This window comes from Equus caballus, chromosome 13 (assembly GCF_041296265.1).
Source record: "Equus caballus isolate H_3958 breed thoroughbred chromosome 13, TB-T2T, whole genome shotgun sequence".
In the NCBI taxonomy this organism is placed as follows: domain Eukaryota; kingdom Metazoa; phylum Chordata; class Mammalia; order Perissodactyla; family Equidae; genus Equus; species Equus caballus.
The window spans coordinates 13,684,406-14,797,537 of record NC_091696.1 but is presented as its reverse complement, the minus strand read 5'-3'; the positions used below and the strand labels follow the sequence as shown (position 1 = coordinate 14,797,537).

Sequence of the window (1,113,132 nt, the reverse complement as noted above, 5' to 3'; positions counted from 1 at the left end):
TAGCACACCCAGAGCAGAAGTCCTACTTCAGCCAGATCAGGCCTGCAAAGAAACTGCGTTTCACAGGCCTTTGGAAGAGATGCTCCCAGTAGGCTGTAAGAGCACTGTGCAGCGGGAGTTGTTTCTTAGCTGCCCAAAGAGCTGGAAGCAAGATGCTGTGGGGCCCAACTCGCCCTTTGGAAAGAAGCCTGCACGTTGTGCCTTTCACCTCCAGGGCAAAGTAGCACACCCAGAGCAGAAGTCCTACTTCAGCCAGATCAGGCCTGCAAAGAAACTGCGTTTCACAGGCCTTTGGAAGAGATGTTCCCGGAGGGTGTAAGAGCACTGAGCAGAGCGAGTTGTTTCTTAGCTTCCCTAGGAGCTGGAAGCAAGATGCTGTGGGGCCCAACTCGCCCTTTGGAAAGAAGCCTGCACGTTGTGCCTTTCAGCTCTAGGGCAAAGTAGCACACCCAGAGCAGAAGTCCTACTTCACCCAGATCAGGCCTGCAAAGAAACTGCATTTCACAGGCCGTTGGAAGAGATGTTCCCGGTAGGCTGTAAGTGCACTGTGCAGAGCGAGTTGTTTCTTAGCATCCCAAAGAGCTGGAAGCAAGATGCTGTGGGGACCAACTCGCCCTTTGGAAAGAAGCCTGCACGTTGTGCCTTTCAGCTCTAGGGCACTGTAGTACACCCAGAGCAGAAGTCCTACTTCAGCCAGATCAGGCCTTCAAAGAAACTGTGTTTCACAGGCCTTTGGAAGAGATGTTCCCGGTAGGCTGTAAGAGCACTGTGGAGCGCGAGTTGTTTCTTAGCTTCCCAAAGAGCTGGAAGCAAGATGCTGTGGGGCCCAACTCGCCCTTTGGAAAGAAGCCTGCACGTTGTGCCTTTCAGCTGTAGGGCAATGTAGCACACCCAGAGCAGAAGTCCTACTTAAGCCAGATCAGGCCTGCAAAAAAACTGCGTTTCACAGGCCTTTGGAAGAGATGCTCCCGATAGGCTGTAAGAGCACTGTGCAGAGCGAGTTGTTTCTTAGCTTCCCAAAGAGCTGGAAGAAAGATGCTGTGGGGCCCAACTCGCCCTTTGGAAAGAAGCCTGCACGTTGTGCCTTTCAGCTCTAGGGCAATGTAGCACACCCAGAGCAGAAGTCCTACTTCAGCCAGATCAGGCCTGCAAAGAAACTGCGTTTCACAGGCCTTTGGAAGAGATGTTCCCGGTAGGCTGTAAGAGCACTGTGCAGAGCGAGTTGTTTCTTAGCTTCCCAAAGAGCTGGAAGCAAGATGCTGTGGGGCCCAACTCGCCCTTTGGAAAGAAGCCTGCACGTTGTGCCTTTCAGCTCTAGGGCAATGTAGCACACCCAGAGCAGAAGTCCTACTTCAGCCAGATCAGGCCTGCAAAGAAACTGCGTTTCACAGGCCTTTGGAAGAGAGGTTCCCGGTAGCCTGTAAGAGCACTGTGCAGAGCGAGTTGTTTCTTAGCTTCCCAAAGAGCTGGAAGCAAGATGCTGTGGGGCCCAACTCGCCCTTTGGAAAGAAGCCTGCACGTTGTGCCTTTCAGCTCTAGGGCAATGTAGCACACCCAGAGCAGAAGTCCTACTTCAGCCAGATCAGACCTGCGAAGAAAATGCGTTTCACAGGCCTTTGGAAGAGATGTTCCCGGTAGGCTGTAAGAGCACTGAGCAGAGCGAGTTGTTTCTTAGCTTCCCAAAGAGCTGGAAGCAAGATGCTGTTGGGCCCAAATCGCCCTTTGGAAAGAAGCCTGCACGTTGTGCCTTTCAGCTCTAGGGCAATGTAGCACACCCAGAGGAGAAGTCCTACTTCAGCCAGATCAGGCCTGCAAAGAAACTGCGTTTCACAGGCCTTTGGAAGAGACGCTCCCGGTAGGCTGTAAGAGCACTGTCTAGAGCGAGTTGTTTCTTAGCTTCCCAAAGAGCTGGAAGCAAGATGTTGTGGGGCCCAACTCGCCCTTTGGAAAGAAGCCTGCACGTTGTGCCTTTCAGCTCTAGGGCAATGTAGCACACCCAGAGCAGAAGTCCTACTTCAGCCAGATCAGGCCTGCAAAGAAACTGCGTTTCACAGGCCTTTGGAATAGATGCTCCCGCGAGGCTGTAAGAGCACTGTGCAGAGCCAGTTGTTTCTTAGCTTCCCAAACAGCTGGAAGCAAGATGCTGTGGGGCCCAACTCGCCCTTTGGAAAGAAGCCTGCACGTTGTGCCTTTCAGCTCTAGGGCAATGTAGCACACCCAGAGCAGAAGTCCTACTTCAGCCAGATCAGGCCTGCAAAGAAAATGCGTTTCACAGCCCTTTGGAAGAGATGTTCCCGGTAGGCTGTAAGAGCACTGAGCAGAGCGAGTTGTTTCTTAGCTTCCCTAAGAGCTGGAAGCAATACGCTGTGGGGCCCAACTCGCCCTTTGGAAAGAAGCCTGCACGTTGTGCCTTTCAGCTCTAGGGCAAAGTAGCACACCCAGAGCAGAAGTCCTACTTCAGCCAGATTAGGCCTGCAAAGAAAGTGCGTTTCACAGGCCTTTGGAAGAGATGTTCCCGGTAGGCTGTAAGAGCACTGTGCAGAGCGAGTTGTTTCTTAGCTTCCCAAAGAGCTGGAAGCAAGATGCTGTGGGGACCAACTCGCCCTTTGGAAAGAAGCCTGCACGTTGTGCCTTTCGGCTCTAGGGCAATGTAGCACACCCAGAGTAGAAGTCCTACTTCAGCCAGATCAGGCCTGCAAAGAAACTGCGTTTCACAGGCCTTTGGAAGAGATGCTCCCGGTAGGCTGTAAGAGCACTGTGCAGAGCCAGTTGTTTCTTAGCTTCCCAAACAGCTGGAAGCAAGATGCTGTGGGGCCCAACTTGCCCTTTGGAAAGAAGCCTGCACGTTGTGCCTTTCAGCTCTAGGGCTATGTAGCACACCCAGAGCAGAAGTCCTACTTCAGCCAGATCAGGCCTGCAAAGAAACTGCGTTTCACAGGCCTTTGGAAGAGATGCTCCCGGTAGGCTGTAAGAGCACTGTGCAGCGAGAGTTGTTTCTTAGCTTCCCAAAGAGCTGGAATCATGATGTTGTGGGGCCCAACTCTCCCTTTGGAAAGAAGCCTGCACGTTGTGCCTTTCAGCTCTAGGGCAAAGTAGCACACCCAGAGCAGATGTCCTACTTCAGCCAGATCAGGCCTGCAAAGAAACTGCGTTTCACAGGCCTTTGGAAGAGATGTTCCCACTAGGCTGTATGAGCACTGAGAACAGCGAGTTGTTTCTTAGCTTCACAAAGAGCTGGAAGCAAGATGCAGTGGGGCCCAACTCGCTCTTTGTAAAGAAGCCTACGATGTGCCTTTCAGCTCTAGGGCAATGTAACACACCCTGATCAGAAGTCCTACTTCAGCCAGATCAGGCCTGCAAAGAAACTGCGTTTCACAGTCCTTTGGAGGAGATGCTCCCGGGAGGCTGTAAGAGCACTGTGCAGAGCAAGTTGTATCTTAGCTTCCCAAAGAGCTGGAAGCAAGATGCTGTGGGGCCCAACTCGCCCTTTGGAAAGAAGCCTGCACGTTGTGCCTTTCAGCTCTAGGGCAATGTAGCACACCCAGAGCAGAAGTCCTACTTCAGCCAGATCAGGCCTGCAAAGAAACTGCGTTTCACAGGCCTTTGGAAGAGATGTTCCCGGAGGGTGTAACAGCACTGAGCAGAGCGAGTTGTTTCTTAGCTTCCCTAGGAGCTGGAAGCAAGATGCTGTGGGGCCCAACTCGCCCTTTGGAAAGAAGCCTGCACGTTGTGCCTTTCAGCTCTAGGGCAAAGTAGCACACCCAGAGCAGAAGTCCTACTTCAGCCAGATCAGGCCTCCAAAGAAACTGCATTTCACAGGCCGTTGGAAGAGATGTTCCCGGTAGGCTGTAAGTGCACTGTGCAGAGCGAGTTGTTTCTTAGCATCCCAAAGAGCTGGAAGCAAGATGCTGTAGGGACCAACTCGCCCTTTGGAAAGAAGCCTGCACGTTGTGCCTTTCAGCTCTAGGGCACTGTAGTACACCCAGAGCAGAAGTCCTACTTCAGCCAGATCAGGCCTGCAAAGAAACTGTGTTTCGCAGCCCTTTGGAAGAGATGTTAGTGGTAGGCTTTAAGAGCACTGTGGAGCGCGAGTTGTTTCTTAGCTTCCCAAAGAGCTGGAAGCAAGATGCTGTGGGGCCCAACTCGCCCTTTGGAAAGAAGCCTGCACGTTGTGCCTTTCAGCTCTAGGGCAATGTAGCACACCCAGAGCAGAAGTCCTACTTCAGCCAGATCAGGCCTGCAAAGAAACTGCGTTTCACAGGCCTTTGGAAGTGATGTTCCCACTAGGCTGTAAGAGCACTGAGAAGAGCGAGTTGTTTCTTAGCTTCCCAAAGAGCTGGAAGCAAGATGCAGTCCGGCCCAACTCGCTCTTTGGAAAGAAGCCTGCACGATGTGCCTTTCAGCTCTAGGGCAATGTAACACACCCTGATCAGAAGTCCTACTTCAGCCAGATCAGGCCTGCAAAGAAACTGCGTTTCACAGTCCTTTGGAAGAGATGCTCCCGGGAGGCTGTAAGAGCACTGTGCAGAGCAAGTTGTTTCTTAGCTTCCCAAAGAGCTGGAAGCAAGATGCTGTGGGGCCCAACTCGCCCTTTGGAAAGAAGCCTGCACTTTGTGCCTTTCAGCTCTAGGGCAATGTAGCACACCCAGAGCAGAAGTCCTACTTCAGCCAGATCAGGCCTGCAAAGAAACTGCGTTTCTCAGGCATTTGGAAGAGATGCTCCCGGTAGGCTGTAAGAGCACTGTGCAGCGCGAGTTGTATCTTAGCTTCCCAAAGAGCTGGAAGCAAGATGCTGTGGGGCCCAACTCGCCCTTTGGAAAGAAGCCTGCACGTTGTGCCTTTCAGCTCTAGGGCATAGTAGCACACCCAGAGCAGAAGTCCTACTTCAGCCAGATCAGGCCTGCAAAGAAACTGCGTTTCACAGGCCTTTGGAAGAGATGTTCCCGGTAGGCTGTAAGAGCACTGTGCAGAGCGAGTTGTTTCTTAGCTTCCCAAAGAGCTGGAAGCAAGATGCTGTGGGGCCCAACTCGCCCTTTGGAAAGAAGCCTGCACGTTGTGCCTTTCAGCTCTAGGGCAATGTAGCACACCCAGAGCAGAAGTCCTACTTCAGCCAGATCAGGCCTGCAAAGAAACTGCGTTTCACAGGCCTTTGGAAGAGAGGTTCCCGGTAGCCTGTAAGAGCACTGTGCAGAGCGAGTTGTTTCTTAGCTTCCCAAAGAGCTGGAAGCAAGATGCTGTGGGGCCAACTCGCCCTTTGGAAAGAAGCCTGCACGTTGTGCCTTTCAGCTCTAGGGCAATGTAGCACACCCAGAGCAGAAGTCCTACTTCAGCCAGATCAGACCTGCGAAGAAACTGCGTTTCACAGGCCTTTGGAAGAGATGTTCCCACTAGGCTGTAAGAGCACTGTGCAGAGCGAGTTGTTTCTTAGCTTCCCAAAGAGCTGGAAGCAAGACGCTGTGGGGCCCAACTCGCCCTTTGGAAAGAAGCCTGCACGTTGTGCCTTTCAGCTCTAGGGCACTGTAGCACACCCAGAGCAGAAGTCCTACATCAGCCAGATCAGGCCTGCCAAGAATGTGCGTTTCACAGGCCTTTGGAAGAGATGTTCCCGGTAGGCTGTAAGAGCACTGTGCAGAGCGAGTTGTTTCTTAGCTTCCCAAAGAGCTGGAAGCAAGATGCTGTGGGGCCCAACTCGCCCTTTGGAAAGAAGCCTGCACGTTGTGCCTTTCGGCTCTAGGGCAATGTAGCACACCCAGAGCAGAAGTCCTACTTCAGCCAGATCAGGCCTGCAAAGAAACTGCGTTTCACAGTCCTTTGGAAGAGATGCTCCCGGTAGGCTGTAAGAGCACTGTGCAGAGCGAGTTGTTTCTTAGCTTCCCAAACAGCTGGAAGCAAGATGCTGTGGGGCCCAACTTGCCCTTTGGAAAGAAGCCTGCACGTTGTGCCTTTCAGCTCTAAGGCAAAGTAGCACACCCAGAGCAGAAGTCCTACTTCAGCCAGATCAGGCCTGCAAAGAAACTGCGTTTCACAGGCCTTTGGAAGAGATGCTCCCGGTAGGCTGTAAGAGCACTCTGCAGAGCGAGTTGTTTCTTAGCTTCCCAAAGAGCTGGAAGCATGATGCTGTGGGGCCCAACTCGCCCTTTGGCAAGAAGCCTGCACGTTGTGCCTTTCAGCTCTAGGGCAAAGTAGCACACCCAGAGCAGAAGTCCTACTTCAGCCAGATCAGGCCTGCAAAGAAACTGCGTTTCACAGGCCTTTGGAAGAGATGTTCCCACTAGGCTGTATGAGCACTGAGAACAGCGAGTTGTTTCTTAGCTTCACAAAGAGCTGGAAGCAAGATGCAGTGGGGCCCAACTCGCTCTTTGGAAAGAAGCCTACGATGTGCCTTTCAGCTCTAGGGCAATGTAACACACCATGATCAGAAATCCTACTTCAGCCAGATCAGGCCTGCAAAGAAACTGCGTTTCACAGTCCTTTGGAAGAGATGCTCCCGGGAGGCTGTAAGAGCACTGTGCAGAGCAAGTTGTTTCTTAGCTTCCCAAAGAGCTGGAAGCAAGATGCTGTGGGGCCCAACTCGCCCTTTGGAAAGAAGCCTGCACTTTGTGCCTTTCAGCTCTAGGGCAATGTAGCACACCCAGAGCAGAAGTCCTACTTCAGCCAGATCAGGCCTGCAAAGAAACTGCGTTTCTCAGGCATTTGGAAGAGATGCTCCCGGTAGGCTGTAAGAGCACTGTGCAGCGCGAGTTGTATCTTAGCTTCCCAAAGAGCTGGAAGCAAGATGCTGTGGGGCCCAACTCGCCCTTTGGAAAGAAGCCTGCACGTTGTGCCTTTCAGCTCTAGGGCAATGTAGCACACCCAGAGCAGAAGTCCTACTTCAGCCAGATCAGGCCTGCAAAGAAACTGCGTTTCACAGGCCTTTGGAAGAGATGTTCCCGGAGGGTGTAACAGCACTGAGCAGAGCGAGTTGTTTCTTAGCTTCCCTAGGAGCTGGAAGCAAGATGCTGTGGGGCCCAACTCGCCCTTTGGAAAGAAGCCTGCACGTTGTGCCTTTCAGCTCTAGGGCAAAGTAGCACACCCAGAGCAGAAGTCCTACTTCAGCCAGATCAGGCCTCCAAAGAAACTGCATTTCACAGGCCGTTGGAAGAGATGTTCCCGGTAGGCTGTAAGTGCACTGTGCAGAGCGAGTTGTTTCTTAGCATCCCAAAGAGCTGGAAGAAAGATGCTGTGGGGACCAACTCGACCTTTGGAAAGAAGCCTGCACGTTGTGCCTTTCAGCTCTAGGGCACTGTAGTACACCCAGAGCAGAAGTCCTACTTCAGCCAGATCAGGCCTGCAAAGAAACTGTGTTTCACAGCCCTTTGGAAGAGATGTTAGTGGTAGGCTTTAAGAGCACTGTGGAGCGCGAGTTGTTTCTTAGCTTCCCAAAGAGCTGGAAGCAAGATGCTGTGGGGCCCAACTCGCCCTTTGGAAAGAAGCCTGCACGTTGTGCCTTTCAGCTCTAGGGCAATGTAGCACACCCAGAGCAGAAGTCCTACTTCAGCCAGATCAGGCCTGCAAAGAAACTGTGTTTCACAGGCCTTTGGAAGAGATGCTCCCGGGAGGCTGCATGAGCACTGTGCAGAGCGAGTTGTTTCTTAGCTTCCCAAAGAGCTGGAAGCAAGATGCTGTGGGGCCCAATTCGCCCTTTAGAAAGAAGCCTGCAGTTTGTGCCTTTCAGCTCTAGGGCAATGTAGCACACCCAGAGCAGAAGTCCTACTTCAGCCAGATCAGGCCTGCAAAAAAACTGCGTTTCACAGGCCTTTGGAAGAGATGCTCCCGGTAGGCTGTAAGAGCACTGTGCAGAGCGAGTTGTTTCTTAGCTTCCCAAAAGCTGGAAGCAAGATGCTGTGGGGCCCAACTCGCCCTTTGGAAAGAAGCCTGCACGTTGTGCCTTTCAGCTCTAGGGCAATGTAGCACACCCAGAGCAGAAGTCCTACTTCAGCCAGATCAGGCCTGCAAAGAAACTGCGTTTCACAGGCCTTTGGAAGAGATGTTCCCGGTAGGCTGTAAGAGCACTGTGCAGAGCGAGTTGTTTCTTAGCTTCCCAAAGAGCTGGAAGCAAGATGCTGTGGGGCCCAACTCGCCCTTTGGAAAGAAGCCTGCACGTTGTGCCTTTCAGCTCTAGGGCAATGTAGCACACCCAGAGCAGAAGTCCTACTTCAGCCAGATCAGGCCTGCAAAGAAACTGCATTTCACAGGCCTTTGGAAGAGAGGTTCCCGGTAGGCTGTAAGAGCACTGTGCAGAGTGAGTTGTTTCTTAGCTTCCCAAAGAGCTGGAAGCAAGATGCTGTGGGGCCCAACTCGCACTTTGGAAAGAAGCCTGCACGTTGTGCCTTTCAGCTCTAGGACAAAGTAGCACACCCAGAGCAGAAGTCCTACTTCAGCCAGATCAGGCCTGCAAAGAAACTGCGTTTCACAGGCCTTTGGAAGAGATGCTCCCGGGAGGCTGTAAGAGCACTGTGCAGAGCGAGTTGTTTCTTAGCTTCCCAAAGAGCTGGATGCAAGATGCTGTGGGTCCCAACTCGCCATTTAGAAGGAAGCCTGCAGTTTGTGCCTTTCAGCTCTAGGGCAATGTAGCACACCCAGAGCAGAAGTCCTACTTCAGCCAGATCAGGCCTGCAAAGACACTGCGTTTCACAGGCCTTTGGAAGAGATGCTCCCGGTAGGCTGTAAGAGCACTGTGCAGAGCGAGTTGTTTCTTACCTTCCCAAAGAGCTGGAAGCAAGATGCCCTGGGGCCCAACTCGCCCTTTGGAAAGAAGCCTGCACGTTGTGCCTTTCAGCTCTAGGGCAAAGTAGCACACCCAGAGCAGATGTCCTACTTCAGCCAGATCAGGCCTGCAAAGAAACTGCGTTTCACAGGCCTTTGGAAGAGATGTTCCCGGTAGGCTGTAAGAGCACTGAGCAGAGCGAGTTGTTTCTTAGCTTCCCAAAGAGCTGGAAGCAAGATGCCGTGGGGCCCAACTCGCCCTTTGGAAAGAAGCCTCCACGTTGTGCCTTTCAGCTCTAGGGCAATGTAGCACACCCAGAGCAGAAGTCCTACTTCAGCCAGATCAGGCCTGCAAAGAAACTGCGTTTCACAGGCCTTTGGAAGAGATGTTCCCACTAGGCTGTAAGAGCACTGAGAAGAGCGAGTTGTTTCTTAGCTTCCCAAAGAGCTGGAAGCAAGATGCAGTCCGGCCCAACTCGCTCTTTGGAAAGAAGCCTGCACGATGTGCCTTTCAGCTCTAGGGCAATGTAACACACCCTGATCAGAAGTCCTACTTCAGCCAGATCAGGCCTGCAAAGAAACTGCGTTTCACAGTCCTTTGGAAGAGATACTCCCGGGAGGCTGTAAGAGCACTGTGCAGAGCAAGTTGTTTCTTAGCTTCCCAAAGAGCTGGAAGCAAGATGCTGTGGGGCCCAACTCGCCCTTTGGAAAGAAGCCTGCACTTTGTGCCTTTCAGCTCTAGGGCAATGTAGCACACCCAGAGCAGAAGTCCTACTTCAGCCAGATCAGGCCTGCAAAGAAACTGCGTTTCTCAGGCATTTGGAAGAGATGCTCCCGGTAGGCTGTAAGAGCACTGTGCAGCGCGAGTTGTATCTTAGCTTCCCAAAGAGCTGGAAGCAAGATGCTGTGGGGCCCAACTCGCCCTTTGGAAAGAAGCCTGCACGTTGTGCCTTTCAGCTCTAGGGCATAGTAGCACACCCAGAGCAGAAGTCCTACTTCAGCCAGATCAGGCCTGCAAAGAAACTGCGTTTCACAGGCCTTTGGAAGAGATGTTCCCGGTAGGCTGTAAGAGCACTGTGCAGAGCGAGTTGTTTCTTAGCTTCCCAAAGAGCTGGAAGCAAGATGCTGTGGGGCCCAACTCGCCCTTTGGAAAGAAGCCTGCACGTTGTGCCTTTCAGCTCTAGGGCAATGTAGCACACCCAGAGCAGAAGTCCTACTTCAGCCAGATCAGGCCTGCCAAGAAACTGCGTTTCACAGGCCTTTGGAAGAGAGGTTCCCGGTAGCCTGTAAGAGCACTGTGCAGAGCGAGTTGTTTCTTAGCTTCCCAAAGAGCTGGAAGCAAGATGCTGTGGGGCCCAACTCGCCCTTTGGAAAGAAGCCTGCACGTTGTGCCTTTCAGCTCTAGGGCAATGTAGCACACCCAGAGCAGAAGTCCTACTTCAGCCAGATCAGACCTGCGAAGAAACTGCGTTTCACAGGCCTTTGGAAGAGATGTTCCCACTAGGCTGTAAGAGCACTGTGCAGAGCGAGTTGTTTCTTAGCTTCCCAAAGAGCTGGAAGCAAGACGCTGTGGGGCCCAACTCGCCCTTTGGAAAGAAGCCTGCACGTTGTGCCTTTCAGCTCTAGGGCACTGTAGCACACCCAGAGCAGAAGTCCTACATCAGCCAGATCAGGCCTGCCAAGAAAGTGCGTTTCACAGGCCTTTGGAAGAGATGTTCCCACTAGGCTGTATGAGCACTGAGAACAGCGAGTTGTTTCTTAGCTTCACAAAGAGCTGGAAGCAAGATGCAGTGGGGCCCAACTCGCTCTTTGGAAAGAAGCCTACGATGTGCCTTTCAGCTCTAGGGCAATGTAACACACCATGATCAGAAATCCTACTTCAGCCAGATCAGGCCTGCAAAGAAACTGCGTTTCACAGTCCTTTGGAAGAGATGCTCCCGGGAGGCTGTAAGAGCACTGTGCAGAGCAAGTTGTTTCTTAGCTTCCCAAAGAGCTGGAAGCAAGATGCTGTGGGGCCCAACTCGCCCTTTGGAAAGAAGCCTGCACTTTGTGCCTTTCAGCTCTAGGGCAATGTAGCACACCCAGAGCAGAAGTCCTACTTCAGCCAGATCAGGCCTGCAAAGAAACTGCGTTTCTCAGGCATTTGGAAGAGATGCTCCCGGTAGGCTGTAAGAGCACTGTGCAGCGCGAGTTGTATCTTAGCTTCCCAAAGAGCTGGAAGCAAGATGCTGTGGGGCCCAACTCGCCCTTTGGAAAGAAGCCTGCACGTTGTGCCTTTCAGCTCTAGGGCAATGTAGCACACCCAGAGCAGAAGTCCTACTTCAGCCAGATCAGGCCTGCAAAGAAACTGCATTTCACAGGCCTTTGGAAGAGATGTTCCCGGAGGGTGTAACAGCACTGAGCAGAGCGAGTTGTTTCTTAGCTTCCCTAGGAGCTGGAAGCAAGATGCTGTGGGGCCCAACTCGCCCTTTGGAAAGAAGCCTGCACGTTGTGCCTTTCAGCTCTAGGGCAAAGTAGCACACCCAGAGCAGAAGTCCTACTTCAGCCAGATCAGGCCTCCAAAGAAACTGCATTTCACAGGCCGTTGGAAGAGATGTTCCCGGTAGGCTGTAAGTGCACTGTGCAGAGCGAGTTGTTTCTTAGCATCCCAAAGAGCTGGAAGCAGGATGCTGTGGGGACCAACTCGCCCTTTGGAAAGAAGCCTGCACGTTGTGCCTTTCAGCTCTAGGGCACTGTAGTACACCCAGAGCAGAAGTCCTACTTCAGCCAGATCAGGCCTGCAAAGAAACTGTGTTTCACAGCCCTTTGGAAGAGATGTTAGTGGTAGGCTTTAAGAGCACTGTGGAGCGCGAGTTGTTTCTTAGCTTCCCAAAGAGCTGGAAGCAAGATGCTGTGGGGCCCAACTCGCCCTTTGGAAAGAAGCCTGCACGTTGTGCCTTTCAGCTCTAGGGCAATGTAGCACACCCAGAGCAGAAGTCCTACTTCAGCCAGATCAGGCCTGCAAAGAAACTGTGTTTCACAGGCCTTTGGAAGAGATGCTCCCGGGAGGCTGCATGAGCACTGTGCAGAGCGAGTTGTTTCTTAGCTTCCCAAAGAGCTGGAAGCAAGATGCTGTGGGGCCCAACTCGCCCTTTAGAAAGAAGCCTGCAGTTTGTGCCTTTCAGCTCTAGGGCAATGTAGCACACCCAGAGCAGAAGTCCTACTTCAGCCAGATCAGGCCTGCAAAAAAACTGCGTTTCACAGGCCTTTGGAAGAGATGCTCCCGGTAGGCTGTAAGAGCACTGTGCAGAGCGAGTTGTTTCTTAGCTTCCCAAAGAGCTGGAAGCAAGATGCTGTGGGGCCCAACTCGCCCTTTGGAAAGAAGCCTGCACGTTGTGCCTTTCAGCTCTAGGGCAATGTAGCACACCCAGAGCAGAAGTCCTACTTCAGCCAGATCAGGCCTGCAAAGAAACTGCGTTTCACAGGCCTTTGGAAGAGATGTTCCCGGTAGGCTGTAAGAGCACTGTGCAGAGCGAGTTGTTTCTTAGCTTCCCAAAGAGCTGGAAGCAAGATGCTGTGGGGCCCAACTCGCCCTTTGGAAAGAAGCCTGCACGTTGTGCCTTTCAGCTCTAGGGCAATGTAGCACACCCAGAGCAGAAGTCCTACTTCAGCCAGATCAGGCCTGCAAAGAAACTGCGTTTCACAGGCCTTTGGAAGAGAGGTTCCCGGTAGGCTGTAAGAGCACTGTGCAGAGTGAGTTGTTTCTTAGCTTCCCAAAGAGCTGGAAGCAAGATGCTGTGGGGCCCAACTCGCACTTTGGAAAGAAGCCTGCACGTTGTGCCTTTCAGCTCTAGGACAAAGTAGCACACCCAGAGCAGAAGTCCTACTTCAGCCAGATCAGGCCTGCAAAGAAACTGCGTTTCACAGGCCTTTGGAAGAGATGCTCCCGGGAGGCTGTAAGAGCACTGTGCAGAGCGAGTTGTTTCTTAGCTTCCCAAAGAGCTGGATGCAAGATGCTGTGGGTCCCAACTCGCCATTTAGAAGGAAGCCTGCAGTTTGTGCCTTTCAGCTCTAGGGCAATGTAGCACACCCAGAGCAGAAGTCCTACTTCAGCCAGATCAGGCCTGCAAAGACACTGCGTTTCACAGGCCTTTGGAAGAGATGCTCCCGGTAGGCTGTAAGAGCACTGTGCAGAGCGAGTTGTTTCTCAGCTTCCCAAAGAGCTGGAAGCAAGATGCTGTGGGGCCCAACTCGCCCTTTAGAAAGAAGCCTGCACGTTTTGCCTTTCAGCTCTAGGGCAATGTAGCACACCCAGAGCAGAAGTCCTACTTCAGCCAGATCAGGCCTGCAAAGAAACTGCGTTTCACAGGCCTTTGGAAGAGATGTTCCCGGTAGGCTGTAAGAGCACTGTGCAGAGCGAGTTGTTTCTTACCTTCCCAAAGAGCTGGAAGCAAGATGCCGTGGGGCCCAACTCGCCCTTTGGAAAGAAGCCTGCACGTTGTGCCTTTCAGCTCTAGGGCAAAGTAGCACACCCAGAGGAGATGTCCTACTTCAGCCAGATCAGGCCTGCAAAGAAACTGCGTTTCACAGGCCTTTGGAAGAGATGTTCCCGGTAGGCTGTAAGAGCACTGAGCAGAGCGAGTTGTTTCTTAGCTTCCCAAAGAGCTGGAAGCAAGATGCCGTGGGGCCCAACTCGCCCTTTGGAAAGAAGCCTCCACGTTGTGCCTTTCAGCTCTAGGGCAATGTAGCACACCCAGAGCAGAAGTCCTACTTCAGCCAGATCAGGCCTGCAAAGAAACTGCGTTTCACAGGCCTTTGGAAGTGATGTTCCCACTAGGCTGTAAGAGCACTGAGAAGAGCGAGTTGTTTCTTAGCTTCCCAAAGAGCTGGAAGCAAGATGCAGTCCGGCCCAACTCGCTCTTTGGAAAGAAGCCTGCACGATGTGCCTTTCAGCTCTAGGGCAATGTAACACACCCTGATCAGAAGTCCTACTTCAGCCAGATCAGGCCTGCAAAGAAACTGCGTTTCACAGTCCTTTGGAAGAGATGCTCCCGGGAGGCTGTAAGAGCACTGTGCAGAGCGAGTTGTTTCTTAGCTTCCCAAAGAGCTGGAAGCAAGATGCTGTGGGGCCCAACTCGCCCTTTGGAAAGAAGCCTGCACGTTGTGCCTTTCGGCTCTAGGGCAATGTAGCACACCCAGAGCAGAAGTCCTACTTCAGCCAGATCAGGCCTGCAAAGAAACTGCGTTTCACAGTCCTTTGGAAGAGATGCTCCCGGTAGGCTGTAAGAGCACTGTGCAGAGCGAGTTGTTTCTTAGCTTCCCAAACAGCTGGAAGCAAGATGCTGTGGGGCCCAACTTGCCCTTTGGAAAGAAGCCTGCACGTTGTGCCTTTCAGCTCTAAGGCAAAGTAGCACACCCAGAGCAGAAGTCCTACTTCAGCCAGATCAGGCCTGCAAAGAAACTGCGTTTCACAGGCCTTTGGAAGAGATGCTCCCGGTAGGCTGTAAGAGCACTCTGCAGAGCGAGTTGTTTCTTAGCTTCCCAAAGAGCTGGAAGCATGATGCTGTGGGGCCCAACTCGCCCTTTGGAAAGAAGCCTGCACGTTGTGCCTTTCAGCTCTAGGGCAAAGTAGCACACCCAGAGCAGAAGTCCTACTTCAGCCAGATCAGGCCTGCAAAGAAACTGCGTTTCACAGGCCTTTGGAAGAGATGTTCCCACTAGGCTGTATGAGCACTGAGAACAGCGAGTTGTTTCTTAGCTTCACAAAGAGCTGGAAGCAAGATGCAGTGGGGCCCAACTCGCTCTTTGGAAAGAAGCCTACGATGTGCCTTTCAGCTCTAGGGCAATGTAACACACCATGATCAGAAATCCTACTTCAGCCAGATCAGGCCTGCAAAGAAACTGCGTTTCACAGTCCTTTGGAAGAGATGCTCCCGGGAGGCTGTAAGAGCACTGTGCAGAGCAAGTTGTTTCTTAGCTTCCCAAAGAGCTGGAAGCAAGATGCTGTGGGGCCCAACTCGCCCTTTGGAAAGAAGCCTGCACTTTGTGCCTTTCAGCTCTAGGGCAATGTAGCACACCCAGAGCAGAAGTCCTACTTCAGCCAGATCAGGCCTGCAAAGAAACTGCGTTTCTCAGGCATTTGGAAGAGATGCTCCCGGTAGGCTGTAAGAGCACTGTGCAGCGCGAGTTGTATCTTAGCTTCCCAAAGACCTGGAAGCAAGATGCTGTGGGGCCCAACTCGCCCTTTGGAAAGAAGCCTGCACGTTGTGCCTTTCAGCTCTAGGGCAATGTAGCACACCCAGAGCAGAAGTCCTACTTCAGCCAGATCAGGCCTGCAAAGAAACTGCGTTTCACAGGCCTTTGGAAGAGATGTTCCCGGAGGGTGTAACAGCACTGAGCAGAGCGAGTTGTTTCTTAGCTTCCCTAGGAGCTGGAAGCAAGATGCTGTGGGGCCCAACTCGCCCTTTGGAAAGAAGCCTGCACGTTGTGCCTTTCAGCTCTAGGGCAAAGTAGCACACCCAGAGCAGAAGTCCTACTTCAGCCAGATCAGGCCTCCAAAGAAACTGCATTTCACAGGCCGTTGGAAGAGATGTTCCCGGTAGGCTGTAAGTGCACTGTGCAGAGCGAGTTGTTTCTTAGCATCCCAAAGAGCTGGAAGCAAGATGCTGTGGGGACCAACTCGCCCTTTGGAAAGAAGCCTGCACGTTGTGCCTTTCAGCTCTAGGGCACTGTAGTACACCCAGAGCAGAAGTCCTACTTCAGCCAGATCAGGCCTGCAAAGAAACTGTGTTTCACAGCCCTTTGGAAGAGATGTTAGTGGTAGGCTTTAAGAGCACTGTGGAGCGCGAGTTGTTTCTTAGCTTCCCAAAGAGCTGGAAGCAAGATGCTGTGGGGCCCAACTCGCCCTTTGGAAAGAAGCCTGCACGTTGTGCCTTTCAGCTCTAGGGCAATGTAGCACACCCAGAGCAGAAGTCCTACTTCAGCCAGATCAGGCCTGCAAAGAAACTGTGTTTCACAGGCCTTTGGAAGAGATGCTCCCGGGAGGCTGCATGAGCACTGTGCAGAGCGAGTTGTTTCTTAGCTTCCCAAAGAGCTGGAAGCAAGATGCTGTGGGGCCCAACTCGCCCTTTAGAAAGAAGCCTGCAGTTTGTGCCTTTCAGCTCTAGGGCAATGTAGCACACCCAGAGCAGAAGTCCTACTTCAGCCAGATCAGGCCTGCAAAAAAACTGCGTTTCACAGGCCTTTGGAAGAGATGCTCCCGGTAGGCTGTAAGAGCACTGTGCAGAGCGAGTTGTTTCTTAGCTTCCCAAAGAGCTGGAAGAAAGATGCTGTGGGGCCCAACTCGCCCTTTGGAAAGAAGCCTGCACGTTGTGCCTTTCAGCTCTAGGGCAATGTAGCACACCCAGAGCAGAAGTCCTACTTCAGCCAGATCAGGCCTGCAAAGAAACTGCGTTTCACAGGCCTTTGGAAGAGATGTTCCCGGTAGGCTGTAAGAGCACTGTGCAGAGCGAGTTGTTTCTTAGCTTCCCAAAGAGCTGGAAGCAAGATGCTGTGGGGCCCAACTCGCCCTTTGGAAAGAAGCCTGCACGTTGTGCCTTTCAGCTCTAGGGCAATGTAGCACACCCAGAGCAGAAGTCCTACTTCAGCCAGATCAGGCCTGCAAAGAAACTGCGTTTCACAGGCCTTTGGAAGAGAGGTTCCCGGTAGGCTGTAAGAGCACTGTGCAGAGTGAGTTGTTTCTTAGCTTCCCAAAGAGCTGGAAGCAAGATGCTGTGGGGCCCAACTCGCACTTTGTAAAGAAGCCTGCACGTTGTGCCTTTCAGCTCTAGGACAAAGTAGCACACCCAGAGCAGAAGTCCTACTTCAGCCAGATCAGGCCTGCAAAGAAACTGCGTTTCACAGGCCTTTGGAATAGATGCTCCCAGGAGGCTGTAAGAGCACTGTGCAGAGCGAGTTGTTTCTTAGCTTCCCAAAGAGCTGGATGCAAGATGCTGTGGGTCCCAACTCGCCATTTAGAAGGAAGCCTGCAGTTTGTGCCTTTCAGCTCTAGGGCAATGTAGCACACCCAGAGCAGAAGTCCTACTTCAGCCAGATCAGGCCTGCAAAGACACTGCGTTTCACAGGCCTTTGGAAGAGATGCTCCCGGTAGGCTGTAAGAGCACTGTGCAGAGCGAGTTGTTTCTCAGCTTCCCAAAGAGCTGGAAGCAAGATGCTGTGGGGCCCAACTCGCCCTTTAGAAAGAAGCCTGCACGTTTTGCCTTTCAGCTCTAGGGCAATGTAGCACACCCAGAGCAGAAGTCCTACTTCAGCCAGATCAGGCCTGCAAAGAAACTGCGTTTCACAGGCCTTTGGAAGAGATGTTCCCGGTAGGCTGTAAGAGCACTGTGCAGAGCGAGTTGTTTCTTACCTTCCCAAAGAGCTGGAAGCAAGATGCCGTGGGGCCCAACTCGCCCTTTGGAAAGAAGCCTGCACGTTGTGCCTTTCAGCTCTAGGGCAAAGTAGCACACCCAGAGCAGATGTCCTACTTCAGCCAGATCAGGCCTGCAAAGAAACTGCGTTTCACAGGCCTTTGGAAGAGATGTTCCCGGTAGGCTGTAAGAGCACTGAGCAGAGCGAGTTGTTTCTTAGCTTCCCAAAGAGCTGGAAGCAAGATGCAGTCCGGCCCAACTCGCTCTTTGGAAAGAAGCCTGCACGATGTGCCTTTCAGCTCTAGGGCAATGTAACACACCCTGATCAGAAGTCCTACTTCAGCCAGATCAGGCCTGCAAAGAAACTGCGTTTCACAGTCCTTTGGAAGAGATGCTCCCGGGAGGCTGTAAGAGCACTGTGCAGAGCAAGTTGTTTCTTAGCTTCCCAAAGAGCTGGAAGCAAGATGCTGTGGGGCCCAACTCGCCCTTTGGAAAGAAGCCTGCACGTTGAGCCTTTCAGCTCTAGGGCAATGTAGCAAACCCAGAGCAGAAGTCCTACTTCAGCCAGATCAGGCCTGCAAAGAAACTGCGTTTCACAGGCCTTTGGAAGAGAGGTTCCCGGTAGGCTGTAAGAGCACTGTGCAGAGTGAGTTGTTTCTTAGCTTCCCAAATAGCTGGAAGCAAGATGCTGTGGGGCCCAACTCGCACTTTGTAAAGAAGCCTGCACGTTGTGCCTTTCAGCTCTAGGACAAAGTAGCACACCCAGAGCAGAAGTCCTACTTCAGCCAGATCAGGCCTGCAAAGAAACTGCGTTTCACAGGCCTTTGGAATAGATGCTCCCGGGAGGCTGTAAGAGCACTGTGCAGAGCGAGTTGTTTCTTAGCTTCCCAAAGAGCTGGATGCAAGATGCTGTGGGTCCCAACTCGCCATTTAGAAGGAAGCCTGCAGTTTGTGCCTTTCAGCTCTAGGGCAATGTAGCACACCCAGAGCAGAAGTCCTACTTCAGCCAGATCAGGCCTGCAAAGACACTGCGTTTCACAGGCCTTTGGAAGAGATGCTCCCGGTAGGCTGTAAGAGCACTGTGCAGAGCGAGTTGTTTCTCAGCTTCCCAAAGAGCTGGAAGCAAGATGCTGTGGGGCCCAACTCGCCCTTTAGAAAGAAGCCTGCACGTTTTGCCTTTCAGCTCTAGGGCAATGTAGCACACCCAGAGCAGAAGTCCTACTTCAGCCAGATCAGGCCTGCAAAGAAACTGCGTTTCACAGGCCTTTGGAAGAGATGTTCCCGGTAGGCTGTAAGAGCACTGTGCAGAGCGAGTTGTTTCTTACCTTCCCAAAGAGCTGGAAGCAAGATGCCGTGGGGCCCAACTCGCCCTTTGGAAAGAAGCCTGCACGTTGTGCCTTTCAGCTCTAGGGCAAAGTAGCACACCCAGAGCAGATGTCCTACTTCAGCCAGATCAGGCCTGCAAAGAAACTGCGTTTCACAGGCCTTTGGAAGTGATGTTCCCACTAGGCTGTAAGAGCACTGAGAAGAGCGAGTTGTTTCTTAGCTTCCCAAAGAGCTGGAAGCAAGATGCAGTCCGGCCCAACTCGCTCTTTGGAAAGAAGCCTGCACGATGTGCCTTTCAGCTCTAGGGCAATGTAACACACCCTGATCAGAAGTCCTACTTCAGCCAGATCAGGCCTGCAAAGAAACTGCGTTTCACAGTCCTTTGGAAGAGATGCTCCCGGGAGGCTGTAAGAGCACTGTGCAGAGCAAGTTGTTTCTTAGCTTCCCAAAGAGCTGGAAGCAAGATGCTGTGGGGCCCAACTCGCCCTTTGGAAAGAAGCCTGCACGTTGAGCCTTTCAGCTCTAGGGCAAAGTAGCACACCCAGAGCAGAAGTCCTACTTCAGCCAGATCAGGCCTGCAAAGAAACTGCGTTTCACAGGCCTTTGGAAGAGATGCTCCCGGTAGGCTGTAAGAGCACTGTGCAGCGCAAGTTGTTTCTTAGCTTCCCAAAGAGCTGGAAGCAAGATGCTGTGGGGCCCAACTCGCCCTTTGGAAAGAACCCTGCACGTTGTGCCTTTCAGCTCTAGGGCAATGTAGCACACCCAGAGGAGAAGTCCTACTTCAGCCAGATCAGGCCTGCAAAGAAACTGCGTTTCACAGGCCTTTGGAAGAGACGCTCCCGGTAGGCTGTAAGAGCACTGTCTAGAGCGAGTTGTTTCTTAGCTTCCCAAAGAGCTGGAAGCAAGATGCTGTGGGGCCCAACTCGCCCTTTGGAAAGAACCCTGCACGTTGTGCCTTTCAGCTCTAGGGCAATGTAGCACACCCAGAGCAGAAGTCCTACTTCAGACAGATCAGGCCTGCAAAGAAACTGTGTTTCACAGGACTTTGTAAGAGATGTTCCCACTAGGCTGTATGAGCACTGTGCAGAGCGAGTTGTTTCTTAGCTTCCCAAAGAGCTGGAAGCAAGATGCTGTGGGGCCCAACTCGCCCTTTGGAAAGAATCCTGCACGTTGTGCCTTTCAGCTCTAGGGCAAAGTAGAACACGCAGAGCAGAAGTCCTACTTCAGCCAGATCAGGCCTGCAAAGAAAATGCGTTTCACAGGCCTTTGGAAGAGATGCTCCCGGTAGGCTGTAAGAGCACTGAGCAGAGCGAGTTGTTTCTTAGCTTCCCAGAGAGCTGGAAGCAAGATGCTGTGGGGCCCAACTTGCCCTTTGGAAAGAAGCCTGCACGTTGTGCCTTTCAGCTCTAGGGCAATGTAACACACCCAGAGCAGAAGTCCTACTTCAGCCAGATCAGGCCTGCCAAGAAACTGCAGTTCACAGGCCTTTGGAAGAGATGTTCCCTGTAGGCTGTAAGAGCACTGTGCAGAGCGAGTTGTTTCTTAGCTTCCCTAGGAGCTGGAAGCAAGATGCTGTGGGGCCCAACTCGCCCTTTGGAAAGAAGCCTGCACGTTGTGCCTTTCAGCTCTAGGGCACTGTAACACACCCAGAGCAGAAGTCCTACTTCTGCCAGATCAGGCCTGCAAAGAAACTGTGTTTCACAGGTCTTTGGAAGAGATGTTCCCGGTAGGCTTTAAGAGCACTGTGCAGCGCGAGTTGTTTCTTAGCTTCCCAAAGAGCTGGAAGCAAGATGCTGTTGGGCCCAACTCGCCCTTTGGAAAGAAGCCTGCACGTTGTGCCTTTCAGCTCTAGGGCAATGTAGCACACCCAGAGCAGAAGTCCTACTTCAGCCAGATCAGGCCTGCAAAGAAACTGCGTTTCACAGCCCTTTGGAAGAGATGCTCCCGGGAGGCTGTATGAGCACTGTGCAGAGCGAGTTGTTTCTTAGCTTCCCAAAGAGTTGGAAGCAAGATGCTGTGGGGCCCAACTCGCCCTTTGGAAAGAAGCCTGCACGTTGTGCCTTTCAGCTCTAGGGCAAAGTAGCACACCCAGAGCAGAAGTCCTACTTCAGCCAGATCAGGCCTGCAAAGAAACTGCATTTCACAGGCCGTTGGAAGAGATGTTCCCAGTAGGCTGTAAGATCACTGTGCAGAGTGAGTTGTTTCTTAGCTTCCCAAAGAGCTGGAAGCAAGATGCTGTGGGGACCAACTCGCCCTTTGGAAAGAAGCCTGCACGTTGTGCCTTTCAGCTCTAGGGCACTGTAGCACACCCAGAGCAGAAGTCCTACTTCTGCCAGATCAGGCCTGCAAAGAAACTGTGTTTCACAGGCCTTTGGAAGAGATGCTCCCGGGAGGCTGTATGAGCACTGTCCAGAGCGAGTTGTTTCTTAGCTTCCCAAAGAGCTGGAAGCAAGATGCAGTGGGGCCCAACTCGCCCTTTGGAAAGAAGCCTGCACGTTGTCCCTTTCAGCTCTAGGGCAATGTAGCACACCCTGAGCAGAAGTCCTACTTCAGCCAGATCAGGCCTGCAAAGAAAATGCGTTTCACAGGCCTTTGGAAGAGATGTTCCCGGTAGGCTGTAAGAACACTGAGCAGAGCGAGTTGTTTCTTAGCTTCCCAAAGAGCTGGAAGCAAGATGCTGAGGGGCCCAACTCGCCCTTTGGAAAGAAGCCTGCACGTTGTGCCTTTCAGCTCTAGGGCAATGTAGCACACCCAGAGCAGAAGTCCTACTTCAGCCAGATCAGGCCTGCAAAGAAACTGCGTTTCACAGCCCTTTGGAAGGGATGTTCCCGGTAGGCTGTAAGAGCACTGTGCAGAGCGAGTTGTTTCTTAGCTACCCAAAGAGCTGGAAGCAAGATGCTGTTGGGCCCAACTCGCCCTTTGGAAAGAAGCCTGCACGTTGTGCCTTTCAGCTCTAGGGCAATGTAGCACACCCAGAGCAGAAGTCCTACTTCAGCCAGATCATGCCTGCAAAGAAAATGCGTTTCACAGGCCTTTGGAAGAGATGTTCCCGGTAGGCTGTAAGAGCACTGTGCAGAGCGAGTTGTTTCTTAGCTTCCCAAAGAGCTTGAAGCAAAATGCCGTGGGGCCCAACTCTCGCTTTGGAAAGAAGCCTGCACGTTGTGTCTTTCAGCTCTAGGGCAATGTAGCACACCCAGAGCAGAAGTCCTACTTCAGCCAGATCAGGCCTGCAAAGAAACTGCATTTCACAGGCCTTTGGAAGAGATGTTCCTGGTAGGCTGTAAGAGCACTGTGCAGAGCGAGTTGTTTCTTAGCTTCCCAAATAGCTGGAAGCAAGATGCTGTGGGGCCCAACTCGCCCTTTGGAAAGAAGTCTGCACGTTGTGCCTTTCAGGTCTAGCGCAATGTAGCACACCCAGAGCAGAAGTCCTACTTCAGCCAGATCAGGCCTGCAAAGAAACTGCGTTTCATAGGCCTTTGGAAGAGATGTTCCCACTAGGCTGTAAGAGCATTGAGCAGAGCGAGTTTTTTCTTAGCTTCCCAAGAGCTGGAAGCAAGATGCTGTGGGGCCCAACTCGCTCTTTGGAAAGAAGCCTGCACGATGTTCCTTTCAGCTCTAGGGCAATGTAACACACCCTGATCAGAAGTCCTACTTCAGCCAGATCAGGCCTGCAAAGAAACTGCGTTTCACAGGCCTTTGGAAGAGATGCTCCCGGGAGGCTGTAAGAGCTCTGTGCAGAGCGAGTTGTTTCTTAGCTTCCCAAAGAGCTGGAAGCAAGATGCTGTGGGGCCCAACTCGCCCTTTGGAAAGAAGTCTGCACTTTGTGCCTTTCAGCTCTAGCGCAATGTAGCACACCCAGAGCAGAAGTCCTACTTCAGCCAGATCAGGCCTGCAAAGAAACTGCGTTTCACAGGCCTTTGGAAGAGATGTTCCCGGTAGGCTGTAAGAGCACTGTGCAGAGCGAGTTGTTTCTTAGCTTCCCAAAGAGCTGGAAGCAAGATGCTGTGGGGCCCAACTCGCCCTTTGAAAAGAAGCCTGCACGTTGTGCCTTTCAGCTCTAGGGCAATGTAGCACACCCAGAGCAGAAGTCCTACTTCAGCCAGATCAGGCCTGCAAAGAAACTGCGTTTCACAGGCCTTTGGAAGAGATGTTCCCGGTAGGCTGTAAGAGCACTGTGCAGAGCGAGTTGTTTCTTAGCTTCCCAAAGAGCTGGAAGCAAGATGCTGTTGGGCCCAACTCGCCCTTTGGAAAGAAGCCTGCACGTTGTGCATTTCAGCTCTAGCGCAATGTAGCACACCCAGAGCAGAAGTGCTACTTCAGCCCGATCAGGCCTGCAAAGAAACTGCGTTTCACAGGCCTTTGGAAGAGATGTTCCCGGTAGGCTGTAAGAGCACTGTGCAGAGCGAGTTGTTTCTTAGCTTCCCGAAGAGCTGGAAGCAAGATGCTGTAGGGCCCAACTTGCCCTTTGGAAAGAAGCCTGCACGTTGTGCCTTTCAGCTCTAGGGCAAAGTAGCACAGCCAGAGCAGAAGTCCTACTTCAGGCAGATCAGGCCTGCAAAGAAACTGCGTTTCACAGGCCTTTGGAAGAGATGCTCCCGGTAGGCTGTAAGAGCACTGTGCAGCGAGAGAAGTTTCTTAGCTTCCCAAAGAGCTGGAAGCAAAATGCTGTGGGGCCCAACACGCGCTTTGGAAAGAAGCCTGCACGTTGTGTCTTTCAGCTCTAGGGCAATGTAGCACACCCAGAGCAGAAGTCCTACTTCAGCAAGATCAGGCCTGCAAAGAAACTGCGTTTCACAGGCCTTTGGAAGAGAGGTTCCCGGTAGGCTGTAAGAGCACTGTGCAGAGCGAGTTGTTTCTTAGCTTCCCAAGGAGCTGGAAGCAAGATGCTGAGGGGCCCAACTCGCCCCTTTTAAAGAAGCCTGCACGTTGTGCCTTTCAGCTCTAGGGCAAAGTAGCACACCCAGAGCAGAAGTGCTACTTCAGCCAGATCAGGCCTGCAAAGAAACTGCGTTTCACAGGCCTTTGGAAGAGATGCTCCCGGTAGGCTGTAAGAGCACTGTGCAGAGCGAGTTGTTTCTTAGCTTCCCAAAGAGCTGGAAGCAAGATGCTGTGGGGCCCAACTCGCCCTTTGGAAAGAAGTCTGCACGCTGTGCCTTTCAGCTCTAGTGCAATGTAGCACACCCAGAGCAGAAGTCCTACTTCAGCCAGATCAGGCCTGCAAAGAAACTGCGTTTCACAGGCCTTTGGAAGAGATGTTCCCACTAGGCTGTAAGAGCACTGAGCAGAGCGAGTTGTTTCTTAGCTTCCCAAGAGCTGGAAGCAAGATGCTTTGGGACCCAACTCGCTCTTTGGAAAGAAGCCTGCACGATGTGCCTTTCAGCTCTACGGTAATGTAGCACACCCAGAGCAGAAGTCCTACTTCAACCAGATAAGGCCTGCAAAGAAACTGCGTTTCACAGTCCTTTGGAAGAGATCTTCCCGGTAGGCTGTAAGAGCACTGTGCAGAGCGAGTTTCTTCTTAGCTTCCCAAAGAGCTGGAAGCAAGATGCTGTGGGGCCCAACTCGCCATTTGGAAAGAAGCCTGCACGTTGTGCCTTTCAGCTCTAGGGCAAAGTAGCACACCCAGAGCAGAACTCCTACTTCAGCCAGATCAGGCCTACAAAGAAACTGCGTTTAACACCCTTTTTAAGAGATGTTCCCAGTAGGCTGTAAGAGCACTGTGAAGGGCGAGTTGTTTCTTAGCTTCCCAAAGAGCTGGAAGCAAGATGCTGTGGGGCCCAACTCGCCCTTTGGAAAGAAGTCTGCACTTTGTGCCTTTCAGCTCTAGCGCAATGTAGCACACCCAGAGCAGAAGTCCTACTTCAGCCAGATCAGGCCTGCAAAGAAACTGCGTTTCACAGGCCTTTGGAAGAGATGTTCCCGGTAGGCTGTAAGAGCACTGTGCAGAGCGAGTTGTTTCTTAGCTTCCCAAAGAGCTGGAAGCAAGATGCTGTGGGGCCCAACTCGCCCTTTGGAAAGAAGCCTGCACGTTGTGCATTTCAGCTCTAGCGCAATGTAGCACACCCAGAGCAGAAGTGCTACTTCAGCCCGATCAGGCCTGCAAAGAAACTACGTTTCACAGGCCTTTGGAAGAGATGTTCCCGGTAGGCTGCAAGAGCACTGTGCAGAGCGAGTTGTTTCTTAGCTTCCCAAAGAGCTGGAAGCAAGATGCTGTGGGGCCCAACTCGCCCTTTGGAAAGAAGCCTGCACGTTGTGCCTTTCAGCTCTAGGGCAAAGTAGCACAGCCAGAGCAGAAGTCCTACTTCAGCCAGATCAGGCCTGCAAAGAAACTGCGTTTCACAGGCCTTTGGAAGAGATGCTCCCGGTAGGCTGTAAGAGCACTGTGCAGCGAGAGTTGTTTCTTAGCTTCCCAAAGAGCTGGAAGCAAGAAGCGGTGGGGCCCAACTCACCCTATGGAAAGAAGCCTGCACGTTGTGCCTTTCAGCTCTAGGGCAATGTAGCACACCCAGAGCAGAAGTCCTACTTCAGCCAGATCAGGCATGCAAAGAAACTGCGTTTCACAGGCCTTTGGAAGAGATGCTCCCGGGAGGCTGTAAGAGCACTGTGCAGAGCGAGTTGTTTCTTAGCTTCCCAAAGAGCTGGAAGCAAAATGCTGTGGGGCCCAACTCGCCCTTTGGAAAGAAGCCTCCACGTTGTGCCTTTCAGCTCTAGGGCAAAGTAGCACACCCAGAGCAGAAGTCCTACTTCAGCCAGATCAGGCCTGCAAAGAAACTGCGTTTCACAGGCCTTTGGAAGAGATGCTCCCGGTAGGCTGTAAGAGCACTGTTCAGCGCGATTGTTTCTTAGCTTCCCAAAGAGCTGGAAGCAAGATGCTGCGGGGCCCAACTCGCCCTTGGGAAAGAAGCCTGCACGTTGTGCCTTTCAGCTCTAGGGAAATGTAGCACACCCAGAGCAGAAGTCCTACTGCAGCCAGATCAGGCCTGCAAAAGAAGCTGCGTTTCACAGGCCTTTGGAAGAGATGTTCCCGGTAGGCTGTAAGAGCACTGTGCAGAGCGAGTTGTTTCTTAGGTTCCCAAAGAGCTGGAAGCAAGATGCTGTGGGGCCCTACTCGCCCTTTCGAAAGAAGCCTGTACGTTGTGCCTTTCAGCTCTAGGGCAATGTAGCACACCCAGAGCAGAAGTCCGACTTCAGCCAGATCAGGGCTGCCAAGAAACTGCCTTTCACAGGCCTTTGGAAGAGATGTTCCCGGTAGGCTGTAAGAGCACTGTGCAGAGCGAGTTGTTTCTTAGCTTCCCAAAGAGCTGGAAGCAAGATGCTGTGTGGCCCAAGTCGCCCTTTGGAAAGAAGCCGGCACGTTGTGCCTTTCAGCTCTAGGGCAAAGTAGCACAGCCAGAGCAGAAGTCCTACTTAAGCCAGATCAGGCCTTCCAAGAAACTGCGTTGCACCGGCCTTTGGAAGAGATGTTCCCGGTAGGCTGTAAGAGCACTGTGCAGAGCGAGTTGTTTCTTAGCTTCCCAAAGAGCTGGAAGCAAGATGCCGTGGGGCCCAACTCGCCCCCTTTAAAGAAGCCTGCACGTTGTGCCTTTCAGCTCTAGGGCAATGTAGAACACCCACAGCATAAGTCCTACTTCAGCCAGATCAGGCCTGCAAAGAAACTGCGTTTCACAGTCCTTTGGAAGAGATGTTCCCGGTAGGCTGTAAGAGCACTGTGCAGAGCGATTTGTTTCTTAGCTTCCCAAAGAGCTGGAAGAAAGATGCCGTGGGGCACAACTCGCCCCTTGGAAAGAAGCCTGCACGTTGCGCCTTTCAGCTCTAGGGCAGTGTAGAACACCCAGAGCAGAAGTCCTACTTCAGCCAGATCAGGCCTGCAAAGAAACTGCGTTTCACAGGCCTTTGGAAGAGATGTTCCCGGTAGGCTGTAAGAGCACTGTGCAGAGCGAGTTGTTTCTTAGCTTCCCAAAGAGCTGGAAGCAAGATGCTGTGGGGCCCAACTCGCCCCTTGGAAAGAAGCCTGCACGTTGTGCCTTTCAGCTCTAAGGCAGTGCAGCACACCCAGATGAGTAGTCCTACTTCAGCCAGATCAGGCCTGCAAAGAAACTGCGTTTCACAGTCCTTTGGAAGAGATGCTCCCGGTAGGCTGTAAGAGCACTGTGCAGCGCGAGTTGTTTCTTAGCTGCCCAAAGAGCTGGAAGCAAGATGCTGTCGGGCCCAACTCGCCCTTTGGATAGAAGCCTGCACTTTGTGCCTTTCAGCTCTAGGGCAATGTAGCACACCCAGAGCAGAAGTCCTACTTCAGCCAGATCAGGCCTGCAAAGAAACTGCGTTTCACAGGCCTTTGGAAGAGATGTTCCCGGTAGGCTGTAAGAGCACTGTGCAGAGCGAGTTGTTTCTTAGCTCCCAAAGAGCTGGAAGCAAGATGCTGTGGGGCCCAACTCGCCCTTTGGAAACAGGTCTGCACGTTGTGCTTTTCAGCTCAGGTTCAATGTAGCACACCCAGAGCAGAAGTCCTACTTCAGCCAGATCAGGCCTGCAAAGAAACAGCGTTTCACAGGCCTTTGGAAGAAATGTTCCCGGTAGGCTGTAAGAGCACTGTGCAGAGCGAGTTGTTCCTTAGCTTCCCAAAGAGCTGGAATCAAGATGCTGTGAGGCCCAACTCGCCCTTTGGAAAGAAGCCTGCACTTTGTGCCTTTCAGCCTGAGGGCAATGTAGCACACACAGAGCAGAAGTCCTACTTCAGCCAGATCAGGCCTGCAAAGAAACTGCGTTTCACAGGCCTTTGGAAGAGATGTTCCCGGTAGGCTGTAAGAGCACTGTGCAGAGCGAGTTGTTTCTTAGCTTCCCAAAGAGCTGGAAGCAAGATGCTGTGGGGCCCAACTAGCCCCTTGGAAAGAAGACTGCACGTTGTGCCTTTCAGCTCTAGGGCTGTGCAGCACACCCAGAGCAGAAGTCCTACTTTAGCCAGATCAGGCCTGCAAAGACACTGCGTTTCACAGGCCTTTGGAAGAGATGTTCCCGGTAGGCTGTAAGAGCACTGTGCAGAGCGAGTTGTTTCTTAGCTTCCCAAAGAGCTGGAAGCAAGATGCTGTGGGGCCCAACTCGCCCTTTGGAAACAGGTCTGCACGTTGTGCCTTTCAGCTCAGGTTCAATGTAGCACACCCAGAGCAGAAGTCCTACTTCAGCCAGATCAGGCCTGCAAAGAAACTGCTTTTCACAGGCCTTTGTAAGAGATGTTCCCGGTAGGCTGTAAGAGCACTGTGCAGAGCGAGTTGTTTCTTAGCTTCCCAAAGAGCTGGAAGAAAGAAGCCGTGGGGCCCAACTCACCCTTTGGAAAGGAGCCTGCACGTTGTGGCTTTCAGCTCTAGGGCAGTGTAGAACACCCAGAGCAGAAGTCCTACTTCAGCCAGATCAGGCCTGCAAAGAAACTGCGTTTCACAGGCCTTTGGAAGAGATGTTCCCGGTAGGCTGTAAGAGCACTGTGCAGAGTGAGTTGTTTCTTAGCTTCCCAAAGAGCTGGAAGCAAGATGCTGTGGGGCCCAACTAGCCCCTTGGAAACAAGCCCGCACGTTGTGCCTTTCAGCTCTAGGGCAGTGCAGCACACCCAGAGCAGAAGTCCTACTTCAGCCAGATCAGGCCTGCAAAGAAACTGCGTTTCACAGGCCTTTGGAAGAGATGTTCCCGGTAGGCTGTAAGAGCACTGTGCAGAGCGAGTTGTTTCTTAGCTTCCCAAAGAGCTGGAAGCAAGATGCTGTGGGGCCCAACTCGCCCTTTGGAAAGAAGCCTGCACGTTGTGCCGTTCAGCTCTAGGGCAAAGTGGCACACCCAGAGCAGAAGTCCTACTTCAGCCAGATCAGGCCTGCAAAGAAACTGCGTTTCACAGGCCTTTGGAAGAGATGTTCCCGGTAGGCTGTAAGAGCACTGTGCAGAGCGAGTTGTTTCTTAGCTTCCCAAAGAGCTGGAAGCAAGATGCTGTGGGGCCCAATTCGCCCTTTGGATAGAAGCCTGCACATTGTGCCTTTCAGCTCTAGGGCAATGTAGCACACCCAGAGAAGAAGTCCTACTTCAGCCAGATAAGGCCTGCAAAGAAACTGCGTTTCACAGGCCTTTGGAAGAGATGTTCCCGGTAGGATGTAAGAGCACTGTGCATAGCGAGTTGTTTCTTAGCTTCCCAAAGAGCTGGAAGCAAGATGCTGTGGGGCCCAACACGCCCGTTGGAAAGAAGATTGCACGTTGTGCCTTACAGTTCTAGGGCAATGTAGCACACCCAGAGCAGAAGTGCTACTTCAGCCAGATCAGGCCTACAAAGAAACTGCGTTTCATAGGCCTTTGGAAGAGATGTTCCCGGTAGGCTGTAAGAGCACTGTGCAGAGCGAGTTGTTTCTTAGCTTCCCAAAGAGCTGGAAGCAAGACGCTGTGGGGCCCAACTCGCCCTTTGGAAGGAAGACTGCACGTTGTGCCTTTCAGTTCTAGGGCAATGTAGCACACCCAGAGCAGAAGTCCTACTTCAGCCAGATCAGGCCTGCAAAGAAACTGTGTTTTGCAGGCCTTTGGAAGAGATGTTCCCGGTAGGCTGTAAGAGCACTGTGCAGAGCGAGTTGTTTCTTAGCTGCCCAAAGAGCTGGAAGCAAGATGCTGTGGGGCCCAACTCGCATCTTGGAAACAAGCCTGCACGTTGTGCCTTTCAGCTCTAGGGCAGTGCAGCACACCCAGAGCAGAAGTCCTACTTCAGCCAGATCAGGCCTGCAAAGAAACTGCGTTTCACAGGCCTTTGGAAGAGATGTTCCCGGTAGGCTGTAAGAGCACTGTGCAGAGCGAGTTGTTTCTTAGCTTCCCAAAGAGCTGGAAGCAAGATGCTGTGGGGCCCAACTCGCCCTTTGGAAAGAAGCCTGCACGTTGTGCCGTTCAGCTCTAGGGCAAAGTGGCACACCCAGAGCAGAAGTCCTACTTCAGCCAGATCAGGCCTGCAAAGAAACTGCGTTTCACAGGCCTTTGGAAGAGATGTTCCCGGTAGGCTGTAAGAGCACTGTGCAGAGCGAGTTGTTTCTTAGCTTCCCAAAGAGCTGGAAGCAAGATGCTGTGGGGCCCAACTCGCCCTTTGGAAAGAAGCCTGCACATTGTGCCTTTCAGCTCTAGGGCAATGTAGCACACCCAGAGCAGAAGTCCTACTTCAGCCAGATCAGGCCTGCAAAGAAACTGCGTTTCACAAGCCTTTGGAAGAGATGTTCCCGGTAGGCTGTAAGAGCACTGTGCAGAGCGAGTTGTTTCTTAGCTTCCCAAAGAGCTGGAAGCAAGATGCCGTGGGGATCAACTCGCCCCTTGGAAAGAAGCCTGCACGTTGTGCCTTTCAGCTCTAGGGCAGTGTAGAACACCCAGAGGAGAAGTCCTACTTCAGCCAGATCAGGCCTGCAAAGAAACTGCCTTTCACAGGCCTTTGGAAGAGATGTTCCCGGTAGGCTTTAAGAGCACTGTGCAGAGCGAGTTGTTTCTTAGCTTCCCAAAGAGCTGGAAGCAAGATGCTGTGGGGCCCAACTCGCCCCTTGGAAAGAAGCCTGCACGTTGTGCCTTTCAGCTCTAGGGCAGTGCAGCACACCCAGAGCAGAAGTCCTACTTCAGCCAGATCAGGACTGCAAAGAAACTGCGCTTCACAGGCCTTTGGAAGAGATGTTCCCGGTAGGCTGTAAGAGCACTGTGCAGAGCGAGTTGTTTCTTAGCTTCCCAAAGAGCTGGAAGCAAGATGCTGTGGGGCCCAACTCGCCCTTTGGAAAGCAGCCGGCACGTTGTGCCTTTCAGCTCTAGGGCAAAGTAGCACAGCCAGAGCAGAAGTCCTACTTCAGCCAGATCAGGCCTGCAAAGAAACTGCGTTTCACAGGCCTTTGGAAGAGATGATCCCGGTAGGCTGTAAGAGCACTGTGCAGAGCGAGTTGTTTCTTAGCTTCCCAAAGACCTCGAAGCAAGATGCTGTGGGGACCTACTCGCCCTTTGGAAAGAAGCCTGCACGTTGTTCCTTTCAGCTCTAGGGCAATGTAGCACACCCAGAGCAGAAGTCCTACTTCAGACAGATCAGGCCTGCAAAAGAAGCTGCGTTTCACAGGCCATTGGAAGAGATGTTCCCGGTAGGCTGTAAGAGCACTGTGCAGAGCGAGTTGTTTCTTAGCTTCCCAAAGAGCTGGAAGCAAGATGCCGTGGGGCCCAACTCGCCCCCTTTAAAGAAGCCTGCACGTTGTGCCTTTCAGCTCTAGGGCAATGTAGAACACCCACAGAATAAGTCCTACTTCAGCCAGATCATGCCTGCAAAGAAACTGCGTTTCACAGGCCTTTGGAAGATATGTTCCCGGTAGGCTGTAAGAGCACTGTGCAGAGCGATTTGTTTCTTAGCTTCCCAAAGAGCTGGAAGAAAGATGCCGTGGGGCACAACTCGCCCCTTGGAAAGAAGCCTGCACGTTGCGCCTTTCAGCTCTAGGGCAGTGTAGAACACCCAGAGCAGAAGTCCTACTTCAGCCAGATCAGGCCTGCAAAGAAGCTGCGTTTCACAGGCCTTTGGAAGAGATGTTCCCGGTAGGCTGTAAGAGCACTGTGCAGAGCGAGTTGTTTCTTAGCTTCCCAAAGAGCTGGAAGCAAGATGCTGTGGGGCCCAACTCGCCCCTTGGAAAGAAGCCTGCACGTTGTGCCTTTCAGCTCTAAGGCAGTGCAGCACACCCAGATGAGTAGTCCTACTTCAGCCAGATCAGGCCTGCAAAGAAACTGCGTTTCACAGTCCTTTGGAAGAGATGCTCCCGGTAGGCTGTAAGAGCACTGTGCAGCGCGAGTTGTTTCTTAGCTTCCCAAAGAGCTGGAAGCAAGATGCTGTGGGGCCCAACTCGCCCTTTGGAAACAGGTCTGCACCTTGTGCCTTTCAGCTCAGGTTCAATGTAGCACACCCAGAGCAGAAGTCCTACTTCAGCCAGATCAGGCCTGCAAAGAAACAGCGTTTCACAGGCCGTTGGAAGAAATGTTCCCGGTAGGCTGTAAGAGCACTGTGCAGAGCGAGTTGTTCCTTAGCTTCCCAAAGAGCTGGAATCAAGATGCTGTGAGGCCCAACTCGCCCTTTGGAAAGAAGCCTGCACTTTGTGCCTCTCAGCTCTAGGGCAATGTAGCACACCCAGAGCAGAAGTCCTACTTCAGCCAGATCATGCCTGCAAAGAAACTGAGTTTCACAGGACTTTGGAAGAGATGTTCCTGGGAGGCTGTAAGATCACTGTGCAGAGCGAGATGTTTCTTAGCTTCCCAAAGAGCTGGAAGCAAGATGCTGCGGCGCCCAACTCGCCCTTTGTAAAGAAGCCTACACGTTGTGCATTTCAGCTCTAGGGCAATGTAGCAGACCCAGAGCAGAAGTCCTACTTCAGCCAGATCAGGCCTGCAAAGAAACTGCGTTTCACAGGCCTTTGGAAGAGATGTTCCCGGTAGGCTGTAAGAGCACTGTGCAGAGCGAGTTGTTTCTTAGCTTCCCAAAGAGCTGGAAGCAAGATGCCGTGGGGCCCAACTCGCCCCTTGTAAAGAAGCCTGCACGTTGGGCCTTTCAGCTCTAGGGCAGTGTAGAACACCCAAAGCAGAAGTCCTACTTCAGCCAGATCAGGCCTGCAAAGGAACTGCGTTTCACAGGCCTTTGGAAGAGATGTTCCCGGTAGGCTGTAAGAGCACTGTGCAGAGCGAGTTGTTTCTTAGCTTCCCAAAGAGCTGGAAGCAAGACGCCGGGGGGCCCAACTCGCCCCTTGGAAAGAAGCCTGCACGTTGTGCCTTTCAGCTCTAGGGCAGTGTAGAACACCCAGAGCAGTAGTCCTACTTCAGCCAGATCAGGCCTGCAAAGAAAATGCGTTTCACAGGACTTTGGAAGAGATGTTCCCGGTAGGCTGTAAGAGCACTGTGCAGAGCGAGTTGTATCTTAGCTTCCCAAAGTGCTGGAAGAAAGATGCTGTGGGGCCCAACTCGCCCTTTGGAAAGAAGCCTGCACTTTGGGCCTTTCAGCTCTAGGGCAATGTAGCACACCCAGAGCAGAAGTCCTACTTCAGCCAGATCAGGCCTGCAAAGAAATTGCGTTTCACAGACCTTTGGAAGAGATGTTCCCGGTAGGCTGTAAGAGCACTGTGCAGAGCGAGTTGTTTCTTAGCTTCCCAAAGAGCTGGAAGCAAGATGCTGTGGGGCCCAACTCGCCCTTTGGAAAGAAGCCTGCACGTTGGGCCTTTCAGCTCTAGGGCAATGTAGCACACCCAGAGCAGAAGTCCTACTTCAGCCAGATCAGGCCTGCAAAGAAAATGCGTTTCACAGGACTTTGGAAGAGATGTTCCCGGTAGGCTGTAAGAGCACTGTGCAGAGCGAGCTGTTTCTTAGGTTCCCAAAGAGCTGGAAGCAAGATGCTGTGGGGCCCAACTCGCCCTTTGGAAAGAAGCCTGCACGTTGGGCCTTTTAGCTCTAGGGCAATGTAGCACACCCAGAGCAGGAGTCCTACTTCAGCCAGATCAGGCCTACAAAGAAACTGGGTTTCACAGGCCTTTGGAAGAGTTGTTCCCGGTAGGCTGTAAGAGCACTGTGCAGAGCGAGTTGTTTCTTAGCTTCCCAAAGAGCTGGAAGCAAGATGCTGTGGGGCCCAACTCGCCCTTTGGAAAGAAGCCTGCACGTTTTGCCTTTCAGCTCTAGGGCAATGTAGCACACCCAGAGCAGAAGTCCTACTTCAGCCAGATCAGGCCTGCAAAGAAACTGCGTTTCACAGGCCTTTGGAAGGGATGTTCCCAGTAGGCTGTAAGAGCACTGTGCAGAGCGAGTTGTTTCTTAGCTTCTCAAAGAGCTGGAAGCAAGATGCTGTGGGGCCCAACTCGCCCTTTGGAAAGAAGCCTGCACGTTGTGCCTTTCAGCTCTAGGGCAAAGTAGCACACCCAGAGCAGAAGTCCTACTTCAGCCAGATCAGGCCTGCAAAGAAACTGCGTTACACAGGCCTTTGGAAGAGATGTTCCCACTAGGCTGTAACCACTGAGCAGAGCGAGTTGTTTCTTAGCTTCCCAAAGAGCTGGAAGCAAGATGCCGTGGGGCCCAACTCGCCCCTTGTAAAGAAGCCTGCACGTTGGGCCTTTCAGCTCTAGGGCAGTGTAGAACACCCAAAGCAGAAGTCCTACTTCAGCCAGATCAGGCCTGCAAAGGAACTGCGTTTCACAGGCCTTTGGAAGAGATGTTCCCGGTAGGCTGTAAGAGCACTGTGCAGAGCGAGTTGTTTCTTAGCTTCCCAAAGAGCTGGAAGCAAGACGCCGGGGGGCCCAACTCGCCCCTTGGAAAGAAGCCTGCACGTTGTGCCTTTCAGCTCTATGGCAGTGTAGAACACCCAGAGCAGAAGTCCTACTTCTGCCAGATCAGTCCTGCAAAGAAACTGCCTTTCACAGGCCTTTGGAAGAGATGTTCCCGGTAGGCTGTAAGAGCACTGTGCAGAGCGAGTTGTTTCTTAGCTTCCCAAAGAGCTGGAAGCAAGATGCTGTGGGGCCCAACTCGCCCCTTGGAAAGAAGCCTGCACGTTGTGCCTTTCAGCTCTAGGGCAGTGCAGCACACCCAGAGCAGAAGTCCTACTTCAGCCAGATCAGGCCTGCAAAGAAACTGCGCTTCACAGGACTTTGGAACAGATGTTCCCGGTAGGCTGTAAGAGCACTGTGCAGAGCGAGTTGTTTCTTAGCTTCCCAAAGAGCTGGAACCAAGATGCTGTAGGGCCCAACTCGCCCTTTGGAAAGAAGCCTGCACGTTGTGCCTTTCAGCTCTAGGGCAATGTAGCACACCCAGAGCAGCAGTCCTACTTCAGTCAGATCAGGCCTGCAAAGAAACTGCGTTTCACAGGCCTTTGGAAGAGATGTTCCCGGTAGGCTGTAAGAGCACTGTGCAGAGCGAGTTGTATCTTAGCTTCCCAAAGTGCTGGAAGAAAGATGCTGTGGGGCCCAACTCGCCCTTTGGAAAGAAGCCTGCACTTTGGGCCTTTCAGCTCTAGGGCAATGTAGCACACCCAGAGCAGAAGTCCTACTTCAGCCAGATCAGGCCTGCAAAGAAATTGCGTTTCACAGACCTTTGGAAGAGATGTTCCCGGTAGGCTGTAAGAGCACTGTGCAGAGCGAGTTGTTTCTTAGCTTCCCAAAGAGCTGGAAGCAAGATGCTGTGGGGCCCCACTGGCCCTTTGGAAAGAAGCCTGCACGTTGTGTCTTTCAGCGCTAGGGCAACGTAGCACAAGCAGAGGAGAAGTCCTACTTCAGTCAGATCACGCCTGCAAAGAAACTGCATTTCATAGGCCTTTGGAAGAGATGTTCCCGGTAGGCTGTAAGAGCACTGTGCAGAGCGAGTTGTTTCTTAGCTTCCCAAAGAGCTGGAAGCAAGATGCTGTGGGGCCCAACTCGCCCTTTGGAAAGAAGACTGCACATTGTGCCTTTCAGCTCTAGGGCAATGTAGCACACCCAGAGCAGAAGTCCTACTTCAGCCAGATCAGGCCTGCAAAGAAACTGCGTTTCGAAGGCTTTTGGAAGAGATTTTCCCGGTAGGCTGTAAGAGCACTGTGCAGAGCGAGTTGTTTCTTAGCTTCCCAAAGAGCTGGAAGCAAGATGCTGTGGGGCCCAACTCGCCCTTTGGAAAGAAGCCTGCACGTTGGGCCTTTCAGCTCTAGGGCAATGTAGCACACCCAGAGCAGAAGTCCTACTTCAGCCAGATCAGGCCTGCAAAGAAAATGCGTTTCACAGGACTTTGGAAGAGATGTTCCCGGTAGCCTGTAAGAGCACTGTGCAGAGCGAGCTGTTTCTTAGGTTCCCAAAGAGCTGGAAGCAAGATGCTGTGGGGCCCAACTCGCCCTTTGGAAAGAAGCCTGCACGTTGGGCCTTTTAGCTCTAGGGCAATGTAGCACACCCAGAGCAGGAGTCCTACTTCAGCCAGATCAGGCCTACAAAGAAACTGGGTTTCACAGGCCTTTGGAAGAGATGTTCCCGGTAGGCTGTAAGAGCACTGTGCAGAGCGAGTTGTTTCTTAGCTTCCCAAAGAGCTGGAAGCAAGATGCTGTGGGGCCCAACTCGCCCTTTGGAAAGAAGCCTGCACGTTTTGCCTTTCAGCTCTAGGGCAATGTAGCACACCCAGAGCAGAAGTCCTACTTCAGCCAGATCAGGCCTGCACAGAAACTGCGTTTCACAGGCCTTTGGAAGGGATGTTCCCAGTAGGCTGTAAGAGCACTGTGCAGAGCGAGTTGTTTCTTAGCTTCTCAAAGAGCTGGAAGCAAGATGCTGTGGGGCCCAACTCGCCCTTTGGAAAGAAGCCTGCACGTTGTGCCTTTCAGCTCTAGGGCAAAGTAGCACACCCAGAGCAGAAGTCCTACTTCAGCCAGATCAGGCCTGCAAAGAAACTGCGTTACACAGGCCTTTGGAAGAGATGTTCCCACTAGGCTGTAACCACTGAGCAGAGCGAGTTGTTTCTTAGCTTCCCAAAGAGCTGGAAGCAAGATGCTGTGGGGCCCAACTCGCCCTTTGGAAAGAAGCCTGCACGTTGTGCCTTTCAGCTGTAGGGCAATGTAGCACACCCAGAGCAGGAGTCCTACTTCAGCCAGATCAGGCCTGCAAAGAAACTGCGTTTCACAGACCGTTGGAAAAGATGTTCCCGGTAGGGTGTAAGAGCACTGTGCAGATCGAGTTGTTTCTTAGCTTCCCAAAGAGCTGGAAGCAAGATGCTGTGGGGCCCAACTCGCCCTATGGAAAGAAGCCTGCACGTTGGGCCTTTCAGCTCTAGGGCAACGTAGCACACCCAGAGCAGAAGTGCTACTTCAGCCAGATCAGGCCTGCAAAGAAATTGCTTTACACAGGCCTTTGGAAGAGATGTTCCCAGTAGGCTGTAAGAGCACTGTGCAGAGCGAGTTGTTTCTTAGGTTCCCAAAGAGCTGGAAGCAAGATGCTGTGGGGCCCAACTCGCCCTTTGGAAAGATGCCTGCACGTTGTGCCTTTCAGCTCTAGGGCAATGTAGCACACCCAGAGCAGAAGTCCTACTTCAGCCAGATCAGGCCTGCAAAGAAACTGCGTTTCAAGGCCTTTGGAAGAGATGTTCCCGGTAGGGTGTAAGAGCACTGTGCAGAGCGAGTTGTTTCTTAGCTTCCCAAAGAGCTGGAAGCAAGATGCTGTGGGGCCCAACTCGCCCTTTGGAAAGAAGCCTGCACATTGTGCCTTTCAGCTCTAGGGCAATGTAGCACACCCAGAGCAGGAGTCCTACTTCAGCCAGATCAGGCCTGCAAAGAAACTGCGTTTCAGAGGCCGTTGGAAGAGATGTTCCCGGTAGGCTGTAAGAGCACTGTGCAGAGCGAGTTGTTTCTTAGCTTCCCAAAGAGCTGGAAGCAAGATGCTGTGGGGCCCAACTCGCCCTTTGGAAAGAAGCCTGCACGTTGGGCCTTTCAGCTCTAGGGCAACGTAGCACACCCAGAGCAGAAGTGCTACTTCAGCCAGATCAGGCCTGCAAAGAAATTGCGTTACACAGGCCTTTGGAAGAGATGTTCCCGGTAGGCTGTAAGAGCACTGTGCAGAGCGAGTTGTTTCTTAGCTTCCCAAAGAGCTGGAACCAAGATGCTGTAGGGCCCAACTCGCCCTTTGGAAAGAAGCCTGCACGTTGTGCCTTTCAGCTCTAGGGCAATGTAGCACACCCAGAGCAGCAGTCCTACTTCAGCCAGATCAGGCCTGCAAAGAAACTGCGTTTCACAGGCCTTTGGAAGAGATGTTCCCGGTAGGCTGTAAGAGCACTGTGCAGAGCGAGTTGTTTCTTAGCTTCCCAAAGAGCTGGAAGCAAGATGCTGTGGGGCCCAACTCGCCCTTTGGAAAGAAGCCTGCACGTTTTGCCTTTCAGCTCTAGGGCAATGTAGCACACCCAGAGCAGAAGTCCTACTTCAGCCAGATCAGGCCTGCAAAGAAACTGCGTTACACAGGCCTTTGGAAGAGATGTTCCCACTAGGATGTAACCACTGAGCAGAGCGAGTTGTTTCTTCGCTTCCCAAAGAGCTGGAAGCAAGATGCTGTGGGGCCCAACTCGCCCTTTGGAAAGAAGCCTGCACGTTGTGCCTTTCAGCTCTAGGACAATGTAGCACACCCAGAGCAGAAGTCCTACTTCAGCCAGATCAGGCCTGCAAAGAAACTGCGTTTCACAGGCCTTTGGAAGAGATGTTCCCGGTAGGCTGTAAGGGTACTGTGCAGAGCGAGTTGTTTCTTAGGTTCCCAAAGAGCTGGAAGCAAGATGCTGTGGGGCCCAAGTCGCCCTTTGGAAAGAAGCCTGCACGTTGTGCCTTTCAGCTCTAGGGCAATGTAGCACACCCAGAGCAGAAGTCCTACTTCAGCCAGATCAGGCCTGCAAAGAAACTGCGTTTCACAGGCCTTTGGAAGAGATGTTCCCGGTAGGGTGTAAGAGCACTGTGCAGAGCGAGTTGTTTCTTAGCTTCCCAAAGAGCTGGAAGCAAGATGCTGTGGGGCCCAACTCGCCCTTTGGAAAGAAGCCTGCACTTTGGGACTTTCAGCTCTAGGGCAATGTAGCACACCCAGAGCAGAAGTCCTACTTCAGCCAGATCAGGCCTGCAAAGAAACTGCGTTTCACAGGCCTTTGGAAGAGATGTTCCCAGTAGGCTGTAAGAGCACTGTGCAGAGCGAGTTGTTTCTTAGCTTCCCAAAGAGCTGGAAGCAAGATGCTGTGGGGCCCAACTCGCCCTTTGGAAAGATGCCTGCACGTTGTGCCTTTCAGCTCTAGGGCAATGTAGCACACCCAGAGCAGAAGTCCTACTTCAGCCAGATCAGGCCTGCAAAGAAACTGCGTTTCACAGGCCTTTGGAAGAGATGTTCTCGGTAGGGTGTAAGAGCACTGTGCAGAGCGAGTTGTTTCTTAGCTTCCCAAAGAGCTGGAAGCAAGATGCTGTGGGGCCCAACTCGCCCTTTGGAAAGAAGCCTGCACGTTGGGCCTTTCAGCTCTAGGGCAATGTAGCACACCCAGAGCAGGAGTCCTACTTCAGCCAGATCAGGCCTGCAAAGAAACTGCGTTTCACAGGCCGTTGGAAGAGATGTTCCCGGTAGGGTGTAACAGCACTGTGCAGAGCGAGTTGTTTCTTAGCTTCCCAAAGAGCTGGAAGCAAGATGCTGTGGGGCCCAACTCGCCCTTTGGAAAGAAGCCTGCACGTTGGGCCTTTCAGCTCTAGGGCAACGTAGCACACCCAGAGCAGAAGTGCTACTTCAGCCAGATCAGGCCTGCAAAGAAATTGCGTTACACAGGCCTTTGGAAGAGATGTTCCCGGTAGGCTGTAAGAGCACTGTGCAGAGCGAGTTGTTTCTTAGCTTCCCAAAGAGCTGGAACCAAGATGCTGTAGGGCCCAACTCGCCCTTTGGAAAGATGCCTGCACGTTGTGCCTTTCAGCTCTAGGGCAAAGTGGCACACCCAGAGCAGATGTCCTACTTCAGCCAGATCAGGCCTGCAAAGAAACTGCGTTTCACAGGCCTTTGGAAGAGATGTTCCCGGTAGGCTGTAAGAGCACTGTGCAGAGCGAGTTGTTTCTTAGCTTCCCAAAGAGCTGGAAGAAAGACTGTGGGGCCCAACACGCCCTTTGGAAAGAAGCCTGCACTTTGGGCCTTTCAGCTCTAGGGCAATGTAGCACACCCAGAGCAGAAGTCCTACTTCAGCCAGATCAGGCCTGCAAATAAACTGCGTTTCACAGACCTTTGGAAGAGATGTTCCCGGTAGGCTGTAAGAGCACTGTGCAGAGCGAGTTGTTTCTTAGCTTCCCAAAGAGCTGGAAGCAAGATGCTGTGGGGCCCCACTGGCCCTTTGGAAAGAAGCCTGCACGTTGTGTCTTTCAGCTCTAGGGCAACGTAGCACAAGCAGAGGAGAAGTGCTACTTCAGTCAGATCACGCCTGCAAAGAAACTGCATTTCACAGGCCTTTGGAAGAGATGTTCCCGGTAGGCTGTAAGAGCACTGTGCAGAGCGAGTTGTTTCTTAGCTTCCCAAAGAGCTGGAAGCAAGATGCTGTGGGGCCCAACTCGCCATTTAGAAAGAAGCCTGCACTTTGGGCCTTTCAGCTCTAGGGCAATGTAGCACACCCAGAGCAGAAGTCCTACTTCACCCAGATCAGGCCTGCAAAGAATGTGCGTTTTGAAGGCTTTTGGAAGAGATTTTCCTGGTAGGCTGTAAAGGCACTGTGCAGAGCGAGTTGTTTCTTAGCTTCCCAAAGAGCTGGAAGCAAGATGCTGTGGGGCCCAACTCGCCCTTTGGAAAGAAGCCTGCACGTTGGGCCTTTCAGCTCTAGGGCAATGTAGCACACCCAGAGCAGCAGTCCTACTTCAGCCAGATCAGGCCTGCAAAGAAACTGCGTTTCACAGGCCTTTGGAAGAGATGTTCCCGGTAGGCTGTAAGAGCACTGTGCAGAGCGAGTTGTTTCTTAGGTTCCCAAAGAGCTGGAAGCAAGATGCTGTGGGGCCCAACTCGCCCTTTGGAAAGAAGCCTGCACGTTGTGCCTTTCAGCTCTAGGGCAATGCAGCACACCCAGAGCTGGAGTCCTACTTCAGCCGGATCAGGCCTACAAAGAAATTGCGTTTCACAGGCCTTTGGAAGAGATGTTCCCGGTAGGCTGTAAGAGCACTGTGCAGAGCGAGTTGTTTCTTAGCTTCCCAAAGAGCTGGAAGCAAGATGCTGTGGGGCCCAACTCGCCCTTTGGAAAGAAGCCTGCATGTTGTGCCTTTCAGCTCTAGGGCAATGTAGCACACCCAGAGCAGAAGTCCTACTTCAGCCAGATCAGGCCTGCAAAGAAACTGCGTTTCACAGGCCTTTGGAAGAGATGCTCCCGGTAGGCTGTAAGAGCTCTGGGCAGAGCGAGTTGTTTCTTAGCTTCCCAAAGAGCTGGAAGCAAGATGCTGTGGGGCCCAACTCGCCCTTTGGAAAGAAGCCTGCACGTTGTGCCTTTCAGCTCTATGGCAATGTAGCACACCCAGAGCAGAAGTCCTACTTCAGCCAGATCAGGCCTGCAAAGAAACTGCGTTTCACAAGCTTTTGAAAGAGATGTTCCCGGTAGGCTGTAAGAGCACTGTGCAGAGCGAGTTGTTTCTTAGCTTCCCAAAGAGCTGGAAGCAAGATGCTGTGGGGCCCAACTCGCCCTTTGGAAAGAAGCCTGCACGTTGTGCCTTTCGGCTCTGGGGCAAAGTAGCACACCCAGAGCAGAAGTCCTACTTCAGCCAGATCAGGCCTGCAAAGAAACTGCGTTTCACAAGCCTTTGGAAGAGATGCTCCCGGTAGGCTGTACGAGCACTGTGCAGAGCAAGTTGTTTCTTAGCTTCCCAAAGAGCTGGAAGCAAGATGCCGTGGGGCCCAACTCGCCCTTTGGAAAGAAGCCTGCACTTTGTGCCTTTCAGCTCTAGGGCAATGCAACACACGCAGAGCAGAAGTCCTACTTCAGCCAGAAAAGGCCTGCAAAGAAAATGCGTTTCACAGGCCTTTGGAAGACATGTTCCCGGTAGGCTGTAAGAGCACTGTGCAGCGCGAGTTGTTTCTTAGCTTCCCAAAGAGCTGGAAGCAAGATGCTGTGGGGCCCAACTCGCCCTTTGGAAAGAAGCCTGCACGTTGTGCCTTTCAGCTCTAGGGCAATGTAGCACACCCAGAGCAGAAGTCCTACTTCAGCCAGATCAGGCCTGCAAAGAAACTGCGTTTCACAGGCCTTTGGAAGAGATGTTCCCGGTAGGCTGTAAGAGCTCTGTGCAGAGCGAGTTGTTTCTTAGCTTCCCAAAGAGCTGGAAGCAAGATGCTGTGAGGCCCAGCTCGCCCTTTGGAAAGAAGCCTGCACGTTGTGCCTTTCAGGTCTAGGGCAAAGTAGCACACCCAGAGCAGAAGTCCTACCTCAGCCAGATCAGGCCTGCAAAGAATCTACGTTTCACAGGCCTTTGGAAGAGATGTTCCCGGTAGGCTGTAAGAGCACTGTGCAGCGTGAGTTGTTTCTTAGCTTCCCAAAGAGCTGGAAGCAAGATGCTGTGGGGCCCAACTCGCCCTTTGGAAAGAAGCCTGCACGTTGTGCCTTTCAGCTCTAGGGCAATGTAGCACACCCAGAGCAGAAGTCCTACTTCAGCCAGATCAGGCCTGCAAAGAAACTGTGTTTCACAGGACTTTGGAAGAGATGCTCCTAGGAGGCTGTATGAGCACTGTGCAGATCGAGTTGTTTCTTAGCTTCCCAAAGAGCTGGAAGCAAGATGCTGTCGGGCCCAACTCGCCCTTTGGAAAGAAGCCTGCACGTTGTGCCTTTCAGCTCTAGGGCCATGTAACACACCCAGAGCAGAAGTCCTACTTCAGCCAGATCAGGACTGCAAAGAAACTGCATTTCACAGGCCGTTGGAAGAGATGTTCCCAGTAGGCTGTAAGAGCACTGTGCAGCGTGAGTTGTTTCTTAGCTTCCCAAAGAGCTGGAAGCAAGATGCTGTGGGGCCCAACTCGCCCTTTGAAAAGAAGCCTGCACGTTGTGCCTTTCAAATCTAGGGCAAAGTAGCACACCCAGAGCAGAAGTGCTACTTCAGCCAGATCAGGCCTGCAAAGAACTGCGTTTCACAGGCCTTTGGAAGAGATGTTCCCAGTAGGCTGTAAGAGTACTGTGCAGAGCGAGTTGTTTCTTAGCTTCCAAAGAGCTGGAAGCAAGATGTGTGGGGCCCAACTCGCCCTTTCGAAAGAAGCCTGCACGTTGTGCCTTTCAGCTCTACGGCAATGTAGCACACCCAGAGCAGAAGTCCTACTTCAGCCAGATAAGGCATGCAAAGAAACTGCTTTTCACAGTCCTTTGGAAGAGATCTTCCCGGTAGGCTGTAAGAGCACTGTGCAGAGCGAGTTGCTTCTTATCTTCCCAAAGAGCTGGAAGCAAGATGCTGTGGGGCCCAACTCGCCATTTGGAAAGAAGCCTGCACGTTGTGCCTTTCAGCTCTAGGGCAAAGTAGCACACCCAGAGCAGAACTCCTACTTCAGCCAGATCAGGCCTGCAAAGAAACTGCGTTTAACACCCTTTGGAAGAGATGTTCCCGGTAGGCTGTAAGAGCACTGAGCAGGGCGAGTTGTTTCTTAGCTTCCCAAAGAGCTGGAAGCAAGATGCTGTGGGCCCAACTCGCCCTTTTGAATGAAGCCTGTACGTTGTGCCTTTCAGCTCTAGGGCAAAGTAGCACACCCAGAGCAGAAGTCCTACTTCAGCAAGATCAGGCCAGCAAAGAAACTGCGTTTCACAGGCCTTTGGAAGAGATGTTCCCGGTAGGCTGTAAGAGCACTGTGCAGAGCGAGTTGTTTCTTAGCTTCCCAAAGAGCTGGAAGCAAGATGCTGTGGGGCCCAACTCGCCCTTTGGAAAGAAGCCTGCACGTTGTGCCTTTCAGCTCTAGGGCAAAGTAGCACACCCTGAGCAGAAGTCCTACTTCAGCCATATCAGGCATGCAAAGAAACTGCGTTTCACAGGCCTTTGGAAGAGATGTTCCCGGTAGGCTGTAAGAGCACTGTGCAGAGCGAGTTGTTTCTTAGCTTCCCAAAGAGCTGGAAGCAAGATGCCGTGGGGCCCAACTCGCCCCCTTTAAAGAAGCCTGCACGTTGTGCCTTTCAGCTCTAGGGCAGTGTAGAACACGCACAGCAGAAGTCCTACTTCAGCCAGATCAGGCCTGCAAAGAAACTGCGTTTCACAGGCCTTTGGAAGAGATGTTCCCGGTAGGCTGTAAGAGCACTGTGCAGAGCGAGTTGTTTCTTACCTTCCCAAAGAGCTGGAAGAAAGATGCCGTGGGGCACAACTCGCCCCTTGGAAAGAAGCCTGCACGTTGTGTCTTTCAGCTCTAGGGCAATGTAGCACACCCAGAGCAGAAGTCCTACTTCAGCCAGATCAGGCCTGCAAAGAAACTGTGTTTCACAGGCCTTTGGAAGAGATGTTCCCACTAGGCTGTAAGAGCACTGAGCAGAGCGAGATGTTTCTTAGCTTCCCAAAGAGCTGGAAGCAAGATGCTGTGGGGCCCAACTCGCCCTTTGGAAAGAAGCCTGCACGTTGTGCCTTTCAGCTCTAGGGCAAAGTAGCACACCCAGAGCAGAAGTCCTACTTCACCCAGATCAGGCCTGCAAAGAAACTGCGTTTCACAGGCCTTTGGAAGAGATGTTCCCGGTAGGCTGTAAGAGCACTGAGCAGAGCGAGTTGTTTCTTAGCTTCCCAAAGAGCTGGAAGCAAGATGCTGTGGTGCCCAACACGCCCTTTGGAAAGAAGCCTGCACGTTGTGCCTTTCGGCTCTGGGGCAATGTAGCACACCCAGAGAAGAAGACCTACTTCAGCCAGATCAGGCCTGCAAAGAAACTGCGTTTCACAGGCCTTTGGAAGAGATGCTCCCGGTAGGCTGTAAGAGCACTGTGCAGAGCGAGTTGTTTCTTAGCTTCCCAAAGAGCTGGAAGCAAGATGCTGTGGGGCCCAACTCGCCCTTTGGAAAGAAGCCTGCACGTTGAGCCTTTCAGCTCTAGGGCAAAGTAGCACACCCAGAGCAGAAGTCCTACTTCAGCCAGATCAGGCCTGCAAAGAAACTGCGTTTCACAGGCCTTTGGAAGAGATGCTCCCGGTACGCTGTAAGAGCACTGTGCAGCGCAAGTTGTTTCTTAGCTTCCCAAAGAGCTGGAAGCAAGATGCTGTGGGGCCCAACTCGCCCTTTGGTAAGAACCCTGCACGTTGTGCCTTTCAGCTCTAGGGCAAAGTAGCACACCCAGAGCAGAAGACCTACTTCAGCCAGATCAGGCCTGCAAAGAAACTGTGTTTCACAGGACTTTGGAAGAGATGCTCCCGGGAGGCTGTATGAGCACTGTGCAGAGCGAGTTGTTTCTTAGCTTCCCAAAGAGCTGGAAGCAAGATGCTGTCGGGCCCAACTCGCCCTTTGGAAAGAAGACTGCACGTTGTGACTTTCAGCTCTAGGGCAATGTAGCACACCCAGAGCAGAAGTACTACTTCAGCCAGATCAGGCCTGCAAAAAAACTGCGTTTCACAGGCCTTTGGAAGAGATGCTCCCGGTAGGCTGTAAGAGCACTGTGCAGAGCGAGTTGTTTCTTAGCTTCCCAAAGAGCTGGAAGCAAGACGCTATGGGGCCCAATTCGCCCTTTGGAAAGAACCCTGCACGTTGTGCCTTTCAGCTCTAGGGCAAAGTAGCACACCCAGAGCAGAAGTCCTACTTCAGCCAGATCAGGCCTGCAAAGAAACTGCGTTTCACAGGACTTTGGAAGAGATGCTCCCGGGAGGCTGTATGAGCACTGTGCAGAGCGAGTTGTTTCTTAGCGTCCCAAAGAGCTGGAAGCAAGATGCTGTGGGGCCCAACTCGCCCTTTGGAAAGAAGCCTGCACCTTGTGCCTTTCAGCTCTAGGGCAAAGTAGCACACCCAGAGCACAAGTCCTACTTCAGCCAGATCAGGCCTGCAAAGAAACTGCGTTTCACAGGCCTTTGGAAGAGATGTTCCCGGTAGGGTGTAAGAGCACTGTGCAGAGCGAGTTGTTTCTTAGCTTCCCAAAGAGCTGGAAGCAAGATGCAGTCCGGCCCAACTCGCTCTTTGGAAAGAAGCCTGCACGATGTGCCTTTCAGCTCTAGGGCAATGTAACACACCCTGATCAGAAGTCCTACTTCAGCCAGATCAGGCCTGCAAAGAAACTGCGTTTCACAGTCCTTTGGAAGAGATGCTCCCGGGAGGCTGTACGAGCACTGTGCAGAGCAAGTTGTTTCTTAGCTTCCCAAAGAGCTGGAAGCAAGATGCCGTGGGGCCCAACTCGCCCTTTGGAAAGAAGCCTGCACTTTGTGCCTTTCAGCTCTAGGGCAATGCAGCACACGCAGAGCAGAAGTCCTACTTCAGCCAGAAAAGGCCTGCAAAGAAACTGTGTTTCACAGGACTTTGGAAGAGATGCTCCCGGGAGGCTGTATGAGCACTGTGCAGAGCGAGTTGTTTCTTAGCTTCCCAAAGAGCTGGAAGCAAGATGCTGTGGGGCCCAACTCGCCCTTTGGAAAGAAGCCTGCACGTTGTGCCTTTCAGCTCTAGGGCAAAGTAGCACACCCAGAGCAGAAGTCCTACTTCAGCCAGATCAGGCCTGCAAAGAAACTGCGTCTCACAGGCCTTTGGAAGAGATGTTCCCGGTAGGGTGTAAGAGCACTGTGCAGAGCGAGTTGTTTCTTAGCTTCCCAAAGAGCTGGAAGCAAGATGCAGTCCGGCCCAACTCGCTCTTTGGAAAGAAGCCTGCACGATGTGCCTTTCAGCTCTAGGGCAATGTAACACACCCTGATCAGAAGTCCTACTTCAGCCAGATCAGGCCTGCAAAGAAACTGCGTTTCACAGTCCTTTGGAAGAGATGCTCCCGGGAGGCTGTACGAGCACTGTGCAGAGCAAGTTGTTTCTTAGCTTCCCAAAGAGCTGGAAGCAAGATGCCGTGGGGCCCAACTCGCCCTTTGGAAAGAAGCCTGCACTTTGTGCCTTTCAGCTCTAGGGCAATGCAGCACACGCAGAGCAGAAGTCCTACTTCAGCCAGAAAAGGCCTGCAAAGAAAATGCGTTTCACAGGCCTTTGGAAGACATGTTCCCGGTAGGCTGTAAGAGCACTGTGCAGCGCGAGTTGTTTCTTAGCTTCCCAAAGAGCTGGAAGCAAGATGCTGTGGGGCCCAACTCGCCCTTTGGAAAGAAGCCTGCACGTTGTGCCTTTCAGCTCTAGGGCAAAGTAGCACACCCAGAGCAGAAGTCCTACTTCAGCCAGATCAGGCCTGCAAAGAAACTGCGTTTCACAGGCCTTTGGAAGAGATGTTCCCGGTAGGCTGTAAGAGCTCTGTGCAGAGCGAGTTGTTTCTTAGCTTCCCAAAGAGCTGGAAGCAAGATGCTGTGAGGCCCAGCTCGCCCTTTGGAAAGAAGCCTGCACGTTGTGCCTTTCAGGTCTAGGGCAAAGTAGCACACCCAGAGCAGAAGTCCTACCTCAGCCAGATCAGGCCTGCAAAGAAACTGCGTTTCACAGGCCTTTGGAAGAGATGTTCCCGGTAGGCTGTAAGAGCACTGTGCAGCGTGAGTTGTTTCTTAGCTTCCCAAAGAGCTGGAAGCAAGATGCTGTGGGGCCCAACTCGCCCTTTGGAAAGAAGCCTGCACGTTGTGCCTTTCAGCTCTAGGGCAATGTAGCACACCCAGAGCAGAAGTCCTACTTCAGCCAGATCAGGCCTGCAAAGAAACTGTGTTTCACAGGACTTTGGAAGAGATGCTCCCAGGAGGCTGTATGAGCACTGTGCAGATCGAGTTGTTTCTTAGCTTCCCAAAGAGCTGGAAGCAAGATGCTGTCGGGCCCAACTCGCCCTTTGGAAAGAAGCCTGCACGTTGTGCCTTTCAGCTCTAGGGCCATTTAACACACCCAGAGCAGAAGTCCTACTTCAGCCAGATCAGGACTGCAAAGAAACTGCGTTTCACAGGCCTTTGGAAGAGATGTTCCCGGTAGGCTGTAAGAGCACTGTGCAGAGCGAGTTGTTTCTTAGCTTCCCTAGGAGCTGGAAGCAAGATGTTGTGGGGCCCAACTCGCCCTTTGGAAAGAAGCCTGCACGTTGTGCCTTTCAGCTCTAGGGCAAAGTAGCACACCCAGAGCAGAAGTCCTACTTCAGCCAGATCAGGCCTGCAAAGAAACTGCATTTCACAGGCCGTTGGAAGAGATGTTCCCAGTAGGCTGTAAGAGCACTGTGCAGCGTGAGTTGTTTCTTAGCTTCCCAAAGAGCTGGAAGCAAGATGCTGTGGGGCCCAACTCGCCCTTTGAAAAGAAGCCTGCACGTTGTGCCTTTCAGATCTAGGGCAAAGTAGCACACCCAGAGCAGAAGTGCTACTTCAGCCAGATCAGGCCTGCAAAGAACTGCTTTTCACAGGCCTTTGGAAGAGATCTTCCCGGTAGGCTGTAAGAGCACTGTGCAGAGCGAGTTGCTTCTTATCTTCCCAAAGAGCTGGAAGCAAGATGCTGTGGGGCCCAACTCGCCATTTGGAAAGAAGCCTGCACGTTGTGCCTTTCAGCTCTAGGGCAAAGTAGCACACCCAGAGCAGAACTCCTACTTCAGCCAGATCAGGCCTGCAAAGAAACTGCGTTTAACACCCTTTGGAAGAGATGTTCCCGGTAGGCTGTAAGAGCACTGTGCAGGGCGAGTTGTTTCTTAGCTTCCCAAAGAGCTGGAAGCAAGATGCTGTGGGGCCCAACTCGCCCTTTGGAATGAAGCCTGTACGTTGTGCCTTTCAGCTCTAGGGCAAAGTAGCACACCCAGAGCAGAAGTCCTACTTCAGCAAGATCAGGCCAGCAAAGAAACTGCGTTTCACAGGCCTTTGGAAGAGATGTTCCCGGTAGGCTGTAAGAGCACTGTGCAGAGCGAGTTGTTTCTTAGCTTCCCAAAGAGCTGGAAGCAAGATGCTGTGGGGCCCAACTCGCCCTTTGGAAAGAAGCCTGCACGTTGTGCCTTTCAGCTCTAGGGCAAAGTAGCACACCCTGAGCAGAAGTCCTACTTCAGCCATATCAGGCATGCAAAGAAACTGCGTTTCACAGGCCTTTGGAAGAGTTGTTCCCGGTAGGCTGTAAGAGCACTGTGCAGAGCGAGTTGTTTCTTAGCTTCCCAAAGAGCTGGAAGCAAGATGCCGTGGGGCCCAACTCGCCCCCTTTAAAGAAGCCTGCACGTTGTGCCTTTCAGCTCTAGGGCAGTGTAGAACACCCACAGCAGAAGTCCTACTTCAGCCAGATCAGGCCTGCAAAGAAACTGCGTTTCACAGGCCTTTGGAAGAGATGTTCCCGGTAGGCTGTAAGAGCACTGTGCAGAGCGAGTTGTTTCTTACCTTCCCAAAGAGCTGGAAGAAAGATGCCGTGGGGCACAACTCGCCCCTTGGAAAGAAGCCTGCACGTTGTGTCTTTCAGCTCTAGGGCAATGTAGCACACCCAGAGCAGAAGTCCTACTTCAGCCAGATCAGGCCTGCAAAGAAACTGCGTTTCACAGGCCTTTGGAAGAGATGTTCCCACTAGGCTGTAAGAGCACTGAGCAGAGCGAGATGTTTCTTAGCTTCCCAAAGAGCTGGAAGCAAGATGCTGTGGGGCCCAACTCGCCCTTTGGAAAAGAGCGTGCACGTTGTGCCTTTCAGCTCTAGGGCAAAGTAGCACACCCAGAGCAGAAGTCCTACTCCAGCCAGATCAGACCTGCAAAGAAACAGCGTTTCACAGGCCTTTGGAAGAGATGTTCCCGGTAGGCTGTAAGAGCACTGTGCAGAGCGAGTTGTTTCTTATCTTCCCAAAGAGCTGGAAGCAAGATGCTGTGGGGCCCAACTCGCCCTTTGGAAAGAAGCCTGCACGTTGTGCCTTTCAGCTCTAGGGCAATGTAGCACACCCAGAGCAGAAGTCCTACTTCAGCCAGATCAGGCCTGCAAAGAAACTGCGTTTCAAAGGCCTTTGGAAGAGATGCTCCCGGTAGGCTGTAAGAGCACTGTGCAGAGCGAGTTGTTTCTTAGCTTCCCAAAGAGCTGGAAGCAAGATGCTGTGGGGCCCAACTCTCCCTTTGGAAAGAAGCCTGCACGTTGTGCCTTTCAGCTCTAGGGCAAAGTAGCACACCCAGAGCTGAAGTCCTACTTCAGCCAGATCAGGCCTGCAAAGAAAATGCGTTTCACAGGCCTTTGGAAGAGATGTTCCCGGTAGGCTGTAAGAGAACTGAGGAGAGCGAGTTGTTTCTTAGCTTCCCAAAGACCTGGAAGCAAGATGCTGTGGGGCCCAACTCGCCCTTTGGAAAGAAGACTGCACGTTGTGCCTTTCAGCTCTAGGGCAAAGTAGCATACCCAGAGCAGAAGTCCTACTTCAGCCAGATCAGGCCTGCAAAGAAACTGCGTTTCACAGGCCTTTGGAAGAGATGTTCCCGGTAGGCTGTAAGAGCACTGAGCAGAGCGAGTTGTTTCTTAGCTTCCCAAAGAGCTGGAAGCAAGATGCTGTGGGGACCAACTCGCCCTTTGGAAAGAAGCCTGCACGTTGTGCCTTTCAGCTCGAGGGCACAGTAGCACACCCAGAGCAGAAGTCCTACTTCAGCCAGATCAGGCCTGCAAAGAAACTGCGTTACACAGGCCTTTGGAAGAGATGTTCCCGGTAGGCTGTAAGAGCACTGTGCAGAGCGAGTTGTTTCTTAGCTTCCCAAAGAGCTGGAAGCAAGATGCTGTGGGGCCCAACTCGCCCTTTGGAAAGAAGCCTGCACGTTGTGCCTTTCAGCTCTAGGGCAATGTAGCACACCCAGAGCAGAAGTCCTACTTCAGCCAGATCAGGCCTGCAAAGAAACTGTGTTTCACAGGCCTTTGCAAGAGATGTTCCCGGTCTTGTAAGAGCACTGTGCAGAGCGAGTTGTTTCTTAGCTTCCCAAAGAGCTGGAAGCAAGATGCTGTGGTGCCCAACTCGCCCTTTGGAAAGAAGCCTGCACGTTGTGCCTTTCAGCTCTAGGGCAAAGTAGCACACCCAGAGCAGAAGTCCTACTTCAGCCAGATCAGGCCTGCCAAGAAACTGCGTTTCACAGGACATTGGAAGAGATGCTCCCGGTAGGCTGTAAGAAACACTGTGCAGAGCGAGTTCTTTCTTAGCTTCCCAAAGAGCTGGAAGCAAGATGCTGTGGGGCCCAACTCGCCCTTTGGAAAAGAGCGTGCACGTTGTGCCTTTCAGCTCTAGGGCAAAGTAGCACACCCAGAGCAGAAGTCCTACTCCAGCCAGATCAGACCTGCAAAGAAACTGCGTTTCACAGGCCTTTGGAAGAGATGTTCCCGGTATGCTGTAAGAGCACTGAGCAGGACGAGTTGGTTCTTAGCTTCCCAAAGAGCTGGAAGCAAGATGCTGTGGGGCCCAACTCGCCCTTTGTAAAGAAGCCTGCACGTTGTGCCTTTCAGCTCTAGGGCAAACTAGCACACCCAGAGCAGAAGTCCTACTTCAGCCAGATCAGGCCTGCAAAGAAACTGCGTTTCACAGGCCTTTGGAAGAGATGTTCCCGGTAGGCTGTAAGAGCACTGTGCAAAGCGAGTTGTTTCTTAGCTTCCCAAAGAGCTGGAAGCAAGATGCTGTCGGGCCCAACTCGCCCTTTGGAAAGAAGCCTGCACGTTGTTCCTTTCAGCTCTAGGGCAATGTAGTACACCCAGAGCAGAAGTCCTACTTCAGCCAGATCAGGCCTTCAAAGACACTGCGTTTCACAGGACGTTGGAAGAGATGCTCCCGGTAGGCTGTAAGAGCACTGTGCAGAGCGAGTTGTTTCTTAGCTTCCCAAAGAGCTGGAAGCAAGATGCTGTGGGGCCCAACTTGCCCTTTGGAAAGATGCCTGCACGTTGTGCCTTTTAGCTCTAGGGTAATGTAGCACACCCAGAGCAGAAGTCCTACTTCAGCCAGATCAGGCCTGCAAAGAAACTGCGTTTCACAGTCCTTTGGAAGAGATGCTCCCGGGAGGCTGTAAGAGAACTGTGCAGAGCGAGTTGTTTCTTAGCTTCCCAAAGAGCTGGAAGCAAGATGCTGTGGGGCCCAACTCGCCCTTTGGAAAGAAGCCTGCACGTTGGGCCTTTCAGCTCTAGGGCAATGTAGCACACCCAGAGCAGAAGTCCTACTTCAGCCAGATCAGGCCTGCAAAGAAACTGCGTTTCACAGGCCTTTGGAAGAGATGTTCCCGGTAGGCTGTAAGAGCACTGTGCAGAGCGAGTTGTTTCTTAGCTTCCCAAAGAGCTGGAAGCAAGATGCTGTGGGTCCCAAATCGCCCTTTGTAAAGAAGCCTGCACATTGTGCCTTGCAGCTCTAGGGCAAAGTAGCACACCCAGAGCAGAAGTCCTACTTCAGCCAGATCAGGCCTGCAAAGAAACTGCGTTTCACAGGCCTTTGGAAGAGATGTTCCCAATAGGTTGTAAGAGCACTGTGCAGAGCGAGTTGTTTCTTAGCTTCCCAAAGAGCTGTAAGCAAGATGTGTGGGGCCCAACTCGCCCTTTCGAAAGAAGCCTGCACGTTGTGCCTTTCAGCTCTAGGGCAAAGTAGCACACCCAGAGCAGAAGTCCTACTTCAGCCAGATAAGGCATGCAAAGAAACTGCTTTTCACAGTCCTTTGGAAGAGATCTTCCCGGTAGGCTGTAAGAGCACTGTGCAGAGCGAGTTGCTTCTTATCTTCCCAAAGAGCTGGAAGCAAGATGCTGTGGGGCACAACTCGCCATTTGGAAAGAACCCTGCACGTTGTGCCTTTCAGCTCTAGGGCAAAGTAGCACACCCAGAGCAGAACTCCTACTTCAGCCAGATCAGGCCTGCAAAGAAACTGCGTTTAACCTCATTTGGAAGAGATGTTCCCGGTAGGCTGTAAGAGCACTGTGCAGGGCGAGTTGTTTCTTAGCTTCCCAAAGAGCTGGAAGCAAGATGCTGTGGGGCCCAACTCGCCCTTTGGAATGAAGCCTGTACGTTGTGCCTTTCAGCTCTAGGGCAAAGTAGCACACCCAGAGCAGAAGTCCTACTTCAGCAAGATCAGGCCAGCAAAGAAACTGCGTTTCACAGGCCTTTGGAAGAGATGTTCCCGGTAGGCTGTAAGAGCACTGTGCAGAGCGAGTTGTTTCTTAGCTTCCCAAAGAGCTGGAAGCAAGATGCTGTGGGGCCCAACTCGCCCTTTGGAAAGAAGCCTGCACGTTGTGCCTTTCAGCTCTAGGGCAAAGTAGCACACCCTGAGCAGAAGTCCTACTTCAGCCATATCAGGCATGCAAAGAAACTGCGTTTCACAGGCCTTTGGAAGAGATGTTCCCGGTAGGCTGTAAGAGCACTGTGCAGAGCGAGTTGTTTCTTAGCTTCCCAAAGAGCTGGAAGCAAGATGCCGTGGGGCCCAACTCGCCCCCTTTAAAGAAGCCTGCACGTTGTGCCTTTCAGCTCTAGGGCAGTGTAGAACACCCACAGCAGAAGTCCTACTTCAGCCAGATCAGGCCTGCAAAGAAACTGCGTTTCACAGGCCTTTGGAAGAGATGTTCCCGGTAGGCTGTAAGAGCACTGTGCAGAGCGAGTTGTTTCTTACCTTCCCAAAGAGCTGGAAGAAAGATGCCGTGGGGCACAACTCGCCCCTTGGAAAGAAGCCTGCACGTTGTGTCTTTCAGCTCTAGGGCAATGTAGCACACCCAGAGCAGAAGTCCTACTTCAGCCAGATCAGGCCTGCAAAGAAACTGCGTTTCACAGGCCTTTGGAAGAGATGTTCCCACTAGGCTGTAAGAGCACTGAGCAGAGCGAGATGTTTCTTAGCTTCCCAAAGAGCTGGAAGCAAGATGCTGTGGGGCCCAACTCGCCCTTTGGAAAGAAGCCTGCACGTTGTGCCTTTCAGCTCTAGGGCAAAGTAGCACACCCAGAGCAGAAGTCCTACTTCACCCAGATCAGGCCTGCAAAGAAACTGCGTTTCACAGGCCTTTGGAAGAGATGTTCCCGGTAGGCTGTAAGAGCACTGTGCAGAGCGAGTTGTTTCTTATCTTCCCAAAGAGCTGGAAGCAAGATGCTGTGGGGCCCAACTCGCCCTTTGGAAAGAAGCCTGCACGTTGTGCCTTTCAGCTCTAGGGCAATGTAGCACACCCAGAGCAGAAGTCCTACTTCAGCCAGATCAGGCCTGCAAAGAAACTGCGTTTCAAAGGCCTTTGGAAGAGATGCTCCCGGTAGGCTGTAAGAGCACTGTGCAGAGCGAGTTGTTTCTTAGCTTCCCAAAGAGCTGGAAGCAAGATGCTGTGGGGCCCAACTCTCCCTTTGGAAAGAAGCCTGCACGTTGTGCCTTTCAGCTCTAGGGCAAAGTAGCACACCCAGAGCAGAAGTCCTACTTCAGCCAGATCAGGCCTGCAAAGAAAATGCGTTTCACAGGCCTTTGGAAGAGATGTTCCCGGTAGGCTGTAAGAGAACTGAGGAGAGCGAGTTGTTTCTTAGCTTCCCAAAGACCTGGAAGCAAGATGCTGTGGGGCCCAACTCGCCCTTTGGAAAGAAGACTGCACGTTGTGCCTTTCAGCTCTAGGGCAAAGTAGCATACCCAGAGCAGAAGTCCTACTTCAGCCAGATCAGGCCTGCAAAGAAACTGCGTTTCACAGGCCTTTGGAAGAGATGTTCCCGGTAGGCTGTAAGAGCACTGAGCAGAGCGAGTTGTTTCTTAGCTTCCCAAAGAGCTGGAAGCAAGATGCTGTGGGGACCAACTAGCCCTTTGGAAAGAAGCCTGCACGTTGTGCCTTTCAGCTCGAGGGCACAGTAGCACACCCAGAGCAGAAGTCCTACTTCAGCCAGATCAGGCCTGCAAAGAAACTGCGTTACACAGGCCTTTGGAAGAGATGTTCCCGGTAGGCTGTAAGAGCACTGTGCAGAGCGAGTTGTTTCTTAGCTTCCCAAAGAGCTGGAAGCAAGATGCTGTGGGGCCCAACTCGCCCTTTGGAAAGAAGCCTGCACGTTGTGCCTTTCAGCTCTAGGGCAATGTAGCACACCCAGAGCAGAAGTCCTACTTCAGCCAGATCAGGCCTGCAAAGAAACTGTGTTTCACAGGCCTTTGCAAGAGATGTTCCCGGTCTTGTAAGAGCACTGTGCAGAGCGAGTTGTTTCTTAGCTTCCCAAAGAGCTGGAAGCAAGATGCTGTGGTGCCCAACTCGCCCTTTGGAAAGAAGCCTGCACGTTGTGCCTTTCAGCTCTAGGGCAATGTAGCACACCCAGAGCAGAAGTCCTACTTCAGCCAGATCAGGCCTGCAAAGAAACTGCGTTTCACAGGCCTTTGGAAGAGATGTTCCCACTAGGCTGTAAGAGCACTGAGCAGAGCGAGATGTTTCTTAGCTTCCCAAAGAGCTGGAAGCAAGATGCTGTGGGGCCCAACTCGCCCTTTGGAAAGAAGCCTGCACGTTGTGCCTTTCAGCTCTAGGGCAAAGTAGCACACCCAGAGCAGAAGTCCTACTTCAGCCAGATCAGGCCTGCAAAGAAACTGCGTTTCACAGTCCTTTGGAAGAGATGTTCCCGGTAGGCTGTAAGAGAACTGAGGAGAGCGAGTTGTTTCTTAGCTTCCCAAAGTCCTGGAAGCAAGATGCTGTGGGGCCCAACTCGCCCTTTGGAAAGAAGCCTGTACGTTGTGCCTTTCAGCTCTAGGGCAAAGTAGCACACCCAGAGCAGAAGTCCTACTACAGCAAGATCAGGCCAGCAAAGAAACTGCGTTTCACAGGCCTTTGGAAGAGATGTTCCCGGTAGGCTGTAAGAGCACTGTGCAGAGCGAGTTGTTTCTTAGCTTCCCAAAGAGCTGGAAGCAAGATGCTGTGGGGCCCAACTCGCCCTTTGGAAAGAAGCCTGCACGTTGTGCCTTTCAGCTCTAGGGCAAAGTAGCACACCCTGAGCAGAAGTCCTACTTCAGCCAGATCAGGCATGCAAAGAAACTGCATTTCACAGGCCTTTGGAAGAGATGTTCCCGGTAGGCTGTAAGAGCACTGTGCAGAGCGAGTTGTTTCTTACCTTCCCAAAGAGCTGGAAGAAAGATGCCGTGGGGCACAACTCGCCCCTTGGAAAGAAGCCTGCACGTTGTGCCTTTCAGCTCTAGGGCAATGTAGCACACCCAGAGCAGAAGTCCTACTTCAGCCAGATCAGGCCTGCAAAGAAACTGCGTTTCACAGGCCTTTGGAAAGAGATGTTCCCACTAGGCTGTAAGAGCACTGAGCAGAGCGAGATGTTTCTTAGCTTCCCAAAGAGCTGGAAGCAAGATGCTGTGGGGCCCAACTCGCCCTTTGGAAAGAAGCCTGCACGTTGTGCCTTTCAGCTCTAGGGCAAAGTAGCACACCCAGAGCAGAAGTCCTACTTCAGCCAGATCAGGCCTGCAAAGAAACTGCGTTTCACAGGCCTTTGGAAGAGATGTCCCCGGTAGGCTGTAAGAGCACTGTGCAGAGCGAGTTGTTTCTTATCTTCCCAAAGAGCTGGAAGCAAGATGCTGTGGGGCCCAACTCGCCCTTTGGAAAGAAGCCTGCACGTTGTGCCTTTCAGCTCTAGGGCAATGTAGCACACCCAGAGCAGAAGTGCTACTTCAGCCAGATCAGGCCTGCAAAGAAACTGCGTTTCACAGTCCTTTGGAAGAGATGCTCCCGGTAGACTGTAAGAGCACTGTGCAGAGCGAGTTGTTTCTTAGCTTCAAAAAGAGCTGGAAGCAAGATGCTGTGGGGCCCAACTCGCCCTTTGGAAAGAAGCCTGCACGTTGTGCCTTTCAGCTCTAGGGCAAAGTAGCACACCCAGAGCAGAAGTCCTACTTCAGCCAGATCAGGCCTGCAAAGAAACTGCGTTTCACAGTCCTTTGGAAGAGATGTTCCCGGTAGGCTGTAAGAGAACTGAGGAGAGCGAGTTGTTTCTTAGCTTCCCAAAGACCTGGAAGCAAGATGCTGTGGGGCCCAACTCGCCCTTTGGAAAGAAGCCTGCACGTTGTGCCTTTCAGCTCTAGGGCAAAGTAGCACACCCAGAGCAGAAGTCCTACTTCAGCCAGATCAGGCCTGCAAAGAAACTGCGTTTCACAGTCCTTTGGAAGAGATGCTCCCGGTAGCTGTAAGAGCACTGTGCAGCGCGAGTTGTTTCTTAGCTGCCCAAAGAGCTGGAAGCAAGATGCTGTGGGGCCCAACTCGCCCTTTGGAAAGAAGCCTGCACGTTGTGCCTTTCAGCTCTAGGGCAATGTAGCACACCCAGAGCAGAAGTCCTACTTCAGCCAGATCAGGCCTGCAAAGAAACTGCATTTCACAGGCCGTTGGAAGAGATGTTCCCAGTAGGCTGTAAGAGCACTGTGCAGAGCGAGTTGCTTCTTATCTTCCCAAAGAGCTGGAAGCAAGATGCTGTGGGGCACAACTCGCCATTTGGAAAGAACCCTGCACGTTGTGCCTTTCAGCTCTAGGGCAAAGTAGCACACCCAGAGCAGAACTCCTACTTCAGCCAGATCAGGCCTGCAAAGAAACTGCGTTTAACACCATTTGGAAGAGATGTTCCCGGTAGGCTGTAAGAGCACTGTGCAGGGCGAGTTGTTTCTTAGCTTCCCAAAGAGCTGGAAGCAAGATGCTGTGGGGCCCAACTCGCCCTTTGGAAAGAAGCCTGTACGTTGTGCCTTTCAGCTCTAGGGCAAAGTAGCACACCCAGAGCAGAAGTCCTACTACAGCAAGATCAGGCCAGCAAAGAAACTGCGTTGTACAGGCCTTTGGAAGAGATGTTCCCGGTAGGCTGTAAGAGCACTGTGCAGAGCGAGTTGTTTCTTAGCTTCCCAAAGAGCTGGAAGCAAGATGCTGTGGGGCCCAACTCGCCCTTTGGAAAGAAGCCTGCACGTTGTGCCTTTCAGCTCTAGGGCAAAGTAGCACACCCTGAGCAGAAGTCCTACTTCAGCCAGATCAGGCATGCAAAGAAACTGCGTTTCACAGGCCTTTGGAAGAGATGTTCCCGGTAGGCTGTAAGAGCACTGTGCTGAGAGAGTTGTTTCTTAGCTTCCCAAAGAGCTGGAAGCAAGATGCCGTGGGGCCCAACTCGCCCCCTTTAAAGAAGCCTGCACGTTGTGCCTTTCAGCTCTAGGGCAGTGTAGAACACCCACAGCAGAAGTCCTACTTCAGCCAGATCAGGCCTGCAAAGAAACTGCGTTTCACAGGCCTTTGGAAGAGATGTTCCCGGTAGGCTGTAAGAGCACTGTGCAGAGCGAGTTGTTTCTTACCTTCCCAAAGAGCTGGAAGAAAGATGCCGTGGGGCACACTCGCCCCTTGGAAAGAAGCCTGCACGTTGTGCCTTTCAGCTCTAGGGCAATGTAGCACACCCAGAGCAGAAGTCCTACTTCAGCCAGATCAGGCCTGCAAAGAAACTGCGTTTCACAGGCCTTTGGAAGAGATGTTCCCACTAGGCTGTAAGAGCACTGAGCAGAGCGAGATGTTTCTTAGCTTCCCAAACAGCTGGAAGCAAGATGCTGTGGGGCCCAACTCGCCCTTTGGAAAGAAGCCTGCACGTTGTGCCTTTCAGCTCTAGGGCAAAGTAGCACACCCAGAGCAGAAGTCCTACTTCAGCCAGATCAGGCCTGCAAAGAAACTGCGTTTCACAGTCCTTTGGAAGAGATGTTCCCGGTAGGCTGTAAGAGAACTGAGGAGAGCGAGTTGTTTCTTAGCTTCCCAAAGTCCTGGAAGCAAGATGCTGTGGGGCCCAACTCGCCCTTTGGAAAGAAGACTGCACGTTGTGCCTTTCAGCTCTAGGGCAAAGTAGCACACCCAGAGCAGAAGTCCTACTTCAGCCAGATCAGGCCTGCAAAGAAACTGCGTTTCACAGTCCTTTGGAAGAGATGCTCCCGGTAGGCTGTAAGAACACTGTGCAGCGCGAGTTGTTTCTTAGCTGCCCAAAGAGCTGGAAGCAAGATGCTGTGGGGCCCAACTCGCCCTTTGGAAAGAAGCCTGCACGTTGTGCCTTTCAGCTCTAGGGCAAAGTAGCACACCCAGAGCAGAAGTCCTACTTCAGCCAGATCAGGCCTGCAAAGAAACTGCATTTCACAGGCCGTTGGAAGAGATGTTCCCAGTAGGCTGTAAGAGCACTGTGCAGCGTGAGTTGTTTCTTAGCTTCCAAAAGAGCTGGAAGCAAGATGCTGTGGGGCCCAACTCGCCCTTTGAAAAGAAGCCTGCACGTTGTGCCTTTCAGCTCTAGGGCAAAGTAGCACACCCAGAGCAGAAGTCCTACTTCAGCCAGATCAGGCCTGCAAAGAAACTGCGTTTCACAGGCCTTTGGAAGAGATGTTCCCAATAGGTTGTAAGAGCACTGTGCAGAGCGAGTTGTTTCTTAGCTTCCCAAAGAGCTGGAAGCAAGATGTGTGGGGCCCAACTCGCCCTTTCGAAAGAAGCCTGCACGTTGTGCCTTTCAGCTCTAGGGCAATGTAGCACACCCAGAGCAGAAGTCCTACTTCAGCCAGATAAGGCATGCAAAGAAACTGCTTTTCACAGTCCTTTGGAAGAGATCTTCCCGGTAGGCTGTAAGAGCACTGTGCAGAGCGAGTTGCTTCTTATCTTCCCAAAGAGCTGGAAGCAAGATGCTGTGGGGCACAACTCGCCATTTGGAAAGAACCCTGCACGTTGTGCCTTTCAGCTCTAGGGCAAAGTAGCACACCCAGAGCAGAACTCCTACTTCAGCCAGATCAGGCCTGCAAAGAAACTGCGTTTAACACCATTTGAAAGAGATGTTCCCGGTAGGCTGTAAGAGCACTGTGCAGGGCGAGTTGTTTCTTAGCTTCCCAAAGAGCTGGAAGCAAGATGCTGTGGGGCCCAACTCGCCCTTTGGAAAGAAGCCTGTACGTTGTGCCTTTCAGCTCTAGGGCAAAGTAGCACACCCAGAGCAGAAGTCCTACTACAGCAAGATCAGGCCAGCAAAGAAACTGCGTTTCACAGGCCTTTGGAAGAGATGTTCCCGGTAGGCTGTAAGAGCACTGTGCAGAGCGAGTTGTTTCTTAGCTTCCCAAAGAGCTGGAAGCAAGATGCTGTGGGGCCCAACTCGCCCTTTGGAAAGAAGCCTGCACGTTGTGCCTTTCAGCTCTAGGGCAAAGTAGCACACCCTGAGCAGAAGTCCTACTTCAGCCAGATCAGGCATGCAAAGAAACTGCATTTCACAGGCCTTTGGAAGAGATGTTCCCGGTAGGCTGTAAGAGCACTGTGCAGAGCGAGTTGTTTCTTACCTTCCCAAAGAGCTGGAAGAAAGATGCCGTGGGGCACAACTCGCCCCTTGGAAAGAAGCCTGCACGTTGTGCCTTTCAGCTCTAGGGCAATGTAGCACACCCAGAGCAGAAGTCCTACTTCAGCCAGATCAGGCCTGCAAAGAAACTGCGTTTCACAGGCCTTTGGAAGAGATGTTCCCACTAGGCTGTAAGAGCACTGAGCAGAGCGAGATGTTTCTTAGCTTCCCAAATAGCTGGAAGCAAGATGCTGTGGGGCCCAACTCGCCCTTTGGAAAGAAGCCTGCACGTTGTGCCTTTCAGCTCTAGGGCAAAGTAGCACACCCAGAGCAGAAGTCCTACTTCAGCCAGATCAGGCCTGCAAAGAAACTGCGTTTCACAGGCCTTTGGAAGAGATGTTCCCGGTAGGCTGTAAGAGCACTGTGCAGAGCGAGTTGTTTCTTATCTTCCCAAAGAGCTGGAAGCAAGATGCTGTGGGGCCCAACTCGCCCTTTGGAAAGAAGCCTGCACGTTGTGCCTTTCAGCTCTAGGGCAATGTAGCACACCCAGAGCAGAAGTCCTACTTCAGCCAGATCAGGCCTGCAAAGAAACTGCGTTTCAAAGGCCTTTGGAAGAGATGCTCCCGGTAGGCTGTAAGAGCACTGTGCAGAGCGAGTTGTTTCTTAGCTTCAAAAAGAGCTGGAAGCAAGATGCTGTGGGGCCCAACTCGCCCTTTGGAAAGAAGCCTGCACGTTGTGCCTTTCAGCTCTAGGGCAAAGTAGCACACCCAGAGCAGAAGTCCTACTTCAGCCAGATCAGGCCTGCAAAGAAACTGCGTTTCACAGTCCTTTGGAAGAGATGTTCCCGGTAGGCTGTAAGAGAACTGAGGAGAGCGAGTTGTTTCTTAGCTTCCCAAAGACCTGGAAGCAAGATGCTGTGGGGCCCAACTCGCCCTTTGGAAAGAAGCCTGCACGTTGTGCCTTTCAGCTCTAGGGCAAAGTAGCACACCCAGAGCAGAAGTCCTACTTCAGCCAGATCAGGCCTGCAAAGAAACTGCGTTTCACAGTCCTTTGGAAGAGATGCTCCCGGTAGCTGTAAGAGCACTGTGCAGCGCGAGTTGTTTCTTAGCTGCCCAAAGAGCTGGAAGCAAGATGCTGTGGGGCCCAACTCGCCCTTTGGAAAGAAGCCTGCACGTTGTGCCTTTCAGCTCTAGGGCAAAGTAGCACACCCAGAGCAGAAGTCCTACTTCAGCCAGATCAGGCCTGCAAAGAAACTGCATTTCACAGGCCGTTGGAAGAGATGTTCCCAGTAGGCTGTAAGAGCACTGTGCAGAGCGAGTTGCTTCTTATCTTCCCAAAGAGCTGGAAGCAAGATGCTGTGGGGCACAACTCGCCATTTGGAAAGAACCCTGCACGTTGTGCCTTTCAGCTCTAGGGCAAAGTAGCACACCCAGAGCAGAACTCCTACTTCAGCCAGATCAGGCCTGCAAAGAAACTGCGTTTAACACCATTTGAAAGAGATGTTCCCGGTAGGCTGTAAGAGCACTGTGCAGGGCGAGTTGTTTCTTAGCTTCCCAAAGAGCTTGAAGCAAGATGCTGTGGGGCCCAACTCGCCCTTTGGAAAGAAGCCTGTACGTTGTGCCTTTCAGCTCTAGGGCAAAGTAGCACACCCAGAGCAGAAGTCCTACTACAGCAAGATCAGGCCAGCAAAGAAACTGCGTTTCACAGGCCTTTGGAAGAGATGTTCCCGGTAGGCTGTAAGAGCACTGTGCAGAGCGAGTTGTTTCTTAGCTTCCCAAAGAGCTGGAAGCAAGATGCTGTGGGGCCCAACTCGCCCTTTGGAAAGAAGCCTGCACGTTGTGCCTTTCAGCTCTAGGGCAAAGTAGCACACCCTGAGCAGAAGTCCTACTTCAGCCAGATCAGGCATGCAAAGAAACTGCATTTCACAGGCCTTTGGAAGAGATGTTCCCGGTAGGCTGTAAGAGCACTGTGCAGAGCGAGTTGTTTCTTACCTTCCCAAAGAGCTGGAAGAAAGATGCCGTGGGGCACAACTGGCCCCTTGGAAAGAAGCCTGCACGTTGTGCCTTTCAGCTCTAGGGCAATGTAGCACACCCAGAGCAGAAGTCCTACTTCAGCCAGATCAGGCCTGCAAAGAAACTGCGTTTCACAGGCCTTTGGAAGAGATGTTCCCACTAGGCTGTAAGAGCACTGAGCAGAGCGAGATGTTTCTTAGCTTCCCAAAGAGCTGGAAGCAAGATGCTGTGGGGCCCAACTCGCCCTTTGGAAAGAAGCCTGCACGTTGTGCCTTTCAGCTCTAGGGCAAAGTAGCACACCCAGAACAGAAGTCCCACTTCAGCCAGATCAGGCCTGCAAAGAAACTGCGTTTCACAGGCCTTTGGAAGAGATGTTCCCGGTAGGCTGTAAGAGCACTGTGCAGAGCGAGTTGTTTCTTATCTTCCCAAAGAGCTGGAAGCAAGATGCTGTGGGGCCCAACTCGCCCTTTGGAAAGAAGCCTGCACGTTGTGCCTTTCACCTCTAGGGCAAAGTAGCACACCCAGAGCAGAAGTCCTACTTCAGCCAGATCAGGCCTGCAAAGAAACTGCGTTTCAAAGGCCTTTGGAAGAGATGCTCCCGGTAGGCTGTAAGAGCACTGTGCAGAGCGAGTTGTTTCTTAGCTTCAAAAAGAGCTGGAAGCAAGATGCTGTGGGGCCCAACTCGCCCTTTGGAAAGAAGCCTGCACGTTGTGCCTTTCAGCTCTAGGGCAAAGTAGCACACCCAGAGCAGAAGTCCTACTTCAGCCAGATCAGGCCTGCAAAGAAACTGCGTTTCACAGTCCTTTGGAAGAGATGTTCCCGGTAGGCTGTAAGAGAACTGAGGAGAGCGAGTTGTTTCTTAGCTTCCCAAAGACCTGGAAGCAAGATGCTGTGGGGCCCAACTCGCCCTTTGGAAAGAAGCCTGCACGTTGTGCCTTTCAGCTCTAGGGCAAAGTAGCACACCCAGAGCAGAAGTCCTACTTCAGCCAGATCAGGCCTGCAAAGAAACTGCGTTTCACAGTCCTTTGGAAGAGATGCTCCCGGTAGGCTGTAAGAGCACTGTGCAGCGCGAGTTGTTTCTTAGCTGCCCAAAGAGCTGGAAGCAAGATGCTGTGGGGCCCAACTCGCCCTTTGGAAAGAAGCCTGCACGTTGTGCCTTTCAGCTCTAGGGCAAAGTAGCACACCCAGAGCAGAAGTCCTACTTCAGCCAGATCAGGCCTGCAAAGAAACTGCGTTTCACAGGCCTTTGGAAGAGATGTTCCCGGTAAGCTTTAAGAGCACTGAGCAGAGCGAGTTGTTTCTTAGCTTCCCAAAGAGCTGGAAGCAAGATGCTGTGGGGCCCAACTCGCCCTTTGGAAAGAAGCCTGCACGTTGTGCCTTTCAGCTCGAGGGCACAGTAGCACACCCAGAGCAGAAGTCCTACTTCAGCCAGATCAGGCCTGCAAAGAAACTGCGTTACACAGGCCTTTGGAAGAGATGTTCCCGGTAGGCTGTAAGAGCACTGTGCAGAGCGAGTTGTTTCTTAGCTTCCCAAAGAGCTGGAAGCAAGATGCTGTGGGGCCCAACTCGCCCTTTGGAAAGAAGCCTGCACGTTGTGCCTTTCAGCTCTAGGGCAATGTAGCACACCCAGAGCAGAAGTCCTACTTCAGCCAGATCAGGCCTGCAAATAAACTGTGATTCACAGGCCTTTGCAAGAGATGTTCCCGGTCTTGTAAGAGCAGTGTGCAGAGCGAGTTGTTTCTTAGCTTCCCAAAGAGCTGAAAGCAAGATGCTGTGGTGCCCAACTCGCCCTTTGGAAAGAAGCCTGCACGTTGTGCCTTTCAGCTCTAGGGCAATGTAGCACACCCAGAGCAGAAGTCCTACTTCAGCCAGATCAGGCCTGCCAAGAAACTGCGTTTCACAGGACATTGGAAGAGATGCTCCCGGTAGGCTGTAAGAAACACTGTGCAGAGCGAGTTGTTTCTTAGCTTCCCAAAGAGCTGGAAGCAAGATGCTGTGGGGCCCAACTCGCCCTTTGGAAAGAAGCCTGCACGTTGGGCCTTTCAGCTCTAGGGCAATGTAGCACACCCAGAGCAGAAGTCCTACTTCAGCCAGATCAGGCCTGCAAAGAAACTGCGTTTCACAGGCCTTTGGAAGAGATGTTCCCGGTAGGCTGTAAGAGCACTGTGCAGAGCGAGTTGTTTCTTAGCTTCCCAAAGAGCTATAAGCAAGATGCTGTGGGTCCCAAATCGCCCTTTGTAAAGAAGCCTGCACGTTGTGCCTTTCAGCTCTAGGGCAAAGTAGCACACCCAGAGCAGAAGTCCTACTTCAGCCAGATCAGGCATACAAAGAAACTGCGTTTCACAGGCCTTTGGAAGAGATGTTCCCACTAGGCTGTATGAGCACTGAGAAGAGCGAGTTGTTTCTTAGCTTCCCAAAGAGCTGGAAGCAAGATGCTGTGGGGCTCAACTCGCTCTTTGGAAAGAAGCCTGCACGATGTGCCTTTCAGCTCTAGGGCAATGTAACACACCCTGATCAGAAGTCCTCCTTCAGCCAGATCAGGCCTGCAAAGAAACTGCGTTTCACAGTCCTTTGGAAGAGATGCTCCCGGGAGGCTGTAAGAGCACTGTGCAGAGCAAGTTGTTTCTTAGCTTCCCAAAGAGCTGGAAGCAAGATGCTGTGGGGCCCAACTCGCCCTTTGGAAAGAAGCCTGCACTTTGTGCCTTTCAGCTCTAGGGCAATGTAGCACACCCAGAGCAGAAGTCCTACTTCAGCCAGTTCAGGCCTGCAAAGAAACTGCGTTTCTCAGGCCTTTGGAAGAGATGCTCCCGGTAGGCTGTAAGAGCACTGTGCAGAGCGATTTGTTTCTTAGCTTCCCAAAGAGATGGAAGCAAGATGCTGTGGGGCCCAACTCGCCCTTTGGAAAGAAGCCTGCACGTTGTGCCTTTCAGCTCTAGGGCAAAGTAGCACACCCAGAGCAGAAGTCCTACTTCAGCCAGATCAGGCCTGCAAAGAAACTGCGTTTCACAGTCCTTTGGAAGAGATGCTCCCGGTAGGCTGTAAGAGCACTGTGCAGCGCGAGTTGTTTCTTAGCTGCCCAAAGAGCTGGAAGCAAGATGCTGTGGGGCCCAACTCGCCCTTTGGAAAGAAGCCTGTACGTTGTGCCTTTCAGCTCTAGGGCAAAGTAGCACACCCAGAGCAGAAGTCCTACTTCAGCCAGATCAGGCCTGCAAAGAAACTGCATTTCACAGGCCGTTGGAAGAGATGTTCCCAGTAGGCTGTAAGAGCACTGTGCAGCGTGAGTTGTTTCTTAGCTTCCCAAAGAGCTGGAAGCAAGATGCTGTGTGGCCCAATTCGCCCTTTGAAAAGAAGCCTGCACGTTGTGCCTTTCAGCTCTAGGGCAAAGTAGCACACCCAGAGCAGAAGTCCTACTTCAGCCAGATCAGGCCTGCAAAGAAACTGCGTTTCACAGGCCTTTGGAAGAGATGTTCCCAATAGGCTGTAAGAGCACTGTGCAGAGCGAGTTGTTTCTTAGCTTCCCAAAGAGCTGGAAGCAAGATGTGTGGGGCCCAACTCACCCTTTCGAAAGAAGCCTGCACGTTGTGCCTTTCAGCTCTACGGCAATGTAGCACACCCAGAGCAGAAGTCCTACTTCAGCCAGATAAGGCATGCAAAGAAACTGCTTTTCACAGTCCTTTGGAAGAGATCTTCCCGGTAGGCTGTAAGAGCACTGTGCAGAGCGAGTTGCTTCTTATCTTCCCAAAGAGCTGGAAGCAAGATACTGTGGGGCCCAACTCGCCATTTGGAAAGAAGCCTGCACGTTGTGCCTTTCAGCTCTAGGGCAAAGTAGCACACCCAGAGCAGAACTCCTACTTCAGCCAGATCAGGTCTGCAAAGTAACTGCGTTTAACACCCTTTGGAAGAGATGTTCCCGGTAGGCTGTAAGAGCACTGTGCAGGGCGAGTTGTTTCTTAGCTTCCCAAAGAGCTGGAAGCAAGATGCTGTGGGGCCCAACTCGCCCTTTGGAAAGAAGCCTGCACGTTGTGCCTTTCAGCTCTAGGGCAAAGTAGCACACCCTGAGCAGAAGTCCTACTTCAGCCAGATCAGGCATGCAAAGAAACTGCATTTCACAGGCCTTTGGAAGAGATGTTCCCGGTAGGCTGTAAGAGCACTGTGCAGAGCGAGTTGTTTCTTACCTTCCCAAAGAGCTGGAAGAAAGATGCCGTGGGGCACAACTGGCCCCTTGGAAAGAAGCCTGCACGTTGTGCCTTTCAGCTCTAGGGCAATGTAGCACACCCAGAGCAGAAGTCCTACTTCAGCCAGATCAGGCCTGCAAAGAAACTGCGTTTCACAGGCCTTTGGAAGAGATGTTCCCACTAGGCTGTAAGAGCACTGAGCAGAGCGAGATGTTTCTTAGCTTCCCAAAGAGCTGGAAGCAAGATGCTGTGGGGCCCAACTCGCCCTTTGGAAAGAAGCCTGCACGTTGTGCCTTTCAGCTCTAGGGCAAAGTAGCACACCCAGAACAGAAGTCCCACTTCAGCCAGATCAGGCCTGCAAAGAAACTGCGTTTCACAGGCCTTTGGAAGAGATGTTCCCGGTAGGCTGTAAGAGCACTGTGCAGAGCGAGTTGTTTCTTATCTTCCCAAAGAGCTGGAAGCAAGATGCTGTGGGGCCCAACTCGCCCTTTGGAAAGAAGCCTGCACGTTGTGCCTTTCACCTCTAGGGCAGAGTAGCACACCCAGAGCAGAAGTCCTACTTCAGCCAGATCAGGCCTGCAAAGAAACTGCGTTTCAAAGGCCTTTGGAAGAGATGCTCCCGGTAGGCTGTAAGAGCACTGTGCAGAGCGAGTTGTTTCTTAGCTTCAAAAAGAGCTGGAAGCAAGATGCTGTGGGGCCCAACTCGCCCTTTGGAAAGAAGCCTGCACGTTGTGCCTTTCAGCTCTAGGGCAAAGTAGCACACCCAGAGCAGAAGTCCTACTTCAGCCAGATCAGGCCTGCAAAGAAACTGCGTTTCACAGTCCTTTGGAAGAGATGTTCCCGGTAGGCTGTAAGAGAACTGAGGAGAGCGAGTTGTTTCTTAGCTTCCCAAAGACCTGGAAGCAAGATGCTGTGGGGCCCAACTCGCCCTTTGGAAAGAAGCCTGCACGTTGTGCCTTTCAGCTCTAGGGCAAAGTAGCACACCCAGAGCAGAAGTCCTACTTCAGCCAGATCAGGCCTGCAAAGAAACTGCGTTTCACAGTCCTTTGGAAGAGATGCTCCCGGTAGGCTGTAAGAGCACTGTGCAGCGCGAGTTGTTTCTTAGCTGCCCAAAGAGCTGGAAGCAAGATGCTGTGGGGCCCAACTCGCCCTTTGGAAAGAAGCCTGCACGTTGTGCCTTTCAGCTCTAGGGCAAAGTAGCACACCCAGAGCAGAAGTCCTACTTCAGCCAGATCAGGCCTGCAAAGAAACTGCGTTTCACAGGCCTTTGGAAGAGATGTTCCCGGTAAGCTTTAAGAGCACTGAGCAGAGCGAGTTGTTTCTTAGCTTCCCAAAGAGCTGGAAGCAAGATGCTGTGGGGCCCAACTCGCCCTTTGGAAAGAAGCCTGCACGTTGTGCCTTTCAGCTCGAGGGCACAGTAGCACACCCAGAGCAGAAGTCCTACTTCAGCCAGATCAGGCCTGCAAAGAAACTGCGTTACACAGGCCTTTGGAAGAGATGTTCCCGGTAGGCTGTAAGAGCACTGTGCAGAGCGAGTTGTTTCTTAGCTTCCCAAAGAGCTGGAAGCAAGATGCTGTGGGGCCCAACTCGCCCTTTGGAAAGAAGCCTGCACGTTGTGCCTTTCAGCTCTAGGGCAATGTAGCACACCCAGAGCAGAAGTCCTACTTCAGCCAGATCAGGCCTGCAAATAAACTGTGATTCACAGGCCTTTGCAAGAGATGTTCCCGGTCTTGTAAGAGCAGTGTGCAGAGCGAGTTGTTTCTTAGCTTCCCAAAGAGCTGAAAGCAAGATGCTGTGGTGCCCAACTCGCCCTTTGGAAAGAAGCCTGCACGTTGTGCCTTTCAGCTCTAGGGCAATGTAGCACACCCAGAGCAGAAGTCCTACTTCAGCCAGATCAGGCCTGCCAAGAAACTGCGTTTCACAGGACATTGGAAGAGATGCTCCCGGTAGGCTGTAAGAAACACTGTGCAGAGCGAGTTGTTTCTTAGCTTCCCAAAGAGCTGGAAGCAAGATGCTGTGGGGCCCAACTCGCCCTTTGGAAAGAAGCCTGCACGTTGGGCCTTTCAGCTCTAGGGCAATGTAGCACACCCAGAGCAGAAGTCCTACTTCAGCCAGATCAGGCCTGCAAAGAAACTGCGTTTCACAGGCCTTTGGAAGAGATGTTCCCGGTAGGCTGTAAGAGCACTGTGCAGAGCGAGTTGTTTCTTAGCTTCCCAAAGAGCTATAAGCAAGATGCTGTGGGTCCCAAATCGCCCTTTGTAAAGAAGCCTGCACGTTGTGCCTTTCAGCTCTAGGGCAAAGTAGCACACCCAGAGCAGAAGTCCTACTTCAGCCAGATCAGGCATACAAAGAAACTGCGTTTCACAGGCCTTTGGAAGAGATGTTCCCACTAGGCTGTATGAGCACTGAGAAGAGCGAGTTGTTTCTTAGCTTCCCAAAGAGCTGGAAGCAAGATGCTGTGGGGCTCAACTCGCTCTTTGGAAAGAAGCCTGCACGATGTGCCTTTCAGCTCTAGGGCAATGTAACACACCCTGATCAGAAGTCCTCCTTCAGCCAGATCAGGCCTGCAAAGAAACTGCGTTTCACAGTCCTTTGGAAGAGATGCTCCCGGGAGGCTGTAAGAGCACTGTGCAGAGCAAGTTGTTTCTTAGCTTCCCAAAGAGCTGGAAGCAAGATGCTGTGGGGCCCAACTCGCCCTTTGGAAAGAAGCCTGCACTTTGTGCCTTTCAGCTCTAGGGCAATGTAGCACACCCAGAGCAGAAGTCCTACTTCAGCCAGTTCAGGCCTGCAAAGAAACTGCGTTTCTCAGGCCTTTGGAAGAGATGCTCCCGGTAGGCTGTAAGAGCACTGTGCAGAGCGATTTGTTTCTTAGCTTCCCAAAGAGATGGAAGCAAGATGCTGTGGGGCCCAACTCGCCCTTTGGAAAGAAGCCTGCACGTTGTGCCTTTCAGCTCTAGGGCAAAGTAGCACACCCAGAGCAGAAGTCCTACTTCAGCCAGATCAGGCCTGCAAAGAAACTGCGTTTCACAGTCCTTTGGAAGAGATGCTCCCGGTAGGCTGTAAGAGCACTGTGCAGCGCGAGTTGTTTCTTAGCTGCCCAAAGAGCTGGAAGCAAGATGCTGTGGGGCCCAACTCGCCCTTTGGAAAGAAGCCTGCACGTTGTGCCTTTCAGCTCTAGGGCAAAGTAGCACACCCAGAGCAGAAGTCCTACTTCAGCCAGATCAGGCCTGCAAAGAAACTGCATTTCACAGGCCGTTGGAAGAGATGTTCCCAGTAGGCTGTAAGAGCACTGTGCAGCGTGAGTTGTTTCTTAGCTTCCCAAAGAGCTGGAAGCAAGATGCTGTGGGGCCCAATTCGCCCTTTGAAAAGAAGCCTGCACGTTGTGCCTTTCAGCTCTAGGGCAAAGTAGCACACCCAGAGCAGAAGTCCTACTTCAGCCAGATCAGGCCTGCAAAGAAACTGCGTTTCACAGGCCTTTGGAAGAGATGTTCCCAATAGGCTGTAAGAGCACTGTGCAGAGCGAGTTGTTTCTTAGCTTCCCAAAGAGCTGGAAGCAAGATGTGTGGGGCCCAACTCGCCCTTTCGAAAGAAGCCTGCACGTTGTGCCTTTCAGCTCTACGGCAATGTAGCACACCCAGAGCAGAAGTCCTACTTCAGCCAGATAAGGCATGCAAAGAAACTGCTTTTCACAGTCCTTTGGAAGAGATCTTCCCGGTAGGCTGTAAGAGCACTGTGCAGAGCGAGTTGCTTCTTATCTTCCCAAAGAGCTGGAAGCAAGATACTGTGGGGCCCAACTCGCCATTTGGAAAGAAGCCTGCACGTTGTGCCTTTCAGCTCTAGGGCAAAGTAGCACACCCAGAGCAGAACTCCTACTTCAGCCAGATCAGGTCTGCAAAGTAACTGCGTTTAACACCCTTTGGAAGAGATGTTCCCGGTAGGCTGTAAGAGCACTGTGCAGGGCGAGTTGTTTCTTAGCTTCCCAAAGAGCTGGAAGCAAGATGCTGTGGGGCCCAACTCGCCCTTTGGAAAGAAGCCTGTACGTTGTGCCTTTCAGCTCTAGGGCAAAGTAGCACACCCAGAGCAGAAGTCCTACTTCAGCAAGATCAGGCCAGCAAAGAAACTGCGTTTCACAGGCCTTTGGAAGAGATGTTCCCGGTAGGCTGTAAGAGCACTGTGCAGAGCGAGTTGTTTCTTAGCTTCCCAAAGAGCTGGAAGCAAGATGCTGTGGGGCCCAACTCGCCCTTTGGAAAGAAGCCTGCACGTTGTGCCTTTCAGCTCTAGGGCAAAGTAGCACACCCAGAGCAGAAGTCCTACTTCAGCCAGATCAGGCCTGCAAAGAAACTGCGTTTCACAGTCCTTTGGAAGAGAGGTTCCCGGTAGGCTGTAAGAGAACTGAGGAGAGCGAGTTGTTTCTTAGCTTCCCAAAGACCTGGAATCAAGATGCTGTCGGGCCCAACTCGCCCTTTGGAAAGAAGCCTGCACGTTGTGCCTTTCAGCTCTAGGGCAAAGTAGCACACCCAGAGCAGAAGTCCTACTTCAGCCAGATCAGGCCTGCAAAGAAACTGCGTTTCACAGGCCTTTGGAAGAGATGTTCCCGGTAGGCTGTAAGAGCACTGAGCAGAGCGAGTTGTTTCTTAGCTTCCCAAAGAGCTGGAAGCAAGATGCTGTGGGGCCCAACTCGCCCTTTGGAAAGAAGCCTGCACGTTGTGCCTTTCAGTTCTAGGGCACAGTAGCACACCCAGAGCAGAAGTCCTACTTCAGCCAGATCAGGCCTGCAAAGAAACTGCGTTACACAGGCCTTTGGAAGAGATGTTCCCGGTAGGCTGTAAGAGCACTGTGCAGAGCGAGTTGTTTCTTAGCTTCCCAAAGAGCTGGAAGCAAGATGCTGTGGGGCCCAACTCGCCCTTTGGAAAGAAGCCTGCAGGTTGTGCCTTTCGGCTCTAGGGCAAAGTAGCACACCCAGAGTAGAAGTCCTACTTCAGCCAGATCAGGCCTGCAAAGAAACTGCGTTTCACAGTCCTTTGGAGGAGATGCTCCCGGGAGGCTGTAAGAGCACTGTGCAGAGCAAGTTGTTTCTTAGCTTCCCAAAGAGCTGGAAGCAAGATGCTGTGGGGCCCAACTCGCCCTTTGGAAAGAAGCCTGTAATTTGTGCCTTTCAGCTCTAGGGCAATGTAGCACACCCAGAGCAGAAGTCCTACTTCAGCCAGAAAAGGCCTGCAAAGAAAATGCGTTTCACAGGCCTTTGGAAGACATGTTCCCGGTAGGCTGTAAGAGCACTGTGCAGCGCGAGTTGTTTCTTAGCTTCCCAAAGAGCTGGAAGCAAGATGCTGTGGGGCCCAACTCGCCCTTTGGAAAGAAGCCTGCACGTTGTGCCTTTCAGCTCTAGGGCAATGTAGCACACCCAGAGCAGAAGTCCTACTTCAGCCAGATCAGGCCTGCAAAGAAAATGCGTTTCACAGGCCGTTGGAAGAGATGCTCCCGGTAGGCTGTAAGAGCACTGAGCAGAGCGAGTTGTTTCTTAGCTTCCCACAGAGCTGGAAGCAAGATGCTGTGGGGCCCAACTTGCCCTTTGGAAAGAAGCCTGCACATTGTGCCTTTCAGCTCTAGGGCAATGTAACACACCCAGAGCAGAAGTCCTACTTCAGCCAGATCAGGCCTGCGAAGAAACTGCGTTTCACAGGCCTTTGGAAGAGATGTTCCCTGTAGGCTGTAAGAGCACTGTGCAGAGCGAGTTGTTTCTTATCTTCCCTAGGAGCTGGAAGCAAGATGCTGTGGGGCCCAACTCGCCCTTTGGAAAGAAGCCTGGACGTTGTGCCTTTCAGCTCTAGGGCACTGTAACACACCCAGAGCAGAAGTCCTACTTCTGCCAGATCAGGCCTGCAAAGAAACTGTGCTTCACAGGCCTTTGGAAGAGATGTTCCCGGTAGGCTTTAAGAGCACTGTGCAGCGCGAGTTGTTTCTTAGCTTCCCAAAGAGCTGGAAGCAAGATGCTGTTGGGCCCAACTCGCCCTTTGGAAAGAAGCCTGCACGTTGTGCCTTTCAGCTCTAGGGCAATGTAGCACACCCAGAGCAGAAGTCCTACTTCAGCCAGATCAGGCCTGCAAAGAAACTGTGTTTCACAGGCCTTTGGAAGAGATGCTCCCGGGAGGCTGTATGAGCACTGTGCAGAGCGAGTTGTTTCTTAGCTTCCCAAAGAGTTGGAAGCAAGATGCTGTGGGGCCCAACTCGCCCTTTGGAAAGAAGCCTGCACGTTGTGCCTTTCAGCTCTAGGGCAAAGTAGCACACCCAGAGCAGAAGTCCTACTTCAGCCAGATCAGGCCTGCAAAGAAACTGCATTTCACAGGCCGTTGGAAGAGATGTTCCCAGTAGGCTGTAAGAACACTGTGCAGAGTGAGTTGTTTCTTAGCTTCCCAAAGAGCTGGAAGCAAGATGCTGTGGGGACCAACTCGCCCTTTGGAAAGAAGCCTGCACGTTGTGCCTTTCAGCTCTAGGGCACTGTAGCACACCCAGAGCAGAAGTCCTACTTCTGCCAGATCAGGCCTGCAAAGAAACTGTGTTTCACAGGCCTTTGGAAGAGATGTTCCCGGTAGGCTTTAAGAGCACTGTGCAGCGCGAGTTGTTTCTTAGCTTCCCAAACAGCTGGAAGCAAGATGCTGTGGGGCCCAACTCGCCCTTTGGAAAGAAGCCTGCACGTTGTGCCTTTCAGCTCTAGGGCAATGTAGCACACCCAGAGCAGAAGTCCTACTTCAGCCAGATCAGGCCTGCAAAGAAACTGTGTTTCACAGGCCTTTGGAAGAGATGCTCCCGGGAGGCTGTATGAGCACTGTCCAGAGCGAGTTGTTTCTTAGCTTCCCAAAGAGCTGGAAGCAAGATGCTGTGGGGCCCAACTCGCCCTTTGGAAAGAAGCCTGCACTTGTGCCTTTCAGCTCTAGGGCAATGTAGCACACCCTGAGCAGAAGTCCTACTTCAGCCAGATCAGGCCTGCAAAGAAAATGCGTTTCACAGGCCTTTGGAAGAGATGTTCCCGGTAGGCTGTAAGAACACTGAGCAGAGCGAGTTGTTTCTTAGCTTCCCAAAGAGCTGGAAGCAAGATGCTGTGGGGCCCAACTCGCCCTTTGGAAAGAAGCCTGCACGTTGTGCCTTTCAGCTCTAGGGCAATGTAGCACACCCAGAGCAGAAGTCCTACTTCAGCCAGATCAGGCCTGCAAAGAAACTGCGTTTCACAGCCCTTTGGAAGGGATGTTCCCGGTAGGCTGTAAGAGCACTGTGCAGAGCGAGTTGTTTCTTAGCTTCCCAAAGAGCTGGAAGCAAGATGCTGTGGGGCCCAACTCGCCCTTTGGAAAGAAGCCTGCACGTTGAGCCTTTCAGCTCTAGGGCAAAGTAGCACACCTAGAGCAGAAGTCCTACTTCAGCCAGATCAGGCCTGCAAAGAAACTGTGTTTCACAGTCCTTTGGAAGAGATGCTCCCGGGAGGCTGTAAGAGCACTGTGCAGAGCAAGTTGTTTCTTAGCTTCCCAAAGAGCTGTAAGCAATATGCTGTGGGGCCCAACTCGCCCTTTGGAAAGAACCCTGCACGTTGTGCCTTTCAGCTCTAGGGCAATGTAGCACACCCAGAGCAGAAGTCCTACTTCAGCCAGATCAGGCCTGCAAAGAAACTGTGTTTCACAGGACTTTGGAAGAGATGCTCCCGGGAGGCTGTATCAGCACTGTGCAGAGCGAGTTCTTTCTTAGCTTCCCAAAGACCTGGAAGCAAGATGTTGTCGGGCCCAACTCGCCCTTTGGAAAGAAGCCTGCACGTTGTGTCTTTCAGCTCTAGGGCAAAGTAGCACACCCAGAGCAGAAGTACTACTTAAGCCAGATCAGGCCTGCAAAAAAACTGCGTTTCACAGGCCTTTGGAAGAGATGCTCCCGGTAGGCTGTAAGAGCACTGTGCAGAGCGAGTTGTTTCTTAGCTTCCCAAAGAGCTGGAAGCAAGATGCGGTGGGGCCCAACTCGCCCTTTGGAAAGAACCCTGCACGTTGTGCCTTTCAGCTCTAGGGCAATGTAGCACACCCAGAGCAGAAGTCCTACTTCAGCCAGATCAGGCCTGCAAAGAAACTGTGTTTCACAGGACTTTGGAAGTGATGCTCCCGGGAGGCTGTATGAGCACTGTGCAGAGCGAGTTGTTTCTTAGCGTCCCAAAGAGCTGGAAGCAAGATGCTGTGGGGCCCAACTAGCCCTTTGGAAAGAAGCCTGCACGTTGTGCCTTTCAGCTCTAGGGCAAAGTAGCACACCCAGAGCAGAAGTCCTACTTCAGCCAGATCAGGCCTGCAAAGAAACTGCGTTTCACAGGCCTTTGGAAGAGATGTTCCCACTAGGCTGTAAGAGCACTGAGAAGAGCGAGTTGTTTCTTAGCTTCCCAAAGAGCTGGAAGCAAGTTGCAGTCCGGCCCAACTCGCTCTTTGGAAAGAAGCCTGCACGATGTGCCTTTCAGCTCTAGGGCAATGTAACACACCCTGATCAGAAGTCCTACTTCAGCCAGATCAGGCCTGCAAAGAAACTGTGTTTCACAGTCCTTTGGAAGAGATGCTCCCGGGAGGCTGTAAGAGCACTGTGCAGAGCAAGTTGTTTCTTAGCTTCCCAAAGAGCTGGAAGCAAGATGCTGTGGGGCCCAACTCGCCCTTTGGAAAGAAGCCTGCACGTTGCGCCTTTCAGCTCTAGGCCAATGTAGCACACCCAGAGCAGAAGTCCTACTTCACCCAGATCAGGCCTGCAAAGAAACTGTGTTTCACAGGCCTTTGGAAGAGATGCTCCCGGGTGGCTGTATGAGCACTGTGCAGAGCGAGTTGTTTCTTAGCTTCCCAAAGAGCTGGAAGCAAGAAGCTGTGGGGCCAAACTCGCCCTTTGGAAAGAAGCCTCCACTTTGTGCCTTTCAGCTCTAGGGCAATGTAGCACACCCAGAGCAGAAGTCCTACTTCAGCCAGATCAGGCCTGCAAAGAAACTGCGTTTCACAGGCCTTTGGGAGAGATGTTCCCGGTAGGCTGTAAGAGCACTGTGCAGAGCGAGTTGTTTCTTAGCTTCCCAAAGAGCTGGAAGCAAGATGCTGTGGGGCCCAACTCGCCCTTTGGAAAGAAGCCTGCACGTTGAGCCTTTCAGCTCTAGGGCAAAGTAGCACACCTAGAGCAGAAGTCCTACTTCAGCCAGATCAGGCCTGCAAAGAAACTGCGTTTCACAGGACTTTGGAAGAGATGCTCCCGGTAGGCTGTAAGAGCACTGTGCAGCGCAAGTTGTTTCTTAGCTTCCCAAAGAGCTGTAAGCAAGATGCTGTGGGGCCCAACTCGCCCTTTGGAAAGAACCCTGCACGTTGTGCCTTTCAGCTCTAGGGCAATGTAGCACACCCAGAGCAGAAGTCCTACTTCAGCCAGATCAGACCTGCAAAGAAACTGTGTTTCACAGGACTTTGGAAGAGATGCTCCCGGGAGGCTGTATGAGCACTGTGCAGAGCGAGTTCTTTCTTAGCTTCCCAAAGACCTGGAAGCAAGATGTTGTCGGGCCCAACTCGCCCTTTGGAAAGAAGCCTGCACGTTGTGTCTTTCAGCTCTAGGGCAAAGTAGCACACCCAGAGCAGAAGTACTACTTAAGCCAGATCAGGCCTGCAAAAAAACTGCGTTTCACAGGCCTTTGGAAGAGATGCTCCCGGTAGGCTGTAAGAGCACTGTGCAGAGCGAGTTGTTTCTTAGCTTCCCAAAGAGCTGGAAGCAAGATTCTGTGGGGCCCAACTCGCCCTTTGGAAAGAACCCTGCACGTTGTGCCTTTCAGCTCTAGGGCAATGTAGCACACCCAGAGCAGAAGTCCTACTTCAGCCAGATCAGGCCTGCAAAGAAACTGTGTTTCACAGGACTTTGGAAGTGATGCTCCCGGGAGGCTGTATGAGCACTGTGCAGAGCGAGTTGTTTCTTAGCGTCCCAAAGAGCTGGAAGCAAGATGCTGTGGGGCCCAACTAGCCCTTTGGAAAGAAGCCTGCACGTTGTGCCTTTCAGCTCTAGGGCAAAGTAGCACACCCAGAGCAGAAGTCCTACTTCAGCCAGATCAGGCCTGCAAAGAAACTGCGTTTCACAGGCCTTTGGAAGAGATGTTCCCACTAGGCTGTAAGAGCACTGAGAAGAGCGAGTTGTTTCTTAGCTTCCCAAAGAGCTGGAAGCAAGTTGCAGTCCGGCCCAACTCGCTCTTTGGAAAGAAGCCTGCACGATGTGCCTTTCAGCTCTAGGGCAATGTAACACACCCTGATCAGAAGTCCTACTTCAGCCAGATCAGGCCTGCAAAGAAACTGTGTTTCACAGTCCTTTGGAAGAGATGCTCCCGGGAGGCTGTAAGAGCACTGTGCAGAGCAAGTTGTTTCTTAGCTTCCCAAAGAGCTGGAAGCAAGATGCTGTGGTGCCCAACTCGCCCTTTGGAAAGAAGCCTGCACTTTGTGCCTTTCAGCTCTAGGGCAATGTAGCACACGCAGAGCAGAAGTCCTACTTCAGCCAGAAAAGGCCTGCAAAGAAAATGCGTTTCACAGGCCTTTGGAAGACATGTTCCCGGTAGGCTGTAAGGGCACTGTGCAGCGCGAGTTGTTTCTTAGCTTCCCAAAGAGCTGGAAGCAAGATGCTGTGGGGCCCAACTCGCCCTTTGGAAAGAACACTGCACGTTGTGCCTTTCAGGTCTAGCGCAATGTAGCACACCCAGAGCAGAAGTCCTACTTCAGCCAGATCAGGCCTGCAAAGAAACTGCGTTTCACAGGCCTTTGGAAGAGATGTTCCCACTAGGCTGTAAGAGCATTGAGCAGAGCGAGTTTTTTCTTAGCTTCCCAAGAGCTGGAAGCAAGATGCTGTGGGGCCCAACTCGCCCTTTGGAAAGAAGTCTGCACTTTGTGCCTTTCAGCTCTAGCGCAATGTAGCACACCCAGAGCAGAAGTCCTACTTCAGCCAGATCAGGCGTGCAAAGAAACTGCGTTTCACAGGCCTTTGGAAGAGATGTTCCCGGTAGGCTGTAAGAACACTGAGCAGAGCGAGTTGTTTCTTAGCTTCCCAAAGAGCTGGAAGCAAGATGCTGTGGGGCCCAACTCGCCCTTTGGAAAGAAGCCTGCACGTTGTGCCTTTCAGCTCTAGGGCAATGTAGCACACCCAGAGCAGAAGTCCTACTTCAGCCAGATCAGGCCTGCAAAGAAACTGCGTTTCACAGCCCTTTGGAAGGGATGTTCCCGGTAGGCTGTAAGAGCACTGTGCAGAGCGAGTTGTTTCTTAGCTACCCAAAGAGCTGGAAGCAAGATGCTGTGGGGCCCAACTCGCCCTTTGGAAAGAAGCCTGCACGTTGTGCCTTTCAGGTCTAGGGCAAAGTAGCACACCCAGAGCAGAAGTCCTACTTCAGCCAGATCAGGCCTGCAAAGAAACTGCATTTCACAGGCCTTTGGAAGAGATGCTCCCGGTAGGCTGTAAGAGCACTGTGCAGCGCGAGTTGTTTCTTAGCTTCCCAAAGAGCTGGAAGCAAGATGCTGTGGGGCCCAACTCGCCCTTTGGAAAGAAGCCTGCACGTTGTGTCTTTCAGCTCTAGGGCAATGTAGCACACCCAGAGAAGAAGTACTACTTAAGCCAGATCAGGCCTGCAAAGAAACTGCGTTTCACAGGCCTTTGGAAGAGATGTTCCCGGTAGGCTGTAAGAGCACTGTGCAGAGCGAGTTGTTTCTTAGCTTCCCAACAGCTGGAAGCAAGATGCTGTGGGGCCCAACTCGCCCTTTGGAAAGAAGCCTGCACGTTGTGCCTTTCAGCTCTAGGGCAATGTAGCACACCCAGAGCAGAAGTCCTACTTCACCCAGATCAGGCCTGCAAAGAAACTGTGTTTCACAGGCCTTTGGAAGAGATGCTCCCGGGTGGCTGTATGAGCACTGTGCAGAGCGAGTTGTTTCTTAGCTTCCCAAAGAGCTGGAAGCAAGAAGCTGTGGGGCCAAACTCGCCCTTTGGAAAGAAGCCTCCACTTTGTGCCTTTCAGCTCTAGGGCAATGTAGCACACCCAGAGCAGAAGTCCTACTTCAGCCAGATCAGGCCTGCAAAGAAACTGCGTTTCACAGGCCTTTGGGAGAGATGTTCCCGGTAGGCTGTAAGAGCACTGTGCAGAGCGAGTTGTTTCTTAGCTTCCCAAAGAGCTGGAAGCAAGATGCTGTGGGGCCCAACTCGCCCTTTGGAAAGAAGCCTGCACGTTGAGCCTTTCAGCTCTAGGGCAAAGTAGCACACCTAGAGCAGAAGTCCTACTTCAGCCAGATCAGGCCTGCAAAGAAACTGCGTTTCACAGGACTTTGGAAGAGATGCTCCCGGTAGGCTGTAAGAGCACTGTGCAGAGCAAGTTGTTTCTTAGCTTCCCAAAGAGCTGTAAGCAAGATGCTGTGGGGCCCAACTCGCCCTTTGGAAAGAACCCTGCACGTTGTGCCTTTCAGCTCTAGGGCAATGTAGCACACCCAGAGCAGAAGTCCTACTTCAGCCAGATCAGGCCTGCAAAGAAACTGTGTTTCACAGGACTTTGGAAGAGATGCTCCCGGGAGGCTGTATGAGCACTGTGCAGAGCGAGTTCTTTCTTAGCTTCCCAAAGACCTGGAAGCAAGATGTTGTCGGGCCCAACTCGCCCTTTGGAAAGAAGCCTGCACGTTGTGTCTTTCAGCTCTAGGGCAAAGTAGCACACCCAGAGCAGTAGTACTACTTAAGCCAGATCAGGCCTGCAAAAAAACTGCGTTTCACAGGCCTTTGGAAGAGATGCTCCCGGTAGGCTGTAAGAGCACTGTGCAGAGCGAGTTGTTTCTTAGCTTCCCAAAGAGCTGGAAGCAAGATGCGGTGGGGCCCAACTCGCCCTTTGGAAAGAACCCTGCACGTTGTGCCTTTCAGCTCTAGGGCAATGTAGCACACCCAGAGCAGAAGTCCTACTTCAGCCAGATCAGGCCTGCAAAGAAACTGTGTTTCACAGGACTTTGGAAGTGATGCTCCCGGGAGGCTGTATGAGCACTGTGCAGAGCGAGTTGTTTCTTAGCGTCCCAAAGAGCTGGAAGCAAGATGCTGTGGGGCCCAACTAGCCCTTTGGAAAGAAGCCTGCACGTTGTGCCTTTCAGCTCTAGGGCAAAGTAGCACACCCAGAGCAGAAGTCCTACTTCAGCCAGATCAGGCCTGCAAAGAAACTGCGTTTCACAGGCCTTTGGAAGAGATGTTCCCACTAGGCTGTAAGAGCACTGAGAAGAGCGAGTTGTTTCTTAGCTTCCCAAAGAGCTGGAAGCAAGTTGCAGTCCGGCCCAACTCGCTCTTTGGAAAGAAGCCTGCACGATGTGCCTTTCAGCTCTAGGGCAATGTAACACACCCTGATCAGAAGTCCTACTTCAGCCAGATCAGGCCTGCAAAGAAACTGTGTTTCACAGTCCTTTGGAAGAGATGCTCCCGGGAGGCTGTAAGAGCACTGTGCAGAGCAAGTTGTTTCTTAGCTTCCCAAAGAGCTGGAAGCAAGATGCTGTGGGGCCCAACTCGCCCTTTGGAAAGAAGCCTGCACGTTGTGCCTTTCAGCTCTAGGGCAATGTAGCACACCCAGAGCAGAAGTCCTACTTCACCCAGATCAGGCCTGCAAAGAAACTGTGTTTCACAGGCCTTTGGAAGAGATGCTCCCGGGTGGCTGTATGAGCACTGTGCAGAGCGAGTTGTTTCTTAGCTTCCCAAAGAGCTGGAAGCAAGAAGCTGTGGGGCCAAACTCGCCCTTTGGAAAGAAGCCTCCACTTTGTGCCTTTCAGCTCTAGGGCAATGTAGCACACCCAGAGCAGAAGTCCTACTTCAGCCAGATCAGGCCTGCAAAGAAACTGCGTTTCACAGGCCTTTGGGAGAGATGTTCCCGGTAGGCTGTAAGAGCACTGTGCAGAGCGAGTTGTTTCTTAGCTTCCCAAAGAGCTGGAAGCAAGATGCTGTGGGGCCCAACTCGCCCTTTGGAAAGAAGCCTGCACGTTGAGCCTTTCAGCTCTAGGGCAAAGTAGCACACCTAGAGCAGAAGTCCTACTTCAGCCAGATCAGGCCTGCAAAGAAACTGCGTTTCACAGGACTTTGGAAGAGATGCTCCCGGTAGGCTGTAAGAGCACTGTGCAGAGCAAGTTGTTTCTTAGCTTCCCAAAGAGCTGTAAGCAAGATGCTGTGGGGCCCAACTCGCCCTTTGGAAAGAACCCTGCACGTTGTGCCTTTCAGCTCTAGGGCAATGTAGCACACCCAGAGCAGAAGTCCTACTTCAGCCAGATCAGGCCTGCAAAGAAACTGTGTTTCACAGGACTTTGGAAGAGATGCTCCCGGGAGGCTGTATGAGCACTGTGCAGAGCGAGTTCTTTCTTAGCTTCCCAAAGACCTGGAAGCAAGATGTTGTCGGGCCCAACTCGCCCTTTGGAAAGAAGCCTGCACGTTGTGTCTTTCAGCTCTAGGGCAAAGTAGCACACCCAGAGCAGAAGTACTACTTAAGCCAGATCAGGCCTGCAAAAAAACTGCGTTTCACAGGCCTTTGGAAGAGATGCTCCCGGTAGGCTGTAAGAGCACTGTGCAGAGCGAGTTGTTTCTTAGCTTCCCAAAGAGCTGGAAGCAAGATGCTGTGGGGCCCAACTCGCCCTTTGGAAAGAACCCTGCACGTTGTGCCTTTCAGCTCTAGGGCAATGTAGCACACCCAGAGCAGAAGTCCTACTTCAGCCAGATCAGGCCTGCAAAGAAACTGTGTTTCACAGGACTTTGGAAGTGATGCTCCCGGGAGGCTGTATGAGCACTGTGCAGAGCGAGTTGTTTCTTAGCGTCCCAAAGAGCTGGAAGCAAGATGCTGTGGGGCCCAACTAGCCCTTTGGAAAGAAGCCTGCACGTTGTGCCTTTCAGCTCTAGGGCAAAGTAGCACACCCAGAGCAGAAGTCCTACTTCAGCCAGATCAGGCCTGCAAAGAAACTGCGTTTCACAGTCCTTTGGAAGAGATGCTCCCGGTAGGCTGTAAGAGCACTGTGCAGCGCGAGTTGTTTCTTAGCTGCCCAAAGAGCTGGAAGCAAGATGCTGTGGGGCCCAACTCGCCCTTTGGAAAGAAGCCTGCACGTTGTGCCTTTCAGCTCTAGGGCAAAGTAGCACACCCAGAGCAGAAGTCCTACTTCAGCCAGATCAGGCCTGCAAAGAAACTGCGTTTCACAGGCCTTTGGAAGAGATGTTCCCGGTAAGCTTTAAGAGCACTGAGCAGAGCGAGTTGTTTCTTAGCTTCCCAAAGAGCTGGAAGCAAGATGCTGTGGGGCCAACTCGCCCTTTGGAAAGAAGCCTGCACGTTGTGCCTTTCAGCTCGATTGCACAGTAGCACACCCAGAGCAGAAGTCCTACTTCAGCCAGATCAGGCCTGCAAAGAAACTGCGTTACACAGGCCTTTGGAAGAGATGTTCCCGGTAGGCTGTAAGAGCACTGTGCAGAGCGAGTTGTTTCTTAGCTTCCCAAAGAGCTGGAAGCAAGATGCTGTGGGGCCCAACTCGCCCTTTGGAAAGAAGCCTGCACGTTGTGCCTTTCAGCTCTAGGGCAATGTAGCACACCCAGAGCAGAAGTCCTACTTCAGCCAGATCAGGCCTGCAAATAAACTGTGATTCACAGGCCTTTGCAAGAGATGTTCCCGGTCTTGTAAGAGCAGTGTGCAGAGCGAGTTGTTTCTTAGCTTCCCAAAGAGCTGAAAGCAAGATGCTGTGGTGCCCAACTCGCCCTTTGGAAAGAAGCCTGCACGTTGTGCCTTTCAGCTCTAGGGCAATGTAGCACACCCAGAGCAGAAGTCCTACTTCAGCCAGATCAGGCCTGCCAAGAAACTGCGTTTCACAGGACATTGGAAGAGATGCTCCCGGTAGGCTGTAAGAAACACTGTGCAGAGCGAGTTGTTTCTTAGCTTCCCAAAGAGCTGGAAGCAAGATGCTGTGGGGCCCAACTCGCCCTTTGGAAAGAAGCCTGCACGTTGGGCCTTTCAGCTCTAGGGCAATGTAGCACACCCAGAGCAGAAGTCCTACTTCAGCCAGATCAGGCCTGCAAAGAAACTGCGTTTCACAGGCCTTTGGAAGAGATGTTCCCGGTAGGCTGTAAGAGCACTGTGCAGAGCGAGTTGTTTCTTAGCTTCCCAAAGAGCTATAAGCAAGATGCTGTGGGTCCCAAATCGCCCTTTGTAAAGAAGCCTGCACGTTGTGCCTTTCAGCTCTAGGGCAAAGTAGCACACCCAGAGCAGAAGTCCTACTTCAGCCAGATCAGGCATACAAAGAAACTGCGTTTCACAGGCCTTTGGAAGAGATGTTCCCACTAGGCTGTATGAGCACTGAGAAGAGCGAGTTGTTTCTTAGCTTCCCAAAGAGCTGGAAGCAAGATGCTGTGGGGCTCAACTCGCTCTTTGGAAAGAAGCCTGCACGATGTGCCTTTCAGCTCTAGGGCAATGTAACACACCCTGATCAGAAGTCCTACTTCAGCCAGATCAGGCCTGCAAAGAAACTGCGTTTCACAGTCCTATGGAAGAGATGCTCCCGGGAGGCTGTAAGAGCACTGTGCAGAGCAAGTTGTTTCTTAGCTTCCCAAAGAGCTGGAAGCAAGATGCTGTGGGGCCCAACTCGCCCTTTGGAAAGAAGCCTGCACTTTGTGCCTTTCAGCTCTAGGGCAATGTAGCACACCCAGAGCAGAAGTCCTACTTCAGCCAGTTCAGGCCTGCAAAGAAACTGCGTTTCTCAGGCCTTTGGAAGAGATGCTCCCGGTAGGCTGTAAGAGCACTGTGCAGAGCGATTTGTTTCTTAGCTTCCCAAAGAGATGGAAGCAAGATGCTGTGGGGCCCAACTCGCCCTTTGGAAAGAAGCCTGCACGTTGTGCCTTTCAGCTCTAGGGCAAAGTAGCACACCCAGAGCAGAAGTCCTACTTCAGCCAGATCAGGCCTGCAAAGAAACTGCGTTTCACAGTCCTTTGGAAGAGATGCTCCCGGTAGGCTGTAAGAGCACTGTGCAGCGCGAGTTGTTTCTTAGCTGCCCAAAGAGCTGGAAGCAAGATGCTGTGGGGCCCAACTCGCCCTTTGGAAAGAAGCCTGCACGTTGTGCCTTTCAGCTCTAGGGCAAAGTAGCACACCCAGAGCAGAAGTCCTACTTCAGCCAGATCAGGCCTGCAAAGAAACTGCATTTCACAGGCCGTTGGAAGAGATGTTCCCAGTAGGCTGTAAGAGCACTGTGCAGCGTGAGTTGTTTCTTAGCTTCCCAAAGAGCTGGAAGCAAGATGCTGTGGGGCCCAATTCGCCCTTTGAAAAGAAGCCTGCACGTTGTGCCTTTCAGCTCTAGGGCAAAGTAGCACACCCAGAGCAGAAGTCCTACTTCAGCCAGATCAGGCCTGCAAAGAAACTGCGTTTCACAGGCCTTTGGAAGAGATGTTCCCAATAGGCTGTAAGAGCACTGTGCAGAGCGAGTTGTTTCTTAGCTTCCCAAAGAGCTGGAAGCAAGATGTGTGGGGCCCAACTCGCCCTTTCGAAAGAAGCCTGCACGTTGTGCCTTTCAGCTCTACGGCAATGTAGCACACCCAGAGCAGAAGTCCTACTTCAGCCAGATAAGGCATGCAAAGAAACTGCTTTTCACAGTCCTTTGGAAGAGATCTTCCCGGTAGGCTGTAAGAGCACTGTGCAGAGCGAGTTGCTTCTTATCTTCCCAAAGAGCTGGAAGCAAGATGCTGTGGGGCCCAACTCGCCATTTGGAAAGAAGCCTGCACGTTGTGCCTTTCAGCTCTAGGGCAAAGTAGCACACCCAGAGCAGAACTCCTACTTCAGCCAGATCAGGTCTGCAAAGAAACTGCGTTTAACACCCTTTGGAAGAGATGTTCCCGGTAGGCTGTAAGAGCACTGTGCAGGGCGAATTGTTTCTTAGCTTCCCAAAGAGCTGGAAGCAAGATGCTGTGGGGCCCAACTCGCCCTTTGGAAAGAAGCCTGTACGTTGTGCCTTTCAGCTCTAGGGCAAAGTAGCACACCCAGAGCAGAAGTCCTACTTCAGCAAGATCAGGCCAGCAAAGAAACTGCGTTTCACAGGCCTTTGGAAGAGATGTTCCCGGTAGGCTGTAAGAGCACTGTGCAGAGCGAGTTGTTTCTTAGCTTCCCAAAGAGCTGGAAGCAAGATGCTGTGGGGCCCAACTCGCCCTTTGGAAAGAAGCCTGCACGTTGTGCCTTTCAGCTCTAGGGCAAAGTAGCACACCCAGAGCAGAAGTCCTACTTCAGCCAGATCAGGCCTGCAAAGAAACTGCGTTTCACAGTCCTTTGGAAGAGAGGTTCCCGGTAGGCTGTAAGAGAACTCAGGAGAGCGAGTTGTTTCTTAGCTTCCCAAAGACCTGGAATCAAGATGCTGTCGGGCCCAACTCGCCCTTTGGAAAGAAGCCTGCACGTTGTGCCTTTCAGCTCTAGGGCAAAGTAGCACACCCAGAGCAGAAGTCCTACTTCAGCCAGATCAGGCCTGCAAAGAAACTGCGTTTCACAGGCCTTTGGAAGAGATGTTCCCGGTAGGCTGTAAGAGCACTGAGCAGAGCGAGTTGTTTCTTAGCTTCCCAAAGAGCTGGAAGCAAGATGCTGTGGGGCCCAACTCGCACTTTGGAAAGAAGCCTGCACGTTGTGCCTTTCAGTTCTAGGGCACAGTAGCACACCCAGAGCAGAAGTCCTACTTCAGCCAGATCAGGCCTGCAAAGAAACTGCGTTACACAGGCCTTTGGAAGAGATGTTCCCGGTAGGCTGTAAGAGCACTGTGCAGAGCGAGTTGTTTCTTAGCTTCCCAAAGAGCTGGAAGCAAGATGCTGTGGGGCCCAACTCGCCCTTTGGAAAGAAGCCTTCACGTTGTGCCTTTCAGCTCTAGGGCAAAGTAGCACACCCAGAGCAGAAGTCCTACTTCAGCCAGATCAGGCCTGCAAAGAAACTGCATTTCACAGGCCGTTGGAAGAGATGTTCCCAGTAGGCTGTAAGAGCACTGTGCAGCGTGAGTTGTTTCTTAGCTTCCCAAAGAGCTGGAAGCAAGATGCTGTGGGGCCCAACTCGCCCTTTGGAAAGAAGCCTGTACGTTGTGCCTTTCACCTCTAGGGCAAAGTAGCACACCCAGAGCAGAAGTCCTACTTCAGCAAGATCAGGCCTGCAAAGAAACTGCGGTTCACAGGCCTTTGGAAGAGATGTTCCCGGTAGGCTGTAAGAGCACTGTGCAGAGCGAGTTGTTTCTTAGCTTCCCAAACAGCTGGAAGCAAGACGCTGTGGGGCCCAACTCGCCCTTTGGAAAGAAGCCTGCACGTTGTGCCTTTCAGCTCTAGGGCAAAGTAGCACACCCTGAGGAGAAGTCCTACTTCAGCCAGATCAGGCATGCAAAGAAACTGCGTTTCACAGGCCTTTGGAAGAGATGTTCCCGGTAGGCTGTAAGAGCACTGTGCAGAGCGAGTTGTTTCTTAGCTTCCCAAAGAGCTGGAAGCAAGATGCCGTGGGGCCCAACTCGCCCCCTTTAAAGAAGCCTGCACGTTGTGCCTTTCAGCTCTAGGGCAGTGTAGAACACCCACAGCAGAAGTCCTACTTCAGCCAGATCAGGCCTGCAAAGAAACTGCGTTTCACAGGCCTTTGGAAGAGATGTTCCCGGTAGGCTGTAAGAGCACTGTGCAGAGCGAGTTGTTTCTTACCTTCCCAAAGAGCTGGAAGAAAGATGCCGTGGGGCACAACTCGCCCCTTGGAAAGAAGCCTGCACGTTGTGCCTTTCAGCTCTAGGGCGAAGTAGCACACCAAGAGCAGAAGTCCTACTTCACCCAGATCAGGCCTGCAAACAAAATGCGTTTCACAGGCCTTTGGAAGAGATGTTCCCGGTAGGCTGTAAGAGCACTGTGCAGAGCGAGTTGTTTCTTATCTTCCCAAAGAGCTGGAAGCAAGATGCTGTGGGGCCCAACTCGCCCTTTGGAAAGAAGCCTGCACGTTGTGCCTTTCAGCTCTAGGGCAATGTAGCACACCCAGAGCAGAAGTCCTACTTCAGCCAGATCAGGCCTGCCAAGAAACTGCGTTTCACAGGACATTGGAAGAGATGCTCCCGGTAGGCTGTAAGAAACACTGTGCAGAGCGAGTTGTTTCTTAGCTTCCCAAAGAGCTGGAAGCAAGATGCTGTGGGGCCCAACTCGCCCTTTGGAAAGAAGCCTGCACGTTGTTCATTTCAGCCCTAGGGCAATGTAGCACACCCAGAGCAGAAGTACTACTTCAGCCAGATCAGGCCTGCAAAAAAACTGCGTTTCACAGGCCTTTGGATGAGATGTTCCCGGGAGGCTGTAAGAGCACTGTGCAGAGCGAGTTGTTTCTTAGCTTCCCAGAGAGCTGGAAGCAAGATGCTGTGGTGCCCAACTCGCCCTTTGGAAAGAAGCCTGCACGTTGTGCCTTTCAGCTCTAGGGCAATGTAGCACACCCAGAGCAGAAGTCCTACTTCAGCCAGATCAGGCCTGCAAAGAAACTGTGTTTCACAGGACTTTGGAAGAGATGCTCCCGGGAGGCTGTATGAGCACTGTGCAAAGCGAGTTGTTTCTTAGCTTCCCAAAGAGCTGGAAGCAAGATGCTGTCGGGCCCAACTCGCCCTTTGGAAAGAAGCCTGCACGTTGTGCCTTTCAGCTCTAGGGCAATGTAGCACACCCAGAGCAGAAGTACTACTTCAGCGAGATCAGGCCTGCAAAAAAACTGCGTTTCACAGGCCTTTGGAAGAGATGCTCCCGGTAGGCTGTAAGAGCACTGTGCAGAGCGAGTTGTTTCTTAGCTTCCCAAAGAGCTGTAAGCAAGATGCTGTGGGGCCCAACTCGCCCTTTGGAAAGAAGCCTGCACGTTGTGCCTTTCAGCTCTAGGGCAAAGTAGCATACCCAGAGCAGAAGTCCTACTTCAGCCAGATCAGGCCTGCAAAGAAATTGCATTTCACAGGCCGTTGGAAGAGATGTTCCCAGTAGGCTGTAAGAGCACTGTGCAGAGTGAGTTGTTTCTTAGCTTCCCAAAGAGCTGGAAGCAAGATGCTGTGGGGCCCAACTCGCCCTTTGGAAAGAAGCCTGCACGTTGTGCCTTTCAGCTCTAGGGAAATGTAGCACACCCAGAGCAGAAGTCCTGCTTCAGCCAGATCAGGCCTGCAAAGAAACTGCGTTTCACAGGCCTTTGGAAGAGATGTTCCCGGTAGGCTGTAAGAGCACTGTGCAGAGCGAGTTGTTTCTTAGCTTCCCAAAGAGCTGGAAGCAAGATGCTGTGGGGCCCAACTCGCCCTTTGGAAAGAAGCCTGCAGGTTGTGCCTTTCGGCTCTAGGGCAAAGTAGCACACCCAGAGTAGAAGTCCTACTTCAGCCAGATCAGGCCTGCAAAGAAACTGCGTTTCACAGTCCTTTGGAGGAGATGCTCCCGGGAGGCTGTAAGAGCACTGTGCAGAGCAAGTTGTTTCTTAGCTTCCCAAAGAGCTGGAAGCAAGATGCTGTGGGGCCCAACTCGCCCTTTGGAAAGAAGCCTGTAATTTGTGCCTTTCAGCTCTAGGGCAATGTAGCACACCCAGAGCAGAAGTCCTACTTCAGCCAGAAAAGGCCTGCAAAGAAAATGCGTTTCACAGGCCTTTGGAAGACATGTTCCCGGTAGGCTGTAAGAGCACTGTGCAGCGCGAGTTGTTTCTTAGCTTCCCAAAGAGCTGGAAGCAAGATGCTGTGGGGCCCAACTCGCCCTTTGGAAAGAAGCCTGCACGTTGTGCCTTTCAGCTCTAGGGCAATGTAGCACACCCAGAGCAGAAGTCCTACTTCAGCCAGATCAGGCCTGCAAAGAAAATGCGTTTCACAGGCCGTTGGAAGAGATGCTCCCGGTAGGCTGTAAGAGCACTGAGCAGAGCGAGTTGTTTCTTAGCTTCCCACAGAGCTGGAAGCAAGATGCTGTGGGGCCCAACTTGCCCTTTGGAAAGAAGCCTGCACATTGTGCCTTTCAGCTCTAGGGCAATGTAACACACCCAGAGCAGAAGTCCTACTTCAGCCAGATCAGGCCTGCGAAGAAACTGCGTTTCACAGGCCTTTGGAAGAGATGTTCCCTGTAGGCTGTAAGAGCACTGTGCAGAGCGAGTTGTTTCTTAGCTTCCCTAGGAGCTGGAAGCAAGATGCTGTGGGGCCCAACTCGCCCTTTGGAAAGAAGCCTGGACGTTGTGCCTTTCAGCTCTAGGGCACTGTAACACACCCAGAGCAGAAGTCCTACTTCTGCCAGATCAGGCCTGCAAAGAAACTGTGCTTCACAGGCCTTTGGAAGAGATGTTCCCGGTAGGCTTTAAGAGCACTGTGCAGCGCGAGTTGTTTCTTAGCTTCCCAAAGAGCTGGAAGCAAGATGCTGTTGGGCCCAACTCGCCCTTTGGAAAGAAGCCTGCACGTTGTGCCTTTCAGCTCTAGGGCAATGTAGCACACCCAGAGCAGAAGTCCTACTTCAGCCAGATCAGGCCTGCAAAGAAACTGTGTTTCACAGGCCTTTGGAAGAGATGCTCCCGGGAGGCTGTATGAGCACTGTGCAGAGCGAGTTGTTTCTTAGCTTCCCAAAGAGTTGGAAGCAAGATGCTGTGGGGCCCAACTCGCCCTTTGGAAAGAAGCCTGCACGTTGTGCCTTTCAGCTCTAGGGCAAAGTAGCACACCCAGAGCAGAAGTCCTACTTCAGCCAGATCAGGCCTGCAAAGAAACTGCATTTCACAGGCCGTTGGAAGAGATGTTCCCAGTAGGCTGTAAGAACACTGTGCAGAGTGAGTTGTTTCTTAGCTTCCCAAAGAGCTGGAAGCAAGATGCTGTGGGGACCAACTCGCCCTTTGGAAAGAAGCCTGCACGTTGTGCCTTTCAGCTCTAGGGCACTGTAGCACACCCAGAGCAGAAGTCCTACTTCTGCCAGATCAGGCCTGCAAAGAAACTGTGTTTCACAGGCCTTTGGAAGAGATGTTCCCGGTAGGCTTTAAGAGCACTGTGCAGCGCGAGTTGTTTCTTAGCTTCCCAAACAGCTGGAAGCAAGATGCTGTGGGGCCCAACTCGCCCTTTGGAAAGAAGCCTGCACGTTGTGCCTTTCAGCTCTAGGGCAATGTAGCACACCCAGAGCAGAAGTCCTACTTCAGCCAGATCAGGCCTGCAAAGAAACTGTGTTTCACAGGCCTTTGGAAGAGATGCTCCCGGGAGGCTGTATGAGCACTGTCCAGAGCGAGTTGTTTCTTAGCTTCCCAAAGAGCTGGAAGCAAGATGCTGTGGGGCCCAACTCGCCCTTTGGAAAGAAGCCTGCACTTGTGCCTTTCAGCTCTAGGGCAATGTAGCACACCCTGAGCAGAAGTCCTACTTCAGCCAGATCAGGCCTGCAAAGAAAATGCGTTTCACAGGCCTTTGGAAGAGATGTTCCCGGTAGGCTGTAAGAACACTGAGCAGAGCGAGTTGTTTCTTAGCTTCCCAAAGAGCTGGAAGCAAGATGCTGTGGGGCCCAACTCGCCCTTTGGAAAGAAGCCTGCACGTTGTGCCTTTCAGCTCTAGGGCAATGTAGCACACCCAGAGCAGAAGTCCTACTTCAGCCAGATCAGGCCTGCAAAGAAACTGCGTTTCACAGCCCTTTGGAAGGGATGTTCCCGGTAGGCTGTAAGAGCACTGTGCAGAGCGAGTTGTTTCTTAGCTACCCAAAGAGCTGGAAGCAAGATGCTGTGGGGCCCAACTCGCCCTTTGGAAAGAAGCCTGCACGTTGTGCCTTTCAGGTCTAGGGCAAAGTAGCACACCCAGAGCAGAAGTCCTACTTCAGCCAGATCAGGCCTGCAAAGAAACTGCATTTCACAGGCCTTTGGAAGAGATGCTCCCGGTAGGCTGTAAGAGCACTGTGCAGCGCGAGTTGTTTCTTAGCTTCCCAAAGAGCTGGAAGCAAGATGCTGTGGGGCCCAACTCGCCCTTTGGAAAGAAGCCTGCACGTTGTGTCTTTCAGCTCTAGGGCAATGTAGCACACCCAGAGCAGAAGTCCTACTTCAGCCAGATCAGGCCTGCAAAGAAACTGCGTTTCACAGGCCTTTGGAAGAGATGTTCCCGGTAGGCTGTAAGAGCACTGTGCAGAGCGAGTTGTTTCTTAGCTTCCCAACAGCTGGAAGCAAGATGCTGTGGGGCCCAACTCGCCCTTTGGAAAGAAGCCTGCACGTTGTGCCTTTCAGCTCTAGGGCAATGTAGCACACCCAGAGCAGAAGTCCTACTTCACCCAGATCAGGCCTGCAAAGAAACTGTGTTTCACAGGACTTTGGAAGAGATGCTCCCGGGTGGCTGTATGAGCACTGTGCAGAGCGAGTTGTTTCTTAGCTTCCCAAAGAGCTGGAAGCAAGAAGCTGTGGGGCCAAACTCGCCCTTTGGAAAGAAGCCTCCACTTTGTGCCTTTCAGCTCTAGGGCAATGTAGCACACCCAGAGCAGAAGTCCTACTTCAGCCAGATCAGGCCTGCAAAGAAACTGCGTTTCACAGGCCTTTGGGAGAGATGTTCCCGGTAGGCTGTAAGAGCACTGTGCAGAGCGAGTTGTTTCTTAGCTTCCCAAAGAGCTGGAAGCAAGATGCTGTGGGGCCCAACTCGCCCTTTGGAAAGAAGCCTGCACGTTGAGCCTTTCAGCTCTAGGGCAAAGTAGCACACCTAGAGCAGAAGTCCTACTTCAGCCAGATCAGGCCTGCAAAGAAACTGTGTTTCACAGGACTTTGGAAGAGATGCTCCCGGGAGGCTGTAAGAGCACTGTGCAGAGCAAGTTGTTTCTTAGCTTCCCAAAGAGCTGTAAGCAATATGCTGTGGGGCCCAACTCGCCCTTTGGAAAGAACCCTGCACGTTGTGCCTTTCAGCTCTAGGGCAATGTAGCACACCCAGAGCAGAAGTCCTACTTCAGCCAGATCAGGCCTGCAAAGAAACTGTGTTTCACAGGACTTTGGAAGAGATGCTCCCGGGAGGCTGTATCAGCACTGTGCAGAGCGAGTTCTTTTTTAGCTTCCCAAAGACCTGGAAGCAAGATGTTGTCGGGCCCAACTCGCCCTTTGGAAAGAAGCCTGCACGTTGTGTCTTTCAGCTCTAGGGCAAAGTAGCACACCCAGAGCAGAAGTACTACTTAAGCCAGATCAGGCCTGCAAAAAAACTGCGTTTCACAGGCCTTTGGAAGAGATGCTCCCGGTAGGCTGTAAGAGCACTGTGCAGAGCGAGTTGTTTCTTAGCTTCCCAAAGAGCTGGAAGCAAGATGCGGTGGGGCCCAACTCGCCCTTTGGAAAGAACCCTGCACGTTGTGCCTTTCAGCTCTAGGGCAATGTAGCACACCCAGAGCAGAAGTCCTACTTCAGCCAGATCAGGCCTGCAAAGAAACTGTGTTTCACAGGACTTTGGAAGTGATGCTCCCGGGAGGCTGTATGAGCACTGTGCAGAGCGAGTTGTTTCTTAGCGTCCCAAGGAGCTGGAAGCAAGATGCTGTGGGGCCCAACTAGCCCTTTGGAAAGAAGCCTGCACGTTGTGCCTTTCAGCTCTAGGGCAAAGTAGCACACCCAGAGCAGAAGTCCTACTTCAGCCAGATCAGGCCTGCAAAGAAACTGCGTTTCACAGGCCTTTGGAAGAGATGTTCCCACTAGGCTGTAAGAGCACTGAGAAGAGCGAGTTGTTTCTTAGCTTCCCAAAGAGCTGGAAGCAAGTTGCAGTCCGGCCCAACTCGCTCTTTGGAAAGAAGCCTGCACGATGTGCCTTTCAGCTCTAGGGCAATGTAACACACCCTGATCAGAAGTCCTACTTCAGCCAGATCAGGCCTGCAAAGAAACTGTGTTTCACAGTCCTTTGGAAGAGATGCTCCCGGGAGGCTGTAAGAGCACTGTGCAGAGCAAGTTGTTTCTTAGCTTCCCAAAGAGCTGGAAGCAAGATGCTGTGGGGCCCAACTCGCCCTTTGGAAAGAAGCCTGCACGTTGTGCCTTTCAGCTCTAGGGCAATGTAGCACACCCAGAGCAGAAGTCCTACTTCACCCAGATCAGGCCTGCAAAGAAACTGTGTTTCACAGGCCTTTGGAAGAGATGCTCCCGGGTGGCTGTATGAGCACTGTGCAGAGCGAGTTGTTTCTTAGCTTCCCAAAGAGCTGGAAGCAAGAAGCTGTGGGGCCAAACTCGCCCTTTGGAAAGAAGCCTCCACTTTGTGCCTTTCAGCTCTAGGGCAATGTAGCACACCCAGAGCAGAAGTCCTACTTCAGCCAGATCAGGCCTGCAAAGAAACTGCGTTTCACAGGCCTTTGGGAGAGATGTTCCCGGTAGGCTGTAAGAGCACTGTGCAGAGCGAGTTGTTTCTTAGCTTCCCAAAGAGCTGGAAGCAAGATGCTGTGGGGCCCAACTCGCCCTTTGGAAAGAAGCCTGCACGTTGAGCCTTTCAGCTCTAGGGCAAAGTAGCACACCTAGAGCAGAAGTCCTACTTCAGCCAGATCAGGCCTGCAAAGAAACTGCGTTTCACAGGACTTTGGAAGAGATGCTCCCGGTAGGCTGTAAGAGCACTGTGCAGAGCAAGTTGTTTCTTAGCTTCCCAAAGAGCTGTAAGCAAGATGCTGTGGGGCCCAACTCGCCCTTTGGAAAGAACCCTGCACGTTGTGCCTTTCAGCTCTAGGGCAATGTAGCACACCCAGAGCAGAAGTCCTACTTCAGCCAGATCAGGCCTGCAAAGAAACTGTGTTTCACAGGACTTTGGAAGAGATGCTCCCGGGAGGCTGTATGAGCACTGTGCAGAGCGAGTTCTTTCTTAGCTTCCCAAAGACCTGGAAGCAAGATGTTGTCGGGCCCAACTCGCCCTTTGGAAAGAAGCCTGCACGTTGTGTCTTTCAGCTCTAGGGCAAAGTAGCACACCCAGAGAAGAAGTACTACTTAAGCCAGATCAGGCCTGCAAAAAAACTGCGTTTCACAGGCCTTTGGAAGAGATGCTCCCGGTAGGCTGTAAGAGCACTGTGCAGAGCGAGTTGTTTCTTAGCTTCCCAAAGAGCTGGAAGCAAGATTCTGTGGGGCCCAACTCGCCCTTTGGAAAGAACCCTGCACGTTGTGCCTTTCAGCTCTAGGGCAATGTAGCACACCCAGAGCAGAAGTCCTACTTCAGCCAGATCAGGCCTGCAAAGAAACTGTGTTTCACAGGACTTTGGAAGTGATGCTCCCGGGAGGCTGTATGAGCACTGTGCAGAGCGAGTTGTTTCTTAGCGTCCCAAAGAGCTGGAAGCAAGATGCTGTGGGGCCCAACTAGCCCTTTGGAAAGAAGCCTGCACGTTGTGCCTTTCAGCTCTAGGGCAAAGTAGCACACCCAGAGCAGAAGTCCTACTTCAGCCAGATCAGGCCTGCAAAGAAACTGCGTTTCACAGGCCTTTGGAAGAGATGTTCCCACTAGGCTGTAAGAGCACTGAGAAGAGCGAGTTGTTTCTTAGCTTCCCAAAGAGCTAGAAGCAAGTTGCAGTCCGGCCCAACTCGCTCTTTGGAAAGAAGCCTGCACGATGTGCCTTTCAGCTCTATGGCAATGTAACACACCCTGATCAGAAGTCCTACTTCAGCCAGATCAGGCCTGCAAAGAAACTGTGTTTCACAGTCCTTTGGAAGAGATGCTCCCGGGAGGCTGTAAGAGCACTGTGCAGAGCAAGTTGTTTCTTAGCTTCCCAAAGAGCTGGAAGCAAGATGCTGTGGTGCCCAACTCGCCCTTTGGAAAGAAGCCTGCACTTTGTGCCTTTCAGCTCTAGGGCAATGTAGCACACGCAGAGCAGAAGTCCTACTTCAGCCAGAAAAGGCCTGCAAAGAAAATGCATTTCACAGGCCTTTGGAAGACATGTTCCCGGTAGGCTGTAAGGGCACTGTGCAGCGCGAGTTGTTTCTTAGCTTCCCAAAGAGCTGGAAGCAAGATGCTGTGGGGCCCAACTCGCCCTTTGGAAAGAACACTGCACGTTGTGCCTTTCAGGTCTAGCGCAATGTAGCACACCCAGAGCAGAAGTCCTACTTCAGCCAGATCAGGCCTGCAAAGAAACTGCGTTTCACAGGCCTTTGGAAGAGATGTTCCCACTAGGCTGTAAGAGCATTGAGCAGAGCGAGTTTTTTCTTAGCTTCCCAAGAGCTGGAAGCAAGATGCTGTGGGGCCCAACTCGCCCTTTGGAAAGAAGTCTGCACTTTGTGCCTTTCAGCTCTAGCGCAATGTAGCACACCCAGAGCAGAAGTCCTACTTCAGCCAGATCAGAAGTGCAAAGAAACTGCGTTTCACAGGCCTTTGGAAGAGATGTTCCCGGTAGGCTGTAAGAACACTGAGCAGAGCGAGTTGTTTCTTAGCTTCCCAAAGAGCTGGAAGCAAGATGCTGTGGGGCCCAACTCGCCCTTTGGAAAGAAGCCTGCACTTTGTGCCTTTCAGCTCTAGGGCAATGTAGCACACCCAGAGCAGAAGTCCTACTTCAGCCAGATCAGGCCTGCAAAGAAACTGCGTTTCACAGCCCTTTGGAAGGGATGTTCCCGGTAGGCTGTAAGAGCACTGTGCAGAGCGAGTTGTTTCTTAGCTACCCAAAGAGCTGGAAGCAAGATGCTGTGGGGCCCAACTCGCCCTTTGGAAAGAAGCCTGCACGTTGTGCCTTTCAGGTCTAGGGCAAAGTAGCACACCCAGAGCAGAAGTCCTACTTCAGCCAGATCAGGCCTGCAAAGAAACTGCATTTCACAGGCCTTTGGAAGAGATGCTCCCGGTAGGCTGTAAGAGCGCTGTGCAGCGCGAGTTGTTTCTTAGCTTCCCAAAGAGCTGGAAGCAAGATGCTTTGGGGCCCAACTCGCCCTTTGGAAAGAAGCCTGCACGTTGTGTCTTTCAGCTCTAGGGCAATGTAGCACACCCAGAGCAGAAGTCCTACTTCAGCCAGATCAGGCCTGCAAAGAAACTGCGTTTCACAGGCCTTTGGAAGAGATGTTCCCGGTAGGCTGTAAGAGCACTGTGCAGAGCGAGTTGTTTCTTAGCTTCCCAACAGCTGGAAGCAAGATGCTGTGGGGCCCAACTCGCCCTTTGGAAAGAAGCCTGCACGTTGTGCCTTTCAGCTCTAGGGCAATGTAGCACACCCAGAGCAGAAGTCCTACTTCACCCAGATCAGGCCTGCAAAGAAACTGTGTTTCACAGGCCTTTGGAAGAGATGCTCCCGGGTGGCTGTATGAGCACTGTGCAGAGCGAGTTGTTTCTTAGCTTCCCAAAGAGCTGGAAGCAAGAAGCTGTGGGGCCAAACTCGCCCTTTGGAAAGAAGCCTCCACTTTGTGCCTTTCAGCTCTAGGGCAATGTAGCACACCCAGAGCAGAAGTCCTACTTCAGCCAGATCAGGCCTGCAAAGAAACTGCGTTTCACAGGCCTTTGGGAGAGATGTTCCCGGTAGGCTGTAAGAGCACTGTGCAGAGCGAGTTGTTTCTTAGCTTCCCAAAGAGCTGGAAGCAAGATGCTGTGGGGCCCAACTCGCCCTTTGGAAAGAAGCCTGCACGTTGAGCCTTTCAGCTCTAGGGCAAAGTAGCACACCTAGAGCAGAAGTCCTACTTCAGCCAGATCAGGCCTGCAAAGAAACTGCGTTTCACAGGACTTTGGAAGAGATGCTCCCGGTAGGCTGTAAGAGCACTGTGCAGAGCAAGTTGTTTCTTAGCTTCCCAAAGAGCTGTAAGCAAGATGCTGTGGGGCCCAACTCGCCCTTTGGAAAGAACCCTGCACGTTGTGCCTTTCAGCTCTAGGGCAATGTAGCACACCCAGAGCAGAAGTCCTACTTCAGCCAGATCAGGCCTGCAAAGAAACTGTGTTTCACAGGACTTTGGAAGAGATGCTCCCGGGAGGCTGTATGAGCACTGTGCAGAGCGAGTTCTTTCTTAGCTTCCCAAAGACCTGGAAGCAAGATGTTGTCGGGCCCAACTCGCCCTTTGGAAAGAAGCCTGCACGTTGTGTCTTTCAGCTCTAGGGCAAAGTAGCACACCCAGAGCAGAAGTACTACTTAAGCCAGATCAGGCCTGCAAAAAAACTGCGTTTCACAGGCCTTTGGAAGAGATGCTCCCGGTAGGCTGTAAGAGCACTGTGCAGAGCGAGTTGTTTCTTAGCTTCCCAAAGAGCTGGAAGCAAGATGCGGTGGGGCCCAACTCGCCCTTTGGAAAGAACCCTGCACGTTGTGCCTTTCAGCTCTAGGGCAATGTAGCACACCCAGAGCAGAAGTCCTACTTCAGCCAGATCAGGCCTGCAAAGAAACTGTGTTTCACAGGACTTTGGAAGTGATGCTCCCGGGAGGCTGTATGAGCACTGTGCAGAGCGAGTTGTTTCTTAGCGTCCCAAAGAGCTGGAAGCAAGATGCTGTGGGGCCCAACTAGCCCTTTGGAAAGAAGCCTGCACGTTGTGCCTTTCAGCTCTAGGGCAAAGTAGCACACCCAGAGCAGAAGTCCTACTTCAGCCAGATCAGGCCTGCAAAGAAACTGCGTTTCACAGGCCTTTGGAAGAGATGTTCCCACTAGGCTGTAAGAGCACTGAGAAGAGCGAGTTGTTTCTTAGCTTCCCAAAGAGCTGGAAGCAAGTTGCAGTCCGGCCCAACTCGCTCTTTGGAAAGAAGCCTGCACGATGTGCCTTTCAGCTCTAGGGCAATGTAACACACCCTGATCAGAAGTCCTACTTCAGCCAGATCAGGCCTGCAAAGAAACTGTGTTTCACATTCCTTTGGAAGAGATGCTCCCGGGAGGCTGTAAGAGCACTGTGCAGAGCAAGTTGTTTCTTAGCTTCCCAAAGAGCTGGAAGCAAGATGCTGTGGGGCCCAACTCGCCCTTTGGAAAGAAGCCTGCACGTTGTGCCTTTCAGCTCTAGGGCAATGTAGCACACCCAGAGCAGAAGTCCTACTTCACCCAGATCAGGCCTGCAAAGAAACTGTGTTTCACAGGCCTTTGGAAGAGATGCTCCCGGGTGGCTGTATGAGCACTGTGCAGAGCGAGTTGTTTCTTAGCTTCCCAAAGAGCTGGAAGCAAGAAGCTGTGGGGCCAAACTCGCCCTTTGGAAAGAAGCCTCCACTTTGTGCCTTTCAGCTCTAGGGCAATGTAGCACACCCAGAGCAGAAGTCCTACTTCAGCCAGATCAGGCCTGCAAAGAAACTGCGTTTCACAGGCCTTTGGGAGAGATGTTCCCGGTAGGCTGTAAGAGCACTGTGCAGAGCGAGTTGTTTCTTAGCTTCCCAAAGAGCTGGAAGCAAGATGCTGTGGGGCCCAACTCGCCCTTTGGAAAGAAGCCTGCACGTTGAGCCTTTCAGCTCTAGGGCAAAGTAGCACACCTAGAGCAGAAGTCCTACTTCAGCCAGATCAGGCCTGCAAAGAAACTGCGTTTCACAGGACTTTGGAAGAGATGCTCCCGGTAGGCTGTAAGAGCACTGTGCAGAGCAAGTTGTTTCTTAGCTTCCCAAAGAGCTGTAAGCAAGATGCTGTGGGGCCCAACTCGCCCTTTGGAAAGAACCCTGCACGTTGTGCCTTTCAGCTCTAGGGCAATGTAGCACACCCAGAGCAGAAGTCCTACTTCAGCCAGATCAGGCCTGCAAAGAAACTGTGTTTCACAGGACTTTGGAAGAGATGCTCCCGGGAGGCTGTATGAGCACTGTGCAGAGCGAGTTCTTTCTTAGCTTCCCAAAGACCTGGAAGCAAGATGTTGTCGGGCCCAACTCGCCCTTTGGAAAGAAGCCTGCACGTTGTGTCTTTCAGCTCTAGGGCAAAGTAGCACACCCAGAGCAGAAGTACTACTTAAGCCAGATCAGGCCTGCAAAAAAACTGCGTTTCACAGGCCTTTGGAAGAGATGCTCCCGGTAGGCTGTAAGAGCACTGTGCAGAGCGAGTTGTTTCTTAGCTTCCCAAAGAGCTGGAAGCAAGATGCTGTGGGGCCCAACTCGCCCTTTGGAAAGAACCCTGCACGTTGTGCCTTTCAGCTCTAGGGCAATGTAGCACACCCAGAGCAGAAGTCCTACTTCAGCCAGATCAGGCCTGCAAAGAAACTGTGTTTCACAGGACTTTGGAAGTGATGCTCCCGGGAGGCTGTATGAGCACTGTGCAGAGCGAGTTGTTTCTTAGCGTCCCAAAGAGCTGGAAGCAAGATGCTGTGGGGCCCAACTAGCCCTTTGGAAAGAAGCCTGCACGTTGTGCCTTTCAGCTCTAGGGCAAAGTAGCACACCCAGAGCAGAAGTCCTACTTCAGCCAGATCAGGCCTGCAAAGAAACTGCGTTTCACAGGCCTTTGGAAGAGATGTTCCCACTAGGCTGTAAGAGCACTGAGAAGAGCGAGTTGTTTCTTAGCTTCCCAAAGAGCTGGAAGCAAGTTGCAGTCCGGCCCAACTCGCTCTTTGGAAAGAAGCCTGCACGATGTGCCTTTCAGCTCTAGGGCAATGTAACACACCCTGATCAGAAGTCCTACTTCAGCCAGATCAGGCCTGCAAAGAAACTGTGTTTCACAGTCCTTTGGAAGAGATGCTCCCGGGAGGCTGTAAGAGCACTGTGCAGAGCAAGTTGTTTCTTAGCTTCCCAAAGAGCTGGAAGCAAGATGCTGTGGGGCCCAACTCGCCCTTTGGAAAGAAGCCTGCACTTTGTGCCTTTCAGCTCTAGGGCAATGTAGCACACGCAGAGCAGAAGTCCTACTTCAGCCAGAAAAGGCCTGCAAAGAAAATGCGTTTCACAGGCCTTTGGAAGACATGTTCCCGGTAGGCTGTAAGGGCACTGTGCAGCGCGAGTTGTTTCTTAGCTTCCCAAAGAGCTGGAAGCAAGATGCTGTGGGGCCCAACTCGCCCTTTGGAAAGAACACTGCACGTTGTGCCTTTCAGGTCTAGCGCAATGTAGCACACCCAGAGCAGAAGTCCTACTTCAGCCAGATCAGGCCTGCAAAGAAACTGCGTTTCACAGGCCTTTGGAAGAGATGTTCCCACTAGGCTGTAAGAGCATTTAGCAGAGCGAGTTTTTTCTTAGCCTCCCAAGAGCTGGAAGCAAGATGCTGTGGGGCCCAACTCGCCTTTTGGAAAGAAGTCTGCACTTTGTGCCTTTCAGCTCTAGCGCAATGTAGCACACCCAGAGCAGAAGTCCTACTTCAGCCAGATCAGGCGTGCACAGAAACTGCGTTTCACAGGCCTTTGGAAGAGATGTTCCCGGTAGGCTGTAAGAGCACTGTGCAGAGCGAGTTGTTTCTTAGCTTCCCAAAGAGCTGGAAGCAAGATGCTGTGGGGCCCAACTCGCCCTTTGGAAAGAAGCCTGCACGTTGTGCCTTTCAGCTCTAGGGCAATGTAGCACACCCAGAGCAGAAGTCCTACTTCAGCCAGATCAGGCCTGCAAAGAAACTGCGTTTCACAGGCCTTTGGAAGAGATGTTCCCGGTAGGCTGTAAGAGCACTGTGCAGAGCGAGTTGTTTCTTAGCTTCCCAAAGAGCTGGAAGCAAGATGCTGTGGGGCCCAACTCGCCCTTTGGAAAGAAGCCTGCACGTTGTGCCTTTCAGCTCTAGGGCAAAGTAGCACACCCTGAGCAGAAGTCCTACTTCAGCCAGATCAGGCATGCAAAGAAACTGCGTTTCACAGGCCTTTGGAAGAGATGTTCCCGGTAGGCTGTAAGAGCACTGTGCAGAGCGAGTTGTTTCTTAGCTTCCCAAAGAGCTGGAAGCAAGATGCCGTGGGGCCCAACTCGCCCCCTTTAAAGAAGCCTGCACGTTGTGCCTTTCAGCTCTAGGGCAGTGTAGAACACCCACAGCAGAAGTCCTACTTCAGCCAGATCAGGCCTGCAAAGAAACTGCGTTTCACAGGCCTTTGGAAGAGATGTTCCCGGTAGGCTGTAAGAGCACTGTGCAGAGCGAGTTGTTTCTTACCTTCCCAAAGAGCTGGAAGAAAGATGCCGTGGGGCACAACTCGCCCCTTGGAAAGAAGCCTGCACGTTGTGCCTTTCAGCTCTAGGGCGAAGTAGCACACCCAGAGCAGAAGTCCTACTTCAGCCAGATCAGGCCTGCAAAGAAACTGCGTTTCACAGTCCTTTGGAAGAGATGTTCCCGGTAGGCTGTAAGAGAACTGAGGAGAGCGAGTTGTTTCTTAGCTTCCCAAAGACCTGGAAGCAAGATGCTGTCGGGCCCAACTTGCCCTTTGGAAAGAAGCCTGCAAGATGTGCCTTTCAGCTCTAGGGCAAAGTAGCACACCCAGAGCAGAAGTCCTACTTCAGCCAGATCAGGCCTGCAAAGAAACTGCGTTTCACAGGCCTTTGGAAGAGATGTTCCCGGTAGGCTGTAAGAGCACTGAGCAGAGCGAGTTGTTTCTTAGCTTCCCAAAGAGCTGGAAGCAAGATGCTGTGGGGCCCAACTCGCCCTTTGGAAAGAAGCCTGCACGTTGTGCCTTTCAGTTCTAGGGCACAGTAGCACACCCAGAGCAGAAGTCCTACTTCAGCCAGATCAGGCCTGCAAAGAAACTGCGTTACACAGGCCTTTGGAAGAGATGTTCCCGGTAGGCTGTAAGAGCACTGTGCAGAGCGAGTTGTTTCTTAGCTTCCCAAAGAGCTGGAAGCAAGATGCTGTGGGGCCCAACTCGCCCTTTGGAAAGAAGCCTGCACGTTGTGCCTTTCAGCTCTAGGGCAATGTAGCACACCCAGAGCAGAAGTCCTACTTCAGCCAGATCAGGCCTGCAAAGAAACTGTGTTTCACAGGCCTTTGCAAGAGATGTTCCCGGTCTTGTAAGAGCACTGTGCAGAGCGAGTTGTTTCTTAGCTTCCCAAAGAGCTGGAAGCAAGATGTTGTGGTGCCCAACTCGCCCTTTGGAAAGAAGCCTGCACGTTGTGCCTTTCAGCTCTAGGGCAACGTAGCACACCCAGAGCAGAAGTCCTACTTCAGCCAGATCAGGCCTGCCAAGAAACTGCGTTTCACAGGACATTGGAAGAGATGCTCCCGGTAGGCTGTAAGAAACACTGTGCAGAGCGAGTTGTTTCTTAGCTTCCCAAAGAGCTGGAAGCAAGATGCTGTGGGGCCCAACTCGCCCTTTGGAATAGAGCGTGCACGTTGTGCCTTTCAGCTCTAGGGCAAAGTAGCACACCCAGAGCAGAAGTCCTCTTTCAGCCAGATCAGACCTGCAAAGAAACTGCGTTTCACAGGCCTTTGGAAGAGATGTTCCCGGTATGCTGTAAGAGCACTGAGCAGAGCGAGTTGGTTCTTAGCTTCCCAAAGAGCTGGAAGCAAGATGCTGTGGGGCCCAACTGGCCCTTTGGAAAGTAGCCTGCACGTTGTGCCTTTCAGCTCTAGGGCAAAGTAGCACACCCAGAGCAGAAGTCCTACTTCAGCCAGATCAGGCCTGCAAAGAAACTGCGTTTCACAGGCCTTTGGAACAGATGTTCCCCGTAGGCTGTAAGAGCACTGTGCAGAGCGAGTTGTTTCTTAGCTTCCCAAAGAGCTGGAACCAAGATGCTGTGGGGCCCAACTCGCCCTTTGGAAAGAAGCCTGCACGTTGTGCCTTTCAGCTCTAGGGCAATGTAGCACACCCAGAGCAGAAGTCCTACTTCAGCCAGATCAGACCTTCAAAGAAACTGTGTTTCACAGGACTTTGGAAGAGATGCTCCTGGGAGGCTGTATGAGCACTGTGCAGAGCGAGTTGTTACTTAGCTTCCCAAAGAGCTGGAAGCAAGATGCTGTCGGGCCCAATTCGCCCTTTGGAAATAAGCCTGCACGTTGTTCATTTCAGCTCTAGGGCAATGTAGCACACCCAGAGCAGAAGTACTACTTCAGCCAGATCAGGCCTGCAAAAAAACTGCGTTTCACAGGCCTTTGGAAGAGATGTTCCCGGTAGGCTGTAAGAGCACTGTGCAGAGCGAGTTGTTTCTTAGCTTCCCAGAGAGCTAGAAGCAAGATGCTGTGGGGCCCAACTCGCCCTTTGGAAAGAAGCCTGCACGTTGTGCCTTTCAGCTCTAGGGCAATGTAGCACACCCAGAGCAGAAGTCCTACTTCAGCCAGATCAGGCCTGCAAAGAAACTGTGTTTCACAGGACTTTGGAAGAGATGCTCCCGGGAGGCTCTATGAGCACTGTGCAGAGCGAGTTGTTTCTTAGCTTCCCAAAGAGCTGGAAGCAAGATGCTGTCGGGCCCAACTCGCCCTTTGGAAAGAAGCCTGCACGTTGTGCCTTTCAGCTCTAGGGCAATGTAGCACACCCAGAGCAGAAGTACTACTTCAGCGAGATCAGGCCTGCAAAAAAACTGCGTTTCACAGGCCTTTGGAAGAGATGCTCCCGGTAGGCTGTAAGAGCACTGTGCAGAGCGAGTTGTTTCTTAGCTTCCCAAAGAGCTGTAAGCAAGATGCTGTGGGGCCCAACTCGCCCTTTGGAAAGAAGCCTGCACGTTGTGCCTTTCAGCTCTAGGGCAAAGTAGCATACCCAGAGCAGAAGTCCTACTTCAGCCAGATCAGGCCTGCAAAGAAATTGCATTTCACAGGCCGTTGGAAGAGATGTTCCCAGTAGGCTGTAAGAGCACTGTGCAGAGTGAGTTGTTTCTTAGCTTCCCAAAGAGCTGGAAGCAAGATGCTGTGGGGCCCAACTCGCCCTTTGGAAAGAAGCCTGCACGTTGTGCCTTTCAGCTCTAGGGCAATGTAGCACACCCAGAGCAGAAGTCCTGCTTCAGCCAGATCAGGCCTGCAAAGAAACTGCGTTTCACAGGCCTTTGGAAGAGATGTTCCCGGTAGGCTGTAAGAGCACTGTGCAGAGCGAGTTGTTTCTTAGCTTCCCAAAGAGCTGGAAGCAAGATGCTGTGGGGCCCAACTCGCCCTTTGGAGAGAAGCCTGCACGTTGTGCCTTTCAGCTCTAGGGCAATGTAGCACACCCAGAGCATAAGTCCTACTTCAGCCAGATCAGGCCTGCAAAGAAACTGCGTTTCACAGGCCTTTGGAAGAGATGTTCCCACTAGGCTGTAAGAGCACTGAGCAGAGCGAGTTGTTTCTTAGCTTCCCAAACAGCTGGAAGCAAGATGCTGTGGGGCCCAACTCGCCCTTTGGAAAGAAGCGTGCACGTTGTGCCTTTCAGCTCTAGGGCAAAGTAGCACACCAAGAGCAGAAGTCCTACTTCAGCCAGATCAGGCCTGCAAAGAAACTGCGTTTCACAGGCCTTTGGAAGAGATGTTGCCGGTAGGCTGTAAGAGCACTGTGCAGAGCGAGTTGTTTCTTAGCTTCCCAAAGAGCTGGTAGCACGATGCTGTGGGGCCCAACTCGCCCTTTGGAAATAAGCCTGCACGTTGTGACTTTCAGCTCTAGGGCAAAGTAGCACACCCAGAGCAGAAGTCCTACTTCAGCCAGATCAGGCCTGCAAAGAAACTGCGTTTCACAGGCCTTTGGAAGAGATGTTCCCGGTAGGCTGTAAGAGCACTGAGCAGAGCGAGTTGTTTCTTAGCTTCCCAAAGTGCTGGAAGCAAGATGCTGTGGGGCCCAACTCGCCCTTTGGAAAGAAGCCTGCACGTTGTGCCTTTCAGCTCTAGGTCAATGTAGCACACCCAGAGGAGAAGTCCTACTTCAGCCAGATCAGGCCTGCAAAGAAACTGCGTTTCACAGGCCTTTGGAAGAGACGCTCCCGGTAGGCTGTAAGAGCACTGTCTAGAGCGAGTTGTTTCTTAGCTTCCCAAAGAGCTGGAAGCAAGATGCTGTGGGGCCCAACTCGCCCTTTGGAAAGAAGCCTGCACGTTGTGCCTTTCAGCTCTAGCGCAATGTAGCACACCCAGAGCAGAAGTCCTACTTCAGCCAGATCAGGCCTGCAAAGAAACTGCGTTTCACAGGCCTTTGGAAGAGATGCTCCCGGTAGGCTTTAAGAGCACTGTGCAGAGCGAGTTGTTTCTTAGCTTCCCAAAGAGCTGGAAGCAAGATGCTGTGGGGCCCAACTCGCCCTTTGGAAAGAAGCCTGCACGTTGTGCCTTTCAGCTCTAGGGCAATGTAGCACACCCAGAGCAGAAGTCCTACTTCAGCCAGATCAGGTCTGCAAAGAAACTGCGTTTCACAGGCCTTTGGAAGAGAGGTTCCCGGTAGCCTGTAAGAGCACTGTGCAGAGCGAGTTGTTTCTTAGCTTCCCAAAGAGCTGGAAGCAAGATGCTGTGGGGCGCAACTCGCCCTTTGGAAAGAAGCCTGCACGTTGTGCCTTTCGGCTCTAGGGCAATGTAGCACACCCAGAGTAGAAGTCCTACTTCAGCCAGATCAGGCCTGCAAAGAAACTGCGTGTCACAGTCCTTTGGAGGAGATGCTCCCGGGAGGCTGTAAGAGCACTGTGCAGAGCAAGTTGTTTCTTAGCTTCCCAAAGAGCTGGAAGCAAGATGCTGTGGGGCCCAACTCGCCCTTTGGAAAGAAGCCTGCACTTTGTGCCTTTCAGCTCTAGGGCAATGTAGCACACCCAGAGCAGAAGTCCTACTTCAGCCAGATCAGGCCTGCAAGGAAAATGCGTTTCTCAGGCCTTTGGAAGAGATGCTCCCGGTAGGCTGTAAGAGCACTGAGCAGCGCGAGTTGTTTCTTAGCTTCCCAAAGACCTGGAAGCAAGATGCTGTGGGGCCGAACTCGCCCTTTGGAAAGAAGCCTGCACGTTGTGCCTTTCAGCTGTAGGGCAATGTAGCACACCCAGAGCAGAAGTCCTACTTCAGCCAGATCAGGCCTGCAAAGAAACTGTGTTTCACAGGCCTTTGGAAGAGATGCTCCAGGGAGGCTGTATGAGCACTGTGCAGAGCGAGTTGTTTCTTAGCTTCCCAAAGAGCTGGAAGCAAGATGCTGTGGGGCCCAACTCACCCTTTAGAAAGAAGCCTGCAGTTTGTGCCTTTCAGCTCTAGGGCAATGTAGCACACCCAGAGCAGAAGTCCTACTTCAGCCAGATCAGGCCTGCAAAAAAACTGCGTTTCACAGGCCTTTGGAAGAGATGCTCCCGGTAGGCTGTAAGAGCACTGTGCAGAGCGAGTTGTTTCTTAGCTTCCCAAAGAGCTGGAAGCAAGATGCTGTGGGGCCCAACTCGCCCTTTGGAAAGAAGCCTGCACGTTGTGCCTTTCAGCTCTAGGGCAATGTAGCACACCCAGAGCAGAAGTCCTACTTCAGCCAGATAAGGCCTGCAAAGAAACTGCGTTTCACAGGCCTTTGGAAGAGATGTTCCCGGTAGGCTGTAAGAGCACTGTGCAGAGCGAGTTGTTTCTTAGCTTCCCAAAGAGCTGGAAGCAAGATGCTGTGGGGCCCAACTCGCCCTTTGGAAAGAAGCCTGCACGTTGTGCCTTTCAGCTCTAGGGCAATGTAGCACACCCAGAGCAGAAGTCCTACTTCAGCCAGATCAGGCCTGCAAAGAAACTGCGTTTCACAGGCCTTTGGAAGAGAGGTTCCCGGTAGCCTGTAAGAGCACTGTGCAGAGCGAGTTGTTTCTTAGCTTCCCAAAGAGCTGGAAGCAAGATGCTGTGGGGCCCAACTCGCCCTTTGGAAAGAAGACTGAACGTTGTGCCTTTCAGCTCTAGGGCAATGTAGCACACCCAGAGCAGAAGTCCTACTTCAGCCAGATCAGACCTCGAAGAAACTGCGTTTCACAGGCCTTTGGAAGAGATGTTCCCGGTAGGCTGTAAGAGCACTGAGCAGAGCGAGTTGTTTCTTAGCTTCCCAAAGAGCTGGAAGCAAGATGCTGTGGGGCCCAACTCGCCCTTTGGAAAGAAGCCTGCACGTTGTGCCTTTCAGCTCTAGGGCAATGTAGCACACCCAGAGGAGAAGTCCTACTTCAGCCAGATCAGGCCTGCAAAGAAACTGCGTTTCACAGGCCTTTGGAAGAGACGCTCCCGGTTGGCTGTAAGAGCACTGTCTAGAGCGAGTTGTTTCTTAGCTTCCCAAAGAGCTGGAAGCAAGATGCTGTGGGGCCCAACTCGCCCTTTGGAAAGAAGCCTGCACGTTGTGCCTTTCAGCTCTAGGGCAATGTAGCACACCCAGAGCAGAAGTCCTACTTCAGCCAGATCAGGCCTGCAAAGAAACTGCGTTTCACAGGCCTTTGGAATAGATGCTCCCGCGAGGCTGTAAGAGCACTGTGCAGAGCGAGTTGTTTCTTAGCTTCCCAAAGAGCTGAAAGCAAGATGCTGTGGGGCCCAACTCGCCCTTTGGAAAGAAGCCTGCACGTTGTGCCTTTCAGCTCTAGAGCAAAGTAGCACACCCAGAGCAGAAGTCCTACTTCAGCCAGATCAGGCCTGCAAAGAAACTGCGTTTCACAGGCCTTTGGAAGAGATGTGCCCACTAGGCTGTATGAGCACTGAGAAGAGCGAGTTGTTTCTTAGCTTCCCAAAGAGCTGGAAGCAAGATGCTGTGGGGCCCAACTCGCCCTTTGGAAAGAAGCCTGCACGTTGTGCCTTTCAGCTCTAGGGCAATGTAGCACACCCAGAGCAGAAGTCCTACTTCAGCCAGATAAGGCCTGCAAAGAAACTGCGTTTCACAGGCCTTTGGAAGAGATGTTCCCGGTAGGCTGTAAGAGCACTGTGCAGAGCGAGTTGTTTCTTAGCTTCCCAAAGAGCTGGAAGCAAGATGCTGTGGGGCCCAACTCGCCCTTTGGAAAGAAGCCTGCACGTTGTGCCTTTCAGCTCTAGGGCAATGTAGCACACCCAGAGCAGAAGTCCTACTTCAGCCAGATCAGGCCTGCAAAGAAACTGCGTTTCACAGGCCTTTGGAAGAGAGGTTCCCGGTAGCCTGTAAGAGCACTGTGCAGAGCGAGTTGTTTCTTAGCTTCCCAAAGAGCTGGAAGCAAGATGCTGTGGGGCCCAACCCGCCCTTTGGAAAGAAGACTGAACGTTGTGCCTTTCAGCTCTAGGGCAATGTAGCACACCCAGAGCAGAAGTCCTACTTCAGCCAGATCAGACCTCGAAGAAACTGCGTTTCACAGGCCTTTGGAAGAGATGTTCCCGGTAGGCTGTAAGAGCACTGAGCAGAGCGAGTTGTTTCTTAGCTTCCCAAAGAGCTGGAAGCAAGATGCTGTGGGGCCCAACTCGCCCTTTGGAAAGAAGCCTGCACGTTGTGCCTTTCAGCTCTAGGGCAATGTAGCACACCCAGAGGAGAAGTCCTACTTCGGCCAGATCAGGCCTGCAAAGAAACTGCGTTTCACAGGCCTTTGGAAGAGACGCTCCCGGTTGGCTGTAAGAGCACTGTCTAGAGCGAGTTGTTTCTTAGCTTCCCAAAGAGCTGGAAGCAAGATGCTGTGGGGCCCAACTCGCCCTTTGGAAAGAAGCCTGCACGTTGTGCCTTTCAGCTCTAGGGCAATGTAGCACACCCAGAGCAGAAGTCCTACTTCAGCCAGATCAGGCCTGCAAAGAAACTGCGTTTCACAGGCCTTTGGAATAGATGCTCCCGCGAGGCTGTAAGAGCACTGTGCAGAGCGAGTTGTTTCTTAGCTTCCCAAAGAGCTGGAAGCAAGATGCTGTGGGGCCCAACTCGCCCTTTGGAAAGAAGCCTGCACGTTGTGCCTTTCAGCTCTAGAGCAAAGTAGCACACCCAGAGCAGAAGTCCTACTTCAGCCAGATCAGGCCTGCAAAGAAACTGCGTTTCACAGGCCTTTGGAAGAGATGTGCCCACTAGGCTGTATGAGCACTGAGAAGAGCGAGTTGTTTCTTAGCTTCCCAAAGAGCTGGAAGCAAGATGCTGTGGGGCCCAACTCGCCCTTTGGAAAGAAGCCTGCACGTTGTGCCTTTCAGCTCTAGGGCAATGTAGCACACCCAGAGCAGAAGTCCTACTTCAGCCAGATCAGGCCTGCAAAGAAACTGCGTTTCACAGGCCTTTGGAAGAGATGTTCCCACTAGGCTGTAAGAGCACTGAGCAGAGCGAGTTGTTTCTTAGCTTCCCAAAGAGCTGGAAGCAAGACGCTGTGGGGCCCAACTCGCCCTTTGGAAAGAAGCCTGCACGTTGTGCCTTTCAGCTCTAGGGCACTGTAGCACACCCAGAGCAGAAGTCCTACTTCAGCCAGATTAGGCCTGCAAAGAAAGTGCATTTCACAGGCCTTTGGAAGAGATGTTCCCGGTAGGCTGTAAGAGCACTGTGCAGAGCGAGTTGTTTCTTAGCTTCCCAAAGAGCTGGAAGCAAGATGCTGTGGGGCCCAACTCGCCCTTTGGAAAGAAGCCTGCACGTTGTGCCTTTCGGCTCTAGGGCAATGTAGCACACCCAGAGTAGAAGTCCTACTTCAGCCAGATCAGGCCTGCAAAGAAACTGCGTTTCACAGGCCTTTGGAAGACATGCTCCCGGTAGGCTGTAAGAGCACTGTGCAGAGCCAGTTGTTTCTTAGCTTCCCAAACAGCTGGAAGCAAGATGCTGTGGGGCCCAACTTGCCCTTTGGAAAGAAGCCTGCACGTTGTGCCTTTCAGCTCTAGGGCTATGTAGCACACCCAGAGCAGAAGTCCTACTTCAGCCAGATCAGGCCTGCAAAGAAACTGCGTTTCACAGGCTTTGGAAGAGATGCTCCCGGTAGGCTGTAAGAGCACTGTGCAGCGAGAGTTGTTTCTTAGCTTCCCAAAGAGCTGGAAGCATGATGTTGTGGGGCCCAACTCTCCCTTTGGAAAGAAGCCTGCACGTTGTGCCTTTCAGCTCTATGGCAAAGTAGCACACCCAGAGCAGAAGTCCTACTTCAGCCAGATCAGGCCTGCAAAGAAACTGCGTTTCACAGGCCTTTGGAAGAGATGTTCCCACTAGGCTGTATGAGCACTGAGAACAGCGAGTTGTTTCTTAGCGTCACAAAGAGCTGGAAGCAAGATGCAGTGGGGCCCAACTCGCTCTTTGGAAAGAAGGCTACGATGTGCCTTTCAGCTCTAGGGCAAAGTAGCACACCCAGAGCAGAAGTCCTACTTCAGCCAGATCAGGCCTGCAAAGAAACTGCGTTTCACAGTCCTTTGGAGGAGATGCTCCCGGGAGGCTGTAAGAGCACTGTGCAGAGCAAGTTGTTTCTTAGCTTCCCAAAGAGCTGGAAGCAAGATGCTGTGTGGCCCAACTCGCCCTTTGGAAAGAAGCCTGCACTTTGTGCCTTTCAGCTCTAGGGCAATGTAGCACACCCAGAGCAGAAGTCCTACTTCAGCCAGATCAGGCCTGCAAGGAAAATGCGTTTCTCAGGCCTTTGGAAGAGATGCTCCCGGTAGGCTGTAAGAGCACTGAGCAGCGCGAGTTGTTTCTTAGCTTCCCAAAGACCTGGAAGCAAGATGCTGTGGGTCCCAACTCGCCCTTTGGAAAGAAGCCTGCACGTTGTGCCTTTCAGCTCTAGGGCAAAGTAGCACACCCAGAGCAGAAGTCCTACTTCAGCCAGATCAGGCCTGCAAAGAAACTGCGTTTCACAGGCCTTTGGAAGAGATGCTCCCAGTAGGCCGTAAGAGCACTGTGCAGCGCGAGTTGTTTCTTAGCTGCCCAAAGAGCTGGAAGCAAGATGCTGTCGGGCCCAACTCGCCCTTTGGAAAGAAGCCTGCACGTTGTGCCTTTCACCTCCAGGGCAAAGTAGCACACCCAGAGCAGAAGTCCTACTTCAGCCAGATCAGGCCTGCAAAGAAACTGCGTTTCACAGGCCTTTGGAAGAGATGTTCCCGGAGGGTGTAAGAGCACTGAGCAGAGCGAGTTGTTTCTTAGCTTCCCTAGGAGCTGGAAGCAAGATGCTGTGGGGCCCAACTCGCCCTTTGGAAAGAAGCCTGCACGTTGTGCCTTTCAGCTCTAGGGCAAAGTAGCACACCCAGAGCAGAAGTCCTACTTCAGCCAGATCAGGCCTGCAAAGAAACTGCATTTCACAGGCCGTTGGAAGAGATGTTCCCGGTAGGCTGTAAGTGCACTGTGCAGAGCGAGTTGTTTCTTAGCATCCCAAAGAGCTGGAAGCAAGATGCTGTGGGGACCAACTCGCCCTTTGGAAAGAAGCCTGCACGTTGTGCCTTTCAGCTCTAGGGCACTGTAGTACACCCAGAGCAGAAGTCCTACTTCAGCCAGATCAGGCCTACAAAGAAACTGTGTTTCACAGGCCTTTGGAAGAGATGTTCCCGGTAGGCTTTAAGAGCACTGTGGAGCGCGAGTTGTTTATTAGCTTCCCAAAGAGCTGGAAGCAAGATTCTGTGGGGCCCAACTCGCCCTTTGGAAAGAAGCCTGCACGTTGTGCCTTTCAGCTCTAGAGCAAAGTAGCACACCCAGAGCAGAAGTCCTACTTCAGCCAGATCAGGCCTGCAAAGAAACTGCGTTTCACAGGCCTTTGGAAGAGATGTGCCCACTAGGCTGTATGAGCACTGAGAAGAGCGAGTTGTTTCTTAGCTTCCCAAAGAGCTGGAAGCAAGATGCTGTGGGGCCCAACTCGCCCTTTGGAAAGAAGCCTGCACGTTGTGCCTTTCAGCTCTAGGGAAATGTAGCACACCCAGAGCAGAAGTCCTACTTCAGCCAGATCAGGCCTGCAAAGAAACTGCGTTTCACAGGCCTTTGGAAGAGATGTTCCCACTAGGCTGTAAGAGCACTGAGCAGAGCGAGTTGTTTCTTAGCTTCCCAAAGAGCTGGAAGCAAGATGCTGTGGGGCCCAACTCGGCCTTTGGAAAGAAGCCTGCACGTTGTGCCTTTCAGCTCTAGGGCACTGTAGCACACCCAGAGCAGAAGTCCTACTTCAGCCAGATTAGGCCTGCAAAGAAAGTGCGTTTCACAGGCCTTTGGAAGAGATATTCCCGGTAGGCTGTAAGAGCACTGTGCAGAGCGAGTTGTTTCTTAGCTTCCCAAAGAGCTGGAAGCAAGATGCTGTGGGGACCAACTCGCCCTTTGGAAAGAAGCCTGCACGTTGTGCCTTTCGGCTCTAGGGCAATGTAGCACACCCAGAGTAGAAGTCCTACTTCAGCCAGATCAGGCCTGCAAAGAAACTGCGTTTCACAGGCCTTTGGAAGACATGCTCCAGGTAGGCTGTAAGAGCACTGTGCAGAGCCAGTTGTTTCTTAGCTTCCCAAACAGCTGGAAGCAAGATGCTGTGGGGCCCAACTTGCCCTTTGGAAAGAAGCCTGCACGTTGTGCCTTTCAGCTCTAGGGCTATGTAGCACACCCAGAGCAGAAGTCCTACTTCAGCCAGATCAGGCCTGCAAAGAAACTGCGTTTCACAGGCCTTTGGAAGAGATGCTCCCGGTAGGCTGTAAGAGCACTGTGCAGCGAGAGTTGTTTCTTAGCTTCCCAAAGAGCTGGAAGCATGATGTTGTGGGGCCCAACTCTCCCTTTGGAAAGAAGCCTGCACGTTGTGCCTTTCAGCTCTAGGGCAAAGTAGCACACCCAGAGCAGAAGTCCTACTTCAGCCAGATCAGGCCTGCAAAGAAACTGCGTTTCACAGGCCTTTGGAAGAGATGTTCCCACTAGGCTGTATGAGCACTGAGAACAGCGAGTTGTTTCTTAGCTTCACAAAGAGCTGGAAGCAAGATGCAGTGGGGCCCAACTCGCTCTTTGGAAAGAAGCCTACGATGTGCCTTTCAGCTCTAGGGCAATGTAACACACCCTGATCAGAAGTCCTACTTCAGCCAGATCAGGCCTGCAAAGAAACTGCGTTTCACAGTCCTTTGGAGGAGATGCTCCCGGGAGGCTGTAAGAGCACTGTGCAGAGCAAGTTGTTTCTTAGCTTCCCAAAGAGCTGGAAGCAAGATGCTGTGGGGCCCAACTCGCCCTTTGGAAAGAAGCCTGCACTTTGTGCCTTTCAGCTCTAGGGCAATGTAGCACACCCAGAGCAGAAGTCCTACTTCAGCCTGATCAGGCCTGCAAAGAAACTGAGTTTCACAGTCCTTTGGAAGAGATGTTCCCGGTAGGCTGTAAGAGCACTGTGCAGAGCGAGTTGTTTCTTAGCTTCCCAAAGAGCTGGTAGCAAGATGCTGTGGGGCCCAACTCGCCCTTTGGAAAGAAGCCTGCACGTTGTGCCTTTCAGCTCTAGGGCAAAGTAGCACACCCAGAGCAGAAGTCCTACTTCAGCCAGATCAGGCCTGCAAAGAAAATGCGTTTCACAGGCCTTTAGAAGAGATGTTCCCACTAGGCTGTAAGAGCACTGAGCAGAGCGAGCTGTTTCTTAGCTTCCCAAAGAGCTGGAAGCATACGCTGTGGGGCCCAACTCGCCCTTTGGAAAGAAGCCTGCACGTTGGGCCTTTCAGCTCTAGGGCAATGTAGCACACCCAGAGCAGAAGTCCTACTTCAGCCAGATCAGGCCTGCAAAGAAACTGCGTTTCACAGGCCTTTGGAAGAGATGTTCCCGGTAGGCTGTAAGAGCACTGTGCAGAGCGAGTTGTTTCTTAGCTTCCCAAAGAGCTGGAAGCAAGATGCTGTGGGGCCTAACTCGCCCTTTGGAAAGAAGCCTGCACGTTGTGCCTTTCAGCTCTAGGGCAATGTAGCACACCCAGAGCAGAAGTCTTACTTCAGCCAGATCAGGCCTGCAAAGAAACTGCGTTTCACAGGCCTGTGGTAGAGATGCTCCCGGTAGGCTGTAAGAGCACTGTGCAGAGCGAGTTGTTTCTTAGCTTCCCAAAGAGCTGGAAGCAAGATGCTGTGGGGCCCAACTCGCCCTTTGGAAAGAAGCCTGCACGTTGTGCCTTTCAGCTCTAGGGCAAAGTAGCACACCCAGAGCAGAAGTCCTACTTCAGCCAGATCAGGCCTGCAAAGAAACTGCGTTTCACAGGCCTTTGGAAGAGATGTTCCCGGTATGCTGTAAGAGCACTGAGCAGAGCGAATTGTTTCTTAGCTTCCCAAAGAGCTGGAAGCAAGATGCTGTGGGGCCCAACTCGCCCTTTGGAAAGAAGCCTGCACGTTGTGCCTTTCAGCTCTAGGGCAAAGTAGCACACCCAGAGCAGAAGTCCTACTTCAGCCAGATCAGGCCTGCAAAGAAACTGCGTTTCACAGGCCTTTGGAAGAGATGCTCCCGGTAGGCTGTAAGAGCACTGTGCAGCGCGAGTTGTTTCTTAGCTTCCCAAAGAGCTGGAAGCAAGATGCTGTGGGGCCCAACTCGCCCTTTGGAAAGAAGCCTGCACGTTGTGCCTTTCAGCTCTAGGGCAATGTAGCACACCCAGAGCAGAAGTCCTACTTCAGCCAGATCAGGCCTGCAAAGAAAATGCGTTTCACAGGCCTTTGGAAGAGAAGCTCTCGGTAAGCTGCAAGAGCACTGAGCAGAGCGAGGTGTTTCTTAGCTTCCCAAAGAGCTGGAAGCAAGATGCTGTGGGGCCCAACTCGCCCTTTGGAAAGAAGCCTGCACGTTGTGCCTTTCAGCTCTAGGGCAAAGTAGCACACCCAGAGCAGAAGTCCTACTTCAGCCAGATCAGGCCTGCAAAGAAACTGCGTTTCACAGGCCTTTGGAAGAGATGTTCCCGGTATGCTGTAAGAGCACTGAGCAGAGCGAGTTGTTTCTTAGCTTCCCAAAGAGCTGGAAGCAAGATGCTGTGGGGCCCAACTCGCCCTTTGGAAAGAAGCCTGCACGTTGTGCCTTTCAGCTCAAGGGCAAAGTAGCACACCCAGAGCAGAAGTCCTACTTCAGCCAGATCAGGCCTGCAAAGAAACTGCGTTTCACAGGCCTTTGGAAGAGAAGTTCCCGGTAGGCTGTAAGAGCACTGTGCAGAGCGAGTTGTTTCTTAGCTTCCCAAAGAGCTGGAAGCAAGATGCTGTTGGGCCCCACTCGCCCTTTGGAAAGAAGCCTGCACGTTGTGCATTTCAGCTCTAGCGCAATGTAGCACACACAGAGCAGAAGTCCTACTTCAGCCAGATCAGGCCTGCAAAAAAACTGCGTTTCACAGGCCTTTGGAAGAGATGTAGCCGGTAGGCTGTAAGAGCACTGTGCAGAGCGAGTTGTTTCTTAGATTCCCAAAGAGCTGGAAGCAAGATGCTGTTGGGCCCAACTCGCCCTTTGGAAAGAAGCCTGCACGTTGTGCCTTTTAGCTCTAGGGCAATGTAGCACACCCAGAGCAGAAGTCCTACTTCAGCCAGATCAGGCCTGCAAAGAAACTGCGTTTCACAGGCCTTTGGAAGACATGTTCCCACTAGGCTGTAAGAGCACTGAGCAGAGCGAGTTGTTTCTTAGCTGCCCAAAGAGCTGGAAGCAAGATGCTGTGGGGCCCAACTCGCCCTTTGGAAAGAAGCCTGCACGTTGTGCCTTTCAGCTCTAGGGCAAAGTAGCACACCCAGAGCAGAAGTCCTACTTCAGCCAGATCAGGCCTGCAAAGAAACTGCATTTCACAGGCCGTTGGAAGAGATGTTCCCGGTAGGCTGTAAGTGCACTGTGCAGAGCGAGTTGTTTCTTAGCATCCCAAAGAGCTGGAAGCAAGATGCTGTGGGGACCAACTCGCCCTTTGGAAAGAAGCCTGCACGTTGTGCCTTTCAGCTCTAGGGCACTGTAGTACACCCAGAGCAGAAGTCCTACTTCAGCCAGATCAGGCCTACAAAGAAACTGTGTTTCACAGGCCTTTGGAAGAGATGTTCCCGGTAGGCTTTAAGAGCACTGTGGAGCGCGAGTTGTTTATTAGCTTCCCAAAGAGCTGGAAGCAAGATTCTGTGGGGCCCAACTCGCCCTTTGGAAAGAAGCCTGCACGTTGTGCCTTTCAGCTCTAGAGCAAAGTAGCACACCCAGAGCAGAAGTCCTACTTCAGCCAGATCAGGCCTGCAAAGAAACTGCGTTTCACAGGCCTTTGGAAGAGATGTGCCCACTAGGCTGTATGAGCACTGAGAAGAGCGAGTTGTTTCTTAGCTTCCCAAAGAGCTGGAAGCAAGATGCTGTGGGGCCCAACTCGCCCTTTGGAAAGAAGCCTGCACGTTGTGCCTTTCAGCTCTAGGGAAATGTAGCACACCCAGAGCAGAAGTCCTACTTCAGCCAGATCAGGCCTGCAAAGAAAGTGCGTTTCACAGGCCTTTGGAAGAGATATTCCCGGTAGGCTGTAAGAGCACTGTGCAGAGCGAGTTGTTTCTTAGCTTCCCAAAGAGCTGGAAGCAAGATGCTGTGGGGACCAACTCGCCCTTTGGAAAGAAGCCTGCACGTTGTGCCTTTCGGCTCTAGGGCAATGTAGCACACCCAGAGTAGAAGTCCTACTTCAGCCAGATCAGGCCTGCAAAGAAACTGCGTTTCACAGGCCTTTGGAAGACATGCTCCAGGTAGGCTGTAAGAGCACTGTGCAGAGCCAGTTGTTTCTTAGCTTCCCAAACAGCTGGAAGCAAGATGCTGTGGGGCCCAACTTGCCCTTTGGAAAGAAGCCTGCACGTTGTGCCTTTCAGCTCTAGGGCTATGTAGCACACCCAGAGCAGAAGTCCTACTTCAGCCAGATCAGGCCTGCAAAGAAACTGCGTTTCACAGGCCTTTGGAAGAGATGCTCCCGGTAGGCTGTAAGAGCACTGTGCAGCGAGAGTTGTTTCTTAGCTTCCCAAAGAGCTGGAAGCATGATGTTGTGGGGCCCAACTCTCCCTTTGGAAAGAAGCCTGCACGTTGTGCCTTTCAGCTCTAGGGCAAAGTAGCACACCCAGAGCAGAAGTCCTACTTCAGCCAGATCAGGCCTGCAAAGAAACTGCGTTTCACAGGCCTTTGGAAGAGATGTTCCCACTAGGCTGTATGAGCACTGAGAACAGCGAGTTGTTTCTTAGCTTCACAAAGAGCTGGAAGCAAGATGCAGTGGGGCCCAACTCGCTCTTTGGAAAGAAGCCTACGATGTGCCTTTCAGCTCTAGGGCAATGTAACACACCCTGATCAGAAGTCCTACTTCAGCCAGATCAGGCCTGCAAAGAAACTGCGTTTCACAGTCCTTTGGAGGAGATGCTCCCGGGAGGCTGTAAGAGCACTGTGCAGAGCAAGTTGTTTCTTAGCTTCCCAAAGAGCTGGAAGCAAGATGCTGTGGGGCCCAACTCGCCCTTTGGAAAGAAGCCTGCACTTTGTGCCTTTCAGCTCTAGGGCAATGTAGCACACCCAGAGCAGAAGTCCTACTTCAGCCAGATCAGGCCTGCAAGGAAAATGCGTTTCTCAGGCCTTTGGAAGAGATGCTCCCGGTAGGCTGTAAGAGCACTGAGCAGCGCGAGTTGTTTCTTAGCTTCCCAAAGACCTGGAAGCAAGATGCTGTGGGGCCCAACTCGCCCTTTGGAAAGAAGCCTGCACGTTGTGCCTTTCAGCTCTAGGGCAAAGTAGCACACCCAGAGCAGAAGTCCTACTTCAGCCAGATCAGGCTTGCAAAGAAACTGCGTTTCACAGGCCTTTGGAAGAGATGCTCCCAGTAGGCTGTAAGAGCACTGTGCAGCGCGAGTTGTTTCTTAGCTGCCCAAAGAGCTGGAAGCAAGATGCTGTCGGGCCCAACTCGCCCTTTGGAAAGAAGCCTGCACGTTGTGCCTTTCACCTCCAGGGCAAAGTAGCACACCCAGAGCAGAAGTCCTACTTCAGCCAGATCAGGCCTGCAAAGAAACTGCGTTTCACAGGCCTTTGGAAGAGATGTTCCCGGAGGGTGTAAGAGCACTGAGCAGAGCGAGTTGTTTCTTAGCTTCCCTAGGAGCTGGAAGCAAGATGCTGTGGGGCCCAACTCGCCCTTTGGAAAGAAGCCTGCACGTTGTGCCTTTCAGCTCTAGGGCAAAGTAGCACACCCAGAGCAGAAGTCCTACTTCAGCCAGATCAGGCCTGCAAAGAAACTGCATTTCACAGGCCGTTGGAAGAGATGTTCCCGGTAGGCTGTAAGTGCACTGTGCAGAGCGAGTTGTTTCTTAGCATCCCAAAGAGCTGGAAGCAAGATGCTGTGGGGCCCAACTCGCCCTTTGGAAAGAAGCCTGCACGTTGTGCCTTTCAGCTCTAGGGCAATGTAGCACACCCAGAGCAGAAGTCCTACTTAAGCCAGATCAGGCCTGCAAAGAAACTGTGTTTCACAGGCCTTTGGAAGAGATGCTCCCGGGAGGCTGTATGAGCACTGTGCAGAGCGAGTTGTTTCTTAGCTTCCCAAAGAGCTGGAAGCAAGATGCTGTGGGGCCCAACTCACCCTTTAGAAAGAAGCCTGCAGTTTGTGCCTTTCAGCTCTAGGGCAATGTAGCACACCCAGAGCAGAAGTCCTACTTCAGCCAGATCAGGCCTGCAAAAAAACTGCGTTTCACAGGCCTTTGGAAGAGATGCTCCCGGTAGGCTGTAAGAGCACTGTGCAGAGCGAGTTGTTTCTTAGCTTCCCAAAGAGCTGGAAGAAAGATGCTGTGGGGCCCAACTCGCCCTTTGGAAAGAAGCCTGCACGTTGTGCCTTTCAGCTCTAGGGCAATGTAGCACACCCAGAGCAGAAGTCCTACTTCAGCCAGATCAGGCCTGCAAAGAAACTGCGTTTCACAGGCCTTTGGAAGAGATTTTCCCGGTAGGCTGTAAGAGCACTGTGCAGAGCGAGTTGTTTCTTAGCTTCCCAAAGAGCTGGAAGCAAGATGCTGTGGGGCCCAACTCGCCCTTTGGAAAGAAGCCTGCACGTTGTGCCTTTCAGCTCTAGGGCAATGTAGCACACCCTGAGCAGAAGTCCTACTTCAGCCAGATCTGGCCTGCAAAGAAACTGCGTTTCACAGGCCTTTGGAAGAGAGGTTCCCGGTAGCCTGTAAGAGCACTGTGCAGAGCGAGTTGTTTCTTAGCTTCCCAAAGAGCTGGAAGCAAGATGCTGTGGGGCCCAACTCGCCCTTTGGAAAGAAGCCTGCACGTTGTGCCTTTCAGCTCTAGGGCACTTTAGCACACCCAGAGCAGAAGTCCTACATCAGCCAGATCAGGCCTGCAAAGAAACTGCGTTTCACAGGCCTTTGGAAGAGATGCTCCCGGTAGGCTGTAAGAGCACTGTGCAGAGCGAGTTGTTTCTTAGCTTCCCAAAGAGCTGGAAGCAAGATGCGGTGGGGCCCAACTCGCCCTTTGGAAAGAACCCTGCACGTTGTGCCTTTCAGCTCTAGGGCAATGTAGCACACCCAGAGCAGAAGTCCTACTTCAGCCAGATCAGGCCTGCAAAGAAACTGTGTTTCACAGGACTTTGGAAGTGATGCTCCCGGGAGGCTGTATGAGCACTGTGCAGAGCGAGTTGTTTCTTAGCGTCCCAAAGAGCTGGAAGCAAGATGCTGTGGGGCCCAACTAGCCCTTTGGAAAGAAGCCTGCACGTTGTGCCTTTCAGCTCTAGGGCAAAGTAGCACACCCAGAGCAGAAGTCCTACTTCAGCCAGATCAGGCCTGCAAAGAAACTGCGTTTCACAGGCCTTTGGAAGAGATGTTCCCACTAGGCTGTAAGAGCACTGAGAAGAGCGAGTTGTTTCTTAGCTTCCCAAAGAGCTGGAAGCAAGTTGCAGTCCGGCCCAACTCGCTCTTTGGAAAGAAGCCTGCACGTTGTGCCTTTCAGCTCTAGGGCAATGTAGCACACCCAGAGCAGAAGTCCTACTTCAGCCAGATCAGGCCTGCAAAGAGACTGTGTTTCACAGGCCTTTGGAAGAGATGCTCCCGGGAGGCTGTATGAGCACTGTGCAGAGCGAGTTGTTTCTTAGCTTCCCAAAGAGCTGGAAGCAAGATGCTGTGGGGCCCAACTCGCCCTTTGGAAAGAAGCCTGTACTTGTGCCTTTCAGCTCTAGGGCAATGTAGCACACCCTGAGCAGAAGTCCTACTTCAGCCAGATCAGGCCTGCAAAGAAAATGCGTTTCACAGGCCTTTGGAAGAGATGTTCCCGGTAGGCTGTAAGAACACTGAGCAGAGCGAGTTGTTTCTTAGCTTCCCAAAGAGCTGGAAGCAAGATGCTGTGGGGCCCAACTCGCCCTTTGGAAAGAAGCCTGCACGTTGTGCCTTTCAGCTCTAGGGCAATGTAGCACACCCAGAGCAGAAGTCCTACTTCAGCCAGATCAGGCCTGCAAAGAAACTGCGTTTCACATCCCTTTGGAAGAGATGTTCTCGGTAGGCTGTAAGAGCACTGTGCAGAGCGAGTTGTTTCTTAGCTACCCAAAGAGCTGGAAGCAAGATGCTGTGGGGCCCAACTCGCACTTTGGAAAGAAGCCTGCACGTTGTGCCTTTCAGGTCTAGGGCAAAGTAGCACACCCAGAGCAGAAGTCCTACTTCAGCCAGATCAGGCCTGCAAAGAAACTGCGTTTCATAGGCCTTTGGAAGAGATGTTCCCGGTAGGCTGTAAGAGCACTGTGCAGAGCGAGTTGTTTCTTAGCTTCCCAAAGAGCTGGAAGCAAGATGCTGTGGGGCCCAACTCACCCTTTGGAAAGAAGCCTGCACGTTGTGCCTTTCAGCTCTAGGGCAATGTAGCACACCCAGAGCAGAAGTCCTACTTCAGCCTGATCAGGCCTGCAAAGAAACTGAGTTTCACAGTCCTTTGGAAGAGATGTTCCCGGTAGGCTGTAAGGGCACTGTGCAGAGCGAGTTGTTTCTTAGCTTCCCAAAGAGCTGGAAGCAAGATGCTGTGGGGCCCAACTCGCCCTTTGGAAAGAAGCCTGCACGTTGTGCCTTTCAGCTCTAGGGCAAAGTAGCACACCCAGAGCAGAAGTCCTACTTCAGCCAGATCAGGCCTGCAAAGAAAATGCGTTTCACAGGCCTTTGGAAGAGATGTTCCCACTAGGCTGTAAGAGCACTGAGCAGAGCGAGCTGTTTCTTAGCTTCCCAAAGAGCTGGAAGCATACGCTGTGGGGCCCAACTCGCCCTTTGGAAAGAAGCCTGCACGTTGGGCCTTTCAGCTCTAGGGCAATGTAGCACACCCAGAGCAGAAGTCCTACTTCAGCCAGATCAGGCCTGCAAAGAAACTGCGTTTCACAGGCCTTTGGAAGAGATGTTCCCGGTAGGCTGTAAGAGCACTGTGCAGAGCGAGTTGTTTCTTAGCTTCCCAAAGAGCTGGAAGCAAGATGCTGTGGGGCCTAACTCGCCCTTTGGAAAGAAGCCTGCACGTTGTGCCTTTCAGCTCTAGGGCAATGTAGCACACCCAGAGCAGAAGTCTTACTTCAGCCAGATCAGGCCTGCAAAGAAACTGCGTTTCACAGGCCTGTGGTAGAGATGCTCCCGGTAGGCTGTAAGAGCACTGTGCAGAGCGAGTTGTTTCTTAGCTTCCCAAAGAGCTGGAAGCAAGATGCTGTGGGGCCCAACTCGCCCTTTGGAAAGAAGCCTGCACGTTGTGCCTTTCAGCTCTAGGGCAAAGTAGCACACCCAGAGCAGAAGTCCTACTTCAGCCAGATCAGGCCTGCAAAGAAACTGCGTTTCACAGGCCTTTGGAAGAGATGTTCCCGGTATGCTGTAAGAGCACTGAGCAGAGCGAATTGTTTCTTAGCATCCCAAAGAGCTGGAAGCAAGATGCTGTGGGGCCCAACTCGCCCTTTGGAAAGAAGCCTGCACGTTGTGCCTTTCAGCTCTAGGGCAAAGTAGCACACCCAGAGCAGAAGTCCTACTTCATCCAGATCAGGCCTGCAAAGAAACTGCGTTTCACAGGCCTTTGGAAGAGATGCTCCCGGTAGGCTGTAAGAGCACTGTGCAGCGCGAGTTGTTTCTTAGCTTCCCAAAGAGCTGGAAGCAAGATGCTGTGGGGCCCAACTCGCCCTTTGGAAAGAAGCCTGCACGTTGTGCCTTTCAGCTCTAGGGCAATGTAGCACACCCAGAGCAGAAGTCCTACTTCAGCCAGATCAGGCCTGCAAAGAAAATGCGTTTCACAGGCCTTTGGAAGAGAAGCTCTCGGTAGGCTGCAAGAGCACTGAGCAGAGCGAGTTGTTTCTTAGCTTCCCAAAGAGCTGGAAGCAAGATGCTGTGGGGCCCAACTCGCTCTTTGGAAAGAAGCCTGCACGTTGTGCCTTTCAGCTCTAGGGCAAAGTAGCACACCCAGAGCAGAAGTCCTACTTCAGCCAGATCAGGCCTGCAAAGAAACTGCGTTTCACAGGCCTTTGGAAGAGATGTTCCCGGTATGCTGTAAGAGCACTGAGCAGAGCGAGTTGTTTCTTAGCTTCCCAAAGAGCTGGAAGCAAGATGCTGTGGGGCCCAACTCGCCCTTTGGAAAGAAGCCTGCACGTTGTGCCTTTCAGCTCAAGGGCAAAGTAGCACACCCAGAGCAGAAGTCCTACTTCAGCCAGATCAGGCCTGCAAAGAAACTGCGTTTCACAGGCCTTTGGAAGAGAAGTTCCCGGTAGGCTGTAAGAGCACTGTGCAGAGCGAGTTGTTTCTTAGCTTCCCAAAGAGCTGGAAGCAAGATGCTGTTGGGCCCCACTCGCCCTTTGGAAAGAAGCCTGCACGTTGTGCATTTCAGCTCTAGCGCAATGTAGCACACACAGAGCAGAAGTCCTACTTCAGCCAGATCAGGCCTGCAAAAAAACTGCGTTTCACAGGCCTTTGGAAGAGATGTAGCCGGTAGGCTGTAAGAGCACTGTGCAGAGCGAGTTGTTTCTTAGATTCCCAAAGAGCTGGAAGCAAGATGCTGTGGGGCCCAACTCGCCCTTTGGAAAGAAGCCTGCACGTTGTGCCTTTCAGCTCTAGGGCAATGTAGCACACCCAGAGCAGAAGTCCTACTTCAGCCAGATCAGGCCTGCAAAGAAACTGCGTTTCACAGGCCTTTGGAAGAGATGTTCCCACTAGGCTGTAAGAGCACTGAGCAGAGCGAGTTGTTTCTTAGCTTCCCAAAGAGCTGGAAGCAAGACGCTGTGGGGCCCAACTCGCCCTTTGGAAAGAAGCCTGCACGTTTTGCCTTTCAGCTCTAGGGCAATGTAGCACACCCAGAAAAGAAGTCCTACTTCACCCAGATCAGGACTGCAAAGAAACTCCGTTTCACAGGCCTTTGGAAGAGATGTTCCCGGTAGGCTGTAAGAGCACTGTGCAGAGCGAGTTGTTTCTTAGCTTCCCAAAGAGCTGGAAGCAAGATGCTGTGGGGCCCAACTCGCCCTTTGGAAAGAAGCCTGCACGTTGTGCCTTTCAGCTCTAGGGCAAAGTAGCACACCCAGAGCAGAAGTCCTACTTCAGCCATATCAGGCCTGCAAAGAAACTGCGTTTCACAGGCCTTTGGAAGACATGCTCCCGGTAGGCTGTAAGAGCACTGTGCAGCGCGAGTTGTTTCTTAGCTTCCCAAAGAGCTGGAAGCAAGATGCTGTGGGGCCCAACTCGCCCTTTTGGAAAGAAGCCTTCACGTTGTGCCTTTCAGCTCTAGGGCAAAGTAGCACACCCAGAGCAGAAGTCCTACTTCAGCCAGATCATGCCTGCAAAGAAACTGTGTTTCACAGGACTTTGGAAGAGATGCTCCCGGGTGGCTGTATGAGCACTGTGCAGAGCGAGTTGTTTCTTAGCTTCCCAAAGAGCTGGAAGCAAGCTGCTGTGGGGCCCAACTCGCCCTTTGCAAAGAAGCCTGCACTTTCTGTCTTTCAGCTCTAGGGCAATGTAGCACACCCAGAGCAGAAGTCCTACTTCAGCCAGATCAGGCCTGCAAAGAAACTGTGTTTCACAGGCCTTTGGAAGAGATGTTCCCGGTAAGCTGTAAGAGCACTGTGCAGAGCGAGTTGTTTCTTAGCTTCCCAAAGAGCTGGAAGCAAGATGCTGTGGGGCCCAAACCGCCCTTTGGAAAGAAGCCTGCACGTTGTGCCTTTCAGCTCTAGGGCAAAGTAGCACACCCATAGCAGAAGTCCTACTTCAGCCAGATCAGGCCTACAAAGAAACTGCGTTTCACAGGCCTTTGGAAGAGATGCTCCCGGTAGGCTGTAAGAGCACTGTGCGGCGCGAGTTGTTTGTTAGCTTCCCAAACAGCTGGAAGCAAGATGCTGTGGGGCCCAACTCGCCCTTTGGAAAGAAGCCTGCACGTTGTGCCTTTCAGCTCTAGGGCAATGTAGCACACCCAGAGCAGAAGTCCTACTTCAGCCAGATCAGGCCTGCAAAGAAAATGCGTTTCACAGGCCTTTGGAAGAGATGTTCCCGGTAGGCTGCAAGAGCACTGAGCAGAGCGAGTTGTTTCTTAGCTTCCCAAAGAGCTGGAAGCAAGATGCTGCGGGGCCCAACTCGCCCTTTGGAAATAAGCCTGCACGTTGTGCCTTTCAGCTCTAGGGCAATGTAGCACACCCAGAGCAGAAGTACTACTTCAGCCAGATCAGGCCTGCAAAGAAACTTCATTTCACAGGCCTTTGGAAGAGATGTTCCCGGTAGGCTGTAAGAGCACTGTGCAGAGCGAGTTGTTTCTTAGCTTCCCAAAGAGCTTGAAGCAAAATGCTGTGGGGCCCAACTCGCGCTTTGGAAAGAAGCCTGCACGTTGTGTCTTTCAGCTCTAGGGCAATGTAGCACACCCAGAGCAGAAGTCCTACTTCAGCCAGATCAGGCCTGCAAAGAAACTGCATTTCACAGGCCTTTGGAAGAGATGTTCCCGGTAGGCTGTAAGAGCACTGTGCAGAGCGAGTTGTTTCTTAGCTTCCCAAAGAGCTGGAAGCAAGATGCTGTGGGGCCCAACTCGCCCTTTGGAAAGAAGTCTGCACGTTGTGCCTTTCAGGTCTAGTGCAATGTAGCACGCCCAGAGCAGAAGTCCTACTTCAGCCAGATCAGGCCTGCAAAGAAACTGCGTTTCACAGGCCTTTGGAAGAGATGTTCCCACTAGGCTGTAAGAGCATTGAGCAGAGCGAGTTTTTTCTTAGCTTCCCAAGAGCTGGAAGCAAGATGCGGTGGGGCCCAACTCGCCCTTTGGAAAGAAGTCTGCACTTTGTGCCTTTCAGCTCTAGCGCAATGTAGCACACCCAGAGCAGAAGTCCTACTTCAGCCAGATCAGGCCTGCAAAGAAACTGCGTTTCACAGGCCTTTGGAAGAGATGTTCCCGGTAGGCTGTAAGAGCACTGTGCAGAGCGAGTTGTTTCTTAGCTTCCCAAAGAGCTGGAAGCAAGATGCTGTTGGGCCCAACTCGCCCTTTGGAAAGAAGCCTGCACGTTGTGCATTTCAGCTCTAGCGCAATGTAGCACACCCAGAGCAGAAGTGCTACTTCAGCCCGATCAGGCCTGCAAAGAAACTACGTTTCACAGGCCTTTGGAAGAGATGTTCCCGGTAGGCTGTAAGAGCACTGTGCAGCGCGAGTTGTTTCTTAGCTTCCCAAAGAGCTGGAAGCAAGATGCTGTAGGGCCCAACTCGCCCTTTGGAAAGAAGCCTGCACGTTGTGCCTTTCAGCTCTAGGGCAGTGTAGAACACCCAGAGCAGAAGTCCTACTTCAGCCAGATCAGGCCTGCAAAGAAACTGCGTTTCACAGGCCTTTGGAAGAGATGCTCCCGGTAGGCTGTAAGAGCACTGTGCAGCGAGAGTTGTTTCTTAGCTTCCCAAAGAGCTGGAAGCAAGAATCTGTGGGGCCCAACTCGCCCTACGGAAAGAAGCCGGCACGTTGTGCCTTTCAGCTCTAGGGCAATGTAGCACACCCAGAGCAGAAGTCCTACTTCAGCCAGATCAGGCATGCAAAGAAACTGCGTTTCACAGGCCTTTGGAAGAGATGCTCCCGGGAGGCTGTAGGAGCACTGTGCAGAGCGAGTTGTTTCTTAGCTTCCCAAAGAGCTGGAAGCAAGATGCTGTGGGGCCCAACTCGCCCTTTGTAAAGAAGCCTCCACGTTGTGCCTTTCAGCTCTAGGGCAAAGTAGCACACCCAGAGCAGAAGTCCTACTTCAGCCAGATCAGGCCTGCAAAGAAACTGCGTTTCACAGGCCTTTGGAAGAGATGCTCCCGGTAGGCTGTAAGAGCACTGTTCAGCGCGATTGTTTCTTAGCTTCCCAAAGAGCTGGAAGCAAGATGCTGCGGGGCCCAACTCGCCCTTGGGAAAGAAGCCTGCACGTTGTGCCTTTCAGCTCTAGGGCAATGTAGCACACCCAGAGCAGAAGTCCTACTGCAGCCAGATCAGGCCTGCAAAGAAACTGCGTTTCACAGGCCTTTGGAAGAGATTTTCCCGGTAGGCTGTAAGAGCACTGTGCAGAGCGAGTTGTTTCTTAGCTTCCCAAAGAGCTGGAAGCAAGATGCTGTGGGGCCCAACTCGCCCTTTGGAAAGAAGCCTGCACGTTGTGCCTTTCAGCTCTAGGGCAATGTAGCACACCCTGAGCAGAAGTCCTACTTCAGCCAGATCTGGCCTGCAAAGAAACTGCGTTTCACAGGCCTTTGGAAGAGAGGTTCCCGGTAGCCTGTAAGAGCACTGTGCAGAGCGAGTTGTTTCTTAGCTTCCCAAAGAGCTGGAAGCAAGATGCTGTGGGGCCCAACTCGCCCTTTGGAAAGAAGCCTGCACGTTGTGCCTTTCAGCTCTAGGGCACTTTAGCACACCCAGAGCAGAAGTCCTACATCAGCCAGATCAGGCCTGCAAAGAAACTGCGTTTCACAGGCCTTTGGAAGAGATGCTCCCGGTAGGCTGTAAGAGCACTGTGCAGAGCGAGTTGTTTCTTAGCTTCCCAAAGAGCTGGAAGCAAGATGCGGTGGGGCCCAACTCGCCCTTTGGAAAGAACCCTGCACGTTGTGCCTTTCAGCTCTAGGGCAATGTAGCACACCCAGAGCAGAAGTCCTACTTCAGCCAGATCAGGCCTGCAAAGAAACTGTGTTTCACAGGACTTTGGAAGTGATGCTCCCGGGAGGCTGTATGAGCACTGTGCAGAGCGAGTTGTTTCTTAGCGTCCCAAAGAGCTGGAAGCAAGATGCTGTGGGGCCCAACTAGCCCTTTGGAAAGAAGCCTGCACGTTGTGCCTTTCAGCTCTAGGGCAAAGTAGCACACCCAGAGCAGAAGTCCTACTTCAGCCAGATCAGGCCTGCAAAGAAACTGCGTTTCACAGGCCTTTGGAAGAGATGTTCCCACTAGGCTGTAAGAGCACTGAGAAGAGCGAGTTGTTTCTTAGCTTCCCAAAGAGCTGGAAGCAAGTTGCAGTCCGGCCCAACTCGCTCTTTGGAAAGAAGCCTGCACGTTGTGCCTTTCAGCTCTAGGGCAATGTAGCACACCCAGAGCAGAAGTCCTACTTCAGCCAGATCAGGCCTGCAAAGAGACTGTGTTTCACAGGCCTTTGGAAGAGATGCTCCCGGGAGGCTGTATGAGCACTGTGCAGAGCGAGTTGTTTCTTAGCTTCCCAAAGAGCTGGAAGCAAGATGCTTTGGGGCCCAACTCGCCCTTTGGAAAGAAGCCTGTACTTGTGCCTTTCAGCTCTAGGGCAATGTAGCACACCCTGAGCAGAAGTCCTACTTCAGCCAGAAAAGGCCTGCAAAGAAAATGCGTTTCACAGGCCTTTGGAAGAGATGTTCCCGGTAGGCTGTAAGAACACTGAGCAGAGCGAGTTGTTTCTTAGCTTCCCAAAGAGCTGGAAGCAAGATGCTGTGGGGCCCAACTCGCCCTTTGGAAAGAAGCCTGCACGTTGTGCCTTTCAGCTCTAGGGCAATGTAGCACACCCAGAGCAGAAGTCCTACTTCAGCCAGATCAGGCCTGCAAAGAAACTGCGTTTCACAGCCCTTTGGAAGAGATGTTCTCGGTAGGCTGTAAGAGCACTGTGCAGAGCGAGTTGTTTCTTAGCTACCCAAAGAGCTGGAAGCAAGATGCTGTGGGGCCCAACTCGCACTTTGGAAAGAAGCCTGCACGTTGTGCCTTTCAGGTCTAGGGCAAAGTAGCACACCCAGAGCAGAAGTCCTACTTCAGCCAGATCAGGCCTGCAAAGAAACTGCGTTTCATAGGCCTTTGGAAGAGATGTTCCCGGTAGGCTGTAAGAGCACTGTGCAGAGCGAGTTGTTTCTTAGCTTCCCAAAGAGCTGGAAGCAAGATGCTGTGGGGCCCAACTCACCCTTTGGAAAGAAGCCTGCACGTTGTGCCTTTCAGCTCTAGGGCAATGTAGCACACCCAGAGCAGAAGTCCTACTTCAGCCTGATCAGGCCTGCAAAGAAACTGAGTTTCACAGTCCTTTGGAAGAGATGTTCCCGGTAGGCTGTAAGGGCACTGTGCAGAGCGAGTTGTTTCTTAGCTTCCCAAAGAGCTGGAAGCAAGATGCTGTGGGGCCCAACTCGCCCTTTGGAAAGAAGCCTGCACGTTGTGCCTTTCAGCTCTAGGGCAAAGTAGCACACCCAGAGCAGAAGTCCTACTTCAGCCAGATCAGGCCTGCAAAGAAAATGCGTTTCACAGGCCTTTGGAAGAGATGTTCCCACTAGGCTGTAAGAGCACTGAGCAGAGCGAGCTGTTTCTTAGCTTCCCAAAGAGCTGGAAGCATACGCTGTGGGGCCCAACTCGCCCTTTGGAAAGAAGCCTGCACGTTGGGCCTTTCAGCTCTAGGGCAATGTAGCACACCCAGAGCAGAAGTCCTACTTCAGCCAGATCAGGCCTGCAAAGAAACTGCGTTTCACAGGCCTTTGGAAGAGTTGTTCCCGGTAGGCTGTAAGAGCACTGTGCAGAGCGAGTTGTTTCTTAGCTTCCCAAAGAGCTGGAAGCAAGATGCTGTGGGGCCTAACTCGCCCTTTGGAAAGAAGCCTGCACGTTGTGCCTTTCAGCTCTAGGGCAATGTAGCACACCCAGAGCAGAAGTCTTACTTCAGCCAGATCAGGCCTGCAAAGAAACTGCGTTTCACAGGGCTGTGGTAGAGATGCTCCCGGTAGGCTGTAAGAGCACTGTGCAGAGCGAGTTGTTTCTTAGCTTCCCAAAGAGCTGGAAGCAAGATGCTGTGGGGCCCAACTCGCCCTTTGGAAAGAAGCCTGCACGTTGTGCCTTTCAGCTCTAGGGCAAAGTAGCACACCCAGAGCAGAAGTCCTACTTCAGCCAGATCAGGCCTGCAAAGAAACTGCGTTTCACAGGCCTTTGGAAGAGATGTTCCCGGTATGCTGTAAGAGCACTGAGCAGAGCGAATTGTTTCTTAGCATCCCAAAGAGCTGGAAGCAAGATGCTGTGGGGCCCAACTCGCCCTTTGGAAAGAAGCCTGCACGTTGTGCCTTTCAGCTCTAGGGCAAAGTAGCACACCCAGAGCAGAAGTCCTACTTCATCCAGATCAGGCCTGCAAAGAAACTGCGTTTCACAGGCCTTTGGAAGAGATGCTCCCGGTAGGCTGTAAGAGCACTGTGCAGCGCGAGTTGTTTCTTAGCTTCCCAAAGAGCTGGAAGCAAGATGCTGTGGGGCCCAACTCGCCCTTTGGAAAGAAGCCTGCACGTTGTGCCTTTCAGCTCTAGGGCAATGTAGCACACCCAGAGCAGAAGTCCTACTTCAGCCAGATCAGGCCTGCAAAGAAAATGCGTTTCACAGGCCTTTGGAAGAGAAGCTCTCGGTAGGCTGCAAGAGCACTGAGCAGAGCGAGTTGTTTCTTAGCTTCCCAAAGAGCTGGAAGCAAGATGCTGTGGGGCCCAACTCGCTCTTTGGAAAGAAGCCTGCACGTTGTGCCTTTCAGCTCTAGGGCAAAGTAGCACACCCAGAGCAGAAGTCCTACTTCAGCCAGATCAGGCCTGCAAAGAAACTGCGTTTCACAGGCCTTTGGAAGAGATGTTCCCGGTATGCTGTAAGAGCACTGAGCAGAGCGAGTTGTTTCTTAGCTTCCCAAAGAGCTGGAAGCAAGATGCTGTGGGGCCCAACTCGCCCTTTGGAAAGAAGCCTGCACGTTGTGCCTTTCAGCTCAAGGGCAAAGTAGCACACCCAGAGCAGAAGTCCTACTTCAGCCAGATCAGGCCTGCAAAGAAACTGCGTTTCACAGGCCTTTGGAAGAGAAGTTCCCGGTAGGCTGTAAGAGCACTGTGCAGAGCGAGTTGTTTCTTAGCTTCCCAAAGAGCTGGAAGCAAGATGCTGTTGGGCCCCACTCGCCCTTTGGAAAGAAGCCTGCACGTTGTGCATTTCAGCTCTAGCGCAATGTAGCACACACAGAGCAGAAGTCCTACTTCAGCCAGATCAGGCCTGCAAAAAAACTGCGTTTCACAGGCCTTTGGAAGAGATGTAGCCGGTAGGCTGTAAGAGCACTGTGCAGAGCGAGTTGTTTCTTAGATTCCCAAAGAGCTGGAAGCAAGATGCTGTGGGGCCCAACTCGCCCTTTGGAAAGAAGCCTGCACGTTGTGCCTTTCAGCTCTAGGGCAATGTAGCACACCCAGAGCAGAAGTCCTACTTCAGCCAGATCAGGCCTGCAAAGAAACTGCGTTTCACAGGCCTTTGGAAGAGATGTTCCCACTAGGCTGTAAGAGCACTGAGCAGAGCGAGTTGTTTCTTAGCTTCCCAAAGAGCTGGAAGCAAGACGCTGTGGGGCCCAACTCGCCCTTTGGAAAGAAGCCTGCACGTTTTGCCTTTCAGCTCTAGGGCAATGTAGCACACCCAGAAAAGAAGTCCTACTTCACCCAGATCAGGACTGCAAAGAAACTCCGTTTCACAGGACTTTGGAAGAGATGCTCCCGGGTGGCTGTATGAGCACTGAGCAGAGCGAGTTGTTTCTTAGCTTCCCAAAGAGCTGGAAGCAAGATGCTGCGGGGCCCAACTCGCCCTTTGGAAATAAGCCTGCACGTTGTGCCTTTCAGCTCTAGGGCAATGTAGCACACCCAGAGCAGAAGTCCTACTTCAGCCAGATCAGGCCTGCAAAGAAACTTCATTTCACAGGCCTTTGGAAGAGATGTTCCCGGTAGGCTGTAAGAGCACTGTGCAGAGCGAGTTGTTTCTTAGCTTCCCAAAGAGCTTGAAGCAAAATGCTGTGGGGCCCAACTCGCGCTTTGGAAAGAAGCCTGCACGTTGTGTCTTTCAGCTCTAGGGCAATGTAGCACACCCAGAGCAGAAGTCCTACTTCAGCCAGATCAGGCCTGCAAAGAAACTGCATTTCACAGGCCTTTGGAAGAGATGTTCCCGGTAGGCTGTAAGAGCACTGTGCAGAGCGAGTTGTTTCTTAGCTTCCCAAAGAGCTGGAAGCAAGATGCTGTGGGGCCCAACTCGCCCTTTGGAAAGAAGTCTGCACGTTGTGCCTTTCAGGTCTAGTGCAATGTAGCACGCCCAGAGCAGAAGTCCTACTTCAGCCAGATCAGGCCTGCAAAGAAACTGCGTTTCACAGGCCTTTGGAAGAGATGTTCCCACTAGGCTGTAAGAGCATTGAGCAGAGCGAGTTTTTTCTTAGCTTCCCAAGAGCTGGAAGCAAGATGCGGTGGGGCCCAACTCGCCCTTTGGAAAGAAGTCTGCACTTTGTGCCTTTCCGCTCTAGCGCAATGTAGCACACCCAGAGCAGAAGTCCTACTTCAGCCAGATCAGGCCTGCAAAGAAACTGCGTTTCACAGGCCTTTGGAAGAGATGTTCCCGGTAGGCTGTAAGAGCACTGTGCAGAGCGAGTTGTTTCTTAGCTTACCAAAGAGCTGGAAGCAAGATGCTGTGGGGCCCAACTCGCCCTTTGGAAAGAAGCCTGCACGTTGTGCCTTTCAGCTCTAGGGCAATGTAGCACACCCAGAGCAGAAGTCCTACTTCAGCCAGATCAGGCCTGCAAAGAAACTGCGTTTCACAGGCCTTTGGAAGAGATGTTCCCGGTAGGCTGTAAGAGCACTGTGCAGAGCGAGTTGTTTCTTAGCTTCCCAAAGAGCTGGAAGCAAGATGCTGTTGGGCCCAACTCGCCCTTTGGAAAGAAGCCTGCACGTTGTGCATTTCAGCTCTAGCGCAATGTAGCACACCCAGAGCAGAAGTGCTACTTCAGCCCGATCAGGCCTGCAAAGAAACTACGTTTCACAGGCCTTTGGAAGAGATGTTCCCGGTAGGCTGTAAGAGCACTGTGCAGCGCGAGTTGTTTCTTAGCTTCCCAAAGAGCTGGAAGCAAGATGCTGTAGGGCCCAACTCGCCCTTTGGAAAGAAGCCTGCACGTTGTGCCTTTCAGCTCTAGGGCAGTGTAGAACACCCAGAGCAGAAGTCCTACTTCAGCCAGATCAGGCCTGCAAAGAAACTGCGTTTCACAGGCCTTTGGAAGAGATGCTCCCGGTAGGCTGTAAGAGCACTGTGCAGCGAGAGTTGTTTCTTAGCTTCCCAAAGAGCTGGAAGCAAGGATCTGTGGGGCCCAACTCGCCCTACGGAAAGAAGCCTGCACGTTGTGCCTTTCAGCTCTAGGGCAATGTAGCACACCCAGAGCAGAAGTCCTACTTCAGCCAGATCAGGCATGCAAAGAAACTGCGTTTCACAGGCCTTTGGAAGAGATGCTCCCGGGAGGCTGTAAGAGCACTGTGCAGAGCGAGTTGTTTCTTAGCTTCCCAAAGAGCTGGAAGCAAGATGCTGTGGGGCCCAACTCGCCCTTTGTAAAGAAGCCTCCACGTTGTGCCTTTCAGCTCTAGGGCAAAGTAGCACACCCAGAGCAGAAGTCCTACTTCAGCCAGATCAGGCCTGCAAAGAAACTGCGTTTCACAGGCCTTTGGAAGAGATGCTCCCGGTAGGCTGTAAGAGCACTGTTCAGCGCGATTGTTTCTTAGCTTCCCAAAGAGCTGGAAGCAAGATGCTGCGGGGCCCAACTCGCCCTTGGGAAAGAAGCCTGCACGTTGTGCCTTTCAGCTCTAGGGCAATGTAGCACACCCAGAGCAGAAGTCCTACTGCAGCCAGATCAGGCCTGCAAAGAAACTGCGTTTCACAGGCCTTTGGAAGAGATGTTCCCGGTAGGCTGTAAGAGCACTGTGCAGAGCGAGTTGTTTCTTAGCTTCCCAAAGAGCTGGAAGCAAAATGCTGTGGGGCCCAACACGCGCTTTGGAAAGAAGCCTGCACGTTGTGTCTTTCAGCTCTAGGGCAATGTAGCACACCCAGAGCAGAAGTCCTACTTCAGCCAGATCAGGTCTGCAAAGAAACTGCGTTTCACAGGCCTTTGGAAGAGAGGTTCCCGGTAGGCTGTAAGAGCACTGTGCAGAGCGAGTTGTTTCTTAGCTTCCCAAGGAGCTGGAAGCAAGATGCTGAGGGGCCCAACTCGCCCCTTTTAAAGAAGCCTGCACGTTGTGCCTTTCAGCTCTAGGGCAAAGTAGCACACCCAGAGCAGAAGTCCTACTTCAGCCAGATCAGGCCTGCAAAGAAACTGCGTTTCACAGGCCTTTGGAAGAGATGCTCCCGGTAGGCTGTAAGAGCACTGTGCAGAGCGAGTTGTTTCTTAGCTTCCCAAAGAGCTGGAAGCAAGATGCTGTGGGGCCAAACTCGCCCTTTGGAAAGAAGTCTGCACGCTGTGCCTTTCAGCTCTAGCGCAATGTAGCACACCCAGAGCAGAAGTCCTACTTCAGCCAGATCAGGCCTGCAAAGAAACTGCGTTTCACAGGCCTTTGGAAGAGATGTTCCCACTAGGCTGTAAGAGCACTGAGCAGAGCGAGTTGTTTCTTAGCTTCCCAAGAGCTGGAAGCAAGATGCTTTGGGACCCAACTCGCTCTTTGGAAAGAAGCCTGCAAGATGTGCCTTTCAGCTCTAGGGCAATGTAACACACCCTGATCAGAAGTCCTACTTCAGCCAGCTCAGGCCTGCAAAGAAACTGCGTTTCACAGGATTTAGGAAGAGATGTTCCCGGTAGGCTGTAAGAGCACTGTGCAGAGCGAGTTGTTTCTTAGCTTCCCAAAGAGCTGGAAGCAAGATGCTGTGGGGCCCAACTCGCCCTTTGGAAAGAAGCCTGCACGTTGTGCCTTTCAGCTCTAGGGCAAAGTAGCACACCCAGAGCAGAAGTCCTACTTCAGCCAGATCAGGCCTGCAAAGAAACTGCATTTCACAGGCCGTTGGAAGAGATGTTCCCAGTAGGCTGTAAGAGCACTGTGCAGCGTGAGTTGTTTCTTAGCTTCCCAAAGAGCTGGAAGCAAGATGTGTGGGGCCCAACTCGCCCTTTCGAAAGAAGCCTGCACGTTGTGCCTTTCAGCTCTACGGTAATGTAGCACACCCAGAGCAGAAGTCCCACTTCAACCAGATAAGGCCTGCAAAGAAACTGCGTTTCACAGTCCTTTGGAAGAGATCTTCCCGGTAGGCTGTAAGAGCACTGAGCAGAGCGAGTTGCTTCTTAGCTTCCCAAAGAGCTGGAAGCAAGATGCTGTGGGGCCCAACTCGCCATTTGGAAAGAAGCCTGCACGTTGTGCCTTTCAGCTCTAGGGCAAAGTAGCACACCCAGAGCAGAAGTCCTACTTCAGCCAGATCAGGCCTACAAAGAAACTGCGTTTAACACCCTTTTTAAGACATGTGTCCGGTAGGCTGTAAGAGCACTGTGAAGGGCGAGTTGTTTCTTAGCTTCCCAAAGAGCTGGAAGCAATATGCTGTGGGGCCCAACTCGCCCTTTGGAAAGAAGCCTGCACGTTGTGCCTTTCAGCTCTAGGGCAATGTAGCACACCCAGAGCAGAAGTGCTACTTCAGCCCGATCAGGACTGCAAAGAAACTACGTTTCACAGGCCTTTGGAAGAGATGTTCCCGGTAGGCTGTAAGAGCACTGTGCTGAGCGAGTTGTTTCTTAGCTTCCCAAAGAGCTGGTAGCAAGATGCTGTAGGGCCCAACTCGCCCTTTGGAAAGAAGCCTGCACGTTGTGCCTTTCAGCTCTAGGGCAAAGTAGCACAGCCAGAGCAGAAGTCCTACTTCAGCCAGATCAGGCCTGCAAAGAAACTGCGTTTCACAGGCCTTTGGAAGAGATGCTCCCGGTAGGCTGTAAGAGCACTGTGCAGCGAGAGTTGTTTCTTAGCTTCCCAAAGAGCTGGAAGCAAGAAGCTGTGGGGCCCAACTCGCCCTATGGAAAGAAGCCTGCACGTTGTGCCTTTCAGCTCTAGGGCAATGTAGCACACCCAGAGCAGAAGTCCTACTTCAGCCAGATCAGGCATGCAAAGAAACTGCGTTTCACAGGCCTTTGGAAGAGATGCTCCCGGGAGGCTGTAAGAGCACTGTGCAGAGCGAGTTGTTTCTTAGCTTCCCAAAGAGCTGGAAGCAAGATGCTGTGGGGCCCAACTCGCCCTTTGGAAAGAAGCCTCCGCGTTGTGCCTTTCAGCTCTAGGGCAAAGTAGCACACCCAGAGCAGAAGTCCTACTTCAGCCAGATCAGGCCTGCAAAGAAACTGCGTTTCACAGGCCTTTGGAAGAGATGTTCCCGGTAGGGTGTAAGAGCACTGAGCAGAGCGAGTTGTTTCTTAGCTTCCCAAGAGCTGGAAGCAAGATGCTTTGGGACCCAACTCGCTCTTTGGAAAGAAGCCTGCAAGATGTGCCTTTCAGCTCTAGGGCAATGTAACACACCCTGATCAGAAGTCCTACTTCAGCCAGCTCAGGCCTGCAAAGAAACTGCGTTTCACAGGATTTAGGAAGAGATGTTCCCGGTAGGCTGTAAGAGCACTGTGCAGAGCGAGTTGTTTCTTAGCTTCCCAAAGAGCTGGAAGCAAGATGCTGTGGGGCCCAACTCGCCCTTTGGAAAGAAGCCTGCACGTTGTGCCTTTCAGCTCTAGGGCAAAGTAGCACACCCAGAGCAGAAGTCCTACTTCAGCCAGATCAGGCCTGCAAAGAAACTGCGTTTCACAGTCCTTTGGAAGAGATGTTCCCGGTAGGCTGTAAGAGCACTGTGCAGAGCGAGTTGCTTCTTAGCTTCCCAAAGAGCTGGAAGCAAGATGCTGTGGGGCCCAACTCGCCCTTTGGAAAGAAGCCTGCACGTTGTGCCTTTCAGCTCTAGGGCAAAGTAGCACACCCAGAGCAGAACTCCTACTTCAGCCAGATCAGGCCTACAAAGAAACTGCGTTTAACACCCTTTTTAAGAGATGTTCCCGGTAGGCTGTAAGAGCACTGTGAAGGGCGAGTTGTTTCTTAGCTTCCCAAAGAGCTGGAAGCAAGATGCTGTGGGGCCCAACTCGCCCTTTGGAAAGAAGCCTGTACGTTGTGCCTTTCAGCTCTAGGGCAAAGTAGCACACCCAGAGCAGAAGTCCTACTTCAGCCAGATCAGGCCTGCAAAAGAAGCTGCGTTTCACAGGCCTTTGGAAGAGATGTTCCCGGTAGGCTGTAAGAGCACTGTGCAGAGCGAGTTGTTTCTTAGCTTCCCAAAGAGCTGGAAGCAAGATGCTGTGGGGCCCTACTCGCCCTTTCGAAAGAAGCCTGCACGTTGTGCCTTTCAGCTCTAGGGCAATGTAGCACACCCAGAGCAGAAGTCCGACTTCAGCCAGATCAGGGCTGCCAAGAAACTGCCTTTCACAGGCCTTTGGAAGAGATGTTCCCGGTAGGCTGTAAGAGCACTGTGCAGAGCGAGTTGTTTCTTAGCTTCCCAAAGAGCTGGAAGCAAGATGCTGTGTGGCCCAAGTCGCCCTTTGGAAAGAAGCCGGCATGTTGTGCCTTTCAGCTCTAGGGCAAAGTAGCACAGCCAGAGCAGAAGTCCTACTTAAGCCAGATCAGGCCTTCCAAGAAACTGCGTTTCACCGGCCTTTGGAAGAGATGTTCCCGGTAGGCTGTAAGAGCACTGTGCAGAGCGAGTTGTTTCTTAGCTTCCCAAAGAGCTGGAAGCAAGATGCCGTGGGGTCCAACTCGCCCCCTTTAAAGAAGCCTGCACGTTGTGCCTTTCAGCTCTAGGGCAATGTAGAACACCCACAGCATAAGTCCTACTTCAGCCAGATCAGGCCTGCAAAGAAACTGCGTTTCACAGGCCTTTGGAAGAGATGTTCCCGGTAGGCTGTAAGAGCACTGTGCAGAGCGAGTTGTTTCTTAGCTTCCCAAAGAGCTGGAAGCAAGATGCTGTGGGGCCCAACTCGCCCCTTGGAAAGAAGCCTGCACGTTGTGCCTTTCAGCTCTAAGGCAGTGCAGCACACCCAGATGAGTAGTCCTACTTCAGCCAGATCAGGCCTGCAAAGAAACTGCGTTTCACAGTCCTTTGGAAGAGATGCTCCCGTTAGGCTGTAAGAGCACTGTGCAGCGCGAGTTGTTTCTTAGCTGCCCAAAGAGCTGGAAGCAAGATGCTGTCGGGCCCAACTCATCCTTTGGAATGAAGCCTGCACTTTGTGCCTTTCAGCTCTAGGGCAATGTAGCACACCCAGAGCAGAAGTCCTACTTCAGCCAGATCAGGCCTGCAAAGAAACTGCGTTTCACAGGCCTTTGGAAGAGATGTTCCCGGTAGGCTGTAAGAGCACTGTGCAGAGCGAGTTGTTTCTTAGCTTCCCAAAGAGCTGGAAGCAAGATGCTGTGGGGCCCAACTCGCCCATTGGAAACAGGTCTGCACGTTGTGCCTTTCAGCTCAGGTTCAATGTAGCACACCCAGAGCAGAAGTCCTACTTCAGCCAGATCAGGCCTCCAATGAAACAGCGTTTCACAGGCCTTTGGAAGAAATGTTCCCGGTAGGCTGTAAGAGCACTGTGCAGAGCGAGTTGTTCCTTAGCTTCCCAAAGAGCTGGAATCAAGATGCTGTGAGGCCCAACTCGCCCTTTGGAAAGAAGCCTGCACTTTGTGCCTTTCAGCTCTAGGGCAATGTAGCACACCCAGAGCAGAAGTCCTACTTCAGCCAGATCAGGCCTGCAAAGAAACTGAGTTTCACAGGACTTTGGAAGAGATGTTCCTGGTAGGCTGTAAGATCACTGTGCAGAGCGAGATGTTTCTTAGCTTCCCAAAGAGCTGGAAGCAAGATGCTGCGGGGCCCAACTCGCCCTTTGTAAAGAAGCCTACACGTTGTGCCTTTCAGCTCTAGGGCAATGTAGCACACCCAGAGCAGAAGTCCTACTTCAGCCAGATCAGGCCTGCAAAGAAACTGCGTTTCACAAGCCTTTGGAAGAGATGTTCCCGGTAGGCTGTAAGAGCACTGTGCAGAGCGAGTTGTTTCTTAGCTTCCCAAAAGCTGGAAGCAAGACGCCGTGGGGCCCAACTCGCCCCTTGGAAAGAAGCCTGCACGTTGTGCCTTTCAGCTCTAGGGCAGTGTAGAACACCCAGAGCAGAAGTCTTACTTCTGCCAGATCAGGCCTGCAAAGAAACTGCCTTTCACAGGCCTTTGGAAGAGATGTTCCCGGTAGGCTGTAAGAGCACTGTGCAGAGCGAGTTGTTTCTTAGCTTCCCAAAGAGCTGGAAGCAAGATGCTGTGGGGCCCAACTCGCCCTTTGGAAACAGGTCTGCACGTTGTGCCTTTCAGCTCAGGTTCAATGTAGCACACCCAGAGCAGAAGTCCTACTTCAGCCAGATCAGGCCTGCAAAGAAACAGCGTTTCACAGGCCTTTGGAAGAAATGTTCCCGGTAGGCTGTAAGAGCACTGTGCAGAGCGAGTTGTTTCTTAGCTTCCCAAAGAGCTGGAAGCAAGATGTTGTGGGGCCCTACTCGCCCTTTCGAAAGAAGCCTGTACGTTGTGCCTTTCAGCTCTAGGGCAATGTAGCACACCCAGAGCAGAAGTCCGACTTCAGCCAGATCAGGGCTGCCAAGAAACTGCCTTTCACAGACCTTTGGAAGAGATGTTCCTGGTAGGCTGTAAGAGCACTGTGCAGAGCGAGTTGTTTCTTAGCTTCCCAAAGAGCTGGAAGCAAGATGCTGTGTGGCCCAAGTCGCCCTTTGGAAAGAAGCCGGCACGTTGTGCCTTTCAGCTCTAGGGCAAAGTAGCACAGCCAGAGCAGAAGTCCTACTTAAGCCAGATAAGGCCTTCCAAGAAACTGCGTTTCACCGGCCTTTGGAAGAGATGTTCCCGGTAGGCTGTAAGAGCACTGTGCAGCGCGAGTTGTTTCTTAGCTTCCCAAAGAGCTGGAAGCAAGATGCCGTGGGGCCCAACTCGCCCCCTTTAAAGAAGCCTGCACGTTGTGCCTTTCAGCTCTAGGGCAATGTAGAACACCCAGAGCAGAAGTCCTACTTCAGCCAGATCAGGCCTGCAAAGAAACTGCGTTTCACAGGCCTTTGGAAGAGATGTTCCCGGTAGGCTGTAAGAGCACTGTGCAGAGCGATTTGTTTCTTAGCTTCCCAAAGAGCTGGAAGAAAGATGCCGTGGGGCACAACTCGCCCCTTGGAAAGAAGCCTGCACGTTGCGCCTTTCAGCTCTAGGGCAGTGTAGAACACCCAGAGCAGAAGTCCTACTTCAGCCAGATCAGGCCTGCAAAGAAACTGCGTTTCACAGGCCTTTGGAAGAGATGTTCCCGGTAGGCTGTAAGAGCACTGTGCAGAGCGAGTTGTTTCTTAGCTTCCCAAAGAGCTGGAAGCAAGATGCTGTGGGGCCCAACTCGCCCCTTGGAAAGAAGCCTGCACGTTGTGCCTTTCAGCTCTAAGGCAGTGCAGCACACCCAGATGAGTAGTCCTACTTCAGCCAGATCAGGCCTGCAAAGAAACTGCGTTTCACAGTCCTTTGGAAGAGATGCTCCCGTTAGGCTGTAAGAGCACTGTGCAGCGCGAGTTGTTTCTTAGCTGCCCAAAGAGCTGGAAGCAAGATGCTGTCGGGCCCAACTCGCCCTTTGGAAAGAAGCCTGCACTTTGTGCCTTTCAGCTCTAGGGCAATGTAGCACACCCAGAGCAGAAGTCCTACTTCAGCCAGATCAGGCCTGCAAAGAAACTGCGTTTCACAGGCCTTTGGAAGAGATGTTCCCGGTAGGCTGTAAGAGCACTGTGCAGAGCGAGTTGTTTCTTAGCTTCCCAAAGAGCTGGAAGCAAGATGCTGTGGGGCCCAACTCGCCCATTGGAAACAGGTCTGCACGTTGTGCCTTTCAGCTCAGGTTCAATGTAGCACACCCAGAGCAGAAGTCCTACTTCAGCCAGATCAGGCCTCCAAAGAAACAGCGTTTCACAGGCCTTTGGAAGAAATGTTCCCGGTAGGCTGTAAGAGCACTGTGCAGAGCGAGTTGTTCCTTAGCTTCCCAAAGAGCTGGAATCAAGATGCTGTGAGGACCAACTCGCCCTTTGGAAAGAAGCCTGCACTTTGTGCCTTTCAGCTATAGGGCAATGTAGGACACCCAGAGCAGAAGTCCTACTTCAGCCAGATCAGGCCTGCAAAGAAACTGAGTTTCACAGGAGTTTGGAAGAGATGTTCCTGGTAGGCTGTAAGATCACTGTGCAGAGCGAGATGTTTCTTAGCTTCCCAAAGAGCTGGAAGCAAGACGCCGTGGGGCCCAACTCGCCCCTTGGAAAGAAGCCTGCACGTTGTGCCTTTCAGCTCTAGGGCAGTGTAGAACACCCAGAGCAGAAGTCCTACTTCTGCCAGATCAGGCCTGCAAAGAAACTGCCTTTCACAGGCCTTTGGAAGAGATGTTCCCGGTAGGCTGTAAGAGCACTGTGCAGAGCGAGTTGTTTCTTAGCTTCCCAAAGAGCTGGAAGCAAGATGCTGTGGGGCCCAACTCGCCCCTTGGAAAGAAGCCTGCATGTTGTGCCTTTCAGCTCTAGGGCAGTGCAGCACACCCAGAGCAGAAGTCCTACTTCAGCCAGATTAGGCCTGCAAAGAAACTGCGCTTCACAGGACTTTGGAAGAGATGTTCCCGGTAGGCTGTAAGAGCACTGTGCAGAGCGAGTTGTTTCTTAGCTTCCCAAAGAGCTGGAAGCAAGATGCTGTGGGGCCCAACTCGCCCTTTGGAAAGAAGCCTGCAAGTTGTGCCTTTCAGCCTGAGGGCAATGTAGCACACACAGAGCAGAAGTCCTACTTCAGCCAGATCAGGCCTGCAAAGAAACTGCGTTTCACAGGCCTTTGGAAGAGATGTTCCCGGTAGGCTGTAAGAGCACTGTGCAGAGCGAGTTGTTTCTTAGCTTCCCAAAGAGCTGGAAGCAAGATGCTGTGGGGCCCAACTAGCCCCTTGGAAAGAAGACTGCACGTTGTGCCTTTCAGCTCTAGGGCAGTGCAGCACACCCAGAGCAGAAGTCCTACTTTAGCCAGATCAGGCCTGCAAAGACACTGCGTTTCACAGGCCTTTGGAAGAGATGTTCCCGGTAGGCTGTAAGAGCACTGTGCAGAGCGAGTTGTTTCTTAGCTTCCCAAAGACCTGGAAGCAAGATGCTGTGGGGCCCTACTCGCCCTTTCAAAAGAAGCCTGTTCGTTGTGCCTTTCAGCTCTAGGGCAATGTAGCACACCCAGAGCAGAAGTCCTACTTCAGCCAGATCAGGCCTGCAAAAGAAACTGCGTTTCTCAGGCCTTTGGAAGAGATGTTCCCGGTAGGCTGTAAGAGCACTGTGCAGAGCGAGTTGTTTCTTAGCTTCCCAAAGAGCTGGAAGCAAGATGCTGTGGGGCCCTACTCGCCCTTTCGAAAGAAGCCTGTACGTTGTGCCTTTCAGCTCTAGGGCAATGTAGCACACCCAGAGCAGAAGTCCGACTTCAGCCAGATCAGGGCTGCCAAGAAACTGCGTTTCACAGGCCTTTGGAAGAGATGTTCCCGGTAGGCTGTAAGAGCACTGTGCAGAGCGAGTTGTTTCTTAGCTTCCCAAAGACCTCGAAGCAAGATGCTGTGGGGCCCAACTCGCCCTTTGGAAAGAAGCCGGCACGTTGTGCCTTTCAGCTCTAGGGCAAAGTAGCACAGCCAGAGCAGAAGAGCTACTTCAGCCAGATCAGGCCTGCCAAGAAACTGCGTTTCACAGGCCTTTGGAAGAGATGTTCCCGGTAGGCTGTAAGAGCACTGTGCAGAGCGAGTTGTTTCTTAGCTTCCCAAAGAGCTGGAAGCAAGATGCTGTGGGGCCCAACTCGCCCCTTGGAAAGAAGCCTGCACGTTGTGCCTTTCAGCTCTAGGGCAGTGCAGCACACCAGAGAGGAGTCCTACTTCAGCCAGATCAGGCCTGCAAAGAAACTGCGCTTCACAGGCCTTTGGAAGATATGTTCCCGGTAGGCTGTAAGAGCACTGTGCAGAGCGAGTTGTTTCTTAGCTTCCCAAAGAGCTGGAAGCAAGATGCTGTGGGGCCCAACTTACCCTTTGGAAAGAAGCCTGCACGTTGTGCCTTTCAGCTATAGGGCAATGTAGCACACCCGTAGCAGAAGTCCTACTTCAGCCAGATCAGGCCTGCAAAGAAACTGCGTTTCACAGGCCTTTGGAAGAGATGTTCCCGGTAGGCTGTAAGAGCACTGTGCAGAGCGAGTTGTTTCTTAGCTTCCCAAAGAGCTGGAAGCAAGACGCCATGGGGCCCAACACGCCCCTTGGAAAGAAGCGTGCACGTTGTGCCTTTCATCTCTAGGGCAGTGTAGAACACCCAGAGCAGAAGTGCTACTTCAGCCAGATCAGGCCTGCAAAGAAACTGCATTTCACAGGCCGTTGGAAGAGATGTTCCCAGTAGGCTGTAAGAGCACTGTGCAGCGTGAGTTGTTTCTTAGCTTCCCAAAGAGCTGGAAGCAAGGTGTGTGGGGCCCAACTCGCCCTTTCGAAAGAAGCCTGCACGTTGTGCCTTTCAGCTCTACGGTAATGTAGCACACCCAGAGCAGAAGTCCTACTTCAACCAGATAAGGCCTGCAAAGGAACTGCGTTTCACAGTCCTTTGGAAGAGGTGTTCCCGGTAGGCTGTAAGAGCACTGTGCAGAGCGAGTTGCTTCTTAGCTTCCCAAAGAGCTGGAAGCAAGATGCTGTGGGGCCCAACTCGCCATTTGGAAAGAAGCCTGCACTTTGTGCCTTTCAGCTCTAGGGCAAAGTAGCACACCCAGAGCAGAACTCCTACTTCAGCCAGATCAGGCCTACAAAGAAACTGCGTTTAACACCCTTTTTAAGAGATGTTCCCGGTAGGCTGTAAGAGCACTGTGAAGGGCGAGTTGTTTCTTAGCTTCCCAAAGAGCTGGAAGCAAGATGCTGTGGGGCCCAACTCGCCCTTTGGAAAGAAGCCTGCACGTTGTGCCTTTCAACTGTAGGGCAATGTAGCACACACAGAGCAGAAGTCCTACTTCAGCCAGATCAGGCCTGCAAAGAAACTGCGTTTCACAGGCCTTTGGAAGAGATGTTCCCGGTAGGCTGTAAGAGCACTGTGCAGAGCGAGTTGTTTCTTAGCTTCCCAAAGAGCTGGAAGCAAGATGCTGTTGGGCCCAACTCGCCCTTTGGAAAGAAGCCTGCACGTTGTGCATTTCAGCTCTAGCGCAATGTAGCACACCCAGAGCAGAAGTGCTACTTCATCCCGATCAGGACTGCAAAGAAACTACGTTTCACAGGCCTTTGGAAGAGATGTTCCCGGTAGGCTGTAAGAGCACTGTGCAGAGCGAGTTGTTTCTTAGCTTCCCAAAGAGCTGGAAGCAAGATGCTGTAGGGCCCAACTCGCCCTTTGGAAAGAAGCCTGCACGTTGTGCCTTTCAGCTCTAGGGCAAAGCAGCACAGCCAGAGCAGAAGTCCTACTTCAGCCAGATCAGGCCTGCAAAGAAACTGCGTTTCACAGGCCTTTGGAAGAGATGCTCCCGGTAGGCTGTAAGAGCACTGTGCAGCGAGAGTTGTTTCTTAGCTTCCCAAAGAGCTGGAAGCAAGAAGCTGTGGGGCCCAACTCGCCCTATGGAAAGAAGCCTGCACGTTGTGCCTTTCAGCTCTAGGGCAATGTAGCACACCCAGAGCAGAAGTCCTACTTCAGCCAGATCAGGCATGCAAAGAAACTGCGTTTCACAGGCCTTTGGACGAGATGCTCCCGGGAGGCTGTAAGAGCACTGTGCAGAGCGAGTTGTTTCTTAGCTTCCCAAAGAGCTGGAAGCAAGATGCTGTGGGGCCCAACTCGCCCTTTGGAAAGAAGCCTCCACGTTGTGCCTTTCAGCTCTAGGGCAAAGTAGCACACCCAGAGCAGAAGTCCTACTTCAGCCAGATCAGGCCTGCAAAGAAACTGCGTTTCACAGGCCTTTGGAAGAGATGCTCCCGGTAGGCTGTAAGAGCACTGTTCAGCGCGATTGTTTCTTAGCTTCCCAAAGAGCTGGAAGCAAGATGCTGTGGGGCCCAACTCGCCCTTGGGAAAGAAGCCTGCACGTTGTGCCTTTCAGCTCTATGGCAATGCAGCACACCCAGAGCAGAAGTCCTACTGCAGCCAGATCAGGCCTGCAAAGAAACTGCGTTTCACAGGCCTTTGGAAGAGATGTTCCCGGTAGGCTCTAAGAGCACTGTGCAGAGCGAGTTGTTTCTTAGCTTCCCAAAGAGCTGGAAGCAAAATGCTGTGGGGCCCAACACGCGCTTTGGAAAGAAGCCTGCACGTTGTGTCTTTCAGCTCTAGGGCAATGTAGCACACCCAGAGCAGAAGTCCTACTTCAGCCAGATCAGGTCTGCAAAGAAACTGCGTTTCACAGGCCTTTGGAAGAGAGGTTCCCGGTAGGCTGTAAGAGCACTGTGCAGAGCGAGTTGTTTCTTAGCTTCCCAAGGAGCTGGAAGCAATATGCTGAGGGGCCCAACTCGCCCCTTTTAAGGAAGCCTGCACGTTGTGCCTTTCAGCTCTAGGGCAAAGTAGCACACCTAGAGCAGAAGTCCTACTTCAGCCAGATCAGGCCTGCAAAGAAACTGCGTTTCACAGGCCTTTGGAAGAGATGCTCCCGGTAGGCTGTAAGAGCACTGTGCAGAGCGAGTTGTTTCTTAGCTTCCCAAAGAGCTGGAAGCAAGATGCTGTGGGGCCCAACTCGCCCTTTGGAAAGAAGTCTGCACGCTGTGCCTTTCAGCTCTAGCCCAATGTAGCACACCCAGAGCAGAAGTCCTACTTCAGCCAGATCAGGCCTGCAAAGAAACTGCGTTTCACAGGCCTTTGGAAGAGATGTTCCCACTAGGCTGTAAGAGCACTGAGCAGAGCGAGTTGTTTCTTAGCTTCCCAAGAGCTGGAAGCAAGATGCTTTGGGAACCAACTCGCTCTTTGGAAAGAAGCCTGCAAGATGTGCCTTTCACCTCTAGGGCAATGTAACACACCCTGATCAGAAGTCCTACTTCAGCCAGCTCAGGCCTGCAAAGAAACTGCGTTTCACAGGATTTAGGAAGAGATGTTCCCGGTAGGCTGTAAGAGCACTGTGCAGAGCGAGTTGTTTCTTAGCTTCCCAAAGAGCTGGAAGCAAGATGTGTGGGGCCCAACTCGCCCTTTCGAAAGAAGCCTGCACGTTGTGCCTTTCAGCTCTACGGTAATGTAGCACACCCAGAGCAGAAGTCCTACTTCAACCAGATAAGGCCTGCAAAGAAACTGCGTTTCACAGTCCTTTGGAAGAGATCTTCCCGGTAGGCTGTAAGAGCACTGTGCAGAGCGAGTTGCTTCTTAGCTTCCCAAAGAGCTGGAAGCAAGATGCTGTGGGGGCCAACTCGCCATTTGGAAAGAAGCCTGCACGTTGTGCCTTTCAGCTCTAGGGCAAAGTAGCACACCCAGAGCAGAACTCCTACTTCAGCCAGATCAGGCCTACAAAGAAACTGCGTTTAACACCCTTTTTAAGAGATGTTCCCGGTAGGTTGTAAGAGCACTGTGAAGGGCGAGTTGTTTCTTAGCTTCCCAAAGAGCTGGAAGCAAGATGCTGTGGGGCCCAACTCGCCCTTTGGAAAGAAGCCTGTACGTTGTGCCTTTCAGCTCTAGGGCAAAGTAGCACACCCAGAGCAGAAGTCCTACTTCAGCGAGATCAGGCCAGCAAAGAAATTGCGTTTCACAGGCCTTTGGAAGAGATGTTCCCGGTAGGCTGTAAGAGCACTGTGCAGAGCGAGTTGTTTCTTAGCTTCCCAAAGAGCTGGAAGCAAGATGCTGTGGGGCCCAACTCGCCCTTTGGAAAGAAGCCTGCACGTTGTGCCTTTCAGCTCTAGGGCAAAGTAGCACACCCTGAGCAGAAGTCCTACTTCAGCCAGATCAGGCATGCAAAGAAACTGCGTTTCACAGGCCTTTGGAAGAGATGTTCCCGGTAGGCTGTAAGAGCACTGTGCAGAGCGAGTTGTTTCTTAGCTTCCCAAAGACCTCGAAGCAAGATGCTGTGGGGCCCTACTCGCCCTTTGGAAAGAAGCCTGCACGTTGTGCCTTTCAGCTCTAGGGCAATGTAGCACACCCAGAGCAGAAGTCCTACTTCAGCCAGATCAGGCCTGCAAAAGAAGCTGCGTTTCACAGGCCTTTGGAAGAGATGTTCCCGGTAGGCTGTAAGAGCACTGTGCAGAGCGAGTTGTTTCTTAGCTTCCCAAAGAGCTGGAAGCAAGATGCTGTGGGGCCCTACTCGCCCTTTCGAAAGAAGCCTTACGTTGTGCCTGTCAGCTCTAGGGCAATGTAGCAGACCCAGAGCAGAAGTCCGACTTCAGCCAGATCAGGGCTGCCAAGAAACTGCCTTTCACAGGCCTTTGGAAGAGATGTTCCCGGTAGGCTGTAAGAGCACTGTGCAGAGCGAGTTGTTTCTTAGCTTCCCAAAGAGCTGGAAGCAAGATGCTGTGTGGCCCAAGTCGCCCTTTGGAAAGAAGCCAGCACGTTGTGCCATTCAGCTCTAGGGCAAAGTAGCACAGCCAGAGCAGAAGTCCTACTTAAGCCAGATCAGGCCTTCCAAGAAACTGCGTTTCACCGGCCTTTGGAAGAGATGTTCCCGGTAGGCTGTAAGAGCACTGTGCAGAGCGAGTTGTTTCTTAGCTTCCCAAAGAGCTGGAAGCAAGATGCCGTGGGGCCCAACTCGCCCCCTTTAAAGAAGCCTGCACGTTGTGCCTTTCAGCTCTAGGGCAATGTAGAACACCCACAGCATAAGTCCTACTTCAGCCAGATCAGGCCTGCAAATAAACTGCGTTTCACAGGCCTTTGGAAGAGATGTTCCCGGTAGGCTGTAAGAGCACTGTGCAGAGCGATTTGTTTCTTAGCTTCCCAAAGAGCTGGAAGAAAGATGCCGTGGGGCACAACTCGCCCCTTGGAAAGAAGCCTGCACGTTGCGCCTTTCAGCTCTAGGGCAGTGTAGAACACCCAGAGCAGAAGTCCTACTTCAGCCAGATCAGGCCTGCAAAGAAACTGCGTTTCACAGGCCTTTGGAAGAGATGTTCCCGGTAGGCTGTAAGAGCACTGTGCAGAGCGAGTTGTTTCTTAGCTTCCCAAAGAGCTGGAAGCAAGATGCTGTGGGGCCCAACTCGCCCCTTGGAAAGAAGCCTGCACGTTGTGCCTTTCAGCTCTAAGGCAGTGCAGCACACCCAGATGAGTAGTCCTACTTCAGCCAGATCAGGCCTGCAAAGAAACTGCGTTTCACAGTCCTTTGGAAGAGATGCTCCCGTTAGGCTGTAAGAGCACTGTGCAGCGCGAGTTGTTTCTTAGCTGCCCAAAGAGCTGGAAGCAAGATGCTGTCGGGCCCAACTCGCCCTTTGGAAAGAAGCCTGCACTTTGTGCCTTTCAGCTCTAGGGCAATGTAGCACACCCAGAGCAGAAGTCCTACTTCAGCCAGATCAGGCCTGCAAAGAAACTGCGTTTCACAGGCCTTTGGAAGAGATGTTCCCGGTAGGCTGTAAGAGCACTGTGCAGAGCGAGTTGTTTCTTAGCTTCCCAAAGAGCTGGAAGCAAGATGCTGTGGGGCCCAACTCGCCCTTTGGAAACAGGTCTGCACGTTGTGCCTTTCAGCTCAGGTTCAATGTAGCACACCCAGAGCAGAAGTCCTACTTCAGCCAGATCAGGCCTGCAAAGAAACAGCGTTTCACAGGCCTTTGGAAGAAATGTTCCCGGTAGGCTGTAAGAGCACTGTGCAGAGCGAGTTGTTCCTTAGCTTCCCAAAGAGCTGGAATCAAGATGCTGTGAGGCCCAACTCGCCCTTTGGAAAGAAGCCTGCACTTTGTGCCTTTCAGCTCTAGGGCAATGTAGCACACCCAGAGCAGAAGTCCTACTTCAGCCAGATCAGGCCTGCAAAGAAACTGAGTTTCACAGGACTTTGGAAGAGATGTTCCCGGTAGGCTGTAAGAGCACTGTGCAGAGCGAGATGTTTCTTAGCTTCCCAAAGAGCTGGAAGCAAGATGCTGTGGGGCCCAACTCGCCCTTTGGAAAGAAGCCTACACGTTGTGCCTTTCAGCTCTAGGGCAATGTAGCACACCCAGAGCAGAAGTCCTACTTCAGCCAGATCAGGCCTGCAAAGAAACTGCGTTTCACAGGCCTTTGGAAGAGATGTTCCCGGTAGGCTGTAAGAGCACTGTGCAGAGCGAGTTGTTTCTTAGCTTCCCAAAGAGCTGGAAGCAAGATGCTGTGGGGCCCAACTAGCCCCTTGGAAAGAAGACTGCACGTTGTGCCTTTCAGCTCTAGGGCAGTGCAGCACACCCAGAGCAGAAGTCCTACTTTAGCCAGATCAGGCCTGCAAAGACACTGCGTTTCACAGGCCTTTGGAAGAGATGTTCCCGGTAGGCTGTAAGAGCACTGTGCAGAGCGAGTTGTTTCTTAGCTTCCCAAAGACCTGGAAGCAAGATGCTGTGGGGCCCTACTCGCCCTTTCGAAAGAAGCCTGTTCGTTGTGCCTTTCAGCTCTAGGGCAATGTAGCACACCCAGAGCAGAAGTCCTACTTCAGCCAGATCAGGCCTGCAAAAGAAACTGCGTTTCTCAGGCCTTTGGAAGAGATGTTCCCGGTAGGCTGTAAGAGCACTGTGCAGAGCGAGTTGTTTCTTAGCTTCCCAAAGAGCTGGAAGCAAGATGCTGTGGGGCCCTACTCGCCCTTTCGAAAGAAGCCTGTACGTTGTGCCTTTCAGCTCTAGGGCAATGTAGCACACCCAGAGCAGAAGTCCGACTTCAGCCAGATCAGGGCTGCCAAGAAACTGCGTTTCACAGGCCTTTGGAAGAGATGTTCCCGGTAGGCTGTAAGAGCATTGTGCAGAGCGAGTTGTTTCTTAGCTTCCCAAAGAGCTGGAAGCAAGATGCTGTGGGGCCCAACTCGCCCTTTGGAAAGAAGCCGGCACGTTGTGCCTTTCAGCTCTAGGGCAAAGTAGCACAGCCAGAGCAGAAGAGCTACTTCAGCCAGATCAGGCCTGCCAAGAAACTGCGTTTCACAGGCCTTTGGAAGAGATGTTCCCGGTAGGCTGTAAGAGCACTGTGCAGAGCGAGTTGTTTCTTATCTTCCCAAAGAGCTGGAAGCAAGATGCTGTGGGGCCCAACTCGCCCCTTGGAAAGAAGCCTGCACGTTGTGCCTTTCAGCTCTAGGGCAGTGCAGCACACCAGAGAGGAGTCCTACTTCAGCCAGATCAGGCCTGCAAAGAAACTGCGCTTCACAGGCCTTTGGAAGATATGTTCCCGGTAGGCTGTAAGAGCACTGTGCAGAGCGAGTTGTTTCTTAGCTTCCCAAAGAGCTGGAAGCAAGATGCTGTGGGGCCCAACTTACCCTTTGGAAAGAAGCCTGCACGTTGTGCCTTTCAGCTATAGGGCAATGTAGCACACCCGGAGCAGAAGTCCTACTTCAGCCAGATCAGGCCTGCCAAGAAACTGCGTTTCACAGGCCTTTGGAAGAGATGTTCCCGGTAGGCTGTAAGAGCACTGTGCAGAGCGAGTTGTTTCTTAGCTTCCCAAAGAGCTGGAAGCAAGACGCCATGGGGCCCAACACGCCCCTTGGAAAGAAGCCTGCACGTTCTGCCTTTCATCTCTAGGGCAGTGTAGAACACCCAGAGCAGAAGTGCTACTTCAGCCAGATCAGGCCTGCAAAGAAACTGCATTTCACAGGCCTTTGGAAGAGATGTTCCCGGTAGGCTGTAAGAGCACTGTGCAGAGCGAGTTGTTTCTTAGCTTCCCAAAGAGCTGGAAGCAAGATGCTGTGGGGCCCAACTCGCCCTTTGGAAAGAAGCCTGCATGTTGTGCCTTTCAGCTCTAGGGCAATGTAGCACACCCAGAGCAGAAGTCCTACTTCAGCCAGATCAGGCCTGCAAAGAAACTGCGTTTCACAGGCCTTTGGAAGAGATGTTCCCGGTAGGCTGTAAGAGCACTGTGCAGAGCGAGTTGTTTCTTAGCTTCCCAAAGAGCTGGAAGCAAGATGCTGTGGGGCCCAACTCGCCCCTTGGAAAGAAGACTGCACGTAGTGCCTTTCAGCTCTAGGGCAGTGCAGCACACCCAGAGCAGAAGTCCTACTTTAGCCAGATCAGGCCTGCAAACAAACTGCGTTTCACAGGCCTTTGGAAGAGATGTTCCCGGTAGGCTCTAAGAGCACTGTGCAGAGCGAGTTGTTTCTTAGCTTCCCAAAGAGCTGGAAGCAAGATGCTGTGGGGCCCAACTCGCCCTTTGGAAAGAAGCCTGCACGTTGTGCCTTTCAGCTCTAGGGCAAAGTAGCACACCCAAAGCAGAAGTCCTACTTCAGCCAGATCAGGCCTACAAAGAAACTGCGTTTCACAGGCCTTTGGAAGAGATGCTCCCGGTAGGCTGTAAGAGCACCGTGCAGAGCGAGTTGTTTCTTAGCTTCCCAAAGAGCTGGAAGCAAGAAGCCGTGGGGCCCAACTTACCCTTTGGAAAGAAGCCTGCACGTTGTGGCTTTCAGCTCTAGGGCAGTGTAGAACACCCAGAGCAGAAGTCCTACTTCAGCCAGATCAGGCCTGCAAAGAAACTGCGTTTCACAGGCCTTTGGAAGAGATGTTCCCGGTAGGCTGTAAGAGCACTGTGCAGAGCGAGATGTTTCTTAGCTTCCCAAAGAGCTGGAAGCAAGATGCTGTGGGGCCCAACTCGCCCTTTGGAAAGAAGCCTACACGTTGTGCCTTTCAGCTCTAGGGCAATGTAGCACACCCAGAGCAGAAGTCCTACTTCAGCCAGATCAGGCCTGCAAAGAAACTGCGTTTCACAGGCCTTTGGAAGAGATGTTCCCGGTAGGCTGTAAGAGCACTGTGCAGAGCGAGTTGTTTCTTAGCTTCCCAAAGAGCTGGAAGCAAGATGCTGTGGGGCCCAACTAGCCCCTTGGAAAGAAGACTGCACGTTGTGCCTTTCAGCTCTAGGGCAGTGCAGCACACCCAGAGCAGAAGTCCTACTTTAGCCAGATCAGGCCTGCAAAGACACTGCGTTTCACAGGCCTTTGGAAGAGATGTTCCCGGTAGGCTGTAAGAGCACTGTGCAGAGCGAGTTGTTTCTTAGCTTCCCAAAGACCTGGAAGCAAGATGCTGTGGGGCCCTACTCGCCCTTTCGAAAGAAGCCTGTTCGTTGTGCCTTTCAGCTCTAGGGCAATGTAGCACACCCAGAGCAGAAGTCCTACTTCAGCCAGATCAGGCCTGCAAAAGAAACTGCGTTTCTCAGGCCTTTGGAAGAGATGTTCCCGGTAGGCTGTAAGAGCACTGTGCAGAGCGAGTTGTTTCTTAGCTTCCCAAAGAGCTGGAAGCAAGATGCTGTGGGGCCCTACTCGCCCTTTCGAAAGAAGCCTGTACGTTGTGCCTTTCAGCTCTAGGGCAATGTAGCACACCCAGAGCAGAAGTCCGACTTCAGCCAGATCAGGGCTGCCAAGAAACTGCGTTTCACAGGCCTTTGGAAGAGATGTTCCCGGTAGGCTGTAAGAGCACTGTGCAGAGCGAGTTGTTTCTTAGCTTCCCAAAGAGCTGGAAGCAAGATGCTGTGGGGCCCAACTCGCCCTTTGGAAAGAAGCCGGCACGTTGTGCCTTTCAGCTCTAGGGCAAAGTAGCACAGCCAGAGCAGAAGAGCTACTTCAGCCAGATCAGGCCTGCCAAGAAACTGCGTTTCACAGGCCTTTGGAAGAGATGTTCCCGGTAGGCTGTAAGAGCACTGTGCAGAGCGAGTTGTTTCTTATCTTCCCAAAGAGCTGGAAGCAAGATGCTGTGGGGCCCAACTCGCCCCTTGGAAAGAAGCCTGCACGTTGTGCCTTTCAGCTCTAGGGCAGTGCAGCACACCAGAGAGGAGTCCTACTTCAGCCAGATCAGGCCTGCAAAGAAACTGCGCTTCACAGGCCTTTGGAAGATATGTTCCCGGTAGGCTGTAAGAGCACTGTGCAGAGCGAGTTGTTTCTTAGCTTCCCAAAGAGCTGGAAGCAAGATGCTGTGGGGCCCAACTTACCCTTTGGAAAGAAGCCTGCACGTTGTGCCTTTCAGCTATAGGGCAATGTAGCACACCCGGAGCAGAAGTCCTACTTCAGCCAGATCAGGCCTGCCAAGAAACTGCGTTTCACAGGCCTTTGGAAGAGATGTTCCCGGTAGGCTGTAAGAGCACTGTGCAGAGCGAGTTGTTTCTTAGCTTCCCAAAGAGCTGGAAGCAAGACGCCATGGGGCCCAACACGCCCCTTGGAAAGAAGCCTGCACGTTCTGCCTTTCATCTCTAGGGCAGTGTAGAACACCCAGAGCAGAAGTGCTACTTCAGCCAGATCAGGCCTGCAAAGAAACTGCATTTCACAGGCCTTTGGAAGAGATGTTCCCGGTAGGCTGTAAGAGCACTGTGCAGAGCGAGTTGTTTCTTAGCTTCCCAAAGAGCTGGAAGCAAGATGCTGTGGGGCCCAACTCGCCCTTTGGAAAGAAGCCTGCATGTTGTGCCTTTCAGCTCTAGGGCAATGTAGCACACCCAGAGCAGAAGTCCTACTTCAGCCAGATCAGGCCTGCAAAGAAACTGCGTTTCACAGGCCTTTGGAAGAGATGTTCCCGGTAGGCTGTAAGAGCACTGTGCAGAGCGAGTTGTTTCTTAGCTTCCCAAAGAGCTGGAAGCAAGATGCTGTGGGGCCCAACTCGCCCCTTGGAAAGAAGACTGCACGTAGTGCCTTTCAGCTCTAGGGCAGTGCAGCACACCCAGAGCAGAAGTCCTACTTTAGCCAGATCAGGCCTGCAAACAAACTGCGTTTCACAGGCCTTTGGAAGAGATGTTCCCGGTAGGCTCTAAGAGCACTGTGCAGAGCGAGTTGTTTCTTAGCTTCCCAAAGAGCTGGAAGCAAGATGCTGTGGGGCCCAACTCGCCCTTTGGAAAGAAGCCTGCACGTTGTGCCTTTCAGCTCTAGGGCAAAGTAGCACACCCAAAGCAGAAGTCCTACTTCAGCCAGATCAGGCCTACAAAGAAACTGCGTTTCACAGGCCTTTGGAAGAGATGCTCCCGGTAGGCTGTAAGAGCACCGTGCAGAGCGAGTTGTTTCTTAGCTTCCCAAAGAGCTGGAAGCAAGAAGCCGTGGGGCCCAACTTACCCTTTGGAAAGAAGCCTGCACGTTGTGGCTTTCAGCTCTAGGGCAGTGTAGAACACCCAGAGCAGAAGTCCTACTTCAGCCAGATCAGGCCTGCAAAGAAACTGCGTTTCACAGGCCTTTGGAAGAGATGTTCCCGGTAGGCTGTAAGAGCACTGTGCAGAGCGAGTTGTTTCTTAGCTTCCCAAAGAGCTGGAAGCAAGATGCTGTGGGGCCCAACTCGCCCTTTGGAAAGCAGCCGGCACGTTGTGCCTTTCAGCTCTAGGGCAAAGTAGCACAGCCAGAGCAGAAGTCCTACTTCAGCCAGATCAGGCCTGCCAAGAAACTGCGTTTCACAGGCCTTTGGAAGAGATGTTCCCGGTAGGCTGTAAGAGCACTGTGCAGAGCGAGTTGTTTCTTAGCTTCCCAAAGAGCTGGAAGCAAGATGCCGTGGGGCCCAACTCGCCCCTTTTAAAGAAGCCTGCACGTTGTGCCTTTCAGCTCTAGGGCAGTGTAGAACACCCACAGCAGAAGTCCTACTTCAGCCAGATCAGGCCTGCAAAGAAACTGCGTTTCACAGGCCTTTGGAAGAGATGTTCCCGGTAGGCTGTAAGAGCACTGTGCAGAGCGAGTTGTTTCTTAGCTTCCCAAAGAGCTGGAAGAAAGATGCCGTGGGGCACAACTCGCCCCTTGGAAAGAAGCCTGAACGTTGTGCCTTTCATCTCTAGGGCAGTGTAGAACACCCAGAGCAGAAGTGCTACTTCAGCCAGATCAGGCCTGCAAAGAAACTGCGTTTCACAGGCCTTTGGAAGAGATGTTCCCGGTAGGCTGTAAGAGCACTGGGCAGAGCGAGTTGTTTCTTAGCTTCCCAAAGAGCTGGAAGCAAGATGCTGTGGGGCCCTACTCGCCATTTCGAAAGAAGCCTGCACGTTGTGCCTTTCAGCTCTAGGGCAATGTAGCACACCCAGAGCAGAAGTCCCTCTTCAGCCAGATCAGGCCTGCAAAGAAACTGCGTTTCACAGGCCTTTGGAAGAGATGTTCCCGGTAGGCTGTAAGAGCACTGTGCAGAGCGAGTTGTTTCTTAGCTTCCCAAAGGGCTGGAATCAAGATGCTGTGGGGCGCAACTCGCCCTTTGGAAAGAAGACTGCACGTTGTGCCTTTCAGCTCTAGGGCAATGTAGCACACCCAGAGCAGAAGTCCTACTTCAGCCAGATCAGGCCTGCAAAGAAACTGCGTTTCACAGGCCTTTGGAAGAGATGCTCCCGGTAGGCTGTAAGAGCACTGAGCAGAGCGAGCTGTTTCTTAGCTTCCCAAAGAGCTGGAAGCAAGATGCTGTGGGGCCCAACTCGCCCTTTGGAAAGAAGACTGCACGTTGTGCCTTTCAGCTCTAGGGCAATGTAGCACACCCAGAGCAGAAGTCCTACTTCAGCCAGATCAGGCCTGCAAAGAAACTGTGTTTTACAGGCCTTTGGAAGAGATGTTCCCGGTGGGCTGTAAGAGCACTGTGCAGAGCGAGTTGTTTCTTAGCTTCCCAAAGAGCTGGAAGCAAGATGCTGTGGGGCACAAACCGCCCTTTGGAAAGAAGCCTGCACGTTGTGCCTTTCAGCTCTAGGGCAAAGTAGCACACCCATAGCAGAAGTCCTACTTCAGCCAGATCAGGCCTGCAAAGAAACTGCGTTTCACAGGCCTTTGGAAGAGATGCTCCCGGTAGGCTGTAAGAGCACTGTGCAGCGCGAGTTGTTTCTTAGCTTCCCAAAGACCTGGAAGCAAGATGCTGTGGGGCCCAACTCGCCCTTTGGAAAGAAGCCTGCACGTTGTGCCTTTCAGCTCTAGGGCAATGTAGCACACCCAGAGCAGAAGTCCTACTTCAGCCAGATCAGGCCTGCAAAGAAAATGCGTTTCACATTCCTTTGGAAGAGATGTTCCCGGTAGGCTGTAAGAGCACTGAGCAGAGCGAGTTGTTTCTTAGCTTCCCAAAGAGCTGGAAGCAAGATGCTGCGTTGCCCAACTCGCCCTTTGGAAAGAAGCCTGCACGTTGTGCCTTTCAGCTCTAGGGCAATGTAGCACATCCGGAGCAGAAGTCCTACTTCAGCCAGATCAGGCCTGCAAAGAAACTGCGTTTCACAGGCCTTTGGAAGAGATGTTCCCGGTAGGCTGTAAGAGCACTGAGCAGAGCGAGTTGTTTCTTAGCTTCCCAAAGAGCTGGAAGCAAGATGATGAAGGGCCCAACTCGCCCTTTGGAAAGAAGCCTGCACGTTGTGCCTTTCAGCTCTAGGGCAAAGTAGCACACCCAGAGCAGAAGTCCTACTTCAGCCAGATCAGGCCTGCAAAGAAACTGCGCTTCACAGGCCTTTGAAAGAGATGCTCCCGGTAGGCTGTAAGAGCACTGTGCAGCGCGAGTTGTTTCTTAGCTTCCCAAAGAGCTGGAAGCAAGATGCTGTGGGGCCCAACTCGCCCTTTGGAAAGAAGCCTGCACGTTGTGCCTTTCAGCTCTAGGGCAATGTAGCACACCCAGAGCAGAAGTCCTACTTCAGCCAGATCAGGCCTGCAAAGAAACTGTGTTTCACAGGACTTTGGAAGAGATGCTCCCGGGAGGCTGTATGAGCACTGTGCAGAGCGAGTTGTTTCTTAGCTTCCCAAAGAGCTGGAAGCAAGATGCTGTGGGGCCCAACTCGCCCTTTTGAAAGAAGCCTGCACGTTGTGCCTTTCAGCTCTAGGGCAAAGTAGCACACCCAGAGCAGAAGTCCTACTTCAGCCAGATCAGGCCTGCAAAGAAACTGCGTTTCACAGGCCTTTGGAAGAGATGTTCCCGGTAGGCTGTAAGAGCACTGTGCAGAGCGAGTTGTTTCTTAGCTTCCCAAAGAGCTGGAAGCAAGATGCTGTGGGGCCCAACTCGCCCTTTGGAAAGAAGCCTGCACGTTGTGCCTTTCAGCTCTAGGGCAATGTAGCACACCCAGAGCAGAAGTCCTACTTCAGCCAGATCAGGCCTGCAAAGAACCTGCGTTTCACAGGCCTTTGGAAGAGATGTTCCCGGTAGGCTGTAAGAGCACTGTGCAGAGCGAGTTGTTTCTTAGCTTCCCAAAGAGCTGGAAGCAAGATGCTGCGGGGCCCAACTCGCCCTTTGTAAAGAAGCCTACACGTTGTGCCTTTCAGCTCTAGGGCAATGTAGCACACCCAGAGCAGAACTCCTACTTCAGCCAGATCAGGCCTGCAAAGAAACTGCGTTTCACAGGCCTTAGGAAAAGATGTTCCCGGTAGGCTGTAAGAGCACTGTGCAGAGCGAGTTGTTTCTCAGCTTCCCAAAGAGCTGGAAGCAAGGTGCTGTGGGGCCCAACACGCCCTTTGGAAAGAAGCCTGCACGTTGTGCCTTTCAGCTCTAGGGCAATGTAGCACACCCAGAGCAGAAGTCCTACTTCAGCCAGATCAGGCCTGCAAAGAAACTGCGTTTCACAGGCCTTTGGAAGAGGTGTTCCCGGTAGGCTGTAAGAGCACTGTGCAGAGCGAGTTGTTTCTTAGCTTCCCAAAGAGCTGGAAGCAAGATGCTGTGGGGCCCAACTCGCCCCTTGGAAAGAAGACTGCACGTAGTGCCTTTCAGCTCTAGGGCAGTGCAGCACACCCAGAGCAGAAGTCCTACTTTAGCCAGATAAGGCCTGCAAAGAAACTGCGTTTCACAGGCCTTTGGAAGAGATGTTCCCGGTAGGCTGTAAGAGCACTGTGCAGAGCGAGTTGTTTCTTAGCTTCCCAAAGAGCTGGAAGCAAGATGCTTTGGTGCCCAACTCGCCCCTTGGAAGGAAGACTGCACGTAGTGCCTTTCAGCTCTAGGGCAGTGCAGCACACCCAGAGCAGAAGTCCTACTTTAGCCAGATCAGGCCTGCAAAGAAACTGCGTTTCACAGGCCTTTGGAAGAGATGTTCCCGGTAGGCTGTAAGAGCACTGTGCAGAGCGAGTTGTTTCTTAGCTTCCCAAAGAGCTGGAAGCAAGATGCTGTGGGGCCCAACTCGCCCTTTGGAAACAGGTCTTCACGTTGTGCCTTTCAGCTCAGGTTCAATGTAGCACACCCAGAGCAGAAGTCCTACTTCAGCCAGATCAGGCCTGCAAAGAAACTGCGTTTCACAGGCCTTTGGAAGAGATGTTCCCGGTAGGATGTAAGAGCACTGTGCAGAGCGAGTTGTTTCTTAGCTTCCCAAAGAGCTGGAAGCAAGACGCCGTGGGGCCCAACCCGCCCCTTGGAAAGAAGCCTGCACGTTGTGCCTTTCACCTCTAGGGCAGTGTAGAACACCCAGAGCAGAAGTCCTACTTCAGCCAGATCAGACCTGCAAAGAAACTGCGTTTCACAGGCCTTTGGAAGAGATGTTCCCGGTAGGCTGTAAGAGCACTGTGCAGAGCGAGTTGTTTCTTAGCTTCCCAAAGAGCTGGAAGCAAGATGCTGTGGGGCCCAACTCGCCCCTTGGAAAGAAGCCTGCACGTTGTGCCTTTCAGCTCTAGGTCAGTGCAGCACACCCAGAGCAGAAGTCCTACTTCAGCCAGATCAGGCCTGCAAAGAAACTGCGCTTCACAGGCCTTTGGAAGAGATGTTCCCGGTAGGCTGTAAAAGCACTGTGCAGAGCGAGTTGTTTCTTAGCTTCCCAAAGAGCTGGAAGCAAGATGCTGTGTGGCCCAACTCGCCCTTTGGAAAGAAGCCTGCACGTTGTGCCTTTCAGCTCTAGGGCAATGTAGCACACCCAGAGCAGAAGTCCTACTTCAGCCAGATCAGGCCTGCAAAGAAACTGCGTTTCACAGGCCTTTGGAAGAGATGTTCCCGGTAGGCTGTAAGAGCACTGTGCAGAGCGAGTTGTTTCTTAGCTTCCCAAAGAGCTGGAAGCAAGATGCTTTGGTGCCCAACTCGCCCTTGGGAAAGAAGCCTGCACGTTGTGCCTTTCAGCTCTAGGGCAAAGTAGCACACCCAGAGCAGAAGTCCTACTTCAGCCAGATCAGGCCTGCAAAGAAACTGCGTTTCACAGGCCTTTGGAAGAGATGTTCCCGGTAGGCTGTAAGAGCACTGTGCAGCGCGAGTTGTTTCTTAGCTTCCTAAAGAGCTGGAAGCAAGATGCTGTGGGGCCCAACTCGCCCTTTGGAAAGAAGCCTGCACGTTGTGCCTTTCAGCTCTAGGGCAAAGTAGCACACCCAGAGCAGAAGTCCTACTTCAGCCAGATCAGGCCTGCAAAGAAACTGTGTTTCACAGGACTTTGGAAGAGATGCTCCCGGGAGGCTGTATGAGCACTGTGCAGAGCGAGTTGTTTCTTAGCTTCCCAAAGAGCAGGAAGCAAGATGCTGTGGGGCCCAACTCGCCCTTCGGAAAGAAGCCTGCACGTTGTGCATTTCAGCTCTAGGGCAATGTAGCACACCCAGAGCAGAAGTCCTACTTCAGCCAGATCAGGCCTGCAAAGAAACTGCGTTTCACAGGCCTTTGGAAGAGATGTTCCCGGTAGGCTGTAAGAGCGCTGTGCAGAGCCAGTTGTTTCTTAGCTTCCCAAAGAGCTGGAAGCAAGATGCTGTGGTGCCCTACTCGCCCTTTGGAAAGAAGCCTGCACGTTGTGCCTTTCAGCTCTAGGGCAATGTAGCACACCCAGAGCAGAAGTCCTACTTCAGCCAGATCAGGGCTGCAAAAAAACTGCGTTTCACAGGCCTTTGGAAGAGATGTTCCCAGTAGGCTGTAAGAGCACTGTGCAGAGCGAGTTGTTTCTTAGCTTCCCAAAGAGCTGGAATCAAGATGCTGTGGGGCGCAACTCGCCCTTTGGAAAGAAGACTGCACGTTGTGCCTTTCAGCTCTAGGGAAATGTAGCACACCCAGAGCAGAAGTCCTACTTCAGCCAGATCAGGCCTGCAAAGAAACTGCGTTTCACAGGCCTTTGGAAGAGATGTTCCCGGTAGGCTGTAAGAGCACTGTGCAGAGCGAGTTGTTTCTTAGCTTCCCAAAGAGCTGGAAGCAAGATGCTGTGGGGCCCAACTCGCCCTTTGGAAATAAGCCGGCACGTTGTGCCTTTCAGCTCTAGGGCAAAGAAGCACAGCCAGAGCAGAAGTCCTACTTCAGCCAGATCAGGCCTGCCAAGAAACTGCGTTTCACAGGCCTTTGGAAGAGATGTTCCCGGTAGGCTGTAAGAGCACTGTGCAGAGCGAGTTGTTTCTTAGCTTCCCAAAGAGCTGGAAGCAAGATGCTGTGGGGCCCAACTCGCCCTTTGGAAAGAAGCCTGCACGTTGTGCCTTTCAGCTCTAGGGCAATGTAGCACACCCAGAGCAGAAGTCCTACTTCAGCCAGATCAGGCCTGCAAAGAAACTGCGTTTCACAGGCCTTTGGAAGAGATGTTCCCGGTAGGCTGTAAGAGCACTGTGCAGAGCGAGTTGTTTCTTAGCTTCCCAACGAGCTGGAAGCAAGATGCTGTGGGGCCCAACTCGCCCTTCGGAAAGAAGCCTGCACGTTGTGCCTTTCAGCTCTAGGGCAATGTAGCACACCCAGAGCAGAAGTCCTACTTCAGCCAGATCAGGCCTGCAAAGAAACTGCGTTTCACAGGCCTTTGGAAGAGATGTTCCCGGTAGGCTGTAAGAGCACTGTGCAGAGCGAGTTGTTTCTTAGGTTCCCAAAGAGCTGGAAGCAAGATGCTGTGGGGCCCAACTCGCCCTTTGGAAAGAAGCCTGCACGTTGTGCCTTTCAGCTCTAGGGCAAAGTAGCACACCCAGAGCAGAAGTCCTTCTTCAGCCAGATCAGGCCTGCAAAGAAACTGCGTTACACAGGCCTTTGGAAGAGATGTTCCCACTAGGCTGTAAGAGCACTGAGCAGAGCGAGTTGTTTCTTAGCTTCCCAAAGAGCTGGAAGCAAGATGCTGTGGGGCCCAACTCGCCCTTTGGAAAGAAGCCTGCACGTTGGGCCTTTCAGCTCTAGGGCAATGTAGCACACCCAGAGCAGAAGTCCTACTTCACCCAGATCAGCCCTGCAAAGAAACTGCGTTTCACAGGCCTTTGGAAGAGATGTTCCCGGTAGGCTGTAAGAGAACTGTGCAGAGCGAGTTGTTTCTTAGCTTCCCAAAGAGCTGGAAGAAAGATGCTGTGGGGCCCAACTCGCCCTTTGGAAAGAAGCCTGCACGTTGTGCCTTTCAGCTCTAGGGCAATGTAGCACACCCAGAGCATGAGTCCTACTTCAGCCAGATTAGACCTGCAAAGAAACTGCGTTTCACAGGCCTTTGGAAGAGATGTTCCCGGTAGGCTGTAAGAGCACTGTGCAGAGCGAGTTGTTTCTTAGCTTCCCAAAGAGCTGGAAGCAAGATGCTGTGGGGCCCAACTCGCCCTTTGGAAAGAAGCCTGCACGTTGTGCCTTTCAGCCTTAGGGCAATGTAGCACACCCAGAGCAGAAGTCCTACTTCAGCCAGATCAGGCCTGCAAAGAAACTGCGTTTCACATGCCTTTGGAAGAGATGTTCCCGGTAGGCTGTAAGAGCACTGTGCAGAGCGAGTTGTTTCTTAGCTTCCCAAAGAGCTGGAAGCAAGATGCTGTGAGGCCCAACTCGCCCTTTGGAAAGAAGCCTGCACTTTGTGCCTTTCAGCTCTAGGGCAATGTAGCACACCCAGAGCAGAAGTCCTACTTCAGCCAGATCAGGCCTCCAAAGAAACTGCGCTTCACAGGCCTTTGGAAGAGATGTTCCCGGTAGGCTGTAAGAGCACTGTGCAGAGCGAGTTGTTTCTTAGCTTCCCAAAGTGCTGGAAGCAAGATGCTGTGTGGCCCAACTCGCCCTTTGGAAAGAAGCCGGCACGTTGTGCCTTTCAGCTCTAGGGCAAAGTAGCACAGCCAGAGAAGAAGTCCTACTTCAGCCAGATCAGGCCTGCAAAGAAACTGCGTTTCACAGGCCTTTGGAAGAGATGTTCCCGGTAGGCTGTAAGAGCACTGTGCAGAGCGAGCTGTTTCTTAGCTTCCCTAAGAGCTGGAAGCAAGATGCTGTGGTGCCCAACTCGCCCTTTGGAAAGAAGCCTGCACGTTGTGCCTTTCAGCTCTAGGGCAAAGTAGCACACCCAGAGCAGAAGTCCTACTTCAGCCAGATCAGGCCTGCAAAGAAACTGCATTTCACAGGCCGTTGGAAGAGATGTTCCCAGTAGGCTGTAAGAGCACTGTGCAGAGTGAGTTCTTTCTTAGCTTCCCAAAGAGCTGGAAGCAAGATGCTGTGGGGACCAACTCGCTCTTTGGAAAGAAGCCTGCACGTTGTGCCTTTCAGCTCTAGGGCACTGTAGTACACCCAGAGCAGAAGTCCTACTTCAGCCAGATCAGGCCTGCAAAGAAACTGCCTTTCACAGGCCTTTGGAAGAGATGTTCCCGGTAGGCTGTAAGAGCACTGTGCAGAGCGAGTTGTTTCTTAGCTTCCCAAAGAGCTGGAAGCAAGATGCCGTGGGGCCCAACTCGCCCTTTGGAAAGAAGCCTGCACGTTGTGCCTTTCAGCTCTAGGGCAATGTAGCACACCCAGAGCAGAAGTCCTACTTCAGCCAGATCAGGCCTGCAAAGAAACTGCCTTTCACAGGCCTTTGGAAGAGATGTTCCCGGTAGGCTGTAAGAGCACTGTGCATAGCGAGTTGTTTCTTAGCTTCCCAAAGAGCTGGAAGCAAGATGCTGTTGGGCCCAACTCGCCCTTTGGAAAGAAGCCTGCACGTTGTGCATTTCAGCTCTAGCGCAATGTAGCACACACAGAGCAGAAGTCCTACTTCAGCCAGATCAGGCCTGCAAAGAAACTGCGTTTCACAGTCCTTTGGGAGAGATGCTCCCGGGAGGGTGTAAGAACAATGTGCAGAGCGAGTTGTTTCTTAGCTTCCCAAAGAGCTGGAAGCAAGATGCTGTGGGGCCCAACTCGCCCTTTGGAAAGAAGCCTGCACGTTGTGCCTTTCAGCACTAGGGCAAAGTAGCACACCCAGAGCAGAAGTCCTACTTCAGCCAGATCAGGCCTGCAAAGAAACTCTGTTTCACAGGCCTTTGGAAGAGATGCTCCCGGTAGGCTGTAAGAGCACTGTGCAGCGCGAGTTGTTTCTTAGCTTCCCAAAGAGCTGGAAGCAAGAAGCTGTGGGGCCCAACTCGCCCTTTGGAAAGAAGCCTGCACGTTGTGCCTTTCAGCTCTAGGGCAATGTAGCACACCCATAGCAGAAGTCCTACTTCAGCCAGATCAGGCCTGCAAAGAAACTGCGTTTCACAGGCCTTTGGAAGAGATGCTCCCGGGAGGCTATAAGAGCACTGTGCAGAGCGAGTTGTTTCTTAGCTTCCCAAAGAGCTGGAAGCAAGATGCTGTGGGGCCCAACTCGCCCTTTGGAAAGAAGCCTGCACGTTGTGCCTTTCAGCTCTAGGGCAAAGTAGCACACCCAGAGCAGAAGTCCTACTTCAGCCAGATCAGGCCTGCAAAGAAACTGCGTTTCACAGGCCTTTGGAAGAGATGCTCCCGGTAGGCTGTAAGAGCACTGTGCAGCGCGAGTTGTTTCTTAGCTTCCCAAAGAGCTGGAAGCAAGAAGCTGTGGGGCCCAACTCGCCCTTTGGAAAGAAGCTTGCACGTTGGGCCTTTCAGCTCTAGGGCAATGTAGCACACCCAGACCTGAAGTCCTACTTCAGCCAGATCAGGCCTGCAAAGAAACTGCGTTTCACAGGCCTTTGGAAGAGATGTTCCCGGTAGGCTGTAAGAGCACTGTGCAGAGCGAGCTGTTTCTTAGCTTCCCTAAGAGCTGGAAGCAAGATGCTGTGGGGCCCAACTCGCCCTTTGGAAAGAAGACTGCACGTTGTGCCTTTCAGCTCTAGGGCAAAGTAGCACACCCAGAGCAGAAGTCCTACTTCAGCCAGATCAGGCCTGCAAAGAAACTGCGTTTCACAGGCCGTTGGAAGAGATGTTCCCAGTAGGCTGAAAGAGCACTGTGCACAGTGAGTTGTTTCTTAGCTTCCCAAAGAGCTGGAAGCAAGATGCTGTGGGGACCAACTCGCTCTTTGGAAAGAAGCCTGCACATTGTGCCTTTCAGCTCTAGGGCACTGTAGCACACCCAGAGCAGAAGTCCTACTTCAGCCAGATCAGGCCTGCAAAGAAACTGCGTTTCACAGGCCTTTGGAAGAGATGCTCCCGGTAGGCTGTAAGAGCACTGTGCAGAGCGAGTTGTTTCTTAGCTTCCCAAAGAGCTGGAAGCAAAATGCTGTGGGGCCCAACTCGCCCTTTGGAAAGAAGCCTGCACTTTGTGACTTTCAGCTCTAGGGCAATGTAGCACACCCAGAGCAGAAGTCCTACTTCAGCCAGATCAGGCCTGCAAAGAAACTGCGTTTCACAGGCCTTTGGAAGAGATGCTCCCGGTAGGCTGTAAGAGCACTGTGCAGAGCGAGTTGTTTCTTCGCTTCCCAAAGAGCTGGAAGCAAGATGCTGTGGGGCCCAACTCGCCCTTTGGAAAGAAGCTTGCACGTTGGGCCTTTCAGCTCTAGGGCAATGTAGCACACCCAGAGCAGAAGTCCTACTTCAGCCAGATCAGGCCTGCAAAGAAACTGCGTTTCACAGGCCTTTGGAAGAGATGTTCCCGGTAGGCTGTAAGAGCACTGTGCAGAGCGAGCTGTTTCTTAACTTCCCTAAGAGCTGGAAGCAAGATGCTGTGGGGCCCAACTCGCCCTTTGGAAAGAAGACTGCACGTTGTGCCTTTCAGCTCTAGGGCAAAGTAGCACACCCAGAGCAGAAGTCCTACTTCAGCCAGATCAGGCCTGCAAAGAAACTGCGTTTCACAGGCCGTTGGAAGAGATGTTCACAGTAGGCTGAAAGAGCACTGTGCACAGTGAGTTGTTTCTTAGCTTCCCAAAGAGCTGGAAGCAAGATGCTGTGGGGACCAACTCGCTCTTTGGAAAGAAGCCTGCACATTGTGCCTTTCAGCTCTAGGGCACTGTAGCACACCCAGAGCAGAAGTCCTACTTCAGCCAGATCAGGCCTGCAAAGAAACTCCATTTCACAGGCCTTTGGAAGAGATGTTCCCGGTAGGCTGTAAGAGCACTGTTCAGAGCGAGTTGTTTCTTAGCTTCCCAAAGAGCTGGAAGCAAGATGCCGTGGGGCCCAACTCGCCCTTTGGAAAGAAGCCTGCACGTTGTGCCTTTCAGCTCTAGGGCAATGTAGCACACCCAGAGCAGAAGTCCTACTTCAGCCAGATCAGGCCTGCAAAGAAACTGCCTTTCACAGGCCATTGGAAGAGATGTTCCCGGTAGGCTGTAAGAGCACTGTGCAGAGCGAGTTGTTTCTTAGCTTCCCAAAGACCTGGAAGCAAGATGCTGTTGGGCCCAACTCACCCTTTGGAAAGAAGCCTGCACGTTGTGCCTTTCAGCTCTAGGGCAATGTAGCACACCCAGAGCAGAAGTCCTACTTCAGCCAGATCAGGCCTGCTAAGAAACTGCGTTTCACAGGCCTTTGGAAGAGATGCTCCCGGGAGGCTGTAAGAGCACTGTGCAGAGCGAGTTGTTTCTTAGCTTCCCAAAGAGCTGGAAGCAAGATGCTGTGTGGCCCAACTCGCCCTTTGGAAAGAAGCCGGCACGTTGTGCCTTTCAGCTCTAGGGCAAAGTAGCACAGCCAGAGAAGAAGTCCTACTTCAGCCAGATCAGGCCTGCAAAGAAACTGCGTTTCACAGGCCTTTGGAAGAGATGTTCCCGGTAGGCTTTAAGAGCACTGTGCAGAGCGAGTTGTTTCTTAGCTTCCCAAGTTCTGGAAGCAAGATGTGTGGGGCCCAACTCGCCCTTTTGAAAGAAGCCTGCACGTTGTGCCTTTCAGCTCTATGGCAATGTAGCACACCCAGAGCAGAAGTCCTACTTCATCCAGATGAGGCCTGCAAAGAAACTGCGTTTCACAGGCCTTTGGAAGAGATGTTCCCGGTAGACTGTAAGAGCTCTGCGCAGAGCGAGTTGCTTCTTAGCTTCCCAAAGAGCTGGAAGCAGGATGCTGTGGGGCCCAACTCGCCCTTTGGAAAGAAGCCTGCACGTTGTGCCTTTCAGCTCTAGGGCAAAGTAGCACACCCAGAGCAGAAGTCCTACTTCAGCCAGATCAGGCCTGCAAAAGAAAGTGAGTTTCACAGGTCTTTAGAAGAGATGTTCCCGGTAGGCTGTAAGAGCACTGTGCAGAGCGAGTTGTTTCTTAGCTTCCCAAAGAGCTGGAAGCAAGATGCTGTGGGGACCAACTCGCCGCTTGGAAAGAAGCCTGCACGTTGTGCCTTTCAGCTCTAGGGCAGTGCAGCACACCCAGAGGAATAGTCCTACTTCAGCCAGATCAGGCCTGCAAAGAAACTGCGCTTCACAGGCCTTTGGAAGAGATGTTCCCGGTAGGCTGTAAGAGCACTGTGCAGAGCGAGTTGTTTCTTAGCTTCCCAAAGAGCTGGAAGCAAGATGCTGTGGGGCCCAACTCCCCCTTTGGAAAGAAGATTGCACGTTGTGCCTTACAGTTCTAGGGCAATGTAGCACACCCAGAGCAGAAGTGCTACTTCAGCCAGATCAGGCCTGCAAAGAACCTGCGTTTCACAGGCCTTTGGAAGATATGTTCCCGGTAGGCTGTAAGAGCACTGTGCAGAGGGAGTTGTTTCTAAGCTTCCCAAAGAGCTGGAAGCAAGATGCTGTGGGGCCCAACTCGCCCTTTGGAAAGAAGCCTGCACGTTGTGCCTTTCAGCTCTAGGGCAATGTAGCACAGCCAGAGCAGAAGTCCTACTTCAGACAGATCAGGCCTGCAAAGAAACTGCGTTTCACAGGCCTTTGGAAGAGATGTTCCCGGTAGGCTGTAAGAGCACTGTGCAGAGCGAGTTGTTTCTTAGCTTCCAAAGAGCTGGAAGCAAGATGCTGTGGGGCCCAACTCGCCCTTTGGAAAGAAGCCTGCACGTTGTGCCTTTCAGCTCTAGGGCAAAGTAGCACACCCAGAGCAGAAGTCCTTCTTCAGCCAGATCAGGCCTGCAAAGAAACTGCGTTACACAGGCCTTTGGAAGAGATGTTCCCACTAGGCTGTAAGAGCACTGAGCAGAGCGAGTTGTTTCTTAGCTTCCCAAAGAGCTGGAAGCAAGATGCTGTGGGGCCCAACTCGCCCTTTGGAAAGAAGCCTGCACGTTGGGCCTTTCAGCTCTAGGGCAATGTAGCACACCCAGAGCAGAAGTCCTACTTCACCCAGATCAGCCCTGCAAAGAAACTGCGTTTCACAGGCCTTTGGAAGAGATGTTCCCGGTAGGCTGTAAGAGAACTGTGCAGAGCGAGTTGTTTCTTAGCTTCCCAAAGAGCTGGAAGAAAGATGCTGTGGGGCCCAACTCGCCCTTTGGAAAGAAGCCTGCACGTTGTGCCTTTCAGCTCTAGGGCAATGTAGCACACCCAGAGCATGAGTCCTACTTCAGCCAGATTAGACCTGCAAAGAAACTGCGTTTCACAGGCCTTTGGAAGAGATGTTCCCGGTAGGCTGTAAGAGCACTGTGCAGAGCGAGTTGTTTCTTAGCTTCCCAAAGAGCTGGAAGCAAGATGCTGTGGGGCCCAACTCGCCCTTTGGAAAGAAGCCTGCACGTTGTGCCTTTCAGCCTTAGGGCAATGTAGCACACCCAGAGCAGAAGTCCTACTTCAGCCAGATCAGGCCTGCAAAGAAACTGCGTTTCACATGCCTTTGGAAGAGATGTTCCCGGTAGGCTGTAAGAGCACTGTGCAGAGCGAGTTGTTTCTTAGCTTCCCAAAGACCTGGAAGCAAGATGCTGTTGGGCCCAACTCACCCTTTGGAAAGAAGCCTGCACGTTGTGCCTTTCAGCTCTAGGGCAATGTAGCACACCCAGAGCAGAAGTCCTACTTCAGCCAGATCAGGCCTGCAAAGAAACTGCGTTTCACAGGCCTTTGGAAGAGATGCTCCCGGGAGGCTGTAAGAGCACTGTGCAGAGCGAGTTGTTTCTTAGCTTCCCAAAGAGCTGGAAGCAAGATGCTGTGTGGCCCAACTCGCCCTTTGGAAAGAAGCCGGCACGTTGTGCCTTTCAGCTCTAGGGCAAAGTAGCACAGCCAGAGAAGAAGTCCTACTTCAGCCAGATCAGGCCTGCAAAGAAACTGCGTTTCACAGGCCTTTGGAAGAGATGTTCCCGGTAGGCTTTAAGAGCACTGTGCAGAGCGAGTTGTTTCTTAGCTTCCCAAGTTCTGGAAGCAAGATGTGTGGGGCCCAACTCGCCCTTTTGAAAGAAGCCTGCACGTTGTGCCTTTCAGCTCTATGGCAATGTAGCACACCCAGAGCAGAAGTCCTACTTCATCCAGATAAGGCCTGCAAAGAAACTGCGTTTCACAGGCCTTTGGAAGAGATGTTCCCGGTAGACTGTAAGAGCTCTGCGCAGAGCGAGTTGCTTCTTAGCTTCCCAAAGAGCTGGAAGCAGGATGCTGTGGGGCCCAACTCGCCCTTTGGAAAGAAGCCTGCACGTTGTGCCTTTCAGCTCTAGGGCAAAGTAGCACACCCAGAGCAGAAGTCCTACTTCAGCCAGATCAGGCCTGCAAAAGAAAGTGAGTTTCACAGGTCTTTAGAAGAGATGTTCCCGGTAGGCTGTAAGAGCACTGTGCAGAGCGAGTTGTTTCTTAGCTTCCCAAAGAGCTGGAAGCAAGATGCTGTGGGGCCCAACTCGCCGCTTGGAAAGAAGCCTGCACGTTGTGCCTTTCAGCTCTAGGGCAGTGCAGCACACCCAGAGGAATAGTCCTACTTCAGCCAGATCAGGCCTGCAAAGAAACTGCGCTTCACAGGCCTTTGGAAGAGATGTTCCCGGTAGGCTGTATGAGCACTGTGCAGAGCGAGTTGTTTCTTAGCTTCCCAAAGAGCTGGAAGCAAGATGCTGTGGGGCCCAACTCGCCCTTTGGAAAGAAGCCTGCACGTTGTGCCTTTCAGCTCTAGGGCAATGTAGCACACCCAGAGCAGAAGTCCTACTTCAGCCAGATCAGGCCTGCAAGGAAACTGCGTTTCACAGGCCTTTGGAAGAGATGTTCCCACTAGGCTGTAAGAGCACTGAGCAGAGCGAGTTGTTTCTTAGCTTCCCAAAGAGCTGGAAGCAAGACGCTGTGGGGCCCAACTCGCCCTTTGGAAAGAAGCCTGCATGTTGTGCCTTACAGCTCTAGGGCACTGTAGCACACCCAGAGCAGAAGTCCTACTTCAGCCAGATTAGGCCTGCAAAGAAAGTGCGTTTCACAGGCCTTTGGAAGAGATGTTCCCGGTAGGCTGTAAGAGCACTGTGCAGAGCGAGTTGTTTCTTAGCTTCCCAAAGAGCTGGAAGCAAGATGCTGTGGGGCCCAACTCGCCCTTTGGAAAGAAGCCTGCACGTTGTGCCTTTCGGCTCTAGGGCAATGTAGCACACCCAGAGTAGAAGTCCTTCTTCAGCCAGATCAGGCCTGCAAAGAAACTGCGTTTCACAGGCCTTTGGAAGAGATGCTCCCGGTAGGCTGTAAGAGCACTCTCCAGAGCCAGTTGTTTCTTAGCTTCCCAAACAGCTGGATGCAAGATGCTGTGGGGCCCAACTTGCCCTTTGGAAAGAAGCCTGCACGTTGTGCCTTTCAGCTCTAGGGCTATGTAGCACACCCAGAGCAGAAGTCCTACTTCAGCCAGATCAGGCCTGCAAAGAAACTGCGTTTCACAGGCCTTTGGAAGAGATGCTCCCGGTAGGCTGTAAGAGCACTGTGCAGCGAGAGTTGTTTCTTAGCTTCCCAAAGAGCTGGAAGCATGATGTTGTGGGGCCCAACTCTCCCTTTGGAAAGAAGCCTGCACGTTCTGCCTTTCAGCTCTAGGGCAAAGTAGCACACCCAGAGCAGAAGTCCTACTTCAGCCAGATCAGGCCTGCAAAGAAACTGCGTTTCACAGGCCTTTGGAAGAGATGTTCCCACTAGGCTGTATGAGCACTGAGAACAGCGAGTTGTTTCTTAGCTTCACAAAGAGCTGGAAGCAAGATGCAGTGGGGCCCAACTCGCTCTTTGGAAAGAAGCCTACGATGTGCCTTTCAGCTCTAGGGCAATGTAACACACCCTGATCAGAAGTCCTACTTCAGCCAGATCAGGCCTGCAAAGAAACTGCGTTTCACAGTCCTTTGGAGGAGATGCTCCCGGGAGGCTGTAAGAGCACTGTGCAGAGCAAGTTGTTTCTTAGCTTCCCAAAGAGCTGGAAGCAAGATGCTGTGGGGCCCAACTCGCCCTTTGGAAAGAAGCCTGCACTTTGTGCCTTTCAGCTCTACTGCAATGTAGCACACCCAGAGCAGAAGTCCTACTTCAGCCAGATCAGGCCTGCAAGGAAAATGCGTTTCTCAGGCCTTTGGAAGAGATGCTCCCGGTAGGCTGTAAGAGCACTGAGCAGCGCGAGTTGTTTCTTAGCTTCCCAAAGACCTGGAAGCAAGATGCTGTGGGGCCCAACTCGCCCTTTGGAAAGAAGCCTGCACGTTGTGCCTTTCAGCTCTAGGGCAAAGTAGCACACCCAGAGCAGAAGTCCTACTTCAGCCAGATCAGGCCTGCAAAGAAACTGCGTTTCACAGGCCTTTGGAAGAGATGCTCCCAGTAGGCTGTAAGAGCACTGTGCAGCGGGAGTTGTTTCTTAGCTGCCCAAAGAGCTGGAAGCAAGATGCTGTGGGGCCCAACTCGCCCTTTGGAAAGAAGCCTGCACGTTGTGCCTTTCAGCTCTAGGGCAATGTAGCACACCCAGAGCAGAAGTCCTACTTCAGCCAGATCAGGCCTGCAAAGAAACTGCGTTTCACAGGCCTTTGGAAGAGATGTTCCCGGAGGGTGTAAGAGCACTGAGCAGAGCGAGTTGTTTCTTAGCTTCCCAAAGAGCTGGAAGCAAGATGCTGTGGGGCCCACCTCGCCCTTGGAAAGAAGCCTGCACGTTGTGCCTTTCAGCTCTAGGGCAAAGTAGCACACCCAGAGCAGAAGTCCTACTTCAGCCAGATCAGGCCTGCAAAGAAACTGCGTTTCACAGGCCTTTGGAAGAGATGTTCCCGGTAGCCTGTAAGAGCACTGTGCAGAGCGAGTTGTTTCTTAGCTTCCCAAAGAGCTGGAAGCAAGATGCTGTGGGTCCCAACTCGCCCCTTGGAAAGAAGCCTGCACGTTGTGCCTTTCATCTCTAGGGCAGTGCAGCACACCCAGAGCAGAAGTCCTACTTCAGCCAGATCAGGCCTGCAAAGAAACTGCGTTTCACAGGCCTTTGGAAGAGATGCTCCCGGTAGGCTGTAAGAGCACTGTGCAGAGCGAGTTGTTTCTTAGCTTCCCAAAGAGCTGGAAGCAAGATGCTGTCGGGCCCAACTCGCCCTTTGGAAAGAAGCCTGCACAATGTTCCTTTCAGCTCTAGGGCAATGTAGCACACCCAGAGCAGAAGTACTACTTCAGCCAGATCAGGCCTGCAAAAAAACTGCGTTTCACAGGCCTTTGGAAGAGATGTTCCCGGTAGGCTGTAAGAGCACTGTGCAGAGCGAGTTGTTTCTTAGCTTCCCAGAGAGCTGGAAGCAAGATGCTGTGGTGCCCAACTCGCCCTTTGGAAAGAAGCCTGCACGTTGTGCCTTTCAGCTCTAGGGCAATGTAGCACACCCAGAGCAGAAGTACTACTTCAGCCAGATCAGGCCTGCAAAAAAACTGCGTTTCACAGGCCTTTGGAAGAGATGCTCCCGGTAGGCTATAAGAGCACTGTGCAGAGCGAGTTGTTTCTTAGCTTCCCAAAGAGCTGTAAGCAAGATGCTGTGGGGCCCAACTCGCCCTTTGGAAAGAAGCCTGCACGTTGTGCCTTTCAGCTCTAGGGCAAAGTAGCACACCCAGAGCAGAAGTCCTACTTCAGCGACATCAGGCCTGCAAAGAAACTGCGTTTCACAGGCCTTTGGAAGAGATGTTCCCGGTAGGCTGTAAGAGCACTGTGCAGAGCGAGTTGTTTCTTAGCTTCCCAAATAGCTGGAAGCAAGATGCTGTGTGGCCCAACTCTCCCTTTGGAAAGAAGCCTGCACGTTGTGCCTTTCAGCTCTAGGGCAATGTAGCACACCCAGAGCAGAAGTCCTACTTCACCCAGATCAGGCCTGCAAAGAAACTGCGTTTCACAGGCCTTTGGAAGAGATGTTCCCGGTAGGCTGTAAGAGCACTGTGCAGAGCGAGTTGTTTCTTAGCTTCCCAAAGAGCTGGAAGCAAGATGCTGTGGGGCCCAACTCGCCCTTTGGAAAGAAGCCTGCACGTTGTGCCTTTCAGCTCTAGGGCAATGTAGCACACCCAGAGCAGAAGTCCTACTTCAGCCAGATCAGGCCTGCAAAGAAACTGCGTTTCAAAGGCCTTTGGAAGAGATGCTCCCGGTAGGCTGTAAGAGCACTGTGCAGAGCGAGTTGTTTCTTAGCTTCCCAAATAGCTGGAAGCAAGATGCTGTGGGGCCCAACTCGCCTTTTGGAAAGAAGCCTGCACGTTGTGCCTTTCAGCTCTAGGGCACTGTAGTACACCCAGAGCAGAAGTCCTACTTCAGCCAGATCAGGCCTGCAAAGAAACTGCGTTTCACAGGCCTTTGGAAGAGATGCTCCCGGTAGGCTGTAAGAGCACTGTGCAGAGCGAGTTGTTTCTTAGCTTCCCAAAGAGCTGGAAGCAAGATGCTGTGGGGCCCAACTCGCCCTTTGGAAAGAAGCCTGCACGTTGTGCCTTTCAGCTCTAGGGCAATGTAGCACACCCAGAGCAGAAGTCCTACTTCAGCCAGATCAGGCCTGCAAAGAAACTGCGTTTCACAGGCCTTTGGAAGAGATGTTCACGGTAGGCTGTAAGAGCACTGTGCAGAGCGAGTTGTTTCTTAGCTTCCCAAAGAGCTGGAAGCAAGATGCTGTGGGGCCCAACTCGCCCTTTGGAAAGAAGCCTGCACGTTGTGCCTTTCAGCTCTAGGGCAATGTAGCACACCCAGAGCAGAAGTCCTACTTCAGCCAGATCAGGCCTGCAAAGAAACTGCGTTTCACAGGCCTTTGGAAGAGATGTTCCCACTAGGCTGTAAGAGCACTGAGCAGAGCGAGTTGTTTCTTAGCTTCCCAAACAACTGGAAGCAAGATGCTGTGGGGCCCAACTCGCCCTTTGGAAAGAAGCGTGCACGTTGTGCCTTTCAGCTCTAGGGCAAAGTAGCACACCAAGAGCAGAAGTCCTACTTCAGCCAGATCAGGCCTGCAAAGAAACTGCGTTTCACAGGCCTTTGGAAGAGATGTTGCCGGTAAGCTGTAAGAGCACTGTGCAGAGCGAGTTGTTTCTTAGCTTCCCAAAGAGCTGGTAGCAAGATGCTGTGGGGCCCAACTCGCCCTTTGGAAATAAGCCTGCACGTTGTGACTTTCAGCTCTAGGGCAAAGTAGCACACCCAGAGCAGAAGTCCTACTTCAGCCAGATCAGGCCTGCAAAGAAACTGCGTTTCACAGGCCTTTGGAAGAGATGTTCCCAGTAGGCTGTAAGAGCACTGAGCAGAGCGAGTTGTTTCTTAGCTTCCCAAAGAGCTGGAAGCAAGATGCTGTGGGGCCCAACTCGCCCTTTGGAAAGAAGCCTGCACGTTGTGCCTTTCAGCTCTAGGGCAATGTAGCACACCCAGAGGAGAAGTCCTACTTCAGCCAGATCAGGCCTGCAAAGAAACTGCGTTTCACAGGCCTTTGGAAGAGACGCTCCCGGTAGGCTGTAAGAGCACTGTCTAGAGCGAGTTGTTTCTTAGCTTCCCAAAGAGCTGGAAGCAAGATGCTGTGGGGCCCAACTCGCCCTTTGGAAAGAAGCCTGCACGTTGTGCCTTTCAGCTCTAGGGCAATGTAGCACACCCAGAGCAGAAGTCCTACTTCAGCCAGATCAGGCCTGCAAAGAAACTGCGTTTCACAGGCCTTTGGAAGAGAAGCTCCCGGGAGGCTGTAAGAGCACTGTGCAGAGCGAGTTGTTTCTTAGCTTCCCAAAGAGCTGGAAGCAAGATGCTGTGGGGCCCAACTCGCCCTTTGGAAAGAAGCCTGCTCGTTGTGCCTTTCATCTCTAGGGCAATGTAGCACACCCAGAGCAGAAGTCCTACTTCAGCCAGATCAGGCCTGCAAAGAAACTGCGTTTCACAGGCCTTTGGAAGAGATGTTCCCACTAGGCTGTAAGAGCACTGAGCAGAGCGAGTTGTTTCTTAGCTTCCCAAAGAGCTGGAAGCAAGATGCTGTGGGGCCCAACTCGCCCTTTGGAAAGAAGCCTGCACGTTGTGCCTTTCAGCTCTAGGGCAATGTAGCACACCCAGAGCAGAAGTCCTACTTAAGCCAGATCAGGCCTGCAAAGAAACTGCGTTTCTCAGGCCTTTGGAAGAGATGTTCCCGGTAGGCTGTAAGAGCACTGTGCAGAGCGAGTTGTTTCTTAGCTTCCCAAAGAGCTGGAAGCAAGATGCTGTGGGGCCCAACTCGCCCTTTGGAAAGAAGCGTGCACGTTGTGCCTTTCAGCTCTAGGGCAATGTAGCACACCCAGAGCAGAAGTCCTACTTCAGCCAGATCAGGCCTGCAAAGAAACTGCGTTTCACAGGCCTTTGGAAGAGATGTTCCCACTAGGCTGTAAGAGCACTGAGCAGAGCGAGTTGTTTCTTAGCTTCCCAAAGAGCTGGAAGCAAGATGCTGTGGGGCCCAACTCGCCCTTTGGAAAGAAGCGTGCACGTTGTGCCTTTCAGCTCTAGGGCGAAGTAGCACACCCAGAGCAGAAGTCCTACTTCAGCCAGATCAGGCCTGCAAAGAAACTGCGTTTCACAGGCATTTGGAAGAGATGTGCCCACTAGGCTGTATGAGCACTGAGAAGAGCGAGTTGTTTCTTAGCTTCCCAAAGAGCTGGAAGCAAGATGCTGTGGGGCCCAACTCGCCCTTTGGAAAGAAGCCTGCACGTTGTGCCTTTCAGCTCTAGGGCAATGTAGCACACCCAGAGCAGAAGTCCTACTTCAGCCAGATCAGGCCTGCAAGGAAACTGCGTTTCACAGGCCTTTGGAAGAGATGTTCCCACTAGGCTGTAAGAGCACTGAGCAGAGCGAGTTGTTTCTTAGCTTCCCAAAGAGCTGGAAGCAAGACGCTGTGGGGCCCAACTCGCCCTTTGGAAAGAAGCCTGCATGTTGTGCCTTACAGCTCTAGGGCACTGTAGCACACCCAGAGCAGAAGTCCTACTTCAGCCAGATTAGGCCTGCAAAGAAAGTGCGTTTCACAGGCCTTTGGAAGAGATGTTCCCGGTAGGCTGTAAGAGCACTGTGCAGAGCGAGTTGTTTCTTAGCTTCCCAAAGAGCTGGAAGCAAGATGCTGTGGGGCCCAACTCGCCCTTTGGAAAGAAGCCTGCACGTTGTGCCTTTCGGCTCTAGGGCAATGTAGCACACCCAGAGTAGAAGTCCTTCTTCAGCCAGATCAGGCCTGCAAAGAAACTGCGTTTCACAGGCCTTTGGAAGAGATGCTCCCGGTAGGCTGTAAGAGCACTCTCCAGAGCCAGTTGTTTCTTAGCTTCCCAAACAGCTGGATGCAAGATGCTGTGGGGCCCAACTTGCCCTTTGGAAAGAAGCCTGCACGTTGTGCCTTTCAGCTCTAGGGCTATGTAGCACACCCAGAGCAGAAGTCCTACTTCAGCCAGATCAGGCCTGCAAAGAAACTGCGTTTCACAGGCCTTTGGAAGAGATGCTCCCGGTAGGCTGTAAGAGCACTGTGCAGCGAGAGTTGTTTCTTAGCTTCCCAAAGAGCTGGAAGCATGATGTTGTGGGGCCCAACTCTCCCTTTGGAAAGAAGCCTGCACGTTCTGCCTTTCAGCTCTAGGGCAAAGTAGCACACCCAGAGCAGAAGTCCTACTTCAGCCAGATCAGGCCTGCAAAGAAACTGCGTTTCACAGGCCTTTGGAAGAGATGTTCCCACTAGGCTGTATGAGCACTGAGAACAGCGAGTTGTTTCTTAGCTTCACAAAGAGCTGGAAGCAAGATGCAGTGGGGCCCAACTCGCTCTTTGGAAAGAAGCCTACGATGTGCCTTTCAGCTCTAGGGCAATGTAACACACCCTGATCAGAAGTCCTACTTCAGCCAGATCAGGCCTGCAAAGAAACTGCGTTTCACAGTCCTTTGGAGGAGATGCTCCCGGGAGGCTGTAAGAGCACTGTGCAGAGCAAGTTGTTTCTTAGCTTCCCAAAGAGCTGGAAGCAAGATGCTGTGGGGCCCAACTCGCCCTTTGGAAAGAAGCCTGCACTTTGTGCCTTTCAGCTCTAGGGCAATGTAGCACACCCAGAGCAGAAGTCCTACTTCAGCCAGATCAGGCCTGCAAGGAAAATGCGTTTCTCAGGCCTTTGGAAGAGATGCTCCCGGTAGGCTGTAAGAGCACTGAGCAGCGCGAGTTGTTTCTTAGCTTCCCAAAGACCTGGAAGCAAGATGCTGTGGGGCCCAACTCGCCCTTTGGAAAGAAGCCTGCACGTTGTGCCTTTCAGCTCTAGGGCAAAGTAGCACACCCAGAGCAGAAGTCCTACTTCAGCCAGATCAGGCCTGCAAAGAAACTGCGTTTCACAGGCCTTTGGAAGAGATGCTCCCAGTAGGCTGTAAGAGCACTGTGCAGCGGGAGTTGTTTCTTAGCTGCCCAAAGAGCTGGAAGCAAGATGCTGTCGGGCCCAACTCGCCCTTTGGAAAGAAGCCTGCACGTTGTGCCTTTCACCTCCAGGGCAAAGTAGCACACCCAGAGCAGAAGTCCTACTTCAGCCAGATCAGGCCTGCAAAGAAACTGCGTTTCACAGGCCTTTGGAAGAGATGTTCCCGGAGGGTGTAAGAGCACTGAGCAGAGCGAGTTGTTTCTTAGCTTCCCTAGGAGCTGGAAGCAAGATGCTGTGGGGCCCACCTCGCCCTTGGAAAGAAGCCTGCACGTTGTGCCTTTCAGCTCTAGGGCAAAGTAGCACACCCAGAGCAGAAGTCCTACTTCAGCCAGATCAGGCCTGCAAAGAAACTGCGTTTCACAGGCCTTTGGAAGAGAGGTTCCCGGTAGCCTGTAAGAGCACTGTGCAGAGCGAGTTGTTTCTTAGCTTCCCAAAGAGCTGGAAGCAAAATGCTGTGGGGCCCAACTCGCCCTTTGGAAAGAAGCCTGCACGTTGTGCCTTTCAGCTCTAGGGCAATGTAGCACACCCAGAGCAGAAGTCCTACTTCAGCCAGATCAGACCTGCGAAGAAACTGCGTTTCACAGGCCTTTGGAAGAGATGTTCCCACTGGGCTGTAAGAGCACTGAGCAGAGCGAGTTGTTTCTTAGCTTCCCAAAGAGCTGGAAGCAAGATGCTGTGGGGCCCAACTCGCCCTTTGGAAAGAAGCCTGCACGTTGTGCCTTTCAGCTCTAGGGCACTGTAGCACACCCAGAGCAGAAGTCCTACTTCAGCCAGATTAGGCCTGCAAAGAAAGTGCGTTTCACAGGCCTTTGGAAGAGATGTTCCCGGTAGGCTGTAAGAGCACTGTGCAGAGCGAGTTGTTTCTTAGCTTCCCAAAGAGCTGGAAGCAAGATGCTGTGGGGCCCAACTCGCCCTTTGGAAAGAAGCCTGCACGTTGTGCCTTTCGGCTCTAGGGCAATGTAGCACACCCAGAATAGAAGTCCTACTTCAGCCAGATCAGGCCTGCAAAGAAACTGCGTTTCACAGGCCTTTGGAAGAGATGCTCCCGGTAGGCTGTAAGAGCACTGTGCAGAGCCAGTTGTTTCTTAGCTTCCCAAACAGCTGGAAGCAAGATGCTGTGGGGCCCAACTTGCCCTTTGGAAAGAAGCCTGCACGTTGTGCCTTTCAGCTCTAGGGCTATGTAGCACACCCAGAGCAGAAGTCCTACTTCAGCCAGATCAGGCCTGCAAAGAAACTGCGTTTCACAGGCCTTTGGAAGAGATGCTCCCGGTAGGCTGTAAGAGCACTGTGCAGCGAGAGTTGTTTCTTAGCTTCCCAAAGAGCTGGAAGCATGATGTTGTGGGGCCCAACTCTCCCTTTGGAAAGAAGCCTGCACGTTGTGCCTTTCAGCTCTAGGGCAAAGTAGCACACCCAGAGCAGAAGTCCTACTTCAGCCAGATCAGGCCTGCAAGGAAACTGCGTTTCACAGGCCTTTGGAAGAGATGTTCCCACTAGGCTGTATGAGCACTGAGAAGAGCGAGTTGTTTCTTAGCTTCACAAAGAGCTGGAAGCAAGATGCAGTGGGGCCCAACTCGCTCTTTGGAAAGAAGCCTACGATGTGCCTTTCAGCTCTAGGGCAATGTAACACACCCTGATCAGAAGTCCTACTTCAGCCAGATCAGGCCTGCAAAGAAACTGCGTTTCACAGTCCTTTGGAGGAGATGCTCCCGGGAGGCTGTAAGAGCACTGTGCAGAGCAAGTTGTTTCTTAGCTTCCCAAAGAGCTAGAAGCAAGATGCTGTGGGGCCCAACTCGCCCTTTGGAAAGAAGCCTGCACTTTGTGCCTTTCAGCTCTAGGGCAATGTAGCACACCCAGAACAGAAGTCCTACTTCAGCCAGATCAGGCCTGCAAGGAAAATGCGTTTCTCAGGCCTTTGGAAGAGATGCTCCCGGTAGGCTGTAAGAGCACTGAGCAGCGCGAGTTGTTTCTTAGCTTCCCAAAGACCTGGAAGCAAGATGCTGTGGGGCCCAACTCGCCCTTTGGAAAGAAGCCTGCACGTTGTGCCTTTCAGCTGTAGGGCAATGTAGCACACCCAGAGCAGAAGTCCTACTTAAGCCAGATCAGGCCTGCAAAGAAACTGTGTTTCACAGGCCTTTGGAAGAGATGCTCCAGGGAGGCTGTATGAGCACTGTGCAGAGCGAGTTGTTTCTTAGCTTCCCAAAGAGCTGGAAGCAAGATGCTGTGGGGCCCAACTCACCCTTTAGAAAGAAGCCTGCAGTTTGTGCCTTTCAGCTCTAGGGCAATGTAGCACACCCAGAGCAGAAGTCCTACTTCAGCCAGATCAGGCCTGCAAAAAAACTGCGTTTCACAGGCCTTTGGAAGAGATGCTCCCGGTAGGCTGTAAGAGCACTGTGCAGAGCGAGTTGTTTCTTAGCTTCCCAAAGAGCTGGAAGAAAGATGCTGAGGGGCCCAACTCGCCCTTTGGAAAGAAGCCTGCACGTTGTGCCTTTCAGCTCTAGGGCAATGTAGCACACCCAGAGCAGAAGTCCTACTTCAGCCAGATCAGGCCTGCAAAGAAACTGCGTTTCACAGGCCTTTGGAAGAGATGTTCCCAGTAGGCTGTAAGAGCACTGTGCAGAGCGAGTTGTTTCTTAGCTTCCCAAAGAGCTGTAAGCAAGATGCTGTGGGGCCCAACTCGCCCTTTGGAAAGAAGCCTGCACGTTGTGCCTTTCAGCTCTAGGGCAATGTAGCACACCCAGAGCAGAAGTCCTACTTCAGCCAGATCAGGCCTGCAAAGAAACTGCGTTTCACAGGCCTTTGGAAGAGAGGTTCCCGGTAGCCTGTAAGAGCACTGTGCAGAGCGAGTTGTTTCTTAGCTTCCCAAAGAGCTGGAAGCAAGATGCTGTGGGGCCCAACTCGCCCTTTGGAAAGAAGCCTGAACGTTGTGCCTTTCAGCTCTAGGGCAATGTAGCACACCCAGAGCAGAAGTCCTACTTCAGCCAGATCAGACCTCGAAGAAACTGCGTTTCACAGGCCTTTGGAAGAGATGTTCCCGGTAGGCTGTAAGAGCACTGAGCAGAGCGAGTTGTTTCTTAGCTTCCCAAAGAGCTGGAAGAAAGATGCTGTGGGGCCCAACTCGCCCTTTGGAAAGAAGCCTGCACGTTGTGCCTTTCAGCTCTAGGGCAATGTAGCACACCCAGAGGAAAAGTCCTACTTCAGCCAGATCAGGCCTGCAAAGAAACTGCGTTTCACAGGCCTTTGGAAGAGACGCTCCCGGTAGGCTGTAAGAGCACTGTCTAGAGCGAGTTGTTTCTTAGCTTCCCTAGGAGCTGGAAGCAAGATGCTGTGGGGCCCAACTCGCCCTTTGGAAAGAAGCCTGCACGTTGTGCCTTTCAGCTCTAGGGCAAAGTAGCACACCCAGAGCAGAAGTCCTACTTCAGCCAGATCAGGCCTGCAAAGAAACTGCATTTCACAGGCCGGTGGAAGAGATGTTCCCGGTAGGCTGTAAGTGCACTGTGCAGAGCGAGTTGTTTCTTAGCATCCCAAAGAGCTGGAAGCAAGATGCTGTGGGGACCAACTCGCCCTTTGGAAAGAAGCCTGCACGTTGTGAATTTCAGCTCTAGGGCACTGTAGTACACCCAGAGCAGAAGTCCTACTTCAGCCAGATCAGGCCTTCAAAGAAACTGTGTTTCACAGGCCTTTGGAAGAGATGTTCCCGGTAGGCTTTAAGAGCACTGGGGAGCGCGAGTTGTTTCTTAGCTTCCCAAAGACCTGGAAGCAAGATGCTGTGGGGCCCAACTCGCCCTTTGGAAAGAAGCCTGCACGTTGTGCTTTCAGCTCTAGAGCAAAGTAGCACACCCAGAGCAGAAGTCCTACTTCAGCCAGATCAGGCCTGCAAAGAAACTGCGTTTCACAGGCCTTTGGACGAGATGTGCCCACTAGGCTGTATGAGCACTGAGAAGAGCGAGTTGTTTCTTAGCTTCCCAAAGAGCTGGAAGCAAGATGCTGTGGGGCCCAACTCGCCCTATGGAAAGAAGCCTGCACGTTGTGCCTTTCAGCTCTAGGGCAATGTAGCACACCCAGAGCAGAAGTCTTACTTCAGCCAGATCAGGCCTGCAAAGAAACTGCGTTTCACAGGCCTTTGGAAGAGATGTTCCCACTAGGCTGTAAGAGCACTGAGCAGAGCGAGTTGTTTCTTAGCTTCCCAAAGAGCTGGAAGCAAGATGCTGTGGGGCCCAACTCGCCCTTTGGAAAGAAGCCTGCACGTTGTGCCTTTCAGCTCTAGGGCACTGTAGCACACCCAGAGCAGAAGTCCTACTTCAGCCAGATTAGGCCTGCAAAGAAAGTGCGTTTCACAGGCCTTTGGAAGAGATGTTCCCGGTAGGCTGTAAGAGCACTGTGCAGAGCGAGTTGTTTCTTAGCTTCCCAAAGAGCTGGAAGCAAGATGCTGTGGGGCCCAACTCGCCCTTTGGAAAGAAGCCTGCACGTTGTGCCTTTCGGCTCTAGGGCAATGTAGCACACCCAGAGTAGAAGTCCTACTTCAGCCAGATCAGGCCTGCAAAGAAACTGCGTTTCACAGGCCTTTGGAAGAGATGCTCCCGGTAGGCTGTAAGAGCACTGTGCAGAGCCAGTTGTTTCTTAGCTTCCCAAACAGCTGGAAGCAAGATGCTGTGGGGCCCAACTTGCCCTTTGGAAAGAAGCCTGCACGTTGTGCCTTTCAGCTCTAGGGCTATGTAGCACACCCAGAGCAGAAGTCCTACTTCAGCCAGATCAGGCCTGCAAAGAAACTGCGTTTCACAGGCCTTTGGAAGAGATGCTCCCGGTAGGCTGTAAGAGCACTGTGCAGCGAGAGTTGTTTCTTAGCTTCCCAAAGAGCTGGAAGCATGATGTTGTGGGGCCCACCTCTCCCTTTGGAAAGAAGCCTGCACGTTGTGCCTTTCAGCTCTAGGGCAAAGTAGCACACCCAGAGCAGAAGTCCTACTTCAGCCAGATCAGGCCTGCAAAGAAACTGCGTTTCACAGGCCTTTGGAAGAGATGTTCCCACTAGGCTGTATGAGCACTGAGAACAGCGAGTTGTTTCTTAGCTTCACAAAGAGCTGGAAGCAAGATGCAGTGGGGCCCAACTCGCTCTTTGGAAAGAAGCCTACGATGTGCCTTTCAGCTCTAGGGCAATGTAACACACCCTGATCAGAAGTCCTACTTCAGCCAGATCAGGCCTGCAAAGAAACTGCGTTTCTCAGGCCTTTGGAAGAGATGCTCCCGGTAGGCTGTAAGAGCACTGAGCAGCGCGAGTTGTTTCTTAGCTTCCCAAAGACCTGGAAGCAAGATGCTGTGGGGCCCAACTCGCCCTGTGGAAAGAAGCCTGCACGTTGTGCCTTTCAGCTCTAGGGCAAAGTAGCACACCCAGAGCAGAAGTCCTACTTCAGCCAGATCAGGCCTGCAAAGAAACTGCGTTTCACAGGCCTTTGGAAGAGAAGCTCCCAGTAGGCTGTAAGAGCACTGTGCAGAGCGAGTTGTTTCTTAGCTGCCCAAAGAGCTGGAAGCAAGATGCTGTCGGGCCCAACTCGCCCTTTGGAAAGAAGCCTGCACGTTGTGCCTTTCACCTCCAGGGCAAAGTAGCACACCCAGAGCAGAAGTCCTACTTCAGCCAGATCAGGCCTGCAAAGAAACTGCGTTTCACAGGCCTTTGGAAGAGATGTTCCCGGAGGGTGTAAGAGCACTGAGCAGAGCGAGTTGTTTCTTAGCTTCCCTAGGAGCTGGAAGCAAGATGCTGTGGGGCCCAACTCGCCCTTTGGAAAGAAGCCTGCACGTTGTGCCTTTCAGCTCTAGGGCAAAGTAGCACACCCAGAGCAGAAGTCCTACTTCAGCCAGATCAGGCCTGCAAAGAAACTGCGTTTCACAGGCCTTTGGAAGAGATGCTCCCAGTAGGCTGTAAGAGCACTGTGCAGCGCGAGTTGTTTCTTAGCTGCCCAAAGAGCTGGAAGCAAGATGCTGTCGGGCCCAACTCGCCCTTTGGAAAGAAGCCTGCACGTTGTGCCTTTCACCTCCAGGGCAAAGTAGCACACCCAGAGCAGAAGTCCTACTTCAGCCAGATCAGGCCTGCAAAGAAACTGCGTTTCACAGGCCTTTGGAAGAGATGTTACCGGAGGGTGTAAGAGCACTGAGCAGAGCGAGTTGTTTCTTAGCTTCCCTAGGAGCTGGAAGCAAGATGCTGTGGGGCCCAACTCGCCCTTTGGAAAGAAGCCTGCACGTTGTGCCTTTCAGCTCTAGGGCAAAGTAGCACACCCAGAGCAGAAGTCCTACTTCAGCCAGATCAGGCCTGCAAAGAAACTGCATTTCACAGGCCGTTGGAAGAGATGTTCCCGGTAGGCTGTAAGTGCACTGTGCAGAGCGAGTTGTTTCTTAGCATCCCAAAGAGCTGGAAGCAAGATGCTGTGGGGACCAACTCGCCCTTTGGAAAGAAGCCTGCACGTTGTGCCTTTCAGCTCTAGGGCACTGTAGTACACCCAGAGCAGAAGTCCTACTTCAGCCAGATCAGGCCTTCAAAGAAACTGTGTTTCACAGGCCTTTGGAAGAGATGTTCCCGGTAGGCTTTAAGAGCACTGTGGAGCGCGAGTTGTTTCTTAGCTTCCCAAAGAGCTGGAAGCAAGATGCTGAGGGGCCCAACTCGCCCTTTGGAAAGAAGCCTGCACGTTGTGCCTTTCAGCTCTAGAGCAAAGTAGCACACCCAGAGCAGAAGTCCTACTTCAGCCAGATCAGGCCTGCAAAGAAACTGCGTTTCACAGGCCTTTGGAAGAGATGTGCCCACTAGGCTGTATGAGCACTGAGAAGAGCGAGTTGTTTCTTAGCTTCCCAAAGAGCTGGAAGCAAGATGCTGTGGGGCCCAACTCGCCCTTTGGAAAGAAGCCTGCACGTTGTGCCTTTCAGCTCTAGGGCAATGTAGCACACCCAGAGCAGAAGTCCTACTTCAGCCAGATCAGGCCTGCAAAGAAACTGCGTTTCACAGGCCTTTGGAAGAGATGCTCCCGGTAGGCTGTAAGAGCACTGTGCAGCGCGAGTTGTTTCTTAGCTTCCCAAAGAGCTGGAAGAAAGATGCTGTGGGGCCCAACTCGCCCTTTGGAAAGAAGCCTGCACGTTGTGCCTTTCAGCTCTAGGGCAAAGTAGCACACCCAGAGCAGAAGTCCTACTTCAGCCAGATCAGGCCTGCAAAGAAACTGCGTTTCACAGGCCTTTGGAAGAGATGTTCCCGGTAGGCTGTAAGAGCACTGTGCAGAGCGAGTTGTTTCTTAGCTTCCCAAAGAGCTGGAAGCAAGATGCTGTGGGGCCCAACTCTCCCTTTGGAAAGAAGCGTGCACGTTGTGCCTTTCAGCTCTAGGGCAAAGTAGCACACCCATAGCAGAAGTCCTACGTCAGCCAGATCAGGCCTGCAAAGAAACTGCGTTTCACAGGCCTTTGGAAGAGAGGTTCCCGGTAGCCTGTAAGAGCACTGTGCAGAGCGAGTTGTTTCTTAGCTTCCCAAAGAGCTGGAAGCAAGATGCTGTGGGGCCCAACTCGCCCTTTGGAAAGAAGCCTGCACGTTGTGCCTTTCAGCTCTAGGGCAATGTATCACACCCAGAGCAGAAGTCCTACTTCAGCCAGATCAGACCTGCGATGAAACTGCGTTTCACAGGCCTTTGGAAGAGATGTTCCCACTAGGCTGTAAGAGCACTGTGCAGAGCGAGTTGTTTCTTAGCTTCCCAAAGAGCTGGAAGCAAGACGCTGTGGGGCCCAACTCGCCCTTTGGAAAGAAGCCTGCACGTTGTGCCTTTCAGCTCTAGGGCACTGTAGCACACCCAGAGCAGAAGTCCTACATCAGCCAGATCAGGCCTGCCAAGAAAGTGCGTTTCACAGGCCTTTGGAAGAGATGTTCCCGGTAGGCTGTAAGAGCACTGTGCAGAGCGAGTTGTTTCTTAGCTTCCCAAAGAGCTGGAAGCAAGACGCTGTGGGGCCCAACTCGCCCTTTGGAAAGAAGCCTGCACGTTGTGCCTTTCAGCTCTAGGGCAAAGTAGCACACCCAGAGCAGAAGTCCTACTTCAGCCAGATCAGGCCTGCAAAGAAACTGCGTTTCACAGGCCTTTGGAAGAGATGTTCCCGGTAGGCTGTAAGAGCACTGTGCAGAGCGAGTTGTTTCTTAGCTTCCCAAAGAGCTGGAAGCAAGATGCTGTGGGGCCCAACTCGCCCCTTGGAAAGAAGCCTGCACGTTGTGCCTTTCAGCTCTAGGGCAGTGCAGCACACCCAGAGCAGAAGTCCTACTTCAGCCAGATCAGGCCTGCAAAGAAACTGCGCTTCACAGGCCTTTGGAAGAGATGTTCCCGGTAGGCTGTAAGAGCACTGTGCAGAGCGAGTTGTTTCTTAGCTTCCCAAAGAGCTGGAAGCAAGATGCTGTGGGGCCCAACTCGCCCTTTGGAAAGAAGCCTGCACGTTGTGCCTTTCAGCTCTAGGGCAAAGTAGCACACCCTGAGCAGAAATCCTACTTCAGGCAGATCAGGCTTGCAAAGAAACTGCGTTTCACAGGCCTTTGGAAGAGATGTTCCCGGTAGGCTGTAAGAGCACTGTGCAGAGCGAGTGTTTTCTTAGCTTCCCAAAGAGCTGGAAGCAAGATGCTGTGGGGCCCAACTCGCCCTTTGGAAAGAAGCCTGCACGTTGTGCCTTTCAGCTCTAGGGCAATGTAGCACACCCAGAGCAGAAGTCCTACTTCAGCCAGATCAGGCCTGCAAAAGAAACTGCGTTTCACAGGCCTTTGGAAGAGATGTTCCCGGTAGGCTGTAAGAGCACTGTGCAGAGCGAGTTGTTTCTTAGCTTCCCAAAGACCTGGAAGCAAGATGCTGTGGGGTCCTACTCGCCCTTTCGAAAGAAGCCTGTACGTTGTGCCTTTCAGCTCTAGGGCAATGTAGAACACCCAGAGCAGAAGTCCTACTTCAGCCAGATCAGGCCTGCAAAGAAACTGCGTTTCACAGGCCTTTGGAAGAGATGCTCCCAGTAGGCTGTAAGAGCACTGTGCAGCGCGAGTTGTTTCTTAGCTGCCCAAAGAGCTGGAAGCAAGATGCTGTCGGGCCCATCTCGCCCTTTGGAAAGAAGCCTGCACGTTGTGCCTTTCACCTCCAGGGCAAAGTAGCACACCCAGAGCAGAAGTCCTACTTCAGCCAGATCAGGCCTGCAAAGAAACTGCGTTTCACAGGCCTTTGGAAGAGATGTTCCCGGAGGGTGTAAGAGCACTGAGCAGAGCGAGTTGTTTCTTAGCTTCCCTAGGAGCTGGAAGCAAGATGCTGTGGGGCCCAACTCGCCCTTTGGAAAGAAGCCTGCACGTTGTGCCTTTCAGCTCTAGGGCAAAGTAGCACACCCAGAGCAGAAGTCCTACTTCAGCCAGATCAGGCCTGCAAAGAAACTGCATTTCACAGGCCGTTGGAAGAGATGTTCCCGGTAGGCTGTAAGTGCACTGTGCAGAGCGAGTTGTTTCTTAGCATCCCAAAGAGCTGGAAGCAAGATGCTGTGGGGACCAACTCGCCCTTTGGAAAGAAGCCTGCACGTTGTGCCTTTCAGCTCTAGGGCACTGTAGTACACCCAGAGCAGAAGTCCTACTTCAGCCAGATCAGGCCTTCAAAGAAACTGTGTTTCACAGGCCTTTGGAAGAGATGTTCCCGGTAGGCTTTAAGAGCACTGTGGAGCGCGAGTTGTTTCTTAGCTTCCCAAAGAGCTGGAAGCAAGATGCTGAGGGGCCCAACTCGCCCTTTGGAAAGAAGCCTGCACGTTGTGCCTTTCAGCTCTAGGGCAATGAAGCATACCCAGAGCAGAAGTCCTACTTCAGCCAGATCAGGCCTGCAAAGAAACTGCGTTTCACAGGCCTTTGGAAGAGATGCTCCCGGTAGGCTGTAAGAGCACTGTGCAGAGCGAGTTGTTTCTTAGCTTCCCAAAGAGCTGGAAGAAAGATGCTGTGGGGCCCAACTCGCCCTTTGGAAAGAAGCCTGCACGTTGTGCCTTTCAGCTCTAGGTCAATGTAGCACACCCATAGCAGAAGTCCTACTTCAGCCAGATCAGGCCTGCAAAGAAACTGCGTTTCACAGGCCTTTGGAAGAGATGTTCCCGGTAGGCTGTAAGAGCACTGTGCAGAGCGAGTTGTTTCTTAGCTTCCCAAAGAGCTGGAAGCAAGATGCTGTGGGGCCCAACTGGCCCTTTGGAAAGAAGCCTGCACGTTGTGCCTTTCAGCTCTAGGGCAAAGTAGCACACCCAGAGCAGAAGTCCTACTTCAGCCAGATCAGGCCTGCAAAGAAACTGCGTTTCACAGGCCTTTGGAAGAGATGTTCCGGTAGGCTGTAAGAGCACTGTGCAGAGCGAGTTGTTTCTTAGCTTCCCAAAGAGCTGGAACCAAGATGCTGTGGGGCCCAACTCGCCCTTTGGAAAGAAGCCTGCACGTTGTGCCTTTCAGCTCTAGGGCAATGTAGCACACCCAGAGCAGAAGTCCTACTTCAGCCAGATCAGACCTGCAAAGAAACTGTGTTTCACAGGACTTTGGAAGAGATGCTCCCGGGAAGCTGTATGAGCACTGTGCAGAGCGAGTTGTTTCTTAGCTTCCCAAAGAGCTGGAAGCAAGATGCTGTCAGGCCCAACTCGCCCTTTGGAAAGAAGCCTGCACGTTGTTCCTTTCAGCTCTAGGGCAATGTAGCACACCCAGAGCAGAAGTACTACTTCAGCCAGATCAGGCCTGCAAAAAAACTGCGTTTCACAGGCCTTTGGAAGAGATGTTCCCGGTAGGCTGTGAGAGCACTGTGCAGAGCGAGTTGTTTCTTAGCTTCCCAGAGAGCTGGAAGCAAGATGCTGTGGTGCCCAACTCGCCCTTTGGAAAGAAGCCTGCACGTTGTGCCTTTCAGCTCTAGGGCAATGTAGCACACCCAGAGCAGAAGTCCTACTTCAGCCAGATCAGGCCTGCAAAGAAACTGTGTTTCACAGGACTTTGGAAGAGATGCTCCCGGGAGGCTGTATGAGCACTGTGCAGAGCGAGTTGTTTCTTAGCTTCCCAAAGAGCTGGAAGCAAGATGCTGTGGGGCCCAACTCGCCCTTTGGAAAGAAGCCTGCACGTTGTGCATTTCAGCTCTAGGGCAATGTAGCACACCCAGAGCAGAAGTACTACTTCAGCCAGATCAGGCCTGCAAAGAAACTGCGTTTCACAGGCCTTTGGAAGAGATGCTCCCGGTAGGCTATAAGAGCACTGTGCAGAGCGAGTTGTTTCTTAGCTTCCCAAAGAGCTGTAAGCAAGATGCTGTGGGGCCCAACTCGCCCTTTGGAAAGAAGCCTGCACGTTGTGCCTTTCAGCTCTAGGGCAAAGTAGCACACCCAGAGCAGAAGTCCTACTTCAGCCACATCAGGCCTTCAAAGAAACTGCGTTTCACAGGCCTTTGGAAGAGATGTTCCCGGTAGGCTGTAAGAGCACTGTGCAGAGCGAGTTGTTTCTTAGCTTCCCAAATAGCTGGAAGCATGATGCTGTGTGGCCCAACTCTCCCTTTGGAAAGAAGCCTGCACGTTGTGCCTTTCAGCTCTAGGGCAAAGTAGCACACCCAGAGCAGAAGTCCTACTTCACCCAGATCAGGCCTGCAAAGAAACTGCGTTTCAAGGCCTTTGGAAGAGATGTTCCCGGTAGGCTGTAAGAGCACTGTGCAGAGCGAGTTGTTTCTTATCTTCCCAAAGAGCTGGAAGCAAGATGCTGTGGGGCCCAACTCGCCCTTTGGAAAGAAGCCTGCACGTTGTGCCTTTCAGATCTAGGGCAATGTAGCACACCCAGAGCAGAAGTCCTACTTCAGCCAGATCAGGCCTGCAAAGAAACTGCGTTTCAAAGGCCTTTGGAAGAGATGCTCCCGGTAGGCTGTAAGAGCACTGTGCAGAGCGAGTTGTTTCTTAGCTTCCCAAATAGCTGGAAGCAAGATGCTGTGGGGCCCAACTCGCCTTTTGGAAAGAAGCCTGCACGTTGTGCCTTTCAGCTCTAGGGCACTGTAGTACACCCAGAGCAGAAGTCCTACTTCAGCCAGATCAGGCCTGCAAAGAAACTGCGTTTCACAGGCCTTTGGAAGAGATGCTCCCGGTAGGCTGTAAGAGCACTGTGCAGAGCGAGTTGTTTCTTAGCTTCCCAAAGAGCTGGAAGCAAGATGCTGTGGGGCCCAACTCGCCCTTTGGAAAGAAGCCTGCACGTTGTGCCTTTCAGCTGTAGGGCAATGTAGCACACCCAGAGCAGAAGTCCTACTTCAGCCAGATCAGGCCTGCAAAGAAACTGCGTTTCACAGGCCTTTGGAAGAGATGTTCCCGGTAGGCTGTAAGAGCACTGTGCAGAGCGAGTTGTTTCTTAGCTTCCCAAAGAGCTGGAAGCAAGATGCTGTGGGGCCCAACTCGCCCTTTGGAAAGAAGCCTGCACGTTGTGCCTTTCAGCTCTAGGGCAATGTAGCACACCCAGAGCAGAAGTCCTACTTCAGCCAGATCAGGCCTGCAAAGAAACTGCGTTTCACAGGCCTTTGGAAGAGATGTTCCCACTAGGCTGTAAGAGCACTGAGCAGAGCGAGTTGTTTCTTAGCTTCCCAAACAGCTGGAAGCAAGATGCTGTGGGGCCCAACTCGCCCTTTGGAAAGAAGCGTGCACGTTGTGCCTTTCAGCTCTAGGGCAAAGTAGCACACCAAGAGCAGAAGTCCTACTTCAGCCAGATCAGGCCTGCAAAGAAACTGCGTTTCACAGGCCTTTGGAAGAGATGTTGCCGGTAAGCTGTAAGAGCACTGTGCAGAGCGAGTTGTTTCTTAGCTTCCCAAAGAGCTGGTAGCAAGATGCTGTGGGGCCCAACTCGCCCTTTGGAAATAAGCCTGCACGTTGTGACTTTCATCTCTAGGGCAAAGTAGCACACCCAGAGCAGAAGTCCTACTTCAGCCAGATCAGGCCTGCAAAGAAACTGCGTTTCACAGGCCTTTGGAAGAGATGTTCCCGGTAGGCTGTAAGAGCACTGAGCAGAGCGAGTTGTTTCTTAGCTTCCCAAAGAGCTGGAAGCAAGATGCTGTGGGGCCCAACTCGCCCTTTGGAAAGAAGCCTGCACGTTGTGCCTTTCAGCTCTAGGGCAATGTAGCACACCCAGAGGAGAAGTCCTACTTCAGCCAGATCAGGCCTGCAAAGAAACTGCGTTTCACAGGCCTTTGGAAGAGACGCTCCCGGTAGGCTGTAAGAGCACTGTCTAGAGCGAGTTGTTTCTTAGCTTCCCAAATAGCTGGAAGCAAGATGCTGTGTGGCCCAACTCTCCCTTTGGAAAGAAGCCTGCACGTTGTGCCTTTCAGCTCTAGGGCAAAGTAGCACACCCAGAGCAGAAGTCCTACTTCACCCAGATCAGGCCTGAAAAGAAACTGCGTTTCACAGGCCTTTGGAAGAGATGTTCCCGGTAGGCTGTAAGAGCACTGTGCAGAGCGAGTTGTTTCTTAGCTTCCCAAAGAGCTGGAAGCAAGATGCTGTGGGGCCCAACTCGCCCTTTGGAAAGAAGCCTGCACGTTGTGCCTTTCAGATCTAGGGCAATGTAGCACACCCAGAGCAGAAGTCCTACTTCAGCCAGATCAGGCCTGCAAAGAAACTGCGTTTCACAGGCCTTTGGAAGAGATGTTCCCACTAGGCTGTAAGAGCACTGAGCAGAGCGAGTTGTTTCTTAGCTTCCCAAACAGCTGGAAGCAAGATGCTGTGGGGCCCAACTCGCCCTTTGGAAAGAAGCCTGCACGTTGTGCCTTTCAGCTCTAGGGCAATGTAGCACACCCAGAGCAGAAGTCCTACTTCAGCCAGATCAGGCCTGCAAAGAAACTGTGTTTCACAGGACTTTGGAAGAGATGCTCCCGGGAGGCTGTATGAGCACTGTGCAGAGCGAGTTGTTTCTTAGCTTCCCAAAGAGCTGGAAGCAAGATGCTGTGGGGCCCAACTCGCCCTTTGGAAAGAAGCCTGCACGTTGTGCCTTTCAGCTCTAGGGCAATGTAGCACACCCAGAGCAGAAGTACTACTTCAGCCAGATCAGGCCTGCAAAAAAACTGCGTTTCACAGGCCTTTGGAAGAGATGCTCCCGGTAGGCTATAAGAGCACTGTGCAGATCGAGTTGTTTCTTAGCTTCCCAAAGAGCTGTAAGCAAGATGCTGTGGGGCCCAACTCGCCCTTTGGAAAGAAGCCTGCACGTTGTGCCTTTCAGCTCTAGGGCAATGTAGCACACCCAGAGCAGAAGTCCTACTTCAGCCAGATCAGGCCTGCAAAGAAACTGCGTTTCACAGGCCTTTGGAAGAGATGTTCCCGGTAGGCTGTAAGAGCACTGTGCAGAGCGAGTTGTTTCTTAGCTTCCCAAATAGCTGGAAGCAAGATGCTGTGTGGCCCAACTCTCCCTTTGGAAAGAAGCCTGCACGTTGTGCCTTTCAGCTCTAGGCCAAAGTAGCACACCCAGAGCAGAAGTCCTACTTCACCCAGATCAGGCCTGCAAAGAAACTGCGTTTCACAGGCCTTTGGAAGAGATGTTCCCGGTAGGCTGTAAGAGCACTGTGCAGAGCGAGTTGTTTCTTATCTTCCCAAAGAGCTGGAAGCAAGATGCTGTGGGGCCCAACTCGCCCTTTGGAAAGAAGCCTGCACGTTGTGCCTTTCAGCTCTAGGGCAATGTAGCACACCCAGAGCAGAAGTCCTACTTCAGCCAGATCAGGCCTGCAAAGAAACTGCGTTTCAAAGGCCTTTGGAAGAGATGCTCCCGGTAGGCTGTAAGAGCACTGTGCAGAGCGAGTTGTTTCTTAGCTTCCCAAATAGCTGGAAGCAAGATGCTGTGGGGCCCAACTCGCCTTTTGGAAAGAAGCCTGCACGTTGTGCCTTTCAGCTCTAGGGCACTGTAGTACACCCAGAGCAGAAGTCCTACTTCAGCCAGATCAGGCCTGCAAAGAAACTGCGTTTCACAGGCCTTTGGAAGAGATGCTCCCGGTAGGCTGTAAGAGCACTGTGCAGAGCGAGTTGTTTCTTAGCTTCCCAAAGAGCTGGAAGCAAGATGCTGTGGGGCCCAACTCGCCCTTTGGAAAGAAGCCTGCACGTTGTGCCTTTCAGCTGTAGGGCAATGAAGCACACCCAGAGCAGAAGTCCTACTTCAGCCAGATCAGGCCTGCAAAGAAACTGCGTTTCACAGGCCTTTGGAAGAGATGTTCCCGGTAGGCTGTAAGAGCACTGTGCAGAGCGAGTTGTTTCTTAGCTTCCCAAAGAGCTGGAAGCAAGATGCTGTGGGGCCCAACTCGCCCTTTGGAAAGAAGCCTGCACGTTGTGCCTTTCAGCTCTAGGGCAATGTAGCACACCCACAGCAGAAGTCCTACTTCAGCCAGATCAGGCCTGCAAAAAAACTGCGTTTCACAGGCCTTTGGAAGAGATGTTCCCGGTAGGCTGTAAGAGCACTGTGCAGAGCGAGTTGTTTCTTAGCTTCCCAGAGAGCTGGAAGCAAGATGCTGTGGTGCCCAACTCGCCCTTTGGAAAGAAGCCTGCACGTTGTGCCTTTCAGCTCTAGGGCAATGTAGCACACCCAGAGCAGAAGTCCTACTTCAGCCAGATCAGGCCTGCAAAGAAACTGTGTTTCACAGGACTTTGGAAGAGATGCTCCCGGGAGGCTGTATGAGCACTGTGCAGAGCGAGTTGTTTCTTAGCTTCCCAAAGAGCTGGAAGCAAGATGCTGTCGGGCCCAACTCGCCCTTTGGAAAGAAGCCTGCACGTTGTTCCTTTCAGCTCTAGGGCAATGTAGCACACCCAGAGCAGAAGTCCTACTTCAGCCAGATCAGGCCTGCAAAGAAACTGCGTTTCACAGGCCTTTGGAAGAGATGTGCCCACTAGGCTGTATGAGCACTGAGAAGAGCGAGTTGTTTCTTAGCTTCACAAAGAGCTGGAAGCAAGATGCTGTGGGGCCCAACTCGCCCTTTGGAAAGAAGCCTGCACGTTGTGCCTTTCAGCTCTAGGGCAATGTAGCACACCCAGAGCAGAAGTCCTACTTCAGCCAGATCAGGCCTGCAAAGAAACTGCGTTTCACAGGCCTTTGGAAGAGATATTCCCACTAGGCTGTAAGAGCACTGAGCAGAGCGAGTTGTTTCTTAGCTTCCCAAAGAGCTGGAAGCAAGACGCTGTGGGGCCCAACTCGCCCTTTGGAAAGAAGCCTGCACGTTGTGCCTTACAGCTCTAGGGCACTGTAGCACACCCAGAGCAGAAGTCCTACTTCAGCCAGATCAGGCCTGCAAGGAAAATGCGTTTCTCAGGCCTTTGGAAGAGATGTTCCCGGTAGGCTGTAAGAGCACTGAGCAGCGCGAGTTGTTTCTTAGCTTCCCAAAGACCTGGAAGCAAGATGCTGTGGGGCCCAACTCGCCCTTTGGAAAGAAGCCTGCACGTTTTGCCTTTCGGCTCTAGGGCAATGTAGCACACCCAGAGTAGAAGTCCTACTTCAGCCAGATCAGGCCTGCAAAGAAACTGCGTTTCACAGGCCTTTGGAAGAGATGCTCCCGGTAGGCTGTAAGAGCACTGTGCAGAGCCAGTTGTTTCTTAGCTTCCCAAACAGCTGGAAGCAAGATGCTGTGGGGCCCAACTTGCCCTTTGGAAAGAAGCCTGCACGTTGTGCCTTTCAGCTCTAGGGCTATGTAGCACACCCAGAGCAGAAGTCCTACTTCAGCCAGATCAGGCCTGCAAAGAAACTGCGTTTCACAGGCCTTTGGAAGAGATGTTCCCACTAGGCTGTATGAGCACTGAGAACAGCGAGTTGTTTCTTAGCTTCACAAAGAGCTGGAAGCAAGATGCAGTGGGGCCCAACTCGCTCTTTGGAAAGAAGCCTACGATGTGCCTTTCAGCTCTAGGGCAATGTAACACACCCTGATCAGAAGTCCTACTTCAGCCAGATCAGGCCTGCAAGGAAAATGCGTTTCTCAGGCCTTTGGAAGAGATGCTCCCGGTAGGCTGTAAGAGCACTGAGCAGCGCGAGTTGTTTCTTAGCTTCCCAAAGACCTGGAAGCAAGATGCTGTGGGGCCCAATCGCCCTTTGGAAAGAAGCCTGCACGTTGTGCCTTTCAGCTCTAGGGCAAAGTAGCACACCCAGAGCAGAAGTCCTACTTCAGCCAGATCAGGCCTGCAAAGAAACTGCGTTTCACAGGCCTTTGGAAGAGATGCTCCCAGTAGGCTGTAAGAGCACTGTGCAGCGCGAGTTGTTTCTTAGCTGCCCAAAGAGCTGGAAGCAAGATGCTGTCGGGCCCAACTCGCCCTTTGGAAAGAAGCCTGCACGTTGTGCCTTTCACCTCCAGGGCAAAGTAGCACACCCAGAGCAGAAGTCCTACTTCAGCCAGATCAGGCCTGCAAAGAAACTGCGTTTCACAGGCCTTTGGAAGAGATGTTCCCGGAGGGTGTAAGAGCACTGAGCAGAGCGAGTTGTTTCTTAGCTTCCCTAGGAGCTGGAAGCAAGATGCTGTGGGGCCCAACTCGCCCTTTGGAAAGAAGCCTGCACGTTGTGCCTTTCAGCTCTAGGGCAAAGTAGCACACCCAGAGCAGAAGTCCTACTTCAGCCAGATCAGGCCTGCAAAGAAACTGCGTTTCACAGGCCTTTGGAAGAGATGCTCCCAGTAGGCTGTAAGAGCACTGTGCAGCGCGAGTTGTTTCTTAGCTGCCCAAAGAGCTGGAAGCAAGATGCTGTCGGGCCCAACTCGCCCTTTGGAAAGAAGCCTGCACGTTGTGCCTTTCACCTCCAGGGCAAAGTAGCACACCCAGAGCAGAAGTCCTACTTCAGCCAGATCAGGCCTGCAAAGAAACTGCGTTTCACAGGCCTTTGGAAGAGATGTTCCCGGAGGGTGTAAGAGCACTGAGCAGAGCGAGTTGTTTCTTAGCTTCCCTAGGAGCTGGAAGCAAGATGCTGTGGGGCCCAACTCGCCCTTTGGAAAGAAGCCTGCACGTTGTGCCTTTCAGCTCTAGGGCAAAGTAGCACACCCAGAGCAGAAGTCCTACTTCAGCCAGATCAGGCCTGCAAAGAAACTGCATTTCACAGGCCGTTGGAAGAGATGTTCCCGGTAGGCTGTAAGTGCACTGTGCAGAGCGAGTTGTTTCTTAGCATCCCAAAGAGCTGGAAGCAAGATGCTGTGGGGACCAACTCGCCCTTTGGAAAGAAGCCTGCACGTTGTGCCTTTCAGCTCTAGGGCACTGTAGTACACCCAGAGCAGAAGTCCTACTTCAGCCAGATCAGGCCTTCAAAGAAACTGTGTTTCACAGGCCTTTGGAAGAGATGTTCCCGGTAGGCTTTAAGAGCACTGTGGAGCGCGAGTTGTTTCTTAGCTTCCCAAAGAGCTGGAAGCAAGATGCTGTGGGGCCCAACTCGCCCTTTGGAAAGAAGCCTGCACGTTGTGCCTTTCAGCTCTAGAGCAAAGTAGCACACCCAGAGCAGAAGTCCTACTTCAGCCAGATCAGGCCTGCAAAGAAACTGCGTTTCACAGGCCTTTGGAAGAGATGTGCCCACTAGGCTGTATGAGCACTGAGAAGAGCGAGTTGTTTCTTAGCTTCCCAAAGAGCTGGAAGCAAGATGCTGTGGGGCCCAACTCGCCCTATGGAAAGAAGCCTGCACGTTGTGCCTTTCAGCTCTAGGGCAATGTAGCACACCCAGAGCAGAAGTCTTACTTCAGCCAGATCAGGCCTGCAAAGAAACTGCGTTTCACAGGCCTTTGGAAGAGATGTTCCCACTAGGCTGTAAGAGCACTGAGCAGAGCGAGTTGTTTCTTAGCTTCCCAAAGAGCTGGAAGCAAGACGCTGTGGGGCCCAACTCGCCCTTTGGAAAGAAGCCTGCACGTTGTGCCTTTCAGCTCTAGGGCACTGTAGCACACCCAGAGCAGAAGTCCTACTTCAGCCAGATTAGGCCTGCAAAGAAAGTGCGTTTCACAGGCCTTTGGAAGAGATGTTCCCGGTAGGCTGTAAGAGCACTGTGCAGAGCGAGTTGTTTCTTAGCTTCCCAAAGAGCTGGAAGCAAGATGCTGTGGGGCCCAACTCGCCCTTTGGAAAGAAGCCTGCACGTTGTGCCTTTCGGCTCTAGGGCAATGTAGCACACCCAGAGTAGAAGTCCTACTTCAGCCAGATCAGGCCTGCAAAGAAACTGCGTTTCACAGGCCTTTGGAAGAGATGCTCCCGGTAGGCTGTAAGAGCACTGTGCAGAGCCAGTTGTTTCTTAGCTTCCCAAACAGCTGGAAGCAAGATGCTGTGGGGCCCAACTTGCCCTTTGGAAAGAAGCCTGCACGTTGTGCCTTTCAGCTCTAGGGCTATGTAGCACACCCAGAGCAGAAGTCCTACTTCAGCCAGATCAGGCCTGCAAAGAAACTGCGTTTCACAGGCCTTTGGAAGAGATGCTCCCGGTAGGCTGTAAGAGCACTGTGCAGCGAGAGTTGTTTCTTAGCTTCCCAAAGAGCTGGAAGCATGATGTTGTGGGGCCCACCTCTCCCTTTGGAAAGAAGCCTGCACGTTGTGTCTTTCAGCTCTAGGGCAAAGTAGCACACCCAGAGCAGAAGTCCTACTTCAGCCAGATCAGGCCTGCAAAGAAACTGCGTTTCACAGGCCTTTGGAAGAGATGTTCCCACTAGGCTGTATGAGCACTGAGAACAGCGAGTTGTTTCTTAGCTTCACAAAGAGCTGGAAGCAAGATGCAGTGGGGCCCAACTCGCTCTTTGTAAAGAAGCCTACGATGTGCCTTTCAGCTCTAGGGCAATGTAACACACCCTGATCAGAAGTCCTACTTCAGCCAGATCAGGCCTGCAAAGAAACTGCGTTTCACAGTCCTTTGGAGGAGATGCTCCCGGGAGGCTGTAAGAGCACTGTGCAGAGCAAGTTGTTTCTTAGCTTCCCAAAGAGCTGGAAGCAAGATGCTGTGGGGCCCAACTCGCCCTTTGGAAAGAAGCCTGCACTTTGTGCCTTTCAGCTCTAGGGCAATGTAGCACACCCAGAGCAGAAGTCCTACTTCAGCCACATCAGGCCTGCAAGGAAAATGCGTTTCTCAGGCCTTTGGAAGAGATGCTCCCGGTAGGCTGTAAGAGCACTGAGCAGCGCGAGTTGTTTCTTAGCTTCCCAAAGACCTGGAAGCAAGATGCTGTGGGGCCCAACTCGCCCTTTGGAAAGAAGCCTGCACGTTGTGCCTTTCAGCTCTAGGGCAAAGTAGCACACCCAGAGCAGAAGTCCTACTTCAGCCAGATCAGGCCTGCAAAGAAACTGCGTTTCACAGGCCTTTGGAAGAGATGCTCCCAGTAGGCTGTAAGAGCACTGTGCAGCGCGAGTTGTTTCTTAGCTGCCCAAAGAGCTGGAAGCAAGATGCTGTCGGGCCCAACTCGCCCTTTGGAAAGAAGCCTGCACGTTGTGCCTTTCACCTCCAGGGCAAAGTAGCACACCCAGAGCAGAAGTCCTACTTCAGCCAGATCAGGCCTGCAAAGAAACTGCGTTTCACAGGCCTTTGGAAGAGATGTTCCCGGAGGGTGTAAGAGCACTGAGCAGAGCGAGTTGTTTCTTAGCTTCCCTAGGAGCTGGAAGCAAGATCCTGTGGGGCCCAACTCGCCCTTTGGAAAGAAGCCTGCACGTTGTGCCTTTCAGCTCTAGGGCAAAGTAGCACACCCAGAGCAGAAGTCCTACTTCAGCCAGATCAGGCCTGCAAAGAAACTGCATTTCACAGGCCGTTGGAAGAGATGTTCCCGGTAGGCTGTAAGTGCACTGTGCAGAGCGAGTTGTTTCTTAGCATCCCAAAGAGCTGGAAGCAAGATGCTGTGGGGACCAACTCGCCCTTTGGAAAGAAGCCTGCACGTTGTGCCTTTCAGCTCTAGGGCACTGTAGTACACCCAGAGCAGAAGTCCTACTTCAGCCAGATCAGGCCTTCAAAGAAACTGTGTTTCACAGGCCTTTGGAAGAGATGTTCCCGGTAGGCTTTAAGAGCACTGTGGAGCGCGAGTTGTTTCTTAGCTTCCCAAAGAGCTGGAAGCAAGATGCTGTGGGCCCAACTCGCCCTTTGGAAAGAAGCCTGCACGTTGTGCCTTTCAGCTCTAGAGCAAAGTAGCACACCCAGAGCAGAAGTCCTACTTCAGCCAGATCAGGCCTGCAAAGAAACTGCGTTTCACAGGCCTTTGGAAGAGATGTGCCCACTAGGCTGTATGAGCACTGAGAAGAGCGAGTTGTTTCTTAGCTTCCCAAAGAGCTGGAAGCAAGATGCTGTGGGGCCCAACTCGCCCTTTGGAAAGAAGCCTGCACGTTGTGCCTTTCAGCTCTAGGGCAATGTAGCACACCCAGAGCAGAAGTCCTACTTCAGCCAGATCAGGCCTGCAAAGAAACTGCGTTTCACAGGCCTTTGGAAGAGATGCTCCCGGTAGGCTGTAAGAGCACTGTGCAGTGCGAGTTGTTTCTTAGCTTCCCAAAGAGCTGGAAGAAAGATGCTGTGGGGCCCAACTCGCCCTTTGGAAAGAAGCCTGCACGTTGTGCCTTTCAGCTCTAGGGCAATGTAGCACACCCATAGCAGAAGTCCTACTTCAGCCAGATCAGGCCTGCAAAGAAACTGCGTTTCACAGGCCTTTGGAAGAGATGTTCCCGGTAGGCTGTAAGAGCACTGAGCAGAGCGAGTTGTTTCTTAGCTTCCCAAAGAGCTGGAAGCAAGATGCTGTGGGGCCCAACTCGCCCTTTGGAAAGAAGCCTGCACGTTGTGCCTTTCAGCTCTAGGGCAATGTAGCACACCCAGAGCAGAAGTCCTACTTCAGCCAGATCAGGCCTGCAAAGAAACTGCGTTTCACAGGCCTTTGGAAGAGAGGTTCCCGGTAGCCTGTAAGAGCACTGTGCAGAGCGAGTTGTTTCTTAGCTTCCCAAAGAGCTGGAAGCAAGATGCTGTGGGGCCCAACTCGCCCTTTGGAAAGAAGCCTGCACGTTGTGCCTTTCAGCTCTAGGGCAATGTAGCACACCCAGAGCAGAAGTCCTACTTCAGCCAGATCAGGCCTGCAAAGAAACTGCGTTTCACAGCCCTTTGGAAGGGATGTTCCCGGTAGGCTGTAAGAGCACTGTGCAGAGCGAGCTGTTTCTTAGCTACCCAAAGAGCTGGAAGCAAGATGCTGTGGGGCCCAACTCGGCCTGTGGAAAGAAGCCTGCACGTTGTGCCTTTCAGGTCTAGGGCAATGTAGCACACCCAGAGCAGAAGTCCTACTTCAGCCAGATCAGGCCTGCAAAGAAACTGCATTTCACAGGCCTTTGGAAGAGATGCTCCCGGTAGGCTGTAAGAGCACTGTGCAGAGCGAGTTGTTTCTTAGCTTCCCAAAGAGCTGGAAGAAAGATGCTGTGGGGCCCAACTCGCCCTTTTGGAAAGAAGCCTGCACGTTGTGCCTTTCAGCTCTAGGGCAAAGTAGCACACCCAGAGCAGAAGTCCTACTTCAGCCAGATCAGGCCTGCAAAGAAACTGTGTTTCACAGGACTTTGGAAGAGATGCTCCCGGGTGGCTGTATGAGCACTGTGCAGAGCGAGTTGTTTCTTAGCTTCCCAAAGAGCTGGAAGCAAGCTGCTGTGGGGCCCAACTCGCCCTTTGCAAAGAAGCCTGCACTTTCTGTCTTTCAGCTCTAGGGCAATGTAGCACACCCAGAGCAGAAGTCCTACTTCAGCCAGATCAGGCCTGCAAAGAAACTGTGTTTCACAGGCCTTTGGAAGAGATGTTCCCGGTAGGCTGTAAGAGCACTGTGCAGAGCGAGTTGTTTCTTAGCTTCCCAAAGAGCTGGAAGCAAGATGCTGTGGGGCCCAAACCGCCCTTTGGAAAGAAGCCTGCACGTTGTGCCTTTCAGCTCTAGGGCAAAGTAGCACACCCATAGCAGAAGTCCTACTTCAGCCAGATCAGGCCTACAAAGAAACTGCGTTTCACAGCCCTTTGGAAGAGATGCTCCCGGTAGGCTGTAAGAGCACTGTGCGGCGCGAGTTGTTTCTTAGCTTCCCAAAGAGCTGGAAGCAAGATCCTGTGGGGCCCAACTCGCCCTTTGGAAAGAAGCCTGCACGTTGTGCCTTTCAGCTCTAGGGCAATGTAGCACACCCAGAGCAGAAGTCCTACTTCAGCCAGATCAGGCCTGCAAAGAAAATGCGTTTCACAGGCCTTTGGAAGAGATGTTCCCGGTAGGCTGTAAGAGCACTGAGCAGAGCGAGTTGTTTCTTAGCTTCCCAAAGAGCTGGAAGCAAGATGCTGCGGGGCCCAACTCGCCCTTTGTAAATAAGACTGCACGTTGTGCCTTTCAGCTCTAGGGCAATGTAGCACACCCAGAGCAGAAGTCCTACTTCAGCCAGATCAGGCCTGCAAAGAAACTTCGTTTCACAGGCCTTTGGAAGAGATGTTCCCGGTAGGCTGTAAGAGCACTGTGCAGAGCGAGTTGTTTCTTAGCTTCCCAAAGAGCTTGAAGCAAAATGCTGTGGGGCCCAACTCGCGCTTTGGAAAGAAGCCTGCACGTTGTGTCTTTCAGCTCTAGGGCAAAGTAGCACTCCCAGAGCAGAATTCCTACTTCAGCCAGATCAGGCCTGCAAAGAAACTGCATTTCACAGGCCTTTGGAAGAGATGTTCCCGGTAGGCTGTAAGAGCACTGTGCAGAGCGAGTTGTTTCTTAGCTTCCCCAAGATCTGGAAGCAAGATGCTGTGGGGCCCAACTCGCCCTTTGGAAAGAAGTCTGCACGTTGTGCCTTTCAGGTCTAGCACAATGTAGCACACCCAGAGCAGAAGTCCTACTTCAGCCAGATCAGGCCTGCAAAGAAACTGCGTTTCATAGGCCTTTGGAAGAGATGTTCCCACTAGGCTGTAAGAGCATTGAGCAGAGCGAGTTTTTTCTTAGCTTCCCAAGAGCTGGAAGCAAGATGCTGTGGGGCCCAACTCGCTCTTTGGAAAGAAGCCTGCACGATGTTCCTTTCAGCTCTAGGGCAATGTAACACACCCTGATCAGAAGTCCTACTTCAGCCAGATCAGGCCTGCAAAGAAACTGCGTTTCACAGGCCTTTGGAAGAGATGCTCCCTGGAGGCTGTAAGAGCTCTGTGCAGAGCGAGTTGTTTCTTAGCTTCCCAAAGAGCTGGAAGCAAGATGCTGTGGGGCCCAACTCGCCCTTTGGAAAGAAGTCTGCACTTTGTGCCTTTCAGCTCTAGCGCAATGTAGCACACCCAGAGCAGAAGTCCTACTTCAGCCAGATCAGGCCTGCAAAGAAACTGCGTTTCACAGGCCTTTGGAAGAGATGTTCCCGGTAGGCTGTAAGAGCGCTGTGCAGAGCGAGTTGTTTCTTAGCTTCCCAAAGAGCTGGAAGCAAGATGCTGTGGGGCCCAACTCGCCCTTTGGAAAGAAGCCTGCACGTTGTGCCTTTCAGCTCTAGGGCAATGTAGCACACCCAGAGCAGAAGTCCTACTTCAGCCAGATCAGGCCTGCAAAGAAACTGCGTTTCACAGGCCTTTGGAAGAGATGTTCCCGGTAGGCTGTAAGAGCACTGTGCAGAGCGAGTTGTTTCTTAGCTTCCCAAAGAGCTGGAAGCAAGATGCTGTTGGGCCCAACTCGCCCTTTGGAAAGAAGCCTGCACGTTGTGCATTTCAGCTCTAGCGCAATGTAGCACACCCAGAGCAGAAGTGCTACTTCAGCCCGATCAGGCCTGCAAAGAAACTACGTTTCACAGGCCTTTGGAAGAGATGTTCCCGGTAGGCTGTAAGAGCACTGTGCAGAGCGAGTTGTTTCTTAGCTTCCCAAAGAGCTGGAAGCAAGATGCTGTAGGGCCCAACTCGCCCTTTGGAAAGAAGCCTGCACGTTGTGCCTTTCAGCTCTAGGGCAAAGTAGCACACCCAGAGCAGAAGTCCTACTTCAGCCAGATCAGGCCTGCAAAGAAACTGCGTTTCACAGGCCTTTGGAAGAGATGCTCCCGGTAGGCTGTAAGAGCACTGTGCAGCGAGAGTTGTTTCTTAGCTTCCCAAAGAGCTGGAAGCAAGAAGCGGTGGGGCCCAACTCGCCCTATGGAAAGAAGCCTGCACGTTGTGCCTTTCAGCTCTAGGGCAATGTAGCACACCCAGAGCAGAAGTCCTACTTCAGCCAGATCAGGCATGCAAAGAAACTGCGTTTCACAGGCCTTTGGAAGAGATGCTCCCGGGAGGCTGTAAGAGCACTGTGCAGAGCGAGTTGTTTCTTAGCTTCCCAAAGAGCTGGAAGCAAGATGCTGTGGGGCCCAACTCGCCCTTTGGAAAGAAGCCTCCACGTTGTGCCTTTCAGCTCTAGGGCAAAGTAGCACACCCAGAGCAGAAGTCCTACTTCAGCCAGATCAGGCCTGCAAAGAAACTGCGTTTCACAGGCCTTTGGAAGAGATGCTCCCGGTAGGCTGTAAGAGCACTGTTCAGCGCGATTGTTTCTTAGCTTCCCAAAGAGCTGGAAGCAAGATGCTGCGGGGCCCAACTCGCCCTTGGGAAAGAAGCCTGCACGTTGTGCCTTTCAGCTCTAGGGAAATGTAGCACACCCAGAGCAGAAGTCCTACTTCAGCCAGATCAGGTCTGCAAAGAAACTGCGTTTCACAGGCCTTTGGAAGAGAGGTTCCCGGTAGGCTGTAAGAGCACTGTGCAGAGCGAGTTGTTTCTTAGCTTCCCAAAGAGCTGGAAGCAAGACGCCGGGGGGCCCAACTCGCCCTTTGGAAAGAAGCCTGCACGTTGTGCCTTTTACCTGTAGGGCAATGTAGCACACCAAGAGCTGAAGTCCTACTTCGCCAGATCAGGCCTGCAAAGACACTGCATTTCACAGGCCTTTGGAAGAGATGTTCCCGGTAGGCTGTAAGAGCACTGTGCAGAGCGAGTTGTTTCTTAGCTTCCCAAAGAGCTGGAAGCAAGATGCTGTGGGGCCCAACTCGCCCTTTGGAAAGAAGCCTGCACGTTGTGCCTTTCCGCTCTAGGGCAAAGTAGCACACCCAGAGCAGAAGTCCTACTTCAGCCAGATCAGGCCTGCAAAGAAACTGCATTTCACAGGCCTATGGAAGAGATGTTCCCGGTAGGCTGTAAGAGCTCTGTGCAGAGCGAGTTGTTTCTTAGCTTCCCAAAGAGCTGGAAGCAAGATGCTGTGTGGCCCAACTCGGCCTTTGGAAAGAAGCGTGGACGTTGTGCCTTTCAGCTCTAGGGCAAAGTAGCACACCCAGAGCAGAAGTCCTACTTCAGCCAGATAGGCCTGCAAAGAAACTGCGTTTCACAGGCCTTTGGAAGAGATGTTCCCGGTAGGCTGTAAGAGCACTGTGCAGAGCGAGTTGTGTCTTAGCTTCCCAAAGAGCTGGAAGCAAGATGCTGTGCGGCCTAACTCGGCCTGTGGAAAGAAGCCTGCACGTTGTGCCTTTCAGCTCTAGGGCAAAGTAGCACACCCAGAGCAGAAGTCCTACTTCAGCCAGATCAGGCCTGCAAAGAAACTGCGTTTCACAGGCCTTTGGAAGAGATGTTCCCGGTAGGCTTTAAGAGCACTGTGCAGAGCGAGTTGTTTCTTAGCTTCCCAAAGAGCTGGAAGCAAGATGCTGTGGGGCCCAACTCGCCCTTTGGAAAGAAGCCTGCACGTTGTGCCTTTCAGCTGTAGGGCAAAGTAGCACACCCAGAGCAGAAGTCCTACTTCAGCCATCAGGCCTGCAAAGAAACTGCGTTTCACAGGCCTTTGGAAGAGATGTTCCCGGTAGGCTGTAAGAGCACTGTGCAGAGCGAGTTGTTTCTTAGCTTGCCAAAGAGCTGGAAGCAAGATGCTGTGGGGCCCAACTCGCCCTTTGGAAAGAAGCCTGCACGTTGTGCCTTTTAGCTCCAGGGCAATGTAGCACACCCAGAGCAGAAGTCCTACTTCAGCCAGATCAGGCCTGCAAAGACACTCCGTTTCACAGGCCTTTGGAAGAGATGCTCCCGGTAGGCTGTAAGAGCACTGTGCAGAGCGAGTTGTTTCTTAGCTTCCCAAAGAGCTGGAAGCAAGATGCTGTGGGGCCCAACTCGCCCTTTGGAAAGAAGCCTGCACGTTGTGCCTTTCAGCTCTAGGGCAATGTAGCACAACCAGAGCAGAAGTCCTACTTCAGCCAGATCAGGCCTGCAAAGAAACTGCGTTTCACAGGCCTTTGGAAGAGATGTTCCCGGTAGGCTGTAAGAGCACTGTGCAGAGCGAGTTGTTTCTTAGCTTCCCAAAGAGATGGAAGCAAGATGCTGTGGGTCCCAACTCGCCCTTTGGAAAGAAGCCTGCACGTTGTGCCTTTCAGCTCCAGGGCAAAGTAGCACACCCAGAGCAGAAGTCCTACTTCAGCCAGATCAGGCCTGCAAAGAAACTGCGTTTCCCAGGCCTTTGGAAGAGATGTTCCCGGTAGGCTGTAAGAGCACTGTGCAGAGCGAGTTGTATCTGAGCTTCCCAAAGAGCTGGAAGCAAGATGCTGTGGGGCCCAACTCGCCCTTTGGAAAGAAGCCTGCACGTTGTACCTTTCAGCTCTAGGGCAAAGTAGCACACCCAGAGCAGAAGTCCTACTTCAGCCAGATCAGGCCTGCAAGGAAACTGCGTTTCACAGGCCTTTGGAAGAGATGCTCCCGGTAGGCTGTAAGAGCTCTGTGCAGAGCGAGCTGTTTCTTAGCTTGCCAAAGAGCTGGAAGCAAGATGCTGTGGGGCCCAACTCACCCTTTGGAAAGAAGCCTGCACGTTGTGCCTTTCAGCTCTAGGGCAATGTAGCACACCCAGAGCAGAAGTCCTACTTCAGCCAGATCAGGCCTGCAAAGAAACTGCGTTTCACAGGCCTTTGGAAGAGATGCTCCCGGTAGGCTGTAAGAGCACTGTGCAGAGCGAGTTGTTTCATAGCTTCCCAAAGAGCTGGAAGCAAGATGCTGTGGGGCCCAACTCGCCCTTTGGAAAGAAGCCTGCACGTTGTGCCTTTCAGCTCTAGGGCAATGTAGCACACCCAGAGCAGAAGTCCTACTTCAGCCAGATCAGGCCTGCAAAGAAACTGCGTTTCACAGGCCTTTGGAAGAGATGTTCCCGGTAGGCTGTAAGAGCTCTGTGCAGAGCGAGTTGTTTCTTAGCTTCCCAAAGAGCTGGAAGCAAGATGCTGTGGGGCGCAACTCGCCCTTTGGAAAGAAGCGTGGACGTTGTGCCTTTCAGCTCTAGGGCAAAGTAGCACACCCAGAGCAGAAGTCCTACTTCAGCCAGATCAGGCCTGCAAAGAAACTGCGTTTCACAGCCCTTTGGAAGAGATGTTCCCGGTAGGCTGTAAGAGCACTGTGCAGAGCGAGTTGTTTCTTAGCTTCCCAAAGAGCTGGAAGCAAGATGCTGTGGGGCCCAACTCGCCCTTTGGAAAGAAGCCTGCACGTTGTGCCTTTTAGCTGTAGGGCAATGTAGCACACCAAGAGCTGTAGTCCTACTTCAGCCCGATCAGGCCTGCAAAGACACTGCGTTTCACAGGCCTTTGGAAGAGATGCTCCCGGTAGGCTGTAAGAGCACTGTGCAGAGCGAGTTGTTTCTTAGCTTCCCAAAGAGCTGGAAGCAAGATGCTGTGGGTCCCAACTCGCCCTTTGGAAAGAAGCCTGCACGTTGTGCCTTTCAGCTCTAGGGCAATGTAGCACACCCAGAGCAGAAGTCCTACTTCAGCCAGATCAGGCCTGCAAAGAAACTGCGTTTCACAGGCCTTTGGAAGAGGTGTTCCCGGTAGGCTGTAAGAGCACTGTGCAGAGCGAGTTGTTTCTGAGCTTCCCAAAGAGCTGGAAGCAAGATGCTGTGGGGCCCAACTCGCCCTTTGGAAAGAAGCCTGCACGTTGTGCCTTTCAGCTCTAGGGCAAAGTAGCACACCCAGAGCAGAAGTCCTACTTCAGCCAGATCAGGCCTGCAAAGAAACTGCGTTTCACAGGCCTTTGGAAGAGATGTTCCCGGTAGGCTGTAAGAGCACTGTGCAGAGCGAGTTGTTTCTTAGCTTCCCAAAGAGCTGGAAGCAAGATGCTGTGGGGCCCAACTCGCCCTTTGGAAAGAAGCCTGCACGTTGTGCCTTTCAGCTCTAGGGCAAAGTAGCACACCCAGAGCAGAAGTCCTACTTCAGCCAGATCAGGCCTGCAAAGAAACTGCGTTTCACAGGCCTTTGGAAGAGATGTTCCCGGTAGGCTGTAAGAGCACTGTGCAGAGCGAGCTGTTTCTTAGCTTGCCAAAGAGCTGGAAGCAAGATGCTGTGGGGCCCAACTCACCCTTTGGAAAGAAGCCTGCACGTTGTGCCTTTCAGCTCTAGGGCAATGTAGCACACCCAGAGCAGAAGTCCTACTTCAGCCAGATCAGGCCTGCAAAGAAACTGCGTTTCACAGGCCTTTGGAAGAGATGCTCCCGGTAGGCTGTAAGAGCACTGTGCAGAGCGAGTTGTTTCATAGCTTCCCAAAGAGCTGGAAGCAAGATGCTGTGGGGCCCAACTCGCCCTTTGGAAAGAAGCCTGCACGTTGTGCCCTTCAGCTCTAGGGCAATGTAGCACACCCAGAGCAGAAGTCCTACTTCAGCCAGATCAGGCCTGCAAAGAAACTGCGTTTCACAGGCCTTTGGAAGAGATGTTCCCGGTAGGCTGTAAGAGCTCTGTGCAGAGCGAGTTGTTTCTTAGCTTCCCAAAGAGCTGGAAGCAAGATGCTGTGGGGCGCAACTCGCCCTTTGGAAAGAAGCGTGGACGTTGTGCCTTTCAGCTCTAGGGCAAAGTAGCACACCCAGAGCAGAAGTCCTACTTCAGCCAGATCAGGCCTGCAAAGAAACTGCGTTTCACAGCCCTTTGGAAGAGATGTTCCCGGTAGGCTGTAAGAGCACTGTGCAGAGCGAGTTGTTTCTTAGCTTCCCAAAGAGCTGGAAGCAAGATGCTGTGGGGCCCAACTCGCCCTTTGGAAAGAAGCCTGCACGTTGTGCCTTTTAGCTGTAGGGCAATGTAGCACACCAAGAGCTGTAGTCCTACTTCAGCCAGATCAGGCCTGCAAAGACACTGCGTTTCACAGGCCTTTGGAAGAGATGCTCCCGGTAGGCTGTAAGAGCACTGTGCAGAGCGAGTTGTTTCTTAGCTTCCCAAAGAGCTGGAAGCAAGATGCTGTGGGTCCCAACTCGCCCTTTGGAAAGAAGCCTGCACGTTGTGCCTTTCAGCTCTAGGGCAATGTAGCACACCCAGAGCAGAAGTCCTACTTCAGCCAGATCAGGCCTGCAAAGAAACTGCCTTTCACAGGCCTTTGGAAGATGTGTTCCCGGTAGGCTGTAAGAGCACTGTGCAGAGCGAGTTGTTTCTGAGCTTCCCAAAGAGCTGGAAGCAAGATGCTGTGGGGCCCAACTCGCCCTTTGGAAAGAAGCCTGCACGTTGTGCCTTTCAGCTCTAGGGCAAAGTAGCACACCCAGAGCAGAAGTCCTACTTCAGCCAGATCAGGCCTGCAAAGAAACTGCATTTCACAGGCCTTTGGAAGAGATGTTCCCGGTAGGCTGTAAGAGCACTGTGCAGAGCGAGCTGTTTCTTAGCTTGCCAAAGAGCTGGAAGCAAGATGCTGTGGGGCCCAACTCACCCTTTGGAAAGAAGCCTGCACGTTGTGCCTTTCAGCTCTAGGGCAATGTAGCACACCCAGAGCAGAAGTCCTACTTCAGCCAGATCAGGCCTGCAAAGAAACTGCGTTTCACAGGCCTTTGGAAGAGATGCTCCCGGTAGGCTGTAAGAGCACTGTGCAGAGCGAGTTGTTTCATAGCTTCCCAAAGAGCTGGAAGCAAGATGCTGTGGGGCCCAACTCGCCCTTTGGAAAGAAGCCTGCACGTTGTGCCTTTCAGCTGTAGGGCAATGTAGCACACCCAGAGCAGAAGTCCTACTTCAGCCAGATCAGGCCTGCAAAGAAACTGCGTTTCACAGGCCTTTGGAAGAGATGTTCCCGGTAGGCTGTAAGAGCTCTGTGCAGAGCGAGTTGTTTCTTAGCTTCCCAAAGAGCTGGAAGCAAGATGCTGTGGGGCGCAACTCGCCCTTTGGAAAGAAGCGTGGACGTTGTGCCTTTCAGCTCTAGGGCAAAGTAGCACACCCAGAGCAGAAGTCCTACTTCAGCCAGATCAGGCCTGCAAAGAAACTGCGTTTCACAGCCCTTTGGAAGAGATGTTCCCGGTAGGCTGTAAGAGCACTGTGCAGAGCGAGTTGTTTCTTAGCTTCCCAAAGAGCTGGAAGCAAGATGCTGTGGGGCCCAACTCGCCCTTTGGAAAGAAGCCTGCACGTTGTGCCTTTTAGCTGTAGGGCAATGTAGCACACCAAGAGCTGTAGTCCTACTTCAGCCAGATCAGGCCTGCTAAGACACTGCGTTTCACAGGCCCTTGGAAGAGATGTTCCCGGTAGGCTGTAAGAGCACTGTGCAGAGCGAGTTGTTTCTTAGCTTCCCAAAGAGCTGGAAGCAAGATACTGTGGGTCCCAACTCGCCCTTTGGAAAGAAGCCTGCACGTTGTGCCTTTCAGCTCTAGGGCAATGTAGCACACCCAGAGCAGAAGTCCTACTTCAGCCAGATCAGGCCTGCAAAGAAACTGCGTTTCACAGGCCTTTGGAAGAGGTGTTCCCGGTAGGCTGTAAGAGCACTGTGCAGAGCGAGTTGTTTCTGAGCTTCCCAAAGAGCTGGAAGCAAGATGCTGTGGGGCCCAACTCGCCCTTTGGAAAGAAGCCTGCACGTTGTGCCTTTCAGCTCTAGGGCAATGTAGCACACCCAGAGCAGAAGTCCTACTTCAGCCAGATCAGGCCTGCAAAGAAACTGCGTTTCACAGGCCTTTGGAAGAGATGTTCCCGGTAGGCTGTAAGAGCACTGTGCAGAGCGAGTTGTTTCTTAGCTTCCCAAAGAGCTGGAAGCAAGATGCTGTGGGGCCCAACTCGCCCTTTGGAAAGAAGCCTGCACGTTGTGCCTTTCAGCTGTAGGGCAATGTAGCACACCAAGAGCTGAAGTCCTACTTCGCCAGATCAGGCCTGCAAAGACACTGCGTTTCACAGGTCTTTGGAAGACATGCTCCCTGTAGGCTGTAAGAGCACTGTGCAGAGCGAGTTGTTTCTTAGCTTCCCAAAGAGCTGGAAGCAAGATGCTGTGGGGCCCAACTCGCCCTTTGGAAAGAAGCCTGCACGTTGTGCCTTTCCGCTCTAGGGCAAAGTAGCACACCCAGAGCAGAAGTCCTACTTCAGCCAGATCAGGCCTGCAAAGAAACTGCGTTTCACAGGCCTTTGGAAGAGATGTTCCCGGTAGGCTGTAAGAGCTCTGTGCAGAGCGAGTTGTTTCTTAGCTTCCCAAAGAGCTGGAAGCAAGATGCTGTGTGCCCCAACTCGGCCTTTGGAAAGAAGCGTGGACGTTGTGCCTTTCAGCTGTAGGGCAAAGTAGCACACCCAGAGCAGAAGTCCTACTTCAGCGACATCAGGCCTGCAAAGAAACTGAGTTTCACAGGCCTTTGGAAGAGATGTTCCCGGTAGGCTGTAAGAGCACTGTGCAGAGCGAGTTGTGTCTTAGCTTCCCAAAGAGCTGGAAGCAAGATGCTGTGGGGCCCAACTCGGCCTGTGGAAAGAAGCCTGCACGTTGTGCCTTTCAGCTCTAGGGCAAAGTAGCACACCCAGAGCAGAAGTCCTACGTCAGCCAGATCTGGCATGCAAAGAAACTGCGTTTCACAGGCCTTTGGAAGAGATGTTCCCGGTAGGCTTTAAGAGCACTGTGCAGAGCGAGTTGTTTCTTAGCTTCCCAAAGAGCTGGAAGCAAGATGCTGTGTGGCCCAACTCGGCCTTTGGAAAGAAGCGTGGACGTTGTGCCTTTCAGCTCTAGGGCAAAGTAGCACACCCAGAGCAGAAGTCCTACTTCAGCCAGATCAGGCCTGCAAAGAAACTGCGTTTCACAGGCCTTTGTAAGAGATGTTCCCGGTAGGCTGTAAGAGCACTGTGCAGAGCGAGTTGTTTCTTAGCTTCCCAAAGAGCTGGAAGCAAGATGCTGTGGGGCCCAACTCGCCCTTTGGAAAGAAGCCTGCACGTTGTGCCTTTCAGCTCTAGGGCAATGTAGCACACCCAGAGCAGAAGTCCTACTTCAGCCAGATCTGGCCTGCAAAGAAACTGCGTTTCACAGGCCTTTGGAAGAGATGTTCCCGGTAGGCTGTAAGAGCACTGTGCAGAGCGAGTTGTTTGTGAGCTTCCCAAAGAGCTGGAAGGAAGATGCTGTGGGGCCCAACTCGCCCTTTGGAAAGAAGCCTGCACGTTCTGCCTTTCAGCTCTAGGGCAAAGTAGCACACACAGAGCAGAAGTCCTACTTCAGCCAGATCAGGCCTGCAAAGAAACTGCGTTTCACAGGCCTTTGGAAGAGATGTTCCCGGTAGGCTCTAAGAGCTCTGTGCAGAGCGAGTTGTTTCTTAGCTTCCCAAAGAGCTGGAATCAAGATGCTGTGTGGCCCATCTCGGCCTTTGGAAAGAAGCGTGGACGTTGTGCCTTTCAGCTCTAGGGCAAAGTAGCACACCCAGAGCAGAAGTCCTACTTCAGCCACATCAGGCCTGCAAAGAAACTGCGTTTCACAGGCCTTTGGAAGAGATGTTCCCGGTAGGCTGTAAGAGCACTGTGCAGAGCGAGTTGTGTCTTAGCTTCCCAAAGAGCTGGAAGCAAGATGCTGTGGGGCCTAACTCGGCCTGTGGAAAGAAGCCTGCACGTTGTGCCTTTCAGCTCTAGGGCAAAGTAGCACACCCAGAGCAGAAGTCCTACTTCAGCCAGATCAGGCCTGCAAAGAAACTGCGTTTCACAGGCCTTTGGATGAGATGTTCCCGGTAGGCTTTAAGAGCACTGTGCAGAGCGAGTTGTTTCTTAGCTTCCCAAAGAGCTGGAAGCAAGATGCTGTGGGGCCCAACTCGCCCTTTAGAAAGAAGCCTGCACGTTGTGCCTTTCAGCTGTAGGGCAAAGTAGCACACCCAGAGCAGAAGTCCTACTTCAGCCATCAGGCCTGCAAAGAAACTGCGTTTCACAGGCCTTTGGAAGAGATGTTCCCGGTAGGATGTAAGAGCTCTGTGCAGAGCGAGTTGTTTCTTAGCTTCCCAAAGAGCTGGAAGCAAGATGCTGTATGGCGCAACTCGCCCTTTGGAAAGAAGCGTGGACGTTGTGCCTTTTAGCTCTAGGGCAAAGTAGCACACCCAGAGCAGGAGTCCTACTTCAGCCAGATCAGGCCTGCAAAGAAACTGCCTTTCACAGGCCTTTGGAAGAGATGTTCCCGGTAGGCTGTAAGAGCACTGTGCAGAGCGAGTTGTTTCTTAGCTTCCCAAAGAGCTGGAAGCAAGATGCTGTGGGGCCCAACTCGCCCTTTGGAAAGAAGCCTGCACGTTGTGCCTTTTAGCTGTAGGGCAATGTAGCACACCAAGAGCTGAAGTCCTACTTCAGCCAGATCAGGCCTGCAAAGACACTGCGTTTCACAGGCCTTTGGAAGAGATGCTCCCGGTAGTCTGTAAGAGCACTGTGCAGAGCGAGTTGTTTCTTAGCTTCCCAAAGAGCTGGAAGCAAGATGCTGTGGGTCCCAACTCGCCCTTTGGAAAGAAGCCTGCACGTTGTGCCTTTCAGCTCTAGGGCAATGTAGCACACCCAGAGCAGAAGTCCTACTTCAGCCAGATCAGGCCTGCAAAGAAACTGCGTTTCACAGGCCTTTGGAAGATGTGTTCCCGGTAGGCTGTAAGAGCACTGTGCAGAGCGAGTTGTTTCTGAGCTTCCCAAAGAGCTGGAAGCAAGATGCTGTGGGGCCCAACTCGCCCTTTGGAAAGAAGCCTGCACGTTGGGCCTTTCAGCTCTAGGGCAATGTAGCACACCCAGAGCAGAAGTCCTACTTCAGCCAGATCAGGCCTGCAAAGAAACTGCGTTTCACAGGCCTTTGGAAGAGATGTTCCCGGTAGGCTGTAAGAGCACTGTGCAGAGCGAGTTGTTTCTTAGCTTCCCCAAGAGCTGGAAGCAAGATGCTGTGGGGCCCAACTCGCCCTTTGGAAAGAAGCCTGCACGTTGTGCCTTTCAGCTCAAGGGCAATGTAGCACACCCAGAGCAGAAGTCCTACTTCAGCCAGATCAGGCCTGCAAAGAAACTGCGTTTCACAGGCCTTTGGAAGAGATGTTCCCGGTAGTCTGTAAGAGCACTGTGCAGAGCGAGTTGTTTCTTAGCTTCCCAAAGAGCTGGAAGCAAGATGCTGTGGGGCCCAACTCGCCCTTTGGAAAGAAGCCTGCACGTTGTGCCTTTTAGCTGTAGGGCAATGTAGCACACCAAGAGCTGAAGTCCTACTTCGCCAGATCAGGCCTGCAAAGACACTGCGTTTCACAGGCCTTTGGAAGAGATGCTCCCGGTAGGCTGTAAGAGCACTGTGCAGAGCGAGTTGTTTCTTAGCTTCCCAAAGATCTGGAAGCAAGATGCTGTGGGGCCCAACTCGCCCTTTGGAAAGAAGCCTGCACGTTGTGCCTTTCCGCTCTAGGGCAAAGTAGCACACCCAGAGCAGAAGTCCTACTTCAGCCAGATCAGGCCTGCAAAGAAACTGCGTTTCACAGGCCTTAGGAAGAGATGTTCCCGGTAGGCTGTAAGAGCTCTGTGCAGAGCGAGTTGTTTCTTAGCTTCCCAAAGAGCTGGAAGCAAGATGCTGTGGGGCCCAACTCGGCCTGTGGAAAGAAGCCTGCACGTTGTGCCTTTCAGCTCTAGGGCAAAGAAGCACACCCAGAGCAGAAGTCCTACTTCAGCCAGATCTGGCATGCAAAGAAACTGCGTTTCACAGGCCTTTGGAAGAGATGTTCCCGGTAGGCTTTAAGAGCACTGTGCAGAGCGAGTTGTTTCTTAGCTTCCCAAAGAGCTGGAAGCAAGATGCTGTGGGGCCCAACTCGCCCTTTGGAAAGAAGCCTGCACGTTGTGCCTTTCAGCTCAAGGGCAATGTAGCACACCCAGAGCAGAAGTCCTACTTCAGCCAGATCAGGCCTGCAAAGAAACTGCGTTTCACAGGCCTTTGGAAGAGATGTTCCCGGTAGGCTGTAAGAGCACTGTGCAGAGCGAGTTGTTTCTTAGCTTCCCAAAGAGCTGGAAGCAAGATGCTGTGGGGCCCAACTCGCCCTTTGGAAAGAAGCCTGCACGTTGTGCCTTTTAGCTGTAGGGCAATGTAGCACACCAAGAGCTGAAGTCCTACTTCGCCAGATCAGGCCTGCAAAGACACTGCGTTTCACAGGCCTTTGGAAGAGATGCTCCCGGTAGGCTGTAAGAGCACTGTGCAGAGCGAGTTGTTTCTTAGCTTCCCAAAGAGCTGGAAGCAAGATGCTGTGGGGCCCAACTCGCCCTTTGGAAAGAAGCCTGCACGTTGTGCCTTTCAGCTCTAGGGCAATGGAGCACACCCAGAGCAGAAGTCCTACCTCAGCCAGATCAGGCCTGCAAAGAAACTGCGTTTCACAGGCCTTTGGAAGAGATGTTCCCGGTAGGCTGTAAGAGCACTGTGCAGAGCGAGTTGTTTCTTAGGTTCCCAAAGAGCTGGAAGCCAGATGCTGTGGGGCCCAACTCGCCCTTTGGAAAGAAGCCTGAACGTTGTGCCTTTCAGCTGTAGGGCAATGTAGCACACCCAGAGCAGAAGTCCTACTTCAGCCAGATCAGGCCTGCAAAGAAACTGCGTTTCACAGGCCTTTGGAAGAGATGTTCCCGGTAGGCTGTAAGAGCACTGTGCAGAGCGAGTAGTTTCTTAGCTTCCCCAAGAGCTGGAAGCAAGATGCTGTGGGGCCCAACTCCCCCTTTGGAACGAAGCCTGCACGTTGTGCCTTTCAGCTCAAGGGCAATGTAGCACACCCAGAGCAGAAGTCCTACTTCAGCCAGATCAGGCCTGCAAAGAAACTGTGTTTCACAGGCCTTTGGAAGAGATGTTCCCGGTAGGCTGTAAGAGCACTGTGCAGAGCGAGTTGTTTCTTAGCTTCCCAAAGAGCTGGAAGCAAGATGCTGTGGGGCCCAACTCGCCCTTTGGAAAGAAGCCTGCACGTTGTGCCTTTTAGCTGTAGGGCAATGTAGCACACCAAGAGCAGAAGTCCTACTTCGCCAGATCAGGCCTGCAAAGACACTGCGTTTCACAGGCATTTGGAAGAGATGCTCCCGGTAGGCTGTAAGAGCACTGTGCAGAGCGAGTTGTTTCTTAGCTTCCCAAAGAGCTGGAAGCAAGATGCTGTGGGGCCCAACTCGCCCTTTGGAAAGAAGCCTGCACGTTGTGCCTTTCCGCTCTAGGGCAAAGTAGCACACCCAGAGCAGAAGTCCTACTTCAGCCAGATCAGGCCTGCAAAGAAACTGCGTTTCACAGGCCTTAGGAAGAGATGTTCCCGGTAGGCTGTAAGAGCTCTGTGCAGAGCCAGTTGTTTCTTAGCTTCCCAAAGAGCTGGAAGCAAGATGCTGTGTGGCCCAACTCGGCCTTTGGAAAGAAGCGTGGACGTTGTGCCTTTCAGCTCTAGGGCAAAGTAGCACACCCAGAGCAGAAGTCCTACTTCAGCGGCATCAGGCCTGCAAAGAAACTGAGTTTCACAGGCCTTTGGAAGAGATGTTCCCGGTAGGCTGTAAGAGCACTGTGCAGAGCGAGTTGTTTCTTAGCTTCCCAAAGAGCTGGAAGCAAGATGCTGTGGGGCCCAACTCGGCCTGTGGAAAGAAGCCTGCACGTTGTGCCTTTCAGCTCTAGGGCAAAGAAGCACACCCAGAGCAGAAGTCCTACTTCAGCCAGATCTGGCATGCAAAGAAACTGCGTTTCACAGGCCTTTGGAAGAGATGTTCCCGGTAGGCTTTAAGATCACTGTGCAGAGCGAGTTGTTTCTTAGCTTCCCAAAGAGCTGGAAGCAAGATGCTGTGGGGCCCAACTCGCCCTTTGGAAAGAAGCCTGCACGTTGTGCCTTTCAGCTCTAGGGCAAAGCAGCACACCCAGAGCAGAAGTCCTACTTCAGCCAGATCAGGCCTGCAAAGAAACTGCGTTTCACAGGCCTTTGTAAGAGATGTTCCCGGTAGGCTGTAAGAGCACTGTGCAGAGCGAGTTGTTTCTTAGCTTCCCAAAGAGCTGGAAGCAAGATGCTGTGGGGCCCAACTCGCCCTTTGGAAAGAAGCCTGCACGTTGTGCCTTTCAGCTCTAGGGCAATGTAGCACACCCAGAGCAGAAGTCCTACTTCAGCCAGATCAGGCCTGCAAAGAAACTGCGTTTCCCAGGCCTTTGGAAGAGATGTTCCCGGTAGGCTGTAAGAGCACTGTGCAGAGCGAGTTGTTTCTTAGCTTCCCAAAGAGCTGGAAGCAAGATGCTGTGGGGCCCAACTCGCCCTTTGGAAAGAAGCCTGCACGTTGTGCCTTTCAGCTCTAGGGCAAAGTAGCACACCCAGAGGAGAAGTCCTACTTCAGCCAGATCAGGCCTGCAAAGAAACTGCGTTTCCCAGGCCTTTGGAAGAGATGTTCCCGGTAGGCTGTAAGAGCACTGTGCAGAGCGAGTTGTTTCTTAGCTTCCCAAAGAGCTGGAAGCAAGATGCTGTGGGGCCCAACTCGCCCTTTGGAAAGAAGCCTGCACGTTGTGCCTTTTAGCTGTAGGGCAATGTAGCACACCAAGAGCTGAAGTCCTACTTCGCCAGATCAGCCCTGCAAAGACACTGCGTTTCACAGGCCTTTGGAAGAGATGCTCCAGGTAGGCTTCAAGAGCACTGTGCAGAGCGAGTTGTTTCTTAGCTTCCCAAAGAGCTGGAAGCAAGATGCTGTGGGGCCCAACTCGGCCTTTGGAAAGAAGCGTGGACGTTGTGCCTTTCAGCTCTAGGGCAAAGTAGCACACCCAGAGCAGAAGTCCTACTTCAGCCAGATGAGGCCTGCAAAGAAACTGCGTTTCACAGGCCTTTGGAAGACATGTTCCCGGTAGGCTTTAAGAGCACTGTGCAGAGCGAGTTGTTTCTTAGCTTCCCAAAGAGCTGGAAGCAAGATGCTGTGGGGCCCAACTCGCCCTTTGGAAAGAAGCCTGCACGCTGTGCCTTTCAGCTGTAGGGCAATGTAGCACACCCAGAGCAGAAGTCCTACTTCAGCCATCAGGCCTGCAAAGAAACTGCGTTTCACAGGCCTTTGGAAGAGATGCTCCCGGTAGGCTGTAAGAGCACTGTGCAGAGCGAGTTGTTTCTTAGCTTCCCAAAGAGCTGGAAGCAAGATGCTGTGGGGCGCAACTCGCCCTTTGGAAAGAAGCGTGGACGTTGTGCCTTTCAGCTCTAGGGCAAAGTAGCACACCCAGAGCAGAAGTCCTACTTCAGCCAGATCAGGCCTGCAAAGAAACTGCCTTTCACAGGCCTTTGGAAGAGATGTTCCCGGTAGGCTGTAAGAGCACTGTGCAGAGCGAGTTGTTTCTTAGCTTCCCCAAGAGCTGGAAGCAAGATGATGTGGGGCCCAACTCGCCCTTTGGAAAGAAGCCTGCACGTTGTGCCTTTTAGCTGTAGGGCAATGTAGCACACCAAGAGCTGAAGTCCTACTTCAGCCAGATCAGGCCTGCAAAGACACTGCGTTTCACAGGCCTTTGGAAGAGATGCTCCCGGTAGTCTGTAAGAGCACTGTGCAGAGCGAGTTGTTTCTTAGCTTCCCAAAGAGCTGGAAGCAAGATGCTGTGGGTCCCAACTCGCCCTTTGGAAAGAAGCCTGCACGTTGTGCCTTTCAGCTCTAGGGCAATGTAGCACACCCAGAGCAGAAGTCCTACTTCAGCCAGATCAGGCCTGCAAAGAAACTGCGTTTCACAGGCCTTTGGAAGAGGTGTTCCCGGTAGGCTGTAAGAGCACTGTGCAGAGCGAGTTGTTTCTGAGCTTCCAAAAGAGCTGGAAGCAAGATGCTGTGGGGCCCAACTCGCCCTTTGGAAAGAAGCCTGCACGTTGTGCCTTTCAGCTGTAGGGCAATGTAGCACACCCAGAGCAGAAGTCCTACTTCAGCCAGATCAGGCCTGCAAAGAAACTGCGTTTCACAGGCCTTTGGAAGAGATGTTCCTGGTAGGCTGTAAGAGCACTGTGCAGAGCGAGTTGTTTCTTAGCTTCCCCAAGAGCTGGAAGCAAGATGCTGTGGGGCCCAACTCGCCCTTTGGAAAGAAGCCTGCACGTTGTGCCTTTCAGCTCAAGGGCAATGTAGCACACCCAGAGCAGAAGTCCTACTTCAGCCAGATCAGGCCTGCAAAGAAACTGCGTTTCACAGGCCTTTGGAAGAGATGTTCCCGGTAGGCTGTAAGAGCACTGTGCAGAGCGAGTTGTTTCTTAGCTTCCCAAAGAGCTGGAAGCAAGATGCTGTGGGGCCCAACTCGCCCTTTGGAAAGAAGCCTGCACGTTGTGCCTTTCAGCTGTAGGGCAATGTAGCACACCCAGAGCAGAAGTCCTACTTCAGCCAGATCAGGCCTGCAAAGAAACTGCGTTTCACAGGCCTTTGGAAGAGATGTTCCCGGTAGGCTGTAAGAGCTCTGTGCAGAGCGAGTTGTTTCTTAGCTTCCCAAAGAGCTGGAAGCAAGATGCTGTGGGGCGCAACTCGCCCTTTGGAAAGAAGCGTGGAGGTTGTGCCTTTCAGCTCTAGGGCAAAGTAGCACACCCAGAGCAGAAGTCCTACTTCAGCCAGATCAGGCCTGCAAAGAAACTGCGTTTCACAGCCCTTTGGAAGAGATGTTCCCGGTAGGCTGTAAGAGCACTGTGCAGAGCGAGTTGTTTCTTAGCTTCCCAAAGAGCTGGAAGCAAGATGCTGTGGGGCCCAACTCGCCCTTTGGAAAGAAGCCTGCACGTTGTGCCTTTTAGCTGTAGGGCAATGTAGCACACCAAGAGCTGTAGTCCTACTTCAGCCAGATCAGGCCTGCTAAGACACTGCGTTTCACAGGCCCTTGGAAGAGATGTTCCCGGTAGGCTGTAAGAGCACTGTGCAGAGCGAGTTGTTTCTTAGCTTCCCAAAGAGCTGGAAGCAAGATACTGTGGGTCCCAACTCGCCCTTTGGAAAGAAGCCTGCACGTTGTGCCTTTCAGCTCTAGGGCAATGTAGCACACCCAGAGCAGAAGTCCTACTTCAGCCAGATCAGGCCTGCAAAGAAACTGCGTTTCACAGGCCTTTGGAAGAGGTGTTCCCGGTAGGCTGTAAGAGCACTGTGCAGAGCGAGTTGTTTCTGAGCTTCCCAAAGAGCTGGAAGCAAGATGCTGTGGGGCCCAACTCGCCCTTTGGAAAGAAGCCTGCACGTTGTGCCTTTCAGCTCTAGGGCAATGTAGCACACCCAGAGCAGAAGTCCTACTTCAGCCAGATCAGGCCTGCAAAGAAACTGCGTTTCACAGGCCTTTGGAAGAGATGTTCCCGGTAGGCTGTAAGAGCACTGTGCAGAGCGAGTTGTTTCTTAGCTTCCCAAAGAGCTGGAAGCAAGATGCTGTGCGGCCCAACTCGCCTTTTGGAAAGAAGCCTGCACGTTGTGCCTTTCAGCTGTAGGGCAATGTAGCACACCAAGAGCTGAAGTCCTACTTCGCCAGATCAGGCCTGCAAAGACACTGCGTTTCACAGGTCTTTGGAAGACATGCTCCCTGTAGGCTGTAAGAGCACTGTGCAGAGCGAGTTGTTTCTTAGCTTCCCAAAGAGCTGGAAGCAAGATGCTGTGGGGCCCAACTCGCCCTTTGGAAAGAAGCCTGCACGTTGTGCCTTTCCGCTCTAGGGCAAAGTAGCACACCCAGAGCAGAAGTCCTACTTCAGCCAGATCAGGCCTGCAAAGAAACTGCGTTTCACAGGCCTTTGGAAGAGATGTTCCCGGTAGGCTGTAAGAGCTCTGTGCAGAGCGAGTTGTTTCTTAGCTTCCCAAAGAGCTGGAAGCAAGATGCTGTGTGCCCCAACTCGGCCTTTGGAAAGAAGCGTGGACGTTGTGCCTTTCAGCTGTAGGGCAAAGTAGCACACCCAGAGCAGAAGTCCTACTTCAGCGACATCAGGCCTGCAAAGAAACTGAGTTTCACAGGCCTTTGGAAGAGATGTTCCCGGTAGGCTGTAAGAGCACTGTGCAGAGCGAGTTGTGTCTTAGCTTCCCAAAGAGCTGGAAGCAAGATGCTGTGGGGCCCAACTCGGCCTGTGGAAAGAAGCCTGCACGTTGTGCCTTTCAGCTCTAGGGCAAAGTAGCACACCCAGAGCAGAAGTCCTACTTCAGCCAGATCTGGCATGCAAAGAAACTGCGTTTCACAGGCCTTTGGAAGAGATGTTCCCGGTAGGCTTTAAGAGCACTGTGCAGAGCGAGTTGTTTCTTAGCTTCCCAAAGAGCTGGAAGCAAGATGCTGTGTGGCCCAACTCGGCCTTTGGAAAGAAGCGTGGACGTTGTGCCTTTCAGCTCTAGGGCAAAGTAGCACACCCAGAGCAGAAGTCCTACTTCAGCCAGATCAGGCCTGCAAAGAAACTGCGTTTCACAGGCCTTTGTAAGAGATGTTCCCGGTAGGCTGTAAGAGCACTGTGCAGAGCGAGTTGTTTCTTAGCTTCCCAAAGAGCTGGAAGCAAGATGCTGTGGGGCCCAACTCGCCCTTTGGAAAGAAGCCTGCACGTTGTGCCTTTCAGCTCTAGGGCAATGTAGCACACCCAGAGCAGAAGTCCTACTTCAGCCAGATCTGGCCTGCAAAGAAACTGCGTTTCACAGGCCTTTGGAAGAGATGTTCCCGGTAGGCTGTAAGAGCACTGTGCAGAGCGAGTTGTTTGTGAGCTTCCCAAAGAGCTGGAAGGAAGATGCTGTGGGGCCCAACTCGCCCTTTGGAAAGAAGCCTGCACGTTCTGCCTTTCAGCTCTAGGGCAAAGTAGCACACACAGAGCAGAAGTCCTACTTCAGCCAGATCAGGCCTGCAAAGAAACTGCGTTTCACAGGCCTTTGGAAGAGATGTTCCCGGTAGGCTCTAAGAGCTCTGTGCAGAGCGAGTTGTTTCTTAGCTTCCCAAAGAGCTGGAATCAAGATGCTGTGTGGCCCATCTCGGCCTTTGGAAAGAAGCGTGGACGTTGTGCCTTTCAGCTCTAGGGCAAAGTAGCACACCCAGAGCAGAAGTCCTACTTCAGCCACATCAGGCCTGCAAAGAAACTGCGTTTCACAGGCCTTTGGAAGAGATGTTCCCGGTAGGCTGTAAGAGCACTGTGCAGAGCGAGTTGTGTCTTAGCTTCCCAAAGAGCTGGAAGCAAGATGCTGTGGGGCCTAACTCGGCCTGTGGAAAGAAGCCTGCACGTTGTGCCTTTCAGCTCTAGGGCAAAGTAGCACACCCAGAGCAGAAGTCCTACTTCAGCCAGATCAGGCCTGCAAAGAAACTGCGTTTCACAGGCCTTTGGATGAGATGTTCCCGGTAGGCTTTAAGAGCACTGTGCAGAGCGAGTTGTTTCTTAGCTTCCCAAAGAGCTGGAAGCAAGATGCTGTGGGGCCCAACTCGCCCTTTAGAAAGAAGCCTGCACGTTGTGCCTTTCAGCTGTAGGGCAAAGTAGCACACCCAGAGCAGAAGTCCTACTTCAGCCATCAGGCCTGCAAAGAAACTGCGTTTCACAGGCCTTTGGAAGAGATGTTCCCGGTAGGATGTAAGAGCTCTGTGCAGAGCGAGTTGTTTCTTAGCTTCCCAAAGAGCTGGAAGCAAGATGCTGTGGGGCGCAACTCGCCCTTTGGAAAGAAGCGTGGACGTTGTGCCTTTTAGCTCTAGGGCAAAGTAGCACACCCAGAGCAGAAGTCCTACTTCAGCCAGATCAGGCCTGCAAAGAAACTGCCTTTCACAGGCCTTTGGAAGAGATGTTCCCGGTAGGCTGTAAGAGCACTGTGCAGAGCGAGTTGTTTCTTAGCTTCCCAAAGAGCTGGAAGCAAGATGCTGTGGGGCCCAACTCGCCCTTTGGAAAGAAGCCTGCACGTTGTGCCTTTTAGCTGTAGGGCAATGTAGCACACCAAGAGCTGAAGTCCTACTTCAGCCAGATCAGGCCTGCAAAGACACTGCGTTTCACAGGCCTTTTGAAGAGATGCTCCCGGTAGGCTGTAAGAGCACTGTGCAGAGCGAGTTGTTTCTTAGCTTCCCAAAGAGCTGGAAGCAAGATGCTGTGGGTCCCAACTCGCCCTTTGGAAAGAAGCCTGCACGTTGTGCCTTTCAGCTCTAGGGCAATGTAGCACACCCAGAGCAGAAGTCCTACTTCAGCCAGATCAGGCCTGCAAAGAAACTGCGTTTCACAGGCCTTTGGAAGATGTGTTCCCGGTAGGCTGTAAGAGCACTGTGCAGAGCGAGTTGTTTCTGAGCTTCCCAAAGAGCTGGAAGCAAGATGCTGTGGGGCCCAACTCGCCCTTTGGAAAGAAGCCTGCACGTTGGGCCTTTCAGCTCTAGGGCAATGTAGCACACCCAGAGCAGAAGTCCTACTTCAGCCAGATCAGGCCTGCAAAGAAACTGCGTTTCACAGGCCTTTGGAAGAGATGTTCCCGGTAGGCTGTAAGAGCACTTTGCAGAGCGAGTTGTTTCTTAGCTTCCCCAAGAGCTGGAAGCAAGATGCTGTGGGGCCCAACTCGCCCTTTGGAAAGAAGCCTGCACGTTGTGCCTTTCAGCTCAAGGGCAATGTAGCACACCCAGAGCAGAAGTCCTACTTCAGCCAGATCAGGCCTGCAAAGAAACTGCGTTTCACAGGCCTTTGGAAGAGATGTTCCCGGTAGTCTGTAAGAGCACTGTGCAGAGCGAGTTGTTTCTTAGCTTCCCAAAGAGCTGGAAGCAAGATGCTGTGGGGCCCAACTCGCCCTTTGGAAAGAAGCCTGCACGTTGTGCCTTTTAGCTGTAGGGCAATGTAGCACACCAAGAGCTGAAGTCCTACTTCGCCAGATCAGGCCTGCAAAGACACTGCGTTTCACAGGCCTTTGGAAGAGATGCTCCCGGTAGGCTGTAAGAGCACTGTGCAGAGCGAGTTGTTTCTTAGCTTCCCAAAGAGCTGGAAGCAAGATGCTGTGGGGCCCAACTCGCCCTTTGGAAAGAAGCCTGCACGTTGTGCCTTTCAGCTCTAGGGCAATGGAGCACACCCAGAGCAGAAGTCCTACCTCAGCCAGATCAGGCCTGCAAAGAAACTGCGTTTCACAGGCCTTTGGAAGAGATGTTCCCGGTAGGCTGTAAGAGCACTGTGCAGAGCGAGTTGTTTCTTAGGTTCCCAAAGAGCTGGAAGCCAGATGCTGTGGGGCCCAACTCGCCCTTTGGAAAGAAGCCTGAACGTTGTGCCTTTCAGCTGTAGGGCAATGTAGCACACCCAGAGCAGGAGTCCTACTTCAGCCAGATCAGGCCTGCAAAGAAACTGCGTTTCACAGGCCTTTGGAAGAGATGTTCCCGGTAGGCTGTAAGAGCACTGTGCAGAGCGAGTAGTTTCTTAGCTTCCCCAAGAGCTGGAAGCAAGATGCTGTGGGGCCCAACTCGACCTTTGGAAAGAAGCCTGCACGTTGTGCCTTTCAGCTCAAGGGCAATGTAGCACACCCAGAGCAGAAGTCCTACTTCAGCCAGATCAGGCCTGCAAAGAAACTGTGTTTCACAGGCCTTTGGAAGAGATGTTCCCGGTAGGCTGTAAGAGCACTGTGCAGAGGGAGTTGTTTCTTAGCTTCCCAAAGAGCTGGAAGCAAGATGCTGTGGGGCCCAACTCGCCCTTTGGAAAGAAGCCTGCACGTTGTGCCTTTTAGCTGTAGGGCAATGTAGCACACCAAGAGCTGAAGTCCTACTTCGCCAGATCAGGCCTGCAAAGACACTGCGTTTCACAGGCCTTTGGAAGAGATGCTCCCGGTAGGCTGTAAGAGCACTGTGCAGAGCGAGTTGTTTCTTAGCTTCCCAAAGATCTGGAAGCAAGATGCTGTGGGGCCCAACTCGCCCTTTGGAAAGAAGCCTGCACGTTGTGCCTTTCCGCTCTAGGGCAAAGTAGCACACCCAGAGCAGAAGTCCTACTTCAGCCAGATCAGGCCTGCAAAGAAACTGCGTTTCACAGGCCTTAGGAAGAGATGTTCCCGGTAGGCTGTAAGAGCTCTGTGCAGAGCGAGTTGTTTCTTAGCTTCCCAAAGAGCTGGAAGCAAGATGCTGTGTGGCCCAACTCGGCCTTTGGAAAGAAGCGTGGACGTTGTGCCTTTCAGCTCTAGGGCAAAGTAGCACACCCAGAGCAGAAGTCCTACTTCAGCGACATCAGGCCTGCAAAGAAACTGAGTTTCACAGGCCTTTGGAAGAGATGTTCCCGGTAGGCTGTAAGAGCACTGCGCAGAGCGAGTTGTGTCTTAGCTTCCCAAAGAGCTGGAAGCAAGATGCTGTGGGGCCCAACTCGGCCTGTGGAAAGAAGCCTGCACGTTGTGCCTTTCAGCTCTAGGGCAAAGAAGCACACCCAGAGCAGAAGTCCTACTTCAGCCAGATCTGGCATGCAAAGAAACTGCGTTTCACAGGCCTTTGGAAGAGATGTTCCCGGTAGGCTTTAAGAGCACTGTGCAGAGCGAGTTGTTTCTTAGCTTCCCAAAGAGCTGGAAGCAAGATGCTGTGGGGCCCAACTCGCCCTTTGGAAAGAAGCCTGCACGTTGTGCCTTTCAGCTCAAGGGCAATGTAGCACACCCAGAGCAGAAGTCCTACTTCAGCCAGATCAGGCCTGCAAAGAAACTGCGTTTCACAGGCCTTTGGAAGAGATGTTCCCGGTAGGCTGTAAGAGCACTGTGCAGAGCGAGTTGTTTCTTAGCTTCCCAAAGAGCTGGAAGCAAGATGCTGTGGGGCCCAACTCGCCCTTTGGAAAGAAGCCTGCACGTTGTGCCTTTTAGCTGTAGGGCAATGTAGCACACCAAGAGCTGAAGTCCTACTTCGCCAGATCAGGCCTGCAAAGACACTGCGTTTCACAGGCCTTTGGAAGAGATGCTCCCGGTAGGCTGTAAGAGCACTGTGCAGAGCGAGTTGTTTCTTAGCTTCCCAAAGAGCTGGAAGCAAGATGCTGTGGGGCCCAACTCGCCCTTTGGAAAGAAGCCTGCACGTTGTGCCTTTCAGCTCTAGGGCAATGGAGCACACCCAGAGCAGAAGTCCTACCTCAGCCAGATCAGGCCTGCAAAGAAACTGCGTTTCACAGGCCTTTGGAAGAGATGTTCCCGGTAGGCTGTAAGAGCACTGTGCAGAGCGAGTTGTTTCTTAGGTTCCCAAAGAGCTGGAAGCCAGATGCTGTGGGGCCCAACTCGCCCTTTGGAAAGAAGCCTGAACGTTGTGCCTTTCAGCTGTAGGGCAATGTAGCACACCCAGAGCAGAAGTCCTACTTCAGCCAGATCAGGCCTGCAAAGAAACTGCGTTTCACAGGCCTTTGGAAGAGATGTTCCCGGTAGGCTGTAAGAGCACTGTGCAGAGCGAGTAGTTTCTTAGCTTCCCCAAGAGCTGGAAGCAAGATGCTGTGGGGCCCAACTCCCCCTTTGGAACGAAGCCTGCACGTTGTGCCTTTCAGCTCAAGGGCAATGTAGCACACCCAGAGCAGAAGTCCTACTTCAGCCAGATCAGGCCTGCAAAGAAACTGTGTTTCACAGGCCTTTGGAAGAGATGTTCCCGGTAGGCTGTAAGAGCACTGTGCAGAGCGAGTTGTTTCTTAGCTTCCCAAAGAGCTGGAAGCAAGATGCTGTGGGGCCCAACTCGCCCTTTGGAAAGAAGCCTGCACGTTGTGCCTTTTAGCTGTAGGGCAATGTAGCACACCAAGAGCAGAAGTCCTACTTCGCCAGATCAGGCCTGCAAAGACACTGCGTTTCACAGGCCTTTGGAAGAGATGCTCCCGGTAGGCTGTAAGAGCACTGTGCAGAGCGAGTTGTTTCTTAGCTTCCCAAAGAGCTGGAAGCAAGATGCTGTGGGGCCCAACTCGCCCTTTGGAAAGAAGCCTGCACGTTGTGCCTTTCCGCTCTAGGGCAAAGTAGCACACCCAGAGCAGAAGTCCTACTTCAGCCAGATCAGGCCTGCAAAGAAACTGCGTTTCACAGGCCTTAGGAAGAGATGTTCCCGGTAGGCTGTAAGAGCTCTGTGCAGAGCCAGTTGTTTCTTAGCTTCCCAAAGAGCTGGAAGCAAGATGCTGTGTGGCCCAACTCGGCCTTTGGAAAGAAGCGTGGACGTTGTGCCTTTCAGCTCTAGGGCAAAGTAGCACACCCAGAGCAGAAGTCCTACTTCAGCGGCATCAGGCCTGCAAAGAAACTGAGTTTCACAGGCCTTTGGAAGAGATGTTCCCGGTAGGCTGTAAGAGCACTGTGCAGAGCGAGTTGTTTCTTAGCTTCCCAAAGAGCTGGAAGCAAGATGCTGTGGGGCCCAACTCGGCCTGTGGAAAGAAGCCTGCACGTTGTGCCTTTCAGCTCTAGGGCAAAGAAGCACACCCAGAGCAGAAGTCCTACTTCAGCCAGATCTGGCATGCAAAGAAACTGCGTTTCACAGGCCTTTGGAAGAGATGTTCCCGGTAGGCTTTAAGAGCACTGTGCAGAGCGAGTTGTTTCTTAGCTTCCCAAAGAGCTGGAAGCAAGATGCTGTGGGGCCCAACTCGCCCTTTGGAAAGAAGCCTGCACGTTGTGCCTTTCAGCTCTAGGGCAAAGCAGCACACCCAGAGCAGAAGTCCTACTTCAGCCAGATCAGGCCTGCAAAGAAACTGCGTTTCACAGGCCTTTGTAAGAGATGTTCCCGGTAGGCTGTAAGAGCACTGTGCAGAGCGAGTTGTTTCTTAGCTTCCCAAAGAGCTGGAAGCAAGATGCTGTGGGGCCCAACTCGCCCTTTGGAAAGAAGCCTGCACGTTGTGCCTTTCAGCTCTAGGGCAATGTAGCACACCCAGAGCAGAAGTCCTACTTCAGCCAGATCAGGCCTGCAAAGAAACTGCGTTTCCCAGGCCTTTGGAAGAGATGTTCCCAGTAGGCTGTAAGAGCACTGTGCAGAGCGAGTTGTTTCTTAGCTTCCCAAAGAGCTGGAAGCAAGATGCTGTGGGGCCCAACTCGCCCTTTGGAAAGAAGCCTGCACGTTGTGCCTTTCAGCTCTAGGGCAAAGTAGCACACCCAGAGGAGAAGTCCTACTTCAGCCAGATCAGGCCTGCAAAGAAACTGCGTTTCCCAGGCCTTTGGAAGAGATGTTCCCGGTAGGCTGTAAGAGCACTGTGCAGAGCGAGTTGTTTCTTAGCTTCCCAAAGAGCTGGAAGCAAGATGCTGTGGGGCCCAACTCGCCCTTTGGAAAGAAGCCTGCACGTTGTGCCTTTTAGCTGTAGGGCAATGTAGCACACCAAGAGCTGAAGTCCTACTTCGCCAGATCAGCCCTGCAAAGACACTGCGTTTCACAGGCCTTTGGAAGAGATGCTCCAGGTAGGCTTCAAGAGCACTGTGCAGAGCGAGTTGTTTCTTAGCTTCCCAAAGAGCTGGAAGCAAGATGCTGTGGGGCCCAACTCGGCCTTTGGAAAGAAGCGTGGACGTTGTGCCTTTCAGCTCTAGGGCAAAGTAGCACACCCAGAGCAGAAGTCCTACTTCAGCCAGATGAGGCCTGCAAAGAAACTGCGTTTCACAGGCCTTTGGAAGACATGTTCCCGGTAGGCTTTAAGAGCACTGTGCAGAGCGAGTTGTTTCTTAGCTTCCCAAAGAGCTGGAAGCAAGATGCTGTGGGGCCCAACTCGCCCTTTGGAAAGAAGCCTGCACGCTGTGCCTTTCAGCTGTAGGGCAATGTAGCACACCCAGAGCAGAAGTCCTACTTCAGCCATCAGGCCTGCAAAGAAACTGCGTTTCACAGGCCTTTGGAAGAGATGCTCCCGGTAGGCTGTAAGAGCACTGTGCAGAGCGAGTTGTTTCTTAGCTTCCCAAAGAGCTGGAGGCAAGATGCTGTGGGGCGCAACTCGCCCTTTGGAAAGAAGCGTGGACGTTGTGCCTTTCAGCTCTAGGGCAAAGTAGCACACCCAGAGCAGAAGTCCTACTTCAGCCAGATCAGGCCTGCAAAGAAACTGCCTTTCACAGGCCTTTGGAAGAGATGTTCCCGGTAGGCTGTAAGAGCACTGTGCAGAGCGAGTTGTTTCTTAGCTTCCCAAAGAGCTGGAAGCAAGATGATGTGGGGCCCAACTCGCCCTTTGGAAAGAAGCCTGCACGTTGTGCCTTTTAGCTGTAGGGCAATGTAGCACACCAAGAGCTGAAGTCCTACTTCAGCCAGATCAGGCCTGCAAAGACACTGCGTTTCACAGGCCTTTGGAAGAGATGCTCCCGGTAGTCTGTAAGAGCACTGTGCAGAGCGAGTTGTTTCTTAGCTTCCCAAAGAGCTGGAAGCAAGATGCTGTGGGTCCCAACTCGCCCTTTGGAAAGAAGCCTGCACGTTGTGCCTTTCAGCTCTAGGGCAATGTAGCACACCCAGAGCAGAAGTCCTACTTCAGCCAGATCAGGCATGCAAAGAAACTGCGTTTCACAGGCCTTTGGAAGAGGTGTTCCCGGTAGGCTGTAAGAGCACTGTGCAGAGCGAGTTGTTTCTGAGCTTCCAAAAGAGCTGGAAGCAAGATGCTGTGGGGCCCAACTCGCCCTTTGGAAAGAAGCCTGCACGTTGTGCCTTTCAGCTGTAGGGCAATGTAGCACACCCAGAGCAGAAGTCCTACTTCAGCCAGATCAGGCCTGCAAAGAAACTGCGTTTCACAGGCCTTTGGAAGAGATGTTCCTGGTAGGCTGTAAGAGCACTGTGCAGAGCGAGTTGTTTCTTAGCTTCCCCAAGAGCTGGAAGCAAGATGCTGTGGGGCCCAACTCGCCCTTTGGAAAGAAGCCTGCACGTTGTGCCTTTCAGCTCAAGGGCAATGTAGCACACCCAGAGCAGAAGTCCTACTTCAGCCAGATCAGGCCTGCAAAGAAACTGCGTTTCACAGGCCTTTGGAAGAGATGTTCCCGGTAGGCTGTAAGAGCACTGTGCAGAGCGAGTTGTTTCTTAGCTTCCCAAAGAGCTGGAAGCAAGATGCTGTGGGGCCCAACTCGCCCTTTGGAAAGAAGCCTGCACGTTGTGCCTTTCAGCTCTAGGGCAATATAGCACACCCAGAGCAGAAGTCCTACTTCAGCCAGATCAGGCCTGCAAAGAAACTGCGTTTCCCAGGCCTTTGGAAGAGATGTTCCCGGTAGGCTGTAAGAGCACTGTGCAGAGCGAGTTGTTTCTTAGCTTCCCAAAGAGATGGAAGCAAGATGCTGTGGGGCCCAACTCGCCCTTTGGAAAGAAGCCTGCACGTTGTGCCTTTTAGCTGTAGGGCAATGTAGCACACCAAGAGCTGAAGTCCCACTTCGCCAGATCAGCCCTGCAAAGACACTGCGTTTCACAGGCCTTTGGAAGAGATGCTCCCGGTAGGCTGCAAGAGCACTGTGCAGAGCGAGTTGTTTCTTAGCTTCCCAAAGAGCTGGAAGCAAGATGCTGTGGGGCCCAACTCGCCCTTTGGAAAGAAGCCTGCACGTTGTGCTTTTCAGCTCTAGGGCAAAGTAGAACACCCAGAGCAGAAGTCCTACTTCAGCCAGATCAGGCCTGCAAAGAAATTGCGTTTCACAGGCCTTTGGAAGAGATGTTCCCGGTAGGCTGTAAGAGCACTGTGCAGAGCGAGTTGTGTCTTAGCTTCCCAAAGAGCTGGAAGCAAGATGCTGTGGGGCCTAACTCGGTCTGTGGAAAGAAGCCTGCACGTTGTGCCTTTCAACTCTAGGGCAAAGTAGCACACATAGAGCAGAAGTCCTACTTCAGCCAGATCAGGCCTGCAAAGAAACTGCGTTTCACAGGCCTTTGGAAGAGATGTTCCCGGTAGGCTGTAAGAGCACTGTGCAGAGCGAGTTGTTTCTTAGCTTCCCAAAGAGCTGGAAGCAAGATGCTGTGGGGCCCAACTCGCCCTTTGGAAAGAAGCCGGCACGTTGTGCCTTTCAGCTGTAGGGCAATGTAGCACACCCAGAGCAGAAGTCCTACTTCAGCCATCAGGCCTGCAAAGAAACTGCGTTTCCCAGGCCTTTGGAAGAGATGTTCCCGGTAGGCTGTAAGAGACTGTGCAGAGCGAGTTGTTTCTTAGCTTCCCAAAGAGCTGGAAGCAAGATGCTGTGGGGCCCAACTCGCCCTTTGGAAAGAAGCCTGCACGTTGTGCCTTTCAGCTCTAGGGCAATGGAGCACACCCAGAGCAGAAGTCCTACTTCAGCCAGATCAGGCCTGCAAAGAAACTGCGTTTCACAGGCCTTTGGAAGAGGTGTTCCCGGTAGGCTGTAAGAGCACTGTGCAGAGCGAGTTGTTTCTGAGCTTCCCAAAGAGCTGGAAGCAAGATGCTGTGGGGCCCAACTCGCCCTTTGGAAAGAAGCCTGCACGTTGTGCCTTTCAGCTCTAGGGCAATGTAGCACACCCAGAGCAGAAGTCCTACTTCAGCCAGATCAGGCCTGCAAAGAAACTGCGTTTCACAGGCCTTTGGAAGAGATGTTCCTGGTAGGCTGTAAGAGCACTGTGCAGAGCGAGTTGTTTCTTAGCTTCCCCAAGAGCTGGAAGCAAGATGCTGTGGGGCCCAACTCGCCCTTTGGAAAGAAGCCTGCACGTTGTGCCTTTCAGCTCAAGGGCAATGTAGCACACCCAGAGCAGAAGTCCTACTTCAGCCAGATCAGGCCAGCAAAGAAACTGCGTTTCACAGGCCTTTGGAAGAGATGTTCCCGGTAGGCTGTAAGAGCACTGTGCAGAGCGAGTTGTTTCTTAGCTTCCCAAAGAGCTGGAAGCAAGATGCTGTGGGGCCCAACTCGCCCTTTGGAAAGAAGCCTGCACGTTGTGCCTTTTAGCTGTAGGGCAATGTAGCACACCAAGAGCTGAAGTCCTACTTCGCCAGATCAGGCCTGCAAAGACACTGCGTTTCACAGGCCTTTGGAAGACATGCTCCCGGTAGGCTGTAAGAGCACTGTGCAGAGCGAGTTGTTTCTTAGCTTCCCAAAGAGCTGGAAGCAAGATGCTGTGGGGCCCAACTCGCCCTTTGGAAAGAAGCCTGCACGTTGTGCCTTTCCGCTCTAGGGCAAAGTAGCACACCCAGAGCAGAAGTCCTACTTCAGCCAGATCAGGCCTGCAAAGAAACTGCGTTTCACAGGCCTTTGGAAGAGATGTTCCCGGTAGGCTGTAAGAGCTCTGTGCAGAGCGAGTTGTTTCTTAGCTTCCCAAAGAGCTGGAAGCAAGATGCTGTGTGCCCCAACTCGGCCTTTGGAAAGAAGCGTGGACGTTGTGCCTTTCAGCTCTAGGGCAAAGTAGCACACCCAGAGCAGAAGTCCTACTTCAGCGACATCAGGCCTGCAAAGAAACTGAGTTTCACAGGCCTTTGGAAGAGATGTTCCCGTTAGGCTGTAAGAGCACTGTGCAGAGCGAGTTGTGTCTTAGCTTCCCAAAGAGCTGGAAGCAAGATGCTGTGGGGCCCAACTCGGCCTGTGGAAAGAAGCCTGCACGTTGTGCCTTTCAGCTCTAGGGCAAAGTAGCACACCCAGAGCAGAAGTCCTACTTCAGCCAGATCTGGCATGCAAAGAAACTGCGTTTCACAGGCCTTTGGAAGAGATGTTCCCGGTAGGCTTTAAGAGCACTGTGCAGAGCGAGTTGTTTCTTAGCTTCCCAATGAGCTGGAAGCAAGATGCTGTGTGGCCCAACTCGGCCTTTGGAAAGAAGCGTGGACGTTGTGCCTTTCAGCTCTAGGGCAAAGTAGCACACCCAGAGCAGAAGTCCTACTTCAGCCAGATCAGGCCAGCAAAGAAACTGCGTTTCACAGGCCTTTGGAAGAGATGTTCCCGGTAGGCTGTAAGAGCACTGTGCAGAGCGAGTTGTTTCTTAGCTTCCCAAAGAGCTGGAAGCAAGATGCTGTGGGGCCCAACTCGCCCTTTGGAAAGAAGCCTGCACGTTGTGCCTTTTAGCTGTAGGGCAATGTAGCACACCAAGAGCTGAAGTCCTACTTCAGCCAGATCTGGCATGCAAAGAAACTGCGTTTCACAGGCCTTTGGAAGACATGCTCCCGGTAGGCTGTAAGAGCACTGTGCAGAGCGAGTTGTTTCTTAGCTTCCCAAAGAGCTGGAAGCAAGATGCTGTGGGGCCCAACTCGCCCTTTGGAAAGAAGCGTGGACGTTGTGCCTTTCCGCTCTAGGGCAAAGTAGCACACCCAGAGCAGAAGTCCTACTTCAGCCAGATCAGGCCTGCAAAGAAACTGCGTTTCACAGGCCTTTGTAAGAGATGTTCCCGGTAGGCTGTAAGAGCACTGTGCAGAGCGAGTTGTTTCTTAGCTTCCCAAAGAGCTGGAAGCAAGATGCTGTGGGGCCCAACTCGCCCTTTGGAAAGAAGCCTGCACGTTGTGCCTTTCAGCTCTAGGGCAATGTAGCACACCCAGAGCAGAAGTCCTACTTCAGCCAGATCAGGCCTGCAAAGAAACTGCGTTTCACAGGCCTTTGGAAGAGATGTTCCCGGTAGGCTGTAAGAGCACTGTGCAGAGCGAGTTGTTTGTGAGCTTCCCAAAGAGCTGGAAGCAAGATGCTGTGGGGCCCAACTCGCCCTTTGGAAAGAAGCCTGCACGTTCTGCCTTTCAGCTCTAGGGCAAAGTAGCACACACAGAGCAGAAGTCCTACTTCAGCCAGATCAGGCCTGCAAAGAAACTGCGTTTCACAGGCCTTTGGAAGAGATGTTCCCGGTAGGCTGTAAGAGCTCTGTGCAGAGCGAGTTGTTTCTTAGCTTCCCAAAGAGCTGGAAGCAAGATGCTGTGTGGCCCATCTCGGCCTTTGGAAAGAAGCGTGGACGTTGTGCCTTTCAGCTCTAGGGCAAAGTAGCACACCCAGAGCAGAAGTCCTACTTCAGCCACATCAGGCCTGCAAAGAAACTGCGTTTCACAGGCCTTTGGAAGAGATGTTCCCGGTAGGCTGTAAGAGCACTGTGCAGAGCGAGTTGTGTCTTAGCTTCCCAAAGAGCAGGAAGCAAGATGCTGTGGGGCCTAACTCGGCCTGTGGAAAGAAGCCTGCACGTTGTGCCTTTCCGCTCTAGGGCAATGTAGCACACCCAGAGCAGAAGTCCTACTTCAGCCAGATCAGGCCTGCAAAGAAACTGCGTTTCACAGGCCTTTGGAAGAGATGTTCCCGGTAGGCTGTAAGAGCTCTGTGCAGAGCGAGTTGTTTCTTAGCTTCCCAAAGAGCTGGAAGCAAGATGCTGTGTGGCCCAACTCGGCCTTTGGAAAGAAGCGTGGACGTTGTGCCTTTCAGCTCTAGGGCAAAGTAGCACACCCAGAGCAGAAGTCCTACTTCAGCCAGATAGGCCTGCAAAGAAACTGCGTTTCACAGGCCTTTGGAAGAGATGTTCCTGGTAGGCTGTAAGAGCACTGTGCAGAGCGAGTTGTGTCTTAGCTTCCCAAAGAGCTGGAAGCAAGATGCTGTGGGGCCCAACTCGCCCTTTGGAAAGAAGCCTGCACGTTGTGCCTTTCAGCTCTAGGGCAAAGTAGCACACCCAGAGCAGAAGTCCTACTTCAGCCATCAGGCCTGCAAAGAAACTGCGTTTCACAGGCCTTTGGAAGAGATGCTCCCGGTAGGCTGTAAGAGCACTGTGCAGAGCGAGTTGTTTCTTAGCTTGCCAAAGAGCTGGAAGCAAGATGCTGTGGGGCCCTACTCGCCCTTTGGAAAGAAGCCTGCACGTTGTGCCTTTTAGCTCCAGGGCAATGTAGAACACCCAGAGCAGAAGTGCTACTTCAGCCAGATCAGGCCTGCAAAGACACTCCGTTTCACAGGCCTTTGGAAGAGATGCTCCCGGTAGGCTGTAAGAGCACTGTGCAGAGCGAGTTGTTTCTTAGCTTCCCAAAGAGCTGGAAGCAAGATGCTGTGGGGCCCAACTCGCCCTTTGGAAAGAAGCCTGCACGTTGTGTCTTTCAGCTCTAGGGCAAAGTAGCACACCCAGAGCAGAAGTCCTACTTCAGCCAGATCAGGCCTGCAAAGAAACTGCGTTTCACAGGCCTTTGTAAGAGATGTTCCCGGTAGGCTGTAAGAGCACTGTGCAGAGCGAGTTGTTTCTTAGCTTCCCAAAGAGCTGGAAGCAAGATGCTGTGGGGCCCAACTCGCCCTTTGGAAAGAAGCCTGCACGTTGTGCCTTTCAGCTCTAGGGCAATGTAGCACACCCAGAGCAGAAGTCCTACTTCAGCCAGATCAGGCCTGCAAAGAAACTGCGTTTCCCAGGCCTTTGGAAGAGATGTTCCCGGTAGGCTGTAAGAGCACTGTGCAGAGCGAGTTGTTTCTTAGCTTCCCAAGGAGCTGGAAGCAAGATGCTGTGGGGCCCAACTCGCCCTTTGGAAAGAAGCCTGCACGTTGTGCCTTTCAGCTCTAGGGCAAAGTAGCACACCCAGAGGAGAAGTCCTACTTCAGCCAGATCAGGCCTGCAAAGAAACTGCGTTTCCCAGGCCTTTGGAAGAGATGTTCCCGGTAGGCTGTAAGAGCACTGTGCAGAGCGAGTTGTTTCTTAGCTTCGCAAAGAGCTGGAAGCAAGATGCTGTGGGGCCCAACTCGCCCTTTGGAAAGAAGCCTGCAAGTTGTGCCTTTTAGCTGTAGGGCAATGTAGCACACCAAGAGCTGAAGTCCTACTTCGCCAGATCAGCCCTGCAAAGACACTGCGTTTCACAGGCCTTTGGAAGAGATGCTCCAGGTAGGCTTCAAGAGCACTGTGCAGAGCGAGTTGTTTCTTAGCTTCCCAAAGAGCTGGAAGCAAGATGCTGTGGGGCCCAACTCGCCCTTTGGAAAGAAGCCTGCACGTTGTGCCTTTCCGCTCTAGGGCAATGTAGCACACCCAGAGCAGAAGTCCCACTTCAGCCAGATCAGGCCAGCAAAGAAACTGCGTTTCACAGGCCTTTGGAAGAGATGTTCCCGGTAGGCTGTAAGAGCTCTGTGCAGAGCGAGTTGTTTCTTAGGTTCCCAAAGAGCTGGAAGCCAGATGCTGTGGGGCCCAACTCGCCCTTTGGAAAGAAGCCTGAACGTTGTGCCTTTCAGCTGTAGGGCAATGTAGCACACCCAGAGCAGAAGTCCTACTTCAGCCAGATCAGGCCTGCAAAGAAACTGCGTTTCACAGGCCTTTGGAAGAGATGTTCCCGGTAGGCTGTAAGAGCACTGTGCAGAGCGAGTAGTTTCTTAGCTTCCCCAAGAGCTGGAAGCAAGATGCTGTGGGGCCCAACTCGCCCTTTGGAAAGAAGCCTGCACGTTGTGCCTTTCAGCTCAAGGGCAATGTAGCACACCCAGAGCAGAAGTCCTACTTCAGCCAGATCAGGCCTGCAAAGAAACTGCGTTTCACAGGCCTTTGGAAGAGATGTTCCCGGTAGGCTGTAAGAGCTCTGTGCAGAGCGAGTTGTGTCTTAGCTTCCCAAAGAGCTGGAAGCAATATGCTGTGGGGCCCAACTCGCCCTTTGGAAATAAGCCTGCACGTTGTACCTTTCAGCTCTAGGGCAAAGTAGCACACCCAGAGCAGAAGTCCTACTTCAGCCAGATCAGGCCTGCAAAGAAACTGCGTTTCCCAGGCCTTTGGAAGACATGTTCCCGGTATGCTGTAAGAGCACTGTGCAGAGCGAGTTGTTTCTTAGCTTCCCAAAGAGCTGGAAGCAAGATGCTGTGGGGCCCAACTCGCCCTTTGGAAAGAAGCCTGCACGTTGTGCCTTTCAGCTCTAGGGCAAAGTAGCACACCCAGAGCAGAAGTCCTACTTCAGCCAGATCAGGCCTGCAAAGACACTGCGTTTCACAGGCCTTTGGAAGAGATGTTCCCGGTAAGCTGTAAGAGCACTGTGCAGAGCGAGTTGTTTCTTAGCTTCCCAAAGAGCTGGAAGCAAGATGCTGTGGGGCCCAACTCGCCCTTTGGAAAGAAGCCAGCACGTTGTGCCTTTCCGCTCTAGGGCAATGTAGCACACCCAGAGCAGAAGTCCTACTTCAGCCAGATCAGGCCTGCAAAGAAACTGCGTTTCACAGGCCTTTGGAAGAGATGTTCCCGGTAGGCTGTAAGAGCTCTGTGCAGAGCGAGTTGTTTCTTAGCTTCCCAAAGAGCTGGAAGCAAGATGCTGTGTGGCCCAACTCGCCCTTTGGAAAGAAGCCTGCACGTTGTCCCTTTCAGCTATAGGGCAAAGTAGCACACCCAGAGCAGAAGTCCTACTTCAGCCATCAGGCCTGCAAAGAAACTGCGTTTCACAGGCCTTTGGAAGAGATGTTCCCGGTAGGCTGTAAGAGCACTGTGCAGAGCGAGTTGTTTCTTAGCTTGCCAAAGAGCTGGAAGCAAGATGCTGTGGGGCCCAACTCGCCCTTTGGAAAGGAGCCTGCACGTTGTGCCTTTTAGCTCCAGGGCAATGTAGCACACCCAGAGCAGAAGTGCTACTTCAGCCAGATCAGGCCTGCAAAGACACTCCGTTTCAGAGGCCTTTGGAAGAGATGCTCCCGGTAGGCTGTAAGAGCACTGTGCAAGCGAGTTGTTTCTTAGCTTGCCAAAGAGCTGGAAGCAAGATGCTGTGGGGCCCAACTCGCCCTTTGGAAAGAAGCCTGCACGTTGTGCCTTTCAGCTCTAGGGCAAAGTAGCACACCCAGAGCAGAAGTCCTACTTCAGCCAGAGCAGGCCTGCAAAGAAACTGCGTTTCACAGGCCTTTGGAAGAGATGTTCCCGGTAGGCTGTAAGAGCACTGTGCAGAGCGAGTTGTTTCTTAGCTTCCCAAAGAGCTGGAAGCAAGATGCTGTGGGGCCCAACTCGCCCTTTGGAAAGAAGCCTGCACGTTGTGCCTTTTAGCTGTAGTGCAATGTAGCACACCAAGAGCTGAAGTCCTACTTCGCCAGATCAGCCCTGCAAAGACACTGCGTTTCACAGGCCTTTGGAAGAGATGCTCCCGGTAGGCTATAAGAGCACTGTGCAGAGCGAGTTGTTTCTTAGCTTCCCAAAGAGCTGGAAGCAAGATGCTGTGGGGCCCAACTCGCCCTTTGGAAAGAAGCCTGCACGTTGTGCCTTTTAGCTCCAGGGCAAAGTAGCACACCCAGAGCAGAAGTCCTACTTCAGCCAGATCAGGCCTGCAAAGAAACTGCGTTTCACAGGCCTTTGTAAGAGATGTTCCCGGTAGGCTGTAAGAGCACTGTGCAGAGCGAGTTGTTTCTTAGCTTCCCAAAGAGCTGGAAGCAAGATGCTGTGGGGCCCAACTCGCCCTTTGGAAAGAAGCCTGCACGTTGTGCCTTTCAGCTCTAGGGCAAAGTAGCACACCCAGAGCAGAAGTCCTACTTCAGCCAGATCAGGCCTGCAAAGAAACTGCGTTTCACAGGCCTTTGTAAGAGATGTTCCCGGTAGGCTGTAAGAGCACTGTGCAGAGCGAGTTGTTTCTTAGCTTCCCAAAGAGCTGGAAGCAAGATGCTGTGGGGCCCAACTCGCCCTTTGGAAAGAAGCCTGCACGTTGTGCCTTTCAGCTCTAGGGCAATGTAGCACACCCAGAGCAGAAGTCCTACTTCAGCCAGATCAGGCCTGCAAAGAAACTGCGTTACACAGGCCTTTGGAAGAGATGTTCCCGGTAGGCTGTAAGAGCACTGTGCAGAGCGAGTTGTTTCTTAGCTTCCCAAAGAGCTGGAAGCAAGATGCTGTGGGGCCCAACTCGCCCTTTGGAAAGAAGCCTGCACGTTGTGCCTTTCAGATCTAGGGCAAAGTAGCACACCCAGAGCAGAAGTCCTACTTCAGCCAGATCAGGCCTGCAAAGAAACTGCGTTTCACAGGCCTTTGGAAGAGATGTTCCCGGTAGGCTGTAAGAGCACTGTGCAGAGCGAGTTGTTTCTTAGCTTCCCAAAGAGCTGGAAGGAAGATGCTGTGGGGCCCAACTCGCCCTTTGGAAAGAAGCCTGCACGTTGTGCCTTTCCGCTCTAGGGCAATGTAGCACACCCAGAGCAGAAGTCCTACTTCAGCCAGATCAGTCCTGCAAAGAAACTGCGTTTCACAGGCCTTTGGAAGAGATGTTCCCGGTAGGCTGTAAGAGCTCTGTGCAGAGCGCGTTGTTTCTTAGCTTCCCAAAGAGCTGGAAGCAAGATGCTGTGTGGCCCAACTCGGCCTTTGGAAAGAAGCGTGGACGTTGTGCCTTTCAGCTCTAGGGCAAAGTAGCACACCCAGAGCAGAAGTCCTACTTCAGCCAGATCAGGCCTGCAAAGAAACTGCGTTTCACAGGCCTTTATAAGAGATGTTCCCACTAGGCTGTAAGAGCACTTAGCAGAGCGAGTTGTTTCTTAGCTTCCCAAAGAGCTGGAAGCAAGATGCTGTGGGGCCCAACACGCCCTTTGGAAAGAAGCCTGCACGTTGTGCCTTTCAGCTCTAGGGCAAAGTAGCACACCCAGAGCAGAAGTCCTACTTCAGCCAGATCAGGCCTGCAAAGAAACTGCGCATCACAGGCCTTTGGAAGAGATGTTCCCGGTAGGCTGTAAGAGCACTGTGCAGAGCGAGTTGTTTGTGAGCTTCCCAAAGAGCTGGAAGCAAGATGCTGTGGGGCCCAACTCGCCCTTTGGAAAGAAGCCTGCACGTTCTGCCTTTCAGCTCTAGGGCAAAGTAGCACACCCAGAGCAGAAGTCCTACTTCAGCCAGATCAGGCCTGCAAAGAAACTGCGTTTCACAGGCCTTTGGTAGAGATGTTCCCGGTAGGCTGTAAGAGCTCTGTGCAGAGCGAGTTGTTACTTAGCTTCCCAAAGAGCTGGAAGCAAGATGCTGTGTGGCCCAACTCGGCCTTTGGAAAGAAGCGTGGACGTTGTGCCTTTCAGCACTAGGGCAAAGTAGCACACCCAGAGCAGAAGTCCTACTTCAGCCAGATAGGCCTGCAAAGAAACTGCGTTTCACAGGCCTTTGGAAGAGATGTTCCCGGTAGGCTGTAAGAGCACTGTGCAGAGCGAGTTGTGTCTTAGCTTCCCAAAGAGCTGGAAGCAAGATGCTGTGGGGCCTAACTCGGCCTGTGGAAAGAAGCCTGCACGTTGTGCCTTTCAGCTCTAGGGCAAAGTAGCACACCCAGAGCAGAAGTCCTACTTCAGCCAGATCAGGCCTGCAAAGAAACTGCGTTTCACAGGCCTTTGGAAGAGATGTTCCCGGTAGGCTTTAAGAGCACTGTGCAGAGCGAGTTGTTTCTTAGCTTCCCAAAGAGCTGGAAGCAAGATGCTGTGGGGCCCAAGTCGCCCTTTGGAAAGAAGCCTGCACGTTGTGCCTTTAAGCTGTAGGGCAAAGTAGCACACCCAGAGCAGAAGTCCTACTTCAGCCATCAGGCCTGCAAAGAAACTGCGTTTCACAGGCCTTTGGAAGAGATGTTCCCGGTAGGCTGTAAGAGCTCTGTGCAGAGCGAATTGTTTCTTAGCTTCCCAAAGAGCTGGAAGCAAGATGCTGTGGGGCCCAACTCGCCCTTTGGAAAGAAGCCTGCACGTTGTGCCTTTCAGCTCTAGGGCAATGGAGCACACCCAGAGCAGAAGTCCTACTTCAGCCAGATCAGGCCTGCAAAGAAACTGCGTTTCACAGGCCTTTGGAAGAGATGTTCCCGGTAGGCTGTAAGAGCACTGTGCAGAGCGAGTTGTTTCTTAGCTTCCCAAAGAGTTGGAAGCAAGATGCTGTGGGGCCCAACTCGGCCTTTGGAAAGAAGCCTGCACGTTGTGCCTTTCAGCTCTAGGGCAAAGTAGCACACCCAGAGCAGAAGTCCTACTTCAGCGAGATCAGGCCTGCAAAGAAACTGCGTTTCACAGGCCTTTGGAAGAGATGTTCCCGGTAGGCTGTAAGAGCACTGTGCAGAGCGAGTTGTTTGTGAGCTTCCCAAAGAGCTGGAAGCAAGATGCTGTGGGGCCCAACTCGCCCTTTGGAAAGAAGCCTGCACGTTCTGCCTTTCAGCTCTAGGGCAAAGTAGCACACCCAGAGCAGAAGTCCTACTTCAGCCAGATCAGGCCTGCAAAGAAACTGCGTTTCACAGGCCTTTGGAAGAGATGTTCCCGGTAGTCTGTAAGATCTCTGTGCAGAGCGAGTTGTTTCTTAGCTTCCCAAAGTGCTGGAAGCAAGATGCTGTGTGGCACAACTCGGCCTTTGGAAAGAAGCGTGGACGTTGTGCCTTTCAGCTCTAGGGCAAAGTAGCTCACCCAGAGCAGAAGTCCTACTTCAGCCAGATAGGCCTGCAAAGAAACTGCGTTTCACAGGCCTTTGGAAGAGATGTTCCCGGTAGGCTGTAAGAGCACTGTGCAGAGCGAGTTGTGTCTTAGCTTCCCAAAGAGCTGGAAGCAAGATGCTGTGGGGCCTAACTCGGCCTGTGGAAAGAAGCCTGCACGTTGTGCCTTTCAGCTCTAGGGCAAAGTAGCACACCCAGAGCAGAAGTCCTACTTCAGCCAAATCAGGCCTGCAAAGAAACTGCGTTTCACAGGCCTTTGGAAGAGATGTTCCCGGTAGGCTTTAAGAGCACTGTGCAGAGCGAGTTGTTTCTTAGCTTCCCAAAGAGCTGGAAGCAAGATGCTGTGGGGCCCAACTCGCCCTTTGGAAAGAAGCCTGCACGTTGTGCCTTTAAGCTGTAGGGCAAAGTAGCACACCCAGAGCAGAAGTCCTACTTCAGCCATCAGGCCTGCAAAGAAACTGCGTTTCACAGGCCTTTGGAAGAGATGTTCCCGGTAGGCTGTAAGAGCTCTGTGCAGAGCGAGTTGTTTCTTAGCTTCCCAAAGAGCTGGAAGCAAGATGCTGTGGGGCCCAACTCGCCCTTTGGAAAGAAGCCTGCACGTTGTGCCTTTCAGCTCTAGGGCAATGGAGCACACCCAGAGCAGAAGTCCTACTTCAGCCAGATCAGGCCTGCAAAGAAACTGCGTTTCACAGGCCTTTGGAAGAGATGTTCCCCGTAGGCTGTAAGAGCACTGTGCAGAGCGAGTTGTTTCTTAGCTTCCCAAAGAGCTGGAAGCAAGATGCTGTGGGGCCCAACTCGCCCTTTGGAAAGAAGCCTGCACGTTGTGCCTTTCAGCTCTAGGGCAAAGTAGCACACCCAGAGCCGAAGTCCTACTTCAGCCAGATCAGGCCTGCAAAGAAACTGCGTTTCACAGGCCTTTGGAAGAGATGTTCCCGGTAGGCTGTAAGAGCACTGTGCAAAGCGAGTTGATTCTTAGGTTCCCAAAGGGCTGGAAGCAAGATGCTGTGGGGACCAACTTGCCCTTTGGAAAGAAGCCTGCACGTTGTGCCTTTCAGCTGTAGGGCAATGTAGCACTCCCAGAGCAGAAGTCCTACTTCAGCCAGATCAGGCCTGCAAAGAAACTGCGTTTCACAGGCCTTTGGAAGAGATGTTCCCGGTAGGCTGTAAGAGCACTGTGCAGAGCGAGTTGTTTCTTAGCTTCCCAAAGAGCTGGAAGCAAGATGCTGTGGGGCCCAACTCGCCCTTTGGAAAGAAGCCTGCACGTTGTGCCTTTCAGCTCTAGGGAAAAGTAGCACACCCAGAGCAGAAGTCCAACTTCAGCCAGATCAGGCCTGCAAAGAAACTGCGTTTCACAGGCCTTTGGAAGAGATGTTCCCGGTAGGCTGTAAGAGCACTGTGCAGAGCGAGTTTTTTCTTAGCTTCCCAAAGAGCTGGAAGCAAGATGCTGTGGGGCCCAACTCGCCCTTTGGAAAGAAGCCTGCACGTTGTGCCTTTCAGCTCTAGGGCAAAGTAGCACACCCAGAGCAGGAGTCCAACTTCAGCCAGATCAGGCCTGCAAAGACACTGCGTTTCACAGGCCTTTGGAAGAGATGCTCCCGGTAGGCTGTAAGAGCACTGTGCAGAGCGAGTTGTTTCTTAGCTTCCCAAAGAGCTGGAAGCAATATGCTGTGGGGCCCAATTCGCCCTTTGGAAAGAAGCCTGCACGTTGTGCCTTTCAGTTGTAGGGCAATGTAGCACACCCAGAGCAGAAGTCCTACTTCAGCCAGATCAGGCCTGCAAAGAAACTGCGTTTCACAGGCCTTTGGAAGAGATGTTCCCGGTAGGCTGTAAGAGCACTGTGCAGAGCGAGTTGTTTCTAAGCTTCCCAAAGAGCAGGAAGCAAGATGCTGTGGGGCCCAACTCGGCCTTTGGAAAGAAGCCTGCACGTTGTGCCTTTCAGCTCTAGGGCAAAGTAGCACACCCAGAGCAGAAGTCCTACTTCAGCCATATCAGGCCTGCAAAGAAACTGCGTTTCAAAGGCCTTTGGAAGAGATGTTGCCGGTAGGCTGTAAGAGCACTGTGCAGAGCGAGTTGTTTCTTAGCTTCCCAAAGAGCTGGAAGCAAGATGCTGTGGGGCCCAACTCGCCCTTTGGAAAGAAGCCTGCACGTTCTGCCTTTCAGCTCTAGGGCAAAGTAGCACACCCAGAGCAGAAGTCCTACTTCAGCCAGATCAGGCCTGCAAAGAAACTGCGTTTCACAGGCCTTTGGAAGAGATGTTCCCGGTAGGCTGTAAGAGCGCTGTGCAGAGCGAGTTGTTTCATAGCTTCCCAAAGAGCTGGAAGCAAGATGCTGTGGGGCCCAACTCGCCCTTTGGAAAGAAGCCTGCACGTTGTGCCTTTCAGCTCTAGGGCAATGTAGCACACCCAGAGCAGAAGTCCTACTTCAGCCAGATCAGGCCTGCAAAGAAACTGCGTTTCACAGGCCTTTGGAAGAGATGTTCCCGGTAGGCTGTAAGAGCTCTGTGCAGAGCGAGTTGTTTCTTAGCTTCCCAAAGAGCTGGAAGCAAGATGCTGTGGGGCCCAACTCGGCCTTTGGAAAGAAGCGTGGACGTTGTGCCTTTCAGCTCTAGGGCAAAGTAGCACACCCAGAGCAGAAGTCCTACTTCAGCCAGATCAGGCCTGCAAAGAAACTGCGTTTCACAGGCCTTTGTAAGAGATGTTCCCGGTAGGCTGTAAGAGCACTGTGCAGAGCGAGTTGTTTCTTAGCTTCCCAAAGAGCTGGAAGCAAGATGCTGTGGGGCCCAACTCGCCCTTTGGAAAGAAGCCTGCACGTTGTGCCTTTCAGCTCTAGGGCAATGTAGCACACCCAGAGCAGAAGTCCTACTTCAGCCAGATCAGGCCTGCAAAGAAACTGCGTTTCACAGGCCTTTGGAAGAGATGTTCCCGGTAGGCTGTAAGAGCACTCTGCAGAGCGAGTTGTTTGTGAGCTTCCCAAAGAGCTGGAAGCAAGATGCTGTGGGGCCCAACTCGCCCTTTGGAAAGAAGCCTGCACGTTCTGCCTTTCAGCTCTAGGGCAAAGTAGCACACCCAGAGCAGAAGTCCTACTTCAGCCCGATCAGGCCTGCAAAGAAACTGCGTTTCACAGGCCTTTGGAAGAGATGTTCCAGGTAGGCTGTAAGAGCTCTGTGCAGAGCGAGTTGTTTCTTAGCTTCCAAAAGAGCTGGAAGAAAGATGCTGTGTGGCCCAACTCGGCCTTTGGAAAGAAGCGTGGACGTTGTGCCTTTCAGCTCTAGGGCAAAGTAGCACACCCAGAGCAGAACTCCTACTTCAGCCAGATCAGGCCTGCAAAGAAACTGCATTTCACAGGCCTTTGGAAGAGATGTTCCCGGTAGGCTGTAAGAGCACTGTGCAGAGCGAGTTGTTTCTTAGCTTCCCAAAGAGCTGGAAGCAAGATGCTTTGGGGCCTAACTTGCCCTTTGGAAAGAAGCCTGCTCGTTGCACCTTTCAGCTCTAGGGCAATGTAGCACACCCAGAGTTGAAGTCCTACTTCAGCCAGATCAGGCCTGCAAAGAAACTGCGTTTCACAGGCCTTTGGAAGAGATGTTCCCGGTAGGCTGTAAGAGCACTGTGCAGAGCGAGTTGTTTCTTAGCTTCCCAAAGAGCTGGAAGCAAGATGCTGTGGGGCCCAACTCGCCCTTTGGAAAGAAGTCTGCACGTTGTGCCTTTCAGCTCTAGGGCCAGGTAGCACACCCAGAGCAGAAGTCCTACTTCAGCCAGATCAGGCCTGCTAAGAAACTGCGTTTCACAGGCCTTTGGAAGAGATGCTCCCGGTAGGCTGTAAGAGCACTGTGCAGAGCGAGTTGTTTCTTAGCTTCCCAAAGAGCTGGAAGCAAGATGCTTTGGGGCCTAACTTGCCCTTTGGAAAGAAGCCTGCTCGTTGCGCCTTTCAGCTCTAGGGCAATGTAGCACACCCAGAGTTGAAGTCCCACTTCAGCCAGATCCGGCCTGCAAAGAAACGGCATTTCACAGGCCTTTGGAAGAGATGTTACCGGTAGGCTGTAAGAGCACTGTGCAGAGTGAGTTGTTTCTGAGCTTCCCAAAGAGCTGGAAGCAAGATGCTGTGGGGCCCAACTCGCCCTTTGGAAAGAAGCCTGCACGTTGTGCCTTTCAGCTCTAGGGCAAAGTAGCACAGCCAGAGCAGAAGTCCTACTTCCGCCAGATCAGGCCTGCAAAGACACTGCGTTTCACAGGCCTTTGGAAGAGATGTTCTGGTAGGCTGTAAGAGCACTGTGCAGAGCGAGTTGTTTCTTAGCTTCCCAAAGAGCTGGAAGCAAGATGCTGTGGGGCCCAAATCGCCCTTTGGAAAGAAGAATGCACGTTGTGCCTTTCAGCTCTAGGGCAAAGTTGCACACCAAGAGCAGAAGTCCTACTCAGCCAGATAAGGCCTGCAAAGAAACTGTGTTTCACAGGCCTTTGGAAGAGATGTTCCCGGTAGGCTGTAAGAGCACTGTGCAGAGCGAGTTGTTTCTTAGCTTAAGAAAGAGCTGGAAGAAAGAAGCTGTGGGGCCCAACTCGCCATTTAGAAAGAAGCCTGCACTTTGTACCTTTCAGCTCTAGGGCAATGTAGCACACCCAGAGCAGAAGTCCTACTTCAGCCAGATCAGGCCTGCAAAGAAACTGCGTTTCACAGGCCTTTGGAAGAGATGTTCCCGGTAGGCTGCAAGAGCACTGTGCAGAGCGAGTTGTTCTTAGCTTCCCAAAGAGCTGGAAGCAAGATGCTGTGGGGCCCAACTCACCCTTTGGAATGAAGCCTGCACGTTGGGCCTTTCAGCTCTAGGGCAATGTAGCACACCCAGAGCAGAAGTCCTACTTCAGCCAGATCAGGCCTGCAAAGAAACTGCGTTTCACAGGCCTTTGGAAGAGATGTTCCCGGTAGGCTGTAAGAGCACTGTGCAGAGCGAGTTGTTCTTAGCTTCCCAAAGAGCTGGAAGCAAGATGCTGTGGGGCCCAGCTCGCCCTTTGGAAAGAAGCCTGCAGGTTGTGCCTTTTAGCTCTAAGGCAAAGTAGCACACCCAGACCACAAGTGCTGCTTCAGCCAGATCAGGCCTGCAAAGAAACTGCGTTTCACAGGCCTTTATAAGAGATGTTCCCACTAGGCTGTAAGAGCACTTAGCAGAGCGAGTTGTTTCTTAGCTTCCCAAACAGCTGGAAGCAAGATGCTGTGGGGCCCAAGTCGCCCTTTGGAAAGAAGCCTGCACGTTGTGCCTTTCAGCTCTAGGGCAAAGTAGCACACCCAGAGCAGAAGTCCTACTTCAGCCAGATCAGGCCTGCAAAGAAACTGCGCATCACAGGCCTTTGGAAGAGATGTTCCCGGTAGGCTGTAAGAGCACTGTGCAGAGCGAGTTGTTTCTTAGCTTCCCAAAGAGCTGGAAGCAAGATGCTGTGGGGCCCAACTCGCCCTTTGGAAAGAAGCCTGCACGTTGGGCCTTTCAGCTCTAGGGCAATGTAGCACACCCAGAGCAGAAGTCCTACTTCAGCCAGATCAGGCCTGCAAAGAAACTGCGTTTCACAGGCCTTTGGAAGAGATGTTCCCGGTAGGCTGTAAGAGCACTGTGCAGAGCGATTTGTTTCTTAGCTTCCCAAAGAGCTGGAAGCAAGATGCTGTGGGGCCCAACTCGCCCTTTGGAAAGAAGCCTGCACGTTGTGCCTTTCAGCTCTAGGGCAAAGTAGCACACCCAGAGCAGAAGTCCTACTTCAGCGAGATCAGGCCTGCAAAGAAAATGCGTTTCACAGGCCTTTGGAAGAGATGTTCCCCGTAGGCTGTAAGATCACTGTGCAGAGCGAGTGGTTTCTTAGCTTCCCAAAGAGCTGGAAGCAAGAAGCTGTGGGGCCCAACTCGCCCTTTAGAAAGAAGCCTGCTCTTTGTGCCTTTCAGCTCTAGGGCAATGTAGCACACCCAGAGCAGAAGTCCTACTTCAGCCAGATCAGGCCTGCAAAGGAACTGCATTTCACAGGCCTTTATAAGAGATGTTCCCACTAGGCTGTAAGAGCACTTAGCAGAGCGAGCTGTTTCTTAGCTTCCCAAAGAGCTGGAAGCAAGATGCTGTGGGGCCCACTCGCCCTTTGGACAGAAGTCTGCACGTTGTGCCTTTCAGCTCTAGGGCAATGTAGCACACCCAGAGCAGAAGTCGTACTTCAGCCAGATCATTCCTGCAAAGAAACTGCGTTTCACAGGCCTTTGGAAGAGATGTTCCCAGTAGGCTGTAAGAGCACTGTGCAGAGCGAGTTGTTTCTTAGCTTCCCAAAGAGCTGGAAGCAAGATGCTGTGGGGCCCAACTCGCCCTTTGGAAAGAAGTCCGCACGTTGTGCCTTTCAGCTCTAGGGCGATGTAGCACACCCAGAGCAGAAGTCCTACTTCAGCCAGATCAGGCCTGCTAAGAAACTTCGTTTCACAGGCCTTTGGAAGAGATGTTCCCGGTAGGCTGTAAGAGCACTGTGAAGAGCGAGTTGCTTCTTAGCTTCCCAAAGAGCTCGAAGCAAGAGGCTTTGGGGCCTAACTTGCCCTTTGGAAAGAAGCCTGCTCGTTGCACCTTTCAGCTCTAGGGCAATGTAGCACACCCAGAGTTGAAGTCCTACTTCAGCCAGATCAGGCCTGCAAAGAAACTGCGTTTCACAGGCCTTTGGAAGAGATGTTCCCGCTAGGCTGTAAGAGCACTGTGCAGAGCGAGTTGTTTCTTAGCTTCCCAAAGAGCTGGAAGCAAGATGCTGTGGGGCCCAACTCGCCCTTTGGAAAGAAGTCTGCACGTTGTGCCTTTCAGCTCTAGGGCCAGGTAGCACACCCAGAGCAGAAGTCCTACTTCAGCCAGATCAGGCCTGCTAAGAAACTGCGTTTCACAGGCCTTTGGAAGAGATGCTCCCGGTAGGCTGTAAGAGCACTGTGCAGATTGAGTTGTTTCTTAGCTTCCCAAAGAGCTGGAAGCAAGATGCTTTGGGGCCTAACTTGCCCTTTGGAAAGAAGCCTGCTCGTTGCGCCTTTCAGCACTAGGGCAATGTAGCACACCCAGAGTTGAAGTCCCACTTCAGCCAGATCCGGCCTGCAAAGAAACGGCGTTTCACAGGCCTTTGGAAGAGATGTTACCGGTAGGCTGTAAGAGCACTGTGCAGAGTGAGTTGTTTCTGAGCTTCCCAAAGAGCTGGAAGCAAGATGCTGTGGGGCCCAACTCGCCCTTTGGAAAGAAGCCTGCACGTTGTGCCTTTCAGCTCTAGGGCAAAGTAGCACAGCCAGAGCAGAAGTCCTACTTCAGCCAGATCAGGCCTGCAAAGACACTGCGTTTCACAGGCCTTTGGAAGAGATGTTCTGGTAGGCTGTAAGAGCACTGTGCAGACCGAGTTGTTTCTTAGCTTCCCAAAGAGCTGGAAGCAAGATGCTGTGGGGCCCAACTCGCCCTTTGGAAAGAAGATTGCACGTTGTGCCTTTCAGTTCTAGGGCAATGAACCACACCAAGAGCAGAAGTCCTACTTCAGCCAGATCAGGCCTGCAAAGAAACTGCATTTCACAGGTCTTTGGAAGAGATGTTCCCGGTAGGCTGTAAGAGCACTGTGCAGAGCGAGTTGTTTCTTAGCTTCCCAAAGAGCTGGAAGCAAGAAGCTGTGGGGCCCAACTCGCCCTTTAGAAAGAAGCCTACACTTTGTGCCTTTCAGCTCTAGGGCAATGTAGCACACCCAGAGCAGAAGTCCTACTTCAGCCAGATCAGGCCTGCAAAGAAACTGCATTTCACAGGCCTTTATAAGAGATGTTCCCACTAGGCTGTAAGAGCACTTAGCAGAGCGAGTTGTTTCTTAGCTTCCCAAAGAGCTGGAAGCAAGATGCTGTGGGGCCCACTCGCCCTTTGGACAGAAGCCTGCACGTTGTGCCTTTCAGCTCTAGGGCAATGTAGCACACCCAGAGCAGAAGTCCTACTTCAGCCAGATCAGGCCTGCAAAGAAACTGTGTTTCACAGGCCTTTGGAAGAGATGTTCCCGGTAGGCTGTAAGAGCACTGTGCAGAGCGAGTTGTTTCTTAGCTTCCCAAAGAGCTGGAAGCAAGATGCTGTGGGGCCCAACTCACCCTTTGGAATGAAGCCTGCACGTTGGGCCTTTCAGCTCTAGGGCAATGTAGCACACCCAGAGCAGAAGTCCTACTTCAGCCAGATCAGGCCTGCAAAGAAACTGCGTTTCACAGGCCTTTGGAAGAGATGTTCCCGGTAGGCTGTAATAGCACTGTGCAGAGCGAGTTGTTTCTTAGCTTCCCAAAGAGCTGGAAGCAACATGCTGTGGGGCCCAGCTCGCCCTTTGGAAAGAAGCCTGCAGGTTGTGCCTTTTAGCTCTAGGGCAAAGAAGCACACCCAGACCACAAGTGCTACTTCAGCCAGATCAGGCCTGCAAAGAAACTGCGTTTCACAGGCCTTTATAAGAGATGTTCCCACTAGGCTGTAAGAGCACTTAGCAGAGCGAGTTGTTTCTTAGCTTCCCAAAGAGCTGAAAGCAAGATGCTGTGGTGCCCAACTCGCCCTTTGGAAAGAAGCCTGCACGTTGTGCCTTTCAGCTCTAGGGCAAAGTAGCACACCCAGAGCAGAAGTCCTACTTCAGCCAGATCAGGCCTGCAAAAGAAACTGCGTTTCACAGGCCTTTGGAAGAGATGATCCCGGTAGGCTGTAAGAGCACTGTGCAGAGCGAGTTGTTTCTTAGCTACCCAAAGAGCTGGAAGCAAGATCCTGTGTGGACCAACTCGCCCTTTCGAAAGAAGCCTGTACGTTGTGCCTTTCAACTCTAGGGCAATGTAGCACACCCAGAGCAGAAGTCCTACTTCAGCCAGATCAGGCCTGCAAAGAAACTGCGTTTCACAGGCCTTTGGAAGAGATGTTCCCGGTAGGCTGTAAGAGCACTGTGCAGAGCGAGTTGTTTCTTAGCTTCCCAAAGAGCTGGAAGCAAGATGCTGTGGGGCCCAACTCGCCCTTTGGAAAGAAGCCTGCACGTTGTGCCTTTCAGCTCTAGGGCAATGTAGCACACCCAGAGCAGAAGTCCTACTTCAGCCAGATCAGTCCTGCAAAGAAACTGCGTTTCACAGGCCTTTGGAAGACATGTTCTCGTTAGGCTGTAAGAGCACTGTGCAGAGCGAGTTGTTTCTTAGCTTCCCAAAGAGCTGGAAGCAAGACGCTGTGGGGCCCAACTCGCCCTTTGGAAAGAAGCCTGCACGTTGTGCCTTTCAGCTCTAGGGCAATGTAGCACACCCAGAGCAGAAGTCCCACTTCAGCCAGATCAGGCCTGCAAAGAAACTGCGTTTCACAGGCCTTTGGAAGAGATGTTCCCGGTAGGCTGTAAGAGCACTGTGCAGAGCGAGTTGTTTCTTAGCTTCCCAAAGAGCTGGAAGCAAGATGCCGTGGGGATCAACTCGCCCCTTGGAAAGAAGCCTGCACGTTGTGCCTTTCAGCTCTAGGGCAGTGTAGAACACCCAGAGCAGAAGTCCTACTTCAGCCAGATCAGGCCTGCAAAGAAACTGCGTTTCACAGGCCTTTGGAAGAGATGTTCCCGGTAGGCTGTAAGAGCACTGTGCAGAGCGAGTTGTTTCTTAGCTTCCCAAAGAGCTGGAAGCAAGATGCTGTGGGGCCCAACTCGCCCTTTGGAAAGAAGCCTGCACGTTGGGTCTTTCAGCTCTAGGGCAATGTAGCACACCCAGAGCAGAAGTCCTACTTCAGCCAGATCAGGCCTGCAAAGAAACTGCGTTTCACAGGCCTTTGGAAGAGGTGTTCCTGGTAGGCTGTAAGAGCACTGTGCAGAGCGAGTTGTTTCTTAGCTTCCCAAAGAGCTGGAAGCAAGATGCTGTGGGGCCCAACTTGCCCTTTGAAAAGAAGCCTGCTCGTTGTGCCTTTCAGCTCTAGGGCAATGTAGCACACCCTGAGCAGAAGTCCTACTTCAGCCAGATCAGGCATGCAGCGAAACTGCGTTTCACAGGCCTTTGGAAGAGATGTTCCCGGTAGGCTGTAAGAGCACTGTGCAGAGCGAGTTGTTTCTTAGCTTCCCAAAGAGCTGGAAGCAAGATGCTGTGGGGCCCAACTCGCCCTTTGGAAAGAAGCATGCACGTTGTGCCTTTTAGCTCTAGGGCAAAGTAGCACACCCAGAGCAGAAGTCCTACTTCAGCCAGATCAGGCCTGCAAAGAATCTGCGTTTCACAGGCCTTTATAAGAGATATTCCCACTAGGCTGTAAGAGCACTTAGCAGAGCGAGTTGTTTCTTAGCTTCCCAAAGAGCTGGAAGCAAGATGCTGTGGGGCCCAACTCGCCCGTTTGGAAAGAAGCCTGCACGTTCTGCCTTTCAGCTCTAGGGCAATGTAGCACACCCAGAGCAGAAGTCCTACTTCAGCCAGATCAGGCCTGCAAAGAAACTGCGTTTCACAGGCCTTTGGAAGAGATGTTCCCGGGAGGCTGTAAGAGCACTGTGCAGAGCGAGTTGTTTCTTAGCTTCCCAAAGAGCTGGAAGCAAGATGCTGTGGGGCCCAACTCGCCCTTTGGAAAGAAGCCTGCACGTTGTGCCTTTCAGCTCTAGGGCAATGTAGCACACCCAGAGCAGAAGTCCTACTTCAGCCAGAGCAGGCCTGCAAAGAAACTGCGTTTCACAGGCCTTTGGAAGAGATGTTCCCGGTAGGCTGTAAGAGCACTGTGCAGAGCGAGTTGTTTCTTAGCTTCCCAAAGAGCTGGAAGCAAGATACTGTGGGGCCCAACTCGCCCTTTGGAAAGAAGCCTGCACGTTGTGCCTTTCAGCTCTAGGGCAATGTAGCACACCCAGAGAAGAAGTCCTACTTCAGCCAGATCAGGCCTGCAAAGAAACTGCATTTCACAGGTCTTTGGAAGAGATGTTCCCGGTAGGCTGTAAGAGCACTGTGCAGAGCGAGTTGTTTCTTAGCTTCCCAAAGAGCTGGAAGCAAGAAGCTGTGGGGCCCAACTCGCCCTTTAGAAAGAAGCCTACACTTTGTGCCTTTCAGCTCTAGGGCAATGTAGCACACCCAGAGCAGAAGTCCTACTTCAGCCAGATCAGGCCTGCAAAGAAACTGCATTTCACAGGCCTTTATAAGAGATGTTCCCACTAGGCTGTAAGAGCACTTAGCAGAGCGAGTTGTTTCTTAGCTTCCCAAAGAGCTGGAAGCAAGATGCTGTGGGGCCCACTCGCCCTTTGGACAGAAGCCTGCACGTTGTGCCTTTCAGCTCTAGGGCAATGTAGCACACCCAGAGCAGAAGTCCTACTTCAGCCAGATCAGGCCTGCAAAGAAACTGTGTTTCACAGGCCTTTGGAAGAGATGTTCCCGGTAGGCTGTAAGAGCACTGTGCAGAGCGAGTTGTTTCTTAGCTTCCCAAAGAGCTGGAAGCAAGATGCTGTGGGGCCCAACTCACCCTTTGGAATGAAGCCTGCACGTTGGGCCTTTCAGCTCTAGGGCAATGTAGCACACCCAGAGCAGAAGTCCTACTTCAGCCAGATCAGGCCTGCAAAGAAACTGCGTTTCACAGGCCTTTGGAAGAGATGTTCCCGGTAGGCTGTAATAGCACTGTGCAGAGCGAGTTGTTTCTTAGCTTCCCAAAGAGCTGGAAGCAACATGCTGTGGGGCCCAGCTCGCCCTTTGGAAAGAAGCCTGCAGGTTGTGCCTTTTAGCTCTAGGGCAAAGAAGCACACCCAGACCACAAGTGCTACTTCAGCCAGATCAGGCCTGCAAAGAAACTGCGTTTCACAGGCCTTTATAAGAGATGTTCCCACTAGGCTGTAAGAGCACTTAGCAGAGCGAGTTGTTTCTTAGCTTCCCAAAGAGCTGAAAGCAAGATGCTGTGGGGCCCAACTCGCCCTTTGGAAAGAAGCCTGCACGTTGTGCCTTTCAGCTCTAGGGCAAAGTAGCACACCCAGAGCAGAAGTCCTACTTCAGCCAGATCAGGCCTGCAAAAGAAACTGCGTTTCACAGGCCTTTGGAAGAGATGATCCCGGTAGGCTGTAAGAGCACTGTGCAGAGCGAGTTGTTTCTTAGCTACCCAAAGAGCTGGAAGCAAGATCCTGTGTGGAACAACTCGCCCTTTCGAAAGAAGCCTGTACGTTGTGCCTTTCAACTCTAGGGCAATGTAGCACACCCAGAGCAGAAGTCCTACTTCAGCCAGATCAGGCCTGCAAAGAAACTGCGTTTCACAGGCCTTTGGAAGAGATGTTCCCGGTAGGCTGTAAGAGCACTGTGCAGAGCGAGTTGTTTCTTAGCTTCCCAAAGAGCTGGAAGCAAGATGCTGTGGGGCCCAACTCGCCCTTTGGAAAGAAGCCTGCACGTTGTGCCTTTCAGCTCTAGGGCAATGTAGCACACCCAGAGCAGAAGTCCTACTTCAGCCAGATCAGGCCTGCAAAGAAACTGCGTTTCACAGGCCTTTGGAAGACATGTTCTCGTTAGGCTGTAAGAGCACTGTGCAGAGCGAGTTGTTTCTTAGCTTCCCAAAGAGCTGGAAGCAAGACGCTGTGGGGCCCAACTCGCCCTTTGGAAAGAAGCCTGCACGTTGTGCCTTTCAGCTCTAGGGCAATGTAGCACACCCAGAGCAGAAGTCCCACTTCAGCCAGATCAGGCCTGCAAAGAAACTGCGTTTCACAGGCCTTTGGAAGAGATGTTCCCGGTAGGCTGTAAGAGCACTGTGCAGAGCGAGTTGTTTCTTAGCTTCCCAAAGAGCTGGAAGCAAGATGCCGTGGGGATCAACTCGCCCCTTGGAAAGAAGCCTGCACGTTGTGCCTTTCAGCTCTAGGGCAGTGTAGAACACCCAGAGCAGAAGTCCTACTTCAGCCAGATCAGGCCTGCAAAGAAACTGCGTTTCACAGGCCTTTGGAAGAGATGTTCCCGGTAGGCTGTAAGAGCACTGTGCAGAGCGAGTTGTTTCTTAGCTTCCCAAAGAGCTGGAAGCAAGATGCTGTGGGGCCCAACTCGCCCTTTGGAAAGAAGCCTGCACGTTGGGTCTTTCAGCTCTAGGGCAATGTAGCACACCCAGAGCAGAAGTCCTACTTCAGCCAGATCAGGCCTGCAAAGAAACTGCGTTTCACAGGCCTTTGGAAGAGGTGTTCCTGGTAGGCTGTAAGAGCACTGTGCAGAGCGAGTTGTTTCTTAGCTTCCCAAAGAGCTGGAAGCAAGATGCTGTGGGGCCCAACTTGCCCTTTGAAAAGAAGCCTGCTCGTTGTGCCTTTCAGCTCTAGGGCAATGTAGCACACCCTGAGCAGAAGTCCTACTTCAGCCAGATCAGGCATGCAGCGAAACTGCGTTTCACAGGCCTTTGGAAGAGATGTTCCCGGTAGGCTGTAAGAGCACTGTGCAGAGCGAGTTGTTTCTTAGCTTCCCAAAGAGCTGGAAGCAAGATGCTGTGGGGCCCAACTCGCCCTTTGGAAAGAAGCATGCACGTTGTGCCTTTTAGCTCTAGGGCAAAGTAGCACACCCAGAGCAGAAGTCCTACTTCAGCCAGATCAGGCCTGCAAAGAATCTGCGTTTCACAGGCCTTTATAAGAGATATTCCCACTAGGCTGTAAGAGCACTTAGCAGAGCGAGTTGTTACTTAGCTTCCCAAAGAGCTGGAAGCAAGATGCTGTGGGGCCCAACTCGCCCGTTTGGAAAGAAGCCTGCACGTTCTGCCTTTCAGCTCTAGGGCAATGTAGCACACCCAGAGCAGAAGTCCTACTTCAGCCAGATCAGGCCTGCAAAGAAACTGCGTTTCACAGGCCTTTGGAAGAGATGTTCCCGGGAGGCTGTAAGAGCACTGTGCAGAGCGAGTTGTTTCTTAGCTTCCCAAAGAGCTGGAAGCAAGATGCTGTGGGGCCCAACTCGCCCTTTGGAAAGAAGCCTGCACGTTGTGCCTTTCAGCTCTAGGGCAATGTAGCACACCCAGAGCAGAAGTCCTACTTCAGCCAGAGCAGGCCTGCAAAGAAACTGCGTTTCACAGGCCTTTGGAAGAGATGTTCCCGGTAGGCTGTAAGAGCACTGTGCAGAGCGAGTTGTTTCTTAGCTTCCCAAAGAGCTGGAAGCAAGATACTGTGGGGCCCAACTCGCCCTTTGGAAAGAAGCCTGCACGTTGTGCCTTTCAGCTCTAGGGCAATGTAGCACACCCAGAGAAGAAGTCCTACTTCAGCCAGATCAGGCCTGCAAAGAAACTGCGTTTCACAGGCCTTTGGAAGAGATGTTCCCGGTAGGCTGTAAGAGCACTGTGCAGAGCGAGTTGTTTCTTAGCTTCCCAAAGAGCTGGAAGCAAGATGCTGTGGGGCCCAACTCGCCCTTTGGAAAGAAGCCTGCACGTTGTGCCTTTCAGCTCTAGGGCAAAGTTGCACACCCAGAGCAGAAGTCCTACTTCAGCCAGATCAGGCCTGCAAAGAAACTGCGTTTCACAGGCGTTTGGAAGAGATGTTCCGGTAGGCTGTAAGAGCACTGTGCAGAGCGAGTTGTTTCTTAGCTTCCCAAAGAGCTGGAAGCAAGATGCTGTGGGGCCGAACTCGCCCTTTCGAAAGAAGCCTGCACGTTGGGCCTTTCAGCTCTAGGGCAATGTAGCACACCCAGAGCAGAAGTCCTACTTCAGCCAGATCAGGCCTGCAAAGAAACTGCGCTTCACAGGCCTTTGGAAGAGATGTTCCCGGTAGGCTGTAAGAGCACTGTGCAGAGCGATTTGTTTCTTAGCTTCCCAAAGAGCTGGAAGCAAGATGCTGTGGGGCCCAACTCGCCCTTTGGAAAGAAGCCTGCACGTTGTGCCTTTCAGCTCTAGGGCAATGTAGCACACCCAGAGCAGAGGTCCTACTTCAGCCAGATCAGGCCTGCAAAGATACTGCGTTTCACAGGCCTTTGGAAGAGATGTTTCCGGTAGGCTGTAAGAGCAATGTGCAGAGCGAGTCGTTTCTTAGCTTCCCAAAGAGCTGGAAGCAAGATGCTGTGGGGCCCAACTCGCCCTTTGGAAAGAAGCCTGCACGTTGTGCCTTTCAGCTCTAGGGCAATGTAGCACACCCAGAGCAGAAGTCCCACTTCAGCCAGATCAGGCCTGCAAAGAAACTGCGTTTCACAGGCCTTTGGAAGAGATGTTCCCGGTAGGCTGTAAGAGCACTGTGCAGAGCGAGTTGTTTCTTAGCTTCCCAAAGAGCTGGAAGCAAGATGCTGTGGGGCCCAACTCGCCCTTTGGAAAGTAGCCTGCACGTTGTGCCTTTCAGCTCTAGGGCAAAGTAGCACACCCAGAGCAGAAGTCCTACTTCAGCGAGATCAGGCCTGCAAAGAAACTGCGTTTCACAGGCCTTTGGAAGAGATGTTCCCGGTAGGCTGTAAGAGCACTGTGCAGAGCGAGTTGTTTCTTAGCTTCCCAAAGAGCTGGAAGCAAGGAGCTGTGGGGCCCAACTCGCCCTTTAGAAAGAAGCCTGCTCTTTGTGCCTTTCAGCTCTAGGGCAATGTAGCACACCCAGAGCAGAAGTCCTACTTCAGCCAGATCAGGCCTGCAAAGGAACTGCGTTTCACAGGCCTTTATAAGAGATGTTCCCACTAGGCTGTAAGAGCACTTAGCAGAGCGAGCTGTTTCTTAGCTTCCCAAAGAGCTGGAAGCAAGATGCTCTGGGGCCCACTCGCCCTTTGGATAGAAGCCTGCACGTTGTGCCTTTCAGCTCTAGGGCAATGTAGCACACACAGAGCAGAAGTCGTACTTCAGCCAGATCATTCCTGCAAAGAAACTGCGTTTCACAGGCCTTTGGAAGAGATGTTCCCAGTAGGCTGTAAGAGCACTGTGCAGAGCGAGTTGTTTCTTAGCTTCCCAAAGAGCTGGAAGCAAGATGCTGTGTGGCCCAACTCGCCATTTGGAAAGAAGCCTGCACGTTGTTCCTTTCAGCTGTAGGGCAATGTAGCACACCCAGAGCAGAAGTCCTACTTCAGCAAGATCAGGCCTGCAAAGAAACTGCGTTTCACAGGCTTTTGGAAGAGATGTTCCCGGTAGGCTGTAAGAGCACTGTGCAGAGCGAGTTGTTTCTTAGCTTCCCAAAGAGCTGGAAGCAAGATGCTGTGGGGCCCAACTCGCCCTTTGGAAAGAAGCCTGCACGTTGTGCCTTTCAGCTCTATGGCAAAGTTGCACACCAAGAGCAGAAGTCCTACTCAGCCAGATAAGGCCTGCAAAGAAACTGTGTTTCACAGGCCTTTGGAAGAGATGTTCCCGGTAGGCTGTAAGAGCACTGTGCAGAGCGAGTTGTTTCTTAGCTTCCCAAAGAGCTGGAAGCAAGAAGCTGTGGGGCCCAACTCGCCATTTACAAAGAAGCCTGCACTTTGTACCTTTGAGCTCTAGGGCAATGTAGCACACCCAGAGCAGAAGTCCTACTTCAGCCAGATCAGGCCTGCAAAGAAACTGCGTTTCACAGGCCTTTGGAAGAGATGTTCCCGGTAGGCTGTAAGAGCACTGTGCAGAGCGAGTTGTTTCTTAGCTTCCCAAAGAGCTGGAAGCAAGATGCCGTGGGGATCAACTCGCCCCTTGGAAAGAAGCCTGCACGTTGTGCCTTTCAGCTCTAGGGCAGTTAAAACACCCACAGCAGAAGTCCTACTTCAGCCAGATCAAGCCTGCAAAGAAACTGCGCTTCACAGGCCTTTGGAAGAGATGTTCCCGGTAGGCTGTAAGAGCACTGTGCAGAGCGAGTTGTTTCTTAGCTTCCCAAAGAGCTGGAAGCAAGATGCTGTGGGGCCCAACTCGCCCTTTGGAAAGAAGCCTGCACGTTGTGCCTTTCAGCTCTAGGGCAATGTAGCACACCCAGAGCAGAAGTCCTACTTCAGCCAGATCAGGCCTGCAAAGAAACTGCGTTTCACAGGCCTTTGGAAGAGATGTTCCCGGTAGGCAGTAAGAGCACTGTGCAGAGCGAGTTGTTTCTTAGCTTCCCAAAGAGCTGGAAGCAAGATGCTGTGGGGCCCAACTCGCCCTTTGGAAAGAAGACTGCACGTTGTGCCTTTCAGCTCTAGGGCAAAGTAGCACACCCAGAGCAGAAGTCCTACTTCAGCCAGATCAGGCCTGCAAAGAAACTGCGTTTCACAGGCCTTTGAAAGACATGTTCCCGGTAGGCTGTAAGAGCACTGTGCAGAGCGAGTTGTTTCTTAGCTTCCCAAGGAGCTGGAAGCAAGATACTGTGGGGCCCAACTCGCCCTTTGGAAAGAAGCCTGCACGTTCTGCCTTTCAGCTCTAGGGCAATGTAGCACACCCAGAGCAGAAGTCCTACTTCAGCCAGATCAGGCCTGCAAAGAAACTGCGTTTCACAGGCCTTTGGAAGAGATGTTCCCGTTAGGCTGTAAGAGCACTGTGCAGAGCGAGTTGTTTCTTAGCTTCCCAAAGAGCTGGAAGCAAGATGCTGTGGGGCCCAACTCGCCCTTTGGAAAGAAGATTGCACGTTGTGCCTTTCAGTTCTAGGGCAATGTAGCACACCCAGAGCAGAAGTCCTACTTCAGCCAGATCAGGCCTGCAAAGAAACTGCGTTTCACAGGCCTTTGGAAGAGATGTTCCGGTAGGCTGTAAGAGCACTGTGCAGAGCGAGTTGTTTCTTAGCTTCCCAAAGAGCTGGAAGCAAGATGCTGTGGGGCCGAACTCGCCCTTTGGAAAGAAGCCTGCACGTTGGGCCTTTCAGCTCTAGGGCAATGTAGCACACCCAGAGCAGAAGTCCTACTTCAGCCAGATTAGGCCTGCAAAGAAACTGCGCTTCACAGGCCTTTGGAAGAGATGTTCCCGGTAGGCTGTAAGAGCACTGTGCAGAGCGAGTTGTTTCTTAGCTTCCCAAAGAGCTGGAAGCAAGATGCTGTGGGGCCCAACTCGCCCTTTGGAAAGAAGCCTGCACGTTGTGCCTTTCAGCTCTAGGGCAATGTAGCACACCCAGAGCAGAAGTCCTACTTCAGCCAGATCAGGCCTGCAAAGAAACTGCGTTTCACAGGCCTTTGGAAGAGATGTTCCCGGTAGGCTGTAAGAGCACTGTGCAGAGCGAGTTGTTTCTTAGCTTCCCAAAGAGCTGGAAGCAAGATGCTGTGGGGCCCAACTCACACTTTGGAAACAAGCCTGCACGTTGTGCCTTTCAGCTCTAGGGCAAAGTAGCACACCCAGAGCAGAAGTCCTACTTCAGCCAGATCAGGCCTGCAAAGAAACTGCGTTTCACAGGCCTTTGGAAGACATGTTCCCGGTAGGCTGTAAGAGCACTGTGCACAGCGAGTTGTTTCTTAGCTTCCCAAAGAGCTGGAAGCAAGATACTGTGGGGCCCAACTCGCCCTTTGGAAAGAAGCCTGCACGTTGGGTCTTTCAGCTCTAGGGCAATGTAGCACACCCAGAGCAGAAGTCCTACTTCAGCCAGATAAGACCTGCAAAGAAACTGCGTTTCACAGGCCTTTGGAAGAGATGTTCCCGGTAGGCTGTTTAGAGCACTGTGCAGAGCGAGTTGTTTCTTAGCTTCCCAAAGAGCTGGAAGCAAGGTGCTGTGGGGCTCAACTCGCCCTTTGGAAAGAAGCCTACACGTTGTGCCTTTCAGCTGTAGGGCAATGTAGCACACCCAGAGCAGAAGTCCTACTTCAGTCAGATCAGGCTTGCAAAGAAACTGCGTTTCACAGGCCTTTGGAAGAGATGTACCCGGTAGGCTGTAAGAGCACTGTGCAGAGCGAGTTGTTTCTGAGCTTAGCAAAGAGCTGGAAGCAATATGCTGTGGGGCCCAACTCGCCCTTTGGAAAGAAGCCTGCACGTTGTGCCTTTCAGCTCTAGGCCAATGTAGCACACCCAGAGCAGAAGTCCGACTTCAGCCAGATCAGGCCTGCAAAGAAACTGCATTTCACAGGCCTTTGGAAGAGATGTTCCCGGTAGGCTGTAAGAGCACTGTGCAGAGCGAGTTGTTTCTTAGCTTCCCAAAGAGCTGGAAGCAAGATGCTGTGGGGCCCAAATCGCCCTTTGGAAAGAAGCCTGCACGTTGTGCCTTTCAGCTGTAGGGCAATGTAGCACACCCAGAGCAGAAGTCCTACTTCAGCCAGATCAGGCCTGCAAAGAAGCTGCGTTTCACAGGCCTTTGGAAGAGATGTTCCCGTTAGGCTGTAAGAGCACTGTGCAGAGCGAGTTGTTTCTTAGCTTCCCAAAGAGCTGGAAGCAAGGTGCTGTGGGGCCCAACTCGCCCTTTGGAAAGAAGATTGCACGTTGTGCCTTTCAGTTCTAGGGCAACGTAGCACACCCAGAGCAGAAGTCCTACTTCAGCCAGATCAGGCCTGCAAAGAAACTGCGTTTCACAGGCGTTTGGAAGAGATGTTCCGGTAGGCTGTAAGAGCACTGTGCAGAGCGAGTTGTTTCTTAGCTTCCCAAAGAGCTGGAAGCAAGATGCTGTGGGGCCGAACTCGCCCTTTCGAAAGAAGCCTGCACGTTGGGCCTTTCAGCTCTAGGGCAATGTAGCACACCCAGAGCAGAAGTCCTACTTCAGCCAGATCAGGCCTGCAAAGAAACTGCGCTTCACAGGCCTTTGGAAGAGATGTTCCCGGTAGGCTGTAAGAGCACTGTGCAGAGCGATTTGTTTCTTAGCTTCCCAAAGAGCTGGAAGCAAGATGCTGTGGGGCCCAACTCGCCCTTTGGAAAGAAGCCTGCACGTTGTGCCTTTCAGCTCTAGGGCAATGTAGCACACCCAGAGCAGAAGTCCCACTTCAGCCAGATCAGGCCTGCAAAGAAACTGCGTTTCACAGGCCTTTGGAAGAGATGTTCCCGGTAGGCTGTAAGAGCACTGTGCAGAGCGAGTTGTTTCTTAGCTTCCCAAAGAGCTGGAAGCAAGACGCTGTGGGGCCCAACTCGCCCTTTGGAAAGAAGCCTGCACGTTGTGCCTTTCAGCTCTAGGGCAAAGTAGCACACCCAGAGCAGAAGTCCTACTTCAGCGAGATCAGGCCTGCAAAGAAACTGCGTTTCACAGGCCTTTGGAAGAGATGTTCCCGGTAGGCTGTAAGAGCACTGTGCAGAGCGAGTTGTTTCTTGGCTTCCCAAAGAGCTGGAAGCAAGAAGCTGTGGGGCCCAACTCGCCCTTTAGAAAGAAGCCTGCTCTTTGTGCCTTTCAGCTCTAGGGCAATGTAGCACACCCAGAGCAGAAGTCCTACTTCAGCCAGATCAGGCCTGCAAAGGAACTGCATTTCACAGGCCTTTATAAGAGATGTTCCCACTAGGCTGTAAGAGCACTTAGCAGAGCGAGCTGTTTCTTAGCTTCCCAAAGAGCTGGAAGCAAGATGCTCTGGGGCCCACTCGCCCTTTCGACAGAAGCCTGCACGTTGTGCCTTTCAGCTCTAGGGCAATGTAGCACACACAGAGCAGAAGTCGTACTTCAGCCAGATCATTCCTGCAAAGAAACTGCGTTTCACAGGCCTTTGGAAGAGATGTTCCCAGTAGGCTGTAAGAGCACTGTGCAGAGCGAGTTGTTTCTTAGCTTCCCAAAGAGCTGGAAGCAAGATGCTGTGTGGCCCAACTCGCCATTTGGAAAGAAGCCTGCACGTTGTTCCTTTCAGCTGTAGGGCAATGTAGCACACCCAGAGCAGAAGTCCTACTTCAGCAAGATCAGGCCTGCAAAGAAACTGCGTTTCACAGGCTTTTGGAAGAGATGTTCCCGGTAGGCTGTAAGAGCACTGTGCAGAGCGAGTTGTTTCTTAGCTTCCCAAAGAGCTGGAAGCAAGATGCTGTGGGGCCCAACTCGCCCTTTGGAAAGAAGCCTGCACGTTGTGCCTTTCAGCTCTAGGTCAAAGTTGCACACCAAGAGCAGAAGTCCTACTCAGCCAGATAAGGCCTGCAAAGAAACTGTGTTTCACAGGCCTTTGGAAGAGATGTTCCCGGTAGGCTGTAAGAGCACTGTGCAGAGCGAGTTGTTTCTTAGCTTCCCAAAGAGCTGGAAGCAAGAAGCTGTGGGGCCCAACTCGCCATTTACAAAGAAGCCTGCACTTTGTACCTTTGAGCTCTAGGGCAATGTAGCACACCCAGAGCAGAAGTCCTACTTCAGCCAGATCAGGCCTGCAAAGAAACTGCGTTTCACAGGCCTTTGGAAGAGATGTTCCCGGTAGGCTGTAAGAGCACTGTGCACAGCGAGTTGTTTCTTAGCTTCCCAAAGAGCTGGAAGCAAGATGCTGTGGGGCCCAACTCGCCCTTTGGAAAGAAGCCTGCACGTTGTGCCTTTCAGCTCTAGGGCAATGTAGCACACCCAGAGCAGAAGTCCCACTTCAGCCAGATGAGGCCTGCAAAGAAACTGCGTTTCACAGGCCTTTGGAAGACATGTTCCCGGTAGGCTGTAAGAGCACTGTGCAGAGCGAGTGGTTTCTTAGCTTCCCAAAGAGCTGGAAGCAAGATGCCGTGGGGATCAACTCGCCCCTTGGAAAGAAGCCTGGACGTTGTGCCTTTCAGCTCTAGGGCAGTTTGAACACCCAGAGCAGAAGTCCTACTTCAGCAAGATCAAGCCTGCAAAGAAACTGCGTTTCACAGGCCTTTGGAAGAGATGTTCCCGGTAGGCTGTAAGAGCACTGTGCAGAGCGAGTTGTTTCTTAGCTTCCCAAAGAGCTGGAAGCAAGATGCTGTGGGGCCCAACTCGCCCTTTGGAAAGAAGCCTGCACGTTGGGTCTTTCAGCTCTAGGGCAATGTAGCACACCCAGAGCAGAAGTCCTACTTCAGCCAGATCAGGCCTGCAAAGAAACTGCGTTTCACAGGCCTTTGGAAGAGATGTTCCTGGTAGGCTGTAAGAGCACTGTGCAGAGCGAGTTGTTTCTTAGCTTCCCAAAGAGCTGGAAGCAAGATGCTGTGGGGCCCAACTTGCCCTTTGAAAAGAAGCCTGCTCGTTGTGCCTTTCAGCTCTAGGGCAATGTAGCACACCCAGAGCAGAAGTCCTACTTCAGCCAGATCAGGCATGCAGCGAAACTGCGTTTCACAGGCCTTTGGAAGAGATGTTCCCGGTAGGCTGTAAGAGCACTGTGCAGAGCGAGTTGTTTCTTAGCTTCCCAAAGAGCTGGAAGCAAGATGCTGTGGGGGCCCAACTCGCCGTTTGGAAAGAAGTCTGCACGTTGTGCCTTTCAGCTCTAGGGCAAAGTTGCACACCCAGAGCAGAAGTCCTACTCAGCCAGATAAGGCCTGCAAAGAAACTGCGTTTCACAGGCCTTTAGAAGAGATGTTCCCGGTAGGCTGTAAGAGCACTGTGCAGAGCGAGTTGTTTCTTAGCTTCCCAAAGAGCTGGAAGCAAGATGCTGTGGGGCCCAACTCGCCGTTTGGAAAGAAGCCTGCACGTTCTGCCTTTCAGCTCTAGGGCAAAGTAGCACACCCTGAGCAGAAGTCCTACTTCAGCCAGATCAGGCCTGCAAACAAACTGCGTTTCACAGGTCTTTGGAAGAGATGTTCCCGGTAGGCTGTGAGAGCACTGTGCAGAGCGAGTTGTTTCTGAGCTTCCCAAAGAGCTGGAAGCAAGATGCTTTGGGGCCCAACTCGCCCTTTGGAAAGAAGTCTGCACGTTGTGCCTTTCAGCTCTAGGGCAATGTAGCACACCCAGAGCAGAAGTTCTACTTCAGCCAGATCAGGCCTGCTAAGAAACTGCGTTTCACAGGCCTTTGGAAGAGATGTTCCCGGTAGGCTGTCAGAGCACTGTGCAGAGCGAGTTGTTTGTTAGCTTCCCAAAGAGCTGGAAGCAAGATGCTGTGGGGCCCAGCTCGCCCTTTGGAAAGAAGCCTGCAGGTTGTGCCTTTTAGCTCTAGGGCAAAGTAGCACACCCAGAGCAGAAGTCCTACTTCAGCCAGATCAGGCCTGCAAAGAAACTGCGTTTCACAGGCCTTTATAAGAGATGTTCCCACTAGGCTGTAAGAGCACTTAGCAGAGCGAGTTGTTTCTTAGCTTCCCAAAGAGCTGGAAGCAAGATGCTGTGGGGCCCAACTCGCCCTTTGGAAAGAAGCCTGCACGTTGTGCCTTTCAGCTCTAGGGCAAAATAGCACACCCAGAGCAGAAGTCCTACTTCAGCCAGATCAGGCCTGCAAAGAAACTGCGCTTCACAGGCCTTTGGAAGAGATGTTCCCAGTAGGCTGTAAGAGCACTGTGCAGAGCGAGTTGTTTCTTAGCTTCCCAAAGAGCTGGAAGCAAGATGCTGTGGGGCCCAACTCACCCTTTGGAAAGAAGCCTGCACGTTGTGCCTTTCAGCTATAGGGCAATGTAGCACACCCAGAGCAGAAGTCCTACTTCAGCCAGATCAGGCCTGCAAAAGTAACTGCGTTTCACAGGCCTTTGGAAGAGATGATCCCGGTAGGCTGTAAGAGCACTGTGCAGAGCGAGTTGTTTCTTAGCTTCCCAAAGAGCTGGAAGCAAGATCCTGTGTGGACCAACTCGCCCTTTCGAAAGAAGCCTGTACGTTGTGCCTTTCAACTCCAGGGCAGTGTAGCACACCCAGAGCAGAATTCCTACTTCAGCCAGATCAAGCCTGCAAAGAAACTGCGTTTCACAGGCCTTTGGAAGAGATGTTCCCGGTAGGCTGTAAGAGCACTGTGCAGAGCGAGTTGTTTCTTAGCTTCCCAAAGAGCTGGAAGCAAGATGCTGTGGGGCCCAACTCGCCCTTTGGAAAGAAGCCTGCACGTTCTGCCTTTCAGCTCTAGGGCAATGTAGCACACCCAGAGCAGAAGTCCTACTTCAGCCAGATCAGGCCTGCAAAGAAAATGCGTTTCACAGGCCTTTGGAAGAGATGTTCCCGTTAGGCTGTAAGAGCACTGTGCAGAGCGAGTTGTTTCTTAGCTTCCCAAAGAGCTGGAAGCAAGATGCTGTGGGGCGCAACTCGCCCTTTGGAAAGAAGATTGCACGTTGTGCCTTTCAGTTCTAGGGCAACGTAGCACACCCAGAGCAGAAGTCCTACTTCAGCCAGATCAGGCCTGCAAAGAAACTGCGTTTCACAGGCCTTTGGAAGAGATGTTCCGGTAGGCTGTAAGAGCACTGTGCAGAGCGAGTTGTTTCTTAGCTTCCCAAAGAGCTGGAAGCAAGATGCTGTGGGGCCGAACTCGCCCTTTGGAAAGAAGCCTGCACGTTGGGCCTTTCAGCTCTAGGGCAATGTAGCACACCCAGAGCAGAAGTCCTACTTCAGCCAGATTAGGCCTGCAAAGAAACTGCGCTTCACAGGCCTTTGGAAGAGATGTTCCCGGTAGGCTGTAAGAGCACTGTGCAGAGCGAGTTGTTTCTTAGCTTCCCAAAGAGCTGGAAGCAAGATGCTGTGGGGCCCAACTCGCCCTTTGGAAAGAAGCCTGCACGTTGTGCCTTTCAGCTCTAGGGCAATGTAGCACACCCAGAGCAGAAGTCCTACTTCAGCCAGATGAGGCCTGCAAAGAAACTGCGTTTCACAGGCCTTTGGAAGAGATGTTCCCGGTAGGCTGTAAGAGCACTGTGCAGAGCGAGTTGTTTCTTAGCTTCCCAAAGAGCTGGAAGCAAGATGCTGTGGGGCCCAACTCACACTTTGGAAACAAGCCTGCACGTTGTGCCTTTCAGCTCTAGGGCAAAGTAGCACACCCAGAGCAGAAGTCCTACTTCAGCCAGATCAGGCCTGCAAAGAAACTGCGTTTCACAGGCCTTTGGAAGACATGTTCCCGGTAGGCTGCAAGAGCACTGTGCAGAGCGAGTTGTTTCTTAGCTTCCCAAAGAGCTGGAAGCAAGATACTGTGGGGCCCAACTCGCCCTTTGGAAAGAAGCCTGCACGTTGGGTCTTTCAGCTCTAGGGCAATGTAGCACACCCAGAGCAGAAGTCCTACTTCAGCCAGATAAGACCTGCAAAGAAACTGCGTTTCACAGGCCTTTGGAAGAGATGTTCCCGGTAGGCTGTTTAGAGCACTGTGCAGAGCGAGTTGTTTCTTAGCTTCCCAAAGAGCTGGAAGCAAGGTGCTGTGGGGCTCAACTCGCCCTTTGGAAAGAAGCCTACACGTTGTGCCTTTCAGCTGTAGGGCAATGTAGCACACCCAGAGCAGAAGTCCTACTTCAGTCAGATCAGGCTTGCAAAGAAACTGCGTTTCACAGGCCTTTGGAAGAGATGTACCCGGTAGGCTGTAAGAGCACTGTGCAGAGCGAGTTGTTTCTGAGCTTAGCAAAGAGCTGGAGGCAATATGCTGTGGGGCCCAACTCGCCCTTTGGAAAGAAGCCTGCACGTTGTGCCTTTCAGCTCTAGGCCAATGTAGCACACCCAGAGCAGAAGTCCGACTTCAGCCAGATCAGGCCTGCAAAGAAACTGCATTTCACAGGCCTTTGGAAGAGATGTTCCCGGTAGGCTGTAAGAGCACTGTGCAGAGCGAGTTGTTTCTTAGCTTCCCAAATAGCTGGAAGCAAGATGCTGTGGGGCCCAAATCGCCCTTTGGAAAGAAGCCTGCACGTTGTGCCTTTCAGCTGTAGGGCAATGTAGCACACCGAGAGCAGAAGTCCTACTTCAGCCAGATCAGGCCTGCAAAGAAGCTGCGTTTCACAGGCCTTTGGAAGAGATGTTCCCGTTAGGCTGTAAGAGCACTGTGCAGAGCGAGTTGTTTCTTAGCTTCCCAAAGAGCTGGAAGCAAGGTGCTGTGGGGCCCAACTCGCCCTTTGGAAAGAAGATTGCACGTTGTGCCTTTCAGTTCTAGGGCAACGTAGCACACCCAGAGCAGAAGTCCTACTTCAGCCAGATCAGGCCTGCAAAGAAACTGCGTTTCACAGGCGTTTGGAAGAGATGTTCCGGTAGGCTGTAAGAGCACTGTGCAGAGCGAGTTGTTTCTTAGCTTGCCAAAGAGCTGGAAGCAAGATGCTGTGGGGCCGAACTCGCCCTTTCGAAAGAAGCCTGCACGTTGGGCCTTTCAGCTCTAGGGCAATGTAGCACACCCAGAGCAGAAGTCCTACTTCAGCCAGATCAGGCCTGCAAAGAAACTGCGCTTCACAGGCCTTTGGAAGAGATGTTCCCGGTAGGCTGTAAGAGCACTGTGCAGAGCGATTTGTTTCTTAGCTTCCCAAAGAGCTGGAAGCAAGATGCTGTGGGGCCCAACTCGCCCTTTGGAAAGAAGCCTGCACGTTGTGCCTTTCAGCTCTAGGGCAATGTAGCACACCCAGAGCAGAAGTCCTACTTCAGCCAGATCAGGCCTGCAAAGATACTGCGTTTCACAGGCCTTTGGAAGAGATGTTCCCGGTAGGCTGTAAGAGCACTGTGCAGAGCGAGTTGTGTCTTAGCTTCCCAAAGAGCTGGAAGCAAGATGCTGTGGGGCCCAACTCGCCCTTTGGAAAGAAGACTGCACGTTGTGCCTTTCAGCTCTAGGGCAATGTAGCACACCCAGAGCAGAAGTCCCACTTCAGCCAGATCAGGCCTGCAAAGAAACTGCGTTTCACAGGCCTTTGGAAGAGATGTTCCCGGTAGGCTGTAAGAGCACTGTGCAGAGCGAGTTGTTTCTTAGCTTCCCAAAGAGCTGGAAGCAAGACGCTGTGGGGCCCAACTCGCCCTTTGGAAAGAAGCCTGCACGTTGTGCCTTTCAGCTCTAGGGCAAAGTAGCACACCCAGAGCAGAAGTCCTACTTCAGCGAGATCAGGCCTGCAAAGAAACTGCGTTTCACAGGCCTTTGGAAGAGATGTTCCCGGTAGGCTGTAAGAGCACTGTGCAGAGCGAGTTGTTTCTTAGCTTCCCAAAGAGCTGGAAGCAAGATGCTGTGGGGCCCAACTCGCCCTTTAGAAAGAAGCCTGCTCTTTGTGCCTTTCAGCTCTAGGGCAATGTAGCACACCCAGAGCAGAAGTCCTACTTCAGCCAGATCAGGCCTGCAAAGGAACTGCATTTCACAGGCCTTTATAAGAGATGTTCCCACTAGGCTGTAAGAGCACTTAGCAGAGCGAGCTGTTTCTTAGCTTCCCAAAGAGCTGGAAGCAAGATGCTCTGGGGCCCACTCGCCCTTTCGACAGAAGCCTGCACGTTGTGCCTTTCAGCTCTAGGGCAATGTAGCACACACAGAGCAGAAGTCGTACTTCAGCCAGATCATTCCTGCAAAGAAACTGCGTTTCACAGGCCTTTGGAAGAGATGTTCCCAGTAGGCTGTAAGAGCACTGTGCAGAGCGAGTTGTTTCTTAGCTTCCCAAAGAGCTGGAAGCAAGATGCTGTGTGGCCCAACTCGCCATTTGGAAAGAAGCCTGCACGTTGTTCCTTTCAGCTGTAGGGCAATGTAGCACACCCAGAGCAGAAGTCCTACTTCAGCAAGATCAGGCCTGCAAAGAAACTGCGTTTCACAGGCTTTTGGAAGAGATGTTCCCGGTAGGCTGTTTAGAGCACTGTGCAGAGCGAGTTGTTTCTTAGCTTCCCAAAGAGCTGGAAGCAAGATGCTGTGGGGCCCAACTCGCCCTTTGGAAAGAAGCCTGCACGTTGTGCCTTTCAGCTATAGGGCAAAGTTGCACACCAAGAGCAGAAGTCCTACTCAGCCAGATAAGGCCTGCAAAGAAACTGTGTTTCACAGGCCTTTGGAAGAGATGTTCCCGGTAGGCTGTAAGAGCACTGTGCAGAGCGAGTTGTTTCTTAGCTTCCCAAAGAGCTGGAAGCAAGAAGCTGTGGGGCCCAACTCGCCATTTACAAAGAAGCCTGCCCTTTGTACCTTTGAGCTCTAGGGCAATGTAGCACACCCAGAGCAGAAGTCCTACTTCAGCCAGATCAGGCCTGCAAAGAAACTGCGTTTCACAGGCCTTTGGAAGAGATGTTCCCGGTAGGCTGTAAGAGCACTGTGCAGAGCGAGTTGTTTCTTAGCTTCCCAAAGAGCTGGAAGCAAGATGCTGTGGGGCCCAACTCGCCCTTTGGAAAGAAGCCTGCACGTTGTGCCTTTCAGCTCTAGGGCAATGTAGCACACCCAGAGCAGAAGTCCCACTTCAGCCAGATGAGGCCTGCAAAGAAACTGCGTTTCACAGGCCTTTGGAAGACATGTTCCCGGTAGGCTGTAAGAGCACTGTGCAGAGCGAGTTGTTTCTTAGCTTCCCAAAGAGCTGGAAGCAAGATGCCGTGGGGATCAACTCGCCCCTTGGAAAGAAGCCTGGACGTTGTGCCTTTCAGCTCTAGGGCAGTTTATAACACCCAGAGCAGAAGTCCTATTTCAGCCAGATCAGGCCTGCAAAGAAACTGCGTTTCACAGGCCTTTGGAAGAGATGTTCCGGTAGGCTGTAAGAGCACTGTGCAGAGCGTGTTGTTTCTTAGCTTCCCAAAGAGCTGGAAGCAAGATGCTGTGGGGCCCAACTTGCCCTTTGAAAAGAAGCCTGCTCGTTGTGCCTTTCAGCTCTAGGGCAATGTAGCACACCCAGAGCAGAAGTCCTACTTCAGCCAGATCAGGCATGCAGCGAAACTGCGTTTCACAGGCCTTTGGAAGAGATGTTCCCGGTAGGCTGTAAGAGCACTGTGCAGAGCGAGTTGTTTCTTAGCTTCCCAAAGAGCTGGAAGCAAGATGCTGTGGGGCCCAACTCGCCCTTTGGAAAGAAGCATGCACGTTGTGCCTTTTAGCTCTAGGGCAAAGTAGCACACCCAGAGCAGAAGTCCTACTTCAGCCAGATCAGGCCTGCAAAGAATCTGCGTTTCACAGGCCTTTATAAGAGATATTCCCACTAGGCTGTAAGAGCACTTAGCAGAGCGAGTTGTTTCTTAGCTTCCCAAAGAGCTGGAAGCAAGATGCTGTGGGGCCCAACTCGCCCGTTGGAGAGAAGCCTGCACGTTCTGCCTTTCAACTCTAGGGCAATGTAGCACACCCAGAGCAGAAGTCCTACTTCAGCCAGATCAGGCCTGCAAAGAAACTGCGTTTCACAGGCCTTTGGAAGAGATGTTCCCGGTAGGCTGTAAGAGCACTGTGCAGAGCGAGTTGTTTCTTAGCTTCCCAAAGAGCTGGAAGCAAGATGCTGTGGGGCCCAACTCGCCCTTTGGAAAGAAGCCTGCACGTTGTGCCTTTCAGCTCTAGGGCAATGTAGCACACCCAGAGCAGAAGTCCTACTTCAGCCAGAGCAGGCCTGCAAAGAAACTGCATTTCACAGGCCTTTGGAAGAGATGTTCCCGGTAGGCTGTAAGAGCACTGTGCAGAGCGAGTTGTTTGTTAGCTTCCCAAAGAGCTGGAAGCAAGATACTGTGGGGCCCAACTCGCCCTTTGGAAAGAAGCCTGCACGTTGTGCCTTTCAGCTCTAGGGCAATGTAGCACACCCAGAGAAGAAGTCCTACTTCAGCCAGATCAGGCCTGCAAAGAAACTGCGTATCACAGGCCTTTGGAAGAGATGTTCCCGGTAGGCTGTAAGAGCACTGTGCAGAGCGAGTTGTTTCTTAGCTTCCCAAAGAGCTGGAAGCAAGATGCTGTGGGGCCCAACTCGCCCTTTGGAAAGAAGCCTGCACGTTGTGCCTTTCAGCTCTAGGGCAATGTAGCACACCCAGAGCAGAAGTCCCACTTCAGCCAGATGAGGCCTGCAAAGAAACTGCGTTTCACAGGCCTTTGGAAGACATGTTCCCGGTAGGCTGTAAGAGCACTGTGCAGAGCGAGTTGTTTCTTAGCTTCCCAAAGAGCTGGAAGCAAGATGCCGTGGGGATCAACTCGCCCCTTGGAAAGAAGCCTGCACGTTGTGCCTTTCAGCTGTAGGGCAGTGTAGAACACCCAGAGCAGAAGTCCTACTTCAGCCAGATCAGGCCTGCAAAGAAACTGCGTTTCACAGGCCTTTGGAAGAGATGTTCCGGTAGGCTGTAAGAGCACTGTGCAGAGCGTGTTGTTTCTTAGCTTCCCAAAGAGCTGGAAGCAAGATGCTGTGGGGCCCAACTTGCCCTTTGAAAAGAAGCCTGCTCGTTGTGCCTTTCAGCTCTAGGGCAATGTAGCACACCCAGAGCAGAAGTCCTACTTCAGCCAGATCAGGCATGCAGCGAAACTGCGTTTCACAGGCCTTTGGAAGAGATGTTCCCGGTAGGCTGTAAGAGCACTGTGCAGAGCGAGTTGTTTCTTAGCTTCCCAAAGAGCTGGAAGCAAGATGCTGTGGGGCCCAACTCGCCCTTTGGAAAGAAGCATGCACGTTGTGCCTTTTAGCTCTAGGGCAAAGTAGCACACCCAGAGCAGAAGTCCTACTTCAGCCAGATCAGGCCTGCAAAGAATCTGCGTTTCACAGGCCTTTATAAGAGATATTCCCACTAGGCTGTAAGAGCACTTAGCAGAGCGAGTTGTTTCTTAGCTTCCCAAAGAGCTGGAAGCAAGATGCTGTGGGGCCCAACTCGCCCGTTGGAAAGAAGCCTGCACGTTCTGCCTTTCAACTCTAGGGCAATGTAGCACACCCAGAGCAGAAGTCCTACTTCAGCCAGATCAGGCCTGCAAAGAAACTGCGTTTCACAGGCCTTTGGAAGAGATGTTCCCGGTAGGCTGTAAGACCACTGTGCAGAGCGAGTTGTTTCTTAGCTTCCCAAAGAGCTGGAAGCAAGATGCTGTGGGCCCCAACTCGCCCTTTGGAAAGAAGCCTGCACGTTGTGCCTTTCAGCTCTAGGGCAATGTAGCACACCCAGAGCAGAAGTCCTACTTCAGCCAGAGCAGGCCTGCAAAGAAACTGCATTTCACAGGCCTTTGGAAGAGATGTTCCCGGTAGGCTGTAAGAGCACTGTGCAGAGCGAGTTGTTTGTTAGCTTCCCAAAGAGCTGGAAGCAAGATACTGTGGGGCCCAACTCGCCCTTTGGAAAGAAGCCTGCACGTTGTGCCTTTCAGCTCTAGGGCAATGTAGCACACCCAGAGAAGAAGTCCTACTTCAGCCAGATCAGGCCTGCAAAGAAACTGCGTTTCACAGGCCTTTGGAAGAGATGTTCCCGGTAGGCTGTAAGAGCACTGTGCAGAGCGAGTTGTTTCTTAGCTTCCCAAAGAGCTGGAAGCAAGATGCTGTGGGGCCCAACTCGCCGTTTGGAAAGAATTCTGCACGTTGTGCCTTTCAGCTCTAGGGCAAAGTTGCACACCCAGAGCAGAAGTCCTACTCAGCCAGATAAGGCCTGCAAAGAAACTGCGTTTCACAGGCCTTTAGTTGAGATGTTCCCGGTAGTCTGTAAGAGCACTGTGCAGAGCGAGTTGTTTCTTAGCTTCCCAAAGAGCTGGAAGCAAGATGCTGTGGGGCCCAACTCGCCGTTTGGAAAGAAGCCTGCACGTTGTGCCTTTCAGCTCTAGGGCAAAGTAGCACACCCTGAGCAGAAGTCCTACTTCAGCCAGATCAGGCCTGCAAACAAACTGCGTTTCACAGGTCTTTGGAAGAGATGTTCCCGGTAGGCTGTTTAGAGCACTGTGCAGAGCGAGTTGTTTCTTAGCTTCCCAAAGAGCTGGAAGCAAGGTGCTGTGGGGCTCAACTCGCCCTTTGGAAAGAAGCCTACACGTTGTGCCTTTCAGCTGTAGGGCAATGTAGCACACCCAGAGCAGAAGTCCTACTTCAGTCAGATCAGGCTTGCAAAGAAACTGCGTTTCACAGGCCTTTGGAAGAGATGTACCCGGTAGGCTGTAAGAGCACTGTGCAGAGCGAGTTGTTTCTGAGCTGAGCAAAGAGCTGGAAGCAATATGCTGTGGGGCCCAACTCGCCCTTTGGAAAGAAGCCTGCACGTTGTGCCTTTCAGCTCTAGGCCAATGTAGCACACCCAGAGCAGAAGTCCGACTTCAGCCAGATCAGGCCTGCAAAGAAACTGCATTTCACAGGCCTTTGGAAGAGATGTTCCCGGTAGGCTGTAAGAGCACTGTGCAGAGCGAGTTGTTTCTTAGCTTCCCAAAGAGCTGGAAGCAAGATGCTGTGGGGCCCAAATCGCCCTTTGGAAAGAAGCCTGCACGTTGTGCCTTTCAGCTGTAGGGCAATGTAACACACCCAGAGCAGAAGTCCTACTTCAGCCAGATCAGGCCTGCAAAGAAGCTGCGTTTCACAGGCCTTTGGAAGAGATGTTCCCGTTAGGCTGTAAGAGCACTGTGCAGAGCGAGTTGTTTCTTAGCTTCCCAAAGAGCTGGAAGCAAGGTGCTGTGGGGCCCAACTCGCCCTTTGGAAAGAAGATTGCACGTTGTGCCTTTCAGTTCTAGGGCAACGTAGCACACCCAGAGCAGAAGTCCTACTTCAGCCAGATCAGGCCTGCAAAGAAACTGCGTTTCACAGGCGTTTGGAAGAGATGTTCCGGTAGGCTGTAAGAGCACTGTGCAGAGCGAGTTGTTTCTTAGCTTCCCAAAGAGCTGGAAGCAAGATGCTGTGGGGCCGAACTCGCCCTTTCGAAAGAAGCCTGCACGTTGGGCCTTTCAGCTCTAGGGCAATGTAGCACACCCAGAGCAGAAGTCCTACTTCAGCCAGATCAGGCCTGCAAAGAAACTGCGCTTCACAGGCCTTTGGAAGAGATGTTCCCGGTAGGCTGTAAGAGCAATGTGCAGAGCGAGTCGTTTCTTAGCTTCCCAAAGAGCTGGAAGCAAGATGCTGTGGGGCCCAACTCGCCCTTTGGAAAGAAGCCTGCACGTTGTGCCTTTCAGCTCTAGGGCAATGTAGCACACCCAGAGCAGAAGTCCCACTTCAGCCAGATCAGGCCTGCAAAGAAACTGCGTTTCACAGGCCTTTGGAAGAGATGTTCCCGGTAGGCTGTAAGAGCACTGTGCAGAGCAAGTTGTTTCTTAGCTTCCCAAAGAGCTGGAAGCAAGATGCTGTGGGGCCCAACTCGCCCTTTGGAAAGAAGCCTGCACGTTGTGCCTTTCAGCTCTAGGGCAATGTAGCACACCCAGAGCAGAAGTCCTACTTCAGCCAGAGCAGGCCTGCAAAGAAACTGCATTTCACAGGCCTTTGGAAGAGATGTTCCCGGTAGGCTGTAAGAGCACTGTGCAGAGCGAGTTGTTTGTTAGCTTCCCAAAGAGCTGGAAGCAAGATACTGTGGGGCCCAACTCGCCCTTTGGAAAGAAGCCTGCACGTTGTGCCTTTCAGCTCTAGGGCAATGTAGCACACCCAGAGAAGAAGTCCTACTTCAGCCAGATCAGGCCTGCAAAGAAACTGCGTTTCACAGGCCTTTGGAAGAGATGTTCCCGGTAGGCTGTAAGAGCACTGTGCAGAGCGAGTTGTTTCTTAGCTTCCCAAAGAGCTGGAAGCAAGATGCTGTGGGGCCCAACTCGCCCTTTGGAAAGAAGCCTGCACGTTGTGCCTTTCAGCTCTAGGGCAATGTAGCACACCCAGAGCAGAAGTCCTACTTCAGCCAGATCAGGCCTGCAAAGAAACTGCGTTTCACAGGCCTTTGGAAGAGATGTTCCCGGTAGGCTGTAAGAGCACTGTGCAGAGCGAGTTGTCTCTTAGCTTCCCAAAGAGCTGGAAGCAAGATGCCTTGGGATCAACTCGCCCCTTGGAAAGAAGCCTGCACGTTGTGCCTTTCAGCTGTAGGGCAGTGTAGAACACCCAGAGCAGAAGTCCTACTTCAGCCAGATCAGGCCTGCAAAGAAACTGCGTTTCACAGGCCTTTGGAAGAGATGTTCCCGGTAGGCTGTAAGAGCACTGTGCAGAGCGAGTTGTTTCTTAGCTTCCCAAAGAGCTGGAAGCAAGATGCTGTGGGGCCCAACTTGCCCTTTGAAAAGAAGCCTGCTCGTTGTGCCTTTCAGCTCTAGGGCAATGTAGCACACCCAGAGCAGAAGTCCTACTTCAGCCAGATCAGGCATGCAGCGAAACTGCGTTTCACAGGCCTTTGGAAGAGATGTTCCCGGTAGGCTGTAAGAGCACTGTGCAGACGAGTTGTTTCTTAGCTTCCCAAAGAGCTGGAAGCAAGATGCTGTGGGGCCCAACTCGCCCTTTGGAAAGAAGCCTGCACGTTGTGCCTTTTAGCTCTAGGGCAAAGTAGCACACCCAGAGCAGAAGTCCTACTTCAGCCAGATCAGGCCTGCAAAGAATCTGCGTTTCACAGGCCTTTATAAGAGATATTCCCACTAGGCTGTAAGAGCACTTAGCAGAGCGAGTTGTTTCTTAGCTTCCCAAAGAGCTGGAAGCAAGATGCTGTGGGGCCCAACTCGCCCGTTGGAAAGAAGCCTGCACGTTCTGCCTTTCAACTCTAGGGCAATGTAGCACACCCAGAGCAGAAGTCCTACTTCAGCCAGATCAGGCCTGCAAAGAAACTGCGTTTCACAGGCCTTTGGAAGAGATGTTCCCGGTAGGCTGTAAGACCACTGTGCAGAGCGAGTTGTTTCTTACCTTCCCAAAGAGCTGGAAGCAAGATGCTGTGGGGCCCAACTCGCCCTTTGGAAAGAAGCCTGCACGTTGTGCCTTTCAGCTCTAGGGCAATGTAGCACACCCAGAGCAGAAGTCCTACTTCAGCCAGAGCAGGCCTGCAAAGAAACTGCATTTCACAGGCCTTTGGAAGAGATGTTCCCGGTAGGCTGTAAGAGCACTGTGCAGAGCGAGTTGTTTGTTAGCTTCCCAAAGAGCTGGAAGCAAGATACTGTGGGGCCCAACTCGCCCTTTGGAAAGAAGCCTGCACGTTGTGCCTTTCAGCTCTAGGGCAATGTAGCACACCCAGAGAAGAAGTCCTACTTCAGCCAGATCAGGCCTGCAAAGAAACTGCGTTTCACAGGCCTTTGGAAGAGATGTTCCCGGTAGGCTGTAAGAGCACTGTGCAGAGCGAGTTGTTTCTTAGCTTCCCAAAGAGCTGGAAGCAAGATGCTGTGGGGCCCAACTCGCCGTTTGGAAAGAATTCTGCACGTTGTGCCTTTCAGCTCTAGGGCAAAGTTGCACACCCAGAGCAGAAGTCCTACTCAGCCAGATAAGGCCTGCAAAGAAACTGCGTTTCACAGGCCTTTAGTTGAGATGTTCCCGGTAGTCTGTAAGAGCACTGTGCAGAGCGAGTTGTTTCTTAGCTTCCCAAAGAGCTGGAAGCAAGATGCTGTGGGGCCCAACTCGCCGTTTGGAAAGAAGCCTGCACGTTGTGCCTTTCAGCTCTAGGGCAAAGTAGCACACCCTGAGCAGAAGTCCTACTTCAGCCAGATCAGGCCTGCAAACAAACTGCGTTTCACAGGTCTTTGGAAGAGATGTTCCCGGTAGGCTGTTTAGAGCACTGTGCAGAGCGAGTTGTTTCTTAGCTTCCCAAAGAGCTGGAAGCAAGGTGCTGTGGGGCTCAACTCGCCCTTTGGAAAGAAGCCTACACGTTGTGCCTTTCAGCTGTAGGGCAATGTAGCACACCCAGAGCAGAAGTCCTACTTCAGTCAGATCAGGCTTGCAAAGAAACTGCGTTTCACAGGCCTTTGGAAGAGATGTACCCGGTAGGCTGTAAGAGCACTGTGCAGAGCGAGTTGTTTCTGAGCTTAGCAAAGAGCTGGAAGCAATATGCTGTGGGGCCCAACTCGCCCTTTGGAAAGAAGCCTGCACGTTGTGCCTTTCAGCTCTAGGCCAATGTAGCACACCCAGAGCAGAAGTCCGACTTCAGCCAGATCAGGCCTGCAAAGAAACTGCATTTCACAGGCCTTTGGAAGAGATGTTCCCGGTAGGCTGTAAGAGCACTGTGCAGAGCGAGTTGTTTCTTAGCTTCCCAAAGAGCTGGAAGCAAGATGCTGTGGGGCCCAAATCGCCCTTTGGAAAGAAGCCTGCACGTTGTGCCTTTCAGCTGTAGGGCAATGTAACACACCCAGAGCAGAAGTCCTACTTCAGCCAGATCAGGCCTGCAAAGAAGCTGCGTTTCACAGGCCTTTGGAAGAGATGTTCCCGTTAGGCTGTAAGAGCACTGTGCAGAGCGAGTTGTTTCTTAGCTTCCCAAAGAGCTGGAAGCAAGGTGCTGTGGGGCCCAACTCGCCCTTTGGAAAGAAGATTGCACGTTGTGCCTTTCAGTTCTAGGGCAACGTAGCACACCCAGAGCAGAAGTCCTACTTCAGCCAGATCAGGCCTGCAAAGAAACTGCGTTTCACAGGCGTTTGGAAGAGATGTTCCGGTAGGCTGTAAGAGCACTGTGCAGAGCGAGTTGTTTCTTAGCTTCCCAAAGAGCTGGAAGCAAGATGCTGTGGGGCCGAACTCGCCCTTTCGAAAGAAGCCTGCACGTTGGGCCTTTCAGCTCTAGGGCAATGTAGCACACCCAGAGCAGAAGTCCTACTTCAGCCAGATCAGGCCTGCAAAGAAACTGCGCTTCACAGGCCTTTGGAAGAGATGTTCCCGGTAGGCTGTAAGAGCAATGTGCAGAGCGAGTCGTTTCTTAGCTTCCCAAAGAGCTGGAAGCAAGATGCTGTGGGGCCCAACTCGCCCTTTGGAAAGAAGCCTGCACGTTGTGCCTTTCAGCTCTAGGGCAATGTAGCACACCCAGAGCAGAAGTCCTACTTCAGCCAGATCAGGCCTGCAAAGAAACTGCGTTTCACAGGCCTTTGGAAGAGATGTTCCCGGTAGGCTGTAAGAGCACTGTGCAGAGCGAGTTGTCTCTTAGCTTCCCAAAGAGCTGGAAGCAAGATGCTGTGGGGCCCAACTCGCCCTTTGGAAAGAAGCCTGCACGTTGTGCCTTTCAGCTCTAGGGCAATGTAGCACACCCAGAGCAGAAGTCCCACTTCAGCCAGATGAGGCCTGCAAAGAAACTGCGTTTCACAGGCCTTTGGAAGAGATGTTCCCGGTAGGCTGTAAGAGCACTGTGCAGAGCGAGTTGTCTCTTAGCTTCCCAAAGAGCTGGAAGCAAGATGCCTTGGGATCAACTCGCCCCTTGGAAAGAAGCCTGCACGTTGTGCCTTTCAGCTGTAGGGCAGTGTAGAACACCCAGAGCAGAAGTCCTACTTCAGCCAGATCAGGCCTGCAAAGAAACTGCGTTTCACAGGCCTTTGGAAGAGATGTTCCCGGTAGGCTGTAAGAGCACTGTGCAGAGCGAGTTGTTTCTTAGCTTCCCAAAGAGCTGGAAGCAAGATGCTGTGGGGCCCAACTTGCCCTTTGAAAAGAAGCCTGCTCGTTGTGCCTTTCAGCTCTAGGGCAATGTAGCACACCCAGAGCAGAAGTCCTACTTCAGCCAGATCAGGCATGCAGCGAAACTGCGTTTCACAGGCCTTTGGAAGAGATGTTCCCGGTAGGCTGTAAGAGCACTGTGCAGAGCGAGTTGTTTCTTAGCTTCCCAAAGAGCTGGAAGCAAGATGCTGTGGGGCCCAACTCGCCCTTTGGAAAGAAGCATGCACGTTGTGCCTTTTAGCTCTAGGGCAAAGTAGCACACCCAGAGCAGAAGTCCTACTTCAGCCAGATCAGGCCTGCAAAGAATCTGCGTTTCACAGGCCTTTATAAGAGATATTCCCACTAGGCTGTAAGAGCACTTAGCAGAGCGAGTTGTTTCTTAGCTTCCCAAAGAGCTGGAAGCAAGATGCTGTGGGGCCCAACTCGCCCGTTGGAAAGAAGCCTGCACGTTCTGCCTTTCAACTCTAGGGCAATGTAGCACACCCAGAGCAGAAGTCCTACTTCAGCCAGATCAGGCCTGCAAAGAAACTGCGTTTCACAGGCCTTTGGAAGAGATGTTCCCGGTAGGCTGTAAGACCACTGTGCAGAGCGAGTTGTTTCTTAGCTTCCCAAAGAGCTGGAAGCAAGATGCTGTGGGGCCCAACTCGCCCTTTGGAAAGAAGCCTGCACGTTGTGCCTTTCAGCTCTAGGGCAATGTAGCACACCCAGAGCAGAAGTCCTACTTCAGCCAGAGCAGGCCTGCAAAGAAACTGCATTTCACAGGCCTTTGGAAGAGATGTTCCCGGTAGGCTGTAAGAGCACTGTGCAGAGCGAGTTGTTTGTTAGCTTCCCAAAGAGCTGGAAGCAAGATACTGTGGGGCCCAACTCGCCCTTTGGAAAGAAGCCTGCACGTTGTGCCTTTCAGCTCTAGGGCAATGTAGCACACCCAGAGAAGAAGTCCTACTTCAGCCAGATCAGGCCTGCAAAGAAACTGCGTTTCACAGGCCTTTGGAAGAGATGTTCCCGGTAGGCTGTAAGAGCACTGTGCAGAGCGAGTTGTTTCTTAGCTTCCCAAAGAGCTGGAAGCAAGATGCTGTGGGGCCCAACTCGCCGTTTGGAAAGAATTCTGCACGTTGGGCCTTTCAGCTCTAGGGCAAAGTTGCACACCCAGAGCAGAAGTCCTACTCAGCCAGATAAGGCCTGCAAAGAAACTGCGTTTCACAGGCCTTTAGTTGAGATGTTCCCGGTAGTCTGTAAGAGCACTGTGCAGAGCGAGTTGTTTCTTAGCTTCCCAAAGAGCTGGAAGCAAGATGCTGTGGGGCCCAACTCGCCGTTTGGAAAGAAGCCTGCACGTTGTGCCTTTCAGCTCTAGGGCAAAGTAGCACACCCTGAGCAGAAGTCCTACTTCAGCCAGATCAGGCCTGCAAACAAACTGCGTTTCACAGGTCTTTGGAAGAGATGTTCCCGGTAGGCTGTTTAGAGCACTGTGCAGAGCGAGTTGTTTCTTAGCTTCCCAAAGAGCTGGAAGCAAGGTGCTGTGGGGCTCAACTCGCCCTTTGGAAAGAAGCCTACACGTTGTGCCTTTCAGCTGTAGGGCAATGTAGCACACCCAGAGCAGAAGTCCTACTTCAGTCAGATCAGGCTTGCAAAGAAACTGCGTTTCACAGGCCTTTGGAAGAGATGTACCCGGTAGGCTGTAAGAGCACTGTGCAGAGCGAGTTGTTTCTGAGCTTAGCAAAGAGCTGGAAGCAATATGCTGTGGGGCCCAACTCGCCCTTTGGAAAGAAGCCTGCACGTTGTGCCTTTCAGCTCTAGGCCAATGTAGCACACCCAGAGCAGAAGTCCGACTTCAGCCAGATCAGGCCTGCAAAGAAACTGCATTTCACAGGCCTTTGGAAGAGATGTTCCCGGTAGGCTGTAAGAGCACTGTGCAGAGCGAGTTGTTTCTTAGCTTCCCAAAGAGCTGGAAGCAAGATGCTGTGGGGCCCAAATCGCCCTTTGGAAAGAAGCCTGCACGTTGTGCCTTTCAGCTGTAGGGCAATGTAACACACCCAGAGCAGAAGTCCTACTTCAGCCAGATCAGGCCTGCAAAGAAGCTGCGTTTCACAGGCCTTTGGAAGAGATGTTCCCGTTAGGCTGTAAGAGCACTGTGCAGAGCGAGTTGTTTCTTAGCTTCCCAAAGAGCTGGAAGCAAGGTGCTGTGGGGCCCAACTCGCCCTTTGGAAAGAAGATTGCACGTTGTGCCTTTCAGTTCTAGGGCAACGTAGCACACCCAGAGCAGAAGTCCTACTTCAGCCAGATCAGGCCTGCAAAGAAACTGCGTTTCACAGGCGTTTGGAAGAGATGTTCCGGTAGGCTGTAAGAGCACTGTGCAGAGCGAGTTGTTTCTTAGCTTCCCAAAGAGCTGGAAGCAAGATGCTGTGGGGCCGAAATCGCCCTTTCGAAAGAAGCCTGCACGTTGGGCCTTTCAGCTCTAGGGCAATGTAGCACACCCAGAGCAGAAGTCCTACTTCAGCCAGATCAGGCCTGCAAAGAAACTGCGCTTCACAGGCCTTTGGAAGAGATGTTCCCGGTAGGCTGTAAGAGCAATGTGCAGAGCGAGTCGTTTCTTAGCTTCCCAAAGAGCTGGAAGCAAGATGCTGTGGGGCCCAACTCGCCCTTTGGAAAGAAGCCTGCACGTTGTGCCTTTCAGCTCTAGGGCAATGTAGCACACCCAGAGCAGAAGTCCCACTTCAGCCAGATCAGGCCTGCAAAGAAACTGCGTTTCACAGGCCTTTGGAAGAGATGTTCCCGGTAGGCTGTAAGAGCACTGTGCAGAGCGAGTTGTTTCTTAGCTTCCCAAAGAGCTGGAAGCAAGACGCTGTGGGGCCCAACTCGCCCTTTGGAAAGAAGCCTGCACGTTGTGCCTTTCAGCTCTAGGGCAAAGTAGCACACCCAGAGCAGAAGTCCTACTTCAGCGAGATCAGGCCTGCAAAGAAACTGCGTTTCACAGGCCTTTGGAAGAGATGTTCCCGGTAGGCTGTAAGAGCACTGTGCAGAGCGAATTGTTTCTTAGCTTCCCAAAGAGCTGGAAGCAAGAAGCTGTGGGGCCCAACTCGCCCTTTAGAAAGAAGCCTGCTCTTTGTGCCTTTCAGCTCTAGGGCAATGTAGCACACCCAGAGCAGAAGTCCTACTTCAGCCAGATCAGGCCTGCAAAGGAACTGCATTTCACAGGCCTTTATAAGAGATGTTCCCACTAGGCTGTAAGAGCACTTAGCAGAGCCAGCTGTTTCTTAGCTTCCCAAAGAGCTGGAAGCAAGATGCTCTGGGGCCCACTCGCCCTTTGGACAGAAGCCTGCACGTTGTGCCTTTCAGCTCTAGGGCAATGTAGCACACACAGAGCAGAAGTCGTACTTCAGCCAGATCATTCCTGCAAAGAAACTGCGTTTCACAGGCCTTTGGAAGAGATGTTCCCAGTAGGCTGTAAGAGCACTGTGCAGAGCGAGTTGTTTCTTAGCTTCCCAAAGAGCTGGAAGCAAGATGCTGTGTGGCCCAACTCGCCATTTGGAAAGAAGCCTGCACGTTGTTCCTTTCAGCTGTAGGGCAATGTAGCACACCCAGAGCAGAAGTCCTACTTCAGCAAGATCAGGCCTGCAAAGAAACTGCGTTTCACAGGCTTTTGGAAGAGATGTTCCCGGTAGGCTGTAAGAGCACTGTGCAGAGCGAGTTGTTTCTTAGCTTCCCAAAGAGCTGGAAGCAAGATGCTGTGGGGCCCAACTCGCCCTTTGGAAAGAAGCCTGCACGTTGTGCCTTTCAGCTCTAGGGCAAAGTTGCACACCAAGAGCAGAAGTCCTACTCAGCCAGATAAGGCCTGCAAAGAAACTGTGTTTCACAGGCCTTTGGAAGAGATGTTCCCGGTAGGCTGTAAGAGCACTGTGCAGAGCGAGTTGTTTCTTAGCTTCCCAAAGAGCTGGAAGCAAGAAGCTGTGGGGCCCAACTCGCCATTTACAAAGAAGCCTGCACTTTGTACCTTTGAGCTCTAGGGCAATGTAGCACACCCAGAGCAGAAGTCCTACTTCAGCCAGATCAGGCCTGCAAAGAAACTGCGTTTCACAGGCCTTTGGAAGAGATGTTCCCGGTAGGCTGTAAGAGCACTGTGCAGAGCGAGTGGTTTCTTAGCTTCCCAAAGAGCTGGAAGCAAGATGCCGTGGGGATCAACTCGCCCCTTGGAAAGAAGCCTGGACGTTGTGCCTTTCAGCTCTAGGGCAGTTTAGAACACCCAGAGCAGAAGTCCTACTTCAGCCAGATCAATCCTGCAAAGAAACTGCGTTTCACAGGCCTTTGGAAGAGATGTTCCCGGTAGGCTGTAAGAGCACTGTGCAGAGCGAGTTGTTTCTTAGCTTCCCAAAGAGCTGGAAGCAAGATGCTGTGGGGCCCAACTCGCCCTTTGGAAAGAAGCCTGCACGTTTGATCTTTCAGCTCTAGGGCAATGTAGCACACCCAGAGCAGAAGTCCTACTTCAGCCAGATCAGGCCTGCAAAGAAACTGCGTTTCACAGGCCTTTGGAAGAGATGTTCCTGGTAGGCTGTAAGAGCACTGTGCAGAGCGTATTGTTTCTTAGCTTCCCAAAGAGCTGGAAGCAAGATGCTGTGGGGCCCAACTTGCCCTTTGAAAAGAAGCCTGCTCGTTGTGCCTTTCAGCTCTAGGGCAATGTAGCACACCCAGAGCAGAAGTCCTACTTCAGCCAGATCAGACCTGCAAAGAAACTGCGTTTCACAGGGCTTTGGAAGAGATGTTCCCGGTAGGCTGTTTAGAGCACTGTGCAGAGCGAGTTGTTTCTTAGCTTCCCAAAGAGCTGGAAGCAAGATGCTGTGGGGCTCAACTCGCCCTTTGGAAAGAAGCCTGCACGTTGTGCCTTTCAGCTGTAGGGCAATGTAGCACACCCAGAGCAGAAGTCCTACTTCAGTCAGATCAGGCTTGCAAAGAAACTGCGTTTCACAGGCCTTTGGAAGAGATGTACCCCGTAGGCTGTAAGAGCACTGTGCAGAGCGAGTTGTTTCTTAGCTTCCCAAAGAGCTGGAAGCAAGATGCTGTGGGGCCCAACTCGCCCTTTGGAAAGAAGCCTGCACGTTGTGCCTTTCAGCTCTAGGGCAATGTAGCACACCCAGAGCAGAAGTCCCACTTCAGCCAGATCAGGCCTGCAAAGAAACTGCGTTTCACAGGCCTTTGGAAGAGATGTTCCCGGTAGGCTGTAAGAGCACTGTGCAGAGCGAGTTGTTTCTTAGCTTCCCAAAGAGCTGGAAGCAAGACGCTGTGGGGCCCAAGTCGCCCTTTGGAAAGAAGCCTGCACGTTGTGCCTTTCAGCTCTAGGGCAAAGTAGCACACCCAGAGCAGAAGTCCTACTTCAGCGAGATCAGGCCTGCAAAGAAACTGCGTTTCACAGGCCTTTGGAAGAGATGTTCCCGGTAGGCTGTAAGAGCACTGTGCAGAGCGAGTTGTTTCTTAGCTTCCCAAAGAGCTGGAAGCAAGAAGCTGTGGGGCCCAACTCGCCCTTTAGAAAGAAGCCTGCTCTTTGTGCCTTTCAGCTCTAGGGCAATGTAGCACACCCAGAGCAGAAGTCCTACTTCAGCCAGATCAGGCCTGCAAAGGAACTGCATTTCACAGGCCTTTATAAGAGATGTTCCCACTAGGCTGTAAGAGCACTTAGCAGAGCGAGCTGTTTCTTAGCTTCCCAAAGAGCTGGAAGCAAGATGCTCTGGGGCCCACTCGCCCTTTGGACAGAAGCCTGCACGTTGTGCCTTTCAGCTCTAGGGCAATGTAGCACACACAGAGCAGAAGTCGTACTTCAGCCAGATCATTCCTGCAAAGAAACTGCGTTTCACAGGCCTTTGGAAGAGATGTTCCCAGTAGGCTGTAAGAGCACTGTGCAGAGCGAGTTGTTTCTTAGCTTCCCAAAGAGCTGGAAGCAAGATGCTGTGTGGCCCAACTCGCCATTTGGAAAGAAGCCTGCACGTTGTTCCTTTCAGCTGTAGGGCAATGTAGCACACCCAGAGCAGAAGTCCTACTTCAGCAAGATCAGGCCTGCAAAGAAACTGCGTTTCACAGGCTTTTGGAAGAGATGTTCCCGGTAGGCTGTAAGAGCACTGTGCAGAGCGAGTTGTTTCTTAGCTTCCCAAAGAGCTGGAAGCAAGATGCTGTGGGGCCCAACTCGCCCTTTGGAAAGAAGCCTGCACGTTGTGCCTTTCAGCTCTAGGGCAAAGTTGCACACCCAGAGCAGAAGTCCTACTCAGCCAGATAAGGCCTGCAAAGAAACTGTGTTTCACAGGCCTTTGGAAGAGATGTTCCCGGTAGGCTGTAAGAGCACTGTGCAGAGCGAGTTGTTTCTTAGCTTCCCAAAGAGCTGGAAGCAAGAAGCTGTGGGGCCCAACTCGCCATTTACAAAGAAGCCTGCACTTTGTACCTTTGAGCTCTAGGGCAATGTAGCACACCCAGAGCAGAAGTCCTACTTCAGCCAGATCAGGCCTGCAAAGAAACTGCGTTTCACAGGCCTTTGGAAGAGATGTTCCCGGTAGGCTGTAAGAGCACTGTGCAGAGCGAGTTGTTTCTTAGCTTCCCAAAGAGCTGGAAGCAAGATGCCGTGGGGATCAACTCGCCCCTTGGAAAGAAGCCTGCACGTTGTGCCTTTCAGCTCTAGGGCAGTGTAGAACACCCAGAGCAGAAGTCCTACTTCAGCCAGATCAAGCCTGCAAAGAAACTGCGTTTCACAGGCCTTTGGAAGAGATGTTCCCGGTAGGCTGTAAGAGCACTGTGCAGAGCGAGTTGTTTCTTAGCTTCCCAAAGAGCTGGAAGCAAGATGCTGTGGGGCCCAACTCGCCCTTTGGAAAGAAGCCTGCACGTTGGGTCTTTCAGCTCTAGGGCAATGTAGCACACCCAGAGCAGAAGTCCTACTTCAGCCAGATCAGGCCTGCAAAGAATCTGCGTTTCACAGGCCTTTGGAAGAGATGTTCCTGGTAGGCTGTAAGAGCACTGTGCAGAGCGTGTTGTTTCTTAGCTTCCCAAAGAGCTGGAAGCAAGATGCTGTGGGGCCCAACTTGCCCTTTGAAAAGAAGCCTGCTCGTTGTGCCTTTCAGCTCTAGGGCAATGTAGCACACCCAGAGCAGAAGTCCTACTTCAGCCAGATCAGACCTGCAAAGAAACTGCGTTTCACAGGGCTTTGGAAGAGATGTTCCCGGTAGGCTGTTTAGAGCACTGTGCAGAGCGAGTTGTTTCTTAGCTTCCCAAAGAGCTGGAAGCAAGATGCTGTGGGGCTCAACTCGCCCTTTGGAAAGAAGCCTGCACGTTGTGCCTTTCAGCTGTAGGGCAATGTAGCACACCCAGAGCAGAAGTCCTACTTCAGTCAGATCAGGCTTGCAAAGAAACTGCGTTTCACAGGCCTTTGGAAGAGATGTACCCCGTAGGCTGTAAGAGCACTGTGCAGAGCGAGTTGTTTCTTAGCTTAGCAAAGAGCTGGAAGCAAGATGCTGTGGGGCCCAACTCGCCCTTTGGAAAGAAGCCTGCACGTTGTGCCTTTCAGCTCTAGGCCAATGTAGCACACCCAGAGCAGAAGTCCGACTTCAGCCAACTCAGGCCTGCAAAGAAACTGCATTTCACAGGCCTTTGGAAGAGATGTTCCCGGGAGGCTGTAAGAGCACTGTGCAGAGCGAGTTGTTTCTTAGCTTCCCAAAGAGCTGGAAGCAAGATGTTGTGGGGCCCAAATCGCCCTTTGGAAAGAAGCCTGCACGTTGTGCCTTTCAGCTGTAGGGCAATGTAGCACACCCAGAGCAGAAGTCCTACTTCAGCCAGATCAGGCCTGCAAAGAAATTGCGTTTCACAGGCCTTTGGAAGAGATGTTCCCGGTAGGCTGTAAGGGCACTGAGAAGAGCGAGTTGTTTCTTACCTTCCCAAAAGCTGGAAGCAAGATGCTGTGAGGCCCAACTCGCCCTTTGGAAAGAAGCCTGCACGTTGTGCCTTTCAGCTCTAGGGCACAATAGCACACCCAGAGCAGAAGTCCTACTTCAGCCAGATCAGGCCTGCAAAGAAACTGCGCTTCACAGGCCTTTGGAAGAGATGTTCCCGGTAGGCTTTAAGAGCACTGTGCAGAGCGAGTTGTTTCTTAGCTTCCCAAAGAGCTGGAAGCAAGATGCTGTGGGGCCCAACTCACCCTTTGGAAAGAAGCCTGCACGTTGTGCCTTTCAGCTATAGGGCAATGTAGCACACCCAGAGCAGAAGTCCTACTTCAGCCAGATCAGGCCTGCAAAAGTAACTGCGTTTCACAGGCCTTTGGAAGAGATGATCCCGGTAGGCTGTAAGAGCACTGTGCAGAGCGAGTTGTTTCTTAGCTTCCCAAAGAGCTGGAAGCAAGATCCTGTGTGGACCAACTCGCCCTTTCGAAAGAAGACTGTACGTTGTGCCTTTCAACTCCAGGGCAGTGTAGCACACCCAGAGCAGAAGTCCTACTTCAGCCAGATCAGGTCTGCAAAGAAACTGCGTTTCACAGGCCTTTGGAAGAGATGTTCCCGGTAGGCTGTAAGAGCACTGTGCAGAGCGAGTTGTTTCTTAGCTTCCCAAAGAGCTGGAAGCAAGATGCTGTGGGGCCCAACTCGCCCTTTGGAAAGAAGCCTGCACGTTGTGCCTTTCAGCTCTAGGGCAATGTAGAACACCCAGAGCAGAAGTCCTACTTCAGCCAGATCAGGCCTGCAAAGAAACTGCGTTTCACAGGCCTTTGGAAGAGATGTTCACGTTAGGCTGTAAGAGCACTGTGCAGAGCGAGTTGTTTCTTAGCTTCCCAAAGAGCTGGAAGCAAGATGCTGTGGGGCGCAACTCGCCCTTTGGAAAGAAGATTGCACGTTGTGCCTTTCAGTTCTAGGGCAACGTAGCACACCCAGAGCAGAAGTCCTACTTCAGCCAGATCAGGCCTGCAAAGAAACTGCGTTTCACAGGCCTTTGGAAGAGATGTTCCGGTAGGCTGTAAGAGCACTGTGCAGAGCGAGTTGTTTCTTAGCTTCCCAAAGAGCTGGAAGCAAGATGCTGTGGGGCCGAACTCGCCCTTTGGAAAGAAGCCTGCACGTTGGGCCTTTCAGCTCTAGGGCAATGTAGCACACCCAGAGCAGAAGTCCTACTTCAGCCAGATTAGGCCTGCAAAGAAACTGCGCTTCACAGGCCTTTGGAAGAGATGTTCCCGGTAGGCTGTAAGAGCACTGTGCAGAGCGAGTTGTTTCTTAGCTTCCCAAAGAGCTGGAAGCAAGATGCTGTGGGGCCCAACTCGCCCTTTGGAAAGAAGCCTGCACGTTGTGCCTTTCAGCTCTAGGGCAATGTAGCACACCCAGAGCAGAAGTCCTACTTCAGCCAGATCAGGCCTGCAAAGAAACTGCGTTTCACAGGCCTTTGGAAGAGATGTTCCCGGTAGGCTGTAAGAGCACTGTGCAGAGCGAGTTGTTTCTTAGCTTCCCAAAGAGCTGGAAGCAAGATGCTGTGGGGCCCAACTCGCACTTTGGAAACAAGCCTGCACGTTGTGCCTTTCAGCTCTAGGGCAAAGTAGCACACCCAGAGCAGAAGTCCTACTTCAGCCAGATCAGGCCTGCAAAGAAACTGCGTTTCACAGGCCTTTGGAAGACATGTTCCCGGTAGGCTGTAAGAGCACTGTGCAGAGCGAGTTGTTTCTTAGCTTCCCAAAGAGCTGGAAGCAAGATACTGTGGGGCCCAACTCGCCCTTTGGAAAGAAGCCTGCACGTTGGGTCTTTCAGCTCTAGGGCAATGTAGCACACCCAGAGCAGAAGTCCTACTTCAGCCAGATAAGACCTGCAAAGAAACTGCGTTTCACAGGCCTTTGGAAGAGATTTTCCCGGTAGGCTGTTTAGAGCACTGTGCAGAGCGAGTTGTTTCTTAGCTTCCCAAAGAGCTGGAAGCAAGGTGCTGTGGGGCTCAACTCGCCCTTTGGAAAGAAGCCTACACGTTGTGCCTTTCAGCTGTAGGGCAATGTAGCACACCCAGAGCAGAAGTCCTACTTCAGCCAGATCAGGCTTGCAAAGAAACTGCGTTTCACAGGCCTTTGGAAGAGATGTACCCGGTAGGCTGTAAGAGCACTGTGCAGAGCGAGTTGTTTCTGAGCTTAGCAAAGAGCTGGAAGCAATATGCTGTGGGGCCCAACTCGCCCTTTGGAAAGAAGCCTGCACGTTGTGCCTTTCAGCTCTAGGCCAATGTAGCACACCCAGAGCAGAAGTCCGACTTCAGCCAGATCAGGCCTGCAAGGAAACTGCATTTCACAGGCCTTTGGAAGAGATGTTCCCGGTAGGCTGTAAGAGCACTGTGCAGAGCGAGTTGTTTCTTAGCTTCCCAAAGAGCTGGAAGCAAGATGCTGTGGGGCCCAAATCGCCCTTTGGAAAGAAGCCTGCACGTTGTGCCTTTCAGCTGTAGGGCAATGTAGCACACCCAGAGCAGAAGTCCTACTTCAGCCAGATCAGGCCTGCAAAGAAATTGCGTTTCACAGGCCTTTGGAAGAGATGTTCCCGGTAGGCTGTAAGGGCACTGAGAAGAGCGAGTTGTTTCTTACCTTCCCAAAAGCTGGAAGCAAGCTGCTGTGGGGCCCAACTCGCCCTTTGGAAAGAAGCCTGCACGTTGTGCCTTTCAGCTCTAGGGCAATGTAGCACACCCAGAGCAGAAGTCCTACTTCAGCCAGATCAGGCCTGCAAAGAAACTGCGTTTCACAGGCCTTTGGAAGCGATGTTCCCGGTAGGCTGTAAGAGCACTGTGCAGAGCGAGTTGTTTCTTAGCTTCCCAAAGAGCTGGAAGCAAGATGCTGTGGGGCCCAACTCGCCCTTTGGAAAGAAGCCTGCACGTTGTGCCTTTCAGCTTTAGTGCAAAGAAGCACAACCAGAGCAGAAGTCCTACTTCAGCAAGATCAGGCCTGCAAAGATACTGCGTTTCACAGGCCTTTGGAAGAGATGTTCCCGGTAGGCTGTAAGAGCAATGTGCAGAGCGAGTCGTTTCTTAGCTTCCCAAAGAGCTGGAAGCAAGATGCTGTGGGGCCCAACTCGCCCTTTGGAAAGAAGCCTGCACGTTGTGCCTTTCAGCTCTAGGGCAATGTAGCACACCCAGAACAGAAGTCCCACTTCAGCCAGATCAGGCCTGCAAAGAAACTGCGTTTCACATGCCTTTGGAAGAGATGTTCCCGGGAGGCTGTAAGAGCACTGTGCAGAGCGAGTTGTTTCTTAGCTTCCCAACGAGCTGGAAGCAAGATGCTGTGGGGCCCAACTCGCCCTTTGGAAAGAAGCCTGCACGTTGTGCATTTTAGCTCTAGGGCAAAGTAGCACACCCAGAGCAGAAGTCCTACTTCAGCCAGATCAGGCCTGCAAAGAAACTGCGTTTCACAGGCCTTTATAAGAGATGTTCCCACAAGGCTGTAAGAGCACTTAGCAGAGCGAGTTGTTTCTTAGCTTCCCAAAGAGCTGGAAGCAAGATGCTGTGGGGCCCAACTCGCCCTTTGGAAAGAAGCCTGCACGTTGTGCCTTTCAGCTCTAGGGCAAAATAGCACACCCAGAGCAGAAGTCCTACTTCAGCCAGATCAGGCCTGCAAAGAAACTGCGCTTCACAGGCCTTTGGAAGAGATGTTCCCAGTAGGCTGTAAGAGCACTGTGCAGAGCGAGTTGTTTCTTAGCTTCCCAAAGAGCTGGAAGCGAGATGCTGTGGGGCCCAACTCACCCTTTGGAAAGAAGCCTGCACGTTGTGCCTTTCAGCTATAGGGCAATGTAGCACACCCAGAGCAGAAGTCCTACTTCAGCCAGATCAGGCCTGCAAAAGTAACTGCGTTTCACAGGCCTTTGGAAGAGATGATCCCGGTAGGCTGTAAGAGCACTGTGCAGAGCGAGTTGTTTCTTAGCTTCCCAAAGAGCTGGAAGCAAGATCCTGTGTGGACCAACTCGCCCTTTCGAAAGAAGCCTGTACGTTGTGCCTTTCAACTCCAGGGCAGTGTAGCACACCCAGAGCAGAAGTCCTACCTCAGCCAGATCAAGCCTGCAAAGAAACTGCGTTTCACAGGCCTTTGGAAGAGATGTTCCCGGTAGGCTGTAAGAGCACTGTGCAGAGCGAGTTGTTTCTTAGCTTCCCAAAGAGCTGGAAGCAAGATGCTGTGGGGCCCAACTCGCCCTTTGGAAAGAAGCCTGCACGTTGTGCCTTTCAGCTCTAGGGCAATGTAGCACACCCAGAGCAGAAGTCCTACATCAGCCAGATCAGGCCTGCAAAGAAACTGCGTTACACAGGCCTTTGGAAGACATGTTCCAGTAGGCTGTAAGAGCACTGTGCAGAGCGAGTTGTTTCTTAGCTTCCCAAAGAGCTGGAAGCAAGATGCTGTGGGGCCGAACTCGCCCTTTGGAAAGAAGCCTGCACGTTGGGCCTTTCAGCTCTAGGGCAATGTAGCACACCCAGAGCAGAAGTCCTACTTCAGCCAGATTAGGCCTGCAAAGAAACTGCGCTTCACAGGCCTTTGGAAGAGATGTTCCCGGTAGGCTGTAAGAGCACTGTGCAGAGCGAGTTGTTTCTTAGCTTCCCAAAGAGCTGGAAGCAAGATGCTGTGGGGCCCATCTCGCCCTTTGGAAAGAAGCCTGCACGTTGTGCCTTTCAGCTCTAGGGCAATGTAGCACACCCAGAGCAGAAGTCCTACTTCAGCCAGATCAGGCCTGCAAAGAAACTGCGTTTCACAGGCCTTTGGAAGAGATGTTCCCGGTAGGCAGTAAGAGCACTGTGCAGAGCGAGTTGTTTCTTAGCTTCCCAAAGAGCTGGAAGCAAGATGCTGTGGGGCCCAACTCGCACTTTGGAAACAAGCCTGCACGTTGTGCCTTTCAGCTCTAGGGCAAAGTAGCACACCCAGAGCAGAAGTCCTACTTCAGCCAGATCAGGCCTGCAAAGAAACTGCGTTTCACAGGCCTTTGGAAGACATGTTCCCGGTAGGCTGTAAGAGCACTGTGCAGAGCGAGTTGTTTCTTAGCTTCCCAAAGAGCTGGAAGCAAGATACTGTGGGGCCCAACTCGCCCTTTGGAAAGAAGCCTGCACGTTCTGCCTTTCAGCTCTAGGGCAATGTAGCACACCCAGAGCAGAAGACCTACTTCAGCCAGATCAGACCTGCAAAGAAACTGCGTTTCACAGGCCTTTGGAAGAGATGTTCCCGGTAGGCTGTTTAGAGCACTGTGCAGAGCGAGTTGTTTCTTAGCTTCCCAAAGAGCTGGAAGCAAGATGCTGTGGGGCTCAACTCGCCCTTTGGAAAGAAGCCTACACGTTGTGCCTTTCAGCTGTAGGGCAATGTAGCACACCCAGAGCAGAAGTCCTACTTCAGTCAGATCAGGCTTGCAAAGAAACTGCGTGTCACAGGCCTTTGGAAGAGATGTACCCGGTAGGCTGTAAGAGCAATGTGCAGAGCGAGTTGTTTCTTAGCTTAGCAAAGAGCTGGAAGCAAGATGCTGTGGCGCCCAACTCGCCCTTTGGAAAGAAGACTGCACGTTGTGCCTTTCAGCTCTAGGCCAATGTAGCACACCCAGAGCAGAAGTCCGACTTCTGCCAGATCAGGCCTGCAAAGAAACTGCATTTCACAGGCCTTTGGAAGAGATGTTCCCGGGAGGCTGTAAGAGCTTGTGCAGAGCGAGTTGTTTCTTAGCTTCCCAAAGAGCTGGAAGCAAGATGCTGTGGGGCCCAAATCGCCCTTTGGAAAGAAGCCTGCACGTTGTGCCTTTCAGCTGTAGGGCAATGTAGCACACCCAGAGCAGAAGTCCTACTTCAGCCAGATCAGGCATGCAAAGAAACTGCGTTTCACAGGCCTTTGGAAGAGATGTTCCCGGTAGGCTGTAAGGGCACTGAGAAGAGCGAGTTGTTTCTTACCTTCCCAAAAGCTGGAAGCAAGATGCTGTGGGGCCCAACTCGCCCTTTGGAAAGAAGCCTGCACGTTGTGCCTTTCAGCTCTAGGGCAAAATAGCACACCCAGAGCAGAAGTCCTACTTCAGCCAGATCAGGCCTTCAAAGAAACTGCGCTTCACAGGCCTTTGGAAGAGATGTTCCCGGTAGGCTGTAAGAGCACTGTGCAGAGTGAGTTGTTTCTTAGCTTCCCAAAGAGCTGGAAGCAAGATGCTGTGGGGCCCAACTCACCCTTTGGAAAGAAGCCTGCACGTTGTGCCTTTCTGCTATAGGGCAATGTAGCACACCCAGAGCAGAAGTCCTACTTCAGCCAGATCAGGCCTGCAAAAGTAACTGCGTTTCACAGGCCTTTGGAAGAGATGATCCCGGTAGGCTGTAAGAGCACTGTGCAGAGCGAGTTGTTTCTTAGCTTCCCAAAGAGCTGGAAGCAAGATCCTGTGTGGACCAACTCGCCCTTTCGAAAGAAGCCTGTACGTTGTGCCTTTCAACTCCAGGGCAGTGTAGCACACCCAGAGCAGAAGTCCTACTTCAGCCAGATCAGGCCTGCAAAGAAACAGCGTTTCACAGGCCTTTGGAAGAGATGTTCCCGGTAGGCTGTAAGAGCACTGTGCAGAGCGAGTTGTTTCTTAGCTTCCCAAAGAGCTGGAAGCAAGATGCTGTGGGGCCCAACTCGCCCTTTGGAAAGAAGCCTGCACGTTGTGCCTTTCAGCTCTAGGGCAATGTAGCACACCCAGAGCAGAAGTCCTACTTCAGCCAGAGCAGGCCTGCAAAGAAACTGCGTTTCACAGGCCTTTGGAAGAGATGTTCCCGGTAGGCTGTAAGAGCACTGTGCAGAGCGAGTTGTTTCTTAGCTTCCCAAAGAGCTGGAAGCAAGATGCTGTGGGGCCCAACTCGCCCTTTGGAAAGAAGATTGCACGTTGTGCCTTTCAGTTCTAGGGCAATGTAGCACACCCAGAGCAGAAGTCCTACTTCAGCCAGATCAGGCCTGCAAAGAAACTGCGTTTCACAGGCCTTTGGAAGAGATGTTCCGGTAGGCTGTAAGAGCACTGTGCAGAGCGAGTTGTTTCTTAGCTTCCCAAAGAGCTGGAAGCAAGATGCTGTGGGGCCGAACTCGCCCTTTGGAAAGAAGCCTGCACGTTGGGCCTTTCAGCTTTAGGGCAATGTAGCACACCCAGAGCAGAAGTCCTACTTCAGCCAGATTAGGCCTGCAAAGAAACTGCGCTTCACAGGCCTTTGGAAGAGATGTTCCCGGTAGGCTGTAAGAGCACTGTGCAGAGCGAGTTGTTTCTTAGCTTCCCAAAGAGCTGGAAGCAAGATGCTGTGGGGCCCAACTCGCCCTTTGGAAAGAAGCCTGCACGTTGTGCCTTTCAGCTCTAGGGCAATGTAGCACACCCAGAGCAGAAGTCCTACTTCAGCCAGATCAGGCCTGCAAAGAAACTGCGTTTCACAGGCCTTTGGAAGAGATGTTCCCGGTAGGCTGTAAGAGCACTGTGCAGAGCGAGTTGTTTCTTAGCTTCCCAAAGAGCTGGAAGCAAGATGCTGTGGGGCCCAACTCGCACTTTGGAAACAAGCCTGCACGTTGTGCCTTTCAGCTGTAGGGCAAAGTAGCACACCCAGAGCAGAAGTCCTACTTCAGCCAGATCAGGCCTGCAAAGAAACTGCGTTTCACAGGCCTTTGGAAGACATGTTCCCGGTAGGCTGTAAGAGCACTGTGCAGAGCGAGTTGTTTCTTAGCTTCCCAAAGAGCTGGAAGCAAGATACTGTGGGGCCCAACTCGCCCTTTGGAAAGAAGCCTGCACGTTGGGTCTTTCAGCTCTAGGGCAATGTAGCACACCCAGAGCAGAAGTCCTACTTCAGCCAGATAAGACCTGCAAAGAAACTGCGTTTCACAGGCCTTTGGAAGAGATGTTCCCGGTAGGCTGTTTAGAGCACTGTGCAGAGCGAGTTGTTTCTTAGCTTCCCAAAGAGCTGGAAGCAAGGTGCTGTGGGGCTCAACTCGCCCTTTGGAAAGAAGCCTACACGTTGTGCCTTTCAGCTGTAGGGCAATGTAGCACACCCAGAGCAGAAGTCCTACTTCAGTCAGATCAGGCTTGCAAAGAAACTGCGTTTCACAGGCCTTTGGAAGAGATGTACCCGGTAGGCTGTAAGAGCACTGTGCAGAGCGAGTTGTTTCTGAGCTTAGCAAAGAGCTGGAAGCAATATGCTGTGGGGCCCAACTCGCCCTTTGGAAAGAAGCCTGCACGTTGAGCCTTTCAGCTCTAGGCCAATGTAGCACACCCAGAGCAGAAGTCCGACTTCAGCCAGATCAGGCCTGCAAAGAAACTGCATTTCACAGGCCTTTGGAAGAGATGTTCCCGGTAGGCTGTAAGAGCACTGTGCAGAGCGAGTTGTTTCTTAGCTTCCCAAAGAGCTGGAAGCAAGATGCTGTGGGGCCCAAATCGCCCTTTGGAAAGAAGCCTGCACGTTGTGCCTTTCAGCTGTAGGGCAATGTAGCACACCCAGAGCAGAAGTCCTACTTCAGCCAGATCAGGCCTGCAAAGAAATTGCGTTTAACAGGCCTTTGGAAGAGATGTTCCCGGTAGGCTGTAAGAGCACTGTGCAGAGCGAGTTGTTTCTTAGCTTCCCAAAGAGCTGGAAGCAAGATACTGTGGGGCCCAACTCGCCCTTTGGAAAGAAGCCTGCACGTTGGGTCTTTCAGCTCTAGGGCAATGTAGCACACCCAGAGCAGAAGTCCTACTTCAGCCAGATAAGACCTGCAAAGAAACTGCGTTTCACAGGCCTTTGGAAGAGATGTTCCCGGTAGGCTGTTTAGAGCACTGTGCAGAGCGAGTTGTTTCTTAGCTTCCCAAAGAGCTGGAAGCAAGGTGCTGTGGGGCTCAACTCGCCCTTTGGAAAGAAGCCTACACGTTGTGCCTTTCAGCTGTAGGGCAATGTAGCACACCCAGAGCAGAAGTCCTACTTCAGTCAGATCAGGCTTGCAAAGTAACTGCGTTTCACAGGCCTTTGGAAGAGATGTACCCGGTAGGCTGTAAGAGCACTGTGCAGAGCGAGTTGTTTCTGAGCTTAGCAAAGAGCTGGAAGCAATATGCTGTGGGGCCCAACTCGCCCTTTGGAAAGAAGCCTGCACGTTGAGCCTTTCAGCTCTAGGCCAATGTAGCACACCCAGAGCAGAAGTCCGACTTCAGCCAGATCAGGCCTGCAAAGAAACTGCATTTCACAGGCCTTTGGAAGAGATGTTCCCGGTAGGCTGTAAGAGCACTGTGCAGAGCGAGTTGTTTCTTAGCTTCCCAAAGAGCTGGAAGCAAGATGCTGTGGGGCCCAAATCGCCCTTTGGAAAGAAGCCTGCACGTTGTGCCTTTCAGCTGTAGGGCAATGTAGCACACCCAGAGCAGAAGTCCTACTTCAGCCAGATCAGGCCTGCAAAGAAATTGCGTTTAACAGGCCTTTGGAAGAGATGTTCCCGGTAGGCTGTAAGGGCACTGAGAAGAGCGAGTTGTTTCTTACCTTCCCAAAAGCTGGAAGCAAGATGCTGTGGGGCCCAACTCGCCCTTTGGAAAGAAGCCTGCACGTTGTGCCTTTCAGCTCTAGGGCAATGTAGCACACCCAGAGCAGAAGTCCTACTTCAGCCAGATCAGGCCTGCAAAGAAACTGCGTTTCACAGGCCTTTGGAAGCGATGTTCCCGGTAGGCTGTAAGAGCACTGTGCAGAGCGAGTTGTTTCTTAGCTTCCCAAAGAGCTGGAAGCAAGATGCTGTGGGGCCCAACTCGCCCTTTGGAAAGAAGCCTGCACGTTGTGCCTTTCAGCTTTAGTGCAAAGAAGCACAACCAGAGCAGAAGTCCTACTTCAGCCAGATCAGGACTGCAAAGATACTGCGTTTCACAGGCCTTTGGAAGAGATGTTCCCGGTAGGCTGTAAGAGCAATGTGCAGAGCGAGTCGTTTCTTAGCTTCCAAAAGAGCTGGAAGCAAGATGCTGTGGGGCCCAACTCGCCCTTTGGAAAGAAGCCTGCATGTTGTGCCTTTCAGCTCTAGGGCAATGTAGCACACCCAGAACAGAAGTCCCACTTCAGCCAGATCAGGCCTGCAAAGAAACTGCGTTTCACAGGCCTTTGGAAGAGATGTTCCCGGGAGGCTGTAAGAGCACTGTGCAGAGCGAGTTGTTTCTTAGCTTCCCAAAGAGCTGGAAGCAAGATGCTGTGGGGCCCAACTCGCCCTTTGGAAAGAAGCCTGCACGTTGTGCCTTTCAGCTGTAGGGCAATGTAGCACACCCAGAGCAGAAGTCCGACTTCAGCCAGATCAGGCCTGCAAAGAAATTGCGTTTCACAGGCCTTTGGAAGAGATGTTCCCGGTAGGCTGTAAGGGCACTGAGAAGAGCGAGTTGTTTCTTACCTTCCGAAAAGCTGGAAGCAAGATGCTGTGGGGCCCAACTCGCCCTTTGGAAAGAAGCCTGCACGTTGTGCCTTTCAGCTCTATGGCAAAATAGCACACCCAGAGCAGAAGTCCTACTTCAGCCAGATCAGGCCTGCAAAGAAACTGCGCTTCACAGGCCTTTGGAAGAGATGTTCCCGGTAGGCTGTAAGAGCACTGTGCAGAGCGAGTTGTTTCTTAGCTTCCCAAAGAGCTGGAAGCAAGATGCTGTGGGGCCCAACTCACCCTTTGGAAAGAAGCCTGCACGTTGTGCCTTTCAGCTATAGGGCAATGTAGCACACCCAGAGCAGAAGTCCTACTTCAGCCAGATCAGGCCTGCAAAAGTAACTGCGTTTCACAGGCCTTTGGAAGAGATGATCCCGGTAGGCTGTAAGAGCACTGTGCAGAGCGAGTTGTTTCTTAGCTTCCCAAAGAGCTGGAAGCAAGATCCTGTGTGGACCAACTCGCCCTTTCGAAAGAAGCCTGTACGTTGTGCCTTTCAACTCCAGGGCAGTGTAGCACACCCAGAGCAGAAGTCCTACTTCAGCCAGATCAGGCCTGCAAAGAAACTGCGTTTCACAGGCCTTTGGAAGAGATGTTCCCGGTAGGCTGTAAGAGCACTGTGCAGAGCGAGTTGTTTCTTAGCTTCCCAAAGAGCTGGAAGCAAGATGCTGTGGGGCCCAACTCGCCCTTTGGAAAGAAGCCTGCACGTTGTGCCTTTCAGCTCTAGGGCAATGTAGCACACCCAGAGCAGAAGTCCTACTTCAGCCAGATCAGGCCTGCAAAGAAACTGCGTTTCACAGGCCTTTGGAAGAGATGTTCCCGTTAGGCTGTAAGAGCACTGTGCAGAGCGAGTTGTTTCTTAGCTTCCCAAAGAGCTGGAAGCAAGATGCTGTGGGGCCCAACTCGCCCTTTGGAAAGAAGCCTGCACGTTGTGCCTTTCAGCTCTAGGGCAATGTAGCACACCCAGAGCAGAAGTCCTACTTCAGCCAGATCAGGCCTGCAAAGAAACTGCGTTTCACAGGCCTTTGGAAGACATGTTCCCGGTAGGCTGTAAGAGCACTGTGCAGAGCGAGTTGTTTCTTAGCTTCCCAAAGAGCTGGAAGCAAGATACTGTGGGGCCCAATTCGCCCTTTGGAAAGAAGCCTGCACGTTGGGTCTTTCAGCTCTAGGGCAATGTAGCACAACCAGAGCAGAAGTCCTACTTCAGCCAGATAAGACCTGCAAAGAAACTGCGTTTCACAGGCCTTTGGAAGAGATGTTCCCGGTAGGCTGTTTAGAGCACTGTGCAGAGCGAGTTGTTTCTTAGCTTCCCAAAGAGCTGGAAGCAAGGTGCTGTGGGGCTCAACTCGCCCTTTGGAAAGAAGCCTACACGTTGTGCCTTTCAGCTGTAGGGCAATGTAGCACACCCAGAGCAGAAGTACTACTTCAGTCAGATCAGGCTTGCAAAGAAACTGCGTTTCACAGGCCTTTGGAAGAGATGTACCCGGTAGGCTGTAAGAGCACTGTGCAGAGCGAGTTGTTTCTGAGCTTAGCAAAGAGCTGGAAGCCATATGCTGTGGGGCCCAACTCGCCCTTTGGAAAGAAGCCTGCACGTTGTGCCTTTCAGCTCTAGGCCAATGTAGCACACCCAGAGCAGAAGTCCGACTTCAGCCAGATCAGGCCTGCAAAGAAACTGCATTTCACAGGCCTTTGGAAGAGATGTTCCCGGTAGGCTGTAAGAGCACTGTGCAGAGCGAGTTGTTTCTTAGCTTCCCAAAGAGCTGGAAGCAAGATGCTGTGGGGCCCAAATCGCCCTTTGGAAAGAAGCCGGCACGTTGTGCCTTTCAGCTGTAGGGCAATGTAGCACACCCAGAGCAGAAGTCCTACTTCAGCCAGATCAGGCCTGCAAAGAAATTGCGTTTCACAGGCCTTTGGAAGAGATGTTCCCGGTAGGCTGTAAGGGCACTGAGAAGAGCGAGTTGTTTCTTACCTTCCCAAAAGCTGGAAGCAAGATGCTGTGGGGCCCAACTCGCCCTTTGGAAAGAAGCCTGCACGTTGTGCCTTTCAGCTCTAGGGCAATGTAGCACACCCAGAGCAGAAGTCCTACTTCAGCCAGATCAGGCCTGCAAAGAAACTGCGTTTCACAGGCCTTTGGAAGCGATGTTCCCGGTAGGCTGTAAGAGCACTGTGCAGAGCGAGTTGTTTCTTAGCTTCCCAAAGAGCTGGAAGCAAGATGCTGTGGGGCCCAACTCGCCCTTTGGAAAGAAGCCGGCACGTTGTGCCTTTCAGCTTTAGTGCAAAGAAGCACAACCAGAGCAGAAGTCCTACTTCAGCCAGAGCAGGCCTGCAAAGATACTGCGTTTCACAGGCCTTTGGAAGAGATGTTCCCGGTAGGCTGTAAGGGCACTGAGAAGAGCGAGTTGTTTCTTACCTTCCCAAAAGCTGGAAGCAAGATGCTGTGGGGCCCAACTCGCCCTTTGGAAAGAAGCCTGCACGTTGTGCCTTTCAGCTCTAGGGCAAAATAGCACACCCAGAGCAGAAGTCCTACTTCAGCCAGATCAGGCCTGCAAAGAAACTGCGCTTCACAGGCCTTTGGAAGAGATGTTCCCGGTAGGCTGTAAGAGCACTGTGCAGAGCGAGTTGTTTCTTAGCTTCCCAAAGAGCTGGAAGCAAGATGCTGTGGGGCCCAACTCACCCTTTGGAAAGAATCCTGCACGTTGTGCCTTTCAGCTATAGGGCCATGTAGCACACCCAGAGCAGAAGTCCTACTTCAGCCAGATCAGGCCTGCAAAAGTAACTGCGTTTCACAGGCCTTTGGAAGAGATGATCCCGGTAGGCTGTAAGAGCACTGTGCAGAGCGAGTTGTTTCTTAGCTTCCCAAAGAGCTGGAAGCAAGATCCTGTGTGGACCAACTCGCCCTTTCGAAAGAAGCCTGTACGTTGTGCCTTTCAACTCCAGGGCAGTGTAGCACACCCAGAGCAGAAGTCCTACTTCAGCCAGATCAGGCCTGCAAAGAAACTGCGTTTCACAGGCCTTTGGAAGAGATGTTCCCGGTAGGCTGTAAGAGCACTGTGCAGAGCGAGTTGTTTCTTAGCTTCCCAAAGAGCTGGAAGCAAGATGCTGTGGGGCCCAACTCGCCCTTTGGAAAGAAGCCTGCACGTTGTGCCTTTCAGCTCTAGGGCAATGTAGCACACCCAGAGCAGAAGTCCTACTTCAGCCAGATCAGGCCTGCAAAGAAACTGCGTTTCACAGGCCTTTGGAAGAGATGTTCCCGGTAGGCAGTAAGAGCACTGTGCAGAGCGAGTTGTTTCTTAGCTTCCCAAAGAGCTGGAAGCAAGATGCTGTGGGGCCCAACTCGCACTTTGGAAACAAGCCTGCACGTTGTGCCTTTCAGCTGTAGGGCAAAGTAGCACACCCAGAGCAGAAGTCCTACTTCAGCCAGATCAGGCCTGCAAAGAAACTGCGTTTCACAGGCCTTTGGAAGACATGTTCCCGGTAGGCTGTAAGAGCACTGTGCAGAGCGAGTTGTTTCTTAGCTTCCCAAAGAGCTGGAAGCAAGATACTGTGGGGCCCAACTCGCCCTTTGGAAAGAAGCCTGCACGTTGGGTCTTTCAGCTCTAGGGCAATGTAGCACACCCAGAGCAGAAGTCCTACTTCAGCCAGATCAGACCTGCAAAGAAACTGCGTTTCACAGGCCTTTGGAAGAGATGTTCCCGGTAGGCTGTTTAGAGCACTGTGCAGAGCGAGTTGTTTCTTAGCTTCCCAAAGAGCTGGAAGCAAGATGCTGTGGGGCTCAACTCGCCCTTTGGAAAGAAGCCTACACGTTGTTCCTTTCAGCTGTAGGGCAATGTAGCACACCCAGAGCAGAAGTCCTACTTCAGTCAGATCAGGCTTGCAAAGAAACTGCGTTTCACAGGCCTTTGGAAGAGATGTACCCGGTAGGCTGTAAGAGCACTGTGCAGAGCGAGTTGTTTCTTAGCTTAGCAAAGAGCTGGAAGCAAGATGCTGTGGGGCCCAACTCGCCCTTTGGAAAGAAGACTGCACGTTGTGCCTTTCAGCTCTAGGCCAATGTAGCACACCCAGAGCAGAAGTCCGACTTCAGCCAGATCAGGCCTGCAAAGAAACTGCATTTCACAGGCCTTTGGAAGAGATGTTCCCGGTAGGCTGTAAGAGCACTGTGCAGAGCGAGTTGTTTCTTAGCTTCCCAAAGAGCTGGAAGCAAGATGCTGTGGGGCCCAAATCGCCCTTTGGAAAGAAGCCGGCACGTTGTGCCTTTCAGCTGTAGGGCAATGTAGCACACCCAGAGCAGAAGTCCTACTTCAGCCAGATCAGGCCTGCAAAGAAACTGCGTTTCACAGGCCTTTGGAAGACATGTTCCCGGTAGGCTGTAAGAGCACTGTGCAGAGCGAGTTGTTTCTTAGCTTCCCAAAGAGCTGGAAGCAAGATACTGTGGGGCCCAACTCGCCCTTTGGAAAGAAGCCTGCACGTTGGGTCTTTCAGCTCTAGGGCAATGTAGCACACCCAGAGCAGAAGTCCTACTTCAGCCAGATAAGACCTGCAAAGAAACTGCGTTTCACAGGCCTTTGGAAGAGATGTTCCCGGTAGGCTGTTTAGAGCACTGTGCAGAGCGAGTTGTTTCTTAGCTTCCCAAAGAGCTGGAAGCAAGATGCTGTGGGGCTCAACTCGCCCTTTGGAAAGAAGCCTACACGTTGTTCCTTTCAGCTGTAGGGCAATGTAGCACACCCAGAGCAGAAGTCCTACTTCAGTCAGATCAGGCTTGCAAAGAAACTGCGTTTCACAGGCCTTTGGAAGAGATGTACCCGGTAGGCTGTAAGAGCACTGTGCAGAGCGAGTTGTTTCTTAGCTTAGCAAAGAGCTGGAAGCAAGATGCTGTGGGGCCCAACTCGCCCTTTGGAAAGAAGACTGCACGTTGTGCCTTTCAGCTCTAGGCCAATGTAGCACACCCAGAGCAGAAGTCCGACTTCAGCCAGATCAGGCCTGCAAAGAAACTGCATTTCACAGGCCTTTGGAAGAGATGTTCCCGGTAGGCTGTAAGAGCACTGTGCAGAGCGAGTTGTTTCTTAGCTTCCCAAAGAGCTGGAAGCAAGATGCTGTGGGGCCCAAATCGCCCTTTGGAAAGAAGCCGGCACGTTGTGCCTTTCAGCTGTAGGGCAATGTAGCACACCCAGAGCAGAAGTCCTACTTCAGCCAGATCAGGCCTGCAAAGAAATTGCGTTTCACAGGCCTTTGGAAGAGATGTTCCCGGTAGGCTGTAAGGGCACTGAGAAGAGCGAGTTGTTTCTTACCTTCCCAAAAGCTGGAAGCAAGATGCTGTGGGGCCCAACTCGCCCTTTGGAAAGAAGCCTGCACGTTGTGCCTTTCAGCTCTAGGGCAATGTAGCACACCCAGAGCAGAAGTCCTACTTCAGCCAGATCAGGCCTGCAAAGAAACTGCGTTTCACAGGCCTTTGGAAGCGATGTTCCCGGTAGGCTGTAAGAGCACTGTGCAGAGCGAGTTGTTTCTTAGCTTCCCAAAGAGCTGGAAGCAAGATGCTGTGGGGCCCAACTCGCCCTTTGGAAAGAAGCCGGCACGTTGTGCCTTTCAGCTTTAGTGCAAAGAAGCACAACCAGAGCAGAAGTCCTACTTCAGCCAGATCAGGCCTGCAAAGATACTGCGTTTCACAGGCCTTTGGAAGAGATGTTCCCGGTAGGCTGTAAGAGCAATGTGCAGAGCGAGTCGTTTCTTAGCTTCCCAAAGAGCTGGAAGCAAGATGCTGTGGGGCCCAACTCGCCCTTTGGAAAGAAGCCTGCACGTTGGGCCTTTCAGCTCTAGGGCAATGTAGCACACCCAGAACAGAAGTCCCACTTCAGCCAGATCAGGCCTGCAAAGAAACTGCGTTTCACAGGCCTTTGGAAGAGATGTTCCCGGGAGGCTGTAAGAGCACTGTGCAGAGCGAGTTGTTTCTTAGCTTCCCAAAGAGCTGGAAGCAAGATGCTGTGGGGCCCAACTCGCCCTTTGGAAAGAAGCCTGCACGTTGTGCCTTTCAGCTGTAGGGCAATGTAGCACACCCAGAGCAGAAGTCCTACTTCAGCCAGATCAGGCCTGCAAAGAAATTGCGTTTCACAGGCCTTTGGAAGAGATGTTCCCGGTAGGCTGTAAGGGCACTGAGAAGAGCGAGTTGTTTCTTACCTTCCCAAAAGCTGGAAGCAAGATGCTGTGGGGCCCAACTCGCCCTTTGGAAAGAAGCCTGCACGTTGTGCCTTTCAGCTCTAGGGCAAAATAGCACACCCAGAGCAGAAGTCCTTCTTCGGCCAGATCAGGCCTGCAAAGAAACTGCGCTTCACAGGCCTTTGGAAGAGATGTTCCCGGTAGGCTGTAAGAGCACTGTGCAGAGCGAGTTGTTTCTTAGCTTCCCAAAGAGCTGGAAGCAAGATGCTGTGGGGCCCAACTCACCCTTTGGAAAGAAGCCTGCACGTTGTGCCTTTCAGCTATAGGGCAATGTAGCACACCCAGAGCAGAAGTCCTACTTCAGCCAGATCAGGCCTGCAAAAGTAACTGCGTTTCACAGGCCTTTGGAAGAGATGATCCCGGTAGGCTGTAAGAGCACTGTGCAGAGCGAGTTGTTTCTTAGCTTCCCAAAGAGCTGGAAGCAAGATCCTGTGTGGACCAACTCGCCCTTTCGAAAGAAGCCTGTATGTTGTGCCTTTCAACTCCAGGGCAGTGTAGCACACCCAGAGCAGAAGTCCTACTTCAGCCAGATCAGGCCTGCAAAGAAACTGCGTTTCACAGGCCTTTGGAAGAGATGTTCCCGGTAGGCTGTAAGAGCACTGTGCAGAGCGAGTTGTTTCTTAGCTTCCCAAAGAGCTGGAAGCAAGATGCTGTGGGGCCCAACTCGCCCTTTGGAAAGAAGCCTGCACGTTGTGCCTTTCAGCTCTAGGGCAATGTAGCACACCCAGAGCAGAAGTCCTACTTCAGCCAGATCAGGCCTGCAAAGAAACTGCGTTTCACAGGCCTTTGGAAGAGATGTTCCCGTTAGGCTGTAAGAGCACTGTGCAGAGCGAGTTGTTTCTTAGCTTCCCAAAGAGCTGGAAGCAAGATGCTGTGGGGCCCAAATCGCCCTTTGGAAAGAAGATTGCACGTTGTGCCTTTCAGTTCTAGGGCAACGTAGCACACCCAGAGCAGAAGTCCTACTTCAGCCAGATCAGGCCTGCAAAGAAACTGCGTTTCACAGGCCTTTGGAAGAGATGTTCCGGTAGGCTGTAAGAGCACTGTGCAGAGCGAGTTGTTTCTTAGCTTCCCAAAGAGCTGGAAGCAAGATGCTGTGGGGCCGAACTCGCCCTTTGGAAAGAAGCCTGCACGTTGGGCCTTTCAGCTCTAGGGCAATGTAGCACACCCAGAGCAGAAGTCCTACTTCAGCCAGATTAGGCCTGCAAAGAAACTGCGCTTCACAGGCCTTTGGAAGAGATGTTCCCGGTAGGCTGTAAGAGGACTGTGCAGAGCGAGTTGTTTCTTAGCTTCCCAAAGAGCTGGAAGCAAGATGCTGTGGGGCCCAACTCGCCCTTTGGAAAGAAGCCTGCACCTTGTGCCTTTCAGCTCTAGGGCAATGTAGCACACCCAGAGCAGAAGTCCTACTTCAGCCAGATCAGGCCTGCAAAGAAACTGCGTTTCACAGGCCTTTGGAAGAGATGTTCCCGGTAGGCTGTAAGAGCACTGTGCAGAGCGAGTTGTTTCTTAGCTTCCCAAAGAGCTGGAAGCAAGATGCTGTGGGGCCCAACTCGCACTTTGGAAACAAGCCTGCACGTTGTGCCTTTCAGCTGTAGGGCAAAGTAGCACACCCAGAGCAGAAGTCCTACTTCAGCCAGATCAGGCCTGCAAAGAAACTGCGTTTCACAGGCCTTTGGAAGACATGTTCCCGGTAGGCTGTAAGAGCACTGTGCAGAGCGAGTTGTTTCTTAGCTTCCCAAAGAGCTGGAAGCAAGATACTGTGGGGCCCAACTCGCCCTTTGGAAAGAAGCCTGCACGTTGGGTCTTTCAGCTCTAGGGCAATGTAGCACACCCAGAGCAGAAGTCCTACTTCAGCCAGATCAGACCTGCAAAGAAACTGCGTTTCACAGGCCTTTGGAAGAGATGTTCCCGGTAGGCTGTTTAGAGCACTGTGCAGAGCGAGTTGTTTCTTAGCTTCCCAAAGAGCTGGAAGCAAGATGCTGTGGGGCTCAACTCGCCCTTTGGAAAGAAGCCTACACGTTGTTCCTTTCAGCTGTAGGGCAATGTAGCACACCCAGAGCAGAAGTCCTACTTCAGTCAGATCAGGCTTGCAAAGAAACTGCGTTTCACAGGCCTTTGGAAGAGATGTACCCGGTAGGCTGTAAGAGCACTGTGCAGAGCGAGTTGTTTCTTAGCTTAGCAAAGAGCTGGAAGCAAGATGCTGTGGGGCCCAACTCGCCCTTTGGAAAGAAGACTGCACGTTGTGCCTTTCAGCTCTAGGCCAATGTAGCACACCCAGAGCAGAAGTCCGACTTCAGCCAGATCAGGCCTGCAAAGAAACTGCATTTCACAGGCCTTTGGAAGAGATGTTCCCGGTAGGCTGTAAGAGCACTGTGCAGAGCGAGTTGTTTCTTAGCTTCCCAAAGAGCTGGAAGCAAGATGCTGTGGGGCCCAAATCGCCCTTTGGAAAGAAGCCGGCACGTTGTGCCTTTCAGCTGTAGGGCAATGTAGCACACCCAGAGCAGAAGTCCTACTTCAGCCAGATCAGGCCTGCAAAGAAATTGCGTTTCACAGGCCTTTGGAAGAGATGTTCCCGGTAGGCTGTAAGGGCACTGAGAAGAGCGAGTTGTTTCTTACCTTCCCAAAAGCTGGAAGCAAGATGCTGTGGGGCCCAACTCGCCCTTTGGAAAGAAGCCTGCACGTTGTGCCTTTCAGCTCTAGGGCAATGTAGCACACCCAGAGCAGAAGTCCTACTTCAGCCAGATCAGGCCTGCAAAGAAACTGCGTTTCACAGGCCTTTGGAAGCGATGTTCCCGGTAGGCTGTAAGAGCACTGTGCAGAGCGAGTTGTTTCTTAGCTTCCCAAAGAGCTGGAAGCAAGATGCTGTGGGGCCCAACTCGCCCTTTGGAAAGAAGCCGGCACGTTGTGCCTTTCAGCTTTAGTGCAAAGAAGCACAACCAGAGCAGAAGTCCTACTTCAGCCAGATCAGGCCTGCAAAGATACTGCGTTTCACAGGCCTTTGGAAGAGATGTTCCCGGTAGGCTGTAAGAGCAATGTGCAGAGCGAGTCGTTTCTTAGCTTCCCAAAGAGCTGGAAGCAAGATGCTGTGGGGCCCAACTCGCCCTTTGGAAAGAAGCCTGCACGTTGGGCCTTTCAGCTCTAGGGCAATGTAGCACACCCAGAACAGAAGTCCCACTTCAGCCAGATCAGGCCTGCAAAGAAACTGCGTTTCACAGGCCTTTGGAAGAGATGTTCCCGGGAGGCTGTAAGAGCACTGTGCAGAGCGAGTTGTTTCTTAGCTTCCCAAAGAGCTGGAAGCAAGATGCTGTGGGGCCCAACTCGCCCTTTGGAAAGAAGCCTGCACGTTGTGCCTTTCAGCTGTAGGGCAATGTAGCACACCCAGAGCAGAAGTCCTACTTCAGCCAGATCAGGCCTGCAAAGAAATTGCGTTTCACAGGCCTTTGGAAGAGATGTTCCCGGTAGGCTGTAAGGGCACTGAGAAGAGCGAGTTGTTTCTTACCTTCCCAAAAGCTGGAAGCAAGATGCTGTGGGGCCCAACTCGCCCTTTGGAAAGAAGCCTGCACGTTGTGCCTTTCAGCTCTAGGGCAAAATAGCACACCCAGAGCAGAAGTCCTACTTCAGCCAGATCAGGCCTGCAAAGAAACTGCGCTTCACAGGCCTTTGGAAGAGATGTTCCCGGTAGGCTGTAAGAGCACTGTGCAGAGCGATTTGTTTCTTAGCTTCCCAAAGAGCTGGAAGCAAGATGCTGTGGGGCCCAACTCACCCTTTGGAAAGAATCCTGCACGTTGTGCCTTTCAGCTATAGGGCAATGTAGCACACCCAGAGCAGAAGTCCTACTTCAGCCAGATCAGGCCTGCAAAAGTAACTGCGTTTCACAGGCCTTTGGAAGAGATGATCCCGGTAGGCTGTAAGAGCACTGTGCAGAGCGAGTTGTTTCTTAGCTTCCCAAAGAGCTGGAAGCAAGATCCTGTGTGGACCAACTCGCCCTTTCGAAAGAAGCCTGTACGTTGTGCCTTTCAACTCCAGGGCAGTGTAGCACACCCAGAGCAGAAGTCCTACTTCAGCCAGATCAGGCCTGCAAAGAAACTGCGTTTCACAGGCCTTTGGAAGAGATGTTCCCGGTAGGCTGTAAGAGCACTGTGCAGAGCGAGTTGTTTCTTAGCTTCCCAAAGAGCTGGAAGCAAGATGCTGTGGGGCCCAACTCGCCCTTTGGAAAGAAGCCTGCACGTTGTGCCTTTCAGCTCTAGGGCAATGTAGCACACCCAGAGCAGAAGTCCTACTTCAGCCAGATCAGGCCTGCAAAGAAACTGCGTTTCACAGGCCTTTGGAAGAGATGTTCCCGGTAGGCAGTAAGAGCACTGTGCAGAGCGAGTTGTTTCTTAGCTTCCCAAAGAGCTGGAAGCAAGATGCTGTGGGGCCCAACTCGCACTTTGGAAACAAGCCTGCACGTTGTGCCTTTCAGCTCTAGGGCAAAGTAGCACACCCAGAGCAGAAGTCCTACTTCAGCCAGATCAGGCCTGCAAAGAAACTGCGTTTCACAGGCCTTTGGAAGACATGTTCCCGGTAGGCTGTAAGAGCACTGTGCAGAGCGAGTTGTTTCTTAGCTTCCCAAAGAGCTGGAAGCAAGATACTGTGGGGCCCAACTCGCCCTTTGGAAAGAAGCCTGCACGTTCTGCCTTTCAGCTCTAGGGCAATGTAGCACACCCAGAGCAGAAGTCCTACTTCAGCCAGATCAGACCTGCAAAGAAACTGCGTTTCACAGGCCTTTGGAAGAGATGTTCCCGGTAGGCTGTTTAGAGCACTGTGCAGAGCGAGTTGTTTCTTAGCTTCCCAAAGAGCTGGAAGCAAGATGCTGTGGGGCTCAACTCGCCCTTTGGAAAGAAGCCTACACGTTGTTCCTTTCAGCTGTAGGGCAATGTAGCACACCCAGAGCAGAAGTCCTACTTCAGTCAGATCAGGCTTGCAAAGAAACTGCGTTTCACAGGCCTTTGGAAGAGATGTACCCGGTAGGCTGTAAGAGCACTGTGCAGAGCGAGTTGTTTCTTAGCTTAGCAAAGAGCTGGAAGCAAGATGCTGTGGGGCCCAACTCGCCCTTTGGAAAGAAGACTGCACGTTGTGCCTTTCAGCTCTAGGCCAATGTAGCACACCCAGAGCAGAAGTCCGACTTCAGCCAGATCAGGCCTGCAAAGAAACTGCATTTCACAGGCCTTTGGAAGAGATGTTCCCGGGAGGCTGTAAGAGCACTGTGCAGAGCGAGTTGTTTCTTAGCTTCCCAAAGAGCTGGAAGCAAGATGCTGTGGGGCCCAAATCGCCCTTTGGAAAGAAGCCTGCACGTTGTGCCTTTCAGCTGTAGGGCAATGTAGCACACCCAGAGCAGAAGTCCTACTTCAGCCAGATCAGGCCTGCAAAGAAATTGCGTTTCACAAGCCTTTGGAAGAGATGTTCCCGGTAGGCTGTAAGGGCACTGAGAAGAGCGAGTTGTTTCTTACCTTCCCAAAAGCTGGAAGCAAGATGCTGTGGGGCCCAACTCGCCCTTTGGAAAGAAGCCTGCACGTTGTGCCTTTCAGCTCTAGGGCAAAATAGCACACCCAGAGCAGAAGTCCTTCTTCGGCCAGATCAGGCCTGCAAAGAAACTGCGCTTCACAGGCCTTTGGAAGAGATGTTCCCGGTAGGCTGTAAGAGCACTGTGCAGAGCGAGTTGTTTCTTAGCTTCCCAAAGAGCTGGAAGCAAGATGCTGTGGGGCCCAACTCACCCTTTGGAAAGAAGCCTGCACGTTGTGCCTTTCAGCTATAGGGCAATGTAGCACACCCAGAGCAGAAGTCCTACTTCAGCCAGATCAGGCCTGCAAAAGTAACTGCGTTTCACAGGCCTTTGGAAGAGATGATCCCGGTAGGCTGTAAGAGCACTGTGCAGAGCGAGTTGTTTCTTAGCTTCCCAAAGAGCTGGAAGCAAGATCCTGTGTGGACCAACTCGCCCTTTCGAAAGAAGCCTGTATGTTGTGCCTTTCAACTCCAGGGCAGTGTAGCACACCCAGAGCAGAAGTCCTACTTCAGCCAGATCAGGCCTGCAAAGAAACTGCGTTTCACAGGCCTTTGGAAGAGATGTTCCCGGTAGGCTGTAAGAGCACTGTGCAGAGCGAGTTGTTTCTTAGCTTCCCAAAGAGCTGGAAGCAAGATGCTGTGGGGCCCAACTCGCCCTTTGGAAAGAAGCCTGCACGTTGTGCCTTTCAGCTCTAGGGCAATGTAGCACACCCAGAGCAGAAGTCCTACTTCAGCCAGATCAGGCCTGCAAAGAAACTGCGTTTCACAGGCCTTTGGAAGAGATGTTCCCGTTAGGCTGTAAGAGCACTGTGCAGAGCGAGTTGTTTCTTAGCTTCCCAAAGAGCTGGAAGCAAGATGCTGTGGGGCCCAAATCGCCCTTTGGAAAGAAGATTGCACGTTGTGCCTTTCAGTTCTAGGGCAACGTAGCACACCCAGAGCAGAAGTCCTACTTCAGCCAGATCAGGCCTGCAAAGAAACTGCGTTTCACAGGCCTTTGGAAGAGATGTTCCGGTAGGCTGTAAGAGCACTGTGCAGAGCGAGTTGTTTCTTAGCTTCCCAAAGAGCTGGAAGCAAGATGCTGTGGGGCCGAACTCGCCCTTTGGAAAGAAGCCTGCACGTTGGGCCTTTCAGCTCTAGGGCAATGTAGCACACCCAGAGCAGAAGTCCTACTTCAGCCAGATTAGGCCTGCAAAGAAACTGCGCTTCACAGGCCTTTGGAAGAGATGTTCCCGGTAGGCTGTAAGAGGACTGTGCAGAGCGAGTTGTTTCTTAGCTTCCCAAAGAGCTGGAAGCAAGATGCTGTGGGGCCCAACTCGCCCTTTGGAAAGAAGCCTGCACCTTGTGCCTTTCAGCTCTAGGGCAATGTAGCACACCCAGAGCAGAAGTCCTACTTCAGCCAGATCAGGCCTGCAAAGAAACTGCGTTTCACAGGCCTTTGGAAGAGATGTTCCCGGTAGGCTGTAAGAGCACTGTGCAGAGCGAGTTGTTTCTTAGCTTCCCAAAGAGCTGGAAGCAAGATGCTGTGGGGCCCAACTCGCACTTTGGAAACAAGCCTGCACGTTGTGCCTTTCAGCTGTAGGGCAAAGTAGCACACCCAGAGCAGAAGTCCTACTTCAGCCAGATCAGGCCTGCAAAGAAACTGCGTTTCACAGGCCTTTGGAAGACATGTTCCCGGTAGGCTGTAAGAGCACTGTGCAGAGCGAGTTGTTTCTTAGCTTCCCAAAGAGCTGGAAGCAAGATACTGTGGGGCCCAACTCGCCCTTTGGAAAGAAGCCTGCACGTTGGGTCTTTCAGCTCTAGGGCAATGTAGCACACCCAGAGCAGAAGTCCTACTTCAGCCAGATAAGACCTGCAAAGAAACTGCGTTTCACAGGCCTTTGGAAGAGATGTTCCCGGTAGGCTGTTTAGAGCACTGTGCAGAGCGAGTTGTTTATTAGCTTCCCAAAGAGCTGGAAGCAAGGTGCTGTGGGGCTCAACTCGCCCTTTGGAAAGAAGCCTACACGTTGTGCCTTTCAGCTGTAGGGCAATGTAGCACACCCAGAGCAGAAGTCCTACTTCAGTCAGATCAGGCTTGCAAAGAAACTGCGTTTCACAGGCCTTTGGAAGAGATGTACCCGGTAGGCTGTAAGAGCACTGTGCAGAGCGAGTTGTTTCTGAGCTTAGCAAAGAGCTGGAAGCAAGATGCTGTGGGGCCCAACTCGCCCTTTGGAAAGAAGCCTGCACGTTGTGCCTTTCAGCTCTAGGCCAATGTAGCACACCCAGAGCAGAAGTCCGACTTCAGCCAGATCAGGCCTGCAAAGAAACTGCATTTCACAGGCCTTTGGAAGAGATGTTCCCGGTAGGCTGTAAGAACACTGTGCAGAGCGAGTTGTTTCTTAGCTTCCCAAAGAGCTGGAAGCAAGATGCTGTGGGGCCCAAATCGCCCTTTGGAAAGAAGCCTGCACGTTGTGCCTTTCAGCTGTAGGGCAATGTAGCACACCCAGAGCAGAAGTCCTACTTCAGCCAGATCAGGCCTGCAAAGAAATTGCCTTTCACAGGCCTTTGGAAGAGATGTTCCCGGTAGGCTGTAAGGGCACTGAGAAGAGCGAGTTGTTTCTTACCTTCCCAAAAGCTGGAAGCAAGATGCTGTGGGGCCCAACTCGCCCTTTGGAAAGAAGCCTGCACGTTGTGCCTTTCAGCTCTAGGGCAATGTAGCACACCCAGAGCAGAAGTCCTACTTCAGCCAGATCAGGCCTGCAAAGAAACTGCGTTTCACAGGCCTTTGGAAGCGATGTTCCCGGTAGGCTGTTAGAGCAATGTGCAGAGCGAGTTGTTTCTTAGCTTCCCAAAGAGCTGGAAGCAAGATGCTGTGGGGCCCAACTCGCCCTTTGGAAAGAAGCCTGCACGTTGTGCCTTTCAGCTTTAGTGCAAAGAAGCACAACCAGAGCAGAAGTCCTACTTCAGCCAGATCAGGCCTGCAAAGATACTGCGTTTCACAGGCCTTTGGAAGAGATGTTCCCGGGAGGCTGTAAGAGCACTGTGCAGAGCGAGTTGTTTCTTAGCTTCCCAAAGAGCTGGAAGCAAGATGCTGTGGGGCCCAACTCGCCCTTTGGAAAGAAGCCTGCACGTTGGGTCTTTCAGCTCTAGGGCAATGTAGCACACCCAGAGCAGAAGTCCTACTTCAGCCAGATCAGGCCTGCAAAGAAACTGCGTTTCACAGGCCTTTGGAAGACATGTTCCCGGTAGGCTGTAAGAGCACTGTGCAGAGCGAGTTGTTTCTTAGCTTCCCAAAGAGCTGGAAGCAAGATGCTGTGGGGCCCAACTTGCCCTTTGAAAAGAAGCCTGCTCGTTGTGCCTTTCAGCTCTAGGGCAATGTAGCACACCCAGAGCAGAAGTCCTACTTCAGCCAGATCAGGCCTGCAAAGAAACTGCGTTTCACAGGCCTTTGGAAGACATGTTCCCGGTAGGCTGTAAGAGCACTGTGCAGAGCGAGTTGTTTCTTAGCTTCCCAAAGAGCTGGAAGCAAGATACTGTGGGGCCCAACTCGCCCTTTGGAAAGAAGCCTGCACGTTGGGTCTTTCAGCTCTAGGGCAATGTAGCACACCCAGAGCAGAAGTCCTACTTCAGCCAGATAAGACCTGCAAAGAAACTGCGTTTCACAGGCCTTTGGAAGAGATGTTCCCGGTAGGCTGTTTAGAGCACTGTGCAGAGCGAGTTGTTTCTTAGCTTCCCAAAGAGCTGGAAGCAAGGTGCTGTGGGGCTCAACTCGCCCTTTGGAAAGAAGCCTACACGTTGTGCCTTTCAGCTGTAGGGCAATGTAGCACACCCAGAGCAGAAGTCCTACTTCAGTCAGATCAGGCTTGCAAAGAAACTGCGTTTCACAGGCCTTTGGAAGAGATGTACCCGGTAGGCTGTAAGAGCACTGTGCAGAGCGAGTTGTTTCTGAGCTTAGCAAAGAGCTGGAAGCAAGATGCTGTGGGGCCCAACTCGCCCTTTGGAAAGAAGCCTGCACGTTGTGCCTTTCAGCTCTAGGCCAATGTAGCACACCCAGAGCAGAAGTCCGACTTCAGCCAGATCAGGCCTGCAAAGAAACTGCATTTCACAGGCCTTTGGAAGAGATGTTCCCGGTAGGCTGTAAGAACACTGTGCAGAGCGAGTTGTTTCTTAGCTTCCCAAAGAGCTGGAAGCAAGATGCTGTGGGGCCCAAATCGCCCTTTGGAAAGAAGCCTGCACGTTGTGCCTTTCAGCTGTAGGGCAATGTAGCACACCCAGAGCAGAAGTCCTACTTCAGCCAGATCAGGCCTGCAAAGAAATTGCCTTTCACAGGCCTTTGGAAGAGATGTTCCCGGTAGGCTGTAAGGGCACTGAGAAGAGCGAGTTGTTTCTTACCTTCCCAAAAGCTGGAAGCAAGATGCTGTGGGGCCCAACTCGCCCTTTGGAAAGAAGCCTGCACGTTGTGCCTTTCAGCTCTAGGGCAATGTAGCACACCCAGAGCAGAAGTCCTACTTCAGCCAGATCAGGCCTGCAAAGAAACTGCGTTTCACAGGCCTTTGGAAGCGATGTTCCCGGTAGGCTGTAAGAGCAATGTGCAGAGCGAGTTGTTTCTTAGCTTCCCAAAGAGCTGGAAGCAAGATGCTGTGGGGCCCAACTCGCCCTTTGGAAAGAAGCCTGCACGTTGTGCCTTTCAGCTTTAGTGCAAAGAAGCACAACCAGAGCAGAAGTCCTACTTCAGCCAGATCAGGCCTGCAAAGATACTGCGTTTCACAGGCCTTTGGAAGAGATGTTCCCGGGAGGCTGTAAGAGCACTGTGCAGAGCGAGTTGTTTCTTAGCTTCCCAAAGAGCTGGAAGCAAGATGCTGTGGGGCCCAACTCGCCCTTTGGAAAGAAGCCTGCACGTTGGGTCTTTCAGCTCTAGGGCAATGTAGCACACCCAGAGCAGAAGTCCTACTTCAGCCAGATCAGGCCTGCAAAGAAACTGCGTTTCACAGGCCTTTGGAAGACATGTTCCCGGTAGGCTGTAAGAGCACTGTGCAGAGCGAGTTGTTTCTTAGCTTCCCAAAGAGCTGGAAGCAAGATGCTGTGGGGCCCAACTTGCCCTTTGAAAAGAAGCCTGCTCGTTGTGCCTTTCAGCTCTAGGGCAATGTAGCACACCCAGAGCAGAAGTCCTACTTCAGCCAGATCAGGCATGTAGCGAAACTGCGTTTCACAGGCCTTTGGAAGAGATGTTCCCGGTAGGCTGTAAGAGCACTGTGCAGAGCGAGTTGTTTCTTAGCTTCCCAAAGAGCTGGAAGCAAGATGCTGTGGGGCCCAGCTCGCCCTTTGGAAAGAAGCCTGCACGTTGTGCTTTTTAGCTCTAGGGCAAATTAGCACACCCAGAGCAGAAGTCCTACTTCAGCCAGATCAGGCCTGCAAAGAATCTGCGTTTCACAGGCCTTTATAAGAGATATTCCCACTAGGCTGTAAGAGCACTTAGCAGAGCGAGTTGTTTCTTAGCTTCCCAAAGAGCTGGAAGCAAGATGCTGTGGGGCCCAACTCGCCCGTTGGAAAGAAGCCTGCATGTTCTGCCTTTCAGCTCTAGGGCAATGTAGCACACCCAGAGCAGAAGTCCTACTTCAGCCAGATCAGGCCTGCAGAGAAACTGCGTTTCACAGGCCTTTGGAAGAGATGTTCCTGGTAGGCTGTAAGAGCACTGTGCAGAGCGAGTTGCTTCTTAGCTTCCGAAAGAGCTGGAAGCAAGATGCTGTGGGGCCCAACTCGCCCTTTGGAAAGAAGCCTGCACGTTGTGCCTTTCAGCTCTAGGGCAATGTAGCACACCCAGAGCAGAAGTCCTACTTCAGCCAGAGCAGGCCTGCAAAGAAACTGCGTTTCACAGGCATTTGGAAGAGATGTTCCCGGTGGGCTGTTTAGAGCACTGTGCAGAGCGAGTTGTTTCTTAGCTTCCCAAAGAGCTGGAAGCAAGATGCTGTGGGGCTCAACTCGCCCTTTGGAAAGAAGCCTACACGTTGTGCCTTTCAGCTGTAGGGCAATGTAGCACACCCAGAGCAGAAGTCCTACTTCAGTCAGATTAGGCCTGCAAAGAAACTGCGTTTCACAGGCCTTTGGAAGAGATGTTCCCGGTAGGCTGTAAGAGCACTGTGCAGAGCGAGCTGTTTCTTAGCTTAGCAAAGAGCTGGAAGCAAGATGCTGTGGGGCCCAACTCGCCCTTTGGAAAGAAGCCTGCACGTTGTGCCTTTCAGCTCTAGGCCAATGTAGCACACCCAGAGCAGAAGTCCGACTTCAGCCAGATCAGGCCTCCCAAGAAACTGCATTTCACAGGCCTTTGGAAGAGATGTTCCCGGTAGGCTGTAAGAGCACTGTGCAGAGCGAGTTGTTTCTTAGCTTCCCAAAGAGCTGGAAGCAAGATGCTGTGGGGCCCAAATCGCCCTTTGGAAAGAAGCCTGCACGTTGTGCCTTTCAGCTGTAGGGCAATGTAGCACACCCAGAGCAGAAGTCCTACTTCAGCCAGATCAGGCCTGCAAAGAAATTGCGTTTCACAGGCCTTTGGAAGAGATGTTCCCGGTAGGCTGTAAGGGCACGGAGAAGAGCGAGTTGTTTCTTACCTTCCCAAAGAGCTGGAAGCAAGATGCTGTGGGGCCCAAATCGCCCTTTGGAAAGAAGCCTGCACGTTGTGCCTTTCAGCTCTAGGCCAATGTAGCACACCCAGAGCAGAAGTCCGACTTCAGCCAGATCAGGCCTGCAAAGAAACTGCGTTTCACAGGCCTTTGGAAGAAATGTTTCCGGTAGGCTGTAAGAGCACTGTGCAGAGCGAGTTGTTTCTGAGCTTCCCAAAGAGCTGGAAGCAAGATGCTGTGGGGCCCAACTCGCCCTTTGGAAAGAAGCCTGCACGTTGTGCCTTTCAGCTGTAGGGCAATGTAGCACACCCAGAGCAGAAGTCCGACTTCAGCCAGATCAGGCCTGCAAAGAAACTGCGTTTCACAGGCCTTTGGAAGAGATGTTCCCGGGAGGCTGTAAGAGCACTGTGCAGAGCGAGTTGTTTCTTAGCTTACCAAAGAGCTGGAAGCAAGATGCTGTGGGGCCCAACTCGCCCTTTGGAAAGAAGCCTGCACGTTGTGCCTTTCAGCTCTAGGGCAAAGTAGCACACCCAGAGCAGAAGTCCTACTTCAGCCAGATCAGGCCTGCAAAGAAACTGCGTTTCACAGGCCTTTGGAAGAGATGTTCCCGGTAGGCTGTAAGAGCACTGTGCAGAGCGAGTTGTTTCTTAGCTTCCCAAAGAGCTGGAAGCAAGATGCTGTGGGGCCCAACTCTCCCTTTGGAAAGAAGCCTGCACGTTGCGCCTTTCAGCTCTAGGGCAATGTAGCACACCCAGAGCAGAAGTCCTACTTCAGCCAGATCAGGCCTGCAAAGAAACTGCGTTTCACAGGCCTTTGGAAGAGATGTTCCCGGTAGGCTGTAAGAGCACTGTGCAGAGCGAGTTGTTTCTTAGCTTCCCAAAGAGCTGGAAGCAAGATGCTGTGGGGCCCAACTCGCCCTTTGGAAAGAAGCCTGCACGTTGTGCCTTTCAGCTCTAGGGCAAAGTAGCACACCCAGAGCAGAAGTCCTACTTCAGCCAGATCAGGCCTGCAAAGAAACTGCGTTTCACAGGCCTTTGGAAGAGATGTTGCCGGTAGGCTGTAAGAGCACTGTGCAGAGCGAGTTGTTTCTTAGCTTCCCAAAGAGCTGGAAGCAAGATGCTGAGGGGCCCACTCGCCCTTTGGAAAGAAGCCTGCACGTTGTGCCTTTCAGCTCTAGGGCAATGTAGCACACCCAGAGCAGAAGTCCTACTTCAGCCAGATCAGGCCTGCAAAGAAACTGCGTTTCACAGGCCTTTGGAAGAGATGTTCCCGGTAGGCTGTAAGAGCACTGTGCAGAGCGAGTTGTTTCTTAGCTTCCCAAAGAGCTGGAAGCAAGATGCTGTGGGGCCCAACTCGCACTTTGGAAACAAGCCTGCACGTTGTGCCTTTCAGCTGTAGGGCAAAGTAGCACACCCAGAGCAGAAGTCCTACTTCAGCCAGATCAGGCCTGCAAAGAAACTGCGTTTCACAGGCCTTTGGAAGACATGTTCCCGGTAGGCTGTAAGAGCACTGTGCAGAGCGAGTTGTTTCTTAGCTTCCCAAAGAGCTGGAAGCAAGATACTGTGGGGCCCAACTCGCCCTTTGGAAAGAAGCCTGCACGTTGGGTCTTTCAGCTGTAGGGCAATGTAGCACACCCAGAGCAGAAGTCCGTCTTCAGTCAGATCAGGCTTGCAAAGAAACTGCGTTTCACAGATCTTTGGAAGAGATGTACCCGGTAGGCTGTAAGAGCACTGTGCAGAGCGAGTTGTTTCTGAGCTTAGGAAAGAGCTGGAAGCAAGATGCTGTGGGGCCCAACTCGCCCTTTGGAAAGAAGCCTGCACGTTGTGCCTTTCAGCTCTAGGCCAATGTAGCACACCCAGAGCAGAAGTCCGACTTCAGCCAGATCAGGCCTGCAAAGAAACTGCATTTCACAGGCCTTTGGAAGAGATGTTCCCGGTAGGCTGTAAGAACACTGTGCAGAGCGAGTTGTTTCTTAGCTTCCCAAAGAGCTGGAAGCAAGATGCTGTGGGGCCCAAATCGCCCTTTGGAAAGAAGCCAGCACGTTGTGCCTTTCAGCTGTAGGGCAATGTAGCACACCCAGAGCAGAAGTCCTACTTCAGCCAGATCAGGCCTGCAAAGAAATTGCGTTTCACAGGCCTTTGGAAGAGATGTTCCCGGTAGGCTGTAAGGGCACTGAGATGAGCGAGTTGTTTCTTACCTTCCCAAAAGCTGGAAGCAAGATGCTGTGGGGCCCAACTCGCCCTTTGGAAAGAAGCCTGCACGTTGTGCCTTTCAGCTCTAGGGCAATGTAGCACACCCAGAGCAGAAGTCCTACTTCAGCCAGATCAGGCCTGCAAAGAAACTGCGTTTCACAGGCCTTTGGAAGCGATGTTCCCGGTAGGCTGTAAGAGCACTGTGCAGAGCGAGTTGTTTCTTAGCTTCCCAAAGAGCTGGAAGCAAGATGCTGTGGGGCCCAACTCGCCCTTTGGAAAGAAGCCTGCACGTTGTGCCTTTCAGCTTTAGTGCAAAGAAGCACAACCAGAGCAGAAGTCCTACTTCAGCCAGATCAGGCCTGCAAAGATACTGCGTTACACAGGCCTTTGGAAGAGATGTTCCCGGTAGGCTGTAAGAGCAATGTGCAGAGCGAGTTGTTTCTTAGCTTCCCAAAGAGCTGGAAGCAAGATGCTGTGGGGCCCAACTCGCCCTTTGGAAAGAAGCCTGCACGTTGTGCCTTTCAGCTCTAGGGCAATGTAGCACACCCAGAACAGAAGTCCCACTTCAGCCAGATCAGGCCTGCAAAGAAACTGCGTTTCACAGGCCTTTGGAAGAGATGTTCCCGGGAGGCTGTAAGAGCACTGTGCAGAGCGAGTTGTTTCTTAGCTTCCCAAAGAGCTGGAAGCAAGATGCTGTGGGGCCCAACTCGCCCTTTGGAAAGAAGCCTGCACGTTGGGTCTTTCAGCTCTAGGGCAATGTAGCACACCCAGAGCAGAAGTCCTACTTCAGCCAGATCAGGCCTGCAAAGAAACTGCGTTTCACAGGCCTTTGGAAGACATGTTCCCGGTAGGCTGTAAGAGCACTGTGCAGAGCGAGTTGTTTCTTAGCTTCCCAAAGAGCTGGAAGCAAGATGCTGTGGGGCCCAACTTGCCCTTTGAAAAGAAGCCTGCTCGTTGTGCCTTTCAGCTCTAGGGCAATGTAGCACACCCAGAGCAGAAGTCCTACTTCAGCCAGATCAGGCATGTAGCGAAACTGCGTTTCACAGGCCTTTGGAAGAGATGTTCCCGGTAGGCTGTAAGAGCACTGTGCAGAGCGAGTTGTTTCTTAGCTTGCCAAAGAGCTGGAAGCAAGATGCTGTGGGGCCCAGCTCGCCCTTTGGAAAGAAGCCTGCACGTTGTGCTTTTTAGCTCTAGGGCAAAGTAGCACACCCAGAGCAGAAGTCCTACTTCAGCCAGATCAGGCCTGCAAAGAATCTGCGTTTCACAGGCCTTTATAAGAGATATTCCCACTAGGCTGTAAGAGCACTTAGCAGAGCGAGTTGTTTCTTAGCTTCCCAAAGAGCTGGAAGCAAGATGCTGTGGGGCCCAACTCGCCCGTTGGAAAGAAGCCTGCATGTTCTGCCTTTCAGCTCTAGGGCAATGTAGCACACCCAGAGCAGAAGTCCTACTTCAGCCAGATCAGGCCTGCAGAGAAACTGTGTTTCACAGGCCTTTGGAAGAGATGTTCCTGGTAGGCTGTAAGAGCACTGTGCAGAGCGAGTTGTTTCTTAGCTTCCGAAAGAGCTGGAAGCAAGATGCTGTGGGGCCCAACTCGCCCTTTGGAAAGAAGCCTGCACGTTGTGCCTTTCAGCTCTAGGGCAATGTAGCACACCCAGAGCAGAAGTCCTACTTCAGCCAGAGCAGGCCTGCAAAGAAACTGCGTTTCACAGGCATTTGGAAGAGATGTTCCCGGTGGGCTGTTTAGAGCACTGTGCAGAGCGAGTTGTTTCTTAGCTTCCCAAAGAGCTGGAAGCAAGATGCTGTGGGGCTCAACTCGCCCTTTGGAAAGAAGCCTACACGTTGTGCCTTTCAGCTGTAGGGCAATGTAGCACACCCAGAGCAGAAGTCCTACTTCAGTCAGATCAGGCCTGCAAAGACTGCGTTTCACAGGCCTTTGGAAGAGATGTTCCTGGTAGGCTGTAAGAGCACTGTGCAGAGCGAGCTGTTTCTTAGCTTAGCAAAGAGCTGGAAGCAAGATGCTGTGGGGCCCAACTCGCCCTTTGGAAAGAAGCCTGCACGTTGTGCCTTTCAGCTCTAGGCCAATGTAGCACACCCAGAGCAGAAGTCCGACTTCAGCCAGATCAGGCCTCCCAAGAAACTGCATTTCACAGGCCTTTGGAAGAGATGTTCCCGGTAGGCTGTAAGAGCACTGTGCAGAGCGAGTTGTTTCTTAGCTTCCCAAAGAGCTGGAAGCAAGATGCTGTGGGGCCCAACTCGCCCTTTGGAAAGAAGCCTGCACGTTGTGCCTTTCAGCTGTAGGGCAATGTAGCACAGCCAGAGCAGAAGTCCTACTTCAGCCAGATCAGGCCTGCAAAGAAATTGCGTTTCACAGGCCTTTGGAAGAGATGTTCCCGGTAGGCTGTAAGGGCACTGAGAAGAGCGAGTTGTTTCTTACCTTCCCAAAGAGCTGGAAGCAAGATGCTGTGGGGCCCAAATCGCCCTTTGGAAAGAAGCCTGCACGTTGTGCCTTTCAGCTCTAGGCCAATGTAGCACACCCAGAGCAGAAGTCCGACTTCAGCGAGATCAGGCCTGCAAAGAAACTGCGTTTCACAGGCCTTTGGAAGAAATGTTTCCGGTAGGCTGTAAGAGCACTGTGCAGAGCGAGTTGTTTCTGAGCTTCCCAAAGAGCTGGAAGCAAGATGCTGTGGGGCCCAACTCGCCCTTTGGAAAGAAGCCTGCACGTTGTGCCTTTCAGCTGTAGGGCAATGTAGCACACCCAGAGCAGAAGTCCGACTTCAGCCAGGTCAGGCCTGCAAAGAAACTGCGTTTCACAGGCCTTTGGAAGAGATGTTCCCGGGAGGCTGTAAGAGCACTGTGCAGAGCGAGTTGTTTCTTAGCTTACCAAAGAGCTGTAAGCAAGATTCTGTGGGGCCCAACTCGCCCTTTGGAAAGAAGCCTGCACGTTGCGCCTTTCAGCTCTAGGGCAATGTAGCACACCCAGAGCAGAAGTCCTACTTCAGCCAGATCAGGCCTGCAAAGAAACTGCGTTTCACAGGCCTTTGGAAGAGATGTTCCCGGTAGGCTGTAAGAGCACTGTGCAGAGCGAGTTGTTTCTTAGCTTCCCAAAGAGCTGGAAGCAAGATGCTGTGGGGCCCAACTCGCCCTTTGGAAAGAAGCCTGCACGTTGTGCCTTTCAGCTCTAGGGCAAAGTAGCACACCCAGAGCAGAAGTCCTACTTCAGGCAGATCAGGCCTGCAAAGAAGCTGCGTTTCACAGGCCTTTGGAAGAGATGTTGCCGGTAGGCTGTAAGAGCACTGTGCAGAGCGAGTTGTTTCTTAGGTTCCCAAAGAGCTGGAAGCAAGATGCTGTGGGGCCCACTCGCCCTTTGGAAAGAAGCCTGCACGTTGTGCCTTTCAGCTCTAGGGCAATGTAGCACACCCAGAGCAGAAGTCCTACTTCAGCCAGATCAGGCCTGCAAAGAAACTGCGTTTCACAGGCCTTTGGAAGAGATGTTCCCGGTAGGCTGTTTAGAGCACTGTGCAGAGCGAGTTGTTTCTTAGCTTCCCAAAGAGCTGGAAGCAAGATGCTGTGGGGCCCAACTCGCCCTTTGGAAAGAAGCCTGAACGTTGTGCCTTTCAGCTCTAGGGCAATGTAGCACAGCCAGAGCAGAAGTCCTACTTCAGCCAGATGAGGCCTGCAAAGAAACTGCGTTTCACAGGCCTTTGGAAGAGATGTTCCCGGTAGGCTGTATAAGCACTGTGCAGAGCGACTTGTTTCTGAGCTTCCCAAAGAGCTGGAAGCAAGATGCTGTGGGGCCCAACTCGCCCTTTGGAAAGAAGCCTGCACGTTGTGCCTTTCAGCTGTAGGGCAAAGTAGCACACCCAGAGAAGAAGTCCTACTTCAGCCAGATCAGGCCTGCTAAGAAACTGCGTTTCACAGGCCTTTGGAAGAGATGTTCCCGGTAGGCTGTAAGAGCACTGTGCACAGCGAGTTGTTTCTTAGCTTCCCAAAGAGCTGGAAGCAAGATGCTGTGGGGCCCAACTCGCCCTTTGGAAAGAAGCCTGCACGTTGTGCCTTTCAGCTCTAGGGCAATGTAGCACACCCAGAGCAGAAGTCCTACTTCAGCCAGATCAGGCCTGCAAAGAAACTGCGTTACACAGGCCTTTGGAAGAGATGTTCCCGGTAGGCTGTTTAGAGCACTGTGCAGAGCGAGTTGTTTCTTAGCTTCCCAAAGAGCTGGAAGCAAGATACTGTGGGGACCAAATCGCCCTTTGGAAAGAAGCCTGCACGTTGTGCCTTTCAGCACTAGGGCAATGTAGCACACCCAGAGCAGAAGTCCTACTTCAGCCAGATCAGGCCTGCAAAGAAACTGCGTTTCACAGGCCTTTGGAAGAGATGTTCCGGGTAGGCTGTAAGAGCAATGTGCAGAGCGAGTTGTTTCTTAGCTTCCCAAAGAGCTGGAAGCAAGATGCTGTGGGGCCCAACTCGCCCTTTGGAAAGAAGCCTGCACGTTGTGCCTTTCAGCTTTAGTGCAAAGAAGCACACCCAGAGCAGAAGCCCTACTTCAGCGAGATCAGGCCTGCAAAGAAACTGCGTTTCACAGGCCTTTGGAAGAGATGTTCCCGGTAGGCTGTAAGAGCACTGTGCAGAGCGAGTTGTTTCTGAGCTTCCAAAGAGCTGGAAGCAAGATGCTGTGGGGCCCAACTCGCCCTTTGGAAAGAAGCCTGCACGTTGTTCCTTTGAGCTGTAGGGCAATGTAGCACACCCAGAGCAGAAGTCCGACTTCAGCCAGATCAGGCCTGCAAAGAAACTGCGTTTCACAGGCCTTTGGAAGAGATGTTCCCGGTAGGCTGTAAGAGCACTGTGCAGAGCGAGTTGTTTCTTAGCTTCCCAAAGAGCTGGAAGCAAGATGCTGTGGGGCCCAACTCGCCCTTTGGAAAGAAGCCTGCACGTTGTGCCTTTCAGCTCTAGGGCAAAGTAGCACACCCAGAGCAGAAGTCCTACTTCAGCCAGATCAGGCCTGCAAAGAAACTGCGTTTCACAGGCCTTTGGAAGAGATGTTCCGGTAGGCTGTAAGAGCACTGTGCAGAGCGAGTTGTTTCTTAGCTTCCCAAAGAGCTGGAAGCAAGATGCTATGGGGCCCAACTCGCCCTTTGGAAAGAAGCCTGCACGTTCTGCCTTTCAGCTCTAGGGCAATGTAGCACACCCAGAGCAGAAGTCCTACTTCAGCCAGATCAGGCCTGCAGAGAAACTGCGTTTCACAGGCCTTTGGAAGAGATGTTCCCGGTAGGCTGTAAGAGCACTGTGCAGAGCGAGTTGTTTCTGAGCTTCCCAAAGAGCTGGAAGCAAGATGCTGTGGGGCCCAACTCGCCCTTTGGAAAGAAGCCTGCACGTTGTGCCTTTCAGCAGTAGGGCAAAGTAGCACACCCAGAGCAGAAGTCCTACTTCAGCCAGATCAGGCCTGCAAAGAAACTGCGTTTTACAGGCCTTTGGAAGAGATGTTCCCGGTAGGCTGTAAGAGCACTGTGCAGATCGAGTTGTTTCTTAGCTTCCCAAAGAGCTGGAAGCAAGATGCTGTGGGGCCCAACTCGCCGTTTGGAAAGAAGCCTGCACGTTGTGCCTTTCAGCTCTAGGGCAAAGTTGCAAACCCAGAGCAGAAGTCCTACTCAGCCAGATCAGGCCTGCAAAGAAACTGCGTTTCACAGGCCTTTGGAAGAGATGTTCCCGGTAGGCTGTAAGAGCACTGTGCAGAGCGAGTTGTTTCTTAGCTTCCCAAAGAGCTGGAAGCAAGATGCTGTGGGGCCCAGCTCGCCCTTTGGAAAGAAGCCTGCACGTTGTGCCTTTTAGCTCTAGGGCAATGTAGCACACCCAGACCAGAAGTCCTACTTCAGCCAGATCAGGCCTGCAAAGAAACTGCGTTTCACAGGCCCTTATAAGAGATGTTCCCACTAGGCTGTAAGAGCACTTAGCAGAGCGAGCTGTTTCTTAGCTTCCCAAAGTGCTGGAAGGAAGATGCTGTGGGGCCCACTCGCCCTTTGGAAAGAAGCCTGCACGTTGTGCCTTTCAGCTCTAGGGCAATGTAGCACACCAGAGCAGAAGTCCTACTTCAGCCAGATCAGGCCTGCAAAGAAACTGGGTTTCACAGGCTTTTGGAAGACATGTTCCCGGTAGGCTGTAAGAGCACTGTGCAGAGCGAGTTGTTTCTTAGCTTCCCAAAGAGCTGGAAGCAAGATGCTGTGGGGCCCAACTCGCCTTGTGGAAAGAAGCCTGCACATTGTGCCTTTCAGCTCTAGGGCAATGTAGCACACCCAGAGCAGAAGTCCTACTTCAGCCAGATCAGGCCTGCACAGAAACTGCGTTTCACAGGCCTTTGGAAGAGATGTTCCCGGTAGGCTGTAAGAGCACTGTGCAGAGCGAGTTGTTTCTTAGCTTCCCAAAGAGCTGGAAGCAAGATGCTGTGGGGCCCAACTCGCACTTTGGAAACAAGCCTGCACGTTGTGCCTTTCAACTCTAGGGCAAAGTAGCACACCCAGAGCAGAAGTCCTACTTCAGCCAGATCAGGCCTGCAAAGAAACTGCGTTTCACAGGCCTTTGGAAGAGATGTTCCCGTTAGGCTGTAAGAGCACTGTGCAGAGCGAGTTGTTTCTTAGCTTCCCAAAGAGCTGGAAGCAAGATGCTGTGGGGCCCAACTCACCCTTTGGAAAGAAGCCTACACGTTAGGCCTTTCAGCTCTAGGGCAATGTAGCACACCCAGAGCAGAAGTCCTACTTCAGCCAGATCAGGCCTGCAAAGAAACTGCGTTTCACAGGCCTTTGGAAGAGATGTTCCCGGTAGGCTGTAAGAGCACTGTGCAGACCGAGTTGTTTCTTAGCTTCCCAAAGAGCTGGAAGCAAGATGCTGTGGGGCCCAACTCACCCTTTGGAAAGAAGCCTGCACGCTGTGCCTTTCAGCTCTAGGGCAATGTAGCACACCCAGAGCAGAAGTCCTACTTCAGCCAGATCAGGCCTGCAAAGAAACTGCGTTTCACAGGCGTTTGGAAGAGATGTTCCCAGTAGGGTGTAAGAGCACTGTGCAGAGCGAGTTGTTTCTTAGCTTCCCAAAGAGCTGGAAGCAAGATGGTCTGGGGCCCATCTCGCCCTTTGGAAAGAAGCCTGCACGTTGTGCCTTTCAGCTCTAGGGCAATGTAGCACAACCAGAGCAGAAGTCCTACTTCAGCTAGATCAGGTCTGCAAAGAAACTGCGTTTCACAGGCGTTTGGAAGAGATGTTCCCGGTAGGCTGTAAGAGCACTGTGCAGAGCGAGTTGTTTCTGAGCTTCCCAAAGAGCTGGAAGCAAGATGCTGTGGGGCCCAACTCGCCCTTTGGAAAGAAGACTGCACGTTGTGCCTTTCAGCTCAAGGGCAAAGTAGCACACCCAGAGCAGAACTCCTACTTCAGCCAGATCAGGCCTGCAAAGAAACTGCATTTCACAGGCCTTTGGAAGAGATGTTCCCGGTAGGCTGTAAGAGCACTGTGCAGAGCGAGTTGTTTCTTAGCTTCACAAAGAGCTGGAGGCAAGATGCTGTGGGGCCCAACTCGCCGTTTGGAAAGAAGCCTGCACGTTGTGCCTTTCAGCTCTAGGGCAAAGTAGCACACCCTGAGCAGAAGTCCTACTTCAGCCAGATCAGGCCTGCAAACAAACTGCGTTTCACAGGTCTTTGGAAGAGATGTTCCCGGTAGGCTGTGAGAGCACTGTGCAGAGCGAGTTGTTTCTGAGCTTCCCAAAGAGCTGGAAGCAAGATGCTGTGGGGCCCAACTCGCCCTTTGGAAAGAAGTCTGCACGTTGTGCCTTTCAGCTCTAGGGCAATGTAGCACACCCAGAGCAGAAGTCCTACTTCAGCCAGATCAGGCCTGCTAAGAAACTGCGTTTCACAGGCCTTTGGAAGAGATGTTCCCGGTAGGCTGTAAGAGCACTGTGCAGAGCGAGTTGTTTCTTAGCTTCCCAAAGAGCTGGAAGCAAGATGCTTTGGGGCCTAACTTGCCCTTTGGAAAGAAGCCTGCTCGTTGCACCTTTCAGCTCTAGGGCAATGTAGCACACCCAGAGTTGAAGTCCTACTTCAGCCAGATCAGGCCTGCAAAGAAACTGCGTTTCACAGGCCTTTGGAAGAGATGTTCCCGGTAGGCTGTAAGAGCACTGTGCAGAGCGAGTTGTTTCTTAGCTTCCCAAAGAGCTGGAAGCATGATGCTGTGGGGCCCAACTCGCCCTTTGGAAAGAAGTCTGCACGTTGTGCCTTTCAGCTCTAGGGCCAGGTAGCACACCCAGAGCAGAAGTCCTACTTCAGCCAGATCAGGCCTGCTAAGAAACTGCGTTTCACAGGCCTTTGGAAGAGATGTTCCCGGTAGGCTGTAAGAGCACTGTGCAGAGCGAGTTGTTTCTTAGCTTCCCAAAGAGCTGGAAGCAAGATGCTTTGGGGCCTAACTTGCCCTTTGGAAAGAAGCCTGCTCGTTGCGCGTTTCAGCTCTAGGGCAATGTAGCACACCCAGAGTTGAAGTCCCACTTCAGCCAGATCTGGCCTGCAAAGAAACGGCGTTTCACAGGCCTTTGGAAGAGATGTTACCGGTAGGCTGTAAGAGCACTGTGCAGAGTGAGTTGTTTCTGAGCTTCCCAAAGAGATGGAAGCAAGATGCTGTGGGGCCCAACTCGCCCTTTGGAAAGAAGCCTGCACGTTGTGCCTTTCAGCTCTAGGGCAAAGTAGCACAGCCAGAGCAGAAGTCCTACTTCAGCCAGATCAGGCCTGCAAAGACACTGCGTTTCACAGGCCTTTGGAAGAGATGTTCTGGTAGGCTGTAAGAGCACTGTGCAGAGCGAGTTGTTTCTTAGCTTCCCAAAGAGCTGGAAGCAAGATGCTGTGGGGCCCAACTCGCCCTTTGGAAAGAAGATTGCACGTTGTGCCTTTCAGTTCTAGGGCAATGTACCACACCAAGAGCAGAAGTCCTACTTCAGCCAGATCAGGCCTGCAAAGAAACTGCATTTCACAGGTCTTTGGAAGAGATGTTCCCGGTAGGCTGTAAGAGCACTGTGCAGAGCGAGTTGTTTCTTAGCTTCCCAAAGAGCTGGAAGCAAGAAGCTGTGGGGCCCAACTCGCCCTTTAGAAAGAAGCCTGCACTTTGTGCCTTTCAGCTCTAGGGCAATGTAGCACACCCAGAGCAGAAGTCCTACTTCAGCCAGATCAGGCCTGCAAAGAAACTGCATTTCACAGGCCTTTATAAGAGATGTTCCCACTAGGCTGTAAGAGCACTTAGCAGAGCGAGTTGTTTCTTAGCTTCCCAAAGAGCTGGAAGCAAGATGCTGTGGGGCCCACTCGCCCTTTGGACAGAAGCCTGCACGTTGTGCCTTTCAGCTCTAGGGCAATGTAGCACACCCAGAGCAGAAGTCCTACTTCAGCCAGATCAGGCCTGCAAAGAAACTGCGTTTCACAGGCCTTTGGAAGAGATGTTCCCAGTAGGCTGTAAGAGCACTGTGCAGAGCGAGTTGTTTCTTAGCTTCCCAAAGAGCTCTAAGCAAGATGCTGTGGGGCCCAACTCGCCATTTGGAAAGAAGCCTGCACGTTGTTCCTTTCAGCTCTAGGGCAATGTAGCACACCCAGAGCAGAAGTCCTACTTCAGCCAGATCAGGCCTGCAAAGAAACTGCGTTTCACAGGCCTTTGGAAGAGATGTTCCCGGTAGGCTGTAAGAGCACTGTGCAGGGCGAGTTGTTTCTTAGCTTAAGAAAGAGCTGGAAGCAAGAAGCTGTGGGGCCCAACTCGCCATTTAGAAAGAAGCCTGCACTTTGTACCTTTCAGCTCTAGGGCAATGTAGCACACCCAGAGCAGAAGTCCTACTTCAGCCAGATCAGGCCTGCAAAGAAACTGCGTTTCACAGGCCTTTGGAAGAGATGTTCCCGGTAGGCTGTAAGAGCACTGTGCAGAGCGAGTTGTTCTTAGCTTCCCAAAGAGCTGGAAGCAAGATGCTGTGGGGCCCAACTCACCCTTTGGAATGAAGCCTGCAAGTTGGGCCTTTCAGCTCTAGGGCAATGTAGCACACCCAGAGCAGAAGTCCTACTTCAGCCAGATCAGGCCTGCAAAGAAACTGCGTTTCACAGGCCTTTGGAAGAGATGTTCCCGGTAGGCTGTAATAGCACTGTTCAGAGCGAGTTGTTTCTTAGCTTCCCAAAGAGCTGGAAGCAAGATGCTGTGGGGCCCAGCTCGCCCTTTGGAAAGAAGCCTGCAGGTTGTGCCTTTTAGCTCTAGGGCAAAGTAGCACACCCAGACCACAGGTGCTACTTCAGCCAGATCAGGCCTGCAAAGAAACTGCGTTTCACAGGCCTTTATAAGAGATGTTCCCACTAGGCTGTAAGAGCACTTAGCAGAGCGAGTTGTTTCTTAGCTTCCCAAAGAGCTGGAAGCAAGATGCTGTGGGGCCCAACTCGCCCTTTGGAAAGAAGCCTGCACGTTGTGCCTTTCAGCTCTAGGGCAAAGTAGCACACCCAGAGCAGAAGTCCTACTTCAGCCAGATCAGGCCTGCAAAGAAACTGCGCATCACAGGCCTTTGGAAGAGATGTTCCCGGTAGGCTGTAAGAGCACTGTGCAGAGCGAGTTGTTTCTTAGCTTCCCAAAGAGCTGGAAGCAAGATGCTGTGGGGCCCAACTCACCCTTTGGAAAGAAGCCTGCACGTTGTGCCTTTCAGCTGTAGGGCAATGTAGCACACCCAGAGCAGAAGTCCTACTTCAGCCAGATCAGGCCTGCAAAAGAAACTGCGTTTCACAGGCCTTTGGAAGAGATGTTCCCGGTAGGCTGTAAGAGCACTGTGCAGAGCGAGTTGTTTCTTAGCTTCCCAAACAGCTGGAAGCAAGATCCTGTGTGCACCAACTCGCCCTTTCGAAAGAAGCCTGTACCTTGTGCCTTTCAACTCTAGGGCAGTGTAGCACACCCAGAGCAGAAGTCCTACTTCAGCCAGATCAGGCCTGCAAAGAAACTGCGTTTCACAGGCCTTTGGAAGAGATGTTCCCGGTAGGCTGTAAGAGCACTGTGCATAGCGAGTTGTTTCTTAGCTTCCCAAAGAGCTGGAAGCAAGATGCTGTGGGGCCCAACTCGCCCTTTGGAAAGAAGCCTGCACGTTGTGCCTTTCAGCTCTAGGGCAATGTAGCACACCCAGAGCAGAAGTCCTACTTCAGCCAGATCAGGCCTGCAAAGAAACTGCGTTTCACAGGCCTTTGGAAGAGATGTTCCCGTTAGGCTGTAAGAGCACTGTGCAGAGCGAGTTGTTTCTTAGCTTCCCAAAGAGCTGGAAGCAAGGTGCTGTGGGGCCCAACTCGCCCTTTGGAAAGAAGATTGCACGTTGTGCCTTTCAGTTCTAGGGCAACGTTGCACACCCAGAGCAGAAGTCCTACTTCAGCCAGATCAGGCCTGCAAAGAAACTGCGTTTCACAGGCCTTTGGAAGAGATGTTCCGGTAGGCTGTAAGAGCACTGTGCAGAGCGAGTTGTTTCTTAGCTTCCCAAAGAGCTGGAAGCAAGATGCTGTGGGGCCGAACTCGCCCTTTGGAAAGAAGCCTGCACGTTGGGCCTTTCAGCTCTAGGGCAATGTAGCACACCCAGAGCAGAAGTCCTACTTCAGCCAGATCAGGCCTGCAAAGAAACTGCGCTTCACAGGCCTTTGGAAGAGATGTTCCCGGTAGGCTGTAAGAGCACTGTGCAGAGCGATTTGTTTCTTAGCTTCCCAAAGAGCTGGAAGCAAGATGCTGTGGGGCCCAACTCGCCCTTTGGAAAGAAGCCTGCACGTTGTGCCTTTCAGCTCTAGGGCAATGTAGCACACCCAGAGCAGAAGTCCTACTTCAGCCAGATCAGGCCTGCAAAGATACTGCGTTTCACAGGCCTTTGGAAGAGATGTTCCCGGTAGGCTGTAAGAGCAATGTGCAGAGCCAGTCGTTTCTTAGCTTCCCAAAGAGCTGGAAGCAAGATGCTGTGGGGCCCAACTCGCCCTTTGGAAAGAAGCCTGCACGTTGTGCCTTTCAGCTCTAGGGCAATGTAGCACACCCAGAGCAGAAGTCCCACTTCAGCCAGATCAGGCCTGCAAAGAAACTGCATTTCACAGGCCTTTGGAAGAGATGTTCCCGGTAGGCTGTAAGAGCACTGTGCAGATTGAGTTGTTTCTTAGCTTCCCAAAGAGCTGGAAGCAAGATGCTTTGGGGCCTAACTTGCCCTTTGGAAAGAAGCCTGCTCGTTGCGCCTTTCAGCTCTAGGGCAATGTAGCACACCCAGAGTTGAAGTCCCACTTCAGCCAGATCCGGCCTGCAAAGAAACGGCGTTTCACAGGCCTTTGGAAGAGATGTTACCGGTAGGCTGTAAGAGCACTGTGCAGAGTGAGTTGTTTCTGAGCTTCCCAAAGAGCTGGAAGCAAGATGCTGTGGGGCCCAACTCGCCCTTTGGAAAGAAGCCTGCACGTTGTGCCTTTCAGCTCTGGGGCAAAGTAGCACAGCCAGAGCAGAAGTCCTACTTCAGCCAGATCAGGCCTGCAAAGACACTGCGTTTCACAGGCCTTTGGAAGAGATGTTCTGGTAGGCTGTAAGAGCACTGTGCAGAGCGAGTTGTTTCTTAGCTTCCCAAAGAGCTGGAAGCAAGATGCTGTGGGGCCCAACTCGCCCTTTGGAAAGAAGATTGCACGTTGTGCCTTTCAGTTCTAGGGCAATGTACCACACCAAGAGCAGAAGTCCTACTTCAGCCAGATCAGGCCTGCAAAGAAACTGCATTTCACAGGTCTTTGGAAGAGTTGTTCCCGGTAGGCTGTAAGAGCACTGTGCAGAGCGAGTTGTTTCTTAGCTTCCCAAAGAGCTGGAAGCAAGAAGCTGTGGGGCCCAACTCGCCCTTTAGAAAGAAGCCTGCACTTTGTGCCTTTCAGCTCTAGGGCAATGTAGCACACCCAGAGCAGAAGTCCTACTTCAGCCAGATCAGGCCTGCAAAGAAACTGCATTTCACAGGCCTTTATAGGAGATGTTCCCACTAGGCTGTAAGAGCACTTAGCAGAGCGAGTTGTTTCTTAGCTTCCCAAAGAGCTGGAAGCAAGATGCTGTGGGGCCCACTCGCCCTTTGGACAGAAGCCTGCACGTTGTGCCTTTCAGCTCTAGGGCAATGTAGCACACCCAGAGCAGAAGTCCTACTTCAGCCAGATCAGGCCTGCAAAGAAACTGCGTTTCACAGGCCTTTGGAAGAGATGTTCCCAGTAGGCTGTAAGAGCACTGTGCAGAGCGAGTTGTTTCTTAGCTTCCCAAAGAGCTGGAAGCAAGATGCTGTGGGGCCCAACTCGCCATTTGGAAAGAAGCCTGCACGTTGTTCCTTTCAGCTCTAGGGCAATGTAGCACACCCAGAGCAGAAGTCCTACTTCAGCCAGATCAGGCCTGCAAAGAAACTGCGTTTCACAGGCCTTTGGAAGAGATGTTCCCGGTAGGCTGTAAGAGCACTGTGCAGAGCGAGTTGTTTCTTAGCTTCCCAAAGAGCTGGAAGCATGATGCTGTGGGGCCCAACTCGCCCTTTGGAAAGAAGCCTGCACGTTGTGCCTTTCAGCTCTAGGGCAAAGTTGCACACCAAGAGCAGAAGTCCTACTCAGCCAGATAAGGCCTGCAAAGAAACTGCATTTCACAGGCCTTTGGAAGAGATGTTCCCGGTAGGCTGTAAGAGCACTGTGCAGAGCGAGTTGTTTCTTAGCTTCACAAAGAGCTGGAGGCAAGATGCTGTGGGGCCCAACTCGCCGTTTGGAAAGAAGCCTGCACGTTGTGCCTTTCAGCTCTAGGGCAAAGTAGCACACCCTGAGCAGAAGTCCTACTTCAGCCAGATCAGGCCTGCAAACAAACTGCGTTTCACAGGCCTTTGGAAGAGATGTTCCCGGTAGGCTGTGAGAGCACTGTGCAGAGCGAGTTGTTTCTGAGCTTCCCAAAGAGCTGGAAGCAAGATGCTGTGGGGCCCAACTCGCCCTTTGGAAAGAAGTCTGCACGTTGTGCCTTTCAGCTCTAGGGCAATGTAGCACACCCAGAGCAGAAGTCCTACTTCAGCCAGATCAGGCCTGCTAAGAAACTGCGTTTCACAGGCCTTTGGAAGAGATGTTCCCGGTAGGCTGTAAGAGCACTGTGCAGAGCGAGTTGTTTCTTAGCTTCCCAAAGAGCTGGAAGCAAGATGCTTTGGGGCCTAACTTGCCCTTTGGAAAGAAGCCTGCTCGTTGCGCCTTTCAGCTCTAGGGCAATGTAGCACACCCAGAGTTGAAGTCCCACTTCAGCCAGATCCGGCCTGCAAAGAAACGGCGTTTCACAGGCCTTTGGAAGACATGTTACCGGTAGGCTGTAAGAGCACTGTGCAGAGTGAGTTGTTTCTGAGCTTCCCAAAGAGCTGGAAGCAAGATGCTGTGGGGCCCAACTCGCCCTTTGGAAAGAAGCCTGCACGTTGTGCCTTTCAGCTCTAGGGCAAAGTAGCACAGCCAGAGCAGAAGTCCTACTTCAGCCAGATCAGGCCTGCAAAGACACTGCGTTTCACAGGCCTTTGGAAGAGATGTTCTGGTAGGCTGTAAGAGCACTGTGCAGAGCGAGTTGTTTCTTAGCTTCCCAAAGAGCTGGAAGCAAGATGCTGTGGGGCCCAACTCGCCCTTTGGAAAGAAGATTGCACGTTGTGCCTTTCAGTTCTAGGGCAATGTACCACACCAAGAGCAGAAGTCCTACTTCAGCCAGATCAGGCCTGCAAAGAAACTGCATTTCACAGGTCTTTGGAAGAGATGTTCCCGGTAGGCTGTAAGAGCACTGTGCAGAGCGAGTTGTTTCTTAGCTTCCCAAAGAGCTGGAAGCAAGAAGCTGTGGGGCCCAACTCGCCCTTTAGAAAGAAGCCTGCACTTTGTGCCTTTCAGCTCTAGGGCAATGTAGCACACCCAGAGCAGAAGTCCTACTTCAGCCAGATCAGGCCTGCAAAGAAACTGCATTTCACAGGCCTTTATAAGAGATGTTCCCACTAGGCTGTAAGAGCACTTAGCAGAGCGAGTTGTTTCTTAGCTTCCCAAAGAGCTGGAAGCAAGATGCTGTGGGGCCCACTCGCCCTTTGGACAGAAGCCTGCACGTTGTGCCTTTCAGCTCTAGGGCAATGTAGCACACCCAGAGCAGAAGTCCTACTTCAGCCAGATCAGGCCTGCAAAGAAACTGCGTTTCACAGGCCTTTGGAAGAGATGTTCCCAGTAGGCTGTAAGAGCACTGTGCAGAGCGAGTTGTTTCTTAGCTTCCCAAAGAGCTCTAAGCAAGATGCTGTGGGGCCCAACTCGCCATTTGGAAAGAAGCCTGCACGTTGTTCCTTTCAGCTCTAGGGCAATGTAGCACACCCAGAGCAGAAGTCCTACTTCAGCCAGATCAGGCCTGCAAAGAAACTGCGTTTCACAGGCCTTTGGAAGAGATGTTCCCGGTAGGCTGTAAGAGCACTGTGCAGGGCGAGTTGTTTCTTAGCTTAAGAAAGAGCTGGAAGCAAGAAGCTGTGGGGCCCAACTCGCCATTTAGAAAGAAGCCTGCACTTTGTACCTTTCAGCTCTAGGGCAATGTAGCACACCCAGAGCAGAAGTCCTACTTCAGCCAGATCAGGCCTGCAAAGAAACTGCGTTTCACAGGCCTTTGGAAGAGATGTTCCCGGTAGGCTGTAAGAGCACTGTGCAGAGCGAGTTGTTCTTAGCTTCCCAAAGAGCTGGAAGCAAGATGCTGTGGGGCCCAACTCACCCTTTGGAATGAAGCCTGCAAGTTGGGCCTTTCAGCTCTAGGGCAATGTAGCACACCCAGAGCAGAAGTCCTACTTCAGCCAGATCAGGCCTGCAAAGAAAGTGCGTTTCACAGGCCTTTGGAAGAGATGTTCCCGGTAGGCTGTAATAGCACTGTTCAGAGCGAGTTGTTTCTTAGCTTCCCAAAGAGCTGGAAGCAAGATGCTGTGGGGCCCAGCTCGCCCTTTGGAAAGAAGCCTGCAGGTTGTGCCTTTTAGCTCTAGGGCAAAGTAGCACACCCAGACCACAAGTGCTACTTCAGCCAGATCAGGCCTGCAAAGAAACTGCGTTTCACAGGCCTTTATAAGAGATGTTCCCAATAGGCTGTAAGAGCACTTAGCAGAGCGAGTTGTTTCTTAGCTTCCCAAAGAGCTGGAAGCAAGATGCTGTGGGGCCCAACTCGCCCTTTGGAAAGAAGCCTGCACGTTGTGCCTTTCAGCTCTAGGGCAATGTAGCACACCCAGAGCAGAAGTCCTACTTCAGCCAGATCAGGCCTGCAAAGAAACTGCGTTTCACAGGCCTTTGGAAGAGATGTTCCCGTTAGGCTGTAAGAGCACTGTGCAGAGCGAGTTGTTTCTTAGCTTCCCAAAGAGCTGGAAGCAAGGTGCTGTGGGGCCCAACTCGCCCTTTGGAAAGAAGATTGCACGTTGTGCCTTTCAGTTCTAGGGCAACGTAGCACACCCAGAGCAGAAGTCCTACTTCAGCCAGATCAGGCCTGCAAAGAAACTGAGTTTCACAGGCGTTTGGAAGAGATGTTCCGGTAGGCTGTAAGAGCACTGTGCAGAGCGAGTTGTTTCTTAGCTTCCCAAAGAGCTGGAAGCAAGATGCTGTCGGGCCGAACTCGCCCTTTGGAAAGAAGCCTGCACGTTGGGCCTTTCAGCTCTAGGGCAATGTAGCACACCCAGAGCAGAAGTCCTACTTCAGCCAGATCAGGCCTGCAAAGAAACTGCGCTTCACAGGCCTTTGGAAGAGATGTTCCCGGTAGGCTGTAAGAGCACTGTGCAGAGCGATTTGTTTCTTAGCTTCCCAAAGAGCTGGAAGCAAGATGCTGTGGGGCCCAACTCGCCCTTTGGAAAGAAGCCTGCACGTTGTGCCTTTCAGCTCTAGGGCAATGTAGCACACCCAGAGCAGAAGTCCTACTTCAGCCAGATCAGGCCTGCAAAGATACTGCGTTTCACAGGCCTTTGGAAGAGATGTTCCCGGTAGGCTGTAAGAGCAATGTGCAGAGCCAGTCGTTTCTTAGCTTCCCAAAGAGCTGGAAGCAAGATGCTGTGGGGCCCAACTCGCCCTTTGGAAAGAAGCCTGCACGTTGTGCCTTTCAGCTCTAGGGCAATGTAGCACACCCAGAGCAGAAGTCCCACTTCAGCCAGATCAGGCCTGCAAAGAAACTGCGTTTCACAGGCCTTTGGAAGAGATGTTCCCGGTAGGCTGTAAGAGCACTGTGCAGATTGAGTTGTTTCTTAGCTTCCCAAAGAGCTGGAAGCAAGATGCTTTGGGGCCTAACTTGCCCTTTGGAAAGAAGCCTGCTCGTTGCGCCTTTCAGCTCTAGGGCAATGTAGCACACCCAGAGTTGAAGTCCCACTTCAGCCAGATCCGGCCTGCAAAGAAACGGCGTTTCACAGGCCTTTGGAAGAGATGTTCCCGGTAGGCTGTAAGAGCACTGTGCAGAGTGAGTTGTTTCTGAGCTTCCCAAAGAGCTGGAAGCAAGATGCTGTGGGGCCCAACTCGCCCTTTGGAAAGAAGCCTGCACGTTGTGCCTTTCAGCTCTGGGGCAAAGTAGCACAGCCAGAGCAGAAGTCCTACTTCAGCCAGATCAGGCCTGCAAAGAAACTGCGTTTCACAGGCCTTTGGAAGAGATGTTCCCGGTAGGCTGTAAGAGCACTGTGCAGAGCGAGTTGTTTCTTAGCTTCCCAAAGAGCTGGAAGCAAGATGCTGTGGGGCCCAACTCGCCCTTTGGAAAGAAGCCTGCACGTTGTGCCTTTCAGCTCTAGGGCAAAGTTGCACACCAAGAGCAGAAGTCCTACTCAGCCTGATAAGGCCTGCAAAGAAACTGTGTTTCACAGGCCTTTGGAAGAGATGTTCCCGGTAGGCTGTAAGAGCACTGTGCAGAGCGAGTTGTTTCTTAGCTTAAGAAAGAGCTGGAAGCAAGAAGCTGTGGGGCCCAACTCGCCATTTAGAAAGAAGCCTGCACTTTGTACCTTTCAGCTCTAGGGCAATGTAGCACACCCAGAGCAGAAGTCCTACTTCAGCCAGATCAGGCCTGCAAAGAAACTGCGTTTCACAGGCCTTTGGAAGAGATGTTCCCAGTAGGCTGTAAGAGCACTGTGCAGAGCGAGTTGTTCTTAGCTTCCCAAAGAGCTGGAAGCAAGATGCTGTGGGGCCCAACTCACCCTTTGGAATGAAGCCTGCACGTTGGGCCTTTCAGCTCTAGGGCAATGTAGCACACCCAGAGCAGAAGTCCTACTTCAGCCAGATCAGGCCTGCAAAGAAACTGCGTTTCACAGGCCTTTGGAAGTGATGTTCCCGGTAGGCTGTAAGAGCACTGTGCAGAGCGAGTTGTTTCTTAGCTTCCCAAAGAGCTGGAAGCAAGATGCTGTGGGGCCCAGCTCGCCCTTTGGAAAGAAGCCTGCAGGTTGTGCCTTTTAGCTCTAGGGCAAAGTAGCACACCCAGACCACAAGTGCTACTTCAGCCAGATCAGGCCTGCAAAGAAACTGCGTTTCACAGGCCTTTATAAGAGATGTTCCCACTAGGCTGTAAGAGCACTTAGCAGAGCGAGTTGTTTCTTAGCTTCCCAAAGAGCTGGAAGCAAGATGCTGTGGGGCCTAACTCGCCCTTTGGAAAGAAGCCTGCACGTTGTGCCTTTCAGCTCTAGGGCAAAGTAGCACACCCAGAGCAGAAGTCCTACTTCAGCCAGATCAGGCCTGCAAAGAAACTGCGCATCACAGGCCTTTGGAAGAGATGTTCCCGGTAGGCTGTAAGAGCACTGTGCAGAGCGAGTTGTTTCTTAGCTTCCCAAAGAGCTGGAAGCAAGATGCTGTGGGGCCCAACTCACCCTTTGGAAAGAAGCCTGCACGTTGTGCCTTTCAGCTGTAGGGCAAAGTTGCAAACCCAGAGCAGAAGTCCTACTCAGCCAGATCAGGCCTGCAAAGAAACTGCATTTCACAGGCCTTTGGAAGAGATGTTCCCGGTAGGCTGTAAGAGCACTGTGCAGAGCGAGTTGTTTCTTAGCTTCCCAAAGAGCTGGAAGCAAGATGCTGTGGGGCCCAGCTCGCCCTTTGGAAAGAAGCCTGCACGTTGTGCCTTTTAGCTCTAGGGCAAAGTAGCACACCCAGACCAGAAGTCCTACTTCAGCCAGATCAGGCCTGCAAAGAAACTGCGTTTCACAGGCCTTTATAAGAGATGTTCCCACTAGGCTGTAAGAGCACTTAGCAGAGCGAGCTGTTTCTTAGCTTCCCAAAGTGCTGGAAGCAAGATGCTGTGGGGCCCACTCGCCCTTTGGAAAGAAGCCTGCACGTTGTGCCTTTCAGCTCTAGGGCAATGTAGCACACCCAGAGCAGAAGTCCTACTTCAGCCAGATCAGGCCTGCAAAGAAACTGGGTTTCACAGGCCTTTGGAAGACATGTTCCCGGTAGGCTGTAAGAGCACTGTGCATAGCGAGTTGTTTCTTAGCTTCCCAAAGAGCTGGAAGCAAGATGCTGTGGGGCCCAACTCGCCCTGTGGAAAGAAGCCTGCACATTGTGCCTTTCAGCTCTAGGGCAATGTAGCACACCCAGAGCAGAAGTCCTACTTCAGCCAGATCAGGCCTGCACAGAAACTGCGTTTCACAGGCCTTTGGAAGAGATGTTCCCGGTAGGCTGTAAGAGCACTGTGCAGAGCGAGTTGTTTCTTAGCTTCCCAAAGAGCTGGAAGCAAGATGCTGTGGGGCCCAACTCGCACTTTGGAAACAAGCCTGCACGTTGTGCCTTTCAGCTCTAGGGCAAAGTAGCACACCCAGAGCAGAAGTCCTACTTCAGCCAGATCAGGCCTGCAAAGAAACTGCGTTTCACAGGCCTTTGGAAGAGATGTTCCCGTTAGGCTGTAAGAGCACTGTGCAGAGCGAGTTGTTTCTTAGCTTCCCAAAGAGCTGGAAGCAAGATGCTTTGGGGCCTAACTTGCCCTTTGGAAAGAAGCCTGCTCGTTGCGCCTTTCAGCTCTAGGGCAATGTAGCACACCCAGAGTTGAAGTCCCACTTCAGCCAGTTCCGGCCTGCAAAGAAACGGCGTTTCACAGGCCTTTGGAAGAGATGTTACCTGTAGGCTGTAAGAGCACTGTGCAGAGTGAATTGTTTCTGAGCTTCCCAAAGAGCTGGAAGCAAGATGCTGTGGGGCCCAACTCGCCCTTTGGAAAGAAGCCTGCACGTTGTGCCTTTCAGCTCTAGGGCAAAGTAGCACAGCCAGAGCAGAAGTCCTACTTCAGCCAGATCAGGCCTGCAAAGACACTGCGTTTCACAGGCCTTTGGAAGAGATGTTCTGGTAGGCTGTAAGAGCACTGTGCAGAGCGAGTTGTTTCTTAGCTTCCCAAAGAGCTGGAAGCAAGATGCTGTGGGGCCCACTCGCCCTTTGGAAAGAAGCCTGCACGTTGTGCCTTTCAGCTCTAGGGCAATGTAGCACACCCAGAGCAGAAGTCCTACTTCAGCCAGATCAGGCCTGCAAAGAAACTGGGTTTCACAGGCCTTTGGAAGACATGTTCCCGGTAGGCTGTAAGAGCACTGTGCAGAGCGAGTTGTTTCTTAGCTTCCCAAAGAGCTGGAAGCAAGATGCTGTGGGGCCCAACTCGCCCTGTGGAAAGAAGCCTGCACATTGTGCCTTTCAGCTCTAGGGCAATGTAGCACACCCAGAGCAGAAGTCCTACTTCAGCCAGATCAGGCCTGCACAGAAACTGCGTTTCACAGGCCTTTGGAAGAGATGTTCCCGGTAGGCTGTAAGAGCACTGTGCAGAGCGAGTTGTTTATTAGCTTCCCAAAGAGCTGGAAGCAAGATGCTGTGGGGCCCAACTCGCACTTTGGAAACAAGCCTGCACGTTGTGCCTTTCAGCTCTAGGGCAAAGTAGCACACCCAGAGCAGAAGTCCTACTTCAGCCAGATCAGGCCTGCAAAGAAACTGCGTTTCACAGGCCTTTGGAAGAGATGTTCCCGTTAGGCTGTAAGAGCACTGTGCAGAGCGAGTTGTTTCTTAGCTTCCCAAAGAGCTGGAAGCAAGATGCTGTGGGGCCCAACTCGCCCTTTGGATAGAAGCCTGCACGTTAGGCCTTTCAGCTCTAGGGCAATGTAGCACACCCAGAGCAGAAGTCCTACTTCAGCCAGATCAGGCTTGCAAAGAAACTGCGTTTCACAGTCCTTTGGAAGAGATGTTCCCGGTAGGCTGTAAGAGCACTGTGCAGAGCGAGTTGTTTCTTAGCTTCCCAAAGAGCTGGAAGCAAGATGCTGTGGGGCCCAACTCGCCCTTTGGAAAGAAGCCTGCACGCTGTGCCTTTCAGCTCTAGGGCAATGTAGCACACCCAGAGCAGAAGTCCTACTTCAGCCAGATCAGGCCTGCAAAGAAACTGCGTTTCACAGGCGTTTGGAAGAGATGTTCCCAGTAGGCTGTAAGAGCACTGTGCAGAGCGAGTTGTTTCTTAGCTTCCCAAAGAGCTGGAAGCAAGATGCTCTGGGGCCCATCTCGCCCTTTGGAAAGAAGCCTGCACGTTGTGCCTTTCAGCTCTAGGGCAAAGTAGCACACTCTGAGCAGAAGTCCTACTTCAGCCAGATCAGGCCTGCTAAGAAACTGCGTTTCACAGGCCTTTGGAAGAGATGTTCCAGGTAGGCTGTAAGAGCACTGTGCAGAGCGAGTTGTTTCTTAGCTTCCCAAAGAGCTGGAAGCAAGATGCTTTGGGGCCTAACTTGCCCTTTGGAAAGAAGCCTGCTCGTTGCACCTTTCAGCTCTAGGGCAATGTAGCACACCCAGAGCAGAAGTCCTACTTCAGCCAGATCAGGCCTGCAAAGAAACTGCGTTTCACAGGCCTTTGGAAGAGATGTTCCCGGTAGGCTGTAAGAGCACTGTGCAGAGCGAGTTGTTTCTTAGCTTCCCAAAGAGCTGGAAGCAAGATGCTGTGGGGCCCAACTCGCCCTTTGGAAAGAAGTCTGCACGTTGTGACTTTCAGCTCTAGGGCCAGGTAGCACACCCAGAGCAGAAGTCCTACTTCAGCCAGATCAGGCCTGGTAAGAAACTGCGTTTCACAGGCCTTTGGAAGAGATGCTCCCGGTAGGCTGTAAGAGCACTGTGCAGAGCGAGTTGTTTCTTAGCTTCCCAAAGAGCTGGAAGCAAGATGCTTTGGGGCCTAACTTGCCATTTGGAAAGAAGCCTGCTCGTTGCGCCTTTCAGCTCTACGGCAATGTAGCACACCCAGAGTTGAAGTCCCACTTCAGCAAGTTCCGGCCTGCAAAGAAACGGCGTTTCACAGGCCTTTGGAAGAGATGTTACCGGTAGGCTGTAAGAGCACTGTGCAGAGTGAATTGTTTCTGAGCTTCCCAAAGAGCTGGAAGCAAGATGCTGTGGGGCCCAACTCGCCCTTTGGAAAGAAGCCTGCACGTTGTGCCTTTCAGCTCTAGGGCAAAGTAGCACACCAAGAGCAGAAGTCCTACTTCAGCCAGATCAGGCCTGCAAAGAAACTGCATTTCACAGGTCTTTGGAAGAGATGTTCCCGGTAGGCTGTAAGAGCACTGTGCAGAGCGAGTTGTTTCTTAGCTTCACAAAGAGCTGGAAGCAAGAAGCTGTGGGTCCCAACTCGCCCTTTAGAAAGAAGCCTGCACTTTGTGCCTTTCAGCTCTAGGGCAATGTAGCACACCCAGAGCAGAAGTCCTACTTCAGCCAGATCAGGCCTGCAAAGAAACTGCATTTCACAGGCCTTTATAAGAGATGTTCCCACTAGGCTGTAAGAGCACTGTGCAGATCGAGCTGTTTCTTAGCTTCCCAAAGAGCTGGAAGCAAGATGCTGTGGGGCCCACTCGCCCTTTGGACAGAAGCCTGCACGTTGTGCCTTTCAGCTCTAGGGCAATGTAGCACACCCAGAGCAGAAGTCCTACTTCAGCCAGATCAGGCCTGCAAAGAAACTGCGTTTCACAGGCCTTTGGAAGAGATGTTCCCAGTAGGCTGTAAGAGCACTGTGCAGAGCGAGTTGTTTCTTAGCTTCCCAAAGAGCTGGAAGCAAGATGCTGTGGGGCCCAACTCGCCCTTTGGAAAGAAGCCTGCACGTTGTTCCTTTCAGCTCTAGGGCAATGTAGCACACCCAGAGCAGAAGTCCTACTTCAGTCAGATCAGGCCTGCAAAGAAACTGCGTTTCACAGGCCTTTGGAAGAGATGTTCCCGGTAGGCTGTAAGAGCACTGTGCAGAGCGAGTTGTTTCTTAGCTTCCCAAAGAGCTGGAAGCAAGATGCTGTGGGGCCCAACTAGCCCTTTGGAAAGAAGCCTGCACGCTGTGCCTTTCAGCTCTAGGGCAATGTAGCACACCCAGAGCAGAAGTCCTACTTCAGCCAGATCAGGCCTGCAAAGAAACTGCGTTTCACAGGCGTTTGGAAGAGATGTTCCCAGTAGGGTGTAAGAGCACTGTGCAGAGCGAGTTGTTTCTTAGCTTCCCAAAGAGCTGGAAGCAAGATGGTCTGGGGCCCATCTCGCCCTTTGGAAAGAAGCCTGCACGTTGTGCCTTTCAGCTCTAGGGCAATGTAGCACAACCAGAGCAGAAGTCCTACTTCAGCTAGATCAGGTCTGCAAAGAAACTGCGTTTCACAGGCGTTTGGAAGAGATGTTCCCGGTAGGCTGTAAGAGCACTGTGCAGAGCGAGTTGTTTCTGAGCTTCCCAAAGAGCTGGAAGCAAGATGCTGTGGGGCCCAACTCGCCCTTTGGAAAGAAGACTGCACGTTGTGCCTTTCAGCTCAAGGGCAAAGTAGCACACCCAGAGCAGAACTCCTACTTCAGCCAGATCAGGCCTGCAAAGAAACTGCATTTCACAGGCCTTTGGAAGAGATGTTCCCGGTAGGCTGTAAGAGCACTGTGCAGAGCGAGTTGTTTCTTAGCTTCACAAAGAGCTGGAGGCAAGATGCTGTGGGGCCCAACTCGCCGTTTGGAAAGAAGCCTGCACGTTGTGCCTTTCAGCTCTAGGGCAAAGTAGCACACCCTGAGCAGAAGTCCTACTTCAGCCAGATCAGGCCTGCAAACAAACTGCGTTTCACAGGTCTTTGGAAGAGATGTTCCCGGTAGGCTGTGAGAGCACTGTGCAGAGCGAGTTGTTTCTGAGCTTCCCAAAGAGCTGGAAGCAAGATGCTGTGGGGCCCAACTCGCCCTTTGGAAAGAAGTCTGCACGTTGTGCCTTTCAGCTCTAGGGCAATGTAGCACACCCAGAGCAGAAGTCCTACTTCAGCCAGATCAGGCCTGCTAAGAAACTGCGTTTCACAGGCCTTTGGAAGAGATGTTCCCGGTAGGCTGTAAGAGCACTGTGCAGAGCGAGTTGTTTCTTAGCTTCCCAAAGAGCTGGAAGCAAGATGCTTTGGGGCCTAACTTGCCCTTTGGAAAGAAGCCTGCTCGTTGCACCTTTCAGCTCTAGGGCAATGTAGCACACCCAGAGTTGAAGTCCTACTTCAGCCAGATCAGGCCTGCAAAGAAACTGCGTTTCACAGGCCTTTGGAAGAGATGTTCCCGGTAGGCTGTAAGAGCACTGTGCAGAGCGAGTTGTTTCTTAGCTTCCCAAAGAGCTGGAAGCATGATGCTGTGGGGCCCAACTCGCCCTTTGGAAAGAAGTCTGCACGTTGTGCCTTTCAGCTCTAGGGCCAGGTAGCACACCCAGAGCAGAAGTCCTACTTCAGCCAGATCAGGCCTGCTAAGAAACTGCGTTTCACAGGCCTTTGGAAGAGATGTTCCCGGTAGGCTGTAAGAGCACTGTGCAGAGCGAGTTGTTTCTTAGCTTCCCAAAGAGCTGGAAGCAAGATGCTTTGGGGCCTAACTTGCCCTTTGGAAAGAAGCGTGGACGTTGTTCCTTTCAGCTCTAGGGCAATGTAGCACACCCAGAGCAGAAGTCCTACTTCAGCCAGATCAGGCCTGCAAAGAAACTGCGTTTCACAGGCCTTTGGAAGAGATGTTCCCGGTAGGCTGTAAGAGCACTGTGCAGGGCGAGTTGTTTCTTAGCTTAAGAAAGAGCTGGAAGCAAGAAGCTGTGGGGCCCAACTCGCCATTTAGAAAGAAGCCTGCACTTTGTACCTTTCAGCTCTAGGGCAATGTAGCACACCCAGAGCAGAAGTCCTACTTCAGCCAGATCAGGCCTGCAAAGAAACTGCGTTTCACAGGCCTTTGGAAGAGATGTTCCCGGTAGGCTGTAAGAGCACTGTGCAGAGCGAGTTGTTCTTAGCTTCCCAAAGAGCTGGAAGCAAGATGCTGTGGGGCCCAACTCACCCTTTGGAATGAAGCCTGCAAGTTGGGCCTTTCAGCTCTAGGGCAATGTAGCACACCCAGAGCAGAAGTCCTACTTCAGCCAGATCAGGCCTGCAAAGAAACTGCGTTTCACAGGCCTTTGGAAGAGATGTTCCCGGTAGGCTGTAAGAGCACTGTGCAGAGCGAGTTGTTTCTTAGCTTCCCAAAGAGCTGGAAGCAAGATGCTGTGGGGCCCAGCTCGCCCTTTGGAAAGAAGCCTGCAGGTTGTGCCTTTTAGCTCTAGGGCAAAGTAGCACACCCAGACCACAGGTGCTACTTCAGCCAGATCAGGCCTGCAAAGAAACTGCGTTTCACAGGCCTTTATAAGAGATGTTCCCACTAGGCTGTAAGAGCACTTAGCAGAGCGAGTTGTTTCTTAGCTTCCCAAAGAGCTGGAAGCAAGATGCTGTGGGGCCCAACTCGCCCTTTGGAAAGAAGCCTGCACGTTGTGCCTTTCAGCTCTAGGGCAAAGTAGCACACCCAGAGCAGAAGTCCTACTTCAGCCAGATCAGGCCTGCAAAGAAACTGCGCATCACAGGCCTTTGGAAGAGATGTTCCCGGTAGGCTGTAAGAGCACTGTGCAGAGCGAGTTGTTTCTTAGCTTCCCAAAGAGCTGGAAGCAAGATGCTGTGGGGCCCAACTCACCCTTTGGAAAGAAGCCTGCACGTTGTGCCTTTCAGCTGTAGGGCAATGTAGCACACCCAGAGCAGAAGTCCTACTTCAGCCAGATCAGGCCTGCAAAAGAAACTGCGTTTCACAGGCCTTTGGAAGAGATGTTCCCGGTAGGCTGTAAGAGCACTGTGCAGAGCGAGTTGTTTCTTAGCTTCCCAAACAGCTGGAAGCAAGATCCTGTGTGCACCAACTCGCCCTTTCGAAAGAAGCCTGTACCTTGTGCCTTTCAACTCTAGGGCAGTGTAGCACACCCAGAGCAGAAGTCCTACTTCAGCCAGATCAGGCCTGCAAAGAAACTGCGTTTCACAGGCCTTTGGAAGAGATGTTCCCGGTAGGCTGTAAGAGCACTGTGCAGAGCGAGTTGTTTCTTAGCTTCCCAAAGAGCTGGAAGCAAGATGCTGTGGGGCCCAACTCGCCCTTTGGAAAGAAGCCTGCACGTTGTGCCTTTCAGCTCTAGGGCAATGTAGCACACCCAGAGCAGAAGTCCTACTTCAGCCAGATCAGGCCTGCAAAGAAACTGCGTTTCACAGGCCTTTGGAAGAGATGTTCCCGTTAGGCTGTAAGAGCACTGTGCAGAGCGAGTTGTTTCTTAGCTTCCCAAAGAGCTGGAAGCAAGGTGCTGTGGGGCCCAACTCGCCCTTTGGAAAGAAGATTGCACGTTGTGCCTTTCAGTTCTAGGGCAACGTTGCACACCCAGAGCAGAAGTCCTACTTCAGCCAGATCAGGCCTGCAAAGAAACTGCGTTTCACAGGCCTTTGGAAGAGATGTTCCGGTAGGCTGTAAGAGCACTGTGCAGAGCGAGTTGTTTCTTAGCTTCCCAAAGAGCTGGAAGCAAGATGCTGTGGGGCCGAACTCGCCCTTTGGAAAGAAGCCTGCACGTTGGGCCTTTCAGCTCTAGGGCAATGTAGCACACCCAGAGCAGAAGTCCTACTTCAGCCAGATCAGGCCTGCAAAGAAACTGCGCTTCACAGGCCTTTGGAAGAGATGTTCCCGGTAGGCTGTAAGAGCACTGTGCAGAGCGATTTGTTTCTTAGCTTCCCAAAGAGCTGGAAGCAAGATGCTGTGGGGCCCAACTCGCCCTTTGGAAAGAAGCCTGCACGTTGTGCCTTTCAGCTCTAGGGCAATGTAGCACACCCAGAGCAGAAGTCCTACTTCAGCCAGATCAGGCCTGCAAAGATACTGCGTTTCACAGGCCTTTGGAAGAGATGTTCCCGGTAGGCTGTAAGAGCAATGTGCAGAGCCAGTCGTTTCTTAGCTTCCCAAAGAGCTGGAAGCAAGATGCTGTGGGGCCCAACTCGCCCTTTGGAAAGAAGCCTGCACGTTGTGCCTTTCAGCTCTAGGGCAATGTAGCACACCCAGAGCAGAAGTCCCACTTCAGCCAGATCAGGCCTGCAAAGAAACTGCGTTTCACAGGCCTTTGGAAGAGATGTTCCCGGTAGGCTGTAAGAGCACTGTGCAGATTGAGTTGTTTCTTAGCTTCCCAAAGAGCTGGAAGCAAGATGCTTTGGGGCCTAACTTGCCCTTTGGAAAGAAGCCTGCTCGTTGCGCCTTTCAGCTCTAGGGCAATGTAGCACACCCAGAGTTGAAGTCCCACTTCAGCCAGATCCGGCCTGCAAAGAAACGGCGTTTCACAGGCCTTTGGAAGAGATGTTACCGGTAGGCTGTAAGAGCACTGTGCAGAGTGAGTTGTTTCTGAGCTTCCCAAAGAGCTGGAAGCAAGATGCTGTGGGGCCCAACTCGCCCTTTGGAAAGAAGCCTGCACGTTGTGCCTTTCAGCTCTGGGGCAAAGTAGCACAGCCAGAGCAGAAGTCCTACTTCAGCCAGATCAGGCCTGCAAAGACACTGCGTTTCACAGGCCTTTGGAAGAGATGTTCTGGTAGGCTGTAAGAGCACTGTGCAGAGCGAGTTGTTTCTTAGCTTCCCAAAGAGCTGGAAGCAAGATGCTGTGGGGCCCAACTCGCCCTTTGGAAAGAAGATTGCACGTTGTGCCTTTCAGTTCTAGGGCAATGTACCACACCAAGAGCAGAAGTCCTACTTCAGCCAGATCAGGCCTGCAAAGAAACTGCATTTCACAGGTCTTTGGAAGAGTTGTTCCCGGTAGGCTGTAAGAGCACTGTGCAGAGCGAGTTGTTTCTTAGCTTCCCAAAGAGCTGGAAGCAAGAAGCTGTGGGGCCCAACTCGCCCTTTAGAAAGAAGCCTGCACTTTGTGCCTTTCAGCTCTAGGGCAATGTAGCACACCCAGAGCAGAAGTCCTACTTCAGCCAGATGAGGCCTGCAAAGAAACTGCATTTCACAGGCCTTTATAGGAGATGTTCCCACTAGGCTGTAAGAGCACTTAGCAGAGCGAGTTGTTTCTTAGCTTCCCAAAGAGCTGGAAGCAAGATGCTGTGGGGCCCACTCGCCCTTTGGACAGAAGCCTGCACGTTGTGCCTTTCAGCTCTAGGGCAATGTAGCACACCCAGAGCAGAAGTCCTACTTCAGCCAGATCAGGCCTGCAAAGAAACTGCGTTTCACAGGCCTTTGGAAGAGATGTTCCCAGTAGGCTGTAAGAGCACTGTGCAGAGCGAGTTGTTTCTTAGCTTCCCAAAGAGCTGGAAGCAAGATGCTGTGGGGCCCAACTCGCCATTTGGAAAGAAGCCTGCACGTTGTTCCTTTCAGCTCTAGGGCAATGTAGCACACCCAGAGCAGAAGTCCTACTTCAGCCAGATCAGGCCTGCAAAGAAACTGCGTTTCACAGGCCTTTGGAAGAGATGTTCCCGGTAGGCTGTAAGAGCACTGTGCAGAGCGAGTTGTTTCTTAGCTTCCCAAAGAGCTGGAAGCATGATGCTGTGGGGCCCAACTCGCCCTTTGGAAAGAAGCCTGCACGTTGTGCCTTTCAGCTCTAGGGCAAAGTTGCACACCAAGAGCAGAAGTCCTACTCAGCCAGATAAGGCCTGCAAAGAAACTGCATTTCACAGGCCTTTGGAAGAGATGTTCCCGGTAGGCTGTAAGAGCACTGTGCAGAGCGAGTTGTTTCTTAGCTTCACAAAGAGCTGGAGGCAAGATGCTGTGGGGCCCAACTCGCCGTTTGGAAAGAAGCCTGCACGTTGTGCCTTTCAGCTCTAGGGCAAAGTAGCACACCCTGAGCAGAAGTCCTACTTCAGCCAGATCAGGCCTGCAAACAAACTGCGTTTCACAGGCCTTTGGAAGAGATGTTCCCGGTAGGCTGTGAGAGCACTGTGCAGAGCGAGTTGTTTCTGAGCTTCCCAAAGAGCTGGAAGCAAGATGCTGTGGGGCCCAACTCGCCCTTTGGAAAGAAGTCTGCACGTTGTGCCTTTCAGCTCTAGGGCAATGTAGCACACCCAGAGCAGAAGTCCTACTTCAGCCAGATCAGGCCTGCTAAGAAACTGCGTTTCACAGGCCTTTGGAAGAGATGTTCCCGGTAGGCTGTAAGAGCACTGTGCAGAGCGAGTTGTTTCTTAGCTTCCCAAAGAGCTGGAAGCAAGATGCTTTGGGGCCTAACTTGCCCTTTGGAAAGAAGCCTGCTCGTTGCGCCTTTCAGCTCTAGGGCAATGTAGCACACCCAGAGTTGAAGTCCCACTTCAGCCAGATCCGGCCTGCAAAGAAACGGCGTTTCACAGGCCTTTGGAAGAGATGTTACCGGTAGGCTGTAAGAGCACTGTGCAGAGTGAGTTGTTTCTGAGCTTCCCAAAGAGCTGGAAGCAAGATGCTGTGGGGCCCAACTCGCCCTTTGGAAAGAAGCCTGCACGTTGTGCCTTTCAGCTCTAGGGCAAAGTAGCACAGCCAGAGCAGAAGTCCTACTTCAGCCAGATCAGGCCTGCAAAGACACTGCGTTTCACAGGCCTTTGGAAGAGATGTTCTGGTAGGCTGTAAGAGCACTGTGCAGAGCGAGTTGTTTCTTAGCTTCCCAAAGAGCTGGAAGCAAGATGCTGTGGGGCCCAACTCGCCCTTTGGAAAGAAGATTGCACGTTGTGCCTTTCAGTTCTAGGGCAATGTACCACACCAAGAGCAGAAGTCCTACTTCAGCCAGATCAGGCCTGCAAAGAAACTGCATTTCACAGGTCTTTGGAAGAGATGTTCCCGGTAGGCTGTAAGAGCACTGTGCAGAGCGAGTTGTTTCTTAGCTTCCCAAAGAGCTGGAAGCAAGAAGCTGTGGGGCCCAACTCGCCCTTTAGAAAGAAGCCTGCACTTTGTGCCTTTCAGCTCTAGGGCAATGTAGCACACCCAGAGCAGAAGTCCTACTTCAGCCAGATCAGGCCTGCAAAGAAACTGCATTTCACAGGCCTTTATAAGAGATGTTCCCACTAGGCTGTAAGAGCACTTAGCAGAGCGAGTTGTTTCTTAGCTTCCCAAAGAGCTGGAAGCAAGATGCTGTGGGGCCCACTCGCCCTTTGGACAGAAGCCTGCACGTTGTGCCTTTCAGCTCTAGGGCAATGTAGCACACCCAGAGCAGAAGTCCTACTTCAGCCAGATCAGGCCTGCAAAGAAACTGCGTTTCACAGGCCTTTGGAAGAGATGTTCCCAGTAGGCTGTAAGAGCACTGTGCAGAGCGAGTTGTTTCTTAGCTTCCCAAAGAGCTCTAAGCAAGATGCTGTGGGGCCCAACTCGCCATTTGGAAAGAAGCCTGCACGTTGTTCCTTTCAGCTCTAGGGCAATGTAGCACACCCAGAGCAGAAGTCCTACTTCAGCCAGATCAGGCCTGCAAAGAAACTGCGTTTCACAGGCCTTTGGAAGAGATGTTCCCGGTAGGCTGTAAGAGCACTGTGCAGGGCGAGTTGTTTCTTAGCTTAAGAAAGAGCTGGAAGCAAGAAGCTGTGGGGCCCAACTCGCCATTTAGAAAGAAGCCTGCACTTTGTACCTTTCAGCTCTAGGGCAATGTAGCACACCCAGAGCAGAAGTCCTACTTCAGCCAGATCAGGCCTGCAAAGAAACTGCGTTTCACAGGCCTTTGGAAGAGATGTTCCCGGTAGGCTGTAAGAGCACTGTGCAGAGCGAGTTGTTCTTAGCTTCCCAAAGAGCTGGAAGCAAGATGCTGTGGGGCCCAACTCACCCTTTGGAATGAAGCCTGCAAGTTGGGCCTTTCAGCTCTAGGGCAATGTAGCACACCCAGAGCAGAAGTCCTACTTCAGCCAGATCAGGCCTGCAAAGAAAGTGCGTTTCACAGGCCTTTGGAAGAGATGTTCCCGGTAGGCTGTAATAGCACTGTTCAGAGCGAGTTGTTTCTTAGCTTCCCAAAGAGCTGGAAGCAAGATGCTGTGGGGCCCAGCTCGCCCTTTGGAAAGAAGCCTGCAGGTTGTGCCTTTTAGCTCTAGGGCAAAGTAGCACACCCAGACCACAAGTGCTACTTCAGCCAGATCAGGCCTGCAAAGAAACTGCGTTTCACAGGCCTTTATAAGAGATGTTCCCACTAGGCTGTAAGAGCACTTAGCAGAGCGAGTTGTTTCTTAGCTTCCCAAAGAGCTGGAAGCAAGATGCTGTGGGGCCCAACTCGCCCTTTGGAAAGAAGCCTGCACGTTGTGCCTTTCAGCTCTAGGGCAAAGTAGCACACCCAGAGCAGAAGTCCTACTTCAGCCAGATCAGGCCTGCAAAGAAACTGCGCATCACAGGCCTTTGGAAGAGATGTTCCCGGTAGGCTGTAAGAGCACTGTGCAGAGCGAGTTGTTTCTTAGCTTCCCAAAGAGCTGGAAGCAAGATGCTGTGGGGCCCAACTCACCCTTTGGAAAGAAGCCTGCACGTTGTGCCTTTCAGCTGTAGGGCAATGTAGCACACCCAGAGCAGAAGTCCTACTTCAGCCAGATCAGGCCTGCAAAAGAAACTGCGTTTCACAGGCCTTTGGAAGAGATGTTCCCGGTAGGCTGTAAGAGCACTGTGCAGAGCGAGTTGTTTCTTAGCTTCCCAAACAGCTGGAAGCAAGATCCTGTGTGGACCAACTCGCCCTTTCGAAAGAAGCCTGTACCTTGTGCCTTTCAACTCTAGGGCAGTGTAGCACACCCAGAGCAGAAGTCCTACTTCAGCCAGATCAGGCCTGCAAAGAAACTGCGTTTCACAGGCCTTTGGAAGAGATGTTCCCGGTAGGCTGTAAGAGCACTGTGCAGAGCGAGTTGTTTCTTAGCTTCCCAAAGAGCTGGAAGCAAGATGCTGTGGGGCCCAACTCGCCCTTTGGAAAGAAGCCTGCACGTTGTGCCTTTCAGCTCTAGGGCAATGTAGCACACCCAGAGCAGAAGTCCTACTTCAGCCAGATCAGGCCTGCAAAGAAACTGCGTTTCACAGGCCTTTGGAAGAGATGTTCCCGTTAGGCTGTAAGAGCACTGTGCAGAGCGAGTTGTTTCTTAGCTTCCCAAAGAGCTGGAAGCAAGGTGCTGTGGGGCCCAACTCGCCCTTTGGAAAGAAGATTGCACGTTGTGCCTTTCAGTTCTAGGGCAACGTAGCACACCCAGAGCAGAAGTCCTACTTCAGCCAGATCAGGCCTGCAAAGAAACTGAGTTTCACAGGCGTTTGGAAGAGATGTTCCGGTAGGCTGTAAGAGCACTGTGCAGAGCGAGTTGTTTCTTAGCTTCCCAAAGAGCTGGAAGCAAGATGCTGTCGGGCCGAACTCGCCCTTTGGAAAGAAGCCTGCACGTTGGGCCTTTCAGCTCTAGGGCAATGTAGCACACCCAGAGCAGAAGTCCTACTTCAGCCAGATCAGGCCTGCAAAGAAACTGCGCTTCACAGGCCTTTGGAAGAGATGTTCCCGGTAGGCTGTAAGAGCACTGTGCAGAGCGATTTGTTTCTTAGCTTCCCAAAGAGCTGGAAGCAAGATGCTGTGGGGCCCAACTCGCCCTTTGGAAAGAAGCCTGCACGTTGTGCCTTTCAGCTCTAGGGCAATGTAGCACACCCAGAGCAGAAGTCCTACTTCAGCCAGATCAGGCCTGCAAAGATACTGCGTTTCACAGGCCTTTGGAAGAGATGTTCCCGGTAGGCTGTAAGAGCAATGTGCAGAGCCAGTCGTTTCTTAGCTTCCCAAAGAGCTGGAAGCAAGATGCTGTGGGGCCCAACTCGCCCTTTGGAAAGAAGCCTGCACGTTGTGCCTTTCAGCTCTAGGGCAATGTAGCACACCCAGAGCAGAAGTCCCACTTCAGCCAGATCAGGCCTGCAAAGAAACTGCGTTTCACAGGCCTTTGGAAGAGATGTTCCCGGTAGGCTGTAAGAGCACTGTGCAGATTGAGTTGTTTCTTAGCTTCCCAAAGAGCTGGAAGCAAGATGCATTGGGGCCTAACTTGCCCTTTGGAAAGAAGCCTGCTCGTTGCGCCTTTCAGCTCTAGGGCAATGTAGCACACCCAGAGTTGAAGTCCCACTTCAGCCAGATCCGGCCTGCAAAGAAACGGCGTTTCACAGGCCTTTGGAAGAGATGTTCCCGGTAGGCTGTAAGAGCACTGTGCAGAGTGAGTTGTTTCTGAGCTTCCCAAAGAGCTGGAAGCAAGATGCTGTGGGGCCCAACTCGCCCTTTGGAAAGAAGCCTGCACGTTGTGCCTTTCAGCTCTGGGGCAAAGTAGCACAGCCAGAGCAGAAGTCCTACTTCAGCCAGATCAGGCCTGCAAAGAAACTGCGTTTCACAGGCCTTTGGAAGAGATGTTCCCGGTAGGCTGTAAGAGCACTGTGCAGAGCGAGTTGTTTCTTAGCTTCCCAAAGAGCTGGAAGCAAGATGCTGTGGGGCCCAACTCGCCCTTTGGAAAGAAGCCTGCACGTTGTGCCTTTCAGCTCTAGGGCAAAGTTGCACACCCAGAGCAGAAGTCCTACTCAGCCTGATAAGGCCTGCAAAGAAACTGTGTTTCACAGGCCTTTGGAAGAGATGTTCCCGGTAGGCTGTAAGAGCACTGTGCAGAGCGAGTTGTTTCTTAGCTTAAGAAAGAGCTGGAAGCAAGAAGCTGTGGGGCCCAACTCGCCATTTAGAAAGAAGCCTGCACTTTGTACCTTTCAGCTCTAGGGCAATGTAGCACACCCAGAGCAGAAGTCCTACTTCAGCCAGATCAGGCCTGCAAAGAAACTGCGTTTCACAGGCCTTTGGAAGAGATGTTCCCAGTAGGCTGTAAGAGCACTGTGCAGAGCGAGTTGTTCTTAGCTTCCCAAAGAGCTGGAAGCAAGATGCTGTGGGGCCCAACTCACCCTTTGGAATGAAGCCTGCACGTTGGGCCTTTCAGCTCTAGGGCAATGTAGCACACCCAGAGCAGAAGTCCTACTTCAGCCAGATCAGGCCTGCAAAGAAACTGCGTTTCACAGGCCTTTGGAAGAGATGTTCCCGGTAGGCTGTAAGAGCACTGTGCAGAGCGAGTTGTTTCTTAGCTTCCCAAAGAGCTGGAAGCAAGATGCTGTGGGGCCCAGCTCGCCCTTTGGAAAGAAGCCTGCAGGTTGTGCCTTTTAGCTCTAGGGCAAAGTAGCACACCCAGACCACAAGTGCTACTTCAGCCAGATCAGGCCTGCAAAGAAACTGCGTTTCACAGGCCTTTATAAGAGATGTTCCCACTAGGCTGTAAGAGCACTTAGCAGAGCAAGTTGTTTCTTAGCTTCCCAAAGAGCTGGAAGCAAGATGCTGTGGGGCCTAACTCGCCCTTTGGAAAGAAGCCTGCACGTTGTGCCTTTCAGCTCTAGGGCAAAGTAGCACACCCAGAGCAGAAGTCCTACTTCAGCCAGATCAGGCCTGCAAAGAAACTGCGCATCACAGGCCTTTGGAAGAGATGTTCCCGGTAGGCTGTAAGAGCACTGTGCAGAGCGAGTTGTTTCTTAGCTTCCCAAAGAGCTGGAAGCAAGATGCTGTGGGGCCCAACTCACCCTTTGGAAAGAAGCCTGCACGTTGTGCCTTTCAGCTGTAGGGCAAAGTTGCAAACCCAGAGCAGAAGTCCTACTCAGCCAGATCAGGCCTGCAAAGAAACTGCATTTCACAGGCCTTTGGAAGAGATGTTCCCGGTAGGCTGTAAGAGCACTGTGCAGAGCGAGTTGTTTCTTAGCTTCCCAAAGAGCTGGAAGCAAGATGCTGTGGGGCCCAGCTCGCCCTTTGGAAAGAAGCCTGCACGTTGTGCCTTTTAGCTCTAGGGCAAAGTAGCACACCCAGACCAGAAGTCCTACTTCAGCCAGATCAGGCCTGCAAAGAAACTGCGTTTCACAGGCCTTTATAAGAGATGTTCCCACTAGGCTGTAAGAGCACTTAGCAGAGCGAGCTGTTTCTTAGCTTCCCAAAGTGCTGGAAGCAAGATGCTGTGGGGCCCACTCGCCCTTTGGAAAGAAGCCTGCACGTTGTGCCTTTCAGCTCTAGGGCAATGTAGCACACCCAGAGCAGAAGTCCTACTTCAGCCAGATCAGGCCTGCAAAGAAACTGGGTTTCACAGGCCTTTGGAAGACATGTTCCCGGTAGGCTGTAAGAGCACTGTGCATAGCGAGTTGTTTCTTAGCTTCCCAAAGAGCTGGAAGCAAGATGCTGTGGGGCCCAACTCGCCCTGTGGAAAGAAGCCTGCACATTGTGCCTTTCAGCTCTAGGGCAATGTAGCACACCCAGAGCAGAAGTCCTACTTCAGCCAGATCAGGCCTGCAAAGAAACTGCGCATCACAGGCCTTTGGAAGAGATGTTCCCGGTAGGCTGTAAGAGCACTGTGCAGAGCGAGTTGTTTCTTAGCTTCCCAAAGAGCTGGAAGCAAGATGCTGTGGGGCCCAACTCACCCTTTGGAAAGAAGCCTGCACGTTGTGCCTTTCAGCTGTAGGGCAATGTAGCACACCCAGAGCAGAAGTCCTACTTCAGCCAGATCAGGCCTGCAAAAGAAACTGCGTTTCACAGGCCTTTGGAAGAGATGTTCCCGGTAGGCTGTAAGAGCACTGTGCAGAGCGAGTTGTTTCTTAGCTTCCCAAACAGCTGGAAGCAAGATCCTGTGTGGACCAACTCGCCCTTTCGAAAGAAGCCTGTACCTTGTGCCTTTCAACTCTAGGGCAGTGTAGCACACCCAGAGCAGAAGTCCTACTTCAGCCAGATCAGGCCTGCAAAGAAACTGCGTTTCACAGGCCTTTGGAAGAGATGTTCCCGGTAGGCTGTAAGAGCACTGTGCAGAGCGAGTTGTTTCTTAGCTTCCCAAAGAGCTGGAAGCAAGATGCTGTGGGGCCCAACTCGCCCTTTGGAAAGAAGCCTGCACGTTGTGCCTTTCAGCTCTAGGGCAATGTAGCACACCCAGAGCAGAAGTCCTACTTCAGCCAGATCAGGCCTGCAAAGAAACTGCGTTTCACAGGCCTTTGGAAGAGATGTTCCCGTTAGGCTGTAAGAGCACTGTGCAGAGCGAGTTGTTTCTTAGCTTCCCAAAGAGCTGGAAGCAAGGTGCTGTGGGGCCCAACTCGCCCTTTGGAAAGAAGATTGCACGTTGTGCCTTTCAGTTCTAGGGCAACGTAGCACACCCAGAGCAGAAGTCCTACTTCAGCCAGATCAGGCCTGCAAAGAAACTGAGTTTCACAGGCGTTTGGAAGAGATGTTCCGGTAGGCTGTAAGAGCACTGTGCAGAGCGAGTTGTTTCTTAGCTTCCCAAAGAGCTGGAAGCAAGATGCTGTCGGGCCGAACTCGCCCTTTGGAAAGAAGCCTGCACGTTGGGCCTTTCAGCTCTAGGGCAATGTAGCACACCCAGAGCAGAAGTCCTACTTCAGCCAGATCAGGCCTGCAAAGAAACTGCGCTTCACAGGCCTTTGGAAGAGATGTTCCCGGTAGGCTGTAAGAGCACTGTGCAGAGCGATTTGTTTCTTAGCTTCCCAAAGAGCTGGAAGCAAGATGCTGTGGGGCCCAACTCGCCCTTTGGAAAGAAGCCTGCACGTTGTGCCTTTCAGCTCTAGGGCAATGTAGCACACCCAGAGCAGAAGTCCTACTTCAGCCAGATCAGGCCTGCAAAGATACTGCGTTTCACAGGCCTTTGGAAGAGATGTTCCCGGTAGGCTGTAAGAGCAATGTGCAGAGCCAGTCGTTTCTTAGCTTCCCAAAGAGCTGGAAGCAAGATGCTGTGGGGCCCAACTCGCCCTTTGGAAAGAAGCCTGCACGTTGTGCCTTTCAGCTCTAGGGCAATGTAGCACACCCAGAGCAGAAGTCCCACTTCAGCCAGATCAGGCCTGCAAAGAAACTGCGTTTCACAGGCCTTTGGAAGAGATGTTCCCGGTAGGCTGTAAGAGCACTGTGCAGATTGAGTTGTTTCTTAGCTTCCCAAAGAGCTGGAAGCAAGATGCATTGGGGCCTAACTTGCCCTTTGGAAAGAAGCCTGCTCGTTGCGCCTTTCAGCTCTAGGGCAATGTAGCACACCCAGAGTTGAAGTCCCACTTCAGCCAGATCCGGCCTGCAAAGAAACGGCGTTTCACAGGCCTTTGGAAGAGATGTTCCCGGTAGGCTGTAAGAGCACTGTGCAGAGTGAGTTGTTTCTGAGCTTCCCAAAGAGCTGGAAGCAAGATGCTGTGGGGCCCAACTCGCCCTTTGGAAAGAAGCCTGCACGTTGTGCCTTTCAGCTCTGGGGCAAAGTAGCACAGCCAGAGCAGAAGTCCTACTTCAGCCAGATCAGGCCTGCAAAGAAACTGCGTTTCACAGGCCTTTGGAAGAGATGTTCCCGGTAGGCTGTAAGAGCACTGTGCAGAGCGAGTTGTTTCTTAGCTTCCCAAAGAGCTGGAAGCAAGATGCTGTGGGGCCCAACTCGCCCTTTGGAAAGAAGCCTGCACGTTGTGCCTTTCAGCTCTAGGGCAAAGTTGCACACCAAGAGCAGAAGTCCTACTCAGCCTGATAAGGCCTGCAAAGAAACTGTGTTTCACAGGCCTTTGGAAGAGATGTTCCCGGTAGGCTGTAAGAGCACTGTGCAGAGCGAGTTGTTTCTTAGCTTAAGAAAGAGCTGGAAGCAAGAAGCTGTGGGGCCCAACTCGCCATTTAGAAAGAAGCCTGCACTTTGTACCTTTCAGCTCTAGGGCAATGTAGCACACCCAGAGCAGAAGTCCTACTTCAGCCAGATCAGGCCTGCAAAGAAACTGCGTTTCACAGGCCTTTGGAAGAGATGTTCCCAGTAGGCTGTAAGAGCACTGTGCAGAGCGAGTTGTTCTTAGCTTCCCAAAGAGCTGGAAGCAAGATGCTGTGGGGCCCAACTCACCCTTTGGAATGAAGCCTGCACGTTGGGCCTTTCAGCTCTAGGGCAATGTAGCACACCCAGAGCAGAAGTCCTACTTCAGCCAGATCAGGCCTGCAAAGAAACTGCGTTTCACAGGCCTTTGGAAGTGATGTTCCCGGTAGGCTGTAAGAGCACTGTGCAGAGCGAGTTGTTTCTTAGCTTCCCAAAGAGCTGGAAGCAAGATGCTGTGGGGCCCAGCTCGCCCTTTGGAAAGAAGCCTGCAGGTTGTGCCTTTTAGCTCTAGGGCAAAGTAGCACACCCAGACCACAAGTGCTACTTCAGCCAGATCAGGCCTGCAAAGAAACTGCGTTTCACAGGCCTTTATAAGAGATGTTCCCACTAGGCTGTAAGAGCACTTAGCAGAGCAAGTTGTTTCTTAGCTTCCCAAAGAGCTGGAAGCAAGATGCTGTGGGGCCTAACTCGCCCTTTGGAAAGAAGCCTGCACGTTGTGCCTTTCAGCTCTAGGGCAAAGTAGCACACCCAGAGCAGAAGTCCTACTTCAGCCAGATCAGGCCTGCAAAGAAACTGCGCATCACAGGCCTTTGGAAGAGATGTTCCCGGTAGGCTGTAAGAGCACTGTGCAGAGCGAGTTGTTTCTTAGCTTCCCAAAGAGCTGGAAGCAAGATGCTGTGGGGCCCAACTCACCCTTTGGAAAGAAGCCTGCACGTTGTGCCTTTCAGCTGTAGGGCAAAGTTGCAAACCCAGAGCAGAAGTCCTACTCAGCCAGATCAGGCCTGCAAAGAAACTGCATTTCACAGGCCTTTGGAAGAGATGTTCCCGGTAGGCTGTAAGAGCACTGTGCAGAGCGAGTTGTTTCTTAGCTTCCCAAAGAGCTGGAAGCAAGATGCTGTGGGGCCCAGCTCGCCCTTTGGAAAGAAGCCTGCACGTTGTGCCTTTTAGCTCTAGGGCAAAGTAGCACACCCAGACCAGAAGTCCTACTTCAGCCAGATCAGGCCTGCAAAGAAACTGCGTTTCACAGGCCTTTATAAGAGATGTTCCCACTAGGCTGTAAGAGCACTTAGCAGAGCGAGCTGTTTCTTAGCTTCCCAAAGTGCTGGAAGCAAGATGCTGTGGGGCCCACTCGCCCTTTGGAAAGAAGCCTGCACGTTGTGCCTTTCAGCTCTAGGGCAATGTAGCACACCCAGAGCAGAAGTCCTACTTCAGCCAGATCAGGCCTGCAAAGAAACTGGGTTTCACAGGCCTTTGGAAGACATGTTCCCGGTAGGCTGTAAGAGCACTGTGCATAGCGAGTTGTTTCTTAGCTTCCCAAAGAGCTGGAAGCAAGATGCTGTGGGGCCCAACTCGCCCTGTGGAAAGAAGCCTGCACATTGTGCCTTTCAGCTCTAGGGCAATGTAGCACACCCAGAGCAGAAGTCCTACTTCAGCCAGATCAGGCCTGCACAGAAACTGCGTTTCACAGGCCTTTGGAAGAGATGTTCCCGGTAGGCTGTAAGAGCACTGTGCAGAGCGAGTTGTTTCTTAGCTTCCCAAAGAGCTGGAAGCAAGATGCTGTGGGGCCCAACTCGCACTTTGGAAACAAGCCTGCACGTTGTGCCTTTCAGCTCTAGGGCAAAGTAGCACACCCAGAGCAGAAGTCCTACTTCAGCCAGATCAGGCCTGCAAAGAAACTGCGTTTCACAGGCCTTTGGAAGAGATGTTCCCGTTAGGCTGTAAGAGCACTGTGCAGAGCGAGTTGTTTCTTAGCTTCCCAAAGAGCTGGAAGCAAGATGCTTTGGGGCCTAACTTGCCCTTTGGAAAGAAGCCTGCTCGTTGCGCCTTTCAGCTCTAGGGCAATGTAGCACACCCAGAGTTGAAGTCCCACTTCAGCCAGTTCCGGCCTGCAAAGAAACGGCGTTTCACAGGCCTTTGGAAGAGATGTTACCGGTAGGCTGTAAGAGCACTGTGCAGAGTGAATTGTTTCTGAGCTTCCCAAAGAGCTGGAAGCAAGATGCTGTGGGGCCCAACTCGCCCTTTGGAAAGAAGCCTGCACGTTGTGCCTTTCAGCTCTAGGGCAAAGTAGCACAGCCAGAGCAGAAGTCCTACTTCAGCCAGATCAGGCCTGCAAAGACACTGCGTTTCACAGGCCTTTGGAAGAGATGTTCTGGTAGGCTGTAAGAGCACTGTGCAGAGCGAGTTGTTTCTTAGCTTCCCAAAGAGCTGGAAGCAAGATGCTGTGGGGCCCACTCGCCCTTTGGAAAGAAGCCTGCACGTTGTGCCTTTCAGCTCTAGGGCAATGTAGCACACCCAGAGCAGAAGTCCTACTTCAGCCAGATCAGGCCTGCAAAGAAACTGGGTTTCACAGGCCTTTGGAAGACATGTTCCCGGTAGGCTGTAAGAGCACTGTGCAGAGCGAGTTGTTTCTTAGCTTCCCAAAGAGCTGGAAGCAAGATGCTGTGGGGCCCAACTCGCCCTGTGGAAAGAAGCCTGCACATTGTGCCTTTCAGCTCTAGGGCAATGTAGCACACCCAGAGCAGAAGTCCTACTTCAGCCAGATCAGGCCTGCACAGAAACTGCGTTTCACAGGCCTTTGGAAGAGATGTTCCCGGTAGGCTGTAAGAGCACTGTGCAGAGCGAGTTGTTTATTAGCTTCCCAAAGAGCTGGAAGCAAGATGCTGTGGGGCCCAACTCGCACTTTGGAAACAAGCCTGCACGTTGTGCCTTTCAGCTCTAGGGCAAAGTAGCACACCCAGAGCAGAAGTCCTACTTCAGCCAGATCAGGCCTGCAAAGAAACTGCGTTTCACAGGCCTTTGGAAGAGATGTTCCCGTTAGGCTGTAAGAGCACTGTGCAGAGCGAGTTGTTTCTTAGCTTCCCAAAGAGCTGGAAGCAAGATGCTGTGGGGCCCAACTCGCCCTTTGGATAGAAGCCTGCACGTTAGGCCTTTCAGCTCTAGGGCAATGTAGCACACCCAGAGCAGAAGTCCTACTTCAGCCAGATCAGGCTTGCAAAGAAACTGCGTTTCACAGTCCTTTGGAAGAGATGTTCCCGGTAGGCTGTAAGAGCACTGTGCAGAGCGAGTTGTTTCTTAGCTTCCCAAAGAGCTGGAAGCAAGATGCTGTGGGGCCCAACTCGCCCTTTGGAAAGAAGCCTGCACGCTGTGCCTTTCAGCTCTAGGGCAATGTAGCACACCCAGAGCAGAAGTCCTACTTCAGCCAGATCAGGCCTGCAAAGAAACTGCGTTTCACAGGCGTTTGGAAGAGATGTTCCCAGTAGGCTGTAAGAGCACTGTGCAGAGCGAGTTGTTTCTTAGCTTCCCAAAGAGCTGGAAGCAAGATGCTCTGGGGCCCATCTCGCCCTTTGGAAAGAAGCCTGCACGTTGTGCCTTTCAGCTCTAGGGCAAAGTAGCACACTCTGAGCAGAAGTCCTACTTCAGCCAGATCAGGCCTGCTAAGAAACTGCGTTTCACAGGCCTTTGGAAGAGATGTTCCAGGTAGGCTGTAAGAGCACTGTGCAGAGCGAGTTGTTTCTTAGCTTCCCAAAGAGCTGGAAGCAAGATGCTTTGGGGCCTAACTTGCCCTTTGGAAAGAAGCCTGCTCGTTGCACCTTTCAGCTCTAGGGCAATGTAGCACACCCAGAGCAGAAGTCCTACTTCAGCCAGATCAGGCCTGCAAAGAAACTGCGTTTCACAGGCCTTTGGAAGAGATGTTCCCGGTAGGCTGTAAGAGCACTGTGCAGAGCGAGTTGTTTCTTAGCTTCCCAAAGAGCTGGAAGCAAGATGCTGTGGGGCCCAACTCGCCCTTTGGAAAGAAGTCTGCACGTTGTGACTTTCAGCTCTAGGGCCAGGTAGCACACCCAGAGCAGAAGTCCTACTTCAGCCAGATCAGGCCTGGTAAGAAACTGCGTTTCACAGGCCTTTGGAAGAGATGCTCCCGGTAGGCTGTAAGAGCACTGTGCAGAGCGAGTTGTTTCTTAGCTTCCCAAAGAGCTGGAAGCAAGATGCTTTGGGGCCTAACTTGCCCTTTGGAAAGAAGCCTGCTCGTTGCGCCTTTCAGCTCTACGGCAATGTAGCACACCCAGAGTTGAAGTCCCACTTCAGCAAGTTCCGGCCTGCAAAGAAACGGCGTTTCACAGGCCTTTGGAAGAGATGTTACCGGTAGGCTGTAAGAGCACTGTGCAGAGTGAATTGTTTCTGAGCTTCCCAAAGAGCTGGAAGCAAGATGCTGTGGGGCCCAACTCGCCCTTTGGAAAGAAGCCTGCACGTTGTGCCTTTCAGCTCTAGGGCAAAGTAGCACACCCAGAGCAGAAGTCCTACTTCAGCCAGATCAGGCCTGCAAAGAAACTGCGTTTCACAGGCCTTTGGAAGAGATGTTCCCGTTAGGCTGTAAGAGCACTGTGCAGAGCGAGTTGTTTCTTAGCTTCCCAAAGAGCTGGAAGCAAGATGCTGTGGGGCCCAACTCGCCCTTTGGATAGAAGCCTGCACGTTAGGCCTTTCAGCTCTAGGGCAATGTAGCACACCCAGAGCAGAAGTCCTACTTCAGCCAGATCAGGCTTGCAAAGAAACTGCGTTTCACAGTCCTTTGGAAGAGATGTTCCCGGTAGGCTGTAAGAGCACTGTGCAGAGCGAGTTGTTTCTTAGCTTCCCAAAGAGCTGGAAGCAAGATGCTGTGGGGCCCAACTCGCCCTTTGGAAAGAAGCCTGCACGCTGTGCCTTTCAGCTCTAGGGCAATGTAGCACACCCAGAGCAGAAGTCCTACTTCAGCCAGATCAGGCCTGCAAAGAAACTGCGTTTCACAGGCGTTTGGAAGAGATGTTCCCAGTAGGCTGTAAGAGCACTGTGCAGAGCGAGTTGTTTCTTAGCTTCCCAAAGAGCTGGAAGCAAGATGCTCTGGGGCCCATCTCGCCCTTTGGAAAGAAGCCTGCACGTTGTGCCTTTCAGCTCTAGGGCAAAGTAGCACACTCTGAGCAGAAGTCCTACTTCAGCCAGATCAGGCCTGCTAAGAAACTGCGTTTCACAGGCCTTTGGAAGAGATGTTCCAGGTAGGCTGTAAGAGCACTGTGCAGAGCGAGTTGTTTCTTAGCTTCCCAAAGAGCTGGAAGCAAGATGCTTTGGGGCCTAACTTGCCCTTTGGAAAGAAGCCTGCTCGTTGCACCTTTCAGCTCTAGGGCAATGTAGCACACCCAGAGCAGAAGTCCTACTTCAGCCAGATCAGGCCTGCAAAGAAACTGCGTTTCACAGGCCTTTGGAAGAGATGTTCCCGGTAGGCTGTAAGAGCACTGTGCAGAGCGAGTTGTTTCTTAGCTTCCCAAAGAGCTGGAAGCAAGATGCTGTGGGGCCCAACTCGCCCTTTGGAAAGAAGTCTGCACGTTGTGACTTTCAGCTCTAGGGCCAGGTAGCACACCCAGAGCAGAAGTCCTACTTCAGCCAGATCAGGCCTGGTAAGAAACTGCGTTTCACAGGCCTTTGGAAGAGATGCTCCCGGTAGGCTGTAAGAGCACTGTGCAGAGCGAGTTGTTTCTTAGCTTCCCAAAGAGCTGGAAGCAAGATGCTTTGGGGCCTAACTTGCCCTTTGGAAAGAAGCCTGCTCGTTGCGCCTTTCAGCTCTACGGCAATGTAGCACACCCAGAGTTGAAGTCCCACTTCAGCAAGTTCCGGCCTGCAAAGAAACGGCGTTTCACAGGCCTTTGGAAGAGATGTTACCGGTAGGCTGTAAGAGCACTGTGCAGAGTGAATTGTTTCTGAGCTTCCCAAAGAGCTGGAAGCAAGATGCTGTGGGGCCCAACTCGCCCTTTGGAAAGAAGCCTGCACGTTGTGCCTTTCAGCTCTAGGGCAAAGTAGCACACCAAGAGCAGAAGTCCTACTTCAGCCAGATCAGGCCTGCAAAGAAACTGCATTTCACAGGTCTTTGGAAGAGATGTTCCCGGTAGGCTGTAAGAGCACTGTGCAGAGCGAGTTGTTTCTTAGCTTCACAAAGAGCTGGAAGCAAGAAGCTGTGGGTCCCAACTCGCCCTTTAGAAAGAAGCCTGCACTTTGTGCCTTTCAGCTCTAGGGCAATGTAGCACACCCAGAGCAGAAGTCCTACTTCAGCCAGATCAGGCCTGCAAAGAAACTGCATTTCACAGGCCTTTATAAGAGATGTTCCCACTAGGCTGTAAGAGCACTGTGCAGATCGAGCTGTTTCTTAGCTTCCCAAAGAGCTGGAAGCAAGATGCTGTGGGGCCCACTCGCCCTTTGGACAGAAGCCTGCACGTTGTGCCTTTCAGCTCTAGGGCAATGTAGCACACCCAGAGCAGAAGTCCTACTTCAGCCAGATCAGGCCTGCAAAGAAACTGCGTTTCACAGGCCTTTGGAAGAGATGTTCCCTGTAGGCTGTAAGAGCACTGTGCAGAGCGAGTTGTTTCTTAGCTTCCCAAAGAGGTGGAAGCAAGATGCTGTGGGGCCCAACTCGCCCTTTGGAAAGAAGCCTGCACGTTGTTCCTTTCAGCTCTAGGGCAATGTAGCACACCCAGAGCAGAAGTCCTACTTCAGCCAGATCAGGCCTGCAAAGAAACTGCGTTTCACAGGCCTTTGGAAGAGATCTTCCCGGTAGGCTGTAAGAGCACTGTGCAGAGCGAGTTGTTTCCTGGCTTCCCAAAGAGCTGGAAGCAAGATGCTGTGGGGCCCAACTCGCCCTTTGGAAAGAAGCCTGCACGTTGTGCCTTTCAGCTCTAGGGCAAAGTTGCACACCCAGAGCAGAAGTCCTACTCAGCCAGATAAGGCCTGCAAAGAAACTGTGTTTCACAGGCCTTTGGAAGAGATGTTCCCGGTAGGCTGTAAGAGCACTGTGCAGAGCGAGTTGTTTCTTAGCTTAAGAAAGAGCTGGAAGCAAGAAGCTGTGGGGCCCAACTCGCCATTTAGAAAGAAGCCTGCACTTTGTACCTTTCAGCTCTAGGGCAATGTAGCACACCCAGAGCAGAAGTCCCACTTCAGCCAGATCAGGCCTGCAAAGAAACTGCGTTTCACAGGCCTTTGGAAGAGATGTTCCCGGTAGGCTGTAAGAGCACTGTGCAGAGCGAGTTGTTCTTAGCTTCCCAAAGAGCTGGAAGCAAGATGCTGTGGGGCCCAACTCACCCTTTGGAATGAAGCCTGCACGTTGGGCCTTTCAGCTCTAGGGCAATGTAGCACACCCAGAGCAGAAGTCCTACTTCAGCCAGATCAGGCCTGCAAAGAAACTGCGTTTCACAGGCCATTGGAAGAGATGTTCCCGGTAGGGTGTAATAGCATTGTGCAGAGCGAGTTGTTTCTTAGCTTCCCAAAGAGCTGGACGCAAGATGCTGTGGGGCCCAGCTCGCCCTTTGGAAAGAAGCCTGCAGGTTGTGCCTTTTAGCTCTAGGGCAAAGTAGCACACCCAGACCACAAGTGCTACTTCAGCCAGATCAGGCCTGCAAAGAAACTGCGTTTCACAGGCCTTTATAAGAGATGTTCCCACTAGGCTGTAAGAGCACTTAGCAGAGCGAGTTGTTTCTTAGCTTCCCAAAGAGCTGGAAGCAAGATGCTGTGGGGCCCAACTCGCCCTTTGGAAAGAAGCCTGCACGTTGTGCCTTTCAGCTCTAGGGCAAAGTAGCACAGCCAGAGCAGAAGTCCTACTTCAGCCAGATCAGGCCTGCAAAGACACTGCGTTTCACAGGCCTTTGGAAGAGATGTTCTGGTAGGCTGTAAGAGCACTGTGCAGAGCGAGTTGTTTCTTAGCTTCCCAAAGAGCTGGAAGCAAGATGCTGTGGGGCCCACTCGCCCTTTGGAAAGAAGCCTGCACGTTGTGCCTTTCAGCTCTAGGGCAATGTAGCACACCCAGAGCAGAAGTCCTACTTCAGCCAGATCAGGCCTGCAAAGAAACTGGGTTTCACAGGCCTTTGGAAGACATGTTCCCGGTAGGCTGTAAGAGCACTGTGCAGAGCGAGTTGTTTCTTAGCTTCCCAAAGAGCTGGAAGCAAGATGCTGTGGGGCCCAACTCGCCCTGTGGAAAGAAGCCTGCACATTGTGCCTTTCAGCTCTAGGGCAATGTAGCACACCCAGAGCAGAAGTCCTACTTCAGCCAGATCAGGCCTGCACAGAAACTGCGTTTCACAGGCCTTTGGAAGAGATGTTCCCGGTAGGCTGTAAGAGCACTGTGCAGAGCGAGTTGTTTATTAGCTTCCCAAAGAGCTGGAAGCAAGATGCTGTGGGGCCCAACTCGCACTTTGGAAACAAGCCTGCACGTTGTGCCTTTCAGCTCTAGGGCAAAGTAGCACACCCAGAGCAGAAGTCCTACTTCAGCCAGATCAGGCCTGCAAAGAAACTGCGTTTCACAGGCCTTTGGAAGAGATGTTCCCGTTAGGCTGTAAGAGCACTGTGCAGAGCGAGTTGTTTCTTAGCTTCCCAAAGAGCTGGAAGCAAGATGCTGTGGGGCCCAACTCGCCCTTTGGATAGAAGCCTGCACGTTAGGCCTTTCAGCTCTAGGGCAATGTAGCACACCCAGAGCAGAAGTCCTACTTCAGCCAGATCAGGCTTGCAAAGAAACTGCGTTTCACAGTCCTTTGGAAGAGATGTTCCCGGTAGGCTGTAAGAGCACTGTGCAGAGCGAGTTGTTTCTTAGCTTCCCAAAGAGCTGGAAGCAAGATGCTGTGGGGCCCAACTCGCCCTTTGGAAAGAAGCCTGCACGCTGTGCCTTTCAGCTCTAGGGCAATGTAGCACACCCAGAGCAGAAGTCCTACTTCAGCCAGATCAGGCCTGCAAAGAAACTGCGTTTCACAGGCGTTTGGAAGAGATGTTCCCAGTAGGCTGTAAGAGCACTGTGCAGAGCGAGTTGTTTCTTAGCTTCCCAAAGAGCTGGAAGCAAGATGCTCTGGGGCCCATCTCGCCCTTTGGAAAGAAGCCTGCACGTTGTGCCTTTCAGCTCTAGGGCAAAGTAGCACACTCTGAGCAGAAGTCCTACTTCAGCCAGATCAGGCCTGCTAAGAAACTGCGTTTCACAGGCCTTTGGAAGAGATGTTCCAGGTAGGCTGTAAGAGCACTGTGCAGAGCGAGTTGTTTCTTAGCTTCCCAAAGAGCTGGAAGCAAGATGCTTTGGGGCCTAACTTGCCCTTTGGAAAGAAGCCTGCTCGTTGCACCTTTCAGCTCTAGGGCAATGTAGCACACCCAGAGCAGAAGTCCTACTTCAGCCAGATCAGGCCTGCAAAGAAACTGCGTTTCACAGGCCTTTGGAAGAGATGTTCCCGGTAGGCTGTAAGAGCACTGTGCAGAGCGAGTTGTTTCTTAGCTTCCCAAAGAGCTGGAAGCAAGATGCTGTGGGGCCCAACTCGCCCTTTGGAAAGAAGTCTGCACGTTGTGACTTTCAGCTCTAGGGCCAGGTAGCACACCCAGAGCAGAAGTCCTACTTCAGCCAGATCAGGCCTGGTAAGAAACTGCGTTTCACAGGCCTTTGGAAGAGATGCTCCCGGTAGGCTGTAAGAGCACTGTGCAGAGCGAGTTGTTTCTTAGCTTCCCAAAGAGCTGGAAGCAAGATGCTTTGGGGCCTAACTTGCCCTTTGGAAAGAAGCCTGCTCGTTGCGCCTTTCAGCTCTACGGCAATGTAGCACACCCAGAGTTGAAGTCCCACTTCAGCAAGTTCCGGCCTGCAAAGAAACGGCGTTTCACAGGCCTTTGGAAGAGATGTTACCGGTAGGCTGTAAGAGCACTGTGCAGAGTGAATTGTTTCTGAGCTTCCCAAAGAGCTGGAAGCAAGATGCTGTGGGGCCCAACTCGCCCTTTGGAAAGAAGCCTGCACGTTGTGCCTTTCAGCTCTAGGGCAAAGTAGCACACCCAGAGCAGAAGTCCTACTTCAGCCAGATCAGGCCTGCAAAGAAACTGCGTTTCACAGGCCTTTGGAAGAGATGTTCCCGTTAGGCTGTAAGAGCACTGTGCAGAGCGAGTTGTTTCTTAGCTTCCCAAAGAGCTGGAAGCAAGATGCTGTGGGGCCCAACTCGCCCTTTGGATAGAAGCCTGCACGTTAGGCCTTTCAGCTCTAGGGCAATGTAGCACACCCAGAGCAGAAGTCCTACTTCAGCCAGATCAGGCTTGCAAAGAAACTGCGTTTCACAGTCCTTTGGAAGAGATGTTCCCGGTAGGCTGTAAGAGCACTGTGCAGAGCGAGTTGTTTCTTAGCTTCCCAAAGAGCTGGAAGCAAGATGCTGTGGGGCCCAACTCGCCCTTTGGAAAGAAGCCTGCACGCTGTGCCTTTCAGCTCTAGGGCAATGTAGCACACCCAGAGCAGAAGTCCTACTTCAGCCAGATCAGGCCTGCAAAGAAACTGCGTTTCACAGGCGTTTGGAAGAGATGTTCCCAGTAGGCTGTAAGAGCACTGTGCAGAGCGAGTTGTTTCTTAGCTTCCCAAAGAGCTGGAAGCAAGATGCTCTGGGGCCCATCTCGCCCTTTGGAAAGAAGCCTGCACGTTGTGCCTTTCAGCTCTAGGGCAAAGTAGCACACTCTGAGCAGAAGTCCTACTTCAGCCAGATCAGGCCTGCTAAGAAACTGCGTTTCACAGGCCTTTGGAAGAGATGTTCCAGGTAGGCTGTAAGAGCACTGTGCAGAGCGAGTTGTTTCTTAGCTTCCCAAAGAGCTGGAAGCAAGATGCTTTGGGGCCTAACTTGCCCTTTGGAAAGAAGCCTGCTCGTTGCACCTTTCAGCTCTAGGGCAATGTAGCACACCCAGAGCAGAAGTCCTACTTCAGCCAGATCAGGCCTGCAAAGAAACTGCGTTTCACAGGCCTTTGGAAGAGATGTTCCCGGTAGGCTGTAAGAGCACTGTGCAGAGCGAGTTGTTTCTTAGCTTCCCAAAGAGCTGGAAGCAAGATGCTGTGGGGCCCAACTCGCCCTTTGGAAAGAAGTCTGCACGTTGTGACTTTCAGCTCTAGGGCCAGGTAGCACACCCAGAGCAGAAGTCCTACTTCAGCCAGATCAGGCCTGGTAAGAAACTGCGTTTCACAGGCCTTTGGAAGAGATGCTCCCGGTAGGCTGTAAGAGCACTGTGCAGAGCGAGTTGTTTCTTAGCTTCCCAAAGAGCTGGAAGCAAGATGCTTTGGGGCCTAACTTGCCCTTTGGAAAGAAGCCTGCTCGTTGCGCCTTTCAGCTCTACGGCAATGTAGCACACCCAGAGTTGAAGTCCCACTTCAGCAAGTTCCGGCCTGCAAAGAAACGGCGTTTCACAGGCCTTTGGAAGAGATGTTACCGGTAGGCTGTAAGAGCACTGTGCAGAGTGAATTGTTTCTGAGCTTCCCAAAGAGCTGGAAGCAAGATGCTGTGGGGCCCAACTCGCCCTTTGGAAAGAAGCCTGCACGTTGTGCCTTTCAGCTCTAGGGCAAAGTAGCACACCAAGAGCAGAAGTCCTACTTCAGCCAGATCAGGCCTGCAAAGAAACTGCATTTCACAGGTCTTTGGAAGAGATGTTCCCGGTAGGCTGTAAGAGCACTGTGCAGAGCGAGTTGTTTCTTAGCTTCACAAAGAGCTGGAAGCAAGAAGCTGTGGGTCCCAACTCGCCCTTTAGAAAGAAGCCTGCACTTTGTGCCTTTCAGCTCTAGGGCAATGTAGCACACCCAGAGCAGAAGTCCTACTTCAGCCAGATCAGGCCTGCAAAGAAACTGCATTTCACAGGCCTTTATAAGAGATGTTCCCACTAGGCTGTAAGAGCACTGTGCAGATCGAGCTGTTTCTTAGCTTCCCAAAGAGCTGGAAGCAAGATGCTGTGGGGCCCACTCGCCCTTTGGACAGAAGCCTGCACGTTGTGCCTTTCAGCTCTAGGGCAATGTAGCACACCCAGAGCAGAAGTCCTACTTCAGCCAGATCAGGCCTGCAAAGAAACTGCGTTTCACAGGCCTTTGGAAGAGATGTTCCCTGTAGGCTGTAAGAGCACTGTGCAGAGCGAGTTGTTTCTTAGCTTCCCAAAGAGGTGGAAGCAAGATGCTGTGGGGCCCAACTCGCCCTTTGGAAAGAAGCCTGCACGTTGTTCCTTTCAGCTCTAGGGCAATGTAGCACACCCAGAGCAGAAGTCCTACTTCAGCCAGATCAGGCCTGCAAAGAAACTGCGTTTCACAGGCCTTTGGAAGAGATCTTCCCGGTAGGCTGTAAGAGCACTGTGCAGAGCGAGTTGTTTCCTGGCTTCCCAAAGAGCTGGAAGCAAGATGCTGTGGGGCCCAACTCGCCCTTTGGAAAGAAGCCTGCACGTTGTGCCTTTCAGCTCTAGGGCAAAGTTGCACACCCAGAGCAGAAGTCCTACTCAGCCAGATAAGGCCTGCAAAGAAACTGTGTTTCACAGGCCTTTGGAAGAGATGTTCCCGGTAGGCTGTAAGAGCACTGTGCAGAGCGAGTTGTTTCTTAGCTTAAGAAAGAGCTGGAAGCAAGAAGCTGTGGGGCCCAACTCGCCATTTAGAAAGAAGCCTGCACTTTGTACCTTTCAGCTCTAGGGCAATGTAGCACACCCAGAGCAGAAGTCCCACTTCAGCCAGATCAGGCCTGCAAAGAAACTGCGTTTCACAGGCCTTTGGAAGAGATGTTCCCGGTAGGCTGTAAGAGCACTGTGCAGAGCGAGTTGTTCTTAGCTTCCCAAAGAGCTGGAAGCAAGATGCTGTGGGGCCCAACTCACCCTTTGGAATGAAGCCTGCACGTTGGGCCTTTCAGCTCTAGGGCAATGTAGCACACCCAGAGCAGAAGTCCTACTTCAGCCAGATCAGGCCTGCAAAGAAACTGCGTTTCACAGGCCATTGGAAGAGATGTTCCCGGTAGGGTGTAATAGCATTGTGCAGAGCGAGTTGTTTCTTAGCTTCCCAAAGAGCTGGACGCAAGATGCTGTGGGGCCCAGCTCGCCCTTTGGAAAGAAGCCTGCAGGTTGTGCCTTTTAGCTCTAGGGCAAAGTAGCACACCCAGACCACAAGTGCTACTTCAGCCAGATCAGGCCTGCAAAGAAACTGCGTTTCACAGGCCTTTATAAGAGATGTTCCCACTAGGCTGTAAGAGCACTTAGCAGAGCGAGTTGTTTCTTAGCTTCCCAAAGAGCTGGAAGCAAGATGCTGTGGGGCCCAACTCGCCCTTTGGAAAGAAGCCTGCACGTTGTGCCTTTCAGCTCTAGGGCAAAGTATCACACCCAGAGCAGAAGTCCTACTTCAGCCAGATCAGGCCTGCAAATAAACTGCGTTTCACAGGCCTTTGGAAGAGATGTTCCCGTTAGGCTGTAAGAGCACTGTGCAGAGCGAGTTGTTTCTTAGCTTCCCAAAGAGCTGGAAGCAAGATGCTGTGGGGCCCAACTCGCCCTTTGGAAAGAAGCCTGCACGTTAGGCCTTTCAGCTCTAGGGCAATGTAGCACACCCAGAGCAGAAGTCCTACTTCAGTCAGATCAGGCCTGCAAAGAAACTGCGTTTCACAGGCCTTTGGAAGAGATGTTCCCGGTAGGCTGTAAGAGCACTGTGCAGAGCGAGTTGTTTCTTAGCTTCCCAAAGAGCTGGAAGCAAGATGCTGTGGGGCCCAACTCGCCCTTTGGAAAGAAGCCTGCACGCTGTGCCTTTCAGCTCTAGGGCAATGTAGCACACCCAGAGCAGAAGTCCTACTTCAGCCAGATCAGGCCTGCAAAGAATCTGCGTTTCACAGGCGTTTGGAAGAGATGTTCCCAGTAGGCTGCAAGAGCACTGTGCAGAGCGAGTTGTTTCTTAGCTTCCCAAAGAGCTGGACGCAAGATGCTCTGGGGCCCATCTCGCCCTTTGGAAAGAAGCCTGCACGTTGTGCCTTTCAGCTCTAGGGCAATGTAGCACACCCAGAGCAGAAGTCCTACTTCAGCTAGATCAGATCTGCAAAGAAACTGCGTTTCACAGGCGTTTGGAAGAGATGTTCCCGGTAGGCTGTAAGAGCACTGTGCAGAGCGAGTTGTTTCTTAGCTTCCCAAAGAGCTGGAAGCAAGATGCTGTGGGGCCCAACTCGCCCTTTGGAAAGAAGTCTGCACGTTGTGCCTTTCAGCTCTAGGGCAATGTAGCACACCCAGAGCAGAAGTCCTACTTCAGCCAGATCAGGCCTGCTAAGAAACTGCGTTTCACAGGCCTTTGGAAGAGATGTTCCCGGTAGGCTGTAAGAGCACTGTGCAGAGCGAGTTGTTTCTTAGCTTCCCAAAGAGCTGGAAGCAAGATGCTTTGGGGCCTAACTTGCCCTTTGGAAAGAAGCCTGCTCGTTGCACCTTTCAGCTCTAGGGCAATGTAGCACACCCAGAGTTGAAGTCCTACTTCAGCCAGATCAGGCCTGCAAAGAAACTGCGTTTCACAGGCCTTTGGAAGAGATGTTCCCGGTAGGCTGTAAGAGCACTGTGCAGAGCGAGTTGTTTCTTAGCTTCCCAAAGAGCTGGAAGCAAGATGCTGTGGGGCCCAACTCGCCCTTTGGAAAGAAGTCTGCACGTTGTGCCTTTCAGCTCTAGGGCCAGGTAGCACACCCAGAGCAGAAGTCCGACTTCAGCCAGATCAGGCCTGCTAAGAAACTGCGTTTCACAGGCCTTTGGAAGAGATGCTCCCGGTAGGCTGTAAGAGCACTGTGCAGAGCGAGTTGTTTCTTAGCTTCCCAAAGAGCTGGAAGCAAGATGCTTTGGGGCCTAACTTGCCCTTTGGAAAGAAGCCTGCTCGTTGCGCCTTTGAGCTCTAGGGCAATGTAGCACACCCAGAGTTGAAGTCCCACTTCAGCCAGTTCCGGCCTGCAAAGAAACGGCGTTTCACAGGCCTTTGGAAGAGATGTTACCGGTAGGCTGTAAGAGCACTGTGCAGAGTGAGTTGTTTCTGAGCTTCCCAAAGAGCTGGAAGCAAGATGCTGTGGGGCCCAACTCGCCCTTTGGAAAGAAGCCTGCACGTTGTGCCTTTCAGCTCTAGGGCAAAGTAGCACAGCCAGAGCAGAAGTCCTACTTCAGCCAGATCAGGCCTGCAAAGACACTGCGTTTCACAGGCCTTTGGAAGAGATGTTCCCAGTAGGCTGTAAGAGCACTGTGCAGAGCGAGTTGTTTCTTAGGTTCCCAAAGAGCTGGAAGCAAGATGCTGTGGGGCCCAACTCGCCCTTTGGAAAGAAGATTGCACGTTGTGCCTTTCAGTTCTAGGGCAATGTACCACACCAAGAGCAGAAGTCCTACTTCAGCCAGATCAGGCCTGCAAAGAAACTGCATTTCACAGGTCTTTGGAAGAGATGTTCCCGGTGGCTGTAAGAGCACTGTGCAGAGCGAGTTGTTTCTTAGCTTCCCAAAGAGCTGGAAGCAAGAAGCTGTGGGGCCCAACTCGCCCTTTAGAAAGAAGCCTGCACTTTGTGCCTTTCAGCTCTAGGGCAATGTAGCACACCCAGAGCAGAAGTCCTACTTCAGCCAGATCAGGCCTGCAAAGAAACTGCATTTCACAGGCCTTTATAAGAGATGTTCCCACTAGGCTGTAAGAGCACTTAGCATAGCGAGTTGTTTCTTAGCTTCCCAAAGAGCTGGAAGCAAGATGCTGTGGGGCCCACTCGCCCTTTGGACAGAAGCCTGCACGTTGTGCCTTTCAGCTCTAGGGCAATGTAGCACACCCAGAGCAGAAGTCCTACTTCAGCCAGATCAGGCCTGCATAGAAACTGCGTTTCACAGGCATTTGTAAGAGATGTTCGCCGTAGGCTGTAAGAGCACTGCACAGAGCGAGTTGTTTCTTAGCTTCCCAAAGAGCTGGAAGCAAGATGCTCTGGGGCCCAACTCGCCCTTTGTTAAGAAGCCTGCACATTGTGCCTTTCAGCTCTAGGGCAATGTGGCACACCCAGGACAGAAGTTCTACTTCAGCCAGATCAGGCCTGCCAAGAAACTGCGTTTCACAGGCCTTTGTAAGAGATGTTCCCGGTAGGCTGTAAGAGCACTGTGCAGAGCGAGTTGTTTCTTAGCTTCCCAAAGAGCTGGAATCAAGATGCTCTGGGGCCCAACTCGCCCTTTGTTAAGAAGCCTGCACGTTGTGCCTTTCAGCTCTAGGGCAATGTGGCACACCCAGAGCAGAACTTCTACTTCAGCCAGATCAGGCCTGCAAAGAAACAGCGTTTCACAGGCCTTTGTAAGAGATGTTCCCGGTAGGCTGTAAGAGCACTGTGCAGAGCGAGTTCTTTCTTAGCTTCCCAAAGAGCTGGAAGCAAGATGCTCTGGGGCCCAACTCGCCCTTTGTTAAGAAGCCTGCACGTTGTGCCTTTCAGCTCTAGGGCAATGTGGCACACCCAGGGCAGAAGTTCTACTTCAGGCAGATCAGGCCTGCAAAGAAACTGCGTTTCACAGTCCTTTGTAAGAGAAGTTCCCGGTAGGCTGTAAGAGCACTGTGCAGAGCGAGTTGTTTCTTAGCTTCCCAAAGAGCTGGAAGCAAGATGCTCTGGGGCCCAACTCGCCCTTTGTTAAGAAGCCTGCACGTTGTGCCTTTCAGCTCTAGGGCAATGTGGCACACCCTGGGCAGAAGTTCTACTTCAGCCAGATAAGGCCTGCATAGAAACTGCGTTTCACAGGCCTTTGTAAGAGATGTTCCCTGTAGGCTGTAAGAGCACTGTGCAGAGCGAGTTGTTTCTTAGCTTCCCAAAGAGCTGGAAGCAAGATGCTCTGGGGCCCAACTCGCCCTTTGTTAAGAACCCTGCACGTTGTGCCTTTCAGCTCTAGGGCAATCTTGCACACCCAGGGCAGAAGTTCTACTTTAGCCAGATAATGTCTGCAAAGAAACTGCGTTTCACAGGCCTTTGTAAGAGATGTTCCCGGTAGGCTGTAAGAGCACTGTGCAGAGCGAGTTGTTTCTTAGCTTCCCAAAGAGCTGGAAGCAAGATGCTCTGGCTCCCAACTCGCCCTTTGTTAAGAAGCCTGCACGTTGTGCCTTTCAGCTCTAGGGCAATGTGGCACACCCAGGGCAGAAGTTCTACTTCAGCCAGATCAGGCCTGCCAAGAAACTGCGGTTCACAGGCCTTTGTAAGAGATGTTCCCGGTAGGCTGTAAGAGCACTGTGCTGAGCGAGTTGTTTCTTAGCTTCCCAAAGACCTGGAAGCAAGATGCTCTGGGGCCCAACTCGCCCGTCGTTAAGAAGCCTGCACGTTGTGCCTTTCAGCTGTAGGGCAATGTGGCACACCAGGGCAGAAGTTCTACTTCAGCCAGATGAGGCCTGCATAGAAACTGCGTTTCACAGGCCTTTGTAAGAGATGTTCCCTGTAGGCTGTAAGAGCACTGCGCAGAGCGAGTTGTTTCATAGCTTCCCAAAGAGCTGGAAGCAAGATGCTCTGGGGCCCAACTCGCCCGTCCTTAAGAAGCCTGCACGTTGTGCCTTTCAGCTCTAGGGCAATGTGGCACACCCAGGGCAGAAGTTCTACTTCAGCCAGATAATGTCTGCAAAGAAACTGCGTTTCACAGGCCTTTGTAAGAGATGTTCCTGGTAGGCTGTAAGAGCACTGTGCAGAGCGAGTTGTTTCTTAGCTTCCCAAAGAGCTGGAAGCAAGATGGTCTGGGGCCCAACTCGCCCTTTGTTAAGAAGCCTGCACGTTGTGCCTTTCAGCTCTGAGCAATGTAGAACACCCAGAGCAGAAGTTCTACTTCAGTCAGATCAGGCCTGCAAAGAAACTGCGTTTCACAGGCCTTTGTAAGTGATGTTACCGGTAAGCTGTAAGAGCACTGTGCAGAGCGACTTTCTTCTTAATTTCCCAAAGAGCTGGAAGCAGGATGCTCTGTGGCCCAACTCTCCCTTTGTTAAGAAGCCTGCACGTTGTGCTTTTCAGCTCTACGGCAATGTGGCACACCCAGGGCAGAAGTTCTACTTCAGCCCGATAATGTCTGCAAAGAAACTGCGTTTCACAGGCCTTTGTAAGATATGTTCCCGGTAGGCTGTAAGAGCACTGTGCAGAGCGAGTTGCTTCTTTGCTTCCCAAAGAGCTGGAAGCAAGATGCTCTGGGGCCCAACTCGCCCTTTGGAAAGGAGACAGCACGTTGTAGCTTTCAGCTCTAGGTCAATGTGGCACACCCAGAGCAGAACTTCTACTTCAGCCATATCAGGTCTGCCAAGAAACTGCGCTTCACAGGCCTTTGTAAGAGATGTTCCCGGTAGGCTGTAAGAGCACTGTGCAGAGCGAGTTGTTTCTTAGCTTCCCAAAGAGCTGGAAGCAAGATGCTCCGGCGCCCAACTCGCCCTTTGTTAGGAAGCCTGCACGTTGTGCCTTTCAGCTCTAGGGCAATGTGGCACACCCAGGGCAGAAGTTCTACTTCAGGCAGATCAGGCCTGCAAAGAAACTGCGTTTCACAGGCCTTTGTAAGAGATGTTCCCTGTGGGCTGTAAGAGCACTGTGTAGAGCGAGTTGCTTCTTAGCTTCCCAAAGAGCTGGAAGCAAGATGCTCTGGGGCCCAACTCGCCCTTTGTTAAGAAGCCTGCACGTTGTGCCTTTCAGCTCTAGGTCAATGTGGCACACCCAGGGAAGAAGTTCTACTTCAGCCAGATCAGGCCTGCATAGAAACTGCGTTTCACAGGCCTTTGTAAGAGATGTTCCCTGTAGGCTGCAAGAGCACTGCGCAGAGCGAGTTGTTTCTTAGCTTCCCAGAGAGCTGGAAGCAAGATGCTCTGGGGCCCAACTCGCCCTTTGTTAAGAAGCCTGCACGTTGTGCCTTTCAGCTCTGAGCAATGTAGAACACCCAGAGCAGAAGTTCTACTTCAGTCAGATCAGGCCTGCAAAGAAACTGCGTTTCACAGGCCTTTGTATGTGATGTTACCGGTAAGCTGTAAGAGCACTGTGCAGAGCGAGTTTCTTCTTAATTTCCCAAAGAGCTGGAAGCAGGATGCTCTGTGGCCCAACTCGCCCTTTGTTAAGAAGCCTGCACGTTGTGCCTTTCAGCTGTAGGGCAATGTGGCACACCCAGGGCAGAAGATCTATTTCAGCCAGATCAGGCCTGCATAGAAACTGTGTTTCACAGGCCTTTGTAAGAGATGTTCCCGGTAGGCTGTAAGAGCACTGTGCAGAGCTAGTTGTTTCTTAGCTTCCCAAAGAGCTGGAAGCAAGATGCTCTGGGTCCCAACCCGCCCTTTGTTAAGAAGCCTGCACGTTGTGCCTTTCAGCTCTAGGGCAATGTGGCACACCCAGGGCAGAAGTTCTACTTCAGCCCGATAATGTCTGCAAAGAAACTGCGTTTCACAGGCCTTTGTAAGATATGTTCCCGGTAGGCTGTAAGAGCACTGTGCAGAGCGAGTTGCTTCTTAGCTTCCCAAAGAGCTGGAAGCAAGATGCTCTGGGGCCCAACTCTCCCATTGGAAAGGAGACAGCACGTTGTAGCTTTCAGCTCTAGGTCAATGTGGCACACCCAGAGCAGAACTTCTACTTCAGCCAGATCAGGCCTGCAAAGAAACAGTGTTTCACAGGCCTTTGTAAGAGATGTTCCCGGTAGGCTGTAAGAGCACTGTGCAGAGCGAGTTCTTTCTTAGCTTCCCAAAGAGCTGGAAGCAAGATGCTCTGGGGCCCAACTCGCCCTTTGTTAAGAAGCCTGCACGTTGTGCCTTTCAGCTCTAGTGCAATGTGGCACACCCAGGGCAGAAGTTCTACTTCAGGCAGATCAGGCCTGCAAAGAAACTGCGTTTCACAGTCCTTTGTAAGAGAAGTTCCCGGTAGGCTGTAAGAGCACTGTGCAGAGCGAGTTGTTTCTTAGCTTCCCAAAGAGCTGGAAGCAAGATGCTCTGGGGCCCAACTCGCCCTTTGTTAAGAAGCCTGCACGTTGTGCCTTTCAGCTCTAGGGCAATGTGGCACACCCTGGGCAGAAGTTCTACTTCAGCCAGATAAGGCCTGCATAGAAACTGCGTTTCACAGGCCTTTGTAAGAGATGTTCCCTGTAGGCTGTAAGAGCACTGTGCAGAGCGAGTTGTTTCTTAGCTTCCCAAAGAGCTGGAAGCAAGATGCTCTGGGGCCCAACTCGCCCTTTGTTAAGAACCCTGCACGTTGTGCCTTTCAGCTCTAGGGCAATCTTGCACACCCAGGGCAGAAGTTCTACTTCAGCCAGATAATGTCTGCAAAGAAACTGCGTTTCACAGGCCTTTGTAAGAGATGTTCCCGGTAGGCTGTAAGAGCACTGTGCAGAGCGAGTTGTTTCTTAGCTTCCCAAAGAGCTGGAAGCAAGATGCTCTGGCTCCCAACTCGCCCTTTGTTAAGAAGCCTGCACGTTGTGCCTTTCAGCTCTAGGGCAATGTGGCACACCCAGGGCAGAAGTTCTACTTCAGCCAGATCAGGCCTGCCAAGAAACTGCGGTTCACAGGCCTTTGTAAGAGATGTTCCCGGTAGGCTGTAAGAGCACTGTGCTGAGCGAGTTGTTTCTTAGCTTCCCAAAGACCTGGAAGCAAGATGCTCTGGGGCCCAACTCGCCCGTCGTTAAGAAGCCTGCACGTTGTGCCTTTCAGCTGTAGGGCAATGTGGCACACCAGGGCAGAAGTTCTACTTCAGCCAGATGAGGCCTGCATAGAAACTGCGTTTCACAGGCCTTTGTAAGAGATGTTCCCTGTAGGCTGTAAGAGCACTGCGCAGAGCGAGTTGTTTCATAGCTTCCCAAAGAGCTGGAAGCAAGATGCTCTGGGGCCCAACTCGCCCGTCCTTAAGAAGCCTGCACGTTGTGCCTTTCAGCTCTAGGGCAATGTGGCACACCCAGGGCAGAAGTTCTACTTCAGCCAGATAATGTCTGCAAAGAAACTGCGTTTCACAGGCCTTTGTAAGAGATGTTCCTGGTAGGCTGTAAGAGCACTGTGCAGAGCGAGTTGTTTCTTAGCTTCCCAAAGAGCTGGAAGCAAGATGGTCTGGGGCCCAACTCGCCCTTTGTTAAGAAGCCTTCACGTTGTGCCTTTCAGCTCTAGGGCAATGTGGCACACCCAGGGCAGAAGTTCTACTTCAGCCAGATCAGGCCTGCCAAGAAACTGCGTTTCACAGGCCTTTGTAAGAGATGTTCCCGGTAGGCTGTAAGAGCTCTGTGCAGAGCGAGTTGTTTCTTAGCTTCCCAAAGAGCTGGAAGCAAGATGCTCTGGGGCCCAACTCGCCCTTTGTTAAGAAGCCTGCACGTTGTGCTTTTCAGCTCTACGGCAATGTGGCACACCCAGGGCAGAAGTTCTACTTCAGCCCGATAATGTCTGCAAAGAAACTGCGTTTCACAGGCCTTTGTAAGATATGTTCCCGGTAGGCTGTAAGAGCACTGTGCAGAGCGAGTTGCTTCTTTGCTTCCCAAAGAGCTGGAAGCAAGATGCTCTGGGGCCCAACTCGCCCTTTGGAAAGGAGACAGCACGTTGTAGCTTTCAGCTCTAGGTCAATGTGGCACACCCAGAGCAGAACTTCTACTTCAGCCATATCAGGTCTGCCAAGAAACTGCGCTTCACAGGCCTTTGTAAGAGATGTTCCCGGTAGGCTGTAAGAGCACTGTGCAGAGCGAGTTGTTTCTTAGCTTCCCAAAGAGCTGGAAGCAAGATGCTCCGGCGCCCAACTCGCCCTTTGTTAGGAAGCCTGCACGTTGTGCCTTTCAGCTCTAGGGCAATGTGGCACACCCAGGGCAGAAGTTCTACTTCAGGCAGATCAGGCCTGCAAAGAAACTGCGTTTCACAGGCCTTTGTAAGAGATGTTCCCTGTGGGCTGTAAGAGCACTGTGTAGAGCGAGTTGCTTCTTAGCTTCCCAAAGAGCTGGAAGCAAGATGCTCTGGGGCCCAACTCGCCCTTTGTTAAGAAGCCTGCACGTTGTGCCTTTCAGCTCTAGGTCAATGTGGCACACCCAGGGAAGAAGTTCTACTTCAGCCAGATCAGGCCTGCATAGAAACTGCGTTTCACAGGCCTTTGTAAGAGATGTTCCCTGTAGGCTGCAAGAGCACTGCGCAGAGCGAGTTGTTTCTTAGCTTCCCAGAGAGCTGGAAGCAAGATGCTCTGGGGCCCAACTCGCCCTTTGTTAAGAAGCCTGCACGTTGTGCCTTTCAGCTCTGAGCAATGTAGAACACCCAGAGCAGAAGTTCTACTTCAGTCAGATCAGGCCTGCAAAGAAACTGCGTTTCACAGGCCTTTGTATGTGATGTTACCGGTAAGCTGTAAGAGCACTGTGCAGAGCGAGTTTCTTCTTAATTTCCCAAAGAGCTGGAAGCAGGATGCTCTGTGGCCCAACTCGCCCTTTGTTAAGAAGCCTGCACGTTGTGCCTTTCAGCTGTAGGGCAATGTGGCACACCCAGGGCAGAAGATCTATTTCAGCCAGATCAGGCCTGCATAGAAACTGTGTTTCACAGGCCTTTGTAAGAGATGTTCCCGGTAGGCTGTAAGAGCACTGTGCAGAGCTAGTTGTTTCTTAGCTTCCCAAAGAGCTGGAAGCAAGATGCTCTGGGTCCCAACCCGCCCTTTGTTAAGAAGCCTGCACGTTGTGCCTTTCAGCTCTAGGGCAATGTGGCACACCCAGGGCAGAAGTTCTACTTCAGCCCGATAATGTCTGCAAAGAAACTGCGTTTCACAGGCCTTTGTAAGATATGTTCCCGGTAGGCTGTAAGAGCACTGTGCAGAGCGAGTTGCTTCTTAGCTTCCCAAAGAGCTGGAAGCAAGATGCTCTGGGGCCCAACTCTCCCATTGGAAAGGAGACAGCACGTTGTAGCTTTCAGCTCTAGGTCAATGTGGCACACCCAGAGCAGAAGTTCTACTTCAGGCAGATCAGGCCTGCAAAGAAACTGCGCTTCACAGGCCTTTGTTAGAGATGTTCCCGGTAGGCTGTAAGAGCACTGTGCAGAGCGAGTTGTTTCTTAGCTTCCCAAAGAGCTGGAAGCAAGATGCTCTGGCGCCCAACTCGCCCTTTGTTAAGAAGCCTGCACGTTGTGCTTTTCAGCTCTACGGCAATGTGGCACACCCAGGGCAGAAGTTCTACTTCAGCCCGATAATGTCTGCAAAGAAACTGCGTTTCACAGGCCTTTGTAAGAGATGTTCCCGGTAGGCTGTAAGAGCACTGTGCAGAGCGAGTTGCTTCTTTGCTTCCCAAAGAGCTGGAAGCAAGATGCTCTGGGGCCCAACTCTCCCATTGGAAAGGAGACAGCACGTTGTAGCTTTCAGCTCTGAGCAATGTAGAACACCCAGAGCAGAAGTTCTACTTCAGTCAGATCAGGCCTGCAAAGAAACTGCGTTTCACAGGCCTTTGAAAGTGATGTTACCGGTAAGCTGTAAGAGCACTGTGCAGAGCGAGTTTCTTCTTAATTTCCCAAAGAGCTGGAAGCAGGATGCTCTGTGGCCCAACTCGCCCTTTGTTAAGAAGCCTGCACGTTGTGCCTTTCAGCTCTAGGACAATGTGCCACACCCAGAGCAGAAGTTCTACTTCAGCCAGATCAGGCCTGCCAAGAAACTGCGTTTCACAGGCCTTTGTAAGAGATGTTCCCGGGAGGCTGTAAGAGCACTGTGCAGAGCGAGTTGTTTCTTAGCTTCCCAAAGAGCTGGAAGCAAGATGCTCTGGGGCCCAACTCGCCCGTCCTTAAGAAGCCTGCACGTTGTGCCTTTCAGCTCTAGGGCAATGTTGCACACCCAGGGCAGAAGTTCTACTTCAGCCAGATAATGTCTGCAAAGAAACTGCGTTTCACAGGCCTTTGTAAGAGATGTTCCTGGTAGGCTGTAAGAGCACTGTGCAGAGCGAGTTGTTTCTTAGCTTCCCAAAGAGCTGGAAGCAAGATGGTCTGGGGCCCAACTCGCCCTTTGTTAAGAAGCCTGCACGTTGTGCCTTTCAGCTCTAGGGCAATGTGGCACACCCAGGGCAGAAGTTCTACTTGAGCCAGATCAGGCCTGCCAAGATACTACGTTTCACAGGCCTTTGTAAGAGATGTTCCCGGTAGGCTGTAAGAGCTCTGTGCAGAGCGAGTTGTTTCTTAGCTTCCCAAAGAGCTGGAAGCAAGATGCTCTGGGGCCCAACTCGCCCTTTGTTAAGAAGCCTGCACGTTGTGCCTTTCAGCTCTAGGGCAATGTGGCACACCCAGGGCAGAAGTTCTACTTCAGCCCGATAATGTCTGCAAAGAAACTGCGTTTCACAGGCCTTTGTAAGATATGTTCCCGGTAGGCTGTAAGAGCACTGTGCAGAGCGAGTTGCTTCTTTGCTTCCCAAAGAGCTGGAAGCAAGATGCTCTGGGGCCCAACTCGCCCTTTGGAAAGGAGACAGCACGTTGTAGCTTTCAGCTCTAGGTCAATGTGGCACACCCAGAGCAGAACTTCTACTTCAGCCATATCAGGTCTGCCAAGAAACTGCGCTTCACAGGCCTTTGTAAGAGATGTTCCCGGTAGGCTGTAAGAGCACTGTGCAGAGCGAGTTGTTTCTTAGCTTCCCAAAGAGCTGGAAGCAAGATGCTCCGGCGCCCAACTCGCCCTTTGTTAGGAAGCCTGCACGTTGTGCCTTTCAGCTCTAGGGCAATGTGGCACACCCAGGGCAGAAGTTCTACTTCAGGCAGATCAGGCCTGCAAAGAAACTGCGTTTCACAGGCCTTTGTAAGAGGTGTTCCCTGTGGGCTGTAAGAGCACTGTGTAGAGCGAGTTGCTTCTTAGCTTCCCAAAGAGCTGGAAGCAAGATGCTCTGGGGCCCAAGTCGCCCTTTGTTAAGAAGCCTGCACGTTGTGCCTTTCAGCTCTAGGGCAATGTGGCACACCCAGGGAAGAAGTTCTACTTCAGCCAGATCAGGCCTGCATAGAAACTGCGTTTCACAGGCCTTTGTAAGAGATGTTCCCTGTAGGCTGCAAGAGCACTGCGCAGAGCGAGTTGTTTCTTAGCTTCCCAGAGAGCTGGAAGCAAGATGCTCTGGGGCCCAACTCGCCCTTTGTTAAGAAGCCTGCACGTTGTGCCTTTCAGCTCTGAGCAATGTAGAACACCCAGAGCAGAAGTTCTACTTCAGTCAGATCAGGCCTGCAAAGAAACTGCGTTTCACAGGCCTTTGTATGTGATGTTACCGGTAAGCTGTAAGAGCACTGTGCAGAGCGAGTTTCTTCTTAATTTCCCAAAGAGCTGGAAGCAGGATGCTCTGTGGCCCAACTCGCCCTTTGTTAAGAAGCCTGCACGTTGTGCCTTTCAGCTGTAGGGCAATGTGGCACACCCAGGGCAGAAGATATATTTCAGCCAGATCAGGCCTGCATAGAAACTGTGTTTCACAGGCCTTTGTAAGAGATGTTCCCGGTAGGCTGTAAGAGCACTGTGCAGAGCGAGTTGTTTCTTAGCTTCCCAAAGAGCTGGAAGCAAGATGCTCTGGGTCCCAACCCGCCCTTTGTTAAGAAGCCTGCACGTTGTGCCTTTCAGCTCTAGGGCAATGTGGCACACCCAGGGCAGAAGTTCTACTTCAGCCCGATAATGTCTGCAAAGAAACTGCGTTTCACAGGCCTTTGTAAGAGATGTTCCCTGTAGGCTGCAAGAGCACTGTGCAGAGCGAGTTTTTTCTTAGCTTCCCAAAGAGCTGGAAGCAAGATGCTGTGGGGCCCGACTCGCCCTTTGTTAAGAAGCCTGCACGTTGTGCCTTTCAGCTCTAGGGCAATGTGGCACACCCAGGGCAGAAGTTCTACTTCAGCCATATCAGGCCTGCAAAGAAACTGCGTTTCACAGGCCTTTGTAAGAGATGTTCCCTGTAGGCTGTAAGAGCACTGTGTAGAGCGAGTTGCTTCTTAGCTTCCCAAAGAGCTGGAAGCAAGATGCTCTGGGGCCCAAGTCGCCCTTTGTTAAGAAGCCTGCACGTTGTGCCTTTCAGCTCCAGGGCAATGTGGCACACCCAGGGAAGAAGTTCTACCTCAGCCAGATCAGGCCTGCATAGAAACTGCGTTTCACAGGCCTTTGTAAGAGATGTTCCCTGTAGGCTGCAAGAGCACTGCGCAGAGCGAGTTGTTTCTTAGCTTCCCAGAGAGCTGGAAGCAAGATGCTCTGGGGCCCAACTCGCCCTTTTTTAAGAAGCCTGCACGTTGTGCCTTTCAGCTCTGAGCAATGTAGAACACCCAGAGCAGAAGTTCTACTTCAGTCAGATCAGGCCTGCAAAGAAACTGCGTTTCACAGGCCTTTGTAAGTGATGTTACCGGTAAGCTGTAAGAGCACTGTGCAGAGCGAGTTTCTTCTTAATTTCCCAAAGAGCTGGAAGCAGGATGCTCTGTGGCCCAACTCGCCCTTTGTTAAGAAGCCTGCACGTTGTGCCTTTCAGCTCTAGGACAATGTGCCACACCCAGAGCAGAAGTTCTACTTCAGCCAGATCAGGCCTGCCAAGAAACTGCGTTTCACAGGCCTTTGTAAGAGATGTTCCCGGGAGGCTGTAAGAGCACTGTGCAGAGCGAGTTGTTTCTTAGCTTCCCAAAGAGCTGGAAGCAAGATGCTCTGGGGCCCAACTCGCCCGTCCTTAAGAAGCCTGCACGTTGTGCCTTTCAGCTCTAGGGCAATGTTGCACACCCAGGGCAGAAGTTCTACTTCAGCCAGATAATGTCTGCAAAGAAACTGCGTTTCACAGGCCTTTGTAAGAGATGTTCCTGGTAGGCTGTAAGAGCACTGTGCAGAGCGAGTTGTTTCTTAGCTTCCCAAAGAGCTGGAAGCAAGATGGTCTGGGGCCCAACTCGCCCTTTGTTAAGAAGCCTGCACGTTGTGCCTTTCAGCTCTAGGGCAATGTGGCACACCCAGGGCAGAAGTTCTACTTGAGCCAGATCAGGCCTGCCAAGAAACTACGTTTCACAGGCCTTTGTAAGAGATGTTCCCGGTAGGCTGTAAGAGCTCTGTGCAGAGCGAGTTGTTTCTTAGCTTCCCAAAGAGCTGGAAGCAAGATGCTCTGGGGCCCAACTCGCCCTTTGTTAAGAAGCCTGCACGTTGTGCCTTTCAGCTCTAGGGCAATGTGGCACACCCAGGGCAGAAGTTCTACTTCAGCCCGATAATGTCTGCAAAGAAACTGCGTTTCACAGGCCTTTGTAAGATATGTTCCCGGTAGGCTGTAAGAGCACTGTGCAGAGCGAGTTGCTTCTTTGCTTCCCAAAGAGCTGGAAGCAAGATGCTCTGGGGCCCAACTCGCCCTTTGGAAAGGAGACAGCACGTTGTAGCTTTCAGCTCTAGGTCAATGTGGCACACCCAGAGCAGAACTTCTACTTCAGCCATATCAGGTCTGCCAAGAAACTGCGCTTCACAGGCCTTTGTAAGAGATGTTCCCGGTAGGCTGTAAGAGCACTGTGCAGAGCGAGTTGTTTCTTAGCTTCCCAAAGAGCTGGAAGCAAGATGCTCCGGCGCCCAACTCGCCCTTTGTTAGGAAGCCTGCACGTTGTGCCTTTCAGCTCTAGGGCAATGTGGCACACCCAGGGCAGAAGTTCTACTTCAGGCAGATCAGGCCTGCAAAGAAACTGCGTTTCACAGGCCTTTGTAAGAGGTGTTCCCTGTGGGCTGTAAGAGCACTGTGTAGAGCGAGTTGCTTCTTAGCTTCCCAAAGAGCTGGAAGCAAGATGCTCTGGGGCCCAAGTCGCCCTTTGTTAAGAAGCCTGCACGTTGTGCCTTTCAGCTCTAGGGCAATGTGGCACACCCAGGGCAGAAGATATATTTCAGCCAGATCAGGCCTGCATAGAAACTGTGTTTCACAGGCCTTTGTAAGAGATGTTCCCGGTAGGCTGTAAGAGCACTGTGCAGAGCGAGTTGTTTCTTAGCTTCCCAAAGAGCTGGAAGCAAGATGCTCTGGGTCCCAACCCGCCCTTTGTTAAGAAGCCTGAACGTTGTGCCTTTCAGCTCTAGGGCAATGTGGCACACCCAGGGCAGAAGTTCTACTTCAGCCCGATAATGTCTGCAAAGAAACTGCGTTTCACAGGCCTTTGTAAGAGATGTTCCCTGTAGGCTGCAAGAGCACTGTGCAGAGCGAGTTTTTTCTTAGCTTCCCAAAGAGCTGGAAGCAAGATGCTGTGGGGCCCGACTCGCCCTTTGTTAAGAAGCCTGCACGTTGTGCCTTTCAGCTCTAGGGCAATGTGGCACACCCAGGGCAGAAGTTCTACTTCAGCCATATCAGGCCTGCAAAGAAACTGCGTTTCACAGGCCTTTGTAAGAGATGTTCCTGGTAGGCTGTAAGAGCACTGTGCAGAGCGAGTTGTTTCTTAGCTTCCCAAAGAGCTGGAAGCAAGATGCTCTGGGGCCCAACTCGCCCTTTGGAAAGGAGACAGCGCATTGTAGCTTTCAGCTCTAGGGCAATGTGGCACACCTAAAGCAGAAGTTCTACTTCAGCCAGATCAGGCCTTCAAAGAAACAGCGTTTCACAGGCCTTTGTAAGAGATGTTCCCTGTAGGCTGTAAGAGCACTGTGCAGAGCGAGTTGTTTCTTAGCTTCCCAAAGAGCTGGAAGCAAGATGCTCTGGGGCCCAACTCGCCCTTTGTTAAGAACCCTGCACGTTGTGCCTTTCAGCTCTAGGGCAATCTTGCACACCCAGGGCAGAAGTTCTACTTCAGCCAGATAATGTCTGCAAAGAAACTGCGTTTCACAGGCCTTTGTAAGAGATGTTCCCGGTAGGCTGTAAGAGCACTGTGCAGAGCCAGTTGTTTCTTAGCTTCCCAAAGACCTGGAAGCAAGATGCTCTGGCTCCCAACTCGCCCTTTGTTAAGAAGCCTGCACGTTGTGCCTTTCAGCTCTAGGGCAATGTGGCACACCCAGGGCAGAAGTTCTACTTCAGCCAGATCAGGCCTGCCAAGAAACTGCGGTTCACAGTCCTTTGTAAGAGATGTTCCCGGTAGGCTGTAAGAGCACTGTGCTGAGCGAGTTGTTTCTTAGCTTCCCAAAGACCTGGAAGCAAGATGCTCTGGGGCCCAACTCGCCCGTCGTTAAGAAGCCTGCACGTTGTGCCTTTCAGCTCTAGGGCAATGTGGCACACCAGGGCAGAAGTTCTACCTCAGCCAGATCAGGCCTGCATAGAAACTGCGTTTCACAGGCCTTTGTAAGAGATGTTCCCTGTAGGCTGTAAGAGCACTGAGCAGAGCGAGTTGTTTCATAGCTTCCCAAAGAGCTGGAAGCAAGATGCTCTGGGGCCCAACTCGCCCGTCCTTAAGAAGCCTGCACGTTGTGCCTTTCAGCTCTAGGGCAATGTTGCACACCCAGGGCAGAAGTTCTACTTCAGCCAGATAATGTCTGCAAAGAAACTGCGTTTCACAGGCCTTTGTAAGAGATGTTCCTGGTAGGCTGTAAGAGCACTGTGCAGAGCGAGTTGTTTCTTAGCTTCCCAAAGAGCTGGAAGCAAGATGGTCTGGGTCCCAACTCGCCCTTTGTTAAGAAGCCTGCACGTTGTGCCTTTCAGCTCTAGGGCAATGTGGCACACCCAGGGCAGAAGTTCTACTTCAGCCAGATCAGGCCTGCATAGAAACTGTGTTTCACAGGCCTTTGTAAGAGATGTTCCCGGTAGGCTGTAAGAGCACTGTGCAGAGCGAGTTGTTTCTTAGCTTCCCAAAGAGCTGGAAGCAAGATGCTCTGGGTCCCAACCCGCCCTTTGTTAAGAAGCCTGCACGTTGTGCCTTTCAGCTCTAGGGCAATGTGGCACACCCAGGGCAGAAGTTCTACTTCAGCCCGATAATGTCTGCAAAGAAACTGCGTTTCACAGGCCTTTGTAAGATATGTTCCCGGTAGGCTGTAAGAGCACTGTGCAGAGCGAGTTGCTTCTTAGCTTCCCAAAGAGCTGGAAGCAAGATGCTCTGGGGCCCAACTCTCCCATTGGAAAGGAGACAGCACGTTGTAGCTTTCAGCTCTGAGCAATGTAGAACACCCAGAGCAGAAGTTCTACTTCAGTCAGATCAGGCCTGCAAAGAAACTGCGTTTCACAGGCCTTGGTAAGTGATGTTCCCTGTAGGCTGTAAGAGCACTGTGCAGAGCGAGTTTTTTCTTAGCTTCCCAAAGAGCTGGAAGCAAGATGCTGTGGGGCCCGATTCGCCCTTTGTTAAGAAGCATGCACGTTGTGCCTTTCATCTCTAGGGCAATGTGGCACACCCAGGGCAGAAGTTCTACTTCAGCCATATCAGGCCTGCAAAGAAACTGCGTTTCACAGGCCTTTGTAAGAGATGTTCCTGGTAGGCTGTAAGAGCACTGTGCAGAGCGAGTTGTTTCTTAGCTTCCCAAACAGCTGGAAGCAAGATGCTCTGGGGCCCAACTCGCCCTTTGGAAAGGAGACAGCGCATTGTAGCTTTCAGCTCTAGGGCAATGTGGCACACCTAAAGCAGAAGTTCTACTTCAGCCAGATCAGGCCTTCAAAGAAACTGCGTTTCACAGGCCTTTGTAAGAGATGTTCCCGGTAGGCTGTAAGAGCACTGTGCAGAGCGAGTTCTTTCTTAGCTTCGAAAAGAGCTGGAAGCAAGATGCACTGGGGCCCAACTCGCCCTTTGTTAAGAAGCCTGCACGTTGTGCCTTTCAGCTCTAGGGCAAAGTGGCACACCCAGGGAAGAAGTTCTACTTCAGCCAGATCAGGCCTGCAAAGAAACTGCGTTTCAAGGCCTTTGTAAGAGATGTTCCCGGTAGGCTGTAAGAGCACTGTGTAGAGCGAGTTGCTTCTTAGCTTCCCAAAGAGCTGGAAGCAAGATGCTCTGGGGCCCAACTCGCCCTTTGTCAAGAAGCCTGCACGTTGTGCCTTTCAGCTGTAGGGCAATGTGGCACACCCAGGGCAGAAGTTCTGCTTCAGCCAGATCAGGCCTGCATAGAAACTGCGTTTCACAGGCCTTTGTAAGAAATGTTCCCGGTAGGCTGTAAGAGCACTGTGCAGAGCGAGTTGTTTCTTAGCTTCCCAAAGAGCTGGAAGCAAGATGCTCTGGGGCCTAACTCGCCCTTTGTTAAGAAGCCTGCACGTTGTGCCTTTCAGCTATAGGGCAATGTGGCACACCCAGGGCAGAAGATCTACTTGAGCCAGATCAGGCCTGCAACGAAACTGCGTTTCACAGGCCTTTGTAAGAGATGTTCCCGGTAGGCTGTAAGAGCACTGTGCAGAGCGAGTTGTTTCTTAGCTTCCCAAAGAGCTGGAAGCAAGATGCTCTGGGGCCCAACTCGCCCTTTGTTAAGAAGCCTGCACGTTGTGCCTTTCAGCTGTAGGGCAATGTGGCACACCCAGGGCAGAAGATCTACTTCAGCCAGATCAGGCCTGCATAGAAACTGTGTTTCACAGGCCTTTGTAAGAGATGTTCCCGGTAGGCTGTAAGAGCACTGTGCAGAGCGAGTTGTTTCTTAGCTTCCCAAAGAGCTGGAAGCAAGATGCTCTGGGGCCCAACTCGCCCTTTGTTAAGAAGCCTGCACGTTGTGCCTTTCAGCTCTAGGGCAATGTTGCACACCCAGGGCAGAAGTTCTACTTCAGCCCGATAATGTCTGCAAAGAAACTGCGTTTCACAGGCCTTTGTAAGATATGTTCCCGCTAGGCTGTAAGAGCACTGTGCAGAGGGAGTTGCTTCTTAGCTTCCCAAAGAGCTGGAAGCAAGATGCTCTGGGGCCCAACTCGCCCTTTGGAAAGGAGAGAGCACGTTGTAGCTTTCAGCTCTAGGGCAATGTGGCACACCCAGAGCAGAACTTCTACTTCAGCCAGATCAGGCCTGCAAAGAAACAGCGGTTCACAGGCCTTTGTAAGAGATGTTCCCGGTAGGCTGTAAGAGCACTGTGCTGAGCGAGTTGTTTCTTAGCTTCCCAAAGACCTGGAAGCAAGATGCTCTGTGGCCCAACTCGCCCGTCGTTAAGAAGCCTGCACGTTGTGCCTTTCAGCTGTAGGGCAATGTGGCACACCAGGGCAGAAGTTCTACTTCAGCCAGATCAGGCCTGCATAGAAACTGCGTTTCACAGGCCTTTGTAAGAGATGTTCCCTGTAGGCTGTAAGAGCACTGCGCAGAGCGAGTTGTTTCATAGCTTCCCAAAGAGCTGGAAGCAAGATGCTCTGGGGCCCAACTCGCCCGTCCTTAAGAAGCCTGCACGTTGTGCCATTCAGCTCTAGGGCAATGTTGCACACCCAGGGCAGAAGTTCTACTTCAGCCAGATAATGTCTGCAAAGAAACTGCGTTTCACAGGCCTTTGTAAGAGATGTTCCTGGTAGGCTGTAAGAGCACTGTGCAGAGCGAGTTGTTTCTTAGCTTCCCAAAGAGCTGGAAGCAAGATGGTCTGGGGCCCAACTCGCCCTTTGTTAAGAAGCCTGCACGTTGTGCCTTTCAGCTCTAGGGCAATGTGGCACACCCAGGGCAGAAGTTCTACTTCAGCCAGATCAGGCCTGCCAAGAAACTGCGTTTCACAGGCCTTTGTAAGAGATGTTCCCGGTAGGCTGTAAGAGCTCTGTGCAGAGCGAGTTGTTTCTTAGCTTCCCAAAGAGCTGGAAGCAAGATGCTCTGGGGCCCAACTCGCCCTTTGTTAAGAAGCCTGCACGTTGTGCCTTTCAGCTCTAGGGCAATGTGGCACACCCAGGGCAGAAGTTCTACTTCAGCCCGATAATGTCTGCAAAGAAACTGCGTTTCACAGGCCTTTGTAAGATATGTTCCCGGTAGGCTGTAAGAGCACTGTGCAGAGCGAGTTGCTTCTTTGCTTCCCAAAGAGCTGGAAGCAAGATGCTCTGGGGCCCAACTCGCCCTTTGGAAAGGAGACAGCACGTTGTAGCTTTCAGCTCTAGGTCAATGTGGCACACCCAGAGCAGAACTTCTACTTCAGCCATATCAGGTCTGCCAAGAAACTGCGCTTCACAGGCCTTTGTAAGAGATGTTCCCGGTAGGCTGTAAGAGCACTGTGCAGAGCGAGTTGTTTCTTAGCTTCCCAAAGAGCTGGAAGCAAGATGCTCTGGCGCCCAACTCGCCCTTTGTTAGGAAGCCTGCACGTTGTGCCTTTCAGCTCTAGGGCAATGTGGCACACCCAGGGCAGAAGTTCTACTTCAGGCAGATCAGGCCTTCAAAGAAACTGCGTTTCACAGGCCTTTGTAAGAGATGTTCCCTGTGGGCTGTAAGAGCACTGTGTAGAGCGAGTTGCTTCTTAGCTTCCCAAAGAGCTGGAAGCAAGATGCTCTGGGGCCCAAGTCGCCCTTTGTTAAGAAGCCTGCACGTTGTGCCTTTCAGCTCTAGGGCAATGTGGCACACCCAGGGAAGAAGTTCTACTTCAGCCAGATCAGGCCTGCATAGAAACTGCGTTTCACAGGCCTTTGTAAGAGATGTTCCCTGTAGGCTGCAAGAGCACTGCGCAGAGCGAGTTGTTTCTTAGCTTCCCAGAGAGCTGGAAGCAAGATGCTCTGGGGCCCAACTCGCCCTTTGTTAAGAAGCCTGCACGTTGTGCCTTTCAGCTCTGAGCAATGTAGAACACCCAGAGCAGAAGTTCTACTTCAGTCAGATCAGGCCTGCAAAGAAACTGCGTTTCACAGGCCTTTGTATGTGATGTTACCGGTAAGCTGTAAGAGCACTGTGCAGAGCGAGTTTCTTCTTAATTTCCCAAAGAGCTGGAAGCAGGATGCTCTGTGGCCCAACTCGCCCTTTGTTAAGAAGCCTGCACGTTGTGCCTTTCAGCTGTAGGGCAATGTGGCACACCCAGGGCAGAAGATCTATTTCAGCCAGATCAGGCCTGCATAGAAACTGTGTTTCACAGGCCTTTGTAAGAGATGTTCCCGGTAGGCTGTAAGAGCACTGTGCAGATCGAGTTGTTTCTTAGCTTCCCAAAGAGCTGGAAGCAAGATGCTCTGGGGCCCAACTCGCCCATTGGAAAGGAGACAGCACGTTGTAGCTTTCAGCTCTAGGTCAATGTGGCACACCCAGAGCAGAACTTCTACTTCAGCCATATCAGGTCTGCCAAGAAACTGCGCTTCACAGGCCTTTGTAAGAGATGTTCCCGGTAGGCTGTAAGAGCACTGTGCAGAGCGAGTTGTTTCTTAGCTTCCCAAAGAGCTGGAAGCAAGATGCTCTGGCGCCCAACTCGCCCTTTGTTAAGAAGCCTGCACGTTGTGCCTTTCAGCTCTAGGGCAATGTGGCACACCCAGGGCAGAAGTTCTACTTCAGCCAGATCAGGCCTGCAAAGAAACTGCGTTTCACAGGCCTTTGTAAGAGATGTTCCCTGTAGGCTGTAAGAGCACTGTGTAGAGCGAGTTGCTTCATAGCTTCCCAAAGAGCTGGAAGCAAGATGCTCTGGGGCCCAAGTCTCCCTTTGTTAAGAAGCCTGCACGTTGTGCCTTTCAGCTCTAGGGCAATGTGGCACACCCAGGGAAGAAGTTCTACCTCAGCCAGATCAGGCCTGCATAGAAACTGCGTTTCACAGGCCTTTGTAAGAGATGTTCCCTGTAGGCTGTAAGAGCACTGCGCAGAGCGAGTTGTTTCATAGCTTCCCAAAGAGCTGGAAGCAAGATGCTCTGGGGCCCAACTCGCCCGTCCTTAAGAAGCCTGCACGTTGTGCCTTTCAGCTCTAGGGCAATGTTGCACACCCAGGGCAGAAGTTCTACTTCAGCCAGATAATGTCTGCAAAGAAACTGCGTTTCACAGGCCTTTGTAAGAGATGTTCCTGGTAGGCTGTAAGAGCACTGTGCAGAGCGAGTTGTTTCTTAGCTTCCCAAAGAGCTGGAAGCAAGATGGTCTGGGGACGAACTCGCCCTTTGTTAAGAAGCCTGCACGTTGTGCCTTTCAGCTCTAGGGCAATGTGGCACACCCAGGGCAGAAGTTCTACTTCAGCCAGATCAGGCCTGCCAAGAAACTGCGTTTCACAGGCCTTTGTAAGAGATGTTCCCGGTAGGCTTTAAGAGCTCTGTGCAGAGCGAGTTGTTTCTTAGCTTCCCAAAGAGCTGGAAGCAAGATGCTCTGGGGCCCAACTCGCCCTTTGGAAAGGAGACAGCACGTTGTAGCTTTCAGCTCTAGGTCAATGTGGCACACCCAGAGCAGAACTTCTACTTCAGCCATATCAGGTCTGCCAAGAAACTGCGCTTCACAGGCCTTTGTAAGAGATGTTCCCGGTAGGCTGTAAGAGCACTGTGCAGAGCGAGTTGTTTCTTAGCTTCCCAAAGAGCTGGAAGCAAGATGCTCCGGCGCCCAACTCGCCCTTTGTTAGGAAGCCTGCACGTTGTGCCTTTCAGCTCTAGGGCAATGTGGCACACCCAGGGCAGAAGTTCTACTTCAGGCAGGTCAGGCCTGCAAAGAAACTGCGTTTCACAGGCCTTTGTAAGAGATGTTCCCTGTGGGCTGTAAGAGCACTGTGTAGAGCGAGTTGCTTCTTAGCTTCCCAAAGAGCTGGAAGCAAGATGCTCTGGGGCCCAAGTCGCCCTTTGTTAAGAAGCCTGCACGTTGTGCCTTTCAGCTCTAGGGCAATGTGGCACACCCAGGGAAGAAGTTCTACTTCAGCCAGATCAGGCCTGCATAGAAACTGCGTTTCACAGGCCTTTGTAAGAGATGTTCCCTGTAGGCTGCAAGAGCACTGCGCAGAGCGAGTTGTTTCTTAGCTTCCCAGAGAGCTGGAAGCAAGATGCTCTGGGGCCCAACTCGCCCTTTGTTAAGAAGCCTGCACGTTGTCCCTTTCAGCTCTGAGCAATGTAGAACACCCAGAGCAGAAGTTCTACTTCAGTCAGATCAGGCCTGCAAAGAAACTGCGTTTCACAGGCCTTTGTATGTGATGTTACCGGTAAGCTGTAAGAGCACTGTGCAGAGCGAGTTTCTTCTTAATTTCCCAAAGAGCTGGAAGCAGGATGCTCTGTGGCCCAACTCGCCCTTTGTTAAGAAGCCTGCACGTTGTGCCTTTCAGCTGTAGGGCAATGTGGCACACCCAGGGCAGAAGATCTATTTCAGCCAGATCAGGCCTGCATAGAAACTGTGTTTCACAGGCCTTTGTAAGAGATGTTCCCGGTAGGCTGTAAGAACACTGTGCAGAGCGAGTTGTTTCTTAGCTTCCCAAAGAGCTGGAAGCAAGATGCTCTGGGTCCCAACCCGCCCTTTGTTAAGAAGCCTGCACGTTGTGCCTTTCAGCTCTAGGGCAATGTGGCACACCCAGGGCAGAAGTTCTACTTCAGCCCGATAATGTCTGCAAAGAAACTGCGTTTCACAGGCCTTTGTAAGATATGTTCCCGGTAGGCAGTAAGAGCACTGTGCAGAGCGAGTTGCTTCTTAGCTTCCCAAAGAGCTGGAAGCAAGATGCTCTGGGGCCCAACTCGCCCATTGGAAAGGAGACAGCACGTTGTAGCTTTCAGCTCTAGGTCAATGTGGCACACCCAGAGCAGAACTTCTACTTCAGCCATATCAGGTCTGCCAAGAAACTGCGCTTCACAGGCCTTTGTAAGACATGTTCCCGGTAGGCTGTAAGAGCACTGTGCAGAGCGAGTTGTTTCTTAGCTTCCCAAAGAGCTGGAAGCAAGATGCTCTGGCGCCCAACTCGCCCTTTGTTAAGAAGCCTGCACGTTGTGCCTTTCAGCTCTAGGGCAATGTGGCACACCCAGGGCAGAAGTTCTACTTCAGGCAGATCAGGCCTGCAAAGAAACTGCGTTTCACAGGCCTTTGTAAGAGATGTTCCCTGTAGGCTGTAAGAGCACTGTGTAGAGCGAGTTGCTTCTTAGCTTCCCAAAGAGCTGGAAGCAAGATGCTCTGGGGCCCAAGTCGCCCTTTGTTAAGAAGCCTGCACGTTGTGCCTTTCAGCTCTAGGGCAATGTGGCACACCCAGGGAAGAAGTTCTACCTCAGCCAGATCAGGCCTGCATAGAAACTGCGTTTCACAGGCCTTTGTAAGAGATGCTCCCAGTAGGCTGTAAGAGCACTGTGCAGAGCGAGTTGTTTCTTAGCTTCCCAAAGAGCTGGAAGCAAGATGCTGTGGGGCCCAACTCGCCCTTTGGAAAGAAGCCTGCACGTTGTGCCTTTCCGCTCTAGGGCAATGTAGCACACCCAGAGCAGAAGTCCTACTTCAGCCAGATCAGGCCTGCAAAGAAACTGCGTTTCACAGGCCTTTGGAAGAGATGTTCCCGGTAGGCTGTAAGAGCACTGTGCAGAGCGAGTTGTTTCTTAGCTTCCCAAAGAGCTGGAAGCAAGATGCTGTGGGGCCCAACTCGCCCTTTGGAAAGAAGCCTGCACGTTGTGCCTTTTAGCTCCAGGGCAATGTAGCACACCCAGAGCAGAAGTGCTACTTCAGCCAGATCAGGCCTGCAAAGACACTCCGTTTCACAGGCCTTTGGAAGAGATGCTCCCGGTAGGCTGTAAGAGCACTGTGCAGAGCGAGTTGTTTCTTAGCTTCCCAAAGAGCTGGAAGCAAGATGCTGTGGGGCCCAACTCGCCCTTTGGAGAGAAGCCTGCACGTTGTGCCTTTCCGCTCTAGGGCAATGTGGCACACCCAGAGCAGAAGTCCTACTTCAGCCAGATCAGGCCTGCAAAGAAACTGCGTTTCACAGGCCTTTGGAAGAGATGTTCCCGTTAGGCTGTAAGAGCACTGTGCAGAGCGAGTTGTTTCTTAGCTTCCCAAAGAGCTGGAAGCAAGGTGCTGTGGGGCCCAACTCGCCCTTTGGAAAGAAGATTGCACGTTGTGCCTTTCAGTTCTAGGGCAACGTAGCACACCCAGAGCAGAAGTCCTACTTCAGCCAGATCAGGCCTGCAAAGAAACTGCGTTTCACAGGCGTTTGGAAGAGATGTTCCGGTAGGCTGTAAGAGCACTGTGCAGAGCGAGTTGTTTCTTAGCTTCCCAAAGAGCTGGAAGCAAGATGCTGTGGGGCCGAACTCGCCCTTTCGAAAGAAGCCTGCACGTTGGGCCTTTCAGCTCTAGGGCAATGTAGCACACCCAGAGCAGAAGTCCTACTTCAGCCAGATCAGGCCTGCAAAGAAACTGCGCTTCACAGGCCTTTGGAAGAGATGTTCCCGGTAGGCTGTAAGAGCACTGTGCAGAGCGATTTGTTTCTTAGCTTCCCAAAGAGCTGGAAGCAAGATGCTGTGGGGCCCAACTCGCCCTTTGGAAAGAAGCCTGCACGTTGTGCCTTTCAGCTCTAGGGCAATGTAGCACACCCAGAGCAGAAGTCCCACTTCAGCCAGATCATTCCTGCAAAGAAACTGCGTTTCACAGGCCTTTGGAAGAGATGTTCCCAGTAGGCTGTAAGAGCACTGTGCAGAGCGAGTTGTTTCTTAGCTTCCCAAAGAGCTGGAAGCAAGATGCTGTGTGGCCCAACTCGCCATTTGGAAAGAAGCCTGCACGTTGTTCCTTTCAGCTGTAGGGCAATGTAGCACACCCAGAGCAGAAGTCCTACTTCAGCAAGATCAGGCCTGCAAAGAAACTGCGTTTCACAGGCTTTTGGAAGAGATGTTCCCGGTAGGCTGTAAGAGAACTGTGCAGAGCGAGTTGTTTCTTAGCTTCCCAAAGAGCTGGAAGCAAGATGCTGTGGGGCTCAACTCGCCCTTTGGAAAGAAGCCTGCACGTTGTGCCTTTCAGCTATAGGGCAAAGTTGCACACCAAGAGCAGAAGTCCTACTCAGCCAGATAAGGCCTGCAAAGAAACTGTGTTTCACAGGCCTTTGGAAGAGATGTTCCCGGTAGGCTGTAAGAGCACTGTGCAGAGCGAGTTGTTTCTTAGCTTCCCAAAGAGCTGGAAGCAAGAAGCTGTGGGGCCCAACTCGCCATTTACAAAGAAGCCTGCACTTTGTACCTTTGAGCTCTAGGGCAATGTAGCACACCCAGAGCAGAAGTCCTACTTCAGCCAGATCAGGCATGCAAAGAAACTGCGTTTCACAGGCCTTTGGAAGAGATGTTCCCGGTAGGCTGTAAGAGCACTGTGCAGAGCGAGTTGTTTCTTAGCTTCCCAAAGAGCTGGAAGCAAGATGCTGTGGGGCCCAACTCGCCCTTTGGAAAGAAGCCTGCACGTTGTGCCTTTCAGCTCTAGGGCAATGTAGCACACCCAGAGCAGAAGTCCCACTTCAGCCAGATGAGGCCTGCAAAGAAACTGCGTTTCACAGGCCTTTGGAAGAGATGTTCCCGGTAGGCTGTAAGAGCACTGTGCAGAGCGAGTGGTTTCTTAGCTTCCCAAAGAGCTGGAAGCAAGATGCCGTGGGGATCAACTCGCCCCTTGGAAAGAAGCCTGCACGTTGTGCCTTTCAGCTCTAGGGCAGTGTAGAACACCCAGAGCAGAAGTCCTACTTCAGCCAGATCAAGCCTGCAAAGAAACTGCGTTTCACAGGCCTTTGGAAGAGATGTTCCCGGTAGGCTGTAAGAGCACTGTGCAGAGCGAGTTGTTTCTTAGCTTCCCAAAGAGCTGGAAGCAAGATGCTGTGGGGCCCAACTCGCCCTTTGGAAAGAAGCCTGCACGTTGGGTCTTTCAGCTCTAGGGCAATGTAGCACACCCAGAGCAGAAGTCCTACTTCAGCCAGATCAGGCCTGCAAAGAAACTGCGTTTCACAGGCCTTTGGAAGAGATGTTCCTGGTAGGCTGTAAGAGCACTGTGCAGAGCGTGTTGTTTCTTAGCTTCCCAAAGAGCTGGAAGCAAGATGCTGTGGGGCCCAACTTGCCCTTTGAAAAGAAGCCTGCTCGTTGTGCCTTTCAGCTCTAGGGCAATGTAGCACACCCAGAGCAGAAGTCCTACTTCAGCCAGATCAGGCATGCAGCGAAACTGCGTTTCACAGGCCTTTGGAAGAGATGTTCCCGGTAGGCTGTAAGAGCACTGTGCAGAGCGAGTTGTTTCTTAGCTTCCCAAAGAGCTGGAAGCAAGATGCTGTGGGGCCCAACTCGCCCTTTGGAAAGAAGCATGCACGTTGTGCCTTTTAGCTCTAGGGCAAAGTAGCACACCCAGAGCAGAAGTCCTACTTCAGCCAGATCAGGCCTGCAAAGAATCTGCGTTTCACAGGCCTTTATAAGAGATATTCCCACTAGGCTGTAAGAGCACTTAGCAGAGCGAGTTGTTCCTTAGCTTCCCAAAGAGCTGGAAGCAAGATGCTGTGGGGCCCAACTCGCCCGTTGGAAAGAAGCCTGCACGTTCTGCCTTTCAACTCTAGGGCAATGTAGCACACCCAGAGCAGAAGTCCTACTTCAGCCAGATCAGGCCTGCAAAGAAACTGCGTTTCACAGGCCTTTGGAAGAGATGTTCCCGGTAGGCTGTAAGAGCACTGTGCAGAGCGAGTTGTTTCTTAGCTTCCCAAAGAGCTGGAAGCAAGATGCTGTGGGGCCCAACTCGCCCTTTGGAAAGAAGCCTGCACGTTGTGCCTTTCAGCTCTAGGGCAATGTAGCACACCCAGAGCAGAAGTCCTACTTCAGCCAGAGCAGGCCTGCAAAGAAACTGCGTTTCACAGGCCTTTGGAAGAGATGTTCCCGGTAGGCTGTAAGAGCACTGTGCAGAGCGAGTTGTTTGTTAGCTTCCCAAAGAGCTGGAAGCAACATACTGTGGGGCCCAACTCGCCCTTTGGAAAGAAGCCTGCACGTTGTGCCTTTCAGCTCTAGGGCAATGTAGCACACCCAGAGAAGAAGTCCTACTTCAGCCAGATCAGGCCTGCAAAGAAACTGCGTTTCACAGGCCTTTGGAAGAGATGTTCCCGGTAGGCTGTAAGAGCACTGTGCAGAGCGAGTTGTTTCTTAGCTTCCCAAAGAGCTGGAAGCAAGATGCTGTGGGGCCCAACTCGCCGTTTGGAAAGAAGTCTGCACGTTGTGCCTTTCAGCTCTAGGGCAAAGTTGCACACCCAGAGCAGAAGTCCTACTCAGCCAGATAAGGCCTGCAAAGAAACTGCGTTTCACAGGCCTTTAGAAGAGATGTTCCCGGTAGGCTGTAAGAGCACTGTGCAGAGCGAGTTGTTTCTTAGCTTCCCAAAGAGCTGGAAGCAAGATGCTGTGGGGCCCAACTCGCCGTATGGAAAGAAGCCTGCACGTTGTGCCTTTCAGCTCTAGGGCAAAGTAGCCGACCCTGAGCAGAAGTCCTACTTCAGCCAGATCAGGCCTGCAAACAAACTGCGTTTCACAGGTCTTTGGAAGAGATGTTCCCGGTAGGCTGTGAGAGCACTGTGCAGAGCGAGTTGTTTCTGAGCTTCCCAAAGAGCTGGAAGCAAGATGCTTTGGGGCCCAACTCGCCCTTTGGAAAGAAGTCTGCACGTTGTGCCTTTCAGCTCTAGGGCAATGTAGCACACCCAGAGCAGAAGTCCTACTTCAGCCAGATCAGGCCTGCTAAGAAACTGCGTTTCACAGGCCTTTGGAAGAGATGTTCCCGGTAGGCTGTAAGAGCACTGTGCAGAGCGAGTTGTTTCTTAGCTTCCCAAAGAGCTGGAAGCAAGATGCTGTGGGGCCCAACTCGCCCTTTGGAAAGAAGCCTGCACGTTGTGCCTTTCAGCTCTAGGGCAAAGTTGCACACCCAGAGCAGAAGTCCTACTCAGCCAGATAAGGCCTGCAAAGAAACTGTGTTTCACAGGCCTTTGGAAGAGATGTTCCCGGTAGGCTGTAAGAGCACTGTGCAGAGCGAGTTGTTTCTTAGCTTCCCAAAGAGCTGGAAGCAAGAAGCTTTGGGGCCCAACTCGCCATTTAGATAGAAGCCTGCACTTTGTACCTTTCAGCTCTAGGGCAATGTAGCACACCCAGAGCAGAAGTCCTACTTCAGCCAGATCAGGCCTGCAAAGAAACTGCGTTTCACAGGCCTTTGGAAGAGATGTTCCCGGTAGGCTGTAAGAGCACTGTGCAGAGCGAGTTGTTTCTTAGCTTCCCAAAGAGCTGGGAGCAAGATGCTGTGGGGCCCAACTCACCCTTTGGAATGAAGCCTGCACGTTGGGTCTTTCAGCTCTAGGGCAATGTAGCACACCCAGAGCAGAAGTCCTACTTCAGCCAGATAAGGTCTGCAAAGAAACTGCGTTTCACAGGCCTTTGGAAGAGATGTTCCCGGTAGGCTGTCAGAGCACTGTGCAGAGCGAGTTGTTTGTTAGCTTCCCAAAGAGCTGGAAGCAAGATGCTGTGGGGCCCAGCTCGCCCTTTGGAAAGAAGCCTGCAGGTTGTGCCTTTCAGCTCTAGGGCAAAATAGCACACCCAGAGCAGAAGTCCTACTTCAGCCAGATCAGGCCTGCAAAGAAACTGCGCTTCACAGGCCTTTGGAAGAGATGTTCCCAGTAGGCTGTAAGAGCACTGTGCAGAGCGAGTTGTTTCTTAGCTTCCCAAAGAGCTGGAAGCAAGATGCTGTGGGGCCCAACTCACCCTTTGGAAAGAAGCCTGCACGTTGTGCCTTTCAGCTATAGGGCAATGTAGCACACCCAGAGCAGAAGTCCTACTTCAGCCAGATCAGGCCTGCAAAAGTAACTGCGTTTCACAGGCCTTTGGAAGAGATGATCCCGGTAGGCTGTAAGAGCACTGTGCAGAGCGAGTTGTTTCTTAGCTTCCCAAAGAGCTTGAAGCAAGATCCTGTGTGGACCAACTCGCCCTTTCGAAAGAAGCCTGTACGTTGTGCCTTTCAACTCCAGGGCAGTGTAGCACACCCAGAGCATAAGTCCTACTTCAGCCAGATGAAGCCTGCAAAGAAACTGCGTTTCACAGGCCTTTGGAAGAGATGTTCCCGGTAGGCTGTAAGAGCACTGTGCAGAGCGAGTTGTTTCTTAGCTTCCCAAAGAGCTGGAAGCAAGATGCTGTGGGGCCCAACTCGCCCTTTGGAAAGAAGCCTGCACGTTGTGCCTTTCAGCTCTAGGGCAATGTAGCACACCCAGAGCAGAAGTCCTACTTCAGCCAGATCAGGCCTGCAAAGAAACTGCGTTTCACAGGCCTTTGGAAGAGATGTTCCGGTAGGCTGTAAGAGCACTGTGCAGAGCGAGTTGTTTCTTAGCTTCCCAAAGACCTGGAAGCAAGATGCTGTGGGGCCCAACTCGCCCTTTGGAAAGAAGCCTGCACGTTGGGCCTTTCAGCTCTAGGGCAATGTAGCACACCCAGAGCAGAAGTCCTACTTCAGCCAGATTAGGCCTGCAAAGAAACTGCGCTTCACAGGCCTTTGGAAGAGATGTTCCCGGTAGGCTGTAAGAGCACTGTGCAGAGCGAGTTGTTTCTTAGCTTCCCAAAGAGCTGGAAGCAAGATACTGTGGGGCCCAACTCGCCCTTTGGAAAGAAGCCTGCACGTTCTGCCTTTCAGCTCTAGGGCAATGTAGCACACCCAGAGCAGAAGTCCTACTTCAGCCAGATCAGACCTGCAAAGAAACTGCGTTTCACAGGCCTTTGGAAGAGATGTTCCCGGTAGGCTGTTTAGAGCACTGTGCAGAGCGAGTTGTTTCTTAGCTTCCCAAAGAGCTGGAAGCAAGATGCTGTGGGGCTCAACTCGCCCTTTGGAAAGAAGCCTGCACGTTGTGCCTTTCAGCTGTAGGGCAATGTAGCACACCCAGAGCAGAAGTCCTACTTCAGTCAGATCAGGCTTGCAAAGAAACTGCGTTTCACAGGCCTTTGGAAGAGATGTACCCGGTAGGCTGTAAGAGCACTGTGCAGAGCGAGTTGTTTCTTAGCTTAGCAAAGAGCTGGAAGCAAGATGCTGTGGGGCCCAACTCGCCCTTTGGAAAGAAGCCTGCACGTTGTGCCTTTCAGCTCTAGGCCAATGTAGCACACCCAGAGCAGAAGTCCGACTTCAGCCAGATCAGGCCTGCAAAGAAACTGCATTTCACAGGCCTTTGGAAGAGATGTTCCCGGTAGGCTGTAAGAGCACTGTGCAGAGCGAGTTGTTTCTTAGCTTCCCAAAGAGCTGGAAGCAAGATGCTGTGGGGCCCAAATCGCCCTTTGGAAAGAAGCCTGCACGTTGTGCCTTTCAGCTGTAGGGCAATGTAGCACACCCAGAGCAGAAGTCCTACTTCAGCCAGATCAGGCCTGCAAAGAAATTGCGTTTCACAGGCCTTTGGAAGAGATGTTCCCGGTAGGCTGTAAGGGCACTGAGAAGAGCGAGTTGTTTCTTACCTTCCCAAAAGCTGGAAGCAAGATGCTGTGGGGCCCAACTCGCCCTTTGGAAAGAAGCCTGCACGTTGTGCCTTTTAGCTGTAGGGCAATGTAGCACACACAGAGCTGTAGTCCTACTTCAGCCAGATCAGGCCTGCAAAGACACTGCGTTTCACAGGCCTTTGGAAGAGATGATCCCGGTAGGCTGTAAGAGCACTGTGCAGAGCGAGTTGTTTCTTAGCTTCCCAAAGAGCTGGAAGCAAGATCCTGTGTGGACCAACTCGCCCTTTCGAAAGAAGCCTGTACGTTGTGCCTTTCAACTCCAGGGCAGTGTAGCACACCCAGAGCAGAAGTCCTACTTCAGCCAGATCAGGCCTGCAAAGAAACTGCGTTTCACAGGCCTTTATAAGAGATATTCCCACTAGGCTGTAAGAGCACTGTGCTGAGCGAGTTGTTCCTTAGCTTCCCAAAGAGCTGGAAGCAAGATGCTGGGGGCCCAACTCGCCCGTTGGAAAGAAGCCTGCACGTTCTGCCTTTCAACTCTAGGGCAATGTAGCACACCCAGAGCAGAAGTCCTACTTCAGCCAGATCAGGCCTGCAAAGAAACTGCGTTTCACAGGCCTTTGGAAGAGATGTTCCCGGTAGGCTGTAAGAGCACTGTGCAGAGCGAGTTGTTTCTTAGCTTCCCAAAGAGCTGGAAGCAAGATGCTGTGGGGCCCAACTCGCCCTTTGGAAAGAAGCCTGCACGTTGTGCCTTTCAGCTCTAGGGCAATGTAGCACACCCAGAGCAGAAGTCCTACTTCAGCCAGAGCAGGCCTGCAAAGAAACTGTGTTTCACAGGCCTTTGGAAGAGATGTTCCCGGTAGGCTGTAAGAGCACTGTGCAGAGCGAGTTGTTTGTTAGCTTCCCAAAGAGCTGGAAGCAAGATACTGTGGGGCCCAACTCGCCCTTTGGAAAGAAGCCTGCACGTTGTGCCTTTCAGCTCTAGGGCAATGTAGCACACCCAGAGAAGAAGTCCTACTTCAGCCAGATCAGGCCTGCAAAGAAACTGCGTTTCACAGGCCTTTGGAAGAGATGTTCCCGGTAGGCTGTAAGAGCACTGTGCAGAGCGAGTTGTTTCTTAGCTTCCCAAAGAGCTGGAAGCAAGATGCTGTGGGGCCCAACTCGCCGTTTGGAAAGAAGCCTGCACGTTGTGCCTTTCAGCTCTAGGGCAAAGTAGCACACCCTGAGCAGAAGTCCTACTTCAGCCAGATCAGGCCTGCAAACAAACTGCGTTTCACAGGTCTTTGGAAGAGATGTTCCCGGTAGGCTGTGAGAGCACTGTGCAGAGCGAGTTGTTTCTGAGCTTCCCAAAGAGCTGGAAGCAAGATGCTTTGGGGCCCAACTCGCCCTTTGGAAAGAAGTCTGCACGTTGTGCCTTTCAGCTCTAGGGCAATGTAGCACACCCAGAGCAGAAGTCCTACTTCAGCCAGATCAGGCCTGCTAAGAAACTGCGTTTCACAGGCCTTTGGAAGAGATGTTCCCGGTAGGCTGTAAGAGCACTGTGCAGAGCGAGTTGTTTCTTAGCTTCCCAAAGAGCTGGAAGCAAGATGCTGTGGGGCCCAACTCGCCCTTTGGAAAGAAGCCTGCACGTTGTGCCTTTCAGCTCTAGGGCAAAGTTGCACACCCAGAGCAGAAGTCCTACTCAGCCAGATAAGGCCTGCAAAGAAACTGTGTTTCACAGGCCTTTGGAAGAGATGTTCCCGGTAGGCTGTAAGAGCACTGTGCAGAGCGAGTTGTTTCTTAGCTTCCCAAAGAGCTGGAAGCAAGAAGCTTTGGGGCCCAACTCGCCATTTAGATAGAAGCCTGCACTTTGTACCTTTCAGCTCTAGGGCAATGTAGCACACCCAGAGCAGAAGTCCTACTTCAGCCAGATCAGGCCTGCAAAGAAACTGCGTTTCACAGGCCTTTGGAAGAGATGTTCCCGGTAGGCTGTAAGAGCACTGTGCAGAGCGAGTTGTTTCTTAGCTTCCCAAAGAGCTGGAAGCAAGATGCTGTGGGGCTCAACTCGCCCTTTGGAAAGAAGCCTGCACGTTGTGCCTTTCAGCTGTAGGGCAATGTAGCACACCCAGAGCAGAAGTCCTACTTCAGTCAGATCAGGCTTGCAAAGAAACTGCGTTTCACAGGCCTTTGGAAGAGATGTACCCGGTAGGCTGTAAGAGCACTGTGCAGAGCGAGTTGTTTCTTAGCTTAGCAAAGAGCTGGAAGCAAGATGCTGTGGGGCCCAACTCGCCCTTTGGAAAGAAGCCTGCACGTTGTGCCTTTCAGCTCTAGGCCAATGTAGCACACCCAGAGCAGAAGTCCGACTTCAGCCAGATCAGGCCTGCAAAGAAACTGCATTTCACAGGCCTTTGGAAGAGATGTTCCCGGTAGGCTGTAAGAGCACTGTGCAGAGCGAGTTGTTTCTTAGCTTCCCAAAGAGCTGGAAGCAAGATGCTGTGGGGCCCAAATCGCCCTTTGGAAAGAAGCCTGCACGTTGTGCCTTTCAGCTGTAGGGCAATGTAGCACACCCAGAGCAGAAGTCCTACTTCAGCCAGATCAGGCCTGCAAAGAAATTGCGTTTCACAGGCCTTTGGAAGAGATGTTCCCGGTAGGCTGTAAGGGCACTGAGAAGAGCGAGTTGTTTCTTACCTTCCCAAAAGCTGGAAGCAAGATGCTGTGGGGAACAACTCGCCCTTTGGAAAGAAGCCTGCACGTTGTGCCTTTCAGCTCTAGGGCAAAATAGCACACCCAGAGCAGAAGTCCTACTTCAGCCAGATCAGGCCTGCAAAGAAACTGCGCTTCACAGGCCTTTGGAAGAGATGTTCCCGGTAGGCTGTAAGAGCACTGTGCAGAGCGAGTTGTTTCTTAGCTTCCCAAAGAGCTGGAAGCAAGATGCTGTGGGGCCCAACTCACCCTTTGGAAAGAAGCCTGCACGTTGTGCCTTTCTGCTATAGGGCAATGTAGCACACCCAGAGCAGAAGTCCTACTTCAGCCAGATCAGGCCTGCAAAAGTAACTGCGTTTCACAGGCCTTTGGAAGAGATGATCCCGGTAGGCTGTAAGAGCACTGTGCAGAGCGAGTTGTTTCTTAGCTTCCCAAAGAGCTGGAAGCAAGATCCTGTGTGGACCAACTAGCCCTTTCGAAAGAAGCCTGTACGTTGTGCCTTTCAACTCCAGGGCAGTGTAGCACACCCAGAGCAGAAGTCCTACTTCAGCCAGATCAGGCCTGCAAAGAAACTGCGTTTCACAGGCCTTTATAAGAGATATTCCCACTAGGCTGTAAGAGCACTTAGCAGAGCGAGTTGTTCCTTAGCTTCCCAAAGAGCTGGAAGCAAGATGCTGTGGGGCCCAACTCGCCTGTTGGAAAGAAGCCTGCACGTTCTGCCTTTCAACTCTAGGGCAATGTAGCACACCCAGAGCAGAAGTCCTACTTCAGCCAGATCAGGCCTGCAAAGAAACTGCGTTTCACAGGCCTTTGGAAGAGATGTTCCCGGTAGGCTGTAAGAGCACTGTGCAGAGCGAGTTGTTTCTTAGCTTCCCAAAGAGCTGGAAGCAAGATGCTGTGGGGCCCAACTCGCCCTTTGGAAAGAAGCCTGCACGTTGTGCCTTTCAGCTCTAGGGCAATGTAGCACACCCAGAGCAGAAGTCCTACTTCAGCCAGAGCAGGCCTGCAAAGAAACTGCGTTTCACAGGCCTTTGGAAGAGATGTTCCCGGTAGGCTGTAAGAGCACTGTGCAGAGCGAGTTGTTTGTTAGCTTCCCAAAGAGCTGGAAGCAACATACTGTGGGGCCCAACTCGCCCTTTGGAAAGAAGCCTGCACGTTGTGCCTTTCAGCTCTAGGGCAATGTAGCACACCCAGAGAAGAAGTCCTACTTCAGCCAGATCAGGCCTGCAAAGAAACTGCGTTTCACAGGCCTTTGGAAGAGATGTTCCCGGTAGGCTGTAAGAGCACTGTGCAGAGCGAGTTGTTTCTTTGCTTCCCAAAGAGCTGGAAGCAAGATGCTGTGGGGCCCAACTCGCCGTTTGGAAAGAAGTCTGCACGTTGTGCCTTTCAGCTCTAGGGCAAAGTTGCACACCCAGAGCAGAAGTCCTACTCAGCCAGATAAGGCCTGCAAAGAAACTGCGTTTCACAGGCCTTTAGAAGAGATGTTCCCGGTAGGCTGTAAGAGCACTGTGCAGAGCGAGTTGTTTCTTAGCTTCCCAAAGAGCTGGAAGCAAGATGCTGTGGGGCCCAACTCGCCGTTTGGAAAGAAGCCTGCACGTTGTGCCTTTCAGCTCTAGGGCAAAGTAGCACACCCTGAGCAGAAGTCCTACTTCAGCCAGATCAGGCCTGCAAACAAACTGCGGTTCACAGGTCTTTGGAAGAGATGTTCCCGGTAGGCTGTGAGAGCACTGTGCAGAGCGAGTTGTTTCTGAGCTTCCCAAAGAGCTGGAAGCAAGATGCTTTGGGGCCCAACTCGCCCTTTGGAAAGAAGTCTGCACGTTGTGCCTTTCAGCTCTAGGGCAATGTAGCACACCCAGAGCAGAAGTCCTACTTCAGCCAGATCAGGCCTGCTAAGAAACTGCGTTTCACAGGCCTTTGGAAGAGATGTTCCCGGTAGGCTGTAAGAGCACTGTGCAGAGCGAGTTGTTTCTTAGCTTCCCAAAGAGCTGGAAGCAAGATGCTGTGGGGCCCAACTCGCCCTTTGGAAAGAAGCCTGCACGTTGTGCCTTTCAGCTCTAGGGCAAAGTTGCACACCAAGAGCAGAAGTCCTACTCAGCCAGATAAGGCCTGCAAAGAAACTGTGTTTCACAGGCCTTTGGAAGAGATGTTCCCGGTAGGCTGTAAGAGCACTGTGCAGAGCGAGTTGTTTCTTAGCTTCCCAAAGAGCTGGAAGCAAGAAGCTTTGGGGCCCAACTCGCCATTTAGATAGAAGCCTGCACTTTGTACCTTTCAGCTCTAGGGCAATGTAGCACACCCAGAGCAGAAGTCCTACTTCAGCCACATCAGGCCTGCAAAGAAACTGCGTTTCACAGGCCTTTGGAAGAGATGTTCCCGGTAGGCTGTAAGAGCACTGTGCAGAGCGAGTTGTTTCTTAGCTTCCCAAAGAGCTGGGAGCAAGATGCTGTGGGGCCCAACTCACCCTTTGGAATGAAGCCTGCACGTTGGGTCTTTCAGCTCTAGGGCAATGTAGCACACCCAGAGCAGAAGTCCTACTTCAGCCAGATAAGGTCTGCAAAGAAACTGCGTTTCACAGGCCTTTGGAAGAGATGTTCCCGGTAGGCTGTCAGAGCACTGTGCAGAGCGAGTTGTTTGTTAGCTTCCCAAAGAGCTGGAAGCAAGATGCTGTGGGGCCCAGCTCGCCCTTTGGAAAGAAGCCTGCAGGTTGTGCCTTTTAGCTCTAGGGCAAAGTAGCACACCCAGACCACAAGTGCTACTTCAGCCAGATCAGGCCTGCAAAGAAACTGCGTTTCACAGGCCTTTATAAGAGATGTTCCCACTAGGCTGTAAGAGCACTTAGCAGAGCGAGTTGTTTCTTAGCTTCCCAAAGAGCTGGAAGCAAGATGCTGTGGGGCCCAACTCGCCCTTTGGAAAGAAGCCTGCACGTTGTGCCTTTCAGCTCTAGGGCAAAATAGCACACCCAGAGCAGAAGTCCTACTTCAGCCAGATCAGGCCTGCAAAGAAACTGCGCTTCACAGGCCTTTGGAAGAGATGTTCCCAGTAGGCTGTAAGAGCACTGTGCAGAGCGAGTTGTTTCTTAGCTTCCCAAAGAGCTGGAAGCAAGATGCTGTGGGGCCCAACTCACCCTTTGGAAAGAAGCCTGCACGTTGTGCCTTTCAGCTATAGGGCAATGTAGCACACCCAGAGCAGAAGTCCTACTTCAGCCAGATCAGGCCTGCAAAAGTAACTGCGTTTCACAGGCCTTTGGAAGAGATGATCCCGGTAGGCTGTAAGAGCACTGTGCAGAGCGAGTTGTTTCTTAGCTTCCCAAAGAGCTGGAAGCAAGATCCTGTGTGGACCAACTCGCCCTTTCGAAAGAAGCCTGTACGTTGTGCCTTTCAACTCCAGGGCAGTGTAGCACACCCAGAGCAGAAGTCCTACTTCAGCCAGATCAAGCCTGCAAAGAAACTGCGTTTCACAGGCCTTTGGAAGAGATGTTCCCGGTAGGCTGTAAGAGCACTGTGCAGAGCGAGTTGTTTCTTAGCTTCCCAAAGAGCTGGAAGCAAGATGCTGTGGGGCCCAACTCGCCCTTTGGAAAGAAGCCTGCACGTTGTGCCTTTCAGCTCTAGGGCAATGTAGCACACCCAGAGCAGAAGTCCTACTTCAGCCAGATCAGGCCTGCAAAGAAACTGCGTTTCACAGGCCTTTGGAAGAGATGTTCCGGTAGGCTGTAAGAGCACTGTGCAGAGCGAGTTGTTTCTTAGCTTCCCAAAGACCTGGAAGCAAGATGCTGTGGGGCCGAACTCGCCCTTTGGAAAGAAGCCTGCACGTTGGGCCTTTCAGCTCTAGGGCAATGTAGCACACCCAGAGCAGAAGTCCTACTTCAGCCAGATTAGGCCTGCAAAGAAACTGCGCTTCACAGGCCTTTGGAAGAGATGTTCCCGGTAGGCTGTAAGAGCACTGTGCAGAGCGAGTTGTTTCTTAGCTTCCCAAAGAGCTGGAAGCAAGATGCTGTGGGGCCCAACTCGCCCTTTGGAAAGAAGCCTGCACGTTGTGCCTTTCAGCTCTAGGGCAATGTAGCACACCCAGAGCAGAAGTCCTACTTCAGCCAGATCAGGCCTGCAAAGAAACTGCGTTTCACAGGCCTTTGGAAGAGATGTTCCCGGTAGGCAGTAAGAGCACTGTGCAGAGCGAGTTGTTTCTTAGCTTCACAAAGAGCTGGAAGCAAGATGCTGTGGGGCCCAACTCGCACTTTGGAAACAAGCCTGCACGTTGTGCCTTTCAGCTCTAGGGCAAAGTAGCACACCCAGAGCAGAAGTCCTACTTCAGCCAGATCAGGCCTGCAAAGAAACTGCGTTTCACAGGCCTTTGGAAGACATGTTCCCGGTAGGCTGTAAGAGCACTGTGCAGAGCGAGTTGTTTCTTAGCTTCCCAAAGAGCTGGAAGCAAGATACTGTGGGGCCCAACTCGCCCTTTGGAAAGAAGCCTGCACGTTCTGCCTTTCAGCTCTAGGGCAATGTAGCACACCCAGAGCAGAAGTCCTACTTCAGCCAGATCAGACCTGCAAAGAAACTGCGTTTCACAGGCCTTTGGAAGAGATGTTCCCGGTAGGCTGTTTAGAGCACTGTGCAGAGTGAGTTGTTTCTTAGCTTCCCAAAGAGCTGGAAGCAAGATGCTGTGGGGCTCAACTCGCCCTTTGGAAAGAAGCCTGCACGTTGTGCCTTTCAGCTGTAGGGCAATGTAGCACACCCAGAGCAGAAGTCCTACTTCAGTCAGATCAGGCTTGCAAAGAAACTGCGTTTCACAGGCCTTTGGAAGAGATGTACCCGGTAGGCTGTAAGAGCACTGTGCAGAGCGAGTTGTTTCTTAGCTTAGCAAAGAGCTGGAAGCAAGATGCTGTGGGGCCCAACTCGCCCTTTGGAAAGAAGCCTGCACGTTGTGCCTTTCAGCTCTAGGCCAATGTAGCACACCCAGAGCAGAAGTCCGACTTCAGCCAGATCAGGCCTGCAAAGAAACTGCATTTCACAGGCCTTTGGAAGAGATGTTCCCGGGAGGCTGTAAGAGCACTGTGCAGAGCGAGTTGTTTCTTAGCTTCCCAAAGAGCTGGAAGCAAGATGCTGTGGGGCCCAAATCGCCCTTTGGAAAGAAGCCTGCACGTTGTGCCTTTCAGCTGTAGGGCAATGTAGCACACCCAGAGCAGAAGTCCTACTTCAGCCAGATCAGGCCTGCAAAGAAATTGCGTTTCACAGGCCTTTGGAAGAGATGTTCCCGGTAGGCTGTAAGGGCACTGAGAAGAGCGAGTTGTTTCTTACCTTCCCAAAAGCTGGAAGCAAGATGCTGTGGGGCCCAACTCGCCCTTTGGAAAGAAGCCTGCACGTTGTGCCTTTCAGCTCTAGGGCAAAGTAGCACACCCAGAGCAGAAGTCCTACTTCAGCCAGATCAGGCCTGCAAAGAAACTGCGCTTCACAGGCCTTTGGAAGAGATGTTCCCGGTAGGCTTTAAGAGCACTGTGCAGAGCGAGTTGTTTCTTAGCTTCCCAAAGAGCTGGAAGCAAGATGCTGTGGGGCCCAACTCACCCTTTGGAAAGAAGCCTGCACGTTGTGCCTTTCAGCTATAGGGCAATGTAGCACACCCAGAGCAGAAGTCCTACTTCAGCCAGATCAGGCCTGCAAAAGTAACTGCGTTTCACAGGCCTTTGGAAGAGATGATCCCGGTAGGCTGTAAGAGCACTGTGCAGAGCGAGTTGTTTCTTAGCTTCCCAAAGAGCTGGAAGCAAGATCCTGTGTGGACCAACTCGCCCTTTCGAAAGAAGACTGTACGTTGTGCCTTTCAACTCCAGGGCAGTGTAGCACACCCAGAGCAGAAGTCCTACTTCAGCCAGATCAGGCCTGCAAAGAAACTGCGTTTCACAGGCCTTTGGAAGAGATGTTCCCGGTAGGCTGTAAGAGCACTGTGCAGAGCGAGTTGTTTCTTAGCTTCCCAAAGAGCTGGAAGCAAGATACTGTGGGGCCCAACTCGCCCTTTGGAAAGAAGCCTGCACGTTGGGTCTTTCAGCTCTAGGGCAATGTAGCACACCCAGAGCAGAAGTCCTACTTCAGCCAGATAAGACCTGCAAAGAAACTGCGTTTCACAGGCCTTTGGAAGAGATGTTCCCGGTAGGCTGTTTAGAGCACTGTGCAGAGCGAGTTGTTTCTTAGCTTCCCAAAGAGCTGGAAGCAAGGTGCTGTGGGGCTCAACTCGCCCTTTGGAAAGAAGCCTACACGTTGTGCCTTTCAGCTGTAGGGCAATGTAGCACACCCAGAGCAGAAGTCCTACTTCACTCAGATCAGGCTTGCAAAGAAACTGCGTTTCACAGGCCTTTGGAAGAGATGTACCCGGTAGGCTGTAAGAGCACTGTGCAGAGCGAGTTGTTTCTGAGCTTAGCAAAGAGCTGGAAGCAATATGCTGTGGGGCCCAACTCGCCCTTTGGAAAGAAGCCTGCACGTTGTGCCTTTCAGCTCTAGGCCAATGTAGCACACCCAGAGCAGAAGTCCGACTTCAGCCAGATCAGGCCTGCAAAGAAACTGCATTTCACAGGCCTTTGGAAGAGATGTTCCCGGTAGGCTGTAAGAGCAATGTGCAGAGCGAGTCGTTTCTTAGCTTCCCAAAGAGCTGGAAGCAAGATGCTGTGGGGCCCAACTCGCCCTTTGGAAAGAAGCCTGCACGTTGTGCCTTTCAGCTCTAGGGCAAAATAGCACACCCAGAGCAGAAGTCCGACTTCAGCCAGATCAGGCCTGCAAAGAAACTGCGTTTCACAGGCCTTTGGAAGAGATGTTCCCGGGAGGCTGTAAGAGCACTGTGCAGAGCGAGTTGTTTCTTAGCTTCCCAAAGAGCTGGAAGCAAGATGCTGTGGAGCCCAACTCGCCCTTTGGAAAGAAGCCTGCACGTTGGGTCTTTCAGCTCTAGGGCAATGTAGCACACCCAGAGCAGAAGTCCTACTTCAGCCAGATCAGGCCTGCAAAGAAACTGCGTTTCACAGGCCTTTGGAAGACATGTTCCCGGTAGGCTGTAAGAGCACTGTGCAGAGCGAGTTGTTTCTTAGCTTCCCAAAGAGCTGGAAGCAAGATGCTGTGGGGCCCAACTTGCCCTTTGAAAAGAAGCCTGCTCGTTGTTCCTTTCAGCTCTAGGGCAATGTAGCACACCCAGAGCAGAAGTCCTACTTCAGCCAGATCAGGCCTGCAAAAAAACTGCGTTTCACAGGCCTTTGGAAGAGATGTTCCCGGTAGGCTGTAAGAGCACTGTGCAGAGCGAGTTGTTTCTTAGCTTCCCAAAGAGCTGGAAGCAAGATGCTGTGGGGCCCAGCTCGCCCTTTGGAAAGAAGCCTGCACGTTGTGCTTTTTAGCTCTAGGGCAAAGTAGCACACCCAGAGCAGAAGTCCTACTTCAGCCAGATCAGGCCTGCAAAGAAACTGCGTTTCACAGGCCTTTATAAGAGATGTTCCCACTAGGCTGTAAGAGCACTTAGCAGAGCGAGTTGTTTCTTAGCTTCCCAAAGAGCTGGAAGCAAGATGCTGTGGGGCCCAACTCGCCCTTTGGAAAGAAGCCTGCACGTTGTGCCTTTCAGCTCTAGGGCAAAATAGCACACCCAGAGCAGAAGTCCTACTTCAGCCAGATCAGGCCTGCAAAGAAACTGCGCTTCACAGGCCTTTGGAAGAGATGTTCCCAGTAGGCTGTAAGAGCACTGTGCAGAGCGAGTTGTTTCTTAGCTTCCCAAAGAGCTGGAAGCAAGATGCTGTGGGGCCCAACTCACCCTTTGGAAAGAAGCCTGCACGTTGTGCCTTTCAGCTATAGGGCAATGTAGCACACCCAGAGCAGAAGTCCTACTTCAGCCAGATCAGGCCTGCAAAAGTAACTGCGTTTCACAGGCCTTTGGAAGAGATGATCCCGGTAGGCTGTAAGAGCACTGTGCAGAGCGAGTTGTTTCTTAGCTTCCCAAAGAGCTGGAAGCAAGATCCTGTGTGGACCAACTCGCCCTTTCGAAAGAAGCCTGTACGTTGTGCCTTTCAACTCCAGGGCAGTGTAGCACACCCAGAGCAGAAGTCCTACTTCAGCCAGATCAAGCCTGCAAAGAAACTGCGTTTCACAGGCCTTTGGAAGAGATGTTCCCGGTAGGCTGTAAGAGCACTGTGCAGAGCGAGTTGTTTCTTAGCTTCCCAAAGAGCTGGAAGCAAGATGCTGTGGGGCCCAACTCGCCCTTTGGAAAGAAGCCTGCACGTTGTGCCTTTCAGCTCTAGGGCAATGTAGCACACCCAGAGCAGAAGTCCTACTTCAGCCAGATCAGGCCTGCAAAGAAACTGCGTTTCACAGGCCTTTGGAAGAGATGTTCCGGTAGGCTGTAAGAGCACTGTGCAGAGCGAGTTGTTTCTTAGCTTCCCAAAGAGCTGGAAGCAAGATTCTGTGGGGCCGAACTCGCCCTTTGGAAAGAAGCCTGCACGTTGGGCCTTTCAGCTCTAGGGCAATGTAGCACACCCAGAGCAGAAGTCCTACTTCAGCCAGATTAGGCCTGCAAAGAAACTGCGCTTCACAGGCCTTTGGAAGAGATGTTCCCGGTAGGCTGTAAGAGCACTGTGCAGAGCGAGTTGTTTCTTAGCTTCCCAAAGAGCTGGAAGCAAGATGCTGTGGGGCCCAACTCGCCCTTTGGAAAGAAGCCTGCACGTTGTGCCTTTCAGCTCTAGGGCAATGTAGCACACCCAGAGCAGAAGTCCTACTTCAGCCAGATCAGGCCTGCAAAGAAACTGCGTTTCACAGGCCTTTGGAAGAGATGTTCCCGGTAGGCAGTAAGAGCACTGTGCAGAGCGAGTTGTTTCTTAGCTTCCCAAAGAGCTGGAAGCAAGATGCTGTGGGGCCCAACTCGCACTTTGGAAACAAGCCTGCACGTTGTGCCTTTCAGCTCTAGGGCAAAGTAGCACACCCAGAGCAGAAGTCCTACTTCAGCCAGATCAGGCCTGCAAAGAAACTGCGTTTCACAGGCCTTTGGAAGACATGTTCCCGGTAGGCTGTAAGAGCACTGTGCAGAGCGAGTTGTTTCTTAGCTTCCCAAAGAGCTGGAAGCAAGATACTGTGGGGCCCAACTCGCCCTTTGGAAAGAAGCCTGCACGTTCTGCCTTTCAGCTCTAGGGCAATGTAGCACACCCAGAGCAGAAGTCCTACTTCAGCCAGATCAGACCTGCAAAGAAACTGCGTTTCACAGGCCTTTGGAAGAGATGTTCCCGGTAGGCTGTTTAGAGCACTGTGCAGAGCGAGTTGTTTCTTAGCTTCCCAAAGAGCTGGAAGCAAGATGCTGTGGGGCTCAACTCGCCCTTTGGAAAGAAGCCTACACGTTGTGCCTTTCAGCTGTAGGGCAATGTAGCACACCCAGAGCAGAAGTCCTACTTCAGTCAGATCAGGCTTGCAAAGAAACTGCGTTTCACAGGCCTTTGGAAGAGATGTACCCGGTAGGCTGTAAGAGCAATGTGCAGAGCGAGTTGTTTCTTAGCTTAGCAAAGAGCTGGAAGCAAGATGCTGTGGGGCCCAACTCGCCCTTTGGAAAGAAGACTGCACGTTGTGCCTTTCAGCTCTAGGCCAATGTAGCACACCCAGAGCAGAAGTCCTACTTCAGCCAGATCAGGCCTGCAAAGAAACTGCATTTCACAGGCCTTTGGAAGAGATGTTCCCGGGAGGCTGTAAGAGCTTGTGCAGAGCGAGTTGTTTCTTAGCTTCCCAAAGAGCTGGAAGCAAGATGCTGTGGGGCCCAAATCGCCCTTTGGAAAGAAGCCTGCACGTTGTGCCTTTCAGCTGTAGGGCAATGTAGCACACCCAGAGCAGAAGTCCTACTTCAGCCAGATCAGGCCTGCAAAGAAATTGCGTTTCACAGGCCTTTGGAAGAGATGTTCCCGGTAGGCTGTAAGGGCACTGAGAAGAGCGAGTTGTTTCTTACCTTCCCAAAAGCTGGAAGCAAGATGCTGTGGGGCCCAACTCGCCCTTTGGAAAGAAGCCTGCACGTTGTGCCTTTCAGCTCTAGGGCAAAATAGCACACCCAGAGCAGAAGTCCTACTTCAGCCAGATCAGGCCTGCAAAGAAACTGCGCTTCACAGGCCTTTGGAAGAGATGTTCCCGGTAGGCTGTAAGAGCACTGTGCAGAGCGAGTTGTTTCTTAGCTTCCCAAAGAGCTGGAAGCAAGATGCTGTGGGGCCCAACTCACCCTTTGGAAAGAAGCCTGCACGTTGTGCCTTTCTGCTATAGGGCAATGTAGCACACCCAGAGCAGAAGTCCTACTTCAGCCAGATCAGGCCTGCAAAAGTAACTGCGTTTCACAGGCCTTTGGAAGAGATGATCCCGGTAGGCTGTAAGAGCACTGTGCAGAGCGAGTTGTTTCTTAGCTTCCCAAAGAGCTGGAAGCAAGATCCTGTGTGGACCAACTCGCCCTTTCGAAAGAAGCCTGTACGTTGTGCCTTTCAACTCCAGGGCAGTGTAGCACACCCAGAGCAGAAGTCCTACTTCAGCCAGATCAGGCCTGCAAAGAAACTGCGTTTCACAGGCCTTTGGAAGAGATGTTCCCGGTAGGCTGTAAGAGCACTGTGCAGAGCGAGTTTTTTCTTAGCTTCCCAAAGAGCTGGAAGCAAGATGCTGTGGGGCCCAACTCGCCCTTTGGAAAGAAGCCTGCACGTTGTGCCTTTCAGCTCTAGGGCAATGTAGCACACCCAGAGCAGAAGTCCTACTTCAGCCAGATCAGGCCTGCAAAGAAACTGCGTTTCACAGGCCTTTGGAAGAGATGTTCCCGTTAGGCTGTAAGAGCACTGTGCAGAGCGAGTTGTTTCTTAGCTTCCCAAAGAGCTGGAAGCAAGATGCTGTGGGGCCCAACTCGCCCTTTGGAAAGAAGATTGCACGTTGTGCCTTTCAGTTCTAGGGCAATGTAGCACACCCAGAGCAGAAGTCCTACTTCAGCCAGATCAGGCCTGCAAAGAAACTGCGTTTCACAGGCCTTTGGAAGAGATGTTCCGGTAGGCTGTAAGAGCACTGTGCAGAGCGAGTTGTTTCTTAGCTTCCCAAAGAGCTGGAAGCAAGATGCTGTTGGGCCGAACTCGCCCTTTGGAAAGAAGCCTGCACGTTGGGCCTTTCAGCTCTAGGGCAATGTAGCACACCCAGAGCAGAAGTCCTACTTCAGCCAGATTAGGCCTGCAAAGAAACTGCGCTTCACAGGCCTTTGGAAGAGATGTTCCCGGTAGGCTGTAAGAGCACTGTGCAGAGCGAGTTGTTTCTTAGCTTCCCAAAGAGCTGGAAGCAAGATGCTGTGGGGCCCAACTCGCCCTTTGGAAAGAAGCCTGCACGTTGTGCCTTTCAGCTCTAGGGCAATGTAGCACACCCAGAGCAGAAGTCCTACTTCAGCCAGATCAGGCCTGCAAAGAAACTGCGTTTCACAGGCCTTTGGAAGAGATGTTCCCGGTAGGCTGTAAGAGCACTGTGCAGAGCGAGTTGTTTCTTAGCTTCCCAAAGAGCTGGAAGCAAGATGCTGTGGGGCCCAACTCGCACTTTGGAAACAAGCCTGCACGTTGTGCCTTTCAGCTCTAGGGCAAAGTAGCACACCCAGAGCAGAAGTCCTACTTCAGCCAGATCAGGCCTGCAAAGAAACTGCGTTTCACAGGCCTTTGGAAGACATGTTCCCGGTAGGCTGTAAGAGCACTGTGCAGAGCGAGTTGTTTCTTAGCTTCCCAAAGAGCTGGAAGCAAGATACTGTGGGGCCCAACTCGCCCTTTGGAAAGAAGCCTGCACGTTGGGTCTTTCAGCTCTAGGGCCTTGTAGCACACCCAGAGCAGAAGTCCTACTTCAGCCAGATAAGACCTGCAAAGAAACTGCGTTTCACAGGCCTTTGGAAGAGATGTTCTCGGTAGGCTGTTTAGAGCACTGTGCAGAGCGAGTTGTTTCTTAGCTTCCCAAAGAGCTGGAAGCAAGGTGCTGTGGGGCTCAACACGCCCTTTGGAAAGAAGCCTACACGTTGTGCCTTTCAGCTGTAGGGCAATGTAGCACACCCAGAGCAGAAGTCCTACTTCAGTCAGATCAGGCTTGCAAAGAAACTGCGTTTCACAGGCCTTTGGAAGAGATGTACCCGGTAGGCTGTAAGAGCACTGTGCAGAGCGAGTTGTTTCTGAGCTTAGCAAAGAGCTGGAAGCAATATGCTGTGGGTCCCAACTCGCCCTTTGGAAAGAAGCCTGCACGTTGTGCCTTTCAGCTCTAGGCCAATGTAGCACACCCAGAGCAGAAGTCCGACTTCAGCCAGATCAGGCCTGCAAAGAAACTGCATTTCACAGGCCTTTGGAAGAGATGTTCCCGGTAGGCTGTAAGAGCACTGTGCAGAGCGAGTTGTTTCTTAGCTTCCCAAAGAGCTGGAAGCAAGATGCTGTGGGGCCCAAATCGCCCTTTGGAAAGAAGCCTGCACGTTGTGCCTTTCAGCTGTAGGGCAATGTAGCACACCCAGAGCAGAAGTCCTACTTCAGCCAGATCAGGCCTGCAAAGAAATTGCGTTTCACAGGCCTTTGGAAGAGATGTTCCCGGTAGGCTGTAAGGGCACTGAGAAGAGCGAGTTGTTTCTTACCTTCCCAAAAGCTGGAAGCAAGATGCTGTGGGGCCCAACTTGCCCTTTGGAAAGAAGCCTGCACGTTGTGCCTTTCAGCTCTAGGGCAATGTAGCACACCCAGAGCAGAAGTCCTACTTCAGCCAGATCAGGCCTGCAAAGAAACTGCGTTTCACAGGCCTTTGAAAGCGATGTTCCCGGTAGGCTGTAAGAGCACTGTGCAGAGCGAGTTGTTTCTTAGCTTCCCAAAGAGCTGGAAGCAAGATGCTGTGGGGCCCAACTCGCCCTTTGGAAAGAAGCCTGGACGTTGTGCCTTTCAGCTTTAGTGCAAAGAAGCACAACCAGAGCAGAAGTCCTACTTCAGCCAGATCAGGCCTGCAAAGAAACTGCGTTTCACAGGCCTTTGGAAGACATGTTCCCGGTAGGCTGTAAGAGCACTGTGCAGAGCGAGTTGTTTCTTAGCTTCCCAAAGAGCTGGAAGCAAGATACTGTGGGGCCCAACTCGCCCTTTGGAAAGAAGCCTGCACGTTGGGTCTTTCAGCTCTAGGGCAATGTAGCACACCCAGAGCAGAAGTCCTACTTCAGCCAGATAAGACCTGCAAAGAAACTGCGTTTCACAGGCCTTTGGAAGAGATGTTCCCGGTAGGCTGTTTAGAGCACTGTGCAGAGCGAGTTGTTTCTTAGCTTCCCAAAGAGCTGGAAGCAAGGTGCTGTGGGGCTCAACTCGCCCTTTGGAAAGAAGCCTACACGTTGTGCCTTTCAGCTGTAGGGCAATGTAGCACACCCAGAGCAGAAGTCCTACTTCAGTCAGATCAGGCTTGCAAAGAAACTGCGTTTCACAGGCCTTTGGAAGAGATGTACCCGGTAGGCTGTAAGAGCACTGTGCAGAGCGAGTTGTTTCTGAGCTTAGCAAAGAGCTGGAAGCAAGATGCTGTGGGGCCCAACTCGCCCTTTGGAAAGAAGCCTGCACGTTGTGCCTTTCAGCTCTAGGCCAATGTAGCACACCCAGAGCAGAAGTCCGACTTCAGCCAGATCAGGCCTGCAAAGAAACTGCATTTCACAGGCCTTTGGAAGAGATGTTCCCGGTAGGCTGTAAGAACACTGTGCAGAGCGAGTTGTTTCTTAGCTTCCCAAAGAGCTGGAAGCAAGATGCTGTGGGGCCCAAATCGCCCTTTGGAAAGAAGCCTGCACGTTGTGCCTTTCAGCTCTAGGGCAATGTAGCACACCCAGAGCAGAAGTCCTACTTCAGCCAGATAAGACCTGCAAAGAAACTGCGTTTCACAGGCCTTTGGAAGAGATGTTCCCGGTAGGCTGTTTAGAGCACTGTGCAGAGCGAGTTGTTTCTTAGCTTCCCAAAGAGCTGGAAGCAAGGTGCTGTGGGGCTCAACTCGCCCTTTGGAAAGAAGCCTACACGTTGTGCCTTTCAGCTGTAGGGCAATGTAGCACACCCAGAGCAGAAGTCCTACTTCAGTCAGATCAGGCTTGCAAAGAAACTGCGTTTCACAGGCCTTTGGAAGAGATGTACCCGGTAGGCTGTAAGAGCACTGTGCAGAGCGAGTTGTTTCTGAGCTTAGCAAAGAGCTGGAAGCAAGATGCTGTGGGGCCCAACTCGCCCTTTGGAAAGAAGCCTGCACGTTGTGCCTTTCAGCTCTAGGCCAATGTAGCACACCCAGAGCCGAAGTCCGACTTCAGCCAGATCAGGCCTGCAAAGAAACTGCATTTCTCAGGCCTTTGGAAGAGATGTTCCCGGTAGGCTGTAAGAACACTGTGCAGAGCGAGTTGTTTCTTAGCTTCCCAAAGAGCTGGAAGCAAGATGCTGTGGGGCCCAAATCGCCCTTTGGAAAGAAGCCTGCACGTTGTGCCTTTCAGCTGTAGGGCAATGTAGCACACCCAGAGCAGAAGTCCTACTTCAGCCAGATCAGGCCTGCAAAGAAATTGCATTTCACAGGCCTTTGGAAGAGATGTTCCCGGTAGGCTGTAAGGGCACTGAGAAGAGCGAGTTGTTTCTTACCTTCCCAAAAGCTGGAAGCAAGATGCTGTGGGGCCCAACTCGCCCTTTGGAAAGAAGCCTGCACGTTGTGCCTTTCAGCTCTAGGGCAATGTAGCACACCCAGAGCAGAAGTCCTACTTCAGCCAGATCAGGCCTGCAAAGAAACTGCGTTTCACAGGCCTTTGGAAGCGATGTTCCCGGTAGGCTGTAAGAGCACTGTGCAGAGCGAGTTGTTTCTTAGCTTCCCAAAGAGCTGGAAGCAAGATGCTGTGGGGCCCAGCTCGCCCTTTGGAAAGAATCCTGCACGTTGTGCCTTTCAGCTTTAGTGCAAAGAAGCACAACCAGAGCAGAAGTCCTACTTCAGCCAGATCAGGCCTGCAAAGATACTGCGTTTCACAGGCCTTTGGAAGAGATGTTCCCGGTAGGCTGTAAGAGCAATGTGCAGAGCGAGTCGTTTCTTAGCTTCCCAAAGAGCTGGAAGCAAGATGCTGTGGGGCCCAACTCGCCCTTTGGAAAGAAGCCTGCACGTTGTGCCTTTCAGCTCTAGGGCAATGTAGCACACCCAGAACAGAAGTCCCACTTCAGCCAGATCAGGCCTGCAAAGAAACTGCGTTTCACAGGCCTTTGGAAGAGATGTTCCCGGTAGGCTGTAAGAGCACTGTGCAGAGCGAGTTGTTTCTTAGCTTCCCAAAGAGCTGGAAGCAAGATGCTGTGGGGCCCAACTCGCCCTTTGGAAGGAAGCCTGCACGTTGGGTCTTTCAGCTCTAGGGCAATGTAGCACACCCAGAGCAGAAGTCCTACTTCAGCCAGATCAGGCCTGCAAGGAAACTGCGTTTCACAGGCCTTTGGAAGACATGTTCCCGGTAGGCTGTAAGAGCACTGTGCAGAGCGAGTTGTTTCTTAGCTTCCCAAAGAGCTGGAAGCAAGATGCTGTGGGGCCCAACTTGCCCTTTGAAAAGAAGCCTGCTCGTTGTGCCTTTCAGCTCTAGGGCAATGTAGCACACCCAGAGCAGAAGTCCTACTTCAGCCAGATCAGGCATGTAGCGAAACTGCGTTTCACAGGCCTTTGGAAGAGATGTTCCCGGTAGGCTGTAAGAGCACTGTGCAGAGCGAGTTGTTTCTTAGCTTCCCAAAGAGCTGGAAGCAAGATGCTGTGGGGCCCAGCTCGCCCTTTGGAAAGAAGCCTGCACGTTGTGCTTTTTAGCTCTAGGGCAAAGTAGCACACCCAGAGCAGAAGTTCTACTTCAGCCAGATCAGGCCTGCAAAGAATCTGCGTTTCACAGGCCTTTATAAGAGATATTCCCACTAGGCTGTAAGAGCACTTAGCAGAGCGAGTTGTTTCTTAGCTTCCCAAAGAGCTGGAAGCAAGATGCTGTGGGGCCCAACTCGCCCGTTGGAAAGAAGCCTGCATGTTGTGCCTTTCAGCTCTAGGGCAATGTAGCACACCCAGAGCAGAAGTCCTACTTCAGCCAGATCAGGCCTGCAGAGAAACTGCGGTTCACAGGCCTTTGGAAGAGATGTTCCTGGTAGGCTGTAAGAGCACTGTGCAGAGCGAGTTGTTTCTTAGCTTCCGAAAGAGCTGGAAGCAAGATGCTGTGGGGCCCAACTCGCCCTTTGGAAAGAAGCCTGCACGTTGTGCCTTTCAGCTCTAGGGCAATGTAGCACACCCAGAGCAGAAGTCCTACTTCAGCCAGAGCAGGCCTGCAAAGAAACTGCGTTTCACAGGCATTTGGAAGAGATGTTCCCGGTGGGCTGTTTAGAGCACTGTGCAGAGCGAGTTGTTTCTTAGCTTCCCAAAGAGCTGGAAGCAAGATGCTGTGGGGCTCAACTCGCCCTTTGGAAAGAAGCCTACACGTTGTGCCTTTCAGCTGTAGGGCAATGTAGCACACCCAGAGCAGAAGTCCTACTTCAGTCAGATCAGGCCTGCAAAGAAACTGCGTTTCACAGGCCTTTGGAAGAGATGTTCCCGGTAGGCTGTAAGAGCACTGTGCAGAGCGAGCTGTTTCTTAGCTTAGCAAAGAGCTGGAAGCAAGATGCTGTGGGGCCCAACTCGCCCTTTGGAAAGAAGCCTGCACGTTGTGCCTTTCAGCTCTAGGCCAATGTAGCACACCCAGAGCAGAAGTCCTACTTCAGCCAGATCAGGCCTCCCAAGAAACTGCATTTCACAGGCCTTTGGAAGAGATGTTCCCGGTAGGCTGTAAGAGCACTGTGCAGAGCGAGTTGTTTCTTAGCTTCCCAAAGAGCTGGAAGCAAGATGCTGTGGGGCCCAAATCGCCCTTTGGAAAGAAGCCTGCACGTTGTGCCTTTCAGCTGTAGGGCAATGTAGCACACCCAGAGCAGAAGTCCGACTTCAGCCAGATCAGGCCTGCAAAGAAACTGCGTTTCACAGGCCTTTGGAAGAGATGTTCCCGGGAGGCTGTAAGAGCACTGTGCAGAGCGAGTTCTTTCTTAGCTTACCAAAGAGCTGGAAGCAAGATGCTGTGGGGCCCAACTCGCCCTTTGGAAAGAAGCCTGCACGTTGTGCCTTTCAGCTCTAGGCCAATGTAGCACACCCAGAGCAGAAGTCCGACTTCAGCCAGATCAGGCCTGCAAAGAAACTGCATTTCACAGGCCTTTGGAAGAGATGTTCCCGGTAGGCTGTAAGAACACTGTGCAGAGCGAGTTGTTTCTTAGCTTCCCAAAGAGCTGGAAGCAAGATGCTGTGGGGCCCAAATCGCCCTTTGGAAAGAAGCCTGCACGTTGTGCCTTTCAGCTGTAGGGCAATGTAGCACACCCAGAGCAGAAGTCCTACTTCAGCCAGATCAGGCCTGCAAAGAAATTGCATTTCACAGGCCTTTGGAAGAGATGTTCCCGGTAGGCTGTAAGGGCACTGAGAAGAGCGAGTTGTTTCTTACCTTCCCAAAAGCTGGAAGCAAGATGCTGTGGGGCCCAACTCGCCCTTTGGAAAGAAGCCTGCACGTTGTGCCTTTCAGCTCTAGGGCAATGTAGCACACCCAGAGCAGAAGTCCTACTTCAGCCAGATCAGGCCTGCAAAGAAACTGCGTTTCACAGGCCTTTGGAAGCGATGTTCCCGGTAGGCTGTAAGAGCACTGTGCAGAGCGAGTTGTTTCTTAGCTTCCCAAAGAGCTGGAAGCAAGATGCTGTGGGGCCCAGCTCGCCCTTTGGAAAGAAGCCTGCACGTTGTGCCTTTCAGCTTTAGTGCAAAGAAGCACAACCAGAGCAGAAGTCCTACTTCAGCCAGATCAGGCCTGCAAAGATACTGCGTTTCACAGGCCTTTGGAAGAGATGTTCCCGGTAGGCTGTAAGAGCACTGTGCAGAGCGAGTCGTTTCTTAGCTTCCCAAAGAGCTGGAAGCAAGATGCTGTGGGGCCCAACTCGCCCTTTGGAAAGAAGCCTGCACGTTGTGCCTTTCAGCTCTAGGGCAATGTAGCACACCCAGAACAGAAGTCCCACTTCAGCCAGATCAGGCCTGCAAAGAAACTGCGTTTCACAGGCCTTTGGAAGAGATGTTCCCGGGAGGCTGTAAGAGCACTGTGCAGAGCGAGTTGTTTCTTAGCTTCCCAAAGAGCTGGAAGCAAGATGCTGTGGGGCCCAACTCGCCCTTTGGAAGGAAGCCTGCACGTTGGGCCTTTCAGCTCTAGGGCAATGTAGCACACCCAGAGCAGAAGTCCTACTTCAGCCAGATCAGGCCTGCAAGGAAACTGCGTTTCACAGGCCTTTGGAAGACATGTTCCCGGTAGGCTGTAAGAGCACTGTGCAGAGCGAGTTGTTTCTTAGCTTCCCAAAGAGCTGGAAGCAAGATGCTGTGGGGCCCAACTTGCCCTTTGAAAAGAAGCCTGCTCGTTGTGCCTTTCAGCTCTAGGGCAATGTAGCACACCCAGAGCAGAAGTCCTACTTCAGCCAGATCAGGCATGTAGCGAAACTGCGTTTCACAGGCCTTTGGAAGAGATGTTCCCGGTAGGCTGTAAGAGCACTGTGCAGAGCGAGTTGTTTCTTAGCTTCCCAAAGAGCTGGAAGCAAGATGCTGTGGGGCCCAACTCGCACTTTGGAAACAAGCCTGCACGTTGTGCCTTTCAGCTGTAGGGCAAAGTAGCACACCCAGAGCAGAAGTCCTACTTCAGCCAGATCAGGCCTGCAAAGAAACTGCGTTTCACAGGCCTTTGGAAGACATGTTCCCGGTAGGCTGTAAGAGCACTGTGCAGAGCGAGTTGTTTCTTAGCTTCCCAAAGAGCTGGAAGCAAGATACTGTGGGGCCCAACTCGCCCTTTGGAAAGAAGCCTGCACGTTGGGTCTTTCAGCTCTAGGGCAATGTAGCACACCCAGAGCAGAAGTCCTACTTCAGCCAGATAAGACCTGCAAAGAAACTGCGTTTCACAGGCCTTTGGAAGAGATGTTCCCGGTAGGCTGTTTAGAGCACTGTGCAGAGCGAGTTGTTTCTTAGCTTCCCAAAGAGCTGGAAGCAAGGTGCTGTGGGGCTCAACTCGCCCTTTGGAAAGAAGCCTACACGTTGTGCCTTTCAGCTGTAGGGCAATGTAGCACACCCAGAGCAGAAGTCCTACTTCAGTCAGATCAGGCTTGCAAAGAAACTGCGTTTCACAGGCCTTTGGAAGAGATGTACCCGGTAGGCTGTAAGAGCACTGTGCAGAGCGAGTTGTTTCTGAGCTTAGCAAAGAGCTGGAAGCAAGATGCTGTGGGGCCCAACTCGCCCTTTGGAAAGAAGCCTGCACGTTGTGCCTTTCAGCTCTAGGCCAATGTAGCACACCCAGAGCAGAAGTCCGACTTCAGCCAGATCAGGCCTGCAAAGAAACTGCATTTCACAGGCCTTTGGAAGAGATGTTCCCGGTAGGCTGTAAGAACACTGTGCAGAGCGAGTTGTTTCTTAGCTTCCCAAAGAGCTGGAAGCAAGATGCTGTGGGGCCCAAATCGCCCTTTGGAAAGAAGCCTGCACGTTGTGCCTTTCAGCTGTAGGGCAATGTAGCACACCCAGAGCAGAAGTCCTACTTCAGCCAGATCAGGCCTGCAAAGAAATTGCATTTCACAGGCCTTTGGAAGAGATGTTCCCGGTAGGCTGTAAGGGCACTGAGAAGAGCGAGTTGTTTCTTACCTTCCCAAAAGCTGGAAGCAAGATGCTGTGGGGCCCAACTCGCCCTTTGGAAAGAAGCCTGCACGTTGTGCCTTTCAGCTCTAGGGCAATGTAGCACACCCAGAGCAGAAGTCCTACTTCAGCCAGATCAGGCCTGCAAAGAAACTGCGTTTCACAGGCCTTTGGAAGCGATGTTCCCGGTAGGCTGTAAGAGCACTGTGCAGAGCGAGTTGTTTCTTAGCTTCCCAAAGAGCTGGAAGCAAGATGCTGTGGGGCCCAGCTCGCCCTTTGGAAAGAATCCTGCACGTTGTGCCTTTCAGCTTTAGTGCAAAGAAGCACAACCAGAGCAGAAGTCCTACTTCAGCCAGATCAGGCCTGCAAAGATACTGCGTTTCACAGGCCTTTGGAAGAGATGTTCCCGGTAGGCTGTAAGAGCAATGTGCAGAGCGAGTCGTTTCTTAGCTTCCCAAAGAGCTGGAAGCAAGATGCTGTGGGGCCCAACTCGCCCTTTGGAAAGAAGCCTGCACGTTGTGCCTTTCAGCTCTAGGGCAATGTAGCACACCCAGAACAGAAGTCCCACTTCAGCCAGATCAGGCCTGCAAAGAAACTGCGTTTCACAGGCCTTTGGAAGAGATGTTCCCGGTAGGCTGTAAGAGCACTGTGCAGAGCGAGTTGTTTCTTAGCTTCCCAAAGAGCTGGAAGCAAGATGCTGTGGGGCCCAACTCGCCCTTTGGAAGGAAGCCTGCACGTTGGGTCTTTCAGCTCTAGGGCAATGTAGCACACCCAGAGCAGAAGTCCTACTTCAGCCAGATCAGGCCTGCAAGGAAACTGCGTTTCACAGGCCTTTGGAAGACATGTTCCCGGTAGGCTGTAAGAGCACTGTGCAGAGCGAGTTGTTTCTTAGCTTCCCAAAGAGCTGGAAGCAAGATGCTGTGGGGCCCAACTTGCCCTTTGAAAAGAAGCCTGCTCGTTGTGCCTTTCAGCTCTAGGGCAATGTAGCACACCCAGAGCAGAAGTCCTACTTCAGCCAGATCAGGCATGTAGCGAAACTGCGTTTCACAGGCCTTTGGAAGAGATGTTCCCGGTAGGCTGTAAGAGCACTGTGCAGAGCGAGTTGTTTCTTAGCTTCCCAAAGAGCTGGAAGCAAGATGCTGTGGGGCCCAGCTCGCCCTTTGGAAAGAAGCCTGCACGTTGTGCTTTTTAGCTCTAGGGCAAAGTAGCACACCCAGAGCAGAAGTTCTACTTCAGCCAGATCAGGCCTGCAAAGAATCTGCGTTTCACAGGCCTTTATAAGAGATATTCCCACTAGGCTGTAAGAGCACTTAGCAGAGCGAGTTGTTTCTTAGCTTCCCAAAGAGCTGGAAGCAAGATGCTGTGGGGCCCAACTCGCCCGTTGGAAAGAAGCCTGCATGTTGTGCCTTTCAGCTCTAGGGCAATGTAGCACACCCAGAGCAGAAGTCCTACTTCAGCCAGATCAGGCCTGCAGAGAAACTGCGGTTCACAGGCCTTTGGAAGAGATGTTCCTGGTAGGCTGTAAGAGCACTGTGCAGAGCGAGTTGTTTCTTAGCTTCCGAAAGAGCTGGAAGCAAGATGCTGTGGGGCCCAACTCGCCCTTTGGAAAGAAGCCTGCACGTTGTGCCTTTCAGCTCTAGGGCAATGTAGCACACCCAGAGCAGAAGTCCTACTTCAGCCAGAGCAGGCCTGCAAAGAAACTGCGTTTCACAGGCATTTGGAAGAGATGTTCCCGGTGGGCTGTTTAGAGCACTGTGCAGAGCGAGTTGTTTCTTAGCTTCCCAAAGAGCTGGAAGCAAGATGCTGTGGGGCTCAACTCGCCCTTTGGAAAGAAGCCTACACGTTGTGCCTTTCAGCTGTAGGGCAATGTAGCACACCCAGAGCAGAAGTCCTACTTCAGTCAGATCAGGCCTGCAAAGAAACTGCGTTTCACAGGCCTTTGGAAGAGATGTTCCCGGTAGGCTGTAAGAGCACTGTGCAGAGCGAGCTGTTTCTTAGCTTAGCAAAGAGCTGGAAGCAAGATGCTGTGGGGCCCAACTCGCCCTTTGGAAAGAAGCCTGCACGTTGTGCCTTTCAGCTCTAGGCCAATGTAGCACACCCAGAGCAGAAGTCCTACTTCAGCCAGATCAGGCCTCCCAAGAAACTGCATTTCACAGGCCTTTGGAAGAGATGTTCCCGGTAGGCTGTAAGAGCACTGTGCAGAGCGAGTTGTTTCTTAGCTTCCCAAAGAGCTGGAAGCAAGATGCTGTGGGGCCCAAATCGCCCTTTGGAAAGAAGCCTGCACGTTGTGCCTTTCAGCTGTAGGGCAATGTAGCACACCCAGAGCAGAAGTCCGACTTCAGCCAGATCAGGCCTGCAAAGAAACTGCGTTTCACAGGCCTTTGGAAGAGATGTTCCCGGGAGGCTGTAAGAGCACTGTGCAGAGCGAGTTGTTTCTTAGCTTACCAAAGAGCTGGAAGCAAGATGCTGTGGGGCCCAACTCGCCCTTTGGAAAGAAGCCTGCACGTTGTGCCTTTCAGCTCTAGGCCAATGTAGCACACCCAGAGCAGAAGTCCGACTTCAGCCAGATCAGGCCTGCAAAGAAACTGCATTTCACAGGCCTTTGGAAGAGATGTTCCCGGTAGGCTGTAAGAACACTGTGCAGAGCGAGTTGTTTCTTAGCTTCCCAAAGAGCTGGAAGCAAGATGCTGTGGGGCCCAAATCGCCCTTTGGAAAGAAGCCTGCACGTTGTGCCTTTCAGCTCTAGGGCAATGTAGCACACCCAGAGCAGAAGTCCTACTTCAGCCAGATCAGGCCTGCAAAGAAATTGCATTTCACAGGCCTTTGGAAGAGATGTTCCCGGTAGGCTGTAAGGGCACTGAGAAGAGCGAGTTGTTTCTTACCTTCCCAAAAGCTGGAAGCAAGATGCTGTGGGGCCCAACTCGCCCTTTGGAAAGAAGCCTGCACGTTGTGCCTTTCAGCTCTAGGGCAATGTAGCACACCCAGAGCAGAAGTCCTACTTCAGCCAGATCAGGCCTGCAAAGAAACTGCGTTTCACAGGCCTTTGGAAGCGATGTTCCCGGTAGGCTGTAAGAGCACTGTGCAGAGCGAGTTGTTTCTTAGCTTCCCAAAGAGCTGGAAGCAAGATGCTGTGGGGCCCAGCTCGCCCTTTGGAAAGAAGCCTGCACGTTGTGCCTTTCAGCTTTAGTGCAAAGAAGCACAACCAGAGCAGAAGTCCTACTTCAGCCAGATCAGGCCTGCAAAGATACTGCGTTTCACAGGCCTTTGGAAGAGATGTTCCCGGTAGGCTGTAAGAGCAATGTGCAGAGCGAGTCGTTTCTTAGCTTCCCAAAGAGCTGGAAGCAAGATGCTGTGGGGCCCAACTCGCCCTTTGGAAAGAAGCCTGCACGTTGTGCCTTTCAGCTCTAGGGCAATGTAGCACACCCAGAACAGAAGTCCCACTTCAGCCAGATCAGGCCTGCAAAGAAACTGCGTTTCACAGGCCTTTGGAAGAGATGTTCCCGGGAGGCTGTAAGAGCACTGTGCAGAGCGAGTTGTTTCTTAGCTTCCCAAAGAGCTGGAAGCAAGATGCTGTGGGGCCCAACTCGCCCTTTGGAAGGAAGCCTGCACGTTGGGCCTTTCAGCTCTAGGGCAATGTAGCACACCCAGAGCAGAAGTCCTACTTCAGCCAGATCAGGCCTGCAAGGAAACTGCGTTTCACAGGCCTTTGGAAGACATGTTCCCGGTAGGCTGTAAGAGCACTGTGCAGAGCGAGTTGTTTCTTAGCTTCCCAAAGAGCTGGAAGCAAGATGCTGTGGGGCCCAACTTGCCCTTTGAAAAGAAGCCTGCTCGTTGTGCCTTTCAGCTCTAGGGCAATGTAGCACACCCAGAGCAGAAGTCCTACTTCAGCCAGATCAGGCATGTAGCGAAACTGCGTTTCACAGGCCTTTGGAAGAGATGTTCCCAGTAGGCTGTAAGAGCACTGTGCAGAGCGAGTTGTTTCTTAGCTTCCCAAAGAGCTGGAAGCAAGATGCTGTGGGGCCCAGCTCGCCCTTTGGAAAGAAGCCTGCACGTTGTGCTTTTTAGCTCTAGGGCAAAGTAGCACACCCAGAGCAGAAGTTCTACTTCAGCCAGATCAGGCCTGCAAAGAATCTGCGTTTCACAGGCCTTTATAAGAGATATTCCCACTAGGCTGTAAGAGCACTTAGCAGAGCGAGTTGTTTCTTAGCTTCCCAAAGAGCTGGAAGCAAGATGCTGTGGGGCCCAACTCGCCCGTTGGAAAGAAGCCTGCATGTTCTGCCTTTCAGCTCTAGGGCAATGTAGCACACCCAGAGCAGAAGTCCTACTTCAGCCAGATCAGGCCTGCAGAGAAACTGCGGTTCACAGGCCTTTGGAAGAGATGTTCCTGGTAGGCTGTAAGAGCACTGTGCAGAGCGAGTTGTTTCTTAGCTTCCGAAAGAGCTGGAAGCAAGATGCTGTCGGGCCCAACTCGCCCTTTGGAAAGAAGCCTGCACGTTGTGCCTTTCAGCTCTAGGGCAATGTAGCACACCCAGAGCAGAAGTCCTACTTCAGCCAGAGCAGGCCTGCAAAGAAACTGCGTTTCACAGGCATTTGGAAGAGATGTTCCCGGTGGGCTGTTTAGAGCACTGTGCAGAGCGAGTTGTTTCTTAGCTTCCCAAAGAGCTGGAAGCAAGATGCTGTGGGGCTCAACTCGCCCTTTGGAAAGAAGCCTACACGTTGTGCCTTTCAGCTGTAGGGCAATGTAGCACACCCAGAGCAGAAGTCCTACTTCAGTCAGATCAGGCCTGCAAAGAAACTGCGTTTCACAGGCCTTTGGAAGAGATGTTCCCGGTAGGCTGTAAGAGCACTGTGCAGAGCGAGCTGTTTCTTAGCTTAGCAAAGAGCTGGAAGCAAGATGCTGTGCGGCCCAACTCGCCCTTTGGAAAGAAGCCTGCACGTTGTGCCTTTCAGCTCTAGGCCAATGTAGCACACCCAGAGCAGAAGTCCTACTTCAGCCAGATCAGGCCTCCCAAGAAACTGCATTTCACAGGCCTTTGGAAGAGATGTTCCCGGTAGGCTGTAAGAGCACTGTGCAGAGCGAGTTGTTTCTTAGCTTCCCAAAGAGCTGGAAGCAAGATGCTGTGGGGCCCAAATCGCCCTTTGGAAAGAAGCCTGCACGTTGTGCCTTTCAGCTGTAGGGCAATGTAGCACACCCAGAGCAGAAGTCCTACTTCAGCCAGATCAGGCCTGCAAAGAAATTGCGTTTCACAGGCCTTTGGAAGAGATGTTCCCGGTAGGCTGTAAGGGCACTGAGAAGAGCGAGTTGTTTCTTACCTTCCCAAAGAGCTGGAAGCAAGATGCTGTGGGGCCCAAATCGCCCTTTGGAAAGAAGCCTGCACGTTGTGCCTTTCAGCTCTAGGCCAATGTAGCACACCCAGAGCAGAAGTCCGACTTCAGCCAGATCAGGCCTGCAAAGAAACTGCGTTTCACAGGCCTTTGGAAGAAATGTTTCCGGTAGGCTGTAAGAGCACTGTGCAGAGCGAGTTGTTTCTGAGCTTCCCAAAGAGCTGGAAGCAAGATGCTGTGGGGCCCAACTCGCCCTTTGGAAAGAAGCCTGCACGTTGTGCCTTTCAGCTGTAGGGCAATGTAGCACACCCAGAGCAGAAGTCCGACTTCAGCCAGATCAGGCCTGCAAAGAAACTGCGTTTCACAGGCCTTTGGAAGAGATGTTCCCGGGAGGCTGTAAGAGCACTGTGCAGAGCGAGTTGTTTCTTAGCTTACCAAAGAGCTGGAAGCAAGATGCTGTGGGGCCCAACTCGCCCTTTGGAAAGAAGCCTGCACGTTGTGCCTTTCAGCTCTAGGGCAAAGTAGCACACCCAGAGCAGAAGTCCTACTTCAGCCAGATCAGGCCTGCAAAGAAACTGCGTTTCACAGGCCTTTGGAAGAGATGTTCCCGGTAGGCTGTAAGAGCACTGTGCAGAGCGAGTTGTTTCTTAGCTTCCCAAAGAGCTGGAAGCAAGATGCTGTGGGGCCCAACTCTCCCTTTGGAAAGAAGCCTGCACGTTGCGCCTTTCAGCTCTAGGGCAATGTAGCACACCCAGAGCAGAAGTCCTACTTCAGCCAGATCAGGCCTGCAAAGAAACTGCGTTTCACAGGCCTTTGGAAGAGATGTTCCCGGGAGGCTGTAAGAGCACTGTGCAGAGCGAGTTGTTTCTTAGCTTCCCAAAGAGCTGGAAGCAAGATGCTGTGGGGCCCAACTCGCCCTTTGGAAAGAAGCCTGCACGTTGTGCCTTTCAGCTCTAGGGCAAAGTAGCACACCCAGAGCAGAAGTCCTACTTCAGCCAGATCAGGCCTGCAAAGAAACTGCGTTTCACAGGCCTTTGGAAGAGATGTTGCCGGTAGGCTGTAAGAGCACTGTGCAGAGCGAGTTGTTTCTTAGCTTCCCAAAGAGCTGGAAGCAAGATGCTGTGGGGCCCAACTCGCACTTTGGAAACAAGCCTGCACGTTGTGCCTTTCAGCTGTAGGGCAAAGTAGCACACCCAGAGCAGAAGTCCTACTTCAGCCAGATCAGGCCTGCAAAGAAACTGCGTTTCACAGGCCTTTGGAAGACATGTTCCCGGTAGGCTGTAAGAGCACTGTGCAGAGCGAGTTGTTTCTTAGCTTCCCAAAGAGCTGGAAGCAAGATACTGTGGGGCCCAACTCGCCCTTTGGAAAGAAGCCTGCACGTTGTGCCTTTCAGCTTTAGTGCAAAGAAGCACAACCAGAGCAGAAGTCCGACTTCAGCCAGATCAGGCCTGCAAAGATACTGCGTTTCACAGGCCTTTGGAAGAGATGTTCCCGGTAGGCTGTAAGAGCAATGTGCAGAGCGAGTTGTTTCTTAGCTTCCCAAAGAGCTGGAAGCAAGATGCTGTGGGGCCCAACTCGCCCTTTGGAAAGAAGCCTGCACGTTGTGCCTTTCAGCTCTAGGGCAATGTAGCACACCCAGAACAGAAGTCCCACTTCAGCCAGATCAGGCCTGCAAAGAAACTGCGTTTCACAGGCCTTTGGAAGAGATGTTCCCGGGAGGCTGTAAGAGCACTGTGCAGAGCGAGTTGTTTCTTAGCTTCCCAAAGAGCTGGAAGCAAGATGCTGTGGGGCCCAACTCGCCCTTTGGAAAGAAGCCTGCACGTTGTGCCTTTCAGCTCTAGGGCAATGTAGCACACCCAGAACAGAAGTCCCACTTCAGCCAGATCAGGCCTGCAAAGAAACTGCGTTTCACAGGCCTTTGGAAGAGATGTTCCCGGGAGGCTGTAAGAGCACTGTGCAGAGCGAGTTGTTTCTTAGCTTCCCAAAGAGCTGGAAGCAAGATGCTGTGGGGCCCAACTCGCCCTTTGGAAGGAAGCCTGCACGTTGGGTCTTTCAGCTCTAGGGCAATGTAGCACACCCGGAGCAGAAGTCCTACTTCAGCCAGATCAGGCCTGCAAGGAAACTGCGTTTCACAGGCCTTTGGAAGACATGTTCCCGGTAGGCTGTAAGAGCACTGTGCAGAGCGAGTTGTTTCTTAGCTTCCCAAAGAGCTGGAAGCAAGATGCTGTGGGGCCCAACTTGCCCTTTGAAAAGAAGCCTGCTCGTTGTGCCTTTCAGCTCTAGGGCAATGTAGCACACCCAGAGCAGAAGTCCTACTTCAGCCAGATCAGGCATGTAGCGAAACTGCGTTTCACAGGCCTTTGGAAGAGATGTTCCCGGTAGGCTGTAAGAGCACTGTGCAGAGCGAGTTGTTTCTTAGCTTCCCAAAGAGCTGGAAGCAAGATGCTGTGGGGCCCAGCTCGCCCTTTGGAAAGAAGCCTGCACGTTGTGCTTTTTAGCTCTAGGGCAAAGTAGCACACCCAGAGCAGAAGTTCTACTTCAGCCAGATCAGGCCTGCAAAGAATCTGCGTTTCACAGGCCTTTATAAGAGATATTCCCACTAGGCTGTAAGAGCACTTAGCAGAGCGAGTTGTTTCTTAGCTTCCCAAAGAGCTGGAAGCAAGATGCTGTGGGGCCCAACTCGCCCGTTGGAAAGAAGCCTGCATGTTCTGCCTTTCAGCTCTAGGGCAATGTAGCACACCCAGAGCAGAAGTCCTACTTCAGCCAGATCAGGCCTGCAGAGAAACTGCGGTTCACAGGCCTTTGGAAGAGATGTTCCTGGTAGGCTGTAAGAGCACTGTGCAGAGCGAGTTGTTTCTTAGCTTCCGAAAGAGCTGGAAGCAAGATGCTGTGGGGCCCAACTCGCCCTTTGGAAAGAAGCCTGCACGTTGTGCCTTTCAGCTCTAGGGCAATGTAGCACACCCAGAGCAGAAGTCCTACTTCAGCCAGAGCAGGCCTGCAAAGAAACTGCGTTTCACAGGCATTTGGAAGAGATGTTCCCGGTGGGCTGTTTAGAGCACTGTGCAGAGCGAGTTGTTTCTTAGCTTCCCAAAGAGCTGGAAGCAAGATGCTGTGGGGCTCAACTCGCCCTTTGGAAAGAAGCCTACACGTTGTGCCTTTCAGCTGTAGGGCAATGTAGCACACCCAGAGCAGAAGTCCTACTTCAGTCAGATCAGGCCTGCAAAGAAACTGCGTTTCACAGGCCTTTGCAAGAGATGTTCCCGGTAGGCTGTAAGAGCACTGTGCAGAGCGAGCTGTTTCTTAGCTTAGCAAAGAGCTGGAAGCAAGATGCTGTGGGGCCCAACTCGCCCTTTGGAAAGAAGCCTGCACGTTGTGCCTTTCAGCTCTAGGCCAATGTAGCACACCCAGAGCAGAAGTCCGACTTCAGCCAGATCAGGCCTCCCAAGAAACTGCATTTCACAGGCCTTTGGAAGAGATGTTCCCGGTAGGCTGTAAGAGCACTGTGCAGAGCGAGTTGTTTCTTAGCTTCCCAAAGAGCTGGAAGCAAGATGCTGTGGGGCCCAAATCGCCCTTTGGAAAGAAGCCTGCACGTTGTGCCTTTCAGCTGTAGGGCAATGTAGCACACCCAGAGCAGAAGTCCTACTTCAGCCAGATCAGGCCTGCAAAGAAATTGCGTTTCACAGGCCTTTGGAAGAGATGTTCCCGGTAGGCTGTAAGGGCACTGAGAAGAGCGAGTTGTTTCTTACCTTCCCAAAGAGCTGGAAGCAAGATGCTGTGGGGCCCAAATCGCCCTTTGGAAAGAAGCCTGCACGTTGTGCCTTTCAGCTCTAGGCCAATGTAGCACACCCAGAGCAGAAGTCCGACTTCAGCCAGATCAGGCCTGCAAAGAAACTGCGTTTCACAGGCCTTTGGAAGAAATGTTTCCGGTAGGCTGTAAGAGCACTGTGCAGAGCGAGTTGTTTCTGAGCTTCCCAAAGAGCTGGAAGCAAGATGCTGTGGGGCCCAACTCGCCCTTTGGAAAGAAGCCTGCACGTTGTGCCTTTCAGCTGTAGGGCAATGTAGCACACCCAGAGCAGAAGTCCGACTTCAGCCAGATCAGGCCTGCAAAGAAACTGCGTTTCACAGGCCTTTGGAAGAGATGTTCCCGGGAGGCTGTAAGAGCACTGTGCAGAGCGAGTTGTTTCTTAGCTTACCAAAGAGCTGGAAGCAAGATGCTGTGGGGCCCAACTCGCCCTTTGGAAAGAAGCCTGCACGTTGTGACTTTCAGCTCTAGGGCAAAGTAGCACACCCAGAGCAGAAGTCCTACTTCAGCCAGATCAGGCCTGCAAAGAAACTGCGTTTCACAGGCCTTGGGAAGAGATGTTCCCGGTAGGCTGTAAGAGCAATGTGCAGAGCGAGTTGTTTCTTAGCTTCCCAAAGAGCTGGAAGCAAGATGCTGTGGGGCCCAACTCTCCCTTTGGAAAGAAGCCTGCACGTTGCGCCTTTCAGCTCTAGGGCAATGTAGCACACCCAGAGCAGAAGTCCTACTTCAGCCAGATCAGGCCTGCAAAGAAACTGCGTTTCACAGGCCTTTGGAAGAGATGTTCCCGGTAGGCTGTAAGAGCACTGTGCAGAGCGAGTTGTTTCTTAGCTTCCCAAAGAGCTGGAAGCAAGATGCTGTGGGGCCCAACTCGCCCTTTGGAAAGAAGCCTGCACGTTGTGCCTTTCAGCTCTAGGGCAAAGTAGCACACCCAGAGCAGAAGTCCTACTTCAGCCAGATCAGGCCTGCAAAGAAACTGCGTTTCACAGGCCTTTGGAAGAGATGTTGCCGGTAGGCTGTAAGAGCACTGTGCAGAGCGAGTTGTTTCTTAGCTTCCCAAAGAGCTGGAAGCAAGATGCTGTGGGGCCCAACTCGCACTTTGGAAACAAGCCTGCACGTTGTGCCTTTCAGCTGTAGGGCAAAGTAGCACACCCAGAGCAGAAGTCCTACTTCAGCCAGATCAGGCCTGCAAAGAAACTGCGTTTCACAGGCCTTTGGAAGACATGTTCCCGGTAGGCTGTAAGAGCACTGTGCATAGCGAGTTGTTTCTTAGCTTCCCAAAGAGCTGGAAGCAAGATACTGTGGGGCCCAACTCGCCCTTTGGAAAGAAGCCTGCACGTTGTGCCTTTCAGCTTTAGTGCAAAGAAGCACAACCAGAGCAGAAGTCCTACTTCAGCCAGATCAGGCCTGCAAAGATACTGCGTTTCACAGGCCTTTGGAAGAGATGTTCCCGGTAGGCTGTAAGAGCAATGTGCAGAGCGAGTTGTTTCTTAGCTTCCCAAAGAGCTGGAAGCAAGATGCTGTGGGGCCCAACTCGCCCTTTGGAAAGAAGCCTGCACGTTGTGCCTTTCAGCTCTAGGGCAATGTAGCACACCCAGAACAGAAGTCCCACTTCAGCCAGATCAGGCCTGCAAAGAAACTGCGTTTCACAGGCCTTTGGAAGAGATGTTCCCGGGAGGCTGTAAGAGCACTGTGCAGAGCGAGTTGTTTCTTAGCTTCCCAAAGAGCTGGAAGCAAGATGCTGTGGGGCCCAACTCGCCCTTTGGAAAGAAGCCTGCACGTTGGGTCTTTCAGCTCTAGGGCAATGTAGCACACCCAGAGCAGAAGTCCTACTTCAGCCAGATCAGGCCTGCAAAGAAACTGCGTTTCACAGGCCTTTGGAAGACATGTTCCCGGTAGGCTGTAAGAGCACTGTGCAGAGCGAGTTGTTTCTTAGCTTCCCAAAGAGCTGGAAGCAAGATGCTGTGGGGCCCAACTTGCCCTTTGAAAAGAAGCCTGCTCGTTGTGCCTTTCAGCTCTAGGGCAATGTAGCACACCCAGAGCAGAAGTCCTACTTCAGCCAGATCAGGCATGTAGCGAAACTGCGTTTCACAGGCCTTTGGAAGAGATGTTCCCGGTAGGCTGTAAGAGCACTGTGCAGAGCGAGTTGTTTCTTAGCTTCCCAAAGAGCTGGAAGCAAGATGCTGTGGGGCCCAGCTCGCCCTTTGGAAAGAAGCCTGCACGTTGTCCTTTTTAGCTCTAGCGCAAAGTAGCACACCCAGAGCAGAAGTCCTACTTCAGCCAGATCAGGCCTGCAAAGAATCTGCGTTTCACAGGCCTTTATAAGAGATATTCCCACTAGGCTGTAAGAGCACTTAGCAGAGCGAGTTGTTTCTTAGCTTCCCAAAGAGCTGGAAGCAAGATGCTGTGGGGCCCAACTCGCCCGTTGGAAAGAAGCCTGCATGTTCTGCCTTTCAGCTCTAGGGCAATGTAGCACACCCAGAGCAGAAGTCCTACTTCAGCCAGATCAGGCCTGCAGAGAAACTGTGTTTCACAGGCCTTTGGAAGAGATGTTCCTGGTAGGCTGTAAGAGCACTGTGCAGAGCGAGTTGTTTCTTAGCTTCCGAAAGAGCTGGAAGCAAGATGCTGTGGGGCCCAACTCGCCCTTTGGAAAGAAGCCTGCACGTTGTGCCTTTCAGCTCTAGGGCAATGTAGCACACCCAGAGCAGAAGTCCTACTTCAGCCAGAGCAGGCCTGCAAAGAAACTGCGTTTCACAGGCATTTGGAAGAGATGTTCCCGGTGGGCTGTTTAGAGCACTGTGCAGAGCGAGTTGTTTCTTAGCTTCCCAAAGAGCTGGAAGCAAGATGCTGTGGGGCTCAACTCGCCCTTTGGAAAGAAGCCTACACGTTGTGCCTTTCAGCTGTAGGGCAATGTAGCACACCCAGAGCAGAAGTCCTACTTCAGTCACATCAGGCCTGCAAAGAAACTGCGTTTCACAGGCCTTTGGAAGAGATGTTCCCGGTAGGCTGTAAGAGCACTGTGCAGAGCGAGCTGTTTCTTAGCTTCCCAAAGAGCTGGAAGCAAGATGCTGTGGGGCCCAACTCGCCCTTTGGAAAGAAGCCTGCACGTTGTGCCTTTCAGCTCTAGGCCAATGTAGCACACCCAGAGCAGAAGTCCGACTTCAGCCAGATCAGGCCTCCCAAGAAACTGCATTTCACAGGCCTTTGGAAGAGATGTTCCCGGTAGGCTGTAAGAGCACTGTGCAGAGCGAGTTGTTTCTTAGCTTCCCAAAGAGCTGGAAGCAAGATGCTGTGGGGCCCAAATCGCCCTTTGGAAAGAAGCCTGCACGTTGTGCCTTTCAGCTGTAGGGCAATGTAGCACACCCAGAGCAGAAGTCCTACTTCAGCCAGATCAGGCCTGCAAAGAAATTGCGTTTCACAGGCCTTTGGAAGAGATGTTCCCGGTAGGCTGTAAGGGCACTGAGAAGAGCGAGCTGTTTCTTACCTTCCCAAAGAGCTGGAAGCAAGATGCTGTGGGGCCCAAATCGCCCTTTGGAAAGAAGCCTGCACGTTGTGCCTTTCAGCTCTAGGCCAATGTAGCACACCCAGAGCAGAAGTCCGACTTCAGCCAGATCAGGCCTGCAAAGAAACTGCGTTTCACAGGCCTTTGGAAGAAATGTTTCCGGTAGGCTGTAAGAGCACTGTGCAGAGCGAGTTGTTTCTGAGCTTCCCAAAGAGCTGGAAGCAAGATGCTGTGGGGCCCAACTCGCCCTTTGGAAAGAAGCCTGCACGTTGTGCCTTTCAGCTGTAGGGCAATGTAGCACACCCAGAGCAGAAGTCCGACTTCAGCCAGATCAGGCCTGCAAAGAAACTGCGTTTCACAGGCCTTTGGAAGAGATGTTCCCGGGAGGCTGTAAGAGCACTGTGCAGAGCGAGTTGTTTCTTAGCTTACCAAAGAGCTGGAAGCAAGATGCTGTGGGGCCCAACTCGCCCTTTGGAAAGAAGCCTGCACGTTGTGCCTTTCAGCTCTAGGGCAAAGTAGCACACCCAGAGCAGAAGTCCTACTTGAGCCAGATCAGGCCTGCAAAGAAACTGCGTTTCACAGGCCTTTGGAAGAGATGTTCCCGGTAGGCTGTAAGAGCACTGTGCAGAGCGAGTTTTTTCTTAGCTTCCCAAAGAGCTGGAAGCAAGATGCTGTGGGGCCCAACTCTCCCTTTGGAAAGAAGCCTGCACGTTGCGCCTTTCAGCTCTAGGGCAATGTAGCACACCCAGAGCAGAAGTCCTACTTCAGCCAGATCAGGCCTGCAAAGAAACTGCGTTTCACAGGCCTTTGGAAGAGATGTTCCCGGTAGGCTGTAAGAGCACTGTGCAGAGCGAGTTGTTTCTTAGCTTCCCAAAGAGCTGGAAGCAAGATGCTGTGGGGCCCAACTCGCCCTTTGGAAAGAAGCCTGCACGTTGTGCCTTTCAGCTCTAGGGCAAAGTAGCACAGCCAGAGCAGAAGTCCTACTTCAGCCAGATCAGGCCTGCAAAGAAACTGCGTTTCACAGGCCTTTGGAAGAGATGTTCCCGGTAGGCTGTAAGAGCACTGTGCAGAGCGAGTTGTTTCTTAGCTTCCCAAAGAGCTGGAAGCAAGATGCTGTGGGGCAAAACTCGCCCTTTGGAAAGAAGCCTGAACGTTGTGCCTTTCAGCTCTAGGGCAATGTAGCACAGCCAGAGCAGATGTCCTACTTCAGCCAGATGAGGCCTGCAAAGAAACTGCGTTTCACAGGCCTTTGGAAGAGATGTTCCCGGTAGGCTGTATAAGCACTGTGCAGAGCGACTTGTTTCTGAGCTTCCCAAAGAGCTGGAAGCAAGATGCTGTGGGGCCCAACTCGCCCTTTGGAAAGAAGCCTGCACGTTGTGCCTTTCAGCTGTAGGGCAAAGTAGCACACCCAGAGAAGAAGTCCTACTTCAGCCAGATCAGGCCTGCTAAGAAACTGCGTTTCACAGGCCTTTGGAAGAGATGTTCCCGGTAGGCTGTAATAGCACTGTTCAGAGCGAGTTGTTTCTTAGCTTCCCAAAGAGCTGGAAGCAAGATGCTGTGGGGCCCAGCTCGCCCTTTGGAAAGAAGCCTGCAGGTTGTGCCTTTTAGCTCTAGGGCAAAGTAGCACACCCAGACCACAAGTGCTACTTCAGCCAGATCAGGCCTGCAAAGAAACTGCGTTTCACAGGCCTTTGGAAGAGATGTTCCCGGTAGGCTGTAAGAGCACTGTGCAGAGCGAGTTGTTTCTTAGCTTCCCAAAGAGCTGGAAGCAAGATGCTGTGGGGCCCAACTCGCCCTTTGGAAAGAAGCCTGCACGTTGTGCCTTTCAGCTTTAGTGCAAAGAAGCACAACCAGAGCAGAAGTCCTACTTCAGCCAGATCAGGCCTGCAAAGAAACTGCGTTTCACAGGCCTTTGGAAGAGATGTTCCCGGTAGGCTGTAAGAGCACTGTGCAGAGCGAGTTGTTTCTGAGCTTCCCAAAGAGCTGGAAGCAAGATGCTGTGGGGCCCAACTCGCCCTTTGGAAAGAAGCCTGCACGTTGTTCCTTTGAGCTGTAGGGCAATGTAGCACACCCAGAGCAGAAGTCCGACTTCAGCCAGATCAGGCCTGCAAAGAAACTGCGTTTCACAGGCCTTTGGAAGAGATGTTCCCGGTAGGCTGTAAGAGCACTGTGCAGAGCGAGTTGTTTCTTAGCTTCCCAAAGAGCTGGAAGCAAGATGCTGTGGGGCCCAACTCGCCCTTTGGAAAGAAGCCTGCACGTTGTGCCTTTCAGCTCTAGGGCAAAGTAGCACACCCAGAGCAGAAGTCCTACTTCAGCCAGATCAGGCCTGCAAAGAAACTGCGTTTCACAGGCCTTTGGAAGAGATGTTCCGGTAGGCTGTAAGAGCACTGTGCAGAGCGAGTTGTTTCTTAGCTTCCCAAAGAGCTGGAAGCAAGATGCTGTGGGGCCCAACTCGCCCTTTGGAAAGAAGCCTGCACGTAGGGCCTTTCAGCTCTAGGGCAATGTAGCACACCCAGAGCAGAAGTCCTACTTCAGCCAGATCAGGCCTGCAAAGAAACTGCTCTTCACAGGCCTTTGGAAGAGATGTTCCCGGTAGGCTGTAAGAGCACTGTGCAGAGCGAGTTGTTTCTTAGCTTCCCAAAGAGCTGGAAGCAAGATGCTGTGGGGCCCAACTCGCCCTTTGGAAAGAAGCCTGCACGTTGTGCCTTTCAGCTCTAGGGCAATGTAGCACACCCAGAGCAGAAGTCCTACTTCAGCCAGATCAGGCCTGCAAAGATACTGCGTTTCACAGGCCTTGGGAAGAGATGTTCCCGGTAGGCTGTAAGAGCAATGTGCAGAGCGAGTCGTTTCTTAGCTTCCCAAAGAGCTGGAAGCAAGATGATGTGGGGCCCAACTCGCCCTTTGGAAAGAAGCCTGCACGTTGTGCCTTTCAGCTCTAGGGCAATGTAGCACACCCAGAGCAGAAGTCCCACTTCAGCCAGATCAGGCCTGCAAAGAAACTGCGTTTCACAGGCCTTTGCAAGAGATGCTCCCGGTAGGCTGTAAGAGCACTGTGCAGAGCGAGTTGTTTCTTAGCTTCCCAAAGAGCTGGAAGCAAGATGCTGTGGGGCCCAACTCGCCCTTTGGAAAGAAGCCTGCACGTTGTGCCTTTCAGCTCTAGGGCAAAGTAGCACACCCAGAGCAGAAGTCCTACTTCAGCCAGATCAGGCCTGCAAAGAAACTGCGTTTCACAGGCCTTTGGAATAGATGTTCACGGGAGGCTGTAAGAGCACTGTGCAGAGCGAGTTGTTTCTTAGCTTCCCAAAGAGCTGGAAGCAAGATGCTGTGGGGCCCAACTCGCCCATTGGAAAGAAGCCTTGACGTTGTGCCTTTCAGCTCTAGGGCAGTTTAGAACACCCAGAGCAGAAGTCCTACTTCAGCCAGATCAGGCCTGCAAAGAAACTGCGTTTCACAGGCCTTTGGAAGAGATGTTCCCGGTAGGCTGTAAGAGCACTGTGCAGAGCGAGTTGTTTCTTAGCTTCCCAAAGAGCTGGAAGCAAGATGCTGTGGGGCCCAACTCGCCCTTTGGAAAGAAGCCTGCACGTGGGGTCTTTCAGCTCTAGGGCAATGTAGCACACCCAGAGCAGAAGTCCTACTTCAGCCAGATCAGGCCTGCAAAGAAACTGCGTTTCACAGGCCTTTGGAAGAGATGTTCCCGGTAGGCTGTAAGAGCACTGTGCAGAGCGAGTTGTTTCTTAGCTTCCCAAAGAGCTGGAAGCAAGATGCTGTGGGGCCAACTTGCCCTTTGAAAAGAAGCCTGCTCGTTGTGCCTTTCAGCTCTAGGGCAATGTAGCACACCCAGAGCAGAAGTCCTACTTCAGCCAGATCAGGCATGCAGCGAAACTGCGTTTCACAGGCCTTTGGAAGAGATGTTCCCGGTAGGCTGTAAGAGCACTGTGCAGAGCGAGTTGTTTCTTAGCTTCCCAAAGAGCTGGAAGCAAGATGCTGTGGGGCCCAACTCGCCCTTTGGAAAGAAGCCTGCATGTTGTGGCTTTTAGCTCTAGGGCAAAGTAGCACACCCAGAGCAGAAGTCCTACTTCAGCCAGATCAGGCCTGCAAAGAATCTGCGTTTCACAGGCCTTTATAAGAGATATTCCCACTAGGCTGTAAGAGCACTTAGCAGAGCGAGTTGTTTCTTAGCTTCCCAAAGAGCTGGAAGCAAGATGCTGTGGGGCTCAACTCGCCCTTTGGAAAGAAGCCTGCACGTTCTGCCTTTCAGCTCTAGGGCAATGTAGCACACCCAGAGCAGAAGTCCTACTTCAGCCAGATCAGGCCTGCAGAGAAACTGCGTTTCACAGGCCTTTGGAAGAGATGTTCCCGGTAGGCTGTAAGAGCACTGTGCAGAGCGAGTTGTTTCTGAGCTTCCCAAAGAGCTGGAAGCAAGATGCTGTGGGGCCTAACTTGCCCTTTGGAAAGAAGCCTGCTCGTTGCACCTTTCAGCTCTAGGGCAATGTAGCACACCCAGAGTTGAAGTCCTACTTCAGCCAGATCAGGCCTGCAAAGAAACTGCGTTTCACAGGCCTTTGGAAGAGATGTTCCCAGTAGGCTGTAAGAGCACTGTGCAGAGCGAGTTGTTTCTTAGCTTCCCAAAGAGCTGGAAGCATGATGCTGTGGGGCCCACTCGCCCTTTGGAAAGAAGTCTGCACGTTGTGCCTTTCAGCTCTAGGGCCAGGTAGCACACCCAGAGCAGAAGTCCTACTTCAGCCAGATCAGGCCTGCTAAGAAACTGCGTTTCACAGGCCTTTGGAAGAGATGTTCCCGGTAGGCTGTAAGAGCACTGTGCAGAGCGAGTTGTTTCTTAGCTTCCCAAAGAGCTGGAAGCAAGAAGCTGTGGGGCCCAACTCGCCCTTTAGAAAGAAGCCTGCACTTTGTGCCTTTCAGCTCTAGGGCAATGTAGCACACCCAGAGCAGAAGTCCTACTTCAGCCAGATCAGGCCTGCAAAGAAACTGCATTTCACAGGCCTTTATAAGAGATGTTCCCACTAGGCTGTAAGAGCACTTAGCAGAGCGAGTTGTTTCTTAGCTTCCCAAAGAGCTGGAAGCAAGATGCTGTGGGGCCCACTCGCCCTTTGGACAAAAGCCTGCACGTTGTGCCTTTCAGCTCTAGGGCAATGTAGCACACCCAGAGCAGAAGTCCTACTTCAGCCAGATCAGGCCTGCAAAGAAACTGCGTTTCACAGGCCTTTGGAAGAGATGTTCCCAGTAGGCTGTAAGAGCACTGTGCAGAGCGAGTTGTTTCTTAGCTTCCCAAAGAGCTCTAAGCAAGATGCTGTGGGGCCCAACTCGCCATTTGGAAAGAAGCCTGCACGTTGTTCCTTTCAGCTCTAGGGCAATGTAGCACACCCAGAGCAGAAGTCCTACTTCAGCCAGATCAGGCCTGCAAAGAAACTGCGTTTCACAGGCCTTTGGAAGAGATGTTCCCGGTAGGCTGTAAGAGCACTGTGCAGGGCGAGTTGTTTCTTAGCTTAAGAAAGAGCTGGAAGCAAGAAGCTGTGGGGCCCAACTCGCCATTTAGAAAGAAGCCTGCACTTTGTACCTTTCAGCTCTAGGGCAATGTAGCACACCCAGAGCAGAAGTCCTACTTCAGCCAGATCAGGCCTGCAAAGATACTGCGTTTCACAGGCCTTTGGAAGAGATATTCCCGGTAGGCTGTAAGAGCAATGTGCAGAGCCAGTCGTTTCTTAGCTTCCCAAAGAGCTGGAAGCAAGATGCTGTGGGGCCCAACTCGCCCTTTGGAAAGAAGCCTGCACGTTGTGCCTTTCAGCTCTAGGGCAATGTAGCACAACCAGAGCAGAAGTCCCACTTCAGCCAGATCAGGCCTGCAAAGAAACTGCGTTTCACAGGCCTTTGGAAGAGATGTTCCCGGTAGGCTGTAAGAGCACTGTGCAGATTGAGTTGTTTCTTAGCTTCCCAAAGAGCTGGAAGCAAGATGCTGTGGGGCCCAGCTCGCCCTTTGGAAAGAAGCCTGCACGTTGTGCTTTTTAGCTCTAGGGCAAAGTAGCACACCCAGAGCAGAAGTCCTACTTCAGCCAGATCAGGCCTGCAAAGAATCTGCGTTTCACAGGCCTTTATAAGAGATATTCCCACTAGGCTGTAAGAGCACTTAGCAGAGCGAGTTGTTTCTTAGCTTCCCAAAGACCTGGAAGCAAGATGCTGTGGGGCCCAACTCGCCCGTTGGAAAGAAGCCTGCATGTTCTGCCTTTCAGCTCTAGGGCAATGTAGCACACCCAGAGCAAGAGTCCTACTTCAGCCAGATCAGGCCTGCAGAGAAACTGTGTTTCACAGGCCTTTGGAAGAGATGTTCCTGGTAGGCTGTAAGAGCACTGTGCAGAGCGAGTTGTTTCTTAGCTTCCGAAAGAGCTGGAAGCAAGATGCTGTGGGGCCCAAATCGCCCTTTGGAAAGAAGCCTGCACGTTGTGCCTTTCAGCTCTAGGGCAATGTAGCACACCCAGAGCAGAAGTCCTACTTCAGCCAGATCAGGCCTGCAAAGAAACTGCGTTTCACAGGCATTTGGAAGAGATGTTCCCGGTGGGTTGTTTAGAGCACTGTGCAGAGCGAGTTGTTTCTTAGCTTCCCAAAGAGCTGGAAGCAAGATGCTGTGGGGCTCAACTCGCCCTTTGGAAAGAAGCCTACACGTTGTGCCTTTCAGCTGTAGGGCAATGTAGCACACCCAGAGCAGAAGTCCTACTTCAGTCACATCAGGCCTGCAAAGAAACTGCGTTTCACAGGCCTTTGGAAGAGATGTTCCCGGTAGGCTGTAAGAGCACTGTGCAGAGCGAGCTGTTTCTTAGCTTAGCAAAGAGCTGGAAGCAAGATGCTGTGGGGCCCAACTCGCCCTTTGGAAAGAAGCCTGCACGTTGTGCCTTTCAGCTCTAGGCCAATGTAGCACACCCAGAACAGAAGTCCGACTTCAGCCAGATCAGGCCTCCCAAGAAACTGCATTTCACAGGCCTTTGGAAGAGATGTTCCCGGTAGGCTGTAAGAGCACTGTGCAGAGCGAGTTGTTTCTTAGCTTCCCAAAGAGCTGGAAGCAAGATGCTGTGGGGCCCAAATCGCCCTTTGGAAAGAAGCCTGCACGTTGTGCCTTTCAGCTGTAGGGCAATGTAGCACACCCAGAGCAGAAGTCCTACTTCAGCCAGATCAGGCCTGCAAAGAAATTGCGTTTCACAGGCCTTTGGAAGAGATGTTCCCGGTAGGCTGTAAGGGCACTGAGAAGAGCGAGTTGTTTCTTACCTTCCCAAAGAGCTGGAAGCAAGATGCTGTGGGGCCCAAATCGCCCTTTGGAAAGAAGCCTGCACGTTGTGCCTTTCAGCTCTAGGCCAATGTAGCACACCCAGAGCAGAAGTCCGACTTCAGCCAGATCAGGCCTGCAAAGAAACTGCGTTTCACAGGCCTTTGGAAGAAATGTTTCCGGTAGGCTGTAAGAGCACTGTGCAGAGCGAGTTGTTTCTGAGCTTCCCAAAGAGCTGGAAGCAAGATGCTGTGGGGCCCAACTCGCCCTTTGGAAAGAAGCCTGCACGTTGTGCCTTTCAGCTGTAGGGCAATGTAGCACACCCAGAGCAGAAGTCCGACTTCAGCCAGATCAGGCCTGCAAAGAAACTGCGTTTCACAGGCCTTTGGAAGAGATGTTCCCGGGAGGCTGTAAGAGCACTGTGCAGAGCGAGTTGTTTCTTAGCTTACCAAAGAGCTGGAAGCAAGATGCTGTGGGGCCCAACTCGCCCTTTGGAAAGAAGCCTGCACGTTGTGCCTTTCAGCTCTAGGACAAAGTAGCACACCCAGAGCAGAAGTCCTACTTCAGCCAGATCAGGCCTGCAAAGAAACTGCGTTTCACAGGCCTTTGGAAGAGATGTTCCCGGTAGGCTGTAAGAGCACTGTGCAGAGCGAGTTGTTTCTTAGCTTCCCAAAGAGCTGGAAGCAAGATGCTGTGGGGCCCAACTCTCCCTTTGGAAAGAAGCCTGCACGTTGCGCCTTTCAGCTCTAGGGCAATGTAGCACACCCAGAGCAGAAGTCCTACTTCAGCCAGATCAGGCCTGCAAAGAAACTGCGTTTCACAGGCCTTTGGAAGAGATGTTCCCGGTAGGCTGTAAGAGCACTGTGCAGAGCGAGTTGTTTCTTAGCTTCCCAAAGAGCTGGAAGCAAGATGCTGTGGGGCCCAACTCGCCCTTTGGAAAGAAGCCTGCACGTTGTGCCTTTCAGCTCTAGGGCAAAGTAGCACACCCAGAGCAGAAGTCCTACTTCAGCCAGATCAGGCCTGCAAAGAAACTGCGTTTCACAGGCCTTTGGAAGAGATGTTCCGGTAGGCTGTAAGAGCACTGTGCAGAGCGAGTTGTTTCTTAGCTTCCCAAAGAGCTGGAAGCAAGATGCTGTGGGGCCCACTCGCCCTTTGGAAAGAAGCCTGCACGTTGTGCCTTTCAGCTCTAGGGCAATGTAGCACACCCAGAGCAGAAGTCCTACTTCAGCCAGATCAGGCCTGCAAAGAAACTGCGTTTCACAGGCCTTTGGAAGAGATGTTCCCGGTAGGCTGTTTAGAGCACTGTGCAGAGCGAGTTGTTTCTTAGCTTCCCAAAGAGCTGGAAGCAAGATGCTGTGGGGCCCAACTCGCCCTTTGGAAAGAAGCCTGAACGTTGTGCCTTTCAGCTCTAGGGCAATGTAGCACAGCCAGAGCAGATGTCCTACTTCAGCCAGATGAGGCCTGCAAAGAAACTGCATTTCACAGGCCTTTGGAAGAGATGTTCCCGGTAGGCTGTATAAGCACTGTGCAGAGCGACTTGTTTCTGAGCTTCCCAAAGAGCTGGAAGCAAGATGCTGTGGGGCCCAACTCGCCCTTTGGAAAGAAGCCTGCACGTTGTGCCTTTCAGCTGTAGGGCAAAGTAGCACACCCAGAGAAGAGTCCTACTTCAGCCAGATCAGGCCTGCTAAGAAACTGCGTTTCACAGGCCTTTGGAAGAGATGTTCCCGGTAGGCTGTAATAGCACTGTTCAGAGCGAGTTGTTTCTTAGCTTCCCAAAGAGCTGGAAGCAAGATGCTGTGGGGCCCAGCTCGCCCTTTGGAAAGAAGCCTGCAGGTTGTGCGTTTTAGCTCTAGGGCAAAGTAGCACACCCAGACCACAAGTGCTACTTCAGCCAGATCAGGCCTGCAAAGAAACTGCGTTTCACAGGCCTTTGGAAGAGATGTTCCCGGTAGGCTGTAAGAGCACTGTGCAGAGCGAGTTGTTTCTTAGCTTCCCAAAGAGCTGGAAGCAAGATGCTGTGGGGCCCAACTCGCCCTTTGGAAAGAAGCCTGCACGTTGTGCCTTTCAGCTTTAGTGCAAAGAAGCAAAACCAGAGCAGAAGTCCTACTTCAGCCAGATCAGGCCTGCAAAGAAACTGCGTTTCACAGGCCTTTGGAAGAGATGTTCCCGGTAGGCTGTAAGAGCACTGTGCAGAGCGAGTTGTTTCTGAGCTTCCCAAAGAGCTGGAAGCAAGATGCTGTGGGGCCCAACTCGCCCTTTGGAAAGAAGCCTGCACGTTGTTCCTTTGAGCTGTAGGGCAATGTAGCACACCCAGAGCAGAAGTCCGACTTCAGCCAGATCAGGCCTGCAAAGAAACTGCGTTTCACAGGCCTTTGGAAGAGATGTTCCCGGTAGGCTGTAAGAGCACTGTGCAGAGCGAGTTGTTTCTTAGCTTCCCAAAGAGCTGGAAGCAAGATGCTGTGGGGCCCAACTCGCCCTTTGGAAAGAAGCCTGCACGTTGTGCCTTTCAGCTCTAGGGCAAAGTAGCACACCCAGAGCAGAAGTCCTACTTCAGCCAGATCAGGCCTGCAAAGAAACTGCGTTTCACAGGCCTTTGGAAGAGATGTTCCGGTAGGCTGTAAGAGCACTGTGCAGAGCGAGTTGTTTCTTAGCTTCCCAAAGAGCTGGAAGCAAGATGCTGTGGGGCCGAACTCGCCCTTTGGAAAGAAGCCTGCACGTAGGGCCTTTCAGCTCTAGGGCAATGTAGCACACCCAGAGCAGAAGTCCTACTTCAGCCAGATCAGGCCTGCAAAGAAACTGCTCTTCACAGGCCTTTGGAAGAGATGTTCCCGGTAGGCTGTAAGAGCACTGTGCAGAGCGAGTTGTTTCTTAGCTTCCCAGAGAGCTGGAAGCAAGATGCTGTGGGGCCCAAGTCGCCCTTTGGAAAGAAGCCTGCACGTTGTGCCTTTCAGCTCTAGGGCAATGTAGCACACCCAGAGCAGAAGTCCTACTTCAGCCAGATCAGGCCTGCAAAGATACTGCGTTTCACAGGCCTTTGGAAGAGATGTTCCCGGTAGGCTGTAAGAGCAATGTGCAGAGCGAGTCGTTTCTTAGCTTCCCAAAGAGCTGGAAGCAAGATGATGTGGGGCCCAACTCGCCCTTTGGAAAGAAGCCTGCACGTTGTGCCTTTCAGCTCTAGGGCAATGTAGCACACCCAGAGCAGAAGTCCCACTTCAGCCAGATCAGGCCTGCAAAGAAACTGCGTTTCACAGGCCTTTGCAAGAGATGCTCCCGGTAGGCTGTAAGAGCACTGTGCAGAGCGAGTTGTTTCTTAGCTTCCCAAAGAGCTGGAAGCAAGATGCTGTGGGGCCCAACTCGCCCTTTGGAAAGAAGCCTGCACGTTGTGCCTTTCAGCTCTAGGGCAAAGTAGCACACCCAGAGCAGAAGTCCTACTTCAGCCAGATCAGGCCTGCAAAGAAACTGCGTTTCACAGGCCTTTGGAATAGATGTTCACGGGAGGCTGTAAGAGCACTGTGCAGAGCGAGTTGTTTCTTAGCTTCCCAAAGAGCTGGAAGCAAGATGCTGTGGGGCCCAACTCGCCCATTGGAAAGAAGCCTTGACGTTGTGCCTTTCAGCTCTAGGGCAGTTTAGAACACCCAGAGCAGAAGTCCTACTTCAGCCAGATCAGGCCTGCAAAGAAACTGCGTTTCACAGGCCTTTGGAAGAGATGTTCCCGGTAGGCTGTAAGAGCACTGTGCAGAGCGAGTTGTTTCTTAGCTTCCCAAAGAGCTGGAAGCAAGATGCTGTGGGGCCCAACTCGCCCTTTGGAAAGAAGCCTGCACGTGGGGTCTTTCAGCTCTAGGGCAATGTAGCACACCCAGAGCAGAAGTCCTACTTCAGCCAGATCAGGCCTGCAAAGAAACTGCGTTTCACAGGCCTTTGGAAGAGATGTTCCCGGTAGGCTGTAAGAGCACTGTGCAGAGCGAGTTGTTTCTTAGCTTCCCAAAGAGCTGGAAGCAAGATGCTGTGGGGCCAACTTGCCCTTTGAAAAGAAGCCTGCTCGTTGTGCCTTTCAGCGCTAGGGCAATGTAGCACACCCAGAGCAGAAGTCCTACTTCAGCCAGATCAGGCATGCAGCGAAACTGCGTTTCACAGGCCTTTGGAAGAGATGTTCCCGGTAGGCTGTAAGAGCACTGTGCAGAGCGAGTTGTTTCTTAGCTTCCCAAAGAGCTGGAAGCAAGATGCTGTGGGGCCCAACTCGCCCTTGGAAAGAAGCCTGCACGTTGTGGCTTTTAGCTCTAGGGCAAAGTAGCACACCCAGAGCAGAAGTCCTACTTCAGCCAGATCAGGCCTGCAAAGAATCTGCGTTTCACAGGCCTTTATAAGAGATATTCCCACTAGGCTGTAAGAGCACTTAGCAGAGCGAGTTGTTTCTTAGCTTCCCAAAGAGCTGGAAGCAAGATGCTGTGGGGCTCAACTCGCCCTTTGGAAAGAAGCCTGCACGTTCTGCCTTTCAGCTCTAGGGCAATGTAGCACACCCAGAGCAGAAGTCCTACTTCAGCCAGATCAGGCCTGCAGAGAAACTGCGTTTCACAGGCCTTTGGAAGAGATGTTCCCGGTAGGCTGTAAGAGCACTGTGCAGAGCGAGTTGTTTCTGAGCTTCCCAAAGAGCTGGAAGCAAGATGCTGTGGGGCCTAACTTGCCCTTTGGAAAGAAGCCTGCTCGTTGCACCTTTCAGCTCTAGGGCAATGTAGCACACCCAGAGTTGAAGTCCTACTTCAGCCAGATCAGGCCTGCAAAGAAACTGCGTTTCACAGGCCTTTGGAAGAGATGTTCCCGGTAGGCTGTAAGAGCACTGTGCAGAGCGAGTTGTTTCTTAGCTTCCCAAAGAGCTGGAAGCATGATGCTGTGGGGCCCACTCGCCCTTTGGAAAGAAGTCTGCACGTTGTGCCTTTCAGCTCTAGGGCCAGGTAGCACACCCAGAGCAGAAGTCCTACTTCAGCCAGATCAGGCCTGCTAAGAAACTGCGTTTCACAGGCCTTTGGAAGAGATGTTCCCGGTAGGCTGTAAGAGCACTGTGCAGAGCGAGTTGTTTCTTAGCTTCCCAAAGAGCTGGAAGCAAGATGCTTTGGGGCCTAACTTGCCCTTTGGAAAGAAGCCTGCTCGTTGCGCCTTTCAGCTCTAGGGCAATGTAGCACTCCCAGAGTTGAAGTCCCACTTCAGCCAGATCCGGCCTGCAAAGAAACGGCGTTTCACAGGCCTTTGGAAGAGATGTTACCGGTAGGCTGTAAGAGCACTGTGCAGAGTGAGTTGTTTCTGAGCTTCCCAAAGAGCTGGAAGCAAGATGCTGTGGGGCCCAACTCGCCCTTTGGAAAGAAGCCTGCACGTTGTGCCTTTCAGCTCTAGGGCAAAGTAGCACAGCCAGAGCAGAAGTCCTACTTCAGCCAGATCAGGCCTGCAAAGACACTGCGTTTCACAGGCCTTTGGAAGAGATGTTCTGGTAGGCTGTAAGAGCACTGTGCAGAGCGAGTTGTTTCTTAGCTTCCCAAAGAGCTGGAAGCAAGATGCTGTGGGGCCCAACTCGCCCTTTGGAAAGAAGATTGCACGTTGTGCCTTTCAGTTCTAGGGCAATGTACCACACCAAGAGCAGAAGTCCTACTTCAGCCAGATCAGGCCTGCAAAGAAACTGCATTTCACAGGTCTTTGGAAGAGATGTTCCCGGTAGGCTGTAAGAGCACTGTGCAGAGCGAGTTGTTTCTTAGCTTCCCAAAGAGCTGGAAGCAAGAAGCTTTGGGGCCCAACTCGCCCTTTAGAAAGAAGCCTGCACTTTGTGCCTTTCAGCTCTAGGGCAATGTAGCACACCCAGAGCAGAAGTCCTACTTCAGCCAGATCAGGCCTGCAAAGAAACTGCATTTCACAGGCCTTTATAAGAGATGCTCCCACTAGGCTGTAAGAGCACTTAGCAGAGCGAGTTGTTTCTTAGCTTCCCAAAGAGCTGGAAGCAAGATGCTGTGGGGCCCACTCGCCCTTTGGACAGAAGCCTGCACGTTGTGCCTTTCAGCTCTAGGGCAATGTAGCACACCCAGAGCAGAAGTCCTACTTCAGCCAGATCAGGCCTGCAAAGAAACTGCGTTTCACAGGCCTTTGGAAGAGATGTTCCCAGTAGGCTGTAAGAGCACTGTGCAGAGCGAGTTGTTTCTTAGCTTCCCAAAGAGCTCTAAGCAAGATGCTGTGGGGCCCAACTCGCCATTTGGAAAGAAGCCTGCACGTTGTTCCTTTCAGCTCTAGGGCAATGTAGCACACCCAGAGCAGAAGTCCTACTTCAGCCAGATCAGGCCTGCAAAGAAACTGCGTTTCACAGGCCTTTGGAAGAGATGTTCCCGGTAGGCTGTAAGAGCACTGTGCAGGGCGAGTTGTTTCTTAGCTTCCCAAAGAGCTGGAAGCAAGAAGCTGTGGGGCCCAACTCGCCATTTAGAAAGAAGCCTGCACTTTGTACCTTTCAGCTCTAGGGCAATGTAGCACACCCAGAGCAGAAGTCCTACTTCAGCCAGATCAGGCCTGCAAAGAAACTGCGTTTCACAGGCCTTTGGAAGAGATGTTCCCGGTAGGCTGTAAGAGCACTGTGCAGAGCGAGTTGTTCTTAGCTTCCCAAAGAGCTGGAAGCAAGATGCTGTGGGGCCCAACTCACCCTTTGGAATGAAGCCTGCAAGTTGGGCCTTTCAGCTCTAGGGCAATGTAGCACACCCAGAGCAGAAGTCCTACTTCAGCCAGATCAGGCCTGCAAAGAAACTGCGTTTCACAGGCCTTTGGAAGAGATGTTCCCGGTAGGCTGTAATAGCACTGTTCAGAGCGAGTTGTTTCTTAGCTTCCCAAAGAGCTGGAAGCAAGATGCTGTGGGGCCCAGCTCGCCCTTTGGAAAGAAGCCTGCAGGTTGTGCCTTTTAGCTCTAGGGCAAAGTAGCACACCCAGACCACAAGTGCTACTTCAGCCAGATCAGGCCTGCAAAGAAACTGCGTTTCACAGGCCTTTATAAGAGATGTTCCCACTAGGCTGTAAGAGCACTTAGCAGAGCGAGTTGTTTCTTAGCTTCCCAAAGAGCTGGAAGCAAGATGCTGTGGGGCCCAACTCGCCCTTTGGAAAGAAGCCTGCACGTTGTGCCTTTCAGCTCTAGGGCAAAGTAGCACACCCAGAGCAGAAGTCCTACTTCAGCCAGATCAGGCCTGCAAACAAACTGCGCATCACAGGCCTTTGGAAGAGATGTTCCCGGTAGGCTGTAAGAGCACTGTGCAGAGCGAGTTGTTTCTTAGCTTCCCAAAGAGCTGGAAGCAAGATGCTGTGGGGCCCAACTCACCCTTTGGAAAGAAGCCTGCACGTTGTGCCTTTCAGCTGTAGGGCAATGTAGCACACCCAGAGCAGAAGTCCTACTTCAGCCAGATCAGGCCTGCAAAAGAAACTGCGTTTCACAGGCCTTTGGAAGAGATGTTCCCGGTAGGCTGTAAGAGCACTGTGCAGAGCGAGTTGTTTCTTAGCTTCCCAAACAGCTGGAAGCAAGATCCTGTGTGGACCAACTCGCCCTTTCGAAAGAAGCCTGTACCTTGTGCCTTTCAACTCTAGGGCAGTGTAGCACACCCAGAGCAGAAGTCCTACTTCAGCCAGATCAGGCCTGCAAAGAAACTGCGTTTCACAGGCCTTTGGAAGAGATGTTCCCGGTAGGCTGTAAGAGCACTGTGCAGAGCGAGTTGTTTCTTAGCTTCCCAAAGAGCTGGAAGCAAGATGCTGTGGGGCCCAACTCGCCCTTTGGAAAGAAGCCTGCACGTTGTGCCTTTCAGCTCTAGGGCAATGTAGCACACCCAGAGCAGAAGTCCTACTTCAGCCAGATCAGGCCTGCAAAGAAACTGCGTTTCACAGGCCTTTGGAAGAGATGTTCCCGTTAGGCTGTAAGAGCACTGTGCAGAGCGAGTTGTTTCTTAGCTTCCCAAAGAGCTGGAAGCAAGGTGCTGTGGGGCCCAACTCGCCCTTTAGAAAGAAGATTGCACGTTGTGCCTTTTAGTTCTAGGGCAACGTTGCACACCCAGAGCAGAAGTCCTACTTCAGCCAGATCAGGCCTGCAAAGAAACTGCGTTTCACAGGCCTTTGGAAGAGATGTTCCCGGTAGGCTGTAAGAGCACTGTGCAGAGCGAGTTGTTTCTTAGCTTCCCAAAGAGCTGGAAGCAAGATGCTGTGGGGCCCAACTCGCCCTTTGGAAAGAAGCCTGCACGTTGTGCCTTTCAGCTCTAGGGCAATGTAGCACACCCAGAGCAGAAGTCCTACTTCAGCCAGATCAGGCCTGCAAAGAAACTGCGTTTCACAGGCCTTTGGAAGAGATGTTCCCGGTAGGCTGTAAGAGCACTGTGCAGAGCGAGTTGTTTCTTAGCTTCCCAAAGAGCTGGAAGCAAGATGCTGTGGGGCCGAACTCGCCCTTTGGAAAGAAGCCTGCACGTTGGGCCTTTCAGCTCTAGGGCAATGTAGCACACCCAGAGCAGAAGTCCTACTTCAGCCAGATCAGGCCTGCAAAGAAACTGCGTTTCACAGGCCTTTGGAAGAGATGTTCCCGGTAGGCTGTAAGAGCACTGTGCAGAGCGATTTGTTTCTTAGCTTCCCAAAGAGCTGGAAGCAAGATGCTGTGGGGCCCAACTCGCCCTTTGGAAAGAAGCCTGCACGTTGTGCCTTTCAGCTCTAGGGCAATGTAGCACACCCAGAGCAGAAGTCCTACTTCAGCCAGATCAGGCCTGCAAAGATACTGCGTTTCACAGGCCTTTGGAAGAGATGTTCCCGGTAGGCTGTAAGAGCAATGTGCAGAGCCAGTCGTTTCTTAGCTTCCCAAAGAGCTGGAAGCAAGATGCTGTGGGGCCCAACTCGCCCTTTGGAAAGAAGCCTGCACGTTGTGCCTTTCAGCTCTAGGGCAATGTAGCACAACCAGAGCAGAAGTCCCACTTCAGCCAGATCAGGCCTGCAAAGAAACTGCGTTTCACAGGCCTTTGGAAGAGATGTTCCCGGTAGGCTGTAAGAGCACTGTGCAGATTGAGTTGTTTCTTAGCTTCCCAAAGAGCTGGAAGCAAGATGCTTTGGGGCCTAACTTGCCCTTTGGAAAGAAGCCTGCTCGTTGCGCCTTTCAGCTCTAGGGCAATGTAGCACACCCAGAGTTGAAGTCCCACTTCAGCCAGATCCGGCCTGCAAAGAAACGGCGTTTCACAGGCCTTTGGAAGAGATGTTACCGGTAGGCTGTAAGAGCACTGTGCAGAGTGAGTTGTTTCTGAGCTTCCCAAAGAGCTGGAAGCAAGATGCTGTGGGGCCCAACTCGCCCTTTGGAAAGAAGCCTGCACGTTGTGCCTTTCAGCTCTGGGGCAAAGTAGCACAGCCAGAGCAGAAGTCCTACTTCAGCCAGATCAGGCCTGCAAAGACACTGCGTTTCACAGGCCTTTGGAAGAGATGTTCTGGTAGGCTGTAAGAGCACTGTGCAGAGCGAGTTGTTTCTTAGCTTCCCAAAGAGCTGGAAGCAAGATGCTGTGGGGCCCAACTCGCCCTTTGGAAAGAAGATTGCACGTTGTGCCTTTCAGTTCTAGGGCAATGTACCACACCAAGAGCAGAAGTCCTACTTCAGCCAGATCAGGCCTGCAAAGAAACTGCATTTCACAGGTCTTTGGAAGAGTTGTTCCCGGTAGGCTGTAAGAGCACTGTGCAGAGCGAGTTGTTTCTTAGCTTCCCAAAGAGCTGGAAGCAAGAAGCTGTGGGGCCCAACTCGCCCTTTAGAAAGAAGCCTGCACTTTGTGCCTTTCAGCTCTAGGGCAATGTAGCACACCCAGAGCAGAAGTCCTACTTCAGCCAGATCAGGCCTGCAAAGAAACTGCATTTCACAGGCCTTTATAGGAGATGTTCCCACTAGGCTGTAAGAGCACTTAGCAGAGCGAGTTGTTTCTTAGCTTCCCAAAGAGCTGGAAGCAAGATGCTGTGGGGCCCACTCGCCCTTTGGACAGAAGCCTGCACGTTGTGCCTTTCAGCTCTAGGGCAATGTAGCACACCCAGAGCAGAAGTCCTACTTCAGCCAGATCAGGCCTGCAAAGAAACTGCGTTTCACAGGCCTTTGGAAGAGATGTTCCCAGTAGGCTGTAAGAGCACTGTGCAGAGCGTGTTGTTTCATAGCTTCCCAAAGAGCTGGAAGCAAGATGCTGTGGGGCCCAACTCGCCATTTGGAAAGAAGCCTGCACGTTGTTCCTTTCAGCTCTAGGGCAATGTAGCACACCCAGAGCAGAAGTCCTACTTCAGCCAGATCAGGCCTGCAAAGAAACTGCGTTTCACAGGCCTTTGGAAGAGATGTTCCCGGTAGGCTGTAAGAGCACTGTGCAGAGCGAGTTGTTTCTTAGCTTCCCAAAGAGCTGGAAGCAAGATGCTGTGGGGCCCAACTCGCCCTTTGGAAAGAAGCCTGCACGTTGTGCCTTTCAGCTCTAGGGCAAAGTTGCACACCAAGAGCAGAAGTCCTACTCAGCCAGATAAGGCCTGCAAAGAAACTGTGTTTCACAGGCCTTTGGAAGAGATGTTCCCGGTAGGCTGTAAGAGCACTGTGCAGAGCGAGTTGTTTCTTAGCTTAAGAAAGAGCTGGAAGCAAGAAGCTGTAGGGCCCAACTCGCCATTTAGAAAGAAGCCTGCACTTTGTACCTTTCAGCTCTAGGGCAATGTAGCACACCCAGAGCAGAAGTCCGACTTCAGCCAGATCAGGCCTGCAAAGAAACTGCATTTCACAGGCCTTTGGAAGAGATGTTCCCGGTAGGCTGTGAGAGCACTGTGCAGAGCGAGTTGTTTCTTAGCTTCACAAAGAGCTGGAGGCAAGATGCTGTGGGGCCCAAATCGCCGTTTGGAAAGAAGCCTGCACGTTGTGCCTTTCAGCTCTAGGGCAAAGTAGCACACCCTGAGCAGAAGTCCTACTTCAGCCAGATCAGGCCTGCAAACAAACTGCGTTTCACAGGTCTTTGGAAGAGATGTTCCCGGTAGGCTGTGAGAGCACTGTGCAGAGCGAGTTGTTTCTGAGCTTCCCAAAGAGCTGGAAGCAAGATGCTGTGGGGCCCAACTCGCCCTTTGGAAAGAAGTCTGCACGTTGTGCCTTTCAGCTCTAGGGCAATGTAGCACACCCAGAGCAGAAGTCCTACTTCAGCCAGATCAGGCCTGCTAAGAAACTGCGTTTCACAGGCCTTTGGAAGAGATGTTCCCGGTAGGCTGTAAGAGCACTGTGCAGAGCGAGTTGTTTCTTAGCTTCCCAAAGAGCTGGAAGCAAGATGCTTTGGGGCCTAACTTGCCCTTTGGAAAGAAGCCTGCTCGTTGCGCCTTTCAGCTCTAGGGCAATGTAGCACACCCAGAGTTGAAGTCCCACTTCAGCCAGATCCGGCCTGCAAAGAAACGGCGTTTCACAGGCCTTTGGAAGAGATGTTACCGGTAGGCTGTAAGAGCACTGTGCAGAGTGAGTTGTTTCTGAGCTTCCCAAAGAGCTGGAAGCAAGATGCTGTGGGGCCCAACTCGCCCTTTGGAAAGAAGCCTGCACGTTGTGCCTTTCAGCTCTAGGGCAAAGTAGCACAGCCAGAGCAGAAGTCCTACTTCAGCCAGATCAGGCCTGCAAAGACACTGCGTTTCACAGGCCTTTGGAAGAGATGTTCTGGTAGGCTGTAAGAGCACTGTGCAGAGCGAGTTGTTTCTTAGCTTCCCAAAGAGCTGGAAGCAAGATGCTGTTGGGCCCAACTCGCCCTTTGGAAAGAAGATTGCACGTTGTGCCTTTCAGTTCTAGGGCAATGTACCACACCAAGAGCAGAAGTCCTACTTCAGCCAGATCAGGCCTGCAAAGAAACTGCATTTCACAGGCCTTTATAAGAGATGTTCCCACTAGGCTGTAAGAGCACTTAGCAGAGCGAGTTGTTTCTTAGCTTCCCAAAGAGCTGGAAGCAAGATGCTGTGGGGCCCACTCGCCCTTTGGACAGAAGCCTGCACGTTGTGCCTTTCAGCTGTAGGGCAATGTAGCACACCCAGAGCAGAAGTCCTACTTCAGCCAGATCAGGCCTGCAAAGAAACTGCGTTTCACAGGCCTTTGGAAGAGATGTTCCCAGTAGGCTGTAAGAGCACTGTGCAGAGCGAGTTGTTTCTTAGCTTCCCAAAGAGCTCTAAGCAAGATGCTGTGGGGCCCAACTCGCCATTTGGAAAGAAGCCTGCAGGTTGTGCCTTTTAGCTCTAGGGCAATGTAGCACACCCAGAGCAGAAGTCCTACTTCAGCCAGATCAGGCCTGCAAAGAAACTGCGTTTCACAGGCCTTTGGAAGAGATGTTCCCGGTAGGCTGTAAGAGCACTGTGCAGGGCGAGTTGTTTCTTAGCTTCCCAAAGAGCTGGAAGCAAGAAGCTGTGGGGCCCAACTCGACATTTAGAAAGAAGCCTGCACTTTGTACCTTTCAGCTCTAGGGCAATGTAGCACACCCAGAGCAGAAGTCCTACTTCAGCCAGATCAGGCCTGCAAAGAAACTGCGTTTCACAGGCCTTTGGAAGAGATGTTCCCGGTAGGCTGTAAGAGCACTGTGCAGAGCGAGTTGTTCTTAGCTTCCCAAAGAGCTGGAAGCAAGATGCTGTGGGGCCCAACTCACCCTTTGGAATGAAGCCTGCAAGTTGGGCCTTTCAGCTCTAGGGCAATGTAGCACACCCAGAGCAGAAGTCCTACTTCAGCCAGATCAGGCCTGCAAAGAAACTGCGTTTCACAGGCCTTTGGAAGAGATGTTCCCGGTAGGCTGTAATAGCACTGTTCAGAGCGAGTTGTTTCTTAGCTTCCCAAAGAGCTGGAAGCAAGATGCTGTGGGGCCCAGCTCGCCCTTTGGAAAGAAGCCTGCAGGTTGTGCCTTTTAGCTCTAGGGCAAAGTAGCACACCCAGACCACAAGTGCTACTTCAGCCAGATCAGGCCTGCAAAGAAACTGCGTTTCACAGGCCTTTATAAGAGATGTTCCCACTAGGCTGTAAGAGCACTTAGCAGAGCGAGTTGTTTCTTAGCTTCCCAAAGAGCTGGAAGCAAGATGCTGTGGGGCCCAACTCGCCCTTTGGAAAGAAGCCTGCACGTTGTGCCTTTCAGCTCTAGGGCAAAGTAGCACACCCAGAGCAGAAGTCCTACTTCAGCCAGATCAGGCCTGCAAAGAAACTGCGCATCACAGGCCTTTGGAAGAGATGTTCCCGGTAGGCTGTAAGAGCACTGTGCAGAGCGAGTTGTTTCTTAGCTTCCCAAAGAGCTGGAAGCAAGATGCTGTGGGGCCCAACTCACCCTTTGGAAAGAAGCCTGCACGTTGTGCCTTTCAGCTGTAGGGCAATGTAGCACACCCAGAGCAGAAGTCCTACTTCAGCCAGATCAGGCCTGCAAAGAAACTGCGCTTCACAGGCCTTTGGAAGAGATGTTCCCGGTAGGCTGTAAGAGCACTGTGCAGAGCGATTTGTTTCTTAGCTTCCCAAAGAGCTGGAAGCAAGATGCTGTGGGGCCCAACTCGCCCTTTGGAAAGAAGCCTGCACGTTGTGCCTTTCAGCTCTAGGGCAATGTAGCACACCCAGAGCAGAAGTCCTACTTCAGCCAGATCAGGCCTGCAAAGATACTGCGTTTCACAGGCCTTTGGAAGAGATGTTCCCGGTAGGCTGTAAGAGCACTGTGCAGAGCGAGTTGTTTCTTAGCTTAAGAAAGAGCTGGAAGCAAGAAGCTGTGGGGCCCAACTCGCCATTTAGAAAGAAGCCTGCACTTTGTACCTTTCAGCTCTAGGGCAATGTAGCACACCCAGAGCAGAAGTCCTACTTCAGCCAGATCAGGCCTGCAAAGAAACTGCGTTTCACAGGCCTTTGGAAGAGATGTTCCCGGTAGGCTGTAAGAGCACTGTGCAGAGCGAGTTGTTTCTTAGCTTCCCAAAGAGCTGGAAGCAAGATGCTGTGGGGCCCAGCTCGCCCTTTGGAAAGAAGCCTGCAGGTTGTGCCTTTTAGCTCTAGGGCAAAGTAGCACACCCAGACCACAAGTGCTACTTCAGCCAGATCAGGCCTGCAAAGAAACTGCGTTTCACAGGCCTTTATAAGAGATGTTCCCACTAGGCTGTAAGAGCACTTAGCAGAGCGAGTTGTTTCTTAGCTTCCCAAAGAGCTGGAAGCAAGAGGCTGTGGGGCCCAACTCACCCTTTGGAAAGAAGCCTGCACGTTGTGCCTTTCAGCTGTAGGGCAAAGTTGCAAACCCAGAGCAGAAGTCCTACTCAGCCAGATCAGGCCTGCAAAGAAACTGCATTTCACAGGCCTTTGGAAGAGATGTTCCCGGTAGGCTGTAAGAGCACTGTGCAGAGCGAGTTGTTTCTTAGCTTCCCAAAGAGCTGGAAGCAAGATGCTGTGGGGCCCAGCTCGCCCTTTGGAAAGAAGCCTGCACGTTGTGCCTTTTAGCTCTAGGGCAAAGTAGCACACCCAGACCAGAAGTCCTACTTCAGCCAGATCAGGCCTGCAAAGAAACTGCGTTTCACAGGCCTTTATAAGAGATGTTCCCACTAGGCTGTAAGAGCACTTAGCAGAGCGAGCTGTTTCTTAGCTTCCCAAAGTGCTGGAAGCAAGATGCTGTGGGGCCCACTCGCCCTTTGGAAAGAAGCCTGCACGTTGTGCCTTTCAGCTCTAGGGCAATGTAGCACACCCAGAGCAGAAGTCCTACTTCAGCCAGATCAGGCCTGCAAAGAAACTGGGTTTCACAGGCCTTTGGAAGACATGTTCCCGGTAGGCTGTAAGAGCACTGTGCAGAGCGAGTTGTTTCTTAGCTTCCCAAAGAGCTGGAAGCAAGATGCTGTGGGGCCCAACTCGCCCTGTGGAAAGAAGCCTGCACGTTGTGCCTTTCAGCTCTAGGGCAATGTAGCACACCCAGAGCAGAAGTCCTACTTCAGCCAGATCTGGCCTGCACAGAAACTGCGTTTCACAGGCCTTTGGAAGAGATGTTCCCGGTAGGCTGTAAGAGCACTGTGCAGAGCGAGTTGTTTCTTAGCTTCCCAAAGAGCTGGAAGCAAGATGCTGTGGGGCCCAAATCGCACTTTGGAAACAAGCCTGCACGTTGTGCCTTTCAGCTCTAGGGCAAAGTAGCACACCCAGAGCAGAAGTCCTACTTCAGCCAGATCAGGCCTGCAAAGAAACTGCGTTTCACAGGCCTTTGGAAGAGATGTTCCCGTTAGGCTGTAAGAGCACTGTGCAGAGCGAGTTGTTTCTTAGCTTCCCAAAGAGCTGGAAGCAAGATGCTGTGGGGCCCAACTCGCCCTTTGGAAAGAAGCCTGCACGTTAGGCCTTTCAGCTCTAGGGCAATGTAGCACACCCAGAGCAGAAGTCCTACTTCAGCCAGATCAGGCCTGCAAAGAAACTGCGTTTCACAGGCCTTTGGAAGAGATGTTCCCGGTAGGCTGTAAGAGCACTGTGCAGAGCGAGTTGTTTCTTAGCTTCCCAAAGAGCTGGAAGCAAGATGCTGTGGGGCCCAACTCGCCCTTTGGAAAGAAGCCTGCACGCTGTGCCTTTCAGATCTAGGGCAATGTAGCACACCCAGAGCAGAAGTCCTACTTCAGCCAGATCAGGCCTGCAAAGAAACTGCGTTTCACAGGCGTTTGGAAGAGATGTTCCCAGTAGGCTGTAAGAGCACTGTGCAGAGCGAGTTGTTTCTTAGCTTCCCAAAGAGCTGGAAGCAAGATGCTCTGGGGCCCATCTCGCCCTTTGGAAAGAAGCCTGCACGTTGTGCCTTTCAGCTCTAGGGCAATGTAGCACACCCAGAGCAGAAGTCCTACTTCAGCTAGATCAGGTCTGCAAAGAAACTGGGTTTCACAGGCGTTTGGAAGAGATGTTCCCGGTAGGCTGTAAGAGCACTGTGCAGAGCGAGTTGTTTCTTAGCTTCCAAAAGAGCTGGAAGCAAGATGCTGTGGGGCCCAACTCGCCCTTTGGAAAGAAGACTGCACGTTGTGCCTTTCAGCTCAAGGGCAAAGTAGCACACCCAGAGCAGAACTCCTACTTCAGCCAGATCAGGCCTGCAAAGAAACTGCATTTCACAGGCCTTTGGAAGAGATGTTCCCGGTAGGCTGTAAGAGCACTGTGGAGAGCGAGTTGTTTCTTAGCTTCCCAAAGAGCTGGAGGCAAGATGCTGTGGGGCCCAACTCGCCGTTTGGAAAGAAGCCTGCACGTTGTGCCTTTCAGCTCTAGGGCAAAGTAGCACACCCTGAGCAGAAGTCCTACTTCAGCCAGATCAGGCCTGCAAACAAACTGCGTTTCACAGGTCTTTGGAAGAGATGTTCCCGGTAGGCTGTGAGAGCACTGTGCAGAGCGAGTTGTTTCTGAGCTTCCCAAAGAGCTGGAAGCAAGATGCTGTGGGGCCCAACTCGCCCTTTGGAAAGAAGTCTGCACGTTGTGCCTTTCAGCTCTAAGGCAATGTAGCACACCCAGAGCAGAAGTCCTACTTCAGCCAGATCAGGCCTGCTAAGAAACTGCGTTTCACAGGCCTTTGGAAGAGATGTTCCCGGTAGGCTGTAAGAGCACTGTGCAGAGCGAGTTGTTTCTTAGCTTCCCAAAGAGCTGGAAGCAAGATGCTTTGGGGCCTAACTTGCCCTTTGGAAAGAAGCCTGCTCGTTGCACCTTTCAGGTCTAGGGCAATGTAGCACACCCAGAGCAGAAGTCCTACTTCAGCCAGATCAGGCCTGCAAAGAAACTGCGTTTCACAGGCCTTTGGAAGAGATGTTCCCGGTAGGCTGTAAGAGCACTGTGCAGAGCGAGTTGTTTCTTAGCTTCCCAAAGAGCTGGAAGCAAGATGCTGTGGGGCCCAACTCGCCCTTTGGAAAGAAGTCTGCACGTTGTGCCTTTCAGCTCTAGGGCCAGGTAGCACACCCAGAGCAGAAGTCCTACTTCAGCCAGATCAGGCCTGCTAAGAAACTGCGTTTCACAGGCCTTTGGAAGAGATGCTCCCGGTAGGCTGTAAGAGCACTGTGCAGAGCGAGTTGTTTCTTAGCTTCCCAAAGAGCTGGAAGCAAGATGCTTTGGGGCCTAACTTGCCCTTTGGAAAGAAGCCTGCTCGTTGCGCCTTTCAGCTCTAGGGCAATGTAGCACACCCAGAGTTGAAGTCCCACTTCAGCCAGTTCCGGCCTGCAAAGAAACGGCACTTCACAGGCCTTTGGAAGAGATGTTACCGGTAGGCTGTAAGAGCACTGTGCAGAGTGAATTGTTTCTGAGCTTCCCAAAGAGCTGGAAGCAAGATGCTGTGGGGCCCAACTCGCCCTTTGGAAAGAAGCCTGCACGTTGTGCCTTTCAGCTCTAGGGCAAAGTAGCACAGCCAGAGCAGAAGTCCTACTTCAGCCAGATCAGGCCTGCAAAGACACTGCGTTTCACAGGCCTTTGGAAGAGATGTTCTGGTAGGCTGTAAGAGCACTGTGCAGAGCGAGTTGTTTCTTAGCTTCCCAAAGAGCTGGAATCAAGATGCTGTGGGGCCCACTCGCCCTTTGGAAAGAAGCCTGCACGTTGTCCCTTTCAGCTCTAGGGCAATGTAGCACACCCAGAGCAGAAGTCCTACTTCAGCCAGATCAGGCCTGCACAGAAACTGCGTTTCACAGGCCTTTGGAAGAGATGTTCCCGTTAGGCTGTAAGAGCACTGTGCAGAGCGAGTTGTTTCTTAGCTTCCCAAAGAGCTGGAAGCAAGATGCTGTGGGGCCCAACTCGCCCTTTGGATAGAAGCCTGCACGTTAGGCCTTTCAGCTCTAGGGCAATGTAGCACACCCAGAGCAGAAGTCCTACTTCAGCCAGATCAGGCCTGCAAAGAAACTGCGTTTCACAGTCCTTTGGAAGAGATGTTCCCGGTAGGCTGTAAGAGCACTGTGCAGAGCGAGTTGTTTCTTAGCTTCCCAAAGAGCTGGAAGCAAGATGCTGTGGGGCCCAACTCACCCTTTGGAAAGAAGCCTGCACGCTGTGCCTTTCAGCTCTAGGGCAATGTAGCACACCCAGAGCAGAAGTCCTACTTCAGCCAGATCAGGCCTGCAAAGAAACTGCGTTTCACAGGCGTTTGGAAGAGATGTTCCCAGTAGGCTGTAAGAGCACTGTGCAGAGCGAGTTGTTTCTTAGCTTCCCAAAGAGCTGGAAGCAAGATGCTCTGGGGCCCATCTCGCGCTTTGGAAAGAAGCCTGCACGTTGTGCCTTTCAGCTCTAGGGCAATGTAGCACACCCAGAGCAGAAGACCTACTTCAGCTAGATCAGGTCTGCAAAGAAACTGGGTTTCACAGGCGTTTGGAAGAGATGTTCCCGGTAGGCTGTAAGAGCACTGTGCAGAGCGAGTTGTTTCTTAGCTTCCAAAAGAGCTGGAAGCAAGATGCTGTGGGGCCCAACTCGCCCTTTGGAAAGAAGACTGCACGTTGTGCCTTTCAGCTCAAGGGCAAAGTAGCACACCCAGAGCAGAACTCCTACTTCAGCCAGATCAGGCCTGCAAAGAAACTGCATTTCACAGGCCTTTGGAAGAGATGTTCCCGGTAGGCTGTAAGAGCACTGTGCAGAGCGAGTTGTTTCTTAGCTTCCCAAAGAGCTGGAGGCAAGATGCTGTGGGGCCCAACTCGCCGTTTGGAAAGAAGCCTGCACGTTGTGCCTTTCAGCTCTAGGGCAAAGTAGCACACCCTGAGCAGAAGTCCTACTTCAGCCAGATCAGGCCTGCAAACAAACTGCGTTTCACAGGTCTTTGGAAGAGATGTTCCCGGTAGGCTGTGAGAGCACTGTGCAGAGCGAGTTGTTTCTGAGCTTCCCAAAGAGCTGGAAGCAAGATGCTGTGGGGCCCAACTCGCCCTTTGGAAAGAAGTCTGCACGTTGTGCCTTTCAGCTCTAGGGCAATGTAGCACACCCAGAGCAGAAGTCCTACTTCAGCCAGATCAGGCCTGCTAAGAAACTGCGTTTCACAGGCCTTTGGAAGAGATGTTCCCGGTAGGCTGTAAGAGCACTGTGCAGAGCGAGTTGTTTCTTAGCTTCCCAAAGAGCTGGAAGCAAGATGCTTTGGGGCCTAACTTGCCCTTTGGAAAGAAGCCTGCTCGTTGCACCTTTCAGCTCTAGGGCAATGTAGCACACCCAGAGCAGAAGTCCTACTTCAGCCAGATCAGGCCTGCAAAGAAACTGCGTTTCACAGGCCTTTGGAAGAGATGTTCCCGGTAGGCTGTAAGAGCACTGTGCAGAGCGAGTTGTTTCTTAGCTTCCCAAAGAGCTGGAAGCAAGATGCTGTGGGGCCCAGCTCGCCCTTTGGAAAGAAGCCTGCAGGTTGTGCCTTTTAGCTCTAGGGCAAAGTAGCACACCCAGACCACAAGTGCTACTTCAGCCAGATCAGGCCTGCAAAGAAACTGCGTTTCACAGGCCTTTATAAGAGATGTTCCCACTAGGCTGTAAGAGCACTTAGCAGAGCGAGTTGTTTCTTAGCTTCCCAAAGAGCTGGAAGCAAGATGCTGTGGGGCCCAACTCGCCCTTTGGAAAGAAGCCTGCACGTTGTGCCTTTCAGCTCTAGGGCAAAGTAGCACACCCAGAGCAGAAGTCCTACTTCAGCCAGATCAGGCCTGCAAAGAAACTGCGTTTCACAGGCCTTTGGAAGAGATGTTCCCGTTAGGCTGTAAGAGCACTGTGCAGAGCGAGTTGTTTCTTAGCTTCCCAAAGAGCTGGAAGCAAGATGCTGTGGGGCCCAACTCGCCCTTTGGAAAGAAGCCTGCACGTTAGGCCTTTCAGCTCTAGGGCAATGTAGCACACCCAGAGCAGAAGTCCTACTTCAGCCAGATCAGGCCTGCAAAGAAACTGCGTTTCACAGGCCTTTGGAAGAGATGTTCCCGGTAGGCTGTAAGAGCACTGTGCAGAGCGAGTTGTTTCTTAGCTTCCCAAAGAGCTGGAAGCAAGATGCTGTGGGGCCCAACTCGCCCTTTGGAAAGAAGCCTGCACGCTGTGCCTTTCAGCTCTAGGGCAATGTAGCACACCCAGAGCAGAAGTCCTACTTCAGCCAGATCAGGCCTGCAAAGAAACTGCGTTTCACAGGCGTTTGGAAGAGATGTTCCCAGTAGGCTGCAAGAGCACTGTGCAGAGCGAGTTGTTTCTTAGCTTCCCAAAGAGCTGGACGCAAGATGCTCTGGGGCCCATCTCGCCCTTTGGAAAGAAGCCTGCACGTTGTGCCTTTCAGCTCTAGGGCAATGTAGCACACCCAGAGCAGAAGTCCTACTTCAGCTAGATCAGATCTGCAAAGAAACTGCGTTTCACAGGCCTTTGGAAGAGATGTTCCCGGTAGGCTGTAAGAGCACTGTGCAGAGCGAGTTGTTTCTTAGCTTCCCAAAGAGCTGGAAGCAAGATGCTGTGGGGCCCAACTCGCCCTTTGGAAAGAAGTCTGCACGTTGTGCCTTTCAGCTCTAGGGCAATGTAGCACACCCAGAGCAGAAGTCCTACTTCAGCCAGATCAGGCCTGCTAAGAAACTGCGTTTCACAGGCCTTTGGAAGAGATGTTCCCGGTAGGCTGTAAGAGCACTGTGCAGAGCGAGTTGTTTCTTAGCTTCCCAAAGAGCTGGAAGCAAGATGCTTTGGGGCCTAACTTGCCCTTTGGAAAGAAGCCTGCTCGTTGCACCTTTCAGCTCTAGGGCAATGTAGCACACCCAGAGTTGAAGTCCTACTTCAGCCAGATCAGGCCTGCCAAGAAACTGCGTTTCACAGGCCTTTGGAAGAGATGTTCCCGGTAGGCTGTAAGAGCACTGTGCAGAGCGAGTTGTTTCTTAGCTTCCCAAAGAGCTGGAAGCAAGATGCTGTGGGGCCCAACTCGCCCTTTGGAAAGAAGTCTGCACGTTGTGCCTTTCAGCTCTAGGGCCAGGTAGCACACCCAGAGCAGAAGTCCTACTTCAGCCAGATCAGGCCTGCTAAGAAACTGCGTTTCACAGGCCTTTGGAAGAGATGCTCCCGGTAGGCTGTAAGAGCACTGTGCAGAGCGAGTTGTTTCTTAGCTTCCCAAAGAGCTGGAAGCAAGATGCTTTGGGGCCTAACTTGCCCTTTGGAAAGAAGCCTGCTCGTTGCGCCTTTCAGCTCTAGGGCAATGTAGCACACCCAGAGTTGAAGTCCCACTTCAGCCAGTTCCGGCCTGCAAAGAAACGGCACTTCACAGGCCTTTGGAAGAGATGTTACCGGTAGGCTGTAAGAGCACTGTGCAGAGTGAATTGTTTCTGAGCTTCCCAAAGAGCTGGAAGCAAGATGCTGTGGGGCCCAACTCGCCCTTTGGAAAGAAGCCTGCACGTTGTGCCTTTCAGCTCTAGGGCAAAGTAGCACAGCCAGAGCAGAAGTCCTACTTCAGCCAGATCAGGCCTGCAAAGACACTGCGTTTCACAGGCCTTTGGAAGAGATGTTCTGGTAGGCTGTAAGAGCACTGTGCAGAGCGAGTTGTTTCTTAGCTTCCCAAAGAGCTGGAATCAAGATGCTGTGGGGCCCACTCGCCCTTTGGAAAGAAGCCTGCACGTTGTGCCTTTCAGCTCTAGGGCAATGTAGCACACCCAGAGCAGAAGTCCTACTTCAGCCAGATCAGGCCTGCAAAGAAACTGGGTTTCACAGGCCTTTGGAAGACATGTTCCCGGTAGGCTGTAAGAGCACTGTGCAGAGCGAGTTGTTTCTTAGCTTCCCAAAGAGCTGGAAGCAAGATGCTGTGGGGCCCAACTCGCCCTGTGGAAAGAAGCCTGCACATTGTGCCTTTCAGCTCTAGGGCAATGTAGCACACCCAGAGCAGAAGTCCTACTTCAGCCAGATCAGGCCTGCACAGAAACTGCGTTTCACAGGCCTTTGGAAGAGATGTTCCCGTTAGGCTGTAAGAGCACTGTGCAGAGCGAGTTGTTTCTTAGCTTCCCAAAGAGCTGGAAGCAAGATGCTGTGGGGCCCAACTCGCCCTTTGGATAGAAGCCTGCACGTTAGGCCTTTCAGCTCTAGGGCAATGTAGCACACCCAGAGCAGAAGTCCTACTTCAGCCAGATCAGGCCTGCAAAGAAACTGCGTTTCACAGTCCTTTGGAAGAGATGTTCCCGGTAGGCTGTAAGAGCACTGTGCAGAGCGAGTTGTTTCTTAGCTTCCCAAAGAGCTGGAAGCAAGATGCTGTGGGGCCCAACTCACCCTTTGGAAAGAAGCCTGCACGCTGTGCCTTTCAGCTCTAGGGCAATGTAGCACACCCAGAGCAGAAGTCCTACTTCAGCCAGATCAGGCCTGCAAAGAAACTGCGTTTCACAGGCGTTTGGAAGAGATGTTCCCAGTAGGCTGTAAGAGCACTGTGCAGAGCGAGTTGTTTCTTAGCTTCCCAAAGAGCTGGAAGCAAGATGCTCTGGGGCCCATCTCGCGCTTTGGAAAGAAGCCTGCACGTTGTGCCTTTCAGCTCTAGGGCAATGTAGCACACCCAGAGCAGAAGACCTACTTCAGCTAGATCAGGTCTGCAAAGAAACTGGGTTTCACAGGCGTTTGGAAGAGATGTTCCCGGTAGGCTGTAAGAGCACTGTGCAGAGCGAGTTGTTTCTTAGCTTCCAAAAGAGCTGGAAGCAAGATGCTGTGGGGCCCAACTCGCCCTTTGGAAAGAAGACTGCACGTTGTGCCTTTCAGCTCAAGGGCAAAGTAGCACACCCAGAGCAGAACTCCTACTTCAGCCAGATCAGGCCTGCAAAGAAACTGCATTTCACAGGCCTTTGGAAGAGATGTTCCCGGTAGGCTGTAAGAGCACTGTGCAGAGCGAGTTGTTTCTTAGCTTCCCAAAGAGCTGGAGGCAAGATGCTGTGGGGCCCAACTCGCCGTTTGGAAAGAAGCCTGCACGTTGTGCCTTTCAGCTCTAGGGCAAAGTAGCACACCCTGAGCAGAAGTCCTACTTCAGCCAGATCAGGCCTGCAAACAAACTGCGTTTCACAGGTCTTTGGAAGAGATGTTCCCGGTAGGCTGTGAGAGCACTGTGCAGAGCGAGTTGTTTCTGAGCTTCCCAAAGAGCTGGAAGCAAGATGCTGTGGGGCCCAACTCGCCCTTTGGAAAGAAGTCTGCACGTTGTGCCTTTCAGCTCTAGGGCAATGTAGCACACCCAGAGCAGAAGTCCTACTTCAGCCAGATCAGGCCTGCTAAGAAACTGCGTTTCACAGGCCTTTGGAAGAGATGTTCCCGGTAGGCTGTAAGAGCACTGTGCAGAGCGAGTTGTTTCTTAGCTTCCCAAAGAGCTGGAAGCAAGATGCTTTGGGGCCTAACTTGCCCTTTGGAAAGAAGCCTGCTCGTTGCACCTTTCAGCTCTAGGGCAATGTAGCACACCCAGAGCAGAAGTCCTACTTCAGCCAGATCAGGCCTGCAAAGAAACTGCGTTTCACAGGCCTTTGGAAGAGATGTTCCCGGTAGGCTGTAAGAGCACTGTGCAGAGCGAGTTGTTTCTTAGCTTCCCAAAGAGCTGGAAGCAAGATGCTGTGGGGCCCAGCTCGCCCTTTGGAAAGAAGCCTGCAGGTTGTGCCTTTTAGCTCTAGGGCAAAGTAGCACACCCAGACCACAAGTGCTACTTCAGCCAGATCAGGCCTGCAAAGAAACTGCGTTTCACAGGCCTTTATAAGAGATGTTCCCACTAGGCTGTAAGAGCACTTAGCAGAGCGAGTTGTTTCTTAGCTTCCCAAAGAGCTGGAAGCAAGATGCTGTGGGGCCCAACTCGCCCTTTGGAAAGAAGCCTGCACGTTGTGCCTTTCAGCTCTAGGGCAAAGTAGCACACCCAGAGCAGAAGTCCTACTTCAGCCAGATCAGGCCTGCAAAGAAACTGCGTTTCACAGGCCTTTGGAAGAGATGTTCCCGTTAGGCTGTAAGAGCACTGTGCAGAGCGAGTTGTTTCTTAGCTTCCCAAAGAGCTGGAAGCAAGATGCTGTGGGGCCCAACTCGCCCTTTGGAAAGAAGCCTGCACGTTAGGCCTTTCAGCTCTAGGGCAATGTAGCACACCCAGAGCAGAAGTCCTACTTCAGCCAGATCAGGCCTGCAAAGAAACTGCGTTTCACAGGCCTTTGGAAGAGATGTTCCCGGTAGGCTGTAAGAGCACTGTGCAGAGCGAGTTGTTTCTTAGCTTCCCAAAGAGCTGGAAGCAAGATGCTGTGGGGCCCAACTCGCCCTTTGGAAAGAAGCCTGCACGCTGTGCCTTTCAGCTCTAGGGCAATGTAGCACACCCAGAGCAGAAGTCCTACTTCAGCCAGATCAGGCCTGCAAAGAAACTGCGTTTCACAGGCGTTTGGAAGAGATGTTCCCAGTAGGCTGCAAGAGCACTGTGCAGAGCGAGTTGTTTCTTAGCTTCCCAAAGAGCTGGACGCAAGATGCTCTGGGGCCCATCTCGCCCTTTGGAAAGAAGCCTGCACGTTGTGCCTTTCAGCTCTAGGGCAATGTAGCACACCCAGAGCAGAAGTCCTACTTCAGCTAGATCAGATCTGCAAAGAAACTGCGTTTCACAGGCGTTTGGAAGAGATGTTCCCGGTAGGCTGTAAGAGCACTGTGCAGAGCGAGTTGTTTCTTAGCTTCCCAAAGAGCTGGAAGCAAGATGCTGTGGGGCCCAACTCGCCCTTTGGAAAGAAGTCTGCACGTTGTGCCTTTCAGCTCTAGGGCAATGTAGCACACCCAGAGCAGAAGTCCTACTTCAGCCAGATCAGGCCTGCTAAGAAACTGCGTTTCACAGGCCTTTGGAAGAGATGTTCCCGGTAGGCTGTAAGAGCACTGTGCAGAGCGAGTTGTTTCTTAGCTTCCCAAAGAGCTGGAAGCAAGATGCTTTGGGGCCTAACTTGCCCTTTGGAAAGAAGCCTGCTCGTTGCACCTTTCAGCTCTAGGGCAATGTAGCACACCCAGAGTTGAAGTCCTACTTCAGCCAGATCAGGCCTGCCAAGAAACTGCGTTTCACAGGCCTTTGGAAGAGATGTTCCCGGTAGGCTGTAAGAGCACTGTGCAGAGCGAGTTGTTTCTTAGCTTCCCAAAGAGCTGGAAGCAAGATGCTGTGGGGCCCAACTCGCCCTTTGGAAAGAAGTCTGCACGTTGTGCCTTTCAGCTCTAGGGCCAGGTAGCACACCCAGAGCAGAAGTCCTACTTCAGCCAGATCAGGCCTGCTAAGAAACTGCGTTTCACAGGCCTTTGGAAGAGATGCTCCCGGTAGGCTGTAAGAGCACTGTGCAGAGCGAGTTGTTTCTTAGCTTCCCAAAGAGCTGGAAGCAAGATGCTTTGGGGCCTAACTTGCCCTTTGGAAAGAAGCCTGCTCGTTGCGCCTTTCAGCTCTAGGGCAATGTAGCACACCCAGAGTTGAAGTCCCACTTCAGCCAGTTCCGGCCTGCAAAGAAACGGCACTTCACAGGCCTTTGGAAGAGATGTTACCGGTAGGCTGTAAGAGCACTGTGCAGAGTGAATTGTTTCTGAGCTTCCCAAAGAGCTGGAAGCAAGATGCTGTGGGGCCCAACTCGCCCTTTGGAAAGAAGCCTGCACGTTGTGCCTTTCAGCTCTAGGGCAAAGTAGCACAGCCAGAGCAGAAGTCCTACTTCAGCCAGATCAGGCCTGCAAAGACACTGCGTTTCACAGGCCTTTGGAAGAGATGTTCTGGTAGGCTGTAAGAGCACTGTGCAGAGCGAGTTGTTTCTTAGCTTCCCAAAGAGCTGGAATCAAGATGCTGTGGGGCCCACTCGCCCTTTGGAAAGAAGCCTGCACGTTGTGCCTTTCAGCTCTAGGGCAATGTAGCACACCCAGAGCAGAAGTCCTACTTCAGCCAGATCAGGCCTGCAAAGAAACTGGGTTTCACAGGCCTTTGGAAGACATGTTCCCGGTAGGCTGTAAGAGCACTGTGCAGAGCGAGTTGTTTCTTAGCTTCCCAAAGAGCTGGAAGCAAGATGCTGTGGGGCCCAACTCGCCCTGTGGAAAGAAGCCTGCACATTGTGCCTTTCAGCTCTAGGGCAATGTAGCACACCCAGAGCAGAAGTCCTACTTCAGCCAGATCAGGCCTGCACAGAAACTGCGTTTCACAGGCCTTTGGAAGAGATGTTCCCGTTAGGCTGTAAGAGCACTGTGCAGAGCGAGTTGTTTCTTAGCTTCCCAAAGAGCTGGAAGCAAGATGCTGTGGGGCCCAACTCGCCCTTTGGATAGAAGCCTGCACGTTAGGCCTTTCAGCTCTAGGGCAATGTAGCACACCCAGAGCAGAAGTCCTACTTCAGCCAGATCAGGCCTGCAAAGAAACTGCGTTTCACAGTCCTTTGGAAGAGATGTTCCCGGTAGGCTGTAAGAGCACTGTGCAGAGCGAGTTGTTTCTTAGCTTCCCAAAGAGCTGGAAGCAAGATGCTGTGGGGCCCAACTCACCCTTTGGAAAGAAGCCTGCACGCTGTGCCTTTCAGCTCTAGGGCAATGTAGCACACCCAGAGCAGAAGTCCTACTTCAGCCAGATCAGGCCTGCAAAGAAACTGCGTTTCACAGGCGTTTGGAAGAGATGTTCCCAGTAGGCTGTAAGAGCACTGTGCAGAGCGAGTTGTTTCTTAGCTTCCCAAAGAGCTGGAAGCAAGATGCTCTGGGGCCCATCTCGCGCTTTGGAAAGAAGCCTGCACGTTGTGCCTTTCAGCTCTAGGGCAATGTAGCACACCCAGAGCAGAAGACCTACTTCAGCTAGATCAGGTCTGCAAAGAAACTGGGTTTCACAGGCGTTTGGAAGAGATGTTCCCGGTAGGCTGTAAGAGCACTGTGCAGAGCGAGTTGTTTCTTAGCTTCCAAAAGAGCTGGAAGCAAGATGCTGTGGGGCCCAACTCGCCCTTTGGAAAGAAGACTGCACGTTGTGCCTTTCAGCTCAAGGGCAAAGTAGCACACCCAGAGCAGAACTCCTACTTCAGCCAGATCAGGCCTGCAAAGAAACTGCATTTCACAGGCCTTTGGAAGAGATGTTCCCGGTAGGCTGTAAGAGCACTGTGCAGAGCGAGTTGTTTCTTAGCTTCCCAAAGAGCTGGAGGCAAGATGCTGTGGGGCCCAACTCGCCGTTTGGAAAGAAGCCTGCACGTTGTGCCTTTCAGCTCTAGGGCAAAGTAGCACACCCTGAGCAGAAGTCCTACTTCAGCCAGATCAGGCCTGCAAACAAACTGCGTTTCACAGGTCTTTGGAAGAGATGTTCCCGGTAGGCTGTGAGAGCACTGTGCAGAGCGAGTTGTTTCTGAGCTTCCCAAAGAGCTGGAAGCAAGATGCTGTGGGGCCCAACTCGCCCTTTGGAAAGAAGTCTGCACGTTGTGCCTTTCAGCTCTAGGGCAATGTAGCACACCCAGAGCAGAAGTCCTACTTCAGCCAGATCAGGCCTGCTAAGAAACTGCGTTTCACAGGCCTTTGGAAGAGATGTTCCCGGTAGGCTGTAAGAGCACTGTGCAGAGCGAGTTGTTTCTTAGCTTCCCAAAGAGCTGGAAGCAAGATGCTTTGGGGCCTAACTTGCCCTTTGGAAAGAAGCCTGCTCGTTGCACCTTTCAGCTCTAGGGCAATGTAGCACACCCAGAGCAGAAGTCCTACTTCAGCCAGATCAGGCCTGCAAAGAAACTGCGTTTCACAGGCCTTTGGAAGAGATGTTCCCGGTAGGCTGTAAGAGCACTGTGCAGAGCGAGTTGTTTCTTAGCTTCCCAAAGAGCTGGAAGCAAGATGCTGTGGGGCCCAGCTCGCCCTTTGGAAAGAAGCCTGCAGGTTGTGCCTTTTAGCTCTAGGGCAAAGTAGCACACCCAGACCACAAGTGCTACTTCAGCCAGATCAGGCCTGCAAAGAAACTGCGTTTCACAGGCCTTTATAAGAGATGTTCCCACTAGGCTGTAAGAGCACTTAGCAGAGCGAGTTGTTTCTTAGCTTCCCAAAGAGCTGGAAGCAAGATGCTGTGGGGCCCAACTCGCCCTTTGGAAAGAAGCCTGCACGTTGTGCCTTTCAGCTCTAGGGCAAAGTAGCACACCCAGAGCAGAAGTCCTACTTCAGCCAGATCAGGCCTGCAAAGAAACTGCGTTTCACAGGCCTTTGGAAGAGATGTTCCCGTTAGGCTGTAAGAGCACTGTGCAGAGCGAGTTGTTTCTTAGCTTCCCAAAGAGCTGGAAGCAAGATGCTGTGGGGCCCAACTCGCCCTTTGGAAAGAAGCCTGCACGTTAGGCCTTTCAGCTCTAGGGCAATGTAGCACACCCAGAGCAGAAGTCCTACTTCAGCCAGATCAGGCCTGCAAAGAAACTGCGTTTCACAGGCCTTTGGAAGAGATGTTCCCGGTAGGCTGTAAGAGCACTGTGCAGAGCGAGTTGTTTCTTAGCTTCCCAAAGAGCTGGAAGCAAGATGCTGTGGGGCCCAACTCGCCCTTTGGAAAGAAGCCTGCACGCTGTGCCTTTCAGCTCTAGGGCAATGTAGCACACCCAGAGCAGAAGTCCTACTTCAGCCAGATCAGGCCTGCAAAGAAACTGCGTTTCACAGGCGTTTGGAAGAGATGTTCCCAGTAGGCTGCAAGAGCACTGTGCAGAGCGAGTTGTTTCTTAGCTTCCCAAAGAGCTGGACGCAAGATGCTCTGGGGCCCATCTCGCCCTTTGGAAAGAAGCCTGCACGTTGTGCCTTTCAGCTCTAGGGCAATGTAGCACACCCAGAGCAGAAGTCCTACTTCAGCTAGATCAGATCTGCAAAGAAACTGCGTTTCACAGGCGTTTGGAAGAGATGTTCCCGGTAGGCTGTAAGAGCACTGTGCAGAGCGAGTTGTTTCTTAGCTTCCCAAAGAGCTGGAAGCAAGATGCTGTGGGGCCCAACTCGCCCTTTGGAAAGAAGTCTGCACGTTGTGCCTTTCAGCTCTAGGGCAATGTAGCACACCCAGAGCAGAAGTCCTACTTCAGCCAGATCAGGCCTGCTAAGAAACTGCGTTTCACAGGCCTTTGGAAGAGATGTTCCCGGTAGGCTGTAAGAGCACTGTGCAGAGCGAGTTGTTTCTTAGCTTCCCAAAGAGCTGGAAGCAAGATGCTTTGGGGCCTAACTTGCCCTTTGGAAAGAAGCCTGCTCGTTGCACCTTTCAGCTCTAGGGCAATGTAGCACACCCAGAGTTGAAGTCCTACTTCAGCCAGATCAGGCCTGCCAAGAAACTGCGTTTCACAGGCCTTTGGAAGAGATGTTCCCGGTAGGCTGTAAGAGCACTGTGCAGAGCGAGTTGTTTCTTAGCTTCCCAAAGAGCTGGAAGCAAGATGCTGTGGGGCCCAACTCGCCCTTTGGAAAGAAGTCTGCACGTTGTGCCTTTCAGCTCTAGGGCCAGGTAGCACACCCAGAGCAGAAGTCCTACTTCAGCCAGATCAGGCCTGCTAAGAAACTGCGTTTCACAGGCCTTTGGAAGAGATGCTCCCGGTAGGCTGTAAGAGCACTGTGCAGAGCGAGTTGTTTCTTAGCTTCCCAAAGAGCTGGAAGCAAGATGCTTTGGGGCCTAACTTGCCCTTTGGAAAGAAGCCTGCTCGTTGCGCCTTTGAGCTCTAGGGCAATGTAGCACACCCAGAGTTGAAGTCCCACTTCAGCCAGTTCCGGCCTGCAAAGAAACGGCGTTTCACAGGCATTTGGAAGAGATGTTACCGGTAGGCTGTAAGAGCACTGTGCAGAGTGAGTTGTTTCTGAGCTTCCCAAAGAGCTGGAAGCAAGATGCTGTGGGGCCCAACTCGCCCTTTGGAAAGAAGCCTGCACGTTGTGCCTTTCAGCTCTAGGGCAAAGTAGCACAGCCAGAGCAGAAGTCCTACTTCAGCCAGATCAGGCCTGCAAAGACACTGCGTTTCACAGGCCTTTGGAAGAGATGTTCTGGTAGGCTGTAAGAGCACTGTGCAGAGCGAGTTGTTTATTAGCTTCCCAAAGAGCTGGAAGCAAGATGCTGTGGGGCCCAACTCGCCCTTTGGAAAGAAGATTGCACGTTGTGCCTTTCAGTTCTAGGGCAATGTACCACACCAAGAGCAGAAGTCCTACTTCAGCCAGATCAGGCCTGCAAAGAAACTGCATTTCACAGGTCTTTGGAAGAGATGTTCCCGGTGGCTGTAAGAGCACTGTGCAGAGCGAGTTGTTTCTTAGCTTCCCAAAGAGCTGGAAGCAAGAAGCTGTGGGGCCCAACTCGCCCTTTAGAAAGAAGCCTGCACTTTGTGCCTTTCAGCTCTAGGGCAATGTAGCACACCCAGAGCAGAAGTCCTACTTCAGCCAGATCAGGCCTGCAAAGAAACTGCATTTCACAGGCCTTTATAAGAGATGTTCCCACTGGGCTGTAAGAGCACTTAGCATAGCGAGTTGTTTCTTAGCTTCGCAAAGAGCTGGAAGCAAGATGCTGTGGGGCCCACTCGCCCTTTGGACAGAAGCCTGCACGTTGTGCCTTTCAGCTCTAGGGCAATGTAGCACACCCAGAGCAGAAGTCCTACTTCAGCCAGATCAGGCCTGCAAAGAAACTGGGTTTCACAGGCCTTTGGAAGACATGTTCCCGGTAGGCTGTAAGAGCACTGTGCAGAGCGAGTTGTTTCTTAGCTTCCCAAAGAGCTGGAAGCAAGATGCTGTGGGGCCCAACTCGCCCTGTGGAAAGAAGCCTGCACATTGTGCCTTTCAGCTCTAGGGCAATGTAGCACACCCAGAGCAGAAGTCCTACTTCAGCCAGATCAGGCCTGCACAGAAACTGCGTTTCACAGGCCTTTGGAAGAGATGTTCCCGTTAGGCTGTAAGAGCACTGTGCAGAGCGAGTTGTTTCTTAGCTTCCCAAAGAGCTGGAAGCAAGATGCTGTGGGGCCCAACTCGCCCTTTGGATAGAAGCCTGCACGTTAGGCCTTTCAGCTCTAGGGCAATGTAGCACACCCAGAGCAGAAGTCCTACTTCAGCCAGATCAGGCCTGCAAAGAAACTGCGTTTCACAGTCCTTTGGAAGAGATGTTCCCGGTAGGCTGTAAGAGCACTGTGCAGAGCGAGTTGTTTCTTAGCTTCCCAAAGAGCTGGAAGCAAGATGCTGTGGGGCCCAACTCACCCTTTGGAAAGAAGCCTGCACGCTGTGCCTTTCAGCTCTAGGGCAATGTAGCACACCCAGAGCAGAAGTCCTACTTCAGCCAGATCAGGCCTGCAAAGAAACTGCGTTTCACAGGCGTTTGGAAGAGATGTTCCCAGTAGGCTGTAAGAGCACTGTGCAGAGCGAGTTGTTTCTTAGCTTCCCAAAGAGCTGGAAGCAAGATGCTCTGGGGCCCATCTCGCGCTTTGGAAAGAAGCCTGCACGTTGTGCCTTTCAGCTCTAGGGCAATGTAGCACACCCAGAGCAGAAGACCTACTTCAGCTAGATCAGGTCTGCAAAGAAACTGGGTTTCACAGGCGTTTGGAAGAGATGTTCCCGGTAGGCTGTAAGAGCACTGTGCAGAGCGAGTTGTTTCTTAGCTTCCAAAAGAGCTGGAAGCAAGATGCTGTGGGGCCCAACTCGCCCTTTGGAAAGAAGACTGCACGTTGTGCCTTTCAGCTCAAGGGCAAAGTAGCACACCCAGAGCAGAACTCCTACTTCAGCCAGATCAGGCCTGCAAAGAAACTGCATTTCACAGGCCTTTGGAAGAGATGTTCCCGGTAGGCTGTAAGAGCACTGTGCAGAGCGAGTTGTTTCTTAGCTTCCCAAAGAGCTGGAGGCAAGATGCTGTGGGGCCCAACTCGCCGTTTGGAAAGAAGCCTGCACGTTGTGCCTTTCAGCTCTAGGGCAAAGTAGCACACCCTGAGCAGAAGTCCTACTTCAGCCAGATCAGGCCTGCAAACAAACTGCGTTTCACAGGTCTTTGGAAGAGATGTTCCCGGTAGGCTGTGAGAGCACTGTGCAGAGCGAGTTGTTTCTGAGCTTCCCAAAGAGCTGGAAGCAAGATGCTGTGGGGCCCAACTCGCCCTTTGGAAAGAAGTCTGCACGTTGTGCCTTTCAGCTCTAGGGCAATGTAGCACACCCAGAGCAGAAGTCCTACTTCAGCCAGATCAGGCCTGCTAAGAAACTGCGTTTCACAGGCCTTTGGAAGAGATGTTCCCGGTAGGCTGTAAGAGCACTGTGCAGAGCGAGTTGTTTCTTAGCTTCCCAAAGAGCTGGAAGCAAGATGCTTTGGGGCCTAACTTGCCCTTTGGAAAGAAGCCTGCTCGTTGCACCTTTCAGCTCTAGGGCAATGTAGCACACCCAGAGCAGAAGTCCTACTTCAGCCAGATCAGGCCTGCAAAGAAACTGCGTTTCACAGGCCTTTGGAAGAGATGTTCCCGGTAGGCTGTAAGAGCACTGTGCAGAGCGAGTTGTTTCTTAGCTTCCCAAAGAGCTGGAAGCAAGATGCTGTGGGGCCCAACTCGCCCTTTGGAAAGAAGCCTGCAGGTTGTGCCTTTTAGCTCTAGGGCAAAGTAGCACACCCAGACCACAAGTGCTACTTCAGCCAGATCAGGCCTGCAAAGAAACTGCGTTTCACAGGCCTTTATAAGAGATGTTCCCACTAGGCTGTAAGAGCACTTAGCAGAGCGAGTTGTTTCTTAGCTTCCCAAAGAGCTGGAAGCAAGATGCTGTGGGGCCCAACTCGCCCTTTGGAAAGAAGCCTGCACGTTGTGCCTTTCAGCTCTAGGGCAAAGTAGCACACCCAGAGCAGAAGTCCTACTTCAGCCAGATCAGGCCTGCAAAGAAACTGCGTTTCACAGGCCTTTGGAAGAGATGTTCCCGTTAGGCTGTAAGAGCACTGTGCAGAGCGAGTTGTTTCTTAGCTTCCCAAAGAGCTGGAAGCAAGATGCTGTGGGGCCCAACTCGCCCTTTGGAAAGAAGCCTGCACGTTAGGCCTTTCAGCTCTAGGGCAATGTAGCACACCCAGAGCAGAAGTCCTACTTCAGCCAGATCAGGCCTGCAAAGAAACTGCGTTTCACAGGCCTTTGGAAGAGATGTTCCCGGTAGGCTGTAAGAGCACTGTGCAGAGCGAGTTGTTTCTTAGCTTCCCAAAGAGCTGGAAGCAAGATGCTGTGGGGCCCAACTCGCCCTTTGGAAAGAAGCCTGCACGCTGTGCCTTTCAGCTCTAGGGCAATGTAGCACACCCAGAGCAGAAGTCCTACTTCAGCCAGATCAGGCCTGCAAAGAAACTGCGTTTCACAGGCGTTTGGAAGAGATGTTCCCAGTAGGCTGCAAGAGCACTGTGCAGAGCGAGTTGTTTCTTAGCTTCCCAAAGAGCTGGACGCAAGATGCTCTGGGGCCCATCTCGCCCTTTGGAAAGAAGCCTGCACGTTGTGCCTTTCAGCTCTAGGGCAATGTAGCACACCCAGAGCAGAAGTCCTACTTCAGCTAGATCAGATCTGCAAAGAAACTGCGTTTCACAGGCGTTTGGAAGAGATGTTCCCGGTAGGCTGTAAGAGCACTGTGCAGAGCGAGTTGTTTCTTAGCTTCCCAAAGAGCTGGAAGCAAGATGCTGTGGGGCCCAACTCGCCCTTTGGAAAGAAGTCTGCACGTTGTGCCTTTCAGCTCTAGGGCAATGTAGCACACCCAGAGCAGAAGTCCTACTTCAGCCAGATCAGGCCTGCTAAGAAACTGCGTTTCACAGGCCTTTGGAAGAGATGTTCCCGGTAGGCTGTAAGAGCACTGTGCAGAGCGAGTTGTTTCTTAGCTTCCCAAAGAGCTGGAAGCAAGATGCTTTGGGGCCTAACTTGCCCTTTGGAAAGAAGCCTGCTCGTTGCACCTTTCAGCTCTAGGGCAATGTAGCACACCCAGAGTTGAAGTCCTACTTCAGCCAGATCAGGCCTGCCAAGGAACTGCGTTTCACAGGCCTTTGGAAGAGATGTTCCCGGTAGGCTGTAAGAGCACTGTGCAGAGCGAGTTGTTTCTTAGCTTCCCAAAGAGCTGGAAGCAAGATGCTGTGGGGCCCAACTCGCCCTTTGGAAAGAAGTCTGCACGTTGTGCCTTTCAGCTCTAGGGCCAGGTAGCACACCCAGAGCAGAAGTCCTACTTCAGCCAGATCAGGCCTGCTAAGAAACTGCGTTTCACAGGCCTTTGGAAGAGATGCTCCCGGTAGGCTGTAAGAGCACTGTGCAGAGCGAGTTGTTTCTTAGCTTCCCAAAGAGCTGGAAGCAAGATGCTTTGGGGCCTAACTTGCCCTTTGGAAAGAAGCCTGCTCGTTGCGCCTTTGAGCTCTAGGGCAATGTAGCACACCCAGAGTTGAAGTCCCACTTCAGCCAGTTCCGGCCTGCAAAGAAACGGCGTTTCACAGGCATTTGGAAGAGATGTTACCGGTAGGCTGTAAGAGCACTGTGCAGAGTGAGTTGTTTCTGAGCTTCCCAAAGAGCTGGAAGCAAGATGCTGTGGGGCCCAACTCGCCCTTTGGAAAGAAGCCTGCACGTTGTGCCTTTCAGCTCTAGGGCAAAGTAGCACAGCCAGAGCAGAAGTCCTACTTCAGCCAGATCAGGCCTGCAAAGACACTGCGTTTCACAGGCCTTTGGAAGAGATGTTCTGGTAGGCTGTAAGAGCACTGTGCAGAGCGAGTTGTTTATTAGCTTCCCAAAGAGCTGGAAGCAAGATGCTGTGGGGCCCACTCGCCCTTTGGACAGAAGCCTGCACGTTGTGCCTTTCAGCTCTAGGGCAATGTAGCACACCCAGAGCAGAAGTCCTACTTCAGCCAGATCAGGCCTGCAAAGAAACTGCGTTTCACAGGCCTTTGGAAGAGATGTTCCCAGTAGGCTGTAAGAGCACTGTGCAGAGCGAGTTGTTTCTTAGCTTCCCAAAGAGCTGGAAGCAAGATGCTGTGGGGCCCAACTCGCCATTTGGAAAGAAGCCTGCACGTTGTTCCTTTCAGCTCTAGGGCAATGTAGCACACCCAGAGCAGAAGTCCTACTTCAGCCAGATCAGGCCTGCAAAGAAACTGCGTTTCACAGGCCTTTGGAAGAGATGTTCCCGGTAGGCTGTAAGAGCACTGTGCAGAGCGAGTTGTTTCTTAGCTTCCCAAAGAGCTGGAAGCAAGATGCTGTGGGGCCCAACTCGCCCTTTGGAAAGAAGCCTGCACGTTGTGCCTTTCAGCTCTAGGGCAAAGTTGCACACCAAGAGCAGAAGTCCTACTCAGCCAGATAAGGCCTGCAAAGAAACTGTGTTTCACAGGCCTTTGGAAGTGATGTTCCCGGTAGGCTGTAAGAGCACTGTGCAGAGCGAGTTGTTTCTTAGCTTAAGAAAGAGCTGGAAGCAAGAAGCTGTGGGGCCCAACTCGCCATTTAGAAAGAAGCCTGCACTTTGTACCTTTCAGCTCTAGGGCAATGTAGCACACCCAGAGCAGAAGTCCTACTTCAGCCAGATCAGGCCTGCAAAGAAACTGCGTTTCACAGGCCTTTGGAAGAGATGTTCCCGGTAGACTGTAAGAGCACTGTGCAGAGTGAGTTGTTCTTAGCTTCCCAAAGAGCTGGAAGCAAGATGCTGTGGGGCCCAACTCACCTTTTGGAATGAAGCCTGCACGTTGGGCCTTTCAGCTCTAGGGCAATGTAGCACACCCAGAGCAGAAGTCCTACTTCAGCCAGATCAGGCCTGCAAAGAAACTGCGTTTCACAGGCCTTTGGAAGAGATGTTCCCGGTAGCCTGTAATAGCACTGTGCAGAGCGAGTTGTTTCTTAGCTTCCCAAAGAGCTGGAAGCAAGATGCTGTGGGGCCCAGCTCGCCCTTTGGAAAGAAGCCTGCAGGTTGTGCCTTTTAGCTCTAGGGCAAAGTAGCACACCCAGACCACAAGTGCTACTTCAGCCAGATCAGGCCTGCAAAGAAACTGCGTTTCACAGGCCTTTATAAGAGATGTTCCCACTAGGCTGTAAGAGCACTTAGCAGAGCGAGTTGTTTCTTAGCTTCCCAAAGAGCTGGAAGCAAGATGCTGTGGGGCCCAACTCGCCCTTTGGAAAGAAGCCTGCACGTTGTGCCTTTCAGCTCTAGGGCAAAGTAGCACACCCAGAGCAGAAGTCCTACTTCAGCCAGATCAGGCCTGCAAAGAAACTGCGTTTCACAGGCCTTTGGAAGAGATGTTCCCGTTAGGCTGTAAGAGCACTGTGCAGAGCGAGTTGTTTCTTAGCTTCCCAAAGAGCTGGAAGCAAGGTGCTGTGGGGCCCAACTCGCCCTTTGGAAAGAAGCCTGCACGTTGTGCATTTCAGTTCTAGGGCAACGTAGCACACCCAGAGCAGAAGTCCTACTTCAGCCAGATCAGGCCTGCAAAGAAACTGCGTTTCACAGGCGTTTGGAAGAGATGTTCCGGTAGGCTGTAAGAGCAATGTGCAGAGCCAGTCGTTTCTTAGCTTCCCAAAGAGCTGGAAGCAAGATGCTGTGGGGCCCAACTCGCCCTTTGGAAAGAAGTCTGCACGTTGTGCCTTTCAGCTCTAGGGCCAGGTAGCACACCCAGAGCAGAAGTCCTACTTCAGCCAGATCAGGCCTGCTAAGAAACTGCGTTTCACAGGCCTTTGGAAGAGATGCTCCCGGTAGGCTGTAAGAGCACTGTGCAGATTGAGTTGTTTCTTAGCTTCCCAAAGAGCTGGAAGCAAGATGCTTTGGGGCCTAACTTGCCCTTTGGAAAGAAGCCTGCTCGTTGCGCCTTTCAGCTCTAGGGCAATGTAGCACACCCAGAGTTGAAGTCCCACTTCAGCCAGATCCGGCCTGCAAAGAAACGGCGTTTCACAGGCCTTTGGAAGAGATGTTACCGGTAGGCTGTAAGAGCACTGTGCAGAGTGAGTTGTTTCTGAGCTTCCCAAAGAGCTGGAAGCAAGATGCTGTGGGGCCCAACTCGCCCTTTGGAAAGAAGCCTGCACGTTGTGCCTTTCAGTTCTAGGGCAACGTAGCACACCCAGAGCAGAAGTCCTACTTCAGCCAGATCAGGCCTGCAAAGAAACTGCGTTTCACAGGCGTTTGGAAGAGATGTTCCGGTAGGCTGTAAGAGCACTGTGCAGAGCGAGTTGTTTCTTAGCTTCCCAAAGAGCTGGAAGCAAGATGCTGTGGGGCCGAACTCGCCCTTTGGAAAGAAGCCTGCACGTTGGGCCTTTCAGCTCTAGGGCAATGTAGCACACCCAGAGCAGAAGTCCTACTTCAGCCAGATCAGGCCTGCAAAGAAACTGCGCTTCACAGGCCTTTGGAAGAGATGTTCCCGGTAGGCTGTAAGAGCACTGTGCAGAGCGATTTGTTTCTTAGCTTCCCAAAGAGCTGGAAGCAAGATGCTGTGGGGCCCAACTCGCCCTTTGGAAAGAAGCCTGCACGTTGTGCCTTTCAGCTCTAGGGCAATGTAGCACACCCAGAGCAGAAGTCCTACTTCAGCCAGATCAGGCCTGCAAAGATACTGCGTTTCACAGGCCTTTGGAAGAGATGTTCCCGGTAGGCTGTAAGAGCAATGTGCAGAGCCAGTCGTTTCTTAGCTTCCCAAAGAGCTGGAAGCAAGATGCTGTGGGGCCCAACTCGCCCTTTGGAAAGAAGTCTGCACGTTGTGCCTTTCAGCTCTAGGGCCAGGTAGCACACCCAGAGCAGAAGTCCTACTTCAGCCAGATCAGGCCTGCTAAGAAACTGCGTTTCACAGGCCTTTGGAAGAGATGCTCCCGGTAGGCTGTAAGAGCACTGTGCAGATTGAGTTTTTTCTTAGCTTCCCAAAGAGCTGGAAGCAAGATGCTTTGGGGCCTAACTTGCCCTTTGGAAAGAAGCCTGCTCGTTGCGCCTTTCAGCTCTAGGGCAATGTAGCACACCCAGAGTTGAAGTCCCACTTCAGCCAGATCCGGCCTGCAAAGAAACGGCGTTTCACAGGCCTTTGGAAGAGATGTTCTGGTAGGCTGTAAGAGCACTGTGCAGAGCGAGTTGTTTCTTAGCTTCCCAAAGAGCTGGAAGCAAGATGCTGTGGGGCCCAACTCGCCCTTTGGAAAGAAGATTGCACGTTGTGCCTTTCAGTTCTAGGGCAATGTACCACACCAAGAGCAGAAGTCCTACTTCAGCCAGATCAGGCCTGCAAAGAAACTGCATTTCACAGGTCTTTGGAAGAGATGTTCCCGGTAGGCTGTAAGAGCACTGTGCAGAGCGAGTTGTTTCTTAGCTTCCCAAAGAGCTGGAAGCAAGAAGCTGTGGGGCCCAACTCGCCCTTTAGAAAGAAGCCTGCACTTTGTGCCTTCCAGCTCTAGGGCAATGTAGCACACCCAGAGCAGAAGTCCTACTTCAGCCAGATCAGGCCTGCAAAGAAACTGCATTTCACAGGCCTTTATAAGAGATGTTCCCACTAGGCTGTAAGAGCACTTAGCAGAGCGAGTTTTTTCTTAGCTTCCCAAAGAGCTGGAAGCAGGATGCTGTGGGGCCCACTCGCCCTTTGGACAGAAGCCTGCACGTTGTGCCTTTCAGCTCTAGGGCAATGTAGCACACCCAGAGCAGAAGCCCTACTTCAGCGAGATCAGGCCTGCAAAGAAACTGCGTTTCACAGTCCTTTGGAAGAGATGTTCCCGGTAGGCTGTAAGAGCACTGTGCAGAGCGAGTGGTTTATTAGCTTCCCAAAGAGCTGGAAGCAAGAAGCTGTGGGGCCCAACTCGCCCTTTAGAAAGAAGCCTGCTCTTTGTGCCTTTCAGCTCTAGGGCAATGTAGCACACCCAGAGCAGAAGTCCTACTTCAGCCAGATCAGGCCTGCAAAGGAACTGCATTTCACAGGCCTTTATAAGAGATGTTCCCACTAGGCTGTAAGAGCACTTAGCAGAGCGAGCTGTTTCTTAGCTTCCCAAAGAGCTGGAAGCAAGATGCTCTGGGGCCCACTCGCCCTTTGGACAGAAGCCTGCACGTTGTGCCTTTCAGCTCTAGGGCAATGTAGCACACACAGAGCAGAAGTCGTACTTCAGCCAGATCATTCCTGCAAAGAAACTGCGTTTCACAGGCCTTTGGAAGAGATGTTCCCAGTAGGGTGTAAGAGCACTGTGCAGAGCGAGTTGTTTCTTAGCTTCCCAAAGAGCTGGAAGCAAGATGCTGTGTGGCCCAACTCGCCATTTGGAAAGAAGCCTGCACGTTGTTCCTTTCAGCTCTAGGGCAATGTAGCACACCCAGAGCAGAAGTCCTACTTCAGGCAGATCAGGCCTGCAAAGAAACTGCGTTTCACAGGCTTTTGGAAGAGATGTTCCCGGTAGGCTGTAAGAGCACTGTGCAGAGCGAGTTGTTTCTTAGCTTCCCAAAGAGCTGGAAGCAAGATGCTGTGGGGCCCAACTCGCCCTTTGGAAAGAAGCCTGCACGTTGTGCCTTTCAGCTCTAGGGCAATGTAGCACACCCAGAGCAGAAGTCCTACTTCAGCCAGATCAGGCCTGCAAAGAAACTGCGTTTCACAGGCCTTTGGAAGAGATGTTCCCGGTAGGCTGTAAGAGCACTGTGCAGAGCGAGTTGTTTCTTAGCTTCCCAAAGAGCTGGAAGCAAGATGCTGTGGGGACCAACTCGCACTTTGGAAACAAGCCTGCACGTTGTGCCTTTCAGCTCTAGGGCAAAGTAGCACACCCAGAGCAGAAGTCCTACTTCAGCCAGATCAGGCCTGCAAAGAAACTGCGTTTCACAGGCCTTTGGAAGAGATGTTCCCGTCAGGCTGTAAGAGCACTGTGCAGAGCGAGTTGTTTCTTAGCTTCCCAAAGAGCTGGAAGCAAGGTGCTGTGGGGCCCAACTCGCCCTTTGGAAAGAAGCCTGCACGTTGTGCCTTTCAGTTCTAGGGCAACGTAGCACACCCAGAGCAGAAGTCCTACTTCAGCCAGATCAGGCCTGCAAAGAAACTGCGTTTCACAGGCGTTTGGAAGAGATGTTCCGGTAGGCTGTAAGAGCACTGTGCAGAGCGAGTTGTTTCTTAGCTTCCCAAAGAGCTGGAAGCAAGATGCTGTGGGGCCGAACTCGCCCTTTGGAAAGAAGCCTGCACGTTGGGCCTTTCAGCTCTAGGGCAAAGTTGCACACCAAGAGCAGAAGTCCTACTCAGCCAGATAAGGCCTGCAAAGAAACTGTGTTTCACAGGCCTTTGGAAGAGATGTTCCCGGTAGGCTGTAAGAGCACTGTGCAGAGCGAGTTGTTTCTTAGCTTGCCAAAGAGCTGGAAGCAAGATGCTATGGGGCCCAACTCGCCATTTAGAAAGAAGCCTGCACTTTGTACCTTTCAGCTCTAGGGCAATGTAGCACACCCAGAGCAGAAGTCCTACTTCAGCCAGATCAGGCCTGCAAAGAAACTGCGTTTCACAGGCCTTTGGAAGAGATGTTCCCGGTAGGCTGTAAGAGCACTGTGCAGAGCGAGTTGTTCTTAGCTTCCCAAAGAGCTGGAAGCAAGATGCTGTGGGGCCCAACTCACCCTTTGGAATGAAGCCTGCACGTTGGGCCTTTCAGCTCTAGGGCAATGTAGCACACCCAGAGCAGAAGTCCTACTTCAGCCAGATCAGGCCTGCAAAGAAACTGCGTTTCACAGGCCTTTGGAAGAGATGTTCCCGGTAGGCTGTAATAGCACTGTGCAGAGCGAGTTGTTTCTTAGCTTCCCAAAGAGCTGGAAGCAAGATGCTGTGGGGCCCAGCTCGCCCTTTGGAAAGAAGCCTGCAGGTTGTGCCTTTTAGCTCTAGGGCAAAGTAGCACACCCAGACCACAAGTGCTACTTCACCCAGATCAGGCCTGCAAAGAAACTGCGTTTCACAGGCCTTTATAAGAGATGTTCCCACTAGGCTGTAAGAGCACTTAGCAGAGCGAGTTGTTTCTTAGCTTCCCAAAGAGCTGGAAGCAAGATGCTGTGGGGCCCAACTCGCCCTTTGGAAAGAAGCCTGCACGTTGTGCCTTTCAGCTCTAGGGCAAAGTGGCACACCCAGAGCAGAAGTCCTACTTCAGCCAGATCAGGCCTGCAAAGAAACTGCGCATCACAGGCCTTTGGAAGAGATGTTCCCGGTAGGCTGTAAGAGCACTGTGCAGAGCGAGTTGTTTCTTAGCTTCCCAAAGAGCTGGAAGCAAGATGCTGTGGGGCCCAACTCACCCTTTGGAAAGAAGCCTGCACGTTGTGCCTTTCAGCTGTAGGGCAATGTAGCACACCCAGAGCAGAAGTCCTACTTCAGCCAGATCAGGCCTGCAAAAGAAACTGCGTTTCACAGGCCTTTGGAAGAGATGATCCCGGTAGGCTGTAAGAGCACTGTGCAGAGCGAGTTGTTTCTTAGCTTCCCAAAGAGCTGGAAGCAAGATCCTGTGTGGACCAACTCGCCCTTTCGAAAGAAGCCTGTACGTTGTGCCTTTCAACTCCAGGGCAGTGTAGCACACCCAGAGCAGAAGTCCTACTTCAGCCAGATCAGGCCTGCAAAGAAACTGCGTTTCACAGGCCTTTGGAAGAGATGTTCCCGGTAGGCTGTAATAGCACTGTGCAGAGCGAGTTGTTTCTTAGCTTCCCAAAGAGCTGGAAGCAAGATGCTGTGGGGCCCAGCTCGCCCTTTGGAAAGAAGCCTGCAGGTTGTGCCTTTTAGCTCTAGGGCAAAGTAGCACACCCAGACCACAAGTGCTACTTCAGCCAGATCAGGCCTGCAAAGAAACTGCGTTTCACAGGCCTTTATAAGAGATGTTCCCACTAGGCTGTAAGAGCACTTAGCAGAGCGAGTTGTTTCTTAGCTTCCCAAAGAGCTGGAAGCAAGATGCTGTGGGGCCCAACTCGCCCTTTGGAAAGAAGCCTGCACGTTGTGCCTTTCAGCTCTAGGGCAAAGTGGCACACCCAGAGCAGAAGTCCTACTTCAGCCAGATCAGGCCTGCAAAGAAACTGCGCATCACAGGCCTTTGGAAGAGATGTTCCCGGTAGGCTGTAAGAGCACTGTGCAGAGCGAGTTGTTTCTTAGCTTCCCAAAGAGCTGGAAGCAAGATGCTGTGGGGCCCAACTCACCCTTTGGAAAGAAGCCTGCACGTTGTGCCTTTCAGCTGTAGGGCAATGTAGCACACCCAGAGCAGAAGTCCTACTTCAGCCAGATCAGGCCTGCAAAAGAAACTGCGTTTCACAGGCCTTTGGAAGAGATGATCCCGGTAGGCTGTAAGAGCACTGTGCAGAGCGAGTTGTTTCTTAGCTTCCCAAAGAGCTGGAAGCAAGATCCTGTGTGGACCAACTCGCCCTTTCGAAAGAAGCCTGTACGTTGTGCCTTTCAACTCCAGGGCAGTGTAGCACACCCAGAGCAGAAGTCCTACTTCAGCCAGATCAGGCCTGCAAAGAAACTGCGTTTCACAGGCCTTTGGAAGAGATGTTCCCGGTAGGCTGTAACAGCACTGTGCAGAGCAAGTTGTTTCTTAGCTTCCCAAAGAGCTGGAAGCAAGATGCTGTGGGGCCCAACTCGCCCTTTGGAAAGAAGCCTGCACGTTGTGCCTTTCAGCTCTAGGGCAATGTAGCACACCCAGAGCAGAAGTCCCACTTCAGCCAGATCAGGCCTGCAAAGAAACTGCGTTTCACAGGCCTTTGGAAGAGATGTTCCCGGTAGGCTGTAAGAGCACTGTGCAGAGCGAGTTGTTTCTTAGCTTCCCAAAGAGCTGGAAGCAAGATCCTGTGTGGACCAACTCGCCCTTTCGAAAGAAGCCTGTACGTTGTGCCTTTCAACTCCAGGGCAGTGTAGCACACCCAGAGCAGAAGTCCTACTTCAGCCAGATCAGGCCTGCAAAGAAACTGCGTTTCACAGGCCTTTGGAAGAGATGTTCCCGGTAGGCTGTAAGAGCACTGTGCAGAGCGAGTTGTTTCTTAGCTTCCCAAAGAGCTGGAAGCAAGATGCTGTGGGGCCCAACTCGCCCTTTGGAAAGAAGCCTGCACGTTGTGCCTTTCAGCTCTAGGGCAAAGTAGCACACCCAGAGCAGAAGCCCTACTTCAGCGAGATCAGGCCTGCAAAGAAACTGCGTTTCACAGTCCTTTGGAAGAGATGTTCCCGGTAGGCTGTAAGAGCACTGTGCAGAGCGAGTGGTTTATTAGCTTCCCAAAGAGCTGGAAGCAACAAGCTGTGGGGCCCAACTCGCCCTTTAGAAAGAAGCCTGCTCTTTGTGCCTTTCAGCTCTAGGGCAATGTAGCACACCCAGAGCAGAAGTCCTACTTCAGCCAGATCAGGCCTGCAAAGGAACTGCATTTCACAGGCCTTTATAAGAGATGTTCCCACTAGGCTGTAAGAGCACTTAGCAGAGCGAGCTGTTTCTTAGCTTCCCAAAGAGCTGGAAGCAAGATGCTCTGGGGCCCACTCGCCCTTTGGACAGAAGCCTGCACGTTGTGCCTTTCAGCTCTAGGGCAATGTAGCACACACAGAGCAGAAGTCGTACTTCAGCCAGATCATTCCTGCAAAGAAACTGCGTTTCACAGGCCTTTGGAAGAGATGTTCCCAGTAGGGTGTAAGAGCACTGTGCAGAGCGAGTTGTTTCTTAGCTTCCCAAAGAGCTGGAAGCAAGATGCTGTGTGGCCCAACTCGCCATTTGGAAAGAAGCCTGCACGTTGTTCCTTTCAGCTCTAGGGCAATGTAGCACACCCAGAGCAGAAGTCCTACTTCAGCCAGATCAGGCCTGCAAAGAAACTGCGTTTCACAGGCTTTTGGAAGAGATGTTCCCGGTAGGCTGTAAGAGCACTGTGCAGAGCGAGTTGTTTCTTAGCTTCCCAAAGAGCTGGAAGCAAGATGCTGTGGGGCCCAACTCGCCCTTTGGAAAGAAGCCTGCACGTTGTGCCTTTCAGCTCTAGGGCAATGTAGCACACCCAGAGCAGAAGTCCTACTTCAGCCAGATCAGGCCTGCAAAGAAACTGCGTTTCACAGGCCTTTGGAAGAGATGTTCCCGGTAGGCTGTAAGAGCACTGTGCAGAGCGAGTTGTTTCTTAGCTTCCCAAAGAGCTGGAAGCAAGATGCTGTGGGGCCCAACTCGCACTTTGGAAACAAGCCTGCACGTTGTGCCTTTCAGCTCTAGGGCAAAGTAGCACACCCAGAGCAGAAGTCCTACTTCAGCCAGATCAGGCCTGCAAAGAAACTGCGTTTCACAGGCCTTTGGAAGACATGTTCCCGGTAGGCTGTAAGAGCACTGTGCAGAGCGAGTTGTTTCTTAGCTTCCCAAAGAGCTGGAAGCAAGATACTGTGGGGCCCAACTCGCCCTTTGGAAAGAAGCCTGCACGTTCTGCCTTTCAGCTCTAGGGCAATGTAGCACACCCAGAGCAGAAGTCCTACTTCAGCCAGATCAGACCTGCAAAGAAACTGCGTTTCACAGGCCTTTGGAAGAGATGTTCCCGGTAGGCTGTTTAGAGCACTGTGCAGAGCGAGTTGTTTCTTTGCTTCCCAAAGAGCTGGAAGCAAGATGCTGTGGGGCTCAACTCGCCCTTTGGAAAGAAGCCTACACGTTGTGCCTTTCAGCTGTAGGGCAATGTAGCACACCCAGAGCAGAAGTCCTACTTCAGTCAGATCAGGCTTGCAAAGAAACTGCGTTTCACAGGCCTTTGGAAGAGATGTACCCGGTAGGCTCTAAGAGCACTGTGCAGAGCGAGTTGTTTCTTAGCTTAGCAAAGAGCTGGAAGCAAGATGCTGTGGGGCCCAACTCGCCCTTTGGAAAGAAGCCTGCACGTTGTGCCTTTCAGCTCTAGGCCAATGTAGCACACCCAGAGCAGAAGTCCGACTTCAGCCAGATCAGGCCTGCAAAGAAACTGCATTTCACAGGCCTTTGGAAGAGATGTTCCCGGTAGGCTGTAAGAGCACTGTGCAGAGCGAGTTGTTTCTTAGCTTCCCAAAGAGCTGGAAGCAAGATGCTGTGGGGCCCAAATCGCCCTTTGGAAAGAAGCCTGCACGTTGTGCCTTTCAGCTGTAGGGCAATGTAGCACACCCAGAGCAGAAGTCCTACTTCAGCCAGATCAGGCCTGCAAAGAAATTGCGTTTCACAGGCCTTTGGAAGAGATGGTCCCGGTAGGCTGTAAGGGCACTGAGAAGAGCGAGTTGTTTCTTACCTTCCCAAAAGCTGGAAGCAAGATGCTGTGGGGCCCAACTCGCCCTTTGGAAAGAAGCCTGCACGTTGTGCCTTTCAGCTCTAGGGCAAAATAGCACACCCAGAGCAGAAGTCCTACTTCAGCCAGATCAGGCCTGAAAGAAACTGCGCTTCACAGGCCTTTGGAAGAGATGTTCCCGGTAGGCTGTAAGAGCACTGTGCAGAGCGAGTTGTTTCTTAGCTTCCCAAAGAGCTGGAAGCAAGATGCTGTGGGGCCCAACTCACCCTTTGGAAAGAAGCCTCCACGTTGTGCCTTTCAGCTATAGGGCAATGTAGCACACCCAGAGCAGAAGTCCTACTTCAGCCAGATCAGGCCTGCAAAAGTAACTGCGTTTCACAGGCCTTTGGAAGAGATGATCCCGGTAGGCTGTAAGAGCACTGTGCAGAGCGAGTTGTTTCTTAGCTTGCCAAAGAGCTGGAAGCAAGATGCTGTGGGGCCCAACTCGCACTTTGGAAACAAGCCTGCACGTTGTGCCTTTCAGCTCTAGGGCAAAGTAGCACACCCAGAGCAGAAGTCCTACTTCAGCCAGATCAGGCCTGCAAAGAAACTGCGTTTCACAGGCCTTTGGAAGAGATGTTCCCGGTAGGCTGTAAGAGCACTGTGCAGAGCGAGTTGTTTCTTAGCTTCCCAAAGAGCTGGAAGCAAGATGCTGTGGGGCCCAACTCGCCCTTTGGAAAGAAGCCTGCACGTTGTGCCTTTCAGCTCTAGGGCAAAGTAGCACACCCAGAGCAGAAGTCCTACTTCAGCCAGATCAGACCTGCAAAGAAACTGCGTTTCACAGGCCTTTGGAAGAGATGTTCCCCATAGGCTGTTTAGAGCACTGTGCAGAGCGAGTTGTTTCTTAGCTTCCCAAAGAGCTGGAAGCAAGATGCTGTGGGGACCAAATCGCCCTTTGGAAAGAAGCCTGCACGTTGTGCCTTTCAGCTGTAGGGCAATGTAGCACACCCAGAGCAGAAGTCCTACTTCAGCCAGATCAGGCCTGCAAAGAAATTGCGTTTCACAGGCCTTTGGAAGAGATGTTCCCGGTAGGCTGTAAGGGCACTGAGAAGAGCGAGTTGTTTCTTACCTTCCCAAAAGCTGGAAGCAAGATGCTGTGGGGCCCAACTCGCCCTTTGGAAAGAAGCCTGCACGTTGTGCCTTTCAGCTCTAGGGCAATGTAGCACACCCAGAGCAGAAGTCCTACTTCAGCCAGATCAGGCCTGCAAAGAAACTGCGTTTCACAGGCCTTTGGAAGCGATGTTCCCGGTAGGCTGTAAGAGCACTGTGCAGAGCGAGTTGTTTCTTAGCTTCCCAAAGAGCTGGAAGCAAGATGCTGTGGGGCCCAACTCGTCCTTTGGAAAGAAGCCTGCACGTTGTGCCTTTCAGATTTAGTGCAAAGAAGCACAACCAAAGCAGAAGTCCTACTTCAGCCAGATCAGGCCTGCAAAGATACTGCGTTTCACAGGCCTTTGGAAGAGATGTTCCCGGTAGGCTGTAAGAGCAATGTGCAGAGCGAGTCGTTTCTTAGCTTCCCAAAGAGCTGGAAGCAAGATGCTGTGGGGCCCAACTCGCCCTTTGGAAAGAAGCCTGCACGTTGTGCCTTTCAGCTCTAGGGCAATGTAGCACACCCAGAACAGAAGTCCAACTTCAGCCAGATCAGGTCTGCAAAGAAACTGCGTTTCACAGGCCTTTGGAAGAGATGTTCCCGGGAGGCTGTAAGAGCACTGTGCAGAGCGAGTTGTTTCTTAGCTTCCCAAAGAGCTGGAAGCAAGATGCTGTGGGGCCCAACTCGCCCTTTGGAAAGAAGCCTGCACGTTGGGTCTTTCAGCTCTAGGGCAATGTAGCACACCCAGAGCAGAAGTCCTACTTCAGCCAGATCAGGCCTGCAAAGAAACTGCGTTTCACAGGCCTTTGGAAGAGATGTTCCCGATAGGCTGTAAGAGCACTGTGCAGAGCGAGTTGTTTCTTAGCTTCCCAAAGAGCTGGAAGCAAGATGCTGTGGGGCCCAGCTCGCCCTTTGGAAAGAAGCCTGCACGTTGTGCTTTTTAGCTCTAGGGCAAAGTAGCACACCCAGAGCAGAAGTCCTACTTCAGCCAGATCAGGCCTGCAAAGAATCTGCGTTTCACAGGCCTTTATAAGAGATATTCCCAGTAGGCTGTAAGAGCACTTAGCAGAGCGAGTTGTTTCTTAGCTTCCCAAAGAGCTGGAAGCATGATGCTGTGGGGCCCAACTCGCCCGTTGGAAAGAAGCCTGCACGTTCTGCCTTTCAGCTCTAGGGCAATGTAGCACACCCAGAGCAGAAGTCCTACTTCAGCCAGATCAGGCCTGCAGAGAAACTGCGTTTCACAGGCCTTTGGAAGAGATGTTCCTGGTAGGCTGTAAGAGCACTGTGCAGAGCGAGTTGTTTCTTAGCTTCCCACAGAGCTGGAAGCAAGATGCTGTGGGGCCCAACTTGCCCTTTGGAAAGAAGCCTGCACGTTGCGCCTTTCAGCTCTAGGGCAATGTAGCACACCCAGAGCAGAAGTCCTACTTCAGCCAGATCAGGCCTGCAAAGAAACTGCATTTCACAGGCCTTTGGAAGAGATGTTCCCGGTAGGCTGTAAGAGCACTGTGCAGAGCGAGTTGTTTCTTAGCTTCCCAAAGAGCTGGAAGCAAGATGCTGTGGGGCCCAACTCGCCCTTTGGAAAGAAGCCTGCACGTTGTGCCTTTCAGCTCTAGGGCAAAGTAGCACACCCAGAGCAGAAGTCCTACTTCAGCCAGATCAGGCCTGCAAAGAAACTGCGTTTCACAGGCCTTTGGAAGCGATGTTCCCGGTAGGCTGTAAGAGCACTGTGCAGAGCGAGTTGTTTCTTAGCTTCCCAAAGAGCTGGAAGCAAGATGCTGTGGGGCCCACTCGCCCTTTGGAAAGAAGCCTGCACGTTGTGCCTTTCAGCTCTAGGGCAATGTAGCACACCCAGAGCAGAAGTCCTACTTCAGCCAGATCAGGCCTGCAAAGACTCTGCGTTTCACAGGCCTTTATAAGAGATATTCCCACTAGGCTGTAAGAGCACTTAGCAGAGCGCGTTGTTTCTTAGCTTCCCAAAGAGCTGGAAGCAAGATGCTGTGGGGCCCAACTCGCCCGTTGGAAAGAAGCCTGCACGTTCTGCCTTTCAGCTCTAGGGCAATGTAGCACACCCAGAGCAGAAGGAATACTTCAGCCAGATCAGGCCTGCAGAGAAACTGCGTTTCACAGGCCTTTGGAAGAGATGTTCCCGGTAGGCTGTAAGAGCACTGTGCAGAGCGAGTTGTTTCTGAGCTTCCCAAAGAGCTGGAAGCAAGATGCTGTGGGTCCCAACTCGCCCTTTGGAAAGAAGCCTGCACGTTGGACCTTTCAGCTTAGAGCAATGTAGCACACCCAGAGCAGAAGTCCTACTTCAGCCAGATCAGGCCTGCAAAGTAGCTGCGTTTCACAGGCCTTTGTAAGAGATGTTCCCGTAGGCTGTAAGAGCACTGTGCAGAGCGAGTTGTTTGTTATCTTCCCAAAGAGCTGGAAGCAAGATGCTGTGGGGCCCAACTCGCCCTGGGAAAGAAGCCTGCACGTTGTGCCTTTCAGCTCTAGGGCAATGTAGCACACCCAAAGCAGAAGTCCTACTTCAGCCAGAGCAGGCCTGCAAAGAAACTGCGTTTCACAGGCCTTTGGAAGAGATGTTCCCGGTAGGCTGTAAGAGCACTGTGCAGAGCGAGTTGTTTCTTAGCTTCCCAAAGAGCTGGAAGCAAGATCCTGTGTGGACCAACTCGCCCTTTCGAAAGAAGCCTGTACGTTGTGCCTTTCAACTCCAGGGCAGTGTAGCACACCCAGAGCAGAAGTCCTACTTCAGCCAGATCAGGCCTGCAAAGAAACTGCGTTTCACAGGCCTTTGGAAGAGATGTTCCCGGTAGGCTGTAAGAGCACTGTGCAGAGCGAGTTGTTTCTTAGCTTCCCAAAGATCTGGAAGCAAGATGCTGTGGGGCCCAACTCGCCCGTTGGAAAGAAGCCTGCACGTTGTGCCTTTCAGCTCTAGGGCAAAGTAGCACACCCAGAGCAGAAGTCCTACTTCAGCCAGATCAGGCCTGCAAAGAAACTGCGTTTCACAGGCCTTTGGAAGAGATGTTCCCGTTAGGCGGTAAGAGCACTGTGCAGAGCGAGTTGTTTCTTAGCTTCCCAAAGAGCTGGAAGCAAGATGCTGTGGGGCCCAACTCGCCCTTTGGAAAGAAGATTGCACGTTGTGCCTTTCAGTTCTAGGGCAACGTAGCACACCCAGAGCAGAAGTCCTACTTCAGCCAGATCAGGCCTGCAAAGAAACTGCGTTTCACAGGCCTTTGGAAGAGATGTTCCGGTAGGCTGTAAGAGCACTGTGCAGAGCGAGTTGTTTCTTAGCTTCCCAAAGAGCTGGAAGCAAGATGCTGTGGGGCCGAACTCGCCCTTTGGAAAGAAGCCTGCACGTTGGGCCTTTCAGCTCTAGGGCAATGTAGCACACCCAGAGCAGAAGTCCTACTTCAGCCAGATTAGGCCTGCAAAGAAACTGCGCTTCACAGGCCTTTGGAAGAGATGTTCCCGGTAGGCTGTAAGAGCACTGTGCAGAGCGAGTTGTTTCTTAGCTTCCCAAAGAGCTGGAAGCAAGATGCTGTGGGGCCCAACTCGCCCTTTGGAAAGAAGCCTGCACGTTGTGCCTTTCAGCTCTAGGGCAAAGTAGCACACCCTGAGCAGAAGTCCTACTTCAGCCAGATCAGGCCTGCAAAGAAACTGTGTTTCACAGGCCTTTGGAAGAGATGTTCCCGGTAGGCTGTAAGAGCACTGTGCAGAGCGAGTTGTTTCTTAGCTTCCCAAAGAGCTGGAAGCAAGAAGCTTTGGGGCCCAACTCGCCATTTAGAAAGAAGCCTGCACTTTGTACCTTTCAGCTCTAGGGCAATGTAGCACACCCAGAGCAGAAGTCCTACTTCAGCCAGATCAGGCCTGCAAAGAAACTGCGTTTCACAGGCCTTTGGAAGAGATGTTCCCGGTAGGCTGTAAGAGCACTGTGCAGAGCGAGTTGTTTCTTAGCTTCCCAAAGAGCTGGAAGCAAGATGCTGTGGGGCCCAACTCACCCTTTGGAATGAAGCCTGCACGTTGGGTCTTTCAGCTCTAGGGCAATGTAGCACACCCAGAGCAGAAGTCCTACTTCAGCCAGATCAGGCCTGCAAAGAAACTGCGTTTCACAGGCCTTTGGAAGAGATGTTCCCGGTAGGCTGTAAGAGCACTGGGCAGAGCGAGTTGTTTGTTAGCTTCCCAAAGAGCTGGAAGCAAGATGCTGTGGGGCCCAGCTCGCCCTTTGGAAAGAAGCCTGCAGGTTGTGCCTTTTAGCTCTAGGGCAAAGTAGCACACCCAGACCACAAGTGCTACTTCAGCCAGATCAGGCCTGCAAAGAAACTGCGTTTCACAGGCCTTTATAAGAGATGTTCCCACTAGGCTGTAAGAGCACTTAGCAGAGCGAGTTGTTTCTTAGCTTCCCAAAGAGCTGGAAACAAGATGCTGTGGGGCCCAACTCGCCCTTTGGAAAGAAGCCTGCACGTTGTGCCTTTCAGCTCTAGGGCAAAATAGCACACCCAGAGCAGAAGTCCTACTTCAGCCAGATCAGGCCTGCAAAGAAACTGCGCTTCACAGGCCTTTGGAAGAGATGTTCCCGGTAGGCTGTAAGAGCACTGTGCAGAGCGAGTTGTTTCTTAGCTTCCCAAAGAGCTGGAAGCAAGATGCTGTGGGGCCCAACTCACCCTTTGGAAAGAAGCCTGCACGTTGTGCCTTTCAGCTCAAGGGCAATGTAGCACACCCAGAGCAGAAGTCCTACTTCAGCCAGATCAGGCCTGCAAAAGTAACTGCGTTTCACAGGCCTTTGGAAGAGATGATCCCGGTAGGCTGTAAGAGCACTGTGCAGAGCGAGTTGTTTCTTAGCTTCCCAAAGAGCTGGAAGCAAGATCCTGTGTGGACCAACTCGCCCTTTCGAAAGAAGCCTGTACGTTGTGCCTTTCAACTCCAGGGCAGTGTAGCACACCCAGAGCAGAAGTCCTACTTCAGCCAGATCAGGCCTGCAAAGAAACTGCGTTTCACAGGCCTTTGGAAGAGATGTTCCCGGTAGGCTGTAAGAGCACTGTGCAGAGCGAGTTGTTTCTTAGCTTCCCAAAGAGCTGGAAGCAAGATGCTGTGGGGCCCAACTCGCCCGTTGGAAAGAAGCCTGCACGTTGTGCCTTTCAGCTCTAGGGCAATGTAGCACACCCAGAGCAGAAGTCCTACTTCAGCCAGATCAGGCCTGCAAAGAAACTGCGTTTCACAGGCCTTTGGAAGAGATGTTCCCGTTAGGCGGTAAGAGCACTGTGCAGAGCGAGTTGTTTCTTAGCTTCCCAAAGAGCTGGAAGCAAGATGCTGTGGGGCCCAACTCGCCCTTTGGAAAGAAGATTGCACGTTGTGCCTTTCAGTTCTAGGGCAACGTAGCACACCCAGAGCAGAAGTCCTACTTCAGCCAGATCAGGCCTGCAAAGAAACTGCGTTTCACAGGCCTTTGGAAGAGATGTTCCGGTAGGCTGTAAGAGCACTGTGCAGAGCGAGTTGTTTCTTAGCTTCCCAAAGAGCTGGAAGCAAGATGCTGTGGGGCCGAACTCGCCCTTTGGAAAGAAGCCTGCACGTTGGGCCTTTCAGCTCTAGGGCAATGTAGCACACCCAGAGCAGAAGTCCTACTTCAGCCAGATCAGGCCTGCAAAGAAACTGCGTTTCACAGGCCTTTGGAAGAGATGTTCCCGGTAGGCAGTAAGAGCACTGTGCAGAGCGAGTTGCTTCTTAGCTTCCCAAAGAGCTGGAAGCAAGATGCTGTGGGGCCCAACTCGCACTTTGGAAACAAGCCTGCACGTTGTGCCGTTCAGCTCTAGGGCAAAGTAGCACACCCAGAGCAGAAGTCCTATTCAGCCAGATCAGGCCTGCAAAGAAACTGCGTTTCACAGGCCTTTGGAAGAGATGTTCCCGGTAGGCTGTAAGGGCACTGAGAAGAGCGAGTTGTTTCTTACCTTCCCAAAAGCTGGAAGCAAGATGCTGTGGGGCCCAACTCGCCCTTTGGAAAGAAGCCTGCACGTTGTGCCTTTCAGCTCTAGGGCAAAATAGCACACCCAGAGCAGAAGTCCTACTTCAGCCAGATCAGGCCTGCAAAGAAACTGCGCTTCACAGGCCTTTGGAAGAGATGTTCCCGGTAGGCTGTAAGAGCACTGTGCAGAGCGAGTTGTTTCTTAGCTTCCCAAAGAGCTGGAAGCAAGATGCTGTGGGGCCCAACTCACCCTTTGGAAAGAAGCCTGCACGTTGTGCCTTTCAGCTATAGGGCAATGTAGCACACCCAGAGCAGAAGTCCTACTTCAGCCAGATCAGGCCTGCAAAAGTAACTGCGTTTCACAGGCCTTTGGAAGAGATGATCCCGGTAGGCTGTAAGAGCACTGTGCAGAGCGAGTTGTTTCTTAGCTTCCCAAAGAGCTGGAAGCAAGATGCTGTGGGGCCGAACTCGCCCTTTGGAAAGAAGCCTGCACGTTGGGCCTTTCAGCTCTAGGGCAATGTAGCACACCCAGAGCAGAAGTCCTACTTCAGCCAGATTAGGCCTGCAAAGAAACTGCGCTTCACAGGCCTTTGGAAGAGATGTTCCCGGTAGGCTGTAAGAGCACTGTGCAGAGCGAGTTGTTTCTTAGCTTCCCAAAGAGCTGGAAGCAAGATGCTGTGGGGCCCAACTCGCCCTTTGGAAAGAAGCCTGCACGTTGTGCCTTTCAGCTCTAGGGCAATGTAGCACACCCAGAGCAGAAGTCCTACTTCAGCCAGATCAGGCCTGCAAAGAAACTGCGTTTCACAGGCCTTTGGAAGAGATGTTCCCGGTAGGCTGTAAGAGCACTGTGCAGAGCGAGTTGTTTCTTAGCTTCCCAAAGAGCTGGAAGCAAGATGCTGTGGGGCCCAACTCGCACTTTGGAAACAAGCCTGCACGTTGTGCCTTTCAGCTCTAGGGCAAAGTAGCACACCCAGAGCAGAAGTCCTACTTCAGCCAGATCAGGCCTGCAAAGAAACTGCGTTTCACAGGCCTTTGGAAGACATGTTCCCGGTAGGCTGTAAGAGCACTGTGCAGAGCGAGTTGTTTCTTAGCTTCCCAAAGAGCTGGAAGCAAGATACTGTGGGGCCCAACTCGCCCTTTGGAAAGAAGCCTGCACGTTCTGCCTTTCAGCTCTAGGGCAATGTAGCACACCCAGAGCAGAAGTCCTACTTCAGACAGATCAGACCTGCAAAGAAACTGCGTTTCACAGGCCTTTGGAAGAGATGTTCCCGGTAGGCTGTTTAGAGCACTGTGCAGAGCGAGTTGTTTCTTAGCTTCCCAAAGAGCTGGAAGCAAGATGCTGTGGGGCTCAACTCGCCCTTTGGAAAGAAGCCTACACGTTGTGCCTTTCAGCTGTAGGGCAATGTAGCACACCCAGAGCAGAAGTCCTACTTCAGTCAGATCAGGCTTGCAAAGAAACTGCGTTTCACAGGCCTTTGGAAGAGATGTACCCGGTAGGCTGTAAGAGCACTGTGCAGAGCGAGTTGTTTCTTAGCTTAGCAAAGAGCTGGAAGCAAGATGCTGTGGGGCCCAACTCGCCCTTTGGAAAGAAGCCTGCACGTTGTGCCTTTCAGCTCTAGGCCAATGTAGCACACCCAGAGCAGAAGTCCGACTTCAGCCAGATCAGGCCTGCAAAGAAACTGCATTTCACAGGCCTTTGGAAGAGATGTTCCCGGTAGGCTGTAAGAGCACTGTGCAGAGCGAGTTGTTTCTTAGCTTCCCAAAGAGCTGGAAGCAAGATGCTGTGGGGCCCAACTCGCACTTTGGAAACAAGCCTGCACGTTGTGCCTTTCAGCTCTAGGGCAAAGTAGCACACCCAGAGCAGAAGTCCTACTTCAGCCAGATCAGGCCTGCAAAGAAACTGCGTTTCACAGGCCTTTGGAAGACATGTTCCCGGTAGGCTGTAAGAGCACTGTGCAGAGCGAGTTGTTTCTTAGCTTCCCAAAGAGCTGGAAGCAAGATACTGTGGGGCCCAACTCGCCCTTTGGAAAGAAGCCTGCACGTTCTGCCTTTCAGCTCTAGGGCAATGTAGCACACCCAGAGCAGAAGTCCGACTTCAGCCAGATCAGGCCTGCAAAGAAACTGCATTTCACAGGCCTTTGGAAGAGATGTTCCCGGTAGGCTGTAAGAGCACTGTGCAGAGCGAGTTGTTTCTTAGCTTCCCAAAGAGATGGAAGCAAGATGCTGTGGGGCCCAACTCGCCCTTTGGAAAGAAGCCTGCACGTTGTGCTTTTTAGCTCTAGGGCAAAGTAGCACACCCAGAGCAGAAGTCCTACTTCAGCCAGATCAGGCCTGCAAAGAATCTGTGTTTCACAGGCCTTTGTAAGAGATATTCCCACTAGGCTGTAAGAGCACTTAGCAGAGCGAGTTGTTTCTTAGCTTCCCAAAGAGCTGGAAGCAAGATGCTGTGGGGCCCAACTCGCCCGTTGGAAAGAAGCCTGCACGTTCTGCCTTTCAGTTCTAGGGCAATGTAGCACACCCAGAGCAGAAGTCCTACTTCAGCCAGATCAGGCCTGCAGAGAAACTGCGTTTCACAGGCCTTTGGAAGAGATGTTCCTGGTAGGCTGTAAGAGCACTGTGCAGAGCGAGTTGTTTCTTAGCTTCCCAAAGAGCTGGAAGCAAGATGCTGTGGGGCCCAACTCGCCCTTTGGAAAGAAGCCTGCACGTTGTGCCTTTCAGCTCTAGGGCAATGTAGCACACCCAGAGCAGAAGTCCTACTTCAGCCAGAGCAGGCCTGCAAAGAAACTGCGTTTCACAGGCATTTGGAAGAGATGTTCCCGGTAGGCTGTTTAGAGCACTGTGCAGAGCGAGTTGTTTCTTAGCTTCCCAAAGAGCTGGAAGCAAGATGCTGTGGGGCTCAACTCGCCCTTTGGAAAGAAGCCTACACGTTGTGCCTTTCAGCTGTAGGGCAATGTAGCACACCCAGAGCAGAAGTCCTACTTCAGTCAGATCAGGCTTGCAAAGAAACTGCGTTTCACAGGCCTTTGGAAGAGATGTACCCGGTAGGCTGTAAGAGCACTGTGCAGAGCGAGTTGTTTCTTAGCTTAGCAAAGAGCTGGAAGCAAGATGCTGTGGGGCCCAACTCGCCCTTTGGAAAGAAGCCTGCACGTTGTGCCTTTCAGCTCTAGGCCAATGTAGCACACCCAGAGCAGAAGTCCGACTTCAGCCAGATCAGGCCTGCAAAGAAACTGCATTTCACAGGCCTTTGGAAGAGATGTTCCCGGTAGGCTGTAAGAGCACTGTGCAGAGCGAGTTGTTTCTTAGCTTCCCAAAGAGCTGGAAGCAAGATGCTGTGGGGCCCAAATCGCCCTTTGGAAAGAAGCCTGCACGTTGTGCCTTTCAGCTGTAGGGCAATGTAGCACACCCAGAGCAGAAGTCCTACTTCAGCCAGATCAGGCCTGCAAAGAAATTGCGTTTCACAGGCCTTTGGAAGAGATGTTCCCGGTAGGCTGTAAGGGCACTGAGAAGAGCGAGTTGTTTCTTACCTTCCCAAAAGCTGGAAGCAAGATGCTGTGGGGCGAGCTCGCCCTTTGGAAAGAAGCCTGCACGTTGTGCCTTTCAGCTCTAGGGCAAAATAGCACACCCAGAGCAGAAGTCCTACTTCAGCCAGATCAGGCCTGCAAAGAAACTGCGCTTCACAGGCCTTTGGAAGAGATGTTCCCGGTAGGCTGTAAGAGCACTGTGCAGAGCGAGTTGTTTCTTAGCTTCCCAAAGAGCTGGAAGCAAGATGCTGTGGGGCCCAACTCACCCTTTGGAAAGAAGCCTGCACGTTGTGCCTTTCAGCTATAGGGCAATGTAGCACACCCAGAGCAGAAGTCCTACTTCAGCCAGATCAGGCCTGCAAAAGTAACTGCGTTTCACAGGCCTTTGGAAGAGATGATCCCGGTAGGCTGTAAGAGCACTGTGCAGAGCGAGTTGTTTCTTAGCTTCCCAAAGAGCTGGAAGCAAGATCCTGTGTGGACCAACTCGCCCTTTCGAAAGAAGCCTGTACGTTGTGCCTTTCAACTCCAGGGCAGTGTAGCACACCCAGAGCAGAAGTCCTACTTCAGCCAGATCAGGCCTGCAAAGAAACTGCGTTTCACAGGCCTTTGGAAGAGATGTTCCGGTAGGCTGTAAGAGCACTGTGCAGAGCGAGTTGTTTCTTAGCTTCCCAAAGAGCTGGAAGCAAGATGCTGTGGGGCCGAAATCGCCCTTTGGAAAGAAGCCTGCACGTTGGGCCTTTCAGCTCTAGGGCAATGTAGCACACCCAGAGCAGAAGTCCTACTTCAGCCAGATAGGGCCTGCAAAGAAACTGCGCTTCACAGGCCTTTGGAAGAGATGTTCCCGGTAGGCTGTAAGAGCACTGTGCAGAGCGAGTTGTTTCTTAGCTTCCCAAAGAGCTGGAAGCAAGATGCTGTGGGGCCCAACTCGCCCTTTGGAAAGAAGCCTGCACGTTGTGCCTTTCAGCTCTAGGCCAATGTAGCACACCCAGAGCAGAAGTCCGACTTCAGCCAGATCAGGCCTGCAAAGAAACTGCATTTCACAGGCCTTTGGAAGAGATGTTCCCGGTAGGCTGTAAGAGCACTGTGCAGAGCGAGTTGTTTCTTAGCTTCCCAAAGAGCTGGAAGCAAGATGCTGTGGGGCCCAAATCGCCCTTTGGAAAGAAGCCTGCACGTTGGGTCTTTCAGCTCTAGGGCAATGTAGCACACCCAGAGCAGAAGTCCTACTTCAGCCAGATCAGGCCTGCAAAGAAACTGCGTTTCACAGGCCTTTGGAAGAGATGTTCCCGGTAGGCTGTAAGAGCACTGTGCAGAGCGAGTTGTTTCTTAGCTTCCCAAAGAGCTGGAAGCAAGATGCTGTGGGGCCCAACTTGCCCTTTGAAAAGAAGCCTGCTCGTTGTGCCTTTCAGCTCTAGGGCAATGTAGCACACCCAGAGCAGAAGTCCTACTTCAGCCAGATCAGGCATGCAGCGAAACTGCGTTTCACAGGCCTTTGGAAGAGATGTTCCCGGTAGGCTGTAAGAGCACTGTGCAGAGCGAGTTGTTTCTTAGCATCCCAAAGAGCTGGAAGCAAGATGCTGTGGGGCCCAACTCGCCCTTTGGAAAGAAGACTGCACGTTGTGCTTTTTAGCTCTAGGGCAAAGTACCACACCCAGAGCAGAAGTCCTACTTCAGCCAGATCAGGCCTGCAAAGAATCTGCGTTTCACAGGCCTTTATAAGAGATATTCCCACTAGGCTGTAAGAGCACTTAGCAGAGCGAGTTGTTTCTTAGCTTCCCAAAGAGCTGGAAGCAAGATGCTGTGGGGCCCAACTCGCCCGTTGGAAAGGAGCCTGCACGTTCTGCCTTTCAGCTCTAGGGCAATGTAGCACACCCAGAGCAGAAGTCCTACTTCAGCCAGATCAGGCCTGCAGAGAAACTGCATTTCACAGGCCTTTGGAAGAGATGTTCCTGGTAGGCTGTAAGAGCACTGTGCAGAGCGAGTTGTTTCTTGGCTTCCCAAAGAGCTGGAAGCAAGATGCTGTGGGGCCCAACTCGCCCTTTGGAAAGAAGCCTGCACGTTGTGCCTTTCAGCTCTAGGGCAATGTAGCACACCCAGAGCAGAAGTCCTACTTCAGCCAGAGCAGGCCTGCAAAAAAACTGCGTTTCACAGGCATTTGGAAGAGATGTTCCCGGTAGGCTGTTTAGAGCACTGTGCAGAGCGAGTTGTTTCTTAGCTTCCCAAAGAGCTGGAAGCAAGATGCTGTGGGGCTCAACTCGCCCTTTGGAAAGAAGCCTACACGTTGTGCCTTTCAGCTGTAGGGCAATGTAGCACACCCAGAGCAGAAGTCCTACTTCAGTCAGATCAGGCTTGCAAAGAAACTGCGTTTCACAGGCCTTTGGAAGAGATGTACCCGGTAGGCTGTAAGAGCACTGTGCAGAGCGAGTTGTTTCTTAGCTTAGCAAAGAGCTGGAAGCAAGATGCTGTGGGGCCCAACTCGCCCTTTGGAAAGAAGCCTGCACGTTGTGCCTTTCAGCTCTAGGCCAATGTAGCACACCCAGAGCAGAAGTCCGACTTCAGCCAGATCAGGCCTGCAAAGAAACTGCATTTCACAGGCCTTTGGAAGAGATGTTCCCGGTAGGCTGTAAGAGCACTGTGCAGAGCGAGTTGTTTCTTAGCTTCCCAAAGAGCTGGAAGCAAGATGCTGTGGGGCCCAAATCGCCCTTTGGAAAGAAGCCTGCACGTTGTGCCTTTCAGCTGTAGGGCAATGTAGCACACCCAGAGCAGAAGTCCTACTTCAGCCAGATCAGGCCTGCAAAGAAATTGCGTTTCACAGGCCTTTGGAAGAGATGTTCCCGGTAGGCTGTAAGGGCACTGAGAAGAGCGAGTTGTTTCTTACCTTCCCAAAAGCTGGAAGCACGTTGCTGTGGGGCCCAACTCACCCTTTGGAAAGAAGCCTGCACGTTGTGCCTTTCAGCTCTAGGGCAAAATAGCACACCCAGAGCAGAAGTCCTACTTCAGCCAGATCAGGCCTGCAAAGAAACTGCGTTTCACAGGCCTTTGGAAGAGATGTTCCCGGTAGGCTTTAAGAGCACTGTGCAGAGCGAGTTGTTTCTTAGCTTCCCAAAGAGCTGGAAGCAAGATGCTGTGGGGCCCAACTCGCCCTTTGGAAAGAAGCCTGCACGTTGTGCCTTTCAGCTCTAGGGCAATGTAGCACACCCAGAGCAGAAGTCCTACTTCAGCCAGATCAGGCCTGCAAAGAAACTGCGTTTCACAGGCCTTTGGAAGAGATGTTCCCGTTAGGCTGTAAGAGCACTGTGCAGAGCGAGTTGTTTCTTAGCTTCCCAAAGAGCTGGAAGCAAGATGCTGTGGGGCCCAACTCGCCCTTTGGAAAGAAGATTGCACGTTGTGCCTTTCAGTTCTAGGGCAACGTAGCACACCCAGAGCAGAAGTCCTACTTCAGCCAGATCAGGCCTGCAGAGAAACTGCGTTTCACAGGCCTTTGGAAGAGATGTTCCTGGTAGGCTGTAAGAGCACTGTGCAGAGCGAGTTGTTTCTTAGCTTCCCAAAGAGCTGGAAGCAAGATGCTGTGGGGGCCAACTCGCCCTTTGGAAAGAAGCCTGCACGTTGTGCCTTTCAGCTCTAGGGCAATGTAGCACACCCAGAGCAGAAGTCCTACTTCAGCCAGAGCAGGCCTGCAAAGAAACTGCGTTTCACAGGCATTTGGAAGAGATGTTCCCGGTAGGCTGTTTAGAGCACTGTGCAGAGCGAGTTGTTTCTTAGCTTCCCAAAGAGCTGGAAGCAAGATGCTGTGGGGCTCAACTCGCCCTTTGGAAAGAAGCCTACACGTTGTGCCTTTCAGCTGTAGGGCAATGTAGCACACCCAGAGCAGAAGTCCTACTTCAGTCAGATCAGGCTTGCAAAGAAACTGCGTTTCACAGGCCTTTGGAAGAGATGTACCCGGTAGGCTGTAAGAGCACTGTGCAGAGCGAGTTGTTTCTTAGCTTAGCAAAGAGCTGGAAGCAAGATGCTGTGGGGCCCAACTCGCCCTTTGGAAAGAAGCCTGCACGTTGTGCCTTTCAGCTCTAGGCCAATGTAGCACACCCAGAGCAGAAGTCCGACTTCAGCCAGATCAGGCCTGCAAAGAAACTGCATTTCACAGGCCTTTGGAAGAGATGTTCCCGGTAGGCTGTAAGAGCACTGTGCAGAGCGAGTTGTTTCTTAGCTTCCCAAAGAGCTGGAAGCAAGATGCTGTGGGGCCCAAATCGCCCTTTGGAAAGAAGCCTGCACGTTGTGCCTTTCAGCTGTAGGGCAATGTAGCACACCCAGAGCAGAAGTCCTACTTCAGCCAGATCAGGCCTGCAAAGAAATTGCGTTTCACAGGCCTTTGGAAGAGATGTTCCCGGTAGGCTGTAAGGGCACTGAGAAGAGCGAGTTGTTTCTTACCTTCCCAAAAGCTGGAAGCAAGATGCTGTGGGGCGAGCTCGCCCTTTGGAAAGAAGCCTGCACGTTGTGCCTTTCAGCTCTAGGGCAAAATAGCACACCCAGAGCAGAAGTCCTACTTCAGCCAGATCAGGCCTGCAAAGAAACTGCGCTTCACAGGCCTTTGGAAGAGATTTTCCCGGTAGGCTGTAAGAGCACTGTGCAGAGCGAGTTGTTTCTTAGCTTCCCAAAGAGCTGGAAGCAAGATGCTGTGGGGCCCAACTCACCCTTTGGAAAGAAGCCTGCACGTTGTGCCTTTCAGCTATAGGGCAATGTAGCACACCCAGAGCAGAAGTCCTACTTCAGCCAGATCAGGCCTGCAAAAGTAACTGCGTTTCACAGGCCTTTGGAAGAGATGATCCCGGTAGGCTGTAAGAGCACTGTGCAGAGCGAGTTGTTTCTTAGCTTCCCAAAGAGCTGGAAGCAAGATCCTGTGTGGACCAACTCGCCCTTTCGAAAGAAGCCTGTACGTTGTGCCTTTCAACTCCAGGGCAGTGTAGCACACCCAGAGCAGAAGTCCTACTTCAGCCAGATCAGGCCTGCAAAGAAACTGCGTTTCACAGGCCTTTGGAAGAGATGTTCCCGGTAGGCTTTAAGAGCACTGTGCAGAGCGAGTTGTTTCTTAGCTTCCCAAAGAGCTGGAAGCAAGATGCTGTGGGGCCCAACTCGCCCTTTGGAAAGAAGCCTGCACGTTGTGCCTTTCAGCTCTAGGGCAATGTAGCACACCCAGAGCAGAAGTCCTACTTCAGCCAGATCAGGCCTGCAAAGAAACTGCGTTTCACAGGCCTTTGGAAGAGATGTTCCCGTTAGGCTGTAAGAGCACTGTGCAGAGCGAGTTGTTTCTTAGCTTCCCAAAGAGCTGGAAGCAAGATGCTGTGGGGCCCAACTCGCCCTTTGGAAAGAAGATTGCACGTTGTGCCTTTCAGTTCTAGGGCAACGTAGCACACCCAGAGCAGAAGTCCTACTTCAGCCAGATCAGGCCTGCAAAGAAACTGCGTTTCACAGGCCTTTGGAAGAGATGTTCCGGTAGGCTGTAAGAGCACTGTGCAGAGCGAGTTGTTTCTTAGCTTCCCAAAGAGCTGGAAGCAAGATGCTGTGGGGCCGAAATCGCCCTTTGGAAAGAAGCCTGCACGTTGGGCCTTTCAGCTCTAGGGCAATGTAGCACACTCAGAGCAGAAGTCCTACTTCAGCCAGATAGGGCCTGCAAAGAAACTGCGCTTCACAGGCCTTTGGAAGAGATGTTCCCGGTAGGCTGTAAGAGCACTGTGCAGAGCGAGTTGTTTCTTAGCTTCCCAAAGAGCTGGAAGCAAGATGCTGTGGGGCCCAACTCGCCCTTTGGAAAGAAGCCTGCACGTTGTGCCTTTCAGCTCTAGGGCAATGTAGCACACCCAGAGCAGAAGTCCTACTTCAGCCAGATCAGGCCTGCAAAGAAACTGCGTTTCACAGGCCTTTGGAAGAGATGTTCCCGGTAGGCTGTAAGAGCACTGTGCAGAGGGAGTTGTTTCTTAGCTTCCCAAAGAGCTGGAAGCAAGATGCTGTGGGGCCCAACTCGCACTTTGGAAAGAAGCCTGCACGTTGTGCCTTTCAGCTCTAGGGCAAAGTAGCACACCCAGAGCAGAAGTCCTACTTCAGCCAGATCAGGCCTGCAAAGAAACTGCGTTTCACAGGCCTTTGGAAGACATGTTCCCGGTAGGCTGTAAGAGCACTGTGCAGAGCGAGTTGTTTCTTAGCTTCCCAAAGAGCTGGAAGCAAGATACTGTGGGGCCCAACTCGCCCTTTGGAAAGAAGCCTGCACGTTCTGCTTTCAGCTCTAGGGCAATGTAGCACACCCAGAGCAGAAGTCCTACTTCAGCCAGATCAGACCTGCAAAGAAACTGCGTTTCACAGGCCTTTGGAAGAGATGTTCCCGGTAGGCTGTAAGAGCACTGTGCAGAGCGAGTTGTTTCTTAGCTTCCCAAAGAGCTGGAAGCAAGATGCTGTGGGGCTCAACTCGCCCTTTGGAAAGAAGCCTACACGTTGTGCCTTTCAGCTGTAGGGCAATGTAGCACACCCAGAGCAGAAGTCCTACTTCAGTCAGATCAGGCTTGCAAAGAAACTGCGTTTCACAGGCCTTTGGAAGAGATGTACCCGGTAGGCTGTAAGAGCACTGTGCAGAGCGAGTTGTTTCTTAGCTTAGCAAAGAGCTGGAAGCAAGATGCTGTGGGGCCCAACTCGCCCTTTGGAAAGAAGCCTGAACGTTGTGCCTTTCAGCTCTAGGCCAATGTAGCACACCCAGAGCAGAAGTCCGACTTCAGCCAGATCAGGCCTGCAAAGAAACTGCATTTCACAGGCCTTTGGAAGAGATGTTCCCGGTAGGCTGTAAGAGCACTGTGCAGAGCGAGTTGTTTCTTAGCTTCCCAAAGAGCTGGAAGCAAGATGCTGTGGGGCCCAAATCGCCCTTTGGAAAGAAGCCTGCACGTTGGGTCTTTCAGCTCTAGGGCAATGTAGCACACCCAGAGCAGAAGTCCTACTTCAGCCAGATCAGGCCTGCAAAGAAACTGCGTTTCACAGGCCTTTGGAAGAGATGTTCCCGGTAGGCTGTAAGAGCACTAGCAGAGCGAGTTGTTTCTTAGCTTCCCAAAGAGCTGGAAGCAAGATGCTGTGGGGCCCAACTTGCCCTTTGAAAAGAAGCCTGCTCGTTGTGCCTTTCAGCTCTAGGGCAATGTAGCACACCCAGAGCAGAAGTCCTACTTCAGCCAGATCAGGCATGCAGCGAAACTGCGTTTCACAGGCCTTTGGAAGAGATGTTCCCGGTAGGCTGTAAGAGCACTGTGCAGAGCGAGTTGTTTCTTAGCTTCCCAAAGAGCTGGAAGCAAGATGCTGTGGGGCCCAACTCGCCCTTTGGAAAGAAGACTGCACGTTGTGCTTTTTAGCTCTAGGGCAAAGTAGCACACCCAGAGCAGAAGTCCTACTTCAGCCAGATCAGGCCTGCAAAGAATCTGCGTTTCACAGGCCTTTATAAGAGATATTCCCACTAGGCTGTAAGAGCACTTAGCAGAGCGAGTTGTTTCTTAGCTTCCCAAAGAGCTGGAAGCAAGATGCTGTGGGGCCCAACTCGCCCGTTGGAAAGGAGCCTGCACGTTCTGCCTTTCAGCTCTAGGGCAATGTAGCACACCCAGAGCAGAAGTCCTACTTCAGCCAGATCAGGCCTGCAGAGAAACTGCGTTTCACAGGCCTTTGGAAGAGATGTTCCCGGTAGGCTGTAAGAGCACTGTGCAGAGCGAGTTGTTTCTTAGCTTCCCAAAGAGCTGGAAGCAAGATGCTGTGGGGCCCAACTCGCACTTTGGAAAGAAGATTGCACGTTGTGCCTTTCAGTTCTAGGGCAACGTAGCACACCCAGAGCAGAAGTCCTACTTCAGCCAGATCAGGCCTGCAAAGAAACTGCGTTTCACAGGCCTTTGGAAGAGATGTTCCGGTAGGCTGTAAGAGCACTGTGCAGAGCGAGTTGTTTCTTAGCTTCCCAAAGAGCTGGAAGCAAGATGCTGTGGGGCCGAAATCGCCCTTTGGAAAGAAGCCTGCACGTTGGGCCTTTCAGCTCTAGGGCAATGTAGCACACCCAGAGCAGAAGTCATACTTCAGCCAGATTAGGCCTGCAAAGAAACTGCGCTTCACAGGCCTTTGGAAGAGATGTTCCCGGTAGGCTGTAAGAGCACTGTGCAGAGCGAGTTGTTTCTTAGCTTCCCAAAGAGCTGGAAGCAAGATGCTGTGGGGCCCAACTCGCCCTTTGGAAAGAAGCCTGCACGTTGTGCCTTTCAGCTCTAGGGCAATGTAGCACACCCAGAGCAGAAGTCCTACTTCAGCCAGATCAGGCCTGCAAAGAAACTGCGTTTCACAGGCCTTTGGAAGAGATGTTCCCGGTAGGCTGTAAGAGCACTGTGCAGAGGGAGTTGTTTCTTAGCTTCCCAAAGAGCTGGAAGCAAGATGCTGTGGGGCCCAACTCGCACTTTGGAAAGAAGCCTGCACGTTGTGCCTTTCAGCTCTAGGGCAAAGTAGCACACCCAGAGCAGAAGTCCTACTTCAGCCAGATCAGGCCTGCAAAGAAACTGCGTTTCACAGGCCTTTGGAAGACATGTTCCCGGTAGGCTGTAAGAGCACTGTGCAGAGCGAGTTGTTTCTTAGCTTCCCAAAGAGCTGGAAGCAAGATACTGTGGGGCCCAACTCGCCCTTTGGAAAGAAGCCTGCACGTTCTGCTTTCAGCTCTAGGGCAATGTAGCACACCCAGAGCAGAAGTCCTACTTCAGCCAGATCAGACCTGCAAAGAAACTGCGTTTCACAGGCCTTTGGAAGAGATGTTCCCGGTAGGCTGTTTAGAGCACTGTGCAGAGCGAGTTGTTTCTTAGCTTCCCAAAGAGCTGGAAGCAAGATGCTGTGGGGCTCAACTCGCCCTTTGGAAAGAAGCCTACACGTTGTGCCTTTCAGCTGTAGGGCAATGTAGCACACCCAGAGCAGAAGTCCTACTTCAGTCAGATCAGGCTTGCAAAGAAACTGCGTTTCACAGGCCTTTGGAAGAGATGTACCCGGTAGGCTGTAAGAGCACTGTGCAGAGCGAGTTGTTTCTTAGCTTAGCAAAGAGCTGGAAGCAAGATGCTGTGGGGCCCAACTCGCCCTTTGGAAAGAAGCCTGCACGTTGTGCCTTTCAGCTCTAGGCCAATGTAGCACACCCAGAGCAGAAGTCCGACTTCAGCCAGATCAGGCCTGCAAAGAAACTGCATTTCACAGGCCTTTGGAAGAGATGTTCCCGGTAGGCTGTAAGAGCACTGTGCAGAGCGAGTTGTTTCTTAGCTTCCCAAAGAGCTGGAAGCAAGATGCTGTGGGGCCCAAATCGCCCTTTGGAAAGAAGCCTGCACGTTGGGTCTTTCAGCTCTAGGGCAATGTAGCACACCCAGAGCAGAAGTCCTACTTCAGCCAGATCAGGCCTGCAAAGAAACTGCGTTTCACAGGCCTTTGGAAGAGATGTTCCCGGTAGGCTGTAAGAGCACTGTGCAGAGCGAGTTGTTTCTTAGCTTCCCAAAGAGCTGGAAGCAAGATGCTGTGGGGCCCAACTTGCCCTTTGAAAAGAAGCCTGCTCGTTGTGCCTTTCAGCTCTAGGGCAATGTAGCACACCCAGAGCAGAAGTCCTACTTCAGCCAGATCAGGCATGCAGCGAAACTGCGTTTCACAGGCCTTTGGAAGAGATGTTCCCGGTAGGCTGTAAGAGCACTGTGCAGAGCGAGTTGTTTCTTAGCTTCCCAAAGAGCTGGAAGCAAGATGCTGTGGGGCCCAACTCGCCCTTTGGAAAGAAGACTGCACGTTGTGCTTTTTAGCTCTAGGGCAAAGTAGCACACCCAGAGCAGAAGTCCTACTTCAGCCAGATCAGGCCTGCAAAGAATCTGCGTTTCACAGGCCTTTATAAGAGATATTCCCACTAGGCTGTAAGAGCACTTAGCAGAGCGAGTTGTTTCTTAGCTTCCCAAAGAGCTGGAAGCAAGATGCTGTGGGGCCCAACTCGCCCGTTGGAAAGGAGCCTGCACGTTCTGCCTTTCAGCTCTAGGGCAATGTAGCACACCCAGAGCAGAAGTCCTACTTCAGCCAGATCAGGCCTGCAGAGAAACTGCGTTTCACAGGCCTTTGGGAGAGATGTTCCTGGTAGGCTGTAAGAGCACTGTGCAGAGCGAGTTGTTTCTTAGCTTCCCAAAGAGCTGGAAGCAAGATGCTGTGGGGCCCAACTCGCCCTTTGGAAAGAAGCCTGCACGTTGTGCCTTTCAGCTCTAGGGCAATGTAGCACACCCAGAGCAGAAGTCCTACTTCAGCCAGAGCAGGCCTGCAAAGAAACTGCGTTTCACAGGCATTTGGAAGAGATGTTCCCGGTAGGCTGTTTAGAGCACTGTGCAGAGCGAGTTGTTTCTTAGCTTCCCAAAGAGCTGGAAGCAAGATGCTGTGGGGCTCAACTCGCCCTTTGGAAAGAAGCCTACACGTTGTGCCTTTCAGCTGTAGGGCAATGTAGCACACCCAGAGCAGAAGTCCTACTTCAGTCAGATCAGGCTTGCAAAGAAACTGCGTTTCACAGGCCTTTGGAAGTGATGTACCCGGTAGGCTGTAAGAGCACTGTGCAGAGCGAGTTGTTTCTTAGCTTAGCAAAGAGCTGGAAGCAAGATGCTGTGGGGCCCAACTCGCCCTTTGGAAAGAAGCCTGCACGTTGTGCCTTTCAGCTCTAGGCCAATGTAGCACACCCAGAGCAGAAGTCCGACTTCAGCCAGATCAGGCCTGCAAAGAAACTGCATTTCACAGGCCTTTGGAAGAGATGTTCCCGGTAGGCTGTAAGAGCACTGTGCAGAGCGAGTTGTTTCTTAGCTTCCCAAAGAGCTGGAAGCAAGATGCTGTGGGGCCCAAATCGCCCTTTGGAAAGAAGCCTGCACGTTGTGCCTTTCAGCTGTAGGGCAATGTAGCACACCCAGAGCAGAAGTCCTACTTCAGCCAGATCAGGCCTGCAAAGAAATTGCGTTTCACAGGCCTTTGGAAGAGATGTTCCCGGTAGGCTGTAAGGGCACTGAGAAGAGCGAGTTGTTTCTTACCTTCCCAAAAGCTGGAAGCAAGATGCTGTGGGGCCCAACTCACCCTTTGGAAAGAAGCCTGCACGTTGTGCCTTTCAGCTCTAGGGCAAAATAGCACACCCAGAGCAGAAGTCCTACTTCAGCCAGATCAGGCCTGCAAAGAAACTGCGTTTCACAGGCCTTTGGAAGAGATGTTCCCGGTAGGCTTTAAGAGCACTGTGCAGAGCGAGTTGTTTCTTAGCTTCCCAAAGAGCTGGAAGCAAGATGCTGTGGGGCCCAACTCGCCCTTTGGAAAGAAGCCTGCACGTTGTGCCTTTCAGCTCTAGGGCAATGTAGCACACCCAGAGCAGAAGTCCTACTTCAGCCAGATCAGGCCTGCAAAGAAACTGCGTTTCACAGGCCTTTGGAAGAGATGTTCCCGTTAGGCTGTAAGAGCACTGTGCAGAGCGAGTTGTTTCTTAGCTTCCCAAAGAGCTGGAAGCAAGATGCTGTGGGGCCCAACTCGCCCTTTGGAAATTAGATTGCACGTTGTGCCTTTCAGTTCTAGGGCAACGTAGCACACCCAGAGCAGAAGTCCTACTTCAGCCAGGTCAGGCCTGCAAAGAAACTGCGTTTCACAGGCCTTTGGAAGAGATGTTCCCGGTAGGTTGTAAGGGCACTGAGAAGAGCGAGTTGTTTCTTACCTTCCCAAAAGCTGGAAGCAAGATGCTGTGGGGCCCAACTCGCCCTTTGGAAAGAAGCCTGCACGTTGTGCCTTTCAGCTCTAGGGCAATGTAGCACACCCAGAGCAGAAGTCCTACTTCAGCCAGATCAGGCCTGCAAAGAAACTGCGTTTCACAGGCCTTTGGAAGCGATGTTCCCGGTAGGCTGTAAGAGCACTGTGCAGAGCGAGTTGTTTCTTAGCTTCCCAAAGAGCTGGAAGCAAGATGCTGTGGGGCCCAACTCGCCCTTTGGAAAGAAGCCTGCACGTTGTGCCTTTCAGCTTTAGTGCAAAGAAGCACAACCAGAGCAGAAGTCCTACTTCAGCCAGATCAGGCCTGCAAAGATACTGCGTTTCACAGGCCTTTGGAAGAGATGTTCCCGGTAGGCTGTAAGAGCAATGTGCAGAGCGAGCCGTTTCTTAGCTTCCCAAAGAGCTGGAAGCAAGATGCTGTGGGGCCCAACTCGCCCTTTGGAAAGAAGCCTGCACGTTGTGCCTTTCAGCTCTAGGGCAATGTAGCACACCCAGAACAGACGTCCCACTTCAGCCAGATCAGGCCTGCAAAGAAACTGCGTTTCACAGGCCTTTGGAAGAGATGTTCCCGGGAGGCTGTAAGAGCACTGTGCAGAGCGAGTTGTTTCTTAGCTTCCCAAAGAGCTGGAAGCAAGATGCTGTGGGCCCAACTCGCCCTTTGGAAAGAAGCCTGCACGTTGGGTCTTTCAGCTCTAGGGCAATGTAGCACACCCAGAGCAGAAGTCCTACTTCAGCCATATCAGGCCTGCAAAGAAACTGCGTTTCACAGGCCTTTAGAAGAGATGTTCCCGGTAGGCTGTAAGAGCACTGTGCAGAGCGAGTTGTTTCTTAGCTTCCCAAAGAGCTGGAAGCAAGATGCTGTGGGGCCCAACTTGCCCTTTGAAAAGAAGCCTGCTCGTTGTGCCTTTCAGCCCTAGGGCAATGTAGCACACCCAGAGCAGAAGTCCTACTTCAGCCAGATCAGGCATGCAGCGAAACTGCGTTTCACAGGCCTTTGGAAGAGATGTTCCCGGTAGGCTGTAAGAGCACTGTGCAGAGCGAGCTGTTTCTTAGCTTAGCAAAGAGCTGGAAGCAAGATGCTGTGGGGCCCAACTCGCCCTTTGGAAAGAAGCCTGCACGTTGTGCCTTTCAGCTCTAGGCCAATGTAGCACACCCAGAGCAGAAGTCCGACTTCAGCCAGATCAGGCCTCCCAAGAAACTGCATTTCACAGGCCTTTGGAAGAGATGTTCCCGTTAGGCTGTAAGAGCACTGTGCAGAGCGAGTTGTTTCTTAGCTTCCCAAAGAGCTGGAAGCAAGATGCTGTGGGGCCCAAATCGCCCTTTGGAAAGAAGCCTGCACGTTGTGCCTTTCAGCTGTAGGGCAATGTAGCACACCCAGAGCAGAAGTCCTACTTCAGCCAGATCAGGCCTGCAAAGAAATTGCGTTTCACAGGCCTTTGGAAGCGATGTTCCCGGTAGGCTGTAAGGGCACTGAGAAGAGCGAGTTGTTTCTTACCTTCCCAAAGAGCTGGAAGCAAGATGCTGTGGGGCCCAACTCGCCCTTTGGAAAGAAGCCTGCACGTTGTGCCTTTCAGCTCTAGGCCAATGTAGCACACCCAGAGCAGAAGTCCGACTTCAGCCAGCTCAGGCCTGCAAAGAAACTGCGTTTCACAGGCCTTTGGAAGAGATGTTCCCGGTAGGCTGTAAGAGCACTGTGCAGAGCGAGTTGTTTCTTAGCTTCCCAAAGAGCTGGAAGCAAGATGCTGTGGGGCCCAACTCGCCCTTTGGAAAGAAGCCTGCACGTTGCGCCTTTCAGCTCTAGGGCAATGTAGCACACCCAGAGCAGAAGTCCTACTTCAGCCAGATCAGGCCTGCAAAGAAACTGCGTTTCACAGGCCTTTGGAAGAGATGTTCCCGGTAGGCTGTAAGAGCACTGTGCAGAGCGAGTTGTTTCTTAGCTTCCCAAAGAGCTGGAAGCAAGATGCTGTGGGGCCCAACTCGCCCTTTGGAAAGAAGCCTGCACGTTGTGCCTTTCAGCTCTAGGGCAAAGTAGCACACCCAGAGCAGAAGTCCTACTTCAGCCAGATCAGGCCTGCAAAGAAACTGCGTTTCACAGGCCTTTGGAAGAGATGTTGCCGGTAGGCTGTAAGAGCACTGTGCAGAGCGAGTTGTTTCTTAGCTTCCCAAAGAGCTGGAAGCAAGATGCTGTGGGGCCCAACTGGCCCTTTGGAAAGAAGACTGAACGTTGTGCCTTTCAGCTCTAGGGCAATGTAGCACACCCAGAGCAGAAGTCCTACTTCAGCCAGATCAGGCCTGCAAAGAAACTGCGTTTCACAGGCGTTTGGAAGAGATGTTCCTGGTACGCTGTTTAGAGCACTGTGCAGAGCGAGTTGTTTCTTAGGTTCCCAAAGAGCTGGAAGCAAGATGCTGTGGGGCCCAACTCGCCCTTTGGAAAGAAGCCTGCACGTTGTGCCTTTCAGCTCTAGGGCAATGTAGCACAGCCAGAGCAGAAGTCCTACTTCAGCCTGATCAGGCCTGCAAAGAAACTGCGTTTCACAGGCCTTAGGAAGAGATGTTCCCGGTAGGCTGTATAAGCACTGTGCAGAGCGAGTTGTTTCTTAGCTTCCCAAAGGGCTGGAAGCAAGATGCTGTGGGGCCCAACTCGCCCTTTGGAAAGAAGCCTGCACGTTGTGCCTTTCAGCTGTAGGGCAAAGTAGCACACCCAGAGCAGAAGTCCTACTTCAGCCAGATCAGGCCTGCTAAGAAACTGCGTTTCACAGGCCTTTGGAAGAGATGTTCCCGGTAGGCTGTAAGAGCACTGTGCACAGCGAGTTGTTTCTTAGCTTCCCAAAGAGCTGGAAGCAAGATGCTGTTGGGCCCAACTCGCCCTTTGGAAAGAAGCCTGCACGTTGTGCCTTTCAGCTCTAGGGCAATGTAGCACACCCAGAGCAGAAGTCCTACTTCAGCCAGATCAGGCCTGCAAAGAAACTGCGTTTCACAGGCCTTTGGAAGAGATGTTCCCGGTAGGCTGTTTAGAGCACTGTGCAGAGCGAGTTGTTTCTTAGCTTCCCAAAGAGCTGGAAGCAAGATACTGTGGGGACCAACTCGCCCTTTGGAAAGAAGCCTGCACGTAGTGCCTTTCAGCTCTAGGGCAATGTAGCACACCCAGAGCAGAAGTCCTACTTCAGCCAGATCAGGCCTGCAAAGAAACTGCGTTTCACAGGCCTTTGGAAGAGATGTTCCCGGTAGGCTGTAAGAGCACTGTGCAGAGCGAGTTGTTTCTTAGCTTCCCAAAGAGCTGGAAGCAAGATGCTGTGGGGCCCAACTCGCCCTTTGGAAAGAAGCCTGCACGTTGTGCCTTTCAGCTTTAGTGCAAAGAAGCACAACCAGAGCAGAAGTCCTACTTCAGCCAGATCAGGCCTGCAAAGAAACTGCGTTTCACAGGCCTTTGGAAGAGATGTTCCCGGTAGGATGTAAGAGCACTGTGCAGAGCGAGTTGTTTCTGAGCTTCCCAAAGAGCTGGAAGCAAGATGCTGTGGGGCCCAACTCGCCCTTTGGAAAGAAGCCTGCACGTTGTGCCTTTGAGCTGTAGGGCAATGTAGCACACCCAGAGCAGAAGTCCGACTTCAGCCAGATCAGGCCTGCAAAGAAACTGCGTTTCACAGGCCTTTGGAAGAGATGTTCCCGGGAGGCTGTAAGAGCACTGTGCAGAGCGAGTTGTTTCTTAGCTTCCCAAAGAGCTGGAAGCAAGATGCTGTGGGGCCCAACTCGCCCTTTGGAAAGAAGCCTGCACGTTGTGCCTTTCAGCTCTAGGGCAAAGTAGCACACCCAGAGCAGAAGTCCTACTTCAGCCAGATCAGGCCTGCAAAGAAACTGCGTTTCACAGGCCTTTGGAAGAGATGTTCCGGTAGGCTGTAAGAGCACTGTGCAGAGCGAGTTGTTTCTTAGCTTCGCAAAGAGCTGGAAGCAAGATGCTGTGGGGCCGAACTCGCCCTTTGGAAAGAAGCCTGCACGTTGGGCCTTTCAGCTCTAGGGCAATGCAGCACACCCAGAGCAGAAGTCCTACTTCAGCCAGATCAGGCCTGCAAAGAAACTGCGCTTCACAGGCCTTTGGAAGAGATGTTCCCACTAGGCTGTAAGAGCACTGTGCAGAGCGAGTTGTTTCTTAGCTTCCCAAAGAGCTGGAAGCAAGATGCTGTGGGGCCCAACTCGCCCTTTGGAAAGAAGCCTGCACGTTGTGCCTTTCAGCTCTAGGGCAAAGTAGCACACCCAGAGCAGAAGTCCTACTTCAGCCAGATCAGGCCTGCAAAGAAACTGCGTTTCACAGGCCTTTGGAAGAGATGTTGCCGGTAGGCTGTAAGAGCACTGTGCAGAGCGAGTTGTTTCTTAGCTTCCCAAAGAGCTGGAAGCAAGATGCTGTGGGGCCCACTCGCCCTTTGGAAAGAAGCCTGCAGGTTGTGCCTTTCAGCTCTAGGGCAATGTAGCACACCCAGAGCAGAAGTCCTACTTCAGCCAGATCAGGCCTGCAAAGAAACTGCGTTTCACAGGCCTTTGGAAGAGATGTTCCTGGTACGCTGTTTAGAGCACTGTGCAGAGCGAGTTGTTTCTTAGCTTCCCAAAGAGCTGGAAGCAAGATGCTGTGGGGCCCAACTCGCCCTTTGGAAAGAAGCCTGCACGTTGTGCCTTTCAGCTCTAGGGCAATGTAGCACAGCCAGAGCAGAAGTCCTACTTCAGCCTGATCAGGCCTGCAAAGAAACTGCGTTTCACAGGCCTTAGGAAGAGATGTTCCCGGTAGGCTGTATAAGCACTGTGCAGAGCGAGTTGTTTCTTAGCTTCCCAAAGAGCTGGAAGCAAGATGCTGTGGGGCCCAACTCGCCCTTTGGAAAGAAGCCTGCACGTTGTGCCTTTCAGCTGTAGGGCAAAGTAGCACACCCAGAGCAGAAGTCCTACTTCAGCCAGATCAGGCCTGCTAAGAAACTGCGTTTCACAGGCCTTTGGAAGAGATGTTCCCGGTAGGCTGTAAGAGCACTGTGCACAGCGAGTTGTTTCTTAGCTTCCCAAAGAGCTGGAAGCAAGATGCTGTTGGGCCCAACTCGCCCTTTGGAAAGAAGCCTGCACGTTGTGCCTTTCAGCTCTAGGGCAATGTAGCACACCTAGAGCAGAAGTCCTACTTCAGCCAGATCAGGCCTGCAAAGAAACTGCGTTTCACAGGCCTTTGGAAGAGATGTTCCCGGTAGGCTGTTTAGAGCACTGTGCAGAGCGAGTTGTTTCTTAGCTTCCCAAAGAGCTGGAAGCAAGATACTGTGGGGACCAACTCGCCCTTTGGAAAGAAGCCTGCACGTTGTGCCTTTCAGCTCTAGGGCAATGTAGCACACCCAGAGCAGAAGTCCTACTTCAGCCAGATCAGGCCTGCAAAGAAACTGCGTTTCACAGGCCTTTGGAAGAGATGTTCCCGGTAGGCTGTAAGAGCACTGTGCAGAGCGAGTTGTTTCTTAGCTTCCCAAAGAGCTGGAAGCAAGATGCTGTGGGGCCCAACTCGCCCTTTGGAAAGAAGCCTGCACGTTGTGCCTTTCCGCTTTAGTGCAAAGAAGCACAACCAGAGCAGAAGTCCTACTTCAGCCAGATCAGGCCTGCAAAGAAACTGCGTTTCACAGGCCTTTGGAAGAGATGTTCCCGGTAGGCTGTAAGAGCACTGTGCAGAGCGAGTTGTTTCTGAGCTTCCCAAAGAGCTGGAAGCAAGATGCTGTGGGGCCCAACTCGCCCTTTGGAAATAAGCCTGCACGTTGTTCCTTTGAGCTGTAGGGCAATGTAGCACACCCAGAGCAGAAGTCCGACTTCAGCCAGATCAGGCCTGCAAAGAAACTGCGTTTCACAGGCCTTTGGAAGAGATGTTCCCGGGAGGCTGTAAGAGCACTGTGCAGAGCGAGTTGTTTCTTAGCTTCCCAAAGAGCTGGAAGCAAGATGCTGTGGGGCCCAACTCGCCCTTTGGAAAGAAGCCTGCACGTTGTGCCTTTCAGCTCTAGGGCAAAGTAGCACACCCAGAGCAGAAGTCCTACTTCAGCCAGATCAGGCCTGCAAAGAAACTGCGTTTCACAGGCCTTTGGAAGAGATGTTCCGGTAGGCTGTAAGAGCACTGTGCAGAGCGAGTTGTTTCTTAGCTTCGCAAAGAGCTGGAAGCAAGATGCTGTGGGGCCGAACTCGCCCTTTGGAAAGAAGCCTGCACGTTGGGCCTTTCAGCTCTAGGGCAATGCAGCACACCCAGAGCAGAAGTCCTACTTCAGCCAGATAAGGCCTGCAAAGAAACTGCGCTTCACAGGCCTTTGGAAGAGATGTTCCCGGTAGGCTGTAAGAGCACTGTGCAGAGCGAGTTGTTTCTTAGCTTCCCAAAGAGCTGGAAGCAAGATGCTGTGGGGCCCAACTCGCCCTTTGGAAAGAAGCCTGCACGTTGTGCCTTTCAGCTCTAGGGCAATGTAGCACACCCAGAGCAGAAGTCCTACTTCAGCCAGATCAGGCCTGCAAAGATACTGCGTTTCACAGGCCTTTGGAAGAGATGTTCCCGGTAGGCTGTAAGAGCAATGTGCAGAGCGAGTCGTTTCTTAGCTTCCCAAAGAGCTGGAAGCAAGATGATGTGGGGCCCAACTCGCCCTTTGGAAAGAATCCTGCACGTTGTGCCTTTCAGCTCTAGGGCAATGTAGCACACCCAGAACAGAAGTCCCACTTCAGCTAGATCAGGCCTGCAAAGAAACTGCGTTTCACAGGCCTTTGGAAGAGATGCTCCCGGTAGGCTGTAAGAGCACTGTGCAGAGCGAGTTGTTTCTTAGCTTCCCTAAGAGCTGGAAGCAAGATGCTGTGGGGCCCAACTCGCCCTTTGGAAAGAAGCCTGCACGTTGTGCCTTTCAGCTCTAGGGCAAAGTAGCACACCCAGAGCAGAAGTCCTACTTCAGCCAGATCAGGCCTGCAAAGAAACTGCGTTTCACAGGCCTTTGGAAGAGATGTTCCCGGGAGGCTGTAAGAGCACTGTGCAGAGCGAGTTGTTTCTTAGCTTCCCAAAGAGCTGGAAGCAAGATGCCGTGGGGATCAACTCGCCCCTTGGAAAGAAGCCTGGACGTTGTGACTTTCAGCTCTAGGGCAGTTTAGAACACCCAGATCAGAAGTCCTACTTCAGCCAGATCAGGCCTGCAAAGAAACTGCGTTTCACAGGCCTTTGGAAGAGATGTTCCCGGGAGGCTGTAAGAGCACTGTGCAGAGCGAGTTGTTTCTTAGCTTCCCAAAGAGCTGGAAGCAAGATGCTGTGGGGCCCAACTCGCCCTTTGGAAAGAAGCCTGCACGTTGGGTCTTTCAGCTCTAGGGCAATGTAGCACACCCAGAGCAGAAGTCCTACTTCAGCCAGATCAGGCCTGCAAAGAAACTGCGTTTCACAGGCCTTTGGAAGAGATGTTCCCGGTAGGCTGTAAGAGCACTGTGCAGAGCGAGTTGTTTCTTAGCTTCCCAAAGAGCTGGAAGCAAGATGCTGTGGGGCCCAACTTGCCCTTTGAAAAGAAGCCTGCTCGTTGTGCCTTTCAGCTCTAGGGCAATGTAGCACACCCAGAGCAGAAGTCCTACTTCAGCCAGATCAGGCATGCAGCGAAACTGCGTTTCACAGGCCTTTGGAAGAGATGTTCCCGGTAGGCTGTAAGAGCACTGTGCAGAGCGAGTTGTTTCTTAGCTTCCCAAAGAGCTGGAAGCAAGATGCTGTGGGGCCCAACTCGCCCTTTGGAAAGAAGCCTGCACGTTGCGCCTTTTAGCTCTAGGGCAAAGTAGCACACCCAGAGCAGAAGTCCTACTTCAGCCAGATCAGGCCTGCAAAGTAGCTGCGTTTCACAGGCCTTTGGAAGAGATGTTCCCGTAGGCTGTAAGAGCACTGTGCAGAGCGAGTTGTTTGTTAGCTTCCCAAAGAGCTGGAAGCAAGATGCTGTGGGGCCCAACTCGCCCTTTGGAAAGAAGCCTGCACGTTGTGCCTTTCAGCTCTAGGGCAATGTAGCACACCCAGAGCAGAAGTCCTACTTCAGCCAGAGCAGGCCTGCAAAGAAACTGCGTTTCACAGGCCTTTGGAAGAGATGTTCCCGGTAGGCTGTAAGAGCACTGTGCAGAGCGAGTTGTTTGTTAGCTTCCCAAAGAGCTGGAAGCAAGATACTGTGGGGCCCAACTCGCCCTTTGGAAAGAAGCCTGCACGTTGTGCCTTTCAGCTCTAGGGCAATGTAGCACACCCAGAGCAGAAGTCCTACTTCAGCCAGATCAGGCCTGCAAAGAAACTGCGTTTCACAGGCCTTTGGAAGAGATGTTCCCGGTAGGCTGTAAGAGCACTGTGCAGAGCGAGTTGTTTCTTAGCTTCCCAAAGAGCTGGAAGCAAGATGCTGTGGGGCCCAACTCGCCTTTTGGAAAGAAGCCTGCACGTTGTGCCTTTCAGCTCTAGGGCAAAGTTGCACACCCAGAGCAGAAGTCCTACTCAGCCAGATAAGGCCTGCAAAGAAACTGCGTTTCACAGGCCTTTAGAAGAGATGTTCCCGGTAGGCTGTAAGAGCACTGTGCAGAGCGAGTTGTTTCTTAGCTTCCAAAAGAGCTGGAAGCAAGATGCTGTGGGGCCCAACTCGCCGTTTGGAAAGAAGCCTGCACGTTGTGCCTTTCAGCTCTAGGGCAAAGTAGCACACCCTGAGCAGAAGTCCTACTTCAGCCAGATCAGGCCTGCAAACAAACTGCGTTTCACAGGTCTTTGGAAGAGATGTTCCCGGTAGGCTGTGAGAGCACTGTGCAGAGCGAGTTGTTTCTGAGCTTCCCAAAGAGCTGGAAGCAAGATGCTTTGGGGCCCAACTCGCCCTTTGGAAAGAAGTCTGCACGTTGTGCCTTTTAGCTCTAGGGCAATGTAGCACACCCAGAGCAGAAGTCCAACTTCAGCCAGATCAGGCCTGCAAAGAAACTGCGTTTCACAGGCCTTTGGAAGAGATGTTCCCGTGAGGCGGTAAGAGCACTGTGCAGAGCGAGTTGTTTCTTAGCTTCCCAAAGAGCTGGAAGCAAGATGCTGTGGGGCCCAACTCGCCCCTTGGAAAGAAGATTGCACGTTGTGCCTTTCAGTTCTAGGGCAACGTAGCACACCCAGAGCAGAAGTCCTACTTCAGCCAGATCAGGCCTGCAAAGAAACTGCGTTTCACAGGCCTTTGGAAGAGATGTTCCGGTAGGCTGTAAGAGCACTGTGCAGAGCGAGTTGTTTCTTAGCTTCCCAAAGAGCTGGAAGCAAGATGCTGTGGGGCCCAACTCGCCCTTTGGAAAGAAGCCTGCACGTTGGGCCTTTCAGCTCTAGGGCAATGTAGCAAACCCAGAGCAGAAGTACTACTTCAGCCAGATTAGGCCTGCAAAGAAACTGCGCTTCACAGGCCTTTGGAAGAGATGTTCCCGGTAGGCTGTAAGAGCACTGTGCAGAGCGAGTTGTTTCTTAGCTTCCCAAAGAGCTGGAAGCAACATGCCGTGTGGCCCAACTCGCCCTTTGGAAAGAAGCCTGCACGTTGTGCCTTTCAGCTCTAGGGCAATGTAGCACACCCAGAGCAGAAGTCCTACTTCAGCCAGATCAGGCCTGCAAAGAAACTGCGTTTCACAGGCCTTTGGAAGAGATGTTCCCGGTAGGCAGTAAGAGCACTGTGCAGAGCGAGTTGTTTCTTAGCTTCCCAAAGAGCTGGAAGCAAGATGCTGTGGGGCCCAACTCGCACTTTGGAAACAAGCCTGCACGTTGTGCCTTTCAGCTCTAGGGCAATGTAGCACACCCTGAGCAGAAGTCCTATTCAGCCAGATCAGGCCTGCAAAGAAACTGCGTTTCACAGGCCTTTATAAGAGATATTCTCACTAGGCTGTAAGAGCACTTAGCAGAGCGAGTTGTTTCTTAGCTTCCCAAAGAGCTGGAAGCAAGATGCTGTGGGGCCCAACTCGCCCGTTGGAAAGAAGCCTGCACGTTCTGCCTTTCAGCTCTAGGGCAATGCAGCACACCCAGAGCAGAAGTCCTACTTCAGCCAGATCAGGCCTGCAGAGAAACTGCGTTTCACAGGCCTTTGGAAGAGATGTTCCTGGTAGGCTGTAAGAGCACTGTGCAGAGCGAGTTGTTTCTTAGCTTCCCAAAGAGCTGGAAGCAAGATGCTGTGGGGCCCAACTCGCCCTTGGGAAAGAAGCCTGCACGTTGGGCCTTTCAGCTCTAGGGCAATGTAGCACACCCAGAGCAGAAGTCCTACTTCAGCCAGAGCAGGCCTGCAAAGAAACTGCGTTTCACAGGCCTTTGGAAGAGATGTTCCCGGTAGGCTGTTTAGAGCACTGTGCAGAGCGAGTTGTTTCTTAGCTTCCCAAAGAGCTGGAAGCAAGATGCTGTGGGGCTCAACTCGCCCTTTGGAAAGAAGCCTACACGTTGTGCCTTTCAGCTGTGTGGCAATGTAGCACACCCAGAGCAGAAGTCCTACTTCAGTCAGATCAGGCCTGCAAAGAAACTGCGTTTCACAGGCCTTTGGAAGAGATGTTCCCGGTAGGCTGTAAGAGCACTGTGCACAGCGAGCTGTTTCTTAGCTTAGCAAAGAGCTGGAAGCAAGATGCTGTGGGGCCCAAATCGCCCTTTGGAAAGAAGCCTGCACGTTGTGCCTTTCAGCTCTAGGCCAATGTAGCACACCCAGAGCAGAAGTCCGACTTCAGCCAGGTCAGGCCTCCAAAGAAACTGCATTTCACAGGCCTTTGGAAGAGATGTTCCCGGTAGGCTGTAAGAGCACTGTGCAGAGCGAGTTGTTTCTTAGCTTCCCAAAGAGCTGGAAGCAAGATGCTGTGGGGCCCAAATCGCCCTTTGGAAAGAAGCCTGCACCTTGTGCCTTTCAGCTGTAGGGCAATGTAGCACACCCAGAGCAGAAGTCCTACTTCAGCCAGATCAGGCCTGCAAAGAAATTGCGTTTCACAGGCCTTTGGAAGATATGTTCCCGGTAGGCTGTAAGGGCACTGAGAAGAGCGAGTTGTTTCTTACCTTCCCAAAGAGCTGGAAGCAAGATGCTGTGGGGCCCAACTCGCCCTTTGGAAAGAAGCCTGCACGTTGTGCCTTTCAGCTCTAGGCCAATGTAGCACACCCAGAGCAGAAGTCCGACTTCAGCCAGATCAGGCCTGCAAAGAAACTGCGTTTCACAGGCCTTTGGAAGAAATGTTTCCGGTAGGCTGTAAGAGCACTGTGCAGAGCGAGTTGTTTCTGAGCTTCCCAAAGAGCTGGAAGCAAGATGCTGTGGGGCCCAACTCGCCCTTTGGAAAGAAGCCTGCACGTTGTGCCTTTCAGCTGTAGGGCAATGTAGCACACCCAGAGCAGAATCCGACTTCAGCCAGATCAGGCCTGCAAAGAAACTGCGTTTCACAGGCCTTTGGAAGAGATGTTCCCGGGAGGCTGTAAGAGCACTGTGCAGAGCGAGTTGTTTCTTAGCTTCCCAAAGAGCTGGAAGCAAGATGCTGTGGGGCCCAACTCGCCCTTTGGAAAGAAGCCTGCACGTTGTGCCTTTCAGCTCTAGGGCAAAGTAGCACACCCAGAGCAGAAGTCCTACTTCAGCCAGATCAGGCCTGCAAAGAAACTGCGTTTCACAGGCCTTTGGAAGAGATGTTCCCGGTAGGCTGTAAGAGCACTGGGCAGAGCGAGTTGTTTCTTAGCTTCCCAAAGAGCTGGAAGCAAGATGCTGTGGGGCCCAACTCGCCCTTTGGAAAGAAGCCTGCACGTTGCGCCTTTCAGCTCTAGGGCAATGTAGCACACCCAGAGCAGAAGTCCTACTTCAGCCAGATCAGGCCTGCAAAGAAACTGCGTTTCACAGGCCTTTGGAAGAGATGTTCCCGGTAGGCTGTAAGAGCACTGTGCAGAGCGAGTTGTTTCTTAGCTTCCCAAAGAGCTGGAAGCAAGATGCTGTGGGGCCCAACTCGCCCTTTGGAAAGAAGCCTGCACGTTGTGCCTTTCAGCTTTAGTGCAAAGAAGCACAACCAGAGCAGAAGTCCTACTTCAGCCAGATCAGGCCTGCAAAGAAACTGCGTTTCACAGGCCTTTGGAAGAGATGTTCCCGGTAGGCTGTAAGAGCACTGTGCAGAGCGAGTTGTTTCTTAGCTTCCCAAAGAGCTGGAAGCAAGATGCTGTGGGGCCCAACTCGCCCTTTGGAAAGAAGCCTGCACGTTGTTCCTTTGAGCTGTAGGGCAATGTAGCACACCCAGAGCAGAAGTCCGACTTCAGCCAGATCAGGCCTGCAAAGACACTGCGTTTCACAGGCCTTTGGAAGAGATGTTCCCGGGAGGCTGTAAGAGCACTGTGCAGAGCGAGTTGTTTCTTAGCTTCCCAAAGAGCTGGAAGCAAGATGCTGTGGGGCCCAAATCGCCCTTTGGAAAGAAGCCTGCACGTTGTGCCTTTCAGCTGTAGGGCAATGTAGCGCACCCAGAGCAGAAGTCCTACTTCAGCCAGATCAGGCATGCAAAGAAACTGCGTTTCACAGGCCTTTGGAAGAGATGCTCCCGGTAGGCTGTAAGAGCACTGTGCAGAGCGAGTTGTTTCTTAGCTTCCCAAAGAGCTGGAAGCAAGATGCTGTGGGGCCCAACTCGCCCTTTGGACAGAAGCCTGCACGTTGTGACTTTCAGCTCTAGGGCAAAGTAGCACACCCAGAGCAGAAGTCCTACTTCAGCCAGATCAGGCCTGCTAAGAAACTGCGTTTCACAGGCCTTTGGAAGAGATGTTCCCGGGAGGCTGTAAGAGCACTGTGCAGAGCGAGTTGTTTCTTAGCTTCCCAAAGAGCTGGAAGCAAGATGCCGTGGGGATCAACTCGCCCCCTGGAAAGAAGCCTGGACGTTGTGCCTTTCAGCTCTAGGGCAGTTTAGAACACCCAGTGCAGAAGTCCTACTTCAGCCAGATCAGGCCTGCAAAGAAACTGTGTTTCACAGGCCTTTGGAAGAGATGTTCCCGGTAGGCTGTAAGAGCACTGTGCAGAGCGAGTTGTTTCTTAGCTTCCCAAAGAGCTGGAAGCAAGATGCTGTGGGGCCCAACTCGCCCTTTGGAAAGAAGCCTGCACGTTGGGTCTTTCAGCTCTAGGGCAATGTAGCACACCCAGAGCAGAAGTCCTACTTCAGCCAGATCAGGCCTGCAAAGAAACTGCGTTTCACAGGCCTTTGGAAGAGATGTTCCCGGTAGGCTGTAAGAGCACTGTGCAGAGCGAGTTGTTTCTTAGCTTCCCAAAGAGCTGGAAGCAAGATGCTGTGGGGCCCAACTTGCCCTTTGAAAAGAAGCCTGCTCGTTGTGCCTTTCAGCTCTAGGGCAATGTAGCACACCCAGAGCAGAAGTCCTACTTCAGCCAGATGAGGCATGCAGCGAAACTGCGTTTCACAGGCCTTTGGAAGAGATGTTCCCGGTAGGCTGTAAGAGCACTGTGCAGAGCGAGTTGTTTCTTAGCTTCCCAAAGAGCTGGAAGCAAGATGCTGTGGGGCCCAACTCGCCCTTTGGAAAGAAGCCTGCACGTTGTGCCTTTCAGCTGTAGGGCAATGTAGCACACCCAGAGCAGAAGTCCTACTTCAGCCAGATCAGGCCTGCAAAGAAATTGCGTTTCACAGGCCTTTGGAAGAGATGTTCCCGGTAGGCTGTAAGGGCACTGAGAAGTGCGAGTTGTTTCTTACCTTCCCAAAGAGCTGGAAGCAAGATGCTGTGGGGCCCAACTCGCCCTTTGGAAAGAAGCCTGCACCTTGTGCCTTTCAGCTCTAGGGCAATGTAGCACACCCAGAGCAGAAGTCCGACTTCAGCCAGATCAGGCCTGCAAAGAAACTGCGTTTCACAGGCCTTTGGAAGAGATGTTCCCGGTAGGCTGTAAGAGCACTGTGCAGAGCGAGTTGTTTCTTAGCTTCCCAAAGAGCTGGAAGCAAGATGCTGTGGGGCCCAACTCGCCCTTTGGAAAGATGCCTGCACGTTGTGCCTTTCAGCTTTAGTGCAAAGAAGCACAACCAGAGCAGAAGTCCTACTTCAGCCAGATCAGGCCTGCAAAGAAACTGCGTTTCACAGGCCTTTGGAAGAGATGTTCCCGGTAGGCTGTAAGAGCACTGTGCAGAGCGAGTTGTTTCTTAGCTTCCCAAAGAGCTGGAAGCAAGATGCTGTGGGGACCAAATCGCCCTTTGGAAAGAAGCCTGCACGTTGTGCCTTTCAGCTGTAGGGCAATGTAGCACACCCAGAGCAGAAGTCCGACATCAGTCAGATCAGGCCTGCAAAGAAAATGCGTTTCACAGGCCTTTGGAAGAGATGTTCCCGGGAGGCTGTAAGAGCACTGTGCAGAGCGAGTTGTTTCTTAGCTTCCCAAAGAGCTGGAAGCAAGATGCTGTGGGGCCGAACTCGCCCTTTGGAAAGAAGCCTGCACGTTGGGCCTTTCAGCTCTAGGGCAATGTAGCACACCCAGAGCAGAAGTCCTACTTCAGCCAGATTAGGCCTGCAAAGAAACTGCGCTTCACAGGCCTTTGGAAGAGATGTTCCCGGTAGGCTGTAAGAGCACTGTGCAGAGCGAGTTGTTTCTTAGCTTCCCAAAGAGCTGGAAGCAAGATGCTGTGGGGCCCAACTCGCCCTTTGGAAAGAAGCCTGCACGTTGTGCCTTTCAGCTCTAGGGCAATGTAGGACACCCAGAGCAGAAGTCCTACTTCAGCCAGATCAGGCCTGCAAAGAAACTGCGTTTCACAGGCCTTTGGAAGAGATGTTCCCGGGAGGCTGTAAGAGCACTGTGCAGAGCGAGTTGTTTCTTAGCTTCCCAAAGAGCTGGAAGCAAGATGCTGTGGGCCCAACACGCACTTTGGAAACAAGCCTGCACGTTGTGCCTTTCAGCTCTAGGGCAAAGTAGCACAACCAGAGCAGAAGTCCTACTTCAGCCAGATCAGGCCTGCAAAGAAACTGCATTTCACAGGCCTTTGGAAGACATGTTCCCGGTAGGCTGTAAGAGCACTGTGCAGAGCGAGTTGTTTCTTAGCTTCCCAAAGAGCTGGAAGCAAGATACTGTGGGGCCCAACTCGCCCTTTGGAAAGAAGCCTGCACGTTCTGCCTTTCAGCTCTAGGGCAATGTAGCACACCCATAGCAGAAGTCCTACTTCAGCCAGAGCAGGCCTGCAAAGAAACTGCGTTTCACAGGCCTTTGGAAGAGATGTTCCCGGTAGGCTGTTTAGAGCACTGTGCAGAGCGAGTTGTTTCTTAGCTTCCCAAAGAGCTGGAAGCAAGATGCTGTGGGGCTCAACTCGCCCTTTGGAAAGAAGCCTACACGTTGTGCCTTTCAGCTGTAGGGCAATGTAGCACACCCAGAGCAGAAGTCCTACTTCAGTCAGATCAGGCTTGCAAAGAAACTGCGTTTCACAGGCCTTTGGAAGAGATGTACACGGTAGGCTGTAAGAGCACTGTGCAGAGCGAGTTGTTTCTTAGCTTAGCAAAGAGCTGGAAGCAAGATGCTGTGGGGCCCAACTCGCCCTTTGGAAAGAAGCCTGCACGTTGTGCCTTTCAGCTCTAGGCCAAGGTAGCACACCCAGAGCAGAAGTCCGACTTCAGCCAGATCAGGCCTGCAAAGAAACTGCATTTCACAGGCCTTTGGAAGAGATGTTCCCGGTAGGCTGTAAGAGCACTGTGCAGAGCGAGTTGTTTCTTAGCTTCCCAAAGAGCTGGAAGCAAGATGCTGTGGGGCCCAAATCGCCCTTTGGAAAGAAGCCTGCACGTTGTGCCTTTCAGCTGTAGGGCAATGTAGCACACCCAGAGCAGAAGTCCTACTTCAGCCAGATCAGGCCTGCAAAGAAATTGCGTTTCACAGGCCTTTGAAGAGATGTTCCCGGTAGGCTGTAAGGGCACTGAGAAGAGCGAGTTGTTTCTTACCTTCCCAAAAGCTGGAAGCAAGATGCTGTGGGGCCCAACTCGCCCTTTGGAAAGAAGCCTGCACGTTGGCCTTACAGCTCTAGGGCAATGTAGCACACCCAGAGCAGAAGTCCTACTTCAGCCAGATCAGGCCTGCAAAGAAACTGCGTTTCACAGGCCTTTGGAAGCGATGTTCCCGGTAGGCTGTAAGAGCACTGTGCAGAGCGAGTTGTTTCTTAGCTTCCCAAAGAGCTGGAAGCAAGATGCTGTGGGGCCCAACTCGCCCTTTGGAAAGAAGCCTGCACGTTGTGCCTTTCAGCTTTAGTGCAAAGAAGCACAACCAGAGCAGAAGTCCTACTTCAGCCAGATCAGGCCTGCAAAGATACTGCGTTTCACAGGCCTTTGGAAGAGATGTTCCCGGTAGGCTGTAAGAGCAATGTGCAGAGCGAGTCGTTTCTTAGCTTCCCAAAGAGCTGGAAGCAAGATGCTGTGGGGCCCAACTCGCCCTTTGGAAAGAAGCCTGCACGTTGTGCCTTTCAGCTCTAGGGCAATGTAGCACACCCAGAACAGAAGTCCTACTTCAGCCAGATCAGGCCTGCAAAGAAACTGCGTTTCACAGGCCTTTGGAAGAGATGTTCCCGGTAGGCTGTAAGAGCACTGTGCAGAGCGAGTTGTTTCTTAGCTTCCCAAAGAGCTGGAAGCAAGATGCTGTGGGGCCCAACTCGCCCTTTGGAAAGAAGCCTGCACGTTTGATCTTTCAGCTCTAGGGCAATGTAGCACACCCAGAGCAGAAGTCCTACTTCAGCCAGATCAGGCCTGCAAAGAAACTGCGTTTCACAGGCCTTTGGAAGAGATGTTCCCGGTAGGCAGTAAGAGCACTGTGCAGAGCGAGTTGTTTCTTAGCTTCCCAAAGAGCTGGAAGCAAGATGCTGTGGGGCCCAACTTGCCCTTTGAAAAGAAGCCTGCTCGTTGTGCCTTTCAGCTCTAGGGCAATGTAGCACACCCAGAGCAGAAGTCCTACTTCAGCCAGATCAGGCATGCAGCGAAACTGCGTTTCACAGGCCTTTGGAAGAGATGTTCCCGGTAGGCTGTAAGAGCACTGTGCAGAGCGAGTTGTTTCTTAGCTTCCCAAAGAGCTGGAAGCAAGATGCTGTGGGGCCCAACTCGCCCTTTGGAAAGAAGCCTGCACGTTGTGCTTTTTAGCTCTAGGGCAAAGTAGCACACCCAGAGCAGAAGTCCTACTTCAGCCAGATCAGGCCTGCAAAGAATCTGCGTTTCACAGGCCTTTATAAGAGATATTCCCACTAGGCTGTAAGAGCACTTAGCAGAGCGAGTTGTTTCTTAGCTTCCCAAAGAGCTGGAAGCAAGATGCTGTGGGGCCCAACTCGCCCGTTGGAAAGAAGCCTGCACGTTCTGCCTTTCAGCTCTAGGGCAAAGTAGCACACCCAGAGCAGAAGTCCTACTTCAGCCAGATCAGGCCTGCAGAGAAACTGCGTTTCACAGGCCTTTGGAAGAGATGTTCCTGGTAGGCTGTAAGAGCACTGTGCAGAGCGAGTTGTTTCTTAGCTTCCCAAAGAGCTGGAAGCAAGATGCTGTGGGGCCCAACTCGCCCTTTGGAAAGAAGCCTGCACGTTGTGCCTTTCAGCTCTAGGGCAATGTAGCACACCCAGAGCAGAAGTCCTACTTCAGCCAGAGCAGGCCTGCAAAGAAACTGCGTTTCACAGGCATTTGGAAGAGATGTTCCCGGTAGGCTGTTTAGAGCACTGTGCAGAGCGAGTTGTTTCTTAGCTTCCCAAAGAGCTGGAAGCAAGATGCTGTGGGGCTCAACTCGCCCTTTGGAAAGAAGCCTACACGTTGTGCCTTTCAGCTGTAGGGCAATGTAGCACACCCAGAGCAGAAGTCCTACTTCAGTCAGATCAGGCCTGCAAAGAAACTGCGTTTCACAGGCCTTTGGAAGAGATGTTCCCGGTAGGCTGTAAGAGCACTGTGCAGAGCGAGCTGTTTCTTAGCTTAGCAAAGAGCTGGAAGCAAGATGCTGTGGGGCCCAACTCGCCCTTTGGAAAGAAGCCTGGACGTTGTGCCTTTCAGCTCTAGGCCAATGTAGCACACCCAGAGCAGAAGTCCGACTTCAGCCAGACCAGGCCTCCAAAGAAACTGCATTTCACAGGCCTTTGGAAGAGATGTTCCCGGTAGGCTGTAAGAGCACTGTGCAGAGCGAGTTGTTTCTTAGCTTCCCAAAGAGCTGGAAGCAAGATGCTGTGGGGCCCAACTCGCCCTTTGGAAAGAAGCCTGCACGTTGTGCCTTTCAGCTCTAGGGCAATGTAGCACTCCCAGAGCAGAAGTCCTACTTCAGCCAGATCAGGCCTGCAAAGAAACTGCGTTTCACAGGCCTTTGGAAGAGATGTTCCCGGTAGGCTGTAAGAGCACTGTGCAGAGCGAGTTGTTTCTTAGCTTCCCAAAGAGCTGGAAGCAAGATGCTGTGGGGCCCAACTCGCACTTTGGAAACAAGCCTGCACGTTGTGCCTTTCAGCTCTAGGGCAAAGTAGCACACCCAGAGCAGAAGTCCTACTTCAGCCAGATCAGGCCTGCAAAGAAACTGCGTTTCACAGGCCTTTGGAAGACATGTTCCCGGTAGGCTGTAAGAGCACTGTGCAGAGCGAGTTGTTTCTTAGCTTCCCAAAGAGCTGGAAGCAAGATACTTTGGGGCCCAACTCGCCCTTTGGAAAGAAGCCTGCACGTTCTGCCTTTCAGCTCTAGGGCAATGTAGCACACCCAGAGCAGAAGTCCTACTTCAGACAGATCAGACCTGCAAAGAAACTGCGTTTCACAGGCCTTTGGAAGAGATGTTCCCGGTAGGCTGTTTAGAGCACTGTGCAGAGCGAGTTGTTTCTTAGCTTCCCAAAGGGCTGGAAGCAAGATGCTGTGGGGCTCAACTCGCCCTTTGGAAAGAAGCCTACATGTTGTGCCTTTCAGCTGTAGGGCAATGTAGCACACCCAGAGCAGAAGTCCTACTTCAGTCAGATCAGGCTTGCAAAGAAACTGCGTTTCACAGGCCTTTGGAAGAGATGTACCCGGTAGGCTGTAAGAGCACTGTGCAGAGCGAGTTGTTTCTTAGCTTTTCAAAGAGCTGGAAGCAAGATGCTGTGGGGCCCAACTCGCCCTTTGAAAAGAAGCCTGCACGTTGTGCCTTTCAGCTCTAGGCCAATGTAGCACACCCAGAGCAGAAGTCCGACTTCAGCCAGATCAGGCATGCAAAGAAACTGCATTTCACAGGCCTTTGGAAGAGATGTTCCCGGTAGGCTGTAAGAGCACTGTGCAGAGCGAGTTGTTTCTTAGCTTCCCAAAGAGCTGGAAGCAAGATGCTGTGGGGCCCAAATCGCCCTTTGGAATGAAGCCTGCACGTTGTGCCTTTCAGCTGTAGGGCAATGTAGCACACCCAGAGCAGAAGTCCTACTTCAGCCAGATCAGGCATGCAGCGAAACTGCGTTTAACAGGCCTTTAGAAGAGATGTTCCCTGTAGGCTGTAAGAGCACTGTGCAGAGCGAGTTGTTTCTTAGCTTCCCAAAGAGCTGGAAGCAAGATGCTGTGGGGCCCAACTCGCCCTTTGGAAAGAAGCCTGCACGTTGTGCTTTTTAGCTCTAGGGCAAAGTAGCACACCCAGAGCAGAAGTCCTACTTCAGCCAGATCAGGCCTGCAAAGAATCTGCGTTTCACAGGCCTTTATAAGAGATATTCCCACTAGGATGTAAGAGCACTTAGCAGAGCGAGTTGTTTCTTAGCTTCCCAAAGAGCTGGAAGCAAGATGCTGTGGGGCCCAACTCGCCCGTTGGAAAGAAGCCTGCACGTTCTGCCTTTCAGCTCTAGGGCAATGTAGCACACCCAGAGCAGAAGTCCTACTTCAGCCAGATCAGGCCTGCAGAGAAACTGCGTTTCACAGGCCTTTGGAAGAGATGTTCCTGGTAGGCTGTAAGAGCACTGTGCAGAGCGAGTTGTTTCTTAGCTTCCCAAAGAGCTGGAAGCAAGATGCTGTGGGGCCCAACTCGCCCTTTGGAAAGAAGCCTGCACGTTGTGCCTTTCAGCTCTAGGGCAATGTAGCACACCCAGAGCAGAAGTCCTACTTCAGCCAGAGCAGGCCTGCAAAGAAACTGCGTTTCACAGGCATTTGGAAGAGATGTTCCCGGTAGGCTGTTTAGAGCACTGTGCAGAGCGAGTTGTTTCTTAGCTTCCCAAAGAGCTGGAAGCAAGATGCTCTGGGGCTCAACTCGCCCTTTGGAAAGAAGCCTACACGTTGTGCCTTTCAGCTGTGGGGCAATGTAGCACACCCAGAGCAGAAGTCCTACTTCAGTCAGATCAGGCCTGCAAAGAAACTGCGTTTCACAGGCCTTTGGAAGAGATGTTCCCGGGAGGCTGTAAGAGCACTGTGCAGAGCGAGTTGTTTCTTAGCTTCCCAAAGAGCTGGAAGCAAGATGCTGTGGGGCCCAACTCGCCCTTTGGAAAGAAGCCTGCACGTTGTGCCTTTCAGCTCTAGGGCAAAGTAGCACACCCAGAGCAGAAGTCCTACTTCAGCCAGATCAGGCCTGCAAAGAAACTGCGTTTCACAGGCCTTTGGAAGTGATGTTCCCGGTAGGCTGTAAGAGCACTGTGCAGAGCGAGTTGTTTCTTAGCTTCCCAAAGAGCTGGAAGCAAGATGCTGTGGGGCCCAACTCGCCCTTTGGAAAGAAGCCTGCACGTTGCGCCTTTCAGCTCTAGGGCAATGTAGCACACCCAGAGCAGAAGTCCTACTTCAGCCAGATCAGGCCTGCAAAGAAACTGCGTTTCACAGGCCTTTGGAAGAGATGTTCCCGGTAGGCTGTAAGAGCACTGTGCAGAGCGAGTTGTTTCTTAGCTTCCCAAAGAGCTGGAAGCAAGATGCTGTGGGGCCCAACTCGCCCTTTGGAAAGAAGCCTGCACGTTGTGCCTTTCAGCTTTAGTGCAAAGAAGCACAACCAGAGCAGAAGTCGTACTTCAGCCAGATCAGGCCTGCAAAGAAACTGCGTTTCACAGGCCTTTGGAAGAGATGTTCCCGGTAGGCTGTAAGAGCACTGTGCAGAGCGAGTTGTTTCTGAGCTTCCCAATGAGCTGGAAGCAAGATGCTGTGGGGCCCAACTCGCCCTTTGGAAAGAAGCCTGCACGTTGTTCCTTTGAGCTGTAGGGCAATGTAGCACACCCAGAGCAGAAGTCCGACTTCAGCCAGATCAGGCCTGCAAAGAAACTGCGTTTCACAGGCCTTTGGAAGAGATGTTCCCGGGAGGCTGTAAGAGCACTGTGCAGAGCGAGTTGTTTCTTAGCTTCCCAAAGAGCTGGAAGCAAGCTGCTGTGGGGCCCAACTCGCCCTTTGGAAAGAAGCCTGCACGTTGTGCCTTTCAGCTCTAGGGCAAAGTAGCACACCCAGAGCAGAAGTCCTACTTCAGCCAGATCAGGCCTGCAAAGAAACTGCGTTTCACAGGCCTTTGGAAGAGATGTTCCCGTAGGCTGTAAGAGCACTGTGCAGAGCGAGTTGTTTCTTAGCTTCCCAAAGAACTGGAAGCAAGATGCTGTGGGGCCGAACTCGCCCTTTGGAAAGAAGCCTGCACGTTGGGCCTTTCAGCTCTAGGGCAATGTAGCACACCCAGAGCAGAAGTCCTACTTCAGCCAGATCAGGCCTGCAAAGAAACTGCGCTTCACAGGCCTTTGGAAGAGATGTTCCCGGTAGGCTGTAAGAGCACTGTGCAGAGCGAGTTGTTTCTTAGCTTCCCAAAGAGCTGGAAGCAAGATGCTGTGGGGCCCAACTCGCCCTTTGGAAAGAAGCCTGCACGTTGTGCCTTTCAGCTCTAGGGCAATGTAGCACACCCAGAGCAGAAGTCCTACTTCAGCCAGATCAGGCCTGCAAAGATACTGCGTTTCACAGGCCTTTGGAAGAGATGTTCCCGGTAGGCTGTAAGAGCAATGTGCAGAGCGAGTCGTTTCTTAGCTTCCCAAAGAGCTGGAAGCAAGATGATGTGGGGCCCAACTCGCCCTTTGGAAAGAAGCCTGCACGTTGTGCCTTTCAGCTCTAGGGCAATGTAGCACACCCAGAACAGAAGTCCCACTTCAGCCAGATCAGGCCTGCAAAGAAACTGCGTTTCACAGGCCTTTGGAAGAGATGCTCCCGGTAGGCTGTAAGAGCACTGTGCAGAGCGAGTTGTTTCTTAGCTTCCCAAAGAGCTGGAAGCAAGATGCTGTGGGGCCCAACTCGCCCTTTGGAAAGAAGCCTGCACGTTGTGCCTTTCAGCTCTAGGGCAGTTTAGAACACCCAGAGCAGAAGTCCTACTTCAGCCAGATCAGGCCTGCAAAGAAACTGCGTTTCACAGGCCTTTGGAAGAGATGTTCCCGGGAGGCTGTAAGAGCACTGTGCAGAGCGAGTTGTTTCTTAGCTTCCCAAAGAGCTGGAAGCAAGATGCCGTGGGGATCAACTCGCCCCCTGGAAAGAAGCCTGGACGTTGTGCCTTTCAGCTCTAGGGCACTTTAGAACACCCAGTGGAGAAGTCCTACTTCAGCCAGATCAGGCCTGCAAAGAAACTGCGTTTCACAGGCCTTTGGAAGAGATGTTCCCGGTAGGCTGTAAGAGCACTGTGCAGAGCGAGTTGTTTCTTAGCTTCCCAAAGAGCTGGAAGCAAGATGCTGTGGGGCCCAACTCGCCCTTTGGAAAGAAGCCTGCACGTTGGGTCTTTCAGCTCTAGGGCAATGTAGCACACCCAGAGCAGAAGTCCTACTTCAGCCAGATCAGGCCTGCAAAGAAACTGCGTTTCACAGGCCTTTGGAAGAGATGTTCCCGGTAGGCTGTAAGAGCACTGTGCAGAGCGAGTTGTTTCTTAGCTTCCCAAAGAGCTGGAAGCAAGATGCTGTGGGGCCCAACTTGCCCTTTGAAAAGAAGCCTGCTCGTTTTGCCTTTCAGCTCTAGGGCAATGTAGCACACCCAGAGCAGAAGTCCTACTTCAGCCAGATCAGGCATGCAGCGAAACTGCGTTTCACAGGCCTTTGGAAGAGATGTTCCCGGTAGGCTGTAAGAGCACTGTGCAGAGCGAGTTGTTTCTTAGCTTCCCAAAGAGCTGGAAGCAAGATGCTGTGGGGCCCAACTCGCCCTTTGGAAAGAAGCCTGCACGTTGTGCCTTTCAGCTCTAGGGCAATGTAGCACACCCAGAGCAGAAGTCCTACTTCAGCCAGAGCAGGCCTGCAAAGAAACTGCGTTTCACAGGCATTTGGAAGAGATGTTCCCGGTAGGCTGTAAGAGCACTGTGCAGAGCGAGTTGTTTCTTAGCTTCCCAAAGAGCTGGAAGCAAGATGCTGTGGGGGCCAAATCGCCCTTTGGAAAGAAGCCTGCACCTTGTGCCTTTCAGCTGTAGGGCAATGTAGCACACCCAGAGCAGAAGTCCTACTTCAGCCAGATCAGGCCTGCAAAGAAATTGCGTTTCACAGGCCTTTGGAAGATATGTTCCCGGTAGGCTGTAAGGGCACTGAGAAGAGCGAGTTGTTTCTTACCTTCCCAAAGAGCTGGAAGCAAGATGCTGTGGGGCCCAACTCGCCCTTTGGAAAGAAGCCGGCACGTTGTGCCTTTCAGCTCTAGGCCAATGTAGCACACCCAGAGCAGAAGTCCGACTTCAGCCAGATCAGGCCTGCAAAGAAACTGCGTTTCACAGGCCTTTGGAAGACATGTTTCCGGTAGGCTGTAAGAGCACTGTGCAGAGCGAGTTGTTTCTGAGCTTCCCAAAGAGCTGGAAGCAAGATGCTGTGGGGCCCAACTCGCCCTTTGGAAAGAAGCCTGCACGTTGTGCCTTTCAGCTGTAGGGCAATGTAGCACACCCAGAGCAGAATCCGACTTCAGCCAGATCAGGCCTGCAAAGAAACTGCGTTTCACAGGCCTTTGGAAGAGATGTTCCCGGGAGGCTGTAAGAGCACTGTGCAGAGCGAGTTGTTTCTTAGCTTCCCAAAGAGCTGGAAGCAAGATGCTGTGGGGCCCAACTCGCCCTTTGGAAAGAAGCCTGCACGTTGTGCCTTTCAGCTCTAGGGCAAAGTAGCACACCCAGAGCAGAAGTCCTACTTCAGCCAGATCAGGCCTGCAAAGAAACTGCGTTTCACAGGCCTTTGGAAGAGATGTTCCCGGTAGGCTGTAAGAGCACTGGGCAGAGCGAGTTGTTTCTTAGCTTCCCAAAGAGCTGGAAGCAAGATGCTGTGGGGCCCAACTCGCCCTTTGGAAAGAAGCCTGCACGTTGCGCCTTTCAGCTCTAGGGCAATGTAGCACACCCAGAGCAGAAGTCCTACTTCAGCCAGATCAGGCCTGCAAAGAAACTGCGTTTCACAGGCCTTTGGAAGAGATGTTCCCGGTAGGCTGTAAGAGCACTGTGCAGAGCGAGTTGTTTCTTAGCTTCCCAAAGAGCTGGAAGCAAGATGCTGTGGGGCCCAACTCGCCCTTTGGAAAGAAGCCTGCACGTTGTGCCTTTCAGCTTTAGTGCAAAGAAGCACAACCAGAGCAGAAGTCCTACTTCAGCCAGATCAGGCCTGCAAAGAAACTGCGTTTCACAGGCCTTTGGAAGAGATGTTCCCGGTAGGCTGTAAGAGCACTGTGCAGAGCGAGTTGTTTCTGAGCTTCCCAAAGAGCTGGAAGCAAGATGCTGTGGGGCCCAACTCGCCCTTTGGAAAGAAGCCTGCACGTTGTTCCTTTGAGCTGTAGGGCAATGTAGCACACCCAGAGCAGAAGTCCGACTTCAGCCAGATCAGGCCTGCAAAGACACTGCGTTTCACAGGCCTTTGGAAGAGATGTTCCCGGGAGGCTGTAAGAGCACTGTGCAGAGCGAGTTGTTTCTTAGCTTCCCAAAGAGCTGGAAGCAAGATGCTGTGGGGCCCAAATCGCCCTTTGGAAAGAAGCCTGCACGTTGTGCCTTTCAGCTGTAGGGCAATGTAGCGCACCCAGAGCAGAAGTCCTACTTCAGCCAGATCAGGCATGCAAAGAAACTGCGTTTCACAGGCCTTTGGAAGAGATGCTCCCGGTAGGCTGTAAGAGCACTGTGCAGAGCGAGTTGTTTCTTAGCTTCCCAAAGAGCTGGAAGCAAGATGCTGTGGGGCCCAACTCGCCCTTTGGACAGAAGCCTGCACGTTGTGCCTTTCAGCTCTAGGGCAAAGTAGCACCCCAGAGCAGAAGTCCTACTTCAGCCAGATCAGGCCTGCTAAGAAACTGCGTTTCACAGGCCTTTGGAAGAGATGTTCCCGGGAGGCTGTAAGAGCACTGTGCAGAGCGAGTTGTTTCTTAGCTTCCCAAAGAGCTGGAAGCAAGATGCTGTGGGGCCCAACTCGCCCTTTGGAAAGAAGCCTGCACGTTGGGTCTTTCAGCTCTAGGGCAATGTAGCACACCCAGAGCAGAAGTCCTACTTCAGCCAGATCAGGCCTGCAAAGAAACTGCGTTTCACAGGCCTTTGGAAGAGATGTTCCCGGTAGGCTGTAAGAGCACTGTGCAGAGCGAGTTGTTTCTTAGCTTCCCAAAGAGCTGGAAGCAAGATGCTGTGGGGCCCAACTCGCCCTTTGGAAAGATGCCTGCACGTTGTGCCTTTCAGCTTTAGTGCAAAGAAGCACAACCAGAGCAGAAGTCCTACTTCAGCCAGATCAGGCCTGCAAAGAAACTGCGTTTCACAGGCCTTTGGAAGAGATGTTCCCGGTAGGCTGTAAGAGCACTGTGCAGAGCGAGTTGTTTCTGAGCTTCCCAAAGAGCTGGAAGCAAGATGCTGTGGGGCCCAACTCGCCCTTTGGAAAGAAGCCTGCACGTTGTGCCTTTCAGCTGTAGGGCAATGTAGCACACCCAGAGCAGAAGTCCGACATCAGCCAGATCAGGCCTGCAAAGAAAATGCGTTTCACAGGCCTTTGGAAGAGATGTTCCCGGGAGGCTGTAAGAGCACTGTGCAGAGCGAGTTGTTTCTTAGCTTCCCAAAGAGCTGGAAGCAAGATGCTGTGGGGCCCAACTCGCCCTTTGGAAAGAAGCCTGCACGTTGTGCCTTTCAGCTCTAGGGCAAAGTAGCACACCCAGAGCAGAAGTCCTACTTCAGCCAGATCAGGCCTGCAAAGAAACTGCGTTTCACAGGCCTTTGGAAGAGATGTTCCCGGTAGGCTGTAAGAGCACTGTGCAGAGCGAGTTGTTTCTTAGCTTCCCAAAGAGCTGGAAGCAAGATGCTGTGGGGCCCAACTCGCCATTTGGAAAGAAGCCTGGACGTTGTGCCTTTCAGCTATAGGGCAATGTAGCACACCCAGAGCAGAAGTCCTACTTCAGCCAGATCAGGCCTGCAAAAGTAATTGCGTTTCACAGGCCTTTGGAAGAGATGATCCCGGTAGGCTGTAAGAGCACTGTGCAGAGCGAGTTGTTTCTTAGCTTCCCAAAGAGCTGGAAGCAAGATCCTGTGTGGACCAACTCGCCCTTTCGAAAGAAGCCTGTACGTTGTGCCTTTCAACTCCAGGGCAGTGTAGCACACCCAGAGCAGAAGTCCTACTTCAGCCAGATCAGGCCTGCAAAGAAACTGCGTTTCACAGGCCTTTGGAAGAGATGTTCCCGGTAGGCTGTAAGAGCACTGTGCAGAGCGAGTTGTTTCTTAGCTTCCCAAAGAGCTGGAAGCAAGATGCTGTGGGGACCAAATCGCCCTTTGGAAAGAAGCCTGCACGTTGTGCCTTTCAGCTCTAGGGCAATGTAGCACACCCAGAGCAGAAGTCCTACTTCAGCCAGATCAGGCCTGCAAAGAAACTGCGTTTCACAGGCCTTTGGAAGAGATGTTCCCGTTAGGCTGTAAGAGCACTGTGCAGAGCGAGTTGTTTCTTAGATTCCCAAAGAGCTGGAAGCAAGATGCTGTGGGGCCCAACTCGCCCTTTGGAAAGAAGATTGCACGTTGTGCCTTTCAGTTCTAGGGCAACGTAGCACACCCAGAGCAGAAGTCCTACTTCAGCCAGATCAGGCCTGCAAAGAAACTGCGTTTCACAGGCCTTTGGAAGAGATGTTCCGGTAGGCTGTAAGAGATTGTGCAGAGCGAGTTGTTTCTTAGCTTCCCAAAGAGCTGGAAGCAAGATGCTGTGGGGCCGAACTCGACCTTTGGAAAGAAGCCTGCACGTTGGGCCTTTCAGCTCTAGGGCAATGTAGCACACCCAGAGCAGAAGTCCTACTTCAGCCAGATTAGGCCTGCAAAGAAACTGCGCTTCACAGGCCTTTGGAAGAGATGTTCCCGGTAGGCTGTAAGAGCACTCTGCAGAGCGAGTTGTTTCTTAGCTTCCCAAAGAGCTGGAAGCAAGATGCTGTGGGGCCCAACTCGCCCTTTGGAAAGAAGCCTGCACGTTGTGCCTTTCAGCTCTAGGGCAATGTAGCACACCCAGAGCAGAAGTCCTACTTCAGCCAGATCAGGCCTGCAAAGAAACTGCGTTTCACAGGCCTTTGGAAGACATGTTCCCGGGAGGCTGTAAGAGCACTGTGCAGAGCGAGTTGTTTCTTAGCTTCCCAAAGAGCTGGAAGCAAGATGCTGTGGGCCCAACACGCACTTTGGAAACAAGCCTGCACGTTGTGCCTTTCAGCTCTAGGGCAAAGTAGCACAACCAGAGCAGAAGTCCTACTTCAGCCAGATCAGGCCTGCAAAGAAACTGCGTTTCACAGGCCTTTGGAAGACATGTTCCCGGTAGGCTGTAAGAGCACTGTGCAGAGCGAGTTGTTTCTTAGCTTCCCAAAGAGCTGGAAGCAAGATACTGTGGGGCCCAACTCGCCCTTTGGAAAGAAGCCTGCACGTTCTGCCTTTCAGCTCTAGGGCAATGTAGCACACCCATAGCAGAAGTCCTACTTCAGCCAGAGCAGGCCTGCAAAGAAACTGCGTTTCACAGGCCTTTGGAAGAGATGTTCCCGGTAGGCTGTTTAGAGCACTGTGCAGAGCGAGTTGTTTCTTAGCTTCCCAAAGAGCTGGAAGCAAGATGCTGTGGGGCTCAACTCGCCCTTTGGAAAGAAGCCTACACGTTGTGCCTTTCAGCTGTAGGGCAATGTAGCACACCCAGAGCAGAAGTCCTACTTCAGTCAGATCAGGCTTGCAAAGAAACTGCGTTTCACAGGCCTTTGGAAGAGATGTACACGGTAGGCTGTAAGAGCACTGTGCAGAGCGAGTTGTTTCTTAGCTTAGCAAAGAGCTGGAAGCAAGATGCTGTGGGGCCCAACTCGCCCTTTGGAAAGAAGCCTGCACGTTGTGCCTTTCAGCTCTCGGCCAATGTAGCACACCCAGAGCAGAAGTCCGACTTCAGCCAGATCAGGCCTGCAAAGAAACTGCATTTCACAGGCCTTTGGAAGAGATGTTCCCGGTAGGCTGTAAGAGCACTGTGCAGAGCGAGTTGTTTCTTAGCTTCCCAAAGAGCTGGAAGCAAGATGCTGTGGGGCCCAAATCGCCCTTTGGAAAGAAGCCTGCACGTTGTGCCTTTCAGCTGTAGGGCAATGTAGCACACCCAGAGCAGAAGTCCTACTTCAGCCAGATCAGGCCTGCAAAGAAATTGCGTTTCACAGGCCTTTGAAGAGATGTTCCCGGTAGGCTGTAAGGGCACTGAGAAGAGCGAGTTGTTTCTTACCTTCCCAAAAGCTGGAAGCAAGATGCTGTGGGGCCCAACTCGCCCTTTGGAAAGAAGCCTGCACGTTGGCCTTTCAGCTCTAGGGCAATGTAGCACACCCAGAGCAGAAGTCCTACTTCAGCCAGATCAGGCCTGCAAAGAAACTGCGTTTCACAGGCCTTTGGAAGCGATGTTCCCGGTAGGCTGTAAGAGCACTGTGCAGAGCGAGTTGTTTCTTAGCTTCCCAAAGAGCTGGAAGCAAGATGCTGTGGGGCCCAACTCGCCCTTTGGAAAGAAGCCTGCACGTTGTGCCTTTCAGCTTTAGTGCAAAGAAGCACAACCAGAGCAGAAGTCCTACTTCAGCCAGATCAGGCCTGCAAAGATACTGCGTTTCACAGGCCTTTGGAAGAGATGTTCCCGGTAGGCTGTAAGAGCAATGTGCAGAGCGAGTCGTTTCTTAGCTTCCCAAAGAGCTGGAAGCAAGATGCTGTGGGGCCCAACTCGCCCTTTGGAAAGAAGCCTGCACGTTGTGCCTTTCAGCTCTAGGGCAATGTAGCACACCCAGAACAGAAGTCCCACTTCAGCCAGATCAGGCCTGCAAAGAAACTGCGTTTCACAGGCCTTTGGAAGAGATGTTCCCGGGAGGCTGTAAGAGCACTGTGCAGAGCGAGTTGTTTCTTAGCTTCCCAAAGAGCTGGAAGCAAGATGCTGTGGGGCCCAACTCGCCCTTTGGAAAGAAGCCTGCACGTTTGATCTTTCAGCTCTAGGGCAATGTAGCACACCCAGAGCAGAAGTCCTACTTCAGCCAGATCAGGCCTGCAAAGAAACTGCGTTTCACAGGCCTTTGGAAGAGATGTTCCCGGTAGGCTGTAAGAGCACTGTGCAGAGCGAGTTGTTTCTTAGCTTCCCAAAGAGCTGGAAGCAAGATGCTGTGGGGCCCAACTCGCCCTTTGGAAAGAAGCCTGCACGTTGTGCCTTTCAGCTCTAGGGCAAAGTAGCACACCCAGAGCAGAAGTCCTACTTCAGCCAGATCAGGCCTGCAAAAAACTGCGTTTCACAGGCCTTTGGAAGAGATGTTCCCGGTAGGCTGTAAGAGCACTGTGCAGAGCGAGTTGTTTCTTAGCTTCCCAAAGAGCTGGAAGCAAGATGCTGTGGGGCCCAACTCGCCCTTTGGAAAGAAGCCTGCACGTTGTGCCTTTCAGCTCTAGGGCAATGTAGCACACCCAGAGCAGAAGTCCTACTTCAGCCAGATCAGGCCTGCAAAGAAACTGCGTTTCACAGGCCTTTGGAAGAGATGTTCCCGGTAGGCTGTAAGAGCACTGTGCAGAGCGAGTTGTTTCTTAGCTTCCCAAAGAGCTGGAAGCAAGATGCTGTGGGGCCCAACTCGCCCTTTGGAAAGAAGCCTGCACGTTGTGCCTTTCAGCTTTAGTGCAAAGAAGCACAACCAGAGCAGAAGTCCTACTTCAGCCAGATCAGGCCTGCAAAGAAACTGCGTTTCACAGGCCTTTGGAAGAGATGTTCCCGGTAGGCTGTAAGAGCACTGTGCAGAGCGAGTTGTTTCTGAGCTTCCCAAAGAGCTGGAAGCAAGATGCTGTGGGGCCCAACTCGCCCTTTGGAAAGAAGCCTGCACGTTGTTCCTTTGAGCTGTAGGGCAATGTAGCACACCCAGAGCAGAAGTCCGACTTCAGCCAGATCAGGCCTGCAAAGAAACTGCGTTTCACAGGCCTTTGGAAGAGATGTTCCCGGGAGGCTGTAAGAGCACTGTGCAGAGCGAGTTGTTTCTTAGCTTCCCAAAGAGCCTGAAGCAAGCTGCTGTGGGGCCCAACTCGCCCTTTGGAAAGAAGCCTGCACGTTGTGCCTTTCAGCTCTAGGGCAAAGTAGCACACCCAGAGCAGAAGTCCTACTTCAGCCAGATCAGGCCTGCAAAGAAACTGCGTTTCACAGGCCTTTGGAAGAGATGTTCCCGTAGGCTGTAAGAGCACTGTGCAGAGCGAGTTGTTTCTTAGCTTCCCAAAGAACTGGAAGCAAGATGCTGTGGGGCCGAACTCGCCCTTTGGAAAGAAGCCTGCACGTTGGGCCTTTCAGTTCTAGGGCAATGTAGCACACCCAGAGCAGAAGTCCTACTTCAGCCAGATCAGGCCTGCAAAGAAACTGCGCTTCACAGGCCTTTGGAAGAGATGTTCCCGGTAGGCTGTAAGAGCACTGTGCAGAGCGAGTTGTTTCTTAGCTTCCCAAAGAGCTGGAAGCAAGATGCTGTGGGGCCCAACTCGCCCTTTGGAAAGAAGCCTGCACGTTGTGCCTTTCAGCTCTAGGGCAATGTAGCACACCCAGAGCAGAAGTCCTACTTCAGCCAGATCAGGCCTGCAAAGATACTGCGTTTCACAGGCCTTTGGAAGAGATGTTCCCGGTAGGCTGTAAGAGCAATGTGCAGAGCGAGTCGTTTCTTAGCTTCCCAAAGAGCTGGAAGCAAGATGATGTGGGGCCCAACTCGCCCTTTGGAAAGAAGCCTGCACGTTGTGCCTTTCAGCTCTAGGGCAATGTAGCACACCCAGAACAGAAGTCCCACTTCAGCCAGATCAGGCCTGCAAAGAAACTGCGTTTCACAGGCCTTTGGAAGAGATGCTCCCGGTAGGCTGTAAGAGCACTGTGCAGAGCGAGTTGTTTCTTAGCTTCCCAAAGAGCTGGAAGCAAGATGCTGTGGGGCCCAACTCGCCCTTTGGAAAGAAGCCTGCACGTTGTGCCTTTCAGCTCTAGGGCAGTTTAGAACACCCAGAGCAGAAGTCCTACTTCAGCCAGATCAGGCCTGCAAAGAAACTGCGTTTCACAGGCCTTTGGAAGAGATGTTCCCGGGAGGCTGTAAGAGCACTGTGCAGAGCGAGTTGTTTCTTAGCTTCCCAAAGAGCTGGAAGCAAGATGCCGTGGTGATCAACTCGCCCCCTGGAAAGAAGCCTGGACGTTGTGCCTTTCAGCTCTAGGGCACTTTAGAACACCCAGTGGAGAAGTCCTACTTCAGCCAGATCAGGCCTGCAAAGAAACTGCGTTTCACAGGCCTTTGGAAGAGATGTTCCCGGTAGGCTGTAAGAGCACTGTGCAGAGCGAGTTGTTTCTTAGCTTCCCAAAGAGCTGGAAGCAAGATGCTGTGGGGCCCAACTCGCCCTTTGGAAAGAAGCCTGCACGTTGGGTCTTTCAGCTCTAGGGCAATGTAGCACACCCAGAGCAGAAGTCCTACTTCAGCCAGATCAGGCCTGCAAAGAAACTGCGTTTCACAGGCCTTTGGAAGAGATGTTCCCGGTAGGCTGTAAGAGCACTGTGCAGAGCGAGTTGTTTCTTAGCTTCCCAAAGAGCTGGAAGCAAGATGCTGTGGGGCCCAACTTGCCCTTTGAAAAGAAGCCTGCTCGTTTTGCCTTTCAGCTCTAGGGCAATGTAGCACACCCAGAGCAGAAGTCCTACTTCAGCCAGATCAGGCATGCAGCGAAACTGCGTTTCACAGGCCTTTGGAAGAGATGTTCCCGGTAGGCTGTAAGAGCACTGTGCAGAGCGAGTTGTTTCTTAGCTTCCCAAAGAGCTGGAAGCAAGATGCTGTGGGGCCCAACTCGCCCTTTGGAAAGAAGCCTGCACGTTGTGCCTTTTAGCTCTAGGGCAAAGTAGCACACCCAGAGCAGAAGTCCTACTTCAGCCAGATCAGGCCTGCAAGGAATCTGCGTTTCACAGGCCTTTATAAGAGATATTCCCACTAGGCTGTAAGAGCACTTAGCAGAGCGAGTTGTTTCTTAGCTTCCCAAAGAACTGGAAGCAAGATGCTGTGGGGCCCAACTCGCCCGTTGGAAAGAAGCCTGCACGTTCTGCCTTTCAGCTCTAGGGCAATGTAGCACACCCAGAGCAGAAGTCCTTCTTCACCCAGATCAGGCCTGCAGAGAAACTGCGTTTCACAGGCCTTTGGAAGAGATGTTCCCGGTAGGCAGTAAGAGCACTGTGCAGAGCGAGTTGTTTCTGAGCTTCCCAAAGAGCTGGAAGCAAGATGCTGTGGGTCCCAACTCGCCCTTTGGAAAGAAGCCTGCACGTTGGGCCTTTCAGCTCTAGAGCAATGTAGCACACCCAGAGCAGAAGTCCTACTTCAGCCAGATCAGGCCTGCAAAGTAGCTGCGTTTCACACGCCTTTGGAAGAGATGTTCCCGTAGGCTGTAAGAGCACTGTGCAGAGCGATTTGTTTGTTAGCTTCCCAAAGAGCTGGAAGCAAGATGCTGTGGGGCCCAACTCGCCCTTTGGAAAGAAGCCTGCACGTTGTGCCTTTCAGCTGTAGGGCAATGTAGCACACCCAGAGCAGAAGTCCTACTTCAGCCAGATCAGGCCTGCAAAGAAACTGCGTTTCACAGGCCTTTGGAAGAGATGTTCCGGTAGGCTGTAAGAGCACTGTGCAGAGCGAGTTGTTTCTTAGCTTCCCAAAGAGCTGGAAGCAAGATGCTGTGGGGCCGAACTCGCCCTTTGGAACGAAGCCTGCACGTTGGGCCTTTCAGCTCTAGGGCAATGTAGCACACCCAGAGCAGAAGTCCGACTTCAGCCAGATCAGGCCTGCAAAGAAACTGCGTTTCACAGGCCTTTGGAAGAGATGTTCCCGGTAGGCTGTAAGAGCACTGTGCAGAGCGAGTTGTTTCTTAGCTTCCCAAAGAGCTGGAAGCAAGATGCTGTGGGGCCCAACTCGCCCTTTGGAAAGAAGCCTGCACGTTGTGCCTTTCAGCTTTAGTGCAAAGAAGCACAACCAGAGCAGAAGTCCTACTTCAGCCAGATCAGGCCTGCAAAGAAACTGCGTTTCACAGGCCTTTGTAAGAGATGTTCCCGGTAGGCTGTAAGAGCACTGTGCAGAGCGAGTTGTTTCTGAGCTTCCCAAAGTGCTGGAAGCAAGATGCTGTGGGGCCCAACTCGCCCTTTGGAAAGAAGCCTGCACGTTGTGCCTTTCAGCTGTAGGGCAATGTAGCACACCCAGAGCAGAAGTCCGACATCAGCCAGATCAGGCCTGCATAGAAAATGCGTTTCACGGGCCTTTGGAAGAGATGTTCCCGGGAGGCTGTAAGAGCACTGTGCAGAGCGAGTTGTTTCTTAGCTTCCCAAAGAGCTGGAAGCAAGATGCTGTGGGGCCCAACTCGCCCTTTGGAAAGAAGCCTGCACGTTGTGCCTTTCAGCTCTAGGGCAAAGTAGCACACCCAGAGAAGAAGTCCTACTTCAGCCAGATCAGGCCTGCAAAGAAACTGCGTTTCACAGGCCTTTGGAAGAGATGTTCCGGTAGGCTGTAAGAGCACTGTGCAGAGCGAGTTGTTTCTTAGCTTCCCAAAGAGCTGGAAGCCAGATGCTGTGGGGACGAACTCGCCCTTTGGAAAGAAGCCTGCACGTTGTGCCTTTCAGCTCTAGGGCAAAGTAGCACACCCAGAGCAGAAGTCCTACTTCAGCCAGATCAGGCCTGCAAAGAAACTGCGTTTCACAGGCCTTTGGAAGAGATGTTCCCGGTAGGCTGTAAGAGCACTGTGCAGAGCGAGTTGTTTCTTAGCTTCCCAAAGAGCTGGAAGCAAGATGCCGTGGGGATCAACTCGCCCCCTGGAAAGAAGCCTGGACGTTGTGCCTTTCAGCTCTAGGGCACTTTAGAACACCCAGTGCAGAAGTCCTACTTCAGCCAGATCAGGCCTGCAAAGATACTGCGTTTCACAGGCCTTTGGAAGAGATGTTCCCGGTAGGCTGTAAGAGCAATGTGCAGAGTGAGTTGTTTCTTAGCTTCCCAAAGAGCTGGAAGCAAGATACTGTGGGGCCCAACTCGCCCTCTGGAAAGAAGCCTGCACGTTGTGCCTTTCAGCTCTAGGCCAATGTAGCACACCCAGAGCAGAAGTCCGACTTCAGCCAGATCAGGCCTGCAAAGAAACTGCATTTCACAGGCCTTTGGAAGAGATGTTCCCGGTAGGCTGTAAGAGCACTGTGCAGAGCGAGTTGTTTCTTAGCTTTCCAAAGAGCTGGAAGCAAGATTCTGTGGGGCCCAAATCGCCCTTTGGAAAGAAGCCTGCACGTTGTGCCTTTCAGCTGTAGGGCAATGTAGCACACCCAGAGCAGAAGTCCTACTTCAGCCAGATCAGGCCTGCAAAGAAATTGCGTTTCACAGGCCTTTGGAAGAGATGTTCCCGGTAGGCTGTAAGGGCACTGAGAAGAGCGAGTTGTGTCTTACCTTCCCAAAGAGCTGGAAGCAAGATGCTGTGGGGCCCAACTCGCCCTTTGGAAAGAAGACTGCACGTTGTGCCCTTCAGCTTTAGTGCAAAGAAGCACAACCAGAGCAGAAGTCCTACTTCAGCCAGATCAGGCCTGCAAAGAAACTGCGTTTCACAGGCCTTTGGAAGAGATGTTCCCGGTAGGCTGTAAGAGCACTGTGCAGAGCGAGTTGTTTCTGAGCTTAGCAAAGAGCTGGAAGCAAGATGCTGCGGGGCCCAACTCGCCCTTTGGAAAGAAGCCTGCACGTTGTGCCTTTCAGCTGTAGGGCAATGTAGCACACCCAGAGCAGAAGTCCGACTTCAGCCAGATCAGGCCTGCAAAGAAACTGCATTTCACAGGCCTTTGGAAGAGATGTTCCCGGTAGGCTGTAAGAGCACTGTGCAGAGCGAGTTGTTTCTTAGCTTCCCAAAGAGCTGGAAGCAAGATGCTGTGGGGCCCAACTCGCCCTTTGGAAAGAAGCCTGCACGTTGTGCCTTTCAGCTCTAGGGCAATGTAGCACACCCAGAGCAGAAGTCCGACTTCAGCCAGATCAGGCCTGCAAAGAAACTGCGTTTCACAGGCCTTTAGAAGAGATGTTCCCGGTAGGCTGTAAGAGCACTGTGCAGAGCGAGTTGTTTCTTAGCTTCCCAAAGAGCTGGAAGCAAGATACTGTGGGGAGCAACTCGCCCTTTGGAAAGAAGCCTGCACGTTGTGCCTTTCAGCTGTAGGGCAATGTAGCACACCCAGAGCAGAAGTCCTACTTCAGCCAGATCAGGCCTGCAAAGAAACTGCGTTTCACAGGCCTTTGGAAGAGATGTTCACGGTAGGCTGTAAGAGCACTGTGCAGAGCGAGTTGTTTCTTAGCTTCCCAAAGAGCTGGAAGCAAGATGCTGTGGGGTCCAACTCGCCCTTTGGAAAGAAGCCTGTACTTTGCGTCTTTCAGCTCTAGGGCAATGTAGCACACCCAGAGCAGAAGTCCTACTTCAGCCAGATCAGGCCTGCAAAGAAACTGCGTTTCACAGGCCTTTGGAAGAGATGTTCCCAGTAGGCTGTAAGTGCACTGTGCAGAGCGAGTTGTAACTTAGCTTCCCAAAGAGCTGGAAGCAATATGCTGTGGGTCCCAACTCGCCCTTTGGAAAGAAGCCTGCACGTTGGGCCTTTCAGCAGTAGGGCAAAGTAGCACACCCAGAGCAGAAGTCCTACTTCAGCCAGATCAGGCCTGCAAAGAAACTGCGTTTCACAGGCCTTTGGAAGAGATGTTCCCGGTAGGCTGTAAGGGCACTGAGAAGAGCGAGTTGTTTCTTACCTTCCCAAAGAGCTGGAAGCAAGATGCTGTGGGGCCCAACTCGCCCTTTGGTAAGAAGCCTGCACGTTGTGCCTTTCAGCTGTAGGGCAATGTAGCACACCCAGAGCAGAAGTCCTACTTCAGCCAGATCAGGCCTGCAAAGAAACTGCGTTTCACAGGCCTTTGGAAGAGATGTTCCCAGTAGGCTGTTTAGAGCACTGTGCCGAGCGAGTTGTTTCATAGCTTCCCAAAGAGCTGGAAGCAAGATGCTGTGGGGCCCAACTCGCCCTTTGGAAAGAAGCCTGCACGTTGTGCCTTTCAGCTCTAGGGCAATGTAGCACACCCAGAGCAGAAGTCCTACTTCAGCCAGATCAGGCCTGCAAAGAAACTGCGTTTCACAGGCCTTTGGAAGAGATGTTCCCGGTAGGCTGTAAGAGCACTGTGCAGAGCGAGTTGTTTCTTAGCTTCCCAAAGAGCTGGAAGCAAGATGCTGTGGGGCCCAACTCGCCCTTTGGACAGAAGCCTGCACGTTGTGCCTTTCAGCTTTAGGGCAAAGTAGCACACCCAGAGCAGAAGTCCTACTTCAGCCAGATCAGGCCTGCAAAGAAACTGCGTTTCACAGGCCTTTGGAAGAGATGTTCCCGGGAGGCTGTAAGAGCACTGTGCAGAGCGAGTTGTTTCTTAGCTTCCCAAAGAGCTGGAAGCAAGATGCTGTGGGGCCCAAATCGCCCTTTGGAAAGAAGCCTGCACGTTGTGCCCTTCAGCTGTAGGGCAATGTAGCACACCCAGAGCAGAAGTCCTACTTCAGCCAGATCAGGCCTGCAAAGAAATTGCGTTTCACAGGCCTTTGGAAGAGATGTTCCCGGTAGGCTGTAAGGGCACTGAGAAGAGCGAGTTGTGTCTTACCTTCCCAAAGAGCTGGAAGCAAGATGCTGTGGGGCCCAACTCGCCCTTTGGAAAGAAGCCTGCACGTTGTGCCCTTCAGCTTTAGTGCAAAGAAGCACAACCAGAGCAGAAGTCCTACTTCAGCCAGATCAGGCCTGCAAAGAAACTGCGTTTCACAGGCCTTTGGAAGAGATGTTCCCGGTAGGCTGTAAGAGCACTGTGCAGAGCGAGTTGTTTCTGAGCTTAGCAAAGAGCTGGAAGCAAGATGCTGGGGGGCCCAACTCGCCCTCTGGAAAGAAGCCTGCACGTTGTGCCTTTCAGCTCTAGGGCAATGTAGCACACCCAGAGCAGAAGTCCGACTTCAGCCAGATCAGGCCTGCAAAGAAACTGCATTTCACAGGCCTTTGGAAGAGATGTTCCCGGTAGGCTGTAAGAGCACTGTGCAGAGCGAGTTGTTTCTTAGCTTCCCAAAGAGCTGGAAGCAAGATACTGTGGGGCCCAACTCGCCCTCTGGAAAGAAGCCTGCACGTTGTGCCTTTCAGCTCTAGGGCAATGTAGCACACCCAGAGCAGAAGTCCGACTTCAGCCAGATCAGGCCTGCAAAGAAACTGCGTTTCACAGGCCTTTGGAAGAGATGTTCCCGGGAGGCTGTAAGAGCACTGTGCAGAGCGAGTTGTTTCTTAGCTTACCAAAGAGCTGGAAGCAAGATGCTGTGGGGCCCAACTCGCCCTTTGGAAAGAAGCCTGCACGTTGTGCCTTTCAGCTCTAGGGCAAAGTAGCACACCCAGAGCAGAAGTCCTACTTCAGCCAGATCAGGCCTGCAAAGAAACTGCGTTTCACAGGCTTTTGGAAGAGATGTTCCCGGTAGGCTGTAAGAGCACTGTGCAGAGCGAGTTGTTTCTTAGCTTCCCAAAGAGCTGTAAGCAAGATTCTGTGGGGCCCAAATCGCCCTTTGGAAAGAAGCCTGCACGTTGTGCCTTTCAGCTGTAGGGCAATGTAGCACACCCAGAGCAGAAGTCCTACTTCAGCCAGATCAGGCCTGCAAAGAAATTGCGTTTCACAGGCCTTTGGAAGAGATGTTCCCGGTAGGCTGTAAGGGCACTGAGAAGAGCGAGTTGTGTCTTACCTTCCCAAAGAGCTGGAAGCAAGATGCTGTGGGCCCCAACTCGCCCTTTGGAAAGAAGCCTGCACGTTGTGCCCTTCAGCTTTAGTGCAAAGAAGCACAACCAGAGCAGAAGTCCTACTTCAGCCAGATCAGGCCTGCAAAGAAACTGCGTTTCACAGGCGTTTGGAAGAGATGTTCCCGGTAGGCTGTAAGAGCACTGTGCAGAGCGAGTTGTTTCTGAGCTTAGCAAAGAGCTGGAAGCAAGATGCTGTGGGGCCCAACTCGCCCTTTGGAAAGAAGCCTGCACGTTGTGCCTTTCAGCTGTAGGGCAATGTAGCACACCCAGAGCAGAAGTCCGACTTCAGCCAGATCAGGCCTGCAAAGAAACTGCATTTCACAGGCCTTTGGAAGAGATGTTCCTGGTAGGCTGTAAGAGCACTGTGCAGAGCGAGTTGTTTCTTAGCTTCCCAAAGAGCTGGAAGCAAGATGCTGTGGGGCCCAACTCGCCCTTTGGAAAGAAGCCTGCACGTTGTGCCTTTCAGCTCTAGGGCAATGTAGCACACCCAGAGCAGAAGTCCGACTTCAGCCAGATCAGGCCTGCAAAGAAACTGCGTTTCACAGGCCTTTGGAAGAGATGTTCCCGGTAGGCTGTAAGAGCACTGTGCAGAGCGAGTTGTTTGTGAGCTTCCCAAAGAGCTGGATGCAAGATGCTGTGGGGCCCAACTCGCCCTTTGGAAAGAAGCCTGCACGTTGTGCCTTTCAGCTTTAGTGCAAAGAAGCACAAGCAGTGCAGAAGTCCTACTTCAGCCAGATCAGGCCTGCAAAGAAACTGCGTTTCACAGGCCTTTGGAAGAGATGTTCCCGGTAGGCTGTAAGAGCACTGTGCAGAGCGAGTTGTTTCTGAGCTTCCCAAAGAGCTGGAAGCAAGATGCTGTGGGGCCCAACTCGCCCTTTGGAAAGAAGCCTGCACGTTGTGCCTTTCAGGTGTAGGGCAATGTAGCACACACAGAGCAGAAGTCCGACTTCAGCCAGATCAGGCCTGCAAAGAAACTGCGTTTCACAGGCCTTTGGAAGAGATGTTCCCGGGAGGCTGTAAGAGCACTGTGCAGAGCGAGTTGTTTCTTAGCTTCCCAAAGAGCTGGAAGCAAGATGCTGTGGGGCCCAACTCGCCCTTTGGAAAGAAGCCTGCACGTTGTGCCTTTCAGCTGTAGGGCAAAGTAGCACACCCAGAGCAGAAGTCCTACTTCAGCCAGATCAGGCCTGCAAAGAAACTGCGTTTCACAGGCCTTTGGAAGAGATGTTCCGGTAGGCTGTAAGAGCACTGTGCAGAGCGAGTTGTTTCTTGGCTTCCCAAAGAGCTGGAAGCAAGATTCTGTGGGGCCCAAATCGCCCTTTGGAAAGAAGCCTGCACGTTGTGCCTTTCAGCTGTAGGGCAATGTAGCACACCCAGAGCAGAAGTCCTACTTCAGCCAGATCAGGCCTGCAAAGAAATTGCGTTTCACAGGCCTTTGGCAGAGATGTTCCCGGGAGGCTGTAAGAGCACTGTGCAGAGCGAGTTGTTTCTTAGCTTCCCAAAGAGCTGGAAGCAAGATGCTGTGGGGCCCAACTCGCCCTTTGGAAAGAAGCCTGCACGTTGTGCCTTTCAGCTCTAGGGCAAAGTAGCACACCCAGAGCAGAAGTCCTACTTCAGCCAGATCAGGCCTGCAAAGAAACTGCGTTTCACAGGCCTTTGGAAGAGATGTTCCCGGGAGGCTGTAAGAGCACTGTGCAGAGCGAGTTGTTTCTAAGCTTCCCAAAGAGCTGGAAGCAAGATGCTGTGGAGCCGAACTCGCCCTTTGGAAAGAAGCCTGCACGTTGGGCCTTTCAGCTCTAGGGCAAAGTAGCACACCCAGAGCAGAAGTCCTACTTCAGCCAGATCAGGCCTGCAAAGAAACTGCGCTTCACAGGCCTTTGGAAGAGATGTTCCCGGTAAGGTGTAAGAGCACTGTGCAGAGCGAGTTGTTTCTTAGCTTCCCAAAGAGCTGGAAGCAAGATGCTGTGGGGCCCAACTCGCCCTTTGGAAAGAAGCCTGCACGTTGTGCCTTTCAGCTCTAGGGCAAAGTAGCACACCCAGAGCAGAAGTCCTACTTCAGCCAGATCAGGCCTGCAAAGATACTGCGTTTCACAGGCCTTTGGAAGAGATGTTCCCGGTAGGCTGTAAGAGCAATGTGCAGAGCGAGTCGTTTCTTAGCTTCCCAAAGAGCTGGAAGCAAGATGCTGTGGGGCCCAACTCGCCCTTTGGAAAGAAGCCTGCACGTTGTGCCTTTCAGCTCTAGGGCAATGTAGCACACCCAGAACAGAAGTCCCACTTCAGCCAGATCAGGCCTGCAAAGAAACTGCGTTTCACAGGCCTTTGGAAGAGATGTTCCCGGTAGGCTGTAAGAGCACTGTGCAGAGCGAGTTGTTTCTTAGCTTCCCAAAGAGCTGGAAGCAAGATGCTGTGGGGCCCAACTCGCCCTTTGGAAAGAAGCCTGCACGTTGTGCCTTTCAGCTCTAGGGCAAAGTAGCACACCCAGAGCAGAAGTCCTACTTCAGCCAGATCAGGCCTGCAAAGAAACTGCGTTTCACAGGCCTTTGGAAGAGATGTTCCCGGTAGGCTGTAAGAGCACTGTGCAGAGCGAGTTGTTTCTTAGCTTCCGATAGAGCTGGAAGCAAGATGCCGTGGGGATCAACTCGCCCCTTGGAAAGAAGCCTGGACGTTGTGCCTTTCAGCTCTAGGGCAGTTTAGAACACCCACAGCAGAAGTCCTTCTTCAGCCAGATCAGGCATGCAGCGAAACTGCGTTTCACAGGCCTTTGGAAGAGATGTTCCCGGTAGGCTGTAAGAGCACTGTGCAAAGCGAGTTGTTTCTTAGCTTCCCAAAGAGCTGGAAGCAAGATGCTGTGGGGCCCAACTCGCCCTTTGGAAAGAAGCCTGCACGTTGTGCCTTTTAGCTCTAGGGCAAAGTAGCACACCCAGAGCAGAGGTCCTACTTCAGCCAGATCAGGCCTGCAAAGAATCTGCGTTTCACAGGCCTTTATAAGAGATATTCCCACTAGGCTGTAAGAGAACTTAGCAGAGCGAGTTGTTTCTTAGCTTCCCAAAGAGCTGGAAGCAAGATGCTGTGGGGCCCAACTCGCCCGTTGGAAAGAAGCCTGCACGTTCTGCCTTTCAGCTCTAGGGCAATGTAGCACACCCAGAGCAGAAGTCCTACTTCAGCCAGATCAGCCCTGCAGAGAAACTGCGTTTCACAGGCCTTTGGAAGAGATGTTCCCGGTAGGCTGTAAGAGCACTGTGCAGACCGAGTTGTTTCTTAGCTTCCCAAAGAGCTGGAAGCAAGATGCTGTGGGGCCCAACTCGCCCTTTGGAAAGAAGCCTGCACGTTGTGCCTTTCAGCTCTAGGGCAATGTAGCACACCCAGAGCAGAAGTCCTACTTCAGCCAGAGCAGGCCTGCAAAGAAACTGCGTTTCACAGGCCTTTGGAAGAGATGTTCCCGGTAGGCTGTAAGAGCACTGTGCAGAGCGAGTTGTTTCTTAGCTTCCCAAAGAGCTGGAAGCAAGATACTGTGGGGCCCAACTCGCCCTCTGGAAAAAAGCCTGCACGTTGTGCCTTTCAGCTCTAGGGCAATGTAGCACACCCAGAGCAGAAGTCCTACTTCAGCCAGATCAGGCCTGCAAAGAAACTCCGTTTCACAGGCCTTTGGAAGAGATGTTCCCGGTAGGCTGTAAGAGCACTGTGCAGAGCGAGTTGTTTCTGAGCTTCCCAAAGAGCTGGAAGCAAGATGCTGTGGGGCCCAACTCGCCGTTTGGAAAGAAGCCTGCACGTTGTGCCTTTCAGCTCTAGGGCAAAGTTGCACACCCAGAGCAGAAGTCCTACTCAGCCAGATAAGGCCTGCAAAGAAACTGCGTTTCACAGGCCTTTAGAAGAGATGTTCCCGATAGGCTGTAAGAGCACTGTGCAGAGCGAGTTGTTTCTTAGCTTCCCAAAGAGCTGGAAGCAAGATGCTGTGGGGCCCAACTCGCCCTTTGGAAAGAAGCCTGCACGTTGTGCCTTTCAGCTCTAGGGCAATGTAGCACACCCAGAGCAGAAGTCCTACTTCAGCCAGATCAGGCCTGCAAAGAAACTGCGCTTCACAGGCCTTTGGAAGAGATGTTCCCGGTAGGCTGTAAGAGCACTGTGCAGAGCGAGTTGTTTCTTAGCTTCCCAAAGAGCTGGAAGCAAGATGCTGTGGGGCCCAACTCGCCCTTTGGAAAGAAGCCTGTACGTTGCGTCTTTCAGCTCTAGGGCAATGTAGCACACCCAGAGCAGAAGTCCTACTTCAGCCAGATCAGGCCTGCAAAGAAACTGCGTTTCACAGGCCTTTGGAAGAGATGTTCCCAGTAGGCTGTAATAGCACTGTGCAGAGCGAGTTGTATCTTAGCTTCCCAAAGAGCTGGAAGCAAGATGCTGTGGGTCCCAACTCGCCCTTTGGAAAGAAGCCTGCACGTTGCGCCTTTCAGCTCTAGGGCAAAGTAGCACACCCAGAGCAGAAGTCCCACTTCAGCCAGATCAGGCCTGCAAAGAATCTGCGTTTCACAGGCCTTTGGAAGAGATGTTCCCGGTAGGCTGTAAGAGCACTGTGCAGAGCGAGTTGTTTCTTAGCTTCCCAAAGAGCTGGAAGCAAGATGCTGTGGGGCCCAACTCGCCCTTTGGAAAGAAGCCTGCACGTTGTGCCTTTCAGCAGTAGGGCAAAGTAGCACACCCAGAGCAGAAGTCCTACTTCAGCCAGATCAGGCCTGCAAAGAAACTGCGTTTCACAGGCCTTTGGAAGAGATGTTCCCGGTAGGCTGTAAGAGCACTGTGCAGAGCGAGTTGCTTCTTAGCTTCCCAAAGAGCTGGAAGCAAGATGCTGTGGGGCTCAACTCGCCCTTTGGAAAGAAGCCTGCACGTTGTGCCTTTCAGCTCTAGGGCAATGTAGCACACCCAGAGCAGAAGTCCTACTTCAGGAAGATCAGGCCTGCAAAGAAACTGCGTTTCACAGGCCTTTGGAAGAGATGTTCCCGGTAGGCTGTAAGAGCACTGTGCAGAGCGAGTTGTTACTTAGCTTCCCAAAGAGCTGGAAGCAAGATGCTGTGGGGCCCAACTCGCCCTTTGGAAAGAAGCCTGCACGTTGTGCCTTTCAGCTGTAGGGCAATGTAGCACACCCAGAGCAGAAGTCCGACTTCAGCCAGATCAGGCCTGCAAAGAAACTGCATTTCACAGGCCTTTGGAAGAGATGTTCCCGGTAGGCTGTAAGAGCACTGTGCAGAGCGAGTTGTTTCTTAGCTTCCCAAAGAGCTGGAAGCAAGATGCTGTGGGGCCCAACTCGCCCTTTGGAAAGAAGCCTGCACGTTGTGCCTTTCAGCTCTAGGGCAATGTAGCACACCCAGAGCAGAAGTCCTACTTCAGCCAGATCAGGCCTGCAAAGAAAGTGCGTTTCACAGGCCTTTGGAAGAGATGTTCCCGGTAGGCTGTAAGGGCACTGAGAAGAGCGAGTTGTTTCTTACCTTCCCAAAGAGCTGGAAGCAAGATGCTGTGGGGCCCAACTCGCCTTTTGGAAAGAAGCCTGCACGTTGTGCCTTTCAGCTCTAGGGCAATGTAGCACACCCAGAGCAGAAGTCCGACTTCAGCCAGATCAGGCCTGCAAAGAAACTGCGTTTCACAGGCCTTTGGAAGAGATGTTCCCGGTAGGCTATAAGAGCACTGTGCAGAGCGAGTTGTTTCTTAGCTTCCCAAAGAGCTGGAAGCAAGATGCTGTGGGTCCCAACTCACCCTTTGGAAAGAAGCCTGCACGTTGTGCCTTTCAGCTTTAGTGCAAAGAAGCACAACCAGAGCAGAAGTCCTACTTCAGCCAGATCAGGCCTGCAAAGAAACTGCGTTTCACAGGCCTTTGGAAGAGATGTTCCCGGTAGGCTGTAAGAGCACTGTGCAGAGCGAGTTGTTTCTGAGCTTCCCAAAGAGCTGGAAGCAAGATGCTGTGGGGCCCAACTCGCCCTTTGGAAAGAAGCCTGAACGTTGTGCCTTTCAGCTGTAGGGCAATGTAGCACACACAGAGCAGAAGTCCGACTTCAGCCAGATCAGGCCTGCAAAGAAACTGCGTTTCACAGGCCTTTGGAAGAGATGTTCCCGGGAGGCTGTAAGAGCACTGTGCAGAGCGAGTTGTTTCTTAGCTTCCCAAAGAGCTGGAAGCAAGATGCTGTGGGGCCCAACTCGCCCTTTGGAAAGAAGCCTGCACGTTGTGCCTTTCAGCTCTAGGGCAAAGTAGCACACCCAGAGCAGAAGTCCTACTTCAGCCAGATCAGGCCTGCAAAGAAACTGCGTTTCACAGGCCTTTGGAAGAGATGTTCCCGGGAGGCTGTAAGAGCACTGTGCAGAGCGAGTTGTTTCTTAGCTTCCCAAAGAGCTGGAAGCAAGATGCTGTGGGGCCGAACTCGCCCTTTGGAAAGAAGCCTGCACGTTGGGCCTTTCAGCTCTAGGGCAATGTAGCACACCCAGAGCAGAAGTCCTACTTCAGCCAGATCAGGCCTGCAAAGAAACTGCGCTTCACAGGCCTTTGGAAGAGATGTTCCCGGTAGGCTGTAAGAGCACTGTGCAGAGCGAGTTGTTTCTTAGCTTCCCAAAGAGCTGGAAGCAAGATGCTGTGGGGCCCAACTCGCCCTTTGGAAAGAAGCCTGCACGTTGTGCCTTTCAGCTCTAGGGCAAAGTAGCACACCCAGAGCAGAAGTCCTACTTCAGCCAGATCAGGCCTGCAAAGATACTGCGTTTCACAGGCCTTTGGAAGAGATGTTCCCGGTAGGCTGTAAGAGCAATGTGCAGAGCGAGTCGTTTCTTAGCTTCCCAAAGAGCTGGAAGCAAGATGATGTGGGGCCCAACTCGCCCTTTGGAAAGAAGCCTGCACGTTGTGCCTTTCAGCTCTAGGGCAATGTAGCACACCCAGAACAGAAGTCCCACTTCAGCCAGATCAGGCCTGCAAAGAAACTGCGTTTCACAAGCCTTTGGAAGAGATGTTCCCGGTAGGCTGTAAGAGCACTGTGCAGAGCGAGTTGTTTCTTAGCTTCCCAAAGAGCTGGAAGCAAGATGCTGTGGGGCCCAACTCGCCCTTTGGAAAGAAGCCTGAACGTTGTGCCTTTCAGCTCTAGGGCAAAGTAGCACACCCAGAGCAGAAGTCCTACTTCAGCCAGATCAGGCCTGCAAAGAAACTGCGTTTCACAGGCCTTTGGAAGAGATGTTCCCGGTAGGCTGTAAGAGCACTGTGCAGAGCGAGTTGTTTCTTAGCTTCCCAAAGAGCTGGAAGCAAGATGCCGTGGGGATCAACTCGCCCCTTGGAAAGAAGCCTGAACGTTGTGCCTTTCAGCTCTAGGGCAAAGTAGCACACCCAGAGCAGAAGTCCTACTTCAGCCAGATCAGGCCTGCAAAGAATCTGCTCTTCACAGGCCTTTATAAGAGATATTCCCACTAGGCTGTAAGAGCACTTAGCAGAGTGAGTTGTTTCTTAGCTTCCCAAAGAGCTGGAAGCAAGATGCTGTGGGGCCCAACTCGCCCGTTGGAAAGAAGCCTGCACGTTCTGCATTTCAGCTCTAGGGCAATGTAGCACACCCAGAGCAGAAGTCCTACTTCAGCCAGATCAGGCCTGCAGAGAAACTGCGTTTCACAGGCCTTTGGAAGAGATGTTCCCGGTAGGCTGTAAGAGCACTGTGCAGAGCGAGTTGTTTCTTAGCTTCCCAAAGAGCTGGAAGCAAGATGCTGTGGGGCCCAACTCGCCCTTTGGAAAGAAGCCTGCACGTTGTGCCTTTCTGCTCTAGGGCAAAGTTGCACACCAAGAGCAGAAGTCCTACTCAGCCAGATAATGCCTGCAAAAAACTGCGTTTCACAGGCCTTTAGAAGAGATGTTCCCGGTAGGCTGTAAGAGCACTGTGCAGAGCGAGTTGTTTCTTAGCTTCCCAAAGAGCTGGAAGCAAGATACTGTGGGGAGCAACTCGCCCTTTGGAAAGAAGCCTGCACGTTGTGCCTTTCAGCTCTAGGGCAATGTAGCACACCCAGAGCAGAAGTCCTACTTCAGCCAGATCAGGCCTGCAAAGAAACTGCGTTTCACAGGCCTTTGGAAGAGATGTTCACGGTAGGCTGTAAGAGCACTGTGCAGAGCGAGTTGCTTCTTAGCTTCCCAAAGAGCTGGAAGCAAGATGCTGTGGGGCTCAACTCGCCCTTTGGAAAGAAGCCTGCACGTTGTGCCTTTCAGCTCTAGGGCAATGTAGCACACCCAGAGCAGAAGTCCTACTTCAGGAAGATCAGGCCTGCAAAGAAACTGCGTTTCACAGGCCTTTGGAAGAGATGTTCCCGGTAGGCTGTAAGAGCACTGTGCAGAGCGAGTTGTTACTTAGCTTCCCAAAGAGCTGGAAGCAAGATGCTGTGGGGCCCAACTCTCCCTTTGGAAAGAAGCCTGCACGTTGTGCCTTTCAGCTGTAGGGCAATGTAGCACACCCAGAGCAGAAGTCCGACTTCAGCCAGATCAGGCCTGCAAAGAAACTGCGTTTCACAGGCCTTTGGAAGAGATGTTCCCGGTAGGCTGTAAGAGCACTGTGCAGAGCTAGTTGTTTCTTAGCTTCCCAAAGAGCTGGAAGCAAGATGCTGTGTGTCCCAACTCGCCCTTTGGAAAGAAGCCTGCACGTTGTGCCTTTCAGCTTTAGCGCAAAGAAGCACAACCAGAGCAGAAGTCCTACTTCAGCCAGATCAGGCCTGCAAAGAAACTGCGTTTCACAGGCCTTTGGAAGAGATGTTCCCGGTAGGCTGTAAGAGCACTGTGCAGAGCGAGTTGTTTCTGAGCTTCCCAAAGAGCTGGAAGCAAGATGCTGTGGGGCCCAACTCGCCCTTTGGAAAGAAGCCTGCACGTTGTGCCTTTCAGCTGTAGGGCAATGTAGCACACCCAGACCAGAAGTCCGACTTCAGCCATATCAGGCCTGCAAAGAAACTGCGTTTCACAGGCCTTTGGAAGAGATGTTCCCGGGAGTCTGTAAGAGCACTGTGCAGAGCGAGTTGTTTCTTAGCTTCCCAAAGAGCTGGAAGCAAGATGCTGTGGGGCCCAATCGCCCTTTGGAAAGAAGCCTGCACGTTGTGCCTTTCAGCTCTAGGGCAAAGTAGCACACCCAGAGCAGAAGTCCTACTTCAGCCAGATCAGGCCTGCAAAGAAACTGCGTTTCACAGGCCTTTGGAAGAGATGTTCCCGGGAGGCTGTAAGAGCACTGTGCAGAGCGAGTTGTTTCTTAGCTTCCCAAAGAGCTGGAAGCAAGATGCTGTGGGGCCGAACTCGCCCTTTGGAAAGAAGCCTGCACGTTGGGCCTTTCAGCTCTAGGGCAATGTAGCACACCCAGAGCAGAAGTCCTACTTCAGCCAGATCAGGCCTGCAAAGAAACTGCGCTTCACAGGCCTTTGGAAGAGATGTTCCCGGTAGGCTGTAAGAGCACTGTGCAGAGCGAGTTGTTTCTTAGCTTCCCAAAGAGCTGGAAGCAAGATGCTGTGGGGCCCAACTCGCCCTTTGGAAAGAAGCCTGCACGTTGTGCCTTTCAGCTCTAGGGCAAAGTAGCACACCCAGAGCAGAAGTCCTACTTCAGCCAGATCAGGCCTGCAAAGATACTGCGTTTCACAGGCCTTTGGAAGAGATGTTCCCGGTAGGCTGTAAGAGCAATGTGCAGAGCGAGTCGTTTCTTAGCTTCCCAAAGAGCTGGAAGCAAGATGCTGTGGGGCCCAACTCGCCTTTTGGAAAGAAGCCTGCACGTTGTGCCTTTCAGCTCTAGGGCAATGTAGCACACCCAGAGCAGAAGTCCGACTTCAGCCAGATCAGGCCTGCAAAGAAACTGCGTTTCACAGGCCTTTGGAAGAGATGTTCCCGGTAGGCTATAAGAGCACTGTGCAGAGCGAGTTGTTTCTTAGCTTCCCAAAGAGCTGGAAGCAAGATGCTGTGGGTCCCAACTCACCCTTTGGAAAGAAGCCTGCACGTTGTGCCTTTCAGCTTTAGTGCAAAGAAGCAAAACCAGAGCAGAAGTCCTACTTCAGCCAGATCAGGCCTGCAAAGAAACTGCGTTTCACAGGCCTTTGGAAGAGATGTTCCCGGTAGGCTGTAAGAGCACTGTGCAGAGCGAGTTGTTTCTGAGCTTCCCAAAGAGCTGGAAGCAAGATGCTGTGGGGCCCAACTCGCCCTTTGGAAAGAAGCCTGCACGTTGTGCCTTTCAGCTGTAGGGCAATGTAGCACACACAGAGCAGAAGTCCGACTTCAGCCAGATCAGGCCTGCAAAGAAACTGCGTTTCACAGGCCTTTGGAAGAGATGTTCCCGGGAGGCTGTAAGAGCACTGTGCAGAGCGAGTTGTTTCTTAGCTTCCCAAAGAGCTGGAAGCAAGATGCTGTGGGGCCCAACTCGCCCTTTGGAAAGAAGCCTGCACGTTGTGCCTTTCAGCTCTAGGGCAAAGTAGCACACCCAGAGCAGAAGTCCTACTTCAGCCAGATCAGGCCTGCAAAGAAACTGCGTTTCACAGGCCTTTGGAAGAGATGTTCCCGGGAGGCTGTAAGAGCACTGTGCAGAGCGAGTTGTTTCTTAGCTTCCCAAAGAGCTGGAAGCAAGATGCTGTGGGGCCGAACTCGCCCTTTGGAAAGAAGCCTGCACGTTGGGCCTTTCAGCTCTAGGGCAATGTAGCACACCCAGAGCAGAAGTCCTACTTCAGCCAGATCAGGCCTGCAAAGAAACTGCGCTTCACAGGCCTTTGGAAGAGATGTTCCCGGTAGGCTGTAAGAGCACTGTGCAGAGCGAGTTGTTTCTTAGCTTCCCAAAGAGCTGGAAGCAAGATGCTGTGGGGCCCAACTCGCCCTTTGGAAAGAAGCCTGCACGTTGTGCCTTTCAGCTCTAGGGCAAAGTAGCACACCCAGAGCAGAAGTCCTACTTCAGCCAGATCAGGCCTGCAAAGATACTGCGTTTCACAGGCCTTTGGAAGAGATGTTCCCGGTAGGCTGTAAGAGCAATGTGCAGAGCGAGTCGTTTCTTAGCTTCCCAAAGAGCTGGAAGCAAGATGATGTGGGGCCCAACTCGCCCTTTGGAAAGAAGCCTGCACGTTGTGCCTTTCAGCTCTAGGGCAATGTAGCACACCCAGAACAGAAGTCCCACTTCAGCCAGATCAGGCCTGCAAAGAAACTGCGTTTCACAAGCCTTTGGAAGAGATGTTCCCGGTAGGCTGTAAGAGCACTGTGCAGAGCGAGTTGTTTCTTAGCTTCCCAAAGAGCTGGAAGCAAGATGCTGTGGGGCCCAACTCGCCCTTTGGAAAGAAGCCTGAACGTTGTGCCTTTCAGCTCTAGGGCAAAGTAGCACACCCAGAGCAGAAGTCCTACTTCAGCCAGATCAGGCCTGCAAAGAAACTGCGTTTCACAGGCCTTTGGAAGAGATGTTCCCGGTAGGCTGTAAGAGCACTGTGCAGAGCGAGTTGTTTCTTAGCTTCCCAAAGAGCTGGAAGCAAGAAGCCGTGGGGATCAACTCGCCCCTTGGAAAGAAGCCTGAACGTTGTGCCTTTCAGCTCTAGGGCAAAGTAGCACACCCAGAGCAGAAGTCCTACTTCAGCCAGATCAGGCCTGCAAAGAATCTGCTCTTCACAGGCCTTTATAAGAGATATTCCCACTAGGCTGTAAGAGCACTTAGCAGAGTGAGTTGTTTCTTAGCTTCCCAAAGAGCTGGAAGCAAGATGCTGTGGGGCCCAACTCGCCCGTTGGAAAGAAGCCTGCACGTTCTGCATTTCAGCTCTAGGGCAATGTAGCACACCCAGAGCAGAAGTCCTACTTCAGCCAGATCAGGCCTGCAGAGAAACTGCGTTTCACAGGCCTTTGGAAGAGATGTTCCCGGTAGGCTGTAAGAGCACTGTGCAGAGCGAGTTGTTTCTTAGCTTCCCAAAGAGCTGGAAGCAAGATGCTGTGGGGCCCAACTCGCCCTTTGGAAAGAAGCCTGCACGTTGTGCCTTTCTGCTCTAGGGCAAAGTTGCACACCAAGAGCAGAAGTCCTACTCAGCCAGATAATGCCTGCAAAAAACTGCGTTTCACAGGCCTTTAGAAGAGATGTTCCCGGTAGGCTGTAAGAGCACTGTGCAGAGCGAGTTGTTTCTTAGCTTCCCAAAGAGCTGGAAGCAAGATACTGTGGGGAGCAACTCGCCCTTTGGAAAGAAGCCTGCACGTTGTGCCTTTCAGCTCTAGGGCAATGTAGCACACCCAGAGCAGAAGTCCTACTTCAGCCAGATCAGGCCTGCAAAGAAACTGCGTTTCACAGGCCTTTGGAAGAGATGTTCACGGTAGGCTGTAAGAGCACTGTGCAGAGCGAGTTGCTTCTTAGCTTCCCAAAGAGCTGGAAGCAAGATGCTGTGGGGCTCAACTCGCCCTTTGGAAAGAAGCCTGCACGTTGTGCCTTTCAGCTCTAGGGCAATGTAGCACACCCAGAGCAGAAGTCCTACTTCAGGAAGATCAGGCCTGCAAAGAAACTGCGTTTCACAGGCCTTTGGAAGAGATGTTCCCGGTAGGCTGTAAGAGCACTGTGCAGAGCGAGTTGTTACTTAGCTTCCCAAAGAGCTGGAAGCAAGATGCTGTGGGGCCCAACTCTCCCTTTGGAAAGAAGCCTGCACGTTGTGCCTTTCAGCTGTAGGGCAATGTAGCACACCCAGAGCAGAAGTCCGACTTCAGCCAGATCAGGCCTGCAAAGAAACTGCATTTCACAGGCCTTTGGAAGAGATGTTCCCGGTAGGCTGTAAGAGCACTGTGCAGAGCGAGTTGTTTCTTAGCTTCCCAAAGAGCTGGAAGCAAGATGCTGTGGGGCCCAACTCGCCCTTTGGAAAGAAGCCTGCACTTTGTGCCTTTCAGCTCTAGGGCAATGTAGCACACCCAGAGCAGAAGTCCTACTTCAGCCAGATCAGGCCTGCAAAGAAACTGCGTTTCACAGGCCTTTGGAAGAGATGTTCCCGGTAGGCTGTAAGGGCACTGAGAAGAGCGAGTTGTTTCTTACCTTCCCAAAGAGCTGGAAGCAAGATGCTGTGGGGCCCAACTCGCCTTTTGGAAAGAAGCCTGCACGTTGTGCCTTTCAGCTCTAGGGCAATGTAGCACACCCAGAGCAGAAGTCCGACTTCAGCCAGATCAGGCCTGCAAAGAAACTGCGTTTCACAGGCCTTTGGAAGAGATGTTCCCGGTAGGCTGTAAGAGCACTGTGCAGAGCGAGTTGTTTCTTAGCTTCCCAAAGAGCTGGAAGCAAGATGCTGTGTGTCCCAACTCGCCCTTTGGAAAGAAGCCTGCACGTTGTGCCTTTCAGCTTTAGCGCAAAGAAGCACAACCAGAGCAGAAGTCCTACTTCAGCCAGATCAGGCCTGCAAAGAAACTGCGTTTCACAGGCCTTTGGAAGAGATGTTCCCGGTAGGCTGTAAGAGCACTGTGCAGAGCGAGTTGTTTCTGAGCTTCCCAAAGAGCTGGAAGCAAGATGCTGTGGGGCCCAACTCGCCCTTTGGAAAGAAGCCTGCACGTTGTGCCTTTCAGCTGTAGGGCAATGTAGCACACACAGACCAGAAGTCCGACTTCAGCCATATCAGGCCTGCAAAGAAACTGCGTTTCACAGGCCTTTGGAAGAGATGTTCCCGGGAGGCTGTAAGAGCACTGTGCAGAGCGAGTTGTTTCTTAGCTTCCCAAAGAGCTGGAAGCAAGATGCTGTGGGGCCCAATCGCCCTTTGGAAAGAAGCCTGCACGTTGTGCCTTTCAGCTCTAGGGCAAAGTAGCACACCCAGAGCAGAAGTCCTACTTCAGCCAGATCAGGCCTGCAAAGAAACTGCGTTTCACAGGCCTTTGGAAGAGATGTTCCCGGGAGGCTGTAAGAGCACTGTGCAGAGCGAGTTGTTTCTTAGCTTCCCAAAGAGCTGGAAGCAAGATGCTGTGGGGCCGAACTCGCCCTTTGGAAAGAAGCCTGCACGTTGGGCCTTTCAGCTCTAGGGCAATGTAGCACACCCAGAGCAGAAGTCCTACTTCAGCTAGATCAGGCCTGCAAAGAAACTGCGCTTCACAGGCCTTTGGAAGAGATGTTCCCGGTAGGCTGTAAGAGCACTGTGCAGAGCGAGTTGTTTCTTAGCTTCCCAAAGAGCTGGAAGCAAGATGCTGTGGGGCCCAACTCGCCCTTTGGAAAGAAGCCTGCACGTTGTGCCTTTCAGCTCTAGGGCAAAGTAGCACACCCAGAGCAGAAGTCCTACTTCAGCCAGATCAGGCCTGCAAAGATACTGCGTTTCACAGGCCTTTGGAAGAGATGTTCCCGGTAGGCTGTAAGAGCAATGTGCAGAGCGAGTCGTTTCTTAGCTTCCCAAAGAGCTGGAAGCAAGATGATGTGGGGCCCAACTCGCCCTTTGGAAAGAAGCCTGCACGTTGTGCCTTTCAGCTCTAGGGCAATGTAGCACACCCAGAACAGAAGTCCCACTTCAGCCAGATCAGGCCTGCAAAGAAACTGCGTTTCACAGGCCTTTGGAAGAGATGTTCCCGGTAGGCTGTAAGAGCACTGTGCAGAGCGAGTTGTTTCTTAGCTTCCCAAAGAGCTGGAAGCAAGATGCTGTGGGGCCCAACTCGCCCTTTGGAAAGAAGCCTGGACGTTGTGCCTTTCAGCTCTAGGGCAATGTAGCACACCCAGAGCAGAAGTCCTACTTCAGCCAGATCAGGCCTGCAAAGAAACTGCGTTTCACAGGCCTTTGGAAGAGATGTTCCCGGTAGGCTGTAAGAGCACTGTGCAGAGCGAGTTATTTCTTAGCTTCCCAAAGAGCTGGAAGCAAGATGCCGTGGGGATCATCTCGCCCCTTGGAAAGAATACTGCACGTTGTGCCTTTCAGCTCTAGGGCAGTGTAGAACACCCAGAGCAGAAGTCCTACTTCAGCCAGATCAGGCCTGCAAAGAAACTGCGTTTCACAGGCCTTTGGAAGAGATGTTCCCGGTAGGCTGTAAGAGCACTGTGCAGAGCGAGTTGTTTCTTAGCTTCCCAAAGAGCTGGAAGCAAGATGCTGTGGGGCCCAACTCGCCCTTTGGAAAGAAGCCTGCACGTTGTGCCTTTCAGCTCTAGGGCAAAGTAGCACACCCAGAGCAGAAGTCCTACTTCAGCCAGATCAGGCCTGCAAAGAATCTGCTCTTCACAGGCCTTTATAAGAGATATTCCCACTAGGCTGTAAGAGCACTTAGCAGAGTGAGTTGTTTCTTAGCTTCCCAAAGAGCTGGAAGCAAGATGCTGTGGGGCCCAACTCGCCCGTTGGAAAGAAGCCTGCACGTTCGGCATTTCAGCTCTAGGGCAATGTAGCACACCCAGAGCAGAAGTCCTACTTCAGCCAGATCAGGCCTGCAGAGAAACTGCGTTTCACAGGCCTTTGGAAGAGATGTTCCCGGTAGGCTGTAAGAGCACTGTGCAGAGCGAGTTGTTTCTGAGCTTCCCAAAGAGCTGGAAGCAAGATGCTGTGGGGCCCAACTCGCCCTTTGGAAAGAAGCCTGCACGTTGTGCCTTTCTGCTCTAGGGCAAAGTTGCACACCCAGAGCAGAAGTCCTACTCAGCCAGATAAGGCCTGCAAAAAACTGCGTTTCACAGGCCTTTAGAAGAGATGTTCCCGGTAGGCTGTAAGAGCACTGTGCAGAGCGAGTTGTTTCTTAGCTTCCCAAAGAGCTGGAAGCAAGATACTGTGGGGAGCAACTCGCCCTTTGGAAAGAAGCCTGCACATTGTGCCTTTCAGCTCTAGGGCAATGTAGCACACCCAGAGCAGAAGTCCTACTACAGCCAGATCAGGCCTGCAAAGAAACTGCGTTTCACAGGCCTTTGGAAGAGATGTTCCCGGTAGGCTGTAAGAGCACTGTGCAGAGCGAGTTGTTACTTAGCTTCCCAAAGAGCTGGAAGCAAGATTCTGTGGGGCCCAACTCGCCCTTTGGAAAGAAGCCTGCACGTTGCGCCTTTCAGCTCTAGGGCAATGTAGCACACCCAGAGCAGAAGTCCTACTTCAGCCAGATCAGGCCTGCAAAGAAACTGCGTTTCACAGGCCTTTGGAAGAGATGTTCCCGGTAGGCTGTAAGAGCACTGTGCAGAGCGAGTTGTTTCTTAGCTTCCCAAAGAGCTGGAAGCAAGATGCTGTGGGGCCCAACTCGCCCTTTGGAAAGAAGCCTGCACGTTGTGCCTTTCAGCAGTAGGGCAAAGTAGCACACCCAGAGCAGAAGTCCTACTTCAGCCAGATCAGGCCTGCAAAGAAACTGCGTTTCACAGGCCTTTGGAAGAGATGTTCACGGTAGGCTGTAAGAGCACTGTGCAGAGCGAGTTGCTTCTTAGCTTCCCAAAGAGCTGGAAGCAAGATGCTGTGGGGCCAACTCGCCCTTTGGAAAGAAGCCTGCACGTTGTGCCTTTCAGCTCTAGGGCAATGTAGCACACCCAGAGCAGAAGTCCTACTTCAGGAAGATCAGGCCTGCAAAGAAACTGCGTTTCACAGGCCTTTGGAAGAGATGTTCCCGGTAGGCTGTAAGAGCACTGTGCAGAGCGAGTTGTTACTTAGCTTCCCAAAGAGCTGGAAGCAAGATGCTGTGGGGCCCAACTCGCCCTTTGGAAAGAAGCCTGCACGTTGTCCCTTTCAGCTCTAGGGCAATGTAGCACACCCAGAGCAGAAGTCCTACTTCAGCCAGATCAGGCCTGCAAAGAAACTGCGTTTCACAGGCCTTTGGAAGAGATGTTCCCGGTAGGCTGTAAGAGCACTGTGCAGAGCGAGTTGTTTCTGAGCTTCCCAAAGAGCTGGAAGCAAGCTGCTGTGGGGCCCAACTCGCCCTTTGGAAAGAAGCCTGCACGTTTTGCCTTTCAGCTGTAGGGCAATGTAGCACACCCAGAGCAGAAGTCCTACTTCAGCCAGATCAGGCCTGCAAAGAAACTGCGTTTCACAGGCCTTAGGAAGAGATGTTCCCGGTAGGCTGTAAGAGCACTGTGCAGAGCGAGTTGTTTCTTAGCTTCCCAAAGAGCTGGAAGCAAGATGCTGTGGGGCCCAACTCGCCCTTTGGAAAGAAGCCTGCACGTTGTGCCTTTCAGCAGTAGGGCAAAGTAGCACACCCAGAGCAGAAGTCCTACTTCAGCCAGATCAGGCCTGCAAAGAAACTGCGTTTCACAGGCCTTTGGAAGAGATGTTCACGGTAGGCTGTAAGAGCACTGTGCAGAGCGAGTTGCTTCTTAGCTTCCCAAAGAGCTGGAAGCAAGATACTGTGGGGAGCAACTCGCCCTTTGGAAAGAAGCCTGCACGTTGTGCCTTTCAGCTCTAGGGCAAAGTAGCACACCCAGAGCAGAAGTCCTACTTCAGGAAGATCAGGCCTGCAAAGAAACTGCGTTTCACAGGCCTTTGGAAGAGATGTTCCCGGTAGGCTGTAAGAGCACTGTGCAGAGCGAGTTGTTTCTTAGCTTCCCAAAGAGCTGGAAGCAAGATGCTGTGGGGCCCAACTCGCCCTTTGGAAAGAAGCCTGCACGTTGCGCCATTCAGCTCTAGGGCAATGTAGCACACCCAGAGCAGAAGTCCTACTTCAGCCAGATCAGGCCTGCAAAGAAACTGTGTTTCACAGGCCTTTGGAAGAGATGTTCCCGGTAGGCTGTAAGAGCACTGTGCAGAGCGAGTTGTTTCTTAGCTTCCCAAAGAGCTGGAAGCAAGATGCTGTGGGGCCCAACTCGCCCTTTGGAAAGAAGCCTGCACGTTGTGCCTTTCAGCTGTAGGGCAATGTAGCACACCCAGAGCAGAAGTCCTACTTCAGCCAGATCAGGCCTGCAAAGAAACTGCGTTTCACAGGCCTTTGGAAGAGATGTTCCCGGTAGGCTGTAAGAGCACTGTGCAGAGCGAGTTGTTTCTTAGCTTCCCAAAGAGCTGGAAGCAAGATGCTGTGGGGCCCAACTCGCCCTTTGGAAAGAAGCCTGCACGTTGTGCCTTTCAGCTTTAGGGCAAAGTAGCACACCCAGAGCAGAAGTCCTACTTCAGCCAGATCAGGCCTGCAAAGAAACTGCGTTTCACAGGCCTTTGGAAGAGATGTTCCCGGTAGGCTGTAAGAGCACTGTGCAGAGCGAGTTGTTTCTTAGCTTCCCAAAGAGCTGTAAGCAAGATTCTGTGGGGCCCAAATCGCCCTTTGGAAAGAAGCCTGCACGTTGTGCCTTTCAGCTGTAGGGCAATGTAGCACACCCAGAGCAGAAGTCCTACTTCAGCCAGATCAGGCCTGCAAAGAAATTGCGTTTCACAGGCCTTTGGAAGAGATGTTCCCGGTAGGCTGTAAGGGCACTGAGAAGAGCGAGTTGTGTCTTACCTTCCCAAAGAGCTGGAAGCAAGATGCTGTGGGCCCCAACTCGCCCTTTGGAAAGAAGCCTGCACGTTGTGCCCTTCAGCTTTAGTGCAAAGAAGCACAACCAGAGCAGAAGTCCTACTTCAGCCAGATCAGGCCTGCAAAGAAACTGCATTTCACAGGCCTTTGGAAGAGATGTTCCCGGTAGGCTGTAAGAGCACTGTGCAGAGCGAGTTGTTTCTTAGCTTCCCAAAGAGCTGGAAGCAAGATGCTGTGGGGCCCAACTCGCCCTTTGGAAAGAAGCCTGCACGTTGTGCCTTTCAGCTCTAGGGCAATGTAGCACACCCAGAGCAGAAGTCCGACTTCAGCCAGATCAGGCCTGCAAAGAAACTGCGTTTCACAGGCCTTTGGAAGAGATGTTCCGGTAGGCTGTAAGAGCACTGTGCAGAGCGAGTTGTTTCTTGGCTTCCCAAAGAGCTGGAAGCAAGATTCTGTGGGGCCCAAATCGCCCTTTGGAAAGAAGCCTGCACGTTGTGCCTTTCAGCTGTAGGGCAATGTAGCACACCCAGAGCAGAAGTCCTACTTCAGCCAGATCAGGCCTGCAAAGAAATTGCGTTTCACAGGCCTTTGGAAGAGATGTTCCCGGGAGGCTGTAAGAGCACTGTGCAGAGCGAGTTGTTTCTTAGCTTCCCAAAGAGCTGGAAGCAAGATGCTGAGGGGCCCAACTCGCCCTTTGGAAAGAAGCCTGCACGTTGTGCCTTTCAGCTCTAGGGCAAAGTAGCACACCCAGAGCAGAAGTCCTACTTCAGCCAGATCAGGCCTGCAAAGAAACTGCGTTTCACAGGCCTTTGGAAGAGATGTTCCCGGGAGGCTGTAAGAGCACTGTGCAGAGCGAGTTGTTTCTAAGCTTCCCAAAGAGCTGGAAGCAAGATGCTGTGGAGCCGAACTCGCCCTTTGGAAAGAAGCCTGCACGTTGGGCCTTTCAGCTCTAGGGCAAAGTAGCACACCCAGAGCAGAAGTCCTACTTCAGCCAGATCAGGCCTGCAAACAAACTGCGCTTCACAGGCCTTTGGAAGAGATGTTCCCGGTAAGCTGTAAGAGCACTGTGCAGAGCGAGTTGTTTCTTAGCTTCCCAAAGAGCTGGAAGCAAGATGCTGTGGGGCCCAACTCGCCCTTTGGAAAGAAGCCTGCACGTTGTGCCTTTCAGCTCTAGGGCAAAGTAGCACACCCAGAGCAGAAGTCCTACTTCAGCCAGATCAGGCCTGCAAAGATACTGCGTTTCACAGGCCTTTGGAAGAGATGTTCCCGGTAGGCTGTAAGAGCAATGTGCAGAGCGAGTCGTTTCTTAGCTTCCCAAAGAGCTGGAAGCAAGATGCTGTGGGGCCCAACTCGCCCTTTGGAAAGAAGCCTGCACGTTGTGCCTTTCAGCTCTAGGGCAATGTAGCACACCCAGAACAGAAGTCCCACTTCAGCCAGATCAGGCCTGCAAAGAAACTGCGTTTCACAGGCCTTTGGAAGAGATGTTCCCGGTAGGCTGTAAGAGCACTGTGCAGAGCGAGTTGTTTCTTAGCTTCCCAAAGAGCTGGAAGCAAGATGCTGTGGGGCCCAACTCGCCCTTTGGAAAGAAGGCTGCACGTTGTGCCTTTCAGCTCTAGGGCAAAGTAGCACACCCAGAGCAGAAGTCCTACTTCAGCCAGATCAGGCCTGCAAAGAAACTGCGTTTCACAGGCCTTTGGAAGAGATGTTCCCGGTAGGCTGTAAGAGCACTGTGCAGAGCGAGTTGTTTCTTAGCTTCCGATAGAGCTGGAAGCAAGATGCCGTGGGGATCAACTCGCCCCTTGGAAAGAAGCCTGGACGTTGTGCCTTTCAGCTCTAGGGCAGTTTAGAACACCCACAGCAGAAGTCCTTCTTCAGCCAGATCAGGCATGCAGCGAAACTGCGTTTCACAGGCCTTTGGAAGAGATGTTCCCGGTAGGCTGTAAGAGCACTGTGCAGAGCGAGTTGTTTCTTAGCTTCCCAAAGAGCTGGAAGCAAGATGCTGTGGGGCCCAACTCGCCCTTTGGAAAGAAGCCTGCACGTTGTGCCTTTTAGCTCTAGGGCAAAGTAGCACACCCAGAGCAGAGGTCCTACTTCAGCCAGATCAGGCCTGCAAAGAATCTGCGTTTCACAGGCCTTTATAAGAGATATTCCCACTAGGCTGTAAGAGAACTTAGCAGAGCGAGTTGTTTCTTAGCTTCCCAAAGAGCTGGAAGCAAGATGCTGTGGGGCCCAACTCGCCCGTTGGAAAGAAGCCTGCACGTTCTGCCTTTCAGCTCTAGGGCAATGTAGCACACCCAGAGCAGAAGTCCTACTTCAGCCAGATCAGCCCTGCAGAGAAACTGCGTTTCACAGGCCTTTGGAAGAGATGTTCCCGGTAGGCTGTAAGAGCACTGTGCAGAGCGAGTTGTTTCTTAGCTTCCCAAAGAGCTGGAAGCAAGATGCTGTGGGGCCCAACTCGCCCTTTGGAAAGAAGCCTGCACGTTGTGCCTTTCAGCTCTAGGGCAATGTAGCACACCCAGAGCAGAAGTCCTACTTCAGCCAGAGCAGGCCTGCAAAGAAACTGCGTTTCACAGGCCTTTGGAAGAGATGTTCCCGGTAGGCTGTAAGAGCACTGTGCAGAGCGAGTTGTTTCTTAGCTTCCCAAAGAGCTGGAAGCAAGATACTGTGGGGCCCAACTCGCCCTCTGGAAAAAAGCCTGCACGTTGTGCCTTTCAGCTCTAGGGCAATGTAGCACACCCAGAGCAGAAGTCCTACTTCAGCCAGATCAGGCCTGCAAAGAAACTCCGTTTCACAGGCCTTTGGAAGAGATGTTCCCGGTAGGCTGTAAGAGCACTGTGCAGAGCGAGTTGTTTCTTAGCTTCCCAAAGAGCTGGAAGCAAGATGCTGTGGGGCCCAACTCGCCTTTTGGAAAGAAGCCTGCACGTTGTGCCTTTCAGCTCTAGGGCAAAGTTGCACACCCAGAGCAGAAGTCCTACTCAGCCAGATAAGGCCTGCAAAGAAACTGCGTTTCACAGGCCTTTAGAAGAGATGTTCCCGATAGGTTGTAAGAGCACTGTGCAGAGCGAGTTGTTTCTTAGCTTCCCAAAGAGCTGGAAGCAAGATGCTGTGGGGCCCAACTCGCCCTTTGGAAAGAAGCCTGCACGTTGTGCCTTTCAGCTCTAGGGCAATGTAGCACACCCAGAGCAGAAGTCCTACTTCAGCCAGATCAGGCCTGCAAAGAAACTGCGTTTCACAGGCCTTTGGAAGAGATGTTCCCGGTAGGCTGTAAGAGCACTGTGCAGAGCGAGTTGTTTCTTAGCTTCCCAAAGAGCTGGAAGCAAGATGCTGTGGGGCCCAACTCGCCCTTTGGAAAGAAGCCTGTACGTTGCGTCTTTCAGCTCTAGGGCAATGTAGCACACCCAGAGCAGAAGTCCTACTTCAGCCAGATCAGGCCTGCAAAGAAACTGCGTTTCACAGGCCTTTGGAAGAGATGTTCCCAGTAGGCTGTAATAGCACTGTGCAGAGCGAGTTGTATCTTAGCTTCCCAAAGAGCTGGAAGCAAGATGCTGTGGGTCCCAACTCGCCCTTTGGAAAGAAGCCTGCACGTTGCGCCTTTCAGCTCTAGGGCAAAGTAGCACACCCAGAGCAGAAGTCCCACTTCAGCCAGATCAGGCCTGCAAAGAATCTGCGTTTCACAGGCCTTTGGAAGAGATGTTCCCGGTAGGCTGTAAGAGCACTGTGCAGAGCGAGTTGTTTCTTAGCTTCCCAAAGAGCTGGAAGCAAGATGCTGTGGGGCCCAACTCGCCCTTTGGAAAGAAGCCTGCACGTTGTGCCTTTCAGCAGTAGGGCAAAGTAGCACACCCAGAGCAGAAGTCCTACTTCAGCCAGATCAGGCCTGCAAAGAAACTGCGTTTCACAGGCCTTTGGAAGAGATGTTCCCGGTAGGCTGTAAGAGCACTGTGCAGAGCGAGTTGCTTCTTAGCTTCCCAAAGAGCTGGAAGCAAGATGCTGTGGGGCTCAACTCGCCCTTTGGAAAGAAGCCTGCACGTTGGGCCTTTCAGCTCTAGGGCAATGTAGCACACCCAGAGCAGAAGTCCTACTTCAGGAAGATCAGGCCTGCAAAGAAACTGCGTTTCACAGGCCTTTGGAAGAGATGTTCCTGGTAGGCTGTAAGAGCACTGTGCAGAGCGAGTTGTTACTTAGCTTCCCAAAGAGCTGGAAGCAAGATGCTGTGGGGCCCAACTCGCCCTTTGGAAAGAAGCCTGCACGTTGTGCCTTTCAGCTGTAGGGCAATGTAGCACACCCAGAGCAGAAGTCCGACTTCAGCCAGATCAGGCCTGCAAAGAAACTGCATTTCACAGGCCTTTGGAAGAGATGTTCCCGGTAGGCTGTAAGAGCTCTGTGCAGAGCGAGTTGTTTCTTAGCTTCCCAAAGAGCTGGAAGCAAGATGCTGTGGGGCCCAACTCGCCCTTTGGAAAGAAGCCTGCACGTTGTGCCTTTCAGCTCTAGGGCAATGTAGCACACCCAGAGCAGAAGTCCTACTTCAGCCAGATCAGGCCTGCAAAGAAACTGCGTTTCACAGGCCTTTGGAAGAGATGTTCCCGGTAGGCTGTAAGGGCACTGAGAAGAGCGAGTTGTTTCTTACCTTCCCAAAGAGCTGGAAGCAAGATGCTGTGGGGCCCAACTCACCTTTTGGAAAGAAGCCTGCACGTTGTGCCTTTCAGCTCTAGGGCAATGTAGCACACCCAGAGCAGAAGTCCGACTTCAGCCAGATCAGGCCTGCAAAGAAACTGCGTTTCACAGGCCTTTGGAAGAGATGTTCCCGGTAGGCTATAAGAGCACTGTGCAGAGTGAGTTGTTTCTTAGCTTCCCAAAGAGCTGGAAGCAAGATGCTGTGGGTCCCAACTCACCCTTTGGAAAGAAGCCTGCACGTTGTGCCTTTCAGCTTTAGTGCAAAGAAGCACAACCAGAGCAGAAGTCCTACTTCAGCCAGATCAGGCCTGCAAAGAAACTGCGTTTCACAGGCCTTTGGAAGAGATGTTCCCGGTAGGCTGTAAGAGCACTGTGCAGAGCGAGTTGTTTCTGAGCTTCCCAAAGAGCTGGAAGCAAGATGCTGTGGGGCCCAACTCGCCCTTTGGAAAGAAGCCTGCACGTTGTGCCTTTCAGCTGTAGGGCAATGTAGCACACACAGAGCAGAAGTCCGACTTCAGCCAGATCAGGCCTGCAAAGAAACTGCGTTTCACAGGCCTTTGGAAGAGATGTTCCCGGGAGGCTGTAAGAGCACTGTGCAGAGCGAGTTGTTTCTTAGCTTCCCAAAGAGCTGGAAGCAAGATGCTGTGGGGCCCAACTCGCCCTTTGGAAAGAAGCCTGCACGTTGTGCCTTTCAGCTCTAGGGCAAAGTAGCACACCCAGAGCAGAAGTCCTACTTCAGCCAGATCAGGCCTGCAAAGAAACTGCGCTTCACAGGCCTTTGGAAGAGATGTTCCCGGTAGGCTGTAAGAGCACTGTGCAGAGCGAGTTGTTTCTTAGCTTCCCAAAGAGCTGGAAGCAAGAAGCCGTGGGGATCAACTCGCCCCTTGGAAAGAAGCCTGAACGTTGTGCCTTTCAGCTCTAGGGCAAAGTAGCACACCCAGAGCAGAAGTCCTACTTCAGCCAGATCAGGCCTGCAAAGAATCTGCTCTTCACAGGCCTTTATAAGAGATATTCCCACTAGGCTGTAAGAGCACTTAGCAGAGTGAGTTGTTTCTTAGCTTCCCAAAGAGCTGGAAGCAAGATGCTGTGCGGCCCAACTCGCCCGTTGGAAAGAAGCCTGCACGTTCTGCATTTCAGCTCTAGGGCAATGTAGCACACCCAGAGCAGAAGTCCTACTTCAGCCAGATCAGGCCTGCAGAGAAACTGCGTTTCACAGGCCTTTGGAAGAGATGTTCCCGGTAGGCTGTAAGAGCACTGTGCAGAGCGAGTTGTTTCTTAGCTTCCCAAAGAGCTGGAAGCAAGATGCTGTGGGGCCCAACTCGCCCTTTGGAAAGAAGCCTGCACGTTGTGCCTTTCTGCTCTAGGGCAAAGTTGCACACCCAGAGCAGAAGTCCTACTCAGCCAGATAAGGCCTGCAAAAAACTGCGTTTCACAGGCCTTTAGAAGAGATGTTCCCGGTAGGCTGTAAGAGCACTGTGCAGAGCGAGTTGTTTCTTAGCTTCCCAAAGAGCTGGAAGCAAGATACTGTGGGGAGCAACTCGCCCTTTGGAAAGAAGCCTGCACGTTGTGCCTTTCAGCTCTAGGGCAATGTAGCACACCCAGAGCAGAAGTCCTACTTCAGCCAGATCAGGCCTGCAAAGAAACTGCGTTTCACAGGCCTTTGGAAGAGATGTTCACGGTAGGCTGTAAGAGCACTGTGCAGAGCGAGTTGCTTCTTAGCTTCCCAAAGAGCTGGAAGCAAGATGCTGTGGGGCTCAACTCGCCCTTTGGAAAGAAGCCTGCACGTTGTGCCTTTCAGCTCTAGGGCAATGTAGCACACCCAGAGCAGAAGTCCTACTTCAGGAAGATCAGGCCTGCAAAGAAACTGCGTTTCACAGGCCTTTGGAAGAGATGTTCCCGGTAGGCTGTAAGAGCACTGTGCAGAGCGAGTTGTTACTTAGCTTCCCAAAGAGCTGGAAGCAAGATGCTGTGGGGCCCAACTCTCCCTTTGGAAAGAAGCCTGCACGTTGTGCCTTTCAGCTGTAGGGCAATGTAGCACACCCAGAGCAGAAGTCCGACTTCAGCCAGATCAGGCCTGCAAAGAAACTGCATTTCACAGGCCTTTGGAAGAGATGTTCCCGGTAGGCTGTAAGAGCACTGTGCAGAGCGAGTTGTTTCTTAGCTTCCCAAAGAGCTGGAAGCAAGATGCTGTGGGGCCCAACTCGCCCTTTGGAAAGAAGCCTGCACGTTGTGCCTTTCAGCTCTAGGGCAATGTAGCACACCCAGAGCAGAAGTCCTACTTCAGCCAGATCAGGCCTGCAAAGAAACTGCGTTTCACAGGCCTTTGGAAGAGATGTTCCCGGTAGGCTGTAAGGGCACTGAGAAGAGCGAGTTGTTTCTTACCTTCCCAAAGAGCTGGAAGCAAGATGCTGTGGGGCCCAACTCGCCTTTTGGAAAGAAGCCTGCACGTTGTGCCTTTCAGCTCTAGGGCAATGTAGCACACCCAGAGCAGAAGTCCGACTTCAGCCAGATCAGGCCTGCAAAGAAACTGCGTTTCACAGGCCTTTGGAAGAGACGTTCCCGGTAGGCTGTAAGAGCACTGTGCAGAGCGAGTTGTTTCTTAGCTTCCCAAAGAGCTGGAAGCAAGATGCTGTGTGTCCCAACTCGCCCTTTGGAAAGAAGCCTGCACGTTGTGCCTTTCAGCTTTAGCGCAAAGAAGCACAACCAGAGCAGAAGTCCTACTTCAGCCAGATCAGGCCTGCAAAGAAACTGCGTTTCACAGGCCTTTGGAAGAGATGTTCCCGGTAGGCTGTAAGAGCACTGTGCAGAGCGAGTTGTTTCTGAGCTTCCCAAAGAGCTGGAAGCAAGATGCTGTGGGGCCCAACTCGCCCTTTGGAAAGAAGCCTGCACGTTGTGCCTTTCAGCTGTAGGGCAATGTAGCACACCCAGACCAGAAGTCCGACTTCAGCCATATCAGGCCTGCAAAGAAACTGCGTTTCACAGGCCTTTGGAAGAGATGTTCCCGGGAGGCTGTAAGAGCACTGTGCAGAGCGAGTTGTTTCTTAGCTTCCCAAAGAGCTGGAAGCAAGATGCTGTGGGGCCCAATCGCCCTTTGGAAAGAAGCCTGCACGTTGTGCCTTTCAGCTCTAGGGCAAAGTAGCACACCCAGAGCAGAAGTCCTACTTCAGCCAGATCAGGCCTGCAAAGAAACTGCGTTTCACAGGCCTTTGGAAGAGATGTTCCCGGGAGGCTGTAAGAGCACTGTGCAGAGCGAGTTGTTTCTTAGCTTCCCAAAGAGCTGGAAGCAAGATGCTGTGGGGCCGAACTCGCCCTTTGGAAAGAAGCCTGCACGTTGGGCCTTTCAGCTCTAGGGCAATGTAGCACACCCAGAGCAGAAGTCCTACTTCAGCCAGATCAGGCCTGCAAAGAAACTGCGCTTCACAGGCCTTTGGAAGAGATGTTCCCGGTAGGCTGTAAGAGCACTGTGCAGAGCGAGTTGTTTCTTAGCTTCCCAAAGAGCTGAAAGCAAGATGCTGTGGGGCCCAACTCGCCCTTTGGAAAGAAGCCTGCACGTTGTGCCTTTCAGCTCTAGGGCAAAGTAGCACACCCAGAGCAGAAGTCCTACTTCAGCCAGATCAGGCCTGCAAAGATACTGCGTTTCACAGGCCTTTGGAAGAGATGTTCCCGGTAGGCTGTAAGAGCAATGTGCAGAGCGAGTCGTTTCTTAGCTTCCCAAAGAGCTGGAAGCAAGATGATGTGGGGCCCAACTCGCCCTTTGGAAAGAAGCCTGCACGTTGTGCCTTTCAGCTCTAGGGCAATGTAGCACACCCAGAACAGAAGTCCCACTTCAGCCAGATCAGGCCTGCAAAGAAACTGCGTTTCACAAGCCTTTGGAAGAGATGTTCCCGGTAGGCTGTAAGAGCACTGTGCAGAGCGAGTTGTTTCTTAGCTTCCCAAAGAGCTGGAAGCAAGATGCTGTGGGGCCCAACTCGCCCTTTGGAAAGAAGCCTGAACGTTGTGCCTTTCAGCTCTAGGGCAAAGTAGCACACCCAGAGCAGAAGTCCTACTTCAGCCAGATCAGGCCTGCAAAGAAACTGCGTTTCACAGGCCTTTGGAAGAGATGTTCCCGGTAGGCTGTAAGAGCACTGTGCAGAGCGAGTTGTTTCTTAGCTTCCCAAAGAGCTGGAAGCAAGAAGCCGTGGGGATCAACTCGCCCCTTGGAAAGAAGCCTGGACGTTGTGCCTTTCAGCTCTAGGGCAGTTTAGAACACCCAGAGCAGAAGTCCTACTTCAGCCAGATCAGGCATGCAGCGAAACTGCCTTTCACAGGCCTTTGGAAGAGATGTTCCCGGTAGGCTGTAAGAGCACTGTGCAGAGCGAGTTGTTTCTTAGCTTCCCAAAGAGCTGGAAGCAAGATGCTGTGGGGCCCAACTCGCCCTTTGGAAAGAAGCCTGCACGTTGTGCCTTTTAGCTCTAGGGCAAAGTAGCACACCCAGAGCAGAAGTCCTACTTCAGCCAGATCAGGCCTGCAAAGAATCTGCTCTTCACAGGCCTTTATAAGAGATATTCCCACTAGGCTGTAAGAGCACTTAGCAGAGTGAGTTGTTTCTTAGCTTCCCAAAGAGCTGGAAGCAAGATGCTGTGGGGCCCAACTCGCCCGTTGGAAAGAAGCCTGCACGTTCGGCATTTCAGCTCTAGGGCAATGTAGCACACCCAGAGCAGAAGTCCTACTTCAGCCAGATCAGGCCTGCAGAGAAACTGCGTTTCACAGGCCTTTGGAAGAGATGTTCCCGGTAGGCTGTAAGAGCACTGTGCAGAGCGAGTTGTTTCTGAGCTTCCCAAAGAGCTGGAAGCAAGATGCTGTGGGGCCCAACTCGCCCTTTGGAAAGAAGCCTGCACGTTGTGCCTTTCTGCTCTAGGGCAAAGTTGCACACCCAGAGCAGAAGTCCTACTCAGCCAGATAAGGCCTGCAAAAAACTGCGTTTCACAGGCCTTTAGAAGAGATGTTCCCGGTAGGCTGTAAGAGCACTGTGCAGAGCGAGTTGTTTCTTAGCTTCCCAAAGAGCTGGAAGCAAGATACTGTGGGGAGCAACTCGCCCTTTGGAAAGAAGCCTGCACGTTGTGCCTTTCAGCTCTAGGGCAATGTAGCACACCCAGAGCAGAAGTCCTACTACAGCCAGATCAGGCCTGCAAAGAAACTGCGTTTCACAGGCCTTTGGAAGAGATGTTCCCGGTAGGCTGTAAGAGCACTGTGCAGAGCGAGTTGTTACTTAGCTTCCCAAAGAGCTGGAAGCAAGATGCTGTGGGGCCCAACTCGCCCTTTGGAAAGAAGCCTGCACGTTGCGCCTTTCAGCTCTAGGGCAATGTAGCACACCCAGAGCAGAAGTCCTACTTCAGCCAGATCAGGCCTGCAAAGAAACTGCGTTTCACAGGCCTTTGGAAGAGATGTTCCCGGTAGGCTGTAAGAGCACTGTGCAGAGCGAGTTGTTTCTTAGCTTCCCAAAGAGCTGGAAGCAAGATGCTGTGGGGCCCAACTCGCCCTTTGGAAAGAAGCCTGCACGTTGTGCCTTTCAGCAGTAGGGCAAAGTAGCACACCCAGAGCAGAAGTCCTACTTCAGCCAGATCAGGCCTGCAAAGAAACTGCGTTTCACAGGCCTTTGGAAGAGATGTTCACGGTAGGCTGTAAGAGCACTGTGCAGAGCGAGTTGCTTCTTAGCTTCCCAAAGAGCTGGAAGCAAGATGCTGTGGGGCCAACTCGCCCTTTGGAAAGAAGCCTGCACGTTGTGCCTTTCAGCTCTAGGGCAATGTAGCACACCCAGAGCAGAAGTCCTACTTCAGGAAGATCAGGCCTGCAAAGAAACTGCGTTTCACAGGCCTTTGGAGGAGATGTTCCCGGTAGGCTGTAAGAGCACTGTGCAGAGCGAGTTGTTACTTAGCTTCCCAAAGAGCTGGAAGCAAGATGCTGTGGGGCCCAACTCGCCCTTTGGAAAGAAGCCTGCACGTTGCGCCTTTCAGCTCTAGGGCAATGTAGCACACCCAGAGCAGAAGTCCTACTTCAGCCAGATCAGGCCTGCAAAGAAACTGCGTTTCACAGGCCTTTGGAAGAGATGTTCCCGGTAGGCTGTAAGAGCACTGTGCAGAGCGAGTTGTTTCTTAGCTTCCCAAAGAGCTGGAAGCAAGATGCTGTGGGGCCCAACTCGCCCTTTGGAAAGAAGCCTGCACGTTGTGCCTTTCAGCAGTAGGGCAAAGTAGCACACCCAGAGCAGAAGTCCTACTTCAGCCAGATCAGGCCTGCAAAGAAACTGCGTTTCACAGGCCTTTGGAAGAGATGTTCACGGTAGGCTGTAAGAGCACTGTGCAGAGCGAGTTGCTTCTTAGCTTCCCAAAGAGCTGGAAGCAAGATGCTGTGGGGCCAACTCGCCCTTTGGAAAGAAGCCTGCACGTTGTGCCTTTCAGCTCTAGGGCAATGTAGCACACCCAGAGCAGAAGTCCTACTTCAGGAAGATCAGGCCTGCAAAGAAACTGCGTTTCACAGGCCTTTGGAAGAGATGTTCCCGGTAGGCTGTAAGAGCACTGTGCAGAGCGAGTTGTTACTTAGCTTCCCAAAGAGCTGGAAGCAAGATGCTGTGGGGCCCAACTCGCCCTTTGGAAAGAAGCCTGCACGTTGTCCCTTTCAGCTCTAGGGCAATGTAGCACACCCAGAGCAGAAGTCCTACTTCAGCCAGATCAGGCCTGCAAAGAAACTGCGTTTCACAGGCCTTTGGAAGAGATGTTCCCGGTAGGCTGTAAGAGCACTGTGCAGAGCGAGTTGTTTCTGAGCTTCCCAAAGAGCTGGAAGCAAGCTGCTGTGGGGCCCAACTCGCCCTTTGGAAAGAAGCCTGCACGTTTTGCCTTTCAGCTGTAGGGCAATGTAGCACACCCAGAGCAGAAGTCCTACTTCAGCCAGATCAGGCCTGCAAAGAAACTGCGTTTCACAGGCCTTAGGAAGAGATGTTCCCGGTAGGCTGTAAGAGCACTGTGCAGAGCGAGTTGTTTCTTAGCTTCCCAAAGAGCTGGAAGCAAGATGCTGTGGGGCCCAACTCGCCCTTTGGAAAGAAGCCTGCACGTTGTGCCTTTCAGCAGTAGGGCAAAGTAGCACACCCAGAGCAGAAGTCCTACTTCAGCCAGATCAGGCCTGCAAAGAAACTGCGTTTCACAGGCCTTTGGAAGAGATGTTCACGGTAGGCTGTAAGAGCACTGTGCAGAGCGAGTTGCTTCTTAGCTTCCCAAAGAGCTGGAAGCAAGATACTGTGGGGAGCAACTCGCCCTTTGGAAAGAAGCCTGCACGTTGTGCCTTTCAGCTCTAGGGCAAAGTAGCACACCCAGAGCAGAAGTCCTACTTCAGGAAGATCAGGCCTGCAAAGAAACTGTGTTTCACAGGCCTTTGGAAGAGATGTTCCCGGTAGGCTGTAAGAGCACTGTGCAGAGCGAGTTGTTTCTTAGCTTCCCAAAGAGCTGGAAGCAAGATGCTGTGGGGCCCAACTCGCCCTTTGGAAAGAAGCCTGCACGTTGTGCCTTTCAGCTCTAGGGCAAAGTAGCACACCCAGAGCAGAAGTCCTACTTCAGCCAGATCAGGCCTGCAAAGAAACTGCGTTTCACAGGCCTTTGGAAGAGATGTTCCCGGTAGGCTGTAAGAGCACTGTGCAGAGCGAGTTGTTTCTTAGCTTCCCAAAGACCTGGAAGCAAGATGCTGTGGGGCCCAACTCGCCCTTTGGAAAGAAGCCTGCACGTTGCGCCTTTCAGCTCTAGGGCAATGTAGCACACCCAGAGCAGAAGTCCTACTTCAGCCAGATCAGTCCTGCAAAGAAACTGCGTTTCACAGGCCTTTGGAAGAGATGTTCCCGGTAGGCTGTAAGAGCACTGTGCAGAGCGAGTTGTTTCTTAGCTTCCCAAAGAGCTGGAAGCAAGATGCTGTGGGGCCCAACTCGCCCTTTGGAAAGAAGCCTGCACGTTGTCCCTTTCAGCTCTAGGGCAAAGTAGCACACCCAGAGCAGAAGTCCTACTTCAGCCAGATCAGGCCTGCAAAGAAACTGCGTTTCACAGGCCTTTGGAAGAGATGTTCCCGGTAGGCTGTAAGAGCACTGTGCAGAGCGAGTTGTTTCTTAGCTTCCCAAAGAGCTGGAAGCAAGATGCTGTGGGGCTCAACTCGCCCTTTGGAAAGAAGCCTGCACGTTGTGCCTTTCAGCTGTAGGGCAATGTAGCACACCCAGAGCAGAAGTCCTACTTCAGCCAGATCAGGCCTGCAAAGAAACTGCGTTTCACAGGCCTTTGGAAGAGATGTTCCCGGTAGGCTGTAAGAGCACTGTGCAGAGTGAGTTGTTTCTTGGGTTCCCAAAGAGCTGGAAGCAAGATGCTGTGGGGCCCAACTCGCCCTTTGGAAAGAAGTCTGCACGTTGTGCCTTTCAGCTCTAGGGCAAAGTAGCACACCCAGAGCAGAAGTCCTACTTCAGCCAGATCAGGCCTGCAAAGAAACTGCGTTTCACAGGCCTCTGGAAGAGATGTTCCCGGTAGGCTGTAAGAGCACTGTGCAGAGCGAGTTGTTTCTTAGCTTCCCAAAGAGCTGGAAGCAAATTGCTGTGGGGCTCAACTCGCCCTTTGGAAAGAAGCCTGCACGTTGTGCCTTTCAGCTCTAGGGCAATGTAGCACACCCAGAGCAGAAGTCCTACTTCAGCCAGATCAGGCCTGCAAAGAAACTGCGTTTCACAGGCCTTTGGAAGAGATGTTCCCGGTAGGCTGTAAGAGCACTGTGCAGAGCGAGTTGTTACTTAGCTTCCCAAAGAGCTGGAAGCAAGATGCTGTGGGGCCCAACTCGCCCTTTGGAAAGAAGCCTGCACGTTGTCCCTTTCAGCTCTAGGGCAATGTAGCACACCCAGAGCAGAAGTCCTACTTCAGCCAGATCAGGCCTGCAAAGAAACTGCGTTTCACAGGCCTTTGGAAGAGATGTTCCCGGTAGGCTGTAAGAGCACTGTGCAGAGCGAGTTGTTTCTGAGCTTCCCAAAGAGCTGGAAGCAAGCTGCTGTGGGGCCCAACTCGCCCTTTGGAAAGAAGCCTGCACGTTGTGCCTTTCAGCTGTAGGGCAATGTAGCACACCCAGAGCAGAAGTCCTACTTCAGCCAGATCAGGCCTGCAAAGAAACTGCGTTTCACAGGCCTTTGGAAGAGATGTTCCCGGTAGGCTGTAAGAGCACTGTGCAGAGCGAGTTGTTTCTTAGCTTCCCAAAGAGCTGGAAGCAAGATGCTGTGGGGCCCAACTCGCCCTTTGGAAAGAAGCCTGCACGTTGTGCCTTTCAGCCGTAGGGCAAAGTAGCACACCCAGAGCAGAAGTCGTACTTCAGCCAGATCAGGCCTGCAAAGAAACTGCGTTTCACAGGCCTTTGGAAGAGATGTTCGCGTAGGCTGTAAGGGCACTGAGAAGAGCGAGTTGTTTCTTACCTTCCCAAAGAGCTGGAAGCAAGATGCTGTGGGGCCCAACTCGCCCTTTGGTAAGAAGCCTGCACGTTGTGCCTTTCAGCTGTAGGGCAATGTAGCACACCCAGAGCAGAAGTCCTACTTCAGCCAGATCAGTCCTGCAAAGAAACTGCGTTTCACAGGCCTTTGGAAGAGATGTTCCTTGTAGGCTGTTTAGAGCACTGTGCAGAGCGAGTTGTTTCATAGCTTCCCAAAGAGCTGGAAGCAAGGTGCTGTGGGGCCCAACTCGCCCTTTGGAAAGAAGCCTGCACGTTGTGCCTTTCAGCTCTAGGGCAAAGTAGCACACCCAGAGCAGAAGTCCTACTTCAGCCAGATCAGGCCTGCAAAGAAACTGCGTTTCACAGGCCTTTGGAAGAGATGTTCCCGGTAGGCTGTAAGAGCACTGTGCAGAGCGAGTTGTTTCTGAGCTTCCCAAAGAGCTGGAAGCAAGCTGCTGTGGGGCCCAACTCGCCCTTTGGAAAGAAGCCTGCACGTTGTGCCTTTCAGCTGTAGGGCAAAGTAGCACACCCAGAGCAGAAGTCCTACTTCAGCCAGATCAGGCCTGCAAAGAAACTGCGTTTCACAGGCCTTTGGAAGAGATGTTCCCGGTAGGCTATAAGAGCACTGTGCAAAGTGAGTTGTTTCTGAGCTTCCCAAAGAGCTGGAAGCAAGATGCTGTGGGTCCCAACTCGCCCTTTGGAAAGAAGCCTGCACGTTTTGCCTTTCAGCTCTAGGGCAAAGTAGCACACCCAGAGCAGAAGTCCTACTTCAGCCAGATCAGGCCTGCAAAGAAACTGCGTTTCACAGGCCTTTGGAAGAGATGTTCCCGGTAGGCTATAAGAGCACTGTGCAGAGCGAGTTGTTTCTTAGCTTCCCAAAGAGCTGGAAGCAAGATGCTGTGGGGACCAACTCGCCCTTTGGAAAGAAGCCTGCACGTTGTGTCTTTCAGCTCTAGGGCAATGTAGCACACCCAGAGCAGAAGTCCTACTTCAGCCAGATCAGGCCTGCAAAGAAACTGCGTTTCACAGGCCTTTGGAAGAGATGTTCCCGGTAGGCTGTAAGAGCACTGTGCAGAGCGAGTTGTTTCTTAGCTTCCCAAAGAGCTGGAAGCAAGATGCTGTGGGGCCCAACTCGCCCTTTGGAAAGAAGACTGCACGTTGTGCCTTTCAGCTCTAGGGCAATGTAGCACACCCAGAGCAGAAGTCCTACTTCAGCCAGATCAGGCCTGCAAAGAAACTGCGTTTCACAGGCCTTTGGAAGAGATGTTCCCGGTAGGCTGTTTAGAGCACTGTGCAGAGCGAGTTGTTTCTTAGCTTCCCAAAGAGCTGGAAGCAAGATGCTGTGGGGCCCAACTCGCCCTTTGGAAAGAAGCCTGCACGTTGTGCCTTTCAGCTGTAGGGCAATGTAGCACACCCAGAGCAGAAGTCCTACTTCAGCCAGATCAGGCCTGCAAAGAAATTGCGTTTCACAGGCCTTTGGAAGAGATGTTCCCGGTAGGCTGTAAGGGCACTGAGAAGAGCGAGTTTTTTCTTACCTTCCCAAAGAGCTGGAAGCAAGATGCTGTGGGGCCCAAGTCGCCCTTTGGAAAGAAACCTGCACGTTCTGCCTTTCAGCTCTAGGGCAATGTAGCACACCCAGAGCAGAAGTCCTACTTCAGCCAGATCAGGCCTGCAAAGAAACTGCGTTTCTCAGGCCTTTGGAAGAGATGTTCCCGGTAGGCTGTAAGAGCACTGTGCAGAGCGAGTTGTTTCTTAGCTTCCCAAAGAGCTGGAAGCAAGATGCTGTGGGGCCCAACTCGCCCTTTGGAAAGAAGCCTGCACGTCGTGCCTTTCAGCTTTAGTGCAAAGAAGCACAAACAGAGCAGAAGTCCTACTTCAGCCAGATCAGGCCTGCAAAGAAACTGCGTTTCACAGGCCTTTGGAAGAGATGTTCCCGGTAGGCAGTAAGAGCACTGTGCAGAGCGAGTTGTTTCTGAGCTTCCCAAAGAGCTGGAAGCAAGATGCTGTGGGGCCCAACTCGCCCTTTGGAAAGAAGCCTGCACGTTGTGCCTTTCAGCTGTAGGGCAATGTAGCACACCCAGAGCAGAAGTCCTACTTCAGCCAGATCAGGCCTGCAAAGAAACTGCGTTTCACAGGCCTTTGGAAGAGATGTTCCCGGTAGGCTGTAAGAGCACTGTGCAGAGCGATTTGTTTCTGAGCTTCCCAAAGAGCTGGAAGCAAGCTGCTGTGGGGCCCAACTCGCCCTTTGGAAAGAAGCCTGCACGTTGTGCCTTTCAGCTCTAGGGCAATGTAGCACACCCAGAGCAGAAGTCCTACTTCAGCCAGATCAGGCCTGCAAAGAAACTGCGTTTCACAGGACTTTGGAAGAGATGTTCCCGGTAGGCTGTAAGAGCACTGTGCAGAGCGAGTTGTTTCTTAGCTTCCCAAAGAGCTGGAAGCAAGATGCTGTGGGGCCCAACTCGCCCTTTGGAAAGAAACCTGCACGTTGTGCCTTTCAGCAGTAGGGCAAAGTAGCACACCCAGAGCAGAAGTCCTACTTCAGCCAGATCAGGCCTGCAAAGAAACTGCGTTTCACAGGCCTTTGGAAGAGATGTTCCCGGTAGGCTGTAAGGGCACTGAGAAGAGCGAGTTGTTTCTTACCTTCCCAAAGTGCTGGAAGCAAGATGCTGTGGGGCCCAACTCGCCCTTTGGTAAGAAGCCTGCACGTTGTGCCTTTCAGCTCTAGGGCAATGTAGCACACCCAGAGCAGAAGTCCTACTTCAGCCAGATCAGGCCTGCAAAGAATCTGCGTTTCACAGGCCTTTATAAGAGATATTCCCACTAGGTTGTAAGAGCACTTAGCAGAGCGAGTTGTTTCTTAGCTTCCCAAAGAGCTGGAAGCAAGATGCTGTGGGGCCCAACTCGCCCGTTGGAAAGAAGCCTGCACGTTGTGCCTTTCAGCTCTAGGGCAATGTAGCACACCCAGAGCAGAAGTCCTTCTTCAGCCAGATCAGGCCTGCAAAGAAACTGCGTTTCACAGGCCTTTGGAAGAGATGTTCCCGGTAGGCTGTAAGAGCACTGTGCAGAGCGAGTTGTTTCTGAGCTTCCCAAAGAGCTGGAAGCAAGATGCTGTGGTGCCCAACTCGCCATTTGGAAAGAAGCCTGCACGTTGTGCCTTTCAGCTCTAGGGCAAAGTTGCACACCCAGAGCAGAACTCCTACTCAGCCAGATCAGGCCTGCAAAGAAACTTCGTTTCACAGGCCTTTGGAAAAGATGTTCCCGGTAGGCTGTAAGAGCACTGTGCAGAGCGAGTTGTTTCTTAGCTTCCCAAAGAGCTGGAAGCAAGATGCTGTGGGGCCCAGCTCGCCCTTTGGACAGAATCCTGCACGTTGTGCCTTTTAGCTCTAGGGCAAAGTAGCACACCCAGACCAGAAGTCCTACTTCAGCCAGATCAGGCCTGCAAAGAAACTGCGTTTCACAGGCCTTTATAAGAGATGTTCCCACTAGGCTGTAAGAGCACTTAGCAGAGCGAGTTGTTTCTTAGCTTCCCAAAGTGCTGGAAGCAAGATGCTGTGGGGCCCACTCGGCTTTGGAAAGAAGCCTGCACGTTGTGCCTTTCAGCTCTAGGGCAATGTAGCACACCCAGAGCAGAAGTCCTACTTCAGCCAGATCAGGCCTGCAAAGAAACTGCGTTTCACAGGCCTTTGGAAGAGATGTTCCCGGTAGGCTGTAAGAGCACTGTGCAGAGCGAGTTGTTTCTTAGCTTCCCAAAGAGCTGGAAGCAAGATGCTGTGGGGCCCAACTCGCCCTGTGGAAAGAAGCCTGCACATTGTGCCTTTCAGCTCTAGGGCAATGTAGCACACCCAGAGCAGAAGTCCTACTTCAGCCAGATCAGGCCTGCAAAGAATCTGCGTTTCACAGTCCTTTATAAGAGATATTCCCACTAGGCTGTAAGAGCACTTAGCAGAGCGAGTTGTTTCTTAGCTTCCCAAAGAGCTGGAAGCAAGATGCTGTGGGGCCCCACTCGCACGTTGGAAAGAAGCCTGCACGTTGTGCCTTTCAGCTCTAGGGCAATGTAGCACACCCAGAGCAGAAGTCCTTCTTCAGCCAGATCAGGCCTGCAAAGAAACGGCGTTTCACAGGCCTTTGGAAGAGATGTTCCCGGTAGGCTGTAAGAGCACTGTGCAGAGCGAGTTGTTTCTTAGCTTCCCAAAGACCTGGAAGCAAGATGCTGTGAGGCCCAACTCGCCCTTTGGAAAGAAGCCTGCACGTTGTGCCTTTCAGCTTTAGGGCAAAGTAGCACACCCAGAGCAGAAGTCCTACTTCAGCCAGATCAGGCCTGCAAAGAAACTGCGTTTCACAGGCCTTTGGAAGAGATGTTCCCGGTAGGCTGTAAGAGCACTGTGCAGAGCGAGTTGTTTCTTAGCTTCCCAAAGAGCTGGAAGCAAGATGCTGTGGGGCCCAACTCGCCCTTTGGAAAGAAGCCTGCACGTTGTGCCTTTCAGCTCTAGGGCAATGTAGCACACCCAGAGCAGAAGTCCTACTTCAGCCAGATCAGGCCTGCAAAGAAACTGCGTTTCACAGGCCTTTGGAAGAGATGTTCCCGGTAGGCTGTAAGAGCACTGTGCAGAGCGAGTTGTTTCTTAGCTTCCCAAAGAGCTGGAAGCAAGATGCTGTGGGGCTCAACTCGCCCTTTGGAAAGAAGCCTACACGTTGTGCCTTTCAGCTGTAGGGCAAGGTAGCACACCCAGAGCAGAAGTCCTACTTCAGCCAGATCAGGCCTGCAGAGAAACTGCGTTTCACAGGCCTTTGGAAGAGATGTTCCCGGTAGGCTGTAAGAGCACTGTGCAGAGCGAGTTGTTTCTGAGCTTCCCAAAGAGCTGGAAGCAAGATGCTGTGGGGCCCAACTCGCCCTTTGGAAAGAAGCCTGCACGTTGTGCCTTTCTGCTCTAGGGCAAAGTTGCACACCCAGAGCAGAAGTCCTACTCAGCCAGATAAGGCCTGCAAAAAACTGCGTTTCACAGGCCTTTAGAAGAGATGTTCCCGGTAGGCTGTAAGAGCACTGTGCAGAGCGAGTTGTTTCTTAGCTTCCCAAAGAGCTGGAAGCAAGATACTGTGGGGAGCAACTCGCCCTTTGGAAAGAAGCCTGCACGTTGTGCCTTTCAGCTCTAGGGCAATGTAGCACACCCAGAGCAGAAGTCCTACTACAGCCAGATCAGGCCTGCAAAGAAACTGCGTTTCACAGGCCTTTGGAAGAGATGTTCCCGGTAGGCTGTAAGAGCACTGTGCAGAGCGAGTTGTTACTTAGCTTCCCAAAGAGCTGGAAGCAAGATGCTGTGGGGCCCAACTCGCCCTTTGGAAAGAAGCCTGCACGTTGCGCCTTTCAGCTCTAGGGCAATGTAGCACACCCAGAGCAGAAGTCCTACTTCAGCCAGATCAGGCCTGCAAAGAAACTGCGTTTCACAGGCCTTTGGAAGAGATGTTCCCGGTAGGCTGTAAGAGCACTGTGCAGAGCGAGTTGTTACTTAGCTTCCCAAAGAGCTGGAAGCAAGATGCTGTGGGGCCCAACTCGCCCTTTGGAAAGAAGCCTGCACGTTGTGCCTTTCAGCAGTAGGGCAAAGTAGCACACCCAGAGCAGAAGTCCTACTTCAGCCAGATCAGGCCTGCAAAGAAACTGCGTTTCACAGGCCTTTGGAAGAGATGTTCACGGTAGGCTGTAAGAGCACTGTGCAGAGCGAGTTGCTTCTTAGCTTCCCAAAGAGCTGGAAGCAAGATGCTGTGGGGCTCAACTCGCCCTTTGGAAAGAAGCCTGCACGTTGTGCCTTTCAGCTCTAGGGCAATGTAGCACACCCAGAGCAGAAGTCCTACTTCAGGAAGATCAGGCCTGCAAAGAAATTGCGTTTCACAGGCCTTTGGAAGAGATGTTCCCGGTAGGCTGTAAGAGCACTGTGCAGAGCGAGTTGTTACTTAGCTTCCCAAAGAGCTGGAAGCAAGATGCTGTGGGGCCCAACTCGCCCTTTGGAAAGAAGCCTGCACGTTGTCCCTTTCAGCTCTAGGGCAATGTAGCACACCCAGAGCAGAAGTCCTACTTCAGCCAGATCAGGCCTGCAAAGAAACTGCGTTTCACAGGCCTTTGGAAGAGATGTTCCCGGTAGGCTGTAAGAGCACTGTGCAGAGCGAGTTGTTTCTGAGCTTCCCAAAGAGCTGGAAGCAAGCTGCTGTGGGGCCCAACTCGCCCTTTGGAAAGAAGCCTGCACGTTTTGCCTTTCAGCTGTAGGGCAATGTAGCACACCCAGAGCAGAAGTCCTACTTCAGCCAGATCAGGCCTGCAAAGAAACTGCGTTTCACAGGCCTTAGGAAGAGATGTTCCCGGTAGGCTGTAAGAGCACTGTGCAGAGCGAGTTGTTTCTTAGCTTCCCAAAGAGCTGGAAGCAAGATGCTGTGGGGCCCAACTCGCCCTTTGGAAAGAAGCCTGCACGTTGTGCCTTTCAGCAGTAGGGCAAAGTAGCACACCCAGAGCAGAAGTCCTACTTCAGCCAGATCAGGCCTGCAAAGAAACTGCGTTTCACAGGCCTTTGGAAGAGATGTTCACGGTAGGCTGTAAGAGCACTGTGCAGAGCGAGTTGCTTCTTAGCTTCCCAAAGAGCTGGAAGCAAGATACTGTGGGGAGCAACTCGCCCTTTGGAAAGAAGCCTGCACGTTGTGCCTTTCAGCTCTAGGGCAAAGTAGCACACCCAGAGCAGAAGTCCTACTTCAGGAAGATCAGGCCTGCAAAGAAACTGCGTTTCACAGGCCTTTGGAAGAGATGTTCCCGGTAGGCTGTAAGAGCACTGTGCAGAGCGAGTTGTTTCTTAGCTTCCCAAAGAGCTGGAAGCAAGATGCTGTGGGGCCCAACTCGCCCTTTGGAAAGAAGCCTGCACGTTGCGCCATTCAGCTCTAGGGCAATGTAGCACACCCAGAGCAGAAGTCCTACTTCAGCCAGATCAGGCCTGCAAAGAAACTGTGTTTCACAGGCCTTTGGAAGAGATGTTCCCGGTAGGCTGTAAGAGCACTGTGCAGAGCGAGTTGTTTCTTAGCTTCCCAAAGAGCTGGAAGCAAGATGCTGTGGGGCCCAACTCGCCCTTTGGAAAGAAGCCTGCACGTTGTGCCTTTCAGCTCTAGGGCAAAGTAGCACACCCAGAGCAGAAGTCCTACTTCAGCCAGATCAGGCCTGCAAAGAAACTGCGTTTCACAGGCCTTTGGAAGAGATGTTCCCGGTAGGCTGTAAGAGCACTGTGCAGAGCGAGTTGTTTCTTAGCTCTCAAAGACCTGGAAGCAAGATGCTGTGGGGCCCAACTCGCCCTTTGGAAAGAAGCCTGCACGTTGCGCCTTTCAGCTCTAGGGCAATGTAGCACACCCAGAGCAGAAGTCCTACTTCAGCCAGATCAGTCCTGCAAAGAAACTGCGTTTCACAGGCCTTTGGAAGAGATGTTCCCGGTAGGCTGTAAGAGCACTGTGCAGAGCGAGTTGTTTCTTAGCTTCCCAAAGAGCTGGAAGCAAGATGCTGTGGGGCCCAACTCGCCCTTTGGAAAGAAGCCTGCACGTTGTGCCTTTCAGCTCTAGGGCAAAGTAGCACACCCAGAGCAGAAGTCCTACTTCAGCCAGATCAGGCCTGCAAAGAAACTGCGTTTCACAGGCCTTTGGAAGAGATGTTCCCGGTAGGCTGTAAGAGCACTGTGCAGAGCGAGTTGTTTCTTAGCTTCCCAAAGAGCTGGAAGCAAGATGCTGTGGGGCTCAACTCGCCCTTTGGAAAGAAGCCTGCACGTTGTGCCTTTCAGCTGTAGGGCAATGTAGCACACCCAGAGCAGAAGTCCTACTTCAGCCAGATCAGGCCTGCAAAGAAACTGCGTTTCACAGGCCTTTGGAAGAGATGTTCCCGGTAGGCTGTAAGAGCACTGTGCAGAGCGAGTTGTTACTTAGCTTCCCAAAGAGCTGGAAGCAAGATGCTGTGGGGCCCAACTCGCCCTTTGGAAAGAAGCCTGCACGTTGTCCCTTTCAGCTCTAGGGCAATGTAGCACACCCAGAGCAGAAGTCCTACTTCAGCCAGATCAGGCCTGCAAAGAAACTGCGTTTCACAGGCCTTTGGAAGAGATGTTCCCGGTAGGCTGTAAGGGCACTGAGAAGAGCGAGTTGTTTCTTACCTTCCCAAAGAGCTGGAAGCAAGATGCTGTGGGGCCCAACTCACCCTTTGGTAAGAAGCCTGCACGTTGTGCCTTTCAGCTGTAGGGCAATGTAACACACCCAGAGCAGAAGTCCTATTTCAGACAGATCAGGCCTGCAAAGAAACTGCGTTTCACAGTCCTTTGGAAGAGATGTTCCTTGTAGGCTGTTTAGAGCACTGTGCAGAGCGAGTTGTTTCATAGCTTCCCAAAGAGCTGGAAGCAAGATGCTGTGGGGCCCAACTCCCCCTTTGGAAAGAAGCCTGCACGTTGTGCCTTTCAGCTCTAGGGCAATGTAGCACACCCAGAGCAGAAGTCCTACTTCAGCCAGATCAGGCCTGCAAAGAAACTGCGTTTCACAGGCCTTTGGAAGAGATGTTCCCGGTAGGCTGTAAGAGCACTGTGCAGAGCGAGTTGTTTCTTAGCTTCCCAAAGAGCTGGAAGCAAGATGCTGTGGGGCTCAACTCGCCCTTTGGAAAGAAGATTCCACGTTGTGCCTTTCAGCTGTAGGGCAATGTAGCACACCCAGAGCAGAAGTCCTACTTCAGCCAGATTAGACCTGCAAAGAAACTGCGTTTCACAGGCCTTTGGAAGAGATGTTCCCGGTAGGTTGTAAGAGCACTGCGCAGAGCGAGTTGTTTCTTAGCTTCCCAAAGAGCTGGAAGCAAGATGCTGTGGGGCCCAACTCGCCCTTTGGAAAGAAGCCTGCACGTTGTGACTTTCAGCTCTAGGGCAATGTAGCACACCCAGAGCAGAAGTCCTACTTCAGCCAGATCAGGCCTGCAAAGAAACTGCGTTTCACAGGCCTTTGGAAGAGATGCTCCCGGTAGGCTGTAAGAGCACTGTGCAGAGCGAGTTGTTTCTTAGCTTCCAAAAGAGCTGGAAGCAAGATGCTGTGGGGCCCAAATCGCCCTTTGGAAAGAAGCCTGCACGTTGTGCCTTTCAGCTGTAGGGCAATGTAGCACACCCAGAGCAGAAGTCCTACTTCAGCCAGATCAGGCCTGCAAAGAAACTGTGTTTCACAGGCCTTTGGAAGAGATGTTCCCGGTAGGCTGTAAGAGCACTGTGCAGAGCGAGTTGTTTCTTAGCTTCCCAAAGAGCTGGAAGAAAGATGCTGTGGGGCCCAACTCGCCCTTTGGAAAGAAGCCTGCACGTTGTGCCTTTCAGCTCTAGGGCAAAGTAGCACACCCAGAGCAGAAGTCCTACTTCAGCCAGATCAGGCCTGCAAAGAAACTGCGTTTCACAGGCCTTTGGAAGAGATGTTCCCGGTAGGCTGTAAGAGCACTGTGCAGAGCGAGTTGTTTCTTAGCTTCCCAAAGAGCTGGAAGCAAGATGCTGTGGGGCCCAACTCGCCCTTTGGAAAGAAGCCTGCACGTTGTGCCTTTCAGCTGTAGGGCAAAGTAGCACACCCAGAGCAGAACTCCTACTTCAGCCAGATCAGGCCTGCAAAGAAACTGCATTTCACAGGCCTTTGGAAGAGATGTTCCCGGTAGGCTGTAAGAGCACTGTGCAGAGCGAGTTGTTACTTAGCTTCCCAAAGAGATGAAAGCAAGATGCCGTGGGGCCCAACTCGCCATTTGGAAAGAAGCCTGCACGTTGTGCCTTTCAGCTCTAGGACAGTGTAGAACACCCAGAGCAGAAGTCCTACTTCAGCCAGATCAGGCCTGCAAAGAAACTGCGTTTCACAGGCCTTTGGAAGAGATATTCCCGGTAGGCTGTAAGAGCACTGTGCAGAGTGAGTTGTTTCTTGGGTTCCCAAAGAGCTGGAAGCAAGATGCTGTGGGGCCCAACTCGCCCTTTGGAAAGAAGTCTGCACGTTGTGCCTTTCAGCTCTAGGGCAAAGTAGCACACCCAGAGCAGAAGTCCTACTTCAGCCAGATCAGGCCTGCAAAGAAACTGCGTTTCACAGGCCTCTGGAAGAGATGTTCCCGGTAGGCTGTAAGAGCACTGTGCAGAGCGAGTTGTTTCTTAGCTTCCCAAAGAGCTGGAAGCAAATTGCTGTGGGGCTCAACTCGCCCTTTGGAAAGAAGCCTGCACGTTGTGCCTTTCAGCTCTAGGGCAATGTAGCACACCCAGAGCAGAAGTCCTACTTCAGCCAGATCAGGCCTGCAAAGAAACTGCGTTTCACAGGCCTTTGGAAGAGATGTTCCCGGTAGGCTGTAAGAGCACTGTGCAGAGCGAGTTGTTACTTAGCTTCCCAAAGAGCTGGAAGCAAGATGCTGTGGGGCCCAACTCGCCCTTTGGAAAGAAGCCTGCACGTTGTCCCTTTCAGCTCTAGGGCAATGTAGCACACCCAGAGCAGAAGTCCTACTTCAGCCAGATCAGGCCTGCAAAGAAACTGCGTTTCACAGGCCTTTGGAAGAGATGTTCCCGGTAGGCTGTAAGAGCACTGTGCAGAGCGAGTTGTTTCTGAGCTTCCCAAAGAGCTGGAAGCAAGCTGCTGTGGGGCCCAACTCGCCCTTTGGAAAGAAGCCTGCACGTTGTGCCTTTCAGCTGTAGGGCAATGTAGCACACCCAGAGCAGAAGTCCTACTTCAGCCATATCAGGCCTGCAAAGAAACTGCGTTTCACAGGCCTTTGGAAGAGATGTTCCCGGTAGGCTGTAAGAGCACTGTGCAGAGCGAGTTGTTTCTTAGCTTCCCAAAGAGCTGGAAGCAAGATGCTGTGGGGCCCAACTCGCCCTTTGGAAAGAAGCCTGCACGTTGTGCCTTTCAGCCGTAGGGCAAAGTAGCACACCCAGAGCAGAAGTCCTACTTCAGCCAGATCAGGCCTGCAAAGAAACTGCGTTTCACAGGCCTTTGGAAGAGATGTTCGCGTAGGCTGTAAGGGCACTGAGAAGAGCGAGTTGTTTCTTACCTTCCCAAAGAGCTGGAAGCAAGATGCTGTGGGGCCCAACTCGCCCTTTGGTAAGAAGCCTGCACGTTGTGCCTTTCAGCTGTAGGGCAATGTAGCACACCCAGAGCAGAAGTCCTACTTCAGCCAGATCAGTCCTGCAAAGAAACTGCGTTTCACAGGCCTTTGGAAGAGATGTTCCTTGTAGGCTGTTTAGAGCACTGTGCAGAGCGAGTTGTTTCATAGCTTCCCAAAGAGCTGGAAGCAAGATGCTGTGGGGCCCAACTCGCCCTTTGGAAAGAAGCCTGCACGTTGTGCCTTTCAGCTCTAGGGCAATGTAGCACACCCAAAGCAGAAGTCCTACTTCAGCCAGATCAGGCCTGCAAAGAAACTGCGTTTCACAAGCCTTTGGAAGAGATGTTCCCGGTAGGCTGTAAGAGCACTGTGCAGAGCGAGTTGTTTCTTAGCTTCCCAAAGAGCTGGAAGCAAGATGCTGTGGGGCTCAACTCGCCCTTTGGAAACAAGCTTCCACGTTGTGCCTTTCAGCTGTAGGGCAATGTAGCACACCCAGAGCAGAAGTCCTACTTCAGCCAGATTAGACCTGCAAAGAAACTGCGTTTCACAGGCCTTTGGAAGAGATGTTCCCGGTAGGCTGTAAGAGCACTGCGCAGAGCGAGTTGTTTCTTAGCTTCCCAAAGAGCTGGAAGCAAGATGCTGTGGGGCCCAACTCGCCCTTTGGAAAGAAGCCTGCACGTTGTGCCTTTCAGCTCTAGGGCAATGTAGCACACCCAGAGCAGAAGTCCTACTTCAGCCAGATCAGGCCTGCAAAGAAACTGCGTTTCACAGGCCTTTGGAAGAGATGTTCCCGGTAGGCTGTAAGAGCACTGTGCAGAGCGAGTTGTTTCTTAGCTTCCCAAAGAGCTGGAAGCAAGATGCTGTGGGGCCCAACTCGCCCTTTGGAAAGAAGCCTGCACGTTGCGCCTTTCAGCTCTAGGGCAATGTAGCACACCCAGAGCAGAAGTCCTACTTCAGCCAGATCAGGCCTGCAAAGAAACTGCGTTTCACAGGCCTTTGGAAGAGATGTTCCCGGTAGGCTGTAAGAGCACTGTGCAGAGCGAGTTGTTTCTTAGCTTCCCAAAGAGCTGGAAGCAAGATGCTGTGGGGCCCAACTCACCCTTGGGAAAGAAGCCTGCACGTTGTGCCTTTCAGCTCTAGGGCAAAGTAGCACACCCAGAGCAGAAGTCCTACTTCAGCCAGATCAGGCCTGCAAAGAAACTGCGTTTCACAGGCCTTTGGAAGAGATGTTCCCGGTAGGCTGTAAGAGCACTGTGCAGAGCGAGTTGTTTCTTAGCTTCCCAAAGAGCTGGAAGCAAGATGCTGTGGGGCTCAACTCGCCCTTTGGAAAGAAGCCTGCACGTTGTGCCTTTCAGCTGTAGGGCAATGTAGCACACCCAGAGCAGAAGTCCTACTTCAGCCAGATCAGGCCTGCAAAGAAACTGCGTTTCACAGGCCTTTGGAAGAGATGTTCCCGGTAGGCTGTAAGAGCACTGTGCAGAGCGAGTTGTTACTTAGCTTCCCAAAGAGCTGGAAGCAAGATGCTGTGGGGCCCAACTCGCCCTTTGGAAAGAAGCCTGCACGTTGTCCCTTTCAGCTCTAGGGCAATGTAGCACACCCAGAGCAGAAGTCCTACTTCAGCCAGATCAGGCCTGCAAAGAAACTGCGTTTCACAGGCCTTTGGAAGAGATGTTCCCGGTAGGCTGTAAGAGCTCTGTGCAGAGCGAGTTGTTTCTTAGCTTCCCAAAGAGCTGGAAGCAAGATGCTGTGGGGCCCAACTCGCCCTTTGGAAAGAAGCCTGCACGTTGTGCCTTTCAGCTGTAGGGCAATGTAGCACACCCAGAGCAGAAGACCTACTTCAGCCAGATCAGGCCTGCAAAGAAACTGCGTTTCACAGGCCTTTGGAAGAGATGTTCCCGGTAGGCTGTAAGAGCACTGTGCAGAGCGAGTTGTTTCTTAGCTTCCCAAAGAGCTGGAAGCAAGATGCTGTGGGGCCCAACTCGCCCTTTGGAAAGAAGCCTGCACGTTGTGCCTTTCAGCAGTAGGGCAAAGTAGCACACCCAGAGCAGAAGTCCTACTTCAGCCAGATCAGGCCTGCAAAGAAACTGCGTTTCACAGTCCTTTGGAAGAGATGTTCCCGGTAGGCTGTAAGGGCACTGAGAAGAGCGAGTTGTTTCTTACCTTCCCAAAGAGCTGGAAGCAAGATGCTGTGGGGCCCAACTCGCCCTTTGGTAAGAAGCCTGCACGTTGTGCCTTTCAGCTGTAGGGCAATGTAGCACACCCAGAGCAGAAGTCCTACTTCAGCCAGATCAGTCCTGCAAAGAAACTGCGTTTCACAGGCCTTTGGAAGAGATGTTCCTTGTAGGCTGTTTAGAGCACTGTGCAGAGCGAGTTGTTTCATAGCTTCCCAAAGAGCTGGAAGCAAGATGCTGTGGGGCCCAACTCGCCCTTTGGAAAGAAGCCTGCACGTTGTGCCTTTCAGCTCTAGGGCAATGTAGCACACCCAGAGCAAAAGTCCTACTTCAGCCAGATCAGGCCTGCAAAGAAACTGCGTTTCACAGGCCTTTGGAAGAGATGTTCCCGGTAGGCTGTAAGAGCACTGTGCAGAGCGAGTTGTTTCTTAGCTTCCCAAAGAGCTGGAAGCAAGATGCTGTGGGGCCCAACTCGCCCTTTGGAAAGAAGCCTGCACGTTGCGCCTTTCAGCTCTAGGGCAATGTAGCACACCCAGAGCAGAAGTCCTACTTCAGCCAGATCAGGCCTGCAAAGAAACTGCGTTTCACAGGCCTTTGGAAGAGATGTTCCCGGTAGGCTGTAAGAGCACTGTGCAGAGCGAGTTGTTTCTTAGCTTCCCAAAGAGCTGGAAGCAAGATGCTGTGGGGCCCAACTCACCCTTTGGAAAGAAGCCTGCACGTTGTGCCTTTCAGCTCTAGGGCAAAGTAGCACACCCAGAGCAGAAGTCCTACTTCAGCCAGATCAGGCCTGCAAAGAAACTGCGTTTCACAGGCCTTTGGAAGTGATGTTCCCGGTAGGCTGTAAGAGCACTGTGCAGAGCGAGTTGTTTCTTAGCTTCCCAAAGAGCTGGAAGCAAGATGCTGTGGGGCTCAACTCGCCCTTTGGAAAGAAGCCTGCACGTTGTGCCTTTCAGCTGTAGGGCAATGTAGCACACCCAGAGCAGAAGTCCTACTTCAGCCAGATCAGGCCTGCAAAGAAACTGCGTTTCACAGGCCTTTGGAAGAGATGTTCCCGGTAGGCTGTAAGAGCACTGTGCAGAGCGAGTTGTTACTTAGCTTCCCAAAGAGATGGAAGCAAGATGCTGTGGGGCCCAACTCGCCCTTTGGAAAGAAGCCTGCACGTTGTGCCTTTCAGCTGTAGGGCAATGTAGCACACCCAGAGCAGAAGTCCTACTTCAGCCAGATCAGGCCTGCAAAGAAACTGCGTTTCACAGGCCTTTGGAAGAGATGTTCCCGGTAGGAAGTAAGAGCACTGTGCAGAGCGAGTTGTTTCTGAGCTTCCCAAAGAGCTGGAAGCAAGCTGCTGTGGGGCCCAACTCGCCCTTTGGAAAGAAGCCTGCACGTTGTGCCTTTCAGCTCTAGGGCAATGTAGCACACCCAGAGCAGAAGTCCTACTTCAGCCAGATCAGGCCTGCAAAGAAACTGCGTTTCACAGGCCTTTGGAAGAGATGTTCCCGGTAGGCTGTAAGAGCTCTGTGCAGAGCGAGTTGTTTCTTAGCTTCCCAAAGAGCTGGAAGCAAGATGCTGTGGGGCCCAACTCGCCCTTTGGAAAGAAGCCTGCACGTTGTGCCTTTCAGCAGTAGGGCAAAGTAGCACACCCAGAGCAGAAGTCCTACTTCAGCCAGATCAGGCCTGCAAAGAAACTGCGTTTCACAGGCCTTTGGAAGAGATGTTCCCGGTAGGCTGTAAGGGCACTGAGAAGAGCGAGTTGTTTCTTACCTTCCCAAAGAGCTGGAAGCAAGATGCTGTGGGGCCCAACTCGCCCTTTGGTAAGAAGCCTGCACGTTGTGCCTTGCAGCTGTAGGGCAATGTAGCACACCCAGAGCAGAAGTCCTACTTCAGCCAGATCAGGCCTGCAAAGAAACTGCGTTTCACAGGCCTTTGGAAGAGATGTTCCCGGTAGGCTGTAAGAGCACTGTGCAGAGCGAGTTGTTTCTTAGCTTCCCAAAGAGCTGGAAGCAAGATGCTGTGGGGCCCAACTCACCCTTTGGAAAGAAGCCTGCACGTTGTGCCTTTCAGCTCTAGGGCAAAGTAGCACACCCAGAGCAGAAGTCCTACTTCAGCCAGATCAGGCCTGCAAAGAAACTGCGTTTCACAGGCCTTTGGAAGAGATGTTCCCGGTAGGCTGTAAGAGCACTGTGCAGAGCGAGTGGTTTCTTAGCTTCCCAAAGAGCTGGAAGCAAGATGCTGTGGGGCTCAACTCGCCCTTTTGAAAGAAGCCTGCACGTTGTGCCTTTCAGCTGTAGGGCAATGTAGCACACCCAGAGCAGAAGTCCTACTTCAGCCAGATCAGGCCTGCAAAGAAACTGCGTTTCACAGGCCTTTGGAAGAGATGTTCCCGGTAGGCTGTAAGAGCACTGTGCAGAGCGAGTTGTTACTTAGCTTCCCAAAGAGCTGGAAGCAAGATGCTGTGGGGCCCAACTCGCCCTTTGGAAAGAAGCCTGCACGTTGTCCCTTTCAGCTCTAGGGCAATGTAGCACACCCAGAGCAGAAGTCCTACTTCAGCCAGATCAGGCCTGCAAAGAAACTGCGTTTCACAGGCCTTTGGAAGAGATGTTCCCGGTAGGCTGTAAGAGCACTGTGCAGAGCGAGTTGTTTCTTAGCTTCCCAAAGAGCTGGAAGCAAGATGCTGTGGGGCTCAACTCGCCCTTTGGAAACAAGCTTCCACGTTGTGCCTTTCAGCTGTAGGGCAAAGTAGCACACCCAGAGCAGAAGTCCTACTTCAGCCAGATTAGACCTGCAAAGAAACTGCGTTTCACAGGCCTTTGGAAGAGATGTTCCCGGTAGGCTGTAAGAGCACTGCGCAGAGCGAGTTGTTTCTTAGCTTCCCAAAGAGCTGGAAGCAAGCTGCTGTGGGGCCCAACTCGCCCTTTGGAAAGAAGCCTGCACGTTGTGCCTTTCAGCTGGAGGGCAATGTAGCACACCCAGAGCAGAAGTCCTACTTCAGCCAGATCAGGCCTGCAAAGAAACTGCGTTTCACAGGCCTTTGGAAGAGATGTTCCCGGTAGGCTGTAAGAGCTCTGTGCAGAGCGAGTTGTTTCTTAGCTTCCCAAAGAGCTGGAAGCAAGATGCTGTGGGGCCCAACTCGCCCTTTGGAAAGAAGCCTGCACGTTGTGCCTTTCAGCAGTAGGGCAAAGTAGCACACCCAGAGCAGAAGTCCTACTTCAGCCAGATCAGGCCTGCAAAGAAACTGCGTTTCACAGGCCTTTGGAAGAGATGTTCCCGGTAGGCTGTAAGGGCACTGAGAAGAGCGAGTTGTTTCTTACCTTCCCAAAGAGCTGGAAGCAAGATGCTGTGGGGCCCAACTCGCCCTTTGGTAAGAAGCCTGCACGTTGTGCCTTTCAGCTGTAGGGCAATGTAGCACACCCAGAGCAGAAGTCCTACTTCAGCCAGATCAGGCCTGCAAAGAAACTGCGTTTCACAGGCCTTTGGAAGAGATGTTCCTTGTAGGCTGTTTAGAGCACTGTGCAGAGTGAGTTGTTTCATAGCTTCCCAAAGAGCTGGAGGCAAGATGCTTTGGGGCCTAACTTGCCCTTTGGAAAGAAGCCTGCTCGTTGCGCCTTTCAGCTCTAGGGCAATGTAGCACACCCAGAGTTGAAGTCCTACTTCAGCCAGATCAGGCCTGCAAAGAAACGGCGTTTCACAGGCCTTTGGAAGAGATGTTCCCGGTAGGCTGTAAGAGCACTGTGCAGAGCGAGTTGTTTCTTAGCTTCCCAAAGAGCTGGAAGCAAGATGCCGTGGGTATCAACTCGCCCTTTGGAAAGAAGCCTGCACGTTGTGCCTTTCAGCTCTAGGGAAATGTAGCACACCCAGAGCAGAAGTCCTACTTCAGCCAGATCAGGCCTGTAAAGAAACTGCGTTTCACAGGCCTTTGGAAGAGATGTTCCCGGTAGGCTGTAAGAGCACTGTGCAGAGCGAATTGTTTCTGAGCTTCCCAAAGAGCTGGAAGCAAGATGCTGTGGGGCCCAACTCGCCCTTTGGAAAGAAGCCTGCACGTTGTGCCTTTCAGCTCTAGGGCAAAGTAGCACACCCAGAGCAGAAGTCCTACTTCAGCCAGATCAGGCCTGCAAAGAAACTGCGTTTCACAGGCCTTTGGAAGAGATGTTCCCGGTAGGCTGTAAGAGCACTGTGCAGACCGAGTTGTTTCTTAGCTTCCCAAAGAGCTGGAAGCAAGATGCTGTGGGGCCCAACTCGCCCTTTGGAAAGAAGCCTGCACGTAGTGCCTTTTAGCTCTAAGGCAAAGTAGCACACCCAGAGCAGAAGTCCTACTTCAGCCAGATCAGGCCTGCAAAGAATCTGCGTTTCACAGGCCTTTATAAGAGATATTCCCACTAGGTTGTAAGAGCACTTAGCAGAGCGAGTTGTTTCTTAGCTTCCCAAAGAGCTGGAAGCAAGATGCTGTGGGGCCCAACTCGCCCGTTGGAAAGAAGCCTGCACGTTGTGCCTTTCAGCTCTAGGGCAATGTAGCACACCCAGAGCAGAAGTCCTTCTTCAGCCAGATCAGGCCTGCAAAGAAACTGCGTTTCACAGGCCTTTGGAAGAGATGTTCCCGGTAGGCTGTAAGAGCACTGTGCAGAGCGAGTTGTTTCTGAGCTTCCCAAAGAGCTGGAAGCAAGATGCTGTGGTGCCCAACTCGCCGTTTGGAAAGAAGCCTGCACGTTGTGCCTTTCAGCTCTAGGGCAAAGTTGCACACCCAGAGCAGAACTCCTACTCAGCCAGATCAGGCCTGCAAAGAAACTGCGTTTCACAGGCCTTTGGAAAAGATGTTCCCGGTAGGCTGTAAGAGCACTGTGCAGAGCGAGTTGTTTCTTAGCTTCCCAAAGAGCTGGAAGCAAGATGCTGTGGGGCCCAGCTCGCCCTTTGGAAACAATCCTGCACGTTGTGCCTTTTAGCTCTATGGCAAAGTAGCACACCCAGACCAGAAGTCCTACTTCAGCCAGATCAGGCCTGCAAAGAAACTGCGTTTCACAGGCCTTTATAAGAGATGTTCCCACTAGGCTGTAAGAGCACTTAGCAGAGCGAGTTGTTTCTTAGCTTCCCAAAGTGCTGGAAGCAAGATGCTGTGAGGCCCACTCGCCCTTTGGAAAGAAGCCTGCACGTTGTGCCTTTCAGCTCTAGGGCAATGTAGCACACCCAGAGCAGAAGTCCTACTTCAGCCAGATCAGGCCTGCAAAGAAACTGCGTTTCACAGGCCTTTGGAAGAGATGTTCCCGGTAGGCTGTAAGAGCACTGTGCAGAGCGAGTTGTTTCTTAGCTTCCCAAAGAGCTGGAAGCAAGATGCTGTGGGGCCCAACTCGCCCTTTGGAAAGAAGCCTGCACGTTGCGCCTTTCAGCTCTAGGGCAATGTAGCACACCCAGAGCAGAAGTCCTACTTCAGCCAGATCAGGCCTGCAAAGAAACTGCGTTTCACAGGCCTTTGGAAGAGATGTTCCCGGTAGGCTGTTTAGAGCACTGTGCAGAGCGAGTTGTTTCTTAGCTTCCCAAAGAGCTGGAAGCAAGATGCTGTGGGGCCCAACTCGCCCTTTGGAAAGAAGCCTGCACGTTGTGCCTTTCAGCTCTAGGGCAATGTAGCACACCCAGAGCAGAAGTCCTACTTCAGCCAGATCAGGCCTGCAAAGAAACTGCGTTTCACAGGACTTTGGATAAGATGTTCCCGGTAGGCTGTAAGAGCACTGTGCAGAGCGAGTTGTTTCTTAGCTTCCCAAAGAGCTGGAAGCAAGATGCTGTGGGGCCCAACTCGCCCTTTGGAAAGAAGCCTGCACGTTGTGCCTTTCAGCTGTAGGGCAATGTAGCACACCCAGAGCAGAAGTCCTACTTCAGCCAGATCAGGCCTGCAAAGAAATTGCGTTTCACAGGCCTTTGGAAGAGATGTTCCCGGTAGGCTGTAAGGGCACTGAGAAGAGCGAGTTTTTTCTTAACTTCCCAAAGAGCTGGAAGCAAGATGCTGTGGGGCCCAAGTCGCCCTTTGGAAAGAAACCTGCACGTTCTGCCTTTCAGCTCTAGGGCAATGTAGCACACCCAGAGCAGAAGTCCTACTTCAGCCAGATCAGGCCTGCAAAGAAACTGCGTTTCTCAGGCCTTTGGAAGAGATGTTCCCGGTAGGCTGTAAGAGCACAGTGCAGAGCGAGTTGTTTCTTAGCTTCCCAAAGAGCTGGAAGCAAGATGCTGTGGGGCCCAACTCGCCCTTTGGAAAGAAGCCTGCACGTCGTGCCTTTCAGCTTTAGTGCAAAGAAGCACAAACAGAGCAGAAGTCCTACTTCAGCCAGATCAGGCCTGCAAAGAAACTGCGTTTCACAGGCCTTTGGAAGAGATGTTCCCGGTAGGCTGTAAGAGCACTGTGCAGAGCGAGTTGTTTCTGAGCTTCCCAAAGAGCTGGAAGCAAGATGCTGTGGGGCCCAACTCGCCCTTTGGAAAGAAGCCTGCACGTTGTGCCTTTCAGCTGTAGGGCAATGTAGCACACCCAGAGCAGAAGTCCTACTTCAGCCAGATCAGGCCTGCAAAGAAACTGCGTTTCACAGGCCTTTGGAAGAGATGTTCCCGGTAGGCTGTAAGAGCACTGTGCAGAGCGAGTTGTTTCTTAGCTTCCCAAAGAGCTGGAAGCAAGATGCTGTGGGGCCCAACTCGCCCTTTGGAAAGAAGCCTGCACGTTGTGCCTTTCAGCTCTAGGGCAAAGTAGCACACCCAGAGCAGAAGTCCTACTTCAGCCAGATCAGGACTGCAAAGAAACTGCGTTTCACAGGCCTTTGGAAGAGATGTTCCCGGTAGGCTGTAAGAGCACTGTGCAGAGCGAGTTGTTTCTTGGGTTCCCAAAGTGCTGGAAGCAAGATGCTGTGGGGCCCAACTCGCCCTTAGGAAAGAAGCCTGCACGTTGTGCCTTTCAGCTCTAGGGCAAAGTAGCACACCCAGAGCAGAAGTCCTACTTCAGCCAGATCAGGCCTGCAAAGAAACTGCGTTTCACAGGCCGTTGGAAAAGATGTTCCCGGTAGGCTGTAAGAGCACTGTGCAGAGCGACTTGTTTCTTAGCTTCCCAAAGAGCTGGAAGCAAGATGCTGTGGGGCTCAACTCGCCCTTTGGAAAGAAGCCTGCACGTTGTGCCTTTCAGCTGTAGGGCAATGTAGCACACCCAGAGCAGAAGTCCTACTTCAGCCAGATCAGGCCTGCAAAGAAACTGCGTTTCACAGGCCTTTGGAAGAGATGTTCCCGGTAGGCTGTAAGAGCACTGTGCAGAGCGAGTTGTTACTTAGCTTCCCAAAGAGCTGGAAGCAAGATGCTGTGGGGCCCAACTCGCCCTTTGGAAAGAAGCCTGCACGTTGTCCCTTTCAGCTCTAGGGCAATGTAGCACACCCAGAGCAGAAGTCCTACTTCAGCCAGATCAGGCCTGCAAAGAAACTGCGTTTCACAGGCCTTTGGAAGAGATGTTCCCGGTAGGCTGTAAGAGCACTGTGCAGAGCGAGTTGTTTCTGAGCTTCCCAAAGAGCTGGAAGCAAGCTGCTGTGGGGCCCAACTCGCCCTTTGGAAAGAAGCCTGCACGTTGTGCCTTTCAGCTGTAGGGCAATGTAGCACACCCAGAGCAGAAGTCCTACTTCAGCCAGATCAGGCCTGCAAAGAAACTGCGTTTCACAGGCCTTTGGAAGAGATGTTCCCGGTAGGCTGTAAGAGCACTGTGCAGAGCGAGTTGTTTCTTAGCTTCCCAAAGAGCTGGAAGCAAGATGCTGTGGGGCCCAACTCGCCCTTTGGAAAGAAGCCTGCACGTTGTGCCTTTCAGCAGTAGGGCAAAGTAGCACACCCAGAGCAGAAGTCCTACTTCAGCCAGATCAGGCCTGCAAAGAAACTGCGTTTCACAGGCCTTTGGAAGAGATGTTCCCGGTAGGCTGTAAGGGCACTGAGAAGAGCGAGTTGTTTCTTACCTTCCCAAAGTGCTGGAAGCAAGATGCTGTGGGGCCCAACTCGCCCTTTGGTAAGAAGCCTGCACGTTGTGCCTTTCAGCTCTAGGGCAATGTAGCACACCCAGAGCAGAAGTCCTACTTCAGCCAGATCAGGCCTGCAAAGAATCTGCGTTTCACAGGCCTTTATAAGAGATATTCCCACTAGGTTGTAAGAGCACTTAGCAGAGCGAGTTGTTTCTTAGCTTCCCAAAGAGCTGGAAGCAAGATGCTGTGGGGCCCAACTCGCCCGTTGGAAAGAAGCCTGCACGTTGTGCCTTTCAGCTCTAGGGCAATGTAGCACACCCAGAGCAGAAGTCCTTCTTCAGCCAGATCAGGCCTGCAAAGAAACTGCGTTTCACAGGCCTTTGGAAGAGATGTTCCCGGTAGGCTGTAAGAGCACTGTGCAGAGCGAGTTGTTTCTGAGCTTCCCAAAGAGCTGGAAGCAAGATGCTGTGGTGCCCAACTCGCCATTTGGAAAGAAGCCTGCACGTTGTGCCTTTCAGCTCTAGGGCAAAGTTGCACACCCAGAGCAGAACTCCTACTCAGCCAGATCAGGCCTGCAAAGAAACTGCGTTTCACAGGCCTTTGGAAAAGATGTTCCCGGTAGGCTGTAAGAGCACTGTGCAGAGCGAGTTGTTTCTTAGCTTCCCAAAGAGCTGGAAGCAAGATGCTGTGGGGCCCAGCTCACCCTTTGGAAAGAATCCTGCACGTTGTGCCTTTTAGCTCTAGGGCAAAGTAGCACACCCAGACCAGAAGTCCTACTTCAGCCAGATCAGGCCTGCAAAGAAACTGCGTTTCACAGGCCTTTATAAGAGATGTTCCCACTAGGCTGTAAGAGCACTTAGCAGAGCGAGTTGTTTCTTAGCTTCCCAAAGTGCTGGAAGCAAGATGCTGTGGGGCCCACTCGGCTTTGGAAAGAAGCCTGCACGTTGTGCCTTTCAGCTCTAGGGCAATGTAGCACACCCAGAGCAGAAGTCCTACTTCAGCCAGATCAGGCCTGCAAAGAAACTGCGTTTCACAGGCCTTTGGAAGAGATGTTCCCGGTAGGCTGTAAGAGCACTGTGCAGAGCGAGTTGTTTCTTAGCTTCCCAAAGAGCTGGAAGCAAGATGCTGTGGGGCCCAACTCGCCCTGTGGAAAGAAGCCTGCACATTGTGCCTTTCAGCTCTAGGGCAATGTAGCACACCCAGAGCAGAAGTCCTACTTCAGCCAGATCAGGCCTGCAAAGAATCTGCGTTTCACAGTCCTTTATAAGAGATATTCCCACTAGGCTGTAAGAGCACTTAGCAGAGCGAGTTGTTTCTTAGCTTCCCAAAGAGCTGGAAGCAAGATGCTGTGGGGCCCAACTCGCCCGTTGGAAAGAAGCCTGCACATTGTGCCTTTCAGCTCTAGGGCAATGTAGCACACCCAGAGCAGAAGTCCTTCTTCAGCCAGATCAGGCCTGCAAAGAAACGGCGTTTCACAGGCCTTTGGAAGAGATGTTCCCGGTAGGCTGTAAGAGCACTGTGCAGAGCGAGTTGTTTCTTAGCTTCCCAAAGACCTGGAAGCAAGATGCTGTGAGGCCCAACTCGCCCTTTGGAAAGAAGCCTGCACGTTGTGCCTTTCAGCTTTAGGGCAAAGTAGCACACCCAGAGCAGAAGTCCTACTTCAGCCAGATCAGGCCTGCAAAGAAACTGCGTTTCACAGGCCTTTGGAAGAGATGTTCCCGGTAGGCTGTAAGAGCACTGTGCAGAGCGAGTTGTTTCTTAGCTTCCCAAAGAGCTGGAAGCAAGATGCTGTGGGGCCCAACTCGCCCTTTGGAAAGAAGCCTGCACGTTGTGCCTTTCAGCTCTAGGGCAATGTAGCACACCCAGAGCAGAAGTCCTACTTCAGCCAGATCAGGCCTGCAAAGAAACTGCGTTTCACAGGCCTTTGGAAGAGATGTTCCCGGTAGGCTGTTTAGAGCACTGTGCAGAGCGAGTTGTTTCTTAGCTTCCCAAAGAGCTGGAAGCAAGATGCTGTGGGGCTCAACTCGCCCTTTGGAAAGAAGCCTACACGTTGTGCCTTTCAGCTGTAGGGCAAGGTAGCACACCCAGAGCAGAAGTCCTACTTCAGCCAGATCAGGCCTGCAAAGAAACTGCGTTTCACAGGCCTTTGGAAGAGATGTTCCCGGTAGGCTGTAAGAGCACTGTGCAAAGTGAGTTGTTTCTGAGCTTCCCAAAGAGCTGGAAGCAAGATGCTGTGGGGCCCAACTCGCCCTTTGGAAAGAAGCCTGCACGTTTTGCCTTTCAGCTCTAGGGCAAAGTAGCACACCCAGAGCAGAAGTCCTACTTCAGCCAGATCAGGCCTGCAAAGAAACTGCGTTTCACAGGCCTTTGGAAGAGATGTTCCCGGTAGGCTATAAGAGCACTGTGCAGAGCGAGTTGTTTCTTAGCTTCCCAAAGAGCTGGAAGCAAGATGCTGTGGGGACCAACTCGCCCTTTGGAAAGAAGCCTGCACGTTGTGTCTTTCAGCTCTAGGGCAATGTAGCACACCCAGAGCAGAAGTCCTACTTCAGCCAGATCAGGCCTGCAAAGAAACTGCGTTTCACAGGCCTTTGGAAGAGATGTTCCCGGTAGGCTGTAAGAGCACTGTGCAGAGCGAGTTGTTTCTTAGCTTCCCAAAGAGCTGGAAGCAAGATGCTGTGGGGCCCAACTCGCCCTTTGGAAAGAAGCCTGCACGTTGTGCCTTTCAGCTCTAGGGCAATGTAGCACACCCAGAGCAGAAGTCCTACTTCAGCCAGATCAGGCCTGCAAAGAAACTGCGTTTCACAGGCCTTTGGAAGAGATGTTCCCGGTAGGCTGTTTAGAGCACTGTGCAGAGCGAGTTGTTTCTTAGCTTCCCAAAGAGCTGGAAGCAAGATGCTGTGGGGCCCAACTCGCCCTTTGGAAAGAAGCCTGCACGTTGTGCCTTTCAGCTCTAGGGCAATGTAGCACACCCAGAGCAGAAGTCCTACTTCAGCCAGATCAGGCCTGCAAAGAAACTGCGTTTCACAGGACTTTGGATAAGATGTTCCCGGTAGGCTGTAAGAGCACTGTGCAGAGCGAGTTGTTTCTTAGCTTCCCAAAGAGCTGGAAGCAAGATGCTGTGGGGCCCAACTCGCCCTTTGGAAAGAAGCCTGCACGTTGTGCCTTTCAGCTGTAGGGCAATGTAGCACACCCAGAGCAGAAGTCCTACTTCAGCCAGATCAGGCCTGCAAAGAAATTGCGTTTCACAGGCCTTTGGAAGAGATGTTCCCGGTAGGCTGTAAGGGCACTGAGAAGAGCGAGTTTTTTCTTACCTTCCCAAAGAGCTGGAAGCAAGATGCTGTGGGGCCCAAGTCGCCCTTTGGAAAGAAACCTGCACGTTCTGCCTTTCAGCTCTAGGGCAATGTAGCACACCCAGAGCAGAAGTCCTACTTCAGCCAGATCAGGCCTGCAAAGAAACTGCGTTTCTCAGGCCTTTGGAAGAGATGTTCCCGGTAGGCTGTAAGAGCACTGTGCAGAGCGAGTTGTTTCTTAGCTTCCCAAAGAGCTGGAAGCAAGATGCTGTGGGGCCCAACTCGCCCTTTGGAAAGAAGCCTGCACGTCGTGCCTTTCAGCTTTAGTGCAAAGAAGCACAAACAGAGCAGAAGTCCTACTTCAGCCAGATCAGGCCTGCAAAGAAACTGCGTTTCACAGGCCTTTGGAAGAGATGTTCCCGGTAGGCAGTAAGAGCACTGTGCAGAGCGAGTTGTTTCTGAGCTTCCCAAAGAGCTGGAAGCAAGATGCTGTGGGGCCCAACTCGCCCTTTGGAAAGAAGCCTGCACGTTGTGCCTTTCAGCTGTAGGGCAATGTAGCACACCCAGAGCAGAAGTCCTACTTCAGCCAGATCAGGCCTGCAAAGAAACTGCGTTTCACAGGCCTTTGGAAGAGATGTTCCCGGTAGGCTGTAAGAGCACTGTGCAGAGCGAGTTGTTTCTGAGCTTCCCAAAGAGCTGGAAGCAAGCTGCTGTGGGGCCCAACTCGCCCTTTGGAAAGAAGCCTGCACGTTGTGCCTTTCAGCTCTAGGGCAATGTAGCACACCCAGAGCAGAAGTCCTACTTCAGCCAGATCAGGCCTGCAAAGAAACTGCGTTTCACAGGCCTTTGGAAGAGATGTTCCCGGTAGGCTGTAAGAGCACTGTGCAGAGCGAGTTGTTTCTTAGCTTCCCAAAGAGCTGGAAGCAAGATGCTGTGGGGCCCAACTCGCCCTTTGGAAAGAAGCCTGCACGTTGTGCCTTTCAGCAGTAGGGCAAAGTAGCACACCCAGAGCAGAAGTCCTACTTCAGCCAGATCAGGCCTGCAAAGAAACTGCATTTCACAGGCCTTTGGAAGAGATGTTCCCGGTAGGCTGTAAGGGCACTGAGAAGAGCGAGTTGTTTCTTACCTTCCCAAAGTGCTGGAAGCAAGATGCTGTGGGGCCCAACTCGCCCTTTGGTAAGAAGCCTGCACGAGTGCCTTTCAGCTCTAGGGCAATGTAGCACACCCAGAGCAGAAGTCCTACTTCAGCCAGATCAGGCCTGCAAAGAATCTGCGTTTCACAGGCCTTTATAAGAGATATTCCCACTAGGTTGTAAGAGCACTTAGCAGAGCGAGTTGTTTCTTAGCTTCCCAAAGAGCTGGAAGCAAGATGCTGTGGGGCCCAACTCGCCCTTTGGAAAGAAGCCTGCACGTTGTGCCTTTCAGCTCTAGGGCAATGTAGCACACCCAGAGCAGAAGTCCTTCTTCAGCCAGATCAGGCCTGCAAAGAAACTGCGTTTCACAGGCCTTTGGAAGAGATGTTCCCGGTAGGCTGTAAGAGCACTGTGCAGAGCGAGTTGTTTCTGAGCTTCCCAAAGAGCTGGAAGCAAGATGCTGTGGTGCCCAACTCGCCATTTGGAAAGAAGCCTGCACGTTGTGCCTTTCAGCTCTAGGGCAAAGTTGCACACCCAGAGCAGAACTCCTACTCAGCCAGATCAGGCCTGCAAAGAGACTGCGTTTCACAGGCCTTTGAAAAGATGTTCCAGGTAGGCTGTAAGAGCACTGTGCAGAGCGAGTTGTTTCTTAGCTTCCCAAAGAGCTGGAAGCAAGATGCTGTGGGGCCCAGCTCGCCCTTTGGAAAGAATCCTGCACGTTGTGCCTTTTAGCTCTAGGGCAAAGTAGCACACCCAGACCAGAAGTCCTACTTCAGCCAGATCAGGCCTGCAAAGAAACTGCGTTTCACAGGCCTTTATAAGAGATGTTCCCACTAGGCTGTAAGAGCACTTAGCAGAGCGAGTTGTTTCTTAGCTTCCCAAAGTGCTGGAAGCAAGATGCTGTGGGGCCCACTCGGCTTTGGAAAGAAGCCTGCACGTTGTGCCTTTCAGCTCTAGGGCAAAGTAGCACACCCAGAGCAGAAGTCCTACTTCAGCCAGATCAGGCCTGCAAAGAAACTGCGTTTCACAGGCCTTTGGAAGAGATGTTCCCGGTAGGCTGTAAGAGCACTGTGCAGAGCGAGTTGTTTCTTAGCTTCCCAAAGAGCTGGAAGCAAGATGCTGTGGGGCCCAACTCGCCCTGTGGAAAGAAGCCTGCACATTGTGCCTTTCAGCTCTAGGGCAATGTAGCACACCCAGAGCAGAAGTCCTACTTCAGCCAGATCAGGCCTGCAAAGAATCTGCGTTTCACAGTCCTTTATAAGAGATATTCCCACTAGGCTGTAAGAGCACTTAGCAGAGCGAGTTGTTTCTTAGCTTCCCAAAGAGCTGGAAGCAAGATGCTGTGGGGCCCAACTCGCACGTTGGAAAGAAGCCTGCACGTTGTGCCTTTCAGCTCTAGGGCAATGTAGCACACCCAGAGCAGAAGTCCTTCTTCAGCCAGATCAGGCCTGCAAAGAAACGGCGTTTCACAGGCCTTTGGAAGAGATGTTCCCGGTAGGCTGTAAGAGCACTGTGCAGAGCGAGTTGTTTCTTAGCTTCCCAAAGACCTGGAAGCAAGATGCTGTGAGGCCCAACTCGCCCTTTGGAAAGAAGCCTGCACGTTGTGCCTTTCAGCTTTAGGGCAAAGTAGCACACCCAGAGCAGAAGTCCTACTTCAGCCAGATCAGGCCTGCAAAGAAACTGCGTTTCACAGGCCTTTGGAAGAGATGTTCCCGGTAGGCTGTAAGAGCACTGTGCAGAGCGAGTTGTTTCTTAGCTTCCCAAAGAGCTGGAAGCAAGATGCTGTGGGGCCCAACTCGCCCTTTGGAAAGAAGCCTGCACGTTGTGCCTTTCAGCTCTAGGGCAATGTAGCACACCCAGAGCAGAAGTCCTACTTCAGCCAGATCAGGCCTGCAAAGAAACTGCGTTTCACAGGCCTTTGGAAGAGATGTTCCCGGTAGGCTGTTTAGAGCACTGTGCAGAGCGAGTTGTTTCTTAGCTTCCCAAAGAGCTGGAAGCAAGATGCTGTGGGGCTCAACTCGCCCTTTGGAAAGAAGCCTACACGTTGTGCCTTTCAGCTGTAGGGCAAGGTAGCACACCCAGAGCAGAAGTCCTACTTCAGCCAGATCAGGCCTGCAAAGAAACTGCGTTTCACAGGCCTTTGGAAGAGATGTTCCCGGTAGGCTGTAAGAGCACTGTGCAAAGTGAGTTGTTTCTGAGCTTCCCAAAGAGCTGGAAGCAAGATGCTGTGGGGCCCAACTCGCCCTTTGGAAAGAAGCCTGCACGTTTTGCCTTTCAGCTCTAGGGCAAAGTAGCACACCCAGAGCAGAAGTCCTACTTCAGCCAGATCAGGCCTGCAAAGAAACTGCGTTTCACAGGCCTTTGGAAGAGATGTTCCCGGTAGGCTATAAGAGCACTGTGCAGAGCGAGTTGTTTCTTAGCTTCCCAAAGAGCTGGAAGCAAGATGCTGTGGGGACCAACTCGCCCTTTGGAAAGAAGCCTGCACGTTGTGTCTTTCAGCTCTAGGGCAATGTAGCACACCCAGAGCAGAAGTCCTACTTCAGCCAGATCAGGCCTGCAAAGAAACGGCGTTTCACAGGCCTTTGGAAGAGATGTTCCCGGTAGGCTGTAAGAGCACTGTGCAGAGCGAGTTGTTTCTTAGCTTCCCAAAGAGCTGGAAGCAAGATGCTGTGGGGCCCAACTCGCCCTTTGGAAAGAAGCCTGCACGTTGTGCCTTTCAGCTCTAGGGCAATGTAGCACACCCAGAGCAGAAGTCCTACTTCAGCCAGATCAGGCCTGCAAAGAAACTGCGTTTCACAGGCCTTTGGAAGAGATGTTCCCGGTAGGCTGTTTAGAGCACTGTGCAGAGCGAGTTGTTTCTTAGCTTCCCAAAGAGCTGGAAGCAAGATGCTGTGGGGCCCAACTCGCCCTTTGGAAAGAAGCCTGCACGTTGTGCCTTTCAGCTCTAAGGCAATGTAGCACACCCAGAGCAGAAGTCCTACTTCAGCCAGATCAGGCCTGCAAAGAAACTGCGTTTCACAGGACTTTGGATAAGATGTTCCCGGTAGGCTGTAAGAGCACTGTGCAGAGCGAGTTGTTTCTTAGCTTCCCAAAGAGCTGGAAGCAAGATGCTGTGGGGCCCAACTCGCCCTTTGGAAAGAAGCCTGCACGTTGTGCCTTTCAGCTGTAGGGCAATGTAGCACACCCAGAGCAGAAGTCCTACTTCAGCCAGATCAGGCCTGCAAAGAAATTGCGTTTCACAGGCCTTTGGAAGAGATGTTCCCGGTAGGCTGTAAGGGCACTGAGAAGAGCGAGTTTTTTCTTACCTTCCCAAAGAGCTGGAAGCAAGATGCTGTGGGGCCCAAGTCGCCCTTTGGAAAGAAACCTGCACGTTCTGCCTTTCAGCTCTAGGGCAATGTAGCACACCCAGAGCAGAAGTCCTACTTCAGCCAGATCAGGCCTGCAAAGAAACTGCGTTTCTCAGGCCTTTGGAAGAGATGTTCCCGGTAGGCTGTAAGAGCACTGTGCAGAGCGAGTTGTTTCTTAGCTTCCCAAAGAGCTGGAAGCAAGATGCTGTGGGGCCCAACTCGCCCTTTGGAAAGAAGCCTGCACGTTGTGCCTTTCAGCTGTAGGGCAATGTAGCACACCCAGAGCAGAAGTCCGACTTCAGCCAGATCAGGCCTGCAAAGAAACTGCGTTTCACAGGCCTTTGGAAGAGATGTTCCCGGTAGGCTGTAAGAGCACTGTGCAGAGCGAGTTGTTTCTTAGCTTCCCAAAGAGCTGGAAGCAAGATCCTGTGGGGACCAACTCGCCCTTTGGAAAGAAGCCTGCACGTTGTGCCTTTCAGCTCTAGGGCAAAGTAGCACACCCAGAGCAGAAGTCCTACTTCAGCCAGATCAGGACTGCAAAGAAACTGCATTTCACAGGCCTTTGGAAGAGATGTTCCCGGTAGGCTGTAAGAGCACTGTGCAGAGCGAGTTGTTTCTTGGGTTCCCAAAGTGCTGGAAGCAAGATGCTGTGGGGCCCAACTCGCCCTTTGGACAGAAGCCTGCACGTTGTGCCTTTCAGCTCTAGGGCAAAGTAGCACACCCAGAGCAGAAGTCCTACTTCAGCCAGATCAGGCCTGCAAAGAAACTGCGTTTCACAGGCCTTTGGAAAAGATGTTCCCGGTAGGCTGTAAGAGCACTGTGCAGAGCGAGTTGTTTCTTAGCTTCCCAAAGAGCTGGAAGCAAGATGCTCTGGGGCTCAACTCGCCCTTTGGAAAGAAGCCTGCACGTTGTGCCTTTCAGCTGTAGGGCAATGTAGCACACCCAGAGCAGAAGTCCTACTTCAGCCAGATCAGGCCTGCAAAGAAACTGCGTTTCACAGGGCTTTGGAAGAGATGTTCCCGGTAGGCTGTAAGAGCACTGTGCAGAGCGAGTTGTTACTTAGCTTCCCAAAGAGCTGGAAGCAAGATGCTGTGGGGCCCAACTCGCCCTTTGGAAAGAAGCCTGCACGTTGTCCCTTTCAGCTCTAGGGCAATGTAGCACACCCAGAGCAGAAGTCCTACCTCAGCCAGATCAGGCCTGCAAAGAAACTGCGTTTCACAGGCCTTTATAAGAGATGTTCCCACTAGGCTGTAAGAGCACTTAGCAGAGCGAGTTGTTTCTTAGCTTCCCAAAGTGCTGGAAGCAAGATGCTGTGGGGCCCACTCGGCTTTGGAAAGAAGCCTGCACGTTGTGCCTTTCAGCTCTAGGGCAAAGTAGCACACCCAGAGCAGAAGTCCTACTTCAGCCAGATCAGGCCTGCAAAGAAACTGCGTTTCACAGGCCTTTGGAAGAGATGTTCCCGGTAGGCTGTAAGAGCACTGTGCAGAGCGAGTTGTTTCTTAGCTTCCCAAAGAGCTGGAAGCAAGATGCTGTGGGGCCCAACTCGCCCTGTGGAAAGAAGCCTGCACATTGTGCCTTTCAGCTCTAGGGCAATGTAGCACACCCAGAGCAGAAGTCCTACTTCAGCCAGATCAGGCCTGCAAAGAATCTGCGTTTCACAGTCCTTTATAAGAGATATTCCCACTAGGCTGTAAGAGCACTTAGCAGAGCGAGTTGTTTCTTAGCTTCCCAAAGAGCTGGAAGCAAGATGCTGTGGGGCCCAACTCGCACGTTGGAAAGAAGCCTGCACGTTGTGCCTTTCAGCTCTAGGGCAATGTAGCACACCCAGAGCAGAAGTCCTTCTTCAGCCAGATCAGGCCTGCAAAGAAACGGCGTTTCACAGGCCTTTGGAAGAGATGTTCCCGGTAGGCTGTAAGAGCACTGTGCAGAGCGAGTTGTTTCTTAGCTTCCCAAAGACCTGGAAGCAAGATGCTGTGAGGCCCAACTCGCCCTTTGGAAAGAAGCCTGCACGTTGTGCCTTTCAGCTTTAGGGCAAAGTAGCACACCCAGAGCAGAAGTCCTACTTCAGCCAGATCAGGCCTGCAAAGAAACTGCGTTTCACAGGCCTTTGGAAGAGATGTTCCCGGTAGGCTGTAAGAGCACTGTGCAGAGCGAGTTGTTTCTTAGCTTCCCAAAGAGCTGGAAGCAAGATGCTGTGGGGCCCAACTCGCCCTTTGGAAAGAAGCCTGCACGTTGTGCCTTTCAGCTCTAGGGCAATGTAGCACACCCAGAGCAGAAGTCCTACTTCAGCCAGATCAGGCCTGCAAAGAAACTGCGTTTCACAGGCCTTTGGAAGAGATGTTCCCGGTAGGCTGTTTAGAGCACTGTGCAGAGCGAGTTGTTTCTTAGCTTCCCAAAGAGCTGGAAGCAAGATGCTGTGGGGCTCAACTCGCCCTTTGGAAAGAAGCCTACACGTTGTGCCTTTCAGCTGTAGGGCAAGGTAGCACACCCAGAGCAGAAGTCCTACTTCAGCCAGATCAGGCCTGCAAAGAAACTGCGTTTCACAGGCCTTTGGAAGAGATGTTCCCGGTAGGCTGTAAGAGCACTGTGCAAAGTGAGTTGTTTCTGAGCTTCCCAAAGAGCTGGAAGCAAGATGCTGTGGGGCCCAACTCGCCCTTTGGAAAGAAGCCTGCACGTTTTGCCTTTCAGCTCTAGGGCAAAGTAGCACACCCAGAGCAGAAGTCCTACTTCAGCCAGATCAGGCCTGCAAAGAAACTGCGTTTCACAGGCCTTTGGAAGAGATGTTCCCGGTAGGCTATAAGAGCACTGTGCAGAGCGAGTTGTTTCTTAGCTTCCCAAAGAGCTGGAAGCAAGATGCTGTGGGGACCAACTCGCCCTTTGGAAAGAAGCCTGCACGTTGTGTCTTTCAGCTCTAGGGCAATGTAGCACACCCAGAGCAGAAGTCCTACTTCAGCCAGATCAGGCCTGCAAAGAAACTGCGTTTCACAGGCCTTTGGAAGAGATGTTCCCGGTAGGCTGTAAGAGCACTGTGCAGAGCGAGTTGTTTCTTAGCTTCCCAAAGAGCTGGAAGCAAGATGCTGTGGGGCCCAACTCGCCCTTTGGAAAGAAGCCTGCACGTTGTGCCTTTCAGCTCTAGGGCAATGTAGCACACCCAGAGCAGAAGTCCTACTTCAGCCAGATCAGGCCTGCAAAGAAACTGCGTTTCACAGGCCTTTGGAAGAGATGTTCCCGGTAGGCTGTTTAGAGCACTGTGCAGAGCGAGTTGTTTCTTAGCTTCCCAAAGAGCTGGAAGCAAGATGCTGTGGGGCCCAACTCGCCCTTTGGAAAGAAGCCTGCACGTTGTGCCTTTCAGCTCTAAGGCAATGTAGCACACCCAGAGCAGAAGTCCTACTTCAGCCAGATCAGGCCTGCAAAGAAACTGCGTTTCACAGGACTTTGGATAAGATGTTCCCGGTAGGCTGTAAGAGCACTGTGCAGAGCGAGTTGTTTCTTAGCTTCCCAAAGAGCTGGAAGCAAGATGCTGTGGGGCCCAACTCGCCCTTTGGAAAGAAGCCTGCACGTTGTGCCTTTCAGCTGTAGGGCAATGTAGCACACCCAGAGCAGAAGTCCTACTTCAGCCAGATCAGGCCTGCAAAGAAATTGCGTTTCACAGGCCTTTGGAAGAGATGTTCCCGGTAGGCTGTAAGGGCACTGAGAAGAGCGAGTTTTTTCTTACCTTCCCAAAGAGCTGGAAGCAAGATGCTGTGGGGCCCAAGTCGCCCTTTGGAAAGAAACCTGCACGTTCTGCCTTTCAGCTCTAGGGCAATGTAGCACACCCAGAGCAGAAGTCCTACTTCAGCCAGATCAGGCCTGCAAAGAAACTGCGTTTCTCAGGCCTTTGGAAGAGATGTTCCCGGTAGGCTGTAAGAGCACTGTGCAGAGCGAGTTGTTTCTTAGCTTCCCAAAGAGCTGGAAGCAAGATGCTGTGGGGCCCAACTCGCCCTTTGGAAAGAAGCCTGCACGTTGTGCCTTTCAGCTGTAGGGCAATGTAGCACACCCAGAGCAGAAGTCCGACTTCAGCCAGATCAGGCCTGCAAAGAAACTGCGTTTCACAGGCCTTTGGAAGAGATGTTCCCGGTAGGCTGTAAGAGCACTGTGCAGAGCGAGTTGTTTCTTAGCTTCCCAAAGAGCTGGAAGCAAGATCCTGTGGGGCCCAACTCGCCCTTTGGAAAGAAGCCTGCACGTTGTGCCTTTCAGCTCTAGGGCAAAGTAGCACACCCAGAGCAGAAGTCCTACTTCAGCCAGATCAGGACTGCAAAGAAACTGCATTTCACAGGCCTTTGGAAGAGATGTTCCCGGTAGGCTGTAAGAGCACTGTGCAGAGCGAGTTGTTTCTTGGGTTCCCAAAGTGCTGGAAGCAAGATGCTGTGGGGCCCAACTCGCCCTTTGGACAGAAGCCTGCACGTTGTGCCTTTCAGCTCTAGGGCAAAGTAGCACACCCAGAGCAGAAGTCCTACTTCAGCCAGATCAGGCCTGCAAAGAAACTGCGTTTCACAGGCATTTGGAAAAGATGTTCCCGGTAGGCTGTAAGAGCACTGTGCAGAGCGAGTTGTTTCTTAGCTTCCCAAAGAGCTGGAAGCAAGATGCTGTGGGGCTCAACTCGCCCTTTGGAAAGAAGCCTGCACGTTGTGCCTTTCAGCTGTAGGGCAATGTAGCACACCCAGAGCAGAAGTCCTACTTCAGCCAGATCAGGCCTGCAAAGAAACTGCGTTTCACAGGGCTTTGGAAGAGATGTTCCCGGTAGGCTGTAAGAGCACTGTGCAGAGCGAGTTGTTACTTAGCTTCCCAAAGAGCTGGAAGCAAGATGCTGTGGGGCCCAACTCGCCCTTTGGAAAGAAGCCTGCACGTTGTCCCTTTCAGCTCTAGGGCAATGTAGCACACCCAGAGCAGAAGTCCTACCTCAGCCAGATCAGGCCTGCAAAGAAACTGCGTTTCACAGGCCTTTGGAAGAGATGTTCCCGGTAGGCTGTAAGAGCACTGTGCAGAGCGAGTTGTTTCTGAGCTTCCCAAAGAGCTGGAAGCAAGCTGCTGTGGGTCCAACTCGCCCTTTGGAAAGAAGCCTGCACGTTGTGCCTTTCAGCTCTAGGGCAATGTAGCACACCCAGAGCAGAAGTCCTACTTCAGCCAGATCAGGCCTGCAAAGAAACTGCGTTTCACAGGCCTTTGGAAGAGATGTTCCCGGTAGGCTGTAAGAGCACTGTGCAGAGCGAGTTGTTTCTTAGCTTCCCAAAGAGCTGGAAGCAAGATGCTGTGGGGCCCAACTCGCCCTTTGGAAAGAAGCCTGCACGTTGTGCCTTTCAGCAGTACGGCAAAGTAGCACACCCAGAGCAGAAGTCCTACTTCAGCCAGATCAGGCCTGCAAAGAAATTGCGTTTCACAGGCCTTTGGAAGAGATGTTCCCGGTAGGCTGTAAGGGCACTGAGAAGAGCGAGTTGTTTCTTACCTTCCCAAAGTGCTGGAAGCAAGATGCTGTGGGGCCCAACTCGCCCTTTGGTAAGAAGCCTGCACGTTGTGCCTTTCAGCTCTAGGGCAATGTAGCACACCCAGAGCAGAAGTCCTACTTCAGCCAGATCAGGCCTGCAAAGAAACTGCGTTTCACAGGCCTTTGGAAGAGATGTTCCTGGTAGGCTGTTTAGAGCACTGTGCAGAGCGAGTTGTTTCTTAGCTTCCCAAAGAGCTGGAAGCAAGATGCTGTGGGGCCCAACTCGCCCTTTGGAAAGAAGCCTGCACGTTGTGCCTTTCAGCTCTAGGGCAATGTAGCACACCCAGAGCAGAAGTCCTACTCCAGCCAGATCAGGCCTTCAAAGAAACTGCGTTTCACAGGCCTTTGGAAGAGATGTTCCCGGTAGGCTGTAAGAGCACTGTGCAGAGCGAGCTGTTTCTGAGCTTCCCAAAGAGCTGGAAGCAAGATGCTGTGGGGCCCAACTCGCCCTTTGGAAAGAAGCCTGCACGTTGTGCCTTTCAGCTCAAGGGCAAAGTAGCACACCCAGAGCAGAACTCCTACTTCAGCCAGATCAGGCCTGCAAAGAAACTGCATTTCACAGGCCTTTGGAAGAGATGTTCCCGGTAGGCTGTAAGAGCACTGTGCAGAGCGAGTTGTTACTTAGCTTCCCAAAGAGATGAAAGCAAGATGCCGTGGGGCCCAACTAGCCATTTGGAAAGAAGCCTGCACGTTGTGCCTTTCAGCTCTAGGGCAGTGTAGAACACCCAGAGCAGAAGTCCTACTTCAGCCAGATCAGGCCTGCAAAGAAACTGCGTTTCACAGGCCTTTGGAAGAGATGTTCCCGGTAGGCTGTAAGAGCACTGTGCAGAGCGAGTTGTTTCTTAGCTTCCCAAAGAGCTGGAGGCAAGATGCTTTGGGGCCTAACTTGCCCTTTGGAAAGAAGCCTGCTCGTTGCGCCTTTCATCTCTAGGGCAATGTAGCACACCCAGAGTTGAAGTCCTACTTCAGCCAGATCAGGCCTGCAAAGAAACTGCGTTTCACAGGCCTTTGGAAGAGATGTTCCCGGTAGGCTGTAAGAGCACTGTGCAGAGCGAGTTGTTTCTTAGCTTCCCAAAGAGCTGGAAGCAAGATGCCGTGGGGATCAACTCGCCCCTTGGAAAGAAGCCTGCACGTTGTGCCTTTCAGCTCTAGGGCAATGTAGCACACCCAGAGCAGAAGTCCTACTTCAGCCAGATCAGGCCTGTAAAGAAACTGCGTTTCACAGGCCTTTGGAAGAGATGTTCCCGGTAGGCTGTAAGAGCACTGTGCAGAGCGAGTTGTTTCTGAGCTTCCCAAAGAGCTGGAAGCAAGATGCTGTGGGGCCCAACTCGCCCTTTGGAAAGAAGCCTGCACGTTGTGCCTTTCAGCTCTAGGGCAAAGTAGCACAGCCAGAGCAGAAGTCCTACTTCAGCCAGATCAGGCCTGCAAGGAAACTGCGTTTCACAGGCCTTTGGAAGAGATGTTCCCGGTAGGCTGTAAGAGCACTGTGCAGAGCGAGTTGTTTCTTAGCTTCCCAAAGAGCTGGAAGCAAGATGCTGTGGGGCCCAACTCGCCCTTTGGAAAGAAGCCTGCACGTAGTGCCTTTTAGCTCTAAGGCAAAGTAGCACACCCAGAGCAGAAGTCCTACTTCAGCCAGATCAGGCCTGCAAAGAAACTGCATTTCTCAGGCCTTTGGAAGAGATGTTCCCAGTAGGCTGTAAGAGCACTGTGCAGAGCGAGTTGTTTCTTAGCTTCCCAAAGAGCTGGAAGCAAGATGCTGTGGGGCCCAACTCGCCCTTTGGAAAGAAGCCTGCACGTAGTGCCTTTTAGCTCTAAGGCAAAGTAGCACACCCAGAGCAGAACTCCTACTTCAGCCAGATCAGGCCTGCAAAGAAACTGCGTTTCACAGGCCTTTGGAAGAGATGTTCCCAGTAGGCTGTAAGAGCACTGTGCAGAGCGAGTTGTTTCTTAGCTTCCCAAAGAGCTGGAAGCAAGATGCTGTGGGGCCCAACTCGCCCTTTGGAAAGTAGCCCGCACGTTGTCCCTTTCAGCTCTAGGGCAATGTAGCACACCCAGAGCAGAAGTCCTACTTCAGCCAGATCAGGCCTGCAAAGAAACTGCGTTTCACAGGCCTTTGGAAGAGATGTTCCCGGTAGGCTGTAAGAGCACTGTGCAGAGCGAGTTGTTTCTGAGCTTCCCAAAGAGCTGGAAGCAAGCTGCTGTGGGGCCCAACTCGCCCTTTGGAAAGAAGCCTGCACGTTGTGCCTTTCAGCTCTAGGGCAATGTAGCACACCCAGAGCAGAAGTCCTACTTCAGCCAGATCAGGCCTGCAAAGAAACTGCGTTTCACAGGACTTTGGAAGAGATGTTCCCAGTAGGCTGTAAGAGCACTGTGCAGAGCGAGTTGTTTCTTAGCTTCCCAAAGAGCTGGAAGCAAGATGCTGTGGGGCCCAACTCGCCCTTTGGAAAGAAGCCTGCACGTTGTGCCTTTCAGCTGTAGGGCAATGTAGCACACCCAGAGCAGAAGTCCTACTTCAGCCAGATCAGGCCTGCAAAGAAATTGCGTTTCACAGGCCTTTGGAAGAGATGTTCCCGGTAGGCTGTAAGGGCACTGAGAAGAGCGAGTTTTTTCTTACCTTCCCAAAGAGCTGGAAGCAAGATGCTGTGGGGCCCAAGTCGCCCTTTGGAAAGAAACCTGCACGTTCTGCCTTTCAGCTCTAGGGCAATGTAGCACACCCAGAGCAGAAGTCCTACTTCAGCCAGATCAGGCCTGCAAAGAAACTGCGTTTCTCAGGCCTTTGGAAGAGATGTTCCCAGTAGGCTGTAAGAGCACTGTGCAGAGCGAGTTGTTTCTTAGCTTCCCAAAGAGCTGGAAGCAAGATGCTGTGGGGCCCAACTCGCCCTTTGGAAAGAAGCCTGCACGTCGTGCCTTTCAGCTTTAGTGCAAAGAAGCACAAACAGAGCAGAAGACCTACTTCAGCCAGATCAGGCCTGCAAAGAAACTGCGTTTCACAGGCCTTTGGAAGAGATGTTCCCGGTAGGCTGTAAGAGCACTGTGCAGAGCGAGTTCTTTCTTAGCTTCCCAAAGAGCTGGAAGCAAGATGCTGTGGGGCCCAACTCGCCCTTTGGAAAGAAGCCTGCACGTTGTGCCTTTCAGCTGTAGGGCAATGTAGCACACCCAGAGCAGAAGTCCTACTTCAGCCAGATCAGGCCTGCAAAGAAACTGCGTTTCACAGGCCTTTGCAAGAGATGTTCCCGGTAGGCTGTAAGAGCACTGTGCAGAGCGAGTTGTTTCTTAGCTTCCCAAAGAGCTGGAAGCAAGATGCTGTGGGGCCCAACTCGCCCTTTGGAAAGAAGCCTGCACGTTGTGCCTTTCAGCTCTAGGGCAAAGTAGCACACCCAGAGCAGAAGTCCTACTTCAGCCAGATCAGGACTGCAAAGAAACTGCGTTTCACAGGCCTTTGGAAGAGATGTTCCTGGTAGGCTGTTTAGATCACTGTGCAGAGCGAGTTGTTTCTTAGCTTCCCAAAGAGCTGGAAGCAAGATGCTGTGGGGCCCAACTCGCCCTTTGGAAAGAAGCCTGCAGGTTGTGCCCTTCAGCTCTAGGGCAATGTAGCACACCCAGAGCAGAAGTCCTACTTCAGCCAGAACAGGCCTGCAAAGAAACTGCGTTTCACAGGCCTTTGGAAGAGATGTTCCCGGTAGGCTGTAAGGGCACTGAGAAGAGCGAGTTGTTTCTTACCTTCCCAAAGAGCTGGAAGCAAGATGCTGTGGGGCCCAACTCGCCCTTTGGAAAGAAGCCTGCACGTTGTGCATTTCAGCTCTAGGGCAATGTAGCACACCCAGAGCAGAAGTCCTACTTCAGCCAGATCAGGCCTGCAAGGAAACTGCGTTTCACAGGCCTTTGGAAGAGATGTTCCCGGTAGGCTGTTTAGAGCACTGTGCAGAGCGAGTTGTTTCTTAGCTTCCCAAAGAGCTGGAAGCAAGATGCTGTGGGGCCCAACTCGCCCTTTTCAAAGAAGCCTGCACGTTGTGCCTTTCAGCTCTAGGGCAATGTAGCACAGCCAGAGCAGAAGTCCTACTTCAGCCAGATCAGGCCTGCAAAGAAACTGCGTTTCACAGGCCTTTGGAAGAGATGTTCCCGGTAGGCTGTAAGAGCACTGTGCAGAGCGAGTTGTTTCTGTGCTTCCCAAAGAGCTGGAAGCAAGATGCTGTGGGGCCCAACTCGCCCTTTGGAAAGAAGCCTGCACGTTGTGCCTTTCAGCTCTAGGGCAAAGTAGCACACCCAGAGCAGAAGTCCTACTTCAGCCAGATCAGGCCTGCAAAGAAACTGCGTTTCACAGGCCTTTGGAAGAGATGTTCCCGGTAGGCTGTTTAGAGCACTGTGCAGAGCGAGTTGTTTCTTAGCTTCCCAAAGAGCTGGAAGCAAGATGCTGTGGGGCTCAACTCGCCCTTTGGAAAGAAGCCTACACGTTGTGCCTTTCAGCTGTTGGGCAATGTAGCACACCCTGAGCAGAAGTCCTACTTCTGCCAGATCAGGCCTGCAAAGAAACTGCGTTTCACAGGCCTTTGGAAGAGATGTTCCCGGTAGGCTGTAAGAGCACTGTGCAGAGCGCGTTGTTTCTGAGCTTCCCAAAGAGCTGGAAGCAAGATGCTGTGGGGCCCAACTCGCCCTTTGGAAAGAAGCCTGCACGTTGTGCCTTTCAGATCTAGGGCAAAGTAGCACACCCAGAGCAGAAGTCCTACTTCTGCCAGATCAGGCCTGCAAAGAAACTGCGTTTCACAGGCCTTTGGAAGAGATTTTCCCGGTAGGCTATAAGACCACTGTGCAGAGCGAGTTGTTTCTTAGCTTCCCAAAGAGCTGGAAGCAAGATGCTGTGGGGCCCAACTCGCCCTTTGGAAAGAAGCCTGCACGTTGTGTCTTTCAGCTCTAGGGCAATGTAGCACACCCAGAGCAGAAGTCCTACTTCAGCCAGATCAGGCCTGCAAAGAAACTGCGTTTCACAGGCCTTTGGAAGAGATGTTCCCGGTAGGCTGTAAGGGCACTGAGAAGAGCGAGTTGTTTCTTACCTTCCCAAAGTGCTGGAAGCAAGATGCTGTGGGGCCCAACTCGCCCTTTGGTAAGAAGCCTGCACGTTGTGCCTTTCAGCTCTAGGGCAATGTAGCACACCCAGAGCAGAAGTCCTACTTCAGCCAGATCAGGCCTGCAAAGAAACTGCGTTTCACAGGCCTTTGGAAGAGATGTTCCTGGTAGGCTGTTTAGAGCACTGTGCAGAGCGAGTTGTTTCTTAGCTTCCCAAAGAGCTGGAAGCAAGATGCTGTGGGGCCCAACTCGCCCTTTGGAAAGAAGCCTGCACGTTGTGCCTTTCAGCTCTAGGGCAATGTAGCACACCCAGAGCAGAAGTCCTACTCCAGCCAGATCAGGCCTGCAAAGAAACTGCGTTTCACAGGCCTTTGGAAGAGATGTTCCCGGTAGGCTGTAAGAGCACTGTGCAGAGCGAGTTGTTTCTTAGCTTCCCAAAGAGCTGGAAGCAAGATGCTGTGGGGCCCAACTCGCCCTTTGGAAAGAAGCCTGCACGTTGTGCCTTTCAGCTCAAGGGCAAAGTAGCACACCCAGAGCAGAACTCCTACTTCAGCCAGATCAGGCCTGCAAAGAAACTGCATTTCACAGGCCTTTGGAAGAGATGTTCCCGGTAGGCTGTAAGAGCACTGTGCAGAGCGAGTTGTTACTTAGCTTCCCAAAGAGATGAAAGCAAGATGCCGTGGGGCCCAACTAGCCATTTGGAAAGAAGCCTGCACGTTGTGCCTTTCAGCTCTAGGGCAGTGTAGAACACCCAGAGCAGAAGTCCTACTTCAGCCAGATCAGGCCTGCAAAGAAACTGCGTTTCACAGGCCTTTGGAAGAGATGTTCCCGGTAGGCTGTAAGAGCACTGTGCAGAGCGAGTTGTTTCTTGGGTTCCCAAAGAGCTGGAAGCAAGATGCTGTGGGGCCCAACTCGCCCTTTGGAAAGAAGTCTGCACGTTGTGCCTTTCAGCTCTAGGGCAATGTAGCACACCCAGAGCAGAAGTCCTACTTCAGCCAGATCAGGCCTGCTAAGAAACTGCGTTTCACAGGCCTTTGGAAGAGCTGTTCCCGGTAGGCTGTAAGAGCACTGTGCAGAGCGAGTTGTTTCTTAGCTTCCCAAAGAGCTGGAGGCAAGATGCTTTGGGGCCTAACTTGCCCTTTGGAAAGAAGCCTGCTCGTTGCGCCTTTCATCTCTAGGGCAATGTAGCACACCCAGAGTTGAAGTCCTACTTCAGCCAGATCAGGCCTGCAAAGAAACGGCGTTTCACAGGCCTTTGGAAGAGATGTTCCCGGTAGGCTGTAAGAGCACTGTGCAGAGCGAGTTGTTTCTTAGCTTCCCAAAGAGCTGGAAGCAAGATGCCGTGGGGATCAACTCGCCCTTTGGAAAGAAGCCTGCACGTTGTGCCTTTCAGCTCTAGGGAAATGTAGCACACCCAGAGCAGAAGTCCTACTTCAGCCAGATCTGGCCTGTAAAGAAACTGTGTTTCACAGGCCTTTGGAAGAGATGTTCCCGGTAGGCTGTAAGAGCACTGTGCAGAGCGAGTTGTTTCTGAGCTTCCCAAAGAGCTGGAAGCAAGATGCTGTGGGGCCCAACTCGCCCTTTAGAAAGAAGCCTGCACGTTGTGCCTTTCAGCTCTAGGGCAAAGTAGCACAGCCAGAGCAGAAGTCCTACTTCAGCCAGATCAGGCCTGCAAGGAAACTGCGTTTCACAGGCCTTTGGAAGAGATGTTCCCGGTAGGCTGTAAGAGCACTGTGCAGAGCGAGTTGTTTCTTAGCTTCCCAAAGAGCTGGAAGCAAGATGCTGTGGGGCCCAACTCGCCCTTTGGAAAGAAGCCTGCACGTAGTGCCTTTTAGCTCTAAGGCAAAGTAGCACACCCAGAGCAGAAGTCCTACTTCAGCCAGATCAGGCCTGCAAAGAAACTGCGTTTCACAGGCCTTTGGAAGAGATGTTCCCAGTAGGCTGTAAGAGCACTGTGCAGAGCGAGTTGTTTCTTAGCTTCCCAAAGAGCTGGAAGCAAGATGCTGTGGGGCCCAACTCGCCCTTTGGAAAGTAGCCCGCACGTTGTCCCTTTCAGCTCTAGGGCAATGTAGCACACCCAGAGCAGAAGTCCTACTTCAGCCAGATCAGGCCTGCAAAGAAACTGCGTTTCACAGGCCTTTGGAAGAGATGTTCCCGGTAGGCTGTAAGAGCACTGTGCAGAGCGAGTTGTTTCTGAGCTTCCCAAAGAGCTGGAAGCAAGCTGCTGTGGGGCCCAACTCGCCCTTTGGAAAGAAGCCTGCACGTTGTGCCTTTCAGCTCTAGGGCAATGTAGCACACCCAGAGCAGAAGTCCTACTTCAGCCAGATCAGGCCTGCAAAGAAACTGCGTTTCACAGGACTTTGGAAGAGATGTTCCCAGTAGGCTGTAAGAGCACTGTGCAGAGCGAGTTGTTTCTTAGCTTCCCAAAGAGCTGGAAGCAAGATGCTGTGGGGCCCAACTCGCCCTTTGGAAAGAAGCCTGCACGTTGTGCCTTTCAGCTGTAGGGCAATGTAGCACACCCAGAGCAGAAGTCCTACTTCAGCCAGATCAGGCCTGCAAAGAAATTGCGTTTCACAGGCCTTTGGAAGAGATGTTCCCGGTAGGCTGTAAGGGCACTGAGAAGAGCGAGTTTTTTCTTACCTTCCCAAAGAGCTGGAAGCAAGATGCTGTGGGGCCCAAGTCGCCCTTTGGAAAGAAACCTGCACGTTCTGCCTTTCAGCTCTAGGGCAATGTAGCACACCCAGAGCAGAAGTCCTACTTCAGCCAGATCAGGCCTGCAAAGAAACTGCGTTTCTCAGGCCTTTGGAAGAGATGTTCCCAGTAGGCTGTAAGAGCACTGTGCAGAGCGAGTTGTTTCTTAGCTTCCCAAAGAGCTGGAAGCAAGATGCTGTGGGGCCCAACTCGCCCTTTGGAAAGAAGCCTGTACGTCGTGCCTTTCAGCTTTAGTGCAAAGAAGCACAAACAGAGCAGAAGACCTACTTCAGCCAGATCAGGCCTGCAAAGAAACTGCGTTTCACAGGCCTTTGGAAGAGATGTTCCCGGTAGGCTGTAAGAGCACTGTGCAGAGCGAGTTCTTTCTTAGCTTCCCAAAGAGCTGGAAGCAAGATGCTGTGGGGCCCAACTCGCCCTTTGGAAAGAAGCCTGCACGTTGTGCCTTTCAGCTGTAGGGCAATGTAGCACACCCAGAGCAGAAGTCCTACTTCAGCCAGATCAGGCCTGCAAAGAAACTGCGTTTCACAGGCCTTTGCAAGAGATGTTCCCGGTAGGCTGTAAGAGCACTGTGCAGAGCGAGTTGTTTCTTAGCTTCCCAAAGAGCTGGAAGCAAGATGCTGTGGGGCCCAACTCGCCCTTTGGAAAGAAGCCTGCACGTTGTGCCTTTCAGCTCTAGGGCAAAGTAGCACACCCAGAGCAGAAGTCCTACTTCAGCCAGATCAGGACTGCAAAGAAACTGCGTTTCACAGGCCTTTGGAAGAGATGTTCCCGGTAGGCTGTAAGAGCACTGTGCAGAGCGCGTTGTTTCTGAGCTTCCCAAAGAGCTGGAAGAAAGATGCTGTGGGGCCCAACTCGCCCTTTGGAAAGAAGCCTGCACGTTGTGCATTTCAGCTCTAGGGCAATGTAGCACACCCAGAGCAGAAGTCCTACTTCAGCCAGATCAGGCCTGCAAGGAAACTGCGTTTCACAGGCCTTTGGAAGAGATGTTCCCGGTAGGCTGTTTAGAGCACTGTGCAGAGCGAGTTGTTTCTTAGCTTCCCAAAGAGCTGGAAGCAAGATGCTGTGGGGCCCAACTCGCCCTTTGGAAAGAAGCCTGCACGTTGTGCCTTTCAGCTCTAGGGCAATGTAGCACAGCCAGAGCAGAAGTCCTACTTCAGCCAGATCAGGCCTGCAAAGAAACTGCGTTTCACAGGCCTTTGGAAGAGATGTTCCCGGTAGGCTGTAAGAGCACTGTGCAGAGCGAGTTGTTTCTGAGCTTCCCAAAGAGCTGGAAGCAAGATGCTGTGGGGCCCAACTCGCCCTTTGGAAAGAAGCCTGCACGTTGTGCCTTTCAGCTCTAGGGCAAAGTAGCACACCCAGAGCAGAAGTCCTACTTCAGCCAGATCAGGCCTGCAAAGAAACTGCGTTTCACAGGCCTTTGGAAGAGATGTTCCCGGTAGGCTGTTTAGAGCACTGTGCAGAGCGAGTTGTTTCTTAGCTTCCCAAAGAGCTGGAAGCAAGATGCTGTGGGGCTCAACTCGCCCTTTGGAAAGAAGCCTACACGTTGTGCCTTTCAGCTGTTGGGCAATGTAGCACACCCTGAGCAGAAGTCCTACTTCTGCCAGATCAGGCCTGCAAAGAAACTGCGTTTCACAGGCCTTTGGAAGAGATGTTCCCGGTAGGCTGTAAGAGCACTGTGCAGAGCGCGTTGTTTCTGAGCTTCCCAAAGAGCTGGAAGCAAGATGCTGTGGGGCCCAACTCGCCCTTTGGAAAGAAGCCTGCAGGTTGTGCCCTTCAGCTCTAGGGCAATGTAGCACACCCAGAGCAGAAGTCCTACTTCAGCCAGAACAGGCCTGCAAAGAAACTGCGTTTCACAGGCCTTTGGAAGAGATGTTCCCGGTAGGCTGTAAGGGCACTGAGAAGAGCGAGTTGTTTCTTACCTTCCCAAAGAGCTGGAAGCAAGATGCTGTGGGGCCCAACTCGCCCTTTGGAAAGAAGCCTGCACGTTGTGCATTTCAGCTCTAGGGCAATGTAGCACACCCAGAGCAGAAGTCCTACTTCAGCCAGATCAGGCCTGCAAGGAAACTGCGTTTCACAGGCCTTTGGAAGAGATGTTCCCGGTAGGCTGTTTAGAGCACTGTGCAGAGCGAGTTGTTTCTTAGCTTCCCAAAGAGCTGGAAGCAAGATGCTGTGGGGCCCAACTCGCCCTTTTCAAAGAAGCCTGCACGTTGTGCCTTTCAGCTCTAGGGCAATGTAGCACAGCCAGAGCAGAAGTCCTACTTCAGCCAGATCAGGCCTGCAAAGAAACTGCGTTTCACAGGCCTTTGGAAGAGATGTTCCCGGTAGGCTGTAAGAGCACTGTGCAGAGCGAGTTGTTTCTGAGCTTCCCAAAGAGCTGGAAGCAAGATGCTGTGGGGCCCAACTCGCCCTTTGGAAAGAAGCCTGCACGTTGTGCCTTTCAGCTCTAGGGCAAAGTAGCACACCCAGAGCAGAAGTCCTACTTCAGCCAGATCAGGCCTGCAAAGAAACTGCGTTTCACAGGCCTTTGGAAGAGATGTTCCCGGTAGGCTGTTTAGAGCACTGTGCAGAGCGAGTTGTTTCTTAGCTTCCCAAAGAGCTGGAAGCAAGATGCTGTGGGGCTCAACTCGCCCTTTGGAAAGAAGCCTACACGTTGTGCCTTTCAGCTGTTGGGCAATGTAGCACACCCTGAGCAGAAGTCCTACTTCAGCCAGATCAGGCCTGCAAAGAAACTGCGTTTCACAGGCCTTTGGAAGAGATGTTCCCGGTAGGCTGTAAGAGCACTGTGCAGAGCGCGTTGTTTCTGAGCTTCCCAAAGAGCTGGAAGCAAGATGCTGTGGGGCCCAACTCGCCCTTTGGAAAGAAGCCTGCACGTTGTGCCTTTCAGATCTAGGGCAAAGTAGCACACCCAGAGCAGAAGTCCTACTTCTGCCAGATCAGGCCTGCAAAGAAACTGCGTTTCACAGGCCTTTGGAAGAGATTTTCCCGGTAGGCTATAAGACCACTGTGCAGAGCGAGTTGTTTCTTAGCTTCCCAAAGAGCTGGAAGCAAGATGCTGTGGGGCCCAACTCGCCCTTTGGAAAGAAGCCTGCACGTTGTGTCTTTAAGCTCTAGGGCAATGTAGCACACCCAGAGCAGAAGTCCTACTTCAGCCAGATCAGGCCTGCAAAGAAACTGCGTTTCACAGGCCTTTGGAAGAGATGTTCCCGGTAGGCTGTAAGAGCACTGTGCAGAGCGAGTTGTTTCTTAGCTTCCCAAAGAGCTGGAAGCAAGATGCTGTGGGGCCCAACTCGCCCTTTGGAAAGAAGCCTGCACGTTGTCCCTTTCAGCTCTAGGGCAATGTAGAACACCCAGAGCAGAAGTCCTACTTCAGCCAGATGCGGCCTGCAAAGAAACTGCATTTCTCAGGCCTTTGGAAGAGATGTTCCCGGTAGGCTGTAAGAGCACTGTGCAGGCGAGTTGTTTCTGAGCTTCCCAAAGAGCTGGAAGCAAGATGCTGTGGGGCCCAACTCGCCCTTTGGAAAGAAGCCTGCACGTTGTGCCTTTCAGCTCTAGGGCAATGTAGCACACCCAGAGCAGAAGTCCTACTTCAGCCAGATCAGGCCTGCAAAGAAACTGCGTTTCACAGGCCTTTGGAAAAGATGTTCCCGGTAGGCTGTAAGAGCACTGTGCAGAGCGAGTTGTTTCTTAGCTTCCCAAAGAGCTGGAAGCAAGATGCTGTGGGGCCCAACTCGCCCTTTGGAAAGAAGCCTGCACGTTGTGCCTTTCAGCTTTAGGGCAAAGTAGCACACCCAGAGCAGAAGTCCTACTTCAGCCAGATCAGGCCTGCAAAGAAACTGCGTTTCACAGGCCTTTGGAAGAGATGTTCCCGGTAGGCTGTAAGAGCACTGTGCAGAGCGAGTAGTTTCTTAGCTTCCCAAAGAGCTGGAAGCAAGATGCTGTGGGGCCCAACTCGCCCTTTGGAAAGAAGCCTGCACGTTGTGCCTTTCAGCTGTAGGGCAATGTAGCACACCCAGAGCAGAAGTCCCACTTCAGCCAGATCAGGCCTGCAAAGAAACTGCGTTTCACAGGCCTTTGGAAGAGATGTTCCCGGTAGGCTGTAAGAGCACTGTGCAGAGCGCGTTGTTTCTGAGCTTCCCAAAGAGCTGGAAGCAAGATGCTGTGGGGCCCAACTCGCCCTTTGGAAAGAAGCCTGCAGGTTGTGCCCTTCAGCTCTAGGGCAATGTAGCACACCCAGAGCAGAAGTCCTACTTCAGCCAGAACAGGCCTGCAAAGAAACTGCGTTTCACAGGCCTTTGGAAGAGATGTTCCCGGTAGGCTGTAAGGGCACTGAGAAGAGCGAGTTGTTTCTTACCTTCCCAAAGAGCTGGAAGCAAGATGCTGTGGGGCCCAACTCGCCCTTTGGAAAGAAGCCTGCACGTTGTGCATTTCAGCTCTAGGGCAATGTAGCACACCCAGAGCAGAAGTCCTACTTCAGCCAGATCAGGCCTGCAAGGAAACTGCGTTTCACAGGCCTTTGGAAGAGATGTTCCCGGTAGGCTGTTTAGAGCACTGTGCAGAGCGAGTTGTTTCTTAGCTTCCCAAAGAGCTGGAAGCAAGATGCTGTGGGGCCCAACTCGCCCTTTTCAAAGAAGCCTGCACGTTGTGCCTTTCAGCTCTAGGGCAATGTAGCACAGCCAGAGCAGAAGTCCTACTTCAGCCAGATCAGGCCTGCAAAGAAACTGCGTTTCACAGGCCTTTGGAAGAGATGTTCCCGGTAGGCTGTAAGAGCACTGTGCAGAGCGAGTTGTTTCTGAGCTTCCCAAAGAGCTGGAAGCAAGATGCTGTGGGGCCCAACTCGCCCTTTGGAAAGAAGCCTGCACGTTGTGCCTTTCAGCTCTAGGGCAAAGTAGCACACCCAGAGCAGAAGTCCTACTTCAGCCAGATCAGGCCTGCAAAGAAACTGCGTTTCACAGGCCTTTGGAAGAGATGTTCCCGGTAGGCTGTTTAGAGCACTGTGCAGAGCGAGTTGTTTCTTAGCTTCCCAAAGAGCTGGAAGCAAGATGCTGTGGGGCTCAACTCGCCCTTTGGAAAGAAGCCTACACGTTGTGCCTTTCAGCTGTTGGGCAATGTAGCACACCCTGAGCAGAAGTCCTACTTCTGCCAGATCAGGCCTGCAAAGAAACTGCGTTTCACAGGCCTTTGGAAGAGATGTTCCCGGTAGGCTGTAAGAGCACTGTGCAGAGCGCGTTGTTTCTGAGCTTCCCAAAGAGATGGAAGCAAGATGCTGTGGGGCCCAACTCGCCCTTTGGAAAGAAGCCTGCACGTTGTGCCTTTCAGATCTAGGGCAAAGTAGCACACCCAGAGCAGAAGTCCTACTTCTGCCAGATCAGGCCTGCAAAGAAACTGCGTTTCACAGGCCTTTGGAAGAGGTTTTCCCGGTAGGCTATAAGACCACTGTGCAGAGCGAGTTGTTTCTTAGCTTCCCAAAGAGCTGGAAGCAAGATGCTGTGGGGCCCAACTCGCCCTTTGGAAAGAAGCCTGCACGTTGTGTCTTTCAGCTCTAGGGCAATGTAGCACACCCAGAGCAGAAGTCCTACTTCAGCCAGATCAGGCCTGCAAAGAAACTGCGTTTCACAGGCCTTTGGAAGAGATGTTCCCGGTAGGCTGTAAGAGCACTGTGCAGAGCGAGTTGTTTCTTAGCTTCCCAAAGAGCTGGAAGCAAGATGCTGTGGGGCCCAACTCGCCCTTTGGAAAGAAGCCTGCACGTTGTCCCTTTCAGCTCTAGGGCAATGTAGAACACCCAGAGCAGAAGTCCTACTTCAGCCAGATGCGGCCTGCAAAGAAACTGCATTTCTCAGGCCTTTGGAAGAGATGTTCCCGGTAGGCTGTAAGAGCACTGTGCAGGCGAGTTGTTTCTGAGCTTCCCAAAGAGCTGGAAGCAAGATGCTGTGGGGCCCAACTCGCCCTTTGGAAAGAAGCCTGCACGTTGTGCCTTTCAGCTCTAGGGCAATGTAGCACACCCAGAGCAGAAGTCCTACTTCAGCCAGATCAGGCCTGCAAAGAAACTGCGTTTCACAGGCCTTTGGAAAATATGTTCCCGGTAGGCTGTAAGAGCACTGTGCAGAGCGAGTTGTTTCTTAGCTTCCCAAAGAGCTGGAAGCAAGATGCTGTGGGGCCCAACTCGCCCTTTGGAAAGAAGCCTGCACGTTGTGCCTTTCAGCTTTAGGGCAAAGTAGCACACCCAGAGCAGAAGTCCTACTTCAGCCAGATCAGGCCTGCAAAGAAACTGCGTTTCACAGGCCTTTGGAAGAGATGTTCCCGGTAGGCTGTAAGAGCACTGTGCAGAGCGAGTAGTTTCTTAGCTTCCCAAAGAGCTGGAAGCAAGATGCTGTGGGGCCCAACTCGCCCTTTGGAAAGAAGCCTGCACGTTGTGCCTTTCAGCTCTAGGGCAATGTAGCACACCCAGAGCAGAAGTCCCACTTCAGCCAGATCAGGCCTGCAAAGAAACTGCGTTTCACAGGCCTTTGGAAGAGATGTTCCCGGTAGGCTGTAAGAGCACTGTGCAGAGCGAGTTGTTTCTGAGCTTCCCAAAGAGCTGGAAGCAAGATGCTGTGGGGCCCAACTCGCCCTTTGGAAAGAAGCCTGCACGTTGTGCCTTTCAGCTCTAGGGCAATGTAGCACACCCAGAGCAGAAGTCCGACTTCAGCCAGATCAGGCCTGCAAAGAAACTGCATTTCACAGGCCTTTGGAAGAGATGTTCCCGGTAGGCTGTAAGAGCTCTGTGCAGAACGAGTTGTTTCTTAGCTTCCCAAAGAGCTGGAAGCAAGATTCTGTGGGGCCCAACTCGCCCTTTGGAAAGAAGCCTGCACGTTGTGCCTTTCAGCTTTAGTGCAAAGAAGCACAACCAGAGCAGAAGTCCTACTTCAGCCAGATCAGGCCTGCAAAGAAACTGCGTTTCACAGGCCTTTGGAAGAGATGTTCCCGGTAGGCTGTAAGAGCACTGTGCAGAGCGAGTTGTTTCTGAGCTTCCCAAAGAGCTGGAAGCAAGATGCTGTGGGGCCCAACTCGCCCTTTGGAAAGAAGCCTGCACGTTGTGCCTTTCAGCTGTAGGGCAATGTAGCACACCCAGAGCAGAAGTCCGACTTCAGCCAGATCAGCCCTGCAAAGAAACTGCGTTTCACAGGCCTTTGGAAGAGATGTTCCCGGTAGGCTGTAAGAGCACTGTGCAGAGCGAGTTGTTTCTTAGCTTCCCAAAGAGCTGGAAGCAAGATGCTTTGGGGCCCAACTCACCCTTTGGAAAGAAGCCTGCACGTTGTGCCTTTCAGCTCTAGGGCAAAGTAGCACACCCAGAGCAGAAGTCCTACTTCAGCCAGATCAGGCCTGCAAAGAAACTGCGTTTCACAGGCCTTTGGAAGAGATGTTCCCGGTAGGCTGTAAGAGCACTGTGCAGAGCGAGTTGTTTCTTAGCTTCCCAAAGAGCTGGAAGCAAGATGCTGTGGGGCCCAACTCGTCCTTTGGAAAGAAGCCTGCACGTTGTGCCTTTCAGCTCTAGGGCAATGTAGCACACCCAGAGCAGAAGTCCTACTTCAGCCAGATCACGCCTGCAAAGAAACTGCGTTTCACAGGCCTTTGGAAGAGATGTTCCCGGTAGGCTGTAAGAGCACTGTGCAGAGCGAGTTGTTTCTTAGCTTCCCAAAGAGCTGGAAGCAAGATGCTGTGGGGCCCAACTCGCCCTTTGGAAAGAAGCCTGCACGTTGTGCCTTTCAGCTCTAGGGCAAAGTAGCACACCCAGAGCAGAAGTCCTACTTCAGCCAGATCAGGCCTGCAAAGAAACTGCGTTTCACAGGCCTTTGGAAGAGATGTTCCCGGTAGGCTGTGAGAGCACTGTGCAGAGCGAGTTGTTTCTGAGCTTCCCAAAGAGCTGGAAGCAAGATGCTGTGGGGCCCAACTCGCCCTTTGGAAAGAAGCCTGCACGTTGTGCCTTTCAGCTCTAGGGCAAAGTAGCACACCCAGAGCAGAAGTCCTACTTCAGCCAGATCAGGCCTGCAAAGAAACTGCGTTTCACAGGCCTTTGGAAGAGAGGTTCCCGGTAGGCTATAAGAGCACTGTGCAGAGCGAGTTGTTTCTTAGCTTCCCAAAGAGCTGGAAGCAAGATGCTGTGGGGCCCAACTCGCCCTTTGGAAAGAAGCCTGCACGTTCTGCCTTTCAGCTCTAGGGCAATGTAGCACACCCAGAGCAGAAGTCCTACTTCAGCCAGATCAGGCCTGCAAAGAAACTGCGTTTCACAGGCCTTTGGAAGAGATGTTCCCGGTAGGCTGTAAGAGCACTGTGCAGAGCGAGTTGTTTCTTAGCTTCCCAAAGAGCTGGAAGCAAGATGCTGTGGGGCCCAACTCGCCCTTTGGAAAGAAGCCTGCACGTTGTGCCTTTCAGCTCTAGGGCAATGTAGCACACCCAGAGCAGAAGTCCTACTTCAGCCAGATCAGGCCTGCAAAGAAACTGCGTTTCACAGGCCTTTGGAAGAGATGTTCCCGGTAGGCTGTTTAGAGCACTGTGCAGAGCGAGTTGTTTCTTAGCTTCCCAAAGAGCTGGAAGCAAGATGCTGTGGGGCTCAACTCGCCCTTTGGAAAGAAGCCTACACGTTGTGCCTTTCAGCTGTAGGGCAATGTAGCACACCCATAGCAGAAGTCCTACTTCAGCCAGATCAGGCCTGCAAAGAAACTGCGTTTCACAGGCCTTTGGAAGAGATGTTCCCGGTAGGCTGTAAGAGCACTGTGCAGAGCGAGTTGTTTCTGAGCTTCCCAAAGAGCTGGAAGCAAGATGCTGTAGGGCCCAACTCGCCCTTTGGAAAGAAGCCTGCCCGTTGTGCCTTTCAGCTCTAGGGCAAAGTAGCACACCCAGAGCAGAAGTCCTACTTCAGCCAGATCAGGCCTGCAAAGAAACTGCATTTCTCAGGCCTTTGGAAGAGATGTTCCCGGTAGGCTGTAAGAGCACTGTGCAGGCGAGTTGTTTCTGAGCTTCCCAAAGAGCTGGAAGCAAGATGCTGTGGGGCCCAACTCGCCCTTTGGAAAGAAGCCTGCACGTTGTGCCTTTCAGCTCTAGGGCAATGTAGCACACCCAGAGCAGAAGTCCTACTTCAGCCAGATCAGGCCTGCAAAGAAACTGCGTTACACAGGCCTTTGGAAGAGATGTTCCCGGTAGGCTGTAAGAGCACTGTGCAGAGCGAGTTGTTTCTTAGCTTCCCAAAGAGCTGGAAGCAAGCTGCTGTGGTGCCCAACTCGCCCTTTGGAAAGAAGCCTGCACGTTGTGCCTTTCAGCTCTAGGGCAATGTAGCACACCCAGAGCAGAAGTCCTACTTCAGCCAGATCAGGCCTGCAAAGAAACTGCGTTTCACAGGACTTTGGAAAAGATGTTCCCGGTAGGCTGTAAGAGCACTGTGCAGAGCGAGTTGTTTCTTAGCTTCCCAAAGAGCTGGAAGCAAGATGCTGTGGGGCCCAACTCGCCCTTTGGAAAGAAGCCTGCACGTTGTGCCTTTCAGCTTTAGGGCAAAGTAGCACACCCAGAGAAGAAGTCCTACTTCAGCCAGATCAGGCCTGCAAAGAAACTGCGTTTCACAGGCCTTTGGAAGAGATGTTCCCGGTAGGCTGTAAGAGCACTGTGCAGAGCGAGTTGTTTCTTAGCTTCCCAAAGAGCTGGAAGCAAGCTGCTGTGGGGCCCAACTCGCCCTTTGGAAAGAAGCCTGCACGTTGTGCCTTTCAGCTGTAGGGCAATGTAGCACACCCAGAGCAGAAGTCCTACTTCAGCCAGATCAGGCCTGCAAAGAAACTGCGTTTCACAGGCCTTTGGAAGAGATGTTCCCGGTAGGCTGTAAGAGCACTGTGCAGAGCGAGTTGTTTCTTAGCTTCCCAAAGAGCTGGAAGCAAGATGCTGTGGGGCCCAACTCGCACTTTGGAAACAAGCCTGCACATTGTGCCTTTCAGCTCTAGGGCAAAGTAGCACACCCAGAGCAGAAGTCCTACTTCAGCCAGATCAGGCCTGCAAAGAAACTGCGTTTCACAGGCCTTTGGAAGACATGTTCCCGGTAGGCTGTAAGAGCACTGTGCAGAGCGAGTTCTTTCTTAGCTTCCCAAAGAGCTGGAAGCAAGATGCTGTGGGGCCCAACTCGCCCTTTGGAAAGAAGCCTGCACGTTGTGCCTTTCAGCTGTAGGGCAATGTAGCACACCCAGAGCAGAAGTCCTACTTCAGCCAGATCAGGCCTGCAAAGAAACTGCGTTTCACAGGCCTTTGCAAGAGATGTTCCCGGTAGGCTGTAAGAGCACTGTGCAGAGCGAGTTGTTTCTTAGCTTCCCAAAGAGCTGGAAGCAAGATGCTGTGGGGCCCAACTCGCCCTTTGGAAAGAAGCCTGCACGTTGTGCCTTTCAGCTCTAGGGCAAAGTAGCACACCCAGAGCAGAAGTCCTACTTCAGCCAGATCAGGACTGCAAAGAAACTGCGTTTCACAGGCCTTTGGAAGAGATGTTCCCGGTAGGCTGTAAGAGCACTGTGCAGAGCGCGTTGTTTCTGAGCTTCCCAAAGAGCTGGAAGCAAGATGCTGTGGGGCCCAACTCGCCCTTTGGAAAGAAGCCTGCACGTTGTGCATTTCAGCTCTAGGGCAATGTAGCACACCCAGAGCAGAAGTCCTACTTCAGCCAGATCAGGCCTGCAAGGAAACTGCGTTTCACAGGCCTTTGGAAGAGATGTTCCCGGTAGGCTGTTTAGAGCACTGTGCAGAGCGAGTTGTTTCTTAGCTTCCCAAAGAGCTGGAAGCAAGATGCTGTGGGGCCCAACTCGCCCTTTGGAAAGAAGCCTGCACGTTGTGCCTTTCAGCTCTAGGGCAATGTAGCACAGCCAGAGCAGAAGTCCTACTTCAGCCAGATCAGGCCTGCAAAGAAACTGCGTTTCACAGGCCTTTGGAAGAGATGTTCCCGGTAGGCTGTAAGAGCACTGTGCAGAGCGAGTTGTTTCTGAGCTTCCCAAAGAGCTGGAAGCAAGATGCTGTGGGGCCCAACTCGCCCTTTGGAAAGAAGCCTGCACGTTGTGCCTTTCAGCTCTAGGGCAAAGTAGCACACCCAGAGCAGAAGTCCTACTTCAGCCAGATCAGGCCTGCAAAGAAACTGCGTTTCACAGGCCTTTGGAAGAGATGTTCCCGGTAGGCTGTTTAGAGCACTGTGCAGAGCGAGTTGTTTCTTAGCTTCCCAAAGAGCTGGAAGCAAGATGCTGTGGGGCTCAACTCGCCCTTTGGAAAGAAGCCTACACGTTGTGCCTTTCAGCTGTTGGGCAATGTAGCACACCCTGAGCAGAAGTCCTACTTCTGCCAGATCAGGCCTGCAAAGAAACTGCGTTTCACAGGCCTTTGGAAGAGATGTTCCCGGTAGGCTGTAAGAGCACTGTGCAGAGCGCGTTGTTTCTGAGCTTCCCAAAGAGCTGGAAGCAAGATGCTGTGGGGCCCAACTCGCCCTTTGGAAAGAAGCCTGCAGGTTGTGCCCTTCAGCTCTAGGGCAATGTAGCACACCCAGAGCAGAAGTCCTACTTCAGCCAGAACAGGCCTGCAAAGAAACTGCGTTTCACAGGCCTTTGGAAGAGATGTTCCCGGTAGGCTGTAAGGGCACTGAGAAGAGCGAGTTGTTTCTTACCTTCCCAAAGAGCTGGAAGCAAGATGCTGTGGGGCCCAACTCGCCCTTTGGAAAGAAGCCTGCACGTTGTGCATTTCAGCTCTAGGGCAATGTAGCACACCCAGAGCAGAAGTCCTACTTCAGCCAGATCAGGCCTGCAAGGAAACTGCGTTTCACAGGCCTTTGGAAGAGATGTTCCCGGTAGGCTGTTTAGAGCACTGTGCAGAGCGAGTTGTTTCTTAGCTTCCCAAAGAGCTGGAAGCAAGATGCTGTGGGGCCCAACTCGCCCTTTTCAAAGAAGCCTGCACGTTGTGCCTTTCAGCTCTAGGGCAATGTAGCACAGCCAGAGCAGAAGTCCTACTTCAGCCAGATCAGGCCTGCAAAGAAACTGCGTTTCACAGGCCTTTGGAAGAGATGTTCCCGGTAGGCTGTAAGAGCACTGTGCAGAGCGAGTTGTTTCTGAGCTTCCCAAAGAGCTGGAAGCAAGATGCTGTGGGGCCCAACTCGCCCTTTGGAAAGAAGCCTGCACGTTGTGCCTTTCAGCTCTAGGGCAAAGTAGCACACCCAGAGCAGAAGTCCTACTTCAGCCAGATCAGGCCTGCAAAGAAACTGCGTTTCACAGGCCTTTGGAAGAGATGTTCCCGGTAGGCTGTTTAGAGCACTGTGCAGAGCGAGTTGTTTCTTAGCTTCCCAAAGAGCTGGAAGCAAGATGCTGTGGGGCTCAACTCGCCCTTTGGAAAGAAGCCTACACGTTGTGCCTTTCAGCTGTTGGGCAATGTAGCACACCCTGAGCAGAAGTCCTACTTCAGCCAGATCAGGCCTGCAAAGAAACTGCGTTTCACAGGCCTTTGGAAGAGATGTTCCCGGTAGGCTGTAAGAGCACTGTGCAGAGCGCGTTGTTTCTGAGCTTCCCAAAGAGCTGGAAGCAAGATGCTGTGGGGCCCAACTCGCCCTTTGGAAAGAAGCCTGCACGTTGTGCCTTTCAGATCTAGGGCAAAGTAGCACACCCAGAGCAGAAGTCCTACTTCTGCCAGATCAGGCCTGCAAAGAAACTGCGTTTCACAGGCCTTTGGAAGAGATTTTCCCGGTAGGCTATAAGACCACTGTGCAGAGCGAGTTGTTTCTTAGCTTCCCAAAGAGCTGGAAGCAAGATGCTGTGGGGCCCAACTCGCCCTTTGGAAAGAAGCCTGCACGTTGTGTCTTTAAGCTCTAGGGCAATGTAGCACACCCAGAGCAGAAGTCCTACTTCAGCCAGATCAGGCCTGCAAAGAAACTGCGTTTCACAGGCCTTTGGAAGAGATGTTCCCGGTAGGCTGTAAGAGCACTGTGCAGAGCGAGTTGTTTCTTAGCTTCCCAAAGAGCTGGAAGCAAGATGCTGTGGGGCCCAACTCGCCCTTTGGAAAGAAGCCTGCACGTTGTCCCTTTCAGCTCTAGGGCAATGTAGAACACCCAGAGCAGAAGTCCTACTTCAGCCAGATGCGGCCTGCAAAGAAACTGCATTTCTCAGGCCTTTGGAAGAGATGTTCCCGGTAGGCTGTAAGAGCACTGTGCAGGCGAGTTGTTTCTGAGCTTCCCAAAGAGCTGGAAGCAAGATGCTGTGGGGCCCAACTCGCCCTTTGGAAAGAAGCCTGCACGTTGTGCCTTTCAGCTCTAGGGCAATGTAGCACACCCAGAGCAGAAGTCCTACTTCAGCCAGATCAGGCCTGCAAAGAAACTGCGTTTCACAGGCCTTTGGAAAAGATGTTCCCGGTAGGCTGTAAGAGCACTGTGCAGAGCGAGTTGTTTCTTAGCTTCCCAAAGAGCTGGAAGCAAGATGCTGTGGGGCCCAACTCGCCCTTTGGAAAGAAGCCTGCACGTTGTGCCTTTCAGCTTTAGGGCAAAGTAGCACACCCAGAGCAGAAGTCCTACTTCAGCCAGATCAGGCCTGCAAAGAAACTGCGTTTCACAGGCCTTTGGAAGAGATGTTCCCGGTAGGCTGTAAGAGCACTGTGCAGAGCGAGTAGTTTCTTAGCTTCCCAAAGAGCTGGAAGCAAGATGCTGTGGGGCCCAACTCGCCCTTTGGAAAGAAGCCTGCACGTTGTGCCTTTCAGCTGTAGGGCAATGTAGCACACCCAGAGCAGAAGTCCCACTTCAGCCAGATCAGGCCTGCAAAGAAACTGCGTTTCACAGGCCTTTGGAAGAGATGTTCCCGGTAGGCTGTAAGAGCACTGTGCAGAGCGCGTTGTTTCTGAGCTTCCCAAAGAGCTGGAAGCAAGATGCTGTGGGGCCCAACTCGCCCTTTGGAAAGAAGCCTGCAGGTTGTGCCCTTCAGCTCTAGGGCAATGTAGCACACCCAGAGCAGAAGTCCTACTTCAGCCAGAACAGGCCTGCAAAGAAACTGCGTTTCACAGGCCTTTGGAAGAGATGTTCCCGGTAGGCTGTAAGGGCACTGAGAAGAGCGAGTTGTTTCTTACCTTCCCAAAGAGCTGGAAGCAAGATGCTGTGGGGCCCAACTCGCCCTTTGGAAAGAAGCCTGCACGTTGTGCATTTCAGCTCTAGGGCAATGTAGCACACCCAGAGCAGAAGTCCTACTTCAGCCAGATCAGGCCTGCAAGGAAACTGCGTTTCACAGGCCTTTGGAAGAGATGTTCCCGGTAGGCTGTTTAGAGCACTGTGCAGAGCGAGTTGTTTCTTAGCTTCCCAAAGAGCTGGAAGCAAGATGCTGTGGGGCCCAACTCGCCCTTTTCAAAGAAGCCTGCACGTTGTGCCTTTCAGCTCTAGGGCAATGTAGCACAGCCAGAGCAGAAGTCCTACTTCAGCCAGATCAGGCCTGCAAAGAAACTGCGTTTCACAGGCCTTTGGAAGAGATGTTCCCGGTAGGCTGTAAGAGCACTGTGCAGAGCGAGTTGTTTCTGAGCTTCCCAAAGAGCTGGAAGCAAGATGCTGTGGGGCCCAACTCGCCCTTTGGAAAGAAGCCTGCACGTTGTGCCTTTCAGCTCTAGGGCAAAGTAGCACACCCAGAGCAGAAGTCCTACTTCAGCCAGATCAGGCCTGCAAAGAAACTGCGTTTCACAGGCCTTTGGAAGAGATGTTCCCGGTAGGCTGTTTAGAGCACTGTGCAGAGCGAGTTGTTTCTTAGCTTCCCAAAGAGCTGGAAGCAAGATGCTGTGGGGCTCAACTCGCCCTTTGGAAAGAAGCCTACACGTTGTGCCTTTCAGCTGTTGGGCAATGTAGCACACCCTGAGCAGAAGTCCTACTTCTGCCAGATCAGGCCTGCAAAGAAACTGCGTTTCACAGGCCTTTGGAAGAGATGTTCCCGGTAGGCTGTAAGAGCACTGTGCAGAGCGCGTTGTTTCTGAGCTTCCCAAAGAGATGGAAGCAAGATGCTGTGGGGCCCAACTCGCCCTTTGGAAAGAAGCCTGCACGTTGTGCCTTTCAGATCTAGGGCAAAGTAGCACACCCAGAGCAGAAGTCCTACTTCTGCCAGATCAGGCCTGCAAAGAAACTGCGTTTCACAGGCCTTTGGAAGAGGTTTTCCCGGTAGGCTATAAGACCACTGTGCAGAGCGAGTTGTTTCTTAGCTTCCCAAAGAGCTGGAAGCAAGATGCTGTGGGGCCCAACTCGCCCTTTGGAAAGAAGCCTGCACGTTGTGTCTTTCAGCTCTAGGGCAATGTAGCACACCCAGAGCAGAAGTCCTACTTCAGCCAGATCAGGCCTGCAAAGAAACTGCGTTTCACAGGCCTTTGGAAGAGATGTTCCCGGTAGGCTGTAAGAGCACTGTGCAGAGCGAGTTGTTTCTTAGCTTCCCAAAGAGCTGGAAGCAAGATGCTGTGGGGCCCAACTCGCCCTTTGGAAAGAAGCCTGCACGTTGTCCCTTTCAGCTCTAGGGCAATGTAGAACACCCAGAGCAGAAGTCCTACTTCAGCCAGATGCGGCCTGCAAAGAAACTGCATTTCTCAGGCCTTTGGAAGAGATGTTCCCGGTAGGCTGTAAGAGCACTGTGCAGGCGAGTTGTTTCTGAGCTTCCCAAAGAGCTGGAAGCAAGATGCTGTGGGGCCCAACTCGCCCTTTGGAAAGAAGCCTGCACGTTGTGCCTTTCAGCTCTAGGGCAATGTAGCACACCCAGAGCAGAAGTCCTACTTCAGCCAGATCAGGCCTGCAAAGAAACTGCGTTTCACAGGCCTTTGGAAAATATGTTCCCGGTAGGCTGTAAGAGCACTGTGCAGAGCGAGTTGTTTCTTAGCTTCCCAAAGAGCTGGAAGCAAGATGCTGTGGGGCCCAACTCGCCCTTTGGAAAGAAGCCTGCACGTTGTGCCTTTCAGCTTTAGGGCAAAGTAGCACACCCAGAGCAGAAGTCCTACTTCAGCCAGATCAGGCCTGCAAAGAAACTGCGTTTCACAGGCCTTTGGAAGAGATGTTCCCGGTAGGCTGTAAGAGCACTGTGCAGAGCGAGTAGTTTCTTAGCTTCCCAAAGAGCTGGAAGCAAGATGCTGTGGGGCCCAACTCGCCCTTTGGAAAGAAGCCTGCACGTTGTGCCTTTCAGCTGTAGGGCAATGTAGCACACCCAGAGCAGAAGTCCCACTTCAGCCAGATCAGGCCTGCAAAGAAACTGCGTTTCACAGGCCTTTGGAAGAGATGTTCCCGGTAGGCTGTAAGAGCACTGTGCAGAGCGAGTTGTTTCTGAGCTTCCCAAAGAGCTGGAAGCAAGATGCTGTGGGGCCCAACTCGCCCTTTGGAAAGAAGCCTGCACGTTGTGCCTTTCAGCTCTAGGGCAATGTAGCACACCCAGAGCAGAAGTCCGACTTCAGCCAGATCAGGCCTGCAAAGAAACTGCATTTCACAGGCCTTTGGAAGAGATGTTCCCGGTAGGCTGTAAGAGCTCTGTGCAGAACGAGTTGTTTCTTAGCTTCCCAAAGAGCTGGAAGCAAGATTCTGTGGGGCCCAACTCGCCCTTTGGAAAGAAGCCTGCACGTTGTGCCTTTCAGCTTTAGTGCAAAGAAGCACAACCAGAGCAGAAGTCCTACTTCAGCCAGATCAGGCCTGCAAAGAAACTGCGTTTCACAGGCCTTTGGAAGAGATGTTCCCGGTAGGCTGTAAGAGCACTGTGCAGAGCGAGTTGTTTCTGAGCTTCCCAAAGAGCTGGAAGCAAGATGCTGTGGGGCCCAACTCGCCCTTTGGAAAGAAGCCTGCACGTTGTGCCTTTCAGCTGTAGGGCAATGTAGCACACCCAGAGCAGAAGTCCGACTTCAGCCAGATCAGCCCTGCAAAGAAACTGCGTTTCACAGGCCTTTGGAAGAGATGTTCCCGGTAGGCTGTAAGAGCACTGTGCAGAGCGAGTTGTTTCTTAGCTTCCCAAAGAGCTGGAAGCAAGATGCTTTGGGGCCCAACTCACCCTTTGGAAAGAAGCCTGCACGTTGTGCCTTTCAGCTCTAGGGCAAAGTAGCACACCCAGAGCAGAAGTCCTACTTCAGCCAGATCAGGCCTGCAAAGAAACTGCGTTTCACAGGCCTTTGGAAGAGATGTTCCCGGTAGGCTGTAAGAGCACTGTGCAGAGCGAGTTGTTTCTTAGCTTCCCAAAGAGCTGGAAGCAAGATGCTGTGGGGCCCAACTCGTCCTTTGGAAAGAAGCCTGCACGTTGTGCCTTTCAGCTCTAGGGCAATGTAGCACACCCAGAGCAGAAGTCCTACTTCAGCCAGATCACGCCTGCAAAGAAACTGCGTTTCACAGGCCTTTGGAAGAGATGTTCCCGGTAGGCTGTAAGAGCACTGTGCAGAGCGAGTTGTTTCTTAGCTTCCCAAAGAGCTGGAAGCAAGATGCTGTGGGGCCCAACTCGCCCTTTGGAAAGAAGCCTGCACGTTGTGCCTTTCAGCTCTAGGGCAAAGTAGCACACCCAGAGCAGAAGTCCTACTTCAGCCAGATCAGGCCTGCAAAGAAACTGCGTTTCACAGGCCTTTGGAAGAGATGTTCCCGGTAGGCTGTGAGAGCACTGTGCAGAGCGAGTTGTTTCTGAGCTTCCCAAAGAGCTGGAAGCAAGATGCTGTGGGGCCCAACTCGCCCTTTGGAAAGAAGCCTGCACGTTGTGCCTTTCAGCTCTAGGGCAAAGTAGCACACCCAGAGCAGAAGTCCTACTTCAGCCAGATCAGGCCTGCAAAGAAACTGCGTTTCACAGGCCTTTGGAAGAGAGGTTCCCGGTAGGCTATAAGAGCACTGTGCAGAGCGAGTTGTTTCTTAGCTTCCCAAAGAGCTGGAAGCAAGATGCTGTGGGGCCCAACTCGCCCTTTGGAAAGAAGCCTGCACGTTCTGCCTTTCAGCTCTAGGGCAATGTAGCACACCCAGAGCAGAAGTCCTACTTCAGCCAGATCAGGCCTGCAAAGAAACTGCGTTTCACAGGCCTTTGGAAGAGATGTTCCCGGTAGGCTGTAAGAGCACTGTGCAGAGCGAGTTGTTTCTTAGCTTCCCAAAGAGCTGGAAGCAAGATGCTGTGGGGCCCAACTCGCCCTTTGGAAAGAAGCCTGCACGTTGTGCCTTTCAGCTCTAGGGCAATGTAGAACACCCAGAGCAGAAGTCCTACTTCAGCCAGATCAGGCCTGCAAAGAAACTGCGTTTCACAGGCCTTTGGAAGAGATGTTCCCGGTAGGCTGTTTAGAGCACTGTGCAGAGCGAGTTGTTTCTTAGCTTCCCAAAGAGCTGGAAGCAAGATGCTGTGGGGCTCAACTCGCCCTTTGGAAAGAAGCCTACACGTTGTGCCTTTCAGCTGTAGGGCAATGTAGCACACCCATAGCAGAAGTCCTACTTCAGCCAGATCAGGCCTGCAAAGAAACTGCGTTTCACAGGCCTTTGGAAGAGATGTTCCCGGTAGGCTGTAAGAGCACTGTGCAGAGCGAGTTGTTTCTGAGCTTCCCAAAGAGCTGGAAGCAAGATGCTGTAGGGCCCAACTCGCCCTTTGGAAAGAAGCCTGCCCGTTGTGCCTTTCAGCTCTAGGGCAAAGTAGCACACCCAGAGCAGAAGTCCTACTTCAGCCAGATCAGGCCTGCAAAGAAACTGCATTTCTCAGGCCTTTGGAAGAGATGTTCCCGGTAGGCTGTAAGAGCACTGTGCAGGCGAGTTGTTTCTGAGCTTCCCAAAGAGCTGGAAGCAAGATGCTGTGGGGCCCAACTCGCCCTTTGGAAAGAAGCCTGCACGTTGTGCCTTTCAGCTCTAGGGCAATGTAGCACACCCAGAGCAGAAGTCCTACTTCAGCCAGATCAGGCCTGCAAAGAAACTGCGTTACACAGGCCTTTGGAAGAGATGTTCCCGGTAGGCTGTAAGAGCACTGTGCAGAGCGAGTTGTTTCTTAGCTTCCCAAAGAGCTGGAAGCAAGCTGCTGTGGTGCCCAACTCGCCCTTTGGAAAGAAGCCTGCACGTTGTGCCTTTCAGCTCTAGGGCAATGTAGCACACCCAGAGCAGAAGTCCTACTTCAGCCAGATCAGGCCTGCAAAGAAACTGCGTTTCACAGGACTTTGGAAAAGATGTTCCCGGTAGGCTGTAAGAGCACTGTGCAGAGCGAGTTGTTTCTTAGCTTCCCAAAGAGCTGGAAGCAAGATGCTGTGGGGCCCAACTCGCCCTTTGGAAAGAAGCCTGCACGTTGTGCCTTTCAGCTTTAGGGCAAAGTAGCACACCCAGAGAAGAAGTCCTACTTCAGCCAGATCAGGCCTGCAAAGAAACTGCGTTTCACAGGCCTTTGGAAGAGATGTTCCCGGTAGGCTGTAAGAGCACTGTGCAGAGCGAGTTGTTTCTTAGCTTCCCAAAGAGCTGGAAGCAAGCTGCTGTGGGGCCCAACTCGCCCTTTGGAAAGAAGCCTGCACGTTGTGCCTTTCAGCTGTAGGGCAATGTAGCACACCCAGAGCAGAAGTCCTACTTCAGCCAGATCAGGCCTGCAAAGAAACTGCGTTTCACAGGCCTTTGGAAGAGATGTTCCCGGTAGGCTGTAAGAGCACTGTGCAGAGCGAGTTGTTTCTTAGCTTCCCAAAGAGCTGGAAGCAAGATGCTGTGGGGCCCAACTCGCACTTTGGAAACAAGCCTGCACATTGTGCCTTTCAGCTCTAGGGCAAAGTAGCACACCCAGAGCAGAAGTCCTACTTCAGCCAGATCAGGCCTGCAAAGAAACTGCGTTTCACAGGCCTTTGGAAGACATGTTCCCGGTAGGCTGTAAGAGCACTGTGCAGAGCGAGTTGTTTCTTAGCTTCCCAAAGAGCTGGAAGCAAGATACTGTGGGGCCCAACTCGCCCTTTGGAAAGAAGCCTGCACGTTGTGCCTTTCAGCTTTAGGGCAAAGTAGCACACCCAGAGCAGAAGTCCTACTTCAGCCAGATCAGGCCTGCAAAGAAATTGCGTTTCACAGGCCTTTGGAAGAGATGTTCCCGGTAGGCTGTAAGGGCACTGAGAAGAGCGAGTTGTTTCTTACCTTCCCAAAGAGCTGGAAGCAAGATGCTGTGGGGCCCAACTCGCCCTTTGGAAAGAAGCCTGCACGTTGTGCCTTTCAGCTCTAGGGCAATGTAGCACACCCAGAGCGGAAGTCCGACTTCAGCCAGATCAGGCCTGCAAAGAAACTGCGTTTCACAGGCCTTTGGAAGAGATGTTCCCGGTAGGCTGTAAGAGCACTGTGCAGAGCGAGTTGTTTCTTAGCTTCCCAAAGAGCTGGAAGCAAGATGCTGTGGGGCTCAACTCGCCCTTTGGAAAGAAGCCTGCACGTTGTGCCTTTCAGCTGTAGGGCAATGTAGCACACCCAGAGCAGAAGTCCGACTTCAGCCAGATCAGGCCTGCAAAAAACTGCGTTTCACAGGCCTTTGGAAGAGATGTTCCCGGTAGGCTGTAAGAGCACTGTGCAGAGCGAGTTGTTTCTGAGCTTCCCAAAGAGCTGGAAGCAAGATGCTGTGGGGCCCAACTCGCCCTTTGGAAAGAAGCCTGCACGTTGTGCCTTTCAGCTGTAGGGCAATGTAGCACACCCAGAGCAGAAGTCCGACTTCAGCCAGATCAGCCCTGCAAAGAAATTGCGTTTCACAGGACTTTGGAAGTGATGTTCCGGTAGGCTGTAAGAGCACTGTGCAGAGCGAGTTGTTTCTTAGCTTCCCAAAGAGCTGGAAGCAAGATGCTGTGGGGCCCAACTCGCCCTTTGGAAAGAAGCCTGCACGTTGTGCCTTTCAGCTCTAGGGCAATGTAGCACACCCAGAGCAGAAGTCCTACTTCAGCCAGATCAGGCCTTCAAAGAAACTGCGTTTCACAGGCCTTTGGAAGAGATGTTCCCGGTAGGCTGTTTAGAGCACTGTGCAGAGCGAGTTGTTTCTTAGCTTCCCAAAGAGCTGGAAGAAAGATGCTGTGGGGCCCAACTCGCCCTTTGGAAAGAAGCCTGCACGTTGTGCCTTTCAGCTTTAGGGCAAAGTAGCACACCCAGAGAAGAAGTCCTACTTCAGCCAGATCAGGCCTGCAAAGAAACTGCGTTTCACAGGCCTTTGGAAGAGATGTTCCCGGTAGGCTGTAAGAGCACTGTGCAGAGCGAGTTGTTTCTTAGCTTCCCAAAGAGCTGGAAGCAAGCTGCTGTGGGGCCCAACTCGCCCTTTGGAAAGAAGCCTGCACGTTGTGCCTTTCAGCTCTAGGGCAATGTAGCACACCCAGAGCAGAAGTCCGACTTCAGCCAGATCAGGCCTGCAAAGAAACTGCGTTTCACAGGCCTTTGGAAGAGATGTTCCCGGTAGGCTGTAAGAGCACTGTGCAGAGCGAGTTGTTTCTTAGCTTCCCAAAGAGCTGGAAGCAAGATGCTGTGGGGCCCAACTCGCACTTTGGAAACAAGCCTGCACATTGTGCCTTTCAGCTCTAGGGCAAAGTAGCACACCCAGAGCAGAAGTCCTACTTCAGCCAGATCAGGCCTGCAAAGAAACTGCGTTTCACAGGCCTTTGGAAGACATGTTCCCGGTAGGCTGTAAGAGCACTGTGCAGAGCGAGTTGTTTCTTAGCTTCCCAAAGAGCTGGAAGCAAGATACTGTGGGGCCCAACTCGCCCTTTGGAAAGAAGCCTGCACGTTGTGCCTTTCAGCTTTAGGGCAAAGTAGCACACCCAGAGCAGAAGTCCTACTTCAGCCAGATCAGGCCTGCAAAGAAATTGCGTTTCACAGGCCTTTGGAAGAGATGTTCCCGGTAGGCTGTAAGGGCACTGAGAAGAGCGAGTTGTTTCTTACCTTCCCAAAGAGCTGGAAGCAAGATGCTGTGGGGCCCAACTCGCCCTTTGGAAAGAAGCCTGCACGTTGTGCCTTTCAGCTCTAGGGCAATGTAGCACACCCAGAGCGGAAGTCCGACTTCAGCCAGATCAGGCCTGCAAAGAAACTGCGTTTCACAGGCCTTTGGAAGAGATGTTCCCGGTAGGCTGTAAGAGCACTGTGCAGAGCGAGTTGTTTCTTAGCTTCCCAAAGAGCTGGAAGCAAGATGCTGTGGGGCCCAACTCGCCCTTTGGAAAGAAGCCTGCACGTTGTGCCTTTCAGCTGTAGGGCAATGTAGCACACCCAGAGCAGAAGTCCGACTTCAGCCAGATCAGGCCTGCAAAAAACTGCGTTTCACAGGCCTTTGGAAGAGATGTTCCCGGTAGGCTGTAAGAGCACTGTGCAGAGCGAGTTGTTTCTGAGCTTCCCAAAGAGCTGGAAGCAAGATGCTGTGGGGCCCAACTCGCCCTTTGGAAAGAAGCCTGCACGTTGTGCCTTTCAGCTGTAGGGCAATGTAGCACACCCAGAGCAGAAGTCCGACTTCAGCCAGATCAGCCCTGCAAAGAAATTGCGTTTCACAGGACTTTGGAAGTGATGTTCCGGTAGGGTGTAAGAGCACTGTGCAGAGCGAGTTGTTTCTTAGCTTCCCAAAGAGCTGGAAGCAAGATGCTGTGGGGCCCAACTCGCCCTTTGGAAAGAAGCCTGCACGTTGTGCCTTTCAGCTCTAGGGCAATGTAGCACACCCAGAGCAGAAGTCCTACTTCAGCCAGATCAGGCCTGCAAAGAAACTGCGTTTCACAGGCCTTTGGAAGAGATGTTCCCGGTAGGCTGTAAGAGCACTGTGCAGAGCGAGTTGTTTCTTAGCTTCCCAAAGAGCTGGAAGCAAGATGCTGGGGGGCCCAACTCGCCCTTTGGAAAGAAGCCTGCACGTTGTGCCTTTCAGCTCTAGGGCAATGTAGCACACCCAGAGCAGAAGTCCTACTTCAGCCAGATCAGGCCTGCAAAGAAACTGCGTTTCACAGGCCTTTGGAAGAGATGTTCCCGGTAGGCTGTTAGAGCACTGTGCAGAGCGAGTTGTTTCTTAGCTTCCCAAAGAGCTGGAAGCAAGATGCTGTGGGGCTCAACTCGCCCTTTGTAAAGAAGCCTGCACGTTGTGCCTTTCAGCTCTAGGGCAAAGTAGCACACCCAGAGCAGAAGTCCTACTTCAGCCAGATCAGGCCTGCAAAGAAACTGCGTTTCACAGGCCTTTGGAAGAGATGTTCCTGGTAGGCTGTAAGAGCACTGTGCAGAGCGAGTTCTTTCTTAGCTTAGCAAAGAGCTGGAAGCAAGATGCTGTGGGGCCCAACTCGCCCTTTGGAAAGAAGCCTGCACGTTGTGGCTTTCAGCTCTAGGGCAATGTAGCACACCCAGAGCAGAAGTCCGACTTCAGCCAGATCAGGCCTGCAAAGAAACTGCATTTCACAGGCCTTTGGAAGAGATGTTCCCGGTAGGCTGTAAGAGCACTGTGCAGAACGAGTTGTTTCTTAGCTTCCCAAAGAGCTGGAAGCAAGATTCTGTGGGGCCCAACTCGCCCTTTGGAAAGAAGCCTGCACGTTGTGCCTTTCAGCTTTAGTGCAAAGAAGCACAACCAGAGCAGAAGTCCTACTTCAGCCAGATCAGGCCTGCAAAGAAACTGCGTTTCACAGGCCTTTGGAAGAGATGTTCCCGGTAGGCTGTAAGAGCACTGTGCAGAGCGAGTTGTTTCTGAGCTTCCCAAAGAGCTGGAAGCAAGATGCTGTGGGGCCCAACTCGCCCTTTGGAAAGAAGCCTGCACGTTGTGCCTTTCAGCTGTAGGGCAATGTAGCACACCCAGAGCAGAAGTCCGACTTCAGCCAGATCAGCCCTGCAAAGAAACTGCGTTTCACAGGCCTTTGGAAGAGATGTTCCCGGTAGGCTGTAAGAGCACTGTGCAGAGCGACTTGTTTCTTAGCTTCCCAAAGAGCTGGAAGCAAGATGCTGTGGGGCCCAACTCGCCCTTTGGAAAGAACCCTGCACGTTGTGCCTTTCAGCTCTAGGGCAAAGTAGCACACCCAGAGCAGAAGTCCTACTTCAGCCAGATCAGGCCTGCAAAGAAACTGCGTTTCACAGGCCTTTGGAAGAGATGTTCCCGGTAGGCTGTAAGAGCACTGTGCAGAGCGAGTTGTTACTTAGCTTCCCAAAGAGCTGGAAGCAAGATGCTGTGGGGCCCAACTCGCCCTTTGGAAAGAAGCCTGCACGTTGCGCCTTTCAGCTCTAGGGCAATGTAGCACACCCAGAGCAGAAGTCCTACTTCAGCCAGATCAGGCCTGCAAAGAAACTGCGTTTCACAGGCCTTTGGAAGAGATGTTCCCGGTAGGCTGTAAGAGCACTGTGCAGAGCGAGTTGTTTCTTAGCTTCCCAAAGAGCTGGAAGCAAGATGCTGTGGGGCCCAACTCGCCCTTTGGAAAGAAGCCTGCACGTTGTGCCTTTCAGCAGTAGGGCAAAGTAGCACACCCAGAGCAGAAGTCCTACTTCAGCCAGATCAGGCCTGCAAAGAAACTGCGTTTCACAGGCCTTTGGAAGAGATGTTCACGGTAGGCTGTAAGAGCACTGTGCAGAGCGAGTTGCTTCTTAGCTTCCCAAAGAGCTGGAAGCAAGATGCTGTGGGGCTCAACTCGCCCTTTGGAAAGAAGCCTGCACGTTGTGCCTTTCAGCTCTAGGGCAATGTAGCACACCCAGAGCAGAAGTCCTACTTCAGCCAGATCAGGCCTGCAAAGAAACTGCGTTTCACAGGCCTTTGGAAGAGATGTTCCCGGTAGGCTGTAAGAGCACTGTGCAGAGCGAGTTGTTACTTAGCTTCCCAAAGAGCTGGAAGCAAGATGCTGTGGGGCCCAACTCGCCCTTTGGAAAGAAGCCTGCACGTTGTCCCTTTCAGCTCTAGGGCAATGTAGCACACCCAGAGCAGAAGTCCTACTACAGCCAGATCAGGCCTGCAAAGAAACTGCGTTTCACAGGCCTTTCGAAGAGATGTTCCCGGTAGGCTGTAAGAGCACTGTGCAGAGCGAGTTGTTTCTGAGCTTCCCAAAGAGCTGGAAGCAAGCTGCTGTGGGGCCCAACTCGCCCTTTGGAAAGAAGCCTGCACGTTTTGCCTTTCAGCTGTAGGGCAATGTAGCACACCCAGAGCAGAAGTCCTACTTCAGCCAGATCAGGCCTGCAAAGAAACTGCGTTTCACAGGCCTTAGGAAGAGATGTTCCCGGTAGGCTGTAAGAGCACTGTGCAGAGCGAGTTGTTTCTTAGCTTCCCAAAGAGCTGGAAGCAAGATGCTGTGGGGCCCAACTCGCCCTTTGGAAAGAAGCCTGCACGTTGTGCCTTTCAGCAGTAGGGCAAAGTAGCACACCCAGAGCAGAAGTCCTACTTCAGCCAGATCAGGCCTGCAAAGAAACTGCGTTTCACAGGCCTTTGGAAGAGATGTTCACGGTAGGCTGTAAGAGCACAGTGCAGAGCGAGTTGCTTCTTAGCTTCCCAAAGAGCTGGAAGCATGATACTGTGGGGAGCAACTCGCCCTTTGGAAAGAAGCCTGCACGTTGTGCCTTTCAGCTCTAGGGCAAAGTAGCACACCCAGAGCAGAAGTCCTACTTCAGGAAGATCAGGCCTGCAAAGAAACTGCGTTTCACAGGCCTTTGGAAGAGATGTTCCCGGTAGGCTGTAAGAGCACTGTGCAGAGCGAGTTGTTTCTTAGCTTCCCAAAGAGCTGGAAGCAAGATGCTGTGGGGCCCTACTCGCCCTTTGGAAAGAAGCCTGCACGTTGCGCCATTCAGCTCTAGGGCAATGTAGCACACCCAGAGCAGAAGTCCTACTTCAGCCAGATCAGGCCTGCAAAGAAACTGTGTTTCACAGGCCTTTGGAAGAGATGTTCCCGGTAGGCTGTAAGAGCACTGTGCAGAGCGAGTTGTTTCTTAGCTTCCCAAAGAGCTGGAAGCAAGATGCTGTGGGGCCCAACTCGCCCTTTGGAAAGAAGCCTGCACGTTGTGCCTTTCAGCTCTAGGGCAAAGTAGCACACCCAGAGCAGAAGTCCTACTTCAGCCAGATCAGGCCTGCAAAGAAACTGCGTTTCACAGGCCTTTGGAAGAGATGTTCCCGGTAGGCTGTAAGAGCACTGTGCAGAGCGAGTTGTTTCTTAGCTTCCCAAAGAGCTGGAAGCAAGATGCTGTGGGGCCCAACTCGCCCTTTGGAAAGAAGCCTGCACGTTGCGCCCTTCAGCTCTAGGGCAATGTAGCACACCCAGAGCAGAAGTCCTACTTCAGCCAGATCAGTCCTGCAAAGAAACTGCGTTTCACAGGCCTTTGGAAGAGATGTTCCCGGTAGGCTGTAAGAGCACTGTGCAGAGCGAGTTGTTTCTTAGCTTCCCAAAGAGCTGGAAGCAAGATGCTGTGGGGCCCAACTCGCCCTTTGGAAAGAAGCCTGCACGTTGTGCCTTTCAGCTCTAGGGCAATGTAGCACACCCAGAGCAGAAGTCCTACTTCAGCCAGATCAGGCCTGCAAAGAAACTGCGTTTCACAGGCCTTTGGAAGAGATGTTCCCGGTAGGCTGTAAGAGCACTGTGCAGAGCGAGTTGTTACTTAGCTTCCCAAAGAGCTGGAAGCAAGATGCTGTGGGGCCCAACTCGCCCTTTGGAAAGAAGCCTGCACGTTGTCCCTTTCAGCTCTAGGGCAATGTAGCACACCCAGAGCAGAAGTCCTACTTCAGCCAGATCAGGCCTGCAAAGAAACTGCGTTTCACAGGCCTTTGGAAGAGATGTTCCCGGGAGGCTGTAAGAGCACTGTGCAGAGCGAGTTGTTTCTGAGCTTCCCAAAGAGCTGGAAGCAAGATGCTGTGGGGCCCAACTCGCCCTTTGGAAAGAAGCCTGCACGTTGTGCCTTTCAGCTCTAGGGCAATGTAGCACACCCAGAGCAGAAGTCCTACTTCAGCCAGATCAGGCCTGCAAAGAAAATGCGTTTCACAGGCCTTTGGAAGAGATGTTCCCGGTAGGCTGTAAGAGCACTGTGCAGAGCGAGTTGTTTCTTAGCTTCCCAAAGAGCTGGAAGCAAGATGCTGTGGGGCCCAACTCGCCCTTTGGAAAGAAGCCTGCACGTTGTGCCTTTCAGCTCTAGGGCAAAGTAGCACACCCAGAGCAGAAGTCCTACTTCAGCCAGATCAGGCCTGCAAAGAAACTGCGTTTCACAGGCCTTTGGAAGAGATGTTCCCGGTAGGCTGTAAGGGCACTGAGAAGAGCGAGTTGTTTCTTACCTTCCCAAAGAGCTGGAAGCAAGATGCTGTGGGGCCCAACTCGCCCTTTGGTAAGAAGCCTGCACGTTGTGCCTTTCAGCTGTAGGGCAATGTAACACACCCAGAGCAGAAGTCCTATTTCAGCCAGATCAGGCCTGCAAAGAAACTGCGTTTCACAGGCCTTTGGAAGAGATGTTCCTTGTAGGCTGTTTAGAGCACTGTGCAGAGCGAGTTGTTTCATAGCTTCCCAAAGAGCTGGAAGCAAGATGCTGTGGGGCCCAACTCGCCCTTTGGAAAGAAGCCTGCACGTTGTGCCTTTCAGCTCTAGGGCAATGTAGCACACCCAGAGCAGAAGTCCTACTTCAGCCAGATCAGGCCTGCAAAGAAACTGCGTTTCACAGGCCTTTGGAAGAGATGTTCCCGGTAGGCTGTAAGAGCACTGTGCAGAGCGAGTTGTTTCTTAGCTTCCCAAAGAGCTGGAAGCAAGATGCTGTGGGGCTCAACTCGCCCTTTGGAAAGAAGCTTCCACGTTGTGCCTTTCAGCTGTAGGGCAATGTAGCACACCCAGAGCAGAAGTCCTACTTCAGCCAGATTAGACCTGCAAAGAAACTGCGTTTCACAGGCCTTTGGAAGAGATGTTCCCGGTAGGCTGTAAGAGCACTGCGCAGAGCGAGTTGTTTCTTAGCTTCATAAAGAGCTGGAAGCAAGATGCTGTGGGGCCCAACTCGCCCTTTGGAAAGAAGCCTGCACGTTGTGACTTTCAGCTCTAGGGCAATGTAGCACACCCAGAGCAGAAGTCCTACTTCAGCCAGATCAGGCCTGCAAAGAAACTGCGTTTCACAGGCCTTTGGAAGAGATGTTCCCGGTAGGCTGTAAGAGCACTGTGCAGAGCGAGTTGTTTCTGAGCTTCCCAAAGAGCTGGAAGCAAGATGCTGTGGGGCCCAACTCGCCCTTTGGAAAGAAGCCTGCACGTTGTGCCTTTCAGCTGTAGGGCAATGTAGCACACCCAGAGCAGAAGTCCGACTTCAGCCAGATCAGCCCTGCAAAGAAACTGCGTTTCACAGGCCTTTGGAAGAGATGTTCCCGGTAGGCTGTAAGAGCACTGTGCAGAGCGAGTTGTTTCTTAGCTTCCCAAAGAGCTGGAAGCAAGATGCTGTGGGGCCCAACTCGCCCTTTGGAAAGAACCCTGCACGTTGTGCCTTTCAGCTCTAGGGCAAAGTAGCACACCCAGAGCAGAAGTCCTACTTCAGCCAGATCAGGCCTGCAAAGAAACTGCGTTTCACAGGCCTTTGGAAGAGATGTTCCCGGTAGGCTGTAAGAGCACTGTGCAGAGCGAGTTGTTACTTAGCTACCCAAAGAGCTGGAAGCAAGATGCTGTGGGGCCCAACTCGCCCTTTGGAAAGAAGCCTGCACGTTGCGCCTTTCAGCTCTAGGGCAATGTAGCACACCCAGAGCAGAAGTCCTACTTCAGCCAGATCAGGCCTGCAAAGAAACTGCGTTTCACAGGCCTTTGGAAGAGATGTTCCCGGTAGGCTGTAAGAGCACTGTGCAGAGCGAGTTGTTTCTTAGCTTCCCAAAGAGCTGGAAGCAAGATGCTGTGGGGCCCAACTCGCCCTTTGGAAAGAAGCCTGCACGTTGTGCCTTTCAGCAGTAGGGCAAAGTAGCACACCCAGAGCAGAAGTCCTACTTCAGCCAGATCAGGCCTGCAAAGAAACTGCGTTTCACAGGCCTTTGGAAGAGATGTTCACGGTAGGCTGTAAGAGCACTGTGCAGAGCGAGTTGCTTCTTAGCTTCCCAAAGAGCTGGAAGCAAGATGCTGTGGGGCTCAACTCGCCCTTTGGAAAGAAGCCTGCACGTTGTGCCTTTCAGCTCTAGGGCAATGTAGCACACCCAGAGCAGAAGTCCTACTTCAGCCAGATCAGGCCTGCAAAGAAACTGCGTTTCACAGGCCTTTGGAAGAGATGTTCCCGGTAGGCTGTAAGAGCACTGTGCAGAGCGAGTTGTTACTTAGCTTCCCAAAGAGCTGGAAGCAAGATGCTGTGGGGCCCAACTCGCCCTTTGGAAAGAAGCCTGCACGTTGTCCCTTTCAGCTCTAGGGCAATGTAGCACACCCAGAGCAGAAGTCCTACTACAGCCAGATCAGGCCTGCAAAGAAACTGCGTTTCACAGGCCTTTCGAAGAGATGTTCCCGGTAGGCTGTAAGAGCACTGTGCAGAGCGAGTTGTTTCTGAGCTTCCCAAAGAGCTGGAAGCAAGCTGCTGTGGGGCCCAACTCGCCCTTTGGAAAGAAGCCTGCACGTTTTGCCTTTCAGCTGTAGGGCAATGTAGCACACCCAGAGCAGAAGTCCTACTTCAGCCAGATCAGGCCTGCAAAGAAACTGCGTTTCACAGGCCTTAGGAAGAGATGTTCCCGGTAGGCTGTAAGAGCACTGTGCAGAGCGAGTTGTTTCTTAGCTTCCCAAAGAGCTGGAAGCAAGATGCTGTGGGGCCCAACTCGCCCTTTGGAAAGAAGCCTGCACGTTGTGCCTTTCAGCAGTAGGGCAAAGTAGCACACCCAGAGCAGAAGTCCTACTTCAGCCAGATCAGGCCTGCAAAGAAACTGCGTTTCACAGGCCTTTGGAAGAGATGTTCACGGTAGGCTGTAAGAGCACAGTGCAGAGCGAGTTGCTTCTTAGCTTCCCAAAGAGCTGGAAGCATGATACTGTGGGGAGCAACTCGCCCTTTGGAAAGAAGCCTGCACGTTGTGCCTTTCAGCTCTAGGGCAAAGTAGCACACCCAGAGCAGAAGTCCTACTTCAGGAAGATCAGGCCTGCAAAGAAACTGCGTTTCACAGGCCTTTGGAAGAGATGTTCCCGGTAGGCTGTAAGAGCACTGTGCAGAGCGAGTTGTTTCTTAGCTTCCCAAAGAGCTGGAAGCAAGATGCTGTGGGGCCCTACTCGCCCTTTGGAAAGAAGCCTGCACGTTGCGCCATTCAGCTCTAGGGCAATGTAGCACACCCAGAGCAGAAGTCCTACTTCAGCCAGATCAGGCCTGCAAAGAAACTGTGTTTCACAGGCCTTTGGAAGAGATGTTCCCGGTAGGCTGTAAGAGCACTGTGCAGAGCGAGTTGTTTCTTAGCTTCCCAAAGAGCTGGAAGCAAGATGCTGTGGGGCCCAACTCGCCCTTTGGAAAGAAGCCTGCACGTTGTGCCTTTCAGCTCTAGGGCAAAGTAGCACACCCAGAGCAGAAGTCCTACTTCAGCCAGATCAGGCCTGCAAAGAAACTGCGTTTCACAGGCCTTTGGAAGAGATGTTCCCGGTAGGCTGTAAGAGCACTGTGCAGAGCGAGTTGTTTCTTAGCTTCCCAAAGACCTGGAAGCAAGATGCTGTGGGGCCCAACTCGCCCTTTGGAAAGAAGCCTGCACGTTGCGCCCTTCAGCTCTAGGGCAATGTAGCACACCCAGAGCAGAAGTCCTACTTCAGCCAGATCAGTCCTGCAAAGAAACTGCGTTTCACAGGCCTTTGGAAGAGATGTTCCCGGTAGGCTGTAAGAGCACTGTGCAGAGCGAGTTGTTTCTTAGCTTCCCAAAGAGCTGGAAGCAAGATGCTGTGGGGCCCAACTCGCCCTTTGGAAAGAAGCCTGCACGTTGTGCCTTTCAGCTCTAGGGCAATGTAGCACACCCAGAGCAGAAGTCCTACTTCAGCCAGATCAGGCCTGCAAAGAAACTGCGTTTCACAGGCCTTTGGAAGAGATGTTCCCGGTAGGCTGTAAGAGCACTGTGCAGAGCGAGTTGTTACTTAGCTTCCCAAAGAGCTGGAAGCAAGATGCTGTGGGGCCCAACTCGCCCTTTGGAAAGAAGCCTGCACGTTGTCCCTTTCAGCTCTAGGGCAATGTAGCACACCCAGAGCAGAAGTCCTACTTCAGCCAGATCAGGCCTGCAAAGAAACTGCGTTTCACAGGCCTTTGGAAGAGATGTTCCCGGGAGGCTGTAAGAGCACTGTGCAGAGCGAGTTGTTTCTGAGCTTCCCAAAGAGCTGGAAGCAAGATGCTGTGGGGCCCAACTCGCCCTTTGGAAAGAAGCCTGCACGTTGTGCCTTTCAGCTCTAGGGCAATGTAGCACACCCAGAGCAGAAGTCCTACTTCAGCCAGATCAGGCCTGCAAAGAAAATGCGTTTCACAGGCCTTTGGAAGAGATGTTCCCGGTAGGCTGTAAGAGCACTGTGCAGAGCGAGTTGTTTCTTAGCTTCCCAAAGAGCTGGAAGCAAGATGCTGTGGGGCCCAACTCGCCCTTTGGAAAGAAGCCTGCACGTTGTGCCTTTCAGCTCTAGGGCAAAGTAGCACACCCAGAGCAGAAGTCCTACTTCAGCCAGATCAGGCCTGCAAAGAAACTGCGTTTCACAGGCCTTTGGAAGAGATGTTCCCGGTAGGCTGTAAGGGCACTGAGAAGAGCGAGTTGTTTCTTACCTTCCCAAAGAGCTGGAAGCAAGATGCTGTGGGGCCCAACTCGCCCTTTGGTAAGAAGCCTGCACGTTGTGCCTTTCAGCTGTAGGGCAATGTAACACACCCAGAGCAGAAGTCCTATTTCAGCCAGATCAGGCCTGCAAAGAAACTGCGTTTCACAGGCCTTTGGAAGAGATGTTCCTTGTAGGCTGTTTAGAGCACTGTGCAGAGCGAGTTGTTTCATAGCTTCCCAAAGAGCTGGAAGCAAGATGCTGTGGGGCCCAACTCGCCCTTTGGAAAGAAGCCTGCACGTTGTGCCTTTCAGCTCTAGGGCAATGTAGCACACCCAGAGCAGAAGTCCTACTTCAGCCAGATCAGGCCTGCAAAGAAACTGCGTTTCACAGGCCTTTGGAAGAGATGTTCCCGGTAGGCTGTAAGAGCACTGTGCAGAGCGAGTTGTTTCTTAGCTTCCCAAAGAGCTGGAAGCAAGATGCTGTGGGGCTCAACTCGCCCTTTGGAAAGAAGCTTCCACGTTGTGCCTTTCAGCTGTAGGGCAATGTAGCACACCCAGAGCAGAAGTCCTACTTCAGCCAGATTAGACCTGCAAAGAAACTGCGTTTCACAGGCCTTTGGAAGAGATGTTCCCGGTAGGCTGTAAGAGCACTGCGCAGAGCGAGTTGTTTCTTAGCTTCATAAAGAGCTGGAAGCAAGATGCTGTGGGGCCCAACTCGCCCTTTGGAAAGAAGCCTGCACGTTGTGACTTTCAGCTCTAGGGCAATGTAGCACACCCAGAGCAGAAGTCCTACTTCAGCCAGATCAGGCCTGCAAAGAAACTGCGTTTCACAGGCCTTTGGAAGAGATGCTCCCGGTAGGCTGTAAGAGCACTGTGCAGAGCGTGTTGTTTCTTAGCTTCCAAAAGAGCTGGAAGCAAGATGCTGTGGGGCCAAAATCGCCCTTTGGAAAGAAGCCTGCACGTTGTGCCTTTCAGCTGTAGGGCAATGTAGCACACCCAGAGCAGAAGTCCTACTTCAGCCAGATCAGGCCTGCAAAGAAACTGTGTTTCACAGGCCTTTGGAAGAGATGTTCCCGGTAGGCTGTAAGAGCACTGTGCAGAGCGAGTTGTTTCTTAGCTTCCCAAAGAGCTGGAAGCAAGATGCTGTGGGGCCCAACTCGCCCTTTGGAAAGAAGCCTGCACGTTGTGCCTTTCAGCTCTAGGGCAAAGTAGCACACCCAGAGCAGAAGTCCTACTTCAGCCAGATCAGGCCTGCAAAGAAACTGCGTTTCACAGGCCTTTGGAAGAGATGTTCCCGGTAGGCTGTAAGAGCACTGTGCAGAGCGAGTTGTTTCTTAGCTTCCCAAAGAGCTGGAAGCAAGATGCTGTGGGGCCCAACTCGCCCTTTGGAAAAAGCCTGCACGTTGCGCCTTTCAGCTCTAGGGCAATGTAGCACACCCAGAGCAGAAGTCCTACTTCAGCCAGATCAGGCCTGCAAAGAAACTGCGTTTCACAGGCCTTTGGAAGAGATGTTCCCGGTAGGCTGTAAGGGCACTGAGAAGAGCGAGTTGTTTCTTACCTTCCCAAAGAGCTGGAAGCAAGATGCTGTGGGGCCCAACTCACCCTTTGGTAAGAAGCCTGCACGTTGTGCCTTTCAGCTGTAGGGCAATGTAACACACCCAGAGCAGAAGTCCTATTTCAGCCAGATCAGGCCTGCAAAGAAACTGCGTTTCACAGGCCTTTGGAAGAGATGTTCCTTGTAGGCTGTTTAGAGCACTGTGCAGAGCGAGTTGTTTCATAGCTTCCCAAAGAGCTGGAAGCAAGATGCTGTGGGGCCCAACTCGCCCTTTGGAAAGAAGCCTGCACGTTGTGCCTTTCAGCTCTAGGGCAATGTAGCACACCCAGAGCAGAAGTCCTACTTCAGCCAGATCAGGCCTGCAAAGAAACTGCGTTTCACAGGCCTTTGGAAGAGATGTTCCCGGTAGGCTGTAAGAGCACTGTGCAGAGCGAGTTGTTTCTTAGCTTCCCAAAGAGCTGGAAGCAAGATGCTGTGGGGCTCAACTCGCCCTTTGGAAAGAAGATTCCACGTTGTGCCTTTCAGCTGTAGGGCAATGTAGCACACCCAGAGCAGAAGTCCTACTTCAGCCAGATTAGACCTGCAAAGAAACTGCGTTTCACAGGCCTTTGGAAGAGATGTTCCCGGTAGGTTGTAAGAGCACTGCGCAGAGCGAGTTGTTTCTTCGCTTCCCAAAGAGCTGGAAGCAAGATGCTGTGGGGCCCAACTCGCCCTTTGGAAAGAAGCCTGCACGTTGTGACTTTCAGCTCTAGGGCAATGTAGCACACCCAGAGCAGAAGTCCTACTTCAGCCAGATCAGGCCTGCAAAGAAACTGCGTTTCACAGGCCTTTGGAAGAGATGCTCCCGGTAGGCTGTAAGAGCACTGTGCAGAGCGAGTTGTTTCTTAGCTTCCAAAAGAGCTGGAAGCAAGATGCTGTGGGGCCCAAATCGCCCTTTGGAAAGAAGCCTGCACGTTGTGCCTTTCAGCTGTAGGGCAATGTAGCACACCCAGAGCAGAAGTCCTACTTCAGCCAGATCAGGCCTGCAAAGAAACTGTGTTTCACAGGCCTTTGGAAGAGATGTTCCCGGTAGGCTGTAAGAGCACTGTGCAGAGCGAGTTGTTTCTTAGCTTCCCAAAGAGCTGGAAGCAAGATGCTGTGGGGCCCAACTCGCCCTTTGGAAAGAAGCCTGCACGTTGTGCCTTTCAGCTCTAGGGCAAAGTAGCACACCCAGAGCAGAAGTCCTACTTCAGCCAGATCAGGCCTGCAAAGAAACTGCGTTTCACAGGCCTTTGGAAGAGATGTTCCCGGTAGGCTGTAAGAGCACTGTGCAGAGCGAGTTGTTTCTTAGCTTCCCAAAGAGCTGGAAGCAAGATGCTGTGGGGCCCAACTCGCCCTTTGGAAAGAAGCCTGCACGTTGTGCCTTTCAGCTCAAGGGCAAAGTAGCACACCCAGAGCAGAACTCCTACTTCAGCCAGATCAGGCCTGCAAAGAAACTGCATTTCACAGGCCTTTGGAAGAGATGTTAACGGGAGGCTGTAAGAGCACTGTGCAGAGCCAGTTGTTACTTAGCTTCCCAAAGAGATGAAAGCAAGATGCCGTGGGGCCCAACTCGCCATTTGGAAAGAAGCCTGCACGTTGTGCCTTTCAGCTCTAGGACAGTGTAGCACAGCCAGAGCAGAAGTCCTACTTCAGCCAGATCAGGCCTGCAAGGAAACTGCGTTTCACAGGCCTTTGGAAGAGATGTTCCCGGTAGGCTGTAAGAGCACTGTGCAGAGTGAGTTGTTTCTTGGGTTCCCAAAGAGCTGGAAGCAAGATGCTGTGGGGCCCAACTCGCCCTTTGGAAAGAAGTCTGCACGTTGTGCCTTTCAGCTCTAGGGCAAAGTAGCACACCCAGAGCAGAAGTCCTACTTCAGCCAGATCAGGCCTGCAAAGAAACTGCGTTTCACAGGCCTCTGGAAGAGATGTTCCCGGTAGGCTGTAAGAGCACTGTGCAGAGCGAGTTGTTTCTTAGCTTCCCAAAGAGCTGGAAGCAAATTGCTGTGGGGCTCAACTCGCCCTTTGGAAAGAAGCCTGCACGTTGTGCCTTTCAGCTCTAGGGCAATGTAGCACACCCAGAGCAGAAGTCCTACTTCAGCCAGATCAGGCCTGCAAAGAAACTGCGTTTCACAGGCCTTTGGAAGAGATGTTCCCGGTAGGCTGTAAGAGCACTGTGCAGAGCGAGTTGTTACTTAGCTTCCCAAAGAGCTGGAAGCAAGATGCTGTGGGGCCCAACTCGCCCTTTGGAAAGAAGCCTGCACGTTGTCCCTTTCAGCTCTAGGGCAATGTAGCACACCCAGAGCAGAAGTCCTACTTCAGCCAGATCAGGCCTGCAAAGAAACTGCGTTTCACAGGCCTTTGGAAGAGATGTTCCCGGTAGGCTGTAAGAGCACTGTGCAGAGCGAGTTGTTTCTGAGCTTCCCAAAGAGCTGGAAGCAAGCTGCTGTGGGGCCCAACTCGCCCTTTGGAAAGAAGCCTGCACGTTGTGCCTTTCAGCTGTAGGGCAATGTAGCACACCCAGAGCAGAAGTCCTACTTCAGCCAGATCAGGCCTGCAAAGAAACTGCGTTTCACAGGCCTTTGGAAGAGATGTTCCCGGTAGGCTGTAAGAGCACTGTGCAGAGCGAGTTGTTTCTTAGCTTCCCAAAGAGCTGGAAGCAAGATGCTGTGGGGCCCAACTCGCCCTTTGGAAAGAAGCCTGCACGTTGTGCCTTTCAGCCGTAGGGCAAAGTAGCACACCCAGAGCAGAAGTCCTACTTCAGCCAGATCAGGCCTGCAAAGAAACTGCGTTTCACAGGCCTTTGGAAGAGATGTTCCCGTAGGCTGTAAGGGCACTGAGAAGAGCGAGTTGTTTCTTACCTTCCCAAAGAGCTGGAAGCAAGATGCTGTGGGGCCCAACTCGCCCTTTGGTAAGAAGCCTGCACGTTGTGCCTTTCAGCTGTAGGGCAATGTAGCACACCCAGAGCAGAAGTCCTACTTCAGCCAGATCAGTCCTGCAAAGAAACTGCGTTTCACAGGCCTTTGGAAGAGATGTTCCTTGTAGGCTGTTTAGAGCACTGTGCAGAGCGAGTTGTTTCATAGCTTCCCAAAGAGCTGGAAGCAAGATGCTGTGGGGCCCAACTCGCCCTTTGGAAAGAAGCCTGCACGTTGTGCCTTTCAGCTCTAGGGCAATGTAGCACACCCAGAGCAGAAGTCCTACTTCAGCCAGATCAGGCCTGCAAAGAAACTGCGTTTCACAGGCCTTTAGAAGAGATGTTCCCGGTAGGCTGCAAGAGCACTGTGCAGAGCGAGTTGTTTCTTAGCTTCCCAAAGAGCTGGAAGCAAGATGCTGTGGGGCTCAACTCGCCCTTTGGAAAGAAGCCTGCACGTTGTGCCTTTCAGCTGCAGGGCAATGTAGCACACCCCGAGCAGAAGTCCTACTTCAGCCAGATCAGGCCTGCAAAGAAACTGCGTTTCACAGGCCTTTGGAAGAGATGTTCCCGGTAGGCTGTAAGAGCACTGTGCAGAGCGAGTTGTTACTTAGCTTCCCAAAGAGCTGGAAGCAAGATGCTGTGGGGCCCAACTCGCCCTTTGGAAAGAAGCCTGCACGTTGTCCCTTTCAGCTCTAGGGCAATGTAGCACACCCAGAGCAGAAGTCCTACTTCAGCCAGATCAGGCCTGCAAAGAAACTGCGTTTCACAGGCCTTTGGAAGAGATGATCCCGGTAGGCTGTAAGAGCACTGTGCAGAGCGAGTTGTTTCTGAGCTTCCCAAAGAGCTGGAAGCAAGATGCTGTGGGGCCCAACTCGCCCTTTGGAAAGAAGCCTGCACGTTGTGCCTTTCAGCTGTAGGGCAATGTAGCACACCCAGAGCAGAAGACCTACTTCAGCCAGATCAGGCCTGCAAAGAAACTGCGTTTCACAGGCCTTTGGAAGAGATGTTCCCGGTAGGCTGTAAGAGCACTGTGCAGAGCGAGTTGTTTCTTAGCTTCCCAAAGAGCTGGAAGCAAGATGCTGTGGGGCCCAACTCGCCCTTTGGAAAGAAGCCTGCACGTTGTGCCTTTCAGCAGTAGGGCAAAGTAGCACACCCAGAGCAGAAGTCCTACTTCAGCCAGATCAGGCCTGCAAAGGAGCTGCGTTTCACAGGCCTTTGGAAGAGATGTTCCCGGTAGGCTGTAAGGGCACTGAGAAGAGCGAGTTGTTTCTTACCTTCCCAAAGAGCTGGAAGCAAGCTGCTGTGGGGCCCAACTCGCCCTTTGGAAAGAAGCCTGCACGTTGTGCCTTTCAGCTCTAGGGCAAAGTAGCACACCCAGAGCAGAACTCCTACTTCAGCCAGATCAGGCCTGCAAAGAAACTGCATTTCACAGGCCTTTGGAAGAGATGTTCCCGGTAGGCTGTAAGAGCACTGTGCAGAGCGAGTCGTTACTTAGCTTCCCAAAGAGATGAAAGCAAGATGCCGTGGGGCCCAACTAGCCATTTGGAAAGAAGCCTGCACGTTGTGCCTTTCAGCTCTAGGGCAGTGTAGAACACCCAGAGCAGAAGACCTACTTCAGCCAGATCAGGCCTGCAAAGAAACTGCGTTTCACAGGCCTTTGGAAGAGATGTTCCCGGTAGGCTGTAAGAGCACTGTGCAGAGCGAGTTGTTTCTTGGGTTCCCAAAGAGCTGGAAGCAAGATGCTGTGGGGCCCAACTCGCCCTTTGGAAAGAAGTCTGCACGTTGTGCCTTTCAGCTCTAGGGCAATGTAGCACACCCAGAGCAGAAGTCCTACTTCAGCCAGATCAGGCCTGCTAAGTAACTGCGTTTCACAGGCCTTTGGAAGAGATGTTCCCGGTAGGCTGTAAGAGCACTGTGCAGAGCGAGTTGTTTCTTAGCTTCCCAAAGAGCTGGAGGCAAGATGCTTTGGGGCCTAACTTGCCCTTTGGAAAGAAGCCTGCCCGTTGCGCCTTTCAGCTCTAGGGCAATGTAGCACAGCCAGAGTTGAAGTCCTACTTCAGCCAGATCAGGCCTGCAAAGAAACGGCGTTTCACAGGCCTTTGGAAGAGATGTTCCCGGTAGGCTGTAAGAGCACTGTGCAGAGCGAGTTGTTTCTTAGCTTCCCAAAGAGCTGGAAGCAAGATGCCTTGGGGATCAACTCGCCCTTTGGAAAGAAGCCTGCACGTTGTGCCTTTCAGCTCTAGGGAAATGTAGCACACCCAGAGCAGAAGTCCTACTTCAGCCAGATCAGGCCTGTAAAGAAACTGCGTTTCACAGGCCTTTGGAAGAGATGTTCCCGGTAGGCTGTAAGAGCACTGTGCAGAGCGAATTGTTTCTGAGCTTCCCAAAGAGCTGGAAGCAAGATGCTGTGGGGCCCAACTCGCCCTTTGGAAAGAAGCCTGCACGTTGTGCCTTTCAGCTCTAGGGCAAAGTAGCACAGCCAGAGCAGAAGTCCTACTTCAGCCAGATCAGGCCTGCAAAGAAACTGCGTTTCACAGGCCTTTGGAAGAGATGTTCCCGGTAGGCTGTAAGAGCACTGTGCAGAGCGAGTTGTTTCTGAGCTTCCCAAAGAGCTGGAAGCAAGATGCTGTGGTGCCCAACTCGCCGTTTGGAAAGAAGCCTGCACGTTGTGCCTTTCAGCTCTAGGGCAAAGTTGCACACCCAGAGCAGAACTCCTACTCAGCCAGATCAGGCCTGCAAAGAAACTGCGTTTCACAGGCCTTTGGAAAAGATGTTCCCGGTAGGCTGTAAGAGCACTGTGCAGAGCGAGTTGTTTCTTAGCTTCCCAAAGAGCTGGAAGCAAGATGCTGTGGGGCCCAGCTCGCCCTTTGGAAAGAATCCTGCACGTTGTGCCTTTTAGCTCTATGGCAAAGTAGCACACCCAGACCAGAAGTCCTACTTCAGCCAGATCAGGCCTGCAAAGAAACTGCGTTTCACAGGCCTTTATAAGAGATGTTCCCACTAGGCTGTAAGAGCACTTAGCAGAGCGAGTTGTTTCTTAGCTTCCCAAAGTGCTGGAAGCAAGATGCTGTGAGGCCCACTCTCCCTTTGGAAAGAAGCCTGCACGTTGTGCATTTCAGCTCTAGGGCAAAGTAGCACACCCAGAGCAGAAGTCCTACTTCAGCCAGATCAGGCCTGCAAAGAAACTGCGTTTCACAGGCCGTTGGAAAAGATGTTCCCGGTAGGCTGTAAGAGCACTGTGCAGAGCGAGTTGTTTCTTAGCTTCCCAAAGAGCTGGAAGCAAGATGCTGTGGGGCTCAACTCGCCCTTTGGAAAGAAGCCTGCACGTTGTGCCTTTCAGCTGTAGGGCAATGTAGCACACCCAGAGCAGAAGTCCTACTTCAGCCAGATCAGGCCTGCAAAGAAACTGCGTTTCACAGGACTTTGGAAGAGATGTTCCCGGTAGGCTGTAAGAGCACTGTGCAGAGCGAGTTGTTACTTAGCTTCCCAAAGAGCTGGAAGCAAGATGCTGTGGGGCCCAACTCGCCCTTTGGAAAGAAGCCTGCACGTTGTGCCTTTCAGCTCTAGGGCAATGTAGCACACCCAGAGCAGAAGTCCTACTTCAGCCAGATCAGGCCTGCAAAGAAACTGCGTTTCACAGGACTTTGGATAAGATGTTCCCGGTAGGCTGTAAGAGCACTGTGCAGAGCGAGTTGTTTCTTAGCTTCCCAAAGAGCTGGAAGCAAGATGCTGTGGGGCCCAACTCGCCCTTTGGAAAGAAGCCTGCACGTTGTGCCTTTCAGCTGTAGGGCAATGTAGCACACCCAGAGCAGAAGTCCTACTTCAGCCAGATCAGGCCTGCAAAGAAATTGCGTTTCACAGGCCTTTGGAAGAGATGTTCCCGGTAGGCTGTAAGGGCACTGAGAAGAGCGAGTTTTTTCTTAACTTCCCAAAGAGCTGGAAGCAAGATGCTGTGGGGCCCAAGTCGCCCTTTGGAAAGAAACCTGCACGTTCTGCCTTTCAGCTCTAGGGCAATGTAGCACACCCAGAGCAGAAGTCCTACTTCAGCCAGATCAGGCCTGCAAAGAAACTGCGTTTCTCAGGCCTTTGGAAGAGATGTTCCCGGTAGGCTGTAAGAGCACTGTGCAGAGCGAGTTGTTTCTTAGCTTCCCAAAGAGCTGGAAGCAAGATGCTGTGGGGCCCAACTCGCCCTTTGGAAAGAAGCCTGCACGTCGTGCCTTTCAGCTTTAGTGCAAAGAAGCACAAACAGAACAGAAGTCCTACTTCAGCCAGATCAGGCCTGCAAAGAAACTGCGTTTCACAGGCCTTTGGAAGAGATGTTCCCGGTAGGCTGTAAGAGCACTGTGCAGAGCGAGTTGTTTCTGAGCTTCCCAAAGAGCTGGAAGCAAGATGCTGTGGGGCCCAACTCGCCCTTTGGAAAGAAGCCTGCACGTTGTGCCTTTCAGCTGTAGGGCAATGTAGCACACCCAGAGCAGAAGTCCGACTTCAGCCAGATCAGCCCTGCAAAGAAACTGCGTTTCACAGGCCTTTGGAAGAGATGTTCCCGGTAGGCTGTAAGAGCACTGTGCAGAGCGAGTTGTTTCTTAGCTTCCCAAAGAGCTGGAAGCAAGATGCTGTGGGGCCCAACTCGCCCTTTGGAAAGAAGCCTGCACGTTGTGCCTTTCAGCTCTAGGGCAAAGTAGCACACCCAGAGCAGAAGTCCTACTTCAGCCAGATCAGGACTGCAAAGAAACTGCGTTTCACAGGCCTTTGGAAGAGATGTTCCCGGTAGGCTGTAAGAGCACTGTGCAGAGCGAGTTGTTTCTTGGGTTCCCAAAGTGCTGGAAGCAAGATGCTGTGGGGCCCAACTCGCCCTTTGGAAAGAAGCCTGCACGTTGTGCCTTTCAGCTCTAGGGCAAAGTAGCACACCCAGAGCAGAAGTCCTACTTCAGCCAGATCAGGCCTGCAAAGAAACTGCGTTTCACAGGCCGTTGGAAAAGATGTTCCCGGTAGGCTGTAAGAGCACTGTGCAGAGCGAGTTGTTTCTTAGCTTCCCAAAGAGCTGGAAGCAAGATGCTGTGGGGCTCAACTCGCCCTTTGGAAAGAAGCCTGCACGTTGTGCCTTTCAGCTGTAGGGCAATGTAGCACACCCAGAGCAGAAGTCCTTCTTCAGCCAGATCAGGCCTGCAAAGAAACTGCGTTTCACAGGCCTTTGGAAGAGATGTTCCCGGTAGGCTGTAAGAGCACTGTGCAGAGCGAGTTGTTACTTAGCTTCCCAAAGAGCTGGAAGCAAGATGCTGTGGGGCCCAACTCGCCCTTTGGAAAGAAGCCTGCACGTTGTCCCTTTCAGCTCTAGGGCAATGTAGCACACCCAGAGCAGAAGTCCTACTTCAGCCAGATCAGGCCTGCAAAGAAACTGCGTTTCACAGGCCTTTGGAAGAGATGTTCCCGGTAGGCTGTAAGAGCACTGTGCAGAGCGAGTTGTTTCTGAGCTTCCCAAAGAGCTGGAAGCAAGCTGCTGTGGGGCCCAACTCGCCCTTTGGAAAGAAGCCTGCACGTTGTGCCTTTCAGCTGTAGGGCAATGTAGCACACCCAGAGCAGAAGTCCTACTTCAGCCAGATCAGGCCTGCAAAGAAACTGCGTTTCACAGGCCTTTGGAAGAGATGTTCCCGGTAGGCTGTAAGAGCACTGTGCAGAGCGAGTTGTTTCTTAGCTTCCCAAAGAGCTGAAGCAAGATGCTGTGGGGCCCAACTCGCCCTTTGGAAAGAAGCCTGCACGTTGTGCCTTTCAGCAGTAGGGCAAAGTAGCACACCCAGAGCAGAAGTCCTACTTCAGCCAGATCAGGCCTGCAAAGAAACTGCGTTTCACAGGCCTTTGGAAGAGATGTTCCCGGTAGGCTGTAAGGGCACTGAGAAGAGCGAGTTGTTTCTTACCTTCCCAAAGAGCTGGAAGCAAGATGCTGTGGGGCCCAAGTCGCCCTTTGGAAAGAAACCTGCACGTTCTGCCTTTCAGCTCTAGGGCAATGTAGCACACCCAGAGCAGAAGTCCTACTTCAGCCAGATCAGGCCTGCAAAGAAACTGCGTTTCTCAGGCCTTTGGAAGAGATGTTCCCGGTAGGCTGTAAGAGCACTGTGCAGAGCGAGTTGTTTCTTAGCTTCCCATAGAGCTGGAAGCAAGATGCTGTGGGGTACAACTCGCCCTTTGGAAAGAAGCCTGCACGTCGTGCCTTTCAGCTTTAGTGCAAAGAAGCACAAACAGAGCAGAAGTCCTACTTCAGCCAGATCAGGCCTGCAAAGAAACTGCGTTTCACAGGCCTTTGGAAGAGATGTTCCCGGTAGGCTGTAAGAGCACTGTGCAGAGCGAGTTGTTTCTGAGCTTCCCAAAGAGCTGGAAGCAAGATGCTGTGGGGCCCAACTCGCCCTTTGGAAAGAAGCCTGCACGTTGTGCCTTTCAGCTGTAGGGCAATGTAGCACACCCAGAGCAGAAGTCCTACTTCAGCCAGATCAGGCCTGCAAAGAAACTGCGTTTCACAGGCCTTTGGAAGAGATGTTCCCGGTAGGCTGTAAGAGCACTGTGCAGAGCGAGTTGTTTCTGAGCTTCCCAAAGAGCTGGAAGCAAGATGCTGTGGGGCCCAACTCGCCCTTTGGAAAGAAGCCTGCACGTTGTGCCTTTCAGCTGTAGGGCAATGTAGCACACCCAGAGCAGAAGTCCTACTTCAGCCAGATCAGGCCTGCAAAGAAACTGCGTTTCACAGGCCTTTGGAAGAGATGTTCCTGGTAGGCTGTTTAGAGCACTGTGCAGAGCGAGTTGTTTCTTAGCTTCCCAAAGAGCTGGAAGCAAGATGCTGTGGGGCCCAACTCGCCCTTTGGAAAGAAGCCTGCACGTTGTGCCTTTCAGCTCTAGGGCAATGTAGCAAACCCAGAGCAGAAGTCCTACTCCAGCCAGATCAGGCCTGCAAAGAAACTGCGTTTCACAGGCCTTTGGAAGAGATGTTCCCGGTAGGCTGTAAGAGCACTGTGCAGAGCGAGTTGTTTCTTAGCTTCCCAAAGAGCTGGAAGCAAGATGCTGTGGGGCCCAACTCGCCCTTTGGAAAGAAGCCTGCACGTTGTGCCTTTCAGCTCAAGGGCAAAGTAGCACACCCAGAGCAGAACTCCTACTTCAGCCAGATCAGGCCTGCAAAGAAACTGCATTTCACAGGCCTTTGGAAGAGATGTTCCCGGTAGGCTGTAAGAGCACAGTGCAGAGCGAGTTGTTACTTAGCTTCCCAAAGAGATGAAAGCAAGATGCCGTGGGGCCCAAGTAGCCATTTGGAAAGAAGCCTGCACGTTGTGCCTTTCAGCTCTAGGGCAGTGTAGAACACCCAGAGCAGAAGTCCTACTTCAGCCAGATCAGGCCTGCAAAGAAACTGCGTTTCACAGGCCTTTGGAAGAGATGTTCCCGGTAGGCTGTAAGAGCACTGTGCAGAGCGAGTTGTTTCTTGGGTTCCCAAAGAGCTGGAAGCAAGATGCTGTGGGGCCCAACTCGCCCTTTGGAAAGAAGTCTGCACGTTGTGCCTTTCAGCTCTAGGGCAATGTAGCACACCCAGAGCAGAAGTCCTACTTCAGCCAGATCAGGCCTGCTAAGAAACTGCGTTTCACAGGCCTTTGGAAGAGATGTTCCCGGTAGGCTGTAAGAGCACTGTGCAGAGCGAGTTGTTTCTTAGCTTCCCAAAGAGCTGGAGGCAAGATGCTTTGGGGCCTAACTTGCCCTTTGGAAAGAAGCCTGCTCGTTGCGCCTTTCATCTCTAGGGCAATGTAGCACACCCAGAGTTGAAGTCCTACTTCAGCCAGATCAGGCCTGCAAAGAAACGGCGTTTCACAGGCCTTTGGAAGAGATGTTCCCGGTAGGCTGTAAGAGCACTGTGCAGAGCGAGTTGTTTCTTAGCTTCCCAAAGAGCTGGAAGCAAGATGCCGTGGGGATCAACTCGCCCTTTGGAAAGAAGCCTGCACGTTGTGCCTTTCAGCTCTAGGGAAATGTAGCACACCCAGAGCAGAAGTCCTACTTCAGCCAGATCAGGCCTGTAAAGAAACTGTGTTTCACAGGCCTTTGGAAGAGATGTTCCCGGTAGGCTGTAAGAGCACTGTGCAGAGCGAGTTGTTTCTGAGCTTCCCAAAGAGCTGGAAGCAAGATGCTGTGGGGCCCAACTCGCCCTTTAGAAAGAAGCCTGCACGTTGTGCCTTTCAGTCTAGGGCAAAGTAGCACAGCCAGAGCAGAAGTCCTACTTCAGCCAGATCAGGCCTGCAAGGAAACTGCGTTTCACAGGCCTTTGGAAGAGATGTTCCCGGTAGGCTGTAAGAGCACTGTGCAGAGCGAGTTGTTTCTTAGCTTCCCAAAGAGCTGGAAGCAAGATGCTGTGGGGCCCAACTCGCCCTTTGGAAAGAAGCCTGCACGTAGTGCCTTTTAGCTCTAGGGCAATGTAGCACACCCAGAGCAGAAGTCCTACTTCAGCCAGATTAGACCTGCAAAGAAACTGCGTTTCACAGGCCTTTGGAAGAGATGTTCCCGGTAGGCTGTAAGAGCACTGCGCAGAGTGAGTTGTTTCTTAGCTTCCCAAAGAGCAGGAAGAAAGATGATGTGGGGCCCAACTCGCCCTTTGGAAAGAACCCTGCACGTTGTGACTTTCAGCTCTAGGGCAATGTAGCACACCCAGAGCAGAAGTCCGACTTCAGCCAGATCAGGCCTGCAAAGAAACTGCGTTTCACAGGCCTTTGGAAGAGATGTTCCCGGTAGGCTGTAAGAGCACTGTGCAGAGCGATTTGTTTCTTAGCTTCCCAAAGAGCTGGAAGCAAGATGCTGTGGGGCCCAAATCGCCCTTTGGAAAGAAGCCTGCACGTTGTGCCTTTCAGCTGTAGGGCAATGTAGCACACCCAGAGCAGAAGTCCTACTTCAGCCAGATCAGGCCTGCAAAGAAACTGCGTTTCACAGGCCTTTGGAAGAGATGTTCCTGGTAGGCTGTTTAGAGCACTGTGCAGAGCGAGTTGTTTCTTAGCTTCCCAAAGAGCTGGAAGCAAGATGCTGTGGGGCCCAACTCGCCCTTTGGAAAGAAGCCTGCACGTTGTGCCTTTCAGCTCTAGGGCAATGTAGCACACCCAGAGCAGAAGTCCTACTCCAGCCAGATCAGGCCTGCAAAGAAACTGCGTTTCACAGGCCTTTGGAAGAGATGTTCCCGGTAGGCTGTAAGAGCACTGTGCAGAGCGAGTTGTTTCTTAGCTTCCCAAAGAGCTGGAAGCAAGATGCTGTGGGGCCCAATTCGCCCTTTGGAAAGAAGCCTGCACGTTGTGCTTTTCAGCTGTAGGGCAATGTAGCACACCCAGAGCAGAAGTCCTACTCCAGCCAGATCAGGCCTGCAAAGAAACTGCGTTTCACAGGCCTTTGGAAGAGATGTTCCCGGTAGGCTGTAAGAGCACTGTGCAGAGCGAGTTGTTTCTTAGCTTCCCAAAGAGCTGGAAGCAAGATGCTGTGGGGCCCAACTCGCCCTTTGGAAAGAAGCCTGCACGTTGTGCCTTTCAGCTCAAGGGCAAAGTAGCACACCCAGAGCAGAACTCCTACTTCAGCCAGATCAGGCCTGCAAAGAAACTGCATTTCACAGGCCTTTGGAAGAGATGTTCCCGGTAGGCTGTAAGAGCACTGTGCAGAGCGAGTTGTTACTTAGCTTCCCAAAGAGATGAAAGCAAGATGCCGTGGGGCCCAACTAGCCATTTGGAAAGAAGCCTGCACGTTGTGCCTTTCAGCTCTAGGGCAGTGTAGAACACCCAGAGCAGAAGTCCTACTTCAGCCAGATCAGGCCTGCAAAGAAACTGCGTTTCACAGGCCTTTGGAAGAGATATTCCCAGTAGGCTGTAAGAGCACTGTGCAGAGCGAGTTGTTTCTTGGGTTCCCAAAGAGCTGGAAGCAAGATGCTGTGGGGCCCAACTCGCCCTTTGGAAAGAAGTCTGCACGTTGTGCCTTTCAGCTCTAGGGCAATGTAGCACACCCAGAGCAGAAGTCCTACTTCAGCCAGATCAGGCCTGCTAAGAAACTGCGTTTCACAGGCCTTTGGAAGAGATGTTCCCGGTAGGCTGTAAGAGCACTGTGCAGAGCGAGTTGTTTCTTAGCTTCCCAAAGAGCTGGAGGCAAGATGCTTTGGGGCCTAACTTGCCCTTTGGAAAGAAGCCTGCTCGTTGCGCCTTTCATCTCTAGGGCAATGTAGCACACCCAGAGTTGAAGTCCTACTTCAGCCAGATCAGGCCTGCAAAGAAACGGCGTTTCACAGGCCTTTGGAAGAGATGTTCCCGGTAGGCTGTAAGAGCACTGTGCAGAGCGAGTTGTTTCTTAGCTTCCCAAAGAGCTGGAAGCAAGATGCTGTGGGGCCCAACTCGCCCTTTGGAAAGAAGCCTGCACGTAGTGCCTTTTAGCTCTAGGGCAATGTAGCACACCCAGAGCAGAAGTCCTACTTCAGCCAGATTAGACCTGCAAAGAAACTGCGTTTCACAGGCCTTTGGAAGAGATGTTCCCGGTAGGCTGAAGGAGCACTGCGCAGAGTGAGTTGTTTCTTAGCTTCCCAAAGAGCAGGAAGAAAGATGATGTGGGGCCCAACTCGCCCTTTGGAAAGAACCCTGCACGTTGTGACTTTCAGCTCTAGGGCAATGTAGCACACCCAGAGCAGAAGTCCGACTTCAGCCAGGTCAGGCCTGCAAAGAAACTGCGTTTCACAGGCCTTTGGAAGAGATGTTCCCGGTAGGCTGTAAGAGCACTGTGCAGAGCGAGTTGTTTCTTAGCTTCCCAAAGAGCTGGAAGCAAGATGCTGTGGGGCCCAAATCGCCCTTTGGAAAGAAGCCTGCACGTTGTGCCTTTCAGCTGTAGGGCAATGTAGCACACCCAGAGCAGAAGTCCTACTTCAGCCAGATCAGGCCTGCAAAGAAACTGCGTTTCACAGGCCTTTGGAAGAGATGTTCCTGGTAGGCTGTTTAGAGCACTGTGCAGAGCGAGTTGTTTCTTAGCTTCCCAAAGAGCTGGAAGCAAGATGCTGTGGGGCCCAACTCGCCCTTTGGAAAGAAGCCTGCACGTTGTGCCTTTCAGCTCTAGGGCAATGTAGCACACCCAGAGCAGAAGTCCTACTCCAGCCAGATCAGGCCTGCAAAGAAACTGCGTTTCACAGGCCTTTGGAAGAGATGTTCCCGGTAGGCTGTAAGAGCACTGTGCAGAGCGAGTTGTTTCTTAGCATCCCAAAGAGCTGGAAGCAAGATGCTGTGGGGCCCAACTCGCCCTTTGGAAAGAAGCCTGCACGTTGTGCCTTTCAGCTCAAGGGCAAAGTAGCACACCCAGAGCAGAACTCCTACTTCAGCCAGATCAGGCCTGCAAAGAAACTGCATTTCACAGGCCTTTGGAAGAGATGTTCCCGGTAGGCTGTAAGAGCACTGTGCAGAGCGAGTTGTTACTTAGCTTCCCAAAGAGATGAAAGCAAGATGCCGTGGGGCCCAACTAGCCATTTGGAAAGAAGCCTGCACGTTGTGCCTTTCAGCTCTAGGGCAGTGTAGAACACCCAGAGCAGAAGACCTACTTCAGCCAGATCAGGCCTGCAAAGAAACTGCGTTTCACAGGCCTTTGGAAGAGATGTTCCCGGTAGGCTGTAAGAGCACTGTGCAGAGCGAGTTGTTTCTTGGGTTCCCAAAGAGCTGGAAGCAAGATGCTGTGGGGCCCAACTCGCCCTTTGGAAAGAAGTCTGCACGTTGTGCCTTTCAGCTCTAGGGCAATGTAGCACACCCAGAGCAGAAGTCCTACTTCAGCCAGATCAGGCCTGCTAAGAAACTGCGTTTCACAGGCCTTTGGAAGAGATGTTCCCGGTAGGCTGTAAGAGCACTGTGCAGAGCGAGTTGTTTCTTAGCTTCCCAAAGAGCTGGAGGCAAGATGCTTTGGGGCCTAACTTGCCCTTTGGAAAGAAGCCTGCTCGTTTCGCCTTTCATCTCTAGGGCAATGTAGCACACCCAGAGTTGAAGTCCTACTTCAGCCAGATCAGGCCTGCAAAGAAACGGCGTTTCACAGGCCTTTGGAAGAGATGTTCCCGGTAGGCTGTAAGAGCACTGTGCAGAGCGAGTTGTTTCTTAGCTTCCCAAAGAGCTGGAAGCAAGATGCCGTGGGGATCAACTCGCCCTTTGGAAAGAAGCCTGCACGTTGTGCCTTTCAGCTCTAGGGAAATGTAGCACACCCAGAGCAGAAGTCCTACTTCAGCCAGATCAGGCCTGTAAAGAAACTGTGTTTCACAGGCCTTTGGAAGAGATGTTCCCGGTAGGCTGTAAGAGCACTGTGCAGAGCGAGTTGTTTCTGAGCTTCCCAAAGAGCTGGAAGCAAGATGCTGTGGGGCCCAACTCGCCCTTTAGAAAGAAGCCTGCACGTTGTGCCTTTCAGCTCTAGGGCAAAGTAGCACACCCAGAGCAGAACTCCTACTTCAGCCAGATCAGGCCTGCAAGGAAACTGCGTTTCACAGGCCTTTGGAAGAGATGTTCCCGGTAGGCTGTAAGAGCACTGTGCAGAGCGAGTTGTTTCTTAGCTTCCCAAAGAGCTGGAAGCAAGATGCTGTGGGGCCCAACTCGCCCTTTGGAAAGAAGCCTGCACGTAGTGCCTTTTAGCTCTAAGGCAAAGTAGCACACCCAGAGCAGAAGTCCTACTTCAGCCAGATCAGGCCTGCAAAGAAACTGCGTTTCACAGGCCTTTGGAAGAGATGTTCCCAGTAGGCTGTAAGAGCACTGTGCAGAGCGAGTTGTTTCTTAGCTTCCCAAAGAGCTGGAAGCAAGATGCTGTGGGGCCCAACTCGCCCTTTGGAAAGTAGCCCGCACGTTGTCCCTTTCAGCTCTAGGGCAATGTAGCACACCCAGAGCAGAAGTCCTACTTCAGCCAGATCAGGCCTGCAAAGAAACTGCGTTTCACAGGCCTTTGGAAGAGATGTTCCCGGTAGGCTGTAAGAGCACTGTGCAGAGCGAGTTGTTTCTGAGCTTCCCAAAGAGCTGGAAGCAAGCTGCTGTGGGGCCCAACTCGCCCTTTGGAAAGAAGCCTGCACGTTGTGCCTTTCAGCTCTAGGGCAATGTAGCACACCCAGAGCAGAAGTCCGACTTCAGCCAGATCAGCCCTGCAAAGAAACTGCGTTTCACAGGACTTTGGAAGAGATGTTCCCGGTAGGCTGTAAGAGCACTGTGCAGAGCGAGTTGTTTCTTAGCTTCCCAAAAAGCTGGAAGCAAGATGCTGTGGGGCCCAACTCGCCCTTTGGAAAGAAGCCTGCACGTTGTGCCTTTCAGCTGTAGGGCAATGTAGCACACCCAGAGCAGAAGTCCTACTTCAGCCAGATCAGGCCTGCAAAGAAATTGCGTTTCACAGGCCTTTGGAAGACATGTTCCCGGTAGGCTGTAAGGGCACTGAGAAGAGCGAGTTTTTTCTTACCTTCCCAAAGAGCTGGAAGCAAGATGCTGTGGGGCCCAACTCGCCCTTTGGAAAGAAGCCTGCACGTTGTGCCTTTCAGCTGTAGGGCAATGTAGCACACCCAGAGCAGAAGTCCGACTTCAGCCAGATCAGCCCTGCAAAGAAACTGCGTTTCACAGGCCTTTGGAAGAGATGTTCCCGGTAGGCTGTAAGAGCACTGTGCAGAGCGAGTTGTTTCTTAGCTTCCCAAAGAGCTGGAAGCAAGATGCTTTGGGGCCCAACTCGCCCTTTGGAAAGAAGCCTGCACGTTGTGCCTTTCAGCTCTAGGGCAAAGTAGCACACCCAGAGCAGAAGTCCTACTTCAGCCAGATCAGGCCTGCAAAGAAACTGCGTTTCACAGGCCTTTGGAAGAGATGTTCCCGGTAGGCTGTAAGAGCACTGTGCAGAGCGAGTTGTTTCTTAGCTTCCCAAAGAGCTGGAAGCAAGATGCTGTGGGGCCCAACTCGCCCTTTGGAAAGAAGCCTGCACGTTGCGCCTTTCAGCTCTAGGGCAATGTAGCACACCCAGAGCAGAAGTCCTACTTCAGCCAGATCAGGCCTGCAAAGAAACTGCGTTTCACAGGCCTTTGGAAGAGATGTTCCCGGTAGGCTGTAAAAGCACTGTGCAGAGCGAGTTGTTTCTTAGCTTCCCAAAGAGCTGGAAGCAAGATGCTGTGGGGCCCAACTCGCCCTTTGGAAAGAAGCCTGCACGTTGTGCCTTTCAGCTCTAGGGCAAAGTAGCACACCCAGAGCAGAAGTCCTACTTCAGCCAGATCAGGCCTGCAAAGAAACTGCGTTTCACAGGCCTTTGGAAGAGATGTTCCCGGTAGGCTGTGAGAGCACTGTGCAGAGCGAGTTGTTTCTGAGCTTCCCAAAGAGCTGGAAGCAAGATGCTGTGGGGCCCAACTCGCCCTTTGGAAAGAAGCCTGCACGTTGTGCCTTTCAGCTTTAGGGCAAAGTAGCACACCCAGAGCAGAAGTCCTACTTCAGCCAGATCAGGCCTGCAAAGAAACTGCGTTTCACAGGCCTTTTGAAGAGAGGTTCCCGGTAGGCTATAAGAGCACTGTGCAGAGCGAGTTGATTCTTAGCTTCCCAAAGAGCTGGAAGCAAGATGCTGTGGGGCCCAACTCGCCCTTTGGAAAGAAGCCTGCACGTTCTGCCTTTCAGCTCTAGGGCAATGTAGCACACCCAGAGCAGAAGTCCTACTTCAGGAAGATCAGGCCTGCAAAGAAACTGCGTTTCACAGGCCTTTGGAAGAGATGTTCCCGGTAGGCTGTAAGAGCACTGTGCAGAGCGAGTTGTTTCTTAGCTTCCCAAAGAGCTGGAAGCAAGATGCTGTGGGGCCCAACTCGCCCTTTGGAAAGAAGCCTGCACGTTGTGCCTTTCAGCTCTAGGGCAATGTAGCACACCCAGAGCAGAAGTCCTACTTCAGCCAGATCAGGCCTGCAAAGAAACTGCGTTTCACAGGCCTTTGGAAGAGATGTTCCCGGTAGGCTGTTTAGAGCACTGAGCAGAGCGAGTTGTTTCTTAGCTTCCCAAAGAGCTGGAAGCAAGATGCTGTGGGGCTCAACTCGCCCTTTGGAAAGAAGCCTACACGTTGTGCCTTTCAGCTGTAGGTCAATGTAGCACACCCATAGCAGAAGTCCTACTTCAGCCAGATCAGGCCTGCAAAGAAACTGCGTTTCACAGGCCTTTGGAAGAGATGTTCCCGGTAGGCTGTAAGAGCACTGTGCAGAGCGAGTTGTTTCTGAGCTTCCCAAAGAGCTGGAAGCAAGATGCTGTGGGGCCCAACTCGCCCTTTGGAAAGAAGCCTGCACGTTGTGCCTATCAGCTCTAGGGCAAAGTAGCACACCCAGAGCAGAAGTCCTACTTCAGCCAGATCAGGCCTGCAAAGAAACTGCATTTCTCAGGCCTTTGGAAGAGATGTTCCCGGTAGGCTGTAAGAGCACTGTGCAGGCGAGTTGTTTCTGAGCTTCCCAAAGAGCTGGAAGCAAGATGCTGTGGGGCCCAACTCGCCCTTTGGAAAGAAGCCTGCACGTTGTGCCTTTCAGCTCTAGGGCAATGTAGCACACCCAGAGCAGAAGTCCTACTTCAGCCAGATCAGGCCTGCAAAGAAACTGCGTTTCACAGGCCTTTGGAAGAGATGTTCCCGGTAGGCTGTAAGAGCACTGTGCAGAGCGAGTTGTTTCTTAGCTTCCCAAAGAGCTGGAAGCAAGCTGCTGTGGGGCCCAACTCGCCCTTTGGAAAGAAGCCTGCACGTTGTGCCTTTCAGCTCTAGGGCAATGTAGCACACCCAGAGCAGAAGTCCTACTTCAGCCAGATCAGGCCTGCAAAGAAACTGCGTTTCACAGGACTTTGGAAAAGATGTTACCGGTAGGCTGTAAGAGCACTGTGCAGAGCGAGTTGTTTCTTAGCTTCCCAAAGAGCTGGAAGCAAGATGCTGTGGGGCCCAACTCGCCCTTTGGAAAGAAGCCTGCACGTTGTGCCTTTCAGCTTTAGGGCAAAGTAGCACACCCAGAGAAGAAGTCCTACTTCAGCCAGATCAGGCCTGCAAAGAAACTGCGTTTCACAGGCCTTTGGAAGAGATGTTCCCGGTAGGCTGTAAGAGCACTGTGCAGAGCGAGTTGTTTCTTAGCTTCCCAAAGAGCTGGAAGCAAGATGCTGTGGGGCCCAACTCGCCCTTTGGAAAGAAGCCTGCACGTTGTGCCTTTCAGCTGTAGGGCAATGTAGCACACCCAGAGCAGAAGTCCGACTTCAGCCAGATCAGGCCTGTAAAAAACTGCGTTTCACAGGCCTTTGGAAGAGATGTTCCCGGTAGGCTGTAAGAGCACTGTGCAGAGCGAGTTGTTTCTGAGCTTCCCAAAGAGCTGGAAGCAAGATGCTGTGGGGCCCAACTCGCCCTTTGGAAAGAAGCCTGCACGTTGTGCCTTTCAGCTGTAGGGCAATGTAGCACACCCAGAGCAGAAGTCCGACTTCAGCCAGATCAGCCATGCAAAGAAATTGCGTTTCACAGGACTTTGGAAGAGATGTTCCGGTAGGCTGTAAGAGCACTGTGCAGAGCGAGTTGTTTCTTAGCTTCCCAAAGAGCTGGAAGCAAGATGCTGTGGGGCCCAACTCGCCCTTTGGAAAGAAGCCTGCACGTTGTGCCTTTCAGCTCTAGGGCAATGTAGCACACCCAGAGCAGAAGTCCTACTTCAGCCAGATCAGGCCTGCAAAGAAACTGCGTTTCACAGGCCTTTGGAAGAGATGTTCCCGGTAGGCTGTTTAGAGCACTGTGCAGAGCGAGTTGTTTCTTAGCTTCCCAAAGAGCTGGAAGAAAGATGCTGTGGGGCCCAACTCGCCCTTTGGAAAGAAGCCTGCACGTTGTGCCTTTCAGCTCTAGGGCAAAGTAGCACACCCAGAGCAGAAGTCCTACTTCAGCCAGATCAGGCCTGCAAAGAAACTGCGTTTCACAGGCCTTTGGAAGAGATGTTCCCGGTAGGCTGTAAGAGCACTGTGCAGAGCGAGTTGTTTCTTAGCTTCCCAAAGAGCTGGAAGCAAGATGCTGTGGGGCTCAACTCGCCCTTTGTAAAGAAGCCTGCACGTTGTGCCTTTCAGCTCTAGGGCAAAGTAGCACACCCAGAGCAGAAGTCCTACTTCAGCCAGATCAGGCCTGCAAAGAAACTGCGTTTCACAGGCCTTTGGAAGAGATGTTCCCGGTAGGCTGTAAGAGCACTGTGCAGAGCGAGTTCTTTCTTAGCTTAGCAAAGAGCTGGAAGCAAGATGCTGTGGGGCCCAACTCGCCCTTTGGAAAGAAGCCTGCACGTTGTGCCTTTCAGCTCTAGGGCAATGTAGCACACCCAGAGCAGAAGTCCGACTTCAGCCAGATCAGGCCTGCAAAGAAACTGCATTTCACAGGCCTTTGGAAGAGATGTTCCCGGTAGGCTGTAAGAGCACTGTGCAGAACGAGTTGTTTCTTAGCTTCCCAAAGAGCTGGAAGCAAGATTCTGTGGGGCCCAACTCGCCCTTTGGAAAGAAGCCTGCACGTTGTGCCTTTCAGCTTTAGTGCAAAGAAGCACAACCAGAGCAGAAGTCCTACTTCAGCCAAATCAGGCCTGCAAAGAAACTGCGTTTCACAGGCCTTTGGAAGAGATGTTCCCGGTAGGCTGTAAGAGCACTGTGCAGAGCGAGTTGTTTCTGAGCTTCCCAAAGAGCTGGAAGCAAGATGCTGTGGGGCCCAACTCGCCCTTTGGAAAGAAGCCTGCACGTTGTGCCTTTCAGCTGTAGGGCAATGTAGCACACCCAGAGCAGAAGTCCGACTTCAGCCAGATCAGCCCTGCAAAGAAACTGCGTTTCACAGGCCTTTGGAAGAGATGTTCCCGGTAGGCTGTAAGAGCACTGTGCAGAGCGAGTTGTTTCTTAGCTTCCCAAAGAGCTGGAAGCAAGATGCTGTGGGGCCCAACTCGCCCTTTGGAAAGAAGCCTGCACGTTGTGCCTTTCAGCTCTAGGGCAAAGTAGCACACCCAGAGCAGAAGTCCTACTTCAGCCAGATCAGGCCTGCAAAGAAACTGCGTTTCACAGGCCTTTGGAAGAGATGTTCCCCGTAGGCTGTAAGAGCACTGTGCAGAGCGAGTTGTTTCTTAGCTTCCCAAAGAGCTGGAAGCAAGATGCTGTGGGGCCCAACTCGCCCTTTGGAAAGAAGCCTGCACGTTGTGCCTTTCAGCTGTAGGGCAATGTAGCACACCCAGAGCAGAAGTCCTACTTCAGCCAGATCAGGCCTGCAAAGAAACTGCGTTTCACAGGCCTTTGGAAGAGATGTTCCCGGTAGGCTGTTTAGAGCACTGTGCAGAGCGAGTTGTTTCTTAGCTTCCCAAAGAGCTGGAAGCAAGATGCTGTGGGGCTCAACTCGCCCTTTGGAAAGAAGCCTACACGTTGTGCCTTTCAGCTGTAGGGCAATGTAGCACACCCATAGCAGAAGTCCTACTTCAGCCAGATCAGGCCTGCAAAGAAACTGCGTTTCACAGGCCTTTGGAAGACATGTTCCCGGTAGGCTGTAAGAGCACTGTGCAGAGCGAGTTGTTTCTTAGCTTCCCAAAGAGCTGGAAGCAAGCTGCTGTGGGGCCCAACTCGCCCTTTGGAAAGAAGCCTGCACGTTGTGCCTTTCAGCTGTAGGGCAATGTAGCACACCAGAGCAGAAGTCCTACTTCAGACAGATCAGATCTGCAAAGAAACTGCGTTTCACAGGCCTTTGGAAGAGATGTTCCCGGTAGGCTGTAAGAGCACTGTGCAGAGCGAGTTGTTTCTTAGCTTCCCAAAGAGCTGGAAGCAAGATGCTGTGGGGTCCAACTCGCCCTTTGGAAAGAAGCCTGCACGTTGTGCCTTTCAGCTCTAGGGCAAAGTAGCACACCCAGAGCAGAAGTCCTACTTCAGCCAGATCAGGCCTGCAAAGAAACTGCGTTTCACAGGCCTTTGGAAGAGATGTTCCCGGTAGGCTGTAAGAGCACTGTGCAGAGCGAGTTGTTTCTTAGCTTCCCAAAGAGCTGGAAGCAAGATGCTGTGGGGCCCAACTCGCCCTTTGGAAAGAAGCCTGCACGTTGCGCCTTTCAGCTCTAGGGCAATGTAGCACACCCAGAGCAGAAGTCCTACTTCAGCCAGATCAGGCCTGCAAAGAAACTGCGTTTCACAGGCCTTTGGAAGAGATGTTCCCGGTAGGCTGTTTAGAGCACTGTGCAGAGCGAGTTGTTTCTTAGCTTCCCAAAGAGCTGGAAGCAAGATGCTGTGGGGCTCAACTCGCCCTTTGGAAAGAAGCCTACACGTTGTGCCTTTCAGCTGTAGGTCAATGTAGCACACCCATAGCAGAAGTCCTACTTCAGCCAGATCAGGCCTGCAAAGAAACTGCGTTTCACAGGCCTTTGGAAGAGATGTTCCCGGTAGGCTGTAAGAGCACTGTGCAGAGCGAGTTGTTTCTTAGCTTCCCAAAGAGCTGGAAGCAAGATGCTGTGGGGCCCAACTCGCCCTTTGGAAAGAAGCCTGCACGTTGCGCCTTTCAGCTCTAGGGCAATGTAGCACACCCAGAGCAGAAGTCCTACTTCAGCCAGATCAGGCCTGCAAAGAAACTGCGTTTCACAGGCCTTTGGAAGAGATGTTCCCGGTAGGCTGTAAGAGAACTGTGCAGAGCGAGTTGTTTCTTAGCTTCCCAAAGAGCTGGAAGCAAGATGCTGTGGGGCCCATCTCGCCCTTTGGAAAGAAGCCTGCACGTTGTGCCTTTCAGCTCTAGGGCAATGTAGCACACCCAGAGCAGAAGTCCTACTTCAGCCAGATCAGGCCTGCAAAGAAACTGCGTTTCACAGGCCTTTGGAAGAGATGTTCCCGGTAGGCTGTGAGAGCACTGTGCAGAGCGAGTTGTTTCTGAGCTTCCCAAAGAGCTGGAAGCAAGATGCTGTGGGGCCCAACTCGCCCTTTGGAAAGAAGCCTGCACGTTGTGCCTTTCAGCTCTAGGGCAAAGTAGAACACCCAGAGCAGAAGTCCTACTTCAGCCAGATCAGGCCTGCAAAGAAACTGCGTTTCACAGGCCTTTTGAAGAGAGGTTCCCGGTAGGCTATAAGAGCACTGTGCAGAGCGAGTTGTTTCTTAGCTTCACAAAGAGCTGGAAGCAAGATGCTGTGGGGCCCAACTCGCCCTTTGGAAAGAAGCCTGCACGTTGTGATTTTCAGCTCTAGGGCAATGTAGCACACCCAGAGCAGAAGTCCTACTTCAGCCAGATCAGGCCTGCAAAGAAACTGCGTTTCACAGGCCTTTGGAAGAGATGTTCCCGGTAGGCTGTAAGAGCACTGTGCAGAGCGAGTTGTTTCTTAGCTTCCCAAAGAGCTGGAAGCAAGATTCTGTGGGGTCCAACTCGCCCTTTGGAAAGAAGCCTGCACGTTGTGCCTTTCAGCTCTAGGGCAATGTAGCACACCCAGAGCAGAAGTCCTACTTCAGCCAGATCAGGCCTGCAAAGAAACTGCGTTTCACAGGCCTTTGGAAGAGATGTTCCCGGTAGGCTGTTTAGAGCACTGTGCAGAGCGAGTTGTTTCTTAGCTTCCCAAAGAGCTGGAAGCAAGATGCTGTGGGGCCCAACTCGCCCTTTGGAAAGAAGCCTGCACGTTGTGCCTTTCAGCTCTAGGGCAAAGTAGCACACCCAGAGCAGAAGTCCTACTTCAGCCAGATCAGGCCTGCAAAGAAACTGCGTTTCACAGGCCTTTGGAAGAGATGTTCCCGGTAGGCTGTAAGAGCACTGTGCAGAGCGAGTTGTTTCTTAGCTTCCCAAAGAGCTGGAAGCAAGATGCTGTGGGGCCCAACTAGCCCTTTGGAAAGAAGCCTGCACATTGTCCCTTTCAGCTCTAGGGCAATGTAGCACACCCAGAGCAGAAGTCCTACTTCAGCCAGATCAGGCCTGCAAAGAAATTGCGTTTCACAGGCCTTTGGAAGAGATGTTCCCGGTAGGCTGTAAGGGCACTGAGAAGAGCGAGTTGTTTCTTACCTTCCCAAAGAGCTGGAAGCAAGCTGCTGTGGGGCCCAACTCGCCCTTTGGAAAGAAGCCTGCACGTTGTGCCTTTCAGCTCTAGGGCAATGTAGCACACCCAGAGCGGAAGTCCGACTTCAGCCAGATCAGGCCTGCAAAGAAACTGCGTTTCACAGGCCTTTGGAAGAGATGTTCCCGGTAGGCTGTAAGAGCACTGTGCAGAGCGAGTTGTTTCTTAGCTTCCCAAAGAGCTGGAAGCAAGATGCTGTGGGGCCCAACTCGCCCCTTGGAAAGAAGCCTGGACATTGTGCCTTTCAGCTCTAGGGCAATGTAGCACACCCAGAGCAGAAGTCCGACTTCAGCCAGATCAGGCCTGCAAAAAACTGCGTTTTACAGGCCTTTGGAAGAGATGTTCCCGGTAGGCTGTAAGAGCACTGTGCAGAGCGAGTTGTTTCTTAGCTTCCCAAAGAGCTGGAAGCAAGATGCTGTGGGGCCCAACTCGCCCTTTGGAAAGAAGCCTGCACGTTGTGCCTTTCAGCTGTAGGGCAATGTAGCACACCCAGAGCAGAAGTCCGACTTCAGCCAGATCAGCCCTTCAAAGAAACTGCGTTTCACAGGCCTTTGGAAGAGATGTTCCGGTAGGCTGTAAGAGCACTGTGCAGAGCGAATTGTTTCTTAGCTTCCCAAAGAGCTGGAAGCAAGATTCTGTGGGGCCCAACTCGCCCTTTGGAAAGAAGCCTGCACGTTGTGCCTTTCAGCTCTAGGGCAATGTAGCACACCCAGAGCAGAAGTCCTACTTCAGCCAGATCAGGCCTGCAAAGAAACTGCGTTTCACAGGCCTTTGGAAGAGATGTTCCCGGTAGGCTGTTTAGAGCACTGTGCAGAGCGAGTTGTTTCTTAGCTTCCCAAAGAGCTGGAAGCAAGATGCTGTGGGGCCCAACTCGCCCTTTGGAAAGAAGCCTGCACGTTGTGCCTTTCAGCTCTAGGGCAAAGTAGCACACCCAGAGCAGAAGTCCTACTTCAGCCAGATCAGGCCTGCAAAGAAACTGCGTTTCACAGGCCTTTGGAAGAGATGTTCCCGGTAGGCTGTAAGAGCACTGTGCAGAGCGAGTTGTTTCTTAGCTTCCCAAAGAGCTGGAAGCAAGATGCTGTGGGGCCCAACTCGCCCTTTGGAAAGAAGCCTGCACGTTGTGCCTTTCAGCTTTAGGGCAAAGTAGCACACCCAGAGCAGAAGTCCTACTTCAGCCAGATCAGGCCTGCAAAGAAATTGCGTTTCACAGGCCTTTGGAAGAGATGTTCCCGGTAGGCTGTAAGGGCACTGAGAAGAGCGAGTTGTTTCTTACCTTCCCAAAGAGCTGGAAGCAAGATGCTGTGGGGCCCAACTCGCCCTTTGGAAAGAAGCCTGCACGTTGTGCCTTTCAGCTGTAGGGCAATGTAGCACACCCAGAGCAGAAGTCCGACTTCAGCCAGATCAGCCCTGCAAAGAAACTGCGTTTCACAGGCCTTTGGAAGAGATGTTCCGGTAGGCTGTAAGAGCACTGTGCAGAGCGAGTTGTTTCTTAGCTTCCCAAAGAGCTGGAAGCAAGATGCTGTGGGGCCCAACTCGCCCTTTGGAAAGAAGCCTGCACGTTGTGCCTTTCAGCTCTAGGGCAATGTAGCACACCCAGAGCAGAAGTCCTACTTCAGCCAGATCAGGCCTGCAAAGAAACTGCGTTTCACAGGCCTTTGGAAGAGATGTTCCCGGTAGGCTGTTTAGAGCACTGTGCAGAGCGAGTTGTGTCTTAGCTTCCCAAAGAGCTGGAAGAAAGATGCTGTGGGGCCCAACTCGCCCTTTGGAAAGAAGCCTGCACGTTGTGCCTTTCAGCTCTAGGGCAAAGTAGCACACCCAGAGCAGAAGTCCTACTTCAGCCAGATCAGGCCTGCAAAGAAACTGCGTTTCACAGGCCTTTGGAAGAGATGTTCCCGGTAGGCTGTAAGAGCACTGTGCAGAGCGAGTTGTTTCTTAGCTTCCCAAAGAGCTGGAAGCAAGATGCTGTGGGGCCCAACTCGCCCTTTGGAAAGAAGCCTGCACGTTGTGCCTTTCAGCTCTAGGGCAATGTAGCACACCCAGAGCAGAAGTCCTACTTCAGCCAGATCAGGCCTGCAAAGAAACTGCGTTTCACAGGCCTTTGGAAGAGATGTTCCCGGTAGGCTGTTTAGAGCACTGTGCAGAGCGAGTTGTTTCTTAGCTTCCCAAAGAGCTGGAAGCAAGATGCTGTGGGGCTCAACTCGCCCTTTGTAAAGAAGCCTGCACGTTGTGCCTTTCAGCTCTAGGGCAAAGTAGCACACCCAGAGCAGAAGTCCTACTTCAGCCAGATCAGGACTGCAAAGAAACTGCGTTTCACAGGCCTTTGGAAGAGATGTTCCTGGTAGGCTGTAAGAGCACTGTGCAGAGCGAGTTCTTTCTTAGCTTAGCAAAGAGCTGGAAGCAAGATGCTGTGGGGCCCAACTCGCCCTTTGGAAAGAAGCCTGCACGTTGTGCCTTTCAGCTCTAGGGCAATGTAGCACACCCAGAGCAGAAGTCCGACTTCAGCCAGATCAGGCCTGCAAAGAAACTGCATTTCACAGGCCTTTGGAAGAGATGTTCCCGGTAGGCTGTAAGAGCACTGTGCAGAACGAGTTGTTTCTTAGCTTCCCAAAGAGCTGGAAGCAAGATGCTGTGGGGCCCAACTCGCCCTTTGGAAAGAAGCCTGCACGTTGTGCCTTTCAGCTGTAGGGCAATGTAGCACACCCAGAGCAGAAGTCCGACTTCAGCCAGATCAGCCCTGCAAAGAAACTGCGTTTCACAGGCCTTTGGAAGAGATGTTCCCGGTAGGCTGTAAGAGCACTGTGCAGAGCGAGTTGTTTCTTAGCTTCCCAAAGAGCTGGAAGCAAGATGCTGTGGGGCCCAACTCGCCCTTTGGAAAGAAGCCTGCACGTTGTGCCTTTCAGCTCTAGGGCAAAGTAGCACACCCAGAGCAGAAGTCCTACTTCAGCCAGATCAGGCCTGCAAAGAAACTGCGTTTCACAGGCCTTTGGAAGAGATGTTCCCGGTAGGCTGTTTAGAGCACTGTGCAGAGCGAGTTGTTTCTTAGCTTCCCAAAGAGCTGGAAGCAAGATGCTGTGGGGCTCAACTCGCCCTTTGGAAAGAAGCCTACACGTTGTGCCTTTCAGCTGTAGGGCAATGTAGCACACCCATAGCAGAAGTCCTACTTCAGCCAGATCAGGCCTGCAAAGAAACTGCGTTTCACAGGCCTTTGGAAGAGATGTTCCCGGTAGGCTGTAAGAGCACTGTGCAGAGCGAGTTGTTTCTTAGCTTCCCAAAGAGCTGGAAGCAAGATGCTGTGGGGCCCAACTCGCCCTTTGGAAAGAAGCCTGCACGTTGCGCCTTTCAGCTCTAGGGCAATGTAGCACACCCAGAGCAGAAGTCCTACTTCAGCCAGATCAGGCCTGCAAAGAAACTGCGTTTCACAGGCCTTTGGAAGAGATGTTCCCGGTAGGCTGTAAGAGAACTGTGCAGAGCGAGTTGTTTCTTAGCTTCCCAAAGAGCTGGAAGCAAGATGCTGTGGGGCCCATCTCGCCCTTTGGAAAGAAGCCTGCACGTTGTGCCTTTCAGCTCTAGGGCAAAGTAGCACACCCAGAGCAGAAGTCCTACTTCAGCCAGATCAGGCCTGCAAAGAAACTGCGTTTCACAGGCCTTTGGAAGAGATGTTCCCGGTAGGCTGTGAGAGCACTGTGCAGAGCGAGTTGTTTCTGAGCTTCCCAAAGAGCTGGAAGCAAGATGCTGTGGGGCCCAACTCGCCCTTTGGAAAGAAGCCTGCACGTTGTGCCTTTCAGCTCTAGGGCAAAGTAGAACACCCAGAGCAGAAGTCCTACTTCAGCCAGATCAGGCCTGCAAAGAAACTGCGTTTCACAGGCCTTTTGAAGAGAGGTTCCCGGTAGGCTATAAGAGCACTGTGCAGAGCGAGTTGTTTCTTAGCTTCACAAAGAGCTGGAAGCAAGATGCTGTGGGGCCCAACTCGCCCTTTGGAAAGAAGCCTGCACGTTGTGATTTTCAGCTCTAGGGCAATGTAGCACACCCAGAGCAGAAGTCCTACTTCAGCCAGATCAGGCCTGCAAAGAAATTGCGTTTCACAGGCCTTTGGAAGAGATGTTCCCGGTAGGCTGTAAGGGCACTGAGAAGAGCGAGTTGTTTCTTACCTTCCCAAAGAGCTGGAAGCAAGCTGCTGTGGGGCCCAACTCGCCCTTTGGAAAGAAGCCTGCACGTTGTGCCTTTCAGCTCTAGGGCAAAGTAGCACACCCAGAGCAGAAGTCCTACTTCAGCCAGATCAGGCCTGCAAAGAAACTGCATTTCTCAGGCCTTTGGAAGAGATGTTCCCGGTAGGCTGTAAGAGCACTGTGCAGGCGAGTTGTTTCTGAGCTTCCCAAACAGCTGGAAGCAAGATGCTGTGGGGCCCAACTCGCCCTTTGGAAAGAAGCCTGCACGTTGTGCCTTTCAGCTCTAGGGCAATGTAGCACACCCAGAGCAGAAGTCCTACTTCAGCCAGATCAGGCCTGCAAAGAAACTGCGTTTCACAGGCCTTTGGAAAAGATGTTCCCGGTAGGCTGTAAGAGCACTGTGCAGAGCGAGTTGTTTCTTAGCTTCCCAAAGAGCTGGAAGCAAGATGCTGTGGGGCCCAACTAGCCCTTTGGAAAGAAGCCTGCACGTTGTGCCTTTCAGCTTTAGGGCAAAGTAGCACACCCAGAGAAGAAGTCCTACTTCAGCCAGATCAGGCCTGCAAAGAAACTGCGTTTCACAGGCCTTTGGAAGACATGTTCCCGGTAGGCTGTAAGAGCACTGTGCAGAGCGAGTTGTTTCTTAGCTTCCCAAAGAGCTGGAAGCAAGCTGCTGTGGGGCCCAACTCGCCCTTTGGAAAGAAGCCTGCACGTTGTGCCTTTCAGCTGTAGGGCAATGTAGCACACCCAGAGCAGAAGTCCTACTTCAGCCAGATCAGATCTGCAAAGAAACTGCGTTTCACAGGCCTTTGGAAGAGATGTTCCCGGTAGGCTGTAAGAGCACTGTGCAGAGCGAGTTGTTTCTTAGCTTCCCAAAGAGCTGGAAGCAAGATGCTGTGGGGTCCAACTCGCCCTTTGGAAAGAAGCCTGCACGTTGTGCCTTTCAGCTCTAGGGCAAAGTAGCACACCCAGAGCAGAAGTCCTACTTCAGCCAGATCAGGCCTGCAAAGAAACTGCGTTTCACAGGCCTTTGGAAGAGATGTTCCCGGTAGGCTGTAAGAGCACTGTGCAGAGCGAGTTGTTTCTTAGCTTCCCAAAGAGCTGGAAGCAAGATGCTGTGGGGCCCAACTCGCCCTTTGGAAAGAAGCCTGCACGTTGCGCCTTTCAGCTCTAGGGCAATGTAGCACACCCAGAGCAGAAGTCCTACTTCAGCCAGATCAGGCCTGCAAAGAAACTGCGTTTCACAGGCCTTTGGAAGAGATGTTCCCGGTAGGCTGTTTAGAGCACTGTGCAGAGCGAGTTGTTTCTTAGCTTCCCAAAGAGCTGGAAGCAAGATGCTGTGGGGCTCAACTCGCCCTTTGGAAAGAAGCCTACACGTTGTGCCTTTCAGCTGTAGGGCAATGTAGCACACCCATAGCAGAAGTCCTACTTCAGCCAGATCAGGCCTGCAAAGAAACTGCGTTTCACAGGCCTTTGGAAGAGATGTTCCCGGTAGGCTGTAAGAGCACTGTGCAGAGCGAGTTGTTTCTTAGCTTCCCAAAGAGCTGGAAGCAAGATGCTGTGGGGCCCAACTCGCCCTTTGGAAAGAAGCCTGCACGTTGCGCCTTTCAGCTCTAGGGCAATGTAGCACACCCAGAGCAGAAGTCCTACTTCAGCCAGATCAGGCCTGCAAAGAAACTGCGTTTCACAGGCCTTTGGAAGAGATGTTCCCGGTAGGCTGTAAGAGCACTGTGCAGAGCGAGTTGTTTCTTAGCTTCCCAAAGAGCTGGAAGCAAGATGCTGTGGGGCCCATCTCGCCCTTTGGAAAGAAGCCTGCACGTTGTGCCTTTCAGCTCAAGGGCAAAGTAGCACACCCAGAGCAGAAGTCCTACTTCAGCCAGATCAGGCCTGCAAAGAAACTGCGTTTCACAGGCCTTTGGAAGAGATGTTCCCGGTAGGCTGTGAGAGCACTGTGCAGAGCGAGTTGTTTCTGAGCTTCCCAAAGAGCTGGAAGCAAGATGCTGTGGGGCCCAACTCGCCCTTTGGAAAGAAGCCTGCACGTTGTGCCTTTCAGCTCTAGGGCAAAGTAGCACACCCAGAGCAGAAGTCCTACTTCAGCCAGATCAGGCCTGCAAAGAAACTGCGTTTCACAGGCCTTGTGAAGAGAGGTTCCCGGTAGGCTATAAGAGCACTGTGCAGAGCGAGTTGTTTCTTAGCTTCACAAAGAGCTGGAAGCAAGATGCTGTGGGGCCCAACTCGCCCTTTGGAAAGAAGCCTGCACGTTGTGATTTTCAGCTCTAGGGCAATGTAGCACACCCAGAGCAGAAGTCCTACTTCAGCCAGATCAGGCCTGCAAAGAAACTGCGTTTCACAGGCCTTTGGAAGAGATGTTCCCGGTAGGCTGTAAGAGCACTGTGCAGAGCGAGTTGTTTCTTAGCTTCCCAAAGAGCTGGAAGAAAGATGCTGTGGGGCCCAACTCGCCCTTTGGAAAGAAGCCTGCACGTTGTGCCTTTCAGCTCTAGGGCAATGTAGCACACCCAGAGCAGAAGTCCTACTTCAGCCAGATCAGGCCTGCAAAGAAACTGCGTTTCACAGGCCTTTGGAAGAGATGTTCCCGGTAGGCTGTTTAGAGCACTGTGCAGAGCGAGTTGTTTCTTAGCTTCCCAAAGAGCTGGAAGCAAGATGCTGTGGGGCCCAACTCGCCCTTTGGAAAGAAGCCTGCACGTTGTGCCTTTCAGCTCTAGGGCAAAGTAGCACACCCAGAGCAGAAGTCCTACTTCAGCCAGATCAGGCCTGCAAAGAAACTGCGTTTCACAGGCCTTTGGAAGAGATGTTCCCGGTAGGCTGTAAGAGCACTGTGCAGAGCAAGTTGTTTCTTAGCTTCCCAAAGAGCTGGAAGCAAGATGCTGTGGGGCCCAACTCGCCCTTTGGAAAGAAGCCTGCACATTGTCCCTTTCAGCTCTAGGGCAATGTAGCACACCCAGAGCAGAAGTCCTACTTCAGCCAGATCAGGCCTGCAAAGAAATTGCGTTTCACAGGCCTTTGGAAGAGATGTTCCCGGTAGGCTGTAAGGGCACTGAGAAGAGCGAGTTGTTTCTTACCTTCCCAAAGAGCTGGAAGCAAGCTGCTGTGGGGCCCAACTCGCCCTTTGGAAAGAAGCCTGCACGTTTTGCCTTTCAGCTCTAGGGCAATGTAGCACACCCAGAGCGGAAGTCCGACTTCAGCCAGATCAGGCCTGCAAAGAAACTGCGTTTCACAGGCCTTTGGAAGAGATGTTCCCGGTAGGCTGTAAGAGCACTGTGCAGAGCGAGTTCTTTCTTAGCTTCCCAAAGAGCTGGAAGCAAGATGCTGTGGGGCCCAACTCGCCCCTTGGAAAGAAGCCTGGACATTGTGCCTTTCAGCTCTAGGGCAATGTAGCACACCCAGAGCAGAAGTCCGACTTCAGCCAGATCAGGCCTGCAAAAAACTGCGTTTTACAGGCCTTTGGAAGAGATGTTCCCGGTAGGCTGTAAGAGCACTGTGCAGAGCGAGTTGTTTCTTAGCTTCCCAAAGAGCTGGAAGCAAGATGCTGTGGGGCCCAACTCGCCCTTTGGAAAGAAGCCTGCACGTTGTGCCTTTCAGCTGTAGGGCAATGTAGCACACCCAGAGCAGAAGTCCGACTTCAGCCAGATCAGCCCTTCAAAGAAACTGCGTTTCACAGGCCTTTGGAAGAGATGTTCCGGTAGGCTGTAAGAGCACTGTGCAGAGCGAATTGTTTCTTAGCTTCCCAAAGAGCTGGAAGCAAGATTCTGTGGGGCCCAACTCGCCCTTTGGAAAGAAGCCTGCACGTTGTGCCTTTCAGCTCTAGGGCAATGTAGCACACCCAGAGCAGAAGTCCTACTTCAGCCAGATCAGGCCTGCAAAGAAACTGCGTTTCACAGGCCTTTGGAAGAGATGTTCCCGGTAGGCTGTTTAGAGCACTGTGCAGAGCGAGTTGTTTCTTAGCTTCCCAAAGAGCTGGAAGAAAGATGCTGTGGGGGCCAACTCGCCCTTTGGAAAGAAGCCTGCACGTTGTGCCTTTCAGCTCTAGGGCAAAGTAGCACACCCAGAGCAGAAGTCCTACTTCAGCCAGATCAGGCCTGCAAAGAAACTGCGTTTCACAGGCCTTTGGAAGAGATGTTCCCGGTAGGCTGTAAGAGCACTGTGCAGAGCGAGTTGTTTCTTAGCTTCCCAAAGAGCTGGAAGCAAGATGCTGTGGGGCCCAACTCGCCCTTTGGAAAGAAGCCTGCACGTTGTGCCTTTCAGCTTTAGGGCAAAGTAGCACACCCAGAGCAGAAGTCCTACTTCAGCCAGATCAGGCCTGCAAAGAAATTGCGTTTCACAGGCCTTTGGAAGAGATGTTCCCGGTAGGCTGTAAGGGCACTGAGAAGAGCGAGTTGTTTCTTACCTTCCCAAAGAGCTGGAAGCAAGATGCTGTGGGGCCCAACTCGCCCTTTGGAAAGAAGCCTGCACGTTGTGCCTTTCAGCTGTAGGGCAATGTAGCACACCCAGAGCAGAAGTCCGACTTCAGCCAGATCAGCCCTGCAAAGAAACTGCGTTTCACAGGCCTTTGGAAGAGATGTTCCGGTAGGCTGTAAGAGCACTGTGCAGAGCGAGTTGTTTCTTAGCTTCCCAAAGAGCTGGAAGCAAGATGCTGTGGGGCCCAACTCGCCCTTTGGAAAGAAGCCTGCACGTTGTGCCTTTCAGCTCTAGGGCAATGTAGCACACCCAGAGCAGAAGTCCTACTTCAGCCAGATCAGGCCTGCAAAGAAACTGCGTTTCACAGGCCTTTGGAAGAGATGTTCCCGGTAGGCTGTTTAGAGCACTGTGCAGAGCGAGTTGTGTCTTAGCTTCCCAAAGAGCTGGAAGAAAGATGCTGTGGGGCCCAACTCGCCCTTTGGAAAGAAGCCTGCACGTTGTGCCTTTCAGCTCTAGGGCAAAGTAGCACACCCAGAGCAGAAGTCCTACTTCAGCCAGATCAGGCCTGCAAAGAAACTGCGTTTCACAGGCCTTTGGAAGAGATGTTCCCGGTAGGCTGTAAGAGCACTGTGCAGAGCGAGTTGTTTCTTAGCTTCCCAAAGAGCTGGAAGCAAGATGCTGTGGGGCCCAACTCGCCCTTTGGAAAGAAGCCTGCACGTTGCGCCTTTCAGCTCTAGGGCAATGTAGCACACCCAGAGCAGAAGTCCTACTTCAGCCAGATCAGGCCTGCAAAGAAACTGCGTTTCACAGGCCTTTGGAAGAGATGTTCCCGGTAGGCTGTTTAGAGCACTGTGCAGAGCGAGTTGTTTCTTAGCTTCCCAAAGAGCTGGAAGCAAGATGCTGTGGGGCTCAACTCGCCCTTTGTAAAGAAGCCTGCACATTGTGCCTTTCAGCTCTAGGGCAAAGTAGCACACCCAGAGCAGAAGTCCTACTTCAGCCAGATCAGGCCTGCAAAGAAACTGCGTTTCACAGGCCTTTGGAAGAGATGTACCCGGTAGGCTGTAAGAGAACTGTGCAGAGCGAGTTGTTTCTGAGCTTCCCAAAGAGCTGGAAGCAAGATGCTGTGGGGCCCAACTCGCCCTTTGGAAAGAAGCCTGCACGTTGTGCCTTTCAGCTGTAGGGCAATGTAGCACACCCAGAGCAGAAGTCCGACTTCAGCCAGATCAGCCCTGCAAAGAAACTGCGTTTCACAGGCCTTTGGAAGAGATGTTCCCGGTAGGCTGTAAGAGCACTGTGCAGAGCGAGTTGTTTCTAAGCTTCCCAAAGAGCTGGAAGCAAGATGCTGTGGGGCCCAACTCGCCCTTTGGAAAGAAGCCTGCACGTTGTGCCTTTCAGCTCTAGGGCAAAGTAGCACACCCAGAGCAGAAGTCCTACTTCAGCCAGATCAGGCCTGCAAAGAAACTGCGTTTCACAGGCCTTTGGAAGAGATGTTCCTGGTAGGCTGTAAGAGCACTGTGCAGAGCGAGTTCTTTCTTAGCTTCGCAAAGAGCTGGAAGCAAGATGCTGTGGGGCCCAACTCGCCCTTTGGAAAGAAGCCTGCACGTTGTGCCTTTCAGCTCTAGGGCAATGTAGCACACCCAGAGCAGAAGTCCGACTTCAGCCAGATCAGGCCTGCAAAGAAACTGCATTTCACAGGCCTTTGGAAGAGATGTTCCCGGTAGGCTGTAAGAGCACTGTGCAGAACGAGTTGTTTCTTAGCTTCCCAAAGAGCTGGAAGCAAGATGCTGTGGGGCCCAACTCGCCCTTTGGAAAGAAGCCTGCACGTTGTGCCTTTCAGCTGTAGGGCAATGTAGCACACCCAGAGCAGAAGTCCGACTTCAGCCAGATCAGCCCTGCAAAGAAACTGCGTTTCACAGGCCTTTGGAAGAGATGTTCCCGGTAGGCTGTAAGAGCACTGTGCAGAGCGAGTTGTTTCTTAGCTTCCCAAAGAGCTGGAAGCAAGATGCTGTGGGGCCCAACTCGCCCTTTGGAAAGAAGCCTGCACGTTGTGCCTTTCAGCTCTAGGGCAAAGTAGCACACCCAGAGCAGAAGTCCTACTTCAGCCAGATCAGGCCTGCAAAGAAACTGCGTTTCACAGGCCTTTGGAAGAGATGTTCCCGGTAGGCTGTTTAGAGCACTGTGCAGAGCGAGTTGTTTCTTAGCTTCCCAAAGAGCTGGAAGCAAGATGCTGTGGGGCTCAACTCGCCCTTTGGAAAGAAGCCTACACGTTGTGCCTTTCAGCTGTAGGGCAATGTAGCACACCCATAGCAGAAGTCCTACTTCAGCCAGATCAGGCCTGCAAAGAAACTGCGTTTCACAGGCCTTTGGAAGAGATGTTCCCGGTAGGCTGTAAGAGCACTGTGCAGAGCGAGTTGTTTCTTAGCTTCCCAAAGAGCTGGAAGCAAGATGCTGTGGGGCCCAACTCGCCCTTTGGAAAGAAGCCTGCACGTTGCGCCTTTCAGCTCTAGGGCAATGTAGCACACCCAGAGCAGAAGTCCTACTTCAGCCAGATCAGGCCTGCAAAGAAACTGCGTTTCACAGGCCTTTGGAAGAGATGTTCCCGGTAGGCTGTAAGAGAACTGTGCAGAGCGAGTTGTTTCTTAGCTTCCCAAAGAGCTGGAAGCAAGATGCTGTGGGGCCCATCTCGCCCTTTGGAAAGAAGCCTGCACGTTGTGCCTTTCAGCTCTAGGGCAAAGTAGCACACCCAGAGCAGAAGTCCTACTTCAGCCAGATCAGGCCTGCAAAGAAACTGCGTTTCACAGGCCTTTGGAAGAGATGTTCCCGGTAGGCTGTGAGAGCACTGTGCAGAGCGAGTTGTTTCTGAGCTTCCCAAAGAGCTGGAAGAAAGATGCTGTGGGGCCCAACTCGCCCTTTGGAAAGAAGCCTGCACGTTGTGCCTTTCAGCTCTAGGGCAAAGTAGAACACCCAGAGCAGAAGTCCTACTTCAGCCAGATCAGGCCTGCAAAGAAACTGCGTTTCACAGGCCTTTTGAAGAGAGGTTCCCGGTAGGCTATAAGAGCACTGTGCAGAGCGAGTTGTTTCTTAGCTTCACAAAGAGCTGGAAGCAAGATGCTGTGGGGCCCAACTCGCCCTTTGGAAAGAAGCCTGCACGTTGTGATTTTCAGCTCTAGGGCAATGTAGCACACCCAGAGCAGAAGTCCTACTTCAGCCAGATCAGGCCTGCAAAGAAATTGCGTTTCACAGGCCTTTGGAAGAGATGTTCCCGGTAGGCTGTAAGGGCACTGAGAAGAGCGAGTTGTTTCTTACCTTCCCAAAGAGCTGGAAGCAAGCTGCTGTGGGGCCCAACTCGCCCTTTGGAAAGAAGCCTGCACGTTGTGCCTTTCAGCTCTAGGGCAAAGTAGCACACCCAGAGCAGAAGTCCTACTTCAGCCAGATCAGGCCTGCAAAGAAACTGCATTTCTCAGGCCTTTGGAAGAGATGTTCCCGGTAGGCTGTAAGAGCACTGTGCAGGCGAGTTGTTTCTGAGCTTCCCAAACAGCTGGAAGCAAGATGCTGTGGGGCCCAACTCGCCCTTTGGAAAGAAGCCTGCACGTTGTGCCTTTCAGCTCTAGGGCAATGTAGCACACCCAGAGCAGAAGTCCTACTTCAGCCAGATCAGGCCTGCAAAGAAACTGCGTTTCACAGGCCTTTGGAAAAGATGTTCCCGGTAGGCTGTAAGAGCACTGTGCAGAGCGAGTTGTTTCTTAGCTTCCCAAAGAGCTGGAAGCAAGATGCTGTGGGGCCCAACTAGCCCTTTGGAAAGAAGCCTGCACGTTGTGCCTTTCAGCTTTAGGGCAAAGTAGCACACCCAGAGAAGAAGTCCTACTTCAGCCAGATCAGGCCTGCAAAGAAACTGCGTTTCACAGGCCTTTGGAAGACATGTTCCCGGTAGGCTGTAAGAGCACTGTGCAGAGCGAGTTGTTTCTTAGCTTCCCAAAGAGCTGGAAGCAAGCTGCTGTGGGGCCCAACTCGCCCTTTGGAAAGAAGCCTGCACGTTGTGCCTTTCAGCTGTAGGGCAATGTAGCACACCCAGAGCAGAAGTCCTACTTCAGCCAGATCAGATCTGCAAAGAAACTGCGTTTCACAGGCCTTTGGAAGAGATGTTCCCGGTAGGCTGTAAGAGCACTGTGCAGAGCGAGTTGTTTCTTAGCTTCCCAAAGAGCTGGAAGCAAGATGCTGTGGGGTCCAACTCGCCCTTTGGAAAGAAGCCTGCACGTTGTGCCTTTCAGCTCTAGGGCAAAGTAGCACACCCAGAGCAGAAGTCCTACTTCAGCCAGATCAGGCCTGCAAAGAAACTGCGTTTCACAGGCCTTTGGAAGAGATGTTCCCGGTAGGCTGTAAGAGCACTGTGCAGAGCGAGTTGTTTCTTAGCTTCCCAAAGAGCTGGAAGCAAGATGCTGTGGGGCCCAACTCGCCCTTTGGAAAGAAGCCTGCACGTTGCGCCTTTCAGCTCTAGGGCAATGTAGCACACCCAGAGCAGAAGTCCTACTTCAGCCAGATCAGGCCTGCAAAGAAACTGCGTTTCACAGGCCTTTGGAAGAGATGTTCCCGGTAGGCTGTTTAGAGCACTGTGCAGAGCGAGTTGTTTCTTAGCTTCCCAAAGAGCTGGAAGCAAGATGCTGTGGGGCTCAACTCGCCCTTTGGAAAGAAGCCTACACGTTGTGCCTTTCAGCTGTAGGGCAATGTAGCACACCCATAGCAGAAGTCCTACTTCAGCCAGATCAGGCCTGCAAAGAAACTGCGTTTCACAGGCCTTTGGAAGAGATGTTCCCGGTAGGCTGTAAGAGCACTGTGCAGAGCGAGTTGTTTCTTAGCTTCCCAAAGAGCTGGAAGCAAGATGCTGTGGGGCCCAACTCGCCCTTTGGAAAGAAGCCTGCACGTTGCGCCTTTCAGCTCTAGGGCAATGTAGCACACCCAGAGCAGAAGTCCTACTTCAGCCAGATCAGGCCTGCAAAGAAACTGCGTTTCACAGGCCTTTGGAAGAGATGTTCCCGGTAGGCTGTAAGAGCACTGTGCAGAGCGAGTTGTTTCTTAGCTTCCCAAAGAGCTGGAAGCAAGATGCTGTGGGGCCCATCTCGCCCTTTGGAAAGAAGCCTGCACGTTGTGCCTTTCAGCTCAAGGGCAAAGTAGCACACCCAGAGCAGAAGTCCTACTTCAGCCAGATCAGGCCTGCAAAGAAACTGCGTTTCACAGGCCTTTGGAAGAGATGTTCCCGGTAGGCTGTGAGAGCACTGTGCAGAGCGAGTTGTTTCTGAGCTTCCCAAAGAGCTGGAAGCAAGATGCTGTGGGGCCCAACTCGCCCTTTGGAAAGAAGCCTGCACGTTGTGCCTTTCAGCTCTAGGGCAAAGTAGCACACCCAGAGCAGAAGTCCTACTTCAGCCAGATCAGGCCTGCAAAGAAACTGCGTTTCACAGGCCTTGTGAAGAGAGGTTCCCGGTAGGCTATAAGAGCACTGTGCAGAGCGAGTTGTTTCTTAGCTTCACAAAGAGCTGGAAGCAAGATGCTGTGGGGCCCAACTCGCCCTTTGGAAAGAAGCCTGCACGTTGTGATTTTCAGCTCTAGGGCAATGTAGCACACCCAGAGCAGAAGTCCTACTTCAGCCAGATCAGGCCTGCAAAGAAACTGCGTTTCACAGGCCTTTGGAAGAGATGTTCCCGGTAGGCTGTTTAGAGCACTGTGCAGAGCGAGTTGTTTCTTAGCTTCCCAAAGAGCTGGAAGCAAGATGCTGTGGGGCCCAACTCGCCCTTTGGAAAGAAGCCTGCACGTTGTGCCTTTCAGCTCTAGGGCAAAGTAGCACACCCAGAGCAGAAGTCCTACTTCAGCCAGATCAGGCCTGCAAAGAAACTGCGTTTCACAGGCCTTTGGAAGAGATGTTCCCGGTAGGCTGTAAGAGCACTGTGCAGAGCAAGTTGTTTCTTAGCTTCCCAAAGAGCTGGAAGCAAGATGCTGTGGGGCCCAACTCGCCCTTTGGAAAGAAGCCTGCACATTGTCCCTTTCAGCTCTAGGGCAATGTAGCACACCCAGAGCAGAAGTCCTACTTCAGCCAGATCAGGCCTGCAAAGAAATTGCGTTTCACAGGCCTTTGGAAGAGATGTTCCCGGTAGGCTGTAAGGGCACTGAGAAGAGCGAGTTGTTTCTTACCTTCCCAAAGAGCTGGAAGCAAGCTGCTGTGGGGCCCAACTCGCCCTTTGGAAAGAAGCCTGCACGTTTTGCCTTTCAGCTCTAGGGCAATGTAGCACACCCAGAGCGGAAGTCCGACTTCAGCCAGATCAGGCCTGCAAAGAAACTGCGTTTCACAGGCCTTTGGAAGAGATGTTCCCGGTAGGCTGTAAGAGCACTGTGCAGAGCGAGTTCTTTCTTAGCTTCCCAAAGAGCTGGAAGCAAGATGCTGTGGGGCCCAACTCGCCCCTTGGAAAGAAGCCTGGACGTTGTGCCTTTCAGCTCTAGGGCAATGTAGCACACCCAGAGCAGAAGTCCGACTTCAGCCAGATCAGGCCTGCAAAAAACTGCGTTTTACAGGCCTTTGGAAGAGATGTTCCCGGTAGGCTGTAAGAGCACTGTGCAGAGCGAGTTGTTTCTTAGCTTCCCAAAGAGCTGGAAGCAAGATGCTGTGGGGCCCAACTCGCCCTTTGGAAAGAAGCCTGCACGTTGTGCCTTTCAGCTGTAGGGCAATGTAGCACACCCAGAGCAGAAGTCCGACTTCAGCCAGATCAGCCCTTCAAAGAAACTGCGTTTCACAGGCCTTTGGAAGAGATGTTCCGGTAGGCTGTAAGAGCACTGTGCAGAGCGAATTGTTTCTTAGCTTCCCAAAGAGCTGGAAGCAAGATTCTGTGGGGCCCAACTCGCCCTTTGGAAAGAAGCCTGCACGTTGTGCCTTTCAGCTCTAGGGCAATGTAGCACACCCAGAGCAGAAGTCCTACTTCAGCCAGATCAGGCCTGCAAAGAAACTGCGTTTCACAGGCCTTTGGAAGAGATGTTCCCGGTAGGCTGTTTAGAGCACTGTGCAGAGCGAGTTGTTTCTTAGCTTCCCAAAGAGCTGGAAGAAAGATGCTGTGGGGGCCAACTCGCCCTTTGGAAAGAAGCCTGCACGTTGTGCCTTTCAGCTCTAGGGCAAAGTAGCACACCCAGAGCAGAAGTCCTACTTCAGCCAGATCAGGCCTGCAAAGAAACTGCGTTTCACAGGCCTTTGGAAGAGATGTTCCCGGTAGGCTGTAAGAGCACTGTGCAGAGCGAGTTGTTTCTTAGCTTCCCAAAGAGCTGGAAGCAAGATGCTGTGGGGCCCAACTCGCCCTTTGGAAAGAAGCCTGCACGTTGTGCCTTTCAGCTTTAGGGCAAAGTAGCACACCCAGAGCAGAAGTCCTACTTCAGCCAGATCAGGCCTGCAAAGAAATTGCGTTTCACAGGCCTTTGGAAGAGATGTTCCCGGTAGGCTGTAAGGGCACTGAGAAGAGCGAGTTGTTTCTTACCTTCCCAAAGAGCTGGAAGCAAGATGCTGTGGGGCCCAACTCGCCCTTTGGAAAGAAGCCTGCACGTTGTGCCTTTCAGCTGTAGGGCAATGTAGCACACCCAGAGCAGAAGTCCGACTTCAGCCAGATCAGCCCTGCAAAGAAACTGCGTTTCACAGGCCTTTGGAAGAGATGTTCCGGTAGGCTGTAAGAGCACTGTGCAGAGCGAGTTGTTTCTTAGCTTCCCAAAGAGCTGGAAGCAAGATGCTGTGGGGCCCAACTCGCCCTTTGGAAAGAAGCCTGCACGTTGTGCCTTTCAGCTCTAGGGCAATGTAGCACACCCAGAGCAGAAGTCCTACTTCAGCCAGATCAGGCCTGCAAAGAAACTGCGTTTCACAGGCCTTTGGAAGAGATGTTCCCGGTAGGCTGTTTAGAGCACTGTGCAGAGCGAGTTGTGTCTTAGCTTCCCAAAGAGCTGGAAGAAAGATGCTGTGGGGCCCAACTCGCCCTTTGGAAAGAAGCCTGCACGTTGTGCCTTTCAGCTCTAGGGCAAAGTAGCACACCCAGAGCAGAAGTCCTACTTCAGCCAGATCAGGCCTGCAAAGAAACTGCGTTTCACAGGCCTTTGGAAGAGATGTTCCCGGTAGGCTGTAAGAGCACTGTGCAGAGCGAGTTGTTTCTTAGCTTCCCAAAGAGCTGGAAGCAAGATGCTGTGGGGCCCAACTCGCCCTTTGGAAAGAAGCCTGCACGTTGCGCCTTTCAGCTCTAGGGCAATGTAGCACACCCAGAGCAGAAGTCCTACTTCAGCCAGATCAGGCCTGCAAAGAAACTGCGTTTCACAGGCCTTTGGAAGAGATGTTCCCGGTAGGCTGTTTAGAGCACTGTGCAGAGCGAGTTGTTTCTTAGCTTCCCAAAGAGCTGGAAGCAAGATGCTGTGGGGCTCAACTCGCCCTTTGTAAAGAAGCCTGCACATTGTGCCTTTCAGCTCTAGGGCAAAGTAGCACACCCAGAGCAGAAGTCCTACTTCAGCCAGATCAGGCCTGCAAAGAAACTGCGTTTCACAGGCCTTTGGAAGAGATGTACCCGGTAGGCTGTAAGAGAACTGTGCAGAGCGAGTTGTTTCTGAGCTTCCCAAAGAGCTGGAAGCAAGATGCTGTGGGGCCCAACTCGCCCTTTGGAAAGAAGCCTGCACGTTGTGCCTTTCAGCTGTAGGGCAATGTAGCACACCCAGAGCAGAAGTCCGACTTCAGCCAGATCAGCCCTGCAAAGAAACTGCGTTTCACAGGCCTTTGGAAGAGATGTTCCCGGTAGGCTGTAAGAGCACTGTGCAGAGCGAGTTGTTTCTAAGCTTCCCAAAGAGCTGGAAGCAAGATGCTGTGGGGCCCAACTCGCCCTTTGGAAAGAAGCCTGCACGTTGTGCCTTTCAGCTCTAGGGCAAAGTAGCACACCCAGAGCAGAAGTCCTACTTCAGCCAGATCAGGCCTGCAAAGAAACTGCGTTTCACAGGCCTTTGGAAGAGATGTTCCCCGTAGGCTGTAAGAGCACTGTGCAGAGCGAGTTGTTTCTTAGCTTCCCAAAGAGCTGGAAGCAAGATGCTGTGGGGCCCAACTCGCCCTTTGGAAAGAAGCCTGCACGTTGTGCCTTTCAGCTCTAGGGCAATGTAGCACACCCAGAGCAGAAGTCCTACTTCAGCCAGATCAGGCCTGCAAAGAAACTGCGTTTCACAGGCCTTTGGAAGAGATGTTCCCGGTAGGCTGTTTAGAGCACTGTGCAGAGCGAGTTGTTTCTTAGCTTCCCAAAGAGCTGGAAGCAAGATGCTGTGGGGCTCAACTCGCCCTTTGGAAAGAAGCCTACACGTTGTGCCTTTCAGCTGTAGGGCAATGTAGCACACCCAGAGCAGAAGTCCTACTTCAGCCAGATCAGGCCTGCAAAGAAACTGCGTTTCACAGGCCTTTGGAAGAGATGTTCCCGGTAGGCTGTAAGAGCACTGTGCAGAGCGAGTTGTTTCTGAGCTTCCCAAAGAGCTGGAAGCAAGATTCTGTGGGGCCCAACTCGCCCTTTGGAAAGAAACCTGCACGTTGTGCCTTTCAGCTCTAGGGCAAAGTAGCACACCCAGAGCAGAAGTCCTACTTCAGCCAGATCAGGCCTGCAAAGAAACTGCATTTCTCAGGCCTTTGGAAGAGATGTTCCCGGTAGGCTTTAAGAGCACTGTGCAGGCGAGTTGTTTCTGAGCTTCCCAAAGAGCTGGAAGCAAGATGCTGTGGGGCCCAACTCGCCCTTTGGAAAGAAGCCTGCACGTTGTGCCTTTCAGCTCTAGGGCAATGTAGCACACCCAGAGCAGAAGTCCTACTTCAGCCAGATCAGGCCTGCAAAGAAACTGCGTTTCACAGGCCTTTGGAAAAGATGTTCCCGGTAGGCTGTAAGAGCACTGTGCAGAGCGAGTTGTTTCTTAGCTTCCCAAAGAGCTGGAAGCAAGATGCTGTGGGGCCCAACTCGCCCTTTGGAAAGAAGCCTGCACGTTGTGCCTTTCAGCTTTAGGGCAAAGTAGCACACCCAGAGAAGAAGTCCTACTTCAGCCAGATCAGGCCTGCAAAGAAACTGCGTTTCACAGGCCTTTGGAAGAGATGTTCCCGGTAGGCTGTTTAGAGCACTGTGCAGAGCGAGTTGTTTCTGAGCTTCCCAAAGAGCTGGAAGCAAGATGCTGTGGGGCCCAACTCGCCCTTTGTAAAGAAGCCTGCACGTTGTGCCTTTCAGCTCTAGGGCAAAGTAGCACACCCAGAGCAGAAGTCCTACTTCAGCCAGATCAGGCCTGCAAAGAAACTGCGTTTCACAGGCCTTTGGAAGAGATGTTCCCGGTAGGCTGTAAGAGCACTGTGCAGAGCGAGTTGTTTCTTAGCTTCCCAAAGAGCTGGAAGCAAGATGCTGTGGGGCCCAACTCGCCCTTTGGAAAGAAGCCTGCACGTTGTGCCTTTCAGCTCTAGGGCAATGTAGCACACCCAGAGCAGAAGTCCTACTTCAGCCAGATCAGGCCTGCAAAGAAACTGCGTTTCACAGGCCTTTGGAAGAGATGTTCCCGGTAGGCTGTTTAGAGCACTGTGCAGAGCGAGTTGTTTCTTAGCTTCCCAAAGAGCTGGAAGCAAGATGCTGTGGGGCTCAACTCGCCCTTTGTAAAGAAGCCTGCACGTTGTGCCTTTCAGCTCTAGGGCAAAGTAGCACACCCAGAGCAGAAGTCCTACTTCAGCCAGATCAGGCCTGCAAAGAAACTGCGTTTCACAGGCCTTTGGAAGAGATGTTCCCGGTAGGCTGTAAGAGCACTGTGCAGAGCGAGTTCTTTCTTAGCTTAGCAAAGAGCTGGAAGCAAGATGCTGTGGGGTCCAACTCGCCCTTTGGAAAGAAGCCTGCACGTTGTGCCTTTCAGCTCTAGGGCAAAGTAGCACACCCAGAGCAGAAGTCCTACTTCAGCCAGATCAGGCCTGCAAAGAAACTGCGTTTCACAGGCCTTTGGAAGAGATGTTCCCGGTAGGCTGTAAGAGCACTGTGCAGAGCGAGTTGTTTCTGAGCTTCCCAAAGAGCTGGAAGCAAGATGCTGTGGGGCCCAACTCGCCCTTTGGAAAGAAGCCTGCACGTTGTGCCTTTCAGCTCTAGGGCAAAGTAGCACACCCAGAGCAGAAGTCCTACTTCAGCCAGATCAGGCCTGCAAAGAAACTGCGTTTCACAGGCCTTTGGAAGAGATGTTCCCGGTAGGCTATAAGACCACTGTGCAGACCGAGTTGTTTCTTAGCTTCCCAAAGAGCTGGAAGCAAGATGCTGTGCGGCCCAACTAGCCCTTTGGAAAGAAGCCTGCACGTTGTGTCTTTCAGCTCTAGGGCAATGCAGCACACCCAGAGCAGAAGTCCTACTTCAGCCAGATCAGGCCTGCAAAGAAACTGCGTTTCACAGGCCTTTGGAAGAGATGTTCCCGGTAGGCTGTAAGAGCACTGAGAAGAGCGAGTTGTTTCTTATCTTCCCAAAGAGCTGGAAGCAAGATGCTGTGGGGCCCATATCGCACTTTGGAAAGAAGCCTGCATGTTGTGCCTTTCAGCTCTAGGGCAATGTAGCACACCCAGAGCAGAAGTCCTACTTCAGCCAGATCAGGCCTGCTAAGAAACTGCGTTTCACAGGCCTTTGGAAGAGATGTTCCTGGTAGGCTGTTTAGATCACTGTGCAGAGCGAGTTGTTTCTTACCTTCCCAAAGAGCTGGAAGCAAGATGCTGTGGGGCCCAACTCGCCCTTTGGAAAGAAGCCTGCACGTTGTGCCTTTCAGCTCTAGGGCAATGTAGCACACCCAGAGCAGAAGTCCTACTTCAGCCAGATCAGGCCTGCAAAGAAACTGCGTTTCACAGGCCTTTGGAAGAGATGTTCCCGGTAGGATGTAAGAGCACTGTGCAGAGCGAGTTGTTTCTTATCTTCCCAAAGAGGTGGAAGCAAGATGCTCTGGGGCCCAACTCGCCCTTTGGAAAGAAGCCTGCACATTGTCCCTTTCAGCTCTAGGGCAATGTAGCACACCCAGAGCAGAAGTCCTACTTCAGCCAGATCAGGCCTGCAAAGAAACTGCGTTTCACAGGCCTTTGGAAGAGATGTTCCCGGTAGGCTGTAAGAGCACTGTGCAGAGCGAGTTGTTTCTGAGCTTCCCAAAGAGCTGGAAGCAAGCTGCTGTGGGGCCCAACTCGCCCTTTGGAAAGAAGCCTGCACGTTGTGCCTTTCAGCTCTAGGGCAATGTAGCACACCCAGAGCAGAAGTCCTACTTCAGCCAGATCAGGCCTGCAAAGAAACTGCGTTTCACAGGACTTTGGAAAAGATGTTCCCGGTAGGCTGTAAGAGCACTGTGCAGAGCGAGTTGCTTCTTAGCTTCCCAAAGAGCTGGAAGCAAGATGCTGTTGGGACCAACTCGCCCTTTGGAAAGAAGCCTGCACGTTGTGCCTTTCAGCTTTAGGGCAAAGTAGCACACCCAGAGCAGAAGTCCTACTTCAGCCAGATCAGGCCTGCAAAGAAACTGCGTTTCACAGGCCTTTGGAAGAAATGTTCCCGGTAGCTGTAAGAGCACTGTGCAGAGCGAGTTGTTTCTTAGCTTCCCAAAGAGCTGGAAGCAAGCTGCTGTGGGGCCCAACTCGCCCTTTGGAAAGAAGCCTGCACGTTGTGCCTTTCAGCTCTAGGGCAATGTAGCACACTCAGAGCGGAAGTCCGACTTCAGCCAGATCAGGCCTGCAAAGAAACTGCGTTTCACAGGCCTTTGGAAGAGATGTTCCCGGTAGGCTGTAAGAGCACTGTGCAGAGCGAGTTGTTTCTTAGCTTCCCAAAGAGCTGGAAGCAAGATGCTGTGGGGCCCAAATCGCCCTTTGGAAAGAAGCCTGCACGTTGTGCCTTTCAGCTGTAGGGCAATGTAGCACACCCAGAGCAGAAGTCCGACTTCAGCCAGATCAGGCCTGCAAAAAACTGCGTTTCACAGGCCTTTGGAAGAGATGTTCCCGGTAGGCTGTAAGAGCACTGTGCAGAGCGAGTTGTTTCTGAGCTTCCCAAAGAGCTGGAAGCAAGATGCTGTGGGGCCCAACTCGCCCTTTGGAAAGAAGCCTGCACGTTGTGCCTTTCAGCTGTAGGGCAATGTAGCACACCCAGAGCAGAAGTCCGACTTCAGCCAGATCAGCCCTGCAAAGAAACTGCGTTTCACAGGCCTTTGGAAGAGATGTTCCCGGTAGGCTGTAAGAGCACTGTGCAGAGCGAGTTGTTTCTTAGCTTCCCAAAGAGCTGGAAGCAAGATGCTGTGGGGCCCAACTCGCCCTTTGGAAAGAAGCCTGCACGTTGTGCCTTTCAGCTCTAGGGCAATGTAGCACACCCAGAGCAGAAGTCCTACTTCAGCCAGATCAGGCCTGCAAAGAAACTGCGTTTCACAGGCCTTTGGAAGAGATGTTCCCGGTAGGCTGTTTAGAGCACTGTGCAGAGCGAGTTGTTTCTTAGCTTCCCAAAGAGCTGGAAGCAAGATGCTGTGGGGCTCAACTCGCCCTTTGGAAAGAAGCCTACACGTTGTGCCTTTCAGCTGTAGGGCAATGTAGCACACCCATAGCAGAAGTCCTACTTCAGCCAGATCAGGCCTGCAAAGAAACAGCGTTTCACAGGCCTTTGGAAGAGATGTTCCCGGTAGGCTATAAGACCACTGTGCAGACCGAGTTGTTTCTTAGCTTCCCAAAGAGCTGGAAGCAAGATCCTGTGGGGCCCAACTCGCCCTTTGGAAAGAAGCCTGCACGTTGTGTCTTTCAGCTCTAGGGCAATGTAGCACACCCAGAGCAGAAGTCCTACTTCAGCCAGATCAGGCCTGCAAAGAAACTGCGTTTCACAGGCCTTTGGAAGAGATGTTCCCGGTAGGCTGTAAGAGCACTGAGAAGAGCGAGTTGTTTCTTATCTTCCCAAAGAGCTGGAAGCAAGATGCTGTGGGGCCCATATCGCCCATTGGAAAGAAGCCTGCATGTTGTGCCTTTCAGCTCTAGGGCAATGTAGCACACCCAGAGCAGAAGTCCTACTTCAGCCAGATCAGGCCTGCAAAGAAACTGCGTTTCACAGGCCTTTGGAAGAGATGTTCCTGGTAGGCTGTTTAGAGCACTGTGCAGAGCGAGTTGTTTCTTAGCTTCCCAAAGAGCTGGAAGCAAGATGCTGTGGGGCCCAACTCGCCCTTTGGAAAGAAGCCTGCACGTTGTGCCTTTCAGCTCTAGGGCAATGTAGCACACCCAGAGCAGAAGTCCTACTTCAGCCAGATCAGGCCTGCAAAGAAACTGCGTTTCACAGGCCTTTGGAAGAGATGTTCCTGGTAGGATGTAAGAGCACTGTGCAGAGCGAGTTGTTTCTTATCTTCCCAAAGAGCTGGAAGCAAGATGCTGTGGGGCCCAACTCGCCCTTTGGAAAGAAGCCTGCACATTGTCCCTTTCAGCTCTAGGGCAATGTAGCACACCCAGAGCAGAAGTCCTACTTCAGCCAGATCAGGCCTGCAAAGAAACTGCGTTTCACAGGCCTTTGGAAGAGATGTTCCCGGTAGGCTGTAAAAGCACTGTGCAGAGCGAGTTGTTTCTGAGCTTCCCAAAGAGCTGGAACCAAGCTGCTGTGGGGCCCAACTCGACCTTTGGAAAGAAGCCTGCACGTTGTGCCTTTCAGCTCTAGGGCAATGTAGCACACCCAGAGCAAAAGTCCTACTTCAGCCAGATCAGGCCTGCAAAGAAACTGCGTTTCACAGGACTTTGGAAAAGATGTTCCCGGTAGGCTGAAAGAGCACTGTGCAGAGCGAGTTGTTTCTTAGCTTCCCAAAGAGCTGGAAGCAAGATGCTGTGGGGCCCAACTCGCCCTTTGGAAAGAAGCCTGCACGTTGTGCCTTTCAGCTCTAGGGCAATGTAGCACACCCAGAGCAGAAGTCCTACTTCAGCCAGATCAGGCCTGCAAAGAAACTGCGTTTCACAGGCCTTTGGAAGAGATGTTCCCGGTAGGCTGTAAGAGCACTGAGAAGAGCGAGTTGTTTCTTATCTTCCCAAAGAGCTGGAAGCAAGATGCTGTGGGGCCCATATCGCCCTTTGGAAAGAAGCCTGCATGTTGTGCCTTTCAGCTCTAGGGCAATGTAGCACACCCAGAGCAGAACTCCTACTTCAGCCAGATCAGGCCTGCAAAGAAACTGCGTTTCACAGGCCCTTGGAAGAGATGTTCCCGGAAGGCTGTAAGAGCACTGTGCAGAGCGAGTTGTTTCTTAGCTTCCCAAAGAGCTGGAAGCAAGATGCTGTGGGGCCCAACTCGCCCTTTGGAAAGAAGCCTGCACGTTGCGCCTTTCAGCTCTAGGGCAATGTAGCACAACCAGAGCAGAAGTCCTACTTCAGCCAGATCAGGCCTGCAAAGAAACTGCGTTTCACAGGCCTTTGGAAGAGATGTTCCCGGTAGGCTGTAAGAGAACTGTGCAGAGCGAGTTGTTTCATAGCTTCCCAAAGAGCTGGAAGCAAGATGCTGTGGGGCCCAACTCGCCCTTTGGAAAGAAGCCTGCACGTTGTGCCTTTCAGCTCTAGGGCAAAGTAGCACACCCAGAGCAGAAGTCCTACTTCAGCCAGATCAGGCCTGCAAAGAAACTGCGTTTCACAGGCCTTTTGAAGAGAGGTTCCCGGTAGGCTATAAGAGCACTGTGCAGAGCGAGTTGTTTCTTAGCTTCCCAAAGAGCTGGAAGCAAGATGCTGTGGGGCCCAACTCGCCCTTTGGAAAGAAGCCTGCACGTTGTGCCTTTCAGCTCTAGGGCAATGTAGCACACCCAGAGCAGAAGTCCTACTTCAGCCAGATCAGGCCTGCAAAGAAACTGCGTTTCACAGGCCTTTGGAAGAGATGTTCCCGGTAGGCTGTAAGAGCACTGTGCAGAGCGAGTTGTTTCTGAGCGTCCGAAAGAGCTGGAAGCAAGATGCTGTGGGGCCCAACTCGCCTTTTGGAAAGAAGCCTGCACGTTTTGCCTTTCAGCTCTAGATCAAAGTAGCACACCCAGAGCAGAAGTCCTACTTCAGCCAGATCAGGCCTGCAAAGAAACTGCGTTTCACAGGCCTTTGGAAGAGATGTTCCCGGTAGGCTATAAGACCACTGTGCAGACCGAGTTGTTTCTTAGCTTCCCAAAGAGCTGGAAGCAAGATGCTGTGGGGCCCAACTCGCCCTTTGGAAAGAAGCCTGCACGTTGTGATTTTCAGCTCTAGGGCAAAGTAGCACACCCAGAGCAGAAGTCCTACTTCAGCCAGATCAGGCCTGCAAAGAAACTGCGTTTCACAGGCCTTTGGAAGAGATGTTCCCGGTAGGCTGTAAGAGCACTGAGAAGAGCGAGTTGTTTCTTATCTTCCCAAAGAGCTGGAAGCAAGATGCTGTGGGGCCCATATCGCCCTTTGGAAAGAAGCCTGCATGTTGTGCCTTTCAGCTCTAGGGCAATGTAGCACACCCAGAGCAGAAGTCCTACTTCAGCCAGATCAGGCCTGCAAAGAAACTGCGTTTCACAGGCCTTTGGAAGAGATGTTCCTGGTAGGCTGTTTAGAGCACTGTGCAGAGCGAGTTGTTTCTTAGCTTCCCAAAGAGCTGGAAGCAAGATGCTGTGGGGCCCAACTCGCCCTTTGGAAAGAAGCCTGCACGTTGTGCCTTTCAGCTCTAGGGCAATGTAGCACACCCAGAGCAGAAGTCCTACTTCAGCCAGATCAGGCCTGCAAAGAAACTGCGTTTCACAGGCCTTTGGAAGTGATGTTCCCGGTAGGATGTAAGAGCACTGTGCAGAGCGAGTTGTTTCTTATCTTCCCAAAGAGGTGGAAGCAAGATGCTGTGGGGCCCAACTCGCCCTTTGGAAAGAAGCCTGCACATTGTCCCTTTCAGCTCTAGGGCAATGTAGCACACCCAGAGCAGAAGTCCTACTTCAGCCAGATCAGGCCTGCAAAGAAACTGCGTTTCACAGGCCTTTGGAAGAGATGTTCCCGGTAGGCTGTAAGAGCACTGTGCAGAGCGAGTTGTTTCTGAGCTTCCCAAAGAGCTGGAAGCAAGATGCTGTGGGGCCCAACTCGCCCTTTGGAAAGAAGCCTGCACGTTGTGCCTTTCAGCTCTAGGGCAATGTAGCACACCCAGAGCAGAAGTCCTACTTCAGCCAGATCAGGCCTGCAAAGAAACTGCGTTTCACAGGCCTTTGGAAGAGATGTTCCCGGTAGGATGTAAGAGCACTGTGCAGAGCGAGTTGTTTCTTATCTTCCCAAAGAGGTGGAAGCAAGCTGCTGTGGGGCCCAACTCGCCCTTTGGAAAGAAGCCTGCACGTTGTGCCTTTCAGCTCTAGGGCAATGTAGCACACCCAGAGCAGAAGTCCTACTTCAGCCAGATCAGGCCTGCAAAGAAACTGCGTTTCACAGGCCTTTGGAAGAGATGTTCCCGGTAGGCTGTAAGAGCACTGTGCAGAGCGAGTTGTTTCTTAGCTTCCCAAAGAGCTGGAAGCAAGCTGCTGTGGGGCCCAACTCGCCCTTTGGAAAGAAGCCTGCACGTTGTGCCTTTCAGCTCTAGGGCAATGTAGCACACCCAGAGCAGAAGTCCTACTTCAGCCAGATCAGGCCTGCAAAGAAACTGCGTTTCACAGGCCTTTGGAAGAGATGTTCCCGGTAGGCTGTAAGAGCACTGTGCAGAGCGAGTTGTTTCTTAGCTTCCCAAAGAGCTGGAAGCAAGATGCTGTGGGGCCCAACTCGCACTTTGGAAACAAGCCTGCACGTTGTGCCTTTCAGCTCTAGGGCAAAGTAGCACACCCAGAGCAGAAGTCCTACTTCAGCCAGATCAGGCCTGCAAAGAAACTGCGTTTCACAGGCCTTTGGAAGACATGTTCCCGGTAGGCTGTAAGAGCACTGTGCAGAGCGAGTTGTTTCTTAGCTTCCCATAGAGCTGGAAGCAAGATGCTGTGCGGCCCAACTCGCCCTTTGGAAAGAAGCCTGCACGTTGTGCCTTTCAGCTTTAGGGCAAAGTAGCACACCCAGAGCAGAAGTCCTACTTCAGCCAGATCAGGCCTGCAAAGAAATTGCGTTTCACAGGCCTTTGGAAGAGATGTTCCCGGTAGGCTGTAAGGGCACTGAGAAGAGCGAGTTGTTTCTTACCTTCCCAAAGAGCTGGAAGCAAGATGCTGTGGGGCCCAACTCGCCCTTTGGAAAGAAGCCTGCACGTTGTGCCTTTCAGCTCTAGGGCAATGTAGCACACCCAGAGCGGAAGTCCGACTTCAGCCAGATCAGGCCTGCAAAGAAACTGCGTTTCACAGGCCTTTGGAAGAGATGTTCCCGGTAGGCTGTAAGAGCACTATGCAGAGCGAGTTGTTTCTTAGCTTCCCAAAGAGCTGGAAGCAAGATGCTGTGGGGCGCAAATCGCCCTTTGGAAAGAAGCCTGCACGTTGTGCCTTTCAGCTGTAGGGCAATGTAGCACACCCAGAGCAGAAGTCCGACTTCAGCCAGATCAGGCCTGCAAAAAACTGCGTTTCACAGGCCTTTGGAAGAGATGTTCCCGGTAGGCTGTAAGAGCACTGTGCAGAGCGAGTTGTTTCTTAGCTTCCCAAAGAGCTGGAAGCAAGATGCTGTGGTGCTCAACTCGCCCTTTGGAAAGAAGCCTACACGTTGTGCCTTTCAGCTGTAGGGCAATGTAGCACACCCATAGCAGAAGTCCTACTTCAGCCAGATCAGGCCTGCAAAGAAACTGCGTTTCACAGGCCTTTGGAAGAGATGTTCCCGGTAGGCTATAAGACCACTGTGCAGACCGAGTTGTTTCTTAGCTTCCCAAAGAGCTGGAAGCAAGATGCTGTGGGGCCCAACTCGCCCTTTTGAAAGAAGCCTGCACGTTGTGTCTTTCAGCTCTAGGGCAATGTAGCACACCCAGAGCAGAAGTCCTACTTCAGCCAGATCAGGCCTGCAAAGAAACTGCGTTTCACAAGCCTTTGGAAGAGATGTTCCCGGTAGGCTGTAAGAGCACTGAGAAGAGTGAGTTGTTTCTTATCTTCCCAAAGAGCTGGAAGCAAGATGCTGTGGGGCCCATATCGCCCTTTGGAAAGAAGCCTGCATGTTGTGCCTTTCAGCTCTAGGGCAATGTAGCACACCCAGAGCAGAAGTCCTACTTCAGCCAGATCAGGCCTGCAAAGAAACTGCGTTTCACAGGCCTTTGGAAGAGATGTTCCCGGTAGGCTGTTTAGAGCACTGTGCAGAGCGAGTTGTTTCTTAGCTTCCCAAAGAGCTGGAAGCAAGATGCTGTGGGGCCCAACTCGCCCTTTGGAAAGAAGCCTGCACGTTGTGCCTTTCAGCTCTAGGGCAATGTAGCACACCCAGAGCAGAAGTCCTACTTCAGCCAGATCAGGCCTGCAAAGAAACTGCGTTTCACAGGCCTTTGGAAGAGATGTTCCTGGTAGGATGTAAGAGCACTGTGCAGAGCGAGTTGTTTCTTATCTTCCCAAAGAGCTGGAAGCAAGCTGCTGTGGGGCCCAACTCGCCCTTTGGAAAGAAGCCTGCACGTTGTGCCTTTCAGCTCTAGGGCAATGTAGCACACCCAGAGCAGAAGTCCTACTTCAGCCAGATCAGGCCTGCAAAGAAACTGCGTTTCACAGGCCTTTGGAAGAGATGTTCCCGGTAGGCTGTAAGAGCACTGAGAAGAGCGAGTTGTTTCTTATCTTCCCAAAGAGCTGGAAGCAAGATGCTGTGGGGCCCATATCGCCCTTTGGAAAGAAGCCTGCATGTTGTGCCTTTCAGCTCTAGGGCAATGTAGCACACCCAGAGCAGAAGTCCTACTTCAGCCAGATCAGGCCTGCAAAGAAACTGCGTTTCACAGGCCTTTGGAAGAGATGTTCCCGGTAGGCTGTTTAGAGCACTGTGCAGAGCGAGTTGTTTCTGAGCTTCCCAAAGAGCTGGAAGCAAGCTGCTGTGGGGCCCAACTCGCCCTTTGGAAAGAAGCCTGCACGTTGTGCCTTTCAGCTCTAGGGCAATGTAGCACACCCAGAGCAGAAGTCCTACTTCAGCCAGATCAGGCCTGCAAAGAAACTGCGTTTCACAGGACTTTGGAAAAGATGTTCCCGGTAGGCTGTAAGAGCACTGTGCAGAGCGAGTTGTTTCTTAGCTTCCCAAAGAGCTGGAAGCAAGATGCTGTGGGGCCCAACTCGCCCTTTGGAAAGAAGCCTGCACGTTGTGCCTTTCAGCTTTAGGGCAAAGTAGCACACCAAGAGCAGAAGTCCTACTTCAGCCAGATCAGGCCTGCAAAGAAACTGCGTTTCACAGGCCTTTGGAAGAGATGTTCCCGGTAGGCTGTAAGAGCACTGTGCAGAGCGAGTTGTTTCTTAGCTTCCCAAAGAGCTGGAAGCAAGCTGCTGTGGGGCCCAACTCGCCCTTTGGAAAGAAGCCTGCACGTTGTGCCTTTCAGCTCTAGGGCAATGTAGCACACCCAGAGCAGAAGTCCTACTTCAGCCAGATCAGGCCTGCAAAGAAACTGCGTTTCACAGGCCTTTGGAAGAGATGTTCCCGGTAGGCTGTAAGAGCACTGTGCAGAGCGAGTTGTTTCTTAGCTTCCCAAAGAGCTGGAAGCAAGATGCTGTGGGGCCCAACTCGCACTTTGGAAACAAGCCTGCACGTTGTGCCTTTCAGCTCTAGGGCAAAGTAGCACACCCAGAGCAGAAGTCCTACTTCAGCCAGATCAGGCCTGCAAAGAAACTGCGTTTCACAGGCCTTTGGAAGAGATGTTCCAGGTAGGCTGTAAGAGCACTGTGCAGAGCGAGTTGTTTCTTAGCTTCCCAAAGAGCTGGAAGCAAGATACTGTGCGGCCCAACTCGCCCTTTGGAAAGAAGCCTGCACGTTGTGCCTTTCAGCTTTAGGGCAAAGTAGCACACCCAGAGCAGAAGTCCTACTTCAGCCAGATCAGGCCTGCAAAGAAATTGCGTTTCACAGGCCTTTGGAAGAGATGTTCCCGGTAGGCTGTAAGGGCACTGAGAAGAGCGAGTTGTTTCTTACCTTCCCAAAGAGCTGGAAGCAAGATGCTGTGGGGCCCAACTCGCCCTTTGGAAAGAAGCCTGCACGTTGTGCCTTTCAGCTCTAGGGCAATGTAGCACACCCAGAGCGGAAGTCCGACTTCAGCCAGATCAGGCCTGCAAAGAAACTGCGTTTCACAGGCCTTTGGAAGAGATGTTCCCGGTAGGCTGTAAGAGCACTATGCAGAGCGAGTTGTTTCTTAGCTTCCCAAAGAGCTGGAAGCAAGATGCTGTGGGGCGCAAATCGCCCTTTGGAAAGAAGCCTGCATGTTGTGCCTTTCAGCTCTAGGGCAATGTAGCACACCAAGAGCAGAAGTCCTACTTCAGCCAGATCAGGCCTGCAAAGAAACTGCGTTTCACAGGCCTTTGGAAGAGATGTTCCTGGTAGGCTGTTTAGAGCACTGTGCAGAGCGAGTTGTTTCTTAGCTTCCCAAAGAGCTGGAAGCAAGATGCTGTGGGGCCCAACTCGCCCTTTGGAAAGAAGCCTGCACGTTGTGCCTTTCAGCTCTAGGGCAATGTAGCACACCCAGAGCAGAAGTCCTACTTCAGCCAGATCAGGCCTGCAAAGAAACTGCGTTTCACAGGCCTTTGGAAGAGATGTTCCCGGTAGGATGTAAGAGCACTGTGCAGAGCGAGTTGTTTCTTATCTTCCCAAAGAGGTGGAAGCAAGATGCTGTGGGGCCCAACTCGCCCTTTGGAAAGAAGCCTGCACATTGTCCCTTTCAGCTCTAGGGCAATGTAGCACACCCAGAGCAGAAGTCCTACTTCAGCCAGATCAGGCCTGCAAAGAAACTGCGTTTCACAGGCCTTTGGAAGAGATGTTCCCGGTAGGCTGTAAGAGCACTGTGCAGAGCGAGTTGCTTCTGAGCTTCCCAAAGAGCTGGAAGCAAGCTGCTGTGGGGCCCAACTCGCCCTTTGGAAAGAAGCCTGCACGTTGTGCCTTTCAGCTCTAGGGCAATGTAGCACACCCAGAGCAGAAGTCCTACTTCAGCCAGATCAGGCCTGCAAAGAAACTGCGTTTCACAGGCCTTTGGAAGAGATGTTCCCGGTAGGCTGTAAGAGCACTGTGCAGAGCGAGTTGTTTCTTAGCTTCCCAAAGAGCTGGAAGCAAGATGCTGTGGGGCCCAACTCGCACTTTGGAAACAAGCCTGCACGTTGTGCCTTTCAGCTCTAGGGCAAAGTAGCACACCCAGAGCAGAAGTCCTACTTCAGCCAGATCAGGCCTGCAAAGAAACTGCGTTTCACAGGCCTTTGGAAGACATGTTCCCGGTAGGCTGTAAGAGCACTGTGCAGAGCGAGTTGTTTCTTAGCTTCCCAAAGAGCTGGAAGCAAGATACTGTGCGGCCCAACTCGCCCTTTGGAAAGAAACCTGCACGTTGTGCCTTTCAGCTTTAGGGCAAAGTAGCACACCCAGAGCAGAAGTCCTACTTCAGCCAGATCAGGCCTGCAAAGAAATTGCGTTTCACAGGCCTTTGGAAGAGATGTTCCCGGTAGGCTGTAAGGGCACTGAGAAGAGCGAGTTGTTTCTTACCTTCCCAAAGAGCTGGAAGCAAGATGCTGTGGGGCCCAACTCGCCCTTTGGAAAGAAGCCCGCACGTTGTGCCTTTCAGCTCTAGGGCAATGTAGCACACCCAGAGCGGAAGTCCGACTTCAGCCAGATCAGGCCTGCAAAGAAACTGCGTTTCACAGGCCTTTGGAAGAGATGTTCCCGGTAGGCTGTAAGAGCACTATGCAGAGCGAGTTGTTTCTTAGCTTCCCAAAGAGCTGGAAGCAAGATGCTGTGGGGCGCAAATCGCCCTTTGGAAAGAAGCCTGCACGTTGTGCCTTTCAGCTCTAGGGCAATGTAGCACACCCAGAGCAGAAGTCCGACTTCAGCCAGATCAGGCCTGCAAAAAACTGCGTTTCACAGGCCTTTGGAAGAGATGTTCCCGGTAGGCTGTAAGAGCACTGTGCAGAGCGAGTTGTTTCTTAGCTTCCCAAAGAGCTGGAAGCAAGATGCTGTGGGGCACAACTCGCCCTTTGGAAAGAAGCCTACACGTTGTGCCTTTCAGCTGTAGGGCAATGTAGCACACCCATAGCAGAAGTCCTACTTCAGCCAGATCAGGCCTGCAAAGAAACTGCGTTTCACAGGCCTTTGGAAGAGATGTTCCCGGTAGGCAATTAGACCACTGTGCAGACCGAGTTGTTTCTTAGCTTCCCAAAGAGCTGGAAGCAAGATGCTGTGGGGCCCAACTCGCCCTTTTGAAAGAAGCCTGCACGTTGAGTCTTTCAGCTCTAGGGCAATGTAGCACACCCAGAGCAGAAGTCCTACTTCAGCCAGATCAGGCCTGCAAAGAAACTGCGTTTCACAGGCCTTTGGAAGAGATGTTCCCGGTAGGCTGTAAGAGCACTGAGAAGAGCGAGTTGTTTCTTATCTTCCCAAAGAGCTGGAAGCAAGATGCTGTGGGGCCCATATCGCCCTTTGGAAAGAAGCCTGCATGTTGTGCCTTTCAGCTCTAGGGCAATGTAGCACACCCAGAGCAGAAGTCCTACTTCAGCCAGATCAGGCCTGCAAAGAAACTGCGTTTCACAGGCCTTTGGAAGAGATGTTCCCGGTAGGCTGTTTAGAGCACTGTGCAGAGCGAGTTGTTTCTTAGCTTCCCAAAGAGCTGGAAGCAAGATGCTGTGGGGCCCAACTCGCCCTTTGGAAAGAAGCCTGCACGTTGTGCCTTTCAGCTCTAGGGCAATGTAGCACACCCAGAGCAGAAGTCCTACTTCAGCCAGATCAGGCCTGCAAAGAAACTGCGTTTCACAGGCCTTTGGAAGAGATGTTCCTGGTAGGATGTAAGAGCACTGTGCAGAGCGAGTTGTTTCTTATCTTCCCAAAGAGCTGGAAGCAAGCTGCTGTGGGGCCCAACTCGCCCTTTGGAAAGAAGCCTGCACGTTGTGCCTTTCAGCTCTAGGGCAATGTAGCACACCCAGAGCAAATGTCCTACTTCAGCCAGATCAGGCCTGCAAAGAAACTGCGTTTCACAGGACTTTGGAAAAGATGTTCCCGGTAGGCTGTAAGAGCACTGTGCAGAGCGAGTTGTTTCTTAGCTTCCCAAAGAGCTTTAAGCAAGATGCTGTGGGGCCCAACTCGCGCTTTGGAAAGAAGCCTGCACATTGTCCCTTTCAGCTCTAGGGCAATGTAGCACACCCTGAGCAGAAGTCCTACTTCAGCCAGATCAGGCCTGCAAAGAAACTGCGTTTCACAGGCCTTTGGAAGAGATGTTCCCGGTAGGCTGTAAGAGCACTGTGCAGAGCGAGTTGTTTCTTAGCTTCCCAAAGAGCTGGAAGCAAGATGCTGTGGGGCCCAACTCGCACTTTGGAAACAAGCCTGCAGGTTGTGCCTTTCAGCTCTAGGGCAAAGTAGCACACCCAGAGCAGAAGTCCTACTTCAGCCAGATCAGGCCTGCAAAGAAACTGCGTTTCACAGGCCTTTGGAAGAGATGTTCCCGGTAGGCTGTAAGGGCACTGAGAAGAGCGAGTTGTTTCTTACCTTCCCAAAGAGCTGGAAGCAAGATGCTGTGGGGCCCAACTCGCCCTTTGGAAAGAAGCCTGCACGTTGTGCCTTTCAGCTCTAGGGCAATGTAGCACACCCAGAGCGGAAGTCCGACTTCAGCCAGATCAGGCCTGCAAAGAAACTGCGTTTCACAGGCCTTTGGAAGAGATGTTCCCGGTAGGCTGTAAGAGCACTATGCAGAGCGAGTTGTTTCTTAGCTTCCCAAAGAGCTGGAAGCAAGATGCTGTGGGGCGCAAATCGCCCTTTGGAAAGAAGCCTGCATGTTGTGCCTTTCAGCTCTAGGGCAATGTAGCACACCAAGAGCAGAAGTCCTACTTCAGCCAGATCAGGCCTGCAAAGAAACTGCGTTTCACAGGCCTTTGGAAGAGATGTTCCTGGTAGGCTGTTTAGAGCACTGTGCAGAGCGAGTTGTTTCTTAGCTTCCCAAAGAGCTGGAAGCAAGATGCTGTGGGGCCCAACTCGCCCTTTGGAAAGAAGCCTGCACGTTGTGCCTTTCAGCTCTAGGGCAATGTAGCACACCCAGAGCAGAAGTCCTACTTCAGCCAGATCAGGCCTGCAAAGAAACTGCGTTTCACAGGCCTTTGGAAGAGATGTTCCCGGTAGGATGTAAGAGCACTGTGCAGAGCGAGTTGTTTCTTATCTTCCCAAAGAGGTGGAAGCAAGATGCTGTGGGGCCCAACTCGCCCTTTGGAAAGAAGCCTACACGTTGTCCCTTTCAGCTCTAGGGCAATGTAGCACACCCAGAGCAGAAGTCCTACTTCAGCCAGATCAGGCCTGCAAAGAAACTGCGTTTCACAGGCCTTTGGAAGAGATGTTCCCGGTAGGCTGTAAGAGCACTGTGCAGAGCGAGTTGTTTCTGAGCTTCCCAAAGAGCTGGAAGCAAGATGCTGTGGGGCCCAACTCGCCCTTTGGAAAGAAGCCTGCACGTTGTGCCTTTCAGCTCTAGGGCAATGTAGCACACCCAGAGCAGAAGTCCTACTTCAGCCAGATCAGGCCTGCAAAGAAACTGCGTTTCACAGGACTTTGGAAAAGATGTTCCCGGTAGGCTGTAAGAGCACTGTGCAGAGCGAGTTGTTTCTTAGCTTCCCAAAGAGCTGGAAGCAAGATGCTGTGGGGCCCAACTCGCCCTTTGGAAAGAAGCCTGCACGTTGTGCCTTTCAGCTTTAGGGCAAAGTAGCACACCAAGAGCAGAAGTCCTACTTCAGCCAGATCAGGCCTGCAAAGAAACTGCGTTTCACAGGCCTTTGGAAGAGATGTTCCCGGTAGGCTGTAAGAGCACTGTGCAGAGCGAGTTGTTTCTTAGCTTCCCAAAGAGCTGGAAGCAAGCTGCTGTGGGGCCCAACTCGCCCTTTGGAAAGAAGCCTGCACGTTGTGCCTTTCAGCTCTAGGGCAATGTAGCACACCCAGAGCAGAAGTCCTACTTCAGCCAGATCAGGCCTGCAAAGAAACTGCGTTTCACAGGCCTTTGGAAGAGATGTTCCCGGTAGGCTGTAAGAGCACTGTGCAGAGCGAGTTGTTTCTTAGCTTCCCAAAGAGCTGGAAGCAAGATGCTGTGGGGCCCAACTCGCACTTTGGAAACAAGCCTGCACGTTGTGCCTTTCAGCTCTAGGGCAAAGTAGCACACCCAGAGCAGAAGTCCTACTTCAGCCAGATCAGGCCTGCAAAGAAACTGCATTTCACAGGCCTTTGGAAGACATGTTCCCGGTAGGCTGTAAGAGCACTGTGCAGAGCGAGTTGTTTCTTAGCTTCCCAAAGAGCTGGAAGCAAGATACTGTGCGGCCCAACTCGCCCTTTGGAAAGAAACCTGCACGTTGTGCCTTTCAGCTTTAGGGCAAAGTAGCACACCCAGAGCAGAAGTCCTACTTCAGCCAGATCAGGCCTGCAAAGAAATTGCGTTTCACAGGCCTTTGGAAGAGATGTTCCCGGTAGGCTGTAAGGGCACTGAGAAGAGCGAGTTGTTTCTTACCTTCCCAAAGAGCTGGAAGCAAGATGCTGTGGGGCCCAACTCGCCCTTTGGAAAGAAGCCCGCACGTTGTGCCTTTCAGCTCTAGGGCAATGCAGCACACCCAGAGCGGAAGTCCGACTTCAGCCAGATCAGGCCTGCAAAGAAACTGCGTTTCACAGGCCTTTGGAAGAGATGTTCCCGGTAGGCTGTAAGAGCACTATGCAGAGCGAGTTGTTTCTTAGCTTCCCAAAGAGCTGGAAGCAAGATGCTGTGGGGCGCAAATCGCCCTTTGGAAAGAAGCCTGCACGTTGTGCCTTTCAGCTCTAGGGCAATGTAGCACACCCAGAGCAGAAGTCCGACTTCAGCCAGATCAGGCCTGCAAAAAACTGCGTTTCACAGGCCTTTGGAAGAGATGTTCCCGGTAGGCTGTAAGAGCACTGTGCAGAGCGAGTTGTTTCTTAGCTTCCCAAAGAGCTGGAAGCAAGATGCTGTGGGGCACAACTCGCCCTTTGGAAAGAAGCCTACACGTTGTGCCTTTCAGCTGTAGGGCAATGTAGCACACCCATAGCAGAAGTCCTACTTCAGCCAGATCAGGCCTGCAAAGAAACTGCGTTTCACAGGCCTTTGGAAGAGATGTTCCCGGTAGGCTATTAGACCACTGTGCAGACCGAGTTGTTTCTTAGCTTCCCAAAGAGCTGGAAGCAAGATGCTGTGGGGCCCAACTCGCCCTTTTGAAAGAAGCCTGCACGTTGTGTCTTTCAGCTCTAGGGCAATGTAGCACACCCAGAGCAGAAGTCCTACTTCAGCCAGATCAGGCCTGCAAAGAAACTGCGTTTCACAGGCCTTTGGAAGAGATGTTCCCGGTAGGCTGTAAGAGCACTGAGAAGAGCGAGTTGTTTCTTATCTTCCCAAAGAGCTGGAAGCAAGATGCTGTGGGGCCCATATCGCCCTTTGGAAAGAAGCCTGCATGTTGTGCCTTTCAGCTCTAGGGCAATGTAGCACACCCAGAGCAGAAGTCCTACTTCAGCCAGATCAGGCCTGCAAAGAAACTGCGTTTCACAGGCCTTTGGAAGAGATGTTCCCGGTAGGCTGTTTAGAGCACTGTGCAGAGCGAGTTGTTTCTTAGCTTCCCAAAGAGCTGGAAGCAAGATGCTGTGGGGCCCAACTCGCCCTTTGGAAAGAAGCCTGCACGTTGCGCCTTTCAGCTCTAGGGCAATGTAGCACACCCAGAGCAGAAGTCCTACTTCAGCCAGATCAGGCCTGCAAAGAAACTGCGTTTCACAGGCCTTTGGAAGAGATGTTCCTGGTAGGATGTAAGAGCACTGTGCAGAGCGAGTTGTTTCTTATCTTCCCAAAGAGCTGGAAGCAAGCTGCTGTGGGGCCCAACTCGCCCTTTGGAAAGAAGCCTGCACGTTGTGCCTTTCAGCTCTAGGGCAATGTAGCACACCCAGAGCAAATGTCCTACTTCAGCCAGATCAGGCCTGCAAAGAAACTGCGTTTCACAGGACTTTGGAAAAGATGTTCCCGGTAGGCTGTAAGAGCACTGTGCAGAGCGAGTTGTTTCTTAGCTTCCCAAAGAGCTTTAAGCAAGATGCTGTGGGGCCCAACTCGCGCTTTGGAAAGAAGCCTGCACATTGTCCCTTTCAGCTCTAGGGCAATGTAGCACACCCTGAGCAGAAGTCCTACTTCAGCCAGATCAGGCCTGCAAAGAAACTGCGTTTCACAGGCCTTTGGAAGAGATGTTCCCGGTAGGCTGTAAGAGCACTGTGCAGAGCGAGTTGTTTCTTAGCTTCCCAAAGAGCTGGAACCAAGCTGCTGAGGGGCCCAACTCGACCTTTGGAAAGAAGCCTGCACGTTGTGCCTTTCAGCTCTAGGGCAATGTAGCACACCCAGAGCAAATGTCCTACTTCAGCCAGATCAGGCATGCAAAGAAACTGCGTTTCACAGGACTTTGGAAAAGATGTTCCCGGTAGGCTGTAAGAGCACTGTGCAGAGCGAGTTGTTTCTTAGCTTCCCAAAGAGCTGGAAGCAAGATGCTGTGGGGCCCAACTCGCCCTTTGGAAAGAAGCCTGCACGTTGTGCCTTTCAGCTCTAGGGCAATGTAGCACACCCACAGCAGAAGTCCTACTTCAGCCAGATCAGGCCTGCAAAGAAACTGCGTTTCACAGGCCTTTGGAAGAGATGTTCCCGGTAGGCTGTAAGAGCACTGAGAAGAGCGAGTTGTTTCTTATCTTCCCAAAGAGCTGGAAGCAAGATGCTGTGGGGCCCATATCGCCCTTTGGAAAGAAGCCTGCATGTTGTGCCTTTCAGCTCTAGGGCAATGTAGCACACCCAGAGCAGAAGTCCTACTTCAGCCAGATCAGGCCTGCAAAGAAACTGCGTTTCACAGGCCCTTGGAAGAGATGTTCCCGGAAGGCTGTAAGAGCACTGTGCAGAGCGAGTTGTTTCTTAGCTTCCCAAAGAGCTGGAAGCAAGATGCTGTGGGGCCCAACTCGCCCTTTGGAAAGAAGCCTGCACGTTGCGCCTTTCAGCTCTAGGGCAATGTAGCACAACCAGAGCAGAAGTCCTACTTCAGCCAGATCAGGCCTGCAAAGAAACTGCGTTTCACAGGCCTTTGGAAGAGATGTTCCCGGTAGGCTGTAAGAGAACTGTGCAGAGCGTGTTGTTTCTTAGCTTCCCAAAGAGCTGGAAGCAAGATGCTGTGGGGCCCAACTCGCCCTTTGGAAAGAAGCCTGCACGTTGTGCCTTTCAGCTCTAGGGCAAAGTAGCACACCCAGAGCAGAAGTCCTACTTCAGCCAGATCAGGCCTGCAAAGAAACTGCGTTTCACAGGCCTTTGGAAGAGATGTTCCCGGTAGGCTGTAAGAGCACTGTGCAGAGCGAGTTGTTTCTTAGCTTCCCAAAGAGCTGGAAGCAAGATACTGTGCGGCCCAACTCGCCCTTTGGAAAGAAGCCTGCACGTTGTGCCTTTCAGCTTTAGGGCAAAGTAGCACACCCAGAGCAGAAGTGCTACTTCAGCCAGATCAGGCCTGCAAAGAAATTGCGTTTCACAGGCCTTTGGAAGAGATGTTCCCGGTAGGCTGTAAGGGCACTGAGAAGAGCGAGTTGTTTCTTACCTTCCCAAAGAGCTGGAAGCAAGATGCTGTGGGGCCCAACTCGCCCTTTGGAAAGAAGCCTGCACGTTGTGCCTTTCAGCTCTAGGGCAATGTAGCACACCCAGAGCGGAAGTCCGACTTCAGCCAGATCAGGCCTGCAAAGAAACTGCGTTTCACAGGCCTTTGGAAGAGATGTTCCCGGTAGGCTGTAAGAGCACTGTGCAGAGCGAGTTGTTTCTTAGCTTCCCAAAGAGCTGGAAGCAAGATGCTGTGGGGCTCAACTCGCCCTTTGGAAAGAAGCCTACACGTTGTGCCTTTCAGCTGTAGGGCAATGTAGCACACCCATAGCAGAAGTCCTACTTCAGCCAGATCAGGCCTGCAAAGAAACTGCGTTTCACAGGCCTTTGGAAGAGATGTTCCCGGTAGGCTATAAGACCACTGTGCAGACCGAGTTGTTTCTTAGCTTCCCAAAGAGCTGGAAGCAAGATGCTGTGGGGCCCATATCGCCCATTGGAAAGAAGCCTGCATGTTGTGCCTTTCAGCTCTAGGGCAATGTAGCACACCCAGAGCAGAAGTCCTACTTCAGCCAGCTCAGGCCTGCAAAGAAACTGCGTTTCACAGGCCTTTGGAAGAGATGTTCCTGGTAGGATGTAAGAGCACTGTGCAGAGCGAGTTGTTTCTTATCTTCCCAAAGAGCTGGAAGCAAGCTGCTGTGGGGCCCAACTCGCCCTTTGGAAAGAAGCCTGCACGTTGTGCCTTTCAGCTCTAGGGCAATGTAGCACACCCAGAGCAGAAGTCCTACTTCAGCCAGATCAGGCCTGCAAAGAAACTGCGTTTCACAGGACTTTGGAAAAGATGTTCCCGGTAGGCTGTAAGAGCACTGTGCAGAGCGAGTTGTTTCTTAGCTTCCCAAAGAGCTGGAAGCAAGATGCTGTGGGGCCCAACTCGCCCTTTGGAAAGAAGCCTGCACGTTGTGCCTTTCAGCTTTAGGGCAAAGTAGCACACCCAGAGCAGAAGTCCTACTTCAGCCAGATCAGGCCTGCAAAGAAACTGCGTTTCACAGGCCTTTGGAAGAGATGTTCCCGGTAGGCTGTAAGAGCACTGTGCAGAGCGAGTTGTTTCTTAGCTTCCCAAAGAGCTGGAAGCAAGATGCTGTGGGGCCCAACTCGCCCTTTGTAAAGAAGCCTGCACGTTGTGCCTTTCAGCTCTAGGGCAATGTAGCACACCCAGAGCGGAAGTCCGACTTCAGCCAGATCAGGCCTGCAAAGAAACTGCGTTTCACAGGCCTTTGGAAGAGATGTTCCCGGTAGGCTGTAAGAGCACTGTGCAGAGCGAGTTGTTTCTTAGCTTCCCAAAGAGCTGAAAGCAAGATGCTGTGGGGCCCAAATCGCCCTTTGGAAAGAAGCCTGCACATTGTCCCTTTCAGCTCTAGGGCAATGTAGCACACCCAGAGCAGAAGTCCGACTTCAGCCAGATCAGGCCTGCAAAAAACTGCGTTTCACAGGCCTTTGGAAGAGATGTTCCCGGTAGGCTGTAAGAGCACTGTGCAGAGCGAGTTGTTTCTGAGCTTCCCAAAGAGCTGGAAGCAAGATGCTGTGGGGCCCATATCGCCCTTTGGAAAGAAGCCTGCACGTTGTGCCTTTCAGCTGTAGGGCAATGTAGCACACCCAGAGCAGAAGTCCGACTTCGGCCAGATCAGCCCTGCAAAGAAACTGCGTTTCACAGGCCTTTGGAAGAGATGTTCCCGGTAGGCTGTAAGAGCACTGTGCAGAGCGAGTTGTTTCTTAGCTTCCCAAAGAGCTGGAAGCAAGATGCTGTGGGGCCCAACTCGCCCTTTGGAAAGAAGCATGCACGTTGTGCCTTTCAGCTCTAGGGCAATGTAGCACACCAAGAGCAGAAGTCCTACTTCAGCCAGATCAGGCCTGCAAAGAAACTGCGTTTCACAGGCCTTTGGAAGAGATGTTCCCGGTAGGCTGTTTAGAGCACTGTGCAGAACGAGTTGTTTCTTAGCTTCCCAAAGAGCTGGAAGCAAGATGCTGTGGGGCCCAACTCGCCCTTTGGAAAGAAGCCTGCACGTTGTGTCTTTCAGCTCTAGGGCAATGTAGCACACCTAGAGCAGAAGTCCTACTTCAGCCAGATCAGGCCTGCAAAGAAACTGCGTTTCACAGGCCTTTGGAAGAGATGTTCCCGGTAGGCTGTAAGAGCACTGAGAAGAGCGAGTTGTTTCTTATCTTCCCAAAGAGCTGGAAGCAAGATGCTGTGGGGCCCATATCGCCCATTGGAAAGAAGCCTGCATGTTGTGCCTTTCAGCTCTAGGGCAATGTAGCACACCCAGAGCAGAAGTCCTACTTCAGCCAGATCAGGCCTGCAAAGAAACTGCGTTTCACAGGCCTTTGGAAGAGATGTTCCCGGTAGGCTGTTTAGAGCACTGTGCAGAGCGAGTTGTTTCTTAGCTTCCCAAAGAGCTGGAAGCAAGATGCTGTGGCGCCCAACTCGCCCTTTGGAAAGAAGCCTGCACGTTGTGCCTTTCAGCTCTAGGGCAATGTAGCACACCCAGAGCAGAAGTCCTACTTCAGCCAGATCAGGCCTGCAAAGAAACTGCGTTTCACAGGCCTTTGGAAGAGATGTTCCTGGTAGGATGTAAGAGCACTGTGCAGAGCGAGTTGTTTCTTATCTTCCCAAAGAGCTGGAAGCAAGATGCTGTGGGGCCCAACTCGCCCTTTGGAAAGAAGCCTGCACATTGTCCCTTTCAGCTCTAGGGCAATGTAGCACACCCAGAGCAGAAGTCCTACTTCAGCCAGATCAGGCCTGCAAAGAAACTGCGTTTCTCAGGCCTTTGGAAAAGATGTTCCCGGTAGGCTGTAAGAGCACTGTGCAGAGCGAGTTGTTTCTTAGCTTCCCAAAGAGCTGGAAGCAAGATGCTGTGGGGCCCAACTCGCCCTTTGGAAAGAAGCCTGCACGTTGTGCCTTTCAGCTTTAGGGCAAAGTAGCACACCCAGAGCAGAAGTCCTACTTCAGCCAGATCAGGCCTGCAAAGAAACTGCGTTTCACAGGCCTTTGGAAGAGATGTTCCCGGTAGGCTGTAAGAGCACTGTGCAGAGCGAGTTGTTTCTTAGCTTCCCAAAGAGCTGGAAGCAAGATGCTGTGGGGCCCAACTCGCCCTTTGGAAAGAAGCCTGCACGTTGTGCCTTTCAGCTCTAGGGCAATGTAGCACACCCAGAGCGGAAGTCCGACTTCAGCCAGATCAGGCCTGCAAAGAAACTGCGTTTCACAGGCCTTTGGAAGAGATGTTCCCGGTAGGCTGTAAGAGCACTGTGCAGAGCGAGTTGTTTCTTAGCTTCCCAAAGAGCTGAAAGCAAGATGCTGTGGGGCCCAAATCGCCCTTTGGAAAGAAGCCTGCACATTGTCCCTTTCAGCTCTAGGGCAATGTAGCACACCCAGAGCAGAAGTCCGACTTCAGCCAGATCAGGCCTGCAAAAAACTGCGTTTCACAGGCCTTTGGAAGAGATGTTCCCGGTAGGCTGTAAGAGCACTGTGCAGAGCGAGTTGTTTCTGAGCTTCCCAAAGAGCTGGAAGCAAGATGCTGTGGGGCCCATATCGCCCTTTGGAAAGAAGCCTGCACGTTGTGCCTTTCAGCTGTAGGGCAATGTAGCACACCCAGAGCAGAAGTCCGACTTCGGCCAGATCAGCCCTGCAAAGAAACTGCGTTTCACAGGCCTTTGGAAGAGATGTTCCCGGTAGGCTGTAAGAGCACTGTGCAGAGCGAGTTGTTTCTTAGCTTCCCAAAGAGCTGGAAGCAAGATGCTGTGGGGCCCAACTCGCCCTTTGGAAAGAAGCATGCACGTTGTGCCTTTCAGCTCTAGGGCAATGTAGCACACCAAGAGCAGAAGTCCTACTTCAGCCAGATCAGGCCTGCAAAGAAACTGCGTTTCACAGGCCTTTGGAAGAGATGTTCCCGGTAGGCTGTTTAGAGCACTGTGCAGAACGAGTTGTTTCTTAGCTTCCCAAAGAGCTGGAAGCAAGATGCTGTGGGGCCCAACTCGCCCTTTGGAAAGAAGCCTGCACGTTGTGTCTTTCAGCTCTAGGGCAATGTAGCACACCTAGAGCAGAAGTCCTACTTCAGCCAGATCAGGCCTGCAAAGAAACTGCGTTTCACAGGCCTTTGGAAGAGATGTTCCCGGTAGGCTGTAAGAGCACTGAGAAGAGCGAGTTGTTTCTTATCTTCCCAAAGAGCTGGAAGCAAGATGCTGTGGGGCCCATATCGCCCATTGGAAAGAAGCCTGCATGTTGTGCCTTTCAGCTCTAGGGCAATGTAGCACACCCAGAGCAGAAGTCCTACTTCAGCCAGATCAGGCCTGCAAAGAAACTGCGTTTCACAGGCCTTTGGAAGAGATGTTCCCGGTAGGCTGTTTAGAGCACTGTGCAGAGCGAGTTGTTTCTTAGCTTCCCAAAGAGCTGGAAGCAAGATGCTGTGGCGCCCAACTCGCCCTTTGGAAAGAAGCCTGCACGTTGTGCCTTTCAGCTCTAGGGCAATGTAGCACACCCAGAGCAGAAGTCCTACTTCAGCCAGATCAGGCCTGCAAAGAAACTGCGTTTCACAGGCCTTTGGAAGAGATGTTCCTGGTAGGATGTAAGAGCACTGTGCAGAGCGAGTTGTTTCTTATCTTCCCAAAGAGCTGGAAGCAAGATGCTGTGGGGCCCAACTCGCCCTTTGGAAAGAAGCCTGCACATTGTCCCTTTCAGCTCTAGGGCAATGTAGCACACCCAGAGCAGAAGTCCTACTTCAGCCAGATCAGGCCTGCAAAGAAACTGCGTTTCTCAGGCCTTTGGAAGAGATGTTCCCGGTAGGCTGTAAGAGCACTGTGCAGAGCAAGTTGTTTCTAAGCTTCCCAAAGAGCTGGAACCAAGCTGCTGTGGGGCCCAACTCGACCTTTGGAAAGAAGCCTGCACGTTGTGCCTTTCAGCTCTAGGGCAATGTAGCACACCCAGAGCAGAAGTCCTACTTCAGCCAGATCAGGCCTGCAAAGAAACTGCGTTTCACAGGCCTTTGGAAGAGATGTTCCAGGTAGGCTGTAAGAGCACTGTGCAGAGCGAGTTGTTTCTGAGCTTCCCAAAGAGCTGGAAGCAAGATGCTGTGGGGCCCAACTCGCCCTTTGGAAAGAAGCCTGCACGTTGTGCCTTTCAGCTCTAGGGCAATGTAGCACACCCAGAGCAGAAGTCCGACTTCAGTCAGATCAGGCCTGCAAAGAAACTGCGTTTCACAGGCCTTTGGAAGAGATGTTCCCGGGAGGCTGTAAGAGCACTGTGCAGAGCGAGTTGTTTCTTAGCTTCCCAAAGAGCTGGAAGCAAGATGCTGTGGGGCCCAACTCGCCCTTTGGAAAGAAGCCTGCACGTTGTGCCTTTCAGCTCTAGGGCAAAGTAGCACACCCAGAGCAGAAGTCCTACTTCAGCCAGATCAGGTCTGCAAAGAAACTGCGTTTCACAGGCCTTTGGAAGAGATGTTCCCGGTAGGCTGTAAGAGCACTGTGCAGAGCGAGTTGTTTCTTAGCTTCCCAAAGAGCTGGAAGCAAGATGCTGTGGGGCCCAACTCGCCCTTTGGAAAGAAGCCTGCACGTTGCGCCTTTCAGCTCTAGGGCAATGTAGCACACCCAGAGCAGAAGTCCGACTTCAGCCAGATCAGGGCTGCAAAGAAACTGCGTTTCACAGGCCTTTGGAAGAGTGTTCCCGGTAGGCTGTAAGAGCACTGTGGAGAGCGAGTTGTTTCTTAGCTTCCCACAGAGCTGGAAGCAAGATGCTGTGGGGCCCAAATCGCCCTTTGGAAAGAAGCCTGCACGTTGTGCCTTTCAGCTGTAGGGCAATGTAGCACACCCAGAGCAGAAGTCCTACTTCAGCCAGATCAGGCCTGCAAAGAAATTGCGTTTCACAGGCCTTTGGAAGAGATGTTCCCGGTAGGCTGTAAGGGCACTGAGAAGAGCGAGTTGTTTCTTACCTTCCCAAAGAGCTGGAAGCAAGATGCTGTGGGGCCCAACTCGCCCTTTGGAAAGAAGCCTGCACGTTGTGCCTTTCAGCTCTAGGGCAATGTAGCACACCCAGAGCAGAAGTCCTACTTCAGCCAGATCAGGCCTGCAAAGAAACTGCGTTTCACAGGCCTTTGGAAGAGATGTTCCCGGTAGGCTGTAAGAGCACTGTGCAGAGCGAGTTGTTTCTTAGCTTCCCAAAGAGCTGGAAGCAAGATGCTGTGGGGCCCAACTCGCCCTTTGGAAAGAAGCCTGCACGTTGTGCCTTTCAGCTCTAGGGCAATGTAGCACACCCAGAGCAGAAGTCCTACTTCAGCCAGATCAGGCCTGCAAAGAAACTGCATTTCACAGGCCTTTGGAAGAGATGTTCCCGGTAGGCTGTAAGAGCACTGTGCAGAGCGAGTTGTTTCTTAGCTTCAAAAGAGCTGGAAGCAAGATGCTGTGGGGCCCAACTCGCCCTTTGGAAAGAAGCCTGCACGTTGTGCCTTTCAGCTTTAGGGCAAAGTAGCACACCCAGAGCAGAAGTCCTACTTCAGCCAGATCAGGCCTGCAAAGAAACTGCGTTTCACAGGCCTTTGGAAGAGATGTTCCCGGTAGGCTGTAAGAGCACTGTGCAGAGCGAGTTGTTTCTTAGCTTCCCAAAGAGCTGGAAGCAAGATGCTGTGGGGCCCAACTCGCCCTTTGGAAAGAAGCCGGCACGTTGTGCCTTTCAGCTCTAGGGCAAAGTAGCACACCCAGAGCAGAAGTCCTACTTCAGCCAGATCAGGCCTGCAAAGAAACTGCGTTTCACAGGCCTTTGGAAGAGATGTTCCCGGTAGGCTGTAAGAGCACTGTGCAGAGCGAGTTGTTTCTTGGCTTCCCAAAGAGCTGGAAGCAAGATGCTGTGGGGCCCAACTCGCCCTGTGGAAAGAAGCCTGCACATTGTGCCTTTCAGCTCTAGGGCAATGTAGCACACCCAGAGCAGAAGTCCTACTTCAGCCAGATCATGCCTGCAAAGAAACTGCCTTTCACAGGCCTTTGGAAGAGATGTTCCCGGTAGGCTGTAAGAGCACTGTGCAGAGCGAGTTGTTTCTTAGCTTCCCAAAGAGCTGGAAGCAAGATGCTGTGGGGCCCAACTCGCCCTTTGGAAAGAAGCCTGCACGTTGTGCCTTTCAGCTCTAGGGCAAAGTAGCACACCCAGAGCAGAAGTCCTTCTTCAGCCAGATCAGGCCTGCAAAGAAACTGCGTTTCACAGGCCTTTGGAAGAGATGTTCCCGGTAGGCTGTAAGAGCACTGTGCAGAGCGAGTTGTTTCTTAGCTTCCCAAAGAGCTGGAAGCAAGATGCTGTGGGGCCCAACTCGCCCTTTGGAAAGAAGCCTGCACGTTGGGCCTTTCAGCTCTAGGGCAATGTAGCACACCCACAGCAGAAGTCCTACTTCAGCCAGATCAGGCCTGCAAAGAAACTGCGTTTCACAGGCCTTTGGAAGAGATGTTCCCGGTAGGCTGTAAGAGGACTGTGCAGAGCGAGTTGTTTCTTAGCTTCCCAAAGAGCTGGAAGCAAGATGATGTGGGGCCCAACTCGCCCTTTGGAAAGAAGCCTGCACGTTGTGCCTTTCAGCTCTAGGGCAGTGTAGAACACCCAGAGCAGAAGTCCTACTTCAGCCAGATCAGGCCTGCAAAGAAACTGCGTTTCACAGGCCTTTGGAAGAGATGTTCCCGGTAGGCTGTAAGAGCACTGTGCAGAGCGAGTTGTTTCTTAGCTTCCCAAAGAGCTGGAAGCAAGATGCTGTGGGGCCCAACTCGCCGTTTGGAAAGAAGCCTGCACGTTGTGCCTTTCAGCTCTAGGGCAAAGTAGCACACCCTGAGCAGAAGTCCTACTTCAGCCAGATCAGGCCTGCAAACAAACTGCCTTTCACAGGTCTTTGGAAGAGATGTTCCCAGTAGGCTGTGAGAGCACTGTGCAGAGCGAGTTGTTTCTGAGCTTCCCAAAGAGCTGGAAGCAAGATGCTGTGGGGCCCAACTCGCCCTTTGGAAAGAAGTCTGCACGTTGTGCCTTTCAGCTCTAGGTCAAAGTAGCACACCCAGAGCAGAAGTCCTACTTCAGCCAGATCAGGCCTGCTAAGAAACTGCGTTTCACAGGCCTTTGGAAGAGATGTTCCCGGTAGGCTGTAAGAGCACTGTGCAGAGCGAGTTGTTTCTTAGCTTCCCAAAGAGCTGGAAGCAAGATGCTTTGGGGCCTAACTTGCCCTTTGGAAAGAAGACTGCTCGTTGCACCTTTCAGCTCTAGGGCAATGTAGCACACCCAGAGTTGAAGTCCTACTTCAGCCAGATCAGGCCTGCAAAGAAACTGCGTTTCACAGGCCTTTGGAAGAGATGTTCCCGGTAGGCTGTAAGAGCACTGTGCAGAGCGAGTTGTTTCTTAGCTTCCCAAAGAGCTGGAAGCAAGATGCTGTGGGGCCCAACTCGCCCTTTGGAAAGAAGTCTGCACGTGGTGCCTTTCAGCTCTAGGGCAATGTAGAACACCCAGAGCAGAAGTCCTACTTCAGCCAGATCAGGCCTGCTAAGAAACTGCGTTTCACAGGCCTTTGGAAGAGATGTTCCCGGTAGGCTGTAAGAGCACTGTGCAGAGCGAGTTGTTTCTTAGCTTCCCAAAGACCTGGAAGCAAGATGCTTTGGGGCCCAACTCGCCCTTTGGAAAGAAGCCTGCACGTTAGGCCTTTCAGCTCTAGGGCAATGTAGCACACCCACAGCAGAAGTCCTACTTCAGCCAGATCAGGCCTGCAAAGAAACGGCGTTTCACAGGCCTTTGGAAGAGATGTTACCGGTAGGCTGTAAGAGCACTGTGCAGAGCGAGTTGTTTCTGAGCTTCCCAAAGAGCTGGAAGCAAGATGCTGTGGGGCCCAACTCGCCCTTTGGAAAGAAGCCTGCACGTTGTGCCTTTCAGCTCTAGGGCAAAGTAGCACAGCCAGAGCAGAAGTCCTACTTCAGCCAGATCAGGCCTGCAAAGACACTGCGTTTCACAGGCCTTTGGAAGAGATGTTCTGGTAGGCTGTAAGAGCACTGTGCAGAGCGAGTTGTTTCTTAGAATCCCAAAGAGCTGGAAGCAAGATGCCGTGGGGATCAACTCGCCCCTTGGAAAGAAGACTGCACGTTGTGCCTTTCAGCTCTAGGGCAGTGTAGCACACCCAGAGCAGAAGTCCTACTTCAGCCAGATCAGGCCTGCAAAGAAACTGCGTTTCACAGGCCTTTGGAAGAGATGTTCCCGGTAGGCTGTAAGAGCACTGTGCAGAGCGAGTTGTTTCTTAGCTTCCCAAAGAGCTGGAAGCAAGATGCTGTGGGGCCCAACTCGCCGTTTGGAAAGAAGCCTGCACGTTGTGCCTTTCAGCTCTAGGGCAAAGTAGCACACCCTGAGCAGAAGTCCTACTTCAGCCAGATCAGGCCTGCAAACAAACTGCCTTTCACAGGTCTTTGGAAGAGATGTTCCCGGTAGGCTGTGAGAGCACTGTGCAGAGCGAGTTGTTTCTGAGCTTCCCAAAGAGCTGGAAGCAAGATGCTGTGGGGCCCAACTCGCACTTTGGAAACAAGCCTGCACGTTGTGCCTTTCAGCTCTAGGGCAAAGTAGCACAGCCAGAGCAGAAGTCCTACTTCAGCCAGATCAGGCCTGCAAAGAAACTGCGTTTCACAGGCCTTTGGAAGAGATGTTCTGGTAGGCTGTAAGAGCACTGTGCAGAGCGAGTTGTTTCTGAGAATCCCAAAGAGCTGGAAGCAAGATGCCGTGGGGATCAACTCGCCCCTTGGAAAGAAGACTGCACGTTGTGCCTTTCAGCTCTAGGGCAGTGTAGCACACCCAGAGCAGAAGTCCTACTTCAGCCAGATCAGGCCTGCAAAGAAACTGCGTTTCACAGGCCTTTGGAAGAGATGTTCCCGGTAGGCTGTAAGAGCACTGTGCAGAGCGAGTTGTTTCTTAGCTTCCAAAAGAGCTGGAAGCAAGATGCTGTGGGGCCCAACTCACCCTTTGGAATGAAGCCTGCACGTTGTGCCTTTCAGCTCTAGGGCAATGTAGCACACCCAGAGCAGAAGTCCTACTTCAGCCAGATCAGGCCTGCAAAGAAACTGCGTTTCACAGGCCTTTGGAAGAGATGTTCCCGGTAGCCTGTAATAGCACTGTGCAGAGCGAGTTGTTTCTTAGCTTCCCAAAGAGCTGGAAGCAAGATGCTGTGGGGCCCAGCTCGCCCTTTGGAAAGAAGCCTGCAGGTTGTGCCTTTTAGCTCTAGGGCAAAGTAGCACACCCAGACCACAAGTGCTACTTCAGCCAGATCAGGCCTGCAAGGAAACTGCGTTTCACAGGCCTTTATAAGAGATGTTCCCACTAGGCTGTAAGAGCACTTAGCAGAGCGAGTTGTTTCTTAGCTTCCCAAAGAGCTGGAAGCAAGATGCTGTGGGGCCCAACTCGCCCTTTGGAAAGAAGCCTGCACGTTGTGCCTTTCAGCTCTAGGGCAAAGTAGCACACCCAGAGCAGAAGTCCTACTTCAGCCAGATCAGGCCTGCAAAGAAACTGCGCTTCACAGGCCTTTGGAAGAGATGTTCCCGGTAGGCTGTAAGAGCACTGTGCAGAGCGAGTTGTTTCTTAGCTTCCCAAAGAGCTGGAAGCAAGATGCTGTGGGGCCCAACTCGCCCTTTGGAAAGAAGCCTGCACGTTGTCCCTTTCAGCTTTAGGGCAATGTAGCACACCCAGAGCAGAAGTCCTACTTCAGCCAGATCAGGCCTGCAAAAGAAACTGCGTTTCACAGGCCTTTGGAAGAGATGATCCCGGTAGGCTGTAAGAGCACTGTGCAGAGCGAGTTGTTTCTTAGCTTCCCAAAGAGCTGGAAGCAAGATGCTGTGGGGCCCAACTCGCCCTTTGGAAAGAAGCCTGCACGTTGTGCCTTTCAGCTCTAGGGCAAAGTAGCACACCCAGAGCAGAAGTCCTACTTCAGCCAGATCAGGCCTGCAAAGAAACTGCGTTTCACAGGCCTTTGGAAGAGATGTTCCTGGTAGGCTGTAAGAGCACTGTGCAGAGCGAGTTGTTTCTTAGCTTCCCAAAGAGCTGGAAGCAAGATGCTGTGGGGCCCAACTCGCCGTTTGGAAAGAAGCCTGCACGTTGTGCCTTTCAGCTCTAGGGCAATGTAGCACACCCAGAGCAGAAGTCCTACTTCAGCCAGATCAGGCCTGCAAAGAAACTGCGTTTCACAGGCCTTTGGAAGAGATGTTCCCGGTAGGCTGTAAGAGCACTGAGCAGAGCGAGTTGTTTCTTAGCTTCCCAAAGAGCTGGAAGCAAGATGCCGTGGGGATCAACTCGCCCCTTGGAAATAAGCCTGGACGTTGTGCCTTTCAGCTATAGGGCAGTTTAGAACACCCAGAGCAGAAGTCCTACTTCAGCCAGATCAAGCCTGCAAAGAAACTGCGTTTCACAGGCCTTTGGAAGATATGTTCCCGGTAGGCTGTAAGAGCACTGTGCAGAGCGAGTTGTTTCTTAGCTTCCCAAAGAGCTGGAAGCAAGATGCTGTGGGGCCCAACTCGCCCTTTGGAAAGAAGCCTGCACGTTGTGCCTTTCAGCTCTAGGCCAATGTAGCACACCCAGAGCAGAAGTCCGAATTCAGCCAGATCAGGCCTGCAAAGAAACTGCTTTTCACAGGCCTTTGGAAGAGATGTTCCCGGTAGGCTGTAAGAGCACTGTGCAGAGCGAGTTGTTTCTTAGCTTCCCAAAGAGCTGGAAGCAAGATGCTGTGGGGCCCAAATCGCCCTTTGGAAAGAAGCCTGCACGTTGTGCCTTTCAGCTCTAGGGCAATGTAGCACACCCAGAGCAGAAGTCCTACTTCAGCCAGATCAGGCCTGCAAAGAAACTGCGTTTCACAGGCCTTTGGAAGAGATGTTCCTGGTAGGATGTAAGAGCACTGTGCAGAGCGAGTTGTTTCTTATCTTCCCAAAGAGCTGGAAGCAAGATGCTGTGGGGCCCAACTCGCCCTTTGGAAAGAAGCCTGCACATTGTCCCTTTCAGCTCTAGGGCAATGTAGCACACCCAGAGCAGAAGTCCTACTTCAGCCAGATCAGGCCTGCAAAGAAACTGCGTTTCACAGGCCTTTGGAAGAGATGTTCCCGGTAGGCTGTAAGAGCACTGTGCAGAGCGAGTTGTTTCTTAGCTTCCCAAAGAGCTGGAAGCAAGCTGCTGTGGGGCCCAACACGCCCTTTGGGAAGAAGCCTGCACGTTGTGCCTTTCAGCTCTAGGGCAATGTAGCACACCCATAGCAGAAGTCCTACTTCAGCCAGATCAGGCCTGCAAAGAAACTGCGTTTCACAGGCCTTTGGAAGAGATGTTCCCGGTAGGCTGTAAGAGCACTGTGCAGAGCGAGTTGTTTCTTAGCTTCCCAAAGAGCTGGAAGCAAGATGCTGTGGGGCCCAACTCGCACTTTGGAAACAAGTCTGCACATTGTGCCTTTCAGCTCTAGGTCAAAGTAGCACACCCAGAGCAGAAGTCCTATTTCAGCCAGATCAGGCCTGCAAAGAAACTGCGTTTCACAGGCCTTTGGAAGAGATGTTCCCGGTAGGCTGTAAGAGCACTGTGCAGAGCGAGTTGTTTCTTAGCTTAGCAAAGAGCTGGAAGCAAGATGCTGTGGGGCCCAACTCGCCCTTTGGAAAGAAGCCTGCACGTTGTGCCTTTCTGCTCTAGGCCAATGTAGCACACCCAGAGCACAAGTCCGAATTCAGCCAGATCAGGCCTGCAAAGAAACTGCTTTTTACAGGCCTTTGGAAGAGATGTTCCCGGTAGCCTGTAAGAGCACTGTGCAGAGCGAGTTGTTTCTTAGCTTCCCAAAGAGCTGGAAGCAAGATGCTGTGGGGCCCAAATCGCCCTTTGGAAAGAAGCCTGCACGTTGTGCCTTTCAGCTGTAGGGCAATGTAGCACACCCAGAGCAGAAGTCCTACTTCAGCCAGATCAGGCCTGCAAAGAAATTGCGTTTCACAGGCCTTTGGAAGAGATGTTCCCGGTAGGCTGTAAGGGCACTGAGAAGAGCGAGTTGTTTCTTACCTTCCCAAAGAGCTGGAAGCAAGATGCTGTGGGGCCCAACTCGCCCTTTGGAAAGAAGCCTGCACGTTGTGCCTTTCAGCTCTAGGGCAATGTAGCACACCCAGAGCGGAAGTCCGACTTCAGCCAGATCAGGCCTGCAAAGAAACTGCGTTTCACAGGCCTTTGGAAGAGATGTTCCCGGTAGGCTGTAAGAGCACTGTGCAGAGCGAGTTGTTTCTTAGCTTCCCAAAGAGCTGGAAGCAAGATGCTGTGGGGCCCAAATCGCCCTTTGGAAAGAAGCCTGCACGTTGTGCCTTTCAGCTGTAGGGCAATGTAGCACACCCAGAGCAGAAGTCCGACTTCAGCCAGATCAGGCCTGCAAAGAAACTGCGTTTCACAGGCCTTTGGAAGAGATGTTCCCGGTAGGCTGTAAGAGCACTGTGCAGAGCGAGTTGTTTCTTAGCTTCCCAAAGAGCTGGAAGCAAGATGCTGTGGGGCCCAACTCGCCCTTTGGAAAGAAGCCTGCACGTTGTGCATTCAGCTTTAGTGCAAAGAAGCACAACCAGAGCAGAAGTCCTACTTCAGCCAGATCAGGCCTGCAAAGAAACTGCGTTTCACAGGCCTTTGGAAGAGATGTTCCAGGTAGGCTGTAAGAGCACTTGCAGAGCGAGTTGTTTCTGAGCTTCCCAAAGAGCTGGAAGCAAGATGCTGTGGGGCCCAACTCACCCTTTGGAAAGAAGCCTGCACGTTGTGCCTTTCAGCTCTAGGGCAATGTAGCACTCCCAGAGCAGAAGTCCGACTTCAGCCAGATCAGGCCTGCAAAGAAACTGCGTTTCACAGGCCTTTGGAAGAGATGTTCCCGGGAGGCTGTAAGAGCACTGTGCAGAGCGAGTTGTTTCTTAGCTTCCCACGAGCTGGAAGCAAGATGCTGTGGGGCCCAACTCGCCCTTTGGAAAGAAGCCTGCACGTTGTGCCTTTCAGCTCTAGGGCAAAGTAGCACACCCAGAGCAGAAGTCCTACTTCAGCCAGATCAGGTCTGCAATAAACTGCGTTTCACAGGCCTTTGGAAGAGATGTTCCCGGTAGGCTGTAAGAGCACTGTGCAGAGCGAGTTGTTTCTTAGCTTCCCAAAGAGCTGGAAGCAAGATGCTGTGGGGCCCAAATCGCCCTTTGGAAAGAAGCCTGCACGTTGCGCCTTTCAGCTCTACGGCAATGTAGCACACCCAGAGCAGAAGTCCGACTTCAGCCAGATCAGGCCTGCAAAGAAACTGCGTTTCACAGGCCTTTGGAAGAGATGTTCCCGGTAGGCTCTAAGAGCACTGTGCAGAGCGAGTTGTTTCTTAGCTTCCCAAAGAGCTGGAAGCAAGATGCTGTGGGGCCCAAATCGCCCTTTGGAAAGAAGCCTGCACGTTGTGCCTTTCAGCTGTAGGGCAATGTAGCACACCCAGAGCAGAAGTCCTACTTCAGCCAGATCAGGCCTGCAAAGAAATTGCGTTTCACAGGCCTTTGGAAGAGATGTTCCCGGTAGGCTGTAAGGGCACTGAGAAGAGCGAGTTGTTTCTTACTTCCCAAAGAGCTGGAAGCAAGATGCTGTGGGGCCCAACTCGCCCTTTGGAAAGAAGCCTGCACGTTGTGCCTTTCAGCTCTAGGGCAATGTAGAACACCCAGAGCAGAAGTCCTACTTCAGCCAGATCAGGCCTGCAAAGAAACTGCGTTTCACAGGCCTTTGGAAGAGATGTTCCCGGTAGGCTGTAAGAGCACTGTGCAGAGCGAGTTGTTTCTTAGCTTCCCAAAGAGCTGGAAGCAAGATGCTGTGGGGCCCAACTCGCCCTTTGGAAAGAAGCCTGCACGTTGTGCCTTTCAGCTCTAGGGCAATGTAGCACACCCAGAGCAGAAGTCCTACTTCAGCCAGATCAGGCCTGCAAAGAAACTGCATTTCACAGGCCTTTGGAAGAGATGTTCCCGGTAGGCTGTAAGAGCACTGTGCAGAGCGAGTTGTTTCTTAGCTTCAAAAGAGCTGGAAGCAAGATGCTGTGGGGCCCAACTCGCCCTTTGGAAAGAAGCCTGCACGTTGTGCCTTTCAGCTTTAGGGCAAAGTAGCACACCCAGAGCAGAAGTCCTACTTCAGCCAGATCAGGCCTGCAAAGAAACTGCGTTTCACAGGCCTTTGGAAGAGATGTTCCCGGTAGGCTGTAAGAGCACTGTGCAGAGCGAGTTGTTTCTTAGCTTCCCAAAGAGCTGGAAGCAAGATGCTGTGGGGCCCAACTCGCCCTTTGGAAAGAATCCGGCACGTTGTGCCTTTCAGCTCTAGGGCAAAGTAGCACACCCAGAGCAGAAGTCCTACTTCAGCCAGATCAGGCCTGCAAAGAAACTGCGTTTCACAGGCCTTTGGAAGAGATGTTCCCGGTAGGCTGTAAGAGCACTGTGCAGAGCGAGTTGTTTCTTGGCTTCCCAAAGAGCTGGAAGCAAGATGCTGTGGGGCCCAACTCGCCCTGTGGAAAGAAGCCTGCACATTGTGCCTTTCAGCTCTAGGGCAATGTAGCACACCCAGAGCAGAAGTCCTACTTCAGCCAGATCAGGCCTGCAAAGAAACTGCGTTTCACAGGCCTTTGGAAGAGATGTTCCCGGTAGGCTGTAAGAGCACTGTGCAGAGCGAGTTGTTTCTTAGCTTCCCAAAGAGCTGGAAGCAAGATGCTGTGGGGCCCAACTCGCCCTTTGGAAAGAAGCCTGCACGTTGTGCCTTTCAGCTCTAGGGCAAAGTAGCACAGCCAGAGCAGAAGTCCTACTTCAGCCAGATCAGGCCTGCAAAGACACTGCGTTTCACAGGCCTTTGGAAGAGATGTTCTGGTAGGCTGTAAGAGCACTGTGCAGAGCGAGTTGTTTCTTAGCTTCCCAAAGAGCTGGAAGCAAGATGCCGTGGGGATCAACTCGCCCCTTGGAAAGAAGACTGCACGTTGTGCCTTTCAGCTCTAGGGCAGTGTAGCACACCCAGAGCAGAAGTCCTACTTCAGCCAGATCAGGCCTGCAAAGAAACTGCGTTTCACAGGCCTTTGGAAGAGATGTTCCCGGTAGGCTGTAAGAGCACTGTGCAGAGCGAGTTGTTTCTTAGCTTCCCAAAGAGCTGGAAGCAAGATGCTGTGGAGCCCAACTCGCCCTTTGGAAAGAAGATTGCACGTTGTGCCTTTCAGTTCTAGGGCAATGTACCACACCAAGAGCAGAAGTCCTACTTCAGCCAGATCAGGCCTGCAAAGAAACTGCATTTCACAGGTCTTTGGAAGAGATGTTCCCGGTAGGCTTTAAGAGCACTGTGCAGAGCGAGTTGTTTCTTAGCTTCCCAAAGAGCTGGAAGCAAGAAGCTGTGGGGCCCAACTCGCCCTTTAGAAGGAAGCCTGCACTTTGTGCCTTTCAGCTCTAGGGCAATGTAGCACACCCAGAGCAGAAGTCCTAGTTCAGCCAGATCAGGCCTGCAAAGAAACTGCATTTCACAGGCCTTTATAAGAGATGTTCCCACTAGGCTGTAAGAGCACTTAGCAGAGCGAGTTGTTTCTTAGATTCCCAAAGAGCTGGAAGCAAGATGCTGTGGGGCCCACTCGCCCTTTGGACAGAAGCCTGCACGTTGTGCCTTTCAGCTCTAGGGCAATGTAGCACACCCAGAGCAGAAGTCCTACTTCAGCCAGATCAGGCCTGCAAAGAAACTGCGTTTCACAGGCCTTTGGAAGAGATGCTCCCAGTAGGCTGTAAGAGCACTGTGCAGAGCGAGTTGTTTCTTAGCTTCCCAAAGAGCTGGAAGCAAGATGCTGTGGGGCCCAACTCGCCATTTGGAAAGAAGCCTGCACGTTGTTCCTTTCAGCTCTAGGGCAATGTAGCACACCCATAGCAGAAGTCCTACTTCAGCCAGATCAGGCCTGCAAAGAAACTGCGTTTCACAGCCCTTTGGAAGAGATGTTCCCGGTAGGCTGTAAGAGCACTGTGCAGAGCGAGTTGTTTCTTCGCTTCCCAAAGAGCTGGAAGCAAGATGCTGTGGGGCCCAACTCGCCCTTTGGAAAGAAGCCTGCACGTTGTGCCTTTCAGCTCTAGGGCAAAGTTGCACACCAAGAGCAGAAGTCCTACTCAGCCAGATAAGGCCTGCAAAGAAACTGTGTTTCACAGGCCTTTGGAAGAGATGTTCCCGGTAGGCTGTAAGAGCACTGTGAAGAGCGAGTTGTTTCTTAGCTTCCCAAAGAGCTGGAAGCAAGAAGCTGTGGGGCCCAACTCGCCATTTACAAAGAAGCCTGCACTTTGTACCTTTCAGCTCTAGGGCAATGTAGCACACCCAGAGCAGAAGTCCTACTTCAGCCAGATCAGGCCTGCAAAGAAACTGCGTTTCACAGGCCTTTGGAAGAGATGTTCCCGGTAGGCTGTAAGAGCACTGTGCAGAGCGAGCTGTTTCTTAGCTTCCAAAAGAGCTGGAAGCAAGATGCTGTGGGGCCCAACTCACCCTTTGGAATGAAGCCTGCACGTTGTGCCTTTCAGCTCTAGGGCAATGTAGCACACCCAGAGCAGAAGTCCTACTTCAGCCAGATCAGGCCTGCAAAGAAACTGCGTTTCACAGGCCTTTGGAAGAGATGTTCCCGGTAGCCTGTAATAGCACTGTGCAGAGCGAGTTGTTTCTTAGCTTCCCAAAGAGCTGGAAGCAAGATGCTGTGGGGCCCAGCTCGCCCTTTGGAAAGAAGCCTGCAGGTTGTGCCTTTTAGCTCTAGGGCAAAGTAGCACACCCAGACCACAAGTGCTACTTCAGCCAGATCAGGCCTGCAAAGAAACTGCGTTTCACAGGCCTTTATAAGAGATGTTCCCACTAGGCTGTAAGAGCACTTAGCAGAGCGAGTTGTTTCTTAGCTTCCCAAAGAGCTGGAAGCAAGATGCTGTGGGGCCCAACTCGCCCTTTGGAAAGAAGCCTGCACGTTGTGCCTTTCAGCTCTAGGGCAAAGTAGCACACCCAGAGCAGAAGTCCTACTTCAGCCAGATCAGGCCTGCAAAGAAACTGCGCTTCACAGGCCTTTGGAAGAGATGTTCCCGGTAGGCTGTAAGAGCACTGTGCAGAGCGAGTTGTTTCTTAGCTTCCCAAAGAGCTGGAAGCAAGATGCTGTGGGGCCCAACTCACCCTTTGGAAAGAAGCCTGCACGTTGTCCCTTTCAGCTTTAGGGCAATGTAGCACACCCAGAGCAGAAGTCCTACTTCAGCCAGATCAGGCCTGCAAAAGAAACTGCGTTTCACAGGCCTTTGGAAGAGATGATCCCGGTAGGCTGTAAGAGCACTGTGCAGAGCGAGTTGTTTCTTAGCTTCCCAAAGAGCTGGAAGCAAGATGCTGTGGGGCCCAACTCGCCCTTTGGAAAGAAGCCTGCACGTTGTGCCTTTCAGCTCTAGGGCAAAGTAGCACACCCAGAGCAGAAGTCCTACTTCAGCCAGATCAGGCCTGCAAAGAAACTGCGTTTCACAGGCCTTTGGAAGAGATGTTCCCGGTAGGCTGTAAGAGCACTGTGCAGAGCGAGTTGTTTATTAGCTTCCCAAAGAGCTGGAAGCAAGATGCTGTGGGGCCCAACTCGCCCTTTGGAAAGAAGCCTGCACGTTGTGCCTTTCAGCTCTAGGGCAATGTAGCACACCCAGAGCAGAAGTCCTACTTCAGCCAGATCAGGCCTGCAAAGAAACTGCGTTTCACAGGCCTTTGGAAGAGATGTTCCCGGTAGGCTGTAAGAGCACTGTGCAGAGCGAGTTGTTTCTTAGCTTCCCAAAGAGCTGGAAGCAAGATGCTGTGGGGCCCAACTCGCCCTTTGGAAAGAAGTCTGCACGTTGTGCCTTTCAGAACTAGGGCAATGTAGCACACCCAGAGCAGAAGTCCTACTTCAGCCAGATCAGGCCTGCAAAGAAACTGCGTTTCACAGGCCATTGGAAGAGATGTTCCGGTAGGCTGTAAGAGCACTGTGCAGAGCGAGTTGTTTCTTAGCTTCCCAAAGAGCTGGAAGCAAGATGCTGTGGGGCCGAACTCACCCTTTGGAAAGAAGCCTGCACGTTGTGCCTTTCAGCTCTAGGGCAATGTAGCACACCCAGAGCAGAAGTCCTACTTCAGCCAGATCAGGCCTGCAAAGAAACTGCGCTTCACAGCCCTTTGGAAGAGATGTTCCCGGTAGGCTGTAAGAGCACTGTGCAGAGCGAGTTGTTTCTTAGCTTCCCAAAGAGCTGGAAGCAAGATGCTGTGGGGCCCAACTCGCCCTTTGGAAAGAAGCCTGCACGTTGTGCCTTTCAGCTGTAGGGCAATGTAGCACACCCAGAGCAGAAGTCCTACTTCAGCCAGATCAGGCCTGCAAAGAAGCTGCGTTTCACAGGCCTTTGGAAGAGATGTTCCCGGTAGGCTGTAAGAGCACTGTGCAGAGCGAGTCGTTTCTTAGCTTCCCAAAGAGCTGGAAGCAAGATGATGTGGGACCCAACTCGCCCTTTGGAAAGAAGCCTGCACGTTGTGCCTTTCAGCTCTAGGGCAATGTACCACACCCAGAGCAGAAGTCCCACTTCAGCCAGATCAGGACTGCAAAGAAACTGCGTTTCACAGGCCTTTGGAAGAGATGTTCCCGGTAGGCTGTAAGAGCACTGTGCAGAGCGAGTTGTTTGTGAGCTTCCCAAAGAGCTGGAAGCAAGATGCCGTGGGGATCAACTCGCCCCTTGGAAATAAGCCTGGACTTTGTGCCTTTCAGCTATAGGGCAGTTTAGAACACCCAGAGCAGAAGTCCTACTTCAGCCAGATCAAGCCTGCAAAGAAACTGCGTTTCACAGGCCTTTGGAAGAGATGTGCCCGGTAGGCTGTAAGAGCACTGTGCAGAGCGAGTTGTTTCTTAGCTTCCCAAAGAGCTGGAAGCAAGATGCTGTGGGGCCCAACTCGCCCTTTGGAAAGAAGCCTACACGTTGGGTCTTTCAGCTCTAGGGCAATGTAGCACACCCAGAGCAGAAGTCCTACTTCAGCCAGATCAGGCCTGCAAAGAAACTGCATTTCACAGGCCTTTGGAAGAGATGTTCCCGGTAGGCTGTAAGAGCACTGTGCAGAGCGAGTTGTTTCTTAGCTTCCCAAAGAGCTGGAAGCAAGATGCTGTGGGGCCCAACTTGCCCTTTGAAATGAAGCCTGCTCGTTGTGCCTTTCAGCTCTAGGGCAAAGTAGCACACCCAGAGCAGAAGTCCTACTTCAGCCAGATCAGGCCTGCAAAGAAACTGCGTTTCACAGGCCTTTGGAAGAGATGTTCCCGGTAGGCTGTAAGAGCACTGTGCAGAGCGAGTTGTTTCTTAGCTTCCCAAAGAGCTGGAAGCAAGATGCTGTGGGGCCCAACTCGCCCTTTGGAAAGAAGCCTGCACGTTGTGCCTTTCAGCTCTAGGGCAATGTAGCACACCCAGAGCAGAAGTCCCACTTCAGCCAGAGCAGGCCTGCAAAGAAACTGCGTTTCACAGGCCTTTGGAAGAGATGTTCCCGGTAGGCTGTAAGAGCACTGTGCAGAGCGAGTTGTTTCTTAGCTTCCCAAAGAGCTGGAAGCAAGATGCTGTGGGGCCCAACTCGCCCTTTGGAAAGAAGCCTGCACGTTGTGCCTTTCAGCTCTAGGGCAAAGTAGCATACCCTGAGCAGAAGTCCTACTTCAGCCAGATCAGGCCTGCAAACAAACTGCGTTTCACAGGTCTTTGGAAGAGATGTTCCCGGTACGCTGTGAGAGCACTGTGCAGAGCGAGTTGTTTCTGAGATTCCCAAAGAGCTGGAAGCAAGAAGCTGTGGGGCCCAACTCGCCATTTAGAAAGAAGCCTGCACTTTGTACCTTTCAGCTCTAGGGCAATGTAGCACACCCAGAGCAGAAGTCCTACTTCAGCCAGATCAGGCCTGCAAAGAAACTGCGTTTCACAGGCCTTTGGAAGAGATGTTCCCGGTAGGCTGTAAGAGCACTGTGCAGAGCGAGTTGTTTCTTAGCTTCCCAAAGAGCTGGAAGCAAGATGCTGTGGGGCCCAATTCACCCTTTGGAATGAAGCCTGCACGTTGGGCCTTTCAGCTCTAGGGCAATGTAGCACACCCAGAGCAGAAGTCCTACTTCAGCTAGATCAGGCCTGCAAAGAAACTGCGTTTCACAGGCCTTGGAAGAGTTGTTCCCGGTAGGCTGTAATAGCACTGTGCAGAGCGAGTTGTTTCTTAGCTTCCCAAAGAGCTGGAAGCATGATGCTGTGGGGCCCAGCTCGCCCTTTGGAAAGAAGCCTGCAGGTTGTGCCTTTTAGCTCTAGGGCAAAGTAGCACACCCAGACCACAAGTGCTTCTTCAGCCAGATCAGGCCTGCAAAGAAACTGCGTTTCACAGGCCTTTATAAGAGATGTTCCCACTAGGCTGTAAGAGCACTTAGCAGAGCGAGTTGTTTCTTAGCTTCCCAAAGAGCTGGAAGCAAGATGCTGTGGGGCCCAACTCGCCCTTTGGAAAGAAGCCTGCACGTTGTGCCTTTCAGCTCTAGGGCAAAGTAGCACACCCAGAGCAGAAGTCCTACTTCAGCCAGATCAGGCCTGCAAAGAAACTGCGCTTCACAGGCCTTTGGAAGAGATGTTCCCGGTAGGCTGTAAGAGCACTGTTCAGAGCGAGTTGTTTCTTAGCTTCCCAAAGAGCTGGAAGCAAGATGCTGTGGGGCCCAACTCACCCTTTAGAAAGAAGCCTGCACGTTGTGCCTTTCAGCTGTAGGGCAATGTAGCACACCCAGAGCAGAAGTCCTACTTCAGCCAGATCAGACCTGCAAAAGAAACTGCGTTTCACAGGCCTTTGGAAGAGATGATCCCGGTAGGCTGTAAGAGCACTGTGCAGAGCGAGTTGTTTCTTAGCTACCCAAAGAGCTAAAAGCAAGATCCTGTGTGGACCAACTCGCCCTTTCGAAAGAAGCCTGTACGTTGTGCCTTTCAACTCTAGGGCAGTGTAGCACACCCAGAGCAGAAGTCCTGCTTCAGCCAGATCAGGCCTGCAAAGAAACTGCGTTTCACAGGCCTTTGGAAGAGATGTTCCCGGTAGGCTGTAAGAGCACTGTGCAGAGCGAGTTGTTTCTTAGCTTCCCAAAGAGCTGGAAGCAAGATGCTGTGGGGCCCAACTCGCCCTTTGGAAAGAAGCCTGCACGTTGTGCCTTTCAGCTCTAGGGCAATGTAGCACACCCAGAGCAGAAGTCCTACTTCAGCCAGATCAGGCCTGCAAAGAAACTGCGTTTCACAGGCCTTTGGAAGAGATGTTCCCGTTAGGCTGTAAGAGCACTGTGCAGAGCGAGTTGTTTCTTAGCTTCCCAAAGAGCTGGAAGCAAGATGCTGTGGGGCCCAACTCGCCCTTTGGAAAGAAGATTGCACGTTGTGCCTTTCAGTTCTAGGGCAACGTAGCACACCCAGAGCAGAAGTCCTACTTCAGCCAGATCAGGCCTGCAAAGAAACTGCGTTTCACAGGCCTTTGGAAGAGATGTTCCCGGTAGGCTGTAAGAGCACTGTGCAGAGCGAGTTGTTTCTTAGCTTCCCAAAGAGCTGGAAGCAAGATGCTGTGGGGCCGAACTCGCCCTTTGGAAAGAAGCCTGCACGTTGGGCCTTTCAGCTCTAGGGCAATGTAGCACACCCAGAGCAGAAGTCCTACTTCAGCCAGATCAGGCCTGCAAAGAAACTGCACTTCACAGGCCTTTGGAAGAGATGTTCCCGGTAGGCTGTAAGAGCACTGTGCAGAGCGAGTTGTTTCTTAGCTTCCCAAAGAGCTGGAAGCAAGATGCTGTGGGGCCCAACTCGCCCTTTGGAAAGAAGCCTGCACGTTGTGCCTTTCAGCTCTAGGGCAATGTAGCACACCCAGAGCAGAAGTCCTACTTCAGCCAGATCAGGCCTGCAAAGATACTGCGTTTCACAGGCCTTTGGAAGAGATGTTCCCGGTAGGCTGTAAGAGCAATGTGCAGAGCGAGTCGTTTCTTAGCTTCCCAAAGAGCTGGAAGCAAGATGATGTGGGGCCCAACTCGCCCTTTGGAAAGAAGCCTGCACGTTGTGCCTTTCAGCTCTAGGGCAAAGTTGCACACCCAGAGCAGAAGTCCTAGTCAGCCAGATAAGGCCTGCAAAGAAACTGCGTTTCACAGGCCTTTAGAAGAGATGTTCCCGGTAGGCTGTAAGAGCACTGTGCAGAGCGAGTTGTTTCTTAGCTTCCCAAAGAGCTGGAAGCAAGATACTGTGGGGACCAACTCGCCCTTTGGAAAGAAGCCTGCACGTTGTGCCTTTCAGCTCTAGGGCAATGTAGCACACCCAGAGCAGAAGTCCTACTTCAGCCAGCTCAGGCCTGCAAAGAAACTGCGTTTCACAGGCCTTTGGAAGAGATGTTCCCGGTAGGCTGTAAGAGCACTGTGCAGAGCGAGTTGTTTCTGAGCTTCCCAAAGAGCTGGAAGCAAGATGCTGTGGGGCCCAACTCGCCCTTTGGAAAGAAGCCTGTACGTTGTGTCTTTCAGCTCTAGGGCAATGTAGCACACCCAGAGCAGAAGTCCTACTTCAGCCAGGTCAGGCCTGCAAAGAAACTGCGTTTCACAGGCCTTTGGAAGAGATGTTCCCAGTAGGCTGTAAGAGCACTGTGCAGAGCGAGTTGTATCTTAGCTTCCCAAAGAGCTGGAAGCAAGATGCTGTGGGTCCCAACTCGCCCTTTGGAAAGAAGCCTGCACGTTGGGCCTTTCAGCTCTAGGGCAATGTAGCACACCCAGAGCAGAAGTCCTACTTCAGCCAGATCAGGCCTGCAAAGAAGCTGCGTTTCACAGGCCTTTGGAAGAGATGTTCCCGTAGGCTGTAAGAGCACTGTGCAGAGCGAGTTGTTTCTTAGCTTCCCAAAGAGCTGGAAGCAAGATGCTGTGGGGCCCAACTCGCCCTTTGGAAAGAAGATTGCACGTTGTGCCTTTCAGTTCTAGGGCAATGTACCACACCAAGAGCAGAAGTCCTACTCAGCCAGATAAGGCCTGCAAAGAAACTGTGTTTCACAGGCCTTTGGAAGAGATGTTCCCGGTAGGCTGTAAGAGCACTGTGAAGAGCGAGTTGTTTCTTAGCTTCCCAAAGAGCTGGAAGCAAGAAGCTGTGGGGCCCAACTCGCCATTTACAAAGAAGCCTGCACTTTGTACCTTGCAGCTCTAGGGCAATGTAGCACACCCAGAGCAGAAGTCCTACTTCAGCCAGATCAGGCCTGCAAAGAAACTGCGCTTCACAGGCCTTTGGAAGAGATGTTCCCGGTAGGCTGTAAGAGCACTGTGCAGAGCGAGTTGTTTCTTAGCTTCCAAAAGAGCTGGAAGCAAGATGCTGTGGGGCCCAACTCACCCTTTGGAATGAAGCCTGCACGTTGTGCCTTTCAGCTCTAGGGCAATGTAGCACACCCAGAGCAGAAGTCCTACTTCAGCCAGATCAGGCCTGCAAAGAAACTGCGTTTCACAGGCCTTTGGAAGAGATGTTCCCGGTAGCCTGTAATAGCACTGTGCAGAGCGAGTTGTTTCTTAGCTTCCCAAAGAGCTGGAAGCAAGATGCTTTGGGGCCCAGCTCGCCCTTTGGAAAGAAGCCTGCAGGTTGTGCCTTTTAGCTCTAGGGCAAAGTAGCACACCCAGACCACAAGTGCTACTTCAGCCAGATCAGGCCTGCAAAGAAACTGCGTTTCACAGGCCTTTATAAGAGATGTTCCCACTAGGCTGTAAGAGCACTTAGCAGAGCGAGTTGTTTCTTAGCTTCCCAAAGAGCTGGAAGCAAGATGCTGTGGGGCCCAACTCGCCCTTTGGAAAGAAGCCTGCACGTTGTGCCTTTCAGCTCTAGGGCAAAGTAGCACACCCAGAGCAGAAGTCCTACTTCAGCCAGATCAGGCCTGCAAAGAAACTGCGCTTCACAGGCCTTTGGAAGAGATGTTCCCGGTAGGCTGTAAGAGCACTGTGCAGAGCGAGTTGTTTCTTAGCTTCCCAAAGAGCTGGAAGCAAGATGCTGTGGGGCCCAACTCACCCTTTGGAAAGAAGCCTGCACGTTGTCCCTTTCAGCTTTAGGGCAATGTAGCACACCCAGAGCAGAAGTCCTACTTCAGCCAGATCAGGCCTGCAAAAGAAACTGCGTTTCACAGGCCTTTGGAAGAGATGATCCCGGTAGGCTGTAAGAGCACTGTGCAGAGCGAGTTGTTTCTTAGCTTCCCAAAGAGCTGGAAGCAAGATGCTGTGGGGCCCAACTCGCCCTTTGGAAAGAAGCCTGCACGTTGTGCCTTTCAGCTCTAGGGCAAAGTAGCACACCCAGAGCAGAAGTCCTACTTCAGCCAGATCAGGCCTGCAAAGAAACTGCGCTTCACAGGACTTTGGAAGAGATGCTCCCGGTAGGCTGTAAGAGCACTGTGCAGAGCGAGTTGTTTCTTAGCTTCCCAAAGAGCTGGAAGCAAGATGCTGTGGGGCCCAACTCGCCCTTTGGAAAGAAGCCTGCACGTTGTGCCTTTCAGCTCTAGGGCAATGTAGCACACCCAGAGCAGAAGTCCTACTTCAGCCAGATCAGGCCTGCAAAGAAACTGCGTTTCACAGGCCTTTGGAAGAGATGTTCCCGGTAGGCTGTAAGAGCACTGAGCAGAGCGAGTTGTTTCTTAGCTTCCCAAAGAGCTGGAAGCAAGATGCTGTGGGGCCCAACTCGCCCTTTGGAAAGAAGTCTGCACGTTGTGCCTTTCAGAACTAGGGCAATGTAGCACACCCAGAGCAGAAGTCCTACTTCAGCCAGATCAGGCCTGCAAAGAAACTGCGTTTCACAGGCCATTGGAAGAGATGTTCCGGTAGGCTGTAAGAGCACTGTGCAGAGCGAGTTGTTTCTTAGCTTCCCAAAGAGCTGGAAGCAAGATGCTGTGGGGCCGAACTCACCCTTTGGAAAGAAGCCTGCACGTTGGGCCTTTCAGCTCTAGGGCAATGTAGCACACCCAGAGCAGAAGTCCTACTTCAGCCAGATCAGGCCTGCAAAGAAACTGCGCTTCACAGCCCTTTGGAAGAGATGTTCCCGGTAGGCTGTAAGAGCACTGTGCAGAGCGAGTTGTTTCTTAGCTTCCCAAAGAGCTGGAAGCAAGATGCTGTGGGGCCCAACTCGCCCTTTGGAAAGAAGCCTGCACGTTGTGCCTTTCATCTGTAGGGCAATGTAGCACACCCAGAGCAGAAGTCCTACTTTAGCCAGATCAGGCCTGCAAAGAAACTGCGTTTCACAGGCCTTTGGAAGAGATGTTCCCGGTAGGCTGTAAGAGCACTGTGCAGAGCGAGTCGTTTCTTAGCTTCCCAAAGAGCTGGAAGCAAGATGATGTGGGGCCCAACTCTCCCTTTGGAAAGAATCCTGCACGTTGTGCCTTTCAGCTCTAGGGCAATGTAGCACACCCAGAGCAGAAGTCCGACTTCAGCCAGATCAGGACTGCAAAGAAACTGCGTTTCACAGGCCTTTGGAAGAGATGTTCCCGGTAGGCTGTAAGAGCACTGTGCAGAGCGAGTTGTTTGTGAGCTTCCCAAAGAGCTGGAAGCAAGATGCTGTGGGGCCCAACTCGCCCTTTGGAAAGAAGCCTGCACGTTGTGCCTTTCAGCTCTAGGGCAAAGTAGCACACCCAGAGCAGAAGTCCTACTTCAGCCAGATCAGGCCTGCAAAGAAACTGCGTTTCACAGGCCTTTGGAAGAGATGTTCCCGGTAGGCTGTAAGAGCACTGTGCAGAGCGAGTGGTTTCTTAGCTTCCCAAAGAGCTGGAAGCAAGATGCCGTGGGGATCAACTCGCCCCTTGGAAATAAGCCTGGACGTTGTGCCTTTCAGCTATAGGGCAGTTTAGAACACCCAGAGCAGAAGTCCTACTTCAGCCAGATCAAGCCTGCAAAGAAACTGCGTTTCACAGGCCTTTGGAAGAGATGTTCCCGGTAGGCTGTAAGAGCACTGTGCAGAGCGAGTTGTTTCTTAGCTTCCCAAAGAGCTGGAAGCAAGATGCTGTGGGGCCCAACTCGCCCTTTGGAAAGAAGATTGCACGTTGTGCCTTTCAGCTCTAGGCCAATGTAGCACACCCAGAGCAGAAGTCCGAATTCAGCCAGATCAGGCCTGCAAAGAAACTGCTTTTCACAGGCCTTTGGAAGAGATGTTCCCGGTAGGCTGTAAGAGCACTGTGCAGAGCGAGTTGTTTCTTATCTTCCCAAAGAGCTGGAAGCAAGATGCTGTGGGGCCCAACTCGCCCTTTGGAAAGAAGCCTGCACGTTGTGCCTTTCAGCTCTAGGGCAATGTAGCACACCCAGAGCAGAAGTCCCACTTCAGCCAGATCAGGCCTGCAAAGAAACTGCATTTCACAGGCCTTTGGAAGAGATGTTCCCGGTAGGCTGTAACAGCACTGTGCAGAGCGAGTTGTTTCTTAGCTTCAAAAGAGCTGGAAGCAAGATGCTGTGGGGCCAAACTCGCCCTTTGGAAAGAAGCATGCACGTTGTGCCTTTCAGCTTTAGGGCAAAGTAGCACACCCAGAGCAGAAGTCCTACTTCAGCCAGATCAGGCCTGCAAAGAAACTGCGTTTCACAGGCCTTTGGAAGAGATGTTCCCGGTAGGCTGTAAGAGCACTGTGCAGAGCGAGTTGTTTCTTAGCTTCCCAAAGAGCTGGAAGCAAGATGCTGTGGGGCCCAACTCGCCCTTTGGAAAGAAGCCGGCACGTTGTGCCTTTCAGCTCTAGGGCAAAGTAGCACACCCAGAGCAGAAGTCCTACTTCAGCCAGATCAGGCCTGCAAAGAAACTGCGTTTCACAGGCCTTTGGAAGAGATGTTCCCGGTAGGCTGTAAGAGCACTGTGCAGAGCGAGTTGTTTCTTGGCTTCCCAAAGAGCTGGAAGCAAGATGCTGTGGGGCCCAACTCGCCCTTTGGAAAGAAGACTGCACGTTGTGCCTTTCAGCTCTAGGGCAGTGTAGAACACCCAGAGCAGAAGTCCTACTTCAGCCAGATCAGGCCTGCAAAGAAACTGCGTTTCACAGGCCTTTGGAAGAGATGTTCCCGGGAGGCTGTAAGAGCACTGTGCAGAGCGAGTTGTTTCTTAGCTTCCCAAAGAGCTGGAAGCAAGATGCTGTGGGGCCCAACTCGCCGTTTGGAAAGAAGCCTGCACGTTGTGCCTTTCAGCTCTAGGGCAAAGTAGCACACCCTGAGCAGAAGTCCTACTTCAGCCAGATCAGGCCTGCAAACAAACTGCCTTTCACAGGTCTTTGGAAGAGATGTTCCCGGTAGGCTGTGAGAGCACTGTGCAGAGCGAGTTGTTTCTGAGCTTCCCAAAGAGCTGGAAGCAAGATGCTGTGGGGCCCAACTCGCCCTTTGGAAAGAAGTCTGCACGTTGTGCCTTTCAGCTCTAGGGCAAAGTAGCACACCCAGAGCAGAAGTCCTACTTCAGCCAGATCAGGCCTGCTAAGAAACTGCGTTTCACAGGCCTTTGGAAGAGATGTTCCCGGTAGGCTGTAAGAGCACTGTGCAGAGCGAGTTGTTTCTTAGCTTCCCAAAGAGCTGGAAGCAAGATGCTGTGGGGCCTAACTTGCCCTTTGGAAAGAAGCCTGCTCGTTGCACCTTTCAGCTCTAGGGCAATGTAGCACACCCAGAGTTGAAGTCCTACTTCAGCCAGATCAGGCCTGCAAAGAAACTGCGTTTCACAGGCCTTTGGAAGAGATGTTCCCGGTAGGCTGTAAGAGCACTGTGCACGGCGAGTTGTTTCTTAGCTTCCCAAAGAGCTGGAAGCAAGATGCTGTGGGGCCCAACTCGCCCTTTGGAAAGAAGTCTGCACGTGGTGCCTTTCAGCTCTAGGGCAATGTAGCACACCCAGAGCAGAAGTCCTACTTCAGCCAGATCAGGCCTGCTAAGAAACTGCGTTTCACAGGCCTTTGGAAGAGATGTTCCCGGTAGGCTGTAAGAGCACTGTGCAGAGCGAGTTGTTTCTTAGCTTCCCAAAGACCTGGAAGCAAGATGCTTTGGGGCCTAACTTGCCCTTTGGAAAGAAGCCTGCTCATTGCGCCTTTCAGCTTTAGGGCAATGTAGCACACCCAGAGTTGAAGTCCTACTTCAGCCAGATCAGGCCTGCAAAGAAATGGCGTTTCACAGGCCTTTGGAAGAGATGTTACCGGTAGGCTGTAAGAGCACTGTGCAGAGCGAGTTGTTTCTGAACTTCCCAAAGAGCTGGAAGCAAGATGCTGTGGGGCCCAACTCGCCCTTTGGAAAGAAGCCTGCACGTTGTGCCTTTCAGCTCTAGGGCAAAGTACCACAGCCAGAGCAGAAGTCCTACTTCAGCCAGATCAGGCCTGCAAAGACACTGCGTTTCACAGGCCTTTGGAAGAGATGTTCTGGTAGGCTGTAAGAGCACTGTGCAGAGCGAGTTGTTTCTTAGAATCCCAAAGAGCTGGAAGCAAGATGCCGTGGAGATCAACTCGCCCCTTGGAAAGAAGACTGCACGTTGTGCCTTTCAGCTCTAGGGCAGTGTAGCACACCCAGAGCAGAAGTCCTACTTCAGCCAGATCAGGCCTGCAAAGAAACTGCGTTTCACAGGCCTTTGGAAGAGATGTTCCCGGTAGGCTGTAAGAGCACTGTGCAGAGCGAGTTGTTTCTTAGCTTCCCAAAGAGCTGGAAGCAAGATGCTGTGGGGCCCAACTCGCCCTTTGGAAAGAAGATTGCACGTTGTGCCTTTCAGTTCTAGGGCAATGTAGCACACCAAGAGCAGAAGTCCTACTTCAGCCAGATCAGGCCTGCAAAGAAACTGCATTTCACAGGCCTTTGGAAGAGATGTTCCCGGTAGGCTGTAAGAGCACTGTGCAGAGCGAGTTGTTTCTTAGCTTCCCAAAGAGCTGGAAGCAAGAAGCTGTGGGGCCCAACTCGCCCTTTGGAAAGAAGCCTGCACTTTGTGCCTTTCAGCTCTAGGGCAATGTAGCACACCCAGAGCAGAAGTCCTACTTCAGCCAGATCAGGCCTGCAAAGAAACTGCATTTCACAGGCCTTTATAAGAGATGTTCCCACTAGGCTGTAAGAGCACTTAGCAGAGCGAGTTGTTTCTTAGATTCCCAAAGAGCTGGAAGCAAGATGCTGTGGGGCCCACTCGCCCTTTGGACAGAAGCCTGCACGTTGTGCCTTTCAGCTCTAGGGCAATGTAGCACACCCAGAGCAGAAGTCCTACTTCAGCCAGATCAGGCCTGCAAAGAAACTGCGTTTCACAGGCCTTTGGAAGACATGTTCCCAGTAGGCTGTAAGAGCACTGTGCAGAGCGAGTTGTTTCTTAGCTTCCCAAAGAGCTGGAAGCAAGATGCTGTTGGGCCCAACTCGCCATTTGGAAAGAAGCCTGCACGTTGTTCCTTTCAGCTCTAGGGCAATGTAGCACACCCATAGCAGAAGTCCTACTTCAGCCAGATCAGGCCTGCAAAGAAACTGCGTTTCACAGCCCTTTGGAAGAGATGTTCCCGGTAGGCTGTAAGAGCACTGTGCAGAGCGAGTTGTTTCTTCGCTTCCCAAAGAGCTGGAAGCAAGATGCTGTGGGGCCCAACTCGCCCTTTGGAAAGAAGCCTGCACGTTGTGCCTTTCAGCTCTAGGGCAAAGTTGCACACCAAGAGCAGAAGTCCTACTCAGCCAGATAAGGCCTGCAAAGAAACTGTGTTTCACAGGCCTTTGGAAGACATGTTCCCGGTAGGCTGTAAGAGCACTGTGAAGAGCGAGTTGTTTCTTAGCTTCCCAAAGAGCTGGAAGCAAGAAGCTGTGGGGCCCAACTCGCCATTTACAAAGAAGCCTGCACTTTGTACCTTTCAGCTCTAGGGCAATGTAGCACACCCAGAGCAGAAGTCCTACTTCAGCCAGATCAGGCCTGCAAAGAAACTGCGTTTCACAGGCCTTTGGAAGAGATGTTCCCGGTAGGCTGTAAGAGCACTGTGCAGAGCGAGTTGTTTCTTAGCTTCCAAAAGAGCTGGAAGCAAGATGCTGTGGGGCCCAACTCACCCTTTGGAATGAAGCCTGCACGTTGTGCTTTTCAGCTCTAGGGCAAAGTAGCACACCCAGACCACAAGTGCTACTTCAGCCAGATCAGGCCTGCAAAGAAACTGCGTTTCACAGGCCTTTATAAGAGATGTTCCCACTAGGCTGTAAGAGCACTCAGCAGAGCGAGTTGTTTCTTAGCTTCCCAAAGAGCTGGAAGCAAGATGCTGTGGGGCCCAACTCGCCCTTTGGAAAGAAGCCTGCACGTTGTGCCTTTCAGCTCTAGGGCAAAGTAGCACACCCAGAGCAGAAGTCCTACTTCAGCCAGATCAGGCCTGCAAAGAAACTGCGCTTCACAGGCCTTTGGAAGAGATGTTCCCGGTAGGCTGTAAGAGCACTGTGCAGAGCGAGTTGTTTCTTAGCTTCCCAAAGAGCTGGAAGCAAGATGCTGTGGGCTCCAACTCGGCCTTTGGAAAGAAGCCTGCACGTTGTCCCTTTCAGCTCTAGGGCAATGTAGCACACCCAGAGCAGAAGTCCTACTTCAGCCAGATCAGGCCTGCAAAAGAAACTGCGTTTCACAGGCCTTTGGAAGAGATGATCCCGGTAGGCTGTAAGAGCACTGTGCAGAGCGAGTTGTTTCTTAGCTTCCCAAAGAGCTGGAAGCAAGATGCTGTGGGGCCCAACTCGCCCTTTGGAAAGAAGCCTGCACGTTGTGCCTTTCAGCTCTAGGGCAAAGTAGCACACCCAGAGCAGAAGTCCTACTTCAGCCAGATCAGGCCTGCAAAGAAACTGCGTTTCACAGGCCATTGGAAGAGATGTTCCGGTAGGCTGTAAGAGCACTGTGCAGAGCGAGTTGTTTCTTAGCTTCCCAAAGAGCTGGAAGCAAGATGCTGTGGGGCCGAACTCACCCTTTGGAAAGAAGCCTGCACGTTGGGCCTTTCAGCTCTAGGGCAATGTAGCACACCCAGAGCAGAAGTCCTACTTCAGCCAGATCAGGCCTGCAAAGAAACTGCGCTTCACAGCCCTTTGGAAGAGATGTTCCCGGTAGGCTGTAAGAGCACTGTGCAGAGCGAGTTGTTTCTTAGCTTCCCAAAGAGCTGGAAGCAAGATGCTGTGGGGCCCAACTCGCCCTTTGGAAAGAAGCCTGCACGTTGTGCCTTTCAGCTGTAGGGCAATGTAGCACACCCAGAGCAGAAGTCCTACTTCAGCCAGATCAGGCCTGCAAAGAAACTGCGTTTCACAGGCCTTTGGAAGAGATGTTCCCGGTAGGCTGTAAGAGCAATGTGCAGAGCGAGTCGTTTCTTAGCTTCCCAAAGAGCTGGAAGCAAGATGATGTGGGGCCCAACTCGCCCTTTGGAAAGAAGCCTGCACGTTGTGCCTTTCAGCTCTAGGGCAATGTAGCACACCCAGAGCAGAAGTCCCACTTCAGCCAGATCAGGACTGCAAAGAAACTGCGTTTCACAGGCCTTTGGAAGAGATGTTCCCGGTAGGCTGTAAGAGCACTGTGCAGAGCGAGTTGTTTGTGAGCTTCCCAAAGAGCTGGAAGCAAGATGCTGTGGGGCCCAACTCGCCCTTTGGAAAGAAGCCTGCACGTTGTGCCTTTCAGCTCTAGGGCAAAGTAGCACACCCAGAGCAGAAGTCCTACTTCAGCCAGATCAGGCCTGCAAAGAAACTGCGTTTCACAGGCCTTTGGAAGAGATGTTCCCGGTAGGCTGTAAGAGCACTGTGCAGAGCGAGTGGTTTCTTAGCTTCCCAAAGAGCTGGAAGCAAGATGCCGTGGGGATCAACTCGCCCCTTGGAAATAAGCCTGGACGTTGTGCCTTTCAGCTATAGGGCAGTTTAGAACACCCAGAGCAGAAGTCCTACTTCAGCCAGATCAAGCCTGCAAAGAAACTGCGTTTCACAGGCCTTTGGAAGAGATGTTCCCGGTAGGCTGTAAGAGCACTGTGCAGAGCGAGTTGTTTCTTAGCTTCCCAAAGAGCTGGAAGCAAGATGCTGTGGGGCCCAACTTGCCCTTTGAAATGAAGCCTGCTCGTTGTGCCTTTCAGCTCTAGGGCAAAGTAGCACACCCAGAGCAGAAGTCCTACTTCAGCCAGATCAGGCCTGCAAAGAAACTGCGTTTCACAGGCCTTTGGAAGACATGTTCCCGGTAGGCTGTAAGAGCACTGTGCAGAGCGAGTTGTTTCTTAGCTTCCCAAAGAGCTGGAAGCAAGATGCTGTGGGGCCCAAGTCGCCCTTTGGAAAGAAGCCTGCACGTTGTGCCTTTCAGCTCTAGGGCAATGTAGCACACCCAGAGCAGAAGTCCTACTTCAGCCAGAGCAGGCCTGCAAAGAAACTGCGTTTCACAGGCCTTTGGAAGAGATGTTCCCGGTAGGCTGTAAGAGCACTGTGCAGAGCGAGTTGTTTCTTAGCTTCCCAAAGAGCTGGAAGCAAGATGCTGTGGGGCCGAACTCGCCCTTTGGAAAGAAGCCTGCACGTTGTGCCTTTCAGCTCTAGGGCAAAGTAGCATACCCTGAGCAGAAGTCCTACTTCAGCCAGATCAGGCCTGCAAACAAACTGCGTTTCACAGGTCTTTGGAAGAGATGTTCCCGGTACGCTGTGAGAGCACTGTGCAGAGCGAGTTGTTTCTGAGATTCCCAAAGAGCTGGAAGCAAGATGCTGTGGGGCCCAACTCGCCCTTTGGAAAGAAGTCTGCACGTTGTGCCTTTCAGCTCTAGGGCAATGTAGCACACCCAGAGCATAAGTCCTACTTCAGCCAGATCAGGCCTGCTAAGAAACTGCGTTTCAAAGGCCTTTGGAAGAGATGTTCCCTTTAGGCTGTAAGAGCACTGTGCAGAGCGAGTTGTTTCTTAGCTTCCCAAAGAGCTGGAAGCAAGATGCTGTGGGGCCCAACTCGCCCTTTGGAAAGAAGCCTGCACGTTGTGCCTTTCAGCTCTAGGGAAAAGTTGCACACCAAGAGCAGAAGTCCTACTCAGCCAGATAAGGCCTGCAAAGAAACTGTGTTTCACAGGTCTTTGGAAGAGATGTTCCCGGTAGGCTGTAAGAGCACTGTGCAGAGCGAGTTGTTTCTTAGCTTCCCAAAGAGCTGGAAGCAAGAAGCTGTGGGGCCCAACTCGCCATTTAGAAAGAAGCCTGCACTTTGTACCTTTCAGCTCTAGGACAATGTAGCACACCCAGAGCAGAAGTCCTACTTCAGCCAGATCAGGCCTGCAAAGAAACTGCGTTTCACAGGCCTTTGGAAGAGATGTTCCCGGTAGGCTGTAAGAGCACTGTGCAGAGCGAGTTGTTTCTTAGCTTCCCAAAGAGCTGGAATCAAGATGCTGTGGGGCCCAATTCACCCTTTGGAATGAAGCCTGCACGTTGGGCCTTTCAGCTCTAGGGCAATGTAGCACACCCAGAGCAGAAGTCCTACTTCAGCTAGATCAGGCCTGCAAAGAAACTGCGTTTCACAGGCCTTGGAAGAGTTGTTCCCGGTAGGCTGTAATAGCACTGTGCAGAGCGAGTTGTTTCTTAGCTTCCCAAAGAGCTGGAAGCATGATGCTGTGGGGCCCAGCTCGCCCTTTGGAAAGAAGCCTGCAGGTTGTGCCTTTTAGCTCTAGGGCAAAGTAGCACACCCAGACCACAAGTGCATCTTCAGCCAGATCAGGCCTGCAAAGAAACTGCATTTCACAGGCCTTTGGAAGAGATGTTCCCGGTAGGCTGTAAGAGCACTGTGCAGAGCGAGTTGTTTCTTAGCTTCCCAAAGAGCTGGAAGCAAGATGCTGTGGGGCCCAACTCGCCCTTTGGAAAGAAGCCTGCACGTTGTGCCTTTCAGCTCTAGGGCAATGTAGCACACCCAGAGCAGAAGTCCTACTTCAGCCAGATCAGGCCTGCAAAGAAACTGCGTTTCACAGGCCTTTGGAAGAGATGTTCCCGTTAGGCTGTAAGAGCATTGTGCAGAGCGAGTTGTTTCTTAGCTTCCCAAAGAGCTGGAAGCAAGATGCTGTGGGGCCCAACTTGCCCTTAGGAAAGAAGATTGCACGTTGTGCCTTTCAGTTCTAGGGCAACGTAGCACACCCAGAGCAGAAGTCCTACTTCAGCCAGATCAGGCCTGCAAAGAAACTGCGTTTCACAGGCCTTTGGAAGAGATGTTCCCGGTAGGCTGTAAGAGCACTGTGCAGAGCGAGTTGTTTCTTAGCTTCCCAAAGAGCTGGAAGCAAGATGCTGTGGGGCCGAACTCGCCCTTTGGAAAGAAGCCTGCACGTTGGGCCTTTCAGCTCTAGGGCAATGTAGCACACCCAGAGCAGAAGTCCTACTTCAGCCAGATCAGGCCTGCAAAGAAACTGCGCTTCACAGGCCTTTGGAAGAGATGTTCCCGGTAGGCTGTAAGAGCACTGTGCAGAGCGAGTTGTTTCTTAGCTTCCCAAAGAGCTGGAAGCAAGATGCTGTGGGGCCCAACTCGCCCTTTGGAAAGAAGCCTGCAGGTTGGGTCTTTCAGCTCTAGGGCAATGTAGCACACCCAGAGCAGAAGTCCTACTTCAGCCAGATCAGGCCTGCCAAGAAACTGCGTTTCACAGGCCTTTGGAAGAGATGTTCCCGGTAGGCTGTAAGAGCACTGTGCAGAGCGAGTTGTTTCTTAGCTTCCCAAAGAGCTGGAAGAAAGATGCTGTGGGGCCCAACTCGCCCTTTGGAAAGAAGCCTGCACGTTGTGCCTTTCAGCTTTAGTGCAAAGAATCACAACCAGAGCAGAAGTCCTACTTCAGCCAGATCAGGCCTGCAAAGAAACTGCGTTTCACAGGCCTTTGGAAGAGATGTTCCCGGGAGGCTGTAAGAGCACTGTGCAGAGCGAGTTGTTTCTGAGATTCCCAAAGAGCTGGAAGCAAGATGCTGTGGGGCCCAACTCGCCCTTTGGAAAGAAGTCTGCACGTTGTGCCTTTCAGCTCTAGGGCAATGTAGCACACCCAGAGCAGAAGTCCTACTTCAGCCAGATCAGGCCTGCTAAGAAACTGCGTTTCAAAGGCCTTTGGAAGAGATGTTCCCGGTAGGCTGTAAGAGCACTGTGCAGAGCGAGTTGTTTCTTAGCTTCCCAAAGAGCTGGAAGCAAGATGCTGTGGGGCCCAACTCGCCCTTTGGAAAGAAGCCTGCACGTTGTGCCTTTCAGCTCTAGGGAAAAGTTGCACACCAAGAGCAGAAGTCCTACTCAGCCAGATAAGGCCTGCAAAGAAACTGTGTTTCACAGGCCTTTGGAAGAGATGTTCCCGGTAGGCTGTAAGAGCACTGTGCAGAGCGAGTTGTTTCTTAGCTTCCCAAAGAGCTGGAAGCAAGAAGCTGTGGGGCCCAACTCGCCATTTAGAAAGAAGCCTGCACTTTGTACCTTTCAGCTCTAGGGCAATGTAGCACACCCAGAGCAGAAGTCCTACTTCAGCCAGATCAGGCCTGCAAAGAAACTGCGTTTCACAGGCCTTTGGAAGAGATGTTCCCGGTAGGCTGTAAGAGCACTGTGCAGAGCGAGTTGTTTCTTAGCTTCCCAAAGAGCTGGAAGCAAGATGCTGTGGGGCCCAATTCACCCTTTGGAATGAAGCCTGCACGTTGGGCCTTTCAGCTCTAGGGCAATGTAGCACACCCAGAGCAGAAGTCCTACTTCAGCTAGATCAGGCCTGCAAAGAAACTGCGTTTCACAGGCCTTGGAAAGTTGTGCCCGGTAGGCTGTAATAGCACTGTGCAGAGCGAGTTGTTTCTTAGCTTCCCAAAGAGCTGGAAGCATGATGCTGTGGGGCCCAGCTCGCCCTTTGGAAAGAAGCCTGCAGGTTGTGCCTTTTAGCTCTAGGGCAAAGTAGCACACCCAGACCACAAGTGCTTCTTCAGCCAGATCAGGCCTGCAAAGAAACTGCGTTTCACAGGCCTTTATAAGAGATGTTCCCACTAGGCTGTAAGAGCACTTAGCAGAGCGAGTTGTTTCTTAGCTTCCCAAAGAGCTGGAAGCAAGATGCTGTGGGGCCCAACTCGCCCTTTGGAAAGAAGCCTGCACGTTGTGCCTTTCAGCTCTAGGGCAAAGTAGCACACCCAGAGCAGAAGTCCAACTTCAGCCAGATCAGGCCTGCAAAGAAACTGCGCTTCACAGGCCTTTGGAAGAGATGTTCCCGGTAGGCTGTAAGAGCACTGTTCAGAGCGAGTTGTTTCTTAGCTTCCCAAAGAGCTGGAAGCAAGATGCTGTGGGGCCCAACTCACCCTTTAGAAAGAAGCCTGCACGTTGTGCCTTTCAGCTGTAGGGCAATGTAGCACACCCAGAGCAGAAGTCCTACTTCAGCCAGATCAGGCCTGCAAAAGAAACTGCGTTTCACAGGCCTTTGGAAGATATGATCCCGGTAGGCTGTAAGAGCACTGTGCAGAGCGAGTTGTTTCTTAGCTTCCCAAAGAGCTAAAAGCAAGATCCTGTGTGGACCAACTCGCCCTTTCGAAAGAAGCCTGTACGTTGTGCCTTTCAACTCTAGGGCAGTGTAGCACACCCAGAGCAGAAGTCCTGCTTCAGCCAGATCAGGCCTGCAAAGAAACTGCGTTTCACAGGCCTTTGGAAGAGATGTTCCCGGTAGGCTGTAAGAGCACTGTGCAGAGCGAGTTGTTTCTTAGCTTCCCAAAGAGCTGGAAGCAAGATGCTGTGGGGCCCAACTCGCCCTTTGGAAAGAAGCCTGCACGTTGTGCCTTTCAGCTCTAGGGCAATGTAGCACACCCAGAGCAGAAGTCCTACTTCAGCCAGATCAGGCCTGCAAAGAAACTGCGTTTCACAGGCCTTTGGAAGAGATGTTCCCGGTAGGCTGTAAGAGCACTGTGCAGAGCGAGTTGTTTCTTAGCTTCCCAAAGAGCTGGAAGCAAGATGCTGTGGGGCCTAACTCGCCCTTTGGAAAGAAGATTGCACGTTGTGCCTTTCAGTTCTAGGGCAACGTAGCACACCCAGAGCAGAAGTCCTACTTCAGCCAGATCAGGCCTGCAAAGAAACTGCGTTTCACAGGCCTTTGGAAGAGATGTTCCGGTAGGCTGTAAGAGCACTGTGCAGAGCGAGTTGTTTCTTAGCTTCCCAAAGAGCTGGCAGCAAGATGCTGTGGGGCCGAACTCGCCCTTTGGAAAGAAGCCTGCACGTTGGGCCTTTCAGCTCTAGGGCAATGTAGCACACCCAGAGCAGAAGTCCTACTTCAGCCAGATCAGGCCTGCAAAGAAACTGCGCTTCACAGGCCTTTGGAAGAGATGTTCCCGGTAGGCTGTAAGAGCACTGTGCAGAGCGAGTTGTTTCTTAGCTTCCCAAAGAGCTGGAAGCAAGATGCTGTGGGGCCCAACTCGCCCTTTGGAAAGAAGCCTGCACGTTGTGCCTTTCAGCTCTAGGGCAATGTAGCACACCCAGAGCAGAAGTCCTACTTCAGCCAGATCAGGCCTGCAAGGATACTGCGTTTCACAGGCCTTTGGAAGAGATGTTCCCGGTAGGCTGTAAGAGCACTGTGCAGAGCGAGTCGTTTCTTAGCTTCCCAAAGAGCTGGAAGCAAGATGATGTGGGGCCCAACTCGCCCTTTGGAAAGAAGCCTGCACGTTGTGCCTTTCAGCTCTAGGGCAAAGTTGCACACCCAGAGCAGAAGTCCTACTCAGCCAGATGAGGCCTGCAAAGAAACTGCGTTTCACAGGCCTTTAGAAGAGATGTTCCCGGTAGGCTGTAAGAGCACTGTGCAGAGCGAGTTGTTTCTTAGCTTCCCAAAGAGCTGGAAGCAAGATACTGTGGGGACCAACTCGCCCTTTGGAAAGAAGCCTGCACGTTGTGCCTTTCAGCTCTAGGGCAATGTAGCACACCCAGAGCAGAAGTCCTACTTCAGCCAGATCAGGCCTGCAAGGAAACTGCGTTTCACAGGCCTTTGGAAGAGATGTTCCCGGTAGGCTGTAAGAGCACTGTGCAGAACGAGTTGTTTCTTAGCTTCCCAAAGAGCTGGAAGCAAGATGCTGTGGGGCCCAACTCGCCCTTTGGAAAGAAGCCTGTACGTTGTGTCTTTCAGCTCTAGGGCAATGTAGCACACCCAGAGCAGAAGTCCTACTTCAGCCAGATCAGGCCTGCAAAGAAACTGCGTTTCACAGGCCTTTGGAAGAGATGTTCCCAGTAGGCTGTAAGAGCACTGTGCAGAGCGAGTTGTTTCTTAGCTTCCCAAAGAGCTGGAAGCAAGATGCTGTGGGTCCCAACTCGCCCTTTGGAAAGAAGACTGCACGTTGGGCCTTTCAGCTCTAGGGCAATGTAGCACACCCAGAGCAGAAGTCCTACTTCAGCCAGATCAGGCCTGCAAAGAAGCTGCGTTTCACAGGCCTTTGGAAGAGATGTTCCCGGTAGGCTGTAAGAGCACTGTGCAGAGCGAGTTGTTTCTTAGCTTCCCAAAGAGCTGGAAGCAAGATGCTGTGGGGCCCAACTCGCCCTTTGGAAAGAAGCCTGCACGTTGCGCCTTTCAGCTCTAGGGCAATGTAGCACACCCAGAGCAGAAGTCCTACTTCAGCCACATCAGTTCTGCAAAGAAACTGCGTTTCACAGGCCTTTGGAAGAGATGTTCCCGGTAGGCTGTAAGAGCACTGTGCAGAGCGAGTTGTTTCTTAGCTTCCCAAGGAGCTGGAAGCAAGATGCTGTGGGGCCCAACTCGCACTTTGGAAACAAGCCTGCACGTTGTGCCTTTCAGCTCTAGGGCAAAGTAGCACACCCAGAGCAGAAGTCCTACTTCAGCCAGATCAGGCCTGCAAAGAAACTGCGTTTCACAGGCCTTTGGAAGACATGTTCCCGGTAGGCTGTAAGAGCACTGTGCAGAGCGAGTTGTTTCTTAGCTTCCCAAAGAGCTGGAAGCAAGATGCTGTGGGGCCCAACTCGCCCTTTGGAAAGAAGCCTGCACGTTCTGCCTTTCAGCTCTAGGGCAATGTAGCACACCCAGAGCAGAAGTCCTACTTCAGCCAGATCAGACCTGCAAAGAAACTGCGTTTCACAGGCCTTTGGAAGAGATGTTCCCGGTAGGCTGTTTAGAGCACTGTGCAGAGCGAGTTGTTTCTTAGCTTCCCAAAGAGCTGGAAGCAAGATGCTGTGGGGCCCAACTCGCCCTTTGGAAAGAAGCCTGCACGTTGTGCCTTTCAGCTCTAGGGCAATGTAGCACACCCAGAGCAGAAGTCCTACTTCAGCCAGATCAGGCCTGCAAAGAAACTGCGTTTCACAGGCCTTTGGAAGAGATGTTCCCGTTAGGCTCTAAGAGCACTGTGCAGAGCGAGTTGTTTCTTAGCTTCCCAAAGAGCTGGAAGCAAGATGCTGTGGGGCCCAACTTGCCCTTAGGAAAGAAGATTGCACGTTGTGCCTTTCAGTTCTGGGGCAACATAGCACACCCAGAGCAGAAGTCCTACTTCAGCCAGATCAGGCCTGCAAAGAAACTGCGTTTCACAGGCCTTTGGAAGAGATGTTCACGGTAGGCTGTAAGAGCACTGTGCAGAGCGAGTTGTTTCTTAGCTTCCCAAAGAGCTGGAAGCAAGATGCTGTGGGGCCGAACTCGCCCTTTGGAAAGAAGCCTGCACGTTGGGCCTTTCAGCTCTAGGGCAATGTAGCACACCCAGAGCAGAAGTCCTACTTCAGCCAGATCAGGCCTGCAAAGAAACTGCGCTTCACAGGCCTTTGGAAGAGATGTTCCCGGTAGGCTGTAAGAGCACTGTGCAGAGCGAGTTGTTTCTTAGCTTCCCAAAGAGCTGGAAGCAAGATGCTGTGGGGCCCAACTCGCCCTTTGGAAAGAAGCCTGCAGGTTGGGTCTTTCAGCTCTAGGGCAATGTAGCACACCCAGAGCAGAAGTCCTACTTCAGCCAGATCAGGCCTGCAAAGAAACTGCGTTTCACAGGCCTTTGGAAGAGATGTTCCCGGTAGGCTGTAAGAGCACTGTGCAGAGCGAGTTGTTTCTTAGCTTCCCAAAGGGCTGGAAGCAAGATGCTGTGGGGCCCAACTTGCCCTTTGAAAAGAAGCCTGCTCGTTGTGCCTTTCAGCTCTAGGGCAATGTAGCACACCCAGAGCAGAAGTCCCACTTCAGCCAGATCAGGCATGCAGCGAAACTGCGTTTCACAGGCCTTTGGAAGAGATGTTCCCGGTAGGCTGTAAGAGCACTGTGCAGAGCGAGTTGTTTCTTAGCTTCCCAAAGAGCTGGAAGCAAGATGCTGTGGGGCCCAACTCGCCCTTTGGAAAGAAGCCTGCACGTTGTGCCTTTCAGCTTTAGGGCAAAGTAGCACACCCAGAGCAGAAGTCCTACTTCAGCCAGATCAGGCCTGCAAAGAATCTGCGTTTCACAGGCCCTTATAAGAGATATTCCCACTAGGCTGTAAGAGCACTTAGCAGAGCGAGTTGTTTCTTAGCTTCCCAAAGAGCTGGAAGCAAGATGCTGTGGGGCCCAACTCGCCCTTTGGAAAGAAGCCTGCACGTTGTGCCTTTCAGCTCTAGGGCAATGTAGCACACCCAGAGCAGAAGTCCTACTTCAGCCAGAGCAGGCCTGCAAAGAAACTGCGTTTCACAGGCCTTTGGAAGAGATTTTCCTGGTAGGCTGTAAGAGCACTGTGCAGAGCGAGTTGTTTCTTAGCTTCCCAAAGAGCTGGAAGCAAGATACTGTGGGGCCCAACTCGCCCTTTGGAAAGAAGCCTGCACGTTGTGCCTTTCAGCTGTAGGGCAATGTAGCACACCCAGAGCAGAAGTCCTACTTCAGCCAGATCAGGCCTGCAAAGAAACTGCGTTTCACAGGTCTTTGGAAGAGATGTTCCCTGTAGGCTGTAAGAGCACTGTGCAGAGCGAGTTGTTTCTTAGCTTCCCAAAGAGCTGGAAGCAAGATGCTGTGGGGCCCAACTCGCCCTTTGGAAAGAAGCCTGCACGTTGTGCCTTTCAGCTCTAGGGCAAAGTTGCACACCCAGAGCAGAAGTCCTACTCAGCCAGATAAGGCCTGCAAAGAAACTGCGTTTCACAGGCCTTTGGAAGAGATGTTCCCGGTAGGCTGTAAGAGCACTGTGCAGAGCGAGTTGTTTCTTAGCTTCCCAAAGAGCTGGAAGCAAGATACTGTGGGGACCAACTCGCCCTTTGGAAAGAAGCCTGTACGTTGCGTCTTTCAGCTCTAGGGCAATGTAGCACACCCAGAGCAGAAGTCCTACTTCAGCCAGATCAGGCCTGCAAAGAAACTGCGTTTCACAGGCCTTTGGAAGAGATGTTCCCGGTAGGCTGTAAGAGCACTGTGCAGAGCGAGTTGTTTCTTAGCTTCCCAAAGAGCTGGAAGCAAGATACTGTGGGTCCCAACTCGCCCTTTGGAAAGAAGCCTGCACGTTGTGCCTTTCAGCTCTAGGGCAATGTAGCACACCCAGAGCAGAAGTCCGACTTCAGCCAGATCAGGCCTGCAAAGAAACTGCGTTTCACAGGCCTTTGGAAGAGATGTTCCCGGTAGGCTGTAAGAGCACTGTGCAGAGCGAGTTGTTTCTTAGCTTCCCAAAGAGCTGGAAGCAAGATGCTGTGGGGCCCAAATCGCCCTTTGGAAAGAAGCCTGCACGTTGTGCCTTTCAGCTGTAGGGCAATGTAGCACACCCAGAGCAGAAGTCCTACTTCAGCCAGATCAGGCCTGCAAAGAAATTGCGTTTCACACGCCTTTGGAAGAGATGTTCCCGGTAGGCTGTAAGGGCACTGAGAAGAGCGAGTTGTTTCTTACCTTCCCAAAGAGCTGGAAGCAAGATGCTGTGGGGCCCAACTCGCCCTTTGGAAAGAAGCCTGCACGTTGTGCCTTTCAGCTCTATGGCAATGTAGCACACCCAGAGCAGAAGTCCGACTTCAGCCAGATCAGGCCTGCAAAGAAACTGCGTTTCACAGGCCTTTGGAAGAGATGTTCCCGGTAGGATGTAAGAGCACTGTGCAGAGCGAGTTGTTTCTTAGCTTCCCAAAGAGCTGGAAGCAAGATGCTGTGGGGCCCAACTCGCCCTTTGGAAAGAAGCCTGCACGTTGTGCATTTCAGCTTTAGTGCAAAGAAGCACAACCAGAGCGGAAGTCCTACTTCAGCCAGATCAGGCCTGCAAGGAAACTGCGTTTCACAGGCCTTTGGAAGAGATGTTCCCGGTAGGCTGTAAGAGCACTGTGCAGAGCGAGTTGTATCTGAGCTTCCCAAAGAGCTGGAAGCAAGATGCTGTGGGGCCCAACTCACCCTTTGGAAAGAAGCCTGCACGTTGTGCCTTTCAGCTGTAGGGCAATGTAGCACACCCAGAGCAGAAGTCCGACTTCAGCCAGATCAGGCCTGCAAAGAAACTGCGTTTCACAGGCCTTTGGAAGAGATGTTCCCGGGAGGCTGTAAGAGCACTGTGCAGAGCGAGTTGTTTCTTAGCTTCTCAAAGAGCTGGAAGCAAGATGCTGTGGGGCCCAACTCGCCCTTTGGAAAGAAGCCTGCACGTTGTGCCTTTCAGCTCTAGGGCAAAGTAGCACACCCAGAGCAGAAGTCCTACTTCAGCCAGATCAGGCCTGCAAAGAAACTGCGTTTCACAGGCCTTTGGAAGAGATGTTCCCGGTAGGCTGTAAGAGCACTGTGCAGAGCGAGTTGTTTCTTAGCTTCCCAAAGAGCTGGAAGCAAGATGCTGTGGGGCCCAACTCGCCCTTTGGAAAGAAGCCTGCACGTTCCGCCTTTCAGCTCTAGGGCAATGTGGCACACCCAGAGCAGAAGTCCTACTTCAGCCAGATCAGGCCTGCAAAGAAACTGCGTTTCACAGGCCTTTGGAAGAGATGTTCCCGGGAGGCTGTAAGAGCACTGTGCAGAGCGAGTTGTTTCTTAGCTTCCCAAAGAGCTGGAAGCAAGATGCTGTGGGGCCCAACTCGCCCTTTGGAAAGAAGCCTGCACGTTGTGCCTTTCAGCTCTAGGGCAAAGTAGCACACCCAGAGCAGAAGTCCTACTTCAGCCAGATCAGGACTGCAAAGAAACTGCGTTTCACAGGCCTTTGGAAGAGATGTTGCCGGTAGGCTGTAAGATCACTGTGCAGAGCGAGTTGTTTCTTAGCTTCCCAAAGAGCTGGAAGCAAGATGCTGTGGGGCCCACTCGCCCTTTGGAAAGAAGCCTGCACGTTGTGCCTTTCAGCTCTAGGGCAATGTAGCACACCCAGAGCAGAAGTCCTACTTCAGCCAGATCAGGCCTGCAAAGAAACTGCGTTTCACAGGCCTTTGGAAGAGATGTTCCCGGTAGGCTGTTTAGAGCACTGTGCAGAGCGAGTTGTTTCTTAGCTTCCCAAAGAGCTGGAAGCAAGATGCTGTGGGGCCCAACTCGCCCTTTGGAAAGAAGCCTGCACGTTGTGCCTTTCAGCTCTAGGGCAATGTAGCACACCCAGAGCAGAAGTCCTACTTCAGCCAGATCAGGCCTGCAAAGAAACTGCGTTTCTCAGGCCTTTGGAAGAGATGTTGCCGGTAGGCTGTAAGAGCACTGTGCAGAGCGAGCTGTTTCTGAGCTTCCCAAAGAGCTGGAAGCAAGATGCTGTGGGGCCCAACTCGCCCTTTGGAAAGAAGCCTGCACGTTGTGCCTTTCAGCTCTAGGGCAAAGTAGCACACCCAGAGCAGAAGTCCTACTTCAGCCAGATCAGGCCTGCAAAGAAACTGCGTTTCACAGGCCTTTGGAAGAGATGTTCCCGGTAGGCTGTAAGAACACTGTGCAGAGCGAGTTGTTTCTTAGCTTCCCAAAGAGCTGGAAGCAAGATGCTGTGGGGACCAAATCGCCCTTTGGAAAGAAGCCTGCACGTTGTGACTTTCAGCTCTAGGGCAATGTAGCACACCCAGAGCAGAAGTCCTACTTCAGCCAGATCAGGCCTGCAAAGAAACTGCGTTTCACAGGCCTTTGGAAGAGATGTTCCCGGTAGGCTGTAAGAGCACTGTGCAGAGCGAGTTGTTTCTTAGCTTAGCAAAGAGCTGGAAGCAAGATGCTGTGGGGCCCAACTCGCCCTTTGGAAAGAAGCCTGCACGTTGTGCCTTTCAGCTCTAGGGCAATGTAGCACACCCAGAGCAGAAGTCCGACTTCAGCCAGATCAGGCCTGCAAAGAAACTGCGTTTCACAGGCCTTTGGAAGAGATGTTCCCGGTAGGCTGTAAGAGCACTGTGCAGAGCGAGTTGTTTCTTAGCTTCCCAAAGAGCTGGAAGCAAGATGCTGTGGGGCCCAAATCGCCCTTTGGAAAGAAGCCTGCACGTTGTGCCTTTCAGCTGTAGGGCAATGTAGCACACCCAGAGTAGAAGTCCTACTTCAGCCAGATCAGGCCTGCAAAGAAATTGCGTTTCACAGGCCTTTGGAAGAGATGTTCCCAGTAGGCTGTAAGGGCACTGAGAAGAGCGAGTTGTTTCTTACCTTCCCAAAGAGCTGGAAGAAAGATGCTGTGGGGCCCAACTCGCCCTTTGGAAAGAAGCCTGCACGTTGTGCCTTTCAGCTCTAGGGCAATGTAGCACACCCAGAGCAGAAGTCCGACTTCAGCCAGATCAGGCCTGCAAAGAAACTGCGTTTCACAGGCCTTTGGAAGAGATGTTCCCGGTAGGCTGTAAGAGCACTGTGCAGAGCGAGTTGTTTCTTAGCTTCCCAAAGAGCTGGAAGCAAGATGCTGTGGGGCCCAACTCGCCCTTTGGAAAGAAGCCTGCACGTTGTGCCTTTCAGCTTTAGTGCAAAGAACCACAAACAGAGCAGAAGTCCTACTTCAGCCAGATCAGGCCTGCAAAGAAACTGCGTTTCACAGGCCTTTGGAAGAGATGTTCCCGGTAGGCTGTAAGAGCACTGAGCAGAGCGAGTTGTTTCTGAGCTTCCCAAAGAGCTGGAAGCAAGATGCTGTGGGGCCCAACTCGCCCTTTGGAAAGAAGCCTGCACGTTGTGCCTTTCAGTTCTAGGGCAATGTAGCACACCCAGAGCAGAAGTCCGACTTCAGCCAGATCAGGCCTGCAAAGAAACTGCGTTTCACAGGTCTTTGGAAGAGATGTTCCCGGGAGGCTGTAAGAGCACTGTGCAGAGCGAGTTGTTTCTTAGCTTCTCAAAGAGCTGGAAGCAAGATGCTGTGGGGCCCAACTCGCCCTTTGGAAAGAAGCCTGCACATTGTGCCTTTCAGCTCTAGGGCAAAGTAGCACACCCAGAGCAGAAGTCCTACTTCAGCCAGATCAGGCCTGCAAAGAAACTGCGTTTCACAGGCCTTTGGAAGAGATGTTCCCGGTAGGCTGTAAGAGCACTGTGCAGAGCGAGTTGTTTCTTAGCTTCCCAAAGAGCTGGAAGCAAGATGCTGTGGGGCCCAACTCGCCCTTTGGAAAGAAGCCTGCACGTTGCGCCTTTCAGCTCTAGGGCAATGTAGCACACCCAGAGCAGAAGTCCTACTTCAGCCAGATCAGGCCTGCAAAGAAACTGCGTTTCACAGGCCTTTGGAAGAGATGTTCCCGGTAGGCTGTAAGAGCACTGTGCAGAGCGAGTTGTTTCTTAGCTTCCCAAAGAGCTGGTAGCAAGATGCTGTGGGGCCCAACTCGCCCTTTGGAAAAAAGCCTGCACGTTGTGCCTTTCAGCTCTAGGGCAAAGTAGCACACCCAGAGCAGAAGTCCTACTTCAGCCAGATCAGGCCTGCAAAGAAACTGCGTTTCACAGGCCTTTGGAAGAGATGTTGCCGGTAGGCTGTAAGAGCACTGTGCAGAGCGAGTTGTTTCTTAGCTTCCCAAAGAGCTGGAAGCAAGATGCTGTGGGGCCCACTCGCCCTTTGGAAAGAAGCCTGCACGTTGTGCCTTTCAGCTCTAGGGCAATGTAGCACACCCAGAGAAGAAGTCCTACTTCAGCCAGATCAGGCCTGCAAAGAAACTGCGTTTCACAGGCCTTTGGAGGAGATGTTCCCGGTACGATGTTTAGAGCACTGTGCAGAGCGGGTTGTTTCTTAGCTTCCCAAAGAGCTGGAAGCAAGATGCTGTGGGGCCCAACTCGCCCTTTGGAAAGAAGCCTACACGTTGTGCCTTTCAGCTCTAGGGCAATGTAGCACACCCAGAGCAGAAGTCCTACTTCAGCCAGATCAGGCCTGCAAAGAAACTGCGTTTCACAGGCCTTTGGAAGAGATGTTGCCGGTAGGCTGTAAGAGCACTGTGCAGAGCGAGTTGTTTCTTAGCTTCCCAAAGAGCTGGAAGCAAGATGCTGTGGGGCTCAACTCGCCCTTTGGATAGAAGCCTACACGTTTTGCCTTTCAGCTGTAGGGCAACGTAGCACACCCAGAGCAGAAGTCCTACTTCAGCCAGATCAGGCCTGCAAAGAAACTGCGTTTCACAGGCCTTTGGAAGAGATGTTCCCGGTAGGCTGTAAGAGCACTGTGCAGAGCGAGTTGTTTCTTAGCTTAGCAAAGAGCTGGAAGCAAGATGCTGTGGGGCCCAACTCGCCCTTTGGAAAGAAGCCTGCACGTTGTGCCTTTCAGCTCTAGGGCAATGTAGCACACCCAGAGCAGAAGTCCGACTTCAGCCAGATCAGGCCTGCAAAGAAACTGCCTTTCACAGGCCTTTGGAAGAGATGTTCCCGGTAGGCTGTAAGAGCACTGTGCAGAGCGAGTTGTTTCTTAGCTTCCCAAAGAGCTGGAAGCAAGATGCTGTGGGGCCCAACTCGCCCTTTGGAAAGAAGCCTGCACGTTGTGCCTTTCAGCAGTAGGGCAAAGTAGCACACCCAGAGCAGAAGTCCTACTTCAGCCAGATCAGGCCTGCAAAGAAACTGCGTTTCACAGGCCTTTGGAAGAGATGTTCCCGGTAGGCTGTAAGGGCACTGAGAAGAGCGAGTTGTTTCTTACCTTCCTAAAGAGCTGGAAGCAAGATGCTGTGGGGCCCAACTCGCCCTTTGGTAAGAAGCCTGCACGTTGTGCCTTTCAGCTGTAGGGCAATGTAGCACACCCAGAGCAGAAGTCCTACTTCAGCCAGAGCAGGCCTGCAAAGAAACTGCGTTTCACAGGCCTTTGGAAGAGATGTTCCCAGTAGGCTGTTTAGAGCACTGTGCAGAGCGAGTTGTTTCATAGCTTCCAAAAGAGCTGGAAGCAAGATGCTGTGCGGCCCAACTCGCCCTTTGGAAAGAAGCCTGCACGTTGTGCCTTTCAGCTCTAGGGCAATGTAGCACACCCAGAGCAGAAGTCCTACTTCAGCCAGATCAGCCCTGCAAAGAAACTGCGTTTCACAGGCCTTTGGAAGAGATGTTCCCGGTAGGCTGTAAGAGCACTGTGCAGAGCGAGTTGTTTCTTAGCTTCCCAAAGAGATGGAAGCAAGATGCTGTGGGGCCCAACTCACCCTTTGGAAAGAAGCCTGCACGTTGCGCCTTTCAGCTCTAGGGCAATGTAGCACACCCAGAGCAGAAGTCCTACTTCAGCCAGATCAGGCCTGCAAAGAAACTGCGTTTCACAGGCCTTTGGAAGAGATGTTCCCGGTAGGCTGTAAGAGCACTGTGCAGAGCGAGTTGTTTCTTAGCTTCCCAAAGAGCTGGAAGCAAGATGCTGTGGGGCCCAACTCGCCCTTTGGAAAGAAGCCTGCACGTTGCGCCTTTCAGCTCTAGGGCAATGTAGCACACCCAGAGCAGAAGTCCTACTTCAGCCAGATCAGGCCTGCAAAGAAACTGCGTTTCACAGGCCTTTGGAAGAGATGTTCCCGGTAGGCTGTAAGAGCACTGTGCAGAGCGAGTTGTTTCTTAGCTTCCCAAAGAGCTGGAAGCAAGATGCTGTGGGGCCCAACTCGCCCTTTGGAAAGAAGCCTGCACGTTGTGCCTTTCAGCTCTAGGGCAAAGTAGCACACCCAGAGCAGAAGTCCTACTTCAGCCAGATCAGGCCTGCAAAGAAACTGCGTTTCACAGGCCTTTGGAAGAGATGTTCCCGGTAGGCTGTAAGAGCACTGTGCAGAGCGAGTTGTTTCTTAGCTTCCCAAAGAGCTGGAAGCAAGATGCTGTGGGGCCCACTCGCCCTTTGGAAAGAAGCCTGCACGTTGTGCCTTCAGCTCTAGGGCAATGTAGCACACCCAGAGCAGAAGTCCTACTTCAGCCAGATCAGGCCTGCAAAGAAACTGCGTTTCACAGGCCTTTGGAAGAGATGTTGCCGGTAGGCTGTAAGAGCACTGTGCAGAGCGACTTGTTTCTGAGCTTCCCAAAGAGCTGGAAGCAAGATGCTGTGGGGCCCAACTCGCCCTTTGGAAAGAAGCCTGCACGTTGTGCCTTTCAGCTGTAGGGCAATGTAGCACACCCAGAGCAGAAGTCCTACTTCAGCCAGATCAGGCCTGCAAAGAAATTGCGTTTCACAGGCCTTTGGAAGAGATGTTCCCGGTAGGCTGTAAGGGCACTGAGAAGAGCGAGTTGTTTCTTACCTTCCCAAAGAGCTGGAAGCAAGATGCTGTGGGGCCCAACTCGCCCTTTGGAAAGAAGCCTGCACGTTGTGACTTTCAGCTCTAGGGCAATGTAGCACACCCAGAGCAGAAGTCCTACTTCAGCCAGATCAGGCCTGCAAAGAAACTGCGTTTCACAGGCCTTTGGAAGAGATGTTCCCGGTAGGCTGTAAGAGCACTGTGCAGAGCGAGTTGTTTCTTAGCTTCCCAAAGAGCTGGAAGCAAGATGCTGTGGGGCCCAACTCGCCCTTTGGATGAAGCCTGCACGTTGTGCCTTTCAGCTTTAGGGCAAAGTAGCACATCCAGAGCAGAAGTCCTACTTCAGCCAGATCAGGCCTGCAAAGAAACTGCGTTTCACAGGCCTTTGGAAGAGATGTTCCCGGTAGGCTGTAAGAGCACTGTGCAGAGCGAGTTGTTTCTTAGCTTCCCAAAGAGCTGGAAGCAAGATGCTGTGGGGCCCAACTCGCCCTTTGGAAAGAAGCCTGCACGTTGTGCCTTTCAGCTGTAGGGCAATGTAGCACACCCAGAGCAGAAGTCCTACTTCAGCCAGATCAGGCCTGCAAAGAAACTGCTTTTCACAGGCCTTTGGAAGAGATGTTCCCGGTAGGCTGTAAGAGCACTGTGCAGAGCGAGTTGTTTCTTAGCTTCCCAAAGAGCTGGCAGCAAGATGCTGTGGGGCCCAACTCGCCCTTTGGAAAGAAGCCTGCACGTTGTGCCTTTCAGCTCTAGGGCAAAGTAGCACACCCAGAGCAGAAGTCCTACTTCAGCCAGATCAGGCCTGCAAAGAAACTGCGCTTCACAGGCCTTTGGAAGAGATGTTCCCGGTAGGCTGTAAGAGCACTGTGCAGAGCGAGTTGTTTCTTAGCTTCCTAAAGAGCTGGAAGCAAGATGCTGTGGGGCCCAACTCACCCTTTGGAAAGAAGCCTGCACGTTGTGCCTTTCAGCTCTAGGGCAATGTAGCACACCCAGAGCAGAAGTCCTACTTCAGCCAGATCAGGCCTGCAAAGATACTGCGTTTCACAGGCCTTTGGAAGAGATGTTCCCGGTAGGCTGTAAGAGCAATGTGCAGAGCGAGTCGTTTCTTAGCTTCCCAAAGAGCTGGAAGAAAGATGATGTGGGGCCCAACTCGCCCTTTGGAAAGAAGCCTGCACGTTGTGCCTTTCAGCTCTAGGGCAATGTAGCACACCCAGAACAGAAGTCCCACTTCAGCCAGATCAGGCCTGCAAAGAAACTGCGTTTCACAGGCCTTTGGAAGAGATGTTCCCGGTAGGCTGTAAGAGCACTGTGCAGAGCGAGTTGTTTCTTAGCTTCCCAAAGAGCTGGAAGCAAGATGCTGTGGGGCCCAACTCGCCCTTTGGAAAGAAGCCTGCACGTTGTGTCTTTCAGCTCTAGATCAAAGTAGCACACCCAGAGCAGAAGTCCTACTTCAGCCAGATCAGGCCTGCAAAGAAACTGCGTTTCACAGGCCTTTGGAAGAGATGTTCCCGGTAGGCTGTAAGAGCACTGTGCAGAGCGAGTTGTTTCTTAGCTTCCCAAAGAGCTGGAAGCAAGATGCCGTGGGGATTAACTCGCCCCTTCGAAAGAAGCCTGGACGTTGTGCCTTTCAGCTCTAGGGCAGTTTAGAACACCCAGAGCAGAAGTCCTACTTCAGCCAGATCAGGCCTGCAAAGAAACTGCGTTTCACAGGCCTTTGGAAGAGATGTTCCCGGTAGGCTGTAAGAGCACTGTGCAGAGCGAGTTGTTTCTTAGCTTCCCAAAGAGCTGGAAGCAAGATGCTGTGGGGCCCAACTCGCCCTTTGGAAAGAAGCCTGCAGGTTGTGCCTTTCAGCTCTAGGGCAATGTAGCACACCCAGAGCAGAAGTCCTACTTCAGCCAGATCAGGCCTGCAAAGAAACTGCGTTTCACAGGCCTTTGGAAGAGATGTTCCCGTTAGGCTGTAAGAGCACTGTGCAGAGCGAGTTGTTTCTTAGCTTCCCAAAGAGCTGGAAGCAAGATGCTGTGGGGCCCAACTTGCCCTTTGAAAAGAAGCCTGCTCGTTGTGCCTTTCAGCTCTAGGGCAATGTAGCACACCCAGAGCAGAAGTCCTACTTCAGCCAGATCAGGCATGCAGCGAAACTGCGTTTCACAGGCCTTTGGAAGAGATGTTCCCGGTAGGCTGTAAGAGCACTGTGCAGAGCGAGTTGTTTCTTAGCTTCCCAAAGAGCTGGAAGCAAGATGCTGTGGGGCCCAACTCGCCCTTTGGAAAGAAGCCTGCACGTTGTGCCTTTCAGCTCTAGGGCAAAGTAGCACACCCAGAGCAGAAGTCCTACTTCAGCCAGATCAGGCCTGCAAAGAAACTGCGTTTCACAGGCCTTTGGAAGAGATGTTCCCGGTAGGCTGTAAGAGCACTGTGCAGAGCGAGTTGTTTCTTAGCTTCCCAAAGAGCTGGAAGCAAGATGCCGTGAGGATCAACTCGCCCCTTGGAAAGAAGCCTGCACGTTGTGCCTTTCAGCTCTAGGGCAGTTTAGAACACCCAGAGCAGAAGTCCTACTTCAGCCAGATCAGGCCTGCAAAGAAACTGCGTTTCACAGGCCTTTGGAAGAGATGTTCCCGGTAGGCTGTAAGAGCACTGCGCAGAGCGAGTTGTTTCTTAGCATCCCAAAGAGCTGGAAGCAAGATGCTGTGGGGCCCAACTCGCCCTTTGGAAAGAAGCCTGCACGTTGTGCCTTTCAGCTCTAGGGCAATGTAGCACACCCAGAGCAGAAGTCCTACTTCAGCCAGAGCAGGCCTGCAAAGAAACTGCGTTTCACAGGCCTTTGGAAGAGATGTTCCCAGTAGGCTGTAAGAGCACTGTGCAGAGCGAGTTGTATCTTAGCTTCCCAAAGAGCTGGAAGCAAGATGCTGTGGGTCCCAACTCGCCCTTTGGAAAGAAGCCTGGACGTTGGGCCTTTCAGCTCTAGAGCAATGTAGCACACCCAGAGCAGAAGTCCTACTTCAGCCAGATCAGGCCTGCAAAGAAGCTGCGTTTCACAGGCCTTTGGAAGAGATGTTCCCGTAGGCTGTAAGAGCACTGTGCAGAGCGAGTTGTTTCTTAGCTTCCCAAAGAGCTGGAAGCAAGATGCTGTGGGGCCCAACTCGCCCTTTGGAAAGAAGCCTGCACGTTGTGCCTTTCAGCTCTAGGGCAATGTAGCACACCCAGAGCAGAAGTCCTACTTCAGCCAGATCAGGCCTGCAAAGAAACTGCGTTTCACAGGCCTTTGGAAGAGATGTTCCCGGTAGGCTGTAAGAGCACTGTGCAGAGCGAGTTGTTTCTTAGCTTCCCAAAGAGCTGGAAGCAAGATGCTGTGGGGCCCAACTCGCCGTTTGGAAAGAAGCCTGCACGTTGTGCCTTTCAGGTCTAGGGCAAAGTAGCACACCCAGAGAAGAAGTCCTACTTCAGCCAGATCAGGCCTGCAAAGAAACTGCGTTTCACAGGCCTTTCGAAGACATGTTCCCGGTAGGCTGTAAGAGCACTGTGCAGAGCGAGTTGTTTCTGAGCTTCCCAAAGAGCTGGAAGCAAGATGCTGTGGGGCCCAACTCGCCCTTTGGAAAGAAGCCTGCACGTTGTGCCTTTCAGCTGTAGGGCAATGTAGCACACCCAGAGCAGAAGTCCGACTTCAGCCAGATCAGGCCTGCAAAGAAACTGCGTTTCACAGGCCTTTGGAAGAGATGTTGCCGGTAGGCTGTAAGAGCACTGTGCAGAGCGAGTTGTTTCTTAGCTTCCCAAAGAGCTGGAAGCAAGATGCTGTGGGGCCCACTCGCCCTTTGGAAAGAAGCCTGCACGTTGTGCCTTTCAGTTCTAGGGCAATGTAGCACACCCAGAGCAGAAGTCCTACTTCAGCCAGATCAGGCCTTCAAAGAAACTGCGTTTCACAGGCCTTTGGAAGAGATGTTCCCGGTAGGCTGTTTAGAGCACTGTGCAGAGCGAGTTGTTTCTTAGCTTCCCAAAGAGCTGGAAGCAAGATGCTGTGGGGCCCAACTCGCCCTTTGGAAAGAAGCCTGCACGTTGTGCCTTTCAGCTCTAGGGCAATGTAGCACACCCAGAGCAGAAGTCCTACTTCAGCCAGATCAGGCCTGCAAAGAAACTGCGTTTCACAGGCCTTTGGAAGAGATGTTCCCGGTAGGCTGTAAGAGCACTGTGCAGAGCGACTTGTTTCTGAGCTTCCCAAAGAGCTGGAAGCAAGATGCTGTGGGGCCCAACTCGCCCTTTGGAAAGAAGCCTGCACGTTGTGCCTTTCAGCTGTAGGGCAAAGTAGCACACCCAGAGCAGAAGTCCTACTTCAGCCAGATCAGCCCTGCAAAGAAACTGCGTTTCACAGGCCTTTGGAAGAGATGTTCCCGGTAGGCTGTAAGAGCACTGTGCAGAGCGAGTTGTTTCTTAGCTTCCCAAAGAGCTGTAAGCAAGATGCTGTGGGGCCCAACTCGCCCTTCGTAAAGAAGCCTGCACGTTGGGCCTTTCAGCTCTAGGGCAATGTAGCACACCCAGAGCAGAAGACCTACTTCAGCCAGATCAGGCCTGCAAAGAAACTGCGTTTCACAGGCCTTTGGTAGAGATGTTCCCGGTAAGCTGTAAGAGGACTGTACAGAGCGAGTTGTTTCTTAGCTTCCCAAAGAGCTGGAAGCAAGATGCTGTGGGGCCGAACTCGCCCTTTGGAAATAAGCCTGCACGTTGTGCCTTTCAGCTCTAGGGCAAGGTAGCACACCCAGAGCAGAAGTCCGACTTCAGCCAGATCAGGCCTGCAAAGAAACTGCGTTTCACAGGCCTTTGGAAGAGATGTTCCCGGTAGGCTGTAAGAGGACTGTGCAGATCGAGTTGTTTCTTAGCTTCCCAAAGAGCTGGAAGCAAGATGCTGTGGGGCCCAACTCGCCCTTTGGAAAGAAGCCTGCACGTTGTGACTTTCAGCTCTAGGGGAATGTAGCACACCCAGAGAAGAAGTCCTACTTCAGCCAGATCAGGCCTGCAAAGAAACTGCGTTTCACAGGCCTTTGGTAGAGATGTTCCCGGTAGGCTGTAAGAGCACTGTGCAGAGCGAGTTGTTTCTTAGCTTGCCAAAGAGCTAGAAGCAAGATGCTGTGGGGCCCAAGTCGCCCTTTGGAAAGAAGCCTGCATGTAGTGCCTTTCAGCTCTAGGGCAATGTAGCACACCCAGAGGAGAAGTCCTACTTCAGCCAGATCAGGCCTGCCAAGAAACTGCGTTTCACAGGCGTTTGGAAGAGATGTTCCCACTAGGCTGTAAGAGCACTGTGCAGAGCGAGTTGTTTCTTAGCTTCCCAAAGAGCTGGAAGCAAGATGCTGTGGGGCCCAACTCGCCCTTTGGAAAGAAGCCTGCACGTTGTGCCTTTCAGCTCTAGGGCAATGTAGCACACCCAGAGCAGAAGTCCTACTTCAGCCAGATCAGGCCTGCAAAGAAACTGCGTTTCACAGGCCTTTGGAAGAGATGTTCCCGTTAGGCTGTAACAGCACTGTGCAGAGCGAGTTGTATCTTAGCTTCCCAAAGAGATGGAAGCAAGATGCTGTGGGGCACAACTCGCCCTTTGGAATGAAGCCTGCACGTTGTGCCTTTCAGCTCTAGGGCAACGTCACACACCCAGAGCAGCAGTCCTACTTCAGCCAGATCAGGCCTGCAAAGAAACTGCGTTTCACAGGCCTTTGGAAGAGATGTTCCCACTAGGCTGTAAGATCACTGAGCAGAGCGAGTTGTTTCTTAGCTTCCCAAAGAGATGGAAGCAAGATGCTGTGGGGCCCAACTCGCCCTTTGGAAAGAAGCCTGCACGTTGGGCCTTTCAGCTCTAGGGCAATGTAGCACACCCAGAGCAGAAGTCCTACTTCAGCCAGATCAGGCCTGCAAAGAAACTGCGTTTCACAGGCCTTTGGAAGAGATGTTCCCGGTAGGCTGTAAGAGCACTGTGCAGAGCGAGTTGTTTCTTAGCTTCCCAAAGAGCTGGAAGCAAGATGCTGTGGCGCCCAACTCGCCCTTTGGAAAGAAGACTGCACGTTGTGCCTTTCAGCTGTAGGGCAATGTAGCACACCCAGAGCAGAAGTCCTACTTCAGCGAGATCAGGCCTGGAAAGAAACTGTGTTTCACAGGCCTTTGGAAGAGATGTTCCCGGTAGGCTGTAAGAGAACTGTGCAGAGCGAGTTGTTTCTTAGCTTCCGAAAGAGCTGGAAGCAAGATGCTCTGGGGCCCAACTCGCCCTTTGTAAAGAAGCCTGCACGTTGTGCCTTTCAGCTCTAGGGCAATGTAGCACAACCAGAGCAGAAGTCCTACTTCAGAAAGATCAGGCCTGCAAAGAAACTGCGTTACACAGGCCTTTGGAAGAGATGTTCCCACTAGGCTGTAAGAGCACTGAGCATAGCGAGTTGTTTCTTAGCTTCCCAAAGAGCTGGAAGCAAGATGCTGTGGGGCCCAACTCGCCCTTTGGAAAGAAGCCAGCACGTTGTGCCTTTCAGCTCTAGGGCAATGTAGCACACCCAGAGCAGCAGTCCTACTTCAGCCAGATCAGGCCTGCAAAGAAACTGCGTTTCGCAGGCCTTTGGAAGAGATGTTCCCGGTAGGCTGTAAGAGCAATGTGCAGAGCGAGTTGTTTCTTAGCTTCCCAAAGAGCTGGAAGCAAGATGCTGTGGGGCCCAACTCGCCCTCTGGAAAGAAGCCTGCACGTTGTTCCTTTCGGCTCTAGGGCAATGTCACAAACCCAGAGCAGCAGTCCTACTACACCCAGATCACGCCTGCAAAGAAACTGCGTTACACAGGACTTTGGAAGAGATGTTCCCACTAGGGTGTAAGAGCACTGAGCAGAGCGAGTTGTTTCTCAGCTTCCCAAAGAGCTGGAAGCAAGATGCTGTGGGGCCCAACTCGCCCTTTGGAAAGAAGCCTGCATGTTGTGCCTTTCAGCTCTAGGGCAATGTAGCACACCCAGAGCACAAGTCCTACTTCAGCCAGATCAGGCCTGCAAAGAAACTGCGTTTCACAGGCCTTTGGAAGAGATGTTCCCGGTAGGCTGTAAGAGCACTGTGCAGAGCGAGTTGTTTCTTAGCTTCCCAAAGAGCTGGAAGCAAGATGCTGTGGGGCCCAACTCGCCCTTTGGAATGAAGCCTGCACGTTGTGCCTTTCAGCTCTAGGGCAATGTCACACACCCAGAGCAGCAGTCCTACTTCAGCCAGATCAGGCCTGCAAAGAATCTGCGTTTCACAGGCCTTTGGAAGAGATGTTCCCACTAGGCTGTAAGATCACTGAGCAGAGCGCGTTGTTTCTTAGCTTCCCAAAGAGCTGGAAGCAAGATGCTGTGGGGCCCAACTCGCCCTTTGGAAAGAAGCCTGCACGTTGTGCCTTTCAGCTCTAGGGCATTGTAGCACACCCAGAGCAGAAGTCCTACTTCAGCCAGATCAGGCCTGCAAAGAAACTGCGTTACACAGGCCTTTGGAAGAGATGTTCCCGGTAGGCTGTAAGAGCACTGTGCAGAGCGAGTTGTTTCTTAGCTTCCCAAAGAGCTGGAAGCAAGATGCTGTGGGGCCCAACTCGCCCTTTGGAAAGAAGCCTGCACGTTGGGCCTTTCAGCTCTACGGCAATGTAGCACACCCAGAGCAGAAGACCTACTTCAGCCAGATCAGGCCTGCAAAGAAACTGCGTTTCACAGGCCTTTGGTAGAGATGTTCCCGGTAGGCTGTAAGAGCACTGTGCAGAGCGAGTTGTTTCTTAGCTTCCCAAAGAGCTGGAAGCAAGATGCTGTGGGGCCGAACTCGCCCTTTGGAAAGAAGCCTGCACATTGTGCCTTTCAGCTCTAGGGCAAGGTAGCACACCCAGAGCAGAAGTCCGACTTCAGCCAGATCAGGCCTGCAAAGAAACTGCGTTTCACAGGCCTTTGGAAGAGATGTTCCCGGTAGGCTGTAAGAGGACTGTGCAGAGCGAGTTGTTTCTTAGCTTCCCAAAGAGCTGTAAGCAAGATGCTGTGGGGCCCAACTCGCCCTTTGGAAAGAAGCCTGCACGTTGTGACTTTCAGCTCTAGGGCAATGTAGCACACCCAGAGAAGAAGTCCTACTTCAGCCAGATCAGGCCTGCAAAGAAACTGCGTTACACAGGCCTTTGGTAGAGATGTTCCCGGTAGGCTGTAAGAGCACTGTGCAGATCGAGTTGTTTCTTAGCTTGCCAAAGAGCTGGAAGCAAGATGCTGTGGGGCCCAAGTCGCCCTTTGGAAAGAAGCCTGCATGTAGTGCCTTTCAGCTCTAGGGCAATGTAGCACACCCAGAGGAGAAGTCCTACTTCAGCCAGATCAGGCCTGCCAAGAAACTGCGTTTCACAGGCCTTTGGAAGAGATGTTCCCACTAGGCTGTAAGAGCACTGTGCAGAGCGAGTTGTTTCTTAGCTTCCCAAAGAGCTGGAAGCAAGATGCTGTGGGGCCCAACTCGCCCTTTGGAAAGAAGCCTGCACGTTGTGCCTTTCAGCTCTAGGGCAAGGTGGCACACCCAGAGCAGAATTCCTACTTCAGCCAGATCAGGCCTGCAAAGAAACTGCGTTTCACAGGCCTTTGGAAGAGATGTTCCCGGTAGGCTGTAAGAGCACTGTGCAGAGCGAGTTGTATCTTAGCTTCCCAAAGAGATGGAAGCAAGATGCTGTGGGGCCCAACTCGCCCTTTGGAATGAAGCCTGCACGTTGTGCCTTTCAGCTCTAGGGCAATGTCACACACCCAGAGCAGCAGTCCTACTTCAGCCAGATCAGGCCTGCAAAGAATCTGCGTTTCACAGGCCTTTGGAAGAGATGTTCCCACTAGGCTGTAAGATCACTGAGCAGAGCGCGTTGTTTCTTAGCTTCCCAAAGAGCTGGGAGCAAGATGCTGTGGGGCCCAACTCGCCCTTTGGAAAGAAGCCTGCACGTTGTGCCTTTCAGCTCTAGGGCAATGTAGCACACCCAGAGCAGAAGTCCTACTTCAGCCAGATCAGGCCTGCAAAGAAACTGCGTTACACAGACCTTTGGAAGAGATGTTCCCGGTAGGCTGTAAGAGCACTGTGCAGAGCGAGTTGTTTCTTAGCTTCCCAAAGAGCTGGAAGCAAGATGCTGTGGGGCCCAACTCGCCCTTTGTAAAGAAGCCTGCACGTTGGGCCTTTCAGCTCTACGGCAATGTAGCACACCCAGAGCAGAAGACCTACTTCAGCCAGATCAGGCCTGCAAAGAAACTGCGTTTCACAGGCCCTTTGGTAGAGATTTTCCCGGTAAGCTGTAAGAGCACTGTGCAGAGCGAGTTGTTTCTTAGCTTCCCAAAGAGCTGGAAGCAAGATGCTGTGGGGCCGAACTCGCCCTTTGGAAAGAAGACTGCACGTTGTGCCTTTCAGCTCTAGGGCAAGGTAGCACACCCAGAGCAGAAGTCCGACTTCAGCCAGATCAGGCCTGCAAAGAAACTGCGTTTCACAGGCCTTTGGAAGAGATGTTCCCGGTAGGCTGTAAGAGGACTGTGCAGATCGAGTTGTTTCTTAGCTTCCCAAAGAGCTGGAAGCAAGATGCTGTGGGGCCCAACTCGCCCTTTGGAAAGAAGCCTGCACGTTGTGACTTTCAGCTCTAGGGCAATGTAGCACACCAAGAGAAGAAGTCCTACTTCAGCCAGATCAGGCCTGCAAAGAAACTGCGTTACACAGGCCTTTGGTAGAGATGTTCCCGGTAGGCTGTAAGAGCACTGTGCAGAGCGAGTTGTTTCTTAGCTTGCCAAAGAGCTGGAAGCAAGATGCTGTGGGGCCCAAGTCGCCCTTTGGAAAGAAGCCTGCATGTAGTGCCTTTCAGCTCTAGGGCAATGTAGCACACCCAGAGGAGAAGTCCTACTTCAGCCAGATCAGGCCTGCCAAGAAACTGCGTTTCACAGGCCTTTGGAAGAGATGTTCCCACTAGGCTCTAAGAGCACTGTGCAGAGCGAGTTGTTTCTTAGCTTCCCAAAGAGCTGGAAGCAAGATGCTGTGGGGCCCAACTCGCCCTTTGGAAAGAAGCCTGCACGTTGTGCCTTTCAGCTCTAGGGCAAGGTAGCACACCCAGAGCAGAATTCCTACTTCAGCCAGATCAGGCCTGCAAAGAAACTGCGTTTCACAGGCCTTTGGAAGAGATGTTCCCGGTAGGCTGTAAGAGAACTGTGCAGAGCGAGTTGTATCTTAGCTTCCCAAAGAGATGGAAGCAAGATGCTGTGGGGCACAACTCGCCCTTTGGAATGAAGCCTGCACGTTGTGCCTTTCAGCTCTAGGGCAATGTCACACACCCAGAGCAGCAGTCCTACTTCAGCCAGATCAGGCCTGCAAAGAAACTGCGTTTCACAGGCCTTTGGAAGAGATGTTCCCACTAGGCTGTAAGATCACTGAGCAGAGCGAGTTGTTTCTTAGCTTCCCAAAGAGCTGGAAGCAAGATGCTGTGGGGCCCAACTCGCCCTTTGGAAAGAAGCCTGCACGTTGGGCCTTTCAGCTCTAGGGCAATGTAGCACACCCAGAGCAGAAGTCCTACTTCAGCCAGATCAGGCCTGCAAAGAAACTGCGTTTCACAGGCCTTTGGAAGAGATGTTCCCACTAGGCTGTCAGATCACTGAGCAGAGCCAGTTGTTTCTTAGCTTCCCAAAGAGCTGGAAGCAAGATGCTGTGGGGCCCAACTCGCCCTTTGGAAAAAAGCCTGCACGTTGTGCCTTTCAGCTCTAGGGCAATGTAGCACACCCAGAGCAGAAGTCCTACTTCAGCCAGATCAGGCCTGCAAAGAAACTGCGTTTCACAGGCCTTTGGAATAGATGTTCCCGGTAGGCTGTAAGAGCACTGAGCAGAGCGAGTTGTTTCTTAGCTTCCCAAAGAGCTGGCAGCAAGATGCTGTGGGGCCCAACTCGCCCTTTGGAAAGAAGCCTGCACGTTGTGCCTTTCAGCTCTAGGGCAAAGTAGCACACCCAGAGCAGAAGTCCTACTTCAGCCAGATCAGGCCTGCAAAGAAACTGTGTTTCACAGGCCTTTGGAAGAGATGTTCCCGGTAGGCTGTAAGAGCGCTGAGCAGAGCGAGTTGTTTCTTAGCTTCCCAAAGAGCTGGAAGCAAGATGCTGTGGGGCAGAACTCGCCCTTTGGAAAGAAGCCTGCACGTTGTGCCTTTCAGCTCTATGGCAATGTAGCACACCCAGAGCAGAAGTCCTACTTCAGTTAGATCAGGCCTGCAAAGAGACTGCGTTTCACAGGCCTTTGGAATAGATGTTCCCACTAGGCTGTAAGAGCACTGTGCACAGCGAGTTGTTTCTTAGCTTCCCAAAGAGCTGGAAGCAGGATGCTGTGGGGCCAACTAGCCCTTTGGAAAGAAGCCTGCACGTTGTGCCTTTCAGCTCTAGGGCAATCTAGCACAGCCATAGCAGAAGTCCTACTTCAGCCAGATCAGGCCTGCAAAGAAACTGCGTTTCACAGGAGTTTGGAGGAGATGTACCCGTTAGGCTGTAAGAGCACTGTGCAGAGCGAGTTGTTTCTTAGCTTCCCAAAGAGCTGGCAGCAAGATGCTGTGGGGCCCAACTCGCCCTTTGGAAAGAAGCCTGCACGTTGTGCCTTTCAGCTCTAGGGCAAAGTAGCACACCCAGAGCAGAAGTCCTACTTCAGCCAGATCAGGCCTGCAAAGAAACTGTGTTTCACAGGCCTTTGGAAGAGATGTTCCCGGTAGGCTGTAAGAGAACTGAGCAGAGCGAGTTGTTTCTTATCTTCCCAAAGAGCTGGAAGCAAGATGCTGTGGGCAGAACTCGCCCTTTGGAAAGAAGCCTGCACGTTGTGCCTTTCAGCTCTAGGGCATTGTACCACACCCAGAGCAGAAGTCCTACTTCAGTCAGATCAGGCCTGCAAAGAGACTTCGTTTCACAGGCCTTTGGAACAGATGTTCCCACTAGGCTGTAAGAGCACTGAGCAGAGCGAGTTGTTTCTTAGCTTCCCAAAGAGCTTGAAGCAGGATGCTGTGGGGCCCACTAGCCCTTTGGAAATAAGCCTGCACGTTGTGCCTTTCAGCTCTAGGGCAATCTAGCACAGCCATAGCAGTAGTCCTACTTCAGCCAGATCAGGCCTGCAAGGAAACTGCGTTTCACAGCCCTTTGGAAGAGATGTTCCCGGTAGGCTGTCAGATCACTGAGCAGAGCGAGTTGTTTCTTAGCTTCCCAAAGAGCTGGAAGCAAGATGCTGTGGGGCCCAACTCGCCCTTTGGAAAGAAGCCCGCACGTTGTGCCTTTCAGCTCTAGGGCAATGTAGCACACCCAGAGCAGAAGTCCTACTTCAGCCAGATCAGGCCTGCCAAGAAACTGCGTTTCACAGGCCTTTGGCAGAGATGTTCCCACTAGGTTGTAAGAGCACTGAGCAGAGCGATTTGTTTCTTAGCTTCCCAAAGAGCTGGAAACAAGATGCTGTGCGGCCCAACTCGCCCTTTGGAAAGAAGCCTGCACGTTGTGCCTTTCAGCTCTAGGGCAATGTAGCACACCCAGAGCAGAAATCCTACTTCAGCCAGATCAGGCCTGCCAAGAAACTGCGTTTCACAGGCCTTTGGAAGAGATGTTCCCGGTAGGCTGTAAGAGCACTGTGCAGAGCGAGTTGTTTCTTAGCTTCCCAAAGAGCCGGAAGCAAGATGCTGAGTGGCCCAACTCGCCCTTTGGAAAGAAGCCTGCACTTTGTGCCTTTCATCTCAAGGGCAATGTAGCACACCCAGAGCAGAAGTCCTACTTCAGCCAGAACAGGCCTGCAAAGAAACTGCGTTACACAGGCCTTTGGAAGAGATGTTCCCACTAGGCTGTAAGAGCACTGAGCAGAGCGTGTTGTTTCTTAGCTTCCCAAAGAGCTGACAGCAAGATGCTGTGGGGCCCACTCGCCCTTTGGAAAGAATCCTGCACGTTGTGCCTTTCAGCTCTAGGGCAATGCAGCACACCCAGAGCAGAAGTCCTACTTCAGCCAGATCAGGCCTGCAAAGAAACTGCGTTTCACAGGCCTTTGGATGAGATGTTCCCGTTAGGCTGTAAGAGCACTGTGCACAGCGAGTTGTATCTTAGCTTCCCAAAGAGATGGAAGCAAGATGCTGTGGGGCCCAACTCGCCCTTTGAAATGAAGCCTGCACGTTGTGCCTTTCAGCTCTAGGGCAATGTCACACACCCAGAGCAGCAGTCCTACTTCAGCCAGATCAGGCCTGCAAAGAAACTGCGTTTCACAGGCCTTTGGGAGAGATGTTCCCACTAGGCTGTAAGAGCACTGAGCAGAGCGAGTTGTTTCTTAGCTTCCCAAAGAGCTGGCAGCAAAATGCTGTGGGGCCGAACTCGCCCTTTGGAAAGAAGCCTGCACGTTGTGCCTTTCAGCTTTAGGGCAATGTAGCACACCCAGAGGAGAAGTCCTACTTCAGCCAGATCAGGCCTGCAAAGAAACTGCGTTTCACAGGCCTTTGGAAGAGATGTTCCCGGTAGGCTGTAAGAGCACTGTGCAGAGCGAGTTGTTTCTTAGCTTCCCAAAGAGATGGAAGCAAGATGCTGTGGGGCCCAACTCGCCCTTTGGAAAGAAGCCTGCACGTTGTGCCTTTCAGCTCTAGGGCAATGTCACACACCCAGAGCAGCAGTCCTACTTCACCCAGATCAGTCCTGCCAAGAAACTGCGTTTCACAGGCCTTTGGAAGAGATGTTCCCACTAGGCTGTCACATCACTGAGCACAGCGAGTTGTTTCTTAGCTTCCCAAAGAGCTGGAAGCAAGATTCTGTGGGGCCCAACTCGCCCTTTGGAAAGAAGCCTGCACGTTGTGCCTTTCAGCTCTAGGGCAATGTAGCACACCCAGAGCAGAAGTCCTACTTCAGCCAGATCAGGCCTGCAAAGAAACTGCGTTTCACAGGCCTTTGGAAGAGATGTTCCCGGTAGGCTGTAAGAGCACTGTGCAGAGCGAGTTGTTTCTTAGCTTCCCAAAGAGCTGGAAGCAAGATGCTGTGGGGCCCAACTCAGCCATTGGAAAGAACCTGCACGTTGAGCCTTTCAGCTCTAGGGCAATGTAGCACACCCATAGCAGAAGTCCTACTTCACCCAGATCAGGCCTGCAAAGAAACTGCGTTTCACAGGCCTTTGGAAGAGATGTTCCTGGTAGGCTGTAAGAGCACTGTGCAGAGCGAGTTGTATCTTAGCTTCCCAAAGAGCTGGAAGCAAGATGCTGTGGGGCCCAACTCGCCCTTTGGAAAGAAGCCTGCACGTTGTGCCTTTCAGCTCTAGGGCAATGTAGCACACCCAGAGCAGAAGTCCTACTTCAGCCAGATCAGGCCTGCAAAGAAACTGCGTTTCACAGGCCTTTGGAAGAGATGTTCCCGGTAGGCTGTAAGAGCACTGAGCAGAGCGAGTTGTTTCTTAGCTTCCCAAAGAGCTGGAAGCAAGATGCTGTGGGGCCCAACTCGACCTTTGGAAAGAAGCCTGCACGTGGTGCCTTTCTGCTCTAGGGCAATGTGGCACACCCAGAGCAGAAGTCCTACTACAGCCAGATCATGCCTGCAAAGAAACTGCGTTTCACAGGCCTTTGGAAGTGATGTTCCCGGTAGCCTGTAAGAGCACTGTGCAGAGCGAGTTGTTTCTTAGCTTCCCAATGAGCTGGAAGCAAGAAGCTGTGGGGCCCACTCGCCCTTTGGAAAGAAGCCTGCACGTTGTGCCTTTCAGCTCTAGGGCAAAGTAGCACACCCAGAGCAGAAGTCCTACTTCAGCCAGATCAGGCCTGCAAAGAAACTGCGTTTCACAGGCCTTTGGAAGAGATGTTCCCGGTAGGCTGTAAGAGCACTGTGCAGAGCGAGTTGTTTCTTGGCTTCCCAAAGAGCTGTAAGCAAGATTCTGTGGGGCCCAACTGGCCCTCTGGAAAGAAGCCTGCACGTTTTTCCTTTCGGCTCTAGGGCAATGTCACAAACCCAGAGCAGCAGTCCTACTACAGCCGGATCAGGCCTGCAAAGAAACTGCGTTACACAGGACTTTGAAAGTGATGTTCCCACTAGGGTGTAAGAGCACTGAGAAGAGCGAGTTGTTTCTTAGCTTCCCAAAGAGCTGGAAGCAAGATGCTGTGGGGCCCATCTCGCCCTTTGGAAAGAAACCTGCACGGTGTGCCTTTCAGCTCTAGGGCAATGTAGCACACCCAGAGCAGAAGTCCTACTTCAGCCAGATCACGCCTGCAAAGAAACTGCGTTTCACAGGCCTTTGGAAGAGATGTTCCCGGTAGGATGTAAGAGCACTGTGCAGAGCGAGTTGTTTCTTAGCTTCCCAAAGAGCTGGAAGCAAGATGCTGTGGGGCCCAACTCGGCCTTTGGAAAGAAGCCTGCACGTTGTGCCTTTCAGGTCTAGTGCAATGTAGCACACCCAGAGCAGAAGTCCTACTCCAGCCAGATCAGGCCTGCAAAGAAACTGCGTTTCACAGGCCTTTGGAAGAGATGTTCCCGGTAGGCTGTAAGAGCACTGTGCAGAGCAAGTTGTATCTTAGCTTCCCAAAGAGCTGGAAGCAAGATGCTGTGGGGCCCAACTCGCCCTTTGGAAAGAAGCCTGCACGTTGTGCCTTTCAGCTCTAGGGAAATGTAGCACACCCAGAGCAGCAGTCCTACTTCAGCCAGATCAGGCCTGCAAAGAAACTGCGTTTCACAGGCCTTAGGAAGAGATGTTCCCACTAGGCTGTAAGATCACTGAGCAGAGCGAGTTGTTTCTTAGCTTGCCAAAGAGCTGGAAGCAAGATGCTGTGGGGCCCAACACGCCCTTTGGAAAGAAGCCCGCACGTTGTGCCTTTCAGCTCTAGGGCAATGCAGCACACCCAGAGCAGAAGTCCCACTTCAGCCAGATCAGGCCTGCAAAGAAACTGCGTTTCACCGTCCTTTGGAAGAGATGTTCCCGGTAGGCTGTAAGAGCAATGTGCAGAGCGAGTTGTTTCTTAGCTTCGCAAAGAGCTGAAAGCAAGATGCTGTGGGGCCCAACTCGCCCTGTGGAAAGAAGCCTGCACGGTGTGCCTTTCAGCTCTAGGGCAATGTAGCACACCCAGAGCAGAAGTCCTACTTCAGCCAGATCACGCCTGCAAAGAAACTGCGTTTCACAGGCCTTTGGAAGAGATGTTCCCGGTAGGCTGTAAGAGCACTGTGCAGAGCGAGTTGTTTCTTAGCTTCCCAAAGAGCTGGAAGCAAGATGCTGTGGGGCCCAACTCGCCCTTTGGAAAGAAGCCTGCACGTTGTGCCTTTCAGGTCTAGTGCAATGTAGCACACCCAGAGCAGAAGTCCTACTCCAGCCAGATCAGGCCTGCAAAGAAACTGCGTTTCACAGGCCTTTGGAAGAGATGTTCCCGGTAGGCTGTAACAGCACTGTGCAGAGCAAGTTGTATCTTAGCTTCCCAAAGAGCTGGAAGCAAGATGCTGTGGGGCCCAACTCGCCCTTTGGAAAGAAGCCTGCACGTTGTGCCTTTCAGCTCTAGGGCAATGTAGCACACCCACAGCAGAAGTCCTACTTCAGCCAGATCACGCCTGCAAAGAAACTGCGTTTCACAGGCCTTTGGAAGAGATGTTCCCGGTAGGCTGTAAGAGCACTGTGCAGAGCGAGTTGTTTCTTAGCTTCCCAAAGAGCTGGAAGCAAGATGCTGTGGGGCCCAACTCGCCCTTTGGAAAGAAGCCTGCACGTGGTGCCTTTCTGCTCTAGGGCAATGTGGCACACCCAGAGCAGAAGTCCTACTACAGCCAGATCAAGCCTGCAAAGAAACTGCGTTTCACAGGCCTTTGGAAGAGATGTTCCTGGTAGGCTGTAAGAGCACTGTGCAGAGCTTGTTGTTTGTTAGCTTCCCAAGGAGCTGGAAAAAAGATGCTGTGGGGCCCATCTCACCCTTTGGAAAGAAGCCTGCACGTTGTGCCGTTCAGCTCTAGGGCAATGTAGCACACCCAGAGCAGAAGTTCTACTTCAGCCAGATCAGGCCTGCAAAGAAACTGCGTTTCACAGGCCTTTGTAAGAGATGTTCCCATTAGGCTGTAAGAGCACTGTGCAGAGCGAGTTGTTTCTTAGCTTCCAAAAGAGCTGGAAGCAAGATGCTTTGGGTTCCAACTCGCCCTTGGGAAAGACGCCTGCACGTTGTGCCTTTCAGCTCTAGGGCAATGTAGCACACCCAGAGCAGAAGTCCTACTTCAGCCAGATCAGGCCTGCAAAGAAACTGCGTTTCACAGGTCTTTGGAAGAGATGTTCCCGGTAGGCTGTAAGAGCACTGTGCAGAGCGAGTTGTTTCTTAGCTTCCCAAAGAGCTGGAAGCAAGATGCTGTGGGGCCCAACTCGCCCTTTGGAAAGAAGCCTGCACGTTGTGCCTTTCAGCTCTAGGGCAAAGTAGCACACCCAGAGCAGAAGTCCTACTTCAGCCAGATCAGGTCTGCAATAAACTGCGTTTCACAGGCCTTTGGAAGAGATGTTCCCGGTAGGCTGTAAGAGCACTGTGCAGAGCGAGTTGTTTCTTAGAATCCCAAAGAGCTGGAAGCAAGATGCTGTGGGGCCCAAATCGCCCTTTGGAAAGAAGCCTGCACGTTGCGCCTTTCAGCTCTACGGCAATGTAGCACACCCAGAGCAGAAGTCCGACTTCAGCCAGATCAGGCCTGCAAAGAAACTGCGTTTCACAGGCCTTTGGAAGAGATGTTCCCGGTAGGCTCTAAGAGCACTGTGCAGAGCGAGTTGTTTCTTAGCTTCCCAAAGAGCTGGAAGCAAGATGCTGTGGGGCCCAAATCGCCCTTTGGAAAGAAGCCTGCACGTTGTGCCTTTCAGCTGTAGGGCAATGTAGCACACCCAGAGCAGAAGTCCTACTTCAGCCAGATCAGGCCTGCAAAGAAATTGCGTTTCACAGGCCTTTGGAAGAGATGTTCCCGGTAGGCTGTAAGGGCACTGAGAAGAGCGAGTTGTTTCTTACTTCCCAAAGAGCTGGAAGCAAGATGCTGTGGGGCCCAACTCGCCCTTTGGAAAGAAGCCTGCACGTTGTGCCTTTCAGCTCTAGGGCAATGTAGAACACCCAGAGCAGAAGTCCTACTTCAGCCAGATCAGGCCTGCAAAGAAACTGCGTTTCACAGGCCTTTGGAAGAGATGTTCCCGGTAGGCTGTAAGAGCACTGTGCAGAGCGAGTTGTTTCTTAGCTTCCCAAAGAGCTGGAAGCAAGATGCTGTGGGGCCCAACTCGCCCTTTGGAAAGAAGCCTGCACGTTGTGCCTTTCAGCTCTAGGGCAATGTAGCACACCCAGAGCAGAAGTCCTACTTCAGCCAGATCAGGCCTGCAAAGAAACTGCATTTCACAGGCCTTTGGAAGAGATGTTCCCGGTAGGCTGTAAGAGCACTGTGCAGAGCGAGTTGTTTCTTAGCTTCAAAAGAGCTGGAAGCAAGATGCTGTGGGGCCCAACTCGCCCTTTGGAAAGAAGCCTGCACGTTGTGCCTTTCAGCTTTAGGGCAAAGTAGCACACCCAGAGCAGAAGTCCTACTTCAGCCAGATCAGGCCTGCAAAGAAACTGCGTTTCACAGGCCTTTGGAAGAGATGTTCCCGGTAGGCTGTAAGAGCACTGTGCAGAGCGAGTTGTTTCTTAGCTTCCCAAAGAGCTGGAAGCAAGATGCTGTGGGGCCCAACTCGCCCTTTGGAAAGAATCCGGCACGTTGTGCCTTTCAGCTCTAGGGCAAAGTAGCACACCCAGAGCAGAAGTCCTACTTCAGCCAGATCAGGCCTGCAAAGAAACTGCGTTTCACAGGCCTTTGGAAGAGATGTTCCCGGTAGGCTGTAAGAGCACTGTGCAGAGCGAGTTGTTTCTTGGCTTCCCAAAGAGCTGGAAGCAAGATGCTGTGGGGCCCAACTCGCCCTGTGGAAAGAAGCCTGCACATTGTGCCTTTCAGCTCTAGGGCAATGTAGCACACCCAGAGCAGAAGTCCTACTTCAGCCAGATCAGGCCTGCAAAGAAACTGCGTTTCACAGGCCTTTGGAAGAGATGTTCCCGGTAGGCTGTAAGAGCACTGTGCAGAGCGAGTTGTTTCTTAGCTTCCCAAAGAGCTGGAAGCAAGATGCTGTGGGGCCCAACTCGCCCTTTGGAAAGAAGCCTGCACGTTGTGCCTTTCAGCTCTAGGGCAAAGTAGCACAGCCAGAGCAGAAGTCCTACTTCAGCCAGATCAGGCCTGCAAAGACACTGCGTTTCACAGGCCTTTGGAAGAGATGTTCTGGTAGGCTGTAAGAGCACTGTGCAGAGCGAGTTGTTTCTTAGCTTCCCAAAGAGCTGGAAGCAAGATGCCGTGGGGATCAACTCGCCCCTTGGAAAGAAGACTGCACGTTGTGCCTTTCAGCTCTAGGGCAGTGTAGCACACCCAGAGCAGAAGTCCTACTTCAGCCAGATCAGGCCTGCAAAGAAACTGCGTTTCACAGGCCTTTGGAAGAGATGTTCCCGGTAGGCTGTAAGAGCACTGTGCAGAGCGAGTTGTTTCTTAGCTTCCCAAAGAGCTGGAAGCAAGATGCTGTGGAGCCCAACTCGCCCTTTGGAAAGAAGATTGCACGTTGTGCCTTTCAGTTCTAGGGCAATGTACCACACCAAGAGCAGAAGTCCTACTTCAGCCAGATCAGGCCTGCAAAGAAACTGCATTTCACAGGTCTTTGGAAGAGATGTTCCCGGTAGGCTTTAAGAGCACTGTGCAGAGCGAGTTGTTTCTTAGCTTCCCAAAGAGCTGGAAGCAAGAAGCTGTGGGGCCCAACTCGCCCTTTAGAAGGAAGCCTGCACTTTGTGCCTTTCAGCTCTAGGGCAATGTAGCACACCCAGAGCAGAAGTCCTAGTTCAGCCAGATCAGGCCTGCAAAGAAACTGCATTTCACAGGCCTTTATAAGAGATGTTCCCACTAGGCTGTAAGAGCACTTAGCAGAGCGAGTTGTTTCTTAGATTCCCAAAGAGCTGGAAGCAAGATGCTGTGGGGCCCACTCGCCCTTTGGACAGAAGCCTGCACGTTGTGCCTTTCAGCTCTAGGGCAATGTAGCACACCCAGAGCAGAAGTCCTACTTCAGCCAGATCAGGCCTGCAAAGAAACTGCGTTTCACAGGCCTTTGGAAGAGATGCTCCCAGTAGGCTGTAAGAGCACTGTGCAGAGCGAGTTGTTTCTTAGCTTCCCAAAGAGCTGGAAGCAAGATGCTGTGGGGCCCAACTCGCCATTTGGAAAGAAGCCTGCACGTTGTTCCTTTCAGCTCTAGGGCAATGTAGCACACCCATAGCAGAAGTCCTACTTCAGCCAGATCAGGCCTGCAAAGAAACTGCGTTTCACAGCCCTTTGGAAGAGATGTTCCCGGTAGGCTGTAAGAGCACTGTGCAGAGCGAGTTGTTTCTTCGCTTCCCAAAGAGCTGGAAGCAAGATGCTGTGGGGCCCAACTCGCCCTTTGGAAAGAAGCCTGCACGTTGTGCCTTTCAGCTCTAGGGCAAAGTTGCACACCCAGAGCAGAAGTCCTACTCAGCCAGATAAGGCCTGCAAAGAAACTGTGTTTCACAGGCCTTTGGAAGAGATGTTCCCGGTAGGCTGTAAGAGCACTGTGAAGAGCGAGTTGTTTCTTAGCTTCCCAAAGAGCTGGAAGCAAGAAGCTGTGGGGCCCAACTCGCCATTTACAAAGAAGCCTGCACTTTGTACCTTTCAGCTCTAGGGCAATGTAGCACACCCAGAGCAGAAGTCCTACTTCAGCCAGATCAGGCCTGCAAAGAAACTGCGTTTCACAGGCCTTTGGAAGAGATGTTCCCGGTAGGCTGTAAGAGCACTGTGCAGAGCGAGTTGTTTCTTAGCTTCCAAAAGAGCTGGAAGCAAGATGCTGTGGGGCCCAACTCACCCTTTGGAATGAAGCCTGCACGTTGTGCCTTTCAGCTCTAGGGCAATGTAGCACACCCAGAGCAGAAGTCCTACTTCAGCCAGATCAGGCCTGCAAAGAAACTGCGTTTCACAGGCCTTTGGAAGAGATGTTCCCGGTAGCCTGTAATAGCACTGTGCAGAGCGAGTTGTTTCTTAGCTTCCCAAAGAGCTGGAAGCAAGATGCTGTGGGGCCCAGCTCGCCCTTTGGAAAGAAGCCTGCAGGTTGTGCCTTTTAGCTCTAGGGCAAAGTAGCACACCCAGACCACAAGTGCTACTTCAGCCAGATCAGGCCTGCAAAGAAACTGCGTTTCACAGGCCTTTATAAGAGATGTTCCCACTAGGCTGTAAGAGCACTTAGCAGAGCGAGTTGTTTCTTAGCTTCCCAAAGAGCTGGAAGCAAGATGCTGTGGGGCCCAACTCGCCCTTTGGAAAGAAGCCTGCACGTTGTGCCTTTCAGCTCTAGGGCAAAGTAGCACACCCAGAGCAGAAGTCCTACTTCAGCCAGATCAGGCCTGCAAAGAAACTGCGCTTCACAGGCCTTTGGAAGAGATGTTCCCGGTAGGCTGTAAGAGCACTGTGCAGAGCGAGTTGTTTCTTAGCTTCCCAAAGAGCTGGAAGCAAGATGCTGTGGGGCCCAACTCACCCTTTGGAAAGAAGCCTGCACGTTGTCCCTTTCAGCTTTAGGGCAATGTAGCACACCCAGAGCAGAAGTCCTACTTCAGCCAGATCAGGCCTGCAAAAGAAACTGCGTTTCACAGGCCTTTGGAAGAGATGATCCCGGTAGGCTGTAAGAGCACTGTGCAGAGCGAGTTGTTTCTTAGCTTCCCAAAGAGCTGGAAGCAAGATGCTGTGGGGCCCAACTCGCCCTTTGGAAAGAAGCCTGCACGTTGTGCCTTTCAGCTCTAGGGCAAAGTAGCACACCCAGAGCAGAAGTCCTACTTCAGCCAGATCAGGCCTGCAAAGAAACTGCGTTTCACAGGCCTTTGGAAGAGATGTTCCCGGTAGGCTGTAAGAGCACTGTGCAGAGCGAGTTGTTTATTAGCTTCCCAAAGAGCTGGAAGCAAGATGCTGTGGGGCCCAACTCGCCCTTTGGAAAGAAGCCTGCACGTTGTGCCTTTCAGCTCTAGGGCAATGTAGCACACCCAGAGCAGAAGTCCTACTTCAGCCAGATCAGGCCTGCAAAGAAACTGCGTTTCACAGGCCTTTGGAAGAGATGTTCCCGGTAGGCTGTAAGAGCACTGTGCAGAGCGAGTTGTTTCTTAGCTTCCCAAAGAGCTGGAAGCAAGATGCTGTGGGGCCCAACTCGCCCTTTGGAAAGAAGTCTGCACGTTGTGCCTTTCAGAACTAGGGCAATGTAGCACACCCAGAGCAGAAGTCCTACTTCAGCCAGATCAGGCCTGCAAAGAAACTGCGTTTCACAGGCCATTGGAAGAGATGTTCCGGTAGGCTGTAAGAGCACTGTGCAGAGCGAGTTGTTTCTTAGCTTCCCAAAGAGCTGGAAGCAAGATGCTGTGGGGCCGAACTCACCCTTTGGAAAGAAGCCTGCACGTTGTGCCTTTCAGCTCTAGGGCAATGTAGCACACCCAGAGCAGAAGTCCTACTTCAGCCAGATCAGGCCTGCAAAGAAACTGCGCTTCACAGCCCTTTGGAAGAGATGTTCCCGGTAGGCTGTAAGAGCACTGTGCAGAGCGAGTTGTTTCTTAGCTTCCCAAAGAGCTGGAAGCAAGATGCTGTGGGGCCCAACTCGCCCTTTGGAAAGAAGCCTGCACGTTGTGCCTTTCAGCTGTAGGGCAATGTAGCACACCCAGAGCAGAAGTCCTACTTCAGCCAGATCAGGCCTGCAAAGAAGCTGCGTTTCACAGGCCTTTGGAAGAGATGTTCCCGGTAGGCTGTAAGAGCACTGTGCAGAGCGAGTCGTTTCTTAGCTTCCCAAAGAGCTGGAAGCAAGATGATGTGGGACCCAACTCGCCCTTTGGAAAGAAGCCTGCACGTTGTGCCTTTCAGCTCTAGGGCAATGTACCACACCCAGAGCAGAAGTCCCACTTCAGCCAGATCAGGACTGCAAAGAAACTGCGTTTCACAGGCCTTTGGAAGAGATGTTCCCGGTAGGCTGTAAGAGCACTGTGCAGAGCGAGTTGTTTGTGAGCTTCCCAAAGAGCTGGAAGCAAGATGCCGTGGGGATCAACTCGCCCCTTGGAAATAAGCCTGGACTTTGTGCCTTTCAGCTATAGGGCAGTTTAGAACACCCAGAGCAGAAGTCCTACTTCAGCCAGATCAAGCCTGCAAAGAAACTGCGTTTCACAGGCCTTTGGAAGAGATGTGCCCGGTAGGCTGTAAGAGCACTGTGCAGAGCGAGTTGTTTCTTAGCTTCCCAAAGAGCTGGAAGCAAGATGCTGTGGGGCCCAACTCGCCCTTTGGAAAGAAGCCTACACGTTGGGTCTTTCAGCTCTAGGGCAATGTAGCACACCCAGAGCAGAAGTCCTACTTCAGCCAGATCAGGCCTGCAAAGAAACTGCATTTCACAGGCCTTTGGAAGAGATGTTCCCGGTAGGCTGTAAGAGCACTGTGCAGAGCGAGTTGTTTCTTAGCTTCCCAAAGAGCTGGAAGCAAGATGCTGTGGGGCCCAACTTGCCCTTTGAAATGAAGCCTGCTCGTTGTGCCTGTCAGCTCTAGGGCAAAGTAGCACACCCAGAGCAGAAGTCCTACTTCAGCCAGATCAGGCCTGCAAAGAAACTGCGTTTCACAGGCCTTTGGAAGAGATGTTCCCGGTAGGCTGTAAGAGCACTGTGCAGAGCGAGTTGTTTCTTAGCTTCCCAAAGAGCTGGAAGCAAGATGCTGTGGGGCCCAACTCGCCCTTTGGAAAGAAGCCTGCACGTTGTGCCTTTCAGCTCTAGGGCAATGTAGCACACCCAGAGCAGAAGTCCCACTTCAGCCAGAGCAGGCCTGCAAAGAAACTGCGTTTCACAGGCCTTTGGAAGAGATGTTCCCGGTAGGCTGTAAGAGCACTGTGCAGAGCGAGTTGTTTCTTAGCTTCCCAAAGAGCTGGAAGCAAGATGCTGTGGGGCCCAACTCGCCCTTTGGAAAGAAGCCTGCACGTTGTGCCTTTCAGCTCTAGGGCAAAGTAGCATACCCTGAGCAGAAGTCCTACTTCAGCCAGATCAGGCCTGCAAACAAACTGCGTTTCACAGGTCTTTGGAAGAGATGTTCCCGGTACGCTGTGAGAGCACTGTGCAGAGCGAGTTGTTTCTGAGATTCCCAAAGAGCTGGAAGCAAGAAGCTGTGGGGCCCAACTCGCCATTTAGAAAGAAGCCTGCACTTTGTACCTTTCAGCTCTAGGGCAATGTAGCACACCCAGAGCAGAAGTCCTACTTCAGCCAGATCAGGCCTGCAAAGAAACTGCGTTTCACAGGCCTTTGGAAGAGATGTTCCCGGTAGGCTGTAAGAGCACTGTGCAGAGCGAGTTGTTTCTTAGCTTCCCAAAGAGCTGGAAGCAAGATGCTGTGGGGCCCAATTCACCCTTTGGAATGAAGCCTGCACGTTGGGCCTTTCAGCTCTAGGGCAATGTAGCACACCCAGAGCAGAAGTCCTACTTCAGCTAGATCAGGCCTGCAAAGAAACTGCGTTTCACAGGCCTTGGAAGAGTTGTTCCCGGTAGGCTGTAATAGCACTGTGCAGAGCGAGTTGTTTCTTAGCTTCCCAAAGAGCTGGAAGCATGATGCTGTGGGGCCCAGCTCGCCCTTTGGAAAGAAGCCTGCACGTTGTGCCTTTCAGCTCTAGGGCAAAGTAGCACACCCAGAGCAGAAGTCCTACTTCAGCCAGATCAGGCCTGCAAAGAAACTGCGCTTCACAGGCCTTTGGAAGAGATGTTCCCGGTAGGCTGTAAGAGCACTGTTCAGAGCGAGTTGTTTCTTAGCTTCCCAAAGAGCTGGAAGCAAGATGCTGTGGGGCCCAACTCACCCTTTAGAAAGAAGCCTGCACGTTGTGCCTTTCAGCTGTAGGGCAATGTAGCACACCCAGAGCAGAAGTCCTACTTCAGCCAGATCAGACCTGCAAAAGAAACTGCGTTTCACAGGCCTTTGGAAGAGATGATCCCGGTAGGCTGTAAGAGCACTGTGCAGAGCGAGTTGTTTCTTAGCTACCCAAAGAGCTAAAAGCAAGATCCTGTGTGGACCAACTCGCCCTTTCGAAAGAAGCCTGTACGTTGTGCCTTTCAACTCTAGGGCAGTGTAGCACACCCAGAGCAGAAGTCCTGCTTCAGCCAGATCAGGCCTGCAAAGAAACTGCGTTTCACAGGCCTTTGGAAGAGATGTTCCCGGTAGGCTGTAAGAGCACTGTGCAGAGCGAGTTGTTTCTTAGCTTCCCAAAGAGCTGGAAGCAAGATGCTGTGGGGCCCAACTCGCCCTTTGGAAAGAAGCCTGCACGTTGTGCCTTTCAGCTCTAGGGCAATGTAGCACACCCAGAGCAGAAGTCCTACTTCAGCCAGATCAGGCCTGCAAAGAAACTGCGTTTCACAGGCCTTTGGAAGAGATGTTCCCGTTAGGCTGTAAGAGCACTGTGCAGAGCGAGTTGTTTCTTAGCTTCCCAAAGAGCTGGAAGCAAGATGCTGTGGGGCCCAACTCGCCCTTTGGAAAGAAGATTGCACGTTGTGCCTTTCAGTTCTAGGGCAACGTAGCACACCCAGAGCAGAAGTCCTACTTCAGCCAGATCAGGCCTGCAAAGAAACTGCGTTTCACAGGCCTTTGGAAGAGATGTTCCCGGTAGGCTGTAAGAGCACTGTGCAGAGCGAGTTGTTTCTTAGCTTCCCAAAGAGCTGGAAGCAAGATGCTGTGGGGCCGAACTCGCCCTTTGGAAAGAAGCCTGCACGTTGGGCCTTTCAGCTCTAGGGCAATGTAGCACACCCAGAGCAGAAGTCCTACTTCAGCCAGATCAGGCCTGCAAAGAAACTGCACTTCACAGGCCTTTGGAAGAGATGTTCCCGGTAGGCTGTAAGAGCACTGTGCAGAGCGAGTTGTTTCTTAGCTTCCCAAAGAGCTGGAAGCAAGATGCTGTGGGGCCCAACTCGCCCTTTGGAAAGAAGCCTGCACGTTGTGCCTTTCAGCTCTAGGGCAATGTAGCACACCCAGAGCAGAAGTCCTACTTCAGCCAGATCAGGCCTGCAAAGATACTGCGTTTCACAGGCCTTTGGAAGAGATGTTCCCGGTAGGCTGTAAGAGCAATGTGCAGAGCGAGTCGTTTCTTAGCTTCCCAAAGAGCTGGAAGCAAGATGATGTGGGGCCCAACTCGCCCTTTGGAAAGAAGCCTGCACGTTGTGCCTTTCAGCTCTAGGGCAAAGTTGCACACCCAGAGCAGAAGTCCTAGTCAGCCAGATAAGGCCTGCAAAGAAACTGCGTTTCACAGGCCTTTAGAAGAGATGTTCCCGGTAGGCTGTAAGAGCACTGTGCAGAGCGAGTTGTTTCTTAGCTTCCCAAAGAGCTGGAAGCAAGATACTGTGGGGACCAACTCGCCCTTTGGAAAGAAGCCTGCACGTTGTGCCTTTCAGCTCTAGGGCAATGTAGCACACCCAGAGCAGAAGTCCTACTTCAGCCAGATCAGGCCTGCAAAGAAACTGCGTTTCACAGGCCTTTGGAAGAGATGTTCCCGGTAGGCTGTAAGAGCACTGTGCAGAGCGAGTTGTTTCTTAGCTTCCCAAAGAGCTGGAAGCAAGATGCTGTGGGGCCCAACTCGCCCTTTGGAAAGAAGCCTGTACGTTGTGTCTTTCAGCTCTAGGGCAATGTAGCACACCCAGAGCAGAAGTCCTACTTCAGCCAGATCAGGCCTGCAAAGAAACTGCGTTTCACAGGCCTTTGGAAGAGATGTTCCCAGTAGGCTGTAAGAGCACTGTGCAGAGCGAGTTGTTTCTTAGCTTCCCAAAGAGCTGGAAGCAAGATTCTGTGGGTCCCAACTCGCCCTTTGGAAAGAAGCCTGCACGTTGGGCCTTTCAGCTCTAGGGCAATGTAGCACACCCAGAGCAGAAGTCCTACTTCAGCCAGATCAGGCCTGCAAAGAAGCTGCGTTTCACAGGCCTTTGGAAGAGATGTTCCCGGTAGGCTGTAAGAGCACTGTGCAGAGCGAGTTGTTTCTTAGCTTCCCAAAGAGCTGGAAGCAAGATGCTGTGGGGCCCAACTCGCCCTTTGGAAAGAAGATTGCACGTTGTGCCTTTCAGTTCTAGGGCAATGTACCACACCAAGAGCAGAAGTCCTACTCAGCCAGATAAGGCCTGCAAAGAAACTGTGTTTCACAGGCCTTTGGAAGAGATGTTCCCGGTAGGCTGTAAGAGCACTGTGAAGAGCGAGTTGTTTCTTAGCTTCCCAAAGAGCTGGAAGCAAGAAGCTGTGGGGCCCAACTCGCCATTTACAAAGAAGCCTGCACTTTGTACCTTGCAGCTCTAGGGCAATGTAGCACACCCAGAGCAGAAGTCCTACTTCAGCCAGATCAGGCCTGCAAAGAAACTGCGCTTCACAGGCCTTTGGAAGAGATGTTCCCGGTAGGCTGTAAGAGCACTGTGCAGAGCGAGTTGTTTCTTAGCTTCCAAAAGAGCTGGAAGCAAGATGCTGTGGGGCCCAACTCGCCCTTTGGAATGAAGCCTGCACGTTGTGCCTTTCAGCTCTAGGGCAATGTAGCACACCCAGAGCAGAAGTCCTACTTCAGCCAGATCAGGCCTGCAAAGAAACTGCGTTTCACAGGCCTTTGGAAGAGATGTTCCCGGTAGCCTGTAATAGCACTGTGCAGAGCGAGTTGTTTCTTAGCTTCCCAAAGAGCTGGAAGCAAGATGCTTTGGGGCCCAGCTCGCCCTTTGGAAAGAAGCCTGCAGGTTGTGCCTTTTAGCTCTAGGGCAAAGTAGCACACCCAGACCACAAGTGCTACTTCAGCCAGATCAGGCCTGCAAAGAAACTGCGTTTCACAGGCCTTTATAAGAGATGTTCCCACTAGGCTGTAAGAGCACTTAGCAGAGCGAGTTGTTTCTTAGCTTCCCAAAGAGCTGGAAGCAAGATGCTGTGGGGCCCAACTCGCCCTTTGGAAAGAAGCCTGCACGTTGTGCCTTTCAGCTCTAGGGCAAAGTAGCACACCCAGAGCAGAAGTCCTACTTCAGCCAGATCAGGCCTGCAAAGAAACTGCGCTTCACAGGCCTTTGGAAGAGATGTTCCCGGTAGGCTGTAAGAGCACTGTGCAGAGCGAGTTGTTTCTTAGCTTCCCAAAGAGCTGGAAGCAAGATGCTGTGGGGCCCAACTCACCCTTTGGAAAGAAGCCTGCACGTTGTCCCTTTCAGCTTTAGGGCAATGTAGCACACCCAGAGCAGAAGTCCTACTTCAGCCAGATCAGGCCTGCAAAAGAAACTGCGTTTCACAGGCCTTTGGAAGAGATGATCCCGGTAGGCTGTAAGAGCACTGTGCAGAGCGAGTTGTTTCTTAGCTTCCCAAAGAGCTGGAAGCAAGATGCTGTGGGGCCCAACTCGCCCTTTGGAAAGAAGCCTGCACGTTGTGCCTTTCAGCTCTAGGGCAAAGTAGCACACCCAGAGCAGAAGTCCTACTTCAGCCAGATCAGGCCTGCAAAGAAACTGCGCTTCACAGGACTTTGGAAGAGATGCTCCCGGTAGGCTGTAAGAGCACTGTGCAGAGCGAGTTGTTTCTTAGCTTCCCAAAGAGCTGGAAGCAAGATGCTGTGGGGCCCAACTCGCCCTTTGGAAAGAAGCCTGCACGTTGTGCCTTTCAGCTCTAGGGCAATGTAGCACACCCAGAGCAGAAGTCCTACTTCAGCCAGATCAGGCCTGCAAAGAAACTGCGTTTCACAGGCCTTTGGAAGAGATGTTCCCGGTAGGCTGTAAGAGCACTGAGCAGAGCGAGTTGTTTCTTAGCTTCCCAAAGAGCTGGAAGCAAGATGCTGTGGGGCCCAACTCGCCCTTTGGAAAGAAGTCTGCACGTTGTGCCTTTCAGAACTAGGGCAATGTAGCACACCCAGAGCAGAAGTCCTACTTCAGCCAGATCAGGCCTGCAAAGAAACTGCGTTTCACAGGCCATTGGAAGAGATGTTCCGGTAGGCTGTAAGAGCACTGTGCAGAGCGAGTTGTTTCTTAGCTTCCCAAAGAGCTGGAAGCAAGATGCTGTGGGGCCGAACTCACCCTTTGGAAAGAAGCCTGCACGTTGGGCCTTTCAGCTCTAGGGCAATGTAGCACACCCAGAGCAGAAATCCTACTTCAGCCAGATCAGGCCTGCAAAGAAACTGCGCTTCACAGCCCTTTGGAAGAGATGTTCCCGGTAGGCTGTAAGAGCACTGTGCAGAGCGAGTTGTTTCTTAGCTTCCCAAAGAGCTGGAAGCAAGATGCTGTGGGGCCCAACTCGCCCTTTGGAAAGAAGCCTGCACGTTGTGCCTTTCATCTGTAGGGCAATGTAGCACACCCAGAGCAGAAGTCCTACTTTAGCCAGATCAGGCCTGCAAAGAAACTGCGTTTCACAGGCCTTTGGAAGAGATGTTCCCGGTAGGCTGTAAGAGCACTGTGCAGAGCGAGTCGTTTCTTAGCTTCCCAAAGAGCTGGAAGCAAGATGATGTGGGGCCCAACTCTCCCTTTGGAAAGAATCCTGCACGTTGTGCCTTTCAGCTCTAGGGCAATGTAGCACACCCAGAGCAGAAGTCCGACTTCAGCCAGATCAGGACTGCAAAGAAACTGCGTTTCACAGGCCTTTGGAAGAGATGTTCCCGGTAGGCTGTAAGAGCACTGTGCAGAGCGAGTTGTTTGTGAGCTTCCCAAAGAGCTGGAAGCAAGATGCTGTGGGGCCCAACTCGCCCTTTGGAAAGAAGCCTGCACGTTGTGCCTTTCAGCTCTAGGGCAAAGTAGCACACCCAGAGCAGAAGTCCTACTTCAGCCAGATCAGGCCTGCAAAGAAACTGCGTTTCACAGGCCTTTGGAAGAGATGTTCCCGGTAGGCTGTAAGAGCACTGTGCAGAGCGAGTGGTTTCTTAGCTTCCCAAAGAGCTGGAAGCAAGATGCCGTGGGGATCAACTCGCCCCTTGGAAATAAGCCTGGACGTTGTGCCTTTCAGCTATAGGGCAGTTTAGAACACCCAGAGCAGAAGTCCTACTTCAGCCAGATCAAGCCTGCAAAGAAACTGCGTTTCACAGGCCTTTGGAAGAGATGTTCCCGGTAGGCTGTAAGAGCACTGTGCAGAGCGAGTTGTTTCTTAGCTTCCCAAAGAGCTGGAAGCAAGATGCTGTGGGGCCCAACTCGCCCTTTGGAAAGAAGATTGCACGTTGTGCCTTTCAGCTCTAGGCCAATGTAGCACACCCAGAGCAGAAGTCCGAATTCAGCCAGATCAGGCCTGCAAAGAAACTGCTTTTCACAGGCCTTTGGAAGAGATGTTCCCGGTAGGCTGTAAGAGCACTGTGCAGAGCGAGTTGTTTCTTATCTTCCCAAAGAGCTGGAAGCAAGATGCTGTGGGGCCCAACTCGCCCTTTGGAAAGAAGCCTGCACGTTGTGCCTTTCAGCTCTAGGGCAATGTAGCACACCCAGAGCAGAAGTCCCACTTCAGCCAGATCAGGCCTGCAAAGAAACTGCATTTCACAGGCCTTTGGAAGAGATGTTCCCGGTAGGCTGTAACAGCACTGTGCAGAGCGAGTTGTTTCTTAGCTTCAAAAGAGCTGGAAGCAAGATGCTGTGGGGCCAAACTCGCCCTTTGGAAAGAAGCATGCACGTTGTGCCTTTCAGCTTTAGGGCAAAGTAGCACACCCAGAGCAGAAGTCCTACTTCAGCCAGATCAGGCCTGCAAAGAAACTGCGTTTCACAGGCCTTTGGAAGAGATGTTCCCGGTAGGCTGTAAGAGCACTGTGCAGAGCGAGTTGTTTCTTAGCTTCCCAAAGAGCTGGAAGCAAGATGCTGTGGGGCCCAACTCGCCCTTTGGAAAGAAGCCGGCACGTTGTGCCTTTCAGCTCTAGGGCAAAGTAGCACACCCAGAGCAGAAGTCCTACTTCAGCCAGATCAGGCCTGCAAAGAAACTGCGTTTCACAGGCCTTTGGAAGAGATGTTCCCGGTAGGCTGTAAGAGCACTGTGCAGAGCGAGTTGTTTCTTGGCTTCCCAAAGAGCTGGAAGCAAGATGCTGTGGGGCCCAACTCGCCCTGTGGAAAGAAGCCTGCACATTGTGCCTTTCAGCTCTAGGGCAATGTAGCACACCCAGAGCAGAAGTCCTACTACAGCCAGATCAGGCCTGCAAAGAAACTGCGTTTCACAGGCCTTTGGAAGAGATGTTCCCGGTAGGCTGTAAGAGCACTGTGCAGAGCGAGTTGTTTCTTAGCTTCCCAAAGAGCTGGAAGCAAGATGCTGTGGGGCCCAACTCGCACTTTGGAAACAAGCCTGCACGTTGTGCCTTTCAGCTCTAGGGCAAAGTAGCACACCCAGAGCATAAGTCCTTCTTCAGCCAGATCAGGCCTGCAAAGAAACTGCGTTTCACAGGCCTTTGGAAGAGATGTTCCCGGTAGGCTGTAAGAGCACTGTGCAGAGCGAGTTGTTTCTTAGCTTCCCAAAGAGCTGGAAGCAAGATGCTGTGGGGCCCAACTCGCCCTTTGGAAAGAAGCCTGCACGTTAGGCCTTTCAGCTCTAGGGCAATGTAGCACACCCACAGCAGAAGTCCTACTTCAGCCAGATCAGGCCTGCAAAGAAACTGCGTTTCACAGGCCTTTGGAAGAGATGTTCCCGGTAGGCTGTAAGAGCACTGTGCAGAGCGAGTTGTTTCTTAGCTTCCCAAAGAGCTGGAAGCAAGATGCTGTGGGGCCCAACTCGCCCTTTGGAAAGAAGACTGCACGTTGTGCCTTTCAGCTCTAGGGCAGTGTAGAACACCCAGAGCAGAAGTCCTACTTCAGCCAGATCAGGCCTGCAAAGAAACTGCGTTTCACAGGCCTTTGGAAGAGATGTTCCCGGGAGGCTGTAAGAGCACTGTGCAGAGCGAGTTGTTTCTTAGCTTCCCAAAGAGCTGGAAGCAAGATGCTGTGGGGCCCAACTCGCCGTTTGGAAAGAAGCCTGCACGTTGTGCCTTTCAGCTCTAGGGCAAAGTAGCACACCCTGAGCAGAAGTCCTACTTCAGCCAGATCAGGCCTGCAAACAAACTGCCTTTCACAGGTCTTTGGAAGAGATGTTCCCGGTAGGCTGTGAGAGCACTGTGCAGAGCGAGTTGTTTCTGAGCTTCCCAAAGAGCTGGAAGCAAGATGCTGTGGGGCCCAACTCGCCCTTTGGAAAGAAGTCTGCACGTTGTGCCTTTCAGCTCTAGGGCAAAGTAGCACACCCAGAGCAGAAGTCCTACTTCAGCCAGATCAGGCCTGCTAAGAAACTGCGTTTCACAGGCCTTTGGAAGAGATGTTCCCGGTAGGCTGTAAGAGCACTGTGCAGAGCGAGTTGTTTCTTAGCTTCCCAAAGAGCTGGAAGCAAGATGCTGTGGGGCCTAACTTGCCCTTTGGAAAGAAGCCTGCTCGTTGCACCTTTCAGCTCTAGGGCAATGTAGCACACCCAGAGTTGAAGTCCTACTTCAGCCAGATCAGGCCTGCAAAGAAACTGCGTTTCACAGGCCTTTGGAAGAGATGTTCCCGGTAGGCTGTAAGAGCACTGTGCACGGCGAGTTGTTTCTTAGCTTCCCAAAGAGCTGGAAGCAAGATGCTGTGGGGCCCAACTCGCCCTTTGGAAAGAAGTCTGCACGTGGTGCCTTTCAGCTCTAGGGCAATGTAGCACACCCAGAGCAGAAGTCCTACTTCAGCCAGATCAGGCCTGCTAAGAAACTGCGTTTCACAGGCCTTTGGAAGAGATGTTCCCGGTAGGCTGTAAGAGCACTGTGCAGAGCGAGTTGTTTCTTAGCTTCCCAAAGACCTGGAAGCAAGATGCTTTGGGGCCTAACTTGCCCTTTGGAAAGAAGCCTGCTCATTGCGCCTTTCAGCTTTAGGGCAATGTAGCACACCCAGAGTTGAAGTCCTACTTCAGCCAGATCAGGCCTGCAAAGAAATGGCGTTTCACAGGCCTTTGGAAGAGATGTTCCCGGTAGGCTGTAAGAGCACTGTGCAGAGCGAGTTGTTTCTGAACTTCCCAAAGAGCTGGAAGCAAGATGCTGTGGGGCCCAACTCGCCCTTTGGAAAGAAGCCTGCACGTTGTGCCTTTCAGCTCTAGGGCAAAGTACCACAGCCAGAGCAGAAGTCCTACTTCAGCCAGATCAGGCCTGCAAAGACACTGCGTTTCACAGGCCTTTGGAAGAGATGTTCTGGTAGGCTGTAAGAGCACTGTGCAGAGCGAGTTGTTTCTTAGAATCCCAAAGAGCTGGAAGCAAGATGCCGTGGAGATCAACTCGCCCCTTGGAAAGAAGACTGCACGTTGTGCCTTTCAGCTCTAGGGCAGTGTAGCACACCCAGAGCAGAAGTCCTACTTCAGCCAGATCAGGCCTGCAAAGAAACTGCGTTTCACAGGCCTTTGGAAGAGATGTTCCCGGTAGGCTGTAAGAGCACTGTGCAGAGCGAGTTGTTTCTTAGCTTCCCAAAGAGCTGGAAGCAAGATGCTGTGGGGCCCAACTCGCCCTTTGGAAAGAAGATTGCACGTTGTGCCTTTCAGTTCTAGGGCAATGTAGCACACCAAGAGCAGAAGTCCTACTTCAGCCAGATCAGGCCTGCAAAGAAACTGCATTTCACAGGCCTTTGGAAGAGATGTTCCCGGTAGGCTGTAAGAGCACTGTGCAGAGCGAGTTGTTTCTTAGCTTCCCAAAGAGCTGGAAGCAAGAAGCTGTGGGGCCCAACTCGCCCTTTGGAAAGAAGCCTGCACTTTGTGCCTTTCAGCTCTAGGGCAATGTAGCACACCCAGAGCAGAAGTCCTACTTCAGCCAGATCAGGCCTGCAAAGAAACTGCATTTCACAGGCCTTTATAAGAGATGTTCCCACTAGGCTGTAAGAGCACTTAGCAGAGCGAGTTGTTTCTTAGATTCCCAAAGAGCTGGAAGCAAGATGCTGTGGGGCCCACTCGCCCTTTGGACAGAAGCCTGCACGTTGTGCCTTTCAGCTCTAGGGCAATGTAGCACACCCAGAGCAGAAGTCCTACTTCAGCCAGATCAGGCCTGCAAAGAAACTGCGTTTCACAGGCCTTTGGAAGACATGTTCCCAGTAGGCTGTAAGAGCACTGTGCAGAGCGAGTTGTTTCTTAGCTTCCCAAAGAGCTGGAAGCAAGATGCTGTTGGGCCCAACTCGCCATTTGGAAAGAAGCCTGCACGTTGTTCCTTTCAGCTCTAGGGCAATGTAGCACACCCATAGCAGAAGTCCTACTTCAGCCAGATCAGGCCTGCAAAGAAACTGCGTTTCACAGCCCTTTGGAAGAGATGTTCCCGGTAGGCTGTAAGAGCACTGTGCAGAGCGAGTTGTTTCTTCGCTTCCCAAAGAGCTGGAAGCAAGATGCTGTGGGGCCCAACTCGCCCTTTGGAAAGAAGCCTGCACGTTGTGCCTTTCAGCTCTAGGGCAAAGTTGCACACCAAGAGCAGAAGTCCTACTCAGCCAGATAAGGCCTGCAAAGAAACTGTGTTTCACAGGCCTTTGGAAGAGATGTTCCCGGTAGGCTGTAAGAGCACTGTGAAGAGCGAGTTGTTTCTTAGCTTCCCAAAGAGCTGGAAGCAAGAAGCTGTGGGGCCCAACTCGCCATTTACAAAGAAGCCTGCACTTTGTACCTTTCAGCTCTAGGGCAATGTAGCACACCCAGAGCAGAAGTCCTACTTCAGCCAGATCAGGCCTGCAAAGAAACTGCGTTTCACAGGCCTTTGGAAGAGATGTTCCCGGTAGGCTGTAAGAGCACTGTGCAGAGCGAGTTGTTTCTTAGCTTCCAAAAGAGCTGGAAGCAAGATGCTGTGGGGCCCAACTCACCCTTTGGAATGAAGCCTGCACGTTGTGCTTTTCAGCTCTAGGGCAAAGTAGCACACCCAGACCACAAGTGCTACTTCAGCCAGATCAGGCCTGCAAAGAAACTGCGTTTCACAGGCCTTTATAAGAGATGTTCCCACTAGGCTGTAAGAGCACTCAGCAGAGCGAGTTGTTTCTTAGCTTCCCAAAGAGCTGGAAGCAAGATGCTGTGGGGCCCAACTCGCCCTTTGGAAAGAAGCCTGCACGTTGTGCCTTTCAGCTCTAGGGCAAAGTAGCACACCCAGAGCAGAAGTCCTACTTCAGCCAGATCAGGCCTGCAAAGAAACTGCGCTTCACAGGCCTTTGGAAGAGATGTTCCCGGTAGGCTGTAAGAGCACTGTGCAGAGCGAGTTGTTTCTTAGCTTCCCAAAGAGCTGGAAGCAAGATGCTGTGGGCTCCAACTCGGCCTTTGGAAAGAAGCCTGCACGTTGTCCCTTTCAGCTCTAGGGCAATGTAGCACACCCAGAGCAGAAGTCCTACTTCAGCCAGATCAGGCCTGCAAAAGAAACTGCGTTTCACAGGCCTTTGGAAGAGATGATCCCGGGAGGCTGTAAGAGCACTGTGCAGAGCGAGTTGTTTCTTAGCTTCCCAAAGAGCTGGAAGCAAGATGCTGTGGGGCCCAACTCGCCCTTTGGAAAGAAGCCTGCACGTTGTGCCTTTCAGCTCTAGGGCAAAGTAGCACACCCAGAGCAGAAGTCCTACTTCAGCCAGATCAGGCCTGCAAAGAAACTGCGTTTCACAGGCCATTGGAAGAGATGTTCCGGTAGGCTGTAAGAGCACTGTGCAGAGCGAGTTGTTTCTTAGCTTCCCAAAGAGCTGGAAGCAAGATGCTGTGGGGCCGAACTCACCCTTTGGAAAGAAGCCTGCACGTTGGGCCTTTCAGCTCTAGGGCAATGTAGCACACCCAGAGCAGAAGTCCTACTTCAGCCAGATCAGGCCTGCAAAGAAACTGCGCTTCACAGCCCTTTGGAAGAGATGTTCCCGGTAGGCTGTAAGAGCACTGTGCAGAGCGAGTTGTTTCTTAGCTTCCCAAAGAGCTGGAAGCAAGATGCTGTGGGGCCCAACTCGCCCTTTGGAAAGAAGCCTGCACGTTGTGCCTTTCAGCTGTAGGGCAATGTAGCACACCCAGAGCAGAAGTCCTACTTCAGCCAGATCAGGCCTGCAAAGAAACTGCGTTTCACAGGCCTTTGGAAGAGATGTTCCCGGTAGGCTGTAAGAGCAATGTGCAGAGCGAGTCGTTTCTTAGCTTCCCAAAGAGCTGGAAGCAAGATGATGTGGGGCCCAACTCGCCCTTTGGAAAGAAGCCTGCACGTTGTGCCTTTCAGCTCTAGGGCAATGTAGCACACCCAGAGCAGAAGTCCCACTTCAGCCAGATCAGGACTGCAAAGAAACTGCGTTTCACAGGCCTTTGGAAGAGATGTTCCCGGTAGGCTGTAAGAGCACTGTGCAGAGCGAGTTGTTTGTGAGCTTCCCAAAGAGCTGGAAGCAAGATGCTGTGGGGCCCAACTCGCCCTTTGGAAAGAAGCCTGCACGTTGTGCCTTTCAGCTCTAGGGCAAAGTAGCACACCCAGAGCAGAAGTCCTACTTCAGCCAGATCAGGCCTGCAAAGAAACTGCGTTTCACAGGCCTTTGGAAGAGATGTTCCCGGTAGGCTGTAAGAGCACTGTGCAGAGCGAGTGGTTTCTTAGCTTCCCAAAGAGCTGGAAGCAAGATGCCGTGGGGATCAACTCGCCCCTTGGAAATAAGCCTGGACGTTGTGCCTTTCAGCTATAGGGCAGTTTAGAACACCCAGAGCAGAAGTCCTACTTCAGCCAGATCAAGCCTGCAAAGAAACTGCGTTTCACAGGCCTTTGGAAGAGATGTTCCCGGTAGGCTGTAAGAGCACTGTGCAGAGCGAGTTGTTTCTTAGCTTCCCAAAGAGCTGGAAGCAAGATGCTGTGGGGCCCAACTTGCCCTTTGAAATGAAGCCTGCTCGTTGTGCCTTTCAGCTCTAGGGCAAAGTAGCACACCCAGAGCAGAAGTCCTACTTCAGCCAGATCAGGCCTGCAAAGAAACTGCGTTTCACAGGCCTTTGGAAGACATGTTCCCGGTAGGCTGTAAGAGCACTGTGCAGAGCGAGTTGTTTCTTAGCTTCCCAAAGAGCTGGAAGCAAGATGCTGTGGGGCCCAAGTCGCCCTTTGGAAAGAAGCCTGCACGTTGTGCCTTTCAGCTCTAGGGCAATGTAGCACACCCAGAGCAGAAGTCCTACTTCAGCCAGAGCAGGCCTGCAAAGAAACTGCGTTTCACAGGCCTTTGGAAGAGATGTTCCCGGTAGGCTGTAAGAGCACTGTGCAGAGCGAGTTGTTTCTTAGCTTCCCAAAGAGCTGGAAGCAAGATGCTGTGGGGCCGAACTCGCCCTTTGGAAAGAAGCCTGCACGTTGTGCCTTTCAGCTCTAGGGCAAAGTAGCATACCCTGAGCAGAAGTCCTACTTCAGCCAGATCAGGCCTGCAAACAAACTGCGTTTCACAGGTCTTTGGAAGAGATGTTCCCGGTACGCTGTGAGAGCACTGTGCAGAGCGAGTTGTTTCTGAGATTCCCAAAGAGCTGGAAGCAAGATGCTGTGGGGCCCAACTCGCCCTTTGGAAAGAAGTCTGCACGTTGTGCCTTTCAGCTCTAGGGCAATGTAGCACACCCAGAGCATAAGTCCTACTTCAGCCAGATCAGGCCTGCTAAGAAACTGCGTTTCAAAGGCCTTTGGAAGAGATGTTCCCTTTAGGCTGTAAGAGCACTGTGCAGAGCGAGTTGTTTCTTAGCTTCCCAAAGAGCTGGAAGCAAGATGCTGTGGGGCCCAACTCGCCCTTTGGAAAGAAGCCTGCACGTTGTGCCTTTCAGCTCTAGGGAAAAGTTGCACACCAAGAGCAGAAGTCCTACTCAGCCAGATAAGGCCTGCAAAGAAACTGTGTTTCACAGGTCTTTGGAAGAGATGTTCCCGGTAGGCTGTAAGAGCACTGTGCAGAGCGAGTTGTTTCTTAGCTTCCCAAAGAGCTGGAAGCAAGAAGCTGTGGGGCCCAACTCGCCATTTAGAAAGAAGCCTGCACTTTGTACCTTTCAGCTCTAGGACAATGTAGCACACCCAGAGCAGAAGTCCTACTTCAGCCAGATCAGGCCTGCAAAGAAACTGCGTTTCACAGGCCTTTGGAAGAGATGTTCCCGGTAGGCTGTAAGAGCACTGTGCAGAGCGAGTTGTTTCTTAGCTTCCCAAAGAGCTGGAATCAAGATGCTGTGGGGCCCAATTCACCCTTTGGAATGAAGCCTGCACGTTGGGCCTTTCAGCTCTAGGGCAATGTAGCACACCCAGAGCAGAAGTCCTACTTCAGCTAGATCAGGCCTGCAAAGAAACTGCGTTTCACAGGCCTTGGAAGAGTTGTTCCCGGTAGGCTGTAATAGCACTGTGCAGAGCGAGTTGTTTCTTAGCTTCCCAAAGAGCTGGAAGCATGATGCTGTGGGGCCCAGCTCGCCCTTTGGAAAGAAGCCTGCAGGTTGTGCCTTTTAGCTCTAGGGCAAAGTAGCACACCCAGACCACAAGTGCATCTTCAGCCAGATCAGGCCTGCAAAGAAACTGCATTTCACAGGCCTTTGGAAGAGATGTTCCCGGTAGGCTGTAAGAGCACTGTGCAGAGCGAGTTGTTTCTTAGCTTCCCAAAGAGCTGGAAGCAAGATGCTGTGGGGCCCAACTCGCCCTTTGGAAAGAAGCCTGCACGTTGTGCCTTTCAGCTCTAGGGCAATGTAGCACACCCAGAGCAGAAGTCCTACTTCAGCCAGATCAGGCCTGCAAAGAAACTGCGTTTCACAGGCCTTTGGAAGAGATGTTCCCGTTAGGCTGTAAGAGCACTGTGCAGAGCGAGTTGTTTCTTAGCTTCCCAAAGAGCTGGAAGCAAGATGCTGTGGGGCCCAACTTGCCCTTAGGAAAGAAGATTGCACGTTGTGCCTTTCAGTTCTAGGGCAACGTAGCACACCCAGAGCAGAAGTCCTACTTCAGCCAGATCAGGCCTGCAAAGAAACTGCGTTTCACAGGCCTTTGGAAGAGATGTTCCCGGTAGGCTGTAAGAGCACTGTGCAGAGCGAGTTGTTTCTTAGCTTCCCAAAGAGCTGGAAGCAAGATGCTGTGGGGCCGAACTCGCCCTTTGGAAAGAAGCCTGCACGTTGGGCCTTTCAGCTCTAGGGCAATGTAGCACACCCAGAGCAGAAGTCCTACTTCAGCCAGATCAGGCCTGCAAAGAAACTGCGCTTCACAGGCCTTTGGAAGAGATGTTCCCGGTAGGCTGTAAGAGCACTGTGCAGAGCGAGTTGTTTCTTAGCTTCCCAAAGAGCTGGAAGCAAGATGCTGTGGGGCCCAACTCGCCCTTTGGAAAGAAGCCTGCAGGTTGGGTCTTTCAGCTCTAGGGCAATGTAGCACACCCAGAGCAGAAGTCCTACTTCAGCCAGATCAGGCCTGCCAAGAAACTGCGTTTCACAGGCCTTTGGAAGAGATGTTCCCGGTAGGCTGTAAGAGCACTGTGCAGAGCGAGTTGTTTCTTAGCTTCCCAAAGAGCTGGAAGAAAGATGCTGTGGGGCCCAACTCGCCCTTTGGAAAGAAGCCTGCACGTTGTGCCTTTCAGCTTTAGTGCAAAGAATCACAACCAGAGCAGAAGTCCTACTTCAGCCAGATCAGGCCTGCAAAGAAACTGCGTTTCACAGGCCTTTGGAAGAGATGTTCCCGGGAGGCTGTAAGAGCACTGTGCAGAGCGAGTTGTTTCTGAGATTCCCAAAGAGCTGGAAGCAAGATGCTGTGGGGCCCAACTCGCCCTTTGGAAAGAAGTCTGCACGTTGTGCCTTTCAGCTCTAGGGCAATGTAGCACACCCAGAGCAGAAGTCCTACTTCAGCCAGATCAGGCCTGCTAAGAAACTGCGTTTCAAAGGCCTTTGGAAGAGATGTTCCCGGTAGGCTGTAAGAGCACTGTGCAGAGCGAGTTGTTTCTTAGCTTCCCAAAGAGCTGGAAGCAAGATGCTGTGGGGCCCAACTCGCCCTTTGGAAAGAAGCCTGCACGTTGTGCCTTTCAGCTCTAGGGAAAAGTTGCACACCAAGAGCAGAAGTCCTACTCAGCCAGATAAGGCCTGCAAAGAAACTGTGTTTCACAGGCCTTTGGAAGAGATGTTCCCGGTAGGCTGTAAGAGCACTGTGCAGAGCGAGTTGTTTCTTAGCTTCCCAAAGAGCTGGAAGCAAGAAGCTGTGGGGCCCAACTCGCCATTTAGAAAGAAGCCTGCACTTTGTACCTTTCAGCTCTAGGGCAATGTAGCACACCCAGAGCAGAAGTCCTACTTCAGCCAGATCAGGCCTGCAAAGAAACTGCGTTTCACAGGCCTTTGGAAGAGATGTTCCCGGTAGGCTGTAAGAGCACTGTGCAGAGCGAGTTGTTTCTTAGCTTCCCAAAGAGCTGGAAGCAAGATGCTGTGGGGCCCAATTCACCCTTTGGAATGAAGCCTGCACGTTGGGCCTTTCAGCTCTAGGGCAATGTAGCACACCCAGAGCAGAAGTCCTACTTCAGCTAGATCAGGCCTGCAAAGAAACTGCGTTTCACAGGCCTTGGAAAGTTGTGCCCGGTAGGCTGTAATAGCACTGTGCAGAGCGAGTTGTTTCTTAGCTTCCCAAAGAGCTGGAAGCATGATGCTGTGGGGCCCAGCTCGCCCTTTGGAAAGAAGCCTGCAGGTTGTGCCTTTTAGCTCTAGGGCAAAGTAGCACACCCAGACCACAAGTGCTTCTTCAGCCAGATCAGGCCTGCAAAGAAACTGCGTTTCACAGGCCTTTATAAGAGATGTTCCCACTAGGCTGTAAGAGCACTTAGCAGAGCGAGTTGTTTCTTAGCTTCCCAAAGAGCTGGAAGCAAGATGCTGTGGGGCCCAACTCGCCCTTTGGAAAGAAGCCTGCACGTTGTGCCTTTCAGCTCTAGGGCAAAGTAGCACACCCAGAGCAGAAGTCCAACTTCAGCCAGATCAGGCCTGCAAAGAAACTGCGCTTCACAGGCCTTTGGAAGAGATGTTCCCGGTAGGCTGTAAGAGCACTGTTCAGAGCGAGTTGTTTCTTAGCTTCCCAAAGAGCTGGAAGCAAGATGCTGTGGGGCCCAACTCACCCTTTAGAAAGAAGCCTGCACGTTGTGCCTTTCAGCTGTAGGGCAATGTAGCACACCCAGAGCAGAAGTCCTACTTCAGCCAGATCAGGCCTGCAAAAGAAACTGCGTTTCACAGGCCTTTGGAAGATATGATCCCGGTAGGCTGTAAGAGCACTGTGCAGAGCGAGTTGTTTCTTAGCTTCCCAAAGAGCTAAAAGCAAGATCCTGTGTGGACCAACTCGCCCTTTCGAAAGAAGCCTGTACGTTGTGCCTTTCAACTCTAGGGCAGTGTAGCACACCCAGAGCAGAAGTCCTGCTTCAGCCAGATCAGGCCTGCAAAGAAACTGCGTTTCACAGGCCTTTGGAAGAGATGTTCCCGGTAGGCTGTAAGAGCACTGTGCAGAGCGAGTTGTTTCTTAGCTTCCCAAAGAGCTGGAAGCAAGATGCTGTGGGGCCCAACTCGCCCTTTGGAAAGAAGCCTGCACGTTGTGCCTTTCAGCTCTAGGGCAATGTAGCACACCCAGAGCAGAAGTCCTACTTCAGCCAGATCAGGCCTGCAAAGAAACTGCGTTTCACAGGCCTTTGGAAGAGATGTTCCCGGTAGGCTGTAAGAGCACTGTGCAGAGCGAGTTGTTTCTTAGCTTCCCAAAGAGCTGGAAGCAAGATGCTGTGGGGCCTAACTCGCCCTTTGGAAAGAAGATTGCACGTTGTGCCTTTCAGTTCTAGGGCAACGTAGCACACCCAGAGCAGAAGTCCTACTTCAGCCAGATCAGGCCTGCAAAGAAACTGCGTTTCACAGGCCTTTGGAAGAGATGTTCCGGTAGGCTGTAAGAGCACTGTGCAGAGCGAGTTGTTTCTTAGCTTCCCAAAGAGCTGGCAGCAAGATGCTGTGGGGCCGAACTCGCCCTTTGGAAAGAAGCCTGCACGTTGGGCCTTTCAGCTCTAGGGCAATGTAGCACACCCAGAGCAGAAGTCCTACTTCAGCCAGATCAGGCCTGCAAAGAAACTGCGCTTCACAGGCCTTTGGAAGAGATGTTCCCGGTAGGCTGTAAGAGCACTGTGCAGAGCGAGTTGTTTCTTAGCTTCCCAAAGAGCTGGAAGCAAGATGCTGTGGGGCCCAACTCGCCCTTTGGAAAGAAGCCTGCACGTTGTGCCTTTCAGCTCTAGGGCAATGTAGCACACCCAGAGCAGAAGTCCTACTTCAGCCAGATCAGGCCTGCAAGGATACTGCGTTTCACAGGCCTTTGGAAGAGATGTTCCCGGTAGGCTGTAAGAGCACTGTGCAGAGCGAGTCGTTTCTTAGCTTCCCAAAGAGCTGGAAGCAAGATGATGTGGGGCCCAACTCGCCCTTTGGAAAGAAGCCTGCACGTTGTGCCTTTCAGCTCTAGGGCAAAGTTGCACACCCAGAGCAGAAGTCCTACTCAGCCAGATGAGGCCTGCAAAGAAACTGCGTTTCACAGGCCTTTAGAAGAGATGTTCCCGGTAGGCTGTAAGAGCACTGTGCAGAGCGAGTTGTTTCTTAGCTTCCCAAAGAGCTGGAAGCAAGATACTGTGGGGACCAACTCGCCCTTTGGAAAGAAGCCTGCACGTTGTGCCTTTCAGCTCTAGGGCAATGTAGCACACCCAGAGCAGAAGTCCTACTTCAGCCAGATCAGGCCTGCAAGGAAACTGCGTTTCACAGGCCTTTGGAAGAGATGTTCCCGGTAGGCTGTAAGAGCACTGTGCAGAACGAGTTGTTTCTTAGCTTCCCAAAGAGCTGGAAGCAAGATGCTGTGGGGCCCAACTCGCCCTTTGGAAAGAAGCCTGTACGTTGCGTCTTTCAGCTCTAGGGCAATGTAGCACACCCAGAGCAGAAGTCCTACTTCAGCCAGATCAGGCCTGCAAAGAAACTGCGTTTCACAGGCCTTTGGAAGAGATGTTCCCAGTAGGCTGTAAGAGCACTGTGCAGAGCGAGTTGTATCTTAGCTTCCCAAAGAGCTGGAAGCAAGATGCTGTGGGTCCCAACTCGCCCTTTGGAAAGAAGACTGCACGTTGGGCCTTTCAGCTCTAGAGCAATGTAGCACACCCAGAGCAGAAGTCCTACTTCAGCCAGATCAGGCCTGCAAAGAAGCTGCGTTTCACAGGCCTTTGGAAGAGATGTTCCCGGTAGGCTGTAAGAGCACTGTGCAGAGCGAGTTGTTTCTTAGCTTCCCAAAGAGCTGGAAGCAAGATGCTGTGGGGCCCAACTCGCCCTTTGGAAAGAAGCCTGCACGTTGCGCCTTTCAGCTCTAGGGCAATGTAGCACACCCAGAGCAGAAGTCCTACTTCAGCCACATCAGTTCTGCAAAGAAACTGCGTTTCACAGGCCTTTGGAAGAGATGTTCCCGGTAGGCTGTAAGAGCACTGTGCAGAGCGAGTTGTTTCTTAGCTTCCCAAGGAGCTGGAAGCAAGATGCTGTGGGGCCCAACTCGCACTTTGGAAACAAGCCTGCACGTTGTGCCTTTCAGCTCTAGGGCAAAGTAGCACACCCAGAGCAGAAGTCCTACTTCAGCCAGATCAGGCCTGCAAAGAAACTGCGTTTCACAGGCCTTTGGAAGACATGTTCCCGGTAGGCTGTAAGAGCACTGTGCAGAGCGAGTTGTTTCTTAGCTTCCCAAAGAGCTGGAAGCAAGATGCTGTGGGGCCCAACTCGCCCTTTGGAAAGAAGCCTGCACGTTCTGCCTTTCAGCTCTAGGGCAATGTAGCACACCCAGAGCAGAAGTCCTACTTCAGCCAGATCAGACCTGCAAAGAAACTGCGTTTCACAGGCCTTTGGAAGAGATGTTCCCGGTAGGCTGTTTAGAGCACTGTGCAGAGCGAGTTGTTTCTTAGCTTCCCAAAGAGCTGGAAGCAAGATGCTGTGGGGCCCAACTCGCCCTTTGGAAAGAAGCCTGCACGTTGTGCCTTTCAGCTCTAGGGCAATGTAGCACACCCAGAGCAGAAGTCCTACTTCAGCCAGATCAGGCCTGCAAAGAAACTGCGTTTCACAGGCCTTTGGAAGAGATGTTCCCGTTAGGCTCTAAGAGCACTGTGCAGAGCGAGTTGTTTCTTAGCTTCCCAAAGAGCTGGAAGCAAGATGCTGTGGGGCCCAACTTGCCCTTAGGAAAGAAGATTGCACGTTGTGCCTTTCAGTTCTGGGGCAACATAGCACACCCAGAGCAGAAGTCCTACTTCAGCCAGATCAGGCCTGCAAAGAAACTGCGTTTCACAGGCCTTTGGAAGAGATGTTCACGGTAGGCTGTAAGAGCACTGTGCAGAGCGAGTTGTTTCTTAGCTTCCCAAAGAGCTGGAAGCAAGATGCTGTGGGGCCGAACTCGCCCTTTGGAAAGAAGCCTGCACGTTGGGCCTTTCAGCTCTAGGGCAATGTAGCACACCCAGAGCAGAAGTCCTACTTCAGCCAGATCAGGCCTGCAAAGAAACTGCGCTTCACAGGCCTTTGGAAGAGATGTTCCCGGTAGGCTGTAAGAGCACTGTGCAGAGCGAGTTGTTTCTTAGCTTCCCAAAGAGCTGGAAGCAAGATGCTGTGGGGCCCAACTCGCCCTTTGGAAAGAAGCCTGCAGGTTGGGTCTTTCAGCTCTAGGGCAATGTAGCACACCCAGAGCAGAAGTCCTACTTCAGCCAGATCAGGCCTGCAAAGAAACTGCGTTTCACAGGCCTTTGGAAGAGATGTTCCCGGTAGGCTGTAAGAGCACTGTGCAGAGCGAGTTGTTTCTTAGCTTCCCAAAGGGCTGGAAGCAAGATGCTGTGGGGCCCAACTTGCCCTTTGAAAAGAAGCCTGCTCGTTGTGCCTTTCAGCTCTAGGGCAATGTAGCACACCCAGAGCAGAAGTCCCACTTCAGCCAGATCAGGCATGCAGCGAAACTGCGTTTCACAGGCCTTTGGAAGAGATGTTCCCGGTAGGCTGTAAGAGCACTGTGCAGAGCGAGTTGTTTCTTAGCTTCCCAAAGAGCTGGAAGCAAGATGCTGTGGGGCCCAACTCGCCCTTTGGAAAGAAGCCTGCACGTTGTGCCTTTCAGCTTTAGGGCAAAGTAGCACACCCAGAGCAGAAGTCCTACTTCAGCCAGATCAGGCCTGCAAAGAATCTGCGTTTCACAGGCCCTTATAAGAGATATTCCCACTAGGCTGTAAGAGCACTTAGCAGAGCGAGTTGTTTCTTAGCTTCCCAAAGAGCTGGAAGCAAGATGCTGTGGGGCCCAACTCGCCCTTTGGAAAGAAGCCTGCACGTTGTGCCTTTCAGCTCTAGGGCAATGTAGCACACCCAGAGCAGAAGTCCTACTTCAGCCAGAGCAGGCCTGCAAAGAAACTGCGTTTCACAGGCCTTTGGAAGAGATTTTCCTGGTAGGCTGTAAGAGCACTGTGCAGAGCGAGTTGTTTCTTAGCTTCCCAAAGAGCTGGAAGCAAGATACTGTGGGGCCCAACTCGCCCTTTGGAAAGAAGCCTGCACGTTGTGCCTTTCAGCTGTAGGGCAATGTAGCACACCCAGAGCAGAAGTCCTACTTCAGCCAGATCAGGCCTGCAAAGAAACTGCGTTTCACAGGTCTTTGGAAGAGATGTTCCCTGTAGGCTGTAAGAGCACTGTGCAGAGCGAGTTGTTTCTTAGCTTCCCAAAGAGCTGGAAGCAAGATGCTGTGGGGCCCAACTCGCCCTTTGGAAAGAAGCCTGCACGTTGTGCCTTTCAGCTCTAGGGCAAAGTTGCACACCCAGAGCAGAAGTCCTACTCAGCCAGATAAGGCCTGCAAAGAAACTGCGTTTCACAGGCCTTTGGAAGAGATGTTCCCGGTAGGCTGTAAGAGCACTGTGCAGAGCGAGTTGTTTCTTAGCTTCCCAAAGAGCTGGAAGCAAGATACTGTGGGGACCAACTCGCCCTTTGGAAAGAAGCCTGTACGTTGCGTCTTTCAGCTCTAGGGCAATGTAGCACACCCAGAGCAGAAGTCCTACTTCAGCCAGATCAGGCCTGCAAAGAAACTGCGTTTCACAGGCCTTTGGAAGAGATGTTCCCGGTAGGCTGTAAGAGCACTGTGCAGAGCGAGTTGTTTCTTAGCTTCCCAAAGAGCTGGAAGCAAGATACTGTGGGTCCCAACTCGCCCTTTGGAAAGAAGCCTGCACGTTGTGCCTTTCAGCTCTAGGGCAATGTAGCACACCCAGAGCAGAAGTCCGACTTCAGCCAGATCAGGCCTGCAAAGAAACTGCGTTTCACAGGCCTTTGGAAGAGATGTTCCCGGTAGGCTGTAAGAGCACTGTGCAGAGCGAGTTGTTTCTTAGCTTCCCAAAGAGCTGGAAGCAAGATGCTGTGGGGCCCAAATCGCCCTTTGGAAAGAAGCCTGCACGTTGTGCCTTTCAGCTGTAGGGCAATGTAGCACACCCAGAGCAGAAGTCCTACTTCAGCCAGATCAGGCCTGCAAAGAAATTGCGTTTCACACGCCTTTGGAAGAGATGTTCCCGGTAGGCTGTAAGGGCACTGAGAAGAGCGAGTTGTTTCTTACCTTCCCAAAGAGCTGGAAGCAAGATGCTGTGGGGCCCAACTCGCCCTTTGGAAAGAAGCCTGCACGTTGTGCCTTTCAGCTCTATGGCAATGTAGCACACCCAGAGCAGAAGTCCGACTTCAGCCAGATCAGGCCTGCAAAGAAACTGCGTTTCACAGGCCTTTGGAAGAGATGTTCCCGGTAGGATGTAAGAGCACTGTGCAGAGCGAGTTGTTTCTTAGCTTCCCAAAGAGCTGGAAGCAAGATGCTGTGGGGCCCAACTCGCCCTTTGGAAAGAAGCCTGCACGTTGTGCATTTCAGCTTTAGTGCAAAGAAGCACAACCAGAGCGGAAGTCCTACTTCAGCCAGATCAGGCCTGCAAGGAAACTGCGTTTCACAGGCCTTTGGAAGAGATGTTCCCGGTAGGCTGTAAGAGCACTGTGCAGAGCGAGTTGTATCTGAGCTTCCCAAAGAGCTGGAAGCAAGATGCTGTGGGGCCCAACTCACCCTTTGGAAAGAAGCCTGCACGTTGTGCCTTTCAGCTGTAGGGCAATGTAGCACACCCAGAGCAGAAGTCCGACTTCAGCCAGATCAGGCCTGCAAAGAAACTGCGTTTCACAGGCCTTTGGAAGAGATGTTCCCGGGAGGCTGTAAGAGCACTGTGCAGAGCGAGTTGTTTCTTAGCTTCTCAAAGAGCTGGAAGCAAGATGCTGTGGGGCCCAACTCGCCCTTTGGAAAGAAGCCTGCACGTTGTGCCTTTCAGCTCTAGGGCAAAGTAGCACACCCAGAGCAGAAGTCCTACTTCAGCCAGATCAGGCCTGCAAAGAAACTGCGTTTCACAGGCCTTTGGAAGAGATGTTCCCGGTAGGCTGTAAGAGCACTGTGCAGAGCGAGTTGTTTCTTAGCTTCCCAAAGAGCTGGAAGCAAGATGCTGTGGGGCCCAACTCGCCCTTTGGAAAGAAGCCTGCACGTTCCGCCTTTCAGCTCTAGGGCAATGTGGCACACCCAGAGCAGAAGTCCTACTTCAGCCAGATCAGGCCTGCAAAGAAACTGCGTTTCACAGGCCTTTGGAAGAGATGTTCCCGGGAGGCTGTAAGAGCACTGTGCAGAGCGAGTTGTTTCTTAGCTTCCCAAAGAGCTGGAAGCAAGATGCTGTGGGGCCCAACTCGCCCTTTGGAAAGAAGCCTGCACGTTGTGCCTTTCAGCTCTAGGGCAAAGTAGCACACCCAGAGCAGAAGTCCTACTTCAGCCAGATCAGGACTGCAAAGAAACTGCGTTTCACAGGCCTTTGGAAGAGATGTTGCCGGTAGGCTGTAAGATCACTGTGCAGAGCGAGTTGTTTCTTAGCTTCCCAAAGAGCTGGAAGCAAGATGCTGTGGGGCCCACTCGCCCTTTGGAAAGAAGCCTGCACGTTGTGCCTTTCAGCTCTAGGGCAATGTAGCACACCCAGAGCAGAAGTCCTACTTCAGCCAGATCAGGCCTGCAAAGAAACTGCGTTTCACAGGCCTTTGGAAGAGATGTTCCCGGTAGGCTGTTTAGAGCACTGTGCAGAGCGAGTTGTTTCTTAGCTTCCCAAAGAGCTGGAAGCAAGATGCTGTGGGGCCCAACTCGCCCTTTGGAAAGAAGCCTGCACGTTGTGCCTTTCAGCTCTAGGGCAATGTAGCACACCCAGAGCAGAAGTCCTACTTCAGCCAGATCAGGCCTGCAAAGAAACTGCGTTTCTCAGGCCTTTGGAAGAGATGTTGCCGGTAGGCTGTAAGAGCACTGTGCAGAGCGAGCTGTTTCTGAGCTTCCCAAAGAGCTGGAAGCAAGATGCTGTGGGGCCCAACTCGCCCTTTGGAAAGAAGCCTGCACGTTGTGCCTTTCAGCTGTAGGGCAAAGTAGCACACCCAGAGCAGAAGTCCTACTTCAGCCAGATCAGGCCTGCAAAGAAACTGCGTTTCACAGGCCTTTGGAAGAGATGTTCCCGGTAGGCTGTAAGAACACTGTGCAGAGCGAGTTGTTTCTTAGCTTCCCAAAGAGCTGGAAGCAAGATGCTGTGGGGCCCAAATCGCCCTTTGGAAAGAAGCCTGCACGTTGTGACTTTCAGCTCTAGGGCAATGTAGCACACCCAGAGCAGAAGTCCTACTTCAGCCAGATCAGGCCTGCAAAGAAACTGCGTTTCACAGGCCTTTGGAAGAGATGTTCCCGGTAGGCTGTAAGAGCACTGTGCAGAGCGAGTTGTTTCTTAGCTTAGCAAAGAGCTGGAAGCAAGATGCTGTGGGGCCCAACTCGCCCTTTGGAAAGAAGCCTGCACGTTGTGCCTTTCAGCTCTAGGGCAATGTAGCACACCCAGAGCAGAAGTCCGACTTCAGCCAGATCAGGCCTGCAAAGAAACTGCGTTTCACAGGCCTTTGGAAGAGATGTTCCCGGTAGGCTGTAAGAGCACTGTGCAGAGCGAGTTGTTTCTTAGCTTCCCAAAGAGCTGGAAGCAAGATGCTGTGGGGCCCAAATCGCCCTTTGGAAAGAAGCCTGCACGTTGTGCCTTTCAGCTGTAGGGCAATGTAGCACACCCAGAGTAGAAGTCCTACTTCAGCCAGATCAGGCCTGCAAAGAAATTGCGTTTCACAGGCCTTTGGAAGAGATGTTCCCAGTAGGCTGTAAGGGCACTGAGAAGAGCGAGTTGTTTCTTACCTTCCCAAAGAGCTGGAAGAAAGATGCTGTGGGGCCCAACTCGCCCTTTGGAAAGAAGCCTGCACGTTGTGCCTTTCAGCTCTAGGGCAATGTAGCACACCCAGAGCAGAAGTCCGACTTCAGCCAGATCAGGCCTGCAAAGAAACTGCGTTTCACAGGCCTTTGGAAGAGATGTTCCCGGTAGGCTGTAAGAGCACTGTGCAGAGCGAGTTGTTTCTTAGCTTCCCAAAGAGCTGGAAGCAAGATGCTGTGGGGCCCAACTCGCCCTTTGGAAAGAAGCCTGCACGTTGTGCCTTTCAGCTTTAGTGCAAAGAACCACAAACAGAGCAGAAGTCCTACTTCAGCCAGATCAGGCCTGCAAAGAAACTGCGTTTCACAGGCCTTTGGAAGAGATGTTCCCGGTAGGCTGTAAGAGCACTGAGCAGAGCGAGTTGTTTCTGAGCTTCCCAAAGAGCTGGAAGCAAGATGCTGTGGGGCCCAACTCGCCCTTTGGAAAGAAGCCTGCACGTTGTGCCTTTCAGTTCTAGGGCAATGTAGCACACCCAGAGCAGAAGTCCGACTTCAGCCAGATCAGGCCTGCAAAGAAACTGCGTTTCACAGGTCTTTGGAAGAGATGTTCCCGGGAGGCTGTAAGAGCACTGTGCAGAGCGAGTTGTTTCTTAGCTTCTCAAAGAGCTGGAAGCAAGATGCTGTGGGGCCCAACTCGCCCTTTGGAAAGAAGCCTGCACATTGTGCCTTTCAGCTCTAGGGCAAAGTAGCACACCCAGAGCAGAAGTCCTACTTCAGCCAGATCAGGCCTGCAAAGAAACTGCGTTTCACAGGCCTTTGGAAGAGATGTTCCCGGTAGGCTGTAAGAGCACTGTGCAGAGCGAGTTGTTTCTTAGCTTCCCAAAGAGCTGGAAGCAAGATGCTGTGGGGCCGAACTCGCCCTTTGGAAAGAAGCCTGCACGTTGGGCCTTTCAGCTCTAGGGCAATGTAGCACACCCAGAGCAGAAGTCCTACTTCAGCCAGATCAGGCCTGCAAAGAAACTGCGCTTCACAGGCCTTTGGAAGAGATGTTCCCGGTAGGCTGTAAGAGCACTGTGCAGAGCGAGTTGTTTCTTAGCTTCCCAAAGAGCTGGAAGCAAGATGCTGTGGGGCCCAACTCGCCCTTTGGAAAGAAGCCTGCAGGTTGGGTCTTTCAGCTCTAGGGCAATGTAGCACACCCAGAGCAGAAGTCCTACTTCAGCCAGATCAGGCCTGCAAAGAAACTGCGTTTCACAGGCCTTTGGAAGAGATGTTCCCGGTAGGCTGTAAGAGCACTGTGCAGAGCGAGTTGTTTCTTAGCTTCCCAAAGGGCTGGAAGCAAGATGCTGTGGGGCCCAACTTGCCCTTTGAAAAGAAGCCTGCTCGTTGTGCCTTTCAGCTCTAGGGCAATGTAGCACACCCAGAGCAGAAGTCCCACTTCAGCCAGATCAGGCATGCAGCGAAACTGCGTTTCACAGGCCTTTGGAAGAGATGTTCCCGGTAGGCTGTAAGAGCACTGTGCAGAGCGAGTTGTTTCTTAGCTTCCCAAAGAGCTGGAAGCAAGATGCTGTGGGGCCCAACTCGCCCTTTGGAAAGAAGCCTGCACGTTGTGCCTTTCAGCTTTAGGGCAAAGTAGCACACCCAGAGCAGAAGTCCTACTTCAGCCAGATCAGGCCTGCAAAGAATCTGCGTTTCACAGGCCCTTATAAGAGATATTCCCACTAGGCTGTAAGAGCACTTAGCAGAGCGAGTTGTTTCTTAGCTTCCCAAAGAGCTGGAAGCAAGATGCTGTGGGGCCCAACTCGCCCTTTGGAAAGAAGCCTGCACGTTGTGCCTTTCAGCTCTAGGGCAATGTAGCACACCCAGAGCAGAAGTCCTACTTCAGCCAGAGCAGGCCTGCAAAGAAACTGCGTTTCACAGGCCTTTGGAAGAGATTTTCCTGGTAGGCTGTAAGAGCACTGTGCAGAGCGAGTTGTTTCTTAGCTTCCCAAAGAGCTGGAAGCAAGATACTGTGGGGCCCAACTCGCCCTTTGGAAAGAAGCCTGCACGTTGTGCCTTTCAGCTGTAGGGCAATGTAGCACACCCAGAGCAGAAGTCCTACTTCAGCCAGATCAGGCCTGCAAAGAAACTGCGTTTCACAGGTCTTTGGAAGAGATGTTCCCTGTAGGCTGTAAGAGCACTGTGCAGAGCGAGTTGTTTCTTAGCTTCCCAAAGAGCTGGAAGCAAGATGCTGTGGGGCCCAACTCGCCTTTTGGAAAGAAGCCTGCACGTTGTGCCTTTCAGCTCTAGGGCAAAGTTGCACACCCAGAGCAGAAGTCCTACTCAGCCAGATAAGGCCTGCAAAGAAACTGCGTTTCACAGGCCTTTGGAAGAGATGTTCCCGGTAGGCTGTAAGAGCACTGTGCAGAGCGAGTTGTTTCTTAGCTTCCCAAAGAGCTGGAAGCAAGATACTGTGGGGACCAACTCGCCCTTTGGAAAGAAGCCTGTACGTTGTGTCTTTCAGCTCTAGGGCAATGTAGCACACCCAGAGCAGAAGTCCTACTTCAGCCAGATCAGGCCTGCAAAGAAACTGCGTTTCACAGGCCTTTGGAAGAGATGTTCCCGGTAGGCTGTAAGAGCACTGTGCAGAGCGAGTTGTTTCTTAGCTTCCCAAAGAGCTGGAAGCAAGATTCTGTGGGTCCCAACTCGCCCTTTGGAAAGAAGCCTGCACGTTGTGCCTTTCAGCTCTAGGGCAATGTAGCACACCCAGAGCAGAAGTCCGACTTCAGCCAGATCAGGCCTGCAAAGAAACTGCGTTTCACAGGCCTTTGGAAGAGATGTTCCCGGTAGGCTGTAAGAGCACTGTGCAGAGCGAGTTGTTTCTTAGCTTCCCAAAGAGCTGGAAGCAAGATGCTGTGGGGCCCAAATCGCCCTTTGGAAAGAAGCCTGCACGTTGTGCCTTTCAGCTGTAGGGCAATGTAGCACACCCAGAGCAGAAGTCCTACTTCAGCCAGATCAGGCCTGCAAAGAAATTGCGTTTCACACGCCTTTGGAAGAGATGTTCCCGGTAGGCTGTAAGGGCACTGAGAAGAGCGAGTTGTTTCTTACCTTCCCAAAGAGCTGGAAGCAAGATGCTGTGGGGCCCAACTCGCCCTTTGGAAAGAAGCCTGCACGTTGTGCCTTTCAGCTCTAGGGCAATGTAGCACACCCAGAGCAGAAGTCCGACTTCAGCCAGATCAGGCCTGCAAAGAAACTGCGTTTCACAGGCCTTTGGAAGAGATGTTCCCGGTAGGCTGTAAGAGCACTGTGCAGAGCGAGTTGTTTCTTAGCTTCCCAAAGAGCTGGAAGCAAGATGCTGTGGGGCCCAACTCGCCCTTTGGAAAGAAGCCTGCACGTTGTGCCTTTCAGCTTTAGTGCAAAGAACCACAAACAGAGCAGAAGTCCTACTTCAGCCAGATCAGGCCTGCAAAGAAACTGCGTTTCACAGGCCTTTGGAAGAGATGTTCCCGGTAGGCTGTAAGAGCACTGAGCAGAGCGAGTTGTTTCTGAGCTTCCCAAAGAGCTGGAAGCAAGATGCTGTGGGGCCCAACTCGCCCTTTGGAAAGAAGCCTGCACGTTGTGCCTTTCAGTTCTAGGGCAATGTAGCACACCCAGAGCAGAAGTCCGACTTCAGCCAGATCAGGCCTGCAAAGAAACTGCGTTTCACAGGTCTTTGGAAGAGATGTTCCCGGGAGGCTGTAAGAGCACTGTGCAGAGCGAGTTGTTTCTTAGCTTCTCAAAGAGCTGGAAGCAAGATGCTGTGGGGCCCAACTCGCCCTTTGGAAAGAAGCCTGCACATTGTGCCTTTCAGCTCTAGGGCAAAGTAGCACACCCAGAGCAGAAGTCCTACTTCAGCCAGATCAGGCCTGCAAAGAAACTGCGTTTCACAGGCCTTTGGAAGAGATGTTCCCGGTAGGCTGTAAGAGCACTGTGCAGAGCGAGTTGTTTCTTAGCTTCCCAAAGAGCTGGAAGCAAGATGCTGTGGGGCCGAACTCGCCCTTTGGAAAGAAGCCTGCACGTTGGGCCTTTCAGCTCTAGGGCAATGTAGCACACCCAGAGCAGAAGTCCTACTTCAGCCAGATCAGGCCTGCAAAGAAACTGCGCTTCACAGGCCTTTGGAAGAGATGTTCCCGGTAGGCTGTAAGAGCACTGTGCAGAGCGAGTTGTTTCTTAGCTTCCCAAAGAGCTGGAAGCAAGATGCTGTGGGGCCCAACTCGCCCTTTGGAAAGAAGCCTGCAGGTTGGGTCTTTCAGCTCTAGGGCAATGTAGCACACCCAGAGCAGAAGTCCTACTTCAGCCAGATCAGGCCTGCAAAGAAACTGCGTTTCACAGGCCTTTGGAAGAGATGTTCCCGGTAGGCTGTAAGAGCACTGTGCAGAGCGAGTTGTTTCTTAGCTTCCCAAAGGGCTGGAAGCAAGATGCTGTGGGGCCCAACTTGCCCTTTGAAAAGAAGCCTGCTCGTTGTGCCTTTCAGCTCTAGGGCAATGTAGCACACCCAGAGCAGAAGTCCCACTTCAGCCAGATCAGGCATGCAGCGAAACTGCGTTTCACAGGCCTTTGGAAGAGATGTTCCCGGTAGGCTGTAAGAGCACTGTGCAGAGCGAGTTGTTTCTTAGCTTCCCAAAGAGCTGGAAGCAAGATGCTGTGGGGCCCAACTCGCCCTTTGGAAAGAAGCCTGCACGTTGTGCCTTTCAGCTTTAGGGCAAAGTAGCACACCCAGAGCAGAAGTCCTACTTCAGCCAGATCAGGCCTGCAAAGAATCTGCGTTTCACAGGCCCTTATAAGAGATATTCCCACTAGGCTGTAAGAGCACTTAGCAGAGCGAGTTGTTTCTTAGCTTCCCAAAGAGCTGGAAGCAAGATGCTGTGGGGCCCAACTCGCCCTTTGGAAAGAAGCCTGCACGTTGTGCCTTTCAGCTCTAGGGCAATGTAGCACACCCAGAGCAGAAGTCCTACTTCAGCCAGAGCAGGCCTGCAAAGAAACTGCGTTTCACAGGCCTTTGGAAGAGATTTTCCTGGTAGGCTGTAAGAGCACTGTGCAGAGCGAGTTGTTTCTTAGCTTCCCAAAGAGCTGGAAGCAAGATACTGTGGGGCCCAACTCGCCCTTTGGAAAGAAGCCTGCACGTTGTGCCTTTCAGCTGTAGGGCAATGTAGCACACCCAGAGCAGAAGTCCTACTTCAGCCAGATCAGGCCTGCAAAGAAACTGCGTTTCACAGGTCTTTGGAAGAGATGTTCCCTGTAGGCTGTAAGAGCACTGTGCAGAGCGAGTTGTTTCTTAGCTTCCCAAAGAGCTGGAAGCAAGATGCTGTGGGGCCCAACTCGCCCTTTGGAAAGAAGCCTGCACGTTGTGCCTTTCAGCTCTAGGGCAAAGTTGCACACCCAGAGCAGAAGTCCTACTCAGCCAGATAAGGCCTGCAAAGAAACTGCGTTTCACAGGCCTTTGGAAGAGATGTTCCCGGTAGGCTGTAAGAGCACTGTGCAGAGCGAGTTGTTTCTTAGCTTCCCAAAGAGCTGGAAGCAAGATACTGTGGGGACCAACTCGCCCTTTGGAAAGAAGCCTGTACGTTGCGTCTTTCAGCTCTAGGGCAATGTAGCACACCCAGAGCAGAAGTCCTACTTCAGCCAGATCAGGCCTGCAAAGAAACTGCGTTTCACAGGCCTTTGGAAGAGATGTTCCCGGTAGGCTGTAAGAGCACTGTGCAGAGCGAGTTGTTTCTTAGCTTCCCAAAGAGCTGGAAGCAAGATACTGTGGGTCCCAACTCGCCCTTTGGAAAGAAGCCTGCACGTTGTGCCTTTCAGCTCTAGGGCAATGTAGCACACCCAGAGCAGAAGTCCGACTTCAGCCAGATCAGGCCTGCAAAGAAACTGCGTTTCACAGGCCTTTGGAAGAGATGTTCCCGGTAGGCTGTAAGAGCACTGTGCAGAGCGAGTTGTTTCTTAGCTTCCCAAAGAGCTGGAAGCAAGATGCTGTGGGGCCCAAATCGCCCTTTGGAAAGAAGCCTGCACGTTGTGCCTTTCAGCTGTAGGGCAATGTAGCACACCCAGAGCAGAAGTCCTACTTCAGCCAGATCAGGCCTGCAAAGAAATTGCGTTTCACACGCCTTTGGAAGAGATGTTCCCGGTAGGCTGTAAGGGCACTGAGAAGAGCGAGTTGTTTCTTACCTTCCCAAAGAGCTGGAAGCAAGATGCTGTGGGGCCCAACTCGCCCTTTGGAAAGAAGCCTGCACGTTGTGCCTTTCAGCTCTATGGCAATGTAGCACACCCAGAGCAGAAGTCCGACTTCAGCCAGATCAGGCCTGCAAAGAAACTGCGTTTCACAGGCCTTTGGAAGAGATGTTCCCGGTAGGATGTAAGAGCACTGTGCAGAGCGAGTTGTTTCTTAGCTTCCCAAAGAGCTGGAAGCAAGATGCTGTGGGGCCCAACTCGCCCTTTGGAAAGAAGCCTGCACGTTGTGCATTTCAGCTTTAGTGCAAAGAAGCACAACCAGAGCGGAAGTCCTACTTCAGCCAGATCAGGCCTGCAAGGAAACTGCGTTTCACAGGCCTTTGGAAGAGATGTTCCCGGTAGGCTGTAAGAGCACTGTGCAGAGCGAGTTGTATCTGAGCTTCCCAAAGAGCTGGAAGCAAGATGCTGTGGGGCCCAACTCACCCTTTGGAAAGAAGCCTGCACGTTGTGCCTTTCAGCTGTAGGGCAATGTAGCACACCCAGAGCAGAAGTCCGACTTCAGCCAGATCAGGCCTGCAAAGAAACTGCGTTTCACAGGCCTTTGGAAGAGATGTTCCCGGGAGGCTGTAAGAGCACTGTGCAGAGCGAGTTGTTTCTTAGCTTCTCAAAGAGCTGGAAGCAAGATGCTGTGGGGCCCAACTCGCCCTTTGGAAAGAAGCCTGCACGTTGTGCCTTTCAGCTCTAGGGCAAAGTAGCACACCCAGAGCAGAAGTCCTACTTCAGCCAGATCAGGCCTGCAAAGAAACTGCGTTTCACAGGCCTTTGGAAGAGATGTTCCCGGTAGGCTGTAAGAGCACTGTGCAGAGCGAGTTGTTTCTTAGCTTCCCAAAGAGCTGGAAGCAAGATGCTGTGGGGCCCAACTCGCCCTTTGGAAAGAAGCCTGCACGTTCCGCCTTTCAGCTCTAGGGCAATGTGGCACACCCAGAGCAGAAGTCCTACTTCAGCCAGATCAGGCCTGCAAAGAAACTGCGTTTCACAGGCCTTTGGAAGAGATGTTCCCGGGAGGCTGTAAGAGCACTGTGCAGAGCGAGTTGTTTCTTAGCTTCCCAAAGAGCTGGAAGCAAGATGCTGTGGGGCCCAACTCGCCCTTTGGAAAGAAGCCTGCACGTTGTGCCTTTCAGCTCTAGGGCAAAGTAGCACACCCAGAGCAGAAGTCCTACTTCAGCCAGATCAGGACTGCAAAGAAACTGCGTTTCACAGGCCTTTGGAAGAGATGTTGCCGGTAGGCTGTAAGATCACTGTGCAGAGCGAGTTGTTTCTTAGCTTCCCAAAGAGCTGGAAGCAAGATGCTGTGGGGCCCACTCGCCCTTTGGAAAGAAGCCTGCACGTTGTGCCTTTCAGCTCTAGGGCAATGTAGCACACCCAGAGCAGAAGTCCTACTTCAGCCAGATCAGGCCTGCAAAGAAACTGCGTTTCACAGGCCTTTGGAAGAGATGTTCCCGGTAGGCTGTTTAGAGCACTGTGCAGAGCGAGTTGTTTCTTAGCTTCCCAAAGAGCTGGAAGCAAGATGCTGTGGGGCCCAACTCGCCCTTTGGAAAGAAGCCTGCACGTTGTGCCTTTCAGCTCTAGGGCAATGTAGCACACCCAGAGCAGAAGTCCTACTTCAGCCAGATCAGGCCTGCAAAGAAACTGCGTTTCTCAGGCCTTTGGAAGAGATGTTGCCGGTAGGCTGTAAGAGCACTGTGCAGAGCGAGCTGTTTCTGAGCTTCCCAAAGAGCTGGAAGCAAGATGCTGTGGGGCCCAACTCGCCCTTTGGAAAGAAGCCTGCACGTTGTGCCTTTCAGCTGTAGGGCAAAGTAGCACACCCAGAGCAGAAGTCCTACTTCAGCCAGATCAGGCCTGCAAAGAAACTGCGTTTCACAGGCCTTTGGAAGAGATGTTCCCGGTAGGCTGTAAGAACACTGTGCAGAGCGAGTTGTTTCTTAGCTTCCCAAAGAGCTGGAAGCAAGATGCTGTGGGGCCCAAATCGCCCTTTGGAAAGAAGCCTGCACGTTGTGACTTTCAGCTCTAGGGCAATGTAGCACACCCAGAGCAGAAGTCCTACTTCAGCCAGATCAGGCCTGCAAAGAAACTGCGTTTCACAGGCCTTTGGAAGAGATGTTCCCGGTAGGCTGTAAGAGCACTGTGCAGAGCGAGTTGTTTCTTAGCTTAGCAAAGAGCTGGAAGCAAGATGCTGTGGGGCCCAACTCGCCCTTTGGAAAGAAGCCTGCACGTTGTGCCTTTCAGCTCTAGGGCAATGTAGCACACCCAGAGCAGAAGTCCGACTTCAGCCAGATCAGGCCTGCAAAGAAACTGCGTTTCACAGGCCTTTGGAAGAGATGTTCCCGGTAGGCTGTAAGAGCACTGTGCAGAGCGAGTTGTTTCTTAGCTTCCCAAAGAGCTGGAAGCAAGATGCTGTGGGGCCCAAATCGCCCTTTGGAAAGAAGCCTGCACGTTGTGCCTTTCAGCTGTAGGGCAATGTAGCACACCCAGAGTAGAAGTCCTACTTCAGCCAGATCAGGCCTGCAAAGAAATTGCGTTTCACAGGCCTTTGGAAGAGATGTTCCCAGTAGGCTGTAAGGGCACTGAGAAGAGCGAGTTGTTTCTTACCTTCCCAAAGAGCTGGAAGAAAGATGCTGTGGGGCCCAACTCGCCCTTTGGAAAGAAGCCTGCACGTTGTGCCTTTCAGCTCTAGGGCAATGTAGCACACCCAGAGCAGAAGTCCGACTTCAGCCAGATCAGGCCTGCAAAGAAACTGCGTTTCACAGGCCTTTGGAAGAGATGTTCCCGGTAGGCTGTAAGAGCACTGTGCAGAGCGAGTTGTTTCTTAGCTTCCCAAAGAGCTGGAAGCAAGATGCTGTGGGGCCCAACTCGCCCTTTGGAAAGAAGCCTGCACGTTGTGCCTTTCAGCTTTAGTGCAAAGAACCACAAACAGAGCAGAAGTCCTACTTCAGCCAGATCAGGCCTGCAAAGAAACTGCGTTTCACAGGCCTTTGGAAGAGATGTTCCCGGTAGGCTGTAAGAGCACTGAGCAGAGCGAGTTGTTTCTGAGCTTCCCAAAGAGCTGGAAGCAAGATGCTGTGGGGCCCAACTCGCCCTTTGGAAAGAAGCCTGCACGTTGTGCCTTTCAGTTCTAGGGCAATGTAGCACACCCAGAGCAGAAGTCCGACTTCAGCCAGATCAGGCCTGCAAAGAAACTGCGTTTCACAGGTCTTTGGAAGAGATGTTCCCGGGAGGCTGTAAGAGCACTGTGCAGAGCGAGTTGTTTCTTAGCTTCTCAAAGAGCTGGAAGCAAGATGCTGTGGGGCCCAACTCGCCCTTTGGAAAGAAGCCTGCACATTGTGCCTTTCAGCTCTAGGGCAAAGTAGCACACCCAGAGCAGAAGTCCTACTTCAGCCAGATCAGGCCTGCAAAGAAACTGCGTTTCACAGGCCTTTGGAAGAGATGTTCCCGGTAGGCTGTAAGAGCACTGTGCAGAGCGAGTTGTTTCTTAGCTTCCCAAAGAGCTGGAAGCAAGATGCTGTGGGGCCCAACTCGCCCTTTGGAAAGAAGCCTGCACGTTGCGCCTTTCAGCTCTAGGGCAATGTAGCACACCCAGAGCAGAAGTCCTACTTCAGCCAGATCAGGCCTGCAAAGAAACTGCGTTTCACAGGCCTTTGGAAGAGATGTTCCCGGTAGGCTGTAAGAGCACTGTGCAGAGCGAGTTGTTTCTTAGCTTCCCAAAGAGCTGGTAGCAAGATGCTGTGGGGCCCAACTCGCCCTTTGGAAAAAAGCCTGCACGTTGTGCCTTTCAGCTCTAGGGCAAAGTAGCACACCCAGAGCAGAAGTCCTACTTCAGCCAGATCAGGCCTGCAAAGAAACTGCGTTTCACAGGCCTTTGGAAGAGATGTTGCCGGTAGGCTGTAAGAGCACTGTGCAGAGCGAGTTGTTTCTTAGCTTCCCAAAGAGCTGGAAGCAAGATGCTGTGGGGCCCACTCGCCCTTTGGAAAGAAGCCTGCACGTTGTGCCTTTCAGCTCTAGGGCAATGTAGCACACCCAGAGAAGAAGTCCTACTTCAGCCAGATCAGGCCTGCAAAGAAACTGCGTTTCACAGGCCTTTGGAGGAGATGTTCCCGGTACGATGTTTAGAGCACTGTGCAGAGCGGGTTGTTTCTTAGCTTCCCAAAGAGCTGGAAGCAAGATGCTGTGGGGCCCAACTCGCCCTTTGGAAAGAAGCCTACACGTTGTGCCTTTCAGCTCTAGGGCAATGTAGCACACCCAGAGCAGAAGTCCTACTTCAGCCAGATCAGGCCTGCAAAGAAACTGCGTTTCACAGGCCTTTGGAAGAGATGTTGCCGGTAGGCTGTAAGAGCACTGTGCAGAGCGAGTTGTTTCTTAGCTTCCCAAAGAGCTGGAAGCAAGATGCTGTGGGGCTCAACTCGCCCTTTGGATAGAAGCCTACACGTTTTGCCTTTCAGCTGTAGGGCAACGTAGCACACCCAGAGCAGAAGTCCTACTTCAGCCAGATCAGGCCTGCAAAGAAACTGCGTTTCACAGGCCTTTGGAAGAGATGTTCCCGGTAGGCTGTAAGAGCACTGTGCAGAGCGAGTTGTTTCTTAGCTTAGCAAAGAGCTGGAAGCAAGATGCTGTGGGGCCCAACTCGCCCTTTGGAAAGAAGCCTGCACGTTGTGCCTTTCAGCTCTAGGGCAATGTAGCACACCCAGAGCAGAAGTCCGACTTCAGCCAGATCAGGCCTGCAAAGAAACTGCCTTTCACAGGCCTTTGGAAGAGATGTTCCCGGTAGGCTGTAAGAGCACTGTGCAGAGCGAGTTGTTTCTTAGCTTCCCAAAGAGCTGGAAGCAAGATGCTGTGGGGCCCAAATCGCCCTTTGGAAAGAAGCCTGCACGTTGTGCCTTTCAGCTGTAGGGCAATGTAGCACACCCAGAGCAGAAGTCCTACTTCAGCCAGATCAGGCCTGCAAAGAAACTGCGTTTCACAGGCCTTTGGAAGAGATGTTCCCGGTAGGCTGTAAGAGCACTGTGCAGAGCGAGTTGTTTCTTAGCTTCCCAAAGAGCTGGAAGCAAGATGCTGTGGGGCCCAACTCGCCCATTGGAAAGAAGCCTGCACGTTGTGCCTTTCAGCTCTAGGGCAAAGTAGCACACCCAGAGCAGAAGTCCTACTTCAGCCAGATCAGGCCTGCAAAGAAACTGCGTTTCACAGGCCTTTGGAAGCGATGTTGCCGGTAGGCTGTAAGAGCACTGTGCAGAGCGAGTTATTTCTTAGCTTAGCAAAGAGCTGGAAGCAAGATGCTGTGGGGCCCAACTCGCCCTTTGGAAAGAAGCCTGCACGTTGTGCCTTTCAGCTCTAGGGCAATGTAGCACACCCAGAGCAGAAGTCCGACTTCAGCCAGATCAGGCCTGCAAAGAAACTGCGTTTCACAGGCCTTTGGAAGAGATGTTCCCGGTAGGCTGTAAGAGCACTGTGCAGAGCGAGTTGTTTCTTAGCTTCCCAAAGAGCTGGAAGCAAGATGCTGTGGGGCCCAACTCGCCCTTTGGAAAGAAGCCTGCACGTTGTGCCTTTCAGCAGTAGGGCAAAGTAGCACACCCAGAGCAGAAGTCCTACTTCAGCCAGATCAGGCCTGCAAAGAAACTGCGTTTCACAGGCCTTTGGAAGAGATGTTCCCGGTAGGCTGTAAGGGCACTGAGAAGAGCGAGTTGTTTCTTACCTTCCCAAAGAGCTGGAAGCAAGATGCTGTGGGGCCCAACTCGCCCTTTGGTAAGAAGCCTGCACGTTGTGCCTTTCAGCTGTAGGGCAATGTAGCACACCCAGAGCAGAAGTCCTACTTCAGCCAGAGCAGGCCTGCAAAGAAACTGCGTTTCACAGGCCTTTGGAAGAGATGTTCCCAGTAGGCTGTTTAGAGCACTGTGCAGAGCGAGTTGTTTCATAGCTTCCAAAAGAGCTGGAAGCAAGATGCTGTGCGGCCCAACTCGCCCTTTGGAAAGAAGCCTGCACGTTGTGCCTTTCAGCTCTAGGGCAATGTAGCACACCCAGAGCAGAAGTCCTACTTCAGCCAGATCAGGCCTGCAAAGAAACTGCGTTTCACAGGCCTTTGGAAGAGATGTTCCCGGTAGGCTGTAAGAGCACTGTGCAGAGCGAGTTGTTTCTTAGCTTCCCAAAGAGATGGAAGCAAGATGCTGTGGGGCCCAACTCGCCCTTTGGAAAGAAGCCTGCACGTTGCGCCTTTCAGCTCTAGGGCAATGTAGCACACCCAGAGCAGAAGTCCTACTTCAGCCAGATCAGGCCTGCAAAGAAACTGCGTTTCACAGGCCTTTGGAAGAGATGTTCCCGGTAGGCTGTAAGAGCACTGTGCAGAGCGAGTTGTTTCTTAGCTTCCCAAAGAGCTGGAAGCAAGATGCTGTGGGGCCCAACTCGCCCTTTGGAAAGAAGCCTGCACGTTGCGCCTTTCAGCTCTAGGGCAATGTAGCACACCCAGAGCAGAAGTCCTACTTCAGCCAGATCAGGCCTGCAAAGAAACTGCGTTTCACAGGCCTTTGGAAGAGATGTTCCCGGTAGGCTGTAAGAGCACTGTGCAGAGCGAGTTGTTTCTTAGCTTCCCAAAGAGCTGGAAGCAAGATGCTGTGGGGCCCAACTCGCCCTTTGGAAAGAAGCCTGCACGTTGTGCCTTTCAGCTCTAGGGCAAAGTAGCACACCCAGAGCAGAAGTCCTACTTCAGCCAGATCAGGCCTGCAAAGAAACTGCGTTTCACAGGCCTTTGGAAGAGATGTTCCCGGTAGGCTGTAAGAGCACTGTGCAGAGCGAGTTGTTTCTTAGCTTCCCAAAGAGCTGGAAGCAAGATGCTGTGGGGCCCACTCGCCCTTTGGAAAGAAGCCTGCACGTTGTGCCTTCAGCTCTAGGGCAATGTAGCACACCCAGAGCAGAAGTCCTACTTCAGCCAGATCAGGCCTGCAAAGAAACTGCGTTTCACAGGCCTTTGGAAGAGATGTTGCCGGTAGGCTGTAAGAGCACTGTGCAGAGCGACTTGTTTCTGAGCTTCCCAAAGAGCTGGAAGCAAGATGCTGTGGGGCCCAACTCGCCCTTTGGAAAGAAGCCTGCACGTTGTGCCTTTCAGCTGTAGGGCAATGTAGCACACCCAGAGCAGAAGTCCTACTTCAGCCAGATCAGGCCTGCAAAGAAATTGCGTTTCACAGGCCTTTGGAAGAGATGTTCCCGGTAGGCTGTAAGGGCACTGAGAAGAGCGAGTTGTTTCTTACCTTCCCAAAGAGCTGGAAGCAAGATGCTGTGGGGCCCAACTCGCCCTTTGGAAAGAAGCCTGCACGTTGTGACTTTCAGCTCTAGGGCAATGTAGCACACCCAGAGCAGAAGTCCTACTTCAGCCAGATCAGGCCTGCAAAGAAACTGCGTTTCACAGGCCTTTGGAAGAGATGTTCCCGGTAGGCTGTAAGAGCACTGTGCAGAGCGAGTTGTTTCTTAGCTTCCCAAAGAGCTGGAAGCAAGATGCTGTGGGGCCCAACTCGCCCTTTGGATGAAGCCTGCACGTTGTGCCTTTCAGCTTTAGGGCAAAGTAGCACATCCAGAGCAGAAGTCCTACTTCAGCCAGATCAGGCCTGCAAAGAAACTGCGTTTCACAGGCCTTTGGAAGAGATGTTCCCGGTAGGCTGTAAGAGCACTGTGCAGAGCGAGTTGTTTCTTAGCTTCCCAAAGAGCTGGAAGCAAGATGCTGTGGGGCCCAACTCGCCCTTTGGAAAGAAGCCTGCACGTTGTGCCTTTCAGCTGTAGGGCAATGTAGCACACCCAGAGCAGAAGTCCTACTTCAGCCAGATCAGGCCTGCAAAGAAACTGCTTTTCACAGGCCTTTGGAAGAGATGTTCCCGGTAGGCTGTAAGAGCACTGTGCAGAGCGAGTTGTTTCTTAGCTTCCCAAAGAGCTGGCAGCAAGATGCTGTGGGGCCCAACTCGCCCTTTGGAAAGAAGCCTGCACGTTGTGCCTTTCAGCTCTAGGGCAAAGTAGCACACCCAGAGCAGAAGTCCTACTTCAGCCAGATCAGGCCTGCAAAGAAACTGCGTTTCACAGGCCTTTGGAAGAGATGTTCCCGGTAGGCTGTAAGAGCACTGTGCAGAGCGAGTTGTTTCTTAGCTTCCCAAAGAGCTGGAAGCAAGATGCTGTGGGGCTTAACTCGCCCTTTGGAAAGAAGCCTGCACGTTGTGCCTTTCAGCTCTAGGGCAATGTAGCACACCCAGAGCAGAAGTCCTACTTCAGGAAGATCAGGCCTGCAAAGAAACTGCGTTTCACAGGCCTTTGGAAGAGATGTTCCCGGTAGGCTGTAAGAGCACTGTGCAGAGCGAGTTGTTACTTAGCTTCCCAAAGAGCTGGAAGCAAGATGCTGTGGGGCCCAACTCGCCCTTTGGAAAGAAGCCTGCACGTTGTCCCTTTCAGCTCTAGGGCAATGTAGCACAGCCAGAGCAGAAGTCCTACTTCAGCCAGATCAGGCCTGCAAAGAAACTGCGTTTCACAGGCCTTAGGAAGAGATGTTCCCGGTAGGCTGTAAGAGCACTGTGCAGAGCGAGTCGTTTCTGAGCTTCCCAAAGAGCTTGAAGCAAGCTGCTGTGGGGCCCAACTCGCCCTTTGGAAAGAAGCCTGCACGTTGTGCCTTTCCGCTGTAGGGCAATGTAGCACACCCAGAGGAGAAGTCCTACTTCAGCCAGATCAGGCCTGCAAAGAAACTGCGTTTCACAGGCCTTTGGAAGAGATGTTCCCGGTAGGCTGTAAGAGCACTGTGCAGAGCGAGTTGTTTCTTAGCTTCCCAAAGAGCTGGAAGCAAGATGCTGTGGGGCCCAACTCGCCATTTGGAAAGAAGCCTGCATGTTGTTCCTTTCGGCTCTAGGGCAATGTAGCACACCCAGAGCAGAAGTCCTACTTCAGCCAGATCAGGCCTGCAAAGAAACTGCGTTTCACAGGCCTTTGGAAGAGATGTTCCCGGTAGGCTGTAAGAGCACTGTGCAGAGCGAGTTGTTTCTTAGCTTCCCAAAGAGCTGGAAGCAAGATGCTGTGGGGCCCAACTCGCCCTTTGGAAAGAAGCCTGCACGTTGTGCCTTTCAGCTCTAGGGCAAAGTTGCACACCAAGAGCAGAAGTCCTACTCAGCCAGATAAGGCCTGCAAAGAAACTGTGTTTCACAGGCCTTTGGAAGAGATGTTCCCAGTAGGCTGTAAGAGCACTGTGCAGAGCGAGTTGTTTCTTAGCTTCCCAAAGAGCTGGAAGCAAGAAGCTGTGGGGCCCAACTCACCATTTAGAAAGAAGCCTGCACTTTGTACCTTTCAGCTCTAGGGCAATGTAGCACACCCAGAGCACAAGTCCTACTTCAGCCACATCAGGCCTGCAAAGAAACTGCGTTTCACAGGCCTTTGGAAGAGATGTTCCCGGGAGGCTGTAAGAGCACTGTGCAGAGCGAGTTGTTTCTTAGCTTCCCAAAGAGCTGGAAGCAAGATGCTGTGGGGCCCAACTCGCCCTTTGTAAAGAAGATTTCACGTTGTGCCTTTCAGTTCTAGGGCAACGTAGCACACCCAGAGCAGAAGTCCTACTTCAGCCAGATCAGGCCTGCAAAGAAACTGCGTTTCACAGGCCTTTGGAAGAGATGTTCCGGTAGGCTGTAAGAGCACTGTGCAGAGCGAGTTGTTTCTTAGCTTCCCAAAGAGCTGGAAGCAAGATGCTGTGGGGCCGAACTCGCCCTTTGGAAAGAAGCCTGCACGTTGGGCCTTTCAGCTCTAGGGCAATGTAGCACACCCAGAGCAGAAGTCCTACTTCAGCCAGATCAGGCCTGCAAAGAAACTGCGCTTCACAGGCCTTTGGAAGAGATGTTCCCGGTAGGCTGTAAGAGCACTGTGCAGAGCGAGTTGTTTCTTAGCTTCCTAAAGAGCTGGAAGCAAGATGCTGTGGGGCCCAACTCACCCTTTGGAAAGAAGCCTGCACGTTGTGCCTTTCAGCTCTAGGGCAATGTAGCACACCCAGAGCAGAAGTCCTACTTCAGCCAGATCAGGCCTGCAAAGATACTGCGTTTCACAGGCCTTTGGAAGAGATGTTCCCGGTAGGCTGTAAGAGCAATGTGCAGAGCGAGTCGTTTCTTAGCTTCCCAAAGAGCTGGAAGAAAGATGATGTGGGGCCCAACTCGCCCTTTGGAAAGAAGCCTGCACGTTGTGCCTTTCAGCTCTAGGGCAATGTAGCACACCCAGAACAGAAGTCCCACTTCAGCCAGATCAGGCCTGCAAAGAAACTGCGTTTCACAGGCCTTTGGAAGAGATGTTCCCGGTAGGCTGTAAGAGCACTGTGCAGAGCGAGTTGTTTCTTAGCTTCCCAAAGAGCTGGAAGCAAGATGCTGTGGGGCCCAACTCGCCCTTTGGAAAGAAGCCTGCACGTTGTGTCTTTCAGCTCTAGATCAAAGTAGCACACCCAGAGCAGAAGTCCTACTTCAGCCAGATCAGGCCTGCAAAGAAACTGCGTTTCACAGGCCTTTGGAAGAGATGTTCCCGGTAGGCTGTAAGAGCACTGTGCAGAGCGAGTTGTTTCTTAGCTTCCCAAAGAGCTGGAAGCAAGATGCCGTGGGGATTAACTCGCCCCTTCGAAAGAAGCCTGCACGTTGTGCCTTTCAGCTCTAGGGCAGTTTAGAACACCCAGAGCAGAAGTCCTACTTCAGCCAGATCAGGCCTGCAAAGAAACTGCGTTTCACAGGCCTTTGGAAGAGATGTTCCCGGTAGGCTGTAAGAGCACTGTGCAGAGCGAGTTGTTTCTTAGCTTCCCAAAGAGCTGGAAGCAAGATGCTGTGGGGCCCAACTCGCCCTTTGGAAAGAAGCCTGCAGGTTGTGCCTTTCAGCTCTAGGGCAATGTAGCACACCCAGAGCAGAAGTCCTACTTCAGCCAGATCAGGCCTGCAAAGAAACTGCGTTTCACAGGCCTTTGGAAGAGATGTTCCCGTTAGGCTGTAAGAGCACTGTGCAGAGCGAGTTGTTTCTTAGCTTCCCAAAGAGCTGGAAGCAAGATGCTGTGGGGCCCAACTTGCCCTTTGAAAAGAAGCCTGCTCGTTGTGCCTTTCAGCTCTAGGGCAATGTAGCACACCCAGAGCAGAAGTCCTACTTCAGCCAGATCAGGCATGCAGCGAAACTGCGTTTCACAGGCCTTTGGAAGAGATGTTCCCGGTAGGCTGTAAGAGCACTGTGCAGAGCGAGTTGTTTCTTAGCTTCCCAAAGAGCTGGAAGCAAGATGCTGTGGGGCCCAACTCGCCCTTTGGAAAGAAGCCTGCACGTTGTGCCTTTCAGCTCTAGGGCAAAGTAGCACACCCAGAGCAGAAGTCCTACTTCAGCCAGATCAGGCCTGCAAAGAAACTGCGTTTCACAGGCCTTTGGAAGAGATGTTCCCGGTAGGCTGTAAGAGCACTGTGCAGAGCGAGTTGTTTCTTAGCTTCCCAAAGAGCTGGAAGCAAGATGCCGTGAGGATCAACTCGCCCCTTGGAAAGAAGCCTGCACGTTGTGCCTTTCAGCTCTAGGGCAGTGTAGAACACCCAGAGCAGAAGTCCTACTTCAGCCAGATCAGGCCTGCAAAGAAACTGCGTTTCACAGGCCTTTGGAAGAGATGTTCCCGGTAGGCTGTAAGAGCACTGCGCAGAGCGAGTTGTTTCTTAGCATCCCAAAGAGCTGGAAGCAAGATGCTGTGGGGCCCAACTCGCCCTTTGGAAAGAAGCCTGCACGTTGTGCCTTTCAGCTCTAGGGCAATGTAGCACACCCAGAGCAGAAGTCCTACTTCAGCCAGAGCAGGCCTGCAAAGAAACTGCGTTTCACAGGCCTTTGGAAGAGATGTTCCCAGTAGGCTGTAAGAGCACTGTGCAGAGCGAGTTGTATCTTAGCTTCCCAAAGAGCTGGAAGCAAGATGCTGTGGGTCCCAACTCGCCCTTTGGAAAGAAGCCTGGACGTTGGGCCTTTCAGCTCTAGAGCAATGTAGCACACCCAGAGCAGAAGTCCTACTTCAGCCAGATCAGGCCTGCAAAGAAGCTGCGTTTCACAGGCCTTTGGAAGAGATGTTCCCGTAGGCTGTAAGAGCACTGTGCAGAGCGAGTTGTTTCTTAGCTTCCCAAAGAGCTGGAAGCAAGATGCTGTGGGGCCCAACTCGCCCTTTGGAAAGAAGCCTGCACGTTGTGCCTTTCAGCTCTAGGGCAATGTAGCACACCCAGAGCAGAAGTCCTACTTCAGCCAGATCAGGCCTGCAAAGAAACTGCGTTTCACAGGCCTTTGGAAGAGATGTTCCCGGTAGGCTGTAAGAGCACTGTGCAGAGCGAGTTGTTTCTTAGCTTCCCAAAGAGCTGGAAGCAAGATGCTGTGGGGCCCAACTCGCCGTTTGGAAAGAAGCCTGCACGTTGTGCCTTTCAGGTCTAGGGCAAAGTAGCACACCCAGAGAAGAAGTCCTACTTCAGCCAGATCAGGCCTGCAAAGAAACTGCGTTTCACAGGCCTTTCGAAGACATGTTCCCGGTAGGCTGTAAGAGCACTGTGCAGAGCGAGTTGTTTCTGAGCTTCCCAAAGAGCTGGAAGCAAGATGCTGTGGGGCCCAACTCGCCCTTTGGAAAGAAGCCTGCACGTTGTGCCTTTCAGCTGTAGGGCAATGTAGCACACCCAGAGCAGAAGTCCGACTTCAGCCAGATCAGGCCTGCAAAGAAACTGCGTTTCACAGGCCTTTGGAAGAGATGTTGCCGGTAGGCTGTAAGAGCACTGTGCAGAGCGAGTTGTTTCTTAGCTTCCCAAAGAGCTGGAAGCAAGATGCTGTGGGGCCCACTCGCCCTTTGGAAAGAAGCCTGCACGTTGTGCCTTTCAGTTCTAGGGCAATGTAGCACACCCAGAGCAGAAGTCCTACTTCAGCCAGATCAGGCCTTCAAAGAAACTGCGTTTCACAGGCCTTTGGAAGAGATGTTCCCGGTAGGCTGTTTAGAGCACTGTGCAGAGCGAGTTGTTTCTTAGCTTCCCAAAGAGCTGGAAGCAAGATGCTGTGGGGCCCAACTCGCCCTTTGGAAAGAAGCCTGCACGTTGTGCCTTTCAGCTCTAGGGCAATGTAGCACACCCAGAGCAGAAGTCCTACTTCAGCCAGATCAGGCCTGCAAAGAAACTGCGTTTCACAGGCCTTTGGAAGAGATGTTCCCGGTAGGCTGTAAGAGCACTGTGCAGAGCGACTTGTTTCTGAGCTTCCCAAAGAGCTGGAAGCAAGATGCTGTGGGGCCCAACTCGCCCTTTGGAAAGAAGCCTGCACGTTGTGCCTTTCAGCTGTAGGGCAAAGTAGCACACCCAGAGCAGAAGTCCTACTTCAGCCAGATCAGCCCTGCAAAGAAACTGCGTTTCACAGGCCTTTGGAAGAGATGTTCCCGGTAGGCTGTAAGAGCACTGTGCAGAGCGAGTTGTTTCTTAGCTTCCCAAAGAGCTGTAAGCAAGATGCTGTGGGGCCCAACTCGCCCTTCGTAAAGAAGCCTGCACGTTGGGCCTTTCAGCTCTAGGGCAATGTAGCACACCCAGAGCAGAAGACCTACTTCAGCCAGATCAGGCCTGCAAAGAAACTGCGTTTCACAGGCCTTTGGTAGAGATGTTCCCGGTAAGCTGTAAGAGGACTGTACAGAGCGAGTTGTTTCTTAGCTTCCCAAAGAGCTGGAAGCAAGATGCTGTGGGGCCGAACTCGCCCTTTGGAAATAAGCCTGCACGTTGTGCCTTTCAGCTCTAGGGCAAGGTAGCACACCCAGAGCAGAAGTCCGACTTCAGCCAGATCAGGCCTGCAAAGAAACTGCGTTTCACAGGCCTTTGGAAGAGATGTTCCCGGTAGGCTGTAAGAGGACTGTGCAGATCGAGTTGTTTCTTAGCTTCCCAAAGAGCTGGAAGCAAGATGCTGTGGGGCCCAACTCGCCCTTTGGAAAGAAGCCTGCACGTTGTGACTTTCAGCTCTAGGGGAATGTAGCACACCCAGAGAAGAAGTCCTACTTCAGCCAGATCAGGCCTGCAAAGAAACTGCGTTTCACAGGCCTTTGGTAGAGATGTTCCCGGTAGGCTGTAAGAGCACTGTGCAGAGCGAGTTGTTTCTTAGCTTGCCAAAGAGCTAGAAGCAAGATGCTGTGGGGCCCAAGTCGCCCTTTGGAAAGAAGCCTGCATGTAGTGCCTTTCAGCTCTAGGGCAATGTAGCACACCCAGAGGAGAAGTCCTACTTCAGCCAGATCAGGCCTGCCAAGAAACTGCGTTTCACAGGCGTTTGGAAGAGATGTTCCCACTAGGCTGTAAGAGCACTGTGCAGAGCGAGTTGTTTCTTAGCTTCCCAAAGAGCTGGAAGCAAGATGCTGTGGGGCCCAACTCGCCCTTTGGAAAGAAGCCTGCACGTTGTGCCTTTCAGCTCTAGGGCAATGTAGCACACCCAGAGCAGAAGTCCTACTTCAGCCAGATCAGGCCTGCAAAGAAACTGCGTTTCACAGGCCTTTGGAAGAGATGTTCCCGTTAGGCTGTAACAGCACTGTGCAGAGCGAGTTGTATCTTAGCTTCCCAAAGAGATGGAAGCAAGATGCTGTGGGGCACAACTCGCCCTTTGGAATGAAGCCTGCACGTTGTGCCTTTCAGCTCTAGGGCAACGTCACACACCCAGAGCAGCAGTCCTACTTCAGCCAGATCAGGCCTGCAAAGAAACTGCGTTTCACAGGCCTTTGGAAGAGATGTTCCCACTAGGCTGTAAGATCACTGAGCAGAGCGAGTTGTTTCTTAGCTTCCCAAAGAGATGGAAGCAAGATGCTGTGGGGCCCAACTCGCCCTTTGGAAAGAAGCCTGCACGTTGGGCCTTTCAGCTCTAGGGCAATGTAGCACACCCAGAGCAGAAGTCCTACTTCAGCCAGATCAGGCCTGCAAAGAAACTGCGTTTCACAGGCCTTTGGAAGAGATGTTCCCGGTAGGCTGTAAGAGCACTGTGCAGAGCGAGTTGTTTCTTAGCTTCCCAAAGAGCTGGAAGCAAGATGCTGTGGCGCCCAACTCGCCCTTTGGAAAGAAGACTGCACGTTGAGCCTTTCAGCTGTAGGGCAATGTAGCACACCCAGAGCAGAAGTCCTACTTCAGCGAGATCAGGCCTGGAAAGAAACTGTGTTTCACAGGCCTTTGGAAGAGATGTTCCCGGTAGGCTGTAAGAGAACTGTGCAGAGCGAGTTGTTTCTTAGCTTCCGAAAGAGCTGGAAGCAAGATGCTCTGGGGCCCAACTCGCCCTTTGTAAAGAAGCCTGCACGTTGTGCCTTTCAGCTCTAGGGCAATGTAGCACAACCAGAGCAGAAGTCCTACTTCAGAAAGATCAGGCCTGCAAAGAAACTGCGTTACACAGGCCTTTGGAAGAGATGTTCCCACTAGGCTGTAAGAGCACTGAGCATAGCGAGTTGTTTCTTAGCTTCCCAAAGAGCTGGAAGCAAGATGCTGTGGGGCCCAACTCGCCCTTTGGAAAGAAGCCAGCACGTTGTGCCTTTCAGCTCTAGGGCAATGTAGCACACCCAGAGCAGCAGTCCTACTTCAGCCAGATCAGGCCTGCAAAGAAACTGCGTTTCGCAGGCCTTTGGAAGAGATGTTCCCGGTAGGCTGTAAGAGCAATGTGCAGAGCGAGTTGTTTCTTAGCTTCCCAAAGAGCTGGAAGCAAGATGCTGTGGGGCCCAACTCGCCCTCTGGAAAGAAGCCTGCACGTTGTTCCTTTCGACTCTAGGGCAATGTCACAAACCCAGAGCAGCAGTCCTACTACACCCAGATCACGCCTGCAAAGAAACTGCGTTACACAGGACTTTGGAAGAGATGTTCCCACTAGGGTGTAAGAGCACTGAGCAGAGCGAGTTGTTTCTCAGCTTCCCAAAGAGCTGGAAGCAAGATGCTGTGGGGCCCAACTCGCCCTTTGGAAAGAAGCCTGCACGTTGTGCCTTTCAGCTCTAGGGCAATGTAGCACACCCAGAGCACAAGTCCTACTTCAGCCAGATCAGGCCTGCAAAGAAACTGCGTTTCACAGGCCTTTGGAAGAGATGTTCCCGGTAGGCTGTAAGAGCACTGTGCAGAGCGAGTTGTTTCTTAGCTTCCCAAAGAGCTGGAAGCAAGATGCTGTGGGGCCCAACTCGCCCTTTGGAATGAAGCCTGCACGTTGTGCCTTTCAGCTCTAGGGCAATGTCACACACCCAGAGCAGCAGTCCTACTTCAGCCAGATCAGGCCTGCAAAGAATCTGCGTTTCACAGGCCTTTGGAAGAGATGTTCCCACTAGGCTGTAAGATCACTGAGCAGAGCGCGTTGTTTCTTAGCTTCCCAAAGAGCTGGAAGCAAGATGCTGTGGGGCCCAACTCGCCCTTTGGAAAGAAGCCTGCACGTTGTGCCTTTCAGCTCTAGGGCATTGTAGCACACCCAGAGCAGAAGTCCTACTTCAGCCAGATCAGGCCTGCAAAGAAACTGCGTTACACAGGCCTTTGGAAGAGATGTTCCCGGTAGGCTGTAAGAGCACTGTGCAGAGCGAGTTGTTTCTTAGCTTCCCAAAGAGCTGGAAGCAAGATGCTGTGGGGCCCAACTCGCCCTTTGGAAAGAAGCCTGCACGTTGGGCCTTTCAGCTCTACGGCAATGTAGCACACCCAGAGCAGAAGACCTACTTCAGCCAGATCAGGCCTGCAAAGAAACTGCGTTTCACAGGCCTTTGGTAGAGATGTTCCCGGTAGGCTGTAAGAGCACTGTGCAGAGCGAGTTGTTTCTTAGCTTCCCAAAGAGCTGGAAGCAAGATGCTGTGGGGCCGAACTCGCCCTTTGGAAAGAAGCCTGCACATTGTGCCTTTCAGCTCTAGGGCAAGGTAGCACACCCAGAGCAGAAGTCCGACTTCAGCCAGATCAGGCCTGCAAAGAAACTGCGTTTCACAGGCCTTTGGAAGAGATGTTCCCGGTAGGCTGTAAGAGGACTGTGCAGAGCGAGTTGTTTCTTAGCTTCCCAAAGAGCTGTAAGCAAGATGCTGTGGGGCCCAACTCGCCCTTTGGAAAGAAGCCTGCACGTTGTGACTTTCAGCTCTAGGGCAATGTAGCACACCCAGAGAAGAAGTCCTACTTCAGCCAGATCAGGCCTGCAAAGAAACTGCGTTACACAGGCCTTTGGTAGAGATGTTCCCGGTAGGCTGTAAGAGCACTGTGCAGATCGAGTTGTTTCTTAGCTTGCCAAAGAGCTGGAAGCAAGATGCTGTGGGGCCCAAGTCGCCCTTTGGAAAGAAGCCTGCATGTAGTGCCTTTCAGCTCTAGGGCAATGTAGCACACCCAGAGGAGAAGTCCTACTTCAGCCAGATCAGGCCTGCCAAGAAACTGCGTTTCACAGGCCTTTGGAAGAGATGTTCCCACTAGGCTGTAAGAGCACTGTGCAGAGCGAGTTGTTTCTTAGCTTCCCAAAGAGCTGGAAGCAAGATGCTGTGGGGCCCAACTCGCCCTTTGGAAAGAAGCCTGCACGTTGTGCCTTTCAGCTCTAGGGCAAGGTGGCACACCCAGAGCAGAATTCCTACTTCAGCCAGATCAGGCCTGCAAAGAAACTGCGTTTCACAGGCCTTTGGAAGAGATGTTCCCGGTAGGCTGTAAGAGCACTGTGCAGAGCGAGTTGTATCTTAGCTTCCCAAAGAGATGGAAGCAAGATGCTGTGGGGCCCAACTCGCCCTTTGGAATGAAGCCTGCACGTTGTGCCTTTCAGCTCTAGGGCAATGTCACACACCCAGAGCAGCAGTCCTACTTCAGCCAGATCAGGCCTGCAAAGAATCTGCGTTTCACAGGCCTTTGGAAGAGATGTTCCCACTAGGCTGTAAGATCACTGAGCAGAGCGCGTTGTTTCTTAGCTTCCCAAAGAGCTGGGAGCAAGATGCTGTGGGGCCCAACTCGCCCTTTGGAAAGAAGCCTGCACGTTGTGCCTTTCAGCTCTAGGGCAATGTAGCACACCCAGAGCAGAAGTCCTACTTCAGCCAGATCAGGCCTGCAAAGAAACTGCGTTACACAGACCTTTGGAAGAGATGTTCCCGGTAGGCTGTAAGAGCACTGTGCAGAGCGAGTTGTTTCTTAGCTTCCCAAAGAGCTGGAAGCAAGATGCTGTGGGGCCCAACTCGCCCTTTGTAAAGAAGCCTGCACGTTGGGCCTTTCAGCTCTACGGCAATGTAGCACACCCAGAGCAGAAGACCTACTTCAGCCAGATCAGGCCTGCAAAGAAACTGCGTTTCACAGGCCCTTTGGTAGAGATGTTCCCGGTAAGCTGTAAGAGCACTGTGCAGAGCGAGTTGTTTCTTAGCTTCCCAAAGAGCTGGAAGCAAGATGCTGTGGGGCCGAACTCGCCCTTTGGAAAGAAGACTGCACGTTGTGCCTTTCAGCTCTAGGGCAAGGTAGCACACCCAGAGCAGAAGTCCGACTTCAGCCAGATCAGGCCTGCAAAGAAACTGCGTTTCACAGGCCTTTGGAAGAGATGTTCCCGGTAGGCTGTAAGAGGACTGTGCAGATCGAGTTGTTTCTTAGCTTCCCAAAGAGCTGGAAGCAAGATGCTGTGGGGCCCAACTCGCCCTTTGGAAAGAAGCCTGCACGTTGTGACTTTCAGCTCTAGGGCAATGTAGCACACCAAGAGAAGAAGTCCTACTTCAGCCAGATCAGGCCTGCAAAGAAACTGCGTTACACAGGCCTTTGGTAGAGATGTTCCCGGTAGGCTGTAAGAGCACTGTGCAGAGCGAGTTGTTTCTTAGCTTGCCAAAGAGCTGGAAGCAAGATGCTGTGGGGCCCAAGTCGCCCTTTGGAAAGAAGCCTGCATGTAGTGCCTTTCAGCTCTAGGGCAATGTAGCACACCCAGAGGAGAAGTCCTACTTCAGCCAGATCAGGCCTGCCAAGAAACTGCGTTTCACAGGCCTTTGGAAGAGATGTTCCCACTAGGCTCTAAGAGCACTGTGCAGAGCGAGTTGTTTCTTAGCTTCCCAAAGAGCTGGAAGCAAGATGCTGTGGGGCCCAACTCGCCCTTTGGAAAGAAGCCTGCACGTTGTGCCTTTCAGCTCTAGGGCAAGGTAGCACACCCAGAGCAGAATTCCTACTTCAGCCAGATCAGGCCTGCAAAGAAACTGCGTTTCACAGGCCTTTGGAAGAGATGTTCCCGGTAGGCTGTAAGAGAACTGTGCAGAGCGAGTTGTATCTTAGCTTCCCAAAGAGATGGAAGCAAGATGCTGTGGGGCACAACTCGCCCTTTGGAATGAAGCCTGCACGTTGTGCCTTTCAGCTCTAGGGCAATGTCACACACCCAGAGCAGCAGTCCTACTTCAGCCAGATCAGGCCTGCAAAGAAACTGCGTTTCACAGGCCTTTGGAAGAGATGTTCCCACTAGGCTGTAAGATCACTGAGCAGAGCGAGTTGTTTCTTAGCTTCCCAAAGAGCTGGAAGCAAGATGCTGTGGGGCCCAACTCGCCCTTTGGAAAGAAGCCTGCACGTTGGGCCTTTCAGCTCTAGGGCAATGTAGCACACCCAGAGCAGAAGTCCTACTTCAGCCAGATCAGGCCTGCAAAGAAACTGCGTTTCACAGGCCTTTGGAAGAGATGTTCCCACTAGGCTGTCAGATCACTGAGCAGAGCCAGTTGTTTCTTAGCTTCCCAAAGAGCTGGAAGCAAGATGCTGTGGGGCCCAACTCGCCCTTTGGAAAAAAGCCTGCACGTTGTGCCTTTCAGCTCTAGGGCAATGTAGCACACCCAGAGCAGAAGTCCTACTTCAGCCAGATCAGGCCTGCAAAGAAACTGCGTTTCACAGGCCTTTGGAATAGATGTTCCCGGTAGGCTGTAAGAGCACTGAGCAGAGCGAGTTGTTTCTTAGCTTCCCAAAGAGCTGGCAGCAAGATGCTGTGGGGCCCAACTCGCCCTTTGGAAAGAAGCCTGCACGTTGTGCCTTTCAGCTCTAGGGCAAAGTAGCACACCCAGAGCAGAAGTCCTACTTCAGCCAGATCAGGCCTGCAAAGAAACTGTGTTTCACAGGCCTTTGGAAGAGATGTTCCCGGTAGGCTGTAAGAGCGCTGAGCAGAGCGAGTTGTTTCTTAGCTTCCCAAAGAGCTGGAAGCAAGATGCTGTGGGGCAGAACTCGCCCTTTGGAAAGAAGCCTGCACGTTGTGCCTTTCAGCTCTATGGCAATGTAGCACACCCAGAGCAGAAGTCCTACTTCAGTTAGATCAGGCCTGCAAAGAGACTGCGTTTCACAGGCCTTTGGAATAGATGTTCCCACTAGGCTGTAAGAGCACTGTGCACAGCGAGTTGTTTCTTAGCTTCCCAAAGAGCTGGAAGCAGGATGCTGTGGGGCCAACTAGCCCTTTGGAAAGAAGCCTGCACGTTGTGCCTTTCAGCTCTAGGGCAATCTAGCACAGCCATAGCAGAAGTCCTACTTCAGCCAGATCAGGCCTGCAAAGAAACTGCGTTTCACAGGAGTTTGGAGGAGATGTACCCGTTAGGCTGTAAGAGCACTGTGCAGAGCGAGTTGTTTCTTAGCTTCCCAAAGAGCTGGCAGCAAGATGCTGTGGGGCCCAACTCGCCCTTTGGAAAGAAGCCTGCACGTTGTGCCTTTCAGCTCTAGGGCAAAGTAGCACACCCAGAGCAGAAGTCCTACTTCAGCCAGATCAGGCCTGCAAAGAAACTGTGTTTCACAGGCCTTTGGAAGAGATGTTCCCGGTAGGCTGTAAGAGAACTGAGCAGAGCGAGTTGTTTCTTATCTTCCCAAAGAGCTGGAAGCAAGATGCTGTGGGCAGAACTCGCCCTTTGGAAAGAAGCCTGCACGTTGTGCCTTTCAGCTCTAGGGCATTGTACCACACCCAGAGCAGAAGTCCTACTTCAGTCAGATCAGGCCTGCAAAGAGACTTCGTTTCACAGGCCTTTGGAACAGATGTTCCCACTAGGCTGTAAGAGCACTGAGCAGAGCGAGTTGTTTCTTAGCTTCCCAAAGAGCTTGAAGCAGGATGCTGTGGGGCCCACTAGCCCTTTGGAAATAAGCCTGCACGTTGTGCCTTTCAGCTCTAGGGCAATCTAGCACAGCCATAGCAGTAGTCCTACTTCAGCCAGATCAGGCCTGCAAGGAAACTGCGTTTCACAGCCCTTTGGAAGAGATGTTCCCGGTAGGCTGTCAGATCACTGAGCAGAGCGAGTTGTTTCTTAGCTTCCCAAAGAGCTGGAAGCAAGATGCTGTGGGGCCCAACTCGCCCTTTGGAAAGAAGCCCGCACGTTGTGCCTTTCAGCTCTAGGGCAATGTAGCACACCCAGAGCAGAAGTCCTACTTCAGCCAGATCAGGCCTGCCAAGAAACTGCGTTTCACAGGCCTTTGGCAGAGATGTTCCCACTAGGTTGTAAGAGCACTGAGCAGAGCGATTTGTTTCTTAGCTTCCCAAAGAGCTGGAAACAAGATGCTGTGCGGCCCAACTCGCCCTTTGGAAAGAAGCCTGCACGTTGTGCCTTTCAGCTCTAGGGCAATGTAGCACACCCAGAGCAGAAATCCTACTTCAGCCAGATCAGGCCTGCCAAGAAACTGCGTTTCACAGGCCTTTGGAAGAGATGTTCCCGGTAGGCTGTAAGAGCACTGTGCAGAGCGAGTTGTTTCTTAGCTTCCCAAAGAGCCGGAAGCAAGATGCTGAGTGGCCCAACTCGCCCTTTGGAAAGAAGCCTGCACTTTGTGCCTTTCATCTCAAGGGCAATGTAGCACACCCAGAGCAGAAGTCCTACTTCAGCCAGAACAGGCCTGCAAAGAAACTGCGTTACACAGGCCTTTGGAAGAGATGTTCCCACTAGGCTGTAAGAGCACTGAGCAGAGCGTGTTGTTTCTTAGCTTCCCAAAGAGCTGACAGCAAGATGCTGTGGGGCCCACTCGCCCTTTGGAAAGAAGCCTGCACGTTGTGCCTTTCAGCTCTAGGGCAATGCAGCACACCCAGAGCAGAAGTCCTACTTCAGCCAGATCAGGCCTGCAAAGAAACTGCGTTTCACAGGCCTTTGGATGAGATGTTCCCGTTAGGCTGTAAGAGCACTGTGCACAGCGAGTTGTATCTTAGCTTCCCAAAGAGATGGAAGCAAGATGCTGTGGGGCCCAACTCGCCCTTTGAAATGAAGCCTGCACGTTGTGCCTTTCAGCTCTAGGGCAATGTCACACACCCAGAGCAGCAGTCCTACTTCAGCCAGATCAGGCCTGCAAAGAAACTGCGTTTCACAGGCCTTTGGGAGAGATGTTCCCACTAGGCTGTAAGAGCACTGAGCAGAGCGAGTTGTTTCTTAGCTTCCCAAAGAGCTGGCAGCAAAATGCTGTGGGGCCGAACTCGCCCTTTGGAAAGAAGCCTGCACGTTGTGCCTTTCAGCTTTAGGGCAATGTAGCACACCCAGAGGAGAAGTCCTACTTCAGCCAGATCAGGCCTGCAAAGAAACTGCGTTTCACAGGCCTTTGGAAGAGATGTTCCCGGTAGGCTGTAAGAGCACTGTGCAGAGCGAGTTGTTTCTTAGCTTCCCAAAGAGATGGAAGCAAGATGCTGTGGGGCCCAACTCGCCCTTTGGAAAGAAGCCTGCACGTTGTGCCTTTCAGCTCTAGGGCAATGTCACACACCCAGAGCAGCAGTCCTACTTCACCCAGATCAGTCCTGCCAAGAAACTGCGTTTCACAGGCCTTTGGAAGAGATGTTCCCACTAGGCTGTCACATCACTGAGCACAGCGAGTTGTTTCTTAGCTTCCCAAAGAGCTGGAAGCAAGATTCTGTGGGGCCCAACTCGCCCTTTGGAAAGAAGCCTGCACGTTGTGCCTTTCAGCTCTAGGGCAATGTAGCACACCCAGAGCAGAAGTCCTACTTCAGCCAGATCAGGCCTGCAAAGAAACTGCGTTTCACAGGCCTTTGGAAGAGATGTTCCCGGTAGGCTGTAAGAGCACTGTGCAGAGCGAGTTGTTTCTTAGCTTCCCAAAGAGCTGGAAGCAAGATGCTGTGGGGCCCAACTCAGCCATTGGAAAGAACCTGCACGTTGAGCCTTTCAGCTCTAGGGCAATGTAGCACACCCATAGCAGAAGTCCTACTTCACCCAGATCAGGCCTGCAAAGAAACTGCGTTTCACAGGCCTTTGGAAGAGATGTTCCTGGTAGGCTGTAAGAGCACTGTGCAGAGCGAGTTGTATCTTAGCTTCCCAAAGAGCTGGAAGCAAGATGCTGTGGGGCCCAACTCGCCCTTTGGAAAGAAGCCTGCACGTTGTGCCTTTCAGCTCTAGGGCAATGTAGCACACCCAGAGCAGAAGTCCTACTTCAGCCAGATCAGGCCTGCAAAGAAACTGCGTTTCACAGGCCTTTGGAAGAGATGTTCCCGGTAGGCTGTAAGAGCACTGAGCAGAGCGAGTTGTTTCTTAGCTTCCCAAAGAGCTGGAAGCAAGATGCTGTGGGGCCCAACTCGACCTTTGGAAAGAAGCCTGCACGTGGTGCCTTTCTGCTCTAGGGCAATGTGGCACACCCAGAGCAGAAGTCCTACTACAGCCAGATCATGCCTGCAAAGAAACTGCGTTTCACAGGCCTTTGGAAGTGATGTTCCCGGTAGCCTGTAAGAGCACTGTGCAGAGCGAGTTGTTTCTTAGCTTCCCAATGAGCTGGAAGCAAGAAGCTGTGGGGCCCACTCGCCCTTTGGAAAGAAGCCTGCACGTTGTGCCTTTCAGCTCTAGGGCAAAGTAGCACACCCAGAGCAGAAGTCCTACTTCAGCCAGATCAGGCCTGCAAAGAAACTGCGTTTCACAGGCCTTTGGAAGAGATGTTCCCGGTAGGCTGTAAGAGCACTGTGCAGAGCGAGTTGTTTCTTGGCTTCCCAAAGAGCTGTAAGCAAGATTCTGTGGGGCCCAACTGGCCCTCTGGAAAGAAGCCTGCACGTTTTTCCTTTCGGCTCTAGGGCAATGTCACAAACCCAGAGCAGCAGTCCTACTACAGCCGGATCAGGCCTGCAAAGAAACTGCGTTACACAGGACTTTGAAAGTGATGTTCCCACTAGGGTGTAAGAGCACTGAGAAGAGCGAGTTGTTTCTTAGCTTCCCAAAGAGCTGGAAGCAAGATGCTGTGGGGCCCATCTCGCCCTTTGGAAAGAAACCTGCACGGTGTGCCTTTCAGCTCTAGGGCAATGTAGCACACCCAGAGCAGAAGTCCTACTTCAGCCAGATCACGCCTGCAAAGAAACTGCGTTTCACAGGCCTTTGGAAGAGATGTTCCCGGTAGGATGTAAGAGCACTGTGCAGAGCGAGTTGTTTCTTAGCTTCCCAAAGAGCTGGAAGCAAGATGCTGTGGGGCCCAACTCGGCCTTTGGAAAGAAGCCTGCACGTTGTGCCTTTCAGGTCTAGTGCAATGTAGCACACCCAGAGCAGAAGTCCTACTCCAGCCAGATCAGGCCTGCAAAGAAACTGCGTTTCACAGGCCTTTGGAAGAGATGTTCCCGGTAGGCTGTAAGAGCACTGTGCAGAGCAAGTTGTATCTTAGCTTCCCAAAGAGCTGGAAGCAAGATGCTGTGGGGCCCAACTCGCCCTTTGGAAAGAAGCCTGCACGTTGTGCCTTTCAGCTCTAGGGAAATGTAGCACACCCAGAGCAGCAGTCCTACTTCAGCCAGATCAGGCCTGCAAAGAAACTGCGTTTCACAGGCCTTAGGAAGAGATGTTCCCACTAGGCTGTAAGATCACTGAGCAGAGCGAGTTGTTTCTTAGCTTGCCAAAGAGCTGGAAGCAAGATGCTGTGGGGCCCAACACGCCCTTTGGAAAGAAGCCCGCACGTTGTGCCTTTCAGCTCTAGGGCAATGCAGCACACCCAGAGCAGAAGTCCCACTTCAGCCAGATCAGGCCTGCAAAGAAACTGCGTTTCACCGTCCTTTGGAAGAGATGTTCCCGGTAGGCTGTAAGAGCAATGTGCAGAGCGAGTTGTTTCTTAGCTTCGCAAAGAGCTGAAAGCAAGATGCTGTGGGGCCCAACTCGCCCTGTGGAAAGAAGCCTGCACGGTGTGCCTTTCAGCTCTAGGGCAATGTAGCACACCCAGAGCAGAAGTCCTACTTCAGCCAGATCACGCCTGCAAAGAAACTGCGTTTCACAGGCCTTTGGAAGAGATGTTCCCGGTAGGCTGTAAGAGCACTGTGCAGAGCGAGTTGTTTCTTAGCTTCCCAAAGAGCTGGAAGCAAGATGCTGTGGGGCCCAACTCGCCCTTTGGAAAGAAGCCTGCACGTTGTGCCTTTCAGGTCTAGTGCAATGTAGCACACCCAGAGCAGAAGTCCTACTCCAGCCAGATCAGGCCTGCAAAGAAACTGCGTTTCACAGGCCTTTGGAAGAGATGTTCCCGGTAGGCTGTAACAGCACTGTGCAGAGCAAGTTGTATCTTAGCTTCCCAAAGAGCTGGAAGCAAGATGCTGTGGGGCCCAACTCGCCCTTTGGAAAGAAGCCTGCACGTTGTGCCTTTCAGCTCTAGGGCAATGTAGCACACCCACAGCAGAAGTCCTACTTCAGCCAGATCACGCCTGCAAAGAAACTGCGTTTCACAGGCCTTTGGAAGAGATGTTCCCGGTAGGCTGTAAGAGCACTGTGCAGAGCGAGTTGTTTCTTAGCTTCCCAAAGAGCTGGAAGCAAGATGCTGTGGGGCCCAACTCGCCCTTTGGAAAGAAGCCTGCACGTGGTGCCTTTCTGCTCTAGGGCAATGTGGCACACCCAGAGCAGAAGTCCTACTACAGCCAGATCAAGCCTGCAAAGAAACTGCGTTTCACAGGCCTTTGGAAGAGATGTTCCTGGTAGGCTGTAAGAGCACTGTGCAGAGCTTGTTGTTTGTTAGCTTCCCAAGGAGCTGGAAAAAAGATGCTGTGGGGCCCATCTCACCCTTTGGAAAGAAGCCTGCACGTTGTGCCGTTCAGCTCTAGGGCAATGTAGCACACCCAGAGCAGAAGTTCTACTTCAGCCAGATCAGGCCTGCAAAGAAACTGCGTTTCACAGGCCTTTGTAAGAGATGTTCCCATTAGGCTGTAAGAGCACTGTGCAGAGCGAGTTGTTTCTTAGCTTCCAAAAGAGCTGGAAGCAAGATGCTTTGGGTTCCAACTCGCCCTTGGGAAAGACGCCTGCACGTTGTGCCTTTCAGCTCTAGGGCAATGTAGCACACCCAGAGCAGAAGTCCTACTTCAGCCAGATCAGGCCTGCAAAGAAACTGCGTTTCACAGGTCTTTGGAAGAGATGTTCCCGGTAGGCTGTAAGAGCACTGTGCAGAGCGAGTTGTTTCTTAGCTTCCCAAAGAGCTGGAAGCAAGATGCTGTGGGGCCCAACTCGCCCTTTGGAAAGAAGCCTGCACGTTGTGCCTTTCAGCTCTAGGGCAATGTAGCACACCCAGAGCAGAAGTCCTACTTCAGCCAGATCAGGCCTGCAAAGAAACTGCGTTTCACAGGCCTTTGGAAGAGATGTTCCCGGTAGGCTGTAAGAGCACTGTGCAGAGCGAGTTGTTTCTTAGCTTCCGAAAGAGCTGGAAGCAAGATGCTGTGGGGCACAACTCGCCCTTTGGAAAGAAGCCTGCCCGTTGTGCCTTTCAGGTCTAGTGCAATGTAGCACACCCAGAGCAGATGTCCTACTCCAGCCAGATCAGGCCTGCAAAGAAACTGCGTTTCACAGGCCTTTGGAAGAGATGGTAACGGTAGGCTGTAAGAGCACTGTGCAGAGCGAGTTGTTTCTTAGCTTCCCAAAGACCTGGAAGCAAGAAGCTGTGTGGCCCAACTCGCCCTTTGGAAAAAAGCCTGCACGTTGTGCCTTTCAGGTCTAGGGCAATGTAGCACACCCAGAGCAGAAGTCCGACTTCAGCCGGATCAGGCCTGCAAAGAAACTGCGTTTCACAGGCCTTTGGAAGAGATGTTCCCGGTAGGCTGTAAGAGCACTGTGCAGAGCGAGTTGTTTCTTAGCTTCCCAAAGAGTTGGAAGCAAGATGCTGTGGGGCCCAACTCGCCCTTTGGAAAGAAGCCTGCACGTTGTGCCTTTCAGCTCTAGGGCAATGTAGCACACCCAGAGCAGAAGTTCTACTTCAGCCAGATCAGGCCTGCAAAGAAACTGCGTTTCAGAGGCCTTTTTAACAGATGTTCCCGGTAGGCTGTAGGAGCACTGTGCAGAGCGAGTTGTTTCTCAGCTTCCCAAAGAGCTGGAAGCAAGATGCCCTGGGACCCAACTCGCCCTTTGGAAAGAAGCCTGCACGTTGTGCCGTTCAGCTCTAGGGCAATGTAGCACACCCAGAGCAGAAGTTCTACTTCAGCCAGATCAGGCCTGCAAAGAAACTTCGTTTCACAGGCCTTTGTAAGAGATGTTCCCATTAGGCTGTAAGAGCACTGTGCAGAGCAAGTTGTTTCTCAGCTTCCCAAAGAGCTGGAAGCAAGATGCTCTGGTGCCCAACTTGCCCTTGGGAAAGACGCCTGCACGTTGTGCCTTTCAGCTCTAGGGCAGTGTAGCACACGCAGAGCAGAAGTCCTACTTCAGCCAGATCAGGCCTGCAAAGAAACTGCGTTTCACAGGCCTTTGGAAGAGATGTTCCCGGTAGGCTGTAAGAGCACTGTGCAGAGCGAGTTGTTTCTCAGCTTCCCAAAGAGCTGGAAGCAAGATGCCCTTGGACCCAACTCGCCCTTTGGAAAGAAGCCTGCACGTTGTGCCGTTCAGCTCTAGGGCAATGTAGCACACCCAGAGCAGAAGTTCTACTTCAGCCAGATCAGGCCTGCAAAGAAACTGCGTTTCACAGGCCTTTGTAAGAGATGTTCCCATTAGGCTGTAAGAGCACTGTGCAGAGCGAGTTGTTTCTTAGCTTCCCAAAGAGCTGGAAGCAAGATGCTGTGGGGCCCAACTCTCCTTTTGGAAAGAAGCCTGCACGTTGTGCCTTTCAGCACCAGGGCAATGTAGCACACCCAGAGCAGAAGTCCTACTTCAGCCAGATCAGGCCTGCAAAGAAACTGCCTTTTACAGGCCTTTGGAAGAGATGTTCCCGGTAGGATGTAAGAGCACTGTGAAGAGCGAGTTGTTTCTTAGCTTCCCAAAGAGCTGGAAGCAAGAAGCTGTGGGGCACAACTCGCCCTTTGGAAAGAAGCCTGCACGTTGTGCCTTTCAGTCTAGGGCAATGTAGCACACCCAGAGCAGAAGTCCTACTTCAGCCAGATCAGGCCTGCAAAGAAACTGCGTTCCTCAGGCCTTTGGAAGAGATGTTCCCGGTAGGCTGTAAGAGCAATGTGCAGAGCGAGTTGTTTCTTAGCTTCCCAAAGAGCTGAAAGCAAGATGCTGTGGGGCCCAACTCGCCCTTTGGAAAGAAGCCTGCACGGTGTGCCTTTCAGCTCTAGGGCAATGTAGCACACCCAGAGCAGAAGTCCTACTTCAGCCAGATCACACCTGCAAAGAAACTGCGTTTCACAGGCCTTTGGAAGAGATGTTCCCGGTAGGCTGTAAGAGCACTGTGCAGAGCGAGTTGTTTCTTAGCTTCCCCAAGAGCTGGAAGCAAGATGCTGTGGGGCCCAACTCGCCCTTTGGAAAGAAGCCTGCACGTTGTGCCTTTCAGGTCTAGTGCAATGTAGCACACCCAGAGCAGAAGTCCTACTCCAGCCAGATCAGGCCTGCAAAGAAACTGCGTTTCACAGGCCTTTGGAAGAGATGTTCCCGGTAGGCTGTAAGAGCACTGTGTAGAGCACGTTGCATCTTAGCTTCCCAAAGAGCTGGAAGCAAGATGCTGTGGGGCCCAACTCGCCCTTTGGAAAGAAGCCTGCACGTTGTGCCTTTCAGCTCTAGGGCAATGTAGCACACCCAGAGCAGAAGTCCTACTTCAGCCAGATCAGGCCTGCAAAGAAACTGCGTTTCACAGGCCTTTGGAAGAGATGTTCCCGGTAGGCTGTAAGAGCACTGTGCAGAGCGAGTTGTTTCTTAGCTTCCCAAAGAGCTGGAAGCAAGATGCTGTGGGGCCCAACTCGCCCTTTGGAAAGAAGCCTGCACGTGGTGCCTTTCTGCTCTAGGGCAATGTGGCACACCCAGAGAGAAGTCCTACTACAGCCAGATCAGGCCTGCAAAGAAACTGCGTTTCACAGGCCTTTGGAAGAGATGTTCCTGGTAGGCTGTAAGAGCACTGTGCATAGCTAGTTGTTTGTTAGCTTCCCAAGGAGCTGGAAGCAAGATGCTGTGGGGCCCATCTCACCCTTTGGAAAGAAGCCTGCACGTTGTGCCTTTCAGCTCTAGGGCAATGTAGCACACCCAGAGCAGAAGTCCTACTTCAGCCAGATCAGGCCTGCAAAGAAACTGTGTTTCACAGGCCTTTTGAAGAGATGTTCCCGGTAGGCAGTAAGAGCACTGTGCAGAGCGAGGTGTTTCTTAGCTTCCCAAAGAGCTGGAAGCAAGATGCTGTGGGGCCCAGCTCGCCCTTTGGCAGGAAGCCTGCACGTTGTGCCTTTCAGCTCTAGGGCAATGTAGCACACCCAGAGCAGAAGTCCTACTTCAGCCAGATCAGGCCTGCAAAGAAACTGCGTTTCACAGGCCTTTGGAAGAGATGTTCCCGGTAGGCTGTAAGAGCACTGTGCAGAGCGAGTTGTTTCTTAGCTTCCGAAAGAGCTGGAAGCAAGATGCTGTGGGGCCCAGCTCGCCCTTTGGAAAGAAGCCTGCACGTTGTGCCTTTCAGCTCTAGGGCAATGTAGCACACCCAGAGCAGAAGTCATACTTCAGCCAGATCAGGCCTGCAAAGAAACTGCGTTTCACAGGCCTTTGGAAGAGATGTTCCCGGTAGGCTGTAAGAGCACTGTGCAGAGCTAGTTGTTTGTTAGTTTCCCAAGGAGCTGGAAGCAAGATGCTGTGGGGCCCAACTCGCCCTTTGGAAAGAAGCCTGCACGTTGTGCCTTTCAGCTCTAGGGCAATGTAGCACACCCAGAGCAGAAGTCCTACTTCAGCCAGATCAGGCCTGCAAAGAAACTGCGTTTCACAGGCCTTTGGAAGAGATGTTCCCGGTAGGCTGTAAGAGCACTGTGCAGAGCGAGTTGTTTCTTAGCTTCCCAAAGAGCTGGAAGCAAGATGCTGTGGGGACCAACTCGCCCTTTGGAAAGAAGCCTGCACGTGGTGCCTTTCTGCTCTAGGGCAATGTAGCACACCCAGAGCAGAAGTCCTACTACAGCCAGATCAGGCCTGCAAAGAAACTGCGTTTCACAGGCCTTTGGAAGAGATGTTCCCGGTAGGCTGTAAGAGCACTGTGCAGAGCGAGTTGTTTCTTAGCTTCCCAAAGAGCTGGAAGCAAGATGCTGTGGGGACCAACTCGCCCTTTGGAAAGAAGCCTGCACGTGGTGCCTTTCTGCTCTAGGGCAATGTGGCACACCCAGAGCAGAAGTCCTACTACAGCCAGATCAGGCCTGCAAAGAAACTGCGTTTCACAGGCCTTTGGAAGAGATGTTCCTGGTAGGCTGTAAGAGCACTGTGCAGAGCTAGTTGTTTGTTAGCTTCCCAAGGAGCTGGAAGCAAGATGCTGTGGGGCCCATCTCACCCTTTGGAAAGAAGCCTGCACGTTGTGCCTTTCAGCTCTAGGGCAATGTAGCACACCCAGAGCAGAAGTTCTACTTCAGCCAGATCAGGCCTGCAAAGAAACTCTGTTTCACAGACCTTTTGAAGAGATGTTCCCGGTAGGCTGTAAGAGCACTGTGCAGAGCGAGTTGTTTCTTAGCTTCCCAAAGAGATGGAAGCAAGATGCTGTGGGGCCCAGCTCGCCCTTTGGCATGAAGCCCGCACGTTGTGCCTTTCAGCTCTAGGGCAATGTAGCACACCCAGAGCAGAAGTCCTACTTCAGCCAGATCAGGCCTGCAAAGAAACTGCGTTTCACAGGCCTTTGGAAGAGATGTTCCCGGTAGGCTGTAAGAGCACTGTGCAGAGCGAGTTGTTTCTTAGCTTCCGAAAGAGCTGGAAGCAAGATGCTGTGGGGCCCAACTCGCCCTTTGGAAAGAAGCCTGCACGTTGTGCCTTTCAGCTCTAGGGCAATGTAGCACACCCAGAGCAGAAGTCCTACTTCAGCCAGATCAGGCCTGCAAAGAAACTGCGTTTCACAGGCCTTTGGAAGAGATGTTCCCCGTAGGCTGTAAGAGCACTGTGCAGAGCGAGTTGTTTCTTAGCTTCCCAAAGCGCTGGAAGCAAGATGCTTTGGGGCCCAACTCGCCCTTTGGAAAAAAGCCTGACCGTTGTGCCTTTCGGCTCTAGGGCAATGTAGCACACCCAGAGCAGAAGTCCTACTTCAGCCAGATCAGGCCTGCAAAGAAACTGTGTTTCACAGGCCTTTGGAAGAGATGTTCCCGTTAGGCTGTAAGAGCACTGTGCAGAGCGAGTTGTTTCTTAGCTTCCCAAAGAGCTGGAAGCAAGATGCTGCGGGGCCCAACTCGCCCTTTGGAAAGAAGCCTGCACGTTGTGCCTTTCAGCTCTAGGGCAATGTAGCACACCCAGAGCAGAAGTCCTACTTCAGCCAGATCAGGCCTGCAAAGAAACTGCGTTTCACAGGCCTTTGGAAGAGATGTTCCCGGTAGGCTGTAAGAGCACTGTGCAGAGTGATTTGTTTCTTAGCTTCCGAAAGAGCTGGAAGCAAGATGCTGTGGGGCCCAGCTCGCCCTTTGGAAAGAAGCCTGCACGTTGTGCCTTTCAGCTCTAGGGCAATGTAGCACACCCAGAGCAGAAGTCATACTTCAGCCAGATCAGGCCTGCAAAGAAACTGCATTTCACAGGCCTTTGGAAGAGATGTTCCCGGTAGGCTGTAAGAGCACTGTGCAGAGCTAGTTGTTTGTTAGTTTCCCAAGGAGCTGGAAGCAAGATGCTGTGGGGCCCAACTCGCCCTTTGGAAAGAAGCCTGCACGTTGTGCCTTTCAGCTCTAGGGCAATGTAGCACACCCAGAGCAGAAGTCCGACTTCAGCCAGATCAGGCCTGCAAAGAAACTGCGTTTCACAGGCCTTTGGAAGAGATGTTCCCGGTAGGCTGTAAGAGCACTGTGCAGAGCGAGTTGTTTCTTAGCTTCCCAAAGAGCTGGAAGCAAGATGCTGTGGAGCCCAACTCGCCCTTTGGAAAGAAGCCTGCACGTTGTGCCTTTCAGGTCTAGTGCAATGTAGCACACCCAGAGCAGAAGTCCTACTCCAGCCAGATCAGGCCTGCAAAGAAACTGCGTTTCACAGGCCTTTGGAAGAGATGTTCCCGGTAGGCTGTAAGAGCACTGTGCAGAGCAAGTTGTATCTTAGCTTCCCAAAGAGCTGGAAGCAAGATGCTGTGGGGCCCAACTCGCCCTTTGGAAAGAAGCCTGCACGTTGTGCCTTTCAGCTCTAGGGCAATGTAGCACACCCAGAGCAGAAGTCCTACTTCAGCCAGATCAGGCCTGCAAAGAAACTGCGTTTCACAGGCCTTTGGAAGAGATGTTCCCGGTAGGCTGTAAGAGCACTGTGCAGAGCGAGTTGTTTCTTAGCTTCCGAAAGAGCTGGAAGCAAGATGCTGTGGGGACCAACTCGCCCTTTGGAAAGAAGCCTGCACGTGGTGCCTTTCTGCTCTAGGGCAATGTGGCACACCCAGAGCAGAAGTCCTACTACAGCCAGATCAGGCCTGCAAAGAAACTGCGTTTCACAGGCCTTTGGAAGAGATGTTCCTGGTAGGCTGTAAGAGCACTGTGCAGAGCTAGTTGTTTGTTAGCTTCCCAAGGAGCTGGAAGCAAGATGCTGTGGGGCCCATCTCACCCTTTGGAAAGAAGCCTGCACGTTGTGCCTTTCAGCTCTAGGGCAATGTAGCACACCCAAGCAGAAGTCCTACTTCAGCCAGATCAGGCCTGCAAAGAAACTGTGTTTCACAGGCCTTTTGAAGAGATGTTCCCGGTAGGCTGTAAGAGCACTGTGCAGAGCGAGTTGTTTCTTAGCTTCCCAAAGAGCTGGAAGCAAGATGCTGTGGGGCCCAGCTCGCCCTTTGGCAGGAAGCCTGCACGTTGGCCTTTCAGCTCTAGGGCAATGTAGCACACCCAGAGCAGAAGTCCTACTTCAGCCAGATCAGGCCTGCAAAGAATCTGCGTTTCGCAGGCCTTTGGAAGAGATGTTCCCGGTAGGCTGTAAGAGCACTGTGCAGAGCGAGTTGTTTCTTAGCTTCCGAAAGAGCTGGAAGCAAGATGCTGTGGGGCCCAGCTCGCCCTTTGGAAAGAAGCCTGCACGTTTTGCCTTTCAGCTCTAGGGCAATGTAGCACACCCAGAGCAGAAGTCATACTTCAGCCAGATCAGGCCTGCAAAGAAACTGCGTTTCACAGGCCTTTGGAAGAGATGTTCCCGGTAGGCTGTAAGAGCACTGTGCAGAGCTAGTTGTTTGTTAGTTTCCCAAGGAGCTGGAAGCAAGATGCTGTGGGGCCCAACTCGCCCTTTGGAAAGAAGCCTGCACGTTGTGCCTTTCAGCTCTAGGGCAATGTAGCACATCCAGAGCAGAAGTCCTACTTCAGCCAGATCAGGCCTGCAAAGAAACTGCGTTTCACAGGCCTTTGGAAGAGATGTTCCCGGTAGGCTATAAGAGCACTGTGCAGAGCGAGTTGTTTCTTAGCTTCCCAAAGAGCTGGAAGCAAGATGCTGTGGGGCCCAACTCGCCCTTTGGAAAGAAGCCTGCACGTTTGGCCTTTCAGCTCTAGGGCAATGTAGCACACCCAGAGCAGAAGTCCTACTTCAGCCATAACAGGCCTGCAAAGAAACTGCGTTACACAGGCCTTTGGAAGAGATGTTCCCGGTAGGCTGTAAGAGCACTGTGCAGAGCGAGTTGTTTCTTAGCTTCCCAAAGCGCTGGAAGCAAGATGCTTTGGGGCCCAACTCGCCCTTTGGAAAAAAGCCTGACCGTTGTGCCTTTCGGCTCTAGGGCAATATAGCACACCCAGAGCAGAAGTCCTACTTCAGCCAGATCAGGCCTGCAAAGAAACTGTGTTTCACAGGCCTTTGGAAGAGATGTTCCCGTTAGGCTGTAAGAGCACTGTGCAGAGCGAGTTGTTTCTTAGCTTCCGAAAGAGCTGGAAGCAAGATGCTGTGGGGCCCAGCTCGCCCTTTGGAAAGAAGCCTGCACGTTGTGCCTTTCAGCTCTAGGGCAATGTAGCACACCCAGAGCAGAAGTCCTACTTCAGCCAGATCAGGCCTGCAAAGAAACTGCGTTTCACAGGCCTTTGGAAGAGATGTTCCCGGTAGGCTGTAAGAGCACTGTGCAGAGCTAGTTGTTTGTTAGTTTCCCAAGGAGCTGGAAGCAAGATGCTGTGGGGCCCAACTCGCCCTTTGGAAAGAAGCCTGCACGTTGTGCCTTTGAGCTCTAGGGCAATGTAGCACACCCAGAGCAGAAGTCCTACTTCAGCCAGATCAGGCCTGCAAAGAAACTGCGTTTCACATGCCTTTGGAAGAGATGTTCCCGGTAGGCTGTAAGAGCACTGTGCAGAGCGAGTTGTTTCTTAGCTTCCCAAAGAGCTGGAAGCAAGATGCTGTGGGGCCCAACTCGCCCTTTGGAAAGAAGCCTGCACGTTTGGCCTTTCAGCTCTAGGGCAATGTAGCACACCCAGAGCAGAAGTCCTACTTCAGCCATATCAGGCCTGCAAAGAAACTGCGTTACACAGGCCTTTGGAAGAGATGTTCCCGGTAGGCTGTAAGAGCAATGTGCAGAGCGAGTTGTTTCTTAGCTTCCCAAAGCGCTGGAAGCAAGATGGTTTGGGGCCCAACTCGCCCTTTGGAAAAAAGCCTGACCGTTGTGCCTTTCGGCTCTAGGGCAATGTAGCACACCCAGAGCAGAAGTCCTACTTCAGCCAGATCAGGCCTGCAAAGAAACTGTGTTTCACAGGCCTTTGGAAGAGATGTTCCCCTTAGGCTGTAAGAGCACTGTGCAGAGCGAGTTGTTTCTTAGCTTCCCAAAGAGCTGGAAGCAAGACGCTGCGGGGCCCAACTCGCCCTTTGGAAAGAAGCCTGCACGTTGTGCCTTTCAGCTCTAGGGCAATGTAGCACACCCTGAGCAGAAGTCCTACTTCAGTCAGATCAGGCCTGCAAAGAAACCGTGTTTCACAGGCCTTTGGAAGAGATGTTGCCCGTAGGCTGTAAAAGCACTGTGCAGAGCGAGTTGCTTCTTAGCTTCCCAAGAGCTGGAAGCAAGATGCTGTGGGGCCGAACTCGCCCTTTGGAAAGAAGCCTGCACGTTGTGCCTTTCAGCTCTAGGGCAATGTAGCACACCCAGAGCAGAAGTCCTACTTCAGCCAGATCAGGCCTGCAAAGAAACTGCGTTTCACAGGCCTTTGGAAGACATGTTCCCACTAGGCTGTAAGAGCACTGTGCAGAGCGAGTTGTTTCTTAGCTTCCCAAAGAGCTGGAAGCAAGATGCTGTGGGGCCCAACTCGCCCTTTGGAAAGAAGCCTGCACGTTGTGCCTTTCAGCTCTAGGGCAATGTACCACACCCAGAGCAGAAGTCCTACTTCAGCCAGATCAGGCCTGCAAAGAAACTGTGTTTCTCAGGCCTTTGGAAGAGATGTTCCCACTAGGCTGTAAGAGCACTGTGCAGAGCGAGTTGTTTCTTAGCTTCCCAAAGAGCTGGAAGCAAGATGCTGTGGGGCCCAACTCGCCCTTTGGAAAGAAGCCTGCACGTTGTGCCTTTCAGCTCTGGGGCAATGTAGCACACCCAGAGCAGAAGTCCTACTTCAGCCAAATCAGGCCTGCAAAGAAACTGTGTTTCACAGGCCTTTGGAAGAGATGTTCCCGGTAGGCTGTAAGAGCACTGAGCAGAGCGAGCTGTTTCTTAGCTTCCCAAAGAGCTGGAAGTAAGATGCTGTGGGGACCACCTCGCCCTTTAGAATGAAGCCTGCACGTTGTGCCTTTCAGCTCTAGGGCATGTAGCACACCCAGAGCAGAAGTCCTACTTCAGCCAGATCAGGCCTGCAAAGAAACTGTGTTTCACAGGCCTTTGGAAGAGATGTTCCCGGTAGGCTGTAAGAGCACTGAGCAGAGCGAGCTGTTTCTTAGCTTCCCAAAGAGCTGGAAGTAAGATGCTGTGGGGACCACCTCGCCCTTTAGAATGAAGCCTGCACGTTGTGCCTTTCACCTCTAGGGCATGTAGCACACCCAGAGCAGAAGTCCTACTTCAGCCAGATCAGGCCTGCAAGGAAAGTGCGTTTCACAGGCCTTTGTAAGCGATGTTCCCGGTAGGCTGTAAGAGCACTGTGCAGAGCGAGTTGTTTCTGAGCTTCGCAAAGAGCTGGGCGCAAGATGCTTTGGGGCCCAACTCGCCCTTTGCAAAGTAGCCTGCACGTTGCGCCTTTCGGTTCTAGGTCAATGTAGCACACACAGAGCAGAAGTTCTACTTCAGCCAGATCAGGCCTGCCAAGAAACTGCATTTCACAGGCCTTTGTAAGAGATGTTCCCGGTAGTCTGTAAGAGCACTGTGCAGAGCGACTTGTTTCTCAGCTTCCCAAAGAGCTGGAAGCAATATGCTTGGGGACCCAACTCGCCCTTTGGAAAGAAGCCTGCACGTTGTGCCTTTCAGCTCTAGGGCAATGTACCACACCCACAGCAGAAGTTCTACTTCAGGCAGATCATGCCTGCAAAGAAACTGCGTTTCACAGGCCTTTGTAAGAGATGTTCCCGGTAGGCTGTAAGAGCACTGTGCAGAGCGAGTTGTTTCTTAGCTTCCCAAAGAGCTGGAAGCAAGATGCTTTGGGGCCCAACACGCCCCTTGGAAAGAAGCCTGCACGTTGTGCCTTTCAGCTCTAGGGCAATGTAGCACTCCCAGAGCAAAAGTCCTACTTCAGCCAGATGAGGCCTGCAAAGAAACTGCGTTTCACAGGCCTTTTTAACAGATGTTCCCAGTAGGCTGTAAGAGCACTGTGCAGAGCGAGTTGTTTCTCAGCTTCCCAAAGAGCTGGAAGCAAGATGCTCTGGGGACCAAATCGGCCTTTGGAAAGAAGCCTGCACGTTGTGCCTTTCAGCTGTAGGGCAATGTACCACACCCAGAGCAGAAGTTCTACTTCAGCCATATCATGCCTGCAAAGAAACTGCGTTCCACATGCCTTTGTAAGCGATGTTCTCAGTAGTCTGTAAGAGCACTTTGCAGACCGAGTTGTTTCTCAGCTTCCCAAAGAGCTGGAAGGAAGATGCTTTGGGTCCCAACTCGCCCTTTGGAAAGCAGCTTGCACGTTGTACCTTTCAGCTCTAGGGCAATGTAGCACACCCAGAGCAGAAGTTCTACTTCAGCCAGTCAGGGCTGCAAAGAAACTGCGTTTCACAGGCCTTTGTAAGCGATGTTCCCGGTAGGCTGTAAGAGCACTGTGCAGAGCGAGTTGTTTCTGAGCTTCCCAAAGAGCTAGAAGCAAGATGCTTTGGGGCCCAACTCGCCCTTTGGAAAGTAGCCTGAACGTTGTGCCTTTCGGCTCTACGGCAATGTAGCACACCCAGAGCAGAAGTTCTACTTCAGCCAGATCAGGCCTGCAAAGAAACTGCATTTCACAGGCCTTTGTAAGAGATGTTCCCCGTAGTCTGTAAGAGCACTGTGCACAGCGAGTTGTTTCTCAGCTTCCCAAAGAGCTGGAAGCAATATGCTTGGGGACCCAACTCGCCCTTTGGAAAGAAGACTGCACGTTGTGCCTTTCAGCTCTAGGGCAATGTACCACACCCACAGCAGAAGTTCTACTTCAGGCAGATCATGCCTGCAAAGAAACTGCGTGTCACAGGCCTTTGGAAGAGATGTTCCCGGTAGGCTGTAAGAGCACTGTGCAGAGCGAGTTGTTTCTTAGCTTCCCAAAGAGCTGGAAGCAAGATGCTTTGGGGCCCAACACGCCCTTTGGAAAGAAGCCTGCACGTTGTGCCTTTCAGCTCTAGGGCAATGTAGCACACCCAGAGCAGAAGTTCTACTTCAGCCAGATCAGGCCTGCAAAGAAACTGCGTTTCACAGTCCTTTGTAAGAGATTTTCCCGGTAGGCTGTAAGAGCACTGTGCAGAGCCAGTTGTTTCTCAGCTTCCCAAATAGCTGGAAGCAAGATGCTTGGGGGCCCAACTCGCCCTTTGGAAAGAAGCCTGCACGTTGGGCCTTTCAGCTCTAGGGCAATGTAGCACACCCAGAGCAGAAGTTCTACTTCAGCCAGATCATGCCTGCAAAGAAACTGCGTTTCAAAGGCCTTTGTAAGCGATGTTCCCGGTAGGCTGTAAGAGCACTGTGCAGAGCGAGTTGTTTCTTAGCTTCCCAAAGAGCTGGACGCAAGATGCTCTGGGGCCCAACTCGCCATTTGGAAAGAAGCCTGCACGTTGTGCCTTTCAGCTCTAGGGCAATGCAGCACACCCAGAGCAGAAGTTCTACTTCAGCCAGATCAGGCCTGCAAAGAAATTGCGTTTCACAGGCCTTTGGAAGAGATGTTCCCGGTAGGCTGTAAGATCACTGTGCAGAGCGAGTTGTTTCTTAGCTTCCCAAAGAGCTGGAAGCAAGATGCTTTGGGGCCCAACAAGCCCTTTGGAAAGAAGACTGCACGTTGTGCCTTTCAGCTCAAGGGCAATGTAGCACACCCAGAGCAGAAGTTCTACTTCAGCCAGATCACACCTGCAAAGAAACTGCATTCCACATGCCTTTGTAAGCGATGTTCCCGGTAGGCTGAAAGAGCACTGTGCAGAGAGAGTTGTTTCTCAGCTTCCCAAAGAGCTGGAAGCAACATGCTCTGGTGACCAACTCGCCCTTTGGAAAGAAGCCTGCACCTTGTGCCTTTCAGCTCTAGGGCAATGTAGCACACCAAGAGCAGACGTTCTACTTCAGCCAGATGAGGCCTGCAAAGAAACTGCGTTTCACAGGCCTTTTTAACAGATGTTCCCGGTAGGCTGTAAGAGCACTGTGCAGAGCGAGTTGTTTCTCAGCTTCCCAAAGAGCTGAAAGCAAGATGCTTTGGGGCCCAACTCGCCCTTGGAAAGTAGCCTGCACGTTGTGCCTTTCAGCTCTAGGGCAATGCAGCACACCCAGAGCAGAAGTTCTACTTCAGCCAGATCAGGCCTGCAAAGAAACTGCGTTTCACACGTCTTTGTAAGAGATGTTCCGGGTAGGCTGTAAGAGCACTGTGCAGAGCGAGTTGTTTCTCAGCTTCCCAAAGAGCTGGAAGCAAGATGCTCTGGGGACCAAATCGCCCTTTGGAAAGAAGCCTGCACGTTGTGCCTTTCAGCTCTAGGGCAATGTAGCACACCCAGAGCAAAAGTTCTACTTCAGCCAGATCATGCCTGCAAAGAAACTGCGTTCCACATGCCTTTGTAAGCGATGTTCCCAGTAGTCTGTAAGAGCACTTTGCAGACCGAGTTGTTTCTCAGCTTCCCAAAGAGCTGGAAGGAAGATGCTTTGGGTCCCAACTCGCCCTTTGGAAAGCAGCTTGCACGTTGTGCCTTTCAGCTCTAGGGCAATGTAGCACACCCAGAGCAGAAGTTCTACTTCAGCCAGATCAGGCCTGCAAAGAAACTGCGTTTCACAGGCCTTTGTAAGAGATGTTCCCGGTAGGCTGTAAGAGCACTGTGCAGAGCGAGTTGTTTCTTAGCTTCCCAAAGAGCTGGAAGTAAGATTCTTTGGGGCCGAACAAGCCCTTTGGAAAGAAGCCTGCACGTTGTGCCTTTCAGCTCTAGGGCAATGTAGCACACCCAGAGCAGAAGTTCTACTTCAGCCAGATCAGGACTGCAAAGAAACTGCGTTTCACAGTCCTTTGTAAGAGATGTTCCCGGTAGGCTGTAAGAGCACTGTGCAGAGCGAGTTGTTTCTCAGCTTCCCAAATAGCTGGAAGCAAGATGCTTGGGGGCCCAACTCGCCCTTTGGAAAGAAGCCTGCACGTTGTGCCTTTCAGCTCTAGGCCAATGTAGCACACCCAGAGCAGAAGTCCTACTTCAGCCAGATGAGGCCTGCAAAGAAACTGCGTTTCACAGGCCTTTGGAAGAGATGTTCCCGGTAGGCTGTAAGAGCACTGTGCAGAGCGAGTTGTTTCTTAGCTTCCCAAAGAGCTGGAAGCAAGACGCTTGGGGGCCCCACTCGCCCTTTGGAAAGAAGCCTGCACGTTGTGCCTTTCAGCTCTAGGGCAATGTAGCACACCCAGAGCAGAAGTTCTACTTCAGCCAGATCAGGCCTGCAAAGAAACTGCGTTTTTAAGGCCTTTGTAAGCGATGCTCCCGGTAGGCTGTAAGACCACTGTGCAGACCGAGTTGTTTCTTCGCTTCCCAAAGAGCTGGACGCAAGATGCTGTGGGGCCCAACTAGCCATTTGGAAAGAAGCCTGCACGTTGTGCCTTTCAGCTCTAGGGCAATGCAGCACACCCAGAGCAGAAGTTCTACTTCAGCCAGATCAGGCCTGCAAAGAAACTGCGTTTCACAGGCCTTTGTAAGAGATGTTCCCGGTAGGCTGTAAGAGCACTGTGCAGAGCGAGTTGTTTCTTAGCTTCCCAAAGAGCTGGAAGCAAGATGCTTTGGCGCCCAACACGCCCTTTGAAAAGAAGCCTGCACGTTGTGCCTTTCAGCTCTAGGGCAATGTACCACACCCAGTGCAGAAGTTCTACTTCAGCCAGATCAGGCCTGCAAAGAAACTGCGTTTCACAGGCCTTTGTAAGAGATGTTCCCGGGAGGCTGTAGGAGCACTGTGCAGAGCGAGTTGTTACTCAGCTTCACAAAGAGCTGGAAGCAAGATGCTGTGGGGATCAACTCGCCCTTTGGAAAGAAGCCTGCACGTTGTGCCTTTCAGCTCTACGGCAATGTAGCACACCCAGAGCAGACGTTCTACTTCAGCCAGATCAGGCCTGCAAAGAAACTGCATTCCACATGCCTTTGTAAGCGATGTTCCCAGTAGTCTGTAAGAGCATTTTGCAGACCGAGTTGTTTCTCAGCTTCCAAAAGAGCTTTAAGGAAGATGCTTTGGGGCCCAACTCGCCCTTTGGAAAGCAGAATGCACGTTGTGCCTTTCAGCTCAAGGGCAATGTAGCACACCCAGAGCAGAAGTTCTACTTCAGCCAGATGACGCCTGCAAAGAAACTGCGTTCCACAGGCCTTCGTAAGCGATGTTCCCGGTAGGCTGTAAGAGCACTGTGCAGAGCGAGTTGTTTCTCAGCTTCCCAAAGAGCTGGAAGCAACATGCTCTGGTGCCCAACTTGCCCTTTGGAAAGAAGCCTGCACCTTGTGCCTTTCAGCTCTAGGGCAACGTAGCACACCAAGAGCAGACGTTCTACTTCAGCCAGATGAGGCCTGCAAAGAAACTGCGTTTCACATGCCTTTGGAAGAGATGTTCCCGGTAGGCTGTAAGAGCACTGTGCAGAGCGAGTTGTTTCTTAGCTTCCCAAAGCGCTGGAAGCAAGATGGTTTGGGGCCCAACTCGCCCTTTGGAAAAAAGCCTGACCGTTGTGCCTTTCGGCTCTAGGGCAATGTAGCACACCCAGAGCAGAAGTCCTACTTCAGCCAGATCAGGCCTGCAAAGAAACTGTGTTTCACAGGCCTTTGGAAGAGATGTTCCCCTTAGGCTGTAAGAGCACTGTGCAGAGCGAGTTGTTTCTTAGCTTCCCAAAGAGCTGGAAGCAAGACGCTGCGGGGCCCAACTCGCCCTTTGGAAAGAAGCCTGCACGTTGTGCCTTTCAGCTCTAGGGCAATGTAGCACACCCTGAGCAGAAGTCCTACTTCAGTCAGATCAGGCCTGCAAAGAAACCGTGTTTCACAGGCCTTTGGAAGAGATGTTGCCCGTAGGCTGTAAAAGCACTGTGCAGAGCGAGTTGCTTCTTAGCTTCCCAAGAGCTGGAAGCAAGATGCTGTGGGGCCGAACTCGCCCTTTGGAAAGAAGCCTGCACGTTGTGCCTTTCAGCTCTAGGGCAATGTAGCACACCCAGAGCAGAAGTCCTACTTCAGCCAGATCAGGCCTGCAAAGAAACTGCGTTTCACAGGCCTTTGGAAGACATGTTCCCACTAGGCTGTAAGAGCACTGTGCAGAGCGAGTTGTTTCTTAGCTTCCCAAAGAGCTGGAAGCAAGATGCTGTGGGGCCCAACTCGCCCTTTGGAAAGAAGCCTGCACGTTGTGCCTTTCAGCTCTAGGGCAATGTACCACACCCAGAGCAGAAGTCCTACTTCAGCCAGATCAGGCCTGCAAAGAAACTGTGTTTCTCAGGCCTTTGGAAGAGATGTTCCCACTAGGCTGTAAGAGCACTGTGCAGAGCGAGTTGTTTCTTAGCTTCCCAAAGAGCTGGAAGCAAGATGCTGTGGGGCCCAACTCGCCCTTTGGAAAGAAGCCTGCACGTTGTGCCTTTCAGCTCTGGGGCAATGTAGCACACCCAGAGCAGAAGTCCTACTTCAGCCAAATCAGGCCTGCAAAGAAACTGTGTTTCACAGGCCTTTGGAAGAGATGTTCCCGGTAGGCTGTAAGAGCACTGAGCAGAGCGAGCTGTTTCTTAGCTTCCCAAAGAGCTGGAAGTAAGATGCTGTGGGGACCACCTCGCCCTTTAGAATGAAGCCTGCACGTTGTGCCTTTCAGCTCTAGGGCATGTAGCACACCCAGAGCAGAAGTCCTACTTCAGCCAGATCAGGCCTGCAAAGAAACTGTGTTTCACAGGCCTTTGGAAGAGATGTTCCCGGTAGGCTGTAAGAGCACTGAGCAGAGCGAGCTGTTTCTTAGCTTCCCAAAGAGCTGGAAGTAAGATGCTGTGGGGACCACCTCGCCCTTTAGAATGAAGCCTGCACGTTGTGCCTTTCACCTCTAGGGCATGTAGCACACCCAGAGCAGAAGTCCTACTTCAGCCAGATCAGGCCTGCAAGGAAAGTGCGTTTCACAGGCCTTTGTAAGCGATGTTCCCGGTAGGCTGTAAGAGCACTGTGCAGAGCGAGTTGTTTCTGAGCTTCGCAAAGAGCTGGGCGCAAGATGCTTTGGGGCCCAACTCGCCCTTTGCAAAGTAGCCTGCACGTTGCGCCTTTCGGTTCTAGGTCAATGTAGCACACACAGAGCAGAAGTTCTACTTCAGCCAGATCAGGCCTGCCAAGAAACTGCATTTCACAGGCCTTTGTAAGAGATGTTCCCGGTAGTCTGTAAGAGCACTGTGCAGAGCGACTTGTTTCTCAGCTTCCCAAAGAGCTGGAAGCAATATGCTTGGGGACCCAACTCGCCCTTTGGAAAGAAGCCTGCACGTTGTGCCTTTCAGCTCTAGGGCAATGTACCACACCCACAGCAGAAGTTCTACTTCAGGCAGATCATGCCTGCAAAGAAACTGCGTTTCACAGGCCTTTGTAAGAGATGTTCCCGGTAGGCTGTAAGAGCACTGTGCAGAGCGAGTTGTTTCTTAGCTTCCCAAAGAGCTGGAAGCAAGATGCTTTGGGGCCCAACACGCCCCTTGGAAAGAAGCCTGCACGTTGTGCCTTTCAGCTCTAGGGCAATGTAGCACTCCCAGAGCAAAAGTCCTACTTCAGCCAGATGAGGCCTGCAAAGAAACTGCGTTTCACAGGCCTTTTTAACAGATGTTCCCAGTAGGCTGTAAGAGCACTGTGCAGAGCGAGTTGTTTCTCAGCTTCCCAAAGAGCTGGAAGCAAGATGCTCTGGGGACCAAATCGGCCTTTGGAAAGAAGCCTGCACGTTGTGCCTTTCAGCTGTAGGGCAATGTACCACACCCAGAGCAGAAGTTCTACTTCAGCCATATCATGCCTGCAAAGAAACTGCGTTCCACATGCCTTTGTAAGCGATGTTCTCAGTAGTCTGTAAGAGCACTTTGCAGACCGAGTTGTTTCTCAGCTTCCCAAAGAGCTGGAAGGAAGATGCTTTGGGTCCCAACTCGCCCTTTGGAAAGCAGCTTGCACGTTGTACCTTTCAGCTCTAGGGCAATGTAGCACACCCAGAGCAGAAGTTCTACTTCAGCCAGTCAGGGCTGCAAAGAAACTGCGTTTCACAGGCCTTTGTAAGCGATGTTCCCGGTAGGCTGTAAGAGCACTGTGCAGAGCGAGTTGTTTCTGAGCTTCCCAAAGAGCTAGAAGCAAGATGCTTTGGGGCCCAACTCGCCCTTTGCAAAGTAGCCTGCACATTGTGCCTTTCGGCTCTAGGGCAATGTACCACACCCAGAGCAGAAGTTCTACTTCAGCCAGGTCAGGCCTGCAAAGAAACTGCATTTCACAGGCCTTTGTAAGAGATGTTCCCGGTAGTCTGTAAGAGCACTGTGCACAGCGAGTTGTTTCTCAGCTTCCCAAAGAGCTGAAAGCAATATGCTTGGGGACCCAACTCGCCCTTTGGAAAGAAGACTGCACGTTGTGCCTTTCAGCTCTAGGGCAATGTACCACACCCACAGCAGAAGTTCTACTTCAGGCAGATCATGCCTGCTAAGAAACTGCGTTTCACAGGCCTTTGTAAGAGATGTTCCCGGTAGGCTGTAAGAGCACTGTGCAGAGCGAGTTGTTTCTTAGCTTCCCAAAGAGCTGGAAGCAAGATGCTTTGGGGCCCAACACGCCCTTTGGAAAGAAGCCTGCACGTTGTGCCTTTCAGCTCTAGGGCAATGTAGCACACCCAGAGCAGAAGTTCTACTTCAGCCAGATCAGGACTGCAAAGAAACTGCGTTTCACAGTCCTTTGTAAGAGATTTTCCCGGTAGGCTGTAAGAGCACTGTGCAGAGCCAGTTGTTTCTCAGCTTCCCAAATAGCTGGAAGCAAGATGCTTGGGGGCCCAACTCGCCCTTTGGAAAGAAGCCTGCACGTTGGGCCTTTCAGCTCTAGGGCAATGTAGCACACCCAGAGCAGAAGTTCTACTTCAGCCAGATCATGCCTGCAAAGAAACTGCGTTTCAAAGGCCTTTGTAAGCGATGTTCCCGGTAGGCTGTAAGAGCACTGTGCAGAGCGAGTTGTTTCTTAGCTTCCCAAAGAGCTGGACGCAAGATGCTCTGGGGCCCAACTCGCCATTTGGAAAGAAGCCTGCACGTTGTGCCTTTCAGCTCTAGGGCAATGCAGCACACCCAGAGCAGAAGTTCTACTTCAGCCAGATCAGGCCTGCAAAGAAATTGCGTTTCACAGGCCTTTGGAAGAGATGTTCCCGGTAGGCTGTAAGATCACTGTGCAGAGCGAGTTGTTTCTTAGCTTCCCAAAGAGCTGGAAGCAAGATGCTTTGGGGCCCAACAAGCCCTTTGGAAAGAAGACTGCACGTTGTGCCTTTCAGCTCAAGGGCAATGTAGCACACCCAGAGCAGAAGTTCTACTTCAGCCAGATCACACCTGCAAAGAAACTGCATTCCACATGCCTTTGTAAGCGATGTTCCCGGTAGGCTGAAAGAGCACTGTGCAGAGAGAGTTGTTTCTCAGCTTCCCAAAGAGCTGGAAGCAACATGCTCTGGTGACCAACTCGCCCTTTGGAAAGAAGCCTGCACCTTGTGCCTTTCAGCTCTAGGGCAATGTAGCACACCAAGAGCAGACGTTCTACTTCAGCCAGATGAGGCCTGCAAAGAAACTGCGTTTCACAGGCCTTTTTAACAGATGTTCCCGGTAGGCTGTAAGAGCACTGTGCAGAGCGAGTTGTTTCTCAGCTTCCCAAAGAGCTGAAAGCAAGATGCTTTGGGGCCCAACTCGCCCTTGGAAAGTAGCCTGCACGTTGTGCCTTTCAGCTCTAGGGCAATGCAGCACACCCAGAGCAGAAGTTCTACTTCAGCCAGATCAGGCCTGCAAAGAAACTGCGTTTCACACGTCTTTGTAAGAGATGTTCCGGGTAGGCTGTAAGAGCACTGTGCAGAGCGAGTTGTTTCTCAGCTTCCCAAAGAGCTGGAAGCAAGATGCTCTGGGGACCAAATCGCCCTTTGGAAAGAAGCCTGCACGTTGTGCCTTTCAGCTCTAGGGCAATGTAGCACACCCAGAGCAAAAGTTCTACTTCAGCCAGATCATGCCTGCAAAGAAACTGCGTTCCACATGCCTTTGTAAGCGATGTTCCCAGTAGTCTGTAAGAGCACTTTGCAGACCGAGTTGTTTCTCAGCTTCCCAAAGAGCTGGAAGGAAGATGCTTTGGGTCCCAACTCGCCCTTTGGAAAGCAGCTTGCACGTTGTGCCTTTCAGCTCTAGGGCAATGTAGCACACCCAGAGCAGAAGTTCTACTTCAGCCAGATCAGGACTGCAAAGAAACTGCGTTTCACAGTCCTTTGTAAGAGATGTTCCCGGTAGGCTGTAAGAGCACTGTGCAGAGCGAGTTGTTTCTCAGCTTCCCAAATAGCTGGAAGCAAGATGCTTGGGGGCCCAACTCGCCCTTTGGAAAGAAGCCTGCACGTTGTGCCTTTCAGCTCTAGGCCAATGTAGCACACCCAGAGCAGAAGTCCTACTTCAGCCAGATGAGGCCTGCAAAGAAACTGCGTTTCACAGGCCTTTGGAAGAGATGTTCCCGGTAGGCTGTAAGAGCACTGTGCAGAGCGAGTTGTTTCTTAGCTTCCCAAAGAGCTGGAAGCAAGACGCTTGGGGGCCCCACTCGCCCTTTGGAAAGAAGCCTGCACGTTGTGCCTTTCAGCTCTAGGGCAATGTAGCACACCCAGAGCAGAAGTTCTACTTCAGCCAGATCAGGCCTGCAAAGAAACTGCGTTTTTAAGGCCTTTGTAAGCGATGCTCCCGGTAGGCTGTAAGACCACTGTGCAGACCGAGTTGTTTCTTCGCTTCCCAAAGAGCTGGACGCAAGATGCTGTGGGGCCCAACTAGCCATTTGGAAAGAAGCCTGCACGTTGTGCCTTTCAGCTCTAGGGCAATGCAGCACACCCAGAGCAGAAGTTCTACTTCAGCCAGATCAGGCCTGCAAAGAAACTGCGTTTCACAGGCCTTTGTAAGAGATGTTCCCGGTAGGCTGTAAGAGCACTGTGCAGAGCGAGTTGTTTCTTAGCTTCCCAAAGAGCTGGAAGCAAGATGCTTTGGCGCCCAACACGCCCTTTGAAAAGAAGCCTGCACGTTGTGCCTTTCAGCTCTAGGGCAATGTACCACACCCAGTGCAGAAGTTCTACTTCAGCCAGATCAGGCCTGCAAAGAAACTGCGTTTCACAGGCCTTTGTAAGAGATGTTCCCGGGAGGCTGTAGGAGCACTGTGCAGAGCGAGTTGTTTCTCAGCTTCACAAAGAGCTGGAAGCAAGATGCTGTGGGGATCAACTCGCCCTTTGGAAAGAAGCCTGCACGTTGTGCCTTTCAGCTCTACGGCAATGTAGCACACCCAGAGCAGAAGTTCTACTTCAGGCAGATCATGCCTGCAAAGAAACTGCATTCCACATGCCTTTGTAAGCGATGTTCCCAGTAGTCTGTAAGAGCATTTTGCAGACCGAGTTGTTTCTCAGCTTCCAAAAGAGCTTTAAGGAAGATGCTTTGGGGCCCAACTCGCCCTTTGGAAAGCAGAATGCACGTTGTGCCTTTCAGCTCAAGGGCAATGTAGCACACCCAGAGCAGAAGTTCTACTTCAGCCAGATGACGCCTGCAAAGAAACTGCGTTCCACAGGCCTTCGTAAGCGATGTTCCCGGTAGGCTGTAAGAGCACTGTGCAGAGCGAGTTGTTTCTCAGCTTCCCAAAGAGCTGGAAGCAACATGCTCTGGTGCCCAACTTGCCCTTTGGAAAGAAGCCTGCACCTTGTGCCTTTCAGCTCTAGGGCAACGTAGCACACCAAGAGCAGACGTTCTACTTCAGCCAGATGAGGCCTGCAAAGAAACTGCGTTTCAGAGGCCTTTTTAACAGATGTTCCCGGTAGGCTGTAAGAGCACTGTGCAGAGCGAGTTGTTTCTCAGATTCCCAAAGAGCTGAAAGCAAGATGCTTTGGGGTCCAACTCGCCCTTGGAAAGTAGCCTGCACGTTGTGCCTTTCAGCTCTAGGGCAATGTAGCACACCCATAGCAGAAGTCCTATTTCAGCCAGATCAGGCCTGAAAAGAAACTGCGTTCCACAGGCCTTTGTAAGCGATGTTCCCGGTAGGCTGTAAGAGCACTGTGCACAGCGAGTTGTTTCTCAGCTTCCCAAAGAGCTGGAAGCAAGATGCTGTGGGGCCCAACTCTCCATTTGGAAAGAAGCCTGCACGGTGTGCCTTTCAGCTCTAGGGCAATGTAGCACACCCAGAGCAGAAGTCCTACTTCAGCCAGATCGGGCCTGCAAAGAAACTGCGTTTCGCCGGCCTTTGGAAGAGATGTTCCCGGTAGGCTGTAAGAGCACTGTGCAGAGCGAGTTGTTTCTTAGCTTCCCAAAGAGCTGGAAGCAAGATGCTTGGGGGCCCAACTCGCCCTTTGGAAAGAAGCCTGCACGTTGTGCTTTCAGCTCTAGGGCAATGTAGCACACACAGAGCAGAAGTTCTACTTCAGCCAGATCAGACCTGCAAAGAAACTGCGTTTCACAGGCCTTTGTAAGTGATGTTCCCGGTAGGCTGTAAGAGCACTGTGCAGAGCGAGTTGTTTCTCAGCTTCCCAAAGAGCTGGAAGCAAGATGCTTGGGGACCCAACTCGCCCTTTGGAAAGAAGCCTGCACGTTGTGCCTTTCAGCTCTAGGGCAATGTACCACACCCAGAGCAGAAGTTCTACTTCAGGCACATCATGCCTGCAAAGAAACTGCGTTTCACAGGCCTTTGTAAGAGATGTTCCCGGTAGGCTGTAAGAGCACTGTGCAGAGCGAGTTGTTTCTCAGCTTCCCAAAGAGCTGGAAGCAAGATGCTGTGGGGCCCAACTCGCCCTTTGGAAAGAAGCCTGCACGTTGTACATTTCAGCTCTAGGGCAATGTAGCACACCCAGAGCAGAAGTCCTACTTCAGACAAATCGGGCCTGCAAAGCAACTGCGTTTCGCCGGCCTTTGGAAGGGATGTTCCCGGTAGGCTGTAAGAGCACTGTGCACAGCGAGTTGTTTCTTAGCCTCCCAAAGAGCTGGAAGCAAGATGCTGTGGGGCCCAACTCGCCCTTTGGAAAGAAGCCTGCACGTTGTGCCTTTCAGCTCTAGGGCAATGTAGCACACCCAGACTAGAAGTCCTACTTCTGCCAGATTAGGCCTGCAAAGAAACTGCGTTTCACAGGCCTTTGGAAGAGATGTTCCCGGTAGGCTGTAAGAGCACTGTGCAGAGCGAGTTGTTTCTCAGCTTCCCAAAGAGCTGGAAGCAAGATGCTCTCGGGCCCAGCTCGCCCTTTGGAAAGAAGCCTGCACGTTGTGCCTTTCAGCTCTAGGGCAATGTAGCACACCCAGAGCAGAAGTTCTACTTCAGCCAGATCAGGCCTGCAAGGAAACTGCGTTTCACAGGCCTTTTTAACAGATGTTCCCGGTAGGCTGTAAGAGCACTGTGCAGAGCGAGTTGTATCTCAGCTTCCCAATCAGCTGGAAGCAAGATGCTTGGGGGCCCTACTCGCCCTTTGTAAAGAAGCCTGCACGTTGTGCCTTTCGGCTCTAGGGCTAAGTAGCACACCCAGAGCAGAAGTTCTACTTCAGCCAGATCAGGCCTGCAAAGAAACTGCGTTTCACAGGCCTTTGTAATTGATGTTCCCGGTAGGTTGTAAGAGCACTGTGCAGAGCGAGTTGTATCTCAGATTCCCAAAGAGCTGGAAGCAAGATGCTCTCGGACCCAACTCGCCTTTTGGAAAGAAGCATGCACGTTGTGCCTTTCAGCTCTAAGGCAATGTAGCAGCCTCAGATCAGAAGTTCTTCTTCAGCCAGGTCAGGCCTGCAAAGAAACTGCGTTTCACAGGCCTTTGGAAGAGATGTTCCCGGTAGGCTGTAAGAGCACTGTGCATAGCGAGTTGTTTCTCAGCTTCCCAAAGTGCTGGAAGCAAGATGCTGTGGGGCCCAACTCGCCCTTTGGAAAGAAGCCTGCACGTTGTGACTTTCAGCTCTAGGGCAATGTAGCACACCCAGAGCAGAAGTCCTACTTCAGCCACATCAGGCCTGCAAAGAAACCGCGTTTCACAGGAATTGGAAGAGATGTTCCCGGTAGGCTTAAGAGCACTGTGCAGAGCGAGTTGTTTCTTAGCTTCCGAAAGAGCTCTTTGGGAACATCTCTTCCAAAGGCCTGTGAAACGCAGTTTCTTTGCAGGCCTGATCTGGCTGAAGTAGGACTTCTGCTCTGGGTGTGCTACATTGCCCTAGAGCTGAAAGGCACAACGAGCAGTCTTCTTTCCAAAGGGAGTGTTGGGCCCCAAAGCATCTTGCTTCCAGCTCTTTGGGAGGCTAAGAAACAACTCGCTGTGCAGACCTCTCTTACACCCAACCGTGAACATCTCTTACAAAGACCTGTGAAACGCAGTTTCTTTGCAGCCCTGATCTGGCTGAAGTAGAACTTCTGCTCTGGGTGTGCTACATTGCCCTAGAGCTGAAAGGCACAACATTCAGGCTTCTTTCCAAAGGGCGAGTTGGGCCCCAAAGCATCTTGCTTCCAGCCGACCCTGACATCTGTTACAATGTCCTGGGAAATGCAGTTTCTTTGCAGGCCTGATCTGGCTGAAGTAGAACTTCTGCTCTGGGTGTGCTACATTGCCCTAGAGCTGCAAGGAACAAAGTGCTGTCTTCTTTCGAAAGGGCGATTTGGGCCCCAAAGTATCTTGCTTCCAGCTCTTTGGGAAGCTAAGAAACAACTCGCTCTGCACACCTCTCTTACAGCCAAACGGGAGCATCTCTTACAAAGGCCTTTGAACCGCAGTATCTTTGCAGGCCTGATCTGGCTGAAGTAGAACTTCTGCTCTCGTTGTGCTACAATTCCCTAGAGCTGAAAGGCACAACGAGCAGTCTTCTTTCCAAAGGGCGAGTTGGGCCCCAAAGCATCTTGCTTCCAGCCTCCTGGGACATCTGTTACAAAGTCCTGAGAAACTCAGGTTGTTTGCAGGCCTGATCTGGCTGAAGTAGAACTTTTGCTCTCGGTGTGCTACATTGCCCTAGAGCTGAGGGGCACAACGTGCAGTCTCCTTCCTATAGGGCGAGTTGGGCCCCGGGGCATCTTGCTTCCAGTTCTTTGGGAAGCTAAGAAACAACTTGCTCTACACAGTGCTCTTACAGCCTACCGGGAACATCACTTACAAAGGCCTGTGAAACGCAGTGTCTTTGGAGGCCTGATGTGGCTGAAGTAGAACTTATCCTCTGGGTGTGCTACAATGCCCTAGAGCTGAAAGGCACAACGTGCAGTCTTCTTTCCAACGGGCGAGTTGGGCCCCAAAGCATTTGCTTCCAGCCCTTTGGGAAGCTAAGAAACAACTCGCTCTGCACACCTCTCTTACAGCCAACAGGGAACATCTCTTACAAAGGCGTATAAAACGCAGTTTCTTTGCTGGCCTGATCTGGCTGAAGTAGAACTTTTGCTCTGGGTGTGCTAAATTGCCCTAGAGCTGAAAGGCAGAAAGTTCAGTCTTCTTTCCAAAGGGCGAATTGGACTGCAAAGCATCTTGCTTCCAGCTCTTTAGGAAGCTAAGAAACAACTCACTCTGCACAGTGCTCTTACAGCCTACCGGGAACATCTCTTACAAAGGCCTGTGAAACGCAGTTTCTTTGCAGGCCTGATCTGGCTGTATTAGAACTTCTGCTCTGGGTGTGCTACAATTCTCTAGAGCTGAAAGGCACAACGTGCAGTCTTCTTTCTAAAGGTCGAGTTGGGCCCCAAAGCATCTTGCTTCCAGCTCTTTGGGAGGCTAAGAAACAACTCGCTCTGCACAGTGCTCTTACATCAAACCGGGAACATCTCTTACAAAGGCCTGTGAAACGCAGTTTCTTTGCAGGCCTGATCTGGCTGAAGTAGAACTTCTGCTCTCGGTGTGCTACATTGCCCTAGAGCTGAAAGGCACAACATGCAGGCTTCTTTCAAAAGGGCGAGTTGGGACCCAAATCATCTTGCTTCCAGCTGTTTGGGAAGCTAAGAAACAACTCGCTCTGCACAGTGCTCTTACAGCCTACCGGGAAGATCTCTTACAAAGGCCTGTGAAACGCAATCTCTTTGCAGGCATGATCTGGCTGAAGTAGAACTTATGCTCTGGGTGTGCTATATTGCAATAGAGGTGAAAGTCACAACGTGCAGTCTCCTTTCCAAAAGGCGAGTTGGGCCCCAGAGCATCTTGCTTCCAGCTCTTTGGGAAGCTAAGAAACAACGCGCTCTGCACAGTGTTCTTACAGCCTACCAGGAACATCTATTACAAAGACCTGTGAAACGCAGTTTCTTTGCAGGCCTGATCTGGCTGAAGTATGACTTCTGCTCTGGGTGTGCTACATTGCCCTAGAGCTGAAAGGCACAACGTGCAGGCTTCTTTCAAAAGGGCGAGTTGGGCCCCAAAGCATCTTGCTTCCAGACTACCGGGACATCTGTTACAAACGCCTGTGAAACGCAGTTTCTTCGCAGGCCTCATCTGGCTGAAGTAGAACTTCTGCTCTGGCTGTGCTACATTGCCCTAGAGCTGCAAGGCACAAAGTGCTGTCTTCTTTCCACAGGGCGATTTGGGCCCTAAAGCATCTTGCTTAAAGCTCTTTGGGAGGCTAAGAAACAACTCGACCTGCACACCTCTCTTACAGCCAACCGGGAACATCTCTTACAAAGGCCTGTGAAACGCAGTTTCTTTGCAGGCCTGATCTGGCTGAAGTAGAACTTCTGCTCTCGGTGTGCTACATTGCCCTAGAGCTAAAAGGCACAACGGGAAGTCTTCTTTCCACAGGGCGAGTTGGGCCCCAAGCATCTTGCTTCCAGCGTATCGGGCCATCTGTTACAAAGGCCTGTGAAACGCAGTTTCTTTGCAGGCCTGATCTGGCTGAAGTAGAACTTCTGCTCTCGGTGTGCTACATTGCACTACAGCTGAAAGGCACAACGTGCAGTCTCCTTTACCAAAGCGCGATTTGGGCCCCAAAGCATATTGCTTCCAGCTCTTTGGGAGGCTAAGAAACAACTTGCTCTGCAGACCTCTCAACAGCCAAGCAGGAACATCTCTTGCAAAGGCCTGTGAAACGCAGTTTCTTTGCAGGCCTGATCTGGGTGATGTACAACTTCTGGTCTGGGTGTGCTACATTGCCCTAGAGCTGAAAGGCATGACGTGCAGCCTTCTTTCCAAAGGGCGAGTTGGGCCCCCAAGCATTTGCTTCCAGCCTACCGGGACGTCTGTTACAAAGGCCTGTGAAATGCAGTTTCTTTGCAGGCCTGATGTGGCTGAAGTAGAACTTCTGCTCTGGGTGTGCTACATTGCCCTAGAGCTGAAAGGCATAACGTGCAGGCTTCTTGCCAAAGGGCGAGTTGGGCCTCTACGCATCTTGCTTCCAACCTACCGGGACTTCTGTTACAAAGGCCTGTGAAACGCAGTTTCTCTGCAGGCCTGATCTGGCTGAAGTAGAACTTCTGCTCTGGTGTGCTACATTGCCCTAAGGCAGAAAGGCACAAAGTGCTGTCTTCTTTCCAAAGGGCGATTTGGGCCCCAAAGCATCTTGCTTCCAGCTCTTTGGGAAGCTAAGAAACAACTCGAACTGCACACCTCTCTTACAGCCAACCGGGAACATCTCTTACAAAGGCCTGTGAAAAGCCTTTTGTTTGCAGGCCTGATCTGGCTGAAGTAGAACTTCTGCTCTGGGTGTGCTACATTGCCCTAGAGCTGAAAGGCACAACATGCAGGCTTCTTTCCAAAGGGCGAGTTGGGCCTCAAATCATCTTGCTTCCAGCTCTTTGGGAAGCTGAGAAACAACTCGCTCTGCACAGTGCTCTTACAGCCTACCGGGAAGATCTCTTACAAAGGCCTGTGAAACGCAGTTCTTTGCAGGCCTGATCTGGCTGAAGTAGAACTTCTGCTCTGGGTGTGCTACATTGCCCTAGAGCTGAAAGGCACAACGGGCAGTCTTCTTTCCAGATGGCGAGTTGGGCCCCAAAGCATCTTCCTTCCAGCCTACCGGGCCATCTGTTACAAAGGCCTGTGAAACGCAGCTTCTTTGCAGGCCTGATCTGGCTGAAGTAGAACTTCTTCTCTGGGTGTGCTACAATGCACTAGAGCTGAAAGGCACAACGAGCAGTCTTCTTTCCAAAGGGCGAGTTGGGCCCCAAAGTATTTGCTTCGAGCTCTTTGGGAAGCTAAGAAACAACTCGCTCTGCACACCTCTCTACAGCCAACCGGGAACATCTCTTACAAAGGCGTATGAAACGCATTTTCTTTGCAGGCCTGATCTGGCTGAAGTAGAACTTCTGCTCTGGGTGTGCTACATTGCCCTAGAGCTGAAAGGCACAACGTGCGGGCTTCTTTCCAAAGGGCGAGTTGGGCCCCAAATCATCTTGCTTCCCGCTCTTGGGAAGCTCAGAAACAACTCGCTCTGCACAGTGCTCTTACAGCCTACAGGGAACATCTCTTACAAAGACCTGTGAAACGCAGTTTCTTTGCAGGCCTGATCTGGTGGAAGTCGAACTTCTGCTCTGGGTGTGCTACATTGCCGTAGAGCTGAAAGGCACAACGTGCAGCCTTCTTTCCAAAGGGCGAGTTGGGCCCCAAAGCATATTGCTTCTAGCCTACCAGAAAATCTGTTACAAAGCCCTGTGAAATGCAGGTTCTTAGCAGGCCTCATCTGGCTGAAGTAGAATTTCTGCTCTGGGTGTGCTACATTGCCCTAGAGCTGAAAGGCACAACGAGCAGTCTTCTTTCCAAAGGGTGAGTTGGGCCACAAATCATCTTGCTTCCAGCACTTTGGGAATCTAAGAAACAACTCGCTCTGCACACCTCTCTTACAGCCAACCGGGAGCATCTCTTACAAAGGCCTGTGAAACGCAGTTCTTTGCAGGCGTGATCTGGCTGAAGTAGAACTTCTGCTCTGGCTGTGCTACATTGCCCTAGAGCTGAAAGGCAGAAAGTTCAGTCTTCTTTCCAAAGGGCGAGTTGGACTGCAAAGCATCTTGCTTTCAGCTCTTTGGGAAGCTAAGAAGCAACTCGCTCTGCACAGTGCTCTTACAGCCAACCGGGAACATCTCTTACTAAGGCCTGCGAAACGCAGTTTCTTTGCAGGCCTGATCTGACGGAAGTAGAACTTCTGCTCTGGGTGTGCTACAATTCCCTAGAGCTGAAAGGCACAACGTGCAGGCTTCTTTCCAAAGGGCGAGTTGGGCCCCAAAGCATCTTGCTTCCAGCTCTTTGGAAGCTAAGAAACAACTCGCTCTGTACAGTGCTCTTACAGTCTACCGGGTACATCTCTTACAAAGGCCTGTGAAACGCAGTTTCTGTGCAGGCCTGATCTCTCTGAAGTAGAACTTCTGCTCTGGGTGTGCTACATTGCCCTAGAGCTGAAAGGCACAACGGGCTGTCTTCTTTCCAGAGGGTGAGTTGGGCCCCAAAGCATCTTGCTTCCAGCCTACCGGGCCATCTGTTACAAATGCCTGTGAAACGCAGTTTGTTTGCAGGCCTGATCTGGCTGAAGTGGAACTTCTGCTCTGGGTGTGCTACAATGCCCTAGAGCTGAAAGGCACAACGTGCAGTCTTCTTTCCAAAGGGCAAGTTGGGCCCCAAAGCATCTTGCTTCCAGCTCTTGGGAAGGTAAGAAACAACTCGCTGTGCAGGCCTCTCCTACAGCCAAGCAGGAACATCTCTTACAAAGGCCTGTGAAATGGAATTTCTTTGCAGGCCTCATCTGGCTGAAGTGGAACTTCTGCTCTGGGTGTGCTACATTGCTCTAGAGCTGAAAGACACAACGTGCAGGCTTCTTTCCAAAGGGCGAGTTCAGGCCCAAATCGTTTTGCTTCCAGATCTTTGGGAAGCTAAGAAACAACTCGCTCTGCACAGTGCTCTTACAGCCTACCGGGAACATCTCGTACAAAGGCCTGTGAAATGCAGTTTCTTTGCAGGCCTGATCTGGCTGAAGTAGAACTTCTGCTCTGGGTGTGCTTCGTTGCCCTAGAGCCGCAAGGCACAAAGAGCTGTCTTCTTTCCAAAGGGCGATTTGGGCCCCAAAGCATCTTGCTTCCAGCTCTTTGGGAAGCTAAGAAACAACTCGCTCTGCACACGTCTCTTACAGCCAACCGGGAACATCTCTTACAAAGGCCTGTGAAACGTAGTTTCTTTGCATGCCTGATCTGGCTGAAGTAGAACTTCTGCTCTGGTGTCCTACAATTCCCTAGAGCAGAAGGCACAATGAGCAGTCTTCTTTCCAAAGGGCGAATTGGGCACCAAAGCATCTTGCTTCCAGCTCTTTCGGAGGCTAAGAAACAACTCGCTCTGCACACGTCTCTTACAGCCAACCGGGAACATCTCTTACAAAGGCCTGTGAAACGCAGTTTCTTTGCAGGCCTGATCTGGCTGAAGTGGAACTTCTGCTCTGGGTGTGCTACATTGCCCTAGAGCTGAAAGACACAACGTGCAGGCTTCTTTCCAAAGGGCGAGTTCAGGCCCAAATCATTTTGCTTCCAGATCTTTGGGAAGCTAAGAAACAACTCGCTCTGCACAGTGCTCTTACAGCCTAGTGGGAACATCTCTTCCAAAGGCCTGTGAAACGCAGTTTCTTTGCAGGCCGGATCTGGCTGAAGTAGAACTTCTGCTCTTCGTGTGCTACAATGCCCTAGAGCTGAAAGGCACAACGTGCAGTCTTCTTTGCAAAGGGCGAGTTGGGCCCCAAAGTATCTTGCTTCCAGTTCTTTGGGAAGCTAAGAAACAACTCGCTCTACACAGTGCTCTTACAGCCTACCGGGAACATGTCTTACAAAGGCCTGTGAACCGCAGTTTCTTCCCAGGCCTGATCTCGCTGAAGTAGAATTTCTGCTCTGCTGTGTCCTACATGGGCCTAGAGCTGCAAGGCACAAAGTCCTGGCTTATTTCCACAAGGGGAGAGAACTCCCTCAGCATCCAGCTTCCAGCTTTTTGGGCAGCTAAGAAATAACTACCTTTGCATAGGGCTCTTACAGCCTACCGGGAACATGTCTTACAAACGCCTGTGAAACGCAGTTTCTTCCCACGCCTGATCTCGCTGAAGTAGAACTTCTGCTCTGCCGTGTCCTACATGGGCCTAGAGTGCAAGGCAAAATGTCCTGCCTTGTGTTCTCAAGGGCAGATAGGCCCCACAGTGGGGGGCTTCCAGCTCTTTGGCACCTAAGAAACAACTTGCGCTGCACTGGTGTTTTACAGCCTTATGGAAACATGTCTTACAAAGGCCTGTGAAACGCAGTTTCTTCCCAGGCCTGATCTCGCTGAAGTAGAACTTCTGCTCTGCCGTGTCCTACATGGGCCTACACTTGCAAGGCACAAAGTCCCGCCTTGTTTCCACAAGGGGAGAAAAGTCCCTCAGCGTCCACCTTCCAGCTCTTTTGGCAGCTAAGAAACAACTCGCTCTGCACTGGTGTTTTACAGCCTACCGGTAACATGTCTTACAAAGGCCTGAAAACGCAGTTTCTTCCCAGGCCTGATCTCCATGAGTTAGTACTTCTGCTCTGCCGTGTCCTAGAAGGGCCTAGAGCTGCAATGCACAAAGTCCTGGCTTGTTTCCATAAGGGGAGAGAACTCCCTCAGCGACCAGCTTCCAGCTCTTTGGGCAGCTAAGAAACAACTAGCTCTGCATAGGGCTCTTTCAGCCTACCGGGAACATGTCTTACAAAGGCCTGTGAAACGCAGTTTCTTCCCAGGCCTGATCTGGATGAAGTAGAACTTCTGCTCTGGGTGTGCTACATTGCCCTAGAGCCGAAAGGCACAACGTGCAGGCTTCTTTCCAAAGTGCGATTTGGGCCCCAAAGCATCTTGCTTCCAGGGCTTTGGGAAGCTAAGAAACAACTCGCTCTGACACCTCTCTTACAGCCAACCGGGAACATCTCTTACAAAGGCCTGTGAAACGCAGTATCTTTGCAGGCCTCATCTGGCTGAAGTAGAACTTCTGCTCTGGTTGAGCTACATTGCCCTAGAGCAGAAAGGCAGAAAGTTCAGTCTTCTTTCCAAAGAGCGAGTTGGACTGCAAAGCATCTTGCTTCCAGCTCTTTGGGAAGCTAAGAAACAACTCGCTCTGCACAGTGCTCTTACAACCTACAGGGAACATCTCTTACAGAGACCTGTGAAACGCAGTTTCTTTGCAGGCCTGATCTGGCGTAAGTAGAACTTCTGCTCTGGGTGTGCTACATTGCCCTAGAGCTGAAAGGCATAACGTGCAGGCTTCTTTCCAAAGGGCGAGTTGGGCCCCAAAGCATCTTGCTTCCAGACTACCGGGACACTGTTACAAAGGCCTGTGAAACGCAGTTTCTTTGCAGGCCTGTTCTGGCTGAAGTAGAACTTCTGCTCTGGGTGTGCTTCGTTGCCCTAGAGCTGCAAGGAACAAAGTGCTGTCTTCTTTCCAAAGGGCGAGTTGGGCCTCAAAGCATCTTGCTTCCAGCCTACCGGGACATATGTTACAAAGGCCTGTGAATCGCAGGTTCTTTGCAGGCCTGATCTGGCTGAAGTAGAACTTCTGCTCTCGGTGTGCTACATTGCCCTACAGCTGAAAGGCACAACGTGCAGTCTCCTTTACCAAAGGGCGAGTTGGGCCCCAAAGCATCTTGCTTCGAGCTCTTTGGGAGGCTAAGAAACCACTCGCTCTGCACATCTCACTACAGCCAACCGGGAACATCTCTTACAAAGGCCTGTGAACGCAGTTTCTTTGCAGGCCTGATCTGGCTGAAGTAGAACTTCTGCTCTGGGTGTGCTACATTGCCCTAGAGCTGAAAGGCATAATGTGCAGTCTTCTTTCCTAAGGGCGAATTGGGCCCCAAAGCATCTTGCTTCCAGCTCTTTGGGAAGCTAAGAAACAACTCGCTCTGCACAGCGCTCTTACAGCCTAACGGGAACATCTCTTACAAAGGCCTGTGAAACGCAGTTTCTTTGCGGGCCTCATCTGGCGTAAGTAGAACTTCTGCTCTGGGTGTGCTACATTGCCCTAGAGCTGAAAGGCGTAACGTGCAGCCTTCTTTCAAAAGGGCGAGTTGGGCCCCAAAGCATCTTGCTTCCAGACTACCGGGACATCTGTTACAAAGGCCTGTGAAACGCAGTTTCTTTGCAGGCCTGATCTGGCTGAGTAGAACTTCTGCTCTGGGAGTGCTTCGTTGCCCTAGAGCTGCAAGGCAAAAAGTGCTGTCTTCTTTCCAAAGGGCGATTTGGGCCCCAAAGCATCTTGCTTCCAGCTCTTTGGGAAGCTAAGAAACAACTCGCTCTGCACACCTCTCTTACAGCCAACCGGGAACATCTCTTACAAAGGCCTGTGAAACGCAGTTTCTTTGCAGGCCTGATCTGGCTGAGTAGAACTTCTGCTCTGGGTGTGCTTCGTTGCCCAAGAGCTGCTAGGCAAAAAGCGCTGTCTTCTTTCCAAAGGGCGATTTGGGCCCCAAAGCATCTTGCTTCCAGCTCTTTGGGAAGCTAAGAAACAACTCGCTCTGCACAGTGCTCTTACAGCGTACCGGGAACATCTCTTACAAAGGCCTGTGAAACGCAGTTTCTTTGCAGGCCTGATCTGGCTGAATTAGAACTTCTGCTCTGGGTGTGCTACAATGCCCCAGAGCTGAAAGGCACAACGTGTGGTCTTCTTTCCAAAGGGCAAGTTGGGCCCCAAAGCATTTGCTTCCAGCTCTTTGGGAAGCTAAGAAACAACTCGCTCTGCACACCTCTCTTACAGCCAACCGGGAACATCTCTTACAAAGGCGTATGAAACGCAGTTTCTTTGCAGGTCTGATCTGGCCGAAGTAGAACTTCTGCTCTGGGTGTGCTACATTGCCCTAGAGCTGAAAGGCATAATGTGCAGTCTTCTTTCCTAAGGGCGAATTGGGCCCCAAAGCATCTTGCTTCGAGCTCTTTGGGAAGCTAAGAAACAACTCGCTCTGCACAGTGCTCTTAGAGCCTACCGGGAACATCTCTTACAAAGGCCTGTGAAACGAAGTTTCTTTGCAGGCCTGATCTGGCGTAAGTAGAACTTCTGCTCTGGGTGTGCTACATTGTCCTAGAGCTGAAAGGCATAACGTGCAGCCTTCTTTCAAAAGGGCGAGTTGGGCCCCAAAGCATCTTGCTTCCAGACTACCGGGACATCTGTTACAAAGGCCTGTGAAACGCAGTTTCTTTGCAGGCCTGATCTGGCTGAGTAGAACTTCTGCTCTGGGAGTGCTTCGTTGCCCTAGAGCTGCAAGGCAAAAAGTGCTGTCTTCTTTCCAAAGGGCGATTTGGGCCCCAAAGCATCTTGCTTCCAGCTCTTTGGGAAGCTAAGAAACAACTCGCTCTGCACACCTGTCTTACAGCCAACCGGGAACATCTCTTACAAAGGCCTGTGAAACGTAGTTTCTTTGCAGGCCTGATCTGGCTGAAGTAGAACTTCTGCTCTGGGTGTGTTACAATTCCCTAGAGATGAAAGGCACAACAAGCAGTCTTCTTTCCAAAGGGCGAATTGGGCCCCAAAGCATCTTGCTTCCAGCTCTTTGGGAGGCTAAGAAACAACTCGCTCTGCACACCTCTTTTACAGCCAACCGGGAACATCTCTTACAAAGGCCTGTGAAACGCAGTTTCTTTGCAGGCCTGATCTGGCTGAAGTAGAACTTCTGCTCTGGGTGTGCTACATTGCACTAGAGCTGAAAGCCCCAACGTGCAATCTATTTTCCAAAGGGCGAGTTGGGCCCCAGAGCATCTTGCTTCCAGCTCTTTGAGAAGCTAAGAAACAACTCGCTCTGCACAGTGCTCTTACAGCGTACCGGGAACATCTCTTACAAAGGCCTGTGAAACGCAGTTTCTTTGCAGGCCTGATCTGGCTGAATTAGAACTTCTGCTCTGGGTGTGCTACATTGCCCTAGAGCTGAAAGGCACAACGTGCAGGCTTCTTTCCAAAGGGCGAGTTCAGGCCCAAATCATTTTGCTTCCAGATCTTTGGGAAGCTAAGAAACAACTCGCTCTGCACACTGCTCTTACAGCCTACCGGGAACATCTCGTACAAGGGTCTGTGAAACGCAGTTTCTTTGCAGGCCAGAACTGGCTGAAGTAGAACTTCGGCTCTTGGTGTGCTACAATGCCCTAGAGCTGAATGGCACAACGTGCAGTCTTCTTTGCAAAGGGCGAGTTGGGCCCCAAAGTATCTTGCTTCCAGCTCTTTGGGAAGCTAAGAAACAACTCGCTCTGCACAGTGCTCTTACAGCCTACCTGGAACATCTCTTCCAAAGGCCTGTGAAACGCAGTTTCTTTACAGGCCTGATATGCCTGAACTAGAACTTCTGCTCTGGGTGTGCTGCATTGCCCTAGATCTGAAAGGCACAACGTGCAGTCTTCTTTCCAAAGGGCGAGTTGGGCCCCAAAGCATCTTGCTTCCAGCCAACCGGGAACATCTCTTACAAAGGCCTGTGAAACGCAGGTCCTTTGCAGGCCATATCTGGCTGAAGTAGAACTTCTGATCTGGGTGTGCTACAATGCCCTAGAGCTGAAAGTCACAACGTGCAGTCTTCTTTCCAAAGGGAGAGTTGGGCCCCAAGGCATCTTGCTTCCAGTTCTTTGGGAAGCTAAGAAACAACTCGCTCTACACAGTGCTCTTACAGCTTACCGGGAACATGTCTTACAAAGGCCTGTGAAACGCAGTTTCTTCCCAGGCCTGATCTCGCTGAAGTAGAATTTCTGGTCTGCTGTGTCCTACATGGGCCTAGAGCTGCAAGGCACAAAGTCCTGGCTTGTTTCCACAAGGGGAGAGAACTCCCTCAGCATCCAGCTTCCAGCTCTTTGGGCAGCTAAGAAATAACTAGCTCTGCATAGGGCTCTTTCAGCCTACCGGGAACATGTCTTACAAACGCCTGTGAAACACAGTTTCTTCCCACGCCTGATCTCGCTGAAGTAGAACTTCTGCTCTGCCGTGTCCTACATGGGCCTAGAGTGCAAGGCAAAATGTCCTGCCTTGTGTTCTCAAGGGCAGATAGGCCCCACAGTGGGGTGCTTCCAGCTCTTTGGCACCTAAGAAACAACTCGCGCTGCACTGGTGTTTTACAGCCTTATGGAAACATGTCTTACAAAGGCCTGTGAAACGCAGTTTCTTCCCAGGCCTGATTTCGCTGAAGTAGAACTTCTGCTCTGCCGTGTCCTACATGGGCCTACACTTGCAAGGCACAAAGTCCCGCCTTGTTTCCACAAGGGGAGAAAAGTCCCTCAGCGTCCACCTTCCAGCTCTTTTGGCAGCTAAGAAACAACTCTCTCTGCACTGGTGTTTTACAGCCTACCGGTAACATGTCTTACAAAGGCCTGAAAAGGCAGTTTCTTCCCAGGCCTGATCTCCCTGAGTTAGTACTTCTGCTCTGCCGTGTCCTAGAAGGGCCTAGAGCTGCAATGCACAAAGTCCTGGCTTGTTTCCACAAGGGGAGAGAACTCCCTCAGCGACCAGCTTCCAGCTCTTTGGGCAGCTAAGAAACAACTAGCTCTGCATAGGGCTCTTTCAGCCTACCGGGAACATGTCTTACAAAGGCCTGTGAAACGCAGTTTCTTCCCAGGCCTGATCTGGATGAAGTAGAACTTCTGCTCTGGGTGTGCTACATTGCCCTAGAGCCGAAAGGCACAACGTGCAGGCTTCTTTCCAAATGGCGAGATGGGCCCCAAAGCATCTTGCTTCCAGCACTTTGGGAAGCTAAGAAACAACTCGCTCTGCACAGTGCTCTTACAGCCTACCGGGAACATCTCTTACAATGGCCTGTGAAACGCAGTTTCTTTGCAGGCCTGATCTGGCTGAAGTAGAACTTCTGCTCTGGGTGTGCTACATTGCCCTAGAGCAGAAAGGCAGAAAGGTCAGTCTTCTTTCCAAAGGGTGAGTTGGACTGCAAAGCATCTTGCTTCCAGATCTTTGGGAAGCTAAGAAACAACTCGCTCTGCACAGTGCTCTTACAGCCTACCGGGAACATCTCTTACAGAGACCTGTGAAACGCAGTTTCTTTGCAGGCCTGATCTGGCGTACGTAGAACTTCTGCTCTGTGTGTGCTACATTGGCCTAGAGCTGAAAGGCATAACGTGCAGGCTTCTTTCCAAATGGCGAGTTGGGCCAGAAAGCATCTTGCTTCCAGACTACCGGCACATCTGTTACAAAGGCCTGTGAAACGCAGTTTCTTTGCAGGCCTGATCTGGCTGAAGTAGAACTTCTGCTCTGGGTGTGCTTCGTTGCCCTAGAGCCGCAAGGCACAAAGAGCTGTCTTCTTTCCAAAGGGCGATTTGGGCCCCAAAGCATCTTGCTTCCAGCTCTTTGGGAAGCTAAGAAACAACTCGCTCTGCACACGTCTCTTACAGCCAACCGGGAACATCTCTTACAAAGGCCTGTGAAACGTAGTTTCTTTGCATGCCTGATCTGGCTGAAGTAGAACTTCTGCTCTGGGTGTCCTACAATTCCCTAGAGCAGAAGGCACAATGAGCAGTCTTCTTTCCAAAGGGCGAATTGGGCACCAAAGCATCTTGCTTCCAGCTCTTTCGGAGGCTAAGAAACAACTCGCTCTGCACACGTCTCTTACAGCCAACCGGGAACATCTCTTACAAAGGCCTGTGAAACGCAGTTTCTTTGCAGGCCTGATCTGGCTGAAGTGGAACTTCTGCTCTGGGTGTGCTACATTGCCCTAGAGCTGAAAGACACAACGTGCAGGCTTCTTTCGAAAGGGCGAGTTCAGGCCCAAATCATTTTGCTTCCAGATCTTTGGGAAGCTAAGAAACAACTCGCTCTGCACAGTGCTCTTACAGCCTAGTGGGAACATCTCTTCCAAAGGCCTGTGAAACGCAGTTTCTTTGCAGGCCGGATCTGGCTGAAGTAGAACTTCTGCTCTTCGTGTGCTACAATGCCCTAGAGCTGAAAGGCACAACGTGCAGTCTTCTTTGCAAAGGGCGAGTTGGGCCCCAAAGTATCTTGCTTCCAGTTCTTTGGGAAGCTAAGAAACAACTCGCTCTACACAGTGCTCTTACAGCCTACCGGGAACATGTCTTACAAAGGCCTGTGAACCGCAGTTTCTTCCCAGGCCTGATCTCGCTGAAGTAGAATTTCTGCTCTGCAGTGTCCTACATGGGCCTAGAGCTGCAAGGCACAAAGTCCTGGCTTATTTCCACAAGGGGAGAGAACTCCCTCAGCATCCAGCTTCCAGCTTTTTGGGCAGCTAAGAAATAACTACCTTTGCATAGGGCTCTTACAGCCTACCGGGAACATGTCTTACAAACGCCTGTGAAACGCAGTTTCTTCCCACGCCTGATCTCGCTGAAGTAGAACTTCTGCTCTGCCGTGTCCTACATGGGCCTAGAGTGCAAGGCAAAATGTCCTGCCTTGTGTTCTCAAGGGCAGATAGGCCCCACAGTGGGGGGCTTCCAGCTCTTTGGCACCTAAGAAACAACTTGCGCTGCACTGGTGTTTTACAGCCTTATGGAAACATGTCTTACAAAGGCCTGTGAAACGCAGTTTCTTCCCAGGCCTGATCTCGCTGAAGTAGAACTTCTGCTCTGCCGTGTCCTACATGGGCCTACACTTGCAAGGCACAAAGTCCCGCCTTGTTTCCACAAGGGGAGAAAAGTCCCTCAGCGTCCACCTTCCAGCTCTTTTGGCAGCTAAGAAACAACTCGCTCTGCACTGGTGTTTTACAGCCTACCGGTAACATGTCTTACAAAGGCCTGAAAACGCAGTTTCTTCCCAGGCCTGATCTCCATGAGTTAGTACTTCTGCTCTGCCGTGTCCTAGAAGGGCCTAGAGCTGCAATGCACAAAGTCCTGGCTTGTTTCCATAAGGGGAGAGAACTCCCTCAGCGACCAGCTTCCAGCTCTTTGGGCAGCTAAGAAACAACTAGCTCTGCATAGGGCTCTTTCAGCCTACCGGGAACATGTCTTACAAAGGCCTGTGAAACGCAGTTTCTTCCCAGGCCTGATCTGGATGAAGTAGAACTTCTGCTCTGGGTGTGCTACATTGCCCTAGAGCCGAAAGGCACAACGTGCAGGCTTCTTTCCAAAGTGCGATTTGGGCCCCAAAGCATCTTGCTTCCAGGGCTTTGGGAAGCTAAGAAACAACTCGCTCTGACACCTCTCTTACAGCCAACCGGGAACATCTCTTACAAAGGCCTGTGAAACGCAGTATCTTTGCAGGCCTCATCTGGCTGAAGTAGAACTTCTGCTCTGGTTGAGCTACATTGCCCTAGAGCAGAAAGGCAGAAAGTTCAGTCTTCTTTCCAAAGAGCGAGTTGGACTGCAAAGCATCTTGCTTCCAGCTCTTTGGGAAGCTAAGAAACAACTCGCTCTGCACAGTGCTCTTACAACCTACAGGGAACATCTCTTACAGAGACCTGTGAAACGCAGTTTCTTTGCAGGCCTGATCTGGCGTAAGTAGAACTTCTGCTCTGGGTGTGCTACATTGCCCTAGAGCTGAAAGGCATAACGTGCAGGCTTCTTTCCAAAGGGCGAGTTGGGCCCCAAAGCATCTTGCTTCCAGACTACCGGGACACTGTTACAAAGGCCTGTGAAACGCAGTTTCTTTGCAGGCCTGTTCTGGCTGAAGTAGAACTTCTGCTCTGGGTGTGCTTCGTTGCCCTAGAGCTGCAAGGAACAAAGTGCTGTCTTCTTTCCAAAGGGCGAGTTGGGCCTCAAAGCATCTTGCTTCCAGCCTACCGGGACATATGTTACAAAGGCCTGTGAATCGCAGGTTCTTTGCAGGCCTGATCTGGCTGAAGTAGAACTTCTGCTCTCGGTGTGCTACATTGCCCTACAGCTGAAAGGCACAACGTGCAGTCTCCTTTACCAAAGGGCGAGTTGGGCCCCAAAGCATCTTGCTTCGAGCTCTTTGGGAGGCTAAGAAACCACTCGCTCTGCACATCTCACTACAGCCAACCGGGAACATCTCTTACAAAGGCCTGTGAACGCAGTTTCTTTGCAGGCCTGATCTGGCTGAAGTAGAACTTCTGCTCTGGGTGTGCTACATTGCCCTAGAGCTGAAAGGCATAATGTGCAGTCTTCTTTCCTAAGGGCGAATTGGGCCCCAAAGCATCTTGCTTCCAGCTCTTTGGGAAGCTAAGAAACAACTCGCTCTGCACAGCGCTCTTACAGCCTAACGGGAACATCTCTTACAAAGGCCTGTGAAACGCAGTTTCTTTGCGGGCCTCATCTGGCGTAAGTAGAACTTCTGCTCTGGGTGTGCTACATTGCCCTAGAGCTGAAAGGCGTAACGTGCAGCCTTCTTTCAAAAGGGCGAGTTGGGCCCCAAAGCATCTTGCTTCCAGACTACCGGGACATCTGTTACAAAGGCCTGTGAAACGCAGTTTCTTTGCAGGCCTGATCTGGCTGAGTAGAACTTCTGCTCTGGGAGTGCTTCGTTGCCCTAGAGCTGCAAGGCAAAAAGTGCTGTCTTCTTTCCAAAGGGCGATTTGGGCCCCAAAGCATCTTGCTTCCAGCTCTTTGGGAAGCTAAGAAACAACTCGCTCTGCACACCTCTCTTACAGCCAACCGGGAACATCTCTTACAAAGGCCTGTGAAACGCAGTTTCTTTGCAGGCCTGATCTGGCTGAGTAGAACTTCTGCTCTGGGTGTGCTTCGTTGCCCAAGAGCTGCTAGGCAAAAAGCGCTGTCTTCTTTCCAAAGGGCGATTTGGGCCCCAAAGCATCTTGCTTCCAGCTCTTTGGGAAGCTAAGAAACAACTCGCTCTGCACAGTGCTCTTACAGCCTACCGGGAACATCTCTTACAAAGGCCTGTGAAACGCAGTTTCTTTGCAGGCCTGATCTGGCTGAATTAGAACTTCTGCTCTGGGTGTGCTACAATGCCCCAGAGCTGAAAGGCACAACGTGTGGTCTTCTTTCCAAAGGGCAAGTTGGGCCCCAAAGCATTTGCTTCCAGCTCTTTGGGAAGCTAAGAAACAACTCGCTCTGCACACCTCTCTTACAGCCAACCGGGAACATCTCTTACAAAGGCGTATGAAACGCAGTTTCTTTGCAGGTCTGATCTGGCCGAAGTAGAACTTCTGCTCTGGGTGTGCTACATTGCCCTAGAGCTGAAAGGCATAATGTGCAGTCTTCTTTCCTAAGGGCGAATTGGGCCCCAAAGCATCTTGCTTCGAGCTCTTTGGGAAGCTAAGAAACAACTCGCTCTGCACAGTGCTCTTAGAGCCTACCGGGAACATCTCTTACAAAGGCCTGTGAAACGAAGTTTCTTTGCAGGCCTGATCTGGCGTAAGTAGAACTTCTGCTCTGGGTGTGCTACATTGTCCTAGAGCTGAAAGGCATAACGTGCAGCCTTCTTTCAAAAGGGCGAGTTGGGCCCCAAAGCATCTTGCTTCCAGACTACCGGGACATCTGTTACAAAGGCCTGTGAAACGCAGTTTCTTTGCAGGCCTGATCTGGCTGAGTAGAACTTCTGCTCTGGGAGTGCTTCGTTGCCCTAGAGCTGCAAGGCAAAAAGTGCTGTCTTCTTTCCAAAGGGCGATTTGGGCCCCAAAGCATCTTGCTTCCAGCTCTTTGGGAAGCTAAGAAACAACTCGCTCTGCACACCTGTCTTACAGCCAACCGGGAACATCTCTTACAAAGGCCTGTGAAACGTAGTTTCTTTGCAGGCCTGAACTGGCTGAAGTAGAACTTCTGCTCTGGGTGTGTTACAATTCCCTAGAGATGAAAGGCACAACAAGCAGTCTTCTTTCCAAAGGGCGAATTGGGCCCCAAAGCATCTTGCTTCCAGCTCTTTGGGAGGCTAAGAAACAACTCGCTCTGCACACCTCTTTTACAGCCAACCGGGAACATCTCTTACAAAGGCCTGTGAAACGCAGTTTCTTTGCAGGCCTGATCTGGCTGAAGTAGAACTTCTGCTCTGGGTGTGCTACATTGCACTAGAGCTGAAAGCCCCAACGTGCAATCTATTTTCCAAAGGGCGAGTTGGGCCCCAGAGCATCTTGCTTCCAGCTCTTTGAGAAGCTAAGAAACAACTCGCTCTGCACAGTGCTCTTACAGCGTACCGGGAACATCTCTTACAAAGGCCTGTGAAACGCAGTTTCTTTGCAGGCCTGATCTGGCTGAATTAGAACTTCTGCTCTGGGTGTGCTACATTGCCCTAGAGCTGAAAGGCACAACGTGCAGGCTTCTTTCCAAAGGGCGAGTTCAGGCCCAAATCATTTTGCTTCCAGATCTTTGGGAAGCTAAGAAACAACTCGCTCTGCACACTGCTCTTACAGCCTACCGGGAACATCTCGTACAAGGGTCTGTGAAACGCAGTTTCTTTGCAGGCCAGAACTGGCTGAAGTAGAACTTCGGCTCTTGGTGTGCTACAATGCCCTAGAGCTGAATGGCACAACGTGCAGTCTTCTTTGCAAAGGGCGAGTTGGGCCCCAAAGTATCTTGCTTCCAGCTCTTTGGGAAGCTAAGAAACAACTCGCTCTGCACAGTGCTCTTACAGCCTACCTGGAACATCTCTTCCAAAGGCCTGTGAAACGCAGTTTCTTTACAGGCCTGATATGCCTGAACTAGAACTTCTGCTCTGGGTGTGCTGCATTGCCCTAGATCTGAAAGGCACAACGTGCAGTCTTCTTTCCAAAGGGCGAGTTGGGCCCCAAAGCATCTTGCTTCCAGCCAACCGGGAACATCTCTTACAAAGGCCTGTGAAACGCAGGTCCTTTGCAGGCCATATCTGGCTGAAGTAGAACTTCTGATCTGGGTGTGCTACAATGCCCTAGAGCTGAAAGTCACAACGTGCAGTCTTCTTTCCAAAGGGAGAGTTGGGCACCAAGGCATCTTGCTTCCAGTTCTTTGGGAAGCTAAGAATCAACTCGCTCTACACAGTGCTCTTACAGCCTACCGGGAACATGTCTTACAAAGGCCTGTGAAACGCAGTTTCTTCCCAGGCCTGATCTCGCTGAAGTAGAATTTCTGGTCTGCTGTGTCCTACATGGGCCTAGAGCTGCAAGGCACAAAGTCCTGGCTTGTTTCCACAAGGGGAGAGAACTCCCTCAGCATCCAGCTTCCAGCTCTTCGGGCAGCTAAGAAATAACTAGCTCTGCATAGGGCTCTTTCAGCCTACCGGGAACATGTCTTACAAACGCCTGTGAAACGCAGTTTCTTCCCACGCCTGATCTCGCTGAAGTAGAACTTCTGCTCTGCCGTGTCCTACATGGGCCTAGAGTGCAAGGCAAAATGTCCTGCCTTGTGTTCTCAAGGGCAGATAGGCCCCACAGTGGGGGGCTTCCAGCTCTTTGGCACCTAAGAAACAACTTGCGCTGCACTGGTGTTTTACAGCCTTATGGAAACATGTCTTACCAAGGCCTGTGAAACGCAGTTTCTTCCCAGGCCTGATCTCGCTGAAGTAGAACTTCTGCTCTGCCGTGTCCTACATGGGCCTACACTTGCAAGGCACAAAGTCCCGCCTTGTTTCCACAAGGGGAGAAAAGTCCCTCAGCGTCCAACTTCCAGCTCTTTTGGCAGCTAAGAAACAACTCGCTCTGCACTGGTGTTTTACAGCCTACCGGTAACATGTCTTACAAAGGCCTGAAAAGGCAGTTTCTTCCCAGGCCTGATCTCCCTGAGTTAGTACTTCTGCTCTGCCGTGTCCTAGAAGGGCCTAGAGCTGCAATGCACAAAGTCCTGGCTTGTTTCCACAAGGGGAGAGAACTCCCTCAGTGACCAGCTTCCAGCTCTTTGGGCAGCTAAGAAACAACTAGCTCTGCATAGGGCTCTTTCAGCCTACCGGGAACATGTCTTACAAAGGCCTGTGAAACGCAGTTTCTTCCCAGGCCTGATCTGGATGAAGTAGAACTTCTGCTCTGGGTGTGCTACATTGCCCTAGAGCCGAAAGGCACAACGTGCAGGCTTCTTTCCAAATGGCGAGATGGGCCCCAAAGCATCTTGCTTCCAGCACTTTGGGAAGCTAAGAAACAACTCGCTCTGCACAGTGCTCTTACAGCCTACCGGGAACATCTCTTACAATGGCCTGTGAAACGCAGTTTCTTTGCAGGCCTGATCTGGCTGAAGTAGAACTTCTGCTCTGGGTGTGCTACATTGCCCTAGAGCAGAAAGGCAGAAAGGTCAGTCTTCTTTCCAAAGGGTGAGTTGGACTGCAAAGCATCTTGCTTCCAGATCTTTGGGAAGCTAAGAAACAACTCGCTCTGCACAGTGCTCTTACAGCCTACCGGGAACATCTCTTACAGAGACCTGTGAAACGCAGTTTCTTTGCAGGCCTGATCTGGCGTACGTAGAACTTCTGCTCTGTGTGTGCTACATTGCCCTAGAGCTGAAAGGCATAACGTGCAGGCTTCTTTCCAAATGGCGAGTTGGGCCAGAAAGCATCTTGCTTCCAGACTACCGGCACATCTGTTACAAAGGCCTGTGAAACGCAGTTTCTTTGCAGGCCTGATCTGGCTGAAGTAGAACTTCTGCTCTGGGTGTGCTTCGTTGCCCTAGAGCCGAAAGGCACAAAGAGCTGTCTTCTTTCCAAAGGGCGATTTGGGCCCCAAAGCATCTTGCTTCCAGCTCTTTGGGAAGCTAAGAAACAACTCGCTCTGCACACGTCTCTTACAGCCAACCGGGAACATCTCTTACAAAGGCCTGTGAAACGTAGTTTCTTTGCATGCCTGATCTGGCTGAAGTAGAACTTCTGCTCTGGGTGTCCTACAATTCCCTAGAGCAGAAGGCACAATGAGCAGTCTTCTTTCCAAAGGGCGAATTGGGCACCAAAGCATCTTGCTTCCAGCTCTTTCGGAGGCTAAGAAACAACTCGCTCTGCACACGTCTCTTACAGCCAACCGGGAACATCTCTTACAAAGGCCTGTGAAACGCAGTTTCTTTGCAGGCCTGATCTGGCTGAAGTGGAACTTCTGCTCTGGGTGTGCTACATTGCCCTAGAGCTGAAAGACACAACGTGCAGGCTTCTTTCCAAAGGGCGAGTTCAGGCCCAAATCATTTTGCTTCCAGATCTTTGGGAAGCTAAGAAACAACTCGCTCTGCACAGTGCTCTTACAGCCTAGTGGGAACATCTCTTCCAAAGGCCTGTGAAACGCAGTTTCTTTGCAGGCCGGATCTGGCTGAAGTAGAACTTCTGCTCTTCGTGTGCTACAATGCCCTAGAGCTGAAAGGCACAACGTGCAGTCTTCTTTCCATAGGGAGAGTTGGGCCCCAAGGCATCTTGCTTCCAGTTCTTTGGGAAGCTAAGAAACAACTCGCTCTGCATAGGGCTCTTTCAGCCTACCGGGAACATGTCTTACAAAGGCCTGTGAAACGCAGTTTCTTCCCAGGCCTGATCGCGCTGAAGTAGAGCTTCTGCACTGCGGTGTCCTACATGGGCCTAGACTTGCAAGGCACAAAGTCCCGCCTTGTTACCACAAGGGGAGAAAAGTCCCTCAGCGTCCACCTTCCAGCTCTTTTGGCAGCTATTAAACAACTCGCTGTGCACTGGTGTTTTACAGCCTACCGGTAACATGTCTTACAAAGGCCTGTGAAACGCAGTTTCTTCCCAGGCCTGATCTCACTGAGTTAGTACTTCTGCTCTGCCATGTCCTAGAAGGGCCTAGAGCTGCAATGCACAAAGTCCTGGCTTGTTTCCACAAGGGGAGAGAACTCCCTCAGCGTCCAGCTTCCAGCTCCTTGGGCAGCTAAGAAACAACTAGCTCTGCATAGGGCTCTTTCAGCCTACCGGGAACATGTCTTACAAAGGCCAGTGAAACGCAGTTTCTTCCCAGGCCTGATCTCGCTGAAGTTGAACTTCTGCTCTGCCGTGTCCTACATAGGCCTAGAGCTGCAAGGCACAAAGTCCTGCCCTGTGTTCTCAAGGGAAGACAGGCCCCACCTTGTGGGGCTTCCAGGTGTTTGGGCAGATAAGAAACAACTCGCTCTGCATTCGTGTTTTAAAGCCTTATAGAAACATGTGTTACAAACGCCTGTGAAATGCAGTTTCTTCCCAGGCCTGATCTCGCTGAAGTAGAGCTTCTGCTCTGCCGTGTCCTACGTGGGCCTAGAGCTGCAAGGCACAAAGTCCTGACTTGTTTCCACAAGCGTAGAGAACTCCCTCAGTGTCCAGCTTCCAGCTCTTTTGGCAGCTAAGAAACAACTCGCTCTGCACTGGTGTTTTACAGCCTAACAAGAACATGTCTTACAAAGGCCTGTGAAACGCAGTTTCTTCCCAGGCCTGATCTCGCTGAAGTAGAACTTCTGCTCTGCCGTGTCCTACATGGGCCTAGAGCTGCAAGGCACACAGTCCTGCCTTGTGTTCTCAAGGGCAGACAGGCCCCACAGTGTGGGGCTTCCAGTTCTTTGGGCAGCTAAGAAACAACTCGCTCTGCACTTGTGTTTTACAGCCTACCGGGAACATGTCTTACAAAGGCCTGTGAAACGCAGTTTCTTCCCAGGCCTGATCTCGCTGAAGTAGAACTTCTGCTCTGCCGTGTCCTACATGGCCCTAGAGCTGCAAGGCTAAATGTCCTGCCTTGTGTTCTCAAGGGCAGATAGGCCCCACTGTGTGGGGCTTCCAGCTCTTTCGGGACCTAAGAAACAACTCGCGCTGCACTGGTGTTTTACAGCCTTATGGAAACATCTCTTACAAGGCCTGTGAAACGCAGTTTCTTCCCAGGCCTGATCTCACTGAAGTGGCGCTTCTGCTCTCCGGGTCCTACATTGGGCTAGAGCTGCAAGGCACAAAGACTTGACTTGTTTCCACAAGGGGAGAGAACTCCCTCAGCGTCCACCTTCCAGCTCTTTGGGCAGCTAAGAAACAACTCGCTCTGCTCTGGTGTTTTACAACCTACCGGGAACATGTCTTACAAAGGCTGTGAAACGCAGTTTCTTCCCAGGCCTGATCTCACTGAGGTACAGCTTGTGCTCTGCCGTGTCCTACATGGGCCTAGAGCTGCAAGGCACAAAGTCCTGACTTGTTTCCAGAAGGGGAGAGAACTCCCTCAGCTTCCACCTTCCAGCTCTTTGGGCAGCAAAGAAACAACTCGCTCTGCATAGGGATCTTTCTGCCTACCGGGAACATGTCTTACAAAGGCCTGTGAAACGTAGTTTCTTCCCAGGCCTGATCTCGCTGACGTAGAACTTCTGCTCTGCCGTGTCCTACATGGGCCTAGAGCTGCGAGGCACAAAGTCCTGGCTTGTGTTCTCATGGGCAGACAGGCCCCACCTTGTGGGGCTTCCAGCTGTTTGGGCAGCTAAGAAACAACTCGCTCTGCACTGGTGTTTTACAGCCTACCGGGAACATGTCTTACAGAGGCCTGTGAAACGCAGTTTCTTCCCAGGCCTTATCTAGCTGAAGTAGAACTTCTGCTCTGCCGTGTCCTACATGGGCCTAGAGCTGCAGGGCACAAAGTCCTGCCTTGTTTCCACTAGGGGAGAGAACTCCCTCAGCGTCCAGCTTCCAGCTCTTTGGGCAGCTAAGACACAACTAGCTCTGCATAGGGCTCTTTCAGCCAACCGAGAAAATGTCTCACAAACGCCTGTGAAACGCAGTTTCTTCCCAGGCCTGATCTCGCTGAAGTAGAACTTCTACTCTGCCGTGTCCTACATGGGCCTAGAGCTGCAAGGCAAAATGTCCTGCCTTGTGTTCTCAAGGGCAGATAGGCCCCACTGTGTGGGGCTTCCAGCTCTTTCGGCACCTAAGAAACAACTCGGGCTGCACTGGTGTTTTAAAGCCTTATGGAAACATCTCTTACAAAGGCCTGTGAAATGCAGTTTCTTCCCTGGCCTGATCTCACTGAAGTAGAGCTTCTGCTCTCCGGGTCCTACATGGGGCTAGAGCTGCGAGGCACAAAGTCCTGACTTGTTTCCGCAAGGGGATAGAACACCCTCAGCGTCCACCTTCCAGCTCTTTGGGCTGCTCAGAAACAACTCGCTCTGCACTGGTGTTTTACAGCCTACCGGGAACATGTCTTACAAAGGCTGTGAAATGCAGTTTCTTCCCAGGCCTGATCTCGCTGAAGTACAGCTTGTGCTCAGCCGTGTCCTACATGGGCCTAGAGCTGCAAGCACAAAGTCCTGACTTGTTTCCACAAAGGGAGAGAACTCCCTCAGCTTCCACCTTCCAGCTCTTTGGGCAGCAAAGAAACAACTCGCTCTGCATAGGGCTCTTTCAGCCTACCGGGAACATGTCTTACAATGGCCTGAGAAACGCTGTTGCTTCCCAGGCCTGATCTCTCTGAAGTAGAACTTCTGCTCTGCCGTGTCCTACATAGGCCTAGAGCTGCAGGGCACAAAGTCCTGCCTTGTGTTCTCAAGGGCAGACAGGCCCCACAGTGTGGGGCTTCCAGCTCTTTGGGCACCTAAGAAACAACTCGCTCTGCACTGGTGTTTTACAGCCTGATGGAAACATGTCTTACAAAGGCCTGTGAAACGCAGTTTCTTCCCAGGCCTGATCTCGCTGAAGTAGAACTTCTGCTCTGCCGTGCCCGACATGGGCCTAGAGCTGCAAGGCACAAAGTCCTGGCTTGTTTCCACAAGGGGAGAAAAGTCCCTCAGCGTCCACCTTCCAGCTCTTTTGGCAACTTAGAAACAACTCGCTCTGCACTTGTGTTTTACCGCCTACTGGGAACGTGGCTTACAACGGTCTGTGAAACGGAGTTTCTTCCCAGGCATGATCTCGCTCAAGTAGAGCTTCTGCTCTGCCGTGCTCTACATGGGCCTAGAGCTGCAAGGCACAAAGTTCTGACTTGTTTCCACAAGGGGAGTGACCTCCCTCAGCTTCCACCTTCCAGCTCTTTGGGCAGCAAGGAAACAAATAGCTCTGCATAGGGCTCTTTCAGCCTACCAGGAACATGGCTTACAAAGGCCTGTGAAACACCGTTTCTTCCCAGGCCTGATCTCGCTGAAGTAGAACTTCTGCTCTGCCGTGTCCTACATGGGGCTAGAGCTGCAAGGCACAAAGTCCTGCCTCGTTTCCACAAGGGTAGAGAACTCCCTATGCTTCCACCTTCCAGCTCTTTGGGCAGCTAAGAAACAACTAGCTCTGCATTGGGCTCTTTCACACTAAAGGGAACACGGCTTACAAAGGCCTGTTAAACACAGATTCATCCCATGCCTGATCTGGCTGAAGTAGAACTTCTGCTCTGCCGGGTCCTACATGGGCCCAGAGCTGCAAGGCACAAAGTCCTTACTTGTTTCCACAAGGGGAGAGAACTCCCTCAGCTTCGACCTTCCAGCTCTTTGGGCAGCTAAGAAACAACTAGCTCTGCATAGGGCTCTTTCAGCCTACCGGGAACATGGCTTTCAAAGGCCTGTGAAACGCAGTTTCTTCCCAGACCTGATCTCGATGAAGTAGAACTTCTGCTCTGCCGTGTCAAACAAGGGCCTAAAGCTGCAAGGCACAAAGTCCTGCCTTGTTTCCACAAGGGGAGAAAAGTCCCTCAGCGTCCACCTCCAACTCTTTTGGCAGCTACAGTATAACTCACTCTCTACTGGTGTTTTACAGCCTACCGTGAACATGTCTTACAAAGGCCTGTGAAATGCAGTTTCTTTCCAGGAGTGATCTCGCAGAAGTAGAACTTCTGCTCTGCCGTGTCCCACATGGGCCTAGAGCTGCAAGGCACAAAGTCCTGCCTTGTGTTCTCAAGGGCAGACAGGCCCCACAGTGTGGGGCTTCCAGCTCTTTGGGCACCTAAGAAACAACTCGCTCTGCACTGGGGTTTTACGGCCTAACGGACACATGTCTTACAAAGGCCTGTGAAACACAGTTTCTTCCCAGGCCTGATCTCACTGAAGTAGAGCTTCTGCTCTGCCTTGTCATACATGGGCCTAGAGCCGCAAGGCACAATGTCCTGCCTTGTTTCCACTAGGGGAGAGAACTTCTTCAGAGTCCACCTTCCAGCTCTTTGGTCAGCTAAGAAACAACTAGCTCTGCATAGGGCTCTTTCAGACTACCGGGAACATGGCTTACAAAGGCCTATGAAACGCAGATTCTTCCCAGGCCTGATCTCGCTGAAGTAGAACTTCTACTCTCCCGTGTCCTAAATGGGCCTAGAGCTGCAAGGCACAAAGTCCTCCCTTGTTTCCACAAGGGCAGCAAAGTCCCTCAGCGTGCACCTTCCAGCTCTTTTGGCAGCTAAGTAACAACTCGCCCTGCACTGATGTTTTACAGCCTACCGAGAACGTGTCTTACAAAGGCCTGTGAAACGCAGTTTCTTCTCAGGCCTGATCTCGCTGAAGTAGAACTTCTGCTCTGCCGTGTCCTACATGGGCCTAGAGCTGCAGGGCACAAAGTCCTGCCTTGTTTCCACAAGGCGAGAGAACTCCCTCAGCGTCCAGCTTCCAGCTCTTTGGGCAGCTAAGAAACAACTACCTCTGCATACGGCTCTTTCAGCCTGCCGGGAACATGTCTTACAAAGGCCTGTGAAACGCAGTTTCTTCCCAGGCCTGATCTCGCAGAAGTAGAACTCCTGGTCTGCTGTGTCCTACATGGGCCTAGAGCAGCAAAGCACAAAGTCGTGCCTTGTGTTCTCAAGGGGAGACAGGCCCCACAGTGTGTGGCTTCCAGCTCTTTTGGCACCTAAGAAACAACTCGCTCTGCACCGGTGTTTTACAGCCTTATGGAAACATGTATACAAAGGCCTGTGAAACGCAGTTTCTTCCCAGGCCTGATCTCCCTGAAGTAGAGCTTCTGCTCTGCCGTGTCCTACATGGGCCTAGAGCCGCAAGGCACAATGTCCTGCCTTGTTTCCACTAGAGGAGAGAACTTCCTCAGAGTCCACCTTCCAGTTCTTTGGGCAGCTAAGAAACAACTAGCTCTGCATAGGGCTCTTTCAGCCTACAGAAACCATGACTGACAAAGGGCTGTGAAACGCAGTTTCTTCCCAGGCCTGATCTCACTGAAGTAGAGCTTCTGCTCTGCCGTGTCCTACATGGGCCTAGAGCTGCAAGGCACAAAGACCTGACTTGTTTCCACAAGCGGAGAGAACTCCCTCAGCGTCCACCTTCCAGCTCTTTGGTCAGCTAAGAAACAACTCGCTCTGCACTGGTGTTTTACAGCCTACCGGGAACATGTCTTACAAAGACCCGTGAAACGCAGTTTCTTCACAGGTCTGATCTCGCCGAAGTAGAACCTCTTCTCTGCCGTCTCCTACAAGGGCCTAGAGCTGCAAGGCACAAAGTCCTGCCTTGTGTTCTCAAGGGCAGACAGGCCCCACAGCATGGGGCTTCCAACTCTTTGGGCACCTAAGAAACAACTCGCTCTGCAGTGGTGTTTTACAGCCTTATGGAAACATGTCTTAGAAAGGCCTGTGAAACACAGTTTCTTCCCAGGCCTGATCTCACTGAAGTAGAGCTTCTGGTCTGCCGTGTCATACATGGGCCTAGAGCTGCAAGGCACAAAGTCCTGCCTTGTGTTCTCCATGGCAGACTGGCCCCACAGTGTGGGGCTTCCAGCACTTTGGGCACCTAAGAAACAACTCGCTCTGCACCGGTGATTTACAGCCTTATGGAAACGTGTCTTACAAAGGCGTGTGAAACGCAGTTTCTTCCCAGGCCTGATCTCGCTGAAGTAGAGCTTCTGCTCTGCCGTGTCCTACAAGCGCCTAGAGCTGCAAGGCATAATGTCCTGCCTTGTTTCCACAAAGGGAAAAAGTCCCTCAGCGTCCACCTTCCAGCTCTTTTGGCAGCTAAGAAACAACTAGCTCTGCATAGGGCTCTTTCAGCCTACCGGGAACATGACTTACAAAGGCCTGTGAAACGCAGTTTCTTCTAAGTCCTGATCTCACTGAAGTAGAACTTCTGCTCTGCCGTGTCCTACATGGTCCTAGATCTGCAAGGCACAAAGGCCTGCCTTGTTTCAAGAAGGGGAGAGAACTCCCTCAGCTTCCACCTTCCAGCTCTTTGGGCATCTAAGAAAGAACTAGCTTTGCATAGGGCTCTTTCAGCCTACCGGGAACATGTCTTACAAAGGCATGTGAAACGCAGTTACTTCTCAGGCCTGATCTCGCTGAAGTAGAACTTCTGCTCTGCCGTGTCCTACATGGGCCTAGAGCTGCAAGGCACAAAGTCCTAGCTATTTTCCACAAGGGGAGAGAACTCAGTCAGCTTCCACCTTCCAACACTTTGGGCAGCTAAGAAGCAACTAGCTCTGCATAGGGCTCTTTCAGAATACCGGGAACATGGCTTACAAAGGCCTGTGAAACACAGTTTCTTCCCAGGCCAGATCTCTCTGAAGTAGAACTTCTGCTATGCCGTGTCCTACAAGGGCCTAGAGCTGCAAGGCACAAAGTCCTGCCTTGTTTCCACAAGGGGAGAAAAGTCCCTCAGCGTCTGCCTTCCAGCTCTTTTGGCAGCTAGGAAACAACTCGCTCTGCACTGGTGTTTTACAGCCTACCGGGAACATGTCTTACAAAGGCCTGTGAAACGCAGACTCTTCCCAGGCCTGATCTCGCTGAAGTAGAGATTCTGCTCTGCCGTATCCTACATGGGCCTAGAGCTGCAATGCACAAAGTCCTGCCTTGTTTGCACAAGGGGAGAGAACTCCCTCAGCGTACAGCTTCCACCTCTTTGGGGAGCTAAGAAACAAGTCGCTCTGCATAGGGCTCTTTCAGCCTACCGGGAACATGCCTTACAAAGGCCTGTGAAACACAGTTGCTTCCCAGGCCTGATCTCGCTGAAGTACAACTTCTGCTCTGCCGTGTCATACATGGGCCTAGAGCTGCAAGACACAACGTCCTGCCTTGTGTTCTCAAGGGCAGACACGCCCCACACTGTGGGGTTTCCAGCTCTTTGGGCACCTAAGAAACAATTCGCTCTGCACTGCTGTTTTACAGCCTTAAGCAAACATGTCTTCCAAAGGCCTGTGAAACGCAGTATCTTCCCAGGCCTGATCTGGCTAAAGTAGAACTTCTGCTCTGCGGTGTCCTACATGGGCCTAGAGCTGCAAGGCACAAAGTCCTGGCTTGTGTTCTCCATGGCAGACTGGGCCAACAGTGTGGGGCTTCCAGCTCTTTGGGCACGTAAGAAACAACTCGCTCTGCACCGGTGATTTACAGCCTTATGGAAACCTGTCTTACAAAGGCCTGTGAAACGCAGTTTCTTCCCAGGCCTGATCACGCTGAAGTAGAGCTTCTGCTCTGCCGTCTCCTACAAGGGCCTAGAGCTGCAAGGCATAATGTCCTGCCTTCTTTCCACAAAGGGAAAAACTCCCTCAGCGTCCACCTTCCAGGTCTTTTGGCAGCTAAGAAACAACTAGCTCTGCACTGGTGTTTTGCAGCCTACCGGGAACATGTCTTACAAAGGCCTGTGAAACGCAGTTTCTTCCCAGGCCAGATCTCACTGAAGTAGAACTTCTGCTCTGCCGTGTCCTACATGGGCCTAGATCTGCAAGGCACAAAGACCTGCCTTGTTTCAAGAAAGGGAGAGAACTCCTTCAGCTTCCACCTTCCAGCTCTTTGGGCGGCTAAGATACAACTAGCTCTGCATAGGGCTGTTTCAGCCTACCGGGAACATGTCTTACAAAGGCCTGTGAAACGAAGTTACTTCTCAGGCCTGATCTCGCTGAAGTAGAACTTCTGCTGTGACGTGTCCTACATGGGCCTAGAGCTGCAAGGCACAAAGTCCTGCCTTGTGTTCTCAAGGGCAGACAGGCCCCACAGTGCGGGGCTTCCAGCTCTTTGGCAGCTAAGAAACAACTCGCTCTGCACTGGTGTTTTACAGCCTACCGGGAACATGACTTACAAAGGCCTGTGAAACGCAGTTTCTTCCCAGGCCTGATCTAGCTGAAGTAGAACTTCTGCTCTGCCGTGGCCTACATGGGCCTAGAGCTGCAAGGCACAAACTCCTGGCTTGTTTCCACAAGGGGAGAGAAATCCCTCAGCTTCCACCTTCCAACTCTTTGGGCAGCCAAGAAACAACTCGCTCTGCATAGGGCTCTTTCAGCCTACCGTGAACATGTCTTGCAAAGGCCTGTGAAACCCAGTTTCTTCCAAGGCCTGATCTCGCTGAAGTAGAACTTCTGCTCTGCCGAGTCCTACATGGGCCTAGAGGTGCAAGGCACAAAGTCCTGGCTTGTGTTCTCAAGGGCAGACTGGCCCCACAGTGTGGGGCTTCCAGCTCCTTGGGCACCTAAGAAACAATTCGCTCTGCACTGGTGTTTTACAGCCTTGTGGATGCGTGTCTTACAAGGCCTGTGAAATGCAGTTTCTTCCCAGGCCTGATCTCGTTGAAGTAGAGCTTCTGCTCTGCCGTGACCTACATGGGCCTAGAGCTGCAAGGCACAAAGTCCTGACTTGTTTCCACAAGGGGAGAGAACTCCCTCAGCGTCCAGCTTCCAGCTCTTTTGGCAGCTAAAAAACAGCTCCCTCTGCACTGGTGTTTTACTGCCTACCGGGAACATGTCTTACAAAGGCCTGTGAAACGCAATTTCTTTCCAGGCCTGATCTCGCTGAATTATAACTTCTGCTCTGCCGTGTCCTACATGGGCCTAGAGAGGCAAGGCACAAAGTCCTGCCTTGTGTTCTCAAGGGAAGACAGGCCCCACCTTGTTGGGCTTCCAGCTGTTTGGGTAGCTAAGAAACAACTCGCTCTGCTCTGGTGTTTTACAGCCTACTGGGAACATGTCTTAAAAAGTCCTGCGAAACGCAATTTCTTCCCAGGCCTGATCTCACTGAAGTAGAACTTCTGCTCTGCCGTGTCCTACATGGGCCTAGAGCTGCAAGGCACAAAGTCCTACCTTGTGTTCTCCAGGGCAGACTGGGCCCACAGTGTGGGGCTTCCAGCTCTTTGGGCACCTAAGAAACAACTCGCTCTGCACCGGTGATTTACAGCCTTATGGAAACGTGTCTTACAAAGGCCTGTGAAACGCAGTTTCTTCCCAGGCCTGATCTCGCTGAAGTAGAGCTTCTGCTCTGCCGTCTCCTACAAGGGCCTAGAGCTGCAAGGCATAATGTCCTGCGTTCTTTCCACAAAGAGAAAAATTCCCTCAGCGTCCACCTTCCAGCTCTTTTGGCAGCTAAGAAACAACTCGCTCTGCACTGGTGTTTTACAGCCTACCGGAACATGTCTTACAAAGGCCTGTGAAACGCAGTTTCTTCCCAGGCCTGATCTCGCTGAAGTAGAACTTCTGCTCTGCCGTGTCCTACATGGGCATAGATCTGCAAGGCACAAAGACCTGCCTTGTTTCAAGAAAGGGAGAGAACTACTTCAGCTTCCAGCTTCCAGCTCTTTGGGCAGCTAAGAAACAACTAGCTCTGCATAAGGCTCTTTCAGCCTACCGGGAACATGTCTTACAAAGGCATGTGAAATGAAGTTACCTCTCAGGCCTGATCTCGCTGAAGTAGAACTTCTGCTGTGACGTGTCCTACATGGGCCTAGAGCTGCAAGGCACAAAGTCCTGGCTTTTTTCCACAAAGGGAGAGAACTCCCTCAGGTTCCACCTTCCAGCTCTTTGGGCAGCTAAGAAACAACTAGCTCTGCATAGGGCTCTTTCAGCCTACCGGGAACATGGCTTACAAACACCTGTGAAACGCAGTTTCTTCCCAGACCTGATCTCGCTGAAGTAGAACTTCTGCTCTGCCGTGTCAAACAAGGGCCTAGAGCTGCAAGGCACAAAGTCCTGCCTTGTTTCCACAAGGGAAGAAAAGTCCCTCAGCGTCCACCTTCCAACTCTTTTGGCAGCTACCGTATAACTCACTCTGCACTGGTGTTTTACAGCCTACCGTGAACATGTCTTACAAAGGCCTGTGAAACGCAGTTTCTTTCCAGGACTGATCTCGCAGAAGTAGAACTTCTGCTCTGCCGTGTCCTACATGGGCCTAGAGCTGCAATGCACAAAGTCCTGCCTTGTGTTCTCAAGGGCAGACAGGCCCCACAGTGTGGGGCTTCCAGCTCTTTGGGCACCTAAGAAACAACTTGCTCTGCACCGGGGTTTTACAGCCTTATGGAAACATGTATACAAAGGCCTGTGAAACGCAGTTTCTTCCCAGGCCTGATCTCCCTGAAGTAGAGCTTCTGCTCTGCCTTGTCATACATGGGCCTAGAGCCGCAAGGCACAATCTCCTGCCTTGTTTCCACTAGGGGAGAGAACTTCCTCAGAGTCCACCTTCCAGTTCTTTGGGCAGGTAAGAAACAACTAGCTCTGCATAGGGCTCTCTCAGCCTACAGAGATCATGTCTGAAAAAGGCCTGTGAAACGCAGTTTCTTCCCAGGCCTGATCTCGCTGAAGTAGAGCTTCTGCTCTGCCGTGTCCTACATGGGCCTAGAGCTGCAAGGCACAAAGACCTGACTTGCTTCCACAAGGGGAGAGAACTCCCTCAGGTTCCACCTTCCACCTCTTTGGTCAGCTAAGAAACAACTTGCTCTGCACTGGTGTTTTACAGCCTACCGGGAACATGTCTTACAAAGACCTGTGAAATACAGTATCCTCCCAGGCCTGATCTCACTGAAGTAGAATTTCTGCTCTGCCGTGTCCTACATGGGCCTAGAGCTGCAAGGCCCAAAGTCCTGCCTTGTTTCCAGAAGGGGAGAGAACTCCCTCAGCTTCCACCTTGCAGCTCTTTGGGCAGCTAAGAAACAACCAGCTCTGCATAGTGCTCTTTCAGACTACCGGGAACATGGATTACAAAGGCCTGTGAAACGCAGTTTCTTCCCAGGCCTGATCTCGCCGAAGTAGAACTTCTGCTCGGCCGTGGCCTACATGAGCCTAGAGCTGCAAGGCACAAACTCCTGGCTTGTTTCCACAAGGGGAGAGAAATCCCTCAGCCTCCACCTTCCAGCTCTTTGGTCAGCCAAGAAACAACTCGCTCTGCATAGAGCTCCTTCAGCCTACCGGGAACATGTCTTGCAAAGGCCTGTGAAACACAGTTTCTTCCCAGGCCTGATCTCGCTGAAGTAGAGCTTCTGCTCTGCCGTGTCATACATGGGCCTAGAGCCGCAAGGCACAATGTCCTGCCTTCTTTCCACTAGGGGAGAGAACTTCCTAAGAGTGCACCTTCCAGCTCTTTGGGCAACTAAGAAACAACTAGATCTGCATAGGGCTCTTTCAGCCTACCAAGAACATGTCTGTCAAAGGCCTCTGAAACGCAGTTTCATCCCAGGCCTGATCTCGCTGAAGTAGAGCTTCAGCTCTTCCGTGGCCTACATGGGCCTAGAGCTGCAAGGCACAAAGTTCTGACTTGTTTCCACAAGGGGAGAGAAGTCCCTCAGCGTCCAGCTTCCAGATCTTTTGGCAGCTAAGAAACAACTCGCTCTGCACTGGTGTTTTACAGCCTACCGGGAACATGTCTTATAAAGGCCTGTGAAGTGCAGTTTCTTTCCAGGACTGATCTCGCAGAAGTAGAACTTCTGCTCTGCCGTGTCCTATATGGCCCTAGAGCTGCAAGGCACAAAGTCCTGCCTTGTGTTCTCAAGGGCAGACAGGCCCCACAGAGTGGGGCTTCCAGCTCCTTGGGCACCTAAGAAACAACTCGCTCTGCACTGGGGTTTTACGGCCTTACGGAAATATGTCTTACAAAGTCCTGTGAAACACAGTGTCTTCCCAGGCCTGATCTCACTGAAGTAGAGCTTCTGCTCTGCCGTGTCATACATGGGCCTAGAGCTGCAAGGCACAATGTCCTGCCTTGTTTCCACTAAGGGAGAGAACTTCCTCAGAGTCCACTTTCCAGCTCTTTGGGCAGCTAAGAAACAACTAGCTCTGCATAGGGCTCTATCAGCCTACCGGTAACATGGCTTACAGAGGCCTGTGAAACGCAGATTCTTCCCAGGCCTGATCTCGCTGAAGTAGAACTTCTACTCTCCCGTGTCCTACATGGGCCCAGAGCTGCAAGGCACAAAGTCCTCCCTTGTTTCCACAAGGGCAGAAAAGTCTCTCAGCGTGCACCTTCCAGCTATTTTGGCAGCTAAGTAACAACTCGCCCTGCACTGATGTTTTACAGCCTACCGGGAACGTGTCTTACAAAGGCCTGTGAAACGCAGTTTCTTCTCAGGCCTGATCTCGCCGAAGTAGAACTTCTGCTCTGCCGTCTTCTACATGGGCCTAGAGCTGCAAGGCACAAAGTCCTGCCTTGTGTTCTCAAGGGCAGACAGGCCCCACAGCGTGAGGCTTCCAGCTCTTTGGGCAGCTAAGAAACAACTCGCTCTGCAGTGGGGTTTTACAGCCTTATGGAAACATGTCTTACAAAGGCCTGTGAAACACAGTTTCTTCCCAGGCCTGATCTCGCTGAAGTAGAACTACTGCTCTGCCGTGTCCTACATGGGCCTAGAGCTGCAAGGCACAAAGTTCTGACTTGTTTCCACAAGGGGAGAGAAGTCCCTCAGCGTCCAGCTTCCAGATCTTTTGGCAGCTAAGAAACAACTCGCTCTGCACTGGTGTTTTACAGCCTACCGGGAACATGTCTTACAAAGGCCTGTGAAACGCAGTTTCTTCCCAGGCCTGATCTCACTGAAGTAGAACTTCTGCTCTGCCGTGTCCCACATGGGCCTAGTGCTGCAAGGCACAAAGTCCTGCCTTGTGTTTTCCATGGCAGACAGGCCCCACAGTGTGGGGCTTCCAGCTCTTTGGACACCTAAGAAACAACTCGCTCTGCATCGGTGATTTACAGCCTTATGGAAAGGTGTCTTACAAAGGCGTGCGAAACGCAGTTTCTTCCCAGGCCTGATCTCACTGAAGTAGAGCTTCTGCTCTGCCGTCTCCTACAAGTGCCTAGAGCTGCAAGGCATAATGTCCTGCCTTGTTTCCACAAAGGGAAAAAGTCCCTCAGCGTCCAACTTCCAGCTCTTTTGGCAGCTAAAAAACAACTAGCTCTGCATAGGGCTCTTTCAGCCTACCGGGAACATTTCTTACAAAGGCCTGTGAAACGCAGTTACTTCCCAGTCCTGATCTCACTGAAGTAGAACTTCTGCTCTGCCGTGTCCTACATGGGCCTAGATCTGCAAGGCACAAAGACCTGCATGGTTTCAAGAAGGGGAGAGAACTCCCTCAGCTTCCACCTTCCAGCTCTTTGGGCAGCTAAGAAACAACTCGCTCTGCATAGGGCTCTATCACCCTACCGGGAACATGTCTTGCAAAGGCCTGTGAAATGCAGTTTATTCCCAGGCCTGATGTCGCTGAAGTAGAACTTCTGCTCTGCCGTGTCCTACATGGGCCTAGAGCTGCAAGGCACAAAGTCCTGGCTTGTGTTCTCCATGGCAGACTGGCCCCACAGTGTGGTGCTTCCAGCTCTTTGGGCACCCAAGAAACAACTCGCTCTGCACCGGTGATTTACAGCCTTATGGAAACGGGTCTTACAAAGGCCTGTGAAACGCAGTTTCTTCACAGGCCTGATCTCGCTGAAGTAGAACTTCTGCTCTTCCGTGTCCTACAAGGGCCTAGAGCTGCAAGGCATAATGTCCTGCCTTGTTTCCACAAAGGGAAAAACTCCCTCAGCGTCCACCTTCCAGCTCTTTGGGCAGCTAAGAAACAACTCGCTCTGCACTGGTGTTTTACAGCCTACCGGGAACATGTCTAACAAAGGCCTGTGAAACGCAATTTCTTCCCAGGCCTGATCTCGCTGAAGTAGAACTTCTGATCTGCCGTGTCCTACATGGGTCTAGAGCTGCAATACACAAAGTACTGCCTTGTTTCCACAAGGGGAAAAAGTCCCTCAGCGTCCACCTTCCAGCTCTTTTGGCAGCTAAGAAGCAACTAGCTCTGCATAGGGCTCTTTCAGCCTACCGGGAACATGTCTTACAAAGGCAAGTGAAACGCAGTTACTTCCCAGGCCTGATCTCGCTGAAGTAGAACTTCTGCTCTGACGTGTCCTACATAGGCCTAGAGCTGCAAGGCACAAAGTCCTGCCTTGTGTTCTCAAGGGCAGACAGGCCCCACAGTGCGGGGCTTCCAGCTCTTTGGCAGCTAAGAAACAACTCGCTCTGCACTGGTGTTTTACAGCCTTGTGGATGCGTGTCTTACAAAGGCCTGTGAAATGCAGTTTCTTCCCAGGGCTGATCTCGTTGAAGTAGAGCTTCTGCTCTGCCGTGACCTACATGGGCCTAGAGCTGCAAGGCACAAAGTCCTGACTTGTTTCCACAACGGGAGAGAACTCCCTCAGCGTCCAGCTTCCAGCTCTTTTGGCAGCTAAGAAACAACTCCCTCTGCACTGGTGTTTTACGGCCAACCGGTAACATGTCTTACAAAGGCCTGTGAAACGCTGTTTCTTCCCAGGCCTGATCTCGCTGAATTAGAACTTCTGCTCTGCCGTGTCCTACATGGGCCTAGAGAGGCAAGGCCACAAAGTCCTGCCTTGTGTTCTCAAGGGAAGACAGGCCCCACCTTGTGTGGCTTCCAGCTGTTTGGGTAGCTAAGAAACAACTCGCTCTGCTCTGGTGTTTTACAGCCTACCGGGAACATGTCTTAAAAAGTCCTGTGAAACGCAGTTTCTTCCCAGGCCTGATCTCGCCGAGGTGGAACTTCTGCTCTGCCGTGTCCTATTTGGGCCTAGAGCTGCAAGGCACAAAGTCCTGCCTTGTTTCCACAAGGGGAGAAAAGTCCCTCAGCATCCACCTTCCAGCTCTTTGGGCAGCTAAGAAACAACTCGCTCTGCACTGATGTTTTACAGCCTACCGGGAACATGTCTTACAAAGGCCTGTGAAACACAGTTTCCTCCCAGGCCTCATCTCGCGGAAGTAGAACTTCTGCTCTGCCGTGTCCTACATGGGCCTAGAGCTGCAGGGCACAAAGTCCTGCCTTGTTTCCACAAGGGGAGAGAACTCCCTCAGCGTCCAGCTTCCAGCTCTTTGGGCAGCTAAGAAGCAACTAGCTCTGCATAGGGCTCTTTCAGCCTACCGGGAACATGTCTTACAAAGGCAAGTGAAACGCAGTTACTTCCCAGGCCTGATCTCGCTGAAGTAGAACTTCTGCTCTGACGTGTCCTACATAGGCCTAGAGCTGCAAGGCACAAAGTCCTGCCTTGTGTTCTCAAGGGCAGACAGGCCCCACAGTGCGGGGCTTCCAGCTCTTTGGCAGCTAAGAAACAACTCGCTCTGCACTGGTGTTTTACAGCCTTGTGGATGCGTGTCTTACAAAGGCCTGTGAAATGCAGTTTCTTCCCAGGGCTGATCTCGTTGAAGTAGAGCTTCTGCTCTGCCGTGACCTACATGGGCCTAGAGCTGCAAGGCACAAAGTCCTGACTTGTTTCCACAACGGGAGAGAACTCCCTCAGCGTCCAGCTTCCAGCTCTTTTGGCAGCTAAGAAACAACTCCCTCTGCACTGGTGTTTTACGGCCAACCGGTAACATGTCTTACAAAGGCCTGTGAAACGCTGTTTCTTCCCAGGCCTGATCTCGCTGAATTAGAACTTCTGCTCTGCCGTGTCCTACATGGGCCTAGAGAGGCAAGGCCACAAAGTCCTGCCTTGTGTTCTCAAGGGAAGACAGGCCCCACCTTGTGTGGCTTCCAGCTGTTTGGGTAGCTAAGAAACAACTCGCTCTGCTCTGGTGTTTTACAGCCTACCGGGAACATGTCTTAAAAAGTCCTGTGAAACGCAGTTTCTTCCCAGGCCTGATCTCGCCGAGGTGGAACTTCTGCTCTGCCGTGTCCTATTTGGGCCTAGAGCTGCAAGGCACAAAGTCCTGCCTTGTTTCCACAAGGGGAGAAAAGTCCCTCAGCATCCACCTTCCAGCTCTTTGGGCAGCTAAGAAACAACTCGCTCTGCACTGATGTTTTACAGCCTACCGGGAACATGTCTTACAAAGGCCTGTGAAACACAGTTTCCTCCCAGGCCTCATCTCGCGGAAGTAGAACTTCTGCTCTGCCGTGTCCTACATGGGCCTAGAGCTGCAGGGCACAAAGTCCTGCCTTGTTTCCACAAGGGGAGAGAACTCCCTCAGCGTCCAGCTTCCAGCTCTTTGGGCAGCTAAGAAGCAACTAGCTCTGCATAGGGCTCTTTCAGCCTACCGGGAACATGTCTTACAAAGGCCTCTGAAACGCAATTTCTTCACAGGCCTGATCTCCCTGAAGTAGAACTTCTGCTCTGCCATGTCCTACATGGGCCTAGAGCTGCAAGGCACAAAGTCCTGCCGTGTGTTCTCAAGGGCGGACGGGCCCCACAGTGTGGGGCTTCCAGCTCTTTGGGCAGCTAAGAAGCAACTCTCTCTGCACTGGTGTTTTACAGCATACCGGGAACATGTCTTACAAAGGCCTTTGAACCGCAGTTTCTTCCCAGGTCTGATCTCGCTGAAGTAGAACTTCTGCTCTGCCGTGGCCTACATGGGCCTGGAGCTGCAAGGCGCAAAGTCCTGCCTTGTTTCCACAAGGGGAGAGAACTCCCTCAGCTTCCACCTTCCAGCTCTTTGGGCAGCTAAGAAACAACTCGCTCTGCATAGGGCTCTATCAACGTACCGGGAACATGTCTTGCAAAGGCCTGTGAAACGCAGTTTATTCCCAGGCCTGATCTCCCTGAAGTAGAACTTCTGCTCTGACGTGTCCTACATGGGCCTAGAGCTGCAAGGCACAAAGTCCTGGCTTGTGTTCTCCATGGCAGACTGGCCCCACAGTGTGGGTCTTCCAGCTCTTTGGGCACCTAAGAAACAACTCGCTCTGCACCGGTGATTTACAGCCTTATGGAAACGCGTCTTACAAAGGCCTGTGAAACGCAGTTTCTTCCCAGGCCTGATCTCGCTGAAGTAGAACTTCTGCTCTTCCGTGTCCTACAAGGGCCTAGAGCTGCTAGGCATAATGTCCTGCCTTGTTTCCACATAGGGAAAAACTCCCTCAGCGTCCAATTTCCAGCTCTTTGGGCAGCTAAGAAACAACTCGCTCTGCACTGGTGTTTTACAGCCTACCGGGAACATGTCTTACAAAGGCCTGTGAAACGCAGTTTCTTCCCAGGCCTGATCTCGCTTAAGTAGAGCTTCTGCTCTTCCGTGTCCTACAAGGGCCTAGAGCTGCAAGGCATAATGTCCTGCCTTGTTTCCACAAAGGGAAAAACTCCCTCAGCGTCCACCTTCCAGCTCTTTGGGCAGCTAAGAAACAACTAGGTGTGCTTAGGGCTCTTTCAGCGTACTGTGAACATGTATACCTAAGGCCTGTCAAACGCAGTTTCTTCCCAGGCCTGAACTAGCTGCAGTAGAACTTCTGCTCTGCCTTGTCCCACATGGACCTAGAGCTGCTGGCACAAAGCCCTGCCTTGTTTCCACAAGGGGAGACCAGTCCCTCAGCGTCCACCTTCCAGCTGTTTGGGCAGCTAAGAAACAACTTGCTCTGCACTGGTGTTTTATACCCTACCAGGAACAGGTCTACCAAGGCCTGTGAAACGCAGGTTCTTCCCAGGCCTGAACTAGCTGCAGTAGAACTTCTGCTCTGCCCTCTCCTACATGGGCCTAGAGCTGCTGGCACAAAGTCCTGCCTTGTTTCCACAAGGGGAGACCAGTCCCTCAGTCTGAAGCTTCCAGCTCTTTGGGCAGCTAAGAAACAACTAGGTCTGCATAGGGCTCTTTCAGCCTACTGGGTACAGGTCTTACAAAGGCCTGTGAAACGCACTTTCTTCTCATGCCTGAAGTTGCTGAAGTAGAACCTCTGCTCTGCCATGTCCTATATGGGCCTAGAGCTGTAAGGCACAAATTCCTGCCTTGTGTCCTCAAGGGCAGACAGTCCCAACTGCGTGGGGCTTCCAGCTCTTTGGACAGCTAAGAAACAACTCGCTCTGCACTGGTGTTTTACAGCCTACCGGGAACATGTCTACCAATGGCCTGTGAAACACAGTTTCTTCCCAGGCCTGATCTCGCTGAAGTAGAACATTTGCTCTGCCGTGTCCTACATTGGCCTAGAGCTGCTGGCACAAAGCCCTGCCTTGTTTCCACAAGGGGAACCAGTCTCTAAGCATCCACCTTCCAGCTCTTTGGGCAGTTAAGCAACAACTCTCTCTGCACTGGTGTTTTACAGCTTAACTGGAGCGTGTCTTACAAAGGCCTGTGAAACGCAGTTTCTTCCCAGGCCTGATCTCGCTGAAGTAGAACTTCTGCTCTGCCGTGTCCTACATGGGCCTAGACCTGAACAGCACAAAGTCCTGCCTTGTTTCCACAAAGGGAGACAAATCCCTCAGCGTCCACCTTCCAGCTCTTTGGGCAGCTAAGAAACAACTAGCTGTGCACTAGTGTTTTACAGCCTACAGGGAACATGTCTTACAAAGGCCTGTGAAACGCAGTTTCTTCCCAGGCCTGATGTCACTGAAGTAGAAATACTGCTCTGGCGTGTCCTACATTGGCCTAGTCCTGCAAGGCACAGAGTCCTGCCTTGTGTTCTCAACGGCAGACAGGCCCCACAGCGTGGGGCTTCCAGCTCTATGGGCAGTTAAGAAACACCTTGCTCTGCACTGGTGTTTTACAGCCTTCCGGGAACATGTTTACCAAAGGCCTGTGAAAAGCAGTTTATTCCCAGGCCTGATCTCGCTGAAGTAGATCTTCTGCTCTGCAGTGTCCTACATGGGGCTAGAATGCAAGGCACAAAGCCCTGCCTTGTTTCCACAAGGGGAGACAAGTCCCTCAGCGTCCAGCTTCCATCTCTTTGGACAGCTAAGAAGCAACTAGCTCTGCATAGGGCTTTTTCAGCCTACCGGGAACCTGTCTACCAAAGTCCTGTGAAACGCAGTTTCTTCCCAGGCCTGAACTAGCTGAAGTAGAACTTCTGCTCTGCCGTGTCCTACATGGGCCTAGAGCTGAAAGGCACAAAGTCCTGCCTTGTGTTCTCAAGGGCAGACAGGCCCCACAGTGTGGGGCTTCCAGCCCTTTGGGCAGCTAAGAAACAACTTGCTCTGCACTGGTGTTTTACAGCCTACCGGGAACATGTCTTACAAGGGCCTGTGAAACGCAGTTTCTTCTCAGGCCTGATCTCGCTCAAGTAGAACTTTTGCTCTGCAGTGTCCTACATGGGGCTAGAGCTGCAAGGCACAAAGCCCTGCCTTGTTTCCACAAGGGGAGACCAGTCCCTCAGCATCCAGCTTCCAGCTCTTTGGACAGCTAAGAATCAAATAGCTCTGCATCGGGCTCTTTCAGCCTACAGGGAACATGTCTTACAAAGGCCTGTGAAACGCAGTTTCTTCCCAGGCCTGATCTCGCTGAAGTAGAACTTCTGCTCTGGGATGTCCTGCATGGGCCTAGAGCTGCAAGGCACAAAGTCCTGCCTTGTGTTGTCAAGGGCAGACAGGCCCCACAGCGTGGGCCTTCCAGCTCTTGGGCAGCTAAAAAACAACTTGCTCTGCACTGGTGTTTTATCGCCTACCGGGAACAAGTCTACCAAAGGCCTGTGAAACGCAGTTTCTTCCCAGGCTTGAACTAGCTGCAGTAGAACTTCTGCTCTGCTGTGTCCTACACGGGCCTAGAGCTGCTGGCACAAAGCCCTGCCTTGTTTCCACAAGGGGAACCAGTCCCTCATCATCCACCTTCCAGCTCTTTGGGCAGTTAAGCAACAACTCGCTCTGCACTGGTGTTTTATAGCCTACCTGGAGCGTGTCTTACAAAGGCCTGTGCAACGCAGTTTCTTCCAAGGCCTGATCTCGCTGAAGTAGAACTTCTGCTCTGCCTTGTCCTACATGGGCCCAGAGCTGCAAGGCACAAAACCCTGACTTGTTTCCACAAGGGGAGACCAGTCCCTCAGCGTCCAGCTTCCAGCTCTTTGGGCAGCTAAGAAACAACTAGCTCTGCATAGGGCTCTTTCAGCCTACTGGGTACAGGTCTTACAAAGGCCTGTGAAACGCACATTCTTCACAGGCCTGATGTCGCTGAAGTAGAACTTCTGCTCTGCCGTGTCCTACATGGGAAGAGAGCTCTAAGGCACAAAGTCCTGCCTTGTGTCCTCAAGGGCAGACAGGCCCCACAGCGTGGGGCTTCCAGCTCTTGGGCAGCTAAAAAACAACTTGCTCTGCACTGGTGTTTTATAGCCTACCGGGAACAATTCTACCAAAGGCCTGTGAAACGCAATTTCTTCCCAGGCCTGAAGTAGCTGCAGTAGAACTTCTGCTCTGCCGTGTCCTTCATGGGCCTAGAGCTGCAAGGCACAAAGCCCTGCCTTGTTTCCACAAGGGGAGACCAGTCCCTCAGCATCCAGCTTCCAGCTCTTTGGGCAGCTAAGAAACAAGTAGCTCTGCAGGGGGCTCTTTCAGCCTACCAGGAACATGTCTTACAAAGGCCAGTGAAACGCAGTTTCTTCTCAGGCCTGAACTCACTGAAGTAGAACTTCTGCTCTGACGTGTCCTACATGGGCCTAGAGCTGCAAGGCACAAAGTCCTGCCTTGTCTCCTCAAGGGCAGACAAGTCCCTCAGCGTCCAGCTTCCAGCTCTTTGAGCAGCTAAGGAACAACTGGCTCTGCATAGGGCTCTTTCAACGTACCGTTAACATGTCTTACAAAGGCCTCTGAAACGCAGTTTCTTCCCAGGCCTGATATCGCTGAAGTAGAAATTCTGCTCTGTCGTGTCCTACATGGGCCTACAGCTGCAAGGCACAAAGTCCTGCCTTGTTTCCACAAGGGGAGAGAAGTCCCTCACCGTCCACCTTCCAGCTCTTTGGGCAGCTAAGAATCAAGTCGATCTGCACTGGTGTTTTACAGCCTACCGGGAACATGTCTTACAAAGGCCTGTGAAACGCAGTTTCTTCCCAGGCCTGATCTCGCTGAAGTAGAACTTCTGATATGGCGTGTCCTACATGGGCCTAGAGCTGCAAAGCACAAAGCCCTGCCTTGTTTCCTCCAGGGCTGACCAGTCCCTCAGCGTCCAGCTTCCAGCTCTTTGGGCAGCTAAGAAACAACTAGGTCTGCATAGGGCTCTTCCAGCATACCGGGAACATGTCTTACAAAGGCCTGTGAAACACAGTTTCTTCCCAGGCCTGATCTCGCTGAAGTAGAACTACTGCTCTCCCGTGTCCTTCATGGTCCAAGAGCTGCAAGGCACAAAGTCCTGCCTTGCCTCATCAAGGGCAGACAAGTCCTTCAGCGTTCAGCTTCCAGCTGTTTAGGCAGCTAAGAAACAACTCGCTCTGCACAGGGCTCTTCCAGCCTACCTGGAACATGTCTTACAAACGCCTGTGAAACTCAATTTCTTCCCAGGCCTGATCTCGCTGAAGTAGAACTTCTGCTCTGACGTGTCCTACATGGGCCTAGAGCTGCAAGGCACAAAGTCCTCCCTTGGGTCCTCAAGGGCAGACAGGCCCCACAGCGTCCGGCTTCCAGCTCTTTGGGCAGCTAAGAAACAACTCGCTCTACACAGGGCTCTTAGAAGCCTAACGGGGACATGTCTTACAAAGGCCTGTGAAACGCACATTCTTCACAGGCCTGATGTCGCTGAAGTAGTACTTCTGCTCTGCTGTGTTCTACATGGCCCTAGAGCTGCAATAGACTAAGTCCTGCCTTGTGTCCTCAAGGGCAAACAGGCCCCACAGCGTCCGGCTTCCAGCTCTTTGGGCAGATAAGAAACAACTTGCTCTGCACAGCGCTCTTACAATCCTACCGGGTACATGTTTTACAAAGGCCTGTGAAACGCAGTCTTCCCAGGCCTGATCTCGCTGAAGTACAAATTCTGCTCTGCCGTGTCTTACGTGGCCCCAGAAATGCAAGACTCAAAGTCCTGCCTTGTTTCAACAAGGGGAGACAAGTCCCTCAGCGTCCAGCTTCCAGCTCTTTGGGCAGCTAAGAAACAACTTGCTCTGCATAGGGCTCTTATAGCCTACCAGGAACATGTCTTACAAAGGCCTGTGAAACGCAGTTTCTTCCCAGGCCTCATCTCACTGAAGTAGAACATCTGCTCTGCTGTGTCCTACATGGGCCTAGAGCTGCAAGGCAGAAAGTCCTGCCTTGTGTCCTCAAGGGGAGACCTGTCCTTCAGCGTCCGGCTTCCAGCTCTTTGGGCAGCTAAGAAACAACTCGCTCTGCACAGGGCTCTTACAAGCCTACCGGGAACATGTCTTACAAAGGCGTGAGAAATGCAGTTGCTTCCCACCTCTGAATTCGTTGAATTAGAACTTATGTTATTCCGTGTCCTACATGGGCCTAGAGCTGCAAGGCACAAAGAGGTGCCTTGTGTCCTCAAGGGAAGACAAGGCCCACAGCCTCGGCCTTCCAGCTCTTTGGGCAGCTAAGAAACAACTCGCTCTACACATGGTTCTTACAAGTCTACCGGGAACATGAATTACAAAGGCCTGTGCAACGCAGTCTTCCCAGGCCTTATCTCGCTGAAGTACAAATTCTGCTCTGCCGTGTCTTACGTGGCCCCAGAGTTGCAAGGCACGAAGTCCTACCTTGTTTCCACAAGGGGAGACAAGTCCCTCAGCGTCCAGCTTCTAGCTCTTTGGGCAGCTAAGAAACAAATTGCTCTGCATAGGGCTCTTACAGCCTACCGGGAACTAGTCTTACAAAGGCATGTGAAATGCAGTTTCTTCCCAGGCCTGATCTCACTGAAGTAGAACTTCTGCTCTGCCGTGTCCTACATGGGCCTAGCGCTACAAGGCAAAAATTCCTGCCTTGTGTCCTCAAGTGGAGACCTGTCCATCAGTGTCGGGCTTCCAGCTCTTTGGGCAGCTAAGAAACAACTCGCTCTGCACTGGTGTTTTACAGCCTACCAAGAACATGTCTTACAAAAGCCTTTGAAACCCAGTTTCTTCCCAGCCCTGATCTCGCTGAAGTAGAACTTCTGCTCTGCCATGTCCTCCGTGGCCCTAGAGCTGCAATGCACAAATTCCTGCCTTGTCTCCTCATGGGCAGACTGGCCTCACAGCATCCGGCTTCTAGGTGTTTGGGCAGCTAAGAAACAACTCGCTCTGCACTGGGCTCTTACAAGCCTACCGGGAACAAGTCTTACAAAGGCCTGTGAAACGCAGTTTCTTCCCACACCTGATCTCACTGAAGAAGAAGTTCTGCTCTGCCGTGTCCTACATGGGCCTAGAGCTGCAAGGCACAAAGTCGTGCCTTGTCTCCAAAAGGGGATACAAGTCCCTCAGCGTCCAGCTTCTAGCTCTTTGGGCAGCTAAGAAACAACTCGCTCTGCACAGGGCTCTTACAAGCCTACCGGAACAGGTCTTACATAGGCCTGTGAAACGCAGTTTCTTCCCAGGTCTGATCTCCCTGAAGTAGAAATTCTGCTCTCCCGTGTCCTACCTGGCCCTAGTGCTGCAAGGCACAAAGTCCTGCCTTGTCTCCACAAGGGGAGACAAGTCTCTCAGCGTAAAGCGTCCAGCTCTTTGGGCAGCTAGGAAACAACTCGCTCTGCACAGGGCTCTTACAGCCTACCGGGAACATGTCTTACAAAGGCCTGTGAATCGCATTTTCTTCCCAGCCCTGATCTCGCTGAAGTAGAGCTTCTGCTCTGCCTTGTCCTACTTGGCCCTAGAGCTGCAAGGCACAAAGGGCTGCCTTGTCTCCTGAAGAGGATACAGGCCCCTCAGCGTCCAGCTTCCTGCTCTTTGGGCAGCTAAGATACAACTCGCTCTTCACAGGACTCTTACAGCCTACCGGCAACATCTCCTGCCGAGGCCTGTGAAACGCACTTTGTTTCCAGCCCTGATCTCATTGAATTACAACTTCGGCTCTGCCGTGTCCCACATTACCCTAGATTTGGCAGGCACAAAGCCCTGCCTCGTTTGCTCCAGGTCAGACAGGCCACAAACTGTTTTCCTTCCAGGTCTTTGGCAAGATGCGAAAGAATTCGCTCTCCACAGGGCTCATACAGCCTACTGGGAAGCTCTCCTACAAAGCCCGTAAACTCAGTTGGATTCCAGTCCTGATGTCGCCGTCTTAGAACTTCTGCTCTAAGCCAGGTCCTACATTGCTATAGAGGGAGGATGCAGCAAGCCCTGAGTCAGCCCCTCCAAGGGAGACAGGCCACAAATGGTCTCGCTTCCAGCTCTTTGGGAAGCTAAGAAACAACTTGCTCTCCACAGTGCTCTTACAGCTACCGGCAACATCTCTTACGATGTCCTGTGAAACGCAGTTACTTCCCAGCCCTGATCTCGCTGTAGTAGAACCTCAGCTCTGCCTTGTCCTACATTGCTGGAGAGGTGCAAGGCACAAAGCCCTGCCTCGTTTGCTCCAGGGGAGACAGGCCACAAACCGTCTTGCTTCCAGTTCTTTGGCAAGCTGAGAAAGAACTCGCTTTCCACAGTGCTCTTACAGCCTACCGGGAACCTCTCATACAAAGGCCTGAAACGCAGTTTGTTTCCAGCCCTGATCTTGCTGCCTTAGAGCTTCTGCTCTAAGCCATGTGCTACATTGCTCTACAGCTGTAAGTCACAAAGCACTGAGTCAGCCCCTCCAAGGGAGACAGGCCACAAACGGTCTCACTTCCAGCCCTTTGGGGAGCTAAGAAACAACTCGCTCTCCACAGTGCTCTTGCAGCCTACCAGCAACATCTCCTACAAAGGCCTGTGAAACTCAGTTTCTTTCCAGCCCTGATTTCGCTGAATTAGAACTTCTGCTCTGCCGTGTCCTTCATTGCCCTACATGTGGAAGGCACACAGCCCTGCTTCGTTTGCTCCAGGGGAGAGAGGCCACAAACCGTCTTGCTTCCAGCTCTTTGGCAAGCTGAGAAAGAACTCGCTCTCCACAGGGCTCTTACAGCCTACCGGGAAGCTCTCCTACAAAGGCCTGAAATGCAGTTTGTTTCCAGCCCTGCTCCTGCCGCCTTAGAACTTCTGCTCTACGCCATGTCTTGGCAGATATTCAAAGACTGTTATCTACTCTCCTTATGGCTGAGGTAAAGTCAGCTGTTCTGTCAATTGCTAGAGAAGAAGCATATAATTAATATGACTCATTATCAACCATTGGCAGGCTTAGTGAACAGCCTGTACCAGCGACCGATGCTGTGTTGAATCCCAATGATTCTGATTATCACGAAGAGGAAGACAAGAAGATGAAAAGGCAAGCCACCCTGTTAGGTGTGGCCCTTCAACTCTGCTCAAGGTAGCCTGAGGAAGATAAGGAATGAGTGACCTCAGCCCCCAACCAGTGACCAGAAATCCACCAACAAATTTGGATGTGTGTACAGAAACAGGAAGGGCATTAGCAGCAGGACTGTCCCAACCATTGCCAGAGAGGGAAGAGTTGAACAGGACCCAGCCACGGTATTTTGTCTTCACCACAGATGAGATGTGACAGGGCCATGTGGCTCCCCAGTTGGCTCTAGGGGTGACCTTGGGAGTAGATGGAGAACATGTTAAAATTTTAGCTCGATACTGGAGCCACATTCTTGGTGCTGAATACCAAAAAGAGAAACCTTTCAAAAAGAAAAAGATGTAGCATCAAAGGAGTATCAGGCAAAGGAGAGATCAAAACTTTTCTGGAGCCCCTTGACCTATGAAACAGGATAAAAAATACTTAAGCGTTTCTTTCTGTATGTACCAGAATGCCCTGTTCCCCCTCTAGGGAGGGACAGGCTATCTAAGTTAGGGGCCTCAATAAGCTGGGAAAGAGATAAAGTAGAGATCCAAGATCCAAAAAGTTGGGGAGTTGAGCTTATGGCCCTATTACAGGATACACCAGCACTGAGAAGGAAGAGATTCCCCTAAATGTTTTAAGTTAAGCTATCTCAGAATTATAGGCACAAGGACAGGTGGAGTGAGCAGCCAGTGCCATGTCGGTTAAGGTAAAACTGAAGCAGGTAGATTGCTGGCCCCGGGTAAAACAATACCCCTTGAAGCCAGAAGCCATAAAGATGAATCTTTCTTATAATCAATATGTTTTTAGAACTGGGGAATGTAGATTTGTTCAAGACCATAGTGCTGTCAATGCTGTACAGTACTGGATTTATAATAGTAAATATCTTCATTTTGTTTCTGGCACAGAGATCCAAAAACTCTTGTAATTTCCCATATAAGAGCCATAGAGGCATATTTTGTTATAATAATTACTTTAGTCCTCAGTTCCTGAAATAACTCCAGAGCAATAAAGGGGAAAGAGGTGTCTTTTTTTATTCCTAACAAGACCCTTTCAACCACACCTGAATTTATGTTAATAAGGTGACATTTGGAAAGCCCCTTAGGGTGGAGGCTGGTGTGTGGGAAAATAGGGAAACCTATTTTGTGATTCAGGGTTGGAATTTTCAGCCCCATCCCCCTCTCCACAGGTCCAGGATGAGGAGAGGGGCTGAAGATTGAGTTCGATTGTCAAAGGCCAATGACGTAATCAACTGTGCCTATGTAGGGGGGGTCTCCATTAAAATCCAAAGGGATGGGCTTCAGAGAGCTTCTGGGTTGGTAAACACCCAGGGAGATTTGGGGAGAGTGGCATGCCCAGAGAGGGTCTGGGAGCTCCACGTCCTTGCCCCACGTATTTTACTCTATGCATCTCTTCCATCTGGCTGCTAAGTAAAATGTTTTCCTGAGTTCTGTGAGCCGCTCTATCAACATAATCAAACACAATGAGGGGGCTGTGGGAACATCTGCTCTGTGGCTGGTTGGTCAGAAGCACAGGTGACAACCTGAACTTGCAATTGGCATCTAAAATGGGAGGCAAAGGGTAATCTTGTGGGACTGAACTCTTAACCTGTGGGATCTGATTCTATCCCCAGGTAGTGTCAAAACTGAGTTAAAATGTTAAACTTCTTAGCCAGTAAGGGATATAAAGTGTCTAAAGGGGAAGGCACAAATATCTAAAGAGACTGTAAAGTACTTGGGGTTCATCATTTCAAGGGGACAACACAGCCTTCCCCTAGAGAGGAAAATGGTAATACGTCAACTTGCTTCACCAAAAATTTGTAGGCAGCTCTGAGGATTCTTGAGGGTGGCTGGCTTTTGCTGCATTTAGATCCCTAACTTTGGATTAATTGCTAAGCCTCTCTAGGATAAGCTACAGGGGCCAGAAATAGACCCCTTTGAATGGGATAAGCTATGTCACCAAACTTTCAATAAGCTTAAAACTTGCTAATGGAAGCACCTACACTGGCCTTACCAGACCTGAGCAAAACATTTGACCTATGTGTCTGTGACACACAGGGAGTAGCTACAGGAGTGCTAACCCAAATGCTGAGACCCCCTAAAAGCATGGTAGCCTATTATTGTGGCAAAATGATGACTCCCATGCTTGAGAACTGTAGCTGCCACCCGCCTATTAATCAAGAATGCAGAAAAAGTAATGATGGGCCAAACTTTGACTGATGTGGAGCCCCCAGCAAGTCTCTAGCCTACTGGAGACTAAAGGACATCTCTGGCTATCCACGAATAGAATACTACAATATCAAGCTATGCTGTTAGGGTCCCCTCAGATTTCTTTAAAACCTTGTCATACCTTAAACCAAGCTACCCTGCTCCCTGATTCCAAGGGGCCTATTACCCATGCCTGCCCAGAAGTGATTGATCAGGTTTACTCTACCCACAGAGATCTCTAGGGTGAACTATTGCCTAAGGCAGAGGAGGTACGATTTGTAGATGGGAGCACCTTCGTGAGTAACAGACAAGGAAGAGCAGATTATGCAGTAGTGTCTCTGCATGAAACTATAGAAGCCAAGGGGCTGACACCAGTCACCTTGACCCAAAAGGCAGAAATAATTGCATCAATCAGAGCTTTGTAATTGGGACTAGAAAAAATACTAACAATATACACAGACCCTAAATAAGCTTTCTCTGTAATTCATGCTCATGGAGCCATTTGGAAAGAAAGAGGACTTTGTAACGGCAGCAGTAAGAGAAATCAAACTTGAGCCAGAGATCCTCTGGTGCACGGCCCCAAGGAATTAGCTGTGGCTGTTGTAAAGTCCATCAAAGTGGGGAATCAGAGCATATAAAGGGGAATGATTTGGCAGATGCAGCTGCAAAAAGGGTTGCTATATCAGGAGAGCTTCTCCAATTATCATTAATTCCCATTCTACCCTTCTATGAATTTACACCAGTGTAAGTTCCCCTGATGAAGTAAGGGAAACCACTACACAGGGTTATCAGTGGTCTCCAGTAGTCAAGGGCTGGATGATAAACCCATGAGGGAAGATTTGTGTCCCCAAACAGCTTGGGGTCTCCTTAAGAGTGCTCATGATTCTACCTATCATGGAAAAGAAACCTTATATACCTATGGCTGACAAAGGTCATAAGCACCCCAGGTATAAAAGAACTTATTGAAAACAATAACTGGACAGTGCATTTATCGCCAGAAGAATAATGCATAAACCAGGCCTCCTGTACCTCCCCTGGCCAAAGCAATGCAAATTTGGGGAACTTTAGTGGGGGATGACTGGCAAGCTGATTTTACTGTTATGTCCATGGCCCCTGGAGGGTACAAATTCCTCTGGGTGTTTGTGGATAAATTTACTGGATGCATTGAAGCTCTTCCTTGTAGGTCAGAAAGGGAAAATGTGGTAACAAAAGTGTTAAAAGAAATAATTGCCCATTTGGGGTTGCCAAGATCAATTCAGAGTGACAACAGGCCAACTTTTATATCAAAAATAACCTCCAAAGTAGCCAGAGTTTTAAAAATTAAACGGAGGGCTACATGCTGCAAAGAGACCACAACTTCCGGAAAAACTGAGTGGGCCAATCAAACTTTAAAGAAAACATTAGCAAAACTGTGCCAAGAGATTCAGGAAAATTGGCTAAATTACTGCCAATAGCCCTCACTCAGATAAGGGTAGTTTCAAAAGGCAAACTGAAGCTTAGCCCCTTGGAAATCACCCATGGGAGGCTGTTCCCTAAGGACTCAGATTCACTACAAACGCAGACAAAGAGGTTTCCATGGCAATCAAACACATAATCAATCTGAAGCAGGTGGTAGAAGAACTCAATAAATATGGAAACTTCTGACTTCCCCTGTCCATGGAGGTCAAACTCCACCCATATGAGCCAGGAGATTGGGTCTTCCTTAAAACTTGGAAAAGTGGTTTGTCCCAAGATCTACTATGTCCTATTTGGGTAGGGCCTCGCTTGGTGTTACTAATCACACACTCTTCCCTAAACTAAGGAGTCGCCCCTTGGATACACCACACAGGAGTTAAAAAGACGCCTACGCCTGAAGATCAAGAGAGGTCATCACAGACACTTGATGACTCGGAGTTTTCCTGAAAACCACTCTGTTTTGAAACTCTTGCTTTGGTGACACTATACAAATTAGTAATGACTTCCTACTCACCCCAGGCTCTTCCCTGGATCCTAACCAACCCCACACCAATTAGGGATGGTATGCTTCTAAGGGGGTGGCATGTTCCTGGGCAGCAAGACTAGGTCCATCAGAGAAGGATAAACAACTCAGTTTCTAGACTATAAAGAGCTGGTGGAATTGGGGGCAAGTATGCCCAGATCCTAAACATATACTAAACACATTGAGGGTATAAAATTACAGGTGGTTGTTATGAACAACTTGGGGCTATGCCTGTGGTGAGCCACAAACCTATTTGAGAGTAGCTGGAAATTCAGCTCCTCTTCTGGTCCCTATGACAATGCCCATGCTCAGCAGTCACAGAACATGGACCTTCGACCTGTTCCCCTCAAGAACAAGGCGCAGGATAAAACCAGAGGAGGGATTTGTGTCACCGACTAGTTACCCCGAGAAACTCAAGGGTGGGTATGGATATTTTAACTGTTTTTCCAAGTTGTTACTGTTCCTTATGTTAAGGAGATGCAATCACCAAGCTCTCTGGATCAGACAAAGCCTCATCACAAGAGCAATGCCTATGATCTTTGCCTTATTTTTAAGGCTGAGATCTCTCCAGGAGGAGCTTAGGCCTTATTACCATAACCTACAGTGTATGTGGAAGCATGTTTTCAAAGTGAGCCTGTGCAAGGAAATACCGACCTTACCCTTTTGAATATTCATTTCTTATCTGAAATAAACGTCCCTTCTTCCCTTTGTTCAGGGAGGCCATGACTTGGGAGATGATTCCTCATAATCTCCTATTTGCTGCAAATATGGCTTACTTTGTGAGATAGCTACTTCTGATGGAGAGCCTGATTTAACTCACCAGGAGCAAACTCACATTGGTTTGGTAAAAAAGGGAATCCTGAGAATAAAATAACAAAGATGGAGGTACCACACTCCCTGATTTCAAAATATACTACAAAGCTATAGTAATCAAAACAGCACTGTAGTGGCACAAAAACAGACACACAGATCAATGGAACAGAATTGAGAACAAGGTAAATAAACCCATATATCTATGGACAGCTAATTTTTGACTAGGGAGCAAAGAACGTACAATGGACAAAGGAAAGTCTCTTCAATAAATGGTATGGGGAAAACTGGACAGCTACCTGCAAAAGGATGGAAGACCATTATCTTACATCATACACAAAAATTAACTCAAAGCGGATTAGAGGACTTGAATGTAAGACCTGAAACCATAACACTTCTAGAGGAAAACATAGGCACTATCCTCTTCAACATCGATCTTAGCAGTGTATTTTCAAGTACCATGTCTGGCCAGATAAGGGAAAAAATAAACAAATGAGAGTACATCAAACGAAAAGCTTCTGTATAGCAAAGGAAACCATCGACAAAACGAAAAGTCAACCTGAAAATTGGGAGAAGATATTTTCAAACTTGTGCTCATCACATATACGATATGAGCGGTTAATATCCAAAATATATAAAGAACTCATACATCTCAACAACAAATAAACAAAAAACCCAACTCAAAAATGGGCAAAAGACGTTTCTCCAATGAAGATATACAGATGACCAGCAAGCACAAGAAAAGATGCTCAACATCACTAATTATCAGGGAAATGCAAATGAAAACTATCATGAGATACCAACTTACGCCCATCAGAATGGCTATAATTAACAAAAAAGGAAATAAGAAGTATGATTAAGTATAGTAGTTCAGTATGATCCAGCTAGTCCACTGCTGGGTATTTTTGCAAAGAACATGAAAACATGAGTAGGTAAAGACATATTCACCCTTATGTTCATGGCAGCTTCATTCAGAGTAGCCAAAACTTGGAAGCATTTAGGTGCCCGTTAAGAGATGAATGGGGGCCAGCAGTAAAGTTCACACGTTCTGCTTTGGTGGCCTGCGGTTCACCAGTTAGGATCCCAGGTGGGGACATGGCACTGCTTGGCAAGCCATGCTGTGGTAGGCATCCCACATATAAAGTAGAAGAAGATGGGCATGGACGTTAGCTTAGGGCCAGTCGTCCTCAGCAAAAAGAGGAAGATTGGTGGTAGATGTTAGCTCAGGGCTATCTCCCTCAAACAAAAAAAGAGATGAATGGATAAAGAAGATGTGGTATATATACACAATGGAATACTACTCAGCCATGAAAGAGAATGAAATCTGGCCATTTGTGACAACATGGATGGAACTTGAGGGTATTATGCTAAGTGAAATAAGTCACAGTGAGAAAGGAATTTGCTGAAAGAGAAATTGCAAATACAATCCCATTTACAATTGCAGCAAAAGGAATAAGCCACCTGGGAAGAAACTTCTCCAATGAGGTGAAAGAACTTTGCACTCAAAAAGTTAAAACATTGTTGAAAGAAATGGAAGACGCAAAGAAATGGAATGATATTCCATGCTCTTGGATTGGAAGAATTAACATAGTTAAAATGTCCATACTTCTCAAAGCAATCTACAGGCTCAATGCGATCCCTACCAAAGTTCCAATAACATTTGTCACAGAAATAGAACAAAGAATCCTAAAATTTATATGGCACAACAAGAGACCACAAAGAGCCAAAGGAATCCTGAGAAAAAAAGAACAAAGTTGGAGATATCACACTCCCTGATTACAAAATATATTACAGAGCTATAGTAATCAAAACAGCACTGTACGGGCACAAAAACAGACACACAGATCAATGGAGCAGAATCACGAGGGCAGAAATAAACCCACACATCTATGGACAGCTAGTTTTTGACAAGGGAGCAAAGAACATACAATGGACAAAGGAAAGCCTCTTCAATAAATGGTGTTGGGAAAACTGGAGAGCCACTTGCAAAAGAATGAAAGTAGACCATTGTCTCACACCGTACACAAAAATTAACTCAAAATGGACTATAGATTTGAATGTAAGACCTGAAACCATGAAAATTCTAGAAGAAAATAAAAGTAGTACTATCTTTGACATCGGTCTTAGCAGTATATTTTCGAGTACTATGTCTGACCGGGCAAAGGAAACAATAGAAAAAATAAACAGATGGGACTACATCAAACTAAAAAGCTTCTGCACAGCAAAGGAAACCACCAACAAAACAGAAAGACAACCTAACAATCGCTAGAATATGTTGGCAAGCCATATATCCGATGAGGTTAATATCCAAAATCTATAAAGAACTCATACATATCAGCTAGAAAAAATTGAAAAGCCCAATAAAAAAATGGGCAAAAGACATCTCTCCAAAGAAGATATACACATGGCCAACAGGCACATGTAAAGATGTTCAACGTGGCTAATTATCAGAGAAATGCAAATGAAAACTATGATGAGATATCACCTCATGCCCGTCAGAATGGCTATAATTAGCAAGACAGGAAATAAGTGTTGGAGAAGATGTGGAGAAAAGAGAACTCTCATACACAGCAGGTGGGAGTGCAAACTGGTGCAGCCACGATGGAAAACAGTTTGGAGATTCCTCAAAATAATTATGAGTAGAACTACCATACGATCCAGCTATTCCAATGAAGGGTATTTACCCATAGAAGATGAAAACGTGAACATGGAAATATGTATGCGCCCCTATGTTCATGGCAGCATCATTCACAATAGCCAAGACTTTGAAGCAAACAGGGTTTCCATCAAGGGCCAATTGGTAAAGAAGATGTGGTATACAACTAGATGGACACATAACTAAAAATGCACAACTATATACCTGGGGGCTTTGGGGAGAAAAAGGAAAAATAAAATATTTAAAATAAAAAAAAGGAGATGTGGTATATATACACAATGGAATACTGTTCACGATAAAAAAGGATGAAATCTGGCCATTTGTGACAACATGGATGGAACTTGAGGGTCCACTGTGCTAAGTGGAATGTCATAGTATGGAAGTCAAATATTGCATGATCTCATTCGTAAATAAGAAACAATAAACAAGGGGCTGGCCCCGTGGCCGAGTGGTTAAGTTCGCGCGCTCCGCTGCAGGCAGCCCAGTGTTTCGTTGGTTCAAATCCTGGGCGCGGACATGGCACTGCTCATCAAACCACGCTGAGGCAGCGTCCCAATGCCACAACTAGAAGGACCTACAATGAAGAATATACAACTATGTACCAGTGGGCTTTGGGGAGAACAACGAAAAATAAAATCTTTTAAAAAAAAATAAACAAACACATAGAGACAGAGATTGGATTGGTGGTCACCAGAGGGTAAGGAGGGAGGAAGGATGGTGAAAGGAGTGATGAGGCGCATGTGTATGGTGATGGATTGTAATTGGACTTTGGGTGGTGAGCATGATATACTCTACACAGAAATCGAAATGTACTGATTTACACCTCAAATTTACATAATGGTGTAAACCAACGTTACCACAATAATGAATGAATGAATTAAATAAATAAATAAATAAATAAATAAATAAATAAATAAATAAATAAATAAGAAATGAATATGGTAAAGTTGTAGGATACAAAATTAACATGCAGAAATCAGTTGCTTTTTTATACACTAACAAGGAAGTAGCAGAAAGAGAAATTAAGAAATAAATCCCATTTACAATTGAAGCAGAAAGAATAAAATACCTGGGAAGAAACTGAACCAAAGAGGTAAAAGACTTTTATACTGAAAATGATAAAACATTGTTCAGAGAAATAGAAGACACAAAGAAATGGAATGGTATTCCATGCTCTTGGATTGGGATAATTAACACAGCTAGAATGTCCATACTCCCTAAAGCAATCTACAGATTCAATGCCATCTCCAACATAGTTCCAATGACACTTGTCACAGAAATAGAACAATCCTAAAATTTATATGGCACAACAAGATTCCAAACAGCCAAGGGAATCCTAAGAACAAAAAACAAAGCTTGAAGCATCACACTCCCTGACTTGATGTAAGTTGAAGAGATTGGAAACTTTGGCTGGGCCAGTGGCTGGTGTCTCTGATGAGCTCCTGTGGCTCATCCTCGATCTGGAAGTCACTGACATGCTTCCCATTCTCCCCTACATCCCTAATCCTGCCGTCTCCTTCCATAGGTCTCAGGGGTGGGAAAAGCATTAAGCCCCAACATCCACCTCCTTCAACTCTTCCTGGCACTTTTGGCAAATATCAGCCCAATAATGACATTGACCATGGCCAAGCTCCCTGCTGAGCACTTTCATTCATGATCACCTCATTTAAATCCCGTAGAAGCCTCCATGAGGTGGATAAAATGAACATTCCTTTTGTTCAGATAGGGCAACTGAGGCTCAGAGAAGTGAAGCAAACGGGCCAAGAAGTGCACATGGGTTTGAATCCAGGTCTTTGAGGGATGGGTGGAGAAACTAGGACATCCACACAGGGGAAGAGGGGGATCATGGGACACAGTGCTATCTTTGAATCTTTCTAAACTTCAGTTCCTTTGTCTTTAACATGGGGATAATTATAATAATACTTTCCACCACAGTAATGGTGAGGGAATGTGTAAGTCACTTCTCAGAAGTGCTCAGTAGGTGTTCATTATTGTCACTGTTATTGCTTCTATTCCCAACTCCAGGAAGCCTTTTCTTTCTGGTCATGGTCTCTTCCTAGCCTGGGAGAAGAGATAGCCAGATAACCCCGCACTGCTTGTCCCTAGGTCTCTGGCTGTATAAAGCAGGACCTCAGGAGTTCCCTTGGTCTCTGTCTCTAGTTTGGACTACATGTTGGCCACCATCCAGGCACTGTTCTCCTCCAATCTGGACCATCTCATGGTGAAGCAAGTGCTTTTAGACAACATCCTGAATGCCTCATCCCACTGCCTGGGTGCAACTTAACTGGTGGTTGATGTGCATGTGACAGGTGCAGAATGGGGTCTGGTTTCATGGCTCAAAGAGATGGGGCTGTGAGGAAGGATGGGTTTTCTCAGTAGCAATGTAATGGATGGAGGCTCTGGAGGTGAAAGGGGGTCTATCTAGATACCCATGGAAGTGTGCCATCCAACAGGAGGCAGGAAGACGACGTCAAGCAACTGCACCCAAGGGAATGGTTATTATTACACATCAATTTTTCCAACTCAAAACGTGAAGGATCCTGAGTTGACTTCTTAGGCCCCTTAGTTATGAGTCATGCATTGTTTCATTCTCATTCATTTATTCAACAAATACTTAAGGGGAGTAAATAGGCACTGATGGTACATTTTGATGGTTGCTATAATCAGAGACTTTCAAGAGCCCGTGGGAACCTCAAGGAGGGACACACAGCCATGTCTTGAAAAGTTTTCTGAGGAAGTGATGAGGAAACACAGATGTGACGGGGAACAGGACCTAGAAAGGGGGAAGAGATGGGGAGTGGCCCTGCATGTGTCTATAACCTAGAGAGAAAGATCAGGGCATATTTGGGGAAGCTGTTAGAAGTTTGGTGAGGCTGAACCGTACAGTTTGACACAGGAGAGGTGACAGTTGAGGCTAAAGATGTGGGCAGGGTCTTTGGGCACTGGAATGGTTCATGGGGGGACACTACACATTCAGAGTCCTGCTTTAGAAAGCTCATCTTCTAGGTGATGTTTGGAGAATGGATTGGGAGGGGGAAGACGACCAGAGGCAGAAAGCCCCATTAGGAACCTAGGTCAGAAAAGGTATGTGACAGATGCCCACTGGGGTGACCAGCACCTTCACTTGCTGACTATGCCCCCCAAGAGGCCCAATCTCCTCTTCCCCCATCCTAGTGAACTCTCATAATTCTTGGTTGGGAGTTGGACAGGTAGACATATGAATGGATTCAATGTGGACAAGGAGGTGAAGGGTCTTCTGCAGCCCACCTTTAAAAACCCAGCTCAGGGGCCAGCCCCGTGGCCGAGTGGTTGGGTTCGCATGCTCTGATTTGGGGGCCAGGGATTTCACCAGTTCGGGACCTGGGCGCAGGCATGGCACTGCTCGTCGGGCCATGCTGGGGAGGCATCCCACCTGCCACAGCTAGAAGAACCCACAACTGAAAATACACAACTATGTACTGGGGGGCTTTGGGAGAAAAAGGAAAAATAAAATCTTTTTTTTAAAAAAATAAACCCAGCTCAGGTCATGTTGCCAGAAATAAGTGGACCTGGCTGCAATGACGTCTTTGTTAAAATCTTCTCCTGATCCAGGAATTTTACACTTTCTGTTTATTCTAGGAGTGGAGGCACCATTTCATCTACTGACAGACAAGCCAAGAAGCGATCCCAGTCCCCAGCATTTCCAGCTGAATTTCACTGTCACCAACCTACTCTATTCCCAGGACATAACCCAGCCAAGCATCACCAAACACCAATAGAACAAGAGAAGTATGGAGGGTGCGGTGAGAATGGAGATGCTTGTCCACTCTGTTCTCATGTAAGGACTGACCTATGGGCAGTGGGTGGTCAGAATTTGACTTTTCTTAACAATTCATGGAGACAGGTTCTTATTCCTGTTTTACAAATTAAGAAATAGGCACTGAGAGTTTCAATAGCTGGCCCAGAGTCACATAGCTAAGTCATAGCCTGGGACAAGACATCCTTTGGTACACATACCTGGTCTAGTGTTCATTGAGACAAGAAAAATAAATGGGGAAGTTCACTCAGTAGCTGAAAACTCTCAGAGGCCACGGAGCCTGGGATTCTGACCTCGGAAATATTGCCGTGTCTTTCAGCTGAACCAGCTCTTCTGAAACAGCAGTGTCAGGAGTTATTTTTCTGACTGTCAAATTTTAGCATTCAGTTGAGTTTCAACTCAGGACCTAATGACTCTGGAAAGTTCTCCTTCTGTAAAAGTATTCCCATTCCATAGTCTCTCAGTTCCAGCCATTATGGAAGAGAATCCTTGGAATATAGAACTGTTACGTAAAATCCAGCTTCTTCCTAAACCAGTGAGCCCAACAGGTTCAGAACCTCAAGGAAGCCTGTGTAAACTCAGAAGTCATGGAGGTACCTAGTGCTGGGAGCCATGGAATATAGTGTGTAGGAATCATGCCTTAGTCAAGATTCATGGAAGATGGGGGCCTAGAACCAGTTGACTTAGGATCCAGCAGTCTAACTGTGCTGTTCAGTAGTGTATCCACTAACCACATGAGGCAATTTAAGTTTTTATACACCTGTTGTGATAGGGTTCACATACCGTGTGTTCATCTGCTTATCTCTTAGGATTTTCTATATGTGATATGTCATCTGCAAAAGGAAATAGTTTTACACCTTCCTTTCCAACCTGGATGCCTTTTATTTCTTTTTCTTACCTAACTGCCCTCATTAGAACCTCTAGTACAATGTGGTTGCCACATTAGATGAGGGCAGACATTGCTCTCTTGTCCCTGGTCTTAGGGGGAAATTTTCAGTCTTTCACCACTGAGTATGTTGTTAGCTGTGGGTTTTTCAAGGATGATATTTATCAGGTTGAGAAAATTTCTTTCTATTCCTAATGTGTTGAGTGATTTCTTTTTTAATCCTGAAGGATTTGTATTTTGTGAAACCTATATTCCATGTGTGTATTGAGATTATGTGGTATTTGTCCTTTAGTCTGTTAATACAGCATATTACGTTAATCAATTTTTCAGATAAACCAAACTTTCAGCTAAAGGTGAGAGATTAAGACCTTCTCAAGTCTTTCCTGGTTATGCACAGAGCCCTGCACACTTACAGCCTTCTAGATAACCACAAATCCACTGGAGCTTTCCAAAGCCCCCTATGGACATTTCATTCCCACAAGTTTTCTTTTATGCTTCTGCTCACCTCTTGCCTGCCTCAACTGGTATAGCTCACTCAGGCCTCTGAAATGTAAAACACTTACCACTGATGTTTTTTCTTCAAGTGCTCTGGGGAAAAGCTTTCCTCACTAAGCAAGCTCTGAGTCAACTACAGAGAAGCTCTGAGAGTGAGGCTTTGTCAAGGAGCTGCCAGACAGGTCAAATAGTGACAATTCAGTGGGGATGGGTCTTTTGGGAGCTCCAAATCCATTAGGGCTGCTAAGATCTTGGTTTTCAGAGCTACCATGGTTCTGAGACTGATGGTTTTCAAAGTTATTGAGAATACTGTGAGGGCAGGATGGGAATAGTGCACGTTATAATGCCACAGAGCTTACTCGCTTCACCAAGAATCAAGTTTTTCTTAACCAAACAGTCCTCAGATTGCTGTAAGCCTTTGGTTAATTTCTAGACTCCTGAAAATATTCATTTTGACCATTTTGACCAGTCTTCTCATTTTTTTTGTATTTTCAGAAATCCTTTCTCCAACATTTCCTGTGACTAATTATTTATAAATCAATTACATTAAATTAAAATATATGAGAAATTTAGCTCCTTGTTCACACCCAGTAGGCACATTTTAACTGCTCAAGAACAACATAGGACTAATGATGACTGTATTGGGTAGGGCAGACAAATGTTCACATCCTTACAGAAAGTTCTCTTGAACAGGACCTAGAATCAGGGTAGAATTCCAGACACCATTGTGCATCCCTTGCGCCCTTCTAGCTCTGTCCCCACAGTAACCACACTGGGGGACCGTCTGTGTAACTTCTCGCCATTGATGTGGAGACTGGACAGAGTTGCCATCTGTGAGGAATTCCTGTGACTGACGCAGAATGGTACCCAGCTACAGAGCCTTACCCTGGACAAGATCAGCGTCTTTGTGGATGGGAAGGCTCCCTGGTCACTGGGGCAGGAGTAGGTTTCCAACTTCTACACCTGGGGTTGTTCCTGGGAATCGGGAGGACTGGAGCTGAGAGAGCATGGAACCTTCTCAGGCTAGTGGGAGGTAGCATAGTCCCCCAGGCTTTACCCACCATTGAGGGAGAGAAAAGGAGACCCAGTGGAATATAAGAGGCCTTCTCCTAGACAGCTCTGTGAGCTCAGGCTGGTCACCTCCCCTCTCTGGACTCTGTTTCCTTATCTCTGCACTGAAAGCCACTTGGCCAGATGGTCAGTGAGGGCCTCTAGCTGTGTGTGAACCAGCATTGACAAGTGTGGCAGGGTGGACCTGTTTCCACATCCATAGGCTGTATAAAAATAGGAATGAGCCTGACTTGGCCCACAGGCTGTAGTTTGCCAAGTCCTGCTGTAGATCAGCACCATGCACTAGAGCTTTCTTCAATGATAGAAATGTTCTATATCTGTGCTGTCCAGTGCATAACTACATGTGTCTATCGAGTACTTGAAGTTACATTATTGTGACTAGGACTTATGGTTACCGATTTCTAATGGTACTGAAGTACCAGATTTTTAATTTTACTTAATTAAAATTAATTTTAATTTAAAAAGGCACTTGTTGCAACTCCACATTGGACAACACATCTATAAGAATTTGGCTGGAGAGAGGTTGCACAAGTACAGGGACCTGAAACCCTCCCCCGATGCACAATAGGTTCTGTGTGTCCAAACTCTCCCGGAGTTTGTGTTGTAGTTGGTAACAACAATGATAGGTGATTGAAAATTATAAATTATGTGATGTGAACCAATCCATGATTGGGAGTGGTAATCTGAGAAGGCTACTCGGAGGAAATTACGTTATAAGAGAATCCTTAAAAATGAATATAAAACAACTCAGTAAAGGAGAAGCAGATGAATATTTTTCTAGGCAGAGAAGAAAGCGTTTGAGTGAGAATTTACAAATTTAGAGAGATCTCATGGGCTTGCCAGTTATGATGATCCATTCTGCCCACGACCATCATAAGATGACTCAGCCCAATTTCAGTTCTCCGTGCCCAGAGGTATAAGTTTGATTTAATTTGTTACTCTCTTGTCGTGCGATAATGACCTTGAATCTGTAGCAAAATTCCCTGATTTTTCAGAGGTGCAAAATGGGGTTGAAACATCACGATGTCTACTTGACTTTAATATTTCAATGAAAATATCCATTTTCATTGAAGCAAGGGTGGCAAGTGTTAATAATTTACACATTGGAAGAAATATTGTTTAAATTGACTAAAATATACATTGTTAAATCTAGGTGATGGATGTTTCTGATATTGTTCTACTTTTCTGTGTTTGAAAAGTTTTACTTAAAAAAGTAAAACACACATGCATTCTCCATTCCCTTCACTTCCAGGGTATTCTCCCAACAGAAATGGTGCCTTGACTGAGAATTCTGGTCAACCTCAAGGAAGCCCCAGCCCAGGGTGGGGAGGGAATACCTTGATGCTCTGACCCATAAAAGATAATCATGCAAACAGGGTCTTGGGTGATGATGAAAGTTGGCCAACCCATGTCAAGGAGTGTTGCAAACACAGTGAGGGGACAGCAGCAGCCCTGGGGGAATTACAAGAGGTGGCTCACAGGAGCAATTGTCTGCCCATATCTCCCCTTCTAGAACATCGTTCTCATTTGCTTGGCAGGATTCATGGTGCTCATCACATGCCAGATCTGCTGTCTCCTGGCAAGCAGGGAAGTGTTGCTTGTCTTCTTACTATTGGGTTGTAAGAGCTCTTTATATATTATAAATACATGTGCTTTGCTAGGGATATGTTTTGCAAATGTTTTCTCCCATTGACCACTTGGTATGCAGAGCTCCTTTAGAGCTTAAATTAATAGTGAAATTATCTACATGACTCTTAGTGACTCACTCCCACATCCCAGATATTTCCATCAACCCAAATGGTCTTGTGCAAAAATAAATAACTCAGAAAACATATCCACCCACAACCAATTCCTGATTTCCAGTTTTTACTCAAATGCTCATACAATAGATACTCGTTCCTCAAGATTGGAAATAATGCCAGATCACCACATTGTCACCTTTATTTCTCTTCTCCTCTTCATTCTCTTCTCCTATCATCCCAGGATTCCATGGGCTATGATCTCAATAATTCCCTTGGAATGATCCAAACTTTGTTACTGCTCATATCTGTCTTGTAAAACTTCAAATCCAGAAGATCCTGGTTATCTGCCATGCCTTACCTGCTGCTGGTCTTATGTTAACTGCTAAGAAAAGCACATAAGGTATGTTGGTACCACTGTACATCCAATATCATCTACCACAACTGGGAAGCATCCATAAAGCCTGGAAATTTTACTTTCTTTTTATGTGTCAGTAATTTACAGCCTGTTTTTAATATTCCCCACTTATTCCTTCAAACATATTCAAAGTCACTTAACTTTCCTCACATTTCACAGAGAAATTGCTGTCTATAACTCCTTTTCTGTAGTGGTGAACCATTGCGAAAAGATCATCTATATTATGTGTCTCTGTCCCACCACCTCCTCAGATCCCCCACACTGAATCTGCCCTCAGTATTCTATGGGTGATTCCCTTGGTAAGGCCGCACTGACTCCTTTCTTACTAGACCCAAGAGAAACTTTTCATTATTCATCCTATGTGATCCTTAAATGGAAATCTTTTAAGCCTGTTTGCAACAACTTAGAGATGTGAATCTTATGTTACAACTGCCAAGGTTATAATACAATGTATATACGAAAAAATTCAAGTTACGAATGGAGATTATGCTACAGCTGAAATGTAGAAACTGGATTTGTGGAACCAATAAAAACCCCCCAGAATGTAAACTCTCTCATTATTAATTTTTATATAGATTGCATGCACGAATGATAATATCATGGTTATAATGGGTTAAAATATACTATTAAAATTAGGTCCAGCTGTTTGTTTTTATTTTCTTAAATGTGGCCACTAGAAAGTTTTGATTTCATGTTATAGAGTGTTAATGCTACTATTGGACAGCACAGGTCAAGGCAGGAATGAAAATAAAGCACAGAGAAAGTGGTTAGGGGGGCCCGCTCGGTGGTGCAGAGGTTAAGTTTGCAAGTTCCGCTTCTTGGCAGCCTGGGGTTCACCGGTTCAGAACCCGGGTGTGGACATGGCATCGATCTGCAAAAGCCATGCTGTGGTAGTCATCCCACCTATAAAGTAGAGGAAGATGGGCATGGATGTTAGCTCAGGGCCACTCTTCCTCAGTGAAAAGAGGAGGATTGGCAGTAGTTAGCTCAGGGCTAATCTTCCTCAAAAAAAGTGGTTAGGGAACATTTTTCCCAAGAAAAGGAGTGTACTCTGGCCCACACTCAAGAGGCAGTAAACACTCTCATTCACACACACACACACAAAATGAAACAAATGTCATCCTAGGGTCCCACCACTACTTCTCAAGTGGCATGAAGTTGCACTCCTACATAGTCCTAAATGGACTACTCTCAAGAAAGTAATCAGAAATCAAGATAATTTACCAATTAGGAGGATCTAAAACCAGAGACTAAGGGTCAAAATTTTTTTTGTGAATTTTCCATCAATGGCTTCTGTTGTTAATTCAATATGCTAAGGAGACTCTTTGAAGGAGAGTTCTTTTAAAACTCACTTTTTCTTTACTATGTAAATGTATGCAAGATATGTAAAGAATAATTGAATTACACTAGCCAATCAATGAAAAGGAGATGATAGAATACAAACATCACTACTATAAATCACTACTGGATTAGCGAATTGGTCAGGGAATAGATGACATTGGATTAATTTGGACCTCATTAGGATGATTCTGACTTCATGAACCATCATATTGCAGGTATTATGCTAGGACCTATGAAACAGCCATCCCCCCCACACACACAGTTTAACTATCAAGGCCCACCAGCAGGACCGATCCTTGCTGACAACTCCTCTGACTCCACCCCTCTGACAACACCTGGAGAGTTTTACACAAATCCTACCCTGTCACTGCATGCTTCTACCTGCCACAGGCCAGGAAACGTTTCTACAAGGCTCATGTTCTGTGCATGCCAAGATCTGGGGATGACACTTCTCCTTAGTGTGAAGAAAATGATCAGAGTGCAGACCCTGTGAGCTGCAGCAATTAGGACAAGGACTGGGGTTTGTGACAGAGAGAAGAGAACCTTTAGAGGGTATCTTCACTAGGGTGAAGCCTAGTGATTCCCGGATAGAATCAAAGAAGACGCTTAAGGACAGAACACATAGGTTTGGGTGTGATTCTGCTTGGGAATGCCTGTAGGATGACATATGTGACCGTGGTAAAGCATTCAACAGTGTTGTTCATTCTTTTATTCATTGTATGTCATGGAGTGCTTTCTACATACATCCAGGCACTAGCCTCACCCTCTGGAGCTTATGAACAGGGTCAGAAGATTTTTTAAATTTTACTTATAATGCATAGATACAGTGCTTATGATATGCTAGGTGTTCCAAGCATTTTACAGACATTAACTCCTTTAATACTCTCCATGACTTTACAAAGTGGGTACGTTTATCGTTATTGCCAACTGACAGATGAAGAAACTGAGGCACCAATGACATAGTAATTTGCCCAATACACATATCTAGTAAGTGACTGTGCTAGAATTTGAGCATGAGAGGTTTGCTCCATTTTCTATGCTCCTAATAACGATATTTGCTCTCTAAAGACTTCACACATTGAAAAAATTTGATCAACTTATCCATTTTCTTGGTGTATTCAATAGCCTATCTTATCTGTTTGAAAAATGTAATACCTGCATAGAAACTATTGCACATACACACCCAAAAACATTTACTATGTACCAGGGGACTTTTGAAGAATAAGCAAAAAGAAAGATTGGCAACAGATGTTAGCTCAGGTGCCAGTCTTAAAAAAGCAAAAAACTTAGACATGATCCCATCACCTTGGCTGTATTAAGTTGTTCAGAAGCGAGTAACTAACCACATCGTGGTTACGTGAGGGTATGCACACCAGGAGGCAGGGAGCATTGGGAGCCATTGTGAAGAACCCATAGGCCAACATGAGGCGCTTGGGTCCATAAAACAGGAGACCCTGGAAGGTTTAATGCCAGTGGATGACATTAGATGAATATCTGAATTTCATTTAATTTCAACCCTTTAAAGATGCAGGCCTGAATATGAGGCCTGGCGGGGCAGTGAATTTCCCAAGATCACACAGCTGAAACCCAGGCCAGCTTTGAGAGATAGTCCATGGTATATCCCACGCTTTCCTGTAATTATTTCATCTGTAAGTTTGTGCATCAGACACACGTGACGCTAGCCCACAGGTGTTGTAGATGTCATCTCATATACACCTGACCATGTGCCTAGGTAGTAGTTTTGAGCATCATCACCATTGTGCAGGTTGGGAGAGTGGGGAAGCCCTGAGAGGCACAACGGCTTTTCCAGGACACTGGACTGGTAGAAAAAAAGAGGTCTGAATTCAGTTCTGCCTCCTCAAAGCTGGAGCCGTGGCTTCATCCCCAAGGATCTGTGGGCAGGGTTGTGATGGATATTTGTGTACAGTTATGGAGATGACATGAGCAAGGAGGATGAGCAGTCAAGAGCCCAGAAGGCTCAATGCCTCAGCACAATGCCTTGGGAGCACAACACAATGTCTGCCTGTTTAGCACTCAGCACAGTGCTGTCCATTTGAGCATTCAGCACAGTGGTTGGTGAGCACTCAGCATAACGCCTGCATGTTGAGCACTCAGCACTGTGCCTTCCTGTGACAAATAGAAATGGCAAGCAATAGGATATATTGGAGAATACGAGGAAGCCACTTCGTGTAAACCTAATTTGGTCTGACTTTGTTTTTTACAAAAGGGCCTGAGTGCAGCCATTGAGCACTCATTGTATATCTGCTTTAAAACATTTACTATGGCAAGAACAAATGGCCTTAATTAAGATAAAGGTGCAACTTCCCCCCACATTGGCATTTCCTTAGGGATAAGCATCTTTCCTTAGGCTAGGAACTGATTGCTGTGCTCACCTTTGACCACCCAGCTCACCTGTGACCACCCAGCTCGAGACAGCAGACCTGCCACCCTGCTATGTTCACTGAGACAGCAGACCTACCTGCTGTTTCCATCAATCACCGTGCCAACAGAGCAGTCTCACGACTGTTGTAGAAGGACATTTCAATCCTGTGTGAAACATCCTGTTTGGGGGTATATAACCACTCTGTGCACCCCACTTCTTTGGTGCCCTTTCTTCCTTTGGGAAGAAAGGCCCCAGGCCATGGTCCTCACATTTTAGCTCAGAATAAGCTCACCCAAATTTTCACTTATAGATTGGTTATGGATTATTTTCGTTGACACCTGTGAGAACTCAGCACTGTGCATGGTGCTCACTCAGCCTAGTGCCTTCCTGGTGAGCACTCAGCACAATGCCTGCATGGTGAGCTCTCAGCACAGTGCCCGGTGAACATTCACAAATCTCACGCCAGGTGAGTGATAAGCACAGTGTCTGCCTGGTGAGCATTCAGCACAGTGACAGCCAGGTGAGTACTCAGCATAGTACCTACGTTGTGAGCATTCAGCAAAGAGGCTGGTGAGCAGTCAGCACAGTTCCTATCTGGTGAGGACTCAGGATATTGCCTTTCAGGTGAGCTTCAGCACAGTACCTGGTCAGCATTCAGCAGACTACCTGCCTGTGGAGCACTCAGCAAAGTGTTAGGGGAGCACTCAACACAGTGCTTCATGAACACGCAGCACTTCCCATATTTGCATTCCTAGCCCTGGCACCTCCATTCCCAGGTCTCTTTCTCTGAGGCCACCAACAGAGTTCCTCAGGCACCTCTGCTAGACATTTCCTATGAAGGGAAGAGGAAAAACCTGAAGACACTTTTTCCCCCTCTGACTCAGTACCCCACACTTCTCCACTCCTATCTCATCCCTCCTAGTCCCAAGCATCCAGAGAAAAAAATGAAGCCTTTTGTCTGGGGCTCTCCAAACAGTGAGATGACCCACATATCTGTGCTGATCCACATGACCCTCAACCAGTGAGCTATTCCATGGGAGAAAATTAAATAGGAGGCGACTAAAATTCCAGTTCTAGTTTCTTGCTTATACCATCACAGTAAGTGATTAAAGGCTTAACTCCTTCATTTTGGGTTTGTTTTTTTAATCAGTCACTCTGACACCTGGCAGTTCAGCTGTCTCTCTCTCAGCCCAGCTGATCTCCTGACACTATCTTTATATAATTGTGTTACAAGATTCAGGAGGATAAAAGACAAGTTTAAATATTCTGTTGGAGGGGCTGGCCCCATGGCGGAGTGGTTAAGTTCATGTGCTCTGCTGCAGGTGGCCCAGTGTTTCATTGGTTTGAATCCTGGGCCCGGACATGGCACTGGTCATCAAACCATGCTGAGGCAGCATCCCACATGCCACAACCAGAAGGCCTCACAACAAATAATATACAACTATGTACCGGGGGGCTTTGAGGAGAAAAAGGAAAAAAATAAAATCTTAAAAAAAAATTCTGGTGGAGAAGTGGAACATAAACTTTAAAAAAGACAAAGTAAATTTGGAGAAAGGAAAATAAAAATTCTAAAACTGACAAATAAAATAATATTAAGAACTCAATTGATGTGTTTGAAAGTACACATCTTAGAAAGAGCTAAGAAAAAATTAATAAGCAGGATAAATGGTTGCAAAGAAATCCAGAATAAAGTCCAAAAGGCAAAATTTTGAAGAAGAGAGAGAGAGACCATGAGAATGAAATAGAAATAATTCTAAAATGCATCCAGCTATTACCACAGGTTAAAGGGACACATGGGCAGCAGCAATATTGAACTGAAAATGACTAAGCATTTTTAAACTAATGAATGACTACTCCATAGAGACAATAAGCTCAGTGGATCACAAGCACAACAAAAAACAAATTCCACAACTACAGTGAGTATAATAAAGTCACAAAAAAGAGAGGAATGAAAAGACAAAGAGAAAACCTGAAAGCAGTCAGGAGGGGGCAAAAACAGGAAGGAGAGGAGGAAATAAGGAAAGAGAGAAAGAACAAATTCAACTGATATCTCATTTTTCAACAGCAAAAATGGAAGCTGGATCACAGTGGGAAAAAATAGCTTTAATGTGCTGAAACAATACAATGACAAACTCAAGAACTGTAAAGAAAACAAAAATATCTTTTGGAAAATAATAGAAAATGAAAACATTTCTAGAAAAACAAAAACTGAAATTTATCATTAACGTGTTGTCGGGGAGCAGAATTTGCTACCCCAAAATGTGTATTTTTGGCTTGATTATTTTTTTAAAGATTTTTTAATTTTTTTCCTTTTTCTCCCCAAAGCCCCCTGGTACATAGTTGTATATTCTTCATTGTGGGTCCTTCTAGTTGGGGCATGTGGGATGCAGCCTCAATGTGGTTTGATGAGCAGTACCATGTCCGCACCCAGGATTCAAACCAATGAAACACTGAGCCACTTGCAGCGGAGCTCATGAACTTAACGACTTGGCCACGGGGCCAGCCCCTTGGCTTGATTATTTTTAAGAACAAAAGACCAAGAAGATCCTTTGACTCTCCTCCTAACTTCCTAAAGGAATTTAAGATAGAAGGCCTGTTCCAGGAAGGAGCTCTCACTACAGATAACTATAGTGTAATATGTATTAGGTGTGGCAGACAGGGAGGAGCCTAGCAAGACCCATTTGATCAAAACCCTCCTCATGTCCCACACTCTCTGCCAAACATGACAAACATTTGTTGACCAAACACTTACTTTTCCTTCTCTTAGTGAATTGCCTCCCTCCCCTTTGAAGTCTCAAGCCACTACCCTCAAAACCCTCTTGTCTTCAGCTGAAGTATTTAAGGTATTTCAGGTGGTGGCTCCAGCCATTTTGGGGAATTACTCCGTTTTCCTGGGCTTCTCTCACGTATACATGTTCTTAACTTTCTTTGATTTTCTCCTGTTATTCTTTCTCATGTCAATTTAATTCTTAGACCAGCCAGAAGAACCAAGAGGAAAGAGGAAAATTTCTTGCTCCCCTAAAATATCAAACTGAAGGATAATAGTGAAGGATATTTTTTGAGAGAAAGGGAGGAAATCTCAGGGTGGAGAAGTAGGAACAATGTAAGAACAGCAAAATTAATAAATATGTGGGTAGCTCCAAATAAATAATCTATAAAACAAAGATAATATGTGATAGGCTTCAAATATATATTTTCATATATTACATTTATAGTTTTAATAGATATATGATAATTTAAGCACACAACAATAATCTAGAAGTCAGAAAGAGGTAAATGGGATTCTTGCACTCTCTGGGAAGAAGGTATACATACTAATTAATGTTAGACCTTGATAAACTAGGGTAGCCACTAAGATAATAGGAAAAATATTTACTCCTCTGAGAAGAGAGAGCACACAGGAACGAGAAGGGACTATTACTAGAGATGTGGTGGAGGAGCAGGAGCAGGAGGAAGGAGAGATAGGGGGAGGGAATCCAGGAGAGAAGGGGTGTCTGGAAATCCAGAGGAAAGTGTTTCAAGAAGGAGGGAGTGTTCAATTGTATAATCTGTGTCAAATGCAGCTGAAAGTTTGAGTAAGATGAGAGCAAAAACTTAACCTTGAATTTAGCAAAATGGAAATCATTGGTGACCTGGAAAAAGCCATTTCGGTGAAGTGGTGTGGAGAAAACTCCTGAATTGGTTCAGGAGAGAACGTGAGGAGAGGTAGCTTGAATGGAGCAGAGAAACAGAATGGGAAATGGAGAAGAATCTGGGGTCAAAGGAGGTCTGCCTGTTTAACACACATTAGGGCATGTTTGTACATGGATGTTGGCAAGGAATCATCCCAGATACAGGACTACAGCACTCTGAGATGCAGCCTGAAAGGACTTCCCAGCCCAACTTTACTCAAAGTTACCACTTTAGGTCAAGATGGTGGTGTAGGCAGACTCTGAACTCACCTCCTCCTGTGGACACAACAAATCTACAACTACCCTTGGAAAAATTAACCCTAAGAGAGAACTGAAAACTGGATTAAAAGAACCCCCACAAAAAGGAACAGGGCTGACTGAGGTGGAAGAAGCAGAAACTCCTTTCTGGAGAGAAAAAAGACCACCTTCTAGCAGAGATGCTTCATGGCCAGCTGGGAGTAACCTTAAGCCTAGCCTCCCAAGGCACCTGCAGCAAGAGCAACACGAACAGAAGGGCACATATAGCGCACACAGGGGATACTCCTGGAACATTTGGAACTGGTGATGAGAGGGAAGCAAACTGCTGGACCTCATAAGGCATCTCTTATATAAGCCCACCTCTCCAAGATCAGGAGATGTAGCTGGCATACATGATACATAGATATAAGCACAGAGAAAGAGGCAAAATGAGGAGATAAAGGAATACATTCCAAGTAAGGAAACAGGATAAAACCCCAGAAAAAGTACTAAATGAAACGGAAATAAACTACCTACGTGACAAAGAGTTCAAACAAAGAGTCATAAGGATGCTTGTAGATCTTGGGAGAAGAACTCAGTGAGAACATCAACAAAGAATTGGAAAATATAAAAAAGAACCAATCAGGGGCTGGCCCCGTGGCCGAGTGGTTAAGTTTGCATGCTCCGCTGCAGGCTGCCCAGTGTTTCGTTGGTTCAAATCCTGGGCGTGGACATGGCACTGCTCATCAAACCACACTGAGGCAGCGTCCCCCATGCCACAACTAGAAGGACCCACAATGAAGGATATACAAATATGTACCAGGGGACTTTGGGGAGAAAAAGGAAAAAAAATCTTTAAAAAAATAATAATTTAATTTAAAAAAGAATCAATCAGAAATGAAGAATACAATACTAGAAATGAAACCTTCACTAGAGGGACTCAATAGTAGAGTATATACAGAAGAATGGATCAGCAAGCTGGATGAAAGACTAGAGGAAATCACACAAGCTGAACAGATAAAAGAAAAAAATTTTAAAAGAGTGAGGGCAGTCTAAGGGACCTCTGGGACAACATCTAGCATACTAATATCTGTGTTATAGGTGTCCCAGGAGGAGAAGAGAGAGACAAAGGTGCAGAGAATCTATTTGAAGAAATCATAGCTGAAAACTTTCCTAACCTAAGGAAGGAAACAGACATCCAAGTACAGGAATCACAGAGAGCACCAAATAAGAGAAACCCAAGGAGGCCCACACCAAGACACATTATAATTGAAAGGTCAAGAATTAAAGATGAGAGAGAATCCTAAAAGCCACAAGAAAAGGGCAACAAGTTACATACAGAGGAAACCCCATAATGCTATCTGCTGACTTATCATCAGAAACTTTACAGGCTAGAAGGGAGTGGCACGATATATTTAAAGTGCTGAAAGGAAAATCCTACAGCCATAATACTCTACCTAGCAAGCTTATCACTCAGAATGGAAGGAAAGATAGTTTCCCAGACAAGCAAAAACTAAAGGAGTTTATCACCAAGAAACTAGCTTTACAAGAAATGCTAAAGGGACTTGCTTGAGTGGAAAAGATAAGACCACAAATAGGAATAAGAAAATTACTTTTTTTAAAAAAATAAAATCACTGGTAAAGGCAAATATACAATAAATGTAGCAGCTAATATGAAGGTCAAAAGACAAAAGTATTAATATTATCTATTTCCATGATAAGAGGGTAATGGATACACATGCAGAAAAAAAGAGGTCAGATATGATATCAAAAACAGAAAATGTGGGATGAGGGGAGTAAAAGAGTAGAGCTTTTAGGGCCAGCCCAGTGGTGCAGTGGTTAAGTTCACATGTTCTGCTTCAGTGGCCTGGGGTTTGCCAGTTCAGATCCCAAGTGTGGACCCATGCACCGCTTGTCAAACCATGTTGTGGCAGGCATCCCACATACAAAGTAGAGGAAGATGGGCATGGATGTTAGCTCAGGGCCAGACTTCCTCAGAAAAAGAGAGGAGGATTGACAGCAGATGTTAGCTCAGGGCTAATCTTCCTCATACACATACACAAAAGAGTAGAGCTTTCAGTAAGAGGTCAAACTAAAGAGACCAGCAACTCAATATTGACCACGATACCTGTAGATTATAATATATGAACCTCGTGCTAATGACAAACCAGAAACCTATAATACACGAATAATTAATAGAAAGGAACCCAAACATAATACTAAAGAAAGCCATCAAACTATAAGGGAAGAGAGCAAGAGAAGAAAGGAACTGAGAAGAATTACTAAAACACCCAGAAAAAAAGCAACGAAATGGCAATAAGTGCATTCTTATCAATAGCTACTTTAAATGTCAATGGACTAAATGCTCCAATCGAAAGGCATAGGGTGGCTGATTGGATTAAAAAAGTCAGTGGATACAAAGGAAATTATTAATAAATGCTATTTTGTATCAAGAAAGAAAAAGTACCAGCTCTAAGAGAGAACACTAACACCTTCCCCATTAGCTCTTTCAAGAACGCACTTAAGGTTAAAGCAGTACCCATGCCCACAAGTTCCTTTAGCTCATTATCAGAGCACTGCACACTATTTGTTGACCTTCACTGGAAGAATGGCTGCAGTGGACTTGCCGGGATGAGTTCTCTTACATACGAAGGGGGATCAGAATAAAGAGTCTTAGTTGCAAAATGATATATTCTCCTGGTAAGAAAATAGATTTTTCATCATAGTAAATGTGGTGGTCACAAGATCATACCAGCTACAGGGAGCAGAACTGACCAATGGCCCCAGCTGCTGCTCTGAAATCCATCACTTCTTTGTGCTGAGGCCATGCCTCCCACAAGCTCTTCCCAGCCCATTACTGAGCTCAGCAGGGATAGCTTGACTGCCCTCTCCCTGAAAGATGTGAGCTGCAGGATTCCTCCATTGGTTGACTTTGGTTCAAGGTTGCCTCCCCTTGCCAAACTTTCCTTTCCTCAAGTCAGACCTCCATCACAGTCCGACAGCCCTGCCAGCTTCTCTAACTTCCACCACAATTTCTCTCTGAACTATTTCCCCGCCAAAATGCTTGTCATCTCTTGGAGGATCCAGATTAATGTTGTAAGCAAAACAAAAAAATACTCAGTTTCCAAAAAATTTTTGCATCTATAATAACATCTATTCCTTATAAATATCCAGTACATTACACAAAAGGGAAATTGTAACCCCCACAGTTTGGATGAGGAAACGAGTTAAGTGATTTAGCCAAGGTCAATTACCTTGTTTTTTTTTTTCAGTAGCTTCTCCATTTCCTAGGCTTCCATGATCAGTGTTCAGAAAAGAACTTTGAGTCTGCTTCCTCTTTTGATTATTATTTCCCTACTATGGACAACAATAACATCTATAATTTACTAAGCAGGCACTGTGTAAGCACTTTGCATATATTCAATTTTTCATTTAATCATCACAACAACTCAGGGAGGTAGATACATCCCCCTTTATATATATGTGAGGAAATAGCTCCCAGGAATCAAGTGACCTGCTCAGGTCACTCACCTACTAAGCAGAAGGCCTGGGACCAGCCCCTGACTCTCAATCTAGTGCCATTAGCACTTATCATAACACGTCATATCTGTCAGCATTTTACTAAGCACACCTACATTCATTAGGAAGTGGGATGGGCACCCACCAGCAACTCCCCCTGCAGAGGTCTGGAGATGACAAGAGCCAGGGAAAGGAGGAGGTGGTGATAGGAGGTGACAAGGTACAGGCAAAGGTGAAGATGAGTAACCTTCTCCCAACTGCTCCATCTCAGGTTGCAGAAGAGTTGCTCATGGCCACCTGTACTCCAAGGGGTCTTATTTCAAAGAAAGTATGGGGGAAGTAAGCTTTTATTTAAGAGGTTGCAGCAATTATTTTCGCAAATAATTCTCATAAAAATGTTAGGAGATGGGACCCAGCTCCCTCCCACCTGCCAGCCATGGAATGGGGAAGAAAGTATTAGACACTCAAGATTCTCCATGGTCCAATCTTTAGCCTCCTCTCCAGCTTCATCTCCCCTCATACTCTGTTTTACTTGATGCTTCAATACAGCAGCATCCTTACCGTGCTGTCGCATATCACTGTACATTCAGTCATGTAGCTCACTGTCTAGTTCACCCTTACTTCCCTTCCCTTGGCGAACTCTTACTCATTTCTCCACATCTCAGCTCAGCCACCATATACTTCAGGAAGTCTTGCTCAACAACCAAATTCAGAACTCCCAGAGGACGCCTCCTCTGTGTTCCCCTAGCCTACCCTCAGTGCTTACCTCGCCTCAACATTTCCCTTATTACATGAGATTATCTCACACTAGAGATACAAACAAAATTATCTCCTTAAAACCTCACTCATACCACGTCACTCTGGCCCTTAAAGTGCTTCAAGAGGCATCCTATGGAAGGTAAGAGAAGATACAGGCCCCATGCTCTGACCTTTAAGGCCCTAAATGGCCTGGTCCCTGACCTTCTCTCCAAATTCCTCCTTTGTCCTTGCTTACTGTCATGCCACTGTCTGTTTTCAGATCCATCACCCTGCCAAACCCTCTCATGCCTTAAGACTTATTTCCTCAGCTCTTAGCACAGTTGTTCCTTTTTATTCTCCAGGGCTTTGCTTGAAAGTTGCCTTCTTACAGGCACCTTTCATCTCCACCTCTAGAACTGTCATCCTTTCCCACTGTTCCCTATTTCTTTTCTTCACTGCAACCACAGAATTTTATAATTAAGATATTTATTTACTTATTCATTTATTGTTTTCTTGTTATTTAAATCTCTAATTTAGTGGAAAACACACCCTCAACTCTTCATGCTACTGGAAAGCACAATGCAGACTTTTTAATGTGCATCCTTCCAGGGTGTTTGGTGCACTGTTACATCCTCAAATGTGCCAAGTAAATGAATGAGCAAGCAAAGTTCAGGAATGACATAAAAAGAGAGGGAATTACAAAATAGCAGAGATTTAAAGAAATTAAATATTAGTGTTAGTTTCCATAATGACTTGCATTGAGGGAACTCTGAGTGCTTTAAAAATATTAATTTACACTCTGTTCACAGGAAGAACTCATTATCTCTAACTTACAAGCAAAGAAAGTCAGCCAAATGAAGTGACTTTTCCAAAAGGAATATAATGTGTTAAATAGGGAGCTTGGTCTAAACTCTGAATAGCTTTATTTTATATCCTGTCTTGTTCCCAAAGGATTTTAGATGGCTTTGAAAGACACAGACAGTTACACAATTTAGAGTGTTCACAAAAACAAAACAAGCCAGTTGCTCAGGAGAAGCACAATTATTCCTGGTACAAGGTCTGAAAGAAACTTCTTTCTTGGGTCCACACAAAGGGCAGCAAACCACATCCTCAGTCACATCCTCCAGGCAAGGAAGCAGTGGGGCTCACGGGGTTGTTTGCGGAACTCGTCAGTGTGGGCCGATGGCGCGGGGCCAAGGCTGAGATCCACAGAGCAATTCTCCAAGGAACCACATCAAGACAGCCCAGGTGTGCAATTCTCTGATGGCCTGTCTTAATCCAAAAAGAACATCTGGAGATTCTGGAGGAATCATTTAACAGCACACTCTTCATACGCTGGGCTCTGTGAATTTTACTTTTCACCCAAAAACTTCTAATAAGTACTACCTAACAGTGAAATTGAAAGTGACAAGCATCTGGAACACGGTCAATGTTGTGTAACAATGAAGAGTTCCATCTGATTTATCAGTCAGATGACCTGGGGAAGGGTATATTAGCTAAGGTGTAGGTTAAGCTGTTCTAACAAAGAGACCCCAAAATACAGTGACCTAGATAAAACCACACTAACATTTTGGGAAAAAACACTGGGAACTTCTGGTCCTGTTGCCTGTGTTAACTAGGCCAAGAGGCCCATGGTGGGTAAGGAGGTCCTGTGGACCCACTGAGTGGGTCCTCAGAGAAGGGGCTTAGGGGGTCACTTACTGGGCTTCTGCGTTTCCTGTCTACAGTGCAGGAATTAGAGCTGTCCGCTGTGATGTTTCCTCCTTTTAATACTATGGCTGGGGTTGTTCTTCTATGAGGCATGACCAAAGTGTAGACCCCTCAGCTGGGAGTTCTCCACTGTGAGGGTTCCAGCAGCCCGACCAGATGGAGGGGATGGTGGGAAAGGTGGCTTTGAAAATGCAAGTTCCACCTACCCCGGTCCCAGTATTTTCATTTAGCCACTGAACTTTTATCAGCCAGGGAGATTTTGCTTGGTTTCAAGCTGCCTCAGGAGCCCTCAGGAGCTGGCCTCAGGCGCCATTAATTAAACCCGCTGTAGCCCGGCAGCATGGCTGCAGGGTCAGAGCGTGGAGGACACCGGGAGGAAGGGGAGGGTAGTGAAGGAGGAAGGGGAGGGTAGTGAAGGAGGAAGGGGAGGGCCGTGAAGGAGCGCAGAGCGTGGTGGGCGTGGGGAGGGACGTTAGGGGAGGGGCGTGGAGCAACGCACAGCGTGATGTGCGTGGCGACGGGCATGATGGAGGAAAGGGTTGATACACCGGTGCTTTCCTAAGCGCTATAAGCAGCAGTGACTGCGACTCCTTTCAGCCCTCAGGCCATGGAGCAGCGGGCCTGCCGCTGCAATTTTCTCTTGCCCTGAATCTTTGGGGTGGGGCTTTCAGCCTGGGTGAGGCGTGAAGGGGGCGTTCCTGATGACACAGGCGTCCAAGTCTTATGGCAGGCACCACTGTCACGCTCAGACTTCTCAGACTTGGTCTCAGGCTCGGCTGCTGTCTCTATGGGGCAGCTGTGGACTCTTCAGGTGGGGTGGACTCACTTTGGGGGGGTCAGAGCTGGGGTGGGGTGAGCACAGCTCAGCAGGCAGGGGATGAGGGGCAGGGTGGGGGATGGGGTGGAGGGTTTTGTGGCCATTTGGGGTCTCCTGGAGTGACCATATACAATTGAGAGGCTTCTGTTACCTGTTATCAGATGCATAGGACTAAACTAAATGATAACAGATGCTTGGAGGTCCCAGAGAAAATTGACAATGGAAAGCTCACTGTAGGTGGGGCAGGCTAGGGCCATCCTTCTGTATAGAAGTATCAGGGAACCTTGGGTTATGTTTCTGGACCATCTGTCCTTCTACCTTGTAGTGAACACAGGGAATGTGTACAGATAAGAGACAGAGGCTGCACCTGCCTATCCATGTTCTCTAAGTCTGTTCCATTCTGCAGAATGGTCAGCATGGCTTCATTCAAATAACATACTTATTACTTATGTGTATTGAGTGTTTGATGCAAAAGAAGTGCTTTGCAAATTAGCTCATTGGATCGGTCAACATTTGTAAGAGGTTGTTAAACCATTTCACAAAGGAGAAAGGTAAGGTTCCTATAGGGGAAATGTTTACACATAATCACAGTTATATGTCACAGACAATTGATATTGCCTGCTGTGTGATGAGTCTGTGATTTACTTTAAATTTTTGAGGAGAGTCTAGTTACGTATTCTTAAGTTGACAACCAATAAACTGTATTAAACATGCCAGTCTGTAAATGAGATTTACCATATTTTGGGGAAATGTCCAGTTTATTTCACATTGCACATCATGTGATATTCCTTTATAATGAAGCTAGTATGTATTAAGGCTGTGTACAGACTGTATATACGTTTGTGGTTATGCAAGAATAATACATGCCAGATCAGCACAGGGAAGCATTTGGCTAGAACCCCAAAGAGGACTTGAGCTTTCTATACCTACAGCCTCATTTCCCCAACTCTATCATGTCAACTTTCTGCTCCTGGACTCTGGTAGAGATGTCCCTGTCTGAACCAGAATGTCCACAATGTTTTAGGAATCAGCGACCTTCATGGATGTGGTTCTGGGCTTCACCCAGGAAGAATAGGCTTTGGGAGGTGCATCCCGGCGAAAGCTATACAGAGATGTGATGCTGGAGAACATCATTCTTCTCTCTGTTGTTGAGTCTGTCAATAAGGATTTATTTACTCAACAATTATCCAGAGAAGTTTCCACATATCATGCTCCCTTCTCAGCTCTCATTTTTATTCTTTCATAACACAACTAAGAGAAGGTAATTCTGTTTATTGATTTAATGACATGTAATTTGCCCCTTCATTAGAATATAGTCTTCTTGACCACAATTTTATGCCTTTGTTGCTACTCTATTGCCAGCACCCAGAACAGTGCTGAAAACTCAATGGATTTTTTTACTAACTAAAAAATAAGATTAAACAGTTCCTAAGTAATTATTCTGTTCTAAGCAGTAAGCCCAAAGTTTGAGGCCACAGTAGAAAAAAACACCAGGCAACATAAATTCAGGTTATTCTGGATTAACTAGAAACATTTAATTCCTCATTTGTTGAAAACACTGGGAATCTACACTGTGAGTTTGCTCGTGCACATCCACGAGTTCCTCAATGCTTTCGGCTTGGTGTCACGGTGTTCCTCCTGCTCTGCTCAAGGACTTACAAGGTTTTCTTCAATGCTCACTTAGTTGTTCATTGAGATCCTGTCCTTGACTTGAGGAATATGTATGGTTCTTAAAACACAGTTCAAAATTCAAATGGCTTTTTCCCATGAACAGGGTGGCAGCTCTGCAAATAAGACACAATTTCCCATTGGAGCAAGGAGAGGAGTTGTGGACGGAAGAAAGGGGATTCCCACAAGGCCTGAGGCTGGGTAAGCTCTAGGCATGTGTGTTCACTATGAGGAGAAGCCTAGTCAGTGAGGGATCAGGACCTTGGTAATGCCAACTACAGATTTCCTTAAGTCCATGGTCTTTTCAGGAAAGTATGGGAATCCAGTGGGGAAAAATTCTCAATGTTGTCATTATTCCTAGCATTTATCAATGTCTTTTATTTATAGTTTATGTCCTCTTTGGATTGAAAGTTTCATATTGTGAACTTTGCCCTCATCCCTTCCCCTTGATGATTTCTTCTCTCATAACCTTACCAAAATCCGCCTTAGTTTTCTCTTCAATCTTGAAAACATTTTGTAATTGACAGTGCCCTAAAACATGTTTCTAGACACTAGTGCATTGCTCCATTTCACATTCTTGCCCTGTGTAAGGGTCAATATTTGCCTTGCATGCTGTACAACACTTTGGTTCCCTAATGCCTCTTGAGAAATTTATTTTTTAATTTACTTTAGGCAGGAGAAGTAACCTTTAAAACCAAGAAATGGTACCTATACCAGATATCTGCAGGAAGAATCCATCTAACTGCACAGTGATGGTAAGTTTCTTGGGTTGAACCCTGGCCCCCTACATTAGAGGCCTGGGAATAGGATGATTACTAGTAAAGCACAATAACGGGACTATAATTTGAGTTGGGAGTAAGTGCCATCCCAGCAGAAAGTTTTGCATAATTTTAATTTAGGAAAGATATTGACCTGAGCTCAGAGCTATAACCTGAGTTCTTATAAAAGGACAGTTGTATAAACATGGCTCAAATACCTAGTCTATGAAACACAATGAAGTTACAAAATTAACCAACTGTACAGTTGAGGTGTTATAAAGAAGAAATCTCTGGGCTGGTCCAGTGGCACAACAGTTAAGTTCACACGTTCCACTTCAGTGGCCCAGGCTTCACCAGTTTGGATCCCCAGTGCAGACATGGGACCACTTGGCAGGCCATTCTATGGCAGACGTCCCACATATAAAGTAGAGGAAGATGGACACAGATGTTAGCTCAAGGCCAGTCTTCCTTAGCAAAAAGAGGATTGGCAGCAGATGTTAGCTCAGGGCTAATCTTCCTCAAAAAGAAACAAAAGAAGAAGAAATCTCAATGCATGCAAGAGAGTAACACACCGTGCATATGTAACTTACATGGGGAAGGTTTTTAACCAGGAACTATGACTGACTGATTAGCCTAGAATTCATACATAGAGAAAAGAACAAATGAACGTCTGTGGGCAGTCTTTTAAGTGCCTATCTCCTCCAATAAGCAGAAATCTCACATTGGGGAAGAACACTTGAACAGAACTAGTGTGAGATGTTTTCACTCACAGGTTCACAGTGACTTAACATATGTGAAGTCACGTGGGCCCAGGAGGCCCACCTCTATAAGCTGTTGGACCAACTGAGGCAGCAAAGCCATGAGGAAACACTGAAGTTTCACCTGGAAAATACCCAAGATATTCTCCAGAACATGAAATACTGGTATGCAGACCAGATTAAAAAAGACAGAAGGGGATGGCCTGAAATCCATAATTAAGGTCAGATGAAGCCTGCTTAGGAGCCCAGGGGTGTGCCCAGGAAGTTCAAGATGAAAATCTTGCCTCTAACTTTGGAGAATGTTGTGGACTTTGCTGCTCTGTTCTCAGCCAACTCAGAAGGTTCCAGGGAGGATTTTGATCTGAATAGCTTATGGAGGGAGGTTTCAAGGTCATGTAATTTAAACAAGTGCAGTCAAAGAGATGGCTGTAAGTGAGGAAAGCAGGGCTCCTAGAGTGGTGAGAGTCACTAGGACAGATGGAAGAGATGGGGGGCTGGGGAGGGTGTGGGTGGATCCTCGGGTCCCCAAGATGCCAGATGTCTGGGAAGCAGCTGCCACCATGGCCTTTACCACTGCAGCCACCGCCAGTGACATTTTCCCAACCACCAAGAACAGCACTACAGTAGGCTGGACAGGGAAGTAAGAAGTAGGCTCCAAGTTCACCACTGTGGTCTCAAATCTGGACCTGGGCATGTTGGGATTGGGTCTGATAGGAGTCGTTGGGCAAGAGGAATTACCTTGAGGCAGGGGCATGAAGATCCCTGAGCTCCACTCCAAGTGTCATTTGTTGTATTTGTATCTGTTGAGCTGAGGTGGATCCCTGTCCCAGAGGTGACCAGAGTCAGCCCACTCCACATGCCACACCACAGGGGGCGCCACCCCACCCAATGCATCCCAGGAGGCTGTGGGACACCACCTCCGCTGCTGGTGCCCTTGCACCGGCTGCTGCCAAGTTCATCATCCTCCCTCAGGAGCCCAGCCTGGGCTGGAAGGGGCCCGATTGTGGAGGGGCTGAGACACAGTTTGGGCACACTAGCTGCCTGGCAGCCTCCTGCTCCAACCAGGCTGATGAGAACTGCCAGGGTACTTTCAGGTCTCAGGGCCCTTTTCCCCATCCTAGACCCCGGACAGAGACTCATCCCAGGAAGCTGGAGTGGCCGGTCTCCTTCAGACAAAGCAGGCTCCTCCAGAGGAAACACCTCTCCCTGTGCCCTGCCACAGTGCACCCAGGGAGATGGCCAGGGGAAGGCCTGCCTTGGACCTTAGTCATGGATTTCTCTCAAGAGTGGAGCTCTGGGCAGCAGGAGGGCATGGCTTTAGTGACTCCAGAGTGAAGGGAGGTGCCTGCCCCTGGAAGGGCAGGCCTGCCAATTTCCCCACTATTTCCGCAGGGGGCATGGCATGCCTAGTGTGGCCAAACTCCTTTGGCTAGGATTCCTGAGCCCTGTTGACTTGTCAAACATTTACTGCTCCCTGTGTTGAAAAGTTCCTTCCTGATGGGAGGCCTTGTTCTGTCAAACAATAAAGGAGGCCCCGGATGATCGGCATGCAGGAGGGATAGCCTTGCCCTGCCCCCTGGTTCCTGATGGGCAAAGAGGGGCAGAAAGCTATTTTCAAAGGATGGGAGTGGGACCTGAGAAGAAGGGGAGAAGGGGATGTGAGACACAGTTGTAGAAGTTGGGAATCCCAGTTCACCAGCAGCTGCACCTGGCCACCACCAGTGGGCTCCCCCACAATTTCAGTGCCACAAGGACCTGTCCCTCAGCAAGCCCAAGGGCCTTTCTGAGGCCAGTCACCTTTGCTGTGCATGGGTAGATAGAAAGAAGGGTTTTCCCTCCATGGAGCGGGGCTTCCAGAGTGCCAACAGTCAATAAGACCCATGGGATTTGTCAGTCAGTTGGGGAGGGGCGGGTGCACCCACCATCCTCTCTTCATTTCCCTGACATCCTAGATCTGGTGAGAGTCACTTGAGGTTTCCATGAAATTAGTGGAGTTCTCACTGTGTTGTAGGGGGTCTTGTTGAGGTAATGGTTGGCCTCTGTGATATCAGGTCTCGTGAGGTCAGAGGGGGGTCTCTATAATGTCACTAGAGGTTTCTTGGAGGTCATGGGAGTTCTTTGTGTGTTCAGGGAGTTCTCTGTGAAATCAGGAGACCTCACTTTGAGGGAAGAGGGGTTCACTATGAGGTCGGTGGAGGTCTCTGGGTGGTCAGACAAGTCTCTGTGTGGGCATGGGATGTCTCTGTGTGGTCAAGGGGAGTGTCTAAAGTGTCAGGGGACGTCTCCGTTAGGTCAGCTGAGACCTCTGTCTGTCAGTGAGGGCAGAAGGGGCCTCTATGAGTCAGAGGTGGTCTCTGTGAGGTCACGGTGTTACCAAAATCAAAGTGGGTTGAATCCTTGCGAGTTAAGTTGGCATGAGCACACTAAAGCTATTTGGGGACATAAACCTTCCCTCGTTTGTTTGTCATCCAGCCCTTGACTATTGGGGACCACTGAGAATGCTGTGTAGTAGCTTCCCTCACTTCATCTGTAGTAAGTTCACAGAAGGTGTCAGTTCACACAAGGGCAGTGTGGAAATTAATGGTAACTAGAGAAGCTCTCCTGATGGAGTGGCCATTTTTGCAGCTGCAGCTGCCACGTTATGTCCTTTGAAGGGCTTTACCATGGATCCCAGCAACTTTCTTGGGCAGCTGTAACACTTCTAACAGTTTAAGCATCTCTGGCCCATGTTTAACGTCCATGATTCACTCTGGAGACCTCTGTGGCTGGAGGTCACTTCTGGGCAAGCATGGCTTAAAACCCATTGGAATCAAGGAGAAGGGCAGCAGAGTTTAAGATATGACAGGATTTTAAAGAAATCTGAAGGGAATCTAGCATCATATCTTGATAGTGCAGTATTCTATTTTGGGATAGCCAGAGGCCTCATCAGTCACTGGTAGACTAGAGAATTGATGTAGGGGTCCAAACCCTCATAGGTAGGCCCATAGCCAATTTGTTTGCTTTCTTGATTAACAAGCAGATGGCAGCTATTGCTCTGAAGCATGGGGGCTAAACTTTCACCACGGTGTCCAGCTTGCCCCATTCACTTTGGTCCGTTCCCGTAGTTTGGCACCCGTAGTTTATCAGAGAGGCTTAAAGCCATGAATCCAAAGTTAGGGATCCAAAGGTGGCAAAACCCAGCCGTCCCCTTTAGGCACCTCATATCCGTTGCTGGCTAAGAAGCTGAACATACTTAACTCACATCTGACTCTATCCTCCTGGGGATAGAATCACACCCCGCAGAATTACCCTTCTCCCCGCCCCCATTTTCGATGCCAATTGCAAGTTCGGGTCGTGACCTGTGCTCCTGACAAATCGGCCGCAAGACCGCAGGTTCCCACCACCCCCTCCTTGGGTTTGAGGGCTCTGATAGAGCGGCTCACACAACTCAGGAGAACCTCTCACTTCTGAACAGCCACATGGAAGAGGTGCATAGAGCAAAACATGTGTGGCAGGGAGGAGGAGCTCCCGGGGCTTCTCTGGGTGTGCCACTCTCCCCGAACCTCCACGTGTTCGCCAACGCGGCAGCTGTCTGAACACCGTCCTTTCGCAGTCTGACGGAGACTCCATCGCCTGGGCATAGTCGATTACGGTCATTGGCCGTTGGCTACTCAGCGCGATCTTCATCCCCTCTTGCCCCCTCCCCCACCCCAGGGGTGGGGGCGGGGACGGGCCTGAAAATTCCAAGGCCCGAATCGAATCACACAGTTGGTTTCCCCAGCACCCAGCCCCCACCCTTAAGGCTTCTCCAACACTCACCTCGTTAACACCAGTTCAGGTGGCGTTGAAAGGGGCTTGTTAGGAATAACACCAGACAAACCACTTCACCTTTCTGGCTCTGGGCTCGTTTCAGAAACTGAGCCCTAAGGTAATTCTCCTAACCAAAGATGCGCCGTGTGGCTCTCATATGGGCAATCACAGGAGTTTTAGGCGCTCTGTGCCAGAAACGAAGGGAAGACATTTACTATTATAGCCCCAGGAGCGCACAGCATTGAGAGCACTAAGGTCTCGAGCAAAGCTAGATTCCCCTGTTCTGAAAACTTACTGATTCCGGGAAAGCTTCCTCTTTATGGCTTCTGGCTTCAAGGGGCATATGTTTTACCCGGGGCCAGCCACTTACCTGCTTCCGTTTTACCTTTCCTGGCGTGGCACCGGCTGCTCACTCCACCTGTCCTTGGGCCCATAGTTCCAAGTTAGCGCTTCTTGAAACGTGTAGGGGAATCTCTCCCTTCTCAGGGGCTGCTGTATCCTGCAAGAGGGCCATCAGCTCACCTCCCCGACTTTTCGGTGCTTGGATCTCGGTTTTCTCCTGTTCCTGGCCTGTGGAGGCCCCTAACTTACAGAGCATGTCCCTCCCTAGAAGGGGGGTGGGGAATGGGGCATTCTGGTACACACAGTGAGGAATCCTTCAGCAGTGTGGACCCTGTTTCACAGGTCCAGGGCTCCAGAAATCTTCTGGTCTCTCCCTTTCCTGAGACCTCCTTCAGTTCACACTTTCCTTCAGAAAGGTTTCCCTTGTGGGCAGTCAACACCAAGAACGCGGCTCCACTAGGGAGCAAAGATTCAGCCTGCTCTCCTCCTTCCTGCCGAGGTCATCGGGGCCTCCTGGAGCCAACGGGGGAGGGGGGTGTGCCTCAGCCCCATCACGTCTCATCTGTGGTCAAGGGAAACTGCCACGACTCGGTCTTCTTCGATCCCTTCCCTCCCTGGGGACGGTTCGGACAATCCTGCCACCAACGCCCTTCCTGTTGGCAGTCCGCACACAGATTAGCCCCCGACATTGTGGGTGGCCTCCTGGCCCCTCGGTGGGGGCCGGGGTTACTCACCCATGGCATATGCCCCCTCTCCCTCAGGTTACCTTGAGGAGACTGGCAGGCCACAGCGAGCAGGGCGGCCTGCCTTTTCATCTTCTTGTCTTCCTTTGCATCCTCAGCTTCAAGCCGGTTATGGAGCACCCTCCGAGCAGCCACTCGTAGCTGTGCATGACTGGTAGCAGGACCGATCGCCAACTTTTGGAGTTTCCCACGGTTGTCTGGAGCGCTTCTGAGATCTGAAATACGGATTCAGGATCACTGTCCACCAGGCCTGCGGATGTCCGATCCTGGGTCATCTTCCTTACCCGCTTGTTCTCTGGCTTCAAACGGAATGGATGACTTTGCCTCAGGCATGCTAACGTTCTCCTCCAGAAGCCCACAATTCATGCAGGGCGAGAATTCATATGGAGTGAGTATAATAATATTGCTAATAAAGTTATTTTTATTATTAATAGCTAACAATTATATAGTGCTTCCTATATTCCAGGCAATCTTCTAAGTGCTTTCTAAATATTAACTCTTTGAATCCTTGCATATCCCCCATGAGGTAGGTATTATTTCTTTCAAATGAGGAAACTGAGGCACTAGAGAGAGGCTAAAACCAATATGTAACTGATAAATGAATTCATCATTAAGGCTGAGTAAAATGCAGGCTCTCTGTGTTCGGAGTCTTGGCTCTTGATACTCTATACCTGTGCTCCTGCAAGTCCTATGAAACTCAGAAGCTTGTACGATGGTAGTGTGGCACAGGGGCTTTAGGCAAACTGCTGAGTTCCACAGCTGACTCCACCCTTGGCTTGGTACTGAAAACAGTCCTGGATTTGAGAAGCTCAGTATCTACTGCCCTCTCCTCTAGGACCCAGTAGAGGTGTGGGATGCAGATGCAAATATGGGGAGGCTTTTAAGTTCTAGGGGCAGGTTGTATCCAAAGAAGCTCAGGGCCTGCAGATAACTTCTCCTCTCCAGTTTAGCACCTCCCCTACCCCTTCAGCCCCCATCCATGCAGGAAGGCAGCATGAGCCTGGAATCACACAGGCCTCGATGGAAATCCTGGCTCTGAAATGCACTGGCTTTGGGTAACAACTTAGGCTTCATGATCAAGAAGGTAAAATCAGAGGAAGATGGTGCTGTTGAATGAGCATCCCAGCAGCTGAGTTAAACGGTGACCAAAATGACTGCCTGACTCAGGGGCATAAGGCTTTAATGCACACACACTTCACATGTCCCAGGCACAGGCTAGACATTCTACACGGCTCATCCCTTTTCATACTCCCAATAGCCCCAGGAGTTGTGTTCTTCTATAGCCACTTCACAGGTGAATAAACTGAGGTTCAGAGACCTTAAGTAAGTTGTACCAAAAGTTGGGCTTCTTTGAATCCTTGTTACCATTATGGGCTTAATTGTATCCTCCCAAAATTCATATGTTGAAGCCCTAACACTTAACACCTCGGAAGGTGATTGTATTTGGAGACAAGGACTTTAAAGTGGTGATTAAGTTACATGAGGCCATTAAGGTGGAGCCCTAATCCTGTCTGACTGGGGTTCTTGTAAGAGGAGGACATTTGGAATCACAGGGAGACATCAGGAATGGGCTCACACAGAGGGAAGAACATGTTAGCACAGTGAGAAAGTGGCCATCCACAGGTCCCCTACTATCAGCACATACTCAGGAAGGGCAAAGAGGTTTTCTAGTGCCATTTTGTCCAGAGGCTTTATCTCATATTTCGTAATTCCTAGCAGCTCTGAAAAATAAATGTTATGAATGTGGAAATATCAGTGGATCTGGGACTTTGTTGTTGCATTATTGTCATTTCTCAGAGGATCAGAAGATGTCATAGGCATAAGCCTGTCTCTCCTAAGAAGGCCTGGAAAGAAATTACAGAAAGTGTAGAAGGCAGGAGCTACTTCTACTATAGCTCATTTCCAGATTCGGGCTGATATCAGATCTTCATTGGATTATTAATGTTTCTTGAGAGTGCTCCTTCATCAAATTTCTCTTCCCTGCCTGGGCCTTCAGCAGCTGATACTGTCATCAGCTGCCTAGCTTGTGGCCCTGCATACCTATGCCTTACTATTCATAAGTCCAAAGTGACATGAAGCTCAGGAGGCCATATTTTCTGATTTATGGTATCATTTTTGGAAAATTTTTATGAGGTATAAACAAAGCAAACTAGTTAAAAACCTAACAATCATTTTTATTTGAAGAGAATAAGATCACATGACATTAGAACTCCTCTGGAAAACCCAGGACATATATCTCACAACTTCCTTGACTTTTTTTTAAAAAGATTTTATTTTTTCCTTTTTCTCCCCAAAGCCCCCTGGTACATAGTTGTATATTCTTAGTTGTGGGTCCTTCCAGTTGTGGCATGTGGGATGCCGCCTCAATGTGGCTGGATGAGCAGCGCGATGTCTGCGCCCAGGATCCGAACTGATGAAACACTGGGCCACTTGCAGCGGAGCATGCTAACTTAACCACTCAGCCACGGGGCTGGCCCCCTTGCTTGACTTTTGATAGGTAAGAAGGAGATAGAAATTCTTACCAGTGGCTATCTGGTTGCTAGAAACAGAAACTGCCTTTTGTTAACATAAGCAAAAGAAATATTTTTAAAGGCTATGGAATGACATATAAAAAAGAGGGAAAATAGAACTTCAGGAAGAACCAGAACCAAAAAATAATGAGAGATACAGAGACAGAGACAGAGAGTGGGGGTAAGGGAAGAAGGAAGGGAAGGATGGGTGGAGAAAGTGATAGAGTTAATTAAACAAGGTGGCCACAGCATAGGCTAAGGGAGGGGATGGGAGATTGACAGTAGTCCGTGATCCCAGAGAAGAATGTATTTATATACAAATGGAGGAAGGATACTGGACACGCAAGTATAAGTGATTTTCACTAACAAAGCATTCCTAAAGTACTCATAAGCATTACATGACTTCCTGATTGTCACATGCACAAGTATTGCTCAATGAAATTCCTGCTTGGGGACTTCACCAAATGTCATCTATTTACACTCAACACCCATTTCCATCCCCTTGTACATTCTTTCTTGTGTTGCAGTACTTCCCATATTTGAGAGGGCTGAAAAGAACGTTTCCAAAACTCCCTTGATGCCACGGTTCTAGAATGGATTTAAGTTCCATCAATGTAATGCAGTTGCATGAGATTTGAAAGGCAGAAGGGGTAGTGAAGGGCAGCAGGGACATTTCGCATATTTATTTTCCTGCATTAGTAGCAACTCCAGGCCCTGGCAGGCATCAGTTTTTCCAGTGGCCAAAAGGCACTTTTCACTGCCTACTCACCAACCTCATGTTCAGGGGCACTGAGACATCAGCCAGAATTTCCTGCAGTTCCCCCATCCCTGGACTACATCTGCTGAGGCCTGACCCTGAGCCTGAGCCTAGCAGCAGACACCAAACTCCATTCTGCTGGCCCTTGCAATAATTCTGTGGACGTCTAATTTCCTATAGTAAAGCCCTTTCTAGTGGAGATACTTAAAGTAGTTTCTGTTTCCTGCATGCACCCTGAATGATACAAGTATCAAAAATCTCCTTCAGTATCAATTTAACTTCCAGCTTTATTGCATATTCTTTCAGTGCAATGATATGGTTCACCCATCTTATGTCTCCTTTCCTTGCACAGATGGCAGAGTTTCCTTGAGTAATTGAGCAGAGCTTCCTCTGACTTGCCTACAGGTGAGTTCAGTTATTTTGTTCCTTGAGACCACTCCCGTTTCCCAGAACTATTGTTGACTATGCTGCTTAGCTTCAGTGGTTTCCTTGTTGTGTTTCATCTCATTACTCCCAGAAATGTAGATGCCTCACCAGTGAAGAAACACTAGGAGTGATGATTGCCTTGATGGCTGTTCTTTTAGGCCAGTTGGATCATAAAAGGCATAATTCTCCAAATATTATTATATCATGAAGAATTCTCTGGTGATAGCCCTTTGATAGGTACACTTATAGAAGAAGTTAGAGTTGGTAGTATGTATTAGAATTTCAGTCACATAGTCCCTTGGATCTAGGAATCCCACAGCTAGGTACTTATGTTACTGATATCTCACAAAAAAATCCTCTCAGATTTACATATAAGTTTAGTGCAGGAATTTTTTTGGTAAGTGTTTTTAAAAATGAAAACGGCAAAACGATCCTTCAGGGACCATTTAATTGAATTACAGTATATTCAATTGATAAAAGTATTCAGCTGTAAAATAACATGGTTGGCCCAATACAGGAAGATTTCCAAGATGTAATATTAAGTGAAATTATACAGATGAATTACACAAAATATTTAGCATTTAGCAAGTTTTAAGTATGACAGGTGAAAAAATATGCATTGGTGTCAACTACACATGAACTGTTCACTAATTTCCCCTTGGGATCAAAGTACAAGGTTCTGAGAGTTTAGAGTGGGGGGGTGGTATATCATTTTGTGTTTCAGTGGAGAAAGAGAAATATTACCAGGTATTTCAAACAGAGGGAATTTACAACAGGGGATTGTGGGTTGGTTATGCCAGGACTGGACGACTGAGAATGAGGGTATTCATTTCCTAAGGCTGCTGTAGCAAATTACCACAAACTTGGAGACTTAAAATAATAAGCATGAATGAAAAAAGAGAATGAAATATACAAAAAGAAGTGTATGTGAGACATGTAGGAAATGCTGACAATACCCAGTACACATGTAATCAACGTTTCAGAAGGACAGGAGGAAGAGAACAGAGCTAAAGCAATATCTGAAACAATTATGGCTGAGAAATTTCCAAAAGTGATAGAAGACTTCAAGCCACAGATCCAAGAAATGCTATGAATTCTCATGAAGACAAATACAAAACATTTAGAGCCCACCAAACATGGTATGGTCTAAGGTCTAAAGTGGTATTTCACAATAAGGAAGTGTGGGCCCAACTTTGCATCTCTTCATTGTGGGGCCTGTGAGCGAGGGAGAGGAAGAAGCAGCAATCATGGAGCAGGGCTATAGCATGGCTGCTGATGGGGGATAATTAGGAGGGAATGAAGGCAGCCTCAGAGGCTCATTGATCCCCTCAAACATTTCTTGAAGACCTGTAACTCAAGATTTGACAGAAAAATGGCTGTTTGCCTTCCCTTTTATCAAGGAAAAAAATACCTATAGTAATTCTTACTTACAACTACTTATACAAAGGGACAGAAAACCCAACTCAGTGGGTATAGACAATGAAGAGATTTTGTTTATGTAACTGCAAAGTCTGGCAGCAGGAAGCATTATAGGTGTGGGTTGATCTAACCATTCAGGTGTCAAAATCAAGGATCTGATTTCATTCTGGCTCTCTGTTCTGCTTTACTTGGTGTTGGCATAATCTCTAGGCTCTACATGGTAGTCCTCCAACTTCTCCAGGTGGGCACTCCTCTGCAATAGCAAAATAGCCATGGCAGTTATGTCATCATATCTGTACAGCTCCCTCTTTTGGTAGGTCCTTCCAGGAAGGAGAGAACATTACTAGCTAAGAAATTATATCAGATATCTCCTCTCACCTCTGAGGCTCAGATTGAGTCTTATGACCATCTTTGAACCAAGATCGTGATTGAGATACCACGTTAGTCTTCAACTAAGCAGAGACCAGGTTTAGAGTTGGAATTGGGGGTTAATACCACCAAACCACAGCACTGGGATGGGGGAGGAGTGGTCTCCACAAAGCAAAATATAGTTGCTAACAATAGAAGTGGGTAATCACCAGAGGAGGAACAAACGCTGGAAGCCAAAAAAAAAAAAAAAAATCAACTCAAATCACATGGCATGACACTTGACCCACTTCTCTTCCCTTTTCCTCCTGGCTTAGCTCAGCTCTCTTCTCAGCTGTTGCTTGAATGCACCAAACACCCCGCCCTTGAGGCCATTGCTCTCCCCAGAGCTTTATCCTGGAATGCTCTTTCCTCAGACATTTGCTTGGCTTTCTCCCTTGTTTTTCTATTCACGGCTCTATTTAAATGTCACTTCAGAGAGGCCTTTGGTGAATTCCCTATCAAAAATAGCAACTGCATTTCTATCTACCCCCATAATTGGCTTTGGTTGTGTTTATAGCATTTATCACTATTTGACATTATTTTATGTCTCTCTTTGCCCTCACCACTGGAACGCACTCTCCCTGAGAAGATTCTCTCTTGCTCATTGTTGTATCATGGTGCCTAAAACAGTGCCCAGCATGTAGTAAGCATTAAACATATGTTTGTTGAATGAATGAATGAGTTAGAATCCAAGACCTAAGCCCACTTCTGTAATCTTAAGCAGGGAACTGAAGCCTTTATTGCCTCTGTTACCTTATCTGTCAAATGGAGATGCTTTCTACCACAGAGCATTATTCTTCAAGTAAGAAAATGTGTGGGAAATGTCTGGCATGTACAGATCTTTGATATATATTATTCTCACAAATATATATATTGATATATATATATATATATTCTCACAAAGCTTTATTCAGTGGACCCAATGAGGCCAGAATCCTTTATTTAAATCAGTTGTTATCGACCCTGGTGTCACTTTAGGATTACCGAGGGAATTCTTCACAGGTGCTGAGCTTGGTTCTCACCCTGAGTCTCTTATTTAATTGGCCTGGTGTGACGCCCAATCATTGGCAATATTTAAAGCTCCCCAGCGGGGTCTAATATGCAGCCAGTGCTCAAGACCACTAGTTTCTAGTCATTGGTGGGCTGATGGCAGGGCTGGATGTGTAACCATCAGACTCATGGAAGCATTGTAAAACCTGGCTCTTCCAACACCTGGAAATCTCTAGAAGCCAGCTTGGCTTATTTTCTCCAGTACAAACCTTCAACTGACAGACTACACAGATGATCCTTCCCACTGTGTTAGAAAGAAAAAACATCAGCTCTGCCTCAGATTTCTCAAATGATTTTTACATGTGCAAACCATCACCTGTTTCCAAGCTTGTAGATGTTAGGGGGGAAAAAGGGAAGCTTAAAGGAGACCAGGGAGACTAGTGTGTATTTTCTTCTAAAGAAACTTTTAAAAGTGCAGAGAGACTGGCCTGGGACAGGGTCTAGGATCTAGATGTTATACTAACAGGGATGATGCATGTGAACAGTGCCCAGAACAATTCCTGACCCATCGTAATTAGTGTTCACTTAAGCAAACTAGACTTGCCTAAGGTGTTATGATAATGACACAACAACAATGAATCCTTTCTTGAGCATCTTCCCTATGTTACGTATTTTAGGTAAGTAATTTTTTATCTCTACAACATTACTGTAAATCACTGGTTTTCTCCCCTTTCACAACTGGCAAAATTAGGATCTGAAAGCTTGCAGCTGGGAAAGGGAAGACTCAAGATTAGCATTCAGGGCTGACACCAAAGTTCACCTTCCTGCCTGTATACTATATAGTGTTTCTAGAATCCCCTTAACTCTCAAACTCTATGACTCAGAGCAACTTGAACCTTTTTCACCTGCAGTAAACAGAAAGCTTTTCCTTCACTTAAAATAATGCAAATAGTGATAAATGCTATGAATACAACCGAAGCCAATTGTGGGGGTACTGGGTTAGAGATGCTTTTCAAACCTCATCCCATTCAGACCCTCTGACTATTGATAGGAGAGGGAAAGTGGAAGAGAGAGGTTTTGCCTGATCTTTGAGGCATACACCTGTGTGGAGAGAGGGGGCAGAAATGCCTGGTTTTCTGTTAAGAGGTAGGGCCATGGGAGGAAGCTGCTGCCCACTCCCCAAACTGTGCAAGTCCTCCTGATTCAGGGCAGTTCTACAGGCTCTTGTCTCTGCTTATCTGGAACTCTCTGCTCCTTGTGAACACCCACCATCTCCTTTGCCTAGAAATTCCTATTCACCCTTTGGATCCACAGTTTAAGTGTCACTTCCTCCAAGAAGCCTCCTCTGGTTCTCCACCACTCCCACCCCTACCCTAAAACAAGATATTTTCACATCTTGTTTTGTTGTGTTTATGGTAGTTTGTAATTAAATAATAATTTTGAGTAATTGTTTAGCGCCTACCTCCCCTTTGTCAGCTCCATCAGGGCAGGAACCAGATCTTTCTGATCTACCTCCATATCCCCATTGCCTAACACAGTGCCAAACACATAGAAGGGCCTCAACATTTTATTTGCCTGGGTGTAAGTATTACAATGAAGAGACCAAACTTAACCCTTCCATTTTTTCTTTCTTTCTCAGGAAACAGAGGAAAGGGAACCCCTGCCACTCCAGTGCAGCCTGACATTCCTGAGATGCCTCAAGGCACAACTAAACAAATGGTATGCACCTGGGTATGTGGAGCTTGAGGAAAAGCTTCACTCATCTTTCACCTTCTATTCTCTGATGCTGGGTAGGGTCCTCCTTTCTGTTTTTGTTGTTGTTGTTGTTCATTTTTTTTTTAATGATTGGCCCTGAGCTAATATCTGTTGCCAATTTTTTGTTCTTCTTCTCCCAAAATTCCCCTAGTACATGGTTTTATATTCTAGTTGTAGGTCCTTCTGCTTCTGCTATGTGGATGCTGCTTCAGCATGGCTTGATGAGATCCATTCCCAGGATCTGAACTGGTGAAGACCTGGGCTGCTGAAGCAGAGCATGTGAACTTAACCATTCGGCCACGGGGCTAACCCCCCCTTCTTGGTTTTTGATTTCCACCCACCACCGTGATGTCAGACTCTCTTTGACTTTGAGAGTCTCCTCTGGCAGAGAAGGGAGGTAGAAACCTCTTCAAGTGTGGGGTGGTTCCTGCCTTAGCTGATATCGCTGCAGAAACCTCTCTCCACCACCTGGTGATGGGCTTGGCACCTGCCGCAAGAAATTGGACCTGTAGCATGTGCACTGATTCTGAGGCCTGTGAGCAATCCTCCCACTGCCATCAAAATAAAGGGTGGTTCTGAGACCTATTTCAACATTTTTTTTAAGATTTTATTTTTTTCTTTTTTCTCCCCAAAGCCCCCCGGTACATAGTTGTATATTTTACTTGTGAGTCCTTCTAGATGTGGCATGTGGGATGCTGCCTCAGCAAGGTTTGATGAGCAGTGCCATGTCCGCACCCAGGATTCGAACCAACGAAACACTAGGCCATCTGCAGTGGAGCGCACGAACTTAACCACTTGGCCACAGTGCCAGCCCCCTATTTCAACATCTTAAATTCAGCTTCCAGAGACTGAGGGCGACATTTTCCCCAGACACCACATTTTAAAATATAATGGGCTCTTTGATTTTGCAAACAAAATCTGGCAAGCAGTTAAATTACATTTTAATATTCCCAGCACTTAGCCAGGAAAAGATGCAGACAATTGAAAAGCATCCTGAGTTTTTCTGTCGTTGTTTTTATTTAAATGCCCAGATTACACCATAATTCATCTCAAAATGGTAGGAGGCCTCTTCATGCACTTCACACTTCAAAATGTTTTAGAAAATCATGTCAATTTTGGCAAGCCTCTTGCCATGCCAGAAACAACAGCAAATGCTTTTCTCCTTGAGTATCATCTATTGTGAATCAGATTATAAAAAAATACACCTTGCTCTTTTATTTTGCCTGTTTTGAGGATTTTATGGCATCTCTGCAGTAATTGATTTGTGTCACATTCCTGCATAAGTAGCATTCATTGCCCCACTTTTTAGAAAGGGGAATTGAAGCAGAGGTGTAGTAAAGCAACTTTCTGATGATCCCAGAGAAACTCACTCATTCATTCACTTGTTCATTCAGTAAACATGTCTTGAGAACCAGCTATACCCTGGTCACTAACCAGACCTTGATGATACATAAATGACTATCTCACAGGCCAGTCTCCAGATCTCTGGTAGAAGAGAGAGTCATTCTAATAAATGATTACAACATTCCACAATAAGTGCTGAGGTGGATAAAGGGGCCACAAAGAATCGCCCCTCAGCCAGCTTGTCTGTAAGAGAAGGCTTCCCACAAGAAGTGGAATATGAGTCAAATCTTGAAGGATGAGTAGGACCCCAACCATCCAAGGCCTAAGTGGCAAGAAGAGCTTTTACAGCAGAGGGAGCAGCATGCACAAGGCACAAAACAGCTTCTTGTTTTCTGGTTTTATGTGGTTGGAGAAAAAGATGTATATGTGGGATTGAAAGAAGATAGGCAAGAACAAGAACTCGAACAGCCTTACATGCCAATCACGGGACGTGGACTTCCTCCTGACACAGTGGGACGAAAACAGTATAGAGTGTGTTAGTTAGTACTCACTCACTTACTTAGTTCAGCCTAATTCAGGTTCATACAAATTCCCCCTTTCCCTGTCTTTAGTGGTCAAAGAGAGTGTTGATCTATCTGAAGAAATATGAAATTATTAAAATCACTTTTTCAGATCCAAGGACCTCTTTGAACTGCCTAAAGTCATCCTGCATGCAAATGTGCATTTGCCTGGGTAGATTATCTAAAGCCTTCATTGGATTTCTCAAGTGATCTAAAGCTCTAAAAAGTATAAGAATGACTACTCTGTTTATTTTATGAAAACTTTCAGCCCTTCCCAAAGTTGATTTTATCCAAGGAGAATTCTTTTATATTAATCTCTTAAAATTTACTGGTTGCTTGTTATCCATGTGGGTACCATATCATGTACCATTCTATTATTTCAAACAAAACAATTCTTCACATTTCCCAGCAGCAGGTTAATCCATGTTTGTTAACCAACTAAAACTGGAATTCTAATCTCAATTACTATTCTTTAGACCTATGGGATTTTCATACTTACTATGTGAGAAGTTTGAGACAAAGGTACTATATTGGAGAAATACAGGTATTTGAATGTTGGGGGAAGCACAGATGATTTTCAAAAGTTAGAGTCATAATTCTATGGTGAGTAAGTTAAGATTATTTGGATTGAAATTAAGAGAAGAAACTCTACTAAATTTATTGGAAGGAGAGAGAAGCGTATTATGCTACCTAAGGTTAGAAATGCAACAAGTAACAGTGAAGTAAAATCAGGGACTTGAACTTCATCATGACTTCCTATATCTTTTCTCTTCTCTCTGCTGTTAGCTTCATAGTCTCTCTCTCTCTGTCCATCTCTATCTTTCTGGACAGATCAGCCGTTTCTCATTTCCAGTACACAGTGTGTAAAACCTGTGGGAGTTCCTACCTCTCACACAGAATGATCTCTGTTTGTATATCCCTCTGTCTTCATCTCTCACAAATAGTTCCAAAATCACTGAACAATGAGTGCATTGGTCCCTTTGCATTAGATACCCAGTCCTGCACTGTACACTTAGATATGGCTGTTCTCTCCCTAACCATATGGCTCAGCAGGAGGGAAAATTCCTGGAAAAGTGAAGTTGTGAAGATCAAACAATGGATGCCACTCTGCACATGGTAGGTGACAGAATGCCTGTCATGGCTGCCGGGACTAGGTTGTCCATTATTCTAAAAACATCTCTATTTTGCAGTAGACATGAGATTAGGATACCAAACTGAGCTAGACATAACCTCTACATCTCCTTATAGTTCTGTGTCTACCATTCACTGCCTGATCTCAGTAAGTCACTTCCACTCTCTGGGCCTCATCTTCCTTAGTTAAACCAACAGGACAGACAGAACTAGAAGTTCTTTATGGTCCATTACAAGGAGCCCATGAGCCTAAGACAATGTCACTATTCTTTCAGTCGTTCTTTGTCAAGAACCTCAGGCTCATTGTCCAGAGGTTTTTCCGTGGAGAAGTTATAAGCAATTCCTGAAGCCCCTCCTCCATGAATCCCACTAGTATAGAACATCAAGAAAAGTCTCAGCCAGTTACAAAAACCTTTTCTTTGTGCAAATCAGAAATGCAAACTGATTAAAGTCATGATTTCACCCTTCTCTTAAAAAAATAGAAAGCATTCAACAAAGTAATTTACAACCTGGAAGGCTTCACAGATGTAGTCCTATAGCACTCAGGACTTGAAACCCATCCTCCAAGCTTTACAAAGCCAGACATTACAGTAAATCTCGCTAGTTGTATGGCCTCATCTTTGGCCAAGAGACTGGAGAACATCTAGGTGGTGAATGTGTTGCCAGTGAGATAGTTGTGTTGTTTTGGTAGAAAACTCTAGAAGAGGATCTGCAGCCAGAAAACCCTACTGCTGAGACTTCAGCCCCCAAAGATCCCCCAAGCTCTTTGAAAATAAGGCCAGTCTCCCAGCCTTTCCTGAACCCAGTGATGAAGAACGAGTCTGAAGAATCGGAGACATGGATCAAAAGGTTCAGGAAGCTAGAAGATGCCCTATACTTGTGTGATCTGAATAATGCAGGTGAAGTGCGAAGCTTAAAGCTAATATACTTCTGTTTGTGTTTTAGTCTGAAAGTGGAGATCTCATTTTCTTTCACTTGTTAACAAATACAATTTGTATATAACCCACGTGCCTGGCACTGTGCTGGGCACAGTCAGGGAATACAAAGATGGATCAGATGTGTAACCTCCACCAGGTTGCTTAAAGTTTCTCTGTGTCTCTGGAGGAATCCACTTCGCCACCTGGGTCTAACCCACAGTCCAATCTTACAACTCCCTTGATTGACATTTTCAGCATGCTTGCTAACAGACTGAACTCCAAACTTCTTAGCAAAGCAAAACCTGATCCTTGTCTACCTGACCAGTGTCTTCTCCTTCAGTTGTTATTCTCTGAGCATACCCCATCCTGTCAGTCAACAACGTGCCTTCCTCAAATATGATTTCTCCTGTGGCCATGCCCTCCATCTGAGCAGTCTGCCTCTCCTTTACCTACCTCACCCCCTCCCAACTCCCCGTCTTGTCCAACTGGCTAATTAATGCCTAAACATATTTTACGTTGGAACTCAACTCCACTCCTCTGAGACTCCACAGACAGATCTAGGCCAACCTTTATCTGATCACTTAGAGTTCATTAACATCCAGTATCATGTTTAATATATTGTATTTTTTCATTTGAGGGCTTGTTACTATCTCACCAGTAGACTATATTCCCTTTTTATCCCCAGCATCTTGTGCAATTCTGTTCAACGCTTTTTTTGAGGCAATAAGTAAATAAATAAATGCACATAAATAACTAAATCCAAGATGGGAGGTGATAAATGCCATTAGGGTGTGCTACGTGGGCATTCAGAGAAAGGAGTTTCCTTCCCATAAGGTGATCAGGAAGTCTCTGGTAATATGGGACTGATCATTAGAGATCAAGGGCAGTTTGTATACAAAGGAATGAAATAGAGCGCCCTCTCTGGCAAAGGTGCAGGTTAGCCAAGCAAAGTGTTATGTATGAAGCTCAATGCAAGGAGTTTGCTTTGTATAAAATGTAAGGACTATTAAGAAGAATATCAAATGATAGAAGATGGGACCAGATCCAGGAGGATCTTAGATGCCAGACCTGGAGATGAAGATTTCATTCAAAGATAGTGAGTAGTAGTGAGGGTTTCTAAGCAGGGGAGTGGTATGATCAAGTTGTACTCCAGAAAGCTGGTGTTTCTTTGCAGAATGAAGGAGAAATTGAAAGCAGGAAAAGGAAGTAGGAGGCTATCGGAGTGTCCAACTGAGAGAGAATGTAATCCAGAACCAGGTCAGAGGCCTGCAGAAGGGAGGAGCACATACAAAAGCACATGGGCTGAAATTGTTGTACTTAATCACACGCTGTGGTTCGTGAAGACTTAGTGTCCCCTATGTGGCTCTGGAAACACGAAACTTGTAGAAACAGAGATAAGAGTGGTGGTTTTCAGGGGACAGGGGGAGATGTTTAAAGGGTACAAACTTTCAGTTTTCAGATGAATAAGTTCTGAGGATCTAGCGTACAGCATGGTGAGGCTAGTTAATGTAGGGGAGGAAGACATTTCCTCTTCCCAAATGTGGGTTCGTCTGGCCGGAGAACGAATTAAATTCACCTGAGACAGAATAGCAAGAGAAAATTAAACAAAGCTTTGTGAGGAACCATGGCCCAGGGCCTTTCTTCCCGAAGGAAGAAAGGGCACCCAAGAAGTGGGGTGCACAGAGTGGTTACATACCCCCGAACAGGGTGTTTCACGTATGATTGAAATGTCCCTTTTACAACAGTCACGAGCCTGCTCTGTCAGCACAGCCCTTGATGGAGGCAGATAGGTCTGCTGTCTCAGTGAACGCCGCGGGGTGGCAGGTGTGTTGCCTCGGGCTGGGGGGTCACAGATGAGCGCAGCAATCAGTTCCTTGCCTACAGAGAGGGAGGCACTTTTACAGATAGAGGTTTACCTTACAGATGTAAATGTGTCCTAACAAAGGGCAAATTCCATTCCTCAGAGCCCCCTTCCCTGTCCCACTTTATCAAAAGCAATCAAGCTCAAATAATCCTGATGCCAAAGAGACATATGTTGGGGTGGCCAATTTCAGGTCCCTACAGTCCCGCCTTTGAAACTAAAAGTTTCACAATCCAGAAGCTGAGTGGTAGATTGTTTCATCTCACTGAACACATTTCTTAGTCCTGGTAATAGATCAGTCCAGTTAAATTCATTTTAGAAGGTGGCGACGCAGGTGGGCTCCCAAAGTTAGGCCTGTATTTTGGAAGCAAGCAATCAGGTGTTTAAGAAGTATTTCTATGGAAATAAAAAGAAAAACAAGGTTAATGGTTGGAGCAAATTATAAACTAGTTCCTGAGTCCAGGAGGCAGCCAGTCAAGAAGAATTCTAGATGTCAGAGTGAAGCATCTTTAGCAGCTTGAAATGTCTCTGATGATGTCATCAGGCATTCAGATATCTTTCTGAGTGTCTTACAGCTTACACAGCAACAGACAGGAATCTCTCAAGTTTTTATCAAGTCGTTCAGCTTTAGTTTGCAAGGCTTCAGGAAAAAGAGCAGGTTCAATTCTCAATGATTCCAAATGAAAATGAGGAAAAGATTGAAAACATTAGTTTGGAGATTTGTAACCAGATATTTCAGCAGAAGAATTCAGGGTCTAGTCCAGCTCACAGGTAGAAAAAAAACCTCAAAGACAATTAACAAAACTAGGATCTAACATCCACAAATGTGTCTTATAGCTTTTCACTGAAACATAGTTCTTCTCTCTAAAATCACCCTCATTTTTACCAAAGATAGCCAAATTAAGACTAATTGGTTTGCAAAATGTTTAGTTTCAAGAAACTTGGCCCAATTATTTACATAAGTGCAGCAAGAATAGCAGTTGATCATACAGGCTCTTAAATCTGCTTTGCTGAAATTTTTTATGAGGAATCTCAGATTGAACTTTAAAGACCTCTCAAGGCCAGGAAAGCCACGCCAAGGATTTGTGCCATCAGGCCTTGCCTGCAATACCTTAGATTTGGGTGAATTTCTCTCCTTTCTTGAGTTCCCCCCAAAATATTCTGAGGTTCCTTGCACCTACCAGATAAGCAAGCTTCCTTACTTACCAGGTAAGATTGCCAGAGTCTCTGTAAACAAGGTACCAGGCCCATATTTCCAAGTGGCTTTATTTCCAGAAAGTCAACCCTCTTCCTCAAAGGCAGTATTGTCATATCTGAGTCTGTATGTTTCTCTCAAATATGACATTCCAGTCAAAGCTTTGGTAAGATAACAAATGTGTCCTGTTATAAGGAGAACAGATTCTTATTGAACTTATGCAAATAACAATATTGCCATGAAACAACCATACTCACTCACTTACTAGGTTTCCAAATTCTGGAGGGATCAGGTAGGGAGAAAAAGATAAATGTTTCAGTTTTGCTCATAAAGGTATACTATCACTAAATTGCTGTAAGTCATAGTCAGCATAAGAGAAAAGATTTCCTTAAATCTGAGAAAACAAAACAAAACATCAAAAAAATCAACAATATTTCAAATAAAAGTCATAAAAAGTTATAGTCATCCTCATCAGTTCACACAGTCCTGTATAATTGATTACTGAGCTTAATCTCCTGTTAGCAGACCTATGAGGTTATCAGTTTCTCCATTAGATTTCTGTAATTTCTTACCCAGTCCAGTTCTGTGATCTGAAAGTTTATCAGAAAACTGTAATCCAGAGTAAGTGTTAGAGTCTTTTCCATGAATGTCTCTGAAGATGAGAAGTATTTGCAAAAGCAAAAAGCATCAGAGTAAAACAACTGACTGTAAACAACAAAAGACTTAAAAATGACAATTGACAGAGAAACTTATTATTTCTGATATACAACACGTTAAAATAATATTTAGAATTATGGCTGATAGCCAGGACAGATCAGAATTTTAGGAATGTTATATAATTTTCAAAACACTTATATCAGTAATATTTACCCACATAATACCACTTAAGAAAGATTATCATCGATTATCTGATAATGCTTCCAATGTAAATTAACCTACCAAATAAGCCTAATTAGTTAAGAATCTTCCACCTTATAGGAAAGGAGAGCAAATGTCTCTCCGAAGTCCCAGGGGCCGTCTGAAAATCCCCAGAGAAATCCTCCTCCTTCTACCAGGTTAAAAGACAGCCTTCATTCGGGACTTGAATATTTTTGAGGGAGAAGCTTGTCAAAAATATCAAGATTTTAAAACACTTGTTCAAACAACACTCACTGTCAGACAATGCTCAGGTATCCATCTAAAGTGACAACAGAAACAATCAAAAGTCTTAAGAGTGACCTCAGTCATTATATTAACAAAACAGATTTGTCTTTTAGGTAGACTTACTCAAAGGAACACCTTTTATAACCTCTTTATCAAGAGCAGACCAAAAGTTCAAGACAATTATCCTTTGAGAGAAAACCAAATTTTAATTTCTGTACCACTTTACTTTTTCATATTAAAACCCATTTACTTAATTAGAGTCATTTCAATCTTAGCCAACTTCACCAGGCGTAAAACTCCTTTCAGAATTTCTCCTTCACAAACCTTCTACAACTTTCTTTTTGCCTTCAGAATTTGTCCCAAAGTCTTTCTTTCTTTTTTTTTTTTTTTTCCACCTAGTACTTTAGGACAAGTTTATCTTTTCTTAACCCATCAAACAAAATTATTCCATTCTTTATACCCTCTTTACTAAAAATTTACACCTTACTTTCCTTAAATACAGAGCTGTTTTTCTTATTAATTTCTAGCAGCTTTAATCACATATATTAGAACTCTTTAACCTTTAACAAACCGTAGGAAACAAGAAAATGGTAAGCAATTATGAATTGTCTTTTATATCAGCATTCTAAACAGTTTTCATAATTTCTAGAAACATGCCACACTTTACAGTAAAAGACCCAAAGATTTTAGCCTCTCTGCAATAAGAAGGCAAAAATAGATAAACTTAGATACATTTAGCAATAATGTTTCAGTGTTCTATCCAATCCAAAAATGACCCAGATACTCAGATTTTTTATCATTTAACTTAACTTGGCAAAACTCAAGATTGTTACCGAAAAGAATTTCGAAGCTGTTTTTTTCCCCAAGTATACAGACCATAAAACAGTTATTGTATCCACTTTTATCTATTTAAATCATTTGTTTCCAACAATTATGTTCAGATTACCTACGGAAACCTCATGAGACATTAGACAAAACTGATCATTTAAAGCTATTATTTTGCTGACAAATTTCTAACAGACAACATGAGCTTATTTGACTAGTAAACACAGGCTTGCATGCCTGCATCATATGCAAATACCTACAACTCTTGAGGGCATGCCTTTTCAATCAAACCAACAACTTAAACTCTCATTAACCAAACATTAATCTATGTCATGTTAACTTGAAAGACATTTGGGTTAAAACTTTTTAGAGAAACTTTTTTGTAAGCGCTTACTTTAAGTCAATGGAATAGAGCTCTTTAGAAATTGTACCATCTGGAGGTAAAGTATCACACGTTTGTAACATATATAGATACAGACAGACAGACGTATAGAACAAAGATTTTCCTTAGATTTGACTTAGGTGTTGTCATAGCAGACCACGGTGAAAAAACTTGTTTTCCCAGTTTTTTTTTTCCTTTCTCTCTTTCTTTCTTTCTTTTGGCCTTAGCAATCTGGCTTGGGATCCCCCTTTGTTAAGCAATTGCAATCACAGCACGAAGCCAACCGGAGTCTGGAGGAAAGGCTGCAAATTCGGAGACTGATTCGGGCCGTTTCAGAAGCTCAATTTCCCGCTTCTCTTTTGATTTTGTTTTGTTATAAAGTCTGAACAACTTCTAAGGACAGTGTAGTGGGTCAGAAAGTGTGCTGCTTGTGAGTGTTACTCCCTATAGAAAGGTCATAAACACTCTCTTACCTGCCTCGGTTTTTCCCTCTGGCCGCCTAATACCGCCGTGGGAGCTCCGAGCGCGGGTGACCAGCCCTTATGTGCGCGTCCCCAGATGAGCCTGTAATTAATTACTGCGAGTGAGAGTGGAGTTCCCTATGGGACCACTGCACGTCGCGAGGATTGATCCTCTGACACTCCCGCTGAGGTCATCTTTCACCTTCTATTCTCTGATGCTGCGTGGGGTCGTCCTTTCTGGTTTTTCTGTTGTTGTTCATTTATTTATTTAATGATTGGCCCTGAGCTAATATCTGTTCCTCACCAGGGAACAAACAGCACACGGAGCTCCGATCCTCCCCGCCCCCCGTCCCGGGTGCCAGGCTGCCGCCTGTGGTGTAGATGCAGGGAGGGTACCCAGGGTCTGACTGAGCCGGCGTTCAGGGCCTCATCCCAGGGAGACCCTCAGAGACACAGACCGTGCCCCAGGAAGAGCAGCCTGGGAGCAATCGAGCGGCCACTCATCAGCAGGGCTGGCGCGAGGGCAGGAGGGGTGGGCCTGAGGGAGGCCGCAGCCGGGAACGCGGACAGTCGGCCCGGGCGGGGCCCACCGCGCCCTGAGGGACGCAGGGAGGGGACGGCGTAGCTGCGCTCACGCGCCCCGTCTCACTGCCCACCCGCTCCAGCAGTCTGCGTAGGCCTCCACCTCCTGCGGCGGGGACACTCGGGACCCGGGCCGCCCTCCCCCCGGTGAGGGACTGAGGGGCCAGGGGTGTAGCCGGGGCCGTATGCGCTCAGGCTCTGTCCTCACACCCTGTGCTTCAGCGGGTGCTCCTGACAGAAGAGTGTGGCGCCCTGGGGACAACCCGAGCCCGCCATCCCCCCACCCCGGATGACATCAACGCCCCCTCGGGGGCCCACGACCTGCAGGAAGCAGCAGCCGCCGGAATGCAAAGGAATGCCAACGAAGGCGAAGGTACGTGAACGCAAACTGTCCGCAGCCTGGGCCGCGCGATGGGACCCGCCGCGCAGAGCGGACGCCGCGGAGCGCCCCGCAGGGTCCCGTCTCAGCAGACGCCGCATGCACGATGCCAGCGGGCGAGCACAGGGCAGCCACTTGCCGTCCACAGCCACGCGATGGTCCAGACGTGCCCCCGCCCGTGCCCCGCCGCCTCTTCCAGGGTCGTGTCTGTCCCGGTGTGCGGCCTCGAGACCCCAGATGCTACCTGCCTGCCGGGAAGCAGGGGCTCCGGGGCCTCTTCGGAGAGACCCCGGATCCCCGTGTCTCCGAGTCCCCACTTCACTCCGGCTCCACGTGCGGCCCCGCGCCTATGGCCGCTGCCCGCCTGTCGCCGCCCAGCCCTCTCAGTCGCTCCGCCTCTGCTCCCTCAGCGCCTCCTCGCTCCACATGGCCCCTCCACCCTCCCCTTAGGCCCTCGGCTCTTTCCCTCATTCCTGGGCCCTCCCCTCCCAACAGTGGCTCTTTCCCTGAATCCTCCATCCTGTCGTTGACGCTCCGTCCTTTCCGTAGACACTTGGCCCTCCCCTCCCCACCCGGCTCTCTTCATCAATACCGTGCTTCTCAGACACCCTCGGCCCTTTCCGCCTTTCCTCGCTGTCTCCATGGGCACTCAGCCCTCCCCTCCCCCATGCGGCTCTCGGTACAAGCTCTGCCCCTCAGAAACCCTCAGCCCTTTCCGTCTCCCCTCAAATCTTTCCTTCATGACTGCGATTCGGACAATCTCGGCTCGCTCGGCCAGCTGTCAGTTGTTTCTGTCGCCTCTCGGCTCCCTCCGTCAGGACTCTGTGACTCAGGCAAGCTTGCCACGCTCAGCCAGCCATGGGTTGTTTCCATCGCCCCTCGGACCCCAGCCCGGATGCAGGCATCTAGGTTCAGGCTCAGCCCGAGGGACGAGCTCCTGTGTGCTGGGCGGTGGCTGCATCTGTTCTGTAATCGCAGCTCACAGAGAAGTGTGCACCGGGGGAGGCCCAGCATGGTCAGAAAGCAGGGGACATCTGGAGATTTGTGGTCTGGACCTCGGCAGCCTGTAGCTGATAGGACCAGAGAAAGGGGGCAGGGGGCAGAGGTCAGAGAGCTGGGCAAGGCCGTGAGCTCAGCAGAGTCAACCCGAGGTGCATTCGGGAAAGAAAACTCGGGGAGATGGAGCCGCCCCTTGTGTCCAGACTCGTTTGGTTTCATGACTGATGACGATTTTAGGCTGGTTACTTTTAAAACTGCAGATGAGAAGCAGGCTCTGAGGACTGGAATTTGCTTGCTCTTTGAGAGATATTTGCATTTGTGAAGGAAGGGGGTATGACCTTGTAGGGACCTGAAATTGGCCACCCCAAGATATGTCTCTTTGGCATCTGGATTGTTTGGGGCTGATTGCTTTTGATAAACTGGGACAGGGAAGGAGGCTCTGGGGAATGGAACTTGCCCTTCTTGGGACACATTTACATTTGTAAGGTAAATCTCTATCTGTAAAAGTTGCCTCCCTCTCTGTACCAGGAAGAAGAAGAGAGATGACCTTGTCCCTAGAAACTCTTAATGGGGAAGGCAAGAACTTAAGTTGGTTGCTGTCTGGCAATCTCATGTAACTGATTTGGGTGGTGGCTTCTGACCTTTACATAATCCGATTTGATTCTTGTCTAAAAGTCATGGGATCACTCAAGGACCAGACCCCACCTGCACTGATACCATTTTAACTTTTTTTCATGTTCTTTCCTTTGTCATGTAAAGAGATGTCCATGAAAATAATCCATAGCCAATCTATAAGTGAAAATTTGGGTGAGTTTATTCTGAGCTTAAATCTTAGGATTATAACCCGGGAGAATCTTTCCACAAAGGAACAGAGCACTCCAAAGAAGTGGGGTACAAAAGGCTAACCACTCAAAGAGTATGTTTCACATATGATTGAAATGTCCCTTTTACAATAGTCACGAGGCTGCTCTGTCAGCACAGGAATTGATGGAAAGGGCAGATAGGTCTCCTGTCTCAGTGAACACCGCAGGGTGGCAGGTGTGTTGCCTCGGGCTGGGGGGGGGTCACAGATGAGCGCTGCAATCAGTTCCCAGCCTGAAGAAAGATGCTTAATCCTTAAGGAGACACCAACGTTGGGAGGGGGGGAGAAGTTGCACCTTTATCTCAAGGGCCTTTTGCTCTTGCCATAGGGAATCTCTAAAGCAGATATATAATGCATGATCAATGGCCTCGGTCAGGCCCTTTTGGAAAGACAAGGTCAGGCCGAATTAGGTTTATACAAAATGGCTTCCTCATATACTCCAATATATCCTATTACTTGCCATTTTTATTTGTCAGAACCTCCACCCAGGTGGAGTTGGCTCCATGCTGTCCAGTTCCTCAGGTTCTCCAGGCCAAACCCTGCTCCCTGGAGCTGATGAGGGACCATCACCCAGGAGGGGTGTGTGAGTTTCCTGAGGTAGCTGCAACAAGTTACCACAAACTGGGCGCCTCAAAATCCATCCTCCCCCGTCCTGGATGATGCGGGGTCGGAGAGCGGAGGAGTCCAAAGAAAGGTTTCTTAGACTCTTAAGATCTGGCAGTAGTGCTCTTTTATTTAGAGAATAGAATAGCATGGGGACAGGACCCATGGGCAGGCAGAGCTGCTGCCGGCATGTTGCTGCTGCCGCTTCTGCTGCCTCTGCTGCTGCTGCAAAGTTGGGTGGAGGGTAAGGCTAAATTTAAGGCATAGGTATGTGAGTTATCTCTTTACAAGACAAGGAATATGTAAAAAAGTTAAAATGGTATCAGTGCCCGTATGGTCTGGCCATTTGGCGGTCCCACAACTTTTAGATAAGAATCAAACCGGATTGAGTAAATGGCAGAAGTCACAGCTTGAATTTTATCCTCAAGTAAAGACAAAGAAGGATTTGTTGGGGGGGGTCAGTTACATGAGGTTGCCAGACAGTAACCAACTTAAGTTCTTGCCTCTGGCATTGATTAAGAGCTTCTAGAGATAAGACCATCCCCTCTTCTTCCTGGTACAGAGAGGGAGGCATCTTCACAGATAGAGGTTTCCCTTAGAAATGTAAATGTTTCCCAACAAAGGGGCAAACAAATTCCACTCCTTGGAGCCTGAATCTCATCTGTAGTTTTAAAACTAACCAGCCTAAAAATCCTCATCACTGGAGACCAGGAGTCTGAGGTTAAGGGTCGCAGGGCCGCGCTCCCTCCGGAGGCTCCAGGGGAGGGTCCCTCCTCCCTCTTCCAGCGTCTGGGGCTCCAGGCGTCCCTGGGCTGGTGGCTGCCTCCCTCCTGTCTCTCTCTGTCCTCACATGGCTCCTCTGTGTCTCTCTGTGTCTCTGTTCTCCCTCTGTCTCTCTCTTATAAGGATCCCTGTGATGGCGTTTAGGACCCACCCAGGTTACTCAGGATAAACGCCTCAAGATCCCTAACTTAGTCACATCTTTTATCACCATATCCCATGATATTCACAAGTTCTGAGGATGAGGACACGGACATATGTTTTTGGGGGGCTACCATTCAATGCACTACAGAGTGCAAGCCTGAGGCCTTGGAGTCCTCGACTCCTCCATCTCCCGGGCCCCAGCATCCCACTTGTCACCAGTTCCTGACCGCACCACTGACAGCAGCTGTTTCCCTCCCAGTCCCCAGCACTCTCCTAGGCCGGGCTGCCATCATCTCCAGAACGACTGCGCCAGCTTCCTATGGTCTCCCTGCCTCCCACCTCGCGCCTCCACCATCCTCCATGGATCAGCCAGAGTGACCCTTGTAGGAGACGGCTCCTCATGGCCATTCCCCACTCCATGTCCTTCGGTACCTCTGTGGCCCTGAGTACACAGCCCACTCTGGCTGCCCCTCAGCTTCTGCCTACACCCTCCCCACACCCCTCTCCCAACAGCAGTGACTGTCTGGTCACTTGCCGTCCGTGCTCTCACTCACCTCCAACCTTTGTGTGTCCAGTTCCGTCTTTCCAGAATATTCTTTGACCCTCCCACTTCCCCTGACTTCTGAGTGAGAGACCTCAGCTTCCGCAGGGGACCTCCCATGTCCTTGCTGGGTTGGTCTTGTCATCTTTACCCAACACACCTGACGCCTCCATGGTCATTCCCTCCCAGAGTTCCCAGCCATCTCCTCCTTCCAAGTAGATGTGGCTGCTCTTCCCGAGTCGTGTCCCAGAGGGACCTGGTCTCCTCTCCCACCCGTGGGACTGTCAGGGGATGGACAGGCTGTGGCTGCTGGTGCATCTCTTCAGTGAGCAGGGCAGCAGGGCCCGGGCCCAGAATATGCTCTCGGGGGACAGGAATTGTCAGAAACACGTGCTCCTCATTGGCTGCTCAGGCCGAGGTGACTCTTTGCCTCACACGGGCCCCGTGTGCCAGAGAGAAGGCGGACGAGCAGCCCATGCACAGTGCCCAAGTCAGCTTCACGAGGGGCTGGGGGAGACATCCAGCCAGAGGAGGAATGTCAACTGACACCGACACCGCAAGAACGGGCAGCAGGCCTGAGGGTACTCCTTGCCCACCCTTCCGCCCCATAAAAGGAACCCTGAGAGCCCCACCCTGTCCTTCCACTCCCAGCCACCTGCAGCGGAGCCAGCAGTCCAGGTGGAATCCCTGACCCACCTTTGTTGATCTGACCGGATCTGGATACTTAGCAGATTCTGCTCAGCACGGGCTCAGCCTGACGTGCCTCACACAGTGGCCGAGGGGAGTCAGGGCCTGTGGGCCAGGGCGGGGTCAGAGGGCAGGGGGAGTGTGTGCACCTCAGAGTCACCCCCAAGGACTCCAGAATACGGCTGCTGGAATAGGGGAGTCTGAGTCCTCAAGGCAGGGGCTGAAGGCCAGCATGAGACCCCAGAGCCCTGCCTGATCTCCTCTGGTGATCAGGTCTCCTCAGGGCCCTCTGGAGCCTGGGCCAGAATGGGCCATGGGCTCCCACTGCCCCAGGGAACATGCTGGCTCCTGGTGGCCAGGGCTCCGATGCCCCTTTGAACCCTGGGACCTCCTCTCTGCCCCTCATCCTCTACCCCAGGTTCATCCTTCCTCCTGCTCACGCTGTGCCCTAGGTTCCATCTCCTCGGGTGGGTCCTCCTCCTCTTGTCTCCCATCCTGGCTACCCCTCCCCTCCCACTCCAGCCGCCCTGCTGGAGCCACTCTTCCTCCTCCATTCCCAACTCCTCTCTCTCCGCATTTCAATCCTTCCCGTTCTCTCTGCTCCCCGGTCTTGCAGATCCCTCTTCCAGTGATTTCTAGCAGAAAGTGAAGCGTGGTGGCTAGCGGGCTTCTGGAGGCAGACTGACTCTTTTGTTCAAATCTTGCCTCTGCCAATTATCTGTGAGTCCTTGGACAAGTTATCAAAGGTCTCTAAGCCTCCTTTGTCTGTCTCAAAGTGGGATTGCAACACGGTCTACACCACAGGGCTCTTGTGGGCATGAAGGTGCTTAGGGTGGGCCCAGCACACCAGGGTGCGGGGTCTGTTTGCTGTCATCACGAGGACGATCTGAGGCAGCAGCAGCTCTGGCTGTAAATGCTGAGCCCCTTCCACTGGGTGGTCTCCCCGGGCATGTGCCCCCCACCCGGGTTCCTAGGCCCCTGGAGCAGAGGACCCTGGGACTAGCACACCTGCACTGGCAGGGCTGCTCCAAGAAGGATGGAGCCCATACTCCATCACCCCAGGAAGGATGGAGCCCCTGCCATGTCACTGATGACAACACCCTGGACGCAGAAGGGCCACCAATGCCCTCCAGTGGCAGCTCAGACCCATGGAGACAGAAGGCGAGGTCACTGCGGGGCCTCACAGGTCAGCAGAGCCTCCACAAACCTGAAGCCCCATGTGCTCCTAGAGCGGTGCCTGCAGAGCTTCTCTTCCACTGGGCCTCGGGGGACAGGCAGCCCGAGCCTCCCCATGGGCTCCACAGAGCAAATCAGGGGATGAGGCCGAGGGAGTGTGTTGGCTGGATGGGAAGCTGAGCTGGTGCAGGAGTCCAGAGCCCCAGGGGCAGCCTGGGGTCAAAAGGACAGGGGATCAGTGGGCGCAGGTTTGAGCTATGATGCCCAGGTCTACGTCTAAATTTTGCCACAGACTGGCTGTGAGTTCTTGGGCAAGTTATCAAGAAATGGAGACTTTATATACGTTTGTGTGTATGTACATAAATCTACCTGTTGTCCAGTGTGACCCTCAGAATAGTGCTGTGCGGTGAGCAGAAGTCACCCCCTCATATACACACGCTCATATGTATATATCACACACATCTATTTTCTAAACCTGAACCCTCTGCCCTCACTTCCTATGTCCCACAATATTGCCTTCCTCACTGGTTTGCTCTGCCTCCTAAATGAGTTGATATGTGAACCGTTCAGGATGGGGATGGGCCGCGAGTACTGTGTGAGCTCTCTGGAGGATACCAGCTCCTATGACATTTATTAAGGTGAATTCTCAGAAGCTGGGTGGTTCCTCCCCACCTCCAGCACTGGTGAGGGTCAAGTTAACAACAGGTAGATGGCGGTGACCAGACCCACCCAGGAGGAGAATAACACTCAGACTCTCCTGTCCCCATCTACACAGTCTAGTGACTGTCACCGTACTTCAGATGCACTGGGATACTTCTCCTTCATTCCAGCCAAAGAGTGTATTTATTCAGAATTCTTATATAGACCTCACGGAGTTCAAAGTCACCTGTGATCCAGGCAGAGACCCATCCTTCATCTAATTTCAACTCGAGTCCACTCAAAGGAAGTAGGCTACACAGATGCAAAAGCACTGTGGGGAGACCGGGGTAGGGGAGTTTACATTTCACATTGGAAAGAGAGATGTCAGCAGGAGCCCAGAACTTCCAGATCCTGCTGAACCTCAGAAGTGTCTCAAACTCCAAGAGCTCCATGTGGCCTCCAGCTCCCGCCCCTGAGACCAGTGTTCCCAGGAGCCTCTGACCTCAAGGAGCCGCAGGGCGTGGGCTCCATCCTCCAGCGAGAGCCCGCCCCTGCCCAGACCACCGTCTCCAAGCCCCGGCCACCCGGCCCGTTGCTCGGCCCTGGCCCCTCGTGTTTCCATGGGGGCCACACACCTGCATCGGATCCCATGCTCTTCCCTGCAGGGCAGCTGCTCTGGGTGACACCTGCTTCTGCGTGGGAACCGCAGGGAGAGAGAGACCGACTTGTAGGGGTTAGGGTCAGGGTTGGGGGAGCTTATGTTTGGGGTTCAGCCCTGGGCAAATCCCAGGTCGGGGTTTGTGGTTAGGGTGGGGTCTCAGGCGAGGGCTGCAGGGTTTACAGGGGTCATGAGGTTTCCGCAATGCTGTATAGTTTACTGTTTGCAGATCTTAGCCTTAGGGAATTCCTGGTGAGGGTCACAGCTGCGAGTTAGGGGACACATGTGTCAGGGTTCTGGGTGAGTGACAGAGTCAGACCTCAGTGTCCCTGAGAGAACCCATCCACCACCTCGCGTGCCCTCAGCACCTCTGAAACCTCAAACTCCCCCTTAGCTGGGAAGGGCTCAGGCAAGGGCTTCCCTCGATTCTCAGGCTCCCTAAGAGCCCGATTTGCCCCAGGACTTGGTCAAAACTCCCCCTTATTGTAACGTGCCCAGTGGAACCAGGTCGTCCAGCACGGTCTTTAAACCCTGTTGCCCCGAGTCACTCAGTGGACTTTTCAGCAATGTTTGAATTTCTCCATCAGCATTCTGAGTGCAGAGAAAAGGCCAAGGCACCACGCCATGGATGATCGATAGTTTCCTTCCTAGAAGATTTGAAAGCTATTTTTGCAACACTTAAGCTTTTCATCAAATGATGAACAAGTTTTACCTATTTGTTTCATTACTGGTGATAAATTTGCCAACTCCAGGTCCACCTGTTTTTGTGAACACGCCCAAAGAAAACGGCCCCCATGTCGTACGCCACAGAGCAAGGCAGTCACAGGTAAAGGTCCTAGGGCCTCACACACCGAGTCATCTTGGAACTCAGCTCTGGACCCTGCTGGCAGGTGTGGCCTCCACGCTGGGTAAGAGCCCTGACGCTGTGGGGCTGCCTGGCCCAGGATCCCCTGCTCCTCCTCAGCCCTGGTCCTGGCCCTTCCGTTGAAGACACATCTCCACCTGTGCAGGGACCTGGCTTTCCTTCTCTGGAGGGAGGGCTGATGCCCTGAGGACAGGCCCAAGAAGTGGTGATGCGCCGCCCCCCCAGCCCCTCTGTTGGCATCAGGCCCTGGGCACTGGCCATTTATACTCAACATGTGCTCCCCCGCTCCAGGCAGGTCACAAAGTGTCCCCAAAAGTTCACTCCCAGTGACCCCATCCCTGGGGGACCCCCTCAGTCCTCCCCTCCTGGGCCTCTGTGCGGGAAGAACTGTCCCATGACTCTCCTCTCCTCCAGCCCCCGCCCCCTCGCCCCATCCCAGAGCCTTGGTTCAACACACTGAATGAGTCTGGGGGCAGCGACCTGCTCACGAGTATGTCCTCTACGTGGGAAATACGTAAGGGGCCCGCAGGCCCAGTCACACTGCACCGCTGTCTCCAGGAGCCCAGGGCGCATGAACCCACAAACCCTAGGGTGGGGGTGGGGCAAGAGGAGAGGCGCCATGGCCACGTGGTGTGGTCTGGTCACTCCCAAAGCTGCAGCTTTGTTCCCACGAAACCCTGCCCTGGGGTTTCCATGGTGACTGTAATAACACACCTCAGGCCCTGGAGATGCAAGCGCCCCTTTTCTCTGACAGCTTCTCCCACCGGATACCTGGTCATCCAGGACCTTACATGGAGCCCTGAGTTGTGGGGAGTGAGCTGCATGCTGGATGGGGCATGAGTGGTGAGAGTCCAAGAAAGGGAAGGGGCCACACCAGGGACCAGGACAATAGGTCTGGATGAACAGGGCATGGGGCTGTCTGAGAACGACACCTCACACACACAGATCTGCACAAGTACCAAAAACTAAAGTAAAAAACATTTAGAAAGCTACGGCCAGAATGGCTCAGGGTCCTCCTGTGGTCACTCTGTGAAAGCAGGCCAGGGGACACAGCAGGGGGCCTGGAGGAGGGCGGATCTCTAAGACAAAGAGCCTGAGTCCCTAGATCCAGCAGTGGCAGGGAGGACTGGCCACAGGTCAGGTCACCGTCGGGATTCCACGTGAGTTCCAGTCGGATGACACTGTCACAGCAGCTGCCGCCATCTTAACACATGCCCTCTCCTTCCTCTTCCGTACAGAGCAGGAGTGCACCCTCAGCAGCCCTGCACTCTGGGGTGCTCACTCGACTAAGTTTCGAGTAGAAGGGCCACGTGCAATTTCTAGGGAGGATCTGGGAGGGAGGCAGCAGCCCCTTCACTGCCATCTCGTCTCGCTGCAGCTGTGGAGCATACATGTGATGGTCGGAACCCTCAGCAGTGGGCTGGGAGGTGACTTGAGCATGGAAGCCGCTGGAGGGCAGCAAAGCAGAAACTCAGGGACAGGGTCCTCATGTTGGCAGGGTTCGTTTTGCTGGCACAAGGGTGCCTGTCATTTATGGATATGTGGTGGCTCCTCCCTCCCACCCTGAGATCTCCCTCCCTTTTGATCTCCCTGGTGTGTCACAAAGCAAACCCTACACGCTGCACTGGGGAGGGGATATAAACCTCTGAACACTTAATCAGGATATGTCATACCTGTAAAACATCTGAAAATGGTTAAGTTTATCATCTTTTTTGTTTAAGATTTTTAAATTTTTCCTTTTTCTCTGCAAAGCCCCCCGGTACACAGTTGTGCATTTTTAGTTGTGGGTCCTTCTAGTTGTGGCATGTGGGATGCCTCCTCAGCATGGCCTGATGAGTGGTGCCACATCTGCCCCCAGGATTCGAACTGGTGAAACCCTGGGCAGCCGAAGCAGAGCATGCGAACTTAACCACTCTGCCAGGGGGCCGGCCCCTGTCGTCTTTTTTGGTAACGCATTCTTAAAGCCTACTTTAACCCATTTTTCTGGAAAATACCTGCATCTCCTTCATATCATCTTCAACAACACTGCTGTGAAACTAAGTAGGACTCCCTATGTCTGTGAAATTGCTTTACAGGATAAATTACACTGCTCTTAAAACAGTTTGAGAGGCAAACTGACAGGCAGTGTTTGATACCTGAGTCATCAGGAGCCTGACCCTGACTGTGAGTATACTTACATCCTTTGCTTACTGAAAACAGGAGGAAACGGAGTGATGGACAGAGTGAGTATGTGGCCTGTACTGTAGTGTGGACTGCAGGAGCTTCTAGAAAAGGCAAGCTTGGCTCTGCAGGCGCTTGTGGGTGGCTGGAGCTGCCCTCCTCCATCCTGGCACATCCTCCTCCACTCCATGCACTGGCCACCCACCCAGGGCTTCTCTTCTTTCATATCCTACTTGGCTGTTACAAAAACAACTACGAAAATTTTCCAAAAGAGAAACCTAGTAATCTCAATTTCTTTCCATTTGATGCCTGCTACAATAGGCCACTTAAGACTCGAATCACAGCACAACTTTGCTCTCCATGCCTCATAGTGCTTTACTTTTTCCCCTAGATATCTGCATATCTAGCAGGTGGGACAGTTGCCAGGGCAGGTGGCTCATGGTCAGGGTCAGGGCTGAAGTCAGGGTCGGATCGAGTTAGGGTCAGAGTCAGGATCGAGTTAGGGTCCGGGTCAGGCTCGAGTTAGGGCTGGGGTAGAGACAGTGAGGACGGTTGGGTCTAGGGTAAGGGTGGCGTTAGTGCCACCAGGGAGGAACAGGGCTGCCACCTCTGCTTCCCATCTGCATGGAGCTCCTGTCCTCCCGCCCCCGCCCAGGCGCTGGGCTGCCACCTGTGGTGTAGACCCAGGCAGGGGACCCCGGGTCTGACTGAGCCGGCGTGCAGGGCCTCCTTCCAGCGAGACCCTGGGAGACACAGACCGCGCTGGGAAGAGCAGCCCCGGCAGGACCAGAGGCCGCGCATCTGCAGAGCTGGCGTGAGGGCGGGAGGGGTGGGCCTGAGGGAGGCCGCCGCCAGCAGCCTGGACACTCGGGCCCGGGCGGGGCCTCCCGTGCCCCGAGGGACGCAGGGAGGGGACGGCGCGGCTGCCCTCACACACCCCATCTCACGGCCCACCCGCTCCGGCTGTCCGCGTGGGCCTCCGCCTCCCCTGGCGACGGGCACTCAGGACCCGGGCCGCCCTCCCCCCAGCGAGGGACTGTGGGGCCAGTGGCGTAGCCAGGGCCGGAAGTGCTTGGGCTCTGTCCTCACGCCCTGCGCATCAGCCGGTGCTCCCGAGGGAAGCCGGTGGCGCCCTGGGGACAACCCGCGCCCGCCATCCCCCCACCCCGGGTGACAGCAGCGCCCCATCGGGGGCCCATGACCCGCGGGAAGCATCGGTGTTTCTGGAAGGAAAACCGTCTCCCCCTAAACTCAGGACTGAGTGCCGACCTGGCCGCCTGAGACCTCTGACCCGCTGTGTTCACTGACCTGCGGTGTCAGCAAAGCCTCTGGTGACAAGTGAAGGAACATCCCTGTCATATGTGGCAGATGCCATTTGTTCCAAGACCCTATGTAGCCGCTCTGTGACCCCCTTCTTTGGTGCCCTTGCTACCTTGGGGAGAAAGACCCCGGGCTAGTCCCCACAGCTGCCCTATAGTAACTCACCCAGTTTACAGTGGTAGATTAATTATGGAGTATTTGCAGCTAAAGGGTTAGGGTTAGGGCTGGCATCAGGGATGTGGTTAGGGAAGGGGTTGGGGTCAGGGTTTAGGGTTTAGGCAAAGGTTTACGGTTTAAGATGGGGTCTGGAATTAGAGGTAAGGGGTGAGAAGAGCGGGGTGAGGGTGAGAGTAAGGGTGAAGGCGAATTTACGTGTTGGGGGTTAAGGATACAGGATATGGGTTGTTTGAGGTTTGGGTACAGATTCTGGGTTGGGATTGGGATTAGGGTTAAAGGTATGGTGATGTTTGTCATTAGGGTTAGGGAATTAGGTTTAGGGTTAGGGTTAGGGTTGGGGAGATAGGTTTTAGGGTTAGAGTTAGCGTTAGGGGTTAGAGTTAGGGTTTAGGGTTTAGGGTTTAAGGTTAGGGGTTAGGGTTTGTGGTTGAGGTTGGGGTTAGGGTTAGAGTGTTAGGGTTAGCTGGGAACCTTTTTTAAAGTATAATGTGCAAGTTTCCTCACCACTACCCCCTGCCAAACAAGATTATGTCTTAAGAAGTCCATCAACGTGGATTTTTTTTTAAATCTCTCTAGTGATTATGATGTGCAAACCAGCTTTGAGAGTGTCTCACTTGGGGTGTTTGAAGGCAGAGAGGAGAACCTTGAATCTGAAGAAATTTTATCTACAACTTTTAATCTGTTTATAGGCTGTTGTTACAGATAAAAGTGTTCTTAAGTTGTCAGGAACGGATATTTAACATTTCATCCTTTCTCCTTCCCAGCATTTGATCCTCCAGCTCCCTTTGTCACTTGATTTTTGAAAACAAGAGCGATGAAGGAAACCTTTAAAAGCTACATGGAATTGCTTGTCAGCATTGCCCTGGACCCCCACACGATGCAAGCCCTAGAGAAGAGCAACGGTATATAGTCTGCTGAGTAGCACTTCCTGGGTCTTTGTTGTTCTTGTCTGTTAGTTGTGCGTTTAATGTATGGTTTTTGTCAGTTAACAAATTGATGATATATTGATTCTATAGAATGGTCATATCTTTTCATGAATTATCTGAATATTTGAATAATTGTATATTGAATCTATTTTTACTGAACTCTACTCATGGGAAAATTATGTAACTATCTGCTAGTTTCTTTCAATTTTAAGAATCTTTATGAGCTTTATAATATTTCACTCAGTGTCTGTATTACATGGAGCGTCCAGATGTCAATATATTGTGTTTTCTAATAATTAGATGAACTGGATAATAATGGTGTAAAGATTAAAATTTTATATTTGTGTCCAGTAAAAGCTATATCACAAAGTAATTACTTCCTAATCAGTTAGTACTAAACTAATATATGCATTGTCTTCTATTCATTAATATTATTCCTTTATACTCTTGCTTTATTAATCTTTCTTATAGTAAAGTAGGGATGAAGTTGATATATAAATAAACTATATAAAATATGTCTGATGTTGCTCACTAATGTTTACCCTTCGGCTACTATAGCATTCACCAGGGACAACTGGAAAGATGAATGAAAGGATTAATGAGCCAGTTTCTATTACCCTTCTTCTGTCAAAATGATTCTATGGGTGTAAGATCAAAAGATAATAGCAAAGCATAGTCAGTAACAATATACTTCAACAGCAGTGCCTAAAAATATATATTGTTTTATTATTTCCACATACTTTGACATATGTTATTCTACTTTAATCCCAGAACAGTTTAGCCATTTTGTGGATGAAGACAGTGAGAGGCTCAAAGAGGTTAAGTGACTTGCTTAAGAACCCACAACTTGGAAGAAGCAGAGAAAGGATTAAAGTCCAAGGTTTTCTAGTTTCTGGTCCATTGCTTTTTTGACCATATAATCAGAGACAGCAATCTGTACATCAGTCATTTTAGAGTCATGTAGGGCTGGAAGGGACATTAGAAATTACCTGGTTTAAAGCATTTATTCATTTATTTATTTACCCTTTTGTCCAAAAGATTGGCCCTGAGCTAACATCTGTGCCAATCTTCCCCTGTTTTATGTGGGATGCCACCACAGTGTGACTTGACGAGTAGTGCTAGGCCCATATCTGGGATCTGAACCTGCACACCCCGAACCACCAAAGTGGAGTGCACAAACTTAACCACTATGCCACTTGGCTGGCCCCAAAACATTTATTTTGTAGATGAAGGTTCAAAGAGATAAAATATATTCCCTGAAGTTATAGAACAAGTTAGTGGTAGAAGAACCATTATTAAAACCCAATAGTTAATTCCCCATGTTGGCTTTTTGCCATTAAGTGTTTTCCCTGTCAATCAAAACTCCTTGCATCATAAAATATGCATCTCTTAGTAGTGGTCATTTCTGGGCAGTTGTATTTTAAATGACTTTTTTCCCTATTGTTTATCATTGTTTTCTGATTTTTCTCCATTTAATATAAGGGGGAAAGATTTTAACGGTTATAATACTTTAAAATAATCCACAAATGTTTAAAACTTGTTTTTGTGAAATGTAAATTCTTGTAGTATTTGAATTGATTTAATCACTGCTGGAAAGATAAAAGGAAACTACCAGGTGTGTTCTAGTGAGCTTAGAAAGCATTGCACACTAAGGACCTTTTCTTCAATTAGAGGAGGTGTTCTTCTGATGGTCACTGTGCTTGTGTTTGTATTCCAAACATGTTATTGAACTATGAAATTAGTAACCAGATTCTGAGGATTATATATACGTTTTCAGAAAGGTCATTAGTATTATAAAAATATGCTATTATGCTGATGAATTAAGAAACAGTCCGTATTCTAAAGTCTTTAACGCAGCACCCAAAGTAATTAACTTTACACTCTGGAAGTGCTTTTCTCAAACGAGCTTAAAGTTTCAGGGGTGACGAAGAAAGCACAAAGCTTTGAGTAAGATCTTTGTCATACTTTTAGTTTCCTTTTCTGAAATAACTCTTTTGACTCTTCCTTTGTATTTTTCACACTGGATTTTGATCATTTTTCTTTTCCTTAAACTGTAGTGAATTAAGAATATCATACTTAATATTTTATAAAATTTTATAATGTTAGATAATTTTATATCCTTTAATACTCTTACTGTTCAGATGGCAAATGAGGTCTGGAGAAATTAGGCAGTTGCCCACTGGTCATGTCATGTGTCAGTTGATTCTAGAGGCGAGGACGGGTTAAAACACAGGGCTTTCATCCTGTCGACATGCTGCGCTGCTGCTTTCTCACTCGGCTAAGGTCTTAATAATGTTTTGAGACAAAGACAGATTTTTTTTAAGATTTTATTTTTTTTTCCTTTTTTCTCCCCAAGGCCCCCAAGTACATAGTTGTATATTCTTAGTTGTGGGTCCTTCCAGTTGTGGCATGTGGGACGCCGCCTCAGCATGGCTGGATGAGTGGTGCCATGTCCATGCCCAGGATTCGAAACACTGGGCCACCTGCAGCAGAGCGCGCGAACTTAACCACTCGGCCACGGGGCCGGCCCCCAAAGACAGATTTTTAACAAGTTTTTCTGTTGAAAGTTTATCCTATTCCAATAAATTTTTATCCTGTTTTAAATGAGCTACTTTTGCCTCATATGAAAAAATAGATAGCATGCTGAATGATAATCAAAAGAGACTTCTTTTGAATCTCCATTTGGATCAGTCATTCAAAGTATTTCCTTCAGATGATTTATTAGCAAAACTCAGTGGCAATCATCATCTTAAGCGTAATAGGATGGAAAATTTATGAAAGTCATTTTCAGTTTCATAAAATTTTCAACCAACAAAAAATTTGATTTTTATTCATTGTGAGTCTGTTTAGCTTGTCTTTTTATTATATTAAGCACATTCTTAGTGTTAATCATTTGCTTTTTTCTGCTTAAATTCATTTTTCAGGTTTTTATATTTTTCTAGTTTTCCTTCTATATAATAATTTCCAAATGTTTCCAGAAGTACTTGCTTTAAACTACTGTATTCCAATCTTGTTTTTCTTCTAAACCTTTAAAAAATTTTCTCATTTCACCTGTAATGAGAATTGGTCTAGCACAGTTGTTAACATTCCCTTTACTTGTGTGCTTTACTCAATATCTGAGCAAAAATTAATTCTCACATAATAGTAGGGGATATGTGTGTATCCGTTGATTTATCTTGGCACCACAAATTGGTTTTGGTGTTATCAGAAATATAGAACAACAATAAGCTAATGTAAAGTCAGACAAATTATGATAGAAGCTACTTAGTAGTCAAAAAATTTCCAGCTTATTCAAAGTATAACATACAACATCTAGAATCATTTGATTATATCTACCTTGGGAGAAGTTTTTTTATCCATTTGTATAGTTTTTTTCTTTTTAAATAGACTTCAGTTTTAGAGCAGTTTTAGGTTCACAGCAAAATTGAGCGGAAAGTACAGAGAGTTCCCATGTACCCCGTCCCCACACATGAACAACTTTCCCCGTTATCAGCATCTCCTTACGGTTCACTCTTGCTGTTGTACATTTTAAGGGTTTGGACAAATGTACAATGACATGTGTGTATCATTATGGTCTCGTACAGAGTAGTTTCACTGCCCTGAACATCCTCTGTGCTCTGCCTACTCATCCCTCCCTCCCTCCTACCTTTGGCAAACACTGATCTTTTCACTAGCTCCATAGTTTTATCATTTCTAGAATGTCATATAATTGGAATCACACAGTGTGTAGCCTTTTCAAATTGGTTTCTTTCACTTAGTAATATGCATTTAAGGTTCTGCGATGTCTTGTCTTTTTTTTTAGAGATTGACACCTGAGCTAACAATTGTTGCCAATCTTCTTCTTTTTATTTTTCTTCTTCTTCTCCCCAAAGCCCCCCAGTACATTGTTGTATATTCTAGTTCTAGGTCCTTCTGGTTGTGCTATGTGGGACGCCGCCTCAGCATGGCCTGATGAGTGGTGCCAAGTTCGCACCCAGGATCCTGGGCTGCCGAAGTGGAGTGCATGAACTTAGCCACTTGGCCACTAGGCCGGCCCCTGCCGTGTCTTTTCATGGCTTAATGGCTCATTTCTTTTTAGCACTGAATAATATTCCATTGTCTGGATAGATAACAGTTTATCTATTCTCCCACTGAAAGACATCTTGGTTGCTCCCTAATCCTGGCAGTTTTATCAGTAAAGCTGCTATAAGCATCATGTGCAGGCTTTTGCATGGACATGTTTTCAACTCCTTTGTGTAATTTGTATAGCTTTTTTACATCCCTATTTTATCTGAACTCCACATAAAAGTGAAACTTGACTTCATTTTTGCTAGGTGACCCCAAGCTCTGCTGGTAGTCCTGTATTCTTCACTGACATGCACTTGCTGAGAAAAAAGTCAGAAGCTAGTAAGAAGCCCAGTACGGAGAATTTGGTCTACTGACTCCCAGTCTAGTATTTTCTGCTTAACTGCTGTCTTCAAATGAAATAGTCCTTTGGGAAATGTCATGTTTTCTTCAGACAATAGGATGTTGTTAGATGTGTGTTTTCTAAAAATTTACTAAATCTTAAAAATGACCAGTTTGGGCTAACTGTTTTTAGAATGTCAAACCAGTTCTCTAGTAACTTGTATTAAAATAAAGCCACCACTTGGAATTTAATGGACTCAGTAGATATTTAAAACTTATGCAATAGTTTGTGATGAAAACTGAAAAATTACTTTTCATATTCTTATTTCACAGAAAAAATGTCTAATTTTGAAATTAGACTTATTAATTGTGATAATTTTTATTTATACTAACCTGCATTTCAAAGCCAAAATATACATTATTAAAAGTTAGAATGATTTGATGTAAAATGTTACAAACAGTATATTAGAAAAGATTTTCTATTTTTTGGAAAAGATTAGCACCATTTTCCATGATGATCTTGGTAATTTTAGGAATCCTAGAGACTTTTGAAGTTCTGTTTTCATTTGAAATCCATGTACTCCCAGTCATCTTGTGCTTATTATAAAGATCATTTAAATATTCTCTTTTCGTCTCCATTGACCTGGTGTTCATTATTTCCAAATCTGGAATCCTTATTTTGTCTTTAAGTTCCATTTATTGTAAATAGTAATTCAGGGTCCAAAAGTTTTCAAACCTGGGCATGTTTTATATGGAAAGCACCAAACTATGTAATAAAAGCACAAATAATTTAAGAAAGAGAATGGAGCTAGAAATTAATGATAGCTCACTGTGGAGGAAATGCCAAAGATTCTATTATTTCTATTTGATGAAACTTAAACTTAGTTCCCTCCTATGCTTATATCTAAAAAAAATTAGACTATCTGTTAAAAAATGTCCTGTTTCAGGGGTCATAATGCCAGGTGCTTAGGCACTCAAACAGAATTTGAAAGTGAGTAGCCCTGAAGGTTGTAACTGTTTATAAAACAATTGAACTTATTGAATGAGAACTATGTTCTGAATAATAAATATAAGAGAAAAAATATATAATGGGAGCACTTGAACCCGTTTAGTGTCAAAATAATAAATGATACTGGTAACTCACTTTAATTTTTTAAAACAATATTTAAACTAGTTAGATTTAGCTACAAATATTATTTAATTAGTGCTTGTAGCTTTTTATTTCAAGATGATTTGCCAACTAGGTTAGGGCATAAATATGCCTGTGGGTTTTAAACAATGGACTGGAATTGGTTCTGCCACATGGCCACTAAATTATCAGTAGTACTATGCCATTGTGGTCAGAAAACTCATCAGGTTGCTTTAGACTCCTGTCTTACAACTGCTTTTCCTGTGGTTAGTGAAGCAAGAGAAGTGATAAAGCCAGAGAAGCGTCTTGTTTTCCTCTGTTCTCATCCTGGGTCAGATGAATTCTTCATAGCAGGGCTTGGCCAATTTTCAGGGTGTTAACAGTGGTTTAATTGGTAGAGCTTTGAAGAAACTTACATGTGTCCCTCTTTCTCCTATCATGAAACCAGAGAGGCATGACTCGAAAGAACTCCCTGCCTCATTCAGGAGTCCCTACAGTGTCACAAGCTGTTGCTTAAAGCAGGTCATGAGGTTGGCCCAGATTCAAGGGATGGGGAAATATATTCCGCATCTTGATGGGAGGAGCTGCAAAGAATTTGTGGCCATTTTTAAAACACCCACATGTGTATCTATATGTACGTGTATATTGTATTTATTTTCCACATCCATCAATCCCCTACACATATGTTTGTGTGTGTATATGTACACATATGTATATATTTCTATATTTTTTAAAATAAATTTTGAATGGCTAGAAATAGTTTAGATTAGTTTTCTTCTGATGTGAATTATTTTTGCTTTACCTTAAAGAGTGCTTTGGAAAGTTTTCCTGAGCTAACAATAATTACTTGAGACTCTAAAGCAAAAAGTGGGGGATCTGCCATTTCTAAAATCAAAATTAATGGCAGAGCTTATAATAAGAAAACTCTAAGGACTTCTAAACCACTAAATCTGCACAAGTGAGTATATATTGATTGTTGTAATTATACCTTTTCCAGCTGTTAATATAATTCCTACTCGAAACATTGAAATAAGCAAGCAGTTTACCATGTTGTTAATTGTGAAGTTTTTTCAGGTAGAAATGAGCAGCTCCAGCCTAAGGAAGAGGGACTTGGTGTTAGTCTTGGTCTCCAGTGCCTAGCACAGTATCTGGCAGACAGTGGGTGCTCACACATTTTTTAAATAGACTAATAAGCAAGGAATCATCCTATGCCTGCATTTATATTTTTTATACAGTTTTTTTTTTGTCATTGGATGCAAATGCAGACAGAGAAGTGAGTGTGCACACTTCCGATAGGATTCAGTGTGGATTCCGTCTGCAAAATTATTAAAATTGGAATCCATTCAATTTCAAACATGGTCTAAATTACTGCTTTTTCAGAAAACAGCTTAGCAACATATCAAGTCCACATCAAAGACGTATTCTGTAGAAACATATTTACAAATGCATAAAAACATGCATTTGCTCATTGCAGAATTGTAAGAGCAGTTCAGTTATGTATCATCACTGTGAGACTGGATAAATAGTCATTCAGAAAATGTAATGCTATGGACTTTTCAAAAAGAAGAGGTAGATTCGTTTGTTCTTTCACTAAAAGTTTTGAATGCCCATCGTGTGCCAAATACAGTTCTAAGTACCACAAATAAACAGTGAAAAATGGTCCAAAATCCCTGCCCTCATATAATTTATATTGGGGGCGCATATGTAATAAAGATAAAGATATCCAAGTTTTAGTTAGGTGAAAAACTAGTTTTAAAAAAGAAAGTTGCAGAACAATATGTATAGTATAATTCCCTTCCCTTTACAAAATTAGTGTTGTTAATATATGTGTGGGGGGACAAGGAAGAAAGTATAACTACTGCCAGTCCTACTCTTTTTGCTGAGGAAGCCTGGCCCTGAGCTAACATCCGTGCCCGTCTTCCTCTACTTTATATGTGGGATGCCTACCACAGCATGGCGTGCCAAGCGGTGCCATGTCCGCACCCGGGATCTGAACCAGTGAACCCTGGGCCACCGAGAAGCGGAACATGCGAACTTAACCGCTGCACCACCGGGCCGGCCCCTCAAAAAATATTTTAAAGTTCTGTAACATCCCTGTTTTGTTATCCATTTGTTGCTGAAATTGCTGTTCATTTTAGTATTTTCCACAAAATATTTTAGAAAACAGTCACTATTCAAATTACCAGTATGCAAGCCTAAACGATAGCCTTGATCCCACACTCCTTTGTCAAGGTCTTGTGCCTCAGAGAAGCTCTAAACGCTATTATTTAACCTGACTCTTCTCAAGGAAGATGTGAAAGGGGGTACTTCTACTCTTTATTTTCCATGTGGAAATGTTTTTATTACCAGAAAAATAAAGCTACTCCTTCCTGCTGTTTAAAAAAAGTCATAGAATATAAAAAAGTGTAAAGAAAAAGGTCTAAACCACTCTACCAAATCTTGGCACCAGCCTAAAATATGCTTTCAGTCTATGGAATGGGCCCTTTTCTGTGGTGTGGCTTTAAGTAAATTCTAGATTTCAGAGATGCCCATGTTTAAATGAAAACTAAAAGGCACGTTTCAAAGTGAAATAGAAAAGATCTGGATTATTGATCATGTTAGGTTATGTATATATCTGTTCAGTTAGCATGAATAATTTGGTGCTGGCAAGTTTCAAATAAAAGGAAGATAAAATTACCTGTTAGTCTATTGTTAACCTTATCTATTTTGTAATGTTAATCAGGAGTCTGCAAGAATAACATGTTTTACATATAATTTACCTGTGATGCGTGGAGAGTTTATTGTCTTCTCTCACATCCATTATAGATGTTCTTTTAATTTAGCTCCTTAAAGTATTTAGAATAAGGCAACAGTGAAGATCATTTAAGACAGAATAAAAAATAATGGAGATGGTAGAAATGTTTTTCTTAAATTGCAGCCAGTTATCTTTGTCCTCTCCTTACCCTCTTCACAACATTTCTATGGCTTTCATTGCCTTTAACCCAAACTCTGTCACAGTTTGCAAAGCCCTTTATGAAACGTCCCTCCTTAACTTCCCCTGCCCTTCAGGAACATCTTTAAATTCCTCAAATGTGTGTGTGTGTTTTTGCCTCCAGTCCTTCATGTTCCCTCTGAACTGTTCCTTCAGATTTCACTTTAATATCATTTCTGTTGAACTAGATTGGATGCCCTGGGACTCCTCCAGTGTAGCATTTACCACACTCTGGTGGTTGCTTGATGGCTGGTCTCTTTTGTGCTCCATCTTATCTCCTAATGAGAGGACCCTTGGGTGTTTTCCTCACCATTGCATTCCTAGCATCTAGTGCAGCATCTGGTCTCATTAAATATTTGCTGAATACCTGGATATATGAAAGGAGAGTTACAGGGACCATTAAAAAGGTAAAACAGGAAAGTATTCATTGCATTTTGCAATAAAGGCATTAATGACCTTAGCAATAGTAATTGCAACATCAGAAGAAAATGACAGTACCAAGAGTTTGTATAATGCAAAAATTGCTGGTATTTTTAAGAAAAAGTGGAATGTGGTGGCCACCATTTTTTACACTTTGTCCTCATATGCAGGGAGAGCCCTCGTGCCAGGAATTCACATTTCTCTTGTCTTTTAGGCTGGAGACTCTCCAGCAAGAATAATCAGGGAAGAAAGTCCTAGTTAAAATTGGTGTTTCTGTTAGATGCACTCATTGTGAGCAAAGTCCTCTGGTGGGAGAGTTCATTTACTGGGGAGGATCAGGAAAGGCTTCATGGAGGCCGTAATGATTAAGCTGAACCTCAGAGCTCAGGAGGACTTTAAACAGAGATGGATGAGCAAGATGGCATAATATTTAGTTTGTATCAGGAGAATGGTGTCTGCTTCTGTTCTGCCACTAGCTCTATTCTCAGGCATGTCCTGTGACACTTAATCTGGATCTGTTTTTTCATCCTGAAAATGAAGCAATAAATAAAGTCTTAAGCTATTAATGTTCTTTAATTCTAGATAGGGAGACTGGAATGTTGGGAGAAACGCCCAGTGGTTCAGTTTGGCAGCACCTAAAGTGAGAGACAGCAGAAGAGTAAACATCGAAAGGCCTTACAGCATTATTTACTATCTTGTACTAACTTGCAAGACTTTCAAAATATTTAAGCAACTATTTTGTACACTCACTCCACCATCAGCTCTTAGTGCATTTTGTGATGGTAGTGTGAGATTAATTAGAAACATGTCTGATAGCAGTCAATTATGAAATATTTAAGGACTGTAGCCAAATAGTCTTCATCTGTCTCCAATAGAATGGTCTTGTACACGATAGGCACTTAAAATGTATGTGTTGAGTAGATAGTGAATAGAATAATGAGGGTTCATTAGGGTACGGGTTAGGATTCGGGTTCAGGTTAGGGTTTCGGTCTGGGTACGGGGTCAGAGTTCGGGGTTAGGGTTCGGGTTTGGGTTTGGGTTAGGGTCTGGGTATGGGGTTGGGTTCGGGTTCAGGTTGGGGATAGAGGTTAGGGGTTAGGGTTAGGGTTAGGATTGGGGTTAGGGGTTAGGGTTAGGGCCATACAAAGGCCTGTGAAAGGCAGTTTCTTTCCAGCCCATCATCTCGCCACATCAGACCTTCTGGTCTCACCCGTCTCCTACATAGCTCTAGAGGTGGAACGCACAAAGCACTGCCTCCATCCCTCAAGAGGAGACAAGCCAAAAACCATCTTGCTTGCAGCTCTTTGGGAAGCTGAGAAAGAACTCGCTTTCCACAATGCTCTTACAGCGGACTGGGAAACTCTCCTACACAAGCGGCTGAAACGCCGCTTCTTTCCAGCCCTGATCGTGCCGCTCTAGAAGTTCTTCTTCTGCCACATTTCCATGTTGCCAAATCTGCTCACAATGAATGCCTACATCTTCTCCTTAAGCAACGCGGCAGAGGCCTGAAGGATTTTGTTTCCAAATGCTTAGGAGGAGAGAGACAAGAGGCTTTTAACCACTCACCCTTGTTCACTGCTGGAGAGAGTGTCTGTAAGCACCTATATCAGAAAGGCCCCATTGCCCTCAGCCGTGACCTACATTACTCTAGAGGTGGAAGGCACAAAGCACTGAGTCAGTCCCTCAAAGGGACACAAGCCACAAATGGTCTTGCTTCCAGCTCTTTGGCAAGCTGAGAAAGAACTCGCTTTCCACAGGGCTCTTACAGCCTACCAGGAACCTCTCATATGAAGGCCTGAAACGCAGTTTGTTTCCAGCCCTGATCTCGCCGCCTTAGAACCTCTGCTCTAAGCCATGTCCTACATTGCTCTAGAGGTGGAAGGCACAAAGCACTGAGTCAGTCCCTCAAAGGGAGACAAGCCACAAACGGTCTTGCTTCCAGCTCTTTGGGAAGCTAAGAAACAACTCGCTCTCCACAGTGCTCTTGCAGCCTACCGGGAACATGTCTTACGAAGGCCTGTGAAACGCAGTTTCTTCCCAGCCCTGATCTCGCTGAAGTAGAACCTCTGCTCTGCCGTGTCCTACATTGCCCGAGAGGTGGAAGGCACAAAGCCCTGCCTCATTTCCTCAAGGGGAGACAGGCCACAAGCCATCTTGCTTCCAGCTCTTTGGCAAGCTGAGAAAGAACTCGCTTTCCACAGGGCTCTTACAGCCTACCAGGAACCTCTCATACAAAGGCCTGAAATGCAGTTTGTTTCCAGCCCTGATCTCCCCGCCTTAGAACTTCTGCTCTAAGCCATGTCCTGCATTGCTCTAGAGGTGTAAGGCAGAAAGCCCTGAGTCAGTCCCTCCAAGGGAGACTGAATCACGGGTGAAACCGTCCTGAACCATATGAGACCTCCACATGAGTCATGTGTGAGCCACACCTGAGTTACACCTGAGCCATGTGTGAGCCTCCCTGAACCACATGTGACACACTCCAACCACATGGGAACCACATGGGAAGCACGCACGTTCAATGCTTGAACCACACAGGAGGCTTATGGGAGCCACATGTGAAACATGGCTGAGCCATGTGTGAACCACGTGCCATACACGCCTGAGTATGTGGGAGCCACATGTCAGCAACGTGTGAGTCACGTGGGAGCCACACATGAACGACACGTCACCCATATGTGAAGCAAATGTCTGCCGCGCATGGATACTGTGCGATGAAGGCCTGAGTCACATGTCAGCCATGCCTGAGACATGTGTCCGCCACACCAGAGTCATGTTTCACACATGCCTGAGTCACATGTCAGCCATGCCTGAAGCACCTGCCACCCATGCGTGAACCATGCACCAGCCACCCCTGAACCACACGAAGGCCGTGCATGAACCATGTCCAACCCACACCTGCGTGACGTGTCAGGCACACCTGTGTCATGTGGCCGCCTCACCTGAGTCATGTGTCAGCCACACCTGAATAACGTGTGCGCCATGCCTGAGTCACATCTCAGCTGTGCCAAAGTCACGTGCCAGCCAGGCCTGAACCAAGTGCCAGTCACACCTGAACCACATGCCAGTCATGATTGAACCACAGGTCAGCTGCACTTGAAGCACCTGTCAGCCATGCTGGCACAACTTGCCTGCCATGCCTGAACCACGTGCCAACCATGCCACACACACATATGAGCCACGCCTGAGCAACACCACAGCCGTGCATGAGCCACACCTGAGCCACACATGAGCCATGCGTGACCAAAGCCTGAATCATATGCCAGCCACATGTGAGCCAGTTCTGTGGCACGCCTGCATCACGTGTGAGCCATGGCTGAGCTATGCCTGAACCACGTGTGAGCCATGCCTAAATCACGTGTGAAAGTCTCCTCTACCATGTGTGACCCACACGAGTCATGTGTTAGCCACACCTGAATTCCACCTGAACCATGTGTGAGCCACACCTGAACCATGCATGAACCACATGTGAGACACCCCGGAACCACATCTGAACCACATGTGAAACACACATGTTCAATGCTTGAACGACACATGAACCACAGGGGAGCCACACACGAAACACAGCTGAGCCATGCATGAGCCACATGCCAGCCATGACTGAGTAAGTATATGGGAGCCACGTTTCAGCAACGTGTGAGTCATGTGGCAGCCACACCTGTACGGCGTGTCACACACACGTGACCACATGTCTGCCACACATGGCTAATGTGCGATGAATGCCTGAGTCATGTGTGAGCCATGCCTGAGTCGTGTGTCAGCCACGCATGATTCATGTTCCAGCCACATCTGGACCATGGGTCAGCCACGCCTGAGCCATGTGTCAACTGTGACACACCAAGTGTCAGCCACACAGGAATCAAGTGTCACTGAGGTCTGAATGAGGCATCACACACCACTGGAACGTGTGTCACACACACCTGAATCACGTGTCACCCACACTAGACTCACGCATGAGCTGCATGTCAGACACTCCTGCACCAGGTGTGAGACACGCCTGACTCAAGGGTCAGCCACAGCTGAGTCACGTGTCAGCCACGACTGAAGCACATGCCGGGCACATCTGAATGACATTGGAGCCAAGCGTGAGTCACGTTTCAGTCATTCCTGAGCCACGTGTCAACCACGCCTGAGTGACATGTGAGCCATGGCTGAAGCACATGCCAGACAATCCAGAGTCACATTTCAGCCACACAAAAGTCCTGCTGTGGCCGCACCCAAGCCACTTGTCAGCCACGTCTGGACCATGTGTCAGCCACAAGTGAAGCACATGTCAGCCACGCCTGAGCCATGTGGCAACCGCGCCACAACCATGCCTCAGCCACACCCGAATCACGTGTCACCGATGCCCAAACCACGAATCACCCACCCCTGAAACACGTGTCAGACACACCTGAAACACATGTCAGCCAAACCAGAACCAAGTGGCAGTCACGCCTGTATCAAATGACAGCCACGCCTGAAGCAAGTTCCTGCCATGCCTGAACCACATGGTAGACCCACCAGAATCATGTGCCAGTCACACATGAACCACGTGTGAGCAGTGTGCCTACCTTGTGCCAGTGGACCCTGAACAACGAGCCAGCATCTCTCGACCCTGGTACAGCCTTGCTTGAACCACATGCCATCCACACCTGAACCACAAGCCAGCCACACCTGAACCACACGTCAGCCACACTGGACTCACGCATAAGCCCCACGTCAGCCACATCTGAGCCATGTGTCACCAACACTTGAACGACCAATCACCCATGCCTGAACCACACACCAGCCACACTTGAACCATTGGCCTACCAAGCCTGAAAGACGCATCAGTCACACCTGAATAACATGCATGTTGTGCCTGAAACTCATGTCAAGCACGCCTGAGTAATGTGTCAGGCATGCCTGAGCCACGTGCCAGTCACACCTGAACCACGTGAAGGCCATGCATGAACCATGTGAACCACACCTATGTCACCTGTCAGGCACTCCTGCGCCATTGGCTACCTTAGCTGAGTCATGTGTCAGCCAAGCCTGAACCATGTCTCAGCCATGCCTATGTCACATGCCAGCCTGGCCTGAACCAAGTGCCAGTCACACTTGAACCACATGTCAGCCTCATGTGAACCACGTGTCAGTCAACCACTTGCATGCCTTCACTGAATCTCATGCCAGCCACGCCAGAACCACGTGTGAGCCATGCCTCGGCAACACCCTATCCATGCATGAGCCATACCTCAGCCATGTGTGAGCCATTGGTGATAAACACCTGAATAATATGCAGCCACCCCTGACCCATTTCTGAGACAAGCCTGCATCACGTGTGAGCCATGGCTGAGCTACACCTCAAGCACGTGTGTGCCACGCCAGAATCACATGTGAAACCCTCCTGAACCATATGTGACCCACACATGCGTTGTGTCTGAGCCACACCTGAATTACACCTGAGCCATCTGTGAGCCACACCTGAACCACACCTGAACTGCAGGTGAGACACCCTTGAAACACATCTGAACCACATGTGAAGCACACACCTTCAATGCTTGAACCAGACACGAACCACATGTGAGCCACACATAAACCTTGGCTAAGCGATGTGTGAGCCACGTGCCAGCCAGGACTGTGTACATGGCAGCCAACTGTCAGCAACATGTGAGTCACATGTGAGCCACACCTGTACATTGTGTCACACACACATGACCACACATCTGCCATGCATGAATTATCTGCCATGAATGCCTGAGTCACGTGTCAGCCACGCCTGGGTCATGCACCAGCCACACCTGAAACCTCTCTCACCAACGTCTGAACCACCTGTCATCCACACCTGAGCCATGTGTCAACCGTGACACACCAAGTGTCAGCCACACAGGAATCACGTGTCACTGAGGCCTGAGCGAAGCATCACACACCCCTGAAACATGTGTCAGACACACCTGAATCACGTCAGCCACACCAGAACCACGTGCCAGCCACGCCTGCATTACTTGCCAGCCACACCTGAAGCACATTCCTCGCACGCCTCAACCACATGCCAGACCCACCGGAATCACATGCCACTCTTGCGTGAACCATGTGTGAGCCATGTGCCCACCGTGTGTCAGCCAACCCTGAATAATGAGCCAGCATCTCCTGACCTTGGTCCAGTCATGCTTGAACCACATGTCATCCACTTCTTAACCACATGGAAGCCACACCTGAACCATATGACAGCCACACTAGACTCACACATGAGCTGCATGTCAGCCACTCCTGCACCAGGTGCGAGACATGCCTCAGTCAAGTTGCAGCCACAGCTGAGTCATGTGCCAGCCACACCTGAGTCATGTGTCAGCCACAACTGAAGCACATGCCAGACACATCTGAATCACATTTGAGCCAAGTATGAGTCATGTTTCAGTCATTCCTGAGCCTCGTGTCAGCCACACCTGAGTCACATGTGAGCCATGGCTGAAGCATATGTCAGACAGCCTGAATCACATTTCAGCCATGCACAAGTCACATTGTAGCCACACCTGAGCCACATGTCAACCACACCTGACTCACATGTCACCAATGCCTGAGTCATGTGTCACACATGCCTGAGTCACATGTCAGCCATGCCTGAACGACCTGACACCCATGCCTGGACCATGCACCAGCCAACCCTGAAACACGCATCAGCCACACCTGAACAAAATGTGTGCCATACCTGAATCACATGTCAGAAATGCCTGAGTAATGTGTCAGATGTGACTTGAACCACGTGCCAGCCACGGCTGAACCATGTGAAGGCCATACATGAACCATGTGTGAACCACACCTGCACCATGTCTCAGGCACTCCTGTGCCACATGGCTGCCTCAGCTGAGTCATGTGTCAGCTACACCTGACCCTGGTGTGAGGCATGCCTGAATCATATGTCAGCCATGCTTGAACCATGTGCCAGTCACGCCTGAGTCATGTGTATACCACACCTTAGTCACATGTGAGCTATGCCTGAGTCACGTGTCAGCCATGCCTTAACCACGTGTCAGTCATTCCTGAACATGTGTCACCCACACCTGAAACACGTGTCACCCATGCCTGTCACTGTGAGCCATGCTTTAACCACATGTCAGCCACCTCTGATTCAGGTGCAAACCATGCCTAAACCACATACAAGCCACACCTAAATTGTGTGCGAGCCACACCTGAACCATGTGTCGGCTACTCCTGAACCACATGCCAGCCACACCTCAATCACATGACAGCCATGCCTGAACCACGTGTCAGCCACTTCTGAACCTTGTGTCAGCCACAGCTGGGCCTTGTGAGTATGCCTGAACCATGCATCAGCCATGTCTGAGCCATGCATCAGCCACACCTGAGCCACACTTGAGCCATGCTGAGCAATGCGTGAGCCACACCTGAGCCATGCCTGAACCACATATGTGCCACACTTGAACCACACCTGAACCACGCTTCAACTACACCTAAACCACATGTGAGCCACACCTGAACCATGCCTGAGCCATGTTTGGGCCACGTAGTAGCCACACCTGAACCACATGTGAACCATGCCTGAACCACATCAGAGGCCTTGTTCCCATTCAGATACCACAGCTTGGCCCATGCACACTGGCTCAACTCATGCTGCTGTCACTGAACACCAGATGTCACCACTTGACCGTCTACCTCAGCAGATGGACTCCACAGATGCCTGCTTCTGATTTGATGCTTGTGTCACTGATTTTTGAGTTAACAATTCACACCTGTGTCTGCTTGGTGGTGTCAATAAGGTGCCTGTGCCTGCAAGGGAGGCTGGGAGATCCAGCTTCTGACCTCTGCCCAGAGGAGCCTTTTTTTTCTGTGAGGAAGACTGGCCCTCAGCTAACATCTACTGCCAATCTTCCTCTTTTTTCTTGAGGAAGATTGCTGCTGAGCTAACATCTGTGCCTATCTTCCTCTACTTTATGTGGGATGCTTCCACAGCGTGGCTTGATGAGCAGTGTTAGGTCTATGCCCGGGATCCGAATCTGTGAGCTCCAGGACACTGAAGCAACATGTGTGAACTTAACCACTACACCACCAGACTGGCCCCCAAGCCTAAACTCTTAAGGTGGAAAATTCCCAGCACAAAAGAAGGGTGTTCAATGGTGTCAGGTGGTCAAAAATGTTTGAAGAGTTAGGGAGCGAGCAGAGAGATCCAAGATGGTGAGGGCTGAGAAGCGCCCATTGGCTTTGGTAGTTAGGAAGGCTTTGTTCTTGGGGTCCTTTATTGACTGTGGCCAACGTCTCCCCACAGGATTTGAGGCAGCATTATGTTCAAACCTGAGGACATCTGCAAATAGGCCAGAAGCCACCAAAGGAGAAAGAAATGATTGTTCTGGATTCCAGGAAAGCCCTCATGAGGGGAGGCAGCCAGGCTTGGAGCCTGTGGGCTTGGGCTGTTTTCTCAGGATCTGAGGGACTTGGGTGAGTGACTGGCCTGGGGAAAAGAGAAGGGAGGATGAAAAGCCAGGACCCAGTGGCACAGTCCCACCCTGGGGGACCAGGGTTCTCAGGAGGCATTTCCCTTTACCAGAACTTGAGAAGCTTCTGAGCTGTGACTGGTGGCTTTTCTCCAATAGGCACGATGAAAAATATGACCTGTTGGGCTCAAAGAGAAAGCCTCCTCTGACCACGGGCACAGAATACCCATGCTGACATGGAGCTGGGCAGGAGGAGCAGCTGGGGAAGGAAAGAGGTTTTCTGAGGAAAGAAAGAGAGGCCCAGTCAGCCCGAGTTTGGCCTCAGTCCTGTGCTAAGAACTGTGTGGCACCACGGGAAACAGGACTGGGACCCAGGCCTTCCCTGTAAGGGCTCAGCCTAGTGTCCTCTATGGACAGCCATCCCAGCCATTCAACAATACTGGGATATGGAGCTGGGCACAGGGGCTCTGAGAGCACTGAGGATGGGGCATGACTGTGGTGGGCAGGGTGGGCCAAGCCGTTGGGGAGGATATTCCACAAGAGATGCCATAGGTGAGTTAGCTTGGTGCTGCTCATCTTGCAGGGCAGCAACATTTCCTTGGCTTGGAGGTGAGTTTGGGGAAAGCAAGACGTTTAGGACCAAGTTGGGGTGGGGGCTGGAGCCTACACTGCTCCAGCAGGAATGGAGGGCAGCAAGGGGTTTGCACTTGATCCAGCAGTGGTGGGAAGCTGGTCCAGGTGGGAGCTGAGGACTGCAGGGTCCCTCAGTGGGGGGCGTGCTGGAGGAGGCCAGGCCAGTGGGGAGATGGTTGGTGGGATGGCCACGGGAGTCCACACTGTGGATGAAGAGGGGCCTGTGGGTGCCAGGGTGTCCAGACTGGGCCTTCTTGCCCAGGGGAACTCTGGAGTCTGCTGAGTGCCCTCATTATGCCACTCACAGGCAGGGAGAGGCATGAGCAGCAGGTGATGCCAGGTGCCTCCTGCTGGTGTGTGGAGCTCCAGGCAAAGCACGATATCCCATCTTGTGCATAATCTGCATCCGAGAACAAAATTAGATTGAGAAGTAACTGGAGCCAAAGATTTCCAAAGCATTTCCCGTCAAGAAGCTGTTTGATTGAGTGTTTTAATTCTCTGAGTCCTCCTGCCTGGTGAAGTTCATTTTGTTGGGGACAGCTGGAGCAGGAGGAGCTGTGATGGGAGGGGAATGCTGGGGACCTGGTGCCTGGCCAGAAGGGAAAGGAGAGGCCTTCACCACTTGGTGGCCATGAGTCCGCTATGCGGCTTCTTCTCCCAGGTGACCCAGTTCAGACCTCAAAGAACGCTGTGAAGAGGATGTTGTTGTCCCCATTTTGTAAACAAGGACACTGAGGGGCAGAAATTACACAACCTGCTGAGGCCACATAAATCATGCACAGTTGGCTGAGGTGGCAAGTGCTGGCCCATTGGACTTTAAACCTCAAGCTGACGCCACATAGGGCTGCAGAGTGGATATTTCCATTTTTTCACCAGAAGGCTCTGCCTTCTTCCTCCTTCTCTTCTTCATTCCCTCCCTCTCTTCTTCATCCATTGCCAAAGCCCAGGAACTGTCGGGGACAGGACAAGGGGCATATCCCCATTTTGCAGATTTGGAAAGCAAGGCTCAGTGAGGGCCAGTCATTTGTTGCAAGCACAGAGGGAGGAAGCCAGTGGTAAATTCTGTGAAGTGTGATTCCTGTGTGTGGTCCCTACCTGGCTGGGACCAGCAGGGTCAATAAATACAAGGAGGTGACAACACCCCCTCCCACAATGTGTACATGGCAGGTTTTGAAACAGAAATACCAGGTGTCTGGAGGGAAGCTGGTCTGTTCTGTCAGTGCCCGCCCCTCAGCCCCAGCCCCATCCCGAGGAGGGCCTCCTCCAGCTCCACTCAGAGCCCTGCTGACTTTGGACAGCCTGGGGGTGAGGGTGCTCACACACTTCCAGCTGCTCATGGAGGAGAGCATTCTGTTCCTTCCTCAGGACGGTTCATGTCCTGGACTACCGGAAGAAAAAACCAAGAACCAATTTCTTGGGCTTGAGGGGTGTTCTGTGAAGAGAGAGGGAAGAGGCAGGAAAGGAATAGAGAAAACCAGGGAAGAAAATGTGGCTGGGGGCCGTGGGGTCCTAGGGCTCAGGCCTGGCTGTGTGTGGCCTTCCGAGCTGCCCTCGCCCTTTGCAGGGCCTTCCTCACTCGCTTCACTTATATAGGCAAGGCAACAATTATTCAGTTTTTAATTTTTTTGTCAAGAAAACTTTTGTCAGATAAAACCTCTCCGCAAACCCCTTTATGTAAGCCAGTCAGAAGGACGTTGAGTGGCTGAGGGAGCGGGAGTCCCAGAGACCCCAAAAGTCCCCCAGGAGGCCCAGAGGGACCAGGTGGAGCCCCCCTGGAGCCCCGCGCACTGGCTGACCTTCACTGCCCTTCAGGCTCTGGTGCTCCCCAATTCCAAAGTGGCTTTCAAGCCACACTTACACCGGCTGCTCACAGAACATGGTGTTCTCTGCTAAGCCTGTCTTGCAGCTCCCACCTCTGGGGCCCTGGCCCTCACATCTTATGCCCCAGCCAGCCACCCATCTCCTGACCTCGGCCTGTGCCTGAGGAAGCTGCGACCTTGTCCCAAGCACACTGCCCCTCGAGGGTCATCGACTGGTGTGACAGGGCCCAACTGTACCGCCTGTTCTTTGCTAATGTGGGACCTTGGGAAGGACATGTGACCTCTCTGAGCCTCAGTTCACCCACCTGTGGGCAATGAGATGGTGAATAATCAGCAAAGTGAATCCAGGCCTGACTTGTGCACCTGTTCCCACATGATGCCCCTGGCTCAGTAGGGCCCCACCCTGTGTGGCATGAAGCACTGTCGCTTCTGTGGTCCCATTTGGGGCCCCCAATGGCCCATGAGGGAGGCAGGACAGGGGTGATCCCAGAACTGGCAATGGCTTGCAAGCAGGAGCCCCAGCTCCACTGGTTTCTCGGCAGCATGGGCCTGCTGCAGCCTCTCTGCTGGGAGGGCTGGCTCTTCAGCAGCCTGCAGGGCCGGCCGCAGCTCAACTGAATGGGCATTCTCTGCAGCACATCCAGTCTCTGTTCTCCCAGAGGGTGCCTCTGCAGGGGCTTGGTTTTCCTTGGCGAGCAGCCCACCCGCCTAGCCTGTCTCTCATGTGGGTCCCTCAGCAGTGACCACCCGGCCTGGCTGCTGTGGTTGGGAAACAACTGGTGGAGCGGGGCTCACCGTGCTGGGCCTTCTTGGTTCTAGGCCTGGCTCTCTGTGACACCTACCATCCTGCTGCCCTCTGGCCCAGAAGTGGACAGGCCTGGTTTAGGAATTCTGATGGTCCCCAGGCCCTTTGCAGGAGCTCAGAAGCCTATCCAAGGCTTTTCTGGCTGACATACTTAGCTGTTGACCATGTCTTAAAGTAAAAGGGCTGTCAGCCAGACCTGGGCAGAGAGCCCCATGAGGTGCATTCCTCCCGTCTCTGGTGCTGTTTGATCTCCCCCAGGTGGGTGGCTTGGGACTGGGGCTCAGGTTCACAGAGGAGAATGTTCAGAGAAGGAAGGGGACCTGCCTGAAGACACAGTAAGGAGGTGGGGGGCTTTCTGGCTCCCAGTCCTGGGCTGGCTGTTTCTCGGTGGGCCTTCACACCTGGCCCTCCAGCCCTTGCTAAAGGACCTTACCCCTTAGCATGAAAGGTCCAGTAGGTCCCTCCCATCATGCCCGACGTCATTTCAGACAATGCCTAGGTCCACACCCCAGGAAGGGTCCTGCTCAGTGGACTTTGGTGGTTAAGGGCACAGGCTGCCTGGGTTTCTAGTCATGCCCCCACTGTCCCCAGCCTGAACCATCTTCTGCCTGTGCAACCCTGAGCAAGTTACTTCACCTCTCTCAGCCTCAGTGGCCTCCTCTGAATACAGGTGGTACTGCCAGGCACAGCTAACAGTGGGGAGCACTCCCATGGGCCAGGCACCTTTCCAAGTGCTTCATGGGCACTAACACTTCAGTCCTTTCAAATTGTCTCAGGAGGTGGTGTTATTAGCCCCATTTTATAGAGGAGGAAGCTGAAGTTACAAAATAACCAGTAAGTAGCAGAGCTGGGATTGGAATCCCGCAGCAGTTCCCAGAGCCTGTGCTCAGCCACCCAACCACAACGATGACTGTAACAGTAACAATTTCGGCCTCACAGGACTGTTCAGCTGTTAGATGAGGGAGCGTGCATAAGACAAGGAGAAGAGGCCTGGCGAGTGGCGGAGCTACAGAGCCAGCCGCTGTCACCCATTCTGACCACTCCCTGCCTTCGCCGTCGGGTCACCCTCCCAGCCTCAGGGTGGATGTGGGGGCAGCAGCATGCACGGAGGCCAGGAAGTGGGCATGCATGTGGGAGGCAGGGAGGCCAGGCTCGTCCTCACGTTCCTTGTGGTCACCCCACCGGAGCAGGACTGGTGGGGAGACTTCCCTCCTTCCACACATGAGGAAAGCGAGGCTGGGACCTCTTCCCAGGTCACTCAGCACATAAGAGGCCGCACTGGACTTTGGGCCCCCGTGGGTGGGCTCCATGCTTTGCTCCCAGCTGACAGTGGGACAGTGCTGTGCCAGCAGTGGGAGCCACGCAGGTTTGTCACAGCAGCTTGGTGTGAGCAAGGTCATGCCTTCAAACTGACCTGGCTGTGCTCTCAGGGGAGCTGTGGAGCACAGTGGCATTCCTGAGTGTTCTCTCTGTGCCAGCCCTGTGCTAGGGGCTCTACATGGATTTCTTAATTTAATCCACACAACAGCTCTATGGGGAAGATGGGGTTGCCTTCACTTATGGATGAGAAAACTGAGACAGAGAGGTTAAGCAACTGGCTCAAGGTCACACAGCCAGCAAATGTGGTGCTGGGGTCTGGATCTAGACTGCCAGCCTGTGGCCCTCATCCCTGACTACCGTGTCACACTGCCCACTTTTACAAAGATTTAATGTCTCCCAGTCTGGAAGGTTGCCTTGGGGGAGTGTGATGCATTCTGCATGTTCATTTTCCCTTCAGCAATCATCTGGTTTATGTAGACTCCAACTCTTGGGAAGGAAGACTCGGCTATTGGATTTGGAAAGAGTGTTCTTCATTAGCAATCTGGAGTGGGCAGATGTGATGAGCATACTGTCAGCCCTGTGTTGGGGGGACTGGGTTGCTGGGAGCCGTGGCTACATCATTTGATCGGCTGTTTGACAGGGTCCAGCCGATTAATGCCGAGGGGTGCAGGGCCGCCCCTTGGTGAAGAATAACCGGCCAGCCCCTCACACAGTTCTGAAACCTGTGCTGCTTCTAATTGCCCTTCATTCCTCTTCCTATCTTAACCTCCAGTTTTCACTCCTTTGGGTGGCTGCTTGGGAGGCACTACCTCCCGGGAAAATTAGATATAGTAAGAGAATGTGACCACCTGCAGGTAACTTTCAAGATATTTTTCAGTTAATTAATGGAGGAGCACACAGTCCCATGTGAGACAATCAGAAAGGAATCCTGCCCAGATAAGATGTCGAATTAGGTTTATGGCCTCCATCTGGTTAATGTTTCCTTCTCCCTCCAGTTCTTTGTCTAAATATACATATGCATCGTCCTTCTAAGTTTGTTGGTTAATTGGATGATCAAGAAGTATCTATATATCATTCTTGACCTTCTGCTTTCTGTTAAAATGTTATAGAGGTTTTCTCCTAAAAGCAATAAATAATAAATAATTGGTGAGTAGAAGGGCCGAGGGGTGCAAGAATGCCCCTCGGTGAAGGATGGCCGGCCAACACCCCCGATATTTTCTGAATTATATGCATGCTTTCTATCAAGGTTATGTGTATACTTATTTCTCTTTTTTATTCTTGAAGATATATAGTTTAGTTTAGCTTTTCAGCCCTTTACTTTACTAACAATATGATACTTTCTCCGGCAGTGTACTTAAGGGACCGTTAGCTCTACAATCTAAAAGACAAAGGAATGCTTCCAGCCCCTAAAGGGCGCGAAAAAGTAAAGATGTTTAACTGCCCGCTGAGAATGCAGATAGCCCTGGGGATAAGACACCCTGGAGTCGCCTTTTGTTCCCATTAACCATCTACACTAATGGCGTAAATGATTGAGGGAGGCAGGGATGGCTCCACCAGGATGTAACCAGACGGACTGCTGTCCTGTCCGGAGGCCTGGACCTTCTCTCTTTGATTTAACTTTACCATGAATTACAACAGACGCCTAGGTACCTATCTCCTTTAGCTTAGAGACAACAAACACTAGTTAATTGCAGAGAAGACGATCATTAACCTTATGCTCTATAGAATGGAATGCTAATAAATATTCTTGTGCTCGTTTCTTACTTCCTTATCTCTCTGAGAATATTTGTAAAACTATTTCTGTACTAATCCTGAAAAATATATAAACGACACTTGTGCACAGTAAAGTCGGACTTGCTAACACCAACCCAAGTCTCACGTCCCCTTTATTTCCCCCTCCCTCATCGCGCCGACGCCGTCCATCCCTCAGGAACCTGGACTCCGCCGGGGCGGGACCCCGGCACTGGGTCACCTCCAAGTTTCATTCCAGCCATGGGACCCCATGATTCTGAAACGTCATGAGGTAAAAATACATTGTCAATATTCTCCAGCCAGCTTGGGTTGCACGTGTAGCATAATCAGGAGTGGAGGCGTGGTGGGTCTCCATCAGCGATCTAATCTCCTAGCGGTCTTTTCCATTGTCATGCACTGTCCCAGGGCTCCCCAGGGACCCATCCTGGACCGAGATGGGCAATTGGGCTTTTCTCCATCTGCTACTTATGATTACATCGAGCCCAACCCACTTTCAAAACACTGGTTTGTCACATCGGTTTCTCAGATAAGAGATGCACGTAGTCGTGTTGGAGTGACAGATGTTCGCCCTCCTGCAGCGACAGCACCCAGGTCCACCTCTGTGAACCGGCATTATTGAACCTCGCGCTGTACAGCGGCGCAGCCTGTGGAGGTCTGTAACAGGCAGCTCGCCCTTCTGCCAAGTGCCTGTGCTGCTGGGGTTTGGACTTCCTATGTTTGAGCATATTGTTTTCCTGTCTCCATCCTTGCTGCTCACCTGTCACTTCTCCTAATGTCAGTATGCTGGCTCTAGAAGTCTCTTTCCCCCTTCTTATTTTTCTTTTTTCAACCTGCTGGGGGCTGGGAAGCTGAGCCGAGCTCGTCGGAACTGTGTGCAAGGGATGGTTGGGCCTGCCAGAGCTGGTGCTCAGAGGGTCTCTAGGGACAGGCTTTGTCCCCATCTTCAGCCACTCACAGTCCGAGTGTCAGGGATGAGATTGCTGGATGGCATGTTTCAGATCAGCGGGACATCACTGTATTTACTGTTCCTGTGAGGGTTGGATGTTGGCAGGGGGAGGTCTGGTGGTACCCGGTGACTGGCAGGAATATGTGACTTGGCCAAGGTGCTCCTGGCATTCTGATCCTGTGTCAGACTTCCCCTGGTGTCTCTGACTTCGAGTATAACAGTGGCCATGACATCTCTGAATTCGTGTCTCACACTTTCCCTGGCATCTCTGACTTCGAGTGTAACACTCACCGTGCACCTCCCACCTCATGTGTCACACTTCGCATGGTGTCTTTGACTTCACATGTCTCACTGTTTGTGGCTTCTCTGACATCTGTCACACACACCATGGTGTCACAGAGTTTCTGTGTCATACTACCCCTGGTGTTTCTAACTTCATGTATAACAATCCCCCTGTTGTGTCTGAGATCGTGTGTAACACTTCCCCTGTCATATCTGACTTCATCTGTAACACTCCACCTGGCGTCTCTAACTTCATCGGTCACAATGCCTCTTGCATCTCTGACTTCATGTTGCACTCCACCTGGCGTCTCTAACTTCATCAGTCACAATGCCTCTTGCATCTCTGACTTCATGTCACACTCCGCCTGGCATCTGTGACATTGTGCGTCACACTCTGCCTGGCATCTTTGACTTCATGTATAACAATCCACATTCTGCATCTGACTTCGTGGGTCACATTACACCTGGTGTCCCTGAATTTGTGTATCACATCCCCCATGCTGTCTCTGACTTCATGCTTTGCACACCACTCATGTCTCTTAATTCATGGGTGACACTCCCCGTGGCATCTATGAATTCCTCTGTCACACACGCCCTTGTGTTTCTGTCTTCCTGTGTAACACTACCCCTGGCATTTCTGACTTCGTATGTCACACTCCCTCTGGTTCTCAGACTTCATGTGTAGCAGTCCGTGTGGCTTGTCTTCAGTCACGTGTAACACTCCCCCATGGTGTCTCTGATTTCCTGTATAACACTCCCTGTGGTATTCCTGACTTCGTTTGTCACACATCCCATGTCATCTCTAAATTCTTGTGTCACTCTCTCCCTGGTGTCTTCGAAATCTTGTCTAACACTCCACGTGGTATCTCTTACTTTGTGCTTCACATGCCCCTTGCATCTCTAAAGTCGTGTGTCACACTCTCTGTGGCATTTATAACTTCATCTGTCACACATGCCCTGGTATTCTGTCTTCCTGTGTCTTCCTACCCCTGGCATTTCTGACTTTGTATGTCACGCTTCCCTGGTTCTCAGTCTTTGTGTGTAACCCTCCAGGTGGCAGGTCCTCAGTCATGTGTAACACTCCCCTGTGGTGTCTCTGATTTCCTGTGTAAAACTCTCAGTCACGTTACTCACTTTGTGTGTCACCTCCCCGTGTCATTTATGACTCTGAGTAACACTGCACGTGGTGTCTCTGACTTAGTATTTAACATACCCCCATGATGTGTCTGATTTCATGAGTAATACTCTCCCTAGTGTCTGTGAATTCATGCATGATGCTTCCCCTGGCCTAATTTACTTCACGAGTAACACTCATTCTGGCATCTCTTACTTCATGTTTCACAGTCCACCTGGCAGCTCTGATTTAGTATGTAACAATCCTCATCTCCTCTCTGACATCATGTTTAACATTCCCCATGGCATCTCTGACTACATGTGTAACACACACCTTGGTGTCACTGACATCATAACAATTCACTTGCTGTCTCTGGCTTCATTTGTCACTCTACCTGTGGTTTCTTTAACTTCATTTGTAACATCTCTGACTTCATGTGTCACACTCCCCAGTGGTTCTCAGGTTTAGTGTGTAACAGTCCACCTGTTGTCTCTGACTTCGTGTGACACTCTCCCTCTTGTGTCTCTGACTTCTTGAATCAAACTCCCCACGACATCTTTAAATTCATTTGTAACACTCTCACTGGCATCTCTGAGTTCATGTGAAACCCTCACCCTGCCGTCTCTGACTTTGTGCATAACTGTCTCACTGGCCTTTCTGGGTAACACTACCCCTGGTGTCTTTGACTTCATTTGAAAGACTCTCCCTGGTGTGTTTGACTTTGTGCCAAATGCTACTCAGTGTCATCTTTGACATAGTTTGTAACAGTCCCCCTGTCATCTTTGACTTCGTACGTAACACTCCCCATGGCATCTCTGACTTTGTGCAGAACTTCTCCTGTCATCTCTGACTTCATGTGTAACAATCCCTCTGTCATCTCTGACTTCATGTGTAACACTCCCTGGGGAATCTCGGAATTTCAGTGTCACAGATGAACTGTCATCTCTGACTTTGTGTGTCACACTATCCTTGGCATCTCTGACATCCTGTGTAACACTCATCCTGGCGTCTCTGACTTTGTGTGTAAAAATCCCCAGTGGTGTCTGACTTAAGGTGCAAATCTCCCCCAACTGTCACTAATTTCATGTGTAGCACTCCCCCTAGCATCATTGAGTTCATGTGTCACAGTACCACTGTCATTGCTGACTTCATGTGTAACACTGCCCATGTCATCTGTGACTATGTCTTTCACACTTCGCCTGTTGTATTTGACTTTTTGTGTAAAAATTTCCCTGTGGCCCTGACATTGGGTGTCACACTGTTTCTGGCATCTTTGTGTGTCACATTCCCCAAGGCATCTCTTACTTCATGTTTCACAGCCCACCCTGGTGTCTGTGACTTCATGTGTAACCGTCGTCATACCCTCTCTGACTTCGTGTTTAACTCTATCCATGGCATCTTTGACTCCATGTATAATACAACACATTTTGTCTCTGACTTCGTATCTAACACTCCACATGCCATCTGTGACTTCTTCTGTCACACTCCCCATGGTGTCTGTGCCTTTGTGTTTCCCAGTCACCCTGGCATCCCTTACTTCGGGTGTAACACTCGCTCTGGTCTTTCTGACTTTGTAACACTCCACCTTGTGTCTTTAACTTCGTGGGTAACACTCTCAATTGCGTCTCTATCTTCCTTTCTTACACTCCCACCTGTGTCTCTGAGTTTGTGTGTAACCCTTGATGTGGCCTCTCTTACTTCATGTGTCACATGTCCCATGTTGTCTTTGATTCATGTGTCACTATCTCTCTGGGATCTTTGACTTCTTGTGTAACACAACCCGTGACATCTCTAAGTGTGTTTCATACCCCACCTGTTGTCTCTGACTTCATATTTCACACACCCCATGGCATCACTTTCATCATGCATCACACTGTGCTGTCATCTCTGATTCGTCTTTCACTCTCCCCCTGGTGTCTTTGACTTTGTGTTTAGCACTCCTCTTCTCGTCTCTGACTTCATGTTTCATAATTCCCCCTCTCATCTCTGATTTCATGAGTCACTGTCCACCTGGTGTCTTTCACTCTGTGTGTACCACTCCCCATGGAGTCTCTGACTTCCAGTGTAACACTCTCATGTCTATGACATCATGTGTAACACTTCCCCATTGTGTCTCTGACTTCATATGTGAAACTCTCTGTGGCATCCCTGATGTTGTGTGTAACACTACACCTGTCATCTCTTAGGCCTTGTGCAACACTCCCCCTGGCATTTCTGACTTCATGAGTCACACTCCCCCTGTCATATGTGACTTGTGGTTAACACTCCATGTGGCATCTCTGAATTTGTGTGTAACATACCCCCGTTGGTTCTCTGAATCTGTGTGTCAAAAACCCCGGTCGTCTCTAATATCGTGCATCACAATATCCCTGGTAGGTCTACTTCATGTGTAACACTCCACCTGGGCTTCAGACTTCATCTGTAACACTTCACATGATGTCTTTTACTTCATGTGTCACAGTCCCCTGGCATCTCGTACTTCCTGTTAGAATCCCATTGGCATCTCTGACATTCCCTGTGGCATCTACAACTTCGTGTGTAAAAATTGCTGTGGTATCTCTCTCTTCCTGTGTAACACTCCACGTGGCATCTGTGACTTTGTGGGTCACACTCACCCTGGCATCTGTGACTTCATGTGTAACACACCCCTTGGTGTCTTTGACTTCATGTATCACAGTGCCTTGGCGTCTCATACTTCCTGTGTAACACTAAATGTGGCATCTCTGACTTTGTGTGTCTCTGACTCTGTTGTCTTTTACTCTGTGTTTTACATTCCACATGGCACTTCTTCTCTCATGTGTAACACTTCCCTGCAGCACCTGGGAAATCATATGTAACATTTCTCATGATGTCTCTGATTTTGTGTGTCACACTCTGCCTGGTATCTCAGATGTCGTGTGTAACAATCCACGTGGCATCTCTGACTTCCTTTGTAACACTCCTTCTGGTGTCTCTGACTTCCTGTGTCACACTCCATGTGGCCTCAAACCTTGTATGGTACACACACCCTGACATCTCTGACTCTTAGTATAAAGCTCACCATGGTGTCTCTGACTTTGTGTGTCACAATCTGCCTGTAGTCTCTATCTTTGTGTGTCATACTCCCTGTGGCATCTCTGACTTACCATGTAACACTCCCCATGGTGCCTCTGATTTCATGTCACACTTCCCCTGGCATCACTGACTTGTGTCACACTCCTTGTGGTGTCTCTGACTTCGTATGTAACAGCCTTCATAGTGTCTGTGACCTCCTGTGTAATACACCACCTGCTGTCACTGACTTCATTTGTAAGACCCACTGTGGCATCTCTGACTTCATGTGTCGCACTCAACTCGCCTTCTTGGGCTTCATGTGTAACACTCCCCATTGCATCTCTGATATCGTGTCTCACAATCCCCCTGTCTCTGATTTCTTGTGTCACACTCTACCTGGAGTCTTCGACTCTTGTGTTACACACCCCATAGTGTATCTGACTTCGTATCTCACAATTCCCCTGTCGTCTTTGATTTCGTGTTTCACACTCTACCTAGCATCTTTGACTGTGTGTAATACTCCCAGTAACGTCTCTGACTTTGTGTGTAACTGTCTCCCTGTTGTCTCTGACTTCATGTGTAACACTCTGGTGTATCTGATTTCGTGTATCAAACTCCACCTGTGGTCTCTGACTTTATGTGTATCACTCCCTCAGTTGTCTTTGACTTCATGCATAACACCCGCCCATCACATCTTTGACTTTGTGTGTAACACTCTCCATGATGTCTCTGAATTCATGTGTTAAACTCACCATGGCATCTCTGACCTCGTGCCTAATACTCCCCATATCATCTCTGAATTTGTAACACTCACCCTTGCTTCTCTGACTTCATGTCTCACACTCTCCCTGGCGTCTCTTGGACCATGTGTTACACTCCTAGTGTTGGCGCTTACCTCATATGTACCTCTCACTGTGGTGTTTCTTACTTCATGTGTAACATGCTCCCTTGTCTCTCTGACTTCGTTTGTAACTCTCTGCTTCATGTCTTTGACTTCATGCATAATACTCCCCAGTGGTGTCTCTGACTTCGAGTGTAACACTTCCCATGGAGTCTCTGAATTTTTGTGTTACAGTCTCCCAGTTGTCTCTGACTTCATGTGTCACAATTCACATGTCATCTCTCAGTTCGTGTTTCATACATCCAGTGGCATATCTGACTTCATTCCTAACATTAACCATGTCTCTGACTTCGTGTTTAACATTATACCTGGTTTGGACTGCATGTAACACTACTTAGTGGCATCTATGATTTCATCTGTAACTGTTCCTTTGGTGTCTCTAATTTCCAGTGTCACACTCCCACTATTGTTTCTGACTTCATATGTAACACTCCCCCTGGTGTCTTTGACTTCCTGCATTACACTTCCCCCTGTCATCACTGACATCATGAGTAAGACTCACCCTGACATCTCTGACTTAGTTTGTAACACTCCTCTTGTCGTTTCTGAATAATTGTGCCTCACTTCACCTGTCATCTGTGACTACATGTGTCACCCTCTCCTTTGCATCCCTGATTTCATGTGCAACTCTCCACAATGTGTCTGACTTCCTGTGCAACACTCCACGTGGCATCTTTGACATCATGTGTAATACTCACAGTGGCATCTCTGACTTTATTTCACAATCCACATGGCATCTCTAACTTCCTGTTTCACACTACCACTAGAGTCTCTGATTTTGTAACCCTACCTGTCTCACCTCCGACTTTGTGTTTCACTCTTCCCCTGATTTCTTTGATTTCATGTGTCACACTTGCCATTACATCTCTGACTTCTTGCATCATACACACAGTGGTGTATCTTAATTCCTTTGTAACAATACCACTTGTGTTTCTGACTTTGTGTGTCACACTTGCCCTGGCATTTCAGACATTGTGTCTAAGACTCCCCATGGAGGCTTTGATAGTGTGTCACAGTCCACCTGGTGTCCCTGACTTCCTGTGTCACAGTCCCCCTGGTGTTTCTGACTTCACATTTAACACATCTGTTGCCATTTCAGAATTCGTGTGTCATACTTCCCCTTCTGTCTGTGAAATCGTGTGTCACACTGCTCCTGCTGTCTATAAATTTGTGTGTAACACTCTTACTGGCATCTCTGAATGTGTGCGTAAAATTCTCATGGCATCTATGACTTCAAGTGTAACAGTTGCGCTGTCATGTCTGACTGCATCTATCATACTCCCACTGTTGTCTCTGACTTTGTCTGCAACACACCCCGTGTCATCTCTGACTTTGTGTGTCACACACTCCCTGGCATCTTTGACGTAGTGTGTAACACTCACAGTGACATCTGGGATTTCATGTGTCACAATATACCTCTATATCTAAATTTGTGAGTCATGCTCCCACTGGCATCACTGACTTTGCGTGTAACACTTCCCATCTTGTCTCTGGCTTTGTGTGGAATGCTTCCCCTGGCATCTTTGATTTCTTGTTTCACACTCCCCATGGCTTCTCTCACTTCATGTGTAACACACTCCCTGTTGCCTATGACTTCCTGTGTAACACTACACCTTGGGTTTTTGACTTTCTCACACTCCCCTTGACGTCTCAGACTTTGTGTGTAACACTCCCAGTGTCATCTCAGATTTAGGGTGTAACACTCCTCCTGGTGTGTGTAACATCGTGTGTATCACTCCATGTGGCCTCTCTGACTTCGTGTGTCTCTGACTACATGTGTAACTCTCCATGTGACGTTTCTGACTCTGAGTTTAACACTCTCCCATGGCCTCTCAGACTTCTTGTGTAACACTCACCCTGGCAACTCTGATTTCATGTGTCAAACACCCCCTGGTGTCTCTGACTTTGTGTGTAACTCTCATGGTTGCATCTCTTCCTGCGTAATACTTCCCCTGGTGACTCTGACTTCTTTTGTCACAATCCCCATGGCATCCCTGACTGCGTGTGTAACACTCCATGTGGCATTTCTTCCTTCATGTGTAACACTACCCAGTGGCTTCTCAGAATTCTTGTGTAACACTCCAGATGTTGTCTCTGACTTCATGTGTCACAATACCCCTGGTGTCTCTGACTTCATGTGTCACATTCAGCCTTGCATCTCTGACTTTGTGTATCACACTCCCCATGGCGACTGTGACTTCATGTGTAACACAACCCATACTACCTTTGACTCTGTGTGACACACACACTGTGGTGCCTCTGATTCCATGTGTCACACTCACACTGGAACCTACAACTTTGTGTGCAACACTCCTAATGACATCCCAAACTTTGTGTATAACACTCCGTATGGCGTCTCTAACTTCATGTTTAAAACTCACTCTGATATCTCTGACTCTGGGCATAACACTCCCCATTGTTATGTCTGAATTTGAGTCACACACTCCCTGCTGTCTCTGACTTCGTGTGTCACACTTCCCCATGGAATTTCTGACTTCCTGTGTCACATTCCCCCTGGTGTCTTGGAATTCCTTTGTCACACACCCCCAGGAGTCTCTGAGTTAGTATTTCAAACTTCAGCTGTGGTCTCTGACATTGTGTATCATACTCCCCATAGTGGTTGTGACTTGGTGTTTCACACTCCCCCTGTCATATCCTACTTCAGGGATAACCATCCCCCTCTTGTCTGTGGCTTTGTGTGTCATGCTCCCCTTGGCATCTCTTGTTTCATGTGTAATACTCCAACTGGCCTCTCCAACCTAGCATATAACACACCCACTGGCATCTCTGAAATCATGTGTAACATTCCCTGATGTGTCTCTGACTTTGAGTGTCACACTCTACATGTCATCTCCATTTTCTTGTGTCACACTCCCCATGGATTCTGACTTTCTATGTAACACTCACCCTGATGTCTCTGATTCATGGTTAACACTCCCCCTGTAGTCTGTGACTTCTTCTGAAACTATCTAGCTATGAGCTCTGACTTCGTGTGTAACACACTACCATGGTGTCTCAGGCTTCACGCATAACGCTCCTCCAGGCATCACAGAAGTCCCGTGTAACATTCCCGCTGTCATATCTGACATCTTGCATAACACTTCCCCCAGGCGTCTCTGACATCATGTGTCTCACTCTCCTTGGCTTCTTGGACTTCATGTGTTAAACTCCACATTGTGTCTCTGTCTTCATGTGCCACACCTGCCTGACATCTTGGACTGCATGTGTAACTGTCACCATGGCATCCCTGATTTCATTTGTAAGACTCCCCCTGGTGTCTATGGCTTCCTGTGTAACACCACACATGGTGCAACTGACTGGGTGTGCAACCCCTGGTGTCTCTGACTTCATATGTAACATTCCACGTGATGTTTCTGCCTTTGTGTGTAACACTCCCAAGTGGTGTGTCTGAATTCCTGTGTAACAGTCTCCCAGGCATCAAAACTTTGTAACACTCCCGCAGTCATCTCTGTGTGGCACAATACCGCTGTCATCTTTGATTCAGGTGTCACTCTCCCACTGGTATCTTTGACTTCATTTGTCACACTACACCTTGCATCTCAGAATCTTTGACTAGCAATCACGGTGGCATCTTTGCCTTCGTGTGTCTCTCTCCACCTGGTGTCTGAGTTGTTGTATCACACTCCCCAAGTCATATCTGATTTCATGTGTAACACACCAGGTAGCATCTCTGTCTTCAGGTGACACACTCCCCCTTGTGTTTCTGAGTTCATATTTCATACTCCTGCTGTCATCTATATTTAGTGTGTATCACTTCCCCTGGCATTTCTGACTTCCTGTATAAAACACCACTGTCATGTCTGATGATGTGTGTAGCATTCATCATGCCTTCTCTGACTTTGAGTGTAAAACACCTTGTGGTGCCTCTGACTTCGTGTGTCACACTCCCCTGGATCTTTTACTTTGTGTATAACAATTCATATGCTGTGTCTGAATTTGTGTGTCACACTCCACCTGGCATCCCTGATGTCGTGTATCACACTCCCCCTGGAGTCTTTGCCTCTGTGTCACAGTTCCCATGGTGTCTCTAACATTGTGTTTAACACTCCACATTGCCTCTTTGACTTCTTGCATAACACTCCCCCTGGCTTCTCTAACTTTGTGTTTCCCAGTGACACTGGGTTCTCTGAAATCCTGTGTCACAATCCCCCTGTCATCTCTGACTTCATGTGCAACACTGCACATATAATGTCTCACTTCGTTTGTCACACTCCTCCTTTTGCCTCTGACTTCATTGTAACATTCACCCTGATGTCATTTACTTCATGTCTAACAGATGCACATGGCATTTCTGACTTCATGTTTCACACCTCCCCTCTTGTCTGTCTTTTTGCATAAGACTCCCTCTGCTGTTCTTGACTTTGCCTGAAACACTCCCCCATGGTGTCTCTGGCTTTGTGTGTAATGCTCCCACTGGTCTCTGTGACTTCGTGTGTCAAACTCCCCCAGTCGTCCCTAACTTGATTTGTCACTCTCCCAGTGGTCCATTTAGGTTCGTGTGTCACTCTTCACCTGGTGACTCTGACTTCATGAGTAACACTCCCCCTTGTGTCTCTGACTTTGTGTGTTACAATCCTTCTGGCTTCTCTGACATCTTGTGTAACACTCCACGTGGCCTGTCTGACATCATGTGTCATACTGCCCATGGCATCTTTGACTTTGTGGGTCATAGACCCCTGACATCTCTAAGTTCATTTGTAACAGTCTCTTTGACTTTTCTGATTTCATGTGTAACATTCCCCTTGGTGTCTCTGACTTCATGTTTAACATTCCCCAGTGGTTTCTCTGACTGTGTGTAACACTCCCATTGACATCTGACTTATTTTGTCACACTCCTCCTGGTGTCCTTGATTTTGTGGGTAACACTCCCCATTTCATCTGTGACTTCATTTGGAACACTCCCCATGTGGTCTCTGACTTCATGCTTAACACAATTGACATCTCTGTCTTCACCGTAACAGGTCCCATGGCTTCTCTGATATTGTGCATAATATTCCCCTGTTGTCTCTGACTTCATCCATCTAACACTCCCTCTGGCATCTCTGTGTGTGTAACACTCCCCCTTGTGTCTCTGACTTCTTAAGTAACACCCCACTCTGTCATCTCTGATTTAGTGCTTAAGTCTCCTCCTGGCATGTCTGATTTCTTGTGTAACATTCCCCCTGCTGTCTCTGATCTTGTGCATAACACTCCAACATGGCATCTCTCACTGAGTAGCATTCCCCAAAAGTGTCTTTAAATTCATGCATAACACTCACCCCCTGGCTTCTCTGACTTCATGAGTAACACTACACACGGTGTCTCTGACTTGATGTGTAAAACTCCCTGTGGAGTCTCTGACTTCATGTGTAACACATCTCGTGATGCCTCTGACTTCGTGTGTAACATTCACCGTGGCATCTCTGATTTCATACGTAACATTCCCCCTTGTCTCTGACTTCATGTTTCACTCTACCCCGGTTTCTTTGACTTTGTTTGAAACAATCACCCTTCATCTCTGATTTTGTGTGTAACACTCACTCTCTCACCTCTCACTTCAGGTGTCACACTCCCCCTGGCTTCTCTAGCTTCATTTGTAATTCTCCCATTGGTGTTTCTGAATTTGAGCGGCATCTCTGACTTCGTGTGTCACACTCTGCTTGACATCTCTGTCCAATTGTGTAACAATCACTGAGGTGTTTCAGACTTTGAGGATACCAGTCACTGTGGTGCCTCTGAGTTCTTCTGTCACACTTCTTCTGGTGTCTCTGACTTTGTGCATCACACTCCAGGTATCATCTCTGACTTCATGTGTAACACATTCACTGGTGTCTCTGACTGGCTTTGTAATACTAACCCTGGTCTTTCTGACTAGTGTCACATGGCTCCTGGCTTCTCATATTTTGTGAGTAACACTCCATGTCATCTCTAACCTCATTTGACACACTCAGACTCCCGTCCCTGACTTTATTTATCACAGTACCCCTCTCATCTCTGACTTTGTGTGTAACACACTCGGTGATGTCAGTGACTTCATGTGTCACATTCCCCCTTGGTGCTCACACTCCATGAATCACACTCACCCTGCTGTTTCTGACTTTGTGTGTCACACTGCACCTTGGGTCTCTGATTTAGTGTGTCAAAATCCCCCTAGTGTCTCTGACATCTTGTATCACACATCCCCTGGCATTACAGAATTTGTGTGTAAGAAACCACATGGTGTTTTAGACTCTGTGTTAAACAATACCCCTCCTGTCTGTGACATCGTGTGTAACATTCCATGTGGCATTTCTTCCTTCATTTGTAACATTCCCCTGTGTCGGGCCAGACTTTGTGTGTAATACTCTATGTGGTGCCTCTGATTTGGGTGAAACACTCTCTCTGGTGTGGTACACGAAGTCAGAGATGATATTTGGAGAGTGTCACATGAAGTCAGAAACACCATGAGGATTATTAAAGACAAAGCCAGAGATGCCAGAGGGAGTGTTACACAAGAATACAGGGTGGGCATGTGGAGTGATACACACAATGTTAGAGAATCCATGAGGACTGTGACACACAAAGTCAAGGACACCAGTGTGAGTGTTACACAGGAAGTCAGAGACACCAGGGAGTGTGTTACACACAAAGTAAGAAACACCAAGAAGAGTGTTTCACATGACTTCATAGATGTGCCAGGTAGTGTAATAAATGAAATCAGAGATACCAAGGAGAGTGTTATGAAGTAAGAGACACATGAGGACTCTGACACACGAAGTCAGAGGTGACAGTTGGCATGTGACACACGAAGCCAGAGACACATTGTGGAGTCTTATCCATGAAGTCAGAAATGCTAGGGGGTGTATGACGCACAAATTTGGAGACGACAGGTGGAGTGTGACTCATGAAATCAGAGATGCCATGGAGAGTGTAACATACGAATATGGAGATTGCAGGGTGAATGTTACAAACTCAGAGTCCTCAAGGGGGAGTGTTACACAGGAAGTCAACGACAACAGGGAACTGTTACACACAAAGTCAGAGAGGAAGGGGTTGTGTGACAAACAAAGTCACAGACACCAAGGGGAGTGTGACACAGGAAGTCAAAGAGGCCAGTGGAAAGTGAAACATGAAGTCTGAGAAGTGATGTAGAGTGTTACACATGAGGTCAGAGATGACAGGAGTAGTGTTACACAGGAAGCCAGAGACACAATCAGGAAATTGACACGAGAAGTCTGAGATGCCAAGGGGAGTGTGACACACGAAGTCAGTAACACAAGGGGTAGTGTTACACAGGATGTCAGAGACACCAGGGAGTGTGTTACACACAAAGTAAGAGATGTCACATGGTGTACTACACACCAAGTCAGAGACCCAAGGTGCAGTGTGACACATGAAGTCACAGACAATAGGGGGAGTTTTAGAAAGAAAATCAGAGATGCCATGGTGAGTGTGACACGCACACTCTGAGACAACAGGCAGATCGTGACATACAAAGGCAGCGATATAATGTAGAGTGTTACACATGAATTCTGAGAGAACAGGGGAAGTGTGACACAAGAAGTCAGAGGCACAAGGAGCACTGTGACACACAAAGTCAGTGACACCATCTAGAGTGTGAACCACAAAGTCAGAGAGGCTAACCAGACTGTTAGACATGAATTCTGAGATGCCGGGGGAGTGTTACAAATGAAGTCAAAGATATCAGGGAAAGAGTGATACACGAAGTCCAAGAAACCATGGGGAAAGTAACACATGAGAAAAGACAATGTGGGGAGTGTGACACACGAAGTCATAGAGGCCACATGGATTGTTACACATGAAGTCACAGAGGCAAGTGCAAGGGTTACACACGAAGCCAGAGAGGCCACATGGAGAATTACACACAAACTCAAAGATGACAATGGGAGTGTTACAAATGATTTAGAGAACCCAGGGGGAGTGTGATGCACAAAGTCACACATACCAGTGAGAGAGTGTCACACGGAGTCAGAGTCAAGAGTGGCACTATTACACACTCAGCCTGAGGAAGCATAGGGAAATTTTATACATGAAGTAAAAAACACCAGGTGGTGTGTTACGCAGGATGTCAGTGATGCAACGGGGACTGTGACACAAAATCAAAGATAGGTGGAGTGGGACACATGAAGTCAGAGATGCCACAGGCAATATTACACACAGACTCAGAGATGCCAGGGCATGTGTGACAAACGAAGTCACCCATTCAGAAAGAGTGTTACAAATGAAGTCAAAGAAATCAGAGATAGAGTAATGAATGAAGTCATAGATGACAGGTGGTGTGTGACACACGATGTCAGAGACCACAGGTGGAGTATGACACACAAAGTCAGTGACCTGAGGAAGAATGTGACTCACAAAGTGAGAGACACCACAGGAGAGTATTACACATGAAGTGAAACACACCACTGGTGTGTTACACATGAAGTCAGAGAGACCAAGGATAGTGTTACACGTGAAGTCAAAGATGACAGGGTGACTGTGAAACAGGGAGGCAGAGATGCAATGGGGATTGTGACACACGAAGTTGGAGATGGCACATGGAGTGTTAGACAAGAAATCAGAGACGCCATGGGCTGTGTTACAAATGTAGTCAGAGACGCCAGTGGGAGTGTTACACACGAAGTCAGAGAGGCCATGTGAAGTGTGACACATGAAGTCAGAAACGCCATGGGGAGTGTTACTCAAAAAGTCACTGATGCCAGGGCAAGTTTCATGCACAAATTCACAGACACCCAGAGAGTATTACTAAGGAATTCAGAGACACCGTGTTGGTGTGCTACACAGGAAGTCAGAGACACCACACGCAGTTTTACCCACAAAGTCATAAATATCATGGGAAGTGTGACACACGAAGTCAGAGATGCTAGGGGGAGGGATACACAAGAAGTCAGAGATGACACGTGGAGTATTACACACAACATTAGAGATGTCATAGTGAGGTTGACAAGCAAACTCAGAGACACCATCGTGAAATGTTACACAAGGAGACCTAGATGACAAGGGAGTGCTATGTACAAAGTCGGAGATGCCAAAGGGAGTGTTACACACAGACACACCAGGTAGAGTGTGACTCACGAAATCAAGGGTATTGTGACACACAAAGTCAGATAAGTGAAGGGAGTGTTACACATGATGTCCAAGACACCAGGGGCTTTTTGACAGATGAATTCAGAGATAGCAGAAGGAATGTGACACACAAAGTTAGAGACGCAATGGGGGTGTGTTATGCATGAAAACAATGAGACCTGGGGGAGTGTTACAGACAAACTCAGAGATTAGAGGGGGAGTGTGAAATGCAAAGTCAGAGAGGTCATGCAGAGTGTGACACAAGGACACAGAGATGCCATGAGGAGTGCTACACACAAAGTCAGAGACAGCATGTGTATTGTTACACACAAAGTCTGACACACCAGAGGGAATGTAACACATGAAGTCATAAACGCCAGTGGGAGTCTTACACATGATGTCAGACACGATGATACTGACCCTGATATCAGTTTCCCCACATTAAACCCAGCATATATGGGGTTAAAACTAAAACACCCATTCCCTGCTTACTCTCTGGCTTCCTGGCTCCAGAATCCACTATCCTCCATGGAGACAGACACCGTCAAGGACAAGCACCTGGACTATCTCCTCCTGCAAAGAGATACAGGTTGGTGGGAAAGCTGCTGACCAGCAAGGTCACGGGCTTCCCCCTCTCTGCAAGTGTCTCAAGGCCAAAGACAGGATGGTGGGAAATCTCCGACCAGCAAGGCCATATGCTCCCCCTCCCGTACCTAAAACCCCAAATAAAAATCCTTCCTTTTAGCTTTTCGGGGAGTTTGGGATTTCAGCGTTATCTGCCCTCTCTCCTTGCTCAACACTGTGCAAAAATAAAATTCATACTTTCTCCCACCATCCCCGGTGTCAGAAATTGGCTTACTGTGCAACGGGTGAGCGAACTCACTTGAGGTTCGGTAACAACAACAGGGTGAGTGTTATGCATGAAGTTAAAGACACCAGGGGGAGTGTTACACAAGAACTCAAAGACGAATTCAGAAGTCAGACATGTCAAGGGAGAGTGATATGCACCAAGTCAAAGGCACCCGAGGGAGAGTGGCACATGAATCCTGAAATGACACAGAACTATGACACACAAAGTCATAGATGCCACAGGGGATTTTTAAGCGTGAAGTCTTTCACACCATGGGGTTCGTGACAAACAAATCAGAGATGCCATTGTAAATGTTTCACATGAAGTCAGAGACAACAGGGAAACTGTTACACGATGTCAGAGATGACACAGGGGAGTGTTAGACATGATGTCAGAGACAAGGGGGAGTGTTACTCAGGCAGTCAGAGTGGCCATGGTGAGTGTGATACACGAAGTCACAGATGAAAGGCTGAGGGTGATACAGAAAGTCAGAGAGCCACCAGGACCGCTACAGAAGATGTCAGAGATCCCTGGGGTAGTGTTACACAAGAAGTCAGAGATTCCAGTAGAAGTGTAGCAAATGATATTATAGACAGCAGAGGGAGCGTGATCCATGAAGTGAGAGACACCAGGGGGATCGTTACACACGAAGTCACAGACTACAGTTAGAGGGTTAAACACGAAGTCAGAAATGCCAGGGGGCTTGTTACAAACAAAGTTAAAAACAATAGGAGGAATGATATGCATGAAGTTAAAGACAGCAGGTTGAGCGTTATACGGGAATTCAAAGGCACTAAGGTTAGATGGACACATGAAGTCAGAAACGATATGGGGTATGTAACACATGATGTCAGAGATGCCACATGGAGTGTTGCACACCAAGTCAGAGACACCATGGTGAGTGTTACACACAAAGTCCTCATCGACACAGGGATTGTGATACACAAGTTCAAAGATGCCAGGTGTTGTGTGACACACAAAGTCAGAGACACCACTGGCTGTGTGACCCATAAAGTCAGTCATGACAGGGAGAGTGTGATACATGAAGGCAGTGTGACACATGAAGACAGAGATGACAAGGGGACTGTTACATAAGAAATCTAAGGAGCCAGTGGGAGTGTGAGAAAAGAAGTCAGAAACATCAGGCATAGAGTTACACAAGAAGTCAGAGACATGAGGGAGTGTGAGACACACCAGGTGAGAGATGCCACAGGGAGTGTGACACAAAGTCAGAGATGCCAGGGGAAGAGTGACACACGAAGTCACGGGTGCAATGGGTGGTGTTACACACAAAGAGATGCTAGGGGTTGTGGTCAACAAGAAGTTAGAGAGGCCAAACGAATTGTGACACAAAGTCAGAGACATCAAGGTGAGTTGCACACATGAAGTTAAAGATGGCACGTGGAGTGTTACACACAAAGTTCATGATGCCAAGTGGAGGGTGACACATGAAGCCAGAGATGCCATGGGGAACTGTTAGACATGCAGGAAGAAGTGCCATGTGGAGCGTTACAAGAATTCAGAGTCACTATGAGGAGCATGACCATGAAATCAGAGACACCAGAGAGAGTGGTACACACAGAGTCAGAGACCCAGGGAGAGAGTGACACACAAATTCACAGATGCCAAGACAGAGAGTCACACATCTAATCTGAGAGGACTAGAGGTTTGTGACACACGAAGTGAGAGTTGACAGGTGGCATGAGACACAGGAAGTCAGAGACACCAGGGGAAGTGTTACTCACACAGTGAGAGACACCACATATACTATTACATATGAATTCATAACACAAGAGGGACTGTGCCACGTGAAATCCGTGGTGACAGTGGGAGTGTAACACACAAAATAAGAGATGAAATGGTGTGTTACACGCGAAGTCAGAGATGCCAGTGGGAGTCTGACATACAAAATCAGTGCTGCCATGGTGAGTATTACACAAGAAGTCCAAGACACCATGGGGTAGTGTTAGCCTCAAAGGTAGAAACACAACATGGAGTGTTATACATGAATTCAGAGATGCAAAGGGGGATTATACAACACAAAGTAAGAGACACCACATGGAGTGTTACACACATTGTCACAGACAACACTGGGAGTGTTACACACAACGTCAGAGATGCCACATAGAGTGCTAGACATGAAGTTTGAGACAGCAGGTGGAGTGTTACACAGAGAGTTAGTGACACGAGATAGAGTGTGATAAACGAAGTCAGAGAAGACAAAGGTATTGTAACGCATGAAGTCAGAGACATGAAGTGGAGTGTTACACATGAAGTCACAGACACCAGGGGCTTAGTGACACACGAATTCAGAGATGACATGGGGAGTGTGACACAAATTTAGAGATGCCACGGGGGTGTTTTATTCACAAAAATAACAAAAGCAGGGATAGTGTTTCACACTAAGTCAGAGATAACAGAGGGAGTGTGAAAGATGAAGTCACAGACGCCATCAGGAGTGTGATACACGAAGTCAGAGATGCCAGTGAGATTGTTACGCATGAAGTCAGAGATGCCTGGGTGAGTGTTGCACACGAAGTCAGTGATGCCAAGGGGTACTGATACACATGAAGTCAGAGTAGCTATGGGGAGCGTTATGCGTGAAGTCAGAGATGCCAGATGGATTGTGACACATGAACTCAGAGATTCTAGGGGGAGTAAGAGACACAATGTTTGAGACACCAGGGGGAGTGTGACACAAGAACAGAAATGATACATGGAAAGCTACACACAAAGTCTGAGCCAACACTGGAGAATTTTTCATTTGAAGGGAGAAATGCCATTTGGAGTGTTACACATGTAGTCAGAGATGACAGTGGGAGTGATGTGCATGGTCAAAGATGACATGGGATGTGTGAAACATGAAACCACAGAAACCAGGAGGAGCATGACACAAGAAGACAGACTCACCAGGCAGAGCCTTACATGTGAAATCAGAGACAACATGGGGAGTGTGATACAAGAAGTCAGAGATGCAAGACGGATTGTGACACACGAAGTCAGAGACTCCAGGTGGAGTGTTACAGATGCAGTTAGATTTTCAAGGGGGATTGTAACACATGACCTCATAGATACCAATGGGATTATTACCCATGAAGTCACAGATGCCAGAAGGAGAGTGACACACGAAGTGATCAACAGCAGGGGGAGTGTGACACAAGAAATCAGAGACACCAGTGGGAGTGTTATACAAGCAGTCCGTGTTACCATGGGGGTGTGTTACACACGAAGGCAGAAGGGCCATATGGAGTATTAAACATGAAGTCAGACACAGCATGGGGCGTGTACCGCACGAATTTCGAGATGCCAGGGGTAGTGTGACATGTGAAGTCAAACACGGCAAGTGAAGTGTTACACAGGAATTCCTAGATGCCAGGGAAGTGTGATACACGAAATTGGAGATGCCAGGGGAGCGTGACACATGAAGTCAGAGATACAATGAAGAATGCTAACATGAAGTCACAGACACCAGGGAAGTGTTACACACAAATTCAGAGACACCAATGGGAATTGTTACACCCAAAGTCAAAGACATCAGAGTGACTGTTACAGAGGAAGTCTGAGATGCCAGGGGGATTGTGACACACAAAGTCAGAGATGCCAGTGGGAGTGTTATAGATGATGTCAGAGATGCCAGGTGTTCTTTGACACATGAAGTGACAGATGACAGGGGGAATGTGATACACGAATTCAGAGACACCACGTAGGAGAGTTACACATGAAGTCAGAGATGCAAAATTGGGAATTACACATGAAGTCAGAGACAGCAGAGTGTGTGTTAAATGAAATCAGACACCCCAAGCGAAGTGTTACATAAGGAAGGCAGAGACACTATGGGAAGTGTTACAAATGGAGCCAGAGACACCAGGAGGGTTGTTACACATGAAGTCAGAGACACCATGTGGAGTGTTACACACGATGTCAGAGATGCCATGTGGAGAGTTACACATGAAGCCAGAGACACCAAGTTGAGTGTTAGACACAGAGCCAGAGATGCCAAGGGGAGTGTTACACATGAAGTTATTGATGGCACAGCGAGTGTGGCACAAGAACTCAGAGACACAATAGGGAGTGTGACATGAAGTCAGAAAGGCCACAAGGTATGTAACACACTAAGTCAGAGACACAAGGGGGAGTGTGATACACGAAATGAGGGACACCTGGAGTACTGTGACACATCAAGTCAGAGATGGTATGGGTATTGTCATTCATGAAGTCATGATGAAAGATGGAGTGTGACACATGAAGTTACACATGCCAGAGGAAGTGTGACACACAAAGTCAGAGACACCAGCGGGATTGACACACAAAGTCAGTGATCCAAGACAGATTGTGACACACGAAGTCAGAGATGCCAGATAAAGTGTTACTGATGAAGTCAGAGATGCCAAGAGAGTGTTACACAAACTCAGAGAAGACAGGTGGTTTGTTACACAAGATGTTTGATATTCCTGGGGGAGTGTGACACACGAAGTCAGAGACACCAGAGGTAGCCTTACACAAGAAGTCAGAGACACCAGTGTGTGTGAGAGATGAAGTCAGAGATACCATGGGGACTGTGGCACACGAAGTCAGAGACACCAGGAGAATTGTGAAACACAAAGTCATAGATGCCAGGGGGAATGTTATACACAAAGTCCAAGATGCCATTGCGAGTGTGGCACACAACGTTATAGATGGAAGAGGAAGTATGATGCACCTACTCAAAGAAACAAGGGTGAGTTTGACAAATGGAATCAGAGATGCCACAGACCATGTTACACATAAAGCAAACATGCTAGGGGGAGTTTGAGACTTGAAGTCAGGGACACTAGATGGAGTGTGACATGAAGACTGAGAAACCATGGTGATGATAAAACCGAAATCTGAGATGTAAGGGAGGTTGTGACACAAAGTCAGAAAAACCAGGGGAGTGTGACCCAGGAAGTGAAGAGACACCAAGGTGAGGGTGACACATGAAATGAGTGCGAGCAGGGGAAGTGTGACATACAAACTTAGAGGTGCCACAGACACAGAGTGTTACAGACAATGTCAGACATGACAGAGGGACTGTGACACACAAAATTAGGCACCAGGCAGATTGTGACACATGAAGTCAGAGACGCCAGGGGGAGTTTGACACATGAAGTCAGAGACCCAAGTTGTGTAACAGATGAAGTGGGAGGCAACAGGGAAATTATGACAAACTCAATGATGCCAAGGGAGAGAGTTATATGTGAAGTCAGAGTTGCCAGGAGGACTGTTACAAAGCCAAAGGAACCAGAGGCCAGGGGAAGTTCAACACTTGAAGTCTGGGCAACGCATGGAGTATTACACACAAAGTCAGAAATGACAGTGGGATTCTGACACCCAAAGTTAGACACACCAGGCAGATTGTGACACACAAAATCAGGGATGCCACGGTGAGTGTTACATCCAGTCAGAGACACCAGTGTGAGTGTGACACAAGAAGTCACAGAGGCCAATGGTAGTGTTGCACATGAAGTCAGAGTGAATGTTACACATGCAGTCTGAGATGCCAGGCAGTGTGTGACACAGGCAGAGACACAACATGTGGTGTTACACACAAAGTCTGAAATGCCAGAGGGAGTGTGACACATGAAGACAGAGAGGCAAGTGGGGCTGTTACACAGGAAGTCCACAGGGGAGTGTTACACTCAAAGGCAGAAAGACCATGTTGAGTGTTACACATGACGTCAGAGACACGAGGCGATGTGTACCAAATAAAGTCCAAGACACCCCATGGAGTGTGACAAACAAAGTCAGAGACGCCATAGGGAGTTTCAATGAAGTCAAAGAAACCAGGGTTAGAGTGACAAACTAAGTCAGAGAGGAGAGGTGGTGTGTGATACCACAGTGGAGTGTGACACACGATTTCAGTGCCACCTTGGGGAGTGTGAGACGCCACAGGGGAGTATTATGTATGAAGTGAAACACATCAGGGAGAGTGTTACACACGAAGTCAGAAAGACCGGGGGAGTGTTATGCGTGAAGTCAGAGACACCAGGGTGACTGTGAAACACTAAGGCAGAGATGCCATGGGCAGTGTGACCCATGATGTTAGAGACAGGATGTGAAGTGTTACACATGAAGTCAGAGACACTAGGGGGTTGCTACACACAGAGTCAGAGACACCAGGTTGAATGTTACCCAGGAAGTCAGAGAGGTCATGTGGAGCGTTACATACAAATTCAGAAATGCCACAGGGACTGTGAAACACAAAATAAGTGATGCCATGGGAAGTGTTACATACTATTTCTATGACACCAGGGGAAGTGTTATGCACTAATTTGGAGACACCCAGGGTAGAATTACTCATGAATTCATGGACACCACAGTGGTGTGTTACAACAAAGTCAGAACACCTCATGCAATGTTACCCACAAAGTCATAAATGACATTGGCAATGTGACACACGTAGTCAGAGATGCCAGGGGGCATGTTACTCCCAAAGTCAGAGTTGTGAATCGGGCATGTTACACATGAAGTCAAAGACAAAAGGGGAAGTATTATAAGCCAATTCAGAGATGAAGAGGGAGTGTGACACACGAAGTCTCAGATGTCCCAGGGATTGTGACACACAAAGTGAAAGAGGCTAGGGGGATGTGACACATGAAGTCAGAGATGTGATGTGCAGTGTTACACATGAAGTCATAAATGAGAAGGGGAATGTTACACACAATTTCCAAAACACAATTGGGAGAGTGAGACATGAAGTCTGAGACTCCAGTGGAGTGTGACACACGAAGTCAGAGATGTCAAGGGGTGTTTGACACATGAAGTGATACCCAAGTTGCTGTGTGGCACATGAAGCCACAGATGACAGAGGGAGTGTGACTCAGAGACACCAAGGTGGAGAGATACACATGAAGAAAGAGTTTCCAGGAGGAGTGTTACAAAAAACATCAAAGAAACCAGGGGGATAGTGACAGGAAGTAAAAAATGACAGGGGTTTGTGACACACGAAGTCAAGGATGACAGGAGGGGTGGGTCAGAAGTCAGAGACCCCAGGGAAACTGTTACTCATGAAGTCAGAGATGCCAGATAGAGTGTTACACACGAATTCAGAACACAAGGGGGGGTACGACACAAAATCCGTGAGGCAAGTTGGAGTGTGACACACAAAGTAAGAGATGCAAAGGTGACTGATATACTCTAGGTCAGAGACGCCATAGGGAGTTTGATACAGGAAATCAGAGCATCCAAGGTGAGTGTTACAGAAGAAGACTGAGACGCCACAGGGAAGTGCTATACTTGAAGGCAGAAACACCACACGGAGTGCTGCACATGAAGTCAGAGATGCCAGAGGGAGTATACCACACAAAGTCAGAGATGCCACATGGAGTGTTACACAAGATATCACAGACACCAGTGGGAGTGTTACGCAAGAAGTCAGAGATGCCAGGGAGAGTGTTACACACAGAGTCAGAGACTCCAGGTAGAGAATGATGCACAAAATCAGAGAAGATGAGGGGATTGTGACAACAGTCAGAGACGTGAGGATGAATGTACACAAGAAAGGAAGACCCAGGGGATTAGTGACACATGAGTTCAGAGATGACACAGGGAGTGGAACACACTAATTTAGAGAGGCCACGGGGCTGTTTATGTGCAATAACAAAGATACCAGGGGGAGTGTCATGCAGCAAGTCAGAGATTACAGGAGCAGCGTGAAGCATGAAGTCCGAGATGCCAGTGGGAGTGTTATACAGGAAGTCAGAGACGGCGTTGGGAATGTTACACATGAAGTTATAGACGGCATGGGGAGTGTGACACACATACTCAGAAACACAAATGGGAGTGTGAAACACGAAGTCATAGATGCCACAGAGAGAGTTACACAGGATGTCATATGGGACAAATAGAGTGTGATAGACGAAGCCAGGGATTCCAGGCAGAATGTGACACAGGGTTCTGTGACATTACCGAGAGTATTGCACATGAAGTCAGATACACCAGTTTGAGTGTAACACATGATGTCATAGATGCCATGTGGAGTGTGACACCGAAAGTCAGAGATGCCAGTGGGAGTATGACATATGAAGTCAGAGCCAGCAGGTGGAGTTTTAGGCACGACTTCAGAGATGCCAAGGTGAGTGTTACCCACATACTCAGAGAACAATGTGGATGGTTACACACAAAGTCTGAGATGCCAGACGGTGTGTGACACACGAAGTCAGAAACACCAGGGGTTGTGTTACACGGGGATTCAGAGACACCAGGAAGTGTGTGACACATGAAGTCTGAGACACCCACGAGGAGTGTTATGAACAAAGTTAGAGACAAGAGGGGGAGTCCTATACATGAAGTCTGAGACATCAGTTGGAGTGTAACACACGAATTTATAGATGGCAGAGGGAATTTGATGCAAGAGCTCAGAGACACCAGATGAAGTGTGACACAAGAAGTCAGAGACACCATGGGGATTCTGATACGTGATGGGTGCACCAGGTGGAGTGTGACACATGAAGTCAGAGATGACAAGTGGAGGGTTACACACGAATTCATAAGCACCAAGAGGAGTTACACATGAAGGTGCAGACGCCACATGGAGTGTTAAACACGAAATAAGAGACACCAGATGAGGTGATACAGAGGAAGTCAGATATGCCAGGGCTAGTGTTACACATGAGCTCAGACACACAAGGGGGATTATTAGAAACACAGTCTGAGACACAAGGGGGAGTGTGACACACGAATTCAGAAATACCAGGGGTAGTATTACACAGGTAGCCAGAGACACAAGGGTGTGTTTGACAGATGAATCCAGAGATGCCATGGGCAGTGTGACATATGAAGTCAGAAATGCCATGGTGAGTGTTACACTCAGAGTCAGAGAAGCCAGTGGGAGTCTGACACAAGAATTCAGAGATGACAATGTGAGTGTCATAAAAGAAGTCTGAGACACCACAGGGGAGTGTTACACTCAAAGGCAGATAGGCCGCATGAAGTATCACACATGAAGTCAGAGATAAAAGACGGCGTGTACCACAGCAAGTCTGAGATGCCAGGGGGACTGTGACATAAGAAGTCAGAGAGCCTAGAGGGAGTGTTACACACCAAATGAGAGACTCCAGGTAGAATGTGACCCGTGGAGGCAGAGATGACATGAGGATTGCTACACACGAAGTGTGAGATGACAGAGGGAGTCTGACACACAAAGTCAGAAATGCCAAGGGAGTGTTACACAGGAAGTCAAAGACACCAGGCTGTGTGACAATGTCAGATATGCCATGGGGAGAGTGACACATGAAGTCATAGAGACAAGGGGAAGTGTTACACAAGAAGTCAGAGGCACTACAAGGTGTACTACACACAATGTCAGAGACACCAGAGGGAGTGGGACACACAAAGTTAGAGACACCAGGCAGATTGTGACACAAGATGACAGAGATTCCATGGTGAGTGTTACACAAGAACTCCAAGGCATCATGGGAGATTCTCACACTCAAACTCAGGAATGTCACATGGACTGTTACACATGAAGTCACAGACACGAGGGTGAGTGTACCACATGAAGTCAGAGATGACAAGTGAAGCGTTACACACAAAGTTACAGATGGCAGTGGGAGAGTGATGCACGTATCTGAGACACATGGGAGAGTGACACACATAGTCAGAGATGCAAGGCAGAGTGTGACAAATGAGGTCAGAGATGTGTAGGGGAGGAAGACATTTCCTCTTCCCAAATGTGGCTTGTGGGTTCCTCTGGCTGGAGAACGAATCAAATTCACATGAGACAGAATAGCAAGAGAAAATTAAACAAAGCTTTATGAGGAACCATGGCCCGGGGCCTTTCTTCCCAAAGGAAGAAAGGGCACCGAAGAAGTGGGGTGCACAGAGTGGTTATATACCCCCAAACAGGGTGTTTCACGTGTGATTGAAATGTCCCTCCCACAATAGTCACAAGATTGCCCTGTCAGCACAGCGCTTGATGGACACAGCAGGTAATGGTCTGCTATCTCGGTGGGCGTAGCAGGAGACAAGTCTATCATCTGGAGCTGGGCGGTCACAGGTGAGCGCAGCAATCAGTTCCTAGTCTAAGGAAAGATGCTTAATCCTTAAAGAAATGCCAATGTTGGGAGGGGGAGGGAAGTCAGTTACAGGAGGTTACCAGAGAAGCACAATAAAATGCAGATTTAAGTCCTTGCCTTTGGTATTGATTAAGAGTCTTTGGAGAGAAGGTCATCTCCTTTCTTCTTCCTGGTACAGAGAGAGAGGCACGTTTTACAGATAGAGATTTACCTTAGAAATGTAAAGGTGTCCTAACAAAGGGCAAGTTCCATTCCTCCTTCCCTGTCCCAGTTTATCAAAAGCAATCAGACTCAAATAATACTGATTCCAAAGAGACATATCTTGGGGTGGCCAATTTCAGGTCCCTACAGATGCCATGGGGAGTTTTGCACATGAAGTCAGAGACGCAAGGGGGAATGTGACAGCCAAAATCAGAGATGTCAGGATGAGTGTCACGCAAGAAGTCCGAGACACCATGGAGGACTGTTACACACGAAGGAGTGTGATACAGGACATCAGAGATGTCACGGGGAGTGCTACACACAAAGTCAGTGATGCCAGGGCGAGTGTTACTCTTGAACTCAGAGACACCATGTGGGCTTTTACACATGAAGTCAGAGACACCAGTGGGAGTGTCACAGATGACATCAGAGACTACAGATGGAGTGTTACACACGAGGTCAGAGACACCAAGGGTAGTGTTACAAAGTCAAACACACCAGGTGAAGTGTTATGAACGAAGTTAAAGACACCAAGCAGAGTGTTACGCATGAAATTAAAGACACCAGGTGGAGTGTTACACATGAAGTACCTGGCATCCCTGAATTCATGCATATCAATCCCCCATGTGTCTCTGACCTCGTGTGTAACACTCCCACAGGCGTTTCAGTCCTCATGTATAACAGTCCACATGGCATCTCTTACTTTGTGTGTAACTGGCACCCTGGTATCTTGACTTTGTGCATAAGACTCCCCATTTGTGTCTCTGACTTTGTGTCACACACTCACTCGTGTCTCTGACTTCCTGTGTAACACTACCCCTGGCGTTTCTGACTTCATGTCACACACCCACTGGTGTCTCAGACTACATGTGTAACAATGCAACTTGTGTCTCTGAGTTCATGTGTAACACACCCCCTGGCATCTGACATCATCTGTAAAACTCCAACAGGCAGATCTGACTTTGTGTGTCACAAACCCTAGTGTCTCTGACTTCGTGTGTCACTCTTCCCTGTGTCATCTCAGACATCATGTATCACACTCACCCTGGCATGTATGATGTTGTCTGTAACTCACAATATGCAATCTACGACTCGGTGTGTCACACTCCCATTTGTGTCTCTGACTGTGTGCATCCCACACCCCCTACCATCTATAGTTTCGTGTGTAGCACTCCCAATGGCGTCTCTGTCTTCATGTGTAACAGTCCCCCACTTGTCTGTGACTTTGTGTGGCATTCTCCCCCTTGTGTCTCTGGCTTTGTGCATCACGCTCCCCCTGGCAACTCTAACATCATTTGTAATGCTCCAACAGGCGCCTCTGAGTCTATGTGTAACACTCCATGTGGCCTCTCTGACTTTGTGTGTAACACTTCCCCTTGCCTCTCTGACATCTTCTGTAAAACTCACAGGGGTGGGTCTGGTTACATATGTCAAACTCTCCCTGGTGTCTTTGGCTGCAAGTGTAATACACCCTACCATCTCTGACTACTTGTGTCACACAGCCCATGGTGCCTGTGACTTGCTGTGTAACACTACCCCTGGTCTTTCTAACTTTGTGCATAATACTCCCTCTAGTGTCTCTGAGTTCATGTGCAACAAACCCCTGTGGCATCTCTGACAGTGTGTAACAATCCCCCAGGCATCACTGACTTCGTGTGTCACAGTCTCCCTCTTGTCTCTGACTTCATGCACAACACACCTCATGGTGTCTGTGACTTCATGTTTCACACACCCACTGTCATCTCTCACTTCGTGTGTCACATGTCCCATTGCATTTCTGACTTCATTTGTCACATTCATCCGTGTGTATCTGAGTTAATGTGTCACTCTCCCTCTGCCATCTTTAACTTTGTGGGTCACACTTCCCCTGGTATCTCTGACCTCATCTGTCTCACTACCCATGGTGTCTTTGACTTTATGTGTAACAAACTCCTGGGGTCTGCACCTTCCTGTAACACTACCCCTTGTGTTTCTGACTTGTGTCACACTCCCACTAGTCTCTCTGACGTCCTGGGTTACACTACCCCTCTTGTCTTGGACATCATACCTAACACTATCCCATGATGTCTCTTACTTTGTCACTCTACCTCTGTTTCCTTTGACTTCTTCTGTAACACTCCTTCTGAGAACTTTGATTTCGTGTGTTACTCCCCTGTTGGTGTCTCTGATTTCATGTGACACACTACCCTTGTCTTCTCTGACTCCGTGTGCAACATTCCACCTGGCATCACTGACTTCATCTGTAACACTCCCCCTAGCTTCTCTGATGTTGTACATAACCCTCACCCTTTTGTCTTTGACTTCATAGGTAACACTCCCACTTTGCATCTGTGACTTCATGAGTCACACTCCCTCTGTCATCTCTGACATCCTGTGTCACACTCCCACTGTGGGCTCTGACTTCATGTGTCACACTCCCCGTGTCATCTCTGATTTCATGTGTAGCACTCCGCATGGCATCTCTGACTTCATGTGTCACATCCCCCTCCTGTTTGATTTTGTATGTTACAATCCCATGGGCATCTGTGACTTTGTGTGTCACAGTCCATCTGGCATCACTGACTTCATGTGAAACAAGCCCCATTGCATCTCTGACTCCTGTGTCACACTCCACAGGACATCTCACTTTGTGCATCACATTCTCCCTGGTGTCTTTTACTTTGAATGTAACTGTCCCCCTGTCATCTCTGACTTCGTGGGTCACACACATGTAGTGTCAAGGGCTTCATGTGTCACAATCCCCACAGTGCTGAGGCCTTTGTAACACTCCATGTGGCATCTCTGACCTATTGTGTAACACTACCCCTCGTGTCTGTGACATCATGTGCAACAGTCCAGGTGGTGTCTCTGAATTTGTGAGGAATGCACACAGAGGTGTCTGTGAATTCATGTGTAACATTTCCTCTGGAATCAGTGACTTTGTGTGTAACCCTCCCCATGTAATCTCTGACATCATGTGTCATATACCTCCAGATGTCTCTGATTTGATGTGTAACCATCCCACTGGCATCTCTGACTTCGTGTGTCACACTCCCCATGTCTTTGTGGATTTCATGTGTAACACCCCACGTGGCATCTCTGCCACCATGTGTAACACTCCCCCTGGTGTCTCTGACTTCCTGTTAACAGTCCACGTGGCATCTAGGATTTTGTGTGCTACACAACCCCTCGTGTCTCTGACTTCATAGGTATCACTCGAAGTGGCCTTTCTGCCTTTACATGTAACAATCCAACATCGAGTCTTAGACTTCTTGTGTAACACTCACACTGGCACCTCTGACTTGTTGTGTAACCCTCCCCCAGTGTCTCTGTCATAGTGTGCAACTTTCCCCATGACATTTCTGACTTCATCTCTCACACTCGATCTTTTGTCTCTAACTTCATATGTGTCACCCGTCATGTGGCATCTCTGACTTCTTACATAAAACTCCCACAGATGTCTATGAGTTCATTTTTCACACTTCCCCTGGCATATCTGACTTCATGTGTCACACTCAAATTGCTGTTTCTGACATCGTGTGTGACACTCCACATGGCATATCCAACTTCAAGTGTCACTTTTCACTTGGTGTCCCTGACTTGGTGCATATCAAACCCCACGTGTCTCTGACTTCATGTGTAACACTCCAACAGGCATCTCAGCCTTCGTGTATAACACTTCACATGGTGTCTCTGATTTTGTGTGTTACCAGTACCCTGGTGTCTTTGACTTCTTGCGTAAGATTCCCCATTTGTGTCTCTGACTTTGTGTGTCACACACTCTCTCATGTCTCTGACTTCCTGTGTAACACTACCCCTGGTGTTTCTGACTTCATGTGTCACACTCCCACTGCTGTCTCCTACTTCGTGTGCAACACTCACCATGGCATCTCTGATTTTGTTCGTCACAATCCAACTGGTGTCTATAATTTCGTGTGTCTGACCCCCAGTGTCATTTCTGGCTTTGTGTGTAACACTCCCCTACTTGCCTAGAGTTCATGTGTCGCACTTCCCCTGGAGTCTCTGACTTCATGTGTCACACACTCCATGTTGTCTCTGACATCCTGTTTGACAATAGCCCTGATGTTTCTTACTTGTCACACTCCCCCTGGCATCTCAGATTTCCTGTGTAACATTCCCAGTGGTGTCTCTGATTCGTGTGTCACACTCTTGCTGGCATCCCTCACTTTGTGTATCACATTACCCCTGTCATCTCTGACTTCATGTGGCACACTGCACCTTTGATCTCTGACTTCTGTCAAACTCTACCTGGTGTCTCTGACTTCGTGTTTCACACTCCCCGTGGCATCACTGACTTCCTGCATAATGCTCCCCCTTGTGTCTCTGACTTTGTGTGTCATAGTCAGCCTGGACTCTCTGACATGATGTGTAATATTCCCCTGGCATCTCTGTCTCCGTGTTTAACACTCCCCCTGTTGTCTCTGACCTCGTGTGTCACACTCCCTCTGGTGACTCTGTCTTCTTGTGTCACACTCCTCATGGTGTCCGTGACTTCGTGTTTCACACTACACATGCCATCTCTGACTTCATGCATATCACTCCCCATAACATCTCTGAAATCATGTGTCACAGTCCACCTCCTGTCCCTGACTACGTGTATATCACTCCCACTGGTGTCTCTGACTTCATGTGTCACACTCCCTGTGGCATCTCAGAGTTCATGTGAAACACTACAAGTCCTATCTCTGACATTGTGTGTAGCACACCTGAGGGCATCTCTGACTCCATGTGTCACACTAACCATGGCATCTTTGACTTCATGTTTCACACTTCCCCTTTGGACTCTGAACACAATCACCTGGACATCTGTGAGCTCATGTTTTATACCCCTTGTCTCTTAGTTCATGTGTCACACTCTTGCTGCTGTCCCTCACTTTGTGTGTAACACTCCCCCTGGCATTTCTGACTTCATGTATAACATGCCTCTGTCTTCTCTGATGTTGTGTGTAGCTTCACCATGGTTTCTCCAAATTCATGTGTCAGAATCACCCTGGCTTTTCTAACTTCGTGTGTCACAATGCCCCTGGCATCTCTGGCTTTGTGTGTAAGACACCCTATGGCACATCTGAATTCATGTGTCACATTTCCCTGGTGTCTCTAACGTCAAGTGTCACATTCCTATGTCATCTCTTAGTTCATAGGTAAAATTGCAAGTGGCATCTCTGACTTCATTTGTAACACACCCCCATTGCATCTCTGAATTCATGAGTAATACACTCGCAGATGTCTGTGAATTCACGTGTAGCAGTTCACTTTGCATCAGTGATTTCGTGTGTAACACTCTTCATCATGTCTCAAATTTCATATTTCACGGTCCCACTGGCCTCTCTAAATTCCCGGATAATACTCTCTGTGGCATCTCTCGCCTTTTGTTTAACATTCCACATGGTGTCTGACTTCGAGGGTCACACTCAACATGTCTTTTATGACTTCGTGTGTCACATACACCCTGGCATCTCTGACTTAGTGTGTAACATTTCCCCTGGTGTCTCTGAGTTCATGTATCCCAATCCAACTGGCATCTCTAACTCTGCTTGTCACAATCCCCCTTGCATCTCTGGCTTTGTGTGGAAGGCTCCCCATAGCGCTTCTGATGTTGTGACTCACACTTCGCTGGCATCTCTTACCTTGTGTGTCACACATCCCATGGCATCACTGACTTCATGTGTAACACTCCCTGCTGCCTCTGACTTCCTGTGTAACACTAGCTCTGGGGTTTCTGAATTGTGTCACTCCCCCCCCACGGCATCTCAGATTTTGTGTGTAATACTCCCCTTGGTGGCTCTGACTTTATGTGTTACACTTTCTGTTGCATCTCTGACTTTGTGTGTCACACAGCTGATAGAGTCTCTGACATCTTGTGTAACTCTGCCCCTGGTGTTTCCGACTTGTGTCACACTCACCCTGGAGTCTCTGACTTCCTGCATAACTCTCCCACAGACATCTCTGTTTTCTTGTATCACACTCTCCAAGGCATCTGCGACTTCCAGTTTCACGCTCTCCCTCTCATCTCTAGATTCATGTGTCACACAGCCTCTGTTGTATCTGACATTGTGTGTCACACTCTGCCTGGCATTCCAGACTTCATGTATCACACTCCCCTTTGTGTCTCCGACTTTATGTGTCACACACCCCATGGCATCTCTGACATCACATGTCACACTGCCTCTTGTGTCTCTGAGTTCATGTGCCACACTCACCCTGCCATCTATGACTTCATATCTAACACACACTGGTGTCTCTGACATCATGTATAACACACCCCTGGCATGTCTGATGTCGTGTGTAACATTCCCCGTGGCATCTCTGGTTTCGAGTGTCACACATCACCTGTTACACTGACTTCATGTGTCACACTCACGATGGCATCTCTGACTTCCCGCTTAACACTCACACTTGTGTCTCAGATTTATTGCACAACACTCGCACTGGCTTCTCTGACTTCATGCATAACACTACTGAGTTGTGTCTCTGATCTCATGTGTAACACTCCCCCAGGTGTCTCTGATTCATGTGTTACATGCCCATAGTGTCTCTGACTTCGTGTGTAACACTTCACCTGGTGTCTCAGACTTTGTGAGGTACACACCCCCTGGTGTTTCTAACTTCATGTGTAATACTCCACATTCTTGTATAACATACACTGGCATATCTGATTTCTTGTGTCAGACTTCCCCTGGTGTCTCTGACTCCGAGTGTAACAGTAACCATGGCATCTCTGAATTCATGTCTCACACTTTCTCTGGCATCTCTGACTTTGAGTATAATACTCACAGTGTGCCTCCCACTTCGTGTGTCACACTTCACCTGGTGTCTTTGACTTCATGTGTCTCATTGTGGTTTCTCTGACCTCATCTGTCGCACACACCCCGGTGTCACAGAGCTCCTGAGTCATGCTACCCCTGATGTTTCTAACTTCGTGTGTAACACTCCCTCTGTTTTGTCTGAGATCTTGTGTAACACAACTCCTGTCATATCTGACTTCGTCTGTAACACTCCACCTGGCATCTCTAACTTCATGTGTCACAATGCCTCTGGCACCTCTGACTTTGTGTCACGCTCCCCCTGGCATCTTTGACTTTGTGCGTCACATTCTGCCTGGCATCTTTGACTTCATGTATAACAATCCACATTCTGCATCTGACATCATGTGTCACATTACACCTGGCATCCCTGACTTCATATATCACATTCCTCCTGCTTTCTCTGACTTCACACTTTACACACCTCTCACGTCTTTTAATTAATGTGTCACATTCCCCATGGTATCTATGAATTTCTCTGTCACACATGCCCTGGTGTTTCTGTCTTCCTGTGTAACACTACCCTTGGCATTTCTGACTTTGTATGTCACACAACTGGTTCTCAACTTACTGTGTAACACTCCAGGTGGCAGGTCTTCAGTCGTGTGTAACACTCCACTGTGGTGTTACTGATTTCCTGTGTAACACTCCCAGTTGCGTTTCTGACTTCATATGTCACCCTCCCCGTGTCATATATGACTTCGTGAGTAACGCTTCATGTGGTGCCTCTGACTTCGTGTTTAACATACCCCCATGGCATCTCTGATTTCATGAGTAATATTCCCCTTTGTGCCTGTGAATTCCTGCAAAATGCTTCCCCTGGGCTAGTTTACTTCGTGTGTAACTTTCCCTCTGGCATCTCTTACTTCAAGTTTCACAGTCCACCTGGCATCTCTGACTTTGTGTGTAACACTCCTCATCTCCTCTCTGACTTTGTGTTTAACATTCCTCATGGTGTCTCTGACTACATGTGTAACACACACTTTGGTGTCATTGACATCCTAACAATCCACGTTCTGTCTCTGACTTCGTTTGTCACTCTACTTGTGGTTTCTTTAACTTTGTAACGCTCCCCCAGGCATCTCTCACTTCATGTGTCACACTCCCCGGTGGCTTCTCAGGCTTAGTGTGTAACAGTCCACTTGTTGTCTCTGACTTCGTGTGACACTCTCCCCCTTGTGTCTCTGACTTCTTGCATCAAACTCCCCATGACATCTTTAAATTCGTTTGTAACACTCTTACTGGTGTCTCTGAGTTCATGTGAAACACTCACCCTGCTGCCTCTGACTTTGTGCATAACACTCCCACTGGTCTCTCTGATGTCCTGGGTAACACTACCCCTGGTATCTTTGACATCGTTTGAAAGACTCTCCCTGGTGTGTTTGACTTTGTGCCCAACACTACCCAGTGGCACCTTTGACTTTGTTTGTAACAGTACCCCTGTCGTCTTTGACTACAGATATAACACTCCCTATGGCATCTCTGACTTTGTGCAGAACTTGCCCTGTCATCTCTGACTTTGTGTGTAACGCTCCCTGCAGCTTCTCTGAATTTCAGAGTCACAAACGAACTGTCACCTCTGACTTTGCGTGTCACACTATCCTTGGCATCTCTGATATCCTGTGTAACACTCACCTTGAGGCCTCTGACTTGGTGTGTAAAAATCCCAAGTGGTGTCTCTGACTTCAGGCACAAGTCTCCCCCAACCATCACTGACTTTGTGTGTAACATTCCCCCTGGTGACACTGACTTCGTGTGTCACAGTACCACTGTCATTGCTGAATTCAGGTGTAACACTCCCCATGTCACCTGTGACTTCATCTTTCATACTTCCCCTGTCGTATCTGAATTTTTGAGTAAAAATCCCCCTGTGGCTCTGACATTGGGTGTCACACTCTTTCTGGCATCTCTGACTTCTGTGTCACAATGCCCATGGCATCTCTTACTTTATGTTTCACAGCCCCCCTTGTGTCTCTGACTTTGTGCGTAACACTTGTCATATCCTCTCTGACTTCACGTTTAACTCTACCCATGGCATCTCTGACTCTGTGTAATACAACACATTGTGCCTCTGACTTCTTGTGTAACACTCTACATAACATCTGTGACTTCTTCTGTCACATTCCACATGGCGGCTGTGCCCTTGTGTTTCCCAGTCACACTGGCATCTCTTACTTCAGGTGTTGTACTCACCCTGATCTTTCTGACGCTGTGTGTAACACTCCCCCTGGTGCCTTTGACTCTGAGAGTAACACACCCTGGGGCTTCTATGGCTTAGTGTGTAACAGTCTCTCTGTTTCTCTGACATCATTTGACACTCTCCTCTTGGTGTCTCTGACTTCGTGTATCACACTCCCCATTATGTCTCTATCTTCCCTTCTAACACTCCCACCTGTGTCTCTGAGTTTGTGTGTAACACTCGATGTGGTCTCTCTGACTTCATGTGTCACATGTCCCATGTTGTCTTTGATTCATATGTCACTCTCTCTCTGGGAACGTTGACTTCATGTATCGCACTTCCCCTGGTGTCTTTGATTTCATTTGTAACACTCCCACTGGCATCTCAAAATTCTTGTCTAATGCTCACTGTTGTGTCTCTGACTTTGTTGGTCACACTCTCCATTGTGTATCTGAGTTCATGTGTCACTCTGTCCCTGGCATCTCGGACTTCATCTCTCTCACTACCTGTGGCATCTCAGACTTCATGTATAACACACTCCCTGGAGGCTGTGACTTCCTATAACACTGCACCTTGTGTTTCTGGCTTGTGTCACACTCCCACTGGTCTCTCTGATGCCCTTGTTACACTATCCCTCGTGTCTTGACAACCTGCCTAACACTAGCCCATGGCATCTCTGACTGTTTGTCACTCTACCTCTGGCTTCTTTGACTTCTTTGGAACTGTCCTTCTGACCTCTCTGTCTTCATGCATAACAAGCCCTTTGGCATCTCTGAATTCATGTGACACACTACCTCTTCTCTGACTTCGTGTGTCATACTCCACCTAGTGTCACTGACTTCATCTGTAACACTCACCCTAGCTTCTCTGATGTGGTGCATAACACTTCCCCTTATGTCTCTGACTTCATGGGTAAAACTCCAACTTGACATCTGTGAATTCCTGTGTCACAATCCCTCTATTGTCTCTGACATCCTGTGTCACACTCCCACTGTGGTCTCTGACTTTGTGTGTCATACTCCCTGTGTCATCTCTGATTTCATGTGTAAGACTCTACATGGTATCTCTGACTTCACGTGTCACATCCCCTCTCCTCTTTGATTTCGTGTGTCACAATCCCCTGGGCATCTGTGACTTTGTGAGTCACAGTCCCCCTGGTGTCTCTGACTTCCTGTGTAACACTCCTCCTGTCATCTCAGGCTTCGTGTGTCACAATCCACATGTAGTCTCTTACTTTGCTTGTAACAATCCCATTTCTGTAACCAAAAGTTCGGTCTCTGAACCCCGGTGCCAATCCAAATAATGAGAACAGAGTCTTCAGTGGAAGAGGAAAGGTTTTTACTGGTGTGGGGTTGGTGAGCCGAGGAGTCGAAAGAAAGGTTTCTTGGACTCTCGAGATCTGGCAGTAGTGCTCTTTTATTTAGAGAATAGTGTGGAATAGCATGGGGACAGGGCCCATGGGCAGCCAGGCTGCTGCGTGGGGACAGGGCTCACGGGCAGGAGGAACCGCTGCTGCTGCCCCGAGTTGAGGGTTAGGGCTAAATTTAAGGCATGGGTATGTGAGTCATCTCTTTACAAGACAAAGGAAAGAACATGAAAAAAAGTTAAGACGGTATCAGTGCAGGTCGGGTCTGGACATTGGGTGACCCCATGACTTTTAGACAAGAATCAAATTGGATTAAGTAAAGGTCAGAAGCCACCACCTTAAATCAGTTACATGAGATTGCCAGACAGCAACCAACTTAAGTTCTTGCCTCTGGCATTAAGAGTTTCTAGAAATAAGGCCATCCCAATTCTTCCTGGCACAGCGAGGGAGGCATCTTTACAGATAGAGGTTTCCCTTAGAAATGTAAATGTTTCCCAACAAAGGGGCAAGCAAATTCCGCTCCTCACAGCCTGCCTCTGATCTGTAGTTTTAAAATTAACCAGCCTAAAAATCCTCATCATAAACCTTTTTAAAATTAACCAGCCTAAAAGTCCTCATCATTTACTATGCCAGGCACAGGGAGCAAAGCAAGGGCTCATGCCTCAAAAATTGCTAGCTCCCCAATGAGGAATGGGTAGGGATTTTTATTTGGGGATTTGGGTAGGGGAGGGGGCGCATGTAGCTTGTGCAGGTCAGTGTTTTTCCACCAGCCTGCATTTGGCCTTGAGAGGCTGCTTGCAGCAAGGCTGGGGTTGGGGTGAGATAGGAGGATGGCAGGTAGACGTCCTTCTCCCTTGTCTCTTGTCTGGTCTTCCTGTTGGAGGCGAGTTCGAGCACCGGGAGTCAAGGAGTTGAGGTCTGGCAAGCCTCTGCTCCTTGATATTCTTGAGTCAGTGGATTTCCTGGCAAACTCAAGGACACATGATTAGCTAAACTTTAGTGTGCCTCCAACACCAGGTCACCTGGGCTTTTAACAATTTGTAGCTCCCATTTGGTTGTAAAGCTCTGACAAATAAAAATGGCAAGCAATAGGATATATTGGAGTATATGAGGAAGCCATTTGGTATAAACCTAATTCGGCCTGACTTTGTTTTTTTTTCAAAAGGGCCTGACTGTGGCTATTGAGCACGCATTGCATATCTGCTTAGACATTTCCTATGGCCAGAACAAAGGCCCTTGACATAAAGGTGCAACTTCCCCCCACGTTAGCATTTCCTTAGGGATAAGCATTTTTCCTTAGGCTAGGAACTGATTGCTGCACTCACCTTTGACCACCCAGCTCACCTGTGACCACTCAGCTGGAGACAGCAGACCTGCCACCCTGCTGTGTTCACTGAGACAGAAGACCTACCTGCTGTTTCCATCAATCGCTGTGCTGACAGAGTAGTCTCGCGACTATTGTAAAAGGGACATTCCAATCATATGTGAAACATCCTCTTTGAGGGTATATAACGACCCTGTATACCCCCCCACCTCTTTGGAGTGCTCTGTTCCTTTGTGGAAAGACTCTCCCGGGTTATAATCCTCAGATTTAAGCTCAGAATAAACTCACCCAAATTTGCATTTATAGATTGGATATGGATTATTTTCGTCGACAGTTCTTGGCATAGTCGGCAGGATTTCAGAGACACCCACCGGAGGCCACCTGGAATCTACACTGAACTGGCATTTGGTACCAATAAAGGCCCATTGAGCCCCCCGGATCACTGCATTCTTCAGGTGACCTTGGTGAGTTCTCCTGAAACCTGGACCTCCTTATTTTAAGTTGACGGTCCAAGAGTTTATATGAGCTGGGTAAGGTCTTAAGACTAGAGATTTTGAGGGATACCAGTATAGTTCCTAGGTGGAGAAAAACCTAGAGAGAATTCCTAAGCCTCAGGGGCTTAGAGGAGCTTGGAGTGAGCTGGGTTGGTTGTCCTTTTAATTTGGCTTTGAATTGGAAAGAATTGTATTTATAAAGTCTGAACAAACTGCTTGATAGAGAAATGAGAGACTGAATGTCTTCAGCTCCAAAGAAAAGGGACACTTGCTCCTCCCGGCCTTTACCAAAAGGCGCCCTTAGGTGACTAAGGACCTCAGCGGGAGTGTCAGAGGATCAATCCTCGTGACGTGCAGCGGTCCCATAGGGAACTCCACTCTCATTCACGGTAATTAATTACAGGCTCATCCAGGGACGCGCACATAAGGGCTGGTCACCCGCGCTTCCGAGCCCCACGGTGGTTTTAGACTGCCGGCACGTAAGAGAGTGTTTACGACCTTTCTATGGGGAGTAACACTCACAAGCAGAACACTGCTGACCCACTACATTGTCCTTAGAAGTTGTTCAGACTTTATTTAAAAAAAAAAACAGACAAGCAAAAAGAAAATGGGAAAACCGTGCTTTTTAAAACCAGCCAGCTCCCGGATGGACGACCTCCCAATGGAACTTCAGCTGGTTTCCTGTATGGAAACAATGCTTGCAGGTATCTAACAAAATGGGAAGGATTAACTAAGAATGACTTAAGTGGCCAAAGTGGGGAACATTCGATATCTCAAAGCTACTGTATTTGCGCACACAAGTAGAAAGAGCCGACTCTAAAACTAAAGCAAAAGAATGGGAAGCTCATTATGATTGGCATTTAGAGGCTTCAAAATATAAAAATGATAAAGTGAATTCTTTACAGGAGACTAACCGTAAATTGGCAGAGACTGTATCTGAATTTTTAAAAAAAGGATAAGTCAGAAATTATCCCAGCCCGCTTATCCCTTCCATCTCCTCTGCAGCTGCCTTTGTAATCTGAGTTCATCTCCTTCTTCTTTTCTAAAGAGCTCTATTCCATTGACTTAAAGTAAGCACTTACAAAAAGTTTTTCTGAATAGAACTAACCCAAATGTCTTCATCTCTCTTAGAGTTACAATAGCCATTTTCGTCTCCTTTTGAGCTGCAACTGGGAAACAAAGAAATCTTTAAAGAGTCAAAGGCTCCACCCCTGGGAGCCCCAACTTTGGGTTTCTGGGCCTGATCACCCCAGCAACCCTAAGTGGGGTGCCCTCTCTTGACAGTTGACTCAATGAGTATTTTAGTCACCTACTGAGTCAGTTATAAGGTTAGGAGACCTGTGATTTATTCTGTGAACTGTACTGCTGGGGTTGTGTGCCCAGCATGGGAACTGTTGTGTGACTCTTATCTTGATAACCCTCTGGAAGAGGCCATGAGGGCGAGGTCTGATGTCATCTCTTCTTTGTCTGTTTTGCTCATCATCTCTTCTGTTGTCACCAAGTTGAGCTTAAGTTCAGGCTGGACCTGACCACGACCTGGACCTTCTGTAAAATTGAAAACTTGGGTTTCTCTGTGCCTTTGTGATGCAGTTGGACAGGTAGATCAACCTGGAATGTAATTTGAGTTAAAACCCAGTTTCTGAGCAATCAAGAGTTTTGGCTTAAAGTAAGTGCTTACGTAAATTCTAAATGTAGTAGAAATTAACCCAGTGTCTTTCAAAGTTAACGTCTTATGAATTAACCTTTGGTAAATGAAAGCTTGTTTAAGTTTGTTGGTTTGATTGAAAATAGTCTTGTTGTCAGAGTTGTCAGTATTTGCATACGATGCAGGCATGCAGCCTGGGTTTACTAGTCAAATAAGTTCATGTTGTCTGTTAGAAATTCATCAGCAAAATAATAGCTTTAAATGATGACCAGTTTTGTCTAATGTCTCATGAGGTTTTCGTAGGTAATCTGAACATAATTGTTGAAAACAAATGGTTTAAATAGATAAAAGTGGGTACAATAACTGTTTTACGGTCTGTATACTTGGGGAAAAAAAAAAACCCTTGAAATTCTTTTTTGGTAGCAATCTGGAGTTTTACCAAGTTAAGTTAAATGATAAAAATCTCAGTATCTGGGTAATTTTTGGATTGGCTGGAACAAACGTTGCTAAACATCTAAGTTTATCTGCTTTTCGTTTTTATTGCAGAGATGCTAAAAGTCTTTGGGTCTTTTACTGTAAAGTGATGTGTTCCTAGAAATTATGAAGTGTTTAGAATGCTGATACAAAAGACAATTCGTAATTGCCTACCTTTTGTCTGTTAATGGTTAAAAGTTCTAATTAACGCTATTGGAAATTAATAAGGAAAACAGCTCTGTATTCAAGGAAAGTTAAAATGTATGTTTTCAGTAAAAAGGGTACAAAGAATGGAAATATTTTGTTTGGTTGGTTAAGAAAGATAAATTTGTCCTAATGTACTAGAAGGGAAGAAAGAAAGCATGGGACAAATTCTGAAGGCAAAAAGAAAGTTGTGGAAGGTTTGTGAAGGAGAAATTCTGAAAGTTTTATGCCTGGTCAAGTAGACTAAGATTAAAGTAAATCCAATTAAGCAAATGAGTTTTAATGTTAAAAAACAAAACTGCTAACAGAGATTAAGATCAAGAACCGGTTATGCAGGACTGAATGAACTGAGGATGATTACAATTTTTTTTATGACTTTTGTTTGAAATATTGTTTTTGATGTGTTGTTTTGTTTTCTCAGATTTAAGGAAATCTTTTCTCTTGTGCTAACCATGTCTTATAGCAATCAGTGAAATTATACCTTTGTGAGCAAAACTGAAACATTTATCATTTTCTCCCTACCTGATCCCTCCAGAATTTGGAAACTCTTTGTGAGTGAGTATGGTTATTTCGTGGCAATATAGTTATTTGCATAACTTCAATAAGAATCTGTTCTCCTTATAACAGGACACATTGGTTGTATTACCACAGCTTTGACTGGAATGTCATATTTGAGAGAAACATACAGACTCAGATATGACAATACCGCCTTTGAGGAATAAGGTTGACTTTCTGGAAATAAAGCCACTTGGAAATATGGGCCTGGTGGTACCTTACTTTACAGAGAGAGATTCCAGCAATCTTACCTGGTAAGTAAGGAAGTTTGCTTATCTGGCAGGTGCAATGAACCTTGAAATATTTGGGGAATCTCAACAAAGGAGAGAAATTCACCCAAATCTAAGGTATTGCAGGCAAGGCCTGATGGCACAAATCCTTGGCTTGGCTTTTCTGGCCTCAAGAAGTCTTTAAAGTTCAATCTGAGATTCCTCATAAAAAAATTCCAGCAAAAGCAGATTTAAGAGTCTATATGATCAATTGCTATTCTTGCTGCACTTACGTAAATAATTGGGCCAAGTTTCTTGAAACTAAACTTATTTTGCACACCAATTAGTCTTAATTTGACTATCTTTGGTAAAAATGAGGGTGATTTTGGAGAGAAGAATTATGTTTCAGTGAAAAAAATAACTATAATGCACATTTGTAGATATTAGATCCTAGTTCTGTTAATTGCCTTTGAGGCTTTTTCTACCTGTGAACTGAACTGCATCCTGAATTCTTCTGCTGAAATATCTGGTTACAAACCTCCAAACTAATGTTTTCAATTTTTCCCTCATTTTCATTTGGAATCATTGAGAATTGATCATGCTCTTTTTCCTGAAACCTTGCAAACTAAAGCTGAACGACTTGATAGAAACTTGAGAGAGATTCCTATCTGTTGCTGTGTAAGCTGTAAGACACTCAGAAAGATACCTGAATGCCCGATGACGTCATCAGAGACCTTTCAAGCTGCAAAAAGATGCTTTGACTCTGACCTCTAGAAGTCTTCTTGACTGCCTGCCCCCTGGACGCAGGAACTAATTTATAATTTGCTCCAACCATTAATCTTGTTACCTTGCTTCCAACATCACAAGGGAGAGAAGACCACGACTGCATTCTATTGTTTAATTTGGTTTACAAATGAGTCTTACTTAAATGATAAGTGAGGATGTTACACTGTCTAAGCTCAAGAATGCCTGCTACTTTCTGTTAACTCTGCTAACCCAGTAAAAGATTTCCTTCTACAGGCTCAAGAAATTGCCACAGAACAAGAGAAACAGATGTGGCAGTCAAAAGGGGGATTTTTTGACACCCCCTCGCAGATGTGGGTCGGGCCCAATAAGAAACCCACTCCATGGGTCACAAGGCCAGTTTCCCTTCTTAAGGGACCCTTTCAGGTATGACAATTGGACATTGTCCAAATGCCACCATCTCAAGGATAAATATATCTTGTAATGATCTGTATGTTCTCACATTGTTTTGAGGCCTTTCCTTGCAGAAGAGCGATGGCTTTAGGTAAATTATTATCGAAAAGAATAAATTCCTGTTTGAGGAATTCCTTGCAAGTTACGCAGTGACTGGGGAACTCACATCTGTTTGTAATGTTTGGCCAATACTGCAGCATTTCCACTATGCTTACCATCCTCGATCCTCAGGACTGGTAAAACTAATGGCACAACTAGAACTTAATTGGCAAGCTTTCAGAAGCATTTACTCTCTCATGGCCAAAAGCTCTTGTGCTAGTGCTCCTTCATCTTAGATCTATACTTTTTGTAAACATTGGCCATCTCCTTTTTAAATAATACAACAGCCTATGCAATTAAATGAAGAAATATATGAACCAGCTTTGCTTAAGGGATGTATTACATTGTTTTCATGGTCTTAGTGTGATGCTTAAAAGAAATGAAAGATTTGTAGCTGATTCTTTCACAGAGAAGTCCCAGAACTTAAGGATCTTGGACTGTAACCTGAAGAATTTATTTATTGAAAGAGACATCAAATAAGACTGTTTGCAGCCCTGTCGAAAAGGACCAAACCAGGAGGAGAAGAAGACGGCATCTGTTGTAGACAGCTGTCCCAAGACTCCGGACCAGGCCTGTATTCCCAACCTTGTATCTCCTCATTTAAACATTTGTTATGCTTAAACTGTATACCTATTTTATAATTTGTTTGGAATATTATTATACTTAAAGAAAGTGATTAATTTGGAGCAGACTGGTCTTGAAGGCCAGGAATTTATCGAGTGACTCCTAACGGAACTCAATGGTTATGTGGAACAAGTCTTTGGCCTTGGCTACTGCCTGGATGGCTAAAACACTACACCCTGAGTTTCCTTTAAAAGCAGGGAAGGAGTCAGACTGAGTTAAAACCTGTTGCCAATCTCCCTCTCTTTAAGGCCAGATGGGCTTGTTCAGTGCTCCACTGGTATGGCTATATTTGCAGCTATATTTGCTCCTTCTTTGGGCCTAAAAGATTCATTATTACATATGGAAGATCTGACTAAATTTACTCAAGAAGCCCTTAATGATAGTCAAGCAGGAATAGTCTCATTAAATAGTGAAATGCCTTTAGTGAGAAGGGCTGTCCTTCAAAACAGAATGGCTTTAGATATTCTTACTGCATCCCAAGGTGGTACATATACAGTCATTCAGACTGGATGCTGTGCTTTTATACCTGATGAGTCTTCCAATGTGTCATCTCTGCTGAAGCACATGAAGAAGCAAGTGGATGCCTTAAGTGATCCTACACCCAGTTTGATTTGCTTGATTGGTTCCCTTTTCAGTATCAGTTCCCTTTTTCGATCCAGAATGGAATTCCTATTTCTATTATTTATTGGAATCCTTGTACTGGTCATAATATTCAAACTAATTGTTGTTTTCTTTACTCAGTGTTGTAAGAGTAGCATACAAACTAGAGTAATGATTGCTCGACGGCTTGAGATGGTTGATCTGTCTTATAACCCTGGACAAATTTCCTTTTCTGATAGGGACTATGACTAAGAATTCATTTCAGACTAATCCTTTTAAAAATTCTGAGTTATTATCGTTACTGTACTTGTTCTATAATCATATACAATGTAAATGTGAAGTGTCATAGAAAAGCACATATACAATGTTTGTGCAACAATCTAAAATTAATTGGAAATTACATAACGTATGAAATGCTTCCTCTGTTAATAAATATACTTCCATGCTTGTCCACTATTTCCCCCCAACGTGGATGACTAGGCAAATAAATGAAATAAAAGCCTAGCAGCGAGGGACATGATGGACACAGGGTAGGCAGCAACCACCCTGGTGCCGAGGGACAATATTTTGATCATCAATGCTTTCTATCGAAAGATTAGAGATCAAAAGAGGAAAATGACAAAAATGGCAAGCAATAGGATATATTGGAGTATATGAGGAAGCCATTTGGTATAAACCTAATTCGGCCTGACTTTGTTTTTTTTTTCAAAAGGGCCTGACTGTGGCTATTGAGCACGCATTGCATATCTGCTTAGACATTTCCTATGGCCAGAACAAAGGCCCTTGACATAAAGGTGCAACTTCCCCCCACGTTAGCATTTCCTTAGGGATAAGCATTTTTCCTTAGGCTAGGAACTGATTGCTGCACTCACCTTTGACCACCCAGCTCACCTGTGACCACTCAGCTGGAGACAGCAGACCTGCCACCCTGCTGTGTTCACTGAGACAGAAGACCTACCTGCTGTTTCCATCAATCGCTGTGCTGACAGAGTAGTCTCGCGACTATTGTAAAAGGGACATTCCAATCATATGTGAAACATCCTCTTTGAGGGTATATAACGACCCTGTATACCCCCCCACCTCTTTGGAGTGCTCTGTTCCTTTGTGGAAAGACTCTCCCGGGTTATAATCCTCAGATTTAAGCTCAGAATAAACTCACCCAAATTTGCATTTATAGATTGGATATGGATTATTTTCGTCGACAGCTCAAAGAGTCAAAGTTTAAAGAAACAGGTATTTACACGTGAGTGGAGCTAGAGAAGCAGGAAAGGGGGGGTGTGTTTTAGTTTTAACCCCATATACGCTGGGTTCAACGTGGGGAACTGATATCAAGGCTGATGTTAAGAGCCTGTAACATATTCCCCACTGTCATTTCTTGCTTTCCATTTCTATGGAAAAGGGGCATCGTGGTCGTCTAGCTGCTTCCTGCTGTATTGGGGCGACGCTAGGGGGTCCTTGCGATGGAAAGCTTGAACATGCTTTTGCCAGTTTTTTCTGTGGGTGGTTAGTGTTCCGGTTGCAGTCCTGCAAATACAGGAAATACAACAGAAAAGGAACTTAAACATAATGTATATCCCAGCCAGGCTGCAACTAGAAAAAGCAAGGGATAGAAATGAATTAGCAACAGGAAGCATCTCATGATTGTTTTCTAAAGAGCAATTTAAGACCCTCCAGCGGTTTACTTTCCCACTTAGCAGGAGAAGACGTTTGTGGCTGGAAATTATCTGGACATTTCTTTACTCAAGTGTGGTGGACCCACGGTTTTGTTACAGGCTCTTAACATTAGCCTTGATATCAGTTCCCCACGTTGAACCCAGCGTGTGTGGGGTTAAAACTAAAACCCACCACCCCCTTTCCTGCTTCTCTAGCTCCACTCATATGTAAATACCTGTTTCTTTAAACTTGGACTCCTTGAGCTTTACAACTAAATGGGAGTTACAAATTGTTAAAAGCCCAGTTGACCTGGAGTTGTAGAGTTTAGATAATCATGTGTCCTTGAGTTTGCCAGGAAAGCCGCTGTCTCAAGAATATCAAGGAGTGGGGGCTTCCCAGACCTCAACTCCTTGACTCCCGGTGCTCGAACCCGCCTCAAACAAGAAGAGGAGACAACGGTGAAGGATGCCCACCTGCCATCCTCCTATCTCACCCTCCCCCCTGCCTTGCTGCAAGCAGCCTCTCAAGGCCAAATGCAGGCTGGTGGCAAAACGCCAGCCTGCACAGCTACATGCGGCCCCTCCCCTACCCAAAACCCCCAATAAAAATCCCTACCCATTCCTCATCAGGGAGCTAGCAATTTTTGAGGCATGAGCCCTTGTTTTGCTCCCTGTGCCTGGTGTGGGGACCTGAAATTGGCCACCCCAAGATATGTCTCTTTGGCATCAGGATTATTTGAGGTTGATTGCTTTTGATAAACTGGGACAGGGAAGGAGGCTCTGAGGAATGGAACTTGCCCTTTGTTAGGACACATTTACATTTCTAAGGTAAATCTCTATCTGTAAAAGGTGCCTCCCTCTCTGTACCAGGAAGAAGAAAGGAGATGACCTTCTCTCTAGAAACTCTTAATCAATACCAAAGGCAAGGACTTAAATTTGCATTTTATTGTGCCTGTTTCTGGTAACCTCCTGTAGCTGACTTCCCTCCCCACCCAACTTTGGCATTTCTTTAAGGATTAAGCATCTTTCCTTAGGCTAGGAACTGATTGCTGAGCTCACCTGTGACCACCCGGCTCAAGACAATAGACTTGTCTCCGGCTACGCCCACTGAGACAGCAGACCACTACCTGCTGTGTCCATCAAGCGCTGTGCTGACAGGGCAATCTTGTGACTATTGTGGGAAGGACATTTCAATCACATGTGACACACCCCGTTTGGGGGTGTATAACCACTGTGTGCACCCCACTTCTTCGGTGCCCTTTCTTCCTTCGGGAAGAAAGACCCAAGGCCATGGTCCCTCATAAAGCTTTGTTTAATTTTCTCTTGCTATTCTGTCTCATGTGAATTTAATTTGTTCTCCGGCCAGACGAACCCACACTTGGGGAGAGGAAATGTCCTCCTCCCCTACACTGGCATAGTAAAAATCTTTCCTCTTCCACTCAAGACTCTGTTCTCGTTATTCGGATTCATATCGCGTTCAGAGACCGATCTTTTGGTTACAAATTTGGCAACCCAGACGGGACCTGTGGGTGGCCCCCACTGAAACCCCCTTGGCTTGATCGGATGCTCCAGAGTGGTACTCCATGCCTGCCCCAATAGGGGAAGTGGAGGGTTGGAGCAAGACTCAGGGTGGCCAGATCGCTGAGGGCCGGTGCTTAGCTGGTAGGACTTCACCCCAGGTCGAATCCAGGTCTGCTCCCTTGGCCGGACTCAGCGGAGCACAAGGGACAGCTGGAGGGGCCTCTCCAGCAGCTGCCAAAGCCCATTTTGCTTTGGGAGTCTTCCCTCCTGGCTCCTACCAGGGCGACTGTTCGGACCTCTGGTTACCAGGGAAACTATCTTGAGGAAGAGGAAAGTGCATTTGTTTGAAGTTGCCACGATGCCCAGGCCAAATTTTGGTAAGTCCCCCGGGTGTGCACAACCGAGGTCCCTTGTCCTTGCTCATTTGGGAAGATCTGCATAGCAGATTTGTTGGGCGCCCCCGAGTGTAGGACACGGACTAAGCTGGGACTGGAAGCACTTTGGTTTTGGTTTTGGTTTTGGTTTTTGGCTTCCGTTTGTGGCCGCGGGACTTTGGGAAAGCACACTTGTTTGGTATTTGTTTTTTGTCTATCTGTTCTTTCAAAGTGTCAACATGGGAGGCGCCATATCTGTTCCACCTAACAGCCCCTTGGGGAAAATATTGGCTGATTGGTCGACCTATAGTTATAAGCCAATGAGGAAAAATCAAACGGTATTCTACTGTAACACTGTCTGGCCGATGTATGTCTTGGAAAGTGAGGAAAGATGGCCATTGAATGGAACTTTAAATTATTACACTATATTGCAGTTGGAGTGGTTTTGTGAAAGGTCTGGGAAGTGGGATGAGATTCCATACGAGCAGGCTTTTATGCAGTTGCATAATCAGGGAGGTGAATGGTCAGGGACCAAGCTGATGGTCCAAAGAAAAGCCAAGCCTCCGGTAGTCAAAGATGTTCGGACACTGGAATAAAAACTTGATGAGGACATAACTGCCTTGAGCGTGTTAAATCCTTTTAATCCTAATTTCAATGTGACACAACCACCAATGGCAGGTGCCTCCTGCTCCCCACCGCAACACCAGGCGGCGGAGGGAAGCAGGAGGGAACCCCTGCAGCAACCGCTCCCTTTGCGTCTGCCCATATCGGATGAAGAGGTGGTAGTGAGGGCCGAGTCCCCAACAGATCAGCCTAGGAACAAACCAGGAGCAGGAACTGTCTCCCCCTTGAGAATCCGACAGGGTACTCCTTTTGGCCAGGGGTCTTCTGGAATGGGGGCAGGGCAATTCCCTCTGTACCAGCTGCCTGTAGGGACAAATGGTCAGGGACAACCGGCTGCCTACTATTGGACTTACACCCCTTTCTCAACCTCTGATTTGCTAAATTGGAAAAACCAGAACCCGTCCTACCGGGAAGACCCACAAAAGATGACAGATTTGTTTACAACTATTTTTTCTACCCACCGCCCTACTTGGGCAGACATTCAATCTTTGTTAAGTATAATGCTTACAGGCAATGAGCGGCGCCTTGTAGTGGTAAAAATCAGGGGAGAGGCTCAGCATTTGCATGATGAGGATCCCAAGCAAACTCCCACTCCCGACGTGGCCATTCCCCAAGCAGAACCCAGTTGGGACCCAAACACGGATTCAGGGAATGCACTATTAAGCCATTACCGAAGGTGTGTTTTGGCTGGACTTAAAAAAGGAGTCCCCAAACAAAGGAGCCTAAATAAAATTCAGGAACTCCGGCAAGAAACAGGAGAAAATCCTGGAGCATTTTTAGAACGCATATATCAGGCCTACAGAAAATATACTGATTCAGACCCAGAAGCCCCTGAAAACCTTTGGATGGTCAACATGACCTTTATTGGACAGAGTGCCCCAGACATTAGGAGGAGGTTAATAAGGTTGAAGGGGCCATAGCCATGAGCCCTGGTCAATTAGTGGAAATTGTCTTTAAGGTTTATAATGCTCGGGAGGAGCATAAAGCCAGGCCAGTCAAAGTGCTCTATGCAGCTTCCCTAAAATGGGGAAGAGGATCCAAGACTGAGGAGGAAAAGACGCCGAAAGTTAGAGAGAAATCAGTGTGCCTATTGCAGGGAAAAAGGGCACTGGAAAAACGAATGCCCTAAGCTAGAAATAGACACCAAAGGGGAAAGATGTCTTCCCCCAAGAAGGCCCATGGCCCCTCGAGTCCGGGAGTTAGAGGAGGAAGACGATGATTGACGGGGCCCGGGGTTCCTTGCCATGCTGGCAGCTCCCATTCCAATAGTCCCCCACGAGCCCCGGATACAAATGACAGTGGGGACCCAATTGGTTGATTTTCTAGTGGATACTGGTGCCACTTATTCGGTGTTAAACAGCAAATTGACATCATTAAGTAATTCCTCAATTGCCATTGTTGGAGTCACAGGCGAAACTCAGCTGAGACCCATGCTACAACGGCTGGAATGCAGCTTGGGAGAACAAAATTAAAACTTAGCTTTTTCTATATACCAGACTGTCCCATTCCTCTCCGCGGACGAGGTTTGCTCTGTAAACTGAATGCTCAGATAACTTTTTCACCCAAGAAGAAGCAGCTTCACCTACAGGTGCCACCGGAAAATGCACTCAGACTACAAGCCCTCCTGGAAAGAACGGAAGAAGGAGAGCACCCAATACCGCCTGAGAGCCACGAACGCGTGAGCACAGCCGTCTGGGCTGATGGCGTGCCCGGACGAGCTCTATCTGCCACCCCAATAAAAATTGAACTTAAAAAAGGAGCCTCTTGCCCAAGAAAGAAACAATATCCCCTGAAGAAAGAGGCCTTAAAAGGTATTCAACCGGTTTTGCAAAGATTTTTGCAGCATGTGCTGATAAGGTCCTGCCAATCACCATACAACACGCCTATTTTACCAGTCAAGAAACCACACTCAGATGAGTACCGGTTTGTGCAGGATTTAAGAGCCATTAATGACATTGTACAGGCTATACATCCAACAGTACCAAACCCCTGTACACTATTAACTACTGTACCAGGGGAATACGGCTGGGTTTCAGTGTTGGACTTAAGCATGCTTTCTTTTGCATTCCATTGGAAAGGAAATCTCAACTATTGTTAGCCTTCAAGTGGCAAGACCCAGATACACGGGCCACCAACCAATATTGTTGGGCTGTGTTGCCTCAGGGGTTTAAGAACTCCCCTGCCCTGTTTAATGAAACTTTGGCCAAAGACTTGAAGGGACTCCGACTCAATCAGGGAACATTACTACAATATGTCGATGATTTGCTGGTAGCAAGTCCTAGTTACCAGCACTGCTTGAACAACACCTTTACAGTGTTAAATCACCTTTCCTGGTGTGGCTACAAGGTATCCCCCACAAAGGCCCAGATCTGCAAACAACAAGTGGCCTATCTGGGTTTTCAAATAAGCCAAGGCACCCGCAACTTAATGTCTGACCGACGACAGGCGATTTTGCAGGTGAGATCTCCTCAAAATCGAAGACAGTTAAGGGGATTCTTAGGTATGGCAGGGTTTTGCCGGATCTGGATTCCCAATTCTGGATTGATAGCCAAACCATTATATGATGCTTTGAAGGGAAAAGAAACAGATCCTCTCGTATGGTCGGGAGAATACCAACAGGTATTTGAGGCTTTAAAGCAAAAGCTGTTGACTGCACCGGCCTTGGGCCTTCCAGATGTAAAAAAAGAATTCAAGCTATGTGTACACGAGAGATAGGGAATAGCTCTGGGAGTGTTGATACAATGTCTGGGAGAGGTGCCCTGAGCAGTGGCTTACTTATCTAAACAATTGGATCACACTGCCAAAGGATGGCCCCCATGTCTGCGGGCTATAGCCACCACCTGTGATTTACTCCAGGAAGCAGAGAAATTTACCCTGGGACAGCCTATCGTGGTACATGTGCCCCACCAAGTGCTTGTCCTCCTTGAACAAAAAGGGGGATATTGGCTAACTGCCGGGAGGATGGGCAGGTACCAAGCTATTTTGTTAGATGACCCCAATGTCACTTTAGGGACTGTAACAACCTTAAATCCTGCACCTTATCACCAACCTCTGAAAATAATATTAACTCTCATAATTGCCTAGAAGTCTTAGAGACTGTGTGTTCCAGCCGATTAGACTTGTTGGATCAGCCCTTGACAAATCCTGATTGGGACCTGTTTACTGATGGCAGCAGCTTCATGGAGGATGGGCAAAAAACGAGCAGGCTATACAGTGGTAACGGAAGGCGAGATAATCGAGACACAAGCCCTCTTCCCGGGAATATCGGCACAAAAAGCAGAGTTAATTGCTCTTACGAGGGCTTTGCAACTATCCAAAGGGAAAAAAGTAAATATATACACAGATTCTAAACATGCATTCATGATAGTCCATGCACACCGGGCCATATGGAAGGAAAGAGGGCTGCTGACTGCAGGGCAAAAGGAAATAAAATATGCCCCAGAAATATTAGCTCTACTACAAGCAGTAACAGAACCAAAGGCAGTAGCCGTTGTGCACTGCCCAGGCCATCAGAAGACTGACTCATATGTGGCTGTTGGAAATCGAATGGCAGACAAGGCTGACAAGAAATCTGCCAGAGGGCCTAAATTTGGGGGGGAACTCATCCCACAATTAGACTTAAGTCAATGTGACCCCTCCTATACGGAGAAGGATTTGAAAAGGGCACAAGAATGGGGGTTTAATAATTAGGATCCTTCTCAGAAATGGAAAATAAATCCTCATGGTCTCATTCTACTCCCTGAGGCTCTGGTGTGGCCCTTAATAAAATACTTGCATGAATGCACTCATTATGGAAGAGATGCCTTAGTGGACCTCTTACGACCTCACCTCAGGGGGCCTAAGCTACATCAACTGGCTCAAAAGGCCTCCTACTCTTGCCCAGTCTGTGCCAGATACAACCCAAAAACAGAAAGGCATCCCTTGAAAAATGGAACTCAATATTCTGGGGAGCAACCTTGTGAGGATTGGCAAGTGGACTTTACACAAATGCCTAAGACAACTGGAAATTTCAAATACTTGTTGGTATTTGTAGACACTTTTTCAGGATGGATAGAAGCATTCCCCACCAGAACTGAGAAAGCCACCGAGGTAACCAAATGTTTGCTGAAACAGATTATTCCTAGGTTCGGATTGCCATCTAGCATCCAGAGTGATAACGGACTTGCCTTTGTGGCTGAAGCAACACAACAAGTAAGTAAGGTTCTTGGGATCAAATGGAAGCTGCATGCCTCGTGGAGACCACAATCCACGGGAAAAACAGAAACGATGAATCACACTCTAAAGAAGACAATTGCCAAACTCTGTCAAGAAACCCATCTAAAGTGGGACAAAGTGCTACCTATTGCCCTCCTCCGTATCAGAGTGGCCCCTAGAAGTGGACTTGGATTAAGCCCCTATGAAATAATATATGGGAGACCCTTCCTAACTCCATGGGGAAAAGTGGAGGACCCCCATGCAATTATGGAAATTAGATTAAAGCAGTATGTACAGCATCTGGGTCAAATATTAACTCCTATGCATCAGCTTATCTCCTCCAGGTCTCCTCCCCGTCTCGAAACTTCACTACATCCATTCCAGCCAGGAGACAAAGTACTTCTGAAGGCGTGGAAGGAACAAGGGCCAGAAGAACAACTTGAAGAAAAGTGGAGACGGCCCTATGATGTGTTAACCACCCATACATCCCTTAAATTGACAGGTGTAAAACCGTGGGTCCACCACACTTGAGTCTTTAAAGAAATGTCCAGGTAATTTCCAGCCACAAACGTCTTCTCCTGCTAAGTGGGAAAGTAAATCACTGGAGGGTCTTAAATTGCTCTTTAGAAAACAATCATGAGATGCTTCCTGTTGCTAATTCATTTCTATCCCTTGCTTTTTCTAGTTGCAGCCTGGCTGGGATATACATTATGTTTAAGTTCCTTTTCTGTTGTATTTCCCGTATTTGCAGGACTGCAACCGGAACACTAACCACCCACAGAAAAAACTGGCAAAAGCATGTTCAAGCTTTCCATCGCAAGGACCCCCTAGCGTCGCCCCAATACAGCAGGAAGCAGCTAGACGACCACGATGCCCCTTTTCCATAGAAATGGAAAGCAAGAAATGACAGTGGGGAATATGTTACAGGCTCTTAACATCAGCCTTGATATCAGTTCCCCACGTTGAACCCAGCGTGTCTGGGGTTAAAACTAAAACCCAAGACCCCCTTTCCTGCTTCTCCAGCTCCACTCATATGTAAATACCTGTTTCTTTAAACTTGGACTCCTTGAGCTTTACAACTAAATGGGAGTTACAAATAGTTAAGAGCCCAGGTGGCCTGGAGTTGGAGGCACACTAAAGTTTAGATAATCATGTGTCCTTGAGTTTGCCAGGAAAGCCACTGTCTCAAGAGTATCAAGGAGCAGAGGCTTCCCAGACCTCAACTCCTCGGCTCCCGGCGCTCGAACCCACCTCAAACAAGAAGACGAGACAACGGCAAAGGACGCCCACCTGCCATCCTCCTATCTCACCCTCCCCCCTGCCTTGCTGCAAGCAGCCTCTCAAGGCCAAATGCAGGCTGGTGGGAAAGCACCGAGCTGCACAAGCTACATGTTTCCCCCTCGCCTACCCAAAACCCCCAATGAAAATCCCTACCCATTCCTCATCAGGGAGCTAGCAATTTTTGAGGCATGAGCCCTTACTTTGCTCCCTGTGCCTGGTGTAGGGGAGAAAGACATTTCCTCCCCCCAAATGGGGGGTTCGTTTGGCTGGATAACGAATTAAATTCACATGAGACAGAATAGCAAGAGAAAATTAAACAAAGCTTTATGAGGAACCATGGCCCGGGGCCTTTCTTCCCGAAGGAAGAAAGGGCACCGAAGAAGTGGGGTACACAGAGTGGTTATATACCCCCAAACAGCATGTTTCACATGTGATTGAAATGTCCCTCCCACAATAGTCACAAGATTGCCCTGGCAGCACAGCACTTGATGGACACAGCAGGTAGTGGTCTGCTGTCTCAGAGGGCGTAGCAGGAGGCAAGTCGATTGTCTGGAGCTGGGAGGTCACAGGTGAGCACAGCAATCAGTTCCTAGCCTAAGGAAAGATGCTTAATCCTTAAGAAATGCCAACGTTGGGAGGGGGAGGGAAGTCAGTTACAGAGGTTACCAGAGAAGCACAATAAAGTGCAGGTTTATGTCTTTGCCTTTGGTATTGTTTAAGAGTTTTTTGAGAGAAGGTCATCTCCTTTCTTCTTCCTGGTACAGAGAGGGAGGCACCTTTTACAGATAGAGATTTACCTTAGAAATGTAAATGTGTCCTAACAAAGGGCAAGTTCCATTCCTCAGAGCCTCCTTCCCTGTCCCAGTTTATCAAAAGCAATCAGCCTCAAATAATCCTGATGCCAAAAAGACATATCTTGGGGTGGCCAATTCCAGGTCCCCACACTGGCATAGTAAAAACCTTTCCTCTTCCACTCAAGACTCTGTTCTCATTATTCGGATTGGCATTGGGTTCAGAGACCGAACTTTTGGTTACATAAGTGGGTGTAACAATGACCTGACACGTGACACTGATGGAAGTCTCCATAACCAGGACACAGAAAAACAGAAACTGTGTGGAGGAGGGGGGGGGAAAGGAGGAGACCAAATGTGACTCCAATAAGTTATCAGTAAGATTTCCACACACAACTTTATCTATTGACCTCATAGAGAAAACTATACACAGAGAAAAGAGTTGATGAGGATTTTTAGGCTGCTTAATTTTAAAATGGCTTATGATGAGGATTTTTAGGCTGGTTAGTTTTAAAACTACAGATGAGATTCAGGCTCCAAGGAGTGGAATTTGTTTGCCCCTTTGTTGGGAAACACTTACATTTCTAAGGGAAACCTCTATCTGTGAAGATGCCTCCCTCTCTGTGCCAGGAAGAAGAGAGATGACCTTATCCCTAGAAACTCTTAATGGGGAAGGCAAGAACTTAAGTTGGTTACTGTCCGGCAACCTCATGTAACTGACCACCCCCCCCCCCCGACAAACACACACACACAAATCCTCCTTTGTCTTTAGCTGAGGATAAAATTCAAGCAGTGACTTCTGCCATTTACTCAATCCGGTTTGATTCTTATCTAAAAGTTGTGGGACCGCCAAATGGCCAGACCAGACGGGCACTGATACCATTTTAATTTTTTTACATATTCTTTGTCTTGTAAAGAGATAACTCACATACCTATGCCTTAAATTTAGCCTTACTCTCCACCCAACTTTGCAGCAGCAGGAGCTCTGACTGCCCGTGGGTCTTGTCCCCACGCACCAGCTCTGCCTGCCCATGGGTCCTGTCCCCATGCCAGCGGGGGCAGCAGCAGCGGCTCTGCCTGCCCGTGGGTCTTGTCCCCATGCCAGCGGGGGCAGCAGAAGCGGCAGCAGAAGCTCTTACTGCCCATGGGTCCTGTCCCCATGCTATTCTATACTATTCTCTCAATAAAAGAGCACTACTGCCAGATCTTAAGAGTCTAAGAAATCTTTCTTTCAAGTCCTCGGCTCACCGACCCCGCATCAAGAGTTACCAAATGTCAAGGTCTGATTTGCTCTCATGCTGTTAGAATTCGAACTAGAACACAGAATCATTTTGTCTCTAAATGTAGGGCTTTTGTTACAACTCAGTGTCGTCTTCCTGATAAAAGGCTGCTTAAAATACTAATCGTGTGCAAATTCTGTTAGGAATATAAATACTAAATGCTGGAAATAGCATTTCTACAACCTAATGGTATGCTCAAATCCAATTTTTCCAACCTTCACATCAATATCTTCAAATGTCAGGGCAAAATAAAGGTATTTGTTTGCTTTAAAAAGTAAGAAATTCCTTCAAAGTAATTTCTTTTTGATTTATGACTCAAAGGGTTATTAGAAAATATATAATTGTCAGTGATCAAGGACTGTTGGTGACAGACTATTGGTGAGAGACATCACAATGTTAAAAGCATTTTTATTATAGTAAAGAAGAGAACTCAGCCAAATGTCTATCAGAAAAGTTAATGATTTTCAAAATGATGTTCTCTCCACGATCTAGGTCCATGGTTGTTCATCAAAACTGAAATAAGTTGAGGTCAGCCCAGTGGCATAGTGGTTACAGGCTCTGCTTTGGCAGCCCAGGGTTTGCCAGTTTGGATCCTGGGGGTGGGCCTAAGCTCTGCTTATCAAGCTATGCGGTGGCAGGTATCCCACATATAAAATGGAGGAAGGTGGGCACAGATGTGGGCCCAGGGCCAGCCTTCCTCAGCAATAAGAGGAGGATTAGTGGTAGGTGTTTCCTCAGGGCTAATCTTTCCCAAAGAAATAAAAAGCTATGGAAATATCTCACTGCATGCTCTCTTGAAGCTTTGCCCACAAAATATGATTATGTTGACCTAATATTTATAAATTAATTTATTATAAACTATTGTATGTCAGTATTCTATTTCACTTATCATTCATGTTCTTTTTCATGTTATTATCAAGTATATACAAATAAGTAACAAAGTGTTATGTGAAATGTTATATGCTGCATAATAAGTTCACCCTAGTTTTATAATTTCATAACTATATACATGTTTAAAATGCTGTATACAGAAGATTTATGGCTAAAAATTGTTTCTAAAACAAAAGAAGCAAAAAAATAAAATACGCACAAAAAACTTAAACAGTCACAAATAAAAAACTAAAAACCCACTATCAACAATAACCTAGACATACTGAAAAACCCAAAATATAGCTTAGATAGTCTGACTTAAAAATAATGTCCATAGATTCGCAGACTAATTTATTCAGCACACCCGAGCTGTCCTGGGAAGAAGTAGAAGCTTGTTGTGGCAAAAGCCACCCCGAGCTCTGGGAATCAAACACCCGTGTTTACAGACAGGATGTAGTGACAAACTCAAAGAAATTAGAAAATAATTCTTAAGATGTTTTTATTGGAATCACAAAGTAAAATTAGATAGAAAATATTTCCAAAAACTCTTATTTATAAGATTAGGAAGAAATTATTTTCCATGTGATATAGCTACAATACATTACAATTTGCAGACAGTCCATCCCAGGGAATTGTCTATGTACATCAAGCAGCCTTAAGTTACTACATAAACCAAATATTAAATACCATAGACACACACATATACATACACGTACAAATGAAAATGTTGGATACAGGTATTATGTAAATATTGCCCTTTTTCCATAAAATAAGAGCAAAATATTTGAAAGATAAATAAATCACAGGTTAGGAAATTGTTTTCTGGCTGTTTTGGAACAATAATGAAATCATACAGCTGCCGGGGTCCCGCCCCGGCTGAGTCCAGGTTCCTGGGGGATGGACGGCGTCGGCGCAATGAGGGGAAAATAAAGGGGACGTGAGACTTGGGTTGGTGTTAGCAAGTCCAACTTTACTGTGCACAAGTGTCGTTTATATATTTTTCAGGATTAGTACGGAAATAGGTCTACAAATATTCTCAGAGAGATAAGGAAGTAAAAAACGAGCACAAGAATATTTATTAGCATTCTATTCTATATAGCATAAGGTTAATGGCAGTCTTCTCCACAATTAACTAGTGTTTGTTGTCTCTAAGCAAAAAGAGATAGGTACCTAGGTATCTGTTGTAATTCATGGTAAAGTTAAATCAAAGAGAGAAGGTCCAGGCCTCTGGACAGGACAGCAGTCCGTCTGGTTACACCCTGGTGGAGCCATCCCTGCCTCCCTCAATCGTTTACGCCATTAGTGTAGATGGTTAATGGGAACAAGAGGTGACTCCAGGGTGTCTTATACCCAGGGCTATCTGCATTCTCAGCGGGCAGTTAAACATCTTTACATTTTCGCTCCCTTTAGGGGGTGGAAGCATCCCTTTGTCTTTTAGATTGTGGAGCTAACAGTCCCTTAAGCACACTGCCAGAGAAAGTATCATTTTGTTAGTAAAGTAAAGGGCTGAAAAGCTAAGCTAAACTATATATCTTCAAGAATGAAAAACAGAAATAAGTATAGACATAACCTTGCTAGAAAGCATGCATATAATTCAGAAAATATCAGGGTGTCAGCCGGCCATTCTTCACCGAGGGGCGTCCCTGCACCCCTCGGCCCTTCTACTCATCAATTATTTATTATTTATTGCTTTTAGGAGAAAACCTCTATAACATTTTAACAGAAAGCAGAAGGTCAAGAATAATATGTAGATACTTCTTGATCATCCAATTAACCAGCAAACTTGAAAGGACGATGCATATATATTTAGACAAAGAACTGGAGGGAGAAGGAAACATTAACCAGATGGAGGCCATAAACCTAATTCGACATCTTATCTGGGCAGGATTCCTTTCTGATTGTCTCACATGGGACTGTGTGCTCCTCCAATAATTAACTGAAAAATATCTTGAAAGTTACCTGCAGGTGGTCACATTCTCATACTGTATCTAATTTTCCCAGGAGGTAGTGCCTCCCAAGCAGCCACCCAAAGGAGTGAAAACTAGAGGTTAAGAAAGGAAAAGGAATGAAGGGCAATTAGAAGCAGCACAGGTTTCAGAACTATGTGAGGGGCCGGCCAGTTATTCTTCACCAAGGGGCGACCCTGCACCCCTCAGCGTTAATCGGCTGGACACTGTCAAACAGCCGATCAAATGATGTAGCCACGGCTCCCGGCATACAGCTGGTAACAGCTTCCTTTAGTGTGGGTAGATAGGAAATATCAAAAATTTAAAATAAATCTCCATTATTACTTCCTAAACAAACACATAACTAAGCAAAACCCTGAGTAAGCAGACTATCTAGTGAAGAAGCCCAGGTTTCCACAATTCTTCTTTTTTTTTTTTCTGCTTTATCTCCCCAAACCCCCCCTGTACACAGTTGCATATCTTAGTTGCAGGTCATTCTAGTTGTGGGATGTGGGATGCCGCCTCAACGTGGCCTGACGAGCGGTGCCATGTCTGCGCCCAGGATCCAAACCCTGGGCCGCCGCAGCAGAGCGCGCGAACTTAACCACTTGGCCACGGAGCTGGCCCCTCCACAATTCTTAAAGGACTCATCATTGAGAGGAGAGAGTTTTCATGTTAGGTTCCCTTATTTTGGGGACACAAACTACAGCTCATGGTGCAGAAGGGAATCTCAAGCCCCCGCATGGTCATTAGCATCATTTCTGGTCCCTTAAGACTGGAACTAATGACACAGTTGCAGGTCCTCCCAGTCATTGTTCACTAGATGCCTCTGCTTTCACTTTGATGAAGTGTACTTTCTTGCATAAATAAAACAGTTTTTAAAATGAGTGTTTTCTAAGGACTGGCTATGTGGCTAAGTGGTTGAGTTTGCACAGTCCACTTTGGCGGCCCAGGGTTTCAACAGTTCAGATCCTGGGCATGGTCCTAGCAGCACTCCTCAAGCCCTGCTGAAGCAGCATCCCACATAGGACAACTAGAAGGACCTACAACTGGAATATGCAACTATGTATTGGGGCCTTTGGGTAGTAAAAAAAGGAAGATTGGCAATAGATGTTGGCTTTACCTTTAAAATCTTTTTAAAAAATGAGTATTTTCTAAATATTTTTTAAAATCTTAGAAAAAAATGAGTGCTTTCTAAAACTCAAATGTCTTGAGATAAAGTCACAATACAGAGAATCAATGCAATTACAGGAACTAAAAAAAGTGTTCTGATCACATCGATGATACTCAGGCAAGAGTTCCCATGTTCTAATGATAGTTGAAATGGCCTTCTTTCTTGTAAAGTGGGTATGTTCATACATGCTCTGTCAATCTCATTGATTCATTATGCAGTTGGTATAAACTAGTGCATGGCATCACACTCCAAACCCTTAACAGTCATTCACATTGAATCTTTATGAGAGATTTTACACACACAGAATTAATTGAATTTTATATTCTCTTTTTGGCTTTTTTATATAAAAATGTATGCTTTGCTTTTCTCTAATAATTCAATAAATGTCATAGTGTTATGATAAGCATTATATAAATCATGTCATGTTCCTTTTGTAGCTTCCGTTCCACTAAAGCAGTAGACACATGAAACAGTGTGGAGATTTTGCATAAATTTCACATAGGTTTATTAGCTTTTCACATAATTTTACATTTAGCTCTCTTCAATCAAATAGATAATACATCCATCATTTGTGTGCTTGGGAGAGGGTGGCAGGTGGTGTTAAGTTCTTTTGTTAATTTATTAGCATGTCAGTTATTTTGGCATAAAACCAGAGTAAGTTATAACGTGCAGATACATAAATCTCATATCAATCCAAATAATATACAAAAATCAATGCACAAAATTATATACAGTTGTATATAGACCCCCCATAGAACAACATTAGAGTGTTTTTAGATATAAAAGAGAAGATATTACCATGTAATAAGAGAAAAAGGAACTTAAAAATCCAACAAAACAGTCAGTAGAGGAATGGAGTTAGTTACGTAATGGAGTAGGGTTGCAGATTAAAAACGGGAAAGAAACTACTATGATTAAATGTAGTGAAATCAATGGCACATGTTTAAACCAACGCCTTCATAATTTATGGAATCACTGTCACAATAACTCTAACAAGGGATCAGTGTCAACGGCAAGAAGACAATCCTGGATGCTAGCCAGAAATCTCTTGACTGATAAACAGCTTCAGTCGTCTGAGATGAAATCCCTGACTTGTTGAGATGGTTTAACTGCTTCATAACAAATGAATATTTTTGATCCAAGAAGCTAGATTTAATATAGAAGTTATGTACTTAAACTCATAAAACACAAATTTGAAGAGAATCTGGTAGATTAGATCTTCAAGTTGATCATATTTGTGAAACTAATTTCAAATATGTAATTCAAAAATGGACTTAGAGCTGGGTTTTTGTGAAAAGTGAAGGGAATTTTCTGGGTTTGTGCATATTATTGAAGTAGATCTTAGAAATGAAATGAAATTAGGGAAATAATGCATAACAAAATTAACAAAATCACATCTGAGATGTTTTTACCAAATTATTATTCTGATATAGCCAGGCAGTGACCTCAGTCTTAGGGGTTTCATTTGCCTTGCGGACAAAGAATCCCTCTTGAGCAAGTTTAGCGGTTCTCAACCAGGGATAATTTTTCCTCCAAGAGGACACATGGCAATGTTTGGATACGTGGTGGGTGTCACAAATAGGGAGGATAGTGAGTAGAGGCCAGGATGCGGCTCAACACACTAAATGGACAGCAGGCCTCCTCCGCCAGCAAAGAATTATTGACCCAAAATGTCAATAGTGCTGCTTTGAGAAACTCTGGATTAGATCAACTCTTAACAATTATATGGTTTACAAATACATTACCGTTTACTTATCTTAAGCTAATTTATTTTGGAAAATTAAAAATAAGTCTTAACTTTAATAGGTCCCTCTTAAGGAAGCTGATGGGCTTCTTCATACAAATGTATGTCCATTAACACAATGGGTGAATGACTAGAAGGCATCAGTTCATTCCACAATACTCTTGTCAATGTTAACAGGAGAGTAGAATAAAATTGAAAGAACAATACAAATTAACCCATAAATTTCAGAAACTACTCAAAAAACAAGAACAAATGAATGGCATTGTACTCTGTACTCTAAGTCTTCATAGTAGGTCAATTGTTTTAATCTGATGAAGAGTCACTCAACTGAATATCCAGTTCCAATGTTTGCTTTCCGGTAACATCTCAGAACACTTGGGATGCTTCACAGATATTTAAAAAACGTCTAATTTCTTCTAGGGAATCAACCTTTAACTCTTGTCTGAAAATCAAATAGTAATATAGTAATCATAAAATAATGAACAATTATATACCATTACATTGTAACAGGCACTGTCTAAGGACTTTACATATAGTCTAGTAGATTTATACATATTTGATCATGTAACTCTCAAATCATACATATACTAGTAGCTTCACTTACATTAGTTCATTTACTCCTCAAAACAACCCATTTCCACGAGCAATATGTTATTCTCTCCATTTATAGAGTTATATCCAGTATAAAGTAATCTAATCTTTTATATTTTCATAATTACTACAAAATATACAATATTACACATCCACATGTATACAATTTATTCTTTCAACTTTGTCAACACAAAACAAAAAACAAATGAAGACTGAAGTATCAAAGGTAACCACAGAAAATGTTGATAATTTAATCATCAAAATTCATCCCAGAGAAATAAATGCTTATATGTCAATTGATTTGCATTGTCAATTTACAGAATAAAATCATCAGAGCGATTGCTCACCTCTTCTTAAAGATAGAACCTCAAAGATTAAGTCAATAACATAAGTGCAAATAATTGGTAATATACATGGTTTACGATCTTGATGATCTTGACAAACTTGTTTAGTTTTCACATAGACCTACTGTGAATAGAAGAGTAGAGGATCTCTTACAGTAATCAATTTAGCCCAGAGAAACAATGTGTTGTAACTTCACTCTGTTCTAATACTTAAGAGACTATTGCTATGTGCATTCTATCTGATTTCTTGAGAGCCAGTGAAACCACCATCGCCCATAATGAGTAACATCAAATTTCCCTGGTTGTAAATGGTGTGTAAGTGCGGAATCTATACTTATTTTCCCCAAAACAGAAAACTACAGTTACTTATCCACCTCTCCATCCATTCATCCATCCATCCATCCAATCGATTCATCCATTACACGCACATGTAATGAGGATATGCCATACAAGGTACTTTATCGATGTTGGAAAAATAAGCCAAGATACATATTTCCTGCTGCCAAGGAGCTTCTAATATGGATGGGGTGATAGACAATCAACAAATGGCTTCCATACAACATGATGAAAAATATAATGAATCAATGTACAAAGTATTTTGTGAAAAATAATTGGAGAGCAGTTATTACTGTTTATTTTAATTCAGGAATGTTTCACAGAGTAGAGAAATTTTGGAAAAAACATTTTTATAAGAGAATACAAAAGCATTTTAAACTACTGAGGATAAAACGTTATCTTTATTTATGGAAAAAAGATGATAAATTTAAAATAGTTGACATATAAGGTATTCATGACATAATGCTGATGATGAGAATGGTAGGGCAGGCTATGCTTTGAATTTTCTTAAACGACTTAAATTCTTATTTATTTGAAAGTCTAGTTTCTTCCTAATAGCTTTTTGAGGACATTTTTTACATCCTTGTCTCTTAAGCTGTAGATTATTGTGGAAACATGGGAAAGACAACAGTATAAAACACTGCAACTTCTCAGTGTCTAGGGAATAGCTGGTGGTGGGATGTAAGTACACAACCAAGAGTGTTCCATAGAATAGGGTGACTGCTATGAGATGGGAAGCACAGGTGGAGAATGTTTTGCTTCTGCCACCTGAGGACTTGATGCTCAAAACAGTGATAAGGACACAGAAATAAAGATAAATACGACCACAAAAGTGTTGATCTGGATGAAGCCACACAAGGCAAAGAGCAGAAGCTTGTTGATATGGTGTCTGCACACGATAAAGCCAGGAGAGGTGGAATATCACAAAAGAAATCATTGATAATATTGGAGCCACAAACTGGCAGCCTGAATGTGAGGCAGACATGTACCATCGAAGTCAGACTTCTACTGAAGCGTATCAACACACTGAAGCAGGTACAGATTCTCCTAGACATAAGTGTAGATTAGAGCAATGGGTTACAGGTGTTTGCATAGCAGTTGTATACTATTGCTGCCAGGCTAAGGCACTCAGCATCAGGAAAACAACTAAAGAAAAACATCTGTAGTTCACAGCCGTAGGGAGAGATGCTTTTCCTGGATGCTAAGAAATTCATCAGCATTTTAGGGGCCATTATTACAGAATAGCTGATGTCTAAGAAAGACAAGTTGCTCAGAAAGTAGTACATGGGGGTTTGAAGGTTTGAACTGATATCAACTAGGATTATTAAACCCATATTCCCCACCACGGTTAGTGTATATACTATGAGAAATACCAAGAATAATGGGACTCTGAGAGGTATCTACCTCTGTGGATCAACAAGTAGGAACTCAGTTGGCATGGTATAATTACTCTCCAACATCTTCTGGGTTTTCTTGTTTTTCTCATCTGAAATAGACATTATCAGAACATGCGAGTTGACTTGAGTGATCAGTGAACCAAGAATATCTTTATTTTCCCTTCTAAGAAAATAAATAGGACAATAATTCTGTTATAGCATTTTTATGACATATTTGGTTTGTGTTCTTTTTTGCCATTTTCTTTAAAAGAGGTAACTAAAAATCTTTATTGATAGCAGAAGGTGTTTTCAGAGGTGGTGCTCTGAGATGTAGGAACTCTTTAGAAGCTGTGCACATTAAGAAATGCCATTAGTTCCTTTTAAGCTGAAGGGAGTAAATGTGGCTCGCTTTATAAGAGCTGGTAGAATCACGAGGATTGATAGAGTTTTAGAGCAAAGCTCTATTTTCCAGCCCTCAAATCATATTCCTTCATGTAAAGGGAAGTAAAGTTGAGAAAAATTCTAGGGAAAAAACTATCCACAGGTAAAGTAGATAATACCACAGAAGAATATCTGGTCTTGGGAGGTAGTTTTCCTTAACAGTTAAAGCACAGTACTTACGTAAGAGATGATTAGTTAAAATCTCAGGCTCAGCTTACTGGTTATGTGACCTTGAGAAAGTTATTTAACCACTCTGTGATCAGTAGAGGAATAAAAAAGTATATATTTGTTAAACATTTATGTAACTGATACAAAATAAACAGTATTATGAATATTTATTAAATAAAATTTAAAGCAGATAAATTGACCTTTTTGTTTCTTTTAATTGCTAACTCAATAGCTTGAAATAACCAGATAGCTTTCTCAAAATTCATCTTATCTTTGGCATGATGGATACATGATCTGTGCTCTCTTATAAAGAAAAGTCACTCTGTGTTAGTTTAAGTGTGTCTTCTATGCGAATGCTTTGTTTGGCAGCAGGACACCTTTTACACACGACCGATAATTATTGCTTTTCTCTCTGTAGGTTTCTGTCTCTTTCTTACCTCTGAGGTAAAACAATGACTGGTGTGAGGGCCAGAAACATTAACTGTTTTGAAGAACAACTCTGTCTTATGAATGAACTTCTAAACTGGGGCTATATGGGAAAATACAATATATATAGCCAGAATGAGAAATAATGAAAGAAAAATAACCAAGATGGGTGCAAATAAAAAAATAAATTATAGTGGGATGAAATATTCAGCAGGAAGTTAAAGATCTGTAATGTTAGAAGTGGCTTAAGTGAGTAACAATACAGTGAGTAATAGGCAGATAACTAATGGCAATCTGTTCTCTCTGCCATGCCTGGTAACCTCAGAATTTCCTCTCCTGCAACAAAATGACATGCCACCTGCGAGATGCACTAAGAAGAAGTCAGTTTTCTTTGGGAATCAGATCATTAAAGAAAGAATTTGGGAAAAGATGGAAGGTGGGTGTCTGAAACTATAGTGAGGGAACCCAAACCCTTAAGAGAGAAAAAAAGCTGACGTGTCCGTGCTGGGCAAATGTCATTTCTAAGCTTTATATAATATTCAAATTCTCACTCAAATCTTTTCCTTTTTTCTTCTTTTTTCTGAAATAGTGATTAAAAGCAAATTCAGTGAGTTAAAGAATCTAATTAATTTGCTGTATATACGTACTATATTGAACTTTAAACAAGGAGTTTGTACAGATTCAATGGTTAAATAATCAATTCAGCAATCATTAAAAGGGTTTCCCTAAGTCATTTTCATCAAACCTCTAACTAAAGAGTTAACACTAAAGAATTAACAAATACCAAAAGTATACCAAATTTAGGGAGTTCTATGTCATCTGTTCCTGAAGAGTATATCTAGCAAGGTATTACTATCAGTATCAGCCTTTTGATTCTAAGAGTTAACATTCTACACTGAGACTTCCAGATCATCATGTTTGCCTACTTTTTGGGCTTAATTTAGTATCACTGGTACAGAAGAAGTCAAAGCAAGGAAGAGTAGTAAAAAAGTAAGTTACTGTGGGGGGCTGGCCCCGTGGCTGAGTGGTTGAGTTTGCGCGCTCCGCTGCAGGCGGCCCAGTGTTTTGTTGGTTTGAATCCTGGGCGCGGACATGGCACTGCTCATCGGACCACGCTGAGGCAGCGTCCCACATGCCGCAACTAGAAGAACCCACAACGAAGAATACACAGCTATGTACCGGGGGTCTTTGGGGAGAAAAAGGAAAAAATAAAATCTTTAAAAAAAAAATAAGTTACTGTGTGGAGAGCTTGGATGTAATTCTAGTTTTACTACTACAAATCATTTCATCTTTATGCCATTGTATGCTCATTTACAAAATCAGATCTACTCTACTTAGTACATAGAATTGTCATCTAAGGCAAGTGAAACTGGGCATAGTCAAGAGTTTCATAATTGTTTAGTAAACTTTTAAATTTGTTTAGAGATTATTGATAGAAATTGTTAAACTCAGACAATTTTATCAAAAGGTGCTTTCTTTCTTCACCAGAAACAAATGAATAGTGTGGGGACCTGAAATTGGCCACCCCAAGATATGTCTCTTTGGCATCAGGATTATTTGAGGCTGATTGCTTTTGATAAACTGGGACAGGGAAGGAGGCTCTGAGGAATGGAACTTGCCCTTTGTTAGGACACATTTACATTTCTAAGGTAAATCTCTATCTGTAAAAGGTGCCTCCCTCTCTGTACCAGGAAGAAGAAAGGCGATGACCTTCTCTCTAGAAACTCTTAATCAATACCAAAGGCAAGGACTTAAATCTGCATTTTATTGTGCTTCTCTGGTAACCTCCTGTAACTGACTTCCCTCCCCCTCCCAACATTGGCATTTCTTTAAGGATTAAGCATCTTTCCTTAGACTAGGAACTGATTGTTGCGCTCACCTGTGACCGCCCAGCTCCAGATGATAGACTTGCCTCCTGCTATGCCCACCGAGATAGCAGACCACTACCTGCTGTGTCCATCAAGTGCTGTGCTGACAGAGCAATCTTGTGACTATTGTGGGAGGGACGTTTCAGTCACATGTAAAGCACCCTGTTTGGGGGTATATAACCACTCTGTGCACCCCACTTCTTTGGGTGCCCTTTCTTCCTTTGGGAAGAAAGGCCCCGGGCCATGGTTCCTCATAAAGCTTTGTTTAATTTTCTCTTGCTATTCTGTTTCATGTGAATTTAATTCGTTCTCCGGCCAGACGAACCCACATTTGGGAAGAGGTAATGTCTTCCTCCCCTACAATACACATGTAGAAATTAAAAACCACACAAACTCTCAGCAAACAGAATTGAAAAATAACCACCACCACCACCACAACAACAAAGGGAAACTATAAGTTTTCTTGTCCTTGAACAGTTTTCGTCTGGGTTTTCTAGAACTAGAGCCCTGTTATCTTCTTGTATAATACCTACTCATCTGCATTAATGATGATGACAATGATGCTGAAAGCAGCCAATAATAGCTAAAACAGAGAGTGGGCTAAGATATTTTCTAAGCATTTGACATGCATTATTTTGTTCAATCCTCATATTATCTCATGAGATGGATATTATTTCTGTTGTTACAGATGATAAACTAAAGCACAGAGATGCAGTTAAATTGCCCAAATATATTTAAACAGATTCCAGTTCTCACTTATTAACCAAAATACTATGGTGTGTAGGGGAGGAAGACATTCCTCTAGCTTCTGGGTCCTTCTGGCCAGGCTACAAATTAAATTCACATGAAACAGAATAACAGGAGAAAATTAAACAAATCTGTATAACATGTATACATGGGAGAGACCCAGTAAAACTGAGTAACTTGCCAAAATGCAGAGAGCCTCATCTTAAATACCATTGTGGGGACCTGGAATTGGCCACCCCAAGATATGTCTCTTTGGCATCAGGATTATTTGAGGTTGATTGCTTTTGATAAACTGGGACAGGGAAGGAGGAATGGAACTTGCCCTTTGTTAGGACACCTTTACACTTGTAAGGTAAATCTCTACCTGTAAAAGGTGCCTCCCTCTCTGTACCAGGAAGAAGAAAGGAGATGACCTTCTCTCAAAAAACTCTTAATCAATACCAAAGGCAAGGACTTAAATCTGCATTTTATTGTGCTGGTCTGGTAACCTCCTGTAACTGACTTCCCTCCCCCTCCCAACTTTGGCATTTCTTTAAGGATTAAGTATCTTTCCTTAGGCTAGGAACTGATTGCTGAGCTCACCTGTGACCTCCCAGCTCCAGACAATCGACTTGCCTCCTGCTACGCCCTCTGAGACAGCAGACCACTACCTGCTGTTTCCATCAAGCACTGTGCTGACAGGGCAATCTTGTGACTATTGTGAGAGGAACATTTCAATCACATGTGAAACACCCCATTTGGGGGTATATAACCACTCTGTGCACCCCACTTCTTCAGTGCCCTTTCTTCCTTCAGGAAGAAAGCCCCAGGCCATGGTTCCTCATAAAGCTTTGTTTAATTTTCTCTTGCTATTCTGTCTCATGTGAATTTAATTCGTTCTCCAGCCAGACGAACCCCCATTTGGGGAGAGGAAATGTCTTCCTCCCCTACAGCATCTTCAGCTACAAGGGGGGCTGTGGGGGTGGGAGAGTCAGTTATGGGAGATTACCAGAAAAGCACAGTAAACAAGAGTAAGGTTATGATTCAGATTTAAGTCCTTGACTTCTGCATTGATAAGAGTTTCTAGAGATAAGGTCATCCCTCCTTCCTCCTTGTACAGAGAGGAAGACACCTTTACAGATGGAGATTTCCCTTACAAATGTAAATGTCTATTAACAAAGGGTAACTTCTACTTTTCAGAGTTTCTCTCATGTCTTCAGTTTTTAAAAGTAGCCAGCCCAAAATAATCCTCATGTCAAAGAGATACATCTTGGGGTGGCCAATTCCAATCCCCTACAGCTGCCTCTAGATGTTGAAATATTTTCTACCATTGTAGAAATTTTATGTTTTATATTTAAATATAGAATGTTAATGCTGGAGAGGACTTCAACAATTATCTAATCCAAATCCTTATTTTTCAGACGGAGTGACTAAGTCACATTCATGAGATTATCCAGCAAGTGAAGTGGTGCTGTGCTGTAGTGGTTAAACACACAGGACTCAGAGTTAGGCAGGATTGACTTTAACCTCACATGTGACATCTAATGTTCTACAAGTCATTGAACTTCTCTGTGCCTAAATTTCTTTGTTTTGTTTAATTAGCATGATAATATATGACAAGGTTGAATCCAGGATTAAACTAGATAACATAGCACTGTTTACAGGGCTTGTTATATTACAGATGCATAAAAATGTATCCTTTATTATCTATTATTGCTATTAATGCCATTATGATTACTGAGTAATTCAATATCTAATTTCAAAATCCTGAGTTTCCTGATTTTATATTTATAATTATAGGAACAAACACAAAGTAGCCACACTGTATGTGAAAGTGTGCATGTGCTCATAGAAACTGAGGTTTGGCTCCCTGAGGAGTTTTACTTAATTTAGCTTACTAAATTAATTAGATCATTGCATTTCCCAAAAATCCAAAATAGGCACAGTCAGCTTTCCCTTCATGGTGATAAAGAACACAAATGGGGTCTGGCCCAGTGGTGCAGTGGTTAAGTTTGCAGGTTCCGCTTTGGCTGCCCAGCGTTCATTGGTTCGGATCCTGGGTATGGACATGGCATTGCTTGGCAAGCCATGCTGTGGCAGGTGTCCCATAGAAAGTGGAGGAAGATGGGCACGGATGTTAGCTCAGGGCCAGTCTTCCTCAGCAAAAAGAGGAGGATTGGCAGCAGATGTTAGCTCAGGGCTAATCTACCTCAAAAAAAAAAAAAAAAGAACAGAAGTGAATCAGGCAGTAATTTTTGGAAAATGCTTGAGCAAGGTAAGGTCAGATTTCTGCCCCCATCATCTGCCACCCATTCTCTCAGCCCACTGACAAGAGATTTTCACGTATTGAAGTATATGGGGTAACTATTCGGGTTCAAAACTAGTTCGGCTTGAACTAAAAAGCCTGACTTATGGCCTATCAAACATACAGTGTACATATCTGCTCGACTATTAAAGTAAAGAATGTGCTTTCTTAAGATAAGAATGCGTATTTCCCCTCGTGTGCCCTGTTGGTAACACAATCCTGGTAATGCCCTTTCCTGATATCACAGTCATGTTGACCTGCTAATTTGCAAATGAATGCCTCTTTGAATTTTGATAAAAATGTATCCTTGTGTGTGTTTAATTGATGTTCTTTGTTCTAAAAAGATATAAGACTGTACTGAAAACCATGCTTCTCCAGAACACTTTCTAAGGCCTTCCCAGGTTAGAATCCTCACTCTGGCTCAAGTGAAACTCACCTTATTTCTTTTATCTATAGAATGGTTACTGATTATTTTACATTGACACCACAGACAAACACAAACTAAGAGAACCCACAAAGAGTCAGTGGAGAGACATCTTATCTAAGGTCGATCCATTCTGTGTCGCCTTCACAGCAGACCTTCTGTGGCTGCTTTGGGGCATTGATCACCTGCCCTTCACGCCATCTAGAATTGTGAACTAGAGAATTTACTATGTACAGAGGCTGACAACATTTCTCTCCGGATTTTACAAATATGTCTTAAAAGGGATGAGTATTTATCTTCTAGTCTGTGGCAAGTGGGACAATACCCCAGGATAATCCCCAACCCCAAGAGGCAATTACTTTCTTTCCAGTGACATTGCTTGAATGATGTTTTAAATGACAAAAATTAATAATGGTAACATAATGGACTATAATGTAGCCAGTTACCACAGAACACATGGCTCCATTACTTGGAGATCTTTGATTAAAAACCAACAATAAAAATAAAAATCTCTTAATTATACATCACTAAAAAAAATTTCTCCTGTAAATACTATGATTTGTATCTGATACTTAAAGACACTTTAAAGCATTTAGTTCTAGGAGGCAATTCTAAAGCACGAGCTCAAAACTATTGAGAAAAATCCAGAAACCCTAATTTTTGCTATTTCTCAATTATCTGAATTACTATAAGGAAATATGCCCTGAATGATAAAAGTAAGATGCGAGAGTAAGAGTTTATGATTCAGGCAATCTGGATTTGAACGTTAGTTCTGTCATTTCACAGCTGTGAGATGTTAAGCTCATTATTTAATCTTATTTTTATTAATTTTTTAAGTTGTGAAAAAGAATTGCCCACATCATCACATTGTTGATGCAAAAAATCCACAACCGATCTATGTCAAAATTGGGGTGAGTTTATTATGAGCCAGATGTGAGGACCGTATAGCCTGGGAGAGTCCTCTCACAAAGGAACCGAGTGCTCCAAAGAAGTGGGGCTGTACCGAGTGGCTATCTACCATCAAAGAGCATGTGTCACATATTGAAACATCCCTTTTACAATAGTCACGAGGTTGCCCTGTCAGCACAGCAATTGATGGATGCAGTAGGTAGTAGGTCTGCTGTCTCGGTGGACACAGCAGGTAGCAGGTCTGTTGTCTCAAGCTGACTGGTCACAGGTGTGCACAGAAATCAATTCCTAGTCTAGGGAGAGATGCTTATCCTTAATGAAATGCTAATGTGGAGGAAGTTGCACCTTTATCATTCTTGTCTTTGGGATGCAGCAAATGCCTAAGGCAGATATGCAATGCGTGCTCAACAGCCACGTCAGGCTCTTTTGGAAAAACAAGGCCAGGCTGAGTTAGGTTCACACCAAATGACTTCCTCATACACTCTAATATATCCCATTGCTTGGCATTTGTTTATCATTTTTCCCTTTTTGATCTATAATCTTTTGAAATAAAGCATTGATGATAAAAATATTGTCCCTTGGCACCAGGGTGGTTCTGTCTGCCCTGGCTCCATTATGTCCCTCAGTGCTAGGCTTTTATCTCATTTTTTACCCAGTTGTCCATATTGGGGGTGACTAATCAGGTATAGTAGACAAGCATAGAAGCATATATATTAACAGAGGAAGCATTTCATAGGCTTTTTAAAAAATTAACTTTAGGTTGTTGCACATTGTATGTGTGCCTTTCCATGACTCTTTATGTTTACATAGTTTATACCATAGAACAAGTACAGTAGTAATAATAATTCAATATTTTGGAAAAGATTAGTCTGAAATGAGTTCTTAGGCATAGTCCTTATCAGAAAAGGAAATTTGTCCAAGGTTATAAGATTGATTAACCTTCTCAGGCCATCAAGTAATCATCACTCTAGTTTGCGTGCCAGTCTTACAACACTGAGTGAAGAAAACAACAATTAGTTTGAAGATTATGATTAGTACGACAATTCCAAGAAGTAATAGAAATAGGAATTGCAATCTAGATCAAAAAGGGGAATCAATACCAGAAGGGAGCCAACCAAACAAATAAGACTAATTGTAGGATTGCTTAAGGCATTTACCTGTTTCTTCCTGTGCTTTAGCAGACATGACACACTGGAAGACTCATCAGGTATGAAAACACAGTAACCAGTCTGAATGATTGCACACGTGCCACCTTAGGATGCTGTAAGAATCCCTAAGGCCATTCTGTTTTGAAGTACAGCCTATCTTATTAAAGACATTTCAGTATTTAATAAAGCTATCCCCAGCTGACTATCATTAAGGGCTTGTTGAGTAAATTTAGGTAGAGCCTCTATATGTGATATGTCATCTTCTAGCCCCAAGGAAGGAACAAATATAGATGCTAGGTGGTCATACCAGTGGAAAACTGAATAAGACCATCTGGCCTTGGGGAGAGGGAGAGGCTACAGGGGTTAGCTCCGGGTGAGTCCTCCCCTGTATCCAAGGGAAGCCAAGAGTGCAGTGCTCTAGCCATCCAGGCAGTTGCCAAGGCCAGAGGTTTGCTCACATAACCACTGAGTTCCATTAGGGGCCACACAATAAATGCCTGGTCTCCGAGACCAGTCTGTTCCAAACCAATCACTTTTTTTTTTTTTTTTTTGAGGAAGGTTAGCTCTAAGCTAACATCTCCTGCCAATCCTCCTCCTTTTGCTGAGGAAGACTGGCCCTGAGCTAACATCCGCGCCCATCTTCCTCTACTTTATCTGTGGGACGCCTACCACAGCATGGCTTGCCAAGTGGTGCCATGTCCGCACCCGGGATCTGAACCAGCGAACCCAGGGCCGCCAAAGCGGAATGTATGCACATAACTGCTGTGCCACCAGGCAGGCCCCCCAATCACTTTCTTTAAGTACAACAGTATTCTTGCATGACTTGGGGAGTGTCCAGCCCATCTTTCAAGTGTAATCTGGTAGATTTTGTTTGCAATGATTTCTTCTTTCCCGACATAAAGATGCTGGTGTGTTTAAAGATCCTTGGCTAGGAGTAAGCCAAACATATCCAACCCAAATTTGCATGAAACCTTCTACAGTTCTTACTGTAATATCTGGTTTCTTTTGTTCATTTGAAATTTGTTGGGCTAATTGGATGGTTTCAGTAACAGAAAAAGAGTAGCCATGTCCTGTATCATTAATAGTATGGGCTATTGGCCATGTTTCAGGATCACAATTAGTAACATCAGATGAACTGTGAACATTGGAACTAGATCTTTCCATCATAATAAATTGTCTTAGAGCTTTCCAATCTGTTCCTTGAAAGGGAGAGACAGACCAAGACAACCCAGAGGTGATAGAAAGTGGAAGTTGGCCACATATCCAACAATTGGACTGGTTTTTGTGTGTAGCAAAGGAATGTGCCCATTGCAGAAAAACATTGCCATCAGAGGCCTATCTGGATGTGGACTGGAAAAACAAACATAGTATTAGGAAAATCTTAAATGACATTTTTTGTAATTAATAACAGCTTTTGTAATTAGGTTCTAATCTATCTTCTAAAGGTGGGGGGAGTATTGGGGTAGGGTAAGGCAATCTAAAACTTGATTATTTTAGCAATTATGTAAAGCTTAAACACTACAAGGGTTATAATGAGGAGACATGAGGTTAGGAATACAGGCCTGGTCCTTGTCTACAACAGATGTCATCTTCTTCTCATCCTGGTTTGGAGATACTCATCTTGCTCAGTCAAAGTTGGGTGTCAGAGACTGGAGTTGAAACACGTTCAGGTGGAGAAGCCTTTTTCAAATGAGAAATGTGAATCCATGAGTCTACACCTTTTAATTTTGCAGCACACGGGTTAGTTAAAAGCATCTGATATGGTCCTTTCCAACAGAGCTGCAAAGAGTCCTTTATCTGGTGTCTTTTCCAGTAAACAAAATCTCCAGCCTGTAATCCATGATCCTAAGGGTCTTCATCTCCCAGGAGCTCACTGTGAAAAGCATCAGCTATCAATTTCTCATTTCTTTTAAGTGCCTCAATGAGGCCTGTAAAATATGTAAAATATCTCCTTTAAGTAAAGTTGGTTTGTACATTCTTTCATCTAATTGCATAGGCCATCCAGTTATTGTCTCCAAAGGAGAGATCTGATGTTTACCAAAGGGTGTAGATCTAAGATTGAGGTGCACTAGCAGAAGAGCTTTTGACCATGAGAGATTAAATGTTTCTGGGAGCTTTGCCAATTGAGTTTTGATTGTTCCATTAGTTCTTGCACCAATCCTGAGGACGGTAAGCCCAGTGGAAATGCTGCATTAATGGCCAAATATTACAAATAGATTTAATTACTTGTCCGGTGAAATGAGTTCCCCTGTCACTATGTAACTCGGTAGGAATTTCACAAATAGGAATTATTCTCTCCAATAGTAATTTACCTACCGTTAGAGCCATTGCTCTTCTGCAAGGAAAGACCTCCACCCAATGTGAGAACATACAGATCATTACTAAGATGTATTTATATCCTTGAGATGGTGGCATTTGGACAAAGTCCAACTGCCATACCCCAAAGGATCCCTTAGGAAGGGGAAAGCGGCCTTGTGACCCATGAAGTGGTTTCCCTGGATTACATTTTGGGCATGTAATACAGTGAGTATAAACTTTATGGGCCAGCAGGGGAGAAAGTTTCCAAAAGTATTGTTCTCCCCATAAAGTGATCTTTTCAGGTGCCCAATGGGTTAATTGGTGTATATGCTGGAGAAGTAGCAATTGTGCTCCAATAGGTACTATGGGTTTCTTATTGGGCCCGAACCACATCTGTGAGGGGGTGTCAAAAATTCCCTCTTTTGACTGCCATATCTGTTTCTCTTCTTCCGTGGTGGTTTCTTGAGCCTGTAGAAGGAAGTCTTTTACTAGGTTAGCAGAGTTAGTAGGAAGCAGTGGGCATTCTCGAGGCTGGGTGGGGCCAGCCTTCAAGGCTGCTTGTTTAGCAGTTGCATCAGCAAGCTGGTTTCCTTTAGCTTCCAAAGTATCAGACTTGGAATGCCCTGGTATTTTAATAATTGCTGATTGTCTCAGTAATTTTATAGAATTTAATAACTCTGCAACCTGTTTCCCATTCTTTATAGGCTAGCCTGAAGAGGTTAAAAACTCTCATTGTTTCCACAGCATTCCAAAGTCACGTGCTACTCTGAAAGCCTAATGGCTATCAGTGTAGATATTTGCTACCTGGTGTCTGGCCAATTGACAAGCTTGAGTTAAAGCAATTAACTCAGCTTGCTGTGCCGATTTTCTCTCTGGTAAATGAGAACTCTCAATTATGTCCACCAAGGATGTTACTGCACACCCAGCCCAATAACGTCCTTGTTCACTCTTTAAGTAATACCCACCTGTAAACCAAGTTTACAGGTAACTGTAGCTGTACAGTTAAGTACTGTATGGTAAGTAATATAAACCCAGTTAGATCGGCGTTATCAATGGGGGTTTCTTGCAAATCATTCCTAGGAATAAGTAGGCAGTCAGTTAATAAAATGCAGCCATCTTCCTCCTGTGATACTGGAAGTAAAGTCACAGGGTTAAGGTTATCACATCGGGCTAAGGTACTATTAGGAGCAGAGAGCAGCAGAGCCTCATAGGAGGCCAGTCAGCTTACAGAGTGATGCTGATTGTGATGAGAATTTAGAAGAGATTCGACTGAGTGAGGAACATAGTTAAAGGAGACCCCATCACTATTTCTTCAGTGGTCTTGCATTAGAGGGCTGCTGCTGAAATGGCTCTCATCCAAGGTGGAGGCCCTTTTGCCACTGAGTCTAACTGCTGACTATAATACCCTATAGGTCGATTTGATCTCCATGCTTTTGAATATGAAGAGGAAAAATGGCAAGCTGTAATTAGGGTGCCCTAAGGCTGGTGCTTGAGCCAAAATGAACTTTAAGGTAGTTACTGCCTTCTCTCCTTCTGGCATCCATTCAATTAAATCAGCCTGTTTAGACTTTAGTAATGAGCATAAAAGCTGGGGGGCGGGGGGGGAGGGGGCGCCGGCCCCATGGCGGAGTGGTTGAGTTCACGTGCTCTGCTTTGTTGGCCTGAGGTTTTGCCAGTTCTGATCCTGGGGGTGGACATGGTGCCGCTCGCCAGGCCGTGCTGAGGCAGCGTCCCACGTGCCATGACTGGAAGGACCCACAACTAAAAATAACACAACTATGTACTGTGGGGCTTTGGGGAGAAAAAGGAAAACTTTAAAAATCTTTAAAAAAAAAAAAAAAGCTGGGCAGGAAGTGAAAAGTTAGATACCCAGTTCCTGCGATATCCACTTAGTCCCAGGAATCCTCTTAACTGTTTCTTTGTCTTAAGGAGAGAAAAAGCCAAGATTCCTTTAATCCTTTCAGAATCAATCAGTAGTCCATGCTTAGATACCAGTTGTCCTAGATACTTTACAATAGGCAGCAAATTGTGGTTTGTCTATGGAAACTTGATCTAAATGCTAACTGTTGTAACAGATATATTGTGTTCTTCTGAGAATCCAACTTAGTTTTTGAACATAAGAGCAAATCATCCACATACTGAATTAAAGTGGAGTCATTAGGGGACTCTGTGTTAGCTAAATAAGCCTTGAGGATCTGGGGAAAGTAAATGGAGCTTTCCTATAGCCCTGTGGCATAAGTGTCCAGGTATACTGGCAATACTCCCATGACAAATAAAAATGGCAAGCAATAGGATATATTGGAGTATATGAGGAAGCCATTTGGTATAAACCTAATTCGGCCTGACTTTGTTTTTCCAAATTTCCTTAGGCTAGGAACTGATTGCTGCACTCACCTTTGACCACCCAGCTCACCTGTGGCCACTCAGCTGGAGACAACAGACTGCCACCCTGCTGTGTTCACTGAGACAGAAGACCCACCTGCTGTTTCCATCAATCACTGTGCCGACAGAGCAGTCTCGCGACTATTGTAAAAGGGACATTTCAATCCTATGTGAAACATCCTCTCTGGGGGTATATAACCAGTCTGTGCACCCCACTTCTTTGGTGCCCTTTCTTGCTTCCGGAAGAAAGGCCCTGGGTTATAATCCTCAGATTTAAGCTCAGAATAAACTCACCCAAATTTTCATTTATAGATTGGTTATGGATTATTTTCATTGACAGGCTGCAGTCTCATTTTGAGGCTTGGCTGAGGAAAGATCATTTTATTGGTAGAGCTCAAATCCTTGCAGTTGTAAGACTGAAGTTTCATTTCTTACTAGTTGTTGGCTAGAGGCTCCCCACAGCTCCTAGAGATTGTTCTCTGATCCTTGCCATAGGTCCACTAAATATAGGCAAACCCACAGTGTGAAAGCTTGCTTCTTTAAGCCAGCATAAGCAATAAATTCTCCTACCAAGATGAGTGCTAGTATCTTATGAGATGAAAAGATGCATATATAATTACATACATCCTATCACCCTTGCCATATATTTAGACTATTAGCAAGTCACATGATCAACCAGCCTCAATTGCATAACATTGCCCAAAGGTTCAACTATCAGGAGGCAGGAACCACGTGGGCCATCTTACAAGTCCTTACCCTACAGAAGGGAAATTTTGCAATGTTAATCTAATGATCATGCTAGCTTTACACCCAGGGGGAATTTCTCTCTTTTTTTTTTAAAAAGATTTTATTGTTTTTCTTTTTCTCCCCAAAGCTCCCTGGTACATAGTTGTATATTCTTCATTGTGAGTCCTTCTATTTGTGGCATGTGGGATGCTGCCTCAGCATGGTTTGATGAGCAGTGCCATATCCGTGCCCAGGATTCAAACCAATGAAACACTGGGCCGCCTGCAACTGAGCGCATGAACTTAACCATTCGGCCACGGGGCCAGCCCCTGCGGGGGAAATTTCTTGACCAAAGTAGAGATAAACTGGAACCAAAGATATGGACAGACCCTTGAGCTGAGGAGGCAGAGATCAACATTCGAGACAACTAAAGAGGTTAGGATTTTTCTATTGGGCATAGAAGATGAAGGAGCTTTGTCTTGGCTGGGGGTCAGACAGACCTGAATAAAGTGTTCCTGAGAAAACATCCCTGGGAGAAGGATGGGATATGCATATGCTGGAGGAGGCTACAGAATGCTGTTAGCAACTGCTATGTGGTTGGGGAAGAAATTAGAGATAAAACATAGCTCAGAGACACTGGAGTTGCATCCCAACCAGAGCTCTTAACACTTTAATAACATTTCAAGCAGCCATCTGAGTCATCAGAAGTACTAGGGCTTTGGAATGAAAACTCTTCCCTAAAGTGTCTCTTTGGCCTTCTCAAGGCTGACTCTGGAAAAGCTGAAACTTAAGCCTCAACAACATCTGTAGAGAAAACAGAATTTGGATGTTGAATTCCCAAGTTATTTGGATCTGAGAAACACGTTGGACTTTTGACAACTTTGCACTAAGAAAATATAAACCCCAAACTTTACAAGTCAAAATGATCCTCCACTAATAATGGTTTGTTACAACAAAAATTAACAATCTTTGTAGGAAGATATCAGAATCCAGAGTTTCTAAAATATATTATTGACAATTTAAAATATACTATAAAAATTGCAAGACACAAAAAACTCAGCAAAACTAAACCATAAACAGAAAAAAGAAATCAATTGAAAATGACCACAAGATGTTTCAGATGATAAATCTAGCAGACAAAGACTTTTAAACTTCTCTTAGAAGCATAGTCAAGGACTTAAAAGAAAATATGTCAAAACAGAAAAGTGAGGAAACAGAATTCCAGCAGAGAAATAAAAACTCTAAAAAAGATCTAAATTAAAATTCTAGAGTGAAAGGTAAAATGAAAGGAAGTGAAATGTAAATGAAAAGTAAGTGAAATGAAAAGCTGAGGTGACTAGATTTGTAGCACTTTGGAGATGTTCAAAAAATGTCAGTGAACTTGAATTCAAATTATTGGAAATTATGCAACCCAAAAAAGTATTTTAAAAAATGATTGAAGAAAAAAGATCAGAAACTCAAGGACGAGTGGAACAATATCAAATGGTCTAAAATATGCATAACTGAGGGTCAAGTGTAAGCAAATAATAATAAAAGCAATTGAACCCCATTAGAATGAATCAACAGAAAATCCATCTATATACATCATAGTGAAAGAACTGACTAGGTAAAGCTACAATAATAGCATATAAGTTGGGGTTTATAATATAGATACAAGTAAAATATATGACATCAGTGACACAAAGAATGAAATTGAGGAAATGTAATTATAGCGTTATAAGATTATTACATTTGTCGATTGTGAGATAGGAAGTGGGTAACATGAAACATGAGGGATGACCTGGAACATGCACAGTGGAAGCATTGGTTGTAAAGTAGGAAGATTAAAGTGGAACGGTTTTAACTTTGCATAAACTTTGATAAGTTAAAGATGCATATTTTTAATTGTTAGCTCTGAAGCAATCCCTGAAATGATAATAAAAAGTGATATATATAGAAAGACAGAGGAAGACATAAAATGGAAAATACAAAATAATTTATATTATAATGTGTTAACCCCCAAATTGGAAGAAGAAAACAAAGAAGTAGAACCAAAGAAAAAAATAGAAAGAAATAGAAAACAGAAGTGTATTGTGACATTAAATACTTGTGGACTAAGCAGTCCAATTAAAAGGTAGGCATGAAAACAAAAAACCAGAACCCAGCTATATGCTGCCAAATTGAGCTGCAGTTTAAATAAATAAGGCATAAATAAACAAAATAGGGTTGAAATTAAAAGAAATGAAAAAGTTACATATTTTACACATTATAGATTATTACATATATTTTGAAAATGCAAGGATGGAAAGAAGAAAAAATGAAAGAAGAAAGAATAAGGAAAACAATATATATAGTTGATTATAAGGAGGTGATCCTGAAGGTATGTGTAGAGTATAAAGCTGATATCCATCAAAAATAAAATCAGAAGCACAGACAACTGTCAAGGGGAACTTTTGAAAGTAGGAATTAATGTATAAGTAGCTGTAAGATGGGAAAAAGTATCAGACGTTAGCATGCAATACAAACAGTATACAGTCATAAGCATCCATGGAGGGTTGGTTCCAGGATCCCCAGGGTACCAGAATCCAAGGATGCTCAAATCCCTTATATAAAATGGCATAATTCATCTCTAGATTACTTATACTAATACAGTGTAAATGCTAGGGATGTAATTGTCATACTGAATTGTTTAGGAAATAATGATAGGAAAAAAAGTCTGCATATGTTCAGATTTTGTACCTGTCTATACACGTACAGATGCAACCATGGTAGGCCTTTCCATCCACTGTTGGTTGATCCTCGGATTTGGAACCCACAGACCTGGAGGGCTGACTGTGTCTTGTTCCTCTATTTCATCCACAAACAAACATAGCTTCTGTTGGTAATAAGAATATTTTCCAACTTCAGTAAGGAGTCCTGTGTCAGAGTTTCTCCCATTGGTGGAGGGCTGTGTGTAGGAGAAAAACAGAGAATGCATCCTCTCCTTTTTGGGCTATAAGGGGCTGTGTCGAACCTATTCATAGTCCTAAAATTCTCACTATGTGTAAATTGGACATTTAGGTATTCTTTTCCTATGTGGAACGTGTAATTTAGTCACAGTCTTACTGGCCAAAACTCAGTGTATTACGCAATAAGTTAGTCATAAGATTCCTACTGGAACCTGCTATCTGTTAAGTACTAGCCCTGAAACCAATGGGGATGACAGGGGCACATTGTTTAGAGTCAGAAAACACAAAGTCCTTGTTCCACCTATTAGTGTCTAATTCTGTCTCCCTGGAGAGCTTTGTCCCAGACAGTAGAGGTCAGAGATCTGGAAGCATCTATCATTTCCAAATACAAGTGCAGTGAAAGAATTGAAAGGGACTATAACCTCCTGACTAAGGAAACCTGCTGAGGACCAAAATTGAAAGACATATTCCTCTGATGCAGTGAAGATGAGAAGAAGCTCACCATGGAAAGTGACCTTGTTACAGAAACAATACCAAACTGATATGGAAACAAAACTTGGTCAATGGTAAAGCAGTCACTTGGGGCTGCAAACATTAGGTTCACACTTGAAGTGGTTCTCCCTGTAAAGTGCATGGAAGAGGGTTGATATTGAGAGATACTAAATTATTAAATGTTGCAATAAGAAAGAGGGATTGTAAATTTTTTATAAACCATACTTGTTCTTAATCTTTGTTTATAGGGTTCACCAGTGAGCTGGGTTTGTCTATTCAGGGGCTCCCACAGTGTCTAAGAGGAAATCATAATCTGAATAACCTTAGTTTCTATAAAACAGAATTGATTTTGCCTTTGTAAACTTTACCCCATACTCACAAATGTCTACTTCTACAAAGCAAACTAGCGCCCCTTAACGATGAGAAAATAAGTAGAAGACGTCCAGGTGATGTGGACAATGCACAATTTGCTGAAAAGTTATATTCAGAGGAATTATAGAAAATAAAATGACACATAAGAAATCGATGGATAAGGAATTTGAACATTTTCCTGCAGGTAATATCAGACCATTAAGAGTGTTTCTTCTTCTAGAAAATCCATGCACTCTGACCATTTTTGGGAAATGAAGAGTGCATGAAATTATATTACTTAGACTGCAGGAAAGTCTGGTCTACCATGGAAGAATTGTTTGGAAAAACACATCAACTTGGGGCTGGCCCCGTGGCCGAGTGGTTAAGTTCACGCGCTCTGCTGCAGGCGGCCCAGTGTTTCATTGGTTCGAATCCTGGGGGCGGACATGGCACTGCTCATCGGACCACGCTGAGGCAGCGTCCCACATGCCACAGCTAGAAGAACCCACAACGAAGAATACACAGCTATGTACCGGGGGGCTTTGGGGAGAAAAAGGAAAAAATAAAATCTTTAAAAAAAAAAACACATCGACTTAAATTGCAAACAGGAGCATTTAGCAATTTAGGTGTAAAGAGGGAAAGATATATCCCGGCAAGGAAGAAGTGACTTTTTCCTCTGTAAAGAGCACTTGCTCTCTAAAAAACAAGTTAAGTTCTTGTTTAAAAATGGTATAAATCCTGGGGCTTGCCTGGTGGCGCAGCGGTTAAAGTTCACACATTCTGCTTCTCGGTGGCCTGGGGTTCCCTGGTTCAGATCCTGGGTGTGGACGTGGCACCGCTTGGCACACCATGCTGTGGTAGGCGTCCCACATATAGAGGAAGATGGGCACGGATGTTAGCCCAGGGCTAGTCTTCCTCAAAATAAAAAAAAAGGTATAAATCCTAAACAATTTAACATTTAAAATATAAAAAAGGCATCAGTGAGAAAGAAGCGACTTCAGTAAAACTGAAAAAGGTAAATATGAACAGTTGATATGTTGATATTCCATTTCAATTAAAGATGATTTTTTAATTTCCGGATCAAGATTCAATAAATAATATCAAACAACTAAAATTATGAGTATATGTCAGTCAAAAATGTATTCATTATTTAAGACAGCATCTGTAGATTGCTGGCTTTCTGAACAAAAAAGTTAATGTATTTGAAGCATTTGAAATATATAAATTCCTAATTTGTCTGTTGTTAATTATAATAATAAAAATTATTCATTTTAAGAAACAACCTATTAAGAAAACTATAATCTAAGAAGGATGTATTACATTCAAATTTATTAAACTAGCAAATTAAAATGTCACATTTTGCTATACTGATGGCAATGTAAATGTTGCCATTATAAATAGAATTTCTATGAGAAGGACTCTCCTTCTATTAGGGGATCTCCTTCTATTAGAGAAAATTTATTTCTTCTAAATTATAATTTCCTGGAAAAGAATATTTGTCTTAACTTTTTTGACCCATATCCTATTACTGTTTATGTTACCCAATCAAATCAGACCATAAATACAGCAGGAGTTGGACACAATATCTGACTACATTTGCTAAACTTTTTACATACTGACTTTATTTTTCCCTAGGAACATTAAATTTTGGCTTAAAATAAAGCAATATGCCCAAATAGTATTAGGATTAAAAACAGTTAAATGCCAACAAGTTGTGTTTTTTAAGCAATAAAATCTATTTTAATTCAACAAATTGAAATGAAAATTACTGGAAACTTATGACATTGACAATTAAAAATTTGGCTTTTATATTATGGTACTTTTAATCATCCTCTCTCACTTCACAGAAAATAACCAATTCTAATAGTAATTTCTACTTTTAATTTAATTCAGAATCATAGATGGAGTACACGTTAGGGCAGAGCCTTGTGCTACATTCTTCATAGAATGAATCATGGGATGTCATCTCGAGGACAGAAAAGACATGTGACGAGTCAGTGGAACACTGTGTTAGATTCATAGGCCAGATATTATATTATGGACTAGATTGATTGGGACAAAATTCATGGAAGTTGGTCAATTCATAGTGAATTGAGTTGGGTCTTTGACAGGAGGAAATAGCTCATCTGCATTCTCCCTTCCCACACTGTGAAGTTAAATAAAAATGTCTGGCTATATGGATCTTATTGGTATAATTAGAATACAAATCTAACAATGGAAATCATGTAAGCATTTTATTTATTGAATTATTCTTCTGCAGATGAGTTCATAGCTCCTGGTTTCACATCAAATCTCCCAGAAGCACAGAATAAAGGTATCAGAAGGTAATTGAGAAAGTATAAAGACCAAAGCCCCTGTTCCAATCAATTACAAAAGAGGAAAATACGGCAAAAAATAAGTCCACAAAGAGAATGTAAGTTGAAAATCACAGAAACCAATTTCGCTATAATGATGGAATTTGTTCTCTTTGGCTTTTCTGATATTCCCAAATTCCAGTGATTTCTTTTTGGGGTATTCTTAGTCATCTAGATGATTATCCTATTGGGGAATGGCCTCATAATTCTAATAACAAGAGTAGATGCCACTCTTCTGACTCCCATGTATTTTTCCCTCAGCAATTTTTCCTTTCTAGAAATCTGTTAGGTATCTGTCACAATTCCCAGAAGGCTCATCGGCCTTTGGACATAGAAATGAACTATTTCTTTTTTTACCTGTGCTACACAAATGTGCATCTTCCTTATGCTGGGGGCCACTGAGTGTTTCCTTCTGGCTGTCATGTCCAATGACCACTATGTGGCCATTTGTAACCCTCTGCACTGTCCTCTTGTCATGAACCAGAAGGTCTGTGTCTAGATGGTGTTTGCCTCCTGGATTAGTGGAGTCCCACTTGAGATAGGGCAAAATGCTAGATTTCCTCTTTGCTGTTTTGTGGTTTTAACCAAATCAACCACTTCTTCTGTGACCTCCTCCCATTATTGAAGCTGTCTTGTGGAGACATCTTTGTGAATGAGATGGTGGTCTCTACATTTGCTGTATTGTTTGTCACTGTTCCCTTTATCTTGATACTTAGGTCCCATAGGAGAATTATTTCCACCATTCTGAAGCTGCTATCAAACAAAGGATGGACCAAAGCATTTTCAATTTGCTTTTCCCACCTCATATTTGTGGTTTTATTCTATGGATCAGTCACTGGTGATGCGGGGTCGGTGAGCCGAGGAGTCGAAAGAAAGATTTCTTAGACTCTTAAGATCTGGCAGTAGTGCTCTTTTATTTAGAGAATAGTGTGGAATAGCATGGGGACAGGACCCATGGGCAGTCAGGCTGCTGCGTGGGCCCACGGGCAGGAGGAGCCGCTGCTGCTTCCGCTTCTGCTGCAAACCTGGGTGGAGAGTAAGGCTAAATTTAAGGCATAGGTATGTGAGTTATCTCTTTACAAGACAAAGAACATGTAAAAAAGTTAAAATGGTATCAGTGCCCATAGGGTCCGGCCATTTGGCAGTCCCACAACTTTTAGATAAGAATCAAACCAGATTGAGTAAATGGCAGAAGTCATCACTTCAATATTATCCTCAGCTAAAGACAAAGGAGGACTTGGGGGGGAGGGGTCAGTTACATGAGGTTGCCAGACAGTAAACAACTTAAGTCCTTGCCTCTGGCATTGATTAAGAGTTTCTAGAGATAAGGCCATCCCCCTTCTTCCTGGCACAGAGAGGGAGGCATCTTTACAGATAGAGATTTCCCTTAGAAATGTAAATGTTTCCCAACAAAGGGGCAAGCAAATTCCATTCCTCACTCCTCGGAGCCTGCTTCTCATCTGCAGTTTTAAAATTAACCAGCCTAAAAATCCTCGTCAACTGTCACCTATTTAAAATTTAAATCCAATCAGTATGAAGGCATAGACAAACTACCCCAATGTTTGACCCCAATGTTCAATCTTGTGATGCACGGTCCACAAAACAATGATGTTAGAGGGGGACTGTGAAAATTCCTTCCCAACTATCAGCATTGTGAGACATTTGAACTAACAGAAATTATTACTTTATATATTTAATTTGTACATAGATTTAATAGAAATCCACTTTTCAGTATTGTCCTAAATTTTTAAATAAGCTAATGATGTAATTTCCTTTAGTCGACCCTTGTATTCTCAGAGTTAAGAAAATTGTGTTCATTTATTTAGCAATGTTGTACTTTTAAAGATCACTGTAAACTGATGCGGGATCGGTGAGCCGAGGAGTCGAAAGAAAGATTTCTTAGACTCTCAAGATCTGGCAGTAGTGCTCTTTTATTTAGAGAATAGTGTGGAATAGCATGGGGACAGGACCCATGGGCAGGCAGAGCTTCTGCTGCTGCCTCTGCTGCCCCCGCTGGCATGGGGACAGAGCCCATGGGCAGGCAGAGCCGCTGCTGCTGCCCCCACTGGCATGGGGACAGGACCCATGGGCAGGCAGAGCTGGTACGTGGGGACAAGACCCACGGGCAGTCAGAGCTCCTGCTGCCGCTGCTGCTGCCCCCGCTGGCATGGGGACAGGACCCATGGGCAGGCAGAGCTGGTGCGTGGGGACAGGACCCACGGGCAGTCAGAGCTCCTGCTGCTGCCTCTGCATGGGGACAGGACCCATGGGCAGTCAGAGCTCCTGCTGCTGCCGCTGCTGCTGCCCCCGCTGGCATGGGGACAGGACCCATGGGCAGGCAGAGCTGGTGCGTGGGGACAGGACCCACGGGCAGTCAGAGCTCCTGCTGCTGCCGCATGGGGACAGGACCCATGGGCAGTCAGAGCTGGTGCGTGGGGACAGGACCCACGGGCAGTCAGAGCTCCTGCTGCTGCCGCATGGGGACAGGACCCATGGGCAGTCAGAGCTGGTGCGTGGGGACAGGACCCACGGGCAGTCAGAGCTCCTGCTGCTGCCCCGAGTTGAGGGTTAGGGCTAATTTTATAAGGCATGGGTACGTGACTTATTTTTACTGGAAAAAAAGAAAAAGATGATGTAAAAAGTCATTAAATGATTTCAGTGCAGATGGGGTCTGGTTATTGTGCGGTCATATAACTTTAGATACGAATCTGGCCATATAGATCGGCATGCAGGTGAGGATGCCCTGGGCTTCTCTCCCTGGGGCAGTCCTAATTCATACCATAAAAAAAGTCCACTGGGTCACATAGTTTGGCATGTAGGCCAGGTCACCTTGGGCTTCTCTAGCTGGGGCAGCCTTAATCCACATCATAAACCCCCCCTGAACCCATTTGGCCCCAAAATCTTTTGGGGATATGGACGACGGTCAGTCTTCTGTAACTACTTCCGGCTGTACAAGGTCGTAGAGCTGTCCCTAAATGGGGCCATAGGTATAGGTAGGAGGTTCAGTGGACCGGAAGACTGCACCCGTGGAGTCCAAGGCTGACAAGGCATCCAGAGCCTCTGGGGACGAGAGAATCATTTGACGAGTGGTGGTCCAGGAGGTGAAACTTTGTTGACATGCGGAAGACAAACAACGAAACAGACAACAAATTATAATAAGAAATACAAGCAGTATGATTAACCCAATGAATAAGGTTTTGATAGCAGTCCAGAAACCTGGACCTGACCAAGAGTTCAACCAATCATTTAGAGATAGGGGAGGGTCAGACATGGACTTAATTTGGTGGCTCATATCAGACAGGAAGCCGGAGATATTTTGATGGTAGTCAGGAATATAGACACAACATTCAGTTTTTATAATGGCACAGGTGCCCCCCTGTGCTGCTGTCAAGACATCCAGTGCCATTCGGTTTTGGAGGACTGCCTTACGCATTTGGGATACTTCTAAATCGAGCAGCGAAAGGCTATGTTGTGTATCATTTAATGCCTTCATAGTAAATTTGTTTAGGACTTCCATGTGCAAGATGACACTTTCAATTCCTAATTGGGGAAGGAAAATTGAGGAAAGATGGTCATACCAGTGGAAGACAGAGCGGGTCCAGCGCTGTTGCAGGTTGGGTAGGTTAGCAGGAGGAGATATAGTAAATGTAGTTCTACCTTGCATCCAGAGAAAGCCTAGGGTGCATCGTCCAATCCATCCAGGTGGCAGCCAAGGCCATAAGTTGGAGCCACATAGCCACTGAGTGCCATTAGGGGCTAACCAACGTGTGCTTGGACGTCTATCCCAGTCAGTCCCAAACCAATCAGTATTTTTTAAGCTTATGATATGAGAACACATATGACGGGGAATCTGTCCCATAGGTCGGGTGCTATTAGGCCACGTATCACAGGTGTGATTGGTTTGTTCCCAACATATAGTGGCCTTTTGACTGAGTTGACCACTAGTAGGAGTGAGCCAAATATATTCGTCCCAAATTTGATATAGTCCATCCTGTGTGTATCAATAAATTGGGGACTTTACCTTTGGAACTTGTCGTTTATGATCCACCTGTGACAAGGCAAATCTAGTTAGTATTTGGGCAGTAGTGTTGAAGGAAAAGGTTTGCTTGTGGCCAGGGAACTCCCAGGTATCAGAGATGGATGGCCACAAGGAAACATTATGATTAGTAACAGATGAATCTTGCAGAAGAGAAGAGCTAGAATCTAATATCCATGAATGTGTACTGTACCTTCTACTGAAACATAATTTTTTCTCTCTAAAATCACCCTCATTTTAATAAAAGATAGCCAAATTAAGATTAACTGGTCTGCCAATTATTTACGTAAGTGCAGCAAGAATACCAATTGATTATACAGGCTTTTTAAATCTGCTTTGCTGGAATTTTTATGAGGAATCTCAGATTGAACTGTAAAGGCCTCTCGAGGCCAGAAAAGCCAAGCCAAGGACTTGCCATCAGATTTTGCCTGCAGTACCTACAGGTTTGGGTGGACTCCTCTCTTCTCGAGGTCCCCCAAAATATTCTGAGGTTCCTTGCACCCGCCAGATAAGCAAGCTTCCTTACTTACCGGGTAAGATTGCCAGAATCTCTGTAAACAAGGTACCAGGCCCATGTTTCCAAGTGGCTGTATTCCAGAATGTCCAATCTTTGTTCCTGAAAAGCTGTGTTGTCATATCTGAGCCTGTATGTTTCAAATATGACATTCCAGTCAAAGCCTTGGTAATATAACCAATGTATCCTGTTATAAGGAGAATAGGTTCTTATTGAACTTATGCAAATAACTATATTGCCACGAAATAACCATGCTCACTCACAGAGTTTCTTAATTCTGGAGGGATCAGGTAGGGAGAAAAAGATAAATGTTTCAGTTTTGCTCATAAATGTATTTCACTAAATTGCTGTAAGTCATAGTTAGCATAAGAGAAAAGAAAGAAAGATTTCCTTAAACATGAGAAAACAAAACAAAACTCAGCAATATTTCAAACAGAATTCATAAAAAAATTATAATCATCCTCATCAGTTCACACAGTCCTGTATAATCAGTTCTTGAGCTTAATCTTCTGTTAGCAGATCTATGACCTTAGTTTCTGTTAGAATTCTGTAATTTTTTACCCAGTTCAGTTTTACAATCTGAAAGTTTATCAGAAACCTGTAGTTTAGAACCCTTGTGTCAGAATCCTTTCCAGGAATTTCTCTGGAGATGAAACATATTTGCAAAAGCAAAAAGCATCACAGTAAAACAGCAACTATCTGCAAATGGACAAAAGACTCAAAAGGGCAATTGACAAAGAAACTTGGCTATTTCTGTGACATATGACACTTTAATAACTGGAATTATGACTGATAACCAGAACAGATTAGAATTTTAGGAATGCTATATAATGTTAAGACATGTATATTAATAATATTCACCCACGTAATACCACATAAGAAAGTTTATCATCGCTTATTTGACAATGCTTCCCATGTAATTTAATAAACCAAATAAACCTAATTAATTTAGTATTTTCCTCCTTATAGGAAGAGAGCAAATTTCTTTGAGAAGTCTCAGGGGCCCTCTGAAAATCCTCAGAGAAATTCTTCTTCCATCTACCAGGTCAAAAGAAAGCCTTCATTCAGGATTTGAATATTTTTTTGAGGGAGAAGCTTGTCAAAAATATCAAAAGTTTTTAAAATACTTGTTCAAATAGGAAACAACGCTCACTGTTAAACAATGCTCAGGCATCCATTCAAAGTGACGACAGAGACAGTCAAGAGCAAACAACATCGTCAAAAAATTTTAGAAGAGACCTCTTTCTTTCTGAATATAGGAAATTATTTTAACAAAACATAGATTTTCTGTCTTTTAGGTAGAGTTAGAGCAGGCAGAAAGTTCAAGAAAATTATACTTTGAGAGGAAACCAAATTTTAATTTCTGTACCAGCTTATTTTTAACGTTCAAATTCAATTACTTAATTGAATTTACTTTAATCTTAGTCTACTTGACCAGGCATAAAACTCCTTTCAGAATTTCTCCTTCACAAACCTTCTACAACTTTCTTTTTGCCTTCAGAATTTGTCCCAAAATCTTTCTTTTTCCCTTTCTAGTACTTTTAGGACAAACTTATCTTTTCTTAACCCATCAAACAAAAATACTTCCATTCTTTATACCCTCTTTACTGAAAACATACATTTTAACTTTCCTTGAATACAGAGCTGTTTTCCTTATTAATTTCCAGTAGCTTTAATTATATAGGTTAATAAGAACTTTTAACCCTTAACAGACCATAGTAAACACAAAAAAGGTAAGCAATTACGAATTGTCTTTTATACCAGCATTCTAAACACTTCACAATTTCTAGAAGCACGCTGCTTTACAATAACAGACCCAAAGACTTTTAGCCCCTCTGCAATAAGAAGCCAAAAGTAGATAACTTAGATATGTTTAGCTGTAATGCTCGTGTGCTATCCAATCCAAAAATGACCCTGATGCTCAGATTTTTATCATTTAACTTAACTTGGCAAAACTCAAGATTGTTATCAAAACAATTTGGAAGCTGTTTTTTTTTTTTTCCAAGTATACAGACCATAAAACAGTTATTGTACCCACAAAAACTTCATGAGACATTAGACAAAACTGGTCATCATTTAAAGCTATTATTTTGCTGACGAATTTAACAGACAATGTGAACTTATTTGACTGGTAAACCCAGGCTGCATGCCTGCATCATATGCAAATACTGACAACTCTGACAAGAAGACTATTTTCAATCAAACCAACAAACTTAAACAAGCTTTCATTTACCAAAGGTTAATACACATCAAGTTAACTTGAAAGACATTGGATTAATTTCTACTACATTTAGAATTTATGTAAGCGCTTACTTGAAGCCAATTAAACAGAGCTCTTAATTTTGGTAACACCATCCGGAGGTAAAATATCACACATATAACGTACACATAGACACACGTACACAGAGACTGCACAGCTATTGTTACAGCTATTGTTTTTTACCAATATTTGTGGAGAAGATACTCAAGATGCTAGATTTTTGCAAGGGCAGGCATATGGCCGTTTTGCCTCTCCCCTCCTCTTTCTTTCTTTCTTTCTTTTTTTTTTCTTCAGTCTTAGGAATTAGTGATGGGCTAGATAGTAGTTCCTGGAGAGGGGAGATGATAATCCTTTCTGTGATAAAGGAACTAGGTGGAATCTGAACTGCCTCTAGAGCTGTATTTCCAGTCTTGCAAGGATTTTCTAAGGACAGTTGCTCTTGATTTCCCAGAAACTGGATTGTAACTCAAATTACATTCCAGGTTGATCTACCTGTCCAACTGCATCACAAAGGCACAAAGAAACCCCTCAAATTTTCTCCCAGATGGAGTTAGAATGCATCCACAGGGTGGGTCTCTGGGGATGCTTAGGAGCCTTCCCCGTGGCGGTAAAGCCAGTGTCTGACAGCAGCTGGAGAAAGGGTGCAGAGGCCGATTGCGGGTGTGCAGAGGCCGATTGCGGGTGTTGACATAGTTATAAGATTTAGTCAAGTCCCGCTCAGCCTGGGCACTTTGTCTCTGAGCCAGCAAAGTTGAGGTAGGGAAGCAGGAGGCAAAGGCCTGGAACTGGCTGGAGGCTGGGGCTCCCAGAGCCAGGTTTGAGAGTTAAATCCCTGGCAAAAGGCTTATTTTTCCAATTTTACAGAAGGTCAAGGTTCTGCTCAGGTCTAGCCTGAACTTAACCTCTACTCGGTGACAACAGAAGAGATGATGAGCAAAACAGACAAAGAAAGGAAAAGAAGAGATCAGACCTCACCCTCATGGCCTCTTCCAGAGGGTTATCAAGATAAGAGTCACACAACAGTTCCTGTACTGGGGCACACTACGCTAGCACGACAGTTCACAGAATAAATCACAGGTCTCCTACCCTCATAACCGACTCAGTAGGTGACTAAAATACTCAATGAGTCAACTGTCAAGAGAGGGCACCCCCACTTAGGGTTGCTGGGGTGATCAGGCCCAGAAACCCAAAGTTGGGGCTCCCAGGGGTGGAGCCTTTTACTCTTTAAAGATTTCTTTGTTTCCCAGTTGCAAAGCTCAAACGGAGACGAAAATGGCCATTGTAACTCCAAGAGAGACAAAAGAAACGGGTCCATTACCATGAAAAATCCCCCCTGAACCTAGGGCAGCGTCCTACCCATTGTTCCTACTGTGGGGTTCCTATAGCAAGGGGTGATGGGGGCGTCCCCCGGCATTGCATCCCTTGTATACCTTCCCTGTTATGCCTGGCAGTAACAGGTGCCTGGTGCCTATTCTGCCTGACAGCATAGGCCTGGTGAATGGTTCCCGAGAGAAAAGGAGAAAGAAAAGGGGCCATTACCTTGAAAATCCCCCCATTGGGGTTCCTGTAGCAAGGGATGATGGGGGCATCTCATGAACATCTTCCCTATTCTGCCTGGCAGGAATAGGTGCCTGGTGAATGGTCCCAGAGAAAGGGAGCCATTACCTTGAAAATCCCCCCAATGGAGTTCCTGTAGCAAGGGATGATGGGGGCATCCATTGAACATCTTCCCTATTCTGCCTGACAGTAATAGGTGCCTGGCGTATGGTCCCCAGGAGAGAAAAGGACAAAGACAGTGAGAAAGAGAAAGACAGTGAGGAATTTTCCGCCAGTCTGGGGGACATTCTACCCAATTGCATCCTGGAGCCATTCTCCCAAGAAGGGGTTCCCATACTCCACCAATGGTTAGAGTTTGGTACTTCCCTTGAACTGGAGTCCCGAGTGGGACTTTCCTCACAGTTCAGAGCGTGGTCAGGTGCCAGAGGGAGGGATCCCAATCCAGCCTTAGGAAAAGAAACCTTCCACGGGAGTCTTGGAGATTGGCGGCCGTCCTAATGACTTAAGTGGCCTACCCGCGCCCACGTAAAATTTGTCTATTAGAGATAGAGTCAGGAAGGAATGGATTAATTCATTCTCCCTCACCCTGAGGCTTAAGGTACTGATTCTCTTCAAGCTGAATGCCACAATTTGCCCCATAGAGTAGCCATGGGCAGCAAACGTGGATTCATACAGCCATCCAAGAAAGTTCCCGATGGAGCAGTGAATCTAGATCCATCCTTGAAAAAGAGAAAGGCACAAGGAAGAAAAGGGCACTTACCAGAACTCGAGCTCACAAGCCGATGAAGCAATTCCCCGTACGGGAGATCCCCTGAAGCAAGTTCCCCCGTACGGAAGATCCCCTGAAGCAAGGTCCCCGTACGGCCCACCAGAAATGATGCGGGATCGGTGAGCCGAGGAGTCGAAAGAAAGATTTCTTAGACTCTCAAGATCTGGCAGTAGTGCTCTTTTATTTAGAGAATAGTGTGGAATAGCATGGGGACAGAGCCCATGGGCAGGCAGAGCCGCTGCTGCTGCCCCCGCTGGCATGGGGACAGGACCCATGGGCAGGCAGAGCTGGTGCGTGGGGACAAGACCCACGGGCAGTCAGAGCTCCTGCTGCTGCCGCTGCTGCTGCCCCCGCTGGCATGGGGACAGGACCCATGGGCAGGCAGAGCTGGTGTGTGGGGACAAGACCCACAGGCAGTCAGAGCTCCTGCTGCTGCCCCCGCTGGCATGGGGACAGGACCCATGGGCAGGCAGAGCTGGTGCGTGGGGACAGGACCCACGGGCTGTCAGAGCTCCTGCTGCTGCCTCTGCATGGGGACAGGACCCATGGGCAGTCAGAGCTCCTGCTGCTGCCGCTGCTGCTGCCCCCGCTGGCATGGGGACAGGACCCATGGGCAGGCAGAGCTGGTGCGTGGGGACAGGACCCACGGGCAGTCAGAGCTCCTGCTGCTGCCGCATGGGGACAGGACCCATGGGCAGTCAGAGCTGGTGCGTGGGGACAGGGCCCACGGGCAGTCAGAGCTCCTGCTGCTGCCGCATGGGGACAGGACCCATGGGCAGTCAGAGCTGGTGCGTGGGGACAGGACCCACGGGCAGTCAGAGCTCCTGCTGCTGCCCCGAGTTGAGGGTTAGGGCTAATTTTATAAGGCATGGGTACGTGACTTATTTTTACTGGAAAAAAAGAAAAAGATGATGTAAAAAGTCATTAAATGATTTCAGTGCAGATGGGGTCTGGTTATTGTGCGGTCATATAACTTTAGATACGAATCTGGCCATATAGATCGGCATGCAGGTGAGGATGCCCTGGGCTTCTCTCCCTGGGGCAGTCCTAATTCATACCATAAAAAAAGTCCACTGGGTCACATAGTTTGGCATGTAGGCCAGGTCACCTTGGGCTTCTCTAGCTGGGGCAGCCTTAATCCACATCAAACTAGTAAATAGAGATGTGTAACTAAACAAGATGATGTGATATATGGTGTGTTCTATAATTTTTTTTTTAAAGATTTTATTTTTCCTTTTTTCTCCCAAAGCCCCAATACATAGTTGTGTGCTTTTAGTTGTGGGTCCTTCTAGTTGTGGCATGTGGGATGCCACCTCAGCATGGCCCAATGAGCAGCACCATGTCCATGCCCAGGATCCGAACCAGCGAAACCCTGGGTCACCGAAGCAGAGCATGCGATCTTAACCACTTGGCCACCAGGCCGGCCCCTGTGTTCTATAATTTAAATCATGCCATTTTCCCCATTCTTTTCCAGATGTCTTTCTAGACACTACATTAGCACTCTCTATTAAAGAAACAAAATACCTTTAGATGATACAAAGTCATTACTAAATGATTCCTATGTAGAAATAAAAGCCTAAATGTGTGAGGATATATGTATAAGAAGGGCTAATACAAATAATGAATATGTAATTAATGTTTGTCCCAGTGTTTTTTATAAGCAAAACAACTGGAAAAGTGAATGCTTATATTGAGAAATATTTTAATAAAAATGGTGCATAAATAGACAATGATGGAGTCATTTAGAAGACCATGTTACACCTATGTGGTAATGGCCCTCAATAAATTGTTCATTCTAGTATCCATGCCTTTGTTGTCTTCCCCTCCCACCTTGACTCTTGATTTAGCCATGTGCTGGGGAAGTGAGAGAACCCCACACACACACACACTTTTCCTTAAGGTTCTTATGGCTGGCCAAATAATTAAAAAGGCAGGTCAGCAGGAGAAAATCAAACAAAGTTTAATGGCATGTATACATGGGAGAAACTCAGGAGAAATTGAGTAACGCAGCCATTTGGCCTAGGCTTCCTATTTAAGTATCTTCAGCTACAAACAAGGAGGATATTGGAGGTAGGGATTTGGGGCTTCAAAGGGGAGGAAGGCAACTCACATGGAAATGGAAAAGCAAATGTTTGGTAAATAAAACTTTGATAGGAGTGGGCTGAGCAAGGACCCTCCCAGTCTACCAAAACCCAGAGTTAACTATGGTGATGGCCTGTCCTGAGGACAGGCCTTTATTTGAAATTTCTTTTAGGCAGTTAGGGGGGAAAGGTCAATTGTTCTTCATGAGTCTTCTGAGTCTTTATTTTCTTCAGTTAGAAATAATCCACATACCAGAGTGGCGCATCTTGGGGTGGCCTGCCCTGAGCCTCATCACATGTGATTATCTTTGGTGAATGGGACACTAGCAAACACGAGCAGCACTTGGGCTTTAGGACTTTTTTTCTCTTGCAATGGAAATCTTTTCACCCCTGTATCAAAAAGACCAGACTAGACTCCTAGACAATGAGAAGGAACGTAGAAAGAAGCCACAAACCATACAAACCATATAATGATGAAACCAAATTTAAATAGACTTATAATATGCTATTCTGAGAGTCTTTGAAACTATTATTAAAATTCTCTACCAGTTCTTTAAAATGTGTATTATTCATAGACTTTTAAAATTTGTTAATCTCTTTCTATATTGAAACGTATGTCTTAGTTTTTTTTTAAGAATGTCCACATGTGATAGATTTTCTAATTCCTTGCATATCTGAAAATTTCTTTCACAAATTAAAATTCTCTGGTTTGAAATAAAATTCTCTATACTGAGCAATGTAGCTAAAAATTTAAAAGGCCATTACTAATACTATAAAGGGGGGAAGTACATAAACTGTTGTATATTGAAATGGTGGATAAAAATGTATGACCTAAATTTTATATCTGTAATTCCCAACACAACAGCGTATGCATTCTTTTTAAGGAAAATATTCACCAAGATAAATCGAAAGCTGTTCCATTAAAAAAAATCTTAATACTTAATAATACAGAATATGTTCTCTGGCCACAATGGAATTAAATTTCAATTTCAGGAGCTGGCCCCATGGCCAGGTGATTAAGTTCACATGCTCTGCTTCCACAGCTCAGGGTTTTGCCAGTTCGGATCCTGGGCATGGACATAGCACCACTCATTGGGTCATGCTGATGCAGCATCCCACATGCTACAACTAGAAGGACCCACAACTAAAATATACAACTATGCATTGGAGGACTTTGGGCAAAAGAAGGAAAAATAAAATCTTTTAAAATTTTTCAATTTCATTTTTTTTGTGTTGGGGTGTGAGGAGAGGAAATATGAGGCAATTTCTGAATGTGATGGATATGTTCCTTATCATTATTGTGATATTGTGATGGTGGTTTCACTGGTGTATATGTATGCAAAATGTGTCAAATTATGAGCTTCAAATATGTGCTCATTATTTTGTTTCAATTACACATTAATAAAACTGTTCAAAAAATTAAAAAATTTAAATTGAAACAGAAACTTTCGGTAAAAGAATACATTGCTACCAGATTTGATCTACCAGAAATGCCAAACAAATCCTTTAGACTGTAGTAACCTGATACCAGAGGAAAATGAAATCTCAGAAATAAAAAGCATGAAACATAGTAAATATAAGGATAAACATTAAATATTATGTTTTCATTTTAACTTCCTTAAAATATATGTCTTTAAAGCAGACATTTTAACATTTTTATCAGATTACACCCAGTTCATAATAGGTATCTTATGTCTCATAGTAACTTGGTGGCCCACGGTCAAGTTTCTATTAAGGCCCAGTGGCAGGCCAAGAGCTCACTCTCGAAAGAATATGTATCCACAGAGGATGACAGGGCCTTCCTCCGAAATTCGAAGGGCTGTGCTGTAATTAACCTATAAGGGCACGTCAAAGCCTCCAGACAGCATCCTCATCTTCCGCTGACACTTCAAGCACCACTGGATACCCTGGAACATATACCCCAAGTGGCAGAGCGGCTTACACAGTAGCCTGGAGGTGTTCCACAGCCTTCTCTTGTTCTAGGCCCCGCTCAGAACTAGCAGCTTCTTGGGTCACTCGGTAAATAGGCCAGAGTAACACATCTAAATGAGAAATATGTTGCCTCCAAAATCCAAAAAGTCCCACTAGGTGTTGTGCCTCTTTCTTGGTTTTAGGAGAGACTGGATGCAGCAACTTGTCATCACTTCACTTTAGAAGAGATACCTCACATGACCCACGTCACTGAATCGCTAGAAATTTCACAGAGACAGAAGACCCCTGGAATTTATTTGGATTTTTCCCCACCCTTTGATAGGAAAATATCTACTAGCAAACTAGTGTCATTGCTACTTCTTGCTCACTAGGTCCAATCAGCATAATGCCATCTATATATTGGACAAGGGTTAATCTTTTTTGGAAAGGGAAGCTGATCACAATTCCTCCAAACTAAATTATGATCTAGAGTTGAAGAGTTTATACACCCCTGAGGTGAGAGAGTGAAGGTGTATTGTTGGCCTTGCCAGTTGAAAGCAAGTGCTTCTGGTGGGCCTTATGGACAAGTAGGAGAAAAAGATCAATAACTGCATGCCAGGTACCAGAGGATGTATTAGTTTGCTCAAGCAATGAAACCACATCTGGTACATCAGCTGCCACTGAAGTCACCACTTGGTTAAGTTTATGATAATCCACTATCATTCTTCTACACCCGTCTTCTGCACAAGTCGAATAGGAGATTTGGATGTTAACGTGGTGGGAATCACCACTCCTACATCTTGTAAGTCCTTTTAGGTGTCACAAATCACTGTAACGCCTCCAAGAATGTGGTGCTGTTTTTGATTTACCATTTTCCTTGATAAAGTCAGTTCTAATGGCCTCCATTTGGACTTTCCTCCATAATGCCCTCCACTCCACAGGTCAGGGAACCAATGTGAGGATTCTACCAACTGTCAGGTATATCTATTCCAATTATGCTTTCTGGAACTGGGAGAATAACCACAGGATGGGTTCAGGGACCCACTGGACTCATCATGAGATGGACCTGAGCTAAAACTCTATTAATCACTTGACCTCCATAAGGTTCTACTCTGACTGGAGAGCCACAGTGACATTTCGAGCCACCCGGAATTGGTGTCAGTTCACAGCCGGTGTCCAGTAGCCTGGGAAAGTTGTGATTCTTCCCTTTTCCCCAAAGCAGTTATCAAGATATAAGTCCACAAGTGTCTTTGGGGAAGGCTAGGAGAAAGATTAAAAGTATAAATTTTCAGTAGTGTACTAGGTCATTCTTCAAGGGGACCCAACTTCCGCGTCATTCAAGGAGTTCTGAATCTGTAAACAGGCTCAAGTCTGGGAATTGACTGAGTGGCTGTGACTATCTATTTTAAAGATTTTAATTAGACTTTGGTCCACTTGATCTGGATCTTTTCTGTTTGTACAGATCAAGTAAGAATTTAATAGGCTTCCTTTCTATTTCACTTCTACAAAAGCCATGATTAATTAGCCAAAGCCATAGGTCTGCATGAGTTAGACTATTTTGATTGCTGTTCTGATTCTGCTCTCCATTACCATGCCTATGCCCACCTTGCTTTTGGTGGTTGAGTGTGTGTGGTAAGTTGGCCCCTGACACCTGGCATCCAATTATTGCCGTTGCATTTAGATTTCCCAGTCCAGTGGCTACAGTTCTCCTTGTATGTTTTGCTCTATAAAGAAGACCAATCAGAGAGCTCTTCAAGAATGCTGGAGTTTCCCTCAGAAATTTATTTCTCACAGGGCTGGATCTTCTAGATCCTCCCAGTGTGGATGAGTAAGTGTTAAATGACAGATCTGGTCTAACATTCCAATCTCCCTAAAACTTTGAATCCCTCTCTGTGTTAAACATTAAATCAAGGCAGGTTGGACATTACCAATTGGCTCACTGTGGGCCACCTTTTGCTCAATGTTTCAGCTAACTATTCAAACAGAGTGTTAGAGTCCTTTCTAACTTCCCAATCTGCAACATGAAATGCAGAATCTCTGCTTAGTAGACCCATATCAATAAATTTGGCCTGATCTAATGTTATATTTCTTCTATCATTATCCCAACACCCTTATCCACATCATGTTCCCCATATTACTGTCTGTATAAGTCAGAAAACTCAAGTAGTTCTTTTGGAGTACAGTGCATCTCCTCATGGGTCACACTTCATACCTCACCTTTAGAGGCCTGCTGGGACTTGTGTCTAGTTATAGGTCTAGAAGCAAAGAGGTGGTGGATCCTGACGAGAATCAGCATCGTGTTGCAGGATAACTGCCTCAGAAGAGGCCATAACACTTTTCCCAGGCAATGGAAGGTTAATCTCCTGAGATAAGCACGATAGCCTACTCCTATTTGCTAAGTAGATTCATCAAATTTAGAGGATGAATGTCTCCAGCTTCATCAGGGCCTTCTCACATGTTTCCATTCCAACTTTCAGAATCCCATTTCCCCCCAAGTAATGCCCTCACTTTAACAGTGGGCACTCTGCAAGGCTGGATATTTCCGAGTTGTGTTTCCAGCAATCTCAGCTCTTCACCTACTGGAGTTAGGGACAGACATTGAAATCATTTATGTGGCATTCAAGATGAGAATTTGAATTCCTGAACTTATCCCTTTCTTTCCCCATTTTGTCTGATAGTTGGCACAAAAGCCAATCTTGTTTTGTTAGTTTAATTAAAATGTTTGAAAGTATCATATACATGGTCACCCAAACACTTGCTTCTTGTAAATATTTTGTTAAGAGTGTCCAATGGTAATACTTTGCACATCTCTATTGACAGATCATACTACAGGCTATCAGTGTTCTCTTTACTACTGGAAATAAAGTCATTAATGTCTTTAAATGACACTAATGCTTAATCATCTTAGATAGCCAGTTCCAAAAACTCCAGAACCCATTCAGAAAATTCATCTTTAAAATTCTGATTCTCTAGAGCCATTCTCAGTAACAAAGTTTGCATTACTCAGTGTTCTCTGGAGAAACAGAACCAAGAGGGTGTGTGTGTATGTATGTATATATATATAAAGAGAGAGAGAGAGATTTATTATAAGGAATTGCCTCACAGAAATATGGGAGCTGACAAATCTAAAATTTATAGAGTAAGCCAGAAGGCTGGAGAGCCAGGAGAGCCCAGCATTGCTTCAGATGGAGTCTAAAGCACTCTTCGGTAGAGCTAGGAAGAGCTGATGTTGCAGATGATGTCTGAAGGCGATGGAATACACGGGAAAATTCTCTCTTACACAGGGGAAGCCAGTCCTCTTGTTCTATTCAGACCTTCAACTTATCAGATAAGGCTCACTCACATTGTGGAAGGCAATCTGTTTCACACAAAGAGTACCAATTTAAAATTTAACTTCATCAAAGACATCATCACAGAAACAGCCAGAATGATGATTGACCAAATATCTGAGGACTCTATAGCCCACCATTGACTTAAAAATGAACCATCACAGATAAATGCAAAAAGCAAACCAACCAATAAAGAAAATGCACTACACTCATCAGAACCACTGATGAAAATAAAAGTAGAAAGATATAAAGACATTTAGGAAGAAATACATATCGTATACTGAAGAAAAACATCAATATCATAGCCAGCACCAGAAGAAATGAGACGCACCAGGAGATAATGAAGAGATATATGTAAAGTAGTGAAATATAATAAATGTCAATTCAGAATTTCATACCCACTGAAATATTTGAAATATCTTTCCAATACATAGAAAAATAAAGACTGTGTGAGGAAAATTAAAATGCACAAACACACACACCTGCAAATGTACACTCACATGCACACAAACTGAGATAACTTAGAGCCAGCAAGATTGCGTTTCAACAGCCTTCCAGGCAGAAGGAGCACAACAGAAGGAAAAATGGTCTACACAAAGAAATAAAAACCACCAAAAATGTAAAAATGAGGGTAAATATGAAATTTATTGAGCTTTTTTAATTTTATTTATTTATTTTTGAGGAAGATTAGCCCTGAGCTAACTACTGCCAGTCCTTCTCATTTTTGCTGAGGAAGCCTGGCCCTGAGCTAACACCCATGCCCATCTTCCTCTACTTTATATGTGGGACGCCTACCACAGCATGGCGTGCCAAGCGGTGCCATGCCCGCACATGGGATCCGAATTGGTGAACGCTGGGCAGCAGAGAAGGGGAACCTGCGCACTTAACCGCTGCACCGCCAGGCCGGCCCCTGTATTGCGCTTTTAATTGCTTTAAAAAGTAAATGAAGCAAACCTATGCTTATTTATGTTTAAATAACACATAAAAGTAAAATTAATGTTAAAATAACGCAAAGAATGGCTAAATTTGATTTGCCAGTATTTTCTTGAGAATTTTTACATCTGTATTCATAAGAGTCAAAGCCCAGGTACTATTTCTTTTCTCTTGTGATGTCACTGGTTTTGGCATCTGGGTAATACTGATGTCACAGAATGAGTTGATAAATGTTTCCTGCTCTTCTGTTTCCTGGAAGAAGTTATAAAGTATTGATATTGATTCTTCTTTAAATGTGTGGTAGAACTCACCAGTGAAAGAATCTGGGCCTGGGCCCACTCCTCAGTATCTACCCAAGATAACTGAAAGCATATGTTCACTTAAACACTTGTACAAAAAAGTTCCTAAGCATTATGAATAATAGCCAAAGAATGGAAATAACCCAAATGTCCATGAAGTGGTGGATGGATGAACAAAAATGGTACACCCACACAAGGGAATACTGTTGGACAATGAAAGGAAATGGAGTACTGACGGATACTACAACACAGATGAACCTCAAAAACACAACTCTAAGTTAAAAAAAAGTGAGATGCAAAATACCGCATATTGTATGATACAACATATATTAAATGCATAGAATAGGCAAATCTATAGAGACAGAAAGTGCCTTAGTGGTTCCCAGGTTTGAGGATGGGAGAATGGGCAATGACTGCTCATCAGTGCAAGTCCTCATTTTGGAGTAATGACAATGCACAACTCTTTAAACATACCAAGAATTGTATCTTAAGCCTGAGAAATTGCTAAAAATCATTTACATTTTATAAGGAAAAAAAGATCATGTGAAACAAACACAGCGAATAGATCCCCTACAAAATACAGCAGAAAGGGAAATAAAAGACAAGAAGAATATATAGACAAAGAAAATAAAACATGCATATGAATTCATCCTTCAAAGAAGAAAACTAAGGCAAGGCAACAGAAAAAATATCACAAACTATGATCAAGTATTTTTTTCTGAACCAAAAGATTCGAGACCTCTTATTTTTTAATTAAATTAAATTAATTAATTAAATTTTTTTAAAGATTGGCACCTGAGCTAACAACTGTTGCCAATCTTCTTTTTTTTTCTTTCTGCTTTTTATACCCAAATCCCCGCAGTACATAGTTGTATATTATTTAGTTGTGGGGCCTTCTAGTTGTGGCATGTGGGATGTCACCTCAGTGTGACCTGACGAGTGGTGCCATGTCCATGTCCAGGATTCCAACCAGTGAAACCCTGAGCCACAGAAGCAGAGTGTGTGAATGTAACTACTCGGCCATGGGGCCAGCCCACTTATTTTTTATTTTTAAACCAAAGTTAATTTATTTTTTCTGAGTAACATTCACCCTGAGCTAACATCCACTGCCAATCTGTAACCCAAAGATTGGTCTCTGAACCTCAATCCAAATAACGAGAACAGAGTCTCTTTTTCTTTTTTTTAAAGACTGGCACCTGAGCTAACAACTGTTGCCAATCTTTCTTTCTTTTTTTTTCTCCCCAAACTCCCCCGTACATAGTTGTATATCTTAGTTGTGGGTCCTTCTAGTTGTGGGATGTGGGACACCGCCTCAGCGTGAGGCCGCCTCAGCGTGACCTGACGAGCAGTCCCATGTCCGCGCCCAGGATCTGAACCCTGGGCCCCCGCAGAGGAGCGCGCGAACTTAACCACTCGGCCACGGGGCCGCCCTGAGAACAGAGTCTTGAGTGCAAGAGGAAAGTCTTTACTATGCCAGGCACAGGGAGCAAAGCAAGGGCTGATGCCTCAAGTTTGCTAGCTCCCTGCTAAGGAACGGGTAGAGAATTTTCCTTTGGGTTTTGCGTAGGGGAGGAGGTTCACGTAGCTGTGCAGGGCGGCATTTTCCCCAGCCTGAATTTGGCCTTGAGAGGCTGCTTGGAGCAATCTGGGGGGTGGGGGTTAGGGGGTGGGGGGGTGGGGGATGGTGAGACAGGAGGATGACAGGTGGGCAGCCTTGCCATCTTGTCTTCCTGATTGAAGTGGATTCGAGCATTGGGAGTCAAGAAGTTGAGGTCTGGGAAGACTCCACTCTTTGATATTCTTGAGACAGCAGCTTTCCTGGCAAACTCAAGGACACATGATTAGCTAAAGCTTCATGTGCCTCCAACTCCAGGCCACCTGGGCTTTGAACAATTTGTAACTCCTACTCGGGTTGTAGGAGCTCAAGGAGCCAAAGGTTAAGGAAACAGGTATTTACATATGAGTGGAGCTAGAGATGCAGGAAAGGGGGTGGTGGGTTTTAGTTTTAACCCCGTATATGCTGGGTTCAATGTGGGGGGACTGCTATCAGGGCTGGTGTTAAGAGCCTGTAACGAATCTTCCTCTTTTTGTGTGTGAGCCACCACAGACAAGTGGTGCAGGTCAGCGCCTGGGAACAAAACCCAGGCTGCCAAAGCAGAGTGCATTGAACTGAACCACGAGGCCACCAGGTCTGGCCTGAAACTTCTTATTGAAAGAGTTATGGCAGCAAAAAATGATCAGTACCCCATTATATATATTATAGTCGGTATTTCCTATTCAGAATTCAAATAAAAAACTTTGTTGCCTTTAAGGACTGGCAAAATAAATTGACAAAATATTTTTCAAAAGCAATACTTTGTGCCAAGTTAAAAATGGAGTTGAAAAAACTAAAAAAAAGACAAATATGAATATAGGATTAAAGATAGAAAAACTGAACTTTAACTATTAAATGTAACATGTCAATATTACTCATAGTGGGAAACCCAGAGGTTGTATATAAAAAAAGGGCAGTGAGGATAATATAAAGGTAATTTTTAAATGTATTTGTGTGTATGTGTGACTTTGTGTGTATATGCTTATATCTGCTTCTTTGATGTATATTTGTAATATGAACATTACGACAAAGCAAAAACTAAATATACATTTAGCTATAATTAAAAATGCACCTAATGTACCTTAAAAAAGAAAAGACATTCTGTACAGTTTTTAAAATCCAAATAGATTACAAAGTGTTTCAGAAAGGTAAAAGTAAAAGCTCGGGCAAAGATATATTTAGGCAAAACACATGAAAAGAAAGTGTTGGTTTAAATATTAATATTTCTAGAATGTAGAAAATAGCATCAAAATAAACAAAAAAGGATACTTTTTAATGATAGACAGTAATTCACAATGAAGACTTAGTAGTAAGTGTTATCTATGCAAATAGTATTGTAGCAACAAATATCAGGAAACTTTTCATAGCAGAGAACCAAAGACAGAAATAGAAGCATTCTAACGTTGGGAAAACCTCACATACCTCTTTTACATATTTTTAGTTAACCAAGCGCTAATGAGGACATAACAGAATTCCTACTCAGGCAATAAGATGTTTTTATAGATAAGTATGTATTAAATGACGACCACAATACGAGAGGATTCTTTCTTTAAAAGACTATGTGCAGCATTTATGGAAAATGCCAATTTTAGCAAAAACTAAGGTCTGAATACAGAAAATAACACACACTGCATTCTGTTTTGAAATAAATAACAATATTTTTTAAAAAACTTCTCAAATGATTCTATTTATCCATTGGAAGACGAATTGTGAAACTACTCCTAATTCGAAGAGAATAAGGACACATGTTAGAAATATTGATAATGAAAGTGTGATAGAGTGAAATATGTGGGATGCCATGACATGGGGCCACCGGAAAACCCAAATCCAAATCAGAATGCTAGAAAGGAGAGTAAAGAGACCACAGAAGGACCAGGGAAAATACAAATGGAAAAATAAACCAGAAAAGCTAAAACAATCATGAATATTTAAGTGAAAAATGATATTTTCTATTTCATATATATCTCTAAAGTGGATTCAATAAACTGCTTTTACAGTTTCCTAACTGAAATATACACTCATTAAATGAATATTTATTGAGCAACGATATGTGTTAGTGTTCCAGGCTCTGGTAGGCATATTAGGCAATATATCAAATATAAATTTTAAAACATTTTATGTAAAATAATGGTAAGTGCAACGTGAGAATTTAAGGAAGATGAACTGTGAGGGGCTGCGAGGGAGGGAAATTGCAATTACTGCAATGCGGTCAGTGAGATCTCAGTAGCAAGAGACATTTAAAGAGAGGAATTGTGTAAATAGCAGTGTGCAGAGCCTCCACACGGGAGAAAAGAAACACAGAAGAATTGTGCGGGGAACTTATTGTGGTAAGAGATGCTCTATATTTGTTCCGTTGAGGTGTTATTCAAGCTTAATATTCCCACTTTAGGGAAATATTCCAAAGTGGCACTCTATGATCCAGGAGACTGTTCTGTTGGAACTTTCTGAGTTTTCACAAAATAATAATAACCACAGTGATGATGAAAGAAAGGCAGGGAGAAAAAACATTAACCCTTATAATAAACTTTGAAGAAGACACGTCATTGCAACGCAAATAAGGTCTGTTGGAAACAGGGCTGAATATGTACATAGTAGAGGCTTTCTCTGTACCTTGGTTCTTGGGCCTGGACACTGAGGAGAGGTGGCATCTTCAAGGGCATCACAGAGGGCTTAGGGTCAAAAGAAATACAGAGCCCAAGCTGAGTCAGGACCAGACTTGTAGTGAAACCCATAAAGATGCTGGGGCTCAATTGTGAAAAGAGCCCAATCTGCCAGCCAGCTGTGCTTCCTTCTCTGAATTGTGCTTGAGTTTTCTCATTCTTGAGTTTAAGTATAATCTTGATAAATGCTAATGTCTAGTCTCCGTATTCTGTGAGGAATTAAAGAACAGCTTCGATGTCCATGATCTGGATGAAATAGTAAAAGCAGGAGAAATGCACCCTCAAAACAGTGTGGTAATGACTCCAGGAATTTCAACCCATTCTCTGTGGTCCCCAAACCACAGGCTGGGATTAGATTGCTGCCAATGCATGGATCTAAGGGTGGAGCAGAGCGCTGGGAACTGGAGTCAGATGCCAGTGACCCCATGGAGAGTGGAGTGAATTGTGCAAGCTGTGGGTTTGTTATTGGTTGGTTGGTACTTGCTCAAGCAAGTCAGATATAATTAAAGTTACTTTTGATTGCAACTGTGGGAGCCTATCCAACTTGAGTGATGTGGAGATGAAAGATAATACTTACAATTTAACACTTACAATATATGCCAGTGTGTGTGTGTAAATAAACCAGTATTTATATGTTGAGGTCTTAACTCCTACTACCTCAGAATGTAACTCTATCTGGAGATAATGTGAGGAGGTAATTATCTCAAAATTAGAATTTATGGTGGGCCTTAATCCAATATGACTGTTGACCTTATAAGAAGAAGAGGGAAGGATATAGACACTCAAGAGAAAGATCATGTGAAAACAGAAGGAGAGGATGACTATCTGCAAGTCAAGGAGAGAGAGGCCTCAGACAAAAGCAACCATGCCAGCATCTTGCCCTCCAACACCTAACAACCAGACGAGTGGGAAAACAAATTTCTGTTGTTTAGCAATCCAGTTTTTGGTACTCTATTAAGGCAGTCGTAGCAAAACAATACAACCAGTATCAGCATATATATGTATATACATACGGATATATATCTGTGTGTTTAATATATAAATAAACTTAAAAGCAGATGGATGACGATTTTCTGCATGTATAAAAACTCCATAGGTAGTGAGTTGACTATGATCTTTATTTAAAAATTTCTGAGAAGAAGAGAGGAGCACTAACGCCTAAAAAAATACACTTTTATCATAAATTTTTGCTATGAAGACAATGAACATTAATCTTAATTGATTTCAATTTAATGGTTTGTGGGAAGAGTATACTTTATTGACAAACCAATTTTTCCCAAACCCTCTTTTCACTGCCTCTTGTACATCTTTCTTTATTCCTTAAACTGTAGATGATGGGATCCAACATGGGAATGGCAATGCTGTAAAATATTGACACTATTATATCCTGGCCCAAAGAGTAGCTGGAACTTGGTCTTACATAGATGAAGAAGATTGCTCCATAATAGTTGTCACTCCATTTAGGTGAGCGCTGCATGTAGAAAAGACTTTTCATCTCCCTTGAGCAGAATGTATCCTCAGAATGGCCAAAAGAATGAAATCATAGGCAATCAGGACAATCAGGAAAGTGACTATCTCAATAAATCCCATAAAGTAGAAGACTAGCAGATGGGTTTCTCATATGTCAGAACAAGAAAGGGCAAGGACAGGAGGGATGTCACAAAAGAAAAGTCTAATTTCATTGGACGAACAGAAGGATCGGCTACATGCAGCCCCTGTGTGCACTGAAGCATTGAAAATGCCACCCACACAGGAGGCAGTGATGAGCTACACATCGACCCTGACTGCCGTGTTAACTGAGCAGCAATCACATGCCGCTGCAGCCAAGAGAAAGCATTCTGTGGTCCCAAAAATAACGTAGAAAATGTAGATATCCATGCTGCATATCTAAGGAATGAAATAATTTTCTTCTCTAACAGGAAATTGATTAACATTTTTGGGGCAACAACTGAAGAATAGCATGACTCCAAGAATGGGCTATTACTCAGAAAAGAGTACATAGTGTTGTGAAGCCACGAACCCCCAATGACCAATACAACCAGTCCTAAATTTCCTATCAGAGAGAAAAGATAGATTTCCAGAAATAGCAAAAATTGGAAGACTTGCACTTCAAAATCACCTGTGTAGCCCATCAATATAAACATGGTAATTCAGTTGCATTCTTCACCTGGATTGTGTATGAATAGACATCTGATGGCAATTCTGGCATTTCAGTTTTTATTTATATCTCCTAAATGCAATATTTTGGAAAATAGAACCCCT

At 50.8% G+C, this 1,113,132-nt stretch overlaps 1 long non-coding RNA gene and 3 pseudogenes across 2 annotated transcripts; 1 reads left to right on the top strand and 3 right to left on the bottom strand.

Moving 5' to 3' along the window:
- Positions 1 to 958,714: 958,714 nt before the first annotated feature.
- LOC138917111 (uncharacterized) lies at positions 958,715 to 968,962 on the bottom strand. Of its 2 annotated transcripts, XR_011424628.1 has the most exons (4): positions 968,443 to 968,962; positions 967,552 to 967,642; positions 965,301 to 965,380; positions 958,715 to 963,929 (listed from the first exon to the last, which is right to left on the bottom strand). It is a non-coding gene; the product is annotated as an uncharacterized lncRNA (long non-coding RNA). The 2 variants fall into 2 exon arrangements; XR_011424627.1 differs by lacking the exon at positions 965,301 to 965,380.
- OR5AS3P (olfactory receptor family 5 subfamily AS member 3, pseudogene) lies at positions 1,068,142 to 1,069,066 on the bottom strand (annotated as a pseudogene).
- On the top strand, positions 1,088,989 to 1,089,828 carry OR10AG98P (olfactory receptor family 10 subfamily AG member 98, pseudogene; annotated as a pseudogene).
- OR5T33P (olfactory receptor family 5 subfamily T member 33, pseudogene) lies at positions 1,112,131 to 1,113,014 on the bottom strand (annotated as a pseudogene).